Source organism: Pelobates fuscus, chromosome 4 (genome assembly GCF_036172605.1).
Source record: "Pelobates fuscus isolate aPelFus1 chromosome 4, aPelFus1.pri, whole genome shotgun sequence".
Classification (NCBI taxonomy): domain Eukaryota; kingdom Metazoa; phylum Chordata; class Amphibia; order Anura; family Pelobatidae; genus Pelobates; species Pelobates fuscus.
In genome coordinates, this window is record NC_086320.1 from 341,222,650 (window position 1) to 342,355,154 (window position 1,132,505).

At 39.9% G+C, this 1,132,505-nt stretch overlaps 3 protein-coding genes across 4 annotated transcripts in view; 2 read left to right on the top strand and 1 right to left on the bottom strand.

Moving 5' to 3' along the window:
- Window positions 1–463,974: 463,974 nt before the first annotated feature.
- On the bottom strand, window positions 463,975–878,072 carry LOC134609082 (uncharacterized). Its single transcript, XM_063452473.1, has 11 exons — window positions 877,905–878,072; window positions 875,880–875,989; window positions 872,190–872,334; window positions 869,128–869,279; window positions 868,526–868,623; window positions 866,084–866,207; window positions 858,108–858,215; window positions 817,061–817,129; window positions 571,758–571,811; window positions 543,625–543,729; window positions 463,975–464,173 (listed from the first exon to the last, which is right to left on the bottom strand). Exons 1-11 carry the CDS (start codon window positions 877,969–877,971, stop codon window positions 463,991–463,993), a joined length of 1,215 nt encoding a protein of 404 aa, XP_063308543.1. The 5' UTR covers window positions 877,972–878,072; the 3' UTR covers window positions 463,975–463,990.
- MINDY3 (MINDY lysine 48 deubiquitinase 3) lies at window positions 687,421–973,837 on the top strand. Of its 2 annotated transcripts, none has more exons than XM_063452471.1 (16): window positions 687,421–687,437; window positions 881,728–881,939; window positions 883,245–883,324; window positions 888,946–889,006; window positions 889,774–889,941; window positions 891,635–891,686; window positions 897,424–897,538; window positions 897,819–897,892; window positions 900,380–900,459; window positions 906,141–906,211; window positions 908,154–908,234; window positions 949,114–949,186; window positions 959,876–959,948; window positions 969,694–969,781; window positions 970,092–970,163; window positions 973,150–973,837. In XM_063452471.1, the coding sequence occupies exons 2-16, from the start codon at window positions 881,846–881,848 to the stop codon at window positions 973,294–973,296; spliced, it is 1,329 nt and encodes a 442-aa protein (XP_063308541.1). In that variant the 5' UTR covers window positions 687,421–687,437; window positions 881,728–881,845; the 3' UTR covers window positions 973,297–973,837. The 2 variants fall into 2 exon arrangements, with proteins under 2 accessions (XP_063308541.1, XP_063308540.1); XM_063452470.1 differs by lacking the exon at window positions 687,421–687,437 and adding an exon at window positions 879,069–879,161.
- Window positions 973,838–1,049,959: 76,122 nt separating this feature from the next.
- ITGA8 (integrin subunit alpha 8) overlaps window positions 1,049,960–1,132,505 on the top strand; it is a 130,286-nt gene continuing 47,740 nt past the window's right edge. The window contains exons 1-21 of the mRNA XM_063452474.1: window positions 1,049,960–1,050,230; window positions 1,052,192–1,052,325; window positions 1,069,351–1,069,451; window positions 1,070,404–1,070,527; window positions 1,071,646–1,071,707; window positions 1,074,583–1,074,628; window positions 1,077,460–1,077,585; window positions 1,079,486–1,079,530; window positions 1,082,965–1,083,008; window positions 1,084,068–1,084,124; window positions 1,086,730–1,086,782; window positions 1,089,872–1,090,077; window positions 1,093,057–1,093,248; window positions 1,104,417–1,104,462; window positions 1,106,570–1,106,677; window positions 1,119,802–1,119,857; window positions 1,122,258–1,122,412; window positions 1,124,012–1,124,149; window positions 1,127,831–1,127,898; window positions 1,129,836–1,129,983; window positions 1,131,918–1,132,010. Of these exons, the coding sequence (XP_063308544.1) occupies window positions 1,050,055–1,050,230; window positions 1,052,192–1,052,325; window positions 1,069,351–1,069,451; window positions 1,070,404–1,070,527; window positions 1,071,646–1,071,707; window positions 1,074,583–1,074,628; window positions 1,077,460–1,077,585; window positions 1,079,486–1,079,530; window positions 1,082,965–1,083,008; window positions 1,084,068–1,084,124; window positions 1,086,730–1,086,782; window positions 1,089,872–1,090,077; window positions 1,093,057–1,093,248; window positions 1,104,417–1,104,462; window positions 1,106,570–1,106,677; window positions 1,119,802–1,119,857; window positions 1,122,258–1,122,412; window positions 1,124,012–1,124,149; window positions 1,127,831–1,127,898; window positions 1,129,836–1,129,983; window positions 1,131,918–1,132,010 (2,178 nt within the window). The 5' untranslated portion in view covers window positions 1,049,960–1,050,054. The remainder of the gene's footprint in view (window positions 1,050,231–1,052,191; window positions 1,052,326–1,069,350; window positions 1,069,452–1,070,403; window positions 1,070,528–1,071,645; window positions 1,071,708–1,074,582; window positions 1,074,629–1,077,459; window positions 1,077,586–1,079,485; window positions 1,079,531–1,082,964; window positions 1,083,009–1,084,067; window positions 1,084,125–1,086,729; window positions 1,086,783–1,089,871; window positions 1,090,078–1,093,056; window positions 1,093,249–1,104,416; window positions 1,104,463–1,106,569; window positions 1,106,678–1,119,801; window positions 1,119,858–1,122,257; window positions 1,122,413–1,124,011; window positions 1,124,150–1,127,830; window positions 1,127,899–1,129,835; window positions 1,129,984–1,131,917; window positions 1,132,011–1,132,505) is intronic.

The window sequence follows — 1,132,505 nt, forward strand, 5'->3', positions numbered from 1 at the left end:
CAAGATATGTCAATATATGTATTTTTATTTTTTTTGTTGATCTACAAGCCAAATACTGGCCACATCCATAAAAACCTTTACTTTGGTTTAAAAAGTTGCTTGAGGAAATTGTGTCTCTTGAACTGCTCTGTACTAGGCTATTCCTAAGGTTTCTTGCCCCTCTACAAATTACCCTTGGTTTTCCTGGTAATATAGTTTTAAGGATGGGGTCATCCTGTAGGATGTGCCAATATTTATTAATGATTTTGTTGACCTTTTTATTGTTCCCATTAAAACTACAAATAAATTGAATATCATTCTTGTTCCATTTTTTATTTTTATTTTGTATGTGAGTAAATTTTTTCCTTGGTATAGTGAGAACTTCCTCTAAAGCTGATTGCAACTTTTCTTTGTTATATCCTTTCTCTAAAAATTGGGCTTTAATTTTGCCTGCCTGTATTAAGTAAGCCTGGTCCTCTGAACAATTCCGTCTCATTCTTAAGAATTGCCCTCTAGGGGCATTAGAGAGCCAAGGTGTATGATGGCAACTTTCCTTTCTGATGTATCCATTCGCATTCGCTTCCTTAAAGTGGCTTTTAGTAGTAATGCATGATTCCGTTATACTAATGTTTAGATCTAGGAAATCAATTTCTTCTCTTGCTTTTTTGTGAGGATAAAACATTATTCCAATCATTATTATTCAGGTATATTAAAAAGGTGTCTAAGTCTAAGTCTGTGCCTGTCCAAATAAAAAATATATCGTCAATGAAACAGCAATAACACACCAAGCTTGCTCCCCATGGGTGTCCTTGATAGACAATAGGTCATGAACAAATTGGCGTAACTTGGAGCGAACTTGGTGCCCATCGCCGTTCCCCTGACTTGTAAATAAAATGTGTCCTGAAACCAAAAGAAATTGTTAGTTAAAATTAGGTGAATTCCCTCTAAAATGTATTTAACTAACTCATCTTTAAAATGAGATTTTCTTAAAAAGTGCTGGACTGCTTTTAGACCTATTTCATGTGGTATTATGCTGTAAAGCGATTCCACATCACATGTAACCAGTAAACTCCCTTCTTTCCATGTAGATTATTTTATAAGTTTTAAAATGTGTATGGTATCCTTCAAATAAGCTGGGTTGCGTACTACCACTGGTTGCAGCAAGTTATCTAAATATTCGGATAGTTTGGCTGAAACCGAGTCTATGCTCAATATGATGGGTCTGCCTGGTGGATTTTCCTTATTCTTATGTACTTTAGGGAGGTGGTAATAGACTGGCGTTCTTGGATGTGTAGTAGATAAATATTGGGCTTCATTTGTTGTTAAAATTCCTTTTTCAAGCCCCTTCTGGTATGTGAGTTGGTCAGAGAGGATTCTCTCTGCTTCCTGTGTGTAGTTTTCTTTTGGGATGACTACTATTCCTCCCCCTTTGTCTGCTGGTTTAATAATTATTTTTTTATTTTCTTTAGGATCCTTCACTGCTCTTTTTTCCCTAATTTACATATTTTGCTGATGTTTATTTAAATGTTTAATACTCTTTATTTCCTTCATAACCATTAGCTCAAATGATTTTGTTTCATCAGAGAGGAGGTGCTTGGGGGAAAAATTTAGATTTTACTTTTAGGTGTGTATGGATATATTCAGATACTGGTTCTTTATTTATGTTGTCCTCTTTATTAAAAAAAAATATTTTTAAACAGAGATGTCTAATGAATTTGTTTATATCTATGAAGAAATCAAATTTGTTTAAATTGGCAGTAGAGGCAAATTTTAAACCTTTTTGTAGGACTTCTATTTCACCCATAGCTAGTTGTTGTCCTGTCAAATTAAAAATTCCTTCTAAATTGATCTCTTTCCCCTGTTCTTTTTGTTTCTTGACCCTTCTTCCTCTATTTCTCTTTCTTCGGTTATTGATCTCCGGCGTTTGCCCGGGGATGCCCATATCTGTGTTGGTTGTGGTCGTTTCAATCTTTCTATGGTTGGGTCCTTCCGAAAAAAAAGATGTTCGCACGTTGCATTCCAACCAGTCGAAACCAGAAACCGGAAGAACAAGACAAGCAGAATATTTAAAAAAGAAGATAGACAAGGAGACAGAATACAGCCAACTGAAGAAGCCCGTTTTACAGGTGAAACACGTTTTGGACATTATATTGAACTACATAGTCACCCAGAGACATCTAATCTGGTACTTTTATTTGTTTTTAACAGTTTTATTTTGTGAATTTCATTAAATAAAACATCATTTTGGAAGACCCACTCTTGTTATCCTGCGTGTACACCTCTGGGACAGTAGAGTTTGGGAAATACCAACCACCCTGAAGGTCCAATAGTGTATACCCCAGGGAGACAACTTGAAGAAGAAATTGGACATCCTATAAGTGTCAAGAGGCGTTTAACATTTGAGTCATATGACACTATGAATCTTGACTTGTGAGTGATACTGTCAGGGTACCTGAAGTCTCTACCTCCGAGAGAGGTAGAGACTTAGACGTCCATCCGTCCGGACAGGCTGTTTCCTCTGTTCCTCGCGGTCCATCCGGTCACGTAAACGCCGGCCGCGAGGGACTCACTTCCTTTTCTAGCATGACGTCCGGAAACCGACGTCATGACGCCAACCCGGAACGACCTGTCACTCAATCCTTCAGAGACTAATCAGGACTCGTCGGAGGCGTGTCTACCCTTCCGAGCCAGGGTATTTAAACTTGCTTCTCCCATTTGCTCATTGCCCTGTCGTGGTTCTAGTCTGCCTAGTCACACAGTGCTCTTGTATTTCTGTTATCTCTTTGGTTCTGACCGGCTTGTTTGACTTACTCTGTTTATCTCTGTTACCCTTGACCCGGCTTGTTCCTCGCTTACCTGTCTTCTCGTTCCCTCGACCTCGGCTTGTCTTTGACTATTCTCTATATTCTCCGTACGTTAGTCCGGCCATTCTAAGGTCCGGTATACGTATCCTGTACCTGTTTGTACTCTGCGTGTTGGATCCCTGTCCCGATCCTGACATTACGACAGGGCCAATGGATCCTGCAAGTACAAACAGTCAGCTTGGTCCTTCTGATCCTAGGTCCGAAGCCATGGAGCACAGAATGGATCAGATGGCGCTAGCACTACAGGCGTTATTGTCTCATGCTAATAACCCGCCAGAGGAGACGCGTACTACTTCTATTTCTCCTGTGAGCTCAGGCCTAGAGGTAGCCACTGTAGGTGCCTCTTCCCGTATTACACCACCAGTACGTTATGGTGGCTCACCTGAGAAGTGTCGTGGTTTCCTTAACCAGATCAGTATCCACTTTGAATTACAACCTCGCTCCTATCCTACAGATAGGGCGAAGGTTGGATTTATTATCACCTTACTCATTGAGAAAGCTCTGAGATGGGCCAACCCATTATGGGAGAATGATAACCCTTTGGTATATAATTATAATGCCTTTGTTGCTGCCTTTAGAAGAACTTTTGACCCTCCTGGTAGAAAGGTCAATGCAGCTAGATTACTGTTGCGCCTGAGACAAGAGAACCGAACTCTTGTGGATTATGCACTAGAGTTCAGGTCTTTGGCGGCAGAAGTTAAGTGGAACGAGCAGGCATATATAGATGCATTTTTGAATGGGCTATCAGATGTAATCCTCAACGAGGTTGCTACTAGAGAGCTTCCTGAAAATTTGGAGGATTTAATTTCATTCATTTCTCGTATTGATGAGCGTTTAAGAGAGAGACAGAACACTCGAGAGAGGAACCTTAGACCTTCATTTAAATTAGCTCCTGCATTTCAAAGTCCTGATTCCACTACCTCACTATGTCCTGAACCTATGCAGATAGGCAATACTCGCCTCTCAGAGGAGGAGAGGCAGTACAGGAGAAGGGAGGGATTATGCATGTATTGTGGAGTCAGAGGTCACCTACGCCTGAATTGTCCTAATCGTTCGGGAAACGCTCGCACCTAAGTTTCTCTAGAGGACAGGCCTTCGGTGTTTCTATTTTGTCCTCTACGCATAATTATAAAGATCACAGGCTTCTGCTACCAGTTTCTTTAACTTGGGAAAGGGGAGTACTAAGGACCATGGCTTTGATAGATTCCGGTGCTGCTGAGAATTTTATCGATCAAGCCTTTGCTACTAAACACACTATCCCATCCCAGTTAAGGGATACACCCTTGGCCGTTGAGGCCATAGATGGTAGACCTTTACTTGAGCCTGTTATCTCTCGTGAGACCATCACAGTTAGCTTAACTGTTGGTATCTTACACGAGGAAAACTTATCGCTTATGCTTATTTCATCCCCTTCTGTTCCCATAGTCCTGGGTTACCCATGGTTAAAAAGACATAACCCTATTATTGATTGGGAGTTAGGGGAGATACTCTCATGGGGCCAGGGTTGCCAGGAGAATTGTTTACGGAGGGTTTCCCCATTGGGTGTAATTAACACACCAGGTAGTTCTACCCAGTCTACAGAGATACAGATACCGCCCCTGTACCTAGACTTAAAAGCAGTATTCGACAAAAAGAATGCTGATACTCTACCTCCACACAGGACCTTTGATTGTAAAATTAACTTACTACCTGGTACCATGCCTCCGAGGGGCAATGTATACCCCCTATCCACTAAGGAGAATTCAGTTCTAGAGGAGTATATTCGGGAGAATCTAGACAAGGGATTCATTAGGAGATCTTCTTCTCCTGCTGGGGCTGTTTTTTTTTGTTAAAAAGAAGGATGGTTCACTAAGACCTTGCATTGATTACCGAGGTTTAAATAAGATAACCATCAGATATGCCTATCCGATTCCCTTGATTACCGAGCTGTTTGATCGTCTGAAAGGCTCTAAAATTTTCACCAAGTTGGACCTCAGAGGGGCATATAACTTGGTGAGAATCCAGCAAGGACACGAGTGGATGACAGCGTTCAATACCCGTTACGGGCATTATGAATACACGGTCATGCCTTTTGGTCTTTGTAACGCACCTGCAGTATTTCAGGATTTGATTAATGAGGTTCTTAGGGAATTTCAACATGATTGTGTTATTGTATACCTGGATGACATACTGATACACTCTAGAGAGGTTGAGACCCACCACAGACAGGTCAGAAAGGTATTACACAAACTCCTGCAACATGGCTTATACTGTAAATTGGAGAAATGTAGCTTTGACCAGTCTCAGATAGACTTTCTTGGATACGTGATTTCTGGGGAAGGCTTTAAGATGGACCCTGACAAACTCCAGTCCATTTTAGAGTGGCCTTTGCCTAAGGGACTTAAGGCTATTCAGAGGTTTATTGGTTTCTCCAATTATTATAGGCGCTTCATTAAGGGATACTCTTCTATTACCAATATGACCAGACAGGGGGTTGACACTAAGACTTGGTCTAATGAAGCTCTCGCTGCTTTCAAGACTCTCAAGGATCTTTTTGCTTTTGCTCCAATTCTAGTCCATCCTGATACGACTCTGCCGTTCCTACTCGAGGTCGATGCCTCTGAGACAGGCGTAGGGGCTGTTCTGTCGCAAAGGTTAGGGGTGGATAAACCACTACACCCTTGTGGTTTTTTTTCTAAGAAACTGTCTGGTCCTGAAAGTAGATATGACATTGGCGACAGGGAACTCTAGGCGGTCATTATGGCCTTAAAGGAGTGGAGACATTTATTGGAGGGGACCTTACATCCTGTTACTATTTTAACGGATCACAAGAACTTGTCTTATATTGGGGAAGCTAAGTGACTGTCCGCCAGACAAGCTCGTTGGTCCTTATTCCTGACCCACTTCAATTATGTGCTTACTTATAGACCTGGTTCTAAGAACTCCAAAGCCGATGCTTTGTCTCGCCAATATGAACCTTCTACTATATCTGAACCGGTTCTTTCCTCTATAGTTCCGAAATGCAATATTATCGCCAACACGAATCTCAGGATTCACTCTCCGTTACTTGCCGAGATCATTAAACTGCAACATCTAGCTCCTAAACAGACTCCTGAAGGTCGACGTTTCGTTCCTCCTGTTCTACAACTGGAACTGTTGCAATGTTTCCACAACAGCAAGGTGGCTGGACATCCTGGTATTCGCAAGACATGTGCTTTGATCTCTAAGGACTTCTGGTGGCCTGATTTACGGGAGGATATTAAAGATTTCATCGGTGCATGTGAGGTTTGTACTAAGACCAAGCAACCTCATACCCTTCCCTTTGGATTTCTGCACCCCTTAGAGGTTCCAGAGAAGCCATGGTCCTGTTTGGCTATGGACTTTATTGTCGATTTACCTATCTCTAAAAAACAGACTGTTATCCTCACCGTGGTTGACAGATTCACCAAGATGGCTCACTTCGTTCCTCTGCCTAAACTCCCGTCTTCTCCCGAATTGGCGGAGATATTCGCAAGGGAGATTTTTCGATTACATGGGATACCCTCCCAAATTGTATCTGACAGAGGTTCCCAATTTGTTTCCCGTTTTTGGAGGTCCTTCTGCTCTCAACTGGGTATCAAATTGAATTTCTCTTCTGCCTATCATCCTCAGTCTAACGGAGCTGCTGAACGCACCAACCAAAAGATTGAACAATATTTACGTTGTTTTGTTTCCGAACACCAGGACGATTGGGTTGGTTTGATTCCTTGGGCGGAGTTTGCACACAACAATCTCGTTTGTGATTCTACTCGTTCAAGCCCCTTCTTCATGAATTATGGCTTTCATCCATCTATTCTCCCTTCGGCTTCTTCTTCCCAGGGGGTGCCGTCGGTTGATGTTCATGTTGCCAATTTGAGGAAGTTGTGGGATCAGACTCGACAGATTCTTCTGCACAATTCTATGCTGGTTAAGAAACACGCTGATAAACGTAGAAGGGCGGCTCCGGTGTTTGTTCCAGGTGATAGAGTATGGTTGAGTACAAGAAACATCCGTTTAAAAGTGCCTTCCATGAAGTTCGCTCCTCGTTATATTGGACCTTACAGGGTGCTAACTCGCATTAACCCAGTTGCGTATCGTCTAGCTCTTCCAACTGCCTTACGCATCCCTAACTCATTTCATGTTTCATTGTTGAAACCACTAGTCTGTAACAGATTTTCCTCCACATCATCCTCTCCTCGCTCTGTTCAGGTGGAGGGTCAGGATGAGTATGAGGTTAACTCTATTATCGATTCTCGAATCTCCCGGGGGAGAGTACAATATCTGGTCGATTGGAAGGGATATGGTCCTGAGGAGAGGAGTTGGGTACCTCAGGAGGATGTTCATGCTCCTCGTCTCCGCAGGGCGTTTCACTCCCGCTTCCCATCTCGTCCCGGTTCCTTCCGCCCGGTGGGCGTATCTGAGAGGGGGGGTACTGTCAGGGTACCTGAAGTCTCTACCTCCGAGAGAGGTAGAGACTTAGACGTCCATCCGTCCGGACGGGCTGTTTCCTCTGTTCCTCGCGGTCCATCCGGTCACGTAAACGCCGGCCGCGAGGGACTCACTTCCTTTTCTAGCATGACGTCCGGAAACCGACGTCATGACGCCAACCCGGAACGACCTGTCACTCAATCCTTCAGAGACTAATCAGGACTCGTCGGAGGCGTGTCTACCCTTCCGAGCCAGGGTATTTAAACTTGCTTCTCCCATTTGCTCATTGCCCTGTCGTGGTTCTAGTCTGCCTAGTCACACAGTGCTCTTGTATTTCTGTTATCCCTTTGGTTCTGACCCGGCTTGTTTGACTTACTCTGTTTATCTCTGTTACCCTTGACCCGGCTTGTTCCTCGCTTACCTGTCTTCTCGTTCCCTCGACCTCGGCTTGTCTTTGACTATTCTCTATATTCTCCGTACGTTAGTCCGGCCATTCTAAGGTCCGGTATACGTATCCTGTACCTGCTTGTACTCTGCGTGTTGGATCCCTGTCCCGATCCTGACAGATACCCCTTATGTTTACATATCACAGTTTATCTGGTTCAAGTATATAAATTAACATTTTCCTTCTCTTAAGGAAATCTGAAAACAGCTTTGGGTAATTATGTACTCTGGATGAAGGAATTTTAATAGTATTTTCTTCATTATTAATTTATTTAAAAATGTATTTGCAAATATTTGTTTTATGTAAGGAAACTAACTTTTGACCAGTTGGTTTTGTATCAGGATTTGATAGTGTCCGTTGAAAAGTAAAGTACAAAATAGTGTATCACAGAGTTCCACAGCACTAAACTCACTGAATGTGGGTCATGGGAGCGGACCGTGACGCGACGTAAGCGCACGCACCAGGAGGTGGAGCTCAGGGGGGGCAACGAAACGGGGAGGAAGATGCAGCCACGAGGGAACGGCGTCTAACCCACCGGGAACATATTGTTTTCGGATGCAAGGAACACGGGCAACTGGCTGGTAAACAGATGATAAACGCATAAAGCATTCCTGAATAATACTGACTCAGTGACCTTTATCCTGGGATTATTAGAATGAACTGCAAGTATAAAGATCTGTACTCAATATAACTGAACTCAATATAACTGAACTGTATGCTTTCAACTGACCCCAATTGATCTTATATTCATATAAAAAAAAATAAGATGGGATATTAAGCTAAGGGGTAAAAAATAAATTAAAAAAAGGAAGGGATAGTAGAAAAAGGAAGAAAAAAGAAAGGAAAAAAAGTGGGGGAGAAAGGAGAAAACTGAATAAAGGTCTATGATAAAAAGAAAGTCGAATTGCTTAAAGGGAAACTCCAGTGCCAGAAAAACGATCTGTTTTTCTGGCACTGGAGGGTCCCTCTCCCTTCAGTGACTTACCTGGGACAGCGGCGATGTCCCTCGCCGCTGTCTCCGCCTCCACGACACTCCTCCTGGTGATTACATCGGCCGGTGGGCGAGACTAATCTCGCCCACCGGCCGAGGAGACCTAATGCGCATGCGCGGAAATGTCGCGCATCCGCATTACGTCTCCCCATAGGAAAGCATTGAAAAATCATTTCAATGCTTTCCTATGGGGTTTTGAGCGACGCTGGAGGTCCTCACACAGCGTGAGGACGTCCAGCGACGCTCTAGCACACGTTTCCTGTGCTAGAACCCAGGAAGTGACCTCTAGTGGCTGTCTAGTAGACAGCCACTAGAGGTGGAGTTAACCCTGCAAGGTAATTATTGCAGTTTATGAAAAACTGCAATAATTACACTTGCAGGGTTAAGGGTAGTCGGAGTTGGCACCCAGACCACTCCAATGAGCAGAAGTGGTCTGGGTGCCTGGAGTGTCCCTTTAAAAGATAAAAAAAAGAGAGAAGAGAAAGAAAGGAAAAATCCTAAATCTTAAAGCTGTTCATTATCAGCACAAATGGCTATGCCAAAGATTCCTAAAAAAAACCAAGGAGGTCAAAAAAGATAATAAAAATGAAGAATATTCCTCTACCTTTTTTCTCCACAAAATAAGCAGGGTAGAGAAACATCTTTTATAGATGAATCAATATCTGAGGAAAAAAGAAATTCTATAAATCTTCAAGACTTTATAAGGAACAGTTTGGATAGTCAAACGGAAATTTTCAAAAAAGAATTGGAAAATAGTACTACCCAAATGACAAATCGAATGGAAGAAATAAATATGAAGATAGTTAAAGTTGAAGAAAACCAAGAACAAATAACAAATCATTTCAAATTAATTACAGAAGAACAAAGCAAGATGAAGACAGAAATAGGAAATCTAGAAGATCGATTAAATCAGATTGAAGAAAGAATGAGAGCGAGAAACATAAGAATAAAAAACATACCTGAATCAATTTCCTATGAGAAAATTAAAGAGTACTTAATCGATCTCTTTGCAGCTTTAGACTTACAATTACAAGTTCCGGCAGTATGTATGGAAAATATATACAGAATTAAAAAAACCTCAAGGTATTCAAAATGCTTTCCCCAGAGACACGATTGTCACCCTACATTCCCTACTACTCAAGCAGCAAATATTATATGCTATAAGAAATAAGAAATTTTCAGAAAATGACAAATTCAAAGATATTCAGATTTATCAATACCTTTCTAGAGCAGTAAGAATGGAGAGAAAAAAATATTTTGATGCGCTGAAACCATTGAAGGAAAGAGTCATTGGTTATCGATGGGGTCCAGGTAAAGCCATCACACTAAACTGGAATTACACGAGAAGAGTATTCATGAATCCCAAGGATTTAGAAGATTGGACAACACAACAATTTAAAAAAATGAGACTATAAAGAGAAAAAGAACAGTCGGAAGAACTTTTTTTTTTTTTGGAACACGGGGGTGGGGCTGGGAAAAGGGTCTGCCTATGTGTCTAATTGGATATAATGAGAGGAAAAATTGTAAATAGGGTGGGATGTGTTCACATAAAGTGTGTCTATACGGTTAATTGGATGTAATTAGAGATAAAAGGTATTTTATAATGCATAAGGGGGGAGCTAGGTAAATATATATACATAAATATTGGGATCTCTTTAGAGAAGTAGCAACTATATAATAAGAGGGTTAACAGACAGTTGGAAAAGGATGTTCCCGATCATTATATTTTAACACAAAACATAGGTTTTTGGAAAAACATATATAAAAGGGTGCACTGTAGATAATAGAGTAATGGAAAATTTAATAGGGGTAAGAAAAAGAGTTTATATCTGTAAACAATATTAAGCTTAAGATGGTAGATACGCAAAATATTTATGTAATTAGTCACTATTAGTGTTGTCGCGAACCCGAAATTTTCGGTTGACGAATGGCGAACGCGAACTTCCGCAAATGTTCGCGAACGGGCGAACCGTGCGAACTGCCATAGACTTCAATGGACAGGCGAATTTTAAAACACACAGGGACTCTTTCTGGCCACAATAGTGATGGAAAAGTTGTTTCAAGGGGACTAACACCTGGACTGTGGCATGCCGGAGGGGGATCCATGGCAAAACTCCCATGGAAAATTACATAGTTGATGCAGAGTCTGGTTTTAATCCATAAAGGGCAGAAATCACCTAACATTCCTAAATTGTTTGGAATAACGTGCTTTAAAACATCAGGTATGATGTTGTATCGATCAGGTAGTGTAAGGGTTACGCCCGCTTCACAGTGACAGACCAAACTCCCCGTTTAACGCACCGCAAACAGTCCTCTATATACAGAGTAAACATGGCTCCCTCTATATACAGAGTAACATGGCTCCCTCTGTATACTGTGTAAACATGGCTCCCCTCTATATACAGTGTAAACATGGCTCCCTCTATATACAGTGTAACATGGCTCCCCTCTATATACAGAGTAACATGGCTCCCCTCTATATACAGTGTAAACATGGCTCCTCTCTATATACAGAGTAACATGGCTCCCCTCTATATACAGAGTAACATGGCTCCCCTCTATATACAGTGTAAAAATGGCTCCTCTCTATATACAGAGTAACATGGCTCCCCTCTATATACAGAGTAACATGGCTCCCCTCTGTATACAGTGTAAACATGGCTCCTCTCTATATACAGAGTAACATGGCTCCCCTCTATACAGGGGCGTACCTGGAGCATTTGGCACCCGGGGCGGATCCTTTATTTGGCACCCCCCTCCCCAACTTTGAAATGTAAAAAACAGCTGCATTTTTTTTAAATGTATGTTTATGCAGTGTGTGTATAGTGTGTAAAGTGTGTGTATATTGTGTGTATAGTGAGTGTGTATAGTGTGTACAGTGTGTGTATATTGTGTGTATAGTGAGTGTGTATAGTGTGTGTGTATAGTGTGTATAGTGTGTGCAGTGTGTGTATAGAGTGTGTATAGTGTGTGTATGCAGTGTGTGTAGTGTGTGTGTGTATAGTGTGTGCATAGTGTATGCAGTGTGTGCAGTGTGTGCACAGTGTGTACAGTGTGTGTGTATATTGTGTGTATAGTGTGTGTAGTGTGTGTATAATGTGTGCAGTGTGTATGTAGTGTGTGTGTATAGTGTGTGCATAGTGTATGCAGTGTGTGTGTATAGTGTGTACAGTGTGTGTGTGTAGTGTGTATAGTGTGTGCAGTGTGTGTATAGTGTGTGCAGTGTGTATAGTGTGTGCAGTGTGTATGCAGTGTGTGTAGTGTGTGTATGCAGTGTGTGTAGTGTGTGTGTGTGTGCATAGTGTGTACAGTGTGTGTATAGTGTGTACAGTGTGTGTGTATATTGTGTGTATAGTGTGTGTATATTGTGTAGTGTGTGTATAGTGTGTGCAGTGTGTGTATAGTGTGTATGCAGTGTGTGTCCCCAAGCCCCTAGTCACACAACCAAATAAAAAAGCCCCTACCTACCCCCCTCACCCTAAAAAATAGTGAAGGGGGAATAAAATTACTACCCTGTAAAGTAAAATTCAACTTACTATTCAACGTCTTCTTCTTCTAAAATCTTCATTTTTTTTAGCCCCAAAAAAGGCCAAATAAAAAGCCATCATACCCGTCGAACTTAAAAATAAAATAAAAAACCCGAGCACAAAAAAAAATTAATCCATCTTCACCCATGGAGGGCTCCGTGTCAGTGTTTATCAGGGATCCTTAGGATAGGTGTCAATCCATATCTGCCAAGTGACCCTATGTAGGGGGAACAGTCCCTATTCTGCTCTGTGTCAGTGTCTGGAGGGAGTATCTGCAGTAACACAGAGTGTCTGGGGGGAGTATCTGCAGTAACACAGGGTGTCTGGAGGGAATATCTGCAGTAACACAGAGTGTCTGGGGGTAGTATCTACTTGTAACATTTATATGCACTAAAAAAAATAATAATAAATTGAAAAAAAAAAAAAATGGTTGCAGCTTCCGAATTAATCTAAAATGGATGCTGTCCAGTAGGTGGGAGGGTCTGCTAGGGAGGGTGTGCTGCTGACTGGCTGTAATGTGTCTGCTGACTGTGAGGTACAGGGTCAAAGTTTACTCAATGATGACAAATAGGGGGCGGACCGAACATCGCATGTGTTTGCCCGCGGTGGCGGACGCGAACATGCTATGTTCGCCGGGAACTATTCGCCGGCGAACAGTTCGGTACATCACTAGTCACTATTAATGAGGGAAAAGGAAGGAGTAATAGGGTATGAACAAGTAGATTTAACTGATTTATGATTGAAACGTATGATAAACCGCACATAAGTGGCACTCAAACTGGGAAATGAATGAAGGTAAAATAATATGAATAATTACTTAAAATGAGATGTATAATATATTTCACTAGATGGAAAGGAAGAAATCATAAGCATATATGGTGGGAATTTGTAAGGGAAGTGGAATTCACTATTTGGAGAAACAGAATGTATAATAGTACGTGTAGAATGGTATGATCACTATTTTCTAATATAAAAGCTAGATTTTGAATTAGTAATATATAAAAAGGTTTACACTAGATAAAAGATAAAATAGGTATAAGGAAATGGAAAGGAATGAGTACCTATAGTAGAAATAATTATGCACATTGTTAAGATAAGGATGGAATATATGTAAATACTTTTTTATATATATATTTTGTTCCTGGGTTAATATGATGAATATAGGATTATACAAACCAGTTTCGATTGCCCCCTAAGAGCTTCCACTTTAAGGTCCGGTATAGACCTTACCCTAGACAATACACAATATTGTCAAGGCTTACAGAGTGAGGAGATATTGTGTCACCTCAATAGTAAGTATGAGTGAGTATGGGTCTCTTTGTATTATGAGAGCTCAGATGTGTGTGATTGATGTTGGAGGGAGGGCAGCAGAAATAGGGGTAACATGACAAAGAATAAGATCTGAAGTGTATTTCACTAAATGTTCAGGGGCTAAATACCCCATACAAAAGAATTATGTTGAAGGAACTACTAAAAAAAAAAGGAATAGATATAGCGATGTTGCAAGAGACACATTGGAATAAAATAGACAAGATCAGGTGGAAATATGAGGGATATGAAATAATTTCTCAAGCGTCTTTAAATAAGAAAAAAAAAAGAGGAGTGGCTATAATTCTCTTGAAAAGAATAAAGAAAGAAGTTATATATGAAGAAGTTAATACAGAGTGTCGATAAAAGATATTAATATGTAAGATGGATGAGAAAGTCTATACTCTGGTAAATATATATCTACCAAATGTATTACCAACTAAATATTTTAAAATGATTATGGAAAAAGTAGATAAGGTTAAAATAGGTTTACTAGTAATCTCGGGAGATATCAATTGTGTGTTAGACACAGACTTAGACAAAAAAAACAAAAAATAATAAACCAATAACCTCTGATAATCCAAGCCAGGATAATGAGAAACATTCTTCAAGAAAACAACTTATTAGACATATGGAGGGTATATAATCCAGAAGAAAGAGAATATACGCATATTTCAAAAGTACATTCCTCTCTTTCTAGAATAGATTTTATACTGGGAGAAGCAAAGCTGGTTGATCAAATAAAAGATATACACATAGAAGAGAATATAGGGTCAGACCATAGCTATATTATTTTTAATATAAAAGATGATACAACATTTAGATCTAATACGACCTGGCACTTGGATGATAGTATTTTGAACAATAAGATAGATCAAATACAAATTGGGAAATTGATTCAATTGTATTTTAAAGAGAACAACTCGGAAGAACTTTTGGCAGCAACAATATGGTGCGCATTTAAAGCGGTTGTACGGGGGTATTTGATTAAACTAAAAAAAAAAGATTCAGAGGTCAGACCAGAGAAAAATTATATATAAATTACTACTTGCTGGCTAGAAGAAACAAAAGGCTACTAACTAATGATTCACTGAAACAACTATCAGAAATTAAATCGAAAATAGAGAAAATAGAAAGAGAACGAATAGAAAAAAATATGGAGAGGATGAAAATAAATTTCTATTAAGACAATATTAAAATTAATAAATGGTTAACTAAAAAATGTTCACAGCGATAGGGTCTAATTATCAAAACCTGATGGCGAGAGTTGTAGGCATAGATTTATGCTCAGATTGGTTTCCATTAAAAAATGGCACCCATCAAGTGTGCCCGTTGTAACCAATATTATATATCCTATCCATGGAGGTTCTTGCAATTAGAATTAGAGAAAAACCTGATATCAAGGGGGTACCAACCCCTGAAAGAGATTTAAAAATTAGCATGTATGGTGATGACACTATCTTAACTCTCACAGATCCAATTAAATCAGTCAAAAACCTAATGAAGGAAATAGAACTATACAGTAAAATTTCAAATTATAAGATAAACATAGAAAAAACTATAGTGATGTTTAAAAATTGTAAAAAAAAGAGTGGAAGGATGAAGTTATAAAGCATTATGGTTTTATGGATGCTAATGGTAGCTTTGAATATCTGGGAGTATTAATATCGGATAATATAGAAAAAATGGTAGAGATTAATTTTACTAGGCTATTGAAAAAAAATTTAATCATCTGTTTTTTAGTTGGATGGGAAGGATAAAATAACAAATGCGTATATAGTTCCAAGATGGACCTCCTTTTTTAGAATGATCCCGTTGGAAGTTCCTGTACCATGGCTAGAGATAATACAAAGGCTAGTTGCGAATTTTATTTGGAAGGGGAAAAAGACTCGGATTAGCTTAGACCAATTAACGAACACCATAGGGCAAGGAGGGGTTAACTTCCCAAATATTATAAGTCATTATGAAGCCACTATTATATATCATAACCAGTTATTGGGCAAAAAAGATTCTGAAAAAATGGCTGGTTTGGACTTGAGACCCAATAAATAAAAAGGAAGGAACTACTTAAATATCTTTGGCAACCCAAGAATACTGGAAAGGAAGTTAAAAATACAATACTAAAACATTTATTTAATAATTGGTTCACGTTAAGGAAAAAAACTAAAAATGTTGGGAAATATTTTTGGCTTTATGGAGATAGAATTACTGGAAGTCCTAATGCCTGACTTAAAAATAGATTCTTGGAAAGATCGGAATATTCAAATCCTGGATGATATAATAATAAGGGAAAAAATGAAAGATTTTTTAACTTTGTCTAAAGAATTTGGCCTTTCTCAAGTAGAGGCCTATCGGTATTTAAGAATAAAATCTTTTGTAGGGAAATCTCTTGACAAGGGTAATACAACTATTAGTGGCCTTATAAAGCAAATTTTTGGAAGCGAAAGTCCCAAGAAAAATATGGCTAATTGTTATGCTTTGATAAGATCATCTCCAAAAGATATAATGTCTAAGCAAATAAAAAGATGGGAAAAGGAATGTAATTTAAAAATTGATTTCAAGATATGGGGCAATATGATGCTAAAGCTAAAAAAAAATATTCATAATACGATATTGTTTGAGACGCACTATAAAATATGCTATCAATGGTATATAGTGCCAAGTAGATTAAACAGAATTGACCATAATGAATCTGACATTTGTTGGAGATGTGGGAGTGAAACTGGAAGCTTTATCCATATTTGGTGGAGCTGCAAATTAATTAAGAAACTATGGGATGAGGTTTTTAGAAGATTATATGAATGGGATAAAATTCTGATAGAACAATCTCCTGCTACGACGCTTCTAAATCTTCACTGGCCTGATTTACCAGTATACCAACAATTTTTGACTCTACATTCTTTCATGGCAGTGAAGATGTTGATAGCAAGAAGATGGAAAAATTCTGAGGTAATTGATTGTAGACATTGGGAGAAACAGCTTAAGTCTCAGATTAAGAATGAGATAGGTATTTACAGGAGGAAAGATAATGTACAAAAATACGAGATGGGAAAAAAGTGTCTACAAATCATAGAAACTTAAGAGTAGTCTCATTAATTCACTTCGGATTTATGAAAAGTTTATAGAGTAAGAAATATATAATATACCCTACGTATGCTGTATCCTAAACCGACTCTGTATGTCATAAGAATGATGTATGGTAGAAGTAGGTGTAGAGATTGAATGTTTGCTATTTATTGTCGCTTTTGTATTCTTGTATGAGATATGTGTAACTTATTTTTTGTCTAAAATCAAATAAAAATTTAAGAAAAAAAAGAAAAAGAAAAGTAAAGTACAAATAAAAAAAAATAGGCACATTTGATCAGTTTTATTTTTTGTGAAAGTTTCTGCATGAGACAAAATTTTCCACACTTTTGTAGGAAATAGGGTTGACCCTTACAGATATCCAGGAAGATCTTCTATTTCAAGTACTGAACTGTAAGAGGTCAGTTGCATTTCCTTGTTTTTCTTTGATTGTGTTGTTCTCTAATGTGAATACATTCTCATTTCTCAATTTTGTTATACTAGCCAATTTAGTTTAACCCCTTAAGGACATATGACATGTGTGACATGTCATGATTCCCTTTTATTCAAGAAGTTTGGTCTTTAAGGGGTTAAAGAATGCAGTATAGATTTGGTTTATATGGTTTTTAATCATGAGAATGTATTTATAAACTTTGATAGTTAAATGTATACAATATAATTAATGCTTTTCTATGATTCACTGTGCCATTTGTAGTTTAATTGTCATTCCTGCATATTGAATATTATTACACTGTATAAATGCATATACACATGTCAAGGACTCCTGCTAATGGCAGCAACAGGGTAGACAGGGGAAATTGTGACATTTTGGCTGATATTTCAATCTTCAGCTGATATTTGGATTCTCAATATAACCTTCAGAAATATTTAATATGTATTCAGACATACAATAGATATATTATTTATATATTTATTTCTTGGGCATTGATAGGTTAAAGCTTGTGTTCGATTCTTGATGGAGAATTTAAATCTTTAGTATGTATTTTGCATTTTTATAGAGCAATATTAACAGCCCACATTCCATCTAGTCCTCTTCTCTTAACACCTTCCCTCCCAACCTCATCTTTACATCTGCTTGTTCTCATTTTAAAAATGAAAACAAATATTTTAAACAAAGCCCAACATACCATCTCCTTTGCCCTAAATACTGTCTTTAACTAGGTAAGAAATACAATTTTCCGCTGAGATGTCAAATTGTCTTTCTACGCCATATAGAATTGCTGAGCTTCTTCTACCTCTTCTACCTACTCTCCTACCCATGTAGAGCCTCAAAAGGACAAGGCTATATTTTAGCAGTCAAGGAGAAGGAATTAATGGCTATGGATACAATATGGAGGTTTTACCTGCAACAGCAGTTTTCATTGTTTCGTGTATCTAGTACAGATGCCTGGTTATAGCCAATTGTGTTTTATGTTGGGGTTGTGCTATCAAAGTCAGAAAGTTTATATTAGGATGGCATGTTGAGAATAGGTATTTTGTCAAATGCAAGAAAGTTTCTTACTAATGCCAAAAAAATATATTTTATGAATTCTTTTTATATTTTTGTCACATCTGGCATGTGAGGAGAAAAGCAGTATTGGTGTGCACTTATTTTCATTAACAAATTTATATTTGTTTATTTTATTTTCAAACTATTTTTATTGAACAGTATTTAAAAAAAATACATATTTCACATTAATTTGGTATATATAGATATCAACATTTAACAATAGAAACGAGTAGAAATAAGAAAGGAAGGGAAAAAATAATGATCAAAAAGAAACAAAAAAAAGGGAGGGACAGATACTATCCAAATGTATAATAATAAAATAGTGGATTTTGTTTTCCGGTCAAAATATAATACAGAGAGTAATATAACCAATTGTATGTCTAAATATATTGTATATTAGAGATGTCGCGAACATAAAATTTTCTGTTCGCGAATGGCGAACGCGAACTTCTGCAAATGTTTGCGAACGGGCGAACCGGGCAAACCGTCATATACTTCAATAGGCAGGCGAATTTTAAAACCCACAGGGACTCTTTCTGGCCACAATAGTGATGGAAAAGTTGTTTCAAGGGGACTAACACCTGGACTGTGGCATGCCGGAGGGGGATCCATGGCAAAACTCCCATGGAAAATTACATAGTTGATGCAGAGTCTGGTTTTAATCCATAAAGGGCATAAATCACCTAACATTCCTAAATTGTTTGGAATAACGTGCTTTAAAACATCAGGTATGATGTTGTATCGATCAGGTGTTGCAAGGGTTACGCCTGCTTCACAGTGACAGACCAAACTCCCCGTTTAACGCACCGCAAACAACCGCAAACAGTCCATTTGCACAACCGCAAACTACCCATTTGCACAAGGTTGGATACCAAGCTAGCCATGTCCCGTTCCTTGTCCTCACTGATGTCATTGAAGGTCTCTTCCTCCACCCAGCCACGTACAACACCAAGGGTCCCCGAAAGGTGACAACAAGCCCCCTGTATTTATTTTTTTAAATGTACACTACTGTTACACCAGATATGAGTTGCACTGGTGTGACACTGTGTCCTGGCAGGCCCTGAAACGCACACATGTGAAGGAAACTGACTGCTATTATATTACAGTCAAAAAAGTTTTTTGTTTTTTTTTAAATGCAAGCTATTGTAACGCCAGATATGAGTGGTGGCACTGGGCAAGTGGGCACAGTATACGCTGTGAGACTGACACACACGCTGGCAGGCAGACAGGCAACTGCAATTAGATTACACAGAAAAAAAAGCAGACTGATGTTCTAGCCCTAAAAAGGGCTTTTTGCGGTGCTGTCCTTACATCAGAGATCAGATGAGTCCTTCAGGACTGTAGTGGACACTGAATACACTAGCCTAGCTATCGATTTCCCTATTAAATCAGTAGCAGCTACACTGTCCCTCCTCTCACTAAGAATGCAGCTTCCGGGGGGTGGGGCCTAGCTGTCATGGAGGAAAGACGCACTTCGTGTGAGCTCCCTCAATATCTCACTATAAGCAGTTATCAACAAGCGAATTTCACCCCAGAAGGGGATGACCCAGCAATGTGGATGACCCAGCAATGTTGCTCCTACCTGACCGACCCGACATGCTTAATAGCGGTCAGCAACTCGACAGAGTCTTACTTACCTCCGCGTGGCAAGTGTGTCCTGGTGCTCACCGGGCGGGAGAGGCGTCCGATCTCCCGATCCTGGGATGCCCAGGAGCAGCTACTTCCTGGCAGAAGCTCCGTTACCCTCCCCCTCGGACCGGTGGGGGTTATCCCGGTCCACCCCTGAGAGGCTGTCTGGAGCTAATGGACGCACAGAGCACAGCTGCCCAGGCTGACATACTCATCTGCGACTCTCCCAATATGGCGGCAGCCGCGTGTCCTGCAGGAGAAACTCTTTACTTATATCATTTTCCCAGGCATCCCATTGTAACTCCAAATTCACTTTTTGAGGTGAGTGTTGCCGCTACGCCAGTTCATACCTTTTGTTATCGAGCACTAAAATCAGTGCTTCCTTAATTGATGGTAAAGTTTATTTTATTTGTTTATTTTCTTATATTTAGCAGTATAAAATGATTTCCAGCCTGTAGAGGAACATGTTTCTCTGCCAGAAGACATTAGTCACTGTTATAATGCCTGTAAATATGCTGAAAATAAAAGATCATGCACAGCTTTCAAACAGTACAGGAAGTTTCAATGGGTCATGTAATTTCTATAGTCAAGGAGACGGGTGGAGTGAATGGACTCAACCATTACACTGTCAGCATTCCATTAGCATTTCAGAGATTGATAAGGATCGCTGTAGCAATTTTAAATACCTTTTGTTTTGATAAGTATTATTTAACTATATTTACTGTATGACAGATTCTTTTTACATGCTTTTGACATTGTTAGTAAGCTATACTGCTACTAATGCCTTCAGGGTCCTTGCTAATAGCTATAATGATTTGATCTTTTCTTTATCTGTTTTTGTCACATCAACTGTATGTGAGAAAAATAGCATTTTTGTCTGAATAAGTCTGACTGAAATATTGCAAGATAAAGGACACTGTATACCGTTTAGATCTTTTAATTCCCACAGTATTGTTATAAAGGATGGGCGAAGAAGTGAAAAATACAAATTTACATAATTTTACTTTTTAAGTTTGTCTACACAGCAACCTATACATAAAATTGCTTCAAACAATGATTCAAATACATCTTATGCTAATATGTTTCACACAGTGCTTATGGTAAAGGGGTTAAGCATATTAACCCCTTAAGGACACAGCTTCAGAAGCTTGTCTTACACTTAATGACACAAGCAATTTTTGCATTTTCTTGCTGTTTGCATTCAACTGCAATTTGCATCTCTCTCGTTTATTGCACCGACACATATTATATACTGTTTTTTAAAGGACAGAAAGGGCTTTAATTTGATGTAATATATATATATATATATATATATATATATATAAATGCTTATTTATTATCAAAAAAATACAGAAAAATGCAAAAAAAAAACAAATAAATTTGGTTTTCTTTACAGTTTTTGCAATAATAATGTGTGCATAATTAGTGCAGGTTAAAGAAAGTAATTCAAAATAAATTAATTTAGTTGTTCTGATTTACAGAATATATAATGTGTCTGGGATTTTTTTTTTGGTAGTTACAGGTCACAAAGCAAAAGGAGTAAAATAAACTTTTAATGTGGAACAATTTTAGAATTTGGTATGTAGTGATGCGCCAAACTGTTCGCAAGCGAATAGTTCCCGGCGAACATAGAGTGTTCGCGTTCGCCATGGTGGGCGAACACATGCGCGGTTCGATCCGCCCCATATTCGTCATCATTGACTAAACTTTGACCCTGTGCCTCACAGTAAGCAGACACATTCCAGCAAATCAGCAGCAGACCCTCCCACCTCCTGTACACCATCCATTTTAGATTCATTCTGAAGCTGCATTCTTAGATAGAGGAGGGAAAGTGTAGCTGCTGCTCATTTGATAGGGAAATGTATAGCTAGGCTAGTGTATTCAGTGTCCACTACAGTCCTGAAGGACTCATCTGATCTCTGCTGTAAGGACAGCTCCCCAAAAAGCCCTTTTTAGGGCTAGAACATCAGTCTGTTTTTTTTTATTTATTTTTTTATCTAATTGCAGTTGCCTGCCAGCTTCTGTGTTAGGCTCACAATGGATACTGTGCCCACTTGCCCAGTGCCACCACTCATATCTGGTGTCACAATAGCTTGCATTTGAAAACAACTTTTTTTTTCACTGTAATAGATTAATTAGCTGTTAGTTGTCTGCAAGTGTCTGTGTGTCAGGCCAACAGCGTGGACTCTGCCAGTCTGCACAGTGCCACTCATATCTGGTGGCACAATAGCGTGCATTTAAAAACCCACAAACTTTTTTTTCACTGTAATAGATTGAATAGCAGTTAGTTGTCTGTAAGCGTCTGTGTGTCAGGCTCACAGTGGATACTGTGCCCACTTGCCCAGTGCCACCACTCATATCTGGTGTCACAATAGCTTGCATTTAAAAACAAAAAAACTTTTTTCACTGTTATAGATTGAATAGCAGTTAGTTGTCTGCAAGCGTCTGTGTGTCAGGCCAACAGCGTGTACTCTGCCAACCTCTGCCAGTGCAAATTGCCACTCATATCTGGTGTCACAATAGCGTGTATTTAAAAACAAAAAACTTTTTTCACTGTTATAGATTGAATAACAGTTACTTGTCTTTAAGCGGGTGTGTCAGGCTAACAGCGTGTACTCTGCCAACCTCTGCAAGTGCACATTGCCACTCATATCTGGTGTCACAATAGCGTGCATTTAAAAACAAAAAACTTTTTTCACTGTTATAGATTGAATAGCAGTTAGTTGTCTGCAAGCGTCTGGGTGTCAGGCCAACAGCGTGTACTCTGCCAACCTCTGCCAGTGCACATTGCCACTCATATCTGGTGTCACAATAGCGTGCAGTTAAAACCCAAAAACTTTTTTCACTGTTATAGATGGAATAGCAGTTACTTGTCTTTAAGCGGGTGTGTCAGGCTAACAGCGTGTACTCTGCCAACCTCTGCAAGTGCACATTGCCACTCATATCTGGTGTCACAATAGCGTGCATTTAAAAACAAAAAACGTTTTTCACTGTTATAGATTGAATAGCAGTTAGTTGTCTGCAAGCGTCTGGGTGTCAGGCCAACAGCGTGTACTCTGCCAACCTCAGCCACTGCACAGTGCCACTCATATCTGGTCTCACAGTAGCTTTCACGTATAGTACCACTAATCAAAAAAAAAAAAATGACAGGCAGAGGCATGCCACCCCGCAGGGGCCATCGTGGTCGTGGTGCTGTGATTCCCTTTGCCCTAGAATAATGCCCAGTTTTCAGAGACCACGTACCCTGAACTTGAAAACTTCTGAGGACATAGTTGACTGGCTAACACAGGACACCCAATCTTCTACAGCTTCCGCTCGGAACCTTGACGCACCATCCCCCTCCAGCTTAGCTGCGGGCACCTCTCAAGATACCACTCACCCGCCTGCCGCCACCACCAACACTAGCACCACAGCCGCTTCACTTAGTATGTCAGAGGAGTTATCTACACATCCGTTTGAAAAAATGAGTGACGCGCAACCATTATTGCCAGAGGATGTAGATAACAGGGATATGTCTCAGGCAGGCAGCATTACACACATGGACGTACGGTGTGATGATGATGATGTTGTACCCGCTGCTGCTTCCTTTGCTGAGTTGTCAGATACAAGTGAAGCGGTTGATGATGACGATGTGTCCATGGATGTCACGTGGGTGCCCGCTCGGCAAGAAGAAGAACAGGGCGAAAGTTCAGATGGGGAGACAGAGAGGAGGAGAGGAGACGAGTTGGAAGCAGGGGGAGGTCGTCGCAAGGAGCTAGTGGCACAGTCAGACAGCATGCATCGGCACCCGGGGTCAGCCCAACAGCACGCCAATAAACACATGCTGTGTCCACCACCAGAATGCCGTCATTGCAGAGCTCAGCGGTGTGGCATTTTTTTGAGTGTCTGCCTCTGACAACAGCAATGCCATTTGCAACCTGTGCCAAAAGAAACTGAGTCGTGGGAAGTCAGGCACCCACCTAGGTACAACTGCTTTGCGTAGGCACATGATCGCACATCACAAACGCCTATGGGATCAACACATGAGTACAAGCAGCACACAAACTCAAAGCCGCCATCCTCCTCCTGGTCCAGCATCTTCAGACACGTCAACCACTGCTGTCCTCCTTGCCCCCTCTCAACCATCTGCCACTCCGTCTCTCGCCTTGAGCAGTTCCCGCTCATCTGCCCACAGTCAGGTGTCTGTCAAGGACATGTTTGAGCGTAAAAAGCAAATGTCAGAAAGTCACCCCCTTGCCCAGCGTCTGACAGCTGGCTTGTCTGAACTATTAGCCCGCCAGCTTTTACCATACAAGCTGGTGGAGTCTGAGGCGTTCAAAAAATTTGTGGCTATTGGGATACCGCAGTGGAAGGTACCCGGACGAAATTTCTTTGCACAAAAGGCAATCCCCAACCTTTACTCGATTGGGCAAAAGGAAGTAATGGCATGTCTGGCACACAGTGTTGGGGCAAGGGTCCATCTGACCACTGATACCTGGTCTGCAAAGCATGCTCAAGGCAGGTATATCACCTACACTGCGCATTGGGTAAACCTGCTGACGGCTGCCAAGCATGGAATGCGTGGCTATGCAGAGGAGTTGGTGACACCGCCACGACTTGCAGGCAGGCCTGCTGCCACCTCCTCTACTCCTCCTACTCCATCCTCTTCCATAACCTCCTCGGCTGAGTCCTCTTCTGCTGCTGCGTCTTGCTCCACATCAACGGCACCCCCCAGCTCCCCAGGTACTATTCCACATCCCGGATATGGCAGTGTCACGCTGTCTTGGGTTTGACTTGCTTGAAAGCAGAGATTCACACCGGACAAGCACTCCTGTCCGCCCTGAACGCACAGGTGGAAAAGTGGCTGACTCCGCAGCAACTGGATATCGGCAAAGTGGTTTGTGACATCGGAACAAATTTGTTGGCGGCATTGAAGTTGGGCAAGTTGACACATGTGCCGTGTATGGCACATGTGTGTAATCTGATCGTACAACGCTTTGTGCATAAGTACACAGGCTTACAGGACGTCCATAAAGCAGGCCAGGAACATGTGTGGCCCTTTCAGGCATTCCTACATGGCCATGGCGCACTTTGCAGATATCCAGCGGCGAAACAACATGCCAGTGAGGTGCTTGATTTGCGACAGCCCGACACGTTGGAATTCAACACTCCTAATGTTCGACCGCCTGCTCCAACAAGAAAAAGCAGTTAATGAATATTTGTATGACCGGGGTGCTAGGACAGCCATTGGGGAGCTGGGAATTTTTTTGCCACGTTACTGGACGCTCATGCGCAATGCCTGTAGGCTCATGCGTCCTTTTGAGGAGGTAACAAACCTAGTCAGTCGCACCGAAGGCACCATCAGCGACATCATACCATTTGTTTTCTTCCTGGAGTGTGCTCTGCGAAGAGTGCTGGATCAGGCCGTAGATGAGCGTGAAGAGGAAGAGTTGTGGTCACCATCACCACCAGAAACAGCCTTATCAGCATCGCTTGCTTGAACTGCGGCAACGCTGGAAGAGGATTGTGAGGAAGAGGAGTCAGAGGAAGAATGTTGCTTTGAGGAGGAGGAGGAAGACCAACCACAACAGGCATCCCAGGGTGCTTGTTGTCACCTATCTGGTACCCGTGGTGTTGTACGTGGCTGGGGGGAAGAACATACCTTCATTGAGATCACTGAGGAGGAGGAACGGGAAATGAGTAGCTCGGCATCCAACCTTGTGCAAATGGGGTCTTTCATGCTGTCGTGCCTGTTGAGGGACCCTCGTATAAAAAGGCTGAAGGAGAACAACCTGTACTGGGTGTCCACGCTACTAGACCCCCGGTATAAGCAGAAAGTGGCTGAAATGTTACCAAATTACAGCATTTGCTAAATAAATTAAAAAGTATGCTTTACACAGTGTATAAGGGTGATGTCACAGCACAACGGGAATATAACAGGGGAAGAGGTGAAAGTAATCCTCCTCCTCCCACGACCACGCCGGCAAGGACAGGGCGCTTTAAAGACGTGTTGTTGATGGAGGACATGCGGAGCTTTTTAAGTCCTACGCATCGCCACAGCCCTTCGGGATCCACCCTCAGAGAACGACTCGACCGACAGGTAGCAGACTACCTCGCCTTAACTGCAGATATCGGCACTCTGAGGAGCGATGAACACCTTGACTACTGGGTGTGCAGGCTTGAACTGTGGCCTGAGCTATCCCAATTTGCGATAGAACTTCTGGCCTGCCCCGCTTCAAGTGTCCTGTCAGAAAGGACCTTCAGTGCAGCAGGAGGTATTGTCACTGAGAAGAGAAGTCGCCTAGGTCAAAAAAGTCTAGATTACCTCACCTTTATTAAGATGAATGAGGGATGGATGCCTAAGGGACTGACAGTGGGCGATACATTAGACTAAAAAAGGCCTGATGAGATGAGCTGCCTTGGGCTAAAAATGGTGACCCTATGAAGAAGGAACAGTCCCTATTCTGCTCTATGTCTGTGTGTATCAGGGTCCCTAAGGAAAGGTGTCAATCCATATCTGCCAAGTGACCCTATGTAGGGGGAACAGTCCCTTTTCTGCTCTGTGTCAGTGTGTATCAGGGATCCTTAGGGGAGGTGTCAATCCATATCTGCCAAGTGACCCTATGTAGGAGGAACAGTCCCTATTCTGCTCTGTGTCAGTGTGTATCAGGGTCCCAGAGGACAGGTGTCAATCCATATCTGCCAATTGACCCTATGTAGGGGGAACAGTCCCTATTCTGCTCTGTGTCAGTGTGTATCAGGGATCCTTAGGATAGGTGTCAATCCATATCTGCCAAGTAACCCTATGTAGGGGGAACAGTCCCTATTCTGCTCTGTGTCAGTGTGTATCAGGGTCCCTGAAAACAGATGTCAATCCATATCTGCCAAGTGACCCTATGTAGGGGGAACAGTCCCTATTCTGCTCTGTGTCAGTGTGTATCAGGGTCCCTGAGGACAGGTGTCAATCCATATCTGCTAAGTTACCCTAATTAGGGGGAACAGTCCCTATTCTGCTCTGTGTCAGTGTGTATCAAGGTCCCTGAGGACAGGTGTCAATCCATATCTGCCAAGTGACCCTATTTAGGGGGAACAGTCCCTATTTTGCTCTGTGTCAGTGTGTATCAGGGTCCCTGAGGACATGTGTCAATACATATCTGTCAAGTGACCCTATGTAGGGGGAACAGTCCCTATTCTGCTCTGTGTCAGTGTGTATCATTGTCCCTGAGGACAGGTGTCAATACATATCTGCCACGTGACCCTATGTAGGGCGAACAGTCCCTATTCTGCTCTGTGTCAGTGTGTATCAGGGTTCCTGAGGACAGGTGTCAATCCATATCTGCCAAGTGACCCTATGTAGGGGGAACAGTCCCTATTCTGCTCTGTGTCAGTGTGTATCAGGGTCCCTGAGGACAGGTGTCAATCCATATGTCAAGGTGTCAATATGTCATATGTCAGGTGTCAATCCATATCCATTGTGATTTAGGAATGTTAGGTGATTAATGCCCTTTATGGATTAAAACCAGACTCTGCATCAACTGTGTAATTTTCCATGGGAGTTTTGCCATGGATCCCCCTCCGGCATGCCACAGTCCAGGTGTTAGTCCCCTTGAAACAACTTTTCCATCACTATTGTGGCCAGAAAGAGTCCCTGTGGGTTTTAAAATTCGCCTGCCCATTGAAGTCAATGGCGGTTCCCCCGGTTCGTCAACGTTTGAGGAAGTTCGCGTTCGAACCGAAAATTTTATGTTCGCGACATCACTATTGGTATGTTTGTCTTGTAAGCTTAATAGCCATAAAAGAAAACAAAATTGCCACACAATGTATTTATATATAGTAGACATCACAGGCTATTTACCTAAGTTTGTTTTTACACTTTCTATGTAGTCATTTCACCGCCAACCTCTGCTAAATATTGGAGTAAAATTAAATTTTTGGGGGTTTTTTGGCACACAAACTTATAACAAAGAACTTCTCATGTGTATTTTGTAAAGTTGGTGTGTGCTATTCCTGTACAAAGTTTTATTTTGTGTTCAGTTACATCTGCTGAGTAAAATGACACCCCCTTTGTATGTCTTTGGCACTATTTCGTGAAGCTAGAGTGCCATATATGAGACCTGTCCTTTTCAGTATTCACAGTAGAATTTTGAGAGACGGATTTAATGAGCCTATGCTTCCATTTGGGGTATTATAACAGTTTGACTGTTCAAAAACCCCCACAAAGGCCTACCATTTGTAAAAGTAGACACTCCAGGGCATGTCATATGGTGCATATTGTGCCTTAACATGCCCCGATTTTTCACCAATACATGCCAAAGTATGTGGTAAAAAATTATTTTGGGCATTTTTTTACATACGGATTACATTTTTGCTGGGCATTTTGTATATTTCATATGTGCCACTAAGTTCAACCCCCCAAATTATGCTCAGCTAAGTCTTCTGAGTAAAATGACACCGCCATTGTATGTCTTTGGCAATATTTTGTGAAGTTACAGTGCTGTAAAAGAGACGTGACAAGTTTACGTTTTTAAGTGTGAATTTTCATGGAGGGTTTTGATGCGTCCGTGTTCCACTTTGGAGCATTTGAGCAGGCTACGTATTACAACTACACCATAAAGGCATACCATTTCTTAAAGAACATATCCCATTATATCAAAAGGCATATTTTGAACCTTAGCGTGGGATAATTTTTCCGCTAGCTTGTACCAAGTGTAGTGGTAATTAGCATTTTTTCTGCCTTTTTGACACACAAAGTGAGTTTGCATAGTATGTTTTGCAAACCTTATGTGTGCTACGACTCTATAACACTTCATATGTTGCTCACCTATGTCGGCTGAGTACAGCAATACCCCCGTATGTACCTTGCCAGGTATATGTGGACATTGGAGGGGCACATTTGGGACATAGCTATTCCAGTTTTTTTCAAACTTTAAATTTTTGCGCTGTGCCCATGTCCATTTTAGAGTATTTTACCAGGCTATATAATCCAAATACCCCATAAAGCCATACCATTTCTTAAAGAAGACATCCCAGGGTATTTCAAAAGGCATATTTTAAACCTCAGCGTGGGATCATTTTTCTGCTAGCTTGTAGCAAGTGTAGTGGTAATAAGCGTTATTTCTGCCTTTTTGACACACAAAGTGAGTTTTCACAGTATATTTTGCAAACCCTATGTGTGGTACGACTGCATAATACTTCATATGTTGCTCAGCTATATAGGCTGAGTACAGCAATACCCCCGTATGTACCTTTGCCAGGTATATGTGGACATTGGAGGGGTACATTTGGGACATAGCCATTCCATTTTTTTTCAAACTTTGAATTTTTGCGATGTGCCTATGTCTCATTTTAGAGTATTTTACCAGGCTATATAAACCAAATACCCCATGAAGCTATACCATTTCTTAAAGATGACATCCCAGGGTATTTCAAAAGACATATTTTGAACCTTAGCATGGGATAATTTTTCCGCTAGCTTGTACCAAGTGTAGTGGTAATAAGCATTTTTTCTGCCTTTTTGACACACAAAGTGAGTTTGCGCAGTATATTTTGCAAACCTTATGTGTTCTATGACTGTATAATACTTCATATGTTTCTCAGCTATGTTGTCTGAGTGCAGCAATACCCCCGTATGTACCTTTGCCAGATATATGTGGATGTTGAAGGGGCACGTTTGAGATGCAGCCATTCAGTTTTTTTCTAACTTTGAAGTTTTACGCTGTGTCCATGTTCCATTTTGGAGTAGTTTAGATGGTTGGTTATTGAAACTTCCCCACAAACACATACTATTTATTAAAGAATACACCCTGGGATAATTCAAAAGGCATATTTTGAACCTTAGCGTGGGATCATTTTTTCTCTAGTTTGTTCCAGGTGTAGTGGTAATGAGCATTTTTTTATGTATTTTTTTACTTTTTTAACTTTTTTTAACTTTTTAAAAATAGTTTTTAAACTTTTGTTTTGCTTATTATTTTTTTTAAACTTTCCTAAACTTTCTTAAAACTTTTGTTTACAGATTTAACATTTTTCTAAGCTTTTTTTTTTTACTGTTAACCCCCAACTAGCAGTAAGCAGCACTAACCGTAAATTCCCCATTTTCCCATAACTCCCACCCACCCCAGCTAGCAAAATATAAAATTATAAAATATTTAAATTAATTAATTAAATAAATTGAACCCCTGAGGGTAAATAAATAAATAAAAATTAATCCTCAGGGGTTAAAACAAATTAGATCACAGTATAATAATGTGAGCTGTATTTTGATCACTGTAGGCAGTGATCAACTGGCAGGGAAGGGGATAATTTTTATTTGGACTGGGTAAAGGGGTGTGTCTTTTTTTTTACTTAAACGTTATTAAAACTTTTTTAAATGGTAATTTTTTACCTTTTAAGCTTATTTTAAAACTTTTTTTAACGTTAACCCCTAGTTAGCCTAACTCCAAATCCCCCAATTCCCCACTAACTTCCACCCACCCCAGTTAGCTAAATATATAATTTTACAATATTTAAATAAATTAATAAAATAAATTCAGAGGTTAAATTTATTTTATTTATTTATTTATTTATTTAAATATTGTAAAATTATATATTTAGCTAACTGGGGTGGGTGGAAGTTAGTGTGGAATTGGGGAATTTGGAGTTAGGCTAACTAGGGGTTAACATTAAAAAAAGTTTTAAAATAAGCTTTAAAAAGTAAAAAATGTAAACATTTAAAAAGTTACAAAAAAAAAATCAGATGACAGTAAAATGTAATCCCTGCCAATTGATCACTGTAGTCAGTGATCAATTGGCAGGGAAGGGGTTAATTTTTTATTAAAAGGGGTAAAGGGGGGTTGGATTTTAAACTAACCTTATTTTTTTTAACAGGGACAAGATCAGTGAAGATCCGCCTCCCTGCACTTCACAGTGAACCCGGAAGTGCAGGGAGGTGGAAGGTGAGTATACTAAGCACATGTGCTCGCTCTGACATGCTGTCAGAGCGGGCACATGTGCTGGGACAGCCCGATCCAGTGCTCCCGGTCTGCCTCTAATACAGAGGCAGACTGGAGCACCATCAACCCCGCAATCGCGGTGATCTGGGGTTAATTTTACCGCGTGACGGACGAGGTCCGTCACCCGTCGTTAAGGGTATCCCCAGGATGACGGACCTCGTCCGTCACCCGTCCTGAAGGGGTTAAAGAACTTGAAGAGTTCTGAAACTGTTTCTATAGTTTCCACTTAATCTATGTGAATACATATTATTAATGTCATCAGTGGTGTAATACAAAATAAGGAATACCAAAAAATGTCTAAAACATTTATCATACCATGTAAAGGATAACTACATATACTAACAATTTAAATGTGTCTAATTTTACATTAAATAATCCATGTGCAAAATTTGTGTGTTAGCATTCCTAATTTTGTTGTGCTATATATGCATTATATGTTCCAAATAAATATTATATTTTAAAAGGAATTTGCCACTCTTATAAGTGTTATCATAAGTGGACAACAAGGTGTTAACAAAACTTTTTAAGATCGTGAATATTAACTTGAGAAACAACTTGCACTTGGGTATATACTTAAAATCACAAAAAATGCTAAACAAATAAATAAAATGAATAAATGGGCAAATATTGATAACGTTATCCACGAAACTCAAATCTAAACTAAATAAATTATTTCTAGATCAGCTTATTCATGTCTCAGTTTTGTCATTTACATTTTAATTCGTTTGATTTTGCATTTACTGGATAACCCTGTTGGTATCTTAGGCATGCACTCTGGAGGCAATACATTCTAATTATTTTTTCCAGTTTCTCCGGTCATTGCACGTCTCCTTTTTTGGGTACAAAACAGACCCGAAGCAGCAAACATTGCGAACGTAATGTTTTTCATTAACTCATTTAAACTTAATTGTAACACTAACTGAACACCTAACAATCTGGTTGTGTGCCTGAATAATTTTTTATTAAAGTACATATTTAGTTTTTTCTTCTTTTTATGTTTTTCCCCCCACAATTCCTTCTTTTCTACATATGATTATTTATATTATATATCATATAGTGGAAATTATATGTAAATGTTATAAATACATACATTTATGTACATGTAGACAGTTCTTGTGCTATAGAGAAATACAGTCATCCCTAATGAATATTAAAAATCTTCTGTGGGTTTTGTGATGGTTTTTCTCTCTCTTGCGCTTATATCAGCATTTTTCCTATTTCTGTTTCAACACAACTGCGAGTGGAATACAGCAACTCACACTTAATGATTATGTGTATTTTTTACTTGTGTTGTTAGCGCCCATGTCTGCCATTACATATTTTATATGCTTCATTGTATTGCATTTACACCCAGAAGTAACGTTAGGTGAATTCTTAACTGTTGAAAATCACTCAATGCATTAACATTATTTAGGGCTTGACTTCTAAGATTGTTTAAGATGATTACACCAGTTTAGTGCAAGATAGCAAAGATATTCACAATGCTCGTAATAGGGCTCATAATGATGGTATTCCCTACTTAAGGTTCAATAACATAAAAGATATAGTAGAACAGACTCGTCTAACCCCTGATCAAAAAGGGGTTATACAACAGTAGTATTTTACAAATTACTGAACACAAGAGAAAATTACTATCACTGTTAGAATTAAGCGCAGGCTACATTATGTTAAAATAGCTTCTAGAATCAGCTATCAGCTACCAGAATGAATACACTGAAACATGTGAATGATGTTTTCATGCACACTGTTTATCTTTGTTTTTATTTCTTTCCACTAAAACAATAACATTTTATACAATTGCTTTGCTGTAATTTTTTTTTTTTTATAATTTAGCCAGCGGTATATGTATTCAGGTATTACAGAACAAAGACGTAAAATGGCAAGTATAACATACATAAAACAAAACAAAATAAAAATATTGTTTAGAAATTTCACTGGACGCTACATTACATTAAAATGTTTTCACATGGCAACAGCAAAAGTTATTTTATCATAGAGCTAAATAACAAAAATGTCCAATAGAGCAAAACCTCAGCACAGTGCAAAATAGAGTCCGTTTAGTGGTCTGGAACGATATAGTATTAAACGAAATATATTATTTAGCTATCTGTGGACAAATACAAAATCCTGCTGTGCATAAATGTCAATAGAATAAAAGTTTAGCTGATTAAAAACTTATCCTGTAGCGTTCAAAATCTTGAAAGACAACATAAAGTATACAGCGATGTATATGTAAAATGCATGTTCACATGATGACAAAATGCGCAGAAAAATAAATTCAAGACTTTTTATCTGATTGTCCCATTACATGCATTTGTAAAAAAAAAATTGCATTTCATTGTACAGTATAAAATATTGTAAATAATAAAGTTTTTAAATAAACTATAACTTCTTGTTGCACAAGAAGTGGATCTTTTTTAAGTTGAGTTTATGCGTAATTCAACGCAATAATACTTTTTCAGTAATAAAGTAAACCAAGAGTTCACACTGTTTCTGTGTTATTCATTTATTCTTCAAGACAAAAATGGATCCTTAAAATATAAAACTGCTACTAATAATAATAGTGAGTTAGACGTCATTAAATGACCAAATATTTTTTGTATTCCACCACAAACAATTATCGTTCACAACGGTGCAAATTAATGTTAGGATGCTACCATTTAAATTTAATTTAAATTTGTTTTGCTGCAAAGCTGGATCAATGCTGGAGAAAAGGGGAAGACAAATAGGGCTTTATATGCTATATTTTGAATTTCAATTTATCAAACACAATTATATATGATATTAAGAGACTCTAGATTTTCATCAATATCTGATTGTCATCAAAATTCCCAAAATCCAAAGGATATTTTTATATTTCATATAGAGATATTGTTTAATGAAATGTTTCCAAAGTTCATTGTAATGTGTTTATTCTACCATTACTAAGTCATGTAATCATTAGTGATGTCCCGAACTATTCGCTGGCGAATAGTTCCTGGCGAACATAGCATGTTCACATTCGTCACCGCGGGCGAACACATGCGATGTTCGGTCCGCCCCCTATTCGTCATCATTGAGTAAACTTTGACCCTGTACCTCACAGTCAGCAGACACATTACAGCCAATCAGCAGCAGACCCTCCCTAGCAGACCCTCCCACCTACTGGACAGCATACAATTAAGATTCATTCGGAAGCTGCAATCATTTTTTTTTTATTATTATTATTTTATTTTTTTATTTTTTTTTAATTCTAAATGCAAAACATTGGTATATAGGGGAATATTCACTACATGCCAAACATTGGTATATAGGGGAATATTCACTAAATGCCAAACATTGTTATATAGGGGAATATTCACTAAATGCCAAACATTGTTACATAGGGGAATATTCACTAAATGCCAAACATTGTTATATAGGGGAATATTCACTAAATGCCAAACATTGTTATATAGGGGAATATAACAATGTTTGGCATTTAGTGAATATTCCCCTATATAACAATGTTTTGCATTTAGTGAATATTCCCCTGTATAACAATGTTTGGCATTTAGTGAATATTCCCCTATATAACAATGTTTTGCATTTAGTGAATATTCCCCTACATAACAATGTTTTGCATTTAGTGAATATTCCCCTATATAACAGTGTTTGGTATTTAGTGAATATTCCCCTGTATAACAATGTTTGACATTCTTCTTTGGAATTTTCCCACGCTGTGTAAAATGACAAAGAGCACTCTGATTGGTGGGCTTGAAATCCCCCCCGGCCCCCACCCCTGAGCGGTGGGTGGGTCACTAAAAGAAACAATAAGGGGGGACCTACAGTCCCCCCCCAGCCCCCACCCCTGAGCGGTGGGTGGGGGCCATAAATCACAATGTGGGAGGGGACCTAGTGTCCCCCCCGGCTCCAACACCTGAGCGGTGTGTGGGGGCCCTAAAAAAACAATAAGGGGGGACCTACTGTCCCCCCCACGGCCCCCACCCCTGAGCGGTGGGTGGGGGCCATAAAAATAATGAGGGGGGACCTACTGTCCACCCCTCCCGCCCCACCCCTGCGCGGTGGGTGGGGGCCATAAAAATAATGAGGGGGGACCTACTGTCCTTCCCCCCAGCCCCCACCCCTGCGCAGTGGGTGGGGGCCATAAATCACAATTGGGGGGCCCTAAATACTAATAAGGGGGGTCCTAATGTCCTCCCCCCTGGCTCCCACCCCTGGGCGGCGGGTGGGGGCCCTAAATACAAATGTTATACAAATATTAGAAAAAAACAACTTACCATTCGATGTTTTTTTTCTTGAAATCCATCCAATCATAGTGCTCTGTGTCTGGGGCTTGAAATCCCCCCGGCCCCCACCCCTGAGCGGTGGGTGGGTCACTAAAAAAAACAATAAGGGGGGAACCTACTGTCCCCCGCCCGGCCCCCACCCCTGAGCGGTGGGTGGGGGCCATAAATCAAAATGTGGGGGGGACCTACTGCCCCCCCCGGCCCCCACCCCTGAGTGGTGGGTGGGGGCCATAAAAATAATGAGGGGGTACCTACTGTCCTACCCCTCACCCCCACCCCTGCGCGGTGGGTGGGGGCCATAAAAATAATGAGGGGGGGACCTACTGTCCTTCCCCCCGGCCCCCAACCCTGCGCAGTGGGTGGGGGCCATAAATCGCAATGGGGGGACCTACTGTCCCCCCCAGCCCCCCCCCTTCAGTGGTGGGTGGGGGCCCTAAATACTAATAAGGGGAGACCTAATGTCCTCCCCTCTGGCCCCCACCCCTGAGCGGCGGGTGGGGGCCCTAAATACAAATGTTATACAAATATTAGAAAAAAACAACTTACCATTCGATGTTTTCTTTCATCTAAAATATTCTTTTTTCAGACCCAAAAAAGGCCAAATAAAAAACCATAATAACCGACGCAATAAAAAAAAAACGAGCGCAAAAAACAATTATCCATCTTCACCCATGGAGGGCTCCGCACAGACTGAGCTCTTATAAAGCCTTGCCACGCCCTGCAATTAGGCTAAGAGCACTCTGATTGGCTGGTTTAAGCCAATCAGAGTGCTGTTTGTCATTTTACACAGCGTGGGGAATTTCCAAATAACTTTCCCTCGCTGTGTAAAATGACACAGAGCACTGTGATTGGATGGCTTGAAATCCATCCAATCACAGTGCTCTGTGTCATTTTACACAGCGTGGGAAAGTTCTTTGGAATTTTCCAAAGCTGTGTAAAATGACAAAGAGCACTCTGATTGGTGGGCTTGAAATCCATCCAATCACAGTGCTCTGTGTCATTTTACACAGCGTGGGAAAGTTCTTTGGATTTTTCCCACGCTGTGTAAAATGACAAAGAGCACTCTGATTGGCTTAAACCAGCCGATCAGAGTGTTCTTAGCTAATTGCAGGGCGTGGCAAGGCTTTATAAGCCTTCCCCCGCCCTGCATAGCTCAGTGCGCGTAGCCCTCCATGGGTGAAGATGGATTATTTTTTTTGAGCTTGTTTTTTTTTTTAATTGCGTTGGTTATTATGTTTTTTTATTTGACCTTTTTGGGGGCTTGAAAAAGAAGATTTTAGAAAAAAGAAAACATCGAATTGGTAAGTAGTTTTTTTCTAATTTTTTTTACAGGTTCTTAGTTAAAGGTCCCCCCTCTTTATTTTTAGGGTGAGGGGGTAGGTAGGGGGATCATTTTTTTGGGGAGGGAGGGGTGACTAGGGTCCCCCCATTTGTATTTAGGGCCCCCACCCACCGCTCAGGGGTGGGGGCCAGGGGGAGGACATTAGGTCCCCCCCTTATTAGTATTTAAGGCCCCCACCCACCGCTCAGGGGGCCGGGGGGAAGGAGAGTAGGTCTCCCCCCCCCCTTCAATCACTACAGGGAGTGCGGAATTATTAGGCAAGTTGTATTTTTGAGGATTAATTTTATTATTGAACAACAACCATGTTCTCAATGAACCCAAAAAACTCATTAATATCAAAGCTGAATATTTTTGGAAGTAGTTTTTAGTTTGTTTTTAGTTTTAGCTATTTTAGGGGGATATCTGTGTGTGCAGGTGACTATTACTGTGCATAATTATTAGGCAACTTAACAAAAAACAAATATATACCCATTGCAATTATTTATTTTTACCAGTGAAACCAATATAACATCTCAACATTCACAAATATACATTTCTGACATTCAAAAACAAAACAAAAACAAATCAGTGACCAATATAGCCACCTTTCTTTGCAAGGACACTCAAAAGCCTGCCATCCATGGATTCTGTCAGTGTTTTGATCTGTTCACCATCAACATTGCGTGCAGCAGCAACCACAGCCTCCCAGACACTGTTCAGAGAGGTGTACAGTTTTCCCTCCTTGTAAATCTCACATTTGATGATGGACCACAGGTTCTCAATGGGGTTCAGATCAGGTGAACAAGGAGGCCATGTCATTAGATTTTCTTCTTTTATACCCTTTCTTGCCAGCCACGCTGTGGAGTGCTTGGACACGTGTGATGGAGCATTGTCCTGCGTGAAAATCATGTTTTTCTTGAAGGATGCAGACTTCTTCCTGTACCACTGCTTGAAGAAGGTGTCTTCCAGAAACTGGCAGTAGGACTGGGAGTTGAGCTTGACTCCATCCTCAACCCGAAAAGGCCCCACAGGCTCATCTTTGATGATACCAGCCCAAACCAGTACTCCACCTCCACCTTGCTGGCGTCTGAGTCGGACTGGAGCTCTCTGCCCTTTACCAATCCAGCCACGGGCCCATCCATCTGGCCCATCAAGACTCACTCTCATTTCATCAGTCCATAAAACCTTAGAAAAATCAGTCTTGAGATATTTCTTGGCCCAGTTTTGACGTTTCAGCTTGTGTGTCTTGTTCAGTGGTGGTCTTCTTTCAGCCTTTCTTACCTTGGCCATGTCTCTGAGTATTGCACACCTTGTGCTTTTGGGCACTCCAGTGATGTTGCACTCTGAAATATGGCCAAACTGGTGGCAAGTGGCATCTTGGCAGCTGCACGCTTGACTTTTCTCAGTTGATGGGCATTTATTTTGCGCCTTGGTTTTTCCACACGCTTCTTGCGACCCTGTTGACTATTTTGAATGAAACGCTTGATTGTTCGATGATCACGCTTCAGAAGCTTTGCAATTTTAAGAGTGCTGCATCCCTCTGCAAGATATCTCACTATTTTTGACTTTTCTGAGCCTGTCAAGTCCTTCTTTTGACCCATTTTGCCAAAGGAAAGGAAGTTGCCTAATAATTATGCACACCTGATATAGGGTGTTGATGTCATTAGACCACACTCCTTCTCATTACAGAGATGCACATCACCTAATATGCTTAATTGGTAGTAGGCTTTCGAGCCTATACAGCTCGGAGTAAGACAACATGCATAAAGAGGATGATGTGGTCAAAATACTAATTTGCCTAATAATTCTGCACTCCCTGTATTGTGGCCAGAAAGAGTCCCTGTGGGTTTTAAAATTCGCCTGCCTATTGAAGTCTATGGCGGTTCGCCCGGTTCGCGAACATTTGCGGAAATTCACGTTCGCGATTCGCGAACCGAAAATTTTATGTTCGCGACATCACTACTAATCATACAAATAAAAATTCCAGGATTTATTTGGAAACCAGAGAATATCTGATTGTACCTTTCCTGGTTAAATAGTTTATTTTTATTATTGTTTCATAAAAATGCCCTAAGTGAGAGAAGTAAACTAGTAAATTGTCGCAATAAGGCAATGGAGTAAAACTTGGTTTTGTTAAACACAATGGTTCTAAATGCTGGAAAGCAAAATAGTAATGTTCCAGACTTGCGTAAAAATTAGCTTCGTCCATTAACAGATTATTACACCCAATTCCACACCGAATGCATCTAATCATCAGGGAATAACTTATTTTGTTCGGGTGTGGATTAAAAGGATTTTCATTTTCACAAAAAAATTTGTTTATGAATTAAATAAGTTTTTGCTAAAGCATGTGTGTGTTTCTTTAAGGACAATCCAAGCGCCCAATGACTACAGTGTATAGTTACTGGTTGAGTTATAAATCCATTTTCAAGTAGTTTGGCAATAGCAAGAAGGCTCTCTGGTACCTATTATGCTATAATAAAGGTACTTTACATTACTTTTGATTTATTCTCAAGTATCTGTGAAAAAAAATGGTATCAATAGAGGAATAAATACAGGGTGGGCTTCAGGAACCTGGGAACCCAATAATATTATGGGAAAGAAAACCATAAAGGGACTGAACCCATAACTTCCTAGTATCATAAAATATAACCATTACAGTAGGCTCAGTTGGATATTTCAACAGTATAGCTTTCAAAGTTCTAGAATAGATAGTATCATTATTTGTATGCTGGTCACTGTGTGTATACCTTTTATGATAAGCCAGGACATACCATGTCCTCTTGGGGCAAATTTTCTATACTGATGAAAAGAATTGCTTGGTTACATTGATTCATTCTGAGTAAGCATACATGTCTCATGTGTAAAATGTCATAGTAGATCATCAAAATCATAAGCAGGCAACAAAATGGCCGAAAGGCACAATGTGTATAAACATGAGCAGCATCTAAAATTTTGTAATAAATGGTGCACTGTCATGATTGTTTAACTGCATAATCTGTTTTGTGAATTAGACCTTTTTTGTTGAATCAATGAATATATAGTCTAACACGTCAGAGTTTGAAACCCAATACAAATACTTTTAAAACCTACTCCGACAAGGAGTTCAGAAGAAAGGCAACATCTTGGACAAGACAGAAATTTAATCTACTAAGCCCAGGAATTGTGCTTAGAAGTACTTAATTGCACAAATGAAGTAAGCTATGAACAAATAGAGTATGGTTCTTTATTACTTGTAGGTGTCAGATTGACTGCAAAGGACAGGCTTTAGAACTTTAGAATACTTACTTTTTAAAATAAATTAACCAAATATATTATATGAGCCTGCCTTCTTCCAAAAGTGTATCAGTGTCCCTGAGGACAGGTGTCAATACATATCTGCCAAGTGACCCTATGTATGGGGAACAGTCCCTATTCTGCTCTGTGTCAGTGTGTATCAGGGTCCCTGAGGACAGGTGTCAATCCATATCTGCCAAGTGACCCTATGTAGGGGGAACAGTCCCTATTCTGCTCTGTGTCAGTGTGTATCAGGGTCTCTGAGGACAGGTGTCAATCCATATGTCAGGTGTCAATCCATATCCATTGTGATTTAGAAATGCTAGGTGATTTATGCCCTTTATGGATTAAAACCAGACTCTGCATCAACTGTGTAATTTTCCATGGGAGTTTTGCCATGGATCCCCCTCCGGCATGCCACAGTCCAGGTGTTAGTCCCCTTGAAACAACTTTTCAATCACTTTTGTGGCCAGAAAGAATCCCTGTGGGTTTTAAAATTCGCCTGCCCATTACGGAAGTTCGTTTGCGGAAGTTTGCGGAAGTTCGCGTCCGCCATTCGCGAACCGAAAATTTTGTGTTTGCGACATCACTACTCACCATCAGCTGAAGTCGTGAAGTTAAATACTTTATTCCTCAAACAGTAAAAAATACTAAAGACTAATCAAATAAATCTCACAGTACTGGAGAAGACAAAAATCCTGGGGATTAGTGAAAATACAGTCCGAGCGCTATTCTCTCTGTATTACCAAGCTGATCACCGTCTCTCTGTACTCGTGTAGATAATTCCAGGTTTGTCGTGCTACGCATTTTGCCCCGCCTCTTGGGGCTTTTTCAAGCATAAAGTGAGTTCTCCCACAACGATCTTTTCTATGATGTAAAAATATCCACCAAAGGGATTCAGAAAAATATTGAATAGTTTTGGGCTGCTAATAGCCCTAAAATTGCTTGTATAGCATTGTCCATGGTTGTATACTGGAGTGAAAAATTTAAGAATTAATGCTAGTTGTGGCTACTACATGTGGAGCTGTTAAGTCTATAATCATTCTTTTTTGCCACTATATTTGCCTATGAAATGGGGAGATGACTGCAAGAACTCAGCGTAAAACCGTTGTCGATTTATTTCTAGAGTAATGTGTCTACTGTGAGGTCATCGTGTAAAGCGAATTGCAAATTTATACATTGCAGTGTACCTGTAGGTAGTGATATGAGCCCAGTGAAGAACACTTGTGGAAAACCTATGATAAGAAAATTCACTAAATAATTAGAGAGGTGAGAATCCAGGCAGAAGGCCAAGTTGTCAATATTTATTTTGTTTTGTCATTGTTTAGGAAACAAACGGTTAGGGCACATGGCTCTAAAACACTATTAACATACGTGTAACAATATACATGCATTAAAACCATGGCTGCCAGCATTAAAGTTAGAACAGACCTGAGCTTTCCTAGAAACATAATGGGCCTTCTAGTTTGTCTTAAGATCTTTATGGGAGAAAATTGGAGCCTGGCTGTGTGAGTCTGCCTCATTTGGGCCTAAATAAGTGGAATGGAAATTTGGACGCACATATGACACATAATGAAGGTTTAAGGCCTGCGAAGTGACGGCAGAATAGCACAATATCTAGTTGTCATCAATCTGTACAAATGTTGAACTGAGCTACAGCTGCAACGGGCTTAGCTGAAAAAGATTTATGATAGTTGTAGAATGTTAAACCCCCATATTTGTGCCCCAATCAACCAATTTGTGTACGTAGAAATAGAGTTCTTTCCTGTGTTGTGATGAAGAGCAGATAACGTCTCTGGAGGGTGATAAACTCCTCTCTGTGTTGCCACCTTGTGTATTGGTGCCTGACCTTGTGGTGTTTGGATGCAATGTCATCAGTTGATAGAGTTCTACTTTCCTTACTGTAGATGTGAAAGGAATGCCACTACATCTTAGTTCAGCACAGATTTCCGTAACTGACCATGATCTAAGTGAACCAGGCATAGCCAGGTCTTTTTTCTTGGCAGGGGTAGTGTGTCTGATAAGGTCAAGCGGGAGTGCTAAGTAGAGATAGTTTGCCCCCTTGCACCAAAGCATGTGACATACTATAAATAAAGGCATGTAAGTAATAACATTTAAATGAAAAACGTATAATTAGAACTCATGCCCCCTTCTTGTTAAGGTGAAACTGGCTTTCTAACTATTGGCAGGCAGCAAAAGATTAGCTGTTCAGGGGAAGGTGGCTGAGAGAGGCGCTACCTATGATGTAACGTATACATCGAGTAAATCAGGAAACGTACCAGACTCTTCTCTGTTTATTTACGTTTTCTGGCTATTCTCAGCCAACCCGAACCTTTCACTTTCAGGCACATCTGCTATGTATGACATTTTTTTTTAAAGCCGCAGTTTTCAAAATTAGATTTAAATTAAAAAGAATGATCAGTATTGCTTCAGACCTGAAGAAGAGAGGAAAACTCTTGAAAGCTTGTTTTTGAAATATTATGTTAGTGCAATAAAAAAGGTGTCATTGCATACAGCAATACTCTGGTATTTTGGCCTATTATATATATATATATGCTGTTATATATATATATACACACACACACATTTCAAATTAATGCTTCGTTAGTTAGTTTTGTGAAAGAATAATTTACATTTATGTTTTATACAGATTTTCAAACATTGAATAATATCATTAGACTAGAATTATTACATTATGTATGTGTGCAAGAAAAATATCCACTTATCAAAATCGCATTCTAAATCCAGGAAAAGCGAACTGCAATCAATTTTTGAATTGTGACCTTAAAATAAATTTATTTCCAAGAATGCATAGGTTTCAGCTGTATTGGCAAAATAACATTTTCATTTCCTCTTAGAAAAAAAAAAAAACTGTTACTTGTGTCTGTCACCCAAGCATGACTTCAAGGCAAAATTAATTCACTGTCCAATGGCAGTTTGGTGCAGATTAGAAACTTCTCAGCATTTACTAGCTGCTTTCACTACTTAATTATGTAACTCTGAAGCAGTCTGTGAAAATAAATTGATAGAAGTTTATAATCTGTAAAGTGAACATCAAAAAGCAGTTCCTGTTTTTAAGTCAGTTGGAAAGGGAGAGCTAATTAAATAGAAACAGTTTCATAATACACATTCAACTGGTTTTCTAATTTTCTAAGTGGCATTAACATATGTATATATGTATATTGTGTCAATGCATATGCTGATAATATAATATACAGAGTGGTGATACATCTGAGACTCTATAAAAAAATAAAAATAATAAACAGCTTAATATTGCCAAATGGACCACATTACTCAAGTTTAGATTACACTCACTGAGTTGGGAGGGAGAATTAAGTAATTTGTTTAAATGTTTTTATTGCATTTTGATCACTGACGAAGCCTGAAGCTTGGAAGAAATGCGTTGGACTGGGTGGTGAAATTTTATTTTCATCTTTTATTGGGATTTTCAGACACCATCGATCATTACGTTTGTGGGTTCTAGCCCACCAACACCATCAAGGGAGGAACATTGAAGTGCATGAGATTCATTGGCATTGTGAGTACAAATCAATATGTGCTGTAAGGACTTAAAGGGAATCTGTCAGGGGTTTACCTTGCCATCCACTTCTTGTTCTCAAAGAGTTGAGTTTTACACTCATCCCACAGTCTTCACTGATTTATCCTACATTGGGGCTCTTACTTATTCAGGGGACACCTCCTCTGTGATACAAACATGCTAGCTTCATTGATATGATGCCGGCATCTGTAAAGCTTGACATCTGTCACGATGTTCCTGTACTCCTTAGCTAGGGAGTCAAGAGTATAAGGAGTTACCCTAGCAACCACTGCAAATGCACAGTAGTTGCTACACATGGAGAGGAGACACACAGTCACTTGTCACTAAGCTCTTCAGCATAGAGTAAGGATGGAAGGAAGGAAGGACAGATAGATGTAGGGAGGGTTTGATGGATGGAGAGAGGGAGGGGAAAAAGATATTGTATAGTTATTTATTTGTGAAACAGATACCATCAATGGACATACAGCAAACTCCCCACACATTGTGAAAAGGCTTCAAGCAGCATAAGGTTCTTTACCATGACTGGATGGAAAGCTTGTATGCACACATCACACCCAATTAGCAACTACAGAACGCTCTGAAAATCAGAGAATGATGATGTAGCAATATTGTACACCATATATAGCAAGTGAGTTGGAGAGGCTGGACAGGAGGTGGAGCTGTAGCAACTTTTTATATACGTTAAAAATAAAGTACAGCTTCCTGTTCCTTCTATCATTCTGACTTTGTTGCAAGTCTTTGTTCTCTTTTGAGTTAATGTCTGTCTTTTCAATACAATGCACTGCATTGCATTCATTACTGTCAACATTGTGATATTATGTGCTTACTTCTGTTCCTATAAATTTGTTTAGGGGAGTAATTCCCAGTTTCTGCAGAGTTCCATGGTATGATAAGAATTTCTAACAAATTGTCTGCAAAACTGAGAAATTTATGAAGACTATTTTGTTATTGTTGATCTATTTATGCATGATTGTAATTTGTATGTAACCAATACATATCTTTGGTGGATTCCAATAGAAAGCCAACTGCCCATACAATGTCAAAAGTCATATTTCGAGCGTTCAACTCAAACAGACGTGTCATCACTGAGCTCCGGGAGAAATCACCTTACAAACAGAATTGTCCAACACTTGTCCAAGTCTAATGGGATGCAAATCCAAGCACTTAAAGAGTGAGAAGACGCCGTCATCTAAAAATATTGGTGACTTGTTCAGAGTAACACCGCAGCCCGAGGCCTACCAAGATGGCGCCCATGACGGAAGCATCTGACGACTCTTCGGATAAAAGCGAGGGTGAGACTGCTGTGGCACCTGCAAATGGCTTGTACTCCACCTTCCGAACTAATGCTGGCGAGCAAAGCCGACATCATCAACTTGCTCAAGGAGCAAAAACAAGTATAAAGTACAGGGTGTGCAATTTAAAACACCACCCCACAAGGACCTTACCTTTTGTCTATGGTTTGTCTTCCAAATATTTTGGAAACTTGAAGGTTTTTCTCAAATGAATTTTCTTCAATAAAGTGCAGAATACAGGATATAACAGCAAACACTTTATTGAAGTAAATCCATTTGAGAAAAAAACAGAATATTTGGGAGTAACAGAATTCCAGGATTCATTCCAGCAACCTTATCTGTTGATAAGCCATCACAACCAGAGTCTGCTATACGTGGCTCTGGGAAGAGTGAGTGACCCATTACCTCTGTGTACTTAAATATCTGTATATATACAGTATTACATTATGTACAGTTTTATATTTTACAGGTAACCAGAGACAAATTGTAAGGTGTTTTGGGCGCAATAAAGATTTGGGCGCAATGAAGGCCCGCATACCGGCTGTGGAGGTACGAGAAGTGGCTACAGCAGACAAACTCAAGGCCCTTCAGAGGGATATGGCCCAACTTAAACAGGCAAACACAAATATGGAAAACAAAGTGCGGCTTTGGAAAATTCTAAACGCCAGCTCAACCTCAGGATCAGAGGGGTTTAAGAGGAGGTGCAGGACCAGAGATCCCACACTACTTACGGAGATTGATGGTCTCACTCCTACTACCAGCCGAAGCAAAAACCATCCTGCTGGAGAACCACTTCCAAATCCCTAAACCTCCTAGAACCCCAGCAGAGGCCCCAAGGGACTTGCTCATTTGATTTCAATTACTCCAAAGCAAGCAGTTGATGCAAGAAGCAGCCTGCAAAGAAACCACATACAAGCTGATTTGTCCTTCTACATGGACTTATCTAGATCGACTGTAACCTGGTGACACTCCATGAAAGCAGTAACCCTGCTCATGCGCACCAAGGGAATACAGTATCGATGGGGTCCAGGACGACAGCTATTGCAAATCTCACATGCCAAGGACTCTGAGAAGTTATTTACAGCTATGGAGGCCACTGCAAGCAACAGAATCTCTGCAGAACCGGCACATCTACTTTCTCCAGGCTATGGGACGTTAAGAGAATCCAATCTTTCTTCCCAAGATCAAGTCGTGATGCAGGCTCACTAAACTCTACTCAACCGACAGCCTGAGTGTTCAGATGACTCACTTTTGCAATATGCATAAGAATGTATGTTGTAGTTTTCTTTCCTTTACGCCATCGCTTTATGATTATTGTATCCCAATTACAATATTCCGACAACTTTGTTCCTACAGGTGACATGTTACTATATGTGTAATAGAATATGTATCCGATATGGTACTATATATCTACCGTAATTTATATCTCCCAACCAGCTCACATCTCCCAAATGAAAGCTGATTCCAATAAGCAATTGATGATTCTTACTAACATTAACATGCAACTTCAAGCTTATAATTTTATCTATGATAATACAGAACCTATGCTATTTTGCAGGTCTTATACTAACATGATCTATGTCATACTGTATACATATGTTGCATTTAAACTGTAGCAGACTGTATCTGAATCACCACCTGTCTACACTGCTATGCTACAATAAAAATTATACATTGAAAAAAAGAAAAAGTAATATTTGGTGGATAAAGACTAATGGTCTGGGGCTGTTTCAGTGATGACTAGCAGTGAGGGACCATGACCAAGTGTGTGGTCCACTTGGCAAGTGATAGTGAGGGAATCCAGGCTACAGTGCTCACAGAGACTTGGCATGATGGCAGTGATGGTTTCAATGGGATTCATGGCAACTGTGTAAGACAGAGAGATTAAATACTATTGTACAGGGATATTCACTAAAGTAAGTGAATTCAAAGTGAATTTTAAATTTAAGGTCAAAATAACCAAACGGCAAAAATTCTCTATATTATAGAAAGCTTTCAGTTTGGCTACTTTGATCTTAAATTGGAAATTCTCTTTGAATTAACTCACTTTTCAAATTTATAAAAGTCAAAACTGCTGAAACTGAAAAAGTAAACAACTCCCATTCTTTTGATTGATGTATAGGTTTATCAGAGAGCAACATTTTAAGATAGGCTTATCGCTGTAAAACTTGCTTTTTAAGATTTCATAAATGGATTAAAAAACAAATTCTTTTGAATAGCTAAATTTAAGCACAATCTTTCCATGAAACATGTAATGCATTAATCAAACAAGCTATTTGTCTCTATAAAAAACTGTATCTTGAGATAACCATCGTAGTAATATTAATGCAGGCAATCAGGAAGCAATTTTTCCCAAGTTTAATTTAATATCTAACTACTTTAATATACCATTTTCAGATCTTCGTTGTTGTAAATTAAAAGGAAGACTTTTGTGAATAATCCATATGTTTTAGTCTATATTTTCAGCCACATTACTATTTTTAAGCAATTTTTAAGCGATTAAAAAATAAATGACACGTTCCAACAAACATTTCAGTAGATGGTGAATTTCTAATTACAAAAATTACACATTTTATGATGAACTGAAAAAATTGTGATAATGTTATAGTTCTAGAATATTGCGTTATGGTTATATAGTGTTATCATTATATAATAAAGTGTTATAGTTATATAGTGTTATAATTATATAATAAAGCATTATAGTTACATAGTGTTATAGCTATATAGTGTTATAGTTATTTAGTGTTATATAATATAGCGTTATTGTTATATAGTGTTATAGTTATATAATATAGCTTTTTAGTTATGTAGTGTTATAATTATATAGTGTTATAGTTATACAATATAGCATTATAGTTATATAGTGTTATAGTTATTTAGTGTTGTAGTTATATATTAAAGAGTTATAGTTATATAATGTTATAGTTATATAGCGTTATAGTTACATATTGTTATAGTTATATAATATGTCGTTTTAGTTATATAGTGTTATAGTTATATAGTGTTATATAATATAGCGTTATAATTATATAGTGTTATAGTTATATAGCGTTATAGTTATATAATATAGCATTTTAGTTATATAGTGTTATAGTTATATAGTGTTATAGTTATATATTAAAGCGTTAGAGTTATATAGTGTTATAGTTATATAATATATCATTTTAGTTATATAGTGCTATAGTTATATAGTGTTATAGTATATAGATTGCTTGGAAAGTTTCCTAATCTGCTATGTTGGCCTTTAGTTTGAATTTAAAGGAACACTATAGTCACCTAAATTACTTTAGCTAAATAAAGCAGTTTTAGTGTATAGATCATTCCCCTGCAATTTCACTGCTCAATTCACTGTCATTTAGGAGTTAAATCACTTTGTTTCTGTTTATGCAGCCCTAGCCACACCTCCCCTGGCTATGATTGACAGAGCCTGCATGAAAAAAAAAACTGGTTTCCCTTTCAAACAGATGCAATTTACCTTAAATAATTGTATCTCAATCTCTAAATTGAACTTTAATCACATACAGGAGGCTCTTGCAGGGTCTAGCAAGCTATTAACATAGCAGGGGATAAGAAAATCTTAATTAAACAGAACTTGCAATATAGAAAGCCTAAATAGGGCTCTCTTTACAGGAAGTGTTTATGGAAGGCTGTGCAAGTCACATGCAGGGAGGTGTGACTAGGGTTAACAAACAAAGGGATTTAACTCATAAATGGCAGAGGATTGAGCAGTGAGGCTGCAGGGGCATGTTCTATACACCAAAACTGCTTCATTAAGCTAAAGTTGTTCAGGTGACTAGAGTGTCCCTTTAACTTTGAATACACTTTGTATTCCCAGCAATTCACACTTTATATGTGAACAGTGTATCCTCTTTTTCCATTCTAAAAACTATTTAGATTTCGGTAAAAATTTATACTTTTATACATTAGCCTTGTTACACCCCCATGGCTGTCAATCAGACAACCGGTACTGTTACTTTCTGAAAGTTTGTCTTGTTACTGGTCCTTGTTACAATGTTTCAGCCCACAACAGGACCTTTGTCTAGAGCTTGACAAAGGCCCTGTTGTGGACGGAAGCGTTGTTTCGATTTTGCTCTAATAAATCTGCCAACTGGATTGAACTTGAGTGCCTGGACTATTATAACTTTTTTGCAAGCCACGGAAATCATTGCAGGGTTAGAAGGGCAGGGCTTGCAAAGTCTGTAGACAAGAAATATGCAGCTTTTGCAAGCTGTTTCAAGATATATTCCTAATGAAGAAAAATGCATAATAATTTCTTGCATGTTTTTATAGTGGTATATCTACAAAATATAGATTTTTTTTTTAAAAATTATTTGGGTAGTGGAGTGTCCCCTTAAGGTTCTTTCTGCATAGTTTCCTTACGTATCTTGATATCTCCAATATTTGTAATTGATAAAGAAAGTTTCAGTCTCTGCAACCAGAAAACATTAAAGTAATGCGCAAGCCAGATATTTATTACTATTTGTGAATTTTGATCTGCATGGACTAATTTAATTCTTTAAGGCCCTCTCCATTGAGGTTATTTCTTAATTCGTGGAATATCTAGAGTGATGGAAACTATAGAGTAATGGGCAAGATACCACTAAATGCACTTATATGGATGGGGCCTGAGCTGCATGGCGGCTAGTTGTGCTTGTTGAAAGCTCCCGACCTGATCTTATGATTAAGCTGCTGCACATCTGACTTTTTAAGCTACTTACCTGCTTTGGGAGCCTGCCGAGGGGCCTCGGGGTACCTTTGGAGGACTCCCCTCTACACGTTTCTGGGGATTTCCAGCGTGGCCTGGTGCTGTGAACTGGCGGGAGAGGTGTCCGATCTCCTGTACTACACAGGCTTGGCCCTCGAGGCGATAACCAGCAGATCGGATCCCCCCCTTTAGACCGGTGGGGGTTATCCCGGTCCCCACTGGCTCATCCTTCCTACTTGCCTTAGACCTGGGGAGGCCTGCACGAAGGACACAACACGAGAGTCAAGGTGGCAGTTGTGCCCATGTCCCACCAGCACACTTTTAACCAGCACAGGCAAGACTGTCCCAGCATGTTGAAACAATCTCTAGACAAGCTAGAGGCAATATTTACTAAATTCTGGGACTTCCTGGAGAAGCGTGCTGCACTGTCTACCACACAAGATGACAACAAGACAAGCAGCATCCGGGAGGTGAGCAGAGCCCCTTCAGGCATAACAAGCACACAGCTACCATTGCCCATCAATTCTTGCTCACCTAGGCTGACGGCCATTAGGGGTTGCCCCCCAAAGCATCATCCATGCAGACAGAAAGCAGACCGCCGCAGGCGGCTACACTCTATCAAGGTCTCCTGTCAACCCCTAAGGGTAAAGGACTTGAACTCACAGAGACTCCAAGTCAGTGGTCACAAGATGCCGGCACAAACACAGTCCTGGGTCTGGAAGAAGTCGTTGGCTCACACCCTTCATGATGAAAGAAGTAATTGCCTCACACCCTCCATGATGACATCCTCCTCGACTGCCATGCTTTTCAATGCTTTTTCCCATGCTGGGTATAGGCTGAATGGAAGCTCATATACAGGAAGATCACCGTAGTTCCTGTACAGAGCCCTCCTTTGCCAAAAACGGACACCATCCAGTTCCCTATGCAGCCTCCTAAGCCGACATCTGCAAATACCAATGCAGCCTTTTGTTTTCTCTTATGTTCTTTCTTAGTTTCTCATTATTATACAGCGCTACGGAATGGCGATATATAAATAATAAAATAATAATAAAATAATAATAATTATATTTACCAATTATTGCAATGCAGTATCACTCTCGTGTTTTGCTAGTCTCAGGGAATGTAATGCCAGTGAGTTAAGCTAATATAGTTGACCTATGCATAGTAAAGCATGTTTCACTAATTATCTACTCTATACTACATCTCGGCAACATAAGCGTGTTTCACAACCTATTTTAGTACTTTTAAAAGCATGTTCGTCCACACAAGACGACAGAAAAATAGGAAACACCGAAAAGCACCTAACCCACAACAAGTATACACAACACCCCACAGACACTGACCAAGGAAGACTGAAGGCCACACAAGATGTAGACCACCTTGACCCTGATATATACAAAAACAAAAGTGATGTAAATAAGTCATGTGACCTACAATGTGTTACGATACCACATTCAAATGTAACTACAACGTTTGCTACCCCACCCCTTATCTTTATTCTGTACCCCTACCTCTTTACTACACTGAAAACCACCAAAATAAAGAATTTACAAAAAAAAGCATGTTCGTCTATACATATCAAGAACTTGTACCATTGAAGTCTCTAGTTATGTGTATAAAGTTGAATACAGCTTTCTGTTGTACTTTAATTTCTGTATCTCGGCTATGCTTCTCTAACACTGTTTATGATAAATGTACATATTGATTGAGAATAGTGTGACAGAAAACACAATATTTAAATGTTCTTTCTTTTTTAGTCTGTTTATTTCATACTTAACCACAGGGACTAAACTGTAAGAACAGTAATAAAATATTGTCTGAAAGATATGACAAATTATACATAAAACGATTTTGTAAAAGTGAAGCCAGGCATCTTATTTACACATCAACAAAGTGTTTCATTTTCATATCACTTTTAATACGTACAAGTAAATACCTTTTATCTAGTACACTAAGAAAGTAATATTCATGATCTAGGAATATAAAGTACCGATATAAAATGGCAACATGTGTATATTTTCAGGTGTTACGACAAACACTTTCCAAACAAGTGCACATGGATTTAGCTGCGAAGCTGTTGACTGTTAATATAGATTCTTCTAACTCTTTCACTTCGACATAACAGATTCTTCAGAAGCACGCGTCTGCTTCTTTGTCTTAGTTTAAAATTAGGACACGCTCTAATAAAATAAAATAAAATACTTGTTCTTTCTTTTTTTACTCTGATGTGTCGTAGTGTGACTGTGAAATCAAGCTGTCTTGATTCTGTTTAGAGCTGCATAGATTGTCGCCCTGCCAGGAAGATGAAGACGAGGCAGTGAAAAATGTCGAATAAGTTTTTACTACGGTATTTCGATTTTTTGCTGACACCACGTTTCGCCCTTTCACAGCACGCTCCAGATGCTCTAGATATCCTCTTCCAACAGCAGGACTCGAAAACTGAGCGGAAAATCATCACACGGAAGACAGATTTTTGCAGAGTTTCTATGACTACACCCAAGGCAAAAACAAATGGCTGTTGATGGAAGCCAGCAAATTCTATTATTTCTGTTCTACTGGATTACTACATTTAAGATAAATGCAATATTCATATTATCTAGATACATGTAATATGAAAAAAACATGCATTCATTTCATTTTGCATTAGAGTTTAACACATTAATTAATTATTATATAGTCTTACTGATTAACACATTTCTTTTAAAAGGTTACAATAGCCTGGAAAAATCATGAAGAAGATAAACAATTACATAGCATTTTTAATTACCATATATATATATATACATACTGACATTTTTTAGACATGGTAAAAAGTTAGCATTTAAAAATGAAACATTGTATTTACTAGATAACCACGTGTGGGGGAAGGGGTCAAAATTGTTCTTGTCCTCTTTTATAAAATTATAAAAATACGGAGGTACATATATAGTCATATCATAAAAATATTAATCACTATATTACTAGTAACAAGTGTAACCTCATAAAGAAAAAGAGAACAAGAGACATTTTGGTATTTGCATCCCATGCAGATATCTAGTACATAAAATATTTAATTTTTAAATTCTAATTTTTCAACATCTGGGAAAAACGTGAATTTCTGTAAGTTGTGTTAAACATATTTTTTCATAGATTCCTAAAGCAAAATCATTCCTTTATATATATATATAAATATATATATATAATTATTGATAAAAGATAAGGTTATAGTTTGGTACATCTTAAATTTATAAGACATTTTTGTCAAGTCATAGCATTTTGGTTGTACTCTTTTTGATGACCTTCCATTTTTTTTTTAAGGATTAAAGCTGTCACTGCCATTAGAAACGTTTTACAGCTCCAAGACTGCCAGTCATTGCTTTTCTTCTTCTGATCCGTCAGTATGTTTTAATATGTCATGGTTTGTCTCTGCATCTTACTTTGCAGAATGTTCCCTACTATCTCGCGCTCTTTGGCTCCCACTTCGTGTTTCTCTGTGTACCTCTATCTTGCATAGCTGAATGCATGTCTTTCCTGTGTGTTTGCGTCTTTGTTTCACTTTTCATGTTTTTTTTTTCTGATACCTGAGACATTTCTGACAATAAAAGATGAAGATAAAGAGAATGAGATTCACTGTCATTAATGAGTTAATAGTTGTGAGCGTTCGTGGCAGTTTTCAGTGAAAAAACTACTAGAAAGTCATTCCATTTTGGCTGTACAGAGAAGACTCATGCCACCCTCAATCAGTTTTAAAAATTAAAAATATAAAAAAAATATAAAAAATTAACTACTTTCAGGAAAGTTCCTACCACACAATACAAAATACAGCTTGAACACTCCAGGGTGCATATATGAGTTTTTCTAACAATACACAAAATGTCTTCCTGTGTCCTTACTCTCCGAAGAAGCACCACACCACTTCCTTTTTAAAGAAAAACCCTGCAAATTTGTAGACAAAAATGTATCTAGTAATCAGTCAGTAGATATCTCTTGATCAGGCGATCAGGAAATAACATGCTAAACATGTGCACATATTAAGGGGGGTGAGTGGGGTGTGGTCAGGGACGGGGCTGTTCTGAGAAATTTTAGGTGACTTACTAATAATAATCTATGCAACTTAAATGTAATTTATCCTATTCACAATGACTGAATTGTAAATACATGTATTGTAGTTTAAAGATACATTACTGTGAATATTAATGCTTTGAAACTCTGTTATACACTCAGACATACCAAGAATACTAAGTTGCTACAAAAGAGGGATAGAAAAAGGGACACTTTAGTCCCCAGAACCACTAGAGCTTAACCTCTTAACGACGAGTGACGGACGAGGTCCGTCACTCAGGGGATTGCCTTAACGACGAGTGACGGACCTCGTCCGTCACCCGTTAAAATTAACCCCAGATCGCCGCAATCGCAGCGATCATGGGGTTAATGGTGCTCCGGTCTGCCTCTGCATTAGAGGCAGACCGGGAGTACCGGATCCGGCTGCCCAAGTACATGTGCCCGCTCTGACAGCATGCCAGAGCGGGCACATGTGCTCTCTATACTCACCTCCGCCTCCCTGCACTTCTGGGTTCAGTGTGAAGTGCAGGGAGACGGATCAGTGTTGATCCTGCCCCCTGGTGTTTAAAAAATAAAGTTTAATTAAAATCCCACCCCCCTTTACCCCCCCTTTACCCATTTTAATATAAAATTAACCCCTTCCCTGCCAATTGATCACTGACTACAGTGATCAATTGGCAGGGATTACATTTTACTATGATCTGATTTTTTTTTAACCCCTGAGGGTTAATTATTATTTTTTTAACCCTCAGGGGTTAAATTTATTTTATTAATTAATTTAAATATTTTAAAGTTATAAATTTAGCTAGCTGGGGAGGGTGGAAGTTAGTGGGGAATTGGGGGATTTAGTATTAGGCTAACTAGGGGTTAACGTTAAAAAAGGTTTAAAAATAAGCTTTAAAAAGTTAAAAAATTAAGTTAAAAAAAGTTTTAATAACGTTTAAGTAAAAAATTTAAAAAAATAAACCCTTTACCCAGTCCAAATAAAAATTAACCCCTTCCCTGCCAGTCGATCACTGCCTACAGTGATCAAAATACAGATCACAGTATTATACTGTGATCTAATTTTTTTTAACCCCTGACGATTAACTTTTATTTATTTTTTAACCCTCAGGGGTTAAATTTATTTAATTAACTAATTTAAATATTGTATAATTAAATATTTTGCTAGCTGGGGTGGGTGGGAGTTATGGGAAAATGGGGAATTTACTGTTAGTGCTGCTTACTGCTAGTTAGGGGTTAACGTAAAAAAAAAGCTTAGAAAAATGTTAAATCTGTAAAAAAAAGTTTTACGAAAGTTTAGGAAACTTTAAAAAAATTAATAAGCAAAACAAAAGTTTAAAAAATAGTTTAAAAAGTAAAAAAAGTTTTAAAAAGTAAAAAAATACATTTAATAACGCTCATTACCACTACACCTGGTACAAGCTAGCGGAAAAATGATCCCACGCTAAGGTTCAAAATATGCCTTTTAAAATACCCTGGGATGTCTTCTTTAAGAAATGGTAGGTCTTTGTGGGGTAGTTTAAATTTAAAACCTGCGAAGATGCTTGGAAATTGCACTTAGGCCCGGCGTCAAAATTCAAAGTTCGGTAAAAACTGATATGGCTTGGTCTCCTATATGGCACTGTAGCTTCACGAAATAGTGCCATAGACATACAATGGGGGTGTCCTTTTACTCAGAAGACTTAGCTGAGCATAATTTGGGGGGTTTGAACTTAGTGGCACATATGAAATATACAAAATGCCCAGCAAAAATGCAATCCGTATGTAAAAAATGCACAAAATTATTTTTTACCACATACCGTATATACTCGAGTATAAGCCGAGTTTTTTAGCACATTTTTTGTGCTAAAAACCCCCAACTCGGCTTATACTCGAGTCAATAGTCTGTATTATGGCAATTTGCATTGCCATAATACAGACAGGGGCTGTGGGGGCTGTAAGAGAGTTTACTTACCTCTCCTGCAGCTCCTGTCAGCTTCCTCCTCCTCCGCGCCGTCCGTTCAGCACCTCGGTCAGCTCCCAGTGTAAGTCTTACACTGGGAGCTGACAGAGGGAGCTGCACGGACGGCGCAGAGGAGGAGAGAGCTGACAGGAGCTGCAGGAGAGGTAAGTAAACTCTTACAGCCCCCACAGCCCCCCAATGAACTGCCAATGCTGGACCACCAGGGAAGGAGAGCCCCCCTCCCTGCCATGTATCAAGCAGGGAGGGGGGACGAAAAAAAACCAATTAGTAATAATAAAAAAGAAAAATTAAATAATAATACAAAAATAATAAAAAATTAAATTAAATAAATAAAAATAATAAATAATAATAAAAAATATTAAAATAATAATAAAAAAAAATTGCCCATCCCCCACCAAGGCTCTGCAACACACACACACACACACGCTGCACTCATACACACACGCTGCACTCATACACACACGCTGCACTCATACACTCACACTGCATTCATACACTCACGCTGCATTCATACACACACACTGCATTCATTATACACACACTGCATTCATTATACACACACTGTAAATAAATATTCAATTAATATATTTTTTTTAGGATCTAATTTTATTTCGAAATTTACCAGTAGCTGCTGCATTTCTCACCCTAGTCTTATACTCGAGTCAATAAGTTTTCCCAGTTTTTTGGGGTAAAATTAGGGGCCTCGGCTTATATTCGGGTCGGCTTATACTCGAGTATATACGGTACTTTGGCATGTAATGGTAAAAAAATGGGGGCATGTTAAGGCACAATATGCACCTTATGAGATACCCTGGGGTGTCTACTTTTACAAATGGTAGGCCTTTGTGGGTTTTTTTTGAACAGTCAAACTGTTATAATACCCCAAATGGAAGCATAGGCTCATTAAATCCGTCTCTCAAAATTCTACTGTGAATACTGAAAAGGACAGGTCTCCTATATGGCACTGTAGCTTCACGAAATAGTGCCAAAGACATACAATGGGGGTACTGTTGTACTCAGCAGAAGTAACTGAACACATAATAAAACTTTGTACAGGAATAGCACACACCAACTTTACAAAATACACATGAGAAGTTCTTTGTTATAAGTTTGAGTGCGAAAACCCCCAAAAAACACAATTTTACTCCAATATTTAGCAGAGGTTGGCGGTAAAATGGCTACGTATAAAGTGTCAAAACAACCTAAGGTAAATAGCCTGTGGTGTCTACTTTATATAAATATATACTTTTGTGTGGCAATTTTGTTTTCTTTTATGGTTATAAAGCTTACAAGACAAACATACCAAATTCTAAAATCGCTCCATATTAAAAGTTTATTTTACTCCTTGTGCTTTGTGACCTGTAACTACCAAAAAAAACTGAAAATCCCAGACACATTATATATTCTGTAAATCAGAACAACTAAATTAATTTATTTTTAATTACTTTCCTTAACCTGCACTAATTAGGCACACATTATTATTGCAAAAACTGTAAAAAAAAATAAAAAATGTTCATTTTTTTGCATTTTTCTGTATTTTTTTATAATAAATAAGCATGTATATATATATATATATATATATGTTACATCAAATGAAAGCCCTTTCTGTCCTTTAAAAAACGGTATATAATATGCGTCGGTGCAATAAATTAGTCAAATGCAAATTGCAGTTGAACGCAAACAGCAAAAAATGCAAAAAATGCCGTTGTCACAAAGTGAAAGACAAGCTTCCGAAGCTCTGTCCTTAAGGGGTTAATGTAGGCTTTTTAATGTAAACATTGCCTTTTTTGAAAAAAAGCAGTGTTTACATTCCTGGCTAGTTCACCTCTAGTGGCAGTCACACAGACGGCCACTAGATGTGCTTCCTAGTCCAATGCTGCACAGTGTGCAGCACTGGCGTTCAGCGTCTCCATGCACTGCATTGATTTAATGCATCTTTATGAGGAGATGATTGACGCAGAATTTTGCCTCACATCCACAATAGCCTCCAAATTATTTTCTATGAGAAAGCATTAGATTGGATGAGATTATCAAGTTGTGACAAGACCAGCACAGCATGATAAAAAAGGTGAGTAAAACACCTTTCCCATATAATGCGAGGGGGACTAGAGACTTAAATATTTACTTTAACATTATAGTGTCAGGAATAAGTTTTTGTGTTATATATAAATGTTAATTGTTAAATTAAATATAAATGTTCAAATATCTTGTTTATCTTTATCTTGTTATTTGCAAGGACCATGAAGGCAATACTAAAACTGCAATGTTTACATTGCCAGTTTAAATATACCTCTAGCGGCTGTCTTCCTGGGAGCAGCATTTGACCGAACATGCTTAGTTATAATCCATTGCTTTTATATGAGAGGAAATGGCTTGGAGGAGATCACGAGTGATGTCAGCTTGGGTGGTGTCATCATGGGAGGCGGAGCTGGAGGCTGTGGTGGAGGAGTCCTGACGCTGGAAGCAAGGTGAGCAAACTTTATTTAACGTAATTTTATGGAACAAAGCAGGTTGGACAGTGATCACATAGTACCAAAATATGTAATATTTAAGACTGTAGTTCCCTCTAAGGACTGAATGAGTAAAGGTTTAATTGCTATTCAGTAAGTAGAGTAAACCCTAGCTCTTATTTGATAACTTTCTTTTGCAACTTACAGCTAGTTGATTTAGTGACTGCATCCAATCTGTTGGTAATTTTTATAGTCTCCATGGAAATGTTTGTTAGTGTTTTTGTCTCCTATTAATTTCTATGGAATAAATTCAAAGTTATTGCAGAAGATAATTACCAAATGCTGACAGCTAGATTTTGTAGAATGTTACCGGCAACCATTTATTAATATAACTGACTTTTTCGCTCATTGTGACTATCATAGAAACCAGCCCCAAAATGGGCATATGTCTTGAACAATGTAGTTAAAAAATTTGCATTTATTCGTTCTTTAAAAGTCTTTCTTTTTTTTTTTTTTAGCTCCGGTACTCGCTTCTGTAGCTAAACTGATCTGACCCCATTTTAACATAGGCTAAAATAGCTGATTCTAAATAACCTATTTTTGGTTGTGTTCGACTGAGTACTAACATTTTTCAATTCAACGCATTTCACTATTTTTCGGAATAAATGCAGGAAATTTGCTCAATGAAAGCCTCTGTGTCTTTACTTTTTTAAGCGTTTTCGCTCCCTGCAACTCGAATGTGCAAAGAATATAGTTTCAAACCATGAATAAAACATATCTGAATCCAAGCGGCAATCAAGAACCAATGTATACATGAATGCAAAGCAAACACTGCCAGCATGCGTCCCCTTGACCTCTTTCCTTGCTTAACACTACTGCAGAAACAATGATTTCCAGAAACATTAAGGCAACTTGTTCTTTTTTTTTATATATCAATTGTTATTGGAAATTGTGAACTTAGGCAAGGTTTATATGTTTTCTTACAAGTGAATTTCAAGCCTTTTTTTTTTATAAACAGCTATCAAACACATGTATACTATGTAATTAACTGTACATAAATGTTATATGTAATATATTTTCTCAGTTATCTCTTGAGTAACTCTGTGTTAGAGTTGTGTTAGAGTTGTGTTAGAGTTGTGTAAAGTATGGAGAGCAGGGAATGGCCAATCAGAACCTGGCTTGTGGAATACCCTGATCCTATAGAGGTTGTGCCATGCCTTGCATTGCCATGTAGAATAGCCACATAAATTAATTGGTGTTAAGATGTCCAAATATCTATAATATCTATATTATCCTCAGTTGCATGGAGCCTTTAAAATATTAACTTTATTTTGCCATAATATGAAAATCTATCAGCAATCAACAATAAACATACCTAGCATTGCTCTAGGGATAAATATAACATTCGATTAAATGTGGGTTCCAACACTCCCCACACCTTACGTGTTTCTTGCAAAACTGCACTTATTCATAGGCCTAACAATATCTTTTAATCTTACTGTTGAATAAGGTTTGTGTTTTAAACCCCTGGGGGTGTTTGTGAATCTTCAAACTGTGGATTTCAAATGTGATAAAGACCTTGGTGATTTTTGCAAACCCCAGGCACAAGTAAGTATTGGATGCCAATTTGAATACGAGCTAAATATATACACAGGTGAGCCTGCCTCATGTTTGTTTTGTTGTCCAGTCTATAATAGTTAAATCTGTGCATAGTTTCCACAGGCGGGTACTGTTACTTGGACTACATGTTTCTCTTTAAAGACAAAAACATTAGACAGGCGGAGATTTTAAGAACAGGTGGGGAGAACACAGGCCCAGGTTAAATGTTTGTAAAACAGAAATAAGTGGAGCTTAAGGTTTACCTTAATAAACAGTAATATGATAACGGTGGCCAAGGTAAAATTGCAATGATCTGTAAATTACAAACAAGCAAATCTAAGTGCAGATGATTATTACAGAAATAAATAGAAATGAATAATAACTGGGTAACTCACAAACATAGAGCCAATAATACACTTGGCTCAAATGGTTAGCGCCTCTGGATCTTCTAAGGTAGATCCAACACCCTCTTTTTGTCTCCTCTCGATCTCCTCCTCGTTAACTCAGTAAGCAGGGATGCAAAGGGAAAAACTCCAATTGAAGGTATAAACAAAAATTTATTTGAATAATCAATAAAAGATAAAAGAATAAAAATCAATATACCGTATATACTCGAGTATAAGCCGACCCGAATATAAGCCGAGGCCCCTAATTTTACCCCAAAAAACTGGGAAAACGTATTGACTCGAGTATAAGACTAGGGTGGGAAATGCAGCAGCTGCTGGTAAATTTCTAAATAAAATTAGATCCTTAAAAAATTATATTAATTGAATATTTATTTACAGTGTGTGTATATAATGAATGCAGTGTGTGTATGAGAATGCAGTGTGTGTGTATGAGAATGCAGTGTGTGTATGAGAATACAGTGTGTGTGTGTATGAGAATGCAGTGTGTGTGTATGAGAATGCTGTGTGTATGAGTGCAGTGTGTGTGTATGAGTGCAGTGTGTGTGTATGAATGCAGTGTGTGTGTGTGTGTATGAGTGCAGTGTGTGTATGAGTGCAGTGTGTGTGTATGAATGCAGTGTGTGTGTATGAATGCTGTGTGTATGAGTGCAGTGTGTGTGTATGAGAATGCTGTGTGTATAAGTGCAGTGTGTGTGTATGAGTGCAGTGTGTGTGTATGAATGCAGTGTGTGTGTATGAATGCAGTGTGTGTATGAGTGCAGTGTGTGTGTATGAATGCTGTGTGTGTGTATGAATGCTGTGTGTATGAGTGCAGTGTGTGTATGAATGCTGTGTGTATGAGTGCAGTGTGTGTATGAGAATGCTGTGTGTATGAGTGCTGTGTGTGTGTATGAATGCAGTGTGTGTGCATGAATGCAGTGTGTGCACATGAATGCAGTGTGTGTATGTGTGTGTAATGCAGAGTGTGATGCAGAGCCTTGGTGGGGGGTGGGCATTTTTATTTTTTAATTATTATTTTAATATTTTTTGTTTCATTACATTTTTTTATTATTATTTTTTTATTTTATTATTATTTTTATTTTATTATTTTTTTATTTGTATTTTTTTTATTATTATTAAGATATATACATTTTTTCGTCCCCCCTCCCTGCTTGCTAGCTGGCCAGGGAGGGGGGCTCTCCTTCCCTGGTGGTCCAGTGGATGGGCACTGTGTAGGAGGGGGCTGTGGGGGCTGCAGAGAGATGTTACTTACCTTTCCTGCAGCTCCTGTCAGCTCTCTCCTCCTCCGCCGGTCCGTTCAGCACCTCTGTCAGCTCCCAGTGTAAATCTCGCGAGAGCCGCGGCTCTCGCGAGATTTACACTGTGAGCTGACAGAAGAGCTGAACGGACCGGCGGAGGAGGAGAGAGCTGACAGGAGCTGCAGGAAAGGTAAGTAACATCTCTCTGCAGCCCCCACAGCCCCCAGTCTGTATTATGGCAATGCAAATTGCCATAATACAGACATTGACTCGAGTATAAGCCGAGTTGGGGTTTTTCAGCACAAAAAATGTGCTGAAAAACTCGGCTTATACTCGAGTATATACGGTAATCAATATAATAATTCATGTAAAATGATTTTACATGAATTATTATATTGATTTTTATTCTTGTATCTTTTATTGATTATTCAAATAAATTTTTGTTTATACCTTCAATTGGAGTTTTTCCCTTTGCATCCCTGCTTACTGATTTAACGAGGAGGAGATCGAGAGGAGACACAAAGAGGGTGTTGGATCTACCTTAGAAGATCCAGAGGCGCTAACCATTTGAGCCAAGTGTATTATTGGCTCTATGTTTGTGAGTTACCCAGTTATTATTCATTTCTATTTATTTCTGTAATAATCATCTGCACTTAGATTTGCTTGTTTGTAATTTACAGATCATTGCAATTTTACCTTGTCCACCGTTATCATATTACTGTTTATTAAGGTAAACCTTAAGCTCCACTTATTTCTGTTTTACTTGCATGTTTTACTTGTGTTGTGAAGGTTAAGGGGTTCCTTCATTTAAGTGTCAGAGCTGGTTTTCACCTTACTGGTATTGTGTGCACCTTCCCTTTCTTTTGTACAAACCAGGTTAAATGTTTGCATTTTACCAGAATCCAAGCATAAAATGTAAAATTAGATCAATTAAAAATTATTTTTATCTCTCCTTAAAAGTTACTTTAGATGTGTGTTAAAAAGCTAGAATGTAGAAAAGTCTAAAAATGAATACAGGCACCTTGATAAAATTAAAGATACACTATAGTATTATAGTACTATAGCTATAGTGTTCCATGTCCCTATTTCTATACAGGTCCGCGACAATTTGAAAACAAATTATAGTGCCATGGCTCACTCAGCTCTTTTGACCTCTCCAACTCCTGCATCATTATGAAAGAGGTATGGCCTCATATGTGAGGGTCCATGCAAGGGACCTGAAGCTCATGCATGGTGAGCATAAAAATGAATTGCCATCCATGCGTTCACATGGGCTTTCACATCACATGGCCATGTTTTACTCGGTCAGTGCCACAGAGGCGCCTGTAGTGGATCTCAGTATTACAGACACTAGAGGAGGATTTTACCATGTAATGTAACATAAAACTACAATGTTTTGCATTGTAGTGTTAAAAGGACAGGGCTGATGCCCCAGACCACTTTATTGAGATTGACTATAGTGTCCCTTTAATTTAAAACCTGTTAGAAAGTCTAAAGACTTAAACAATATAATAGTTCTACCTGCCTTTAACCCCTTAAAGACACATGACATGTGTGACATGTCATTATTCCATTTTATTCCAGAGGTTTGGTCCTTAAGGGGTTAAAGGACCACTCTATATACATAAAGCACTGCAGCTTGCTGACGTAATTTATGGGTGGGGAGTATCCTATTTTGATTACAGATTTTTAAAAGTAATGATTTTTGTGATTTCATTAGCTCCCCTGAAATAACAGAGGTGGCAAGCATGCTATACTTATTTGTGCCTGTCTTCTCTCCCATACTTCACATTCTTCCTGTTGCAGGGCAGACATGTGCATGCATGGAGGGAAAGATTCAGAGGCTTCTCACTGATAACTATTCAGGTGTAGAAGAGGAGGGTTTTCAAAGGCTGCAGTCAAGACTTAAATCCTTTGCAAGCTCTTTTTAATCATACCCACAGAAACAACATGAAGCAAAAAATGCATGCATAGATTCATTGGACGCATGTGAACGAAATAGTGATTTTCCCTTGTTCCCATTTTTGGAGTGGTATGTTCCTTTAATTATGATCCTTTAAGTATACAAAATAATCTGTGTTAACAGGCGCTTAAAACAAATTCCAAAATAAGGTGCTCTTAGTGCAGCAGCTCTCACACAAAAATAGGAACTCTCCAATCCTATTATAGTACAATACAATAAATCCACTATATACACAAACAATATGTGATAGTGAGAGTGTGTAGCGCTTAGTAATAATCACTTACTCCCCAGCAATTTCTTACGGGTGTGTAAGATGTTTGGGTAGTACTGGATCCGTTTGCTGTATGTTCCTCAAAAAGAACAGAAAGAATACAGGGGAAATTCACCCTGGTGTTGAAATCCTTATAACTTTTTAGTATTGAAATAAAGGTGAAGGTATTCTTCTCACCTGAATAAGAGCCTATAACCTGGCTCTAAGTATGTTAGCCCGTGAGTCCTTTTAAGGGATGACTCCTTCCCTCTTTCAGCAGGATAGAAGATGTACCAGATGCATGTGATTCAATAAGGATTTATTCATACGAACATTTAAAATCATTAAAATACATACAATGTCCTGGTAGCTGTCCAAAACGCGTTTCGCCGACCTCTCTCGGCTTTCTCAATTGGTCCTTTAAGTTACTTTGTATACAGATCTTTTAGAATGCCGTGTCCCGGCTTTAATCCAACTCATTTTGTTAGTGACATTACATTTGTAGTGCAATTTAAATGTAGTAAAAACTTAGATACCATTCAAAGTGGCTTCACACAAACAACATCCAGGGGACTAATCAAGTTGGGCTTCCAGTTGGGCAAATTACAGAGAGCTTGAGTCTAGGAAAACGTATGTCAGTAAAAGAGCAGTGATAAACACAGCCATGGAGAATCTCCATTTTAATTAAATGGGAATAACTGACGCTTTTAAATACAGAATATCATTCAACAAACTAAGAGTTTTGGTGAGTTGACAACCAAGTTGGAAAGTTTTGGCTAAAAAACTAATTGGAAAATGAGTTCAGTTCTTTTAGCTTAAATGGTCAAATGTACCTGTCAACTAGAAAAAAAATCTTTAAATGTGAAGTTATTAAGCATTCAGTAGATTGGATAAGGAGTGATTATACCACTTACGAATTGAAGATCTATATCTTGAATATTGATCTCTGTCATTCATCCGTATGAAATGAACCAGTGCTTTTAGACATTCTGAACTGACTGAAATGGTTTGGAGGACAGAAATATATGTGATTGTTTCGTACCAATTTCGTCTCAATTTCTTTTTTGTCATTACAAATAAGATAACACACTTTTTCATATTGGTATATAATAGATTGTGCTTTAACTCATCCCCACCAGTTTATATAACTGTTGAATCAAAGAACAATGTAATTGTATTGATTATCATAATTTACATCTTATTTATTTCAATGTGCTTCTGTTGATATGGTTAAATTTAGATTTTCGATGTTTACTGATATAAGATAATCTGTTTGGCACAGTTACATTAGACTGCGCTAATAAAACAGTAATTTATAGTTTGCTGGGTTAAAAACCTTCTCCAGCCATCCTACTATGGGCTTCTCCACCCTTTTATGCCTTGGCTGTGTGCACGCACCAGTAATGATAAAAAAGGAAATTTTAAAAAAGTAAGTACTACCAAAAGCTACATTTTTTTAATAATTTTATTTTATAAATATTTTTTTATTAAACCTTTTTCAAAAATCAAATCAAAATAAATTATCATAAAACCGAACATTCACGCAGCTCTCAGGCGATGCAAAGGACAATTCTAGTACAATCAATAACTGTAAGATTTACAGAATTTTTGGAAAGCAAAATAACAAAAGACGAGCAGCCCTCAAATCCAGCTGCAATAGCTAACTATTAGTAAATATAATAGGTGAAAGACAGACATTGCATTGGAATCAGAATATAATTGTAACTCCTGCATATAGCACCTTGTTAATATTTGTAACATATAAAATATTCCTACTGTGTAAAACAAAATGAAATGTATATATATTAACTTTGCGTACAAGGAGTCTTTTGTATAGTGTATACAAACGTATAGAAGGGGAAGTTTGAGAAAAAGACATGTGCAATTAGTTTCGGTCCGAATAAAAATTTGCCCGAATTTCAGATAATTCGGACATTCGGGTGCTTCCGAATGTACGAATAGTTGAACTGCCGAAGTGCCGAATTGCTGAAGTCCCGAAGTGACGAAATTACCGAATTTCCGAAGTGTAGTAGTGCCGAAGTGCCGAATTGCTGAAGTGCCAAAGTGCCGAAGTTGCCAAAGTTCCGAGGTGTCAAAGTGCCGAAGTGCCGAAGTTCCGAAGCACAGTATTGCCTAAATACCAATATACGTACCCAGTGAAAGAAGAAGAATGTTACACTGTATACAATTTCAAATAAAAAGTATACAAACATAGACAGGATTCAGCTGTAAGCATTTGTAACACTTACAACAATCAAGTAACATACATTCATATAAAATGTAAGTTACTTGGCCAGTCAGTGTAATGACAGGAATGAATAAGTAGATAACTCCCTAATTCCCACGGTATTAGGGAGCTATCTACTAAAAGGCTGAAAGACCTAATGTCCTCCCCCTGGCCCCCACCCATGAGCGGTGGGTGAGGGCCATAAATGCAAATTGGAGGGAACCTAATGACCTCCCCCCTGGCCCCCACCCCTGAGCGGTGGGTGGGGGCCCTAAACTAGAATAAGGGGGACATAATGTCCTCCCCCTTGCCCCCACCCCTAAACGGTGGGTGGGGGCCCTAAATCAGAATAAGGGGGGACCTAATGTCCTCCCACTTGGCCCCCACCCCTGAGCGGTGGGTGGGGGCCCTAAAATATAATAAGGGGGGGACCTAATGTCCTCCCCCCTGACCCCCACCCCTGAGAGGTGGGTGGGGGCCCTACAGTAAAATAAGGGTGGGACCTAATGTCCTCCCCCCTGTCCCCCACCCCTTAGCAGTGGGTGGAGGCCCTAAATACTAATAAGGGGGGGACCTAATGTCCTCCCCCCCGGCCCCCAGCCCTGAGCGGTGGGTGGGGGCCCTAAATACAAATGGGGGACCTAATGTCCTCCCCCCTGGCCCCCACCGCTTAGCGGCGGGTTGGGGCCCTAAATACATATTTAACCCCCCTCCCCAGGTGACTAGGGGTCCAAAAACCCCTAGTCACCCCCTCCCCCCAAAAATAATCTCCTACCTACCCCCCTCACCCTAAAAATAATGAGGGGGGACTGTTAACTAAATACCTGTAAAAATAAATAAAAAATAAACTTACCATTCAATGTTTTCTTTCTTCTAAAATCTTCTTTTTTCAGCCCCAAAAAAGGCCAAATAAAAATCCATAATAACCAACACAATTTAAGAAAAGAAAAAAAAAAAAACAATCAGAGTGCTCTTTGTCATTTTACACAGCGTGGGAAAGTTCTTTGGAATTTCCCCACGCTGTGTAATTTGACTCATAACTCTCTGATTGGTTACTTAATCCACCAATGAGAGAGTTATGAGTCAAATTACACAGCGTGGGATATGGATATTTATTTGGCTTTTTTTGGGGCTGAAAAAAGAAGATTTTAGAAGAAAGAAAACATTGAATGGTAAGTTTATTTTTATTTTTACAGGTACTTAGTTAAATGGTCCCCCCTCATTATTTTTAGGGTGAGGGGGGTAGGTAGGAGTTTATTTTTTGGGGGGAGGGGGTGACTAGGGGTTTGGGGACCCCTAGTCACCTGGGGGGGAGGGGGGTTAAATTTTCATTTAGGGCCCCCACCCACAGCTCATGGGTGGGGGCCGGGGGGAGGACATTAGGTCCCCCCCTTATTCTTGTTTAGAGCCCACACCCACCGCTCAAGGGTGGAGGCCAGGGGGGAGGACAATAGGTCCCCCTATTTGTATTTAGGGCCCCCAACCGCCGCTCAGGGGTGGGGGCCAGGGGGAGGACATTAGGTACCCCCAGTTGTATTTAGGGCCCCCACCCACCGCTCAGGGGTGGGGGACAGGGGAAGGACAATAGGTCCCCCCCTTATTTTTGATTAGGGCCCCCACCCACCACTCAGGGGTAGGGGCCAGGGGGAGGACAATAGGTTCCCCACCCAGTTTGTATTTAGTGCCCCCACCCACCGCTCAAGGGTGGCGGCCAGGGGGGAGGACATTAGGTCCCCCCTCTTATTCTTGTTTAGGGCCCCCACCCACTGCTCAGGGGTCGGGGCCATGGGTGAGGACATTAGGTCCCCCCCATTTGTATTTAGGGCCCCCACCCGCCGCTCAGGGGTGGGGGCAAGAGGGGAGGACATTAGGTCCCCCCCATTTGTATTTAGGGCCCCCATCCGTCGCTCAGGGGTGGGGGCCAGGGGGGAGGACATTATTCTTGTTAAGGGCCCCCACCCACCGCTCAGGGGTGGGGGCCAGAGGGGAGGACATTAGGTCCCCCCCAATTTTTATTTAGGGCCCCCACCACCGCTCAGGGGTGGGGGCCGGTGGGGAGGACAATAGGTCCTCCCCCCTTTTTTTACTTTAGGGCCCCCACCCGCTGAGGGAGGGGGGACCCTTTTTTTTTAACAGTGTTTAATAGACATGCCCCTACCGCGGTATTGCGAGTAGGGGCACAATTTACTAATACTAAGTAATTTTTACTTAGTATTAGCAAATTTGGCTGAAAGACCAATTTAGGTCTTTCAGCCTTTTGGTAGATAACTCCATAATACCGTGGGAATTAGGGAGTTATCTACCAAGCGGCTGCAACAAAAGTCCCGAAATGCCGGAGTTCCAAAGTTGCCGAAGTTCCGAAGTTTCAAAGTTGCTGAAGTTCCGAAGTTGCCGAAGTGCCAAAGTTCTGAAGTGCCGAAGTTGCGGAAGGGCCGAAGTTCCGAAGTGTCTAAGATCCGAAGTGCCGAAGTTCCGAAGTGGTCATGTGCCGAAGTGCCAAAGTTGGCGAAGTGTCGAAGTGCCGAATTGTCGAAGTCCCGAATTGATGAAGTCCCGAATTTCGGAATGCCGATCCGAGCCGAATATTTTCCCCATGCACATGCCTAAAAAACAGGTTTATGCACTGTCGAATGTACACAGACAAAACAAAATATGCCTCTATTTCCATCCCCAGTACCGCTATAATTTAGCTCATATCCACAGCTGGATGTCTTGAAATACTTACATTAGGAGACGAGAGAAGTTGAGAGATATCCGAGTAAGTATAGTTAGCTGTTCATTACACATGTTTGATAAGAGAAGTCATTTTGATAATATGCTTCTGAATTCTGTCATCCTGATTTAAAGAGGTGTAACCTAATTCTTGTATACAATATAAAGAACAGCGTGTAACAACAGACCCCTGGCAATAAAATTACTTTGATCATTTGCTGTTGTGGAAACAAAACAAAGGTTCCCTCTTTTGTCTGTTGCTTTCTGTTTGTTCACACTAATATGGATTCTGTAAATAATGTTTTACAGAAAAACTGGAGTTTTTTTCTCAGCCAAGTCTTTTCAACTGCAATAGGGCACTGTGTCTACAGTAAATGCTAGTCACCAAAATACACTAAAAACCCATATTTTTGTTATTCTATGATTGACTGTATACAGGACCATTTGTTATGAAGTATACTGTATAGCTGGTTAGTTAATTGTGGAAAGTTACAATAAAGTAAGCTGCGAGTTTAAAACTATACAAAAATCAGATCAATTTGCCAGTCCACAAACATCTGACATTCTTCTGAGATCACACCGGAGCTGAATCAGCATTCCTCAACAGGGACATCAACATGAGCTTGTTTCACGCAAAAGTCACTGGAAATCTGTTTTTTCCCAACCTTTGAAATAAATTACATTTGCAATATCTTTCAATAGTCTGGGATTAAAAATGACCCTGGTAAGCTGTAAGTATGAATTTAGTTCCGTTGGTTCTGCTGTCTGTAATGAGATTGCCCCAAGATTATGTTTTTTCTTGGTATCGGAATGTTGGGATGTATATTCCAAGAAAAATAAACACATACATAAAAACCAAACATTTCCAAAATACAACAGCATGTACACAACATTCAGAAACATAAACAAATAAAAGTAAAACTGTTACAAAAACCTACCTGAAACATAATGTACATCAACAGATAGAATGTGAACTAAAAGTTTTTAACATTGCTGTAGACGTTTAATTCTCAGGGGAATATGCCTTCATCATCAATAACCTAGAAGAACTTACATTCCAAGGATATCTCTTAAGATTAATAGGTCCCAAGAGTCAGATGGCTTCACCAATTATTGACATATATTTGGTAACATCTTTGCTCCAGATATCACTAGTGTATAAATGTTTAGTGTACACAACAGCTGGAATGCTTGCACTTGCAAACCCGAAGTCAACGAATAACCTTTCTATTATGATCATATTAACATCTTGTATCTATGATTAATCTGTACAGGTATGCTGTGTTTTTTTAATTAAACATCTTTTCTTTTGCTGTGTTAAGCAGAATATGCTTCTGAAGTTTAAAATTGCAATATATCCAAAGTCAACAACACTAGTACCATTAAGTTGACTGATAATAACAGACCGGAGAACGGACTCTTAGATACTATACCCAGGACATACTTGGAAACGAGAGAAATCTCAATGTATCTTTCCTGGTGAAATATTTTATAAATAAATAAATACTACTAGAAACAAGCTAAACTAATCTTTTTGTTGGTTAAATAATTTTATATAATGAGTTTATTATTAATATTTAGTGTTGCAATATTTAGTTTGAACTTGATGGACGCAAGTCTTTTTTCAGCTATGTAACTATGTAATATTATAAATGTCTACAAGCCTCCACAGAATGATCTGCTTTATAAAATATACTCCAGTCTCTGTGATGAACTGTAGGTTGAATTTTATCTCCAATGTCTCTTTCTGGCATTAGCTATGTGTAACATCAAATTGATCTCAGGTGTCTTTTTTCGGGACTGGACAAAAGTGTATATATATATATATTTATTTATTTTATTTTTTTTTGGCATTGACGCAACTCAATAAAGCATTTCCTGATCCAAATTTAAGGTCAAAGTAGCCAAAATGGAAACATTCTCTAGATCAGCTATGATTTCAGTTTGGCTACTCTGTCCTTAAATTTGGAATCCACTTTGAATTCACTTTAAATTCTCACTTTGGCAAATAACCAGGTAAGTGTCCCAAACTGCATGATTGGCAGGGTTGACTTATAGCAGCAATGATTATCACTTTGACAATAGTGACCTCTGATGGGAAAGGATACTGCACTCCCACAATAGAAGCTAGGTGCTCTAGACCTTGGGCTGGCAAACCCCAGTACCATGGATTCAAAAACAAAGTGTCCAGGCACTCCAGATCTATCAAAAATCAGCTTGACAAAGGCCTCTGCATAGGCAAAAACGTTTCAATAAAGCTGCTTTCTGACAGATCTGGGGTGCCTAGACCACGTTTGTTTTTCAATCAATATTCAGCTCTGAACATACCATTCGTTCATATTTATGGCATCTAATATTGAAAACATGATATTTATTTATAAATTAAATAATGAGAACTGTACGCAGGACAACAGAGCAACCTAATGAAATGGTATAAAACGTCAACAACACACGTCTATCAATGATGAAAAACTTGGCAGCATTTTACATTGTTAGATACATTACTAGAAAGGATTTTAAAAAAAGGGAAAATCAAACTATTCAGATGCACAAAAAGTGGGTCAGGTGTTAGAAATAGCAGCACGAACGTAATCAAAATGTCCTAGTCACTGCCTAATGCACCCAAAGCATGTGACATAATGTGAGACTTCTAGCTATCTGTTAAAAAGTATAGAAGGACCCTCTGAGCACTACTTGTGTATGAAATCATGTGAGCGTAAAAATACAAGAAGAAAGTGGCCTTCCATGCTAATTTACACTGGTTGGTTGGTTGGTACCCTGGAGGATGCAATTTACATACATTTTTGTCTTCCAGTTGTGTAAATAAAATTAAGGAATGTGCATAGAGATTTTTATATTGTTTTTTTCTCTTTTTCCTTTTCAGTATTCTATATTAAACTGTAGTGTTGATGAAATTATTTATTGAACCGTTAGCCTGACCTGCTGATATAAGCAGGTTTATTTTACTATATACTGGTTTATTCAGTAAACTGCAAATAGTGGCAAATTAAAATCTGAATGGGAAGATTTTGATTAAAATAGCCAAAGCGTGATTTATCTATTTCAGCTATTTTTATCTAAATTTTACCATTCAAATTTCAAATTTGGAGTTTAGCAAATGGACCCCATCATTAGTTCATATAGATTATTTCATAATTTGAATATAGTGGAACTTAAACATACAAATAAAAAAAAAATAGTTAAAAGGAATTAAAACATATTACTCAAATGAACTAGCGTTTAGACAATTGTAAACAGAGGAACATATGCCGTATAGTACTTCTTGTTCTGCAAAGAAAATATAGAAAGAAGTTGTGTATGCTCAATAGAATGGAAGTAAATTTAGGTCATGGCCAAAGCACCTGCTTATATTCCCGCTGGACTAGACAATAATACTTAAGCAAAGGGAATGCAGCATATGAGCATTCACTCTTTCTCTATGTACCGCTGGGATATGGTGCCAGATCAAAGTAATTGTGTTTTCTGCTGGTCATTTATATAAAGGACAGTTGGGAATATCTGTTTCTAGGAATGGTGTAAAGTTCCATGGATGCACCTGTGGCTAAGCTGAGTCTGCTTTTATTGTAGAAGACTTTAGATATAAAACTCACCTGAGACCTACACTGAGATCACAAGTATAGTCTAAGTATAGACAAAAAATATGCTGTCATGTGGGCAATTTAAGTAATTTTGCATATTTGATAACCATCTGTACAAAAAGAATAACAATCATAGTAAACATCAACTATTGTACAGTAGCAATCAGAGTATACAGTTTCCTTGTGGCAAATGGTTCTAGTGCTGTTTGTTATTTCAGTTCTAAATTGTATGGGCTGGCCAATCAGCACCTCCTCATAGAGGTGCATTGAATCAATGTATCTCTATGAGGAAAGTTCAGTGTCTCCATGCAGAGCGTGGATATGCTGAATGGCACTGCCGCACACTGAGCAGCGCTGCCCCAGGAAGCACCTCCAGTGGCCACTGGAGATGTCCCTAGGGGCCAATGTAAACACTGCCTTTACTCTAAAAAGTCTAGAATATACAGAACAACTACATTAAGTTATAGTTGTTCTGATGACTATAGTGTCCCTTTTTTAAAAACATTTATTATTTTTGCAGTGCTTAAAGTTACAAACATGCTTGTACTGCCACGACAGCAGGAACAAGCTAATAAGTAAAACTGGGAAAAAAAGATCATGGCATGCAAGAACAGCAAAAAATGTATAATTAGTTCAGGCTATGTAGCTATGTCTAAGGCTGTAGCTTAAACTAGGCGATTAACTGCATGAGACATATTAGACATAATGAGTTAGGTCAGAAGAGAAATACTATGATAGGTAATAATATAAGTCGAGGAAGCATGCTAAAGGTGAGAGTCAGCAGATACACAATAGGGTATATGGATCAGGTAACTGACTGCACTATAGAGGCTATACTTAGAGTGGGCTCATCAGGCTGAGTTACTAAATTAAGCCGACACCAAGATATGCAAAGACTAGTTTATGTCTATGAACTGGGCCTCCATTGAAGGCCTGGGCTGCTTTGTTGAGCTTCCAATGTGGTGGCCAACTTGGTCACTCCACAATGTTTGCATTGTGCCATTTCTCAGCCCTATTGCTCTCCGTGTGTGCTCCACCTTCTGCAGTATGAGGACCGGGATATCCCCTACCTATACGGGGGCAGGGGAGTAAGGAGTGTAGCGGGCCTGCGTGCAGGGCTAGAATGCTGGGAGATAGGCCGCCTATATTATATTCTGCCCTAACATACAACATCCAATAAAAATACTAATTTTGGGATTGCACAATACAAACAACTTTAGTTGAACATATGAGAGGTGTTATATACATATTATTTGTAATAGTCCTGACTCTTTTAGTGGGAAAACATACAGCTCTACTCACTACACCTGTTACTTACTTTCAGCCTTTTCGTTTACTGTAATGCACAGCAGAACTTTCCATATTTAACTCAATGTTCATTCACACCCACTGGGGACTTTCAATTTCCAGTGTCATTCTGTGAACATTATTTGAACTCACATTCCGTGATGAAATGAAAATTCTTCACACTGTGTTTTTCTTCTGTAGGAGACCACCTTGGTGTAACTGCAGCCAGGTGTTTTAGAATTAGATATTTAAGGGGAAAAAAGAACTTAGCAAGAGCAAATTATTAATAAAATAAGAAGTCTATGCAGCACATCTCATACTTTGGACAGATTTGAGAAACAGATAATATTTTGGGGAACGAGAATAATAGAGATAAGCAGAACTCCACTTATCAATGTAACTGCCATTTAAATTCTAGGGTCCTGTCTGCATCTACCTTCTCATTATACTGCCTAAAGAATGATGGCTAAATAGAAACATAGAATGTGATGGCAGATAAGAACCATTCAGCCCATCTAGTCTTCCCAATTTTCTAAATACTTTTATTAGTCTCTGTCCGTATCTTATATCAAGGATAGCCTTATGACTATCACATTTATGCTTAAACTCCTTCGCTGTGTTAACCTCTACCACTTCAGCTGGAAGGCTATTCCATGCATCCACTACCTACTACCTATACTACTCTAAAGTAATACTTCCTGATATTATTGTTTAAATATGTATTTAAAAAGCTGGGGCAGTTTTCTGAAGGAGGTGAACTAGTATTCAACACATACGGATGATCCAGGATCAGAATCATCATTTGTTTTAATATACTGCACCTCCCAGTGATCTGAGCCCCTAATGAGCATTGTAAATTGGAGGAAAGACGAGACAGGGGGATATGATAGAAACATTTAAATACATAAAGGGAATCAACACAGTAAAGGAGGAGACTATATTTAAAAGAAGAAAAACTACCACAACAAGAGGACATAGTCTTAAATTAGAGGGACAAAGGTTTAAAAATAATATCAGGAAGTATTACTTTACTGAGAAGGTAGTGGATGCATGGAATAGCCTTCCAGCTGAAGTGGTAGAGGTTAACACAGTAAGGAGTTTAAGCATGCGTGGGATAGGCATAAGGCTATCCTAACCATAAGAGAAGACCAGGGACTAATGAAAGTATTTAGAAAATTGGGCAGACTAGATGGGCCGAATGGTTCTTATCTGCCGTCACATTCTATGTTTCTATGTTTCTATGTAAATTATATCTTTTGAATTCTACTACTCAGCATTGTTATCTCTTCAAAAACCCAATTCATGGAAATGCAAAGCTCATTTATACTTAGTAACTAACCACTGATGTAGATACAAGGTGCGACTTTAAATAGTAAAACTTAAATATACTAAATAAGATAAAGAATTGAAAAAGAAATACAAAATTAAGAAAAAAATTATTAATGTACATATCACTATTTGAAAATGTCAAGCTGTTTGCATTTAGTGCACATATCTATATTTAGAATAGAATCAGATTTTACTTGTGCCACTGGGATATTCTAGCAATTACATGTAACAATGTAATTCAGTTATATTCAATTTAAAGACTTTAATGCAGTTGAATACAGTGGATTCTAGCCCCTTTAAGAAATCACTTGTGTTGCAATATCTGACATAACAAAAAGCATGCTTTCGTTTGGAGATTTGAAATAAACCTTATGAAAATTAAAGCTTAGTTTGTACTGATCAAATGCATTCAATTTACTCTGTAAAGCTTGTTAAGAATATCTATATCATAGATTTTTTTAATTCTTTATTTTTTTTCAGGCTCAAGATAATCATAGCATGTGATACAAAAGTCGAGTCTTGAGGGTAACTTTACTAAATGTATTGTTTTTTATTACAGTAATTGTAGTTTAGAACAGTCGCGCTAAAGCACTTAGTGTATTTGTTATAAGTAGCAAGTTCACTATAGGGGCATGGGAAGAACCATAATGAATAAACAGAAAAGGTGAGTATTATCTTAAAAATGGTGAAAGCGGTGAGAACAATCAAGGCAACTCCACATGTTGGAGTAAGTGAGAAATTATGTGTGTGGAGCTAGGGGGGTTGGTTGTCATAGAGGAGCTAACATAACTTAGGTATTTCTGGTCATGACCCAGGAAGGGTTTTATCAGTAGGTTGCTAGTAGCTGAAGCCATAGCTGATGGAAGCTAAGGGAGACAGGACATTCCGTGTAGCATTATGCCTTTTGCCTGCTTAGGCGGCAGGAGGGCCGTGAAAAACCTGCTTAGAAAATGAGGCAGTTCTGCCATAGTGACGCTATCTGCTGAGGTCCGTGATTTTCAGGTGTTTCCACCTCCTTTTGTCTTCCAGTGCAGCTACTTGGGGGCTGAGGGTTGCATGGGCCAAAGTGAGTTCACTAACCTGCTTTTGTAGCTCTATGACTTCTGATGTATGAGATGTAGTGGTCTGCTATTTCAGAGGAAAGGCTTTGATGGAAGCCCGCCAATAGGCTGATGAGTATGGCTGTGGTGAAAGGGGGTGACATCTCCTCAGTTGGTTGAGTGGGCTTGGGTGACCACTAGAGATGTCGCAAACAGCGACAGCGAACGCGAATTTCCGCAAATGTTCGCGAACGGGCGAACCGGCGAACCGCCATAGACTTCAATAGGCAGGCGAATTTTAAAACCCACAGGGACTCTTTCTGGCCACAATAGTGATGGAAAAGTTGTTTCAAGGGGACTAACTGTGGCATGCCGGAGGGGGATCCATGGCAAAACTCCCATGGAAAATTACATAGTTGATGCAGAGTCTGGTTTTAATCCATAAAGGGCATAAATCACCTAACATTCCTAAATTGTTTGGAATAACGTGCTTTAAAACATCAGGTATGATGTTGTATCGATCAGGTAGTGTAAGGGTTACACCCGCTTCACAGTGACAGACCAAACTCCCCGTTTAACACACCGCAAACCACCGCAAACAGTCCATTTGCACAACCACAAACTCCCCATTTGCACAAGGTTGGATACCAAGCTAGCCATGTCCCGTTCCTTGTCTTCACTGATGTCATTGAAGGTCTCTTCCTCCACCCAGCCACGTACAACACCAAGGGTCCCCGAAAGGTGACAACAAGCCTCCTGGGACGCCTGCTGTGTTTGGTCTTCCACCTCCTCAAAGCCACCTTCCTCCTCTGACTCCTCTTCTTCACAATCCTCTTCCAGCGTTGCCGCAGGTCCAGCAAGCGATGCTGATAAGGCTGTTTCTGGTGGTGATGGTGACCACAACTCTTCCTCTTTCTCTTCACGCTCATCTATGGCCTGATCCAGCACTCTTCGCAGGGCACGCTCCAGGAAGAATACAAATGGTATGTAGTCGCTGATGGTGCCTTCGGTGCGACTGACTAGGTTTGTCACCTCCTCAAAAGGACGCATGAGCCTACAGGCATTGCGCATGAGCGTCCAGTAACGTGGCAAAAAAATTCCCAGCTCCGCAGAGGCTGTCCTAGCACCCCAGTCATACAAATAGTCGTTAATGGCTTTTTCTTGTTGGAGTGGGCGGTCGAGCATTAGGAGTGTTGAATTCCAACGTGTCAAGCTGTCGCAAATCAAGCGCCTCACTGGCATGTTGTTTCGCCACTGGACATCTGAAAAGTGCACCATGGCCGTGTAGGAACGCCTGAAATGGCCACACACCTTCCTGGCCTGCTTCAGGAAGTCCTGTAAGCCTGGGTACTTATGCACAAAGCGTTGTACGATCAGATTACACACATGTGCCATGCACGGCACATGTGTCAACTTGCCCAAATTCAATGCCGCCAACAAATTTCTTCCGTTGTCACAAACCACATTGCCGATCTCCAGTTGGTGCGGAGTCAGCCACTGATCCACCTGTGCGTTCAGGGCGGACAGGAGTGCTGGACCGGTGTGACTCTCTGCTTTCAGGCAAGTCAACCCCAAGACGGCGTGACACTGCCGTATCCGGGATGTGGAATAGTACCTGGGGAGCTGGGTGGGTGCCGTTGATGTGGAGCAGCCGAGGAGGTTATGGAAGAGGATGGAGTAGGAGGAGTAGAGAAGGTGGCAGCAGGCCTGCCTGTAAGTCGTGGCGGTGTCACCAACTCCTCAGCAGAGCCACGCATTCCATGCTTGGCAGCCGTCAGCAGGTTTACCCAATGCGCAGTGTAGGTGATATACCTGCCCTGACCATGCCTTGCAGACCAGGTATCAGTGGTCAGATGGACCCTTGCCCCAACACTGTGTGCCAGACATGCCATTACTTACTTTTGCACAATCGAGTACAGGTTGGGGATTGCCTTTTGTGCAAAGAAATTTCGGCCGGGTACCTTCCACTGCGGTGTCCCAATAGCTACAAATTTTTGGAACGCCTCAGACTCCACCAGCTTGTATGGTAAAAGCTGGTGGGCTAAGAGTTCAGACAAGCCAGCTGTCAGATGCCGGGCAAGGGGGTGACTTTGTGACATTGGCTTCTTACGCTCAAACATGTCCTTGACAGACACCTGTAGAAAATTGTTGGAAGTGCACTCCACCCCTTGCCAAGGAATCCAGGGTGCTTAACTGGATATGTCCCAGTACCAAAATGGACCAAATATAATAGTAAAAATAGAAAATGAATCCAGGCACTCCAAATGAATTCCAAGAGAAAGGCAATTTATTGGAACCAGCAGCAGTAGCCTGACTGTGTGCAGATGAGCGGGAACTGCTCAAGGCGAGAGACGGAGTGGCGGATGGTTGAGTGGGGGCAAGGAGGACAGCAGTGGTTGACATGGCTGAAGATGCTGGACCAGGAGGAGGATGGCGGCTTTGAGTTTGTGTGCTGCTTGTACTCATGTGTTGATCCCATAGGTGTTTGTGATGTGCAATCATGTGCCTTCGCAGTTGTACCTAGGTGGGTGTTGGACTTCCCACGACTCAGTTTCTTTTGGCACAGGTTGCAAATGGCATCGCTGTTGTCAGAGGCAGACACACACAAAAAATGCCACACTGCTGAGCTCTGCAATGATGGCATTCTGGAGGTGGCAGCAGCATGCGTTGATTGGCGTGCTGTCTGGCTGACCCCGGTGCCGATGCATGCTGTCTGACTGTGCCACTAGCTCCTTGCAATAACCTCCCCCTGCTTCCAACTCATCTCCTCCTCCTCTCTGTCTCCCCATCTGAACTTTCACCCTGTTCTTCTTCTCTTCTAGAGGGCACCTATGTGACATCCACGGACGCATCATCATCATCAACCGCTTCACTTGTATCTGACAACTCAGCAAAGGAAGCAGCAGCGGGTACAACATCATCATCATCACACCGTACATCCATGTGTGTAATGCTGCCTGACTGAGACATATCCCTGTTATCTACATCCTCTGGCAATAATGGTTGTGCATCCCTCATTTCTTCCAACTGATGTGTAAATAACTCCTCTGACAGATTAAGTGAAGCAGCTGTGGTGCTAGTGTGGGTGGTGGCGGCAGGCGGGCGAGTGGTAACTTGAGAGGTGCCCGAAGCTAAGCTGGAGGAGGATGGTGCGTCAAGGTTCCGAGCAGAAGCTGTAGAAGATTGGGTGTCCTGTGTTAGCCAGTCAACTATGTCCTCAGAACTTTTCGAGTTCAGGGTACGTGGCCTCTGAACACTGGCCATTATTCTAGGGCCAAAGGGAATCACAGCACCACGACCACGACGGCCCCTGCGGCGTGGCCTGCCTCTGCCTGTCATTTTTTTTTGATTAGTGGTACTATGCGTGCAAGCTACTGTGACAACAAATATGAGTGGCACTGTGCACTGGCAGAAGTTGGCAGAGTAGACGCTGTAGGCCTGACACACATGCTTGCAGACAACTAACTGCTATTCAATCTATTACAGTCAAATTTCCATTTTTTTTATAATGTACACTACTGTTACACCAGATATGATTTGCACTGGTGTGACACTGTGCCCTGGCAGGCCCTGAAACGCACACGTGTGAAGGAAACTGACTGCTATTATATTACAGTCCAAAAAGTTTTTTTTTGTTTTTTTTTTAAATGCAAGCTATTGTGACACCAGATATGAGTGGTGGCACTGGGCAAATGGGCACAGTATATGCTGTGAGCCTGACACACACACTGGCAGGCAGGCAACTGCAATAAGATTACACAGGGGAAAAAAAAAAGCAGACTGATGTTCTAGCCCTAAAAAGGGCTTTTTGGGGTGCTGTCCTTACAGCAGAGATCAGATGAGTCCTTCAGGACTGTAGTGGACACTGAATACACTAGCCTAGCTATCGATTCCCCTATTAAATCAGCAGCAGCTACACTGTCCCTCCTCTCACTAAGAATGCAACTTCCGGGGAGCGGGGCCTAGCTGTCATGGAGGAAAGATGCACTTCGTGTGAGCTCCCTCAATATTTCACTTTAAGCAGCTATCAACAAGCGAATTTCACCCCAGAAGGGGATGACCCAGCAATGTTGCTCCTACCTGACCGACCCGACATGCTTAACAGCGGTCAGCAACTCAACAGAGTCTTACTTACCTCCGCGTGGCAAGTGTGGCCTGGTGCTCACCGGGCGGGAGGCAGCCGATCTCCTGATCCTGGGATGTCCAAGAGCAGCTACTTCCCGACAGGAGCTCCGTTAACCCCCCCTCGGACCGGTGGGGGTTATCCCGGTCCACCCCTGGGAGGCTGTCTGGAGCTAATGGACGCAGAGAGCACAGCCGCCCAGGCTGACATACTCATCTGCGACTCTCCCAATATGGCGGCAGCCACGTGTCCTCCTGGTACCAGCAAAGCATGGCAGGATATTGAGTCTAAGCTTGGCAGACTCTTTAATCAATTTTGGAAGCAAATAACAAGCAGGAAGCCCCAACAAGCTCCACCACAGCCCCAACAAGCTGCACCACAGCTAAGCGAAGCAGCCCCATTAAAATCCACCAACGCAAAAGGCGTTGAAGACGGGACCGGAGACACAAACAGAAATGCAGAGCCTGCCCCACGTCAAGCACTCGCCTCCACCTTAAGAAACCACAATCCCGCACCGGACGTGAAGCACCACCGGGACAGATCCGACCACCCGACAAAACAAGCTTCCACCACCTCAAGCCACGAACCCGGCACTCAGCCAGAGACTTGACTTTGTTGTTCCAGGTATCAGGGACTCCCAGGGTCTGCACCTGGCGCCCAGAAGGGATCGGATGAGCACAAGCAGTAAACAGCAGCCTGCCAAGCTATAAACTGCTCTCTGCACATTAACTAATCGTAAAGTAGCAAGCGTTTAAACATGTCATTATTTCACCTCCTAAAGAGTTTATTGTCGTAGTTCCTTACATGCCTTTACCTTAACCGTTCATGTATTATGTTATTCACAAGTCTCATCTCATGGGGCGACTCACACTTGATTTATAACTAGTGGTGGAGCTGCTGATATAAATACACAGTTGATAACGTGCAAGCTACACCCTAAACATGACAGCCATCTTTCACAACAATGTACTGCTATATACTCATACCTTCAGTGCAACTAGCCATGATATACGCACGTTCAGCCTAGCATGCTCAAATATAACACACTTCTGTCTAAAAAATACAAAAAAATACAAAAAAAAAAAAGAATGCAGCTTCCGAATGAATCTAAAATGGATGCTGTCCAGGAGGTGGGAGGGTCTGGGAGGGAGGGTTTGCTGCTGATTGGCAGGAATGTGTCTGCTGACTGTGAGGTACAGGGTCAAAGTTTACTCAATGATGACGAATAGGGGGCGGACTGAACATCGCATATGTTCGCCCACCGTGGCGAACGCGTACAAGCTATGTTCGCCAGGAACTATTCGCCAGTGAACTATTCGGGACATCTCTAGTGGACACTTATAGCCCAGATCATCCATGTTGTGGTGGGAATAACCCTCTGATGCATCCCAGATATCCACCGCCATTTCAGGTCTGATCTCTCCATGCGGCCTCTGCAGCAAGTCTCTGATATCGGCAGAGAATCTTGACCAATCCGGCAGGATCTTCATAGTTTTCTGCCCCATCACTGGGGGAGCATCACCTGAGGTTGATTGGGCAGGTTATACCCCTTTATGTGCACTTATTTGGGCTTTACAGATCAAGAGCTAGCTCCATCCCCAAGAATATCTATTTTGATATAACTTTTCTTGTGATCCTTACAGGTAGAGCTAACTGAATTGTGACAGTTTGAAAGCTTAATGCACTTTTTAATGTTAGATGACTAGGTCATGACTGTTTTCTCATACTTTAGTTAAACTTTCAATTCTTCAGTCGTTGCATTACAATAGTCAATCCAAATAAACAAAGGGCATCCCAGTTGACAGGCAGAGACTGTGGATACCATTTTCTTTTATTTTCTATGCCAGTCCCCATGTCTATTTAGAAAAAAAATTATAATAATAATAAACTGTTCTCAGCCACCTTACAGTATCTTCTCCAAAATACTAACGCATAAACAAAGACATGCAAAAATTAGGGCCCTGAGAAAACTCTTGACCCACATGTACGATGTGATCAATGCAAAAGTGCAAATAGTAAAAAAGGATTAAGTAAAAATCTTTTAAGAGTAATACACAGAGTGTTCTTACAAATTGACTTCTTAATGGGATAGACAATGTCAATGCAACTTATGGAACATAGTTGTAATCAAAATTATTAAAGGATCACTATAGGGTCAGGAACACAAACATGTATTCCTGACCCTGTAGTGTTAACACCACCATCTAAGCCTCCTGGGCCCCTCATGCCTCCATAAATATAGTAAAAATCTTACTGTATTCAAGCCTGAAGCTGTAACTCTGCATGCTGTTAGACTAGATAAAAAGCTGTCTGCTGACCTCATCAGAAGTGGTAGCCTGATCCAATCACAATGCTTCCCCATAGGATTGGCTGAGACTGATAAAGAGGCAGATCAGGGGCAGAGACAGCATGATTCAAACACAGCCCTGGCCATTCAGCATCTCCTCATAGAGATGAATTGAATCAATGATGTAATGTAAACACTGCATTTTCTCTGAAAAGACAGTCTTTACAGCAAAAAGCCTGAAGGTAATGATTCTACTCACCAGAACAAATTCAATAAGCTGTAGTTGTTCTGGTAACTATAGTGTCCCTTTAAACCCTCATTGATAATCAGGTTTATTATTGTCAAAATGTACTGACTTTGAACTGTTTGCAGTGAACAAAACAAAAATAACTGAAACAGCTCAACACAACAAAATGTCTTTAACTGGTTTCCCCAAATTCAACTGAAAATGCAAATTAAAGGACCACTAAAGGCACCCAGACCACTTCAGCTTAATGAAGCGGTCTGGGTGCCAGGTCCAGCTAGGATTAACCCTTTCTTCTATAAACATAGCAGTTTCAGAGAAACAGCCGCTAGAGGCGCTTCCGCGCTTCTCACTGTGATTTTCACAGTGAGAAGACGCCAGTGTCCATAGGAAAGCATTGGGAATGCTTTCCTATGGACTGGCTGAATGCGCATGCGGGTTGTGCCGCATATGCGCATTCAGCCGATGACGACAAGAAGGAGGAGGAGAGGAGGAGGAGAGTCCCCCGCCCAGCGCTGGAAAAATAGGTACATTTAACCCCTTCCCTCCCCTAGAGCCCGGCGGGAGGGGGGCCCTGAGGGGGGGGGGAGGGGGGACCTAGGGACCCTATAGTGCCAGGAAAACAAGTATGTTTTCCTGGCATATAAATATAAATAACAATATAATTAATGCCATTCACCTAAAAATAGGCACACAAACAAGCAAATGTGTGCCAAAGCATATTTGCCTTCCCTGGACCAGTGAAACTTAACTTAGATCCCCAATGAGCATTGTAAATTACTAACCCTGTCCAGAATATCTCTGGTCCGACTACAAATGGTCCCCACGTTTGGCTCTTTCTGCAGATCCTTCGTAAACTCCACACTCAAAGTGTATCATCTGCTTTTGTTATGGATTTTATCTGGGAGAAGTCCCCCAGAGGAAGGCTTACGAGCGAAATGTCAGAATTTTACATGTCTCCTGTTCTTGATCAATATACCTTTTTTATGGGTGTATGTAATTAGCACTTTATTACTATTGTGGTATTGGTACTATTGATTTGGTACGCACTACTCTATGCACTTTTTTCTGTCAAAGTTACTTGATGTATTTCTTTAATGCATGAATAAACTATTTTTATGTGCAAACCTTGGTGTGCCTTGGGTTCATTACTATATTTATTGTGTATATATATCCGGTGTGGGAACGGATTTTTTTCCTTAAGGAGCACCCAGTACTTTTTATACCACATTACTTCTCACCCACTTTCAGTTGAGCTTTTCTTATAATTATATATTCAAACTTTAGTTATTATTAATATATGTAATTTCAGTTGTAAAAAAAAAACTTTACTGAGTTATTAAAATTATTATTTATATAACCATATCCCAAAGTCTAAAACTCTTTAAAATTATAAAGAAATGGGGGCGGGGCCAGACGTCCAACATGGCCAGACATGTCTCTCAGTAGCTCCAAAAAGACTGACTAATCTCAGTTTTGTATGTCTGAAACCCAAGCAATTCGATGAACTAAGCTACATATTGGTGACTGCATGGTCCAGCACATATTATTGAGCCCAGTCTATGGTGTTCTGTGCTGTACTTCTTCTGCCGACACCTAAACGCACCTCTCTACTAGCAAGCACCCAGCTTACCCCCCTCCCCCTTTGGACTGGCTGGGGATATCCCGGTCTCCACTGTGTTAGGTGCAACTAGGTGCAACTCACACAGAAAGCTAGAAGTCTGAATCACTGCATACCGTGGCTGGAAAATGAGCTGTGTGTGTGCATGTATGTGTGTGTGTCTGTATGTATGTCTGTCTGTCTGTATGCATGTATGTGTATGTATGTATGTCTGTATGTATGTCTGTATGCATGTATGTGTATGTCTGTCTGTCTGTCTGTGTGTCTGTATGCATGTTTGTGTATGTCTGTCTGTATGCATGTCTGTGTCTGTATGCATGTCTGTGTATGTCTGTGTGTCTGTATGCATGTCTGTGTGTCTGTATGCATGTATGTGTATGTCTGTATGTATGCAAGTGTGTCTGTATGCATGTCTGTGTATGTATGCCTGTCTGTATGCATGTATGTCTGTCTGTCTGTATGTGTATGTCTGTATGCATGTATGTCTATGTATGTATGTCTGTCTGGATGCATGCATGTCTGTCTGTATGTCTATGTCTGTCTGTATGCGTGTATGTCTGTGTGTCTGGATGCATGTATGTGTATGTATGTCTGTCTGCATGCATGTATGTCTGTCCGTATGTCTATGTGTGTATGTATGTATGTCTGTGTGTATGTCTATGTATGTATGTCTGTCTGTATGTATGTATGTATGTATGTCTGGATGCATGTCTGTGTGTATGTCTGTGTATATGTCTATGTATGTCTGGATGCATGCATGTATGTCTACGTATGTATGTCTGTCTATGTATGTTTGTGTATGTCTGTATGCATACATGTATGTCTGTATGCATGTATGTCTGTATGTATGTCTATGTATGTGTATATGTATGTCTGTATGTCATTATATATGTATGTCTGTATGTCAGTATGAATGTATGTATGCATATTATTATGAACGTAGGTCTGTGTGTATGTGTGTATGGATGTCTGTATGCATGTATGTCTGTCAGTATGTCTGTATATATGCATGTATGTCAGTCTGTATGTCTGTATGCCATTATGAATGTATGTGTGTATGGATGTCAGTGTCTGTATGTATGAATGTGTGTGTGTGTGTGTGTGTATGTATGTATGTCGGTGTCTGTATGTATGTGTGTCTGTCTGTCACTATGTATGCCTGTGTGTATGTCTCAGTATGTGTGTGTCAGTATGTATGCCTGTATGCGTGTATGTCTGTTTCAGTATGTGTGTCTGTTAGTATGTATCAGTGTGTGCGTTTGTGTCTGTGTGTGGACCCAGTGAGCGGTATTTGGAGGCGGCCCCAGGGGGCCCAGACCCTGAGCTGAGTTAGGGGCCCCAAAATTTCTGGTGGCGGCCCTGCCACAGTCCATACATTAATGGGGATATTCTGATATTCACTTAGACTCCATGGACGCACGATCCTGCAGATCAGAGTAAGGGGATTCATGGACATATGGAGCTGGCACACACAGAGACCTGGGGCCAAAGATACAGTACCCTGATGTTTTGCGCAGCACCGGTCACCCACCCACAAGCATGCCTACACAGCCTGGACCTTACCATAGTGCAGAGGAGCAGTAATTTTGGCGTAGAGATGATCCCTAGTCTGTGTCCCATCGGTGCCTGTCTCTGGGACGGCGATCCCATCCGTTGCGACAAGGAGCTGGACTTTAAGTCATGGCTCACCCGTGGCATAGAGTGATCTAATCTTTTATCTGCCTCCCTAGCTTGGCTCACTAGAGACATAGCCTGAACAACCTTGGCAATATCTAGAGTTTATGTTTGCTTGATCTGGTCACTGCCCTGTGGTCTCCTATTATTGTTATTGCATGCTGACTTTCTGTATCCATGTTATTTTACTTAATTAATTTACTCATCTCTTAATCTGTAATCTGTAATAATCTCAATCTGTAATTATTGTGCATACTATATACTGCCAACTTCTCAAATGTCCATCTATTATGCTCCACATGTTTTTTTGCTGTTTTTCATATTTTAAAAATTATGCAAGTTATTCTTGAGTGCCACGATAAATATAAGCTGTCCTTACATACCAAGCCTGTTCAAGTCATAGCAATATACTTATGCATCTCTAGCCTGTTTATTCTCACATAACATTGTTCTGATTTCTCAAAACGTATGTCATCAATTGTATTTAATATGCATGCTACTGCTGTCTTGGCACGGCGAGTTTACATGCTTTATGTAATCTAAGGCACAGCAAAATAAAGAATTTTAAAAATTATAAAGAAACAATGCCTTTTTATTGAATTTAAAAAAAATACAGCTTAACACGCAAAAATTGATATACTGTGCATTTTAAATGACTCAGCTAGTATACAATTTGCTGGATTTCCATAACATTTTTACATGTGCAGTACACAACTAAATGGCAATTATAAGCTAGAACAGTTTGTAATTTCCGAGGAGTGTAATGTGTTTTTTGCAAGAATATAATGCAACGTTATTTATACTTGTCAATATTTGATATGGCACAGAATTATAAATCTGCACATTTGTGAAAAAAAAGTTCTATTTATAAGTTTGTTACAGGAAATACAGTGACCACAATTAAAATCAGACAAGAAAAATTGTAGATCCGAACTCTATATATCAATAAACATTGAAAAAATATATATCTTTAGCACAACTCATTTGCAGCCCCTACTCCCCTTTGAACAAAACAAAAAGAAGACACTTTTGGTATGTCATGCCAACATATATAAAAAAATTAAAATAAAAAAAATAATCTGACAATGTATTCTGTAGCTCTGTTGTTCTCCTAGCAATATTTTCAGAAAATAAAAATATAAAATTACAACAAATCCAAAATAATTTACAAAAAAAAATACATGTATTTTTGGGTTCACATGCATCAGGTAATGATTATAACAGAATACTAATATTACTAATATTAGTCTTCATAGCTATACAACAAAACACATTTTCTTTAATTAATGTTCTCCCTTCTATTTTTCACTTTCACTCTAACTTCTCTCATTACCAAAATATCTCTATCCTTCTGCTCACCTGTTCCTGGTGACACCATCTTCATTGCCCCCACTTTACTACCCTCTCTATTCATCCCATGCACTCTATGTATACCTTTCCAGCCTATCTCCACCAACTCCTCCCAAATCCTATATATACATACCTTCTTAAAAAAAACTTTCAAATCCTACTCCCACCTTCACTTATTTTCTGTACTTCTGCTCCTAGCAGCTGGGGATGTCTCTCCAAACCCTGGTCACACCTTGGCAAACCCACCATGTACTAACTCAAGGAAGCACGCCAATCTCGTACCCATCTCATGTTACTCTTTCTCTAAATCCTCCTTCAATAATGCCCTCTGGAATGCACACTCTGTTTGCAATATTACAAAATCCACTGTTGTCCACAACCTCTTCATCTCTCATTCCCTAGACTTACTAGCCTTGACAGAAACATGGCTCTCCCCCTCTGACACTGCTACCCCTGCATCTTTTTCTTTTAGTGGCCTTCAACTTACCCACAACTCAAGACATTCTGAATGTAAAGGTGGTGGTGTAGGGTTTCTACTCTCGCCTCACTGCATCTTCAAACCTCTACCCACCCCCCTTCCCTCTCTTTTTCATCATTTGAAATCCATTTGATTCTCCGCTAACATTGCCGTTATTTATCGCCCTCCTGGTTAATCTCTCCTCTTCCTTGACCACCTTGCTGCCTGGCTACCCTACTTCTACTCCTCTAACATACCATCCCTAATTATCATGGACTTCAATATTCCCATTAACCCACCACTGACCTTAGCAGCCTCTAAACTACTTTTAATTCCTTCCTTCCTTGGGCTATTGCAGTGGGCTAATTCTCCCAACCATGTAGCTGGCAATACCCTCAACCTCATTTTCTCTTATTCATGTACAGTATCTAATATCTCCAACACTTCATTTACCCTCTCTGACAACCACCTCTTATCATTTGCTCTCGAATACCCCCTCAGCCAACAACCTCACCCTAACCCCCCTCAACTGAAGAGAAACCTTAATTCTATTTACCTCCAGCAGCTGTTAGCTGATATTGATTCACAACTCCTATCCATCCCTTCTCTCTTCTGTCCCTCACTGGCCATCTCCACATATAACACTACCCTACCCTCTGCCTTGAACACTGCAGCCCCGCTCCAAACATGCCCCTTGAGGAGGACACGCCCCCAACCGTGGCATACTAAATCAACATTCTACCTGCAAAAATGCTCCCGTTGTGCTGAACTCTCCTGGATCAAGTCTCGCACCAAGTCAGACTTTCTCCATTATAGATTAATTTTAGGTTCATACAGGGCAGCCCTTGCCCTTGCCAAACAGTCATACTTTTCCTCTCTCATTAGTTCATGCTCCCGAAATCCCAGGCGTTTCTCTGATACCTTTAACTCTCTTCTTCGCCCTGCTGTGGCCACCCCCCAAACTAACCTTTCAGCCCATAGCTTTGCATGCTACTTTACCGACAAGATTGAAAAGCTAGGGATAGAATTCTTGCCACCCTGCCTTTCTCTTTCTCAACCACACATAGATCATGCCTTTCCTACCCTTCAAACTTTCTCCCCGGCTACTGAACAAGAGGTGGCTGCGCTTCTCCTTTCCTCTCACCCTACCACTTGCCTGCTTGATCCTTACCCATCTCACCTTATCATATCTCTTTCCCCTTGTCTTGTGCCTTCCTTAACACACAACTATAACTGATCTCTCTCTTATGGCATTGTCCCTGCTGACCTTAAACATGTCACTGTAGTACCTATCCTGAAAAAACATCTCACGACCCATCCTCCCCCTCTATCTATTGTCCTATATCCCTGCTCTCTTTTTCCTCAAAGCTTCTGGAAAGTCTGTCTCACTTCCTTAATTCCAACTCTCTCCTTGACCCTCTTCAATCTGGCTTCCACCCCCTCCACTCTACTGAGACTGCTTTTATCAAAGTTACTAATGACCTAATCGCAGCTAAATCCAAAGGCCACTACTCCATACTAATTCTTCTTGACCTCTCTGCTGCCTTTGACACCAATGATCATGCTCTACTTCTTCAAACTTTTCAATCACTCGGTTTCTGTGACTCTATCCTCCCGAGGTTTTCCTCTTATCTCTCTCAATGATCATTCAGTGTCTCCTTTTCTAATGATACCTCCTGACTTCGTTCTGTCTCGGTTGGAGTCCCCCAAGGCTCTGTCCTTGGTCCCCTTCTATTTTATAGTCAGTCCTCTCACACCTCACCCCTCTGTCAATCCTTACATTGGCTTCCTGTATCCTATAGGAGTCAATTCAAAGTGCTAACCCATACCTATAAAGCATTGACCAATTACAGTCCATCTTATATCTCTTCACAGATTCATAGGTATGCCCTTTCTCGGTCTCTCCGCTCTGCCTGTGACCTTCTCCTGTCCGCTGCTCGCACTCCTACGGCCAACTCAGGCTTGCAGGACTTCTCGCGCGCGGCTCCCTTCATATGGAATAGCCTGCCTACCACCACCAGACTCTCCCCTGGTCTTCAATCGTTTAAAAAGTGCCATGAAATCCATCTCTTTGGGAAAGCTTATGGCCTCCTAGAGTAACCTCTATCTCCCATACCTGTCTCTTGCTCTCTCCTAAAGGGCATCACTCTACTCTCTCCTCCAGTTCTGATTCACTCCCACTTTATTTGATTGCTATTTCCAGTCCTATTGTGTTTTACATCCCACCTCCTATAGACTGTAAGCTCACTTGCACTTAACCTATCGTTCCTGTAAGTTTTCTTGTAATTGTCCTATTTATAGTTAAATCCCCTCTCTTATAATATTGTAAAGTGCTACGGAATCTATTTGTGCTGTATAAATGACAATAATAATAATATTAATAATAATAATATAGTATGTTTTGCCAAGCAAGACGTTGTATTAATTCCACTTATTGGCAAGTGCAAATTGCATCTTTGGGGACAGAACAGATGTGCAGTTATTTGAGTGCAGGTGATAACGCCTGAAGGCTATTGCAATGTAAAGTCTAGATTGATCATCTCAGGAGTATGGCCCCAAAGGACTAAAGAGAGAGTTCAGATTGTCAGCTTTTCTTACGATATTAAATTATTAATGAATTTATACTTTTTTTTTTTCAGTTCCACGTTTAAATCCACTACAGTTATCTCAAATTGAGTTAATATACATTTTGCATTATTCATTGTACATGTGGATTCTATTTATAGTTGCCATTTTCAGTTTATTTTTTTTAGATTCTACATACACAATTTAGAATTGTAATTTTCTATATATAAAAATGGCTAAGATTAAAGTTATGAAGACTGCAAGAATTTCAATCACAATAGAATGAAGCCATACCTAGCCATTCACAGTGCAGGCAGGATATTTTCATCAATATGTATCTCTGTACTTTTGGAAACAATCCATTGTGCATTTCCATATGAATCTGGAGATGTGGAATGTTTGTGTAAATCCAAATGATTTTTCTTTTATTATTTTTATTATTTTGGATTTGATATCAACAATTTCCATTTTGAAATTATTTTTGACATTGCTCTTATTTAGAGTTAAATTTTATTTGATTAAAAAATAATGTAAACAAAGTATACATTATTGATTTTTTTTGTATATATATATATATAATGTGTTTTAATGTTACTGTGTTGTTGAAAATGAAAACATTTATTGGTGAATTATAAATTGTGAAAAAAAGATAAAAATTAAAAAAAAAAAAAAAAAAATATTATGAAATTAGATTTCCAGTTTTTGCTTTTTTTTAATTTTGATAATGTCACTAGATAAAAGATGAGAATGGGTAATTTTCGCAGAATATGGTCAGGAACTTGAGGATGACCACATAGTTATATTTCAATGTTGAGCTTTCATCCAGGGGATTTAACTTTCACTGATTCAGATATGTGTGATGCCGACACACCACTAGTGCCAATGGTATGGTGGGAGTTGCCTGTGGAACTACAATACTGTCCATCAAGAAGCATAGTCTCTTCATATTATTCTGGTCCTCAACTATGGACAGAAAATAGATTTTCTTCCCCTGCTTTTATCTGAATGTTTTTATTGGTTACCCATAATGTACTAGCAATGTCTTTGGTGTCTCTGGTGCTATATGATGGACATACTCTTTCTTTGGTTTCTTTTCGACCATGTATTTGTTTTAGTGTCTAGATATATACAATACAGACCATTCGTTTTGGATATCTTACCTCATAGTGGAATGGTTTCTTTTTTCAAGGAGTAATAATTTATGACATTCTAAATGTAACATTTGTTCCACACTGAGATATTCAAATGATTTCTACCTTCCTTCTATTCCATTAGCAGTGGCTATAAAAAAAAAGCTCTGGAAACAATAGTAGGGTGTGCAGTTTCATTAAAAAGTACTATGTAATGGCCTATAATGCTTTCTAAACATCCTGTTTTTTGGAGAGCTTTAAATATATAGATGAATATTCTGTCTGTCTGTCTGTCTGGCTGGCTGCCTGCACACAGCTTAAAAAAAAAAAAAAAAAAAACCTCATCCATAGTGAGAGTAGTTATAGCATGAGAGCCAAATAAAAAACAACCAAATGGGGGGGCGGAGCCAGCTAGGGAACTGGTCGGACGCACAATCCTGAGCTCCGTGTCTCGACCAGAGAAACTGACCTCTAAAAAGTGGAAAGGAACCCCAAATTCCGGCGACCCTCTTGCCAAAGGCACACTGAGAAGCCATGGGCAAAAAAAACAAGAAAACGAGGGCAGACAATGCCCCAACGACCCGTGATATCGCGGAATTGCTGCGCGGCACGAACAAGGCCGCATGGGACAAAATGGCGGCGGCGGACGACCTATACTCCTACTCCTCGGAGGACTTTACTGCCGACCTGGATATAGGAGCTACAGCTAACAAAGCACCGGACCCCGCAAAGGCCGCATCAAAGCCGGGAGAACCGGTTACAGCGGACCAGCTCCAACTCATGCTGAGCGAGCTTAGAAAGAACATCGCAGCCGACATGGCCCAATACAAAACGGCCATAGACGCGGTAGCCACTAAGGCCTCCAGGCTGGAAGAACTCTCCTGCGCCCAGGATACGCGGCTGACAGCAGTCGAAAAACAAGTGGCTGACCTCCAGCGCAGCCACAAGGCCTCCACAGACAGACTGGATGCTTTGGAGGACCAACGCAGGAGATATAATTTAAAGATCAGGGGAATACCTGACTCAGTGGGGACCACGGAGGTGCCACATTTTATTAGACGCCTTCTTAACACCATACTGCCGCCCAAACAGGCGAAGGCCGTGCAGCTAGATGGTATGTTCCGGCTGCCAAAATCGCCCAGAGCCCCTACGACTGCACCCATGGATCTTATAGTGCGATTCCAATCGCTCCAACACAAGGCACTGACCCTTATGGCGCTCCGGGGAAAAACTCCTTTGAAGGATCAACACTGTCTGTCTTCTCGGACTTAACCAGGAACACCCTGACATGGAGAAAGGGGATGCAACCGAGCCTGCAACACCTACGAAATAAAGATATCCCCTACAAGTGGGGAACCCCAAGAGCGGTCATCTTCTCACACGGTGGGACCACACACAAAGTACACAGCGCCCAGGAGATCGAATCTCTGCTTACCACACTGGGCATCCAGACACCACCTCAGCGGAGTAGTCTGAACCTGTCGCACCTGAATCCAGCAGAAATACCAGAGTTTGCTCCCAGACAAGCACGGAGAGGGCAGGGCCCCGCCGCACCACCTTGAGGGACATATCCAGAGGGTGATACACCATCTACCCCCACCTGGGGAATGACTTTCCACCTTTATACTATATACTTTATTGATATTATGTTTTATTGACGTTTATGGTACTTAGACACATCACACACGTACCCGACCTACACCCTAGCACATACCAAGAGCACATAGCTCCCAAGCTGAGACCAGTCAGACACCCAACCTCACCACACACTACACACGGACGGAACACATAAAGCCCAACCTGTGAGACCACGATCCCAAAGGAGCTACAAGCCCACCCTTGTAACCCCCCCCCCTCCATCCCCACTACCGACCCGAGAACCACACCACTAGGCGACAGCAGCAACAGGGATGACCCTCTCTCAGTGGGCAACACGCAAACCGCAGCTAGACAGCCGACCACTGTAACGCCCCTGAGACTACTTGTGTTATTTTTCATATGTGTATCTTACTTTTCAAATATACAAAAATTCACGCTGCATAATCTTTACTAATTAATGTTTTGAAGCGTATGAGAAGCTGATGTTTTCATAACAAATGTTTGCACTCTACTTGTGTTAAATATGCAGTGTGATACAAAAATAAAGAATTTAAAAAAAAAAACCAACCAAACACATTTTCAAACACAGATTACGATCATTGTTAAAAATGAATAATGCATTAATGACAAAAAATGTGAATGTTCCTGTATCTATGTGCAGTTTCATTCTTTTTTAACCCCATCAGTAAAGCATTTGTTTGCTACTGTTATTTTGTTTAGTTTTCTTCTCCTAAAAATATGCACTTTCAAATATAGCTGTATGTGACTGTGTTTTATTTTGAAAGGTCCCTGAGGAAATTCTTTAAAGATCGAAACGCGTAGGACCTGGCACCATTGGCAACCGTTTTATTGATATTTTTAGGATTTCTAATAATCAGAAAGTTAAAAAAAATTCTCCAGCATTATGTTTGTTCTTTATGTTTACAAAACCCTTATTTGAAGTATTTAACACATTATTCTCTTAGCCACAAGAAGCCTGTCAGCTGTTCATACCATTGCTATCCTGTGCTTGCAGGAATGGTCATGGACAGCTCCATTCCATTGGAACCGCCTGCCTACTCCCATCAGACTCTCCCCTAGTCTTCAATCATTTAAAGGACCACTGTAGTGCCAGGAAAACAAACTTGTTTTCCTGGCACTATAGTGCCCTGAGCGTGCCCCCACCCTCAGGGTCCCCCTCCCGCCGGGCTGAAGTTGGAGGAAGGGGTTAAACGCTTACCTTTCTCCAGCGCGGGGCTCCCTCGTCGCTGGGGACTCTCCTCCTCCTTTGGTTGTCATCGGTTGAATACGCATGCGCGGCAAGAGCCGCGCGCGCATTCAGTCAGTCCCTAGGAAAGCATTCTCAATGCTTTCCTATAGACGCTGGTGTCTTCTCACTGTGAAAATCACAGTGAGAAGCGCGGAAGCGCCTCTAGCGGCTGTCAATGAGACAGCCACTAAAGGCTGGATTAACCCATATGTAAACATAGCAGTTTCACTGAAACTGCTATGTTTACAGCAGGCAGGGTTAACCCTAGATGGACCTGGCAACCAGGCCACTTCATTAAGCTGAAGTGGTCTGGATGCCTATAGTGGTCCTTTAAGAAGTTCCTTAAACCCATCTCTTCAGAATAATTTGTGGCCTCACAGAGTAACTTTTACATCACAAACCTCTCTTAAAGGGTCACTCTCACTTTCAATTCTGCCACTTTCCCACCCTGTCGCTTGGTTGCTTTTACCCTGCCTATTGTGTTTTTATACCCCACCTCCTTTAGGTAAGCTTTTTAAAGTACGGTCCTTTTCAACCTATTGTTCCTTTAAAAACATTTTTATTTATAGATCTTTATTAAGTTTAAAATCTTGGTTGAATAATTTGTATCACCCGAGACAGAAAAACCTATATATCCTCTCTGCTGTGAGGAATGAGATGAGAGGCTTGATTGAAATACATTAAATTGTCCTGTGTGTGTTATTTCTAATGGGCCTTTTCCCAGATCTGCAGAGAGTTAAGAGAAAAGCAGAAACTTGGTGACAAGTCCATGGCAGTGGGTGAGACATTAGAGATATCCAGCCTTACAAATATCATCGGAGGTAATTGATAAAGTAAATTTTAATAAGATGTATACATGACTAACTGCAACACTTGCTACACATAAAACATGGATGGCATGGGATACTTATACATTTGTGTATACCTTTAAAATTGTGTTTCTGTGTAGCATAATTGTTACTCGGCCTATAATAATGTACCAATTCATGTACCAATTCATGACTTGTGAACTAGAATCTATATATTAATATTACAAATGTGTTTCGCTCAAGAGATATGTGTAGGTTTAGTTTATTTTACCACATTCTGTTGTTAATAAAAATATATTAGGTACATTTACCTGTTGAAAAACATATAAGTTAAAAAAAAAGCATTTTGTGAAACATATACTTCACAATTGTTTTAATTTTTTTTTTTAGTTAGTTATTTACTGTTCGAGAAACTGATTTTTGACCACGGAATATGGTAATGAATTAGGATTAGTACAACACATGGAAATCTTTAATAAATAAAATCTGTGTTTTTCTATTCAGCTGAATACAAAGTATATATATATATATATATTGCTTGAAAAGTTAAACAGAAAGATTCTTAGTGAAAACGACTCTTGCGCCAACAGCACTAATTTTTTTCTCTAGCACAGATTCTCCTAATGAGGCTATGTTACATTTATATGTAGTGTGCTTATTAACATCATCCACATCACAGTTACTGCTCATTTCCCCCCCAGACTGAAAGATGTCAGGTGACTACAGAAAAATCTAAAATTAGTAGATTGTTAAAAAGAAAAAAAATCAGGCATAGGTATAATACACCTGGGGTATTTGTAACAAGAAATAGGAGATGGTTAATAAAAAGCTTTATCTCAGAGGTGAGCAGAACTTCTGGTACAGAGTCCCTATTTTGGAATATCTTGCCTTTATTAAAAAAAAAATATTTTCTGGCCAAGAACTTTATGGATGAATTCATTCCAGTCATGCCGGTTTCACAATACAGTTTAAATAGACTGATTATGTAATCATTAAATAAAACTGTTTATCTCTGTTGCACAATGGTCAATTAATTTGACATCTTGTTCCATTTGCCTTTTTTTGGATCAGTTTTGAACTTGGTGGATGTAGGTCAACTTCACCATTGGTGGGTTATGAATGCAACTGGTGTTTCTAAACATACAAAGGGACACAAATAATTAAATGTTAAAAAAATGAATACACAAAATAGTTTAAATAATATTTCACCCTTTTTATTGCATAATCCCAAAATGTATTTCTTATTACCATGAATGGTTAAAGGGAGCATTTTTAAAATTACAGTGCAAAATCAAAATGCTGCCTAATGCTAGATTTTTCCTCCAGCTGTGGACCTAGTTCACATAAGAATTATAGTTGTTACATGTTGATTCCAGGAATACAAAGGAAAATCACATTTCCATTGGTTAAGATCCATGTTTTATAAATGACATTGTTTCAATTTGGCTCAAAACATAGCTTGAAAATTCATGTGGTACAGTTAAACAGTGGTATTCTTGGGCTTAATTTAGTAAAAGGAAACATTCATATTTCAATTGTTAAATTGCACAAAGATTAACAAAATGAAATTGGACAGTTCTGGATTTCTCAAAAAGTTGGAAAAGACATGTAGTGCAGAAAAAGAAAAAGTAACTCGTTATGTGAACAGTGAAATGAATATTAAACAGTCACAAAATTGTGTTGAGCTTTAATTAATGCTGTGAATCATTTGAATTGGATGAAGGTGGATGGTTTACTGATTCAAAATGCAGATTGTAAAAATGTTTTTAATAAATAATAGCAAAGAATAATGATTAATTCTGCATCATTTATTATATTTACAAATTTAGTAGATTGCACCTTATTATCCAGTCATATTGCTACAAAACTGATAAAATTATTTATCACACACAATTCACTAGACAAAATAAACATTGACAATATCAAGAAACCAAAACATTGTGAAGACAACATGAATGGTAAATATGCTGTTATTGTGATGCAATGGCATATTTATGTTTGATAAATTTAGACCTAACTTATACAGATTGCTTTGCTGGGCAAACTCCTCGTTTTATTATTAGCCTAATATTTGAAATAACAGCATAACCGTATTTTCTTTAAAAAAGACAATTTGAGTTTTACCATAAATCTCTAGAAAGCTTTTTAGTGTTTTGATTTCTTTCTGTGTCAGTTATGAATACCATTTAATACATTAAATAATAATAGTATAATAATAGTATAATAATAATAATAGTATAACAATATATGCTCATTTATTAAAGCAAAATTATATAAAAAACATGGCTCTTGGTCACACAGTAAATTGATTATCTTTTAAAAAAACACTGGACAGAAGTAAATTCATGGAGGAAATGTGAGTTAAAGGGACACTGTAGTCACCAGAACAACTGCAGCTTAATGTATAGTCAGTCTCTGAAGGCTTTCTGCAGTAAACACTGTATTTTCAGAGGCAGTGTTTAGATTATAGCCTATGGATACCTCCAGTGACTACTTCTCAGGTGGCTACTAGAGGTGCTTCCTGGGGCAGTACTGCACAGTATGCAGTACTGACATTCAGTCTATCCACCCCCTCCATGGAGACACCGAACGTTCTTTACAGAGATGCGTTGATTCAATTCATCTCTATGAGGAGATGTTGACTGGCCAGCGCTCTTCCCCTGATCTGCCTCCTTGACAATTTCAACCTATCAAACAGATTGGCTGAGATCACCACTTCTGATTATGTCAGCCAAGAAGGCAGTTTAGGGGCAGAGCCAGCACCAGCAGACCCAAAATAAGGTGCAATTTTACTATATTTAGGTGGATAGTGGGGGGGGGGGGAGGGGGGAGGGGGGGATTAGGTAGGCTATATAGTGTATTTAACACTATAGGGCCAGGAATACGTGTTCTAGACCCTATAGTGTTCCTTTAAGTCATGAGCACAAAGATTGGAACACATGTTTAAAATATTTAAAGAAAAACTTTAAACTTTATATTGGTTTCCACTGTGATTGTTCCTTAATTAGCAGTTTGACTAAAAATAGCACCCGAGATTGCCTTGATATATCTCACTCATAATGTCTAATTTTATTTCTTATTTAACTTATTAATATAGAGGCCATTTCCGGTACAGACAGTTCCCTATCATATCTTCACATAAATCTGGCTGGCATTTCTTCCTACATTGAATGATGTTATAATAGATGTAGATAACCTCCTTCTATGTCTTTTTTTTATCTGTAATAACTGTTTTATCTGTAATAAGACCTTTAGGCAGCTAGATGATATTAATCATGGTGGTTTTTTTCATTCTGAACTGCAATTTGGGCTGATCGGGTAATTGTTTGAATTCTCAAACTCTGAGCTGAAATGTAGCTGAATCACAAATCAAACAAACAAACACACCATAACCAAGCATGTCATTTGACTTGTGTTTCTGAATTCCACCAGTGGCACCGAAGAAAGAGCTGACTGATGGGGAGAAAGATGATGGAGGGTTAGGAGGCAGTCACTAAATGTTGATTTTCTATATTTCTATAAATATATATTAAATAAACATTGATTTTTATTTTTACTGATCCCACTGTTTTTCCCTCTTTTGATTACTTTTTCCACTTGATCAGTGAACTACAGAGACGAGCTACAAAATTGATAAAAGGAATGGAGCATTTTAGTTGTGAAGAAAGGTTAAAAAATGCAAATCTCTTTAGTTTGGAAAAACAGCACCTCAGAGGGGATATGATAACATTATACAAATATATTCAAGGCCAGTACAAACCATTATCTGGAAATCTATTCATAAACAGGGTTATACATAGGACACGAGGTCACACATTTAGGCTGGAAGAAAGGAGATTTCATCTAAGGCAAAGAAAAGGTTTTTTACAGTAAGAATAATACGAATATGGTTTTATCAGAGTCCATACAGATGTTTAAATTGAAATTGGATAAGTACTTGCAAAAACATAACATACAGAGATATATAATTTCTAATTAGTGGGGTGATAGCTGCTTAATCCAAAGGGACATCTGACTGCTGTTTTGGGGACAAGAAGGAATTTTTTCCTAGTTTGTTGCAAAATTGAAAGCGCTACACACTAGGTTTTTTGGATCAACAGCAAGAACATATGTGAAGAAGGCTGAACTTGATGGACACAAGTCTCTTTTCAGCTATGTAACTATGTAACTAAGTGGCAGTAAACTGCTGCTATCAGTGCACTTACATTTATACAATATTTATATGATGTATATATTTTGCAGTACATTAATTGGCCGATTTTTCCTGCTTTTTGGCACATCTGATTCGTTTTCTAAATCTTTTTTTTTCATAAAGAAAATGTTGTCGATCCCAACTGACATATGGCTGAAATTCATTTGTCCTGAAAAAAAATATTTTCCCCCAAAAATGGCTCAGCCAAAAATTTTTTTTTTTGGTGTGCAGAAGTCTAGATCACATGTAACAAATAAAAAATGAAGGATTGTGGTCGCCAGAGTTTTAATGAAAAGTATAGGACCCATATTCACATACAGCAGTGTTGATGAAAAGTATAGGGGGAGATTAGAATCTATTCAACGACATTCATGACTCATTTACAGTCTATTTAACTTACCCAAAAAATAGATACGTATGCAAAGAATAGTACTGTGTTATCCTTTTTTTCTACTACTGTTTTGCAGAGTTACAGACACAGTGGTTTACGAAACTATAAACCGTAATTTGTTCAATGGGTTTTCTAAACAGTTTTAAGTCTATTTAGACTTTATGTTAGCTAATGTGTTATCTTTACATGCATTCTTCAATCATGGGAATTTAATTTTCAAACTTGCAGAACTAGTCTATAAAAACTATAAGTGTTTTTCATTATAATCTTTTCCTCTGTAAAGCTGTTTCACGGATTATTCTGGGATGTTTTCTGGCCAAAATAGCCACACCGTTCCGAATAAGAAAGAAGTAAATGTGACCACTTCATTTATCCATTTGATTTACTTATTCATTGTTAATTATTTTACTAAAATTATTACATAGTTGTATAATTAAGCTGTGCACCTATTAGTCTGGTGTGACACCAAGAAATAAATGTGATAAATATTGCAAGAGTCAAAGACAAAACTCTTTCATGAGCAAACTGGTGGAGATTCAAATGTTTTCAAGAAACATTCTTTTGGATTTCCAAGATAATTTAGAGAGAGTGGTTTAAAAGTAGTTGGCACACATAAATAAGTTACGATAAATAATATATCTGAAGATTAACTTTAGTATTAGTAAAATGCATGCAGTTCCTAATGGTCTCAAAAGATTACATTTTATTTGTTTGTTGAAAGAACAGCAACCAAATAAAGTATTTAAATAGATGCAAGGTGTCAAACTTTATTTGTAAAATAAAATTTTGAAAATCTCGGAACATAACAACCAGTTTGCAGTCACACAACAGAGGTTTATAGTATTAACGCAATAGTTAATAAAGTGTAAGCATATCTGCCAATGTCAAGGCAAATCTCTTTGGTGAGTCCTTCCGCAAACAAATCACCTTGCTCCTTTCTTTTAAAGGAGTCAGAAATTTTTTATTTTTTATTAATCCCTACAAATACATTAACCCTTAACAGGATACACATGGGTTGGGTGGCAGTACAAAACAAAACCATCTAGTATTACTGATTTGGGATAGTGCATAGGTAACCTTTTTCGTTTTGCTTTAAGTACTTGGACTGTTGAATACTATAGATATTGCTGCCACCCAAATTAATGGAGATTTAAGTGCAGGAACTAGTTTGTATGTTTCTGTGTTTCTCTTTTCTTTTGTATTACACAGCCATGTTGTAGTGCTACTACCAACCCCAAGTACCTGTTTCTGCCTCATTAGAGATTTTACATTTTAGATCATAGGCATAGGCAACCTTCGGCACTGCAGATGTTTTGGACTACACCTCCCATGATGCTTTGCCAGCATTATGTGTGTAAGAGCATTATGGGGGGTGTAGTCCAAACCATCTGGAGTGCCGAAGATTGCCTATCTCTGTTTTAGATGAAAGGAGTAAGGTTCGGCAAATTACAGTTAAAATTGCAGTGTAGAGTGATTAAGGAGAAAGTATGGTTGCAGGATATATAGTTGCAGGATATATAGAATAGAAGAGAATCCTGAGAATGTTCCCAATAGGAGAGGCAATTGAAAATAACTTAGCCACACAAGAACTTGACTTCCCTAACATCATTACATCTATTGTCGCCGCATAACATGCCAATTGGAGATTTTCATTCTCCAGAGTCAACAGGCACATCTAGTTGGTCAAAAAGGTTATAGCATTTGCTGAAATTTGCCTTTTCAAATTCCCAATACATCGGTGTAGTCAGGTTCTGTACATAAGTGTATCTGTAGTAATTAAATACTACATTCCACATCTAGGATCCATGTCTTTGTTTAGTGAAGAAAATATAAACTCCCAAATGTATCCCAAGTTGTAGAATCCCAGTAGTATTGTGAACATCTTGCTAGCAGTCACTGGCCGACCAGTAACTCACTAACTTTCAGTTAGAGTCAGTAAGCTAAATTTGACACTATTAAACCTATAACAGTTACATTTGTCACAGTAAGTAGAAAATAAATACAGTTCATTCTTGTAGCTTTGGGGGTAACAGATTTCAGCAAAAGCATTTTTTTACGCTCTCATGAAAGCAATAGAAAGGATAAAATTATGGTTTTGTTAAGCTATTATTTTCCTCTTGACATCAAGTAATATGATATGTGACCGTCTGTCATTTAAGGTAAAACAAATATTATATACACACATTTCGACTTATGATAGAAAGGAAAGTTTGGGAAGATTTGTTCCACAACAGAAACCAACCAACATTCAATGTTATAGTTTTTATGATGTATAATAATAAACTATAGCTATACTTTCTTACCTTTATATGAGAAAATTCCCATACCAACTTTATGCTACTTTTGCACTATAACATCTGGTCTCTTACTTGTCAATCAAGTGAGTGCGGTGGTGGTGACTGTAGCAATACTAAAATAGAGACATGTAGAAAAGCCTACAGAATATTGTTAATGGTGTGAAATGGTGAGCTATACATTTCAGTTGTCAAGATATTTGACTCAGTCAATGCTTGAATTCAGTGTATCTTTTATCTGGGTTAGCTGTAATATTCGCTTAAATAGGTGGGCAAAATGTAAAATGCAGGGAAAACACCAACCCACTGTATAGATATGTTTTGGAGATCTGGGGAAGGAGATTGAAGTAGAATTTTATTTTTATTTTAAGTAGAGTATGTGCACAATTTGTAGAAATGCAGTTTGTACCTGCTGGTTCTGCCATTTGGGATGTTAGTGAGGTAACAGTTTGTACTTGTAAGCAAACATGGATAATGGGCATTTTATGGGCTAAAGTGAGAGTTTAACAATACCATTTACTAATGTGAGAATTGTTCAGAGTGAATTCAAAGTCAGTTTCAAATGTAAATGTAAGACCAAAGTAGCTGAATTGGAAAGATCGACCTATGTTTCCAGTTTGACTACTTGGGCCATAAATCTCACCTTAGTAAATAACCCTGTAAGTTTTTAATACATTTGCACGCCTTGCTTTCTCATGTGCAGGAAGGGAGTAGAAGTGGGAAGGGTAGCTAAGGAGGGCCATCATTTATGAAAGTCTAAGAGACCCTACACATGAGCATGATGGGAAGAGAATGATATAGTTTCTTTGTAGTTTTGCTGTGGATCCTAACCGAGAATCTGCCATTTAAGAGTTCATTTTTGCTTACTCTGTTCTAATTGAAGTAAACTGCTTATTTGTTTTCAGTTATAATCATACATTTGCGTTATGGACAGTCGAATAAAGGATACCTGTTTTTTGTGGATTTTTATACAATATAAATCACTATACCAGCACTTTATAAGATGGGTAAAATACAATGAAGTACCCGATTTCAAATTGCAACTTCTCTATTATAATGTAGTTCTAAATTGGTATTTTGCTTAAAGGTATATGTGGGCATAATGACAAATACGATTGTTGTTGCTTTGTATCAAACTGCATTGATTACCATGTAGCTACTTATTTTAAGAGTATATTATTTAGATGAATTGTTATACAGGATTACATATATTTGTGTATCTTTATATTTGTTCACTTTCTGAATATTGTTTCTGTTTCATGAAAACCCAGTTTTTCTTTTTCAGATGGGGGTACAGGACAAACATTGGCTTTGGACTGTATGGCTATTGTGGGTTACCACAGCTCAACATCTGAGAAAAAAATGCATTATGGGAAATGTAGTACACAGTTACTTTGAACTAATTGCCATTTTATCAAACTATCTATAAACTCAAATAATGGTTGTAATTTTGGTTTGTGAATAGCGATTTAATTAATGTTCATTGGTTATCAATCAGTGGTTAAAAAACAGTGCTAATTCACATGAGCTGTGAAAGGCAGAGTCAATAGTTCCATTAAACAGCAGGAATAGTTTATACTTCACAAACTGTAGATTCTGGTTTTCCCCAACCATGACTTGTTGCTTTATTAGGAGTGGTTGATATTGTATTGCCAATCTGCATAATCTATTGTGGTACAGTAAATATATAGAATGATCTGTTTTCTTACGTACAATACTCCATCAGTCAAAAGGGGGAAAACTTTCTGATGAGTAAATTCCAGTAAATGCTTGCCCATCTCTCTGTCTATATGTCTGTCTGTGTATCTGTCTCTCAGAGAATAACACAATGTATAAACCGTGTAAGCAAGCATACCCAAAGTGTATGATCTCCACGTTATCGGTGGTTAGGATCTCTGAACACTCTGTTTGTCCTACTCTCTGTTTATCTAATGTAGAAATAGGATTGTAGTGCTTTAGATACAGGAGGTCGCAATCTGTATGACTGCCCAGAGCACACACAAAGGGCAGGGATAGGTTTGCTGGGGAGTTCAGAGAACTGAAGATGAGCAGGAGGGCACAGTGCCACACTGAGCACAAATAGATGCTTACTCTCTACTCTCTGCTGTTAGGAAGGTAGAAAGCCACAAAGAGACACAGTAGAGGCTACAGAGATACTCAACAGGGCCTGGGGAAAGACATAATAGGGCAAAATGGTAGCCCTCTTTGAGACATCAAAGAGGGTTTCAGAAAAAAATCAAAAAGCTAGGTAGGGGAGCACCAAGATGGTATTTAAATATGTATGCAATATATAATGTCCATGATGCTCAGTCAACCCTTAAAGTTGTACTCACAAGTGAGTGAATGGTCAACTTTTGATAAGTGCTTTTGAATTACCACAATGCTTAGCCATCTGATGAGCATGATTAACCTTAATGGAAACTGGAGTTCATAAACATGCAGTGTCTGATGTATAATTTATCATAATGTATAATGATGTATGTGATCTGCAATACTTATTATGCTTATAGGCCTGTTTGGGCATGATTAGAAATATATTTCCCAAGGCTGTGCCTGGTCCTTAAAAATGTTTGTGAATTACAATTGTCATGATATTGAGATAGACCACAGATTTCCAGCCTTGATCATATAGCATATCGTATCTTGTCTTGCTCCTTTATACCGTAGAAAGGTGAGAGCTATGCCTTCTGCAGCATTAGTAAATCATTCTCTTTTTCCAGTATATCACAATCCTATCCTAAATCACTCCACCCCAAAGGTAAAGCATAAGTAATTCATAGAAGTGGGAGCCCCCTACAAAGTATGGGCATAGAGTCTACTAAAACTCTGCCAGTAAGGTTAAAAGACTATGGGAGAGATTACTCTCCCTAAAAAAGCTTTTGGTTTCTGATAGTGTTTATGGCAAAAGTAACCTCGACACTGTTTCTTGGAGCGGCCTGTTTGCCAGCCTCCTGCTTCAGGACTATTGGCCATGCAAAAAGGCTCATAAAAGACTTTGTTTGTGCCTTTTTGCTATCTTGTTCAGGAACCGAACAGACACACGAAAAAGGGACCACCTGGGAGCTTTTTAACACCTATTAACACCTTGGAACAGTTCTCACCGCAGTGTTCTAATTGTTCATCTGGGTGGCCGCAATTCCTATGGACAACCACGAGGTGGCAGCCATCTTGTTTGCATGAATGCAGGCAGCGGTGTTTGGGCATGAATCTCATGGAACTAAAATCGGACACAGAAACTCCCGAACACCGCTGGACTTCCATCATCACCTGCGTTCATTTCTATACAAGTTAGAAGGGCACTGTTCGGTGAAATCGTTCATCTGGATGAGGGGAACAAGCTCTAGGGTAAGAACATTGACTATGTTCGGTAGTTTGTTCATTTTCCAAACTACCGAACTAGACCGACCGCAAGCCCTGATTCTCTGGAAATGTTTGGGGCATGGGACCATGAGTGCGGTCGGTCAAAAATAAGACTTCCAGGAAATTCCTGAACCCCTGAACTGATTTGGGTGAATTTTTAATATGTTGGTCACCCAGATGAGGGCTATCAGAGGATGTAACTTTTGGATTTTTTAAGGTATTTTGGGGGTTTTATAAAAATGTGTGTTTTTCTGTCTGGAAATAATTGAGTCAATACAGTACTTGACTCAATTATCTCCCAGGCAGAGGGGAGGGATTTTATGATTATGTATGGGAGTGCCATGTACTTGAACAACTTTGTCATTGGTCTGTAAGTTTGTACTGTAGTCTTCCATGAGGTCCAGGTGGGAGTACCCCTTGCATGGGGATTGTCATAAAAGGCCAAGTGTGGCTACCATTAAATGAGTTCCTGCTTACCCTCAACATAGAGTCTCATCTCATGTGTGAGGGAAACGGCTTTATCTACCCTGGGGATTGCTATATCACTATACTCCCCTGGGATTATAATCACATGCTCTTTTAAGAGCATATTGCTACACCCCAGCCAAGCTGTAATGCTGGAAGTGGGGACTACAGTGCTGATGGTGTCTGGTGGAGTGCTTGGAGTACTCAGTGAGCACTAGGAGCATCGATTGGCAGGGGCACCTGGTCGGGGTGCCAGGCAGTCTTTCACAGTATTCATATACTATTATGGTTTTGAGAAATCACAAGATTTTTTTTTTTGCAATATTGATTGCTTGATGTAAGATAAGGTCATGATGGAAAGAGGTCCATTTGTTTTTTTTATTACATGGAATTTTCATATATTTATAAAACATTATGTAGTCCTCTAATGCAAAGTACAATAGGTAAGGGCAAACACAGATAATGCAAAACGACTTGCAGTGCACAGATGGTTAAATATGAGACTATGGAGCTTAAGCCTTCTAACTTTGAGGACTAAATTGCTTATTCATCATCTCAATGTAAATGTCATATTTTTTTTGTGCGTGACCCTGCATTACCTTCATTGATTTTAATTAAGTTCACTATAGATTAACAAACAGTGACTTTGAATATAACTAAAGGGAACGTGCAAAGTGCAGTGAATATTTAACCTTTAAAAGGGAAGAAAAATAAAAAAAATTCGAAAATTGTTGACAATATAATAGTTCTGACCTAAAAAAAAAACATTGGTAATTACTTTCCAAGTGAGAATTTACATTTCAAGGTATTTACAAAGTTAATATTGGAGATTATATTAACAGATTGCTTTGCTGATGAGTTGTATATTAGATGCCTTATTGCCTTATGTGGCGGCCACCCCGAGAGAAGAGGGCTTTCCACTACCAGAGATGTCCTTTCCCCCTAGTACAAGTAATGCTATAGTATTCTCCAGCAGTAATCCAAGCGGTAATAAAGCAGGTATAGCTGTTCCCTACAATCACGAGACAAGGCTCTGTGTTGAGGTTGATGTTGAACTGTTTTTATGGCAGTCACAACTGGCCTTATATGCAAGTCCCCATGCAAGGGGTTTCTTATTACATATTCCAGGGGCATTTCCCACTCGACCTGAGACGGGACTACAGTCAAAGTACACACATAATTATATTAACTCTCAGCTCCCTTACCATCTTAGCCAACTGCTCCATGCGGAGAGCCAACACATATGATACGATGGGGGTCCCCTTGTGTTCCATTTCCCCCTCCCAGTGTTCTCTAATGAGATCAAGAGAACCTCGTACCCTTCTCCCATAAAGTAATTCAAAAGGGGAAAACCCAGTGGATTCCTCTCAATAAGCAAACAAGAGGTGAGGCAGAAATCGCTCCCAGTCTCTATATTCGTCAGTAAAGGTCCTCAACATTTGTTTGAGGGTATTGTTACGCCATTCACAAAGACCGTTAGTCTAGGGGTGGTATGGTGAACTGAGTAGGAGTTTAAGACCACAGACCCATAGCTCAGGGGTAAGATCTGCTGCAAATTTCATTCCCTGGTTAGAGAGGATTTCCTTTGGAAAACCTACTCTGGCGAAGATCCCAACCAGTGCACTGGCAACAGCTTCAGGGTAGCGGGTAGCATAGTCCACCACAGTAACTATATACTTCTTACCGGATGGACTGGTTCTCTGTAGGGCCCTACCAGGTTGATTGCTATCTGGCTTAAGGGTTCTTCAATAATGGGAATAGATAGCAGTCGGGCCTTGGGGTGATCCCCTCTTTTCCCTACCTGCTGACAGATGTCGCAAGTCCTGCAGTATTGTCTCACATCCCCAGAGACTCCCAGCTCAAAGAAATTCTGGGTTACTCGATGGGATGTGCGATGTACTCCCAGGTGTCCTGCTAGAGGTATATCATGCCCAATCCGAAGAAGCTCCAATCGGTACTTCCTGGGAATCACCAGTTGGAGCTTCTGGGATGGGGCTGCTCCTGTATTGTGAGTCTCAGTTAACCGGTACAATCTATCCTGTTCCCAGATAAAAATATTTCCCTTTAGTCCCCCTTGCTCCATTTCTGCCCTGGCCCTATATTTGTTGAGGGATGGGTCTTCCCTGGTCTGTTCCATCCGTCTGGCGTCAGTGTATTCATCGGCCAGGAGGGCAGCTTCGGGCAGAGTGATTGGTCGTTGGTCACGGATCCATTCCCGCAATTCTGGCTGAAGCAAATTTAAAAAATGATCTAGGAGGAATAACTGTAGCACATCGTCCCCTGATACTGCTTGGCATCCAGTGACCCAGTGGAATGCTGTAGGGTGAAGGCGACATGCCCACTGAGTCCCTACCTTGCTTCTTAGAGTCTCAGAATCGTTGGCGGTACACCTCGGGAGTAACTGCAAACTGGGCGAGCAAGGCTTCCTTAACTGCATGGTAATGTGGTATCTCCTCATCAGGTATAGCCCGGAAGGCTTCAGCGGCTCTACCTGACAACTTGCCAGATAGAATGGTGACCCATTCGTCTGTGGGTACTTTGTGCAGTGCACATTGTCTCTCGAAATCTGCGAGATAGCCATCTATTTCCCCCTCTGCCTATTGAAAATTCATAAATGCTGTGAAAGGCACCTTTTTCCGTTCTGCAGGGGGGGGGGGTGTAATATTTGTCACAGCTGGGCTCTCTGCTCACTGTAATACTGCCAACCGTAGCTGGTATTGGCATTTCTCCCTGACTTCTGCTTCAACAGCGTTGAATATTTGTGTGACAAGGTAAATGCGATGATTTGGCCCATACATACGATTTTGCAGAGTTACCTGATGGTGACATCACTGCTGGGGGTCCGTTAGCCAGAGGGCAGGTAGTTGGAGATTACTCACCTGAACCTATCCCACGTTGGTGCCACCATATTGCTCGCTCTGCTCCTCTACAATTCCTGGCTCTTCAGCTCCAGCAACCAATTTCACTGCTGTACTCTGATATTAGAGACAGGGTCCAGGCACTCCAATGACTTCAGGCATGTTTATTAGAACATGGTTTTTGTCATGAGTACAGCATTGAGGTCTACGGGAGATAACGCAAGACCATGTGATCCTCTATAGACACAGCCAATTCCCTGGTGATGGCTGTCGGGATCGATTCTTAGACTTCAGCTTGAGTCTAAGAAAGTCAGACATAGGAAAAATACAGAGACAAACTAGTCCTACTTTGTTTCTGTATATCTCTTGTCTGGGTTGAAATGTGTGTACTAATTAAGCTGTTTCAAACAAAGAACAAACATTGATCTACACAGAATAAAGATTATGTGTGCAATATATTTTTAAAAACATATAGTTATTATGTCAAAGCGATCTATGAATAATTAAGAGTAGCTTTCCCATTACATATATGTTACCTGTTTTTGATTGTACTTTGGGTGTTCATGTTTGCTTATTACTTTACAGCTGATTCACAGTGGAGCAAATTAAATAGAATTATAACATACGGAGCATTAAATAAAAGGCTTCTTTCAGTATTACTGCAGAGTAATAAAAGAATATAATGGTTTCTGTGCTGTTGAGAAAGCAATAATTATCCTTGATAATCCATTTATAATGGGAATTTCCTTTCATTTTGTGATCCTTGGAGATCAGAAGAGAGGCATATTCATGATATGTCTTGCAAAACACATGCTTTGAGGCAAATTATTCTTATCTTCAGGCTACTTAAACACCACCTGCTTGTGTTCCAAACACATTAACTATAATGATTAACATTTTTGCTGAGTTTTATGCTTAAGATAAAACATTATGATTTTAAAATGCTGGTTCAGCCATGAATTTGTATTTTTTTTGCTAATTTAAATCCACCTCTTTGTTATATAAACTCCTCACTGTCGGACCTACAATTTAGATGACAGCAATGTATCTCAGATTGAATTTCTTTCACCAAAATAATCCATTCCAAGCACAATTATGTTCTGAAAAATAGATTTTTTTTTTGTACAATAGTATTTTATTAAAAATACACAAAAAAAAATTATGAGCATAACACTTTTGTTTTTGCCCCCATTTTTCATGAGCTGAACTCAAAGAACTAAGACTTTTTCTATGTACACAAAAGGCCTATTTCTCTCACATTGTTCACAAATCTGTTTAAATATGTGTTAGTGAGCTCCTTTGCCGAGATAATCCATCCACCTCACAGGTGTGGCATATCAACATGCTGATTAGACAGCATGATTATTGCAAAGGTGCGTCTTAGGCTGGTCACAATAAAAAGCACACTAATATTAACTTACATTGACCTAAATTGGTTCTGTAGAGAGGCACATGAATGTGGGCTTTACAGATAGTGAACCTTACAGTTATTTTAGGAAGTATGGCTTGACTATGTACAATGCACGAAGGTAATACAATAAGTAAATACAATAAGTAATACAGTAAGATCGTGTAGAGTAAAATAAGTACAACTCAATTAATTTGAGATTACAACTATCTGATTTCTTAATGCTTGATCATTTTTTAGTGGACACTAAAGGTGGGCACACATATTATGTATTGAATTTATTCATTTCCAGTGGTCATTGTGAAAATGAACCTGTGGTGTCATGTTGTTAGTTATGTATTTATATGAAATATTGTATCGAATGAGCTGTTCCAAAGTCTGTCCTGCCGGACTTGCTGGAAACACAAGACACATGGACAAAAACCATGAAACCTGCTTATAAAGAGAGTCCAGAGAGTCCATAATAATAAAAAGTATAAGGTACATTAAAGAGGGGTTTAACAACGTACCTGCAGTCCACTGAGGTAAGCCTCTTCTGCAATCAGACGCTCCTGCTAGGTGCGTCTGTTCACTCCCATGAACTGAGCACTAGCACTGTTATGCGGGGCCTGCTCATTGGTCAAGAACATCAGATGAGTTATCTTGGCCAATGGGGTAAGTCCTGCACTGCCACTTTCCAACAGCAGAGAAGAAGATGACCAGTGCACATAGAGAGTTTACCCCTTCTGCTGCCGGTGTAAATTCACCTCCGGCAGTATCTTAGGGGTATCATTAGCCTGTATGGAACTAGAGTTCCATAGTTTAGTTTAGTTGCACAGAATGTCAGTCACTGGCTGAGTGTGGTCAACTGATGCTCTCAGCCAATGAATGACTGTCAAGGTGTCCAGCATCGGCAGCGTTGCAGAAGCCAGAAGTTTGTCACAGGACCACTGTGAAGCATTGAAGACCGGCCAGTACCCAGGTAGGGGATCAAACTACTGCTAAATGGTTTACTGGGCCTGTGTAGTCCTGCTCTTGTAATCACTACAACAGGCTGTATTGATTTAATGTTTAGTGACTAGACCCCTTCATTTTATCAGCATTTTTGTTGTATCACTTATATAATATTCTGTACAGCAACATATCTGAAACGTTACATGAACAGTATTTTGATTTTGGTAAAGTAAGAACTCGAAGAACTATAATATGAACATGTTTAATTTTTAATTTAGGATTCTAACACTTTGGAGACATAGCGATTGTCTAGGAGCTTAATCTTGGTGAATGTGAAAGCAAAAATGGAAGCTCTGTAAAACAAACAATTAAACCCAAGATAATTACCTGGCGAAACTATATTTGTTGTCGTGCAGAATAACTGCTTTGTTAAACTACCACCATGAATTAATGTAAGACAAAACAACACAAGCTGCAGAAAGAAACAGTTTTCCACAGTAGTACAGCATTTCAATCTTTTTTTTTCCTGTAATATTAGTTTTCACAGCAGAATTAAGTACTATTGTATTAAATTTAAAAAAATAAAAAAAGAGCTTTTCCATTTGACAATTAATTAATTATTAGCATGAGCTGGATTCATTATAGCAAGGCAAATAAACCCCAGTGACCTTTTTGAAGGGCACAGATTTCTAGGGGTGAACATGTCTCATATTCTTGCAAAAATTAAATTATTTGATGCATAAACTTGTTAAAATAGTCCTCTATTAATTGTTGCAGAAATGCTATAATTTTAATCTTATAGAAGATTCTTATGGAAATGCAGTCACAACTAATTAAACTGTACCTTTCATTATACACACAACTTAACGTTAAATGGTAAGGCTATAGAAGAATCCATTGTTCTGGCAGAACTTCTAGCAAATGTATACATTGTCATAAAATGAAACAGATAAAAGTCCCTCCCATTACCTGTCAGCAAATTTTGGCAGAGAGCGCTACAGTATCGGCATAGCTGTCAGTATCAAAAACTGAGTGACAGAAGCGAGCAAGTCAATCTTCCAATAGTCAGTTTGTCCTGCTGGCTGCACTGTAGTTGCTTCTCTTATTCCTGTAAAAAAAAAAATGGCTTTTGTTTTTTAGAAGAATGTAGGCTGGAGTGAGAGATTCACTCCATTCCGATGGACTGGCAAAAAAAACAGTGTGTTGGTTTGACTTGAGCATTCGGTTTCAGCCAAATTGAGAATCAGACAAATTTTGGCCAATGGGCTGTTCATCCAAAGTCTGTATTAAAGCCCCATGTAGACATAAAAGTGAGCAAATAACAAGGTGATCGCAGCATGTGTTTTGATGCCTCAACGTTAGTGGTTCCGCCCCATCACCATAAAAAAGAAGAAAAAATGATTAATAGAAAAAAAAGATGATTGAGAGCTCTAATGGTTACTTTTTCTATTTGATCTGTGAACCAAATGACCAAACGACGGGAAAATGTGCCTGAAAGTGTACTAAAAAATACATAAATAATATGCATAATTTATAATAATTCCATCCCTTTTTTTGTTCATGTAAATCATTTTCCATGTACGATATTCGGCAAACTAATCCATCACTTGACCGTTGGACTCCCAAAATAAAATGTAAATTTCTGAGAAACGTATTTGCCAGAAATAAAAAATACTGATGTGCACAAGTCTAGTGCTGGCATCCCGGGGAAGGTGTGATGGTTGGACATGTGTTCCCAACATGGACAATCATGTATTAAAGATATAAAACACATAGCAGCCACATACCCTGTATGATAGTGGATTAACCAGTACTGGAAGGGTCTAAAAAGGGTGATTAATAAAAAAAAATATTTCTATGACAAATGAAAAGGTTGTTACTTAGAGGGATGATTCACGGTAAGCTAAGTGACACTAAATTTTAGATGAGATAATTGGACATCAGGAAGGCAAATCAATAATCGAGCTATCTAGACAATAATTAAGAACAGGTTTTAGATTTTTATTATTCTAAGAAATGTTGGTCACAAGCAAGAATTACATGCATTTCTTTTATTTTTATATCGATTGTAAACCTATAATTTACTGCAAAAATTAAAAGATTTGAGACTCCTCCCTCATGGGGTACAATGCGGTAAACTCACAAAAATGAAAATAATGGGCATTGTCAAGGAATTTGCAAATTTTGGGCCAACATAGAAAACTGGATGAATTAGAAATGTTTCCAATTACACTTGTAATACAATTTTTTTGTTCACAGTTGTGGTGCTAAATCTTAAAATGTAGTTGAATAAAGCATATATTTAATAATGTTATCCAGTCCTCATAATACATACATGTAATAGTGCTGCAGGGCAAAGGGAAAAGGGAAATGGATGGATGTCTTATATGTTTTGAGACCTTAAGCCAATTACCTATAGGGAGATCTTGGTAAAACTGCCTTTAGGACACAACATATTTCACAAAGATACAAGTGTATTGATTTTTCTTTCTGATCACCAGGAATTTTTAACTGTATATATCTCTGTAATTTCCCATTTTTCTTTTTGCTCAATGCAGTCCATACAGGGTATTTGGACTTAATTTGACAAGGTAACTGAAAGAAATGATCTGTCATGCCTTAATTATGATATCCTCTTACTTCCTGGTTCCACGGAGCTTAGCCACACCTCTTCATGACACGGTCTCCCTATTTAATCTGACCGCACCAGCTGATCGACGCTGGATTATTGAACTACGTTCCGTACTCACGAACCGGCTGCAACATCGTTGTGAAAGCCCTCTGTTACCAGACCGGACTGGAAGACTTCAAGTTCCCTTCGCCTTTCCTCATCCACGACTAAAGCTGAACTCTCACCATTCAGGATAAACCGCCTCTGAGGAGATCTCGGGAACCAGTGTTCTATGTGCCGGAAGCTAAGTAAAACCTCTGTGATAAGCGTTGCATCACAAAGCTGTTATTTCCTGTCTCCAAAGTCCTTCGTTAAAACAATCCCGTTACAGCTAACTTCAACTCATACTTTGTCTCAGTTAGCTGCATCTATCTTACTTCAGTTAAAGTCTATGGAACAGCTAATGTAACTTCTTATCACCTAATTAATTACTACTACTAAAGAACTCTTTCTACTTCAGTCATCGTTTATTACTTAAAGCTACAGTGCATATAATTGTGGACTTCAGTTATCGTTTACTACTTTAAGCTACAGTGCATATAATTGTGGACTTCAGTTATCGTTTACTACTTAAAGCTACAGTGCATATAATTGTGGACTTCAGTTATCGTTTACTACTTAAAGCTACAGTGCATATAATTGTGGACTTCAGTTATCGTTTACTACTTAAAGCTACAGTACCTGTAAATTGGAATTAAAGTCAATACCTTTTACTTTTTATAATAAAAATTCAAACTATAAGAAATCTGCAGTTGTGTTCCTTCATAACAAATGTTTAGACGTGACAGAATAATCCAGCCATTGTAATGAATCCAGCAGATTTTGATTCTACTATAACTACACTGAATTAAAGAGAAAGTTTACAACAGCTCCTGTTCTTCAACTTCCAAATCCTTCATATCTTTATGTCCTTGAAACGGATGCTTCGGAAGTTGCAATTGGAGCTGTCCTCTCTCAACATAAAACTCCTCAAGAACCTCTTCATCCTGTCGCCTTCTTCTCACGATCATTATCTCCTGCCGAAAAGAATTATCCTACAGGAGAAAAAGAATTATTAAGTATCAAAGTGGCTTTAGAAACCTGGAGACACCTTCTTGAAGGCGCTCGGAACTCTTTAATCATTTATACTGACCATAAAAATCTCGAATATCTTCACTCCAATAAAACACTGTCTGCTCGACAAGTAAGATGGAATCTCTTTTTTTCCCGGTTCAACTTCCAAATCGTCTTTAGACCTGGGTCCAGAAACAAAAAGGCTGATGCCCTTTCCAGGATCCATAAGGACACTAAAATTGAACCTCCTTCGCCTAAAGTCATTGGAATCTTATCTTCTCTTATTGATGACATTAAAGATCTCAGTGAAGATGCTCTCGAACTTCCTAAATCAATTCAATTATCCAAGAAAAACGGTCTCTACTACTTCAAAGACCGGATTTACGTACCTCCCTCTTTCAGAATTAAAGTACTCGAATTTATTCATGATTCTCCTCTGGCAGGTCATCCAGGTATAAAAAAGACCCTTGAATTGTCTAAAAGATACTATTGGTGGCCTCGTCAAGACCAAACTATTGAATCTTATGTCAAATCTTGTTCTGTATGCCAAAGATCAAAACATGTCCATCGTCAACCATTTGGTCAATTATTGAATTTACCAATTCCTGAACGACCTTGGCAATCCATTTCTATGGATTTTCTGGTAGAATTACCTCCTTCTCATCATCATACCACCATTTTAGTGGTGGTAGACCGCTTCACGAAAATGTCTCATTTCATTCCTTTAAAGAAGTTACCCACATCCTCTGAACTTTCGAAAATATTTCTTGATAACATAGTTAAACTTCACGGACTGCCAGACAAAATCATTTCAGACCGAGGAACTCAGTTTACCTCCAAATTTTGGAATGCATTATGTGCCACTCTTCATATCCAACGTAAACTATCATCTGCATATCATCCTCAAACAGATGGACAAACTGAAAGAGTCAACCAATGCTTAGAACAATATCTACGATGTTATTGCTCTCACTTACAAGACGATTGGATAACTTGGTTACCTATGGCAGAATTCGCATACAATAACTCTTTTCATACCAGCAGTAAAATGACTCCATTTCTATCCAATTATGGATTTCATCCTTCCTCATTTCCTGCTCAGACAGTTTCTTCATCTAATCTCTCCGATTCGAATCAAATCTCTCATATGTCCTCTTTATTCAAGAAATTGCATGAGAATCTAGAATTGGCTTCCTCCAATCAAAAGAAGTTTTTTGATACAAAAAGACAACCTTCACCTTCTTATAAAATCGGTGATCTTGTCTGGCTTTCCTCAAAGAACATCTCTACAAATCGTCCATCAAAGAAGTTAAGTTCTCTTTTCCTTGGTCCTTTTCCAATCATATCGGTTATCAACCGTAATGTTGTTAAATTGAAACTTCAGCCAACTTTAAAGCTACATCCTGTTTTTCATGTGTCCTTGTTGAAGCCTCATCATCCTGACCCTTTCCAAAGAAATGTCACTACTTCTCCTGATCCCATATTGGTCCAGGGTGAAGAAGAATACGAAATTCAAAGTATACTGGATTCAAGGATCCATCGTGGCTCCTTACAATACCTCATCAGATGGAAAGGATATGGAATTGATGAAGATACATGGGAAAACTCCTCTGTCGTTCATGCTGACAAATTAATTTCCAAATTTCACAAACGTTACCCTTCTAAGCCAAGTCAATAGCACCCAGAGGTTGCTCATTAAGGAGGGGATACTGTCATGCCTTAATTATGATATCCTCTTACTTCCTGGTTCCACGGAGCTTAGCCACACCTCTTCATGACACGGTCTCCCTATTTAATCTGACCGCACCAGCTGATCGACGCTGGATTATTGAACTACGTTCCGTACTCACGAACCGGCTGCAACATCGTTGTGAAAGCCCTCTGTTACCAGACCGGACTGGAAGACTTCAAGTTCCCTTCGCCTTTCCTCATCCACGACTAAAGCTGAACTCTCACCATTCAGGATAAACCGCCTCTGAGGAGATCTCGGGAACCAGTGTTCTATGTGCCGGAAGCTAAGTAAAACCTCTGTGATAAGCGTTGCATCACAAAGCTGTTATTTCCTGTCTCCAAAGTCCTTCGTTAAAACAATCCCGTTACAGCTAACTTCAACTCATACTTTGTCTCAGTTAGCTGCATCTATCTTACTTCAGTTAAAGTCTATGGAACAGCTAATGTAACTTCTTATCACCTAATTAATTACTACTACTAAAGAACTCTTTCTACTTCAGTCATCGTTTATTACTTAAAGCTACAGTGCATATAATTGTCGACTTCAGTTATCGTTTACTACTTTAAGCTACAGTGCATATAATTGTGGACTTCAGTTATCGTTTACTACTTAAAGCTACAGTGCATATAATTGTGGACTTCAGTTATCGTTTACTACTTAAAGCTACAGTGCATATAATTGTGGACTTCAGTTATCGTTTACTACTTAAAGCTACAGTACCTGTAAATTGGAATTAAAGTCAATACCTTTTACTTTTTATAATAAAAATTCAAACTATAAGAAATCTGCAGTTGTGTTCCTTCATAACAAATGTTTAGACGTGACATGATCTGATCTTAACATGATTTCAATTTCTACTACAATGAAGCACAAAAGTAACAGAACTGATGTGCTGTATTAACCAGTTGGAGAAATGCATGCTGGGACTGTTCTAAAAGAACCACCTACAAAATGCAATGCCTAAAATAAAAAAGGTGATAAGTCAAGACATTTTAGCAATCTCACCACATTTTTTTGGAAAAAATGCAGTTCCAAAAAGAGAAGATAGTCCTGACTAAATATTAGGAGATGCAATGACCACCTAGAAATGTAAACAGTTGCTGAAAGGTATAAAAAAAAATTCTATTATCCAAATAATTTGTAACTGATTAACAACACTAAATGTTAGCGCTTTCCAACATCGTTCTCTCCATTGTATCAGTTCCAAAAAATATTACCGAAAAAAATAACAGGACAGATGACCTCACTAGGTATATATTATCATTAGTTTAATTTTATAAAGAAATGAGTACTGTTTCACATTACTAAAATATACTTATCAAAATATATTTTCTCCATATTGAACATTAGTCACCATATTAATGAGATGTACTATTTCATCTGGTTTTTTTTTCTTCATGTTTTATTTTTCATTTAAGATTTCATTTTACTGCTTTATTGATATTTTAAATGGAAATTAAGTGCAGAAAAAATATATATATATTAAAACTACCATATAAAATATATTCTTACTCATATGCCCTTGTCAAAATATAAAAGATATAAATTAAATACATGTGTTTGATACGTTATTTTGTAAATCCAACACGTTTTTTGTTAACTTCACTTTTGACATTTGAAATCATGATATCTACAGAATACATTGTAAAGTTTTTAAAATGCAAATTTCAGTATATGAGGTTTTTTAAATGTATTCTTTAATGCTTAACATCATTTTGTTCTTTTGTGCTAAGAATAGCCTATTGTGGGTTTACTTAAACTGTGCTCTAATACAGTAAGGTCTGCCTGACTCATCTCGATTCAGGACCAGTGTCGTGAAACACTTTTGTTAAAGGAAACCTCATAGGTGTTAACCCTGAGTTTTATGCAGTTCAAACTAATCTTCTTATTTTCTCTCATTAAAGTTTCAATGTGACCTTGGAAAAAAATCTATGAATTTGAAAGCTGAGATATAATCATCTAATATCAATGTTACCTTTCCAAAGCCTTGCAGCATCCAAGGTTTCTATCGGATTGCAATTTGCTACTTCTAGTTGACACTCAGCCTTTTGTTTCTCACTGAAGAATATTTACTCCATTGCCCGCAGCCCTGACTTGGAGAGCCAAATCAACTGTTTTAATGCTACGGGGAAAACAATACAGAATTAATGAGTTTGCCATTGGAGATTGAGTGATTAACCGCTTTCAAGACTACTTATATGTCTGCTAAAATGAAAGCACAAAAAAAAAATTTTGTATATGTTCCAATTGGCCACTCATATTTAGTGTGCCAAATAGTGCCTTGTAAATAATTCTCAGTGTGTTGGTGTGTCTTCAATGGATATTTTTTTTTATTATTCCCCAGAGTTGATATTCATTCCCAGCAATGAGAGATCAAAAAAGCAATATAGTGCAAGTAAAAAAAAATGTAAATTTAAAACAATTTATTCACTTACATCCAAGTTCCAATAGCCAATGTGTCCATAAAAGTCATCACAAGTTGTCCTACACATTTTGTCTACATTGTTCATTACATTTATATTTGTTTAACACTATTTAATCTCGTAAGTGATTGAAATGTCTTCCATAAATGTTGATTCCTTGAACTTGTCCAGTACACTGTGACACACAGTACGACACTAGTTTAGGTCCACATCAATGTTCATAAATGCTTCCGAAATGAACTCTTTGAATTTTTCCATTGTCTGGGGCTTTCTCTCAAACACCTTATTCTTTACTACACCCAAAAAACAAAGTCCACTGGTGTTAAGTCGGGTGAACGTGGAAACCATTCAGTACTGCCACATTGTCTGATCCAATGCATTGGGAAGATGCTATCAAGGTAGTTTCTTACTGCAAAAGCATAATGAAGCAGTGCCCCATCTTGTTGGAAGATAGTTCTGAGTTGTGGCTCTACCACGCTGTGCAACAAGTTTAGGTACTGTATTGTTACTATCCACAGTACTATCGAAGAAAATCTGTCCTGCAATACCTTTGCTGAGCAGTGCACTCCACGCTGTGATGCCTGGCTGGTTCAGTTGAGATGTGATAGTCAATGTGATATTTCAACTGCCCAATACACACAGTTATGCCTGTTCACATGGCCTGACAATTTGAAAGAAGCATCATCTATCCAGATCAAGAAGGTCTGGTTCGTTAAAGGTTTGATTATGCATCTCACAGCATTGAGAAACAACCAACAGTCTGGGTCGTCCTCCAGAAGACCATGTAAAAGTCTTGAAAGGTACAATTTCAATTTCCATTTATGCATTAAGCATTGCATGGACATCCTCAGTATGCATAGCCATAGCAATGCAAGTTGTGTGGACTTTTTTCGGACTGTTCACAAATGTCAAATAAACTCTCATGTAATTTTCCTCTGTCATAGACATCCTAGAACATCGAGCTTTTGGTGCATTAACCACTGCATGCATTGTTTTAACTTTATCCCTAAAACGATAAAAAAAAGAAGTGTTACTGGAAGAGTATCGAATGCTTTTGCATTGTGCTTTGTGCACCCGCTTGGCATTTTCAGTCTTCCAGCATTGCTTTAGAATTCACTTTCTTTGTTCTTGACTCAAGATCGTTGTCTTAACTCATAATAACAGTTAAGAATTTTTTTTCTGCCCTCCACTATTCTTTTCAACCACCACACACATATATTTAAATGCCTGAAATATAACTGCCACTTTGCTGTGTGTCAGTGTGTATGTGTACCCATGTAATCTGTTGAGATGAATTTAATTGAATCAACTGTATACCTACTTTTGGGCCACCTTGTAAAACCAGGTGGCACATATTGGAAGTTACCTATTAGGCTGCAAACTGGAAGTAACATTACCTCTTTAATATGAAAAAAGAGACAAGATTGAGTTAATAAGGACATCAAAACAGTCAGCTTTTCAAGTATGTTTGATGATTGCACCATTGACTGGAAAGGAGATTCTTAAAAGAAGACAATGCTCAAGGAAGGAAGAAGTTAATTTCTATACAGATATCCAATTACAGGGAGAAGGTAGTCTGTTACTAAAATTATCCAGAAAGGAAGAAGGGAGTAAATTATACTGATCTCACATGGTTTAAATCTCTCTGTATTATTGCACTGTATCATTATTTTGATTAATATGTTATCTTTTTAAAGTCATTGTTATAATAGACCGACATGTCTTCGGCCATCCCACAGTCTGGTAACAGTTGCGTCTGGTACATACATGGATCTTACATGTTCACTACCAAACTACAAAAACTGAATGCACATTCACTAAAGATGTTCACTAATGGGAAGACCATGTGGTAGCTCATAATTATACCTTATTTATTAAAATTCAATAGAAAACATTTTTTTTTATATATGATAAGGGCAATTATCATTTACAATGCATCAAATTAAAAGCCAAAAATCTAAATAAATCAAAAGTGCAAATCAAATGTGGTAGGGTCAGTGGAATACACAGCATACAAAATACCCAAAACAACACTAATCTTGGTGATATATCCAAAACACCTAACATTCCAAAGTCCAAAAGTGCACAACACAAGAGTGCCTGATCTGGGGCCCTATCCCTCTTTAGTTAACGTACCAAATTAGGTTCCTAGTTGTGTAAGCTGGAAATAAACCAATACTTGCCATATCCAAGCCACTGTTGGATATGGCTGCAAGATTCAAACTCCTGGTCCCACTGCATTTGATTTGCACTTTTGATGTGTTTTTATTTTGATGAATTGTAAATGATAATTGACCTTATGAAAATTTGTGCTTCGAGTGATTCATTCATTAGTTAATTTTTCCACCGTTCCATTCGGAATTCTGATGAATAGACAAATGAGATGATTTCCGTCTGATTTAAGATTTGTCCAAAAACTAATGCCCTATTCTAGTTATAACCTATTTACAGTTGCAAGAAAAAGTATGTGAACCCTTTGGAATTATATGGATTTCTGTACAAATTGGTCATAAAATGTGATCTGATCATCATCTAAGTCACAACAATAGACAATCACAGTCTGCTTAAACTAATAACACACTTGGATTTAATAACTGGTTGAACCTCCTTTGGCAGCAATAACTTCAACCAAACGTTTCCTGTAGTTGCAGGTCAGACGTGCACAACGGTCAGGAGTAATTCTTGACCATTCCTCTTTACAGAACTGTTTCAGTTCAGCAATATTCTTAGGATGTCTGGTGTGAATCACTTTAGTGAGGTCATGCCACAGCATCTCAATCAGGTTGAGGTAAGGACTCTGACTGGGCCACTGCAGAAGGCGTATTTTCTTCTGTTTAAGCCATTCTGTTATTGATTTACTTCTATGCTTTGGGTCATTGTCCTGTTGCAACACCCATCTTCTGTTGAACTTCAGCTGGTAGACAGATGGCCTTAAGTTCTCCTGCAAAATGTCTTGATAAACTTGGGAATTCATTTTTCCTTCGATGATAGCAATCCATCCACGCCCTGACGCAGCAAAGCAGCCCCAAACCATGATGCCCCCACCACCATACTTCACAGTTGGGATGAGGTTTTGATGTTGGTGTGCTGTGCCTCTTTTTCACCACACATAGTGTTGTGTGTTTCTTCCAAACAACTCAACTTTGGTTTCATCTGTCCACAGAATATTTTGCCAGTACTGCTGTGGAACATCCAGGTGCTCTTGTGCAAACTGTAAACGTGCAGCAATGTTTTGTTTGGACAGCAGTGGCTTCCTCTGTGGTATCCTCCCATGAAATCCATTCTTGTCTAGTGTTTTACGTATTGTAGATTCGCTAACAGGGATGTTAGCATTTGCCAGTGACTTTTGTAAGTCTTTAGCTGACACTCTATGATTCTTCTTCACCTCATTGAGCAGTCTGCGCTGTGCTCTTGCAGTCATCTTTACAGGACGGCCACTCCTGTAAGATGTAAGGGAGAGTAGCAGCAGTGCTGAACTTTCTCCATTTATAGACAATTTGTCTTACCATGGACTGATGAACAGCAAGGCTTTTGGAGATACTTTTATAACCCTGTCCAGCTTTATGCAACAATTCTTAATTGTAGGTCTTCTGAGAGCTCTTTTGTGCGAGGCATCATTCACATCAGGCAATGCTTCTTGTTAAAAGCAAACCCAGAACTGGTGTGTGTTTTTTATAGGGCAGGGCAGCTGTAACCAACACCTCCAATCTCATCTCATTGATTGGACTCCAGTTGGCTGACATCTCACTCCAATTAGCTCTTGGAGATGTCATTAGTCTAGGGCAGGGGTAGGCAACCTTTGGCTCTACAGATGTTGTGGACTACATCTCCCTTGATGCTTTGCCAGCAATATGGCTGTAAAAGCATTATGGGAGATGTAGTCCAAAACATCTGTAGAGCCGAAGGTTGCCTACCCCTGGTCTAGGGGTTCACATACCTTTTCCACCTGCACTGTGAATGTTTACATGGTGTGTTCAATAAAAACATGGCAACATTTCATTCTTTGTATGTTATTAGTTTAAGCAGACTGTGATTGTCTATTGTTGTGACTTAGATGATGATCAGATCACATTTTATGACCAATTTGTGCAGAAATCCATAAAATTCTAAAGGGTTCACATACTTTTTCTTGCAACTGTATGTAAAAAAGTACTTCATTACAAGGTGGATACTATTAACCATGCAGATATAATATACCTTTAACAACATTTTTTTATTTTAGCACATTATACTATCCACTGTGCAGTGATGAGTACAAGCTTTTGTAATGACATATGACAGGAGATATAATGACAATATATAAGCATATAAGGTCCAGATGTGCTGCACTTTTTCTTTTGTAATAAAGATATAATAAGCAGGCTAGTGAACATGTCCCCATAGAGATGGTAATATAGGTGCGCGAACAGATTAATTATTTTAGACATAGTTGATTCATGTAACACTGTTTTTTAAAATAAAATATCCCTCTATTGGAGGGATACCTGCTAAGGTCAGACTAGTGTGGCAATGGGCTGTTATCCTTCACATGAAGGAAATATGAGCGTAAACCATAGATGAGTCTGTGTATTAATAGACGCTTGTAGAGCTCTCTATTTAGGGTAAAATAAGATGAAAGTAAAATAAGCTGATGAGCATGGCAGAGGCATGATGGGTTTTGTACCAGAGTGATAGTAGTAAGCTCCTTAACCCCAGAGCTCAAGAGGGGAGCGCGAGGAAGGTGATCAGAGGTGCTATATTTAGATAAGGTGCGAGTCCCAGTGATTGCAGGAATGTATTTGCATTCGCCATTGAGGTCAGTCTGTATCTTCTGCCATGCTTCTCCACAATAAGGGCTCATGGGTTCCCCCACTTGTATGGGACAGCTGCTGCCCTCAACTGAGTGGTCACTTCTCTCATGGAAGCCCTCCACTGTAGTGTCGGTTGGCTAAGGCCGTGGTAAAAACAATTCTTTCTCGGCCCATGCTTGAAAGCATAGTATCACATCCCTAGAGGGGATGGTTTGGTGGAAGGTTGTCCTGGTAAGCGGTATAGTCCTTCCAGGGTTAGGCCTTTAGCCTACTTGTGTGACAGTGTGGCAGAGAGCAAACGTTTGATGAATTGTGGAAGTTCACCGGCATCTACAGTGTCTGGGATCCCCCTCACCTTCAAATTCCGCTGTCTTGTGGTATCCCCCATTTTGGCACTCAGTAATGTGCACTGTTCGGTGAGGTCTTGGATTTGGGTTGCAGCTGTATCTTGTCTGAGTCCTAGTCCTTTAATGTCACCTTCTGTAGCTTGAATGCAAACAGACAGTATGCTGAGTTCTTTCTTTAGTGTGCCTATCTCAGATGCAAAGAAGGCTTTTAGGTCGGCCACCATGGTGTTAGTTTTCGTGGTTAGTGGAGGTTTCCTTTTGCCTAGTGATAGAGCTCGGTTGCCCCCCAGCTGAGGTAGGAGCTCATCTTCCTCCTGGTTATCCTCATCAGAGGCTGAGGAGAAGATGTGATGTAGGTCTGGGAGTGTGTCTGCCATCTTGGGCCTTGGAGTCCATGAAAGGAGAAATCCGATATCGCGGGTTTGTCCCCTGCCAGACCCTCAAGACTTTCTGGAATGTTTCCCCATGGCTTTCTGCATCAAGTGGTTCTATTAGGAGCCAGATGTTGCTGCCTTTTGTGCCTAGGTATCGCTTCAATGTAGTCTAGTTGCTGGAGCTCGGGACTCATGCGTCTGTTCAGAGCGCTGACTTGCTCCAACCCTCCACAACCTTAATTTTTACCATTGTTGAAATGATATAATTTAAATAGCCCTGAAAATCTATTCCTTGGTTACCCATGGAGGGCTACCTTGCAACATCTCTGATTACCAGCCATTATTGTTCACCAAGGACATGCAGGAATAATATAATACACATAAGAATGGCTTTTATAATGCATTTCCCCAGTGAGACTCAGAGCTATTTAAAGCCATCCAGTTTAGTAGACAGGAGATGACAAAAGAGAGAGTTTAGTATAAAGAAGAAAAAGTATACATTGAGCTGTTAATTTTTAACAATGAAATGTGAAAATACAGTCGCCAGTCTTTAACTTTTCCAAAGTTACCATTGATGTAACTATTTCATGGTCAGTGCCATAGGTTTGTAAGATTTCATATAAATAAATACCATAATGCAGCCCCATAAAAAAAAAAAGACTAATAAAAAGGTGTGTGATATAAGCATTTCTTTTTTTATATATCCATTTGGTTGCATTAGAGTTTTTAGCGTGTTGCTAGGAATTGTTATTAGAAATTGATACAGTAGAACAAAATAATTATTATGAAACTGAAGTTATAATAGTTCTCATTCTAGAACATCTGCTGCAGGATTCTTCCATAACCAGTAGGACTCAAATCCATGTCAGCATGTGGTCCATGATTCTGTAAGAGGAAGATCTCCATTTGGCACTATAAGACCAGACATGTTTCCATTTAGAAATTTTATATATATATATATATATATATATATATATATATATATATATATACATTAAATTATTTATACACAGATTAAATTATGATGGTGTTTGTACTTTACATTTGAAGTTGTGTATGCATTACGTACCACTGAAATATTGTATTTTAATTGTATATAATGTTATAATGCACACTTTGCTATATTTGTTCACTTTTATGGTTAATTGCTTTATATTATCTTAATGTAACACTCATTTACTTTATTTATTGAAGCTTCATATTATTTTTAAATGGCACATTTCAGCATTCTAATTATTTGTATGTACTGTAGCTCCGGTTCCAGTTTCACAACAATAAAAAAATTACTTTTTAAATATTACTTTTAATACAGGAATATCTAAAGAAGGAGTTATGATAAAATACAATTGGAATTAAAAGTCATAAAGAATCCCTTGAGTTGAAATTGAAGTTCATGGATTGCCGTTTACAGAAAATCTTCATTGTTTTTTTTTTTTGTTAAGGTAGAATGGAAAATTATAACTTTTGTATCATTACGAATATACAAACATGCAATCGTGACAAGAAGGTTATGTAACTGAGGCCACCACTAGATGGTGGGAGTAATGTTGCTCGAATGACTTTCGCTCTGAATATTCCATTACTCTCCACTGCCACTGTGCTGTGTATTTCGTCTGTTAGTATTTTATATATAGTGTATAGAGATATCCCGAAAAGTTCGCTGGCGAATAGTTCCTGGCGAACATAGCTTGTTCGCATTCGCCACGGAATGTGAACATATGCGATGTTCGGTCCGCCCCCTATTCGTCATCATTGAGTAAACTTTGACCCTGTACCTCACAGTCAGCAGACACATTCCAGCCAATCAGCAGCAGACCCTCCCTCCCAGACCCTCCCACCTCCTGGACAGCATCCATTTTAGATTCATTCGGAAGCTGCATTCTTTTTTTTTAATAAAAATAAACTCTTTAGGAGGTGAAATAATGACATGCTTAAACGCTTGCTACTTTACGATTAGTTAATGTGCAGAGAGCAGTTCATGTGATCAAAGGCATGGTGTGGAGGATCGGCTATAGTGGGACATGCTTGGCAGGCTGCTGTTTACTGCTTGTGCTCATCCGATCCCATCTGGGCGCCAGGTGCAGACCCTGGGAGTCCCTGATACCTTGAACAACAAAGGCAAGTCTCTGGTTGAGTGCCGGGTTCGCGGCTTGAGGCGGTGGAAGCTTGTTTTGTCGGGTTTTCGGATCTGTCCCGGTGGTGCTTCACGTCCGGTGCGGGATTGTGGTGGCTTAAGGTGGAGGCGAGTGCTTGACGTGCAGGCTCTGCATTTCTGTTTGTGCCTCCGGTCCCGTCTTCGATGCCTTTTGCGTTGGTGGGTTTTATTTATTGTTATTATTATTGCCATTTATATAGCGCCAACAGATTCCATAGCGCTTTACAATATTATGAGAGGGGGGATGTAACTATAAATAGGACAATTACAAGAAAACTTACAGGAACGATAGGTTGGAGAGGACCCTGCTCAAACGAGCTTACAGTCTATAGGAGTTGCGGGGTATAAATACAATAGGGCAGGAGGTGGCAATCAAATAAGGTGGAAGGACTGCTTCGCTTAGCTGTGGTGGAGCTTGTTGGGGCTGTGGTGGAGCTTGTTGGGGCTTCCTGCTTGTTATTTGCTTCCAAAATTGATTAAAGAGTCTGTCCAGCTTAGACTCAATATCCTGCCATGCTTTGCTGGTACCAGGAGGACACGCGGCTGCTGCCATATTGGGAGAGTCGCAGATGAGTATGTCAGCCTGGGCGGCTGTACTCTGTGCATCCATTAGCTGCAGTCAGCCTCTCAGGGGTGGACCGGGATAACCCCCACCGGTCCGAGGGAGGGGGTAACGGAGCTCCGGCCGGTGAGGTGCTGCTCCGGGGCATCCCAGGATCGGGAGATCGGCCACCTCTCACACCCGGTGATAACCAAGCCACACTTGCCACGCGGAGGTAAGTAAGACTCTGTCGAGTTGCTGACCGCTTTTAAGCATGTCGGGTCGGTCAGGTAGGAGCAACATTGCTAGGTCATCCCCTTCTGGGGTGAAATTCTCTTGTTGATAGCTGCTTAAAGTGAGATATTGAGGGAGCTCACACGAAGTGCGTCTTTCCTCCATGACAGCTAGCCCCGCCCCCCGGAAGCTGCATTTTTAGTGAGAGGCGGGACAGTGAAGATGCTGCTGATTTAATAGGGAAATCGATAGCTAGGCAAGTGTATTCAGTGTCCACTACAGTCCTGAAGGACTCATCTGATCTCTGCTGTAAGGACAGCACCCCAAAAAGCCCTTTTTAGGGCTAGAACATCAGTCTGCTTTTTTTTTTCCTGTGTAATCTAATTGCAGTTGCCTGCATGTCAGCGTGTGTGTCAGGCTCACAGCGTATACTGTGCCCACTTGCCTAGTGCCACCACTCATATCTGGTGTCACAATAGCTTGCATTTAAAAAAAACCAAAAAACTTTTTTGACTGTAATATAATAGCAGTCAGTTTCCTTCACACGTGTGTGTTTCAGGGCCTGCCAGGGCACAGTGTCACACCAGTGCAACTCATATCTGGTGTAACAGTAGTGTACATTTAAAAAATAAATAAAAAATTTGACTGTAATAGATTGAATAGCAGTTAGTTGTCTGCAAGCGTGTGTGTCAGGCCTACAGCGTCTACTCTGCCAACTTCTGCCAGTGCACAGTGCCACTCATATCTGTTGTCACAGTAGCTTGCATGCATAGTACCACTAATCGGAAAAAAAATGACAGGCAGAGGCAGGCCACCCCGCAGGGGCCGTCGTGGTTGTGGTGCTGTGATTCCCTTTGGCCCTAGAATAATGCTCAGTGTTCAGAGGCCACGCACCCAGAACTCGAAAAGTTCTGAGGACATAGTTGACTGGCTAACACAGGACGCCCAATCTTCTACAGCTTCCGCTCGGAACCTTGACGCACCATCCTCCTCCAGCTTAGCTTCGGGCACCTCTCAAGTTACCACTCGCCCGCCTACCGCCACCACCAACACTAGCACCACAGCCGCTTCACTTGATCTGTCAGAGGAGTTATTTACACATCAGTTGAAAGAAATGAGTGATGCGCAACCATTATTGCCAGAGGATGTAGATAATAGGGATATGTCTCAGTCAGGCAGCATTACACACATGGACGTACGGTGTGATGATGATGATGTTGTACCCGCTGCTGCTTCCTTTGCTGAGTTGTCAGATACAAGTGAAGCGGTTGATGATGACGATGCGTCTGTGGATGTCATGTGGGTGCCCGCTAGAAGAGAAGAAGAACAGGGGGAAAGTTCAGATGGGGAGACTGCTGTTGCCACCACCAGAATGCCGTCATTGCAGAGCTCAGCAGTGTGGCATTTTTTTGGTGTGTCTGCCTCTGACAACAGTTTGCGGTGTTTGCGGTGCGTTAAACGGGGAGTTTGGTCTGTCACTGTGAAGCGGGCGTAACCCTTACACTACCTGATTGATACAACTTCATACCTGATGTTTTACAGCACGTTATTCCAAACTATTCAGGAATGCTAGGTGATTTATGCCCTTTATGGATTAAAACCAGACTCTGCATCAACTGTGTAATTTTCCATGGGAGTTTTGCCATGGATCCCCCTCCGGCATGCCACAGTCCAGGTGTTAGTCCCCTTGAAACAACATTTCCATCACTATTGTGGCCAGAAAGAGTCCCTGTGGGTTTTAAAATTCGCCTGCCCATTGAAGTCTATGGCGGTTCGCCCGGTTCGCCCGTTCGCGATCATTTGCGGAAATTCGCGTTCGCCGTTCGCGAACTGAAAATTTTATGTTCACGACATATCTAATAGTGTAAAATGTGCAGGGATCGAGGGACTTGGCTTTGTAATTCGTTCTGGTACTGGAAGCCAATGTGAACGTGTAGATAAATTAATATTTTTTCATCATTATTTCTTCTTCAATGGTTATTAATTTTGCGTTCAGGCACAGATATAACCAATAAGAATAGGACATTGTTTTATAAGAATAATGTCATTTGATTAATAGCTGATGATCAGAGGGTCAAAATGAATTAAATTATTAAGATGGCAATCACGAGTGTTTCATTGGAAAGAATCTGCTAATTGTGTCAATTAAGATAACATTGTCACAAATGCTTTTGAATACTGTAATTGACCAAGATGGTTTTGAAAGTAAAATCATCATCATGAAAGAGAACTTATTACTCAATACCCAGTGGCAAACGGTCATGCTTGTTAAAAAAAAAAAAAGAACACAGTTGGCTACATTTGCAGATTAAGAAATGAAAATAATTCTGATAGCCTGAATAGTATGGTGCATACATTGAAGAACGCTTCATTTTTACAATATCTGTTGTACCCATTATTAAATTGGTTTTATATCGGTCAACATGAGCTCTCAGTGTGTTTTTTAATGCTAGTGTGAAAAATGACCTCATTGTCTAAGAATATTTTATAAATCTTACAGACCATCAGGGATACCATCGATCACTGTTAAATAACAAGTAGGCCACACACAATCACCCTTTAACTAAATATTTTATGAAGGATAAGCACAAAGGTTTACACATCTTCTGACACTGCCAAAGTAGGTCTTCCTTTTGTTAAAAAAATATTCAATCTTGCATCTTCATGCTAAAAAAAACTGCAAATTTACCTTGCCACCATGGCCATATGCAACTGAAATTCAGAAGAGAAGAGATCCCTTTTTTATTTTACTTTTATTTTAAAATCAAATTGTCAACAAGCATATCTTATAGGTATTTTGGAGGTGGGATAGCTCTAAATCATCAATATAGATTGTCAATCCTAGTCTAACGCATTATTTCCTTTAAGCACAGTCAAGATCTGAATTCTAACTTTGTTTCAATAAGTTGCAAAATCAATTACCTGGCATTGCTTTCTGGTAGCCTGTATCTGAGTTTGTGTTTAACCTGACCATTCAGAAGAAAACCCCAAGGATCTGCTCATCACATAGACATATTACCTATATAGTAACCTAATGCAGCTGCCTAGAGCCCATATGTTAGACAGTAGGCTATGTACCATGAGTATACTTGGTCAAGCTTGGTTTCATTCACCATCCCATACCAAGAATGAAAGGGACACCATATACTGGTAGGCTGTCTAAGGCTCTGTGAAATCTTTTACCTTTGTTCCTTCAATCTACCAATTTCCCTTATATGTCTAGTATTATTCACAAAGATAATCTACTTAATGACCAAGGGAACTAAAAGGTATTCTCACATATTCTGAATATCATGTCTCACCCAGAGAACCATCTCACCTTAAAATAATGCCCATTCAACTTAGGACTCAGAGATATGAATTTTAATTAAAATGTGCCCATAAAATCTGGTCTTTTACCAGGAGTATTTGCAAATTCATCAATGGATATTGAAAACGTACCAGATTAACCCAGGATCCTAGAATCTACAAATTTTCCACAAATTTGCCAATCACCCTGAGAATACACATATTAAGCAAACGGAATTTGACCATTCACAGTCAACCCATATACAATTAGCACATAATTCTAGAATAGAAGACACAAAGGCTGGAACAAACACTTAACACAATGTTTGCAAACTGTGAATATTTCGAAATGGTAAGCCAAATAACTAATGGCACCCAAAAAGGTAATTTATTTACATTTACAGCATCCAGTAAATTGTGAAGTATAGTAATAGTTATTCATATTTATGTAGTCAAATATACTCTTTAAATGATGGTAGATGACAAAACGTGACCAAAATTTATACGGTGTAGTTTCACAAAATATTGCTTGCACCACAAACAAACGAACAAGTCGTTTGTTAACTTTTTTTTTAACATATTAGTCAGTAATAGTGTTGATGAGAAAATTAGCATGTTATATGAATTATTATTTGCAAGGAAATGGCACCGATCTATATGAATGTAGACTCCTAAACTGCCAGCATACTATATAAAGTGGATGTCACCCTCCTGCATCTAAAGGTAGGAAACAGGAGGGAGACTAACATTTTTAACAGTGTGTGTGTGTGTATCTGTGTGTGAATGTCTGTGTGTGTATGTGTGTCTGTAAGTGTGTGTGTCTGCATGTGAGTGTCTGTGTGTGAATATCTGTATCCATATATCTGTGTGTCTGCATGTGTGTGTGTGTGTGTGTGTGTGTGTGCCTGCATGTGTATGTCTTTGTCTGTATGTATATATCTTTGTATGTATATCTCTTTGTCTGCATGTGTGTCTGTATGTGTATCTTTGTCTGTTTATCTGTTTGTCTACATGTGAGTCTGTATGTGTATCTGTTTGTCTGTATGTATGGCTATCTGTATGTCTGTATTTGTATCTGTTTGCATTTGTGTCAGTGTGTGCCCCTATGAATGCATATGTGTGTCACTGTTTATATCTGTATGCGTGTCATACTGGGTATTTGAATGTTTATTATTAAGTGTGTCTGTGTATCTGCATGCATGCCTGTATGTGTATCTGTCTGTATGTGTGTCTGTTTATCCACATGTGTGTCTGTGCGTTCTGTGTCTGTATGTGTATCTGTTTGCATGTGTATATGTTTGTCTGCATATCTGTCTATATGCATATCTGTGTCTGTATGTGTATCTGTTTGTATGTATGTGTGTCACTGTTTATATCTGTGTGCGTGTAATTCTGTTTATCTGAATGTTTGTCATTAAGTGTGTCCGTGTATATGCATGTGTGTCTTTATGTGTATCTGCATATGTGTCTGTATGTGTATCTGTATGTCTGTATGCGTATCTGATTGTCTGCATATGTGTCTGTATGTGTATCTGCATATGTGTGTCTGTATGTGTATCTGTTTTTCTGCATGTGTGTCTGTATGTGTATCTGTCTGCATGTGCGTCAATGTGTGCCCCTATGTATCTGTATGTTTGTCACTGTTTGTATCTGTATGCATGTCATTCTGTGTACGTGTATCTGCATTTGTCTATATGTGTATCTCTCTGTATGTGTGTCTGTGTATTTGCATGTGTGTCAGAGTGTGTCTGCGTATCTGTATAGAAGTGTCATTCTGTGTATCTGAATTTGTGTCATTCTGTGTGACTGTGTATTAGCATGTGTGTCCGTGTATTTATCTGCATGTGTTATATTATACAAATGGAGAGGTGGAGGGCGGGGAAGATGTATGGGGGGGGAAAGGGGTTGGGAAGTCCGAGAGCAATTTTCGCACCGGAGCCCTGTGGTTTCTAGTTACGCCTCTGGAGGTAACATTATAAAAAATCACCTTAATGCATTTGTTTTCTACTTCAGTTGTTTTACAATTCATTATTCAAAATCAAAATGATACATACACAGTAAATACCAACTCTATTTTTAGTATATACTTTATTTAAAATGCACAATACAAAACAATAAAATCATGCATATATTAAAATCATCCGTCTTTTCAAACAATAAGCAAGGGCTTAATTTAATTTGAATTAAAACATACAATGGATTTCAAAGTGTTCTTCTGTGTTCTGTCACAGTCAATATTCTTCAACTCCTGAGTCACATTCTATCACATTGTGTGCTATTGCTTGTGACACTAGTGCAAGCCATACTATTTAATTACAGCAGAAGGGTTTACTTAATTAAAGGTTATGCTTGTTATGTAAAATGCTGCTACCTTACAGATTTACAAATTTACATTATCAGCATCATGTCACATACCTGATAAATTATTATTTTATTAGTACTTACATAGATCAAGATATTGAGTAATCAAGAGATTTTTTTAAGGTACATTTGGTGGTTATTGTTTTGTAGCAAAGCTCAATTTAATTAAAATAAACGATTCCCCAATAAACATCAAACAGGGTCGCGTTATGAACTCTCTGAAGCAACACTGACAAGTGATCAATGGTGAGGAATCTGTACCACCAATAAAATATCTGCTACCCTGCTCAGCAGTGTAGGAAAAGCCAATTAGATGGAAAAGCGTGCAAATACTTATCCCAGATCTGAGCACCTGGTGGCAAATAGCTTAAATGACTGTTCTAAGCACCATAAACACTACAGCTCACTGTACTGTTTACAATCCCTGGATTGCCCTGGCACCAGCTCATTGTAAATAGACAAATCATTTTAGAACAGTTTGACTCTTACCTGGGGTCTGCTGGGTGTTGCTCTCTGCACTGTAGCATGCTGTAGTGGTTATGGTACATGAAGTGTTCTTTTAAGAATTTGCCCTCTAATTGTTGCCTATTATATGATTTGTTAATTTGTATGTTTTCAAAAATGTTCAATGCTATGCAGTTTTACATGGAGTTTGTGGTTATTTCGAGAAAAATAAGGTTTGAAGTATTAACAAACCAGTTGTATGGTAAAATATATTCTAATAGCAATCTCAGTGACTCCCTGTAATATTGATGGATGTATATTACCATTGGTATTTATTAGTTTAATTTAAAGTATATGTTACAGTTTCGACAAAACATGCTGTAGGTGAGGATACATACTGATAGCAGTATTGCCCCGCTACAGTCTGTAATGAATGCCGCCACCAGATTTATTTTCCTCTCTAGTCAGTCCTCTCACACCTCACCCCTCTGCCACTCCTTACATTGGCTCCCTGTATCCTATAGGAGTCAATTCAAAGTGCTAACCCATCCATTTAAAGCATTGAACAATTGTAGCCCCTCTTATATCTCTTCACAGATCCATAGGTATGCCCCTTCTCGGTCTCTCCACTCTGCACCTGTACGGCCAACTCACGCTTGCAGGACTTGTCGCCGGCGGCTTTATTCCTATGGAATTGCCTGCCGACCGCCATCAGGCTCTCCCCTAGTCTTCAATCATTTAAGAAGTGCCCCAAAACCCATCTCTTTAGGAAAGCTAATGGCCTCCCAGAGTAACCTCTACCTTACATACCTGTCTCTTGCTCTATCCTAAAGGGCAACACTCTACTCTCTCTTCCAGCTCTGCTTCACTCCCACCTTATTTGATTGCCACCTCCTGTCCTATTGTATTTTACCCCGCAACTCCTATAGACTGTAAGCTTGTTTGAGCAGGGTCCTCTCCAACCTATCGTTCCTGTAAGTTTTCGTGTAATTGTCCTATTTATAGTTACATCCCCCCTCTCATAATATTGTAAAGCGCTATGGAATCTGTTGGCGCTATATAAATGGCAATAATAATAATAATAACAAGTGATTATCTTAGGTTACAGTGATAACAGCAAAAAACAAATAGAGTGAAACAATAAAAAGTTAGGTTGTTTCTTGGAACAATACTTTATAAGAGCACAAGGACACAAAAGCTGTATATATTGTGTTAACCAGGCAGGAAGGGAGAATATCTGGAACCATGTAAGAGTAAGGCAGCTTTCTTCCCAAGAAGGGACATCATGGAAATCTGAGAATACATATACCCCGTAGCTATGCTATTTGCTGTGTAGAAGTGAAGCATACAGTCCTGAAGCATTCTATGAAGTGTTAATTGATCTGAGGAAAGATTGTGCCAGAACAAAGTCGATTAGCATTACATATATATTAATTATTTTTTCTATCACAAGCAACAATTCCTGCACTCACCTCAAGCATAGCCAAAAAGGATGTAGTGATTATAGCCCCATCTGTAACTATGGCTGCTGTTACATTCTTGGTGGCTGTTATAAATATAGTGACATGTACCAAATTCAGACCCTGCCATATAATCTGCCCGCTTCACTTTAAAAAGCCTTCATAATCAATGTCATGAAGTTTGACAGATAATAACCAGTGGTGGCTCTTACATAGAAGAATTTCCTTCCCATAAGATTTGAACTCTGGCTAGAAGATTAAAAATCAAAACCTATTAAGCACTAGGCAGTGACGTACACACAATTCATGGGGCCGCGGTGCAAAACTGATCCATGCCCCCTAGCCCCCTGATCCGTGCCTCCCCCAGACACATACATACATACAGACATAGAAATACATACAGACACACAAACACATACACACATACAGAGACACATACACACAGACAGACACACACATACACACACATAAACACAGACACACACATACATACAGAAAGACAGATAGATACAGACAGACACACACACACATACACCCCCCAAGAGACACACAGACACATACATACATGCATACATGCATACAGACACACATACATACAGACACAGACATACACACAGACAGACACACACATACATTCAGACAGACACCCCCCCAGACAGACAGACAGACACACACACACACACATACAGACACACACATACAGAGACACACACACATACAGACACATACATACAGAGATACGCACATACACACACAAACATACAGACACACACACACATACATACAGAGACACGCATATACAAAATGTTTAAATCACCCTCCTGTTTCCTACCTTTTGCAGGAGGGCAACTTTCCCTGGGGTCCAGTGGGGTCTCAACCTGATTGGAGTCAGAGTTCCCACTCTGACTCCCTCCTCTGCTAACTCCTGCGCGGCTCTCTGATAGCTGGGAAGAATTACCGGGGCAGTCACTTCCTCCCAGCTCTGTCTGATGTCATCACAGGGATGCTGTTAGAGCCACCCGATGGATATGGATTTTCCTGAAAATCCATATCCATCGGGTGGCTCTAACAGCATGGGCCACTTAATGGGCCACCTAATGGGCCCCTTTATGTGCGGCCGCGGCCTCAAAACATGGCGACGGGTACCCGGTCGCAGGGTCCCGCAGGATGGCCGGGCCCCCTGGAGTGACAGGCCCAGTCGCAGCTGCGACCCCTGCGACTGCGGTATGTATGCCAGTGCCACTAGGCCATTAACAACTAGGCCAACATTCAGCACTCTAGATGTTGTGGACTACATATCCCCTGATGCTTTGCCAGCCTTATGGCTGTAAGAGCATTATGGGAGATGAAGTCCACACCATCTGAAGCGCCGAAGGTTGCCTACCTCTGCGCTAGGCTATAGTGGCACACACAAAGCCTCAAATCTCAGTTTCAAAGCTAACACTATGTGTGTCTGCTGATAATGTGTCACTCAATAGCAATAGATTAGATTCTATAAAATGTGTCCCTCATTTCAGCACTGTGTGTGTCTATGTGCCTTCTAGAAAAATCTCTCAGCACTGTGTCTGTTAAAGCATGCTGCCAACTGCCTCAGGTTCCCAGGTACAGTTTCATTATAGTCTTTTCCTGGAACCTCATGTCTTATTTCTTAAAACTGATTTTCTCTCTGCTGACAATTTCATATTTTTAGCATCATTTATTAGATCATCGCAAGAAGAGTAACTCATTGACCTAAGCAGTTTCCTGCATAATGAGTAATAATCTTTATTTAATTTGTTTAACCAATTCACTCACATTGATTTGCCATGTGCTGGTCATCTCACTGGCACTCGAAGGGTTAAAAGGTTGTTTTTAATTTTAGCAACTATCTTAATATTTCATTTGCGTTTAATAGATAGGTATTTTAAAACTTCACCAGCCGCCACTGCAAATAACAAGATATCTGAGCGTGGAATCTATAATTCTGAAACACATTCAAGTGGGCATACATCATTTAACTTAATAACTTGAAGATACATTATTGCAGCAAATAACATCAGAATCTAGCAATAGCTATGGATACACAATAAGTAATACTAATAAGTAAATGAAAAGGAGAAAAACGAGTAGAGAGAGATTGTCAGGTTGCTACTAGCTGTGGGGGGTAACCCCTATAGGAAATAAATGCAAAACCGAGAAAAAGTATTTAGCAATCCAGAGAGGAGGAGGAGAAACACCAAAGAAAGTGTCTCATTATCAGCTCCCTGACTGTAGCTAATACAATGTAGGCAACCCTTGAGCACCAATGTATAATAAATTATTAAAATACAACTTTTAATAGAAACATAAAAAAATGTCCAAATAGTATATATAAAGATGAAGAAAATAAAGTAAAAAATAATTAAACTAAATAAAGGCTGAAGTCACCAGCCCATCAAATCTAATAGTTAGAGGCTATGTAGCCTTGAACTCAAGGCAACACAGGGTGGATATGGTAAGGGAGTAAGAAAAACAAAATAATTAACTAAATGAAAATCAATTCAGAGAGGTGTAGTGTCTATCCTCCCATATATTACCATTCCCCAAATACCCAAATTATGAACCACCCTGGAGTAAAACCTCCTTAATGTTAAAATTAGCGTCCCAGCAGCTAAAAAACAGCAGGCTATCTATTAGAGCTTGTTGCAAAACCCGAGCTTAGGTAGAGTTAGTGGAGAAAAAAGATCAATATACTCCGCTATCTAAGTTCCAACCGTCCTATGTGGTAACGAAAACTCCTAGTGACTGAGCGTTCTAGCGGCTAGAAAATCACTCGATAACAAGTAAAACTCATAAGTCTAAGCTTGAGCTTGCGAAACGCGCGTCGGGACGATTTTGTACTAGCTAGTAATGGAAGCTTTAGACAAGGGACAAACAAGATGTATTTCCAATTTATTTCTCCAGTTGATTTACTAGCTCAAGCTTAGACCTATGAGTTTTACTTGTTATCGAGTGATTTTCTAGCCGCTAGAACGCTCAGCCACTAGGAGTTTTCGTTACCACATAGGACGGTTGAAACTTAGATAGCATCACTAATATAATATATTCATAATTTATACTATATTTTATTTAGAATTTAGAATTTAATTAATATCTTTATAGTATACAACAGGGTCAGCCACCATGTAAGGCACTAAAGATACCTTTGCATAACACTAAAGGCTGCCAGATATCAGGAGTCCAAGTGTGACTTCAGATGTGGTGACAGACAATTCTCAATTTAATCATTGCAGCAAAGTCTCTCAGATCACTTCCTCTCTGCACTTGTGAATTGAAATCTGCACTGGAGTAGAGAAGCCCGCAGCAGCTATCGCAGCCACTGCTCTTGACCAAGTCCCCACTAAACCCCAGATAGGCCACCTACACTGCAAGAAGGCTCACGAAGAAGCCTCCACCTCATACAAACAATACAAATAAAACACACAACCGCACACAGTCCCCACAAACACCATTGACAATTCACATACACTCACACAAGTCCACAAGCAGCCTCTCACATGCATTACCACAGGAAGTCCCATACATACACACCACAAAATACACAATTTGATATATCATCCAGGCACACAATTTCATAAGCAGCCCCCATACACAGCCCATTGATAGGTAACTTACACAATACCACAAACTACTCATGAAAATATATAGTATGACAGCCTTCATATGCACAAATGCAACACTAGGAAGCAAGTGTTGCGCCATAAATAACACAAGCAGAATACGGCAACAAACACACCTCAATTTTAAAAAAGAATTCTACCATCACCCCAAGGAACTGCATGATCTTGTTTTGGCACAGTACTACTTAAAGGTTGCCTACTCCTAGAAGAGATATACGCTTTTAAAAGACCTTAGGATCTCTAGAGCAGATATTATTTGTCTTCAAGAGACTCACTTTAAGCATAATTCTAATCCGACTCTTAGTTTCAAAGACTTTCCACATCAATACCATGCAACATCCGCCAATAAAACAAAAGGAGTATCAATTTTAATAAGTCATCGCCTTGTCTTTGAACAAATAACAGCACATATAGATCCACAAGGTAGATTCCTTATCTTAATTTGCATACTGAACAATGTAACGTACACTATAGTAAACGCATATTTCCCCAATGAAAACCAAATAAAATACATACATACTCTAATGAACGAAGTATTGAAGCTTCAATCCGGTATTACAATAATTTGTGGAGATTTTAACCATATCTTGGACCCCAATTTAGATTCTACTGCCCTTCATTCACGTAAAAGGAAAACCTCCCTACACAAGGCGTGTAATACTTTTAACAAGATACTAACATCTTATGGCTTATATGATATTTGGAGGACCTTTCATCCCAGTACTAGAGAATACACACGCTACACTCAAGTCCATAACACATATTCTCGTATAGATGGATTTTTTTTTTTTTTTTTAGTACTTTATTTTTGTGTAAAAGTCTTGTTACAATAACAGCATACCATGGTTGGTGTACATTAGGTATAAGACATATTCAATTACATCATTCCAGACGTATTGTCGGTAGTTCTTTGTCTGCTCTTAGTATCAAGCATGTTATATAACAATGACATTTCACATTTTATGATATACACAAAACTTGGATATCCAACTATCGGTGTTCCTGGATCGATAAACTATCTACGCTATTGTGATCCTTTTAACCAAATTAAATCCTGAATTTCGGTAGTGGTTTGTGTCACCTTTCCCTCTTGGTGCTATCCTGGTCCAGCCAGGTTGTGTGATGCCTATGTTGCTTAGGGATTTGGCACTAAACCCTTTTCCGAGATTGGAATAAGAAGGAGTTAAGTAGTGAAAGAGACGAGAAGAGAGAATAGAAAAGGCGGGGAGGAGGAGTAATATAGGAATAGTGGAGATGAAGGGGAGGTGTGCGTCAGGTCGGTGGGAGCCGGGAGTGTCCGATGCCTCTCCTTTTATGCTTATCTATTGAAGGTGTCTCTTTTAAGTGCATGCCTCGCCTAAAAGGTCGTGAAATGATGCGTCATAGGTTACGTCATTCGCGGAAAAGTTCGCTACTTGTCCATGGTTCCCAGATCTTTTCGAATCTAGCCATGGAACCGCGCACCTTGGCTGTCAAATTATCCATGAGATATACTTCCTTCAAATTGGATATCACCTTCCGAATGGAAGGTAATTTTACCTGTAGCCACGACTGTGCTAGTGTTCTTCGTGCTGCCAGTGTTACTTTATGTACTAATTTTTGTTCCCTGTTAGTCCAGTCATCTAGGGATCTATTTAGCAGGTACGTCCAGGGGTTCCGCTCGGGCGCCCTGTGGAAGATCTGTCTAAGCAAGTCGTATATTTTCGACCAGTAAGTTTGTACCTGAGGACATTCCCACCACATGTGGAGATATGTGCCCCTGTGGCCACATCCCCGCCAGCAGTCGTCGGATGGTGTTTGGTGCATATGAAATAGTTTTACCGGGGTGGTGTGCCACCGAAACATGGTTTTAAAGGATTGTTCCTGGAGGGATACACATATGGATACTGCGTTGTTCACTTCCCATATTTCTCTCCATTCTGTTCCCTCCAGGACTTCTCCCAAATTTCTCTCCCATGTCTCAGTGTATGTGAGTGTTCCCCATTCTGCTGTTTCCGAGCATATGTGTGCGTACATTGTCGTGATAAGTCCTGCTGGTGTGGATTCGTTTAGGCACATTTTTTCATAAAATGTCAATGGGGTTTTCCCTGCTTGTTGTACGAGTGGGCGTCGTGCGAAGTCTTTAAGCTGTATGTACCGAAAAAAATCCCTGGGAGTGAGATGTGTCTCCTGTTTCAGTCGTTCGAATGTGACTATGCCTGCGCTTTCATACAGGTGGCAAGCCCTCTGTAAGCCTGCTCTTTCTAGGTTTGCGAATTCCCTGGCCTCCATTCCCGGAGGGAAGGCCCTGTTTCTTAATAGTGGTAGTAGAGGGGAAGGGGAGCTTGCCAATTTATATTTGGATGCCGATGCGTCCCAAATTCTCAGGGAGTTTAAAATTGCTGGGCATGTGGTTCTGAGGATGGGTCTATCTTCCCTGGGCACCCACATGTGGTATTGTGGTAGATCAGGGCCAGTGAGGTGGGACTCCAGGTCCACCCATCTCCTTACTTCTAGCGGTGCATGCCACATGGCCACCTGTGCTAGTTGCGCCGCTAGGTAGTAGAAATAAAAATGTGGGAGCCCTAAGCCTCCTCTCTGCCTATGTCTGTATAATATGTTTCGGGAGATTCTGTGGCGCCGATTTTGCCATATGAAATTCCCGACTGCCTTTTGCAGTGGGGCTAAGTCGGATTTTAACAGTTTGATGGGTAGCGCTTGAAACAGAAAAAGGATGCGGGGTAGCACATTCATCTTAATAGTGTGAATACGCCCGATCCAGGAGATAGGTTTATCCTGCCATTTATCCAGGTCTCGCGTTAGTGTTCGTATGAGAGGTGTATAGTTTAAGTGATATAGTTTGGTATGGTCATTTGGAAGTTGTATCCCTAGGTATTTTATGTGATCCCTAGCTATGGGTATGTTATGAGTTGTCTGCAACGCCACCGTGTCCTCCGCGGACAGGCCCATGAGTAGGGTACTAGATTTTTCCAGGTTGGCTCTGTAGCCTGAGAATGTTCCGAAACGAGTCAGGACTTCGTGTAGTGCCGCCATCGACTCCTTCGGATTTGTAACTGTCAGTAGGACATCGTCTGCATAGGCAGACACTAAAAACTCTTGTCCTCCCACCGTTATGCCGCTTATATTCGGGTGCTTGCGCAGCGCCTGGAGCAATGGTTCCAGGGACAGCGCAAACAACAACGGGGAGAGGGGGCATCCCTGTCGGGTGCCGTTCCCCAGTTGGAAGGGGATGCACCTAGCTCCGGTAATTTTGACCTGGGCAGATACTTGATGGTACATAGCTTTGATTGTGGCTATATACTTTCCCGGTAATCCCAGATATTCCAGTAGTTGGAACAGATAGGGCCATTCGACTCTGTCGAAGGCCTTCTCTGCGTCTATTGCGACTATTGCCGTGGGAATCGCCGTGGTCTGCTGTCTCCAAATGAGATCTATATTCCTCCTGGTATTTTCGAAGAGTTGTCTATCTGGTATAAAGCCCACCTGGTCCGGGTGTATTAATGTTTTCAAATGAGGGTTGAGGCGATCTGCTAGGACTTTCGCTAGAATCTTTATGTCGTGATTAATTAGCGAGATGGGTCTGTAGTTGTCGGGGAGTAAGGGGTCTCTACCAGGTTTTTGAAGGAGTATAATGTTTGCCAAGGACATTCCGCTCTCCGGGGTGCCGCCATTCATAAAGTCGTTAAAAAGTCGCTCCAAGTGAGGTGTAAGGTCTTCTCTATACGTTTTATAGTAGGCCCCGTCGAACCCGTATGGACCAGGGGCTTTATTACTCTTAAGCTGTGCGATTGCCCTGTCTATTTCGTCTCCGGTGATGGCTTCATCCATGCGTGTCGTCGCCACTGTCAGGAGTTTTGGTAGGTCAAGCTGGTTTAAGAAGGTGCTGACATCATTATTTGACGCTGCCTGAGCGATGGGATCTCTTGGAGAATGGTTGTAGAGCGATTTGTAGTAATCTGTAAACACTTGCGCAATTTCCGATGGGGTGTTTTTTATGGTGCCATCTCTGTGTTTGATTGCAGTGATGTGTGTCCTATGTTGTCGTGGGCGCAGGGTCCTAGCTAAGAGAGTGTCCATCTTGTTGGATTTCTCGTAGAACAACCTTCTAGACCAGGTGATGGCTTTGGCAGCGTCGTCTAGAAGCAGTTCTGTGATAGAATGTCTAGTGCTTCCCAAGCGTTCCAGTATTTGCGGGGTTGGTGCCGTCTTATGTTGTTGCTCCTGTTTTCTCAGCACGTCTAACAGTTGGGTTAATCTCTGTGCCTTCAGTTTTTTCTTTCGAGTGGCCAATTTTATGCACGAGCCTCTGATCACTGCCTTATGCGCTGCCCAAATGGTGCTCGGGGACATGTCTGCAGTATCATTCTATCGAAATATTCTTGTATGTCTTTTTGTATCTCCTCACGCGAGTCCTGGTCCCTCAGTAAGTGAGGACTGAGTCTCCAATTCCACGATGTCGCTGTACACATGTTCCCCAGGGTAAGGGAAATATCTGCGTGGTCTGACCACGCTATGGAGCCTATCCCCGAGTCCAGGACCCTAGCCATGCATACGTTATTCACTAGGAAGTGGTCGATCCTGGAGTAGGTCCTGTGTGGGGCCGAGAAAAAGGTGTAATCCTTCGTGCTGGGGTGTTGTGCCCGCCAGGCATCAATCAGACCAATGTCCTGCATGAATTCATGCAGACGTTTGTCTTGGCTCCCCCTGCCCTGTGACCTCAATTGGCCTGGTTTGGAGCTCCTGTCCGCGGCCGGACACGGTACGGCGTTCATGTCTCCCCCCACAATGAGCATGCCGTGTGGGAGTGCTTTGAGTTTAGTTGATAGGGTGTCCCAAAAAGCTACGTCTGGTGAGTTGGGAGCATAAATGTTAACCAGATGTATGGTATGGGAATGCATGGTGCCAGTGAGTATGATGTACCTCCCTCCTGGGTCTTGGTCGCTTGTTGTAATGTGTAATGGGCATCTACTGTGTATAAGGACCGCTACCCCATTGTTTTTCCTATGGGATCGCGCTTCATATGAGGTGGAGTATGTGCGGTCTCTTAGTTGGAGTGTCGTATTTTTGGGTATGTGCGTCTCTTGCAAGAAGGTGATGTCGGCGCCCATTCTCTTAACTTCCCTGAACATCAGTCGTCTCTTTTTGGGAGCGTTCAGTCCTTTAACGTTAATAGACGTCAGTTTTAGGGCCATACTTACGTTTGTGATGGGGGGCCGTGCTTATGCGTGTATGACGTCTGTCTTACGTGACACCTATGTGGGATCCCTATGGAGGATTCCTGAGCACCACTCGGAGTGCCCACCGATTCCGACGCAGGTAGATGGGTGACAATAGAGGGGGCAGAAGGGAAAGTATAGAAAAGCTGAGAGAGTAAGAGAATAGTAAGAAATTGAAGATGTCTGGACTTACCAATCGCCAGACCGGAGTGGGGTGAAGTTATCCGTCCCATGTCCACACTTTCAGGAGGGATATGAGACGAAGGTTCCTGTACCACGTGGTTGCCACACCGCGTATATGGTACTTGATTGTGTAACGCAAACTGTTTTTAACCTTATATGTTCAACGACAACCCTTGCCTGGCTGTTCCTGGGGAGTCTTCAACCATGGGCCTTAACTATCATGGACGTGGGTGGGGTAGTGTGTCCTCATGCCCTCGGTAAACGTTCTGCTGCACGGGCAGGGGGGGGGCAGAGGGCATCACCAAGACTTATATCTCGGGACTTTTATTTATTTATTTTTTTTATTATTATTTGTTATTTATTTTTGTTTTTTCTTTTTATTTGTGGTTGTAAATTAGCTGATGTCCTATGTGTTAGTCAACAGGCATAGGCGTGTATCTACTCCCTGGTGAGATATGACGTGGAGCGCGAGACATGCACACGCACGTCGCAGCTGCCACTGGCATACCCTGTCACGTGTACCCAAAAAGTGGAGGACCACCCGGGGCTTCCCCGTCTCAAAAAATGCCGCAGGGCCACAGGGTTGTTACGCCCAGGGGAGGGGAGGAAGGGAGGGAGGGGGGGGGGATGCAGGTCTCTTCCCTTGGTCACAAAAAGGAAAGCATAAATACAACCTTATCTAGTCCATAGGGGAAAGCATTCGCAGTTCTAGTGGAGGTCTGTATATTCCGCAAATACAACATTTAGTAACCACATTATCTAGGCACAGCATGTACTTGATCTGGTTTCCCAAACTGCAAATATTCCCGATGTATTACCGTAGATGTTAATTGTAGAGGCTGGTCCCTGCCATCCGTAACCCACCCCCTCCCCCCCATGACACCCCCCCCCGACGCACCAGACAGTGCCCCCCGTAAGTGTGCACGTATGTCTCTCCCGCCGCCCATTGAAGTCCTGTCTTATGGTGGGGCTGTGTAAGCCGTCCGGATGAGCACCAGTAAGGTGTGTCCGTCAAGAGCATTGTCCGTCTAATGATAATGTTGTGGTGGATGGGTCAGTTCTGATACAGTATTTATAAGTCACTTCTCTGTGGGCAAAGTACATAGCGGTCCCCTTGGGAGTGTGTGGGGTACCCTTCTGGCTAAGGGGTTTGTCCCTGGATGGTACGTTCACTTCAATGTGGTCGTCCGTCCGGTAGTAGTCGGTGGCAGGGTCGGGTAGTTATGGCGTCCTGGGGGATAGACAGTTATGTGGTTGGAGCTATCCGGGTTGGTTGTTGGCGTGTACTGCCATCGGGGGCCCGTGTACAGTCGTGTGTGTGTGAGTGGTATGCCCGGGTTAAGTCTCATATCGGGATCATGGGTAGTAGTTTGCAATAGTCAGTCATGGTGTAGGTGTATAGGAGAACCAAAACTTAGCCGCTGGGGGCCATGCGTATCTGCCAATCAGCACATACATTGCAATTAACATAATATTAGTGCCGCAAGTATAAGTAAGTGTCCCATATGCTGCAGTAGTTCTTATATCTGTCCCCTTGTAGGTGAGCCTGGTTTCCCCATCGGGGTATGCAGCGCTAGTATGCGGCCATGTCGGAGCTGCGTCATCCCAGCTCCTTTGTCTCCAGTGACTGTACTGCCCCACCCAGCCCTCTTGTAGCTTAAGCGTTCTATATTTACAGTTTTACATTTGTCCCTGGCTCAACGCTATGTCCTGAGGCGGAACCTCCAGAGCCCGTCTCCAGCTTTCGTACCCCCCGCCCCCCCCCCCCCCAATGTCCATGCCGCACACAGCACCCGGTGAGATAGATGGATTTTTAACGTACAGTTCACACCTACCTCAGATCAAGACTTGTGAGATCGATTCATCCACGCAATCTGACCATAACCCTGTAATACTTACTATAAGCGATAAATATAATTACACTAATAAAAGACCTTAGAGATTAATTGAAGAATTATTAAATAACTTAGAATTTACAGAAGAAATCCGACGAGAACTACAGCAATATTTTGATCTGAACGATACTGGAGATATAAGCCCAACAACACCATGGCTAGTAGTGATGTCCCGAACTGTTCGCTGGTGAATAGTTCCTGGCGAACATCGCTTGTTTGCGTTCGCCACGGATGGCGAACATATGCGCTGTTCGGTCCACCCCCTATTCGTCATCATTGAGTAAACTTTGACCCTGGCCTGTACCTCACAGTCAGCAGACACATTCCAGCCATTCAGCAGCAGACCCTCCCTCCCAGACCCTCCCACCTCCTGGACAGCATCCATTTTACATTCATTGTGAAGCTGCATTCTTAGTGAGAGTAGGGACAGTGTAGCTGCTGCTGATTTGATAGGGAAATTGATAGCTAGGCTAGTGTATTCAGTGTCACTACAGTCCTGAAGGACTCATCTGATCTCTGCTGTAAGGACAGCACCCCCAAAAAGCCCTAGAACATCAGTCTGCTTTTTTTTCTGTGTAATGTAATTGCAGTTGCCTGCCTGCCAGCCAGCCTGTGTGTCAGGCTGTGTCAGGCTTACAGCCTATACTGTGCCCACTTGCCCAGTGCCACCACTCACTCACTGGAGTCACAATAGCTTGCATTTAAACAAAAAAACACTTTTTTAATGTAGTATAATAGCAGTCAGTTTCCTTCACTAGTGTGCGTTTCAGGGCCTGCCCAGTGCCACCACTCACTCACTGGTGTCACAATAGCTTGCATTTAACAAAAAACAAAACTTTTTGGTCTGTAATATAATAGCAGTCAGTTTCCTTCACTAGTGTACGTTTCAGGGTCTGCCAGGGCACAGTGTCATACCAGTGCAACTCATAACTGGTGTAACAGTAGTGTACATTTTAAAAAAAAAATACAATTTTGACTGTAATAGATTGAATACCAGTTAGTTGTCTGCCAGTGTGTGTGTCAGGCTCGCAGCGTATACTGTGCCCACTTGCCCAGTGCCACCAATCATATCTGGTGTAACAACAGCTTGCATTTAACAAAAAAAAACTTTTGGACTGTAATATAATAGCAGTCAGTTTCCTTCACTAGTGTGCGTTTCATGGCCTGCCACGGCACAGTGTCACACCAGTGCAACTCATATCTGGTGTACAGTAGTTTACATTTTTTAATATAAATACAATTTTGACTGTAATAGATTGAATAGCAGTTAGTTGTCTGCCAGCGTGTGTGTCAGGCTCACAGCGTATACTGTGCCCACTTGTCCAGTGCCACCACTCACTCACTGGTGTCCCAATAGCTTGCATTTAACAAAAAAAAACTTTTTTGACTGAAATATAATAGCAGTCAGTTTCCTTCACTAGTGTGCGTTTCAGGGCCTGCCCAGTGCCACCACTCACTCACTGGTGTCACAATAGCTTGCGTTTAAAAAAAAAAAACTTTTTTGACTGTAATATAATAGCAGTCAGTTTCCTTCACTAGTGTGCGTTTCAGGGCGTACCCAGTGCCACCACTCACTCACTGGTGTCACAATAGCTTGCATTTAAACAAAAAAAAAAAAATTTGGACTGTAATATAATAGCAGTCAGTTTCCTTCACGAGTGTGCATTTCAGGGCCTGCCAGGGCACAGTGTCACACCAGTGCAACTCATATCTGGTGTACAGTAGTTTACATTTTTTAATATAAATAAAATTTTGACTGTAATAGATTGAATAGCAGTTAGTTGTCTGCCAGCGTGTGTGTCAGGCTCACAGCGTATACTGTGCCCACTTGTCCAGTGCCACCACTCACTCACTGGTGTCCCAATAGCTTGCATTTAACAAAAAAATACTTTTTTGACTGAAATATAATAGCAGTCAGTTTCCTTCACTAGTGTGCGTTTCAGGGCGTGCCCAGTGCCACCACTCACTCACTGGTGTCACAATAGCTTGCATTTAAAAAAAACAAAAACGTTTTGGACTGTAATATAATAGCAGTCAGTTTTCTTCACGAGTGTGCATTTCAGGGCCTGCCAGGGCACAGTGTCACACCAGTGCAACTCATATCTGGTGTAACAGTAGTGTACATAAAGAAATAAAATAAAATTTTGACTGTAATAGATTGAATAGCAGTTAGTTGTCTGCCAGCGTGTGTGTCAGGCTCACAGCGTATACTGTGCCCACTTGCCCAGTGCCACCACTCATATCTGGTGTCACAATAGCTTGCATTTTAAAAAAACTAAACTTTTTTGACTGTAATATAATAGCAGTCAGTTTCCTTCACAAGTGTGCGTTTCAGGGCCTGCCAGGGCACAGTGTCACACCAGTGCCACTCATATCTGTTGTCATGGTAGCTTGCACGCATAGTACCACTAATCGAAAATAAAAATGACAAGCAGAGGCAGGCCACCCCGCAGGGGCCGTCGTGGTCGTGGTTCTGTGATTCCCTTTGGCCCTAGAATAATGCCCAGTGTTCAGAGGCCACGTACCCTGAACTTGAAAAGTTCTGAGGACATAGTTGACTGACTAACACAGGACACCCAATCTTCTACAGCTTCCGCTCGGAACCTCGACGCACCATCCTCCTCCAGCTTAGCTTCGGGCACCTCTCAAGTTACCACTCGCCCGCCTTCCACCACCACCAACACTAGCACCACAGCCGCTTCACTTGGTATGTCAGAGGAGTTATTTACACATCAGTTGGAAGAAATGAGTGATGCGCAACTATTATTACCAGAGGATGTAGATAACAGCAATATGTCTCAGTCAGGCAGCATTACACACGTACGGTGTGATGATGATGTTGTACCCACTGCTGCTTCCTTTGCTGAGTTGTTAGATACAAATGAAGCGGTTGATGATGACGATGCGTCCGTGGATGTCACGTGGGTGCCCAGTAGAAAAGAAGAAGAACAGGGGGAAAGTTCAGATTGGGAGACAGAGAGGAGGAGGAGGAGACGAATTGGAAGCAGGGGGAGGTCGTCGCAAAGAGCTAGTGGCACAGTCAGACAGCATGCATCGGCACCCGGGGTCAGCCAGACAGCACGCCAATCAACGCATGCTGTTGCCACCACCAGAATGCCGTCATTGCAGAGCTCAGCAGTGTGACATTTTTTTTGTGTGTCTGCCTCTGACAACCTGTGCCAAAAGAAACTGAGTCGTGGAAAGTCCAACACCCACCAAGGTACAACTGCTTTGCGAAGGCACATGATCGCACATCACAAATGCCTATGGGATCAACACATGAGTACAAGCAGCACACAAACTCAAAACCGCCATCATCCTCCTGGTCCAGCATCTTCAGCCACGTTAACCACTTCTGTCCTCCTTGCCCCCTCTCAACCATCCGCCCCTCCGTCTCTCACCTTGAGCAGTTCCTGCTCATCTGCCCACAGTCAGGTGTCTGTCAAGGACATGTTTGAGCGTAAGAAGCCAATGTCACAAAGTCACCCCCTTGCCCGGCGTCTGACAGCTGGCTTGACTGAACTCTTAACCCGCCAGCTTTTACCATACAAGCTGGTGGAGTCTGAGGCATTCAAAAAATTTTTAGCTATTGGGACACCGCAGTGGAAGGTACCCGGCCGAAATGTCTTTGCACAAAAGGCAATCCCCAACCTGTACTCGATTGTGCAAAAGGAAGTAATGACATGTCTGGCACACAGTGTTGGGGCAAGGGTCCATCTGACCACTGATACCTGGTCTGCAAAGCATGGTCAGGGCAGGTATATCACCTACACTGCGCAATTGGGTAAACCTGCTGATGGCTGCCAAGCATGGAATGCGTGGCTCTGCAGAGGAGTTGATGACACCGCCACGACTTGCAGGCAGGCCTGCTGCCACCTCCTCTACTCCTCCTACTCCATCCTCTTCCATAACCTCCTCGGCTGAGTCCTCTTCTGCTGCTGCGTCTTGCTCCACATCAACGGCACCCCCCCAGCTCCCCAGGTACTGTTCCACATCCCGGATACGTCAGTGTCACGCCTTCTTGGTGTTGACATGCCTGAAAGCAGAGAGTCACACCGGACCAGCACTCCTGTCCACCCTGAACGCACAGGTGGATCAGTGGCTGACTCCGCACCAACTGGAGATCGGCAAAGTGGTTTGTGACAACGGAAGAAATTTTTGGCGGCATTGCATTTGGGCAAGTTGACACATGTGCCGTGCATGGCACATGTGTGTAATCTGATCGTACAATGCTTTGTGCATAAGTACCCAGGCTTACAGGACGTCCTTAAGCAGGCCAGGAAGGTGTGTGGACATTTCAGGCATTCCTACACGGCCATGGCGCACTTTTCCGATATCCAGCGGCGAAACAACATGCCAGTGAGGCACTTGATTTGCGACAGCCCGACACGTTGGAATTCAACACTCCTAATGTTTGACCGCCTGCTCCAACAAGAAAAAGCCGTTAACGAGTATTTGTATGACCGGGGTGCTAGGACAGCCTCTGCGGAGCTGGGATTTTTTTTGCCACGTTACTGGACGCTCATGCGCAATGCCTGTAGGCTCATGCGTCCTTTTGAGGAGGTGACAAACCTAGTCAGTCACACTGAAGGCACCATCAGCGACATCATACCATTTGTTTTCTTCCTGGAGCGTGCCCTGCGAAGAGTGCTGGATCAGGCCGTAGATGAGCGTGAAGAGGAAGAGTTGTGGTCACCATCACCACCAGAAACAGCCTTATCAGCATCGCTTGCTGGACCTGCGGCAACGCTGGAAGAGGATTGTGAGGAAGAGGAGTCAGAGGAGGAGTGTGACTTTGAGGAGGAGGAGGAAGACCAACCACAACAGGCATCCCAGGGTGCTTGTTGTCACCTATCTGGTACCCGTGGTGTTGTACGTGGCTGGGGGGAAGAACATACCTTCAGAGAGATCACTGAGGACGAGGAACAGGACATAAGTAGCTCAGCATCCAACCTTGTGCAAATGGGGTCTTTCATGCTGTCGTGCCTGTTGAGGGACCCTCGTATAAAAAGGCTGAAGGAGAATGACCTGTGCTGGGTGTCCACGCTACTAGACCCCCGGTCTCTATTCTGCTCTGTGTCAGTGTGTATCATGGTCTCTGAGGATGGGGAACAGCCTCTATTCTGCTCTGTGTCAGTGTGTTACAGGGATCCTTAGGATAGGTTTCAATCCATATCTGCCAAGTGACCCTATTCTGATCTTTGTCAGTGTGTATCACGGACTCTGAGGACAGGTGTCAATCCATATGTCAAGGTGTCAATATGTCATATGTCAGGTGTCAATCCATATCCATTGTGATTTAGGAATGTTAGTGATTTATGCCCTTTATGGATTAAAACCAGACTCTGCATCAACTGTGTAATTTTCCATGGGAGTTTGCCATGGATCCCCCTCCGGCATGCCACAGTCCAGGTGTTAGTCCCCTTGAAACAACTTTTCCATCACTATTGTGGCCAGAAAGAGTCCCTGTGGGTTTTAAAATTCGCCTGCCAATTGAATTCTATGGCGGTTCGACCGGTTTGCGGAAGTTCGCGTTCGCCGTTCGCGAACCGAAAATTTAGTGTTCACGACATCACTAGCTGCTCACTGTTTAATAGACATGCCCCTACTCGAGATATAACGAGTAGGGGCATAATTTACTAATAATAAGTAATCTTTACTTAGTATTAGTAAATTTGGCTGAAAGACCAATTTAGGTCTTTCAGCCTTTTAGTAGATAGCTCCCTAATACCGTGGGAATTAGGGAGTTATCTACTTATTCATTCCTGTCATTACATTGACTGACCAAGTAACTTACATTTTATATGAATGTATGTTACTTGATTGTTGTAAGTGTTGCAAATGCTTACAGCTTAATCCTGGCTATGTTTGTATACTTTTTATTTAAAATTGTATACAATGTAACATTCTTCTTCTTTCACTGGGTAAGTATATTAGTACTTAGGCAATACTGTGCTTCGGCACTTCGGAACTTCGGCAACTTCGGAACTTCGGAACTTCGGCACTTCAGCACTTCAGCACTTCAGAAATTCGGCACTTCGGAAATTCAGTAATTTCGAAACTTCGGGACCCCGGCAATTCGGTACTTCGGCAATTCGGCACTTCGGCAATTTTGACATTCGGACATTCGGAATACATATTCGGACCGAAACGAGTTGCACATGTCTATTATTAATTACTAAATGTGACAAGTGAAAAGATATTGGATCAGAATCAAAATCAAACTAACTAATAATTAACAAAACAAATGTATAGCGGCACAGAGATTTTTTTTTTTTTACCCCTACTTCATTCCTCCCCTTTTCCTTGTTTCTCCCCTCTTTTTATCTATTTATTTATTTCCCCCTTTCCCTACACCGGACCTAAATGGATTTATGATTTAAATATATGCAATATTAGAACTAGATAGTAGCTCAATAAAATAAATATATTGAATATAAGATAAGTTAAACCTTAAGATAAATATCAAATAGACATTATCCTAATTTGAACACTATATAGAGATGATTTACATAATATGTTAAAAAAAAGTGATGTATGTTAACTCAACCCCCTCTTTTTCCCTTTTTTCTTTCTGTACCCCTTTTTTTAATTAAAAAAAAAATGAATACAATTCTAATTGGAAAAAAAAAAGGTTGCCTACTCCTGGTATATAACGTAAGCACGCGCGTGTGTTATATAAGTTGTGAAATACAGGATACAGAGTATAAACATCACATAATTTCTATCAAGTAATTCAAAATTATAATGAGAATAGAATATTGTAAAATTTTTGGATTCTGTTTTATAAATGTTCTCTCCTAACATCCGGGCTTGGCGATCATTTGACTATTAGATGCTGCATTCAGAATATTCATTGAATAATCCCCCAAATCTCTGACTTTGAGTGTGCAGTATATGCAGGCCAATTTATTCTAAACTCTAAAATTAAATTAGCTTCTTTGTACTGTAATGTGATTGTAACATTGATCATCACGACAGAAGAATTTAATGATAAACTAATGCGTATGGTTAAAGGGTACGGTGAACATTTTTGTTCACAAAGATACAACAATGCAAGAGCAACATGCTACTCTATTATTGTAGCCATCACTCTTCAGGGGTCAGACTCTTTATTCTTAATATATGGCTATTATTCTGTGCTTTTTGTTTCAGTTAATGGTATTTTTTTCAATATTCTCTAATGGTTAGACAAAATGTAGGCATTCTATGCAGATCAAGCAATTTGAGCAAATAAACCAATCCGTTTTGCACCATTTAAATATAATTTAAGAAAAATGAGTGACAAATGGTGACAAATAACAATAGAATTCCTACTATCAAGTTCAGCATTTAAAAACGTTCTCTGTCATATGTCTATGTTTAGATCAATATCATTTTCTAAGAGAACAGAGAACAACAAACTCTCATTTATTTGATAACGTGCAATAGTTTAATAAATGATATATCTGTGAAAAATTCCTACTGTTTATTTTCTGTTATATATACTAAATATTCTTCTTTAGGGGTTATTCACTTAAAAGAACACTATAGTGTAAGGAATACAGACGTATTTCTGACAATATAGTTATAAAACCGTTGTTTAGGTGTCCGCCCCACTTTGCCCCCAGTTAAATAGGTGATTTTACTCACCTTATTTCCAACTGTGCCAGTCTCAACGCGGCTGGTCCTGCCCTCTCCACCTTCTTTGCTGAGATGATTAAATTTGCTGATCTCTGCCAATCCAATACTTTATCATAGGAAAGCATTGAGAGACTATTGTTCATGCACGGCAAACCACCACAATGCACCAATCAGCATCTTCTCATACAGATATATTGACTCAATGCATCTCTAGGAGAACGTTCAGCATCTTCATGCAGAATATGTGCAGCACTGACCCAGTGACTACAACTAGGGAATGAGTGACTGCCACTAGAGGTGTTACTAGGCAGTAAAACACATGCAGGGACAGGCTGTAGACACCAGCACCGCTAAATAAATGAGCATTATAGGGTCAGGAACACAAACATGTATTCCTGATCTTATAGTGTTAAAACCACCATCTAGCCCTCCCTGGCATCCTCTTGCCTCCCTAAATATAGTAAAATTTCACTTGTATTCAAGTCTGCAGCTCCTGGCTCTGCCCCTGAATTCCTCAGACCTGCCCCTGCCTGCTGACATCATCAGAAGTGCTGGCCTGAGCCAATCACAGTGCTTCCCCATAGGATTGGGTGATACTGTTAAGGAGGCAGATCAGGGGCTGAGCCAGCATAAGTCAAACACAGCCCTGGCCAATCAGCATCTCCTCATAGAGATTAATTGAATCAATGCATCTCTATGAGGAAAGTTCAGTATCTACATGCAGAGTGTGGACACACTGAATGGCAGTGCTGCTCACTGTGCCGCACTGCCCAGGAAACCCCTCTAGCAGCCATCTAAGGAATGGCCACTGGAGTTATCACTAGGCTGTAATTTAAACAATGCATTTTATCTGAAAAGACAGTGTTTACAGCCAAAAGCCTGAAGGTAATGATTCTACTCACCAGAACAAATGCAATAAGCTGTAGTTGTTCTGGTGAGTGGTGACTATAGTGTCAGTTTAAGCTGTAGTTGTTTTGGTGACTACTGTGTCCCTTTAACCCCATCCAGATCTAGGACGTATCAGGTATATCCAACAAAAAACGGACCGCGGACGTCCGCAGATAATTAGAATGCTGGAAGCAATCAGTCGCTTCAAGCCGCTCAAACAGTATTGCAGCAATGCCTCGATGACGAAGCATCCTGCAATACCACCCCCCCCCCCCCCCCCACGCCCGGCAGTGAGGCAGAGCATCGGAAGCCATCAGGCAGGCTTCTGATGCTCTACCTGTGCTGTGCTGAGTGCCTCGAGGGGTCAAGGCACTCAGTAAACTAAATTATATTTTAAAATAAATAAATATCTTTTTTTTAACTAACCCCTTCCCTTCCTCCTCACACTCCCTCCATATGCACTTATCTGATCACTGCCGGTTCCCCACCGGCGATCGGCCCCCTTCTGCAAATTAGAACCCTCAGGGTCCAGGATCAGTCACATGGCCGCAATAGGTGTCCATAGTGCTGCCAGCAGGGGGACTGTCTGAACTGATAGGTATCTGATGACTGATATCTATATATAATATCATACTAAGTGTATTTTTTATTCATAAATACATATATTAATATTTAAATACACAGAGTAAAATTACACATATATATATGTATGTATGCATATATATATATATATATATATATATATATATATATATATATATATATACACATATATATATATATATATATATATATATATATATATATATATATAATATTTATAGGACATGGGTGCATGATGACAAGCTGTGAAAAATTCCAAGTTGGAAAACTGGAATGCGCACCCTCCAAATAAGGTCTTTTAGCCCCCAGAGAACCCAACACACCTATACATGGGTGGTATCACTATACTCAGGATTTCGGGTGCTCTTTGGCAGTAACCCTTAAAGGTCTTAGTACATGTATTCTTAAATTGCTATGTGTGTCAAGAAAAATCACCAAATATTTTCTTTTTTCTTTTTTATTTGGAATAGATTGGTGGTTGCATGAAAATAGTCAAAATGGGGCGTGGCCTGGCAGCGGAACGGAATGGCCGCATAAATCTTTAGCTCCTCCGACCAAGCCCGAAAACAGCTTACAATCCGCCGCCTCACCCCGTTATGGGAAAGCACTCTAAAGCAGGGAGTACCCCCAGACCCTCGGGGACCCGCCAAGCACAGATGCATGCCTCTATGCGGCAGTTCCTGGCCGCGACACCGGACCCGACCTCCCGGGCGGCCTCAGAGGCCTACACGCAGTCTGAAGCCTCTACTCCCACCTCGCAATCCCCAGAGAGAGGAGACCACATGGCAGCCCCACCACCGGACTGGCTAAGCCTCCTGAAAGAATTACCCACCCGGGCAGACCTGGCGACCGCCAACACGGCCCTTCAGGCATCCATCAGGGCAGACCTTCAATTAATGAGGGAAGACATACAAGGTATGGCGGATCGCATGGCCCAAATAGAGGCAGACCATGATAAATTGACAGAAGCACAAACCTCCCAGACAAAGACCCATGCTATCCAAATGACCCAAATGCAGGCCATGGCACGACATATAGAGGACCTAGACAATAGGGGCCGCAGAAATAATATACGGATAAGGGGCCTACAAGAAGGGGAAGAGACCCCCGCGCAGCTAACGGGCCTGCTCACGACCATATTTAATGGCCTCCTGGACCGCCCCGAAGGGACCCCCATAACATTCGTCAGGGCACACAGGGCGCTTAGACCCAGAGGCCCACCAGAGGCCCCGCCAAGGGATGTGATCTGCTGCCTGGAAGTCTATGCCCTGAAAGAAGAGATCCTGCACGAGGCCCGTAACAGAAGAGAAGTCACACACAACGGACAACAGCTTCAATTGTTTCCAGACCTTTGCCCTGCCACCTTGGGATATCGCAGAGCTCTGAAACCACTGACCAGAGCTCTGGCCAACCAGAACGTCAGGTACAGATGGACATTCCCGACAGGCCTTATTGCCAGTACTACCGGCGGCCCTCGACAGATCCGTACTGCACAAGATCTGAAAGATCTCACAGACGAACTCCATTTGCCCCCGCTACAGATGAACTGGCCGGACCCACTCGACTACTATAACGGCCCTCCGCCACCATTACGGGGACAGCCACAATCACAGCGCCGACAGAGGACCCGGACGGAAACTGCGAGACCGGCCGGAGCGATCCACTAGCCGCGTCAAGAGACCATGAAGACGAAGAGGGGCCGGCGGAACACGTAACTATAACCGCAACCAACTAGGCCCTAAGCCACACAAACACACAGACATTACATAGGGACACTGTTCTTTGTGTTTTTGCTGCATTTCTGGGGTGGGGGGAAGGAGCAGGGGAACAAGCAGGGGACTTGATATGTACCAGGGACTCTTTTTGAAATGGGACTACCGGGGCCTGGACTGACCAATAGGGCATCTTGGCTGTTTGGGGAGGGGGACTTGGAGGGTGGAAGTAGAAGGGAGAGATGGTTTCCCCCCCCCCCCCCCCCCCTGAATTCGTAAACCGGAGAGGTCACCTCCATAACCTGAGCTACTAGGCCCCATATTCTTATTCTTGTCCTCTCCCCCCCCCCCCCTAGGGCCCCCACTACCCGGACTCATACCACAGTATGCCGAGGGGATCCCCACCCGAACCCCTAGACCAAAACCGCATAGTTTCCAGACCCCTGGGCCAGAATGGGGACGTGCGATGAGGGGCAATCGAAATACACAGACTACCCAAAACCACCCTGGCCACGCAGACTAGGCCGGATACTCTAGTAGTAACGGGACACCCGAGGGAGGGGTCTCCCACACGATACTGACCGCTGAGGCTGGCAAGACAATCTCTTAGAGGGGCGAGGAAGGAGGACATAGGACAGGCAGAGGTTTCCCACACACAGTCCTCTGGAAGGACACACTCAAATACCACCTAGATTCCCGACCCCCAGACAGGGATCGACCTTTGGGGAAAAGGAAGAGACAGGTCACGCTCCCACCGGACAGGGGTGTACAGTTTACGGCAGGGGGACCCGACTGGACCGACTGGTACGGCCGAGTCGGCTCCCACCTAGCCCACACCTTTACCTTAGTAGGTTGTATAGTTAGATAAACAGTTAATTGTTCACGGTTTATTTTGTTGCCTTTGTAAGTGCGCAGCTCTCGTCCCGGGGACCCGGGAGGGAGAGGGGCAGCTGCAGGCTAACGCTGGTAGCGTAACCCTTCCCGTCACCCACGCCCTCTCATTCCCAACCACACCGACCCACCCCTTCCCACGAACAGACAACCCGGAGACGACATGACCTCGCACTCATACACCGCTCACAAGAGAGTGGAGATCAACCTCCTATCCATAAACGCAAAAGGCCTGAATGTGCCGGAAAAGCGTTCCACAGCGCTCCGACACTTTCACAGTCAAAGGGCACATGTTGTCCTAATCCAGGAGACACATTTTAAGGAGGGTCAAGCCCCTAAACTCACAGACCATAGATACACTCAATGCTTCCTCAGTAACAACCCGGAAGGGAAAACTAAAGGTACGGCGATTCTGATACACAAATCCCTACATTTCGACCTCACCGACGTCCTCAGTGACACACAGGGGCGCTACGTCTGTGTCAAGGGAATGGTGGCAGACCGACCCTACACGTTCGCATGCCTCTACGCCCCCAACAGACGCCAACACCGTTTCTTAAGCTCCGTGACCAGAGCTATAACAAACTTCGCCACGGGTTGTCTGGTTATAGGGGGAGACTTGAACGTAGCCCTAAACCCACACCTAGACACGTCAACAGGCACCTCCTCAATACCCCGGCACATACTGAAGGACATTGACAAAACCCTACACGCCCACCGACTAGTAGACTGCTGGAGAGCGACCCATCCAGGCGACCGTGACTACAGTTTCTACTCGACCCCCAATGGTACGTACTCAAGAATAGATTACTTTTTAATACCACACTACTATCTGACAGAAATCCGACGATCCGCAATGGGCACGGCTACCTGGTCGGATCATGCCCCAGTCCAACTGACACTGACATCCCCGCTATTCAGACCCACATGCAATAACTGGAGACTAAACGACTACCTTCTAAACGACCCAGTAGCCCAGACAGAAGCTAAAACACGACTGACACAATACTTCACGGAGAACGACACACCTGACACCACTCCCTTCTGCCTGTGGGAAGCCCACAAATGCGTGATAAGGGGACATTTTATAGCTAAAGGTGCTGCCCTTAAACGAGCAAAAACAGCCAGACTTACCACCCTACTGAATGACATACGCAAGTTAGAGGACACACACAAGCAATCCCACCTCCCATCAGACGGGGCGCAACTGACAGCCCTACGCAGGGAACTTTCCTCCCTCCTCAACACCAATTACCATAGAGCATACATTCACTCCAAAGCGTTTTTCCATACTAACGCCAACAAATGCGGAGCCCTCCTTGCCCGCATGATTGCCAAGAAGAGAACGACAGCATACATCCCCAAAATCAGGAACAAACAGGGTCACCTCCAGAACATGCCACGAGACATGGCCGACACCATACGGACCTATTACGCAGACTTATACTCACTAGAATCACACCTGACAGAGAGGGAACTAGCAGAGAAGAAAGCCCGCATAACACACTACCTACAATCACGCATAGGCACTAGTCTGACACAAGAGGCAAGCACGGAACTAGACGAACCAATCACACTACAAGAACTAACAGGGGCCCTTAAACAAACCAAACAGGGCAAGAGCCCAGGACCGGACGGACTCCCGATTAGGTACTATAAATCTTTCTCCGAACTCCTTCTCCCACGCCTTTTGGCAGCCCTCAACGCGATCCGCGACGGGACCCACATTCCACCGCAGTCCCTGGCGGCGAACATCAGCTTAATCCCTAAGGAGGGGAAAGACCCTGAATCATGTGCCAGCTACCGGCCTATATCTCTGCTCAACTGCGATATTAAACTCTTCACCAAGATACTATCGCAGAGACTACAGGCCTACCTCCCGGACCTGATCCACGATGATCAAGTGGGTTTCACCCCACATTGGGAAGCGAGGGACAATACGACTAGGACACTTGCCCTGATCCACGCCGCTACAATCAGTGACACGGGCCTTCTTCTGCTCTCAACAGATGCAGAGAAGGCCTTTGACAGAATATCATGGGACTTTATGTTCCAAGTGCTAGAGCGGCTGGGGATGGGCCCATTCATGATGTCCTGGATCAGAGCCATTTACTCCACGCCAACGGCGCGAGTATGCGTCAACGGAGCCTTCACCGACCCCTTCTCGATAACGAACGGGACTAGACAGGGCTGCCCCCTCTCACCCCTCCTGTTTATACTAGCCCTAGAACCGTTCTTGACTTCAATCCGCAATAACCTTCTTATACCAGGTCTAGTAATAGGGAGGAAGCGGCACTCAGTAGCAGCGTACGCTGATGACTTACTATTCTTTGTCACCGAACCAGAAACCACAATGCCAGCAATACTACAGGAATTCGACGCGTACGGGGTACTGTCGAATTTCAAGATAAATTACTCTAAATCCACAATACTCAATATTTCAATCCCATCACGCACAGCTACAACCCTGAAGCGGGAACTCCCGTTCCAGTGGTCAGGCACCTCCCTGCGATACTTAGGGACAAACATCACGAGAGACCTCACCCAGCTCTACACAGCTAATTTTCAACCGCTACTTGACATCTTCCGAAAAGACTTTCGGGACTGGGGGCAGGTGCGGCTCTCGTGGTTCGGGAGAATAGGGGTACTCAAGATGAACATCCTGCCACGGGTGTTGTACCTGTTCCAGGCGGTCCCATGCGCCATCCCGGAGGCCTTTTTTACTTCCCTCAGGTCCATGGCCCTTAGATTCGCCTGGCACAAACTAAAGGCACGGATAAAACATGATACACTTACGCTACCGAAAGAGAAGGGTGGGCTAGCCTTCCCTGACTTCAAAAGATACTATTATGCCTCGCATATTCAACGAGTAGTAGAATGGACCAAAACAGGAGTGCCCAAACCCTGGAAAGACATAGAGTCGGTACAGATAGGCAAACCCATCTCGATCCTCCCCTGGCTAGACCACCCACAGGGCAGACGACTGGCGGCTCCACACCCCCTAATCAAAGCCACAATGCAGGTATGGCACAGGCTAGCCATACCACTGACACTCACCACCACGCCATCCCCACTACTTCCACTGACCCACAATGAGAACTTCCCTCCGGGGAAGGAACCGAAGACGCTAACTAGACTCTTGAGACAAGAGACCCCGAGACTCCACCACGCGACCACCAGTGGACAACTTAAAACCCTCGAGGCAATGACAGGGAACACACGCAACTCATTTATGCTACAGTTTAGGTACCGCCAACTACACATGTTCACGCAAACACTATTCCATACACATAACGCCACCAGACCATTGACGGAATTCGAAGGCATCTGCATGGACCCCGATCCCCTGGCGAAGGGCATCTCCATTCTCTATGGTATGCTTATGCAACTGAGGAGAAGGCCACCCCCAAGTTTCATGGGAAAATGGGAAGCAGCACTTAACACCACCTTCACAACAGCCCAATGGGACAAGATGTGCACACTCACACTCCACTGCGCTCCGTCGAGTGGGACACAGGAGACAGCCTATAAAACATTGAGCCTATGGTACCGCACCCCGCTCCAAACACACACATACGACCCCACAACAGACGACACATGCTGGAGGTGCACAAGTCACACAGGGACCTACATCCACATCTGGTGGGAATGCCCACTTATCCAACCCTATTGGGAACACATACACAAAATCATTCAGAGATTCACAGACACCCCACCACCGAAGGACCCTGCAGCACTCCTCCTCCACCACACCAAAACTAAAGCATCCGTATATAAGAAATCCCTCACGGTTCGAATCCTCAATGTGGCTAAAAGCCTGATTCCAGTATTCTGGAAAAAACAACACGCTCCCCCGATGGCAACCTGGTTCCAACGCATGGAGGAACTCAGAACGCTCGAGGAGCTCACCCTACAGGCAGAAGGGAAATCACAGACATACCAGACGATCTGGACCCATTGGATCCTAACGACCGGTAAACCAGACTTCCAAGACTTGATACGCTAAAAGTCACAAACACGGACGACACTTTTGACACACACCCAGAGACACGACCCCCCCCTCCCTCCTCCAACATACCTGACTCCCTGCTCCCCTCCCCCCCCCCTCCCCCCCCCGGGAACCGGGGGACGAAGATGCGTGCACAAACTATGTAAAAGGAATATGCTAGATTGCATAGGTAGACAGGAGTAAGCACGAGAAACTAGGTTCTTCAGGCAGAGGTTGATTACCAGGTGGGGAAAAGTACTGCGTATCAAACCAGTTTAGGGGGAGGCAGATACATTGATGAGATACACTGAGCCCACATCGCAGAGAGATAACGGGGAAGGGGGACTGACTGAAGACGTGAGACAGGGACGACATCCCGAGATACCTTTAGTCATCAGCCGATCCCGACAAACAGAATCCCCCCCCCCGCCTCCCCCCCCCTCTACCCCCTCTCCTCCATATCACGAAGAGAGGGGCACCCACCCGTGAACCGGGAGGCCCCGGCTGCACATCCATGAAATCCCCGAGTCAGCTAATACCATAATCACGGCAAATGTAAGGGGAAGCCGGAGACATGCTCTGCCCTGTACCTAGGCAAGCTAAAGGGACCTGCGAGTCCACTAATGTTGGAATAAGTACAGGTGATAGGGGTAATGTGTACCCTCAGTATATATGTTGCATATTCTTTACTAACTGGACCTGCGAGTCCAACAATGCTGAATCTTGACATCTCGGAAGGGGTCCACTATACCCCGGAATATATATGCAATTGATACCCTGATACCGGGACCTGCGTGTCCACAATGTTATTTTCGTTTCATGAAACTATATGCAATTCCAAACTCTAAATAAAAAGATATTTACAAAAAAAGAAAATAGTCAAAATACCCAAAGTTTAATACCTTAGTTTGTATTCTTTTAAAAAATATATACATGTGATGGGTTATTCAGGGATTCCTGTAAGATATCAGTGTTACAATGTAACTTTCGTTAATTTTGAAAAATAAAAAATGGTTTGGAAATAGCAAAGTGCTACTTGTACCTATTGCCCGATAACCTTCCAAAAAAAAAAGCTAAGAACATGTGAACATTGGGTATTTTTAATCTCAGGACAAAATTTAGAAGCTATTTAGAACAGGTGTTTTTTGGCGCTTGTAGATGCGTAACAGATTTTGTGGGTCAAAGTTAGAAAAAGTGTGGTTTTTTTTTTTACAAATAATGGTATCTTTAGAAAGACCATTTAATGGCGAGAAAATCATTATGTAATATGTGTGGGTACAGTAAATGATTAAGAGGAAAATTACAGCTAAACACAAACACCGCAGAAATATAAAATCAGCCCTAGTCCCAAACGGTAAGAAAATTTAAAAGCAGTCTGGTCACTAAGGGGTTAAAGCCAAAGTGCAGCAAATTGATTTTATAATAGCAAAATTTAGGCTAAAGTATCCAAGCTGTAACATTGAACATTTTCCTTATCAGTTATTTTTGCCTTAATGTTACTATTCTGGTTTTAATTCAGAGTTTAGTGCCTAGCTCTGTTAATCAAAGTAAAAATACTGACATTAAAGTTGCAGTAAATGATTGTGCTAAAAAGAACAAGTTATTATTATGTTCAATTTAAGCATACTCAAAGAACCTGATCTGACTAGCTTGATGTGACACCTATCATACAAGCATGTTGATTACTTCTAATATTTTAATTCTTCAGAATGTTCTCTTGATTAAATATATGCAAATGTTTTCCAGAGCTGCTTACAAACATGCTTGGAAACTGCCACTTTAGTTACAATTTTTAAAAATGGTTTTCAAAACATACTTTCTTATAGAAAGTCGATAAAGAAAACTTGCTGTGCTACTAATTCTATGTAGACTCTCTTAAAACAACAAGAACAAGTAATATGCAGTGTTACTCACTAAACTGGGAATTGCATATTTAAAAGGGCACTCAAGACACCCTCATTACTGACGTGCTGTCAAAGTTATGTTGCCAGGTATCACTATTGGGGGCCATACACAGGTAATCTGTCAAACCATTTACAAATGGTCAGCTGATATGCTAAACTAGAGAATTCTGTTTAAACCTGGTATTTAAGTCATTTTAAAGTTCTTATCAGGCCAGAATGAGCATAGACGCTTATACAACAAAGTATAACAAATTATAGAAAAATAACAGTTTGACAAGATACTAGTGGACAAACAGATCTTTGGCAGACGGGGACTCCTGGCACCATAGTGGTCATGGTGTCTAGAGTGTTCTTTTATGTAAAAAATAGCACAACTGGGAACAAAGCCGTTACATTTGTAAGTTTCGCTATACTGGACTAGAACCCAGAGTTCCCTGGCAACTTCCTATAAATTCCTGTTTTTATGAAAAACTCAGTAAGGGTTTATTCGCTAAAAGGTGATTTGTTGAAATTGGTGGCAGGTGTGGGCCCTAATGATAATAATCAATGGGGAGGAAGTAATGTTCTCATCCTGGCCTCCATCCGTTGGCAGTGTGTGGAGGCCCTAATTATTATAATATTTAGGTGGAAGGACCTAATGTTCTCATCCTGGCCTCCAATCTGTTGGCAGTGTGTGGAGGCCTTAATTATTATAATATTTAGGTGGAAGGACCTAACGTCCCCCACTGTCCCCACCCATGGGCACCAGGTAGGGTATCTTATTAATTAAACAATAAAGGGAGAGGACATGCTATTGTCCACAACCCACCCCACAATATTGTCCATTAGAAGTCTTCTTTCTTCTAATTCTTCTTATCTTATTCTTTGAAGATAAAAATACAAAAAAGTTGATGCATTTAATACAACTAAAAAAATAGATTAGCAAAAAAATGTCCTGATGAAAAGAAAAATCAATAATACGACACAATAAAATTAATTCATCTTCACCCAGGCACAGACTGAGCTCTGATAGCGGGGAAAGCTCTTATATAGGCTTTCACACACTATTTCAACTATTACATCGGAGCTCTTTTACTGATATCACATAGCGTGGATTACTAGCCAACCAACCGGTGCACAGCAATTGCTGTACCCAATGAAATATAGCAAGACAAATCAAATAAAAAACAATGCTGCGTCAGGATATCCCATTAATTAATTAACCCCTTAACACCGCAGCCAAATGTACAAGTTGTGAACGAAACAAAACGTAAACAAAACCTGGCTTTTGCGCTATATGTCTGTCCAACCGTAATTCACCTCTTTCATATTAAATGCACCCCCCCTTATTATATATCATTTTATTCAGGGGAAACAGGGCTTTCATTTAATATCAAATATTTAGCTATGAAACATAATTTAATATGAAAAAAATGGGAGAAAATAAGATTTTTTTTTATTTTTTTCGTTCTTCATGACATTTTAACTGTCAATGTCATAATACTGTTTGCTTTTACTGCAATAAAATACACATATTTGTATTCAGCAAAGTCTCACGTGTAAAACAGTACCCCCTATGTACAGGTTTTATGGTGTTTTGGGAAGTTACAGGGTCAAATATAGCGTGTTACATTTGAAATTGAAATTCGCCAGATTGGTTACGTTGCCTTTGAGACTGTATAGTAGCCCAGGAAATAAATTTACACCCATAATGGCATACCATTTGCAATAGTAGACGACCCAAGGTATTGCAAATAAGCGATGTCCAGTCTTTTTTAGTAGCCATTTGGTCACAAACACTGGCCAAAGTTAGCGTTTGTATTTGTTTGTGTGTGAAAAATGCAAAAAACGCCAATTTTGGCCAGTGTTTGTGACTAAGTGGCTACTAAAAAATACTGGACATACCCCATTTGCAATACCTTTGGTTGTCTACTATTGCAAATGGTATGCCATCATAGGGGTAATTTTCATTCTTGGGCTACCATAGGGTCATAAAGGCAACGTAAGCAATCTGGCGAATTTTAATGTGAAAAAAATTAAACACAAGCCTTATATTTGACGCTGTAATTTTTGAAAACACCATAAAACCTGTACATGAGGGGTACTGTTGTACTCAGGAGACTTCGCTGAACACAAATATTTGTGTTTCAAAACAGTAAAAAGTATTGCAGCAATAATATCGTCCCTGTAAGTGCTGTTTGTGCGTGAAAAATGCAAAAAACTTCACTTTTACTGGCGATATCATGGTTGTAATACATTTTACTGTTTTGAAACACTAATATTTGTGTTCAGCGAAGTCTCCCGAGTAAAACAGTACCCCCCATGTACAGGTTTTATGGTGTCTTGGAAAGTTATAGGGTTAAATATAGTGCTAGCAAATTAAATTCCCTATACTTTCGGCATGGGTGGTCAGGCAGGTCCCGCTAATTGTAATTAATTAGGATACCTAATTATGTAAAATTATTACATAAATATATGTGTAGAATTAATATATGTATATATATACATATGTGTATATATACGTATATATATATATATATTTTTTTTAATATTTTTATTTATATATAGGTATATATATAGTGATATATACGTATATATTTATGTATATAGATATATATATTATTTCGTTATAAGTGTATTTTGATATAAATATATATATATTAATATCAGAATACAGTTAGAACGAAATAAAACACATCTATATATTTTTTTATATTTTATTTTTAATTATTTTTTTTATTTAATTTTTTTACGTATTTACATATTAATTTTTTTTATATTATTTATAAATATATATATAACAATAATTATATATATATTTAATCAGTATCAGTCTACGTGTAATTTGATATTAATATATATATATAATTATATATATATTAATATTAAAATACACCTAGACGGTGTATGTGTATGTGTGTATATGTGTATATATATACTTAGATCATATATATATAATATATATATATATGATCTAAGTATATAATTTATTTATTTTAACACTGTTTTAAAACATTTTTATTTGATTTTCAGCCAGCAGGGGGACCAACTGTCATTACAAGGACCTCGCAAGGACCTCACTCTCACATGGCCGGGAGGGCTCCTGGAGGGCGGACGTGCCGCGGGGGGCTCCCTGGGAGTCCCCCGAACCGCGATCGCCGGCGTGGGACCGCCAGCGACCGGGTAAGTTACTAAAAAACGGAGGGCGTACTATTACGTCCGGCGGCGTTTAGAGCCGCTTTTAAAAGGACGTAATAGTACGCCCTCCGGACTTAAGGGGTTAAGTTACTGAAGACATAATTACAAACAGCAATAATATGACTAGCAACTTACTGATGAGTAAGTGGTAAAATAAGCACAAACCTCACAAAGTGAATACGAAGTATTTATATTTACCTATTTGAGTATTTACTTTTCTGTGTTATTTTCATTGTTGATATCCTAGTGTTTTTTTTATCATGTTTTGAAGAAATTTATGTTTTTCATTAATTGGATGCTCTAGAGTTTAATTGTGTTTTCTTTATGTTGGTATGTAGTATTAACTGATTGCACGATTTCTACTAGAATTACTTTCAAATGATTGCACCTCAATTAAAGAGTTATTTTAGAGAACTACACACAATCTAAAATACAATATAAAGGAGGATAGATAGATAGATAGATAGATAGATAGACTGATGGATAGTTGTTTTTGTTTCATATTTATCAAACTATATATATATATAAATAAAACATCTGTTTTGTACAATGTTAACTATGTGAATATATTACAATTCTAAACAGATTTGTTTAACAGTTTAATGTAAAGTTCAATGCTGAAATATGCTTCACATGAAAAAGTAGCCATTTAAAACCCATCACAACTGTTACATTATTGCAAGCAATAAATTCACAAGAACCCTAATCCACAGACAGAGATTAATATCTAATGCAATATTCTCTGATTAATTCCCTCATCCACAGATTGCTTTATAATGCATTTGAAATATTAATGCACATTTAGTACGTCTCCAACCCACTTTACATTCTCAGAGGAAATATTTATTATCTTAAATCTACTAAAAGTGTATGAACAAAGTAAAGCCGGGTATAAAAATCTGAATGGAAGTGTTTTGTCTATCTCACGAAAGCATACAGATTATTCTTTTTTTTTTTTTATATTGTCAGATGTGAGGGACGATTTGGAATTTTTGTAAAAATTTAATCGTAGGACATGCAGTTATGGAAATGATGCAAGCAGTGAATTTGCTAGATGCAATAGAATGCATTGTGATCCTATTATAACCGAGTAAAAGAAATGTAAACAGGCAAACAAACAAGTTAATCTATGGTTGCCTTTAGAATTATTGTTTGTGTTTTTATCATCACAATTACAATGTTTTTACATAATTTAAAATGTTGATTAGAATCAGACAGGATAGTACATCATGTTGACAACAGATGTACCAATAGCTTTGTCATAGGACTCGCATTAAAATGTGTGGCCAGGTTTAATCATTTCTGATATATGTTTCTATATGTGCTGCAATGCGCAATCATAACTTCCATATGCAAGTGCCAAGTTGTACAAAGATCATCGGCAGAAGGCAACTGACAGATAATAAAATATGTCAACTTGTAAAGGAAAAAAAGCTAATTAATCACCATCCTCCATAAAAGAACAAAAAAAGATGTTGCAGGAAATCAAATTTGGAACTTTCACAGCTATGCAAGTAACAAACAAAAACCATAGTTTTGTGCATGCTAATTGTTGAACAGACTGAAAATTAATCTAAATAATTTATTGGTTTTAATGCAAATAAAAAATCCTTTATCTATTACATATTCTGTTCATGAAGATAACCTCAATTTGAATAAAGTACAAACTGGTTTTATTTTTAGATACTTGTACGTGAGCACAATCACAGCACAGTACAGCTATTAGAAGTGAAGAAGGGTGGTTTTAAGTGAGCAATATTTGGATGGCTGTATAAGGAAGTGATCATTCCATCAATAACATCTGTGTGAAGAGGGGGTGGAGTCTCTATGCCAGACATTTATTTGAAACAAAGCTAAGGTGCTTAATTTAAAAGGTACATTTGTGAATGGAGCTTTGATGCAACATAAATAATACATTACACCAAGCATGTCAAACTCAAAGGCTAACACGGGCTAAATAAACAACGTTTAAGTTTATGTGGGCCGCAAAAAAGGAGCTCAACCAAGACCAACACAAACTAAAAAAACTTAAATCATTCTCATGCAAACAATATGTAATCCTGGGTACATATATATAATTTACTCAAAAGCTTTAATTCAAGTTTCATACTATATCCCCAGATATAAAACACAGCCTCCTGCAGCCCCCCCCCCCCCACTCTAATACACTGCCACTCCCCCAGTTTTATACACTGCCCACAATCTAATACACTGCCCCCTCCCTCCACTCTAATTTAATACACTGCCCCCACTCGCATCACTCTAATTTAATACACTGCCTCCCCGTCCCCAATCTAATACACTGCCCCCTCCCATCACTCAAATACACTGCCCCCTCCCATTACTCTAATGCACTGCCCCACCTCCCTCCCCTCAATTTAATACACTGACCTCCCTCCCCACTATTTAATACACTGCCCCCTTACCCACCACTCTCATACACTGCACTCCCTCCTTCCCCAACTTAATACACTGCCCCTCTCATTCTAATACACTGCCCCACCTCCCTCTCCCAATTGAATACACTGCCCCCTTACCCACCACTCTAATACACTGCCCCACCTTCCTCCTCCAATTTAAAACACTGCCCCACATCCCTCCTCCAATTTAAAACACTGCCCCTTTCCGACCACTATAATATACTACACTCCCTCCTTCCCCAACTTAATACACTGCCCCACCCCCCTCCTCCAATTTAATACACTGACCTCCCTCCCCACTATTTAATACACTGCCCCCTTACCCACCACTCTCATACAATGCACTCCCTCCTTCCCCCAACTTAATACACTGCCCCTCTTATTCTAATACACTGCCCCACCTTCCTCTCCCAATTTAATATACTGCCCCATTAACCACCTCTCTAATACACTGCCCCACCTCCCTCTCCCAATTTAATACACTGCCCCCTTACCCACCACTCTAATACACTGCCCCACCTCCCTCCTCCAATTTAAAACACTGCCCCACATCCCTCCTCCAATTTAAAACACTGCCCCTTACCGACCACTATAATACACTGCACGCCCTCCTTCCCCAACTTAATACACTGCCCCACCTCCCTCCTCCAATTTAATACACTGACCTCCCTCCCCACTATTTAATACACTGCCCCCTTACCCACCACTCTCATACACTGCACTCCCTCCTTCCCCCAACTTAATACACTGCCCCTCTTATTCTAATACACTGCCCCACCTTCCTCTCCCAATTTAATATACTGCCCCATTAACCACCTCTCTAATACACTGCCCCACCTCCCTCTCCCAATTTAATACACTGCCCCCTTACCCACCACTCTAATACACTGCACTCCCTCCTTCCCCAACTTAATACACTGCCCCACATCCCTCCTCCAATTTAAAACACTGCCCCCTTACCGACCACTATAATACACTGCACTCCCTCCTTCCCCAACTTAATACACTGCCCCACATCCCTCCTCCAATTTAAAACACTGCCCCCTTACCGACCACTATAATACACTGCACTCCCTCCTTCCCCAACTTAATACACTGCCCCTCTCACTCTAATACACTGCACCACCTCCCTCCCCCTCAATTTAATACACTGCCTTCGCTACCTCCCACCACTCTTATACACTGCCCCCCCTCCAACTCACGCCCCCATTTTTACACTACATCACAGTAAGGTTCCCAGAAGTGCCACTCTTCCCCTACCTTAAGCCATTCCAGCCCTGCACGTTCTTCTCTGCTCAGTTAGCTGGTTTGACATGTTTGCATTACACTGTAGTGGTCATGGTGTTGGAAGTGTAGTCTTAAATAAAGCCTGACTTTTGAAAGCTGATTTTTTTTAAAATAGTTATTTTATACAGATGTGTATGGTGAGAATCATTTATCCATGACCCATATAAAGTTTCATCAATGCAATTTGACAAATTATCTGTTTTATAAGCAATTTTTTAAGTATAATAAGAATGTATTGGATCTAGATTTTAAAGTAAAGCATGATAGTTAATGTTTAAATGGTTGAAATCAGTTTTTAGCGACACTACTGATATTTTGCTCAGTTGCTAATTCCTTCTTCAATTCACATAATGAAGTGATACATATATAATAGGGAATTGTCAGGCCAACTGATATTGCTAACATATGTATTTTTGAGCTATGATCTTCCATGGACAATTCTACAACAGGACTAATAAGCTGCATTGTGAACCATATGGTTTGTGGGATTGGATATTGGAATGGAGATTCTCGATATACCAAAGAGAGCAAAGAGAGTCTAGAACTCCTTTATTTGGATGCTCAATTATCTTTTAGAAAAGAGAAGAAAAAAATACTCTGTTTACTATCAAGGACTCCTTGAAACAAGGAAGCAACATTTTTAAGCAACATGCAGAATATGAAATTCCCTGATAAAATGAGTTTTCACCAATAAAACGCATTGGATTGGTGTGTGGAATAGGAGGACAAAAAAAAGGCCTAGTGGCATAATATCAGAGAAGATGTATGGCAAAAAAATGGAGCTTGACCTGCATGATTAATCTACAGAACTAGAAATTAAAGTGCCTTATTATCTCAATGAAGTTATTGTTGTAATAGGAGGTCCTGTTCTCTTACCTTAGAGGATTAAACTGTTCAACTACAAAGTTATAAAGATTAGACGTGTGCAATTCGTTTTGGTCCGAATTTAAATTCAGACGAATTTTGGCAATTCGGACATTCAGATGCTTCCAAATTGCCGAATTTCCAAAGTGCCAAAGTGGGGAATTTCCGAAGTGCCAAACTGAACCGAATTGCCAAATTGCCAAATTGCTGAAGTGCCGATATGCCGAAGTCCTGAATTGCCGAATTTCGGAAGTGCTGAAGTGCTTCGGATTTCTGAAAAGTGGCAAAACAGGAGAGGGAGGGAAAATTAAGGGAATGATGAAAGGAATCTAACTCTAACCCTAACCCTAGCCCTACCCCTAACCCTACCCCTAAACCAGCCCCTAACCCTACTCCTACTCCTAACCCTACCCCTAACCAAATGTTTTGCCCATGCACATCCCTAATGAAGATAATGCCCATCAGATTGTAACCTGGTCTTCTGGTGAAGTCCAAGGCTTACACAAGGAAGCCTAGGAAAGGACACCAGTAATTTCCTGAATGCATATGATGTTCTCAGTCTATCACTAGCTTCCTATTCAGTAAACAAACTGGTGCTTATCTTTCTAAAATAGATTTCTGAATAAAAAGTCAATGATAGATTGAGACACCCTGTTAGAGGTTTCCTCATTGAGGCCTCAAACTTCACTGATGTTTAACGGGATGAGCTGACAGGTGCTATCTTCCTAACTTTCGGGTAAACTGTTTGTCAACAGTTTAAGCCCTAGGCCCAGGCACCATAACATCTTTATTGAATTGAATGGCAGAACTGCACTAAAAACATAACTATTTTGCTAGAATATAATTTAGATTCCTAGCTCTACTTACTTTGTGAGTGCCCATTTGTATCATATGTTAAACTTTGTATTTGCAAAACCTCAGCAATATAGATAAATTATGAAAAATGTTCTCTAATCATTATTCAGCGTTTCCTCCCAATCTTGAAATATCTCATGCAGTTATCATTTTGATAGCTTCTATTTGTATTCTTCATATTCTTGCCCATTAGTGCTGATATTTCTTGCTATTTTATCTTGCAGTTTCTGCTTAAATGTACTAGCAAGTAATTGCTATCTTTATTGCACATTTTTGCCTGATTTTGTTTCTGCTTTCATTATCTAAGTGTATTCTACATTAAATCTAGTGAAAGCATGGGCTGTTTTGCTCAATGTAAATGTATTATAATGAATTAATGCCCTTAGTGGATCTTACATAATCCCATCTTTTATTTCCTACAAAATAAATTATTCTAATGTGATAGCCAATAAACATTTAGAGAGGTTTCTGTAGCTACTTCTGTGACAGGTGAAAAAAATATCACTTGCATGTCACTTTCTTGCCTTGGATTTATTATAATAGTTGTGACATCATAGATTATAATTAGTTATAATTTGCATATCTAAGTTCATTTTATTCTCTGCGTAATGAGTGCTTATTTAAATGTAATTAGTAAACTAAGTTAAACATAGCTTATACAGTTGGAGTCAGATATCTCTATGCACGTGCAAAATATACAGCATCGGGATAGTGTGATATGCCGAGACTTTACATTTACCAGGTTTTGTAGCACATTGTGCTTTGTCTAGATATTCTCATGAAAGGAGGGTTGCAGTCCTTTCCAAGAAAAGATAAATTACCATTGTTATAAAAATAGAATAGATATTTGCTCACCAAAATTATGGCTGCAATATTTAGATATTGGTATATGGTAGCATTTCCTAAACCAGGTATTAGCAATCTTCAGTACTACAGATGTTGTGGAGAACATCTTCCCTGATGCTTTGCCAATTGCCATCATTATGGTTTTAAGAGCATTATGGGGGATGCAGTCCACACCATCTGGAGTGTTTCAGATTGACAGGTACAATCTCACTTATATAAATATAAATAGAATAAAATTTGCTCTGTCTCTTAACCTTTGTTGTTCTCTCCAAATTTCCACTAAGTGACTGACAGCAATCTGGTTAGTACCATGTACAAATTAATTATTATTCTGTATAATGTTATACAAGATTTATTTTTTCATGACAAGTGAACTTAAGTGCATTTTGGTTATTTAATTTGGCCAGAGTTTGGTGATTTAAGAGACAATATAATGACCAGACCAACTACAGCTCATTGTATTTGTTCAGGTAAGTAGAATCATTCCCTTCAGCCTTTTTGCAGTAAACACTGTATTTTCAGAGAAAATGCAGTTTTCACATTACAGCCTAGGGATAACTCCACTGGTCCCTTCTCAGATGACTGTTAGAGGTGCTTCCTGGGGCAGTGATGCACACTGTGCAGCACTGCTATTCAGTGTCTCCACCCTCTGCATGGAGCCACTGAATTTTCCACATAGAGATGCATTGATTTAATTCACCTCTATGAGGAGATGCTGGTTGGCCAGGGCTGTGCTTGGCTTGTGCTGGCTCTGCTCCTGATCGGCCTCCTTGACTGTCTCAGCCAATCCTATGGGAAAGCATTGTGATTGGCTCAGAGAATAACTTCTGATGATGTATAAGTGGTGTTGTCTTAGTTTCCTGCAAGTATTTTAATTTTTATATTACATTTTTATCATAATACACATGGTTTTATAATTGCGCCTGAGTGCAAATATGAAACTGAAAGCATTTTTCAAGATGAATAATTACATTTGACTAGAATTCTTGTGCTCATTAAGCACATAGTCGAGAGTGCCAATAAAACTCAAAATTGGGGAATACATTCTTGCTCACAAATCAATTAGACATAATTCATGTAGTTTAGTGTTCACTTTTATATCAGAAAACGAATCTTGAAATATAAATATTGCAAGTATAGGGTCAATACTAAATTGATAAATATATATATATATATATATATATATATGTAAGCAAAAGAAAATACCAGTTTTAGAACAAGCGTACTCATACAGACCCTTGTGCAATAAAATGATTGATTATATGGTTCAAAACATGATATTTAAAATGACCTTTTATTTCAAATAACTGAAAGAATTAATTGTTGTAGCATGATGATATAGATATGTGGATACTTTTGAAAATGTTATATTTAGCTCACAGTATGGTAATGTCAAAAATGAAAAATTCTCAGCTCAGAAAATAAAGATTTTATAAATCTCAGCATGGAAGTGTATAGAAAAGCAGAAACACACTGAATATTGGTATAGTATATGTAGTTTCACAGATCTGGGTGATATCAATTAACTGTACTTAAGGTACTAATTTTTATTTTTGTATTTTATTTCTTCCAAAGTTTTTTTCGTACAAAAATATTTCACACATACCACATAACCATAAAGGCAACAAATCATGGGGGGGGGGGGGGGGGAGGGGGGGGGGAAATAATAATAAATAAATAAAATAAAAAATATTACCAAAAATAACTATGACAGCACTAAAAAAGAGTTGGTCAGTGGAGCTCCCCAAGCCTGGAGGATAGCAGATTTAATACGGAAGAGAAGATTTATTTACAAGATATCTCCGTATCCTCTATAATATTTAACCAAGCATCCCAAAGACACAGGTCTCTAGAGGTACCTTTAATTTTCGTTATCACTCTCTCCATTGTTAATTGAAATTTGATTTGAGGACTGAAATGATATGGAAACAAAGGTCTGTTCACTTTTTCAATTTCCAGCTATTAGTATGTTAACTGCAACCAAACAATGAATATTTACTGCAAACTGCTTGTTACTCATATTGGGCCAGTTAAGATGTAGCAGCATAACATCTGGTTTACTTAATAACTTAACATTACGTACTTTGAATATAATATTCTGTACCAAATGCCATAGTCAAACAACCTTCACACAAGACCACCACATATGTAAACAATTTACTCTATCTGCTCCACGTCCCCAGAATGACAGACCATAACTAGGAACCATCTTTGAGCATCTAGACCAGGGATAGCCAACCTTTGGCACTCCAGATGTTGTGAACTACATCCCCCATAATTCTCTTACACCCATAATGTTGGCAAAGCATCATGGGAGGTTGTAGCGGAGTAGTAGTAGGTAAAATGCAGGTAGCGTAGTTACAATCCTTTTCTCCCAAGAACTAGACGACACCTAGCTTGGAGGTTTAAACACTGGCATCTCACCAGGCTGAGTCACACTCTTTATTGATTACAGCTTACTTTAAGCACAGACCTCCGCAGGGGGGTCTGCATTCCATACAATACACTTCCCAGGCAGAAGGGGGATGGGTTACAGATAGCCATCTCCTGCCTTAGGAGATACAAAGCAGGGATACACTTTCCATCATATTACATTCGGGGGGGTTACACTTTAAGTGGCTGGTTTGTCCACAGATAGGAATAGCAATGCAGTAATAGCAAGATATATACAAGTACAATCTGTAAGTGGCGAGGTTTGCCACAATGCTCCCCCAGAACCAAGCCGGCATACACAGTCTGATCCCAACGGATCGGCTTGGGGATGTCCGGAGGAGTACTCACAGATCACTTTTCAAGTTCAGTTTGTCTGGATAACCCGTCGGCATTGCCATTTTGCTTCCCAGGGCGGTAGTGGATGGTAAAGTCAAAAGGCTGCAGCGCCAAACTCCAGCGCAGCAGCCTGGCATTGTCTCCTGACACCCGGTTCAGCCACACCAACGGGTTGTGATCTGTGAGTAGCGAGAATGGTTGTCTGTACAAATAAGGTGTGACGAGGTGCCCTTCGCCACTTTGTCCTGGAGAGGCCTGCTTGCCCGCCTCCTCCCCTGCGACTATGGTCCTGGACTATATTGCACTGCAAACCCTGTATTCAGGCATATGGACTTGTATTAGACTGTCTTTTTCCCTTTATCTATGCTGTAGGTTTGGACTGCTAATATAACCTAACAGCCAGGGGATTTAGGCGAATATAGTGCATGAGAATGCCATTACTGGAGAATACAGCCGTTCGCATGATTTCATGCGAATTCTTTGTGCTCTGAATAGGTGGCCGCCATTTCGGGACTTTTCCACGTGTTCGCGGCCATCTTGCGTGCGAACAGCGGTGTTTGCCTGTGAACGCATGGAACTGAAATCGGAAGCACAAACAGGCGAATACCGCTAAGACCTCCAGACATCCAGAATTACGCACGGAAACTACCGAACGACCGGCCGTTCGGTAGTTATACTTAACTTAGTATGGGGATTCTAGCGACCACAAAGATGCGAATGGATGGCAAGAATTTCGTCTATTTTACCGTGCGAACGGAGACCGACCGCAAGGCCAAAACTCATGGAACTATTTTCGGCTAGTTGGTCTGTGCGGTCGGTCAAAACTTTGGAGCCCTGTATCTCCCGAACCATCCATCCGAATGGGCTGATTTTTGGACAGACTGTTCCCCTGAACAAGGGCTATTTGGGGATACCAGATTTAAAGCTGTACCCCCTGTTTTTGGGGTACATCCAGAACTTGGGTAAAATAATGTATGTTTTAATTGGGTTATGTGTTTATCTGAGGGGAGGAGACGTGGGGGTGTTACCATGCATGTGATTGGTCAATTTCATCCTCCCCCTGGGAGTGTCCTGTATGTACCTGATCCTAATAAAAAGCAGGCTGGGTGTTCCAGTCCTCAGACCTCTTCTGACCCTCAATACGTAGCCTTGTCTCGTTATTGGAGGGAACTGCTATATCACACTGGGGATTGCTATGCTCTGCATATTCCCCTGAGCTCTTAATCACTTAGCTCTTTTAAGAGCTTGTTCCAGATACGCTCTCCTGGAGGAGAGGTCTTCCCCACACGTTCCTGAAGGCTGAAGGTTCATTCCAGGGTGGACGGAAGACGGCGCGGCTCCAGTTAAGCTACGGCGGTTGTGGAGCCTGCGGTGGTTGTGGTGTCGTCTGCAGTGCTTGGAGTCCTCTGAGAGCGCTAGGAGCATCCATCAACGGAGGGTACTCGGTCGGGGTACACGGAGCTCCGTTACAGTGGTGGCAGCGGTGGGATGGCGTCCTAGTGCGAGGAGAAGCAGCTCAGAGACACTGGTAACGTTTGGAGTTACAATTGAGGGCAACGCTAGCCATTGGGCAGCGCCCCTGGCTACAACAGGATGGCTTCCCTAGGGCGAGGAACAGCATCCTGGGAACACCCAGCAAAACTGGACTATTGGTATAGTCACGTACAGTTTGACGCTATGCTGAAGCGGCGGTTGGATATCTACGGGTCCCTTCTAACCGAGGAAATGGTACCAAGAATAAGGAGAGAACTGGCGGAGTATCTGCAGATGGAAGCCGAATATCGGGCAGTGAGGGCAAAGTATTCCGTCCCTGCGCCCCAACAACAGCGTGAGTTACAGGGGGCCGAAGGGGCCGTCCTTTCCCCCCAGCAGCCGTGTGTCCTACAGAGAGCAGAGACAGTTGGTCCCTCTCTACAGCAACAGGACCATGGTAAGGGAGTGGAGACAGGCAGTCTCCCTCTCCAGCGGCAGTGTGTACCCCAGGGGGCCGAAGGTGCCGTCCTTCCCCCCCAGCAGCAGTGTGTCCTACAGAGAGCAGAGACAGTTGGTCCCTCTCTACAGCAACAGGACAATGGTAAGGGAGTGGAGACAGGCGGTCTCCCTCTCCAGCGGCAGTGTGTACCCCAGGGGGCCGAAGGTGCCGTCCTTCCCCCCCAGCAGCAGTATGTCCTACAGAGAGCAGAGACAGTTGGTCCCTCTCTACAGCAACAGGACAATGGTAAGGGAATGGAGACAGGCGGTCTCCCGCTCCAGCGGCAGCCTGTGTTTCCGGGAAAGGAGCACGGCACCCCCTCTCCCCAGCGGCAGCTTCCCCCAACAAGGGGAGACACCAATCCTCCAGACGGCGCAGATGGGACCGAGGTCTCTGTGCCTGACCTACAGGGATGCTGGACAGCCTTTCCAGATCCCCAACTACCCTCACCGGGACACCCAGAGGAGGGGGTAAGTACAAATTCCCCTCCCCAGCTAACCCCTAGCGTGGCACCAGGGTTAACGGAGGCGATGCTAACCCCTCCTGACGTCCATGTTCCCTTGACTACTGAGCCGGACTATGGTCTCAGTACCCCAGCGGAAGAGCTGGCAGCTGGACAGAGCGCAGTCGGCCTCTGCCCTACCCTTGTCCCTGGTCCAGAGCCTGATGTCCTGCAGGCTACCCCAGCGGAAGAGCTGGCAGCTGGACAGAGCGCAGTCGGCCTCTGCCCTACCTTTGTCCCTGATCCAGAGCCTGATGTCCTGCAGGCTACCCCAGTGGAAGAGCTGGCATCTGGGCAGAGTACAGTCGGCCTCTGCCCTACCTTTTTCCCTGGTCCAGAGCCTGATGTCTTGCAGGCTACCCCAGCAGAAGAGCTGGCAGCTGGGCAGAGTGCAGTCGGCCTCTGCCCTACCTTTGTCCCTGGTCCAGAGCCTGATGTCCTGCAGGCTACCCCAGCAGAAGAGCTGGCATCTGGGCAGAGTGCAGTTGGCCTCTGCCCTTCAAGTACCCTCGGCATGTGGCCTCATTACCACAGCCAAATACCCAGGTGCAGTAACTGTGTGTTGTGGGTAGGCTGTTCCTGTACTTTGATGTTGTGGGGGGGCCACTCGGACATCTGTTTATTGTGGGTTGGTGGATCGACTAACGGAGGCACTGACCGACAGAAGGTCAGGTGCCTGGTTAGTCTTCCCCCCAAAGGGGAGATGTGTGACGAGGTGCCCTTCGCCACTTTGTCCTGGAGAGGCCTGCTTGCCCGCCTCCTCCCCTGCGACTATGGTCCTGGACTATATTGCACTGCAAACCCTGTATTCAGGCATATGGACTTGTATTAGACTGTCTTTTTCCCTTTATCTATGCTGTAGGTTTGGACTGCTAATATAACCTAACAGCCAGGGGATTTAGGCGAATATAGTGCATGAGAATGCCATTACTGGAGAATACAGCCGTTCGCATGATTTCATGCGAATTCTTTGTGCTCTGAATAGGTGGCCGCCATTTCGGGACTTTTCCACGTGTTCGCGGCCATCTTGCGTGCGAACAGCGGTGTTTGCCTGTGAACGCATGGAACTGAAATCGGAAGCACAAACAGGCGAATACCGCTAAGACCTCCAGACATCCAGAATTACGCACGGAAACTACCGAACGATCGGCCGTTCGGTAGTTATACTTAACTTAGTATGGGGATTCTAGCGACCACAAAGATGCGAATGGATGGCAAGAATTTCGTCTATTTTACCGTGCGAACGGAGACCGACCGCAAGGCCAAAACTCATGGAACTATTTTCGGCTAGTTGGTCTGTGCGGTCGGTCAAAACTTTGGAGCCCTGTATCTCCCGAACCATCCATCCGAATGGGCTGATTTTTGGACAGACTGTTCCCCTGAACAAGGGCTATTTGGGGATACCAGATTTAAAGCTGTACCCCCTGTTTTTGGGGTACATCCAGAACTTGGGTAAAATAATGTATGTTTTAATTGGGTTATGTGTTTATCTGAGGGGAGGAGACGTGGGGGTGTTACCATGCATGTGATTGGTCAATTTCATCCTCCCCCTGGGAGTGTCCTGTATGTACCTGATCCTAATAAAAAGCAGGCTGGGTGTTCCAGTCCTCAGACCTCTTCTGACCCTCAATACGTAGCCTTGTCTCGTTATTGGAGGGAACTGCTATATCACACTGGGGATTGCTATGCTCTGCATATTCCCCTGAGCTCTTAATCACTTAGCTCTTTTAAGAGCTTGTTCCAGATACGCTCTCCTGGAGGAGAGGTCTTCCCCACACGTTCCTGAAGGCTGAAGGTTCATTCCAGGGTGGACGGAAGACGGCGCGGCTCCAGTTAAGCTACGGCGGTTGTGGAGCCTGCGGTGGTTGTGGTGTCGTCTGCAGTGCTTGGAGTCCTCTGAGAGCGCTAGGAGCATCCATCAACGGAGGGTACTCGGTCGGGGTACACGGAGCTCCGTTACATAAGGCTGCAGCTTCTTGAGGGCCCACACCACGGCCAGGCATTCCTTTTCGATGGTGGCGTAGCTTACTTCCCGGGGTAAAAGTTTTCTGCTTAAGTAAGCCACTGGATGCTCGCCGCCATCTGCTCCGACTTGGCTCAGTACTGCTCCCAATCCAAACATAGAAGCGTCTGTATGGACGAGAAAGCATTTAGTTGGATCAGGAGCAGCAAGTACAGGTGCGTAAACAAGAGCAGTTTTTAGTTGCTGGAATGCCCGTTCACACTATGGGGCCCATACTACTAACTTAGGGAGGTTTTTGCGGGTTAAATCAGTGAGGGGTTTGGCCAGGGTGCTGTAATCAGGCACAAACTTCCGATAGTACCCTGCGGTACCTAAGAAAGCCAGGACCTGGGTTTTGGTACGGGGGGTTGGCCATTTGGCTACGGCCTCTACCTTGGCGGGTTCTGGCTTTTGTTGACCGCTGCCTACCCGGTGTCCTAGGTACTGCATCTCTGCCATCCCTATGTGGCATTTACTGGGTTTGAGGGTCAATCCCGCCTCCCTAATCCGGTCTAGTACGGCTCCTATGTGGGTCAGGTGTTCGGCTCAGGAACAGCTAAAAATGGCTATATCATCTAAGTAGGGTCAAGCATACTCCTGGAACCCATCCAGTAGCCGATCCACCATCCCGAAGGGCATGACCTTAAACTGGTACAGGCCAAACGGGGTGACAAACGCTGACTTGGGGATGGCGTCCTCGGCTACTGGAATTTGCCAGTACCCCTTGCACAAATCTATGGTGGTGAGGTACTGGCCCCTGGCCATTTTATCTAGGAGCTAATCTATCCGGGGCATAGGGTAAGCATTGGAGGTCGTTTTGTCGTTGAGCTTCCGGTAGTCTCCGCAGAAACGGGTCATCCCGTCCCGTTTCGGTACTAGCACTACTGGGGAGGCCCAAGGGCTATCTGAGTGTTCTATCACCCCTAACTGTAGCATCTCATCAATCTCCTTACACATGCTTTCTTTTACGGATTCTGGGATGCGATAAGGAGGTTGGCGAAGTGGGGTCTGTTCTAAGGTTTCTACCTTGTGGGTGGCCAACGGGGTGTACCCGGGTAAATTGGAGAAGGTGGCCCCTTTCTCCCTAATTAGGCTTTGGACTTGGGTACGCTCCTGTAAACTTAACCGCTCCCCTAACTGTACTTCTCCCAGGTCTCCGTTCCGGCCCTCTTGGTCTAGGAGATCTGGGAGAGGTAAATTATCAAAGTCCTCTGCAGCGGGTGCGCAGATCACGGTTACCTCTTCTGTACCCTCCTGGTAGGGCTTGAGCATGTTCACATGGAGCATGCGTTTGGCCCCCACACCAGTGGCTGGACCGATCACATAGGTGGTATCACATATTTGTTCCACCACCTTATATGGGCCCTGCCAGGAAGCCTGCAGCTTGTCTTTGTGGACGGGTCGTAGAATTAATACTTTTTGTCCGACTTGAAAGCTGCGGTCCCTGGCTCCCCTATCATACCATCTGCTCTGTCGTTGTTGGGCCGCCTGCAGGTTGTCGCGTACAGTCTGGGTCAGAGCCTCCAAGCGTTCCCTAAACTCCAGTACATAGGGTATGATAGGTGTCCTATTAATAGTCCCTTCTCCTTCCCAATGTTCCCGGATTAAATCAAGGGGGCCTCTCACCCTCCTCCCGAATAGTAGTTCGAAAGGGGAGAATACGGTGGACTCTTGGGGTACTTCTCCATACGCAAACAATAAGTGGGGAAGGAACCTTTCCCAGTCTTTTTTGGTATTCATGAACGTACGGATCATCTGTTTGAGGGTTCCGTTAAATCGTTCACAGAGCCCATTGGACTGGGGGTGATATTAGGAGTTCAAGATCTGCTGTACCCCACATATCTTCCAGAGCTGGTGCGTCACTTGGGCGGTGAACTGAGTGCCCCTATCCGAAATAATCTCCCGGGGAAATCCCACGCAGGAGAATATTCGCATCAGGGCATCAGCTACCGTTTCCGCGTGCACATTGGTTAAGGCCACTGCCTCAGGGTATCTAGTGGCGTAGTCCTGTTAGGACATATTTCTCGCCGGAGGGACTAGGTTTAGCTAGGGGTCCTATTATATCTACTGCTACCCTACTAAAGGGTTCCTCAATTATGGGAAGAGAACGGAGCCGGGCCTTGTATCGGTCGCCCCTCTTCCCTACCCTCTGGCAGGTATCACAGGTCTGACAATATCGTCGCACATCCTGTGAAATACCTGGCCAAAAGAAATTCTGGGTCAGCCTGTGTTTAGTGCGGCTGATCCCTAAGTGTCCGGACAGGTGGAATATCATGAGCTATGCGTAGCAACTCTAATCTATATTTCCGGGGCACGATTAATTGCTTAATGGGTATAGGGATAGATCCGGCTATTACCTTCTCGGCATGGCGATATAGGAGCCCCTTGTCCCAGGTGTATCTTTCCCCTTCTAACCCTGCCTGGTCTTTATCTATACGGTCTTTGTACAGCTTCAAAGAGGGATCTAGGGCCACTTCAGACCCAAATTCTAGGGGGGATGCCCAGGGAGTGACATTAGGCATGGGGGGTACATTGCTTACCTGAGCCTCAGAGTGGTTAGGTGGTGCTGTGGTGCGAGCCTGCTGCCGGGTCACAACCAGATATGCTTCTTGGATGGTAGGTTGGGGAACAAAAGCTGAAGTCAGCTCCCCCAGGTCGTTGCCCAAAATGATGTCTGCGGGTAAATCCTGCATCATCCCCACCTCCACATTTCCGTCCCCCACTCCCCAATTCAGGTGTACCTTGGCAGTGGGAACCTTGTAAATCGCTCCCCCTGCCACCCGTACTGCTACACATTCTCCCGTTTGGTTGGTCTTTGGTACCAGTTGGTTTTGGACCAGCGTTAGAGTAGCTCCAGAGTCTCGTAACCCTTGCACCTTTTTCCCCTCCATCTGTACCTCTTGCCGGTGCCCTTGTCGGTTGTCAGAGGCGGCTTGAATAGGGTTTACTTCATGTAGAGTCCCCAGAGGATCTTCCAGTGGAGTTGGTGCCTCAGGTGCTCTGTACTGTTTTGCTTGGATACAGTGCACAGCTGCTCGGTTGTTAGGGGCCGGGCTATTCCAGCTTGGCCGTGGTCGGTTGCGGGGGCAGTCCCGCTGTATGTGCCCTTGCTGGTTGCAGGTGTGACACCGTATCAGGGAGCGAGTCTGGTGCCTGGGGGTGTAGTTGGTATTGCCTACCCCCGGGCGTGGCTGTGGCTGGTAATGGCGCCGTAGGTCCAGAAGCTGCTCTTGGTTGAGGGCGCTGCTCTCTCCTGGTATCCTGGAACTCATCTGCTAACTTGGCTGCTTCTTGTAGGGTGCAGGGCTTCCGATCTCTTACCCAATTTTGCAGATGGGGGGTAGCCCGTCAGACAACTGTTCCATTACAATTAACTGGTAATTAACTGGTAATTAACAGGTCCTCTATGGTGGTGACTTGAGTGGCTTCCAACCACCCTTTTGCAGCTCATTGCAGGCGGTGTGCCCATTCTGTGTGCGTGTCTTTGGTGAGCTTTTTAATGTCTCTGAACTTTAGGCGGTAGACCTCTGAGGTAATCGCATACCTGGCTAGAATGGCCTGTTTCACCTTTGCATAGTCTGTACTGTCCTCATCTGGTACTGCACGGTACGCCTCTGCTGCGCAGCCAGATAATCTCCCTGCCAGTAGAGGTACCCTATCCACCGCACTGATGTTGTGCAGATGGCATAACCTCTCAAAATCTTGCAGGTAGTCATCTACCTCGCCGTCCGCTTCCGTATAGCTTTTAAACGCTTGGTACGGAATCTTGGCCTTCCCCTGGGTAATGTGGACAGGCGTTGGAGCTCTCTCCCCGGCTTGCTGACTTGGTTGGTGTTTGACCATCAGGTATTCTTGCACGTCCGCCATCAGTTGGTCTATTATTTCTCTCGAGTGGGGCTCTGGGTAGTAGGCTAGTCTGCCCTGTAGCTCCTTGTCAAATTCACTGCGTTCTGCCTCCTGTGGGGCTGCTGCAGGGGTTGCTCTGTCTCCCTCCATGAGCTCTTCCACAAGGGTCGCTTTTGTCTTATTGCTGGCGTTTCTTCCCCTTGCTTGCAATAATTCTTTCAATGTAGCTCTTTTCAATGCTGCATAGTTCGCCTCCATTCACCAATCGTTCGTATACTTCGACATATTTACCGAACACTGGTTTTATCCGAATGGTTTGTTCCGTTGTGCTGCTGCCTCTCCTCTTTATTCGTGTAGTTACTGCCGAACGTGGATTTGCTGTGTGGTTTTAAACCCCGTCGCTTGCCACCAATTGTAGCGGAGTAGTAGTATTATCCACAGTATCTCCGCTGGTAGACAGGATGAAGCAGGTAAAATTTAGGTAAAATGCAGGTAGCGTAGTTACAATCCTTTTCTCCCAAGAACTAGAGGACACCTAGCTTGGAGGTTTAAACACTGGCATCTCACCAGACTGAGTCACACTCTTTATTGATTACAGCTTACTTTAAGCACAGACCTCCGCAGGGGGTCTGCATTCCACTCAATACACTTCCCAGGCAGGAGGAGGATGGGTTACAGATAGCCATCTCCTACCTTAGGAGATACCACACAGTACACAGGGATACACTTTCCATCATATTAAATTCAGGGGGGGGTTACACTTTAAGTGGCTGGTTTGGCCACAGATAGGAATAGCAATGCAGTAATAGCAAGATATATACAAGTGCATTCTGTAAGTGGCGAGGTTTGCCACAGAGGTGTAGTGTCAGGGTACCTGAGGCCTCTACCTCTAAGGGAGGTAGAGACTTGGTGGTTTGCCCGTCCAGGCGAGCTGTTTCCTTCGTTCCTCACGGTTCATCCAGTCACTTAAACACCGGCCGCGAGGAATCCACGTCCTTTTCTAGCGGGACGCTCAATACGTGACGTCATGACGCTATCACGAGCGACCTGTCACTCAAGTGTCCGATATCCAATCGGTACTTGTCAGAGGCGTGATTACCATCCAGAGCCAGGGTATTTAAGCTTACTTCTCGCTTCAGCTCATTGCCCTGTCGTGGTTCTAGCTTGTCTAGTCACTCAGTGCTCTGGTATTCTAGTTTGCTCTATTTGGTTTTGACTCGGCTTGTTGTACTACCCTGCTTCTCTGTTATCCCTTGACCCGGCTTGTCTCTCGCTATTCTGTCTTCCCGTTCCCTCGACCTCGGCTTGTCTCTGACTATTCTCTATTACTCTCGGTACGTTAGTCCGGCCATTCTAAGGCCCGGTATACGTACCTTTCCACTCTTTGTACTCTGCGTGTTGGATCCCTGTCCCGATCCTGACATTACGACAGGGCCAATGGATCCTGCAGGTACAAACAGTCAGCTTGGTTCTTCGGATACCAGGTTTGACGCCATGGAGCATAGGATGGATCAGATGGCTTTGGCACTACAGGCACTTTTGTCTCATGCTAGTAATCCACCTGAGGAGACACGTACTCCTTCTATCTCTCCTGCAGTCTCAGGTCTAGAGGTAGCCACTGTAGGTGCTTCTTCCCGTATTACCCCACCAGTACGTTATGGCGGGTCACCGGAGAAGTGTCGTGGCTTTCTGAACCAGATTAGCATCCATTTCGAATTACAACCCCGCTCTTATCCTACAGATAGAGCGAAGGTTGGATTTGTTATTACTTTACTCATTGAGAAAGCTCTGAGATGGGCCAATCCTTTATGGGAGAATGATAATCCACTAGTCTATAATTATAATGCCTTTGTAGCTGCGTTTAGAAGAACTTTTGACCCTCCTGGTAGAAGGGTCAATGCAGCTAGATTACTGTTGCGCCTTAGACAGGACAATCGAACACTTGTGGATTATGCACTAGAGTTCAGGTCCTTGGCGGCAGAAGTTAAGTGGAACGAACAGGCTTATATAGATGTGTTTCTGAATGGGTTATCAGATGTAATTCTTGACGAGGTCGCTACTAGAGAACTCCCTGAGAATTTGGAGGATTTAATTTCTTTTATATCTCGTATTGATGAACGCTTAAGAGAGAGGCAGAACACTCGAGATAGGACCCGTGGACCCTCCTTTAAACTAGCGCCTACCTTTCAAAATTCTGAGTTCGAGGACTTACGTATTCCTGAACCTATGCAGATAGGCAGTACTCATCTCACAGAGAGTGAGAGACAGTACAGGAGAAGGGAGGGTTTATGTATGTATTGTGGAGTCAGAGGTCATTTACGCCTAAATTGTCCCAATCGTTCGGGAAACGCTCGCACCTAAGTTTCTCTAGAGGACAGGCCTTGGGTGTTTCTACTTTGTCCTCTATTCACAACTACAAAGAGCTCAGGCTCCTGTTACCCGTTTCTTTAAAGTGGGAAAAGGGAGTAGTTAAGACTATGGCACTAATCGATTCTGGAGCTGCTGAGAGCTTTATAGATCAGGGTTTTGCTGCCAAACATGCTATTCCATCCCAGTTAAAAGAGACACCACTGGCTGTTGAGGCCATCGATGGTAGACCGTTACTTGAGCCTGTTATTTTCCATGAGACCATACCGATTAACTTAACTGTTGGCATCCTACATAGAGAGGACATATCCTTACTGCTCATTTCTTCTCCGTCTATTCCCATAGTCCTGGGGTACTCCTGGTTGAGGAGACATAACCCTATTATTAATTGGGAGTCAGGGGAGATAGTTTTGTGGGGACAGAATTGTCAAGAAAAATGCTTGCGGAAGGTCTCACCTCTCGGATTAACCAACACATCGGCTAACTCTGACAATCCTACAGAGACACAAATTCCGCCTCAGTATCTAGATTTAAAGGCAGTATTTGACAAAAAGAAAGCCGATACCTTACCCCCACACAGGTCCTTTGATTGCAAAATTAACCTACTCCCTGGTACCATGCCCCCCAGAGGTCATGTATACCCATTATCTACGAAAGAGAACTCAGTTCTAGAGGAGTATATTCACGAGAATTTAGACAAGGGATTCATTAGGAGGTCCTCCTCCCCTGCCGGGGCTGGATTTTTTTTTGTTAAAAAGAAGGATGGTTCTTTGAGACCTTGTATTGATTATCGAGGCCTAAATAAGATAACCATTAAAAATGCCTACCCGATTCCCTTGATCACCGAACTCTTCGATCGTTTGAAGGGCTCTACAATTTTCACCAAGTTAGACCTCAGAGGGGCATATAACTTGGTGAGAATCCAGCAGGGACATGAGTGGATGACGGCATTCAATACTCGCTATGGCCACTATGAATATACGGTTATGCCTTTTGGGTTATGCAATGCACCAGCTGTATTCCAAGATCTGATAAATGAGGTTCTTAGGGAATTTCAGCAAGATTGCGTCATTGTATACCTAGATGATATACTTATACATTCTAGTGAGATTGAGACTCATCACAAGCAAGTCAGGAGGGTTTTGCACAAGCTTCTTCAGCATGGCTTGTACTGCAAGTTGGAGAAATGTAGCTTTGATCAAACCCAGGTAACCTTTCTCGGCTATGTGATCTCTGGGGAAGGATTTAAGATGGATCCGGATAAACTCCAGTCCATTCTAGAGTGGCCTTTACCCAAAGGTCTTAAAGCCGTACAGAGATTTATTGGTTTTTCTAATTATTATAGGCGCTTTATTAAGGGCTATTCTTCAATTATCGCACCTATCACTAATATGACCAAACAGGGGGCTGATACTAAGAATTGGACTACTGAAGCTCTTCTTGCGTTCAAAACTCTCAAGGAGCTTTTCGCTTCCGCTCCAATTTTAGTTCACCCCGACACTTCCCTGCCTTTTCTACTTGAGGTAGACGCATCAGAGACTGGTTTAGGTGCTGTCCTATCTCAAAGGTTGGGTGTTGATAAACCATTACATCCATGTGGTTTTTTCTCTAAAAAATTGTCCGGTACTGAGAGCAGATATGACATTGGTGACAGAGAATTACTAGCGGTTATCAAGGCTTTGAAAGAGTGGAGACATTTATTGGAAGGTACTTTACATCCTGTTACCATTCTAACAGACCACAAAAATTTGTCTTATATCGGAGAGGCCAAGCGTTTGTCCTCCAGGCAGGCTCGTTGGTCGTTGTTTCTTACCCATTTCAATTACGTTCTGACTTACAGACCTGGCTCAAAGAATTCTAAAGCCGATGCGCTATCTCGCCAATTTGAGCCTTCTGCTTCAGTTGAACCACTTGTGTCCTCCATTGTACCCAAATGCAATATTATTGCTAATACCAGTCTTAAAATTCATTCTCCGCTACTTGACCAGATCTTGAAGTCACAACATCTAGCTCCCGGAAACACTCCTGAGGGAAGAAACTTTGTTCCTCCTGAACTTCAACTGGAGCTCTTACAATGTTTTCACGAAAGTAAAATAGCTGGTCATCCTGGTATTCGCAAGACATACTCTCTGATATCCAAGGATTTCTGGTGGCCTTCACTTCGAAAAGATATTGAGGAGTTCGTCGCAGCTTGTGAGACTTGTGCCAAGACTAAACTACCTCATGCTTCTCCATGTGGCCTGTTACACCCCTTGGACATTCCTGAGAAACCTTGGTCCTGTTTGTCCATAGACTTTATCGTTGATTTACCTGCTTCCAAGAGACAGACTGTTATTCTCACGGTGGTGGATAGATTTACTAAGATGGCCCATTTCGTGCCATTACCTAAACTTCCGACTTCTCCTGAATTGGCAGAGATTTTTGCGAGAGAGGTTTTTCGCCTACATGGGATTCCTTCGGAGATTGTTTCTGATAGAGGTTCTCAATTTGTCTCACGTTTCTGGAGATCCTTTTGTTCTCAAATGGGTATCAAATTGAACTTCTCCTCTGCCTATCACCCTCAGTCTAACGGAGCTGCTGAACGTACCAATCAAAAGATCGAACAGTATCTGCGTTGCTTTGTTTCCGAACACCAGGACGATTGGGTCGGTCTGATTCCTTGGGCGGAGTTCGCACACAATAACCTTGTTTGTGATTCAACTCGCTCTAGCCCTTTCTTCATGAACTATGGCTTTCATCCTTCGATTTTTCCTTCGGTTTCCTCTTCTCAGGGGATACCGTCGGTTGATGATCATGTCGCCAACCTGAAGAAATTATGGGATCAGACTCGGCAAATTCTGTTACATAGTTCTTCGTTGTTCAAGAAACACGCTGACAAGCATAGAAGAGCGGCTCCTGTTTTTGTTCCTGGGGATAGGGTATGGTTGAGTACTAAGAATATTCGCCTAAAAGTTCCATCTATGAAATTTGCTCCTCGCTACATAGGTCCTTACAGGGTTCTCACTCGTATCAACCCGGTTGCGTATCGCCTTGCTCTGCCACCTGCCTTACGCATTCCTAACTCTTTTCATGTCTCCTTGTTGAAACCTCTTATTTGCAACAAATTCTCCTCTAAGGTCTCCTCGCCTCGTCCTGTTCAGGTGGAGGGTCGGGAGGAGTACGAGGTCAGCTCCATCATTGATTCCAGAATTTCAAGGGGAAAATTGCAATATCTGGTCAACTGGAGGGGATATGGTCCTGAGGAGAGGAGTTGGGTACCTCAGGAGGACGTTCATGCTTCTCGCCTTCGCAGAGCATTTCACCTTCGCTTCCCATCTCGCCCCGGTTCCTTCCGCCCGGTGGGCGTATCTGAGAGGGGGGGTACTGTCAGGGTACCTGAGGCCTCTACCTCTAAGGGAGGTAGAGACTTGGTGGTTTGCCCGTCCAGGCGAGCTGTTTCCTTCGTTCCTCGCGGTTCATCCAGTCACTTAAACACCGGCCGCGAGGAATCCACGTCCTTTTCTAGCGGGACGCTCAATACGTGACGTCATGACGCTATCACGAGCGACCTGTCACTCAAGTGTCCGATATCCAATCGGTACTTGTCAGAGGCGTGATTACCATCCAGAGCCAGGGTATTTAAGCTTACTTCTCGCTTCAGCTCATTGCCCTGTCGTGGTTCTAGCTTGTCTAGTCACTCAGTGCTCTGGTATTCTAGTTTGCTCTATTTGGTTTTGACTCGGCTTGTTGTACTACCCTGCTTCTCTGTTATCCCTTGACCCGGCTTGTCTCTCGCTATTCTGTCTTCCCGTTCCCTCGACCTCGGCTTGTCTCTGACTATTCTCTATTACTCTCGGTACGTTAGTCCGGCCATTCTAAGGCCCGGTATACGTACCTTTCCACTCTTTGTACTCTGCATGTTGGATCCCTGTCCCGATCCTGACATGTAGTCCAAAACATCTGGAGTGCCAAAGGTTGCCTATGCCTGGTCTAGACTGAATCATATACCATTTATTAATCAATGTATAATGAGTTTCGACCAAGGAGAGACCATGAACATTCATGGTTCACTTTATTATGTAAAATATTATATCAAAATGTTTGCACACCTATTATTACTCAACAGATGCTTTATATTAACAATATTCGTATTTATCCAATTAGTTAGAAATATATTTTCAATGATGTACATTTTTTGAAAATCCAATAATCTGTCATTAGGCTCAATCTCTATTTAATATTTTCCCATATTGGAATAATCTGATTCAGTACAAAAGAAGATGAGTAATTTCCATCTTTGGAATACTGTATTAGTCTAGAGAGATCCATGATGCCACTAATCTCCGACTCCAGATAATATGGAGGTACTAATTCAGTGTTTTTAGATAGGCATTACACTTGATCACAACAATGTTCAAGAAACTAATAGTGACTTTAAATGTCTACTTGCTAATTCAAGAAAATTGTGTAGTATATTGGGGGAGCTTGAGATATTGCCATACAAGGAACAGTATGTCAAAATTGAGATTATTGAGACTTGGTGGGACGAAACACTTGCATGCCCATTATTTATAGATAGGATAGAAAAAAATATAAAAGTTGGTGGGGTATGTCTTTATATTAAACCTAGTTTGAACCAAGTGTTTAAGAAATTGTATTTGATAATACAGGTAAGATTGTGAAAGCCTTATGGGTAGAAATATGCATAGGAAGAAACAGGGGATATCTTTTATTAGCAGGGCTATGTTACAAGCCCCCAAACATGAATACTGAAGGGGAAGAGCAACTGCTGACTCAAATCAATAAGGCTGCACAACTGGGTAACTTGTTAATCATGGGAAATATACATTTTCCAGACATTTATTAAGCCAGAGGGACTAGTAGTACAGTTAAGAAAAAGTTGTTTTTTAACCTGATAACCAATAATGTCATGTCTCTTTAGAAAAAGCGCCAACAAGTCACTTATACAATAAATGGGGTAGCGTTAGGGAAAACCTTAAATGAAAATGATTTGGAAACAATTATAGATCACAAACTATGAAACAGTATGCAATGCCGGTCTAACGTTGCAAAAGCTAGTAAGTGCTTTCATGTATAAAAAGGGATTCTGATTCACTTAATCCAAATATAATTTTGCCTCTTTACAAATCAATGATAAAACCTCACTTTGAACATTTGGTGCTATTTTGGGCACCAGCTTTAAATACGGATATTGCAGAACTAGAAACAGTGCAAAAGACAAGATACAAAGCTATTAAGGGGGATGGAAAACATTAGTTATGAGGAAAGGCTAAAACAAATGGAATTGTATTATTTAGAAATAAAAGGCACCTCAAAGGGGATATGATAGCACTATACAAATATATACGGGGCTAGTTCAAACCGCTATGTGCTAACATGTTTATTAGCAGAAATATAAAACAGACAAAAGGTCACTCATTGTGAGTGGAAGAAAGTGATTTTCACTTACAGGAGTGGAAAGGGTTCTTTACAGTAAGAACACTAAAGATGTGACATTCTCTGCCTAGAGAGGTTGTCTTATCAGATTCTATAGATACGTTTAAAAAATACTTGGATGCTTTTTTGCATAAACACAGTATTCAATGATATAATTCATATGTATGCAAACAGGTTGTTGATCCAATGAGAAATCTCAAATCTGACTGCCATTATTGAGTCAAGAAGGATTATTTTCCCTTTTTGTGGTATAATTGGAAATGGCTGCAATTTTTTTTTATTTTTTTTGCCTTCTTTTGGATCAACAGCATAAAAGAACGGGCTTCATGGTTGAACTAGATAGGCTTTAATCTTTTTCAACCTAGGCAACTATGTAACCTGTTAGAAAAAAAAAATATCTACAGAAGTCATAATTAAAGTCTATGGGATTTTTTTGTAGATAAATCATTTAAAAGTTTTTCTAAATAATTGTGATCATTTTAAACCCTTATCCAAAAATATAAAATCAAGGCTTATGTATTTCACATCAACGCAGTCTACTTTATATTTTTTAAGTGTCTCAACAATGTTTCTCTGTAAAATAATGTAATTCATATCCCTACTTCAAACAAACAAGTTTAGCCTAATGCAGGTATAGTTTTAAAAAAAAACCATCTGCCAGCATCTGTAAGTATTTAGGACTTTTTTTCTGTATTGAAAATAAAATACGATACATGTAAACCAAGGTATTTTTTTGTATTTGAAGAATGAGGCTTGTTAGATATCACTACTCTACGTTTCGCTCATAGATCCATGTAACACTCCCACTATTGTGGATACAAAAAGGAAGGTGCTCGCTAAATACTTCAATAGACAGGCAGCAGACAATATTAACAAGGATTCCCCAAAACCTTGTGAAAAAATGAGGGTAAAAACAGGAAAATATAGATGGCTTAATAGATAATAACCCTTCTGTGGCATCACAAAACAGGCACACATACATACATATGTCGATAGAATCCTCTGTTCGGATTTACACAGTTATTGAGTATCTCAATAAAATAAAGAAACAGAAAAAAATAATAGTGCAATTTTTCTAATTACAGCAGAGTAACAAATAATATTGTGCTTGTTTCGTTATTTTTTTGACTGTTAGGGGAGGTTCACACCTCTCCTGGTTCTGCCCTTCTCAAAATGCTGTGCAGCTAAGCATATCCATGCTCCTTTGCTGGGTCCATCAAAGTGTTTCATGCATGCAGCCTGGATTGAGTATAGTGTGCACAAACTTAAAGTTATACTCTGTCCTCTCTCCGCTCATCTCTAATGCGGTGTGCTAAACTTAGACACCAGGCAGAGGCATATGAATTCTCTCTGTAGTGTTTAGCCGCGCTCAGCAGGAGTGGACATGGAGTGAATAGGGGGGTGGACAGAAAAAGAATGTAGGGTTGATTGACTGAAAAAAGAGGGGTAAACAGACAGAGAATGTGGTCGACAAACAGAGAATGTGGTGGACCTACAAAATGAGAGGGCTGTGGTGGGCAAACTTAAAGTGGAGAACAGGCTGAAAAAGAGTGGTGAACAAATAGAGTAAATGGTGATCATACAGAAAATAAGAGGGTGTGATTAAACAGAGAATAGGAAAGAGCAGACTGAAAAAAGGAGTGGAAAAACAGAATGAGAGGTGGGCATATAGAGAATGGGGGTGCAGACAGACAGAATGGGAGATTTGAAGGTGGACAAACAGAATGGGCAAAAAAGTATAAGAGTCAAAGTGGGTGGGCTTTGGAATGCATAGTTTCCTTTGCACCATAACCACTACAAGAGGACATAGTGGCTATGGTACTTGGAGTGTCTGAGGGATGATACCAATGCACAAATATCCTATGTATGCGTCTGAGCCTATCCATTATATCTAAACTGTTTAAATTTAATTTAGGAAGCTTGTTGGAACATAACCGGACTTTACATAGGACACGAGGTCATGCGTTTAGACTGAAAGAAAGAAGATTTCGTCTAACGCAAAGGAAAGATTTGTTTTACTGTAAGAACAATAAGGATGTGGAATTCTCTGCCTGAAGAAGTGGTTTTATCAGAGTCCATACAGATGTTCAAACAGCTACTAGATGCATACTTGCAAAAACAGGATATTCAAGGATATCTTTCAGTGTAGGGTAATAACTGCTTGATCAAAGGATAAATCGGACTGCCATTCTGGGGTTAAGGCGGATTTTTTTTTCTAGCTTGTTGCAAAATTGGAAATGCTTCAAACTGTTTTTTTTTGCCTTCTTTTGGATCAACAACAAAAAACAAATGTGAGGAAGGCTGAACTTGATGGACGCAAGTCTCTTTTCAGCTATGCAACTACAAAAAAAATATATAAAAAAACAACAACTTTCTAAACACTCATTAAAGCCCTCCCAGGTTATTTAAAAACACTCAATAAAGGTTAAATTTGAAAGAAATGCCTTCAATTCCTAAAGGCCTGATTTTTCCATTCCGTGCTTTAATGTCTTGGGACAAAGGTGTCAAGCAATATCAAACTTATGATAGATATACACTTTACTCAATAATGCTATTTTATAATTTCAGATCCACAGAGATCAATAATGCTATTCTAACATATGAAATACAGTATGGACCTGACCTCTAGTGAATAACTGAAAAATAAGAAATACAACCAGAACCTACCAACCACACAAGAGTGCAAGGAATCCGATTCCACCTAAACCAGTGTGTATATTCAGGAAAGTTTCAAAATGTATTCCAGCACTTCCTTTTGCAAGTGGTGTCTCTTTATTCAGGTGCCCAAAGTGTAAAACAGCAATGTTTCGACCGTTGCAATGGTCCTTATCAAACTTCACATATAGAATGGGAGAAGTAGAGAACTGGCATCTACTAGCCCTCGACTTTATGCAGAAGGACTGATTAGAGAAATTGCAGAGAATTTTGTTTTGCAGAAAGGTGAAGGTCAACACTGGAGCAGTGAAGAAAAGGGGTCTTAATGGGTTATAATTAGATTAAAGCTTTGCACTTGTATACATGGGACAAAGGGTAGATGAAAGCTTAACTTATTTCTGGGAAAATTGTTCCATTACAAAAGATTCCACCACTTTGCAGTTTCTATGCATTCCTTAATTGTGCTACCCATGTTCTACCCATACATTTATTATATTGATATTTTTTACATCTTCTTTGGGTATGTATCTAGTACGTGTTAATTTATTGGGTGAATGCTTAAAAAGCCTGCATGGTATATTCTGAATGTTGCCAATGTTGCGTACGATAAGAATGTTTCTGTTATTTATTTTATATGTTTTGTTTTATTGTTGTTGCTTTCTTACAATATAATGGGTCGCATAAATCAGACCATGACTGGTACTTGGATCAACACAAATTAAGTAATAACAGCAATAATACAAACTGAAACACAGTAATATGACATATCATTCACTATAATGATATATGTTTTTCCACCGCCGAGTGACATTCTTAATCACAGATGAAGTCTGTCTCTAACAAAAAACAGCTTGATTGGATCGATATAATATTTCCACTGTAAATTGATGCTATAATCATATAATTGGAATTCTGATATGAATGATGGCCTGTTTGTAATCAAAATGTATCAAGAAGTGCCATATACACATTGTAATGGACAATATCACATCAAACTGGAAAAAAAACAGAGCAAACATAACTATGTAAATCAAATTCATTCTTTTTTTCATTCAACGTGTCTATGCTATTTCTGTCTTCAGTGAACCCCTCAAGACATAATTAATAATTGATCCTAATTTTAATTGCTCATTTATTCTTTTTTTGCAATAAGTAGAGTATAAATTGTAGAAAAGCATATGATGTATTAGTTACTTTCAGACTTGTACAGATTAAAATATTATAGGGCTGCTCTACAACAAGGTTAGCCACAGGTAAATCTTACATTGTTGTAGAACTGCACATCCAATGATGTTTTACCAACCTTAATGGGTGAAGTGTCCGTTCCGTGGATATTTAATATTATGTTCACTTATCTCTACATTTAACAGATCATTAAATTTGAGGTGTGAAAAATAAAATGAGGTGTAGATATCCACACATCTTTATCCTACAAATGGGCACCTCCATCTGAGCTTTCTGTTAAACATTATCATAAGCTTTGTCATTTGCTCCTGGCAGTCAGCATACAGAAAGCAGAGCTTAAAATTCCAAGTCCTACACTACTCGACAGGCCTTAAAAGTTACTCACCACTGCAAGTATAGAGGGTCCATGGGACAGTCACCTGGAGATGAATTTCTACTCGCCAGCTGTACATTTTCCATCAACAATGATGTTATAGTTTTGACAGGAGGAGACCAGTTAGCAGAAATACACCAAAAAGTGAAGTACCAAATAGAAATTTAGCAAACTCGTGGTAAGGGTAAGCCAAGGTCAGGGGTAGGCAGCACAGGATCACAAACACTGGCCAAATTTAGCATTCATATTTGTTGTGTGTGAAAAATGCAAAAAAACTAAATTGAACGCTAATTTTAGCCAGTGTTTGTGACTAAGTAGCTACTAAAATAGACTGAACATACCCCATTTGCAATATGTTGGGTTCTCTACTTTTGCAAATGGTATGCCATCATGGGGGTATTTCTCATTCCTGGGCTACCATACGCTCTCAAAGGCAACATAACCAATCTGGAAAATGTCAATGTGAAAAAAAGGAAATTCAAGCCTTATATTTGATTCAGTAACTTTTGAAAACACCATAAAACCTGTATGTGGGGGGTACTGTTATACTCAGGAGACTTCACTGAACACAAATATTAGTGTTTAAAAATAGTAAAACATATCACAACAATTATATCGTCAGTGAAAGTACAGTTTGTGTGTGAAAAATGCAAAACTCTGCTTTTGTTATTGACAATATCATCGTTGTGATGTTTTACTGTTTTTAAACACTAATATGTGTGTTCAGCGAAGTCTCCCGAGTAAAACAGTACCACATGTACAGGTTTTATGGTGTCCTGGAAAGTTACGGGGTTAAATATAGGACAAGCAAGCCACATTCTCTGGAATATATACATAGATTTACATATTAATATAATATTAAAACACACTTTTATTAATGATTTGTGTATGTGTATGTGTATATAAAAGTACTTAGGTCATATATATATATGATCTAAGTACTTTTTATTTCATTTAAAAACTGTTAAATAACTTTTATTAACTTTTCAAAACTTTTTTACAGGCATGAGGGGGACTGCCTGAGAGCTCAGGCAGGCTCCCTGCAGGCACTGCGTAAGCCAGCTATTCCGGCCATGTGATAGCGAGGACCCCGTGATCACATGGCCATGGGGGGGGCAGATAGGGCAGAGGGGGGCCTGCCTGAGCTCCCAGGCAGACCCCAGGTCTGCCCCAAAAAGGACGGAAAAGAACGCCCGTTAAATAGGCTGCACTGATTAGCAAAAGGGGGCTGGCTAATAACAACCAGGTGAGTAACCGTGGCAACAGTAATGAACGGAGCTGATCATTAAAAGCAGCTGAATAGCTCAGACACAGAGTAAGGAAGGGTTGCTGTCTAAAACAGCAGAGAAACCATGACAGGTGCTGCTATCCCTCCACACTGTGGCTCCATTAGTGGCTACACAAAATCAGAAATTAATAAAGGAGGGAAGCACTCCAGTAGTTTTTGTGTTTCCTTCTTCAATAAACTGCATTACACATTATACCTGTTGAACCTGTAGATTCTCTGTGAGATAATATGACATTACAGAGAGAAAGACCTAAAACCTAATGGGAAGTTATAAAGTTGTCAATAGTTGGTGTCTACCGAACCAGAAATGTACGCTAAGCAATAATATCAGAACATTATTTATATAGCACACAAGCTGTAGTCTGCATGGGACATTTAAAGTTTGAAAGTTACCAAACTGGCAGAGATTTGACTTGACTGACATCATAAACCTGGAAAGGGGCATGAAATGTGACCTTCATATGGAGGGATCTGGACAGACAAAAGAACTCTGTCCCTGACCCGCCTCCTTGGTTGAGATCATCAGAATTGACAATATCAGCCAACCTATAGGAAAGCATTGGATCAGCTGGCTCTCCCATGGGAAAGCATTGGATTGGCTATGATCGTCAATGCTGATGATCTCAGCCAAGAAAGTAGGGTGAGAGTGAGGCTAAACGCTGCACTGGCCAATCAGCATCCATCTCAATGGAGAAATTTCATTGCCTCTATGCACGCCTCCACATTATGCAGCACTGACCCAGGAAGCACCTCTAGTGGTAGTCACTCAAATGATGTCCCTAGGGGGCAATCTAAACACTGCCTTCTCTCTGAAAAGACAGGGTTTACATGAAAATGCCTGCAGAAACATACTATACACACCAGAACAACTACACTAAGCTGTTCTGGTGACTAATGTATAGTATCCCTTTAATCTTGACATTTACTTGGACTTTACTTTGAATTTTTCAAAAGTTCAAATTCTCTTTGAATTCTCACTTTAGTAAATAAACCTGACTGCTGTTAATACGTCTATTTAGTAAGTAGATAATATAGCAAGTACAGAATGAATTGATTAAAAGATAGAGTGCAAGTCACTGTGTCAAATCTCTGCAATGTTTTGTCTCATTTTTAATACAAGGGTCAAAGGCACAGCTCATTTAGATATTTCACAGACAACCTCATCTCATCCTGTATTGTTCAGTCTGAACCCTTTAATTTGTTAGTTCTATGTGTGAAAAGGGCATTGTTAATTTCACTATATTTTATTCCAAAAAAAGTGTAAAAAAATATCTTACAAAGCAAAGAGACCAAGCAAAATTAGATCAATTTGAAAAGGTGTCTGGGGACAAAAAAATGTCAGGTATAGACAGGTGATTAACAATGCTTAACTTACTACTCAAGAGATATTAGTTCTAAAATGTATTTTTAATCTTTCATGTTTTCAATTAAGTCATGATGAGCTAAATGTGTTGAGAATTTTTTTTACCATCTCTCCGGTGAGTAATTTTCAATGAATCTACTTCTACTTTGTAGACTAAGTTTCCAGGAGATAGGCATTCTATTTAATAATATTAACAAAACAATTGTAATGGGCAAATATTTCACAGGTGCTCTAAGCAATATTGCATATATGTCTAAAATGAATAAAAAAAAGAAAGCCTAGCTTAATTAAGTGTATTTACCATATAAGTATTATTATTGTTATTTTAAATGTTGTGTAAATGTTGGGAATTGTATTTAAAGTAGGAAAGAAAAAAAAAAGGACACAGTGAAATACGTATATGTTTGTTGATAAGTTAATCCTTCCCCATCAAAGTGAATACATGGGCTAACATTTTTTTTTGTATTGCCAAAAGGTCCCCTACATTCTGTCTCTGTGCATCTATATTAAGGGATTGTGAATAGCAGTCTCCCTCTTATCCTGTACTAAAACTTTTGTTTGACATATTTTAGCACCAAGAAGGGAAATGAAGAAGGGACGGCAATCACCTCATACTACTGAATTTATTGAAGAGTTCAGTATCAGCCTTCAATGATCAGTGAATATCCTGTTAATAAAATAACTCATTTTTACAAGTTTAAATAATATTTATTTTTAAATAACTGAACAGTAATAAATATTATTATTATTATTATTATTATTATTATTAGTAGTAGTAGTAGTAGTAGTAGTAGTAGTAGTAGTAGTATTTATAAAGCACCAACAAATTCCATACTGCTGTACAATGGGTGGACTAATAGACACATAATTATAACCAGACAAGTTGGACACACAGGAACAGAGGAGTTGAGGGCCCTGCTCAATGAGCTTACATGCTACAGGGAGTGGGGTAAAGTGACACAAAGGGTAAGGGTAGGGGTAGAAAAGTAGGTTGCTCGAAAAGTATTGTGGGTTTTTTTTTTTGACAGTTGCAGGAGAGGAATTAAGGTGCAGGGATGGAAAGTTGTTTACAGTGAGTTTTCAATGATTTTTAGAAGGAATGGGGACTGGGTGAAAGTCTCATGGAGAAGGTAAGGGGGTTCCACAGCAATGGTGCAGCCCTGCAGAAGTCTTTAAGGCAGGCATCAGAGACAGTAGTACGGCCAGAGGATAGACATAGGTCTTCAGCAGAGCATAGGGACCTAGGCAGGATATACTTGTGTATTAGGGAGGATAGGTAGATTTGAGCAGCATTACCTAGAGACTTGTAAGAAAGTACCAGGATCGTAAGTTGAACCCCAGATCTTACAGGAAGCCAATGTAGGGACTGATGGAGGGAGGAGGAGGGGGAGGTGCAGGTGGACAGAAAGATGAGCCTCGCCACCACATCAATTATAGACTTTAATGAGGCAAGCTTGGAACACATAAGACCACTGAGAAGGGGATTGCAGTAGTCGAGGCAAGCGAAAACAATGGCACGGGGCATCTGCTGTTATATAGAGGCAGATGTGCTATGTTTTTGAGATGGAAGTGGCAGGATTTGTCGATCAACTGGAAATGAGGGGTGAAGGAAAGGTCGGAGTCTAAGAGAACACTTAGGCAGCAAGCCTGCGAGGTAGAGATGATGGTAGCGTTGCTGACTTGGTGAGATACAGACACGGGAGTAGCAACAATTGAGGAATGAAAAACCAGAAGTTCTGTTTTTGAAAGATTGAGTTTAAGGAAGTGATCAATCATCCAGTTGTAAATTGCAGAGAGGCAGTCAGAAACACGAGCCAAGAGGGGCAGAGAGGGATCAGCAGAGGACAGATAGATTTGTGTGTCATCCACATGGAAATGATAATGGAAGCCAAAGGAGCTGATGGGTTTACCAAGGTAGGCATTATAGATAGAGAACAGTAGGGGACCAAGGACAGAACCTTGGGGAACACCAACGGAGAGAGGTTGGGGAGAAGAGGCAGAGCCAGAGAAAGAAACACTGACAGAGTGCTGGGAGAGGTAGGAGCAGCACCAGGAGAGAGTAGTATCCTGTAGACCGAAATTACGGAGGATGAGATTAAGCTGTTGATGATAAACAGTGTCAAAAGTAGCAGAAAGGTCCAGGAGAATTAGGATAGAATAGTGACAGTGAGATTTAGCAGTTATTAGATCATTGGATACTTTGGTCACAGCTGTTTTGACAGAGTGATGATCACAGAATCCAGACTGAAGCGGGTCTAGCAGAGAGTTGGATGGGAGGAAATCTGTCAACCTCACATACACAAGTCTCTCAGGCTTAAGGCAGTAGCAAGATAGGGCAGTAGTTGGATGGAGAGCTGTGGTCAAGGTTTTTTCAGAATCGGGGTTAGGGGGTGAAAGAAAGGTGCCCTATCAGGTTATTCTACGTGTATGTGATATCAATGTTTCATGTTAAATGTTTTGCTATATTTTTAGAAAAATATATTGCTTTTGATCATCATTTTCATAAATATGAAAACAAATATTGTATATAAAAGTTTATTGACACTTTACATTTTTATTTTTTTCATTATTTATTTTGGTTTGTTTAAGTGAGATAAAATAAAGAAAATAAACACTAGATGCACCGGTAATCAATATAGCTTTTTACTCTTTTCCATTGTCTCACCTTGAGTAAGCAAAACTATTTTGGACAACAGCTCATAAATATATATTGCTAAGTTTTTAATGGCCCGACAGTAGCAACAAAGTTGGTAATGTTCTAGGAACATCTTAGTTATGAGGAAATGTTAAGCAAATTGTATATGCTTTCATTAGTTGAGAGACACTTCCAAGATTATGCAATTACACTATACAAATGTATTCAAGGTCAGTACAGCAATGTCCAAAGGTTCCTTTTTAGACAACAGAATATTTAAATGGCACAAGCAATCCACTAGCAATAGAAGTAAGGTGTTTCAGCTGCAACAAAGTACTTGTGAAATGTAACTACAGTTTACAGGAAAATTAGACAGGTTACGGAATATATTGCAAAGATGATGGCTGTGGCCAATGTTGCAAATGTTTTTAAGGGGTTTGAACACATTTAAAAAAAAATAATAAATACATCAGAAATAATTTGTGTATAATTTGGCATTCACCACTATTCTTTCATACAGAATGGAAATAAAGGTATTAACATTTAGAATAAATGCATTGTTTCACTACAACACTATCCTACAATTCTTGCATACATATTTTTGCTGGCATTTGCTAAAGAAAAATATCCCAGAAATGATCAATATATAAAACTGTCAGTATTCATGAACTTTTAGCGTTACTCACAAAATTAAGAATTGTGATCAATTCAAAACTTTGGCTAAAATATACAGAAATATTCTCAAAAACACTTTCATTCAACAATATGGACCTAAAACCTGACACTCCCTGGCGAAATCCCAAAACGTATCATGTTCCAGTTAGTTACTTACAAAGAATATGGGTAAACTTAATATATATAGGTAGCATGGGTTTAAGCAAAGTGGTAGATATGAAATAGTCAAAGAACACAATCAGGGTTGCTTACTAAAGGGATAATTTAAAGTGAATTCAAAGTGAGTTTCACGTTTAAGACCAGAGTAGCCAAACATGAAGTCAGAGAATTTCAATCTCAGCTATTTTTATCTTAAATTTGAAATTCACTTTGAATTCTTACTTTAGTGAATAACCAGGACTGTGATTAATCCACTTCAGCCCTTCACTACCAAACAGTTTGCAAAACCCCTCCGTGTCACAGGTGCCTCATTCCAGGACCCTATTTAGCCTTGACCTGCAAAGAGTCCCAGTAAGGAAGTATTTCCCAAGTAAGTGGATTAATCTCATAAGAGCAAGTATAAGGCTGCTAGACTAGGACCTGCCAAAGATAGGGTACATTGACGTTGTGGCAGGCTTATGCAATATATGATCATATAATGTAACTGAACCCCCATTGTTTTTTGCCTAGATTAGGTGTTTTTAATGAAACTATTACAATCTGTAAGATTTGAAATAATTGTTTAGTGAATAAGCGAGTGCGCTGGATTGTATATATGTGTATATATATATACATATATATACACACACACCGATACATGCACAGGTATACACACTCTGATAGACACACACATATACACAGTCAAGTTCATGTGCACACACATGTATGCACAAATATTACAAACACACTCACTGATACAGCTGCAGGAAAGACAAATACACAGACAGATATTCACTGCCGCCACGCAGACTGACATTCTCAGGTACACAATATCAGAGATATAGATACACACTCACACAGACACCAAAGTACGCTGTCAGACACACACACACACACACATACATGCTGACAGACAAACACACACAGTTGGAAACACACACACATTTATCCTGGTTGTGGAGTGGTGATAGTGTGTTGTTACTCCTGACAGTAGCCATCAGACAGGCAGCACATGCTGCATCCCTGCTCTATTATGATGTAATGTGTAGCTTGGCATTGTAATGGGGCAGGGACATCAGTGTGCTGCCATCTGGAGGCAGATGTAGGATTTACACCCTGTGCCATCTCCTTATCATCATCAGGCACCGTCCGTTTACCTTCCTCTCCTGGGAGGTTTTCTTTTACCAATAGCTCTCAAAATGAGCATAGCAGAAGAGATATGCCAGTCCCACTCCCCCCAACTCAGCTATTTTGATCTTAAATTTGAAATTTACTTTGAACTCTCACTCTAGTGAATACATTTAATTGTGATTCATTCAGTTAATCCCTTCACTACCAAGCACTTTGGCAAGAAAACCACGTAAACAATCCAAGTATTTTGGGTGTCCTGGGAGGTAATATTTAATTATATTTTAATTTCAGTATGTATAGAAATCACATTATTTACTGAAAAGAAAAACAAAAATTTTGGTTAGACAACAAAGCGTTAAAAAATACATTTACCAAATAATGAAGTTACCTCCAAACTGCAGCCAAATGAGCCAGCTAACAGGAAAACGGGAGAGACTGTATCCCCTTCCGACCTCCCACCATCAGCATTATCTCTGTGATAAAAGAAAAACTAATGAAGGGAGCACAGCCAGAGGCGTAACTAGAAACCACGGGACTCTGGTGCAAAGATTGCCATGGCTCCCCCATACATCTATTCCCCACCCCATATATCCCTGCCTCCATACCTCTACCCCCCAAACAAACAGATACACACGCAGACACACACACACAGGCACACATACAAACACACATACAAGATGCTGGTGGGCACCCAGGTTGAAGGGGTCGACAGGGTGTTCTGGTCCCCTGGAGTGACGGGCCTGGTCACAGCTGCGACCCCTGCGACCGCGGTAGTTCCGCCAGTGAGCTCAGCACAGACTGCCACTCTGTCTTTTGGACAACAGACTTCATAGATCAGTGTGTAACTGAAGGAGAGAGACTTAAACTATAGAAAGCTGAACACAGAGAGGCAGTCAGTGTCCAGCACTGTGAAGGTTAGTGAATTTTGGTGTCGCAGAGCTGTTTTTTTTTTAGAACCAACCATAGGCATACTTTGCAAACAAAATTTGTTTGCAATAAATTTATTTCATTTGCCATTATGTAAATCGTGTATACAAGATTGCGGGGTATAAATGCATAGTCTGGCAACCCTGTATACACAATTGTCAAAGTAAAATCGTTAATTTGGAATTGTGAACAATCGATAAAAAAATTTGCATATTTAACTGCTAGTTTAGCTTATAATTTGCAATTCCCTTTTCAATAATTCTTAGTTTAGTTAAAGGACCCCTATAGTGCCAGGAAAACAAACTCAGTTTCCTGGCACTATAGGGTCTTTGGGTCCCCCCCCATCCTCAGGGTCCCACTGCCGCCGGGCTGAAGGGGGAGGAAGGGGATAATCACTTACCTTTCTCCAGCGCCGGGCTCCCTCGGCGCTGGGGAACTCTCCTCCTTCTCCCAACGTCATCTGCCGAATGCACATGCGCGGCAAGAGCCTCGCACGCATTCAATCAGTCCATAGGAAAGCATTTCTCAATGCTTTCCTATGGACGTCAGCATCTTCTCACTGTGATTTTCACAGTGAGAAGCGCGGAAGCGCCTCTAGCGGCTGTCAATGAGATGGTCACTAGAGGCTGGATTAACCCTCAGTGAAACATAACAGTTTCTCTGAAACTACTAAGTTTTCAGCTGCAGGGTTAACCCTAGATGGACCTGGCACCCAGACCACTTCATTGAGCTGAAGTGGTCTGGGTGCCTATAGTGGTCCTTTAACAAACCACCAGAATGGAAAAAAAATCTCCAGAGGTTATTCAGTCCAAATCGGCAAAATTCAGCTATAATAATAACCAAATTACAACTGAATTAACAATTTGATATTTACTAAAAGTATCAATGGTTGTAATGTATTACTTTCAATGGAATGGGCACATATCATTTGGTACCTGCTGTCTGCTTTAATTTGCATGTAAAACTCACATGCAAATTTCTAAGAAATTATAGGAATTGCATTTTTATCAGACCCTGAATTTCACCTGGATTCAGTCTGAACAAATCCAGTAAAACTCAGATCTACCAATGTCACTTTTCTGCAAGTGTACCTACCCCTATCTGTAATAATTTCCAATTGCTAGCACAAACGGCTAGTTAGCAAAAGGTTTTAACAAACAGCCAGTGAGCAAAGTATATTAAAGGGAAGCTCGAAATACCATGTTTGAAGAGTGTGTCCTCTTTTTGTCAGTTTACAAAAAGTGCAGCTTTTAATGGAAACTGAAACCTTTATAAAGTAAACTTGGTCCACCCTAATGACTGTCAATCAGACAACTGGTCCTGTTACTTCCTAGTTGCTTGGCTCAGTGGAGCTAAACTCAAGAGGCAGGCAATCACCCAGCGCACCTGCTTTATAATGTCTTCTCACTGAGCTGCATTAGGAAGTATGTGATTGCATAGCCACAGAAAGTCTGGGCTGGAAAAGAAGGGAATGGTTTGCAAAGATTGTAGATGAAAAATCTGCAGCTTTTACAAGTTATTTTTAGATATATTTGCAATGAAAAAATGCATAATTAAATGCATGCAATTTTTAATTGGGGCATAGGCACCAAATTGTGTTTTTTTATAGTTTCTTTTTTTTGCGGGGTGAGGGGGCAGTGGAGTGTCACATAAAAGACTGTTGATTTAATTCATATTATTTGTAAAACATTCATATAATGTCAATTCAAAAACAAAACATTTTATATTTTAATTATTGGAATATAATGTATCAATATGTGGAGTTACCCTGCCTCCCTAGGCATGATATATATATATATATATATATTAAATGTATTAGTTAATATTGCAACACTATCTGACTGCAAATTCAATTTGTGTTAAATCCGTCTTTATTAGTGTCTTAACATCAAATACGTTTCCCACGCAGGGGATAAAATGCAAAACAGTCATATAATGTGGGAAACACAAAATTTTTTCATGTGCGGCTAACATATAAAAACTCTTGCTGAACTATACAGTTCTCTGGGTATCATTGTGAAATGCACCAGACAACTCGGTAGTGCATCAAATAGCCATCCTTAATTAGTTGCTGTTGTAGAAATCTTTGTAAGTGTGTTGTGTATACATTCTGAGAATGGTCTTCTGTGGTTCTTTTGGGGCCCTGATGTTTCATAGTGTGCCATGGAGCTGTGGTGGTGCATGGGTTACCTCTTGGTGGAGTGGGACCTAACTTTATGGCTCCATTGTCACTGGGAAGTGGTTTCTTAGTTCATTTAGGTAGCACTTAGGTAGCATTTAGGTAGCATCCTCGGTCGCCCCCCATCCCACTGCACCTCGTGGTCCACTCCGAATTCGTCCAAACTCGATGTCCTCCTTCTCTCCGCATCTACTCATGGGTTGGTCAGGTGTTGCACAAAGTCATCTGAGGAAACATGGCGTAGCCAGTGTACCAGCGTTGTGTGTATCTGTCTCTGTTTTTTGGCATGGTCACTTACAAGTCCTCGAATTTCCTTGTGTCCTCCACCTCCTCCACCCATCGCCTCAGGAGGGGCATACACGTCTGCTTCCAGAAGATGGTATGATTGCCTTTACAGCATTGAGGAGTCTCGGGATGATGGACCGTTTATACGTCAATGTCGACATAGTGATGTGGTGTAGGAGCATGGTGGCCAGTGATCATGATAGGGATAAGTCTGTTACCTCCTGTATCCCATTTCGGACTGCCTCTCAGAAGGGTCGGATGAGAGTGCAGTCCCACCACATGTATGTGAAGGTGCCTGTTGCCTTCTCACATTGCCAGCATGTATTAGGGATCGTAGGGTCTCTGAGGTGGAGGGTCATCGGGGTAAGGTACCACCAAGCACCCTGGTGTTTTCTGCATATGGGCTATGATCTTGTCCCAGCCCGTCTCAGTCATTGTCTCCTCAAGGTCCTCCTCCAATTGCCTGATGCATGGGGGTGCCAGAAGGTATCGGCTCGTTACTAAGTTGGAGTACATCAGGGATGTGGCTCGTGGTGGTTTCACTTCTTGTGTGCAGAGTAATTCAAACTGTGTTTTTCTCTCATTAGGTAGGGTTTCTGTGGGATCGACACGGCCTATTGTACGATTTGTGCTCTCGCCAGTGTATGCGTGAATGTATGTGGTCGTTCGGGGAAGAGTTCTAAGAACGGGCAGATGGTGAACAGTTGTTGGAGAACGTCTATCATATGCTTGGTCAGACCCGGGATATGTCCTGGTCCTCTGCCGGGAAGTCCGGGTTGCCCCTTAAGGGGAGCAATGGGCTGGGGTTTGTCATTAGATATTGCTTCGTGCCATGTCTATGCCAGATCTGTATGGTTGCTGCTGCAAATGGGTTGGAGATTGGTATGTGTTTGCTTGCTTCTTTGGTAATCCATGGCAGGGTTCTTAGGTCACTGTTGGTGATGTCCGATTCTAGCTGGATCCATGGTTTGGTGCCCCCTGTTATTGACCAGTTGATGATCCTAGTGAAGTGGGCAGCTAGGAAGTATTTCTCAAAATCAGGAAGTGCTAGTCTGCCCCGGAGTTTGGATAGTGTTAGTGGGGAATGTGCTATGTGGGGGATCCTGCCCTTCAAAATAAGTTTGCGAACTACCACCTTTAGGGTGATGAAGAATGATTTCAGGGCTAAAATTGGCACTGTTTGAAAGATGAATAGAAGTTTGGGCAGCAGCGTCATCTTGACCTTGTTCACCCGGCCCAACCAGGAGATGTAGTAGGATTTCCAAGTGTGTAGTTCCTCCGTGACCATCTTCCGAATGGGAGACAAATTCAGTTTAGACTTTCGCTAATAAACTTGGTAACAACTTCAGTCATGCTCAGGTTGGAATTGATGAAATCTATAAGAGGAACATTTTATTTAAAAAGGTAAGGCCCCATCAAGTAAAAGAAAAAAAAAACATAATCAGGGTTATTAACTAAAAAGAGAGTTCATAGTGCATTTCAGATTTAAAGTTCAAAATGACCAACCTGGAAAAATGATCTAAGTCACTCTGAATTTTAAAGTTAGCAGAAACCCTTGTTTGAATTCTCTATTTACCGAATAACACTGAAAACTGGCCGAGTTTTATTTTTGAGATGTTCAAAGTTTTTAAAAGTGATGGGCCACTTTAATGCCGGGTTTAAATTTAAATATTCAAAATCTTGACTGCTCATTGATTCGAGTAAGTAAATGAATGCAAATTAAACTTAAGCATGAAGAGGCTGTATTTTCTTTTCAGGCTATGCCAGATTTGGTCTGAAAGATATAATATGAACAAACTAATTTTAAACCCCTTAAGATAGTTTACAATTTATATTAAACACCCTAATTCCATCTGGGGCTATTTCAAAGTAAGGCTGCTGAATTAGTTAAGACCTTGTCAGCTTCATTGCAATTCAAATTTTGCAGCTGGTCACACTAACAATCTATCTTCTGTTTCAACTTTATTCTGTTTTAATTACTGTCTGCTGTGAATTTGTATTTTTATTACTTCCTATATTGAGATTTGATGCATCATTTTTGTTTTACAGGAGTCCCTGCTGTCTCAAGTTCTTTTTATCTTTTATTTTTAACTATGTTAGCTGTATATTTTAATGAATTCATATTTGGGGAGCATTTTAATCACAGCGCGTTCCTTTTGATGTGTTTTTAAACCAACAAAAACTACACAAAGCTATATAAGGCAGAAACCATGATCGCATATATAAATGTGAAATACAACAATATGCATATATGAAGAGTGCACAACTATGTTTCTAATAATTTACCATGCATAAAAATGGTGTCAGGAGTGTCCATTGTGTCCATCTAATGTAAGTAGTCAAACTGTTGTAAAACAGTTTGATATCTTATCAGGGGTCTGCTGAGGATTGCTCCACATCTCCATTATCCGGAAGCTCTCTGTCTTGGTTAGACTTGGTGGGGTAGGGCTAAGCTCATTGGCTGAGAATTATCAGCTCATTCTCTAAGCCAAAAGTAGGCAACCTTCGGCACTCCAGATGCTGCTAAATACATCTCCTTTAATGCTCTTACAGCCATAATTATGCCAAGGCATCAGGAGAGATGCAGTCTACAATATATGGAATGCTGAAGGTTACCTACCCCTGCTTTAGGCGCAGGCCTTAGATCAGGAGAACTAACAGGAGCTTCTGGCTCTCTGGTTAAGGTAGTATAGGTCACACATTAAGGTTCTTACAAGGGTAGAAATGATCAAAGTATAGGCTGCACTATGTAGTTGCAAAGTAAAGGAGAAAAAAATAATGGACAAAATATTATACATGCAAGGGAATACCTATAGGACTTCAGATAAGATTGCGTCCTACACTGTTTGCTTTGAGTGGTGAATTTTGCAACTGCTTTGAACTGATCTTGAATAAGTGTTTGTTCATTATCATATGAACAAACAAATATGGCTCCATCATATGCCAACATCTACACGAACCACTTTGAAGCTTCCTGGCTAAAGAAAATAAAACCTAGAAGAATCTAGAAACCCTCAGACCCAGAACTGCAAGGTTAAACAAATATTCCCTTCATCTCCACATTAAGTGTAAAAATTGCACATATTGTGCTCAACACAAAAAAAGGAAAGACCCCAAAAGGGGCCTTGAGTGTCTAAAGGGAGCTTTGTAGGGGGTAACCCTGGGAATAGGATGAATTTATGCAAAAGAGTGGCCAATGGGCAAAAAGTTGAGAGGACACAGTAAAGTCCCTATAAAGATACAAAATGATTTAAAACAGAATTTATTGGAATATGTTTAAAAAGGAACCTAACACAACACTCAAAATGAAAGGAAACTTAGAAACACAGAAAAAAAGGGAGAGCGGGGGAGAGCCGATAAGCTCAATAATAAAATTAGGTAAAGAAGGTTATAGAGCAATGGAGGCTGCTTATGAGTTCTATGATAGGAGGTGGATAGAGACAAGTATATAATGAATCCTAGTCACCTGTAAGTTTGCAAAGTGGTTAGAGTGAGTAGAGAGAATATACTCACAAACAGGTTACTCAGCTATATTTGGCAGTGTACAACCTTTGAGATGTAGCAAATGAGGCTGTCTATAGGTTATATATTAAGAGGTGGGTAGAAACAAATATATAATAAATCCTAACCACCTGTAGGTTGCAAAGTGGTTATAGTGAGTAGAAAAAATATACTCACAAACAGGTTAATCGCACATACATTGTTGCTATGCTGCGTAAAAACCTTTGAGATGTTGCAACCAAACAAAATTATTATAATGTTTCCACTCGGTTCCTGAAACAAATGGAATTCTTGAGGATACAGTCTCTAGGAGAATAGCTAAGCCTTCGTTAAACTTGCTAAAAATAAATCGACTTCAAGGTGGTTGACTAAAACAATTATAGAATGAAGGCTAAAAGCTATCTTGTGAAGGAACCACAATCGTATTGAAAAAAAGCCAAACCTTCCATACTAACTACATGCAATACCCTGAAATAAGCCCCATTACAGAGAGTTTCCCCTATTGAAATTCTACAATATCCCTCACAAACTAACCATAGTGGAAAAGTCGTGCAGTGAGTTAAAATGAATATAGAATAAGCCTGACGCATGTTTCGTCACTGCTAAAGCACCTTTGTCTGAGGCATTGAAGTGTTCATCATGCTGTGCTGCTTTTTAAATGAGAATTAAATGCGGTTTGTACCACGACTGACTAATGCAGGGTGAGGGTGTGCGGCGATATTCCCGCTATAATTATATCCATTTGGGGGCTGAGCACTGCTTCACTTCTTGCTCCTTCCCCTTTCACGCATAGTATACGTCGTGCCCGCCCAGCTGTTCGTCTTAGGGTGAACTTGAATCGAGGGCCCGGCCGGGAGGGGGGCCCGCCATCAGGGGGCCCGGCCACCCCTTTAAATGCTGCAGCCGCCTGAGCCCTCTCTTAAGAGCCTCAGGCGGCTGCAGCTTCTCACCTCCCCTCCCCTGTAGCGTGGCCGAGCTGCTCTCCGGTCCGCGGTGCCCGGCCGGAGTGATAGGAAGGTGCACACTGTGCACCTTCCTGTCAGTCCGACCGGGTACAGGAAACAGAAACTCCTGTTCTGCGAGGAACAGGAGTTTCTGTTTCCTGTACCCAGCCGGACTGACAGGAAGGTGCACACTCACCTTCCTATCACTCCGGCCGGGCACCGCGGACCGGAGAGCAGCTCGGCCACGCTACAGGGGAGGGGGTGGGTAAGAACAGAGAGGGAGGGAGGGGGGAAGAATGAAAAGAGAGGGGGGGATGAACAGAGAGGGGGGGAATGAACAGATGGGGAATGAACAGGGGGGGGATGAACAGAGAGGGGGAATGAACAGAGAGGGGGGAATGAACAGAGAGGGGGGGAATGAACAGAGAGGGAGGGGAGATTGAACAGAGAGGGAGGGGGGAATGAACAGAGAGGAAGGGGGGGAATGAACAGAGAGGGAGGGGGGAATGAACAGAGGGGGGGAATGAACAGGGAGGGGGGGAATGAACAGAGAGGGAGGGGGGGAATGAACAGAGAGGGGGGGAATGAACAGAAAGGGAGGGGTGGTAATGAACAGGGGGGGGCGAAGATAGAGGGAGGGGGGAATGAACAGAGAGGGAGGGGGGAATGAACAGAGAGGGGGTGAACAGAGAGGGAGGGGGGAATGAACAGGGGGGGATGAACCGAGAGGGGGTAATGAACAGAGGGGGGGGAATGCACAGAGAGGGGGGTAAGAAGAGGGAGGGGGTAAGAAGAGGGAGGGGGGGTAAGAAGAAAGAGGGGGGTAAGAAGAAAGAGGGAGGGGGTAAGAAGAAAGAGGGAGGGAGGGGGGTAAGACGAAAGAGGGAGGGGGGTAAGAAGAAAGGGGGTAAGAAGAAAGAGGGGGGTAAGAAGAAAGAGGGGGTAAGAAGAAAGAGGGAGTGGGGGTAAGAAGAGAAAGGGAGGGGGTAAGAAGAAAGGGGTGGTAAGAAGAAAGTTGGAGGGGGGTAAGAAGAAAGAGGAGGGGGTAAGAAGAAAGAGGGGGTAAGAAGAAAGAGGGAGGGGGTAAGAAGAAAGGGGGGTAAGAAGAAAGAGGGAGGGGGGTAAGAAGAAAGAGGGAGGGGGTAAGAAGAAAGAGGGAGGGGGGGTAAGAAGAGAAAGGGAGGGGGTAAGAAGAGAAAGGGAGGGGGTAAGAAGAGAGAGGGGGTAAGAAGAGAAAGGGAGGGGGGTAAGAAGAGAAAGGGAGGGGGGTAAGAAGAGAGTGGGATGGGGTAGGAAGAGAGAGAGGGGTTAAGAGAAGAGAGGGAGGGGGTAAGAAGAGAGAGGAAGGGGGGTAAGAAGAGAGGAAGGGGAGTAAGAAGGGGTAAGAAGAGGGGGAGGGGGAGTAAGAAGGGAGGGGGGAGTAAAGAAGGGGGTAAGAAGAGGGGGAGGGGGGAATAAAAAGAGGAAGGGGGGAGTAAGAAGAGGGGGAGTAAGAAGGGAGTGGGGAGTAAGAAGGGGGTAAGAAGAGGGGGAGGGGGGAGTAAAAAGAGGAAGGGGGAGTAAGAAGAGGGAGGAGTAAGAAGAGGTGGGAGTAAGAAGAGGGGGAGGGGGGAGTAAGAAGAGGGGGAGAGTAAGAAGGGTGGTAAGAAGAGAGTGAGGGGGAGTAAGAAGAGGGGGGAGTAAGAAGGGGGTAAGAAGAGGGGGAGGGGGGAGTAAGAAGAGGGGGAGGGGGGAGTAAAAAGAGGAAGCGGGAGTAAGAAGAGGGGGGAGGGAGGTAAGAAGAGGGGGGAGGGGGTAAGAAGAGGGGGGAGTAAGAAGAGGTAGGAGTTAGAAGAGGGGGAGGGGGGAGTAAGAAGAGGGGGAGAGTAAGAAGGGGGGTAAGAAGAGAGTGAGGGGGAGTAAGAAGAGGGGGGTAAGATGAGGGGGAGGGGGGTAAGAAGAGGGGGAGAGTAAGAGGAGGGAAATTGCCCCCCCACCCCTGCGGGCAGCCGGCAGGAAGGGAGGAAGAGAGGACCCGGGAGCTCAGGCTGCAGCTCCTCTGGGTCCTTCTTGCGCGAGCACAGATCGTTACCACGGCAACGTTACGGCTCTTGCAAGAGTAAACTCTAGCCCTGGAGCTACGGGCTAGAGTTCATTCTCAACACTGTGACCATCAGGGATTCCTGGTGGTCGCAGTGGTGAGAGTGAACTCTAGCCCCATAAACACACTGCCCCCACACACCATACACATTCACACACTGCCCCCCATACACCCACACACACAATACACATTTACACACATTGCCTCACACACACACACATACACTGCCCACCCATACACACACAGCCCCCCATACTAACATTGCCACACACATACACAGCCCCCTCATACACACATTGCCCCACACCCTACACATTCACACACTACACCCCCTCACACACACTGCACCTTTCACACACACTGCACCCCTTACACATTGCACCACTGCTCCTATACCCTACTACAGCCTCATATCCCAGCAGACCCCAGGTAAGTTGTCAAACTGTTCTTAAATGGTTTGACTACTTACTCTGAAAGGGGGGTCCGGCCCTCCTGGCACCATAACGACTACACAGAGAAGTAGTGGTTATTGTGCATGGATTATTTCTTTAAATAATCTACAAGTGCCCCAGTAGCCAGCAAGCCAGCCAGCCCACAGGCCGGCCAGCCAGCCAGCCAGCCCACAGGCCACCAGTTAGGCTTACAGCCAGAAAGCCCACAGCCTGCCAACCGCAGCCAGCAAGCCACAGCCAGCAAGCCAACAGCCTGCCAGCCGCAGCCAGCAAGCCAACAGCCTGCCAGCCGCAGCCAGCAAGCCCACAGCCTGCCGGCAGTAGCCAGCAAGCCCACAGCCTGCCAGCCACAGCCAGTAAGCCCACAGCCTTCCAGCAAGCCCACAGACTGCCAGCCAGCAACAGTAATTAAGGTAAGAGGAGCTAACTTGGCCTAGGTATCAGCGAGCTATGTTGTGTTGCTATATTGGGAATAGGAACCAGAGTGTTGGAGAGACCCCCCTCCAGGCCCCATTAGACTCCATTGTAGTCTCTAATGGGACCTGGAGGAAATTCTTTCTAACACACTCTCTAAAGGACACTGAGATAGCCTCTGCTAGAATGCTCCCCCCTCCATGGCCCATTAGCCCTCAATTGTAGTCTCTACTGGGGCCTGGAGGCGACTGTTTCCAGCAGGGACACTGAGATGGCCTCTGTTAGAAAGACCCCCTTCCAAGCCTATTAGACTCCATTGTAGTCTCTAATATGGCCTGGAGGGTATTCTTTCTTACACACTCTCTAAAGGACACTGAGATAGCCTCTGCTAGAAAGACCCCCCTCCATGGCCCATTAGCCCTCAATTGTAGTCTCTACTGGGGCCTCGAAGGGATTATCACACTTTTGTTCCTTGTGTCTAAAGATTGTGTAGGGTGTGGCTGGAGGCGGTGCATGGAGGCGGGACATGGGTGGTGCTTGCTGCGGAGTATGGGTGGGGCCTGTAAGGGGGCCCTTGATTTATTGTGCCCGGGGGCCCTGAGGGTTCTCAGTCCGCCCCTGCTCATGAAATAGTTGTGTTATTATTATTATTATTATGTTATTATTTATATAGCACCAACAAATTCCGCAGCGCTTTACAGTGGGTGGACGAACAGACATGTAGTTGTAACCAGACAAGTTGGACACACAGGAACAGAAGGGTTGAGGGCCGTGCTCAGTGAGCTTACATGCTAGAGGGAGTGGGTAAAGTGACAGAAAAGGTAAGGATAGTATGAAACTAATGACAGTTGCAAGAGAGGAATCAGTCGGGAGCTATTAACAGTTTAATTGATACACTTTTATGAAGAAGTGGTTTTTTAATGATTTTTTGAAGGAGTGGAGACTGGGTGAGCATCTAACAGAGGAGGGAAGTAAGTTCCACAGGAACGGTGCAGCAGTGGAGAAGTCTTGAAGGCGAGCATCAGAGGTTGGAGTATGGACAGAAGATAGACGTAAGTCTTCAGCAGAGCGTAAGGGCCTAGACGGGTTAAATATTGAATCTCGTCATTACATCAATTAATCTTTATATGGACACAAAAAGATGATGCCTATGTATTAAGGTCTTGTTTATTATAACACAATACAACTATTTCATGAGAAATACAGGAGATATGTCCCGCAATACTAATAGACACCCCCAGAATTACCACCCCGTTCTATCAATCACAAAGAATGGATTACTTCTTCAACATAGATGGCAGTATGTATAATACTCATTGAAGAGCAGGCGAGTGGTGGACATTTATACTTCTCATACATGTCCTTGGACCCGACTCAGGGGTTAATCATTCAGCCACGAGTGTGGCCCCTGTGGCCTTATCGTGTGTGAGACTAGAATGCTTATGAGAGTTCACTTCAATGCCCACAATTCAGCTATATGCAAGAAAATAGACCAATCAGTCCTTTCCCGACTTTCAATTAGGTGAATTCACTACGTAGAGGAGTTGATAGATTCACAGCGTTCCTGAAGAAAGATATATATTGGATCTACACACTTGACACCCTACAACCTAATGGACTTAACAAGGAATTAGAAGAAATAATGTAGATTAATCATTGTCTCTGTGATGTTTCCCCCTTGTGGATCTGACTACCCTGCTTCTTGTGATTGCTCCCTTTTGATTACTTTATAAACCTGTTAGATTTTGTGTTTGTTAGGTATGTTTGCTGTACATTTGTAGACTTCTGCATGTGATTTATTCTTTATATATGTTATGTTCCTCTTTAGGTTGCATTGCATACTCTTCCTATTATTTTTCTCCATGCCTATTTCTCTAATCCATTTTCATTTCAGACTCTATGTCTCTGCCTTACATAATTTGCCCCAAGGAATGTGTACTGCACATGTTTGCCACCTCTCTGGAATCATCTATGTGCTGCCTAGTCAGGATCATTTTAATGGTACCTACTATACAATTGATAGCTACTTTATACCTTTATATCTATTGCTCCTATGTCTATACTATTCCTCTCTGAATAGTAGCTCTTGCCCTTTATTTCACTTGTCTAGTATTACTATTTTCAGTTTTTCTCTTTATATGCTTTCAACTTCCCCTCGTCCCTTATCCTGTAGCACTTCTGTTTCCATGATTGCTTGTTATATAAACAACTTTGATACTCCCCTGGTGTTATGTAGGTCATCCATCCTTCCTTACTGAGCCACACATAGAGCTTCCTTGGTTGCTATGACTACACCTTACTGCACCATGAGATGTCTTCCAATCGACTGGCCACTTCCACTCTCCCCTTTTGAGTAAGACCTACGCACAGAATTATTTCTTTCTTTATGTCTATTTGATCCATTATATTTTTTCTTAACTATGCAAATACATTGTGCAGCCTATACTTCCAGTATTGATTGATTATTGATCGATTATTGACGTTCACCCATACCTGGCAGATTTACTGACTGCGGTGGCTTCATAAGCTCCAGCACATTCATCCAACAGCGTTCAAAAGCCTCTGTTAGGCATAATTTGATGCTGCAAGTCAGTCGGGTCTGCCTGGGACTGCGTCCTGCCCAGAATTGCTGGATCGGGTGCGTCTGCCATCTCGTACACCGTCACTCCTCGCCAGCCGGGGTACTTTGTGGGTAAACCTCCGCAGGATGAAGGATCATGGTGGCTAAGTCAAGTGGGGACCCAGATAACCCCTACCGGTCCAGGGGGGGGGACGACGAGACCCAAACTTTACGTGAGTCACAAGCAAAGCAGGTATTCGGCCTGCTCGATACCAAGTGATAGGCCACAGACAACTGTTGCTCTTTCAGTGTGCTCCAAAGATTGCCCAGGTACTCTCGTAGTCAGCTTGTCAGCTCGGAAATTGTAGCAAAATACACCCTGGGGAGCATTAAATCTTGTTGAGGCCTAGGAGCTCCTGCGTCCCTCTTGCTCGGTGGTCAGGCCAAGTGTGTTCATATTTTATAGTTATTAATTGGATGAGTGGGTCAGTGGGTTTTAAAAAGTGAAGGAATTGGTTGTGGTAACTTCTGCATTTACAATTTACACATGTGGGAGCCATACCATTAATTGCCTCAGAGAGACAAAGTTTTGGTCAAACCACTCAAAAATTATTTATTCAAGAAAAAGAGGAATATGTCTGTAGCCGAATGGTACCATTTTAATGCAGTGATTGTGGTGCCCAGACTGGCCCTTTAAAATGTATAGCTCTCTTTTTGTATCTTATGCATCTTCATACATATGTGCCTTGCAGGCAGTATATAAGATGATTGTGGAGGAATTTACCTATGATCCCTTATGATTCCCTGGTTTGTTCGGTAAAACCGTGTTCAACTTATTTGTACCCTTATTTTGTTCGACAACTAAAAAAAAACACAAAATATCCAGACCACTTGTATGCTTGTTAACCTCCATCACCCCTGTTAACTCTTCCATAATGTTTCACACCTCTAAATGGTCTAAACCATTCCAAACAGTCAGCTGGGTGGCCGTCGTTTGTATGTATGAACACGTGGTGGCGGCCCTCTTGTTCCCACAAATGCAGGCAGCGGTGTTTGGTCGTCGAGTGCATGGAACTAAAAATCACTCAAACTCGTGAACACCACTGAACTTCCATCTCCGACTGCATTTGTTTCTAAACATCTAAGAAGAACACTGTTCGGTGGAATCATTCCCACGAATGAGGGGCACACGATCAACATACAGGTGAAAGCATCAATTTGGTATTATGTGCATTTTCATGCTCCCAAAAGAGACCGACCGCTACCCCAGATTCTACGGAACTATTTTGGGCAGGAACCTCTGCGGTTGGAAAAAACTTTACCCCGGTGGCATTTCTGCTGTGTTCGTGGGATCTAAGCGCTTTTCCGATATGTTGTGCGCTCAGAGCCAGGCTATCCGGGGATATAAGACTTGAGGGGGTACATGGTTGTTTTTTGTGTGTTTTGGGATTGTCATAAAAATTTTAGATTTTTCTGTACCTGAGAGATAATTTAAATATATGTTTTTTTTCCAGATATTTATCTCTCAGGTACAGAGGATCATGGAAAGTATTACCCTGTAAATTTGTATGGGAAGCCCCATGTAGGGGCTTTTGCATAAAAGGCCGTGTGTGGCTCTGAATGAACCAGTTGACTCCCAGAACTGTGTGTCGTCCGGTTACTGGGGGATTGAGATATATCTGCTAAACAGGGCTTCTTTTCCACCTTCTGAAAACACCAGTGGAGATTTTGGATTTTATTATTACAGCTCCGCTAAAAATTATTTTTTTGTTTTGTTTTTTTTTTTTTCTGGTAGAGTTATTTTTAAAAACCAATCATTTATAAAATTGGTAAACTTTAAAAGAATATTTCTTATTTGATATGCCCATTGACTGTATTGCAATCGAAATTAAATTGTTATTAAGTATTGAAATATTTACGTATCACACTTATCCCACGAAGGGTGCACGTGAAATATTCTTTATTTGCCTATAAGATACTAGTGTTAGTTGAATACATAGAACTCACTTTTTTATAAATTTGTTCAGAATAAAAGCTATAAGCATAGTAACAAATCAAGTAGATTGTGACAAAACGTTTTGCTGAATTGCAAAAAGTAATATTGTAAAATAAAGTAGGCAATACAATTAATACAGTAGAACAATAAACCATTTTTGCTTACTGTTACATAGTATATGTAGGCATTTCCTTCATCTGGCAGATAATTTATGATAGTTATACCATAAAAACTAAAATAGAAATTAGTTAATAAGAATCCTCAGTCAGAGATATATCTTGCTCATGCAGCGGTTATTGCATATGATTATGTCATATGACACATTAACTTCTCCTTAGGGATAATTTATGACAGTTATACCTTAAAAAATAAAATAGAAATATTGCCTCGATTAATAACAGTACTTGGTTGGAGATATATATATATCACTTAGACTGTAGATGACGGATACCATAGAGGTCTCATCAGGACCAAATAATCAAGACAATGCCGAACAATGAAGCATATCATGCAACATACCAAGCAACCTTCATCCAAATATTAACTTGGGCCTTTTGTTTTGAATGAAAACACATTGTTCACTCATATTGTATGTTCTATCATTTCATCATATAATGTACAAACTGGAGAAATTTGACATCTACAGATTTATTTCTTCTTGTCAGCCTTTCCTACTCAGCTTACATGAGTAGATAAAAACCATTTGGCTGAAGATACTTGAAATCCATCTAGTTGTCTTGTTAAATATGATAAATAAGGCAGTTTGTATATCATTGTTCCTTCAATTTCGCCACAATTGAAGAAAATTGGTCAAATTGTCCTATGAAGAATCAAAATAATAGGCTTTACTTTTGGAAACATTACAGAGGGAATCTATTCTATCCATAATATAAAATGCTTGGTTTTGAAGCATAAAGCCTAATGCAAAAAGATCAGGAATCAGAATCAATTGTTTCCTCAAGCAATGGAGCAAAGATAAAAAAAAGAGTGTCAAAAGCATCCCTATGGATAATTGTTTATTTTTTTCTTAAATTTGTTATCATTACATCAACTTCTTCCCTATTATTCATCACACCATCAACAATGCTCAAACCTATTTGTATAGCTTTGAGTCAATATTTCATGAATTCCGATGTATCTGTTAAAATGAAATATGAATTGTTCCACCAGCGCTTACTTCAAAAGACCTTGAGATCCCTAACGACATTGGAAGTTTCGAGGACAACACAGATGCTAAAGACGTGATAGTTTCAAAGTGCTACCTGTAACAATAACATGGCTGTATCAACAGGTTATAACATTTATAAAACCAGTGTATTAGCAAGAGAATTAGTAACCTTTACAGCCGAAACATTCATCGCAATTTAAGAATGTTAAATACCACATATCTAAATATCACATTTAGGAGGAACAATTATTAGTGTTATTCAAATTTATTTTAGACTCAGTTTCTGTTTAAGTTCATTGTGTTTGTTTTTCGATGAATACCATTGTGGTTACAATAAATTAAAACTGGAAGCCTATAAATGATTTGGTTTAATTTAAAATGTCAAACTGTTGCCTTAATTTATTGAATAAAGCATTGTTTCCTATATTTGTTAATCACCCACTTTGCATTTGCATTACATAATTGTATGCCCTATGCATCCCGACTAGATTAATTATTTTCAAAAACTTCTGATAAATATATTCTGAATACAAATTAAAGTTCAAACAATTCATGCTCCGCTCCACATATATTATGGTTGTTTTTGTTATTGATGTTAATTCAATGAGAACTGCTGGTTATTGTTTCTAACACGCTTGCTTTTATTAATTGCAGCTGTTATTTTTAGCAGATAGTTTAAAAAAAAATACTTGCAAGCTTTGCTGTGCTCCTCTTTCTGAGTAAAATATGTACTTCTTCCCATAGGTCTGAAACAGTAAACTGGTATTCATCTTTCTAAGTGCCATTAAGCTGTTCTTATTCTCTAATGATTCAGGAGATCAATTAAAAATAGGGACAAGGATGAAGTAGGTGTGTGGAAAATCTAAAAGCCTTCTGAGAGGCAGGCTGTGGTTTAATCTGTCTTCTAGAAAGGCAAGGTCAACCATTTAGCAATATCTTTAACCGACACCATTTAAAAGGTCTTGAATCAGCCTCGTAGATGAGTGAAGAACTATTACCCAGAATAACTGAAAATATATGTTACAGTTATGGTGTATAACGTGGTGGCTGTGTTAAATGAATGAAATAGCTACATTTTAAATATCTCTGTAATATACTATAAAACCATTTAAAAGTAGCAATCCTATTTTTTTTTTTACTAATTATACTAAGGAAACTAGATGTTTCATATATGCATCATGCATCACTTAATTAAATACACTGTGTGTGTGTGTATATATATATATATATATATATATATATATATATACACACACACACACAGTGTATTTAATCAGGGCTTTATATCAGGGCTTTATATATATATATCACTAATAGCTCTTTGGATTCCCATTAAATATTGATGCAGGTTGAAACAAGATAAACATTTTGTATTTTTCAGGATTTTTTTTATTTGAAATTAGCTGTTTTAGAGATATCTTGTTTTATGTTCCTAGCCACAGCGCTGTTTGCATCCAGTTTAGGCCATGACTTAAAGGGACACTCCAGGCACCCAGACCACTTCTGCCCATTGGAGTGGTCTGGGTGCCAACTCCCACTACTCCTAACCCTGCAAGTGTAATTATTGCAGTTTTTTTATAAACTGCAATAATTACCTTGCAGGGTTAACTCCACATCTAGTGGCTGTCTACTAGACAGCCACTAGAGGTCACTTCCTCCTTCATAGCACAGGAAACCTGTGCTAGAGCGTCGCTGGACATTCTCACGCTGTGTGAGGACCTCCAGCGTCGCTCATTTCCCCATAGGAAAGCATTGAAATTATTTTTCAATGCTTTCCTATGGGGAGCGCTAATGCGAATGCGCAGCATTGCCGCACATGCGCATTAGGTCTCCTCGGCCGGTGGGCGGGATCAGTCTCGCCCACCGGCCGACGCAATACAGAGGAGGAGCGTCGCGGAGGAGGAGACAGCGGAGAGGGACATCGCCGCTGCCTCAGGTAAGTGACTGAAGGGGTTTTCACCCCTTCAGTAACTGGGGATTGGGGGGTGGGAGGGAGAGGGACCCTCCAGTGCCAGGAAAATGGATTGTTTTCCTGGCACTGGAGTTTCCCTTTAATATTTTTGGAAAGTGAAAGGCCTTATGTTTCTGGACACACTTTGGAAATACATTTTTTTTTCAAGATATTAAAATGTTAAAAAATATATCATATATAAAAACATATCCATAAATATATATATATATAAAAATACGAATATTAAAATGTTTTTCAAAATATCAAATTAAAAAGAGCTTATCCAAAAATATAAAACCGAGACCTTTTTCTTTTTTTTGTCATTCTTTCTTTTATTGAGGCAATAGGGTGAAGGGTACAGAAAAGAAAGGGAGGGTGCAATAGTAGATAGACACATATTACATTTGCAATATTAAGTCATGCACTCTCTGGAAGTTAAGAGACCATTTATTTTTTTTCCAGAAAACAAGCAATACAGTCGAACCCTATCACATAGTATATTAGGGTTACATATTATTTAAGGTGAGTTGGTCAAACCGAGACCTTCATTTTAGAAATTATCATAAACTTACAAAACAAGGGCACGTCACTATTCTATCATTATTAAAGTCGTGAAAAGGGAAAATCTCCTCGGTTTACTGCATCTCTTAATTCTAAAGTTCATCAGTTCTGATGCCCGAACTACAAATAAAAGTGTCAATGAGTACTGCATAGACTAATGCAAGGAGCCATTCTTCTCCCAAAAAAATCCTGCAGCAGCAAGTTGGCATCACTGCTCCCCCACATCACAGCAAAAAAATATTCTTCCTTCAGCTGATAGAATTATGTATCAGATGTGTTCTTCTTCTGATTTATTGTTAATATTTTTTATTAAGTAGCAGGTAGATGACATACAATACAATCTCATTCAAAAATACATACATCTAAGAGCAACCATCTAACATATAAAAAGGCCAAATGTACACAATAATGACTGCCAGATAACAAAATATTAAGAAGAAAATGTAAATATATATTACATTAAAGAGTTACTTCAAGCTCCTTGAACATATCAGTGATTTGAAGTGGTCATGGTGACTGGAGTCTGCACGTGCAACTTTTTGCAATGAAATGGTGCACATACAGAGTTTACCCATTTGCTACCCATAGTGTAACCCCACCTCCGACAGTATCTTTGCGACATCATTAGTATTCCAGGCTAGCTAATATCTATTCTGTGCATATTTCTATGCACAGACGCTCATTCATTTTCCGAGAGTGGTCAGCTGAAACTCTCAGACAATCAATGAGTGTCAGGATCCTTTTTCTGGGGGTCCATAATTTTGTCCTTCAAGCGAACCGGCACATTGTCAGGTATGTTTACATGGTCACACCTACTGTCATTAAAAAAAAACAAAAAAAAAAAACCTCTTTATTTATGGTAGTAGGAACTGTCCTGGGGATTTACTATTTTGGATAAATGCTGCATTTTTTTATTTTTGAAATTGCATATCCCGTATAAAAAAAATCTCAATGCTCAGCAATGGGAGGGCAGGGATGAGGCACCTCATGAGCACCTCTGGTAGATTGCTCACTATGGATCTGTAACAATTCTGGAAATTATATTGTGAATATTTTTTTTTTTAAATGTTAGTTATTTTGAGTATTTATTTGCATTATATTTTCAATGCATTTTCTATATAGTACATTAAAATGAGAATAAACTGCTTTCTGGAATATGCTTTAAAAAATAGCAAAGCTGTTTTTGTGTGTAATTCCCAGGAGGATAACACAAAGGTTCAGTATTGTTTAAGTGGCGAATAGGCACTACATCATTACTTTGAGTGTTTTGAAAGTGGGAAGAACATGTAAGTCAAAATGCAGATTATGTCCAAAAGACATAAGTAAGTAGCAGATGTAAGCTACGAGTTACATGTAATGGCAAACAAAACAAAAAACAGAAAATTATTTTAAAAAATTCGAAAATGTCTTCAATTATACAAAAGAAGATTTAAAGTATGTTTCAAATGTTGTACATTACTGTGTATAGTGGGCTATTGCAAGGATTACATGCAGCTCCTTAAAGTTTTACTCTAAGCACCAAAACACATGTAGTACTCTAAAATGTAGCTTAATTAAGCAGTTTTAGTGTATAGAATAGATCATGCTCGTGCAGTCACACTTCTGAATTTTCTGCCATGTAGGAGTTTAATTACTTTTGTTTCTGTTTATGCAGCCCTAGCCACACCTCCCCTGTCAAAAAAATGATTTCATTTTCAATCATGTGTGACAGCCCAGTGTGTTTACTTTAGAAGTTTTTGTTTGTTTGTTTTTATCTCCTCCTTTGTTAATTGAACTTTTCAGGAATTGTGTAGAGAGACTGTGTAGGTCACAGCCAAGGGCTGCATAAGGTGATTTAACTCTTAAATGCCAGAGAACTGAGCAGTTAGACTGCATGATCTATATACTAAAACTACTTCATTAAGCTAAAGTTAATTTGGTGTGTATAGTGTTCTTTTAAATAGAAATAAATGTTATTAGCAAAATAGTTCATAAAAGGAGGAAACATACTGTATAGGAAAAACATGTACTATATTTATCAGTTTTATACAAATTAGGAGATTTGCTAGATAAAATAATGAAGTTACTGGCAAAGAAATCTCACTTATTTTCCTGTATTTTTCCCACTATCTATATTTTATTTAATTGGATAAAAATGTTTCCCAAAATAATATTATACAGTTACTGAACTCAACTGAATAAAACTTGAACAGTTCCTTTTTCTATTAGCATAGTTTTAATATTCTGTAGAAACAGCTGAAGGAAACCCAGGTTGTTAGCTATGGCTATCGGTAAACAGGGATTTGGAGAATTGAATATTTGAATGAAGATTTTGTGGTTAGTGAAAATGTCATGGAAATCTGAATAAACTTTATTTCAATTAGAATGCAGAGTTCACAGATAGGAGCATTTTGTCAATCCGTTGGGCTGTAACAGAGATGAAGGCTTCCATACTACATACTTTTTTGCTAAATTAATTGGGAGGGGAGGGTGGGGGAGGGGGGGGCAGAGAGGGCATGACCAATAAATCATCAATTAACCTTCTTTTTAAAAATATTGCTTCTCATTTACAGTATTTAACAGTAGTTGTAAATAATTATGTGATAACAAAGATTTTGCAATCTTGGGTGCATGCAGGATTTATTTTCACTTTTACTGTTTTTAATATATTTGAGCATCTGCGGGATGTGCTGGAACAACAAATCCAATCTGTGGACGCCCTACCTCTCAACTCCCTATCATAGGGCACATTCAGAGTTTTTGTGGAGTCCATGGCTCGACACATCAGAGCTGTTTTGACAACACAAGGTGGACATACACAATATTAGACAGGTGGTTTTAATGTTGTGGCTAATTATTGTGTGATTAGTGTGTACATATGAACTTGGTCCCCCCTTTATATTTCACTAAAAGCCCAATTAAATAAACATAAACTTATCTGGAATCCATGGCCTGGTGAAACTCTCCTTTGTATTATTATTATTTTATTTATACAGCACCAACAAATTCCGTAGCGCTTTACAGTGGGTGAACTAACAAACATGTAATTGTTGCCAGACAAGTTTGATGCACAGAAACAGAGAGTTTGAGGGCCCTGCTCAATGAGCTTACATGCTAGAAGTGGTGGGGTAAAGTGATACAAAAGGTTAGGGAAGTATTAGGGAAGCAGATTGCTAGAATAGTATTTAATGAAGACTTAGTGTGGGATTTTTTTGGAGCCATTAACAGTTTAATTCATATGCTTTTATGGAAAAAGTGAGTTTTTAATGATTTTTTAAAGGAGTGGGGACTGGGTGAGCATGTAACGGAAAAGGGAAGGGAGTTCCAAAGGAACAGTGCAGTCTCCACACCCTGTTCATCATCACTTCCTCCCACTCTGTGGTCCACTCAAAATCATATAGAGATGCATTTGACTGGTGTTATCTCTAGGCTCAGAGAGCATGTTCGCATGCTTAGGAGGAAAGGGAAGGGAAAAGAATGTAAAAAAATAAGCAAGGGAGGAAATAAAGGGACAAACCAGGGGCGGATCCAGAACCAAATCTCGGATAGGGCATTGGTGGTGGGATGAACGGGGTGAAAAGGGCTGCAGTAAAACGATAGGGGGCTCTAGTTTAGGGGATAGGAGGTTGTACATATATGCGGCCACACACAGAGACATGGAAACACAATAACACACAAATACACACGTACCAACATTGACACATACACACAGATGCAAACATATACCTTCACAGACACATACACTGGCACACACACAGATACCTACACATGCACACACACAGATACACACCCATACCTACACTTATACACAATGGCCCACACAGATACACACATACACACACTGACACACCCACACACAGATACACACACACACACACACTGGCACACAGATACATGCACACCAACACATACACACACGCGCAGATCCGGACATACACACACTGGCAAACATACTTTCACATACACACACTGGCACACAGACATACTCACAGATACACACTGACACACACACATACATACATTGACACACAGACATACTTACAGATACACACTGACAGTCACAGACACACTGACACACAGATACACACATACCTACACACAGATACATACCTAACACTGACACTCACAGACACGCACACATAATCACATAGACACCTACACATACTCACAGATACACATTGACACACACAGATACACATAGATGCACACACACATACTCACAGATAAACACACATACAGCCATATATACACAGACATACTCACAGATACACACATACTCACAGATACACACTGACACACACACATACTCACAGATACTCACTGACACACACAGTTACAGATACACACTGGCACACACACAAATTGCAGTTTACATATTGTAAACCACTCCACTGCTTCCATACTTTTTGGTTGCAGGGAGGTGAATTCCTGGGGCTGGCTGATCTTGATGGGAGTCAGAAGCTGCAGAGCTCTCCCTCCCCTTTCATTGTCCTCCCAGCCTGTGCAGTCTGTAAGCTGAGAGGAAGTAACAGTAACTTCCTCCCAGCACTCGATGCAGCATTAAATTAAAAGGGACTAGTCTACCAAAGCCTGCAGCACCCGACTGGGACAAACAAGATTCCCCTTGCACAAACACTCTCAGCTCTACCTACAAGACAGACATAATTCTTGCACAGGATTAACATTAGGAATCCTGGAAAAGAGTTCTTGGCTGCCAAAGTCACGTGTTTTGGGGGTGTAACTAGCCCCTTGCACAAAAGTGCAGCTGTCTTTGAGAGTGCATTTTTTCAAGCAGAGATGCTTACAGACAGATTTCTTGCTCTAAGACCATTTCTAAAAGTAGAAGTGTTGGGATATCTTTACCATTTTTGGTACAGATGTATTTCTATTGCTTATTTGTGTGCAGTCTGCTATATAAAATATTACAGATCCTCTGCTTTTCTATACTTTATAATGATGACAGGAAGATATCGAGATAGACAGACAGTTGGACAGTGTGCTTTGTGCTACCAGTTTCCTTTCATTTTTTTTTTATTGCACAAGTAAAAGCAAGGAGTTGAAGGAACATTAAATGCAATGGCAGAGCTGTGAAAGCTTTTCTGAGATTTCATGCGAATATGATTCTTCAGTAAGGTCTAAAAACAATGCAAAGGAACATGTGGTAGTCACATATAAAAGCAACAGGTTCAAGCATAAAAGAGAGGAACTGTCAAAATGGAATAGAGGCATAGAGAAAACTGACATAAAATGATAGGGGGAAAAAACGGCACAGAGAGAAGGAGGATAACATTGTCTTTCAATGCACGTCAGATATAGAACAAATACGGAGGTGAGAGAGAGAAAATCTTTCACCAAAGTTGGAGTGGTTGTCAGGTATTTAGGGCATAACCCAGAATTATCATAGAAAGAGAGACCGAAATGGGTTAACTAAGCAGCGCTCCCAGTATCCGTCCCAATACTCTAGTATGGACTGCTCTGCCAATAGGAGGCCAAAGAGTGCCTATCAAAAAGAGCAAATAAAGGAACTATAATTTTAATTATATTAATCCCTGTTAGGGAAGTGAAAAAAGATACTAAAAAAGCAGATAATGTGATTATAAAGTGAAAAACAGAAAAATAATAATTTTGTGTAGTTAAAATAGAACCAACTGCTAATATTCAAAGCTGCAGTATCCACAAATTGAATAAATTATCCACCCGTGTGTATACTGTCTGCCTGACATATAAATAATTGTGGACAAAATAAACAAACTCGACAAGCTCGGGAGTATGGAGTTGCCTCCTAAAAAGTACAGAGTACATGCGTAACATGTAGAAATAATACATTATACCAAACTAATCAATAAAAGTAACATGAGTCTGTGCATGAGTGGAGGAGCATGCACATGCCTAAAGGGGAGGTGGAACAGACAATGATTGGAAGAATAGTGAGTCTAAGAAGCAAGATATCTAGAGGTATCATTTGCATGGATAGTGTTCCAATCACAGGAGGGATATTGACCATATTTTTCACACTCTAAAGCAAGACTATAGCCTCTTAATTATCACTTTTGACCTAAAACATCCATCAACAATGTTTGTGAATCATAATGTGCATCTTAAATCAGCAGTACATTAGATGAGATCATATATAAAACACAACTGTTTACAAAAATGTGTAATACACAGTGGAGTAACCAAAAGTTACACCAGTTTCCTGAGATTTACAGGGTTATTCGGTGAGAATATGAGGTGAGTTCAAAATTGATTTCAAAATGAAGGCCCAAGTTGTTGAACTGGAAGCATAGCTGACTTAGATATACATATATATCTATTTATGTATATGTATACATTATTTTTGCAGCTGAGAAGGATGGGCTTGAAGTATATTAAGATGTCCCATTGGCCACACAGTCTGTGTCTTTCTGTCTGCTTAATGACTCTCATTAGTTTTCACAAGGTACTTAGCATCATTATCAATTTGGATATTGGTTGTAGGATTCTCATTTGACATGTGAGAGGAATCAGATTTTGAAACACACCCTGTGCTTCTCATCTGCCTCGTCTACTGGCAAAATTACCAACTCTGAACTTTTGAATTTGGAAGAAATTAAGAAAAGTTTAAAAAATTTTAAAAGCAGGCACATCCACTGAAATTTGAGTACACAAATTGCAATATAAAATCAAGCAATAGTAGCTGATAGAGAGTTTTTAACCAGCGCTCCCTCCGTATAATGGTAAAAAGAAGAATCCACTGTGCAGTGTTTTTCCAACATGTTTAATATTTTAGTCCACTGTTGAATCTGAAGCACCCAGTAGAACACTTGAATAACAATCTCGCTTGCAAGACTCACCCAACATCCTCATTATAGCACGAAGGTCAAATACAAATCAACCAGGAAGACCACACAGGCTATGTTTTATGTATTATTCCATAAATGACAGACGGTTACCCTCTAGATATCTGAATGTCTTAATGATCCTCACTGTTTAAAGAACAAAATGTAAACTTTAAGGCAATAAAAGTAGGGCAAATCAAGTAGATGTTTGCAAAATATTTTTCAAAGATTATATCTGATAAATCGGAAATGCATAATGTTTCAAGAGAGATATAGGTTATGAACCGACATGGAAATAAAGTCATGACTGACATTTTTTTTTTTTTTATTCTATCTGCAAACTCTAAATATAGTTTGCTGTAAATGAAACTAAGGCAGGTGGATTTTTATTATATTGGTGTGATGCAGCTATTTTCAGTCGTTACTGCAGATATCTGTTCAAATCCTAATATTTTTGAATAATGACATCCAGATATATCACATGCCATTGGTAAAAAAGAAACCTAAATTTCTGTTTCAGGAAACAAATCCAAAAAAAGTATTTGCAAAAGCACAAATAGTAAACTGTGCATGTAAAATAAAAGTTAATTGTAATATATTGTAATAGCTTAATCAGTCCAAATAGCTAAACAAAACTATTTGTATATATGGAATATATTCCCTTTTATGTGGATAAAATGTGCTTCGGAATATGCTGATAAGCCTCGAATAAGCCTCTATACATCGGAAACATCCTTGAAATAAAATGCAGCTGTAAACAGGTTTATCTAGACAGTGTTTTAACAGCTTTATCTAGACATTGTTTTAATCAAGTGACACTTTGGGCATTTTACATGAAGCAAAAAAACAAACAAAAAAAAAATCCAAGGTGAACAGTGTTAAGTGATATCTCTCTCTATCTCTCTCTGCATTTATAACATATATAACTACAGAACACTGCTAGAAAGCTTCTGAACTGTACAATTAGGGAATACTATATCTTTTCTCAAGAATAAAAATGTATATTTTCACCTACATCACTCTTACACCAATATTACACTGTAGAGTTGATGGGTATCGATGTCCCGAATAGTTCGCTGGCGAATAGTTCCTGGCGAACATAGCTTGTTCGCCACGAACGGCGAACATATGCGATGTACGGTCCGCCCCTTATTCGTCATCATTGAGTAAACTTTGACCCTGTACCTCACAGTCAGAAGACACATTCCAGCCAATCAGCAGCAGACCCTCCCTCCCAGACCCTCCCACCTCCTGGACAGCATCCATTTTAGATTCATTCGGAAGCTGCATTTTTTTTTTTATATAATTTTTTTTTTTTTTAGACAGAAGTGTGTTATATTTGAGCATGCTAGGCTGAACGTGCGTATATCATGGCTAGTTGCACTGAGGTATGAGTATATAGCAGTACATTGTTGTGAAAGATGGCTGTCAGGTTTAGGGTGTAGCTTGCACGTTATCAACTGTGTATTTATATCAGCAGCTCCACCATTAGTTATAAATCAAGTGTGAGTCGCCCCATGAGATGAGACTAGTGAATAACATAATACATGAACGGTTAAGGTAAAGGCATGTAAGGAACTACGCCAATAAACTCTTTAGGAGGTTAAATAATGACATGTTTAAACGCTTGCTACTTTACGATTAGTTAATGTGCAGAGAGCAGTTCATGGGATCAAAGGCATGGTGTGGAGGATCGGCTATAGTGGGACATGCTTGGCAGGCTGCTGTTTACTGCTTGTACTCATCCGATCCCTTCTGGGCGCCAGGTGCAGACCCTGGGAGTCCCTGATACCTGGAACAACAAAGCCAAGTCTCTGGCTTAGTGCCGGGTTCGCGGCTTGAGGTGGTGGTAGCTTGTTTTGTCGGGTGGTCGGATCTGTCCCGGTGGTGCTTCACGTCCGGTGCGGGATTGTGGTGGCTTAAGGTGGAGGCGAGTGCTTGACGTGGGGCAGGCTCTGCATTTCTGTTTGTGCCTCCGGTCCCATCTTCGACGCCTTTTGTGTTGGTGGATTTTAATGGGGACTGCTTCACTTAGCTGTGGTGGAGCTTGTTGGGGCTGTGGTGGAGCTTGTTGGGGCTTCCTGCTTGTTATTTGCTTCCAAAATTGATTAAAGAGTCTATCCAGCTTAGACTCAATATCCTGCCATGCTTTGCTGGTACCAAGAGGACACGTGGCTGCCGCCATATTGGGAGAGTCGCAGATGAGTATGTCAGCCTGGGCGTCTGTGCTCTGTGCGTCCATTAGCTCCAGACAGCCTCTCAGGGGTGGACCAGGATAACCCCCACCGGTCCGATGGGGGGGTAACGGAGCTCCTGCCGGGAAGTAGCTGCTCCTGGGCATCCCAGGATCGGGAGATCGTCCGCCTCTCCCGCCCGGTGAGCACCAGGCCACACTTGCCACGCGGAGGTAAGACTCTGTCGAGTTGCTGACCACTATTATGCATGTCGGGTTGGTCAGGTAGGAGCAACATTGCTGGGTCATCCCCTTCTGGGGTGAAATTCGCTTGTTGATAGCTGCTTAAAGTGAGATATTGAGGGAGCTCACACGAAGTGCATCTTTCCTCCATGACAGCTAGGCCTCGCCCCCCGGAAGCTGCATTCTTAGTGAGAGGAGGGACAGTGTAGCTGCTGCTGATTTAATAGAGAAATCGATAGCTAGGCTAGTGTATTCAGTGTCCACTACAGTCCTGAAGGACTCATCTGATCTCTGCTGTAAGGACAGCACCCCAAAAAGCCCTTTTTAGGGCTAGAACATCAGTCTGCTTTTTTTTTCCCTGTGTAATCTAATTGCAGTTGCCTGCCTGCCAGCGTGTGAATCAGGCTCACAGCGTTTACTGTGCCCACTTGCCCAGTGCCACCACTCATATCTGGTGTCACAATAGCTTGCATTTCAAAAAACAAAAACTTTTTTGACTGTGAAATAATAGCAGTCAGTTTCCTTCACACGTGTGCGTTTCAGGGCCTACCAGGGCACAGTGTCACACCAGTGCAACTCATATCTGGTGTAACAGTAGTGTACATTTAAAAAAAAAAATTTTTGGACGGTAATAGATTGAATAGCAGTTAGTTGTCTGCAAGCGTGTGTGTCAGGCCTACAGCGTCTACTCTGCCAACTTCTGCCAGTGCACAGTGCCACTCATATCTGTTGTCACAGTAGCTTGCATGCATAGTACCACTAATCAAAAAAAAAAATGACAGGCAGAGGCAGGCCACCCCACAGTTGCCGTCGTGGTCATGGTGCTGTGATTCCCTTTGGCCCTAGAATAATGCCCAGTGTTCAGAGGCCAGGGGGAAAGAACAGATGGGGAGACAGAGAGGAGGAGGAGACGAGTTGGAAGCAGGGGGAGGTCGTCGCAAGGAGCTAGTGGCACAGTCAGACAGCATGCATCGGCACCCGGGGTCAGCCAGACAGCACGCCAATCAACGCATGCTGTTGCCACCACCAGAATGCCGTCATTGCAGAGCTCAGCAGTGTGGCATTTATTTTGTGTGTCTGCCTCTGACAACAGCTATGCCATTTGCAACCTGTGCCAAAAGAAATTGAGTCATGGGAAGTCCAACACCCACCTAGGTACAACTGCTTTGCGAAGGCACATGATCGCACATCACAAACACCTATGGGATCAACACATGAGTACAAGCAGCACACAAACTCAAAGCCGCCATCCTCCTCCTGGTCCAGCATCTTCAGCCACGTCAACCACTGCTGTCCTCCTTGCCCCCTCTCAACCATCTGCCACTCCGTCTCTCGCCTTGAGCAGTTGAGCCTTGACAGCTGGCTTGTCTGAACTCTTAGCCCACCAGCTTTTACCATACAAGCTGGTGGAGTCGGAGGCGTTCCAAAAATTTGTAGCTATTGGGACACCGCAGTGGAAGGTACCCGGCCGAAATTTCTTTGCACAAAAGGCAATCCCCAACCTGTACTCGAAAAAGGAAAAGGAAGTAATGGCATGTCTGGCACACAGTGTTGGGGCAAGGGTCCATCTGACCACTGATACCTGGTCTGCAAAGCCATCAGTGACATCAGTGAGGACAAGGAACAGGACATGGCTAGCTTGGTATCCAACCTTGTGCAAATGGGGAGTTTGCGGTTGTGCAAATGATCTGTTTGCGGTTGTTTGCGGTGCGTTAAACGGGGTGTTTGGTCGGTCACTGTGAAGCGGGCGTAACCCTTACACTATCTGATCAATACAACATCATACCTGATGTTTTAAAGCACGTTATTCCAAACAATTTAGGAATGTTAGGTGATTTATGCCCTTTATGGATTAAAACCAGACTCTGCATCAACTATGTAATTTTCCATGGGAGTTTTGCCCTGGATCCCCCTCCGGCATGCCACAGTCCAGATGTTAGTCCCCTTGAAACAACTTTTTCATCACTATTGTGGCCATAAAGAGTCCCTGTGGGTTTTAAAATTCGCCTGCCTATTGAAGTCTATGGCGGTTCGCCCAGTTCGCCCGATCGCAAACATTTGCGGAAATTCATGCTCGCCATTCGCGAACGGAAAATTTTATGTTCGCGACATCTCTATCGATGGGACATAAAAGTGATAAGAAACAGTGAGTGAGTAGATAAACAATATCCCAACACTATAAAACCCTATTTCAACTTCAAGAAGACTCATGATAAATAAATATGTCAAGCATATTAATATTATAACCATCTGTACCAACATTCTCTACACAACCTATATTTGTACCAGTTGACCCTACACAACTTGCCTCTACATAGAGTAGAATCTGCACCACCTGCCTCTAAAACACCCGCCTCTATCCTTGGCCATCCAGGCTACCTGCAACTCCTGTGCTGATTGGAACAGAAGCTTATAGGTCATCATATAGTTCCACTTTAAAACCTCTTGCCATGTTCTTGAACCAAAGACAACTTCTTGAATAATGCCATCTTCTGTGGCCACCATGATTTCTGTGTAGCAAATATCAAGATCATCTCACTGCAGAAAAAAGGATACACCTACCATCATAGTGTCTAGGTTTTGACAGAGGTCAAGTCCTGTGACAAGGTGTGTGAGGGGGCTGTGGCAGGCTGTGTGGGAGTGGCTGTGAGATGGTAAGGGGGCTGTGAGAGGGTAAGGGGGCTGTGAGAAGGTAGATGGGCTGTTAGAAGGTAGATGGGCTGTGAAGAGGTAGAGGGGCTGTGAGAAGGTAGGAGCTGTGAGAGAGTAGGGTGGCTGTGAGAGAGTAGGGGGGCTGTGAGGTGGGTAGGGTTTCTGCAAGGTGGGTCGGGGGAATGTAGGGTGGGTAGGGGGACTGTGAGAAGGCAGGGGGGCTGTGAGGTGGGTAGGGGACTGTGAGTGGGTAGGGAGTTGTAAGGTGGATAGGGGTTCTGTAAGGTGGGTAGGGCGGCTGTATGGTGGGTAGGGGGACTGTGAGTTGGTAGGGGATTGTAAGGTGGGTAGGGGCTCTGTAAGGTAGGTAGGGGGTCTGTAAGGTGGGTAGGGGGCTGTGAAAAGGCCCCCTACCCACCTTTAGTTTCTTGTAATAATTTCCTCATGGTCAGGTGGGCAGCTTTCCCTGGTGGTCCGGTGGACTGGTTCTCCAGTTTGCAGCTCCGCCGGGTGCAGAGCTGCAGACCACGTAGTAAGTCTCACAATCTCTAGTCAGAGTCTTGCCATGGTATCCCACGGCAATGCTTTTATTGGTTGGAGATCGCGAGACACCTCAGTCTGCTGCTCTGTACTCGACTGAGCTGCAGACAGGAGGCTGGCTCTCCCCCAGGGCAGGCGGTGTGAAGGGGCCTCACACCCGGCAGCATAAAGGGCAAGCTCTGACCGAGGACCCAGCATGTCATAAGGTGATTTCGGCGGCTGCGAGGCCCCAATCAGCGCGAGGCCTTAGGTGGCCGCCTACACTAGGAGAATTCTACTGAATTTTTACAGAAACATAAGAGATTCTACCCGGCCAATACCACCAATTTTTTTTTCCAGTAACCCCCACTAAACTATATTTCTGTGTCTCTCATCCCTTTTAAATAGAAAGAATCCCAGGCACTCACTGTGATTGTTCTTCAAGCAGATTTATTGCAACGTTTCGACCTCAATGAGGTCTTTTTCAAGCTTGAAAAGACCTCATTGAGGTCCAAATGTTGCAATAAATCTGCTTGAAGAACAATCACAGTGAGTGCCTGGGATTCTTTCTATTTGTATATATTTCTTGGGGCTTTTTTGCTGACCCATGCTCAGTAGCACCCTGTGTTTAATTGTTGTGACTGAGTGCGACCCTATACCCTTTTTTATTATTATTTATCTCATCCCTTTTAAGTGATCTTTCTTACTTGTTCAGAAAAGTTTGCTCATGATTTTCTCCTTAATTTTATTACCCACTCTGCTTTACATTTTAGACCACAGGTTTCGTCTTTCTGAGTAAGATACAATTTTGAGTTCTGTGTTACCTGGAGTGTCATTTCTAGGGCTTGTAGTGTATTTTAATGGATTTATCAGGAGTAAGGATTCACTTACCAAGAGCCAGGGTCTGTGCTGGCTATTGCTCACACCCCGGATGTGAATGAATAACAGTTCAGAATAATTCTCAGCCAGTCTTAACATCCCTAAACCATAATACTATCCCTAACTTATCTTCAAATCTAAATTTTCCCTTGCCCCCCCTACTCCCCACATCGATCTAAACATGAATGCTTTTCCTATAAATTCAATAATGTCACTGCATCTTTATAAGTGAATTGTTCATTTACATTTCTTCATTTCCGCAGTAATATTTTATTTGTATATTGTTAATAAATGGCTGGAGTACAAATAATTCCAACAATGACAGACTGGGTTACAGAGGAGTTGATTAAAATGTTTGCCGTCTGTTCTTGTCAATTAGCTTTGACTATTATTACATTTGTATGATGGAATATTTGTTGGAGACTATTAACACTATCATGCACATAGTATAATGTCATACTCCCCAAAGCTTTTCTGTAAAATGGTTTGATAATTGACTTCTGTGTCCGTACTTAACGTCATGGCGAATGGATCTCTGCCCCCTACATTCTGATGTCGTGCTCAGCCATATTGTAGGGAAGTTGTGGCAGCTTTGTATGGCTTAGTTATTTTATTACCTTGCAATACAAAGTTGCCATCTGAGCTCCATCCTTGCTGACTTATTGTGAACCAGACCGGTGCTTGGAATATCAACTCTACTGATTTCTCCAACCCTCAGATAGCAACTCTGCTGAAAACCATTTGACTCTCAGATTACCGGACTGTGCCCTGACAAAACCCTTGATTGCTGGTTCTATTGTGTTAGCATGATCTCATACTACACTATCACTCTGCATGCTGTCTGCTTCAGCTTGTTCATATATAAAGATACTCTACTTGCTGTCTGCATCAATTTTATGAATTTCAAGGATGTCCTATTATTTCCTCTACTTATTTTCTGAACTGCAACTGCCATCACTCCCTCAAACCTTTTTGGACAATGCAGCTTATCCATTAAGATATAAAAAAAATTCTCATTTTTATATTCCAATATATATTCATATATTTTTTGCAAACTATAGTTATTTTTTTTTTAAATGGTATACACCACCACGTTGTCATCTTCAGTTTATTACCCATTTTACTCTGAAATAACACATTATTACACTCTGTATGTGTGAGTTCATTTAACAGTTACTAATCTTGATTCTCAGTGCCTTCCATGAGTGTTGAAAGGCATGCACACCTAAGCTGAAATAAAAAATAGTTCTGGCCATTCAACCATGCAGACAGAGAAAGGAATAATGTACATTGAACAGGCAATCTAGAACCCATCACTGAGATCAACTAGTTTTTGTACATTACAAGATGACCAATCAGCCTTAAATGTAGCAATCTCTTAGTTACACAGATTTAATGTTAACAAAGATTAATCAGGCTTGCTTATGACACTGGAATCCCCAACATGTCAAGGTGCTTCTGGAGAACAAATGCAGCTTCCCTCCCCCCCTCCCTCCCTCCCCCCCCACACTATTTAACTGGGTAAAATTGGATACCCCTTAGAAAATGATGATTCTTTGCTATCATCTGGCAGAGAATTATGGGAGTATGTGGTTCAACAACAGTTGATGAGCCAAGTAAGGATATTCCTGCACTAGATCCAGGTCTAATGCAGCGCTTGAGATCAGACCCAACATATCAAGTCTCTATATAAGGTATCTGTCATTTTATCTATTTCCTAACATTCTTTATTTTTTGCAGTGCATAGTTAGACATATAAGCTTACACAGACATTTTGCTATTTATAGATACAATGAGTCTAGAAGCAAGATCGGCATAACATGTCAGAAATACAGCACTTTTTATATGTGTAACAGATAAGAAACGAGTGTGGGTCATTGTAGAACAAAATGAGTTAAGGAATTCTCAGGCTATGACAACTGAATACACAAGAAAAAAGGAAAACCACCAAGATGTTTTTAAACTGGGCTCATGTTAACTGTTAAAACAGATAGAAGTAGAGTAAGCACATATGCTTGACTGGGCAGGAGTAGATGGGCACAATCAACAGCTGAGAGATAAAGGTAAGGATCTGATGCAAAGTCCAGAAGTTACTGTTATAACAGGCAACGTAAGGGCAGCAGCCAACTCATCCTCTACCTGTAGCTAACTGACCAAATCCAGGCAGTTATAAAGAGTGACAGAATCCTCCCTAGATTCCATGTCTCGCTGCAGCTCCCCAGCTCCTATGGCCACATCTCCCTTCTCTACAACCGGGCAAAGTCCTTGAGATCCCATGGAGCGATGTTCATGGATGCAAGGACCGCATGTGGCCGGCTGAGTCTGCTTGGGTCTCCATCTGGAAGAGACTCTCTCAGCAGAAGCTCCACAATCATGCTGTCTCACTGAGTCCAAATGTGCGACTTGATTCTTCTTACTCTGCTGACTCTGCCAGGATAGGTTACATATAGTATTGAAAGCTCTAAATAAGCCTTCTTCCAAGCTCTGCACTGAAGCGTATACATCATGCAGTGCACGCGAGTTGTCTGTGCTTGGGGGGGACCGACATAACCCCACTAGCCCAGGGCTGGGAGTACGGGCTCTAGTGCTCACAGGAAGTCCGGGTCAGAGAGATCAGCCACTTCCCTTGCCGAGGAGATGCACCAGGCCTCAACCAGTTAGAGGATGCAGCAGTACAACATCAGTTGCCGTTGGGCTCAGATCCAACATCGCCCAATAAGTGCCAGTAGATTTTGCCAGTTGCTAAAGTGGGTATTAATGCCCTTGAAAGCACAGAAATAGCAAGATGTATCGAGAACTTGAGCCCGCATCATCCTCTCAGCATGGCAGTCAAGCCTCACCCAATCTGTCCCATTTTTGATGTCCAGTATATCCAGATATAGAAAGTTATTGACCAAATATCTTACATTGAAGCATTACAATTTAAGACTGAGACTGATGAGAATTAAAAATGTCCTTACAAAACTGTAAGTTTGTTTGACCAGAACTATTACCACAATCGGTTCCTATAAGTCTGATTTTTCTAGCTAGAACTTTTGGTTTGTTAGTTACCTATAATACAGCCTTGCCAAATATTTTGGAGCTATATAAATGCCAGTTATAATAATATTAATAATAACAAAATCAACATTAATCAACATTAAAATAATCAAATCAACAAAATCAACATTAAAGCTCAGTTGTGATTATCAATTAACTTAACAGTTATTCTAACATCAGTCATACTAATATCTTGTCTATAGACATTACAATAAATTACAATGCACTCTATAATTACTTGCAGAACAACATTTTGACCCTTTATGTCATGTGAATGTTATTTAGCATAGCACCCATTTTTGTCCATTCAATAGAATGTGTAGGTCAAATTTTATGGTTAGATTCTGGAAGCCGACCAGTCCAGGCAGAGCGAGAATCTTTGGGGAAAGTATAGCAATCCTTGTATCCTGTCTGCTTTACTGGACTGGGACTGAAATTTGACAAGTGACAGATCCTCTCGAAAGACAACAGAGGAATGGATCTACTGGGTCATGATATGTTTTATATCATGCCAATTTGCAAGGTCACATGCAAGACATTTTGTGAGGTAAAGATTGATACCATCTACAATTCATCAACAACAAATAGCTGGCAACAAATAGTGAAGATAAAAAGAAGCTTGCTAAAGAAAAAAATGACATTATATCCATCATGCACTGTAACGTTAGACTAGTTTGAAAGTTGGTCTCCCACAGGTCCGTGAAGACACGAAGCTTAATCTCGAAACAAGTATTATTTTATCAGATTGATGAAAGTTCTTACCCCTTGTGATTTCCTTCAATGTCCTTTAAGTCACAGACATTTTCCATTAGTCTTGGCTAAATCTGTGTGCTGAGATTTGCTATTTCCTACATAACTCACTGTAATCTTTTCAGGCTAAATCATGCTTTACACTCCTGTTTATTAAAAAGCAGTGGTTCTAACCCAAATCCTAAATACCATGGTTTTATCAGCTGGTGGCAAATATTTCATATCTACACATCATGTAGAATGATGCTGAGAATTGAAATTATTTGAACTGTTTCTCATCCTTGCCGGCCTTATCTTACATCAAACATAATTATCCTGAATAGAAAAGACTTTCTTTTCCAAAGTTGCAAATAAACACACTGAATAATTTTATCTAAAACACCTCTGCAGGAGTTTACCTACAGATGAGTTGTCGATATCCCTTCTATCACAAAAACGGAATTCGAAACAGTCAAACTGTATATGCAAGATTGACAAGTGACATCTATGACCTATAAGAGAATATGTTCTGATCCAGCTAATAACTACAAACTCTAATTTAATAAATGACAGTGTTGAATAATGTAGTAATTTTTGTTGTTTTTAATAATAATTATTGTTATAATAGCAATAAAGTGTTTCTGGGAAGCATACAGTGACATTTTGTTTCATTTTTAACTATCTGCAGGGTTGTTCACTAAACTAAGAATTCAAAGGGAATTTCCAAATATCTACAATATATAATCTACTTTTATATATATTTATTAAATATATTATATATAAATAAAGATGGATTTTTTCTGATCTTTCTTCTCTTCCCTCTTTTGGTTACATCTCACCTAATCTGGTTTTTATGGGCTGTCCTCCAGCCATCAATCATCCTTTTTCTCATAAGTCATGCCTTTTTTGGTGCCAAGGGTTGGACCCCAAATTACTAATCATACAAACATGTGTTCCTTATTAGGGGTTAATAAGCATGTATGAGTGTATATATGAAAAAAATACCCCTTTCTGTATCATTAGAGATATCTTTGCCTGAAGCTCAAGGAAGCAACGTGAAAGGTTAGTGTCAGGGCAGGGCCAGCCTTAGGGATGTGTGAGCTGTGCAGCCACACAGGGCACCATGGGAGCAGGGGGCGCCATGCGGCCAACACAGCTCTCACATAGCCGTCCGGGATTATGAAAAAAAAAAACAATATTGTGGTGGAGCTTACCATGCGGCAGGGCGGAGCTAAACTGATCGTGGGGGCAGAGCTAAATTGCCGGGTGACTGCTGCAGGGGAAGCAGGAAGGAGTCACTGCTTCCCCAACAACCAGTCTCCAGGAGCTGCACTGCCTCCACTCCTCCATAATGAACAGAGGTAACTGTGGTGTTCTGCCTGTGTGTGTGTCTGTCTGTCTGTGTGTTTGACTGTCTGCCTGTGTCTGTGTGACTCTGTGTGTGTGTGTTTGACAGTCTGCATGTGTGTGTGTGTGTGACTGTCTGCCTGTGTGTGTGTGTGTGTGTGTGTGTGTGTGTGTCTGGCTGTCTGTGTGTGTGTGTGTGTGTGTGTGTGTGTGCATGTGTGTGTGTATGTGCATGTGTATGACTGTCTGCCTCTGTGTGTGTATGTGTGTGTCTATATGTGTGTGTGTATGACTGCCTGCCTGTGTGTGTGTGTGTGTGTATGTATGACTGTTTGCCTGTGTGTGTATGTGTATGACTGTCTGCCTGCCTGCCAGTGTGTGTGTTTGTGTGTGGGGGGGGGGTGCCTGCCTCTGTGTGTGTGGATGGTTTCCTGAGTGTGTATGGCTGTCTGACTCTGTGTGTGTGTGTGTGTGTGTGTGTGTGTGTGTGTGTGTGTGTGTGTGTGGCTGTCTGCCTGTAATTGTGTGTGTGTGTGTTTATCTGCCTATAACTGTGTATGTGTGTTACTTCATGTACCTGTGTGTTTCTGCCTGATCCTATGTATGTGACTATCTGCCTGCGACTGTGTGCATGTGGTGGATTTGCAGTGTGTATGTATAACTGTGTGCATCTGACTGTGGCACTGTGTGCGCATAACTCTACATAAATATACACCTGCATTCACACATAGGCCTAAATGCATATTTTTATCTGAATTAAATACCCATCACAAACAGCCAATAAACCCAGCACAAATATCACATACAACCAATACACGCATATCACACACATTTAATACACCCATTACAAATATCACACACAGACAACAAATAGCATACATATCACACACAGTCATCGCAGCTATCACATACACAGACAACACAAACATTACATCATAGTATAGTGAGATGTATTACAGTGGAGCTCTGGTATATAAAATGAACATTACGCTGTGTTTTATAGTTAGGGAGCTCTTTTATACACTAATAGACACATTACTTAGAGTTGTATTGTTGTGTAGTGTATGAACTTGTCACCGAGCTTCACATTACTGGGCGTTTTATTGTTGTGGAGCTCTGTGATAAATGGAGAAGTAATGCATTACTACAAATTTTATTTTTTTTCATTATTTTATTTATTAGAAAAGATTTTTTTCATCATTTTTTCGTACATATAACAAAGTAGTGAAATATACAAACAGGACAAAACAAGTGTGACAATGACACTACATATAATTTACATTGTTACAACTGTTCAAGTTCTAAATGTAAAGATAATTCCTGAACCAAACGGCTAAGGATATCTTAAAAAGAGTAAATCCATCTTATAGAGCTGTTGTAAAAATAAATATGAGTGTGGGCTATGGTCAGTCTAAACGTCATAAAAAAAAAAAGCCAAAGGAAAAATGTCACCATGATGGAAATAACTATCAAAATCTCAAAAAGAGAGATATAAGGAAATACTTCAACTATTTTCCAAAGTTTGAATTCAATTAGCGTATTGATCTTGTTTATTTATAAGAGGTAAGGAGGAGACTGGTAAATCCCTTTCCATTCGAAATTGGAATAGGATTTGATTAACAAGGTGGCTTCTTTGGAAAGGAAGATGTAACTTCCATTGTCTTGCTATTATTATCTTTGCGGCCAAAAAACAATGGTTAACAAGGCACTTGGAGGAAGTGGAAGAAAGTTTCCAATTTAAATGAAGTAATGCTATATCCGGGTTTTTTTTTATTTGTAATATTGAATAGACATTTAAGTATTTCGAAGGCCCATTCCCAAAAACTTTTAACCAAGTTACAATACCACCATATATGAACAAGTGTTCCCTCTGGATGGCCACATCGCCAACAGTGAGGTATTTGACCCGAATACATTTTGCTTAATTTATGTGGAGTCAGATACCATTTATACATAATCTTATATTGACATTCAACCAAACTCTGACAATGAATATATTTGCGGGTATCTTTAAGAGATGTACACCATTCCTGCTCATCTATATCAATATTTAGAATCTTTTTCCATTTATCAAGTATCTTTAAAGGTTGTTGATCCATATTGGATAACAGATTAGTAGCTTTTGAGACAATTTTGTTAACCTTAGTGTATCTAAAGATTGATTGGATAAGAATATCGATTTTTGGCGAGGTTTTTAACAAGAATGTATTCAAATAATTTTTAATTCTTAAATAAGAAAAAAGTTCTTTATTGGGAAGAAAGAGTTTGGCTTGAATATCAGCAAAGGGTAGAATTTTATCCTCCTGGAGGATGTCTCCAATCGTCCATTGAAATTTGGACCAATTATTTAAAGAGATATCCTCGATATTATCTTCTAAAACAATCAAATGTGATGACTTTATTACTTTATAAGAGATTTTTTGTTGTTTTTTATCATCTCCCAAGCAGTAATAATTTGTGACAGAATTAATGATTTACTACGTAAAAATTCTGTCATTTTTTTGTTGTTTTTGTGCCATAAATATATTTCTAATCTGTCTTTTCCTGCCGCCTCTGATTCAATTTGGTACCATGCATCTGTTTTAAATGATTCAACCTGGAGTTTATATACGTGAGAAATGATATTAGCCTTGTAACAGTTTCTAATATTTGGATAGTTTACCCCTCCATTTTGAGGTTTCCTAGAAAGAACTTTAGCGCTTATTCTAGGTCTTGCCGCTTTCCAAATACATTTTTCGAAACTAGATTGTATCATAGTTAACCAAATATCAGAAATTTGGAGGGGAATCATCCTAAATAGGTACGCCCATTTGGGCATAATATAAGAATTGATTATGTTAATCCTGCCGATCCAGGAGGATTCGGTCAGGCGCCATTCCTTTAATTTTATGTTTGTGTATTTCAAGAGATTCAATACATTAATTTCCATAATATCATTAACTTGAGATGAAATTGTAACACCCAAGTATTTAAAGACATTATTAGACCATACGAAATCATAATTGTCTCGCAGGTCTTTTAAACTATGAGTATTGATGTTAGTAGTTACGGCAGTTGATTTAGATATATTAAGTTTGTAATTGGATACCTTAGAATAACTATTTATGGCAGATAAAACTTGAGGGAGAGAAGAGTGTGGAGAAGTAAGGGTCAATAATATATCATTGGCATAAAGTGATATCTTTGCTTCTGAGTTATTAGTTAGAAAGCCTCTGATATTCAAATTAGTTCTATTGTTCTATTATTGATTGCTAGGGGTTCCAAAGTAAAAATATAAAGAAGAGGGGATAGAGGACAACCCTGGCGCGTGCCATTATATAAATTAAACCAGCTAGATTGAATATTTACTCCTACAGTTCTTGCTATTGGTTCAGAGTAAAGTGCCATAATGGCATCATGAATCCAACCAATGAATCCAAAGGAGGTCAACACCTCGGCGAGGAAGCCCCAACTGACCCTGTCGAAGGCCTTCTCGGCATCCAACGACAGGGTCAGCAGCGGGATCCCCCGATGGAGTGCCCCATCCAAAAAGTTCACTATTCTTCTAGTAGAATTATCGGAAGATCTACCTGTCAAAAAGTCAACCTGATCAGAATGAACGACTCTCTCGACAGTGGATTTTAATCTACATGTTAATATTGCTGCGTATATTTTCATGTCTGTATTAACTAAAGAAATTGGTCTGTAATTCAACATCTGTTGGATCTTTATTTGGTTTTAATATTGGAAGAATATTGGCTTGTAACAACTCCATCGGGGTTTTAGCTTTTTTGGCCATTCCATTAAAGAGAGCCGTTAAGGGACAGTTATTTCTTTTTTCATTATTTTATAAAAAAGGTTGCTAAATCCGTCAGGACCCGGAGTCTTATTTAATTCAAGTTTATCGATCTCTCTTTCCACTTCATTCACCGAGAACTGATAATTGAGTTGAACCAAATAATTTTTATTGATTTTTGGAATATCGGTATTATCCAAATATTTTTTCATATCCTGGTTATCTGACGTTGTATCCAGATTATATAATTTACTATAAAATTCATTAAACATTTGTCCAATTTTTTCCGATGAGGAATATGTATTTTGTTTCTCAACCAATTTATTAATCCTATTGTTTGAGTTTTGCTTTTTTAATCTTTTAGTTAAGTGTTTATTTGCTTTATTACTTTGATGATAAGTATTTAATCTCAGTTTATTAATTGTTCTTCTAATTTTTTCTTCTATCTTTAAGTTGATTTGTTTTTGTAATTCTAGAAGTGACGATCTTAATTGATTGGATGGAAATTCTTTATTCATTTTAGACAGATTAAAATATTGAATATTTAAATTTGTTAAATCTCTATTTATCATAGTTTTTGCTTGTTTTTCTATTTTAATAAAGATAACCTCTGGTGACCGCTTTATAGGTGGACCACAGGGTAGAATGTGATATTTCAGGAGTGGAATTTTCCAGCCAAAAAAATCTTGAGAGTTCAATTATGGAATCTTGATTTATTTTAGATTTAAAGAGAGAGTCGTCCATTCTCCAGGAGTCCACAGATCTCTGCAAGACCCTGCCTATTTCCACTATTAGAAAACTATGGTCAGACCAAGTATTATCTTTAATTTGGATTGTATTAATTTCTTTCAATGTATTGGCTTTTACTAAACATAAGTCTATTCGTGAATACGAATTATGGACTTTAGACAAATGGGTATAGTCGCGAGAATCTGAATGAGTTACCCGCCAAGCATCATACAAACCAAGCATGTCACATAATTTTGACAATTTTTTTGATTGCTTATATAACTGGCTATCAGACTTTAACTGAATATGAGTTTTTTTGTCCATTATTGGGTCAAAAACACAATTAAAATCACCTGCTATTAGCAGAGTGCCTATTATTTTATTTTCTAGTCTGTTCATAATTTTTGAAAACAGAGCGGTTGGATTAATATTTGGTAGGTATATGTTAACCAATGTATAAATTGTAGTTTCTATTTTACAAATGATTATAAGAAATCTGCCACAGGGATCCCTATCTATTAATTTAATCTCAGGTTTTAAGTTAGAATCAAATATGATTGCAACTCCCGATTTTTTGTTATTTAGAAGAGATGCATGATATATATGGTTGTATTTATGCCCCCCCCCCCCCCACTTTGATGACTCAGATCTCAACCAGTGCGTCTCTTGGAGGAAGGCTATTTGTATTTGATTAGAAACCAAAGAATCATAAAGCATTTGTATTTTCCACCTAGTATTTAAACCTTGTACGTTTATGGACATAATTTTCAGCATTGATTTTCAGGGATATGATAACAGCTGGCTCGCAAGTACCAAAAAATTTGAAACGCAAGAATAATATAATTCAGACTGACCATAGCCCAATTTGTGCAGCAATACGAATAACAACAAAAACGACAACATAAAAACCTCTGATGAAACTTCAACGTTACACCAACATTTAACAATTTAAATCCCAAGGCTAGGGCCATGGGTTCGCTTGATCTTCCAAATTAGAAGATCAAGAGATTTCTGTGAAACATCACAGAAAGAGGGGATCAGGATCAGGCGTCCAAAGGTTTAGGTAAGAATATATATTTGATATGGTAGATAAGAGGCAAGGAGAGAGAAAAAAAAAACATTTGAATCCAAACACAGTGTGAATAATAAATAAATTAAGTGAAAAGTTAACCTCATTTAGTCTTATGCAGCCTTTAACTCGTTGTGAATCTATTAGGACTTTCTTCATCTTCAGAAAATGTGAAATTATCACCTTTTAAATCTTATCAATTTAATATTGAGAAATCCCCATAGCCATAGTAATTTTCCCATTATACCTTAACACATAGCTATTTCATATTGATAAACTTGAGAAAAATCTTCAAAGGGCATTATTTTACAGTAGACACCAGTGTACAAATTTAAAAGTTTGATTCTCTCCTTTTTGCCTTTCTTTTTTCCTTCTCTTTTTTTCTCTTCCCTTTTTCTTTCTATTTAAACACACTGTGCGTGGTAAATAAGTTTAAATGTAAATTATCGTCAATTAACGGTATGTGACCTTATCTCATTATGAGCCTATTAAGGCTTCAGAGCATGTGAAAATATCGCCTTTCAAATCTAACTAATTGTGTTGCCAAATACCCACCACCATCTTAATTTTGCTATTTAGGCCTTAGGACATGCCTATAGCATAATAATAATCTTGTGAGAAGTGTTCTAAGACAAAAAAAAAACACATTATTATAGAATAAACAGCAATGTATAAATTTATAAGTTTGATTCTCTTCAGCCTTTTAATCTACCTAGCACCTCCTGACAGCTAAAAAGTCAGATTTGGAATTAATTTAATGATTTATTCTGTAGCCATGTCTTTAGCTTATCTGGGTGGTCAAAGGATTCTGTTTTCCCATCGTTTTGGATGATCATCTTCGTAGGAAAGCTCCATCTAAATCTGATGTTATGTTGCTTTAAAATATTAATTTCAGGTAAGAACATTCTTCTTTTATTTCTGGTATTGAAGGATAGGTCTGGAAGTACTATGACGTTTGCATAGGGACCGTCCTTTATGGATTTTTCTCTGTTAGCTTTTAATACTTGTTCCTTAAATTCAAACGAGTGAAAACAGGTGATTATGTCTCTTGGGATGTCAGATGCAATATTTGATGGTTTGTGCAATCTGTGAAATCTATCAATTTTCTCATTGTGGCCATCCATTTTCAGACCTAAGACTTTAAAGTAGTCGTGTAGCATATGTTGCAGATTTTCTTGTTTATTAGAGTCGTTGAAATTGCGAAATCTAAGGTTTTTTCTACGTGATCTATCTTCAAGATCTTCTATTTTATTTTCAAGGTTGGAGATTTTTGATGTCGGTGTATTTACTTCTTCATGAAGTGATTCTATTTGAAAGTCTGCATTTCTCAGTCGGTCTTCCATAACTCAGAATTTTTCAGTTAGTTTAGAGATTTCAGTTTTTATTTCATATCGCATTTCTGTGGAGTTTTTTGAAATTTCTTTCTTTATTTCTTCTAAGATAGATTGTAGACTTTCATTCGAGACTTTAGTTGTAATTTCTTCCTTTTCTTTGGTGTCTTTATTTATATCCATAATAGATGGTTTTTGATTTGTTAGGGATAATCACGGTTTAATCCCTTTTGGATCTTTAGATTGAGGAGAAAATAATACGTCTAAGTTCTTTTCTAGATGGACTTCTCCTTTATCACCTTTGTCCACCTTTGTATCACATTTGGATACCAGTTTAGAATCTTGAGCTGTTTTTTTAGGAGCCATCAGCTTCCTTCTGTGTTGTCTTCTTCTGATCAGCGTCTGTTTTATCTTATCTTATCTTTACTTGATTGCTTCTTTTATTTTATTTTTTTATTTTTTTCTCTTTTCCCTCTCTTTTTATTTACAATATTTACAAGCAGACAGTATTTACAAGTAACTTGTTCTTTTTTCCTCTGCTACTTCCCTCTCTCCTCTCTCTTCCTCCCTTCCTCCTCCCTCTCCTCCCCTCTCTCCCTCCTCCTCCTCTCTCCTTCTCCTTTTTCGTTCTCTTAGTTTCTTCCGTTTATAAAAAGTAGTAAATTAGTGTAGGAGATAGTCAAAGGGGTGTATATCTTGAGTATTCAGTGTATCACAAATTAGCTCAGGTCAAATAAATTAATTATTATATTAGTGAAGGTAGAGGGAAGGGGACAGTAGGAAAGAGAAAGGTATCTTATCTTATTTGAGTGGGGTTTTCGACCTTCAGACTTCCACACTGGGGGTTACAATTTCAACGTGCATCCAATCTTCAGCCACTCCATATTTGCGTAAGCGGGTGATCTTGCCGCTGGGCTGTAAACTAGTCAGATATTATTTCGGAAGGTAGCTCGGGTCTGCAGAATGCTTCAATAAATTAAGTCAGTGGTTTACACTTTAAAGGAGGCTTTAGAAGAGACCAGGTAAGTCAGTAAACATCAGACGGTTGCTCGTTCTGTCGGTCTGTCGGTATAACAGCATGTAACAGCATCGGCATCAGCATCGGCGTCTCTCAGCCCTCGCAGCCCTCAGACCGCCATCACGACCCCCTCCTCTCGACGCACGCACGCCTACGTCCTACGTCCCTCGTCCACGCCACGCATCACCTCCTCACATTACTACAAATTTATATTCCTTAAGAGGTCAAGGTAAATAAGTATAATACAGAGCTCCAAAGCAAAACTACTCACAGTATTATGTGACATACTTAGTCTGCTCCGCTGTAATGTAGGAGAGGCAGTCTGGCACTTCTGGCCTGCATGTCTGTTGGCTGCAGACCATAAGTAGCTGTCTTCCTAGCTCGGGATAATCAGAGTGCTGCCGCAGATTGCCAGAGGATACTGCAAGTCCCTGAACTTGCGAGACAGTTATGCATGGTCTGTATCCACTGGAGGGGCAAACCAGATTCAGATCAGTATGCCCCTCTCCCAATTAGGTAACAACAGGAAAGGTGGAATAAATATTTGTTTTTAAATCATTATTAATTTAATAAATCCCCTATATAATCACTACACTCCTATACAGACACACTATAAATGGATGACGGGGGGGGGGGGGCGGACTTTGAGTGCAGGACTTGTTTTTTTGCAATCATACAAATATGCTTGTCCAATGTGCAAAGCTTTTGTTCAGTTATACATTCATATGGCACATCAGTGTTATGGAATTCGGATGATGCATCATTTGGCCTAAATTCAGACGAATTGCGATTCAGCCAAAAATAAATGCACACGTTTAAAGAGCATTCTGGGTTTTGACCACGAATAACAGATTGTAAGCATGATTTTGCAATCAAACCAGAATAAGGCATAAAAGAATACTGAGAACAAACAACAACTCAAATAGCTTGCCCTTCAGTGGGCCCTCACTCAAGCTGGTTTTAGTTCGGTTTGTTCCATTTACAGAGAGAATCTAAATGATTTGCACATCAGGCTGACCCACACAAAAAGGTAGTCCAGAAACAAAACGTAGGGCAACTCCCTCTGCATGACAGATACTGCAACCAAACATGATTGTTTTTCTCTTCTTGGGCCTTATCAGGTACAGCTGGTAAGTTCTAGGCACAGTGAAGAGGTCACATTTGGATTACCTTTTAACCTGAGGGAGACCCTTTACACTTTGCAAACAAACCAAAACCACAAGAGAATACTGATAATGGATGCCAACTCAAATGGCTTGCCCTTCATTAAGTATCTGCTTCATTCTCTAGCTGATTTTAGCTCATCATGTGCTGTTTTAGAGATAACCTTAAACATCAGCACGTTCTTGTATTTCAAACTTCTACTTCAAAACCCTTAGATATCAGGACAAGCTCAGATCATAAGGCAGGAAAATGCCTTATGGTTGAATGCACCTAAGTTCTTAGCCTTTAACACTGAAGGTCACATTTACCTCCTTAGATGATTTGAGGAGCTGGCTTCAATATTCCATACACAGCGACTTGAATTCTTGGTACCTCTACTATAGATTTGAAATGGGCTACTCGTATTTGTCTAAATATTTTCATATTTCTGCTTTCCATTTCCTATACCATTTTTCACCTACCCACCTTTATCTACCCTTCTACCCTAATTATCTGCCTCCCACATTACTTTGTTAGATGATTTGGAAATCACAACTATAATTAGTATCTGTTTGAATAACACTTCACTATTGTATCATCTCTTTATTTTTATTATAATTTTTTGTGTGTGTTTGTGGGTTTGTATCTAATTATTCAATTGGGAATAGTTTACCTTTTTAACCAGCAACATTATATTACACGGTTTTATATGTTTGAAATGTCTCTCTTTTATCTCACCGTTTTCTTCATTATTGTAATGGATCCCCTATACTCTGACTGAGTATATCCGCTGTAGTTCTCCCAAATCCCAAGTGAAGCAGTGATTACAGCTCTGAGATTCCCAAACATCAGCCTAGACTTGATGAAGGGTACAAGAAGACTGTTTTATTATGGCCAGATGTCCCACTTTGATACACAGCAAGGATACAGTAAAACATGCCCAGAACACCCCTGTCTGTGTGTAATAATGACTAAACATAAAGCATAAAATACATATAATACTTAGAGGAAACCCCACAAATATTATATCCCTGGATAGCCTGGGTCTGAGTGCCCAAGTTGTACAAATAGCGCTCAGATCCCACGAGTACAGACAAATTGCCACCGAGGTAAAGTTTTAACCGGCCATACATGAGGCATCTGCCTAAATCAGTTCCAGAGATTCAGTGGTAGCGGTCGGTCAATTTCAGGAGTTCCAAATGAACAAACTGTCGAATGGTTCCCTTGGCTCATAGGTAGCGTTTGTTTGCAATGTTCGTGCGAACAAGCCTACCGAACGGCACTCTCTTGGCATGTCGCGGAAAGAAGCAGACGTTTGTATGATTTTACCGGTGTTTGTGAGGTCGACTTAGAGTTCCAGACACTCGATGACCAAGTCCCGCTGCCTGCGTTCGTGCAACATGATGGCCTCCATTGTCTCCTGCACGTGGCGTTTGGTTATACAAGACTGTGGTTTCTTTGTAGTTAATGAGCCAGGGGGTGGTCGGTGTTCGGTAGATTTATCTATCGAATGCAGAGAAAGTATTTCTGTCTGGGAAACACTATAAAATGAACCAGGAGGGAAATGTCTTGCAAACAGAAGGGAAAATATTGAGTTTGGCACAATGTATATGGCCCATAGTCGGTGGGCCGAGACTAGCTTCCACACTCCTCCAGGAGTTTGTGGCAAATGTCCAGGGTAAGGAGCGTTTGTCACAATTATTATTAAATATTTTCTACCCCCTCTCAAAAAAAACAAGGAAAATTAGATTTACACAAAAAAAACTCCTACAGACTATAGTCTCAGGTTGTCTATCATAGTCTAAAGTTTGCAATTCAGTTTTCAATACACAACAATTTTGTGTTTAGCAAATAACCCCATAATTTACTTTCTATGTGTCACTTTCCTGCCCCATTTAAGCATGTTCCGGTGAGTGCAATGAACCCCCCTTTTTTTTATATACATATTTTTCCACCTGCACTGTGAATGTTTACATGCTGTGTTCAATGAAAACATGGCAACATTTCATTCTTTGTGTGTTATTAGTTTAAGCAGACTGTGATTGTCTATTGTTGTGACTTAGATGATGATCAAATCACATGTTATGACCAATTTGTGCAGAAATCCATATCATTCCAAAGGGTTCACATACTTTTTCTTGCAACTGTATATATATTTAAGAGTCTAGACAGCTCCTTGGTTTTGCACCCCTCCCTGTCATAGGTGTCTCATCTCAGGACCCTATTTAGCCTTGTACTGCAGAGAACGCGAGATGGAAGGATTTCCCGAAGTGAGTAGCTCATTTAGTAGACAGTTGGCTGTTAGAGTAGGACCTGCCAAAGATGAGGTACATTGACGTTGTGGCAGGCTTATGCAATGTATGATCATAACATGTAACTAAAACCCCCATTATTGTTTGCCTAGATTAGGTGTTTTTAATAAAACTTAAAAAATCTGTCAGCACCAAAGTAGCTGTTTAGTAGATAAGGGAGTGCGCTGGATTTTCATTTGCACTTTCCTGCCCTATAACGTATTCTTGCGATTTCAATTGTTTCATGGAGCCTACACTTTATTTTTGATTTGTCTGCTCTCGCCAGACAACATCCAGTTTACTGGATGTTAGCAATAATATTGTAAGTTCTAGGACTTAGAGTTTAAGTTCAGACTAATGGCCAAGACCTATTCATTCTCAGGTAGAAGCTGTTGAGGTTCTAAAGATACTATATGATGGTACCTGTTAAAGACGTCTTGGGTTCTAATGAACATTATTAAGCCATGTTTATTCTAATGCATATTCATCTGTTACATGTATATTTTATATTCTTCAATAGTCCATCATAAAAACATGTGACCATTAGAGAGAAATGAGTGGGAAATATGTTAACTCTAAACCAGCCATTATTCAGATATTTAGCTTCAATCTCATTTAAGAAGAGTTTAGTAAATAAGGAACATGCTCATAAAACTCTTTAGCAATGTGTTGTCAAGTAGTCATCTGCTGCAGAACATTTACATTAACTATAGTTTGAAATAAATATAGCACTACAATATTAATAATTTTGGCAATTTATTTTAAAAGGAAGAGCACATTTAATATTTGGTAAGTGTTAAGCCTACCTACAAGTATTGACGTTCTAATTGCCCTACTAAACTATACTTATTTTATAAGCCACCTAAATATACAATTCTGAATATTAACTGGTATTAAAGGAATTGCAATTGGTGCACCATCCACATAACTATCTTATAAAAAAAAAAAAAAACATTTTATTTAAATAGATGTATTTACTAAAATGAGAATTCCAGGTGAATTTAAAGTACATTTAAATGTAATGACAAAGTAGCCAAATGCAAAGCATACCTGACTTAGAAAATATTTTAATTTCACTTATTATGATTCAAAATTTGAAATACACTTTGAATTTAATTTGAATTCTCACTTTAGTGAATAATCCTGTAAATATGCAAAGTGAACACTGCATCAGGGATGGTGCAAGGATTATTTGCCCGAACAGGCAACAGTGCATTTCACCACCACCCAAAATGTGTCTGCACCTGTGTAGGTCTGAGTGTCTTTTAATCCTGCTTTTGCCCCACTACACATTATTTTGCCACTCTTGTATATGGTACCTCCTTTTTTTGTCTCTTTTACCTTTTGTGCATATTGTATCTCTCTTTTGTCATTCTTATTCCTGTGTTTGTGTCTTTATTTGTGGACTCCTACCTCACCTTGTTTGTCTTTTGTCCCTCCCCCCTTGTCCCTTTTATCCCCCTTTTGAATGTCTTAACCCTATTAGTGTATTTAATAACTACTTAGGCCCTTCTTGTGTTGGGTCCCCCCCGGGTCCCTCTTACAACCCCTTATTTATCTTCCACCCCCTTGTGTTTATTACCTTGTGTATCTTACCCCTACTGTATCTTACTCTCTTCTTGTATCTCTTATCCCCCATTGTGTCCCTCTACTCCTCGTTTTGTGTTTAATACCTTCCCTCATGTCTCTTACATCATCTCGTATAACAGTTGTGTCTCATCTGTAGTAGCACACATCATGCTTTACAAAGCAGACAGCAACATTTCAATATCTGTGCATATATGTGTAAAACATACAAAAATACAATATTCCTAAAAATCTTTTATCAGATATTTGTGATAATTATTCTTGGATGTATGTTTCATATAAATATATACATTTTATGTCAATTTTGCTTTTTAAACTTAGAGCAACAACACAAAATTCAGGAAAGTGTAAACTTTGTGATGGTATTGTGCTCCTTGTAACTTGTGTCCTACAGCTGCCAAAATAGAGTGGAAACCTAGCCATATTATGTAAATCCAGACACATATGCAAAGTTATTTTGAAGTACATTTCATTACCTGCATAATGTATATATTATTATACAAAACCATGAAAAAAATTAAATAGTTTTAAAATGTCACAATTGCTCTTGTCGTTGAGCTAAACTTGGCTCTGACTGCAAGAGGTTAATGATAAATGGTTTATGTTTAATAAAACAAACATATAGTAAAAACCAAATAAAAAAGTTACCTGCGCTCTTCCCAAATCCCTATTCATATTTAAACAAATGGAGGTTATTTAATTTCTCCAATGGCCATGAGAGAGTTTAGCCCACCTGTCACATCATCATTTTGTATCACACAGATATGTTACAATGCTGCCACCCATCCCATGTGTTCCTTATTAAGGATAAATAAGCATATAGAAATGTATATAAAAAAATACCCCTCTCTGTCTCATTAGAGATATCTTTGCCAGAAACTCAAGGAAGCAAGGTGAAAGGTTAGTGTAGGACCCACCTGAGAGGTTTGCCTTGACGTGGCAGGTGGGCTAAACTCTTTCATGGCCATTGGAGAAACTAAATAACCTCATGTTCATAAATAAATAAATACATTGTTAGCAATGGATAATGTTATTATGTTTAATGAGCCCATTCTGTATATATTGCAATTGGAAATCACTGTCTCTTGTATAGTCATTTTCATCATTTATTTTTTGTTGCGAAATGCTTATTAATTTTATTTCACAATGTCTTCTTAATTGCATTTTAAGAGAGACCAATACTGTTAAACATATATACATCATAATATTATTAAACAAATTTTAGAGAAAGCTGTACTTTTTTCCTTCATAATTCACTGATTTTATATGTTTTTAATGTGCATTTGAATTAATTTTCATTGGATAGTTTATCCGTAGTGTTTTTAAATTTCTATGATGATTTAAGGTCCCTTTTTTTCAATTATAGATAGGCATGTACAGAGGAAGTATAAATTACTATTTTAGATTTTTCACAAACAATGACCCTTCTCTCCCTGTTTTAAATTAACACTTGCTGATTGCAGAAGTGAACGATTTTGTACGTACAATGTTTGCCTTTAGAATATATTAAATGTCATCTTGAACGTATTTCAGTTTTTTCTTGTTTTTTTTTTAAATATAAGCCATCAAATGTTGGAATCCTCACTTTCTGGAACATAGACACAGATAACAAAAACATTTTGTCAGCACAGAATACACAGAATATAGTTACTCTCAATAACTATATGTGCGTTCAATCAAATTAAATATTGATTCAGTGACATGCTTCATGTCCTAATCATATAGATAATAAGTAATAAAAAAATAATTTTTAATAAAATAAAGATTAAACGGACACTCAGCTCAACATACTCCTTACAGCTCGACATGGATTGGCGAAGAACACTAGGCAATCCCACCCACCCCCAGAAGTCTCAGACAGTCATCCCCACACAGGTTGGACAAAACTGACATTGATTATGTGGAAATGGTAATTCTGCACAATTAATGTAGCCAATGAGTTAATGAGTACATGGAGAGCCCCGTTTTATGGCATACCATTCCTCAATTGGAAGGCACAGAGCACTTTAAGAGGCAGTGGATCTTATAGTTACAGTGTCTCTTTACATATTAACTCATAAATGCATAGTAAAATAACATTTGATGAAAATTCAATTTAGCATATTTGATTTATATAACTGCAAAGGCTGTCAGTAAGTATTATATGGTGATTAACTAATGTAACCTGATCTCTATCCTATTTATTGCTGTAATGCAATTTTTGTTCCAATGCGAAGAAAGAGGACTGTCATAAGAAATAAGAAAATTTTATGGTCTCTGAAATATATAATATGATTAGTTCTGGGATGTCTCTCTCATACTCCTTATTCTCAGTAAACATTACAATGGAAATTGTGATTGGAAAATAAATATAACATTAATGTTTTCTCATGTAAAACAATGTTGTCGTCCACCCCCAAAAAATCTAAACAGTTAATACATTTATGACTTAATAAATGTAAAATTAAACCGCCGTTTAACTGGGAAAAGTAAATTGTAATATATTTTTATTATTTAAAAAGGAAAACTGTTCCCTTTTCGCCTGGGAAACTGTTGTATGCTAATTTTTGTACATTAACCCTTTCTCTATAAAGTACTCTTTGTAAACATATTAGTATAATATTTATTTAAAAATTAAATCATAAGGTAAAACAGTTATTTTGAATATAAATTGCTTTTCAAAGACATAATATTTTAAATTATGTAAATTTAAACAGTGTCAGATTTTAATTTATTCATACTATCTTTACAGAAATATTGAATGGGGAATAAAGTTTCTAAAACTTATACATAGTCATATATAACTACATAACTTATATATAGTCATGCAAGAGAGGGAGGGTATGGGACACATGAAAGGGAGGGGAGGAGTGAGAGATTGTATGGGATGCATGGAAGGGAGGGGGAAAGAGGGCAGAATGGGATACATGGAGGGGAGGGGGGAAGGTACGGAACACAGGGAGGGGAGAAGGAGAAATGGGACACATGGAGGGTCTGGGAGGGAGGAGGGTATGAAAAACATGCAGGGGCTTAGGGGGTAGAGGGAATGGGATACATAGAGGGTCTGTAGGACAGAGGGAATGTGGCACATTGGGGGGTCTGGGTGAGGGAATGAGACACCGAGGTGGGGGGCAAATGAGACACAAGAGAGGGAGGTCCCAGGACAATTTTCGCACCGGTGGATTCTAGTTACGCCTCTGTCTATACTTCTACTTACTTCTTCTTAGAATGCAACTAAGTTAGTTTGACATGACCTATTTTTCATAAAACTATGCTGAGTTTTTCTAACAATGTTTTTGCCAATAAATTCTTGAATGTTATCTCTATATCTTAATAATACCATTTAAATACTTTCCCAGTCACAGAAGTTAAGCTCACATGTCTATAATTTCCAGGCAGAAGATAATGAACCCTTTTATAATATAGAAATTACTTCTGCCTTACTTCAATCCTGCAGTACAATTCCTAAAAGAGAGGAGACCTAAAAGATAAAAAACAGAGATTCATTTATTTCCACACTCTTCTCCTTAAGTATTCATGGGTGAATCATCAGACAATATATACAGGATGGATAAGCATTAGTTTACCAACTGTAGCTTACTAGATGCAGCAAAAACTGATATAGGAATGTAGCAATAATACAAGATAAAAAAATGTACACAAAAAAATTAAAATAAAAAACTTTATATTCTGTATGCAGTTATAAGAAAAAGTCCAAAGGACACAGTCTTGGGCTGTGCAGTAGTCACTAAATGTTCTTGATTCTATTGAGGCTTGGTGTTACGGTGCATGTAAAAGCACAGATAGAGAAGTCCTAGGAGGATTATGTTGTAATATTTCCAAGTGAGAATACACAACACCCATGTGTAACTAACCCATTTCTGTGGAGCTACCAACAAGCTCCACTTATGACAAGGGTTCAATATTTCTAAGTAAGTGAGAACACACAATACTCGTGTAAGTAACCCACTCACATTCTGTGGAGCTACCAACAAGCTTGTGGTATGATCCCCACTAGTAGATATGGTGGCTGTATATAAGGTTGCAATGGTAAATTGTAGTGGATAGTGGAAACAGTATAACTGTTTTATGTTGATAAGATTCTGTAATTGGGCCCAGCATAATTTCCAGTATTAAGCCCAATAGGCTCTTAATCTGGACCCAAATGTCAGCATAATGCTCCAAAGTAGTACAGTTACACTAAACTATTGTATTGTACACAAGTTTCTAAGGTGCAATTTAATGCAAAAATAATCTGCTTTCTGCCCTGATTGACTTTGTCAATCATCGTATCCTTCTCACCCACTCCTAATTGCTTGAATTTATGAATAAGTTTTCTAATTCAAATATAGTTACTGGGTGAGAGAAGAAAAGAGGGTCTTGTTATAACATATTACATTGCAAATATGTATAGAAAGCACGAGTGTCACTGCCAAGTTTCTCCTTTCCTCTTTGAAGTATCCTATTTAGCACAGTAGTCGGTGATTATAGCTCAAAGGATAGCTGTAGAGTATAGCAGTGTAATAGCCTTTTCCCCCCATACATTAATCGAGACTTAATGCTGGGAGAAGATCTGATTTCATTGTCACCAACACGGTCATTTATACATGGACCCCAGCATGGGGTCCCTTTTGAACAGTACAGTGATCCCACCCTGGTTCCTCTGTGTCTGGGGGATAATTATGTGATCTCTCGCTATACTAATTATATCTGGACGCAGAGGTTATAAGTGAAAATGTTCCCAAAAACAAAACAGAAACCTACAGGAACCCCACATATTACACATCCCCTTAGCTCTGTTGCGAGCACCCAAGTTAACAAAATAGCGCTCGGATCCATGCAGAAATGAATCAACACTAGCACTCTCTCTACCTAAAAGAGTTCACAGGTGAATGGGACTTTGGCCAGTCAAATATCGGGAGCTCCTGTGGATGGAAAAGGGTGTGCTCCTCCTGGTTTTCCAGGAGTGATTGTTCATGAGAGTACATAGTTTAGTCGATAAGTGGCTAGTCGATAAGTGGGGGAAAACTAAGGTAGAAGTTTTAGTTGCGGCCATGTCAGAGTTCCAGAGATGTTGTAGGTAAGTTCTGCTACAGTGCTTGCTCTACTACATGTGAGTAAGTTTTTAATTATTTTATTTCCTCACTCCAATTTTATAGTGTGCACTATTGGTGTTTTATTTATTTTTCATATATACAAAGACCACCATCATCTGTATCCTATAGTGGTGATCATACCACTTTATGCTATACCTGTGGAGCCAATATTCAGGCTCCGTAATATGTAAGCGCACAAATTTTACACTCTATTTTATTGCTGCTAGTTAGTCTGGCACAGGGCCGGACTGGGAATTAAAAGCAGCCCTGGAAAAAAAATATTTACCAGCCCCATAATGCGTCGCGCCAGCATAGTGTGCAGATACAGAGTTAGAAAAGATAACTTAAAATTATTACTCCAACGTGAAAAAAGCACATATAGGCTTAAAAAAAGAGTGCAGATTTATTTTAAGCAGACGTGCCTTTGCATATAACCAATGTTTCAGTCCAACTACCATGACATATTAAGGAAAGCTTGGTAATGGGACTGAAATGGTGAATGTATGTAGGGCACAACTGTAAAAAAATGACGTTATCTTGTTTATTTTGAGGTCCTGTGGGTGCACTCTTCACTTTAAATATGTTATTGTGCTGGATTATGCACCTAGCAAGACAGGGCCAATATCTGCTTATTACATATTGTACATATCAATGACATTTCTTAGTGTATTATGCATATATAAATGTACATTAATATATGTGTAAATATAATAGGCATAATATATATATATATATATATATATATATATATATATATATATATATATATATATATATATATATATATAATATATAATATAAATCAGTGGCGGATCCAGAGCCTGATCTCAGGAGGGGCACCTATAGATTATTTAAAGAAATAATCCATGCACAATAACCACTACTGCTCTGTGTAGTGGGTATGGTGCCAGGAGTGCCGGGACCCGCTCCCAGAGTAAGTAGTCAAACCGTTTAAGTACAGTTTGACAACTTACCTGGGGTCTGCTGGGATATGGGGCTGTAGTAGGGTATAGGAGCAGTGGTGCAATGTGTGAGGGGTGCAATGTGTGTGAAAGGTTCAGTGTGTAGGGTGCGTGGGGCAATGTGTGTATGGGTGGCTGTGTGTGTAGGGGAATGTGTGTATGGGGGTCTGTGTGTGTGTATGGGGGGGGCAGTGTGTGAATGTGTATGGTGTGTGTGGGCAGTGTTTGTATGGGGCTAGAGTTCACTCTCACCACTTGGACCACCAGGAATCCCTGGTGGTCACAGTGGTGAGAGTGAACTCTAGCCTGTAGCTCCAGGGCTAGAGTTTCCCTGTGGCACTCTCCCTCCCCCTCTGTCTCTCTCTATTCACCCCTCTTTCTCCCCTTGTGTCTCACTCTCCCCCCTCTGTCTCTTTCTCCCTCCTTTCCCTGTGGCACTCTCCCTCCCCCTCTGTCTCTCTCTATTTACGCCTCTTTCTCCCCTTGTGTCTCACTCTCCCCCCTCTGTCTCTTTCTCCCTCCTTTCCCTGTGGCACTCTCCCAACCCCTCTGTCTCTCTCTATTCACCCCTCTTTCTCCCCTTGTGTCTCACTCTCCCCCCTCTGTCTCTTTCTCCCCCCCCATTTCCCTGTGGCACTCTCCCTCCCCCTCTGTCTCTCTCTATTCGCCCCTCTTTCTCCCCTTGTGTCTCACTCTCCCCCCTCTCCCTGTGGCACTCTCCCCCCTCTGTCTTTCTCTCTATTCACCCCCCCTCTGTCTCTCTCTCTATTCACCCCCCCTCTGTCTCTCTCTCTATTCACCCCCCTCTGTCTCTCTCTCTATTCACCCCCTCTGTCTCTCTCTCTATTCACCCCCCCTCTGTCTCTCTCTCTATTCTCCCCCCTCTCTCTCTCTATTCACCCCCCCTGTCTCTCTCTCTCTCTATTCACCCCCCCTCTCTCTCTCTATTCACCCCCTGTCTCTCTCTCTATTCCCCCCTCTGTCTCTCTCTATTCACCCCCCTCAGTCTCTCTCTCTATTCACCCCCCTGTCTCTCTCTCTATTCACCCCCTCTGTCTCTCTCTCTCTATTCACCCCCTCGGTCTCTCTCTCTATTCTCCCCCCCTCTCTCTCTATTCACGCCCCCTCTGTCTCTCTCTCTCTCTCTCTATTCAACCCCCTCTGTCTCTCTCTCTCTATTCACTCCCCCCTCTGTCTCTCTCTATTCACCCCCTCTGTCTCTCTCTCTTCACCCCCCTCTGTCTCTCTTCACCCCCTCTGTCTCTCTTCACCCCCCGTCTCTCTTCACCCCCCCTCTATCTCTCTTCACCCCCCTCTGTCTCTCTTCACCCCCCCTCTGTCTCTCTCTCTCTACCCCCCTCTGTCTCTCTCTCTCTTCACCCCCCGTCTCTCTCTCTTCACCCCCGTCTCTCTCTCTCTTCACCCCCTCTGTCTCTCTCTCTCTTTTCACCCCCTTCTGTCTCTCTCTCTCTTTTCACCCCCCCCTCTGTCTCTCTCTCTATTTTCACCCCCCCCTCTGTCTCTCTCTCTTTTCACTCCCCCGTCTCTCTCTCTCTTTTCACCCCCCCTCTGTCTCTCTCTCTCTTTTCATCCCCCTGTCTCTCTCTCTATTCTCCCCCCCACTTCCATCCCCCCCACTCACCTGAGAGGAGTCAGGGGGCCGGCCGCATTGCACGCTGCAGCCTCGCCGGTCTGGCAGCACTGTTAATGCTGAGGGCTGAAGGGGGAGGGAGCATATCTCTACCATGCTCCCTCGCGGTTCCCACAATCCCCAGCATGGATGCTGCTGGGGATTGTGGGAACCGCGAGGGAGCATGGTAGAGAGACATGCTCCTCCCTCAGTCCCCAGCATTAGGTGTGCCGCCGGACCGGTGAGGCTGCAGCGTGCAATGCGGCCGCCTGGGCTGCCGGCCGGCCCCCTCAAAGTGTGTGCCACCGGACCGGCCACCCGGTGGCACATATATTGCCAGAGCAGCCCCCAGGTGCCGCGGCCCACCGGGAAATTTCCCGGTATCCCGGTGGGCCAGTCCGGCCCTGGTCTGGCATATTGTATTTCAATTATATATTTTAACTATTTTACACATATCTACAGTATCTCACAAAAGTGAGTATACCCCTCACATTTTTGTAAATATTTTATTATATCTTTTCTTGTGAATATCCACTACTAAGGGGACTGCACGCATAACCTGTACCCAAGTGTTTAATTAAGTTGGAGCTGAATCTATGATCCTAAAAAGTGTGAGTGCATACTTTTTATCTTATTTTATCGTTGATTAAATAAATGTGTTACACTATTTGTTTCCTTTCTTTTTCGTTACATATACTTTTAAGGACATTTTGGGCTCTATATCAACCTTTCTGTTTAATCTTATCTTCTACCGGACAAGAGAGACCTCGGATCTGGTGATTAATCTACCTTTTTACAAGCGCTGAATTTTCCTTTACTTTTATATTGCATGATGTATTAATTGGTACAAGCAGCACTCCTATAACGTATGCATGTACAGGCAAGAGTGCAGCCCTCTTGGTTTTGTTATATATGTAAATTTGGAAGTCCAGGCCAACTCCTTGTTTATGCTCTCCTCCTTGCCACAGGTGCATTATTTCTGGGCCATATTTAACCATGCACTGCAGAGAGTCCCAGGAGAAAGCATTTCCCAAGTAAGTGGATTAATCTCACAAGAGCAGACATTAGGTTTCTAGGATAGGATCTGCCAAAAATGGGGTACATTGACGTTGTGGCAAGTTTATGTACTGTATGACTGTAACTAAACCCCAATTGATTTTAATTAAGTCATGTGTTTTTTTGTTTGTGTTTTTAAAAAAACTATTACATTTTGTAAGTTTTGAAGTTGGTTTTTAGTGAGTGATCTTAAATGTTGTATTAATTGGCCCCAAGAGCACCTTTATAATGTATGCATTTTCAGGTGAGTGCAGTCTTCTTGGCTATATATATTAGTCAATACTATTCAGCTCAGTTGAGCTCCTCACTTTGTTAATGGTTTTATATTAAAACAATTACACAAAACAATAGCTTAAAAATTGTGCCAAATTATACTTTATTTAATGGAGCAGTGCAGCTTCCTTGATTTTCACATTTTGTGTTTCTTTTTCAGATTTTCTTCCAGAGTGTTATTAACTGATGGAGACATGGAGATATTTATCTTCTTACTTATGAAGAGAGGTCTCAAACGGAGTTAGAGTGTCCTAGAATTCTTTAGAAATACATTTAAATTGCTGTTGTTTGAAGACATATATATATATACCATATATACCATATATATATATACTGACAGCATAGTTGTCCTTTATATTACACACAAGGTAAAAGAGGAAAATAAAAAAACATGATTCTCAATTATTGAATGCATTGCATATTTCTACACAGAACCATTTTAATCATCTTAATATTGAATAAAGTATAACAGAGTATAGTCCACAATTACAATGTTATGACATTTATTGTAAATCAATAGTTCAGTTCAATTCTGCTATCTCAATCTACAACAGATTAGGATACTGATTGAAGTCACTGGACAGAAGAAAAAAAATATAAGATCTGAACACAAAATGCAATTTTAAAACCAATAAAAAAAAGGTTTTGGAAAATTGATTTTTAACTAAATACCAGTGAATGTGTATAGATGTCATTTAAGAGATAGACGACAAAAAAACAATATTAAAATTGTAAAAATAGATGATACACAAAGCATGCAAACCATTAGAAATATAGGTCACATATTGTGGAAGAAATAATTATAGCCGCAAATAAAAGTGTAAAAGTGTTTAAAATAGTTCAACTGTATCAATAAAGCTTTGTCTTCTCATGACGGAAATAAGTATTTTTAAAACACGGTACATTTTAATGTCATGGTAGGCATAAACATGATGAGGACCATTGACGAAGCACATTGGTGCACTGCACCAACAAGTTCTTGAACTGTAACAAGCACTTTGAGGTGGATAGAAAGTGAATGTGAACACAATATTTAGCAAATATACAAAAATAAGTCCTGCGATCAAATTCCCACTACTCCCGGGGGCAGCAATGACCATAGCATACATCAGGTCCAATACATACAAAACAAGCAAAAAAAAAAAAAAAAAGTTATTTAGTAACTCCAATGGCCATTAGATGTAAGTTGTGACAAACTCCCCTTTTTCTGGGATTTTTTCACGGGTTTTTGGAGGGGCCTGTTTGCCAGCCTCCTATCCTGTGACTATGGCCCCTGCAATAGAACTTGCTAATATACTTCAAACTGGCATTGTTTGTGCAATTGGTACTATATGGTTCGTTTACTGAACAACCGCACGAACAGAGACCACCCTGGAGCTTGTTAACAACTTGGAACGTTTCTCACCGCAGTGTTCTAATTGTTCGTCTGGGTGGCCGTGATTTCTATGAACAACCACGAGGTGGCGGCCGTCTTGTTCACATGAACATAGGCAGCGATGTTTGGGCATGAATCTCATGGAACTGAAATCGGATACAGAAACTTCTGAACACCGCTGAACTTCCATCATCGCCTGCGTTCATTTCTAGTCAACTTAGAAGTGCAGTTGTTCGTGAGATCATTTGTCTAGATGAAGGGAACAAGCTCCAGGGTAAGACTATTGACTCCATTTGGTAGCTTGTTCGTTTGCAAACTACTGAACTAGACCGTCCGCAAGCCCTGATTCTCTGGAACTGTTTTGGGCATGAAACCATGCTGGCAGCTGGTTAAAAAGAGACTTCCATGACACTTTTGAACCCCTGCTCTGATCTGGGTGATTTTTGGATATGTTGTTCACCCAGATCAGGGATGTATTTTTTGGGGGTATGTTATGTTTTGGAGTACTTTCTGAACTTTGTGAAAATGTGTTTTTTCTGCCTGGAGATAATTGATTTACTTACAGGACTTTACTCAATTATCTCCCAAGCAGAGGGGTGGGATTGTGTGCTGTACATGGGAGTGTCAAAGACGGTATGTTTGTTCTGATTGGTTTGTGTCCTTTGTGTTCCTGTGCCCCATCAGGTCCACCGGGGTGTTCCTCTGGCCTTAAGAATTGTATAAAAGGGGGGCGGAGCCTAGCTGCCAAGCAGAGTGGACGTGCCAAAACCCAGCTCCTGCAATATCTGCCTGATTTTGGGGAATATACCCCGTAAACCTGGCACAGACCCACTCTAAAAGGGCCTAATTGAACGGGGAATCTCGGGGTGCAACTCTGGACACCCAAATCGTCGACCTACCCACCCGAGACCCCAAGCTGCGATGATCGGGGCCTGCAGAATGGCTGGCAGAGGGGAGACGGCCGCTCTCCTTTCCTCCTACCTGCTCCACGACCACCACGACTTTCAATCATCCTGCCCCCCCCCCCAGGACCGGTGGGGGATATCCCGGTCCTCGCCGCGAGCCCAGACCGAGCTTCTGCACAGCGTATGGGCACCAGGGCCGGCGACACGTGACCCATCGAAAATGGCGGCGGAGTATTCAAGGCAACAACGGACTCAGCTTCAAGCACCTAACCAGAGCTCCGACTGCAGCACAGACCTCATGCAGCGTCTAGATGCACTATTTAACAACTTCTGGGAGAAGCTCCAGCAACGTGCACAGCGCGCCAAAGCAAAGCGAACGGATCCCATGGACCCAAGAGAGAGGAGCTGTGGGCAGCCGGGCAAGAGGGGGGCTCCCTCGGGCGCAGCACCGGACCAAAAGCCGACACTCACCCACCCCAGCCCACCCGGGCTGAAGGCCAAGAGGGCCCCGACCCGACAGCGTCGGCCACATGGGCGGAAACACAAGCGGCAATCTACCTACAGACCTCCCGCCACCCCCACGAGGGGGAGACACTCGGGCAACGTATGCCACCGAGTCTCAGGCCAGAAGGCGCAGGCCTACATATCAGCCTGGGGCAGGAGGGACACCCCCACCCCCGCCAGATCTACAGCACCTCCTCAGGACCAGCCAGGGAACCTCAGCCACATTCCCACAGAAGGAATAGGATAAATGGCGACTCACCACAAACTCTCCTATGACCCGCATACGCTAACCCACGGGTCCAGATGCAAGTGATGGTGACGGTGACCGCTGTATACCAGCTTGATTTCATATGCTGACGACTGCTTTTTGCCAACCATTGCATACCTTACTTACGCTTGTTTATCTTAGCCTTCCATTAGTTCAGCTTAGAGCGCTAGATGTTTAACTTTATAATTTAAGAATCACACTGTTAATTATATTGCATCAGCATGAATAGACCTTAAGATTAATGTTACTATATCTGTTAAACTCATAGTATAACTTCCAAGCAATATGATATATAACTGTGCCCATGCTTTACAAAACTAGGCACCTACTGCTAAACGGTGATTTGTGTATTGCACTAAGTGCTCATGTCCTAGCCTGTAGGCCACGTGAAGCCTAGGAGTACTGATCTATCAGTATAGCCTCAACTATACATATGCGCGACCTGTACTGTCCACAGTCTAGGTCCTTTAGCAAGCGACATAGAAATACTTCTAGATATTAAAGTATGAATAACTAAGCATGTTTCTATTAAAAAATTGTGCCTGATATACATATGTCCCGCATGTAAAGCGGGGGAATAGCCTGAGGACTGCTTTCGGGGCACCTCAGACATGCCTGTATCATTTTCAAGCACTGCAAAAATAAAAAATTTAAAAAAAAAAAAAAGAATTGTATAAAAGCCAACCTGAACCATTAAAGATCAGATCATCTTGCACCTTCGGCTCATGTTTGGGGGATTGGAGAACTACATACACTCTGGGGCATTGCTATAAACACTATACTCCCCTGAGTATAATCACTAGCTCTTCTAAGAACTGTTCCTGCTGCGCTCTCTGGACTAGAAGAGGTCTACCCACTGGAAGCTGGTCCTGGTCATAGGTCTATGGTGGGTAGGAGATGGCAAGACCCCAACCAAGCTGCGGAAGTTCGTGGGGTTTGCAGTGGTTATGGTGTTCCAGTGCAGTGCTTATGGTACTCATCAGTACTAGAAAGCAGCAATTGATGGAGGTAGCCAGTCGGGGTCCGACACATAAGTCTACCTGCCATTTTAAGGCAAACCTTTTAGGTGGGTCCTACACTAGCAATTCACTTTGCCTCCTTGAGCTTCCTTGAACTCTTTTTTTGTTCTTTGCATGTTTTGTATGTATTGGGGCTGATGTGTGCTATGGTCATTGTGGCCTTTTATTGTGGCCATCCTAAGTCACACCTGTGCAATCATAATGCTGTCTAATCGCATCTTGATATGCCACACCTGTGAGGTGGATGGGTTATCTCAGCAAAGGAGAAGTGCTCACTAACACAGATTTAGACAGATTTGTGAACAATGTTTGAGAGAAATAGGCCTTTTGTGTACATAGAAAAAGTCTTAGATCTTTGAGTTCAGTTCATGAAAAATGGGGGCAAAAACTAAAGTGCTGCATTTATAATTCTGTCCAGTGCAAGTATGTAAGGATTTGGAAAAACACCCCTCTCTGTTGACTTAGAGATTTTTTTGCCTGAAGCTCAAGGAAGCAAGCATTGTTGAATTGTTAGTACCCACCTTAGAGGTTTGCCTTGATGTTGCAGATGGGCTTACATCTAATTGGAGTTACTAAATAACAATATTTAAGCAGGTAGCTAAGCCAGGCAAAACAGATGACTACTGGCACTTGTACGTGCATCCACTACATCAACAACCTCGGAAGAAGAGGAAGAATAACTCATTCATTTCATGCCAATTTCACTGGCACAATGTATGAACTAAATCTGTTTATAAATGTCACAGAATACAGCCCAACACACAAAGTACAAACCCACCTGAAATAGATAGAGACACATAGTAACACTTTACCTTCCCTTAGGAATGCCAGACTTAATGTATAAATCTAAAGAAAATAGACAAGCCAGGAACAAGGAAAGCTATAGATCAGTAATCAAGACACAGTGGAAACACACAATTGATACCAAACTGGAATCACAACAGAGCCCTGAACTACAGATACACTAAGATATACACTGTTAATAAGACCCTGCATCAGCTTTGTGTGCCCAAAACGTGCTCGCACTATGACACAGAAATCATGCAGGTATGAAGTTGATGTGGTATCAACATAAACGTGAGGAGAATGTGATGTGTCAGAATTTGCGCAAAAACGATGCATGATCAGCGATGTGTTTCAGCCAAAAACAGGCAACTTTACAATATAGAAAAGAGGATGAAAAAGGACCAAATTGTAAAGTCACTCATGGTCAACTTCCCTCACAATTCGATCACCTATTTTTGCCGTATAGCAACTTTTCTGCAAAAAAAAAAGAAAGAAAGAAAGAAAGAATATAAATGACCTTCTTTATAACAAATTATAATTGCCGGCAGAATTCGAACAAAGTCTCAAACGTTAATTTTGGACTGTAAAAAAAGTACATTCAACAGAAGTACATTTCCACGGATGCCTATTAAGTACATATCTTTGCAGCAATATTAACAAATGTTCTCTAACCTACTGATTTCATACAGGGCAATTTGGCATATTAAGGGAAGCTGTGAAGGACAAGGTCAATGTGAATATTATAAAGATTTTTCCATTTTGAAATGATTTACAGGAGATTTGTTAGAATTACTGAAATTGCCTCTTTGATTTGCATAATTTGGCTAATCATTTTCAGTTAAAGCATTAAAGCCCCTCTCACAGCACACAGTATTAACACTTTAAACCCATTACCGTTCCGTAATTGATGCGAGTCACAGGGTTTAATTATTATACAATGATGTCACATCCTGTGACTCTGGCAGCCTTTAACTCTAAGAAAAGTTAACATAAATATGTTATACAGATAGTATGACATCATTGCATGACAGAATTCCATACATATTTTTCACTACTCAATTTGAGCAGTAGGTGAAGACAATAATAAAAAAACTAAATATTGAGCACTCCCACTCGAGAAATCAGCAGTCTAAAACACAGAACATTTTTTAAACTAAGAACTGAATGAAACAAATGAAGAAAGAGCTGCATTCCTTTATACCAAGAATATTTTTAAAGAAATTAATATTATTATTATTACTATTTTATTATTTATATAGCTCCATCAGATTCCGTGGCGCTGTACAATGGGTGGACTAACAGACATGTAATTGTAACCAGACAACTGGACATACAGGAACAGAGAGGTGGAGGGCCCTGCTCAATGTGCTTACATTCTAGAGGGAGTGGGGTATAGTGACACAAAGGGTAAAAGTAGGGGCACGAAGTAGGTTGTTAGAAATGTAGGTAATTTTTGACAGTTGCAGGAGAGGAGTCATGGGTAGTGGGGATAAAAACCTGCTAACAGTTTAATTGATATGCTTTCTTGAAGTTATGTCATACGTAAGAGATGCCAATACCCTTAAAGTTAAGAATCACAAAAACTACTTTTTTTTTGTGACAAGCTTCAGTTCAGAAAGTAAATACAAAGCAAGTTGTTTCCTGGATTTTAAAATCAATAAACAACATATGGCATTTGCTGAAGGAGAGTTTTTGAGACATTGCACGGTTGATGATGTTGCAATTCTACACCATGGATAGCAAAAACAAAATTTAAGATACTGACTTTGTCACATTGAAATATTGCTGGCTTAGTAGAAGTGATTGATGAAGAAGTGGTTCCAAGATTAACAAATCGCAAACAGCTTCACATTCTATTTGCACATTCTTGAACTGATATGAGAAGACCAAACTGGCAGACCACCTTACCTTTTTTAAAAGCTCATAAAATTGCAAACTTTCTTTGGTTTTGGTTTAAATGGACTAGTCAAATGTATTAGTCCAAAACCCAAAAAAACATCTTTCAATATGTAGATCACAATGTTATGCTTCAAATACTGAAATTGAGTAAATGAGTAAATATAAAATATATTTTTGCATAAGGTTTTATATATTCAGAGCTTCAAAACAAATGTTAACATAGATTGAGTTGTTCACACAGTAGAATTTCTGCTTTAAAATATGGTGATTACCAATGGCACATGCAAATGTTATAAGTAGATGGTGAATTCTTCAATGCAACAAATATTATAGTTCTTATGTTTTTTTTTTACTGCAACCCTTCACAGTTTTATTTTTTAATGAATAATGCCATTTGGCCCATCTAGTCTGCCCAATATTTCAAATTACTTTTAATTAGTCCCTGGCCTTACCTTAAGTCTAGGATAGCCTTATGCCTATCCCATGCATGCTTAAACTCCCTCACTGTGTTAACCTCTACCACTTCAGCTGGAAGGCTATTCCATGCATCTACTACCTTCTCAGTAAAGTAATACTTCCTGGTATTATTTTTAAACCTTTGCCCCTCCAATTTCAGACTATGTCCTCTTGTTGTGGTAGTTCTCCTTTTAAATATAGTGTTCTCCTTTACTGTGTTGATTTCCTTTATGTATTTAAATGTTTCTATCATATCCCCCCTGTCTCGTCTTTCCTCCAAGCTATACATGTTAAATTCCTTGCACTTATCCACATTAAATGTCAGTTGCCACAGCTCTGACTATTTTTCTAATTTTTCTAAATCATTTGCCATTTGGCTTATCCCTCCTGGAACATCAACCATGTTGCAAATGTTAGTATCATCAGCAAAAAGACATACTTACCATCAAGACCTTCTGCAATATCACTAATAAAAATATTAAAGAGAATGGGTCCAAGTACAGATCCCTGAGGTACCCCACTGGTAACCAGGCCTTGCTTCGACTATACTCCGTTGACTACAACCCTCTGTTGCCTGTCACTCAGCCACTGCCTAACCCATTCAACAATATTGGAATCCAAACTTAAACATTGCAGTTTATTGATGAGCATTCTATGTGGAACAGTGTCAAAAGCCTTACTGAAATCTAGGTAAGCAATGTCTACTGCACCACCCTGATCTATTATTTTAGTTACCCAATCAAAAAATCAATTAGATTAGTTTGGCATGATCTCACTGAAGTAAACCCATGTTGTCTCTGATCTTGAAATCCATGTGAGTTTAGATGTTCAACAATCCTATCCTTTAACATGGTTTCCATTACTTTCCCCACTACTGAAGTAAGGCTTACTGGCCTATAGTTGCCCGACTCCTCCCTACTACCTTTCTTGTGAATGGGCACAACATTCGCTAACTTCCAATCTTCTGGGACTACTCCTGTTAACAATGATTGGTTAAATAAATCTGTTAATGGTTTTGCTAGTACACCACTAAGTTCTTTTAATAACTTTGGGTGTATCGCATCAGGCCCCATCGATTTATTTGTCTTTACTTTTGACAGTTGAAATAAAACCTCTTCCTCTGTAAACTCACCTTGTTGGTCCTTTTTCCTAGCTGATGTCCCTTTCCCTCATTTTCATCTGTAAATATTAAACAAAAATATTCATTGAGGCAGTCAGCTAGACCTTTATCCTCTTCTACATACCTTCCTTCTTTTGTTTTTTAATCTACCTAATCCTTGTTTTACTCTCCTTTTCTCATTTATGTATCTAAAAAATGTTTTGTCCCCCTTTTTTACTGACTGTGCTATTTTCTCTTCTGTGTGTGATTTGGAAGCTCTTATAACTTGCTTAGCCTCTTTCTGCCTAATCTTATAGATCATTCTGTCTTCCTCACTCTGTTTTTTTTTTATTATTACTAAATGCTAACTTTTTGTTTTTTACTATTTTGGCCACATATGTGGAGTACCACAGTGGTTTCTTAATTTTTTTGCTTTTACTGACAAGCCTAATGCAATTTTCTGTTGCCTTCAGCAGTGCAACTTTTAAATAATCCCATTTCTCCAGGACTATATGTTCTCTTTCTAATATTTTCTAGATCACTCTGCTCGAGTATTGACAGAAGTGGTTTTATTTTATTTTTATGTGCATGCTTACCAATGAAAATGGAAAATAATTTCATACTTGCTATACTGTATTATATAAATATATGTATTGTAAATATATATATGTTTTTATTATTATTTCGTTGTCATTTTGTTTTACAATAATTAGGAATGGGCAAAAATATAGATAATGGAGATTAGTGTACACTTGTGAGAATGATAGTCTTGCTTTTTGCTACATTGGGCATGAGGCAATTATCGCATGTATTGTCAAAAAAAAATCATGTGATTTATTAGATACACAATGTGCCTATAGGCTGGCTTTGTATTTGTTCCATCTGAATTCCATTTGGAGTAGAGGTGCTGTAGTTATAATGAGATTCTGCATGCTTATTCTATTTGTTGAGGATCTTTTTCCTCATACAAAAATCTCCCCATAAGCAACAGTTCTCTCCTTGGATACCACAAAATGGAAAATAGCCCCACAGATCCTTAATATCAGGAAAGCAAAGTAAAGATTATGAAAAAATATTATTAAATAAATCACTGCTGACATAACATAAAGCATATGATTAATATTGGCATATACTTTTGACACAGCTTCAATTTATTTTTTTTGCCATTCATTTACCTATTAATTTGACATATGCTATAAACATCTGTGCTTAGAGCACATCAAATGCGCGTGTCAAAAATCTGTCCAAAAATTATGTTTAATCAAACAGTGCACAATCAAAAGCTCAAGGTCAACATACAAGCCTGGAGCAAGCGACTTCAGTTTTCTGAGGATAATTGAACACTAAAATGTGTTTATTGACATATTTTTTATACTATTAAAATTAAGATTTTGCTCAAAATGTAAAAGCAGAAAAGAGTGACACACTGACGTGTTGACTCTTAGTTATTCATTTATGCTTTTAAATTGTATTTTCAGTGAAATTAATGCTTGTATCTAAATTGGACCTTTCTGATTTCATCCTGAAGATTATTTCATCAAATTCCTTCTTGGGGGAATATGCCACCTAAGCCATACAGATTGAGTAAAACCTCTTTTGCTCTCAACCAGTGAGTGTATTTATTATTTTTTACTTATTTTAACAGTTAGCATTATCTTTTTTTATTTATTTTTTATTCTCATATCTTCGGTGAGAACCTGCTGCTACATATACCAAATAGTGGGAAGGAACCTCCATAAACTAAATATTCTACACTATATTGGTGTTTTTCTGTTTTTGTTCCTGTGACGGAACCAATCTCGCCACATTGTTTTGGAGGAGCCTGGTTGCCTGCCTTCTGCCTTTGGACTATGGCCCTGGGAGATTGGGCCCTTTAAAAACAGTATTCAGCCATACCAGAGTGTATGTCACTCATTCTGGCCCTTTAAATACAGTGGGGTAATTTGGTACTTGCCCTGTGTGAGCTGTGGTAACCCAGATAGCTATTCCATGGAGCCTATTCGTGTGATTAAAGACTTTGGCTCTATGGCGATTAAACTGTATTCGGTTGGTCTGAGTGCCATTCACCTAATAATGTGCACTCAGACCTGAGCTATCTGGGGATATGTGAAATATCTGTGTGTTATGTGTAAAATGTGACTTTATGTATTTTAAAGTGTTTTATGTCGTTTTGCAACCATGTGGTTAATGGAGTCTGCCTCTAGTCCTGGATAATTGGATTACTTCTCCAATTATCTCCAGGGCAGAAGGGAGGAAACCGGGATGCATTGTGGGGATGTTTTTTCTGCCAGCCAGGGGGAACAAAAGATACTTTTACTAACTTTTGAACCCCTGGTCTGATTCATGCCATTTTTAATATGTTGTTCCCCTGAATGGATTGATTGAGGATATGTATTTTTATGTGAATGTGATGTATGGTTTTAAAGTTATGAAAGTTGTGTAAAAGTATATTTTGAACTGTATGCATAATGGGATTATGTGTCACACTAAGGGGAGGGGATGTGTGGGATGTAACATCTATGCCATTGGTTATTTTATGCCTCCCCCTGGGTGTGGCCTGTATGTGTACTCATCTAATAAAAACCTGGTTTGGTGCCCCAGCACCTCAGACCACTGCTTGACCTTCAACACGGAGCTTTGTCTCGTTCTTGGGGGGATTCACTGTATGCTGATAGGGACTGACTGCCAGGAGTGTAAGCCGCTTGGGAGCTTTTCCTGTTCGTCTGCTAGCAGCAATTCGTGAGGTTCCAGTTCGGGAGTTTGGAGTGCTACCTTATTCCCTTGTATGCAGTTCGGGAGTTTGGTGCATTCACCTATATCCAATTCGTGAGTTTTGGTGCTTTTACAGTAGCTGTGCCTTTTTGTGAAAAGGGGATTATCGCCTAAACGGATTTTTCCCCTTTTATGCTGAAACGGTCCGTTACAGTTCCATACCATCTGGAATTACCCAACAGGATCAAGGTACCAAGTGAATTCATAGGAGGGGATTATACCGCCCAGGCAATAAATATATACATATACATATATATATATATATTTGAAGCTAAGTAACAGCTTTATAGAATTGTAAGTGAATTTATTGTATTTATCTCACCTATAGTGTAAACATACTACTCTACATTCTACACTTTATCTCCTTTCTTTTGCATATTAGCCCATCCAAACTTGGACTTGAAGACACTCTTAAGGCACTGCATCTCTCGCCCTATTCTCTACCAATACTTACCTACGACCAGATAGGAAAGATTACTTGGGCTGACTAAGCTGCCTACTTCAAACAAGCACTACAAACCTTACTCTGTGAACTATTATTATTATTATTATTATTATTATTTATAAAGAGCCACGTATATAGTATATATATGTAGGATAGTATATATCAGATCATTGGATACTTTGGTCACAGCTGTTTCAACAGAGTGACAAGCACGGAGTCAACCTGCTGTAGTATCCTGCAAACTTAAGATAGAAGAAGCGTGGAGGGCAAGTCAGGAATTTTGATTAAATATACTATTTTCTCTTGCACAGATCAAAGCATCTGCTAACTTTTACCAAGTCATCAGAAGGTTTATCCAGTAGTTAAAGTGGACTTTAAGCAATTCAATAGTTTAGCATTCCAAATTTGCATGTGTTGCTGTGAAGGAGTTTTTCATCTTAAATAGAACAGTCAAAATGTAATCATATCAGTTGATTTTATCGCATTTATTCCAATAAGTCAAAGAACCTAAAGATTGAAAATCTTTTCTACATGTGTTATAAAAGACAGTGCACGGAACAATGTCATCTAAATTAGTTTTCATCTGTGTGCATCAGGTTCTAAAAAAAACACTTCCCTCACCTGATCTGTCTCACATAATATATTCTTTCATATTCTGAGTTTGAAGGTAGAGCAAATTATGTACTGAGGTACATACAATAAATATAATGTAAGTACAATATCTGTGTGTTAACAAAAATTAATTATGCAAAAACTCCTATAAAAAAGGTAGGTTAAAACAGATTTCCTAAATGTAAAAAAAAAATGATTTAAAGAAAATGCTTGTTTTTATGTAAAATGCACTAAAATGAAGCAACATATGAAAGTTTTCTTACATTAATGGTATGTGTGTTAACATTACTATTAAAATTATGTATCAGCTGGGATATCACTGATGTAACTGATCTCGATTTATAGATTAATATTACCTCAATGAAGTAAGAGCGGTTATAGATCTAACTTAATAGTACTCAAGATGCCTAATTTGTAACTAGTGAAAATGAAAGACTAATGCTCCCATCGGTCATTTGTGTTGATTTTATTCATATATTTTATAAGATTACAGCTGGGCTCAAGGAGAATTATGACAGATAAAAGTAAACATACAATTATGCAGCATCTATTTAGGGGATCTAATAACCCTTTAATAAGAGAGAGTAGTCTTTTTGATAGCCTGCAATTTCTCTTCAATTGAATTTACATTATTTTATTTTTTTCTATAAAATGTTTCAATAATCCAATAATGATAAACTGGAAATATAATTGCCGCTGGCCTGTTTCTCTGGCCTGTTTCTCTGTAAAGTGGTCAAATGTTGGAATGCACAAGAAATCTATTGATAAACCATATACATATATATTTATTTAACGCCTTAAGGACTGAGTCAAATGTACACGTTGTGATCAAAACTAAACGTAAACAAAAACTTTGCGCTATATGTCTGTTCAGGCGTAATTTGCCTCATTTTATGTGCACCCACACTTATTATATATCATTTTATTCAGGGGAAACAGGGCTTTCATTTATCATCAAATATTTGGGTATGAAACATAATTTAATATGAAGAAAATATTAAAAAGTGGGAGAAAATAAGAATTAAAAAAAATATGTTTAGTTCTACATGATATTCTAACTGTGAATGTCATCAGGGCCGGCCTTAGGGGTGTGCGAGCTGTGCAGCCGCACAGGGCGCCATGGTGCAGGGGGCGCCCTGCGGCAGCATAGCTCACACGGCATGTCTGTTAGCCGCAAGGCTAACAAGACATTTGCCTTGGGCGGCATTTTCCAGGGGCGGCAAAAAAGCCGCCCCCAAATGTCATTTCCATTTTTTTAAATTTTTGTGTGATTTTGTTGTCAGCATATTCAACTATGCAAAGAACAAAGTATTTCAGAAGAATATTTAATTCATTCAGATCTAGGCTGTGTTATTTTTGTGTTCCCTTTTTTTTTTAGCAGTGTATATTAGCTGATGCAATGCATTTTAGGACTGGTATACATTTTTTTCACTGTTTATTTTTACAAATCGTCCACTGGTGTACCTTTGTTCATACTGGATCTGTGGAAATTAAAACATTACGCAAAGTTTAGAAAATGTTTTCCCACAAAGTGCTGTAGGACATTTCACAAACATTATAACATACTTTATATAGACAATAGATACCGTGTGCAATTAACTTAATATTGGCCTCCACCTGTATCATGGCACATATATTTCTGATTGTGAAGATTGTGACGTTATTGTGAAATTTTAATCTTAGATTTATTGTCTGTCACAGCTGAAATCTAAACTATACAAACAGATCAATTATGTTTAATTTAAACCATGCTTACTAATTTATTTTTAAATCTATATTTGACAGGCCTGGAGCACTCTCTGATATTTTCTCAAAATAATTTATGATTAAACAATAATACTTTAGTGAATAATTTGTTGAAAAATCTACACAGAGCCATTGAAGGAGCTGAAGGGTCCCGAGCGCGCAGCCCATTTATCCTACAAAAGAGTCTACAGCCTGGATATATTTGACCAGGATCAGTCAAGTACCTACCAAGTATTTGCTAATCCACCACTTCAAACTAACAGAGGAGGAACAGTCTACAATCCACAACAAGACATCTCCACCTGGAATTGGATTTTCCCCTTTTTTCAGCAGGACATATTGGTGAGATCCACCCATATACAATAGTGTGTACACACTGGTGACTGTGTATACATTTTTTCATTTTTTTCTCTTTTCGTTTTTCTTTTTTCCTTTTTTGGATTTTTTCCTTTTTTTGAATTTTTTCTACTTTTTCTATTTTTTTTCTAATTTTTTCCATTATTGTATATAGTGTATATATTTCTCTGTCCACATTGGTCAATATTCCAGATTGGCTCCCAGCCTCACTCTGCGGTGCGCGAGGGAGCTGAGCAAACAGCTCAGAGGAAGTGCTCCCTCGCCAGCCGCCCGCCAGCGCCGCCCGCCCAGCCCAGCAGCCACTGGACCACCAGGGAGGAAGAGACCCCCCCACAGCATTCCCAAAGGTAAGGAGGCTGGGGGGGTGTCTAAATACATTTTAAAAAATGTGTTAATGTGGGTGAGTGTGTGTGTCTGTTATTGTGTGTGTGTGTATGTTAGTGTGTGTGTGTGTCTGTGTCTGTTAGTGTGTGTGTGTATGTTAGTGTGTGTCTGTGTATGTTAGTGTGTGTCTGTGTCTGTAAGTGTGTGTGTGTGTGTGTGTGTGTGTGTATGTTAGTGTGTGTCTGTGTCTGTTAGTGTGTGTGTGTGTGTGTATGTTAGTGTGTGTCTGTGTATGTTAGTGTGTGTCTGTGTCTGTTAGTGTGTGTCTGTTAGTGTGTGTGTGTGTGTGTGTATGTTAGTGTGTGTCTGTTAGTGTGTGTCTGTGTCTGTTAGTGTGTGTCTGTGAGTGTGTTTGTCTGTTAGTGAGTTTGTGTGTCTGACTGTGTGTGTGTGTGTGTGGCTGTCTGCCTGTGTGTGTGTCTGTTTGCCTGTGTGTGTGTGTGAGACTGTCTGCACGTGTGTGTGTGACTGTCTGCGCATGTGTGTGTGACTGTCTGCGCGTGTGTGTGTGTGGGACTGTCTGCGTGTGTGTGTGTGACAGGGTGTGTGGGAAGGGGTAAGGAGTGGGGGAGGGGGGGACGGGAAGGGGGGGGCGCTGTGAAGATTTTTTGCACAGGGCGCCCAAATGCCTAAGGCCGGCCCTGAATGTCATAATACTGTTTGCTTTTACTGCAATAAAATACACATATTTGTATTTAGCAATGTCTCACGTGTAAAACAGTACCCCCTATGTACAGGTTTTATGGTGTTGTGGGAAGTTACATGATCAAATTACATTACATTTTTCAGTTTTTTCACATTGAAATTCGCCAGATTGGTTATGTTGCCTTTGAGACCGTATGGTAGCCCAGAAATGAGAATTACCCCCATGATAGCATACCATTTGCAAAAGTAGACAACCCAAGGTATTCCAAATGGGGTATGTCCAGTCTTTTTTAGTAGCCACTTGGTCACAAACACTGGCCAAAGTTAGTGTTCATATTTGTTTGTGTGTGAAAAATGCAAAAAACTAATTTGAACGCCAATTTGTGGCTACTAAAAAAGATTTTTATCAATCTTTATCAATATTTTATGATTTGGAAATCCATTGAGTGCCCTCATCTTTGTTACATTATATATATATATATATATATATATATATATATATGACGTCATTCTAAGTGTATTTTATTATTAAAATATATTATTATATATTAATATTAAAATACACTTAGAATAATGACTTGTGAATGTGTATATTAAAGTACTTAGATCATATATATATATATATATATATATATATATATCATATATATAAATAAATATATATATGATCTAAGTACTTTAATTTAAAAACTATTTTATAACTTTGTTAAACTTTTACAACCTTTTGAACAGGCACTGCACAAGCCAGCTATTCCGCCCATGTGATCGCAAAGACCCTGCGACCACGTGGCCTGGAGGGGGGAGGAGGAGGCGAATCATGCCAGGCAAGTCCCCACATTGCGATCGACAGCGAGGGATCATTCCTAGTACATCCGCGGTAGTTAAGGGGTTACTATACCCCTTAACTATTACTGTATGTTTTAGATATATTATCACTTGCGCTTTCTAATTTTGATTTCTAAGATTTGGAGAATACCCATGACAGTATGTTATCTTCTACTCAAAATTATTTTAACAGAAACTCCAGTTAATATGTTTTCTTATATCATAGCAAAATAAAAGTAAAATAATGTTCTATAAGCCCATGCATAGCTATTTGCATTTATTTTTTGTATATATCACTTCCAATATTTTCCAATTGTCTAATTGTCAAGCAGTGTGTATTCTGCTCAAATAAAAACTGAAAGAATGGGCCTGTACCTCAACATATTAAATCAATCATTTTCAAATTTGCATTGTTTTATTGAATGACACTCAAAAATATAGATATTATCCTCTACTGGGTGCAGAGCTATGTTATTCGGAATTTTACATTGAAATCAAGTTTTTCAAAAGTTGCACAACTCGTGACACAATTAACTTTTTTTTTGCTTACCGTTCATCCCTTATGCTTTACATTGCTTTGGACAGTGTGTGACAGACTTAATTATAATGCACATCATACGCTATACAAGCGCCAGAATTTATTAGTGAGTAGGTTGACACTTTTTAGTTTAAAAATGTGCCCATTTTTATCAATCATCTCTGCTTTAGAAGTTTAAAATCTGACAACTTGACTGTGTACACTGTGCAACTGTAAATGTGCTGTTCATTTTAATTTGATTTGCAGTGGTCCTGGTTATTTTTGGGGTGCAGATTATCATGCCCAAAATTGGCTAATAGTATAGCATTTGGAAAGAAATTCTATATTATATTTTTGTAATCACATACACTGTATACAATAAGATACAACAAGTACAACATTACTTAAAGGGACACTATAATCACCAGAACATATACAGTTTATTGTATTTGTTCAGGTGAATATAATCAGTCCCTCCAGACTTTTGCAGTAAACACAATCTTTTCAGAGAATATGCAGTGTTTAGATTACAGACTAGGGATACTGTGGAGCACTGCAATTCAGTGTCTCCACCCTCTGCATGGAGACTCTAAACTTTCCTCATAGAGATACATTGATTCTATGCATATCTTTGAGGAGATGCTGATTGGCCAGGGCTGTGTTTAAATTGTGTTGGCTCTGCCACTAATCTGCCTCCTTGACAATCTCATCCAATACAATGCTTTCCTATTGTAAAACAATAGATTGTGTTTTTAACATTATAGGGTCAGGAATACATGTTTGTGTTCGTGACCCTATTCTGTTCCTTTAAACTTTGTCAATACTATGAAATTTTTTTTTGTCTGTGCATTGCAGATATTTAACACAAAAACTGATTTTACTTACTGATTTACGATAGATAATGAAGTGGATTCATGGGTAGATGGGAAGATGGGTGTAAGTCTTTTCTTTAGTAACACACTGGGATTCGTAGAAAGGTTGAATGTAGCTTAATATGTTTATTGCATCCTAATGTACTATTTAACCATGGATGAATATGATTTAAATAATCCACCATGGACATACAAGAAATTATATCAATGAAAATGACAGAGCGTTTATGTTTGTAAGATATATATGGAATTCATTACATAATTTGCTGCGATGATGTAGTAACTCAAGTGGGGATCTGCGATGGTGTCTCATTTCATCTCCCATCCTGAAACCTGTAATATGGAGGTAAATAGTGCCCTAGGCTGCCCTTGCTATAATTATGTGTATAATATCAGTAACCTATGGCCATTCCATTCCATGGGCACTGATATAGGTATGATTGCAGGTCCATTGTTCTGAATCCCTCAACCTTTATCTGTCCAACCAACTCTACTTGGTACAGTGCCAGGCATTTTTGCATTTTTCCATTAGAATATAAAAAAACACATATATTTTAAAAGCATTAATTTTGAAATGTAATTATTTTACATTATTTTCTTTTTTTCTTTCATGGGTCAGTTGTTTAGATCACAACAACCTACAATAGCATTACAGTGTCCCACATGTCAAGAAACGATTTTTCTATTTTTCTCGGTTTTAAGAATAGTTAAAAACTGGTTTCATGAGAATTAATATGAGTGTTTATAGTATATATATATATATATATATATATATATATATATATATATATATACACAAAGAATGTGAAAAAATGGATACTGTGAATGACATGTATCCTATAGCAACCAATGTAATATCATGTAAAATACACGGAATCCTTACAAGAGTTAAATTCATATAAGTATAATAAACATTGTAGTAGCATGAGAAATTCCCAATCTGGAATATTGACCAATGTGGACAGAGAAATATATACACTATATACAATAATGGAAAAAATTAGAAAAAAAATAGAAAAAGTAGAAAAAATTCAAAAAAGGAAAAAATCCAAAAAAGGAAAAAAGAAAAAAGAAAAGAGAAAAAAATGAAAAAATGTATACACAGTCACCAGTGTGTACACACTATTGTATATGGGTGGATCTCACCAATATGTCCTGCTGAAAAAAGGGGAAAATCCAATTCCAGGTGGAGATGTCTTGTTGTGGATTGTAGACTGTTCCTCCTCTGTTAGTTTGAAGTGGTGGATTAGCAAATACTTGGTAGGTACTTGACTGATCCTGGTCAAATATATCCAGGCTGTAGACTCTTTTGTAGGATAAATGGGCTGCGCGCTCGGGACCCTTCAGCTCCTTCAATGGCTCTGTGTAGATTTTTCAACAAATTATTCACTAAAGTATTATTGTTTAATCATAAATTATTTTGAGAAAATATCAGAGAGTGCTCCAGGCCTGTCAAATATAGATTTAAAAATAAATTAGTAAGCATGGTTTAAATTAAACATAATTGATCTGTTTGTATAGTTTAGATTTCAGCTGTGACAGACAATAAATCTAAGATTAAAATTTCACAATAACGTCACAATCTTCACAATCAGAAATATATGTGCCATGATACAGGTGGAGGCCAATATTAAGTTAATTGCACACGGTATCTATTGTCTATATGAAGTATGTTATAATGTTTGTGAAATGTCCTACAGCACTTTGTGGGAAAACATTTTCTAAACTTTGCGTAATGTTTTAATTTCCACAGATCCAGTATGAACAAAGGTACACCAGTGGACGATTTGTAAAAATAAACAGTGAAAAAAATGTATACCAGTCCTAAAATGCATTGCATCAGCTAATATACACTGCTAAAAAAAAAAGGGAACACAAAAATAACACAGCCTAGATCTGAATGAATTAAATATTCTTCTGAAATACTTTGTTCTTTGCATAGTTGAATATGCTGACAACAAAATCACACAAAAATTTAAAAAAATGGAAATGACATTTTTCAACCCATGGAGGTCTGGATTTGGAGTCACACTCAAAATTAAAGTGGAAAAACACACTATAGGCTGATCCAACTTTGACGTAATGTCCTTAAAACAAGTCAAAATGAGGCTCAGTAGTGTGTGTGGCCTCCACGTGCCTGTATGACCTCCCTACAATGCCTGTGCATGCTCCTGATGAGGTGGTGGATGGTCTCCTGAGGGATCTCCACCCAGACCTGGACTAAAGCATCTGCCAACTCCTGAAGAGTCTGTGGTGCCACGTGATGTTGGTGGATGGAGCGAGACATGATGTCCCAGATGTGCTCAATTGGATTCAGGTCTGGGGAACGGGCGGGCCAGTCCATAGCATCAATGCCTTCATCTTGTAGGAACTGCTGACACACTCCAGCCACAGGAGATCTAGCATTGTCTTACATTAGGAGGAACCCAGGGCCAACTGCACCAGCATATGGTCTCACAAGGGGTCTTATGATCTCATCTCGGTACCTAATGGCAGTCAGGCTACCTCTGGCGAGCACATGGCGGGCTGTGCGGCCCCCCAAAGAAATGCCACCCCACACCATTACTGACCCACTGCCAAATTGGTCATGCTGGAGGATGTTGTAGGCAGCAGAACATTCTCCATCGCATCTCCAGACTGTCACATCTGTCACATGTGCTCAGTGTGAACCTGCTTTCATCTGTAAAGATCACAGGGCACCAGTGGCAAATTTGCCAATCTTGGTGTTCTCTGGCAAATGCCAAACGTCCTGCACGGTCTTGGGCTGTAAGCAAAACTCCCACCTGTGGACGTCGGGCCCTCATACCACCCTCATGGAGTCTGTTTCTGATCGTTTGAGCAGACACATGCACATTTGTGGCCTGCTGGAGGTCATTTTGCAGGGCTGTGACAGTGCTCCTCCTGTTCCTCCTTGCACAAAGGCGGAGGCAGTGGTCCTGCTGCTGGGTTGTTGCCCTCCTACGGCCTCCTTCACGTCTCCTGATGTACTGGCCTGTCTCCTGGTAGTGCCTCCATGCTCTGGAAACTACCCTGACACACAGCAAACCTTCTTGCCACAGCTCACATTGATGTGCCATCCTGGATGAACTGCACTACCTGAGCCACTTGTGTGGGTTGTAGACTCCATCTCATGCTACCACTAGAGTGAAAGCACCGCCAGCATTCAAAAGTGACCAAAACATCAGCCAGGAAGCATAGGAACTGAGAAATGGTCTGTGGTCACCACCTGCAGAACCACTCCTTTATTGGGGGTGTCTTGCTAATTGCCTATAATTTCCACCTGTTGTCTATCCCATTTGCACAACAGCATGTAAAATTGATTGTCACTCAGTGTTGTTTCCAAAGTGGACAGTTTGATTTCACAGAAGTGTGATTGACTTGGAGTTACATTGTGTTGTTTAAGTGTTCCCTTTATTTTTTTGAGCAGTGTATAAAGATGGGGGAGAAATATTTCTTCAGCATAAAGAATTGCAGTCATAGGACTTCAAAATAATCAAAATAACTACTTTAATTTCAGTCGACATGCAACAGAACACAGTAAACATTTCAGCCGCATGGCCTTAATGTTTTGTAAATCTAGTAATAAGATTCAAATGTTGACTGTATGCTGTTGCATGTTTGTCTGATATTCTATAGAAAGACAGGAATAGCTAATCCCTAATGTCTGAATGTTTATGAATATAGACAAAAAAAGGCTAAGCCTGTTACATTTTACATGTGTGTATAAGAATTATTTTACATACACAGTGATTTATTAACTGGGGGGAGGACATGATGGTGGTCCGAATGATGGTCGAATTCGCTGCCCATGTCTCATTTTCAGCTGGAGAGGAAAGGATAGTTTCACAGGAGCAGAGTGGAACGGCAGCAAGAGAGGACTCACTGCTTGAGAAAACCTAAGTAAACTTTATTTTAATATTTGTGGGTATGACTGGAGTCTAGAGAGGTAAATGAACATCTCAAATGTGAAACCTGATTATCATTTTTTAATGTTGGAGTATCCCTTAAATGGATGTATATTATAGTAACATTTGGGTAAACCAAAAAATATATAAACACATATCAATATACATTTGTGTAAATGCACATTTTGTATCAAACTGTAGTTTTAAAGACACACACATGCTCAGTGACGCATTCACAAGCTTACTGACACTCAAACACACACATCATGATAAACTCTGACACACAAACACACTAAATGACACAAACACATGCACTCACTGATACACAACCGCACTCACTCATTCACCCATGTACACTGATACACAAACATACACTACACACAATCCAATCAAGGAGCACAACCGTAAATATTAACAAAATGTTATTTAGATCGTTGCACAAAAAATCGATATCTCACAATGCATATCAATAAATCAAAATATAATCACATAATAATGGTACAGAACATTTATCAGAAGTTCTATCATTACATCCAAGCAAAATATATGGTATACAAATACCTGAATACCAGTGTCATAAATGAGTAGAAGAGATACCAAATCCTAACAACCCACCAATAAATATTTATAAAAAAGCATACCAGAATAAGTGAGAAGAGGGAAGAAAAATCAATCATCGAGCCCCCAACCAGGGCCAGATTTTCCTATAGGCTAACTAGGCTTTAGCCTAGGGCCTCAAGATCAAGAGGGGCCTACATTCAAATCGTTAGCAAAATTAAAATTACACTATTCTAAAAACAGTGAACACTAAAACACTGAACCGAAAATAAGGAGAAATTCTACGCATATGATTTGACCAGTGGTGTACTAAGGGGGGTGGGGAAACAGTCCGCCCCGGGTGCCACTTACTAGGGGGGTGCCCGGGGCAGACTGCAATGCCCCTCCTGCCGCGATCGCCGAGACCGGCAGTCTGCAGCTCTGCAATGTGCAGAGCTGCAGACCATGGATCTCGCGTGCACTGCCCAATCAGAGCGTTGCCGCGGTTTACCATGGCAACGCAGAGCTGCAGACCAGAAATGAGGGCCACCGGACCCCCAGGGACCCCACCGGACCACCAGGCAGCCCCCACTGGACCACCAGGGATTTAAGGTAATTTTTTTAGTCACCCCCCCTCTCCTCATCACCCCCTCCCTCTCACAATCACCCCCATCTCCTCATCACCCCCCTCCCTCTCACAATCACCCCCCTCTCCTCATCACCCCCCTCCCTCTCACAATCACCCCCCCTATCCTTTTTTTAATTTATTATCTGTGCCACATTTTTTATAAAGGTTAGTACCAATCACAACATGTTTCATTTAACATATTGATATATATCACAGTAATGATGTATTTTATTGTCTCTCATGTAATTTACAAACGTAAAAATGGGAGGTGAAAGGGCATCATAAGTGGAATAGCCTAGGGCCTCTTTTCATCTAAATCCGGCCCTGCCCCCAATGTTTCAGCACAAATGCCTTTATCAAGACATGTAAAAACATACATAAAAATGTATACATGTATAATAATTCTCCACTCTTTTGGATATATTTTGACTAGTGGGATTTTAGCTCATGCTCACATCAAATTATTAAATGAATAATGGGAGATATATGAGATCAGTACAAATGATTAAAATTAAGTTACCAAGGGGCACAGTCCAAATGTGCTCCATTTAAATATGCATAATGCCAGTCGTGAGTGTCTGAAACATAAACCCTTATTTCATGTTTCCTTGGTTTTTTTTTTAACCCCTTAAGGACCAAACTTCTGGAATAAAAGGGAATCATGACATGTCACGCATGTCATGTGTCCTTAAGGGGTTAAAGGATATTTAGCAAAACAGTGCAATAGATTAATGAACATTGTTATACAAGATTTTCTGTTTTCTGTTACATAGTGTGGAGTTTTTCATGATCTCTAGATGGGTGTGATGGCTGCCGTGACAGTAGATGGTAGATATACTAACTTGAAACTGTCCCTCGTGGCTATCTCAATCTTCTTGTTGGGGCCTTTCTTCAATTCCTGGAGCTTCAACACTGTACAACACTGAGGTGTAAAGAGGATTCTGTAGGAGCCTCCATGGATCTCGTAAGGATCTAATGCTTGCATTTGACAAATGTTGATACCAAAGCTCCACTTTTGTCAATTTCAGGCTTGCCTTTAAGATGAAATAGTCTTTACTTTGCCCTAATATATCTTTAGTTTGCATTGAAATGTGGACAAAATATCAACGAAGTTCCAATGCAGACAATATGAGTATTTTATAAAGATTAACAGTGTTATTCACTAAATTGAGAATTCAAAGTGAATTTCAAATTCAAGGTGAAAATATCTAAACTGGAAAAAATGTCAAAGTCTGCTTTCAGTCTGACTACTCTGGCCTTAAATGTGAAATTCACTTTCAATTAAATCTTTATGGAACAATTGAAAGTGATAGGACTGCTTGACAAATTACTTTTGTGCATGGAGGCATTGTCAGGAGAACTCATTGTACCATAATTTATGCAAGAAACATATTGTTGTGGTGTTTGGCATGTTTCTTTAAGGAACAAACAATATCTTTCAGGGCACACACCCCCTCACCTCTAACACACATTGCAGAAAATGTCTAGAAATCTTTAGAAAATGAAACACAAATGTTGCAGAAGCAATGATGTATTTTATATTAATAATAGAACTTTGTGGACCCATGCTTGAGCAAGCAAGATATTAACATCAAATTATTGTACATTTGTGAGTTTTTGTTATGTTTTAAACATGCCATTCAACTAAATTATTAATGGAAAGCTTTTAGGAAAAAAAAAAAAATAGACATTATGAAGACATTCTATGTAGTATGAATGTAAGTAAAATATTGTGCTTGATTGCAAAACCAAATGGAATGAAAATGTAACACCTTTGAAACATAGACAGAATATCTAATATTACTATTTTGTCTAGGGGAAAGTCTCTGCTAAGGAAGGAACATTGAGAGCCAGAATCTGCGGTTGGAGCTTCTGTTATCTTTCCTGAGTCAAGTCAATGAGCTGCAACCTGTACCACTTGTAAATAGTTTGACGACTTTTAATGGGGGTATCAGGGCACTCCTAGCACCATCAGCACTACATCTGCACTTGAAAAAGACTTCTGTGTGAGCTGAAATATTGCTGTTTGTGTGCTCCCTGCTAAGCACTAAATAAAACAAAACTATGTTATTTTTTGAGAGTGCTAGACCATTCTTTTTTATTTGCAATTTTTTACTGGTGTGGTGACATCGGAGGTCTATACAGCACCCCACTTTAGTAAGTGCTCATCAATTCTTGTTACACGCAGAGATTATAGCAAAAGAGCCAGAATGAGCACCGCTAAATGCAGGATACACAGGCTCATACATATTTGTTAAATACCATTGCAAGTAAACATAATATTAAAAAACCTTGGACGTGACGGTTCTCACTTGAAGATGAAGATCAATAGTCTTGGTTGGGTGGTCATCTAGTTAACCCATGATGCAGTTATTCCTCTTTCAGCACCAACTTCTTAAACTGCATAAGGCATTGATTCTCTTGGAGATTCTCTACGAAAGGATATGTAACCATGTACTGTGGGTTTTTAAGGTATACATTTTAATTTGTCTATTAAGGATTATAAATTGTAAGCTTTTATCACTTTGTGGCACATGTTGAAGCATATTCTGTCCCATAACCACAAAGTATTGAATTGTATATATATTTATAAATTATTACTGTTGGGAAGATTAATTAGTTGAGACTGAAGCAATCAAAATGTGCACTATTCAAATACTTTCATGACTGCTTTATCATTATCAGTGAAATCGGGAATATATTAGCTGTTTCACCATTCATAATTCTTTAGAAGATAAGTTAGAACCATAGAAAATGTAGCAAATTAAGCATCGAAATGAACTTGATAATGCTTTCCTAACAAATAACCAAGAAATGTCTGTTTGTGCATGAGAAGAAGGAAAACCCCAACCATCTCCCCTGATTTAAGATGTGCAAGCAACATTAGCAAAGGCAAACACAGAAAAAAAAGAATCCTAAAATTTGGACCGTCATCGCTTTGATGAATGAAAAACATAATTCGCTACCGAAGCTGCATTGTAATTTTGGGGATAATTAAATAATTAGTACATTGCTTTGAATGTATGAGCGCTTGGTAATAAATTTAAAAAAATAGGATGTATATACAACTTTAACTTGTACACAAGGCCACCACTGCAAAGATTTGAGATATAGTGCAGGTATTTTTAGCTTTAAATTGTAAGTGTTTTTGAAAGAAATCCATGACATATTGACAAGAAGGAATCAATACTGCAAGTGCTTTTGATGACCAGACTACATTTAAGGGAGAGTAGAGTAAAATCATCCATATACATCATGAAGCTGAATTGACCTGCTAAACTCAGTGTGTGATGTTGCCATGTGTGGATATGGCGCCAGGCAGTTTGCAAGTAATTCTAATGGACATTTCTTAATTTCTTTTCTGTAGCTGGTATATACATAGCCCGTGTTATTTAATATCTTTATTCATACTTAATATTTTGTTAAAAAAAAAAAAAAAAACTTCCACCAAACATAGCTAAACTTATCAAATGGCAGCATGGAATGGGGACATTTTACTTGTACGACCGAGAGAATAAGTAATGTGTTCTTCAGCAATGTCATGGCATCATTCCAGATAATGCATATAAATATAACACAAAAAGTGCTGATATTGCATACAAGTCAATTTATTGTTAAAAATAATAAAACACACTCACACATTAAAAAAGCACTTATATAAACACCAAACATAGTGTTATAAGAAAGCAACACAAGTTTTACCAAACCACTCAACTAAATGTAATAAGGTCTCAATATGCTTTATAAAATCTAGCTAAGTCATTTTAGAGTTATTATGCTCAAGCAATGACATTCCTCTAATAAATGTGAGTTAAACAATTTTTTGTTTGTTTGTTTTTTTGTTGAATTTATTCCTTGAACATATTTGAAAAGCATTTGCGTCGATTCATACAAAGTTGAGTGACTATTTAGAATTTCCTGTACAAGCACACATTTCTTCTGTTTTCCCTTTTCATCTGGTGAGTAATGGTACTTTGAACAAAACTGATATTAGCGAGTGTCCAATACGATCCAAGAAAAAAAGTAAATCAATTTTATTAATGAAACTATAATAAAGCCTTTGAAATTTCGACAGAAAGAATATTTTGTTCTATAATTGAAATCAATATTAATCTCCTTCTTTCTGTTGTTACTTTCCTGTTCATCACTTTCCCTGATTGCATATCTTCATCTAGATTTTGCTAATGTGTATCTAGTTAATCTACAAATTGATGTACAATATATATAGCTCATGTATCATTCTTTAATTTCAATTTGAAATCAGTTCACATAGCTAGATTACGATATTCTCATGTTTAGCACATTATTGTTGTAGGAGTTTTGTGTTTAAGGTATCTCATTTTTCTACATAATGTATCTCCGTCATTCTTTTGCTCTTTTATTTATGTCTGTTCTTCATTCTATCATTTATCATATTCAGACCTTTTTCCTCTTCCTTACTTTCCTGTTCTTTTTGATAAAACTTAAACTGGCAATATTCACAAAATGCGCTTACTTTTCTGAATGCTTTTTTTTTATTTTGCCAGAACAATATTATTGATAGTTTATTAATAGTTATGGCATGTGTCATGAAAAACAGCAATAAACAATGCCATATACATATAAACATATAAACAGCAGGATGATGTGCAAGGCAAATAACAATAGGTAGAGAAGATTGCAGCAACATGATAGACATACTATCGTTTAAAGAAAAAGATAGTATTGGAAAATATTAGTATGAGAAAGCATCTATTGTCTAAATTGCTAAGTTATATGTCATATCCATTTACACTTCACTGAATCATGTCTTGTGTCAAAAAGATGTCTAAAAGATTAAGAATAAGGTACATAAACATACTTCCAGTAGCAATACTTAGGTGTTGCCATATGAAAGAGAGAATAAAATAAAGTTACCAAGTTATATGCCATAGAAAAAGATTGAGTAGCCAAATGGGAAAAGAGTGTGAGGGAGAAATAATAAGGAAGAAGAGAGAAGATAGAAAGATGAAAATAAAAGGATCCCGATAGAATATGGGACATGAAAAGGAATTGCATTGAATGAAGATTGAATGATATACAATATAAAATATTTAACAAACTGAAACTTGAGCATGGAGACCTAAATAACTCCCACCAGCCAGATAGGAAGGAGGAAGCAAGGCTTTTGTCAATCCATTTGTTCACAGCAATATCGACAAATAGTGGAGATCATGGCTCCTCAACTAAATAGTAAATATTTTATGTTACATAAACTAATGGCAAGCAATGTTTGTAGAATTTGAGAGTGCAAGTGAGATAGGGCTCTATATGAATGGTTATGGGAACTTTCTGACCCCTGGAGGTCTGTCCCCCTGTGAGAACCTTCAGTTGTAGAGAATATGCATCCACTTATGCCCTGGTATCCCGCGTCCTGCTGGGGTTTTTATTATCCAGAGCTACGACTTCCTCTTGCGCCGGGAGAGGAATAGGTGGCAATTGGAGACTTTGCAGGAAGGGTGCTCTGAAGCCAACAGGGCCAGACCTCAGGAGCTCAGTGACTGGCATAAACCTGCGTCTGTTCATCAGGACAGAGAAACGTAAGTCATCAAGTACTTTAGTCATACAGTTTTCCACTGTAATGCTAGATGTTTTCTTTTTTTAAAACATTCTGTGTTTATTGTTTTTTTATTTTTATTTCGATAGTAAGCGTCACAGAAAGGAGACATTGCATGGGTTAGTACATACACATTTGTCAATTACATCACCAGTATTTGTGTACAGAATTTAGGAACACACGTCCGTGGCTATTCAGTTATTCAGTACTTGTTGCTAGCTCTATAACTGGCATGGTGATCGAGGTGACGTTGGTCTGCCTGAGGATTGTATCTGTTGGTGTTTTCAGCCTTTGCGTGCTTATGGCTGTGTAGCCTTTATTATGTAGGGTTAAAGTGTAACACATATAATGGGAACTAAGCCAGAGAACAAAAAGAAAGATGTACCATGATGTTGGCTTTTACTGTTCAATAAAGAGGGTGGTTCAGTGGACTGGATAGTTGTTCATTTGATCGCCTCCGGCGCTCCATGTGGAACCAGGATGGGTGCTAGGATGGCGTGCTTAGGCCATAGTGTGTGCGAGACAGGTGAGGTAAGAAAGGGAGGTGCCCTAGTGTGGTTTTCGTGTGGGGTCTTCAGCCCAGGATCCTTTGTGGGTTCAGAGCCGTGACATGGGCTATAGTTTTTGGGTATCGTTGTTGGATGGGCGCCTTTTGCTGTATTATGCTTCAGGGAGATGTTACTCTCTCACTGTTTAAGGTGTTTTACCATTGTGTTGTACACAATTCAGTCTTGAAGTTGTCTTATGCAGGTTACAGGGCTGTGAGAGAAAGAAAACTAATATAAAAAAAATTAAAAAAAAGGAAAAAGTGGTTGCTTCGGGTTAGTCCGAGTCTAACCTGCCCATTCTGTGGGTGTCAGGTAATGCTAGATATTTTCTAGAGTGATATTTTGCAACAATGTCCTGGATGACAGTGATTCCCCCTGTAGCGGAGAGGTAGTATAATCCACAGGGTCTCCTCTGGTAGACAGGAAAAGCAGGTAATAATCCAAGTAGGCAGATACAGCATGCAATAGTCCAGGTAGCGTTATAAGAATCCTTCCCTCCCAAGAACTAGACGACACATAGGCTGGGAGTCAACTGAGCTTTTAATCACAGGTCACCGTATTTATGGGATTCCCCATGCAAGGGGTTTCCCTACTGACAATATACAGTTAAGTGGATTATCCCTCCGTGCAGCAGAACTGACAATTTACATTAAAACCCATAATTTTTACATTATTCATTATATTTAAACGAATGTACGTTCGGTAGATAGCTGAGGTCTGAGCGCACATTTCGTGAAAGTACCGCTCAGATCCGAGCTTAAATAACCGAACCCCGCATAAAATAGACATTACATTTAAGTTCACTTCAAACTACCGATTTAACATATGTGAGCAAAATACCGAAGGACCGGGACTCCCGGCGTGGAAGTCCAGCGGTATTCGTGCCGTCGAGTAGCCGATTTTAGTTCCAGGCGCTCGACGACCAAATACCGCTGGGCTAACAAAGGATCCAAGATGGCCGACCGCCGCATGGTCGGTAGCTGAACGGCAGCCACCCTTAATCCTCTTAATTACCGATTGCAACAATGTTGCAATCCTTAATGGGAGCCACATGACCTCCTGTGTGTGGTCTCCCTTCGGTAGTTTGGTTGTTTCACGAACAGTGTTGAAATTCACTGTTCGTGAAACGATTTGCAGGAAGCCTGGCGGCTTTCATGCCGCCAGCATACGAACGCCATTGTTCGCAAGAACCACACTACATACACTTGGTTCTTAAAGGCATACATACACATTTGTAACACAATACAGTAAATACAGTTTAAAGTGGCTGGATTTGCCACACCCCCTCCCCTCTTACCTCCAATTCCTGAGTCCTTGTATGCTAATTCCATTAATGCCTCCAGGCAAACTGTTTCTGCGAAATAAGCTGGTACTATATCTATATATACCAATAATAATAATAGTCATTTCTTGTTCTCCCCTTCTAGGGACTCAGAATCCCCAATATGTCGCTGCAAAACACCAATCTCTACCTGTATCTCAGCAAGGTGTGCTTTCCAGACCTCTCAGGTCTAGTAGAAGTTTCTTGATGTCTCCTTTAATGGAGGGAGAGGTATCTGCATCTGAGTCAGTCCTTTGATACACACCAACAGTGTTATGCGAGGTATGAGGTCTTTCATCTTCTTGGGGAAAGTCTGAGTCACCGGAGTCTTGTTTCCTCCCTTGGCACCATTAGAATCATGACAAAATGACTGTTATTGAGTAAATTGGAGCTAGAGCTCCACACATGCATGTCTGTTCAGTTGCTCAGTTAGCCACATCCTATAGATATATTATTTAATTATATTATTTTTGTAACGGATCGCCTGGCACCCCGACTGGGTACCTCCGTTAAAGGATGCTCCTAGCGCTCCTGAGGACTCCAAGCACTCCACCAGACACCATAACCACTGTAGACTCCCCCGAACCGCCGCAGCTTGGTTGGGGTCTCGCCACGCTACCCACTCTGGACCCAAGACCAGGGTCTAGCTTCCAGTAGATGGACCTCTCAGAATTCCAAAGGGCAGGCACAGGAACAGCTCTTAGCAGAGCTCAGCAATAAAACCCTGGGGAGTATAGTGATTATAGCAATCCCCAGAGTGTAGTTCTCCAATCCCCCAAACATGAGTCGAGACTTCAGGAAGGTACAAGATGATCTGAGGTGCTAGCACACCCAGTCTGCTTTTATTTCCATCTTACACATATAAGACCGCCCACAGGGGCAGGGTAAAACAGCCAATAGCATAACGGTTACAACCCACAAGTTCCCTCCCCTCAGATAACCAGTTAACATAATTATACAGCCAGGAAAACTACAGTTTTTATACATGTGCTATAACTTTAAATCCATACATCCAATCTTCCTAATTGCATATTTAGAATCAGCACACTTTAAACATAAACCCTTCCAAAAATCACACAGATCCCTCCAGTGAATCAAAAGTTAGGTGGAGGTATTGCGGTCTAGCAACGGACGACGACAGTCGCATGGCCGCAGAGCTCCCGACCTCAAACCTGATCAATTGCGGTAAAAGACCCCCCGACTACATTCCAACCACCCCCCAGAGTACCCCACGACTTACCCGACCCTCATGGGCAGAAAAGCCAAAAAACAGAAACCGGACAAACCCCATCTGGGCATGAACATTGGGGATATGTGGAAGCAGGCCCGGGAGGCATCCGGAGCATCAATGGCGTCCTTGCACGGGGGATGCTCCGACTTCTCGGAGGGCACATCAGATGAAGGGGAGGAGAGCTTTATGCCGACCAAAGCCCCTCCGCCGCCTGTCAGGCCACGTGTACCCGCATCAGCTCCCACGCCGGTGTCTATGGAGGCTATTACAGAGCTCATGGCTGTCCATCATAGTAAAATATCAGCAGAAGTGGCCACGATACGAGACGACCTGAAAGGCCTCTCAACTCGGCTTGGACAAGTGGAAAATACTGCTAGCGATCATACGCGCCAGATAGGGGAGTTACAAGCAGCAATCCGCGATCTGCAGCAACAAACATCCCTTCATGACCAACAAATAGCTGCACAAGAAGACAAGCGACGGCAACTCAACATAAAACTGAGAGGGGCCCCGGACTCTATACCGGAGGTCGAGCTCCCGCACTATACCAGGCGGCTACTCACCGCGCTCCTCACACCGAAAGTGGCAAAATCCATCCTGCTGGAAGACATCTTCCGTATACCACGTCCACCTACGGCACCACCAGCAGCCACAGGGGACATTGTTCTCCGATTCCAAAACATGAGGGACAAGAGGGCCGTCCTAGAGGCCACCAAGGGTCAGCCGGCCTACATGTTTGAGGACTCGCCATTGTCATTTTACGCAGACCTCTCCAATGGAACGCTGAACTGGAGAAGATCTCTCAAACAGCTCACGTTCTTCCTGCTGCAGAAAAAGATTAAATACCGCTGGGGCCCGAGCCGAGCCCTATACATAGAGGGCGCCAACGGCCCGTTGGTGGTGCGGAGCGTACAAGAAGCCACAAAGGCACTGGAGGACTTTAGACTACCACTAATGGCATTGGACGCTGCGGAACCACCGGCTGGAACCACAAGCAGTCTGGGGAAGTATGCGGTCAGGGCACAGATCTTTGTGCCGCGACACCCTCCCGCAGGTCCGCACACAGCAGCCGCAACATAAGGTGGGAATTTAACCGGGACGCTCTCCTGCTTTTCACCGCTTACCGGGCACAAGCCAAGCCCACTATTCAACGAACGCAAATGACTTATAACAGCGAGAACACTCAACGCAGCCCAACAGCAAAAACTTGCATGTTCCCCTTTTTCATTTTTTTACCTTTATCCTTATTTTATGTTCCTTACCTGGTGTTTAGTTTTAGTTGTTTAATGACGCCGACTCGTGTCCATTGACACACCACGAATGCACGGGCACCCACAACCGCAACAGGTATTTAAATACAAGGCCTGTACCTACCCTGTTATACTGGGCCCATACTAACCTCATAAGCACCATCCACATGAGGATACACAAGGCTATTCATACTAAATCCCCAGCATGTGCTTATTAAGACACCAGTATTTCTTACATTATACCTCAGCCTGCACTTATTAGGCCCCTAGCACATGAACAGGTGATAAGAACCCACTAGATCGGGATGACAAGCACCCCGGGGGGGGCCCACATTTACCATTACTCACACATGTGAAGTCCGTTTTAGGCTAACACAGTACATCCAACCAGGCGATGTGTTGAAAAAGTTTATTGTATATAGTAGATTTGAACTCCAATATACGCTGAGTACTAGCTATACCACTGTTAAGTTTGTCTGGTTTAGTTATTGTTATTTGTATAATTTCATTGCTCAGGAGCGAAGCCTTAGACAGGACGTAGTCTACAACTGTCAATTGAATGCTATGTTGTCCTGGCTGCGCCAAAGCTCGTGCATTATTTTATCTATGATTGTATGATCTTCGATGACACATAGTCTAGCTTATGTAATTAAATATAACTGATATGTTAAGCCTGTCTCTGACGAAAATAATAATAATATGCATATACTCCTGCCACGGTTTATCGTGCTTACATCTATGTACGCTGTTGTGGCGTTTTGCTCCTGCTTTGTACTCACCTGCATACCAAAAATAAAGAATTAAAAAAAAAAAAAAAAAAAAAAGTTAGGTGGAAGTCCTTTATGACCGACCGCAAGCACAATTTCCTGCCCAAAACAGTTCCATAGATTTGGGCTGTGCGGTCGGTCAATTCCATGCAGAAAACGGCTAAGTCCCATTTCGAACGGGACTTAGTCTCTGGAGCTGCAAGTTCAGTATGGGAGAAGGTAAGGGTCAGCGGTGTTCGGCAAAATGTGTAGCCGATTTCAGTTCCACAGAATCTTTAACATACACCGCTGACCGCATCTGAATGAACAAAGATGGCCGCCGCCACGTGTTCGTTTGCACGAACTGAGGCCACCCAGCGCTCGGCAATTAACCTGCAGTAACCTCACAGCCTGGGAGGTAAATTGCCTGCACACTTTAACTTCTGGGTGGTCCGCCTGTGTGGTACTTGGTTCAGTAAGCCCTATTTACTGAACCAAGTGGGAGAGAGCCAGGGGCAAGTTATTTTACAGGTCTGGGGACATAGTCTTAAAGGGGCATTGTTCAGCAAAGTCACAATATGTCCCCAGACGGTTCTTAAAGGGCCATACACACCAATAAAAGTCCATACGTTTTCAGGGGCCATAGTCTTAAAGGGTATTGTTACCCAAAGTCTCAATATGTCCCCAGACAGTTCTTAAAGGGCCAGCAGCAGTACAATAAAATACCATTCCCTGTACTTAAAGGGCCAGCAGTCGCACAACAAAATACAACATGCCCCAAATAACCCAGGGGCCATAGTCAGCAGGCAGGAGGCGGGCAAACAGGCTTCTCCAGGGCCCAGTGGCGAGGTTGGTTTCGCCACAATTTTATATTAGAAAAAAAAGTTAAATTTCTAAATTATTTGAAAACTTTATCCAAAAATATTTAAGCAAGGTCTAAATATAATAAAATACATACATTGTTTCAAATAAATATTGGATGTACACCTACTGTACTCCTAATGTCAACACTCTTTAGTTTCATGAATAATTAACTTTTTTTTTTTATCTATTTATATATTTTTTATTCTTATTGCTCAGTTAAATATATTTTACCAAGGAAGCCTAAAGAACATGCAACATATTGACTTTTAGATGGCAGCATTTTTCTCTACATGCCGAGTTTAAATACATTCAAAAGTATATTTTGTCATCTTAACTCAGACTTTTTTGCTTTTTATGCCATATGTTGTGATATTTATGGTGTGACATTTATGTTTGTGATCAAAATATTTTCAAACTAATAGTTTAAGTGTAAAATAAATGCTGTATCTTAAATGTAAAAAGACATGTATCATTTTTTGCCATTTAGATTTCAATTCACTACTTTTCCAACCAATTAACCCAATAGCGTTTTACTTATTTAGTTGTTTTTAGACATGCGTATTCGTTGAGCTCTTTCATAAATCAATCAATTAGTTTGACAACTGATCTGATCCATCAGCTTAAAAATTAATCTGAAGGGTTTCTATGTCGGGCGAATCGGTTCTTTGTCTATCGAATTGATTAATTCAAGGAACAAAATTAAATGCGCATGTTTATTTGTTATACAGAAGTTGATGGGAGAAAAAAACTGTGTGCAAGTCTAACATGCCCACACTGATCTAAAAACAGGATTTTTTTTTTTTTTTTTTTAGGAATAGCAGTGAATATATTGTATTTATTAATCAAACCTTTCCATTGCAACCATATACAATAAAGATAAGGAAATAAGACAATTTGGGATTTATTTCTTTAGAAATATGCAGTTCCATAGCCCTTAACTTTGCCTAGACTGTGTTTAGAGCCTGAGTCTTCATTGGTTGAAAAACTGATGATAGAAACTCTATTTAAAAATGATTCATAATGTATCCGTTCCATAAGCAGATTTCTCAGTAGGCTGATGTGTCTTCTATAGAAATTTAAAAAACACATTTTGCCAGATACACAATAGCATACATGGGGAAGGATATAACCTGTCATACAGTTTGCAATTCAATTAAATAAATATTGATGTCCTTAGATAATAAACTGAATGAAGTAAATCAAAGCACTAATTCATTAGAAAATCCCACTCTCTCCCACTGGGATTATTTGGAAGAAAATTGAGTTCGTACATATGATTGAGGTCAAGCCTCGATTGTCAAGGTAGCATGTTATGTTTTTGTTGTTGATTGAAAATTGTATTTCAAACACAATGTTAATTACAATGACAATTACTGAGCTGCACACACAGATGCAGAGTGTTGTGAGCTCACAGTGTGAAGTTCAAGAAAAGATTGGCCACCCAAGGTGTACTAAACAAAAATAACGTAATAGACAGTCTTTTGGACTACTGCAATGACTTTGATGAACGGTTTTCCCTAAAGTAATTATATCTATACATAGTATTCTGTTGAATTAGACAAATTATTGTTGTAATTCTACTTTCTTCTAAAGAGCAATCAATTTTAAATTGATGTGTTTTTTTTTCTACAAGACATGAAAGTGAGAATTTGCTGACATCGGCTGAAGAAGCGAAATAGATTTTACCCATTAAAAAAATCTTCTTTGCAACACTTTGCGCATAAAATTAAACTACTTGTCAAAGTTTTTTAAGATCCAAAAGGACTAACAACACATTTTCATTAGTATTAATTGTAAATTCTTTGAACAGTGCAATGTTTGTGTTTGAGTTTTCATTCCATAAATTATTTAATAGCCGTCATTAAACAAATGTACTTCCTTACTTATTAAAGTGTATCTCTACGTTTATAAGTCTTTTTTATTTATTGGCTATTAGACCACTATTAAATGTCCATCTTGAGAAAGACAGAGAGAGAGAGAGAGGGCGAGTGACGGAAAGGAATGAAGTGTATAAAGATTAGCTTTTCATGTATTGTTCTTTCAATTCAGTTGTTGTTTTGTCCAGTTATATTATGCTTGTACATACCAAACATGCAGTTGAATCATACAAATATGCATTTTCATTGTGCCAGTGTTCAGTTCAATTGACACTGCTTTGAAAACTAGGATCATTTCAAAGAGAGTTGCTCCAGTAATTTGGTGTTTATATTTTCTTTGGTGTGTCAGTCTACTTAGAGCCAACAGAAAAAGTTGCACACTATCCTAAATCCTTATGCACATTTATTGAAAAGAGCCAATACAGTGGCCATTAAAGTGTAAGCTCACCAGCCAACATCAATGAAATATTCTTCATGTGAGACCTGCAGCAACCAGTGGTGGTTTGTCTATAGGACCACGTAGAACAGCTGTCCATTAGATAATCTGAGACAATCTATTGCCAGCATTAAAGGAGCGAACTACTGACATTGTTTCCCTTTTGAAGTGGGTTTACTGGCAAAGTTATATTATAAACATACCCCACGCAGTACTGCAGTGCAATAATTGTCCCTTCCTTATACTACAGAACAAACTGACATACTGATAATGAATGATAAGTGCCCAAATAAGCTGTTGAGAGCTGTTGAGCATGTGTAGAATTTTGGTTGTTTGACAGATCTGTCCAGTCTGACAGCAACTCAGACATGATCAGAAAAACATTTGGGAAAATAAAGTAGATGAACCGAAAGGGTGCAATAATGGGCTAATCAGAACTACGTCAGCAGATTTTTTTTTTCTTGGTCAGCAAAATTTAGTTCATACTTTCAAGAAAGCCAACAAGAGCAACATAAATGATGCTAATGACTGAGCAGACATGCAAAAATTGATACAATATTGACTGGCCTATTATGTAAGCAATATCAGACATTTTTACAATCCCAAAATTGCCAAAATTACATTATTATATATCTTGAGTAAAAAAAAAAAAAAAAGAAATTAGGAAATGAGAGAACTTAGACATTGATTTAAAATTGGTGGACACGCTTTCCAAATGATTTAACCCCTTAAGGACCAAACTTATGGAATAAAAGGGAATCATGACATGTCACACATGTCATGTGTCCTTAAGGGGTTAAAGGGACACTATAGTCACCTGAACAACTTTAGCTTAATGAAGCAGTTTTGGTGTTTAGAACATGCCCCTGCAGGCTCACTGCTCAATCCTCTGCCATTTAGGAGTTAAATCCCTTTGTTTATGAACCCTAGTCACACCTCCCTGCATGTGACTTGCACATGCCTTCCATAAACACTTCCTGTAAATAGAGCCCTATTTAGGCTTTCTTTATTGCAAGTTCTGTTTAATTAAGATTTTCTTATCCCCTGCTATGTTAATAGCTTGCTAGAGCCTGCAAGAGCCTCCTGTATGTGATTAAAGTTCAATTTAGAGATTGAGCTACAATTATTTAAGGTAAATTACATCTGTTTGAAAGTGAAACCAGGTTTTTTTTCATGCAGGCTCTGTCAATCATAGCCAGGGAAGGTGTGGCTGGGGCTGCATAAACAGAAACAAAGTGATTTAACTCCTAAATGACAGTGAATTGAGCAGTGAAATTGCAAGGGAATGATCTATACACTAAAACTGCTTTATTTAGCTAAAGTAATTTAGGTGACTATAGTGTTCCTTTAATATTTTGGATAAACATTTAAAATAATGTTTTCAACATATTAAGCTATAAAAAAAAGATATTTTATATAAGAAAAATTGTCAGTATACCAAAAGCTACTAAAATATTACAAAATTTATATATTTTCAATTTTTGTAACTCATTTTAAACGTTTATCCAACAATATTAAATCATTTCGAAAGCTTGTCCAACTGTAGTGATTGATTGTATTTGCTATCTTGCTTTAATGAAAATCAGGAGCAGTAGTCATTTGAAGTTCAAAATATGGGATCTATCCAAAAATGAAAGGAAAACATCAATGGGCCGTTGACTACCCACTCACCCCCTCTACCCTGAAAAGAATAAAACGTTCCCACACAACCAGTCTGTAGCATCAGTGAACTTCCTTCAGTGTCGGAAAAAACACTGCTCCTCCATAAGATTTTCACAACTGCATTTGTGGAGGTATGGTGTATTCACACCACAAGACACAACCAGGCATGTCAAACCACTACAATGAAAGGCATTTGAATAACAGAGGGAGCAGCAGCAAGATCAGGTAAAATTTAATTTGGATTATTTGTATTGATAACCAGATTATAGAATGCCTTTACAAATATAGAAACAACTCTGAAGGGAGAGGTGAGTGGCCAAGTGAATGCACACAAGGGACACTGTGCACTACATATAACTTTAATGCATTTCATAGTTTTGGGCCTCGTGGACATGTTGTATTTTTCTGCATGCTAAAACATGCTATTATATGTCTCCCTTGATGTCCTCTCCTTGTAATGCAGGTTGCTTTGCTCAATGGTCAGTGGCTGAGCTGAGCATATACATTTGATAATGAAATTTATTTATTTTCTGGGAGGAAGGGAGCATGCCTAATGAGACAGATTTATGGTGCAGTGCATTTTTTTTCACAAAACTTTAAAGAGTTGAGCATGCAGTAATACACAGCACAATGTGTATTGTTGAGTGCAATACAAAATGCATTAACCTTGTATTGTTCCTGGAGTTTCCCTTTAAAAGAATGCTGAGGTTAATGCCATCATTTGTGCAAATCAATGATCCTCCTATGCCATTCATTTCAGGCACGAGATTTATGCCAAATTTTGTCAAACAACTACAGATATAAAAATTGGCATTCAGTAGACCAAGTGATGTTTAACAAATATTCATCTAGGTTTAGGGATTATTATCATTATTTATATATGGTTGACACATTCTGCAGTGCTGAATATAATGAAAAAAAATAATATAATGACAGGATATCAGGTTTTTAGTCAGATACAGACAGATACAGAAGGTTTAGAGTCCTGTCCACAAACACAATTTGTTTTTTTTTTTATTTGTTTTTCTAAAAAACAAAAAAAAAGGTTTATAATACTTTATGTCTTGTGTGTGGGTTTATATATACATACAGTATAAATCAAATATATTGAATTGAGCCTACCTGTAATGAATTCAACTGAACCCTAGAGATTCTGTGTTGAGATGTGAAGAACTTGCAGGAGGACACCCATCTTTGCAAAACGCCAATCCAATGTCACCTACAAGATGTTTGGAAGGGTTTCAAGAAGAAAGCCTCTAATCTCATCCAAAAACAAACTCAAGCATCTTCAATTTGCCAGACACTACTGGAACTTAAAATGGGATTGTAAGGTCAGATGAAACCAAAATAGAGCTTTTTATCAATAAACACCACCAGAGGTGGGTTTGGCACACACAGAAAGACAGCCATATTGAAATATACCACATGCCCGCTGTTAAATATGGTTTTGGTTCTGTGGTATGTTTTGGGGCTGTTTTCTGCCATAGTTCTTTGACATTTTGTTATGATACATGGTGTTATTGATTCTATATCAACAGATATTAAGTGAACACCTATTCAAAAAAAAAGGGTGGGGGGGGGTTGGGGGCACACCAGGCACATGCATTTCTCAGCAATGGTGCTTTAATTAAAACACACTTTTGTTCATTTAGCACTAACATTATTTACTTTGTCTCCATGTTAAAATTTGTTTAGAACCCACAAATATTGGGATACTGTGGTGTAGTGGTGGGCTTAACACAATATAGCCTTGTAAAATGTAAAACTGTATTTTTGTGTGTGCACTGTTCCTTCATCGGTATTTTCATTAAATGAACATGTGACTGCCTCTGCCAGAAAGCTTAAAATGGGCCATGGTTGGATCTTTCAGCAAGAAAATGATCTAAAACTTTCATCAGAATCAACACAAACATGGTTTACTGACCACACAATCAAGGTCCTGCCATGGCCATCCCAGTCACCTGATTTGAACCCCATAGAAAATGTATAGGGTGAACTGAAGAAAAGAGTCCACCAGCACCAACCAAATTTGTAGGACCTTACAAGATTCTGTGTGGAGGAATGGTCTCAGATCTAATCGATTAAAAGGGTTCCAATAATTGTATAATTTTTTTTTTATAAACCTGTGTTGTGTTTGAAATTTTTTGATATCCATAAGAGCAGAGTATTTTTGTGCATTTTTTGAACAAAAGATCAAAAGGTTAAACAATAAAAATGAGCCTTCTTTGTTCATATTTACCAAGGGTGCCAATATTAGTGAAAAGCACTGTATATGCACCACGCAGTGTATTCCTGACATTTCCACGAAGGGAATGGTATGTTCCATTCCAGAAATTAACCTAAAATAAGGAGATATGTTTTTTTCTTCCCGAACCATACAGCATATACAAAGACGTCTTTGATAAAAAGGCAGTAGACACCCTCCCAGGACAGAATATAACTGTCCAATAGACCTCTTGCCCGGGAACACCCATCCCATATGGAAAAACATATCCCCTGGCTGAAAAAAAACAAATTAAGAATATTGAAAGAATCAAGAAGAAAATAACAGGAAGGGTTTTATTCGACTGTCAACATCCAAAATGTTGGCAAAAACGATGGCAACTTACGCACTTACATTGACTACAGGGAACTTAACCATCTCAAGTTGAAAAACAACGACCAACTCCCTCTCGTCCCAGAACTCATAAAAAAGTTGCAATCATCTGCTATTAAGGGTCTGAATACGTATTTCAATGTGACATATCTGTTTTTTTCTGTGTATTGTATGTACAATAGTGTCATAAATCTGGGCTTTGATTTGTCATTGTGATGAGTGTAGATTGTTGTGAAAAAAAAATGAAGGGGTCTGAAATATATATATATATTACATATATGTCCTTATCTTTCCGCAGCAAGCTTGTAATTTATTGCCATTTTTATGTTATAATAAGTCAGAAGTACAGATAACTTGACCAAATATTTATCTGATTAGGCTAGTCCCAGTTCACGATAACAGATCAATGACATCACAAGCTGGATTTGAATAAGCACAATTGACTCAGACTCAGCAATCTGATTTCTTGGAATAGTATATATACCATATTTTTCTGTGTATAAGACTATGTTTTTTTGTTTTTTTTAATTTCGGCTAAAATTGGGGGTCGTCTTATACATGGTATGTCACTGCAGGGGTTAAAAAAAACAACAACACTTGTGCATGGGCCCTGACAGCCATCTAGTCGCATATGGCTGGAGCTCATTCAAAATCTAATTACTAAGCCAAATACTTACGGTACTTACTCAATTTGGCACAACACTTGGCTACTTTCTGATAGAACACTCAGCTGACTGTTGGGTTTGCTACTGCAGGTTCCTGCGGGCACAGGCTGTGTTGTATACCACTATGACCTGCTGACATACTTGAAGCAGAGGAGACGCTTCTCCGTGAATATGATCTTGCGCAACCGCATACTTCCTCGCATCACTCTGGACCACGCCAAGACGTCATGGCTCCAGACTACAGATAGACGCTGCAGAGTGAGGCCTGGCCTGGACATCTCCCCACAGAGTACCGCAGGCAGAGGGCATCATTGCCACCAATAGCAGGACGGCGGTCAATGAAATCAGTGTCCGGGAGTGGCCAGACCACAGGGTGCGGCCTACCGGAGTGTGAGGGAACTCACGGTACCGGTGGGGGATTGTGATCAGCCAAACTGGAGATCAGTGCTATAGATTTTTTAAATATGTTTTTTTCTAAATTTTGGGCTCAAAAAATAGTAATTATCATACATGAGGGCATCTTTTACATGGAAAAATACAGTATGTCTGTGTGCGACTGGCACACGCACACGCTAGCACGCACATGCACTCATCCAATCATACCATGGTCAGCAACTAAATGCAAAATCTATGTTATAATGTTTAAAAGATCATTAAAAACTAATGCATCTAATAAAGTGACCTCTGAGTTTATATTACACACATATAGAGAGATTCCTAACACCATCAATTAAGTATACAAACCAATTTATACCATCTTAGATTTAGGTTCATATTAACAGCATTGAAAGCTACTACTTAAAATTGTAGGTCTGCAAATAGTATTTCATTAAAAGAGTTGCTGATTTGAAGATTATGAATATTTCTTACCCAATAACCTGCTGTGTGTACATTGCATGCTTTCCTAGATTTATACAATGCTTACATTCTAAAACATATATAATTGGAGTTATTTAAATGCCACTGGTCTGCAGATATTAATGTCAAATCATAAGGAATTATTACAATAATTATATGGTTTGCAGCACTATAAAAAGGAAGGATAGAGCCAATGTCACACAATCTGTTTCAATGCCTGATTCCTTATGCACTGATGACTTTCTAAATAGGTATGTTTTATTATAGTAAAGCTAGTTTTATAAGAATGTTCCTGTACAGTGAACTATTTGTTAGGCTGTTGAGCTTTTTTTTAAGACTCTTCAACCATGGATGATAAACACAATTCGAATATAATAAAAATCAAAGTTAATATTTTAGACAGATGTTTACGTGAACTGAGCAGTATTCACCATAAGAAAAGTGCAGTTAGATTAATTGAGCTGATCATTTGCTTACCAGTATAGTAAGCATCAACAGTGTGGACACAGCAAACCTGACACTTACATTCCCCACGGCACTTAATATTAAGTACAAGTGAAGTGATTGCATATATAAATTACATGATTTACACGTTATTTTAATCCAATACTGCATGGACGGGGAAGTCATAATTTTAATTATTCCCCATAATTAAAGGGACACTCCAGGCACCCAGACCACTTCTGCCCATTGGAGTGGTCTGGGTGCCAACTCGCACTACTCTTAACCCTGCAAGTGTAATTATTGCAGTTTTTTATAAACTGCAATAATTACCTTGCAGGGATAACTCCACCTCTAGTGGCTGTCTACTAGACAGCCACTAGAGGGAACTTCCTGTTCCCTAGCACAGATTATCTGTGCTAGAGCGTCGCTGGACATCCTCACGCTGTGTGAGGACCTCCAGCATCGCTCAAATCCCCATAGGAAAGCATTGAAATTCGTTTTCAATGCTTTCCTATGGGGAGACCTAATGCGCATGCGCGGCATTGGCGCGCCTGTGCATTAGGCCTCCTCGGCCGGTGGGCGGATCAGTCTCGCCAACCGGCCGACGGAGTAAGAAGGAGGAGCGGCGCGGAGGAGGAGACAGTGACGAGGGACATCGTTGCTGCCTCAGGTAAGTGACTAAAGGGGTTTTCACCCCTTCAGTAACTAGGGATTGGGGGGTGGGAGGGAGAGGGAACCTGCAGTGCCAGGAAAACAGATTGTTTTCCTGGCACTGGAAATTCCCTTTAATAGGGAATTAACTGTGATCACCTCAATGCAGCCTAGTGACCTTAATCTTAGAGAGAACCAGAACATACATGCCCAAATCTACATAAGATTAGTGAGAGCTACAATCCCAAATGTTACCTCCTGCCATTTTAATGACAGCAGCTGAAATACCTGACAGTCAGTAAATACATTAAATTAAATACAGGCAGACTGAGACATATACAGTATCTCCTAGTGTGGCTGTGACGCAAACACAATCCGCCACAGGGGCGTCGTGCGGCACAGTGCCATGTATTCCTTGAATGTTCCTAGCCATCAATATGTTTGCATATATTTTGTATAATGCAACCAGAGTGTTTTGAGTTCTTATAATATATGACCCACAGACTTCCCTTTCATCAGAGTCACATTTGATGATTGAATTGTTGCCTGTATATTTACTATGTAATTAAGTTTTATGATGAGTGTGTCACCTCAAGTTAACTGCAGAGTCCCTAGAGGTTAGTTCTAGTTGAAATAAAGATTAAGTACAAGTTACATTAGAAACATTGTTAGTCTTGCCCTTTTATGAATTCCAGTAGTAGAGTTTTGGGACCTGATTTCTGTCTGCATTGTTCTCTGGTGCTAGAAACATCTAAGCAAAACTAGGCCTGTGAGCCTCAATTGCCTTTGTTAATAAGTACTGGCAATATTTGGAGGCAGTACTGGCAGAGGGATCGACACCTGCCTAAAAGAAGGAGAGGGCATGAGTTGAAGCCTTCTTGGACGGAGGATGAAAGACAGAGGGGACAATGCCTGGAAGGAGGAGAACAGACAGAGAAGTCGATACCTGCCTGGAAGGAGCAGAACAGACGGAGGGGTCGATAGCTGCCTGGAAGGAGCAGAACAGGGTTGATACTTGCCTGGAAGGAGGAGAACAGACAGAGGGATCGATACCTGCCTAGAAGGAGGAGAACAGACAGGAGGGTCGATACCTGCCTGGAAAGAAGAGGACAGACAGAAGGGTCGATACCTGCCTGGAAAGAAGAGGACAGACAGAGGGCTTGATACCTGCCTGGAAGGAGGAGGACAGACAGAAGGGTCGATACCTGCCTGAAAGGAGGGGAACATACAGGGGGGTGGATACCTGCCTGGAAAGAAAAGGACAGACAGAAGGGTTGATGCCTGCCTGGAAGGAGGAGGACAAACAGAATGGGCAATACCTACCTGGATGGAGGAGAACAGACAGGGGAGTCGATACCTGCCTGGAAGGAAGAGGACAGATGGATGGGTTGATACCTGCCTGGAAGGAGGAGGACAGACAAAAGGCTCTATACCTGTCTGGAAGGAGTAATACTAACAAATTGTACTTAACCAGGAAAAGTACATTCAGATTACTCTGGTTTCCAAGATGTCCTGGGGATGTTATTATTACTCAATTTAATGGTACTCATTTTATCTATCTGAGAAGGAAGCCCACCTTCCTTCTGAGATAGATAAAATGAGTACCATTAAATTGAGTCAACCGTGGCAGGAATTAAACCTGTAATGTCCAAGGGTTAAACAGAGTCTATTGGTGATGCATTAGTCAACTGAGCTATCTCACCAGCAAAGGCTCAATCCCTGCCTGAATGGTGCATGTGGTCTTGAACCACATAGTGCGACAGGACCCCAAGGCAGGACTAGTCATTCCTGTTTCAATTACAGTGGCTCTTACAGTACAGTCCTCTCCTTAACCCCTACACTACCTAACACTCCTAGCATCATAAACAACAAACTGTTCTAGTAGTTATAGTACTTAGCATGTTTCTTCAAGTGTGTATTATGGGATCTCCATATCTCAGTGTAATTAAGGAGCCTGTAATATGGAGAAAACATTCAGTCTTGTAATTTATTATAGTAAAAAAGTATTCACTTTTTGTATCACACAACTATGTTACAATGCTGCCGCCCATCCCATGTGCTCCCTATTAAGGGCTAATAAGTATGAAGGGGTGTATATAAAAATACCCCTTTCTGTCTGTAGCGGAGTAGTAGTATTATCCACGGTATCTCCGCTGGTAGACAGGATATAGCAGGTAACATGTAGGTAAAATGCAGGTAGCGTAGTTACAATCCTTTTCTCCCAAAAACTAGACGACACATAGCTTGGATGTTAAAACACTGGCATCTCACCAGGCTGAGTCAAACTCTTTTATGATTACAGCTTACTTTAAGCACAGACCTCCGCAGGGGGGTCTGCATTCCACACAATACATTTCCCTTAGTCCCAGGCAGGAGGGGGTTGGGTTACAGATAGCCATCTCCTGCCTTAGGAGATACCAAGCAGTACACAGGAATACACTTTACATCACATTACATTCAGGGGAGGTTACACTTTAAGTGGCTGGTTTGGCCACAGATAGGAATAGCAATGCAGTAATAGCAAGATATATACAAGGACATTTTGTAAATGGCTAGGTTTGCCACAATGCTCCCCCAGAACCAAGCCGGCATACACAGTCTGATCCCAACGGATCGGCTTGGGGATGTCCGGAGGAGTACTCACAGATCACTTTTCAAGTTCAGTTTGTCTGGATAACCCGTCGGCGTTGCCATTTTGCTTCACATGGCGGTAGTGGATGGTAAAGTCAAAAGGCTGCAGCGCCAAACTCCAGCGCAGCCTGTCTCCTGAAACCCGGTTCAGCCACGCCAACGGGTTGTGATCTGTGAGTAGCGAGAATGGTTGTCTGTACAAATAGGGCTGCAGCTTCGTGAGGGCCCACACCACGGCCAGGCATCAGAGACTGTCTTATCATTGAGCCTTCGATAGTCTACACAGAAGCGGGTAGTCCCATCCCGCTTCGGGACCATAACTACTGGGGGGGCCCATGGGCTATCAGAAGGTTCTATAACCCCCAATTGTAACATTTCCTCGATCTCCTTACACATATTCTCTTTTACAGACTCGGGGATGCGGTAAGGAGGTTGGCGGAGGGGTGTCTGCCCTGGAGTTTCTACACGGTGCGTGGCTAACTGGGTATACCCAGGGAGGTTAGAAAAGCTTTGGGCCTGTGCCCGCTCCTGGGTACTCAAGCGCTCCCCTAGCTGTACTGCTTCCCGATCCTCATTTTGGCCTTCTTTCTCTAAGAGGTCTGGGAGGGGCAAATTATCAAAATCCTCTGCGGCAGTGGCACAAAGCGCGGTCACCTCCTCTGTGCGCTCGTGGTAAGGCTTCAGCATGTTCACATGGAGCATGCGTCTGCCCCCTGCTCCAGCGCACGGGCCAATTACATAGGTGGTATCGCAGATTTGCTCTACCACCTTGAATGGGCCCTGCCAGGAGGCCTGCAGCTTGTCATTAGGGACGGGTCGTAGGATTAGCACCTTCTGCCCGACCTGAAAGCTGCGGTCCCTGGCTCCCCTATCATACCATCTGCGCTGTCTTTGCTGGGCCGCTTGGAGGTTGGTACGTACGGTCTGGGTCAAAGCCTCCAAGCGTTCCCGGAACTCTAGCACATAGGGTACAATAGGGGTACCATTAGTGGTCACTCCCCCCTCCCAGTGCTCTCTGATTAAATCTAGGGGGCCCCTCACCCTCCTTCCAAACAATAATTCAAAGGGAGAGAACCCAGTGGATTCTTGGGGAACTTCCCTATAGGCGAACAGCAAGTGAGGTAAAAACCTCTCCCAGTCCTTCTGCGTGTCTATGAACGTCCGGATCATCTGCTTAAGTGTTCCGTTAAACCGTTCACAGAGACCGTTGGACTGAGGGTGGTAGGGCGAGTTAAGGATAGATTTTACCCCACAGACCTTCCAGAGCTGGTGGGCGACCCCTGCAGTGAATTGGGTACCCCTATCCGAAATAATCTCCCGTGGAAATCCCATGCGGGAGAAAATTTGCATAAGGGCATCCGCTATGGTCTCTGCATGTACATTCGCTAGAGCCACCGCCTCGGGGTATCTGGTGGCATAGTCCACTACGGTCAAGATGTACTTCTTGCCAGAGGGACTGGGTTTTTTCAGGGGTCCGATTATGTCCACTGCTACTCTACTAAAGGGCTCTTCTATTATGGGCAGGGAATGGAGTTTGGCTTTGTAGTGGTCTCCCCTCTTCCCTACAGTCTGGCAGGTATCACAGGTGTTACAGTATTGCCTAATATCCTTGGAGATACCTGGCCAGAAGAAGTTCTGCGTCAGCCGATGTTTAGTTCGGCTGATCCCTAAATGACCGGATAAGGGTATGTCGTGCGCTATGCGCAGTAACTCCTGTCTATACTTTCGAGGCACAATCAACTGCTTTATGGGTATGGGAATAGACCCGGCTACTACCTTCTCTGCATACCGGTATAATAACCCTTGATCCCAAGCATATCTCTCTCCTTCTAAGCCTGCCTGGTTCTTGTCTATTTGGTCTTTGTAAACCTGCAGGGATGGGTCTAGAGCGACCTCGCTACCAAATTCTAGGGGGGCATCCCAGGGAAGGGCAGTGTGGTTATGGGGTTGATTGCTTACCTGAGCCTCAGAGTCACTGGATGGGGCCGTGGTGCGGGCCTGCTGCCTGGTGATGACTGGGTAGGCTTCCTGTACAGTGGTTCGCGGAACAAAAGCGGAGGTGAGCTCCCCCAAGTCATTTCCCAAAATAACATCTGCGGGCAAGTCTTGCATCATCCCCACCTCCACGTTCCCTGACCCCGCTCCCCAATTCAAATGTATCTTGGCAGTGGGAACCTAGTACATCGCTCCCCCTGCCACCCGTACTGCTACACAATCCCCAGTAAGCTGGTCCTTTGGGACACGGTGGTTTCGGACCAAGGTGATGGTGGCCCCAGAATCTCTCAGTCCCTCCATACGCTTCCCTTCTACGTGGACGACTTGGCGGTGGCTTTGGCGGTTATCGGACGTCGCTTGGACGGAGTTAACTTCATGGAGGGGGCCTAGAGGTTCCTCCACCTGGGTGGCTGTGGAGGGCTGGATGAATGATTCATTCTGATAGCAGTGTACCGCAGCCCGAGTGCCAGGAGGTCGGCCTTGGTTGGGCCATGATTGTCGTGCCCTGCCTCGGGGCCATTCTCGTTGTACATGCCCCCGTTGGTTGCAGGTGTGGCATCTGATGTGTGCCCAGGTGCGGTACCTAGGGTATTGGTTGTTAGCTCCCCCAGATCGTGGGTGAGCTGTTTCGGCCAAGGCAGGCCGGTGGTTTGTGGACTGGGGGAATACCCTGGGTGGTGGGCGCTGCTCTCGCCTGGTGTCTTGATGTTCGTCCGCTAATTTAGCCGCATCTTGTAGGGTGCGGGGCTTCCGATCTCTCACCCAATTTTGCAGATGGGGGGGTAGCCCGTCAAAGAACTGTTCCATTACCATTAACTGGAACAGGTCCTCTAGGGTGGTGACTTGAGTGGCTTCCAACCACCCTTTTGCAGCTCGTTGTAGGTGGTGTGCCCATTCTGTGTGCGTGTCTTTGGTGAGCTTTTTAATGTCTCGGAACTTTAGGCGGTAGGCCTCTGAGGTAATCGCATACCTGGCTAGAATGGCCTCCTTCACCTTTGCATAGTCTGTACTGTCCTCATCTGGTACGGCACGATATGCCTCTGCTGCGCGGCCAGATAATCTCCCTGCCAGTAGAGGTACCCTATCCGCCGCACTGATGTTGTGCAGATGGCATAACCTCTCAAAATCTTGCAGGTAGTCATCTACCTCGCCGTCCGCTTCCGTATAGCTTTTAAACGCTTGGTACGGAATCTTGGCCTTCCCCTGGGTAATGTGGACAGGCGTTGGAGCTCTCTCCCCGGCTTGCTGACTTGCTTGGTGTTTGACCACCAGGTATTCTTGCACGTCTGCCATCAGTCGGTCTATTATTTCTCTCGTGTGGGGCTCTGGGTAGTAGGCTAGTCTGCCCTGTAGCATCTTGTCAAATTCACTGCGTTCTGCCTCCTGTGGGGCTGCTGCAGGGGTTGCTCTGTCTCCCTCCATGAGCTCTGCCACAAGGGTTGCTTTTGTCTTATTGCTGGCGTTTCTTCCCCTTGCTTGCAATAATTCTCTCAATGTAGCTCTTTTCAATGCTGCATAGTTTGCCTCCATTCACCAATCGTTCGTATACTTCGACATATTTACCGAACCCTGGTTTTATCCGAATGGTTTGTTCCATTGTGCTGCTGCCTCTTCTCTTTATTCGTGTAGTTACTGCCGAACGTGGATTTGCTGTGTGGTTTTAAATCCCGTCGCTTGCCACCAATTGTAGCGGAGTAGTAGTATTATCCACGGTATCTCCGCTGGTAGACAGGATAAAGCAGGTAACATGTAGGTAAAATGCAGGTAGCGTAGTTACAATCCTCTTCTCCCAAAAACTAGACGACACATAGCTTGGATGTTAAAACACTGGCATCTCACCAGGCTGAGTCAAACTCTTTTATGATTACAGCTTACTTTAAGCACAGACCTCCGCAGGGGGGTCTGCATTCCACACAATACATTTCCCTTAGTCCCAGGCAGGAGGGGGTTGGGTTACAGATAGCCATCTCCTGCCTTAGGAGATACCAAGCAGTACACAGGAATACACTTTACATCACATTACATTCAGGGGAGGTTACACTTTAAGTGGCTGGTTTGGCCACAGATAGGAATAGCAATGCAGTAATAGCAAGATATATACAAGGACATTTTGTAAATGGCTAGGTTTGCCACACTGTCTCATTAGTGCCAGAAGCTCACGGAAGCAAGGTGAAGGGTCAGTGTAGGACCCACCTACGGTGTTTGCCTTGATGTGGCAGGCGGGCATTCCCTCCAATGGCCATTGTAGTAACTAAATAACCTCTATGTGTTTAAATATACATAGGGATTTAGGAGAGAGCGCAGGTAACTTTTTTCTTTGGTTTTTACTGTATGTATTGGGGCTGATGTGTACTATAGTCGTTGCTGCCGTAGTTATAGTATAGTGTCAGGACTTGACAATGGCTCAGGGGAGCCAAAACAATGTATTTTCTTTTCTGTACTCCAAATAAAGACTACCTACCCAAGAAACCACCAGGTGCGCCCAGCCTATTCCTTACACCACAATTATTTAAGTGAATAATTTTGTGTGCATTTTGTGTCTCAGTTTGTGTGTGTTTACTGTTTCTGTGTGTGTTATTGCATTTATATAAAACTCTAATGTCTTGACCTAGAGCACTTCTCCACTAACCTCCAAACTCTCCTTTTACCTATCTCAAACCTCACCTGCCCTAGCCTTGCAATCTCCTTCTACAATTCCACCCTCTCCTCTCAATTAGACATCATGGCACATCCTATACGTAAACGCAGCAAGTGCCCCCAACTACAACTTTGGCACACCAGGCTGACTCAACTCCTAAACGCTGCTGGAGAAAGTTTCACTCCGGATCTGACTTTCTCCACTATAAATTTATGCAGCGCTCCTACACTTTGGCTCTTTCCTCTTGAAAAGTAAATTACTTCAATACCCTCATACCACACTCTCCTGAGAACCCAAACAACTATTTTGCACTTTTAACTGTCTTCTTTACCCTTTTACTCCACCTCCTCCTACCGACTTAACCGCCACAAACTTTGTAACTCACTTCACTGACAAGATCTCTACAATCAGGGAAGAGATATCTCATCTCTCTCCTTCCCCTTACAATACTTCCCCAAGCTTCGGTCCTCCCGCCCCACCACCTGCTCCCTTGATCCTATTCCCTTGCATCTCATCTATACTCTGTCTCTTTCTCATGCTTTGCCTCTCACTAAAATTCTCAATATCTCCCTCTCCTCTGGCTTATTTCCATTACCCTTTAAACATGCAACTGTAACCCTGATTCTAATAAAGCCTTGACCCTAACTCTCCGTCCAACTACCGCCCTATCTGGCTATTGCCTTTTGCATCCAAGATCCTTGAAAAACTTGTGTATGTGAGATTGACAGACTTCCTTGAGTCCAATTCTCTGCTCGACCCACTTCAGTCTGGTTTCCATGCTCAGCATTCTGTAGACACAGCTCTGACTAAAGTATCAAACAATCTACTCACTGCAAAATCTCATGGTCAATACTCTATCCTAATTCTCCTTGACCTTTCCGCTGCTTTTGAAACTGTTGATCATCAACAGCTTCTTCTCATCCTCCGTAATCTTGGTCTACAAGATATTGCTCTCTCCTGGTGCTCCTCCTACCTTACCCAACACTCTTTTAGTGTTTCTTTCTCTGGCTCTACCTCTTCCTCCCAACCTCTCTCTGCTGGGTCCCCCAAGGTTCAGTCCTTGGTCCCCTACTGTTCTCGATCTATACTGCCTCCCTTGGTAAACTCATCAGCTCCTTTGGCTTCCAATATCACTTCTATGCCGATGTCACGCAAATCTATCTGTCCTCCCCTGATCTCTCCCCGCCCCTCTTGACTATTGTGTCTGACTGCCTCACTGCTATTTATAATTGGATGGCTGTCCACTTCATTAAGCTCAACTTGTCCAAAACAGAACTTCTGGTCTTTCCTCCCTCAAGTGTTTTGCGACTCCTGTTTCTCTCTCACTCCACGTTAATCAGCTCCATCAGCTCCACCACACAGGCTCGTTGCCTAGGTGTTCTCTTTGACTCCGACCTCCCCTCCACCTCTCATGTCCAGTTGATCACCAAATCCTGCCGCTTTCATCTCAAAAACATTGGCCGCATCCGCCCCCTACTTAATGCCAGATGCGGCTAAGGTGCTGGTCCACGCCACTGTCCTCTCTCGCCTTGACTACTGCAATCCACTTCTCAGTGGTCTTACATGCTCCCAACTTGTCCCATTGCAGTCTATGATGAATGCGGCGGTGTCAGGGTTTCTTTGCTGTTTTAAACAGCAACCCTTTTCTGTTTCAGTGATTGAGTTTCAGCTGCAATCACTATGAGCTCCTTCTGCTCGTTGCCACGGTTACTCACCTGTGAGTAGTAATCAACCCTGCTGCTAATCAGTTCTGTCTAGTTAAGCAGCTAAGCCCAGAACCTCCTTGCCCTTGCGTGGTTTCCTGTTCCCCAGAAGTCTCCTTGTTCCTGTGTTTCCTGTTTGCTCCTGGTTCCTGACTCCGGCCTTGTTCCTGACTCCGCTGCTCTCCGTGCTCCTGATCCTGGCTTGTCTGACTACCCGCTCTGGTGACTGACCCCTGCTTGATTCCTGGACTTTGCTTTTGTTATTTATTTGTTATTTATTAATAAAGGTGTGTTTGCATCTACTTCTGTCTCTGTCTGGTTCCTGGTCCCTGACAGGCGGCGAGGCTCATTTTCATGTTCGTCCGCACCTCCAACACCTCATCCCTCTGTCAGTCCCTGCATTGGCTTCCCATAAGATATAGGGCTCAATATAAAATTCTGGTTCTTGCTTTTAAATCTCTGCAAAATGCTACACCCACCTATCTATCCTCCCTAATACACAAGTATGTCCCATCTACGCCCCTAGGCTCTGCCGAAGACCTGCGTCTATCCTCTGTTCGTACTCCCACCTCTGATGCTCGCATTCAAGACTTCTCTAGGGTGCACTGTTCCTGTGGAACTCCCTTCCCTTTTCTGTTAGACACTCACCCAGTCTCCACACCTTCAGAAAATCATTAAAAAAGCTAACTTTTTCATAAAAGCATATCATACTGTTAATGGCTCCACAAGAAACCCTCACTGATCCTTCATTGTATATTATTCTACCAATCTAATTCTCTAATACTTCCCTTACCATTTGTGTCACTTTACCCCACTCCCTCTAGCATGTAAGCTCATTGAGCAGGGCCCTCAACTCCTCTGTTTCTGTGCGTCAAACTTGTCTGGTTACAATTACGTTTATTATTCCACGCATTCTAAAGCGATACAGAATTTGTGGCGCTATATAAATATAATAATAATAATGTGTGTACCTGCCATGTATAATAGATGTGGATATTCTGGCTCTATTTCTCAAAGCACTCTTCCAAGTTTAAATGAGAGTAGAACCCACCCATATTGGGGTACTGTATCATGGAACTATATCCTCATATATATTTGCTGACATAGATGATTTTAAGTAGCCTTGTAAAAATTCAAACTGTATTTTTGTGTGTGTGCTGTTCCTTAATCTGTATTTTGTATACATTTTGGTCTCTATGGCAGCACTGTTGTATTGAAGTGTGTTGTGCCATGTTCTTGGACGTGGTGTATTATACCAACAAAACAACTTTCCATTTTAAGGTACTCCAATGGGACCATAAGTACAGTTCGATTAATGAAAACTCATATGGCCATTATTGTGCTTTATAGCTGTGTAACATATAGTATTCCCAGGCTGTTTCTAACTCCGCCAATCCAGAACTCTGCTGCAAAGCACAGAATTATGTTTACCATATTAACACTGTAAACAACATGACATATAATAACAAGGTTTAATTAGACACATTTCAGATTATACATCATTCTGATATATTACTCCCCGGAGCCAGAGCAGTGCCTGCAGTTGAATTAAAGAAAAGGAAAAAGAATAAAATAGTTGTGTATGCAACTGACAGTTTTTTAAAGTACTTGTGAATAATCAGCAAATAAATATATATATTTTTTTCTTCCTTTTAAAGCAAGCAACAAAACATCATCACATATATGTGGCTGGCGTAGAATTTAGAGTTGTGCACAGTGGTAAAAATTCAAAAAATCATTTCAGCTGCAAATATATATATATTTTTCAAATATGATCCAAAAGTTTGGCTCAGCTATATTTTTGTTAATGAAGAAAGATTTGAGAAAATGAAATCAGATTAACCAGTGAAAATGGGCAATTCAGAGTATTATTTATATATTTTGTAGACTGTAGAATAAAGCCAAATTTCAGCAGATTTGGAGCATTTCTAAATTTCTGAATTCTGTACCAAAATGTATCTGAATTCTGAATAAATATAATAGTGCGCTAGCCAGGATGGTTCAGTTAGTTCGGAATCAGTTTTGCGGTGGCTACTTCTAGCACATGGGCGGAAGAGGGGGAGCAGGGGCTAAAGAGGATGGCACAGGGGCAGTAGAGGGGGGCAGGGCCAGTATAGTGGGGACAGGGGCTGTATAGTGAAATAGAGGGGCTGTAGAGGGAGGAACAGGGTCAGTATAGTCGGAACAGGGGCTGTAGAGTGAAATAAAGGGGGAGTAGAGGGGTGGTATGGTAGAGGGAAATAGAGGGGCAGAGAGTGGGGGCAAAGGCAGTAGAGGGGGGCAGGGGCAGGAGAGGAGGGCAGTATAGGGGGAAAAGGGACTGTAGAGTGAAATAAATGGGCAGTAGAAGGGGGACGGTATGGTATCAGGCAGGCAGGGGCTGTAGAGTAAAATAGAGGGGCAGTGAAGGGGGGCAAGGGCAGTAGAGGGGCAGTTTAGGGAGGGCAGGGGCTGTAAAGGGAAATAGAGTGGCTGCTAAAAAAAAACAGAAAAATGTTTTGATAAAAAAAAAATACTAAAAGGTCTTCCCCCCTACCAGAGGCTTACCTTGAGCCAGGGAGGGAAGAACCTTACCCCTGGTAGTTGGGTGGGATGGGCTGCACTGGAGGCTGGAGCTGCAGAGAGTCAGGACCGCTGGGGTGTCTGGGAGCAATTGAAGTCCTGCCCCCTTCATCAGAGGAGGACGGCTGACTTCACTGCCAGGCTCCTGCTTTGCTGGCTGCAGGGACAGTGAGGTAAGTTGAAAAATCCAAGTCCCCAGCCAGAGACAGAGGATTCCGATTTTTGCGCCCCACTGCTCTGGCGCCCTATGATTGTGCCTTATGGACGCGCCAGCCCTGATTGTAGGGCCTCCCTGGCAATATTCATTTCAATGCAAGTATTTTCGATTGAAACAACATTTTTTGTTTTTTCTTCGGAACTAAACTATTTTTTAATCCAAACCCAATCAATTCAAAAGAACTGAAAACTTCTGCATGACCCAGCCTAATATTTTTGCCATACATGTTCTGCCATTTGGCTAACAAACAAAGTGAGAAAAAGTAGCTAATAGAAGAAAATTAGGAGGATCAGTAAAAAAAAACTTTTTTTCCCTCTGTTGGTCACTTCTCCTCTAGCCATTAATCATCTTTTTTTCTCATCAATTATCGCAATACTTTTTTTGGCGCTATGGGTGGAACTCAGAATCACGAATCAAAACTAACAAGCTTTTAACCAAATTGGGCCAGATTCAGACAAATTGCAGTTCACAATAAAATTGATATCTAGGTCTTGTAGAAACTGGTGAATACACACACAAACAAATTGCACGAGGAGGAGGAATGTATGTCAGTTGGCCACCGTAGAGGACAGCTGATAGGCCTGGGGAGATTAGATGATATCTCTTGCATGACCCATTCTTAGAAAGTAGTGATGTCCCGAACGGTTCGCTGGCGAATAGTGTCTAATAGACAGCCACTAGAGGTGGAGTTAACCCTGCAAGGTAATTATTGCAGTTTATAAAAAACTGCAATAATTACACTTGCAGGGTTAAGAGTAGTGGGAGTTGGCACCCAGACCACTCCAATGAGCAGAAGTGGTCTGGGTGCCTAGAGTGTCCCTTTAACTTTCTGCCATCAGCACTGGTGATGCACGTCTGTCAGTTCCCAGAGTAAAACATTTTTCATCATTATCTTACAATAAAATATTTTAGACCACCACCAAACCCTGACCTCTATACCTCTTTCCAAACCTTCTTAGATTTGCCTTCAAATAGCGTATAATTGTACAGATTATTCTTTGCAATAAGTGATATTTTATGCTACATCTTTGCTTATAGCGTACTTTGCATTGTGTATTTCATTAACCATATCAATCATTACAAATTTGCATTTTTTGACATTTCCATTAAGCTCATAAATGCTGTATTTAATGTATTGCATTTCATTATGGCTGGTTTTTAATCCTGATTGCATCACACAATACAATGCGTGTGCTGCCTTAGGGAAGTAAATTCTGGATTCAGTCTTGTTGGAAATGTTTTCTTATGTTTCAGCAAAATTGGTAATTATATATATATATATATACACATACATATAATTGATAAGAAAACATCATTAAACATAAAATATCACCACGTTGTCTTACTAGGTTTTAGGTTCTTTTAGCAGTTTGCACTATTTTTATCATGTGTTTCTTTTCCCATATTCTCATTGTAATTTGCACAAAGTCTAACATTGGTTGAAGACTACGCTGTTGGAATTTCTATATATCTTTGTTAAATTTGTATGCAATTATACGTCCATGCAAAGTAAACATCTTGCCCAGTGTACCAATGTGATTTTCACTTGTTCTATGATTTTTACCTCTTGTTTTTTTATTTCAGAATATCATGTATCCTTGTTCTCCAAGTGTCCCTTTCACCCTACAGAGAAAAGACTGAAATAAACATCAACAGAATTGTTCTCTAGACAGTACCGCTAGTTCTAAAGCAACAAGAGATGTTGGTGTAATCAGACCTTGCATAGGTAATACAGGGTAATTCACTACACTCATACAACTTGGTTATTGGTCATTGCAATTTGAATTTGCAACACATAATTGTTGAATGAATAAACTCCAGTAGCATTTTCAAATTGTAGTAATAGTAACAGTTTTCAGTTTTATTTTAATGTTGCAGCCTTATACTGCAATTATTGTATTTTATTCTTTACATGAACCTACACTTAATACACCATAATTACAAAGCAGAAAACATATTATTGACAACATTGCATATATGTTAAAAAGAAAAAAAATGAAATATCACATTGACAAAAGTAAATTGAAGAAATGGAAAAGGTACCGCACTCGATTCCCTTAAGACAGAGTGCACCAAGCTGAACCAAGCCCAGGAGATACATACCAGTATTAGAAAAAGGGTCCAGGCACTCCAATGTCTTCAGGCACCTTTATCAGAACATGTGGAACACTGCAACGTTTCGACTCCCAGTCTTGACAAAGACTCTATTTAAAGTCAAAATGTTGCCGTTTTCTACATGTTCTAATAAAGGTGCCTGGAGACATTGGAATGCCTGGACCCTTTTTCTAATACTGGAATGGACATAAGTATTCTGAACTTTACCTCAGTGCCTAGTCAAATAACATTTGACAGCCTCAAGTCTTTTTCGGTATGATGTGACACGCTTTCAACACCTGGGTAGTTTATGCCATTTATCTCTGCAGATCTTCTCAAGCGTTGTCAGATTGGGTGGAGAACATCTGTGGACAGCCATTTTTAGGCCTCTCTTGAGATATGCGATTCAGTTCAAGTCTTGCCTCTAGCTGAGCTACTCAAGGATATTCCTTAAGCCACACTTTCATTTTTTTTTGTGCTTAGGGTCATTGTCCTGTTAGAAGTTGGAGCTTTGGCCCATGCTGCTGCTACCACAACCAATCTTAACCATTGTATTGTATTGCGCAGGTGCAGAGTGGTGCCTGGGTTCCTCCAAAGGTTATCTTTTGAATTGAGCCCAGACAGTTCAATCTTCATCTCATCAGACTAGAGAATCTTCTTTCTCACATTCTGAGATTTCTTTACGTACTTTTTAACAAATTCTGAGTGGGATTTTATGCAGTGAGAACAGGCTTCCATACAGCCAGTCTGCAATAAGGCCAAATCAAAGGTGTGTTGCAGTAATGGTTGTTCTCCCACACATCTCCACACATGATTTCTGGAGCTTACCCAGAGTGCACTTTCCAAATTATGGAAAATCATTTGAATTTGACACAGGTGGACTCCAATCAAAGTGAAGGAACAGCTTAAAGATGATCCCAGAGACATGGGACGCATGTTTCTTTATCATTTATCATTGTTTCTTTATCATTAAAGAGCTATTGAGTGTAGATTGATGTGAACTTTTGTTTTTAAATTTAATTTAAACAATTGTAGCATAAGGCTGCAACATTAAATAGTGAAAAATGAAGGCGTATGAATGCTTGGTTTATATATTCATAAATGCATATAATAAATAAAAAGCCTTACTTAGCTACTGATGCATGTACATCTCTTCAAAATGATTGCTTTGTTGTTCTTATAAGAAAACTTAACTAGGACCACTCTTCCCACTCTTATTAGAGAGAATATATGCTACATCAGACGGTTGCCAAATTGTAAAATGAACTCAGTCACCTGATAGAAATATATCAGTTTGAAGTAAATATCTATTTTATTCCCATCTAATCAGTCTGTATTACACATCACAGTAAAAATACTTAAAGGTAGATGTGACTAATTTGCTAAATGGAGGTAGGATTTTGTTGATAAACAATCATCATCTGCTGAGAAATAATACCTAATAATAAAGCAACCAATCATTATCAATGAATTACTTAGTTGATCTAATTAGCTCCCAACATTCCACTTTGTAGGAAAGCAGGCATTTGTGGGACATTTGTCAAGTGGAAACCAGGTGGTATGCTTGGGCAAATGGCTAAATAAAACGCAATTGTGTCAGAAACCAATAGTATGTCTCTGACCATTTAGCTCTTTGCACCAAAAATTGCTTTAAAGGGACACTATAGTCACCAGAACAACTACAGCTTATTGAATTTGTTCTGGTGAGTAGAATCATTACCTTCAGGCTTTTTGCTGTAAACACTGTCTATAGAGAAAATGCAGTGTTTACATTACAGCCTAGTGATAACTTCACTGGCCACTCCTCAGATGGCTGTTAGAGATCCTTCCTGGGTCATGGCTGCCTAAAATGCATCCAAACATTCAGTATCTCCTCCCTCTGTATGCAGACACTGAACTTTCCTCATAGAGATTAATTGATCCAATTCATCTCTATGAGGAGATGCTGATTGGCCAGGGCTGTGTTTGAATCATGCTGGCTCTGCCCCTGATCTGCCTCTTCGTCACTCTCAGCCAATCCTATGGAGAAGCATTGTGATTGGATCAGGCTACCACTTCTGATGATGTCAGCAGGCAGTGGGCAGGTCTAAAGGAAACAGGGAATAACAAGCATCTGCAGACTTGAATACAGTAAGATTTTGCTATATTTATGGAGGCATGAGGGGGACAGAGGGGCTAGATGGTGGTTTTTACCATATAGGGTCAGGAATACATATTTGTGTTCCCTTCCTTATAATGATCCTTTAATAAATTTCCCACTCCTTGATGTTCACTTTGCATAATGGCATAAAAATCCTATTGAGCTCATCATTGAAAAAAAAACAGGAATTGTGGGCTAGAGATTAGTGTTTTACTGAATTTTAGTGAACTTATTTTGAAAACTGTCAACCTGTGACAGGCCATTTTTAAAATTGATGCAAATAAAATTTCAGACACTTTAAAACGTGATTCGTGCCTGTGTTTGTTTGTCTTCGTCTTATTCTTGTTATCACTATTACAGGTTTAGGCGACCTATGGCACTCCAGATGTTGTGGACTACATCTCCCCTGATGTTTTGCAAGCATTAGGGCTGTAAGAGCATTATGGGATATGCAGTCCAGAACATCAGGAGTGCTGAAGGTTGCCTACCCCTGCACTGATGATATCAGTAGTGCAGGAAAACAGGAAAGCATATTATAATTGGTTATACAGAGATTGTTCTTTATTTGTTTTATAACTCATTATAATCATCAGACAAGCTTCACATAAAGGACCATTTCTGCAATAGGTTTTGTATGATCCAAGTTTTACTTTTACATTCCTTAGAAATATTCTTTTAAAATTATATAAAAATAAATTGAAAAAAGTGTATACTAAATAGTCATATTGTTCAATTAAAAACAATTACCAGGTAACTTAATTTGCGTGTATGCTATTCTTTACAAATGTTAATGCAGCTATATTCAACTTAGAAAGGGTAAAAGACACATTGGAAATCACTGCAGTCTACTGCGTTAGACTTCTTAACAAATTGCTGAACAGGGAATGTTAAATGTATGTATGTCATTGAGTTCGTTCTTAAGAGCTTGTGTGGCCTCCTATTTTACTGAAGTAACAGCAAGGGAAAATAGTATATTAGTTTGGGCAGATTAGTTAAATCTGCTGAAATGGCTCAATCTTGCAGATGTATTAAATTCCCAAGATCAAATTTAAGAGACATTCGTGTCCTAGATAAAACTTATGCTACATGCTACTTTTTGTCACCTTTTAAATATGACACAAGTGCTGGACATCTTATATCTTGTGGGGATACTGAATATCTCCGGTAACAAGTCCCTTCATGGCTACTTTACGTTGTAGCAATGAATTATTTTTCCGAGCTACACAAACACGCATAAACACACACACACAAAAATAAAAATATCTGGATGGGTTTATACTGCACCTGATGGTTAATAAACCCAATAAATAGTAGTGGCTACTATTGCAAATCTCTTTCTCTGTAACAAGCTCTTTCCAATTTTAGCTCTTTGCTTTTAATTGGAAGAAATTCTCAAAGACATTTACAGTCTGCAGTCAAAATGTATTTGGGTAAAAAAAAAATAGCCAAGGCTGAATCTGCCAATTTGATGCTCTCCTTGTGCTAATCTATCTTGTTTTGTAATGACGGTAGTTTTTCTGTCTGTGTTGCTTGATGCAGTATATTGTCTTAGCAAACACGACGACTATATTCCTCAGCAGCAAATTTGCTTATCAGACATTTACAATGCCAGTAAATCTAAGTAATGATGGCCGCTGAGACTTTATTAGTAGATTTTTGAATCATGAATTTTTAGAAACGCCCATTAAATGACTTCTTTGCAGTACAGCTTCAGCCTATAAGCAACATCCACAGACAGGAGCTCGGTGACGGATATTTGCTGTTATAAAAGATTGCTTAGCAAGGTATCATAAAACTCTTTATAACGTCTAAAAAAAAAAAAGAAAAATATTCAGAGCATTAAAACCAGCAGAAAAAAAGCTTTTAATTCCTTGCAGACGTCTGTTTAACAATTTTACTACACAAGTAAAAATCTTCCGTTTAGAAAATCGTGTTCCTTTAATGCAGTTCGTTATAGGGTTTGAAAGCTCAGATTAATTCAATACTGCTGGGTATTGTGTCAATATGGAATAGAGTAAAAAAAAAAAGCTACCGGGTCATTGAGTGATTGACAGCAATATCAATGTAAGTTGCACATTGCTCATAAATGATTGATTACTTACCAGTCAAACAAAATAAAAACAGCGCATTTGCACTCATTGTAACAAATTTCTCATTTCATCCAAGATATGGTCCCATTTATTTTAGTCACCGAGTACTTGATTTCTTCATATCTATTCCAAGCAGTCTATTTCATAGATGCTTTAACTTCTTAGAGTGCATTAAGAATATCTATTGGATGTGACAAAAGAAAGACCACACGCAACTGCCTGTTGTTTTCTCAGGGTTATTTACTAAGGCGGGACTTAAAAGTGAATTCAAAAATAATTTTACATTTAAGCCCTAAGAAGTTGAACTAAAAGCATTGCTGACTTAGAGAATGTTTAGAGGTCAACTTTTTATTCCTTGAAATTAAATTTCACTTTGAATTTTCCCTTTAGAAAATAGCCCTGTTTGACTCTGGTGCTCAAAGACATGGATAGCAAATGTTGCAAATGCTAATGAAATCTGGATCCATACACGTCTCATCTATCAGATCCTCTCTTGACTACATTCCTTTAAATTAGTCTCTTAATATCTATTTCTTTAGGATAGCATTCCACATTCCTGATTCATTTCTTTAGTTACAACAGATCAACAGTCCCACCACACGTGTGCCTTTTCTTGTGTCATCACTAGTTTAACTAGATGCATTTCTAGTTAAATGCATTTCTCCACTTTATCAAGATTGTACGTTTTTTGAGTGGTTCCGCCTGTAGCAACTCATATCAAAGAAGTCGTAGGAAGCCTTACCCTGTGATGTGGCCCCTGAGCCACAAGGTTGGGGAGAGGAGACCTTCATTGTTTTTTAAACACCAGACAGATTCTTCTCAATATAGGATGCTTTCTTGGACAGTTTGTAGTAAGATGCTAACTAAAACACTTGCAGAAGTGTTCATCAGTGGCTATGTGGTTATACTACTGAGAGAGTACAAACGTAATCAAGGGCTGTTTCTATGACTTGACCTCCTGCTCTTCATATTCACTTCCATGTGATCTTGATGTACCACTAAAATTAATTATGGAATTAATTATGGCCTTATGAAATTCTTGAGGATATGCATGCAGCTAACAGTGTGAACATCTGGTTATAGCTTCAGCTAAACTAGTGGTGTCCAGCCTAGTCCTTAGTGCACACCAACAGTCCAGGCTTCATTAGTATCTTCACTGTAACATAATTCAAAATACCTAAATCCTGAACTGTTGTTGCACCTTGATAACCAAGTCAGGATTCAATGTCTTAGGTATATAAAGGATCAACCAAGACTAGCATGAAGATGTTAAGGAATCCTAGATTTTAGCCCAAACAGTTCAACATTTAATCTGTAAAATAGAGAGAGAAGCTAATAGAGCCAAATCAGATACACTGGAAAAGTGGGGGATAACCCCAATTGTAAAGTAGAAGGACAAAAAATAGTGTATCTAGGAAATTATGCAAAATTAATGCACCAATGGAATGTCTAGATATATACAGGACAGACTATCCAACAAGGTAACCTACTTAATAGAATAGAAAATAATATGAAAAATAATACAATTTTATTAGGTACGTAATATCAATAATAAAAAACCAAAAATGTGCTAAGACTAAACACCAAAAGTGTAACTTAATAATAGGTATTCAAAGGATCCATCAAATAATGCAAATGGTCTCAAAGTATCTACATAAACAAAAATGGTCCATATATCCTTATATGCTCCTGTCAGTTTCTAGCTTTTATAGCAGTGAGAGAGTCTGATATAGACTGTAATAGTTAAGGCTTAGAAGTCTTCGGCAGAGTGATATCAGTGAGAAAAATCGGTAGTCTTTTAAATGGTCTGTCCCAACTCTCCTCCGTTGGATACTAACGAATTGCAAATAATATCAATAAAGCGCTTATTGGTTAAACTGATCAATACCGAGGGTTTAATATCAATGGAGATACTTGAGTACTAGGTGAGAAGAATATCGATAATTTAAATAGTCTGCCTTAAATGCCGCCCATTAAACTTGTGCCGATGTAGAAGTTATGTTGAGTCATAGCAATAGAATATGCTTGAAGTAACTTATATGAAGCAAGAAAAAATAATAATAAAGAAAATAATTGCAAGCATATTTAAAGTATAATGTTAATGGTACTTGCTATAGACCGAAAAAGGCAATGTCGTTCAGTAACTACTGATTATAGTATACTAAATATCAGAATTGTAAGGCTGAACGAACAATTGTGCCGATATCCAAATGATACTTGAGTTATAGCAATAGAATATACTTGATATGACTTATATGAAGCAAGAGAAGATAAAAGAAACAATTACAAGCATACTTAAGGTATACTAGTTAATAACACTTGCTATAAGTCAAAAACGGCAATATCATCCAGTCTCTAAATGGTTGATATATATTAACCCCTTAACGACGCTAGACGGTTCAGGACCGTCATCGGCATTTTTCCCTTGCCGACCGACGACGGTCCTGAACCGTCCTAAATTTAAGAGGTACTTACCCGATCGCCGTCGTTCCCCCGGCGGCGATCGGCGGTGCTCCCGGTGTGGGGAGACTGTCTGCAGCCCAGACAGTCTCCCCATGGCGGATTAGGACCCCTGTGACCATGTGATCGCCCAACAGGGCGACCACATGGTCACAATAGGTGTCCATGTGTCTGCCTGCAGGGGGACTGTCTGTGCTGACAGGCAGTCTCCCTGCCAGTGTAAAATCATTAAAAAAATTAAGTTATAGTTAATAAAAAAAAAATGATTATTATATATGTGTATATATATATATATGATATATAGACATATATTATACCTATATAATATATGTCTATATATCATATTTATAATGTCATACTAAGTGTCTTTTTATATTAATATGTACATATATTAATATAAAAATACACTTATAATTAAATTACACACGTATATATATAATATATATAATAACTATATATATTGTATATATATATATATATATTATAAAATACAAATAAAAAGTAATTTAAATTAAATTAAACATGTAAAAATAATAATAAAAATAAAAAAAAATTATATATCTATACGAAATTTGATTCGAACTGTATTTTGATATTAATATATATATATTTATATCAAAATACACTTAGAATGAAATTGTATATATATCTATGTATATATAAATAAATAAAAAGAATACGAACTATTCATATGTCCATATACAAAATTACATAAATAATTATATAAATATACACGTAGACTTCAAATATATAAATATGCATATATATTTAAATTCTACGTGCGTATTTATGTAATATTTTTACATAATTAAGTTATTTTATTGATTGCAATTTAAGGGACCTGCCTGCCAACCCAAGCCGAAAGTCCAGAGAATTTAATTTGCTGTCACTGTATTTTACCCTGTAACGTTCTACGACACCCTAAAACCTGTACATGGGGGGTACTGTTTTACTCGGGAGACTTTGCTGAACACAAATATTAGTGATTCAAAACAGTAAAACATATCACAGCGATAATATTGTCAGTGAAAGTGACTTTTTTTGCATTTTTCACACACAAACAGCACTTTTACTGCTGATATAATTGTTGTGATACATTTTCCAGTTTTGAAACACTAATATTTGTGTTCAGCAAAGTCTCCTGAGTATAAAAGTACCCCCCATGTACAGGTTTTATAGCGTTTTTGAACATTACAGGGTCAAATATATGGGTCAAATATTTTTACAGTGAAAATGGCCAGGTTGGTTACGTTGCCTTTGAGAGCGTATGGTAGCCCAGGAATGAGAATTACCCCCATCATGGCTTACCATTTGCAAAAGAAGACAACCCAAGGTATTGCAAATGGGGTATGTCCAGTCTTTTTTAGCAACCACTTAGTCACAAACACTGGCCAAAATTAGCGTTCAATTTAGTTTTTTACTTTTTTCACACACAAACAAATATGAACGCTAACTTTGGCCAGTGTTTGCGACTAAGTGGCTACTAAAAAAGTCTGGACATACCCCATATTGAATACCCTGGGTTGTCTACTTTAAAAAAAATATGTACATGTGGGGTGTTATTCAGCGATTTATGACAGATAATAGTGTTACAATGTCACTATTGATACATTTTAAAAATGTATGTTTTGAAACCGCAATATCCTACTTGTACTTATAGCCCTATAACATGCAAAAAAGTAGCAAAAAGCATGTAAACACTGGGTATTTTTAAACTCAGGACAAAATTTTGAATCTATTTAGCAGTATTTTTCATTCGCTTTTGTAGATGAGTAAAAGATTTTTCACATAAAAGTCAAAAAACATGTATTTTTTTCAATTTTTCATCATATTTTTTCATTTTTTAAAAATTAAATTACATGAGATTATATAAATAATGGTATGTAAAGAAAGCCCCTTTTGTCCTGAAAAAAACAATATATAATTTGTATGGGAACAGTAAATGAGAGAGCGGAAAATTACAGCTAAACACAAACACCACAAAAGTGTAAAAAGATGCCTGGTCGCAAATGTACAACATCGCAAAAACAGTCCGGTCCTTAAGGGGTTAAATGTCGGAATTTTCAGACTAAACTGACGTTTATGCCAATAACCAAGTTGTGTATGGGTTATAGCAATAAACTACACTTAATATAACTTATGTAGAGCAAGAAAAAATAATAATATAGATAAAGAAAACAATTGCTTGCATATTGCAAGTATGATGTTAATAGTGTTTGCTACATAACATAAACGTCAATATCGTTCAGTCTCTGAATGGTTAATGTATAGTAAGTATCCAAATTCCCAGGCTGAATGAAAAACTGACTATGGAGCAGATGACAACAGATAAATGACTAAAATAGTGCTATACCAATATGTGAAAAAAGTGAACATATATATTAAATACCGGTATATATAAATCTCAGGCAAGTGTGCCAATAAACCCTATATAACTCTAATACCCTGTGCCTTCGAGGGCACCTATCTCCAACCCCCCTAGTAACATGCTACTGAGAAGGAAAACAATTAAATAATAAGTCAAAATCAAATAAATAACAAATATAAAATAAAATAAAATGAAGAAGCCCGGTCACTAAATCTGTGTGCTACTCTAATGGTCCACAGACATAGCACACAGCAAGACGCGCGCGTTTCACCCAACCTAGCTCATCAGAGGGGAAACGGTCAGTGCTTAGCAACAGGTTTAAATATGCAGAGAAGTCCCTCTATTGGTCCAAATTAGGCAGTTCTCAATTGGTTACGCGCATGATGACGTAACGGAAAAAAATTTCTGCGGGAGAGAAGCGAACCCGTAGGTAAGTTCATTAACACTTTATGACCTGGTACATATACATATGGTTACTAAAACGCAACCAGTCTAATATACCCAGGTAACTAGTAAGATAGTTGAATGGCAGGGGAGAAAGATCTAATCAAAATGCACTCTAAGTATTATGTACTTAAATAGATTGTGATACAGAAAAGTCCAAAGAATTAGGATCAAAGATAGAATACAAATAAATAACTAAAATACATGTTGTTTTAAACAATGTTTTGAACATTTTAACATTTTAATAGAAGTTACAGGTTTTTAATGGAAAACTGATATATAAGCCCACAATGATGTTCAAAAAAAGATCTTAACAAAAACAAACACCATATATGGTTAAAGTTAGTATTGCTTACAAATTAACCAATTCTACACCCAATCCAGTAAGTAAAGAAAAAGAGAGAATAGTCACCTTAAGTAATCTATAATAAAGATATAAAAATATACACTCTCCTGATGTTGTAAATGATAATGGGTGGTAATAGATTAAAGGAGGCAATTCATATGGTAGTGAAAATTAATGTATGAAAGGGGTAAAGTTAAATTCCTCATTGAGGCCGTCCGGTGACAAGGTCTTCAGGATATAAATCCATCTGGACTCTTTCATGAGTAACATTTTGTTAAAATTACCCTTTCTAGTGTTTAAGGTAAGTTTTTCCAAAGCCTGGAAAGTTAGTTTTGTGGGGTGCGCATCATGATAATTGCGAACGTGATTTGCCACTGGAGTTGAAATGTTCAAGTTGGTGATTGAACAAACATGTTGTAGTATCCTACGTTTGAATTGTTGATAGGTCTTGCCTACATATGCATGGGTGATATATTTAATCAGCTGCTGCTGTGGCATGCAATATGTAGGCAAGACCTATCAACAATTCAAACCTAGTATCTCCGTTGATATTAAACCCTCGGTATTGATCAGTTTAACCAATAAGCGCTTTATTGATATTATTTGCAATTCGTAAGGGACAGACTGTTTAAAAGACTACAGATTTTTCTCACTGATATCACTCTGCCGAAGACTTCTAAGCCTTAACTATTACAGTCTCTATCAGACTCTCTCACTGCTATAAAAGCTAGAAACTGACAGGAGCATTTTCCATATAGGGATCCATGGACCATTTTTGTTTATGTAGATACTTTGAGACCATTTGCATTATTTGATGGATCCTTTGAATACCTATTATTAAGTTACACTTTTGGTGTTTAGTCTTAGCACATTTTTGTTTTTTTATTATTGATATTACGTACCTAATAAAATTGTATTATTTTTCATATTATTTTCTATTCTATTAAGTAGGTTACCTTGTTGGATAGTCTGTCCTGTATATATCTAGACATTCCATTGGTGCATTTATTTTGCATAATTTCCTAGATACACTATTTTTTGTCCTTCAACATTTCATCTGAGCTTTTACATCGCAGCAGATAGAAAGAACTTTAACATGTTAAAACACAGGCAAGGTATCACCATTTTTGTAGGAAATTTCATGCAGTTTCTACAGGTCAAAAAAAATAGTTATTTTTATAGTTTATGTTTGAATAGTAATTTCTGTATTCAACAATAAACACTGGCAGGGCAGATTCTAAAAATATAGCCTAATCAAAAGAAAAGAAACAACAATCATACGATTGATGATTAGAAAGATGATATCAATTTAATGGCTCATTATTAACCAAGCCAAAAACAAGATATTTAACGCCATCCACAGAAAAAAAAGACGAGACGAGATGAAGACGAGATTTTATTGCTAAAAATAAAAGATATAAAATACTGGTTAGAATTTGTATCTTACCTCGCTCTACATTAAGTTATTCTAAATATCACAGCTTATGAGAAAAACATTAAGGAAGACATATCACACTAAAATTATTATTTCATTTCAGAAAACAACATTTATTTGGTGGTGTGGGAAGGTTGGTGTCCAGTAGAATATAATGTGGATGGTAGGGGGGGCAGTATTTATGGTCCAGAGTTTATTGGTGGTATGCATACAAATAAGTAAGCAGTAAGAGGTAAGAGTGAGTCAAATTGGATGAGTCTGTTTAGAGTGGGAAAAAAAGTAGGGAGCAAAGTAATATTGTTAAAGGAATAGGAGAAAGAATGTAATAGAGGCATGTAACAGAAGTAAGTAGTAGTGTAGTAGTGGATGAATCATCATTGTAGAAGGGAAAGTTATGGACTGTGCTAAAGGATAGTGATAGTGGGAGTATTGAGAATATGTATCATAGTGGGCTTGGATAGTACTACTGGATATGTGTTACTGAACTTCAGAGTGTTAACAGAAGGTTAAGTGGATAGTGGAAGTATGCATTAGGTAGAACTGTGCTTACTACAGCAATTAGATTTATATGGGAAGATTGTAACAAGACAATGGAAAGTTAAGGATTCCTTAAGTCATGTAATACTAAACTACATCGTCTTTCATGGTACAGCCAACACTTAGACCATATTTAAATACATAGGTTATTGACTATTGAGTACATTGTCATTAACTCAAAATGAATTCATTTTACATTTTTAGATTTTATAGCAAAGTAGCCAAACTGTAAAAAGTCTCCAAAATCTGCTATGTTTTCAGCATGTCTGTTTTGGTCTACAATTTTAAATTCCCTATGAATTCACGCAGATTTCTTGACATTTCACATATTTGAACAACCCTGGTAGTTGATGCCACAATATACTATTTACAACGGGCTTGACTTTTCAGATCTAACGGTGCAAAATTTTACAGAAGGTTCATAAAATGCATTTTGTTTTTTTTGTAAATTGAAGCTACCCAGTCAATCAAATACACCAACATTAAATGTATATGAAATGATTAATTTTGTATTCACCAGCACATGGATACGGGGATTTGAAAGTACGCTGATCACTTTTTTATTTATTTATTTTACAGACTTGGCAGCTAACTAGCTGAATAATTTATAAGTTCTTTAGCTGTAGACACACGAACAGAAAATGAAAATGTCTTTCACACTTTTGGTTCAGTTTTCATTTTGTTAATGAATGACCATGGTTTATCTTTCATTTCTGCCTCATTTCTTTCCTTCTTACTTGACTTACTGCTAATAAGCAACATCAGCACAGTTAGGAAGATAGCAGTACATCACTGGTTACCATCGTGGACCAGCAACCCTGTAATAGAGATTAGGCAATGCTACCAAGATATTACAAATTGGATCATAACTTCGATGATGCAAATCACTGTATTCCATGGAACTAGGATGAAGATATTGAGAAAGATGAAATTGGGGAAACTGAATATTATTATTCTTATATACGTTTTTTTCTTTGAATATTATAGGCAAGGATGTTGCATAGACAAAGACATGAACAATTATAATAATGTGTCTGCTTCACATTTTGAAACAAAACATAATAAATAAATATTGTCAATATGTCTGCATTAGATCTTATGCCTGAAATACATATCCATTTTCAAATATTACAGGATTTACAAATTAAACTAGAGGTGATACTGTCTATTTATATCTCAATATATTTACTCTGTTTTAAAGAACTTTTTTTACATGTAATTCCAGTTCACATCAGAGGGGTGTGAAGAATAAAATGCAGTTAAGATGTTTCCCCCAAACCAGGGTACTATATTACTCTACCTTCTATGGGATTTTTGCCATAGACGTGTGTAAGGGGTGTGCCAGGTGCACCCAGGACACATTAATGAGGGTCAATTTGTCCACACTGTCACCTGTTTAGTGCTGAATTTGCAAATTTTCATGAATTTGAGCTAGTTTTTATGTTTTAAAAAAAAGCCATGTCTGCCTCTATATACATCTAGTTTGCGCTATAGGAAAATATTATAAATTAGTATTTTTAAGTAAAGTTTAGTAAAGTTTAATTGGCAGTTTTTGGGTAAAACAGCCAACTGCTAATTTATTGTGCTGTACATGCCAGAACGTGTGACACATGTCTAGTGTCCACCAAATATTGGATATAAAGAGGAAAAAGTAAAAACTCTTATAATACTTTTATAATACTCTATAATTGTGAAATTTGTAAGTGGTCTCAGAAGATAAACATATATATAATCATATACTTTTCAAGCAATTTTCATAAACAGAGAGTCATTTGTAGCCAACTAAAACCATATTTCCTGCATCAAGTGCAGGGACACTTCAAGATAATAATTCTTGATGGAAAGACAACATTTATCTGCCTAAAGTTAACTGTCCTCCTTCACTCTCCATGTTTCAGCTTCTGAAAATAGAAACAAAGTGAATAATTAAGGACAATCGTACACCATGTACTATCAGATTTGTATTGCTAGAGCGCTATTGATATAAGAATAATGATCCCTGATATGGTTTTATTAGGGGGAAAGACAAATGGCAGCTCTAGTTATTAAAATAAAAGCATCTCTCAGTTGTTTTTATGAGATGGATGAACTGGATCCGAAACAAACAAACACATCAAACAGGAGATTTTGTAAGTGTATGTATTTTTGTTTTTTATAAATAAACCAAAACTTCAAACAAGCTCAACAACAAATCTTCAAACAAGCCCAAAATAACACTGAAAACAGAGAACAAATCAAATAGTTTGTCCTTCGTAGGTCCCAGTTCAGTTCTCAAGTTGATTTGAGCTCACTTGTGTCATTACAGAGAAACCTATATCAGAAATACTGACAAACTCCATCAATAAGATATGTACAACAATTCAAGGCCAGTTGGACACTGAGCTATGACTGATACACGTTTAGGCATAGTGAGTAGCAGCTTCCATATCTGAATTATCAGTTTTTAAATAAGGGAGTCCCACCAAAGGGCAAGCTTTTCGAGTTAATGTCTAATCTCACTGCTCTCTTTCACCCTGTATTAGTTTTGCTTGCAAATAAGTTAAAAAAGAGAAGAAAAACAGAAAATGTGACACGTGCGAATCTGTGGGCACTCTTTTAGTTGATATGTTTGTAAGTTTTAGAACCTTTGTTGTCTACAATGACTCATTAGGCCTTGATCACAGTTCTAGAGTTTATTAAAGTCTCTGACTCGTGGCAGCTCTCTGGGTGTTCTGCTTACATGCAACTACATTGGGCTCCTGTAAGCAGCTGGTGAAGGTCAGAAATGGAATATAATAATTGACTGTTTCAAAGCATTGTTTAAATATACACATGTGTCTATATAATAAGGGAGTATGTAGGCAAAATTTTGTATATATTGCTATTCCAGTTCATACTGTATTTACAATATATGTCTCATCATTTTAGGTTTTGTTTTTCTTATTTATTAAAAGTTTGGCCAGTATGAAGAATTAATTTATATCACATAGGGTTCTTACCCTAACTTGCAGGAAATGGAGAATCCCACAAATAGACGTTCTCATATAGATGTATTACATGGCCTTAGAGTGGATATAAATAAAGATAGAGTCAAAGTCAGAAATAGCCAAGGTCAGGATAGAAATGCAGATATATACGAATAAACAAACCGGGTCAAGATTCCAGAAATATTCAAAGTCAAATACAAGCCAAGGTTAATATTAATATATAGAGAGAGCTTACTTCAAGCACTAAACGTGTATCAAAGCAGAAACCACAATAGGGCACTGAATATGGATCCGAAATAAGCATTATGTGGGCTTACATATGTTCTCATTGGTCCACATCATCTCTGTGACACCAAAACATATGAAAATGGGGTCGCCTAGATGACATGGTCATTTTAAAGGTGAATGTGATGTTACGTGAATTTAAAAAATATAAAGATGCACCTTCAAACCAGCAACATCTAAATGAATACAAGGAGTATGAAGTAGGGCTGAGCGATGGGTTTGGCCCGCGCAAATCTAGAGGAGGAGCAGTTTGCCGGCACAGAATCGGTAAGTATTTCTACATTCACTTTATTACGTTTCAAGCTGCTTGGCCGCGTGGAAGTTTTGGCCAACACAACCTAAGGAAGAGGATTAGCTCAGCGTTAAGCAGGTAAGTAACACTACAAGATTGTGTATTGCTTTGTTCTTCAACAACTGTTTCCACAGTTCTTTAGATATTTGTGACCCATTGATGTCATTATTGAACAACATCTGCTAAATAAACCTGAACAGAATGCTCAAAGAATTTTTGAGATGGAATGTACATGTACACGATACATCTATAACACCTTTTGTGGCACATTAACTTTTTGTTATTTTTTCAGTTGAAAAGGAATTGGGATTTTTTTTCTTACTTTTCTTATCAGCATTCATTAGATCTTTCCATTTTCGTATCAAAGAGTGAATGCTCAGAATCTAAGAGAAGATTATCAGCATATCTACAAGTAAAGCACACTATAGTTCATTCATATAAATGAAAAACACTGTTAATACAAAGATTAGGCATCAAGGCTTCTTTGTAGTTCATCGTGTTATGAATTCTTACTTTAAAGGTCTTTGTTAGCTCAGAAGCAGAAGTTTTATTTTAAAAATGACATACAATTAAAAGAGGTGCTGATACTGAATGTTATTCATATTACTAGATATTATTATGGTAATACCTCAGTTTATAGCTACATATGAATTAATAGAATTATTATTGTTCAAGGATAAATAGAATATATTATTATATTATGATATATTAGTGTTTCTTGCTCTTACCTTGTCACTGTCAGGGTACCTGTAGTCTCTACCCCTGAGACGGGTAGAGACTTAGACGTTTTTCCATCCAGACGGCATGATTCTCCCGTTCCTCGCGGTCCCCTTGCGCATGTAAACGCCGGCCGCGAGAGAACTATGCCTTTTTGTAACGTGACGCTCAATAGTCGACGTCATGACGCTATTCTAGCCCGACCTGTCAGTCAAATCCCGGACACTAATCAGGTCTCAGCGGAGGCGTGATTAGTCTCTAGAACCAGGGTATTTAAGGGAGCTCTCAGCATTTGCTCATTGCCCTGTCGTGGTTCTAGCCAGCCTAGTCACACAGTGCTCTTGTATTCTCCTGTCTTTTGGTTCTGACCCGGCTTTGTTATTTCTTACCTGTCTTCTCTGTTATCCTTGACCCGGCTTGTCTCTCGCTTACCTGTCTTCTCGTTCCCTCGACCTCGGCTTGTCCCCGACCATTCTATACGTAGTATTACGTTAAGTCCGGCCATTCTAAGGTCCGGTATACGTATCTGCTACTCTTTGTACTCTGCGTGTTGGATCCCTGTCCCGATCCTGACATTACGACAGGGCCAATGGATCCTGCAGGTACAAACTGTCAGCTTGGTTCTCCTGATCCTAGGTTTGACGCCATGGATCATAGAATGGATCAGATGGCACTAGCACTACAGGCGTTACTATCACGTCCTAATAATTCACCTGAGGAGATGCGTAACACTTCTATTCCTCCTGTGAGTTCAGGGCTAGAGGTAGCCACTGTAGGTGCTTCTTCCCGAGTTACCCCACCTCTACGTTATGCTGGTTCTCCTGAAAGGTGTCGTGGCTTTTTGAACCAGATCAGTATCCATTTCGAGCTACAACCCCGTTCCTACCCTACTGATAGGGCAAAGGTGGGATTTATTATCACCTTACTCATTGAGAAGGCTCTGAGATGGGCTAATCCGTTGTGGGAGAATGATAATCCGTTAGTCTATAACTATAATGCCTTTGTAGCTGCTTTTAGAAGAACTTTTGACCCCCCTGGCAGAAAGGTCAATGCAGCCAGATTACTGTTGCGCTTTAGACAAGAGAACCGAACACTTGTGGATTACGCACTAGAGTTCAGGTCTTTGGCGGCAGAGGTTAAGTGGAATGAACAGGCTTATATAGACGTATTTTTAAACGGACTATCCGATGTAATACTTGACGAGGTAGCGACGAGAGAGCTTCCCGAGAATTTGGAGGACTTAATTTCCTTTATCTCTCGCATTGACGAACGTCTAAGAGAGAGGCAGAACACTCGAGATAGAACCGGTAGACCTTCCTTTAGACTAGCTCCTTCATTTCAAAGTCCTGAAACCAAAACTCCACAGTTTCCAGAACCTATGCAGATAGGCCTTACTCGCCTCTCAGAAGAGGAGAGACAGTACAGGAGAAGGGAGGGACTGTGTTATTGTATACCTCGATGATATACTTATACATTCCAGGGAGATTGAGACTCACCACGGACAGGTCAGAAGGGTTTTGCACAAACTTCTTCAACATGGCTTGTACTGCAAATTAGAGAAATGTAGCTTTGACCAATCCCAGACTACCTTTCTTGGTTACGTGATTTCTGGAGAGGGGTTTGAAATGGATCCGGAGAAACTCCAATCCATTTTAGATTGGCCTTTACCTAAGGGTCTCAAGGCCATTCAGAGATTTATTGGTTTCGCTAATTATTACAGACGTTTCATTAAGGGTTACTCCTCTATTATTGCTCCTATCACCAATATGACCAGACAAGGGGCTGACACTAAGAATTGGTCTACTGAAGCACTTCTGGCTTTTAAGACTCTCAAGGAGCTGTTTGCTTCCGCACCAATTTTAGTTCACCCTGATACTACTCTGCCTTTCCTACTCGAAGTTGACGCTTCTGAGACGGGTATAGGTGCCATCCTGTCCCAAAGGTTGGGTGTGGATAAACCATTACATCCATGTGGGTATTTTTCCAAAAAATTATCGGGTACTGAGAGCAGATATGACATTGGTGACAGGGAACTCCTAGCGGTTATCATGGCTTTAAAGGAGTGGAGACATCTATTGGAGGGGACTTTGCATCCTGTTACCATTTTGACGGATCATAAAAACTTATCCTATATTGGGGAGGCTAAACGATTATCATCGAGACAGGCCCGTTGGTCTATATTCCTCACTCACTTCAATTACATACTCACATATAGGCCTGGTTCTAAGAATTCTAAAGCTGATGCCTTGTCTCGCCAACATGAACCTTCTGCCATATCTGAGCCGGTTTTATCCTCTATAGTACCTAAGTGTAACATCATCGCTAACACAACTCTCAAAATCCATTCTCCGCTTCTGGATCAGATCAGGAGCTTGCAGCATCTGGCACCTAGACTGACTCCTGCGTCTAGACACTTCGTTCCTCCTGAACTCCAACTGGAGCTCTTACAGTGTCTTCACGAGAGTAAGGTGGCTGGTCATCCGGGCGTTCGCAAAACATATTCCTTGATCTCTAAGGATTTCTGGTGGCCTTCTTTACGGAGGGATATTAAGGATTTTATCGGAGCCTGTGAGGTCTGTACTAAGACTAAACTACCTCATTCGCTTCCCTGTGGTTTCTTACATCCCCTGGAAGTTCCAGAAAAACCTTGGTCCTGTTTGGCGATGGATTTTATTGTGGATTTGCCTGTTTCGAAAAAGCACACTGTTATTCTCACAGTGGTGGATAGGTTTACCAAAATGGCTCATTTCGTGCCTTTACCTAAACTTCCGACTTCACCTGAATTAGCGGAGATTTTTGCTAAAGAGATCTTTCGCTTACATGGGATACCTTCCGAGATTACTTCTGATAGAGGTTCCCAGTTTGTTTCACGTTTCTGGAGATCATTCTGTTCTCAACTAGGCATTAAATTGAATTTTTCTTCTGCTTATCACCCTCAGTCTAACGGAGCCGCTGAACGTACCAATCAAAAGATTGAACAATATCTGCGTTGTTTTGTTTCTGAACACCAGGACGATTGGGTCGGTCTGATTCCTTGGGCAGAGTTCGCACACAATAATCTTGTTTGCGATTCAACTCGCTCTAGCCCCTTTTTCATGAATTATGGTTTTCATCCTTCCATTCTTCCGTCGGTTCCTTCTTCCCAGGGGGTACCGTCGGTTGATACTCATGTTGCCAATCTGAAGAAGTTGTGGGGTCAGACTCGACAAATTCTCCTACATAATTCTATACTGTATAAAAAACACGCTGACAAACGCAGAAGGCCGGCTCCTAGTTTTGTCCCTGGTGATAGGGTATGGTTGACTACTAGAAACATTCGTTTGAAAGTACCGTCTATGAAATTCGCTCCTCGCTACATTGGACCCTATAGGATCTTGAATCGAATTAATCCTGTCGCGTATCGCCTAGCGCTCCCCTCTGCCTTACGTATTCCCAATTCCTTTCATGTTTCCTTGCTAAAACCCCTGATCTGTAACAGATTCTCCTCCAAGGTCTCCTCTCCTCACTCTGTTCAGGTTGAGGGTCAGGAGGAGTACGAAATCAACTCCATCATCGATTCTCGAATCTCCCGGGGGAAAATTCAATACCTGGTTGACTGGAAGGGATATGGTCCAGAAGAGAGGACCTGGGTACCACAGGAGGATGTCCATGCTCCTCGTCTTCGCAGGGCTTTTCATTCCCGCTTTCCATCTCGTCCCGGTTCCTTCCGCCCGGTGGGCGTTTCTGAGAGGGGGGGTACTGTCAGGGTACCTGTAGTCTCTACCCCTGAGACGGGTAGAGACTTAGACGTTTTTCCATCCAGACGGCATGATTCTCCCGTTCCTCGCGGTCCCCTCGCGCATGTAAACGCCGGCCGCGAGAGAACTATGCCTTTTTGTAACGTGACGCTCAATAGTCGACGTCATGACGCTATTCTAGCCCGACCTGTCAGTCAAATCCCGGACACGAATCAGGTCTCGGCGGAGGCATAATTAGTCTCTAGAACCAGGGTATTTAAGGGAGCTCTCAGCATTTGCTCATTGCCCTGTCGTGGTTCTAGCCAGCCTAGTCACACAGTGCTCTTGTATTCTCCTGTCTTTTGGTTCTGACCCGGCTTTGTTATTTCTTACCTGTCTTCTCTGTTATCCTTGACCCGGCTTGTCTCTCGCTTACCTGTCTTCTCGTTCCCTCGACCTCGGCTTGTCCCTGACCATTCTATACGTAGTATTACGTTAAGTCCGGCCATTCTAAGGTCCGGTATACGTATCTGCTACTCTTTGTACTCTGCGTGTTGGATCCCTGTCCCGATCCTGACAGTCACGTCCTGTTCCATTCTGTGGATATTTCTGGCATTGACTTCTGATATCCAGTACTCTTTTTACAATTCTTGTTTAGTTTTTCTTGGTTTTTCTGTTTTTTTATTCTATGTCTGGTTTTCTTTATTCTGGGTTTTCTGGGTTCATTCCTTTATTCCATTCCTGAAATTCCCAGTTTCCTGGATTCCTTTTAATGTTTATTTTTTGTTGCCACACCCATTCCTTTGCCATTTCCTGTCTCATTTCCTCTGCTCCTTTCTTTGCAGTTAAGTACTGTGTGTTTTATTGTTGTTTATTTAGTCATGCATATCTAGGCAGTTAGAACCCACCGTAATTGAAGTACTTTGGCTCAGTGGTGGGCTGCATACATCTTGGCCATTAATGTATGTCTAAATCTCCAATGTTTATTACATATATAGTACTTTGTTATGTCTCCTCTTGTTTTGCCTTGTATCTCTTGTCTTGTTTTATTTTGTCTTGTATTCCCAGTTCATGTACAGTCCTGTCCTGTCCTGCCCTGTCCACGTCCTGTTCCTATTTCCCTCATGTATTTTGTACATGTTCTGGGTTCTGCTTTGTTTCCTGTTCCGGTTCTGGGTTCTTCTACTCTTGTCTTGTTTTCTTGTTTGGTGCTTGTTCTATTCTTGCCTTGTTTCTAGTACTGGATACATATCTCTTTAATATCAACTCGTGGCATCCGCTTAAAGGACCACTATAGTGCCAGGAAAACATACTCGTTTTCCTGGCACTTTAGTGCCCTGAGGGTGCCCCCACCCTCAGGGACCCCCTCCCGCCGGGCTTTGGGGAGAGTAAAGGGTTAAAACTTACCTTTATTCCAGCGCCGGGCGGGGAGCTCTCCTCCTCCTCTCCGCCTCCAATCCTCCCTTTCGGCTGAATGCGCAAGCGCGGCAAGAGCTGCGCGCGCATTCAGCCGGTCTCATAGGAAAGCATTTACAATGCTTTCCTATGGACGCTGGTGTCTTCTCACTGTGATTTTCAAAGTGAGAATCACGCAAGCGCCTTTAGCGGCTGTCAGTGAGACAGCACTAGAGGATTTGGAGGCTGGATTAACCCTATTATAAACATAGCAGTTTCTCTGAAACTGCTATGTTTATAAAAAAAAAAAGGGTTAATCCTAGAGGGACCTGGCACCCAGACCACTTCATTAAGCTGAAGTGGTCTGGGTGCCTAGAGTGGTCCTTTAAGCTGAATCAGGGCATGTGGCCGCAAAAACCCTGGTGCTCAACACTAGGGGGCATGTGGTTACCCTGCACCAGACCCGGATTGTCCATGTCCACGCTGAGACTCCTATCATCATCAGGCATAGAGGGGCCCAGTCTTTGGACCGCCACCCGTGACTGATTCTAAAAGGAACTACAAATATAGACATTGTTTGATATCTTTGTGAAAAACATATAGAAATGTAGTTTGTAGAAAATGTTTTCTTTATATTCTTGTGGTGACAAACAGTAACAATGGCTTGTTTATTATTAGTAAGATTATAATTACTATTTAGCAATTATCTAGTTGTTGAAGATACAATTTTAAAATCTATATATTAGCTATACTAAATTGGTTGATCTTACCATTGTTACCAGGAACTGACATTAGTTTATTGTCCATTCATAAAGCGTCATTGTCTGAGGCCGAATTCGCAAAGTCCTCCAATAGTGATGTTGCCACTGGTGGTCCGGTGGCCAGGGGGCAGGTAAAGTTAATTTTGCTTGCCTGAACCTGTCCCTCGAAAGGTGCCACCATCTTGGTTGTGCTGCTCTTCTTTAACTTCTGGCGCTGAAGTGCCAGGAGAGGATGTGGGGAATCCCACAAGACCGCAAGATGCTCCATAGACACAGCCATAGGCTCTGGCTTGTATAAAGAAAAGTCAAGCGGAGGAGAAATACAGAGACAAAGTAGTCCCAATACCCCACACTCCACTGAACTAACATGGAGGCCGATTCTTGTGTTCTACCACACCGTTTAGATGAATTCTCTAAACTGTGTAGGTTTATACCAGAGACACAAAACTTCCACAATTACAAGATCCAAGCCTAAGAAAACCTATTTGACATTATTTTCATTTTTGAAATATGACTAGTACAATACACAATCTGATTGCTGGTTTGTTCCTTAGTAGTTATTTTTGTTTTATTCATTTATTTTTTAAGATCCTGTGGCTTGGTCATTTGTGCTATGAATGCAAAAACAAAAAAGAGTAATGTATAGTAAGCATCATATTTGATATATTTGATGTTGAACATTTTAGCAATAACACCAGAAACTCCCAGGAAAGATCTGTGGTCATTATACCTTAAGAGCAAAAGTAAAATATGTATTTAACCGTGTGTGTGCCAACTGAGTAAATCATGTTCAAACAATTATGCATCCCTCTCCCTTTGCAATACTACTTATATTTTCATTTACATAATGCATCCTGGGTTAATAAACATCTTAAGTATAAATAAAATACATTGATCCAGAGAATCTGTCATGGGCACATTAATATAATTGTGGAAAGTGGAGCTGTCCGAGCTCTACAAATCAGAAAAAAAATCTAATAAGGAAATTGATTGGAGACATTATCCTTAAATATTGGCAAATTTGTGCCAATCTTGAATACTTTAGTCAATTGGAATTAAATAGGAGGTCAAAGCCAGAAGAAATATTTTGCTACTTAAATGTTAAAATTAAATTAAAAATATATTTTATGTATCATATAAAGTCTAACACAAAGCTCAATAGTTCGTAACCTCACCTAAATTAATGCTGGAATTTAATGCTGGACTACAGCTATAGTAATATAACCTTTAAAAGCTGGGATGTAACGGAATTATCCTATAGTATTTATCCAGCTACAAATACGTTTTAGTTACTAAAGTATAAATTGAGAAAGAAATTGCAAATGTGAGACCATAATCATTAAAGTTTAGAAAAAATCCAATTTAGCTATATTCCAGCTTGGCTACTGAGGCCTGATATTTGCATTTTCTTGATCCATCCCTGACAATCCCTAGTTTAGTAAATCCCATAGTGATTGCTATATATAGGGTGAGGTAAAGGCAAAAAATTGGATACAAATGCAGAAAGAAAAGTCCTGCGCTCAACTCCCATCACTACTGGGCGGCTGCAATGACTACAGTACACATCAGCCCCAATACATAGTAAAAACCAAAGAAAAACATGTTACTTGCGCTCTATCCTTTATCCCTATGTATTTTTAAAACAAATGGAGGTCTTTTAGTTACCTCCAATGGCTATGAGAGGATTGAGCCCACCTGCCACATCAAGGCAGACCCCCCTAGGTGGGTCCTAACTCTAACCATTCACCTTGCTTCCTTGAGCCTCTGGCAAAAATCTCTAATGAGACAGAAAGGGGTATTTTTTATATACACCCCTACACATTATTAACCCTTAATAGGGAACACATGGGATGGGCGGCTGCATTGTAACAAGGCTGAGTAATACAAAAATTGGATACAAATGCAGAAAGAAAAGTCCTGCGCTCAACTCCCATCACTACTGGGCGGCTGCAATGACTACAGTACACATCAGCCCCAATACATAGTAAAAACCAAAGAAAAACATGTTACTTGCGCTCTATCCTTTATCCCTATGTATTTTTAAAACAAATGGAGGTCTTTTAGTTACCTCCAATGGCCATGAGAGGATTGAGCCCACCTGCCACATCAAGGCAGACCCCCCTAGGTGGGTCCTAACTCTAACCATTCACCTTGCTTCCTTGAGCCTCTGGCAAAAATCTCTAATGAGACAGAAAGGGGTATTTTTTATATACACCCCTACACATTATTAACCCTTAATAGGGAACACATGGGATGGGCGGCTGCATTGTAACAAGGCTGAGTAATACAAAAATTGGATACAAATGCAGAAAGAAAAGTCCTGCGCTCAACTCCCATCACTACTGGGCGGCTGCAATGACTACAGTACACATCAGCCCCAATACATAGTAAAAACCAAAGAAAAACATGTTACTTGCGCTCTATCCTTTATCCCTATGTATTTTTAAAACAAATGGAGGTCTTTTAGTTACCTCCAATGGCCATGAGAGGATTGAGCCCACCTGCCACATCAAGGCAGACCCCCCTAGGTGGGTCCTAACTCTAACCATTCACCTTGCTTCCTTGAGCCTCTGGCAAAAATCTCTAATGAGACAGAAAGGGGTATTTTTTATATACACCCCTACACATTATTAACCCTTAATAGGGAACACATGGGATGGGCGGCTACATTGTAACAAGGCTGAGTAATACAAAAATTGGATACAAATGCAGAAAGAAAAGTCCTTCGCTCAACTCCCATCACTACTGGGCGGCTGCAATGACTACAGTACACATCAGCCCCAATACATAGTAAAAACCAAAGAAAAACATGTTACTTGCGCTCTATCCTTTATCCCTATGTATTTTTAAAACAAATGGAGGTCTTTTAGTTACCTCCAATGGCCATGAGAGGATTGAGTTTCTCTGAAACTGCTATGTTTGCATCTAAAGGGTTAAAACCTGAGGGACATTGCACCCAGACCACTTAATTGAGCTGAAGTGGTCTGGGTGACTATAGTGTCCCTTTAAACCAGCAAACATTTTGGGCAGCAGCCCTTTCTCAATGCTATTGTCCTACAGTATATGCAAGATAACAACAATATATACAAAAAATAGTGCTTACATAACCCAAAAGTGACATCCCCCGGTCCCAACAGTGTATATACAACCAACAAACAAACACGAGTCCTGCCCATCCAGTATAGGTGTGCCCTCTCTCAGGATTGGCTGTTGGTCTAGCCGGAGTGAGAGAGTTATATTTTATAAAAGGACTGGGTAACCTGGGGCACTATAACTGCTTGCTATAATTCACACAAATAATTTAAACTGTAGAGCAATACAACCCAATGGTAGAAAATGTCACTATAGGTAGACTTCCACGCAATATAGAGCTTATAATACTATTTTAATATTTGTTGAACCATTTTTCTCTTGATAATATTTTTCTACCTATATTTTTCTATGATTATACCGAATATTTGTGATAAGTTACTATACTTTTCGACTATATGCATTCATGAAATAAATAAAATGCCACCGTTTTTATTTTGTCTTTCCAATTTTGCTAAAATGTAGGCAAAAGAAAAAAAAAATGAATGAGCTAAAACAAGTCTTCTCGTGTCCTTAGGCAATTATCGTTTACTCTGAGTCCACATCCAATTAATAGAAGTGCACAATTACAAATTAAACTGCAAACAGGAAAGGTTACATTAAGCACTTACTCAAATATAGCTGGCTACCAGAGATAATGCAGTTATGTCGTCTTCGCTTAGCAATATTTGAATTTTTTTATTAATTTTGCTATAGTATTTATTTGTGTATCTAATTCATTGTGACTGTTTATGACTTTGAATCCATTATCTCTGTTGTCTCCTATTATAATTGGACTCTTACTGTCCTGGAATCAAATACTATTACTTGTACTTTAATATTCTCTTCAATACGTTCTCCTATCCCCAGAGCACAGACAGAAACCTCTTTCAAAATGCACATACTCTTTAGGTTCACAGTGTTCTTCAATTTTTTGAATTATAGATTATAGCTTGGTTTTCAACTTTTCTGGGAAACAAGAGTCATATTTTTATTTCAATTTAAAACTAGGTGTTGCTTTTCTAAAGGTAGCCTTAAATTATTGCTAGTTAAAAGATCAGATTTTTATTTTTAAAGTAAACAAGTATATTTTGTAGGACAAAATAAAAATGGGAAGAAAGGAGAAAAAAGAAAGAAAAAAAGATTTATGATTTTGTTTTCCAATTATATCTTATACCAGAACCACAACAGTTTAACTTAAAGAGCACTAAAAGCACCAGAACCACTACAGTTTAATGTGGTTCTATTATTATTATTTTATTATTTATATAGCGCCATCAGATTCCGTAGCGCTGTACAATGGGCTAAGAGACTGTCCCTGCAATTTCAGCATTAACCACCTCTACTGGCTGTTACTCAGATAGGCACTAGAGGGGCTTTCTAGATGTAGCCCTTCAATCTTTTTAGGACTGACGTTTGGTGTCTCCACACTCTGCATGGAGATTCCACATGCTCCCACAGAGACACATTAAGTCAGTATACCTCTATTGTGACAGTGACATAATGATGGTTGCAGTACAGTGATTGCTCTGCATGAAGACTAGCCCCCTCGCCCCCAGTGTTTCTCTATGGGGAACTCATCAGTAAGGATGAGCTCAGTGAAGGAGGATTGGATGTTGTGGCAAGTCCATGGTGCAAGGGGATGGAAGATAAGCTAAACTATTTGTATTGCTTCTGAGGGAGTTTGTTGTGGTGACCCTTTACTTTGTATTACATCACATATATCTGTTCAGCCTCAGTTTGCATATGAAAAGTCACCTTACTTATAGTATGCCTTTCCTGTATAGAGGCACAGATATTTAGGTTTACAATCTGTAATTCCTCTAAGCTCCCTCTCTGCATCCTGCTCTGCTACTGACCAGATGTATCCATCTTTTTACAATGGCTGGGTGTTAACAAGTACACATTGAGGGTTGCTAGCCTTATTCAGTTATTGTAATTAGGAAATCACTATACCTTTTTAAAGAGTGTTGGTGGGTATCCATACTCTGTTGCTGAAACTGAAAAATGCATTGTTTTGTATGATTACAATTTGCAAATTAGGAAAATGCAAAAAGTTGTATCTGTATATCTGTATCCCCCCCCCCCCCCCCCCATAGTTTGGAAAATTGTGATTGTGTTCTATATCTGAGGTATTAATATGTTGTTATTCTTCAAGTTATGTATATTTGCTTATAATTATATGGATTTTACCACATTTCTCCAAAGGCTAGTCTTTCTTCCAATGGGAACTGTGTGACATGTGTGGTTTGTTCGGGGATCCCAAACACAGATTCCTCAGACCTGTTAGCTGGATGCATTCGTCCCTGATTCCTGGGACATGTTAAAAACAAGCTATGCCTGAGAGCCCAAATGCCTTTGTAAAGGCAGTAGCTGGTCACATTTTAGGCAGGGGTGTTGATGCCTGCCTGTTAGAGGAACAGAGGAGGCAAAGGCAGGGGCTTAATACCTGCCTGGAAAGAGAGAGCTACACGCTAGTGGTGAAAGAGGTCATCTATGACCCCAGTCACATTTCGGTGGCTGGGTCTGAAGTATTCCAGAGTCCCTCGTAGCAGACAGGAAGCTGACCTGGCAGAGGTACTCCGTCAGAGTACGGGAGCTCTATCACATCCAGTGAAAGACTATATTTAGCAATGTCAAAGCTAACTTCTATGGCTTTGGTTTAATATTTTTTTTGGATACACTTTTCAAATGATTTACTATTTTTGGATAAACGTTTTATTCTAAATCTATTAAAATATCAAAAATATATAATGTTTAACAATATATCAATCTATCACAAATATTAAAATACTTTTTCAAAACAGGAAATAATTTTAAGATTTCATTCAGAAATATTAAATCAAAGCAATAGCATGATGTGATACTTCTCGATTTAATTCATTTGAATCAGAATAACAAATTATTCCATTCTGGTCTTGATTAAATAAACTTTCATAATGATTCTACACTAGCACATGGCCTTGATTTATATTTGTTGGATAAGCTTTCCAAGTGATTTACTATTTTTGGATAAACTTTTAAAATATTTTTTTTTAAATTCTTTAATTTTTTGCAGGCAGATTTGAGAAAGACATAACATGTAACAGAAATGTGAGGATAACAGTTCTGACCGCGGGTTAGCTTGCAACAATGTAGCTTGCAACAGCCATGTTTAGGGCTTTAAGGGTATATGTTTTTAAGAAGGGCATGGCATTGATCAAATAAGAAAAAGAAGGGTAAGTATTGCTTTAAACTAGAGCAAACAGAGCAATAAATAAGAGCAGCTCCAAGGGTTAGAGTGAATTTGAGATATTGCTTGCTTGACGCTGGGGTGATAGGTGGAAATATAGCAGCTAGTGTTGCCAGTGTAATCCTGGTCAAGGCCCATGCAGGTGTAAGAAGGGTCCTTTCTTTAAAGCAGTGAAGTAAACAACAATAAACAATAGTAAATTAAACTAAAAATACATCAGTCCCAATATGAAAAAGGCAAGCACCATGGGAAACATGGATCAAAAAAATCTAAAAAGAAAATGCCAAAGGTAGGTAGCTGCCTTTGTAGTTGCATTCTTGAGTGTTGGGATGTATAGGACAATAGTAGTTGGGTCCAAAGCTGGTGGAGCGGGTGTTGCGTTGTGGTTCACACCTAGAGCAGTAAGGACAGTTTCTATCTCCATGGCCTCAGACACCTTTAGCTCCATGTTCTGGTATTGAATAAAGAGGAAGCATGGAGAACCCCTGTGGTACATGACACCTTTAGTTAAAATAATTTATGTGAGAGGTTCGAAGCAACTTCATCCACTGCAAGGTCATGCAGGGATGGTCGGAGTAAAAGGCAATGACCATTTCTTCAAACTGGTATGGGATCTTCCACCTAGCTGCGTTCATTATGGTATCCTTGTCTTGGTCATTCTGGAATTTGATCAACAGGTTGCTGGTGGCTGAAGCAGCCGAAGGAGGTTTAGGAAACTGGAACATCCCATTCAGCATTATGCCCTTTGCTTGTTTAGGAGGTAGCAGGGCTGCAAAGAGCCTGCGTAGAGATTTCCAAGGATATGTTTTGAGGAGGTCCGCCAGGAGGCTGGTAAGTATTGCTGTGGTGACTGGTGGTGACACCGGTTTAGTTGGTTGGGTGTGCTTGGGTAGCCCCCTAAATCCCAGGTCTGCCATATTATGGAGATAATAAACTTCAGAGGTCCGCCTTGTGAGGCCTCACATCTCCATGCAACATAAGCAGGAAATCTCCGATATCGGCAATGAATCTGAGCCAATCCGGTCGAGACTTCTTGGTTTTCCGCCCATTTGCCTGAGAAGCTTTTTTAGGTATATTTTGGGGAAATTGTGCCTGTTAGTGCATTCTATATTGGGTGTTTATGTGCCACCCTGTTGGAGGTCCGCCACCCAACTTTTAAACTGATTTAATATTATGAAAAAAATAACTTTGTAATATTTTGATATATTGATTCTTTTTTTATATATATCTACACACAATATATTTTTAGATATATTATTATATTGAAAAAATGATTTGAAAAGTTTTTCCAAAAATATGAAATCATTTAGAAAGCTTACCCAACAGAATCAAATCAAGGCCATAATCAGGCATTCTATTTTGACTCACACAGTATGAGTCACAAACATGATAAATACAAAGCTGAAATACCCTGCTTATGTTTACTGTAAGGAACCTATTGACAAATTGGGATGACCTCTTTCTAAAAATAATTTGGAGAAGTCAGTGAGGATGTAGCAAAGCATCCAAAGACACCCAGTGCTTGAGGGAGCTCAGTGTAATGGCTTCGCAAGCAGTCATCAAAGGAAACCAGGACTTTCCACCCAGCGCTCTGAAACTCGATGCCAGGCAGAGGAATGTATGGTTCTAGGGAACATTATTGTAAGGCACCCAGGTGTCTGATCATTAATAAAGTAACCTCGTTCTTTCCAGACACCTGGGTGCCAGGATTGTGAAATGTATTGTGCAATACTATTGTTCCATTGGTGACCCCCTGTTGTAAACCTGTGTAGGTGACAATCGCTCAATAAAGTGTTCATGTTGTACACTTACATCAAGTCTCGGCTGATGACTAGGGATGAGCTATAATCATTCTGGAGGGGTTTCACTAAGGAGGAAAGGAAATCCCTGACTCCAATCATGTTTTGGCCATTTGTTCCTATAGTGCAGTCTCGGAGTACCAGGGTAAGCTGACCGTTCTATCCACAGACATGACATTAAGTCTACACTGTTTAATGCCATCAGCATTGTATTAATCATTTAAATTTTATCAGTTACTTCTATGATGATTTGTTGCTCTATTAAGCACCCTAACAATGTCCAATTACAGTGTTTTTAAAACTATATTTTACTTATAATGAAACAAAAATGTATTTATATTCCTATCTAAAAAGACAAGACATAAATTGATTTGCTGTATAACATCATTGCTGTTTTTAGATTAAAATAATATAATCGCTCATTATCAAACTATTATTCTGTAAAAAAATTATAAAAAAAATAAAAGCAACAAAAAAAAAACAACAAAGTAAAGTTTAGGAAGTGATTTTAGTTTGGCCTTCAGCAATATTGCTGTATAAATCAAAAGCAGCCTGGTCGCAAAACAATAAGTTATAGGCTTCCATGTAAAATTCATTAAGAGAGCTCATTAATTTTCCTGGTTTACTAAGTAAATCAGCAGGATGGGCAACTTTCCAAGCAAGAATCTAAGAACAGCATCTGCGCATTTAACATTAATACACATGTCTGCCGTAAGAATGAAATATTATGAACTATATTTTTAAATATTGTCATTTATAACAGCAGGAGATATGGAGAATGGATAATGTTTTTGTGAAGATTGCAGAATGAAGTTTGATACAATCTGACAGAGCTCAGCAGTTGTTCAAGTCATAGATATCCTTATAGTAATAAAATATTCCTAAAAAAAATCCTAAACAAATTCAAGAAATAAAGAAGTGAGTCGCAAAGTTAAGAGGGGCTTCTCTGACATCAAAATGAGTAGATAACGATTTCACTCCATTAATATATATATATATAAAGAGTTATATTTTAGGAAATTAATTCTAACACACTGTCAGTTTAACAGCTACCTACATACATTGACAAGTTATTTAGTAAGTAATAATCTTAAGTAGAATATAGTTTAAATTAAAAGCTCAGCATTCAGTGTGTGGTTCCTGGACTTTGAATCGCCAATGTAGCTTGAAACGGTTGTGTTCTTTGTATTGTTCTATTCTGGGTCTAAACTCACAATTTTTTTAAATCCCACCTTTTACAAGCCTGAAGTTCGTAATCAAAGTGATATGGAAAGTAAGTTATTTACAATAATACAGGGCTATAATATTCTACTCACCCTTACGCAAAAGGCAAGTGGAAATTGACGATCAAGTGGCGTGGCAGAACAACCATGGCTTCATGCTGCTATCAACCACGAGTTATAGAAGAGTCAGCAGGGTTCTAGAAGCTCAGATGCCAGAGTCTCTGCCTACAACATTAAACAGAGCACAGTCAATAGTAACTGTACTTGGTTTAAATCTTAACACGGCGCCCGGTGGCTCAAAGTACTTGGAACACCAAGCTGTAGTATTTACAGTTAGAAGGACAATATCAGGGCTGTCTATGGCTAATACCTTGTAGGAATATCAACATATACAGGGAGTGCAGAATTATTAGGCAAGTTGTATTTTTGAGGATTAATTTTATTATTGAACAACAACCATGTTCTCAATGAACCCAAAAAACTCATTAATATCAAAGCTGAATATTTTTGGAAGTAGTTTTTCATTTGTTTTTAGTTATAGCTATTTTAGGGCGATATCTGTGTGTGCAGGTGACTATTACTGTGCATAATTATTAGGCAACTTAACAAAAAACAAATATATACCCATTTCAATTATTTATTTTTACCAGTGAAACCAATATAACATCTCAACATTCACAAATATACATTTCTGACATTCAAAAACATAACAAAAACAAATCAGTGACCAATATAGCCACCTTTCTTTGCAAGGACACTCAAAAGCCTGCCATCCATGGATTCTGTCAGTGTTTTGATCTGTTCACCATCAACATTGCGTGCAGCAGCAACCACAGCCTCCCAGACACTGTTCAGAGAGGTGTACTGTTTTCCCTCCTTGTAAATCTCACATTTGATGATGGACCACAGGTTCTCAATGGGGTTCAGATCAGGTGAACAAGGAGGCCATGTCATTAGATTTTCTTCTTTTATACCCTTTCTTGCCAGCCACGCTGTGGAGTACTTGGACGCGTGTGATGGAGCATTGTCCTGCATGAAAATCATGTTTTTCTTGAAGGATGCAGACTTCTTCCTGTACCACTGCTTGAAGAAGGTGTCTTCCAGAAACTGGCAGTAGGACTGGGAGTTGAGCTTGACTCCATTCTCAACCCGAAAAGGCCCCACAAGCTCATCTTTGATGATACCAGCCCAAACCAGTACTCCACCTCCACCTTGCTGGCGTCTGAGTCGGACTGGAGCTCTCTGCCCTTTACCAATCCATCCATCTGGCCCATCAAGACTCACTCTCATTTCATCAGTCCATAAAACCTTAGAAAAATCAGTCTTGAGATATTTCTTGGCCCAGTCTTGACGTTTCAGCTTGTGTGTCTTGTTCAGTGGTGGTCGTCTTTCAGCCTTTCTTACCTTGGCCATGTCTCTGAGTATTGCACACCTTGTGCTTTTGGGCACTCCAGTGATGTTGCAGCTCTGAAATATGGCCAAACTGGTGGCAAGTGGCATCTTGGCAGCTGCACGCTTGACTTTTCTCAGTTCATGGGCAGTTATTTTGCGCCTTGGTTTCTCCACACGCTTCTTGCGACCCTGTTGACTATTTTGAATGAAACGCTTGATTGATCGATGATCACGCTTCAGAAGCTTTGCAATTTTAAGAGTGCTGCATCCCTCTGCAAGATATCTCACTATTTTTGACTTTTCTGAGCCTGTCAAGTCCTTCTTTTGACCCATTTTGCCAAAGGAAAGGAAGTTGCCTAATAATTATGCACACCTGATATAGGGTGTTGATGTCATTAGACCACACCCCTTCTCATTACAGAGATGCACATCACCTAATATGCTTAATTGGTAGTAGGCTTTCGAGCCTATACAGCTTGGAGTAAGACAACATGCATAAAGAGGATGATGTGGTCAAAATACTAATTTGCCTAATAATTCTGCACTCCCTGTAGTGGCTATCACTATCTGGTAAATAAAGAATGTATCCTTCTATAACACAAAAGTAGCTAAATTGTATCTAGGCACTAAACACTAAGATCTACTTTGTGTTGTACACCCTACTTGGGCTTTATTGGGAAGATACTGTCATGGTTCTGATCAGGTCAGATAAGAGACTTATACAGGGGTTAAGTTTAGGTTCTTTATTGGAATTTTTTGAATTTGAAATAATAATAAGTGAAGCAAGAGTTAAAGGAAATAAAGACAAAAGGGATAAAGCAGTACCTATAAACAGAATTACAAGTAAGTAGTAATGAGGGTTATACAGAAATAGATAGAAGTAAAACCTATAAGCAGAATTATAGGTATGTAATAGGATATAAAGAAATAGATAGAAGCAGAATCTATAAACTGAATTATAGGTTTGAATGAAGAAGCAGAACCTATAAGTGGACTTACAGGTTAGGAGGAAGAAGGAGAACCTATAAGTGGACTTATAGGTTAGGAGGAAGAAGGAGAACCTATAACCGGAATTATAGGTTAAGATGAAGAAGGAGAACCTATTCATGGAATTATAGGTTATGAGGAAGAAGAAGAACCTATTCATGGAATTATAGGTTAGGAGGAAGAGGGAGAATTTATAAGTGGAATTATAGATTAGGAGGAAGAAGGAGAACCTGTAAACGGAATTATAGGTTTGGAGGTAGCAGGAGAACCTATAAGCGGAATTATAGGTAAGTAACAGGAAATAAAGAAATAGTTAGAAGAAGAACCTATAAATGGAGTTATAGGTTTAGGGAAAGAACAGAATTAAGAGTTTAGGCAATATGCCCCAAACAGGTTATCAAGTAACAGGTAAATCAAGAGAGGGAAATCCTATAAGAGAAATTATAGGTTACTGGCAAACATAATGTAACAATATAATAACAGAGAGATAAACAAAATATGAAGATATAAAGAATTGAGGTTAAATAGACATTTAGTTATTCAGAGTCTTTTGGTTGGAGGCAGTAATGCAGATATCAGATAATTGCTGCAGAGTTATTCAGGATAGTAGCAAATAATTAGAATAGTCAGTATTATCCAGGTATGTTATGTTGAATTTGGTTGGAGTAAAAAGGGGTTTGCAACAAAAGTAAAGAGATAACAAAGTCCAGTGTGAATAAAGCAAGTTGGTTGAGTTGACTCCAGTAGATGTAAAGTTGGTATGCAAATAAGGTAAAGAGATAATAAAGTTCAATATGAAATAAAGCAGGTGGGAATTGAAAATCTGGATTTGTTATCAAGTTTCTTAGAAAAGAGCAGTCTGGAAACAAGCAGGTTGGTTGAATAAATCAAGATGGTTCAAATGTATTTGGTGTTGAGCAGGTTTCTCAGTATGAGCCATAGTGGTTAGGAAGGCCACTAGTGGCAAAACATAGTTACTGCAGAAATAAACTTGAATGAAAGGAATGAAATACCAAAATTAAGGTTTGAATCCTGACAGATACCTAGAAGGTTAACGTTGCAATTAAACTACTGAGCTAATGAGAATTGAAAGGCTGTGAATGAAAGACGGAGATTGCCAACTAAACTGCAACAATAAAACATTTAAAAAGAGGTGACCACCTGGCCATCGTTCTTACAATGTGTGCATATGCAAGATATATAAGCATGAGAACTCATCTGATCCCTAATATTAATAACTGGGAGTACATAAAGAACATAAAATAGCAGAAAAAAATGCAATAAAAAGTAAGTTTTAAAGCTGTTTATTGAAGTACAAAGTAATGCAAGGCATGTGCAACATGCAGGTCCACAAGTGAACAATGATGTAATAGACTATGCAGGGTCTCATTGCGTTACAGGTCATTCACATAGGTCAAAACAAACCCCTACCTCCAACCTTGAAATTCAGTGAAACAGCAAATAGAGTTATTCAGCAATTTGGTTTACTAGCTTAATACATGCAGACAAAAATTAAACTCGGATGTAGCCAAACCCATCTCTTTGGAGCTACAGCATAACATAAAGTGGGTGTAATGTTCAGTATGCCAAGTTTGTATGTTCGTAAGTGCTAAGCAACATGGTTGTACGTGTGGTTAGGTACGCAGTGACAAGACCCATCTTCCCTGTTCCTCACGAGAGCTGGACCATGTGGGAGGATAAGCCTAAATTATGCAAGGCAAAAACATTAGAAAGGAGCACAACCTTGGTCATATCAAAGGCAATAAAAGGTAAAATAAAATTGTAATTGTTATGTCTCCGGCAGCCTATATATCCCTCCTCAGAGAAACAAAATAAAAGCTAAATAACAGACAACAACCTCATTAAATGAACCTAGCACACTTAAACTAGCCAGTGTGACGTGTCTGAAAGCCACAGGCAGAAAGAATCAAAGAGAAACAGCTATCAGGGGTAACATCACCCTAACTCACATTGCAGCTAACTAGAACAGAAACAGGATAAAAGGAAGCAATTAACTAATGTTGATCGCAACATTAGTAAACGTGGATAATGTGAGAATAAGTGACAAAACAGTGTCGTAGGTAAAATAAAAACTGCCAGACTTGCATTTTGATGCTGAGCATGCACCCTCATAGGGGTAAATTAAGTTCCAAGCAAGGTGCTGCCTCTCTTCTATATCTCGAGTATGGCCCAATTGGGTTGTTGCTAATTCAGGACACAAAGAAAAAGTGTGTCCTCAAACTAGTATGCGTCTCCTGTTCATGCCCCAGTTCAAATTTTTTATTAAATAAATATGTGTGGCTGCAGCAGACAAAATGTTTTCTAGATTAGAATCAAGATACATATTATACAGCTTCTGTATTGTGAACAGAACCAGGAAATCATACTACTCAGACAATAGATTTAGAGGGATTCCCTCTGTTGATGTCAGTACTAACATCAGCAAAGGGATTTCCCAGCTCACACAGTACAGAACACTCTTTGATTGCTCTCTACTGTGTGATTGCAGGATGAAAGGGATATCTCCCTGACACGCTGCAGCTCCTGCATACTCCTGCTTGCTGTTCTTGACATTTACACAGTGATCCATGCTGGGCAGCTGGCAAAGCCGAGCACTTATCCCTGTCACTGATCACCCTAACAGGTGCAGACTTAGAATTACCCCCATCCTATTTAGAGGGCCCTCTAAAGAAATTTACCTCTGCTTACATCAAAACTGCAGGATGCTCCATGCTGTCCTTGTCATTTACACAGTGGTCCATGCTGGGCAGCTGGCAAAGCCGAGCACTTATCCCTGTCACTGATCACCCTAACTGGGTGCAGACTTTTACTCCTGCCTATTTAGAGGGACTCCCTGCTATGAGCAGAAATTTACCTCTGCTTACACCAAAACTGCAGGATGTTCCATGCTGTCCTAATGGAGTTAAAGGGCTTAATACCAAAATGCTCTTAACTTGCATTTGAGGCGGAAAGCTAATTTTAGGCCGGCTAGAAGGTCAGGACTTAATATCTTGATACCTACAATAATAAACATGCACAATTTATGTCCCCATATCTTTCCTACTAGTTCTATTTAAATACTGGTTTGGAGTAATCTTTAAAGTGAACTAGTCATTTGTAAATTATGTAGATAACAAGTACACATTCAGATAGATATAAAGACCATCATTTCTCTTAGTTGGCAAATTAGGTTAATAAATGTACCTACCTGAAGGCTTGAAGATCACTGTCTCCACAAATCATGGTACCCAGGACTGGACAGAAGGGCTGCAAAGAAACCTCACCATCCTTAAATGATATGATGAATATCCCACAATATTAGTATGTGTTTGCTGTCATGTTACTCTGAAGAATGGCATTCACACATACAGAAAGCCACAGACCTCAACGTGTGTTGTCTCTATTATTATAGAAACCATGCTGATGACATTTCATTACATAGTCACAGTAGACACCCATGCCTTCATCTGGGTGTATTCCAAGACATGTCATCAAGTACCCATGTCATGTGTAGATTCAAGAATACAAAAACCAGATATGGCAAATGATCTAAAATAATAATTTATAGATAATCTTTAATTGTGTCTGGAGTCAAGAGAAGTAATAAATGGGGAACTTAGAATATAATCATTTTAAATTACAGATAAAGCTATACTTTTGTATTTAAATTTGTTCTATATGGTGTTATCCTTATTTTATCTTTATTTTAAGTCAAGAAATCGCAGTGTAATATAATTACATTTGATATGCATGGCAGAAAAATATGGAAAAATCTATATCTGCATATTCTGTAGAGCTACTGTAGAGCTACACTAAAGGGATTTATGATATCATGCCAAATTGTACTGAATTGTAAACCAAATTCAGAATAAAACTGCCATGTTTGCAATTTGGTTCGTAATTCCCTATATTTTGTTGTTTAGAGAATAAACCCCTATTCCAACTACACCTGTGAGTCTATAACAAGAGACGGAATAGCACGCAGTTTCAGAAGTTATATTCAATTTATGTTTTACTAGAAAACCTTTTTTTATTGGTTTTATATCAATTATAGTATACAGGTAATACGTCAGAAGGGTGTTGCATGATTACTTTCATTTGTCCCAAAATCAACATTGATTACCTTTCACCATTATTGCAGTAGTTGATTAAAATTTGCTGAAGTCACTGATGATTTAAAGCAATGAAGCTAAGATATGGATTTGATTTTGTGACCTTGTCATTAAATTACAATACATTCTGCTGCTTAAAATAATGAAGTATGCAACTATATAATTTAGGGTTAGTAATGTTCTCAGGTCATTCTACTCTAGGTCAATAAAACTGAATATATTATCACATATTTACTTTATTGATAATCAAATCATACTTCAAGAGTTATTATTTCAAAATATAGTGATATATTCTATTTCAAGTATGTTTTCAGGGATTTTCTTGAACGTCTTGTATTTTAAAGTAATTACAGATGGATTTTGCAATGCTCAATATATATTTAAACCAAATGCATCACCATTAAAATACACAACTGCTGTTAAATAAAAACACCTATACAAAAATGTACTTATTATTGAAATCAAGGTTAAAATCAACACAAGTCTTGACAGACCTATTTCTTCTGCTTCTACTTTTTCTAAACAGCAATGTTTAAAGGGACACAAAAAAAAAATATTTAGTAGACATACACCAATGAAAACATGCACATTTAACCCCTTAAGGACCGGACTTTTTTTGCGATGTTGTACATTTGCGACCAGGCATCTTTTTGACACTTTTGTGGTGTTTGTGTTTAGCTGTAATTTTCCGCTCTCTCATTTACTGTTCCCATACAAATTATATATTGTTTTTTTCAGGACAAAAGGGGCTTTCTTTACATACCATTATTTATATAATCTCATGTAATTTAATTTTAAAAAAATGAAAAAATATGATGAAAAATTGAAAAAAATACACGTTTTTTTGAATTTTATGTGAAAAATCTTTTACTCATCTACAAAAGCGAATGAAAAAAACTGCTAAATAGATTCAAAATGTTGTCCTGAGTTTAAAAATACCCAGTGTTTACATGCTTTTTGCTATTTTTTTGCATGTTATAGGGCTATAAGTACAAGTAGGATATTGCGGTTTCAAAACATACATTTTTAAAATGTATCAATAGTGACATTGTAACACTATTATCTGTCATAAATTGCTAAATAACACCCCACATGTACATATTTTTTTAAAAGTAGACAACCCAGGGTATTCAATATGGGGTATGTCCAGACTTTTTTAGTAGCCACTTAGTCGCAAACACTGGCCAAAGTTAGCGTTCATATTTGTTTGTGTGTGAAAAAAGTAAAAAACTAAATTGAACGCTAATTTTGGCCAGTGTTTGTGACTAAGTGGTTACTAAAAAAGACTGGACATAACCCAAGGTACTGCAAATGGGGTGTCTTCTTTTGCAAATGGTATGCCATCATGGGGGTAATTCTCATTCCTGGGCTACCATACGCTCTCAAAGGCAACGTAACCAACCTGGCCATTTTCAATGTAAAAATATTTGACCCATATATTTGACCCTGTAACTTTCAAAAACGCTATAAAACCTGTACATGGGGGGTCCTGTTCTACTCAGGAGACTTTGCTGAACACAAATATTAGTGTTTCAAAACTGGAAAATGTAAAACAGTACCCCCCATTTACAGGTTTTAGGGTGTCGTAGAACGTTACAGGGTAAAATACAGTGATAGCAAATTAAATTCTCTGGACTTTCGGCCTGGGTTGGCAGGCAGGTCCCTTAAATTGCAATCAATAAAATAACTTAATTATGTAAAAATATTACATAAATACGCACGTAGAATTTAAATATATATGCATATTTATATATTTGAAGTCTACGTGTATATTTATATAATTATTTATGTAATTTTGTATATGGACATATGAATAGTTTGCATTCTTTTTATTTATATATACATAGATATATATACAATTTCATTCTAAGTGTATTTTGATATAAATATATATATATATTAATATCAAAATACAGTTAGAATAAAATTTCGTATAGATATATAATTTTTTTTTATTTTTTATTATTATTTTTAATTTTTTTAATTTAATTTAAATTATTTATTATTCGTATTTTATAATAATATATATACAATATATATAGTTATTATATATATTATATATATATACACGTGTGTAAATTAATTATAAGTGTATTTTTATATTAATATATGTACATATTAATATAAAAATACACTTAGCATGACATTATAAATATGATATATAGACATATATTATATAGGTATAATATATGTCTATATATCATATATATACACATATATAATAATATATTTTTTTTAATAACTTTCACTTTAAATTTTTTTTTTATTTTACAGTTGCAGGGAGACTGCCTGTCAGCACAGACAGTCCCCCTGCAGGCAGAGACTAGGACACCTATTGTGACCATGTGGTCGCCCTGTTGGGCGATCACATGGCCCCAGGGGTCCTAAACCGCCATGGGGAGACTGTCTGGGCTGCAGGCAGTCTCCCCACACCGGGAGCACCGCTGATCGCCGCCGGGGGAACGACGGCGATCGGGTAAGTACATTTTAAATTTAGGACGGTTCAGGACCGTCGTCGGTCGGCAAGGGAAAAATGCCGATGACGGTCCTGAACCGTCTCGCGTCCTCAAGGGGTTAATTGTGCATTTTTTTTCAGTCAGAGTATATTTGAAAATAAGCTTCCAATCTCTTGCCTGCAGCCTTTGCAGCCTTCTAACCCTGCCCAGACTTTCTCTGGCCGTCCAATCACACACTACCCAATGCTGCTCAATGAGAAGTCTTTGCAGGGCAGGTGTTCTGGGCAATTTGCTCCTTCTTGAGTTTAGCTCCACTGAGCTAAACAACCAGAAAATAACAGGACAAGTTGCCTAATTGACAGTAAAGAAGGGGCACAAGGTTGATTTATAAACGTTCCAGTTCCTGTTGAAATGTGAGCTTTTTGTAAAATTATGAAATGAGGACACATGTTTCCTTTACAATATTGTGCTGGAGATTAAGTGAGGCACTTCAAAAATCACATCTAGGAGCATGCTGAACATGTCTAAGGTGTTTTCTGATTGGCCAGATTTAAAAAACTACCTAAGTTGTACACATATGCCCTTAATCAGACACAGATCATGCAATATCAGTGAGTCAGATTATTATTATTATTATTATTATTATTGCCATTTATATAGCGCTAACATATTCTGTTTTACAATATTATGAGAGGGGGAATGTAACTATAAATAGGACAATTGCAAGAAAACTTACAGGAACAATAGGTTGAAGAGGACACTGCTCAAACAAACTTACAGTCTATAGGAGGTGGAGTATAAAAGACATTAGGACAGGAAATGGCAATCAAATGAGGTGGGAGTGAAGCAGGGCTGGAGGAGAGAGTAAAGCACTGCCCTATAGGAGAGAGCAAGAGACAGGTATGTAAGGTAGAGGTTACTCTGGGAGGCCATAAGCATTCCTAAAGAGATGGGTTTTAAGGCACTTCTTAAAGGATTAAAGACTAGGGGAGAGTCTGATGGGGGTAGGCAGGCTATTCCATAGGAAGGGAGACGCCCACGAGAAGTCCTGCAAGCGCGAGTTGGCCGTACAGGTGCGAGCAGCGGTCAGGAGGTGGTCACGGGCAGAGCAGAGGGAACGGGAAGGGGCATACCTATGGATCTGTGAAGAGATATAGGAGGGGCTAGAATTGTTCAGTGCTTTATATGTATGGGTTAGCACTTTGAATTGACTCCTATAGGATACAGGAAGCCAATGTAAGGACTGACAGAGGGGTGAGGTGTGAGGTGTGAGACGGCCAACTAGAGAGGAAAATCAAATACAAAAGGAGAAGTCCTGAGAGGGGTATTTTTTATATACACCCCTATATACTTATTAACCCTTAATAGGGAACACATATAATGGGCGGCAGCATTCTAACCAGGCTGTGTGATACAAAGTAGATACAAATACAAAAAGAGAAGTCCTGCGCTCACTCCCATCACTACTGGGATGGCAGCAAGGACTGCAGTACACATCAGCCCCAATATATAGTAAAAAACAAAGAAAAGAAAAAGTTACCTGTGCTCTCTCCTTAATCCCTATGTATATTTAGACAAATGGAGGTCATTTAGTTACTCCAATAGCCATTGGAGGGAATGCCCGCCTGCCAAAGTCAAGGCAGACCCCCCTAAGCGGGTCCTAACACTGACCCTTCAGCCTGCTTCCTTGAGCTTCTGGCAAATATATTTCTAATGAGACAGAGAGGGGTATTTTTTATATACACCCCTATATACTTATTTACCCTTAATAGGGAACACATGGGATGGGCGGCAGCATTGTAACCAGGCTGTGTGATACAAAGTAAATACAAATACAAAAAGAGAAGTCCTGCGCTCACTCCCATCACTACTGGGCCGGCAGCAAGGACTACAGTACACATCAGCCCCAATATATAGTAAAAAACAAAGAAAAGAAAAAGTTACCTGCGCTCTCTTCTTAATCCCTATGTATATTTAGACAAATGGAGGTCATTTAGTTGCTCCAATGGCCATTAGAGGGAATGCCCGCCTGCCAACATCAAGGCAGACCCCCCCTAAGCGGGTCCTAACACTGACCATTCAGCCTGCTTCCTTGAGCTTCTGGCAAATATATCTCTAATGAGACAGAGAGGGGCCTTTTTTATATACACCCCTATCTGGCAGTCTGGCGGTGGCGTTCATTACAGCCTGTAGCGGGGCAATACGGCTTTTGGGAAGACCAATCAGGAGAGGGTTACAATATTTCCATGCGGGAAATTACTAGAGCATGGACAAGTTCCTTGGTAGCATCTTTTGTAAGAAAGGGGTGGATGTAGGCCATGTTATTAAGTTGGAATCTACAAGATTTGGCAACAAACTGGATGTGAGGCTCAAAGGTAAAGCCAGAGTCAAGTATGATGCCAAGACAACGCTCTTGCAAGGATGAACTTATGTGGATACCACTGACTTGAAGGGAGAGTGAGAGAGGAGGATCAGTATTAGGAGGAGGAAAGACAAGGAGTTCTGTTTTAGAGAGATTGAGTTTAGGAAAGCGGGAGGACATCCAGTCAGAGATGTAAGAAAGGCAAGCAGTGACACGTTGCAGGACGGCAGGGGAGAGATCCGGGGAGGAGAGATATATTTGGGTGTCATCAGCATACAGGTGGTAGTGGAATCCAAAAGAGTCAATAAGAGAGGCAGTATAAAGAGTAAATAGAAGGGGACAAAGGACAGAGCCTTTACTCTCTGCTTGTCTTGGATTGTGTGTAAAGGGAATGCCACCAAGGGATAGTGAGGCAGGGGTAGCAGTATCAGAGGGAGAGAGCCATTTTTCTGTTAGTGCAAGTAGGTTTAGGGAGTGTGAGATAAAGAGGTCATGGATGGAAGTTGATTTTGAGGTGCTGCACACAGAGCGTGCATTCCAGAGGGCAGCTTTGAAGGAGGAATTACAGTGAGAATTACATGGAATTGGAATTAGGTTGTTGTGGTTTCTGGTGTTTGTACCAGGTGGCTTAGTTACATAATTACATAGTTACATAGCTGAAAAAATGACTTGCGTCCATCAAGTTCAGCCTTTCTCACATTTGTTTTTTGCTGTTGATCCAAAAGAAGGCAAAAAAAAAAAACTAGTTTGAAGCACAATTTTGCAACAAGCTAGGAAAAAAATTCCTTCTTGACCCCAGGGACCAGGGTTTGGAGAGACATCACCAGCTGCTAGAAGCAGTAGGATGGACAGGAAGATTGCCCTAGAGTTCAACAAGGAGACATTCTAGCACTGCAGTGCAATATGATGTACTTTTAAAAATGTAATGGACATTTTCAAGTTAACCCTTTCCCAAAGGGAAACAATGTAAGTAATTCATTTTTTTTTACCACTGTCAATGGATTTAAATTTTTATAGCAACATATCTGTTGGGGCACTGCTCAAAGTGCTCCAATCATAAGCCACCACTGCAGTTATTTAGTATAAAATCAAGTTAAAAGAGATAAAAGAACAGTAAACATCACCTACAAGTATATTGTATAAGTGAACTGTTACTAGAACCTAACCTGTGCTGAGGACTACACTGTCCTGCAAATGCAGGATTCACCCATTACACCCACACACATGCACGCACACACTAAATTTCACACCTATTCACAAACAGGAGTGTTATTTTTAATTATGAATTGATTCTCATGTTCTCATGTACATGGCTCCTTTAAATTGACTGCAGATTCATGTTTCATGATTACATTTTGCTAAAAAAAAAATCTATAGAATGCATCTGGTGTAGGACACTATAGAGAACCCGTAGAGAAAACTACTGATTTGAAAAGCATCTCGAACAATGTGCCAGTATCTCGGTCCAGCAGGCGGTACTTTTCCATTATTTTTATAACTGTGATCCTGAATATAGATATCTACAAATAAGATAATACATTGTGCCACTCAAATAAGAGCGTCCTCTCAAGACTCGTGTATTTTTAATAGACTATTCAATATTCCGTGTCCTTGTGGCTTGTATTAAAAGTAATGCTTAAAGAGTAAGTAAAAATACATTGATTCTCTACTAACTGATTTTTCATCACATTACATCATTGACAAAAAGCACCAAGCTTCTAGCCTTTATAGCTTTCCATTATAGTAAATTGTTTTATTTTGTTTCAAAAGTTCACACCAGAATTAACTGACTAAGGCACAATATAATAAAGCTTTATTTAGCAGATTAGTACTGAATCTGAAAGACAAGCTTTAACCCCTTAAGGACTGGACTTTTTTTGCGATGTTGTACATTTGCGACCAGGCATCTTTTTACACTTTTGTGGTGTTTGTGTTTAGCTGTAATTTTCCGCTCTCTCATTTACTGTTCATATACAAATTATATATTGTTTTTTTCAGGACAAAAGGGGCTTTCTTTACATACCATTATTTATATAATCTCATGTAATTTAATTTTTAAAAAATGAAAAAATATGATGAAAAATTGAAAAAAATACATGTTTTTTGACTTTTATGTGAAAAATCTTTTATTCATCTACAAAAGTGAATGAAAAAAACTGCTAAATAGATTCAAAATTTTGTCCTGAGTTTAAAAATACCCAGTGTTTACATGCTTTTTGCTATTTTTTTGCATGTTATAGGGCTATAAGTACAAGTAGGATATTGCGGTTTCAAAACATATATTTTTAAAATGTATCAATAGTGACATTGTAACACTATTATCTGTCATAAATCGCTGAATAACACCCCACATGTACATATTTTTTTTAAAGTAGACAACCCAGGGTATTCAATATGGGGTATGTCCAGACTTTTTTAGTAGCCACTTAGTTGCAAACACTGGCCAAAGTTAGCGTTCATATTTGTTTGTGTGTGAAAAAAGTAAAAAACTAAATTGAACGCTAATTTTGGCCAGTGTTTGTGACCAAGTGGTTACTAAAAAAGACTGGTCATACCCCATTTGCAATACCTTGGGTTGTCTTCTTTCGCAAATGGTATGCCATCATGGGGGTAATTCTCATTCCTGGGCTACCATACGCTCTCAAAGGCAACGTAACCAACCTGGCCATTTTCAATGTAAAAATATTTGACCCATATATTTGACCCTGTAACTTTCAAAAACGCTATAAAACCTGTACATGGGGGGTACTGTTATACTCAGGAGACTTTGCTGAACACAAATATTAGTGTTTCAAAACTGGAAAATGTATCACAACAATTATATCATCAGTAAACGTGCTGTTTATGTGTGAAAAATGCAAAAAAAGTCACTTTCACTGACAATATCATCGCTGTGATATGTTTTACTGTTTTGAATCACTAATATTTGTGTTCAGCAAAGTCTCCCGAGTAAAACAGTACCCCCCATGTACAGGTTTTAGGGTGTCGTAGAACGTTACAGGGTAAAATACAGTGCTAGCAAATTAAATTCTCTAGACTTTTGGCCTGGGTTGGCAGGCAGGTCCCTTAAATTGCAATCAATAAAATAACTTAATTATGTAAAAATATTACATAAATACGCACGTAGAATTTTAATATATATGCATATTTATATATTTGAATTCTACGTGTATATTTATATAATTATTTATGTCATTTTGTATATGGACATATGAATAGTTCGTATTCTTTTTATTTATTTATATATACATAGATATATATACAATTTCATTCTAAGTGTATTTTGATATAAATATATATATATATATTAATATCAAAATACAGTTAGAATAACATTTCGTATAGATATATAATTTTTTTTTAATTTTTATTATTATTTTTAATTTTTTTAATTTAATTTAAATGATTTATTATTCGTATTTTATAATAATATATATATACAATATATATATATAGTTATTATATATATTATATATATACGTGTGTAAATTAATTATAAGTGTATTTTTATATTAATATATGTACATATTAATATAAAAATACACTTAGCATGACATTATATATATGATATATAGACATATATTATATAGGTATAATATATGTCTATATATCATATATATATACACATATATAATAATATTTTTTTTTTATTACCTTTCACTTTAAATTTTTTTATGATTTTACAGTAGCAGGGAGACTGCCTGTCAGCACAGACAGTCCCCCTGCAGGCAGAGACTAGGACACCTATTGTGACCATGTGGTCGCCCTGATGGGCGATCACATGGCCCCAGGGGTCCTAATCCGCCATGGGGAGACTGTCTGGGCTGCAGGCAGTCTCCCCACAACGGGAGCAACGCCGATCGCCGCCGGGGGAACGACGGCGATCGGGTAAGTACATTTTAAATTTAGGACGGTTCAGGACCGTCGTCGGTCGGCAACGCAAAAATGCCGATGACGGTCCTGAACCGTCTTGCGTCCTTAAGGGGTTAAACAGTAGCATACTCTTTAAATCAAGTTTTATCTTTGACTGGCCGAAGAAAGGATGATTATTCTCAAAAGCTTCGCTTTTTAAATTGAATGTTAGTCAAAGAGCTATTACAATGTACTGCATTCATTTATTATCAATGGGTTTACATGGCTAGCCCAAATAATAATGCCTTAATTTAAAAATTATATATGGCATATTATGAAAAAATTGGGGGAAATTAAGTGATTTTGTTTATGGTTTTTTTTTTTTTTTTTAAATCACTAATTTAACAGCCTCAAAATGAAAAATATTTTGGGTAAAACAAAATCGCATTTAAATGTAGACTTTTAAGCCTATTTATGTCAATTCCAGGATGCTTGTAAGAACAGATAATAAACTGAAAATATTCGGGGCTCCTCTGTTTGGCTCTCTGCTCACAGGGATTTGTCGTATAATAGATGTATCGTTTATTTTCCCATGCCTGTAGACAAAAAGATTTTACATACTCAAAAACAAAAATACAAAAATGAGTAACAAAATTATGCAAGCTAAATCTGCATCAATGGGCTTACATGGCTAGCCCAAATAATTAGCTTTTTAAATTGAATGTTAGTCAAAGACCTATTACAATGTCCTGCATTCATTTATAAAACATGCAAGCTGTTTTATTAACCCCCAAAAAAAGATAAATTGGACAAATTCCCCAAATTAACTATATGTTCAGTTTGGCTATTTTGCCTAACATTTTAAATTCATTTTGCATTCACTTTGAATTCCTGACATTTCAAACTTTAGTGAAAAAAGCTATGCAGAAACAAAATGCAAAGCAAAGTAAAATCCAGTGGCGTACACACAACCCATGGGGCCCCGGTGCGAAAACTGATCCGGGGCCCCCTCCTCCCCCCGTGCGAGCGCTTACTCTGCGCAGGCTGGGGCCGCAACACATGGCGGCGGGCACCTGGTCGCAGGGCTGCGACCCGTGCGACCGCGGTATGTATGCCAGTGCATGCATAAACACATACACTTAAAGGACCACTACAGACACCCAAATCACATCAGCTCAATGAAGTGGTCTGGGTGCCAGGTCTCTCTAGTTTTAACCCTGCAGCTGAAAACATAGCAGTTTCAGAGAAACTGCTATGTTTCACTTAGGGTTAATCCAGCCTCTAGTGGCTGTCTCATTGACAGCCGCTAGAGGATTTTCTGCGATTCTCACTGTGAAAATCACAGTGAGAAGACGCTGAACGTCCATAGGAAAGCATTGAGTAATGCTTTCCTATGGGCAGTTTGAATGCGCGCGTGGCTCTTGCCACGCATGTGTATTCGGAGCTGAGAGGCGGATGGGGACGGAGAGATCCCCAGCGTTAAGGGAGTCCGGCGCTGGAGAAAGGTAAGTGCTTAAGACACACACACACACACTCTCATGAACAGACGCACACATTTACTGACAGACACACACTCAGTGACAGACGCACACAAACATACTCAGTAACAGACACACACACTAACACACACACTCTAACACTAACACACACTCTAACACTAACACTAACACACTCACTAACACACACACTCACTAACACACACACTCACTAACACACTCACTAACACTAACACACTCACTAACACTAACACACACACTCACTAACACTAACACACACACTCACTAACACACACACACTCACTAACACACACACTCACTAACACACACACACACTCACTAACACACACACTAACACTAACACACTCACTAACACTAACACACTCACTAACACTAGCACACTCACTAACACTACAACACTCACTAACACTAACACACTCACTAACACACACACTCACTAACACTAACACACACTCACTAACACTAACACACTCACTAACACTAACACACTCACTAACACTACAACACTCACTAACACTAACACACACACTCACTAACACACACACTCACACTAACACACACACTCACACTAACACACACACTCAAACGTTTTTTGTTTTGTTTAATCCCCCAGCCTCCTTACCTGTGGGAGAGCTGGGGGGATTCCCTGGGGTCCAGTGGTGTTGCTGGCCAGGCTGTTACCCGGCTGGCTGGCGGGCGCGCGAGGGAGCACTGTCCCCTGGGTGCTCCCTTTTCAGCTCCCTCGCGCGCCGCGTACTGATGCCGGAGCCGGAAGATGCTGTCACCAGCCGGGTGACAGCAGGGCCAGCCTCGGGGGGCCCGGAGGTGGCCGGCTCCAGGGCCCCCCAGCAGAAGAGGCTGGCCCTGTGGGTACATACCTGGGTCGCAGGGCGGCCGGGCCCCCTGTTGGGGGGACGGGCCCGGTCGCAGCTGCAACCCCTGCGACCCTGGTATGTACGCCACTGGTAAAATCCATAGAGCAAAAGTGAAGGGATTGGATGCTTTATCTCGTGATTCACTCTCTGCAATTTCTCTGCTGAGGAATTAGTCTTTCTCTGCAAATATACATTGCCAATGCAGAAGGTGGCCCTTCATTCTTCCACTCTCTTCATCAATCTTTGTAAGTCAAACTTCATGGTTGCATTCTAGAAGCCAGAGAGGGAGGGGCAAACTGAACTCACTAAGATTTGTTTTCAGGCTGCAACAGCTGCTTGCAATCCTATGTATTGTACAGATGTTTAGTAAAACTGTACTGATAGTATATGGACATTATCATGGCTGAGCACCAGCCACTAGCCCTGCGATTTCAAGGACCCCATGGATGGTGGGGAGGCAAATTCCACCCAGCCACATGTTGCTCTCTTCATGTCTGAGAGTATAAGTTAATCTGTTTTAAGTTTTGGCTTATAATAATGTTCAGGAATTTCAGGCAGAGTAGCCTGTGCTCTATGAGGGTTGACCGGGCATTCTATTGGCAGACTATGGCTGGTAAAGACTGGAGTGTGAGGTGTTACCCAGGTTTTCTATACCACTGATCTGAAAGGTATAGCAGTTCATGGACATACTACTACTTATGTGATACAGGGGGGTGGACGATAGCAGGCAGCCAGGAAGGAAGCTACATAAGGACGTAGAAAGAAAGAAAATAGATTTAGAAAGAGAGGCTACAAAGGTGCACAGAGAGAAAAGAGAATATGAAGAGGGACATAAGGAGCATGCATGCCTTACATGTTGAGGTGAAGAACAAACTGAGGAGCAGTGGGATTGTATGTGTCTGTATGTTTGTCAGTGTGTGTCTATGTGTGTTTGAATGTGTGTTAGTATTTGTCTGTATGTCTGTGTGTCTCTCTGTGCTTTAATATGTGTCCAAATGTATGTCTGTGTGTTAATATGCTTCTCCTAGACTTGTCCACAGTGACAAAAAAAATGACTCTGAATCACAAAACAATTGAAACTGATCATCCATTGTCCATTTCATTTGTTTCGTGATTTGGTTATATGGCACTTCGGAGTTATGGAATTCAGACAACCTGTTAACCACCCAAACTTTGGATGAATCGCAGTTTGTTTAAAACTGAATGCACACATGTAGTATGTGTATGTCTGTTAGTGGGTGTTTCTGTGTGTTAGTATGTGTCTATGTGTAATAGTATAATAGTATATGTCTCTATGTATGTTCACATGTGTTTAAGTTATTTATATCAACTTTCAAACATTATTTTTTATATTTTCATGGTGGCATTGAATGCTGCCTTACCATGAATTCATTCTGTTCCTTACAAATACTCAGAAGCAGGGTTTTGGTCATTTTATTTGTCTAGTTTGATCATGCCTACTATATATCATAAAGAAAGGTATTTTATTTTCTAAGATACTATTTTCAGACTCCTAACATGAAAAATGAAAAAATATAATTGTATAAACATACTTGATTTCATTTGTAGATATCCCTAAACAGCAATTGTCCAATAATTATGTGCTAGCTATTCATCCAATGTTTTAAATACATAATATACTATTTCCATATCTTTTTTTTCTTTTAAATGATAGCGAATAAGTTAGTTAACAAAAAAGAGGACACATACGCATTTTGCACAAAAAGAGACATATGTATATATATTATATCCCATATCTCCATAAACTTCAGGACAAGGATAATTGGTAATTGATGTAGTAAAAAGAATACACGAAGAACAGATATCAAACAAGGCAACAACCAAACCAAGATCTGAGCAGTTAGAGGAGAAGTAACTGAAGATAATAGAGGCACTATAGGAGGGTCAGAGGGAAAAACGAAATTACAGTTAAAAATCAACTTTATTAATCCATATTACAGCAGAAAAAAAGTAAATTGGGAAGAACATTTGGAATTTAGACATAAGGAGGCAGCAGGACATTCAGGAGCTGATGGGTGTATTAAAAATAACTAATCAGAAAATTACCAGTAAACCACTAGGATCTTGATTTAATAAGCTTTACATATGGTTCAATACTGTTCGAAAAACCTTCCAAATGATTTATCTACAGATGTTATCGTTAAAGTCTATGGGAGTTTTTTGTAGATAAATCGTTTGGAAAGCAAGTAAATGTATTTATTTATTTATAGTTTTTTTTTTTTTTTACCAGTATGATGCATTGGACTGTCTCTCATTTTCAAGAATGCGTTTGATTTTAGTGACAATTCTAATAATGATAAACCGGCATGGTCTCAGTGTAACGTTTCTTACTGTCCATTACACAAGGGAAATGTGGGGGTGGCGGAGTCCCAGAGCAGTATCCTGAAACTATAAGATTAGTAAAAGAATTCTTTGATCACAGTTTGACAGAATTTCAAAGGCTACTCAAAAATACTGTAGTAGTGGTAAATGTATTTATATCTATAGCTTTCTACAGTATCTTTTTATCTATCTATATATATTTTTATCTCTATCTATCAATATATTTATTATAAACCTATATCTATCAATCTATATATCTATCAATCTATCATATATCTATCTATCAATCTATCATATAGCAATATTTATCTATTTATTTATCTATCTATCTATATCTCTGTCTATCAATATTTGCATTATAAACGTATATCTATCTATCTATCTATCTATTTATCATATACCTATATGTATCTATCATTCTATCCAACATCTGTCTATCTACTATCAATCTATCTATCTACCTGAGATCACTATTGATAAATTCCACTGGGCTCACACTACGCTGTTTCAGGACACGGCAATGTAGTGAAGGAATCAATGCATGAACACCAAACACCAGCTCTGCAGATGTTGAAACAAATAATCCACAAGGTTTGGTCCAAAATAAAAGCTGCTGCTTTATTATTGCCACTTTCAAGTCTTCAGTCATAGTGCCACTAACCTGCTAGATCTATCCTCTGTTCGTACTCCCACCTCTGATGTTCTCCTTCAAGACTTCTCTAGGACCGTTCCTGTGGATCTCTCTTCTCTTCTCCGTTAGACTCTCACCCAGTCTCCATTCCTTATACAATCATTGAAAACTCACTTCTTCATGAAAGCATATCAATTAAATTGTTAATAGCTCTCGCCCTCGCACTAAGACTTCAGTGAGTACTATTCTACCAATCTACTTTTCTAACATACCCTTACCTTTTGTGCCACTATACCCCACTACCTCTAACATGTAATCTTTTTGAGCAGGGCCCTCAATCCCTCTGTTCCTGTGTGTCCAACTCATCTGGTTACAATTATGTGTGTGAGTCCACCCATTGTACAGCGCAACAGAATTTGTTGGTGCTATATAAATAATATTTATAATAATCAGAATCTGGAATCCAATAGGAGAGAGACAGGGCACCCTTACAAGCACAACCTCTAGGGGATCTGGAGGTGAAGCTATGATCCTAGGAGGTCTGTTGGGGCAAAGAGGCTTTATCACTAAAATAAAGATAAATAAATTTTAAAAAAAAGTCCAAGCATGGTGTCCAAGGCAAAAGAGAGGTCAGGACAGGCAGTAAAGGTTTATAAATGTATAGACATAGCCAAGATAAAGTCGCCATGAGAACCCATAGGCCCTTGTGACACGAGGAGAACAAAGAAACACTGCCACATCCTTACATGTCTCATATGGAATCCCAAACTTATTCATAGGAAGGTGATGGCAAACACAACTTTCAAAAGTGTGCCACAACGTTAACACATGCCTCCAATAATTAAACCCAAGACTGCCACCAGTCACAAAAAAAAAAAATTGGAAAACAAATACAAAATAAAGAATTTACAAAAAAAATGTATATACAGTCTCAAAATTATTTGCAAGCATCCCATCAAAAAAATAACAACAAAAAAAACAAGAAAAAATTGCTTTCTTTACTATTAGTAATCAACTTGAGTATTTGCCAGTGGCTCTCTAGGTGGTTTAATCAGCAGAATTTTTAAATGTCACATAATTTTACAGACAACATTTCACAGCACTTATAGTTACTCTTTGAGTAGTTTTGTAATGATTTCAATGTGCTGTCACAGATTTTGTCTTTGTTTATGTTAGGCTAGTGGCAGTTCCTTTCATTTTAACTTAAGAGGACTTTTTTTTTTTTTGCAATGGCAATGCCAAATTTTCAGGCCCAGTGCTATGGTAAATGTGGCATGGTTAGAATAAAAATAAAGATATGCTGGAAAGTTTGTAAAGGCTATATTTTAAATCCTTCCCACAATCTGACCTAACAGACACATGAATAAAAATTATCACATAATATTAAGTGTCACCATATCGAATGGAACTATATTCGTTTAAAATAATCAAATTAAAAAACCCTAGAAATTAAATTATAATTCTAATTTAAATCTTGTTTTAGTGCTGGCATATCAAGAGCCCTTTCTATATGCAATAATGTTTGTTGATTAAATTTCCATATCAAATTTCAACTATTTGCTTAAGGAAATTGTATTGCATTGAAATTAGTTAGATTGGCATACTGCAGTTAAGTTTCGCAGCCTCAAACAGCGGTAATGAAAATGCATATAGAAATGAAACAGAAATAACAATGGGGCTCTTAAAGTAATTTGAGTAAAGTATACATTATTATTTTTTTCGAAACATATTGAAATGTAAAAAAATAAAACTATACTTGTGCAATTAAAGCTTCAATCAGTGTATAATACATATGAAGTTCTTATGAAAAATTTAGAACGTTTATCCCAGTTGTAACAAAAAACTTTACTTTACAACTTTAATCAGACTGAAATACTAACTACAGAGGTGGTAAGTTCATTTATTTGTTATCTGTTAGCAGGCTAAATAAACCCAATACACAAAAAATAGCTTTGCTATTGTCATCCTGCCCTGCTATATCAGTTCTTTACAAGATAATCTGGTGCTGGATTATGGTGGAAGCATTGAAAATGTATTTTATATAATAGCTGTTAATAGCTAAATTAAATTAGCTTATTTCCTAAATTATTATTAATCAATTAAGAGCCTTAGATATTTTGAAAAGATACACATAGTCCCTGAAGTCCTCTGGCAATGTTTCTCTGTTCAGTGTTATACTGTTTTCAAAGTGAAAAGTGAGGGTCCCCAGTATGCTATGTCCTTAAAAATAGTCTAATACAACACCGAGGTTTGACAAAAGGGGAGTCTGGGCACTATAACCAGTTCAATGAAATGAAGTTGAAATAGTGTGTTGAGTGTTCTGTTAAAGTTGACAATCCTGAAATACAGGTTACAGAAATAGTAGTTGCTTATACCTCGCTCATTGTGCAAACAAATAGCAACTGATAACGGCTCAGTTCATCCATGTTATCTTTTTAAAGGAACACTATAGTCACCCAGGGCCGGCGCTTCCATAAGGCGGCCCAGGCGGCCGCCTTAGGGCGCACCAGCCCTGGGGGCGCAATGTCAAGCTGACCAGAAGGAGGGGAGCGCAGCTGGTTACAATTTGTAGCGTGGCCGAGCGCAGAGATTCCCGCCCGCGGAGCCCAGCCTCTTACCACCCGCCCACCTCTTACCCTGGTGTCTGCCGACTGCCGCAGGCAGTGTGGAGGGGGCGGGGATATGAATGACATCATATCCCTGCTCCGTGTGTACCGCATAGCGTGGCTGGCGCCCAGTGATGAGGCTGGGCTGTAGAACAGTCCACAGAGCCGGACTCCATACACCCTAGGAACAAGATTGAACTGATGTAAGTATGAAATTATGCATGTATGTATGTCTCTGTCTGTATGTATGTCTCTGTCTGTCTGTATGTATGTATGTCTCTGTCTGTATGTATGTCTCTGTATGTATGTATGTCTCTGTCTGTATGTATGTATCTGTATGCATGTGTGTAACTCTGTGCCTTTATGTCTCTGTATGTACGGATGTATGTATGTGCCTGTGTGTCTCTGTATGTCTTTGTATGCATGTTTCTGTATGTATGTGTCTGAATGACGGTTTGCCTCTGTATGTATGTATGTTTGTATGTGTCTGTATGTCTTGTATGTATGTTTATGTATGCCTGTATGTATGTTTATGTATGCCTGTATGTCTCTGTATGTGTATGTATGCCTGTATGCCTTTGTATGTATGTTTCTGTATGCCTGTATGTCTCTGTATGCCTGTATATATGTATGTGTCTGTATGGCGGTATGTCTCTGTATGCATGCATGTCTTTGTATGCCTGTATGTATGTATGCATGTATGTTTCTGTATGCATGTATGTCTCTGTATGTATGTATGTATGTGCCTGTATGTCTATGCATGTATGTATCTGTATGCATGTGTGTAACTCTATGCCTTTATGTCTCTGTATGTACGGATGTATGTATGTGTCGGTGTGTCTCTGTATGTCTTTGTATGCATATTTCTGTATGTATGTGTCTGTATGACGGTTTGCCTATGTATGTATGTGTAACGGACCGTTTCAGCAGACAAGGGGTTAAAATCTGTTTAGGTGATATGCCCCTTTCTGAGAGACAGGCACAGCTACTGCAGAACACCAAACTCCCGAACTGGATACAAAATAGCACTCCAAACTGGAACCTCACGAATAGCTGCTAGCTGACGAACAGGAAAAGCAGACATCAGCTTACACTCCTAGCAATCAATCTCCAACAGCATACAGTGAATCCCCCCAAGAACGAGACTAGGCTCCAAGTTGAGGGTCAAGCAGTGGTCTCAGGTCTGGAACACCCAGCCTGCTTTTTATTACAGTTGTGCACATACAGGACACACCCAGGGGGAGGCAGAAAACAACCAATCAAGTAACAGTACAACCCACACATCCCCTGCCCTCAGATAATCAATTAACATAATTATTACATACAGTAAAAATACAGTTTCCACACATACTCTGTAACTTTAAAACCATACATCACATTCACATAAAAATACATATCCACAATCAATCCATTCAGGGGGACAACATATTAAAAAATGGCATGAATCAGACCAGGGGTTCAAAAGTTAGTAAAAGTATCTTTTGGGCCCTGGCTGGCAGCATGGCAAAATCTGGCTCACACAGGTTTTACAGAGGCCTCTATCCTGGAGACAATGGGGGGAAGTAATCCAATTATCCAGGGATAGAGGCAGACTCCATTGAGCACATGGTTACACAAAGACAGTAAAACACTTTAAAATACATAAAGTTACTTTTTATACATTAAACACAGACATGTAACATATCCCCAGATAGCTCAGGTCTGCGTGCACATTATTAGGTGAATGGCACGCAGACCACACAAATACAGTTTAATTGCCATTGAGCCAAAGTCTTTGCCATAGTCTTTCATTATATGAATAGGCTCCATGGCATAGCTATCTGGGGGTATCACCGCTCACACAGGGCAAGTACCGAATGGCCCCACTGTGTTTAAAGGGCCAGAATGAGTGACATGCACTCTGGTATGGCCGAATACTGTTTTTAAAGGGCCCAATCTCCCAGGGACCATAATCACATGGCAAGAGGCTGGCAAGCAGTCCTCTCCAGGCCCAAGTGGCAAAGGGCACTTCGTCACAGTATGTATGTTTGTATGTGTCTGTATGTCTTGTATGTATGTTTATGTATGCCTGTATGTATGTTTATGTATACCTGTATGTCTCTGTATGTGTATGTATGCATGTATGTATTTGTATGTATGTTTCTGTATGCCTGTATGTCTCTGTATGCCTGTATATATGTATGTGTCTGTATGGCGGTATGTCTCTGTATGCATGCATGTCTTTGTATGCCTGTATGTATGTATGCCTGTATGTTTCTGTATGCCTGTATGTCTCTTTATGTATGTATGTATGTATGTATCTGTATGCATGTGTGTAACTCTGTGCCTTTATGTCTCTGTATGTACGGATGTATGTATGTGTCTGTGTGTCTCTGTATGTCTTTGTATGCATGTTTCTGTATGTATGTGTCTGTATGACGGGTTGCCTATGTATGTATGTATGTTTTTATGTGTCTGTATGCCTTGTATGTATGTTTATGTATGCCTGTATGTATGTTTATGTATGCCTGTATGTCTCTGTATGTATGTTTCTGTATGCCTGTATGTGTCTGTATGATGGTATGCCTCTGTATGTATGCATGTCTTTATATACCTTCATGTCTCTGTATGCATGTATGCCTTTGCCTGTATGTCTCTGACTGTCTGTGTCTGTGTCTGTATGTCTCTGTATGATTATTTCTGTGTTTGTATGACAGTGTACCTGTGTGACTGAAAAATGATGCCTGTGGCTTGGGAGGAAATACACACAGGTGAAGATGCATTTTTTTTTTTTTTTTTTTAAAGGAGGGTGAGGGGCGCCAAAATGGATCTTCGCCTGTGTAACTAAAAATCCTAGCACCGGCCCTGTAGTCACCTAAATTACTTTAGCTAAATAAAGCAGTTTTAGTGTATAGATCATTCCCCTGCAATTTCACTGCTCAATTCACTGTCATTTAGGAGTTAAATCACTTTGTTTCTGTTTATGCAGCCCTAGCCACACCTCCGCTGGCTATGATTGACAGAGCCTGCATGAAAACAAAAACTGGTTTCACTTTCAAACAGATGTAATTTACCTTAAATAATTGTACCTCAATCTCTAAATTGAACTTTAATCACATACAGGAGGCTCTTGCAGGGTCTAGCAAGCTATTAACATAGCAGGGGATAAGAAAATCTTAATTAAACAGAACTTGCAATAAAGAAAGCCCAAATAGGGCTCTCTTTACAGGAAGTGTTTATGGAAGGCTGTGCAAGTCACATGCAGGGAGGTGTGACTAGGGTTCATAAACAAAGGGATTTGACTCCTAAATTGCAGAGAATTGAGCAGTGAGACTGCAGGGGCATGTTCTAGACACCAAAACTGCTTCATTATGCTAAAGTTGTTCAGTTGACTATAGTGTCCCTTTAACTTTTTTCCTGTCTTGTTGAATAATTATCAAATAATGCATTAAACAGTGTATTATAATTGTCTGAAAGCCTTTTTTTTATGTCATTCAGCTGAATAAAGGTTTTCATTATGCTATTGTTGAGCACAATTTTACTGATAATATTAACAAACCAGTCATGCTTCCTTATTACCAAAATGGCTTCATCCAAATTCAAATGGTGATCAACTTTGATACCTCCTCGTTGACTATAATTTTTCTATTATCTTGCCATTACCTTCAAATTAATCTCTGCAAATTCTCAATTGACGTCTGTGATTAATGCCTGAATGTAATTCAAAAGGTAAAATGGTAAGAAAAAAATGATGAAGGTGAGGTTGGTCTGTGAGACATAAAGCACAAAGTAGCAGAATTTGTTTAAAAAGTGCACATAAAATTGCATGCACTTGCCTAAAGAATGAGAAGGAAAATCAAAGTTCAAAGAAACAGGGTGAAAAAGTCATTCATTCGGTGGCTGCCTGTACAGAATGGATGGATAATCTACTTACAAAGTAAGGTCACTAATTAAAAAGTCAAAGATGAACTGACCGGCAAAAGAGGGCAAAAATTCTGGCCTACAGCTATTGTCAGGGCAATCAAAAAAATAACTAAATTAAGAAACACAGTGCTATGAATTTTAACTGATTAATTGGATACATAATTGATTAATCTGATCTGAAAATAGTATAGTAAAAAATAGTATAGTAACATCATAGGTGAGAGAATTATGCATTTACATAATACAACGGCAAATGTATTACAAACCATTATATCGAGGGTCATATTTTTGTGGTACATTACTCACTTTAGAGATGTGTTTGACACACTTTGGGTATATTTAGGGGTAAGTGCCCTATTTTCACTTATAGGGTTACTCCAAGCACCATAACCAATTCAGTGATTTGAAGTGGTCATGGTGCCTGGATTCTGTATGTGCAGAATTTAGCTATGAAATGCTGCACATGCTGAGTTTAACCCCCACCTCCAGCAGCATCACTGGGGTCTCAGTAGCCAACCCAGAACGAGAATTCCAGGTTCGCTAATATCAATTCTATGCATATTGGATGTCTGTTGTCAGCATGCAGGCTGACGGGTGATGATTGGTCCCCCCCTCTGTGCCAACCTTGTCTTCCCCCCAGCCATGCATCCCTGCCCTGCCTCCTGCATAATTTCCTTTGGCACTGGAACAGAGGTAATTTTTTAAGCTTTTTTAAATTTTTTAAGTTTGGAATAAAAGTGCTGTGAACTAATTGTGTGATGATTTTTATACATTGGTATTAGTTTGAAATTCATTGCATTGATTATGAGAGATTTATGTGATATTTAAATTTATAGGACAGTAATGGCTATATTAGCTTGTGAATCTTGGCATTTGGCAGCTGGGGTACCAAAGACTAACTATTATTAGTGAAAACTAGCTTGTGGCAATGTGTCACAAACCCATGTACCATATTGTACCACATTCCTCACTTCCACAGTGCAATTAAAGGAACTAATGAAGATGAATGCTAACTCATACCTAAATAATAGCTATTAATTATGATAAATAGTAAGATGCGTAACAATTGGATTCTAAGGTGAAATGTACATTTTTGCTGCACCTTACATATTTGACACCTTTTAAAAAAAACTATTCAGAGGACTGCGAAATATGTTAGCGATATACAAATGCTAATGAGTGAGTAAAGAGAAAACAATGTGTAGGCTATGTCGGCTATTAAAACCAAGAAAAAAGTTACTTGACCACTATCCCAAATCCTTATGTACATTAAAAGCAAAACTATCACTATTTGAGGGCTTTGCCGAATTTGGTCCCGGTAGCTGGTGGAAGCAGGTAAAAGTAAGTTTACTTACCTGGACCTATCCCTCATTGGCGTCGCCATATTGATCTGGTGGGTCCTCTTTGAGCTGACATCATTGCTGCACACTAGTTGCTCAGTATATCTCTTGACTGGTTTGGAATTTCAGTGAAATTCCAACCAGTCAAAATGAGTATTTCATGAAGATTACATTTTTTTAAACCTCTGCACACATATTAACCTACACATGGTATGGGCGGCAGCACTGTAACATGGCTGTGTAATACAAAAGAAAATAGAAACAAAACAATACCCCTCTATGTCTCATTAGAGATTTTGCCTTTTATCTGAAAGCATCAAGGTGAGTTGTTAGTGTATGACTTACCTAATTGGTCTTGCCTTGACGTGGCAGGTGAGCTTACACTTTAATGGCCACTGGATTGATACTAAAAGCCTCCTGCTATATAAATGTGCATAGGGATTGAAACTTATTTTTTCTTTGGTTTTTCTTTGGTACATATTGGGAATGATTTGTACTATAGTCATTGCTGCCACCCAGGATTAGTGGGAGTTTGAATGCAGGGCTTAATTTTGTATGTTCGTATTTTGGCAATTAAATGTATTTTGTCTTTGTGCTAATTTGATATTTTTCAGCCAACATGTGAAGAGGAAACTGCTCCTTCTCAATTTCTATTTGAAGTTGTTGCATTTTCTGTAAGCTTATTGGATGGGCTACTTCTGCAGTCTTCTCACTTCACATCAGGAAGTGCCTGGAACCTCCCACCCAATCCCAGGAAAGCTAATTAAAGCTGAATGGTAACCATAAATAATACAAGGATAGATAAACAAGCGGTACTTATATCACTGGACCAAAGGAAAAAAGCTGGACTTCAGTTGAAGAATGATGTCTCGATCCACTTAATGTTTAATGCCTTTATTTATATACAGGGCATGGGTAAAATAACATGCTAAAACAAAAGATACCCTTTAACACATTTCACGCCTGTTTGTACTTCATCAGAGAATGTCTTATTTTAAGTGGATCAAAGTATCTTTAATGCTGCTCATATTATTTCTTATCCTCTCCTCCCTTTTAAATTCCTCCTTCTCCTTCCCTTTTATAAACTACAACGTAGATAAGATGTTATTTACAAATTCTAAAACCTAGTTGGCAATCAGTTCACTATAAGTACTTTACAGAAACTGAGAGTGTGGTTGCATTAAAACAATAGAATAAATGGTGAGAATGTTGTTAGGTGTAATTTGTATTTTATTTTTGTGAGAACTTTCTCTGTGTCTCTGTTAAATGTAAATGTGCAATTCAAACAGATCTTTCATTCAAAAAAAGAGATACCATACTGGGAGATAATACCAAAATATTAAAATAGCAGTTTATAAAAGATAAACATCTATTGTATAGTTTATAAATTTATTACAATGGCATTACCTCGTATAGCCACCGGTTTGCTAGATTATGCGCTAACCAGAATAATACCATAAATATCGCTGTTATATTGAGATAATTTACCTGTTACAAAGCTTGTATACCCACCGGTCTTCGATAACATTCAAGGATTAGAATATACAACTTCTTGTGATATAATGTGAACAATATACTAATTAAATCTCAACTATATATTTTGCTGGATAAAGAATGTAAGCTCGTTTGAGGAGGGCCCTCAATATATTATCTTCCTGTACTTCCAACTGTACATCCAACTATTGTACTTATTACAATGCCTCAATGTACATTTCAGAGTGATTACAGAAAAATAAGCACATTCAGTCTCTCAATGTTTTAAAAGTAGAATGTGGTTGGTTTATTTTGAGTGATTATTGCTCTGAAAGGCAAGCATTACAAGTGGTTCTTTCCATTCCCAAACTGTTAAGTGGCGCTTACTCCCTCACCCACATATAAATTTGTGAAGTATAATATGTGTTAAATAACAATCTCCTCGAAAAAGAAGAAATATAATTTATTTAACTGGATTAATTTAGTCAACCTCGGAAGGACGTAAGATTTAGGGTACTTGAGGGGGCGTGACTGACCGCGCAACTGATCAGACATGTTTTAGTGGAGCTCAGCATCTACCCCGAGACTGACTCGATATATTACCAATTAAACGACCAGCGGAAGCCTAAACACAAACTCACTCCTACAGAGACACCATGGGACATAAACACCGCAAACTTTACCCACCGGAGACTCCTAAACAGTCATGTATTAGGCTCTCCTTCGAGCAGCCTCCACCACGGTACGAGATGGAAGCCTGAGAGAATGAGGACGAGGAACTCCTTGCCTCTCCCAGACAAAATTTAAATTCCCCAAAAGCGGACCCGGAGGTATGAAGTGGGATATAAAACAATTACTCCTAGACCTGTGTGCACTGTGGGGAGCAGACCTCCAGGAGCAGGGCCGGATTAAGAGCCCAGTGGGCCTGGTGCTGATAATTATGATGGGCCTAATTACAAAATCTTATTGACCAAAAACACTAAAACAGTCCTACCTCCTAAGCGTCATGTATCTGATGGAGAAGATGCTGTAGGGAAACTCATAGGATGCAACTATGAGAAAACACATACCCTTTGCTAATCTCATGCTTTCATCTTTCAAGTAAACCCATACCCCCTAACAGCAGTGTCCAGTAAAGTAGGAAGTCTATGGATGCGGTAAAATGGTGGGCTACTGACACAAATCACCTAACCAGAACGGCTGAAAGGGCGAACATACACAAAAAGGGGGAATGTCTGTGTCCCTATGTCTCCCAGTCCCTTAGTGTTTGTGTCCTCATGTCTCCCAGTGTCCCTATGTCACTAGGGGACATTGAGAGACATTGGGACACTGGGAGACATGGGGACACAGATACTAGGGAACACTGGGAGACCTGGGAAATCTGAGACTCTTGGGGACACTGGGTGACAGACACGAGGGGACACGGGGAGACATGGGGCACTGAGCCACTGTGATATATAGGGGACACTGGAGACTTGATAAAAACCTGGGTACAGGTCAAAATGTTGCGGTGTCCAATAAACCTGCTTAAAGCTATCACAGTGAGTGCCTGAGATTTTTTTCTTTTATACTAGGGGACACAGACACTACGGGCACAGAGACACTATGGGCACAGAGACACTATGGGCACAGAGACACTACGGGCACATAGAGACATGGGGCACTGAGACACTGACATAGGGGACACTGATACATAGGGGACATTGGAGACTTGATAAAGACCTGGGTACAGGTCGAAACGTTGCGGTGTCCAATAAACCTGCCTAAATCTATCACAGTGAGTGCCTGAGATTTTTTCTTTTATACTAGGGGACACTGAGACACTAGGAGACATGGGGACACAGAGACATTGGGAGACTAGGGGACTTTGGGAGTCTAGGGAACACTGAGACACTAGGGACACTGGCACACTACAGACACTGAGAGACACCAGGGACACATGGGGATACTGAGATACTAGGGACACTGGCTGGGAGACATGGGGACACTGCCATGTCTCCTATGTCTCAAAGTCGCCCAGTGTCCCCATGTCTCCCTGTGCCTCCATGCCTTTCAGTGTCCCCATGTCGCCCAGTGTCCCCTAGTGTTTGTATCCCCATGTCTCCCAGTGTCCCTTAGAGTCTGTGTCCTCATGTCTCCCAGTGTCCTGATGTCACTAGGACACTAGGGGACACTTAGAGACATGGGGACACTGGGAGACATGGGGCCACTGAGCCACTAGGGACAGTGGCTGGGAGACATGGGGACACAGACTAGGGGCCACTGGGAGACATGGGGCCACTGTGTCCCTAGTGTCTCAGGGTCATGGGCGTCCGAATGGGGGGGTAAAGGGGGGTACTTGCCCCCCCCCGGATTTTTCAGCTTGTGCTGCTATTTTTCATTTTAGTGTGAGAATACAGTGCAATACCAGCGCTGGCCAGTAGGTGGCGCTGTGAATTGAGAAAGGCAGAAAGCTACAGCTAATCCCTGCCTCTCTCTCATGACTGAAACCGCAGGGGAGCAGCACAAAGGCAGCCTACAGAGCAGGTAAGTGAGGGATGGGGGGGTGGGGGAGACCGCATAGAGGAAGGTAAAGTAGAAGGAGCAGAAAGGTTCTGCAAGGGGCAGGAGGGGTCAGCAAGGAATAGAAAGGGGCAGCAAGAAGCAATAAGGGGTCGAAAGGTTTTCATGGAGCAGGAGGGTAAAGTAGAAGGAGCAGCAAGGAGCAGGAGGGGTCAGCAAGGAGTAGAAAGGGTCTGCAAGAGGCAGGAGGGGTCAGCAAGGAATAGGAAGGGGATGCAGGAAGGGGTAGGGACAGTCTGCAAGGAGAAGGAGGGGTCACCAAGGAGTAGGAAGAGGCAGCAAGGAGTAGGAAGAGGCAGCAAGGAGTAGGAAGAGGCAGCATGGAGCAGGAAGGGGCAGCAAGGAGTAGGAAGGGGCAGCAAGGAGTAGGAAGAGGCAGCAAGGAGTAGGAAGAGGGAACAGGAAACAATATCAGTGTTAATGTGTTCACTTTTATTTACTGAGTGTCAGGAAACACAGAGGGCCGCTGGGCAGGGGTGCCGCTGATTGGCTAAAACATTGTTGGCTAAAACATTTTTATGAATCGGGAACTAGCGATTGGCTTAGAGTGTCAGCTGACCACTCTAGCCAATCAGCGGCACCCATGCCCAACGTCAATCTGCACTTCCTGACACTCTGTTTCAGAAGTCGAATACCACTGAGCGACCTGGAGATCTGGAGCTGAAGGAAGCCTTTGGGGGTAAACCATTTGAGAGCAGTTTCACCCCTTCAAAGAAAGAGCACGCAGGGGCCTCTTTGCATCACAGCATTTTCATTTAGATAAAGTTGTTATGGTGACCAGAATGTTCCTGTAATTTGATGAAAGGAACACTATAGTGTCAGGAATACAAACATATATTCCTGACACCATAGTTGTGAAAACGCTATTCATCCTTGCTTTATGTGAAAATGACTATGCTCCTTCCCTTTCATAACACTGTCAAAAAGGGGCCAAGCATGGATGTCATTACAATTATGCCCCCCCCCCCACGGAAAAATTCCTGCGGACGTCCATGCTCAGGGTCCCCATATTCCCCAGTGTCCAAATGTATCAGCGTCCCCATGTCTCGGAGCTGCTGTCTGGACACTCTGTGCAGAGCTGCTCCCCCGCGGATCAGTGAGTAGAGAGAGGCAGGGAGGGAGATGCCGTAACTTCTTATCACTGCCTCTCTCCACACAAACAGCGACCCCTACTGGCCGGCGCTGGTATTGCAGAATAATCTATGTTTATACTGAGACAGACATTTGTGTTGCCGGTATTACTGCAATACCGGCACCAGCTAGGCAGCCTCAAATACCTGAGAAATACTTCTGAGAAATACCTGGAAACCCTAAGAAATACATGAGAAATATCTGGCAACCCTAAGAGTAGTGTGTAAAAAAAAAAAAAAAAAATGTAAAAAAAAAAATTTTTTTTTTTTTTTTTTAAAACCAATGGGCCTATTCCATGGGCCTGGGCCTGGAGCTGCAGCTCCATCAGCCCCTATGTTAATCCGGCCCTGTCCAGGAGACACAACAGGAGGTAGAAGTTCTCCAACAGAAGCTCAGAGGAGTGAAGGAGAGGGAACATGCACAAGCCATTTGACTACAAACCACTGAGACCCACATAGAGGGCCTTATCCAACAGGTCCAGAGACTACACCGAACGTCAGTCTCGATGGAAGCCCAGTATAGGCGATGCCACATCTGCCTGAGAGGCATACCAGAAGAGGTAACTGGGGAAGCATTAATACCCTACTCCCAAAAGCTGATGGCCTCAATGGGCCTAAAGGGGGGATCGGACACATCTATATACTTACAGCATTTTGTGTATGCAAAGCTGCCACAGCCCGGGCTGCAGCCCCCAGAGACACAATCATTGTCACCAGAGACACTACTGTGTGCACAGCAATTGCTGGGACACATACAGTTTAAGGGAACCTCAGTGTCACTCTTCCGTGACATCCCGTTTGCTGCACTAGTGGAAAAGCACAAACTTGCTCTGGGGGCTAAGAAGCGGAGGGACCACTCGGTCCGCTAATGCTGGGGAGCCAACGGTGCCTTGCAAGTCCCACAAGAAGACAAGATAATTACATTATCGTCAGCCGAAGATCCAGAGACGTTAATTCAGAGTTCTAAAAGTTCAACATTCAGAAGAAGGAACACAAAGGAGTACCCAAGATGGGACAGACAGAGACCCAGGAGAAGGCACTTCGCTGACCCCAAATCAGCCCACCAAGAACACACTTTCTAGATGCTGATTCAGACGGGGGGGACAGGCTTGCTGACACTACACTGCTCCTACTTGCCTGACGACTACAGCTGACAAATTCACCAACGAAAGACTAATCCAAGTCCATAAGTTTCTCAGCCAGGTTTATAGAGGAACTCTAAGCTGATATTTCATGCAAGATTAATGTTTCTGCGCCTGTAGTTTACTTACCGTATGTAATAGTTCATTTTAATTTATCCTTATTTCCTTTCATACACTGATGCAGATGTATACCTTTGCATGCAAAACTCAATAAGATACAAATAAAAAATAAAAAAAGATTTAGGGTACTACCTGGAATCTATGTTGTGACTTTTTTAGTGTACACATATGCTTGCAGTCATTACTTACAATTTAACATTATCACAGTCCCCCATCCCCACCCCACCAAAAAGATACTTACTAGGTGAAAAAATAATTTAATTGTAATTAATAATAATCTCTCATCAATGTCATGGGAAAAGCTGCTCCTTAAAACTGCCTCACAATTTGCAAAATATATGTGGAAATGAAAAGGAAGACACCTATAACATGCCCGCAATAAGTACTAATATACAATAAGATGTGTGGTCGGCTTTAAACCCAGTATTTCATCTTCATATAGATAAACTTTGATCCTAACATTATCTCGCAGCAGATATTGCCCTACAAGTTCAGCCTAATTGCCCTATTATGAAGACAGATTGTGCAATAAATACAACTACCTGTCAAGGATCATGAGAACAATATATATATCTTAAATATCTATGCCTTTAATATCTATCTCAATAAACTCACCATTGTAGTATAAGTGATCATGAAGTTTAGTTTGCAAATAAAATTACATTAAACTAAATTGTGATGTGTTAAAATAACTAAACAAAGTAACTCTTGAACTCCACATGTGCCATTCACCATTATTGTCTTATTCCAAGGACGTAGAACAAGGCATGTTATCCTACAGTGCCCTGTCAACATGGAGTAGCCTTCCACAAACTGTGCTATGTTCCACATTCTAAAATCCACCAAAACATCTGACTGATAACTTGTAACTTATCAGGGTCGAGGTGAACAGAGGCAGAGACAGAGAGAGTAACAATATTTGAAAAAATAATCATTGTGTTTTACCAGTACACCAGGTATGCCAGGTGCTTACTCACTAAACAATAAATTGTAGCGAACCTAATTGCAAACTTCACCGATAAAATAGCAGCAGTTAGTATAGCAGAGCTAGAGAATTTTAATAAAATAAATTAAACTAAATGTTGCAGTCAGTTTTCAATTTACTACAATGTGTTGTTTAGTGAATAAAAACCCACAGTAAGCATATCAATTAACTAAATAAGGGAATACAAAGGTATTCTTAGTGGAACATGTTTTCTAGGTTACAATGTCCAGGCACCGTAATAAATTCAGGAGGTCATTGTGTATCTCTTGCGTACCCATATGATGTGGATGATTTTGAATTATCAACATAGAAAGCAAAAAAATAAATGTGAGGGAGAATGTCAGTTAATAAAACATAAACTGATGTATTAGTCCAATGTTCCAAATAACATAACAATTCCTTAAAAGTGTATTTTTCTTCCTTTCCATGTAGTTGACATGTTGTCTTTCTAATAAGCCATTTTTCTCCCTTACCAATTATATAATGGAGGATACATAATTACCACCTTAGCATGCGAGTGTGCAATGGGTCAATAGTTGTAATCCATCAGTTATTCAGATCGAAACTTGCTATAATGAGCTACCATAAATGATAGACTTGCATTTATTAATCTCCGTATGACCAAAGAGAACATGAGCTGTTGTTTGGAGACAGATCTTAACTGCCTAAACATAAACAACATAGATAATATACAACACGACTCTTCACTCCGCTACAAGCTGTTAAAACAGACTGCATAGTATGGCAGGAGGAATTAGTTTGTATGAAATCCTCAGGCAAAAAGCAGTAAGCCCAGTTCAGATTAGATAAATGTTAAACCAAACCTCTTGAAGCACAAAGTTAAACCTTAACACACTCACTAAATAGAGAGACACCGTGACATACTGTCTAGGAAGATGGTTGAGAATTATTGTAGCATGGCCTTCAGCATCATTCACTGCAGTGGAAAAGGCAGACTGCTGTTTTTTGTTATTGCACAATAAAGGAATACAATGTCATTTCACAGCGACTGAATTCTGCACATTACAGTAGCAGAATTTCTATCTATAGAAAAGGAAAAAATAAAAAATCTGGTGGTGACTCAAACAGACACATTGGCGGTTTTATTAACAAGCGACTCGGAGCACATTTCTTTTTTAGAACACTGTTAAAACAATTGGTGTCGATTTCATTTTTTGTAATAAATACAAACTATAACTATTAAAAAATATGAAAAAAAAATGAGTTACATGAAACAGTAGATCCAAAACCGTTATGCTGGAGGCATTTTTAACAATAACAAGTAGATTCGTAGAAAATAAAATAAAATGTAAAATAATAAAAAATTATAAAGAAAAAAAAATATTTTCTATTTTCAGTTGTTTAAATTCTTCAGTTCAAAAAGGTACATGATGTAGAATCAGAACCTGTATAATTTAAGACTGATGCCAATCGTTGCATATCAATAAGCCATGTTAATAAATTGACGGGTCAGTTCAGCTAGGATCACTGATTTATTATCCTTCAGTGCTGTGTACTGTGTGTTCAAGATGGATTGAGAACATTTCTCTGCTATTCCACATGTTCACACAGCTTTATTAATGTAGAAGCTGACCGAGTCACCCTTTTTAAAGAGTAATTCTGGTGAACTTGACTTTTGTTAGCTGAACCAGATAGGTAAAATGCATAGCAAGATGCTGAGGATGATGTGTGCTTTGAATGTAGAAGTGTATATTGTTAGGTAAATTTAATGTGTCATTAGACACAAAAGTTACCTGTTATGAAATTATTGGTCAGCAATTTATTATCTCCTGCTAAGACCATTGTTATAGAACCACGAATTAAAGAAACACTTGACGTAATGAAAAAAAATAAAATTTTCACTATTTAAAATATATTTGATCATTTAATCATGCATGTATTTTGGTGTCCATACTTTCTATGGGGGTATATAAAAAAAATTGGTTGCAAAGATGTCTGCAGCTATTGCAAAAACTGAGAATATGACCAATTGGATTGACCAATAGGAGGCTTTTTGAGCCACATGTGCGCATGCATGCATCTTTTAGACTTTTCAATGAGCTGTTATACAGCTTATTGAGACATCCTAACCGGGAGCAGCTAGCACGCGCACAGCCAGAGGAGCAAAAGGCAGGTAACAGAAATGGAGGAAAGCTTCCAGGCATTAACTTATAAAATGTAAATGTTCTATTCTTTTATAATAATATGAAGTGATTTCAGTGTTTGTAGTGTCCCCTTATAAGGAGGCAATATATGTATTAAACAAAATAATTAAAATAAAAGCGTGGAAAAAAAAAATCCAAAATAACAGTTTCCTTTTTTTTTTTTTTTCTAACAATTGCCGTAAGACGCAACTTGAAAGAAAAAAATGATGTTGGGTTATTCGGCATTACAGCAGTGAAAGGGTTGAATACATTTAGAACACCTGCATAAAGTCTCACTGCACCAACCCTAGCAAAAGCGTGAACTACCTTTTTGTGCTGTGATCTGTACTTTATAAATTACTCAGTCACTTTCATTTGTTTCATCTAATGCCACTGCATTTAAAAGTCATTATGTATGCAACACCAGCTGCAGCAAGTACAAAATCCAATTCATGGCCACTGTAGCAATGTTCTTCATTGCTAGCTTGATGTACAGTATTTCTAACATTCCACAGGATTTGTTCTCTGAACCGAATAACTTAAAAAAAAAAAAAAAAAAAGATTGCTCTCAATTCACATAAGGTCATATGAATTCATAGCCTGATCCAAATATTTTTTTAAATGCTTCGCTAATTTCTTATCTCTGATAAATATTATTAATAGAATAGCATTGTACATCCATAATCAGTATGTTTTGTAGCAAACACACTGGCATTGCTCAACTGCTCAATGGAATGGAATAAATGTATTTGAGACCAGTGCTTCTCTCACTCAGTCCAAAGCTGTATTCCTAACAATATATTGTCCTTTTGCCCCACACCTCGTGCCCCCCTTCTTCAGCAGTTAAAGAGAAAAAAACCTTTAAAACACTTACTCAATTCCAGCGCCAAATTTCCTCAGTGCTGGCTTCGTTTTCACCTCCTCCGACGTCAGCACCAAGAAGGAACCTAATGCACTTGTGCTGCGAGTACCCCACACATTGGACCTTTCCAAGACCATAGATAGGCATTGAATCAATGCAAATATTAATAATCTTGGTGTTGCAAGAGTTAATCATGTGGTTGCCAGCTGCCACATTAAAAAAGTAAAAAGAAACTTAAATAAAAAATAAAAATAAAAAAAAGGCTTACTGGAGTCAATATGGCCCATTATTACTGTAAGGGAGGCTTTTAACTTTCCTTATGCTACCGTCTGCCATGCCATTGTTGTGGAAAAATCTACTATACAGTGAGCAGTTAGTGGCTGCTCACTGTAAATATTTATTAACGACTGGGTAGCCACTGCTACCCAGTTATAATAATGGCTTTGTTGATGGGTTTTGTAAAATAATAGGCCCATAACCCTAACAATGTCTCCTCCAGCCTCCACCAATAGCAAGGAGCTATTTTTTATTTTAATAACCAGGGGAACATAATGTCCCCCCCAGCTCCCACCCATGGGCGGTTCTACTAATAAAATATACATACAAGTGTGGTCAGCATTCCATTGGCCACCACCCAAAAATGTTAGCCATTGTCCAACTCAAAAACTCTAGGCACCCCCCAATAAAAAAAAATCTTGCTCACTACCCTTGCCCTAGTAATAGTGAGGGGGAGGCCCAAAAAATGTAATCTACATAAAAAAATCTAATACCTGTGAAAAAATGTTTCATACATACCATCAGATTTTTAGCTTCTTCTTTTTTTTTTCTTTAGATCCACAAAAGAACAAAAAAAACATTAATTCCCAACATTGTAAGTGGAAGTGGAGCAAACACCGAATGAACTATGCAAACCCGTCATTAGAATCCAGTCATAATCGCTTTACATCTAACACTACTTTCACAGGTCAATGGCTCCAACAACAATTGAAGCATGAAAATTACCCCAATTTTCCTTAAAGGGACACTCCAGACCCCTAAAGCACTTTAGCTTTATGTGTGTAAAGCGTGTCTGTTTTCATTTCACAAAAACTGCAGGTTTCAATGGAAATTGGCATTTCATGAATGAACGTATGTGTGCCTCCAGCTTCCGTTCATTTGCCCAATTATTCCCAGTCCTTTTTTATTATTAGATAATAGTATGCGTATGCATGCACAAGCCTCCTTAGAGTATTCATTATGTAAATTACAACAGAGATGATCCTTCAATTAAATTAATTAGGTGACAGTCATCCCACATAAAAAAATACCATTGTTTAAATTCAGAAACATTTGCATGACAGTAGACAGCAGTCCCATAAATAACATGACGTGACCCCCAATAGGTACCTAATGCTGGAACTCCTTTAGCAGGTGCTCCTGTGTGTAGTCAAGTCAGGGAAGCAAACCATTTGGCTATCATCATCCCAAAGAATTTGCTTTTCCTCAAAAGCACACCTTTGTAATTTCTAAGTACATCAGGGAATATTCATTGAGTTCCTTTGATTTGCTGACATTTGTTACTTAAGACAGATGTGCTTAAGAAACGTCTGTTATGGGCCCTTGTGTGGATATCAACAATCTGGCAATATATAATACAGCTTAGGCTATGCAGTGTTTTATCTTGTATATCAGGGGATCAGGCACATGTCTTCAAAACTGTAAACTTTATTTAGAATCTGACACCCACAAACACAATGCAAGAGTGACTATACCATTGTGCACGTAACAGGTTGGATATGGTTCATACCAACTGATAATCTCAATATCGCAATATTTCACATTAAGATTTTTCTTTACTTTTTAAACAACAGAAAACTTAAAGCATTTCAAGTCTGTAGTCTGTGTGAACTTCAGTCCCTTTTAATATTGTTCAATGATACAATTAGATTTTTGATATTTTGACTTGCCATTGTTTGCTTTGTGTCATTGGATGATATGGCTGGCAAATCAGTCGAGTTTTGCAAAGGTTCTCTGGTATCGTCATTCTCCAGCTGCAATGGAGTGTTCAATGTATCTTTATAGGTTACCTTCACTGTTGAATTGATGGGAAATGATGGAAAAGCCATCAAATGTCTACAATTCTGACATAAGCATTGCCCATCCTTGGTTTGAAGTACATATGATCTTGGAGAATATTGCTGGATAATTGTGTCTTCAATATTCCAGTTGTTTGAACCTTGTAATAGCAAACAAGTTTGTATCTGAAGATTCTCCAAAGGCGTTGCAGCTCAGTCACAATATTCATTCTTGGTTTCTATTACATGTTTTTGTGGGAACCTTTTCCAAGGTTTCAAAACTGGTACTTGTGTGACCAGCTGTCTTGACAAACAATAATTCCACATTTTAAGGGAGTAGCTCTATAGCATAGAAGAGTCGGACATGGATCCCAGTCTGCTCCTGTTGCTTTACAAAGTATGTTTTTCTCTATCTTTCCTCCAGCCTCTGCTAAGACATGTGCTTGTGGATTTCCAGGGCTGTATGTTTGTTGTTTAAATTCATAGGTACTGGCAAAACCCCTACACTCTCGATAATTGAATTGTCGACCATTGTCTGATATTATTATATTATTATTATTATTTGCCAACACTGCTTTTTATTTTTTTTGACCACTGTACTTGCTGACTCATCTTCCAATAATGCTATTTCTGAGTAATTAGAGAAGTAATCCATTACTAAGATATAATGCTGATTTTTGAAGACAACAAGTCTATCCCTAACTTTTCCCAGGGTGCCAAAGTAAAATCATTATCCAGTATAGCCTCTTTAGGTAACTAATCTGATTTTTTGCCATTGAGTGATCAATATCTCAATGTTTTAATTCCTGTTTGGTCAGTACATAATGTCTCTAGTTTGTTTTGTGGTCTTATCTATGTCTGAATGACCTTCATGTAGTCTGTTCAGTATTTGATTTTGCAAACTCGCTGGCACAATAATATTTTATCCTTTTAAAAGTACCCCCTTTATCAACGAAGGTTTGGAAATGTATGGTGTATACAGTGATATTATTGTAGTGTCTTAGATTTGCCACTGCCGGGTGCTTTCTTCACTTGACTTAGAAGAACATTTGTTGCTGTAGACTGTTCAATTGCTTCCCACATTGCATGACTGAACGGGTCTATCTACAAGATCAGATTGAGATAAACAGTCACCTCTTACTGCAACTGTAAGTCCTCCTTGATAAAAGGCAATGAAACGTTTGACAGGGCATCAGTTACCACTAAGCATGTACATGGGAAAAAATTTCGGTTCTGTTCGGCATTCTGAAATTCTGAAATTCGGGACTACGGCACTTCGGCAATTTGACACTTCGGAACTTCGGCAACTTCGACACTTCAGCACGTCGACACTTTGGAAATTCGTTAATTTCGGAACTTCGGGACCTCGGCAATTCAGCAATTCGGCAATTCGGCACTTCAGCAATTCGGCACTTCGGAACTTAAGCAACTTTGCCACTTAAGCACTTCGGGACTTCGGAACTTCTCTTGCAGCCGCTTGGTAGATAACTCCCTAATTCCCACGGTATTAGGGAGTTATCTACCAAAAGCGAGTAGGGTATGTCTATTAAACAGTGATCAGCCAGTGGCTGCTCACTGTTAAAAAAATTGTTTTAAAAAAAAATGGGTCCCCCCTCCCGAGCCCCCACCCGCGACGCGCAAGTGGGGGCTTTCAAACTAAAGGGGGGGCCTATTGCACCCCCGGTCCCCTCCCCTGAGCGGCAGGTGGGGGCCCTAAAGAAAAATAATGGGGGGGAACCTATTGTCCTCCCCCCCCGCCCCCACCCCAGACCGGCGGGTGGGGGCCCTAAAGTAAAATAATTGGGGGGGACCTATTGTCCTCCCCACCGGCCCCCACCCCTCAGCGGCAGGTGGGGGCCCTAAAGTAAAATAATTGGGGGGACCTATTGTCCTCCCCCCTGGCCCCCACCCCTATGCGGTGGGTGGGGGCCCTAAAAACTAATTAGGGGGGGACCTAATGTTCTCCCCCTGGCCCCCACCCCTGAACGGTTGGTTGGGGCCCTAAATGAATAAAATAACCCCCTAGTCACCCCCTCCCCTAAAAAAAAATTAACCCTACCTACCCCCCTCACCCTAAAAATAATGAGGGGATTGGTGGATTGGTGGATTAAGTAACCAAAGGAATTTCCCATGCTGTGTAAAATGACACAGACCTGTCAGTCTCTTAATTTACCTGTCAGAGCATTCTGATTGGATGGCTTAAACCCACCAATCAGAGTGTTCTGAGCCTAATTGCAGGGCGGGGCAAGGCTTTATAAGCCTTATTGTTTTTTTGGGGCGCTCGTTTTTTTTTGTGTTTTTTTTAAGTGCGTCAGTTATTATGGCTTTTTATTTGGCCTTTTTGGGGCTGAAAAAATAAGATTTTAGAAGAAAGAAAACATCAAATGGTAAGTTTTATTTTTTTTCAGGTACTTAGTTAAATGGTCCCCCCTCATTATTTTTAGGGTGAGGGGGGTAGGTAGGGGTTAATTTTTGTGGGGGGGGGTGACTAGGGGTTTCGGGACTTCTAGTCACCCGGGGGGGGGGGGGTTATTTTTTTTTATTTAGGTCCCCCCCTAATTAGTATTTTAGGGCCCCCACTCACCGCTCAGGGGTGGGGGCCAGGGGGAGGACATTAGGTCCCCCCAATTAGTATTTAGGGCCCCCACCCACCGCTCAGGGGGGAGGGCCAGGGGGGAGGACATTAGGTCCCTCCCTTATTTTACTTTAGGGCCCCCACCCGCCGTTCAGGGTAGAATCTGAGTCATATGCACATGTTATTTTGATCTCCAGTCCAGTTTTTGTTAAAGTTAAAGTTAGGTTCTAGCTTTTAGTGATTCATTCATCCATCCAAAAAAGAACTAAACATCAAATGAATAATGGGGAAAAAAAAGAATTGTAGGCAGAATTTGCTTATTTTTTATTTTAAGTACATGGACAGAGCTGTGAGCTTTGTTGCTTTAATTTTACTGTAAAAAAAAAAAAAAAAAAAAAAAAGCAGTAGACAGCAGCACTGGTACCTGTTGCTTTCCACCCTAATCCCTTGTTTTCTGGGATTGGGGGTCACCATTTGGCAATATGGTGAAAGGTTAACGAAGTATTAGAATGCAGCCTACCGCCCTCGTCCTTTTAACATTTAAAGGATTGAGAGTTAACACAGCATGGGCACAGATTAATATAGTCTGACTACAAAATCTGGCTGAGAGTGATGTGAGTTGTAGCCCAATAACTAGAGCAGCAGAGTTACAAATTGTCAAACTCTGAAGTTAATAAACATAAATTTGTTTGGTTTATACTTTAGATTTATTTACAATAAAAATGCTTTTAACAAAAAAAAACAATCAATTCCTAATGTTTTCTGTACAAACCAGATGAAATCTAATTTTCACAGTTGCAAGTGACTATAACAATCCCACGAGGGGTAAAACCATTAACATCACAGTTATCATTGAACTTGCATTATTTTCCGCCAAATCAACTGCAGGGAACTCCCTCTTGAGTCTCTATTAACTATCTCAGCAGTATCAACACGATGCACGGTTAATGTACAGTACACTTAACAAAAACATGATTTAATTTTATAGACATTTGGATTGATTTGAACGGAGGTTTTAACGCACATAAAAGCATTTTGGACACAATTTTCATCTCAGTTTTTTTGGATTTAATCTGATCCAGACTGGAAGAGACATATTTTGTTACTGTTTATTAAAGGAACACTATACTCACCAAACAACTTTAGCTTAAAGGGACACTATAGTCACTCAGACCACTTCAGCTCAATGAAGTGGTCTGGGTGTCAGGTTCCTCCAGGGTTAACCCTGCCTGATGTAAACATAGTAGTTTCTGAGAAACTGCTATGTTTACATCTGTGGTTAAGCCAGCCTCTAGTGGCTGTCTTCCGGACAGCCATTAAAGCCGCATTGGCAATGATTGAGGCAGAGTGTCCATAGGAAAGCATTGAAAAATGCTTTCCTACGGACACTTTGAATGCGCGCCCGGCAGTGCAGCGCATGCGCATTCGGCGCCAGTGACGTTAGACAAGGATGCTGACGTTGGGGGGGGAGGAGAGGTAAGGGAGCCCGGCGCATGAAAAGGGCGAGTAGCTGAAGGGGTTTTAACCCCTTCAGCGCCGCGGGAGGGGTCCCTGAGGGCGGGGGCACCCTCAGGGTACGATAGTGTCAGGAAAACCACGCGGTGTCCCTTTAATGAAGCAATGTTGGTGGATAGATAATGCATCTACAATCTCACTGCTCAATTCTCTGCCATTCCGGAGTTAATTCACTTTGTTTAAGCAGCCCTGGTCACATCTCCATGCATGTGAACCACACAACCTTCTTAAACACTTAGTGTAAAGAGAGATTTAATGTTTAAACTTTCTTTACTGCACAGACTGTTTAATTTAGAATTTCTTATCTCCTGCACTGTTAATAGTGCTCTAGAACCTGCAGGAACCTAATGTGTATGATTAAAGTAAATTTACAGAGCAGGAGAAAAAAACTTCTAAAGCCAACATCTGATTGGAAATTAAACCATTTTCTTTTCATGCAGGCTGTGTCAGTCACAGCCAGGGGATGTGTGTCTAGGGCTGTATGGACAGAAACAGAAGTGATTTAACTCCTAAATGGTAGAAAATTGAGCAGCGAGACTGCAGGGGCATGATATATACACCAAACCTGCTTAATTAAAGGAACACTATAGCCACCAAACAGCTTAATGAAGCAGTTTTGGTGCATAGATCATGCCCCATGCAGCCCCCCTGCTCAATTCTCCAATTTAGGAGTTAAAACACTTTCTTTCTATAGCAGTAATGATTACAACTATGGAATCCTGTGACAACATCACTCCAAGTGACAGAGGAGTATCTCATAACTCAATCAATGGTATTCCATGGTCTGTAATAAAGAATGTCCACACTACAAAAAAAAAAAACACTTTCTTTATGCAGCCCTAGTCACACCTCCCTGCATGTGACATACACAGCCTTCCTAAACACTTCCTGTAAAGAGTCAACTACTGTTTATACTTCCTTTATTGCACATTCAGTTTCATTTAGAATTTCATATCTCCTGCTCTGTTAATAGCTTGCTAGACTTTGCAGGAGTCTCCTGTATGTAATTAAATTTTAACTTACCAAGCAGGAGAAAACAACTTGTAAAGCTAACACCTAATTGAAAATGAAACCAATTTGTTTTCATACAGGTTGTGTCAGTTACAGCCAGGAGTGGTGTGGTTGGGGCTGCATAAACAAAGTTTTTAAACTCCTAAATGGGAGAACTGAATTGAGCACTGAAACTTCAGAAGCATGATCTGTAAACAAAAACGGCATCATTAAGCTGAAGTTGTTATGGTTACAAAAGTGCCCCTCTAAGCTAAAGTTATTTTAGTGACTAGAGTGTCCCTTTAGCCCCAGATACACACTTCCAAGAACAGGACCTGTTTTTGAAATTACTACACAGCCACTATCATAACATTTTGGTAAAAAACTGTTATAATCTAGTTTCAAAAAAATGTGTTTGTAAATAGATATATGGGCTTATTTATTAAAGAACAAACTACAGTGAATTGAAAACCAAATTTCTAAATTCAAGATAAAACAGCCAAGCTATGACAAAGGCCAATTTATAGGTTTTTCTTAAAAAAAATGACATTCCTTGCCTAAAGTTTGCATTTTTTTTTCTTTTCACTTTATTTTATCAGCTAGTGAACATGCACCAAATTATTTACCTAGAAAAATATGAGTTTCCCTTCCCTAAACGATACCTTTATTATGATTTTTTTAATATCCTTATATTGGCAAAAATAAATATTTAAAAGAAGGATATTAAAATACAATTAAGAAATATAACATATATGGCCTAAATTTGTGGAAAACAAAAACACACCAATCTCCTTTAAAAATCAACTGTGTCCTTTTAACAGTAACAGTCCCTATTGGTTTTAACCTCGTCTTTACTTCACTGTGCTGTGTTGAATTATTTTCTATACGGAACTCTGTAGTGAGGATAATCAGCTCTATTTTCTATGTAGTGAGGAAGCTGCCATTTTCCCTCTCCCACATTGTCATATGCACAAGTATCTTTACCCATGATTCCCTTACAATGAATACCAGGGCATTATGTATTGATATAGTTGGCCAGACTGTGCCAGAACAATCCCCTCCCCGGGCATTCCCTCCAATGGCCATTGGAGCAACTAAATGACCTCCATTTGTCTAAATGCACATAGGGATTAAGGAGAAAGCGCAGGTAACATTTTCTTTTCTTTGTTTTTTACTATATATTGGGGCTGATGTGTATTGTAGTCCTTGCTGCTGGCCCAGCAGTAATGGGACTAAGCGCAGGACTTCTCTTTTTGTATTTGCCAGAACAATCATAGTTTGATACAACTGTGTCTTTTTCACTTCCTCTTTAAAAATATAAAATGTTACATTACACAGGTGCAACATAATGAATGAGGTCTGTTGTTCCACCACTCATTTAAATTAAAACTGAGTGTTTAGAGTGTTTATGTGTGTCCCTAGCTGACATTACACCAATAAAGTTGCAAACGTGAATTTATTGCTACCGCTACACTAACAAATTGCGAGCATTAACAGCAGGTTACACTTAGAAAGTGACGGAAGCCAATTTTAAACATTGCTTCTTGTCTGAAACTTGAAAAAGTCATTAGAAAATGGCTGTAGTTAAAAATCTATCTGCACTGAGGTAGAAGGAAACAGTACCCGTATAGGGATTTATTGCACAATAACTTCACTAATGCAGTCATTATGCAAAGAAAAATATAATGAGAAGCTAAGGGTCAATTAAAACAGCTAAAGTAACTGCAGTATTATTGTTAAAAGTATGCTGTATAATTAAGTTATTCTTTCTGTGTATAATTAAAAATAAAATTAAAAAAATAACAGCTTGTGTTGGTAGCAGAGTGATCTTTTTTTGTGCAAGGAGCAAAAACAAATGTATTTAAGTAAACATACCATAAAAAAAAACTTGTATTAATTAAAGGGGAAATAACACTTTTTTGGAAATTATATAATTGAATAAATCATCGAAAATCACCTATAACGTGTGTTAACGTTTCTTTCCTGCGATGCTCAATTTTCTTTTAAATTTATATTAAAGATTTAGCAAATTTCACACATTGCAAATGAGAAGAAGAAATAGAAACCTTGTTTAATTTATTTTGCTCTATGTATGCTCTTTACATGCGGTGCCCAGTTGTAGGATAGAGAATTGTGAATTTCTACATTTCATTTTAGCTTCTGACATCTCACAAATATATATATTTGTTATCCCTAAACCACTAAGCCTTTTCCAAAAATCCATGGCTGACGCCTTTTTTGTACTTTGCTATGTTTTTATATATATACACTACACACCACAATTGACTTTTTCCTATATTATATGTTACAGTTATATCACTTTACTTTCGCCTTTGTGCCCCTAACACAAATAAATATATATATATATATATATATATATATATATATATATATATATATATATATATATATATATATATGTAAGTAGATATTGTAGCCGTTTTAGTCCAGTGATGTAGATGTAAAAAACAGATAACATTTGTATCTTGTAATACTTTTTTTTATTGGACTAACAGAATTTTTAATGACAAGCTTTCGGGAGAACCTCCCTTTCTCAAGTCTGAAGCATTTCTGAGCAAGACGACACATGGAATTCAAAGTTGAGTTGTGATACAGGGGTTAAAGCGACATGAGTGCAGATAAGACAGGTTTGATAGAACATAGACACAATTCTCGCAGAGGGTCGTAAATATCTTGTGTGAAGATCATAGTGAGGGAGGAGAGAGAGAGAAAAAAAAACAAGCGAACAGTGTAGACAATGGTGCTAGAAGGGGGGAGTATTAATATATAGAGTGCCTAAATTCCCTTCCAAGAGTTACAGGATATGCATGAAGGCCTATATACAGCATACACAGACACACGTACACACTCACACTCATGTACATATACACAAGTAGTGCATATGATCAAGTATACACAAGAACATACACACTATATACAAGTACATACAATATACATCTAAAGACAAACAAATGCCCAAATATATGTACATGCACACATACAGCGACACACAAGCACCGATACATGTACCTACACATATATCAATGTGCCTACACATACATAGACCCACATATGTAGTCATACACCTATACATGCATGTATGCATTTATATATACACTTTATACATACACACACACACAAATACATACATGTATACGCATACACATAAATACATGAACACATATACATACACATAAACACATACATGCACATGAACTCATATACACAAATATTAATGTACAGTCACATATATAAGCATACATGTATAAGAGTATGGGAAAGCATGGGTATTTTTAAAAACCCCTTTCAGTACTTTGATTTTTAGGTCCTTCATTGAGTGGCCAGGCTGGGTAAAGTGGTGTGCCACAGGAGTGCAGTACGATCCTTCTTTGTGGTGTTTAATGAAGTATAAAATACTTGTACATTTCGTTTTAAACAAATCGTGATTCAGCCGAATTTTGTGCTATCTGCGGTTCTTCCAAATTTCATTATTCCAAAAAGCAGTGTGTGTTTATTACAAAACAAAATAAATGGGCAATGAACAAACCGTTTTGTATTTTTTGTGTGTGTGAATTAGAATAAAAAAAAAAAGACAAGATTGATGCGAAAAAAAAGATGATTGATGGTTTGGGGATTTAATTAACTGATCAAGTGAAAAGTGAGCCAAAGAAGGTAAAAAGGAGGAGCTATAAAAACAATACAAATGCTATAACTCACATAAAATACAAAATGTGTGTTGTTAAGGCGCTTCCAGTTAATGAAATGAACAATAATAGCTGCTACCACTAAAAATAGGGACTCTCAACCCTATAAGTTAATACATAAAATCAAGTGTACACTCAGTGTAGGAAATTAGTAACTGGTGTGCATGTGGAGCGCTTACAATTTGACAAACTCACCCCTATGGGTTAACATACATATGTATGAAGACGTATATCGTAACAGTGTATCTGTAACCAATATAAATACAGAAAATAGTGCAAGTAACGTTTAGTAAATGAAGTGAGAGAGTGTAATCTATATGATCCCACTCACATGTAGTAGAGCCCTATAGGATAGGCTCAGGTCTCAACAGCCTGCGTGTACTTATGGTGACACGGTACCCAATCGATCCTTACGGCGTCAAGAAGTCCTTATGCATACATGAGGAAGAAAAAACAAGGGGAAAGAGGAAACCCTTAGTGTAGATAGTTTCAATACATAGTGCTAAATAGCAAACAAAAATGGCTTCTCACCTTATAAGGAGCCCTATACCTGGCTCCTGGTGTAAGAGTACCTGTGCCTTTAAGGAGGCTACCACCCTTCTTTCAGCAGCAACACTGGGAGATGGATTCCAAATAAAACAAAATGTATTGAATAAGTATAAAAACTTACAGATTAAACCAAAATAATATGAATATCATTAAAAATATTTATATATTAAAATCAGTGAATGGAATCTTCAATCCTCCTGCCGAGACACGTTTCGATGTATTCAAACAGCTTTCTCGATCGATGAGATCATAAGGGAGATATGCCCTAATTTTGACATACCTCACTTCTCAGATAATCTCTTTGGTAAAGTGATACTAGTTGAGTCACCATAGTGACCAGCATCACATTTTGACACTGTTACTAACCCTAGTTAATTCTAACTAACTCTACCCCGAACTAACCCTATACAAAATTAACAAACCCTACCATTAACCCTTGCAATGTATTAGATGGAGAGTAAATAACAGTGATCAAACTGACTTAATGGACAGCAAAAGTAAGTGATCAATGGGATTGACTCCCAGTGTGACCATCCTTCCTTGGAGCAAGTAAGTGACTATTCCTGGACTACGTCACTAATGAAGCTGCCAAAAATTGCCATCTGGTAGCTTAGGTAGCTTATCCTATCATACAATAAAGCTTGGCATTAGCTGTCAATCACATAATAGGACCACTGTGATTGGCTTTCAAAGTGGTTCTCTGGAATGTGGAACTCATTCAGGTGATGGTGCAGGCAGTGTACCATTATTAATGGAGATCCTCCCTTTAGCTATGCATGATGGACACAGCAATCGCAGGGATGACTGTCCCTGTAATCACTTGTCCTGACTTGACCTCACAAATTTATATTTCTATGATGTCTCTATATTAAGGCATCTAGAAATAGCACAGTCTCCAACTTTCTAACTGCAGTTGCAATGACGACAGCTGTTACACTGTGCATAACACTGTACCCAGTATGGTGGCAATCACAAAGGGGTTAAATGTAGGGGATTAGTAAACACAGCATTAAAAATTCTAGGAAGCAACAGTCCCTTTTATGGATTTAAAACTGCAAAATATGTAGCAGGACCATTGAGAATGTGGTGACTTAGTTAAATTCCAGAATTTTATATTGTAAATATGTGCTAAGTGCGGAGTACTTGTAGTTGAGAGAATGCAATGGCTGTCTCTCCGCCCTTTGAATTTTTTTGCATTTGCTTAGTCATTTGTATTTTCCATTTAAAGGCCACACTGTGACAAATTCATGAAAAGTTATGAGTGATTATCATTTACATCTTTATTTAGAAACAGTTGGTGGTCATGTTGTAGCCAGATGCAGTTGGAAAAAATAATCGTTAAAAAAGAACAGTGTATAAAAGAAACATTGCACTAATGAATGTCCCATCTAAATTACCTCATTTGAACTTCAACATCAATAATAAAGAGAGTGGATAAAATTGTGCTAGTGGGATACATTCTAAATAAAAAGAAACAAGTCCAGTATCACTTTCCATAATTGGTTGTTAAAAGAAAGCATCACTGTGTATTGTTTAAACCGTGACAGTCAATGTGCAAAAATAATTTTAATTTGGTGACACATTTGCTTATTTATAAAGTGTATTATCCATTTTCTTATTTACTACCATGGATTAGTTTTATTTCAAACTGCAATTTGTCTGGACTTGGACCAGATGGATGATCGTATGAGTTCCCCATTTTTCTGAACCACTGTGTAGAGTAATCACATAATAAATCTGTTGCGTAAAGGATGAGCTTGTTTGTTTCGATACGGAATTTGGAATTCTTTCCATGGGACCGGAAAAAAAAAGAGATGATTGATGGGAAAAAAGATGATTGACAGCTAAAGGACAGCTCGTAAATGTTGATTTTATTCACAAATCAAGTGAGAAGTGAGCAATAGAGGTAAAAAAAAGGTGGAGCAGTTACAAAAAACCCACTATATTTAATTTAATGCTACTCCTCTTTTTTCCTCTTTCGCTTTTATCAATTGATCTGTAAACCAAATGGCAGTAAAGTGTGCCTATTAGTGTACTGCAACATATATACATAATATTGATATTATGTACCTATCTATGTATCTATTTAGCAGTACACTGATTGGCCCACTTTCATTCTCATTTGGTTCGTGTTATTCCTTTTCCCAAATCTTTTTTCATTACACAAATTCAATTGAGTAGAGCCGCCAAACTTAATCTGTTCTGAAAACCATTTTTTTACGGACAAAGTGGTTTGGTGAAAATATTTTTTTTTTACTGTGCACAAGTGTATTCAAGTGCTAAAGGCTAAAATGTAGTAACTTGTTAACATCTACTTGTTTAAGACTTTATAACATGGGTGTCCAACCTTTTGGCTTCTTTGGGTCGCATTGCGCGAAAAGGAATTGTATTTGACCACACATAAAATCTATACTATAATTTATTTATATACCGTAATAAAACTTCAAAAGCCCTTTTCTTAAATTTGATTAGTAGATGACTCCCTTGTTTGTTATCCTTATGTGGGCTTGCCATATTTAAGGATACCCACTTAGGGAGCTATCTACTAAACACCTACACATGTATATACATATGCACACATAACTACACACATAATCACACACACAAATCACAGACCTATACACACATACAATCACAGACCTATACACACAATCACAGACCCCCTACACACACATATGTAATCACAGACATATACACACAGTCACATACATAAACCCATATAATCACAGATGTACACACACAGACATAAACATACAATCACAGACCCACACACAAATACAATAACAGACCTATACACACAGTCACATACATACACACATAATCACAGACACACACATACAATCACATACATACACTATCACAGACCCAAACACACACACATACAATCACATACATACAAAATCACAGACCTATAGATACACTCACATACTATCACAGACCTATACGCACAATCCCAAATATACACACACACAATCACAGACCCATACACATGCATACAATCACAGACTTATACACACGGTCACATGCATACACACACATAGTCACAGATGTACACATACAATCACATACATACACATAATCACATACATACACACACACACACACACAATCACATACCTATACACACAGTCACACACATACACACATAATCACAGATGTACACTTACAATCACAGACCTATGCACACAATCACAAACACATAAAATCACAGACTTATACATACAATCACAAATTTACACAGACACACAATCAAAGACATATACAGACAGTCACATACATACATACACAATCACAGACCCACACACTCATATACTATCACAGACCTATAGCACAATCCCAAATATACACACACACAATCACAGACCCATATACACGCATACAATCAGAGACTTATACACACAGTCACATACACACACACAATCACAGACCCACACACATACAATCACATACATATACACACAGTCACATACATACACATACATACACACATACAATCACATACCTATGCACACAATCACAAACATATACACAAACACCTACACAATTACAGACTGACACATACACATACAATCACACAATTTACACACAATCACAAATTTACACAGACACACAAAGACCTATAAACACAGTCACAGACATACATACACAATCACAGACCCTAACACACATATCTATACACACAATCACATATTTACACACACACACAATCACCGATCTACACACATACAATCACAGATGTACACACAGATACACACCAGTCACATACATACACACACACATTTACAATAACAGACCTATACACACATACAATCATATACCTATACACACAATCACAAACATACACACAAACAATCAGGCCCACACACACACACACACACCTACACACAATCACACACATACAAACACATAATCACAGATATACACACACAATCAGAGACCCAAACACATACCCCCCACACACAAAACATACCCAAAAATTACATTCATACATTCAGTAATTAAACGGTACACCCAGCCTCCCTATCTTGCTCTAGAAAGGCTGGAGTGGACCCTCTGTCCCTGGTGGCTAGCAGTTGATGCTGGGCTGGGATCTCTGTGCTCTTCCTGCACATGTCCATCGCGCGTCCAGCATTGATGTCGATGCTGGGATGATGTCATATCCCAGCGGCCACATTTGGCCCGTGGGCCATGGGTTGGACACCCCTGCTTTATAACATATCTCTCAATATATTAATTTAACACTCTAACCTGTGAAAACTACATTTACCGGAAACATCTTTATTACAGGAGTACTATTGTAGTCACTATATATATATATTTTGGATGGTTCAGGTGCAAATAAAGGAAATTAGACTCAATGTTCATTATAGTTTTTGTATAGTATTTTTTACACAACATTAATTTTTATGATTTGTTTTGTTGTCTCTGGTTAGTATTTAATATTGTAAAGCGCTACATAATCTTTTGGCGCTATGTAAATGGCAATAATAATAATAATAATAATAATAATAATAATAATAATAATGTTTCTTTCAAAAACATGTATTTTCTCTGACATTAATAATATTCATTCAGAGTTGCAGGTAGGTGTTCTTTGTAAGTTCAGCCATTTACAATCAGATATGAATATACCTAAAATGATCTTTCAGGTGGAAACTTTTCTGTTTCTTTAAATAATTCTACTTTTCAAATTTGTCTGCTCTTAGCATACTTGTTTTCCCATTTTCTGCATTTGTTTAGTCTGTTCAAAAGCTTTTTATCACATGGCATTGGAAGTTCAGGAGATTAAACTCATTAGAGATTTTCTTAAGTGCGTTACTTCATATTCTGTCTCGACCTTCTTACCATGATTGTGTTTTTAATGGATTCTGTCAGACTTACTAAACTAGTGATTAACCACCCATATTTTTTTCCAGGTATATAATTAAAATTTGGCCTCCTAAAGCCACAAAATGACTGTAAAGACTGGAAACGCAGTGTATCGTAAGATATAGAATTTCATATAGATATTTGTTATGATATGGAAAATAGATATATATATAGTAATGGATTCATTGCACTGGTATGTTAAACAGATTTATAGTCATGTGGGTTGGGAGTTCTAGAGGTATATTTACTAACACAGCTATACAATATTGAAATGAGTAAAGAGCTAAACGCACTGGAATGAAAATATTCTTATAATAAGGAGATTCCAGAGTTTATTCATTCTGAACTGCATAACATTACAATCTAAATTGCAAAATTAATGCTAAAATAGCCAATTTGTGGTTATAGTTGCGTTGGAAAATTTCTTACGATCAGCTATTTTGCTTACAGTTTTTTATTCATAATTTAATTTAATTCAATGTGATGCCTTATGATGAATATTCAGATTAATAATCAGATTCAAATCAATATTTATTTATTTTTTTACTAATTATTAGAGAAGAACTTGGCATGCAGTTGTTTTACTTTGTGTGATTTAACTTGAAATAAAGAAGGACTACTTCAGAATTGATGATTCGTTTCCAGAATGCCTTTGGTTTTTAAATGAGAACTATGTGATGCATTCATCAAAGATCACAAGACCCACTGACCTTTCCTGGCTTATGTAGAAAAGCATATTTATGAATTAAACAGAATAATTTCTCCCAAGACCTCCAACATGAGTTTCATATTTAAAAGCAAGGAGCAGATTTACTGAGCAATAGATAGTCTTCTGTAGTTGATGCATTTGGGATTTATTATATATTATATTGATTGCATATTGCACTTTAACATTATTTTAAGAAAATATATCATGTGGATTATTACTTTATTTCTTTGACAGCAGTTTAAATTATATATTTCTTTTAAGATTTTTGGTTTCTAACATACGCCTAGTCTCATGCTAGCACGTTTGAGATATTAACTTATCAGATGGGAGTCATGGAGGTTAGTGCATGGCTAAAGTATTGATCTAAGAAGAAAGTATTGAGAAAGGATGGAACTAAGATAATGCTCAGATGTGTGGAGATAAGGAGAGGAGGTTATGATAACAAATAGAAGCTTATGCTATGTTTCCATAAAGATCAAAGGAACATTAAAGTCACAAATATTATATACAGTGCCCTCCACTACTGGTGACATCCTTGGTAAATATAAGCAAAGAAGACGGTGACAAATGTCTTTAACCTACAACCTTTAACAATTTTCCTTTTGTTGGGCTTACAATTGTTTGATATCCATGAAAGCAGAGTTTTTTTTGTGTATTTTTTCTTTTGTTTTTCAATTCTTTGTTTTTGTGTCAGGTTATAGCCACCGTTGAATTCAATAAATAACATGCATACTTAGAGAGATAGAATGAACAGCCAGTTGTACACATTATTATTATTATTATTATTATGATATTTATATAGCGCCATCAAATTCCACAGCGCTTTACAATGGGTGGACGAACAGACATGTAGTTGTAACCAGACAAGTTGGACACACAGGAACAGAGGGCCCTGCTCAATGAGCTTACATGCTAGAGGGAGTGGGGTAAAATGACACAAAAATGTAAGGATAGTATTAGACTAGTGACAGTTGCAGAAGAGGAATCAGTCGGGAGCTATTAACAGTTTAAGTGATACGCTTTTATGAAGAAGTGGGTTTTTAACGATTTTTTGAAGGAGTGGAGACTGGGTGAGCACCTAACAGAGGAGGGAAGAGAGTTCCACAGGAATGGTGCAGCCCTTGAAAAGTCTTGAAGGCGAGCATCAGAGGTGGGAGTACGGACAGGAGATAGACGTAAGTCTTCAGCAGATTGTAAGGGCCTAGACGGGACATACTTGTGTATAAGGGAGGATAGATAGGTGGGAGCAGCATTATGTAGCGATTTGAAAGCAAGAACCAGAATTTTAAATTTTAAATTGAGCTCTATATTTTATAGGAAGCCAATGTAGGGACTGACAGAAGGGTGAGGCATGGGAGGTGCGGGCAGACAGGAAGATTAGTCTCGCTGCCGCATTCATTATGGACTGTAATGGTGCAAGTTGGGGGCATGTAAGACCACTGAGAAGCGGATTACAGTAGTCAAGGCGAGAAAGGACAGTGGAATGGACCAAGACATTAGTCGCATCTGGCGTTACACATTAAACAGAACATCTGTCACATTATAACAGTGGACCATGAGCCAAGGATTTTTTGTTTTATTAATACTGCTGGTGCCTACGTGTGGTCTAATGCCTCTCTCATCTAGGATGCTAGTGTCGTGTCCGGTGGGACTAATGGTGTGGTCTAGCTATAGGCGGGGGAGGTGGGAGATGACGATGGCTAAAGTACGTGTTCTTCCTAGGGTAGCTAGGCTTCGTCTGAGTTTACCCTTTTACCCTGGTTGAGGAGGGGGGACTGACCATTTTGCGAGGGAGTTAGAGGGAGCTATGTAATGTAATGCATGATGATGCATTAAGTGTCTTGTAGTGGTGAGTGTTACAATGAAAGAATAAACATAAAAACATAAAAACATTATAACATGCGTTCAAAGGTAAACATTTAAAGAGTAAGTTATGCACAGAACAGGAGGTCTGGGAGTAGATTGCCGCTTGTGGCTGGATTCCATCAAATAGTAACCGCTGCATAAGACGCTGTCCCGGCCCGACGGGGAACGAACGGGACCACTTTTGTGGGTCTGCTTGGTGCCGGTATTGTTCGGTTTGGGCTGTGATAGCAGGCCCAGGGTGCTTGTCTTGTGCAGAGCTCGGGTGGCATGCGGACATTCAGGTCAGTTGCTTCGCTCGGCCCCTCGTTTTTGTGTATTTTTAAAGAAAATATCAAATGGTTAAACAATAAAGACAATTTAAAGCACTTAAAACAAATAATATAAAGTGATATAAAGATAATATGTGTATGATTTGTTTTGCATGTTTCTTTGGGTATCAAGTATCTCAGAGCCACTGCAAGCCATCCCCTTCTTCCATGGCACAGACTTACTGCGGCTGTCCAATCCCAGACTTCTCAATGAGCGGTATTAAGAAGTCTTTGCAAGGTAGATGCACAGAACATTTGCCTGTCTCTTGAGTTTAGCTCCCTGGAAGAAAAATACCATCAAGTTGTTATTTTAGTAGTAATTTTATAAATTTACCCTGTTACAATTCCCTGACTGCCAATGTGACAGCCGGGGAAGTGAAACAAAGTTCAATTATAAAAGTGCATATTTCTATTCAAATCAACACTTGTATAAAGTAAAATAAAGAGGACACATTTTTCTAACATAAAGCACTAAAGTGATTGGAGTGTTCCTTTAAATAAATGGCTTTACCATTAACTAAGGTACAAACTCAAATTTAAAGTAACACTAAATATATGTGTGCAAACGCATGTTTGACTAAAGTTATTAGCAAGTCAATTTATCCTAATTTATAAATAAAATGAACCAAGCTATTTCTGTTTTCTGAAATGTGTAAACAGTTTTATAAATATGTTCTTTTAAAAGTGGATAGTCAAAACATTGTTAAACACAAATCTGCACTCACCAGTCAAGCGATAAGACTTGCTTTTCCCACAGAAATCTAAAATTTGCAGTGCTGCTACACTACCGCAAGGGATTCTGGGTGGGCATATGCAAATAAGTTCAACAAAGATTCACCTTTTTGCCTCATAATTCCATTTGGATTCCTTAGAGTTTATGTTTGCTGTATACAAGAGTTTTGAAACACAACTCAGGATTTTTTCCCCACCATAACTTTCTTGGTTTGTGCTTCTTTTAAAGGTAGAAGCAATGCACTTCTTGTTGCTGTTAACAAAGCATATCCATATTGGCTTAATCTGCTTACTAAACAACAACGTTCCCATAAACTTCAATGCAGCAAGTGTATTCAGTAAACCGAGTATATACCCTTACTCTTCTTAAAATCCAGCTCTATGTGTTTATAGGTGAATCAAATTATGGATTTGGTTTGCTAACAAAGCCCACAAGTGCACAACACTCCTGAATGTTTTAATGTTCATATTATAATGTGTAATGGGTGGGTAGTAGGGTTATCGTCCATGTGTGATTATACCTTTGTTTCTGATGCAATTTATAGTCTGTTTGTATCTATTTACCAATAACTTGTTTTGTTGTCATTGTAAAGAATAATTGTTGTCCAAATTCATTTAAAAACTTCAGAGACACATCCACTTACATAATCTTGAATCAGTCTCTGCTATAAACCTCTTGTATGTAAGGTGTGTCTGAAGGCCCTCTACATACTCCAAGAGAAAAAATAAAAAATAAAAGACTGATATTTTTAGTAGATGAAAAATATCACCTTCTAGAGAAAATGACCCTTCAAGAGAAATCCATTTGATACCAGGAGTCCAGTCTAATGTTATTAATGTATGAATAACAATGTTAGTATCTTTAATTTAACCTTTCTGCCAGAATGTTTGCCAAGTAAAGGGTTAACTTTACTCAGTAACCTGACAATGGATTTTGTCCTTCTGGTTCTTTGTATTTCAACTGGTTTAGGTTTAATTGATTATCTTATCCTAGTTAAGATTTGATTTGTGAACTCCAAATTTTTTGATTATTGAGTCCAGTGGTATACTGCCCATGTGTAATACTGTTCCTTTTCAGTTCCTGCTCATGGTTCCACCATGATACCCTGACTAGTACCACTACTTTGCTCATGCTCACGATTCCTCTAAGATTCGTACTGGTACCACCACTGTACTCCTACTTAGGATTCCTCTAAGTTATTCTGATCAGTGCCAGCACTCATTTGGTTTCTGACCTGGGATCTGGCAGCCCGAGCATGTTAACAGCATTGTCATGTTCACTCCTCTTCAATACAAATCATGCAGGAAAATAGTATATCGAATTGCAGAGACTATTATTGGCAAAATTAGATAAAATAACTATGAAAGCAGCTGGAGAACATTTGAAGTCCATTGGAGAAATTCAGGAAACAAGGTGAGTACCAGGATCCAATTTGTAGATTCTGAAGAAATCCCCAGTGAGGAAAGAGTAATATCAGTTCTGAGTTGAGCTGGAGATTCTGAGAACTGAAACATTAGTTAGTAGTAACATGCAAGGCACATGAGCCAAACCGTCTGATGTCAGCACATTAAGAGTGCACAGTTTTACAGACTAGGCAGTCTTAAACAGGCTGTTTATTGCCATTGGATCTGTGAACTTTAAGGGAAAGAACAGACAATAACATTAAAATACATATTCCTGACAAGCATGCGTTGACTCTCTCGGTGTGTCACCTCAGCTCTGCTTCCTCAACCACATTATTGGATTACTCCTAGTACTTCTACAGTAATTGGATGAATACTGACTCTGTGCTGGGTTAAATTTAAACCACTACTGATTTCTAAGCATTCATCTCAGTTAACTCAATCGCTCACTCACTTATCTTATTCAATTGTATTTTGACTTTGTAATCTGTTCTCCAATCCTGCATATTATTCTCTCAGACTATATGTATATAGTTCTCCACTTCGGAACGTCTCCGTTATGCCCGTCAGCCCCCACGTAACCTTATATCATCTCTGCATCTGGTCTCCTGCACAGATTAATTCAATTAAACATGGTCTAATGTTGTGTGTATATCTGTGTGTATTGGTATTTCAATATTTCTGTTATAGCAGTGATCCAAATATCCCTCAACTGATACCGGCATAGCTGAAGAACTACTAAAAGAAGAAGATGGACTTGAGCCTAACATTAATTGAGCTGATAGTCTTTCATTATATGAAAAAAAACATGGTTCTTCCTTATAATCTAGTAATATCTATATGACTCCTATCAAGAATGCACCAGTAGCATAGAGATTTAGGACTGGACTCAGTCCACACAGAAATATCAGCTGAAATGTTCTAGATTTGTTTCCTGATAAAGTCATGAAATAGCAAATAACATTTTGTCTTTTTGGATCCTTGTATTACATTTTTCGCAGTAGACATTGGACTACAGCCTTAACAGTCTTTAGGTCATCGTTGCCACACTTTTGCCCTTGGCTGGTCCTCTCTTTTCTTAGAGAATAATTTACCGATTGTTCCTGTAGAGGATTTAATGTAATCTATAAACCACGTTTTTTTGGAGATTCTAATCAAGATCATGCTGCTGAAATCGCTCTTCTGCATCAAGGACAATACTCCTTGTTCTCCTACACAAATTAATTTTGCTGCCGGGAAGCCATCTAACTTTAGAACAATTCAGTCCAGTACTTCCATTTCCATACAAACCAGAATGAAAAGACTAATCTTTTTGCTGCCAATTGTAATCTTTCATGCAGCTCATGCAAAAAGGCATTGTTCGTCTTTTTCTTTACAATCATACCTGATATGTATTATATCGTTGTTGTTTTTTTGTTTTTTTTTACAAAACTCATCATCCATATTCCATAGATTACCCTTACTTAAAATAAAAATCCACACAGTCCACTTACATTAAATATTGTAAAACTGCAATTGAACTCAATGAAAACCATAAAATGAAGAACATTTGGTTTTCCAATACAGATATTATGGTAGAAAATTAGCATTTTTTTGAGTTTTCAAAAAATGTATTAGAAAAAAAAAAACCATGAATTTATCATTTACATCTCTTGTCATTTTTTAAATCAATTAACATGTACATGCACGTCTAGTATATGTTCATCTCATATTCCTTAAAGAAAACACTTAATTGTATATATTTACAATTTTAAAAACAAATAAAGGGGTTATATTATACATGGATGTAATATTCTCAGAACTAATAATAGACAAGCTCCATTAGTAAATCAATCCGATGTGGTATTAGGTTATTATATCCCATACACAAATGCAAAATCCTTTTTTTTTTTTTTTGACGTTGCATAGTCCAGCATTTCCACTACATTCAACACCAAATACCATGTAAAATAGATTTATCATTCAAATGTTTCAATAAATAGCCCAAGGACAACTATCCACCAACCAACCACAATGCTGAACGAACGTTTTATACATAGAATCATCTAATAGACTGTTTATGCATCACTTACACATTCTCCGTTAATTGCATGAGAAAAATGTGGAAACATTATATTTTTATGGAATAGATTAGTTACAATATACTACACTTATTACAGATCAGAAACAAAATCTTTAAAGGGAATCTTTCCCCTCTGTCAAGGCCCCCTCCCGTGGCACTGAAGGGATTAATAGCCACTTCAGTCACTTACCTGGGTCCAGCACCAATGTCCCTGACTGCTGTCTCAGCTCCACCCACACTCCTTCCCCAAAAATGAATGTGATAAATGAAATTTAAAAAACATTAAAAGTGTCAAAACTAAACAATTAAAGTGATAGTGCTTTGATGTATATACTCTATATACTCACAACGCAATTCATATATCTGCTATATATATATATATATAATTAAAGTGACATTACTACCCAAAACCTCCTAACGGGCCTCAGAAGCTGGGGGGCTGACGGGGTGCTTAACCCCAAAAAGAATTTGATCTGCATTCTGAACTTACATAGTAAAGACAAAAAAAAAAATTGAGGGCACACCTGAAACTTGCATTTTACAGGAGTGGTGCTGCCATAGTGAACAAAATTCATACACAATACAAATTAAGTTACAGCGCACACATAAAAATACATTTTTACACCGACCAAACGTTCCTGCACAATAATCAAACTAGACTAGGAGAAGGAGGAGTTCGTAAAAGAGGAAGTATGCAGGAGGCAGGTAGGACACCTAAGGGAGTGTGTTCATTCTCTCCTATGCTGATCTCTACAGTTGGTGGAGGTGGCAGGAGACTATTAGTGTTATATGTCTATTAGGAGGAGGTACAAATGAAAACAAATCTTTGCTGAACACTTCTCTAGTATTTCGATAGTGTGGTGGAACTGAATTGAGATATCCTTTGTGCCACAGCCTCAGGCACTATGGAACCTAGCAAAGCCTCTGGTGACAAGGCCCACCAAGGCTGAAACAATTGTTTGAGGTTCCTGTCTTACACTGAGTGAGTCTAGGAGCATTTCAGATCTAGACTGCCTTTTTAGGAAGGATCAGTCTGACATGCTAATGGTATAGAGCTCTCTGTAATGACACAGGTGATCTAAACCTCTGTTGAGAACTGAGCAGAACCCACCAAAGGGAAATTTATTTGAGTTTTTGTCTGTTTTTAGTATTCTATTGCACATCATTTTAGTTATTCAGAAGACATGGTTTAAGCAAACAGTTTATTTATTTTACCAGAATAATGATTCATTTTTTTAATAATTTCCTCTCTAAGATCTACAGGTCATGCATCATCTGTATAATGCATATAATACTGGCATTGAAGAGGTTACATCGATCGAATTGTAGACTTTTACATTTTGTACAATATCTGTAATATGCAGCAACTTGCTCTATTATTTTGTATTAGATGGAAACTATACTCGAAATGTTCAGAAAGTGCTCTTAAGAGCAAGTGCAAAGGACGTTTGATTCCTCCAGATATGCAATTTAAAATAACTTATACAAGGATCTTCTATGTATGTTTGAGAATTTTGTAAAATGTGCTTTCACATGGACAGAATTGCATTTTAGCTTTATGTATCCAAAGAGTTTTCTTTGAGCTAGCTATGTAAAAACAGAGTTGGATTTCGTCCTTGTTATGAGATGTCTTCCATTTTTTTTCATTCAATTTATAATATTTCTGAATTAAGCAATTTCTATGTATAACGTGTGTGCGTGCATGTGTGTGTGTGTGTGACAATGCGCGCGCACACACACACACACACACACATATATATATATATGTATAATAGTTTTATAGTATAATATAGACATATTTCTGTAAAATGTATTCTTGTACTTGTGGAAGGAACACAACCTATATATTGCATATTATTTTCATTTTTAGGTTTTTTAAATATCCAAACAAAACATTATCATTAATGGAACTGTTCTATAGTTATAGTTTAGTCAGGGCCGGTGCTAGGATTTTTAGTTACACAGGCGAAGATGCATTTTGGCGCCCCCAACCCTCATTAAAAAAAAAAAATGCATCTTCACCTGTGTGTCTTTCCTCCCAAGCCACAGGCACACAGGCATCATTTTTTAGTCACACAGTCAAAGTCATACAGGTACACTGTCATACAAAGACAGCAATAATCATACAGAGACATACAGACACATACAGTCAGAGACATACATGCATACCGTCATACAGACACATACTGTAACGAGTATATACCCCTACACGCAGGATCCAGCCCAACAGAAGACAGTACAGAGGAGAGATACGTCTACCGGACCTTAGAGTGGCCGGACTCGACGTAATAGGATAAGACAGAGTCAGGAACGATCCGAGGTCAAGGGCACAAAGAGACAGCGTAAACGAAAACTAGCCGGGGTCTGGTACACAGGAATCAGCAAGCCGGCAAACAGTACAGAATAGGATAAAGCGAAAACGAAGTCAGAATACAAAGCCAAGGTCAAATACGGAGAAACACAACTGAACACAACAAGCACTAAAGGGAACTGTAGCAGAAACCACGATAGGGCAAGGAACTAAGGGAAAAGGGTAAGTATAAGTAGCCTTCAAACTAATGTGATTGGCTCCTGTCACTTCCACTCCCCCAACAGGTAAGTGTATGGGGTGATTGGCATGACAGGAGCCAATGGGAGCCTTTTTGCAATTTAGGCTCCCACTGTCTCTTTAAGAGCGCGCCCGAGATTCGCGGCGCGCTCTTAGCTGCAGGCGGGACACGTGACCGCTTCTCGCGGTCACTGCCCGCCTTCCTGTCTGAACAGTCGGACGAGCCGCGTGCGGCTCGTGCAGCCGCAGGACCGCGCGCGGCTTGAAGAGAGGACCGCGGCCGGCCCCCGGATAAGGTAAGTACCGCTACAGTACCCCCCCCTGAGGACACGCCCTCCGGGCAGGCAGGACCAGGCCTGGCAGGAAAACGCGAATGGAAAGAACGTACAAGGCGGGGAGCATGAACAGCATCCGCAGAAATCCAACTGCGCTCCTCAGGCCCATAACCCTTCCAATGTACCAAGTACTGAAGCCGACCCCTAAGAAAACGAGAGTCAATAACAGCAGATACTTCGAACTCCTCATGACCCTCCACAGAGACAGGAGGGGGAGGGGGAGTATGCCGGGTATAGCGGTTGCGTACGTAAGGCTTCAACAAAGAGGTGTGAAATACATTGGGTATACGCAGATTCTTAGGCAGGCCCAAGGCATAAGAAACGGGATTAACCTTATGTATAATGCGATAAGGACCAATGAAGCGGGGAGCCAATTTCATAGAAGGCACCCGGAGGCGAATATTCCGTGTGGAAAGCAAAACCCTGTCCCCCACAACATAGGAAGGAGCCGCTCTGCGATGCTTGTCAGCCTGAGCCTTCTGGCGGGCAGCAGAGTCCACCAAAGAACGCTGAACCTGCTCCCAAGTATTACGCAAACCAGCCAAATGCTCATCCAGAACTGGCATGCCCTGAGAGGAGAATGCAGCCGGAAGAACAACGGGATGCTGGCCATAGACAACGTAAAAAGGGCTTTTGCCGGAAGAATCATGAGTGGCATTATTCCGAGCAAATTCAGCCCAAGGAAGCAGGTCAGACCAATTGTCCTGATGGTGAGACACAAAACAACGGAGGTACTGCTCTAGAGACTGGTTGGCACGTTCAGCAGCTCCATTAGACTGGGGATGGTAAGCGGAAGAAAATGAGAGGGAAATACCCATCTCCGAACAAAAGGCTTTCCAGAACCTGGAAATAAATTGGCTACCCCTATCGGATACAATAGATAAGGGAATACCATGTAATCGAAACACTTCTCTAGCGAAGATAAGAGCCAATTCCTTGGAAGTGGGCAACTTGCGAAGAGACACAAAGTGAGCCATTTTGGAAAACCGATCTACTATCATTAGGATGACTGTGTTACCATTCGAAGGGGGTAATTCAACAATAAAATCCATTGATAGATTAGACCAAGGTCTCTCGGGAACGGGTAACGGATGCAACAGCCCACAAGGAACTCTACGAGAGGTTTTCATACATGCACAAGTAGTACAAGCACTTATATAGTCAGTGACATCCTTACGTAAGGTATCCCACCAGAAATACCGAGAAACGGCTGACACTGTTTTGGAAATACCAGGATGTCCAGCAGTCTTAGTATCGTGATAAAGTGACAGAATATCCCGTCTCTCGGGAACGTCAACGAACAATTTATCATTAGGCCTCTCGCTGGGTGCGGGACGAGGAAATAGACAATATAGTAGTTGCTATTATCCTGTCTGGGGGAATGACAGGAGTGACATCAATCTCCTGTTTGTCAATAGTCTTGAATTGTCTGGACAGAGCGTCCGCTTTAGTGTTCCGGTCACCTGGCCTATAGGTGATTATTTAATTAAAATGAGACAAGAACAGCGACCACCTAGCCTGCCTTGAAGACAATCTTTTAGCTTCGCTAAGGTAGGATAGGTTCTTATGATCTGTAAATATGAGAATAGGATCCTTAGTTCCTTCTAGCAAATGTCTCCATTCTTTGAGTGCTAAAATGATAGCAAGGAGTTCGCGATTACCCACATCATAATTCCTCTCTGCCTTGGACATTTGTTTAGAAAAGAAGCCACAAGGATGCAATGGCTTGTCAGGAGACTCTCTTTGGGATAAGACAGCACCTACCCCTATGTCGGAAGCATCAACCTCAAGTATATATGGCAATGAGGGGACAGGATGCTGTAAAATAGGGGCAGAGGCGAACGTCGTTTTAAGAAAGTCAAAAGCCTGAAGTGCCTCAGTAGACCAGACACGTGTATTGCCATCCTTTTTAGTCATACGAGTAATAGGCGCTACTATAGACGAAAAACCTTTGATAAAACGTCTATAATAATTAGAGAAACCCAGAAAACGCTGGATGGCTTTCAGACCTTGCGGCAGAGGCCATTCTATGACTGCAGCGAGCTTCTGGGGATCCATCCGAAAACCCTCAGCGGAAATCAAATACCCTAAAAACTGGACCTCGGACTGGTCGAATAGACATTTTTCTAATTTGCAATAAAGACCATTAGCAAGAAGGGTCTTCAGAACTGTTGTAACATGTCTGTGATGATTGTGAATGTCTGTAGAATATATTAAAATGTCATCCAAGTACACAATAACAAATGAGTGAATAAAGTCCCTTAAGACATCATTAATAAATTCTTGGAACACTGCTGGGGCATTGCAAAGCCCAAATGGCATGACGGTATACTCATAATGACCTGACCGAGTGTTAAAGGCTGTCTTCCATTCGTGGTCCTTTTTAATACGTATCAAATTGTATGCTCCTCTAAGATCTAATTTGGTGAATACCGTAGCATGTTTGAGCCTGTCAAACAATTCTGTTATTAAAGGTATAGGGTAAGCATTTTTGATGGTGATCTTGTTAAGACCTCTATAATCAATGCAAGGTCTTAAATCACCTTCTTTCTTTGATACAAAGAAGAACCCCGCTCCAGCCGGAGAAGAGGATCTTCTAATAAATCCCTTGTCTAATGACTCTTTAATGTACTCCTCCATGACACGGTTTTCTTGAACCGATAGGGGGTACACCCTGCCCTTAGGAGGTATAGTACCAGGCAACAAATCAATAGCACAATCGTAGGGTCTGTGAGGCGGTAATTTGTCAGCCTCTCTTTTATCAAAGACAGTCTTTAAAGTTAAATACTGAGAGGGTATAGCCGTAGATAAAGGAGGAACAGTAGGAACGTTAATAGAATTCACAGGCGTGACTTCAATAGTACATGACTCATGGCAGGCTTCACTCCATGATTTTATCTGCCCTGTCTCCCAGTCAAAAATGGGATTGTGGGCACGTAACCATGGATACCCTAACACCAACTGTGAAGAGGGAGAGGTGATGACCTGGAACCGAATGGTTTCATAGTGTAGAACCCCTGTGTACATGTGTAGCGGTGCAGTCTCGTGAGTAACAACAGGAGATATCAATGGTCTACCATCTATGGCCTCAACGGCCAAGGGTATCTCCTTCTCTCTGATGGGAATATTGTTTCTCTTTACAAAACCAGAGTCTATAAAGTTCTCGGCTGCCCCAGAATCAACCAGGGCGTCTATGTTTTCAACTATACAACTCTCTCCCATATGTAAAGAAACAGGGAGAAGCAGTCGGTTAGGAGGCAATGTAGGAGACTTAGAAATCACACCCAAGGCCAGTCCCCTATAAGGTCTTAGGTGCGAGAGTTTTCCGGGAGCAGAGGACACTCCTTTACCATATGGTCTCTCTTACCACAATATAGGCAGAGTCCCTCCCTTCTCCTATGTAATTTCTCAGTATCTGAGAGTTTGGCAACCCCTAATAGCATAGGTTCCTCTTCAGATACTTTAACACTCTCCGGTATATTAACTCTGGGTTGAATAGGTGTAACAAAATGTCTATTCCTGTTCTTAGTATAGAGCCTGTCACGAATCCTATTATCTATATCGATGAGGTAGTCAATAAGGTCCTCTAAGGCAATAGGAAGCTCCTTAGCTGCTACCTCATCCAATATAGAGTCTGATAAACCTTCCATGAAGGCCGTAGTTAACCCATTATTGGTCCAATCGACCTGTGAGGCAAGGGTACGAAACTGTATAGCGTAATCAGCCACAGACCTAGAACCCTGTTTAACCCTCATTAATGCTCTAGCGGCATTCTTAGACCTTTTCATAGTATCAAAAGTTCTGCGAAAAGCTGTTAGGAAACTGTGAAAGTTATGCACCATAGGTCCATTAGCCTCCCAAATAGGGTTTGCCCATTCAAGTGCTTTGTCGGTAAGTTGGTGCATAAAGAACCCAACTTTAGACCTCTCTGTGGGAAATGAACGTGGATACATTTCAAAATGAAACTCTATTTGGTTAATGAACCCTCTGCATGTCTTAGAATCCCCTCCATACCTAGGAGGAGGCGTTAAATGTGCTGTAGCGTTAGGCATAGTCGATACTTCAGGAAGCAGGGGTGTAGGAGGGTTAGGTGCGGTTGCTGGAATGGTTCTAGCTAAGAGCGTCTGGAGAGCCTGAGCTATTTGATCCATACGGTGATCCTGCTCTACAAATCTAGCCTCATGGGTCGCCATCTGTTGAGCTAAATCTGCGGGGTCCATGGCCCTATCGTAATGTAACGAGTATATACCCCTACACGCAGGATCCAGCCCAACAGAAGACAGTACAGAGGAGAGATACGTCTACCGGACCTTAGAGTGGCCGGACTCGACGTAATAGGATAAGACAGAGTCAGGAACGATCCGAGGTCAAGGGCACAAAGAGACAGCGTAAACGAAAACTAGCCGGGGTCTGGTACACAGGAATCAGCAAGCCGGCAAACAGTACAGAATAGGATAAAGCGAAAACGAAGTCAGAATACAAAGCCAAGGTCAAATACGGAGAAACACAACTGAACACAACAAGCACTAAAGGGAACTGTAGCAGAAACCACGATAGGGCAAGGAACTAAGGGAAAAGGGTAAGTATAAGTAGCCTTCAAACTAATGTGATTGGCTCCTGTCACTTCCACTCCCCCAACAGGTAAGTGTATGGGGTGATTGGCATGACAGGAGCCAATGGGAGCCTTTTTGCAATTTAGGCTCCCACTGTCTCTTTAAGAGCGCGCCCGAGATTCGCGGCGCGCTCTTAGCTGCAGGCGGGACACGTGACCGCTTCTCGCGGTCACTGCCCGCCTTCCTGTCTGAACAGTCGTGCAGCCGCAGGACAGCGTGCGGCTTGAAGAGAGGACCGCGGCCGGCCCCCGGATAAGGTAAGTACCGCTACACATACATACAGACAGGCATACAGAAACATACATACAAAGACATTCAGGCACATACATACAGACATACAGGCATAAAGAAACATACATACAGAGACATACAGGCATGCAGACACATACATACATACATACAGGCATACAAAGACATACACACATACAGATACATGCATGCATACAGAGACATAACGTCATACAGACACATTCATATAGACAGGCATACAGACACATACATACATACAGAGGCATACCGTCATACAGACACATACATACAGAGGCATACCGTCATACAGACACATACATACATACAGAAACATGCATACAAAGACATACAGGCATACAGAGACACACAGAGACATAAAGGCATACAGTTACATACATGCATACAGAGACATATATACAGACATTCAGAGACAAACATACATCCAGTTACATACATGCATACAGAGACATACAGAAACATACGTACAAGACATACAGGCATACAGACACATACATACATACAGAGGCATACCATCATACAGATACATACATACATACAGACAGGCATACAGAAAAATACATACTCACACACACACACACACACACACACGCACACAAACTCACAGACACATACTCGAACACACACACACACACATACTCACATGCGCACACACACACTGACATACTCACACACACCGACAGACACACTCACTCACACACAAACTCATAGACACACTTACACACACACTGACAGACACACATACTGACAGACACACACACACTCACTCACACACACACACACTGACAGACACACACAAACTCCCAGACACACATACACACTGACAGACACACACACACTCACTCGCACACATACACACTGACATACACACTCACACAAACTCATAGACACACTTACACACACACTGACAGACACTCACACTCACATGCACACACACAGTAATTATTAAAGTAATTACTAATAAATTACATTTAAATGTCCCACCCAGCCTCCCTACCTGGAGTGCTGGCGTGGGTCTCTCATTGGTGGTCATATGACGTCATATTCCGGCTCCCGCGGCATCAGAAAACAGCCTGCGAGGGAGCCGGTCAGAGAGATCAGAGAGCTCCCTCGCCGCCTCCTAATCAACTTCAGCCGCACGCCGCGCAGCAGCTCCGGGGATCCAGGAGGTGACCAGGCAGGAGGGAGCACTTCCCTCCTGCCGGTCACTGGAATTTTGCGCCCCCAGAGCCGGTGCGCCCTAAGGCGGCCGCCTGTGCCGCCTTATGGACGCGCCGGCCCTGAGTTTAGTCAAGATGTATTCCGGTACAAAATATTTTCAATCTGCAGATACCCTGTATTTTAAAACACTACTATTTGTGATGTAAATTTCACATACCTGGTGTAGCGGAACGCAGTAAGCCTGTCCTGCAAAATGCCTGTGTGACTATATTCGTTATAATTTTGCCTGTGTTGAATTGCTATTCGTCTATTTAAAATGTGAATTGTATGTTATTCGGTAGTTTCCATCCGTACTATATGCTTATGGAAACTACCGAATAGAGGGACCACCCCGGAGAGAAGTGTGCCAGCAATTAAGGTTCACATTCTTTCCAAACCGCAAGTTAACCGGCTCATTAACATTGTATCTGGGTGGCCGCCATTCGGCATGCGTACACGTGGCGGCGGCCATCTTATGCATGAAAATCTCAGCGGTGTTTGGTCGTCGAGTGTCTGGAACTCAAATCGGACACTCAAACAACCGAACACCGCTGAGACCTCCAGAGCTCCGTAACTGCCGAACGGAGAGACCTAACGAATCCCCATTCGGTAGTAACAAAGTACCGAATGAGGGAATCACTATCTAGGTGAATTAAAGTATGGATGGCAATTATAAATGTCTGTTTTAACTGCCGAACGGAGACCGACCGCAGGGCCCATTCTCATGGAACCCTTTTCGGATTACAACTCGTGTGCGGTCGGTCAAACTTCACCTTCCTGTAACTACCGAACCACTGGTCCGATCTGGGTGAATTTTGGATATTATATTCACCCAGATCAGGGCTACCTAGCGGTACCCTAATATTAAGGATATGTGATGGTTTAGGGGTACATCCAAGTTTGGGGTAAAGTACTGTACAAGTTAAGGGGATTATGACTCACTCTGAGGGGAGGAGATGTGTGGGAGGTAACAAGCACTGTATTGGTTACTGTCCTAATTACTGTAGTTCCCTCCCTTGCATGGGAGCAGGCTTTATAAGAAACCTTGGAATAAACGATTGTCAGTTCTACTCCTGAAACTGTGTGTCGTCCAGTTATTGGGAGTGCTGTGGGGATATTGCTGTACCTTTTTACCTGCTGGAAAATCTGCTGTGGATTTACTAATGACTTGTTCCTGAGCCTTCCTTGGATCTAAAGTGGAGAATAGCTGTGAGAAATCAGCTCTCCGCTACACCTGGCACTTTGGCATTTCTCATTTAATAGATGTAAGAAGTTTTACAAGTGGAGACTAAAATAACAGCACAAATTCTATAACATATTGCAACACAATAAAGAGATACCAATTTCCGAAATTTAGCTGAATGTTAAAAAAAACTAGCACTGTACGGGTCTCTACCAAGTGCAATGTCATTAAATCAGCTCTATCACTAAAAAATAAACTCTATCTTATCCGCATCAACATAGTTCACTGTGTTTGAATTTATTTTTATTTTATTTCCTGAGCACTGTTACTTTAATGACATCATGAGAAAAACGTAAAGGAAAGTAGTAAATACCTCTCCTTATGTAAAGTAGTCAAGTTGACGTAATTTTACAATGGGCTGAGCTTAACATATATTCAGATGGAAAAAACACACAACTGAAAGAGTTAGAGAAGGCCTGATGCTGTACAGTCTAAGAGTTCCTTTCTCCTTGAATATAACACGAGATAAGGCAGTATCCTGGTGCTCGCTAATTGTTACAAAGCATGAATTCAATGCTGTCCTAACTCCTGGATTTCTACATTTTAATTTATTTGTCACACCTCACAAATATATATTTGCTTAATACGGGGGATGTGTAAATGTAACATGAAGCATCATGGGAAGTGATGAGCAATGATAAACAATGAAGATAAAACTGTACTTAGAGAAAATGTACTTTAAATGAAACATTTTTACAGACTGAGAAAATCTTTATCCATAGTCCTACAGACTAAGCCTAGGCTTATGTAACTTAAATAAATTTCTATGATACTAACTAGTAGAACTTTTAATGATGCATAACTGTTAAATCTTTAAATCCTAAAAGAGGAGCAGGATAAAGATGAAGATAAAGAGATGTTTTATCTTCCCAGAAGAACCGAAAACATAGACCCACTGCAGTCAAATAGGCACTAGTTAGGCAAGAATCACACTTCCCCACCATACCGATTTAGGAGGGACAGTCCCGAGTTTAGGGTCCTGTACTGCAGTCTCAACTTGTTCCTTGTTCCTTTTGGATTAGATGCTATTACGCTATACAAGGGGAAGTAGGACCCTGCAAAGAGCATTGAAACAGTGCTCCCTGCATGTCCTGCCCTCTTTGGGCTGGCCTGTGAAATTACAAGGAGCCTGATTTGCATTCATGCCAGACTGACCTGTTATTCTTCAGGTGGTCTCCTCCCCCCCCCCCCCCCATATCACTGGACCAGCCCTGTCTTCATCCACCCACTGATGTGCCCCTTGTGTTGATAATGAAGTGTATATATATATACAAGATGTTATTTAAACCCTTCCCGACCTCGAACGTACCAGGTACATCCGACAAAAATAGTCGTTAACGACCATGATGGGGTTATTTCACATTACTGGGCTACCCCATGGTCTCAAAAGGCAACACAGACCCAGCAAATCAATCTGGCAAACTGAATTGGACAAGCCCTATATTGACCCTGTAACTTTCCAAAACACCATAAAACCTGTACATGGGCATTATTGTTATACTCGGGAGACTTCGCTCAACACAAATATGAGTGTTTAAAATGGTAAAACTTACCACGACTATGAAATCACCAGTAAAAGTGCAGTTTATTTGTTAAAAAATGCAAAATACAAATCTGAATGCTAACTTTGGCAAGCGTTTGTGCCTAAGTGGCTTCTACAGAAGACTGGACTTTTTTAAATTATATGTCTTGGTGGGGTTAATTTCCATGTCTGGGTTGCCATACCGTCTCAAAGGCAATACAGCCAATCTGGCAATTAGCAATTTACAAAAACAGAAATTGGCAAATCTTAACCCTGTAACTTTCCAAATCACCATAAAACCTGTACTTGAGGGGTACTGTTGTACTCGTGAGACATTACTCTACACAAATATGAGTGTTTTAGAGCAGTAAAATGTAATATACTGATAATATCATGGGTGAAATGGCAGTTTATGTAAGAAAAATGCAAAAAAACTAATATAAATGCTAATTTATGCCAGGGTTTGTGACTACGTGGCTACTAGAAAAGACTGGACATACCCCATTTTGAATACCGTGAGTTGTCTACTTTTACAAATGGTATGCCATGATGGGGTTCATTTTCATACCTGGGCTGCTCTCCGGTCTCAAAGGCAACATAGGCCCAGCAAAGCAATCTGGAAAATTTCAATGTGCAGCCATGGAAAAGGGAAAAGCCCTACATTTGACCCCTGTAAGTTTGAAAAACCCATACAACCTGTACATTGGGGGCACTGTTGTACTCAGGAGATGTTGCTGAACACATATGGGGGTGTTCTTTATAAGTAACACATAACAGGAACTGGGAATCCATGCCTAAAGTACAATGTGAGACAAAAATAACACAAAAAATGACTACCCAAAAGTTTGACAAAGAGTGGTGGTAGAATTAGTGCATGGAAAATGTTAAAATACCACCATTTGAAATACCCTAGGGTGTCTACTTTTCAAAAATATATGGTTTGATGGGAGTAAATTACACTGACCAGCTTAAAAAATTTCCCAAATAAGACATGGGTGCATGATGACCAGCTGTGACAATTCCAAGTTGGAAAACTGGAATGCGCACCCTCCAAATAAGGTATTTTAGCCCCCGGAGAACCCAACACATCTATACATGGGTGGTATCACTGTACTCGGGAGATGTTAATGAACACATATTGGGCTGTTCTTTGGCAGTATCCCCTAAAGTACTCAGTACATGTATTCTTAAGTTATGTGTGTCAAAAAAATCACCAATTATTTTATTTTTTTTAAATTTGGCATAGATTGGTGGTAAAATGGTTGCATGAAAAGAGCATGAAAACAGTCAAAATACCCCAAATTTAATACCTTAGGTTATCTTCTTTTAAAAAATATATACATGTGAAGGGTTATTTAGGGATTCCTGACAGATATCAGTGTTATAATGTAACTTGTGTTTATTTTGAGAAAAAAAAAATGGTTTAGAAATAGCAAAGTGCTACTTGTACTTATTGCCCTATAACTTGCAAAAAGAAAAAAACTAAGGACATGTTAACATTGGGTATTTCTAAACTCAGGACAAAATTTATAAACTATTCATCATGGGTTTCTATTGGCGGTTGTAGATGTGTAACAGAGTTTGGGGGTCAAAGTTAGAAAAAGTATGTTTTTTTAAAAAGATTTCATCATAGTACATAGTACATAGTACATAGTACATAGTTAGATAGCTGAAAAGAGACTTGCGTCCATCAAGTTCAGCCTTCCTCACACCTGTTTTTTGCTGTTGATCCAAAAGAGAAAAAAAAAAAAAAAAAAAACCCCAGTTTGAAGCACAATTTTGCAACAAGCTAGGACAAAAAATTCCTTATTGATTCCATATTTTATAATTTTGTTTATAGTAAATTATATGATATGATAAAAATAATCTTATCTTGCACAACAAATCTAGATCCTTTCTGCAACATTCAAACATAATATTCCTATACCACCCCAACATTCTACTCACAGCTTTTTACTTCTTTTCTTTTTCAGAATAGAGGGAGTACACATTAAAAAAATATTTGCCTTCAGACATTTGTGATATAAAGGCATCCTGAACGGATGCAGGGTAATAAAATGCCATCTTCTACCAACTGAAGGACACTTTCAAATTACAAAGCCAAAACTGGCTTTGTTCTCATGCTCACGTTTTGTACAATCAACTGCCAAACAGCAGCATTGTGGACATTGAAGGGCTAATGGATCCAGGTCTGTTCTCCATCAGGTCTGTTCTCCATAAAAGCAACCCCTGACTACTCGTTTCCATTCCCCAGATGGTTATATGGTTATTAAAGTGAGAAATCAAAGTGAATTTCAACTTTAAGGTCAAAATAGGAAAACTGGAAAAAAAAAATTCAGTTATAGTTTGGCTTTTGCTGGCCTTAAATTTGAAATTCACTTTAAATTCACTTTGAATTCTCACTAGAGAATAATCCTGTACATTTCTCCCAGACTTTAACTATTCAAACCCTAAGCCAATAAATATATAGTTACATAGTTACATAGCTGAAAAGAGACTTGCGTCCATCAAGTCCAGCATTCCTCACATATGTTTTTGCTGTTGATCCAAAAGAAGGCAAAAAACCTAGTCTGAAGCGCTTCCAATTTTGCCACAAACTAGGACAAAATTCCTTCTTGACCCCAAAATAGCAGTCAGATGTCTCCTTGGATCAAGCAGCTATTACCAGACTAATTAGAAATTATATCCCTGTATGCTATGTTTTTGCAAGTATTTATCCAATTGCAGTTTAAACATCTGTAATGACTGACAAAACCACCTCTTCAGGCAGAGAATTCCATATTCTTATTGCTCTTACTGTAAAAAAAACTTTTCTTTGCCTTAGATGAAATCTCCTTTCTTCCAGCCTAAATGTGTGACCTCGTGTCCTATGTATAGCCCTGTTTATGAATAGATTTCCAGATAAAAGTTTGTACTGGCCCCAAATATATTTGTATAATATTATCATATCCCCTCTCAGGCGCCGTTTTTCCAAACTAAATAGATTCAATTTTTTTAACCTTTCTTCATAACAAAAATGCTCCATTCCTTTTATCAATTTTGTAGCTTGTCTCTGGACTTTTTTTAGTGCCATGATATCTTTCTTTAGAACAGGCACCCAAAATTGCACAGCATATTCAAGGTGTGGTCTTACTAGCGATTTATAAAGAGGCAAAATTATATTTTCATCCCGAGAATTTATGCCCCTATTTATACATGACAAAACCTTACTGGCCTTAGCAACTGCAGATTACCATTGCATATTGCTGCCTAATTTGTTGTCTATAACAATTCCCAAATCCTTCTTGTGTGTGTTTATCCCTAGTTCACTACCATTTAGGGTGTAAATTGCTTGTGCATTCTTAACCCCGGAGTGCATAACTTTGCATTTCTCTACGTTGAATTTAATTTAAAATAAATAGAGCAAATGTGTTTTTTTGTGTGTGAAATATAATGTCATATAGCTATAATTTAGAAAACTATGTGTATAGTTATTTTAATTAATTATATTTGACAAAAATACATTACAGTGTTTTTACATGGAAATAGAAATTGTACAAATTGTTACCAATAAATACGTAAGACTAAGTAAATCTTTGAACATACAATACCTGCAGTCTATTGCAATGTCTGTGTGAACATCCATAATGATATTTTGTTCCTTGTAGTTGTAAAAAATAAATCTGAGCAACACTTTATAGACATCAGCTTGCTTTGCCTAAAATAGTCCTTCAGGCAGATGACAAAAAACAGAAGTTTGATTTTGGACCATTTATGATGTGTTTAGTCAAACACATCACTGACTGCAGTCAGGTTTGACCTGAGAATTCACATAACAGCTATTTTAGTCACGTTTTTGTGGTTTTAGCTATCCCCAGACATACTAATCATATCTGAGAAAGAAAAAAGATTGTCGCATTTCCTTTAAAAAACAATTTATTTCCAATGTAGTCATGTGGCATAACTTAGCAAAACAAATACAATATTTCAAAGGTTTCACAGTATTATACAAGCTTATTTTGTTCAGCAAGCAGGTTAAAAGTACACTGATCTGTCACAACATTAAAACCACCTGCCTAATATCATGGAGGTTCCCCTCGTGCTGCCAAAACAGGTGTAATACATCGAGGCATGGACTCCACAAGGCCTCTACACATGTCCTGTAGAATCTGGAACTAAGACATTAGCAGCAGAATCTTTACATCTTGCAAGTTGCGAGGTGGGGCCTCCATGGATCAGATTTCTTGTCCCAGCACATCCCATAGACGATCAATCAGATTGAAAACTGGGGAATTTAGAGGCCTGGGTGCCCATGACCCTTTTGGTAGGTACTAACTACTGCATACCGGGAACACCCCACAAGACTTGCCGTTTTGGAGATGACTGATCCACTCATCTAGCCATCACTGGTTTTCCCTTGTCAAAGTCAAAGAAATCTTTTCGCTTGCCCATTTTTCTTCCTTCCAATACATGAAATTCAAGAACTGAGTGTTCTCATACTGCCTAAGATATCCCACCCCTTGACAGGTGCCATTGTAATAATATATTCAATGTTTTTCACTTTACCTGTGAGTGTATTTAGTGTTGTTGCTGATCAGTGTGTATCTCTTCAGTTGAATTCCAAAGTCTTACTGATGGCAAATACATGGTTATGGTGAAAAACAATTGGTCTACTGTTGCTGGACTTGTCCTGACAAAACCAGTTCTGATGGATATCACAGCCCAACCCAAAAGCATCCATATAATAGACTGAGGCAGGAGATATTATCTTTCCTAAATTACAACAACCAGAACTGAACAAGGACAAGTCTATACCTGCCAGCTGTCACTAATTGGGAGAGACAGTTCTTATTTTGGGTTCAAATCTCTCTGTCCCTCTTATCTCCCTATGTCCCTAATGTGCATATTGTTGGTGAGTTCCAGAGCCATAATGCTCACAGTAATGCGTCTTTAAACTACAATTAATGTGTTTAGAAATCAGTCTGTGTAAATAAGATACATTGTTCTTGTTCTAAATTAAATTTTAGTTGAATAAATTGTCATTAGTAAGTCACCTAAAATCTCTCATACCTCTCTAGGGTTAACTGATTCCTGGTTCTTTGTTCAATTTAATTTCACTTAAAATGAATAAATGATTATGAACAAAAATCTAGTGATTGTTTAGAAAATCTCAGGCTCCCACTTTGTCACCTGCAAAAAAGGGAGATCAAGAAAATTATGCAAAATAGTTCCAGAGAAAGAAAAAGGCTGATAGGTGCTGCAGCTCAGGTTTGACAATTACATTTCTTGCACAGTCTTTACTATGGCTGTTTTGACATTCTGACTATGTGGTTACAAATACAGCTATGCTTTTTATCTTCTTTAAAATTGCAACTGAGCAACCTTATCCTTACGAATGTATGAGGAGGTGGAGTTTTTGGCGCTTGTATTCTGGATATGTGGCAGCTTTGACTCCCCTAACCAGAGTCTCTTCTTTCTGGTGATATGGTTGAACAACACCACAGGCGCTACCTTCCTGCACCTTTTTCTACACATCAACCATATCACCAGAAAGAAGAGACTCTGGTTAGGGGGGTCAAAGCTGCCACATATGCCTCCCTGCACCATTTTCTACACATTATGCTTACGAATATCCATGTGTACAGATGTACTGGGAGGGATTGGGTTGAGGGGAGGTGTACAGGGAGTGATGAGGTTGTGGGGAGATGTACAGGAAGTGATGAGGTTATGGGTAGATGTATATGAAATTATGAGGTTGAGGGGAGGTGTACAGGAAGTGATGAGGTTGAGGAGAGACATATGGGGAGTGATGAAGTTGTGGGGAGATGTACAGGGAGTGATGAGGTTGAGGGAGATGTACGAGGAGTGATGAAGTTGAGGAGAGATGTATGGGGAGTGATGAGGTTGAGAGGGAGATGTACAGGAAGTGATGCGGAGAGATGTACAGGGAATGATGAAGTTGAGGGGAGATGTACGGGGAGTGATGAGATGTACAGGTCGTGATGAGGTAGAGGGGAGATATGAGGTTGTGGGTAGATGTACAGGAAGTGATGAGGTTGTGGGTAGATGTACAGGAAATTATGAGGTTGAGGGGAGGTGTACGGGAAGTGATGAGGTTGAGGAGAGACGTATAGGGAGTAATGAAGTTGTGGGGAAATGTACAGGGAGTGATGAGGTTGAGGGAGATGTACGAGGAGTGATGAAGTTGAGGAGAGATGTATGGGGAGTGATGAGGTTGAGGGGAGATGTACAGGGAGTGATGAGGAGAGATGTACAGGGAATGAGGAAGTTGAGAGGAGATGTATGGGGAGTAATGAGATGTACAGGAAGTGATGAAGTAGAGGGGAGATATACAGGAAGTGATGAGGTTTTTGGGAGATGTATTGGAAGTTATGAGGTTGAGGGGAGATCTACAGGGTTGTGTACTGGGAGAGTTGTTGCTGTTGGGAGATTTATTACGGTCAAGGTTGAATCCTTAGATATATGAACACTTTGGTTCATTGCATCTGTCTTATCACACTGTTTTACAGTACGACTGTTAATAATGTTGACATTCATTTATTATAAGCCTAAATATCACCAACTGCCAACAAAGAAATGCACTCAGGCCATTCCAGTGACACCCACCAACGTTTATAAAATAATCACTCTAGGCAGTGAATTTGATATCTTTATTGTTCTCGCAATGAAGAACCCTTGCCTCATTCAAGATAATCTCCTTATAACTGCCATGTTCACATAACTGTCATGGTCACTTAACATCTTTTACAATCTTATCAAAGCAGATATTTGAAGCAGCAAAAAATAAAATGTTTGGCTTATTGTAACTACATTTAAGGTTGTTTTCTCTCAATATAAACAATTTTGGGAAACAGTAAAATATTGATGATTAATCCCAAAATGATCCAAATAGAAAGTGGCTTTGTTGATGGGGTACATCCTGAGTCCTATTACAATGCATTGCATCTATCTGTCTTCGTTTGAATACTGACATCTAAAAATAAATGAACAATGTGCATTGTCACATCGAATGAAAATCAGCTGAAATGCCACAGTTAATAATTTTGCAGCGTTTTGAATTGATATTGACATTATTGTCTCAGTAATTTGAGCTTAGAGGTATTTTGCAGTCCATTCAATTAGTCAAACATTGAACTATTGTCTAACTGTATGTCATTCAGAGACATAATCATTTATTTACTTGTTTATTAGAAACAGCTCTTTACTAGCCAATGAGTTGAGCTATGCATTCAAAAATCTCATATATATAAAGGAGATATTATTATTATTGCCATTTATATAGCGCCAACAGATTCCGTAGCGCTTTACAATATTATGAGAGGGGATTTAACTATAAATAGGACATTTACAAATAAACTTACAGGAACAATATGTTGAAGAGGACCCTGCTCAATCGAGCTTACATTCTATAGGATAGAAGATTAAGGTTGTACCTTGCACTGAGAATTTGTATTTTTCTATATATATATATTATTTTTTTTTACAAATAGTATATATTTCTCTAATTTTGCTTATATCAAGGACCCAAAAACAGAAGAGTGTACCGACCATTTTTAAATAGTCATTCCCCAAATTGATGGTAATTTCCCGCTTACGCTCAAGGTAATAAAATACAGAGACCGCCATCAAATTCTAACTGTCATTTGTTTATGTCCCAACTTGAAAATGTGTAGCGCAAAGAGAGCATCTCTTGAAGAACTTTTGAATTTACAATTTTAGCAAAATTGCTTTTAAAAATGAATAATGAGACATATTTCGACTAATCCAAAATACACTTTGTGCCATGTTATGTGACTTAGCTAGTTGCAAATGACCATGTAAACTGACATCACACGGAACGTAGAGCTTTACAACTCTTCATTCTCTTGATCTATACTTTTGCTTACAAATCTGCTCTCAGATTGTTTAGTGGGTTTTTATGTTCTTTTAACACTTTAACTACTGCAACAGTCTAGATAGATCAAATGCACTGCTAAAACTCTACACATTGAAGGGTTAATATGTTACTGCGTTCAGTTACTTCTCATTTTGATGGTTGATATGCTAAGGGATAATGTGCAGCAACAGGCAGAGCCATTTTGACAGCATTTTATGATGTGATGTGCCAAGCTGCATGCACTGGGCTGTCATTTCTATCCCTTTGTGGTGTGTTATATCCGCAGTGACATAAACCTACTGGCTAAAAGATTTAGGTCATATTTGAATAACAGATTCTTTACAGTTTGGCAGATGTGAGGTGACAGTGTGGGAAACATTTGAGATTTGTCACATAGTTCCTACCAGGGTGCTTTATGTTAGGACCTGATTTCTAGCGTATCATACTTTAACATGTTGCTGTTTACACAATGATATTTATCCATTAATAAATTAATTGTGCTGAATTTCAAAAATTATTATTAGAATAGCTAACTGGAAGAAATCCTTACATTTTAATTCTTGGATCAACCTTGGTATTTGGGTAGTCAATGGTGCTTACTCTGGAAGCTGTATTGGATAAAAAAAAAAAATAACTACAAAACAGCTATGTTTTCAGTTTGGATATTTTGAAAATTGTAATGCGTGGAGGCATGGACTCCACAAGACCTCTGAATATGTCCTATGGCATCTGGCACCAAGACATTAGCAGCAGCAGCCTTTAAGTTCTGCAAGTTGCTTGGTGGGGCCTCCGTGGATCAGATTTGTTGTTCCAGCACAATATCCGTTCCATGCTCAATGAGATCTGGTGAATTTAGAGGCCAAGGCAACACCTTGAACTCTTTTTCATGATCCTCAAACCATTCATGAACAATATCTGCAGTGTGGCAGAGTGCATCATCCTGCTGAAAGAGGCCACTGCCATCAGGGAACAACATTGCCATAAAGGGGTGTACGTGGTCTGCAACAATCAAACACCTCTTTTTCAACAATAGAAAGCAAAAAAAAAAAGGTTTTGTGCAAACAGTAAACACATATACTAAGGTCGTATTTTGTCAGGATGAAGAATTATAACTTAAAAAAAAAAAGTTATAAACTGTAATATTGTTAATAATCAAAATAATTTTCAATAGTGACAAATTAACTGCTGAAAACCTGAAGTCCATGAAACTGTATCTAATTTTAAGACAGAGCATGAGAAATATCTGCTCGCTAAATTCCAGTGGCTTAGTGAGATGTGACCTGAAGTAAAAGAGAAAAAAAAAAGAAAAAGGTTAGCTGTTTAAGTGAACGTATATTATATTTCTTTAATTCATCCATAATAATATGCTGGTAAAGGTGGAGAAAGCATTATATGCTTCCTCTCTACATTTCATTATCAGGAGACGGAGTGAATTAAAGCAGCACTGTCACACCCCCACCACTCTGCCCCCCGGATACCTCCATAGACTTCAATGCTGTACTTTTGCACATGCGCGAGAGTACAGCAGTGATGTGGGCTTCTGGTGGAACAAGCAGCAGTGATGTCAGCTCGAGAACAAGATGGCTGTGCACACAAGAGAGAGGTTCAGGTAAGTAAATCTCACCTCTACCTGCCCCCCGTCCACCGGACCCCCAGGGGCGATGTCACCATCGGGGGTCTTTGCGAATTTGGCAAAGTCCACAGACGGTGACAGTGCCTCTTTAACAACAACAGATGCAAATAGCTGCTGCTGCCCGGGAGTGTCTTTCCCACTAATCTTGGCCAGGTGGGGCATGAAAGTCCTGGTACTGCATTCAAGTGTTTGGGGCAACGCACAGTGCACAATACCAATCACACTATGTATCAGAGATTTTAAAGCAGGCTTCCCCAAACTCCGGCCCTCCAGATGTTGCTGAACTACAACTCCCATGATTCTATGAATGAAATAGATAGGCTGAGAATCATGGGAATTGTATTTCAGCAACATCTGGAGGGCCGGAGTTTGGAGAAGCCTGTTTTAAAGCGTGGTTTGACATTCATTTATCAACATACACATCTCATGATCATTTGTTTTTTATATCTATATTTCAGACACTGAAAAAATATGTGTTGTAGTGGTTCACAATATTGTATTGTCCTTTCTAATTTTTTCCAAGCTCCCAGTTACATTGCTCACTATGAATACCTAAAAAACCTGTGGCACATTGTGTGCATGTGGTTAAAAGAACTGAAATGTGATCACAAAAACAGCTTTTTTAGCTTAGTGCCTGGATTACAAATTTTATACTGGGAGACACAAAGAACCAATGCAGGGATGCGTTTATTGGAGCATGAGATTGGAATCAGCTACTGAAGTAAATGAGACGATAAGAGAGAATTAGGGATTTTTATTGTATCGGAGGAGGGGTGAATAAAACTTAACAATATAGGCAGGGCATAGTGAGCAGCTAAACGCTTGGTATAAAGGAGACAAATTAGTGAAAATGTTTAGGTCAAGAGAAAAATGAGTGAAGACAGAAATGACAGAACCATAGACTGTGCTTGTAATTTGATACAGAATGGCATTGATTGAATAATAATTGTAGATCCGAGATGCTAAAGGTATTTTATATATATATATATTATATCTTTAGATGACAACTGATCCTGATTACCTATGCAGGTGATGAGTTCCCTATTAATGCAACGCAAGCAATTATGATTATTATTATTTTAAAGGCACCAACAAATTCCGTTGCGCTGTACAATAGGCGGACTAACAGACATATAATTGCAATATGACGAGCTGGACGCACAGGAACAAAGAGCATTGAGGGCCCTGCTAAAATGAATTAAGATGCATATCATTCCTAATAATCACAGTGGGGTATGTTTATAAATAAGTAGCCCAATGGGATTTCAGCTGATAAAGCACCATTAAGCCCTCTTTGTTAAGACAGATCAGAAGTAATGATAAGTGCATGGAGCCTCACTTAATTTGATATGTTCTAGCCCAGGGGTAGGCAACCTATGGCACGTGGGCCATGCACGGCACTCGAGGTATCTTTGCATGGCACTCAAGGCTGCTAGAGCTAAACAGGCATCTCTGGCCTATCAGGAGTCCAATGGAACTTCAGATATCTGCTAAGGTGAAAAGGTGGCGAGGGACAATCCTCGTTTTATGCATTGCAGCACGTAGAGGAAGTGATCTTAGATCACTTCCTCCCAGCACTTGTAAATGTGAATCCGCACTGGAGTAGAGCAGCCTGCAGCAGCTATCGCAGTTCCTGCCCTTGACCTGTACCTGGCCAGCACTGTCCCCACTGGACCCCAGGGAAGCCATCCACATCCCCTCATACAAATAATATAAACAGCTCACACACAAACACAACATCACTAACAATCTAAATACACGCACAAACCCCACAACCAGGCATTCATATGCAATACCCCAAACAGCCCCACACATACACACCCCACCGGACACACAATGTGACATGTCCATCAACACACTCAATTCCAGAGGAAGCCCTATACACAGCCGACATTCATAGTTATACACAATACCACAAACGACTCATGGACATATGCAATATAACAGCTGATATACACACAAATAAAATGCTACAAAGCAACTACAGTATAAATAACACAAGCAGAATACAGCAACATACACACCTCAATTTAAAAAAAATAGAACCGGGACACTACGGGATATCACGATCTTATTTTGTCACAGTACTGCTAAAAGGTTGCCTACCCCTGTTCTAGCGTAAGGGTGCCCAAAAGGAAGATTCTCTGTAATTTTAGACCTACAACTTCCATGATGTTTCTACAACATATGGGGATCCAACTTTTTGGCAGGTTCTGCTGGGGCTTCTAGAAGTTTGCAGTGTGAAAAGTATCCAGCTGAGTATTTGATGCAGTTTTGTTCCTCCTAAACCTCCCTGCCATTAAGCAGGATTTAGCAGCTTTATCACAAGATTGTAGCTTGTGATTTTGTTTCCTAAGGTGGGAAACCACTAAAATAGAAAGAACAAGAAATAAGGCTATACATTGTAATCCAAATTATTCAATTCCCATTGAAGGTTTATTGTGAAAATGTCCAGATTTTCAGCTGTTTTCAATGAGCAAATCAACCAAAAGCAATTGAAATAGCTCAACACAATAAATGCTTCATGTGGTTTCCCTAAATTCAACTGTAAATGCAACTTATAATGACTTATCCAGTCTTAAAATTAATCAACTCCTTCATGTCAATCATCTTTAGAACTTAATTTAGCACCCTTTTGCTGTTGGTACCTGATACAAATGAGATGCATAGCCAGACACCAGCTTCTGGCAGTGTACCTAAGGAATCTCATGAGAAATGGTCTCCAGTTCATTAATATACTTGAGTGTTGCAACTGCCTTCTTCAAATCCCACCAGAGATTTTCTCTGAGATGCAAGTCAGGTGACTGTGATGGCCACTGTAGAATTTTCCAGGACTACTTCTGCAACCAAGCCTTGGTGGAAGGTCCAATGACGCCCAAGATTCAGACAGCATGATGTTTTCTCTTAGGATTTAGTGATATTTCAATTAAGTCATCTTGCCTTCCACATGCTGCAGGTTTCCAATGCCAGAGGATGGAAAATAGCCCCCAGAGCATCACCATGCCACCACAATGCTTAACTGTAGGCAGAGTGTTTTTTTCAGCTTCATTCTTCTTCCTCCAGACATACCACTGATGCATTGGACCAAAAAGTTCCCGTTTTGTTTCATCGCTCCACAGAACAGAATTCCCAAACTACTGTGGCTTATCTATTTAATTTTGGGTGTACCTTTCACATGGTTGTGCAGTCCACCTGGGTGAGTAACCATGCAGTTCCAACCGTTATGTGATACTCCCACCACAGCGCTGTGCGAAGTCTGCTCTCCAATATCTGGCATAAGATGAGGCAGGCCGTCCAGCTGAGTTTTCCCACTGTTACCGCCCCGAGCCCTGTAGGGGACAGGTGTCTCATGCCTGTAGTTCTGCCCTTCCTGGTGGCTGTAACTTAAGCTAGCGGGGTATCCATAAATCTGCTGCATCCATCAATATATGTACAAGAAGAACAAAGGCGATAGGCGCTCGCTATAGTGCAATAAATTAGTAGGGGCTCCTGTATACAGTACAAGGATTCCCAAAACCTTGTGTAATAATAAGTCAGAAAAATATATGGCGTATACTGCGCCCAAAAATCATACATACATAGGACTTCAGAGAGTACAATACTGAAAACCTCAAGATAATAAAAGAGACAATAATAGTGCAGTACAATAGGATAAGGTACAAATAATGTAGATGGTAGCTATAGGAAAACCACTCACGTTTACTAAAGCTATATTAGAGCTCTGCTGTATTGCGCGTGGACGGTACAATGCCCGTCTAAGGATATCTGATGGTATAAGTGATGCTGGTCCTCCAGATGTAAAAGCAAATAGACGTAGTACATATGAAAGTAGAAGAGCAGAAAGAACTCCAATAGTGTAGCAAGTACTGCAATTTGAAATTAAAAAATAAGTAATGTACTTAAATTTTTAAGAGACCGCCCATGCTGTGATAGCTAGAGCAGGTCTTGCTCTTAAAAATGTAAGTATATTACTTCTTTTTTTATTTCAAATTGCGCTGGTGCTTGCGTTTAATACTTCCTGGAGTCGCCTCCATCGGCCATTTTAGATTTGCCACTTGGCAACGATCCCACAGGAGTTCCTTAGTGCCAGATGAAAGCCGGACCGTCACATGCAGAGAGATCGGCCGTTTCTCCCGCCGAGGGCTCAACAGACCGCGAGGTACTGGGGGCCGCAACCGCAGATCAGTATAAGTGAAGAGATCTGAAACTCGCTCCAAATGTGCCTAAGAAGTACTGGAGGATGGTGCCAGTACAGGTGTGGTAACTTGTCTTCATTGCATGGTAATTTGTCTTCCTTTCAGGATCTCCCTAAACAAAGAAACAGGTCTAGGTAGGAGGGCTAAGAATCTTTCCTTCCCTCCAACAATTGCTAAAGAAAGTGATCAATGACCAGGATGTGATGTAAAACACATCCTCTCAACTAAGGGTATATAACATAAGGCCAGGCAGGAAATCTGTCTGTTGCTTCCTTTTCTTCCATGGTGGATGTGATGTTGAACTTGCAGCAGTGAGCCATTACTAGATGTGAAGGCCTAACCGTGGGTGAGATCAAACGTGTGGGGAAGGGGATTACTAGATAGATATATAGATAGATAGATTAAAAAGGGTTGTTGCTCCATTGGTTTGGGCTGTGTGTTTGTTATAAATGTATAGTATTGTGGTGTTGCCTTCTAATAAATACCTTTTAATGCAGACGAACCTTGTGTAATATAGATATTAATTTGGTAATCTACCACAACAGGTACATCAGGATTCAGGATTCAGGATTTATCACCCGCAAAGTCACTTTAAAGGCAGATTCAGGCTGGCGCTCAAGTGATTTGCGACTGCCCCACCTTAACCATATTTCTAACATGCAGTCAAATGTGACACTCAACAAACCCTTAGCCAGCTCAGCCTTTCAAGTGTTCCAGCTCAAGCACACCTGGTGCAATTAATGAAACCATTGATTAGTTGCATCAGGTGTGCTTGAGGAAACACCTGTTTTGAATATGTGTGCTGTTGTGAAGGATTCTATTCAGGGGGTTAAATAATTTTGAAACTGGAGAGGTCATTATAAGTTGCATCTTAGTTGAATTTAGGGGAAACCACTTAAAGCATTTACTGTGTTAGCTATTTCAATTGATTTGGTTTGATTTCTTTTTTGCAAACAGCTAAAAGTATGTAAATTTAGACAATAAGCCTGAATTTCAATTGGGGTTGAATAATTTTGATTACAACTGTATCAGATCAAGTCTGGGATCTATCTTTGGGGCCTATCTGTATTACTATACTAGTATGCCTAACTTATTTCATTCATTTCCAAGGTATCCTGTGGCTGGCAGCCTCAATGTGGCTGCCCAGTTAACTGTATGCACCAGCCCACCAACGCAAAGTGCAAGGAGAGGAAAAATAAATAATAGATGTTATGTGTAATGTGCTAAACTGCTGGGCCCAGGTGCCGCGTCCCATCAGGAAATTGTCTGGTATCCTGGTAGGACAGTCCGTCCCTGCAGGTGAGTCAGCAGAAGTCCAGCCCTCCAGAGAGGCAGGCGAAACTGCAAAACAGACTGACAGATGTCAAACTTCTCACAGGTAGTAAAATTGACCAGAAATTATGAGGTCCAGAGTTCAAGTCTACCCAGATCTCCCAAAGGGGCAGCTATATCTGGCAGTCTGCAGAGATCGGGACAAGCCATAGCAACATTTTACATAAACATCTCTGGTTAAAGCTGAGATCTAGCCACAGTAGTCTGTTGGAAAGCATTGAGTCTTAAATCTGCTGCTCCTGTTAAATGAATGGGGAGCTTTAACAAGTTGTCAAAGATTGAAGACGAAGAAAAAATAGTGAGTTATTCAACGGAACCTGAAACTTCAAGTGCCTGTAGAATGATATTGGAGTTTCCCCAGTTTAGTCAATTGTTCGCCAATGTTCTCTTTTTCATGTATCGTTGGCTTTAGAAAACTACTTGGACCATGTATCATTGTTTATGTTCCTATTTATCTTGTGTACACTTTTATTTGTTTTATGTGCAATTTCCTTTTGTTCCCGGATACTGCATTGTTTTCCCATAGCAGAAAATTCAACCTGTCCTGCTGTACATTGTAAACTGCAATTATTAGCATTGTCCAGGTTACAGAACTGAATATATCTTAGCACACCCAGTTGAAATGGAGAATGCAATGCTTGGTAAGTCACAGAATGAGAAACTGTACTAAGGGTTACCAGCCTAAATGTTTTGAGAATGATCTATGGCTAGAACCATCAGAAGGAATGACCTACTTGACACATAAATTCTGCTGTACGGATACTAATAGTGGTCTGAAAGTGACACAAAGAAAAAATAAGATTGTGTTAGCGTATTTTAAGCCTTTCAAACCATTCTTTGGGTAAATAAACAGATGTGCTTTGTAAATAATGCTTTGAGTAAATAAGCAGATGTGCTTTATAAATTGTACAAACACGACGTCAGATCTATTTCAAACAGGCTACTCAGCACAAATAGGATGAAAATGCAACAGAACAAAACAAAATAATAATTGATCCCATTGAAACCAAGCATATGAATGATTACACAATAAAAAAAGATATCTCAACACACATTTAGAAATGTTATCGGATTTATTTAGAACTAGATTTGTTTTATCATATGGGACAATTCGCTGTAATCCTAAAGTGGACTAAATTAATTTAAGTTTTGATAATTATCATCTTAAATGCTGCGTTTACTGGCTATCTCCTCTAGCAACTCAAGCGGAGCAAATAAATCAACTTTAACGATAATTAGTGGATCAACTCCACAACATGAACTCTACATTCCCATTAAACCAATGTTCTCTCCAAGTCAGAGCCGCACACAGCATGATGCATATAAAAGAATATTCTTTATTATAACAAGAATGAACTTGCAGACTAAATAGCCATGATTGAGGGTTCTTCCTCTTGTATTCCGTTACCCCTTCTAGATTGTAAACTCTTTTGAGCAGGACCTTTTACTCCTCTTATGTCTGCCAACAGTTTTCTTCTGTTAAATAACCCCACTGTATAATGCATAAAATGTTGACAACCCTGTAAATTCTAATAATAAAAAATAATAATATCACCTGCAAAATCTTCACTAAACATTTAGAAGAAAGAGCATTATACAAAGCATGACAATTTATATGACGAAAAGGTTAACACAAGTTAGGTGATTTTGAATGTTTAATTCAATGGTGTAATTTCAGAGACGTGGTGCTTCCCTTTTGAAATGTAATTGGTTTGAGTGCTGGTTAGACAGACAATTTTGGACACGAAGAGGCTTTTCATTACGTATAACTCCAGAATGAAAGTGTAGAGAAATTGACAAATGGACATGCAAACGACGACATTAAAGTATTGGGTTACCTAGCACCTGAAATAGTAGATGTTACATCCATCTACATAATGAAGCCAAGTTAAGTGCATAAGGCCTATCTTCATATCCTTACATTCACACGATGCATTCACTTTCGGGGTGCTGTAGTTCAGCTGTTACAGTGAGGGGAAAAAGTATTTGAACCCCTGCTGATTTTGGACGTTTGTCCACTGACAAAGAAATGATCAGTCTATAATTTTAATGGTAGTTGTATTTTAACAGGGAGAGACAGAATAACAAAAAAATAAAAAAATCCAGAGAAAAGCATGTCAAAAAGTTGTAAATTGATTTGCATGTCAATAAGTGATATAAATATTTGATCCCCTATCAATAAGCAAACTTTTTGGCTCCCAGGTGTCTTTTATACAGGTGACAAGCTGAGATTAGGAACACTCTCTTAAAGGGAGTGCTCTTAATCTCAGCTCGTTTCTTGTATAAAAGACACCTGCCCACAGAAGCAATCAATCATTCAGATTCCAAACTCTCCACCATGGCCAAGACCAAAGAGCTGTCCAAGGATGTCAGGGACAAGATTGTATACCTACACAAGGCTGGAATGGGCTACAAGACCATCGCCAAGCAGTTTGGTGAGAAGGTGACAACAGTTGGTGCAATTATTTGCAAATGGAAGAAACACAAAATAACTGTCAGTCTCCCTTGGTCTGGTGTTCCATGCAAGATCTTACCTCGTGGAGTATCAATGATCATGAGAATCGTGAGGAATCAGCCCAGAACTACACGGGAGGATCTTGTTAATGATCTCAAGAAGAAGCACATTAAGGTCTTGGAGTGGCCAATCCAGAGTCTAGGCCTTAATCCCATAGAAAATCTGTGGAGGGAGCTGAAGGTTTGAGTTGTCAAATGTCAGCCTCGAAACCTTAATGACCTGGAGAGTATCTGCAAAGAGCAGTAGGACACAATCCTTCCTGAGATGTATGCAAACCTGGTGACCAACTACAAGAAACCTCTGATCTCTGTGATTGCCAACAAGGGTTTTGCAACCAAGTACTAAGTCGAAGGGGTCAAATACCTATTTCACTCATTGACATGCAAATCAATTTAGAACTTTTTTGAGATGCGTTTTTCTGGATTTTGATTTTGTTATTCTGTTTCTCGCTGTTAAAATACACCTACCATTAAAATTATAGACTGATCATTAGTGATGTCCCGAAAAGTTCCCCGGGAACCGTTCGCCCCCTATTCGTCATCATTGAGTAAACTTTGACCCTGTACCTCACAGTCAGCAGACACATTCCAGCCAATCAGCAGCAGACCCTCCCACCCAGACCCTCCCACCTCCATGACGAATAGGGGCGGACCGAACATCGCGCGTGTTCGCGACCGTGAACACACTATGTTCGCCGGCGAACTGTTCGGGACATCACTACTGATCATTTCTTTGTCAGTGGGCAAACGATCAAAATCAGCAGGAGATCAAATATTTTTTCCCATCACTGTAACTTTCAACTGTAGACCACTTAAGCTAAACCAAAAACTTCCAGAAATGTATGTTTTACTGCCTTATAGAATAATACAAGTTCTTGTCTATCAGTTTCTTCCTTTTATCCTTCAGCAAAGTTCCTGCATCCTAGAAATAATCCCAGCAGCTACAGCGCATACCTGTAGTTGCTAAGAATCACCTGTAAGAACCTTACTAGGAAAAATGCAACACAAACCCATAGATTAATATATGTGTGTGTGTGTGTGTGTGTGTGTGTGTGTGTGTGTGTGTTAAATTCAGCTATCATTACAGTTTAATAATAAACTTATATTCTTTAAGCATTAATTTCCACATGTACAAAATAAAATTCCATTATAGGGGCTTTAGGGTTAAAAGCAATTTAACATGGCTGAATCTACTTACCCACACAATATACTGTATATAGATAATGAGAAAGAGAGTTGGTTCAGAGTGCCGAGGAAACTGTTTTCATGATTCACCCTTAAAAGTAAACTATAGTGCCTGGAAAACAAACTTGTTTTCCTGGCACTATATCTTCCCCCTCTTACTTACCTAGGTCCAGCGCTGATGTCCCTTGACGCTGGCTCGGGTCTGCCTCTGCTCCTCCCACGCCGACATTAGCTGGTGGGGGGGAGACCTAATCTGCATGTGCTTGCATTAGTATTTCCCCATAGGAAAGCATAATACAATGCTCTCCTACAGGGATTTGGGTGACGCTGGAAATCCTCATGCAGAGCATGAGGACATCCAGCGTCAGTTAGGCCTAACAGTCTGGAAGGCCCTCGAGTGGCTGTCTGGTAGACAGCCACTAGGTGGAGTTAACTCTGTAAAGTAATTATACCAGCTTCTTAAAAACTGCAATCATTAGCTTTGCAGGGTTAAGGGACCTGGGACAGTGCACCCAGACCACTTCAATGATCTGAAGTGGTCTAGGTGCCTATAATGTCCCTTTAACCTCTTTGCACCATAAGCACAACCATAAGCTGTAGTGATTATGGCGATTGGAGTGAACAGTTAATTGTTATTAATTGGCAAGACAGCAAATTATTTTTTTTAAATTATGCATTCCAACCACTGTTCCGATAGACCTGTGTTTTTCAGTATACTGTTGAAGTGATTGTCTTTGGAAAGTTAAAGCACATTCTCTTTTTTATTTTTATTATTAATTTATTGTGTTTAATGCTTTTGTTTACTTCCTTTTGTGCTGTAATATGTGCGAAAGACACAGATGTATGCTGGAGCTTGGTGCTGGCTGTTATAAATCCCATTGAGTAAAGAATAAGATGGATTGCTGTAATGACCCAAACATATGGCTGTTAGAATAGCTTTTTGTAAAGCTTATGAGAAAATTTCCAGTTGCTATCTCTAAGCAAATAGAAGAATGTGTAAATAAAAGGAAGGGGAAAGGAAGTTGATCTTATGTCAGCTCTCTAGATGATTAGTACATAATTCTTTCTGATAGTGTTTGTTACAGTTAATTTTCCGTGTAACTCTCAAGCTCGGGTGCAGTAAGAATGCATACAGCCCTGACTCTACTCTTTGCATTAATCTTGACTATGTTTCCAGCAAATGAGGCTGTGTCTCATGGACAGCAAAGTGGACAAGAGTGCAGTGATTCTCAGCTGCATTGCAAGCAACACAGTGGGGCCGAATGATATAGATATTCAAAGGGGAGATGAGGAGTAGACAATCAAGTCAGGAAATTTGGTCAAAAATGAAGAAGACACATGTTGAGGAGACGGGGAGAGGAGAAACAAATAAGAAGGGATGAAGAAATAAAGACACAAGTATGTATAGGATGAGGTGAGATAGATACGTGGAATGGGACAGGAAGGGAAATACAAGTGGTTGTAGGAAAGGGAAAAAGAGACAAAATTAGGGATGGGATCGGAAAAGAGAGACCCAAGTGGGTGAGATGGTGAGAGAGACACTAGTGGGAAATCAGAGTGGTAGGGCATATGTGAACGGGATGGGGAGACACAAGTGCTGGTGGAATAGGGAGACAGATAGTGGAAAAAAGAGAAAGACACACATGTAAGGTGTTAAGCAATGAGACAAATGGAGTGGAAGTGAGAATGAGACAAGAGACTTTGTATGGTAAGGTAGACACAAGTGTAATATGTGATGTAATATGACGTGTTTAGGGAGGCTTCACATAGCCTCCCTAAACACTTCCTGGAGAAGAGGTCTAATTTTATAACTTCTTTATATCTAATAGTTTGCAACTTTGGTTTTGTACGTGTACAGGTACATGTAGTGTGTCTTTCTGTCTGTGTGTTTACATTAGATTATATTATATTGAATCTGATATATAATTTACTACATAATGATGGATATCATGCATCCTGGTATAAAGTTGTTGTCTGATAAATTATATTAAAAAAATCACTGTTTACACTTATACCCTCATAGTCCTAAAAGAAAATGTGAAAGAAATGCACTCAGGACCAGATCCTTGAGCTAATACACTTTAAAACTCATGTGTAAAGTAAGGGGTTTATTACTGAAACAGTGGCAGGAAACATTATGGAACCGATCTACACCATTAGCATGTTCCTTGTGTCTTTTAATTTATTCTGTGTAGGATTTCTATATGATTTACGCAGTAGCTTAACAGGAATATAACAAGCAATTATCAGCTTCAGTGCCTGTAACAAAGTATCTCAGGCTGTAAGATGTATAAGCAATTTTAATGACTTGATACATTATACATTAAATTGATTAACTAAAAACGAAAGATTTTTCCTATACCAAGGTATTTTCTTCAAATTAGAAATCAATTTACATATAAGATTGTAGCCTCAGCATTATTATTGATTCTGCCCTATCTTTAACTCCTAAAATAAAGTTAATGTACAAATCATACCACCTACGCCTTAGTAATATAGCTTACATTTCCCTTGTCTAACACATAGTGCAGTCACACCTCATGTTCTCTCTGTCTCCCATCTAAAGCACAGCCTCCCACTCTTTATCAGTCTTACATATATCTAATAAATGCCTCTTGGGGTCTGCTGCATACTTTGGGATTACATTTAGAATTCCGTGTCTTTAGCTACAAATCTCTTCACAAATATATCCATAGTAGTTTTATCTATACTTAATAAAGACAACCAATATTGGTATCTGTGCTCTTCCAAAAACCGTTGAGTGTGCACTGCTCACACTGACCCTAGATTTGACCCCTGAAAAACAACTTTTTAGTACATTTTATTAGACAGTGACTATTCAAACTTACCTGCTCTACTCCATTTACACCTTTAAATACTTCTTCTAATGCTATTCAATATGTCACCAGGTACCAAGAGCATTTGGCACCCGGGGTGGATCCTGTGTTTGGCACTAGACCTAAAATGAATTAAACCCCAGACCCCTTCACATAAATACACATAAATATCCTTTACTCACGATTGAGGATCACTTGCACCGGCCTCAAGCAAAGACCACCACTGCCGCTGCGGTGCCACCCTCAAGTCAGTTCGGATCCTTCTGCTGCTGTAGATCCATGAAGGTGGACAGGCGGACAGGCAGTCTCAACATTCTTCCTCACCCTGCTCCTCCACATTACTGCAGTATAGTGCTGGCCGACGGCCGCAGCCCGCACTATAAGAATGTATGGGGGTGAATCCTGACACTGACAGTCATGGCACCCCTCTAGTGAGTGGCACCCGGGGCAGACCACCCCTCCCCCCTTAGTACGCCACTGAAAGTCACATATTCATATAAACTATACATACAAGTATATGTAGAGTATATACCTGCCATTCTATCTCCCCTTCTGGTTATATTTAGGGAAACCTTTTGTGTAATTATGTTCTATAAATGTAATATTGATAAGTCTCTAATTATCTCTTTTCCTTATCTTCTCCTCATCCTTATCCTATTTTATGTAATAATTATTATTAAATATTATTTATATAGCGCCAACAAATTCTGCAGCGCTTTACAACGGGATTACTCATTGCATGTTTATTATCACTCAGTCAAAGAATTGGCACCTGAAAATATTTATATATTATATCCCCACCAAAATCAAATATGTCTTTTATTGACAGATACAATCCCATTATTATGTGATACGCCAACAATAACTAGTAGTGTCAGACTGCAGGGACAAAGCAAATATCCTTTCACTGCAGACAATCTAGGTTCCTTTATTTCTACTGACCCCTGCTATTGACACTTGACCTCTAGACATCTACACATCAAACTTTGGACACGGGTCACAAGACTGATTAGTAAACCATGCTTTGTTTGCAGCTCAAAACTACTTGCAATGGATCCCTCAACAGCACCATCTAGAGGTCCCAATTGAAACTGTTAGACCAGCTGGGAACTCTATGAGTCTACTAGCTAAAAGTCATATATTAAATGTGCAACATGTAGAAAAAATACAGGGGCAGGTCACAAATAGAAAGAACATATTAATATAAAAACATACTCTCTTAAGTAGCAATCTGCCTCTATTTTATGGCATCCTTTCTATTATGTTAGTAACTTATTAAGATGTTGGTTGCAATGGGGTTCATTTAGTAAATAGTACATTGCCGTACTTTATTTTGACTTTGTTTGGCAATGAAGGAAATTGCATTAAAGGGACACTATAAGCACCCAGTCCACTTCACATTATTTAAGTTGTCTGGGTGCACTGTCCCTGCCCCCATAGTCCTGCAATATAAAAAATTGCAGTTTTAGGGAAACTAAAATTGCCTGTAGTGGATGTCTACCAGACAACCACTAGAGGTGCTTCCTGGAGTTACACTGTGTTTGACGCTGTGAAATAATGATGGATGTTCTCACACTGTTTCATATAGGGAAGGCCTACAGCGTATGAGGGGCACTTGCCGCACATGCACATTAGGTCCACCCCATTGGCTGGAGGAGGCGGAACACTGGAATCTGGTAAGTGAATAGGGGTTATTTCACCCTTTACATCGCCTGGGGTGGGTGCGTAATGATCGCTTTCAGGCGCTCTATGGGTATTGCACGATACCTCGATGTCGAGCCATCGTACAATACCCACCTCACTGACGGGCACCCGAGTGATCGCTCCCCCCGGAGAGATCACTTCTGGGTTGCCCCACGTGGCGCCCGGCAGTGTAGAGCAAAGCATCGGAAGCCATCAGGCTTGAGGCACTCAGTAAAAAAAAAATAATATATTTTTTTTTTAAATGAACTCCTACCCTCCCTCCCTTTCCCTCCCATGTACTTACCGATCGCCGCCATTCCCCCGCCGAAGATCGGTCTTCTTTTGAGGCTGAGCCCAGACAGTCCCCCCTCTGCAAATTAGGACACCCAGGGGTCATGTGACCCCTGTAAAAGAGCGGTCACATGGCCGCAATAGCTGTCCATGGTGCTGTCAGCAGGGGGACTGCCTGAACTGACAGGCAGTCCCCCTGCTGGTGAAAAAGTACAAAAAAAATTAAAATAAAAAAAAACAAAGTTATTAAGAAAAAAAAACATTGTATATATATATATATATATATATATATATATATATATATATGTATATATATATATATATATATATATATATAAAAAATTCAAGTAGATGGCTGCACTCACGCTTTTTGTATAAAAGTCCTCTTAGAAGGACTGAAACGTTGATCGCAAATCTTTTTATGATTCTTCAATAAACTTTGGACTTTTATACAAAAACCGTGAGTGCAGCCATCTACTTGAATTTTTTGGATACACTAGCTACGTATGGCTGGCACCCGGTCACTAAGGGATGCAATAGCGTGAGTGCAGGAATTATTTTGTTTGTTTGTTTTTTTGTATATATATATATATATAAAAAAACAAACAAACAAACAAACAAAAAAACAAAATAATTCCTGCAAAAAAACACTTAGTATGACATTGTATATAAGATATATATATATATATATATATATATATATCTTATATACAATGTCATACTAAGTGTTTTTTTATCAATATATACATATATTAATAAAAATACACTTAAAGTAAAATTACACACACACACACACATATATATATATATATATATATATATATATAATATATATATATTGTATATATACAATATTATAAAAAAGAAATAATAATGAATTAAAAATAAATAAAAAAACTGTAACAATAATTTGTAATGTTTTAAAAAGAAATTATATATATACATATATATATATATATATATATATATGTATGTAAAAAAACCTTATATATATAATTTCATTCTATGTATACCACCTTAAAAAGATGGTTGTTTAGGACCGCAGAGGTACCTAGTATGTCCGCCGCAAATAGGAGCCCTGTAATTACCTGAACCGGCGATCTGCTGCGATCATGGTCGGGGAGGGGAGGGGGGGCTGCAATAGACCCCAGCAGTCCCGCTACAGCAGCTCCGGCCTCCCCGAACCTCCAGGGCCATGTGATCACCATGATCACACTGCCGCAATATGACTCCAGGAGCTGCCAGCAGAGGGACTGTCTGAGCTTTCATATACTATATATGTATAATATGTTCTGAAATAATTAAAGCATTTTATAATATATTATACATATATAATGCATATATATGATTTCATTATAATTGTACTTTGAGATATATACACATAAACGGGGTATTGATGTACTCGAAAGACTTTGCTGAACACAAATATGAGTGTTTAAAACAGTAAAACCTATCACGACGATGAAATCACAAGTAAAAGTGCAGTTTTTGTGTAAAAAAAATGCAAAAAACAAATATGAACGCTAACCTTGGCAAGCGTTTGTGGCTAAGTGGCTACTACAAAAGACTGGACATACCCCATTTTGAATACCCTGGGTTGTCTACATTTGAAAATTGTATGCCATGATGAGGTAATTTGATATTCCTGGGCTACCATATGGTCTCAAAAGGCAACACAGACACAGCAAACCAATCTGGCAAACTGAATTGGGCAAGCCCTATATTGAACCTGTAACTTTCCAAAACACCATAAAACCTGTACATGCGGGGTATTGTTATACCCGGGAGACTTCGCTGAACACAAATATGAGTGTTCAAAACAGTAAAACACATCACGGCGATGAAATCACCAGTAAAAGTGCAGTTTTTGTGTAAAAAAAATGCAAAAAACAAATATGAGCGCTAATTTGGCAAGCGTTTGTGGCTAGGTGGCTACTACAAAAGACTGGACATACCCCATTTTGAATACCCTGGGTTGTCTACTTTTACAAATGGTATGCCATGATGCAGTTTATTTTCATTCCTGGGCTGCTATACGGTCTCAAAGGCAACATAGGCCCAGCAAACCAATCTGGCAAATTTCAATTTCAATTTCAAACATGGAAACAGGGAAAGTCCTACATTTGACCCCTGTAAGTTTTCAAAACCACTAAAACCTGTACATTGGGGGCACTGTTGTACTCGGGAGATGTCAGTAACACACAACAGGAACTGATAATCCATGCCTAAAGTACAATGTGAGAGAAAAATAACACAAACAAATGACTATCCAAAAGTTTGACAAAGACTGGTGGTAGAATTAGTGCATGGAAAGTGTTAAAATAACACTATTTGAAATACTCTAGGGTGTCTACTTTTCAAAAATATATAGTTTGATTGGGGGTAAATTACATTGGCCGGCTTCAAAAATGGGTGCTGTGAAAATTTCAAGTTGGAAAACTGGAATGCGCACCCTCCAAATAAGGTATTTTAGCCCTCCGGCGAACCCAACACACCTATACATGGGAGTATCACTATACTCAGGAGATGTTGCTGAACACATATTGTGGTATTTATTTGGCAAAGATTGGTGGTAAAATGGTTGCATGAAAAGAGTCAAAATACCCCAAGTGTAATACCTTAGGTTGTCTTGTTTTCAAAAATATATACATGTGAAGGGTTATTCAGGGATTCCTGACAAATATCAGTGTTACAATGTAACTTGCGTTAATTTAGAAAAAATTGTGCTACTTGTACTTATTGCCCTATAACTTTCCAAAGAAAGTTAAGAACATGTTAACATTGGGTATTTCTAAACTCAGGAAAAAATTTAGAAACTATTTAGCATGGATGATTTTGGGCGGTTGTAGATGTGTAACAGATTTTGGTGGTCAAAGGTCGAAAAAGTTTGTTTTTTTTACATTTTTTCATCATATTTTATAAAAAATGTTATAGTAAATTATATGATATGATGAAAATAATGGTATCTTTAGAAAGATCATTTTATGGTGAGAAAAACGGTATATAATATGTGTGGGTACAGTAAATGAGTAAGAGGAAAATTACAGCTAAACAATATGGAATCTGGTTTTCAAGATTTTGCCGAAACAACATTTACCGAAATTCAGGTGTTCCGTAACATTTTCTATTTTTGGGAGAAATGGTTTGGCCAAGCTTAATTTTTTTAACCATGCACAAATCAAGTAGAAACATGCAGGATCTACATTAGGTCTATTCGATGCAAACAGAAGTATCTGTGTGATGCGGACTGGAGTCATATCACAAAAGTAATTATCACTTAAATATGCTTGTGTTCAATGGCCTTAAAATGATGCATTCTAGCAAACTCTTCATTGTAAAGGTTTTTTTTTGTACACCTATAGATTATATAAATGTTTCAAGGTTTTTTTCTTCATTTTAATTTAGCAAAATTTAGATGCCGAAATATAAGTTAACATCCATTTAACATCGACATTCCTAATGGATTCCATTATTTCTAAAAGGTTTATTAAAATCAACTATTTTTTAAGTCTATTTTATGCCCTCTGTTTAATTCCCACCTAAGGAAGATATTAAGGATTACATGAATGTTAAACTTGAAAAGCTCTTGTAAAGCTGTCAAACGCTTATCTTTTTTAATAATGTCGGGAATATTTATAATGCTCATGACATGCTTCATTGCTTTTATATTTAATTTTCCCTTGTTTTTGTCCCTATCCTTCAGCGACAAAAATGTCATTGTCCTGCGTATCTTACGATGCAAAGGGCTCAGAATTTTCTTGTAAGCTTTAAAATAAATTTGTATCGGTCTTTTTATTGTTTTTCATTATTTCCACTTATTGCCTGGGCACCTTACGGCTAAAGGACTACATAAAGACTCATGGTAATGCATGACTCCACGCACATCAAGTCTATTTAATTTTGTTCACACTTTGATAGGATATCATTCTGCCATTATGTATAAAGCCTTAGCCTTTTATTTCTTTAGAATGATAGCTTCTCAGACATTCTTTTTATATGTCTAGACATTGTTAAACAGTAGCATTGATACAATGTTATTTAAGAGTTGCATTTGAAAATGCACGCGCCATTCAGTAATGTTTGGACTTTGCATTCATCAGATTGAATTACACTTACCTTTCATTTCCTTGGTATATTGTAATTAAACTGTAATGGCACTTAAGATGCAATGTAGTCACAAAGTTTGGCACGGTCTATTCAGTAGTTCGGGGATAAATGGTAATGGCAAACAATTCCAAATAGCGACTTAGTTTAATGCCGTATAATCAATGGCGAATCTCTAAAGAACCATCTTTATTTATTAGAGAGACTGCAGCTGAAAAAAGAAAACAGATGCAATCTTTATTGATGTTTCCTTGCACATTTTCACACAAAGCATTTAATTCATGATGTGAAAATAATAGATTGTCCCAACAGGAATAATGATTACATTTGCAAGGACGGTGGGACTTTAAGGACAATGGGAGTCCTCGCCATTCATCATCAGATTGTCCATCAGAACTGAGTCAGAAATCTCTCGCTGACCCCAGGAGAATTTTTCGTGTCCTCTAATTTTAAGGTTAGATGTAGTCCATCTAGATTTACTTATTCATAGATTTAAAAGAGGGAAAAAAAAAGAAATAATGTTTTTTGGCTGTTATGCTCCAAGAGATGGCACTCTCGACAGTTGGTTAACAGTACAACAAAATTGTCGTGTAAGCACTTCATGATCCTTAATGCAATAAGCGGACACTGTGATCAATGATAAGACAAAGATGCCTATTCATTAAATAGTGAAATATATGGAACTGAATTTCAAAATGTAGATCATAGTAGGACTTTTGGGGAAAAAAATAAAATTAAACATACTCGTTATAAGCTATATTAAATGCTTAGCTATTTTAGCCTGGGTTTTTCTTCAATTTATTTAAATTCATTATTTAGTGAATAATCCCCTAAGTTTAATTTTTTTTTTTTTTTTTTTTTTACATGGATGATTTCAAGTACACAAATTAATTCTCTGAATTGGAAATGTGGACAATTGTTGAGGGAATTGCAAATTTTAAACTAAAATTCCTGAGCTTGAAAATTGCTGAATCGGATAACCCAGGGGTGGGGAACCTTCGGCCCTCCAGATGTTTTGGACTTCATCTCCCATAATGCTCTTACAGGCATAATGCTAGCAAAGCATCAAGGGAGATGTAGTCCAAAACATCTGGAGAGCCGAAGGTTCCCCACCCTTGGGATAACCACTTCAATTATTTTGGGAAAATTGCAAATTATTTTGTCAATTATCAGTTTAGTAAAAAAAAAAAGCTCTATATGTCTAGAATCTTGGCGAGACAGAAATCTAGCTAATTTAATTAACCATTATTCTTTTAACTAGTCAGTCAGTTTTAAAGACTATGGGCTGGATTTTATTATCAACAAGAAGCTTAGACAACCACTCCTTAATTGCATTGACATTGTTATGAACTGGGCCCCCTTAAGATAAGACATGCTAAAACACCTCTTGCAGCAGACAAATGCTGCGAGACAAGAAAAATGTGCACAAGACCAGAAAAATGTGCGGTGCCGAACCCAACCCTACTGACTTTCACATAAATACATAGATATAAATATATAGAGATGCATAAACACACATACAAAACTAGCCACTAGCACACATTAGCATTAGCAACATGCTCACACAACCATAAACACACAAAGCTGCATGCATATACACATTACACAGACGCACATGCTTACACAGAAACAAACACATATATAATAAGTCACAATAACATTAATACACAGTTGGACACACTATGCCACTCACACAACACTCACATTGGTATTTATACACACAGTAATTTGCCTCCCACTCTTCCTGACTGTCCCAGCTCAATGCATTGTCTAAGCAAGAAAGTGATGCTTCTGATCAAAGAGGACTAAAGATGGTCACCCCCATAGTGACAATAGTGCACCAAAATGTTACTCATTACAAAATAATTCACACAGAGGCTCTATTATATACAACCTTGTATTTTCAATAATACTGAACTATTACAACAATTTTTCTTTAAGAATTATAAATGATGTGTGTGTGTGTGCATGTGTGTGTTGAGGTTGTGCTAGCTCAACCGCAACACACACACATGCATGCATGCATGCACACACGCACACAATCACAAAAACTGTGCATTGATTCATGTTTGCTTGATTGACAGTGTTCTATGAACAAGCCACAATCCCTTTTGGACATGATCTGTGAATCACTTCATCTCCTGCTTCTTATTGGACGCCTCAGTCTGCTTGCATTTCATACCTGCAGATATATTTTGATTATTAGAACCTAAAGTAGGTTTATTCCCAAACGTACCAAGCAGAATGATAAAATACCTCAGCAATGACAATTATACAGCAATGTAAACAAAAATGAAAGGGGGGTTATTGATTTCTCTATTTTTTTTTAACCCCTTAAGGACCAAACTTCTGGAATAAAAGGGAATCATGACGTGTCACACACGTCATGTGTCCTTAAGGGGTTAAAGGTAAAAACAGCAATTCATTGAGAAATAAAGCAATAAACAGTAATTTGCATGCTATAAACTAACTATGTGATCTTATGGCCTTTCGCTGTTTATTAAATATAATAAGCCGATTCCCCATGTTTATCTTTTGTAAAATGCGTGCCTCCCGCTAGGGGTTGAATTAATCCTGGTAGGAGATTGCACATTAAGCTTTATAATTAATGCAGCGCATTGCTGGTAAATGTACTCACTGTTTGGAAACTTTGATGTTGTATCTGGTAAGCAAAATGTAAAAAAAAATGCACAGTTGTACACATTGAATACACAAGAATAACTGATAAAACTTACTTCAAAGCAAAGGTATTTTGCATTGAACACGCTGCATGATCTAAACACACACAGCAAACAATGTATACAGCAAGCATGGACGAAAAAAAATAGGGCTTATTTACAAAAATCTAAATCTATTAGTGGAGCTATCACTATGGAAACCAATGGATTGTTCCTGCTCACCATTCCACTTTTAGAACTCTGACCTCAAAGTACCCTTATTAAAATACATAGTCAAATTCAATTTGAAAATTATTGCCACTGTAGAATCTCTCTCTAGAATGTGTTATGCTCAAAAATTCTAAATACATACATTAAACTGTTCTTTCAGATGTAGTATTACTTGTTTTAATACTGGTTCCAGCTTTGCGGTAATACTCAGACTAAAATCAAAATGATTGCCATGTACTCAAATAATGAAAGCGACTTCTGAAAAAGATGCCAATCCACAATAAGATATTTGCCACTGTGGCGCACATTTCTATTGTCCTCTTTTATTGGATTGTACATCATTGGCACATGTATGACATCAATTTTCTTTAGCGTCAGTGTTTGACAGAGTGTCCTATGAGAATGTACAGGAGAGGATTCTGAGTTGGAAAAGCAATACACCTTTACGTAGAATGGAGGTATCACTGTCTGATGCCCCTTTCCTCTTTCATTGTAAGAATGGTATGTGACCTTGATGACCAAAGACTTGAAACAATGAGGGGTAGTTAGTTTTGCTACAAAAATATCAGCTTGTTATCAATAGACAAGACAAGATATTTAGAATAATTTGGTCTGTTCTTAATGATATCAATATTTCTTAATTAATGTTTTGGTATTTCAGATCAGCCAAAACGAACGACAAATAATTATTTACTTAATACATTGAATTGAAAATTGTGAATTGAATTGCAAAATATAGGCAAAAAGAGCTTTGTGCCTCTTTAAAAATTCTTCAACTTGGCTATAATGAACACTTGGCTATAGCTTTATGGTATAGCCAAGTGTTGATTATATATGGTGACCTAGATTTAGCAATATGGTTTTAAGTTTGCTACAATTCATTTCTTAATGAATAAAGCCCAATTATTCATTATATAGAGGCTGACAGTTTGACGTTAAACTCACTTACGTCTCATTTTATTAATATCATTCAGTTATCCTTTCTTAAATTATCAAGCCCTATTGCTTTTTCCACCATGGTCATTGACTAAATGCATCTGAACGGTTAAGAATTGACTCCATAATTCAGAAAATAGAAGAGAAAGGAAACTGTGATTAGAATGTTCACAGTTCATAATTTCTCTTAACAAACCCCGAAGAAGTATGAGCTTCCGTAAAAATAATGAACACCTCTTACGAAGCATTAATCTTGCCAGAGTACAAGGGAAGAAATTTAAAGCAGAAAAAGTGCAAAGAAAAGGTGAAAACATAGTGTAAAGCTAAATAAGAGAATTCAGGTAATTTAATTACAGATGAAAAATGTTATATTTCACCCTTCTCTTTCTCATTATAGATAATTGATTGCTTTCATTACCTGTTGTAAAGATATTAAAGTTAACGATGAATTGTACAAAAAAAAAACACACTTCTCTTTTCTCAAAGCCAAGCCAAAACTTAATGAATATGCCTCTAACTGATTATTGAAGGATATCCTAAAATGAACCAGTGTAGATAAAATAAGCTTTTAAATCTGAAGCGTGTTCTGTAAGTTGTCTATTAGCATCATTGTCTTAAGATTATCAAAATAGCTGATAGAAATTTGTACTGAGCTGAGACAACAAAGAACGGGCCTGGAACACCAAACATTATGGTGAGAGTTCCGGCTGTGGAACATAGGGCCGTTTAAGCTCTATCTATGGCACCATCGACATTTAAGGCAATGCCCCAATACATATTATAAAAACATATATTTCCAACGATGATTGTATTGACATTGGTACCCGTGCTAAATAATACTGTACACTGAACTATAACTTTGACTTATTCATTTTAAGTAATAGCTTCAGATTTAGATGTTAGACACAGAATTCTAATGCTCCCCCTTCTCCTCCCCACAAACCCCAAAAATAAAATGGAATATACATTGAGTTTAAAGGCTTTATTAACTGTGCATTGCACGTACATAAAAAGTCTAAAAAATATATTGATATTTGACAACTGCATATGTACATTTGTATTTGTATATTTATGCTTTTAATGTATAGTGTTTGAACCACCTGTGAGTTTGGTGAGTATGTGCAAGGGTGGAAAAGCATGTAGGGTTGAAGATAATGTTAGAAGTGGTTATGGTAGGAGAGTTAAGGTTTGAGAGGGTTTAGGCAAAAGGGTGTTTAAGGCATGTGCAATTTAAAGGGCTATTTGCAAAGTACTCAGCCTTTGTTTTCCAATGTTTAGATACCTCCAAAATGTATCCAAAATATAGATTAAGAAACAGCAGACACACGAAAATAGTTTTACATTTTACTTAAAACCACCTCTCTCAGCAAACAAATATTAGGATTCAGTTCCACCATGCAGCCGTATTGTGTTAAGCCAACAACTACATCACAGTGGCGTGAGGGTCTGTATCCCAGTAGTTGGTGGTAGATTTTACGAACTAAACTTGATCTTTGGCAAATTATCATTTATATCGAGTCAACATATTCTGCAGTGCTTCACAATGATAGAAAGGGTATATTTATTGATGAGTAGGTGATATATTATTAGGATTCTTACCCACGAACACTTACTTATGAGGTGGTCTCACCAGGATTCAAACCTAATTTTTCCAGTTCTAAGGCAGTGACGTTACATCTACTCTACTGAAATTACTGCTCACAATTCCAAACGTAGATATCTCCCAAAACTCTGAATTCTGCTTCTGAACTGAGTGAAGGGGCAAAATATAAAAGGACACCGGGGAAGTTAAGCTGTTGGTTTGCACAGTACTCAGTGCCATACGTTACTCAGAACCTACAACTAAATCTACAACCGCAGTTAGTGAATATACGAGCAGTTGATGCTATACCTTTGCCGGTTATGGTGTGCACTGTAAAGGTATCCAGCATCTTTAAACTCATGAATGACAGCTTAATTTATAATACACATCCACTATAGACATCTTCTTCAAATGATTTCATAGATTGTTCTAATGAAACAGACGATAGACTTGATCAGGCACACACTGAGTTAGAATAATGTGCAATCCCTATGATTATCTTGGTAATATCCCTGTTATAAAACTTACCCATGAGAAGAAGGAAGACAGAAAAGCAATACAGGAACTAATCACTTGGCTAATGGGCAGTCTTAGTTTTATTGTATCAATTACTGGAGTCTGTTTCTCAAGAGTACTTTACGTCTCAGAACATATTTATTTTATTGTGAAGGCGAAACATCCTCATTTTTTTTAATGGGAGGAAAAATATGTTTCACTTTTCTGATTAGGAATGTTTACATTAGCAGAAAAATAAAGCATCTTTAATATTGCTTATAACTAAAAGCTCGAAGTGCAATCCTGATTCCTTCTAGGTAAGCTATTGAGTCACTTGTGGCAATGTCTATAAGAGAGCAACATATAGTGTAGTGCTGGGTAAGCTTGCTACTATAACTGTTGTGGAGTACATTTCCCATGATGCATGTGAAAATAATTCCACCAGCCAATAATCTTGGGTAAAGTTGTCTACAACAGCATTAGCACAAAATGTTAATTATGCCTAAAATGGTTGCTCTACAGTACATGTGTTGCCACTATGTAAACTATTTACTAAGCCCTGAAAGGGGTAAAAATACTAACACACTGCCTTCTTATACAGCTATGATAAATATTACAGGACCACTAAAGTCTTTGACTAAATATATATATCAGGTAGGTCTTGCTTTCTGATACACACATATATATATATAGTAGTTAGTCAGTACATTGTTAAACACAGATCTACACACACTAGTCAAGCCATAAGACACACACGTTAATGAGTTGGTCAGGGTGCAGTGCTCTTTTAATTTTAACTCTGCTGTGTTGAGCATTGCCATTTAGTAGATCCAGCAATGCTTATATTGCAGGGTTAATTATGCCCCTAGTGACTGTCTAATTAACAACCATTAAAGGTGCTTCCAGCTGACCTCTATGTCATTGGTAGAGTGGAGCACGGTCAGTACTCTAGGAGAAGCAACAGTCCAGGCTTTATGTACTGTATTTTCCCATATATAAGACTATGTTTTCTTCAAATTATTTTTAGTCTAGAATTGGGAGTCATCTTATACACAGAATGTCACTGCAGGGGTTAAAAACAACACTTGTGCGCGGGGCCTAAGTTAAGAGTGTGCCACAGCCCAAACACATACCTGGCCTCCCTCCCGCCGATCCACTTCTAAAAGCGGTGGCAAGGAGGAAGAAGTCCCTATTTGCATGGGAGCTGCAGAAGACGTCAGCACTTACCACCAACGGAGCTCCAGAGACATGCCACACAATAAAAGGAGCAGCCATTTTAAGGTTTTCTCCACTTCAGGTAGGTCTTGCTTTCTGATTTATATTTATGGGGAGGAAACTGGGATCAGGGAGAATAGGGAATACTACTGTAATGTCCCAGCATTCACTCACACCACCTGCTGTATTGTGGGAGCTGTAGTCTCCCAGCATGCACTATGGAGCCTTTAAATTCACAGAGTACCGTAGCACAGGGGCTGCATGAGAATCAGAAGTGCATTGTTCTCCTCAGAAGTCATCTCTTAAATAACAAAGTTGTTCTATTTTACGTTTAAAATATTGATTTCTTAATTTCGGGTTCAAAAAATAGGGGTCGTCTTATACACGTAAAAATACAGTATTTCCATTTATATTCCAATAGTGATAGTGACAAAACCTGAACTGGGTCATAATGACTGGTTTGGGAGTCACACATATAGACATATTGTACAAGATCTGATTACACAACCACAAATTGTTACCATTCTAGAATTCACTTTATCAGCACATGGACACCACACTTCTGAATATGCAGCAGGAAGATCTTCCAAAATGTCCATAGTTTAGCTTTCAGCTCTAAAGAATCAATGTCGGATTATTTTTGGATAATTATATCTGCAGGCATCTAATATTTTACAGGAATAAATATATCACTCCACCTTAAACATATATACTCATGAAGACCTGGAAGAAAATATTCCTTTCTTTTTTTTTATTGAAGAAGGGCATCATAAGTAATGACACTAACTAAATAACTAAAACATTTCTAAATGCTGGAAAGACTAAAAATGTGAAGTATCGTGGGGAAATCTACTTACAACATTGGTTTTTATTAAATGAGTATTTTAAGTTTCTGAGAGTCACTCCATTCTTTTCACCTTCTTGTATTATTCAACCTTTCATTATCACTACCTTTTCTTCATATCGGGTGTAAAGCCAAGCTGTATATATTGGGTGTATGAGAAAAGTATAGGGAAAAATAGAAGAGATGTGAGCAAAAATAAGTAGTGTTTAAATGGGAGGAACAAAAAAAAAAGTGTATCTCCCTGGATAACGACAAAAGACATTCATTTGTTAGCATTACATTCTGGTGTTCTGCAATTTACCTGCGTTTAGCTCACATAAAATAACTCTCAACTTACATCCACCCACTTTGAGAAACATTAGAATGCAGAAGAATAGATGAGCTGATTTTCTGTCCAAATGGGTCAATGTACATACGACCATCAAGTGATAGAAGCTGTAAACGAAGGCCATTCAGTAGGAAACCACTAACAGAATGTGTTGTATAGCATAATCATAAAAAAAAATAAAAAAATGCAAAGCCAGTTTCAGGTTTAGTGTTGCTACTCTTCACTGTGACTTCTCAAATATATCTGTTTTTAAACTATGGCCCGAGGCTGCCTACCCTGGTGGCACTTCCTTTGCTTTAGAAAAATAAATACATACGCTGGTTGTATTGTGGCTTGTAAAATATTTGCTGATGCACTTTCATTTATGAAGTTTCTTGTACATGTTCAGCAATATCATTTTTGAGATCCCTTAGGTCTTGGAGAATTACTAGATAACCTTTCAGGTCAAAAGAAACTGCCTCGGAATTCTGTTACTCCTTTGCTCTTTTTACAGAAATGCAACTACGATAGCAAAATTACTGTGACCTCCACCTTGGTATATAGCTAAATAAGATTTTATATTTTCCAGAAAGTCACTTAAAGAAGCAGTGGCATGACAGTTAAATCTCAAATTATATGCTATTTCGCAGGGTTTAAAAGCCAAGCTGTATATTTCCTGCAGGGTTTAATTGCAGTATCTACGTAAGGTCCCACTGAAGGGAATACACCAAGCACATTTATATGAGAAACTTTTTATTCATTTTGTACTAGAAATATAATAATCTCAAGTTTTTAATTAATAGAGAATTCTATATGTTGTACCACGATCAGTTAGGCCTAAAATCACTGTATTTTTTGTGGAAGACATATGCCTTATGCATTCTATTGGTCAGGGATTTTAAAGGAACACTGTGGATACCATAACAACTTAATCCCTATGTGACAGTGCCAAAAGGCGCTGGACACCAACTTACCTTTAGTGGTTAAACGACTTACAAATGGTTCTCATCTCAATGGTGCCCATCAGCCCTTTTCTTACCTCAGTACCAAGCCTCAATGAGTCAGCCTCGGACTGGATATCAGTTATAGGATAAAAGGGTTAGCTGACTCTTTCAGCTGACTCTTTCAGCCTATCATTAACTTCCCATAAATAAACCTGCATGAGATTCAGATGTACCGTATTTTTCGCTCCATAAGACGCACCACACCATAAGACGCACCTAGTTTTTAGAGGAGGAAACCTAGAAAAAAAATATTCTGAACAAACTGTCCCATAGTGTTTCTTACTATTGGAAAGTTTGTTCAAAATATTTTTTTTCTCCCCTGTCCCATAGTGTTCCTTACCACCCACTCCCTTCCCCTGTCCCACAATGATCTTTAACCCCCCCTCCCCTGTCCCATAGTGATTTCTAACCCCCCCTCCCCTGTCCCATAGTGTTATTTAACCCCCCTCCCCTTGTCCAATAGTGTTCCCCCCCTTCCCATTGTATCCCCCCTCCCCTTGTCCCATAGTGCACTTTCCCTCCCATAGTGTCACCCCCCTCCCCTCCCCCCATAATTACTTGCCTGTCTTGTAGCGTTGGCCGGCTTAACAGCGCGCACCGCGGTACTGGAACTTCAATTTCAGGTTCTGCCTTCCTGAGTGCGCACTTCCTTTCAGTCCCGCCAGAAACTGGAACCTGAAATTGAAGTTCCAGTACCGCGGTGCGCGCTGTTAACCCGGCCAACGCTACAAGACAGGTAAGTAAAGCTTCACATTCGCTCCATAAGACGCACAGACATTTCCCCTCACTTTTGAGGGGGAAAAAAAGTGCGTCTTATGGAGCGAAAAATACGGTATGTACTTTTCTCACATCATATAAGTCTTTCCAAGTAGTGTGTGGAAAGGAATTCATCAGCTTCCAACGTGAAATCCGGCAAAAACATGTTGATCTAGCACCTTCCAAGAATATACTATACATAGAATAGTATTTTACAAATCTATCTTTGTGTCTGTGCCAATATCAATTGAAATATTTATTAGTTTTACATTATCAATTATATATATGTATATATATATATATATTTTTTTTTTTACTAATTTCTTTTCTATTATTATTATTATTTATAAAGCGTCAACAAATTATGCAGCACTGTACAATGGGTGGACTAACAGACACGTAATTGTAACCAGACGAGTTGGTGGGACAAGAAAAGAGGGATTGAGGGCCCTGCTCAATGAGCTCACATGCTAGAGGGAGTGGGGTATAGTGAAACAACATGTAAGGGTAGGGATAGAAAAGTAGGATGTTAGAAAGGTATTCACTGAGGGCTTAGTGATTTTTATTTGTTTTTTTATGACGGCTGCAGGAGAGGAATTAGGGTGCGTAGAGGGAGAGCTGTTAACAGTTTAGTTGCTATGCTTTCCTGAAGAATGGAGACTGGGTGAAAGTCTAATGGAGAAGGGAAGGGAATTCCATAGGAACGGTGCTGCGCTAGAGAAGTCTTGAAGGCAAACATCAGATTTGGGACTATGGACATAGGATAGATGTAGATTCTACACTTTGGAATGCTGGGAGCTCAATTCAGGAAGTTTTTAGAAGTCTGAGAATTGAAATATAGCTACTGTCAAACTGAAAAATGGACATATCTTTAAATTGAAAATTGTAGCTGAAGGACTGCTGTTACTTGATAAGATGAAATCAAAATAAATCTGGGATTGAGTTGATTTTTTTTTTGCCTCATTTCAACTTTTTTTTTTTCTTCCTAATCTGAATAACCAAAACACTATCATAATGAGAGCAACAATTCTCCAAGCATCCTGTTTCATTTTCTATTCGTGTTTCACAAAAAAAAACACACACACACACATATATATATATATATATATATATATATATATAACTGCTTTATTTTTTTGCTGAACATTTTGCACTTTTCTCAATTATATAAATTGGGATGTTTCTATATAGAGCTTGTTTTTTGTTTTTTTTAATTCTTTAATTGGATGACTAAAATACCAATGAACAGCTGCACACATCATCTTGGATTTTCAGAAGGAATATATAAAAAAAAAAATTAAAATAGTCTTGGTATCTTTTTAAAGACATATTAGTTACTGAGGTAAAGTTCTTGTAAAGTTTTGGATTATATTATCATAAACAAAATGATAATTGAGATGAGCAACATTTCATAAAGATCCAGGTGACTCATTAGATGTAGTCCTTTTTTGGACACCTACGCCCCACAAAACTCTCTTTTTCATTTACTGTGTGTGTACTTTTTTTAAAACTAAACCAATAAGTGAATATATTTACATATCTAATAGTGTAATATTATATAAAAAAAATTATAATGTGTTTAGTTAATGTCTATTAATTATAATGTGTTTAGTTAATCAATGAATATGAATTGCTAGTGGACTGTAGAAGCAGATCTCTCACCTGGAAAAAATACATTTATTGCAATAGTGTGCATTATACTGTCATCATTATGCTAACATTTTGAAAAAGTAATTTAAAAGATAATAAAGGTATTCTAATAAGGCATGTATCTAGTGTCAATGTAACTTTTCCCAGCATTATATCTGAACTCTTCCATCTGACGGCATGCATAGCTAGACATTTTTGAATTTGAAACATGTTTTACAACTGGTGTTATCAATCGGAAACTGCAGCAAATCCCAGACAAGCAGACAGGAGTGTAGCATCGGTTATATATTTGGACATCCATTCTTTGAATATATCTATTGATCCTCACCTCAAAATAGCAGTGGTAGAGAAAACAAAGAGACAAGTGACCAACATGATTGTATAATGAGTTTAGCTGTAATTGATAATAAAAAAACAAAAAAAACTTAAAAACTGTTAACACATCATTTAGACAATGTCTTATATATATTTTCCAGTAGAGCTATTTTGTATTGTTTTCGGGGGTTGTTTTTTTTGGGGGGGCACGTGAGCTTTTAAGAAACAAATTCCACATATATTTTTCTATAAGTTGATATCTTTATTTTATTATTGTTTTGTTTTGGGGGGGAGGGTTTGTAGAAAATTAATTCAGCACTCCATGGCTTCATCTTCGTCTTCGCTAGATTGTATAAAATCATCTTCAACATTCTCAAGTATATCTTTCTCTGCATCAGAATCTTCCAGCTCTTCACCACCACCACCCAGTTCGCTTAATATCTGTTCGACATGCTCCAGTAGTTGTGAATCGTCGCATTTCAGCTTGTTGTACAGCTACAAGTAAAACAGAACGAGACATGTTTAGCACAGAGCAGCATGCGGCGTTAATAATTTCACAAAGCTCTTAATGGATGGAAAATATGATGGACTTAAAAGCATTTGCAAATTGAAATCCCGGAAAAAAAAAGCACTATGCAACTATTTTGTCTAATTTGGGGGAGGAGACGTAAGCAAGAACATATTTGTTGGGCAGCAATTTACTTCTAAGAGTTAGATGGAAATATAATACCAGCTGAGCTAAGAGTTTCTATGTGCAATGATTGTAACGTAGACTACCGAAACCAATACACTTTAAAACTTTAAAGTTGACGTTTTAGACCAATATAAGTAATTATGAAGGATGGATCAAAAGGCATGGCTATTGCTAACTTAACTTAAACTTTCTGCCTACCTAAAGTCTATTTTGCAGAGTGGAATATTTTACATTTAAGAATTAGTGATGTCGCGAACATGAAATTTGCCGTGGGGGTGGGGGCCGGTGGGGAGGACAATAGGTCCCCCCTATTGGTATTTAGGGCCCCCACCTGCCACTCAGGGGTGGGGGCCGGGGGGGGGAGGACAAAAAGTCCTCCCCCTTTTTTTTACTTTAGGGCCCCCACCCGCTAAGGGAGGGGGGACACCTTTTTTTTTTTTTTTAACAGTGAGCAGCCACAGGCTGCTCACTGTTTTTTTTTTTCAGTGTTTAGTTTTTATTGACAAGTTTTCAAAATAATAAACAGTGGGGTACAGAAGGGAAGAAGGGGAGGGGTAAATAAGCAATGTGTACATAGCATACGGGAGGCAGATATTGTCATTGTACAATTATACTGAGAAAATAACAGTAAATTAAACGTTAGTTAAGGACAGGTTAAGATCCAAGTCCAACAGTACAACAATACAGCAATTTGCACCACATAGAAGCTGATACTTAGACTATGTTTGCGGAAATGAGTAATGGCGACAGTTAGATATATCCAGAATTTCATATAAGAGGTACATACACACCAAGAATACAGTATATTGACGATGACCATATCACTCATAATGATACAAAGTGCATTAGAACATATTCATGGAGTTGATGATATATACATTTCGTCATATGCGGAGATATAATGGCATCAGAGAATGCAGTAGTCTGTTGCATGTGGGGACCTGTTGAAGTGTGTTGCAGATCATGTCCAAGACAACGTATCCCCTGGTATGTGCGACGTATGAGAAGTCGCATTAGTAGTATTATTTTAATATTATGTTATTATCAATATTATTAATGCTATAATTATTACTATTGCTAATGCTATAACCCCATATGGAAATGGGGCATGAGTGGTAGCCTTATGGGCAGCCATTGTAGCGGAGTCATACTGTGGGGTTTGGAGACCTAGGGTTTAGATAATCCTAAAGAAGAGGACTCTAGGATAGGAAGGGAGTAGGATAGGAAGGGAGCCACCATTATTTGACATGTATGTGCAGGGGATATTCTATATATGGGGGGACGTTATATCAGTTTAGTGAATTGTTTGTAGATAGAATCCCAGTTTTCCCACTGTTTGTTGAATTTGGACAAATCTCCTCTCTTAGCCCATTCCTTCTCATGACAGTAAATAGTGTTAACTTTATTGATAAATTCTTGCAGCGAGGGAATGTTGTTGCTTTTCCAGTGAGTGGCGATACATAGTTTTGCAACTATTAGGATATTAATGATCGCTGCTCTTAAAGGGGTGCATAGTAATTCGGGTAATAAGTGGAGTAAACAGCCTGCTGGGTTTAGAAGTATTTGCATACCGTAAAGGGAGTGTATAACATTCTTCACATAGTACCAAAAGGTTTGAAGTTTCGGGCAGGCCCAAAAAATGTGTAGTAGTGATCCTATGCCTTTATTGCATCTCCAACATGTGGGGATGGAATTAGGGTAAATTTTGTTTAGTCTAGTAGGAACTAGGTACCACCTCATTAGTACTTTGAAGTACGCTTCCCATAGAGTAGCGCATTGAGTAGATTTTTTGGTGGATGATATGGCTGTGAGCCAATCTTGTATATGAAATTCTTCGCCCAGATCTCGTTCCCATTTGATCATATAGGGAAGTTTAGCAGAGGTATGATCTCCTGACTGTGCTAGGTAACATAGTTTGAGAAATTTTTGCGGGAGACGAGATTTGGAAGACATGTAGCAAGTGTGGCCTATCAGGCTTAGTGATGATAGATCTAGATGCGTGAGAGCAGCAGTGTTTATTATATGTTTCACCCTTAAGTAAAGGAATATATCTCGCTGTGGCAAGTTGTGAGTGGTTTGTAAGTCAGGGAAAGTTCGAAGGCCTGTAGAGTCAAATAAAGAGTATACGTGAGTCAGGCCATGTAATGGCCAATGGTTTATGGGAAGGTCTGGTGATATTGAAGTAAGAACTTTTAGAGGGGCTAGGTAGAGTAGTTCATCTTTAGGACATACTGTTGTACTCCATGAGTTCCAAGAACGCAGGAGAAATTTTGTGCTTGGTAAAAGAGACGTGGAAGTGTGGTTACCTTTGGACCACAATACGTTGTGTAGGGATGGGATGTTGCCACAAGCTTGTTCCAGTTTGAGCCAAATCGGGTTGGATTTGTTTGTCATAATGTTCAAACTCTGTGCTAGAGAGGAGGCCTTATAGTATTTAATAATATTGGGGACGCCCAGCCCTCCCCGATGGATAGGGCGCCATAAGGAGTGGAGTGCGACTCTCGGGGGTTTTCTCCTCCAGATATGTGCATTTAGGACGGTTTGGAATTTAGTAAGGATAGAGTTCGGGATAGTGATGGGTAAAGTGCGGAATAGGTAAAGTATGTGAGGTAGTGCCATCATTTTGATCGAATTGATCCTACCTATCCAAGAGGTGTTCATTTTGTCCCATTGTTTTAATTGAGTTGAGATTTTTTGCAGGACCACTTCATGGTTCTCTTTTATGGTTTGTGATTTCGATTGGGTTAATTTAATGCCTAGGTATGTTATGGAGGTCTTGCGCCAATCGAAGGGGAATTGCGATTTTAGGGTATCGATCAACTGAGGAGTTAAATTCAGCGGAAGTATCTGGGTTTTAGTGATGTTATTTTTGTAAAATGAAATCGTGCCATACATATTGAGAGTTTTCAGAAGGTAAGGAATGGAAGCAGATGGGTGTTTCAAAAAAATTATAATATCGTCCGCAAATACAGCAAGCTTTTTTTCTCCCGCAGGTGTGAAAAGGCCTGGCAGTAAGGGATCATTTTTAATCGTGCGAATGAGGGGCTCCAAACAAAGAATAAATATTAGGGGGGATAAAGGACAGCCCTGCCTTGTGCCATTGGAAATATTGAAGTTAATAGATGAGAACCCAGTGTTGAAAACTTTTGCGGATGGCATGGAATAGAGGGCCATTATACTAGTAAGAAAGAGATCAGAGAAGCCAAAGGCTTTTAGGGTGGCCGACATGTAAGACCAGTTCAGGCGGTCGAAGGCCTTTTCTGCGTCAAGGGCCATGAGGACCCCGGATTGGTGATGGCGGGTGGCCCAGTCTATCAGATCCATACAGAATCTGGTGTTATCGCCCACCTGTTTGCCTGGCACGAAGCCCGCCTGCTCTTCAGAGACCAAATTTGGTAACAAGTTTTTTAATCTATTAGCTAATAATTTTGCGTATAGTTTCACGTCTGCGTTTAGCAGAGATATTGGGCGTAGATTTCCACAAGATGTGGGAGGTTTGTTAGGTTTGGGTAAGGTTATGATATATGCTTCCAACATTTCCTGCGGGAAGCTGCCTACTTTTTGTATTTTGTTAAAGAGTTTAGTGATGTGTGGGGTGAGTTGTGGTTCCATTTTAATATAGTAATAGTTGGATAGTCCGTCAGGGCCTGGGGCTTTATGTTTCGGTAGGGACTTTATGGTTGTGGACACCTCGTGTTCCGTGAATGGGGCGGACAATTGGTCATTTTGTTGTGGTGTAATTTGTGGAAGTGAGATATTTTGTAGAAACGCCTCTATGTCTTGGTTGCTAGGGATGCTTGTGTTTTTGTCTAAATTGTAAAGATCATTGTAGAAAGATGATAATTCGTTGACTATGTCTATGGGATTGAATAATTTTGTGTTCGATTTGGAGAGAATGTACGGGATTTTTGTTTGGAGGTATTTGGATTTTAGTTGATTGGCTAATAGTTTGCCGGCCTTGTTGCCTAGACTATAGAACCTTTGCTGGAGTTTTACTGCCTTATTGGCGAAATCTTCATTTTGAAGGTTCAATATTTGTTCGCGTATTATCGTGATTTGTTTCGTGGTGGAATGGGAGGGTGAGTGTTTGTTGGAGTTTTCTAATGTTGTAAGTTGTCGATGAAGTGAATCATATAGATTTCTAGCTATTTTCTTTTTAGTGGAGCCTAGTTTGATGAATGCTCCTCTTAATACGACTTTGTGCGCTAGCCATTGGGTTTCTATAGATGTGTCGGTAGTGGTATTGTTAGTGAAATAATCTTGTATTTCTAAGGCAATTTTTCTCACGTTATCAGATGGGTCTAGGATGGACTCATTTAATCGCCACGTACCCCGGCCTTTTGTAGGGTAGGGTACTGCTATGGTGATGAGAATCGGTGCATGGTCAGACCACGTACGTTGACCTATGGTTTGGTCCAGGAGATGAGGTAGGGTTGATTTATCGAGTAAACATAAGTCTATCCTTGTATATGTCAGGTGGACTGGAGAAAAAAAAGTAAAATCTTTGGCTGCGGGGAATAGATTTCTCCAGGTGTCAAAGAGATCATGCGAGAAAATAAGGTTTGAGAACAGTTTACTATTTTGAATGGTAAGTTTATTAGGTTTTTGATTATTGACTCGTTGGATATCAAGTGAGGGATCAAGTGTACAGTTACAGTCACCACAAATTATGACGTGACCGTGTTTTAGGGTGGATATCTTTTTTATGGCCTTATTGAGAAAGGAGAATTGAGCGTCATTAGGAGCATAAAGGGAGGAGATCGTAACTTGAATGCCATTAAGTTCACCAACTAAAATAAGCAGCCTGCCTGTAGGGTCAGCGTATTGTCTGATGGGGGTGAACACCCAATCCTTGTGAAATATAATTGCCACACCTTTAGATTTGTTAGGTGCGTAGGCATGGTACTCTGTGGGATATTTGGATGATTTTAAATGAGGTGGATTGTCTTTGCAAAAGTGTGTTTCTTGGAGGCATACTATGGCAGCCTCAGAGTTGTGCATGTCTCTTATCACTTGACTTCTTTTGTAGGGGCTATTTAGTCCTTTTACATTAAGGGAGAGGATTTTCATCGTGTTAGTCATCATCGAGGGTAATGAAGGTTCTCAGTAACGGGGTATGGAAGTAGATGTTGAAAGGTACAATTCTGTCCCCAGAGGGTAAGCTTTGATGCATAGGAGGAGTACAAGGAGAGAGAAGGGGAAGGGTGATAACATTAACGGGATAACTATATACACAGACATTTTCTCTAAACAGAAAATGTAAAGTGGCCATTTTCAGACACTAGAGTGTCTCAAGTGATGACCAGGGGGGGTGAGAGAATTCTTGCAACCCGGTGTTAATAATTCTAGAGTGAATGAGTAACTGCAAGGAAGTCATTACAATATAACTTAGTGAACTGGAGAAAATTCTTACATGTATAAATCGTCTTATAATATATCTTGGCCACATGAACGAGTGTGGAGATAGCATAGTATGTTCTGTTGAAGCGTGAGCTTGCTAGCGGTAGTGCGATTGGGGCCCTGAGTACTAAGTGTATAGTACACGGATTCCCAATAATAAATAAATTGGGGTGTGGGTGAGTAGTGGGGAATGTTTGCACCACGACGGATGCTTATAATAACTTGCAAACAAAAAGTGACTGAAACAGTCGCTAGGTTAGGACGGTTCGCTGTAGCCAGCTGCTTATAGTTGCAGGTAACGAATAGCGTGTGAAGTAGCCGTGAAGCATCTCCAGCACGCTATCCATATGCGTTGCATAGTTCTTTAAAATAAAAGTTATATACAATGAGGATAAACAATATTAGAGACATAACAATATATTATTAGCAATATATACACTTGGCAATTAATTTGAAACGCGAGCTGGAGGTGTATATTATCAAGATCAGGGCACTATGTATGAGTCAAGAAGGACTCACCAAAATAGGGTAACCACGTAGATGGCAAGTGTCGTGGGGTAAAAACCTATCAGCGAATATTTACATTGCATGTGAGACTTGTTTTCCATTCTGTGGGTAGGGAACACACTATCGGCGGTGCTTTGCAACCATCTACTTAAAATTGAGGGTAACAATTAACGTATATAATACCCATGAGACATATGTACAACGTTATCTATAATGTATCTTTGATCTTAAAATAATAGTATTGAGAAAAAACAATAGTAGGGACATTCAATAAAACGTTTGCTGTATATACACTTATCAATGAAACTGGAAGCACGGGCTAGAAGTGTGTATAGACAGGATTAGGGCAATACGTCGATTTAGAAGGGATTTATAAAATGGGATGGCCATACAAGTGGCGAGTGTCGTGGGGTGAATAGCCAGACATTTACATTGCCTGCGAGGCGTGTTTCCTACAATTGTGGATGGGGAGTGCAGAGAATAGTGATGCGCTATGACCATCCACTGCCATTAAGGGTAACAAACAACGAATTTAACAATCATATAACACACGTTTAGCGCATTCCACAAACATATCATAGCTCAAAAAATAATAATTAATAAACATCAATAGAGACATAACAGTGCATATGGATTGTACTTTCCACAGGTGGACAGTAGTAGGTATTTGCTGTGGAAATAGTTATTAAGTTGGTGGTGACTTGTGGGATGATAGCATAAATGCTTGCCTAGCTACAGCTACAAAAAAAAAATGTGTAGGTTCTCAATTACCGACTAGAAGAGGCGGATATAAGTAAAAAGTAAAATCAGTTGAGGGAAAAGAACATTAAAAGAACATAATGCATGACATATTATATTATACTTTGGTGTCACAAAAGTAATACTTATTCTCATCCCGGCTTATAACTGGAAATAGAATGGTAGTTCATGTTTTGTGAGCCGGCGAAACCGCCATTTTCCATTCCGTTTGAAGTCGTCTTGGAGAGCAGCTTCTGGACGGAGATTTGAGCGGAGCTACGTTGGAGTTGGTCCAAAGGCCCCACTTAATGAGGAGTTTCATACCTTCTTCCGGTTCGTTGATTACGTGTGTTCTGTCTTGCCGCCATATCAGAATCTTTGTAGGATATCCCCATCTATAGGAAACTTTGTTGTTGCGTAAAGTTTTGGTGACAGGTAAAAATTCCTTCCTTCTTGCCATGGTAGTGGCTGATAAGTCGGCATACAAGGAAATTTGTTGGTAGGGGTCCGGGAGAGTACCAGCTTTCCGGGCCGCATTTAGTAGAGCGTCTTTGTGTGTGAAGTAGTGGAACTTCACTATAACGTCCTTAGGGACGTCTCCAGACATGCGGGACGGGCGCGGTAACCTGTGCATGCGATCGAAGGCCCAAGCAGAGTCCGGTAGTTCCGGGACCAGGGATTTGCATACAGAAAGTATGAAGGCTGGTAGAGTGTCGTGAGGCACATCGTCCGGAATGCCCCTGAACCGAACATTCTGTCTTCTCGACCTGTCTTCTAGGTCAGCCAATTTAAATTTAAGCGTGGAGTTTTCTTCGGAAATCTTTTGTAGCTTGTCGGCCATTTCGTTGTGGGCTAAGCAGATTTCGTCGGATCTTTGTTCTAGCTGACACGTTCTGTCACCTAGAGCCGAGATTTCTTTCCTTAAATCCCGATCAATCTTCAGAAAGTCCTGTCGTATAGTTGAACGAAGTTCTTGCAGCATTCTATGCAAGCTGCGATCTGTGACCATGGTGTCAGAAAGTTTTGATGAGGTCGATTCGCAGTCGGAGTTAGCTTCAGATGCGATGTCCATGACGCCGCCATCTTGAATTTCTCTGCGACTATCTTTTTTCTTGTTTTTTTTTGCCATGTCAGGCAATTTCAGTTGCTTGGGGGGAGACATTGGTACGAGTTGTCTCTTTGGGGATTTTGCAGTCAAAATTTGGCAGTTATCGCTATCGTTGTCGCTCGTTAGGTTAGCAAGTCGACGGAGCTCTCAATCCATGCGACTGCTCTCGCCGGAAGTCAGACACGCCCCAGGCTGCTCACTGTTTAATAGACATGCCCCTACTCGCGGTATTGCAAGTAGGGGCACAATTTACTAATACTAAGTAATTTTTACTTACTGTTAGTAAAATTGTCTGAAAGACCAAAAAAAAAAAAAAAATAGGGAGCGGACCAAACATCGCATATGGCCATCCGTGGCGAACGCGAACACGCTATGTTCGCCAGGAACTATTCGCCAGCGAACCGTTCGGGACATCACTATTAAGAATGTGATTGCATTTAAAGGCCAAAATACAGGGAGTGCAGAATTATTAGGCAAGTTGTATTTTTGAGGATTAATTTTATTATTGAACAACAACCATGTTCTCAATGAACCCAAAAAACTCATTCATATCAAAGCTGAATATTTTTGGAAGTAGTTTTTAGTTTTAGCTATTTTAGGGGGATATCTGTGTGTGCAGGTGACTATTACTGTGCATAATTATTAGGCAACTTAACAAAAAACAAATATATACCCATTTCAATTATTTATTTTTACCAGTGAAACCAATATAACATCTCAACATTCACAAATATACATTTCTGACATTCAAAAACAAATCAGTGACCAATATAGCCACCTTTCTTTGCAAGGACACTCAAAAGCCTGCCATCCATGGATTCTGTCAGTGTTTTGATCTGTTCACCATCAACATTGCGTGCAGAAGCAACCACAGCCTCCCAGACACTGTTCAGAGAGGTGTACTGTTTTCCCTCCTTGTAAATCTCACATTTGATGATGGACCACAGGTTCTCAATGGGGTTCAGATCAGGTGAACAAGGAGGCCATGTCACTAGATTTTCTTATTTTATACCCTTTCTTGCCAGCCACGCTGTGGAGTACTTGGACGCGTGTGATGGAGCATTGTCCTGCATGAAAATCATGTTTTTCTTGAAGGATGCAGACTTCTTCCTGTACCACTGCTTGAAGAAGGTGTCTTCCAGAAACTGGCAGTAGGACTGGGAGTTGAGCTTGACTCCATCCTCAACCCGAAAAGGCCCCACAAGCTCATCTTTGATGATACCAGCCCAAACCAGTACTCCACCTCCACCTTGCTGGCGTCTGAGTCGGACTGGAGCTCTCTGCCCTTTACCAATCCAGCCACGGGCCCATCCATCTGGCCCATCAAGACTCACTCTCATTTCATCAGTCCATAAAACCTTAGAAAAATCAGTCTTGAGATATTTCTTGGCCCAGTCTTGACGTTTCAGCTTGTGTGTCTTGTTCAGTGGTGGTCGTCTTTCAGCCTTTCTTACCTTTGCCATGTCTCTGAGTATTGCACACCTTGTGCTTTTGGGCACTCCAGTGATGTTGCAGCTCTGAAATATGGCCAAACTGGTGGCAAGTGGCATCTTGGCAGCTGCACGCTTGACTTTTCTCAGTTCATGGGCAGTTATTTTGCGCCTTGGTTTTTCCACACGCTTCTTGCGACCCTGTTGACTATTTTGAATGAAACGTTTGATTGTTCGATGATCACGCTTCAGAAGCTTTGCAATTGTAAGAGTGCTGCATCCCTCTGCAAGATATCTCACTATTTTTGACTTTTCTGAGCCTGTCAAGTCCTTCTTTTGACCCATTTTGCCAAAGGAAAGGAAGTTGCCTAATAATTATGCACACCTGATATAGGGTGTTGATGTCATTAGACCACACCCCTTCTCATTACAGAGATGCACATCACCTAATATCCTTAATTGGTAGTAGGCTTTCAAGCCTATACAGCTTGGAGTAAGACAACATGCATAAAGAGGATGATGTGGTCAAAATACTCATTTGCCTAATAATTCTGCACTCCCTGTAGTCAATATATTAATTAAAAAAATGCAGCTTGAATTAATGACTTGTCACTGGATTTGAATGTTTTTTTCCTCACTGTTAAAATGTGCTCTCTTTTTCAAAGCAGTAAAAAAAGAGAATTGAGTTGAAGACAGTGAAATCATTAGTTGCACAGAATTTTACCAACATGCCATGAAACCCAGAAAAACTGAAAATCTAATCACACTTATTAAACTTTATAAAACATAAAATATACATAATCACAATGAATGGTACTAAAGGCTTAAAGGGTAACTAAAAGCACCATGACCACCTCAAATGCTGCCCATATGGAGTTCCACCCCTCTGCTCCCAAAAGTGTAATGCCACCTCCCACAGTGTCATCAGAACATTCCAGGCTGGCAGTTATCAATTCTGTCCAAATTTCAATGCAAAGACGCTCATTCTTTGGATGAGAGTGTTAAGCTGAGCTCTCAGTAATATGTTGTGAACCTCCTTACAAAGGATGCTAGGAGTCTGACGGGACCCAGTTAAGAGGGCAAATAAGACTGTAGTGGTTATGATGGTTGTAGCAACCCTTTAAATGTTTATGGATCATAAGCTCTTGGGATTCCTATACCAGGCTTCTGCTTAGCTGACCCTTTTGAAGAATTTGAAGATAAAATAATCCATTCATCTTGTCATCTATTTTATATAGACATGTGCATTCGTTTTCGTACGTATACGATTTCGTCCGAAAATTCGTGTTCTTTCTTATTCGTTTACTAAAATGTAAACGATAGCCCTACAAATGAAATATAAAAGAAACGAAAGGCAAATGCCGAATGCATTACCATTTCGTTTGTTTAAGAGACTCCGTGCTGCAGGGGAATTAACCGCCCACAGCACGGAGAAAAAAGCACAGCGCATGTGCGGAAAAAAAAACAAGGAGGGAGCCAACAGCACTATCAGCACCCTCCATGCAATAATATTAATTCCTACCCCCCATTAAAACCTGTGGAGGTCACTATGACCCCCATATTAATAAAAAGGGAGATTAAATCATCCCGCATGCCGCAAGTAGGGGCATGTCGCCCAAACAGCATTAAACACGTAATATAAATAACTAGGATCCCATATTGATAAAAGGCAGGTTAAATATTCCCACATGTCCCTACTCGCGGCTAGTACTAGTGACTGGGCAGCTATTGCTGCCCAGTCGCTAGTGCAATAAGGGAGGGCTTGGAACAGGTCCCCCGTTCCCTTATAGTGGGGAACAGAATATAACTAAAATGGGGGGACATAGTTTCCCTTTGTTCCCCACCCGTGACCCGTGAGTGGGGGGCTATTAATATAAACAGGGGGGACCTAATGTCACCCCTGGTCTCCACCCACGTGCGGCAGGTGGGCACTTTAATTAATTAAACGAGGGACCTAATGGTGCCCACCCATAAGCGGCGGGTGGGGACCCTAAATAAATAAATAATGGGGGAGACCTAATGTCCCCTCTGGTCCCCACCCATGAGCGGCATATGAGGACCATAAATAAATAAATAATGGGGGGAACCTAATGTGTGCTCTGTCATTTTACACAGCGTAGGAAAGTTCTTTGGAATTTTCCCATGCTAGGCAATTTGTCTCAATTTGAAAAGCAACCAATCACAGTGTTATGAGTCCCCCCCATTATTTTTTTAAATAGGGTCCCCACCTGCCGCTCGTGGGTGGGGACCGGAGGGGGACATTAAGTGCCAGGTCCCCCCTTATTGCACTAGCGACTGGGCAGCTGCCAAGTCACTAGTAGTTTTAAATGACAGCGAGCAGCCACTGGCTGCTCACTGTTTAGGCGACATGCCCCTACTCACGGCATGCTGCGAGCAGGGGCATGCAGGAGGATTTAACCTCCCTTTTGTCAATATAAGGGTCATAGTGACCCCCATACTGATTTATATTTAGTTTGAAATGACAGCGAGCAGCTGGTAGTACTGCCGGCTCCCTCCTTGCTTTTTTTTTTCACATGCGTAGTGCTGTTTTCGTCCTAATGGACGAAAATAAATGATTTTTTAGCGAATTTCGTTCGAAAACGAATGGTTTGTAGACGAAATTCGGGATTGACTAATGAAATTTCTATTCAGTACGAAATCATTCATACGAAACGAAAATTTTACTAGTGCACATGTCTAATGTGGCGAAACCGACCTCGCCACTGGGCATTGGAGAAGACTGATTGCCAGCCTCCTGCCATGTGACTATGGCCCCTGGGATGTATTGCCCTTTAAAGACATTATTTGGGCTTATTGGATTTTGAAACACTTTTTCTGCCCCTTTGAATACATTAGAAGGTGTGCCCCTCCCCCGTTTCCTGTCTATTGTTCTCCAGCAGGGTGTTGCCCCAGGGACACTGCCAGACCAGTTGGAACTTGTTGCTATGGTTTAACCCCATGGCGACTGGACTGTGTTTGTGGTATCTGAGCGCTGTGGGGGTTCTTTTAAGTATAATAGGAGTTATGTATTTTTATGTACTTTATTGTATTTGGCTACCATGTGGCTAATGGGAGTTTTGCCTCTGTCCTTGGAGATAATTGGATTACTTCCCAATTATCTCCAGGATAGAAGACTCTGTGGAACTGGTTTTGGGCAGAAAAGCCATGCTTCATTTGGTCAAATAGGACTTTCCCTTAACTTTTTAACCGCTGAACCGATTGCCCTGATTTTTGAGTATGTGTATATTTCAAGCATTCTGATTCTGAAAATGTATGTGAATGGCGTGTATATTTTGGAAGTTATTAATATTTTGTAAAAGCAATTTCTCTGCCTGTGATAATTATATTACCCATTGTGTTCAGTAATCATATCACAGGCAGAGGGGAGGATTTTGTGTGGGAATGTGTGTGTATTGTACGGATTGATTGGTTGTATTTCAAAACCCTGTGGGCAGTACTATGTTTGTGGATTGTGAATAAAAGAGGCTGTATGTGCCAGTACAGTCAGTTCTGCTTGACCTCAAAACGAAGTGTTGTCTCGTTATTGGGGGAATTGGATTGTATGCTGATTGCCAGGAGTGTAAGCTGATTGTATGCTTTTCCTGTTCAGCTGTTTACAGCATTCTTATGCTTGAGAGCATTTGTATGCTTCTCCGGTTCGGTGATTGTGGTGTCTGCTAGAGTACTTGGAGCCCTCAGGAAGCGCTAGGAGCATCCTTCAACGGAGGTACCCAGTCGGGGTGCCCGTCGATCCGTTACATCTAATATAGATTGTAATAATTGGCACACACTTTAAATTCACTGAATTTGTAGCTTGTTGTTAGATTTCCTCATACAGTCAATACACGTACCCACTTTGTTAAAATGAAAGTCTCAGATGACCCTGCTGGAACTGGACAGATCACCCTGATGTGTGAACAAGTACAGGAAACAGCCAATTAAACTATGTCATTCTTAAAGGGAGACTCTAAGCACCAAAACAACTTCCACTTATTGAAGCAATTTTGGTGTATAGATCATGCCCCTGCAAGCTCACTGCTCAATTCTCTGCCATTAAGGAGTTAAATAATTTTGTTTACGCAGCTCTAGCCACCCCACCCCCAACTGAGACTCACACAGACTCCCTAGACACTTCCTGAAAAAGTGACAAATTTTATTTTAGATTCCCTTATTGCACAGTGTGTTTAATTAGAATTGTTGTATGTTCTACTGTTAATAACTTGCTAGAGCCTGCAATAGACGCCTGTGTGTGATTAATGTTCAATTAACAAAACAAGAAATAAGTACTTCTAAAGTAAACACGCGGTGTTGGAAGATCAAATGGAAAATTAAACAATCTTTTTAAAGGAGGCTGTGTGAGTCACAGCCAAGAGAGGTTAACACCTAAATGACAGTGAATTGAGCAGTGAGACTGTAGAGGCATGATCTATACACTAAAACTGCTGCCTTAAGCTGATGTTGTTTTGAAGCATAGAGTATCCCTTTAAAATAGAGGTTTCAGATTTGCATTTATATTGTTCAAAAGAAGCCAGGGGTACTAAAATGTAACTATATTGTCTATGTAGAAACCAGACAAACAGACCACTGTCAATGGCTGATTTTCAACTTTAGCCTCGATTTAATATTGTTGGAAAAGCTTTTTAAATTATTTAATATTTTTTAATAACTTTAAAAAAAAAGAATTCAAATATTAAAATATCAAAACATATATATTTTAAAAAATATCAAAATATAAAAGAATCTAAATATTTGTTAAAAAACAACAACTATTTTTCGTAATATTAAATCAATTAAAAGTTTATCCAAAAATATTTAATCATTTAAAATACTTAGCCAACAATATTTAATTGATGCCCTTGTCGGTAAATAGCTGATGTAAGCTACAACAGCAAGTAGTAGATGCTAATTGTCAGCTAATTTCTAACATCAGGCATTTTAACAAGCCGCAGCTAGCCAGAAAACGTACAGGCAACATTGGAAACCAAGCTCTGTATATTTCTAAAGAGGAATCAATTCATGGCTTTCCGGACCATCTTCAGAAGCAAAGTTATTATTAGCAATTCTAAAGTTTGTAGAGAGTTGGTGAGCTAGGCTTTTCCTATTCTGGATACTGTCTACCTTCATTGTATTTAGAAGATTTATACCACACACTTGTCTGTTTAAAGCAAAATTTATAAAATTATACATGGTCACTCTAAATTTCTCATTTTCACTCATGGTAACATTTGATTTTGCTCAAGTAATAATCAATGATAAAATATTTATATTTTTCAGTTTTTTTAGTTAAAAAAAAATCCTTTAGGGATAAGAAGACAGATAGGAGGCATGAATAGATTTTATGGTGGTGACCTTGTCTAAAATGTCTATAAAAACAAACATCTGTCACCATTATTTTAAAAATCCAGAAATACAAGCCATCTCCCATGGCATTTGAATCCAACAAACAGCGCTATGCTACAGTAGATGCAAAGGAGTCATGTTATACTTGTTTTAATATGAAGTTTTCATTTCCATCAATTTATGAATAAAGTGACAAATTGCCATATGTCCCTCAGGAGGAGTATTTGGGTATTTTGACAGTCTTTTCCCTCGTCCCATACTCAGTATATATATATATATATACATACACACATTCATATATTAATCGGCCACAACATTAAAACCACTGACAGGTGAAGTGAATAACATTATTAATATTGTTACAATGGCACCTGTCAAGGTGTGGGATATTTTAGGCAGCAAGTGAACAGTCAGTTGATGTGTTAGCAGGAAAAATGGGCAAGCCAAAAGATCTGAGTGACTTTGACAAGGGCCTACCAACACCCTACAAGTCTTGTAGTAGTACCTACCAAAAGTTGTGCAAAGAAAGACAAATAGTGAACCGGAGTCAGGGTCATGGGTGCCCACGGCTTATTGAAGCACATGGGGAGCGAAGGCTAGTCCGTGTGGTCTGATCTCACAAATTGTAGCTCAAATTACTGAAAAACTTAATGTTTGCTATGAAAGAAGAAAAAACAGAACAAACGACAAAAGACAGGGTCTGCTAGGAGGGAAATAACACAGTAATACTATTTGTGTCTCCCTCCCCACCGAGCCTGTGCACCAATCAGAAGTCATGTACTGCCTGGAAGTAACTACCAAATAGATGTTACAAATATATCTAACCATGGAAATGTAGCAAAAAAAAAAAAAAGTAACAAAGAAAGATCCTCATGTGATTGTGTATTAATACCAGCATTATAAGGCTACTCCTATGCCCTGATAAAGCTATCAAATAGCACAAAGAGTAACGGGGGGCAAAACCAAGAAGCCCTTATGGAAAGATATATGTAAAAACAGGCTTTATTGCAAGTGACCGATCCACATAGTGCTGGTAATATAGAAGTATTGGTTGTGTCCCATGAAGTTATAGAGGGTAGTAATGCTGAGGGCTTGTAATCAAGTTATAAAAGTAAAATTACCTAAAGGTAAAAGGTAGAGATATATAAGAAACAGCCTCTCTCCCTTCAAATCTAACTAGACAGGCATAGAAGACTGAAAATAAAGTGAGATAGTTACACCAACATGATGTCAAAATAGTGGAATAAAAACGTGAGGTGAAGTGCCCAAAAACAAACACCCAAAACCAGCAGCCCGTTTGTAGACCACATACACCCCTTCATGGCAATGGAGTCCCCTTTGGCAGTGGCCTCTTTCAGCAGGATAATGCACTTGAGGAACATGACAAAGAGTTGAAGGTGTTGCTTTTGCCTCAGAATTCCCCAGATCTCAATCCAGTTGATCATCTGTAAGATGTGCTGGAACAACAAATAGGGTCCCACCTTGCAACTTGCAGGACATAAAGGATCTGCTGCTAATGTCTTGGTGCCAGATACAACAGGACACATTCAGAGGTCTTGTGTAGTCCATGCCTTGACATATCAGAGGTTTTTTGGCAGTAGGAGGGAGATTGATCAATGTGTGTGTGTGTGTATGTATATATATATATATATATATATATATATATAGATATGTATACACATATAATATTTTCATTTTTGCAGCTGTATTATTCTCTTATTATAACCTGCTTGTTATAAACCCTACATGGGGTTTATTCACTGCAACATTTACACATGAATAGCAGAACTGGAAAAAATCTTAAATTCAGCTATAGCCAGCTTGCCAAGTTTAGTCGGCATATTGCAATTCATTTTTCAAACCACTACAATTTGGAAGAGAATTGAAGAGTGCATTAAACACAATCTACTGACTCTTAATATGAAAGTTACTTAAACTTTACACTCAATCCTGGTGGTCCCATAATTTCCAGAGAGATTGCTTTCCCAGCAGGGGTTTATAGTATGCACTCGGTAACAAAGGACAGAAATAAAACTGGTTCTACCCAAGAGAATTCACAATGCAAGAAACCTACTTCTATACGTCAGCTGGTATCATTTTATACATGTGTGCAGACAAGGTTTGATTTGTACATTTTTTTTTATTATTTACTAAGTAACATACAGTGTCAAAGGAAGTGTGAATTATATTCTTATGACAAGTTAAGTGAGGTGCTCAGGTCAGGAGGGGCTGAAGCTGAAGTAATGGGTGTTTAGGGTAGACATGGGGTTTATTTTCACCAAATCACAATCAAGGCTTCCCATTGGCAGCTTGGTCTCCAGGTTCACTGATCACAAGAACACACAGGTGTCTGATAACTGGGTCAACTAACGATTACACTCATACATGTTCATATATGCACACAGAACCACGCACAGACACACTTATTCTTCGTTATTCTATTTATTTATTTTACAATGAGGAAGGTCGATCCCATCTCCCCTTTCTTATCTTACAAGGAAGAGTGGGGTCCAGAGGAGGGCTGCTGGAATATCTCTTCAATCCAGCTCACTTCTGCTTTGTACGGATGCCAGAGCTGTAGTGACATCTCATCCTGGCTCCAGCATCAGTTGAAGCATCACATTTAAGCCCTATACAACAGCCACAGAGCAACCACAGCAATGCAGGTGCCAGCTCTGGTGGTAGAGGAGTGCTCTGTGCACCGTCTTGACTCCTGTCATTCTGCGTGCATCTCCCTCCTTGACGCTTAGTTTGTTTCTGCCTTAGAAGAAAGGTGTAAGAGAACCACACCCTCTGAGTCTGATAAACACTATTCATGTGATAAAGTAGAGCAATTTATCTGCAGTTATGCTGTTCTATGAATCAGTCTTCCATGCTTGCAAAGGGGGAAGAGAGTTAAGAATAGTTTTTCTTCAGCATCTTTATGTGTGTCCATCTTTATCTAGTCAACCACAACATACCCCATTTCCTCTTATACAGCCCATCATTGCCATCACCTCTTTTTCTACTACTGAGATCTCTGCATTAAATCAAAGCAGTAATATAAGACCAGTTTTAGTGGATTGACCTGTGTCATTTGCTACGTGCCTTTTGCAGTGGCATCCATGAGGCTATGTCTCACTCTTAACATCAAGATTATGGACCTCTGAGTCATAGGATGGAAAAAGTACCTTTTTGAGAGTAATGGAATCACGGATATCTTGGAGGCAGAGGGTAGGATTGGCTCTGTGTTTTTTTGAAGGCCTTCCCATATTTGTCACTAAAAAGTTTACCCAAACTTTTACTTCAAATGAGGCAATTGATACAGTTTTGTGTTCTTCTAGCAAAGAGTTCACAGATTTACCTGCAATCGAGACCTTCTCAAACACTTGCTCTGCTTTCCCGGAAACAGTTATATAACTCCTATTGAAATGTACTTAATATCACTGCTGTGTGATTATGATGAATGGACAAAAAAAAAGAAAAGAAAGAAAATAGCACAGTGATGACTAACTTTGGCCTAAGGGGGTGACTGAGCATCATGTGTACATCTGCAGTACCAAGGTCGTTGCTGACTTAGGCAATTCTATCAGCACGTATTCAGCAGTGATTTTTTTTTTCTGTGACTGGCTTCTATGGTCCAATTAGTGCAAATGACACACCGAGATGAGTCAGTGGAATGGCTGTGTGAAAAATACTGCTCCAAATAATCTACTTAAAATGTTATGCTGTATGTGTCAAGCTTTTCACTGTCACCGAGACCTGCAGCTAATAGCATAGATGTCAATGGTAATTACTTCAAATTAATTATACATTTCCATCAACCAGAAAATCTACTGGGTTTTTTTTTCAGTCTGAAAACACTAAAACTATTGGTATCCAAAGTTTGCTCCCTATAGTTTTTGAATAATAAAAAAAAAAACATATAATTTCTGACTTCAAACACCAAAATCAATATAAATAAAGATCTATAAAGATTACATTTTCCTTGGGATCAAAATAGCTTTGCAAATATAATACGCTCAATTAATCTAATAACGGTCACCTGAGATCTTCTTTGAGCTGTACGAGAGCCACTAGTAATAAAGGCTATTACAAAATGAACACAATGTAGTGTCTTATCTACTGTAACAGATAATCCTTCATTTTGTTTACATTTTGATTTACTTAGTTTTAAATAATGCCGTCATTTCTGCAGAGCAAATATGGTTTGTCATTGATTTTACCTAGGACATTCCTATTCAAGTCAATAAGCTAATAGACGACATTGGCATGAATACCAAAACCTGCTTAACAGGACTAAAAATATATATATATTTGCCAGTTCTGCTTCCATCCCCTGCATATTAATAAATGATGAACGATATATTTTTTTAAATATATAAAATAAAATGGAAACATATATAAACATTTCAAAACCATCATACTCCAAATTGTTTTTTTACAGGAAAAATATAAAATATAGAAAATCGGAAAATCCAAGTAGCCACATAAATCCATATAAGTGGCCAACGTGCTGGTTATTTAAACTAATCATGAAGAAAGTTGGACTGGGCACATAAAGATGATATTTAGGCAGACCATATTGGGAGACCATACAATGTTTATCATGCTTGATAAAGGCTCCAGTAGGAGCTCTAAATCACCAGCACATTGGCCTACAACATGGGAATGGTCCACCCAGATCAGAGGCACTATGGACGAAAAGTTTAGCGAGTGCCACTCCCCATTATGCATATTTGAAATGCTTGGGCACATATTGTTCCTCCAAGCCAGACTTTATTGGAAATGAGAGCTGCTCTCATTTACAATTAAAGTCCACCTTGGAGGAACAATGCATGCCCAGACCTTTCTTTGATTTACCTTTTAGATGAGAGTGGAGCTGCCCCCATTGAAGTGGATCCATAGGATGAGTATGCTGTACTTTACTGTGCACTTTTGCTGGTTATGCAATATACATAAAGAGGGGTCACGCAGACCATGTTGTGACCAGCAATTAATCACCCTGAATCTGCTCCGGGGAATGCAAAACTCTGCAGTGAATTTATAGATGGAGCCAAGCTTTCTGGAGGGTCACTTACCTTTTTCAGAAAAGACAGTAAACATGGCAATGTGTGTTCAGCAAACATAAAATATCCAATACCAATGTGCTGAAACATATCTCTCATGCTGCCTATTTGAGCAAATCATTGTGGCTCAGAAAAATGTGAGTTGATAACGGTTTACTGTTTTATTATTTTTTATAAACACAGTCACACTACGCTACGATTTTCTAATTTTATGCTCTCTTTTTTAGATTTATTGTGTAATAGGAGGGTCATGTTGTTTTAACTGTGCACTACTGTATTATTTAAATGTTCTCCATAGATCTACAAGATTTACTTTTGGTACTCATGTGCACAGTACTGTATAAATATTGCAGCATTCTGAGATGTATTTGCTACAGTGTCAAAGTCTCCATTAAAATTCAAGTGTACATGTCCAGAGTAACATTCCATAGGCTTATATTAAAGAGATTAAAATTTTAATCTATACATTGCTGGAAAATTTACAGACCATAATTTACTGTGCGTTAAAAATGTGGTTCCTCCCAGCCAATCAAACCCCTGCATAAACCTCTACACAAGTGGCCAAAAGCCAGCTCTCGTTCATATTAAGAATAAGCCTCCAAACTCATTCATTACAATCAGGTGGTCCAAATTCCAAATTATTTTTGTTTTTAGTAGCTTAGCACACCTGCACTGCCAGCTATGTTTTATTTTTATTTTTGTATTTTGATGCTGGATTACTAATTTTATATATTTCTAGATTAGGCGAATTGTTGCCAATGTGAGGCTTATATTTTGATCACACTGGAGAGATGTGATAGTGTAACTGTCTGTTGGTTTACAACAGTAAATATTTTCCACTCTCAAGGTGGGGTATAGAATATAGGCAAATTAGACAATCTTAGAAAAACAAGTTACCTGCACTCTCTCCTTAATCCCTATGTATTTTTAAACAAATGGAGGTTTTTTAGTTACCTCCAATGGCCATGAGAGGATAAGCCCACCTGCCAACATCAAGGCAGACTCCCCCAGGTGGGTCCTAACTCTAACCATTCGCCTTGCTTCCTTGAGCTTCTGGCAAAGATCTCTAATGAGACAGAAAGGGGTAATTTTATATACACCACTATATATTATTAAGCATGTCTCAAACTCGCCGGGCCGCAAAGATATTCATTGTGGGCCGCGAGTTTGTCATGCTTGCTATAAATGCTCCCGAAGCAAATATATATTAATTTACATTCATTGCCATAGGAGCTGCTATACTTTAGTTATCATGACGGTTCACTTTTATTTTGTTTACTGTCGTTAACCTTTTTTTTTATTTTTTGGTTTCTCTTGGACCTACAATAGATTTTATTGAAATGGACTGTAATCTGAGATTTCATTTGGAATGCACATTAAATTGCCGTATTGTATATTTCTAACACATAAAATGTGAAAGCATATGCCTCAATATGATCTGAAAATGCTTCCGCAACTAAACATGATTAGGTAGTTTTGCATATTTTAAACCTGCGGCACAATCACTTGAATATTAAATATCTATAGATTTTAGGTCAGGCACTATATTTGTCATGGGAATATGCAAACAAGCCCACAGCTGACACAGATCAAATCTTACGAGGCTAAATAATCTTTTCATTTGCATGAAATCAATGCTTTTCTGGAATAATTCATGTTCCTACATGACAACTTTTTACTGCAGCTACTAAACATCCCATATGTTTCTGAAGCGCAAAAAAAAAGTACTTATTCCAAGCTCAAATATTCTGAATATATTTTTCCCTTCGTGCATAAATGAGGCATTTTGGCCACAAGAACAGAACATATTTATGGTAAATAGTTCTAGTGCTGACAAAACGAATATCTCTTTTAGTATATATTGATTAAAAATATATATATAATTCTGGGGCATTTATCTTGATTAAAAACTGTGCTCCGTGCACAGTAGCTAGTTTTAAGCTGCTAAACAATTAGTTTCTCCTTCTTTGACAGTAGAGTTTGTTTGTTTTCCATCTATAAAAATTGCTGAGATGAAATTTAACAATGTCAGCGAATGCTGTTGCTGCTGCCCTGCCTGCTAATCATTATACAATAGATAACACAGCCTATGTTAATGTACATTCTACACAAACCTCTGAATGTCATTTCTAAACAAATGATAACACTTCTCTGCTTAGATCTGGCAGTGCTCAGCCGTGATAGGCCTATCATATGACAGTTCTCAAAGACGCTCTACGTATGTTAGCAATAACATTCCAGCATTCGAGGGGAGAACACGACAACAATCTATTTGTGCGTTTCCTATTGTATTAATCAAAAAAAAAAAAATACAAAAAAAAAAAAATACTGTGTCAAATCAGTGCTTTCAGCTAATAAATGAACCTCTGTGCAACGGATATGCACATAATTAACTTTAGCCAGGCCTGAATTCTTGTTCTGAGCTAATGAAGGCTGCTGGAAAAGAAGTTACACCTGTGTTCCAATTTTTTAAATGCTGCACATATCAGATCCTTGCACCATGGCCACTACAAACTACTGAAGAGGTCATGGTGCTTAGAATAACCCTTAAATACACACTTGTTGTTATCTGGTGGTGGAGTAGAGGAAACCTTATGTCTATCAGTGTATGCGACATGTACAGGTGATACTTGAAAAAATAGAATATCATGCAAAAGTTCATTTATATAAGTAATGCAACATAAAAGGGGAAACTAATATATGAGATAGACGCATAACATGCAAAGCAAGATAGTTCAAGCCGTGATTTGTCATAAGTGCAATGATTATGGCTTACAGCTCGTGAAAACCCTAAATCCACAATCTCAGTAAATTAGAATATTACATGCAATCAATAAAACAAGGAGTGTACATAGAACAATATCGGACCTCTGAAAAGTATAAGCATGCATATGGACTCAGTACTTGGTTTGGGCCCCTTTTGTAGCAATTACTGCCTCAATGCGGTGTGGCATGGAAGATATCAGCCTGTGGCACTGCTGAGGTGTTATGGAAGACCAGGATGCTTCAATAGCGGCCTTCAGCTCTTCTGCATTGTTCGGTCTCATATCTCTCATCTTTCTCTTGGGGGTTCAGGTCAAGCGAGTTTGCTGGCCAATCAAGCACAGTAATTCCACGGTCATTGAACCAGGCTTTGGTGCTTTTAGCAGTGTGGGCAGGTGCCAAGTCCTGCTGGAAAATAAAGTCAGCATCCCCATAAAGCTTGTCTGCAGAAGGAAGCATGAAGTGCTCCAAAATCTCCTGGCAGACAGCTGCTTTGACCCTGGACTTAATGAAGCACAGTGGACCAACACCAGCAGATGATATGGCTCCCGAAATCAACACAGACTGTGGAAACTTCACACTGGACTTCAAGCATCTTGCAGTGTGTGCCTCTCCATTCTTCCTCCAGACTCTGGGTCCTTGGTTTCCAAATGAGGTGCAAAAGTTGCTCTCATCAGAAAAGATGACTTTGGACCACTGAGCAACAGACCAGGTCTGTTTTTCTTTAGCTCAGGTAAGACGCTTCTGACGTTGTTTGTTGTTTAGGAGCAGCTTGACAAGAGGAATACGACATTTGAAGCCCATGCCCAGGATCGGTCTGTGTGTAGTGGCTCTTGATGCACCGACCAGCCTCAGTCCACTCCTTGTGAAAGTCCCCACACATTTGAATGGCCTTTTCCTGACAATCCTCTCCAGGCTGCGGTCATCCCTGCTGCTTGTGCACCTTTTTATTCCACACTTTTCCCTTCCACGTAACTTTCTATTAATGTGCTTTGATACAGCACTTTGTGAATATCCAACTTCCTTCGCAATTACCTTTTGAGGCTTTCCCTCCTTATGGAGGGTGTCAATGATGGTTTTCTGCACAACTGTCAGGTCAGCAGTCTTCCCCATGATTGTGATTCCTACTGAACCAGACTGAGAAACCATTTAAAGGCTCAGAAACCCTGTGCAGGTGTTATGGCTTACTTAGCTGATTAGAGTGGGACACTGTGAGCCTAGAATATTGCACCTTTTCACAATATTCTAATTTACTAAGATTGTGGATTTGGGGTTTTCATAAGCTGTAAGCCATAATCATCGCACTTATGACAAATCACGGCTTGAACTATCTTTCTTTGCATGTAATGCATCTATCTCATATATTAGTTTCCCCTTGGGAAATAAATGAACTTTTGCACGATATTCTAATTTTTCGGGTATCACCTGTACATCAACATCCAGACTTAATATAGGTAGCCAATTCTACAAATATCCTTATATATCTGCATCTTCTGCTTAGCCATTAAAAATTTTTTAGCATTAAAATGAGTAACCTCAAAGTGCAACATATAATTAATGTAATTCCTTCTTCAAGTTTAAGAAAAAGCAAAGAACTTGTCTGCCATATTTGCATGTCACATTTACATAACAAACACAGCTGATATCCTTACTATAAAACTTGTAGATAATGTTAACTTTACATTGCAGGGTACCTGTCATGACAAATACTACTTAATCTTAAATGATAGAGAATAACATGTCATCTATCCATTGTCCTAACAGAATTGTTAGCAAATTCTAAAATTAGAGGTTAAAAAACAATCCTGCCCCCCTCCCCTCAGTCAAGCCAGATTGTACTGAACCTGTGGAAATGATCAGAGATAAGAAGGCTGTGCTCTGTATCTGTGTTATCAGAAAAACCCTCCTATGCAAATATCTCTTGCTTGAAAGCAGTCTAGAAGAAAGCAATGCCTGCAATGGGAAGTAGGGAGGAGGGGCAGACTCTGTGTGAGAGCAGCAGCACAGATAGAGGAGAGAAACAGCCAGAATATTTATATATATATATATATAAAGTGTTTGGGTATTTAAAGCTGTTATGGGATGCAAGTCTGTCTTTCCTAAAGGGGCGTAAGCAAGAGAGGCGTGACTTACAGCAAGAGTAACACAAACTTAAACATACTGATGCACTAAGCAGGTTTTAGAGGTATTGCAAATAATTTAAAAGATGAGCTTTTAACAGTATTAAGGAAAGAAACAGGAGTCAAACCAGATGGTTAGAAAACTGCAAGCCTCTATTTTTCATGACAGGTTCACTTTAAGGGCTTTTCTTCTAACTCTCCTGAATGAGAAATGGCAATCAAATCAACATATGTGTATCTAGCGAATGATGAAAGCCAGTCAGTCACTGGGCAGGATCTTCTATTAATTTGCAGTTACATATACGATCCCGGACAGCATGTCTAATTAAACATGATAGTTTCTTGGAGCATTGAAACACTTTCATGAGAACTAAGCCTTGATCAATGAGCAAGGAGAGAATGCAGTGTCCAATTAAGCAAAGCTTGACACGTTCAAATTACTCAAAAAAAAAAAAAAAAGAAAGAAAGAAAGAATATACACTTTAGCAGATTGAATTTTTTTTAAAAAAAATTACTCATTACTCCATAGTTAAGGTAACATAACAGAGTATTTGATTAATTCAAAATTCTTTTAAATGATTCCAAAATAAAATGGAAATTGGTTTAATTTCTCCCATAAAGATGATGAACATTCCTGTTAAGATATGTAGTTTTACAACAACATCTTCACCACAGAAATAGTCACGGTTACTTGGAGAAAAATGTATATATGCAGTCATTTTTGTGTTCAATTATAGAGGCTTGTGGCATTACAAAATATGAGTTTACCCAGCCATGTCTGTGTGTCTTAAAGATAGTTTGCAAGATATTCCATTTTAAGTTGAATTAACAAACCGGAATAGCTAGGAAGCAATGTTCTGAAAATGTTGCAACTGCCTATATTTTACAAGTTGTGCTTTTTTTTACTGGAATTACATTTTTATATTTAAAGCTTTTTAATGGTTATATATATATATATATATATATATATATATATATATATATATATATATATATATATATATATATATATATATATATATATATATATATCCAAAGGCTTGGCACTCACCTTTCACATATTAATACAACATTCTTACTCTGGTGCTAACCTGGTTGAGTAGATATGCAAAATTGAAGTGGGTGCACTCGAGGGATTTTGGTGAATAAACTAATATTTTTTATTGCATATTAGCAATAAAACATATACACACTGTACCGATCGACATTTCGACCCCAAAGCGGGTCCTCAAGATCTTGAGAAATCCACACTTTGGGGTCGAAATGTCTATCAGGACAGTGTGTATATATTTTTTTTAGCCAATATGCAATAAAAAATATTAGTTTATTCACAAAAATCCCTTGAGTGCACCCACTTCATTTTTGCATATATATATATATATATATATATATATATATATATATATATATATATATATAATAAACAATACACAAGATCCAGCGCACTCTCCTATCTACTAAACAGCAACTTCAATGTTGACAGATTTTATTAGTTTTTCAAAGGTTTTTTTTAAAAACACCTTATCTAGGCAAAAAATAATGGGGATTTAGATACATTATATGATCATATGTATGATCATATAATGTAACTAAATCCCCATTATTTTTGCCTAGATAAGGTGTTTTTTTAAAAAAAAAAACCTTTGAAAAACTAATAAAATCTGTCAACATTGAAGTTGTTGTTTAGTAGATAGGAGAGTGTGCTGGATCTTGTGTATTGTTTATTGTATAATATGGCCCCCAGCAGCACCCCATTTAAGCATGTTCAGGTGAGTGCAACCACCCCCCATGTTCTATATATATATATATATATATATATATATACACACACACACACACACACACACACACACACATACACACACTGATCAGCCACAACATTAAAAACACTCACTGACAGGCAGGGCTGGTGCAAAGATTTCTGCCGCCCTAGGCAAAGATACAATTTGCCGCCCCCTCACTGGCAGACACGCACTCACTGACAGACATACAGTCACTCACTAACCAACATAAACTCACTCACTGACAGACATACACACACACACACACACACACACACACACACAGGCACTCACTGACAGACATACACTCACTCACAGACAGACACACACATACACTCCCTGACAGTAACACACACACAAACACACACACACATACACTCACTGACAGACATACACACACAGGCAGACACTCCCTGATACACATACACTCACTCACTGACACACATACCTACTGAAACTCACTGACAGATGTACGCTCACTCACTGACAGACAAACACACACACACACACACACACACTGACAGACACACAAACACACTCACTGACAGACATACAATCACTCACTGACAGACATACATACACGCACTCACTGACAGACATACACTCACACACACACACACTAACTGTCAGTGAGTGTGTGTGTGTGTGTCTGTGAGTGTATGTCTGTCAGTGAGTGTGTGTCTGTGTGTGTGTGTCTGTCAGTGAGTGAGCATACATTTCTGTGTGTCAGTGAGTGGCTGTCTGCCTGTGTGTGTGTCAGTGAGTGAGTGTATGTGTGTCAGTGAGTATATGTCTGTCAGTAAGTGTGTGTCTATCAGTGAGTGCGTGGGCGTCAAAATTGATCTTTGCCTAGGTCGGCAGAAATCTTTGCATCGGCCCTGCCTGTCAGTAAATGTTTTTAAAGGGACACTCCAGGCACCCAGACCACTTCTGCCCATTGGAGTGGTCTGGGTGCTAACTAATTACATTGCAGGGTTAACTCCACCTCTAGTGGCTGTCTACTAGACAGCCATTAGAGGTCACTTCCTAGTTTCTAGCACAGGTTTCCTGTGCTAGAGCGCCACTGGACGTCCTCACGCTGTGTGAGGACCTCCAGCGTCGCTCAAAACCCCATAGAAAAGCATTGAAATGATTTTTCAATGCTTTCCTATGGGGAGACGTAATGCACATGCGCGGCATTCCCGCGCATGCGCATTAGGTCTCTCCATGCACATGCGCGGGAATGCCGCGCGGCAGGCGGAGACAGCGACGAGGGACATCGCCGCTGTCCCAGGTAAGTCACTGAAGGGGTAAAAACTTTCCCTTTAAGCTCATTGTCTATCTGTTTCTGCCATATTCCTTAATTGGAAAGTCACAGGAAATGGCTGTAACGTTCACTAGGGAACACTAACACGCAGACAGGACAGAGCAGAGAGAATTGCAATACCGATCCTTAGAATGGTCGGGTTATGCAAAAAGGGATAGCACGAGCCGAGGTCAAGGGAAACAAGGAGACAGAATAACTAGAGACAAAGCCAAATATCAGTAACCATGAAATCCAAATAACAAGTGCACCGCTCAATGGTAAACCAAAGGCCACAACAGGGCACTGATGCAAGGGAGAGGTTAGCTTATATACACACAGGGTGTGTCTAATTGGCTAACCTCCAATTAGTGTTACCCACACACATGGGAGGAGTTTCTACCCTCCCTTGTGGTCTCTGAAGTCATCACTGTGTGCCGGGTCACATGACCGGGTGCAGCACACATATAAGGAATCTGCTCTGGAGCATGCAGCGTCAGACACACTGCCAGTCTGGAGACAGGGACCAGATGACGCTGCTCGCTGTGATGAGGTAAGCAAGGTCGCCGCGAGTGGCGCAGGGACAGGGGACCTGACAACGGCTCCAGTTTGATACTTAATATTTCCATACCACTCTGTTCTAAAAGACAAATCAGTTCATAAAACTTCAACTTATTTAAGATCATACATTAAGAAGTAAAATATATACACCGAAATGCATGCACACTCTACATTTATATACATATCTATACACACACAATATCTTTTATTTTTATCAATGCATGTTGTTGGCTGTAGACAACAACAGTAAAAGATAAATACAACTGTCCAAACTAATTCTCAATGGGTCAGTTTGTTTGTTTGTGCATCTCACTGACTCTCTCATTGCCCATTGTTTAAGCAGTTATTTGAAATTCTTTCATCCAAATGTTTTACGTTTATTTTTTCCATAAAAAAAAAAATAAAAATCCTCTATGTAGTTATTTTAACTTCTTTCACGCAAGAGTCATTTTATATTTATATATTCTTTGATTGAAAAAAATAGTTTTATAGTTAACTTATTTTATCTGAGTGCTGTATATTTATTCATAGTTACTGGAACATCTTTCATCGGAGTGCTGTTTTATATGTGACCCATATATATATATATATGTTTCGACATTACCCACTTCCTTTTACAGATCAAAATACACATTATTGATATTCACAGCTTCAAAGTTATTGGGAAACTTTCCTAAAAGACCAGCTAGAATGTGTTACTTTTAATCATATACTCCATACAAACAGCCACAGATTTGTGATAACCCTGTTTGCTGCCAACTTCAAGAAAGGTCAGTATAATTGACGTAAACACATTGCCTAATGGCTCCTGGAATTAATGGCTTGCCATGAACCCAATGCAATTATAATACAAATTCTATCACATTAAGATAAAGTGCAGTGCTCTGGATCTAAATTTATAGCTTAATTTCCAGCAGTGGAAACAAATCCATAACATTTCTGGGAATATGCTGAGTTAGCATGCTGAACTAATCAATAAGCGTGCTTTAATTTGGGGGTTTATGCAGCAGTATGCATAGCTGTCATATTAATGTCATAATCAGGCTCGCCAACGGGAGTTTTTTTTTATAAATGCCTTTTAACCATATTTATAAGAAGGCAGTGCAATTATGTAAAATAACCTTTGTTTTTAAAGGTAAGGTCTTTAAAACATGCTTTGAAATGAATACCACAGTTGGATTTCATCCCAAGTTCACTAACTTCACAAACAAATATTGCAGTGACATCAATCTTTCAGAACATATCATGCAACTGTATCATCAGTGCACAGCTGAGATATATATATATATTTAGATTTTAAAGGTTGGACTTACTTCAACCTAGATTAATATTTAACTATATATATATACACACACACACATATATATATGTAACATTGGATAGCTCCGTAAAAGCACCACATTAGTTTAAATCAGAACTGTGATGGCTGCTCATATAAGGCTGCAGTGTTCTTCGCCATCAAAGGCAGCGTTTACAGCAAAAAGGCTGTATTGACATACTATACTCACCAGAACAACTACATTAAGCTGGTGACTACAGTTTCCCTTGAAGTATTAGGTTCTCATCATCTTATTCCATATAGGGCTCCATCTGAGGCTATGTGTCTGTAGCTGAACAAGAAAACCTGCACAATACACTAAAATGATTGTCTGCCCCTGCCAAGTAAAGGGTTTAAAAAAAAAAAAAAAATTCCTAAAAACTTAGTGCATTGGTTGCTCGGGCTGGTTTGGGCTCCTCAGACTTCGGCAATCTGGGGTACCTAAAGCACATTCTTGGCAAGCACCGTGCACGCATTAGGCCTTTCCCATAGGAAAGCATTGATTCAATACTTTCCTGTAGGGGATTTCAACACGCTGATGCCCTCGTGTAAATTGTGAGGATGCCCAGCATTGATTGATAGAGTCAAACTCTGTGAAACTCTATGAAGCATGTCTGGTAGACAGCCACTAGAGGCATTATTGACGCTTTAATGTAAACATTGCAGTTTTTCTGGCTCCCAGGTGTCTTTTATACAGGTAACCAGCTGAAATTAGGAGCACTCTTTTAAAGGGAGTGCTCCTAGTCTCAGCTTGTTACTTGTGTAAAAGACACCTGTCCACAGAAGCAATCAATCAGATTCCAAACTCTCCACCATGGCCAAGACCAAGAGAACAAGAGCTGTCAATGGATGTCAGGGACAAGATTGTAGACCTACACAAGGCTGGAATGGGCTACAAGACTATCGCCAAGCAGCTTGGTGAGAAGGTGACAGCAGTTGGTGTGATTATTCACAAATGAAAGAAACACAAAATAACTGCCAGTCTCCCTTGGTCTGGTGCTCCATGCAAGATCTCATCTCGGTAAGAAATCAGCCCAGAGCTACACGGGAGGATCTTGTTAATAATCTTAAGGCAGTTGGGACCACAGTCACCAAGAAAACAATTGGTAACACACTACGCCATGAAGGACTGAAATCCTGCAGCGCCCGTAAGGTCCCCCTGCTCAAGAAAGCACATGTACAGGCCTGTCTGAAGATTGCCAATGAACATCTGAATAATTCAGAGGAGAACTGGGTGAAAGTGTTGTAGTCAGATAATACCAAAATCAACCTCTTTGACATCAACTCAACTCGCCATGTTTGGAGGAGGAGGAATGCTGCCTATGACCCCAAGAACATCATCCCCCACCGTCAAATATGGAAGTGGATACATTATGCTTTGGGGGTGTTTTTCTGCTAAGGGGACAGTACAACTGGACCGCATCAAAGGGACGATGGACGGGGCCATGTACTGTCAAATCTTGGGTGAAAACCTCCTGCCCTCAGCCAGGGCATTGAAAATGGTCGTAGATGGGGATTCTAGCATGGCAATGACCCAAAACAAACAGCAAAGGCAACAAAGGAGTGGCTTGAGAAGAAGCACAATAAGGTCCTGGAGTGGCCTAACCAGTCTTCAGACCTTATTCCCATAGAAAATCTGTGGAGGGAGCTGAAGGTTCGAGTTGCCAAACGTCAGCCTCGAAACCTAAATGACTTGGAGAGGATCTGCAAAGAGTGGGAGAGGATCTGCAAAGAGGAGTGGGACAAAATCCCTCCTGAGATGTGTGCAAACCTGGTGGCCAACTGCAAGAAACGTCTGACCTCTGTGATTGCCAACAAGGGTTTTGCCACCAAGTACTAAGTCGAAGGGGTCAAAATACTTGTTTTACTCATTGACATGCTGTAGCAAACTTGCCCCTTTAACAGAGTTTGCCCCGTATTCTTGGAGGGGCCTGCTGGCCCGCCTCCTACCCAGTGATTATGGTCCCGGGAAGATATGGCCCTTTAAGTACAATATTTGGGCATATTGGATTTGTATGGTGCTGCTAGCCCTTTAAGAACCATTTTGGGGCATGGAGAAAATTTGGGACAGTGTCCTTTTAAATCTGTGTCCCCAGACCTATTTAGGACAAGGCACCTTTAAGTCTGTGTCCCCAGACCTATTTGGGACAATGCTCCTTTAAGACTTTGTCCCCAGTGTCCCCAGACTGTTAATATACTGTGTTCCTGGCTTTCTCCCACTTGGTTCAGTAAATGGGGCTTACTGAACCAAGTACCACACAGGCGGACCACCCAGAAGTGGAAGTGTGCAGGCAATTTACCTCCCAGGCTGGGAGCCTGCTGTAGCTAAATTGCTGACCGCTGGGGGGCCGCCGTTTGCACAAACACGTGGCGGCAGCCATCTTTAATTCAGCTGAAGTTTTACCTTCTCCAGACTTCAATGCATTCGACAGTTCGAATGCCGTTCGAGAATTCAAATGGTTGTCGTTCGTGTGTTTGAACTGACTTTAACATGGGAAATAGACCGACCACACAGCCTGATTCTCTGGAACTGTTTTGGGCATGAAAACGTGCTTGCGGTCGGTCAAAGGTGACTTATATCTATCTCCCGAACGGCTGAACAGATTCGAATGATTTTTGGATATGTTTGTATTTGAAATATGCTTATTAATAATACTTTTATTAATATTGGATGTACAGTTTTAGAGTTATGAAAGTTGGGTAAAAAGTATGTTTTAAACTGTACGGCTAATTGTGTTACCTCTCAGGCAGAGGGGAGGATTTTGTGTGGGAGTGTCTGTGTGTATTGTACGGATTGATTGGTAGTATTTCAAAACCCTGTGGGCCGTACTATGTTTGTGGATTGTGAATAAAAGAGGCTGTATGTGCCAGTACAGTCAGTTCTGCTTGACCTCAAAACAAAGTGTCGTCTCGTTATTGGGGGATATGGATTGTATGCTGACTGCCAGGAGTGTAAGCTGATTGTATGCTTTTCCTGTTCAGCTGTTTACAGCATTCAAATTAACATGCGCAGAGTACTTTCGAAGAACTCTGGGAGTGAACTTTAGGTGTGAATCTAAAGCACTAATTGTCATACTGTTTCCTATGCAGATGAGTGGCAGTTCCCTGGTGTCTCAAGATGTTAGACGCCACCAAAGAAACCTGGGATAGGAGTCTGAATTCTGGATGATTCCGCCAAACTAGTAAAATTGCTACATTTCATTTTAATTTCGAGACTGCTGACACACATCATTTTTAAATACCAGGGTGAGTCAACATAATATTTAAAATCCAGGAACGTGATGGACAGAAAATATACAAGATAAACATTTTGACATTTATAAAAATTTACCAGATCAAAAATGTAAAAAATGTATTTCTAACAAAATTCCAAGAGGAATGATTTTTTTTTTTTTTTTTTTTTAACAATTTCACAAAAATGAGTGACAAGACATATCTGGAATGAAGAAGGCATCCCAGAATTGGATCACAATTTCCTTCTAATGTCTTGACACGTGATAACGCAGAACATACAAGTTACAGCTAAAATCTTATGGCAGAACCAGAGCGTTTAACTTCTGTGTTTTTTTAGTATTTTTTTTACAATATGAATAGAAGAGATTGAAGCAAACAGATTGAAAAAAAATCTCTTTAGTTTTCAAGTCACATACACACTAAACTATTACTTTCATACAATTTTAGTGCAGCTCCTGCCTTGTAATAGCTTTTAGACATCTGTGTGTTGCAGTGCAAGATGTTGTACATTATTGTTTGTGACACCCCTCAAATGCCAATTTACTTGTCTGAAGATTACACCACAGGTGCAATAAATCCTAACAAAACCTTCATGGGCAGCTGAACAACGCATTCCTTTTCTGTTGTTATTTTGGAGCATATTTTGTACTTTTTCTTTTATTTTACACTTATTTCCAATAATCTCAGAAAGTGGGCACACACTATTGAACCTTTTTTTTTTTTTATGAAAACACATTACACAGTAGAATCTCCAGAAAATGACAAAGACACGCTGAACAGCAGAATTCTGTTACACTAAAAGGTCAAACATAACTATAATAATACTTAAATAATGATATATATATATATATATATATATATATATATATGTGTGTGTATATATATATATATATAATATATAAATAATATATATATATATATATATATATATATATACACACCGTATTTTTCCAAAACCTATGTTTTTCTCAAAAAAAATTTAGTCTAAAATTGGGGGTCGTCTTATACACTGAAGGTCACTACAGGGGTTAGAGAAAGAAAACAAAACACTTGTTTGAGGGGCTTGAGAGCTTAATTAAGTATGTGCTTAAGAAAGTGGCTAATAAGTTTTGGGCAAGAATCTGGGAGATCTTGAGCAACTGCATGCTTCCACACATCACTTTGGACCATGTAAAGACCTCATGGTTCCGGACTACAGATAGACGTCACAGGGTGAGGCCTCTACATCCTCTGTAGGGTACAGCAGACGTTGAGGAGCGGGTAGACACCTGAGTCCCACGCCTGCTTCTACATACCTGAACGAAACCACAGCATGGCTTCTGTGGGCAGAGGGCATTGTTGCCGCCAACAACAGGACGGCGGCCCAGGGAACCAGTTTCCAGACTTGGTCGGACCTCGGGGAACGGCTTACCAGAGTGTGAGGGGCCAGGGACCGATGGGGCATCCTGATCAGCCAAACTGGACTTCAGTAATATAGATGTTTAAAGGACCACAATAGGCAACCAGACCACTTCAGCTTAATGAAGTGGTCTGGGTGCCTGGCCCATCTAGGATTAACCCTGTCTGCTGTAAACATAGCAGTTTAATCCAGCCTCTAGTGCAGTGTTTCCCAACCCAGTCCTCAAGGCACACCTACCAGTCCAGGATTTAAGGATTACCCAGTTTTGTCTAAGGTGTTTTTAGAAAAAAAAGAAAAAACACCTTAGACAAAACTGGGTAATCCTTAAATCCTGGACTGGTAGGTGTGCCTTGAGGACTGGGTTGGGAAACACTGCTCTAGTGGCTGTCTCATTGACAGCCGCTAGAGGCGCTCCTCTTCAAATGAATTTTAAAGCTCACAAAGTGTTTAAAAGACATAAGAGACAAAAATATTGGGGATTTATTTACAATGTATGATAACCACCATTGCAGGCCCTATTTAAACCTTGAACTGCAGAGAGTCTCAAAAGAATGGATGTCCCATCTAAGTAGTTATTCTCAAAATAAGGTTTCGTATAGAGCAGAACCTGCCAAGATAGGGCATATTAGAGTTGTGGCAGGTTTATGAAATACATGATCATTTACTGTAATTAAATTCTAATTATTTTACTTAGAGCAGATGGTTTTAAATACTTCTAGTACGTTAAAGTTAGTTGGTAGTGAGTGTATTTATTTAATTTTGTATATTGTATCTATTTTTCATGTCCGTAGCACACAAGTATGCATTTTTAGGTGAGTGCAACATTTCTATCCAATGTAGGTTTAGCAAGTGCCCCTCACACATACATGAAAATATGTGATATAATATTTACAGTAGCACTTCACGCACACTGTAGTGGTAATGGCGCAAGGAGCACTGGTGTATCCCATTTAAAAAAAAGTTTGTCTTCCTACCTGGTGTCTGTTAAGGCACCAAAATGAATTGGGGGAGCTCTTTGCCCCCATTGTAGCTGGAAGCTTTCAGCTCTGACCCAAGCTCGGTGGTGGAGCACTTGGCTTATTGGCTGCTAGCAATCAATGCTGCAGAGACGCGGGTTATGGTGCCCGGCAAACCTTGTCTGATAAGTCAAACGGTTACTAAAGGATTTGATTACTTACATTGTAGATATTTGTCACTAGAACCTGTAGGTTGGAGGTCAGCCAAAAGGCCCCTTTAGTGGGTGGGCATAATGTTTTATGGGCAGGTCCACCCATTGTGGGCGTCACCTGGAACATATAACCATATAAAGTCATATAAACTCGTTTGAGCAGTGTCCCCAACTACCTATTGTTCCTGTTACATTTTGTTATTGTCTCATTTGGTAAATTCCCCTCTTATTGTTACACGCTGTGGAATAAGCTGGCGCTATATAAATACCAATTATAATAATATCACTGACCACGCCCCCTCTGCCTTCGTCCAGTTGTCCTGATCTCATATCTCCCAAAGTTGGAAGGTATTTATGTTGTTTAACAGCCTCAGTATTGTGATATCTCAGAAAGCAGTGTGACGCCAGGCAGGTTTACTTTATATACCGTATATACTCGAGTATAAGCCGAGTTTTTCAGCACATTATTTGTGCTGAAAAACCCCAACTCGGCTTATACTCGAGTCAATAGTCTGTATTATGGCAATTTGCATTGCCATAATACAGACTGGGGCTGCAGAGATGTTACTTACCTCTCCTGCAGCTCCTGTCAGCTCCCTCCTCCTCCGCGCCGTCCGTTCAGCACCTCGGTCAGCTCCCACTGTAAATCTCGCGAGAGCCGCGGGGTCATAGTGCGGCTCTCGCGAGACTTACAGTGTGAGCTGACAGAAGAGCTGACCGGACGGCGCGGAGGAGGAGGGAGCTGACAGGAGCTGCAGGAGAGGCAAGTAACATATCTGCCAGCCCCCCTCTCCCCTCCACTGAACTACCAATCCAACTGGACCACCAGGGAAGGAGCCCCCCTCCCTGGCACGCTAGCAAGCAGGGAGGGGGGACAAAAAAATGTATAATAGTAATAAAAATAAATAAATTAATAATACAAAAAAATGAAAATAATAATAATAATAAAAAATATATTAAAATCCCCACCCCCCACCAAGACTCTGCATCACACACACACACACACACTGCACTCACACACACTGCACTCATATACACACTGCATTCACACACACACTGCATTCATACACACACTGCACTCATATACACACTGCACTCATACACACACTGCACTCATACACACAATGCATTCATATACACACTGCATTCACACACACACACACTGCACTCATATACACACTGCATTCACACACACACACACTGCACTCATACACACTCTGCATTCACACACACACACACTGCACTCATACACACACTGCATTCATACACACACTGCACTCATACACACACACTGCACTCATATACACACTGCATTCACACACACACACTGCACTCATATACACACTGCATTCACACACACACACTGCACTCATACACACACTGCACTCATATACACACTGCACTCATATACACACTGCACTCACACACACACACACTGCACTCATATACACACTGCATTCACACACACACACACTGCACTCATACACACACGGCATTCATACACACACTGCACTCATACACACACACTGCACTCATACGCACACACTGCATTCTCATACACACACACACTGCATTCATTATACACACACACACACACTGTAAATAAAAATTCAATTAATATAATTTTTTTAGGATCTAATTTTATTTAGAAATTTACCAGTAGCTGCTGCATTTCCCACCCTGGTCTTATACTCGAGTCAATAAGTTTTCCCAGTTTTTGGGGGTAAAATTAGGGGCCTCGGCTTATATTCGGGTCGGCTTATCCTCGAGTATATACGGTAACTTCATTCTAAATAACACACATACCAGATGTGCAACCTATTGAGAGCAAGACTCTATTATAAGAAATAAGCATTTCTCTGGTAATTGAACTGAAATTGTGCCATAGATATCAGTAGGATAATTGCTATTCCGTAATCAGCATTAAGTTCACATGTAATAGATATTATCCTGACGATTGTATTTAAAATGTATAAATAAACGGATTATATTGTAACATGTTTGGTCTTTCATTTCCTTTTAAACGGCAAAATTGACCCAACAGGGAGCATTTGCTTTTATTTAATTTTTTTTAAAAAAATGTAACAATATTTTTTTATGTACAATGCAACTGAATACAAAATCTAAATTGCAGAGAAAATAATCTCCATTACTAAAAAAAAAAAAAAAAGAAGAAAGATTTTAAAGGAACAGACATATTTTAAAGGAACAGACATGACCATGTCTGGCATTTTAACTTCTGGAGCCTTTTCAATCCCAGAACTGCATATTTACAGCATGTACAATTTTCTGTTTAGACAGAACCTGCCTGCTAAATAGACAATTCTTCAGGTACAGAAATTCAATAAGCCATAACAGAGCATAACATTTTTGACACAGGATGCTAGCTTTCTGTGACATTTTCTGTGACATTCAGTTCCACAAATGTGATCTCCGGCACTGTGGTGCAATCATTTACTACATACCGTAACTCTAGCAGTGCAATTATGAGGTTAGCCTATGAGCTTCCACCAACGCCTATTTAAACACACTGCTAAAACAGTTCACTTGCCTATTGTGGTCCTTGTTTACCGGAGAGTAGATTCATATCATATCTAGTCATTTCTGGTATTGACTAGTAATTATTGGTATTGACTAGTCTCACACTTGACTTTTCTGAATTCTGTTGATCTAGACTGTAACTTATTCCCTTAATCTTGGTTTATTCCTGACTACTCTCCACTTGTTTCCCGGTATGTTTCACCTGTTTATGGGCTCTTCAGTAAGCACGGCTATCCCAAGGACTGTTAAAGAGACACTATATGCAACCAGACCCCTTCATCTCAATAAAGTGGTCTGGGTGTCATGCCTGTCATTTAACTCTGCAACAAAAAACACAAAAATGCAGGAACTCAGCCAAAACTCGTCTATGTTAATCAGATGGTCTCTTAGAGACTATTTGATTGGTGCAGCGCAGAGTTTGGCTAGATCCACTAGCCAAAGAGGTTGGCTGCCCCCGTACGCTAGGGGGGCCCATCAGGTGGCCCATACACTTAGGGTCACTCAATGGGTATTGCTGAAAGGGGCCTGGTCGGGCTATTAACAGTGTGTGTATCTGTGTGTGTATGTCAACGTGTGTATCAACCCGTCAGTGTGTGTATGTGTATCTGTGTGTCAAGGTGTGTGTATTGCTCTGTATTAGTGTGTGTATATGTCAATGTGTTAATGTGTCAGTATGTACCAGTGTGAGTATCTGTATCTATTTGTCAAGGTGTGTTTATGTGTCAGTGTGTACCTATATGTGGATGTGTCAGTGTGTGTATCTGTATGTCAAGGTGTGTGTATGTGTCAGTGTGTTTATTAATGTGTAGGTATATATCTGTCAGTATGTAAGGCAGTGTATGTGTGTATGTGCATACATCCCAGCAATCACATACCAACACAACAGATAAACATACCCCTGCAATCAAACACACCCCAACATTTAAACTCCAAAATCATATACAAACACACCCCTTCATTTAAACACCAATACTACACAAAAATGTACACCTGCATTTAAAATCCAACACTACATACAAACACATTACTGTATTAAAACACTAAAATTACATACAAATGCCCTTTCATTCAACCACCAACACTAGATACAAACATACACCTGCATCTAAAAACCAACACTACGTACAAGCACACCCAAGCATTAAACACAAACACTACACACAAGTACACCACTGCATTACAATGGCAGCAATACATACAAATACCCCTCTATGCACACACATGCTCCATACATAAACATGCTTTCGTTCAAAAGCACATGTTCACAAATACAACCTTGCAAGGATGGGCAAATAGCATTCTGGGAGTTGTACGGCAGATGGAGATCTACCGTTTGGCCATCCGTGCGTCTGAGGGGGGCACAAAACATTTCTTGCACCAGGGCCCAAACTACATTAGGTCCACCACTGGCACACACATGGTCAAGCATTGAACACTCTTAAAACAGACCTCTTAAAAAATACTTCAAAATGGGCACAACACTTCTCACTGGTACCATGGCCGTGCTACATACCCGCTTTCTAATACAAAATCATGATGTTTTAAGTTAATAGCTGACACTTGAATGTATTTGTTTATATTTCCATATTCAGAGCTAATCCAGATGTTAACCTAATTAAAAGTTGAACCAAAATAATACTTATCATTCCACTTCATCAGCATGGCCATGGGTGGGAAGTGAAAGATCATTGCTATGCAGTGACATCTATTTATTACCAGGCATTGCAATAACAGTTTAGCACTGTGAAATGACTGCATAACACTCTGGTATTTCAAAAAGGCAGACAGTAGATTATACATCCTGATGAAATGTCCCTTTTTGGCAGTGGTCATTTTGTTTTGGTTGAAGTGAGAGTGTACCTCCTGAGCCCACCCTGGCCTGATTTCATGTCCTATTTATCCCTGCCTATCAGTCTTTTCACTTGTATAAATAAATACTTCACTTGCTTGTTTCCAGTGTCTTGGAATTGTCTGTGGTTGTGTATATTCTTTTGTTAACATGTAAATCTCCCATGTTAAAATTAGTGTAGGACCCACCGATATTGGGGTACTGTAATGTAATGGTGGGCTTAACACAATATGGCCACATGGTGGAACTGAGCCCCCAATTCCCATTTTTTTTCTGTGAAGGTTTGGAATCCAGACCAGATTCCTATTGGGCTTAGCACCCCACCCATCCACTATAGGTGCCTCTTGGGAGGTGACCACAGGAAAGCTTAAATTGAGGAGTCTCTTGAAGTATTGCAAGTTAGCATGTAACTCTCCCATGTTAAAAAATTAGTGTAGGATCCACCAATAATGGGGTACTGTGACACAGTGGTGGGCTTAACCCCTTAAGGACACATGACATGTGTGACATGTCATGATTCCCTTTTATTCCAGAAGTTTGGTCCTTAAGGGGTTAAAACAATATGGTCATATGTTGGAACTACATCCCATATTTATTTGCTAAAATAGGTGATTTTAAGTAGCCTTTTAAATGTAAAGCTGTATTTTTGTTTGTGTGTGCGCAGTTCCTGTAACTGTATTTTGTATATGTTTTGGTCTTTACGGCAGCACCACTGCTTGGAAATGCATGTTCTGGGTGTGCCCCCAAGACTAGTTCAGACCTCACCAAAAAAAAAAAGATGGTTTTGACTGCTCTCAGAAATCCAGTTGAGTATGTTACTGAATGTGTACCATTTACACAAGAAACTTTTCCTACCAACAGTAGGACCAGAAAACAGAACTAAAATAGAATATAAGAGATACCGCAACCCGCGACTATTATTTTGACCTCTCAAGGTAAGGTAGACACATCTCTCGGGAATGACAGGAAGGAGAGCCTACATTCGGATTACCCTATCACACATAGAACATGTAAATTATCCAGGGCTTGGTGTACATACAGACAGATGAGGACGTATCTGATGTTCAAATGGTATAGGTTTGCTTTGTACTGGCACAAGTCAACACATTTACAATAACAATAATTCATATTGCGCCAATATGTCCCTCAGCGCTGTACAATATTTAGACAAGACAGACAATTAAATCTAATAAAACATAATTAACATATTACAACAGTAGATTAAGAGGACCATGTCATAACATGTTTACAATTGAAAGTAACCTAAAATATGTTTGAGATGCCCCGAGGGAACTAACCTCTCTTTAAAAATATTCTTGGCTTTCCTGAATATGGCCCAATGCATGAATTATTCTCGACAGCTATTCAGGTATCTTCCACAGATGGATAACCTATGGGAGATCTATTCTATTTGTCTGATTTATGACAGTTTCTAGTGACTGCCTTCATTTATTAACCATTAATGGTATATTGGACAATGTGTTAGGGAGCATGCTGCAAAACAATTTAGACCGGATGCAAAAAAAAAAAAAAAAAAACCAAACAAACATGTGAAAGGTAAGCAAGGGCTGAAGAGAAAAAAATAAATAAATGAAAAACAGCTAGCGATTCCTTTTTACCAAATATATTTATATAGAAGCCAGTGCTGATCATTAGGGATAGTATAGTATATAACTAATATTGCAAAATGTAATTTAAATACATTTCCCTATATATGCAAGTACTTTTGAACATCATACACTTCTTTAGCATCATAATCTATGCTACTAGTTCTATAAGATCTTGTGTGCAGTGCCTCTAATTTATAGAGCCCTTGCAAGAACATATTACAGGCTGTATTCCTAACTCTACCATGTCCCAGTGCCCGATTAGTTTTAGGTCTTACCAAGACTACCTCAACGCTGCAGCCCACACCTCCTACTGCAATGTCATCCGGATCTCTCTGCTTTTGACTAATCCAATGTTCCTCATAGTTGAGCATTGGAGTCTGATGCGCATGCGCAGCAAGTGCCGAACGCACATCCAAATGCGTCTCATAGGGAAACCTTGACTTAAACACTTTCCTTTTAGCTGCTTGGTCACATGACCAAGTTTTGGTCAGTTGTTCTTGCGGAAGCGCCTCTAGTGGATGTCAGGAAGACAGCAACAAGAGGTGTGTTTATCCCTGCAATGGGAACATTGCAATTTCTACAAAACTGCAACATTTTACAATGTCACTGTGCCTTTCGTGATCTTTTAAAGAAAAAAATATATACTTAAAAATAAATATTCTATCATCCTTAATATACCCATGTATTACTATATTTTTACTCTCAAAATGCCAAAGGACAACATTTCGACACATGCAGGTTCAAATCAATCATGGGAAACAATTTATTATTCCTATGTTTTAAATGGAAAATAACCATCAAAACCTATATTTACACAATAATCACGTATAACTGGATACATTTTTGTTTTTAAAAAAGAATGTTATTATAAAAAAACTAAAAAAAAACTGATCAAATTCAGCTATAATATGACTGAATATAAGATGATATATAAATAACAGTGAACAAGATGTTATTAGGAAAGTGTACAATTTACATGTTTGGTCATACTGGTCATTATATTTTACAGTTTAAGCTTTTTTCCCCCTTTGGCTGTCTCATTTCTACATACCTATCTCAGTCCACTAATTACATAGAGTGTCTAAGGCCATCAGAATAAAAAAAAGAAAATCAAATTTTCAAACCTCTTATCGTACCTGCTTAATATTTATGATATTCGGTACTAGGCTATTATTTTTGATCATTGACTCAGATTTCTCTCCACCAATGGCAGCTGTCCAATTAAGACTCCACAATGATGATTTGTATTTTTTTTTTTTTTTTAGCCTGGCCACATTGTTCATTTTTCTATGATCTCTTCGAAAATGAAACTATGGCAGTTTTTGATTATTTAACTCTTGGACTGAGGTGCATTATTTCTAATGCTCAAATGCATTTGTTTCATTTTGACGTTAGGTTGACGGTAGGTTGTACAGGGTCAAAGGGACAAAAAAAATCATTTTATTCCAACCGTACAGGTTTAGGTGATTAATAGCTTGCTGTAAGGACACAATTGTTCTTGGAGGTAACACGTATCTGTGTGGACATGCTGAATTTACATGTCTTTAACAATGCTGTTTGAAAAGTTTGACATTGCATTTTTCTTACCTGTTGGTTAACCTTAAATGACATTGACAGTGCTCTTTCAAGGATATTAGATTTATAAAAATAAAATTGTGCTGGAGAGGAAGCAGCTGTCAAAGTATATCCCCTCTCAGTAATGTAAACATGCATCTTTTCATTCTCTATTTTTGCCTTGCACAGGAGCTATCTAAGGAACTGCTAATGTGATGGCTCAGCACGTCCTACTAGATCTCTGCTTCCGTACAAAAAAACCAGAAGTTGAGCACAGAAGCCTCGTTAATTACACAACTATCTTGGCTTCATCTCTAGGCATCAAGTGAATATTTCTAGTCCCTTGAGCTCCTGCTGAAACCTTTCTTGTCAAAATCAAATGTAAATTTGAGGAGGGGTATATAAAATAATGTCTAAATAAATGATGATAGTGAGTAAACAAACATGTAAATTAAGATTTGCCAAATGTAGCGTATATATACTCATGTTTTGTTCTGCTACTGGGATTCTCCTATCAGTCTGCATTTAAAAACCTCTTGCATATAGCTATTCACTTACTCCTCCATGTGGCTCACATCTGAGAACCAAGAGATACATTAATCAGTACAACCCGATGCCACCAGACTGACTTTACTTGATGGTCCTTCTGGGTCTTCTATCCAATAGCTGCCGGTGCGGTGATATGCCGCTACAGGATTTGATATGGCGCTGGAGGGAAGTGAGTACACAGATCCTGGGCCAATGGCAAAGTTTTACATACAATGGCAAAGTGGACAAAGGCCAAGGAACCTTTGTCAACTGCTGGTTCTAAAAAAGGAACAGTAGTCCTTAATTTTCCTGATGTATAACTCGGAAAAAAGCATAAACCCCACCCAAAAAAGCATTGTGCATATAAGGGGGATTCGAGACATGATCAACGGATAAAAAAAAAAAGAATTAGTAGAGCCGCTGTAAGGATAGGGAGTATATCATTAAAACATGACTCTCTCTGTATGCCATTCATTATGTTGAAGTTAATGGGACAAAACAAATATTCCAAAGAATAGGAGAACTCTGAGAAAGGGCCACAGCTCAGCGAAACCTCCACAGTTTGCCCTTCGGTTAGTCCCCCCTCGTGTCTCAAAAATACTTTTGCTCACTTGAGAAAACCTATACCATTTGCAGAATGGGACTGATCCCGCCCATAAGGGCTATGCAGATCTGAAAATTTGGATAGTTCTTATGGGTGGGATCAATTTGGTATGCAAAATCCCTCTACACGAGAAATACAATTATCCCAGACAAACATTTTAGCTTTCATTGGGCCACGTCAGCGAGGTGTCGCTGATATTCCTCTAAACACAGTGAACACAGTCTGATATGCAAATGTTCTAGGTTCTCTCTGTAATGGCACAAGTCAACAAAAATATTTCTGAGACCTGAGTGGGAAATTAACCTGTGGCACAGGAGTATATGTGTGGTGAACATATCTGTAAAACATACGTCAAATGTCAATATTAAAAATTGTGAGATGGAATGGCTCCATTTTAAATGAACACTATAGTCACCTAAATTACTTTAGCTAAATAAAGCAGTTTTAGTGTATAGATCATTCCCCTGCAATTTCACTGCTCAATTCACTGCCATTTAGTAGTTAAATCACTTTATGTTTATGCAGCCCTAGCCACACCTCCCCTGGCTATGATGGACAGAGCCTGCATGAAAAAAAAAACTGGTTTCACTTTCAAACAGATGTAATTTACCTTAAATAATTGTATCTCAATCTCTAAATTGAACTTTAATCACATACAGGAGGCTCTTGCAGGGTCTAGCAAGCTATTAACATGGCAGGGGATAAGAAAATCTTAATTAAACAGAACTTGCAATAAAGGAAGCCTAAATAGGGCTCTCTTTACAGGAAGTGTTTATGGAAGGCTGTGCAAGTCACATGCAGGGAGGTGTGACTAGGGTTCATAAACAAAGGGATTAAACTCCTAAATGGCAGAGGATTGAGCAGTGAGGCTGCAGGGGCATGTTCTATACACCAAAACTGCTTCATTAAGCTAAATTTGTTCAGGGGACTATAGTGTCCCTTTAAGTAAACTGAATCTAGCAGGAAGACATTTAGATATGTTAGTATTGGATTGAAACAACCGAGTATAAACTATATCCTACTTATTACAAGGCTTAGAAGACCAGTCAGTGCCTGTGCATTATTTAGCACCGGAAGTATCTGAATTATAAGTTTGTTAATACACAGATTGTGCTGAAACACACTTTACCCACAATTAACCCATGATCCTATAAATTAATGACTGCATATGCCTGCGAGATTATAATTAATGTTTTTGGCTGGCTGCATAATCTTTGTTATGATAAGTGCAAAAGCTAAAAGTACATAGACAGAATGAATAAGCATGGTCTTCTTCCCTTTCATCAGATATTTTGCTTAAAACACAGGTTTTAACTCCCCATTAAGAAAGCACACTTAGGCTGTGTTAAATGCATCAAAAAAATTGTCCTTGTAGTATAGAATGCAGATCAATAGATGTAGAAAAATATATTGGAAAAAAGGGCCTCTCTTCCATTTGCCAATCATTATTGGCATAAAGAGCTATGATGTCGGCACAGACATCTTTACTAACAACTGAGTGACAGGGAGGGCAGGAGAACGGTCATTGAAGCGATTCTTCTGCTCCTCAGCACAGCACCTTCAGAGTATGAATGCCCTTATTTAAGAAATGTCAAATTGATACTCTAGTGTTAGGCTTACAAATCTGTATTCCTAACACTATAGCTCCTTCTGTCTCTCCCCTCCCTCACGGTCTCCATGGCCAATACTGAAATCCCTTTATTTATTTACCCAATCCCAGTTCCGATGTCTCTCAGGCGCTCCACCTAAGTCACCTGATGGGGGCTAATGCGCATGCACGGAAAGTACATTTCAGGACTAAGTATGACGGGGACACTGCACCCAGACCACTTCAATAAGCTGAAGGGGTCTGGGTACCTATAGTGTCCCTCTTAGCAGCAGGCCGAACTGCACAAGAGAGGGTGGACTGTAGGTGGGAGTATGAGATGTGTGCTCACTGCCAGCATAAAATGCTGTACAGACATGATTCTTATTCCATAACCACTTCAGCAACTTCACGTGGTTCAAGTGGTTATGTTTTTTTGAGTAACACATTAAACAGCAGATGCAGTTAATAAAAAATCTGATACAAATATGTCAAACTTAAAACTGCGTGGGGGTCTCACCAAATGGAAGGAAGTAAAATCTATCTAGTCATTACTTTATTCAACTTTTATATATATATGTGAATTGTCCCCCTTGGTGTTTACTGGCTGCTATCTCATTGGCAACTATAGAGTTCTTGACTGAATACATAAGTCACTCTCAAAAATAGAAGTTGTCTTCTGGTAAGTATAATTTTGATTCACATATGCTGGTGATTCCCTACCTGAAGGTGGTCATCGACAGTTTATATATAAGAAGTTTAATTTTAATAGTATCTATATTTACACAATGGGATATGTTGTTAAATAAATAAGTAGACACAGCATAGAGTGATGCTGAAAAATAGATCGTGTGTCTTCGTGAAACAATGATCTTCTCCTTAGTTACATTAAACTTATCTGTTGACCTAGAGTTTACCAGTAAGCTTATCGTGGGATAAATGTATCAGTCAACTGCAGATCTAATAACCTGGAGCACTCTATTATTTACCACAATGCGGTATGATAACATCTTGGCATATGTAACGGACACTGAGAGATAGGAACGCTAATTCCAAGTGCCATAAAGCAAGAACAAATCATTCAAAAACCATTAAAACCAGCAAGGCAACACTGCAGTAAATGGAAATAACATTGTAAAGTAATCAAATGGCACATCCTCTTTAATTACATTAATACAAAAAAGGGGGTTGCTTCCGGACATCATTATTTGTGATCTGTATAGTTAAAGGGTTCTACATCCATTTACTACAAAGTTTAAAAAATGTATATTAGCTAGCCATCGAATGTGAAATCTGGGATGCATAACTGGCACAAGAAAGTGGAATTTAAAGCGGCACTGTCATGCCGAACTTACCTTTCCTCAATCTCTTCCTCTTCTCCCCCTCTCTCGGGATCTGTTATTCATTTCTTCCATTCTTCTTTAGTTTTCTTTAAAATCATAAGACAAAGTAGGGACTCTGTCTTATGGAGGATTCCTCCGCTTGACCAGCTCTGACCAGCGGAGGAGCAAAGTGTGCTTCATTTCCGCTGGTCAGAGCAATTTTCCCATGATCCCTAGCGTTCCTCCCTGTTCCCACAATGCTTCCTGTCAGTATTGCCGAAAGTCCTGTCACTTAGACAGAACGCCGGCAAAACTGCCAAATTGCATCCTAACAGAATGAGCACTGTTTCTCCATTGGTGTTAGGATGCAATTCGGTACTTTGTTCGGATCGGAATTTCATTCAAATGAATGAAACTCCGATCCTATTCATTGCTGTGGCTGCATCTTACAGCCGCTTAGTAGATAACTCCCTAATTCCCACGGTATCAGGGAGCTATCTACTAAAAGGCTGAAAGACCTAAATTGGTCTTTCAGCCAAATGTACTAATACTAAGTAAAGATTACTTAGTATTAGTAAATAATATGCCCCTACTCGCTATACCGCGAGTAGGGGCATGTCTAGTAAGCAGTGAGCAGCCTGTGGGCACCCCTAGTCACCTTGATGGGGGGGGGGGGAATTTACTTAGTGCCCCCACCCGCCGCCCAGGGGTGGGGGCGGGGGGAGGACAGTAGGTCCCCCCCCATTATCGTTATGGCCCCCACCTGCCGCCCAGGGGTGGGGGCCGCTTGGGCACCCCTAGCTTGGGCACCCCTAGTCACCTTGATGGGGGGGGGGGGGAATTTACTTAGTGCCCCCACCCGCCGCCCAGGGGTGGGGGCGGGGGGAGGACAGTAGGTCCCCCCCCATTATCGTTATGGCCCCCACCCGCCGCCCAGGGGTGGGGGCCGGGGGGGGGGGAGGACAGTAGATCCCCCCCCCTTATTACTATTATGGCCCCCACCCGCCGCCCAGGGGTGGGGGCCGGGGGGGAGGACAGTAGGTCCCCCCCCCCTTGTTACTGTTATGGCCCCCACCCGCCCCCCCCCCCCCGGCCCCCACCCACCGCCCAGGGGTGGGGGCCGGGGGGGGGGACAGTAGGTCCCCCCCCCCCCCCTATTACTATTATGGCCCCCACCCGCCGCCCCTATGACCCCCATAGAGTGAGGGGGGACCTGGGGGGCTTATGAAGTGGTGGGGAGCACTGCTCCCTGCCGCTTCTGTCTTTACATATTGCAAGGAGGGAGCTGCACGCCGGTAGCTCCCTCCTTGTAATAAACCGAACAAATAAACGAACACTGATACACAGTGTTAGTTTGTTCGTCTGATTTTTTCTATTCATTCGTCTGTCTGATGAATGAATGAATAGGTGAAATTCCCGTTCGCATGTCCAGGTGTTTCACTGGGCATGTGCGGGAATCTCACAGTCTATCTAGTGTGGGCAGATGACGTGTCCCACAGGGACTTCACCTACCCACACAAAGATGGCGGCGCCCTGAATATAGATCGGGGCAGAAAATAAAGAATAAAAAATAGGTAATGTGGGGGGCATAAGGGCATTTGGGGGTGACTAGGGGGTCGATTGGATGTAGTTGAGGCGGGAGGGGGGTTAAAAAAAAAACGGAATTCGGCATGACAGTGCCGCTTTAAATAGCAGTTTTATCCTTTCGGAATAACTAAAAAAAATTAATACACAATTTAGTGAAATTCGAACATTTTAAACTTTGAATTTACACCTTTATCAGGCAGATGTGAATTTTCAGACATTATATGGTATTTTCGACTTCTATTCTCCAACTATTATTACAGATCTAGATTTCCTTTCAACATGATCTAGGCTCAGGAACAGTCAAATACTGTTATGGTATCATGAAAGTGCACGCTATAAATGCTTTGCAACAGTTTTGTTCTAAATCCAGGATTCCATTTGCATTAAGAACACATTCACCCAATCCGAAGGGATGATCAGCACACAGTCTAGAAGTTAGACTCTGACTTTGCTGGATGAACATCTGCTCTTGGCATTACACCAAGTACATAATAACATTGCACTGCTCTTAAAATTAAAAGAAAAGAAAAAAAGAGTAAGGAAAAAAACAGTGTCCCATCCATCACATAATGATAACCAATGGAGAACCTTATCTCTAACTAGAACATACCAGCAGTGAATGCACTGAAGTTGTAGATTTTGTTTAATGCTAGAATCTTTTAGCACTTAGAAAACTCTGTATAATGTAAACAATTTGGCTATACCAGCCACAAGAATACTCAACACTAAATTGGCAATATTACATTGTGAATTAACCCATTTAGTGCCAGTAATGGTAGATATCGGACATAGGTCCTGTAACTGAAATGAAATAGATTAAAGGGGCACTCCACCGCCTAAATTAAAAATCAATCAATAAATAAACAAAAGTCACTTAGTAGTTATATCCTCAATAAATATATGCATGCATTTATTTATGCATTTTTTTTATTGAGATATATCTATAAACAGCTTGCAAAAGCTATACAGATCTCTAGTCTGAAGCTTTTGCTAGCCCTCCTCTTCTTCCCCACCCCAGACTTTCTGTGGTTGTCCAATCACAGACTTCCTAGTGCAGCTCAATGAGAAGTCTATGCAAGGAAGGTGCTCTAAGTTTAGATTCACTAAGCTAAACAACCAGGAAGTGACAGGACTGGCTGTCTGATTGACAGCTATCAGGGTGTAACAAGGTTAATTTACGAAAGTGCCAATTTCTATTGAAATCTTAACTTTTTGTAAAATAAAAAAATAGGTGACACATACTTCACAAACTACTTGTGCAAGCTATTAAATACTTTAGCGGTCTGGAGTGCTCCTTTACATTAAGAAGTGCATTGCTTTAATATTATTTTTTAAATTTGACAATTTTTATTTTGAAAATCACAAGTGTGTCTTGTGGAGGATACAGAAGAGAAAGGGAGCGGGGACACATTTGATCATGGACAATTGATCCCATATTCAATAAGATAACATTCATGTGTTAGAGATTGGTACATAGTCAGGTTTTGCACATTTACTTTGTACATATTTGAATTTGACTATGTATCTCCAGTCACCTTTACATGCCCTGTCTCAATCCCTGAGTTAGTTTCTGTGCTCCACTCCTCCTTCTCCCCCTCATGGGGTACAACAATAACCAAAACAACTTGAGGTAGAAACGAAGGAATCCCCTCCATGAGGTGGGTTTGGATGGGGGGGAGGAGGGGTATTGGTTTAGAAGGACGGGGGGGGGGGGATTGGGTCACCTTCCCGCTTTTCTCACGATTACTCATGTGTCTCCTGGGTACCAATTAAGTTCAATGGCTGTTGATGCCTATATGTGTGAGATCTCCTTCTCATTCATTAAGTCCTATGACTACCGCCCCTCCGGGTTGTAATTCATGTTATCCTCTATACCCAGTCTTGAATTGATCCCACCAGGCCCAGGCCAGTTCCATTTTCTGTTTTTTCCCCTCTGATTCTGCGTGTGCTATTTCATATTTTGTGTTTTTTCCACTGTGTCCATGATACCTTTAATTGTCGGGGGTCTATCCTGTTTCCAGTGTCTCGCAATGAGATAGAGGGTAGCGAGTAGAACGTGGGTTATCACGTGGGTTACCACTTTGTTTTCCCATGGAATATTCATTGGCAGACCTAGTAGCAGTAGGTGCAGAGGGTCTTTTGGTATGTCTATTTTTGTAAAGTCTCCCACCATGGCGTGTATCTTTGTCCACATCGGGAGGAGGACCGCACAGGTCCACCAGACATGGATCATTGTGCCTTTTTGCGTGCCGCACCTCCAGCACCGAGGAGAGCTATCTGGGTATACGCGCACCAGTCTAGCTGGGACCAAATACCATCTCAATACATTTTTTCCGTGCAGTTCTACATGCGCTGCACAATGTGTGATTCCTTTTAGTGCCCTTAGGCACGTGTCCCATTGTGTTCTGGAAATGGGTCCCCCGCAGTCCCTTGCCCATTCCACTGCGTATCTGCAATGTGCAAAGGGCTTATGGGTGTTAATTGCCTGGTAGCACACTGACAGCTGTCCCCTCTGTGGGGTAAGCCCCGTACAGCATTTTTCAAATCGGGTTACGGACCCTTCCTGGCCCGCCTGTGGTTTTTGTTCTTTTTTGGAGTCTAAAAAGTGTGTGACTTGGAGATATGCGTATAACATGGACTGGGGGATATTGTAATTAGTCGCTAGCTGCGAGAAGGGTAGCCTTTTGTCCCTATCATAAAAGCAGTGGACGTGGTGGATTCCCACACGCTGCCATGCAGCTGCGTTGAAGTGTGGGATCCAGTACGGTAGGGCCGATATTGGTGTGGCCTTGGAAATCATGTGTGTCCTAATTAGTTGGTGCTTGTGTTTGTCCCATGTATGCAGCATAAGCTGCGTAATCGGCAACAAGTCTGTCACCTTGGGTCTTTGCTCCTTCGGCGCCCAACATATTGTCGCTAATTGAGTTTGCAGGGCCTCCTCTTCTATTGTGACCCATTGTGGCCTCCCTCTGTCCCCCATCACTTGTGTTAGTGGTGCCAGCACTGCCGCCTTGTGGTATAAAAGAAGATTTGGGACTCCTATGCCTCCCTCAGTGTAGCTTCTGTGCAGTTGCTTCATGGCTACTCTAGGTCTTTTCCTTGCCCAGATAAATTTTGTTAGGTCCTGTTGTGCCTTCTTGAAGCATTCGAAAGATATATTGTATCTTAGGCAATAGCATCATTTTAAAAGCTGCCGCTCTCCCCACCCACGAAATGTATTTGTCCCTCCATTCTCTCGTGGTGTATGCGATTTCCCTCTAGATCCTAACATAGTTGTCTTCAAGGAGGTTGTTGGGATTACGGGAGAGCCACAGGCCCAAGAACTGAATATGTGTGTCCGACCATTAAAATTTAAACCTTGATTTTAGGTATTGAGTTGTTGTCCCTGCAAGATTGATCCCCATAGCCTGGGATTTGGATGCGTTGAGTTCATAATAGGACACCGCCCCATATTCCATCAATATTTTGTGGACCTCTGGTACAGACATCAGCGGCAGTATCAGAGTGATGAGGACATCGTCCGCAAATAGGCTAAGTTTATGTTCCCTGCCTCCAACGTTAATGTCGTGTATGCTCGGTGTTGATCGGATAAGTTCCGCCAAGGGTTCAAGTGCTAAAATGTACAGGCTCGGCGACAAGGGGCAGCCCTGTCGCGTGCCATTGGTCAATTTTAATCTAGTAGTTGTATACCCACCCGTGGACACCACCGCTGTCGGTCCATTATACAGGGCCATAATCTGAGAGACAAACTTGTGCGGAATCCCGAATTTGTCCAGGGCCGCGGCAAAGAACCCCCAGCCCAGCCGGTCAAACGCTTTTTCATCGTCCAGCGAAAGCAGGAGGCCCTCAGCCCCGGCCCTTCTCATGTGTCCCAGCAAGTCCACCACCCTACGAGAATTATCCGCCCCTTGTCGCCCCGCTACAAACCCCACTTGGTCTCCCTGTACTATGGTGGGTAGGCCGGGGTGGGGGCCGGGGGGGGGGACAGTAGGTAGGCCAGGGGTGGGGGCCGGGGGGGGGGACAGTAGGTCCCCCCCCCCCCCCTATTACTATTATGGCCCCCACCCGCCGCCCCTATGACCCCCATAGAGTGAGGGGGGACCTGGGGGGCTTATGAAGTGGTGGGGAGCACTGCTCCCTGCCGCTTCTGTCTTTACATATTGCAAGGAGGGAGCTGCACGCCGGTAGCTCCCTCCTTGTAATAAACCGAACAAATAAACGAACACTGATACACAGTGTTAGTTTGTTCGTCTGATTTTTTCTATTCATTCGTCTGTCTGATGAATGAATGAATAGGTGAAATTCCCGTTCGCATGTCCAGGTGTTTCACTGGGCATGTGCGGGAATCTCACAGTCTATCTAGTGTGGGCAGATGACGTGTCCCACAGGGACTTCACCTACCCACACAAAGATGGCGGCGCCCTGAATATAGATCGGGGCAGAAAATAAAGAATAAAAAATAGGTAATGTGGGGGGCATAAGGGCATTTGGGGGTGACTAGGGGGTCGATTGGATGTAGTTGAGGCGGGAGGGGGGTTAAAAAAAAAACGGAATTCGGCATGACAGTGCCGCTTTAAATAGCAGTTTTATCCTTTCGGAATAACTAAAAAAAATTAATACACAATTTAGTGAAATTCGAACATTTTAAACTTTGAATTTACACCTTTATCAGGCAGATGTGAATTTTCAGACATTATATGGTATTTTCGACTTCTATTCTCCAACTATTATTACAGATCTAGATTTCCTTTCAACATGATCTAGGCTCAGGAACAGTCAAATACTGTTATGGTATCATGAAAGTGCACGCTATAAATGCTTTGCAACAGTTTTGTTCTAAATCCAGGATTCCATTTGCATTAAGAACACATTCACCCAATCCGAAGGGATGATCAGCACACAGTCTAGAAGTTAGACTCTGACTTTGCTGGATGAACATCTGCTCTTGGCATTACACCAAGTACATAATAACATTGCACTGCTCTTAAAATTAAAAGAAAAGAAAAAAAGAGTAAGGAAAAAAACAGTGTCCCATCCATCACATAATGATAACCAATGGAGAACCTTATCTCTAACTAGAACATACCAGCAGTGAATGCACTGAAGTTGTAGATTTTGTTTAATGCTAGAATCTTTTAGCACTTAGAAAACTCTGTATAATGTAAACAATTTGGCTATACCAGCCACAAGAATACTCAACACTAAATTGGCAATATTACATTGTGAATTAACCCATTTAGTGCCAGTAATGGTAGATATCGGACATAGGTCCTGTAACTGAAATGAAATAGATTAAAGGGGCACTCCACCGCCTAAATTAAAAATCAATCAATAAATAAACAAAAGTCACTTAGTAGTTATATCCTCAATAAATATATGCATGCATTTATTTATGCATTTTTTTTATTGAGATATATCTATAAACAGCTTGCAAAAGCTATACAGATCTCTAGTCTGAAGCTTTTGCTAGCCCTCCTCTTCTTCCCCACCCCAGACTTTCTGTGGTTGTCCAATCACAGACTTCCTAGTGCAGCTCAATGAGAAGTCTATGCAAGGAAGGTGCTCTAAGTTTAGATTCACTAAGCTAAACAACCAGGAAGTGACAGGACTGGCTGTCTGATTGACAGCTATCAGGGTGTAACAAGGTTAATTTACGAAAGTGCCAATTTCTATTGAAATCTTAACTTTTTGTAAAATAAAAAAATAGGTGACACATACTTCACAAACTACTTGTGCAAGCTATTAAATACTTTAGCGGTCTGGAGTGCTCCTTTACATTAAGAAGTGCATTGCTTTAATATTATTTTTTAAATTTGACAATTTTTATTTTGAAAATCACAAGTGTGTCTTGTGGAGGATACAGAAGAGAAAGGGAGCGGGGACACATTTGATCATGGACAATTGATCCCATATTCAATAAGATAACATTCATGTGTTAGAGATTGGTACATAGTCAGGTTTTGCACATTTACTTTGTACATATTTGAATTTGACTATGTATCTCCAGTCACCTTTACATGCCCTGTCTCAATCCCTGAGTTAGTTTCTGTGCTCCACTCCTCCTTCTCCCCCTCATGGGGTACAACAATAACCAAAACAACTTGAGGTAGAAACGAAGGAATCCCCTCCATGAGGTGGGTTTGGATGGGGGGGAGGAGGGGTATTGGTTTAGAAGGACGGGGGGGGGGGATTGGGTCACCTTCCCGCTTTTCTCACGATTACTCATGTGTCTCCTGGGTACCAATTAAGTTCAATGGCTGTTGATGCCTATATGTGTGAGATCTCCTTCTCATTCTTTAAGTCCTATGACTACCGCCCCTCCGGGTTGTAATTCATGTTATCCTCTATACCCAGTCTTGAATTGATCCCACCAGGCCCAGGCCAGTTCCATTTTCTGTTTTTTCCCCTCTGATTCTGCGTGTGCTATTTCATATTTTGTGTTTTTTCCACTGTGTCCATGATACCTTTAATTGTCGGGGGTCTATCCTGTTTCCAGTGTCTCGCAATGAGATAGAGGGTAGCGAGTAGAACGTGGGTTATCACGTGGGTTACCACTTTGTTTTCCCATGGAATATTCATTGGCAGACCTAGTAGCAGTAGGTGCAGAGGGTCTTTTGGTATGTCTATTTTTGTAAAGTCTCCCACCATGGCGTGTATCTTTGTCCACATCGGGAGGAGGACCGCACAGGTCCACCAGACATGGATCATTGTGCCTTTTTGCGTGCCGCACCTCCAGCACCGAGGAGAGCTATCTGGGTATACGCGCACCAGTCTAGCTGGGACCAAATACCATCTCAATACATTTTTTCCGTGCAGTTCTACATGCGCTGCACAATGTGTGATTCCTTTTAGTGCCCTTAGGCACGTGTCCCATTGTGTTCTGGAAATGGGTCCCCCGCAGTCCCTTGCCCATTCCACTGCGTATCTGCAATGTGCAAAGGGCTTATGGGTGTTAATTGCCTGGTAGCACACTGACAGCTGTCCCCTCTGTGGGGTAAGCCCCGTACAGCATTTTTCAAATCGGGTTACGGACCCTTCCTGGCCCGCCTGTGGTTTTTGTTCTTTTTTGGAGTCTAAAAAGTGTGTGACTTGGAGATATGCGTATAACATGGACTGGGGGATATTGTAATTAGTCGCTAGCTGCGAGAAGGGTAGCCTTTTGTCCCTATCATAAAAGCAGTGGACGTGGTGGATTCCCACACGCTGCCATGCAGCTGCGTTGAAGTGTGGGATCCAGTACGGTAGGGCCGATATTGGTGTGGCCTTGGAAATCATGTGTGTCCTAATTAGTTGGTGCTTGTGTTTGTCCCATGTATGCAGCATAAGCTGCGTAATCGGCAACAAGTCTGTCACCTTGGGTCTTTGCTCCTTCGGCGCCCAACATATTGTCGCTAATTGAGTTTGCAGGGCCTCCTCTTCTATTGTGACCCATTGTGGCCTCCCTCTGTCCCCCATCACTTGTGTTAGTGGTGCCAGCACTGCCGCCTTGTGGTATAAAAGAAGATTTGGGACTCCTATGCCTCCCTCAGTGTAGCTTCTGTGCAGTTGCTTCATGGCTACTCTAGGTCTTTTCCTTGCCCAGATAAATTTTGTTAGGTCCTGTTGTGCCTTCTTGAAGCATTCGAAAGATATATTGTATCTTAGGCAATAGCATCATTTTAAAAGCTGCCGCTCTCCCCACCCACGAAATGTATTTGTCCCTCCATTCTCTCGTGGTGTATGCGATTTCCCTCTAGATCCTAACATAGTTGTCTTCAAGGAGGTTGTTGGGATTACGGGAGAGCCACAGGCCCAAGAACTGAATATGTGTGTCCGACCATTAAAATTTAAACCTTGATTTTAGGTATTGAGTTGTTGTCCCTGCAAGATTGATCCCCATAGCCTGGGATTTGGATGCGTTGAGTTCATAATAGGACACCGCCCCATATTCCATCAATATTTTGTGGACCTCTGGTACAGACATCAGCGGCAGTATCAGAGTGATGAGGACATCGTCCGCAAATAGGCTAAGTTTATGTTCCCTGCCTCCAACGTTAATGTCGTGTATGCTCGGTGTTGATCGGATAAGTTCCGCCAAGGGTTCAAGTGCTAAAATGTACAGGCTCGGCGACAAGGGGCAGCCCTGTCGCGTGCCATTGGTCAATTTTAATCTAGTAGTTGTATACCCACCCGTGGACACCACCGCTGTCGGTCCATTATACAGGGCCATAATCTGAGAGACAAACTTGTGCGGAATCCCGAATTTGTCCAGGGCCGCGGCAAAGAACCCCCAGCCCAGCCGGTCAAACGCTTTTTCATCGTCCAGCGAAAGCAGGAGGCCCTCAGCCCCGGCCCTTCTCATGTGTCCCAGCAAGTCCACCACCCTACGAGAATTATCCGCCCCTTGTCGCCCCGCTACAAACCCCACTTGGTCTCCCTGTACTATGGTGGGTAGGACTGTGGAAAGTCTAACTGCCAGTATTTTAGCCTAAATCTTCGCGTCCACATTCAGCAGCGATATGGGTCTAAAGTTTTTGCATTCGGTGGGTTCTTTCCCTGGTTTAGGTAGCGTGATAATATTGGCTAGAAGCATGTCAGGCGGTAACCCTCTGTCGTGGGCGGTGGTGTTAAACATTGATGTCATGTATGGCTCTAAAAGGTCGCCAAATACCCTATAATACTTTCCTGTCAGGCCATATGGTCCTGGAGCTTTATGGGGTGGCAGCCCCCCTATGGTCTTCAGGATTTCGCTAGCCCCAATAGGTTCAGTCAGGGACGCGGTTTGGGTGGCGGTTAGTCTGGGCAATGTTATCTTGTCTAGGAAGGGTTTGATCTGTTCCCCAGTTGGTATGGAGTTGGGTTGGTCTGTCTCTATGTTATATCAAGTTTCATAGAATTAGGCGAATGCTTCGCTTATGTCTTGGGGTTTATGCACCGTCTTTGAGTTATTTATGCGTATAGACGTTATGCGTTGTTTCGCTTGTTTGTGTTTAAGGAGATTGGCCAGTACCTTGCCTGCTTTATTGCCTTGATGGTAGAACTTAGCTTGTAGTTTCTGTAGTTGGTATCTGGTTTTGAGTAAATTAGCCTCATCTATTTGGGATTTGAGTGTTTTAATTTGTGTGGCCAGCTCGTTGGATGATTTTAGCTTGTTTTGTTTTGTCAAAAGTTCCAATCTGTGAAGTCTTTCTGTCATATGTTGTTCCCGTTGGCGCTTTAGGTAACTCCCCCTCTGTATGAATAGTCCCCTAACTACCACCTTGTGGGCTAGCCACAAGGTATCTAGGGACGTCTCCTCTGAGTTGTTCCTGGTAAAATATTCTGTCAGTTCCACTCTAACTTTTTTAATAAAGTCTAGGTCATGTAGTAAGGATTCATTGAGCCTCCAGAACCCTTTCCCTTTGTATGTGTGTGTGTGTGTCTCTTATGTGCAGAAATACTGGTGCATGATCAGACCATGTGATCTGCCCTATCACACATTTCTCTATTTGAATCAGGTCTAAAGGGAGTGTGTAGTATCGGTCTAGTCTCGTGTAGGAGTTATGAACCGCTGAATGGAATGTATAGTCCCTTTCTTGGTCGTGCATGGTACGTCACACATCTAACAGGTTGTGGAACTGTAGTCGGGATCTGAGTGATTTGCAAGAGCCTTGTAGTGCTCGCATTCTTTGGTTTGTGAACCTGGCCGATGAGTCCAATGTTGGTTCCGCTCTAAAGTTAAAATCCCCACATAACACTAGGGTACCTTGTTTTAATTTATCTATTTTGTTGCATAACGTCTTGGTTGGCGTTGGGAAAATATGCATTCGTTAGTGTGTAGGTCACTTTGTTCACTATGCAAACCATAATCAGATATCTCCCGTTAGGATCAGAGATCTTGCGCTGGAGTGTGAATGCTACATTATCATGTACCAGGATAGATACCCCTCTTGCTTTTGTACCTGCAAAGGAGTGATATTGTCTGCTATATGTCTGGGAGTATAGGGGCTTGTTCGGCTGTTTGTTAAAATGTGTTTCCTGAAGGCACACTATGTCACATTTCCATTTGGACAGATCTCTACATAGAAGGTTACGCTTGTGTTGGGTTTTCAACCCCTTAACATTGTATGTGACTATTTTCATGTTTTGTACTCGGGGGGGTCTTTGGGCCTCTTGATTATCTTAGGTTGACTGAGCTTCGGTGTCCCTGGTGGAAGGCGTGCGTAGGGGGGAAGGGGTAGGGTGGTAAAACAACATAACATAGAATACATAACCTGCATTGTAACAATAAATGTAAACATATTGGCCCAAGAACTGACCCCTTGGGGTCTGTGATTGCCTCTTTGTGGGCCTTGGCAACCACTTGTGGACGTGGCGTAAATATCCTCTGCCAATTGAGAGCAAACATCCCTTTGGCGTCGGTTTTACTTACTCCCCTTTAACAGGTGCTGTGTATAATTCGCACCCATGTATATATATATATATATATATATATTTTTGTTTTTTATTTTATTTTTTTTATATACACATTGCTCGATCTAAACTCCCTTTGCTCTATCTAAACTTTTTTTGCTCTATATAAACCCCCCCCTTTTTTTTTTTTTTGGTTCAATGTTTGCCCGCTTCTTAGTGGTCCGGTCAGACTGTTTTTAACAACTTGCATATTGGTTTTACGTTACCCATAGTTCAACACCTCCGTCTGGAGTAATGTGTGCACTGTCCCTTCTGACTGGGTCTTGGTGCTTTCTGCCATTCTGGGTTTAGTCTCCCAGTGCTAGAATCTTTTGGACGCTTTGCGTTCTGTATAGGTATGTCCCAGTCTTTCAGCTTTTGCTGACCTTCTTCCACTGTTCTGATTGCGTGGAGAGTCCCATTTTTCACCACTTGAATCCTTGTGGGGTATCCCCAGCGGTAAGGCACATTGTGCGCTCGCAGAGAGGCTGTGATATTCGCCAGGTTCCGGCGCTGTTGTAATGTTGCCGATGACAGGTCTGCATATATTTGTAAGGCTTTGTATTCCTCCATCGGGCGTTGTTTTCGACTTGCTTTCATAATTAAGTCCTTTACCTGGAAGTAATGGATCCGCATTAGTACATCCCTTGGTGATGATAACGGTATATGTTTCGGTCTTCCGACCCTGTGTATGCGGTCTATAATAATCAGATCTGGGTCTACCTCTGGTATAAGTTTGGCGAAGAAGGATATGGTATACTGAAGCAGTTGTTTGCCGTCCACCTCCTCCGAGATGCCCCTAATTCTGACATTGTTTCTCCAGGATCGATCTTCCAGGTCTGTCAGTTTGTCTTCATGGGCTTTGATTTTATGTTCCAGCTCCTGCATGGCATCCGCCATATTATTGTGGGCCTCTGCATGCTCTGCCATCTTATTTTCTATATGGGAGGTGCGGTCCCCCAGCTCCGACACGTCTTTAGCTAAGTTAGCAATTACCTCTTTAAATTGGTGCATTAGGGAGTTATTCAGGGTTTCCAGCAGGGACTTCATTCTTGTCTCCGTTATAGGACCCTCGTTCCCCATCTGCACATCATTGTCTGTGTCCGACATGTGAGCATCCGCTCTGTCTTTGGCGCCATCTTGTTCCCTCTCCAGCGGCTTTTTTTGTCTGGGCGCCTTCTGGGCAAAAAATGCCGCTTTATCCATTTTTTGCCTTGCTTTTTGCTGCCATCTGGTAGGGTAGCCTGTAAGGGGTCGGCGGGAGTAATTTGCCGATTGTTTCGTGCAGTTTAAGTTGCTAAAATTCGTTGCTTAGCGCCGGTCGAGTAGGAGCACAGCACGATGCGTCCATTCTCGCTGGCTGTCGGCCACGCCCCCCGCATTGCTTTAATATTATATAAAATATGTGGCCAATGAATATGCGATTAACAATATTTATACACATTTGGTGGCAGGATGAGTTTGCAAGCTCGTTAGCAGGATATTTTCTAGCAGTTGTGGTTCTCTAGATATAATGTTATCCTTCACCAATCAACATTTATTTTATGCAACTTGACCCCACCAAAAGGGGTATCACATTGTCGTACAAAGTACATGAAAAGTAATACTGATGCAAAGATGACATCTAAATGGAAAGACAACAGACTAACAAATTAAAATACGTTTTTAGATTCATAAGAATATCCAGTTCTCATTACAGATTTTTTCTTTCAGCTTAAAGCAGTCTATGTTCTAGAATAGAACTCACCTAAGAGGCTTGCCTTGATGTTGGAAAATGAGTTTTCACGTTGATAGCCATTACATTGTACTAAAGCATGAACAGCGCTCAGGTAAGTTTTGGGGGAATTTATTTGGACATACATTGGGGCTAACTAAATACTCCTGTCACCGCCTAAAAGTAGTGGGAGTTTGTACACAGGGTTAACATATGTGTTGTTTATAGGGATGCACCGAAATTTGGATGCCGTTTTGGCCGAAAACAGGTCAAAATTTTATTTTTAATATATTTTTTTTTGTAGTGCATAGTTTAACAGACATGCTTGCATTAACAATTCAGATGATTTTATATCACAATGAAAGATAGTAATGATTACATGAAAAGTTAAGAATACTGCACTTGGGACAGGGGAGGCTGGAAAGAACCCTATGGGATAGGGGAGGGTGGGAAAGAACACTATGGGACGGGTGGGGGGAGAACACTATGGGACTTTGAGGGGGGAAAGAACACTTGGACAGGGGAGGGGAGAAAACAACACTATGGGACAGGGGAGTAGGGAGAAAACAACACTATGGGTCTGGGGAGGAGGGGGAAAGAACACTAAAAAGGAGGGGGGGAGAGGAACACTAGAGGGGGGAGAGAGGAACATTAAGCAGGGGGGGCACTAAAAGAGAATGGAGAAGGGAAGTTTTTCATATTAGATTAATTCAATTAATTAAAAAGCCTAATATTAAAAAAATTATAGGAAAAAAACTTTTTACAAATCATTTTGGGGGAAAAAAGTCATTTTCCGTTTCGGTTTTCGGCCAAGGGCATCCTAAATTTTCGGTTTTGGTTTCGGCCCAAAATTTTCATTTTGGTGCATCCCTAGTTGTTTACAAACACATATGCCTCGATTTAATATTGTTGGATAAGATTTTCAAATTATTTAATTTTTTTAATACTATATATTAAACTTTCATATTTAAAGGTTTCAAATTATATTTTTTCAACATATTCAAATATGAAAACATATACCATGTATAACAAATATATAAATATTTATTTTAAAAAATCTAAATATTAGAAAATTAAAACATTTTACAGAACAGTAAATCATTTTAAAAAATATTATCCCAAAATATTAAATCATTTGTAAAACATATCTAACAATATAAAATGTGTTTAGAATATAGAGGGTAAAGCAAACATGACCAGAAAACTTCTTGGCTATGACGGTCCCTAAAGGTGAATATCAAAAATGGTGTGGTTTCCCAGAACCTATTGACAAGTATTCTATAGGAACCTTACCCTATTCTACAATATCGAAGATTTCATTACAGATACTTAGCATGAAATCATCTCCCTAGACAGGATCAGAAATTATTTTCAGTTTGTACAAATTGCAGATGTATGCAATTCTTACTTCATAATTTGCATACTTTTTTTTTTATAGACCTTAATCACAGGATAACCTGATTTCTGAATTTGAAGCCTAAAAAGTAATGAACAGCAAACCTTATCTATAGAAAAAAAAGGCACCGGAAAATAAAAAGCTATAGAAGGAAAAAGATAGATCAAAAAACGTAATATTTGCACAGCTGTAGATATTTTTTTAAATAGGATTAGAGGGGTAAAAGCCATTACATAAATATGACCTTCTGAAAGTTTCAATAAAATAAGGGTAAAACAGACTATTTTTTCTATAACAAGCTGAGCGCATGATACATTTAGTTACAAGATGCTCACCGACACTAAGACGCTGTTGGATTGCAGTACACATGAGATATTGTAATAATGTGTCTCATAATGAAAGATCTGTATTTGAAAACCTGCAATTGGAAAAATCTATTTAAAAAAGAGCAGATAAGGGGGCGGCATTGTGGTGTTAGACCGTGAAATGTATTAGAAGGAGGCTTACATGCAGCTAAGTAATCAGACACATTACAACCTGCTTGATAATGACCCAGACAGGGGTTTAAAGGAGAGATTGAAATGTGCGATCTTCAAGAATAAAGGATAATGCCCTACTGCTGAGAACACTTAAAGGGACACTCCAGGCACCCAGACCACTTCTGCCCATTGGAGTGGTCTGGGTGCCAACTCCCACTACCCTTAACCCTGCAACTGTAATTATTGCAGTTTTTTATAAACTGCAATAATTACCTTGCAGGGTAATTCCACCTCTAGTGGCTGTCTACTAGATCTTTGACTTCAGCTCATGAAAAAATGGGGGCAAAAACAAAAGTGTAGCGTTTATAATTTTGTACAGTGTATATATATATATATGTAAAAAAAACAGATACAATTTGTATCTTGCAATACCTTTTTTATTGGACGAACAGATATTTTAATAAAAAGCTTTCGGGAGAACCTCCCTTTCTTAAATCTAAGCATTTCTGAGAAGACGACACATAGAATTTGAGTTGTGATACAGGGGTCCAGTCATCACTGGGCTAATATGGCTACAATCTCTACTTTAACTCTCTCTCTCTCTCTCTCTCTCTCTCTCTCTCTATATATATATATATATTTATATATATATATATATATATATATATATTTGCGTGGAGTTGTGGGACGGGCTTGTGTGGCCTATAAAGGGACTCCCTACAGTCAATAGTCTGGCGATCTGCATGCTGCTACTTCCGGTGCATGCAGACCGCCATCTCGCTACTTACTGGTCCGGGGAACGCTTCTGTATCCTGCTTTTCAGTGTGCATTTACGTATACTAAGCATTTGTATATACTTTGCTGTTCGTTTGCTTTTGCGGTTTCAAGCCATTTTAACACATCGTTCGGCTCTTTCTATACGAACGGGGCTTTTGGCTCAAACGCACGAATGCGGTCGCATATTTTCAATCGGTTAAGCGGGCACGAAGGCCCTATGGCAGTGTCCTCAATTGTCATTTGTATACTTCCGTTCATTGTAGAACGAATCCCCGCAAAAAGCTGAATCTGTCCATATTCACTCCGTTCGCACTTTTGTTCTCACGAACGCTTGCCATAGAAAGCTTTTCACACTACTAAATCCTTTGGTTCATACGTAGACCTTAGATAGATCTTTGGCTTGTGGCCCTCTAGGGTTAATTTATAGGTACTTTATTTGTCATCGTACAGCATAGACAGATAATGGCTTGGGGCCCTCTACCGTTCAAACCTTAGTATTACAACTGTTGTAAATATGGTCTTACTGTTTAAATATATAAATGTTGAAACTCACATGTTTGGTACTAATCATTACATTTGCAGGTGTCTATATATTTTGATTGTTTTAGGACTCTTGGTTCTTATACATTATTTTAGATCTGTTTTAGTATTTTCTTCTTTATGTTTTATATTATTGTGCTGTCCTTTGTATATGTTACGCAAGGATCAACTGTTATACTGCCCTGTTATTGCGAGGGTATTCATTTTAAAGCAGCATGGGTGTAAGGATTTACCTAAATATGATTGCATGGTTGGAGGCCATGTACTCACGAGGTCTTGCTAACATCCATTTTCCTATGTCTTATCAATCAGCTTGTTAGTCATATCTTATAAGTCTCATGGAATCTACTTTCTAGTACAGATCACGGAGTCATCAATTTCCAGAGCAGTGTTTGCTCTTCGTACCTCAATTTAAATTTCAGTAGGTATGGTTTCAATTACAGGGACAATACTTGCTTAATAGTACGTATACATTATTTAAATTATAGTCCTCTCCTTTCTCGCTCTACCTCCTTTAGTGGGTACTGCAGGTTTCAGTTAGAGGTTACAACCATACTATACAGAAAGCTACCCAAGTTCTTATACAAATTCAGATTTGTTTTTAGCCATGATGGCTCCCCCGCGATATAGTTCTTTTTAGTTAGTAGGTTGACTGGCTTATAGGGATCTAGGTGACCAATAGATGTTAAGTTTCTGGCATCTCTGCCTTAGAGTTAGTGGTCCCACGAGGCCAACACCCATCCTCGAGCAATACCGACCTCCAAGCAAGTTCTCAGCACTCGTGTCCTCTAGGGGGTGAATACATGAGAGACTGGGAAGACTAGAAACACGTTGCCTAGCCATGTCATCAATAGAACGCTGACCCTCTCAGGGCCCTCTGTACACATACGATCTACACAATTCAATAATGAGCCATGTGCTTGTACGTTCCAGATATCCAATGGGATATTGATTTTCTGTCATGCTGCCTGACTTTCTGTCTGAAGTTTTACTCCAATAGGTGAATTAGGATATAGATAAGTTGTGATGCTACTCCTATCAGACTGATTTAATTGGGATCTACTAACTGCATGGTTGTTCTTTCAGGGCAAATTTCACTACTAACATCTTCAGCATTTTATTAAAGAGTAGCTTCTCAGTGAGACTTTCTTCAGCTTCCGGTATTAGGCCCCTTACTGGGACATATAGACTTCTATTATATGACTTGGCCCTCTCTATGGCTGAGCGTTGCAATTAACTGTAGTAATCATGTCAGGCCCCACTTAGGCCTACACTATATGGTTCACTAATGTAAATTAACGTGTATAAACATTCACCGTACTTACATTAACACAGCCCTCATGAGACTCATCTGCTCACAAGGGTTTCCTTTGGTTTTACGGATTAGGGGTTGTTGGTTTGCTTCTCATACACTTGTTGGCTTGATTTGTCCTCCATTATGGTCCATATATTTACTTTTCTTTTGTCAATCTTTCTTTTATTGAGGCATATGGTTATGGTGGTACAGAATAAAGAGAGGGAGACTTGCAGGGGTTACACAGGCTAATATCATCACAACAAATTACAAAATCTCCTAGAGTTATCCGCCTCATTTTATATTTTTTAAACAAGCTTAGAACATTGAGTTATTCAAATAGATGGGTTATAATAAATGTCTTGGTTATCCAGTTTGATTAATGTAACGTTGAAACATCAATATACATTTTGAGTAAAAACATAGAAATATCAGGCTTTATAACAGTAATAGGTTGAACACGCTAAGCTTGGCAGATGTATCATTGGTCTAGTAGACTATTAGAAATACATCAGGATAACTGTCGCTTTTAGTAGTATCAGGTGAGTGATTATTATGGTAAGGCATGGGTTATAACAAGCTATTAATTAACGCCAAACTTAAGATCAGGGATTTCTCAGGGATGTTTAGGCTAGTATGTAACCTGTTAATTTAACAGAGCTGTGTAAAGCACGTGTTAGGTAGGTTCTACATTATGCAGTTATACATTTATACATTTATACAGGGACAATTTAGCTGTTTCTATCCAGCAACTAAAACAAGTAAAGTGAGCTGCGAACAGGTTAATTCTCGGCATGCATGTTTCCATGTGAGCATTTTATACACAGGCTTAAGTCCCTATCCTGAAGTGTGTGCAAGAGGATTTAAACAAGCATTTACAGCATAAGCTCAGGCCTAAAAATTGTTAAACATTTAGGTGGTAGGTAAGGCAATAGGCAGGGTAGACAATATGCCGCAAAAAACATAGACATCTCTGTATTATAGTGTCTTAGCGATATGATGCATTAGCTATGCTTGTACAGGTAAGTTCTTACAGTACGTTACAAGGTCTGTTGCACGGTTTGATCACTGCTGATTTAGCCGTGTAGTGTCCTTGGGGTCGGGAGTCCATTATCAGCCGATGCCCTTGCTTGGCAAGGTAACACCCCCATCCATGGGAGTCCGCGGGTAGGCGGCAGGGCGCCGTTGCCCGATGGCCATCAGCCAGCCCCAGGTCGTTGTGAAGGCCTGCACCTGCTCTCCACTGACTCGGTGTCTCAGTGAGGCCGGGTCTTCCCGTCTTTGGGCGCCGTTATCCGCTTGGGTGTTCTGCCGCTGCCTGCAGCGGCCAAGCCTGCGGCGTTGTGGTCGGTGCTTCGGAGGTTTACTCCGGGTGGTCTTCGGCCTAGGAAGGCGCTTGGGACGACCATTAGGCGCGGCGGCCATTTTGCGTGTGACATGAGGTGGGCTGTTAGCCTGCCGAGGCTTTGCTTGTTGTCGCTGACGCAGGGCCAGATTTCTCCAGAAGCTGTCGAAGATCTCATCCAGCTTTGCAGAGTAATCTGTACGCTCGGCGAGGTAGCCAGTGGCTCTCGCTGTGTTCTCCCAAGGCTGCGGTAGTAAAGCCATGGTTGTCCCTTGTATGTGGTTTGTCTCGTTTGTTGGCGCCATTTTAAGTGGGCCATGTGCTTGGAAGCTCTTTAGATTCTCTCCCGTGAGTTGCGATTTCAGGCTCCGTTTGTCTCTCCGGTTGTCCATGCCGGACCGAGATAACCCCCATCGGTCCAAAGGGGGGGGGGGGGTAGGCATGGGAACCCCTGGGAGTCCATACTCAGGTCTGCAGCGTGGTGTGCGGCCGTCTGTCAACTGCCCGATCTCTGGTAGGCCTCAGGTGGCAATGCAGGGTCTCGATGGGTTACAGGCTTCGTTTTTGCACCCAAGTGTCACCCGGGTGTTCCCTACTTAGTGGCACCTCTCCAGCATGTGCTTGTGTCGGTTTTTTGGGGGTAAATTCCCCAATTTGTGCCGTTTTGAGCTGGAGCTGAGGTGCAGCACAACCGCTCCGTTTGGATGCCAGGCTCCGCCCCCCATATATTTACTTTTCATCGCATATTCTTGTTCATACTGATGCTAGTTACTTATGCAAATTTTTGTTTTTCTTCAGTATTTAAATTTTTCCAGTTCTCCACCTTTTCTACTCTGTTATTTCCCCTATATAAGTTGGTTTTATCAACTTGGAACTCGCTATATTAAACACATATCTACGTTAATCACTTAAATGTCTTCGGGCTATCCCATTAATTTCAGGCAACAGGGGCTTATACATGTGACAGGTTCACGATTCACTTACTTTCCAGAATTTCCTGTATTATAATATAGGCCTCAATGCTATTAGGTTAAGGTTAAAGTCATATGCTGGTAGTGGCCACCTGGTTAGTCTAGTCGCTCGTGTTACCCCTCAGTTGTCGCTTACATGGTTACAACAATTTTCTTAGCCCTCGTAGGACTCACGTGTCTGGCAGATTACGCTTTACAATGTACATGGTATTGCTCCTCTAGGTTCTATGGTATTTCAAGTTGTGTCTTTAGTGGTCTCCCAGCGATTGCTGTCTCTACATTACTATTCACGTCACAGGTAAGTGGTCCTTCATTACCTCAAAAGTTATCTTAACAGGTTAGTTCAATCATTGGGGCGCACACCAATCCTACATGTTTTTACTTATACAACCAGATTCATGGGCCAACAAGTGACACGACTCTTTTGCTTGGCCCGCGCATGGTCCACCCTACGTAAATATTCAACTGTTTCATCACTTATGATACATACCCATATATGCTCTTGTTTACATATTTCTGGCTAAGTATTAGTACGTATTATTACCAACTCATTTGTCATGATATCTCTGCTAAGGTTGCTCTTTTGCCATAATGCCTTCAATTACTACCCATTCACCCATCTCTATGGCATCTGCACAGTATTTAATGGCAGGCCTGTACTATTTTGCACAGACTTACTTTCGGTTCCGACCTACAAGTGGACCATTGAGTTATTGAACCTTAGCCTGGTATTGACTAAATGGCGCTATCTATTAATACTCATCGATCCTACGGCATGGCCTTCTCATTATACATGAGTTTCTTAACGGACCATGACATACTTAATGTTGGTTATTATGTCTCTGATAGCATTCACTAATTTTTGCCACCTTAAATTTTAGGCTATCTCACAATACCATCAAGTTACACCTGACTGGCATCCAACATCACATGTTCTCTACTTTACAATAACGCCTGGATCCTTTCATCCTATCCAATCAAGACTATACTTAAGGGCATATTTTAAGCTGGAGCTTCTACCACTCATGAAAGGCTGCCAGTCCATAAGCAATAATTCATAAACATATCCACCCAACTTGACTCAGATGGGGACAGCTTTACAACACCCAGCCAGACATTCCAGTACACATCACTTAAGTCACTGGGTTAATGGATGTTGTAAGCCTAATTATTGTATATATCACAACCGTACATGAAATGCGGAGTGCTTTTGTTATATATGTAAGCATAAGGTAATTACATTGCATTATGTTCATTGTGTCGATATATTTACACAGCATGGTAATTTGTTCTTTTTGCCCACTTTTATGTACAGGTCTACCGCATCATCATCGGTTTCCGGCACATCTCAACCAATTTTTTCCTATAACAGGTTACGCCACAACACAGTCTTGCATTAACCATAACGATGTGGCCCCGAGCATAAATATACATATAACAAAAAGGTGGCTGCACTCATGGTCTTCATACAATTCAAACTTTTATTTCACATTTAGAAATGTCCACACAGATCAACGTTTCAGTCCCCGCTTGGGACTTTCATCAGAATAGATAAGTAAAAAAAAATATAGAACAAAATCACAATTTATAGTCAGTACCGCATGTCTACAAGAGGCAATCAGAGGGCGCCACCTGATGGCTCAGGATCATTATTAGTCATAACACTGCACACAAAGTCCACAGGAGAAGCAATACATCTAGCACCATAAAATGATGTACATGGTAAAAAGCCTACATTACGTGTAAAGAGTCTAACACGGCGCAGTGGGAAGATGGTGGGGTATAAGCCAGCTGGTAAGTTGACGAGCTGCTAGTTCTGAATTACAGAGCAAAATGACTTCTGAACCTTTATGCGTCTCCAAGGGGTACTCCTCAAAAACGAGAATGGGTTTGGGTTGCTCTAAACATTGTGTGCATTGCAATGATATAAAGTGTTTATGGTAATTAGACTGACCCTTTGATGGCAGTAAACAGCCACAATCTGCCAGCTGTAACCTTTACATATACAATACACGTTTTATTATCACCCTGCTGTGTATTTAATACATTACAGTTTCTGAGAATTGTAACGCAAAACACAAATATAATAACGGTTGCTTGCTTCTACATGGTGCAAAAATTGTTTAAAAAACTTTGCAAGCATATAGCATAAATTATTGCATCCAACAAAGATTTGCAGATGAACATTTCACTTTAAATCAGAGCAATCATGAAGCTAAGAGACAGCCTGTTGGCATTCAAATCAGAGTTCTAACCAATGGAATTACTATAAGCTCTTTGGTTATACATGATTGGAATGTGAAACATAGTAATCTTCCCTGTGTACTTGTAGCTGTGCAAGGGATTTACAAAGGCACAAATTTAAATAGTGTAAACCTCTCATATTGAACCTAAAAGTGAGTATTTTGGGGTTAATCTTCCAGCCTTATTTTTGTTGTTTTTAAAATTAGGAAAAGCTGAGATCACACATTAAGGGTAGAGACAGCTGGGGAAGAGTAACCCAGATGACAGACACATTTTCTACTTTTGTGCAAATTGGTTGTGTGAAACGCATAACGGGCTTATAAAGAGTTTGACTTTATTTAAAATATATTTGTACCTCTCTGTTTGATAGATTGCTCCCAATCATATGCCTGTATGATTATACCTGTAATTACCTTTAATATTTTTGACACATAGAATCTTATTATTACTGACTGTGTAGAGTTAGAACCCAAAGCCTGTTGGACACTCTTCTCTAATGCAAAGGGTTAATGGCATGAAATGTATTAGTGACTGTAAAATGCCAAGCTTAAAACAGTCTGTAGGCATCCGGAATGGAATAATGTCAGGATATATTTTATATGCATCATAAATCCTTGCCCCAAAGATTTACTTCACTGATTTTAGGTGCCTGATGTATGGTAACCAGCCAAAGGTCATACAGTGATGAACCATTCATTACAAATACAGTGACACGCGAGTTAATATAAGGCCACTTTGCAAGTGTCTTCTGTTTATTTATTAGTCAAAGTTCCAGTGGTACCACCTTTCAGAAGAATTAAAAAAAATAAACATACTTACATTACATACATGCACACACTTAGTATATGAAATAATATAAACCAAACAAATGATCAGATACCTAAGGGAACACCACTTAGGATCTATGAACCAGTAAAGACACTCCAGCTGTGTCTGCAGGGCTTAATCCTATAATACATGAATAGAAGGAAAAAAAAAATGAAGTCACTCAAACCACAACAAAGTGGGTGAGTGAAAGCTGGATAGTAGGTAAGTATCTTGTTTAAATAACTGTTAAGTTTAGCTGGACCAGCACTAAATGTACTTATATATACACACGTCTCAAAACTAGAAACAAAGTAAGAAGATGACTAGCCTTATAAGGCTTCTCCACTAACTTATAATGGGAGCATAGGGTCATCCAGTAAATTGCTAAAACTAATGGTAGCTTTATTAGACTGCTTGTTTTACCCAGGATTGGCCCTGTCCCCAAATCTAGATTAACGTAAATATACCAGGGTGAGAGTCAATACCTTATTGGTGGGGGTGTCCGAGACCTATAGACACAATAGCGTTCCTGGTAAAATATTTTCTAAATAAATAATAGCTAAGGAGTAATAAACAGTCCTAACAAAGGTTAAAGGACCACTATAGTGCCAGGAAAACAAACTCGTTTTCCTGGCACTATAGTGCCCTGAGGGTGCCCCCACTCTCAGGGACCCCCTCCCGCTGGGCTCTGGAGAGAGGAAGGGGTTAAAATCTTACCTTTCTCCAGCGCTGGGCGAGGAGCTTTCCTCCTCCTCTCCTCCTTCCTAGCAACATCATCGGCTGAATGCGCATGCGCGGCAGGAGCCGCGCGCGCATTCAGCCAGTTCATAAGAAAGCATTTACAATGCTTTCCTATGGACGCAAGCGTCTTCTCACTGTGATTTTCACAGTGAGAAGCACGCAAGCACATCTAGCGGCTGTCAATGAGACAGCCACTAGAGGCTCTAGAGGCTGGATTAACCTTCAGTGTAAGCATAGTAGTTTCTCTGAAAAAAAGGTTAACCCTAGCTGGACCTGGCACCCAGACCACTTAATTAAGCTGAAGTGGTCTGGGTGCCTATAGTGGTCCTTTAATTAGAAAGTTTGTAGGACAGTAAGATAAAAAGCCTCTCTCCCTGGTAAGCTAAATAGATAGATAGTAGAGACAGAATAAAAAGAGTGAGAGAATAATTAAATCATTGAAAACGCTGTCTATATTAAATATTAAATAGACATCCCAAGTGTCCTACAAACTTTCTAATTAACCTTTGTTAATACTGTATATTACTCCTTAGATATTGTCTATTGGTCTCGGACACCCCACCAATAAGGTATTGACTCTCACCCTGGTATATTTACGTTAATCTAGATTGGTGACAGGGCAAATCTTGGGCTAAAACAAGCAGTCTAATAAAGCTACCACTCTTGAAGTATGGTGCGTTCGTGACAGAAGATGTAGTTCTAAAATATCCGGGAATGTATATTTTGGACACCCCTGCAAGTTGCAAGGTGGGGCCCCCATGGAGAGGATCGAGATCTGGAGAATTTCGAGTCCAAAACAACACCTTGAATTCTTTCATGTTTCGCAAACCATTTCCGAACATTGTTTGCAGTGTGGCAGGGAGCCTTATCCTGCTGAAAGATGTAACTGATATCAGGTAACACCATTGACATAAATAGGTGTACATGGTCTGCAACAATCTCTATGTAGGTGGTAATTATATTACCGTATATACTCGAGTATAAGCCGAGTTTTTCAGCACATTTTTTGTGCTGAAAAACCCCAACTCGGCTTATACTCGAGTCAGAGTCTGTATTATGGCAATTTGCATTGCCATAATACAGACAGGGGGAGAGGGGGGCTGTCATAGCTGTAACTTACCTTCACAGCAGCTCCTGTCAGCTCTCTCCTCCTCCGCGCCGTCCGTTCAGCACCTCGGTCAGCTCCCAGTGTAAGTCTCGCAAGAGCCGCGGCTCTCGCGAGACTTACACTGTGAGCTGACAGAAGAGCTGAATGGACGGCGCGGAGGAGAAGGGAGCTGACAGGAGCTGCTGTGAAGGTAAGTTACAGCTCTGACAGCCCCCCTCTCCCCCCACTGAACTACCAATGACACTGGACCACCACGGAAGGAGAGCCCCCCTCCCTGCCATGTATCAAGCAGGGAGGGGGGACGAAAAAAAATATAATAATAATAAAATAAAAAATTATATTTTAAAAATAATATTTTAAATATATTTTAAAAATAATAATAATAAATTATAATAAATAATAATAAAATAAATAAAAATAATTAAAAAAATTAATCTAACAAAAAAAAAATTACCATTATAATAATTTAAAAAAAATAATAAAAATGCCCACCCCCCACCAAGACTCTGCAACACACTGCACACACACACACACTGCACTCACACACACTCACTCACAGTGCACTCACACACACACTGCACTCATACACACTGCACGCACTCATACACACACACTGCACTCATACACACTGCACTCACACACACACACTGCATTCATTATATACACACACTGTAAATAAATATTCAATTAATATAATTTTTTTAGGATCTAATTTTATTTAAAAATTTACCAGTAGCTGCTGCATTTCCCACCCTAGTCTTATACTCGAGTCAATAAGTTTTCCCAGTTTTTTGGGGTAAAATTAGGGGCCTCGGCTTATATTCGGGTCGGCTTATACTCGAGTATATACGGTAATTAAACTAACACCCGCATGAATGCAAGGACCCAAGGTTTCTCAGCAGAACATGCCCAGGGTATTACACTGCATCCACCAGTCTGCCTTCTACCCAAAGTGGTGCATCCTGCTGCCAGCTCTTCCCTAGGTAAACATCTTACATACACCCGGCCAACCATTTAATCTAAAAGAAAATGTGATTCATCAGACCAGACTCTGTGGTGCAGTAGAGATGCTCACATCCCGTTTCATGGAAATTTTGGCAGAGGACAGGGGTCATCATGGGCAATCTGAGCAGTCCTCAGCTACGCAGTCCCATACACAGCAAACTGTGATGCACTGTGTGTTTTGGCACCTTTCTATCATGGCTAGGATTAAGGTGTGTTTTTTTTTTTAGCAATTTGAGCTACAGTAGCTTTTCTGTGTGATTGAACCAGACAGGCTAGTCTTCGCTCCTAACATGCATCAATGGGTCTTGGGCACTCATGACCCTGATGCCAGCTTACCGGTTGTCCTTCCTTGCACAACTTTTGGTAGGTTTGAAACACTGCATACCAGGAACACCCCACAAGACTTGCTGTTTGGGAGATTCTCTGCTCAAATCATCTAGCCATCACTATTTTGCCCTTGTCAAAGTCTCATATCTTTTCGCCTGCTCATTTATTAATTTTGACAGGTGCCATTGTAAAGATATAATCAATGTTATTCATGTCACCTGTCAGTGGTTTTTATGTTGTGGCTGATCACTGTATATGTTACAGTTAAAGTGCAGAAATCAGTTAATGTGCACATTACCTAGTTAATCTGCAGATTAACTAGGGCGATCACAGTTAAAGTGCAGAAAATGATTTTGTTTCTCAAATATTTCTCACATTACCTAGGTAATCTGCACATTACCTATTAGGCACGCGATAAAGTGCAAAAAAAAAACATTCTGTCCTCCATCTCTGGAGGGACTCACAGCTCTGGAGGACACCATGGTGTGCACAGGCTGCTGTTCTGTTCTTGTCTGGACCACATAGTCACATACCTCTTCAAACAGTATTCCCGAACTGGTAAGAAACGAGGAGCCCCCACAACCACAAGAGAGCGAGCGCTTCCTGCACATTATGCAGCAACACCATGAAATGATCCCAGCAGATGCTCTCTTTTCTCAATATCATTATATATTTTAAGACTGTCGGAATCAGTGGTCCATGAGCAGACCTCTCCTTGGTCTCATTCTCCTCAATGAGAGAAGTATTTTTCGGACTTACAGAGCAGCATTGTTAGTAGCCAGCCCCCCTCTGAGAAGCAACAAGCCATGCATCTATGTTTTGAGAATTTAATGGTGGAGGGCATTGAAAGGAACTTGCTCACAAAAAAAATCGAGACAGGTTCACACAGAATCTTTCTGCCTTCAGACGAGAAGTGAACAACTCTGCAGAGACTGCACTGAAAGGGTGAAACAGGTTCTGCGAGGACGTTTTTGTAATAAATAATTTCCTCTTTTACCGAGGGAAAGAAACAAACATTTTGCACTGAAAGGGTGAAACAGGTTCTGCAAGGACGTTGTTTTTTCTAATAAATAATTCCTCTTTTACCGAGGGAAAGAAACAAACATTTTGCACTTTAACTAGACGGAAGCAGTTAATGTGCACATTACCTAGGTAAAGTGCGGAAAACTCTTGATACCGCACTTTAACTGAGCAAATCAGTTAATCTGCAGATTAACTGGGTAATGTGCACATTAACTGATTTCTCACTTTAACTGTAACATATATACTCCATTCATAACCACAGTTCCAAAAACTAGTGAGCATTCCACCAGATAGTAATACTAACATTATAAATAATAAAAAAAAAGTGATGATAGTGTTGTTTTAAATATACTTGGGTTATGGAGTATAAATGCCAAACCTTCTTTATTGTAAAATATATATTATTTAAGGGAACACCATAGGGTCAGGAACACATACATGTATTCCTGACCATTTAGTGTTTAAAACACAATCTGCTCCCCTTACTTTTATTCCAGTCTGCTGCTACTGGCTCTGCCCCTGATCTGCCTGCCTGAAATCATCATACGTTTTGTTCAAAGCCAAATACAATGCTTTCCCATAGAAAAGCATTGGATTGGCTGAGACTGTCAAGGAGGCATATCAGGGGCAGAACCAGCACAAGCCAGCACAGCCCTGGCCATCAAACATCTCCTCATAGAGATACATTGAATCAATGCATCTCTATTAGGAAAGTTCAGTGTCTCCATGCAGAGGGTGGAGACACTGAATGTCAGTCACATGGTGCAGCACTGCCCCAGAAAGCACCTCTAGTAACCAAAACAACTAAAATACCAGACACCGCCATTGCAATACAGGGTTATTCATGTTTTAGAAATGACAGAGCAAAGAGAGGAGGAGGCATTGTTATTTATGTTGACAATTCCATAAAGTTTACACCCTTACAAAACGTTAGCCCTCCTGCCACCTTTGATTTCCTTTCTGACACAATTGAGATCCCGTGCCGTAAATCAATCATTGTTGCAGGAATCTACTGCCCACCTAGCTCCCCAGTGCATTTCCTATCTGACATAGCCCATATTCTTAGTGAAACCATAGCTCAAAACCCAAAAAGTGCTATGGAGATTTTAATATTGATTGGCTGAATCCTAAAAATAATAGTTCTTGCGCATAAACATTAAAAGCCATAACCATACCCTGCTCGATTGGATTCTCTCCACTTCTCCTGATAGAATCCAGGAGGCCGGTGTTCTCCCTAACAGTTTCAGTGATCACTGCTTAGTGTACTGCATGCGCTGCATGCGCAAAATAAAGGCTGCTAAATCCTCTCCCAAGGTTAAAATCACCAGGTAATTAAAAAAAAAAATAATCTTGAATCCTTTCTTAATGACATCAAGAACCTCCCATGGCACAGATTAAACATTATCCCAGATCTAGACTGTTCTGTTGAATTCTTTCAGTCTGAACTCCTACAAGTTTGGAATGCATGCCCCCCTGGTTAAGGTGTGAGTAAAAGGGGCACATATGAACTGCATTACAGCTGACCCCATCCAAATGTAACAGTTTCGGAATTCTTTGTGGTCAAAGTTCAAGCGTACTGGCTCTATGAATGACCACTGTGCATATAGATAATATATGCACAAAACAAACAAAATTGGCCAAGGCCCAATATTTCAGTGAAAATCTGAACAATAACCTATCAAATCCTAGAAACTTTTGGAAAGTCATAAATAAATTACAAACTCAAAAACAAAACCCTGCAACTTTCCTTTGATGTAGCAAATGCCTTTAACAATTATTTTGTCGGCTGCTTCACTACCATGATTGCCAAACTAATAAATGACACGCATCCTGAAACTACAAATGTGGATGAGGCCCCACTAAATTTGCAAAGACCCAATATAGACAAGTTCCTTTTTAGATATGTAACTATTAGTGTCATTAAAAAACACCTTAATAATCTAAAAATGAAAAAACAGTCTGGCCCTGATCAAATCCCAGCAATGTTGTTGAAGCTCAGTGCGCCGGCAATTGCTAAACCCTAATTAACGAATCCTTGGTGTCTGAATACATACCCAAACTTTGGAAGACTGCAAGAGTAGTGCCTATCCGTAAAAGTGGTGAAACTACTACTTTGGTTTCTAACTATTGCCCAATATCATTGCTCCCAGTTTTGTAAAAAATCTTAGAAAAATGTGTCCATACCCAACCAACAATCAAACTATCTGACCCCTGATCAATCGGGTTTTTGCCAGAATCACTCCACTACAGTTTTGCAATGACATCCAAACTGGCATGGAACAAGGTAACCTAACTGGAGCTATTTTTCCTTGATTTTGCAAAGGACTTTGACACAGTAGATCACGACATTCTGCTGCACAAACTCAAAAACTCAGGTATTGGTGATTATTCGCTAACATGGTTTCGATCATATGTATTTGATCGCTCGCAATATGTGTCCATTTCTGACAGTGACTCCCTCCCTCTCCCAGTCACGTGTGGTGTTCCCCAAGGTTCCATTCTCGACCCCCTACTATTTACATTATTTATAAATGATCTGCCTAATGTCTTCAAATCCTCAAATGTACACATGTATGCAGACGAGACAGTAATCTATGCGAGCAAATCCGATCTACCGCAGTTTACAGAGGTAAAAAAGTGGATCGCAAAAAACAAACTCTTCCTAAACAGTGACAAAACTGTCACAATGATCTTTGGAACAGTACCTAAATTACACAAATTACACAATTCCCACCTATCCATCAAAACAATTTCAAATGGCACACTGACCGCAGTCCACTCTTTCAAATACTTGGGTATGATGTTAGACCCCAATCTATCTTTTGGCCTGCACATAGAAAAACTTGCACCTAAACTTTATCCAAAACTAGGTGCCCTGTACAGAAACAAATCCTGCCTAAGCCCTACAGTAAAGGAAAAGACTGTACAGAAAATGCTGATGCCAATCATTGATTATGGGGATGTAGTATATGCACCTGCATCGCAATCCCACATTAATAAACTCAACACATTGTATAACTCGTTCCACCGATTTGTGCTACAATGTAATTACAGGACCCACCATTGTGACATGCTAAAAGAACTAAACTGGCTGTCGCTGGAATCCAGACGCACCCTTCATCTTTCCAGCGTTGTGTTAAAGAGGTTTTCTGGGAAACTCCCACCCTATCTGAACACAATGCTTTTCCCGGCTGTTCCCACTTCCTACAACCTCCGATCCAGTACCAACACTTTACTTAGTCTACCTCAGTACAAAAAGAAAGCAGCCCTATCCTCCTTCTCCTACAGAGCGCCGCAATTGTGGAACGACCTCCCGCACAATTTAAAATCTTCCCTAAGCTTAAAGTCCTTTAAGAGATCCCTCTCTACATACCTCAAAACAGAATGCACCTGTCATGGTTGATTATATATTTCCTACCTGTTCTATGTTCCATTTTGTATATATTGTATATTAATATTGTTTTTGTATTTTATTGTACACTTACTGTAACAATGCAATGATTGTCAAGGACCCAGGACATACTTGAAAACGAGAGAAATCTCAATGTATCTTTCCTGGTGAAATATTTTATAAATAAAATAAATAAATAAAAGAGGTGTGGCCAGTGGAGGTATCCCTAGGCTGTAATGTAAACACTGCATTTTCTCTGAAAAGACAGTGTTTACAGCAAAAAGCCTGAAGGTAATGATTCTACTCACCAGAACAAATTCAATAAGCTGTAGTTATTTTGGTGACTAAAGTGGCCCTTTAAGCTGGGAGGGAAGGAGTGAGGGAGGGAGGGTAGGTGTGCGTGCCTGCGTGTGTGTGTTTTCTACTCACCAGAACAAATACAATAAGCTGTAGTTATTTTGGTGACTATAGTGTCCCTTTAAGCTAGGACAATATTATTGGAGAAGAGTGTGTGTGTGTTAGTATAACCCAAGTTAATGGTACTCATTGTATTGACTCTAAAAGCATGAAAGACCGTGTTGACCCTGACAAGTAAATAACCTGTGACCCTTTGAGGTTTGAACAGATAAAACAAACAATTTACTAACAAACTGTGGTTTCACTGCCTGCTATCTTTATGTATAGGAAGTCAAATCAATTTGTTTGTGCTGGAGAAATACTCAAACAACTCTATAGACATGCAGAAAAAATAGCTACAGTGCCAAAAATTGGGATTTTGTTTTAAAGCAAAACATGAGCAGGTGGGTTTGGACCTAACTTTCCTATGCATTTTAAAATACACTGATAGCAGGGTTGACCACTTAAAAGACACTATCAACCGAGCATCTCCGAGGTTATCTCCCGCTAACACTCAGAATGTTAAAAGAGCATAGAATCATATTCTATTTTCACGTAAATAGATTTCAATGAAAAACAAAAAAAAACCACCAACAATATTTTTGCCATAGCTATGGATTTCTTGAAACTATTTCAGATGTGTGTTCTTGTTTTTAAATATTTTTGATAATAATGAAAAGGAACAAATGGAACTTCACAGAATTGAACAGTACAAAGCATTGTCACGTTTAAATACAGCGCAAATACATATCTTGCTGTATGTGCTATTTTTTAAGTGGTTTTATTCATTCTCCCCTCACTGCGCATTTCTCATTTCAAAAGCAGAGAACACAAAGCCCTCACTCTCTGTGACAGGTAAACCACAGGGGATAAAACAGATCAAGATATGCATGGATCAGCTGTCTACCTTTTTGGCTTTTCTCAGATACGTCTTGGCAGAGTCCTTGAAAGCGTCTTCCTCATCGGGTGCCTTGGCTTGAAGATAACATACCCATCCCAGCAGATACCATACCTGCAAAACAAGGACATTCTCTGGGTCACAAAGTTTTTATTAGAGCATGATCACAATCAACATTATATTTAATCCTGTATTTTAGTCTGTTCGGGAAAACACTTATGGTAACACTTTCCTATAAATCTAAATGTTGACAATCTACACAGAAGAGGACTCTTGCCTATTTTAAAATAATGTCAACCAAACAGTTTCTCCTCATTCTTCTTGGACATAGTACACGTGATCAGTAGCGGCATCTCAAACTTTGCTGTTTAAAAGAGAAGAGCTAGAATGAATCTGTAATGAAGTTGCTAACTTGGCCAAGATATTCCTCTGTCTCTGAAATACACATTCGTCCAAATTTAGGTGCTTCGTCCCTTCCATAAACTGGTCAGTCATTGCCCTGTTTTCATATACTTTATTTTTACAAGCCGGACACAACATGAAAAAAAATATATCGTACATAGCAAGTATAAATGCTACACACTAAACAGTCCACAGGTTTCCACATATTGAAAAATAAAAACAAAATGAAAAAATTTATAAGAAAGAAAGAAAAAAAATGTGGGTATTATTTATTATTAGTATTAATAAAATATACATCTCACACTGAAATCTTGAGGAACTATCACCACCATATGTCACCCAGGGGCATTATAAGACTTGAGCGGATGATTAAGTATGATGCACAATTGCAGATAGCTTGTCCATATAACAGATGCCCTTCTGAACAATAATAGGTAGGTAGCTTCAAACCTACTTGTTACGGTACACCCAGATATAAAAGGGGTTAATACCGCTGAGGACGTTCACCTTCCGAAGGGAGAGACAGCTAACAAAAGCTCCAATCAGCCGAACAGGAACCATACAAAATCATTCACGTATCAAACAGGCGAACGAGTAAACCATACGAACCCAACACCCCCAAGTACGAGACCAAGCTCCGTATTGAGGGTTAAGCAGAGATCTGATTTAATGTGGGCTACCTGCCCGGTATTTATGCAGGCTTTCCACCAGGTGGATACTCCCCTAGGGGACCTGGTGGAAAACTGTGACAATAAGAATACAGTAGCCAATCACAGTGGCTCAGGCATAAACACTCCCCTTTAGCTGAAATGACCCTCCTCCCTATCCTGGAGATAATTGGGGAAGTAATCAAATTATCTCCCGGGATAGAGGCAAATCGACATTTTACATATAACAGTAAAAACACACAAAAATGTATAACAGGAAAAATACAGAATGCACTAGGTACAATTAACGTATCCCCAGATAGCTTAGATCTGAGCGCACATTATTACCGAATGGCGCTCAGATCACATACATACAGTTCAATAGTCATGGAGCCAAAGTCTTTCACAAAGTCTTTAGTTATACGAATGGGCCCCATGGCATCGCTATCTGGGTTAAGTCCATTCATGCAGAAAAAGTACCGAACGGGCAGGCGTTCGTATGCCGGATGACGGGGAAGGGACGTCAGCGGCTTCAGCGGTGTTCGTGAGAAATAGGGTCCGTTTTTAGTTCCAGGGAATCGTCGATGAACACCGCTGTGCATTCGTGCATCCAAGATGGCCGCCGTGTCGTGGTTGGCATACGAACGACGACCACCCAACCTACCTTTAACAATTAAGAGGTATCTGCGGTTAACCACAACGTTCGAATGGGGCCAAGAGGTTAACCAGCAGCACACTTCCATGCTGGGTGTCCGGCCATTCGGCAGTTTATTTGGGAGTTAAGGAAACAAACGAACGGGGGGTACGGACAGGCAATTAACCGAACAAACAAACGAAACCAAGGGGAATATAAGTAGTTCACAGACAGATGGTTCTGTCACACTACTGTATATGTATTTTCCAACATTCATAACAGCTTACAGACATTGCAACTTCTCAAATACAAAACAGCCTGCCACAGGCATCTCTATCTTTTAAGAGAAGATCAGAAGAATGGGATTATACTTTTTTTCAATTTACATACAGTTCCTACCATTCCAAAACTGCAAAACAAATTCACCTTAAAAAAAAAAAAAAAAAATCAACACATTCCATCAGCAATTATTTTTTGAGAAGAGAAGCTGAAATATTGCTAACCTAGGGGTTACATCAGGACAGTTTTTAATGTGTATCGGAATGGGACAGCTTCAGTAGTGTGCATTCCTTTCATGTAAAACGCAGTCATGATTCTGAAAAAGGTTATTTGCTGTATGTTTGAGATAATACATCAACAAAATACATGTTTACGATTCAGGGTGCTGTGTTTGGTTTTGTGACCATCGCTTTTGATGAATGTACTGTCTAAGCACAATAAGAGACTTATTTTTTGGGTATATCAACTTTTTTTTTTTCAAAACTTTATTTTTGTGTGAAAGTCTTGTTACATCATTCGCTGACATTATACATTGTACATTGTATAGCTGACATGAATATTAACATCGTTCCTGGTGCATTACAAGTATGCCTTTGACTACCAATTTTATCATGCCTGCCTTATAACAGAGACATTACACGTTTTGTATTTTTCATAGAACTGAAATAACAAACAAGCAGAGTATATCACTCGACAAACTATCTGCGCCAACAAGGCTTTTGTTAAGTGATTTATATCAAAATTCAGTTGGGGGTTGTGTCTCCAATCCCTCTGTAGCCGTCCTGGTCTGGCCAGAAGTTTTTATGTCAGTGGTACTCTAGGATTGGGGGCCATTCGCCCCTTCTGATATTAGAGAGTAAATGAAGAAGAAGAAGAAGAGAGAAGAGATGAGAACTGAGAGGAGTAAGAAGAATGTAGATCTGGGAAGAGAGGGGGAGGGGGGATGGGGGGTAGGTGCGCCATTCCCATGTTGCGTGGGGGTGTCCAATTTCCCTTGGGTCTTTCTTGACTAACCGATGTCTCGGGAGAGTTCGCTACTTGTCCATGGTTCCCAAATTCTTTCATATTTTAAGCATATGTTAATGGGGCATTTCTTGATATATGTTTGGTGCCATATTTTTTCTTTAAATAATTTACTATATAGATCATTGTGATATTCATCGGATTATTGGATTTTATGTTTTTTACAAATACACTATTGCACCACAAAAGAAATAGGGGTTCGATATCACAGAGGTCCGATTTTTCAATATCTAACCAAGTTGGTCTTGATATTGTAAAGTTATCGCACTTGATTAAATGTACAACCATATTATTCATATATCATTTTTGTATGTCCGGAAAGGAAACTCCCCCCTCCTTCCAATCTCTCTGCAAGATTTCCAATGACACTCTAGGACGCCTATCCTGCCATATATAGTCTGATATTTGTTTTTGGAGACCGCGTATCGTCTGGGAGGACACCCTCAGCGGGAGATTACCAAATAAAAATGTCAATTTAGGAAGTAGATAAGAGTAGATAAGAAAAGATACAATTTATCCAGGAGCTTTTACAATAAAAAGAAGAGAATGCCTTATAGTTACACAATAAAATTCTAATTTCTAAAAATGAGGAAATTCTTAAAATGCAAATGTGTGTACTCAGGCAGACAAAGTTATACTCAGTATAAAATCACAGCATTATGTTTCATAGCAGCAAATAGTCCAAGTATAAATATAAAAGTCCCAAATTGGATCAATAATATATACCAGTCTTTTAGAGTGTGTATCATAAACCACCTTTGATCTGCTGGATGAAATAGCAAGATCAACTGGGGTATTTATGAATTTATATACTTTCAATACAAGAAAGATCGAGTGCAAAAGTAGAAAATTAGTGATAATTCAAAAAAATAGATCCAAAATGTCAGTAAATAAACCAAAACATAAAAATGGAAATGGAAATAAAATAAGGGCTAATTAGTATTGCTGACTAACAGCCAAAATGCTTAGTCTCTCACCGAAAAAAAATCTGGGCTGACAGCCTGAGAGTGATAATTGTGGCTGTAGCAATCAAAGATAAAAAATATATTGTGTTAAAGTCGTGACAGGATCCGTGTATAATCCGTGTAATGCCAATAAAAGATAAAAACTTGTAGGTGAAAAATAGAGTGTTATTTTATTTGATTAAAAAAGGTAAATCATCTAAATAAAGGTGAATAAAATATTATAGAACTGCTCCAAAAAAGAAGAAAGCAAAATTGGCTAAATAACCTGACCGATGATACTGGATGGCTGTGGATGATATTCGTCTTCTACCAAGTGGGTGTTGCAGCAACCGGTGAGGACGGTGTCCGCAGTCTTGGTTAGTCCACCTCCGACCTCACATCGATAGGTGAGCCCTCTCGGTGATGTCAGGCAGAAACAGTAGATAGCCAACAGATGCTTTCTCCAAACAGGCCTTAATTCTCAAAACTTTCCAATGTGGATTGTAGCCTTACGCGTTTCAAAGGGTATTGCCCAATTTCATCAGAGGCAACTTATTATTTTCTGATAGCCATTACTTTTGTCTTTCAGTTTTGTTTATTTAAGAGTAGATAAGAGTTTACTGCTTCAATCCTCTCCAATTTTTTAGAATACTCCTGAATTGATTTACAATTCCTGTATAGTTAAGTTCTCCAATTTCTCTATAATCCAGAGATAATCTTACCCCTAAATACTTTATAATCCTGACTTCCCAATCACAATTAAATTCCTTTTTAAGCATTTTTTCCCCGGGCCCATTTAGACCTTTTGTCAGAATTTGGGTTTTCTTTATATTTACTTTATAGCCAGAGAGTTTACTGTATTCTTTAATAAGGCAGAATATGGCTGGAATAGATCTAATAGGGTCCGTAAGAGACAATAAGACTTCATCTGCATAGAGTGTAATTGTATTCTCCAATGTGTTCACCTTTAACCCGCTGATACCCTCACTCTGTCTAATTGCAGCTGCCAATGGCTCTATAGAGAGGATATATAACAGGGGTGCCAAAGGGCAGCCCTGTCGCGTCCCATTTCTAATTGGGAACCATTTCAATTGGAACATAAATCCTGAGACTCTGGCTTGGGGATCTTTATATAGTGCCATTGTACATTCCTTAAAAACACCATCTATGCCAAAGTAAAAAACAAGAGGAATAGGCGCTCACTAAATAAACTAAAGGTGGGCAGCAGTGAACCGAGCAGGAATTCCCAATGCCTACTCAGAATAGTGAAACAAACAAGAAAAATAGTGGTAAACCGCGCCCAAACAGTACAAGTAATAATAAAATTGTATACATACAAATAGTCCTATAACAAGGAATGTATGGAACCTTCAATAAAAAATACAAAATAATAATAGTGCAGTATATCAGGCAAGTAAAAGTGGTTAAAACTTTATAAAAGACTAACTCACACTTTGCAGAGCTACTCAGAGCTCTGCCGTATAGCGCCTAGACGGTACAATCCCCGTCTCGGGATGTCAAGTGATGGTGCAGTGCGCGGTCCAATCCTCCACAGTAGTATATGGAAAAAAATATAGAGATAGGATCCAATAGTATAGCATGTATTGCAAACAGTGTTGATAAAAAAGGAAAAATATCCTACTTACAAATTTTGGAGCAAATATCTTGCTCTGGTATGTACAGCATACGGTGGTATGATCCCCACCAACGGATATAAATCAGGATTCAGGAAAATCAGGAACAGCAGATAAAATAGTAAAAACTATAGCTTTATTAGAATATAAAATATAACAAATATATATAAAATCAACTACTTAACGCGTTTCGCCCAGTCTAGGGCTTCTTCAGAAGTATCAAGTCCAAGTTTGGATAAAATCCGCTTATATAGGGGTTCCTGATTGATGAAATTAAGTCCTGATGTGGTTTTGCTTCCTACTTCCGGGTCGCGCACGTCGCCCGGAAGTGACGTCATCATATCGTTCCGTGGCATGCTGGGACATGTAGTCTCCCGCCGTTTGTGTTGTATGTAACACAGGAAGTGATGTTAGTATGGCTCCTGGTGCCTTATGGGGCATGTAGTTCATAATGTCCTCTTTCTCATAGATATAATTTCGTCACCCGGAAGTGACGTATCGCAATGCACAGTAGCATGGAATTTGTAGTTCGGCAAAATGCCGATATTGAATATGAGGTACACGGAAGGGAAAGAATAATAAGTAAATAAATAAGCAGAATAATGTCTCAAAAAACACCTTAGTTTGTATTAAAAAGATAAACAAACATAATTATGAATATAAAACATAGGAAAATATGCACATACAAAAAAAGGTAATTATAGTAAAAGAGACAGCAAGGGCATATTACAACACGAGGGGCAATGATGTTTTTACATAAAGTAAAAATATGAACAAATAGTATAGGTATATATAAAACAAATATAAATATAAAAATATAAAAAATGGACATGCATAAAGTGAACCATGCATAAAAAATCTTAAAGTGGTACTTGAGAGGTGGTGTAAAAAAATATATATATATATATTTATTTTTTAAATAAAAAATAAAATAAAATAAAATAAAAATTAAAATGCAGAGAAAATATAAATAATACTCCAATATACGTACTATAAAAAGTTAAAAAGGTCGAACTCTGCATTTAAACCTTTTGGGTGGAGTGTGTCTAGAAAATAGACCCACTCCATTTCTTTCTTTCCTAATTTATTGATTATATCACCACCTCTCCAGTCTTTAGACAATTTTGAAATACCCATACATTTTAGGTGACGTGGATCATTGCCGTGTAGCTCAAAGTGTGAGGATACCAAGTGGGTTTTTAGCCCTTTTTCTATGTTGCGGCAATGCTCACCAATTCTGATTTTTAATGGTCTTATGGTTCTACCTACATATTGTAGTCCGCAAGGACACTCTAACAGGTATATGACGTTTTTACTCATGCATGTAATTGTGTCCTTGATATTATAACTTTTATCTGTGTTATTTGATTTAAAATTATAAATACATCGGTTAGTTTTACTAGTTTTTCTGCATGCTACACAACAGTTACATCTAAAAAATCCATTTTTGTGTTTCATAAAATTATTTATTGCTTCAGACTTTTTCTGTTTTGTGTAATTCTGTGTGAGGTGCATTCTCAGGTTTGGGGCTCCTCTAAATATAATTCTTGGACGGTCTGGGATAATCTTTCCTAATATGGGGTCTTCCTTCAAGAGGTGCCAATTATTCCGAATTAATTTTTTTATTTGTTTATTCTTATTATTATAGTCAAGGACAATGGGCAATATGAAATCCGTCCCATTATTTTTAATATTTTTTGGACCATTGTTTTGGGTTAGGAGATCTTTTCTATCCAGACTTGTAATATTTTCCAGGGTTTTCTCAATTTTTTCTTCATCATAGCCTTTTTCAATAAATTTCTTACTCATCATATTCGCCTGGGTTTTATAAGTTTCAGCATCTGAGCAATTTCTTTTTAATCTAAGGAATTGGCTTTTGGGAATACTATCAAGCCAACTCCTATAGTGGCAACTGTCTCTTCCAATAAAATTATTAACATGAACCGGTTTAAAATGAGTTTTTGTGTTAATTTTCGTATCATGGATAAAAATGTCCAAATCCAGAAAAGTTACATTAGTCTTACTAAAATCCGCTTTTAAAACTATACCATCATCATTTGTGTTTAAAAAGTCTAAAAATAGTTTGGCCGTAGAAATAGGGCCCTTTCAAATAAAAAGGAGATCATCAATATAGCGAAAATAGGCGACCAGGTTCTCCACCCAGCCATGCCCGCTCCATACCATTCTCTCTTCCCATTCCGTCATGAAGAGATTGGCATAGCTGGGCGCGAACCTGGTCCCCATTGCTGTACCATTCTTTTGTAAGTAAAACGAATCTTTAAACCAAAAATAATTGTTATTTAGAATTAAAAAGATACCTTCAATTATAAAATTTATCTGTTCCTCTTTCATCTTATTGTGTCTTTCTAAAATGGATTTTACAGCTCTACAGCCTCTTTCATGTTCGATAATAGTATATAGAGACTGCACATCACAAGTTATGAGTACATAGTCCTCTTCCCACTTTATCGTCTCTAATTTGTTAAGTAAATCCATAGTATCTTTGAGATAGGATCGGGACAGTTTAACATAGGGCTGTAACATAATGTCTATATACTCCGACATATTTGATAGAATAGAGTCTATACCGGAGACAATGGGTCTCCCTGGGGGTTTAGTTAGGTCTTTGTGGATCTTCGGTAAAAAATATATGACCGGTATTTTTGGAAATTTTTTATTTAGGTAATTATATTCGTCAATGCTTAGTATGTCTTCCTCCTTACCTTTATTTAAAAACGTTTCTAACATATTTTTAATATCTGAGGTAGGATCTCTTGTGAGTTTGGCGTATGTTTTTGTATCGTTTAATTGTCTAAAAGCCTCCTCTTCATACATTTCTGTAGATAAAATTACAAGCCCCCCCCCTTATCCGCTGGTTTTATGACAATAGCATCGTCATTTTGTAGATCTTTAAGGCTTTCTCTTTCCTTCTTTGATAAGATATTTTTGTCTCCTATGTGTTTATCGCTTAGATTCCTTATTCCTTTAGACACCTTTTTTTCAAATATATCTATTGCACTTGACTTAAAATATGACGGGTAAAATTTACTTTTATTTTTCAGGGAGCTTTTGACATATTTATCTTCTCTCATGCTAGTCGTATCTGTAGCTTGATTATTAGTCGTATTGTTTTTACTTATATAAAACCTTTTTATTGTGGCATTTCTTACAAACTTATTTATATCGATATATGCTAAAAAAGGATTAAAAGTTTTAATCCTTTTTTAGCATATATCAATATAAATAAGTTTGTAAGAAATGCCACAATAAAAAGGTTTTATATAAGTAAAAACAATACGACTAATATGACTAGCATGAGAGAAGATAAATATGTCAAAAGCTCCCTGAAAAATAAAAGTAAATTTTACCCGTCATATTTTAAGTCAAGTGCAATAGATATATTTGAAAAAAAGGTGTCTAAAGGTATAAGGAATCTAAGCGATAAACACATAGGAGACAAAAATAACTTATCAAAGAAGGAAAGAGAAAGCCTTAAAGATCTACAAAATGACGATGCTATTGTCATAAAACCAGCGGATAAGGGGGGGGGGCTTGTAATTTTATCTACAGAAATGTATGAAGAGGAGGCTTTTAGACAATTAAACGATACAAAAACATACGCCAAACTCACAAGAGATCCTACCTCAGATATTAAAAATATGTTAGAAACGTTTTTAAATAAAGGTAAGGAGGAAGACATACTAAGCATTGACGAATATAATTACCTAAATAAAAAATTTCCAAAAATACCGGTCATATATTTTTTACCGAAGATCCACAAAGACCTAAATAAACCCCCAGGGAGACCCATTGTCTCCGGTATAGACTCTATTCTATCAAATATGTCGGAGTATATAGACATTATGTTAAAGCCCTATGTTAAACTGTCCCGATCCTATCTCAAAGATACTATGGATTTACTTAACAAATTAGAGACGATAAAGTGGGAAGAGGACTATGTACTCATAACTTGTGATGTGCAGTCTCTATATACTATTATCGAACATGAAAGAGGCTGTAGAGCTGTAAAATCCATTTTAGAAAGACACAATAAGATGAAAGAGGAACAGATAAATTTTATAATTGAAGGTATCTTTTTAATTCTAAATAACAATTATTTTTGGTTTAAAGATTCGTTTTACTTACAAAAGAATGGTACAGCAATGGGGACCAGGTTCGCGCCCAGCTATGCCAATCTCTTCATGACGGAATGGGAAGAGAGAATGGTATGGAACGGGCATGGCTGGGTGGAGAACCTGGTCGCCTATTTTCGCTATATTGATGATCTCCTTTTTATTTGGAAGGGCCCTATTTCTACGGCCAAACTATTTTTAGACTTTTTAAACACAAATGATGATGGTATAGTTTTAAAAGCGGATTTTAGTAAGACTAATGTAACTTTTCTGGATTTGGACATTTTTATCCATGATACGAAAATTAACACAAAAACTCATTTTAAACCGGTTCATGTTAATAATTTTATTGGAAGAGACAGTTGCCACTATAGGAGTTGGCTTGATAGTATTCCCAAAAGCCAATTCCTTAGATTAAAAAGAAATTGCTCAGATGCTGAAACTTATAAAACCCAGGCGAATATGATGAGTAAGAAATTTATTGAAAAAGGCTATGATGAAGAAAAAATTGAGAAAACCCTGGAAAATATTACAAGTCTAGATAGAAAAGATCTCCTAACCCAAAACAATGGTCCAAAAAATATTAAAAATAATGGGACGGATTTCATATTGCCCATTGTCCTTGACTATAATAATAAGAATAAACAAATAAAAAAATTAATTCGGAATAATTGGCACCTCTTGAAGGAAGACCCCATATTAGGAAAGATTATCCCAGACCGTCCAAGAATTATATTTAGAGGAGCCCCAAACCTGAGAATGCACCTCACACAGAATTACACAAAACAGAAAAAGTCTGAAGCAATAAATAATTTTATGAAACACAAAAATGGATTTTTTAGATGTAACTGTTGTGTAGCATGCAGAAAAACTAGTAAAACTAACCGATGTATTTATAATTTTAAATCAAATAACACAGATAAAAGTTATAATATCAAGGACACAATTACATGCATGAGTAAAAACGTCATATACCTGTTAGAGTGTCCTTGCGGACTACAATATGTAGGTAGAACCATAAGACCATTAAAAATCAGAATTGGTGAGCATTGCCGCAACATAGAAAAAGGGCTAAAAACCCACTTGGTATCCTCACACTTTGAGCTACACGGCAATGATCCACGTCACCTAAAATGTATGGGTATTTCAAAATTGTCTAAAGACTGGAGAGGTGGTGATATAATCAATAAATTAGGAAAGAAAGAAATGGAGTGGGTCTATTTTCTAGACACACTCCACCCAAAAGGTTTAAATGCAGAGTTCGACCTTTTTAACTTTTTATAGTACGTATATTGGAGTATTATTTATATTTTCTCTGCATTTTAATTTTTATTTTATTTTATTTTATTTTTTATTTAAAAAATAAATATATATATATATATTTTTTTACACCACCTCTCAAGTACCACTTTAAGATTTTTTATGCATGGTTCACTTTATGCATGTCCATTTTTTATATTTTTATATTTATATTTGTTTTATATATACCTATACTATTTGTTCATATTTTTACTTTATGTAAAAACATCATTGCCCCTCGTGTTGTAATATGCCCTTGCTGTCTCTTTTACTATAATTACCTTTTTTTGTATGTGCATATTTTCCTATGTTTTATATTCATAATTATGTTTGTTTATCTTTTTAATACAAACTAAGGTGTTTTTTGAGACATTATTCTGCTTATTTATTTACTTATTATTCTTTCCCTTCCGTGTACCTCATATTCAATATCGGCATTTTGCCGAACTACAAATTCCATGCTACTGTGCATTGCGATACGTCACTTCCGGGTGACGAAATTATATCTATGAGAAAGAGGACATTATGAACTACATGCCCCATAAGGCACCAGGAGCCATACTAACATCACTTCCTGTGTTACATACAACACAAACGGCGGGAGACTACATGTCCCAGCATGCCACGGAACGATATGATGACGTCACTTCCGGGCGACGTGCGCGACCCGGAAGTAGGAAGCAAAACCACATCAGGACTTAATTTCATCAATCAGGAACCCCTATATAAGCGGATTTTATCCAAACTTGGACTTGATACTTCTGAAGAAGCCCTAGACTGGGCGAAACGCGTTAAGTAGTTGATTTTATATATATTTGTTATATTTTATATTCTAATAAAGCTATAGTTTTTACTATTTTATCTGCTGTTCCTGATTTTCCTGAATCCTGATTTATATCCGTTGGTGGGGATCATACCACCGTATGCTGTACATACCAGAGCAAGATATTTGCTCCAAAATTTGTAAGTAGGATATTTTTCCTTTTTTATCAACACTGTTTGCAATACATGCTATACTATTGGATCCTATCTCTATATTTTTTTTCCATATACTACTGTGGAGGATTGGACCGCGCACTGCACCATCACTTGACATCCCGAGACGGGGATTGTACCGTCTAGGCGCTATACGGCAGAGCTCTGAGTATCTATGCCAAAGGCCTTCAAAACCTCTTCCAGATATTTCCAATTAACACGGTCGAAGGCCTTCTCGGCATCAAGGGCGACCAAGGCAAAGGGGGACGAACTTTGACTTGCATGGTATAGAACGTTCATTAATTTCCTGATGTTATCAGACGTACCTCTACCTTCTGCAAACCCACTCTGATCTAAATGTACAATATCTGGTATACTTCGTTTGAGTCTATCAGACAAAATTCTAGAATAAATTTTTACGTCTAAATTAATTAGAGAAATTGGTCTGTAATTTGAAGTATATGTTGGGTCCTTGTCTGGTTTAGGGATTGGCATTATAGAAGCCTGGAGCATTTCTGTTGGGATAGTTTTATGCGTGGCAAATTCATTGAATGTCTTCAATATATATGGGGAAATTATGCCGTTGAGTTTTTTATAAAAAAATCGCTGAAAAACCATCTGGACCTGGGGCCTTACCCACTGTTAATGCTTTGATAGTATCACTAATCTCCTGAATGGAGAATGGGGCATTTAGCTGATTTAATTTCAAACCTGGACATGGAGCCTCTCACTTTGGCCGTCAAATTATCCATTAAGTATACATCTTTCAGGTTGGAGATCACCTTCCGTATGGGAGGCAAGTCCACCTTTAGCCACGACTGTGCAAGGGTTCTACATGCTGCCAGTGTTACCTTGTGTATTAATTTTTGTTCCCTGGCGGTCCAGTCATCTAACGCTCTATTCAATAAATATGTCCATGGATTAAGCTCGGGTGCCCTGTGGAATATCTGTTTAAGAAGGTCAAAGATTTTCGACCAGTAGGTTTGAACCCGTGGACATTCCCACCACATGTGGAGATATGTGCCCCTGTGGCCACATCCTCTCCAGCAATCGTCGGTCGGTGTTTGGTGCATGTGGAAAAGTTTCACCGGGGTGGCATACCACCGAAACATAGTTTTATAGGATTGCTCCTGGAGGGATACACATATGGACACTGCGGTGTTTGCTTCCCATATTTCTCTCCACTCTACTCCCTCCAGGACCTCTCCTAATTCTCTTTCCCATGTCTCTGTGTATGTTAATGTACCCCATTCTTCGGTTTCTGCACAAACGTGTGCGTACAGTGTAGTAATGAGGCCGGATGGCGCGGTTTCTTTTAAGCACATTTTCTCACAGAACGTCAGCGTGGCTGTCCCTGCTCTCTGTATGTGAGGGCTACACACATAATCTCTGATTTGCAGGTACCGAAAAAAGTCCCTAGGGGTGAGATGTGTCCCTTGTCTTAGTTGTTCGAATGTAACTATGCCGTTGCCTCCAAACATGTGGCATATTCTCTGTAATCCCGCATTTTCCAGGTTCGTGAATTCCCTGGCTGCCATTCCCGGGGGGAAAGCTCTGTTTCTTAGAAGTGGGGTGAGTGGGGAAGGGGATGTCACTAGCTTGTATTTGGATGCTGACGCGTCCCATAATCTCAGGGAGTTTAGTACAGCTGGACAGGTGGTTCTCAGTATTGGCCTGTCTCCGCTGGGTACCCACATATGATATTGCGGTAAGTCAGGGCCGGTGAGAAGGGACTCCAGGTCCACCCATCTCCTCACCTCTAGAGGTGTGTGCCACATGGCTACCTGCGCTAATTGTGCAGTAATAGAAATAAAAGTGTGGGAGCCCTAACCCTCCTCTCCGTTTGTGTCTATATAATATGTTTCGGGATATTCTGTGCCGCCTATTCTGCCATATGAAGTCCCCGACTGCCTTTTGCAAGGGCGCTAGATCAGATTTTAATAATTTAACTGGTAACGCCTGAAAGAGGAATAGGATACGGGGTAGCACATTCATCTTTACAGCGTGAATACGCCCGATCCAAGATATAGGTTTATCTAGCCACTTATCCATATCTTGTATTAGGGTTCGCAGCAGTGGGGTGTAGTTTAGATGGTATAGCTTGGCCGGGTCCTTTGGAAGTGGAATCCCTAAATATTTTATTTGATATGTAGCTATAGGGATATTATATGTTGCCCCCAGCTCTGCCGTGTCCGCAGCGGACAGGCCCATTGTCAGGGCACTTGATTTTTCTAGATTAGCCCTATAACCGGAGAATTCACCGAATCGTGCTAGTACTTCTTGCAGAGCCTCCATGGAATCTTTTGGTTCTGTAATCGTTAGCAGGACGTCATCGGCATAGGCGGATACCAAAAATTCCTGTCCTCCTATTGTTACGTTGTGTATTCGTTGGTGTTGGCGTAGAGCTTGCAAGAGCGGGAGAATTATTTTTTAATAGTGCATGAAAGACAAACTACACATAAATGAGCAAATAGTTTATCACAAGGAGTATACAACTTTTATTTTTTTTCTATGAATAAATGAATAAAATGTTTACTTAAGTGCAATAGATAATATTTAATATTCAACTAGGTGCATGTTTATCAGATTTGAAAGTTTTAATAATGCTGGCCATAGTGCCAATTAGTTTATGGTTTAGTAAAATTGTATTTGTTTGCTGGATGTATTGGATTTTGTAAGTAGAAGTATATATGAAAAAGAATAAAAGAAAACAGGAGAGTTTCCAAAAGAACAGGGCAAAACCCTAACTATATGGAAAAATAAAGAAGATTAACCCTGGGTTAATAAGATGTGTGTAGCTTATCAAATGTTAAAAAGTGTTTGTGCTTCCATGTGTGACTGTGTAGAAAAATAAAATAATGTAAACACTTTGACTGAAAGGGACACGCCAGACCTATGAAGCACTTTAGCTTGTGAAGAGTGTGTCCTAGTTTTTTAAATTTGGAAAAAGTGCAGATTTCAATAGAAATGTACACGTTTATAAATGATATTAGTTACACCCCCCTGGCTTTTCAAGCAGACAACAGGTCATTTTACTTCCTGGTTTAGTTAGCATAGTTGCACTGAGCAACACTTTCACCACCCCACCCCCTGCAAGTTCCTACGCAGACTTTAATGCATGTGCGAAAGTATAGCAATGACATTGGCTCCTGTTAAGGATCAGTCAGAAGAAGATGGTAGTGCCCGTAAGGGACAGGTAAGTAAATCTCACCTTTACCTGCCCAACAGACCACATGTGGCGATGTCACCATGGGGGGGTCTTTGCAAATTCTGCAAAGTCCCCAAACGGTGACAGTGCCGCTTTAACACTACTAAATTATTTGAGTATCCTGGGAGAATCCTTTATTGAAGAAGGGTGCAAGGGGCATCTCAACTAAACTATTAACTGAACAGGGATCATCGTTAAATCAATTACAATGCTTAAAAGTAATTCCGTAGAAAGGTAGATATAAATAAAGTAGATCAGTGTGGTAGTAGCTTGGTTTAATCCTCTGAAAGCGTCTCTTTTATTTCTTTACTTCAAAAGAAAAGGTTATAAGCAGGGCCAGCGTCATCTATAGGCGAAGTAGGTGCTGGCCTAGGGCGCACACTTTGAAAGGGTGCCACTACCGCCCAATGTGCGCGGCGTTTGTACATGTGCCGCGGCGCTGGCAAACCGCACGCGGCACTATAAAGAGGGGAGCGCGAGCACTGCACTAAAAAGAGCATTTAAGCGAGCGCCAGAAATCTAATTGCAGCGCCCGGTTTGCGTGCTGGCGGCTGCATATTAAATGCTGGTGGTCCCACTCAATTCAGCATGCATATGACACTCTCACATGACTCCGCCCCCCTGCCCTTGCTTCTCCGCTCTCCATCCATTAGAATGGAAGGAGGAGTTGGGGGGTTGTGCAGACCCTCCCTGTCATGTGGCTGATCCAACCCTGAACAAGGCCAGTGGGAGAGGGATCAGGAGTATTGGCTAGGTGATCCACAAGGTACTGTACCTATTTATTTACTTATTAACATACATGCCCCATATAAATACAGGCTAGGGGACAGCATCAACTTTATTTAGAGGTTTTGGGAGCTGCATTAACTTAGTTAGGGGCCTAACCTCAAAATAAAGTTGATGCTGCCCTCATAACCTCATAATAAAATATATGATGCCCCTAATATCAGGACCTGAGACTAGGAGACATCAATTATTGTATTATGAGGTTATGGGGACAGCATTAACGTTATTAAGTTGATGCTGTCCCTATAACCTCATAATAAAATAATTGATGTCCCCAATCAGGGCCGCCATCAGGGAGTGACAACAGGGCAGGGGGTCCTACCAGCGCGATCTTTACTTTCCAGCTGCTCATCACTCCAAACAACCCGAGCCCTGCAGCCGTCAGAGCAGGTTAATATGGCAGCGCTCTGCACGGCACGCAGGCCATTCTCGCAAGAGTTACAGTAAGAAGCAGCCGGAAAGACAAGATGGTACTGACTGGGCCCCTTCTCACCACATGTATGTTGCACTGCTTCCTCTCGTCTCATTAATTTCATCCTTCCTCGTATCTAGGTACTTGATTGCACTATAGACACTGCCACTTCTCACTTCACTCTACTACCTTGCACTATGTACACTTCCACTTTACACACCGCCACCTTACACTATATTCACACCGCCACCTTACACTATACACACACCACCACCTCTAAACAATGCCACCTTACACTGTACACACCGTCAGTTTCCACTGTACACCCTGCCACTTTACACTATACACACCGTCACTTTACACTGTATGCACTAACACCTTACACTGTATACACTGCTACTTTACACTAAACACACTCTTACCTTGCACTATACACACTGCCACTTTACATTATACACACTGCATCCACTACATAAACACACACACACTCTGCATCCACTACACACACACTGCATCCACTACACAAACATACACTCTGCATTCACTATACGTACACTGCATCCACTTCGCACTATATCCACTACACACACTGCATAAAGTACACAGACACTGCACACACTGCACCCATTACACAAACACACAATCTGCATTCACCATATAAACACACACATCTATTACACACACTACGCTCACTGCATCCACTATACACGTACATCTCATGCACTATACACACCCTCCTGCATCCCACTACACACACACTACAGTAGGGGGCGGAGTCAATGGCGGAGCCAATGGACGGCAAAATAAGGCTTTACCAAGGGTGGCAAAAATCCTTGCACCAGCCCTGGTCCTAAGATATGACTAAATATACCGGACTTTATAGACTTTAAAGTACCCACCTTTATTAAGAAATGTTAAATGACCAAAACTGCATAAAAGATTATTTTATATCTTTACGTACCATCCGGAGAAATGGAAACATACTGATACATAATAGCAGCTCAGGTAAGTTGAAGTCTGGATCAGACAGATCCAACTGGCTGTAATGACACAGCTGGGTAAACACCACAGGATTCAATCCGAACAAAGTAATAAATCAATACACTCAAAGGGGTCGCCCTACAGACTAATCCTTATAATAAATGAAACCTGTAAGCTCGAGGAGGTCTCCTAACAACTCGGCACAAAAAGCTCCGACATACCAAACTAGACAAACTAAAGGGTCTCTCGATAAGTTTACAGATGCCCATAGGTATACTGAAAGCTTCTTAAACCGGATAAAAAAAATATCCTAGATACCAGACTAAACCAGCTGAAGTGTCCCTTAATATAAAGTCAAAAACCATCCTCAATTCAATAAAAAGCTAATCATCTCTAATGTGCACTCACATCCCAAATGCACACCCCTGAAAACATGCTCGAAAGTAATACACCCAAACAGACATACAATGAAAAACGCCCAAAAGACGTTTCAACTCCAAATAATGCTCCTTCATCTGGGGCGTACACTTAGGAATGTTAAGGACAAGGTGGTTTGTTTGTTTTTTTAAATGTTTTTTTTTTTTTTTAACACTTTCCCACATGGAATTACAAGTACTTTCCAACATTTGATAAGATACACATATCTTATTAACACAGGGTTTATCTGGTTTGGTCTTCTTTATTGAAGATACTTATTTTATTAGAAGTATAGGAGTTTAAGCATGAATGGGATATGCATAAGGCTATCCTAACTATAAGATAAGGCCAGGGACTAATGAAAGTACCGTATATACTCGAGTATAAGCCGAGTTTTTCAGCACATTTTTTGTGCTGAAAAACCCCAACCCGGCTTATACTCGAGTCAATAGTCTGTATTATGGCAATTTACATTGCCATAATACAGACTGGGGGCTGGCAGAGCTGTAACTTACCTGTCCTGCAGCTCCTGTCAGCTCTCTCCTCCTCCGCGCCGTCCGTTCAGCACCTCGGTCAGCTCCCAGTGTAAGTCTCGCGAGAACCGCGGCTCTCGCGAGACTTACAGTGGGAGCTGACAGAAGAGCTGAACGGACGGCGCGGAGGAGGAGAGAGCTGACAGGAGCTGCAGGACAGGTAAGTTACAGCTCTGACAACCCCCTCCCCCCCACTGAACTGCCAATGCTGGACCACCAGGGAAGGAGAGCCCCCCTCCCTGCCATGTATCAAGCAGGGAGGGGGGACGAAAAAAATATATAGTAATAATAAAATTAAAAAATAATAATTAAATTAAATAATACATATTAATAAAAAATAATAATAATTAAATTAAATAAAATAATAATAAATAATAATAATAAAAAAATTAAAATAATAAAAAATAAATGGAAAAAAATTGCCCACCCCCCACCAGGGCTCTGCAACACACACACACACACCACTCATACACACACACACACTGCACTCATACACGCTGCACTCATACACACACGCTGCACTCATACACACACACGCTGCACTCATACACACACACGCTGCACTCATACACACACACGCTGCACTCATACACACACTGCATTCATATACTCACACTGCATTCATTATATACACACTGTAAATAAATATTCAATCAATATATTTTTTTTAGGATCTAATTTTATTTAGAAATTTACCAGTAGCTGCTGCATTTCCCACCCTAGTCTTATACTCGAGTCAATACGTTTTCCCAGTTTTTTTGGGTAAAATTAGGGGCCTCGGTTTATATTCTGGTCGGCTTATACTCGAGTATATACGGTATTTAAAAAAAAAAAATGGGCAGACTAGATGGGCCGAATGGTTCTTCTCTGCCGTCACATTCTATGTTTATATATAGTTTATGAGACAATATAATCCAAATTAATCAGTTTATTTTTTTTTAAACATCTGGCATCTCTGGTATCAGTAGGAATAAAATATAAAAACAGTAATAGTTCTAAATATGGCCTAAATTTATTTATTGTTGTTGGCTAAGCTTTCCAAATTATTTTATATTTTTTGATAAAGTTTTAAAACGATTTAATTTTATGAAAAACATTAGAACTTGTATGTTTTGAAACATTATTTTATATATATATATATATATATATATATATATATATATTTATATTTGAGGGATGGAAGGGGGCAGTGTATTAAAATGGGGGAGAGAGTGGGGCTGTGTATTAGAGTGGTGAAGGGGGGTGGTGGGGAGGCAGAGTATTAATTTGGGGAGGAAAGGGGGCAGTGTATTAAATTGGGGGAGGGAGGGGGCAGTGTATTAAATTGGAGGGAGGGCAGTGCATTCAATTAAGAGTGGTGAAAGTGGGGGCAGTATATTAAATTAGGGGAGGGAAGGGGCAGTGTATTAAATTGGGGGAGGGAGGGCAGTGTACTCCATTAGAGTGGAGGGAGGAGGGGCAGTGTATTAGATCAAGGGGCAGTGTATTAGATTGGATTTGAGGACATGTATTGGATTTGTGGGCAGTGTATTAGAATGGGGAGAGGGGGCAGTGCATTAGTTTGGGTCTGCAAGAAGGCACTGAACACTCCCTATGGAGATGCTGATTGGCCACGCAGCTTTTTGCCACACATGCAAAAAAGCCTCCCAATGCTTTTCTATGGGATTTGCTGAGATCATCAAGTTTAATGATCTCAGTCAAAGTGAGGAACACACTCATATGACTTCAAAATCAACAAGATAATGTAATTTGTTTTTTACAGCTGTGCAGCAGCATACATTCACCATCTCAGTCCCAATAACAAACTTTCCTTAATATGTCAAGGTAGTTGGACTGAAACATTGGTTATATGCAAATGCACATCTCCTTAAAAACAATTTGCTCTTTTGTTTACTTTGCCATACGAGAGTGAGAACGTCCAGTGTCAGTTAGGTGACATTTCACACTGTATTTTTCTAAATCAATCTATGTTTCTATGAAAACTGAATTTATTTATTTTTTGCAGCCCACGTAAACGTAAACCTTATTTATTAAGCCCGTCTTTGAGTTTGAAAAGCTTGCTGTAGATAGTTGTAATTCCTTGAAAAATGTGCTATGTTGGACTTAGACGTCCACAGATTTTTGGTTTATCATACTACACAATAAAGGAACTACAACTATCTACAAAGACCTGTAAATGCACCTTTCTTTAACTATATATATGTATAACTTGTAGTGCATCTCATTATTTACCCATGCTCCATGCGAGCAGCCATCTTAACGGACCACTATAGGCACCCAAACCCCTTCAGCTCAATGAAGTGGTCTGGGTGCCAGGTCCCTCTAGTTTTAACCCTGCAGCTGAAAACATAGCAGTTTCAGAGAAACTGCTATGCTTACACTGAGGGTTAATCCAGCCTCTAGTGGCTGTCTCACTGACAGCCACTAGAGGCCGCTTCCGCGATTCTCACTGTGAAAATCACAGTGAGAAGACGCTGACGTCCATAGGAAAGCATTGAGTAATGCTTTCCTATGGGTGGTTTGAATGCGCATTTGGCACTGACGTCAAGGAGAGTTCCCCAGCGCCGAGGCAGCCCGGCGCTGGAGAAAGGTAAGTGGCTGAAGGGGTTTTAACCCCTTCAACCCAGTGGGAGGGGGCCATTAGGGTGGGGGGGACCTAAGGACTACATAGTGCCAGGAAAACGAGTTTGTTTTCCTGGCACTATAGTGGTCCTTTAATTCGTCTTTTGTCAGAATTACCATTTGTCTGTTAAGAACTAAGGTCTGAAACTATACCAGATTGCATTTTTAGGATCTCCTATGCTTGCTCATGATTTCAGGATCCATGAACTTCCACTAACTCTTAGCCACCATGTTTTTTGGAATAATGAGCTGTGCATCCAACCAAATAGGCTTTAAGATGGCTGTGCCCATAAAGTGGAATTAAGCTAGGTGATAGAGTCATTTACTTATTTATATATATACCACACAATAATACCAATCAGTAACATAATCTTTTATTTTAAATAATTAAACATGGTATCTGCTTTCCTTCAATAACTGCTAGAAACGGAGTAGACACATTTTTTTTTCTAAAGGCAATGTTTTATGTTATTATAATCAACATTGAATCGCCAAGACATAATATCAATCTGACTGAATGATAACTTGGAACAATGGCAAACTAGTAAATGGGAATATTACACAATTTATCAGAGAGATTTTTATTTTTCCTCCTTTTTCAGCCTATACTCCCTCCACCCCATGGGGTTACATTTTTTTGAGTGGGTGGTTGCATGTTATACTGATAGCGTAGTGGAATCACATTTTTAAAAAAAGTTTATTATAAAAATAAATACCTATATTAACATTTATTTTTTATTTTTTTGCCTTTTTCAGTTGGAAATGGTCAATGAAGTACATGAATTAAATATAATATGATGTTTTTGAATAGATTCTAAAGCTGACTCTCTCTTATATTTTGAATATATTTTATACTTCTTTGAAACATCTATTGGTTTTCCTATGAGCAAGAACTGCGGAGTCCGAAACATGTTCGGTTTCTGTATTGACTCCCCTGTGATGCAGTTCTATGTTTCTGTGTCCTGACTGCCAATACAGTTTTGTCTTGCTTCACATTTTGCTGACCGTGGCATAGTTTTCTTTACCCAGTGTGCCTTTTGAGATGTCCAAAACAGTTTGAGACCTTCAAATTATGCATAGTCTTAGCACATAAAATGGCATTTCCGGGGGGCGGAGCTAGCAGCGCAACGGAGCAGTCGCATATCCTGGAGCTCCGGCTCAAACATAATCAGACTACACTTTATATGGGGGAATCTGAACCCAGAAGGACCCGCATACAGCATAACCAGCACCGAGTAGACTATGGGTCAAAGCAGACAAAGGCTCCCATGGCAGGGATATTGGAGATATGCTGCGGACCACGCACCAGGCCGCATGGTCCAAAATGGCGCTGGCAGACGACCTCACCTCGTATTCATTGGAGGACTTCACTGCGGATCTAATGGAAGGGGCCTCTTCCAGACCCACACCAGACCGCAATGAGGAAGCCAAGTCGACCGGGGATCCGGTCACTGCAAACCAAATTAAACAAATGCTGGCGGAGCTCCGCAAGGATCTGGCGGCAGATTTGGCCTACTTCAAAGAGGCCATAGAGGGCGCCACGGCTAAAATTAGCAAACTAGAGGCCTGCTCGAGTACCCAGGATACCAGACTCACCAAAGTGGAACAAAGAGTAATGGACCTGGAGGCACGGCAAAATACCACTACAGACAGGCTGGATGCCCTAGAGGACCAAAGACGACGATATAACGTAAAAATTCAGGGGATACCGGAGACTGCCACCCTCACCGAACTACCCCACTATATTAGGCGCCTCCTCGGGTTCCTGCTACCTTCAAAACGGGTTAAAGCTTTGAAGTTAGATGGGCTCTTCCGAATACCAAAGCCAGCACGGGCCCCTGCTACTGCGCCGGCGGACCTAATTCTGAGGTTCCAGTCACTAACAGACAAAGCTTCCCTCCTGGCCGCGATAAAGGGGAAAACTCCCTTTCTGTTCGAGGGCACAGAATTAAAACTCTTCCCAGACCTCACCAAGAGTACACTTACCTGGCGGAAATCCTTGCAGCCGCTCCTACAGCACCTCTGAGCCAGAGAGACTCCCTGCCACTGGGAGCACCGCGAGCTGTGTCCTTTACCTACGACGGGACAACCCACAAGGCACAAAGCTATGAAGAACTGAAATCCCTCCTGATGTCAGCGGGTATACTACAAGCGGTACCACCGAATGGAACAGGACTGTCCTGGCTAAACCCTGCTACGGTACGAGAGTTCACCCCGAGGGAGCCCCAGAGACCATCGCCTACCACAGGCGCCACCTGAAACGTCAGAAGACACTCAGCGCAGGGGGACAACCTGCTCCGTTGCCCATGTAGACAAAAGCCGGCACAACTTAGGACTGCAATACTTTTTACTAAAGTTCTTTTTGTTTTATTTTAAGTTTTAGTTACAAATTAGGTTGGCTGTATATATCACTTAACCCACTCTACTAACTGACGCCAACCTCCATCTGACAGGGCTCTGCCGACAGCTAGAAGGCACTAACACACACACTTTGACACTCATTCACGCCAACAACGTGAGTCACTCGCACACAGCAAGAAGCCTTCACACTACGAGACCTGAACCAGACTGTCACTTATACAGAAATCTCCCCCACAGCTCACAGGGGACCTTACACCTATGCTCACTTACACACTTGTCAGGCAGGGGGTGATACCCTAAGTGGTCATCATCCACAAGGACCATAACAGAGACGGCACACCCACATAGGGGAACAGAGCTGCCCAACACAACTGCTTAACCTATTATAAATATAAAAATGTGTATTGTCCACAGATGTCACCTATGTTTTATTGTTGATAAATCAGCAGACACAAGCTGTCGTGGCATTGTTTGCTACCATGTTTTATTTTACGCACAATAAATAAAGAATTTTGTTAAAAAAATGGCATTTCCAACAAAAGAGGGCTAAAGATGGCCACCCCCACAGAGCATTGGTAAGTCAGGCAATTTACTGAAAACAGTTATTTACATGCATTCATTAAAAAAAACAAATGACAAGACTACATCACATTTAGTTTTATATTTCCAGTAATGATAAAAAAAATAATGTTTTTTCTTTAATTGTTTCTTAAAGCGGCACTGTCATGCCGAATCCCGTTTTTTTTTTAACCCCCCTCCCGCCTCCACTACATCCAATTGACCCCCTAGTCACCCCCAAATGCCCCTATGCCCCCCACATTACCTCTTTTTAAATCTGTATCTTCTGCCCCGATCTTTATTCAGGGCGCCGCCATCTTTGTGTGGGTAGGTGAAGTCCCTATGGGACACGTCATCTACCCACATTAGACAGACTGTGAGATTCCCGCACATGCCCAGTGAAACACCTGGACATGCGAACGGGAATTTCACCTATTCATTCATTCATCAGACAGACGAATGAATGAATAGAAAAAATCAGACGAACAAACTAACACTGAGTATCAGTGTTCGTTTGTTCGATCAGTTTATTACAAGGAGGGAGCTACCGACGTGCAGCTCCCTCCTTGTAATATGTAAAGACAGAAGCGGTGGGGAGCTGTGCTCCCCACCACTTCATAAGCCCCCCAGGTCCCCCCCCTCACTCTATGGGGGTCAATATGACCCCCATAATAGCACAAGGGAGATTAAAATCTCCCCAATGCCCCTACTCGCTATACCGCGAGTAGGGGCATGTCCACTAAACAGTGAGCAGCCTGTGGCTGCTCACTGTAAAAACATAAATGGTAATAAGGGAGGGGGGACCTACTGTCCTCCCCCCTGGCCCCCACCCCTGCGCGGTGGGTGGGGGCACTAATAAAATAATAAGGGGGGGGACCTACTGTCCTCCCCCCCGGCCCCCACCCCTGCGCGGTGGGTGGGGGCCCTAATAAAACAATAAGGGGGGGACCTACTGTCCTCCCCCGGCCCCCACTCCTGCGTGGTGGGTGGGGGCCCTAATAAAACAATAAGGGGGGGGGACCTACTGTCCTCCCCCCCCCGGCCCCCACCCCTGCGCGGTGGGTGGGGGCCCTAATAAAATAATAAGGGGGGGGGACCTACTGTCCTCCCCCCCCTGGCCCCCACCCCTGCGCGGTGGGTGGGGGCCCTAATAAAATAATAAAAGGGGGGGGGACCTACTGTCCTCCCCCCTGGCCCCCACCCCTGAGCGCTGGGTGGGGGCCCTAAATAAAGTTAGGGGGGGGGGGACCTACTGTCCTCCCCCCTGGCCCCCACCCCTGCTTGGTGGGTGGGGGCCCTAAATAAAGATAGGGGGGGGACCTACTGTTCTCCCCCCTGGCCCCCACCCCTGCGCGGTGGGTGGGGGCCCTAATAAAATAATAAGGGGGGGGACCTACTGTCCTCCCCCCTGGCCCCCACCCCTGAGCGGTGGGTGGGGGCCCTAAATAAAGATAGGGGGGGGACCTACTGTCCTCCCCCCTGGCCCCCACCCCTGCGCGGTGGGTGGGGGCCCTAATAAAACAATAAGGGGGGGACCTACTGTCCTCCCCCCTGGCCCCCACCCCTGAGCGGTGGGTGGGGGCCCTAAATGAACCCCCCCCCATCAAGGTGACTAGGGGTCCCAAGCCCCTAGTCACCCCCCCCCACCCCAAAACATTCTAACCCCTACCTACCCCCCTCACCCTAAAAATAGTGAGGGGGGAATAAAATAACTAACCTGTAAAAAAAATAATTAAACTTACCATTTGACGTCTTCTTTTTTCTAAATTCTTCTTTCTTCAGCCCCCAAAAAGGCCAAATAAAAATCCATCATACCCGTCGCACTTTAAAAAAAAAAAAAAAAAAAAAAAAATTAATCCATGTTCACCCATGGAGGGCACGCCGCGTACTGAGCTCCGCAGGGCGGGTCAAGGCTTATATAGCCTTGCCCCGCCCTGCAATTAGGCTTAGAACACACTGATTGGTTGGTTTAAGCCAATCAGAGTGCTCTGTGTCATTTTACAAGCGTGGGAAAATTCCAAAGAACTTTCCCACGCTTGTAAAATGACACAGAGCACTGTGATAGGATGGTTTTCAAGCCATCCAATCACAGTGCTCTGTGTAATTTTACAAGCTTGGGAAAGTTCTTTGGAATTTTCCCACGCTTGTAAAATGACACAGAGCACTGTGATTGGATGGCTTGAAAACCATCCTATCACAGTGCTCTGTGTCATTTTACAAGCGTGGGAAAGTTCTTTGGAATTTTCCCACGCTTGTAAAATGACACAGAGCACTCTGATAGAATGGTTTTCAAGCCATCCAATCACAGTGCTCTGTGTAATTTTACAAGCTTGGGAAAGTTCTTTGGAATTTTCCCACGCTTGTAAAATGACACAGAGCACTGTGATTGGATGGCTTGAAATCCATCCTATCACAGTGCTCTGTGTCATTTTACAAGCGTGGGAAAGTTCTTTGGAATTTTCACACGCTTGTAAAATGACACAGAGCACTGTGATTGGATGGCTTGAAAAACATCCAATCACAGTGATCTGTCATTTTACACAGCGTGGGAAAGTTCTTTTGAATTTTCCCACGCTGTGTAAAATGACACAGAGCACTCTGATTGGCTTAAACCAACCAATCAGTGTGTTCTAAGCCTAATTGCAGGGCGGGGCAAGGCTATATAAGCCTTGATCCGCCCTGCGGAGCTCAGTACGCGGCGTGCCCTCCATGGGTGAACATGGGTTAATTTTTTTTTGCGCTCGGTTTTTTTTTGTTTTTTTTTAAAGTGCGACGGGTATGATGGATTTTTATTTGGCTTTTTTGGGGGCTGAAGAAAGAAGAATTTAGAAAAAAGAAGACGTCAAATGGTAAGTTTAATTTTTTTTTTTTACAGGTTAGTTATTTTATTCCCCCCTCACTATTTTTAGGGTGAGGGGGGTAGGTAGGGGATAGAATGTTTTGGGTGGGGGGGGTGACTAGGGGCTTGGGACCCCTAGTCACCTTAATGGGGGGGGGTTCATTTAGGGCCCCCACCCACCGCTCAGGGGTGGGGGCCAGGGGGGGAGGACAGTAGGTCCCCCCCTTATTATTTTATTAGGGGCCCCACCCACAGCGCAGGGGTGGGGGCCAGGGGGGGAGGACAGTAGGTCCCCCCCCTTATTATTTTACTAGGGCCCCCACCCACCGCGCAGGGGTGGGGGCTAGGGGGGGAGGACAGTAGGTCCCCCCCCTTATTATTTTATTAGGGCCCCCACCCACAGCGCAGGGGTGGGGGCCAGGGGGGGAGGACAGTAGGTCCCCCCCCTTATTATTTTATTAGGGCCCCCACCCACAGCGCAGGGGTGGGGGCCAGGGGGGGAGGACAGTAGGTCCCCCCCCTTATTATTTTATTAGGGCCCCCACCCACAGCGCAGGGGTGGAGGCCAGGGGGGAGGACAGTAGGTCCCCCCCCTTATTATTTTATTAGGGCCCCCACCCACCGCGCAGGGGTGGGGGCCAGGGGGAGGACAGTAGGTCCCCCCATCTTTAACCCCCGCGCAGGGGGGGGGGGGTTATTAGGTGTTTTTTTTTTACAGTGAGCAGCCACAGGCTGCTCACTGCTTACTAGACATGCCCCTACTCGCGGTATAGCGAGTAGGGGCATATTATTTACTAATACTAAGTAATCTTTACTTAGTATTAGTACATTTGGCTTCAAGACCAATTCAGGTCTTTCAGCCTTTTAGTAGATAGCTCCCTGATACCGTGGGAATTAGGGAGTTATCTACTAAGCGGCTGCAAGATGCAGCCACAGCAATGAATAGGATCGGAGTTTCATTCATTAGAATGAAATTCCGATACGATCAAAGTACCGAATTGCATCCTAACACCAATGGAGAAACTCTTCTCATTCTGTTAGGATGCAATTCGGCAGTTTTTCCGGCGTTCTGTCTAAGTGACAGGACTTTCGGCAATACTGACAGGAAGTATTGTGGGAACTGGGAGGAAAGCTAGGGATCATGGGAAAATTGCTCTGACCAGCGGAAATGAAGCACACTTTGCTCCTCCGCTGGTCAGAGCTGGTCAAGCGGAGGAATCCTCCATAAGGCAAAGAGTCCCTACTTTGTCTTATAATTTTAAAGAAAACTAAAGAAGAATGGAAGAAAAGAATAACAGATCCTGAGAGAGGCGGAGAAGAGGAAGAGATTGAGGAAAGGTAAGTTCGGCATGACAGTGCCTCTTTAAGCTCGGTGAGAAAACACTCAAACGACATAATACTCTTGTCTATATTCTACAACATTGAAAATGTAGAATAAATATATAAAGTCCTTACCTGGATTACTTCATCATCCTCTTCAAGCAGGACCTCCAAAATTTCCGAGGCAACCTAAAAAACAAAGGTAAGAATCGTTACAATTGGATTCTGCAAAATGTGGAATGTCATGAAAATTGTATTTTTTCACACGTAAACTCTCCCTTTTTTATACATTCTTCACTACAAAGAAAATTTTTAGACATTTTAAATCTCAAAGGATCAGCAGCTCCCACGTTATGTGTTACAGTATCTGACAGATGCTTATTTACCTGGGTTAAATTTATGCTGCCGGTCACCCCAAAGTCAAAATGTCATTGTAAGGTGAGCTAAGGTCTCACTGGTGACCTCATTAACCATGATAACAGGAGGGGAAAGAATATATCTAAGGATTCATGGAATCTTAGAGGATCACAGATGCACATATCAAATAATGAATTTCAAGGGGATTCTACTTTCTATTTTGAAAAAGGCTCTAAAATTATTATTTAGACTACCTCGATGACAGCCGCTTTCTTATTCAATGGCTCCATCAAGCCATATTTTTCATTTATTATTGAAACATCGGATATCAAAGTCACCCGTTGCACTGACATTTTTCTTGTGTTTTTAGACATGTTTACGAAACTCAAATTACACCAACTTTATGATTATGTAATGGTGAGATATAAAAGCCGTCAGCAGGTAAAGAGGTATAAAACTATGATGAATTCTATCCATATTACGTTTTTAATACCAATATATAAATTAACAATGACTGTATGCAAACATTAATTGCTTCCTTTGAAGACAATTTCCCAAGTCATCATTAATTTATGTGAACTATGAAAGCTAATCTTTACTGTATAAAGCCTTTTCAAAGATAAACTATTAGTACTCTGGGTTCTGCACATTTCAGACACAGCGTGTCATTTTAGATTAATAAATCTGCAAGGAGTTATTTCCCTTCCATGTCCAAATATTAAATTAGAGTGCTGTCTAACCCTCTCTTATTTGTTTATTTTGTCAAATATTTCATTAAAGAAAAGAAAGAGCAGGATTCTATTCCAGCTAAAATTCTGATTTTTTTTCCAGATGACAATGGATTACAGCCGCGGAGACATAAACAATAATTGCGTTACCATTGTGCATGGCATAGCTTCTGTAATGAATACAATTTGTTTTCAGAAGGCCATTGACTTTTTACATTAATATGAAAATGTACATTTAACAGGAGAGCTACAAACATCACTAAAAAGACAATGAACGAGACAAAGGGAAAAGTAACCATTCTCGGAGTAAAATTACAATGTAACGAACGTGTCAGCCACAGAACACTAAAACATAGCTAGAAACTGGGGTAACAAAAAAAAAACAAAAAAAACACACCAAAACACAATTAGAAATGACATTAAGTGTGCATGGTGACTTTTTTCAGTTCCAGGAACAGATCTAAGCGGAGCGTAAGTAAAAAATACATAGCTATCTACAGTCCGTGGATTCAGTAACTTATTATAAAATTAATATGACATGGTTTTACAGCAGGCCTATTTATTATTAATATTAATTCTATTCTAGTACATTTACAAGCCAAGCATACATATCTAACAATAATTATACAAAATGTGGGCCCACAAGTGTGTTTACTTTCAAAACTTTCTAAGAGAAGGACCATGTATCTCTCAGCAGAAGGAGCATTCCACTCCCACTACATGGTGGACAGACTCATGTTCCGTGAGAAGTTTTCTCCTGTCTTAATGCTACATTAATATTTATTTAGCTATAATATCAATCACAGTTATCTTGGAAAATATTAGGTAAACATAAGTGATGTTTTCATCTATTTGAAATGTAAATTATTTATTCATTTATAAAATATGTTACCAGGATGGATACATTGAAATTTCTCTAGTTTTCAAGTATGTCCAGGGTCCACAAAACATTGCATTGTTACAATAGGATACAATATTAGAAAAAATACAAACACATATATATATACACACAAACACACACACATATATATATATATTTAAAACATAACAGATAATAAATATATTCAACCATGGCAGGTGTATTCTGTGCTAAGGTATACTGCCATAGATCTCTTAATCGATTTTAGATTGAATGAAGATTTGACTGCGTCCCTGAGGTAATTCCATAATTGCGGTGCTCTGTAGGAAAAGGAGGATCGAGCCACTTTATTTTTGTATTGCAGTATGCTAAATATCGTGCTAGTACTGGATCGGAGGTTATAGGAGGTGGGAACAGCCGGGGAGAGCATTCTACTCAGCTAGGGTGAGAGCTTCCCAGAAAAGCTCTTATGCACAAGGCTGGAAAGATTAAGAGTGCGTCGGGATTCCAGCGACAGCCAGTTTAGCTCTTTTAACATGTCACAGTGGTGGGTAAATGTTGGTAAATTGTAAAATTCTACTTAATTTTGTTACTTTCAGCCATGCCTGGACTGGCCATCGGGCATACTGGGTAAATGCACACTAAACACCAAACATCACACTACACCCCTCACATGCACACAATACACCCCAAACATCACCCTACACCCCTCACATGCACACCCTACACCCCAAATATAACACTACATCCCAAACACCCCACTGCACTACTCACATGCACACACTACACCCCAAACACCACACTGTATCCATCACATACACACACTAAACCCCAATCAGCACACTACACCCCACTGCACCCCTCACATGCACACACTAAACCCCAAACATCACACTACACCCCAAACAACCCACTGCACCCCTCACATGCACACAATACACCCCGAACATCACACTACACCCCAAACATCACACTACACCCCACTGCACATCTCACATGCACACACTAAACCACAAACATCACACTACACCCCAAACAACCCACTGCACCCCTCACATGCACACAATACACCCCGAACATCACACTACACCCCAAACACCACACTGCACTCCAAACATCACACTACACCACACTGCACATCTTACATGCACACGCTAAACCGCAAACATCACACTACACCCCACACACCCCACACATGCACACACTATACCCCACACATTACACTACACCCCTCACACACACACACACTGCACTTCAAAGATCACAGAGCACCCCAAGCACACACACACACACATGGTCTCCACTTCCTTGTTTCAAATAAAAAAGACTGCCTTTTAGAAGAAACCTCAGGTGTGCCTGGATATTTCTGTTTCTGACATTTGATCTCTTCAGGGATTGGACCTCCCTTTCTGGAGCACCCTGCAAGAAATATTTCCCCTTTTTTAGTGTGTGTATTACACTCTTGGTTTTTTTCAGACACATATTCACTCACTGACAGACAGACTCATTCACTGACAGAGTCACACTCACAGATGCACACATTCATATTCACTGATAGACACCCACTGGTACTAACATACCCACACTCTCTTTATCACACACTCTCAAATTATAATTATTATTTTTTTAATTTTAATTTAAATCCACCCAGCCTCCCTACCTTTGGGAAAGCTGGAGTGGATTCCTTCCCTGAGATCCGGTGGGGCTGATGTCCCTGGGGTCCAGGAAGGTAGGAAGGCAGACGCAAAGTAGAGGCGACGAGGGAGCTGTGATCTCCTTGCGCTTCTCTGCTCCTTTAGTGATGGCGGGGCCTTAGTGACATCATATTCCGGCTCCCGGCATCACTGCTGAGCGAGCAAGGAGAGCACACAGATCAGCACTCCTTCGCCACCCAGCTAGAATATGAGCAACCTCATGCCTCTGGGAGCTCTAAGGTGGCCAGCCGACTAGTTCTTGGGCCCCCCATAAAAGAGGCTAAAAATACATCTGCTGGGCAAATGGGGCAATGTTTTTTGCCGCCCCCTGGAACGTGCCGCCCAAGGCAAATGCATGGTTCGCCTCCCACTAAATACAGCCCTGTGCTCAACCCCTTCTGCATTCTCAAAGAAAATCTCAAAACCATTAACACAAGTTTGTCTTTTCAGAACCGTCTGTCTTCCTTACATATTTTATTATTTATTAATCTATTTTATCCAGCCAAAAAGTAAAATAAAAAAAAAAAAGGAAATCCATATTTCCTTTCTCTTATCCAAAACTTTGCATGGCTACATATCTAACGTACTGGATTTTATGATGGGTAATCCAATCATGTTCTATTTTTCAAATGTAAACACAATGTCGGAGAATAACCACACTCCTCTGTGTTAAGTGGAAATGTTAAAATAAAGCTTCCTAGGATTCAATTAAAGAAAACATCAAATTATACTTATTTTCTGGGCTACATTTAAGGCTGACAGTGATTTTAAAACAAATCTTTACCTGCTAATGGGCTTTAGAAACCACTTAGCGAACATTATATGATGGCAAAACTACAGTACCACATGCACTCTGTACGAAAGACTATTACAGTTCACAGTTAAGGTTAACAGTGTTGATTTTCTTAGATCTAACATGAAGACCATTATGGCAATGCATTAAGCTTTTTAAAATGGAGTGCAACCTACAAATAATCTCAAAAGTCAATGCTACAACCCTTACAACTGTAAGTAAAATGTGTTTACTTTAAAAAAAAAAAAAAAATTAAAATTTATTTTCTCAGATATGGGAACTTTGTGATTACTTTGGAACTTGGATAAAAATGTAGCACAACTATTTATCAATGAAGATAACCAATAGCCAAGTGATCTCAAGGACCCATTTGCTATTGGTTCCTGAGACTTGGTACATTACCGATTTAGATAACTATAAACAAATTAGTTTTACATGCTTCCATGTTATATAACAGTATGCTTTTGGTTTATCTTGTAACAGGTGAATCTTGGCAAAGTCCATTTCATTCTTAATGAGCTGAATGCTTGGCAAAATCAAGTGTAATTTATGACACCAAAGTCATACCCAGATGCTTGACGTCTAACATGTAGTTGGGATAAAAAAACAAGAGAGGAAATATTAGAGGTGGACCAGGTCCACATCAAAATTCCTAAAGGGTTACAGAGATATCAGAAGGGCATGAACCCCATACAATATTTAAAGCAAAAGAAAAGACTAGAGTGAAATGGTTGTTCCACTAGAGATGGAAAAATTGGACACCCATCCCACCAGAAGATATCTCTAGGGTATTAAAAATAATTATATGGTATAACCTTTATTAAGCCGCTAACGGGCAAAACAAAACAAAGTGTAAATAACAGTGACACACTCGTGAAAATTCAAGTGAATTAAAAGCTGGGTAGATGCAATGTGGGTATCGTCTAGAGGTAGTGAAAGTGGCAACGGTATCAAAGATGAAGTTAAAGTACAAAGTACAGTATATAGTACAGTATAGACTAAATCAGATATCGCGTAGCCCACATTCCTCTAGACTTAGATACTCACAGTCTGTAGGACTTTTTAGGTAACTCGGCTATAGAGGTGGGACTGGACCTGTTACATAGACTCCAGTGTATTTTTTTGATTATAATAAATACATCGGTACTAGATCTATTGTGCAGTATTCATCTAACTATGCACATAGAAACACGAGTCTGAAGTAAACTGAAGGAGAGTGTATACCAATAAAATCACTCTCTGCTTAAGTCGAGTGATAATACATAGGGCGCTGTTTTATCAATAAAAAACGTAATAGCGACATCTATGCATATATATGTATACACAATATAGGCTAGTGGGTACTATTTCTGATATCCATAAGTCTCCTTGTATTGAAAATAGTATCCTGGAGATAATTATGATAGCAGACAAATAGTAATACACTTAATGAGTAGAGCAGTGGAGGAAATATCTCAGTATATCAAAAACAGAAGCAAGTGCATAGGTATAGATTGGAGATGTGAGTGAGGAGATTGGTATAGCAGAGTGAACCATATATAGAATGGCACCCGCCAACCTCACTAGTCTCTCCCAAAAACAGAGGCCACTAAAGGAAATATACTGCTAATGCATATTAATAATAGAGTCAAAAGGTCTAACTCATAGACATATTCCCTACACACTGCTGCTTCAAGGCAGCCTATCACTAATTGGAATAAATAAACTTGCTAACTGGCTGAAAGGAGTAGCTACTTGCAAGGCAGCCTAGCACTGGAACGCCCTGGTAAGCTATCAAGCTGGCTGAAGAAAATATAACTCAGTCTATCTCCTGTTGCTGTAAATAGCTGCTGCTGCTATTGCCATCCTGCAGACAGTCTAATATTCCAAATCCCTGAACGTTAGGTTCAATAATCTCCTTCGGTACTAATTCCCCCAATATAACATAGCCGGCTGCATCCCCCAGCATTAAAACAAAACAGAAAACGGCAAACGCTCGACGCGCGTTTCGGCGAAGTAACACGCCTTTATCAAGAGCTCCTGGTACAGCTGTAGGGAGGTAAGTATATACCGGGGCCGAGCCCGCCCATACCTTAATGCGCTCCAATCGGCTAAGCTCAGGAGTAGCTGGGGGCGGGGCTATGGCCCGATCAAGTCCGCCTCATTCAGAATGTTTCATCGAGATGTCACGTGCCTCATGTGTTTAACTATCACCATGGTAATGTAGCCGGGCACATTATATGCGCACGCAATGTAGAAAGTGCGTCTGCGCAAGGACCTTAATTTAAAGGTACATCCCCTTCATTGGCTACGTAGGTGAAAAACATGAACAAACTACATCTTGACATGAATCTGGGTAGTATTTATAGTTCTCTGTTGTAGGAGAACCATCTTATTCAAGAACAGATAGTATATATATGCCTGATTAACATTAGATCCTAATGATAGTTCTCTAGTGAAGGAGATTCATCTTCTTTACAGGGACAGATAGACTGTAGAGCAAGATCACAGTTTATACATAGTATGCAACTATATTGGATCCTCTCTCATAAATCACCATTAATCCCCATTTGGACGAATGGTCACTTATTATGTCATAAAGTTGAATTGTGGTGTGGCTAGGGATGCCCCTAGGTCCCACATGATGTTAATTAGGCAAAAAGGACCCAGTGAATCAGAAGTCCATCAGGTATATTCTTTAGATAAATTACCCAGAGTGGTAGACTATTAGCAAATTGTGTATCTTTACCTATAAATGAACAAAGATATCTATATAAATATCTAAATGTTCTGTGGTCATCGTCATATTGGACTAGATCGGTACCAGGTTAAGGTGTAGATACCAAAAAATTATTACAAATAATAATCAATACAATTATAATTATAGATGGACAATGTATGCAGGTCAAACAGGAAGGGGGGTTATTTTTATACTTAGGGAGATTTATTTACATATATATTTACATTTTTGTTGTTATTTATTTATTTATTTACACGGTCAATGTCGCTGTATCCTAACGACTCGAGCACCGTTGTCCCAGGATAGCAACCTTCTACTGCCTGCCCAAAATCCACAAGAACACACAATACCCACCGGGTCGTCCCATCGTCTCTGGTGTTGACAACTTAACACAGAATGGCAGCCTTTACATTGAGAAAATACTTAGACCCTTTGTGGAACAACTCCCCTCATACATCAGGGATACGAAACAGGCACTCTCACTGTTCTCGAGTCTCCATCTACCGACGTCAGCAAAGCTTTGCAGTTTGGACGTCGAGGCTCTATACTCCTCAATTCCCCATGAACGAGGTATTGAACATACAAAATACTTTTTGGATCAGAGAGGTCCAAAGCACACTCCTCACACTAAGTTTGTACTCAAACTATTGGGCTACATTTTGTCTCATAACTACTTCCTATTTCATGACAAATTCTTTCACCAAATAAGGGGGACGGCAATGGGTACGGCGTGTGCGCCCTCCTATGCCAATCTCCATCTTGGCTGGTGGGAGTCACAAGTCATGAAATCCAATACCCTCTCGATCTATATACCAAAAATACGTACATGGTTCAGGTATATAGATGACATCTTTATTGTCTGGTTGGGTGTGGAAGAGGAATTTAACGAATTTGTCTCCTTATTAAACATCAATGAGGAAAACCTCAGATTTACGGCGGAATTTGGGGGACAAACTTTGAATTTACTGGATATGACCATCTCTATCAATACGAATGGCTCTCTGAGAACAACTCTCTTTAAGAAGCCAACAGCATCCAACGCACTTTTGAGATGGGATAGCTTTCACCCTAGACCATTAAAGCAGGGTATACCGGTAGGACAATACCTGAGGGTTCGTAGGAACTGTACAGATGTATCGGATTTCAAGATAAAAGCAGCCCTATTGAGACAACAATTTCGAGAAAACGGCTACCCGAATAAATGCCTTAAAAGGGCATACAAGAGAGCCCTCGAAATAGACAGAGACGATCTTATTTTAGATCAACCTAAACCAACACCGCCAAATAAATCGATCCGTATGATTGGAACTTTCGACACAGGATGGAATACAGTGAAGAAGTCAATTGAGAAATTTTGGCCTATTCTCCTGAAGGACGCCCATCTTAAAGACGTCCTTAGCCCTAGAGCAACCATTACAGCACACAGAGGCAAAAACCTCCGTGATATGTTGGTACCGAGTCATTTTTCAATGAAACTAAGTAAAACGACCTGGCTGGGCCGAAACCCTCCCTGTGGTTCATTTAGGTGTGGTAGATGTGTTGCATGCAAACACATCCTACGGGATTCAAAAAAAGTCCAAGATAGCGATGGACAACAGACTTTTGAAATCACCCACTTTTTTAATTGCAACACAGCCGGCTTGGTATACCTTCTTACCTGCAGCTGCAAAATGCTGTATGTGGGTAAAACCTTTAGACCGTTCAAGGAACGGATCAAAGAACACGTAAGATCCCCAAAAAATCGCATGGAAACCCCAATCTCTAGATCAATCTCTAAAACTTTCATGATGGTGTCTCCAGTGAGATTAGGTTCTGCGGATTAGAATGGGTTAAGCGTGATCAGAGACGAGGAGATTTCGACAAACTCCTACGTCAAAAGGAGTGTAGGTGGATATACAAACTTAAAACTCTGAGTCCAAAAGGCCTGAATGAAGGCTTCTCCTTTTCCCCTTACATTTAACCGTCATTTGATGGCTAAGCTTTTAGTGTTCGAGTCGTTAGGATACAGCGACATTGACCGTGTAAATAAATAAATAAATAACAAAAATGTAAATATATATGTAAATAAATCTCCCTAAGTATAAAAATAACCCCCCTTCCTGTTTGACCTGCATACATTGTCCATCTATAATTATAATTGTATTGATTATTATTTGTAATAATTTTTTGGTATCTACACCTTAACCTGGTACCGATCTAGTACAATATGACGATGACCACAGAACATTTAGATATTTATATAGATATCTTTGTTCATTTATAGGTAAAGATACACAATTTGCTAATAGTCTACCACTCTGGGTAATTTACCTAAAGAATATACCTGATGGACTTCTGATTCACTGGGTCCTTTTTGCCTAATTAACATCATGTGGGACCTAGGGGCATCCCTAGCAACACCACAATTCAACTTTATGACATAATAAGTGACCATTCGTCCAAATGGGGATTAATGGTGATTTATGAGAGAGGATCCAATATAGTTGCATACTATGTATAAACTGTGATCTTGCTCTACAGTCTATCTGTCCCTGTAAAGAAGATGAATCTCCTTCACTAGAGAACTATGTAACAATATGTGTATATATATATATATATATATATATATATATATATATATATATATATGTATTTTTTTGTCAATCACTTTTTATTTGGGTAGAGTGCCAACATACATGGCACAAGATTTAAAATGACAATGGAGAATAGCCAGCAGTGTGAATACATTTATCAGCACTCAGATTCTTCATACCTCATTTTTTTTCCCATGAGAACAATGCTACGGTTACAACAATAATAAGCAAATAAAAGGCAACACACACTACATAGTGTGAATCCTGTAGTCTGCACAATAACGAAAAATAAGATATTCACTGTATGGTAAGTATTCCACACCTCTTCGATTAACTAGTAGGGAGTTACAAATGAAAGAACTTGATGTACTAGCTTCTACCCTGGTCTACCAAGAGAAATGAAAATTTAATGAAAAACTGAAAAATCCAAATATTAGGCTACATTAGTCGAGTAGTAGGTTGCATGTACGAACTGTATCTAAGTCGTGCATACATATTTGGTGTAAGTAAAAAAAATATAGCAGTACAAAATATACCAGGGAACGTGTGTATGTTAAGATGAAGTAGCATCACTACCACTAACCAAGGGGACACGGGGGGATTGTGAGACTAGTGAGAAGGTGAATCTCTCTCATGGCTGGTAAAAGCACCCGCTGTAGCAAGGTAACCCACAGAAAAGGTCACTCAATACCCGGATAATGAATAGTGAGACAAACATGTAACTTTGTGTATTAAAGCAAAATAAACATTAGTAAAACAATAAAAAACATAGGGGCATAACAGAATTCCTGTGGTTTAGTAGTTGCTCAGGTCGGTGCCCCCAGTCTCTCTCCACTTTTGGGGATAAAAGGTACTGTTCGCTCAGGATCCCACAGATGGGAGGGCAAAGGCTGGGGTCAAAGGCTTTTAGGGGAATCACCAATGCTTGAAACAATTATGAGACCTCAGTCAAGGAGGTAAGTCTCAATGTGATGCCTTCTTTGACAACTGTTAAGGATCTTGGTGGTGACCTTCGGAATTCTATACCTGCTTACCATAGTGGCTAGTCACAGGACTGAAACGGGGTCTTGCCCCACACAGCTGCCAGAATAAGTTTTTGTCACTTATACAGTGCTTTTCCAAACTGCTAAGGAAGTGGGGGTGGTGCCTTGAGAAGTTCTGTACTTTACTGCACACAAGCTATTCTAGTTAGGTTACATGGTTCTATCCCAATAAATATCTGGCTGTGTGAGGTGTGCTTGTTCCCCAGCTATACTGTCATTGAGATCCGACAGCGCAGGTAGTACACTGTTCACAGGTAGGGATATATTATAGATAGGTGGGGATGTGTCAGAACACCCCCTTCTCTGTGTAAGTATAGGGGGTCATCATGTCTGGTTTTCGACTCTTTTCCAAATGTCCTCTAAATGCTAGATCAGTATAATACATTAACAAAACCAAGACAAAAACAAATCGAAATACAGAGATGCAGAATGCCATATTCCTAATCATAGACTGTATGTGTATGTACTGAAAAATAATATACAACACAGTAGTATATTAGGGCCCTCACAAATTTTCCACCTTGTGAAATTCAACATGCAGTAACCATACACAACCAACAGCTGATTTGATTCCACCAAAAAACTATAATATATGAACCATGGTGCAAATATATTAAATTACAATTGGCCACTGTGTTAAACGAACACTCCAAGCACCATAACCACTACAGCTCATTGCAGTTGTCAAGGTCCCAGGAGTGCCCTAATGCTCCCCTCCCTTTGTGAGGAGTCCAACAATTTTCAAAGGGTTTGACTTCTTACCTGGAGTCTGCCCAGATACCACTCTCCCTTCCACTACAAACACCAGAGAGCCGGAAGTTCCTAAGCAGGGCTTAGCTTATAAGGCAATTTTTACTTTGTGTTAAGATATGTATAGGAAGATTTAAGCTGCTCCTTAAACGTTTTCTTTTAATTCAAGTATTACTGACTATTGATTTAAGTTGTGATGGAAGCCAAACCACCAGACTAGCTTTCGTCAATTATGTGTATATGCTTTGCACAGTAGATCATTCATTGTCTCAGCTGAAGCTCTCAGACACAGAAGGCTTGGTAACTAGCGGCAACCCAGGCATAAGGGCAAACCATTTTAAATAAATAATGTTTAACAGCTTCAGATAACAAACATTGATGCAAATACATGAATATATATGCTATATGTTATTATTTTAGTTACGTATAACAATTTAAGTTATTTTCCAAATATGCGTTATTAACCTATTAAGCTAGAGGTAGTGCGTCTTGCAATGATGTGTCCATTACGGATGTATTTCTAATGGTAAATAACACAATCAGTTTTGATAGGACTGTTAAACTAATCTGACAAGTTATTGTTTTAAACATGAAATCTTAATCTGGATGGAAATATATTAAAACAAAAACCACCAGCAAGAGTGAGTCTGTACATTTAAAAAAAAAAAAAAAATCATGCGTTAAAGGCACACTATAGGCACCTAGACCACTTCATCCCATTAAAGTGGTTTGGGCGCACTGTCCCTGGTCACTTAGCCCTGCAACTGTAATGGTTGCAGTTATAGATAAACTGCAATAATAACCTTAACTCCACCTCTATGCTTCTGGGTCCTTGGCAGACTTTTGGTCCGTTTATTGATGCTGGACGTCCTCATGTTTTGCATGTGGACATCCAGCGTCTGCTAAAACCCCATAGGAAAGAACTGATATAATGCTTTCCAACGCGCATTAGATCCCCTACATTGGCTGACGTTGACAGAAGAGGAGGCAGAGCCTAACCCAGCACTGAGTGACATCTGCTCTGGAATCAGGTAAGTGACAAAAGTGTTTTTAACCCTTTAAACTCCAAGGGGGGAGGCACTATAGAGTACTGTAGTGCTAAGATTACAACTTTGTATTCCTAGCACTATTACCGACTATTGCTTTAAATTGTGATGTCAGACATGAGAGTCAGTTCAGGGTGCTCTAAGCACCAAGCACGTTGAAGTAATGTAAATTGCTGATGGTACTTAGGCTGACCTTTTAAAGTGATCATACAGTCATTCACAATGTCAGATTGAATCTTTAGGAAAAACTACAATTACGTTATAGAGACGTCTTTACAGGTTTAACCCCTTAAGGACCAAACTTCTGGAATAAAAGGGAATCATGACATGTCACACATGTCGTGTGTCCTTAAGGGGTTAAAGATATACGTAAAATTCCCAGTTGTGACAGATTCACTTTAAAAGTAAAAATCACAAACCTAAATGATGGCAAACTTTAAATTGTCTTAACACAAAACACAGTTAACGCAGTAACAGACTGACTTTGCTAAATTAAGCTCTGTAAACGCCATCCATCCAGCCATAAGCTAAACTGAAAGCTTCTATCAAATTACGAGATTAAAACAATATGATTTGTATCTTTAATTTTGTTAGCCGAAAGCTGTGGAACACTATCAGCTAATGTTAGGAAAAGTTTCATTAGTAAGAAAAAACTATTGATTGCATTAAGTGGGTTTAACACATCTTTTCATTCTGTGGCACATTAAATGGTAACAATTATCTTTTCAGACATCCTGTATAGCTCCAAGACTTTTTTTTTTTCCTTGATAGAAAAATAGAAATGTTCTTTTGTGTGTGTGTGTGAGATTTTGGGTTTTTTTTTACCATTAAAATAAAGAAAGCAAAAGTGTCTGTATTTTCAGTCGTAACAGATTGAAGGAGAAGGTCAGTCAATTGAACAAGCAATACAAGGTAAAAACAATACAAACACACACAGATAAAAAGAGGAGAGCGCCAAAACACATTTGTTTGTTCACTAACAACAAACTGAACAGATCTGACAACGGAATGTCAAAATTAGGAAAAAACAAGATTAAATCCAGCTACAGTTCTCTCTGGGCTATTTTAGCATAGAATGTTCAATTTGCCTGAATTTGCCGTTTAGTGAGTAAAATGCACAGCACATTTTACATGATTGCAAAATCAAAGAGAATTATATATTTACAGTTGGGCCAACAGGCCAAGTGTTTGAGAGGTGAAAAGACTAAAAGGCCACTTAAGAGGACACAATTGAAAATTACCGTAGCTGTTTTAAAGAAAACTGAAATGGATGTTATCCTTGATTGTCATGCACAGAGAGGAATGGGGTAAGGAATACGTACAACTACTAGCATAATAGCTTTTGTAATGAACAACTGACTAGCACAAGACAAAAATGGTTATTGAAATAAAATAAAATTCTCGGGTTCTGACTAAAGGTAAAAAAAACTATTAAAAATAATACTGAAAGGTTGGATTAAACTTTGCGTATCGACAAAGAATTCTATAGCCCTTGAACGGCGTTACATGCAGAGGGTTCTTTTTTTTTAAACAAAGTTTTGTCTGACTTGGACCTGTTCACTCTAAAAAACATAAATACGCCAAGAGAGGTATGTCTTGACGCCCTAACCTCTTGAACACGTTTTTTTGTTGTTTGTTTTTTATCATATTAATAACCTGCTAATTAAATACATTATAATAGTATTCTGGTCTTTAACGCTATTATGCTTTAACATGAGAATATTGGCTGCTACTGGCACATTCTACGTTCCCACTGCCTGAATCGTTCTGCTAAATTATTTTTTAAGACAAATAAACTAGGCTCTTACCATGCTGCACTGTGGTAAACATTTGATCAAGTATACAGGAGAAACCTTAAATATATTTTTTTTTAAAAATGGATACAAATGTAAATGAACATGATAGCGACAATATTGATAAAGGAAAAAAGTGTGACACATCTATTGAGAGGTAACTCAGTGGTAGCTCTAAAAGCATACTTCCAAGGAGGCTTTTCCTCTGGTGTCATCACACTGAACATGAAGACACTGAACATGTTTAATGCTTCTCATAGAGAGGCATTGAATTTAATGTAAAAAATAATGTGTATAGTGTTCTCTTATCACAAATAGCAGCAGTCCACCTACAAGGAGTTCCCACACCTTGTGAATAACGAGCATATAAATACAAACAAATGGTGAGCCACGCTTAGTAGTTAAAAAGGATTATACATACAATCAACGGAGGAGGATAATTGTGAGACGTATCTTTAACAAAGAAATGTACAATAGTATAATACTGTAAGAAATGCAGTAGATATAAAGACAGTGCCAATAGAACACTCACACTTTCCAGAGCTTCAATTAGCTCTAATATTGCACGTATTATTGAATATGGAATTTAATGCCTCTCATGCATTCAGTGTTCAGCGCTTTACTAACATTCCTGACAATTTCCAGGATGACGGTGGTCAGGTATAGAAGAAGTTTGGCCAGTGACACAAATTGTGTCACGGGTGTCTCCCGAATGGGGCATGTACTCCCAAAAGATTGTGAGGCAATCCCATGGGTTAACCCACTGAGGTCAGTACAAGCAGGGAGCACTGTTTCAGTGCCCTTAGCATAGTGCTAGCACGTCTATTGATGCAGTCGCACTACACATTTTAGGGACAGTAGCTTTTTTTTTTTTTTGTGATTTGCTGAATTTTCCCATTGTAATTTCAAATGTTTTTCTTCCATTTGATGTCACGTGCCCAGTTCAAGTGCTTCTCATAGCATGCTCCCAACCATCCTGATTTAGGCAGGACAGTTCCAATTTTTTGGCCCTGTTCCACCATCTCAGCTGTGGTCCCTGTTGTGTATAGAAGTCCGTATATACTTGTGTTTCAGTGTGGCAAAGTGTGTCATTATGTGTATATTGTGTAGAGTGTGTGTGTGTGTGTGTGGGTGTCATTGTGCGTATTTGCCATTTCTAGTAGTGGAGGATATTCTGCCTTCATTGTTTTCTCCTCTCTCTCTCTCTCTCTCTCTCTCTCTCTCAGAGTCCTGTCATGGAAACATACCAGTGTTTGCATTACTAAAATGACCGTACCCAACCAGACAGCCTCACATGCTGACTGTGGTGATAATATACTGTTATTGGCATATGCAAATATTACAAGTGTTTTGAAATGATAAGCTGTTTTTCTTTAACTGTGGGCTTTTAACTGTTGGTTTTGTCTTAAAGAAATTTAGCAAATTGACAATTTGTTAGAAATAGAACATATTCGTTCTCATACAATGTTTCTTTAATAAATGACCTCTTGCTCATGGTCAGAGACTATGGTGTTTAGACTTTAGGACACCATCTTGTCCTAGCTTAATGTAACAACAAGTCAGGGAATTTACCAGGTTTTACTTCAAACATAGATAAGATGTCTAGATCATGACAATTAAAAAAATAGAAAGAGGTCCAGGCACTCCAGGATTCAAAGAAGGCAAGTTATTAAACCCACCGCCAATCAATTTAATAAATTGCCTTCTTTGAATCCTGGAGTGCCTGGACTTCTTTCTATTTTTTGCTTTATCAAGTAATTGGGGTTCTTGGTACTGGGACCGGCCTGGTTGCACCCAGATTCACATCACCATGGGGATTGAGTGCAGTTCCACACTCCTGTTTCTTGGTTAGATAATGACAATTGACTGATTAAGATGTTCCCATGTGAAATGATCAGGTCAAGGTTATGTCATTTAATACTCATGGCCTTGTATCTTTGCCAAGTTAAGATAGGTCCTTAAATTTTTTGTGCTGAAAAAAACCAACTCGGCTTATACTCAAGTCAGTGTCTGTATTATGGCAATTTACATTGCCATAATACAGACTGGGGGCTGTGGGGGCTGCAGAGCGTTTACTTACCTCTCCTGCAGCTCCTGTCAGCTCCCTTCTCTTCCGCGCCGGTCCGTTCAGCACCTCTGTCAGCTCCCAGTGTAAGTCTCACGAGAGCCGCGGGGTCATAGTGCGGCTCTCGCGAGACTTACAGTGTGAGCTGACAGGGGAGCTGACCGGACCGGCGCAGAGGAGGAGGGAGCTGACAGGAGCTGCGGGAGAGGTAAGTAACAGCTCTGCCAGCCCCCTCCCCCCCACGTAACTGCCAATGCCACTGGACCACCAGGGAAGGAGAGCCCCCCCTCCCTGCCATGTATCAAGCAGGGAGGGGGTACAAAAAAAAATATAATAATAAAATATTACAAATAATATTAATTTAAAAAAAATAACAATATAACAAAAAAATTAAAATAATAATAATAAAATAAATAATAATAGAACAAAAAATTATTAAAATAATAATTAATAAAATAACAATAATCAAAATGCCCACCCCCCACCAACACATACACAAACACACACTGCATCACACACACTCACACTTCATTCATATACACACTGCATTCATACACACACTGCATTCATACACACACACACTGCACTCATACACACACACACTGCACTCATACACACACACTGCACACATACACACACACGGCATTCATTATATACACACACTGTAAATAAATATTCAATTAATATAATTTTTTTGGATCTAATTTTATTTAGAAATTTACCAGTAGCTGCTGCATTTCCCACCCTAGTCTTATACTCGAGTCAATAAGTTTTCCCAGTTTTTTGGGGTAAATTAGGGGCCTCGGCTTATATTCGGGTCGGTAAATACGGTAAATTTCCCCGAACATAGACAAACGGAGCAGATCAGGGAATCCCTCTAATTCCCACGATGGCTCGCACTTACCACCCCGCAAGAGAACTGGTCGTAAGTGTGAGCCATCGTAAAACAGGTAGGCCCCAAAACGAGGACCACCTGTACTTATTACTATTAGAGAGAGACAGAGGAGAGAATTTTGGATGCAGAGACGCTGCTCTATTTTATCACGACTGAGAGGTTGACATGTTTAAGAGGGTATGTTATTCTATTTTACTGATATGGCAAGCACATACTTTAATCTTATAAACTCTGCTATAAGTTATTGTAATGGATTATTACTTTTTATATGTCTATATTTTATATTTTTATTTAATAAAATATTTTAAAAGACAAAACGTTATTGATATCAATCCCTACTTTTATTGTATTCTCAATTACTTATATATTTGAAATAGAGGAACTTTACTAACTACCGTATATACTCGAGTATAAGCCGAGTTTTTCAGCACATTTTTTGGGCTGAAAAACCCCAACTCGGCTTATACTCGAGTCAGAGTCTGTATTATGGCAATTTGCATTGCCATAATACAGACTGGGGGGAGAGGGGGGCTGGCAGAGCTGTAACTTACCTGTTCTGCAGCTCCTGTCAGCTCTCTCCTCCTCTGCGCCGTCCGGTCAGCACCTCGGTCAGCTCCCAGTGTAAGTCTCGCGAGAGCCGCGGCTCTCGCGAGATTTACACTGTGAGCTGACAGAAGAGCAGAACGGACGGCGCAGAGGAGGAGAGAGCTGACAGGAGCTGCAGAACAGGTAAGTTACAGCTCTGCCAGCCCCCCTCTCCCCCCCACTGAACTGCCACTGGACCACCAGAGAAGGAGAACCCCCCTCCCTGCCATATATCAAGCAGGGAGGGGGGACGAAAAAAAAAATATATAAATAAAATAAGAAGAAATAATAAAAAAAATAATAAGAATAAAAAAAAAAATTAATAATAACAAAAAAAAGGGGTATAAGGACCACTATGGGAGGGAGGGGGGTATAAGGACCACTATGGGAGGGTGGGGGTGGGTTAAGGACCACTATGGGAGGGAGGGGGGTATAAGGACCACTATGGGAGGGAGGGGGGGGATAAGGACCACTATGGGAGGGAGGGGGGTATAAGGACCACTATGGGAGGGAGGGGGGGGGATAAGGACCACTATGGGGGGGATAAGGACCACTATGGGAGGGAGGGGGGGTATAAGGACCACTATGGGAGGGAGGGGGGGATAAGGACCACTATGGGAGGGAGGGGGGGATAAGGACCACTATGGGAGGGAGGGGGGGTATAAGGACCACTATGGGAGGGAGGGGGGGTATAAGGACCACTATGGGAGGGAGGGGGGGGATAAGGAGCACTATGGGAGGGAGGGGGGGATAAGGACCACTATGGGAGGGAGGGGGGATAAGGAGCACTATGGGAGGGAGGGGGGGATAAGGAGCACTATGGGAGGGAGGGGGGGATAAGGAACACTATGGGAGGGAGAAGGGGGATAAGGACCACTATGAGAGGGAGGGGGTGGGATAAGGACCACTAGGGGAGGGGAGGGGGAAGTAAGGACCACTAGGGGAGGGGTGAGTCAGGACCACTGGGGGGGGGGGGGTGAAGGAACACGGGGGTGGGGAGGTAAGGACCACTGAGGGAGGAGGAGGGGAAGTCAGGACATATGGGGGGGGGGAGGGGGCGGCAAAATTTTTTTTGGCTACGGCGGCAAATATCCTTGCACACACTGCATTCACACACTGCATTCATACACACACTGCACTCATACACACACTGCACTCATACACACACGCTGCACTCATACACACACACATACGCACACACTGCATTCATTATACACACACTGTAAATAAATATTCAATTAATATATTTTTTTTAGGATCTAATTTTATTTAGAAATTTACCAGTAGCTGCTGCATTTCCCACCCTAGTCTTATACTCGAGTCAATAAGTTTTCCCAGTTTTTTGGGATAAAATTAGGGGGGTCGGCTTATACTCGAGTATATACGGTATATAATATTATAGGTAAGATATCTGTACGGTTAGCCCTGCTAAATTCTATGCATTAAGACGTTATAGTGCAAAATAGGGGAACCAGCTGCGGTTACAATACCGGCCAGGAGGCAACCCTATGTTGCCAATGCTACTCTTTGAGAAGCAATGGAATGGCCAAAAGTCCTCATTACAGGTAAGTTTTATAGTGATTTTTTTACTTCTCCTTATTAACTTTTTTTTTCTTTTAAACTAAAGTAGGATGAACCCTCAATCTAAACATAAACAGGAACATTCTAATGTTTAAAACAAGCATATTTATTTTTATGGTTGGAATTTTCCTTTAGAACAACAGCTTCAACTACAGTCAACAATGCTTTGCGCAACTACATCTTAAATGTATGGAGAAAAGTTTTCTTAATCATTATATAAGATAAATTATATAAGAAAAATCAAAATGAAGAAATAAATACTAGTTCACATTTAGAAGAAAATTCTTTGCACATTAAAAAAAATGTTAATAATCGCATTATAAAATAAGATTATTAAGGCAACCCAGGAATCCTGATCCAGACTTATCCCAGCAAGGGATTTAATTAATTGTAACACTTTTATCTCCAAGGGGTTGTAATTTAGGACAGGTAAACATATTATGAGCAATATAACCTTGGGGACCACGCTGTGTTTAACAGAGCCATAAAACAGATAGGATTCCAGCATTACATTTGATGAGATGTTTATAAGTATAACCGGTAACATTCAATCCTTATCAAGAGCTAATACAGCCTCATGATTTTGTAATTAATGTTCTTTGTTCTAATCACCCTTTTATCAACCGTTTTAATATCAAATCCTATATTTCATTTTAGAAGTCATTTTATTGAAATAGATTAAGACATCAAATAATACAGAATATTATAATTTGCAAAAACTTATCAGCCCTGAATTTGGCTCCTTTGTTAATAAAATGATTTTCATTCAGTGACACACAACGTCAGAAGCCAAACGTGTACAGCATCATCAAACTTTCCATATTTGATGGGATGAGAATATTATTATTATTATTATTATTATTCTTTATAAAGCGCCAACAAGTTCCGTATACTGTACAATGGGTGGGTTAACAGACACATATTTGTAACCAGACAAGTTTGACGCACAGGAACAGAGGTATTGAGCTTACATGCTAGAGGGAGTGGAGTATAGTGACACAAAAGGTAGGGTAGGGTAGAAAAGTAGGTTGCTAGGATCATATTCGTTGAGGGCTTAGTGTTTTGTTTTAATGAGAGTCTCAGGAGAGGAATCAGGGTGCGGGGAGGGAAGCTGTTCACAGTTTAATTGATGTGCTTTCCTAAAGAAGTACCTTTTCAAAGATTTTTTGAAGGAGTGGAGATTGGGTGAGATTCTTTTTTTTTTTTAGACAATCTTTATTTTTTCAAATAGTTTTTTACACATATGGTAGGTAGCAAGGTACGGAACAGAGACGTCAGGAAACATACGTACAGTTGTAATTTGCAACTTACAATCATTAAACGGTTACATACTAAATGTTCGTCAGATCGGTTGGTAAGATATACATAATAAATCAAACGGTGTCAACAATTCGCATAGACTGTGAGGCGTGTAGTGCAGCGGAGGTGGTGTTCTGCGTGACTCTTTCCACCTGAATGATATCACTAGGTCTCACTCCGTGACTTCTGCTGTTTGTTCCCTATATTAACACGACTCTGAGTCACACTAGTGTGGGTGCAATACCACTGCGATTAATCTTAGTGTGTCGTACTGTATCCCCTCGGTACTTCTAATGGCAGCTAGTTTATCTACATCAACAGTGTGCCCTTGGAACATAGTATTGCCAGGCTTCATCGCTGAGCCGCCCTGTCGGGGAACACTTCAGGGGTAAGAAGTACTCATGTGTGCCCATATTACCGCCCCATGTTAACCTCTAGGTTGAGTAAGCAAGGGCCCTGTAAGCTTACTTTTTCTACATTCTTTTTTGACATGAGTGAGGATTAGGTTGGGGGTATGTTTGCGTTTCGTACCCTAGCGTCACCTTGGGACTCGAGCCGGTCTGGGATCTGGGTTGGTAGTCAGGAGTATTGCGATGTTCAGGTGATCTCAGGGCTTACGTCCACCATGCCCTACATCGTCCCTCAAGTCCTGCGTCTCGTGTTTATATGTCAGTGAGTCTCTCCTAAGGGTCTGTCTGAGTCAGTCGTAGGGGGGATGTCTGTCGTCCAGTCCGGGATAGGGGTGAAGGATGGGGGGTGTGGGGGGGGAGCCGGTCAAGATTAGCTTGGCTCTTGGTTGTTCCCTTATGGCCCTTGGGGTATGCCGCGTGAATTGGTGGTTCCTTTGGCCAGATACACCTCCCAGGGATACCAGGTCAATGCACACTGTTCCTGTCTGCCATACAGGTCCGCCGTGAGGGTCTCCATCGCGTGGATTTCCTCCACCTTCGTTATCCATTGCTGGAGGGTTGGCGCCCCTCCCTGCTTCCACATTGCGGGGAGAAGGGCCTTAGCCGCATTAAGCAATGGTAAAGTTAAGGACTTCTTATAGGTCTTTATGGGTGCGGGGGTATGGTGTAGCAGCATCGTTAGGGGGTCTAAGCGCATCCCTGATCCTGTAATTTTGTTTATCTCCACCCTGATTCTCTCCCAGTAAGGGTTGATGTCGGGACATTCCCACCATACGTGGATAAATGTGCCTCTGTGTGAGCCGCATCTCCAGCATGTGTCTGGTGTGTTGTTGTCCATGGAGTGTAGTATGTCTGGGGTTCTATACCAGCGGGTCAAGATTTTATAGTTTAGCTCTTGATACTTCGAGCTAATGGAGCATTTATGGGTGAGAGTGTATATCTTGTCCCAGTCCTGTGAGGTGAGTGTTTCCCCTGAGTCTGTCTCCCAGTGCCTCCTGAACTTGAGCTCTACATCCCCATTGGCCTGGGCCATGAGCCATGCATATATGGTGGAGATACCTCTGTGTACCTGTAGTCTGTGTGTGCATAGGAGTTCAAAGTTGGTGAGGGGTCTGAGTAGGTGCCCTCGTCCAGGTAGGGAGTGATAGTAGGTGTGTATTTGGTGGTATCTGAACCGTTCGAGTAGCGTCGGAGGCCTGTCTGGGCATAATTCCGTGAGCGGTTTAAGTCCCCTCGTATTACACCATTGGTGCAGGTACATCCAGTCCGTCTGCTGGAGACCAGCTAAATCACGTTGTGTCAGTGCGTCCGCCACGTCTGGGTTATAGGTGATGGGGGTTAATGGGCTAGGGGAGGTAGTGAGCTTAAGTCTGTAGCGTACGGCTGTCCATACCCTGATCGAGGCATCAATTAGGGGGTTACCGGTGCGTAGGTCCGAGTATGTGGCGGTGTGTAGCCACAGCCTGGAGGGGATTTTTCTGTCTGCTTGATCTAGCTCGAGAGTTACCCAGTGCTTTGTGGGGTGTTGTACGTGCCAGTCTGCCAGTCTATGCAAGTGTGTGGCGCGGTAGTAGGTCTCAATGGAGGGCAGACCTGTGCCTCCTTTCCGCTTTGGGAGTTCTAGCGTGGATTTTTTAATCCGGGTCTGGCGGGTTTTCCAAACGAATTGTCTAATAGCTGTTGACAGGGAGCTAAAAAAGGCTTTGGGCACGGTGATCGGTACTGTTTGGAAAAGGTATAGTATCCTGGGCAACACGTTCATTTTGATCGCATTTATGCGTCCAAACCAGGAGATATAGTGTGGGGACCATTTCTTGATGTCCACCATCAGGGAGTGCAGTAATGGTTGATAATTGTGTAGGTATAATTGGGATGTGTCTTTGGTCAGCCAGATTCCCAGATATTTCAGTTTGGTGTCACACCATCTGAAGCGGTATTGGGAGTATAAGTGAGGTGGGGGGCCGCGCGGGGGGGGAAGGTAGAGGGCCTCCGATTTATCTGTATTGAGTTTTAAGTTGGAGAGTGTTCCGAATTCCTGGAATGTTGTGAGGAGGTTTGGCAGTGATATCAGTGGCTGAGTGAGGAAAAACAGCATATCGTCAGCGTATGCTGCCACTCTGTATTCGTGGCGACCACGGGAGAAGCCGGATATACCCCCGTTCCGTCTGACCGCCCCCAGGAATGGTTCCAGGGAGAGGGCAAACAGGAGGGGGGAAAGCGGGCATCCTTGCCGAGTGCCATTCCTGATTTGGAAAGGGGCGGACAGTGCTCCATTGATACGGATCCGCGCCGTGGGACTAGTGTACAGGGAGAGCACCCAGGACAGCATGTTGGGGCCGAAGCCCATGTGCGAGAGGGTGCTCTCCAGGTACGACCAGTCCACCCGATCGAAGGCCTTTTCGGCATCGGTCGACAATAGTAGGAGTTCCCTACGCTGCGACCGTGCTAAGTGGAGAATGTTCAGGGCCTTGATCGTATTGTCCCTCCCTTCCCTACCCGGGATGAATCCGACCTGGTCCGGGTGTATGAGGTGTGGGAGGTGGCTCGCGATTCTCAGGGCTATGGCTTTCGCAAACAGCTTCAGGTCTGCATTTAGTAAAGAGATAGGGCGGTAGCTCGCGCAATTCGCCGGGTCTTTCCCTTCTTTAGGTATCACGGTAACTATGGCTGCTAGGGTGTCAGTGGGGAAACGGCCACCCTCCAGTATGGAGTTGAGGCCCAGCAGAAGGTGTGGTAGCAAAACCTCTTTAAACGTGCGTAAATACTGTAGGGGGAGGCCGTCTGGGCCCGGGGCTTTGTGGGCTTTGGAAAGCTTAAGGGCCGCCTCTAGCTCTACCGCCGACAGGGGTCGTTCCAGGTCTTCTCGCATTTCCGCGGTCAATTTTGCATCGATGTTGCGTTCTAGGAACTCAGTGATTCGTCGCGAGCGTAGTGCACGGGCAGCGTCTGATGCATTTTGAGGTATATTATACAGTTCTGTGTAGTAGTCTACAAACGCTCGCTGAATCCCGGCTGGTAGACGGGTTTCCGTCCCGTCCTTGGGCCTAATTTTGTGGATGTGGCTCGCCCTCCTCCGGTCTCGGAGTTGGCGGGCCAGCAGTCTCCCGCTCTTATCGGAGTGTTCATAAAAGAACCTAGCCGATTTCCTGATGGTACGCAGGAGGCCCTGGGCCAGTATGTCCCTCCTTTGTTTCCGTAGCGTCGTCAGTCGGAGGAATATATCCTCGTCCTGAGTTTGCTTGTGGGTTTGCTCTAGGGTCGCGATTTGTGAGTTCAGTGTGTTTAGTCGGCGTGCGTTGTCTTTCTTTCGCTGTGTGCAGACCTTAATATAGTGACCCCGTATGACACATTTGTGTGCCTCCCACACTATCAGCGGCTGTACATCTGGGGTAGTGTTTGTGTCAAAGTACTGTTGTAGTGTTTGTCTGGCCGGGTCTGTGTCCCCTAGGTGTAGGAGCATGTTCTCATTTAGCTTCCATTGTCTTTCAGTGGGTTTGTACAGTGGTGATTGTATCTGGACAGTAATCGGGGCGTGGTCTGAACCCGCCATTAAGCCTATAGCCGCCTTACGGAGCAGTGGCAGGGCTTCTTGTGCCACAAAAATGTAATCAATCCGGCTGTAACGCCGGTGCACGGCTGAGTAATAGGAGTAGTCCCTGCAGTCAGGATTTGCCGCCCTCCAGCAATCGACTAGGCCACACCGAGTCAGAGCCCTCCCGGCAGCGCGTATACAATGACCTGGTATCGAGCTTTCCCCTCTAGAGGTGTCTAATCTAGCGTCTAGCGGCATGTTAAGATCTCCTGCTAGAACCAAGAGTCCTTCCCTGAATTTGTCTAGTTTTGCAAGAGTTTTGGTGAGGAAGACGTGTTGGTTGCGATTCGGGGCATAAAGGCAGGCGAACGTGTAAGATTGTTGTGCTATAGTCCCCTTGAGAAACAAGTACCTACCCCCCGGGTCTGGTCTTTGTTCAGTACATATGAACGGGATATTATGGGAGAATAGGATCGCCACACCCGCTTTCTTTTCATCTGGATGGTTCGAATAGAATCCCGTGGGGTATCTCCCGTTCTTAATAGTAGGTGCGTCCGCTCCCCTGAAATGGGTCTCTTGCAGGAACGCGACCGAGACACGCTCCGACCATAGGGTGCGTAGTATTTGGGTTCGTTTCTCGGGCACGTTCAAGCCTCTAACGTTATTTGACCAAAGGGTGAGCGGTGCCAGTTCATCTTTGGGGCCCATCCCCGGCTGCATAGGGGTTGGGGAGGGGTAGGGTCGTCAAAGTAGGGGGGGGGGTAGGGTATATGAGGGGGTGGGAAGTAAAGTCGGTTCGGTGTCAGTGGGGGGGTCAGTCCGTTTGGTAGGTAACAGGTACTCGCTTCGGAGTTAGTCGCCCCCCGGTGTCAAGTCCCCTCCGGGTGTGTCACCAGAGTTGCCTCCGAATAGTCGTGTTGCGCGAGTCAGTTACAAGGGGCACGTGGGTCGCCCGTACAGGTGTGTGCCTCCGTAGATGTTACCCTGCTCTCATGGATCCCAGCCCACTAATCAGGATTAGTCGGAATCGTTCTCATCGTTTCGGGGGACTCGTTTGGGGTCGTACCCCGTAATCCGCCTAAGTGCCTCTCCGGGCTGTAATGGTCCCTTGGCAGGTGCGTGTTATTGCGTTGTAGCCCTATGGTCCCCATGGGGACCAGATGTCACCCCGGGCTCCCGTCCCGGCCCTCCCTCCCCCAACCAACGGGAGCTGTAGGGTGTCCCTCCCTCCCGTGTGGGTGCGTGTGCGGTCAAATACAGTTTAAGACTGATAAACATTATAAACAATTTAAACCTTAGAGCGGTGTATAACATTTTACAACATACAATTTTCCCTTTAGCCCCCCTCCCCAGGGGTCACTTCTTTCCCACCCTTACATCATTCAGTAGGCCATGGGTCAGGCTGTATTGCCTACATACTAGGTTATCACTGGGTTTGGCAGGGTCTGGGGGGCAGCGCCTCCAGGCGAGAAATGGCTCATGTAGGGGTGAGTTCAGGAACTGTCCCGAGCCACTGCACATTGCTAACTGTTGGGCATGCATAGCGTGGTATGACCTCTCCCTCATGCTTCCCCGGGTGTTCCGTGTACCCACCAGAGCCCCCCGCCCCAGTTGTATGGTTCCCTCCCGTTACAGTATCATGCCCTTCTGGCCAGTTCCATAGGAGTAGGGGCCCAAAGTAAGGGGTCAAGTACATACCCAGAGGGTCTGCGGCAGCTCCGGATCAAATGGTTGCTGGATAGGCAGGCCAGTCTCCGACGTGGACCCGGGGGGGGTAGGGCTGCCCGTCTAGGTGCGGTGGAGTGTCCTTGTAAAGGGCTGGGGTGTCGGGCCGAAAGCTGGTTCCCCACCTCGTCGGGTTTCGGCCCCAGGGTAGTTCATTCCTCATGGCTGTCCGGGCCACCCCGGCGGAATCCAACTCCTGTGAGGCCGGTGCCCGGTCTTTCACGTGGTGCACTCTGGCGCGTTGGTTGTCTTTCAAGGATCCAATTAGATACTGTTACTGCTGGGAGGCCTGCGGCCCGTAAGAATCGTGGGACGTCTGCTGGCCAGCGCACAATGTGCCATGTGTTGCCCACCTTCGCCTGCAGGCTAAAGGGAAATCCCCATTTATATTGTATCCGCTGATCTCGGAGCATGGTGGTGAGTGGGCGCAGGGCCCTCCTCGCTTCTAATGTGAGCACAGAGAGATCTTGGTATAGGGAGATGTGGGCCTCCATGTAGGTGAGGTTTTGTCGACTCCTCGCTTCCCTCATAATGTCATCCTTCAACGAGTAGGAGAGCAGGTAGCAGATGACATCTCTTGGGGGGCCGTCTGCGGATGCAGGGCGCAGCGCTCTGTGGGCCCGTTCAATGCCAAAGTCCGTCGGGGCCCTGTCCCCAAGGATGAGAGTGAACAGACCCCGTAGAAGTTCCGGTAGTGCCTCTCCGGCGGACTCAGGCAGCCCGCGTATGCGGATGTTATTTCTGCGTCCGCGGTTGTCCAGGTCCTCTAGATTTCTCCTAAGTTCCAGCAGGACATTACCCTGCCTGGTGGCTGCTGTTTCAGTAGCTTGGTGCCGCTGTATGTTTTGGGCTCTGTCTGCCTCTAGCTCTTCCACCCTGCGCTCCAGGGCTGTCAGGTCCCTCCTCACCTCCATTACCTCTTCTCTGATTGCAGTACGGATTTCTGCCAGTAAATCAGCTTTGTCCGACTTGGACATCATGTTTGCTGTGATCGTGGCTATGTCTGCCGCCATTTGAGTGAGGGATTCCCCTCTGGCCGGGCTGCACGTGGGGCTCTCAGTGGTGCGCTGTTCAGGCGAGGTCGGCGCCATTTTGGCTGCGGCCTGGTGTGCCCGTGAGTCTCTCGGAGTTCCGAGGTACCCGTCCATGGGTCCCGCGGTTCGGCTCGGCGAGCCAGTCTGGGAGGGTCCAGGGGTGTTCAGTTTTCTTGATTTACCCATTTTGGGTCGATTCCGGCTCGAAAATCGGTGCTATAGTGTGCTGGGGCCACGGAGCTGCGGTTAGATGCGACCTACTCCATGCACGGTCCGGCCACGCCCCCTTGGGTGAGATTCTAACAGAGAGGGGAAGGGCGTTCCATAGGAACGGTGCAGCCCTAGAGAAGTCTTTAAGGTGAGGATCAGAAGTAGGAGTACGAACAAAGGTTAGACGTAGGTCTCCGGCAGAGCTTAGGGGCCTAGATGGGACATATTTGTTTATTAGTGAAGATAAGTAAGTGGGAGCAGCATTATGTAGAGATTTGTAAGCAAGTTCTTAAATTTAGCCCTACATCTTATGGGAAGCCAATGGAGGGACTGACAAAGGGGGAGGCGTGGGAGGACAAGAAGATGAGCCTTCATTATAGACTGTAACGGGGCAAGTTGGGAACACGTAAGACCATTGAGAAGTGGATTACAGTAGTCAAGGCAGTCGCACAATGTTTTTGAGATGGAAGTGGCAGGATTTGGCGATTGATTGGACATGAGGGGTGAAGGAGAGGTCGGAGTCAAAGAGAACACCTAGGCAGCAAGGCTTAGAGGTAGAGCAGATGGTAGCTCCATTGACTTGGAGGAACACAGACAAGGGAGTAGCAACACTTGAGGAAGGATAGACCAGAAGTTCTGTTTTGGACAGGTTCAGTTTAAGGTAATGAGCAGCCATTCAGTTGGAAATAGCAGAGAGGCAGTCAGAGACACGAGTCAAGATGGGTGGTGAAATATCAGGGGAGGACAGATAAATGTGTGTGTCATCTGCATAGAAATGATGAGTTTACCAAGGGAGACAGTGTAGATTAAGAACAATAGGGGACCAAGGACATACCCTTAGGGGACACCAACAGAGAGGGATTGAAAGAGGCAGAGCAAGAGAAAGAAACACTGAATGAGCTGGGAGAGGTAGTAGGAGCTGTTGATGATCAACAGTGTCAAAAGCAGCAGAAAGGTCGAGGAGACTTAGGATAGAGTAGTGGCCATGGCATTTAGCAGTGATAAGATCATTGTATACTTTGGTCACAGATGTTTCAACAGAGTGATGAGTGAAGAATCACTGCTAAGGTAGAGAGATCTCTTCAGCACAGAAAGGGTGGATGTCCATTGGATAACCTAACTAGATTACTGTTTTCTCTTTCTGAATCTCATCAGTGTAAGATAAAAAATACTTTCAAAAAATCAGCAGGCACACACAAAAGAGGAGGACTCTACGCAGTCAAGAGTGGCATCATTCCACACAAATAGATAATTGGAGAAAACTGGGCACAATTGAATCCATCATTAAGGAGATTTATTGGCTTTTATCAAGCTTGAGACTGACAAAGTCTTGATAGAGGCTTTTATTGGAACCAAAACATTGCTTTCATTCTTGTTAAAGGGACTCTATAGTCACAAGAACAACCACAGCTTAATGTATTTGTCCTGGTGTCTATAACCTGTCCCTGCCGGGGACAGTGTTATGTAAACACTGGCTTTTCAGAGGAAAGACAGTGTTTACATTACTTCCTAATAACACCTCTAGTGGCAGTCACTCAAATGGCTACTAGAGATGCTTCCTGAGTCACTGCTGCACAGTGTGCAGTACTGACATTCAGGATCTCCACGCTTTGCATGGAGGCATTGAACGTTCCACATAGACATAATCCCATTCAATGCATCTCTATGAGGAGATTCTTAATGGCGCAGTGCAGCAATAGCCTCCCAATGGTTTCCTATGGGAAAGCACTGGTAAATGGCAAATGGCAAATTTGATGATCTCAGCCATGGAGGCGGAGTGGGGGCAGATCCGCAAGGCTAAATGGCATTATTAGAACTATAGAGACAGGAATACATGTTCATTTGAGGGTAGTAGTGCTGGGTCTTCTCTACCATTGTTTCATCAGTGTAAGTATAAAGTGATATTATAGTTACCAGAACAACTACAGCTTATTGCATTTGTTTTGGTGCATATAATCATTCCCTCCAGGCTTTTTACTGTAAACACTGTCTTTTCAAAGAAAATGCATTGTTTACATTACAACCTTGTAATAATAACTCCACTGGCCATTCCTTAGATGGCTGCTAAAGCTGCTTCCCTGGGCAGTGCTGCAGAGTAAGCAGCGCTGCCATTCAGTGTCTCCACCCTCTGCATGCAGACACTGAACTTCCTCATAGAGATGCATTGATTCAATTAATATCTATAAGGAGATGCTGATTGGCCAGGGCTATGTTTGACTTGTGCTGGCTCTGCCCCTGATCTGCCACCTTGACAGTCTCAACCAATCCTACGTGAAAGCATTGTGATTGGCTCAGACCACCACTTCTGATGAGGCAGACAGGGCAGAGCTAGCAGCAGCAGACTGGAATAAAGGTACGTTTTTACTATATTTAGGGAGGCAAGAGGGGACCAGGGAGGCTTGATGGTGTTTTAACACTATATGGCCAGGAATACATGTTTGTGTTCCTGACCCTATAGTGCTCCTTTAATTTACCAAGTCAGGTAAGTGAAGACTAACCCAAGCTTGTTCCTTGTATATTATTAGAAGATTTTAGAAACACTACATGGAACAAAGCATCCTATCTGCTCCTACGCTATGTAGATTTCTTCACAATATTTCTGTCTTACCTTTTAATATAATTACAAATGAATTCCTCCAATCCATAAGATTAAACTTTCTGCTATGAGATGTCTTTGAATTTTAATATTGACACATTAAGGAATACTAAATTCACAGTAAACAAGTTTCAGTTAGATGTCAAAGAAACCAAAACAAATTAAAACAATGCACTAGTTTACTCAATGAGATAACTTAGAAAAGTTATTTCTTTATGGATTTAAAAATTACATAAATATAGATGTAAGGTATAACAGTGATCATTACTTTATGAATTTCCTACAATGCAAATCCCTAACCTCGAGAAAACTATTGATTCTGGAATCATTTTCGAAACTGTATGACAGTGGGATTATCGAGGATACACCAAGGTGATAGGGTTAACTTTAACATTTTAACTTTGTTATATTCCCAGTCTTTAATAACAAGATTGATGAACTTATCTTCCGACCATGATATTGAAGAAAAACACGGACAACAATCAACTAGAACATGGTCAATAAACAAATAACGATAATGAGTGTTTGAATAAAAAATTAATGCTTCTCATTAGCATCTAGCTATCTCCAGAAATAAACTAATGCATTCATTGTGATTAATCTTTTTCTGTTAAACGATGAAGTCACAGTTTGCTGACAAAGCAAACCTCCGTGAAAGAGATCAACGACATTCTATTTAATCTGCAAGCTGACGTATTTGCGTTATTTCTTTTAATATTGTTTGAACTGACATTCTTTTTCAAAAATATCTATATATCCATCTTAGATTGCTAACCTTCTGCACATACATCCTAATCAACTCTCCAAGCCAAATAATTAAATTCAGTTGCTATTCAGAAGTAGTGAAAAAGATGGAATTCACACGAGCCTGTAAAATCACATCCTGCCTCCTTTCCACACTCACCATCTTTCCATTGTTTGGACTCCAAAAGTAGGCCTTTAGAACATGCTTCACGTAAAATACTTCTAAAAAAGGTATCCTAAGCACTTGTGCAAAAAACAATAAATAAATAATAATACGACTATACAGAAGGGCACAGCTTGTCTTCCTTCCCAAAAGTATTAAAAAATAAAGCAGATATTTTGGTGATAAGAGCAAATTACCGAATTTCAAGACGCATATACCACCAGAAATTAACCAGTATAATAATTTTTCACTAAAATGAGAATTAAAACTGAATTTTAAATGTAATATAAAAATTGCTGAACTGGAAGAAAAAAAAAATCCCAAAATTACCTATACTTTAATTTTAGCTACTCTGGCCTTAAATATGAAATTCACTTTGATTTCCCACTTTAGTAATTAACCCTGTAAGACTTACAGAAAGTGCAGTTGTGATCATTTACCAATCGTGCAATTATCCTTACAATCTTCTCATCTTCCAGATAAAAAATCAGCAGGAGATTAGTGCTTAGCTGCAACCTGCTTTATATATGAGCTAACACTCACTGGCTTTCTTTAATTAACTTGACCTTGGCCAACATGACTCCAGTTGCACTTTTCATCTTTGTAGCCTAAACCAAGCTTGTTCCTTGCATTTGATTATAAGTAGCCCATCCTCGGCCATGCTGATAATCTTTTTGGAACCTGTCCTAATTCATCCTTACTTCAAGCATTTTTGTCCACAAAACTGCAGGTAAGGGTGGTTTTAAAAAAAATAAAAAAAAAAAAAAAAATGAAAGTATTATTCTCTAATTCTGTTATTAATACTGGCATTCTTCAAAGGCAATCAAAGAAAAGATTCCTTTCTTTCAACCACTTCACAATCGATAATGTCAGGACTGTAACGATAACAAGGAATGGTCATAGAAAGGCCAGGTGGTTGAATCTTATAATGATGATTAATGAGCTGTGAATATTTTAATTTTCAGGTCCACTCTTTTGTGGTTATACTTGAGATGAGTGAACGTATCACGTTAATACTGAAATAAAGCATGGGATGTTATATTTTCTTCTAAATATCACCATTTCCAACTTATAATATTATTGAAACACACTTTTACAGAAGAACTGATGTGTAATATTAAACAAATTGTGATACACAAATCAAGGAGAACACAAATATTTAAATTTGACGATGTATGATAAGAATAGCAAGCTAATGAGTTTAGCAAGGTTTATACAATTTTTATTATGATAGAACTGTCAAAAAAGCTTCACATCTAGGTTACAAACGCTCTAGCATCTGTTAGAACGAACACAATTAGTTTCAAGAGGTCTAAAGTCAAATAGATTGTCTTAGAATGTAGTTTTAAAGAAAGGCACAGCGATTTCTGCTCAGTAATTTAAATGACTGACCATTCAATTTATGACCATCCGCAGCAATAAAATCCAGCCTGAACTTAATAATAGCACATTTTATGTGACATTGATGACAATTACAATCTATAGTTACTGTAGTCACCCTTTGGTCCATGAAAAGATGACAAAATTAATTACAACCATTTGCCATTTGTTAGACTTAACTTGACAGGCGAAGAGGCTCAAAGGCACCTGTATCTTGACTGAAACATTTACCATTTCCTAATCTAGTGAAATGAAGATAATGAGAACGGAAAAGAAAATAGTTTGCTTTCCATCGCAACGCTCCAGCCTTTATGATAATTTTGTGGGGTGTGGAAAGTCTCGAAGAGCAGTGTCACCTTCTGTAAGTCATTGTCATGATAGTATTTAAGCCAACATAAGTCAAACACAAGTCCAGCAATCTTGAACTCAATGACACAAAGAAGACCACGTGACACATTAACATGTCTATATTAGGAGGCGATGAGGATTGCAGACTCATATAATTATAATCCGACATATAAAACATGAAAGTGAAGACTGGAATTCATATGATGATCTTTACAAACACAATCTTATCTATGCTAGAGTGATGTCTACTCTACCTCTATAGGTTAAGCAATATGTTCTTCACCCATTAAATCCCATGGCTCCCATCCTTTCATTTTACTTATTAATTTATCAAGGTGCTTTGCCTTAAAGGAGCACTATAGTGCCAGGAAAACAAACTCGTTTTCCTGGCACTATAGGGTTATTAGGCCCCCCTCCCTCAGGGACCCCCTCCCGCTGGGCTGAAGGGGTTAAAACCCCATTAGCCACTTTCCTCAATCCAGCACCGGGCTCCCTGGGCACTGGTGACCTCTCCTCCCCCTGCCGACGTCAGCTCTGAATGCGCATGTGCGGCCAGAGCTGCGCACGCATTCAAACCGCCCATAGAAAAGCATTACTCAATGCTTTACTATGGACGTCCAGCATGTCCTCAATGACAGCCAATAGAGGCTGGATTAACCCTCAATGTAAACATAGCAGTTTATACATTGATTATACAGCATCTATCATATAACCTGTTGGTTATTACCAAAATACAAAACATATGAATAACCACAGATGCCGTGAATCATCTACCAGCCTTGTGTGTGCAGCTAAACAGGAGAAACAACGAATCTCCATGCTCATAAAATAAATGTGCCTAAGTGCTAAGATTGCTTGCTTAATAAAACTCCCTGGTACTATCTACATGCTGCAGGTGAATTTGCAGGCCATTAGTTGGCCATTATGTGTGTTACTTTGCCATGCTTTGCACCCTCTATTGGTTTATGCATATTTAAGAATAAAGAATTGTGTTGCCATCTACAGGGAGTGCAGAATTATTAGGCAAATGAGTATTTTGACCACATCATCCTCTTTATGCATGTTGTCTTACTCCAATTTGTATAGGCTCGAAAGCCTACTACCAATTAAGCATATTAGGTGATGTGCATCTCTGTAATGAGAAGGGGTGTGGTCTAATGACATCAACACCCTATATCAGGTGTGCATAATTATTAGGCAACTTCCTTTCCTTTGGCAAAATGGGTCAAAAGAAGGACTTGACAGGCTCAGAAAAGTCAAAAATAGTGAGATATCTTGCAGAGGGATGCAGCACTCTTAAAATTGCAAAGCTTCTGAAGCGTGATCATCGAACAATCAAGCGTTTCATTCAAAATAGTCAACAGGGTCGCAAGAAGCGTGTGGAGAAACCAAGGCGCAAAATAACTGCCCATGAACTGAGAAAAGTCAAGCGTGCAGCTGCCAAGATGCCACTTGCCACCAGTTTGGCCATATTTCAGAGCTGCAACATCACTGGAGTGCCCAAAAGCACAAGGTGTGCAATACTCAGAGACATGGCCAAGGTAAGAAAGGCTGAAAGACGACCACCACTGAACAAGACACACAAGCTGAAACGTCAAGACTGGGCCAAGAAATATCTCAAGACTGATTTTTCTAAGGTTTTATGGACTGATGAAATGAGAGTGAGTCTTGATGGGCCAGATGGATGGATTGGTAAAGGGCAGAGAGCTCCAGTCCGACTCAGACACCAGCAAGGTGGAGGTGGAGTACTGGTTTGGGCTGGTATCATCAAAGATGAGCTTGTGGGGCCTTTTCGGGTTGAGGATGGAGTCAAGCTCAACTCCCAGTCCTACTGCCAGTTTCTGGAAGACACCTTCTTCAAGCAGTGGTACAGGAAGAAGTCTGCATCCTTCAAGAAAAACATGATTATCATGCAGGACAATGCTCCATCACACGCGTCCAAGTACTCCACAGCGTGGCTGGCAAGAAAGGGTATAAAAGAAGAAAATCTAATGACATGGCCTCCTTGTTCACCTGATCTGAACCCCATTGAGAACCTGTGGTCCATCATCAAATGTGAGATTTACAAGGAGGGAAAACAGTACACCTCTCTGAACAGTGTCTGGGAGGCTGTGGTTGCTTCTGCACGCAATGTTGATGGTGAACAGATCAAAACACTGACAGAATCCATGGATGGCAGGCTTTTGAGTGTCCTTGCAAAGAAAGGTGGCTATATTGGTCACTGATTTGTTTTTGTTATGTTTTTGAATGTCAGAAATGTATATTTGTGAATGTTGAGATGTTATATTGGTTTCACTGGTAAAAATAAATAATTGAAATGGGTATATATTTGTTTTTTGTTAAGTTGCCTAATAATTATGCACAGTAATAGTCACCTGCACACACAGATATCCCCCTAAATAGCTAAAACTAAAAACAAACTAAAAACTACTTCCAAAAATATTCAGCTTTGATATTAATGCGTTTTTTGGGTTCATTGAGAACATGGTTGTTGTTCAATAATAAAATGAATCCTCAAAAATACAACTTGCCTAATAATTCTGCACTCCCTGTAGTGGCTGCTCCATGAATTGTCTTGCATAACTAAGCTTTAGGCTGCACTATTTAAAGGGTTACTTCAAGCACCATGACCACTTCACTGATTAAAAATGAAATGTTGCACATATAGTGTTTAACCCATCTGCTGACAGAGATGTAACTCCAGTTCTGGCAGTGTTATTAACCAAGTTGGAACAAGAGTTCTGGGCTGACTAATGTTAATTCTGTTCATATTTGGTGTCTGACGCTAGCACGCACAGCATGCTGGTGCCAGACAGTCAATTGGGGCACCCGTCCTCTCCATGCTTCCCATGTCCTCCGATCAAATCCTCTGATTCAAGCAAGGTGGAGAACCTTGCCCTAGCTCTGGAATGGAGGCGCATTTTAGTTATATTCTTTCTCTCTCTCTTTTTTTAACTTTTTTCTTCTGACAGACTGCTAGATAGTTTCTGCAACCTAATGGTATGTCCAGTCTTCCTGCCTGATTAATCACTTCTATTCATAGTGGTTCAACAATAATTTTGAACTGTACTCTGCAGGCTAAAAGAGCTATTGTCAAGCCCTAGCACAACCAGTAAGCCTCTTCCCTTCTATCACTAAATATCATATCTTGTTGTACCTAGTCTTGACATTTCACAATTTCAATACACTCATATTTCTACATTGCCTTTTCGATACATTAGCAGAACCGAGTAATTTCTGAGGAAAAAAAATAAAATCTCTATAGTTGTTACATACATTACAAAAGGATCACATCGAGGGAACGTCAGTATAAGAGCCTTTGGAATATCCGAAAAGGGCAGAAAAATGGGTAAAACATTGCGTAAGGTTCTAAATTGCTTGATACGATCAATATTGTTTCCCTATGAAAAACAAAGTGACAATTGTACTTATGTGCTGTATTAACATATTTACCATGTGTGGATTATAGAGCACAGTCAAATCACAGAGGGATGGGCTTAAAATCGCAGCAATCTGATCTTTATAACACAGATACTACTCAGCACTATATTGTACTTTACCGTCACTTCTCCCAAGTGGATGGGACTGTTTAATGAGAGCACCAGGGAATACAATCACGCTTACGGAATGAATAAACCGAAGGATGCTTTCTTGAGACTTCAATATAATTTACAAAACAAAACACTAACAAACGATAACAAACAATTGCTGACATTGCATTTTGTTTGACAAACCATCATGTGTCAGTAACATATTTTTCCTGCTCACATAAAATGAAATGTATATATAAACACGGACAAAAGATAGTGATAAACATTTATTATAACCCATTTCCCATTAGAATACCTGGGCCTGAACAAGGGACATGTCATTGTACAATGTGAATGCTGTCCATTTAGTCAGGGGAGAAGAAATATTGACTACTTGTCCAGTTCTGTTCAAAACCACGAAAACCCAACCTTTTCACAGGTGAGAATGTACATTTTGAAATGTATAATTATTTTAGATTGTACAGCCACATTTATTACCTCCCTTCAAGTCATAATACGACAGGATTTCTGGACAAAGACACTGTTGAGAGTTCCAATGAATAATAACCAGAGGTGTTTCCACAGCCTGAACTCTGTAGTATGCACTTTTGAGGCAGATTTTAAAAAGAGGAGACATGCATCCACACACTAAAACATACAACACATATCCGCACACAGACAGACATATAAAACAATGCAAAAACAGAGACACAGATTAATTCTTACAACATGACAGATATGAACACAAAAGGCTTCTTAGGCCCGGGGGAGTTATTTCCTGATGCTCCCCCACTGGATCAACCATTGAAAACAATGAGACAGCAAACACAGATCATCTGTTTCCATGTGTTAATGCACATTAGATGAAGGGTAAAAAGTCTCTCGGAAGAATGAACATTTTGTCGTAAAAGCCGATAATGTCATGTTTCTTCTACTGCATTTAAGTTCGCCTGTTTTGACAAGGGCTTAGCTAACTGCATTATTACAAGTGACCCGTCTTCCTAAACTATATGACTTATACGGGGCATTGTTATAATGTATATGGACATAATGTTTTAATCCACTTTGTAATATTCATGATAAACGAAAAAAAAAAAATCACTCTCTGACATAATTTATTCTGAAACTGCGTATAGCCCGAGGCATGTAGATTGATCAAACATGTCCTTGTGGAATATATAAACTGATTTGGGATATCTCTCCGTACAACAGCAGCATCAACATAATGTAAAATATATAATTAACATAAAATACTTGCATTGTATCCAATCTCCCCCAAAAAGAAAGCATGCTTGTTCCGACCCTGTATTACCTTTCATAGTGAAATCTACTGCAAAGTACTCCAACCCTTATCTGCCATGCAGAAGCAGCGCTCTGAAATTTCAAGTTAATCGGGTACCTCTGCAAAGCTTCGGTGCTTATTGAAGAACCATCAAATCTGTTTCACGCAAATTTATAATAACTTAACCATGTCATTTTCATCTCCCTTCCTTGGCGCAGCTATTTATAATTCTTCTTGGCTCCCTCTCAACAGTGTGCGGCAATGTGGTGTAAATAATTGCAAGGCAATTTTCCTATTACAAGTTGTTCCAGTTAAGATAGAAATAAACGACGTCTATTTCTTAAATGCCTGGAAAAAAGGAAAGCGATTCCCCCCCAAAATCTTGAAAATTCAAATCAAGTCGTGTTTCCTAGTTTATAATTGCCTAGTACGCTCTTGACAGGTACAGCTTGATCGGACTTTAAAAAATAGATTTGAACGCATTGTGTTTCCACAAGCATGTTTTGCATCGGTCTCAAAAACTATTGAGGTTTATTCACTAAACTGGAAATTGGGGAGAATTTACAAAGGAATTGCACATTTTAGAGTGATTCAGATAATCTTGAAAAATTATGTTTTTTTTCTCCATCTAGAATATTTAGTTATTAAATGTGCAATTCTCTACAATACATACCGTTTAAGCAAATCATTTCTGATGACAACAATACAATATAATATATAATACAGATTAAGGAACAACACACATATAAAAATACATTTTTATTTCAGTTCTGAACTGAATCCCCATATTTGTTCACTGAGATAGGTAATTTTAAGTAGCCTTGTAAAATGTAAACATGTATTTGTATGTGTGCGCTTTTCCTTACTCTGCATTATGTCCACATTCCGATCACTACGGCAGCACCACTCCTGCAAAGTGCATGTTCCAGGTGTGACAATAAAATCCTTTTGTCTTCACAATACAATATAGGCTGCCAGAAATCCATGTCTGCTGAACATTGGATTGCTTTTCCAATTGTGTTTATTACATATTAGTACATGTTTATAGAGCACCAACACTCTGTCCTTAGGTGGTGATAAAGAAAACTCCTACTTAAACTGTTGTAGATGACAACTCCTAACATGGTTTGAAACAGTCTGGCTAGAGATGATGGCAATAAGATCCCACCATCACTGGAGATCAAGGAGCATCAATCAGCAATGCTGATCAGATGGGAAAAATGTTTTTTGAAAAAAAAACTATTAATTAACGCAACTTTCATGAAGTGCTGGGTGAACATCACTGATCCACAGTGGATCGAATGAGTGGTAATGGTAAACCGTGTCTCTAGCACTCAATATACAATATAAAGAGATTTTAGCTCCCAGTATAATCAGATAAGCAAACATTGAACTGCTATTCACGTACTACGTATCTGTTTTCTACCTAAATCGATGTTAATTTGTTTTTGTAGCTCTACACTTTAGATTATAAGAGTGTTCCAAAAAAAAAGACAGCAAACTCATAGAATCCATCTGCAAACTACAAACAAATTTGTTCAGAAATTATTCAGTGTAGTTGCGATACTTTGCCTTTGCTGTAAATTACTTTTTTGGTTATACCAATTACCGTCGGCAGGCCATAGAGCCAAATAAAATGAAACAAGAGCCCTGTCTCTGGATACAACTCCTACCACAAACCCAAAAAATGAAAGGTCCCTCGTTAGAGCACATTAATTACAGGATTTAACATTACAGCCACCTTGGTTAACCCCTTAAGGACACATGACGTGTGTGACACGTCATGATTCCCTTTTATTCCAGAAGTCTGGTCCTTAAGGGGTTAAAGGGTTAAATATTTAACTATTTAGGGCCAGAGTTCCTTAAGTAGACCACACAAACAAACATAAACAATATACAAATGTAATTACATGATCACATTTTCTGTCATGGCTCTGTCTTTGCGCAGATCCCCATTGCTTGTGTCTTCCATGCATTTTTCATCACAAGGCCAAGGTAAACGACATGATACCTTCAGGTAATGCTGACAGCTGAATGGATTGCGCATTTAAAATAAATAGCCCAATTACTGAAATACATGCCTCAGACAATATTCCACTGTCTCCAAGATGGTTTATAGTCCCAGAAGGTTAATATAATGCACGGCGTAAGCAATGCATCCAGTGGGTACAAACCCATGGCTTTTCATGCATTATTCAGAATAGTTTTATTTAGCAATCCAACATACATGTCTACAGACGTCTAATTATTTTTTACAAATGAGAGACATTCCTTCACCGACGCAGATCCACTGGTGTTATTATTTATTTTGCATATAAGAGAATTTGCTTTGCCATAGTTTTAGCATTTACATAATTACAGCACTATAAATAGACACATGATAATGTTCATCTAAACTGTGTATTTTTTATACCAAGAAATTACACAGCTGAAGGTAATAGATGTTATAACAGAGTTCAGAAGCGTACCAAGGGTATATGGCACTGGGGGGAGAGGGAAGTTGTCTATTGGCACATCCCACACAGAGATTGGTAAGAGGGTGCAACTTTGTGTCTCTCTAGCCCCTTACTCTTCTTTGGTGTCACTCTAACCTCCCCCTTCCTATGTGTCGCTCCAGTATCCCTCACTAACTTGGATGTTTCTCCAGTCCCCTCTCTGCCCCTTGTGTCTCTCCAACCACCGTCTCACCCCTTCTGTGTCTCATCAGACCTCCTACTACCATTTTTGCTTCTTTCCAGCCTCGATCCCTTGTGTGTCATAGGAAGGCCATTTGGCTTGCAATGTTCTATCACTGAAAACAATATTTATAAAAGGTAATTGCTAAATCCAAGGTGCGGAGTACCGCCTATTACTAATATCAAATATAGGATAAGTAGCACAATAGCATGGATTAAGGTATCTAAGTCTACAAATTATATGTGAAGCTCAATATATGCTAAGGGAATTGGCATTATCCTTATAGAATACACTCGGTATTAGTTATGTCAATGAAATAGCAAAACAAATTCATTTCTATTTTATTCATATCGCTTTTGAAACATATTGTCAAACATTATCTCATTAAATCAATTATGTGTCAAATCTAATTCTGGGCCACACGCTATGCAGCAGGCTGAGGCAAAAAAGTAACACAGCAAAAGATAATTGCTTCCCAGTTAAAAAATAAAATAGATACATTATGTAAAAAATAAATACAAAAATAAACTTTTTCTAAATCAAAAATTGTAAATAATTGTGTATATTTAACAAATTCATTAAACATTAAAGAGACATTATAGTCACCAGAGCAACTACAGTTTATTGAATTTGTTCTGGTGAGTATAATCAGTCCCTTCAGACTTTTTGCAGTAAACACTGTTTATTTAGAAAAAATGCAGAGTTTCTATTACAGCCTAGGGTTACCTCCGCTGGCCACTTCTCAGATGGCTACTAGAGATGCTTCCTGGGTCAGTGCTGCACAGTGTGCAGCATTGCCATTTAATATCTCCACCCTCAGCATGCAGCTTTCCTCATAGAGATATATAGATTCAATGCATCTCTATGAGGAGTTGCTAATTGGACAGGGTCGTGTTTGGCTCTGCCTCTGGTCCGCCTTCTTGGCAATCTTAGCCAATCAAATCCTTCCCTTTGGGAAAGCATTGGTATTGGGTCAACTCATCACTTCTGATTAAGTCAGCCAAGGAGGCAAATCAGGGGCAGAGCCAGCACCAGCAGAAAATAAAAAGGTCCCTCGTTAGAGCACATTAATTACAGGACGTAACATTACGTCCACCTTGGCTAAGGGGTTAAATATTTAACTATTTAGGGCCAGAGTTCCTTAAGAAGACCACACAAACAAACATAAATGATATACAAATGTAATTACATGATCACATTTTCTGTCATTGCTCTGATTTTACTATATTTAGGAGGGCAAGGGAGAACGGGTGGGGGAAGGAGAGGGAGGCTAGATAGCTATTTAAACATTATAGGGTCAGAATACACGTTTGTGTTCCTGACCCTATAACAGTGATGGCTAACCTTGACACATTAAATTGTTTCTGGACTACATTTCCCATGATGCTCAGCTAGCTTTTAGAGTCTATCACTGCCCTATAGTGTTCCTTAAAGTTGTTACATAAGTATAACACATTCAAATCTCCCTATCACAACAGTATTTATTTTGTGTGGCCTCTTCATCTAAACGATCCTTATCCTATCTAGAAGAGGACTTTGGCTTAAAGTCACCAAACACTTGTAGAGGTGAACATTTACTCAGCAATGCAGTATCAGTAAATTTCGGGAATATAATTAGATTCTTCTAGTGATGTGATTGGTCACTAGTTTCATTACAAATCTCTCCTGTGCATATACTCCAGAGACTGCAATATATATATATATATATATATATATATATATATATATATATATATATATATATATACACACACGTTGATAAGAATTTAGTATTTCCCTATTCAAATGGTATTACTACTTAAGTCATGGGGGAAAAACTAATTTTCAAGCAATATCTAATAACAATGTCTTCATTTCCAGCAAGTAAATATTTAGTGCTTATTTACTGCTAGCAAAAGTTGTGCCAGGTGTTCAAAATGAGATAAAAAAAATTGTGGTTTGACTTAAAGGGACACTCCAAGTTCTATCCCAACTAGTGCTTATTACACGAGTTGAGCCTGTGCATCAGCGAGAGTGAAGCTGTCAACAGGCTGATAGCTGCTGCAGTATTTATTATACCAACAAGGAAACAATATGATATCTCTCATTTTCAAGTATGTTCTAGAAAGCCTATTCAAATGCAATGCTACATAGTGCAATTATAGTAGCTTTGAGCATATTCACTGTTTCCATTCATTTTATCTGATCAATAGAACTGCTGTTGGGATTAAACATAAATATATATATATATATATATATATATATATATTTATTTTTAAATATATTTTGTATTTGTATATATATATATATATCTGCATTTTTGTATTTGTAAATATATATATATATATATTTGTATTTTTGAATGCATTATCTATATAATTTATATTACTAATTTCTATATATCCATAAGACAGTGGTAATTTTTCTCGTGGAGTGTGCCTTTAAAATGGTAATTTGTGGATGATATAGACAAGGAAACTCTAAAGACCACTTGTAGTAAAATAAATAAATATGATGGCAAGCCTTTGCAATATCTTCTGAGCTATGGAAAATGTTCTACATCTGTCATGTGTACAACTTTTTCTGAAAATAGTATTAAAAAAAGCTCATTTGTAAAGCTTGTCACATTTTTTTATTTCACTTTATACAAGTGCTCTTTAAACTTAAATAAAACATTTTTTTATAAGACATCTGGTTCTCGGGTTTGGCAGCCAGCAATGTGAGTTGATTTGTCAACCAGAAATATCAGGTGTCAAATTATTTATCACTTTCTAAAACTTTATCACTCAAAATATCCATTTCTGGTGACTAGAGCCTGATTTCTGTGTCAGTCAGTAAGTTTTGATATATCTAAAATAAAATGAGTACCCGATCAGGAGATAGTATAATAAACAGGCGCAAGGGAAAGATAAGCAAAAATCTATTCTAGTATATTGCTAAAATATTTATACATTTTTTATTAAAGAACATATTAACCATTTTTATGATATATTGATTAAAGTCCACATTTTTGAAGATTGCAGAGGTTAAATCAAAATAGTAAAACCTTTACATAATTCAAAACGATAAAACACAAGTCTCCCACTGAGACAGTATGTAAGATTCACATTGATGCATAAACCCTGGTATGGGACAAAATTACCTGTATCTAAAAAAAAAAAAAAAAAAAAAAAAACATTTCTGTTAAATAAGCAAATATTTAAAAACAAAAAGTATAGCTGTTTTTAAGCCTAATTTTTTTCATTAGATATGGCAACACACAAGATACCAGAAAAGTAAAGTTAATATTTCACTTTTATTTGAGTCCATTAAAAATAGAATATGTGAACAGCACATACGAGTAAATGGGATGCATTCCAGATATCTTCACACAGTGTATGCCTCTCCAGGTTCCTACTCATAAGCCAATGTAAAATAGGCTTGAAAGAATTCAACATAAAATCTCAAAATTAAAAGAAGTCACATTTTAGCTCAATATGTACTTATTAAGGTAGGTTGTTGTTAGGTAGGTTAAATTATCCTTAAAAAAAAAAAAGGTAAAAATAATAAGACTGGTAATTATGACTTTTAAATCATATTTTTTTCAGCTACAGAAATTGGTAAAGATGTCATGTGTCTGAATGTAATGTGTGCTGTGTTGATATAATGGAAAAATTCCGATGACCTGCCAAAAAGGAATTGGATTTTAGCCAACATTTCATCACTAATGCAGGGTATGTAACAAATAATTTGTCTCCCTCAGCTATATTTCCCAACTGTTCAATTTAAATTAAGGTTCAAGGTCTTGTGTACTATATTTAAACTCAATATATTTCAGATAGATGCGTTTAATTCCGTAATCATATAATAAGGTAAAGCAAGCCTTAATAAAGAATCATAGATTCAAGACCTTAACTGCTTCTGTACATGACAAGTGATGAATATATTTTCCAACTCAAAGCAGAATTTCAGACAACAATAACGCACTGGAAATCCGGACGAGGTACACAGTGTACAATACAATTTATCTGTAATTTGGATATGCATATAATTTTGAGTGCATAATGATGAACCTACTCTGCAGAATTGCAAAATACAATCTGAAAGTACAATAAAGGATGCATACAGTATATATACACTATGGCTCGACTGTCAATCGACGATAAGTTATAAAGTAGAGACACGTGGTCCATACAGTCTTATCCGGCATATAGAATCTATGTCACATACTCCACATACATGTGCATTCAACTTGAAAGGTCCACTGCAGAGAGTCAAGATACATACAAGCTCAACATATGGGATTTACTAGAGATCTGAAATGTATACACACCCTACGGTGATTAAAAATCCCATTTGTTTTGTTTAGATCTTCTGTATTAAACTCAAGATGCCTATTGAGGTAACACAAGAAACATTCTCACTCAACACTAGAAAACTACTGAAGAAACCTAATGTCTATATTCGGGAAGGATCTACAGCCAAAACCCAAAGGACCTACAGTAAATGATTAACCTGCTGGTGAAATGTAACAACTATGTTAACACAACACTTAAGATATACTTCAGAGACAGAAGGTGCCTTCTCATCCAAAGCTATGGATCTAAGTGTACCCAATCTATATTCACCCAGCAGTAAAGACCTACGGCAGAGGGAGACGATGTATACTCAAAAAAGCAATGCAGATCTAATACAGAAACATAAGAGATGCATACTCAATCAAGATAAGGGATCCACTGCAGTGATAAAACACGGATATTCACTCAAGATATAAAATGTATATTCCCTCTATATGAAAGATATACTTGTATGGGTACTCACCAATATTGACATATCTACGTCAATTCAGCAAAGGTCCCAGCTTACAAGATCTCGCTTCAATATTGACGCAGATGTGTCAAACCTTGCTTACCAGTTCTTGCTCCAGAATTGAGGAAATCCAGCCTTTTTTCCAGCTGCATTGACATTTTTACTAGGTCACTGGCTCTGAACTAAAATAAAATAGACATGAGCCAAAACCTTTGCACCTTTTTAACATTTGGTGGCGGCGTCTCGTTTGATGCAGTGCAACTGCGTACAAATTATGCAAATATGATGCAAGGGCCTTTGCCTATTTAAACCCATGTAGTCTTTGGTCCTGTGCTCTTTTGTGGTTTCATTGCACTTAAGTGAGTAATTACTGCTGTTTCGATCATTTCCAATGTACCAGACCCAGTTATGTCACTGACATTCAGATAAGACCTGTCCTGTATTAATTGTGTTCCAGACCCAGCTGTTCTTGATCCTGAGCTTTGCTTCACATTGTATCCAGTTAACAGACCTCTCTGGTCCTTGAGTTATATTTTCCTGGCCTGGACTAAATTAGATTTAGTTCCGTTATTTCTTGTTTCTGGCTTAGCATTAAAGGACCACTATAGGCACCCAGACCACTTCAGCTCAATGAAGTGGTCTGGGTTCCAGGTCCATCTAGGATTAACCCTGCCTGCTGTGAACATAGCAGTTTCAGAGAAACTGCTATGTTTACTTTAGGGTTAATCCAGCCTCTAGTGGCTGTCTCATTGACAGCCGCAAGGGGCGCTTCCGTGCTTCTCACTGTGATTTTCACAGTGAGACGACGCCAGCGTCCATAGGAAAGCATTGAGAATGCTTTCCTTTGGACTGACTGAATGCGCACGCGGCTCTTTTCGCACATGCACATTCAGCCGATGATGAAGGAGGAGGAGAGTCCCCAGCGCCGAGGGAGCCCGGCGTGGGAAAAAGGTGAGTGTTTAACGCCCTTCAGCCTGGTGGGAGTGGGACCCTGAGGGTGGGGGCACTATAGTGGTCCTTTTTTTTTTTCTCATTTATCATTTTTATTGAATATTGTTGAGTGACATATGCAACACATATCATGGTGAACGGTTTACATTGCATCTGCACAAGCATCATTAATAAGTAACATCGATTTTTCCTCTGCGGCTTAACAGAATAGTAGAGCGTTAACAGGCGACATCGGATGTGATGCATATAACTTTGAACCATTTTATGTTAAAATTTTCTAACTAAGTGGGGAATAGGGTACAGAAAAGAAAAGGGATGGGGGAAGGGAGTTCCCTGGATTCACTCCACAGTCTAGCATCAATAACATCTCATCAACCCAACGTCTTGGTCCCTTAAGTTTTTAGTTCCAGTTTCTTTTAGTTACTAAGTAGCTGCCCAACATGCCCATTCCTGGTCGCATTTTTCCAGGCTACCTCTCATCTTGCTGGACATCCTCTCATGTGCACTAATACTCTCCATTTTAGCAAGTATAGTTTCTATCTGAGGAATCTGCTTGCTCTTCCAGTTGCCTGCTAGAGCTACTTTGGCCACCGTCAAGATATTTAAAATCACTTTTTTGTGAGGGTGTACGTCTATATTGGGTATAACATGCAGTAGGTAGATGTCAGGTTGCAGAGGGAAGTTTGTACCAGTCCTGCTTGAGATCAGGGTTTGAATTTGCTTCCAAAAGTCATTAAGCAGTGGGCATGCCCAAAACATGTGGAGCATGGTGCCCGTGACTAATTCACATCTCCAGCATCGGTTCGCGACTCCGGAGTACATAGTCGCTAACCTCTGTGGCACCAGATACCACCTCATAATTATTTTATTGTAGGCCTCCCATAGCGAGAGACTGCTCGACGCCTGTTTAGTGTATTTCAATGCTAATTGCCAGTCCTCTGGAGAGATTTGGCGACCTATGTCCGTTTCCCATTTTGTCATGTAATGCAGTTTTTCTGGTGTATTATGTGTGATGATTGCGTTATAACAAATAGAGAGCGGTTTCGCTAATTTATTCAAGGATAGTTGGTGTGGTTGGAGTATTGGTGACTTGTTCCCAACCTCCGTGAGCCTGCCACGGGTTAGCAGTATGTTTTTAACCCTTAGGTATAGAAACATATCTCTAGAGACTAATCCAAACTCCCTCTGCAAGTCAGCGAATTGTTTTACATCGTTGCCTGACATTAAATCCCCCACTCGTCTTGCACCTTTATTCAACCAGTTACCCATTTGTAAACCCGGAGAGTAGGCTGCTAATGCTACGATTGGCGCTTTCCTAAAAAGTTGTGTTGGATCCAGCACTAGCGGGCTCCAGGTTTTCCACGCTTTAAGCATGTTGATCGAGCACCGTATGGTCGGGCTCGGAGATTTTGGAGGCATGGAACATGTCCACAGATAATGAGTGGTATCCTGCGTTTCAAGACATGCATTTTCTAATGACAACCAAAGTGGGTTATGTGAGGAGTCGTGATTCCTGAGGAGTCTTATTCCCTGTGCCAAGAAGGATGCCTTGTAATATGCATTGATGTCAGGCATACCTAGCCCACCTTTCCCATGAGAAATTCCCAAGCATCCTTTAGCTACCCTTGGAGGCTTTCTCTTCCAGATGTGTGCATTTACTGTGCTTTGGAAAAGTTTAAGCAATGAAGTTGGGAGGGATATGGGCAAGGTTCTGAACAGGTACAGGATGTGCGGCAGTGTCATCATTTTGACTAGATTGATTCGGCCTAGCCAGGAGGTATCTAAGCTGTCCCATTTTTCAAGTGTGTCTTTAACCTTATTGATCAGAGGGTAGTGGTTCTCTTTAGTCATTGTCTGGAGGGATTTAGCCAGCTTGACGCCTAAGTATTGTAGAGACCTTGTGCGCCAGTCAAAGGGGTGTTGCGGTTTTATCTTTTCTAACACCATGTTTGGCAAATTAATCCGCAAGGCTTGCGTTTTGGTGATATTATTTTTATAGTATGAGATTTGTCCATAGCTTACCAGCGTTCTTATAAGTGAAGGCAAGGAGGACTCTGGATTTGTAATGAATAGGAGTATGTCATCTGCAAACAAAGCTAACTTTTTGGTGCCCCCCGGTGTGCTCAACCCTTTTATGGTGGGGTCCTGTTTTATCGTCCTTATGAGCGGTTCTAAACAGAGGATAAAGATGAGAGGGGATAGGGGGCAGCCTTGTCTAGTGCCATTTCGTATGGTAAATCTTTCAGAAATGAAACCTGTGCTAAACACCTTTGCCGAAGGGTTTTGGTATAGTGCCATAATACTCGATCTGAAAGCTGGAGGGAAACCCATTTTGGCTAGTGTGAGCAACATATACCCCCAGTGTAGCCGGTCGAAAGCCTTCTCGGCATCGAGCGCTAATAAAAGGCCTGCCTGGTGTGAGGTGTTCGCCCAGTCTATCAGGTTCAAGAAATGCCTGGTGTTGTCCCCTACCTGCCGGCCCTGGACAAACCCTGCTTGCTCCTCCGATACGAGGTCTGGGAGGATAGGCTTGAGTCTGGAAGCAATGAGTTTGGCATATAGTTTAGTGTCTGCGTTCAGGAGTGAGATTGGACGTAGATTTGCGCGGTGTGTTAGGGGGTTTGTTTGGTTTGGGCAGTGTCACTATATGGGCTTCTAGCATTTCTGAGGGCATGGTTCCTGCCTCTTTTATGTAATTAAATAGCTTGGTGAGAGGTGTGATTAGTTGTTTGGCTAGCTTGATATAGTAATAGTTGGACATACCGTCCGGTCCTGGGGCTTTGTGTTTGGGTAGGGATTTTATTGCAGTTTCCACTTCGTCCTCTGTGAAGGGTCTCTCCAGCTGGGTGCATTGTGCTTGTGTTAAACTAACTAGGGGAGCTTTGTTCAGGAAACGGACTATTTCGTCTTCTGACGGTTGGTACGTGTCGGGGTCATTTTCTAATTGGTACAATGATGCGTAGTATTTCGCTAGTTCGTTTACTATGTCCTGAGGGTTATACAACTTATCTCCTGTAGCGGAGGTTATGTACGGGATTTTAGATTGCAGTTTAGTTTGCCTCACTTTGCTGGCCAACAGTTTTCCAGCCCTGTTGCCCATGACGTAGTATGATTGCTTCAGCGACCTCAGGTGTCTTTCTGTGGTGGCGAGGTTGAGGTTATTTAGTGTTGTGCGAAGTGACATCAGTTGCGTATGTGTTGCCAATGTAGGTTTTGTTTTATGAATGGCTTCTACTTTGGCCAAGTTTTGTTCAGCGGTATGCAGCGCCGTGTTGTGTAAACGTTTTGTCCTAGCCCCTAATTGGATCAATTCTCCCCTTATGACCGCTTTGTGAGCCAGCCATTGTGTAGGTACGGGCGACGAGCAGTGAGCATGGTTTGTGAAATACTCCTCCACTCGCGCCTGTATTCTCTGGAGGTGTGTTGGAGTGTCTAGTAAACTGTCGTTTAGACGCCAAGTGCCCCGACCCCTAGCGGGATACGGGATTCGCAAGGTCACTACATGCGGGGCATGGTCGGACCACGTGATCGGTCCTATGTGCGCTTTAGTGGCAAAGGGCAGCGTTTTAGTGTCTAGCAAACATAAATCAATTCTTGTGTAAGTTCTGTGAACCGGTGAGTAAAATGTATAGTCCCTCCCGCTCGGGTTAAGCCCTCTCCAGGTGTCATAGAAGTCATGCACATGCATCAGATTCCTAAGGTGCAGACCTAGGGAGAACGCGTGCTGTTGTGGTTGCTTGTCACCTTCCCTTTTAACGTCTACACTGGGGTCCGGGGCGCAGTTAAAGTCCCCGCATATGATTGTGTGACCTACTCTGAGCTTGGCAACTTTCCGGAACACCGTATTGAGGAAAGATTTTTGCTTATCATTGGGCGCGTAGATGGAGGCTATAGTTACCGACAGACCGTTTAAGGAACCCACTAGTATTAATATTCTCCCATCTTTGCTAGCAAACTGGGTGGACGGTGTGAAAGCCCAATCTCTGTGAAAATAGATGGCAACACCTTTGGCTTTAGTCGCGGACATAACGTGGTAACCTTGGGGGTAGGACTTGATATTAAATTTGGGGGGTTTCTTAATACAAAAGTGCGTCTCCTGTAGGCTTATTATCGCTGCTTTGGATTTGGTCATTTCTTGTGCCGCTAGCCTCCTTTTGTGGGGGCTGTTGAGGCCTTTAACATTTAATGTGAGTATATTTAGGGAGTCAGCCATGATCTTGATAGAGTGTGAAGCTGTATCGGGGCCTTGAGATGTCATACGCGTTTTGCGACACGTGGTATGAGATTGTTCCAGGGCTTGGAGAAGGGAGGGAAAAAGACGTAAACAGGGTAGAGGGAGAGGGCAAAAAATAACCAAAGTATATACATAGCGCCCTTGAAAATAACAGCGCTCCACGTGGGTGAGGTGCGAGTGGGCTTACATTACCCCTCGCACGTCTCATCCTGGGGTCGTACCTAAGATTTTATGCCGAGTGTATAACAGCCTTACTTCTTGTGGTTTTGTATTCCCCCTTTAACATTTTATTTTTTTTATTTTTTTATTTTTTTAAATAACAGGTATAAACTCGCTGAACAGCGGTACTTAGTTCCCGAGCGTCTGTCCCGCCACCCTCTGGATATTGCGCTGACATGATATAACGTAGCCTAGTAGCCCTGGGGTATGACTGTCGTGTACCCCCCTCGTGCTGCATCTATTGTGGCAGTTATGTGGCTCCCGTCCCCTTGCGTCTGCCTTAGATCTCATTCCACTTGGACAGTGCAAGATCGGGCATACCCTACGCCCTTAACTCTCGCAGCCCTGGTACTAGGGTGTAGCATATAAGATACAGTCACTAACATGGTACAGACATATACATACTCACAAACCATTTGCAACTCAGAGATCAGAGGGGTAATCATGGGTCAGAGTGTCTCTTAATGTTCGATAGTCGCCATGGGACAACGACATGCCTGTGCCGAAGCACGTCCCGCATCCTCAGTCCTTCCTGCGCGGTGAGCCCGCCATCTGCCATTCCGCTTGCGGCCTAGTCGGGGATGCTGCGGTTGGAGCGTCTTGTAGTGTTAGCGGGAACAGGCCCCATTCTTTTAGTAAGCGCATTCCCACCTCCGGCTCGTTGACGGTGTGTGTCTTGGCATTCCTCCAAATAAGTAGCTTCGTCGGGTATCCCCATCTGTATTGAATGTCGTTGTTCCGTAGTGTCTTGGTAACGGTGATGAACTCCCTCCGTCTGCTCATAGTCATAGCCGATAGGTCTGCGTACAATTGAACGCCTGCATACGGTTCAGGCATCGCGGACGTTTTCCTAGCCGCTTGTAAAAGATTGTCTTTTGTTTTGTAGTAGTGAAAGCGTGCTACTACATCACGTGGTGTATCTTGTCGCAGATTTTGCGGCTTCGGTAGCCTGTGGGCACGATCCATCAGCCAGTCTCGATCAGCCATTTCTGGTACTAGGGACTTGCACAGAGACAACAGGTAGTTAGGTAGTTGTTCTCTTGTGATACCTTCTGAGATTCCGCGAAAGCGCACATTATTTCTGCGCGATCGGTCCTCCATGTCCGCCATTTTCCGTTTCAGGAACTGCTGTTCTTCCACCAGTGATTGCACAGTGTCTGCTAGCGTGTCTTGTGCTGCGCAGATGTCATCAGTGCGTGCTTCCAGGTTGTTAGTCCTTTCTCCCAGATCTGCTATCTCTTTTTTTATATCGTTTGTGGCTTTTCTTAAGTCAGATTGGAGGCTAAGTCTAAAGTCCTGCAACATCGCATACAGCCTCTTTTCCGTGACTGGAGCGTCGGTGTAACGCTGCTCCTCGTTCTCCATGTGAGGGTTTGAGGCCTGTGATGCCTCCAGCTCCTCGCCGCCGCCATCTTGCGCCGGCCGCGACCGGTCTCTTTTCGCCGAGCGGATCGAATCCGTCAGCTTTGTCTGCTTTGCCGGAGACATGAGAGGTAAAGGAGGTATTGCTTAGCTGTTTTTCACCGTGTACCGGGGGTAAAAGCTGCTGTAACTTCACGCTGTGGCTGTTTCGGACCGGGAGCTCTCACTCCATGCGTCCGCTCACTTCGGCAGTCGGCCACGCCCCCCTATAGTGGTCCTTTAAGGCCAGCTACTCTAAGGTCCTGTAATATGCTCTATTCGTTCCTATGGTTTGTTTGTAAGGTTGTTGCCTTGTATCTTGTTGAGGATGCTCCCATATCCTACCACTAAAGAGATATAAAATGTATACTCACTTAACATGAAGGATTCACTAAAGCAATATAAAATGTATACTCACAAAGCTCACAACATAAGAGTCCTGATGCAAATCGCACCAGTGGTGACACCAAAGGGGGCAGGTATGCCCGAGGAATAGGCATGCTTACTCAAACAGATGGTACACCATTAGTTGTAAATTATTGACACCACTTTACTGTTTAATAAAAAAAAAAAAATAATAATAATTTTTAACAGGGCTTAAACATTTTGATGGGGGTTTCATTTCATTAGTACACACAAAAAGAAAAAACATCCATTCCCACAAAAAAAAAAAATAGGTCCAAAAATGATTACAATCAGGACTGTATGTATTGATTATACATACGTGTTTTGTTTTTTTACATATACAGAACTGTTGAAAGTAGCATTGAAGAGCATAATGGCATAACACATCTGTTTCAAACATAGTGTAGTTGGCTGATTTCAACCATACAAGCGGCCCAGTTACTTCCTGGTTCTTTAGCTCAGTGGAGCTGGTGGAGCTAAACTTTAAGAGGAAGGCAAGTGCACAGAGCCCCTTGCAAACTTCTTGGACAGCCACAAAAATGCACAATTGAAAAAATGCTTTTTTACTGGGGGTGTATATCTACAAAACTGTGAACATTTTGTGTTTATTTGGGCAGCAGAGTGCCCGTTTAAAAACACACCGTTATATATATTCTTTGCTTACCAACTGAAAACAATGTATGTTCAGTGTGTCTTTCTCACATTCTCCTCATATGAGTATATTACCAAACCACAAACTAAAAAAAATGAAAACTACAAATAATAAAGTGAAATTACTTTTAACATTATCTTATTTATTTATTTATTTTTTTGTTATTGTGTGCGGTTTTAGATCTCAGTTCAGTGTATTTAACCTCTCCAGAGCCAATGCATGAAGTACTAAGAGATAGGGTTAAACGTTCAGACACCTACAGTATCCCACTAAGACTCTACCTACATTATGTGATAACTCCTACAATCAAAGGCAAACTCTGTGTATGTCAATATGTAGGAGATTGCTGACAATGATAACAGCAGGAGGAGACATTAAACATAATTAATGATGGACTGAGAATGCCAGAACAGGAAAATCAGCAGGGCAAGCAGCAACAGGGCGCTAATTATCTACTTTCAGCATTGACATGTCATGCAACCAGGCTGGCTAAATGCCATGTGTTGCCAGTCACATAAACACAGGAAAGGTGAGCTGTGACATGTGCCTTTATTCCCTGTCAGTTCCAAGTGACAGCTCCCAGAGCCAGATATTCATGTACGGATCCATAAGACTCACAGTTATCATTTAATCCAGATAAACCAGCAGTTGGTGGATAATCATTTTATTTAAAGTAAATCTATAATCTATAAGTTACGGCAGTGACTAGTTTAAATTCAGGTGGGTTTTGATAATAGGGAACATTCTATCACAGCATGGCACTCAGAATTAGGGGCAGCTCGCAGATGGGGAAATACCAGCATGATGCAAGCTTCATCCTTTTTTGTTTGTATAATCTGTATACTCCAAGTATAGAAATATACAATAAAACACATTGTTTTACTTGATACTAAAATGGATGTATATCCTTCCCTCCTCCAAGCTTCCCTCACCCTTCCTACCCTGTACAGTTTATAATTTGTTGTAAAACTTACAAAACTTTAATAAAAATAATTTAAAAAGAAATATACAATAAAATCTGTCTGGAAATAATAATAATAAAAAAACAAACCAAAGTTCAGATGACATTCATACAATGTTTGTGTAGATTTACATTACGATTTGTAACAGTATTTTAGGCTTTGTTGCCAAGTTATGTATTGCATATGTGTGTAATGTTAGAACAATAATTTCTTCTTATATAAAAGTTGTATACTTGGGACACGGGCACAAAAGAAATGCGTGCTTTGCAGATTAAGCTTAAAGGCGCAGGCTAATCGTAATAACCACTACTAGTGCAATGGGGCTAAGGGTGAACCTGCAGCCAGAAGTGTCGGCCTGTCATTGTAGTGCAAGGATGCACAGGCTAACTGTACAAGTTCACATCATCTCCAGACTAGCTACAGCGGAGGAATCCATGAGTTTTGTCAAATTACTCAAAAAAATGTTAGACACAAATGTTTGCAATACGGGCAGTAGTCACGGAGCTTAGAGTGTCTATTTCAGTGTCTGCTTAAAGGGACACTCCACACTGTAATTGTGGTTTTGTTGTAAAAATGGTATGGAGACAGCACTCCTAGTTTTTGTCCACTGTAGATTGACACATCACTGAGCTCTATCAGTAATTCTTAGTCCCCCTTTTTGCTTAATGATAGGCTGTGAGCACTGGGGGCTCAAATTGAGGGCCGTAGAATCTAGGTCTGCCACGTCTATCACACAATTTACAGGGCATTACAGCGACCTATAGATTCATCTGACAAAAAAGAAGGGGGTTAATGACACAAAGCAATGGAGGATGACTGGCATTTCGACATTGATAATGTTTGTTAGCAGGAAGATAAGTTAATTAGGAAAACAGCTGCTAAATGTACAATAGATAACCTTACAGGGCCTATTCGAACAACATAAAAATACAACATTAGAGGGATTTTACCAAGAAATAAAAAAATATCCTTGGTTTAATATTTGTTTCTGCTGGTTTACTATTAAGAGCCTTCTATTGCAAATACAGTTCTTCATTTCCAAGTAGAGTACCATGAAGAAACCAAAGTACGGTACTTACTTTAACCTTAATATATTTCAGCCAAAGTGCGAGAATCTTAAGATGATAATTCATCTCTAGAATGTCATTATACTGGTTTAAAAACCAGCTACAAGCTGCTCTCCGCTGCTGCTCTTTGATCTTCGGTCTTTGACACGCACAGAAGACAGAAGCAACCATTTTGCATTTTGGCAGAGCTCCCAAATCACAGAGCATGTGTACATTTTAATTAGGAAGATTCGTGCTGTTTCTGTCTCCACAGCTCCTCTCCGGACACATCAATTTTCTGGAGAGGACTAAAGTAAATGGAGGTAGCTACATATACCAGCTGTCATCTAAGTTCATAATACCCATAAATCTCTGTAGACTGTAGACGGTAGACTGTGGCACGTATGTTCTGACTCTGCCTTAGATTAGGAACCCGGCATAACACAACCCATGCATTTATGATTTCAAAAAATATTCTGCCTGGGCATAAAATAGATACAGTAGATATATAGAAGGTTGTACACAAGTTTTTTTTATAGTCGTTTACCCCCTTCCCTACCCAAAACATGTGTACACTTTCTTTTTTTACTTGCATTGGCTTTGCGAAATGAAAATGAGTCCATAAATCTTCACCTACCTATATTAACACCCCAGGAATGATTACCAGCTTGTAGAGGTACACAATGCTATGTAAGGAACCCATTCCACCCATTTAATGTCTGCTAATTGGCTGAAAATGACAGACCCCTAAACTTTGTAATCAGAACGTTCTTAGAGGCAGGAAGAATGAGGAGTGAACTAGTTCTCTCATATGCCCCTCTTAGGATTATAAACATATATGCAAGGTACAATAACCCTGTATTACCTTTATTTTAGTAATATATTATTTAACTGTATTTACTGTATGTGGGCATTATGATAAAATGCAATGTATAGCACCATCAATTTCCTTAAAAATACCTAAATGCAGGGTATTTTATTTTTGCTTATATGCAAACATTTCAGACCTTGTGTGAAATATTGCAAAATAATGGATACTGTCAATATCCCAATATATCTATAAAGAATGAATAGATGTAGAATAAAAACAAACCTGTACATTTACATATGTTTATTTGTCACTTTGTCAGAACAGGTATCTATACAAAAAATGCCTGGTTCATAGTATGTGTTAGTTATGCATCCCATGTTTTAAATGTTCATATTTTTTTTCAAGCAAAAATGCTTGGTAGTTAATGGGTTAATCACAAAACATGTTTTGGAATAAATAATCATCTTTCTAAAGGCCTGATTGAGGGACAAAACTTTTTTTCTTTAACCATATTTTGTGATTAATCCCTTGAAACAGATCAGAGAGATTGCGACCTTCAAAGTATCAACCATTGGGTCAGCACAAGGCTTAGCCCCAGAACCACCTGAATTTTTTCACTGCATCGATTCAAATCCATGATAATTATTAGCACAACATGATATTTTGCAAATTAGTCTGCAATTTGGTAGGTAGCCTACAGAAACACAAGGGATGAAAAATGTGAAAACTTCCCAAGCATGTCAATGCCTATTTGCATATTTGTTTTGGTGTTCTGGGAAAGTGGCAGAAGCACAACCTTTTAGAGAGATTTTATAAGGGTAGGCTTTGAAATAGAACTATGTCTTGTGATCTTCATCTCAGCAGTACGTATGGGAATTTTCCTGCATTCGGAATGGGTTAACAAAAACAAATGTAAAAACTACATGCACACCTTCACAATCCCATATACATGCAGCACTTTTTTTCTGTTAATTAAGAAATAAAAATGTTTCAGGTTAACAGTACGGTAAAGCTCATTCCTGATGATACACACACTGTCTTTTCACTGCAGGCTCTACAAACAGACGATATTACATTAATAAAAAAATTCCCAATTATTATCCCAAAATGACTTGCTTAGCCAGTAACTCCATGCAGGTTGCAGTAAGTCATCTAGTATGCCAATTAACACCTTACTCTTGCACGTGACCTTTTAGGTGTAAAGGAAGCTCGGTGGGCTTCTAATGAGCCAAATAGATGAGTTTGAATTGCTCCGGAGCTTATTTCGTATTATAAATGGTTTTAATTTTATAGAATTCTTATTGCTGCACCTTAATGATGTCCCTACCAACTGTGAAAAGGCTAATGGCAACTTCTCTCCATAGCTAATTGTTGGCTTTCAGTCAGAGGGCATTGGGAAAACATATGGGACAACACAACATGTACACTACATATATATTCACTAATGGCAAACCTGTACAACCTACGTGTTTGTAAATTGCATTTTCTATGATGCTCAGTCAAGCCTAAAGCGCGGGCAACGTTAGTTGTAGCTACATTAGTGATAATTTATTTCATGTAATCAAGGGCTAATTAAATGATTGGTGTCAAAGGTCTTGAAATATCATAAAACTGATCTGTCACATTTAAGATTAGAGTCTAATTCGGGAAACATATGGAGCTATTAATAAATATATTTTTTGTTTATCATTTTATGGTTTTTATTACACAGAGTGACTGACACTATACACAGCAGGACCCCCAGGCTCAGGTAGCACGAGGAAATGTCTGCTTGAGATTAGATTAGTTGCACACCTAGGATTTGGACATTATTTGCAGCTGATCTCATCAAGTCAGTTTTTCTTTTGCAAAACCAGCAAAAGGCCTGGCAAGATCAAAAGAGTGCTATTATCTATCCGTAAATCCTCTTCCATCATATCATTAAACAGAGAGGGTCTACCCCCATCAATCTTGGAAAGTATAGGACAAGTATGTACCGGTACTGCACGAATATCAAAATACCCTAACCCAAACCCTAAAAATATGAGGAGCACTATTATTATTAAAATTTAAAAAAAAATTCTACTATATACTTTCCCATTAGGTATCTTCTACATTACATGAATATTTACATTGATTTTAATATATTTATTGATATTTTGTTCCACATCTGCTAGAGTGCCAGAGATTGAACAATTTAAGTAAAAAGTGTTCCAGTTCGATAAAGTATTCTGATCAGTCACCCAATTCTTTACTGTAAATTCCGACAGATCACAGTCACCCAATTCTTTACTGTAAATTCCGACAGATTTTTGCGCCTCCACAATTATATCCCACTAAAGAATACAATGTGAATATTCTGCAAGCATCCCCCCTTCTTTTCTATGCTGAGATAAAAGAGGTTTAAGATCATGCCAAAACAGAGAGAAATTTTCCGGGGCATTGATATTAATACATAGCACGCAAAAAAACGAACAAATTATGCAAAATAAACAAAAAAAGAAAACAGAAAAGTTTTTTTTTAAAAATGAATAAGTAGTGGAAAGGTAGTAGATATTCGTATCAGAAAAAACCCCAGTAAAGATCCATATTACGCTACGACACTTTGATAAATCTCTCCCGATGTTCTGAATCTGACGGAAGAAATTCTAACTCAAGTCTCTCTTACCAAACATGTACGCTAACAGACTGCATGCAAAGTGTTGTTGCAAAGGACCCTTTTTTTTCTAAGAGTTGGCATCTATGAATAAGGCTCATTTGTAAAATTATTCTATTAGCATGTGAGATATTCACACCAGACTTGTTTTCTTTGACACAATTAAGGAAAGCATATACGATTAATTACTGATCCATTCAACACAATTTTCTGGTACATTTTTGATGAGCTCACTGTTCCAGCTTGCCTAATTACTTTTTCTGCACAGTAACATGAAATCTTTTTTTTTTTGGTCTTTTTTTTGGGGGGGGGAGGGCAGAGGAATCGAAATGTGTGAGTCAGGGTAGTTCACATAATTTGATGGTGTTAATTAGCTTTGTCTTAGCCGGTTGCTGTCATTACACTGTGAAGCAAGTGATACAGAGAGACAATAAATCAGAACAGTCCAGAATAAGTTTACTTGTGCTCCATTTGCTGGGAAATGTCAGCTACCAGAATTTATCGCAACCAATTATCTCAAGTTGGATTTTTTAATTTGCCAAATCATTGGGCTTCAAATATTACCTAAGAGCATTGCAACAGAACAAGCAGGAAAATGCAACATTATGCACAAAATGATTTACTTATTTATATGAAACCTGAAACAGCAGTTTGTTAGGGCTTAAAGAAACACTGTAGCGTTAGGAATACCAATCTGTATTCCCAAATGCTAATGTGTCCCTGTCCTTATTCTTATTCAGTACCGGGTGCACACACTCAAACTCCCCCATAAGAAAATATTGAATGTGTATGTGTCTGTAAGTGTGTATGTGTGTGTCTGTAAGTGAATGTGTATGTGTCTGTAAGTGTGTATGTGTGTGTCTGTAAGTGAATGTGTATGTGTCTGTAAGTGTGTATGTGTGTGTCTGTAAGTGTGTATGTATGTGTGTCTGTAAGTGAATGTGAATGTGTGTGTGTTGGTCAGAGAGTGTGTATGTGTCGGTCAGTGAGTGCGTGCATCTGTCAGTAAATGCATGCGTCTGTCAGTGTGTGTCCAAGTAATAGTGTGTGCGTATGTCATTGTTTGTCAGTGTATATGAGTGTGTGTGTCTGTCAATGAGTGTATGCGTCTGTCAGTGAGTGCATGCGTCTGTCAGTGAGTGTATGCGTCTGTCAGTGAGTGAGTGTCTGTCAGTCAAAGTGCGGCTTTGACAGGAAGGGGTGGGGAAAATTAAAAAAAATGTCTTTGGGGGGGAGGGGGCGTGGTGCTTGAGCACTGTCCTGCTTAGGGCAGCACAAATCCTAAATACACCACTGGCGCTGTGACCTTTTAAAAGTGCGACCGGGCCCTTGTAGTATCAGCAGGCTGGGAGGAAGAGACAGCAGGTCACTTCCTTCGCGTTAACAGTGAACCGCATGGGAGGGAGAGAGGGAGGAGGTGGTGGCACATGCAGCATGGGGTAAGATAACAAGTGGAGAGAGCTGTTCCAGACCAACACTCCTATCAGCCTCAGCCAGCAGCAGCAGGATCCCAAGAAAGCCACCCTCTTAAACATAAAAGGCATGTTAACTGGAGTGTGGCTAGAAATATTAAAAAAATATGACATATGTGTGTATCTGTGTGTGTATGTATGTATGTATCAGTGTATGTCAGTGTATATGTGCATACATCCCAGCAATAAAACGCACACTCACTCCTTTATTCAATCACCAATATTACACACATATGCACACCTGCATTTAAAAGCCAACACTACATTCAGACACACCTAAGAATTTAAATGCAAACATTACAAAAACATCACTGCATTAAAATGTCAAAATCACATACAAAGACCCTTTCATTCAAACACCAGCACTATACACAAAAGTACACCAGCATTTACAAGCTAACACTACATACACACACCTGCATTCAAACATGAACATTACTTGGAAGTATACCACTGCATTTATTTGTCAACAGTACCTACCTATACACCCATGCATGCGAACACAAACTCCATACAAAAAAATGATTACATTCAAAAACGCAAACATTTCTGCAAGTATGGGCAAATGGTAGATCCCCAGCTGGCATAGCACAGTAGGAGTTGTACATCCACCTTTGCGCTACAGGGGGTCCAGACATTTTTCTGGCACCAGGTCCCTCATTACATTAGTTCTGGCACAGCCTTTATGGTAGCATTCCACTACATTATTTGGGTGCTCTACATTCACACACTGGTGTTTTAGTGACCAGAATTGTATTCGTTATTAAACTGTTTAAGCTGCAAGAGGTATACTCATTTTTTGCTATAAATGATAGGATAAAAGATCAACTCAACCCCTTATTTGCAAAAAAGAACTTGATCCCATGAGATTTTATTTCAGGTTTTCTAAGGAACACAAATCACAGACAGGCAATTGTCGGGGGAATTAAAAAACAAAAAACAAAAAAAAAAAACATATGCATCTTGTGCTTCTAAGATTATTTATTTATAAAAAAAAAAAGTTACACTTCCCCTGATTTAATTGCTAAAAGGATCACCTTGGTTTTAGAACTTAAGCCAAAAACACAAAGTTAAGACACATTTTGTACAATGGAAAATATATTTCTTGAAACTTTTTCTTTTTAGCAATAAATAACATTTTAATGTGCCAATATTCTTATGTCACAAATGTACAACTACTGTGTCTATATGTTTTGAATTTGCTGTTGTGGCATTGACAAACGTTTTGTTACTCCCTGCACCAAGAAAAAAAAAGTAATAAAAAAAAAAAAAAAAAAAAAAGAATAGGCTGAAAAATAAACTTAAACCCATCAGAGATTGCCTTTTGTACATTCTGGTTGCTAATCATCATGGACAACAAAGGTAAAAAAAAATGTAATAGAATCGATTGCAGAGCACATTTTTCCTGCATCTTATAGCTATTATTGATAATGTCAATAAGTAGTCTAGCCATATACACCTAGCTTTGCAAAATAAATAAATCAATTAATAAATCTTCTGCATTTGAGAGAAAAAATGGTGGCGCAAAAGTGCAAGTGGTTTACGCAATGCATGTATAAATCATGACAATTTTTTTACATTTTTTTTTTTTTTTTTTTAAATGTGTGAATTTTTTATTGCATGATGTGCCAATAGATGCATGCGGTGTTTGGAGAGTCCATATCATAGGTGCCTTGTTATTTGTCTTACTCGGGTCAGAGATGAAACAAGGACACTCCAAACACTACAGACACAGGTCGTTGAAGAACAAAGGTTATTTATTATTTTACATCTGCAGAGTCACAGCACCTTTATCATAACATGTTGCACTGGCCAGTTTCCAAACAAGGAACACATACTGTAAATGACGTATTCCATACGTATACAGAGAATACACCTACATTACTATGGTTACATCCAATTATTAAACTAAAACTTATCTCTTACACATGTTATCTAATAGTGGGCGTTCCTGACATTCCACACATGCGCCCTGGTCCAAGATAGTTGCACAGTCGTTTTAGACTTTACTTAAACATCCTGTAGCTTCTACCACACCATAACCACTATAGTTCACAGTAGTAAGGAGTTCCTGACATCCACCATTGTAAGTAGTCAAACCGTTTTGGTTGAGCAGGTAGGGAAGGCAGGAAGCATCGCAGACCAAGTCCAACCAAGACTTTTTGACTACTTACAATGAGGGGTACCAGGACACTCCTGGCACCATAATCACTACAATGCACTCTAGTGTTTATGGTGCTTGCAGTATTCCTTTAAGCAGTGCAAAAGATGCTCCACATTCACTGTTACAGCAGAACAAGTTTACTATAGTGTTTATGTCATTGTAAAAAAAAAAAAAAAAGATATGACATTCTTAATTACCACGTTTATTGCTGCAATAAAAAGTCTAATTACGCAGATTTTTCTTTTTTCGAAATGGCTTTGAAATGGGACTTCAACATGAATAAACGTCCAAGTGGTTACAGGTGAGGTTGAAGTTAGTTGTCAGTTTATTTTTTTTTATCAAACTATATTTTGCCTGCAGGTCACAACTTATTTAACTTCTTCAGTGTTAAAAAGGTGCCAAAAAAGTTTTTTTTCTAAAATGACTCTTGCCTCTCAACACTAAAGATAAAACTAAATAATTAAAAAAGAAATATACATTTACTAAACTTGCATTGCAACCACTGAATACGTATTAAAGCTGAAGTAACATATTACACCGTGACAGCTTTATATCTACTTAAAATGCAACTCTTGCATATGGAATCAACCCATTTCGTATGTATATTTTAATCATTTGTGCTGCTTAGCTATGGTCTGCTGCCTAAGTAAATGAAGATTAAGTTTTGCATTAAGACATTACTCAACGACTTCAATTAAGTGGTATGGATTCTGTGATAGGAGAGTTGACCCTAAGCAAGAAAAAAAAAAAAACCAAGACTTAAAGAAAACAAAAAGCCATCAGGTTTGCAAGGAGCTGTCCATTCGATACATTCTGTCATTTGGGAACATAATGACTCAATTCTTTCTGCCCTCAGATTAATGGAGCACGCTCAAGTGTTAGAGAAAGCACTTAAATTCCCTATGATGTTTTCATTATGAATTCCTTTGTGGCACAACTCATTTGCAATAATGCATAAGTAATTCTGTAACCAGAAGGAATGTTTGTAGCCTTCATTTTTACATTTGTAACCTAGAGAAGTGCTGACACGTGCACTCTGAAAGTTAGAAGAACAGCACAGAGATGGCACAGCATACACACTCACGTACACGTTTTATGTAAATCACAATGTTTTAATTAAAAAGGGACAGATCTATGCACCAAAACAGCTAGATTAAGATCCATTTACATGAATTGGACATTCCATGCTTTTCATTAGAGGGACACTATAGCCACCCAGACCACTTCATCTCATTGAAGTGGTCTGGGTGCAATGTCCCTGTTCCCCTTATTCTTGCAGTTTGAAACATGTTTACATTGCAGTACTAAGACTGCCTTTAGTGGCTGTCTACCAAATAGCCACTAGGGGTGCATCCGGGAGCTTACCGGACTCTGGGTCGTCTGAATGACACTGGACGTCCTCACGCTCTGCATAAGGACATCCAGCATCAGTGATATCCCCTTAGGAAAGCATTGAGTCAATGCTTTTCTATGGAGAGGGCCTAATGTGCTTGTGGCGCTCGCCAAACATGTGCATTAGATCCCCTGTTGGTTAACATCGGAGGAAGCAGGGCACCGACCCAGCACCTAGGGACATCAGTGCTGGAATCAGGTGAATAAATAAAGGTTCTTTTTTTTAACCCTTTCTGAGCTAGAGGAGGGAGCCTTTAATGCTTTCCTATGGGCGGTTTGAATGCGCACGTGGCTCTGGCCGTGCATGCGCATTCGGAGCGGACATCGGCAGGGGGAGGAGGAGTCACCAGCGCTGGATTTAGGTAAGTCCTAATAACCCTATAGTGCCAGGAAAATGAGTGTTTTCCTGGCAATATATTGCTCCTTTAATTTAACAGAGGTCATTCATGCACGGTGGGCAGGTAAAAAAGGCCAATTCTGGTAAAGATTCCTGAAAGTTTTGTTTTCACCATGGGAACCGTTGCTGTTTAATCTTCTCTCAAGACTTGTTGCCAAAGTCATTGTGACCTGGAGATAGTTCTCTTTTATGCCCAGCCCTACCTATACATGCAGATCACCGAATATTCATGGAAACACTTAAATTGTGTGTTGTGCATCTAGACCTAAAGTGACAGTAAGTGACCGTAATACCTCTGCATTTCTCAGATGCAGACAGAAGAGGTCTCTACTAAGAGTTAATGTTTATGGATAAAGGTATCAGATCTTGTACACCTAACAGAACCTAGATATACTTAAAAATAAACAAAATCTTAGTGCTTCATGTGAAAGACATCACATAAAAATATAATAAAATCCAAAACAAACAACAACAAAAAACAACCTGGTTTCCCCCTGAAAAAGAACGTTTAAGCAATCTGACAGTTTTCACTTTTACAGTGCACATCCCCACTTGTGTATTTATAACAGAGCTCTAAAAGGTCACAGCCGCTATAAAATGAACCACTCAAAGCAGCGACTACCGAGCAATATATTGTGCCAGAAAAAGTTTTCACGTTAACCCATTATTTATCAGATTTAACGCCATCCCCGGGTTTAAGAACAATGCAGGGCGGCGTTAGACCTCGAGATTTTAATGTGATCTGAAAGAGAGCTGAAAATCTGCAAGTCAAGTCCTCATGGTTAATAGATGGAAAAGATTCAATGTTAAGAACAAACCTCACTTGGGTATTAGCAGTTACAATATATTTGTTTGAAATGGCAGAAAAGCCCCCTGGGGTAATCCCCTGCTATGTGTGTTCTAAAATTAAGATCACTGTGTGTCGAATATTGATTCGCTGTGACAACCTGCTGTTCAGTTGTAAGCCTAAAATTAAAGATTGCAGCGTGCATCTTAATTTATTCAGGGCATGCCTTATGTCCCACATAAACATTTTACAGGAAAAATGTTACGTTTTGTGCATATTGTTAAATACAGTAAGAGCACACAATGAACATATAAACATCTGGAACACCGTTTAAAGAAGATGTATTAGAAATAGAAGAGAGGTAGCGCCATATGCTTTCAATGAGAACACATACATGTTGTTTACTGAATACAATGAAGAAACATATAAAGCGCCTTTATTTCTGTACTCGGCTGATCAGATTTTCTTGCATTTCCAAATGAATAGTTTAATATACTTGTCCAGGATAGAGTTGTTCCAGAGTTTCTCCATTGCTGATACTATTATCTGGTGAGTACATAGTACTATAGTATTCTATGGGGAAAAAAACCCACTGAAAAAAACATAGGCACGAGGCTCAAAATTTCCACTGGCTCACTAGCCATTGAAAATGTAGTGCTGGCCAGTAGAAATTCACCCTTGCTCTCCAGGCTTGCAATGGCAAGTAACCTTTATGCCTGTCTGGCAGTATATGACTCATAATTTGAGCTACATTAAAGAAACACTATAGCATTAGGAATAGAAACATATATTCCTATCACTATAGTATTCCCCTACCTAAGTTAGCGTCCCTATTTAGGTGCCCCTCCCCTATGGTAAGATTTACTTACCTTAAATCTTACAATGAGCTGGTCTCCTGCTGCCGCTCTGCTTCTTTCTGAGACCATCATTCTCAATGATCCCAGCTAATCCAATGCTTCTCCATGAGGAATCATTGGGAGGCGAGTGTGCATGCACGGCAAACCACTGCACTGTCAACCAAATGCTCACTAGAACAGTCATCTATAATATCATATATTATCTATAACTATATTTAACTTGATTATAGCTGCCGGACACTCAAGCACAACGGTAATATTTACAGTTCCAGAGTTAAAGACAGTGAAATGGTACCCAGACCGCTTACTTAAAGGAACATTATAGCGTTATATGTATTCCTAACGCTATAGAGCCCTGGTCACCATTTATGTTAATTAACCATTTATTTGCTTACCTTAATCCAGCGCCGGGCTGGACTTCGTGAAGATATCCAGCATCAAATAAGTGCGATTTACTCGGTGTAATTTGCGGAAGAGACCTCTAGTGGCTGTCAGGGAGACAGCCACTAGAGGCTGTATTAACACTGCAGTTTAAACATAGCAGTTTTAGAGCAGTTTTTTCAGCTGCAGGGTTAAAACTAGGGGGACCTAGCACCCAGACCACTTCATTGAGCTGAAATGGTCTGAGTGCCTTTAGAGTCCCTTTAAATGCATAATAATGTTAGGTTGAAGAAAGAGATCAGCATGTGGAGATCATATATTATGGTCCACTGTATCAATAAACATAAGGTCAACCAAAAATAGTGAGCACCAAAGCAATGTGTGATAAAAAGAGATCTTGGAAGTAGAAGTGGAAAAAAGGAAATATATTATATACTATGTCTTCTTAACCCCTTAAGGACCAAACTTCTGGAATAAAAGGGAATCATGACATGTCACACATGTCATGTGTCCTTAAGGGGTTAAAGAGACACTCCACTTCCCAAATACAAATTAAATAAAAAATCACTCTTTAGTTGATATACCCCAAATGACCACATGCAAGCATTTAATTATGCATTTTTTTCCATTGTTGTAAATCTAAAAACAGTTTGCAAAAACTACAGTTCTCTTGTCTGTAGCCTTTTCAAGCTCTCCCCTTCTAACCCCGCCCAGACTGGCTGGCCAATCACAGACTTCCCAATACAGCTCAATGAGAAGTCTTTGTAAGGCATGTGCTCTGAGTAATTGCCACCTCTTGAGTTTAGCTTCACTGAGCTAACCAAACCAGGAAGTAAAAGGACCGGCTTGAAATCCCGGGGGTGTAACCAGTATAATTTAAAAGTGTCAATTGCTACTGAAATCTGCACTTTTTCCAAAATGAAAACATAGGAAACACACTTCACACAAAGTTTTTGAACAAGCTAAAGTGCTTTTGTGGTTTTGAGTGTCCCATTAATGTTGATTAGGGTTTATACTTTCTTTTTTTTTTTTTTTTTATAATGTCTTAAAAACAAAATAAGAACGTTAAATGAATAAAAAAAATACATGCTTCTGAAAGGTGCTTTATCTAAAGACAATGATTCCATAGCACTATTCTTTTTATTGAGAGTCACTTTATTACAGCTTACATACAAAATGACAGCACAGCTCTCACAGAGTGACATGTCTCCTTGATACACGGACTGCGTTAATAAATCCTGCGCATCTGATGTGAATACACAATTGTGTTGGTGGTTTGCTACACTTGAGTCACTTTATTATAGCACATTCTTACCTGTTATATTTGTAGATCCACTCTGTAGATCCATAGTTTTTATGATTTTATAATTTCTCCATTTTATTTTCGAGATTCATTTTAATCTTCCAAAACTGAAAGATTGCAATATTATACATAGAAATGTCCATAAAAAGCAACCTATTGTATAATTATTGCTATCACAAAATTATGATTTGGAATTAAATCCTTTTTTTATTTAACAAGTTTTATTAAAAAACAAATGGTGCCAAATTGATTGGGTGGTGGGGAGGGTGTAGAAGCTCCCGTTCACAGTAAATACTAGTAATATTTTAAAACATTGAGTATATGGCAAAAAGATAAAGTATGTTCCAGATAACTGGAAAATATTGGGATATTGCTGGCTTAATGACTTGTAAAATTAGAGCATCTTTTCTAAGAGTCCCGTGTTCGAGAGAAATATAATGCTGAAGGATTCTAGAGCTTGCACCAAGTAAACATTGGAACAGCCCATATAGTCTTGTTTCTACAGCTACTAACATATGCCATCCCGATTAAATATTAAAGATGACACAATCCACTGGTTTCCCAAGCATGTGTATAGCTTTTAAATATCATATGGCATAGGGAAATTATCCTCTTAGACATGTCACTTCGTATTACCATATGGTTAGATACTGCACAAATTACACACTTAAACACTTTAGCAATTTTAGTTGAATAAGATGTCAGACATGTGGTTGCCCTTACTCTGGGTTCTCAAGACTACAATAGTTAAAGGGAAACTGTAGGCACCCAGACCACTTCAGATCATTGAAGTAGTCTGGGTGCAAACTCCCATCACCCTTAAATGGACACTCCAGGCACCCAGACCACTTCTGCCCATTAGAGTGGTCTGGGTGCCAACTCCCACTACTCCTAACTCTGCAACTGTAATTATTGCAGTTTTTTATAAACTGCAATAATTACATTGCAGGGTTAACTCCACCTCTAGTGGCTGTCTACTAGACAGCCACTAGAGGTCACTTCCTGATTTCTAGCAAGGATTTTCCTTGCTAGAGCGTCGCTGGACGTCCTCACGCTGTGTGAGGACCTCCAGCGTCGCTCATTTCCCCATAGGAAAGCATTGAAATTCTTTTCAATGCTTTCCTATGGGGAGACCTAATGCGCATGCGCGGCATTGCCACGCATGCGCATTAGGTCTCCTCGGGCGGGATCAGTCTTGCCCACCGGCCGACGGAATCCGAAAGAGGAGCTGCGCGGAGGAGGAGGCAGCGACGAGGGACATCGTCGCTGCCTCAGGTAAGTGACTGAAGGGGTTTTCACCCCTTCAGTAACCGGAGATTGGGGGGTGGGAGGGAGAGGGTACCTCCAGTGCCAGGAAAACATATTGTTTTCCTGGCACTGGAGTTTCCCTTTAACCCTTAGGTTACTTGCGAGGGTTAACTCCTCCTGGTAGACATCCACTAGAGGGGCTTCCGGGTTTGAAGGCGACTTTTGGTCCCCTAAACGATGCTGGACGTCCTGACGCTATGCATGAGGACTTCCAGCGTAACCGGAATGCCCATAGGAAAGCATTGAATAATTTGTTTTCCTGGCACTGTAGTTTCCCTTTAAGTAGAAGAATGATTAGTTAATACTACATTTTATCATAATTAGTTTCCTATACGGAAACCAATGATTTATTTCCCACTGGATTTCACAATCTTAAGACTAACAATAGTCATTGATAGGAATCAAATCTGATCCCTACTTTAAAGCGGTTCTGTCAACTGTGGTTTGTTTGTTTTTGTGCATATTTTGCAACCCTCTACACACTGACATCATGACGGACATGGAAGCTTACTTTTTCCACAGTTAGCTTGTTGATTTAGATTGCAAGCTCATTTATTTGAGGTCCATTTTATCTCTTGTTCCCACTCTCTTACATTTGTCATAATTTATTAGTTAGTTCCGTTTATCTATTGTTAAAGGACCACTATAGTGCCAGGAAAACATACTCGTTTTCCTGGCACTATAGTGCCCTGAGGGTACCCCTACCCTCAGGGTCCCCCTCCCACCGGGCTCTAGGGGATGGAAGGGGTTAAACTTACCTCTTCCTCCAGCGCTGGGCGGGGAGCTCTCCTCCTCCTCGGCTGAATGCACATGCGCGGCAAGAGCCGTGTGCGCACATTCATCCAGTCTCATAGGAAAGCATTTACAATGCTTTCCTATGGACGCTGGCGTCTTCTCACTGTGAAAATCACAGTGAGAAGCGCGGAAGCCCTCTAGCGGCTGTCAATGAGACAGCCACTAGAGGCTGGATTAACCCTAATATAAACATAGCAGTTTCTCTGAAACTGCTATGTTTATAGAAAAAAGGGTTAATCCTAGAAGGACCAGGCACCCAGACCACTTCATTAAGCTGAAGTGGTCTGGGTGCCTATAGTGGTCCTTTAAGTGCATGTGTTATCCAGGCACATTTCAAATAATAATAAAAATGTGTGAATAAACAACTAGTTACTTATATCTGGTACATGTCTAACCAGAAAATGACCAATTACTGTTGCGTTCATTCGTGTTAATGGATGTCTTGCATTGCAAGTCCCTGAAACCAGAACAATGTAATTTGTCCACTTATATGAAAGAGAAAACTACTACATAAATGCTATCTATATTATTGTTTGAAACTTGCTTTTCAGAGAGCTTTGAAAAAACTAATTGGGTCTGTGAATTAGTATTTGCCGTTTGAGCAGGAGACCCGTAATACAATGATAGCAGGTATGACAAACATACAAAGCACTTAGCTAACAACAGGGCACAAATAGCACAGCCAATCAGAAAGCATTCAAAGGGGGTCCAAATGGGCTAAAGTAGAACAGATTAAAGGAGCACTATAGTGTTAGGAAAACAAACCGGGCTCCATCGGCGCTGGTGACCTCTCCTCCCCCTGCTGACATCAGCTCCAAATGCGCATCCGCGGCACATTCAAACAGCCCATGGGAAAGCATTACTCAATGCTTTCCTAAGGACGTCAGCGTCACCTTAGTGTGATTTTCACACTGAGAATCGCGGAAGTGCCTCTAGTGGTTGTCAGGGAGACAGCCACTAGATGCTGGATTAACCCTCAATAAAAACATAGCCGTTTCTCTGAAACTACTATGTTTTCAGCTGCAGTGTTAAAACCGGGGGGACCTGGCACCCAGACCACTTCATTGAGCTGAAGTGGTCTGGGTGCCTATAGTGGTCCTTTAACGAGACGGCATGTAACCCTTTCCTCAGTGTACCAATTTAACCCCTTAAGGAAACATGACGTGCCTGACACGTCATGATTCCCTTTTATTCCAGAAGTTTGGTCCTTAAGGGGTTAAACAATATTTCTTGCTTAATTACTTTCTAAACAGGGTCACTCTGGGTGACTCTACAGACTTTTTATTCTACAGAACTGTTTTAATAACTAACTCTGGACAATTGTCACAAAAAGTACTGTGAATGAAAATCTACAAAAGGAATTATTTTAATAAAACATATTTAATTAAAAACTTAGCATTTTCTTCCATTTGTGCTAGCAGGTCAATCGTTTTGAAAAAATTCTAAAAGATCTGCTGTATATAACTGAACTTGCTTTCTTAATATAGTCACAATACATTTCCATTGTAAATCTCAACCCTTTTTAATGCTGTTTTACCCACTTCTACCAATCAGTCCCCAACCATCCCTGTCTGTAAAAATGTATTAAGCGCAATACATTTATTTTTAAATGCTTTCGTCTTCTGACACTGTCTTACCTGCTGTTTTCCATACTCTTCAGTCCTAGATGGGAAGACCTACTTTTCCTCTTACAAAACATTTCACAATGTTCCCTTTGATTAATCAGTTTCACTCTACACATTTGAAGAGTATTCATCCCTTTCTTCACAAATCAAAATTTCTCTGTAAGTGCCAGTCATTTATCATTCTACTGGACCAACCTTCCAGTTTAATAGTGATTACTTTATCTGACTTTATTATTTATCCTCACTGGCCCATACTTATTTTGGGAGATTTCATGATTCAGACTTTTGATGTCAGTGTCACAAACCCAGTCAGAGGTGTGGGTAACACAAAGTCACTAAACCACAAGTAAAAGCAGGAAGTTGAGAAAATGATGTCACCCTCATCATAGGCGTGCGCAGCCTATTGTATAAGGGTGTGCACCCTAAAGCACAAACACACACGCTGCGTATATATATATATATATATATATATATATGTACATAAATACACACACACACATACTGCTGTGTGTGTGTGTGTGTGTGTGTGCCGTGTGTAGGTGTGTGTGTGTGAAGGCGCTGTGTGTGTGAAGGCACTGTGTGTGTGTGCAGGCGCTGTGTGTGTAAGGGTGCTGTGTGTGTGTGCAGGCGCTGTGTGTGTAAGGGTGCTGTGTGTGTGGGCGCTGTGTGTGTATGGGCGCTGTGTGTGTGTGTAGGCACTGTATGTGTGTGAAGGTGCTGTGTGTGTGCAGGCACTGTGTGTGTGTGCAGGCACTGTGTGTGTGAGGGCGCTGTGTGTGTGTGCAGGCGCTGTGTGTGTGAGGGCGCTGTGTGTGTGAGGGCGCTATATGTGTGTCAGGGTGCTGTTTGTGAGTAGGTGATGTTACTGTGGGTGTGTGTGTATATGTAAGGGTGCTGTGTATATGTATGGGTGCTGTTAGTGTGTGTGTGAGGGTGCTGTGTGTGTAAGGGTGCTGTTAGTGTGTGTGTGTGTCTGTGTGTAAGGGTGCTGTGTGTGTGAGGGTGCTGTTAGTGTGTGTGTGTAAAGCTGTTAGTGTGTGTAACGGACCGTTTCACTTACAAGAGGATAAAACCCAGTTTAGGCGATAATCCCCTTTCCAGATGCACAGACAGCTACTGCAAACACCATTCTCCCGACTGGAACCACACGAACACTGGAACAGCTGAACAAGAAAAGCAGACATCGGCTTACACTCTTGGCAGTCAGCATACAATCCCATTCCCCCAAAGACCGAGACGACACATCGCTTTGAGGGTTAAGCAAGAACTCTAGACTGGGACACCCAGTCTGGCTTTTATTTCCAACTCACACATACAGGCCACACCCAGGGGGAGGCATAAAAGAACCAATGACATAGGTGTTACCTCCCACACATCCCCTCCCCTTAGTGTGACACATAATCCCATTATGCATACAGAGTAAAATATACTTTTACACAACTTTCATAACTTTAAAACCATACATCACATTCACATAAAAATACATATCCACAATCAATCCATTCAGGGGAACAACATATTAAAAAATGGCATGAATCCGACCAGGGGTTTAAAAGTTACTAAAAGTATCTTTTGGGCCCTGGCTTGCAGCATGGCACAATCTGGCTCAAACAGAAGTAAAACATCCCCCACAATGCATCCCGGCTTCCTCCCTTCTGCCCTGGAGATAATTGGAGAAGTAATCCAATTATCTAGGACTAGAGTCAGACTCCATTAACCACATGGTTGCAAAAAGACAGTAAAAGACATAAACTTACATACTGATACATTTAACACATAAAACACACATTTCTACATATCCCCAGTTTAACTGAACACATAAATACCTACATAATATTTAAGACAGTATTACTGTGATATGTTACAAAGTCTTAAAGGGACATTAGTCCCAAAAGTCCCAATATGTCCATAGCTGATTTTAAAGGGCCAGTAGCAGCAATATAAATTATTACATGCCCAAATATAGTGTTTATATAGCAATATGTCCATGGGCCGTAGTCGCAGGGCAGGAGGCTAGCAGCCAGGCCTCTCCAGTTCACAGTGGCGAAGCTGGTTTCGCCACATTTCTCCCCTTTGCCAATTAGACTAACAGGGTACCTGACTTTCTGCCGGTCAGTGCCCTGGTTAGTCCAGCAACCCACCCACGAAACAGAAATAACAGAGCAGCCCACCCACACTAACCGGTTACTACATCTGGGTGAGGAAGGATTTTGTCCAAGTTCTGGTGTTTCACCACTGCTGGGTGGGAGACGGGTAGGCTGCCTTGGTGGGTTGCTGAGGGGGCAGAGACCAGCGGTACTCTGTCCTGTTGCCAGCACTACCACGGGAGTAGTCTGGTGGGCGCCTGGTTGCTGGAGACTGGCTGTCTCCCCTTTAGGTGCACAGCTCGACTGCCGGAGGGGGAGACCGACTGTCTCCCCTTTGGATCCATCACACTGAGGCTGGGGAACAGGACCGACCGGCCCTATCCCTTGTGCTGTAAGTGCAGAGACTACGGTCCCATCTGCACAGTTGTGGGGCTTAACATCTCCCCTTGGTGGGTTAGGTTGCCGTGGGAGAGAGGGTGTAACAAGTTCCTCTCTCTGGATGGCAAACTGCCGCTGGGGAGAAAGGATGGCACCTTCTGCTCCCTGGGGTACACACTGCCGCTGGGGAGGAAGGACGACACCATCAGCTCCCTGGGGTACACACTGCCGCTGGGGAGGAAGGATTGCACCTTCTGCTCCCTGAGGTACACACTGCCGCTGGGGAGGGAGGACGCTGCTCTCCTCTCCCTTCACCTTACACTGCCTTCCTGGCACATCACTTTGTTGCTGGGGGGCAGGAACAACAACCTCTGCCCCCTGTAACTCAGCCTGCCGCTGGGGAGGATGGACGACACCATCAGCTCCCGGAGACACACACTGCCGCTGGGGAGGGAGGACGCTGCTCTCCTCTCCCTTTACTTCACACTGCCTTCCTGGCATATCACTTTTCTGCTGGGGGGCAGGAACAACAACCTCTTCCCCCTGTAACTCAGCCTGCCGCTGGGGAGGAAGGACGACACCTTCATCTCCCTGGGACACACACTGCCGCTGGGGAGGAAGGACAACACCTTTAGCTCCCTGGGACTTACTCTGCCGCTGGGGAGGATGGACGACACCATCAGCTCCCTGGGTGACACACTGCCGCTGGGGATCTGGGCCGACTGCCCAGCATCCCTGTAGGGCCGGTAGAGAGACCTCGGTCCCATCTCCACCTGCCTGTTGTGGTTCCTCACAGGACCAATCTATGAGGACCCCTACTTCGGGTTCTTCCTGCCGCCTCGAGGGGGGGCGGCTAACCTCCTCGGATGCAGCCTCTACTCTGCTGCTGTACCACCCTTCCTGCTCATCATACTCTTCGTCCATCTTTGAGTTTTGCTCAGCCATGACCTGGTTCCAGATCCCCTGGAATGTGTCCATGGATATATAACCCCCATACTGGGCCACTTGCTGCCTCACCTTGGCCATAAAATCATCTTCAGCGTCAGAGCCTTCCATACTTGTCTGCTCCAAGTCGCTGGATACCTCTGCTGCCAGGGGCGCTGCACGAATGCTAACGTTGCCCTCAATTTGTAACTCCAAGGAATTGGTGTTCTGTAGCTGTCCTTCTGGCTGTGGGAACAATCCCGCAGCTTGTTGGTTCCTCTGCGTCGTTCGCAGCATGAGGTACGCCTGTACATCGTTGTAGACCCGGTCTGCCATCCGCTCCGCTCGGGCTGGTGAGAATAGAGCCATCCTGCTCCTATATTCCCTGGCAAACTCGGATTCCTCCTTCTCCCTCGGAGGTGCTGCAGCAGCTGCGACTCTGTCTCCTTCCATTTTCCTGATTTCCTTTGTAGATAGGGTCGCTGTACGGATACTAGCGTTGCCCTCAATTTGTAATCCAGAAATGGTGTTGTCTGTAGCTGTCCCTCTGGTTGTAGGAACGATCCCACCGCTTGCCACCAATTGTAACGGACCGTTTCACTTACAAGAGGATAAAACCCAGTTTAGGCGATAATCCCCTTTCCAGATGCACAGACAGCTACTGCAAACACCATTCTCCCGACTGGAACCACACGAACACTGGAACAGCTGAACAAGAAAAGCAGACATCGGCTTACACTCTTGGCAGTCAGCATACAATCCCATTCCCCCAAAGACCGAGACGACACATCGCTTTGAGGGTTAAGCAAGAACTCTAGACTGGGACACCCAGTCTGGCTTTTATTTCCAACTCACACATACAGGCCACACCCAGGGGGAGGCATAAAAGAACCAATGACATAGGTGTTACCTCCCACACATCCCCTCCCCTTAGTGTGACACATAATCCCATTATGCATACAGAGTAAAATATACTTTTACACAACTTTCATAACTTTAAAACCATACATCACATTCACATAAAAATACATATCCACAATCAATCCATTCAGGGGAACAACATATTAAAAAATGGCATGAATCCGACCAGGGGTTTAAAAGTTACTAAAAGTATCTTTTGGGCCCTGGCTTGCAGCATGGCACAATCTGGCTCAAACAGAAGTAAAACATCCCCCACAATGCATCCCGGCTTCCTCCCTTCTGCCCTGGAGATAATTGGAGAAGTAATCCAATTATCTAGGACTAGAGTCAGACTCCATTAACCACATGGTTGCAAAAAGACAGTAAAAGACATAAACTTACATACTGATACATTTAACACATAAAACACACATTTCTACATATCCCCAGTTTAACTGAACACATAAATACCTACATAATATTTAAGACAGTATTACTGTGATATGTTACAAAGTCTTAAAGGGACATTAGTCCCAAAAGTCCCAATATGTCCATAGCTGATTTTAAAGGGCCAGTAGCAGCAATATAAATTATTACATGCCCAAATATAGTGTTTATATAGCAATATGTCCATGGGCCGTAGTCGCAGGGCAGGAGGCTAGCAGCCAGGCCTCTCCAGTTCACAGTGGCGAAGCTGGTTTCGCCACATTTCTCCCCTTTGCCAATTAGACTAACAGGGTACCTGACTTTCTGCCGGTCAGTGCCCTGGTTAGTCCAGCAACCCACCCACGAAACAGAAATAACAGAGCAGCCCACCCACACTAACCGGTTACTACATCTGGGTGAGGAAGGATTTTGTCCAAGTTCTGGTGTTTCACCACTGCTGGGTGGGAGACGGGTAGGCTGCCTTGGTGGGTTGCTGAGGGGGCAGAGACCAGCGGTACTCTGTCCTGTTGCCAGCACTACCACGGGAGTAGTCTGGTGGGCGCCTGGTTGCTGGAGACTGGCTGTCTCCCCTTTAGGTGCACAGCTCGACTGCCGGAGGGGGAGACCGACTGTCTCCCCTTTGGATCCATCACACTGAGGCTGGGGAACAGGACCGACCGGCCCTATCCCTTGTGCTGTAAGTGCAGAGACTACGGTCCCATCTGCACAGTTGTGGGGCTTAACATCTCCCCTTGGTGGGTTAGGTTGCCGTGGGAGAGAGGGTGTAACAAGTTCCTCTCTCTGGATGGCAAACTGCCGCTGGGGAGAAAGGATGGCACCTTCTGCTCCCTGGGGTACACACTGCCGCTGGGGAGGAAGGACGACACCATCAGCTCCCTGGGGTACACACTGCCGCTGGGGAGGAAGGATTGCACCTTCTGCTCCCTGAGGTACACACTGCCGCTGGGGAGGGAGGACGCTGCTCTCCTCTCCCTTCACCTTACACTGCCTTCCTGGCACATCACTTTGTTGCTGGGGGGCAGGAACAACAACCTCTGCCCCCTGTAACTCAGCCTGCCGCTGGGGAGGATGGACGACACCATCAGCTCCCGGAGACACACACTGCCGCTGGGGAGGGAGGACGCTGCTCTCCTCTCCCTTTACTTCACACTGCCTTCCTGGCATATCACTTTTCTGCTGGGGGGCAGGAACAACAACCTCTGCCCCCTGTAACTCAGCCTGCCGCTGGGGAGGAAGGACGACACCTTCATCTCCCTGGGACACACACTGCCGCTGGGGAGGAAGGACAACACCTTTAGCTCCCTGGGACTTACTCTGCCGCTGGGGAGGATGGACGACACCATCAGCTCCCTGGGTGACACACTGCCGCTGGGGATCTGGGCCGACTGCCCAGCATCCCTGTAGGGCCGGTAGAGAGACCTCGGTCCCATCTCCACCTGCCTGTTGTGGTTCCTCACAGGACCAATCTATGAGGACCCCTACTTCGGGTTCTTCCTGCCGCCTCGAGGGGGGGCGGCTAACCTCCTCGGATGCAGCCTCTACTCTGCTGCTGTACCACCCTTCCTGCTCATCATACTCTTCGTCCATCTTTGAGTTTTGCTCAGCCATGACCTGGTTCCAGATCCCCTGGAATGTGTCCATGGATATATAACCCCCATACTGGGCCACTTGCTGCCTCACCTTGGCCATAAAATCATCTTCAGCGTCAGAGCCTTCCATACTTGTCTGCTCCAAGTCGCTGGATACCTCTGCTGCCAGGGGCGCTGCACGAATGCTAACGTTGCCCTCAATTTGTAACTCCAAGGAATTGGTGTTCTGTAGCTGTCCTTCTGGCTGTGGGAACAATCCCGCAGCTTGTTAGTTCCTCTGCGTCGTTCGCAGCATGAGGTACGCCTGTACATCGTTGTAGACCCGGTCTGCCATCCGCTCCGCTCGGGCTGGTGAGAATAGAGCCATCCTGCTCCTATATTCCCTGGCAAACTCGGATTCCTCCTTCTCCCTCGGAGGTGCTGCAGCAGCTGCGACTCTGTCTCCTTCCATTTTCCTGATTTCCTTTGTAGATAGGGTCGCTGTACGGATACTAGCGTTGCCCTCAATTTGTAATCCAGAAATGGTGTTGTCTGTAGCTGTCCCTCTGGTTGTAGGAACGATCCCACCGCTTGCCACCAATTGTAACGGACCGTTTCACTTACAAGAGGATAAAACCCAGTTTAGGCGATAATCCCCTTTCCAGATGCACAGACAGCTACTGCAAACACCATTCTCCCGACTGGAACCACACGAACACTGGAACAGCTGAACAAGAAAAGCAGACATCGGCTTACACTCTTGGCAGTCAGCATACAATCCCATTCCCCCAAAGACCGAGACGACACATCGCTTTGAGGGTTAAGCAAGAACTCTAGACTGGGACACCCAGTCTGGCTTTTATTTCCAACTCACACATACAGGCCACACCCAGGGGGAGGCATAAAAGAACCAATGACATAGGTGTTACCTCCCACACATCCCCTCCCCTTAGTGTGACACATAATCCCATTATGCATACAGAGTAAAATATACTTTTACACAACTTTCATAACTTTAAAACCATACATCACATTCACATAAAAATACATATCCACAATCAATCCATTCAGGGGAACAACATATTAAAAAATGGCATGAATCCGACCAGGGGTTTAAAAGTTACTAAAAGTATCTTTTGGGCCCTGGCTTGCAGCATGGCACAATCTGGCTCAAACAGAAGTAAAACATCCCCCACAATGCATCCCGGCTTCCTCCCTTCTGCCCTGGAGATAATTGGAGAAGTAATCCAATTATCTAGGACTAGAGTCAGACTCCATTAACCACATGGTTGCAAAAAGACAGTAAAAGACATAAACTTACATACTGATACATTTAACACATAAAACACACATTTCTACATATCCCCAGTTTAACTGAACACATAAATACCTACATAATATTTAAGACAGTATTACTGTGATATGTTACAAAGTCTTAAAGGGACATTAGTCCCAAAAGTCCCAATATGTCCATAGCTGATTTTAAAGGGCCAGTAGCAGCAATATAAATTATTACATGCCCAAATATAGTGTTTATATAGCAATATGTCCATGGGCCGTAGTCGCAGGGCAGGAGGCTAGCAGCCAGGCCTCTCCAGTTCACAGTGGCGAAGCTGGTTTCGCCACAGTGTGTAAGGGTGATGTATGTGTGTGTGTGCTGTTTGTGTGTAATGTGTGGGGCGGATGGGGGGGGGCGTTTAGTTAATACCCCCCTTTCCTTTTACCTTTTGTAGGGAGGGGGGACCGTGCTGCTGCCATGCCTGGTAGTCCAGTGGTGAGTGAACTCTAGCCCCGCAGTGGGCTAGAGTTCACTCTCGCGAGATCTGAGTGTTGCTGTGGTAACCGCGGCAACGCTCCGACCTCGCAAGAGGAACCATGCGGAGCTGCTGGCAAGAGCTCCCCGGGTCCTCTCCTGCCTCCCTCCATGCTGCTGTGGGTCTGTGAGGAAGATCTTTGATCTCCCTCACCGGCCCACGGAGGGAGGCAGATAGCGCGTGCCGCGGGGATTAGGGTGTGCCCAGGCACACCCGGCACACCCCGTGCGCACGCCTATGACCCTCATTATGACCATCGGAGGACCTGGCTAAGACATGCTTGGTGAAGTAATTATGCAATCAATGTAACAAAATAAGTTTTATTGTTAATTTTTAAACAATACACATTAAAATAATTGTTCATTATGTACGCAGTCACTAACTATGATTATGTATCACTATTACATTACGACCCAAGCAATGTGAAAAATCTATATGTTCCAACTGACTCAGTACCTACTCTCTTATTAATGAAGACTTTACAGCCTTTGGTGTGAATGCTAATTTGTACTGCCCAACACTCTCCCCAACAAATCCAGGATGTTAGGGTTGATGGGGGGGTTGTTAACTGACATGTGAGAGAAGAGAGGCATAGTTGGTACGCATGCTTCATTGATTAACTAATTGCTAGCTAGCCAGCTGTGGCTGTGTATACACAGATCTGCATAAGACGTGCTTGTTCAACCAAGCACAATGCTTTTGTCTTGCTGAAATATTGGAGATAACATTCGGCATTCCCAAAAAAAAACAGGGAATGAAGAGACTTTTTTCACAAATAAGTGTGAGTGAGTTTTTGGATTTGGTGGGTAGCACCATTGTCCATATTTGGAGGAAGCCATTGATGAAATGTAATATGATAAAGTTGCTGTGGTTTTATAATTTTGTGATGGCCACTAATTTACGTTTTCTTAATTCAGTATAGCCTAACAAGATCTGAGATATTTGGAAGGTGCATGACTATGAAGGCAAACAATAACCCTATCACTGCTTAATCAAAAAGACTTCCAAAAGAAGGTCTTCCAAAATTATTATTATTTTTTTTTTTTTTATAATTCCTTATTTTACTTGTGCGTAGTTTGTCAAACAAGCTAATAATGACATTTTAATACAAGCAAGTTTAGTTTCAAAGGCATCATAAAATGTCAGGAAATACTGCACTTTTTTAATATGTAACATGAAAAATTGTGTGAGTCAGACTAGAGTGAGATGAGAGAGTTATGCTCAAGTTAAATCATCTGGCTACATAAGAGAGAAACGTTAGATAGTAAGACCAACAAGAGCTGTGTAACTTAATGTGAAAGTATAAAGATTGTGTAGGACAACGTTCACCTATAAGTAGGAACAGTGGAAAACAAAATAGTAAAAGAACCAGCTTCTCGATAGTCCCACAGGAACAGCAAGGTGGTGAGTATGTTGTGCTTGGTGGGGACCAGGATAACCCCCACTGGTCCGGAGGAGGGGGGTGCCGGGCTCGAGGAGCAACAGGGGGACCTGTGCAGCCCCGGAAGGAGAGATTGTCCGCTTCCCCTGCCGGGTCCGTGCAATAGGCCGCGATCGGCCGGAGGTCGCAGATGCATCACTGCCGCAGATTTTGGACCCTGAGAGGTAGCAGATGCTGGTAGCTAATGTCTGCCGCGACCTCTCGGCATGGCTGTCAAGCTCCGCCCCCCATCTTCCAACATTTTAATGAACTACTGGAAAGCCTCAGGACTGGCATTATTTCCATTACTGACATTTGCTGTAGTAATACAGAGTTTAGTTCTCGTCCTCCTTTTGTTGGCTAGTATCACAATTTAAGTATAAAATATTAATTCCAAAATCTCTATACTGAGTTAATAATATTCTTCAACTTCTAACACAAGAATCTGTATCTGAAAGACAGAGGTATTTAATTTGTACTCCAAATTGTCATGAAGCTCAAGACGCTTCTCACTGTCAATCTTCTTCATCGTTTAAACCGCGGATGCCTCCAAAAATCAAAATGAAAATCTCTAAATTCTCACATTCATCATTTCTTGCCTAATTGGCCATCCCGTCACCCATTTGCCCTCACCCCAATCCATTATGAATACTGCTGCCAGACATATCACACATAGTCATCACTCTTCCAACCCTTGCTCCACAGAGTTCACCTTTCCGCTTGTTACATTTATCCCACAGAAATAAGAAGTTTAAAATCCAATATTTAAGACCTCAAGGGACTATTAAAATAATGAATTGCACCTGCACTGAACTCAATAAAAGGTACACTTTGTGAACTGCCAAAGACACACAAATCTAATTGCCTGCGTGCCTACATATTCTGTATTGCTATGAGGAACAGTCAGGCACAGAGACGTTCACTAGTTAATTAGGAATTAAACTCAAATACAGAACAGCAAATATTCTCGTGGGCTGGTTTTCTAGAAATAAATACAAAGCACGGAATTCTATAAAGGCCATGGGTTTGATTATCTTCTTGTCTAATTCATTTAGTTGCGTGTCAGCAAGGAATGAATGGCCATTATAGGCAACATTTGAGAGAGGAAATAAAAAAAAAAAAACATCAACTTGTGTATGCGAGAATACAATATGAACAAGTTTTTACAGCCAAAAACCCTTAGGAAACAGCATTGTGTCACAGGGTTGTGATTTTATTCCCTATTTAAAGCTGTAACCATGGAGAAGTTTCTCCCGAAAAACACATTTTAATCTTGTTTTTTTTTTTTTTTTATTTAATTTTTTAAAACATATTTTTTATGGCATTGGCATCACCAGACATTGTGGAATGAAAAAAAAGGCGCAGGACATTATGTGCACAACAGAGAAATATAAAATAAAAATATAACCAAAGATCGAGAAATGTCAGTGCCTTGGGTAATATTATCAGTTTATTCAGAGCTAGAAGTAATTTTCTGTTTGCATGATGAGAAAATATACTTCAAACCTGCGCATTCAGCTTCTGTGATAATCTTTCTTAAAAGGTCTGACAAGACTAATCTCCTTACAATATTTTGCATTCCCTTAGCAATTTTGTAATAAGTGGAATTAAATTCTACGTGCTGGCTGCAGTAAATCCGTAGAGCAAAAGCCTCAGTCTATAAGTCAGTCTCAGAGTTTGGTTCTTCGTAGTCATTTCATGGTGTCTGCCTTTTGTGAGGTTGTGGCATTTTACAGTAATTTAGACATTAGCTGCATTTCAACCAGAATGGAATGTATTAAATAGGTTAAACTATCATTCTCTTGTTTTCTTTTTGAGGTTTACTTGTAATTGTTCTTTTATTAGCATTATATATGGAGAAGTTAGATTCGGACATTTAAACTCTATAGATTTATGATATACTGACTAATAGGATGCTATAAATTAGATGTCATATTAATGATTTAATGTGAACCTGCCATCAGTTTTTAACGGACTGTAAATCGGCTACAAATATATTGGATACATCATATATCACAGAGATGCATGACGTATTCAATGTAAAATTTTAACACATGCTCATCTAACCTCCAGGCTTGTGTCACCATGTCCAGTCCACCCTTCACTCCTCCCAATGCGTCCTGCTGACACCTTGGTATTGTTGCCAGCATCTGTATGGAGTGACGTCAGTTTCTATTCTCCCTAGCCAGTGCTAGCAGAAGAGAGAGCAGAATGACCACCTGTCAGAGGTCTTTCTGCTTTTCCCTGGTCAGGTAATTCTTTGGTATAAAGAATTGACTGACAGGTGGGAGAAAGAACTATTTTTGCAAAGTTTTTTTTCTCCCAATTGATACATTGGCTAGCAACTCTGACAGTACAATGTATATATATACAATTTTAAGGCCCTTTAAAAAGATCATATGTTATTTATATACATGGCAGGTACCTTTTAAGACTTAGTGCAACCAAGATCCAGTATTACTGCATAAAACGTAGGTTGGATCACAGTGGCATCCAAGAGAATGGACCTGACAACATTTTTACACAAAATGTTTATTTGTAGTCTTACTGTTGCATAACAGGCTTATAAAGTGGTATGTCTGGACAGATTTGGTGAAAAAATATTACTAGATCCATTATTTTTTATGAAAATTGCATGACGTTTTAAAATTATAAAAAAAAAAAAGTAAAAAAAGCACTAATATTTCCTCCTCAGGTACGCGTGTACATCTGCTCCATGGTCCCACAGCCAGCAACAAATAGACGAGGATTAATATGACATGGCAGACACTCAATACCAGTATGCAGTTAATGGAGTGTTTATTTTGGCCCTACACAAGGGCCAAATACCACATGTTGTCAGGCATGATAAAGACCACATGTAGGGTCAGTATGGTGCTGGGTCCACACTGGTAGATTCAATTCTTCATGAACTTGAGACTGGAAGACTAAATTTGAAAGTGCGTCTATCATATTATCCCTGTTACTGTAGGGAACGAAGGAGCCCTGAGTCATCACGCGCAGTTTCAATGCTCAGAATACTAAACCCCCATGCTGACTCTATTCTAGCAACAATAGAACAGTCAGTAAGGCAGCATCAAGATTGCACATGGTTTAGGCAGGTATCCAAAGAATGGATGTGACAGAGAATTTGACAGTTTTTAAAATGCTAGAAGATGATGCAGAGACTATTTCTGATGACAAAGTCATTTCAAATATTTTATGAGAGGCTTTTCAACACATAACATAATAAAAAATTATGAACCGCATAAAACTCACAGACAGTCTGTGACACAGACAGTCACAGACTCGATATGTCGCACAATTTGCAACCAGTCCACCTGATCATCTCATATAGCAACTCTGTCACACAGTTTTGGGATGTAAAAGTAAAGTTCTGTGAGAACATATGTTGAAGCAAACATGTGATGCAGCTGTACTGGGCACATGTTCCACAATAATAGTGGCTGACCAAAATGGGGCACATGGGGAGATAGATCAAAACAGGGCAAAAGTTGCAAAAGAGACATTCAGATGTTTGAATTTTTTATATACCGTATATACTCGAGTATAAGCCGACCCGAATATAAGCCGAGGCCCCTAATTTTACCCCAAAAAACTGGGAAAACTTATTGACTCGAGTATAAGACTAGGGTGGGAAATGCAGCAGCTACTGGTAAATTTCTAAATAAAATTAGATCCTAAAAAAAATATATTAATTGAATATTTATTTACAGTGTGTGTATAATGAATGCAGTGTGTGTATAATGAATGCAGTATGTGTGTATGAGTGCAGCGTGTGTATGAGTGCAGCGTGTGTATGAGTGCAGCGTGTGTGTGTGCAGCGTGTGTGTGTGCAGCGTGTGTGTGTGTGCAGCGTGTGTGTGTGTGCAGCGTGTGTGTGTGTGCAGCGTGTGTGTGTAAGTGCAGTGTGTGCAGTGTGTGCAGTGTGTGTGTGTGTGTATGAGTGCAGTGTGTGTGTGTGTGTGTGTGTGTGTATGAGTGCAGTGTGTGTGTGTATGAGTGCAGTGTGTGTGTGTATGAGTGCAGTGTGTGTGTGTGTATGAGTGCAGTGTGTGTGTGTGTATGAGTGCAGTGTGCAGTGTGTGTATGAGTGCAGTGTGCAGTGTGTGTGTGCAGTGTGTGTGTGTGTGTATGAGTGCAGTGTATGTGTGTGTGTGTGTGTTGCAGTGGTGGGGGGGTGGGCAATTTTATTATTTTATGTATTATTATTTTTTATTATTTATATTATTTTCATTAGTATTTCTTATTATTATTTTTTATTTTCGTCCCCCCTCCCTGCTTGATACATGGCAGGGAGGGGGGCTCCTTCCCTGGTGGTCCAGCATTGGTAGTTCAGTGGGGGGGAGAGGGGGCTGGCAGAGATCTTACTTACCCGTCCTGCAGCTCCTGTCAGCTCCCTTCTCCTCCGCGCTGTCCGGTCAGCTCTTCTGTCAGCTCACACTGTAAGTCTCGCGAGAGCCGACTTACAGTGGGAGCTGACCGAGGAGCTGAACGGACGGCGCAGAGGAGAAGGGAGCTGACAGGAGCTGCAGGACGGGTAAGTAAGATCTCTGCCAGCCCCCTCTCCCTCAGTCTGTATTATGGCAATGCAAATTGCCATAATACAGACTATAGACTCGAGTATAAGCCGAGTTCCGTTTTTTCAGCACAAAAAATGTGCTGAAAAACTCGGCTTATACTCGAGTATATACGGTATTTCATATTGCATTACTTACCGAATGGTTTAAAAAAAATGGATAATACCTTCCATCTCAAAGTGTACCTTTATTCTCATTCTCCTTTACAAAATTAAATCAATAAATAAAATTCACTATTCTATATTAAAGTCGTCTGAGCTGTTCTAATCTTATAAAATGAGATCAACACACGAAAACAAAGTAACATTTTCCTGCCTCGAAATTGATTTCGAAGAAAAAAAATTATAATGATGGTACCACAATCAATGTAGGGTATCGACAATAAAATGTTTATATAGAAAAAGTCGGAATTACTTCACGCACGTGATCCTGAAACTCTTTCCAAACCACAAATGTAATGATGGCTTATTGTGAAAAAAATATATATCTCCATTTTCTCTTTTCGAAAAAAGGAAAAAAAAAAGGATCGTCTATTGATGGAAATTGAAAACGTTGCAGAATAATGAGATTCTGATCGCTAGGCAGACTGATTAGCATTCCTTATGTCTATATTTCCTTGAGAAATTCCCAGTTTATAGATTTAGCTGAATAGCATTAACGGCAGTTTTCCTTAGACGTTGGTTTTAAAGCATAAATGTGCAAAACAGAAAATAGATGAAAAATGATTAGTTTTTTATGGTTAATGTGTGTAACTGTAACTGTAGGTGGCTGTATTTGCGTGTGTGACTTTAGCTGTGTTTGTGTGACTGTAACTGTGTCTGTGTGCCTGTAACTGTGTGCGCGATTGTAACTGTAACTGTGTGTGTGACTGTGTGTACTTGTAACATTGACGACGTCTGTGACTGTGTGAATGTGATTATGTGTGTGGTGTCTGTGTGCCTGTAACTATATGTATGACTGTGTGCCATTGACTATGTGAAGTGTGTATGACTGTGTGCATATATCTGTGTAACTATTGCATAGTGTATGTTTCTACCTGACTACCAGATTTATCTGACTCTGTGCATCTAGATGTGTGACCATGTGTGTGTGTGTGACTATGTGTGCATGTGACTGTGTATGATTGTTTGACTATGTACGTATTTATGCCAATGTGTGCATCTGTGTGTATGTATGTGACTGTGTGTCTAGGTATATGTATGTATCAGTGTCTGTACGTATAATCATATAATGCTATGAAATAGGGCCGCAGCCAATAAAGAAATGATGCTGGCACTACTGTGGCAGCAAATTTGCCAGCTGAGAATACAGTTTGCCAACATAGAATTCTGCCCTGGGTGCCAAGTGACCTTGGCCTAGGTCAAAGAAGGATAGGTTCAACTATTTAGTGGTATTCATATGCCGTCATCATTACTATTTTAATAGAACACCATCACTACTGTTGTAAAAATGAATTAGAACATTCCTGAGATGGATTTGCAGCACTGATGCATCTTTTATAGTAACACAGCTTTAAATGGATTTTTTCTGAATATGGCTTATCAAATGAAAGGTCAGTGGACAACCACATACCAATAATTATTTGGTGTGTGCGTGTGTGTATTTAGCAAGAACTTTTCAAATTCATGATCTTTTTACTTGCACAATTTTTACATTTTTTCCCATCATATGAGACCATCATGGGGTGTTTATGTTTACACGTAAATAGTGATCACAATATGGTGTCTTTATGAAATAAACGGAATAAAGCAAAAGTACACAGGCTGCACTGAAATATATAATTTTAAAAAGACCAATTTCAATAACATTAGTGAAGCTTTGCAACATACTGACTGGCATAAACTCTTTAGTGAAAAAAAACACTGGGGTAAATGGACTATCTTCAAACTAATATTAGAAATGTACATTTCTCAGTATGTACCATTGGGTAATAAATATAAAAGAAACAGATTGAAACTATTTTAGCTTAGTGGGAAAGTAAACCAAGAAATTAGAAATATGATAAGGGTATTTAAAGCAATTAAATTAGACAAATCATATGATATTAGAAAGTCAATAATGCTTGCGAAAAAGGTAATTAGATGGGCTAAACAAGAACATGGCGGTGGTGTTTTTTTTTTGGGGGGGTGATCATTATCTTTTGTGCTTTTGTTTAATAAGACTAGAAAATGAGAACATGATTACCAAAGAGAACAAATCCAATGCCACTAATTTTTTTAACATAAACTCTAAACAAAAAAACTAAACATAAAAATATAGACACAAAAACAGAGATGGTTGTGTTAGTTAATAAAAAATAAAAAAAAACAGGAAAAGAAAGACATTTTAAATAATTATTTTAGGATATTTTAACCCCTTTAGGACACAGCTTCAGAAGCTTGCCTTACCCTTAAGGACACAAGCATTTTTTGCTGTTTGTGTTAAAATGGAATTTGCATCTCTGCCATTTATTGCACCAACACATATTATATTATACACTCTGACAGCCTGTCAGAGCGATCACAGCTGCAGGACCAGCACGATCGGGTGCTCCAAATACCGAGGCAGACTGGAGGAGCGTTAACCCGACAATCTGGGGTTAATGTTAGCGCATGACAGACCCAGTCCATCATGCGTAGTTCAGTGCTTCCCCAGCATGACGGACCGTGTCCTTCAGGGGTTAAACAGGATCATATGGTGAGGGATTACTGACAAACACTTGTGGAAAAATTGTAATTTGATAACTCAAGACAAGGTGCTACAGCAACTAAAGAAAGTTAATATAAACAAAGTTCCAGGGCCTGACGGCATTCACCAACAAGTAGATAAGAAGCTAAATGTGGAAATAAGTAAGCTTTTCTAATCAATTAGTTACTTAGTTATATAGCTGAAAAGAGACTTGCGTCCATCAAGTTCAGCCTTCCTCACTTATGATTTTGTTGTTGATCCAAAAGAAGGCAAAAAAAAACAAACAATCTAAAGCACTTCCAATTTTGCAACAAACTAGGAAAAAAATCCTTCTTGACCCCAAAATAGCAGTCAGATGTCTCCTTGACTCAAGCAGCTATTTCCCCACTAATTAGAAAATATATCCCTGTACGTTGTGTTTTCGCAAGTGTTTATCCAATTGCAGTTTAAACATCGGTAAGGACACTAATAAAACCACCTCTTCAGGCAGAGAATTCCACAACCTTATTGCTCTTACTATAAAAAAACCCTCTTCATTGCCTTAGATAAAATCTCCTTTCTTCCAGCCTAAATGCGTGACCTCGTGTCTTATGTATAGCCCTGTTTATGAATAGATTTCCAGTTAATGGACTGTACTTGCCCCGAATATATATGTATAATGTTATCATGTCCCCTCTGAGGCGCCATTTTTCCAAACTAAAGAGATTTACATTTTTAGCCTTTCTTCGTAACTAAAATGCTCCATATTCCTTTTATCAATTTTGTAGCTCAACTCTGCACTTTTTTCTAGTGCCATGATATCCTTCTTAAGAACAGGTGCCCAGACTGCCATCTGGGGTTAAGAAGAATTTTTCTCAGTTTTTTGCAAAATTAGAAAGCATTTAAACATGGGGGTTTTGCCTTCTTTTGGATCAACAACATAAACAGATGTGAGAAAGGTTGAACTTGATGGACTAAATATGTAACCATATTTATTTACTAATTTATAAAACATTTTACCAGAAAGGATACATTGAGATTTCTCTCGTTTTCAAGTATGTCCTGTATGTTTACAGTATTGCAATCACTAACTCATGTTTCTATCATTAGAATAAGAAAACACTAGGCTGCGTTATATGAAAGACGATAGCTTGCTCTCTTCCATTTAAAAGGGTGGCAAGGCAGTCATGGCCAGATTAATATAGGTGCTATTGGAGCCGAAGCTCCAGGCCTGTGCATTACTATAGTTCCAAGCTGCTTGATGTTTTTTTTTTGTGCTATATTCCTGCTACTATGCCTAAATGCAAGATGCGATACATTTAGAATGCAGCCTGGGAAGCACATATATCTTTCTGTCCTGGCTGAGCATCATAAAACCTAAAGTGCTAAAGGTAGCCTTGGCACTGTGTATACTAATATGTTACTGTTCAGTGTGCTGATTAATTAGTGGAGAGGCCCAAATGCCTTGTCCAAATACCTAGTCCCACTGTACATAAGTGTGGCCTCTTTTCCAGCTTATTGCACACAAACCTTCTGTGCCACATTACCCATACGATGAATTTGTGTGACTCATTGAACTCCAGCAAATTTGTCCGTAGCTCAGTCGGCTTGAGACGTTGGATTAAATGCTTGAAAATTTCCAGTTTATAAATGTCTAATCAGTCAGTTTTAATATATGATTTCAAAGTCTAGCTGCAGATAGAGTTCACGTACTTGAGATCAGAAACAAATTAAGATTTTGTATTTAGGCCCAGGGTTATTTTCAGGTCCAGGCCCATGAGGCTCCTGCTAAGGGTGGAGCTATAGTACAGGAGGTTTTGCATAAAAAAAAAAAAAAAGGAAAACACATGCTGCATCTGGCATACTGCAAATAAAATAGGATTACTTTTGCCATGGTAATCTGTCATAAAGGAGTAGGACGGGGCATATATATATATGGTTCAGGAATATTTATTAAAGTAGTCCATACAACGTTCCGGGTCAAAAAGGACTCTTACTCAAGCTAGAAGAACACTCCTTTTGGAGCCGAAACACTGTATGGAGGAAAGACGAGACAGGGGGGATATGATAGAAACATTTAGATACATAAAGGGAATCAACACAGTAAAGGAGGAGACAAAATTTAAAAGAAGCAAAACTACCACAGCAAGAGGACATTGTCATAAATTAGAGGGGCAAAGGTTTAAAAATAATATCAGGAAGTATTACTTTACTGAGAGGGTAGTGGATGCATGGAATAGGCTTCCAGCTGAAGTGGTAGAGGTTAATACAGTGAAGGAGTTTAAGCATGCGTGGGATAGGCATAAGGCTATCTTAAATATAAGAGACTAATGAAAGTATTTTAGAAAATTGGGCAGACTAGATGGGCCGAATGGTTCTTATCTGCCGCCACATTCTATGTTTCTATGTTTACCTTAATAATTCTGTCAGAGCTATCTTTACGTGCCCAGTCCTACCTTTTTATTCACAGGTTAATTGGGCTTAGTCCTCCCTGGGTTGAAGGCAGTTGTGATGGTATTTGGAGTGTGTGCCACCCTTTCCTTTGTATGATGCTCTGTCATAAACATACCTACACATTTTCTTCATCGAATATATTCAAAATGCAGTGGATTCTAGTAAGCTCACAGACTTCATTTTGCTTTACAGTTAGAATCTACTAAACAATTATTTGGAATACATTATCAAAACGCTAAACATTTTGGAGAAAACAATACACAAACAACAAAGAAAAAACGCACACAAAAAAGTATAAAAAAAAAAAACCTTATGAAACTAGCATATCATATTTTCAACTGCTATGTATGTGAAGCAGAGGAAAATGCAAATGTGAGTCTTCAACATGCTGGGAAACCAGAATGATTGACAAATGAATAAAAAGGTAATGGCTACAGCCTACAGAGCTGTCATTCTCATATTACCGTTCTCTGTAATTAACATGCGACCCCGCAAACAACAAGTGCAATAGCTTTGAACATTCGTGTCTTTTATACAATGAGTTGACATCTAATGCTGGGTCTTTGGTTCCATGTATGCGAAGCATAAAAGGACGCAATTTTTGCAAATCATTTCAATCATCTGTATTATATTAAATACAAATAAAGTTTTTTAAAGTCTTTGCAAATTTGGTGAGAAAGATGTATTTGAGCAGATCTAGCAAAACTAGAATCAAGAATGCAGGTTTCAAGCTGATCTTTGTAAATGTCATTGAACTCCTTATTTGGAAAAACTGACATTTCAAGCGTGAATGGGAAAAAGTTGTGTCATTATTCTGACACAGGAGGTCTCTTTGAGACTATATGGTCTATAGGCCTAAGAATAAATGTGTTGACAAGTGATGGCTAACCTTTGATACTGCTGTTGTGAACTACATTTCCAGTGAATCTTATATTAATGTATTTATCTTTACACAAATTCTTAATTACCATAAAGCTGTTTCGAGTAATATGGTCTATTTTATATACATTTGCTTTTGGATGTTGTTTTGTTTGAATATTGCTTGAGTTTATATGTTCGTTGTTATTTCACTCTGTTCAGAAAAGCTATTTAAATCTTATCTTACCAAGATAACATATAACAATTTAATCACAACATATATGTAACAATATATTCTCGCAATGAATAAAGAAAATCAATTCTGGTGCAAAGTTCTAGTAGAGGAACAATTACAATTGCCAATCTGGCTGTTTCTATTTTGACTGCTCTGTTCCCCTTTTAGAACTTTGCTCATTAATTGCTCTTTAATATAAAATATATCCCATTGTGCCCACAAATCAGCTAACTCACTTCCAAAATTCTTTGCCCTCTGTTAAAAGGACAAATGTAACGCTATACCACATGCATCACAGTGCTTCTTCATTTCAACAGGAAGAACAAAACATGAAAGGGAACATACAAGTACTTGCATGTTGTTTTTAGAATTAGTGTTTAGGGCTTTTTTTAATGACATAAAATGGAAAAGGAAATGTGGTCACCAATTATAGGAAAAAATCTGCCACTCATTTAGTTGAATGGAAGCTGGCGTCCATAATTCACAAAAATAGGTGAAGTGAGAAGTCACTTTGGCTGTTTTGCAACATACATTTTTATAACCAGACTTAGAAATAAATGACGATACATTAGGTAACTTTCATTTTTAATACGTCAATAACCCTTTACATTTTATTAACATGACACTGTCAGTAGTGGGGCCTCCAGATGACATGTCTACTTGAATAGTAGCACCTTAATCAGAGGAGAAGTGAGATATACTTGCCTGATGCTCCCCATCCACTATATCAACTTTATCCACTTCAACTTTGTTTTGCAGCTGGTAGACAATATAGACAAATGGATAATAACTGCACCCTTTGTCACATTTTACATTTTTTGACAATGTTATTTTCAGATTGACTTTCAGTGAAATTCCAACTCAATGAGTCTTTTTTTTTTTTTTTTTTAAATCTCAAATATAAAACATAAAAAGTAAGGAGGAGAAATCCACAATGAAGTCTCTTTAAAGGACCACTCTAGGCACCCAGACCACTTCAGCTTAATGAGGTGGTCTGGGTACCAGGTCCTTCTAGGGTTAACCCATTTTTTCATAAACATAGCAGTTTCAGAGAAACTGCTATGTTTATGAATGGGTTAAGCCTTCCCCCTATGTCCTCTAGTGGCTGTCTCATTGACAGCCGCTAGAGGCGCTTACGTGCTTCTCACTGTGATTTTCACAGTGAGAGCACGCCAGCGTCCATAGGAAAGCATTATGAATGCTTTCCTATGTGACCGGCTGAATGCGCGCGCAGCTCTTGCCGCGCGTGCGCATTCAGCCGACGGGGAGGAGAAGAGGAGGAGAGCAGGAGGAGATCTCTCCGCCCAGCGCTGGAAAAAGGTAAGATTTAACCCCTTTCCCCTTTCCAGAGCCGGGTGGGAAGGGGGCCATGAGGGTGGGGGCACCCTCAGGGCACTCTAGTGCCAGGAAAACGAGTATGCTTTCCTGGCACTAGAGTGGTCCTTTAAACCATCTTCAAAATGCAAAATAGCAATTTTTTTGGCAGTCATAGACAAATGAAAAATAAATAATAAACAAATAAAACATCAATTCATTAAACATGAATTATTTTTGGCTAGTGTACTACTATCAAACAAATTACGCTAATTAAGATTTTTTTTCTTAAAATTAAATGCTATCATAAAACATTTTAATTGTACCATTTATCAGAATTTTCCAAGCAAAGAATATGATTATTTATCTTTAATTAGAAAAATTAAATGCATTAAAATGTTAAATCCTATTTTTGTAATAATCTTTAAATATTTGTTTTTTTTGAATATGCTCTGTTTGTTTGTTTTCTGGGGTTTTTGTTTTTTTAAAGAAACATTTCAGTATAGTATCTCAATTATTTTACTATAGCTAGTCGACTTTATAAATAAATACATATATGGTTCTGTTTTTCCAGAATCTAAATCTGCTATACAGGAACGCAAAACGTGAAACACAATAAAGATGGTGATATTTCACTGCTTTGACATGTGAAATATATTATTGAGACTCAAATATGAACACTAGCTATTTTTCTACAGAAACGAAAACTTTAATATTTTCACCACCCAAGGAAAATCTAGGTCACACTTCCAAGCACAATGGCAAAAGTAACAGTGCTACAAGCTGCAGTTATTACCAAACTCATCAAATGCTATTGTCCACTTCAACTATTATTAGTCAGTGACACAATGAACATTTTAAAATATTTATTCTAAAAAGCACAGGGCAATCTTACGTTAGATCAGCTGAATCAGCTGAAGGTAATGGGTTTTTTACAATGGTTATTGTGCTTAAAGTGTCGAGCAGAAATAACATGGTGGGACTCTGAAGACAAATAAAATGTCCTTATATTGTGTTAAAAACACATAGGTATAAATTATATCTATGTCATCGGTGTAAGAAATAAAGCACATCCCAAAAAGTTCAATATTTTACACAATGCATTCTCATGGCATTTTGCTTGGGGTTTCCCAGTTCGGAACACTGCTTGTCCAACCAAAAACCATTACAAATAAGAATGAACGACCAGAGTTTTCTTTGGTCAATTAAGCAGTAATGAAGACCACTTGACATGACATCTTCTCGTGGAAAAAGATAAGCCGGGGGCCACAGCAAAAGCAGGTCTCTCAATATAGATGTGAATTTAAAACAAAACAAAACTTAATTTGTTAAAATGTACGTAGCGCTTTATTAACCCAGAAAGGCAGTAGCAGTATTCCTTTATTAACTGCTACACAATTAAAGCTTTGCTCCAACAAAATATCTCTAGAGCCAAAAATCTGGTTTAGGCATGTCATTTAACACCTCCCTTCCCCCCGCAAAAGAATACAAGTTGAAGCGTCAAGAGATATAAACAAAACTTTTTAATTAATATAATGCATATGCCATTGCTCAGTAGGGTGCAATGTTAATTAGTTACATGTTAAAGGGACACCCCAAGCACCATATCATCATGAACACCTATGTCCCTGGAGAACGTACGTTTCAATGAGTTACGTGAGTTGCAGTGATTGTAGACTGAAGTACTGTAGCATCTGATTGTGTGCACACTGGTTACAATGACCAATGACACTACTGCTCTGTGCTTAATCCTGTTTAACATTGTAAATGCTCTTACTTACAACAATGTGAGTACCAACATTACCAGACAAATCTCAACCACTTCCTGGTCTTTAAATAAACTTCAGATTTGTCAGTGATTGGGGAACATGGCTCCCAACAGTTCGGGATTTAAAATGTCGGTCCCAGTTATGGGTTCTGATTCATTCTTACTAGGTTTGATCCCGGTTGTCCCTCAATAGTGTGAGCACATAATTTAGCACACTAGTTAAGATGGACCACATTCAGCCATTTGCAGAAGATTTTCAGTCTTTAGTGAGGTTACCATTCACATGTGATCCTTTCTTGAGAAGGAAAGAGAAAAAGGGAATTGGTGGCACACATACAAACAAATGATGTGTCAAAACTAAACAATTAAAGTGACGGTTCTTTATATACTCACAATGCATATCATTATACCAAATAAAAATTATAATTAAATTGACTTTACTATTAAAACCTCCTCTAATTTATACATTCCTGTGGTCGACTCCAAAGGGGCATTTGAAGCTAGGGGCTTGGTGGGGGGTGCTTAACCCGAAAGGAATCTTGTCTGGACTCCAAAGTTAAATAGTACAGACAAGAGGGAATTGGGGGCAAACCCAAAACTTGCATTTTGCAGCAATGGTGCTGCCTTAGAGACTAAAATGTATACAATTTACAGAGCAAGGAATAGCGCACACATTAAAAAAAAAAAGAACGATGCGATGCCTCTTTGCATGACTCTCACCTGCAAGACTTTAATACGGCTTCATCATTCCTACTGAGATCCCTTGATCACCCTATTAGACAATGCCCAAATCTCCAGTAAAATGTATTAAAAACCATTTGTTTAGGAAGGCAACTAACCCCTTCTGTACCCATCCTCATCTCTCCTTTGTCTTCACTAATATTTCATTACGTTTAAGTCATATGATATGTACAGACTTATATTGCCAATACAATAAGCAATCAATATTTACTTTGAATTAAATGTGAATTAACATTATTTTGTGTCTATTTTTACCCCATATCCTTTGGTTTGTAAGCTCATTTGGGCAGAGCCCTCACCATCATTTGTTCCTGTATATTTATTGTATTGCTATTATTGATATGTCTTGCTCACAATGCTTGCAGAACAGTTTCGGTGCTTTAAAAATAAGAATACTAATTTGAATTATAATACTTCAAGAGTAAAGTGGTTAACAACATAGATTTGGAAAACGGATTCCCAAAGTTTGCTATTTTAAACAAATTAAAAAAACAAAAAAAAAACCAAATATGTAAGTGAAACTTTTTTCTTGTTTCTACAATGTAGCTGGATGGAAGTAATGTTACACATTTTTCATAATATAAGGCAATATATAAACACAGATGAGATTAACTTTCACGCTTTATTTTTAAATTAAAAGATGCAAGTTATAAATTATTCGTTCTTGGTAGTGCTGATCCTAAGGTGAATTCATCTGCGAAAAAGCAACACATTTTTAGATAGATAAGGTGTAATTAAAACAGAAACATGCTCCCAGAAAATAAATGATTTAGCATAAGGAATAGGAAAATAATGTCTCCAACTATATAAATCCCATATACAGTTCTTGACCATCTCTGATTAAAAAAAAAAAAAAGTGAAATTCCTTTTAAATATATGCAGGTCAACGCATGACTTGCCATGTAGTCACTGAAGACTAGAAATGTATAATGCCTTTGAAGTGGCAGTATATTACTTCTAAGGAGATAAAATTTAGATTTTTTTTTACATTTTTTCATTGATTCTCAATGGTATAGATGGGTAGAGGAAGAAGAAAGAGGGAAGGGTAAAGTGGGGGTATAGTACGCATCAGAGTAAACAAACCAAACAATTTAATCTCAAAGAACAAAAAATCACTGCATAAGTAAGGCATTGAAAAAGTACATTTAACCCTTAGTGACCAGACTGATTTTCCATTTTCTTACCGTTTGGAACCAGGGCTGTTTTTACATTTCTGCTGTGTTTGTGTATAGCTGTAACGTTCCTCTTACTCATTTACTGTACCCACACAGATTATATACAGGTTTTTCTCGCCAATAAATGGTCTTTCTAAAGATACCATTATTTTCATCATATCATATAATTTACTGTAAAATAAATGATAAAATATGATGAAAAAAGAAAAAAAAAAAAACTTTTTCAAACTTTGACCCCCAAAATCTGTTGAGCATCTACAACTGCCAAAAAACACCCATGCCAAATAGTTTCAAAATTGTGTCCTGATTTTAGAAATACCCAATGTTAACATGTTCTTAGCTTATTTTGGAAAGTTATAGGGCAATAAGTACAAGTAGCACTTCAAAATTAAAGCAAGTTACATTGTAACACTGATATCTGCCAGGAATCCCTGAATAACCCTTCACATGTATACATTTTTTTTTAAAAGAAGACAGTCTAAGGTATATAAGTTGGGGTATTTTGACTCTTTTCATGTAACCATTTTACCACCTATCTATGCCAAATAAAAAAATTAAATAATAATTGGTGATTTTTTTGACACACATCGCAATTTAAGAATATGTGTACTGAAAACTTTAAGGGTTACTGCCAAAGAACACCCCAATATATGTTTTTTTTTTTTTTTTTTTGTCAATCTTTCTTTTATTGAGGCATAGATTATGGGGGTTACAGAATGAAGAAAAAGGGATTTACGTTCTTATACAGGTTGGGAACATAGTGAAACAACATCTCCTTCGCATAACAGCCTCGGTTTTTTATATTTTTTAAATTAAGCGTTACAGAAGATTAGCAACAAGTTTAATGTAATAATAGTCATACTGGTGTTCCTGTTCAATATGCCTTAACAAGTTCAATGTAATAATACTCATGCTTGTGTTCAAGTTTAATATGCCTGAACAAGTGTAACGTAATAGTAATCGTGCTTGTGATCATGTTTAATAAGCCTTAACAAGTTAAACGTGTTAATAGTCATGCTCGTGTTAGTATCGATCAGAAAGGCTAGGCAGTCACTGCTAGCAGTAAACCAGCTAGAGTGTACACCCGTTTGTTGTAGTTAATATCAATGCCTATTCTGGTAGACTATAAGAGGGTATACAAGGTTTATGCACTTTGGTTTGCAGTTTTGGCTATATGCAATTAGCTGACATTACGTACCCTGAACCATTAGGCAGGAGCTATATGTGCAAGGTAGCGGGAGACAGGTTAAAATGAAAATAATAATGTTACAGTCCAATTTGAGACCTGTATGCTTATGAAAGCTTTCAGTCAGTCCGGCAACAGCCGTAAGTAGGGAGATATGGTTGGTAGCGAGCTGCAGCTGTTCATCCCTTTCGTTTTCTGGCAGACCAGTGTGTGGGTGGAAGATTGTCCTTGCCGCATTACGGGTGATGGTGTGAGAGGCTTCCCGGCTCTAGGCTGCTGTGCATCGTCTTGCCCCAAGGTCGGTCGTTGTTGGGGTCTGGTGCTGTTGCACTCGGTTCCTCTGGCAGTCTCTGTGGGCGGGTGGTGCTGTGCCATGCTCCCTGTAGTGGCGTCTCAGCTTTCGAGGGCCGCTTGTCTTCGGCCTGAGGCCTGTGTGGGTGCTCGCGCCCTCCGCCATTGGACCCATCTACAGGTCCGTGGGCCCAGGGTTCCACCAGGTTCCAGGCTTCTCCCTGGGTGTATGGCCGGCTGTGGGGGGAATTCCCCAATGTGAGCGCCCGGCTCAGATGAAGAGTGAGCGGGCCTCCCGATTGCTATGTCCACATGGGTGGCAGTTGGTTCGTCTTTAGTATAGGAGTGAGTGGCTGCTCGTATGCCAGTGGCAAGATTGCCTGTTCCGTGCACCTGGACGTCGCCATTTTGTGTGCGGGTCCCGGGCCGCATGTCGGCGGTTGCATGGAGAGCTGTACGGTCAGGTTCAGGGTAGTGTAGTTTAGTTTGGACCGGGATCACCCCCCCGGTCCAGTGGGGGGGGAAACAGGGCCGGGTCCGCAGATTATCGTTGTGTGTCAGGCTCCGTCGGGCGGGATAGCGTTGCGGCGGCCGTCCGCTTCACTCACCGCCAGCATGGGATCCGCCTGTTACAGCAGGCCTCATCCTCCGAGGGACTAAAACCCCGAGGGCAAGCCTCTCCTCAGCTCGGGCAGCCCGATTCCGTTGAGGGTCACAGTTTGTCTCGGATATTTCTCCCCAAAATTCTCGATTTATAGGCTATTTGTGGGTCATCTTGCAGGAGCCGAGCTGTCCTGCGACCGCTCAGCTCGGCGGCCCGGCCCCGCCCCCCAATATATGTTCAGCAACATCTCCCAAGTACAGTGATAACACCCATGTATAGGTGTGTTGGGTTTTCTCTGGGCTAAAATACCTTATTTGGTGGGTGAGCATTCCAGTTTTCCAACTTGGAATTTGCACAGCTTGTCATAATGCATTCATGTCCTATTTGGGACACTTTTGAAGTCGGCTAATGTAATTTACCCCCATGAAACCATATATTTTTGAAAAGTAGACACCCTAGGGTATTTCAAATGGTGGTATTTTAACACTTTCCAATGCACTAATTCTACCACCAGTCTTTGTCAAAATTTTGGGTAGTCATTTTTTTGTGTGTTATTTTTCTTGCACATTGTACTTTAGGCATGGATTCTCAGTTCCTGTTATGTGTTACTGACAAAGAACACCCCAATATGTGTTCAGCAACGTCTCCTGAGTACAACAGTGCCCCCAATGTACAGGTTTTATGGGTTTTGCAAACTTACAGGGGTCAAATATAGGGCTTTCCCATTTTCCATGTTTGCACATTGAAATTTGCCAGATTGGTTTGCTGGACCAATGTTGCTTGAAACCGTATAGCAGCCCAAGAACGAAAATTAACCCCATCATGGCATACCATTTGTAAAAGTAGACAGGCCACGTTATTTAAAATGGCGTATTTCCAGTCTTTTGTAGTAGCCACTTAGTCACAAATGCTAGCCATAGTTAGCATTTTTGTTTTTTGCATTTTTTTTTTTACACAAAAACTGCACTTTTACTGGTGATTTCATCGTCATGATAGGCTTTACTGTTTTAAAAACTCATATTTGTGTTGAGTGAAGTCGCCCAAGTATAACAATACCCCCCATGTACAGGTTTCATGGTTTGAAAAGGTACAGGGTCAATATAGGTCTTGCCCAATTCAGTTTGCAAGATTGGTTTGCTGGGTCTGTGTTGCCTTTTGAGACCATATGGTATCCCAGGAATGTGAAATAACCCCATCATGGCACCCTATTTTCAAATGTAGACAACACAGGGTATTCAAAATGGGGTATTTCCAGTCTTTTGTAGACTGGCCAATCTTGGCGTTTTTATTTGTTTTTCATAAATTTCTTTATTTTTATTTATATTATATTAGATATATATATATATATATATATATATATATATATATATATATATAATATGTGGATATATACACACACACACTTTCATTTCCTACATATGTATAATATATTATAATTAAAGCATTTTATAATATTGCTGTATCTTTCTGATGGGCTAGGTCAAAAAGGTGCTTATACAGTGCTGTGAAATAGAAAACTAAGTTTTAGAGTGGTGTAATCAAAGTCCTGACTTAAACCCTGTTGCAATGTTGTGGTTTCATGGTCGGAAAAAACCCTCTCATTCCGATGCATTACAGCAATTTTGCAAAGAATAGTGGATCAAAATTCCTCAAAAGTAATATGAAAGACTGATCTCCAAATAGATGGTTTGCAGTTGGTTGCAGCAATTGCTGCTAAAGGTGATGCAAGCAATTATTAAAGGACCACCCAGATAATTTCATCTCAATGAAGTGGTCTGGGTGCAGTGGCCCTTAAGTTTTAACCCTATAATGTAAAACATTACAGTTTTTGTAGAAACTGCAATATTTTCATTACAGGGTTGAATACATCTCTAGATGTGTTTCCTTCTCCGGAGCCGAGAGCAGTCTGGTTCTGGAATCAAATGCTGGTCAAATGAGCATTTAATTGGAGGAGCATGGTGTTTTTGCCTGTATTTGTGTTCTCCAATCCAATAATTCTCTATGATATGGATGATATCATGAGTGATGTTTGTTTAATGCTGGAGGTTGTAGCGGATAAGTTTTGGCTTTGGAAACAAGGTGAGCATTCTTTTACACGCCCCACATTTCCAAAATACTCAAACATAGATTTTTTATTTATTTATCTAAAGTAGTAATTTTAAGATACCATAGAAAATGTAAAAAAAAAAGTGGTGTATTTTATGTGTGTGTAACAAGAACCATATTTTACATATTGCGTGTCACTTTTACTGTTAGTATATAATATAATAAATTTAATTCTTTGGTAATATCTTGCTTTTGTTCTTTATTTTTTGTGTTTGTGTGCTGACTTCCTGGTCCCTGAATATTCCAGGTGGGGATTATACCACCAAAGCTTCTCAATACCAGAGCAAGTCCTTGCTCTTTATATGTATATAAGATACTTTATTACAGGGAGTGCAGAATTATTAGGCAAATTAGTATTTTGACCACATCATCCTCTTTATGCATGTTGTCTTACTCCAAGCTGTATAGGCTTGAAAGCCTACTACCAATTAAGCATATTAGGTGATGTGCATCTCTGTAATGAGAAGGGGTGTGGTCTAATGACATCAACACCCTATATCAGGTGTGCATAATTATTAGGCAACTTCCTTTCCTTTGGCAAAATGGGTCAAAAGAAGGACTTGACAGGCTCAGAAAAGTCAAAAATAGTGAGATATCTTGCAGAGGGATGCAGCCCTCTTAAAATTGCAAAGCTTCTGAAGCGTGATCATCGAACAATCAAGCGTTTCATTCAAAATAGTCAACAGGGTCGCAAGAAGCGTGTGGAAAAACCAAGGCGCAAAATAACTGCCCATGAACTGAGAAAAGTCAAGCGTGCAGCTGCCAAGATGCCACTTGCCACCAGTTTGGCCATATTTCAGAGCTGCAACATCACTGGAGTGCCCAAAAGCACAAGGTGTGCAATACTCAGAGACATGGCCAAGGTAAGAAAGGCTGAAAGACGACCACCACTGAACAAGACACACAAGCTGAAACGTCAAGACTGGGCCAAGAAATATCTCAAGACTGATTTTTCTAAGGTTTTATGGACTGATGAAATGAGAGTGAGTCTTGATGGGCCAGATGGATGGGCCCGTGGCTGGATTGGTAAAGGGCAGAGAGCTCCAGTCCGACTCAGACACCAGCAAGGTGGAGGTGGAGTACTGGTTTGGGCTGGTATCATCAAAGATGAGCTTGTGGGGCCTTTTCGGGTTGAGGATGGAGTCAAGCTCAACTCCCAGTCCTACTGCCAGTTTCTGGAAGACACTTTCTTCAAGCAGTGGTACAGGAAGAAGTCTGCATCCTTCAAGAAAAACATGATTTTCATGCAGGACAATGCTCCATCACACGCGTCCAAGTACTCCACAGCGTGGCTGGCAAGAAAGGGTATAAAAGAAGAAAATCTAATGACATGGCCTCCTTGTTCACCTGATCTGAACCCCATTGAGAACCTGTGGTCCATCATCAAATGTGAGATTTACAAGGAGGGAAAACAGTACACCTCTCTGAACAGTGTCTGGGAGGCTGTGGTTGCTTCTGCACGCAATGTTGATGGTGAACAGATCAAAACACTGACAGAATCCATGGATGGCAGGCTTTTGAGTGTCCTTGCAAAGAAAGGTGGCTGATTTGTTTTTGTTATGTTTTTGAATGTCAGAAATGTATATTTGTGAATGTTGAGATGTTATATTGGTTTCACTGGTAAAAAATAAATAATTGAAATGGGTATATATTTGTTTTTTGTTAAGTTGCCTAATAATTATGCACAGTAATAGTCACCTGCACACACAGATATCCCCCTAAAATAGCTATAACTAAAAACTACTTCCAAAAATATTCAGCTTTGATATTAATGAGTTTTTGGGGTTCATTGAGAACATGGTTGTTGTTCAATAATAAAATTAATCCTCAAAAATACAACTTGCCTAATAATTCTGCACTCCCTGTATTATATTACACTTGCATCAACAGTCTATACCAGGGGTGCCTAAAAGGTAGATTCACAGATGGTTTAAAATTACAGCAGATTCCAGGATGCTTTGTCATTCCAAAGGCATGCAAAGCATCATGGGTGTTGTAGTTCTACAACATCTGGGGATCTACCTTTTGGGCAGCCCTGGTCCATACTACTGGATTCCTTGTTTGCTTAGCCCCACATGTTGGATTATCACTGCATGTAATTACTATACTTTATAGTGAATCTTCATATATCCTGAGATGGGGATTGCACCGTCCATGTGCAATACAGCAGAGCTCTGAGTAGTTCAGTAAAGTGTGAGTTAGTTCTCCAAACTAGTTATTCATTATTGGTTGGATGTTACATATTGCACTATTATTTAATTTTTCTTTTTCCCTTTTGAGGCTATGCTAATTGAACTATTATTTACGCGATCAAAAGTACGTATATTTGTGCAAATTCCTTTGTGTATTACACCATAAGGTTGTTTCATGAAACTTGGCACATATTCTTTGGCGCAGTTTATCACTTTCTGTTTTGTATATATTTTGTGTTTCATACAAGATTTTAGGGAATCCTTGATTGATTTACTGCTGTCACTTGCTATAATTATAGTGAGCGCCTAAACCATTTTAATTTGCATATTTTGTGTGAGCTAATCATTTCAGCAGCTCCACTAACAAATGCATATGCTACTTGTGCTTTTCAAATTCCTGTATCGTTACACCATGGATAAAATTAACAAACAACATAAATCTCATTGCATTCTCCCTGGGAACACATCCTAATACTTTTAGCCGCTCACATGTTCATGAATCTATATCAAACTAGCCTATAAAAAGAAATATTCAGATAGCAGATCCATTAAAAACAAATAATTAGAACAGATAAACTTTCATAAATGTAAGAGGTCAGCAGTTATTGTAAGAACTATATAGAAAAAAAAAAATCAGCACAGGCTGAATTATCGCTCCTTCTTTTTTCCACTCAAACGGCATATTGGATCACATTGTCTATGGAAACCATACATCAAACCTGCAATGCAGGTTATGGTGGGATCCATGTCACTTGTTTTCATTACACATCAAGCATTTAATCAACGGCTCTCTACAAATTAAAATAGAGTGGCATTAACATTGTAAAGGACATTATTGCATACAGTTCCTTTGTGAAGCAAGACGAAAATGATTCTCATACATACAATCTTTTAACTAAGACAGAGCTGAGAAGTGATTTTAATTATTTGAAATTGTTAAACATTCAGAAATAATTCCCCAATTTACAACTAAGGTCTTGACAGCAATTATATAAAACGGCACCGTAAAAATGATTGCATACTTGGTTGTATAAATCATCACATCAAAAGGAGAAAGTATTAATTGGTGTGAGATGTCTTCTCATGTTTTAAAAAGAAAATAACATTTATTGAACTGCGTTTCTATTTATAAATGCAGACGATGTTTGAAGTTTTTTATTCGCTGTACTTCTTCTTCTGAAACCAAAAGGACCTGCCATTGTTCTTCAGGCAGACAAGCAATTTATCATCAGATAGATATAGTTCTTTATTAAAATACAAAGCCTCATCTTTGTCATTATTGTGATATTAATGGAACAGGCAAAGAAAAAAAAGATGACTTTGATTCATGTCATAGATTTCCAGGAAACTGGTCCTTGGTTCTGCTCGTTTATTTGAAGCAAGATACTGGCCCGTCTTAAGAAACATCTAACACTGGACATGGATAGCAGTGCTTATAGGTTAATCGTGAATATGGGTGTCAAGGATTGCACTGGAGTATAGATAAACAGTTACTGCCCTGTCTTTACCAGCTGTCCTCAAAGATGGATTCAAGAGGGCAGGGGAGACAAGGGAGTGTGGTCAGGAGGTGGTGCCAGTTCCCACCAAAGGGCTTGTACCCAAATAGATTAATGAACAAAAAATAGCAAATAAAAAGGAAAAATCCCCTAAGGGGTATTCCTATGCTGGCAATAAAGTAACAATGACACTTAAAGTAACAATAATAATTGTCTACATGTCCTAGGGAGTATGGCTTGGATGTTACAGGGAAGAAAAGAAATCAAAAATTCAAAATTATATAATGATAATAAGGGAACAGGAGTATAACGTCAAGGTGATGCCCTTAGAGAATCAGAATTATATAATAGTGATAATAAAAGAGCAAGGGTATTGCCTCAATGTAGTGTCCTTGTTATACTGGTAATAGTGATAAATCTTTATTGAATCTTAATAGATAACATAGAGACACAAGCTTTTCCCTATATCCATATATAGCTGTAGGCAGAGGGTACAGAAGACCAAGTAATTGTTTATTTGAGAGGAGAGAAAAATGTACTCTCTATCTCAGTATGACCAACAATCCTATAATCCCCAGAGTGAGTTATTGCCAAGTGCTGGGCTAGTAGAGGAATGTAGGAGTGAAAACGAAAATAATAAAAATTATTGTATAAATTTCCTACTAGAAAATACCTCTATGCTAGTCCCTAGTCTCCTGAAAACACCTTCGAGGGTGTTCTAATCTCAGTCTAAATCTGGGTATCTGAAGGAACCAACTGCCTAATCAGCTTAAGCTTACTCGCTAGGATGAGCACAAAAAAATAATCAAGAAAGGGTCTAAAAACCCATGGTGCAAATAAATCTTATTAAGTGCATTAAGTGCATAAGTGCAGAGTGAGAGAAATAACGACGAGCTTATCGCCCGTATCACCCTCGAAGGTGTTTTCAGGAGACTAGGGACTAGCATAGAGGTATTTTCTAGTAGGAAATTTATACAATAATTTTTATTATTTTCGTTTTCACTCCTACATTCCTCTACTAGCCCAGCACTTGGCAATAACTCACTCTGGGGATTATAGGATTGTTGGTCATACTGAGATAGAGAGTACATTTTTCTCTCCTCTCAAATAAACAATTACTTGGTCTTCTGTACCCTCTGCCTACAGCTATATATGGATATAGGGAAAAGCTTGTGTCTCTATGTTATCTATTAAGATTCAATAAAGATTTATCACTATTACCAGTATAACAAGGACACTACATTGAGGCAATACCCTTGCTCTTTTATTATCACTATTATATAATTCTGATTCTCTAAGGGCATCACCTTGACGTTATACTCCTGTTCCCTTATTATCATTATATAATTTTGAATTTTTGATTTCTTTTCTTCCCTGTAACATCCAAGCCATACTCCCTAGGACATGTAGACAATTATTATTGTTACTTTAAGTGTCATTGTTACTTTATTGCCAGCATAGGAATACCCCTTAGGGGATTTTTCCTTTTTCTTTGCTATTTTTTGTTCATTGCACTGGAGTATGTTCAAGCACACTTTCAAAGCATTTACTGATGTTAGTGCACACGTCTTGAGCACTAAAAGGCTGTTCACAAATCACAAGATATTTATCACCTGTCAGGTCCAGCTGGTGCAGATAGGGGCTTGTGTCAAATACTTCTACTGTTACCAACAATACACTCATTTTTAAGATGATTATCTATGAAGTTAACATCTTGAAGCTATTTCCAAGCTTGATAATTCCACTGTTAAAAACATGGAGGCATGGCAGGGGGTGGTGCCAAACGCCACCCAAGCCAATCAGCATGTCCTCATAGATATGCATTGAATCAATGCATCTTTATGGAGAAAGATCAGCGTCTCCATGCAGAGGGTGGAGACAGTGAATGTCAGTACTGACCCAGGAAGGAATGGTCACTAGAGGTGTTCTCTGACAAGACAGTTTTTCCAACAAAAAGCCTGCAGGGACCGACTATACTCACCAGAACAACTACAGCTTAAAGGGACACTCCAGGCACCCAGAACACTTCTGCCCATTGGAGTGGTCTGGGTGCCAACTCCCACTACTCTTAACCCTGCAACTGTAATTATCGCAGTTTTCATAAACTGTAATAATTACCTTGCAGGGTTAACTCCTACTCTAGTGGTTGTCTACTAGACAGCCACTAGAGGGCACTTCCTGCTTCATAGCTGTGCTAAAGCGTCGCTGGACGTCATCGCGCTGTGTGAGGACCTCCAGCGCAGCTCAATTCCCCGTAGGAAAGCATTGAAAAGCATTAGGTCTCCTCAGCCGGCGGGCGGGATCAGTCTCCCCCGCCAGCTGACCTAATGAAGGGCAGGAGTGGCGGCGACCCGAAACCACCGCCGAGGGACTTCAGCGGGGGGCTCAGGTAAGTCACTGAAGGGGTTTTCACCTCTTCAGCAACCGGGGATGGGTGGTGGGAGGGAAAGGGAACCTGCAGTGCCAGGAAAACAGATTGTTTTCCTGGCACTGGAGAGTCCCTTTAATGCAGTTGTTCTGGTGAGTATAGTGTCCCTTTAAGTACAGCAGTCACTAATTACCAATCACTATGTTTTAATATATTCCAAGTCTCACATAATGACACAGGCACATATAGGCAAGCGGCACATCATGTGAGTGCACCATACGGCGGCACACAGGATCATCTGTGTTTACATAAGTAAATCATAAGTTGGCAGAGAGTCCACCCATCAAAAACACTCTAGCAGACGATGTTCCGATACGGGAGAATGATGCACGGTTGGTTAGATATGTTATGCTGTCATTTCAGTTTTGAATCTGTTTAGGAATCAGAAACCCTGCATTGTAAAGGGAATCATATTAATCCAAGGGGAAAATATATTTATTTTATCTTTGGTGGACGAATGACTAATTACGTCATTTTAGATAGCTGTCTAACTCTTTCACGGCTTTTTTTTTTTTTATATATATATATATTGTGCTAGCCGAACAACTGAGAAAAATCTATAGTGCTTCTTTACATTTAATCTTAAATTTCACACTTCCTTTGACAAGCTGCCAGACTAACAGAAAACAAAACAATTAAGAGACAGCGGCAGCAGATTTGCATCTATCAGCTCACCAAAAAAATCTTATTGAGCGCATGACTTGTTGATGGCCAAGCATCACCATGTTGGAGGAGTCAAATGCACTTTCCATGTAATATGGGGGGTTATTTACCAAGGTCGCAGAAAGTGCTATTTGGAGTCAAAGTGCTAAATTAGGAGCCAATAGAATATCTACCAGCAAATAGCACACCACCCAAGAATAAAACGTGCTTTGCATGATTTATCATGGGAAAACAGGTTGCAGTTTTAATGCAGATTGTTACATATTTAGAGAAATCTTTTTGGGTTCCATAATAATTGCTTCTTATTTAGCTCTTTGCCTCAGAATAACATCTATTTTTGACTCGATGACTCTCTCCCTACATCTATTTCTCAAAAAAAACAAAAAAATAGGTACCCTGTTTTTGGCAGTGTTAATTTTGTTGACTATCAATTTTAGTCACATTTTACTCGACTAAAATTTTTGGGATTTAGTCGACTAAAACTAGACTAAAAGTAAAACAATTCAGATAACTAAAATATGACTAAACCGGCTTTGTAGTCAAAAAAACTACGGCTAAAACTAAATATAAATTTGCCTCCAAAATTAACACTGCACTGAGTTGCTGTGAAAGGGGCAAAAGAGACAGACCAGGGCTTGGGAGAGAGACACCCAGAGGATCTGTGAGGACACAAAGAGACACAGAGGGGCTGGGAAAGGGGCAAAACAGATAAGAGGTTTTAACTAAACCTATTAGATTTTAGTTGTGTCAACTAATATCTACTGGAGTTTGAGTCAACTAAAATTAGACAAAACTAAAACAATTCAGATGACTAAAATACAGCTAAAACTAAAATGGCTTTTTAGTCAAAACACTATATAGTTAAAACTAAATTGCTGCCAAAATGAATACTGGTTTGTGTATTTGCATGTTTTGTAGATGACAGTGCTTCCTAATGCGAGGTAATCGGAAGTTAAAACTAACACCGGATACTATAAAAACTTCCATAGATCATACACCGGCTATATTAGAGGTGAAAAAGACCTTGCTCAAACAAGCTTAGAATCTGAGCTGACTATTTGAGGTAGGTGATATGTATTATTAGGATTCTTACAGGTCTGACCAGAATTCCCTGGGATTCCCGGTTCAAAGGCAGCGACATTGCTCGAACTAGCGAACATATGTGTATGTAGATTTTCTGATTTCCTATAGAAAACCTGCAGCTAAGAATTGCGAAAAGGCAAATGTGAACATGAAAACAGGAGTGACATTTGCAGGAAATATGTTTTTAGTGCTGTGAGCTTCGATGGGCATAGATCAGATTTCTTCTGCCTGTAATTTATACATATAAACATTGTCAAAGTCAATAAAAAGAATAAAGTGTTAGTTGACTGGCAAACACATACATAATGATGCAACTTTTAAATCAATTTAAGTTGCAAAGCCAAACATTGATTCAGGAAAGATAACATGACTAATCGCCATCTGGTCCAATTTGATTATTGTACAAACTGGGAATCTCCTAGTGGCTGCACCAGAGGGAAAATTTATGAGAGATTGCCATTTACCATTTGCGACAGAGGTTAGGAATAAGCATGATGTATGACTAATAGAGTGTGCCAAATTTGCAAGCGGCTTACAGAGTTGGAGATATGTTTATTCTGCCAAGTCAACAGAGATGCATCTGTGCAGATTAACATACTTTACAACATTAAAAACACAACATTTCAAAGGCTGAGCAGGGTAAATGCAATATCAAAAAAAAGTTTGAACTATTCCCTTTGATGAAGTGCAAATGCCATAAATCCATTTATACATGGTCCCTTTAAGAAGCAACAGATGTTTCCCAAACTCAATTAGAAGCTAAAATGAAACCAGTGAGCCTGATTTACAAATTTAAAACCTTTACATAACATTTCCTCCCTCCCACTTATTCAAACAAATCTGTTTTGTAAAGAAAAACAGGAACTAACAAAAATTTAAAGCGGCACTATCATCCTGCAAGCGTCTGCGAGGGACAGATTCAGGTAAGTAGAACTCACCTTTACCTGCCCCCCACTTGGCCAGCAGACCTCCAGCAGTGATGTCATCATTGGGGTTCTTTGCCAATTCTGCAGGGTGACACTGCCGCTTTAAAGGGACACTCTAAGCACCAAAACCACTGCATTTTTTTTTGTGCAAAGACTGTCTCTGCACTTGGATAAGAAATAGCCATAGTTGAATTTGTCGCTAAGGATTCCTCTGGAGGTTGTCATGAAGGATTTTTTGTGGTGTTATTATTATTATTATTATTATTATTATTTATTACAGCAGTTTTGGCATGCACCATAATGCCCCAAAACTTGTCTATGAGAAGAAATTGGACTGGCACAAGCTTATCAAACCAAGGTGATCTCCCAGTGGATGCAGAACCTCCAATGTAAGGACTGGGACAGCGCAGGTGAGTTTAACTTCTCTTTTTATTTAATATGGACAAGAAAACTCAAACATTATAAATAAATATAAGTATTTAGAATATCAGAGTGTTCCCTTAAAGCTCACAGATTATCTTTAAACATCTAATGCCTGTATTCACCACCAACACATCAGGCAGTTTCCAACTACTTTTACCACGTGTTAGTGTTTTGTCACTACTGATCAAACGCACACTGTGAAGCAAGTAAAATAATAAAGCAAAAAAGGGAATCTCCCTGTGTATGGTAGGTAACTGTCTATACAATACCTGGTACAGACACAGTCTCTTGTTTTACAAACACATCACGGCTGTGCTAATAATGTCTGTACCCCAAACCCCCACACACACACAGCAGAGGAAAGTTGTGAAAAAATATTCCACTATAAAACATTGGTTATTGTCATGGAAACAACTATGTAAGGCTCATGACCTACTTTTAGAAAGATAAAATGCATAATCCAGCAACAATATAAAAAAGGAATGTGGTTTCTGGAATTATCGTGTTTATAAAATAATCTTATCTCATTATAGTCAAGAATAAAAAAAGAGTTTTGTATGCAATCAGGCTCTTCATACAGACTGATTTAATTGCAAAGCCGGCATAGAACAGGATGCAAAAATAACTAACATTACATTCTTTTCTTGAATATGACAGTTTTAGGGATCTTTGGCAGATACAAAACAAAAATATCTTTAATAAGATAATTAGAATGAGCTAAAAGATTATTTTACAAGCATTGGAATTACATAAGCTATATTTTTTCTTACATGTTTTCTTTCCGATCACAAATACAATAAATTCTTTGAAACTGAGAATTTATAATTTTCTAACATGAACATAAAAAATTACCAAAATGTAAAATTGTTTATTTTGTTATAAATGTATTTACAGATAACTAATTGGCAGCCAATGCAGCTATTGCCCAGATAGAGATTACTTTGAGAAGTGCTAAAGCAACATGTATTCCTGACATAGTATTAAACTAACTATTCAGATTCTTAGCCCACCTCCAATCGCACAGGAATGGTGAGTTTACCTACCTTCTTTCCTACGCCACGCCGCTCTAGCCGTGGCTGACCCAGCCTCCATTGCTGATATCATCAATCTTGATGATCTCAGCCTATCCAATGTTTTGCCATAGGAAAGAATTGGGAGGCTATAGCGCATGTGCAGCAAAATGCCACGCTGCGCCAATCACCATCACCACATAGAGATAGATGTTATCAATGCATCTCTATGGGGAACGTACAGTGCCCGCTGAATGCCAGTGCTGCACACTGTGCAGCACTAAACTAAGAAGCACCTCTAGTGACCGAATGAATGACTGCCACTAGAGGGTTCCATGGCTGCAATGTGAACAATGTTTACAGTGCTCAGCCTGCAAGGACAGCTTATAGACACCAGGACCACTACATTAAGCTGTAGTGGTTCTAGTGACTATAGTATCCCTTTAAAGCAGATCTGTCACTCTTGGGGTCTCTGAGACCCCAAGTGAGATATATTCTGCATGATGTCAACATGAAAGGAAGGGAGAGATTGACTTACCTAAACCTCTACCTTCTGAGGTTGTTAGAATATGCATAACTTCTGTATCATCATCTATCTCAGAACATCCCCCAAGATTCTTCAAAGAAGCCATAGTCTTCTACTGTGCAGAAGTCGCTTTTACATCAGCTATAGCCTGCAGCTGGGAAATGGCAGGAATTTGATTTTTTTTTTATTCTGTGGAGTTTATGTGTTAAGAAAGAAAAAAAGTAATAGACATATAGTCCCAAAAGAGAGACTTTTTATTGGTGGAGCCTATTTCTGGTCTCGGAAGGGTTTGTCTGCTGCAACGTTTAGGAAATTTTAAGGTAAGTATGTTTTTTTCTTTTATTATTTTTTTTTTTTGTGTTAGCTATAAGAAAATATATATAATTTTGGTTACGTCATGACCCTGCTTTTATAAGCCTGCTTTCTTTTTCCAAAATACTGAAGAAAGGTCAAAAAGGCAGTCTTTTTCAGATTTTCATGTTGTTTTAACGTAGAAAAGAACTTACATGTGCAAAAAATTAATTTTAGGAAGAGTTGAACAAATGCATTCCATTCTTAAAGGGACACTATAGTCACCTGAACAACTTTAGCTTAATGAAGCAGTTTTGGTGTACAGAACATGCCCCTGCAGCCTCACTGCTCAATCCTCTGCCATTTAGGAGTTAAATCCCTTTGTTTTTGAACCCTAGTCACACCTGCCAGCATGTGACTTGCACAGCCTTCCATAAACACTTCCTGTAAAGAGAGCCCTATTTAGGCTTTCTTTATTGCAAGTTCTGTTTAATTAAGATTTTCTTATCCCCTGCTATGTTAATAGCTTGCTAGACCCTGTAAGAGCCTCCTGTATGTTATTAAAGTTCAATTTAGAGATTGAGATACAATTATTTAAGGTAAATTACATCTGTTTGAAAGTGAAACCAGTTTTTTTTCATGCAGGCTCTGTCAATCATAGCCAGGGGAGGTGTGGCTAGGGCTGCATAAACAGAAACAAAGTGATTTAACTCCTAAATGACAGTGAATTGAGCAGTGAAATTGCAGGGGAATGATCTATACACTAAAACTGCTTTATTTAGCTAAAGTAATTTAGGTGACTATAGTGTTCCTTTAAATAATTTTCATAAACATTGCCTTGCAATACCACGAAAAACTATGAAAAAAGTACATGTTGTACAAACATGTTGTTTACACAGCCAGAAATGAATAATCATGTTATTTACCGATCAATATATGCTGTAGGACTGCCATTCTGTATATCATGTTAGAATCCACACAAAAGAATTTCTGCTCTCTCTAGAGATTTCGCTAACTGCACATGTTAATATATAAATAAACAGTATTTCAAAAGGTCTAGTCCACTGAAAGCGGGCGTAAAATAATATTACACTTGACATTTGGTGACTGGAATGGTAGAAAGGGGAACACTCAACCCATTTAACTTCTGAGAGCCTGGCAAGAATTGTCAGTAAGACTACTGGATACTTTCAGATGCAATAAAAATAACCACATTGATAAACATCGCAAAATCCCGTTTTTTCGTGCTGCTAATTTCATCTTTCATGTATTCAAGACAGACAGCTAGCCAGTGAATAGAATTAAAGTTACATCACAAATAAACCAGCTGTCAGTCTGTGCAATGCATTATGGGAGGCCATTAGCGTTACTTTGGGAAGGGGGGGGGGGGTGTAAAGTGTTAAAGGGACACACTAGGCACATTGCAGAAAGGTGATGTTTACATAGCAGGGTTTAAATGCCTCTAGTGGCGGTCACTCAGTTTCCCTATGGGAAAGCATTGTAGATCTCAGCCAAGGAGGCATGCCAGCAAGACTGAGATCGGCATTGTGAAGAAGAAAAGGTGTATACAACTGCTTTTTTTTCTTCCTACAGGGGGAGGACCTAAACAGCCATCAGGGCACAATAGTGTTAGGAATAAACATTTGTAATCCTAACACTATAGTGTTCCTTTAAGCATATCCGACAGCCATCTTTAGGGAGACAAACACAATCTTTGGGTAAGCGCACAGATTCATCTATATATTTGTTTACAAACAGCACAAACTATATAATGTATACATGTATAATGTGTGTGTATATATATATATATGGAGAATTATCACCTAGTACAAAGCATGGCATCATGTAACTCACGCCCTGTGTTTTACCCATCGCTGGTGAAGAGGTTCTGTTATAAACTAGATAAAAGATGTATAACGTTAAACCAGAAGCTATTCTGTTGTTGAGATCCATTCTGTTGATTTCTATTTAACATAACAGCACCTGTTTTTACCTTGATCAATCTATCCTTACACAGCTGTTTAAGCCTGCCGTACTGAGTTTATGACATCTTCAAGGCACTGAATCAAGGGCTGTGTGCATATTGTAAACACTCTGTAATCATAAAATATTTCACATTAATGAAGACATTGAGTGAATCGGTAACCGGAATATATAAAACGGATATTAGATGAGTTCCAACTTAAAAAAGTGTTAATAGTATATTTGGGTGTGCGGGAAGTTGTATTAGCTGCTGGGGAATATAAAACCCTTGCCCGTAATAAAGGTATTGTAATTTTCGAAATTATGGCCATTTCTGATTTCTTTCAGCTCGAAGATGGAACATGTCTGACCCGACAGAAAATACAAATATGGAGAAGAATATTCAGTCACCACAGGCTCATCACATCATGCTACTAGGAGACAATTTCGTGAAATAGATACAATTGCCATCCACTGCAATTTGTTCTATTTCAGCAAACCTGTTATTACTCTTCAAGAGCTGCTTCTCTCTCATCTTGACTCAATCAAAAGAATGCTGGTTTATGACAGGTTGTATCTAGAGGAACAGGACTTCAATTTCTTCATACAGAAACAGTATTTTAATCTCACAACAGGTGAGTTTCCCATGATAAAATCAGCTCTCCCCATTACGAGGCCTGGTTTTAGCTTTACAAAAACAATGGGGGCTTATCTGCTAAACTCTGAATTGTAGAGACTCGAGAAACAAACTGCAAAATGTAGGCAACTTTCCATATTATCACTTGAAATCCTAAGGAGTTGTGCAGAACATTCACTAAAAGTAGTAAATACTAAAAATGCATTTCAACTATAAATGAGATTCACTTTGTTAATGGGTTTTAAATGAATAGTATTAATATTCCGCATTTGTGTCACTGGCATGCCCTCTTCTCCCCCGTCGGCCCACCCACCCACCCACCCTGCCGGCTTGATTTCTATTCTCCCGATGTTGTGATATACACATACATTTTGATAAATTCATATGCACAGTATGTACACATGCACTTGACATCATTTATGTCACTTGCATGAATGATGGAATAAGGGGGTTCGCAAGGTTCTGTATATAAAGGCTCATACTTGGCTGACATTCCAATACTGCCCATCACTCCCATCTAGTTGATAGAAAAAAGTTGCAGATGATAATAAAATCCTATCTCCTACATCATGATAGTAAGTCTACACATAAAAAGATTTAAAAAATTTTTTTTATAAAAAAGGTATAACACATTTTACAAGTATAAAATGAATTGTTCATTATACATGATTTGCAGTAGATTTTATTAATGGACAAAACTTCTACGTTTCCAAGTCATTTGAAGTCGAGGAGACTTAGCCAAGAATGATGAATTACAACAGAGGTTCATTGTCCCTGAAAGGAAACCTTTCTAAAAATGCAATTATCTGTTTGAGTGATAATGTTAGGATGAAAGGAAATGTTACATGATGGGATAAAATGATGGCAGGAGGGTCAAACCTTCGGCAAGCACGGTACCCATATCAACATGTTACAATAATTAAACGGCAAACTCTATCTCAAAACAGAATTAAACGAAAAACAACTAAACAAATATTGGTTGGTAAAACACGTCTCTCGTTTTATAAGTGCAGCTTTTCAGAATGCATTGAAATCCACAGAAATAAATGACTGCTAGACGGATTTTAAAAATATTTTGTAACCGCGCCAAAATTAACTATTTGATTTCCTGAGAAGTATGCAAGTCTAGAACCTGTGATGTTACATTAGATGTGTTTAAAAAAAATTCAAATGTAGGGAATGTTGAAAGATCAGTTGCTAGTTACTGATCCTAATGGAGAATGGAAATAAATGTAATCTGTTTAGAATGAGTATCAGTGATCTCTGGTCCCTCAATTTTGACACTCAATCTAATGAGGATCCAGTAACACTTCACGTTCATTCAATATTGGCATTCAGTTGACATGTATCTTGCCTATAATACTCCTCAATCAATGATGAGCATGATGAGAGTTTTGATTCATTGTTTTTCTGTTTGTAGAAGAAATGGAGGGTGGTCGGGATTAGCAGGAATAGCTAGCGGGCTAGGGAAGTTTCTTTCTCTCTCGCTACTTATCAGAATGGAGAGAGAAAGAACAGTATTGCAACTCTCATCATGCTACATCAGTACAGGGCCGGATTAACAAAGGGGCTGATGGAGCTGCAGCTCCAGGCCCAGGCCCATGGAATAGGCCCATTTTTTTTTTTTTTTTACACACTACTCTTAGGTTTGCCACCTGACTGGTATTTTACTGGCACAGCCGGTATTTGAGGCTGCCTGGCTGTGCCGGTATTGCAGTAATACCGGCAATACAAATGCAAGTAATTTTCTCAGAATAAATGGAAATTACTCTGCAATACCAGCACCGACCAGTAGGGGTCACTGTGTGTGGAGAGAGGCAGGGATAGGAAGTTACAGAATATCCCTGCCTCTCTCTACTACTCACTGATCTGTGGGGGAGCAGCTGCACAGCACAGAGAGTCCAGACAGCAGCTCAACAGCACAGGTAAGTGAGTGATGGGGGGAAAGGCAGCAGGAACACTAGGGGACACTGAGACACTAGGGGACACAGACATTATGGGACACATGGGGACACAGACACTAGGGGACACTGAGACACTAGGACACAGACACTGGGAGACCTGGGAACACTGAGACACTTGGGGACACTGTAAAACATGGGGACACTGAGACACTAGAGGACACTTGGGGACATATGGGGACACTGAGACACTAGGGGACACAGACGCTAGGGGACACATGGGGACACAGACATTAGGGGACACTGAGACACTAGGACACATGGGGACACAGACACTGGGAGACCTGGGGACACTGGAAAACATGGGTACACTGACACTAGGACACATGGAGATGCTGAGACACATGGGGACGCTGTGAGACATAGGGACATTGGGAGACACTGAGACATTGGGACACTGAGACATTGGGACACGGAGACACTATGTCCCCATGTCCACCAGCCAGTGCCCCTAGTGTCTCAGTGTCCCCAAGTCTCCCAGTGTCTGTGTCCCATGTCTCTCAGTGTGCCTAGTGTCCCCATGTGTCCCAGTGTCCCCATGTCTATGTCCACAACTGTCCCCATGTCTCTCCAAGTGTCTTTCTCCCAGCCAGTGTCCCCTAGTCTCCCAGTGTCCCCTAGTCTCCCAGTGTCCCCTAGTCTCCCAGTGTCTGTGTCCCTAGTGTCTTAGTGTCCCCAAATGTTTCAGTGTTTCCATGTCTCCCAGTGTCTGTGTTCCTAGTGTCTCAGTGTGCCTGGTGTCCCCATGTCTCCCAGTGTCCCTATATGTCCCAGTGTCCACATGTCTATGTCCACAACTGTCCCCAAGTGTCTGTCTCCCAGCCAGTGTCCTCTAGTCTCCCAGTGTCTGTGTTCCCATGTTTCTGTGTCCCTAGTGTCTTAGTGTCCCCAAATGTTTCAGTGTCCCCATGTCTCCCAGTGTCTGTGTCCCTAGTGTCTCAGTGTCACCATTACTCCCAGTTTCCCTAAATGTCTCAGTGTCCCCATGTCTCCCAGTGTCCCCATGTCTCTGTGTCCCCGGGTCTCTCAGTGTCCCCATGTCTCTGTGTCCCCAGTATCCTAGTGACATGGGGACACACTGAGACATTGGGAGAAATGGGGACACAGACACTGGGAGACTAGGGGACTGGGCGACATGGGGACACTGAGACACTGGGTGACTTGCGAGACTGAGACACTGGGAGACAGGGAGACACTGGGAGCAATCCATCTATACAGCAGAATCAAACTGTGAGTAGTTTGTTGGTGATTTTACAGAATTTTCTCTGATGTCACTCCTTGTGATTTACATTATGTGATGTCATGCATAACTAATTAATTACATAAATGATTAAGGCTGGTATTTTGTTTTTCAAGAAAGGTGGCAACCTTAACTACTCTTGCTTAAAGGTGCACTATAGGGTCAGGAACACAATCATGTATTTCTGACCCTATTATGTTAAAACCACCACCCTGGCCCCTTCTTGCCTCTCTAAATATAGTAAAATAGTACTTGTATTCAATTCTGCAGCTGCTGGCTCAGAAGTGGTGGTCTAAACAAATTACAATACGTCCCCATTGGATTGGCTGAGACTGTCAACTAGGCAGATCAGGGGCAGAGCCAGCACAAGTCCAGCATAGCCCTGGCCAATCAGCATTTCCTCATAAAGATAAATTGGATCAATGCATCTCTGTGAGGAAAGTTCAGTGTCTGCATGCAGAGGGTGGAGACACTGAATGGCAGTGCTGCACACTATGCAGTACTGCCCCAAGAAGCACCTCTAGCAGCCATCTAAGGAGCGGCCAGTGGAGTTATTTTCTCTGAAAAGACAGTGTTTACTGCAAAAAGCCTGAATGGAATGATTCTACTTACCAGAACAAATACAATAAGCTGTAGTTGTTCTGGTGACTATAGTGTCCCTTTAAGTTTGGAAGCTTAAGAGAGATGTATGGGAACAAAACTTGTGTGGACTGGCTGACATTAAAATTAGTTTAGGTAATGCAGACGTTGGTCTCTCTAACACTGTGGCATGTCCCCTTTCTTCTACACTCACTACATACACCTTTTCTCTGTCTCAGACTATATACCAGGAACTTCTGCCTGCTAGTAAGAAGGTAAGGAGACAAGTGGACCAGCGAGTGCTAGGGGACAGTCCTAAGAAAGCATGGAGTGAGCGCATCATTAGACGCATTTATGTCAAGCTCAAGGTGCTGCCTGCATAGTATGTCCTTAGTTGGACAGCCTGCAGGATTGGCAGGCAGCCTGACATGCATTCATGCCAGGCTGACCTTCCAATTCTTTGGACAAACATGCCCCCTTTTTGGGCATGTTCACCCCTTTTGGCAGGTCTTGTCACGTCATTTGCGCCAGTGGCCCACCCTTTTACCCCGCCCATTGACTTCCTGCTTCACTGGACACTGCTTTTACTGGTTATGGATTTACTTGAAAGATGAAAGCATAAATTAGCGAGAAATTATCATAGAGTATGTGTTTTCTTATAGCTGCATCCTTTGAGTTTCCCTCCAGCACCATCTCCATCAGATACATGACGCTTGGGAGGTATGACTATTTTAGTGATTTTGGTCGATACGATTCCGTAATTAGGCCCATCATAATTGTCAGCACCAGGCCCACTGTGCTCTTAATCCGGCCCTGCATCAGTACTACAGTTCCTAGCACACTCATGCAGCGCTTGGTAAATATTATGACAGTAACACTGAACTGCTGGCCATCTGATCTTCTTGCACCTACAGCAGTGAAACCCAACTCCCATTTGTAACCGTTAGATTGTGGCTGAACATTATGAACGATTTAACTTGCAGCAGTTGAAAATGCAATTTTTTCTGGGAAATACGTACAAAAAAGTTAAATGTTAATTATCTATTTTAGAATTTTGTAGTATTCTAAAAGACATAAATATGTTTTGCCAAATTGGCCAAGATAAGCTTAGACAGGAATCCTTAATATAGTGATATGTAGTTTAGCCTCTAGCAGTAATTCTGATATATAGATCATGGACAGACCCTAGTTTTTTTCATAAGACTAGAAGCTGGCTTTTGCATAAATGACTAGTACCAAAGTAGACCCCACCAGTTCCGTCTGGCAAGATTAATGGTGACAATCCAAACAAACAGTTAAGTGCTTAAAGGACCACTATAGGCACCCAGACCACTTCAGCTTAATGAAGTGGTCTGGGTGCCCGGTCCAGCTAGGATTAACGCTTTCATACTGATTCAAAGGGGCTTATGGTAAATATTAGGGATCGACCGATATTGATTTTTTAGAGCCGATACCGATACCGATATTCTGTGAACTTTCAGGCCGATAGCCGATATAATTTGCCGATATTCTGTACATTTACCATTTTGGAAAATAAAAAACTATTTCTAAAGGTAAATGCACAAAATATACATGCCACGTGTAGTGGATGCAGTGTGTTTAGACAAGGGAGCTGTGTATGTGTGTGTAGTGGATGCAGTGTTAGTGCAGTGTGTGTGTAGTGGATGCAGTGTGTGTGTAGTGGATGCAGTGTGTGTTTGTGTAGTGTGAATGGTGTGGATGCAGTGTGTATTTGTGAAGTGGATGCAGTGTGTATTTGTCTAGTGTGTATATAATGAAAGCAGAGTGTTTGTGTAGTGTGTGGGTAGTGTGCGTAAAGTGAATGCAGTGTGTGTAAAGTGAATGCTGTATATACTAAATGCAAAGTGTGTGTGTTTGTGTAGTGTGTGTATAGTGAATGTAATGTGTGTGTTTGTATAGTGTGTGTATATAATGCAGTGTGTGTGTGTGTAGTGTGCATTATATAAACACACTACACAAACACACTGCACAAACACACTGAATTATATAAACACACTACAAAAACGCACTGTGTATATAATGCAGTGTTTATATAATGCAGTGTGTTTGTGTAATGTTTATATAATGCAGTGTTTGTGTAGTGTTTATATAATACAGTGTGTTTGTATTGTGTGTGTGTGTGTGTATAATGCAGTGTGTGTTTGTATAGTGTGTGTGTATATAATGCAGTGTGTGTTTGTATAGTGTGTGTGTATATAATGCAGTGTGTGTTTGTATAGTGTGTGTGTATATAATGCAGTGTGTGTGTGTATATAATGCAGTGTGTGTGTGTATATAATGCAGTGTGTGTGTATATAATACAGTGTGTTTGTGTAGTGTGCATTATATACACACACACTATACAAACACACTGCATTATATATACACACACTATACAAACACACTGAATTATATACACAGTGTGTTTGTGTAGTGTATGTGTATAATAATAGTGTATGTGTGAGGGGGCATTTTTTATTAAAACATTTTTTTTATATTAAATTATTATTTTTTTATATATTTAATTATTATTATTTATTTTCTGTTGTCCCCCCTCCCTGCTTGTTGCCTTGCCAAGGAGGGAGGATATGTTAATCCCTGGTGGTCCAGTGGCATTTGCTTAGCTGGGGGAGGGGGTGAGGTGAGAAGCAAGCGTTTACTCACCTCCCAGCAGCTCATCCAGCTCCCCAGTGTAAATCTCGCGAGACCCGCGGCCGTCAGAGCTGGCCGCGGGTCTCGCGAGATTTACACTGGGGAGCTGGAGGAGCTGCTGGGAGGTGAGTAAACGCTTGCTGCTCGCCCCCCCCCCCCAGGACCGCCGGGCTTGTAATGAGCCTGGCGGTCCTGGGAGGTATTATCGGCAATATCGGTATCCCTATTGGCCGATACCGATATTGCCGAAAATACCGAATATCGGCCGATTATATCGGTAAAAGCGATAATCGGTCGATCCCTAGTAAATATACAGCTTTCATATCCAAAGCAATAATAAACACAGTATGGGTTGACACATCTCAATACATTTTTGGCTGAAGATGTTTTTTTTGATGAATAGGAGGAAAAAGATTTGCCACATACTATGTACCCTGTTCACATTTTTGCTGATGTATTAGTTCTAAAATGCATTAGAAATGGGTTCTTAGCATACATCCCAACAATCGGAAGGGGAGAATCGGGACAGGGTGGGAGAGATTATAACAGGGAATCATCAGTGACGTGATCGTGCCATCAGCAACTTATGGGCACACCCGCCCACTGACAGTCTGCCTCGACAGTCCCCAGTTTTCAGGACCATGCAGTAAGCACTGCTCAATCACTCCCTGCATGGTTCTAGATCCCGATATAAAGCGTGAGCACATTAATGATGTCCTTGCATTGTACTGCAGAGGGACAGTTTCTTGGTGTCCCCAGATCTGGTACACCAGGGTACTAAAGCCGGACAGAACCCAAAAACCAGGACTGTCCTGCCTAAAGGCTAGTGTTAGACCAAAGATAAGAGATGGACAATTCCTAGAGAAATGGGTAATGTAACACGAAAACTAATATAAAAACAACAATATTTTTGTGTTAATTTTTGAACAACTCTTTGACTGGCTAAACCGTTTGCAATTGTGATGAAAAATACATATTTTCTTTTTCTCATGGATGGAGGCATAATGTATAATAAAACTATTTTTATATCCATGATTTAATGCATTATTGTAAACCGCGGAACTCTTGACTATTACCATTGATGCTTTTATCTGAGCAATATTTATTATGACAGTATAATTTTGTATATATTTCCAGTTCACTATCAATAAAGATATATATATATATATATTCTTTTCTAAAAGTAGCATTTGACCGCATTCCCAAGTGGGCGGAAGCACAAACAAAGTGCATTGAAATTGCTTCCATTGTATAGAATATATGCACATTTACATTCCATAGCATAAAGCTCACCGGCAATACCTAACACCTGGGAAAAAAAAGAGTAAAATCATAAAAACAACAAATACATTCTACGTGGGTGGAAAGTAGATATAACCTATGACAATTAGGAAAAAGCTCACATAACAGCAAACCCAAATGATAGCCATGCAGATAGCTAGTTTTTATAAGAACATTTCAAATTTGCTACATCCCCTTCTTCTGAGGATATTTAATTAATATCAATTAAAACTGATTGCAATATGTTTTTTACTGACATCATTTATAATTTAAGAAACTCCACAGTGGGGCATGGCATCCTAGCTATTGCCAACGAATGGGTTAAAGCAATTTTTCAATCACGAAACGTTAAAACGATGTCAAAATAATGAAATAATGACATATATTTATGTGAACAAATGACTATAAAACGAGGTTGAGTCATTCATCTGAACAGGAATGGAGATTACATTTGCACAGCTCTATTTATCAGTTTCAAACCAGAGGACGCCAGGTCAAGCCACACTTGTCGTCCATTCTTCAAGCTCAAACGGCCTGCTTTTATACCTTGCAAAAGGTGAGCAAAAGAAACCTGGCTTAGACAGCAAAGTGCAAACTGCACTGTAACTGACTGATCTCAGTAGTCAGAGTAATGCGAGTTGGTATATGGGTAAGAGGTTTATAATCTAAACACTGAATGTTGATGAATAGACACACAAGTCATGATGGGTTATATTCCTAACCTACCTACTTAGTCCAAAAATGTTAAACAAAGTATGTAAATACTCATACAAAAATAATTACCTTCCAAATAGGGACTTATAAGGACACTCCACTGCCCAGTAATACATAAACATTCACTATTTAGCAGATATACAACCAATCAAAACATTTAATTGTGCCTTTTTTTCACTGGGGTATATTTAACAACAGTTTGCAAAAAGCTGCAGGTCTCTTTTCTGCAGCAATCGCAAACCTTCTCCTTCTTTCCCAGCCTAGACTTTCTTTGGCGGTCAGATCACAAACGTAGGTAGCAACTACTAGCCAATAAAGGAACACTATAGAATTGGAACATAAACCTGTATTCCTAACACTATATTGTTCTCTTTATTTAGATTCAGGGTCTCACTAAATCTAAATAAAAAAAAGTGGGGGGAAATGGTATTACTAGGCTTATTTTTCCAGCCCCATTGCATATAACAGTTCAATCCAATGCTTCTCATACAGGAGCATCGGGGACTAAAAGTGAGTGCATGCATCAGACTAGCTGTGAGAACCAAGGTTCCAATCTCACAGTGTAATTGCCTTTACTGACTGTCAGTTGGACAGCCACTTGAGGCATATTTAACCCTGCAGTGTAAGCATTGCTGTATCTACTTAACAGCAATGCTTTACGTTGCAGGGTTAATACTAAAGAACCACTGCACCCAAACCACGTCATTGAGATTAAATGGTCTGGATGCCTTTAGACGTCCTTGAAGGATGAGAACAAACACTTTAAAGGGACACAAGAGCCACCAGACCACTTCATTTCAATGGCTTGGGTGCACTGTGACTGCCACCCCTTAGCTCTGCAATGTAAAACATTACAAGTTCAGAGAAAGTTTACGTTGCAGTGCTAAGCCCTCCTCTAGTGGCTGTCTACCAGACAATTCCTGCTTTATCACAGAGTTTGACTCCAAGAAATGCTTTGCATGAGGACATCCAGTGTCTTTAAATCCTCCATAGGGAAGCAGTGATTCAATGCTTTCCTATGGGGAAGGCCTAATGTGGATGTGGCACTCGCTGCGCGTTCGCATTTGGTTCCCCCTTGGCGGTGATGTCACAGGAGATGGAGAAAGGAGTTTTTTTTGTCCCTAAACTGCCGCAGGTGGGGGTTCGCGAAGGAGAGGGGCAGAGGAACATAACAGTGTTAGGAACACAGCTTTGTGAGAAAACGCTCCGCAAAGAAAACATCGAAATAACGTTTCAAGCAGTGTTACTTTTAAAGAAAATATTTTAAAAAAGGTTAAAAGAATATTTTATTTTAAATATATATACCGTATATACTCGAGTATAAGCCGAGTTTTTCAGCACATTTTTTCTGCTGAAAAACCCCAACTCGGCTTATACTCGAGTCAGAGTCTGTATTATGGCAATTTGCATTGCCATAATACAGACTGGGGGGAGAGGGGGGCTGGCAGAGCTGTACTTACCTTTCCTGCAGCTCCTGTCAGCTCCCTCCTCCTCCGCGCCGTCCGTTCAGCACCTCGGTCAGCTCCCAGTGTAAGTCTCGCGAGAGCCGCGGCTCTCGCGAGACTTACACTGGGAGCTGACAGAGGGAGCTGCACAGACCGCGCGGAGGAGGAGAGAGCTGACAGGAGCTGCAGGAAAGGTAAGTACAGCTCTGCCAGCACCCCTCTCCCCCCACTGAACTACCAATGACACTGGACCACCAGGGAAGGAGCCCCCCTCCCTGGCCAGCTAGCAAGCAGGGAGGAGGGACAAAAAAAAAGATAATTTAAAAAAAATAAATAATAATAATTAAATAATAAATAATAATAATTAAAATAATAATAATATAATAAAAATAAAAAAAATTATAATTAATAATATATCAAATGCCCACCCCCACCCCCACCAACACATACACAAACACACACTGCATCACACACTCACACTTCATTCATATACACACACTGCACTCATACACACACTGCACTCATACACACACTGCACTCACACACACACTGCACTCACACACACACTGCACTCATACACACTGCACTCATACACCCACACTGCATTCAGTATATACACACACTGGAAATAAATATTCAATTAATATATACGCACACACACTGCACTCATACACACACACTGCACTCATACACACACACTGCACTCATACACACTGCACTCATACGCGCACTGCACTCATACACACACACTGCACTCATACACACTGCACTCATACGCGCACTGCACTCATACACACACACTGCATTCATTATATACACACACTGAAAATAAATATTCAATTAATAGATACGCACACACACTGCACTCATACACACACACACTGCACTCATACACACACACTGCACTCATACACGCACTGCACTCACACACTGCACTCATACACGCACTGCACACACACACTGCACTCATACACACACACACTGCACTCACGCACTGCACTCATACACGCACTGCACTCATCCGCACACTGCACTCATACGCACACACTGCATTCATACGCACACACTGCATTCATTATATACACACACTGTAAATAAATATTCAATTAATATAATTTTTTTGAGGATCTAATTTTATTTAGAAATTTACCAGTAGCTGCTGCATTTCCCACCCTAGTCTTATACTCGAGTCAATACGTTTTCCCAGTTTTTTGGGGTAAAATTAGGGGCCTCGGCTTATATTCGGGTCGGCTTATACTCGAGTATATACGGTATATATATTTTTATTATTTTAGATAACATGGCCCTTAGTATAAGCTAGCATATTGCACAATATATATGAAGAAAATCCAGTGGTATTTTTTTTGTTGTTTTTTTCTACAACAGGAAACCTAGACCATTTCAACATGAAAAAGGATGCGATTTCCAAGGAAACAAATGCAGGGTCTATAGAAAGGAGCACAGGGCAAAGCCAGTAATGCTGTAAAGTGTCATTCGTTACCGAGTGTAGATTGCACCTTAACTGCTGAAGCTGGTAAGTCATTCTATGAAGAGCACTTGTACAACGCTATAAAATACCATAAAGGAAAGGTCAAGAAAGAGAGGCATTGTGGGCTTACTGAGCTTGTTACATGTGTTGAACCACTTGTGCACATACATTATAGTCGTCGACGGAATCACGTGGCATCTTCCGAGCATGTTTAGAATAAAGTGGATTGAACACAACAACCCGCCCCTCCTTCTCCCCCTTTCCAATCAAAGATGGATGGATTTACAGCATCCTTCCTGACCAGGGAAGATAAACATTGGAAGCGTGAACTAGCCTTAATAAATTAATAAGCCCTTTTCATGGCTGTTAGATTCCTGTTTGCAATCATTCTCTCGGAATTTTATTCTCTGTACTTATAATTACTTATGCAAACAATTGTTCTGAACTGATAATGAATTCCAGTTTTTTTTTTTCTGATGTTCTAAACAAAATAAAGGCTTTTGAAGTGGTATTTTCTGTAGAAATCTATTCTTAGAAAAAAATAGGATAAAGATGCGCAGTAAGCACAGTTTCTGCAAAATGTAATCTAGATTAAAGAATACGAAAGGCAAATCTAAAAGTTATATACTGAATTTTCCGGTCACGTTCGGCTTCAAGGCAAACTGTTATGTTTGAGATAAGAGTATTTTTTTTTTAATCCACACACACACATAAAATTTTGCATATATACATAGGAGGGCTACATTTAGCTTGTGCTAGTTGTCTAACACTTAATGATAGACATAGAAACATAGAATGTGACGGCAGATAAGAACCATTCGGCCCATCTAGTCTGCCCAGTTTTCTAAATACTTTCATTAGTCCCTGGCCTTATCTTATAGTTAGGATAGCCTTATGCCTATCCCACGCATGCTTAAACTCCTTTACTGTGTTAACCTCTACCACTTCAGCTGGAAGGCTATTCCATGCATCCACTACCCTCTCAGTAAAGTAATACTTCCTGATATTATTTTTAAAACTTTGTCCCTCTAATTTTAGACTATGTCCTCTTGTTGTGGTAGTTTTTCTTCTTTTAAATATAGTCTCCTCCTTTACTGTGTTGATTCCCTTTATGTATTTAAATGTTTCTATCATATCCCCCCTGTCTCGTCTTTCCACCAAGCTATACATGTTAAGATCCTTTAACCTTTCCTGGTAAGTTTTATCCTGCAATCCATGAACCAGTTTAGTAGTCCTTCTTTGAACTCTCTCTAAGGTATCAATATCCTTCTGAAGATATGGTCTCCGGTACTGTGTACAGTACTCCAAGTGAGGTCTCACCAGTGTTCTGTACAATGGCATGAGCACTTCCCTCTTTCTACTGCTAATACCTCTCCCTATACAACCAAGCATTTTGCTAGCATTTAATGCTGCTCTACTACATTGTCTGCCTACCTTTAAGTCCTCAGAAATAATCACCCCTAAATCCCTTTCCTCAGATGTTGAGGTTAGGACTCTATCAAATATTCTGTACTCTGCCCTTGGGTTTTTACGTCCAAGATGCATTATCTTGCACTTATCCACATTAAATGTCAGTTGCCACAACTCTGACCATTTTTCTAGTTTACCTAAATCATTTGCCATTTGGCTTATCCCTCCTGGAACATCAACCCTGTTACATATCTTAGTATCATCCGCAAAAAGACACACCTTACCATCAAGACCTTCTGCAATATCACTAATAAAAATATTAAAGAGAATGGGTCCAAGTACAGATCCCTGAGGTACCCCACTGGTGACAAGCCCAAGCGTCGAATATACTCCATTGACTACAACCCTCTGTTGCCTGTCACTCAGCCACTGCCTTACCCATTCAACAATATTGGAATCCAAACTCAAAGATTGCAGTTTATTGATAAGCCTTCTATGTGCAACAGTGTCAAAAGCCTTACTGAAATCTAGGTAAGCAATGTCTACTGCACCACCCTGATCTATAATTTTAGTTACCCAATCAAAAAAATCAATAAGATTAGTTTGGCATGATCTCCCTGAAGTAAACCCGTGTTGTCTCTGATCTTGAAATCCATGTGTTTTTAGATGTTCAACAATCCTATCCTTTAACATGGTTTCCATCACTTTCCCCACTACTGAAGTAAGGCTTACTGGCCTATAGTTGCCCGACTCCTCCCTATTACCTTTCTTGTGAATGGGCACAACATTCGCTAACTTCCAATCTTCTGGGACTACTCCTGATAACAATGATTGGTTAAATAAATCTGTTAATGGTTTTGCTAGTACACCACTAAGCTCTTTTAATAGCTTTGGGTGTATTCCATCAGGTCCCATTGACTTATTTGTCTTTACTTTTGACAGTTGAAATAGAACCTCTTCCTCTGTAAACTCACGTGTAATAAATGACTCATTTATCCTTTTTCTTAACGGAGGTCCCTTTCCTTCATTTTCAGCTGTAAATACCGAACAAAAATATTCATTGAGGCAGTCAGCTAGACCTTTATCCTCATCTACATACCTTCCTTCTTTTGTTTTTAATCTAACTAATCCTTGTTTTACTTTTCTTTTCTCATTTATGTATCTAAAAAATGTTTTGTCCCCCTTTTTTTACTGACTGTGCTATTTTCTCTTCTGTGTGTGATTTTGAAGCTCTTATGACTTGCTTAGCCTCTTTCTGTCTAATCTTATAGGTCATTCTGTCTTCCTCACTCTGGGTTTTTTTATAATTACTAAATGCTAACTTTTTGTTTTTTACTATTTTGGCCACATCTGCGGAGTACCACAGTGGTTTCTTGAATTTTTTGCTTTTACTGACAAGCCTAATGCAATTTTCTGTTGCCTCCAGTAGTGCAGCTTTTAAATAATCCCATTTCTTTTGGACTCCATTTAAGTTGCTCCAGTCTGATAATGACTTCTTTACACATATTCTAATTTTAGAAAAGTCTGTTTTTCTAAAGTCTAAAACGTTTGTTTTTGTGTGGTGTGACTCAGTCACTGTTCTTATATTAAACCACACTGACTGATGATCACTGGATCCTAAACTTTCACCTACAGTAATATCTGATACCAAATCTCCATTTGTTAACACTAAATCTAGTATGGCCTCTTTACGAGTTGGCTCCTCAACGACTTGTTTTAGAGACAATCCCAGTAGGGAGTTTAGAATATGTGTGCTTCTGGCACAAGTAGCTATTTTTGTTTTCCAATTCACATCAGGAAGATTAAAGTCACCCATGGTGATAACTTCCCCCTTCATTGTCATTTTAGCTATTTCTTCAACTAGTAGATTATCTAACTCTTCAATTTGTCCTGGGGGCCTATAAATCACACCTACACAAATTACTGTGTGATTACCAAATTCTAACGTAACCCAAACGGACTCTATGTTCGTCTCACTAACCTTTATTAGGCTAGATTTTATGCTATCCTTCACATACAGGGCCACCCCTCCCCCTTTCGTGCCTTCCCTGTCTTTTCTATATAAAGAGTACCCTGGTATTGCTATGTCCCAGTCATTTTTTTCATTATACCATGTCTCAGTAACAGCGACTAAATCTACACTATCAGTTGCCATTATTGCCACAAGTTCATGGATCTTATTCCCTAAACTGTGAGCATTTGTAGACATGACTCTAAGCTTATCATTTTTTAACACACTTGCTACAGGCACCTTATGTCCTTGTTTTGGAATAATGATATCTGTTTTGGAAGAATCACGGCATTATTTACTAAAGTTGAGAATTCAAAGTTAATTTCAAATTTAAGGCCAGAGCAATGGAACTGAAAGCATCGCTCACTTTTTCCAAATCGGCTATTTTGACTTTCTAGATCCCATCCTGATATACCTTGGGCTACAACTAAATTATGGATTGATAAATTATCTCTGCTTCCCATTACTTTTTTTTTTTACTTGAATTTCAAAGTGCACAGAGGGTTCCATCACACATAAATCTGCCACCAATTACAGCCATGTGACCAGCACAAGGTATGATTACAATCAGCACAGAAGAGGAGCACTATACTTTGACGTGAGGAGCATTTTAGCAAAAACATATTTCTCTCCCCCAAGAAGTTACTTTATTGAAGTCAAAGTGAATAACATTATTTCAGACATTCGGAAGCACACATTGATACACACACCTTTTGCTCCAATTTTGGGGAGAAGAAGTGGTAGAACAGGGGTTTAGCTATAATACGGAATTATTGTTTCATTAATGTTGGCTGTAGCAAGTGCAACATTCGAAATTGTGAAATATACTGCTCACTTGCAGTTTGTTATTTAACCCCTTAAGGACACATGACATGTGTGACATGTCATGATTCCCTTTTATTCCAGAAGTTTGGTCCTTTAGGGGTTAAAGGGAGACTATAGTCACCTAAACAACTTTAGCTTAATGAAGCTGTTTTAGTGTATAGATTATGCCCTTGAAGTTCACTACACAATTCACCATTGCCATTTAGAAGCTCTCGTTTCACAGCATGCATGAAAGAAATGGTTTAATTTTCAACCAGATGTAACTTACTTTAAAAGATTTTATTTCCTGCTCTGTAAAATGTAACTTTTATTACATACAGGAGGCCCCTGCAGGAACTCGCAAGCTATTAACACAGCAGGAGATAAGAAATTCTGAACTGAACAGAATTTGCAATAAAGGTAGTGTAAACATTAGATGACTCTTTAAGGGAAGTGTTTAGGAAGGCTGTGTAAGTCACATGCCTGGAGATAGACTAAGAGCAACATAAACAAAGTGATTTAACTCCTAAATGAAAGGGGACTGTGCAGTGAGAAAGCAGGGGCATGATCTATACATAAAAACTGCTTCATTAAACTAACATTGTATTGGTGACTATAGTATCCCTTTAACTTGGAGACTTCCTGAAATCCAATTTTTTTTTTTTTTTTTTAAACAGGTTCTCTCACACGCAGATAGCACATTACCAGAGGTAAAAACATGAAGTGGCAGTCATACATGCCTCCCATCAATCAGAGATTTAGCAGGACAGTCCCAATTCTCGAGTCTTGTCTCCCCAGTGTCCCGCTTTTGGAAACATCAGGAAACTGTCCACAAAAAGTGTAGGGCAAGTGCATCTTTTGATACGCTCAGCTGTGCATTCGCATGAAGCTGACCTGACCTGACCCCTTTGGCCGGAGCAAGTGATGGAAAGCTAATGTTGGGGGCTATGTCATACTCCTCGTAAGTAGGTTGGCTTGACACACAGGTAAGTCCAGGATGCAAAGGTAATCAAGGAGTGGCAAATTAAAGCCTCTAGTGATACATATGCTACATATTGCCTTACTCAGCTGTTCATAATAAGTTTCTTTCTATGAGTTTATCTTAATGGATGCATTAATAACACTGATTCCAGATTAGGAATATGCAAGCAAAATTTACAGAGAGAAAAAAAAAAAACTGTAAGTCTCATCAACACACTGATTATTTGGAAGGAACATGTATACATGTATAACAGAAATGCATAAGATAAAATGCTTTATTCTTGGCTTGTATCTGCTGCTGAGAAACATATACAATTTGATTGTGTGACCTACAAGCAGCATTCAACCACACAGATGTGTGGCAGGAAGTGACTGGAGTCATTTTCAAAGGAGAGCTGCATTATGATACAGATGAGAATATTTTAAAGGATCACTATAGGGTCAGGAACACAAACATATATTCCTGACCCTTTAGTGTTAAAACCACCATCTATCCCCCATGGCCCCTCATGCCTCCATAAATATAGCAAAATCTTATTGTATTCAAGCCTAAAGCTGTATATCTGCATGCTGTTTGCCTCAGAAAAACAAGCAGTCTGCTGACATCATCAGAAGTGGTAGCCTGATCCAATCACAATGCTTCCCCATAGGATTGGCTGAGACTGACAATGAGGCAGATCAGGGGCAGAGCCATCATGATTCAAACACAGCCCTGGCCAATCAGCATCTCCTCATAGAGATGAATTGAATCAATTAATCTCTATGTGGAAAGTTCAGTGTCTGCATGCAGAGGGAGGAGACACTGAATGTTTGGATGCATTTTAGGCAGCCATGACCCAGGAAGGATCTCTAACAGCTATCAGAGGACTGACCAGTGAAGTTATCTCTAGGCTGTAATGTAAACACTGCATTTTCTCTGAAAAGACAGTGTTTACAGCAAAAAGCCTGAAGGTAATGATTCTACTCACCAGAACAAATTCAATAAGCTGTAGTTGTTCTGGTGACTATAGTGTCCCTTTAAGTCAAAAATAATACACTCAGAACAAGCTGAAATAAAAGTGACAATTACATCAGAGTCCAGGGTATACCTCGTACCTGGCTGGCTTGCTCCAATACCAATTTCTGACTTCCCTTGTAAAAGTGATCTGCTTTAAACTGACCCCGATAGCATCGCTACACTACTTCTAAAGACACAGAAGAATCGTGCAGCTTGCCTACTGAATTTCAAGAGAAATATTTGTGCTTTGCCATGCTTAATGCTACTGGCATAGCATACTGCTTTTCTCTGGGTGTAAAGAAGCTGTAAGGATGAAAAAAAAAGAAAAATGTAAAGCGTTTAGCACCTTGCTAATCGAGAATACCAAGAGGACAAAGAATCTTCAGTTTCACATTACGGTACTGATAGTCATGTGAAATCACAGTGGTCTGAAAGAAAGACCAAAGGCACACTTAGTACTTTCATTGCTTAGATGTTTAAAAATATATATGAGATGCAATGATTATATATATATATATATATATATATATATATAATTAGCGGGCATGATTAAGAGAATGAAAGATATAGTAAATTATTAATAAATTAACCTTGGATATATTCAAGGGAAAGAGACTTTTTTTATACTGCGCCGAGTCAAAAGAAACCTCTTTAAATATGTCACTGGGGTCTTTTGATCAGTTAAGAAAGAAAACTAGAAAAAGCACTTAACATCACTTAAAATCAACTGTGGTTAAAAAGGACATTTGACTGTTTGAATGATAGAGAAATAGCATTTCAAAAGTTAAAACATGCTGTGTTTCATAAACCTGTATTCGAGAAATGACTCTACGTGTTTTCTCCAATATTGGTGCTCAGAATATAGTGAAAGTTGTATTTACGTATCCCTTTAGTGCAAAAAGACATCCCCAAAATGGCTTGATCTGCTAGACAACCCTGGCACCATTATATGGTAAGTAGAAAAACTGTTCCCAGGTAACTTGTAAACTAAATTGGTTTAACTACTTACCGTGGGAAAAACGCCAGGGCACTCATGGCACCATAACCACTGCAACAGCTTTAAGCATTAGAAATTGTCTAAATGAGTTGACTATGAAAAAACTATGACTTGAATCAATAACTCCTTTTTACTGCCAACCACAGGTATATGTCACCGGTATAGGTCTGTTGTCCACCACCAATTCTTTATAAACTGGTGTTTGACTTTGTTTTAAGTATAGTAATAATTTACCTTCCAAGAAATGCTGCACAGTTCTGAGAGGCATATTTCTACTTAGTACAGATAGGCTCCGTCGTAGGGTTGCACATGAGCGGTATTGTACCAGCACTGCCGGTATTTGAGGCTGTCTGGCCGATGTCCAGTAAATACCAACAATGCAAAAGCCGGTATTTTTCTCTGACTAGACTCTGAGAGAGTGGTAAGATAAAGGGTGCCAGAATATCTACCCACATTAAACCTGGCAGGTACGCACATTACTACATACACAATGACAGACACACACTACCTAGATACTGTATACAATAACAAACAGTGGATACAAACTCCCTGAGTCTACAAGGGGACCCTATCCCTAGCTCCTAATGGAGAAATGGTCATATTACTCCAAAATACAACCAGGAATGATACACTCAATCATACTGGTTAAAAGTTAGACACCTATTACTCTCTAACAATCAGGTGTTTGAGATACAAAATATGATACCACTACCGGGAGACATATTAAAAGGGACACAGCAATGAAACTATGAAAATAAATTGGATCCTGCAGATTCCTATGGTTAACAAGTTGATTGTCCCACGTCTCCAACTTTGGCCAACAAGAACCATACTTTTCTCCAAGTCACATTCACAAATTCAACCCAATGTTTGTGTGTTGTTACGTAAGAAATTCAACTTAGAGAAGCAAATCTTTCGATTCGCCTCCACTATTTAAAAATATTTCTCTGCAAGACTCCCAGTTTGTGTGTTGTTATAGGCAAGTAGCCAACATTAAATGCTTTCAGCTTTCTTTTTTCTTTTGCTAGCTGTTTCTGCCAGCACAACATTTACAGTGCGTTTGTTAGAGGTTATTTACTGTTCAATACATCTATTTATGTTTAGTGCTGCTACTCTTTTTCATGGTGTTCAGTTTCTCAAAAATGCACGTCACCTACATTACTTGATAAAGCAGACATAACTGCCTATATGTTGCGTTAGCAATTTTTTCAATGCTTCAGCAGGTTTTGAGATACTTTTAATAATAGATTTCAGATTTCAACCTGCTGTTAAACGCCTTATGCTATGGGCATTTTGGCCGCTCATCTAAAACACCTCCTGTTTCTTATTTTCTGCCCTAGTTATAACACAGGCTACATGTATTCAACATAAATAAAACTAGAAGCCAATTAAAAACAAGGTAGCAAAATAATTTCTATGATGTGTAATTTCAGTACATAAGAAACATAAATTTGAATCAATTTTTTTGCTAAGGTTATGGGATAAGAGTTTCTTCCTGACGAATAAGGGGTTTACCTTATGGCAGACAAACTAAACAGTACATCGAGATGTTATCAAGGTCATAAACTTTTTTTGTTTATAATATATTTTTATTATCTTGCATTGTTTTTAATGTTTTGTCTTTAAACTCATTAAAGGAACAATGTAATTTCAAAAATAAGCTTATTATTTTTAAAACTCTCTCAACCATTTCAATTCAAGGTTCTCCACATCTGCATACAAAAAATGGTTAAAAAATAAAAAAGCCATAAACTAACCCGTAGTAATAATAATAACAATAACAAAGTATTTAACCTAGTCTTCTTGCAGCTGCTCCTTTGCCTCTTTGGAGATCATCAATGCTAGTGTTCTCAGTCAAATGCAATGCTTCTCATAATGCTTCTATGGCATATGTGTGGGAGTCACTGTTCTCCACCAATCAGACGCGTCTCATAGAGAAGCAATGAATACAACGTATCTGTATGAGAAGCGCTGAAGTGTTCTCTGTCACCATACTGAGAGAATGAAGTTTGGAAATAAAAGCTATATATGAGAAAGAGCATGTAGTGGTTGCTAGCCAGATGGCCACTAGAAGAGTGGTGTACCCAAAATGTAAACATTGCTGATCCACTGAAACTCAGTTATGGTTTAGCTATCTTTAATAATGATTCATTAATTACAAATAACTGAAACATTCATATCCTTTCCATGAATAATCATAAGCGTTATCCGGCTATTTTTCTACTTTATGAAGAATAAATCAGGTATTTTTAATTGTTTCCCCTTGTAAAGTTATTTCTAAGATAAAAGAATGACTACTTTATCTTATGTTCTGACAATGGCCATCTAAGGCACAGCCAGAATGTTGAATCACTTACTACTGTTAAGCCTTCTTCTTTTTCTTACAGCATATTATGTTTGACTGGATAATTGGGTTGTGTGGGACATCAATCAAATTACAAAGAATGTAAGTCAATGTAAGTCAATCTAAATTCTACAATTGTTACCAGCAAGAAATACTAAAATAATTACAGCTCTTTTCCCATGCCATGCACACTAGCATATTTTTATTGGTACAATTTACCTTCCTGTATTCGATTTAAACACTCCACAGTACTTTAGAGTCCAAAGAGCACTCAAGATCTGTCTAGTTCTCTCAACCATCCTTAAACTGAATGGTATATTGGAAAAGAACATGAAGCCATAAATGCTTGGCATTATTTTAAGAGTCTGGTTTATGTTTTTAAATTGGGAAATGGGTTGAATTAAGAAACAGTGGGGGCTCGTACAGAGGGGCACCAGATAATTGCGGTCAAGATTAAAAAAAAAAAAATAAATTCTATTGCCAGTTGTAAAAGAGTGAATTACTGATAATGTTTCCATTTGTGTAAAAGTCACCTTACAATTTTCCTGATAATACTGCAGTGCTATAATTTTTCCCTTCTTTCTCTATAGCACAAACTGAGTCTCTGATCATGAATGATGGTCGTCTGGATACACTGTTGAGGGAATCCGGGCATATGTAGAATTCAGGTCATTTTTTAAATCTGGCCAATCAAAGAGCATTTCAGAGATGTTCAGTATGCCCCTAGAGTTCATTTTTAGGTACCCATGTAACCCATCAGCGCTTCTGAACTGGACTCGCAGTATATGATCAAAAGTCATAAAATATAATTGATAACCATTACTTACAAGGTAGCATAGATTGCACTAAGCTTATAATGCAAATGTGTATGCACATCAGATTTAGGGTTGTAACATCAATTGCATTATTTTGATTTATTTCTGCTCATTATGTTTCCACAATTGTAGTTATCAGAATTATATTATCTTAATATAGTTAGTAAATGCTCTTTCTAATCTGTGTGTGTTGACAATTGTAATAATTTTTTATGTTTTTGCATAATTTATTTTATCACAGCGGGAATAGTGTAACGCACTAGTCTAAGCAATTTCCTGCTGTCAGGAATAAAAATAGCCCACAATGCACACATACCGGCCCTGGGTTAGTGCTTGGGGAAGGCAGACAAAACGCCTGCAAACAGACAGAGAGTAAACATGAGCCAGGACGAGGTCATGGGTAACAAAAACACAGAATAGATAAACAAGCCAAAGGTCAGGATAGCAAAGAACAGGAATGGTCACTGAAGCCAGGGTGAAAAATCCCTCTAGCCAACAGATACTGAAAACAAACTCTTGGGTAACAAGCACCATGATAGGGTAAGGAAACAAGGACAATCGGGGAGTATATATACCCTTTACTGGGTTGTAATTGGTTACAGAGGGCTGTGAAGTCACAAGTGTGTGAAAACATCATAAAGAGCCACATAGACTGACAACATAAAATCAGTCTTATGGAAGGGTTCTTATGTCAGAACGAGGCACCAGGAAGCTAAGGACAAGTGGGGAATGTCTTGTGTGCATTGGAATATAGAAGGGACATCGCTTCCGTGATCACATGGCGCAGAAAGGTACAGGTATTGTGATACCTGGCAGTGTACAACTCACATTTCTTTGCAACATCCTGGTCAAATCTCCTGCAGTCAAAGGCTTAAACTGGTGAAATAAAGTTATTTTGTTTTTCTATATTAACAGCAGTTTTAATATTTCATATGTGCCCAATATAACAGCAGATAAGGTTTGCAGAAAGAGGGGTGGAGATGAATTCTGTGGGTGGAATCTTGCACCCCCACCAAATTAAAACTTCACTAGCCACCACCACTGAGAAAGAAAACAGGCATTGCCAATTGTCGGCCAATATGTCAAATCTTTCCGATTTGGCTAATTTGGATAACAAATTTTAATTCCATTCCCGATTTTCCACGATTTCCAGTTTTGTGAATAACGTATATACTTTCAAGGACAGCTATTGTATACATCATATCTCAGTACATAGTCTTTCAAATAAAAAAAGAAGTTACATTATATAATAAAGCAAGTCACACTGACATAATTATTCCAGTACATTTTTGAAAACAAAATAATAATGTTGTGTAGTTTTGACAAGGAGCAGAAAGCGATGTACAGCCTCTTTGCTTAGATGTCTTGGTCTCCAAAAGTGCTTTAATAGTTTATTTCTTATTTATCACAGTAGCAGGGTATGAGAAATTTCAAGCTGGGCAGTCTGCCAACAGAACATAATAGCAATTTTAAATCTTTTCCAAAAAGGACTATAATCTTTGAGATTTATTCTAATAATTCTAAAACTTTTAGCTAAAAATATGCATTGCTTCTTAGTGAGACAATACAATTGCCAAAGTCGTGCTGTGATCTTAAAATCTCCAGTTCATTATAACTAGGGTGACCATATTTCAACGTCTAGGGACACTTTGGGAAAATGTACCTAGAGGGCTTCATTAATATGACTATCTTCCTCAAGTGCATCTTTCACAAGTGTACCTGATTATAGAACAAAATAATCCCCATAATTAGAACACAGCTTCACATTCACTAAATGCAAGTACCCAATATCGCTGTTAATAATCGTCCCAGTTTTTACATTTTGAGAAACAATGGTAACATATTTCCATAATGATGAATTTGTAGGTTCTCCGAAACAGTGTTATTCACATAAAATCATAAAAAGGGAAGGCTAGCAAAAAAACAGGACAAAAAGAACAGCTTAATAAGTGGGATACTAATTGTGTGTTCACCCAACAAATTTCAAAGGTACATATTCTGGTGCAAGACCTCCCCTCCCCCCTCCCCCCCCCCCCCCCCCGTCTAGCACAAGGGTGGACAAATGGTAGATCCCCACCTATCATACAATGGCAATGATAGAATACCAGCTGGGGATCTACTATTTGCACATCCTATCATGATGAGCAGTGTTTGGGTGAATGTAATCATGTCACAGACACTTACTTCCTACCAGCATTGGCATTCTGTCAGGGGTCCAGTTGCACTGTTAAAGGGCCTTCGTTTATAAACACCTATCGGGTGGTCTTAAGTGCATGGGTCACTCATTGCCTCCCCTCCCGCCATTGTCTTTTTGTGTCTTAGTATAGGAAATGTCTTCTTTATAAACAATAATTTCAAATGCAAAAAAATTACCCATTATTTCCTATTCGTTCACTAAAAAATGTTTCTGGAGCTTAAAACAGTAGCATTGAGTGACAGTATTCATAATTTGTTTTTTTTTTGTTTTGTTTTTTTAAATAGATTTCCCTTTTGAGAGAAATGTGGTTGATATGTGCAAAAAGGGCTATCACCAAAAATTGCAAGGCCCTGTTGCACACACCCCTACACATGTGTACACAAACTCACATTCATGTACACATAACCAGACAAACACAGAGACACACACAAACAAAAACTGCCAGACCCACATACAGAATTCACTGACACCTACTCAAATACACTGCCAGAAATACACATAAGTAGGATAAAAATAATTTTTTAAGAAAATATTTGGATCTCAATTGTAACAATTCTATGGTAAATTGTTCCTATAAATATTAGTAATCGTTTTTTTGTTTTTTTTTACCTTTCAATATTAGGTTATTTTGTCTCTGTACAAGTAGGTATTTAATAGACATACACTTTTTACTGCAGTCTATATCAAAGCAGAGACAAAACCTCTGTGTACATTTTGGTGTTCATTCGATAAAAATTATATAACGTGTCATAAGGCACAGGAAAAACCTTGCCAAAAGAGATCATTTGGTCTAAATTTTGTTTTCAATCCACTATAATCAATTGTTTAGTTAATAAATCACGTTAGTGTTTCAATAGACTGTATTTTCTCCCTTGTTCCAAATATTGCATTGCGTCCTGCAAAATTTAATGTAATTGGCTAAAATAGGGAAATAGGTCTCCTGAACCGCTTCCTGTGGCACATTGATACCGGAGAAACTGACGGAAGCCAAGCACAGAGAGATGGACACAGGTTTCTTCAGGAAGGAAGAGATTCTTTATTGGATCACCGATCGGGACTCAGAGGGACTAGCGTCACCAAAATACAGCAAAGTCTGAGTACTGAATACATAGAGTACATTCCTTATATAGCACTGTAGCTCCTCCCACAATTAACTACACCCACACATACCCTTAACCTATTTAATAAATAGAGTCTAAACTCATCCATCCGGTCTAACCACGTGGCTCATCTGATACAAAGGAGAGGGACGCGTAATTCCAGTTCTTACATTCCTGCACCTGGTCAGTACAGTGATGACAGTATCTTAGCTACGTGTAATTAACCAACTGATACTACAAACACATATACATACATATGCCTTGTGGCAATCTTAGCCTGCTAAACTTGTATTTTACTGGAATTACATCACATTCCCCCCTTTGATGCCTCTGATATTTCACAATTACTTGAGGCATCACTTAACCTTGGTTTGCATATACCTCAGGTTACCATGAACCAGACCAGACTTATCTTATGATGTGAATCTTCAACATTCATCTTCTTGCATTGGTTCTCCCTGATCTAGAGCCTTATACTTATATATCGCCATTATCTGTGCAGCAGCCTTCCTCTCTGCTATACTTCCTATCAGGCTTTGCACAGACCTAACTACTAAGGGTATAAGACACGGTAGGAGTAGACACAACAGTAAAATCAGTAGGACTCCACCTACCACTGCCTTAAGCCCTCCAAACCACTCATACCAGCTACCAAACCAACTACTTGGATTGTACCCTTTCCATACCTGAGTAGGCACATGCGCTAGTTTAACCATATGGCTAGTAAGCTCAGCTATTGCTTGCCCTTCGTCATCTATTTGAAGACAGCAATTACTTAGGTTAAACTTCCCACATACACCTCCCTCTACTGCCAAAAGGTAATCCAAGGCTAATCTATTTTGGTAGACTGCTGTCCTCATCCTGGTGTTATGCTTCGCTAGAAGATTGAGCGCTTGTGATGTCTCATTTGTGATAATCTCAACCACCGCCTGTAATCTTATAATACGGTTGAGCATATAAATAGGGGTTCTATAACCAAAGGTACCATCCTCAGCCCACGTGGCTGGCCCATAGTAATCTATAATACGCTGGGGAGGCCATTCATCATCTTCCCAGGCGCCTATCTCTATGGGTCCCCTTTTCTTCCTATGATTCACATCATACACTTTAACACCTAAAGTCTCACCTGTTTCAATCGGTAACAAGAAGAAGGATGGTTTGAGCATACCCAACACACATGCCCCTTCCCAGTCCTGTGGCAGCTCCGAATAGGCTTTCTTACCACAGATCCAGTACAAATTTGCTGGGGCTCTCCAAATAGATGTGATGGATAGATCAAACCACACATCCTTTAAATTGGCATATCTAGCAAACGGGTTAGATGGTTCTGAGACATTTGAAGCCGACCACCAAGTTGTATTTTTTGTATCATCATCATAAGCTTTTTGCCCTAGACAAGTTAATTCTCCTACAGAAGTATTATACATTATTCCTTTCCTTGCTATGCAAACATAACCTATGATGGAGGTCTTTAATCTCCACTCAGATTTACCTCTAACACTCATATGATAATCGGCTTGTGTAGATATTAATTGGTCAACTGCCTCAGAACCGGACATTACCTCCTTTGCTTCCCAAGGCCATTGGTCTCCCATGTTAGTACCTCCACACACATAGCAGTTGGTAACATTAAGACTACCGGCAATACTTTCAGCTAAATCGATGAACAGGTTTTTAGCATTATGGGGGATCTTATTATCTATACTCATCTCTTCGTAAAAGGAATGGTATACTTGATGAGTCTGGGAGGATACCGTATCAGTCTCTATTCCTATAAACAATAATGTCCCAGGATCTAAACCCGTCCCGTATATTTGAAACCCAAATAAATTTCCATACTTATCTAAGAACTTGTCGGGGTTATTAATGAGTATATGGACTGGGTTGCATTCCATAGACTTACAATAAGGGCTAGTCGGCAACTTAGTCACTATCATGTCTTTGTCTACTGTCTGTCCCCAAGTTGCCCACCCCACACAAGACCAATATGGGCAAAAGTTATAATCTCTATTTGGGCATCTAGGACTTACATATTTATTTTTGCTACTGGGACAAATATATTTATCGTTAGACCCATACGTCCTCTCCCATCTAAGATCCCCACATACATTCCACGGCTTTCTACCACTCGATATCGCTTTACACGCATCAAATAGCAGAACACCCGAAGAATGTACGGATTCTAACACCGTTTTATTAATTAGGGTCCCCTGAGGATCTCCATTCCTGAGAGTCAACCAAATTGTACGAGGCTGATACTCCGGACTGAAGCACTTAGGTTCTCCTACTCCTAAATGGCACACACTATAGTCTATATTTAAGTATCTACATCTCGATACATCTCCTTTACACTCGTATTGTGAATGCCAAATTAGGGTTTGGGATATATGGTTACCTGTTCTCGTAGTCTTAATGCATACCTCACAGCTAGGAGTGTCGGTACCTCTACCTTCCTGAATATAAAAACACATATAAATAAACACTATCAAAAGCACATCTTTCGCCGTCATCCTCAGTCTTCGTCCGTGCGATGGAACCTCAGCTTCCAGGATGTGAGGGCTGCAGGGAATGGAGTTCTGCTCATCTTCACAGGTGTCCCTTCGAGACTTTCCTGGCTTATACACTATGTGATGGTAAGCGGACAGGCTTTATTATGGCCTTCTCACTCACACCTGTAACAATAAAATTTGTAATCCACAATAATTCCTCGTTACTCCGACTGAGTAGTACGTTTTAACCGGATCTTGCAGGGATTCTCTGGATCTGCTGTAACTTGCCAAGAATCAACTGCTGCTGGCTTAACCCTGGAGTGATGTATCCACGGAGTCACTTCTGCTACTTTTATTGCTGTAGGGGTAGACAAAAGAACAACATAAGGACCTCTCCACTTGGGCCCTAACGGTACATTATTCCACTCTTTAATCCACACTTGATCTCCTGGATGATAACTATGAACAGGGGGATAAATATTCACCGGTAATCTATCTTGTACCCATTTCTGTACCTCCTCCATAGTCTTACCCAACTCTACAACCTGCTGCCGGGTAATTCCTTCTCCCAACTGACTCAAGTCCCCCCTTAAGTTACCAAGTACGGGAGGTGGTCGCCCATACATGATTTCAAAAGGAGAGAGGCCCATCCTTCTGGTAGGGGTACTGCGGATTCGCAATAAGGCTATAGGTAAGAGAACGTTCCACTTAAGTTGGGTTTCCTGACACATTTTAGCCAACTGGTTCTTTATAGTTCTATTCATTCTCTCTACCTTACCAGAACTCTGGGGTCTATATGCAGTATGAAGCCTCCACTTTATACCAAGCATATGAGTCAGTTGTTGTAGGCACTGGTGAACAAAAGCTGGACCATTGTCCGATCCTATAGAACAGGGTAGTCCATATCGGGGTATTATTTCTCGTAGCAGGAATCTCACAACTTCTCCTGCTTTCTCTGTACGAGTAGGACATGCTTCTACCCAGCCTGAATAGGTGCACACAATTACCAGCAGGTAACGATGTCCACCCGATTTAGGCATCACTGTAAAGTCTATTTGTAGATCGGACATGGGGAGTCCCCCCATAAACTGAACTCCTGGTGGCTTTACTGGTCCTTGTCTTGCATTATTCTTAGCACACGTTACACATCTGCGTACAATGGCCTGAGTCAAGTTGGACAATCTTGGTATGTAGAAATGTTTTCTAAGAGATTCTTCAGTACTGTTTCTCCCAGAATGTGTCCCGTTGTGATAATTTTGGACAATTTCTACCGCTAGCGATGCTGGTATAACTATTCTTCCATCTTCTAGCTGATACCACTTGTTCTCCAGATACTTTCCCGGTTCAGTCTTTAACCACTCCTCTTCTTGAGCTGTATAAACTGGAGTCCATTGGGACAGTGGAGTTGGTATAAGAGCAGCTATATGCCCTACATACTCCTGTCTTCCTGATTCAGCAGCACGCTTAGCTGCACTATCTGCCATCCGATTTCCCTTGGTTACATCACCATCTCCTCTCAGATGCGCTCGACAATGTATGATACCGACTTCTTTCGGCTCCCACACTGCTTCCAATAGTTGTAGGATTTCAGCTGCGTACTTGATTTCTTTGCCTTCTGAATTCAGTAGTCCTCTTTCTTTATACAAAGCTCCGTGGGCATGAGTGGTTAAAAACGCATACTTAGAGTCCGTATAGATATTTACTCTTAAACCTTCAGCCAATTGTAACGCTCGTGTTAGTGCTATTAATTCTGCCTTTTGTGCTGATGTTCCTTTCGCCAGTGGCCGAGCTTCTATCACCTTGTCTATTGTTGTCACTGCATATCCTGCATAGCGGATCCCTTCTTTCACATAACTACTGCCGTCGGTGTAATATTGAACATCGGGGTTCTGGATGGGAAAATCACGAAGATCTGGTCTACTTGAGAATACTTCATCCATTACTTCCAAACAATCATGTTGACTTTCAGTAGGTTGTGGCAAAAGGGTAGCTGGATTTAAGGTGTTTACAGTCTCTAAATGCACTCTTGGGTTTTCACACAACATTGCTTGATACTTGGTCATACGGCTATTACTAAACCAATGATTTCCTTTGTAATCCAACAACGTCTGTACTGCATGTGGGACTCGTACATAAAGTTCTTGACCCAGAGTGAGTTTATCGGCTTCAGCTACTAGCAGGGCGGCTGCAGCTACGGCTCTTAGACAAGGTGGAAGTCCGCTGGCCACTGCATCCAGTTGCTTAGACATGTAGGCAACAGGTCTTTGCCATGATCCCAAGTACTGTGTCAATACTCCCACAGCCATTCTTCTTTGCTCGTGTACATATAAGTAGAATGGTCGTGTGTGATCAGGTAGACCTAATGCTGGGGCACTCATCAAAGCCTTCTTCACATCTTCAAATGCCGTTTGCTGTTCTTGGGTCCATAAGAAGGGGTCGTGCTCTGTACCTTTGATGGCTGCGTACAGAGGTTTTGCTAGTATCGCATAACTGGGAATCCATATCCTACAGAAGCCTGCTGCCCCCAAGAATTCTCGCACTTGTCTTCTATTCTTGGGTATTGGTATTTGGCAGACAGCTTCTTTTCTCTCTGGCCCCATAATCCTTTGACCTTCAGAGATATGGAATCCCAGATACTTGACAGTTGGCAAACACAACTGAGCCTTCTTTCTAGACACCTTGTATCCTGCCTTCCAGAGAATGTGTAGTAGATCGTGCGTTGCTTGCTGACAGATTTCTTTTGTAACTGCTGCTATCAACAAGTCATCTACATATTGTAACAATACACACTCTCCTGGGATGGACTCGAAATCCAATAGATCTTGACTTAGGGCTGAACCAAATAGGGTAGGTGAATTTTTAAACCCTTGGGGCAGTCTTGTCCAAGTCATTTGGCGTTTTGAGCCCGTTACAGCGTTCTCCCATTGGAAAGCGAAAATACATTGACTTTCTGCGGCAATTCGGAGGCAAAAGAAGGCATCTTTGAGATCTAAGACTGTGAAGTAAGTAGCCCCGCCCGGAATTAAAGCAAGCAGGTTATATGGATTGGGTACAACTGGATGTATGCTAACAACCGCATCATTGACTGCTCTTAAGTCCTGCACAGGTCGATACTCATCTGTGCCGGGCTTTTGAACAGGCAGCAATGGGGTGTTCCAGGGGGAAGTACAGAATTTTAGGATACCATACCGTATGAACTTATCCAGATAGGATTGGATGTTCTTCTTAGCCTTCTGCGGAATGTGATATTGTCTTAGGCTCACTGGATAAACCCCATGTTTCAGTTCAATTTTTATTGGTGGAATATTGCGGGCCAGTCCTGGTGGGTTGTTCTCTGCCCAAACTCCTGGTATGTTAAACAATGTCTCATCACTCCTAGGGTTTTGGCTAGTCAACACTGTATAAAGTCGCCACTCTTCTTCCTTTGGTACGGATAAAGTCATAATACCTGAAGGTCCATTAAACTTTAAAGATGTTGTTCCATCTGGTAGGAACGTAATCTGCGCTTGTAATTTGGATAGCATATCACGTCCCAGCAATTGGACTGGACATTCAGGCATATAAAGGAATTGGTGTTTTACTACGTGGCCTCCCAATGTACAGAGTCGACTTTTAAGAACCGGTTTTTCAGCACTTCTTCCAGTTGCTCCTATCACAGTAATAGTCCTTCCAGATGGAGGAGCAACTAGATTAGTCACCACTGAATGTTCAGCACCAGTGTCGATCATGAACGCACTCCTTTTCCCCCCTATTGATACATCGACCATAGGCTCCGCTCGACCAAGGGGGATGGAGCCCGGTCGGTATCAATAGTCCTCCATGACAGTGTCAGCCAATCCTACAAAGTCCCTACCTTCTCTATCGCGAGACCTTTGCGCTGCTGGAATATACCTGTCTTCCCTAACACTTCCTCTGTTCCCATTACTCCCTCTATAACCATTACTCCCTCCGGGACCTCCTCTACCTCTCGCTCTGCCTCTAAAGTTTCCGTAGCCTGCCCTGGGTTGGTCTCTCTCGTACTGCTCTCTTTGCGGACATTCGTTCCTCCAATGCCCTTCTTCCTTGCAATACGCACACTGATCCCTACTCAAAGGCTCCCTACTCCATCTATTATTGCCTCTATCTGGGCCCCGTTTATCTACGCCTGCGATCGCTACCGCTAGCATATCAGCCTTTTTACGCATCTTGCGCTCCTCCTCTTTCTTGCTTTCTGTTTCCCTATTCATATAGACCTTATTAGCTACCTCCATTAGTTGGGAGATTGACATACCTGCAAACCCTTCTAACTTTTGTAGCTTGCGCTTAATATCTCCGTAAGCTTGGCTGACAAAGGCGGAGTTAACCATTCGGGAATTGTCTGCATCTTCCGGATTAAAGGGGGTGTACAAGCGGTACGCCTCCAATAATCGGTCATAAAAGACACTGGGCGCTTCATCGCTTTTCTGGATCACCTCAACTGTCTTCGACATGTTAATGGCTTTCTTTCCTCCGGCTTTCATGCCAGCAATTATAGCGTCTCTATAGGCTCTGAGTTGAACCATATCAGCACCATTTACGTTCCAATCGGGATCGGTGTTGGGATAGTGTGTCGCGGCCCATGCTGCTGGATTGGCTTGGTTCAAAGCACGGGCTCTATCCTCTAATGCTTTAATGGCTGCTTGATTTATTCTTGTCCTTTCCTCATTGTTAAATAAAGTCATTAGTAACTGCTGGCAATCAGCCCATGTCGGATTATGCGTCTGTACTATTGAGGTGAACAGATCAGTCATAGCTTGTGGTTTCTCAGTATACGAGGAATTATGGGTCTTCCAGTTTAAAAGGTCGGTAGTGGTGAAAGGGACATATACGAAGACAGGGTCAGCGTGTGCCATTTGACCTGCGGCATCGATATAAGCTGACCCGGGATTTAAGCGAAGAGGCATCTGATAGTGCTTTAATTGTTGGGCACCAGTCAACTGTCGGGTTTGGATGGGGCTACGTAGGGAAGCGTCAGTCATGGGTTCCGGTCGGGGAGATATAGGGTATGGGGATGTGGGAGGTTGGTTTTGGGAAAAGGTAGTGAATAGAACACTTCGGGCCGAGCTAGATGAAGCTTGACCGGAAGTCTGAAGTGGCGCCAAATCAGGATATTCGTTTCTAATGGGGGTGGGTTCTGGTTCCGGAAGGGGAGATTTAGTATGAGGGGGGTGGATCCTGTACTGGAGGAGGAAGCGGAAGTGGATGAGGGTAATGAGGGAAGGGTTACAGGACTTCCTGTATTTGCGTCACTTCCTCTTACCGGAAAGTAAGGGGGCGGCAAAGGGATCTCGGACTCAGGGGGCGTGTCCAAAATGGGCCTAACACCAGCCCTAGTGGACGAACAAGTCCTAGCTACCATGAGGCGACACTGTTCCTCGTGGCATGTCCGGAGCCATTTTGGCGAGTCATTTACGGCCTGTCTCCAACAATCAATATAAGGAAACTGGCCGTAAAGTTCAGGCCTACCTGATACAGCCACGTGTAAGCGCTGTACCAGAGTTGGATCCAAACTGCCACGTGGCGGCCATGCCGCAACCAAAGTAGGCCACTCCCTAGTACACAAAGTGACCAAACGTACAGGAGACATCTTTACCCCAAAATCACAAACTTTGAATCCCTTTTTAAAATTCTTAACCATACATCCTAAGGGATCCGGAATCGTTGACTGCGACGCACCCATACTTAACAATGGAACGTCGTCGACAACGAATACTATACACGCGTACTATTCAACAGTCACACCCGTTTCCTCTGGCAACAGCACCACGTGGTATGGTTACCAAGTGAAACGTACACAATAACAATAAACACTCAGGGAATTCCCATACACACACAGCTGCTACACCAGTCACTATATAATCAATATTATGCCCTTTGGCGTAACTACACAGTCACCCACGCTATAATTCTCTATATACGAATTACCCGTCTATAACACACCCCAGTAACATCGTCTTTTACAAATAGCGGTTACAGTACGGTTAGCATAGGTCAAAGCACAAGTTAAGGTCACAATACAATTATTAGTGGTTATGGTGTTAAACATGCAATGGACGACAATGATTAGTACTTATTATACAGTGTCAGTAAATATACAGGGTTATGGTACCGTGCACTATAATACAGCAACACACTATTAACACTCTCGCTAGACGGCTGAGCTCGCGCTATCTAACAAGATATACACTTTACTAAACAATCGTTAACACATTTACAATTCCCAACTAAACTATTGGCCAGTACCTTGAATGGACTACCTAAAACTATATACACCCGTTTTGGTTAGCCACACTGCCCAATCACCACATATACATAGCGAGCTAGAGATCCGAATTTACACAGGCGCCTCTTAGTCGCACTATACAACGAGCTAGAGATCCGAATTTACACAGGCGCCTCTTAGTCGTACTATCAAAAGTCTAGTGGGTTCCAAATTTACACGCCTTCCCACTTAGCCCAGATAGGATGAGAACTAGCGAACCGAATTTACACAGGCGCCGCTTAGTCTCCCGGTCCCTCCGACCTAGCGAACGTAATATACACCCTAGAACGCTAGTCTAGACAAGACACCGGTGTCCGGCTAGGGCTATTTACACCAGGACCCCGCCTGACTAACCAAATCAAACGGTCTGACTAAAGAGCGTTCGATCGAGCGGTGCGCCTTCGCTCCTTCCCTCCGACAGAGGGGGCAGATACAGATTCAAAAACCCCTTTGGGCCTACCGCACAATCGGTATACCCCTAGCGGGTCCTGCCATCTAAAACAGCAGTTATCTTACCTCCTCGTTCCTGAACCTGAGTTCACACTCATCGACGGGGACACCCCAGCACTTCTCACGTAGAGGCCGATGATCTCCTGGACAACAGACCAGTGGCGCCGAGACGAAGGGAGGTCCACGCAGAAGTTCAGGGGTGCAGCCGTAGAGAACGTGGGCAAAGATAGACCGTCTCACGCCTCTGCCTCTCAGCTACCGTTGAACGATGAGCTTCCCGGCCAATGCACCAAATGATACCGGAGAAACTGACGGAAGCCAAGCACAGAGAGATGGACACAGGTTTCTTCAGGAAGGAAGAGATTCTTTATTGGATCACCGATCGGGACTCAGAGGGACTAGCGTCACCAAAATACAGCAAAGTCTGAGTACTGAATACATAGAGTACATTCCTTATATAGCACTGTAGCTCCTCCCACAATTAACTACACCCACACATACCCTTAACCTATTTAATAAATAGAGTCTAAACTCATCCATCCGGTCTAACCACGTGGCTCATCTGATACAAAGGAGAGGGACGCGTAATTCCAGTTCTTACATTCCTGCACCTGGTCAGTACAGTGATGACAGTATCTTAGCTACGTGTAATTAACCAACTGATACTACAAACACATATACATACATATGCCTTGTGGCAATCTTAGCCTGCTAAACTTGTATTTTACTGGAATTACATCACAACATAATAAAAGAAAGAGAATTACATAGGAAGTGGCAGAAGTAAATGAGGCAGAAAGGAATTATCAGGCTAATTTTTATGCACTGTACCTTTCACAACGTTATATCTGTGGAAGCATCATATATTTGACTGCTACTACTCATGTTAGCTGCACAACAAGGTGACAGGTGATTCAACAGCCGTTTTTTTCCTCTTGGGAAGCCTATTCTACTGCACAACAGCATTACCAATTTGTCAACGACATAAAACACACGGAGAAACAGATGTCATTGTCTGGGAGCCAGCAAAGACCCAATTTTGGATTCAAGATATGAATATAATGAAATATTTACCAAGACATAAATTTGAAACATTGTGAAAGATATATATTTTTAAACAAACATGTCTTGCCAGTTTTATTCACAAAAATATACAGAGTGACTTATAGTTACAAAATCTCATCAAGATATATTTTAATATGAGAGTAGAGTATTTTCACATATCGAGTAACATAACCATACTATTCAACCATAATGCAATACAACTATTTTAGGGTGTATTACAGAATTCATGACTCTAACAACATTCTAGAGAAAGTGGGGTTAGGTGACACAAGAGGTAAGGGCCGAATGTATTTCATGTATGGGAAAAGAGTTGGTTGCTAGAATAGTTTACAATGAAAGGTTAGTTTTTTGGAAGGCATAGTTGTAGAAGAGGAAGCTATTAATAGTTTAATTGATATGCTTTCCTAGGGACGTGAGTTTTTAATGACTTTTTTTCCGAAGGAATGGAAACTGAGTAAGATTCTAAGAGGAAAGGAGTGCCATAGGAATGACAGAACCCTAGAGAAGTCTTAAAGAAGAGCATCAGACTCAGAGGTACAAGTATGAATAGAGGATTGCATAGGGGCCTTGTGTATTCATGAGAATCGGTTGGCAGGAGCAGCGTTATGTAGAAATGTGTAAGCATAGCGTGAAGAGTTTCTTAAAAACTGCAGTAATTACCTTTGCAGGGTTAAGGGACCTGGGACCGTGCACCCAGACCACTTCAATGAGCTGAAGTGGTCTGGGTGCCTATAGGATCCCTTTAAGCATTCATTAATACACAAAATTATTGTCATTCTAATTTACAGGTTGTTACCAATATTGATCACTATATCAAGTCTATAGCATGAATCTTACAGGTGCTACTGGTAACACATACAATGCTGATAATACGTGTGGGCTTCTTATAAAATAGCAGTTGTTAATTTGCACGGATTTAAAAAAACACTCAATGTCTGAGACGAGACATTAAGAAAGAAAACCAGTCTCTGTAAGTATAACAAACAAAACTTCTAAAGGTGTATTGCTTTCTATCAATAACACACGTGTAACGTGTCCCCACAGATCCATATACATATACCTACTGCTAAAACCGTATGTCTCACAAACTGTCCTTGTTCATTAAGGGTCAGTACGTAGGTTCAACAACTTCTAGCTTTGTTTTCATTGTACATTGTATAGTTTATTATGCTCTTTAAACCTTTCACAACATAGAAACCACTTCAATCCATCTATGTTTATAGCTTCATTGTAGGTTTTAGTGACTGAGTACCGTTCTGGACTCTCATAAAAACAGGATTAAAGAATAAAAACACCATCTATACTGTGAATCACATCAAAGCCTTGCTAAGGATAAGGGCAGAAGAAAAAGAATGAAGAAAACAAATCAGTAATTTTCCCCTTGAGTGTCCATGTGAACACCAAGGCTGTAAAATTATTGTGACAACCCACACAAAGTGCTCCGGCTCTGACGCCACGAGAAAAGCCGAAAGAGTCAAGACTGCAGGCAGAAAGGTGATATTCCTCTTTACTCTGAGGAATCTGGCTTTCCAGTGATCATTAGGTATTCATGAAAATGTAGACGTGATGTCTCCCCAGATTCCAGACTTGGAACGCAAGAATTAAGCTGTTCAATAGCCATCGTATGACTTGAAAACACAGTTAAAAGCAAATGGATTTTACACACTAACCTGGGAACTGTACAGGCAAGAAAATAGTAAATGCAATGCCAAAAAAATGATCCAATTCAGCTGTCATTCCAATTTGACTATGTTGGCCTACATTTGCAATCCCATTGTCAGTTCGCCACAGAATCACATAATTTTTTTATTTATAAAATATTTGACCAGGAAGGATACATTGACATTTCTCTTGTTTTGAAGTATGTCCTGAGCTGACAAACCTTAGACAAAGACCACTAATTTGCAGGTCTGTATATATGTTTAAGGTGGACTAAAGAACTAATAATGACTGGACAATCCATTGACTGGGGGTGAGTATTTGTAAGCATTTTCATGACATGTACCACCTCCTCTAAGCATGTCTGTTGCTCTTAGCAAATAAAATATCTAGTTCAAACCTCCCAAGAACCAGTTTTGTGGACTGACTTACTCTCTTTAAAATGAAACTATAGCTTAAAGGATCACTATAGGGTCAGGAACACAAACATGTATCCCTGACCCCATAGTGTTAAAACCACCATCTAGCTCCCCTGGGCCCGTCATGTCTCCATAAATATAGCAAAATCTTACTGCATTCAAGCCTGAAGTTGTAACTCTGCATGCTGTTTGACACAGTAAAACAAGCAGACTGCTGACATCATCAGAAGTGGTAGCCTGATCCAATCACAGTGCTTCCCCATAGGATTGGCTGAGACTGACAAAGAGATCAGGGGCAGAGCCAGCATGATTCAAACACAGCCCTGGCCAATCAGCATCTCCTCATAGAGATGAATTGAATCAATGAATCTCTATGAGGAAAGTTCGGTGTCTGCATGCAGAGGGAGAAGATACTGAATGTTTGGATGCATTTTAGGCAGCCATGACCCAGGAAGGATCTCTAACAGCCATCTGAGGAGTGGCCAGTGAAGTTATCACTAGGCTGTAATGTAAACACTGCATTTTCTCTGAAAAGACAGTGTTTACAGCAAAAAGCCTGAAGGTAATGATTCTACACACCAGAACAAATTCAATAAGCTGTAGTTGTTCTGGTGACTATAGTGTCCCTTTAATTTATTGACCGAAACAAATGTTTGCCAAGATGGTGTGATATAGCACTGACAGCATCGGTACACATCTCAGCCCATTGTAAACAGCTGTTCACAGTGCTGGCAGATGGAGCCTGAGGAATTCTGATTGACCTTTAAGTTTATATGTAATATGTTTAGGAGACTAGGGGTCCACCACTACGATTACATGTGAAAATGGGACCATTTCACCGTGGGTAGCAGCAAGTGAATATCAATGACTGGTGGAGTCTGAATGCTTCACGGTGAAGAAGAGAGGCTCCCTGCCTGGGATAAAATGTCAAGAATCTTAAAATGTGCGTGACATTTTATCCCCATCCTAGGTGATTTATTTTTCTGTTAAAAGAAGAAAAGGTTAAATATATCTTTAGAGTTTCTTTGAGATAGGCTTCTGCCTGTGTTTTCTAATCTGGTATACCCACTTTTCACAAACCAGAAATGATTGGTGTGAGTGTATCACAGGATCTACAGTAATATACCTCAAATTAAATAAGTGTATACATTGAGGTAAATATATAAGTATGTGTGAATAATATAGTTTGGCTTTATTCTAAATGACAACTAAAAAGGGCTTCAAGGTGATTAGTAAGGCTCCATCATATCACTTTAATCCCAAAATAAACAGTCTTGCTTTGGATACTTCAAATGTTATTAATGCTATTATTTACTCAAATTAACCAGTTAATGTTTTTACATTTCAAATGGTGATTTAATAGCCCAAGGAGCGAGTGTTCCTGCAAATAGCTATCAAGTCTCGGACATTTGTAATTAATGCTGATTACGGGGTTTGATATGCCAAGGGATAAGGTAGTATGATGCAGACAAATATCAGGTCTGTAAGCAGTAATACGCATTACTGGAATTTAGTAGATCTTTTACGACAAAGGAATGTTTGTTTTATTGGCCAAAAAAAAGGCATATAGTTGTCTTGCATGCAGCAGTCAGTTCTGTTACACTGAGCTGCGAGATAACGTAGAATGTTAGGGTACCCAAGTAAGATTTTATTTTACGAGAGCATGAACATTCGATAACCACCATCAAATGAGATCACTGCTTGTAAATGCTCTCAGATTCAAAGGAGAATAAGCTGGCGAGATGGGCCAACTGGTTTACATGGTAATAATGTTCTAGCCATTTCTATTGGTATGTTCTTTAGGACAACCTTAAACATAACCATAAATATTGCTTATGTCAATATATGAGCTGGAGATCCATATATTGTTTCTAGCAATGTTAAAGGCATATTATTACATCAAGAATAAAGGGAAAACTAAACTACCGTAAATACTCGAGTATAAGCCGACCCGAATATAAGCCGAGGCCCCTAATTTTACCCCAAAAAACTGGGAAAACTTATTGACTCGAGTATAAGACTAGGGTGAAAATGCAGCAGCTACTGGTAAATTTCTAAAAAAAATTATATTATTATATATTAATTGAATATTTATTTACAGTGTGTGTGTATAATAAATGCAGTGTGTGTATGAGTGCAGTGTGTGTATGAGTGCAGTGTGTGTGTGTAAATGCAGTGTGTGTATGAGTGCAGTGTGTGTGTGTGATGCAGAGTGAGATGCAGAGCCTTGGTGGGGGGTGGGCATTTTTATTATTATTTTTTAATTATTATTATTTTAATATTAATTTTTTTTTGTTTTATTAGTAATGTTTTTTTAAAATATTATTTTATTATTATTTATATTTATTTCCGTCCCTCCTCCCTACTTGATACATGGCAGGGAGGGGGGGCTCTCACTCTCTGGTGGTCCAGTGGATGGGCTGTGTAGGAGGGGGGCTGGCAGAGAGCGTCTACTTACCTTTCCTGCAGCTCCTGTCAGCTCCCTTCTCCTCCGCGCCAGTCCGGTCAGCTCCCAGTGTAAGCTCCCACTGGGAGCTGACAGGGGAGCTGACCGGACCGGCGCGGAGGAGAAGGGAGCTGACAGGAGCTGTAGGAAAGGTAAGTAAACGCTTCCTGCCAGCCCCTTGTCTGTATTATGGCAATGTAAGTTGCCATAATACAGACATTGACTCGAGTATAAGTCGAGTTGGGGTTTTTCAGCACAAAAAATGTGCTGAAAAACTCGACTTATACTCGAGTATATACGGTAATTGGGTCTTATAAACGTGATATTATATGCATGTAAACTAGTATAACAGACAGCGATAAATTATTACTTAAATGATGTTGACATGCACAAATTACATATCTTTAATCTCTTGTGCTGGCCCTCTTGTTCTTGCAACTTTGCTATGACAATATATAACTTAATGTATAAAGTCGAAATGCAGAATTTACATGTTCGTCATGATTTTTAGTCTATTTGGATTTGTTGGAGTGGACAGTGAATCACAAACATTCTTTGATAAAAATAGGTGAAAGATTTGCTCCTACACCAAGCTTGCTACTTGCTCTAGCTGAGAGCAGCCTCAAATCCATATATACAGCATAAAACATAATATACAAATATAATAAAATTTAAATAAAGTCACCAAGTCTTTCTCCTGACCCTACGCGTTTCGTCCTTCAGCTTGAAAGTGCGATTTAAATAAAAGGTGTTATATTTTTTTAAAGGAATACACTATGTTTGCCTTTCTCCTGTGAGTAATAAATGTTATCTACACTCCTTATTCACGCAGTTATAAGCTTCTTTTCCTACTACAGAGTGTATATTTTTTTACATTTAGCCTAAATGGCTTATCATTTTATAGGAATATAGAAATATACCTGAAAGCACAGGTGCTAAGAGCAGAATGGTTCTGTGCTACTAACAACTTGTAAGTGTACTATGCTTATATGAAATGTTTTGTCGTAAAGGAGCACAAAAGAATGATATAATAGCATGACAGTGCATCTTAGGAACAACCATTATTTGTTCTTATTCTACGTTCACAATGAACACAACAGTTAATGTGGCATTAACAATCTTGACTCTCAATACTACAACTGGAAAGAAACTTGAATTATTTTTACATTGTTATCTAACAATCTCCATAAACCTAAAATGTGACAGAGAAAGAGTGTGTGTGCGTGAAATTGTTCTAGAGATATCATAGTAAACACTGAGACCAAATGTCGCCAAACATGCAAGATAGCATTATTTTCACTATTACAAGGTATTAAAAATATATATACATACATAAACACACACAGACACAAACACACAAAGAAAAAGCATACATGCATAAGTGGACTTTTTCCAGTAAGCAGTGGATTTCCAGAAAACAATGAACAATACCAGACAGAGAATACAATTATGTATTTTATTGCATACAAAAATAACAATTAATTCCCAGCCATTGGAAATCCCATGGCACTCTGCAAAAATCGATTGTTTATATTGTATATAGAGACACCTAGTCTTGTTTGTACAGCATTGATGGATGTTGGTCTAAATACACTTTACCTTTACCACAAGTGCATTTAATACAGTTTTAATAGCAATAAAACTTATTCTGTAATATCATTCAATACAGAGATCAATATTGTGGTTTATTAGTTATATATTGTTGAATAAACATCTGACTCTAGGGACAGCCACGTACCTGGCTTTTCTTACAAACATTACAGAATGATTGATGCTCTATTTTCTTCTGATATTATGGTTAATATCCAGACTTTGAAATAGAAAGTTATTACAAACACATGTTCGTGTAACATGTATAATGATGCAGAAGGTTAAGTTGTTGGAATCATGATAAACTCTGGCTAGGTGGAGAAGTTGCTTTTGGTTGATATGTTCCGTATATGTCTACTGAATATCTGTCATGAATGGTATTTGTGAACTCATTAACATCTCTGTTGGTTAGAGCACATAGGAGAGAGATGAATTGTCTCCCCTGGAAATTCACGTCATGTTGACAAGCTCAACTGTGTAGTGTTCCATCAGAGCTGGCTTTTAAGACACACGTTTTCCACTTCTTAAAAAAATGTTTTTACTTGGCTTACTGGTGGCCAACATTAAAATAAACAACACAACTGGCAATTTTAAATGGTAAAAAAGGGGCACTTTAATTCTTATTTTATGTAGGGGGGGGGGGGGGGGAGAGTATTGGTGTGGCTTACTAATAAAAATTCTTGCAACCGATATGTAATTTATTTAGAACAAGAACAATTAATCTTATTTACATAAATCGATGTTGTGGAGCTCTATTATACACTCAGACACACCAATAATATGGAGCTCATAGAAGAGAGGGACATTAGGATAGAAGAGAGGGTAGAGGGATTCGGGACCAAAATAGGGACTATCCCTCCTAAATTGCCTTAAAAAATGTATGTGTGTATGTCTCTGTACATGTGTGTGTCTCTGTGTGTATGTCTCTATGGCTCTGTATGTATGTGTTTGTGTCTCTGTATATATGTATGTATGTATGTGTGTGTCTGTCTGTCTGTCTGTCTGTCTGTGTCTGTGTGTGTCTGTATGTGTATCTATTTGTCTGCAAGTAACTGCTATTAAAATATGGTTGTGGATCATTTCCAAAGCCTATTTACAGTATACAGTATTTACCACACAATACACCTATCACTTTGAAGGCACTAAATAATTTTTGGGGGCTTTTAGATCTATCTTAAAATCAGATATTTAAAGCAGATATGCATCCAGTTTTACCAGCTGTTCCACAACTATAACCATTATCAATCCTAATCAGTGAGCAGCTGGTAGAAGATATTGTGAGTTGTGTCAATTAAAAAAAACAAACCACACAAAGAAACACCATAATTTAGACTTTGTACAATGCAGCCCAGAATATGTCCAAAACTTTTGTTGACTTTAACAAAATCCTGCCTTGCGATCTGAAAATAAAACTTGCTTTTCTGTAATATACAAGACTGACGCTGCTCCCCGACAGATGACTATTACAATCATTTTTGTATGGGGAAGAACATAAGGTCAGAAAACGAGCAGCAAAGCATGAACTTCCATAAAGAATAGATGTGACCCGTGAAGTAGTTACTGGCATCATATAAACTTTTCCCTTCAACTTTGCCAACAAGAGAAAAGAATGCCCTGTTTTCTAATCATCACACAATTCAGTAGCTATGATTAGATTTATTATACAATGCCAAAGCAATTTGGCTTGACATACACAACTCAATTATTATCACATAATGCTGGTCATTATCAGCATTAGACACATTTTATTTGTTTCTCCAGATCATGACATGGAGTTCAGTTTCTTCAGCTCTGTGTAAATGCAATATTTTGTTTTCTTATATGGCAAGAATATTAACTGTATACCGAATATAGTATACTTTGCACAGATACATGAAGAAGGAGAAATATCAGAGTGTTGCGAACTTAACGGAGCACCCCAAACAACTGACGTACATTCGTGATTCTCTTTTAATATAAAAAAATAAATAATAATATTTCAATAGAAATGATCACATTTATAAATTGTGAATTTGCATCAATGCATTTGCTTAGGACAGGGATAGGCAACCTTTGGCTCTCCAGTTGTCTTGGACTACACCTCCCATGATGCTTTGCCAGCATTATCTGTGTAAGAGCATTATGGGGGATGTAGTCCACAACATCTGGAGAGCCGCAGGTTGCCTATCCCTGGCTTAGGAAGTTAAAAGGGTAATCCAGATATGGCCCCATGCTCACTATGCCTAGACGCGCATCAGCTACGACAAAGCCAAAAGAAAGCCAAAACGATCATCTGGATTTGCTGTTTCACTCATGCAGAGGGAAATTGCTGGTATTTTGTATCTGGACTGCCCTTATGGGCAGGATCAGTCTGAAATGCAAATGGTTTAGGTTCTCTTTGTAAAAACTATTCTGAAAACTGAGATTGGATAAACCGAAGGGCAAGCTATTAGTTTCTCTGAGCTTTTGCCAGCTCTTATTCTCTATTTTTACATTTATAAATTAATCTTGTTACATCCCCTGGCTGTCAACCAGAAACCTGGTCCTGTTACTTCCTGGTTTGTTTAGCTCAGTGGATCTAAACTCAAGTGGCAGGCAATAGCAAAAAACACCTGACTAGCAAAGAAGGGCTTGGGGAGTAGGGGAGGGCATAAATCTGCAGGTTTTGCAAGCTGTTTTTATTATATACCCCAAGTGAAAAAAAAAATATAATTAAATACAAGCGTGTTTTCATTGGGGGGTATCTACGAAATAGTGATTGTCTGTTTGTATTTGGGCAGGGCAATGTTCATTTTAGAGTGTTTCCATATTCTAAAAGCAGGCCAATCATCATAGAAACCAGTGCATTATGTTTATGATTACTGTTTACAACGTTATGTTTCTTTTGTGGTGATGACACCTTGATACATTTCTCACAAGGAGACCCTGCTCCAAAGGTTTAGTTATCATTGTGGATAGACCATCACAAATACAGGAGAGAAAAGAAACTGTGTACCGAAACAATATTTGCATAACCAATTTTAGCAGAACAATGTGTCACAAACACGTAAATATTTTTAAAGTTTAGTTAAAAATTTGCAGCATTCAAGTATAGTCCAGTTGAACAATTTAAGGTTGTAGACATATACAAAATAACATTCAAGAATTGTTTTTCTTTTTTAGTTCTAGATTTCTCCATGACTAATACAAGTACAGAGGAAGCTATATATGTAGGTGTTCTCACTTAGACAAAACATTTTCTACTGCATTTTGCCAATTTCACATTATCACATTATCACATTACAAACCTCCAATTATTAAAAATGGCAAAAGAGGGGGATACTTTCTGTTTAAATGTGGCTCAACTTGTGACCAAAGGAGCGGGATGTTTTGAAATATCATAGGTGACATTACGACCTACAGATTTACGTACCTGAAAAGAGACTAATTCCTAAATACATTAATTAGCTCTGCAAGACACTTTGAAGTGAGCCCTCACTGATTTGAAGCTCTTTAATGTGGCTAATTCAACTAAACTCTTGGAGTTGCTTCAAAAAGGAACAATAAAGAAGAAATAAAGAGGGTCGAGAGGCTTGCTGGTAAGCAACTAAATTGTGAAGTGTTGAGAACCCAAAGGGAATTTCAAATTTGATGCCAAAATAGCCAAACTTGAAAAAATATTCCACGTTAATTCACACTTTAGTGAATCATTAAATCAGTTGTAGACTAGGCACAATATACAGACTGCTTCTCCTTAAAATAAACATTTTGGAGGTATGTCATCTATTTACAGTGGGGCTAAGATGTTTACTTATATTTTCAACTCAAGAAACATCTTTTCGGGGGGGCGGGGCCTGACCAGCATGGAGGTCAGACGTGCCACAGCAGAGCTCCTCCGCATACAGGGAGCTTAAGGGCACATCCAGCCACACGAAGCCTACAAATGATGCTCAACACCGACTTACCAGACCCACGATGGGGCTGGGAACCGATGTGGCGGTCCATGACCCACACGAAGCCTGTTTACACTTCTCGCAGCATGGAACCTGGCGCGCACCGGTCGGGGGAGGCGGCCGATCTCCCGGTCCGGGACCGCGTGGTGAAGATGCCCAACGAGCAGGGGTCCTGCTACTCCCCCCCTGGGCCGTCGGGGTTAATGGCGGTCCACTACAGAGAGGCAATCATGGAACGGGGAGAGCGCAAGGTGAAGCCATTTTAACCGGCAGAGCAACCAGCGTGACACCCATCATGGCGACTACAGCGCGCCCCCCCGGCCCCATGAACACAGACCATGGAACCTGCCAAAAGCTGGAGGCACTACTAGCCGATTTTTGGCGCAAGATAGAGGGCAGAAAGCAGCCACTCACCTCCCTCCAGCCACAGAGCCACCTGACAAAGAGGCTGTCTCCAGCTCAGAAGAGAGCTCCGAAGGCCTCACCTGCAGAACAGGCCACAACATGGCGGCGGACCACGCTGCATAAAAAGAGGAAACTTCGCAAGAGACACCAAAGGGGACACACCGCACAGAGAAAAAGCAGGACCCAAAGTGCATACTTACCCCACCTCGCGACACATAAGACCAGAAGCCTACAGTATCCCACTCCAATCCAGCTCTCACTCGTGAACGACCGGAGGGACAACAACAAGGGGGCAGCGGCAGTCTCACACCAAGAAGGTGACCAGTTATGGCCCAACCACGACCCTCACACTAGGCTCCTGCACCAAGCCTCCAGAGTCGGAGTGGGATGAGCAATATGGACTACCATAAGGACTAAGCATGCAGAAAGCAGGTTCAGTCTATAAAGCCCGCAGTTAATCCCCATTGAGCCACATAAAGCTAGACACCCTTATTAGGGCCCCAGCACTTTTAGATGTTAAACAGACAGCGCTCACAAACCCCACAGGGCCTTTAAACCTCATCTCACTCCCACAATAGCCCTGTAAGTCTATATGCACAAGCCTATTAAAGCCCAGGGAACCTAATACGGAGGAGCTTTTCCTCACCTATCAGCCCCCCTATCTTGTAACTCAACTAGGATATACCTAGAATATTGCAGCCAGTCTAAAAATATCCTAAGACAAATGCATGATCCTAATTTGCCATTTCCTGCTGTTAACATGTCCAGTGTTTCCTGCCCATGCCGAGGTGACATATAGATAGCATATCTGTATATTTTTTCATCTACTGAAAACTACCCTGTTAATCGTTGTTAAATAATATAAAAATGTACCTGACTAACAATGTCACAAAATGTAATGCAAATGTTTGCCAATTCACCCTGATGTCGCTATTGTGGCGCACCAAGGATGCTTGTTTATCTTGTGTACAACAAAAATAAAGAATAAAAAAAAAAAAAAGAAACATCTTTTCACTCTTTTTTTGAAATGAGTATTTACAGGAAAAAATAAATCTTACAATATATAAATCTTAGTAAAATCTAAACCCATTAGAATTTGTTTTATATCTATCTGTTGGCTCCATTATATAAAATACTTTTTTTGACACATTCAGGCAGTTTATTTTGAACTCCAGCTCGGAAGCCTGTTGGGGGTCTGATATTCAATTTCTGACCATAACAAGTAATGAAGATAGTGCCTTTCATTAAGAATTTATAAGAATAGAACACCAATGATTAAGAGCTTCTAGTTTTAATTCTGTATTCAGGGTCATGGAGTGCACTGATAATCCTTTGAGAGTGCAACCTCCTAAATTGCTACAATGGGTTTTTCAAGAGTGGAAATTCTAGTCTCGAACAAGCAGTAGAAATCTAGACGCTGAAAAAGAAGAACACTTTCACAACATTTAAAATAAAGACGGATGAGTAACACTGAGCAATATGATACAAAGATAACAACATTTGTCAATGAGCTTTTGTTCCTTGGAGAGCAAATTCTGGGATAAAAATCGGTCACAGTAAATTGCTTTATATCAATACTAGACATTTAACCAAACTTCAACATCCGTTTCTTATCACAGATGCTACATTCATGGTGTCGAAAGAGGACTAGAAATTAGAGATAGTATATATTTAATATGTATGCATTTAATATGTCTATCTAAGGGACAATCTAGACTTGAGTTGATCACCTTTTTAAATGAATTATGGAGATAATCCGCAAAACATAGTTGTGAAGAAATCACCAAGTTATTTTGTTTATTTCATTTAATTTAATTCGGTAGCTGTAACTACCGAACACCGACCACCCCCCTGGCTCATTAACTTCAAAGGGAACAGTCATTTAAGCTCTCTCCCTGTGTGGCCGCCATTCGTATAGCCGAACGCCATGTGGGACTTTGTCGTTGAGTGTCTGGAACTAAGATCGAACACTCGACTTCACGAACACAGGTCCCACTATACAATTGCCTGCTTCCTTTTCCTGAACAGCTGGGAGAGTGCTGTTCGGTAGTTTTGTTCCCACGAACGAGGAGAACAATCACTACTATGAGCCAAGGGGAACCGTTCGTGCATTTATTCATTTTTTTAGACTTTACGAACTACAATGGCCAAACCACCAAAACTTGTGGAACTGTTTTGGGCAGGAGCCTCGTGTGCGGCCGGTCACCTAAGTCTTCCATGGAATTCGAAAACCCCTGAACTGATCTGGGTGATTTTTGGATGTGTTGGTCACCCAGATCAGGGCTATCAGGGGATATGACTTTTTTAGGAATATTGTATAAGTTTTGGGGAAATTTTTATTTTTCTGCCTGGAGATAATTAAGTTAGAAACATAGAAACATAGAATGTGACGGCAGATAAGAACCATTCGGCCCATCTAGTCTGCCCAGTTTTCTAAATACTTTCATTAGTCCCTGGCCTTATCTTATAGTTAGGATAGCCTTATGCCTAGATAAAGTTATTACTTTATCAGACTCAATTATCTCCAGGTAGAGGTGAGGGGATTGTATGTTTGTACTGGGAGTGTCACAGTTTTCCCCTGTATTATTTTTGGCTGTATGATTTATGTTCCTGTGCCCCACAAGGTCCACGTGGGAGGTACCCTTGCATGGGGACTTGCATAAAAGCCAGTGTGACACCATTAAAATTCAGTTCTGTTACACCCTTCATCTAGACTTCGGCTGATGTTTGGGTACCTGTCTGCTTTATTGGAAGAATCTACTTGGGAAGCTGTAATTTTGTATGGAGAATCGCTTACTTTATTTCCCGAATAAGGTCAGGATTACGAGGTACAAGTGGTCAAGACTTGGTGGGGTTAAAATACCAGAAAACCTATGTCCATCGGAGAGCAAAAGGAAACCATGACAGGGCAGTGGACTGATCATGAAGGGTATAATCAAAACAAAAACAAATGTGAGAAGGGATTTATTTCCCTTGCATATGTGCCAAATGAAGAAAGCCCCAAAAATGAAGTATTAATCACTCGGAGGGGATAATGGTAAAAAGAGGCTATGGTAATGGTAAAAAGAGGGGTTAAACCAATTTAAATTCTAATCTCTCCAATCCAAGAGTCTTGGGCAGGGATTTCATTGGACTTACTCAGCTCTTCTAAATTGTCATCATGGAGATCCACCTTTTAGAATCATGTCAGAACACAATATATAGCTCAAAAAGGCTGCATATTATGAAGAATGTTGTGTAAAGGCTTTACTTATTTAACCAGCAAAATTACGATTTATATTTAAAAATAATTTACTTTGGGGCTATTGTGTCAAATAATGCTAGTGTAAACATTCTGCATCGAAACACAATTCAATCTTAGGACCGGACATGGTATTGTTATAAAAAATGAAATGTACAAATGTACAAATGACAGTTGTTACGAGAAAGCAAAAGAATTTTAGATTATTCCCTAAACTTCCAGTCGCTGAGTCTGTGAGGAAACTAGCCTATGAATTAAACATTAATCAAACAGGACAAAGCCATTCAGTTAAAGTCTCTGGAGAACGATTACGACCCTATTTTGGTTAATAAGGTGTCAGGATCGGGTCAAGGATCCAACACGCAGAGTACAAAGAGTAGCAGATACGTATACCGGTCCTTAGAATGGCCGGACTTAACGTATAACTACGATAGAATGGTCAGAGACAAGCCGAGGTCGAGGGAACGAGAAGACAGGTAAGCGAGAGACAAGCCGGGTCAAGGATAACAGAAAGACAGGAGAGGAAATACCAAAGCCGGGTCAGAACCAAAAGACAAGAGAATAACAAAGCACTGTGTGACTAGGCGGACTAGAACCACGACAGGGCAATGAGTAAATGAGAGAGCCACTGTTAAGTATCCTGGCTAGGGAGAGAAGACACGCCTCCGGCGAGTCCTGATTCGTCTCCCGAGATTTGAGTGACAGGACGTTCCGGGTTGGCGTCATGACGTCGACCTCCGGTCCTCCTGCTATAAAAGGAAGTGACTCCCTCGCGGCCGGCGTTAGCAAGACCGAGTGAACCGCGAGGGGCCGAGGAGACATGCCGTCCGGACGTATAAACTTCTAAGTCTCTACCTCTCTCAGAGGTAGAGGCTTCAGGTACCCTGACAGTACCCCCCCCTCTCAGATACGCCCACCGGGCGGAAGGAGCCGGGGCGAGATGGGAAGCGGGAGTGAAATGCCCTGCGAAGGCGAGGAGCATGAACATCCTCTTGTGGTACCCAACTCCTCTCCTCAGGACCATAACCCTTCCAGTCAACCAAATATTGTACTCTCCCCCGGGAGACACGAGAATCAATAATGGAGTTAACCTCATACTCCTCCTGACCCTCCACCTGAACAGGGCGCGGAGGGGCGATTGTGGAGGAGAATCTGTTACAGATTAGAGGTTTCAGCAATGACACGTGAAAGGAGTTCGGGATGCGTAAAGTAGCTGGGAGAGCCAGACGATACGCCACTGGGTTAATTCGAGTCAAGATCCTGTAGGGGCCAATATAGCGAGGAGCGAATTTCATGGAAGGAACTTTAAGGCGAATATTCCTAGTACTCAACCAAACTCTATCACCTGGAACAAAATTCGGAGCCGCCCTTCTACGTTTGTCAGCATGTTTCTTAACCAGCATAGAATTGAGTAGAAGAATCTGTCGAGTCTGATCCCACAACTTCCTCAAATTGGCCACATGGACATCAACCGACGGCACTCCCTGGGAAGGAGAAACCGAGGGAAGAATAGATGGATGAAAGCCATAGTTCATGAAGAAGGGGCTTGAATGCGTAGAGTCACAAACGAGATTGTTGTGCGCAAACTCCGCCCAAGGAATCAAACCGACCCAATCGTCCTGGTGTTCGGAAACAAAGCAACGTAAGTATTGCTCAATCTTTTGGTTGGTTCGTTCGGCAGCTCCGTTAGACTGAGGATGATAGGCGGACGAAAAATTCAATTTGATGCCTAATTGAGAACAGAACGATCTCCAAAAACGTGAAACAAATTGGGAGCCTCTATCAGAAGTGATCTCCGAAGGAATCCCATGCAAGCGAAAAATCTCTTTAGCAAAGATCTCCGCCAATTCAGGAGAAGTCGGGAGTTTAGGCAAAGGTACGAAATGTGCCATCTTGGTAAACCTATCGACTACGGTGAGGATAACAGTGTGCCTTTTAGAAACAGGCAAATCCACAATAAAGTCCATTGCCACACAGGACCAAGGTTTGTCAGGAATTTCCAGAGGTTGTAGAAGACCACAAGGAAGCGAATGCGGTAGTTTAGTTTTAGTACAGACCTCACAAACTCCGATAAAATCCTTAATATCCTTCCGTAACGAAGGCCACCAGAAATCCTTGGAGATCAAAGAATACGTCTTGCGAACACCCGGATGACCAGCCACCTTACTCTCGTGAAGACACTGTAAGAGCTCCAATTGGAGTTCAGGAGGAACGAAATGTCTGGAAGCCGGAGTCAGTCTGGGTGCCAGATGCTGCAAGCTCCTTATCTGATCAAGTAGCGGAGAATGGACTTTGAGAGTAGTGTTAGCGATAATGTTACACTTGGGTACTATAGAGGACAAAACCGGCTCAGATACGGCAGCAGGTTCATATTGGCGAGATAAGGCATCGGCTTTAGAATTCTTAGAACCTGGCCTATATGTGAGTACGTAGTTGAAGTGAGAAATATGGACCAACGAGCCTGTCTAGATGATAGTCGTTTAGCCTCTCCAATATAGGATAAGTTTTTATGATCTGTCAAAATAGTAACAGGATGCAAAGTACCCTCCAATAAATGTCTCCACTCCTTCAAGGCCATTATAACCGCTAGTAGTTCCCTGTCACCAATGTCATATCTGCTTTCAGTACCTGACAATTTTTTGGAAAAGTATCCACAAGGATGTAATGGTTTATCTACACCCAACCTTTGGGACAGAACAGCACCTATACCTGTCTCAGAAGCGTCAACTTCGAGTAGGAAAGGTAGTGTAGTATCAGGGTGAACTAAAATTGGTGCGGAAGCAAACAGCTCCTTGAGTGTCCTAAAAGCCAGAAGTGCTTCAGTAGACCAATTCTTAGTATCAGCCCCTTGTTTGGTCATATTGGTGATGGGAGCAATGATAGAGGAGTATCCCTTAATGAAACGTCTGTAGTAATTGGAGAAACCAATAAATCTCTGGATAGCCTTGAGACCCTTAGGTAAAGGCCAATCTAATATGGATTGGAGCTTCTCCGGATCCATTTCAAACCCCTCCCCAGAAATCACATAACCAAGAAAGGTAGTTTGGGATTGGTCAAAGCTGCATTTCTCTAGTTTGCAGTATAAGCCATGCTGAAGAAGTTTGTGTAAAACCCTTCTGACTTGTCTATGGTGAGTTTCAATATCCCTGGAATGTATAAGTATATCATCAAGGTATACAATCACACAGTCATCTTGAAACTCCCTAAGAACCTCATTAATAAGGTCCTGAAATACCGCCGGGGCATTGCAGAGACCAAAAGGCATTACAGTATACTCATAGTGCCCATATCGAGTATTGAATGCAGTTTTCCACTCGTCACCGTCGTGAATTCTCACCAAATTATAAGCACCTCTAAGGTCTAACTTAGTGAAAATTTTAGAACTTTTTAATCGATCAAAAAGCTCGGTGATCAAGGGAATCGGATATACATTTCTGATGGTTATCTTGTTAAGACCTCGGTAATCAATGCAGGGTCTTAAAGAACCATCCTTCTTTTTAACAAAAAAAAAATCCAGCCCCAGCAGGAGAGGAGGATCTTCTAATGAACCCCTTGTCTAGGTTTTCACAAATATACTCTTCTAGAACTAAGTTTTCATTCGTAGACAAAGGGTATACATGACCCCTGGGGGGCATGGTACCAGAAAGTAAATTAATTTTGCAATCAAAAGGCCTATGTGGTGGTAAGGTATCAGCCTTTCCTTTGTCAAATACTGCCTTTAAATCTTGATACAAGGACGGTATCTGTACTTTGGTAGAGTCGGTAGCGTTATTAAGTGAGTTGACACTACAAAGAGGTGACACTTTCTTTAAACAATTCTCTTGACAATCCTGACCCCACTAAACTATTTCCCCTGATCTCCAATCTATAACGGGGTTATGTCTCTTAAGCCAGGAGTATCCCAGGACTATGGGAACAGAAGGAGATGAAATGAGTAGTAGGGATATTTCCTCCTTGTGTAGAATACCAGTAGTTAAGTAAAGAGGTGTGGTCTCCCGGAAAATCACAGGCTCAACTAAAGGTCTACCATCAATGGCTTCAACAGCCAAGGGTGTCTTCCTTAACTGGGATGGGATAGTGTGTTTGGTGAGAAACTTTTGATCGATAAAACTCTCAGCAGCGCCGGAGTCTATCAATGCCATAGTCTCTAAAGTTCCCTTCTCCCAAGTTAAAGAGACCGGTAATAGGAGTCTATGTTCTTTGTAGTTATGAGTAGAGGACAAAATCGAAACACCCAAGGTCTGTCCTCTAGAGAAACTTAGGTGCGAGCGTTTCCCGGACGACTGGGACAGCTCAAACGTACATGACCTCTGGCCCCACAATACATACACAGTCCCTCCCTTCTCCTGTACTGTCTCTCCTCCTCTGAGAGACGAGTAAGGCCTAACTGCATAGGTTCTGAAACCTGTGGATTTTTGGTTCCAGAAATTTGAAATGATGGTGCTAGTCTAAAGGAAGATTTACCGGTTCTATCTCGAGTATTCTGTCTCTCCCTTAGACGTTCGTCAATACGAGAGATAAAGGAGATTAAGTCCTCCAGGTTCTCGGGAAGCTCTCTTGTCGCTACCTCATCAAGTATTACATCAGATAATCCATTTAAGAATACGTCTATATAGGCCTGTTCATTCCATTTTACCTCTGCCGCCAAAGACCTGAACTCTAGTGCGTAATCCACAAGTGTTTGGTTGTCTTGTCTAAGGCGCAACAGTAATCTGGCTGCATTGACCCTCCTGCCAGGAGGATCAAAAGTTCTTTTAAAAGCAGCTACAAAGGCATTATAGTTATAGACTAATGGATTATCATTCTCCCACAACGGATTAGCCCATCTCAGAGCTTTCTCAATGAGTAAGGTAATAATAAATCCCACTTTTGCCCTATCAGTAGGGTATGAACGAGGCTGTAGCTCGAAATGAATACTGATCTGGTTCAAAAAGCCACGACACCTCTCAGGAGAACCAGCATAACGTACAGGTGGGGTAACTCGGGAAGAAGCACCTACAGTAGCTACCTCTAGCCCTGAACCCACAGAAGAAGCAGACATATTACGCATCTCCTCAGGTGGATTAATAGGACGAGACAGCAGCGCCTGTAGTGCTAGAGCCATCTGATCCATCCTATGATCCATGGCGTCAAACCTAGGATCAGGAGAACCAAGCTGACAATTTGTACCTGCAGGATCCATGGCCCTGTCGTAATGTCAGGATCGGGTCAGGGATCCAACACGCAGAGTACAAAGAGTAGCAGATACGTATACCGGTCCTTAGAATGGCCGGACTTAACGTATAACTACGATAGAATGGTCAGAGACAAGCCGAGGTCGAGGGAACGAGAAGACAGGTAAGCGAGAGACAAGCCGGGTCAAGGATAACAGAAAGACAGGAGAGGAAATACCAAAGCCGGGTCAGAACCAAAAGACAAGAGAATAACAAAGCACTGTGTGACTAGGCGGACTAGAACCACGACAGGGCAATGAGTAAATGAGAGAGCCACTGTTAAGTATCCTGGCTAGGGAGAGAAGACACGCCTCCGGCGAGTCCTGATTCGTCTCCCGAGATTTGAGTGACAGGACGTTCCGGGTTGGCGTCATGACGTCGACCTCCGGTCCTCCTGCTATAAAAGGAAGTGACTCCCTCGCGGCCGGCGTTAGCAAGACCGAGTGAACCGCGAGGGGCCGAGGAGACATGCCGTCCGGACGGATAAACTTCTAAGTCTCTACCTCTCTCAGAGGTAGAGGCTTCAGGTACCCTGACATAAGGTCAGCTAAACAGAAGGAAAGGAAGTTATTTTCATAAAAGAAAAATAAGTATTCAGCGTCATTGAACAGGAGTCTAGAAAAAAGAATATGTAGTTGAATAGTTTTTTTCAAGTCCTTTTGGAAATGAATGAGTCTGAATATATTTTTCTTTTCATTTTTTAATCTTTACTGCTCCACCATTTTGCATTTTTGTCATTTTGGAAATGAGATTACAATGATGTCCTATCTGTGACAATCTAGAAGTCTTTATTCAAATAATCATATGTATATTTTTTCTGTTTTATACTGAAAACCCAGTATATCTGTGGCCTGACAACGTGGTCTACAAGTTATCTTATGCCTATTTATGTGGTCTATCTAAATGTGTGAGTGTGTGAATCTGGCGAAAATAGTTCCATCCCCTTTATATGCTACTGAATAGATTGGTGGCTTAAACATAAAAAATAATAACTTTGTGGATACTTCATGTGCCCCCCCCATCCCCACTCCAATTTTGGAAAACAAAGTGTGCTTGGCTACACTGATAATGCTGACTGTAAAGCATACGTCCTAAAAGTCCTGGATCTGGACGGAAGTCCAAATTTCAGGTTCAACGTCAGGTGATCAATCTCAGCCAGTGAGCTAAGCTTTGAACTGCATGGCTTACAAAGAGCTCCGAGTAAGAAGTCAACCCATTGCTAAATAGATAAATGGACCGATAGGGGAGCCAGGGAACTGCTGGCTCCATAACACTTATAGTGCTTGGAGTGTTCTATCTAGGTATTTAGTGCAATGTATCTAAAATAAATGTAGTTAGTGCAATGTATCAATTTAAAGGACAACTAGAGACACTGGGTGAAGTGGTTCTTTATTTTTAGCCCTGCTATGTCAAAAATGCCATTTAGTAGATATGCCAATATTTTCGCTGCAGGGCTACACACCTTTGATCTCAGTTCTCACACACAACTTCTTCCGAATGAAGTTTCACATGTGTTTCTCATCCCTAATGCTCCTCTATGAGAAGCACTGTATTAGACAAAGAAGCAACACCTGTCGAAAGACGTTGAGGGAGGAGTAGCAAGGCTGTGAGTCTTGGAGTTGGAAAAAAAAAGGCTAGTTAAAACCTATTTTCATTTTTTTTTTTACTTAATTTGGGGGTGGGGGGAGGATGAGTCTAAACAGTGAGTAGACACTATTGCATTATTTATATTTGTTGCTTTGTTTGTATTCCCTTTTCCATTAATGCTATAATGTCCCCACAGTAAACACTTTCCTCCATTCAATTATAAACAAAAGGCTCATGTTAACATGTTTGGCAATGTTATAAGAGCTGTTTATTTTAAACCTGACAATGGATTTTCTCAATTTTTTTATTTTTAATAGAAAATTATCCCCAAACTTTCTCCTTAGTCTTTAAAACGCAGCCATTTTAGTGATGAAATATAGAAGGCCAGGAAAAAAAAAAAACCTCAGGCACCACGTTTTCTTCCCATAAGCATAATGATTGCGAAAGAGCATTCCAGCTTCTCGTGACCAATATAAAGTGGATATCTCTCTACAAAACCTTTACAAAAATAATTGCTCTGAATTCCCCGGTGAAAGCATAAAGGATGCCTTCAGGATGGACTTTCCCGGCTGGAAAGGTTACATTATTTTGTCAAATCTTTCTCATTTGCTTTCGACTAAGGAGAGAAATAGAAGCCTATTTTTTTATAAAACATGGACAGGCTCGGTTATTTTGGGAAGTTTATGGCCTCCCAAAATGAATACGCTTTCAAATCATCTCAGCAGCAATATTGATCATGGCCGATTATCAGTACTGGATCACATTTAAGCTTTAACCGTTACATCTCAAAATACGGCTTACTTAATAAATAGAAATGTAATGCTAAGCGTTATTGGATAATAATATAGAGGATTGTAAGCACCATAACCATTACAGCTCTCGGCAGTGGATATGTTGCTGTTTAGTTTCTTGTTAGATCATTTGGAGTGGTTTGACAAAACTGTGATTCTCTCCAGTCTGCCCCCTTTCCAGTCTCACTAATAATGTTAGCACTACACATGCTCATTATTAATCCAATCAGAATAGCAAAGTCTGGCTGAGAGCACGGGAAAGTGGTTTAATCCAGTACTCTCTGCATTTCTGTTCCCATTGCACGGGATGCAACATATGCATGTCTAGGGCTATGATACCACATAGGGTATATAACATATCTGTTTAAAACCAGGTAACAGTCAGGGCCGGTGCAAGGAGTTTGGCTACACAGGTGAAGATCATTTTGCTCCTTTGAGGTCTCTTCCTTCTCACATGCCAGCTCACCTCTATCATGTAGCGTGGCCGAGCTGCAGACTGCGGTAGAGGAGCCTGTTACCCTCTACCCAGTCTAACAGGTAGCAGTAGGGCACTCTCAGTCAGACTGGGTAGAGGAGAACAGGCTCCTCTACTGCGGCCCACAGCTTGGCACGCTACAAAAATGACTGTCAGAAAAGGAGTTCTGTACTGTGCGCTCACCTCCTGCTGGTCAGCAGGATTCTGTGTCCCTGGACCGGTGCACCCTAAGTCAGCCGCCTGTGCCACCTTATGGTAGCTCTTGCCCTGGTAATAGTATAGCAAGTTATTATTTAAATTGTCTCCATATATAGGCCATATACCCCCCTCATTTTCCACATGGAGTAACTCTTTTTGCTAGTACAGTAAGCCAGTACCATGTAACCCATCTGTGTAGTGTCTGTGCATACACAACTAAGCCACTAACAGCACTAAATGATGTGAACAACAACAAAAACTGCATTAGAAGGAGAGGACACCTGGGGGAAAAGGGAGGGGGGCAAATAGTAAGCTGTTTGCAGTTTCTCAGACTATCTGCAGCCAGGGTGTGAATTAAACACAGCCCACTAAGTACTGTTGGGGCTGAGACTGCGTGCATACGTCTAATAAGGAAGTATTTCTGGCATGACAGGGCGTGGCTATGGAGGCGCAACATTCTGCAAAACATTTATTTTATGCAAAAACTATAAAGGTTAGAGCATGCATAAAAATACGGCATTCTAATGAGGGCAAAATCTAACAAATGCATTAACCTTGTATTGGTACCCAGAGTGTCCCTTTAAGCATAGATATAAAAGGTAGAAAACTTAGGAGAATTTTCTATCTTTGACACCAATTCCACAGTAGAAAATCCAATCTATATAAACCAGAAAGTTAATCAGTGATTACTGGTTATCGCTTGCCTTAAAACGCGCTGCCCTGGTCGCCAAAGTATGTACTGGGGATTTATTCATTAATATTATCATTTTGATAGTGCCAGTATATTGTACAGTGCTTTACAATTATTGAAAGGGGAGATTGAGGGGTAAAGAATGCTCTGCTCAAATGAACTTACCATCTATGAGGATGTGAGGTTGGTGGGTATAAAACTGTATATGTTGTACCCAAGGACACTTATTGGTTATATAGTTTAGCTGGAATTCGAACCTAGGTATCCCTGTTCTAAGGCAGTGATGGTACAAATGCTCTAACCAATCAAAATACAAACTGCACTTAGCTGATGAAACATGATGGGCCATGTGGTACATTGAACCAGTGTAGACAGCAAAGAAATGGATGGTGAGATTGGCATAGCCCAGTTGCATGTAAAAATACGATTATTATAAACACTTTTTACACCAAATAAACTTTAAGAAGAAGAATAACCTAACAGAGCGGCTTTTATTTTATGTACATGAGAAAAGTAAGAATTGAATAACAGACAAAAATAAATGTTCTATTTGTTTTCCTGATAGAATTTTGTTTTAAGCTTCTAACACAAAAGCTACACAGATTAGTCAATGCTAATGCTATTTCATTACTATCTAATAGTGCTTTCATGTTTGTTATCAAAATTGTCCAAATATCATTTGAATCTTTCACTATGTTATATACACAGAGACAGACCTAACTTTAAATTCTGAGTGAATTTAAAAAAGTGCTGAATTAGGCAATGTTGTTTACAAAAGAGATTATCCCTTTAAAGGATAATCTTTACTTTATACTAAAAATGCATGCTTTATTCTGAACAGCTCCTTTTAGAAATTTAAATATCTTTATTAATTTCTCTGACTTAAAGAAATTCAGTTCTACAGTGATAGAACCGTGACATCCTCTTAAATGTGCTTAAGTTCAAGGGGGAACGAAAAAGTCCAAGGCTTGCACATAAATAAATAAAAATATATAGATGGAATAACAATTATACATATAACATGAGTAAGGAAGAAAAACATCTCTTATGAACCCTATGAGTTCAAGAGCATCTGCAACAATATTCTATAACAGTAACTTGTCAAGATGGGGGAGGATAGAACCCCTATATTTTACACTGGAATTTCAATGAAATTATAACACAATCAGTGTGTATCCTAAAATAAAAGAGGGATTACTTTATATTATGTGAATGACAATTTTGGCAAAGGATTACAAAAATCCAGCCTTTTAATCAGCTTTCACGGATCCATGGAAGATCCTGTTGTCTTGCAGGTTCTTCAATAGATCTTCATGTCTAACTTTTGCAAATATGGCTATTGGATGCTTTATCTCGCAGAAGATAACGATGCTTTGGATTGGAAAATTCTCCCCTAGACACATCTGAGAGGCCATACCTCTGGGGGGGTGGGTGTTTGCAATATAAGCAAAGACAGTGGCGTACATACCGGGGTCGCAGGGGTCGCGGCTGCGACCGGGCCCGGCCCACCAGGGGGCCCGGCCGCCCTGCGACCCCGGTATGTATGTCACTGGGCCAGCCTCTTCTCCTGGGGGGCCCAAGAGCCGGCCACCTCAGGGCCCCCCGAGGCTGGCCCTGCTGTCACCCGGCTGGCCGGTCCTGCGGGCGCGCGAGGGAGCACTGTCTCCTAGGTGCTTCCTCTTCAGCTCCCTCGCGCACCGCACTGATACCGGAGCCGGAAGATGACGTCATCTTCCGGCTCCGGTATCAGTGCGGCGCGCGAGGGAGCTGAAGAGGAAGCAAACAGGAGACAGTGCTCCCTCGCGCGCCCGCAGGACCGGTCGGCCAGCCTGACTGCCCGCCGGGTGACCGGCCCCCCAGGAGCCCAGCAGCACCACTGGACCCCAGGGAATCCCCTCAGCTCTCCCACAGGTAAGGAGGCTGGGGGGATTTAAAAAAAAAATGTGTTTGTGAGTGTTAGTGTATGTTAGTGTTTGTGAGTGTGAGGGTATGTTAGTGTGTGTTTGTGAGTGTGTGTGAGTGTATGTTAGTGTGTGTGAGTGTATGTTAGTGTGTGTGAGTGTATGTTAGTGTGTGTGAGTGTGTGTTAGTGTGTGTGAGTGTATGTTAGTGTGTGTTTGTGAGTGTGAGTGTATGTTTGTGAGTGTGAGTGTGTGTGAGTGTATGTTAGTGTGTGTTTGTGAGTGTGAGTGTATGTTTGTGAGTGTGTGTGAGTGTATGTTAGTGTGTGTTTGTATGTTAGTGTGTGTTTGTGAGTGTGAGTGTATGTTTGTGAGTGTGAGTGTGTGTGAGTGTATGTTAGTGTGTGTGAGTGTGTTAGTGTGTGAGTGTATGTTAGTGTGTGTTAGTGTTAGATTGTGTGTGTTAGTGTGTGTGTTAGTGTGTTAGTCTTAGAGTGTGTGTGTGAGTGTATGTTAATGTGTGTGTGTTAGAGTGTGTGTTAGTGTGTGTGTCTGTTACTGAGTATGTTTGTGTGCATCTGTTAGTGAGTGTGTATGTATGTCTGTCACTGAGTGTGTGTCTGTCAGTAAATGTGTGCGTCTGTTCATGAGAGTGTGTGTGTCTTAAGCACTTACCTTTCTCCAGCGCCGGACTCCCTTGGCGCTGGGAATCTCTCCGCCCCGATCCGCCTCTCAGCTCCGAATGCGCATGCGTGGCAAGAGCCACGCGCGCATTCAAACCGCCCATAGGAAAGCATTATTCAATGCTTTCCTATGGACGTTCAGCGTCTTCTCACTGTGATTTTCACAGTGAGAATCGCAGAAAATCCTCTAGCGGCTGTCAATGAGACAGCCGCTAGAGGCTGGATTAACCCTCAGTGAAACATAGCCGTTTCTCTGAAACGGCTATGTTTTCAGCTGCAGGGTTAAAACTAGAGACCTGGCACCCAGACCACTTCATTGAGCTGATGTGATCTGGGTGTCTGTAGTGGTCCTTTAAGTGTATGTGTTTATGCATGCACTGGCGTACATACCGCGGTCACACAGGTCGCAGCCCTGCGACCCGGTGCCCGCCGCCATGTGTTGCGGCCCCAGCCCGCACAGAGTAAGCGCGCGGGGGGGGCGACGGATCAGTTTTCGCACCGGGGCCCCATGGGTTGTGTGTACGCCACTGAGCAAAGACATTCTCACATTAAAATGACAATTTGCCGAGCACTCTTTTTAGGGAGCTCAGTTTGACCACTCTCACTTGTCAGATACTGACTGGTGTCTGTGAGATAATGGATTGGAAGGTTTTGGCGTTTAAATGTGCCGAACAAAAGAAAATTCACCAACTGCTGCCGGATTTTTTAATACTTACCCAAAAGTAGTAGCTGTTGCTTACTTTCAGTTGAACAACTAAGCAGGCTGAAAAAATTAGAATGTTAATAAAACTGATGAAGAATGTTAAGGAAGAATGAAAAGTTTTGCATAAGCAAAATGTGCTGTTTCCTTTCCTACGGATTCTATGTGCACGAAATACAACACATACATAAAACACGCATGAATTTTGAGCTTTGGTACTTTGCCTTAAAGGGACACTGCAGACCCCTAGAGAACTTCAGACCCCTAGAGAACTAGTGTGCCCTCTTTTTTTAATTTTTGAAAAAGTGAAGATGTCAAAAGAAATTGACACTTTAATAAGTCAACCTTATTAAAAAAAAACCCTGGCTGCCAATCAGACAACTGGTTCTGATACTTCCTGGTTTCCTTCCTCAGTGGAGCTAAACACAAGAGGCAACAATTGCCCAAAGCACCTGCCTTGCAAAGAATTCTCATTGAGCTGCATGTGTGAAGTTTGTGATTGGACAGCCACACAAAGGCTGGGCTGCAGAAGAACGAGAGGGCTTGTAAATGCTGAAGACAAGGGATTTGCAACTTTTGCAGGCTGTTTTCTGTTTTAGGCTCATTGCATAAAGATCATGCACTACAGAGGAAATTAAGTAAAAGATTTAGATTGCTAGGATATCGAATGTTTTCCCAGATCCATGAGATAAGTGGAGTTGAGAGAATATTTAGATATTTGAGGCAGGTTGGTTACAAATTACATGCCATACATGTGAATAAAATCTTACTGTACCTATTATTGATCCACAGAAAATGTCACCCTCGTGTACTTTGGCAAAGAATTTGGGATATTTATTATATCACCCAAATACCATTCTGAAGTTTTCTCGATCAGTTATCTCTAGAATAAATGTAATTATATTCCTTAAATTCCAGTCTCTGTACTGTTTGCTTTAATACTCAGATAACATTATGCAAATAATTAAGAACATGCCAAGATTAGACTTCCTTATTCTTCCACCAGAAGACACACTTGTGTGGTCCCTGGCTAAAGATGGACATTTTGCCCCTCAAAAGGTGGTGGACCAAACCAAAATGGCCAGGAGGAATCGGATTTTGACCAGTGGTTTTCTATTCTTGAAACTGCATATATTTGAGACTATAATTCCCATGATGATGAGCCAATTCTTAGTCTGCTACGTATCCATCAAACAGTTGCCATGCCTAGAGTATCCATCACTGCTGTGCATGATTACGTTCTCCCGGCAAAATCTAAATCTAAGCATTTTCTTAATATAAAAAAGCCCTTTATTGTCTCTGGGAATACTAAATAAATCTGATATTTTAAAGAGAAGATATATCTTTCTCCTTTTGACATGGCTATGAAAAATTTAAAAAATATGATGCAAATAGAAAACATAAATTTGATAGCATTAGACAAAACTGAATGATCCAGGGAGAAATCAATTAAGAGTACAAAACAAAATGTGACGAGCCAGAAAGACTTGGGGATTTGAAGGGTATTGCAAAACTGCAAGTGAAACAAGACCGGCTATCGAAATAAAAAGATATATAGCAATTCTTGACATATACACCAGAGAATTGACCAGGGAAACGCTACTTATTAAACAAGACTCAAAAACATCACAGTATTCCCAGGATCATGCAAGTCTGAACTTTCTTTAACAAAAGTTTGCCCTGGTTGAGCTCTTCACAAATATGTCAGCTTTATTCTTAAAAAGTAAACATCCTTCCTAAACACTAGCGAGATACAGGTCTTAGGATTTTATTCTGGTTTTAAGAGAGGATTTAGATTTTGTGGGAGTAAAGCACATTGTATAGCTGTCAAAAGAGCTGTGTTTGCAGTCATAGTCCCTCTTGTTAGAAACCAGTCCTATCAAAAACAAATCATGGGATCTGTCCTGGGATTCAAGAATAGATTAATAGTATTTAATAATACTGATCTGCCAGGTCAATGTCAGCGTTATAGGCTCACTATGTTGCTAGCCATAGCAGAGAATAAAAAAGAGTCACGAGGAAGTGGGTAAGTGATATAATATTGTCAAGTTCTTTCTTGCTGAGGAATAACGTGCCCCTGAGCTACTGGGTCCCTTGCGTGCCTCCCTCCTGTCCCAGCGTCACACATGCCAAAGTTAGCAGGCATAAACATTAAGTGTACAAGTGTACATTAAGTTTGTGTTCCACAGCCTGGAGTTAGGTACCATTATGACAACGGCCTTAAAGAAATTCTGAGAATCAACATCCTAAACATCTTCATTAATGCTTGTTAGCACTTTACTGTATGACATATGCAGACAGGAACAATGGAAAAATAACATTTTGCACCTATGTTAAATAAAATCTTTAACATTCTAAAGAGATTTCTCTTTAAAATGTTACTCCAACCACCATGACCACTTCCGTGATTTGAAGTGCTCAGCTTGAAACACTGTATATACTGAGATATTGGCACTTGTGTGCCGGAGGCTAGTGGCACCCTTGGCACATGTTACATTGTCATCCCAGAACTCTGTTCCAGGGTACCTAATGTAAATTCTGTGCATATTTTGCAACTGCTGTCAGAGTGCACTGCAAGCTGCCAACAAATGTAAAAATCTTCCTTTTGCAGGCAGAAAGCTCTCTCTCCCCTCACTCACTCCTCCCGCATTTAAACAAACAGGAAATCCTCTCCCTCCTCCTCCTCGTCCCCCCCCCCACCCCCACCCCTCTCCTTATTGGCCCGGAGCACACGCATGCACTCTGAGCCGGTGAACTGGCTCAATCCCAGGCATTCCTATGCTGGGTAACGTCATAACGGGCATGGAAGATCAATGCTGGTAGCTTTGCCCGCTTTTACTGCAGGGAGGGGAAGGGGGCATGTAATAGAATTATTTTTTAAATCAGGTTTGGAGTAACTACAAAGTCTATAGCAAGCCAGATATCTAGAGATGATGCAAAACAGAAAAAAAGTCAAGGCTTTTAAAATAAAGTTAAGATTTGGAGATCATTACTATATAAAAAAAAAAAAATTGTATTGAAAAACACACCAGTATGCAATAAAATAATTATCTGGAGGATCACACCTCCTGATGGAGCATACAATTTTCAGAGGACCCACGGAGGTCATTTGAATAAACAGTCTCTTTGATTTAAGATGTCCTCAAAAGGCTTCATTATTTTACATTACAATGTCTTTTGCTTGACACCAGGTCCCTAAACTCAAACACGGCACACAATTTTGATTAAGATGTAGATAAAACCTTCAGCTTAGTAATTATTCCTGGCACGTTGTTCCATTCTGTTAAAGTTCTGTTATATGTTTTGGATAGAATGGGGTATTAGTAAAAAGTTCATCTTGCTTGCCTGTTACTCTTAGTAATAGAACATTTATTGTGAGTATAATTTAATTCAGCGATGTATGTGTTAACCTCTTAAGGACCAAACATAACCTTTCCCATTCATCACAATTTTGGGATAGTATTTTCTCATCTAATTTGCTGCATCTCTAGAGTAAATTGTCTTTTAAGGGAGATAGCTTGAGTACGACAGGGCTATGTATCACAGGCAAATAAGTTTGTATGAGTCTTTAATATTTTAGATAAATGATTTTTTTCCAGACTTGTTGAGTTAGGGTCCTGTTTAGTGAATTTGAAGCTTGGTAACAGAACAGTAGAACACTCCTGAAGTAAATTAAATTATATATATATATATATATATATATATTATATAGAGTAAGATATAAGAGACAACATATTCAAAAGATTCTGAGACAGAATCTTTGAAAATAGGGGAATCAGACTGGAAAATAGAGGAGTATTTGGGCAGGCTTGCAAAGAAAACGTCTCCTGTTTAAGTCAGAAAATCTCTAGTGCAGGACATTATAACCACACAGGGCAAAAGGTGACATGAAATGACGATTATCAGTTGATTTAACCTCTGGATTGAGTCTTATCTCTCTACTCTGCTTTGATGTCATTCCCCAGACTGGTAATCATTATTATTTTTAAAGTGCCAACAAAATAAGGAACACTGTACATGGGGTGAACTAGCAGACAAGTATTTGTAACAAGACAAGTTGGACTCACAAGAATAACGGAAAATAGCTAACTAAAAAAAAATATATTTTTTTTAAAAATGACTGAATGGGAGATCTATGGAGGTGTATATAAAACAGTAAATTAACTCTTTAGATGCTAAATGAGTGAACACAGGTGACCATCGTTACAGTGCCCAAATGGTTACGTTTCAGAAATACCTTGTAATGTAGTGTTTCTTGGTTCTAGGTTTATCAGTCATTAGAGCCCATCGTTATTCTTTTAATTTCCACCAAGAGTAAATGCACCATTAAAGATCATTTATTACCTGAGCTAGGAGAATTGCGGAGATTTCTAATTAAACCAGGCATATGCTCCTTATTGATATATAGCGAGAAATGCATGTTATTCAGTAAACAAAAACTCTGCACCTGCACTAGAGACCTTGCAGAACTCAATACATTTTCCAATAAAACAAAACAAAAAAAAGCTGTATATTTTCACACATCGTTAATGGCTACAAACCAAGCTTATTAATTACAAATACGCTTAGATTTACAAATACAATTACACTTCTCAATGATTCACAGAAACAGGGGGGAAGAAACAGCAATGATACCACTAAAACAAATTAGATCTGGAGGCTAAGTAACCCCTTATGTGCCGTAGAGATGAGAAATGGGTCACAAAGTTATCCTTTTGTTGCTCAGCCAATGGATACTGAAAGGTTCAATAAACTAATCAATAGCTTAATGTACTTTTCAATCAGATATGAATGTATTGTGAATTACTAGAATGTTTCTCAATACTAAAAAAAATATTACTTTGAAAATAAATAAATGGAATAATATGTATTTGCCACTATTCCATATGTTCCCCCAATAAATAAATAAAATCACTATGTGTTTATCATTTCACATATGATAAGCTTAGCGGCAAAAAGAAGAATATGAAGTGCAATGCCGAATATTTGACTTGCTGTTACTCTCAGAAAATGACAGCATTTGTCTAGCCCCTTGATCAAGTCAATGCTAATCTTTGTTAAATTAGTATTACACAATGAAAAAAAAAATATCTAACACTTTATTCCAATGCAGGCTTATAGGAAAATGATCACATTAATGTCTGTAATATTGTCTAATATACAGTCATGCTCCTGTTTGAAAACAGTATTAACATTCTATTACAGGGCACGGATCAATACATATTTAAAGTCCATTAACATGGTTTGAAAGTGACATAAAAGTGTTAGCACTCCAATTTGCTGAAAATTCGTGATCATGTCTTTTTTTTTTTTTCTATCGATCTCCTTGTAATTCTATTGAAGAGATCAATCCTGGGGCTGTATGGTGGTGGATTGATGGGGGAGAAATATCCTCCTGTAAACCTACAGAGCACATCTACATGATAAATGCTGCTTCTCTGTGAAAATAAAAAATGATGGGAAAATAGGTAGAAATGAGTGTGGGTTATTCACTAAATGGTGAATTGTGGCACAACAAACAGAATGCAAAATACAAACACAAATTGCTTAAGTTGAAGAATTTTCTTAAGCTGGTTCTATCGGGCCCAAAATTCTAAACTGCCTATACTCATGTAAGCTGAAAGCCACTGTTTAGTAAATTAACCTCAGTGCAGTAGCTCAAATGTGTCAAAGAGAATTGAGATCAGTAAAATGCTAAAAATAAATATGTCTAGAGCATTCACTATACAGCCTTCATCCCTGAAGTGCTCTACATGACACATCTATACATAAAACACTCCGAACTGTTCAAGTGCTATTTAAATCACCTGGTGTCACTACTCAAAGCAAGGAAATATTGTATTTCACCCCCTATAAAAGCTGGGTATTAAAGGACCACTATAGTGCCAGGAAAACTTTTGTTTTCCTGGCTCTACAGGGTCCTTGGGTCCCCCTCACCCTCTAGGCCCCCCTCCCGCCGGACTCTAGGGTGAGGAAGGGTTAATCCCTTACCTTTTTTCCAGCGCTGGGCTCCCTCGGCGCTGGGGACTCTCCTCCTCCTTTCCTGTCATCGGCTGAATGCGCATTCAGCCAGTCTCATAGGAAAGCATTCTGCAATAATACATTTCTATGTATCAACCTAGGTATTCTGCACTGACTAGTCTATCCAATTAACATAATAAAACTGAGTTTGGTAATTTTTTTTATTTTTTTTTTAAGGGCAAATAGAAATACAACACTATAGGAACACTATAGTGTCAGGAATATATCTGAAAAGGCCTGCAGGGACATTCTATACTCACCAGAACACCTATATTAAGCTGTACTTGTTCTGGTGACCCAATAGTGTCCCTTTAAAACCCAGTCTATAGAAAAAACAGGCCTGTATAAAGGGACTTAAGTCCTCCCCTTAAATATCAAATCTAATCTAAAGAATAACTGGTTAATATAGCTTAAAACAAGAACTTTCAACATTGGTAGGTATGAATGTGGAATGGTCTAGTAGGGGTCGGGACAGTGCCACCACAGGCAACAGTGCTAATAATGCAGAAGATGGGCCCTCCCCAATAAATAAAGAGCAGATGGTTCAAAAGGAGGACTTGCCAACTTTACGTGCATGCAGCCAAGCTGACTGGCAGCCACTGCGACGGCCAGCCCCACTTTGGGTAACCCTTGCTGTAGCTGGCTATACTACAGGGTGCATACCTTGCGTTCACTTTACTCAGAGTGAGTGCATCTAATGATGCGTTCTGGTTGCAATTTTTAAGCCTTTTTTGGTTACCCTAAAATATCCATCCTAAAATGGGATTGTCGTGAAGTATGCTGAAAACTTCCTTAATGGTTCCATATTCCCAATACTTGCAGGGTAATTCATTGAAGTCTGAATGGCCCAATCCCCAATGGGGCAAAACCACCCGACTGCCTACAGTGACATTCGGACTGCAAGATCTGGACAATGCTAACACAATTTAATGTCCAGAATTTGCAATTCAGGCTCAAAATGAGCCTGAATTATGTGGATTCGGCTGGACCAATCGCCAGATGTCAGAAATCCAGACCCAAGTGAAATCCAACTGAAATCCAAAATATGAAGATATCTGGGTCAGGATTTAGAAAAATCCAAACTGTTTTCAATCTGGCAACAGTAGCAGCCCGTGGGCATATTGTTAAAAATCCTTGCGTCAGGAAGGTTAGCTATTTGGCAGCTGGCCATCACTTTACATTACAGGATTAAAACTACAGGGCAACTGCACCTAGAGCACTTCATTGAGATTAAGTGGTCTGGGTGCCTATAGTGGCCCTTTAACAGCCACTTCCTTTAGAATTCTAAAGTCACCTCTCAATCCCAGTTACCTAAATGTGTCATCATTTACTTGCAGGTTTTGTTGAACTATTACTAATGCTCTGACGAATATTTAAACCCTTTATAAATAGAGGCATGAATAAATAATGATATAAAAATAGCAGCTATACATTCAGCATTAAAGTGTTTTTCCGTGTTCTCCAAAGTGGGATGTTTGCTTTATAAGAGATACTTTTATGATGTCTGCTCTAGAAAAGAAATAAAACCACTATACCGCATCTGTACTTAAACAACTTGACGGCTGTAGGACAAATAGAAATGGCAAGCACATAAAAGTAGATTGCATGGTCGGAAAGACATTATTCATAAATACGTGGGTTTTTTATATTGTAATTTTTGAAACCTATTTGACCTGTCTCATGCAAATCCTTTGACATAATAAGCATCAAACTGCTCTCTTATTACTATTTTTAAAGTACAAGAAAGAGATAAAAAGAAACAATTACAGGTCCTTTCATTTCGTTCTACCTAACATGCCATTTCATTATCCCGAATGTCGGTAGGAAACACTAATCATAGCCGCTTATAGGAATAGGGAAGCTTGTTCCTTGTGAAGTAATGAATGACCAGCTCATAATAGGACTGGTCTGAGGTCCTGCAATCAATATAAACAGTATGGTACGGTTCATGAGCTAGAGACAGCCCTTATCAGTTTTCTCAGACAGCATGATACAGAAAGCCGTGATATCAAAGTAATAGGTTGCTACCTGCAATTCTATTCTCAGCCAGTGCTGTCCTTCATCAGTGTTCCTACAAGATCAATCCGTTAACAAAACAAGGTTCATACAGACATTTCTTCCTCTGCCACTGTGTATCTTTATTTAACCCGTGAAAGGATAATATTGATCAAATAATGATATGAAGTCACACATAGTAGGTGCTGCACGTTGCTTGATACAGATGAATTGAATTTTTGGCTAAATCCATTTAACTCTATAAGCACAATGGAGTTTTGGAATGACACAACTACCAAAACGGGGAAGTGTGAAATTAGACCGGGGAGTTGGCAAGTGCCAGTGAAGCTGTTTGCATCACTAGCAACACGCAACATCCAGAGAGTGGCCACGTCATTTATTATTTCATAATCATTACAATATATCTCCCAACACAGGGTTAGGAAAGTACTTGAAAGGCTTGAACTCTGGCAGTACCATGGGGTGAACATCAGGACTGCACATGCACAGGCACGAACGCAGGCCTTGTACAATCTAAAATAATATATAATATAATATAATTTTGGAAATTTTTAAAACATCACAGCAAGGACCCCAGTAGGAAGAATCATCTGTATTCAGTATGCTTTAATCCCCCCCAGATCTTCATAATTTGGTAAAACGGTCCTGCTTTTCTGCAGTCTTGCAGAAATATATCAGAAAAGATAAAGAAAAATCCTCTGTAAAGGACATTTGAGAGTTCTGTGAAGCTCATTATTCTATGCAGACCGGATTTTGTGTTGGAAAACCTTTGGCATACTCCCTAACTATCCCAGATTTGGCAGAGCTTTCCCGATTTAGGGCCACTGTCCAGCCATCCAGAGTTTGGTCTCTGGCATCCTACTTCTAGCGCCGTCACAGAAAAATGTCCATAAAGCATAACAAGAGCGCATCATGCTCAAGCTGCATAAAACATACTTGAGCTGCATTACATGATCACAGGGATGTTCTTCCCATACAGAGTGCTCCAACACTGATCTGCACATGGTCAACCCTTGAGAGGGACTCGCCAGCATGGCTGACGGTCGACCTGGCACTTCCCTTTTCCAGCATGCTCCCACCACCACTGTCACTCTTTGCTTTACTAAGCAGAAAGAAGGACCATGTAGGTATAAGGTCCAGGGCAGGTTTATTGGATAGGATCAGTTTTGTGAGAGCCTTGATAATCCTTATTTTGTCTGAGGAGTTTGGTCACCATGCTATCTGGCATTACAGTTTGAATTAGTTACGTATGTCTACCGTATTTGTATCTTTCTACTCTATTCTTTACTGGCATGGCTTTTTCACTCATTCATGCAACTTTCATACATGCAACTGCTGGGGTGTTTGGTTTGCCTGAATGAGTATTCTTCCTGATGATTGTAGTAGTCTATCTGTGTGTAATTCCTCATTTGCAATGACAGTCTTCGAATGTACTACTTGACGAGTTTTCATGTTCTGCCTGTTCTGAGATTTCTGGATCTGACGAATTAAATATTGTAATTTAATTATATGCAATTTCTTTTTCGTTTATCTTGTGATTGAAGTAATGTGAGCAAAACTCAGGCCTTGAACTGTAAAATAAATAAATAAATCTGTAATGTCTTCACTATCCCCTGCCTGATTTCTACGCAAGCCCCGATGCCGCAGTGTTTTTATGCAGCATGAACAAGCTACATGACCTAAGTTGTGTTCGTCCATGAGAAGCAGTGAATATAGAAACTGCCAAGTACACTGTGTAACCTTTCACTGCTGTCAGCATTAATACTGGCTGACTACAGTTTAGAAATATCCTAAAAGACGTAATGAATAGTCTGGTATAATATAGTTAAATAGGTCTCTCTGAGGAACAAAACAGCATAAGAAAAGGTCTAGGTACATTAGCCTAACCTTGCTCTTTATAAAGGAGGAAGAGTTTGAGAAGAGGAGAAAATATGCTAAAATCATACATTGATCACGTGAAACCTATGTAACACAATATGTAATAGATGCACTGAATAGAAAATCACAACAATTCTTACAGGAGGGCACATTAAAGTACATGTTATGAGCAGGAAGACACATTGAAAGAAAACTATATGCAAATATGTATTCTTGTGCCATAGTCACGTTTTCTTTAAGGGACACTGTAGGCACCCAGACCACTTCAGCCCATTGAAGTGATCTGGGTGCCAACTCCCAACAACCTTAACCCTGCAAGTGTAAATTTTATAAACTGCAATTATTACCTTGCTGGGTTAAGTCCTCCTTTAGTGGCTGTCTACCAGACAGCCACTAGAGGGACTTCCGGCTTCTTAGACGACTTTTGGTTGTATAAACGACGCTGGACATCCTCACACTATGCATGAGGACCTTCAGCGTCTCTGGAATGCATGCGCATTAGGCCTCCCCTGCCGGTGGGAGCATGGGCGGAGCCTGACCCAGGATTCAGGAAGTGTCTGAAGGGGTTTTAACCCCATACAGCGACGTGGGATGGGGTGGGAGGGAGGGTGCACTCCAAGATTCTACTGTGCCAGGAAAACATGTTTGTTTTCCTAGCACTTGAGAATCCCTTTAAGTTTCAGCCATCATGGCCCCATCTCCTCCATGTAGCTTCGACTCTATGACTGGGATCATGCGCCGCACTATTCAGATGGACTCCTGAGATCATCTGACTAAAGTGGCAGAGTTTTACTCTGCTTTTTTACAGAAGCACCTCTAGCGGCTATCATATTGACAGCCGCTGGGGGCAGGTTATCTCTTCACACAAACATGCTTTAGTTGTGTGAAGTGTTCTTTTAGCCACCCTTTTAAAATTACTGCTGAACAAGCTCATGATCAACTCAAAAGGTGTTTCAATAAAAGTTTAATTCTTTGGAAATAAAAGAATTTTCAAACCAGAATAGCCAAACTGAAAACACAGCTCACTTAGGAGTTTTTTCATTTGAATTTGATTTTCCAATAATTCACACATTCAGAATTATTTGTTAATGGGTAAATAATAAGGAGCCTGAAGAATATTACCTGTCATTTTAATCTCAAGGCTATAATTATCAAAATAGAGAAAATACTAAAAGCCTATTACTGCCATACAGATATTGATGAAATTAGTACTGCTAAAACAAAACCGTAAAATCCAAACTAACAATATGGCAAGCAGGTGACTGGATCATGGGTGACTGGGGTCATCCTGTTTTTGTAAAAGTGCTTTAAAAACATGTGGATAGCTCATAAAACCTTCAAGCAGTTGTAATGGTTATGATGATTAGACTGTCCATTTAAGTATAATGTAGAAGGCACTCCCCAGCCAACATTCTATGAAACACAACCTTGAGATATTGATAGCAGTATCTATGTACATACCAACTGTTTGCACTGCAAATTCTAACATTATCTCTGGCTGTTTATATTGTAATTCCAAACATTTTCAACCTCATTGTTGGAATTTGTTACTTGGAAAATATATACAAAATATATACATTTGATCGAGCATACCAGATTGTAGGAATAATTTATGCATATTGTGGATTTCCTCTGAATTGGATCACACACTCCAGAAACCAATTTATATCACTTAGAAGGACTCCACTCCATGATTGACACTTTGAAATTTATGAACATGTGAAATTGCTCCCTATTAACCTTTCTGGTTGACCCAAAACAAAATTAACGTTTGCTTACGTTTAAAATTACACCTAATGGATATGCACAATAATTAACTGATGCTCTGACACATACTAATTGTCTGCAGCTATCTGTGAAGAGGTGCACACAGAGTTTAAACTTAGTCTACTATGCTAAGTCATAAGGGATGATATCATTCCAGCTAACAGTGTACATGGTGAGCATTTCCGAGCACAGGATTGGTCAATCTTCCCTGAATAGACCATAACAAGAGCAAGCCTATTAGAAGTGGAAGACCTATGACTGCAACATATTGACAAAAGCAATGTGTTGCAACAAATCCAGTCAATAAATCACTGAAAGGATGATTATTTCTACAAACTGAAGGTTGCCGAGGGTCACGTCTTTGAAGCAGAACAAAACTTGTTAATTTAATCTAACAGTCCTTGCAGTAAACCAAACAAGAATTCAATCAGCGTCTAGAGCGGGTGAACATTTCAGAAAATTGAAGGATCATTGTATCAACGAGGAAAAGTTATTAAGGAGACACATATAGGTACCAAGAAAAGATCGTATTCCAACCCTTTCAGGCATTTATGGTTTAAGAACAAGAGAGGCATTGAGATAATTTGCCGGGTGTGAAGACATTACTTGACCGTTATCGCATGTACTAGATTCATTCAGCGGTTATTTTCTTCTTTAAGGAGCACTGGTTATATTTGTGATAATTAACCTTGGTAGAATAGATGTCTGTAATCCTAACGTGTGGCTGATGCTCATGGGAAATGTAACTATGATTCAAAAGTTGCTCATCGGTTATTTTGGCCAACTTGATATTAATGCATAAGCAAGCATGCAAGAAATGGGACCTCTGAAATGAACCACCCAAATTGTCAGACAGATCATAAAAGCCAAAATGCTTCCGGTCAAAACTTTTCCTATCACATACTATCATAATGAGGGGGGGGGGGGGAGGGGGGGGAATAATCCTCTTAATGACTGAGGCAGTTGTACAAGTTGTGATCAAAACAAAACATTAACAAAACCTTGAATTTGCGCTATATATCTGTTCAACCAGAGGCGGCTCTAGACTTTTTGAGGCCTTAGGCGAAAATCAAATATGAGGCCCCCCCCCCCCCCGCCACGCGCGCTAAAAAGAAAAAATAAGCAGCCGATATTAAAATTAACTGTATAAATTATATATTTTAAGGCAAACATTAATAAACCTCATAATCTCACTATTCACAAACTTATTTTTGTTATTAAATTATTCTACAAAATACCTATACACAAACATTGGGTATAGATAAAAGGTTTGTGGCTGACTACTTAGTTATTCTTGTTGATGTCTCCTAAAACTGAAATAAAGTTGAAATAAAGTTCAACAGTGTATTAAAAGAACACTACAGTATCAGGAGCACAAATGTGTATTCCTGACCCTATCGTGTTTAACTATTTAGCCCCCACCCCCCCCAATGTAGTAAAAACGTACCTAATTTCTAGAGCTGCACAAGTCCGCCAGCGCCGGATCCGCCCAATTGGCTAACATAATCTAAACTGATGATCTCAGTCAATCACAATGCTTTCCCATAGGAAAGCATCGGATTGGCTGAGATCTTCAATTTTGATGTCAGTCAAGGAGTCAATACTATACTATAATACTATACTGTGATTAGAACATATTACATATTATCATAATATTATTGTTAATATTAACATATTAACAATTAATATAGGGACACTCCAGGCACCCAGACCACTTCTGCTCATTGGAGTGGTCTGGGTGCCAACTCCCACTACTCTTAACCCTGCAAGTGTAATTATTGCAGTTTTTATAAACTGCAATAATTACCTTGCAGGGTTAGCTCCACCTCTAGTGGCTGTCTACTAGAAAGCCACTAGAGGTCACTTCCTCCTTCATAGCACAGATTATCTGTGCTAGAGCGTCGCTGGACATCCTCACGCTGTGTGAGGACCTCCAGCGTCGCTCATTTCCTCATAGGAAAGCATTGAAAATCTTTTTCAATGCTTTCCTATGGGGAGCGCTAATGCCGCGCATGCGCATTAGGTCTCCTCGGCCGGTGGGCGGGATTAGTCTCGCCCACCGGCCGACGGAGACAGTAGGAGGAGCGGCGCGGAGGAGGAGACAGCGACGAGGGACATCGTCACTGCCTCAGGTAAGTGACTGAAGGGGTTTTCACCCCTTCAGTAACCGGGTATTGGGGGGTGGGAGGGAGAGGGACCCTCCAGTGCCAGGAAAACCGATTGTTTTCCTGGCACTGGATTTTTCCTTTAATGATAATAATTAATATAATAATTAGGATAATATATAATTATAGTAAATAATATAATTATTATATTATTAATAATATTTAATATTGTTAAGTAATATTGTCATGATATACCACCATTATTCTGTGGAAAGATGGGGGGTACAGCTCTCCTGCTTTTTTTCTCTCTTCTGCTCTGCTCTCCTTCCCTTTTCTTTATTTTCCTTTGCTCTCCTTCCCTTCCCCTTTAATTTATTTTCCATTTGTTCTCTTTCCCTTTCCCTTCAATTTATTTTCCTTTTGCTCTCCTTCCCTTCCCCTTTAATTTATTTTATTTTGCTCTCCTTTAATTTATTTTACTTTGCTCTCCTTCCCCTCCCCTGTAATTTATTTTCTTTGTCTCTCCTTCCCCTCCCCTTTAATTTATTTTATTTTGCTCTCCTTCCCTTCCCCTCCCCTTTAATTTATTTTATTTTGCTCTCCTTTAATTGATTTTACTTTGCTCTCCTTCCCCTCCCCTTTAATTTATTTTCTTTGTCTCTCCTTCCCCTCCCCTTTAATTTATTTTATTTGTCTCTCCTTCCCCTCCCCTTTAATTTATTTTATTTTGCTCTCCTTCCCCTCCCCTTTAATTTATTTTATTTTGCTCTCCTTTAATTGATTTTACTTTGCTCTCCTTCCCCTCCCCTGTAATTTATTTTCTTTGTCTCTCCTTCCCCTCCCCTCCCCTTTAATTTATTTTATTTTGCTCTCCTTCCCTTCCCCTTTAATTTATTTTCTTTGTCTCTCCTTCCCCTCCCCTTTAATTTATTTCCTTTGTCTCTCCTTCCCTTCCCCTCCCCTTTAATTTATTTTATTTTGCTCTCCTTCCCCTCCCCTTTAATTTATTTTATTTTGCTCTCCTTTAATTGATTTTACTTTGCTCTCCTTCCCCTCCCCTTTAATTTATTTTCTTTGTCTCTCCTTCCCTTCCCCTTTCATTTATTTTCCTTTGCACTCCTTCCCTTCTCTTTAATGTATTTTCCTTTGCTCTCCTTACCTTTTTCTCTCTTCTCCTCTGCTCTCCTGAGTCCTTCCGTTTTCTCCGTTTTCTCTCTTCTCCTCTGCTCTCTTTTCTTCAGTAGCAGCTACTCTTCTCTCTTCTTCTTGGTACCGCAGGCGGGGGAATGCAGGGAGGGGTTACGTCGTGACGTCGCCGCGTCGTGACGTCATCGACATCGCGGATTGGCCGATTACCAGGAAGTGTGCAGGAGGAGGGGAGGGGACTCACTCCTGCACGGGGAAACCCATTTGAGAGAGTTTCGTCTTTTAATAGCGCCGGCGCCGCGGCAATCTTGATGCGGCCGCCGACCGGCATTAAAGTATTTAATTTTTTTTTTTTTTTTTTTACTGGGAAAGAAAGCCCTGAAGCGGCTCTCTAATTACACGGTTTAGGTGGCCGCGAGGCCCCTTCTAGCGCGAGGCCTTAGGCGGCCGCCTAAACCGCCTAATTAGAGAGCCGCCTCTGTGTTCAACCGTAATTCCCCTCTGTCATAATAAATGCACTCACACTTATTATATATCATTTTGTTCAGGGGAAACAGGGCTTTCGTGTTACATCAAATATTTATATGTTAAACATAATTTAATATGAATAAAATATAAAACAAATATGAGAAATTAGGACATTTTGTTATTTTTTTTTAGTTCTGCATGGCATTTTAACGGTGAATCTCATAATACTGTTAGCTGTTACTGCAATAAAATACATACATTTGTATTCCACAATGTCTCCCGAGTAAAACAGTAACCCCCCATGTACAGGTTTTATGGAGTTTTGGAAAGTTACAGGGTCAAATATAGCACATTACATTTTTCAAGTTTCACGTTGAAATTTGCCAGACTGGTTATTTTGGCTTTTGAGACTATATCGTAACCAAAGAATGAGAATTAACCCCATGATAGCATACAATTTGCAAAAGTAGACAACCCAAGGTATTACAAATGGGGTATGTCCAGTCTTTTTTAGTAGCCAGTTAGTCACAAACACTGGCCAAAGTTAGCGTTCATATTTGTTTGTGCATGGAAAATCCAAAAAATGAATTTTAACTCTTATTTTGGCCGGTGTTTGTGACAAAGTGAACACTAATATTTGTGTTCAGTCTTCTGAGTAAAACAGTACCCCCCATGTATAGGTTTTATGGTGTCCTGGAAAGTTACAGGGTTAAATATAGGGCTTGAGAGGCAAATTCTCAGGACTAACTGCCTGGGTTGTTAGGCAGGTCCCCCAAATTGTAATTAATAAAATGGCTTAATTATGTAAAAATGTTATGTAATATATTTGAAGAATTTAAATATATATGTATATAAATATATTTTATTATTGTTAATTACATATAACGATAGATAGATAGATATACATGCCAAAATACCAGAGTATTGCAGTATGCAATGATACCTTTTTTATTGGACTAATATAATATTTCAAAGACAAGCTTTCAAGAGTTTTCCTCTCTTCCTCAGGTCTGAAGCAATACTGATCAATGTGATAGAGTTTAACACTTAAAACAACTGATGTTAGAGAAGGTATCATTGCATACTGCAATACTCTGGTATTTTAGCATCTTGTCTACTGGACTAATATGGCTTGGCAAATCCAATCTACACTAGATAGATATATAGATAGATACATATATGCATTTATAACGTCATTCTAAATGTATTTTTTGAATTTAATATATATGAATATAAATATCAAAATACAGTTAGAACAAATTTACACCGGTATATCATTTTTTTAAATGTATTTTTATTTAATTTTTTTAAATGTATTGCTTATATATATATATATATATATATATATATATATATATATATATATATATATATATATAACAAAGTATAGAAAGTCCTTGCACTCACGCTTAGGTAGAATGTTTGCCTGGTTCTTGAAATCCAGGAAAAGATGGAAAAATTGGTAGATAGTGATCAGCACTCAGTCTTTAAAGTTTAATACATGAAGTTTATTGATTATCCATTAAAAAATATAAGATCAACGTTTCAGTCCCAGATGCCTGATCCTGATGAAAGTCCCTGCTGGGACTGAAACGTTGATCGTATATTTTTTAATGGATAATCAATAAACTTCATGTTTTAAACTTTAAAGACAGAGAGTGCTGATCACTATCTACAAATATATATATATATATATATAATATATATGTGTGTGTGTTGTGTGTGTGTAATTAACGTCTTTCTAAGTGTATTTTAATAATATATATATATATATATATATATATATTTATATATATATATATATATATTAAAATACACTTAGAATAATGGTTTAAGTACTTAAATATGATCAAAGTACTTTTATTAACTTTTGATAACTTTCTAAACTTTTTGTAGTCATTAGGGGGACTACCTGAGAGCTCAGGCAGTCCCCCTGCAGGCACTGCATAAGCCGGCAATTCCAGCCATGTGATCGCAAGGACACCGTGGTCCCCGCGGCAAGGACCCACATGCCCAGGAGGGCCGGATCAGGCAGAGGGGGACCCGGTGAGTACAAAGGATGGTAGGGACATCCTTTGCCGCCCTTCGGCGTTTAGAGCCACCCCAAAAAGGATGGCATAGAACGCCCACCGTCCTTAAGGGGTTAATTACTGTAGTGGTGATAGTAGCTTTAAAAAGTCATTTCAATACCACAATGTGTACAACACCCACATTTCACCAACTGGAGCTCAAAGCATCCTTTAAGCAACTAGTCTGAACAATACACAAATCAGATATTTTGCTCTTTACAAAAAGACAAAATGGAATCAAAGCGCTATCATCCTTTTATATCATCACAAGAATGAGTAAAACAAAAAAAAGTAAACCAGGAGACAGACAGATAGACAGACAGACATAGCTGATACATAATAGCTGATACATAATATTCAATACATTAAACCAGCTATTGGGTTGTAGGGACCGTTTCAAAGATATGGGAATCTGCTAAAAATAAATACAAATTAGCTCTTACAAAACAAAATGCCCTTCTAACACTGAAAATCTTGCTTGCTATACTTGTTCTAGAAGATCTTCCTTACGAACATTAATGGAAAAACAGAATACTTGTCGTCTCTGAAATAATGTGATGGGCTTGAAACACATGGCAGGGTCCTTCAGTGTACGATACCCATGATGTGGCATATTTTACGATTTGATTTACAATTCACCTTCGGTATTCATGAATCTAAAACCAGTCAATCTGCTTCAACATGTATTACATTACCTCTGACTGGCTCAGAATTACTTTTGCACATGGTATTGATTACACAGAAGGACTCGCAGAGAGAACGGAAGTATAATGGGGGGGAAGGGGGGGATGAAATGAGAGTGATGCATTAATGAAATGGCTGAAAGATGCATAACACTGCAAAAGCAGAGTGCCTCCAAGAATTAAATTATGGAAATCTCCTAAAATATCACTCTGCTGAATACTTCTCCACACAACTAATATACAACTGATAATCTTGTTATGCTTCCGCGGCTGCTTTGGGGTGATTGCTTTTGAGATAAACATATTCAGTTAGTTCCATTGAGAGGTCATAAAAGCCTGTAGCCCAGAATATTACTGTTCCAAATCTTTTAGAATTAAATCAGTTGTGTCTGCTCGTTCATTTTCAACCCATTTTATTATAAGTCAATTTGCTGACACCGACTGCTATAGTAAGCTGCTTGGATGAATTCCTTTTTATTTTATTTATTAATAAAGGTGTCAGTCACCTGTTCAATACTTTAGTGGAAAAATATAATGCAGCAGATAGACAGAATCACACAAGTATCATAGCAAAATAAATTGAACTGCTTGATGGTGCACCCTAAACAATATCGGACACTGTAAAAAACATAGCAAGCAACTATAGCTGCCAGTTGGATAGCGTAATGCCTCAATCACCCCTCAAAGTGTGCCATGAACACATGGACTTCAGGGCTGTAATATGTGGAATGTAGTCCTTAAAATGTGTTTTTAATGTGTCAGTATTTTCAATTATCTAAAAATTAGATTAAATTGAAGCAGCCATTTCTATCTTGTAAGGCGTCAGGCTTTAAAAGCTCAAAAAGGTGTAAAATACCTCATACTGAGAAATAAAACCTCTTCGGAAAACATAAAAAACTAAAAGAGTTATATACTGGACACTGCTCTAAACCTGGTCTAAAAAGGTCTAAAGAGGCTCTGATGAAGTGGTCCTCCAGCTCCACAAAACGTGTTAGGCAAGACCTTTCACGACAGTTTGCGACTCCAGGAAGGACCACCCTTCACAGGGCTTCCCCACGTTGGTTGCTAGATGCCAAGAGTCAGAATTCACCAACAGCGTGTCATTTGTGCAGTACAATGGTCTGACTCCATCCACGGCTACAGAAGTGGTTGATTCTGTGCTCGTCTATACTACAGACTGCACCCCCTTCCATTAGCTTGTACTTGGTACTATCACTCCGAGTGTATGCTTCTCTGGAAGCTCCCACCGCTCCTGTGAGTGTTCATTTCTTTTATTTTCTGCAAGTTTGCCTTTGAGGCAGCTACTGTTAAAGACCATTTGGACCTCCTAACATTTGATTTGCCTGGACATGGTTTTCTATTACAACACAGTGTGATCTTAGTTTCTGGTAATTAGGGGCTAATGCACTAAATTATGAATTTGTAGGGCACCACATTACCTAGCAGTAGTAGGTTTTATTGACTCGTTAGTACTGCAGGAGTCATGTGTCACCTACTACTTCAGACGGGACTTTTCTATACAAGGAGACTGTTGCCATATTTAATGATGGTTTCTTTTTGTGTTTTTAACTTGCACATTGTATCCTTTTGTATATTTTGTATCTTAGCGCTGATTCTTCATTCTGAGATGTTTTCTGAGATGTTTTAACACTTTTATTAATGTGTCTGTTATCAACAAGTTTTATTTTTATATTTATTTTATTATTATATTTTTTTATCAGCATATTTTTTTATATTAACTCATTAGCTTCTAAAATGTTTTTTTTTTTTTTCTTTTCTTATTTTTCTTTCCAAGATTTCTGCTCCTTTTATTTTTAGGGGGTATTTTTTCACCTTGTATGTGTCGTTTAATGGTTCAGACTTTACTTAAAAAAAATACCTCTCATTGCCGTTTTAGAACAGTTTGACTTTTTATCTGGGGTCTGCCTAATATAACCTCCTGCTTCTATGCAGCCTCCAGGAGAGCTTGAAGACCTGCAGTGCAGGGTCAGCTCATTGTGTCAGGATCTCGTGCAGGTCAGATAGGAGACTTATGCCAGGGTTGACTTCAGGTACTTTATTAGTGATTTTAGACATATTATGAAACGTGAGGTAAAACAGAATTTAGGTAATATGCCACAAAACAGGATACTTGCAAATAATAAAGAATGTTTGTAATTTCAAGGTAGTGTTGTAACAAAGGCAGGATGGTAACAGTGGAAGGCTGGTTACAGTGGAAGGCTGGTTACAGAGGAAGGCTGGTTTTAAGTATAGGTAAGGGTGGAGCAGGTTATTGTTAGGTGCAGGTTCACAGGAGCCAGGATATGAAGTCTTTCAGGCAAACCACCAACTTCATGAAAAGGCCTCTGGTATTCTTTGGTGTGGCCTTTTGTAGGACCTGTAATTAGTCCTAGGCAGGTGAGGACTGAGGTGACTAGTGGCTAGGGAGGCCACTAGTGGTGGAAAGCTGGAACTTCTTTTAAAGGAACATAAATAAATGAAGATAAAACATAGTTGTCAGGATATGATCCTGACACATTGGCTGAGAGCCTTAGCTAATTGCTCTCAACCAGTGAGCTAAGCCCTGCACTGCAACTTTAAGCAAAGACCTGAGAGCTTCCAGCAGACATGGGGCAAGTAGCAGGTAAAATCCATTACTAAAAGCCCAGAAAACCAACCTGGCAAATTTCAACGTGTATAAACTAAAATGGGCAAGCTCTTTATTTCAACCTGCAATCTTCCAAAACCTCATAACACCTGTACGTGAAGGGTACTGTTGCACTCGTGAGACATCCCTGAACACAAATAAATGTTTTGTTGCAGCAAAAGCTAACAGTATTATGACATTCACAGTTAAAATACCATGCAGAACTAAAAAAACTAAAAAAAAATATTTCTTAATTTCTCACACTTTTTAAGATTTTATTCATATTTAATTGTGTTTTCTTTTTTTTGTTAATCACTTTTTTATTTATATATCAGAATAGGAATACAAAGGGAGTACAACATTTAGGTACATAAAGATGTCACAGTATAGAAAGTGTAACATATGGTTATATGCATACCACAGTTTAACCCCTTAACCCCTTAAGGACCGGCCTGTTTTTGCGATGTTTGTACGTTAAGGACCAGAGCAGTTTTAACACTTTTGTGGTGTTTGTGTTTAGTTGTAATTTTCCGCTCTCTCATTTACGGTTCCCATACAAGTTATATATTGTTTTTTTCACGACAAGAAGGGCTTTCTTTACCTACCAGTATTTATATTATGTCATATATTGTATTTAAAAAAAATAATAAAATATGGTGAAAAATAAAAAAAAAACATGTTTTTGGACTTTTACTTGAAAAATCTTTTACTTATCTACAAAAGCTAATGAAAAAAACTGCTAAATAGATTAAAAATGTTGTCCCGAGTTTAAAAACACCCAGTGTTTACATGCTTTATTGCTTTTTTTTGCAAGTTATAGGCCTATAAATACAAGTAGGAAATTGCGGTTTCAATATATATATATTTTAAATGTATCAATAGTGCCATTGTTACACCGTTATCTGTCATAAATCCCCGAAACACACCTAACATGTACATATTTTTTAAAGTAGACAACCCAGTGTATTCAAAATGGGGTATGTCCAGTCTTTTTTAGTAGCCACCTAGTCACAAACACTGGCCAAAGTTAGCATTTATATTTGTTTGTGTGTTAAAAATGCAAAAAACGCTAACTTTGGCCGGTGTTTGTGACTAAGTGGCTACTAAAAAAGGCTGAACATACCTCATTTGCAATACCTTGGGTTGTCTTCTTTTGCAAATGGTATGCCATCATGGGGCTAATTCTCATTCCTTGGCTACCATACGCTCTCAAAGGCAACCTAACCAATCTGATAAATTTCAATAAAAAAAAAAAGTAAAATCAAGCCTTATATTTGACCCTGTAACTTTCACAAACACTATAAAACCTCTACATGTGGGGTACTGTTATATTCAGTAAACTTCGCTGAACACAAATATTAGTGTAACAGTAAAATATATCACAGCAATAATATCCTCAGTGAAAGAGCTGTTTGTGTGTGAAAAATGCAAAAAACTTCACTTTCACTGACAATATCATCGCAGTGATATGTTTTACTGTTTTGAAACACTAATATTTGTGTTCAGCGAAGTCTCCCGAGTAAAACAGTACCCCCATGTACAGGATTTAGGGTGTCATAGAAAGTTACAGGGTTAAACACAGTGCTAGCAAATTAAATTATCTGGACTTTTGGCCTGGGTTGGCAGGCAGGTCCCTCAAATTGCAATCATTAAAATTACTTAATTAGGTAAAAATATTACATAAATATGCACGTAGAATTTTAATATATATACATATTTATATATTTGACGTCTACGTGTATATTTATGAAATTATTTATGTAATTGTGTATGTGGACATATGTATATTTCGTATTATTTTTATTTATTTATTTATACATAGATATATATATCATTACATTCTAAGTGTATTTTGATATAAATATATATATATCAATATCAAAATACTGTTACAATAAAATTGCATATATATATATATAATTTTTTTTTAATTATTAAAAATTATTTTTATTTTTTGTTATTTATTTTTATTAACATATTATTTGTATTTTATAATAATATATATATACCATATATATAGTTATTATATATATTGTATATATTCGTGTGTAATATAAATCTAAGTGTATTTTTATATTAATATACGTATATATAAATATAAAAATACACTTAGTATGACATTATATATATGATATATATACATATATTATATATAGGTATATATAGATATAATACATGTATATATATCATATATATATATATATACACATATTATTATTTTTTTTACACTGATTGTTTTTTTTTTTACACTTTATTTTGGATTTTACACTTGCAGGGAGACTGCCTGTCAGCACAGACAGTCCCCCTGCAGGCAGACACATGGACCCCTATTGCGGTCATGTGATCGAGTGATCACATGGCCGTGGGGTCCTGATCTGCCGAGGGGGGACTGCCCGGGCAGACAGGCAGTCCCCCTGGACCGGGAGGAGCACTGATCGCCACCGTGGGACCGACGGCGATCAGGTAAGTAGCCCCTGACCGTTATGACGGTTCAGGACCGTCAGCGGTCCAAACGCACATTTTACCGCTGACGGTCCTGAACCGTCAGCGGTCCTTAAGGGGTTAAGGACACATGACATGTGTGACATGTCATGATTCCCTTTTATTCCAGAAGTTTGGTCCTTAAGGGGTTAAAACACATTCTGCCATGTAGCCCACAACAAAAAGAAAAAGAACGTTTGCAAGGTTTGTGCTGAGTTTGACATCAAGGGTGACAGGGTAACTCCCAAGCGTAAGCACCTCTGAGGCGTCTCCAATATTGGATTCTATCTGTGACACCGCACATATGGTCAATGGTATAAAGAGGTGCTAAGCAGTATACTGAAACCAACGGGGTGGTCCCATCCAGATGTTTTACCAGATGCGGGCATTGTAGCTATCAGATCCTGCCTTCTCAACTAGCAGAAGGTTTAATTGTGTTTCATTTATAAATATCTGATGTGAACCGAAAGCCCTATTTCTCCTGAACAAAATTATATATAATAAGGGTGCACTTAATATTAAAGAGATAGATTATGGTTGAACAGAAATATATCTTAAATTCAATGTTTTATTTTGGTTCAGAACTTATTTAATTGCCTCTGTCCTTAAGGGGTTAAAGGGACACTCCACTGCCCAAATACAACATAAATAAAAAACACAGTTTATTAGATATACCCCAAATGAAAACTTGCATGCATTCAATTATGCATTTTTCTTTGGAGTTATATCCTAAAAAAAAGCATGTAAAAGCTGCAGATCTATTCTCTGAATCCTTTGCAAGCCCTCCCCTTCTAACACCACAAGATGTTCTGTGGCTGTCCAATCACAGACTTCCCAATGCAGCTCAATGAGAAGGCAGGTGCTCTGGGCAATTGCTGTCTCTTGAGTTCAGAGCAAATAATCTAACCAAACAAGTAAGTAACAGGACCTGTTGCCTGCTTGAAAAATGTATCTTTAAATCTTAGAAAAGTGTCAATTTCTATTGAAATCTGCACTATTTGCAAAATAAAAAACATAGAGGACACACTCTTCACAAACAAATATTTTCAGCCAGCTAAAGTTGTTTTGGGGTCTGGAGTATCCCTTTAATGCAGGCTTCCCCGAACTCCGTCCCTCCAGGTGTTGCTGAACTACAACTCCCATGATTCTCAGCCTATCTATTTCATTCATAGAATCATGGGAGTTCAGCAACATCTGGAGGGCTGGAGTTTGCTTTAATGTATTGATCATGTAGCTACTACCAATATGTAAATATTATGTTTTTTATGGGCATTATATAAGGTGTGCAGCTCAAATAGTTTGGTGTTTTTGTACATATATTAAGGGTGTACCAGGGCAGACCTGGCGTTATAAATGATACAGTCCATGGCGTGTACCTTGAATGCATACATTTTGTAGTGATTAAACGGTTGCAATGTATTGATGTGAATGCTATAATGTCTCTTTATTAACCCCTTAACACCGCAGCCAAATGTACAAGTTGTGAACGAAACAAAACGTAAACAAAACCTGGCATTTGCGCTATATGTCTGTCCAACCGTAATTCACCTCTTTCATATTAAATGCACCCCCCCTTATTATATATCATTTTATTCAGGGGAAACAGGGCTTTCATTTAATATCAAATATTTAGCTATGAAACATAATTTAATATGAAAAAAATGGGACAAAATAAGATTTTTTTTTTTATTTTTTTCGTTCTACATGACATTTTAACTGTCAATGTCATAATACTGTTTGCTTTTACTGCAATAAAATACACATATTTGTATTCAGCAAAGTCTCTCGTGTAAAACAGTACCCCCTATGTACAGGTTTTATGGTGTTTTGGGAAGTTACAGGGTCAAATATAGCGTGTTACATTTGAAATTGAAATTCGCCAGATTGGTTACGTTGCCTTTGAGACTGTATAGTAGCCCAGGAAATAAATTTACACCCATAATTGCATACCATTTGCAATAGTAGACGACCCAAGGTATTGCAAATAAGCTATGTCCAGTCTTTTTTAGTAGCCATTTGGTCACAAACACTGGCCAAAGTTAGCGTTCGTATTTGTTTGTGTGTGAAAAATGCAAAAAACGCCAATTTTGGCCAGTGTTTGTGACTAAGTGGCTACTAAAAAAGACTGGACATACCCCATTTGCAATACCTTTGGTTGTCTACTATTGCAAATGGTATGCCATCATAGGGGTAATTTTCATTCTTGGGCTACCATAGGGTCATAAAGGCAACGTAAGCAATCTGGCGAATTTTAATGTGAAAAAAATGAAACACAAGCCTTATATTTGACGCTGTAATTTTTGAAAATACCATAAAACCTGTACATGAGGGGTACTGTTGTACTCAGGAGACTTCGCTGAACACAAATATTTGTGTTTCAAAACAGTAAAAAGTATTGCAGCAATAATATCGTCCCTGTAAGTGCTGTTTGTGCGTGAAAAATGCAAAAAACGTCACTTTTACTGGCGATATCATGGTTGTAATACATTTTACTGTTTTGAAACACTAATATTTGTGTTCAGCGAAGTCTCCCGAGTAAAACAGTACCCCCCATGTACAGGTTTTATGGTGTCTTGGAAAGTTATAGGGTTAAATATAGTGCTAGCAAATTAAATTCCCTATACTTTCGGCATGGGTGGTCAGGCAGGTCCCGCTAATTGTAATTAATTAGGATACCTAATTATGTAAAATTATTACATAAATATATGTGTAGAATTAATATACATATATATATATATATTTTTTTTTTTATATTTTTATTTATATATAGGTATATATATAGTGATATATACGTATATATTTATGTATATAGATATATATATTATTTCGTTCTACGTGTATTTTGATATAAATATATATATATTAATATCACAATACAGTTAGAACGAAATAAAACACATCTATATATTTTTTAATATTTTATTTTTAATTATTTATTTTATTTTATTTTTTTACGTATTTACATATTTATTTTTTTATATTATTTATAAATATATATATAACAATAATTATATATATATATTTAATCAGTATCAGTCTACGTGTAATTTGATATTAATATATATATATAATTATATATATATTAATATTAAAATACACCTAGACGGTGTATGTGTGTGTATGTATATGTGTGTATATATATACTTAGATCATATATATATAATATATATATATATGATCTAAGTATAAATTATTTTTTTTTACACTTTTAACATTATTTTTATTTTATTTTCAGCCAGCAGGGGGACCAACTGTCATTACAGTTGGTCCCCCTGCTGGCAATGCAGCAGGCAGCTATCCCGGCCATGTGATTGTGAGGTCCTCGCAAGGACCTCACTCTCACATGACCGGGAGGCACCAGAGGAGGAAGATGTGCCGCGGGGGGGCTCCCTGGGAGTCCCCCCAACCGCGAGCGCCGGCGTGGGACCGCCGGCGACCGGGTAAGTTACTAAAAACCGGAGGGCGTACTATTACGTCCGGCGGCGTTTAGAGCCGCTTTTAAAAGGACGTAATAGTACGCCCTCCGGACTTAAGGGGTTAAACACGGTCCTCCTTATATTTGCGGACAAAAGATTAATGTTAAAATGTTTGGTAATATTATAAATGTTTCTTTATTTCAATCCTGCCAGAGGTTTTTTATATATATATTAGTATAGAGAAACAATCCACAATCGTTCTCTTAAAAAAAAAAAAATAACAAAGCCATGTCAGTTAAGGCAGACAGCTTCTGCCCTCCTGGAGGCGGCAGAGAAGCAGGGAGTGATGGTCAGCAGACTCCTGGTAAGAAGTTATACCAGCAGTGGCGTACATACCAGGGTCGCAGGGGTCGCGGCTGCGACCGGGCCCGGCCCACCAGGGGGCCCGGCCGCCCCTGCGACCCTGTATGTACACACAGGGCCAGCCTCTTCTCCAGGGGGCCCCAGGAGCCGGCCACCTCAGGGCCCCCCGAGGCTGGCCCTGCTGTCACCCCACGGCCGGTCAGGCTGGCGCGCGAGGGAGCACTCTCCCCTGAGTGCTTCCTCTTCAGCTCCCTCGCGCACCGCACTGATACCGGAGCCGGAAGATGACGTCATCTTCCGGCGCCGGCATCCCTACGCGGCGCGCGAGGGAGCTGAATAGGAAGCACTCAGGGGAGAGTGCTCCCTCGCGCGCCAGCCTGACCGGCCGCCCAGGAGCCCAGCAGCACCACTGGACCCCAGGGAATCCCCTCAGCACTCCAAAAGGTAAGGAGGCTGGGGGATTAATAAAAATAAAAAAAAATAAAAAACTATTGTGTGTGTGTGAGTGAGTGTTAGTGTGTGTGTGAGTGAGTGTTAGTGTGTGTGTGAGTGAGTGTGTGTTAGTGTGTGTGTGTGTGTGTGTGTGAGTGTTAGAGTGTGTGTGTGAGTGTTAGAGTGTGTGAGTTAGTGTGTGTGAGTGAGTGTTAGTGTGTGTGTGAGTGTTAGTGTAAGTGTGTGTTAGTGTGTGTGTGAGTGAGTGTTAGTGTGTGTGTCTGAGTGTTAGTGTGTGTGTGTGTCTGCTAGTGAGTGTCAGTGAGTGTGTCTGTTGAGTGTGTGTCTGCTAGTGAGTGTCAGTGAGTGTGTTACTGTGTGTGTCTGGTACTGAGTGTGTTTGTGTGTGTGTGTGTTAGTAAGTCTGTTTGATGTCTGTTAGTGAATGTGTGTTTGTCAGTGAGAGTGTATGTTTTGTAAGTGAGTGTGTATGTATGTCTGCCGCTGAATGTGTCTCTGTCAGTAAATGTGTGTATGTTAGCTAGTGTGTATGCGTTTGTTCGTGAGAGTGTGTGTGTGTGTCTTCAGCACTTACCTTTCTCCAGCGCCGGACTCCCATGGCGCTGGGGATCCCTCCACCTCTCAGCTCTGAATGTGCATGCGCGGCAAGAGCCGCGCACGCATTCAAACCGCCCGTAGGAAAGCATTACTCAATGCTTTCCTATGGACGTTCAGTGTCTTAGAATCGCAGAAGCGCCTCTAGCGGCTGTCAGTGGGACAGCCACTAGAGGCTGGATTAACCCTCAGTGAAACATAGCAGTTTCTCTGAAACTGCTATGCTTTCAGCTGCAGGGTTAAAACTAGAGGGACCTGACACCCAGACCACTTCATTGAGCTGATGTGATCTGGGTGTCTGTAGTGGTCCTTTAAGTGTGTGTGCATCTGCATGCACTTGCGTACATACCGCGGTCGCAGGGGTCGCAGCCCTGCAACCCCTGCGACCAGGTGCCCGCCGCCATGTGTTGCTGCCCCGGCCCGCGGGGGAGGGGGGGGGCCCACAGATAAATTTTCGCACCGGGGCCCCATGGGTCATGTGTACGCCACTGTATACCAGTTTTGTTTATGTCGGGTTGTGGGCGGGGGGGGGGGGGGGAGATTTATGATATTACAGGTACCATAACAACTAATTTTGTGATGTAAAGCTCTTCCCATACATGTCTGTCTTCATTCATTATATTGCATGTAGCTGCAATGATTTATAAAAATTCCGAAGTGGTCTTTGGGTGTAAGAGCAAAGTACACAATATCTACATAAACCATACTAGCACTACAAGAGCACAACCTAACTCCATCTCCATTAAGTACATAATCAATAATCAATCCGCTTATTATGTGCCATCAACAATTATATTAAAAATAATCATGTAAATCTAAAAGATAGCAAGAGTAAAATTTCACTGTTGCTAATAATGTGCGACGTAGACTTATCTCAACTTGAGCAACAAGATGGTTCTAATTCTAGAACCCAAAGAGAATTCTATTGATTTTTTTGCTTCCTTTAAATCAATCTCAAAAGATGTACAACGGGCACCTTACATGTCCCGCACATTCGGTCAGTAGTTCACAAGCTATGTTCTATCAGCCTCTGATTTTTACAAATAAGAAAGAAAAAAAAATCCTATCTCTAAGATATCCAGTAAAACATCAAGCTACCCTTTGAAATGGATTAAATATAAATGCATACATTTATCATGACATCTCACTTTCTGAAACAAACACATCACAAATGCTTTCCTTAAGAACGTTTTTAAAGCACTCCCAAATGTCACTGCTTGCTGCAGATTACAGAATCTTAAAGGAACGAACGTGGCCAACGATGGGATTACTGCAAAAAGAAATAAAATAAATAAAGTCTGCTTTAAGATTTTATCAAATCAATTAATCTTCAAGAAAAGCTGCTGGCTACATTTCAGTAAGATTAAATAATGAAAAAAATTGCCCAAAGATTTAACACAACGTGGCTGAGAAACCACAAAAGACCTAGCATTATCACCTCATTGGTAATACAGGTCTAACAGAAAAACTATATATCATTTGATCATAGGGCCTATGTCCTTAAAAAAAAAAAAACAATATTTTAAATGTTTAAAATAAAGACTAGTCATTTATTTTGTTAGCATAAGTGTAAAATCCCATTTATAGATTATTTACAAATGATTAGCAATTGTATAGATTTTATAACATTCTAAATGTATTTTCCAGGTTAAAGACGGCAGCATTAACAATTGGGAATTTCTTCTCTCTTAGCCCGTAGGACAAAAATAGTACACAAGGTGCTACCTATGGTGTCTGTTACTACCAATTCTGACAATGGAACATTCGTTGGGAATGTTCTGCTGTCTTCAGGGCTAGTTCTTCATCCCTCTTCCCACGTTCCGCACCAGAAGGCTTGGAGACTGAACAGCTCTCATTAATATCGAAGGGTTGATTTTTCCTTTCTTCGCCACTGGTCAATATTCTGCAAGTGTAAAAAGTCGACTTCCTCGATCTATTACTGAATATAGGAAATGCTTTAGTATTGTCCAACTACTTCTGCATTTTCTTGCTCATCTGGAAAAAAAAGTAATTTCTAATTCCTAATTTCTTTAGGCTGTACTGGAAAACATGTCAGTTTTTGCGAATCCTCAGGGCACAGATCCCTGCAATTGTATCACAGGGCTAAGGAAGGTGTTGGATGTGGCACGGTTCTTCAAGGCTGCCTAGAGACTTTGTCAACTGATTAAGAAAGCTACTTCACTTTCAGAATTTTTCATGATCCTGCAGGCAATTTCTTCCATTAGACTCTCTAGCGGATGTCTCAAATGTAATTTTTATTTTAAAGACTGTGTTACTTTTGTGCTAACACTTAGTTGCAAGAAGGCTATTGCATTGTTGGCACCGTCTATAAGGCTTAAGGACACCCACCAATATTGTCCATAATGCTCAATCTGCTGAGGGACTTTCCATTTCTTTGGCAGCTACAGTACAGGTGGCTCCTTAAGGTTTTTGTAAAGCAATCAATCAAAACGTCTCTAAAGATTAATTGCTTGAATGTAGTTATCTCTGCTGAAGCCCAGTTTGGCAGAAGAGTAATTGAATAATTTTTTCCCCCAAACATATGTTTTCATTTTCTCACATTATAATTAAGTGTCTGGTGTGTTCTTTGTCAACCTTTACATTGTTGCCTTGGTATAATTTGTGGTCAATGCTGCCGTGTATATCTGGAAAACCAGAATATTTATTGCTAGCATACATCAATTTCTTTTTGTGTTTCCACTGCACCACTGCCTTCCCCCTACTTCTTTATTGGTTATTCAAAACTGACAGCTAAGACACAAGAATGCATCTAAAGCAGCATCGTGTGTAATGATTTCTGAACTGTGTCTCTACAGAAAATGCTTCTCATGGATCCACCCCTCTTTGTTCCCATCAAGTAATTGGTGCAGGACGTGTGTTAACAATCAGAAAAAAAAACTTGCAAGTAAGAGGTATAGCTTCTAACAGATGCAGATTATGTTGGACAGCCTCAATTTAAACTTTGTTCCCTGGTATCCTGCTTCTGGGGGAACCAGAGGCCATATCGCTAACAATATACCCACTAAACTAAGCACTACACCAATGCAAGAGGCCTGAGTGGTGCATATTAATTTTCAGTAAACCTGGCTTGCCTTCACACCAGGCTTATATGCCTCCACATCCTGACCTGTTTGGCAGTGGGGTACATAAGCATTCAAAGTAAGCATGGGCACAATCCCTACATTATCTCTATGATGGGTATGTTGAACTTTGTATTAAAGCCTGTTAGACTGGGGTGTCATATAATTATATGGGACAAAATGAAGAAGCATATGGGATTTCCTTCACAGAGGGAAAAAAAAACACACACACACACACACACACACACACAAAACAACATAATGTGCCCCACAAGCAGAAATCGATTATCAAAATAATTGGAATTAGAAAGCAAATAGTCATGTATGTCTTTTTAAATCTTATAAATATGTTTTCCCTTGGAAACTGAAGTTCAAGTGTCCGTTCTTTCGTGATTTTTGCTTAGTTAGAACTTTAAGGATAATGCCTACCAGGTAACTAACTTGATTAATTAATTTAAATTAATGTACTTGTGCATACTTGTAATAGAATCCAGTAATGCAATATATTAATACAGGTAATTCACTGTGAAAATTAAAACAGCAATTATCTCTAGATATATATATAGGAATAGACTGGGAGAACTGAACACATACAAGGGCTGGCTGTTAACAATGGGGATTGTGGCATTGGTCAGCATTACAGAATACGTTACTTAGATCTGCAGACACCTATTGAGACTCATGTTATGTATGGCAGACAGCAAGTGTCTGAGATGAGGTACTGTGTTGGTTTTTTAAAGCGGTTATTCAACTAGAAATTAATAGGAAATGCACAGAAAAGCATGTTAACATACAAATGCAAGAGTTATATTGTGTGTATAGTTTCAGTAAAATATGTTAAATGAGAGTAAAAGAAAGAAATGTTTTATGATTTTCACCATGATTGCAACTCTTTTATTAGAGGAGAGTTCAACTAACTGAGTATCAAATCTCCTGGTAAATATAAATGATCAGTTCTCATTATTGCACTAACACACTCACACTCCACAATGCACAACAATTGTACTACTGTGCAACTGTGGGTAAAGCTGGTTACGTTTTGACGCAAAGGTCCTTCACACAAACTAATTATCAGCTGCTGGCTGCCCCCATAACCAACCACTGCACCCACCAACCCATCCCCATACCAGCTTCATATCCCACCAACCCATCCCCATACCAGCTTCATATCCCACCAACCCATCCCCATACCAGCTTCATATCCCAACGACCCATCCCAGCTTCATCTCCCAACGACCCATTCCCAAACCAGCGTCATCTCCCATCAACCCATCCCCATACCAGCTTCATCTCCCATCAACCCATTCCCATACCAGATTCATATTGAACCAGATGCATTGAAGTCCATAGAGACTGTTGGTTTTCAAACACTGTCTGACCCAAGGTGCATATATAAATATGCCTGAAGGGTCCTGTCATATACATAAAGGTGTTTTTCTCATTTTTATTTTTTTACATAATTCATTGAGGAAAAAAAAAAACCATACCAGCTTCATCTCTCACCAACCCATCACCATACCAGCTTCATATCCCACCAACCCATCCCCATACAAGCTTAATATCGCACCAACCCATCCCCATACAAGCTTAATATCGCACCAACCCATCCCCATATCCAACCAACCAATCCCCATACCATCTTCATATATCCGACCAACCCATACCCATCCCAGCTTCATATCCCACCAACCCATTCTCATACCAGCTTCATCTCCCAACGACCCATTCACATACCAGCTTCCTCTCCCACCGACCATTCCCATATCCACCCCAGCTTCATCTCCCACCAAACCTTCCCCATACCAGCTTCATCTCTCACCAACCCATCCCCATACCAGCTTAATCTTCCACCAACCCATTCCCATAGCAGCTTCATCTCCCACTGACCCATTCCCATACCAGTTTCATCTCCCACCAACCCATTCCCATGCTAGATTCATCTCCCACCAACCCATTTGCGTAACAGCTTCATCTCTCACCGACCCATTCCCATACCAGCTTCATCTCCCACCGACCCATTCCCATACCAGCTTCATCTCCCACCGACCCATTCCCATACCAGCTTCATCTCCCACCAACCCATCCCCATACCAGCTTCATCTCCCATCAACCCATCCCCATACCAGCTTCATCTCCCATCAACCCATTCCCATAGCAGCTTCATGTCCCATCAAACCATCCCCATACCAGCTTCATCTCCCATCAACCCATTCTCATACCAGATTCATCTCCCAACGACCCATTCACATACCAGCTTCCTCTCCCACCGACCATTCCCATATCCACCCCAGCTTCATCTCCCACCAAACCTTCCCCATACCAGCTTCATCTCTCACCAACCCATCCCCATACCAGCTTAATCTTCCACCAACCCATTCCCATAGCAGCTTCATCTCCCACTGACCCATTCCCATACCAGTTTCATCTCCCACCAACCCATTCCCATGCTAGATTCATCTCCCACCAACCCATTTGCGTAACAGCTTCATCTCTCACCGACCCATTCCCATACCAGCTTCATCTCCCACCGACCCATTCCCATACCAGCTTCATCTCCCACCGACCCATTCCCATACCAGCTTCATCTCCCACCAACCCATCCCCATACCAGCTTCATCTCCCATCAACCCATCCCCATACCAGCTTCATCTCCCATCAACCCATTCCCATAGCAGCTTCATGTCCCATCAAACCATCCCCATACCAGCTTCATCTCCCATCAACCCATTCTCATACCAGATTCATCTCCCACCAACCCATGTGCGTAAAAGCTTAATCTCTCACCGACCCATTCCCATACCAGCTTCATCTCGCACCGACCCATTCCCATACCAGCTTCATCTCTCACCAACCCATCACCATACCAGCTTCATCTCCCATCAACCCATTACCATACCAGATTCATATTGAACCTCCATAGAGACTGTTGGTTTTCAAACACTGTCTGACCCAAGGTGCATATATAGATATGCCTGAAGGGTCCTGTCATACACATAAAGGTGTTTTTCTCATTTTTATTTTTTTACATAATTCATTGAAGAAAAAAAAAATCCTTTCAATACCTGATGAAAGGATTATTGTATTAAAAAAAAAAAAAATTGAGGTGACAATTGCCCTTTAATATGTAATTAAGTAGGAAGCTGAACTTTACAATTTGCATTACATACAACAACACAAGTAGTGAGATAAGAAAATACAGTTGGAAAGTTTTTAAACCAATTAGTGAAGTGTTTTTGCAAGCTAAAATATAGAATTCAAGTCCAATCAATGGTGGTTATAAATGATTCATAGAACGCATTAATCATATAGTATGTGACTACAGTTAAAGGGATCTCCGCACGGTGTTTATCAATGCAATTCCTAAATGTATATTCACTGCAAAAAGTTTGGGTGAATGGAAGTAAGATTAAAGGGAATGACTGAATAAAATAAGCTATTACCTGCAGACAGATATCCTTTGCAGTCTTAAACAAAGGGGAAAAAAAGCAGATTACAAATTTCACACACATAATAAACAAAAGTATAAAACCTTAATTCTCACAACTTTTCTTGTGGGCTACCAGCCAAAATAACAGCTACAAACCCGAGCAACGAAGCCAGCTAATATATTTTTTGTAGCTTTTCCGATACAAAGCAGCATAAAACTACAAATGTCAATGGTTACTAATTTTGCCCAAATGTGGTGAAAAAAACTGCTACTTTTTAAGCAGTAAAAAATAAGGGAAATAGAAATAAAACAGGCTCATTTTGACAGATGTTAATGCCAACGCACAGGACTATAAGACAGAGAATCAGGAACGTGCCGTGCATTTTCAACTAGTGCTCTGTTTAATAGACCGAAATGAAGTAGTACATTTTCAGTGTTTTTTGCAGCTTTCATTTAATGATGATGAAAAACTAGTGTACGCAGAAACGTAAAGATGCAGTCAATTGTTATATTTTATTAATAGAAACATTTCCTGAGATGCCATTTTCTCTGAACAGTATATGCATAATTAATTTACTGCACGCTTGACGTATAAATATTTTAGAAATTATTGCAAAATGTTTTTTCTCTTCCTTTTTTTTATTTTTTATTTTAATGTCTATAGATATAACTAAGCCAGCCATAATGAACATTCCTTTATGTTTTTTTTTACAAGTTATCAATTGCATTCTTTTTTTCCAAATATACCAGTATGGCATTTGAAAAATTGTCTACAGCGATCGTAAACTAGTGGCTCTAATTTCACCCAAACACGATCCTCAATGCGGCCCATATATCTTGAAGATGGCAAAAGCTCTCTAGGCAGCTTTATAATTTTTGTGCTGATGATTAAGTGTGAATATAAAGTGGTCTATAATCATTTTACTTACACTTTCCGAGCAGAAGCGGCACTTGGAAACAGCCACATTTAGAGAGATAAGCCTATTTCGCTTAGAGTTTGTTATTTCAGCATTTTTGTACAACACAAATAGAGGCCACAGCACTGCTAACTCAAGTAGTTTAGCGAGCCCCATATAACAGCGAGCTCGCGACTCGCCGAACACAGAGAAATGGCTTTTATAGTGTGTGAATGAGAAAAACTTGATACCAATAGAAACGATAACATCTTTTACATTTTACAGAGAGTGGAGCAGTTAGTTGTAAAGAAATGCTGTATAGAGGATTTCTTAACAGAACAACAATAACAAATAAAATTGAGTTACATCTCGACATGTGCCTCAGGTCTGAAAGTGGGATGAGAATCTGGAGGGGCTTTGATGAAGAGGGAATGTGTGGGATTCTAGATAAAAACTTTTGACACAGAGGAACAGCTTCCAATTAGAACTGACCAATCAGAAGCAAGACATATGTATACTTTGGGTAGGGCATAACAGTGATGCAATGAGGCTCAAGTGTATGAAATTGTTATGTCATCAAATATACAGAATGCAAAATACAGGGAGAAATTATAGCAGCGCTGCTAGGATATGCTGTGTGCACAAAGTGCTACAGTAGTGATTTATTTGAAGGACATACAAAGGTACAGCAAGTGTTTCAGGGGTTCAGCCTTCCATCAGTGCAAATGCACACACTTTCACTGAACAAAAATAAAATATATATATATATATTTCATAGTGTTCAAGTCGAGATTGTAGCCGTATTAGTCCAGTGATGTAAATGTAAAAAGCAGATAACATTTGTATCTTGTAATACCTTTTTTTTCTTGGACTAACCGAATTAACTATTTTTTTTTTTTTTTTACACACACACACACACCATTGCTAAACACAAATACACACCAGTCAAGCCATAAGACTTGCTTTTCCCACAGAAATCTCACTTTAACATTGCTCTCACCACTGCAAGGGATTCTGGGTAGGCAAATGAGCTCAACAAAGAACCACATTTTTCCCCACCACAACTCTTTTGGTATGTACTTGACAAGTAATGCCAAGCCTCCATAGCAAGCCAGTAACCAACCTCATGCTGATGATTTTCATTAACAATGAAACAGCTGTCCATGAGTGGTTCACTGGCTTTGCTCCTCTTCCTGAGTTGTGTTTCAAAGCTGTTGTATACAGCAGACACATACTCCAATGGATCCATGTATAAAGTGGAATTATGAGGCAATAATGTGGTACTTTGTTGAGCTCATTTGCATATGCCTGCCCAGAATCCCTTGCAGTAGTGAAAGCACTGTTAAAGTGGGTTTTCTGTGGGAAAAGCAAGTCTTATGGCTTGACTGGTGTGTGTATTTGTGTTTAGCAATGTATTATCTATGATTATAAATTTGTTTTTTAAAATGAAGATTTTACAATGCTGTCTGCAAGGGTAGAACCTGACAATGTCTTTCACCAGCATGCAGACGACAGCCATCATTTCTTCATTTAACATTAGGCAGCACGGAACCGAGTAACTAGCCACCGACACAAAACTGCAGCATTTCAAGCAGAGACCCTGCACATACCGATTCCTTGCTGCATGACCATTTCTAAAAGCAGTAGTGGTCGTGGTGGTTGGCGTAACCCTTTGATATTAAATCAATAAAATTATCATTCTATAGGTATTTGTCAACATTTTGGAGAGCACAATGTAGAGATGTGTTTTTTATGACAGATACACTTTAGTTTGAACGTTATATATAAAATAATATTGGCGGTGCTGCAATAAGATCACGCTTCGGTGAAACTCGTGAATAACTGTAGGAGAATGACTGACAGATGAGACGAATAATGGCACACCCACAAGCATACAAAAAAAAAACAACAACAAAAAACGCTATGTTGTGGGAGTGAAACTAGATTTGAAATTATATTTCTACTGAAGAAATCCATATAAAAATATGAATTAATGACAATTCTCTATGGTCTGAGAGATGAAAAAGTCAATGATAAATCAAAGCTTTGTATTTTTTTTACCATGGGTTGCGATGTAAACTGTTGAACTTTGTTCTAAAGTTGAAAATAAAATCTATGTGGGTTGCTAGGAAATGTGCTGAACATGCAGTACACTCACCCTTTCTATTATATTTGTTAGTATTTTTTTAAACAAAGTGCCAGCATCTTCTAAAAAGATGTACATGTAAAGGCAGATCTAGATATCTGATTGATATTTTAAATACAGATCACAGCTAACAGTTAACTTTCCACTGCACTGTGATGTCATACTGACTTTATACCCACACCATAGCTCTTAAAGGGACACTATAGTCGTCTGAACAACTTTAGCTTAATGAAGCAGTTTTGGTGTATAGAACATGCCCCTGCAGCCTCACTGCTCAATCCTCTGCCATTTAGGAGTTAAATCCCTTTGTTTATGAACCCTAGTCACACCTCCCTGCATGTGACTTGCCCAGCCTTCCATAAACACTTCCTGTAAAGAGAGCCCTATTTAGGCTTTCTTTATTGCAAGTTCTGTTTAATTAAGATGTTCTTATCCCATGCTATGTTAATAGCTTGCTAGACACTGCAAGAGCCTCCTGTATGTAACTAAAGTTCAATTTAGAGATTGAGATACAATTATTTAAAGTAAATTACATCTGTTTGAAAGTGAAACCAGTTTTTTTTCATGCAGACTCTGTCAATCATAGCCAGGGGAGGTGTGGCTAGGGCTGCATAAACAGAAACAAAGTGATTTAACTCCTAAATGACAGTGAATTGAGCAGTGAAATTGCAGGGGAATGATCTATACACTGCTTTATTTAGTTATTTAGGTGACTATAGTGTTCCTTTAAGTGTCCATATTTAGGATGGACAGTCCTAATTTTGGGCCAAAATCCCACAGTCCCACGTTTCTATCCTAACGTCCCCCTCTTTTCTAGGAGCACCATATCGTTTGTGTGTCTGAGTGTATAACAGAGCTCCAAAGCAATAACACTGCCAATAATGTGTAAACAAAATAAATGTGTTTAGAAAGCAGCCTGTGTAAATAAGATACATTGTTCTTGTTCTAAATTACATTTAGTTGCATAAATTGTTATTAGTAAGTCAGCTAAACTTCCCCTGCTCCTTGGCATCACCCCCACTCACACCCCTAAAATTAAGGTTTCCCTCTTTGTAAATTTGAAATGTAGGTAGGAATGCTGTGTACAAAATACAAATGTTTAATATGAATTAACACAAACATCCCAACATTGATATGCCCTCAAGAGGATTCGGATGTTTATTGGCATTAGAAACATTTTAATTTGCATGTTTGCTCTCTCGTGTCTGAACTCCAATTTCACCTAGACTTTGACTGCTTAAAAAGACAGCCCCTAATGCATTTACAAAATGGGAAATTTTAAACATGTATAACAGGCAAGGTGTCACTACCTGTCCTTTAGGTTATTGGGCACGGAATCCATCCTATGGCTAAAGGGCACAGAAGGTTAGTGTGCAATGAGCTGGGAGACGATATAGGCCAGTCCTATGTGCAGTATATTTAAGGGACATGTGTGCCTCTCCAGCTGTTATTCAGGGCACAGGAGAGATTCAGATTAGCACAATCTGCCTTTGGCACTTTAGGACATGTTATGGACATTGTTTCCTGTGATACTCAGCAGGGCCAAGCAAGATACCTGTACCTCCCTGGAAACCCGCTAACAGTATGACAACCTACATTCCATGGCATCAGCATAAAAAAAGTAGGGAAAAACCCATGAGGCAACTTGGACCTAATGTGTAGAGATCTGGATCTTCAGCTCCAATAGCCCCTTTGTTAATTTGTCCCTGTTTCAAAGTAGCCAACTCTAAAGCAGAACACATTGTAACTGGCTGGTATTATTTCATTCGCAATACAACAGAAAATCACATGAATTACATACATAAAACATCTATTAAAGGGACACTATAGTCACCAGAACAACTACAGCTTATTGCATTTGTTCTGGTGAGTAGAATCATTACCTTTAGGCTTTTTGCTGTAAACACTGTCTTTTCATTACATTACTTCACTGGCCACTCAGATGGCTGTTAGAGATCCTTGCTTGGTAATGACTGCCTAAAATGCATTCAAACATTCAGTGTCTCCTCCCTCTGCATGCAGACACTGAACTTTCCTCATAGAGATTCAATGATTCAATTCATCTCTATGAGGAGATGCTGATTGGCCAGGGCTGTGTTTGAATTGTGCTGGCTCTGCCCCTGATCTGCCTCTTTGTCAGTCTCAGCCAATCCTATGGGAAAGCATTGTGATTGGATCAGGCTACCACTTTTGCTGATGTCAGCAGGCAGGTCTAAAGGAAACAGGGACAAAGTAAACAGCTGCAGACTTGAATACAAGCAAGATTTTACTATATTCAGGGAGGCATGAGGAGACCAGGGTGGCTAGATGGTGGTTTTAAACCTAGAGGGTCAGGAATACATGTTTGTGCTCCTGACCCTATAATGCTCCTTTAAAATACACTGTATTAATCATACTGTACCGTTTGTGGAGTTTACAGGTATATTAACAGAGCCATTTATTTGCATCCACACACACATTTGTTAATGGCTGGTACCACTTAATTCACAATGCAACAGAAAATCACACGGATCACTAATGGAGATCTATTAATTATTATGTTTCCCCATACACTATATTAATCATATTGATTGTTTACAGGTATATTAACAGCTTGCCGACATACTCTTAGGGTTAAGCATGATGATATCCATGCCGTACCTGAACATGTGGATATGCAGTTCTACTAAAGTCAAAGAATCAGAGACTCAGGAGAATGACATCTAGGAAATAACATAGGTTTGCCCTCTAAAAAGAGATTAAAGATGCCATTGACTTTACTGCATTAAGAGAGTTTGCAATCCCAATAACCAAGATGCTGGCTCCTATCCATTTTATAGTATGTGGATAATTCCAATAATCCAAGGGCATTCATTGTGTCAAGTATATCACAACCCAGCCCATCTTATGTAATGCTTCAGATACCTGCAAAAAAAGTTAAGTAAAATATAAATATTGTAAAAAATAGCCACCAATTACCTAATGGAGTGCCCAAAAGTTAGATTCTTGGATGCTGAAAAGCTCACATGATGCTTTGCCAGCTTTTAGAATGTCAAAGTATCTTTGCAGATGTATTTCTAAAATAATGAAATCAAGGAATAAATGTCAACAAAAAAATTGGAGACCGAGTTTGATAATTTTTTTTATCCTACTTATCTTTCAGGGATATATCATCATGCAAAAAAAAAAACAAAAAAAAACACCACTATAAATTTAGCGGTCATGGATATTATCAGGACGCGGTAAGGGAAGGCATTTACTGTTCCACCATATTCTGGAGAGAGCACCGGGATTTCCTGTTATTGAGCCTGTACACAAAGAACAGAATCTGTGCCATGGCCTGCACAAACCTATATAGTCTAGAACAGGGGTAGGCAACCTTCGGCTCTACAGATGTTTTGGACTACATCTCCCATAATGCTTTTACAGCCATATTGCTGGCAAAGCATCAAGGGAGATGTAGTCCACAACATCTGTAGAGCCGAAGGTTGCCTACCCCTGGTCTAGAACATGCCCACATCCATAGTTTAAGGGTAGGAAGCAGCAATAAATTTGCCAAAGGCACAGGTACATTAGTGGATGACTAGAAAAGTTAGGAAAGGGACACCTGCCCACCAGCCCTACAAGTGTAGTCATCTTGTTTGCTGGGTAAGGAGATTTTTTTTTTTTTTTTTCACCTTGAAGAAAAAAAAAACCCCAAAAACAAACACTTTTAATGAATATTTTTTATAAAACCGAATGTGAATAAAAAGAAGAAAGAGTCTTCTAACGGTGTGTTTCAATTCCAAAAATAAATAAATATATAAATAAATACACAGGAGTGCTATAAATTGTTGGATTTGGTTTCTCAAACAGTAATTCAATTCAAATTGCTAATCTGTGTGCATGAAAGAAAATAATATCTCTGTTTTATGAACAAGAACATAAATCTAAATGCTAATTGGAAAATCACATTAGGCTAACTTTAACGAAAAGTTTGATAACGGTAAAATGAATACAAGACTTCTTACACATTGGATGAAACCAAACTCGAGCAGAGTTGCATTACGGCGCTTTAGAGCTATAAAATGAAAATGGGTAAAAGTTACTACTGAGGAAGAATATAGAATAATTCAGGAACTAGTTTGGTGTATTACAAAGTGGTTATTCTTAAATGTACACTTCACCACCCAAATACAAAATGAATAAATAAATCTGTTTAGTAAATATAAAAAGTGAAAATAAGCTTGCATTTAATTATGTATTTTTTTTTTCAATGGGGGTATACCTAAAAACAGCTCTCAAAAACTACAGATCTCTTGTCTGCAAACCGTCCCCTTCTGATGCAGCGCAGACTTTCTGTGGCTGTCCAATCACCGACTTCCTAATGCAGCTTATTGAGAAGACTTTGCAAGGCAGGTGTTCTGGGCAATTGCCTGCCTTTTGAGTTTAGCTCCACTGAGGCAGATTTTTACTGTGGGGCACCACACACATTTTAAAAATCCAATAAATAAATATATATATATATATGTGACCTATATATAGTATATCTTGCAAAACAGTGCACACAAAAGGACTGAGATGTGAACTTTACCTGCCTGCTGAGCTAAACTACCAGCAAGTAACAGGACCTGTTGCCCGATTAAAAGTCAGGAGGTGTAACAAGGTCAATTTATAAAGGTGGCAATTTCTATTGAAATTTACACTTTTTTTGTTAAATTAAAAAAAAAGAGGACACACTGGTGGTGCTTGTTTACCCACAGTTTTAGAATCTCAGAAATAATAAAATCCTTGACCTTTGCCAATAAACTGTTGTTCGGATGCTGGCTGAGAAGTAGGCTACTTGCCCACCCCTACTGCTAAAGGGGCACTTATCAGCAACATATCCACTACGGCTAAGTACCCGGGGCAGATCTTTCCTTTGGGACACCCCATACATGTAAAACAAATGATTATATATAGTATATCTTGAAAAACAGTGCATGCAAATAACTGAAATGTGGACTTCGCTTGTCACTGTATACTGAGTACAATGAAATCAAGCATCAGATTATTCATATCTAATAAGACGTTCTACTATGTATATTAACCCGAGTGAGCAATGGGGCAAGAAATGCTCTTGGAGTCATTAAGTAAAAAGTCTCTGATTATCTATATGTCACTGCAGATTTTTAAACACAGTGTTAGATTTTTAAGCAATTATAAAATTAGAGTGTCACTGTTAGTTTTAATCAGAGAGATCTTTACAGTGAGAAGTCTATATATAAAAAAAAAAAAGGACTGTATAGGCACCCAGATAAGAGAAGCAGTCCATGCCGATTCTCAGTGGGGGTACCACTTTTGGATTTAAATTGGTTTAAATCCCAATTTCACATTATGTAAGTTCTCACTACAGATTCACTATTCTTCTAGTGTTGTTTTTTGTGGTTTCCTCACACCACTCCAAGATAGAACAGCTTGGTTCTGTCTACATCTACAATAAAGTGTAACAGTAGGCTCTCACGTTGCAGTATTGACTTCCAATCAGACATTAACTTCAGGCATAGAGCAGTTAGAAAGTTACACCAAGTTTCACAAGGCTCCATCTGTGCTGCTCCTGGTTGCACGCCAAGCCGATATGACAGTTTATAGCCCGAAACCAGTTTGTGACAGATTTGAAGGAACCACTTTTGTGAGAACTCTGTGTTAGAGGATTTATTTAAATTTTTAACATCAAGTTGAAATAAAGTACTACCACACCATGAGAACCCACATGGTTAGACACAACTATGAAATTTAGAGAGATGCCAAAAGTATAAATGCACTGAAATACTTTCAGTTCAAAAACCAAAAACCAAAAGTAAAAATAAAAAGCAAACAAAATTCACAATCTCTGTTTTTGCGTCTTTGCTTCTGTAAAGCGATGGATGACAGTGTTAAAGTTCATCTTCTGTGCGCATGTTTACGCTCAGCTGAAAGAATAGCCAGATTTGTCAATCATTTCTGACTCATGGTAAAGTGGAAAAAAATTATAATAATCCTTTCAGTTTTATAAAACGCCTTTCACAAAAAGTAATAGACGTACAGAAAGTTTAAAAGAATCAGAAACACAGTGTCAAGCTTGGCAGAGATTCATAAAAATTCCACCTTATAATAAACTCCTGAATTTGCAATACTGTACACTTCTTAGCCTCTTCAACACTGATTTTAGCAGATTCCGGATGCCTACAAAGTCTTCCAACTTCCACCGTGATCTCTCCATCAGCAAATTCATCAAAACCTTGACCCAAGTTTGGAATACACTCCCGTAGTTGTTCTTCTGTTATGGCAACTACATTTTCTGTCTGAGTAACAGTGAGAATTGACAGCATTTGATCCATGACGCTAGAACAAACCTCCAGATCTTGACTAGAATGATGCAGAAATTGAAACATAGCTCTTTATACTTCCAATGGCAATGTGAGACCTGGCATCCTTTCTAGTGCCGTAGTCTTTCTCTTCTCCTCCACTGAAATGGCCATGTTGTCACACATTGCAGTAGCATATTGACCGCATTGCATTGCTATTATTTTTCAGTTAAACAGTTATCATTTGAGCCTTGTGATATTTTGTCAGCAATTCTTCTTGCGGTTTCGTCCAGAACTTCACGCCAGAACTGACTAATTAAATAATAATTACACATGGCAGAGAGCAAACTCTGACCAGATCCTCTTGTGCCCACATTTGTTTTAGGAATCCACAGCTAATGGGTTTAGGTCAACTTTTCAAAATTTTACTTCAGAGGTTTCACAGTTTCATAATGAACAGTCCCATGGTTATCTACTAAATTTAGTTCAGCTATTCACATTAAGGTCTCATTTTAGTAAATAAGCCTGTAAATCTTGTTTTAGAAGGGTGTGTATACATTGCCAGCTTGGTCCCCTCTGCACCCCAGGGAAGCTACCCACACTGCTAGATATACACAGAGCTGCAGAATAAGCCCACACACAAACACAGCCCCCAGAAAACACAACACCACTGACAATTCATATAAACACACCCAACTCCACAAGCGCCCTCTCACATGCAATACCACAAGAACACACAATCTGACATCTCATACACACACACACACACATACCATTCCACGAGCAGCCCCCAAACAAAGCCCACATTCATTGGTATCATACACATACACAATACCACAAACTACTCATGAACATACACGCACAGATATAATGCTACAAAGCAACTGAAGCACCAATAAATAACAGAAGGAGAATACGGCAACATACACAACTCAATTTAAAAAATAGGTCTGGCATGCCAAATGACTTCAAGATCTTTTTTTAGCACAGTAGTTCTAAAAGATTGTCTACCTCTGTTATAGACTGATCTCAACAATGAATTATAGTCAAATCCTGTCACATCAAGAATGATTGTCTTATTTAAACTTTGTCACATTTAATATGGACATATCTTATCACTTTACACATCAGGAGTGCTGTCAAAAAGAATCCCAAAATATTTTGCATGTTTGTTATCATCTACTATTTTCTTTTTGACAGTATTCCCTAAAAGGTCAATAAACTCATTCTGAATATTTGCACATAAATCTGATGTGACTCTCTTCCCAAATGGAATAAAAAGCCTTATGCTTAAAAAATGTTCTTTCAAAGGAGAATTATAGTTTGACAGCAAGATTAACAATTTTGTGGCGAAATGGAAGATTCTTGTGAACATGAAACAAGGTTTTAAGAGGCAGTGCCGCACATCCTTCCATTTTTCCCCCTCCTTGTCTTTAGCTGCTAGATGGTCTTCATATATGTTTCTGAAGTCCTGCTCCAAATATCTTTCATTTCTCCAGACATGACAGATGGTCAGAACCCTTTCTTCCAATGGAGAGCAAACAATCCATGTTCTTAAATCTTTCTCTCCATTAGGCATAGCTTTATAGAACCATCCAGTGGTCAGTTCTTGACTCTTCCCTTTGCATTGTTTTTCTATTTCTCTCCTTATTTTGGAACTGGGATTGCCCAAAAAGCAACATCAGAATAAACTGAAAGTCTATTATTCTCATCTTTATCACAGCCTTCCTACTAGGAGCACTTCTGCATCCTCTTAATCAGTTCTACTGTTTGAAGAAAAAGAGTTACTATTGAGGTCGAGCATATCGCAAATGGCAAAAAAAAAAAAATACCATCTATTACCATATAGTAATAGAGTGTACACTTTAAATTTTTTATTTATTATTTATTATTTAACATTAATATGGAGGACTGCAGAGCTTAATCCGTCCTGACTCCTGAGTCTGACATTAACAGCTGCTGGTCCCAGGACCAGTCATCTCATAATAGTGAGAGACAGACCAGCAGGATCTCATCTCAGCAAACTGACTGACTGACTGAGCATTAATCGCTGGTCGGTACTGCTGTTCCTAGCTCTGTACCTGCCAGCTCCTACTCAAAATTAGTTGATTGGTTGGTAACAGGTGCAGGAACAGCGTTTGAACTCAGAACTCTAAAGAGTGAGAAGAGGTGGATAGTGCTGAACGTTATTATATTTTATCTTGTAACCGGCACCGATGGAGAGTCCATGAGTAGAATCTTATACTACTTCCTGGCCATGGAGCTGACTGACAGCAAGTAGTATACCCCCTCTCTGTGGTTACCAAAATCCCTCCCTTCTCTAACTACGCTTCTAGGTGGGTTGCTTATAAAAAAAACAACAACAAAAAACACCTCATCCCCTAAATATAACAATTATTGTCAGGTTTCTGTAAAGAATAGTTTTCGTGTTCTTCTCCTCTAAGGGTTGCATCACATCAGGCCTCTAAAGTTCACTTGTTGGAGTATTCCAAAAATGATGTGACTATAATCTGCCCATTAAAAAATGACAGACAGGTTATGCTGGAATAAATATACCCACATTGAAAAAAATGAATGGTGGAGACTTCAAGATACACATTGGTTAATGTGTAGTGCTAAGTGGAGGGGAAATGTCTGCTCACACAGACAGGAGTTTTGAAACCTGCTTGATGATTCAGGTTAGGAAAGCAACACTTAACCCACACATGGATCCCGATATTTATAAACTACTGCATCATTTGCTTTTATGATCTAAACAAAACAAGTTTGCTGTGGGGTATCATTTCATTTCGGATGGATCCCAGGAGCTGTCTGCAGAAACAGATTCCTAAGCAGTGAAGCCTTTGCACTGTTATTTATATTTTAACTACAATACCATAAACACGCTATAATGTATACATTTATCTTAATCTATTATACCTTCATTGTGGAATGCTAGAAGACGAAATGGTCCCAAGGTCAATGTGTTTTATGTGGTTTTCACTAGGAATACACTTTTATATGTTTGGAATCAATTACTTCATTAACATTCCAGGCAACCTTTGAAACGAGTTTCAGGATCATAATGTGACAAATAATTTGTTGTAAACTAATTTAGTAATATTGTGAAAAACAGCTATTTTTATCTTTGAAAACCCACCTTTGATAGCAGACGCTAAGATATGCAATATTAACAAATTGAACGATCTCCTTTTGAGCCTGTAAGTTTAATATGTAACCCTTTTGGCAACATAAAAATTAAATCACTTTTATGTTTTTCTAGGTTATAATTGGTATTCGTGTTAGAATATTTGTTTAATTTAAAAGATTGGATTTTAATTTTAAAATTTGACCTTTTAGTGATGTACAAGCAGAGAATGTGTAACAGCATTAATTTTTTTTTCAGACACCGGGCAGATACATAAAAAACACTATATGACACTTTATCACTTCCAGAAAGAAAAGAAAAAAATGTAATTTATATTTCACATGTTTGGTATTGAATGTTTGGTTTTTAGACAATATATCAAACAATCCTATTTGGCATGAAAGAGACTTTTAAGAGATGGATATTAGAGGCAGTTTAGATAGACAGTCCTAAGATTTAAAACTCATATTTCAAGGAGAAAATTTAGATTAAGAATTCATTGGCATTCATAAAGATTAACAGCATTATGAGCGAACATTATTCACACTGAGTTCATGAGTTATGGATTAAGGTAGATCATTGCTTTTGTTGACGAGAAGTGTAGGACAGTCGGTATGATTTATATGGATAAAGTGCTAATGTGCTGTTTTAATAATTAAAAAATATATACATCTAACGTGGTAGTATAGAAATAGAGAGAGAAAAACACGTGAATTATAAAAGCCAAAAGTAGTCAAACAAGTGTGAATAACTAGTTTATGTAGTATGAGCCATGAAATAAAAACATTAAAGCTGTACAGGTACATTTTATATTATGCACAACACCATCTGATAAGTCATTCGATGTGTCATGATGATGATTATAAAAACAGGAGAGCTATTAATGGAACAGGGAAAATTATTTAAGAGGAAAATAATTTAGTTGATACAAGAATGACATAGGTTGATTTAAGTATAATTACAACTAGTGAGTATTAATTAAATCAAATTAGGATATCAAGTACATTACAGACAACTTAGGAGGAAGAGAATGAACTTGCAAGTACAAAACAAAAGTACAAAATAATGGTATAACTGTGGAAATTCTCTTTCACTCCAACAATACTTACGGTAACTTAATTTTAATATTTATTTCGGCAGTTTGGATCCTGTTTTAAAGGGAAACCTTGCTGCTCAAATAGAAAATACATTTTTAAAAAACGCTGTTTAGTACATATACCCCCAATGAAAACATGCATGTAATTGTTTTTTTTTTTCATTTGGGTTATATTTAAAAACACCTTGTAAAAGCTGAAGAACTTTTGTCTGCAGCCTTTGCAAGCCCTCCTCTTCTAACCCAACCCAGACTTTCTGTGACTGTCCAATCACAGTCTTCTCAATGCAGCTCAGTGAGAAGTCTTTGCAAGGCAGGTGCTCTGAGCAATTGCTGCCTTTTGAGTTTAGCTCCACTGAGCTAAACAAACCAGGAAGTAACAGGACTGGTTATCTGATTGACAGCTAGGGGGTGTAACAAGGTTAATTTTTAAAAGTGCCAATTTCTATTGAAATAAAGAAAAAAAGAAGACACACTCTTCACACACAAATAACTACAGCAAACTTCTTTATGGGTTTTAGAGTGTTAATTTAATTCCTTCCTGGTACGAAACTTGTTGGCAATATGAATCTGCACCTAACATGTCAAGTTTTAAATTTCAAACTCAACCAAAAGAACATTATTGGCTTTATGTAATATATTTAATGAAATTTATTAACCTTTATAAGGACCTTAAAACACTTTGGCCCTAAATGTATTCCTGCTCACATTTCATGCATTGCTACTATTCAGTAATTGGTTTGAAGGCACTTGAGAAGATCAGATATATGTGGGTCATATCTCTGCAGGTGAAAGGGTAAAATATCTAAAAAGACTCACAACAATAAAACATAAAAAGAGGATTGTGCCGTTAGGTCATATCCTGAGCTCATTAATATAAAGGCTTACACACATAATTGATTAACTCCCCATCCCTAACCCTTAATAATTCATTAAGTTTAAAAGTGTGTCAGAAGAAAAAGAAAATGTTATACCTTTAGCAAAACCTTACAAATTTAAGCAATACATGACCAGCGTGGAGATTAGACTACATTAAAATATTTATCTGTATAGGCAGAATTGTTAAATCACAAATATTACTATAGTAATATATGAAGACATCCAAAATACATATGTTGATAATATTCTTGCCAGATCATATACAATGGATTATAGCATAATCTAACAAAACATAATCATAATAATAATGTGAAGACATAATTAGGATTTATTTTTTTTTATCATAAAGTATACATATACTCTGTCTCTTTATTACACAACTCGGGAGAGTTCTCATTTTATTCAAGGATAAAAGCTGTATAGAATCTGTGACTTTGAGGTGTCAATAGATACGACAGTTTGTGCATTAACCAACTGAGCTATTTTCCTGTCTAAATGCATTGTCCATGCAATACAATACATATTGCTTCTTGGAACTTTGTAATTTCCCCCACCATACCATTGTTGCTCAACAAGCTACAACTTCAACTTAAGGGAAAACTGTGACTCCAATAGATGAGATGTTCATTATGTATAACCTGCATAACAGCAACATTCATACGTATGTGACAGGTTTCAAATAGTCATGGAAGGGGAACAATGTTTCACTGTAGTTCTTTCTCTAATGCTGGGATGATGACCGTCTAGGGACAAGTGGGTAATTACCTTGAGGGCCTGAATCAGAGAGGCTGCTATTGAAAGAGCTGTACAAGTATTATATCTAAGCCACAAGAAACAGGAGAAATAAGGTACCAAAAACACAGACTAACCTTTCAAGGCAGATCAAATCAAGCAACGATGTAAAATCTTTGAAAACCATCTGCCTCAATTGGATTTCCATCAAAAACAGTGCTTAAATAAATTTGGGGAGTCAAAGGACCGTTTTGGACACAATAACAATATCATCAGAATTATAGCTCACCTTAAACCGTTCACGCATCCGAGCCTTCAGTTATCTAAGATTTCAGATAGTGGAAGGACAGGGAGGCAGAGCAAGCCGGTAATGAACCACAGACTTTGAGGTTAAACTGTTCATTAATGAGTTAACCCCTAAAGGTAAGTCAATGACAGGAACCTCTTGGCACCATAACAACTTCATATTGAGGTTGTTATGGTTCCCAGGGTTTTCCTTAAAGCTTCCCAATGGCTAAATGAAATTAAGTGAACTGCAAGTGGGTTTCCCGGCAGTCTAATTACAATAAGGGCTAGATAAACTGTGCTTCTCCTATAACAGGGATAGAAGTTATTTTCAATTTAAAACATTTCTTTCTATGATAAAAGATTTTTTTTAAATTAAAATTATTTAAAAAAAAAAACTAATCTTTTAATAATAAACTTTTAAGTATCACAGGACTAAGATAAAGTAATTTGTATTCCGATTATTAGTATCCAAGGAGATCAACACAGTGAATGATTTACATGCATTTCACACTATCCTAATATACTAAGGAAATGAATCAAATCAGACAGCGTGATCAATAGACAGCCTTACATCTAAAGTGGCAATAAAATGTTTTAGTTCAAATTACACCATAAATAATAGCGAAGAAAAGTAGTATTGACTAGAAAAAAGCAGAAAACCTGGTTGTGAGTTGAAATATAAATTGCATAAATTAAACCCCAAAGTCCAATGTTTTTATAGAATGCGGACTACATACAGTATGCCCCTAAGCCACAGAACTAGCAATCTAACAACTAGGCATGAGGGCTCTGGAAATCAAATCAATGTATTGGTGGCACAGAAATTATCAAAGAAAGCTTCTCAATTTAATTCTTCATTACAGTCTGACACTCCACATACCATAACAACATCCTGCAGGATATGCAAATTCTGTGTTTGGATATATATATATATATATATATATATATATATATATATATATAATTGCCTGGGCCTCCAAAAATGGTAATAAGAGTAGTAATAATAAAACAAAAACAGGTTTCCTCAGGTTCTGATTATTGCCTTTTCACCGTTAATGCTTTGCCATGTAGCGCACCTCAGCAGGCCACCACCTGACATGTTTGTGCAGTCCTACCCCTGCTGAGGGAAAAGTAATTCTACATATTCCCAGCACGACAGATCCCTCACAACTCAGCACGGGAAAGCCAGAAAGGGATTGCAAACAACCGCCACAGTGGGCAACTTCTGTGTAGACCACATGAACACGGTATACTGGTGATCAAATCACAGTGAACATCTGCTAAAACCAGCAATGTATTTGCAACCTAAATCTTCCATCATTGACGAAGACATTAAGGCTGCTCCCCGTGCAGCTTATGAAGAAACGCATGACTTTTTCCATAGCTAAAGTTGTGAAGATTGCAAAACAAAATTAGTTTTTTTTTTTTTCAGTTTTGATCACTATTCATTTCAAATAGGCAGAAAAAAATAATCAAAATATAAAATCACCATAGAACAGACAAGCCATTTCTTAATAAAACTCATGATAGCTTATGCAAACGCAAACAATTCCAGATTTATTGGCATCCTCATGTTTAAATATAAGATAACCGTTTTACGGCAGAACTAGCCCGAAGTTGTATATGTGTTATTTACAGTGCACTAACGTGTGTATGGTGTTTGGTACTTAACATGTTAAATTAAAGTTGAGAGCAGGTACGGTCATTGCAGATGAGTACATAGAGTGTTAAAGGGACACTATAGTCACCAGAACAACTACAGGCTTTTTGTTGTAGAATATAACTTTCAGAGATAATAACTCCACTGGCCCCTCCTCAGATGGTTGCTAGAGGTCCTTCTTGGGGTAGTACTGCACACTGTGCAATACTGTCATTCAGTGTCTCCACCCTTTGCATGCAGACACTGAATCTTCCTCATAGGAAGATTCCTCTATGAGGAGATGCTGATTGGCCAGGGTTGTGTTTGACTTGTGCTGGTTCTGCCCTTCATCTGCCTCCTTGACAGTCTCAGCCAATCCTATGGGAAAGCATTGTGATTGGCTCAGGCCACCACTTCTGACGATGTCAGCTGTAAACGGGCAGATCAGGGTCAGAGGCAGCAGCTAAAGATTTGAATACAAGTAAGATTTTACTATATTTAGGAAGACAAGATGTGGTCAGGAGAGCTAGATGGTGGTTTTAACACTATAGGGTCAGGAATACATGTTTGTATTGATGACCCTATAGTGTTCCTTTAACAGGTGTACTTAGTACTTTGCTGGATAACAGCAGGGAATGGTTACAGTAAGGGGAGCATGAGATACAATACATAAATATAGTATAGTATAGGAGGTAACTGTCCCAAACAGCTTGCAATCTAAGGGGAAATTGGAAGCATATTGCTACTATGAAGAGAAGAGATTATGGAAGCACTATTGCAATACACCTAACATGCAAAATCATTTTTATTAATTTAACATTTAATTTTGAGGCTAATCTATTGGTGTAACTTTGAAATTATTAAGGCATGAGTATTGGTAAATGTTGGATTGCAGAGAGTTCCAAAGACAGGCAAACAAGAAGGCTTTCAGTCTAGTCACAGCAGTGAAATGTCCATCATGGCTATGTTGGATGGCAAGTCTTGTAGATAAATAAGAATTCTGGAGGTAACACGTTTTTGTTTTGGAAGCCGTGGCCACAGTTTAATTTTCTATTTGGGTGCTTTTCTAGTGAGGTCGGAGGGGGCTTAAGCTTGGCAAGCAATTGTTCAATTCTAAAAGCCTAGTGAGCCAATGAAGTTTCTTATAATTAATATTAAAATGTATATAACAATATGATTTTGTACATTTAGGAACAGTTCATCGTGAGCAGTTATTTGATCAATATGAACTGGTCTGTTCCTGCCAATTAGGACCACGAAAAATGACAAGGACCCATTTCAGGGTCCAGACTCAGTTGTCTATTGTTCTAGTGGATGAACCAGACATTACTTGAACAGGCTATGTGTACAAATCATGTAAAATAGCATGCATGGTATGGCAGTAGACATGGGAAGAGAAGTACATGCATGCACATGGCATAATCAAGGAATTTAGGTAAACGATAAATAGTTCAGTTTTTGACAAGTCACGTTTAAGTCAAAGATAAATTATCCAGGAAATTCCAGCAGTAAGGCATTCTAAACCTTCATGCTGTATCTCATTTAACAGTGAGGTTTGGTAAGAGAAGAGTGAAAATGACTTAATGAGTTGCTCCGGGGAAAGTTATAAAGATAGAAGAGAACAGTCTCGGAATGCTCCTACTGCGGGGAGAATAGAATATGAGCTGTTTCGAAGAGTTGCAATATTTTCCTGTGTGTCCAAATCCATATAAACAGTGGTGTAAAAACCATAACGTGGTGGGGTCTGGACACCATAAGAAATAATCACCATATTTATTGGGTTAATTTCAATTGGAAGCAATGGAGCAGTCCCTAAGTGACAAACAGAAGAGCTCTTCAAAAATGTAATTAAATACTGTAGATTACTTGCAATTATTTTACAATTGTGATAAGAAGAAAGGACCCTTTTTAGGATATTAAAGGAAGAAGCTAATAAAATAATAAGATGTTAACGTATTTTAAAGCTGAAACCTCTAGAAATCTAAACGTTTGTAAATCGAACGTCCTACGCAAACAGCAATATTCCAATAATATGTAGTAATAATTTTTCTCAACTATTGTCCTCCTTTACGGTCAATTACTTATGTAAAACACATGCATATATTTCTTTTGAACTTTCAGAGAGAATCCTCACAGGCTTCCACTTCAATTATGAGTTCAGATTAAAAATGGCCAGGCATAACATTCATGGATTTAACATCAGAACTAAAAATCCTCAGAAAAAAAAAAGCCTCATATGACAAACATTAGATAGCGAGGCACAACTATTTAGAATAAATTAAAAAGACCGCAGCTGTATTGTGAAACATCTAATTTCATGCAGAGAGAATATAACTATATAACTGCCCACCCATTTGAACTAAAGTCTGTCCGTGTTAAATGTTTCAATTTATTAGAAAAATTACCGTTGAACAGTGATACCAGAGGTGTATAATGTACGGAAATACCCAGTGAATACTGATATAATCATATACTGGACCAGTGTAAATATACAATTTAATGTCAACTCACTTTCTCAATTTTGATACCAATATCTGTTTGGGTATTGGCAATGACTGTATGTTATTGACCACACTCAGAGATAATGTTTGGTTTAAAAATCTACTTTACTTTGAAGCTAATTAAAGAACAAAATGTTGACATAAATTCTACCCCAACTGTATTCCAACACATTTAATCCTTTCGCTTGACGTAGCACAACGGATTTTCTAATAATTATTGGAGATGATTCAACAACAATGATGATTGTAGCAGGATCACAGTTCTTATAGCCATTACTGTTGTTCTTATGCACATTTTACTTGTACATCTACAATACAATGTTTGGAATCTTCACGCAGTCTAGGGATCATATTGAGATCAGTGGTTCCACTACTTTTGTTCTCAACCATTCCAATCTTTGCAATGTACCTCTATGTGAATAAAGCCAGTTTATCCAATAACCCTTTTAATATTTCGAAGATTACTCCTGGCAAATTTCATGTCATGCAGCAATTATATTGAGAAGAATGGGTTCTCACGCTGAAAATGATTTGAAAAATGCTACAAATGAACAGAAAGTCAGACAACTATTGACTGATACAATTGTTGAAGATAAATCAAGGTGAAGCCTCTGTGTATGAATCCGTCTTCTAGAAAGACACAAATCCTATCCACTAAGAATAGGCTGCAATGCAGATTGATCCGTGTTATTCCCCTAATAATGTGAATGCCTTTGTTAAGTCTGTATCCATTAGAACAAAACATTAACCCTATAAATATCAAATTGCTGGTGCTAATTATTTCTGAGGCAACTTTATATAAAGTTTGCACTTTGAAGAAGTAAACTTATAAAAGTGGGAGACTATAATTATTAACACTGCTTATTGGGCAACTTAAATGTTTAGTTTAAATTTAACAGAGGACAATACTGTCATTTTGAAGGATGCTGGGAAATGCAGCATTAAGTAATTAGAATAAATAGGTTGGCAGAACAATGGGAAATGTTAAGAAGGTAATTGCAGAGCCCAACATTGATTCAGTTGTAGATACATCCTAAAATGAATTAATTATTTTTTTGTTGGGCTCCTAACATAGTCCACGCAACTGGCAAACAATATGCCCTAAGCTGCCACAAATGATTTTACAAATTATTTGATGCCGAAAAGCAAACATAAAAAATAGATATATCAAGACGAATAAGGTAGGGTTGACAAGTTAAAACACAAGACAGCAGTGCACAACAGAATAAATGGAATAATGTATCGTTTCTATTAAACATTTGGCCCGAGAACCACAATTTTTTCGCTAGATATTATAGAACTGCCTAAAGGGAAACAGGGGAGTGTTATAAGACTCTCTCCGTCTTTGTTATCACACTGTTTGACTTCCTAATATAGACCACAGGGGATGTAATATAACATATATTTTAATTCCTATATGCACTTTCTAAGCTTGATGTTCAAAGCTGTGACACCTCTATTAGCTTCAATCGTTGAAAGCAAGGGTACTATATTTAACCACTTCAGGCCTTGCCTTAAAGCATTTTGTTCAAATGTTGGCTTTTAGTTTGTTAAAATACCACTAAACTTTCATATTTTAACAATGTCAACAATTTTGTTTTGAGTTGGTTTCTAATTCTTTTGGTGTGTTGATTTCAAATAAACCAGTACATTTGTAACCCTAATGACTGCTACATCAGATGAAACTCATCAATACATACATGTCAATATGCGTACATTTGCCAATTTGGTTTTTTTTCCCCGTATAGTTACAAAGGTAGATTATGGATATGCCAATCCGTGATTAAAACGTGGGATTTGCACTCTGGGTCCTATACCATACATCATTGTAAATCAAAGCACCGCCATGACACCGCATAATTACGAAATGTATCCATAGCATTTACACTGTGACCACTTTTAACTGTTTTGTGTCAGTCGTCATCCTTTGGAAAACATTCTACCACACCGCTCAATGTCAGGGATGACCATAGGATAGATTCCTATATGTTGTAAAAACACACTCCTCTAATGCTCTGCCAATCTACAGAGATCATCTTTATACTGTTAAAGCCTTCATAATATAATAAACTTTAATCATTAAACTGGGAGTTATTTTTTCAGCTTAGTATTTTGGCGTAAATCCCTCACAATTCCTTCATCGTTAGGAATACAAATCAATTCCTAAAGCTATAGTGTCCATGTACCTACTTGTAGGCAGGACCCATCCCCTCCCCCCACCGGTCCGATAAATGTTAAGAAAAATAAAGATGCTTCCTTGGTGCAGTATAACTCTCCTTCCCCGGCAATGTCACATAGGAGGCAGGGCCTCCTCCGCAATAGTTTAATCCAATGCTTCTCATAGAGGAGCACAGGGGGGACCTACGGCAATTGCGCAATAAGTGCTGAGCACGCATTTAAACTTTCCCATAGGAAAACAATAGGAAAACTATGGGGCTTCCATGTCACTTGACCGAGTGTCATACGGACAGCCACTAGTTGAGCACTTAACCCTGCAATGTTAACAGTGCAGTTTATAAAAAAAAAACGGCAATGTTTTCCATTACGTTGGTAAGGGGACAGGGACACTGCACCCAGACCACTATATTGAGATAATGCGGTTTGGGTGACTATAGTGTTCCTTTAATGAATAAACTTTAAAGTGCTTATGGTTATTTCTAAATGTAAAGTGTGTATCAAATCATTGTTCATGCAAGTAACCTGATTTACATATACTGTACGTCTATGTCACGCGTATACTCAACATTGATTTACGATAACGCCTTTCCCGTGACCTTGAGTTAATGAAATTGTGAAGACCACCTATAATGACTGATAGGTAACGCTTGTGTGTAAGAAGCAAGATATCAAGACATTAAACACATTCCTATTGACTTCTGCCAAAGTAAAATATTGCAATTTTATTTCTGAAACTAAAACTGAACTCTGTGAAGCTTCTTTTCTGATGCATTCAACATCTGTCATTGGCGATCAACATACAGTATTTTAGATTGGTAACAAAATTATTTTTCTTTTCACTCAAAGATCTTCAGAATATGTCAATGTCATACTCGTAAGAGGAGAAAAGTCAACTTATTTTCGGTGGAAGAATATTAATAAAGAACAGAAAAACACATTAAGTGGAGATAAGAGTAGGAGGCAGACATTGATGTGCTTTTAATCAATACGGAAAACAATAAGTAGGGAGGGGGGGGGAAGCACATTTGGCATCTCAGAATCGAAGAATTCCCATAGGAATTTCCATATCTCTTGTTTCAATGTTGGGTTTTTTCCGCAGATAATTACAGCTAAACTTTAATGAATTCATTTCCACCTGACTGTTGTCGACATGAGAACATTCATTCTTACTCATTAGAACTTATCTTTCCTCTTTGGGGAAGTTGCCATAAAAGGTAAACATTGACAATGTTTTGGCATTAAAGCAGTCAATCAAATGTAAAAATAAATCTGTGAAAATAGGTTTTCCCTATTGTTTGCTTTGTGTCTTTAAGGATTTTCTTTGTGGAAGACATGTTGTCCATGCTTGCATTTTACATGACAGTTAACACGGTGTTTAAAAAGAAAATTTAAAAAAGCAGTAAGACAATATAGTTATATTCTGATATGCATAATCATAATGCCAATAAATATTAGCACTGCTAAAATACAATACAATGCATACACAAAAAATATATATATTTAAAGAAAACAAAAAGACTATCAAACAGAAAAAAAAGTGTCACTGAAGAATTATCTGGAATATTGCATTCATTTGCACAATTAATCTGTATCCAATATACCGTATATACTCGAGTATAAGCCGAGTTTTTCAGCACATTTTTTGTGCTGAAAAACTCCAACTCGGCTTATACTCGAGTCAATAGTCTGTATTATGGCAATTTACATTGCCATAATACAGACTGGGGGGAGAGGGGGCTGGCAGAGCTGTAACTTACCTGTCCTGCAGCTCCTGTCAGCTCTCTCCTCCTCCACGCCGTCCATTCAGCACCTTGGTCAGCTCCCAGCTCTCGCGAGACTTACAGTGTAAGCTGACAGAGCTGAACGGACGGCGCGGAGGAGAAGAGAGCTGACAGGAGCTGCAGGACAGGTAAGTTACAGCTCTGCCAGCCCCCCTCACCCCCCCACTGAACTGCCAATGCCACTGGACCACCAAGGAAGGAGAACCCCCCTCCCTGGCCAGTTAGCAAGCAGGGAGGGGGGACGAAAAAAAAATATAATAAATTAAAAATAATAATTAAATTAAATAAAAAAGAAGAAGAAATAATAAAAAAAAAAAAATTAAAAAAAAAAAAAAAAATTGCCCACCCCCCACCAAGGCTCTGCAACACACACACACACTGCACACATACACACACTGAATTCATACACACACACACGCACTGCACTCATACACGCACTGCACTCATACACGCACTGCACTCATACACGCACTGCACTCATACACGCACGCTGCACTCATACACACACGCTGCACTCATACACACACGCTGCACTCATACACACAGAGCTGTAACTTACCTGTCCTGCAGCTCCTGTCAGCTCTCTCCTCCTCCGCGCCGTCCGTTCAGCACCTCGGTCAGCTCCCAGTGTAAGTCTCGCGAGAGCCGCGGCTCTCGCGAGACTTACAGTGTGAGCTGACAGAAGAGCTGAACGGACGGCGCGGAGGAGGAGGGAGCTGACAGGAGCTGCAGGACAGGTAAGTTACAGCTCTGACAGCCCTCCACAGCCCCCCCACTGAACTGCCAATGCCACTGGACCACCAGGGAAGGAGAGCCCCCCTCCCTGCCATGTATCAAGCAGGGAGGGGGGACGGAAAAAAATATATAGTAATAATAAAATAATAATAATTAAATTAAATAATAAATAATAATAAAATAATAATAATTAAATTAAATAATAAATAATAATAAAAAAAAAAATTAAAATAATAAAAAAATTGCCCACCCCCACCAAGGCTCTGCAACACACACACACTGCACTCATAAACCACTGCACTCGTCCACACACGCTGCACTCGTACACACACGCTGCACTCGTACACACACGCTGCACTCGTACACACACGCTGCACTCGTACACACACGCTGCATTCATTATACACACACTGTAAATAAATATTCAATTAATATATTTTTTTTAGGATCTAATTTTATTTAGAAATTTACCAGTAGCTGCTGCATTTCCCACCCTAGTCTTATACTCGAGTCAATACGTTTTCCCAGTTTTTTGGGGTCAAATTAGGGGCCTCGGCTTATATTCGGGTCGGCTTATACTCGAGTATATACGGTAATTTAGCTAATGGACCAGAATAGATTTATATCTATCACAATCCTAATTTGGCTTCAGGGTTTAACGTGGAACTACCATTTATTTATCAAATTTTTGCACAGCTCCTACAGGAAAAAGTATAACACGGCAACCGAGTTATAAATTATGCTCATATTTAAAGCGGCTCTATTACCTTACGAGGTGACATGGCTGCTTGGGATGTGGTAGCCGGGAGTGCGGCAGAGATGAGTTATGTTTACCTTTTGCTGTCCACTGCAGGCACCACAATCTTTGATCTGCAGCTCTTGGTGTTTCATCCGCCAAGAACTCAGATCTGTGCTGTACGCTTGATGGATCCTCTTGCAGTACTATTGGAGCCTCCATAGATGTTGTCTTTTGATAAGCGAAACAATGCCTTCTTCCCACAGCTGTTGCCAGTGACGATTGTAGGAAGTGACAAAACTTGACAGCACTAGCTCTGCCTTTTGTCAAGTTTTGTCAAGGTAGGCATTTACCATAAGACAAAGTAGTCCCTACTATGATACTTATGATATCTTCTGACTGCACTGGAATTTCAATGAAATTGCAATGCAGTATTTTTGAGCATTTCATAAAGATTTTACAGAGAAACAATGACCTAGTGATATAGTACTACCTTTTTCGGAGGTGATAGAGCTGCTTTAAAGCTTGTTCCACTTTTTTTTAACATAGACTGCAAAGCCACAGTAGGGACAGAAATCATAGTCCATGTCATTTTTGTAGGACAAATGCATGAAATATTGGACATTTTGTCCGTGTACAGTCTACCAAGTTTTTATAAAATTAACTCGCAGGGTGTGCGCATGTAAAGTAAGTTTAGTTTTGGGTCATAAGGAACTCACATGAATATTTTCTCTATCTATTCTAGTTCATTACTTTTCTATGCCCAGGTTCTCTGTTCTGGGGCCATGTATATTTTAGAGATATTTGTTGCCATCAGCAATTAATTGTACATGGATTATATGGTGTGAGATAACTGCACCATAGAGTGTTCATGCTGTGGATTAGTTTTAACCTTTTTACTCATGATGTTCTGTGTGTTTATTTGAATAAATAATAAACACATACTTATACCTTCCTGAGCGGATACTGTGAACCGGATCTGTCCACTGCATTAGTTGAACTTTAATTACCCCCTGCCAAACAGACCTTTAGAAAATGATAGTGGAGTTATGCTACCTTGTTTCATATCTATCCGCGATTGAGGTCCTGGCGATTTACCAAACTGAGTCACGCAAAAAAAAAAATTACATATAAAAGAACAAAAAAAAAATTGTAATTTAATGTTAAAATGAGATGAAAAAACTAATAACTAGTTACTAGAGTTAATGAACTTTTCCTGAAATTCTCATTTTTAATGCATTTTCCCTTTTTTTTGTATAATGGTTTCATGCAAGATAAAATAGATACATACGAAAATAAGGCTCACACTCGGTAATAGCAACATAACATATTCTTTGAGCAGTCAAATAGAGCTGCATTATGACAAATTCACTAAATAGAATTTTGAAAGTGGTCAGACGTAGTATGCCAGGAAATCTGAATATTATTCTACTACACACACTGTTCAGAGTTGGTAAAGGTTCCAAAGAAGAAGGTCTCTCGAGTTGAGATTGGGGAATGGATAATTCTTACAGTGAGGAATGGAAATACGAAGGCAAATCGTCAAAATGTCAATGTTGTAGCAATAAGGATAGGAGGCTTTTGTCTTCAAAATGGGAGCACGTACCAGGAGGAATGTTCAAAAGCAGATTTTTTGGGGGGGGAGTGGGCATATCAAGGGATGCAATGTATAGCTCCCACATTTCTGAAAAGTCTCCCAGTATGTTTCTCTTTTTGAGAAAGCAGTCTTTAACAAGTCCGTATGAAATGTATGTGCTAATTTGTTTCTAAAAGGTTGTAAATGAAGAGGGAGTACAGTTTAATATGGGTTTTAACAAAAAGTTCTTAATTACCATTTAGTAGCTAAACACCACAAACCCACTGCTAAAATATGCGGTATAGTCTAATGTGAACATAATAGTAAAGCATTGGTAGCAAGCATTCTAATTGCATTATGTGGGTTGTATGAGCAAAGCAGTCGGGGGACAATCTCCCAGCACAGGTTAGGTATCAGAATTGAGGAAAAGTGAAAATGACTACTAATCTTCATAATGCTATGGCCTTGAATTACTAGGAGCCTGCGTGCTTTGAAGCTATGGCTGAAAGTGATCATAAAAAGTGTTGCTAAGGGTGGGATTTAGGGGCTACATTACTGGTCATTGCCTGTTTCAAATTCTGCTATTATAATTTGTGCTTTGTACCCACTTCCATAAGCTTCATGGGTGTCTGGTCATATGAGTGCAACCGGGTAAGGCGGCTGTCCTTGCAGGAGCGGCATTATAAGGTTGAGAGCGCTCAGAACAGGTAAGCAAAATTGCCTTCAAAATAAGTCATCTGCTGAGCACTACAGATCCACAAAAGGCTTGAGGTATGTATATTTGTCCATACCTCCGAACATACTCTGAGGGAGTTCTGCCAGTTATACCACCACATCACTAGTGACAACGATAATATGGAAAAGGGGCAGATAGGCCCACTGAGAGGCTGTCTGGCCTGCCTCCTGCCTCCAAGATCACGCATGATGTGCTTGCTTGCACTGTGCTGGATAGTTCTCTGGTGTCCCCAGATGCGTGACACCAGGGAACTAAAGCTGGGCATGACCCTGTGACCAGGACTGTCCTGCCAAAAGCAAGACTGGCTAATATGTCCCCTACCTCTCCCTGCTGCCATGCACCTGCCTGAATCACACAGAGTATAGAACAGAGAGATGTATGGATGCATAAACCTTAAGCACTAGCATTGAGATAAACACAAATTTCTCCAGGCCCATCTTTTGTGCAGGATAAGCAAGTAAACCTATTTTTAATAGAATCCCCTCTGGGAGACTGGAAGTCAATTACCTGCACCACCAGAGGCAGGTGTCTGCTTTCTATTCTGAATGCACTGCTCACACACACAGCCATAAAACGAAGAGGAACCGGATACAATCTGAAAGCTAAAAATGTGTTATGCTAACAAATGCAATGGCTTCTAATCCCTTCTTATTTCTGGGCTAAAGTTCACTTTGACATTCTAATTCCATGGAATGGTAGAAATGAAACGTAACTGTCTGTATAAACGGTGATAAAAGGTACATTAATGACTGCAGCAGAAATAAATCTCTAGCAAAGCTTTGTCCACATAAGACAGGTAAAAACACCGTGGGACTTGGAGTTCTACAGCTACACCTGGTTAATAGAACAGCTGGTAAGTTGATTAACAATATACTAACAGCCCTACCTGCGAAAAGATGCAGGTTCAAACCTGGGGGATGCTGGTGCAATTCCTAGCAAGGCCAGTACAGCTGTTAACCTTAACAAAGCTGACACAATTAACATCATAGAGCTTATTAATACGAACATCTGTTAAAAGACCGCTAATCTGATTAAAATGCATCAATGTGTGCTAAAAAGTGTTTTGCATTGGAGAAATGTGCTATATAAAAGTATTATTTTTTACGAAGGCCTTTTAGGCTCAGGGCTTCCCTTACACTCGGAATATTTAAATATTCGCAATGATGCGTGACCAGGGATCTCTAACATGATTGCGTTTGCACAACAGACACACATTTTCAGTCCGGTATCCTACTGTTCTCTATTCTCATACAAGAAGGATAGAAAAAGAGCTGGTTTATTCATTAAAAAAAAAAAATAAAAGCAGTACATTGCAAGTCTAGAGCAATCCAAAAAACACACACGTTAATAAAAATGTACAGCACATAATATGCAGGCTTGCATATAATATCAGCTCTGTCGAGTTCAGCCAGAGAATCCCCTTTATATCTTTGCGCACTTTAAAAAAAAAAAAAAGCAAAAGCAAACACTGGTGAATCCATTGCTATTGATATTTCCAGGCAGTGAAGAAGTGAATTTCAGAGCGGGTGATAGATCAATGAATTTGTTACTGAGAGTTGTCTGTTCAATCCGTATCTAAAGAACATGTTCACTGGTTGGAATAAATGAAAGGCTGGGATTAGACGCTTTCGTTAGGATTCATGTTTTATAGAGTTTTAACACAGAATTCTCCATGTGGTAAATAAAGAAAGAATTCTGGATTCCATGGAAATCGAAAATGTTCTCACAGTCAATATTAATGGCTTGTTGTACACCACACTAGAGAGATTGTCTACGTGTATATGTGTACAATGACGTAACTTCCAGTTAGTAAATAGGAGAATGGCAAATTTGGGTGAATTTTGGTTATTTTCACTGAATTTGTTGCTCAAGACAAAATTTAGTTTTTAGTAATCATATGAAAAATACTGACTAACGCAGAGCTTATAACAATGAAAGACAGAGCACTAAGACTTCACAAATGTATGTAAGTAAACATACCGTATATACTCGAGTATAAGCCGACCCGAATATAAGCCGAGGCCCCTAATTTTACCCCCAAAAACTGGGAAAACTTATTGACTCGAGTATAAGACTAGGGTGGGAAATGCAGCAGCTACTGGTAAATTTCTGAATAAAATTAGATCCTAAAAAAATTATATTAATTGAATATTTATTTACAGTGTGTGTATATAATGAATGCAGTGTGTGCGTATGAATGCAGTGTGTGCGTATGAATGCAGTGTGTGCGTATGAGTGCAGTGCGTGAGTGCAGTGCGTGTATGAGTGCAGTGTGTGTGTGTGTGTGTGTGTGAGTGCAGTGTGTGTGTGTGTATATATTAATTTAATATTTATTTCCAGTGTGTGTATATAATGAATGCAGTGTGTGTATATGAATGAAGTGTGAGTGTGTGTGATGCAGTGTGTGTGATGCAGTGTGTGTGAGTGCAGTGTGTATGAGTGCAGTGTGTATGAGTGCAGTGTGTATGAGTGCAGTGTGTATGAGTGCAGTGTGTATGAGTGCAGTGTGTATGAGTGCAGTGTGTGTGAGTGCAGTGTGTGTGAGTGCAGTGTGTGTATATGAATGAAGTGTGAGTGTGTGTGATGCAGTGTGTGTGATGCAGTGTGTGTATGTGTTGGTGGGGGTGGGCATTTAATATATTATTAATTATTATTATTTTTTATTTTTTTATATTATTATTCATTATTTAATTATTATTAATTTTTTTTTTTTAAATTATATTTTTTTTTCGTCCCCCCTCCCTGCTTGATATATGGCAGGGAGGGGGGCTCCTTCCCTGGTGGTCCAGAGTCATTGGTAGTTCAGTGGGGGGGAGAGGGGTGCTGGCAGAGCTGTACTTACCTTTCCTGCAGCTCCTGTCAGCTCCCTCCTCCTCCGCGCGGTCTGTGCAGCTCCCTCTGTCAGCTCACAGTGTAAGTCTCGCGAGAGCCGCGGCTCTCGCGAGACTTACACTGGGAGCTGACCGAGGTGCTAAACGGACGGCGCAGAGGAGGAGGGAGCTGACAGGAGCTGCAGGACAGGTAAGTACAGCTCTGCCAGCCCCCACAGCCCCCAGTCTGTATTATGGCAATGCAAATTGCCATAATACAGACTATGACTCGAGTATAAGCCGAGTTGGGTTTTTTCAGCACAAAAAATGTGCTGAAAAACTCGGCTTATACTCGAGTATATACGGTAATAATAAAAATCCTAAAAAATTTATTCAAAAGGTTAGAACGATGTAAAATTTAAACTAGGAGGTCCATATTTGCACAGGAATCCATTAACATGGCAAAATCCTATTTAAACTTGTCATTTTTGTAAAAAATTTTTAAAAGGACTAAATACGTGATTTACTTATGTAGGATACATAACATGGCTAGCGTGTCTAAGACTGCAAGGATAATAAATGCACAAATGAGACACAATAAAATACAACAGCATATATATTACTCAAAAGAAATTAAAGTTAAATCAATTAATGTTGGAAACCGCAATCTCCTGTGCAAGTTTACAGTAATAAAATACTCCAATGTATTTAATGTGGCATAATGTTATAGTCAAATATAATATACCGACATCATACCATGATTTTCTAATCCGTTAGAAAGCCTGCTCTCCTGATTGATCTAAGATTATTTAGGACTCTCTTGAGTGGTTTGAATTACATAATCAAAATAAAACTGTTGAGTTGTTTTTATATGTACCAATTAACTATTTGAGTGCCAGTCTGATTTCCTACACACTAGGAAAGCACTTCTTAGTCACTAGAAAAGGTCTTAGAAGCTCTGAGTCCATGTGTGAGTTGGGACTGACCTTAAGGATATAGTGCATTAATAAAAAGCTAAAAATGAATAAATGAACAAAACAAAAGAATTTCCATCATATGCTGACAGTGAGCAGCTTTGGCTGAGACCAAGAGATTGTTGAATTCTAGGATAATCCGGGTCGGGTTCTCTCTCTCTACTGACATGTCGGGAGAGGAGCTAGGGAGATTGAGGCTATGTGATTATCTTTTTACTGCTCCTACCTATTCATATCATTAAAGGAACACGTCAAGCACCATAACCACTGCAGCACACAGTAGTGGTAATGAGGCCAGGAGAACCTTGGCTCTAGTCCATTGTATGGAGTCAAACCCCAGGTCTTCTCAATTGAGGCCCAATAGACACAACTCTCTGTCTTCAGAAACTTTGGCCAGAAGCTCTTTATTGAACTAAGCTCAGTAGTGCTGGATCAGCTAATGCAGGAGCTTCCGGCTGTAGTGGATGCGTGGAGCGGTGCTCAGGGCACCTCTGTTAATAAGTCAAACTGTTCTAAATTCTTTGACTCCTAACAAGGGGGGAAGGGGTAAGGCATTGACTTGAAAACCAAACTGTAAAATTAAAGCATAAAGTGCTGATTCTTAAAAAAAATATCCAGCTCAACTGTATTCGAGAGTTTGATATTTGCGCAGCTGGTATAAGCTTTGGCAACAGTTTATCTAATCTGATGAATGGGATTACTGCAGAGTTCTACAGTACCGGGCATTGGTTCACAGGATATGCGCATCTTGGATTGGGATACAATTACACAAAAGGTAATAGTACAATATCTAAATAGAAGACTAAATGCTGGAATTTCAAACCATTATGATAAAATAACTGCATGTTTAAAAAAAAAAAAAAAAAAAAATACCTTAAATTCTAAAGACAAAATTGACAGAGAATGAGAACTCGGTACAGCTGAAATTAAGTTTTGACAGAGCATCACTTGATGTCTCGATTCAATAGATGGTAATCAGCTACTCTGTATGATTGATAGCAGGGTGTACCTTTCCTAAAATACATTAACCTTTATACATAGACAGTTTAAACAGCAATGTTAAAATATATGCATTCGCATAGGCTTAGAATGAAAATTAATGGTCAGAAATGCCATCGTTGTCAAATTATTGTTGAATCGGTCTTTATTTGAGATGTTAACACAGACTTTTTAAAAGCTTTATAACTGTACTAAATGATGATTAGTTAAATTTCCCATCACAGTTTGCACTGCGATTCCTGCCTGTATAAGCAAATAAATACAATGATAATAATAATTATTAGAAATAATTATACTTCTTGATTGTTGATTCCTATGCATATATAGTCATTTTTCATATGGCAAACTTGGCTCACCTTGTATCATATACATACTTCTGTGTCACATAAAAATAGAATGCGATCAGATTTTCCTGGTCATTGTTATAAAAACAGATTTATTCTTCGTTTTTTTTAAAATACAAGTCAGTTCTTGCAATGCCATTAATGTTAATTGTCCAACAGCTTATGGTATTTGCATGACATTCCAAGAGTTAGATGGAGTAACAGTGCCCTTGATGCTCTATGTCAAAGTATCTCAATGTCTCTATTTACATATATAATACATTCAAAGTATACACAGAAAATGTGGGTGTACAAGAATACATTATCATTACAATGTCAATGCTATTGATACAATGTTTCTGTTGGCAATTCAAATAACTTTATTAGGCCGTCCTCGTGTTCCATGGACACTCCGAAATAAAAACAAAGGTTGAAACACTTATCACCGGTTCATTGAAGATAAACCATGTGCAAGAGTGAAACACATATAAGATCATATATCCGTTTTCTATCCGATTGTAACCTTAGCATAAATATAATACACATTGCCCACACTCTCAGATATATGTATTGCATAATCACACTCTCCCATACACGCATACCCAAAATCGAATATACATGGGCCAGTCTTAGGTGGTGTATGATGTGTACAGTCAGATTAGTGGAGACCACCACAAGGCCGACAATAGGTCAGCTGTGAAGTTCAAAGAGGTCTACAGGAGACCAACAAGAAGGATGGGAACCATCTAGTTGCCTACCTTAACTCCTCTGTCCACCCATGGGAGTTAGTGTACCATAGCCAAGTTATGAGTGCTCAGGGCAGTTCTATGTCTTCCTTCTCACCATTAGCACTCCACATGGCTGGGCACAGTATAATTAAACAGGTAGGGATCTAACATCATATCACAGACTCCTCTGCTGACAGCCCTGCCGCCCGTTACACGGAATATGAAGGCTTTGAAACAAAGCACTCACTGCTTGACCGCACTACAATTATGGTAGAAGACAGATATTACTGGGGAAGCTAGAAAGATATAACTGAGAAGTTAGACTTGATAGAGACAACTGGAGGGGTGATCCAGAGAGAGAAATCTGGATGGGTAAGCCAGATCGAGAAAAGTGAATTGGTGTGTGGGTGGTGGGCCAGAGAAAGAAAATTGGGTGGGTGTGGTGGGCCAGATAGAAGAAACTGGGTGGATGTGCCAGAGAGAGGAAATTGGATGTGTCGATCAGGGAGAGAAAAAGATGCGGACAGGGTAGGAAGTTAAAAAACTGTAGGGATGGGCTTTGGAAAGATAACTCGGAGGCAGGAGAGAGAGAGAAACATTTGGGTGCAGGGTCTGATTTACGTAGGGATACATTGGAACTGAAGCTCCAGTCCCATGCGTTTTAAATAGCACAAGCTGGATGGAGAGGGATAGGTAGAGAGAGGTTTGGGTAACTAAGTGAACTAGAGAGCGATATTTGGGTGAGCTAGAGAGAGATAACTTATGGGCAGGAGAGGGAAATATACTTGAAGAAGTACATTAAGGAAAAGATAACTAGGAAGGTAGGTTAGGAAAAGTTAACGGGGACAACAAAGTAGATGACTGGAAAATAAGGGTGGAGGCAGAGGGACACCTAAGGAGTTTATAAACATGTATGCGTTATTCTATATATATATATATAATTTAGCACTCTAATCTTAAACACCCAATTCACACCGTCCTTTACAGAGATACATACTACCACCCTACTCTGCATTATCAAACTCACCTAACTATTCATACACTCTGATATGTACATGCACAATATCCTGTGTACACAGCCCTACACTACAATATACATTTTACACAACTACACATGCATGTGCTATTACACCATAAATGTCTCCACAGCAGAGCAAATACATAAATAAGCTCTGTTTGCTTAATGAAAACCTGAATAGCACAGCTAATGCTGAGGTCTTGTTTGGTGCAAAAGTTGATATAATAGGTCCCTGGAAATGTCACAATACATTTAGCAGTCTCTGTCCATGGTGCTGATGACTTAATACATTTGCAAGCCCAGCACAGATCTATGTAAAACAACCCATGCACGTAAACTCAAGGCTATGAAATGCTCTATGCATAAATTATAAAGAAAAATACATGGCGCAGCATTTAGTCACTAAACACTAAGTCGACAACCAACTTTGGACAAAATAGTAAAACACACAAAGATGATATATATACATATCCATATCCTGGAGACTGCTCTTTTGACCTAACTTATGCAAGTCAGTCATTAACATGCCATATAAAGAGCCCCGGCTCATTCAAGTAAATAACTTTAACGCACAGATTGTTTGTACCCCTGCTGAAACCAACACTGAACTTTCTGGCACTTTGAACCAATTCTAAGCATAACAATAACAAAATAAAGCTGATTTCAATATCAGAACTGAGGCATTATTAAAATCTAAGAAAACAAACAATGAAATCTGGAACCTTACAGAACGTTGCAGTTTTCAATTTGGCAGCTCATTTACATACATAAGAAAACATCAAAGCGAGCCTATTCAATATATGGTGGGAGTACATGTTAGAGAAAACAGAACAATAAAGAATTGCTTTGAAGTGTTGTTTACATTGTATGTTTGCATTGTTAGACTTTAGTCTTTGTGTGAAGCTGAATAATTTAGCGTGAACATGGAGACTGCCAATAATTTTAACCCGTAAATACATACAACGGTAATAATTTGACCTCAAACGTACAACAAGTGAGTATAACTGAGAAGTTAGACTTGATAGAGACAACTGGAGGGGTGATCCAGAGAGAGAAATCTGGATGGGTAAGCCAGATCGAGAAAAGTGAATTGGTGTGTGGTGATTTTATCTAGTTTTTTTGGGGAACCGTTTTCTACTGCAACATGGGCTAATAACAGCACGTCATGCAATGGGAGCCATATTACCAGCGTTTTCTAAAATATGTAAGGTTTGTACGGCATACAAGGATAATAGGATAATTCTTTTTATTTTACGGTCATTTGTAATTATGAAACATTGTGCAGTTTTGTAACACAAAACCTTGTCTCACCATTCTAAAATAGATCTGATGAAAAAAATATTCCTACCTCATATTCTTCTGCTTCTATTAAGAGCTTGGCAGTCGTGATGCGGGATTCATAGGCGGGTAAAACAGTCTGCAGACAAAAGAAAAAATGTAGAATATATAATATAGAAAGCCTTCATGAGATATGCAATCTGGTACATATTATTCCACATCAAATATTTTATCAAATGTAAAACATAAAATAATAATTTTCACGTTTAATAACCAGCAATACATTTTCAATCCCACGATATTAATCATAACGCAGACCTTTACGTCACTACATTTAGTGTTTGAGCATAACCAATAGATCAAGATATTTTTGTTACAAGACAAAACATGAGATGTATGGTGAGATTTATTAAGCTCAGAAACATTTGGTTTTGACAATTTGTGAACATTACAATGCAGAAAATACCAAACCACTTAACCTCAGCACTATTCGGTTCCGCCCCCCGTCCTTCCGCATTCTTAAATAACGGAAGACTCAAGCAGCATCGGGCAGGTGTGATAAACCAGTAGCTCCCTTTCATAAAAATGGCTTGAGAAAGGTACGTATTGTTACACTGACAGCCACTGGAGGTGCTTCATTTCCAAAAAGTCAATCCCATTAGGCGGAAGCCCCCACACGAAAGCATTAATTCAATATTTCCCTATGGTGAAGCTTCGATGCACGCGATACTTGCCATGCATGTGCATCAGGTCCCCAATGCTTCTCTATGAGTTGCAACTAGATTGTACAATAACAGTGGAGGCCATGCATCCTCCGTGGTGTTTCAGGAGGTAGAGATTTACACAGCGCAGTGAAAGCTTTAGAACTGTGGAAAAAAATATTTTCTTATTTGTATGGGGCACTGAAGGGAGGGGAAGACCTATATCACTTTTGACAAAAAACAAGTGTTAGTGGTCCTTTAATATGTTACATTATAGGTTTTTTTCATATTATAATTTTGTCCCATTCTTTGAAACTTTATAAGTCCTCGCATGCATTTAATTTTACTTTGTAACACCTTTCCTTTTCTGATATAATTGGCTCCAATTCCCATGCAAGGAAATAACACTTGAAGGTACAGTCCAAGTAAAAAAACAACTACAGCACGCTATAGTGGTTATGGTCCCAGGAGTGCCCTGGTGCATCCCACTGTGAGGAATCAAACCACCCTCCACTGCCTTAGCCGGACATCTGAAAGGCCGGACATCTGAGCCAAGTCTGATGCTCTTAGCTAATGAGCTAGCCTCGCATTGCCGGGCTTAGCTTAGGAGACCTAACGGAAGCTGATAAGAAGCAGATTCTGGCTCTTTTGCAGAGGTAGTGGAGTCAAGGAGCAGTGCCTGGTGGACTGTAGTGGTTATGGTGTTCCATTCCTGGTGATTATTGAATGTTTTTTAAAGGAACGTTTACACAAAAAAAAAGCAGCACATAATCAGCTAAAAGCACACAAATTCCAATACAAATCTGAAGCATAAAACAAACTGAATGACTGAAATCAGCAATGGCTTGGCGTTATGCAATAAAACCTGACTCGGAAAGTTTAAAGAAAGGGGTGAAACTTTCATTGTAAAACGGATTATGAATATAGAAACAAGTATAATGAATCCATTACAATTCCTCCAAGACGACGTGCGATTTCTTAATTCTTTCCAATTCATTTATACCTTTTTGCTATAAAACATCTTAACTTTTCTCCATATCTTCTGGATGGCTTATTTTTTGCGAGTCGCGCGTATTAAATATTTTATTTGCAGAGTACTTTCTAATGCTTTCACAATGAATGTATTAAAGAACGAACAACTGTTAGACTAATATTTTTAGTGCAACTGGGAACTGAACCTAAATTAGAAAAGAAAATTTCGGAAACAGAAAAGGCAAATAAGCAAACACCTCTTTTCCACACAGTGCAACCAGGGGAAAAGAACATAAGGCTGGTGGTAAATAGCCTATGACTTGCAAATGTTCTACTAAGCAGTATCTGCCCAGCGCAGCAAGTCATTATGAAAAGAAGGTCTTGGTAATATGATAAGGTTGCAAGCATTAAGGTAACATGCCTGGAATACAGTGTAAGTAGACATGAGAGGATTTTCATGAATCTCAACTTTTATTTTATTATTTTTATTTAAGCTGGAATAAAAGTTACTTTGATAACGGCAGTGTTTTTTGTTTGTTTTTCAACATAATTGGGTGGGAGAAGCTCGAAGGGGACGGTACTTGGCGATAATACAGTAAATTATCTGTCTTCATACCCACCAGCATTTCAAATTGACAAAGACAGACATTTTAATATTAGGGATGTGAGTGGGGTGTGATGAGGGGTGCGGCTGTTCTGATAAATTTTATGTGTCTTGCTAATAATTTGTGCAACTAAAATGTAATTTAGAACAAGAACAGTGCAACGTATTTACAGACTGATTTCTAAATACATTTATTGTAGTTTAAAGACACATTAAAGAATCAATTTTCCCGGCACTGCAGGTCCCCTCTCCCTCCCACCTCCCAATCCCCGGTAGCTGAAGGGGTGAAAACCCCTTCAGGCTACTTACCTGAGACACCGCCGATGTTCCTCGGCGGTGGTTTCTGCTCGCCGCCGCTCCTTCCAGTGATTACGTCGGCCGGTGGGCGAGACTGATCCCGCCCGCCGGCTGAGGAAACCTAATGCTCATGCGCGGCAATGTCGCGCACGCGCATTAGAACTCTCCATAGGAAAGCATTGAGGGCGTCCAGCGACGCTCTAGCACAGGTTTCCTGTGCTATGGACACGGAAGTGCCCTCTAGTGGCTGTCTAGTAGACAGCCACTAGAGATGGAGTTAACCTTGCAAGGTAGTTTATTGCAGTTTATAAAAACTGCCATAATTACACTTGCAGGGTTAAGGGTAGTGGGAGTTGGCACCCAGACCACTCCAATGGGCAGAAGTGGTCTGGGTGCCTGGAGTGTCCCTTTAATGGAAGTATTATTGCAGTGGAGCTCTTTTATACACTCAGACACACCAACAATAAGGAGCTCCTAGAAACGAAGGACGTTAGGATAGAAAGGGGGGACAGAGAGATTTGGGCTGAAAATAGGGACTGTCGCTCCTCATGAGATATTTATTTGTTAAATGCACTCAAGATGCTTTCAGCCACTATTTTGTATTTGTTTGTTTGGTTGTTTGTTTATTTAGTTTGTGTTAATAGGAGCAGCAGTTACATCACATAGTAGCTCTTGTGTCTAAACTCTCAGGAATATTCTGTTGAACTCATTCATTACCACAAAGCCTTGCGTGTCATTTCCTTCAAACAATTTAATATAGAAAAACAAAACTGTGTCACTATCCAAAAACATAGGGGATCGGTATTAGCAACAAAAATAATAAAAGCAAAACAAAAACAGGTTCCCTTAAATTAATTCTGTATATGTGTTCAGCTGTGCATTGCCTAGTTAATTTATTAAAAACGTTAAATAACTAATTGTGGGAGGAGTTTGAGGGTGGGGGTGACCAGGGTCAGACCGGGAACTAAAAGCAGCCCTGGAAACAAATTCAATACCAGCCAAATATTGCATTGCGCCATCATAGTTTGCAGAAATAGAGGTGGAAAAGATAACTTAAAATTTAAAACTATTACTCCAACGTGAAAGAAAGCACTCATAGAGCTTTAAAATAAAAAATGAGCACAGGAGGAACAGAGCAGGGGACCTAATAGCAAGGAGCATAAACGGTTAGGTACTTAGGGTGGACCAAGATTTTATGATTTACTGTGTTTCAAAAGAACCAATAAATGTCGATTGTTTAAACTTTTAAGTTTACGCAGCTAGGTAAATTAAAAATGGTTAAATATAAAAAACGCAATTGTTTTTAGATCTAAATGTGACAATTAGGTAGTAAAAGCTGCAGGCTTTCATTAAAATTTGAGCACTTAATTTAGACCAGTGGGAGATGGAGATTCAAGAGTAAAATAAGAGCTTGTGTTTGATGTGCAGTTTTGATGAGAAGAATTCACATTTCGAGGGCTTTCAATCTACGCAGCATTATTAACAGCGAGTGAGAGTTGATGCTTTCACAGCAAATAGTGGAAATGTTACACGGCTTTAATGTGAAATGTAAAACTACTTACAGCCAGTTTCACCGTATAAATACAGCCTCACACAGAGTATGAAATGTCCAAAATGCTGGATTTTGGCTTAAAAACACGGTTTTCTTTAAAGCAAAAAATCTTCTTAAAAGCAGATCTGCCACTTTTCAATATTTCATACAGATGTTTCAAGACTACATTGGCATTTCAATGAAATTACAATGCAATCCAAAGATTCCATAAGACGATTTAGAGACTACTTTGTCTTATGGACAAGCCTGAGGATAACCAAAGGCAGAGCTTCACTGCTCCACAGTACACATCAGCCCCAATACATACAGTAAAAACCAAAGAAAAGGTTACCTGCGCTCGCTCCTAAATCCCTATGTATATTGAAACAAATAGAGGTCATTTAGTTACTCCCGCCTCCCTACAGAGGGATTTAGGAGAGAGCGCAGGTAACTTTTTCTTTGTTTTTTACTGTATGTATTAGCTGATGTGTACTGTGGTCGTTGCTGCTGCCCAGGAGTGATGGGAGTGAGCGCAGGACTAGTTTTTTTGTATTTGTATTCATTTTTTGTATCACACAGCTAGGTTACAATGCTGTCGCCCATCCCATGTGTTCCCTATTAAGGGTTAATAAGTATATAGGGGTGTATATAAAAAAATACCCGTCTCATAAGAGGTATCTTTGCCAGAAGCTCAAGGGAGCAAGGTGAAAGGGCAGTGTAGGAACCCACCTGAGGGGGCCTGCCTTGAGGTTGGCAGGCGGGCATTCCCTCCAATGGCCATTGGAGTAACTAAATGACCTCCATTTGTTTAAATATATACAGGGATTTAGGAGAGAGCGCAGCTAACTTTTTCTTTGGTTTTTGTCCAATGTTAGATGCTGTCACAAGTGACAGCTATGGCATTCAGGCATTGTGTTCGTAGGCAAGCACGAGATCCTTCATAGACCTGAGTGTTGTACTCTTGTCCCTGTGTGAGCGTTCAGCACTGATGCAGCTTCTGGCAATTGAAGTACCAGGAGCTGAAGAGAACCTGCAGGACGAAGATAGTCACAGCCAAGAGGGACAGCTAGAGGAAAGTTAAACTTACCTTCGCATGCACTCGTGGCCACCTCACCCACACTGGATCCGAAAGGGCTTTGCGAGATATAATCTAGCAAAGCATTTTTCTCTGTGTGCTCTAGTTGTCCTGTTTTCTGTTCTCAGTTTATTTTATTATGGACTTCTGGTTATCTACTTCTGACCTTGCCTTGTCCTCCCTGCCCTGACCATTTGACTATGTTTCTGGATCTGCATACACGTCCTCACCTGGTCCAGTCTTGTACTGCTGACCATTATCTTGGAAATTTGTTCTCATTCTCAGATATGTATTTATGTTTTTGGAACAGGTGTGCACCTCCCTTCACCTATGCAATCACTTCCAACCTCACACTATCTGGTTATATTGCATAACGCAATAAAGTGCAAACAAACAACAATCATGCTTGATCTGAGGTATAGTTTTGGTAGATTTCTCACAGACGTGCTTTTTCTCAAGTTTTGTTGATTCTTCTAGTATATGGTTCTGTTTAACCCATTGCTGCTTTTACGGATTCTGCGATTATTTTAGAGAAAAACTTTTTTCCCACATAGTACATGGGTGCTCAGCACAAACCTCTGCCTAACCTTGACAAATGTTGTCATTGTCTACGAGTCCTTGGTAGCAGCAAAATGAATCTCAACACCTTATCACATGACAAAAAAAAAGTATTAAATATATTATATAATTGTATAGCATGCATTTGCTGTGCAACACTTATGTATTAAATAAACAATTTAGGTGACCGTGGCTTTTTAAGATCTAAACAAATGATTGCCAGTGATTTTGTGAATTTCCATTGTTGAAAATCAGTTCGACTTTATCCTTTCCTCAGCATCTCACTCTAATGGACTACCACTGTTCAATGTCAGGTTTGTAACAAAATGAAGTCTCACTGACTTGGACTCATGCCGGCTGACATCTCTAGAAGCTGGGATTCCAACCCTCCTTAGCACCAGGGTGAGTGAATTTCAGTGACAGTTCGATGACAGATGCACTTTCCGTTAAGTTATAAAACTGCACAGGTTTTACATAGTATAATAATAGGACCAGCCTGAACGATAGTCAGCTAACTACCAGAAAAAGAGTGTTCGTGTTTCTTTATACAGTAAGTTTGGATCTTATAAACAATAAGTATTGAAGAAATTTAGCTACTCAAGCAATTAGTACTTTTAAAAGCTACTTGAGTGTTCATGTTGCAGGTCAGTTGAATGGAAGACCATATATGGATTTTACCGACACCAGGACGGCTCACCTTGGCTCCTCTAGGTATCTGTAAATTAAATGATTATCAGCTAACCTAGAGATCAATGACATTCAGTCTTAACTACTATTGTAAGTACTCCCTTCAAGGAACATTCCAAACACAATAACCACTTTACCACAAAACGCTCTCAGCAAGTGAGCTAGCCCAAACTCACAGAATCTCCTAAGCAAACAGCTTCCAGCTCTCCGTGGTATCTAATAAAAATGAAGAGCGGTGCACAGTGAAATCAATGCAAGAAATTAAAACGTTATAAAATGGTGTGTCTACATACAAAGGGGCCATCGTAGTAGTGGTTATGGTGCTTGGAGTGTTCATTTCCGCAGCCAACGTAACGTTGTGCTTGATAGAAAGGGGTACTCAAAGCACCATGACCATTTCCTTGTTTCGAACGGTTAATGATGGAAGGACCCGACATATGCAGTGATTCCGCTGCATGTGTTGAAATAGTTAAAGTTGTTCCCGGAGGTGTAACTCTACCTCCTGCGGCATTATTAGTCATAGTAGAACGTGATTTCAGGGCTGGCTAATGTAACTCTTTACATTTTTCTTTGCATATATACTCATTTACTGGCTGAGAGGGCTCAGATGTTCTCACATCATACTTCTCACATCATTTTCACTATATGCAGGCTGATTCTTCTAGCCTATCACTTAGGGATCATGTAATCCATTTTGAGAAGGTGTAGATTTATCCCCAGATGTTGAAGAGAGAAAAAAATATCACATCATAAGAAAGCACACCTGTATGGCAATACCCATTTAAGACTCCAAAAGTCATTATGGCGGCCATTTGCATATTTTTAATAATATATTATCCACATTCTAATGACATTTGATGTCTTTGTAAGCACCCTTTAAATGCAACATCAGTATTATAGGCAATAGACTGACGAAGGCACACAGATGTTTAAAGCAAATATGCATAAGGTACAGTGCATCCGTATAATTGTTCTGTCTTTGCAGGCTTTAAGAGAGACAAGTAGTGACGTTGAAAATGGAAAAAAAAAAGACAAAAATTCTCAACAAAGAGAAAATCATTGAGAATGCAATAAAGATGGGAAAAGACAAACACTGTAATAAAAAATAAAAAAATAAATCATAAAACAAAATAAAACCACACAAAAAAAAAACTGTACAAGTTTCAACCTCTACATTGTTCCATTCAGATTTACAAATCCGCCTACAAACATTTATCAGACAAGACAAAAGTCTCGAAACGACATCTTCACCTTGATCTGGGGTAATGAAGTAAAGTTTGAGAACAATGAGGAACATTGCACTTCAAAGCTTCTTGTAAAGAGATTCTTCATTATCCAGAAATATTCATTTAAACAGCAGACTACATTGTAATTGAAGAATACCCTAACCTGTACTTCACAAATCTAAACCGGTGTGTTGGAAATGAAGAAGGAAGATTAAAAAAAAAAAATACTTTAACTTAGAGAAAAAAAAAAAACCACACGCACAATGGAAAAATTGTTGAACATTATCAATTCTCCAGTAATCAGGCTTCTGCCGTGTGAACAAAAGCAATTTGGCTGCATTGTACTTTCACAGCTGAATAATGTCTCCTAGATTTTCTTCAGATATGATATTGGATCAATAGCATTTTCTTCAAGAAAAGATCTCTGGAGTATGTAAATGTGTAAAAAATACAAAAAAGAAAATTAAGATTGAAATTGCAAAGCAAAGCCTGAGTTCTCAGCATTATCACGCAAGGGTACTTTTCTCTAATTACCTATGGATATATTATTATTGCTCTTTTACAATAGGAGATTACACGGGGAATTTGAACATTACCGGTTTCTAAGGATCTACAGTATAATCGTGTCTGCTTTTAGGCAATACTGCAGGGAAATTAAGAGGAATGCCTGGGTACAGGGGTTCTACTAAAAAGGAACCTTAAAGGGACTCTCCAGTGCCATGAATACAAACCGTTTTCCTGGCACTGCAGGTTCCCTCTCCCTCCCACCCCCATCCCAAGTTGCTGAAGGGGTTAAAACCCCTTCAGTGACTTACCTGTATCCGGTGGGGGAGAACTATTGCGCATGCGCAGCCGCCAGCGGGGGAGACACGCGCATTAGACCTCCCCATAGGAAAGCATTGAAAAATGCTTTCAATGCTTTCCTATGGGGATTTCAGCGATGCTGGAGGTCCTTACATAGCGTGAGGACGTCCAGCGACGCTATAGCACACTTTTTGTGTGCTATAATCACGGAAGTGCCCTCTAGTGGCTGTCTAGTAGACAGCCACTAGAGAAGGAGTTAACCCTGGAAGGTAAATATTGCAGTTTATGAAAACTGCAATAATTACAGTTGCAGGGTTAAGGGTAGTGGGAGTTGGCACCCAGACCACTCCAATGGGCAGAAGTGGTCTGGGTGCCTGGAGTGTCCCTTTAACATTATAGCCCCTTTACACTCCATCCCAGTGATACAGCAGTGAAGAATTTTAGAGTCAAAAGCTGGAAGGTAGCTGAATCGCATTCAGTTGTCCAAGTTCAATTGATTTAGTTAACAATTTTGCAAAACCCAACTGGCTATTTGCAAAAGGTAGATTTGGTTATTTGTCCATATCCTCCTGAGTCCCAGCCCATTAACTTGTGTCCTCCATACTGGGCATTCCATTCACATGCATCTCCTTTTATTCTTTTGAGCTACTCTATCAATCCCCGCTGTATTGTAAACAGGACATCCTGGGCTTTCCAGTGATATGTCAAGTGATAGGCTGGGATGCTGGGAACCTCCTCTTCCTTTTATAGGAAGACATTTTTTTTCGTCAGTTCCCAGGAGGATATTTGAACTTCGCTTTGTCTGCTGTTTAAAATCTGTAGAATTTATATATGTTTGCCACTTACGTTGTACACAAACTGGCAAATGCAATACATTTCTGTAAATTAATTCTCTTACTATGGACCAGGGCAATTGCACCTATAACTCTAATCCCACCTAACACTATATATCAAACTATACTGAAAACTCTACATCACCTACACACCCTTTACTTGCTTTCTATCTTCTCTGCAAGCTGAGAAAAATGGCCTCTTTTCAGTCGCAATTTGGCTGAGCTAGTTTCCAATTCCTAACACCCCGGTATAAATGGTGTTCGAGCCTAGGTCAGGCTTACACCCAACATCAAAAGAAATCAATTTGTGTCCTTTGGCTCAAACACAACCTGAAATCTCAAACCACACACTGAATTACGCTCTTAATCGCTCAAGCTGTTAATCTTGGACTCCCCTTTGTTCCACACATTTAAACAGACTAGTTGATGTCTGAAATATTTTCTCTTCACAACTTTAATAGACAGAGCGTCATAGAGATTTAGTGAAAGAGGTTTTCACATCATAGGTATCCTTTAAGTTTCAGATTTGGTCTTCTGAAGAAAGACAGAGTAAGAAATGTAGTTCCATGTGTTGGTAGGAAATGAACACTATCACATTTATATCATAAAGATATAATATTTTAAAGCAATAATTAAGAATGCATGAGATAAAAAAAATACTGACCTAAATTAACAATTAGATAAGCAACATGTTCAAATCTTTTATGTCTCACGTTTTATCTGGTCATCAGTCTCTATCGATTCCTAAAGAATTTAAAGGAACATTATATTGTTAATGCTGATCATGGTGTATCCATTGCTACCCTACATAGAAACATTGGAAGAATAGTGTGCATAAGCGGCAATCGCTGCACTGTTCCATGCCAATGAACATCTCCTTACTGTGCGTGAAGATGCAGAATGTTGGTTCTGCAATCTTTGCAGAACTACACCAGGAAGTCCCTCTAGTGGCTGTCTGGGTGACAGCCACTAGAGATGGTGTTAGGGGCAAATGTAAACACTGTCTTTTTTTCCAGAAAAGGCTCATTTTTTTCTGTTTAGACTGCGTATGTGCACCTTTAAATTAGGCTAATGCTCACTAGCAAAATAACTTGGCATCTCACATAATGAGATTCCAACCATGGGAAAACCAGAAACCGCAGAAAGACTCAGTGAACCAGTAATTGCCCAGCTCATGACATTCTTTATGGATGCTTCTCTGTTGTCCAGTTATATACTCATTATCTGGTAAAAGAGCTGTACTGATACACAAATGTAAAGAGTGGATTCCATACTTCCCATACTATCTAAAAGCTTGGGAAATGTACCTATCATGCAACTGTAGAGGTATAACAAGGTCTAACTAGTAGTTCTCTAAAACTTAGTTACCATACCTGCAATTTGAGAAGTCTGAAATAATATTATGAATAGCATGGAACAAGGTTTAACATACGGGAGCTATTTTCTTTGACATTGCAAAGGCCTTTTATAACACTGAAGAGACACTAAAGGCACGCAGACCACTTTATCTCATTAAAATGGTCTAGGTGCAGTGTTCCTGTTTCTTTAACCCTGTAATCTAAAACATTGCAGTTTTAGACAAACTGCAATATTTACATTGCAGTATTAAGACTGCCTGTAATGGCTGTCTACCAGACAGCCACTAGAAGCACTTTCTCCAGTATCATGAAGGTTGGCTCCATGAAACAATGCTGGATGTCCAACATGTTCAAAAACCCAATAGGAAAGCATCGAGTCAATACTTTCAATGGGGAAGGACTAATGAGTGCAAGGCAAATGCGCATGCACTATAGATTGCTCTCTTCGACTGACATCTAAGGAGTAGAAGCCAGACCTAGCGCCGAGGAACATCAGTACTAAACTCAGATTTTATATTGACCCTTTACATGACCATTGTGGTGCCACGGGTAAGCAGGGTGCTCGGGAGCAAAGGGACACTATAGTGTTAGGAACACTGTTTTGTATTTCTAACACTGTAGTGTTCCTTTAAAAATACAATTGCATTAACCAGGTTCTAACTTTCCGGCATAGGTCAACTATTCCTAAACTAGTTCTGTTCTTATTTATCAGACAGAAACCGATCAATGGTTTAGCTCAGGGGTAGGCAACCTACGGCACTAGTGCCATGCACGGCACTCGAGGTGTCTTTCCACGGCACTCAAGGCTGCTAGAGCCAAACAGGGTCTGGCCTATCAGGAGTCTCAGTGAAACTTCAGATATCTGCTAATACAAAGAGGTAGTGAAGGACAATCCTCAATTTATGCATTGCAGCACTTAGAGGAAGTGATCACAGATCACTTCCTCCCAGCACTTGTGAATGGGAATCCACAATGTAGTAGAGCAGCCCACAGCTGATGTTGCAGCTCCTGTCCTTGACCTGTACCTGCCCAAGCTGGTCCCCAGTGGAACCCAGGGAAGCCACCCACACTGCTAGATATACACAGACCTGCAGAATAAACCTCCCCTCATACAAATAATATGAACAGCCCACACCCAAACATACACACAATCCCCACAAACGCAACACCACTAACAATCTACATACATGCACACAATCCCACATGCAGCCTCTCACATGCAAAACCCTAAACAGCCCCCATACACTACCTAACACACAATGTGACATATCCACCCACACACAATTCCACAAGCAGCCCTCATACACAGCCCACATTCATATGTATCATACACGATACCATAAACTACTAATGAACATATACAATATAACAGCTCATATACGCACAAATACAACGATACAAAGCAATTACAGTATATATAACACAAGCAGAATACGGCAGCATACACACCTCAATTTAAAAAAATAGGATCGGCAGGGCCGTTTGAAGGAATTTGGGGGCCCCAAACAAAATGGACATTACTCCCCCCCCCTCCCTCTTTATGTTCTTCTCACCTCCCCTTCCCTGTAGCGTGGCCGAGCTCAGGGTGCACTTCCTGTCAGTCTGGCCGGGAACAGGAAACTGAATCTCCTGTACCACATGGTACCCGGTCAGACTGACAGGAGGAAGAGGAGCTCGGCCACGCTACAGGGAAGGGGAGGTGACGAGAGAGGCAGTGCTGCAGCCGCCTGAGGCTCTCTATAGAGCGCTCAGACGGCTGCAGCCTTATTGGAAGCGCCGGCCCTGCTTGGGGGCCCAGGCCAGCTCGTGGCCCCAAGCAATTGCTTGGTTAGCTTGCCTGGTAGCGACGGGCCTGAGGATCGGCACGCTACGGGACATCACAATCCTATAACGGCACAGTGCTGCTAAAAGGTTGCCTACCCCTGGTTTAGCTCAATGAAGTGGTCTGGGTGCCAGGTCCCTCTAGTTTTTACCCTGCAGCTGAAAACACAGCAATTTCAGAGAAACTGCTATGTTTCACTGAGGGTTAATCCAGCCTCTAGTAGCTGTCTCACTGACAGCCGCTAGAGGCGCTTCCGCGATTCTCACTGTGATAGGAAAGCATTGAGTAATGCATTCGTATGGACTGTTTGAAAGCGCACGCGTTTGGATCTGACGTCGGCAGGGGGTGGAGAGTTCCCCAGCACTGAGGGAGCCCGGCGCTGGAGAAAGGTAAGTGGCTGAGAGCATTTTAACCCCTTCAGCCCAGCGGGAGGGGGACCCTGAGGGTTGGGGGACCTAATGACCCTATAGTGCCAGGAAAACAAGTTTGTTTTCCTGGCACTATAGTGGTCCTTTAAGGAAAGCAAAATACAAGTTGCAAGAGAGTGCTAAAATGAACAACAACTCAGTTAGTCTGCCCTTCGGTGGATCCCCACTCAGTAAATTCATCTGCACCCTCAAATCCACCTTGGTAAATTAAACATACATTGCTAATTTGTACGGCAATGTGATTGTACTACCCATCACCGGGACTTGTTAAAATAACTAAAATGGCCAACACTCAATTCCAGACATGCTCTGCGAACAGTTATCTATGTTCTGTGTATGTTAAATGTGGCACCATGTAACAAGATAATACTACTTGTATCAGGATATAGTGGAAAATGAAAAATATCTGTGTATTCTTTCTGGTAAAAAAAAAAAAAAAAAAAAAACCCTGGAAAAAATACCTCCATTGTTGCTGCTCTATCCCTATTATTATTATTATTTTGGTCTAAAATGTATTTATTTATATATTTATTTGCAGTACAGGTAGTAACAGACAAGTTTGTGATGCCACAACAGCATCAACACACATTTATAATCAAACATTGAAGTACATGGCATAGAGAGACTTTGCACTATTTTTTTTTAGTTAAGGTAAAACAAGATGGAGTAGATTAGTGGTATATGCGTAATTTAGATAGGTCAAGCTTGGGTAGTTAGAACACTCATCAAGGCTAAGCTAGTGTACTACGTAGCTGAGATGTGGAAACATAGGTCAGCGAAGAGTCAATGTGGAGTGTCCTCAGGAGTATGTGAGCTGAGCTATCGGACACTAACTGACATTATGGTGATCAGCACACGAGTAAATATGTGGTGTTCGCTGATTAAAAAATAGGTGTGTAACAGGAGCTAGACTCTTAACAAAATAAACAAGCTGAGTAACTGTTAAGTATCTCGAGAGTCACTTAGTCCACGCCAACAGCTGGTATGACATTGTCCCCCAAGGTGGTGTTGTACTGCATGAGATCCATAGGGTGATGTAGAAGCATCTGAGATTCCCTGTGCGCGCCTTTTCCCTCCGCTTCCCAATTGGGAAACTCAGGCTTTGTCTCAGCATGCGTCAGAACAGGTCCAATAACAGCCTGTCTGGAGTTGAGCTGTTGCGGTCTGCGCCGTCGGAAACGCAGGCCTCAGGTCGGGCCTGAAGATATCGGGGAGACTGTACAGGTGAGTGGCACTTTTGCTTCGTCGGTCTGCTATGGAGCTGAGTGGAAGGGCCGGAGGCAGCCTGCCGCAGGGGTCTGTGGCTTGGTATCAAGCCCTGCTTCCAAGGAGAGCATACCGCTATGCTGGATACTGGATCCTGATGAGGTTGCAGAGGTGAGTCAACAGGCAACTGTATGTGTGAGACATTGTGCTCTGCTTACCAGCTTCAGCCAGAATGCTTCAAATATTCTGTCCAGTCTGGACTTAAGTAAGAGTTGCTGGCTCGTTTTGTTTTCTCCAGCCTCCATTTTAATAATACCACTCTCCTGGCTGTGTTCCCGGCTGTGCTTCCACCAGACCCTATGTCGATGGGGTGCCGGGATAACCCTCCCCGGGGGAGATGGGCTCAACCACCGCGAGGCTGCTTCCAGTCAGGCAGGAGAGTGAGAGATCGGCCGCTTCTCTGGGTCCTCGCTGCCAGGAGGGTCCTTAGTAAGATGCAGGACTTTCAGCCACAGATTTCGAGATTAGGAGGGCGATGTCGTTCCCGCCCGCCTTACTAAAGCATTTGTAGCATCCAGCTCGTGATTAGAGTCTCAGAAGTCTTATTAGCTCGCTTAGATTCAAAGTTCCTCATGGAGCTCAGGCTTAGTGCGACCGTTCGGCATGGCAGTCAGGCCCTGCCCTGTGGTCTAAAATTTGACATCCAATTTAAATTACTGACAATTTATTTTTTAATGGGTAGCCTACAGTGTGTGTTTCTTTCATACACATCACATAAAACATAGTAAAACTAATGCTTAATAATACAGTAATACCCTTGTTAACCGGAATAATATTACATTCTAACAGACATAGTTTTTAGGCAATACAAAACACTAACACTCGCTTTGAACAAAAAAAAAACATTAAACACAGGTCATATAAGATTATTTTCCCCAAAAGCACAATAAGTAAGAAAGTGGGGGTCATTTAATGTGTTATGGGCAAATGCAAATATTACAAGTTTTAGAATGAAATGTTGTATTTCTTAAACTGTGTACTTTGTCTTTAAGAGATATTGCAAACTGACAAGGTGTTAGAAATGGAACATATTGTTTTTCATAGATGTTTCTTTAAGGATAACCTCAGTGCATATTATGTTCACGCCATTTTGTCCCTGACGAATTACAATAACAATAATGCATAAACAAGCTTCAAGGCTATGCTACGACTCTTTCAGTACGTAATATACTGTGGTAACCTTAATAGATAAGCATGTCCAGACTTTAAGATGCCATCTTGAACCAAGTCAGGTATGCACCCTTTAGTTATGGCTTTGTATGTTTGCCAAATTAAGGGAGGTCCTAAAATGAATAAAGTAAAAGAAGTGTTACTTTGTCATATATGAACTACGGTAACCCTAAAATGACGACACCTCAGGTGTTAAGAAATGTTAAGAAACAGAGGAGAGACTTGGAGACAGAGGCTGCTCCATCTTAAAATGACAGAGAGGCTGACATGATGACATGTTCAGAAGGGTATGTTAACCTATTAATGAAATTTGCAAGCATTTAGTTTAATCTTATAAACTCTGCTATAATGGATTTTATTTGTCTATTTATATTTTTATATAATTAATATCTAAAAGACAAAACTATTGCTTCCAAGACAATCCTTATTTTATATTGTATTCTCAATTATTTATATATGTTAAATAGAGGATTACTAACTATACTCTTACTAACTATATAAAATTATGGCTAAGATATCTGTATGGTTAGCCCTACTAAGTTCTATGCTTTAAGACATTAGAGTGGTAAATAAGGGAACCAGCCGCGGTTACAAATGTATTGCCAATATATCACATAAGTAGTTGTGACATCAATATTAACAATATCAAGGATAATTTACTATGATCCAGAGAGGCTACAAGAGTTTGCAGGCCAACCAATAAAGGTCAGTCATGGACGTTTGCAGTATTAAAGGCCACCTTTAGAAAGGAGGATATGTAATGGGAATCTGAAACTTGAGCATGTGAAAGTGAAGGGTAATATTAACCAACATGATTTGGGAGGAAAATGACATACTAGCACATAAGTAATGGAGAAATCCCTATTCTGACATCACTTTACATTTTTTTTATTTCAATCAAGGATTAGAAAAACGCAAGCGATGCCTCATTTTCTCATCCGGCTTTTCCAAAGACTGTGTCAGGACTCACAATGCCTCTATCCACCGATGTCTGGTCTATTACATTGGCATAGCTTTTGCAATGGCAGACCAGCATTGTATACTGTTGCCTAATTTGTTATCTATAATTGTTCCCAAGTCCTTTTCAATTCATGTTCCCCCAGCCCCATTTAATGTATAAGTGACTTACTGTTTTTTTATTCCAAAATACATGACTTTGCATTTATCTGTATTGAATCTCATCTTACCACTTTTACCAATTTGAAAATTTTCCATTTACGACACTCTATCTTTAAGTCGGAGTTCTATCCAGGAAAACATTTTTTATCTAAGCCTGGCTACTTTTGATACAATTTTTCTGATCATAGCTTGGGTTGTAACATCAATGGCCCGTTTTCTTGACCTCGGTTTGTTTTGACTTTGCTGACCAGTTTTCATGAATCCTGATCTTTGGCCCTGTGTGACTTTGTTCTTGGGTGGCTCCTGCCCTGCCACCACCTATCTACCCTGAGTACAGATATTTCTTCTGAGTATTGCTATTCACATATAAAAGGTACCAGTTAGGTTTCTTTAACTTTCTCAATGATACCTGTACATTTCACACTCGACATTCTATAAGCAAGTTTATAAACAAATCCCTGACGCAACATCAGCAGAAATACTTCAGGGGCTTCATTAACGTCCTCCAGAGTACCTGACATTTGAAGAGACTTATTTTGCACATAATCCTTGTTCCCTCAGCTATTCATCACATTAATGGGGTGCTGTTGGATATCAAGGGAATCCTATGGTAAATGTGTGTGTTTGAACAAGCACAACACCCAAATACTCTTTTAAAATCTGTGATTCTAGAATCTGGCATTCCAGTTAAAAGTTATTTGGTAAATTACCCATTTTACAAACAGTTTAAAAAAACAACCAAAAAATGTATTCTCTCATTTATTCCCAGAGGTGAACCTACTCTGATTAAAATCCGTATACCAAGGTTGTGACAAAGTTCTCTCTCTCTTAGAAGCCAAGAAAACAATTACCCTGTCTAAAATGGGGAAGGTGAACACTACGAGATCAAAAAATGTAAGAAAAAGAAAGAAAAGAATTTCTATTTTTAAATGTCTTGTACCATGATCAATAGTTTAGTCACCAATGTGAGCTCTCCACTGTTCACTTGTTAGACACATATTGTTCCTGCTTTTCATCAGCATTTATAAGCGCAGTGTACAGCAATCATCTGCTCAGCCTCTGGTTAGAAATAGAAAAATGTACTCCTTAATGTGATCCTATTGTGACTGTTCAATGGCCATTTCTCGGCTTGAATTATCAGTTCTCCGGAACATTAAAGAAATACAGCAGTCTGTTTTAAGGTTAACACTGCTACAGTTCCCTCTACTAATATTGATAAATATGAGCAAAGAAGGCTGTAAAAAGTTGTCTTATCCTTTTGTTTATCCTTTTGATCTTTTGTTCAAAAGAATACACAGAATCACTCTCATGGATATGAAACCATTGCAAACACAACACAGGTATATCCATAAAAAAATATATCTTTGTTAAATATATGTGGCACCCCTATGAATTCATATGAGAACAATATATTTGAAGTACATTCCCATATTACATGTTTTAGTATACCTGGGTGACTGGGAGCAGGAAATTGTTCAACCATGACTTCCTGTTTTTACAGGGGGTATACATATGAGGTAACACAAGCCACATTCCCATAGTCATTCATCACAATGGGTAAGTCCAAGGAATATCGCTGTGATATGTGGCAAAAGGTTGTGGACCTTCACAAAACGGCAATTTCTTCCATCATGGTAATAATTAAGAAGCTCCAGTAAACTGGAGATTTATACATACATCTGGAAAAGAACATGTGTTTATATTGTCTCAATGGTATGGTTTGAATGGCCAAATAATCTCCAAGGATCACAAGTCTTGGGGTCAGAAAGTATCCAAACTACACTCTGATGTCACCTACATCTCCAGGGTTTGGAAGGGTTTCAAGAAAAAAGCCTCTACTCTCATCCAAAAACAAACTCAAGTGTCTTCAGTTTGACAGACACTACTGGAACCTCTAATGGGATTGGTTTCTATGGTCAGATGAAATAAAAATAAAGTTTTTTGGCTTTTTTTGCCATGTATTTTCTAACCTCATGATAGGAGGTATTATAGGATATGAATGCAGAAAGATAAGTCCTCCGCTCACTCCCATTACTGGGCGGCTGCAAATGACTACAGTACACATCAGCCCCAATATATAGTAAAAACCAAAGAAAAACAAGTTACCTGCGCTCTCTCCTTAATCCCTATGTATTTTTAAACAAATGGAGGTTTTTTTAGTTACCTCCAATGGCCATGAGAGGATGAGCCCACCTGCCAACGTCCAGGCAGACCCTCCTAGGTGGGTCCTAACTCTAACCATTCACCTTGCTTCCTTGAGCCTCTGGCAAAAATCTCTACTGAGACAGAAAGGGGTATTTTTTATTTTTTTTACCCTTTCTGTGAAAATAAATAAAACATTTTACAGCCTTCTTTACTCATATTTACAAAGGGTTCCAAAATTAGGGGGGGCACTGTATACAGTACTTCGAATGTACAAAGTCTCCTTTATTCAGTGTAAATATTTTACAAGGGAATGCATTGGTTGGACTGTCTTATCCAATTAAAATGACCCCACTCCAAATCCTCATAAAAGTCATGGTTAGAGGTTACCCTCCATCTAGTCACTAGAATGTTTTTTTTGTTTTGTTTTTTTTCAGTTGTGATATGATTTTAAAGGGTTTAGTGATTTGAAATGGTCATTGTGGTAGGAGTATGTAGCTTGAAACACTGTGCATTCTTATATATTGTTAAGTGTTTGCTGGGACAAGTTGCACTCCCAGCACACATGACATTGGTAGCCCAAAACTCGGTCAATTCAGCATATAAAATACGCCTGTCGGCAGTGGGTACTGCACGTTGCCAACAGGACGTAACACTATTCCCCTTGCAGGCAGAACAACTGCAAGGGGAAGACTGCTACCACCTACTTCCCAAGCTCATTATTTGCAGCCCTCCCTATCCCATCCGATACTTTACGTATCCACCCACCTTTCCTTTTACTTCTTTGCTTCGCCCCCTCCACTTGCCGGCTCAGAGCGTGCACGCCTACGATTTGAACTAGTTAAATGGTCCAATCAAAATACCTATAATTAGTCACTCACACACTTAGTAATTATATAAAAATAAATAACCAAACATACACATATACATATACTGCCATTTTGTTTTGGAAATACAAACTCAAATAGCCAAGCATGCACACACTTTCCATCCATTTCATTATTTTTTCCTTCCATTTAATTTCCACCCACGTCATATGCTCTCCCATCTCATCCTCCCCATTCCATTGCCTCTTCTCACATCTCATATATTTCTCCATTTCATTGCGTCCTCCTCCCATCTTATGCACCACCATTTTATTACCCCTCTCCCAGGACTGTGTTACAGTATTACAGGACGCCAGGCAAAGCTGTGCACTTGTGCCCTGCCTATGAACCACTCAGGAATAAGAATGTAAATTATAGATAAAATGTATTTATTGGTACCTCCAACAAAATTTATGTTTAAACATAAAAAAAACAAAAACAAAAAAAAAATAAATACTGTACAGCAGAGATTAAGCCGCACAAATGTTTAGTTGGCAGCAGGGGGAAGCAACTGATATGGATGGTTAAAAATATTAGAAAAACTTTATCATATGTGTGTTGGGTTTGTCTTGCTTATCTACAATTAGAATGTGTATGTTTTCGTCAAGGTCAAGATATGTATTTGAAACAGCAAGATCACAAGTACAGTTAACAGCTGATACTGAGGTGATTGGTTCACCTAAATCTACCCGGATAATGTACTGAAAGGTTGGCAAACCTATTGGGCCCCTATGCTTGTGGGGCCTCTAGACAACTGCCCAACTTGCCCATGCATTAAGACAGCACTGCCCTCCCCAATTAATTTGTGGATTATAGCCTCACACTGCTGCCATTGCGATTTCAAACTAAAAAGTCAAAATCCTGGAGGAAGTGGGGATATAACATCATAATTGTGTGAGGTCTGAAACACTCATTTGGTTCCAAAATGTTGCTTAAAGGGTTACTCCTAGAACCATGAGCACCTCAGTCATTAGAAGTGGTCATGGTACTTGGAGTCTATATCAGAAGTGTTTCAGTTTCAAACACTGTACATAAAGAGTTAAAGCTCATAGCTGCTAGAGGTATAATTTCACCGCAGGCAGTGTGATTAGCCTGCCCTGCATGAGAGTTCCAGACTGGCTAATGGTAAATCTGTGCATCTATCTTCATGTCCCCCCCCAACGATGAAGGGGAGTGACGTCACTGAAGGAAGTATGAGCTGCAGGGAATCTTTATTGGGGGGGAGGCATGGCATTAATGGTTATTATATCTAAAAACTGAATTTTATAAAATAAAAAAAAACATTTTTGAATGTAGTAATACAAATGCTGAATATATATCACAGTTCATTAGTGAAGTCCCTGCATTCCTCTAACACAGCAATGTCCAGGGGGGGTAAGATGACAACATATATTGCAATGTACGCACTTAACACCTGATCTCCCAGTGCCACTTGCTGCCACTCCAATCCCAGGGGTGAAGTGCTACATGTATCTATACCCATTTTCCCCCTTATCTTCTGAATGTTGATTTGTTGATAAATCTTTCAATAAAGCCTGTACACTACAAATGCAGAAGAAAATAATTGTTTTCCTTTTAAATGCTACTTCTTGGAATAGAATGCAAACAAGCAAAGTGGCGCTTTGATGTTATAAAATGCATTCACAACAGCAGCATCTTTTCAAAACTGCAGAGACGAATTTACAATCCGTATACAAGAATAACACAATGATTTCAATAGACAAGATTCGAACTGGAAGCGTTATTATACAAGTACTACAAGTATTAATTTAGCAGCACTGTAATTTACAGTTATGTAATGGTCTGTCTGCTTTTGGTATTGTGAATTTGTCTCTCTCCAAAAAAATACCCAAACAATATAATCTTACCAGTTTGGAGTTGAGAGAATGCTGCGCCCTAGCCGCAAGCTCTATCACAATGTATTTCAAATTATATGTATTAACGGTACACTCAGTTCAAGCATTTAAAGGCATTAACTTTTCCCCACTTATTCTTCTAAAGTGCTTTCCATTCTTCGTATCAGTTCAGATTTTCAATTGTTACTATAATTAAGCAAGTGCTGAAGTTCTATTGACATTGAATTCTACAGATCTGATCTCATGCGGAGAAATTGCATTTTTTTTTTCTCCAAATGCAGCAAAGAAATACTGGAAATGTTTTACATTTTATACGCAAATATGGATCCGTGTTTCATGTAGATTTGCACATATACACATCAATACACACCTGGGATGGATGAAAAAGGAAACATTATTCGTGTGGGAACTCCTCGCAAATAATGTGCCATATCACACCTTTCACGGCAACTTCTGCAAGATGTTTAACCCTGTGAGATTAGGAAGCAACTCCGTTTTTTAATCAAAGTATTTATTGCAACTGTCTGGTTTATTAATAAAGGTGAGAAATTAGATGACTCTCATTGGATTCTCTGCAAATGCAATCAGGATTATATTTTACAATACAGGAGAGACTGAATATATATAGTAGTAGTGGTGGTGGTATAGATGCTGCACTACAAACCGTATACAATTGTACAAAAAAAACAGATCACAGAGCTGTATACTAGTAACAGGACAAACTACAGGCAGCCAGGACATCTGAATCATCAGACTCCCTACTGATCTATTGGTACTGCTGGACTAGATAAGATGATGAGATATTGGCAATAATAAGTAAATGATACTATCTGACCTTAATAGAGGTGTTATGGTTGCTCAGCTCCCTATGTCCTTTACTCCTGGAACTGAAGACATCACATTCACCAAAGAAAAGTGAAACAAAAGGAAGCAAAACACACAAAAAAACTAGATGCAAAAACCAAGGTTTTTGTTTTAATCTGATGCTCTCGCCCACCTAGAAAAAAGTGGATCCATTATATTACCAAATCTTGGCATGGTTGGTATTTCCGTTTCAGACAGCGAATAGGGGAAAATGGTTTTCACCAGCCCACAGCTGTCTACATTTTGCTATAAATACAATAATTTATAGTGTGTGTCACATTTTTGTATCAACTCTATTTCACTCTTGGATTTGGATCCTGCGTTTGCAGATTTTACATTCAGGTTTTTATTTATATCATTTATAATGGGAGAGATAATATTTGCTTTACGTGTATTTTATGAGAATCCATGTTATGTCTTATGTTGTGCAGTTCCATACACATTTGTCCAGGTTTTACATACAACTTCGGGTCATTGTAATCAAATCACCAACCACATACTTCTGAAAAACTTTGGTCTTCAAACAGAAATGTGTCCTGTTTACCATTTGTAGAGATATCATTTTACATTTGTGGGGTAATAGCTTCTTCATCCAATGAGTGATCTGAGTATCATTCTAGGTTCAAGAAGTTATTTGTTCCTAGTTTGTTGCAAAATTAAAAGGGCTTCAAACTTTTTTTTCCCTACTTTTGGATCAATAGCAAAAACAGATGTGAGAAATGCTGAACTTGATGGACACTTCTTTGTTCAGCTATGTAACTATGTAAGAGAAAGCTGTAGCAAAGTCTCTGCAAGGCGTGAGTTACAATTGTCCAATACACCAGCAGCGCAGGCACTTAACTTGTTTACTAAAAGCTGAAAAACAAGAATCCCCCTTACATCCAGGTGGCTTATAAACTGAAATGATTACCTTATTTGCCTTCATAGCGCATAGAAAAAGGAGACTCAAATCATTTGATTTGACAACAGAGAGCAGAACACATATTAGCGATGAACGAAAACAAATCACTGCTAGACCTCAGATTAGGTTCCGGCTTTCAGAAATACAGACATGTCTCTGTTAGAAACGCTAGGTGGGGTGGCCCAATTTAATAGCATTCTGCACCTGTGTTACCATGCAACAGTAACCTTTCATACACTAGAAATGCATTTAAAAATAAATCTGTTTACCTTTTCTCTCGTTGTAATTGTTGTGTAGATTTTATTAAAGTAAACATATAAAATGTGTTTTTTTTTTTTACAATTTTTAAATATTTTATAATTAGTCTTTTGTTATTTATACACATATAAGGTAACAGAAGAAAACATGATCTGTCCCTATAAAAACAATAAATAACAAAATAAAACATGTATGGGTAACAGCAAACAGTCACGAATATGCAGTGTCAGAAAATCCTCCGAAACAACAGGTGAAAATTATGTCAAATACCAAAACAGCTTACAAGGTTATTCTTATTATCGGCATTTATATAGCGCCAACAGATTCCGTAGCGCTTTACAATATTATGAGAGGGGGGATGTAACTATAAATAAGACAATTACAAGAAAACTTACAGGAATGATAGGTTGAAGAGGACCCTGCTCAAATGAGCTTACATTCTATATAGGTTGCTCACAAAATTATGAAATGTCAGACGTTCAAAGTGAATCAGAAATTGTAGGCCAAAATATGCAAACTGAAAACATATCTGACTTGGAGAGATTTAAAATTTTGGCAGTCGTGCCCTAACATTTTAAAATCATTTTGAGTTCCCAACAATTCCCACTTACTACCAGCATTGCCAAATACTTTGAGAGGGTTATAGCTCTGAGACGAGATTATCGATCTATCTCAATCTGTAGGTCAATAGATTAACTGCAATCACAATGTAACACACTAAAACTCAACAACCACCCCTACCCACTATGCAAAGAACAACATTTTTAATATTTTTCTTTTTTCTGTTAAAATGTGAGTGTGGTTTATGGCAATGTCATTAAGAAGTGTGCTTCATCATATGTTAATTTCTTTGGCGTACAGGATGAGCAAATGGTGGAGATCATCAATGGAGAACAAATTCTTGGATTGCTTGTGCCTATGTGGAGGTGGCATATTAATCATATTTTGTAAATATGTATAACTTCCTTAGCCTTGTTTATAAAAGAAGAAACTGAATTGCGGAACGCAACTCCTCTGATGTTATTGTCTGTTGACCAAAATAGTATGGATCAGTCATTTTTACAAAAAGTAAAGAAATTCATTATTTGAACCCTGTTTTTGTTCTGAGAGCAGAAACAAAACGATTTTCTGATATTAAAGTGTATCCATCTTCTGGAAGCCTGCTCAATGGGATGCAAAATATGTAGGATGCTTTCATCTGTTAGCAATACAATGTTACAATAAACAGGTCACCCAGAAAATGAAGAACAATATTTAAAGGGAATATATCACATAAACCCATGTCTTCTGGTATGAAATCAGATTTTGCTTGTGAAGATAATCAATGATTTTAGAAGCGCGTGTTCTTATTTCTGTATACTGCTCATTTGCAGACTTTCAGCGATATTTACTAAAATTGGAACTGTAGCAACTTAAAATGTAAATGGCAAAATGTAAGCCAAGATGCCTCATGTGAAAATATTCTTCAACTCGGCCACAGTTATATATGATTTGTAGCCTAGAGCTTGCCATTCAAGCACCAGTTTGCTACAATTCAGTCCTTAGTGAATGACTTTGTTTGCAAAACAGTTATTGCTTTCACTTTAATGCAATTGATTGGTCATTAGATCATTCCGTGATGTTAAAGGGGTAATGAGGTAATGAGATGACTCAGGAACAACCAAGAGGAACTAATAATCTTTGTTCTTGGTTGACAATCTGTTTAGAAGCACCTTCCAATAAATAGGTTAAGAGGAGCCGCTTTCGATCAGATATTATTAACCCTTTAAGGAACAGTGATATTCTATGCCATCATGGCTACATGGTTTTAGATACCTATTCCAAAATGGTAAGTCTCATTCTTTTAACAACGCAGGATAATCCGTCATGGCATAACGTTTTTAGGGCCCAGATTGGGATGTTGACAAACATTGCTATTTGGTACGAATTGAAAATTGATTTTACTAAAACACCTCAATGGTCTGCTTACTAAGGTTCCAAAGCAAGCAATAACTACAATAAATATAAATTGGAAAAAACAAACAAAAAACTTTCATTTACATGCTCAATTTTGCACCTAGCCACATGGGCAATGAGTGATACACTGTCATTGAAACAAAGAGTTCATATACCTTAGCAATGAAATTGAAGATTCTGAAAACATTTATTAATGCAAAATCATTGAGAATGTTAAAGAGGCAAAATCAATAGCTATGTCATGGATCACAAATAGCCAACTGTGTGGACATAGACATGTAAATCTCTACACGGTGTCAAGTCTATGGACAGGTTCAGTCTAAACAATCAATGATAAGTGCTGTAAAATAAGTTGGCTGTGCCTATATCAGTTACAAATTCTTTATACTATCTACTGCGTGTGAACAAAATACACACAGTAAGTGCAGAACCCTGACTACACTAAGCATCTGTACTATGTATATCCCCATATGGAGAAAACAGCGACCCTGGCTCAATCCTTCGCACTAAAAGTAAAAAGATACTGGTTGCCTCTCCTGTTGGGTAAATACTTCTTTGGTTAAAATAACGGAAAACAAGCTGATCTAGACATATATATATATATTATTTATTTACATACACACACTGATCAGCCACAACATTAACCCCTTCAGGACGGAGTCAATAGTGCACGTTCTGATCAAAACAAAACGTAAACAAAAACTGGTATTTGCGCTATATGTCTGTTCACCCATACTTCCCATCTTTCATATTAAATGCACCCACACTTATTATATATCATTTTGTTCAGGAGAAACAGGGCTTTCATTCCATATCAAATATTTATATATGAAACCTAATTTATTATGAATAAAAAAAAAAACTGTGAGAAATGTTAAAAATTTTTAAAAATTTGTAGTTCCGCCTCACATTTTAGCTGTAAATGTCATAATACTGTTAGGTTTTACTGCACAAAAATGCACATATTTGTAATCAGCGATGTCTCACGAGTACAACAGTACCCCCCATTAACAGGTTTTATGGTGTTTTGGAAAGTTACAGGGTCAAATATAGAATGTTCCATTTTTAAATTGAAATTTGCCAGATTAGTAATGTTACCTTTGAGACGGTGTGGTAGTCCAGGAATGAGAATTACCCCCATAATGGCATACCATGTGAAAAAGTAGACAACCCAAGGTATTGAACGTGGGGTATGTTTAGTCTTTGTTAGTAGCCACTTAGTCACAAACACTGGCCAAAGTTAGCGTTCATATTTGTTTTTGTGTGAAAAAAGCAACAAACTAATATTTGGCCAGTGTTTGTGACTAAGTGGCTACTAAAAATGACTGGACATACCCCATTTGCAATACCTTGGGTTGTCTACTTTTGCAAATGGTATGCCATCATGGGGGTAATTCTTATTCCTGGGCTACCATACGGTCTCAAAGGCAACATAACTAATCTGGCAAATTTCAATGTGAAAAAAATGAAATGCAAGCCTTATATGTGACTCTCTAACTTTCCAAAACACCATAAAACCTGTACATGGGGGGTACTGTTATTCTCGGGAGACTTCACTAAACACAAATATTAGTGTTTTAAAACAGTAAAACATATTACAACAATAATATAGTCCATAAAAGTGCCGTTTGTTTGTAAAAAATGCAAAAAACTTCACTTTTACTTAAAATATCATCGTTGTAATATAATTTACCAGTTTTAAACAGTAATATTTGAGTTCAGCGAAGTCTCCTGAGTAAAACAGTACCCCCTATGTACAGGTTTTATGATGTCTTGGAGAGTTACAGGGTCAAATATAGTGCTTGCGAATTAAATTCTCTGCACTTTCTCCCTGTGTTGTCAGGCATGTCAATCAAATTTTAATTAATCAAATGACATAATTATGTTAAAAGATTACTTAAATATACACGTAGAATTTTAATATATATGCATTTATAGGTATTTAAATTCTACGTGTATACTAATGTAATCTATTATGTAATTATATGTATTTATCTCTCTCTATATATTTGCGGTTATTTGTATTTTATATATAGATAGATATATATAGAATGTCATTCTAAGTGTATTTTGTTACCAATATATATTTTTTAATAACAAAATACAGTTAGAATAAAATTACATATGAATATATAATTTATTTTAAATTTTGTTTCAATATTTTATTTATTTAATAATTTTATTTATTTATTATTGTAATTATATGTATATATATATAATATATGTGTATATATCTATTTTATATATAATATTTTATATATATTTTATATATATGTAACGTCACTCTAAGTGTATTTTAATACTAATATATATACTAATATTACTATTAAAATACATTACGCATGACGTTACATATATATAATATGTATATATATTATAAATATAATATATATACATATATTATATATATAAAAATGCATTTATTTTAATTTTACACATGTCTAATTATTTTTTTTAATTCTTCCCACCAGCAGGGGGACTGTCTGATAATTCAGACAGCCCCCCTGCTGGCAGATCCACAGCCAGCTATAGGGGGCCATGTGATCGCTCTTTGAGAGCGATCACATGGCCCCCGGGGGCCTGATTTGCCGTGGGGGGGCTGCCTGGGCTCTGAGGCAGCCCCCCAGAAGAGGATCGCGGCGGAGGCGAGTACCGCCGGACCTCCTGGGCTGCAAGCCGTTACGGCGTTCTATGCCGCCGCAACGGCTTTAAAGCCCTTTAAAGCCGCGACGGCATAGAACGCCGTAACGGCGTTAAGGGGTTAAAACAACTGAGAGGTGAAGTGAATAACAATATATTGTTACAATGGCACCTGTCAAGGAATGGGATAAATTGGGCAGCAAGCGAACAGCTGAGTGACTTTAACAAGGGCCAAATAGTAAGGACAACTGGGTCAGGGCGTCTCCAAAACTGCAAGTCTTTTGCAGTGTTCCCGGTATGCAAAGGTTAGTACCTACCAAAAAATTGTGCAAGAAAGGACAACATGTGAACCGGCGTCAGGGTCATGGGGGCCCCAAGACTCATTTATGCATGTGGGGAGGGAAGGCTAGCCAGTCTGATCTTACCACACAGAATTGTTGACAAACTTAATGCTGCTGATCATGATAGAAAAGTGTCAGAGCACAAAGTGCATCACAGTTTGCTGTGTATGGGGCTGCATAGCAGCAGACCGGTCAGTGTGCCCATGATGAACCCTGCCTACTGCCAAAAATGCTTTCTATGGGGATGCTGCAGACCATGTGAACACAGTCATGGCAATGGTGTTCCCTGGTGGTAGTGGCCTTTTTTCAGAAGGATAACGCACCCTGCCACACTGTTAAAAATTGTTTAGGAATGGTTTCAGGAACATAGCAAAGAGTTCAAGGTGCTGTGCTGGCCTCCCAGATTCCCCAGATCTTGATGCAATTGAGCTTCTGTGGGATGTGCTGGAGCAACAAATCAGATCCATGGAGGACCCACCTCACAACATTTAAAGGATCTACTGCTAATGTGCCAGATTCCACAGAACACCTTCAGAGGTCTTGCAGAGTCCATGCCTCGATGCAGCAGAGCTGTTTTGGCAGCGCAGTATATATAGCTGTGGTTTCCAAAATGGAAATTGAATGGTTTTCAATGCCATGAACACTACAATATTCCTGTTTCACTGGGCCAGAAATGTCATTCGATCCCTTACACACAGGAAATAGGAAAGTACAGGAAGTTCTGTAGACAGGGTCAGATATGCCAGGAGGTAGAGTAGGCACATGCAGCAGGCATCTGTCTGCTAGAGGCACAGACCCTGTCACTTCATATGAATACTTTTTTGTATTATCTATTTATCTGCCTGTAGTTCTCATCTCAATTACAGGATTCATTATTTTGTTTCTAATTGGGAATGGTAACGTGTTGTTTTCAATCTCTTGTGCCAAAGCATGGAGCATGTGATACAGAATGAGGAGCACTTGAGATGTAAATCTGGAGTTGGAAGACACTAGAGGCAACATCTGGATTCTACATTCTGTTCCTATGAGACGTAACACATATGAGTACAACACAATAAGTACAACACCCCATGCAGCAGAGCCACGTCCTAATGTAATCCATATATTTCCATGTCATGCAATGCCATGCTGCTGCACTTTAACAACTTTTTTCTTTAAAGCAAATAGCAAGTTGATGTATTTGGATACCTAGGGTACCATAATGGGGTGCTGACATGGAACCTGTATAGTCACTCAGGACCTAGTTACTAAAGGAAAAACTCCACTGGGGAAAAGAAAATCACTATTTAGTAGATAGTGTATTTAGGAGATATATTTCTGCGTTTTAGTGGGTAAATTTCTGCATTTTATATTTGGGGGTATATATAAAAACAACTTGCAAAAGCTGCAGATCTGCTGTCTGCAGCCTTTACAAGACCTCTCCTTTTCCCCCCGGAAAATGACCAGCCTGAGGCTTCTGTTTGAGCGTGAAGCTTTCTAATTTATAGATTAGTCCAAGCCCAGCAAGTGCCATTGCATACATTGTGGTTGGTCACAGACAAATCAGTAATTGAAGAAGAAAGCCATAGAACAGTCTAACAGACAGCCACTGGGGGCGCTTCTGGATTCGTAATGGACTTTTGGTCCGTTACCTCTAGCGTCAGATTTTCACCATATGAGGTCTAATGCGCGCACGGCCATTACAGCGCATGCACATTAGGTCTCCCCTGCCCGCTGACGTCGGCAGGGGAGGAGCGTGGGCGACAAGGGATGGGGTGGCAGGAGGAGAGCTCTTCAGGGTTCTCTAGTGCCATGGAAACGGGTTTGTTTTCCTGGCACTGGAGAATCCCTTTAATCATTTAAATTCCAGGATGTATCTTGGTGCTACACACCAACCAGCCTGAAATGGTCAAATAAAGATACCAGCAAAATGAAAACTGCGCAAAAGAATAACTGGAAGTTTACCATGGGGAAAAATAATTTAAAGAATATAAATAAATCTGATGAAAATCTAGAATCTAGAACAAGACCGTTCAGAACAGGTGTTAATGGCCCACACATAGATGGGATATAGGCATTAGAGTTAATCATCCAATGGAGGAAAAAAGCAAACAGGAATGTATCTAGTAGAGGAATGATAGCTCCTGTGAAAAATGGAGATTCACTTATTAGGCATAAAGCATTCTAATGAGTCACCCTGGTAATAAACAGGCTAATGTCATATACCCATGATTTCTACGGATGTCAATAGGGTGCTTTCATTTCAGAATGAGAAAAGGCTGTGTTGCATGCCTGCCATCTAGAGGCCATCAAATAAATAGCATTTCAATCACATTCCATGTTAAGGATAACACATTCAATTTTGCAATGTTTTCTTATAAGCATGAAGAAACAAATAAATCTGTGCATTCCTCTGTGACTTGTAAAGGCAGAATGGAAAGAGCAAAGCAATGTCAGCCCAGCTTCCACATTAGATTTAACACAAAAAAATCATTGCAACTCTGCAAAGGACCGTGACAACCCAGGCACTTTTCTGAAACCATAACTGGATTACATGAAGGTGAATAGATTTCGGTTTCCCTTGTGCCTCGTGCATCTTATTGCAAACTTGGAATCCTGTAGCCGTAGGCCTCCGTGGCAATGAAACATTGCATGTAACATAATTATTAAGGGATAACCTGATCAAACCCGAAAGCTCGGTCACAGGATGCCCCAACGTTTGTACGTGAAACATAATAGAAGATGGATCGGAGAAGACTCCTTTATGCTAGGGGAAACAGGCGTTCTTATTAAATAGCTAACAAAAATCATTTATCCTGCAGTGGCGGCAGCATACAAACCGCTTAAAGGACATTATGGGGAATAATACACCAAATTCTGGATTAAAATGGTACATTTTTAAAGGGGGTCTATCAAAGAAAACTTAATATACATAGAGTGTAACCCATTAAAATATATATATATACTTTGCAAACTTGTAATGCCCATAGATATTTAGCTACTAGGGTTAAATTCAGATGACATAAATGAAAAATAAATTAATTAATAAATCCGGAAGCAAGGGTCACTTAAACTATCTACAGATTTATGTAGCACATAAATAGACCAAGTCAAGTTTCTATGGACCCTGTGCAGTTCAACCTCCAGGAAACAAAAATTGGCACAGTACCTGCACCCCTCAGAGCCGGGATTACTAGGCTCAGAACAAGGTGAGCACCCCATTTGTTTCTTGTTTACATTTCCACCTCCGGTCTCAACAGACTACACATTGGTTTGTTTCTTTTATGTTTTCTTTATGAGAACCACTTCACAACGAATCGGAGGTGTGGTGCTGCCATAAAAGCACACCAGCTTTGATTACGGAGCCAGTACTCACACACAGGCTCCTTTAAATGTGAGTGTCCTGACTACAATATTATATACTGTGTTCTATTCGAAGTACTATCTACACTATATTGTGTATTTTGTCTTTTATTCTTTTACATGTATCTTATACCATACTTTTAATCAAATTACGTGTGGTAAGTTTACTCCACATAAGCATAATTTGTTCAGCTCTCCACTTGTAGGTGTAGGTTTTCACTTACACCGGTCTATAATTCTTCCAATTGTTTTGTGGAGAAGACGATATGTCCACATAAGTGTATAGAGCTGCTCCTTTTATTGTTGCACACACCCCCCTCCTTGAAGGAAGGGCATCTTTAATTTGCAGTTCAAGTTGCTGCCTGTTTCAACAGTTAGGCAGACTGCTGTCTATAGAATACTCTGGAGTGACAAGCAGAAAAATGGACCTGAATGAAAACACCCCCAATAAATCAAACTAAATGGCTATGGTGATTGCAACTTTGCAAAGTGCCAAATATAAACACATGAATCAAACAGAAAATAAATGGTATATGCACATACATATACACTCACACACTTACTCAGCACTTCATAAACAGTGTACCAAACAGCCGTGTACAGCATTCTAACAGCAGTTTGCCTACAAAAGTGCCCAGGTACAAAAGACCTAATGAGACGAACCAAACAGTGGCACCAGCAGAGGGTATGATAGGAAATACTGCTTACGCAGTCCCTTTAATATTTAATCAAATGCTGGGAAACCTGGTGGATGTCAGCAACTACACTAGATTGAGCCGGCGTTGACGAACAGGCTACCAGGTGTAGCATGACGGAACATGCGCGGTATTGTTGGAGTTAAAAGATTAAACAAACATTACAAATATATATTTTTTTTTTATTTACATGTGTTTTTTGTTCTCTTAAGTTTCAGGGCCTCCTGTATTAAAGGGACACTATAGTCACCCAGACCACTTCAGCTCAATGAAGTGGTCTGGGTGCCAGGTCCCTCAGGTTTTAACCCTGCAGATACAAACATAGCAGTTTCAGAGAAACTGCTATGTTTACATTGCAGGGTTAAGCCAGCCTCTAGTGGCTGTCTTCCGGACAGCCACTAGAGGCGCATCTGCGACGCTGGAGGCATATTATGCCTCCATCACGCACAGCGTCCATAGGAAAGCATTGAAAAATGCTTTCCTATTGACAGCTTGAATGCGCGGAGAGGGAGCTGACGTCGGCAGGGGAGGAGAGGTCACCAGCGCCGAGGGAGCCTGGCGCTGGAAAAAGCTAAGCTGCTGAAGGGGTTTTAACTACTTCAGCCCAGCGGGAGGGGGACCCTGAGGGTGGGGGCACCCTCAGGGAACTATAGTGTCAGGAAAACTGCTTAGTTTTCCAGACACTATAGTGATTCTTTAAAAAAAAAAAAAAACTGAGAGAAAAGAAAAAAAAAGTAATAAACCGACACAGAGACAGAATCTTTGCAGCAGACTCCTTGACCTTCATGAGATAATCAACATAAATAATCTCGACCCAATAATTCTCATAAAGAAGCACTGGGGACATATGGTGCATGCACTACCTTCTCCTCCCTTCACCTATATAATGCTTCTATGAGAAGCATCTTCCCTTATGAGATGTGTGTGTGTGATTCTGCTGAATGTGAAGACCTTTGAAAATCAGTCACTAAAGGCATGTTCATGGCAAAGTGTAAACATTGCCAATTTTTCTGAAATGGCATTGCCCTACGCTGCTAGAGAACAGAGGTTGTGACCACTAGATTAAGTACTGCACTCTTCAGGTGCAAAAAGGGCAAAATACAAACCAATCACTGTGGAAAACAAAGGTATGCTCCTGGTATGCAAAGGTATGCTCCATATGGATGCTGTGGAGATCGCCCCTCTCTTATAATTTTGCCCAGGTTGTCTATGAACAACACTTTATAAATCATCCCCCTCCGCGTTTCCATGGTGACTGCGCCATTTGTAGTATTTCATTCTCCTTCTCTCTCTATGTTGAGTGAGAGAGCACAAACCAGTTACTGACAAGGCGACTAGATTGCCCGGTTCCAAGAAACAAAAATCAGTGCGGATTTCTACATTTAATTTTATTTTTCAGCCATCACAAGCACTTTTGTTAAGGAGAAATGATAAATGAGCAGAATATAGGAAGTCCCACGCAATGGCTGTCCCTTTAAAGTAAAGTTCCTAATTATTTTCCAAAGCAAGAATTTAAAGTAAAGCAGTACAGAATAAAACTACTTTTCGCATATCTTTAGGTAATATCAGGACATTTAACGTCCTTGGATTAAGAACATTAAGTTATACATACTGATCTTATTTCTCAGTTTGGAGACAACGATTTGCACCCGGAACGCCAGGGAAAAATCCTTTGCATTATCTAATACTAGCCAATAATCATAAATAACGGAAATGGTTCAACTGTCCCTCTGACTGTGGAGCTGCCCAAAGAAAAGAAAAATATGCAGAGGATATAAAAGCAGGGATATCATTAGTGTAGGATGGAAGTGCAGACGAAATTCTTTTGTTCTCATCAGCAGCATTGAAAGGAACATAGTGCAGGAAGGTTGTGTGCAAGAAGAGATAACCTAGCTTACATGGAAAATACAGGTCTGGGTAATGACCACAGAGCTGTCTTATTAGGGCATGCCTTTAAACAGAATCAATGCACAGAGCTTCCCATCACGGTGTAAGCATTAATCCGAGTTGACTGAAGTCTTTGACACACAACAGACTGATAAGATAAAAATGCAAAAGTAAATGTAAGCACGGGAACATCAAAATTGAGTTGCACTGCTCACAGCCGGCTTTTTTATTTTCTCGCATAGATAAGAGGCACTATTTCTCTAGAATTTCTGTTTTTTTTTTAAAAATTATGCAGACTATGCAACAGAGGCCATTATTAAAGATTCCGCGTGTTCTTTCAATGCATTACAACGATGACCAGTTGCAAGATGAGGACAAAAAGTGAGCAAATGTTTAAAGATGGCTAAAGAAACAGGATGGAGAACAACTGGGTTTGATTTGGATGAAGTAAAAAGACAAGTAAATGGTATTTTTTTCCCAATAAGACAGCAAGGTTAGGTAAATTGTAATAAATGATACTATTATTATTCTCTGCTTGAATATTTTCTGCTTTACAGACATTTCTGGAATATGTTAAAACGAGCTGGTTTCATGAAATATTAGCGACATACTGTGCCCTATTAAATATATATTTATAGTATATTCTATATATTGAATTCATGCTTCTTTTAACTACATATGACCTTGTCAACGAGCACAGAGGAGACTCTGCCTTGAATATTGTGAGATTGAGATCCAAAGTAACAATGATCCACTTGGTCAACCAATAAAGATAACCCAGTTGTTTTAATTCTCGGAGATCAGCGAAGACATAATTAAGCAGCAAACAAGGAAGTTGTATCTAGAGAAACATTTATAGAAAGGGGTATTTAAAGAGACAATCAAGCTGCAACATACTTTTGACTTTTAGCATTATTCTCACTGGTGCATTTCATTGTTATATGACATTATTAAAATTGCAACTTTTTCTGATTGGCTGAACTCTCCAAGAAGCAAATCACAGGTCTAAGAATAAATTATGGCCATTAAGAAAGAGGTTTGTGCGAATTCTAATCTATGGTACTTAGATTCAAACGGGTCAGCAAACGTGCATGAAGACACAGCACAAACATCTGTGACACCCGTTTAGAGTTCTACATCTGTAAGGCGCAATCATTTGTATTCCTTTCTGAAATGTCATATCGAAATGAAGAAATAACAGGAAGTTATGAAATATCCACATTTCCTATAAGGGCGCACTATGCTGCGAAGTGAACCTCGACCCTTGTTTTAAACGGTTACCTTCAAAGTGGGGTAAACAGAGAAGAAGCTCTAAAAGTCACGAGCATTTGATTCAGGTCTACATGTTTGTTTGTTTTTCTTATTTTCAGCCCATAAACCCCAGTTCAACCAATCACAGATCCATTCAGCAGATCCTATAATAAGAAAAGCTAAATAAATTGATAGCCATCACTTTGACGCAGCAGAAATGTTCTTTTTGTGACTGATAGAGCAGTCTTACAGGTGAAGTGAATTTTACTGTCAGCTGTAGGCTACTAAGTCTAGGGAGTCATGGGCCAAGCAACTCTATGCACCATATATAATATTAGAAACAGGAGGGCACTCAAAATCAGTATTATAAAAATCTGTATGTATTCTAGCGCACGACGATTAGATTATTAATAGCGCTTAACCACAAGAGACTCGGTTTCACAATATCATAGCAATTTACATATTACATAGCAGCACATGTATTGTATAAACAAACATTATAGTGAGAAAAAAAAGCTTTTATTTACAGCAATTAAATTTGAATAGTAAAATGATATATTTCATCACAGCAGTACAAATACAAACAGTATTTGTATGATATATACAAGAGACGCACACCCAAGAGTCACTTATCTATAATAGTATCTAATGTGATATAATTGATTATAAATATGTCGTATAGGCCTCGATATAATTCATCTGAATCAGAAATCATTTCATTCTGTTATAACAGTGAAACAAATAAAAATACTTCTCAAACGAATATGTACAAAAAACACCTTAATGGTGACTTCTATAGATAAATCACCAAGTTTTTTTTGTTACAGAATGGAATCATTTCTAATTGATACAAATTAAAGTGAGGCCATAGTCGGTTTTAGAAAATTTGAGGTGACCTAATGCTAAAAACACAAGGGCTTTTTTTCCCCTTTGTGTACATGCTCCCTCTGTTATTCACGTGCTACTTTCTTTGTTGTGTGTGTTTGTATATATTATTTGATGTGTATTCATATTGCTCTGGTGAGACATATATTTGTTATAATATGGAATTGTATTGGTTTAAATAAAGTTTAGTTTTGTAAGTTGGAGCATTGCGTTCGCTCCCATGTTAATATGTAGTTGACAACACTATACCCAGTAAGTTATGTAATGAGTATAGATTGTTACGGTACTTAGGGGTGGTGCTTTCATTTACTTATTTTATTGTAAAAACTTTTATTAAAGGCATCAGGCCACCTCATCACTGTGCACACAACTTAGTCAACATCCAGACTGCACAAGGCAGGAAACCTATTTATACAAAGTTTATTCAGATACCATAACCAGTCTACGAACACGGATATCAAGAGTGAATCATATAATATATTTGGAGTTTATTTGCTAAACGGATAATAATGGAAAACCAAACGCATTGTACATTTTACGGCAAAAAGCAAAGTTGAAAACATCTATTTTTTAGTCTTTTGGCCTAAAATTTTCAGTTCTACTGTCAGTTCTGAAGAATTTTTGGTTTAGTGAATAATTATGACTGTGTGATGAAAAGTAAACGCAGCAATTCATTAAAATAAATGTGCCTGTTAAGAAGCTAATGTGCATTTCTAACTAGTTTGGGAAGTTGATATCTCACTGCTTAGTTTAACTGTTTGCAGGAAAGTTGACAGATTTAACATCAATTTCCCAAAGAAACGCAAATGCCATATCTCGCCTGAACTCTAATAACATGTGGAAAGTCATGAAATGTTCTTGATAATGAAACAGCTTTTGACACTAATTAAGTGAATATATAAATAGCATTTCCCAAATGTCTACATTAGCACATATACGCGCATTATTTTAGTACCTTGTATTAAAAAGAAAGTGCATTTAAATTTCAACGAGTGTGAAAGGAGAGAAAAGAACATTTTCCTTTTCAGAGTCTGAGTAATGTTTAAAGGAACACTATAAGGTCAGGAACACAAACATGTATTCCTGACCCTTTAGTGTTAAAACCACCATCAAGATCCCCTGGGCTCCTCATGCCTCCCTAAATATAGCAAAATCTTACTTGTATTCAAGCCTGAAGCTGTAGCTCTGCATGCGGTTTACCTCAGAAAAACAAGCAGTCTGCTGACATCATTAGAAGTTGTGGCCTGATCCAATCACAGTGCTTCCCCATAGGATTGGCTGAGACTGACAAGGAGGCAGATCGGGGGCAGAGCCAGGACATTTCAAACACAGCCCTGGGAAAGTTCAGTGTCTGCATGCAGAGGGAGGAGACACTGAATGTTTGGATGCATTTTAGGCAGCCATGAACCAGGAAGGATCTCTAACAGCCATCTAATGAGGGGCCAGTGAAGTTATCACTAGGCTGTAATGTAAACACTGCATTTTCTCCGAAAAGACAGTGTTTACAGCAAAAAGCCTGAAGGTAATGATTCTACCCACCAGAACAAATTCAATAAGCTGTAGTTGTTCTGGTGACTATAGTGTCCCTTTAATTTGGACGTGAACTAACTTACGCTCCCTACCCCTCCTTGCACCCCTTACACTTTATTCACTGCATGAAAGAACCTGGAAACCAAGGTGTGAAAACTACATATGCCATGATGCCCAGCCAATCTTTTAGACCTTTACATGTGATGAGCATTATTGAGAATAGAGTTTAGGCTGTACTTTTCTTTTCCTCTACGTTCACAGTCCAATGGCACTTGGAGTGCCAACGTTAGCTATTAATTGAGTTAAACTACCTTGGTTGCAATCTCCCATAAGCCTCTGAGCACTGTTAACCATTTAAAAAGTTTTTTCTTCTTGGGCATACTTCTATGAAACATATATAAAAAAATGTCTACATAAATGCCAGCAATCACTACAACTAATTACATGCTAAAATATCTTATGATATTATTTTCTGTCGTCATAGCACGTAACCCATCTGCCGAGCCGCCGCCGCCTGTTTAAACTGTAGGCATCATAGAGCCTTGCATCAAACTGTTTGTGGATGCTTATAGCTTTCACTTGGATACTGTTGCTCCCTTGTCCAAGAAGCAATCTCACAAAAGATTTGTTGAAAAAACTCCAGAAGGGAAAGAAAAAAAGAAAAAGAAAATCAATGAACAATGCAATGAGTTAAAACAACGTCCGATGGAAAACTGATCACTGACATTTATCTCTTACACTATATTTATGTTGTACCAGGATTGCGTTTTTATTGTAGTTTCCTAATAATTTATTCCCTTCCGTCTACACGTTCTAAAGCGGCCTGTATGTATGGCTGATGCAGGGAGCCAATCATAATTCACTGGGAAACCCAGCTTCTTTGACATCTTATTATTTGCGCAGCAATCATTTCCTGTGGAGATACTTGTTCAATTTGCTGAAACTGCTGTGAATTTGGGTCCACTACACAGATAGAACAAATACTTTGAAGGCTATTAAAAAAATTGAAAAATAATCAATTTTCCGTAGAAGAATAAAAAACAGAAAGCAGACGAAGGTCAAAAACACATTTTTATTTTTAGAGCACATTATTGTATCTTTTTTTTTTTTAAATTCCCCAGCTTCTGTCATTGCAGAAGGGAAAAAGATTAGGCTCTAATTTTAAGAGTTGGCTACATTAAATATCCTATCAATCATTTCAATCTAATTGACTCCTAGTATGTTGCATAACAGAGTCCAATTATGAGCTGCAAAGCAGAGAAGAGGATTAATGAGCGTCAGAGTGAGAGGCAATTCAGCTACAGACTGCAAAAGTGTTATTTTGTCAACAAGATTACACTCAGAGTCTTTTAAAATTGAGAAAAACAATGTGTCAAGCATTTTTTCACTGGTATATACCTAAAGCAAAAGCTGCAGAGGTCTTGTCGGCAGCCTTAAACAGCCCTTCCCTTCTAGCTCATGCCAGACTTTCTGAGTCTGAGATGTCCCAATGCAGCTCAATGAGAAGTCTTTGCAAGGCAGGTGCTCTGGGGAATTGTCTAACTCTTGAGTTTATCTCCACTGAGCTAAACTACCAGGTTTCCAAGTAACATGACTCATTTCTTAGATTAGTGGTCTCTGTGACTTTAGTGTCTCTTTAACAATTTACCCAGTTCTGGAGTGTTACCGATTTTTTCACCTAAATTTGAATTATTTATGAAAATGAATACAAAATGAATAATAGATGATAAATTATAGCCTGAAATAGTAAAATTTGTAAACACGGGCATAGGTTTACATATAAACGGTTTCTTTATTTTACAACTTTGCCCCAGAATTGGTCATTAAACTCCCATTTAGAGTTAGGGTAATGCTTAAAAAAATATATATAATCAAGTACCATTAAGTGTACTTGATTATAGAATAGGGCAATCCCAATATCCTGAATACATGACGGCAACGGAGCACTGGTTTGAAAACGCTTGTTTTAAATTACTGTTCAGCATATTCCAGATACCGCGTCATCAAGCAATTGTATTCTAGCAGCGGAGATTTTATCAGCCGACTTCCCATGAACACTACCATGTTAGAAATATGCAGAATAGTCTTTTTGGAATATAGAAATGTTTGAGAGGACAGCACATTGGGCTAAGTGATATGACATGTTCGGAAACCACCACCAACGTCTATATTGTCTCGTTAGCTACAATGTACTCATTTCAGGAAGGAACGACAGAAACATGAGCATGTATAAGCTGGTGTACTATACACACATGTGCACATACTTCTTGATTCGTGTCATTACCTAGAAACAAAGCTGCAGGATACGTTTGTATCTTCTGGAAGGTCTATTATTTTCCCTACTTATGTAGAATGAAACCATAAAGCCTTTGGAAGTGGTGGGAATTCCATAAAAATAAAGATCATCGTTATCTCACAATAATTTTCTCAAAGGTTAAAGATAAGTGGAATGAAAGCAAATTCATCACAGACAAAAAAATGTGAATGCATTCTCTGTGTCCATAAAAATACTGACCTAAACTATGATTACATTTCCCTACTGTAGTTGGGAGTAACCATATTAGCTCAGTGATGCAGACACAAAATAATACAGTAACATTTATTTCAGAATAACACGTTTTTGTTGTTGCTTTCATTTAGCAAGCATGCGCAAGCAATGTTTATGTAAGACAGATTTAAAAAAAAAAAAATTAAAACATGGTTACTTTACGGCACATGGAAACAGTTTAAATGTTTGTTCAAACCAAAAAAAGTGTTTTAAGAGGTTAGAGTACCCTACTCTGAATAATAAATAAATAGCATAACCGTAGCTCTATTTCCAGCTACGAGGCAAAATTGCCCCTCGGCCCAATTCCCTCTGCTGCCATCACTCCCCTTAGCTCCTCTAAGGGAAGGGATGTCAGGGGAGGGAGAGGCTGAGGGGAGGACATTGGTAGCATGGGGAGGGTGAGCTAAGCTGGTTAACGTCCGACGCCAAATTTGCACAGAATTCACATTAGCTACCTGGCTGGCTAATGATGCCCCAATGACAGGAGCCGGAGGAGGAGTTACACCTCTGGCAGCAGAGGAGTTAAACTCTATATGTGCAGCATTTTATTGCAAAATCCTGCACATAAAGACTGATGGCACCATGACCATTTCAAATCACTGTAATCATCATGGGTTGGAGTAACCCTTTAACAGCTGAATTAAACAAATTACTAATAGCATGAGATAGTAAGAAAAGCATGAAGCTTGTGTAATGACACTTACCTCTGACAATTCTGCATTAAGAGCATCCTGGCCGAGGGGATCGCCTGCCTCTTTATGAATACTCGGTAACCATTGCTCTACACTCTTTAACAGATACACCTTCCCCTCCTGCAATGATACAAATATACAAACTTAATACAGAAGGAGAATTATGTTTAAGTTTAACTAGTTGGATGCTAAAGTGTCACAAACAGTCAGTCAAACCAGCACTAGGACTGGTATCGAGATCAGCCCTGAATTATCAAATTTTAGTCCAACGAAAAAAATCATTAAATAGATTTCTTTTTGTGTCTTGTTGCTGCTATCGGATATACATAGAATGTTCAGGGTACTATGTGGGCTACTAGTTACTATTATCACCAGAAGCCAAAGTATCAGAGTATGGTTTTGACTTGCACTTAAATGGACACTATAGGCACCCATACCACTTTATCTGAAGAGTTCTAAGTGCAGTTCCCCTCCTGTCTGTTTAACCCTGTAATGAAAAACATTGCAGTTTATGAGAAACTGCAATACAGAACAAGGTTTACTTCACCTCTAGCAGCTGTGTTCAAGACAACCACTACAGATGCTTCCGGGTCCCTACCAGAGTTTGGCTCCATTAAACGATGTAGGACGGCCTGGCGCTTTGCATGAATGGAACCTGATTCAATGCTTTCCTGCAAGGGAAGCTTTAATGCGTGTGAAGAGTGTGCGAGTGCAGCGCATATGCATAATGTTCTATCATTGCCGTGACGTTGCGGGAAAAGGAGACATAGCCAGCGGCAAGGGAGACTCTGCGCTGAAAAGAGGGAAGTTAAAAAAAAAAAGTTTTAATCCTTTCATCATCGAAGGTGGAAGGGACCTATGAACTTAGACTGGGACACGATAGCGTTAGGAATACAGGTTTATATTCCCAACGCTATAGTTTTCCTATAAGACGTCTAGTGCAGACTGCTCCCTATTTTTTCATACTTACATAAGTATCATACTAGGTTGGGAATTAGAACTTATATGACTGTATTGGGTCCAATAGCGTTATGGAGTATTCCGTAAATATATAAATATAGAAGCCTGTAAACTCAGATTAATAGGTGGGTGTTGTTAGCAATGTATATACTTTCAGCAGCCGAACGAAAAGCATAGCTGACTTTTTCCAGTTTGGCTATTCTGACATTATAATTGAAAATCACTTTTCTCAGTTTAGTAAATAACCCTATCTGTTTCCTTTAGAACTGGCAGAACATTCATAGTATTACTTAGTCATTATTGAGATGTCTGGAGAGTACTTTATGTGTACAAGGTCCTGTAGAATTATTTTTGACCCTCGAGTTAACAGAAACAATGTTAAGCAAGTGCATGGTCACCCAAAAAACTGACCCGGAAAGCCTTCAGCATCCACAGTACGTATGTCAGAACAATACACATGTACATCAGCTACAGAAGTATCTATATACCTACCATGAGATATTACATACACACATACAAAAATGTAAAGTTACAATTCAATCACTATAGCTTATTATTGTGGTTATGGTGCCAGGGCTCTCTGGGGCAGACTACTTTCTTTATGTCAAACCATTTTTAAGCTGTTTCGGTTATTATTCTATACTGGGGTAGGCAATCTTTTAGTAGTACTGTGCCAAAACAAGATCTTAAAGTTCCTTGGTGTGCCGGTTCTATTTTTTTTTTTTTGAGGGGCTGTGTATGTTGGCTGCTCGTGGAATGTTGTGTGTGTTTGGTGGTGTGTGTGGGGGGCTGCTTGTTGGGTTGTATGTGGATTGTCAGTGGTGTTGTGTTTGTGCTGTTTGTATTATTTGTATGAGAGTGAGGCGTCTTCTGCAGTTCTGTGTATATAGCAGTGTGGGTGGCATCGCTGGGGTCCAGTGGGAATTGGGCTGGCCAGGTACAAGTCAAGAGCATGAACTGTGATAGCTGCTGTTGGCTGCTGTACTCCAGTGCAGATTCCCATTCACAAGAGCTGGGAGGAAGCGATCTGAGATAACTTCCTCCATGTGCTGCAATGAGTACTGTATATTGAAGTTTGTCCCTCACCACCTGCAATCACCACTCGGTTTGCATTAGCAGATATCTGATGTCCCACTGGGACTTCTGATAGGCCAGAGCCTGTTTTGCTCTGACAGCCTTGAATGATGTGCTAAGGCATCTTGAGTGCCATATGTTGCTGACCCTTGCATTATGCAAACAATCCTCTGCTCCATGCATCTCCATACACTGCTCCTATATGGAAAAATGAACTTAAAACAAAAATGTTCTTAAAGATGAGAATGACGTTAATTGTGGTTATCTGAAAAAAGTATAGTTATATAATGAATTAGTTCCCTTTTACTGTTTACTTTCAGACAGGGAATAAGTATTGTAGAACCCAGTAACTCCAGCTTAACATTTAAAATTGAGAATCAATTCAGAAAATGCATATATGAGGCATACACACGACACACACAGAAAGCTTTCTGAAATGGTTCCAGAGATGAGTGGCGTTCTGCTGAGCGGGAGCCAGCCTGGACTTCCTCAGTCTTCATAAACAGCATAATCCCCATTAAATTACTCAACTAATTGTGCATCTGTTCTTTGTTCTGCTTGGAAGCAGGAAGTATATTAATCGTGGAAAGTGAACACTTGTTCAGCTTATCTTCATTTTCAAGCTTCTCTCCATTATAGTTCTTTTTTATTGTTTACCAGTTTATGTTTAAATCTGTTTACTATACGAATTACAGGTGTTTTGTTTGTTATGTTCAACTTCCTTTTGTCTTTCAAATCAAAACAAAAACACACGGAAACGGATACTTAGGGTGCTGGAAATCCAACCATCCGTTTAAAGGGCTACTAAAATATCAAGACAAATGGCTGTAATATAAATGAGGAACCCAGAGTTATTCTCTAAAGTGTGAAGTCTCTGAAATTTAAAGTGAATTCCAAATTTTGAGAAATTGTAAATATATTCCAAGTCAGCTATGTTTTCAAGTTGGCTGTAAATTCTCTCAGTTCACACTTTAGTGGATACCCCTGTATGAGATAAGCTAAGAAATGTGAAGGATTCTATCCATTTTGCAGGTGCTATTGGACTTGCACTTCAGAGGTATCGGAACATAAAAGCTGCAGTGAGAAAAATCAGATGCATTTGTAATTAAACTGGCTGGTGCCGGCATATGATCAAATGGCAACCGTCAATTTGCAAAACAATACAGGTTTCCTGGAGTTGAATAACAGTTTTACATACCTTTTATATATATATCTTTATTAGTTTTGTATTTAAAGTCTCTGAATATATGGGTTGTTTTTTTTGTTTTTTTATAAATAATGCCAGCTTTATGAAGCTGTAGGAAAATTCACCACCAGCAGCACTGCACCGACCCACTAATGAATGCCACTAATTAGCTTTGTAGTGATTCTGAGCCCAAACATAGGATGCATAAATGGACTATCTGGAAATGAATGGGTGTATAACCGATATTCAATCTCATCAGTAGCAGTGCTAATAGACTGGCACCATTAGTTAGACAAGACATTAAAGATTTGTTTGTAGTATTGCAATTTGAATACTTAAATAATTGTATTAGTAAAGAAATAGCTCTAGAAATTAATGCAGATAAGACAGAAACTGCAGGGAAACACAAAAGAATGTATTTTTGTAAACAAATAAAAAAAATTCTGATCTGTCTCAATACTACCACCAAGTGGACAAATTGTATTGCTACATGTAGGTTATATAATTGCACAAGTTTACGTGTAGAATCACACTGTTTGTTTTTTTTCCATCCAGATTCTAAATGCAAACTGTATGTGAAATGTATGTATACTTTTAGAAACATTATGCAAATTAGGAATACAAAGAAAAAAAAAAAAAAGCAAAACCAAACAAATGTTATAAACAGTACATTTTAGCAACTGTTGACAAAGCCAACATAAAACATTTAAATGAACAAATAAAATGAAAACATATGGCTCTGATTGAAATAATCATCGCATTTACACAGGTAATAAAGCATATGCAAATGTTATCTAGAACAGTTGGTCTCAGTCAACCAGGTATGAAATATTCTCAATAAGTTATTCTCTGCCCTCGGGTGACAGTTTTGTATTAATTTCAAGAGTTACTGCATGCACACAGCAGTCTGATGACTTATCAGTAACCAAGAAGGATTGATAAGAAGACAGCCAAGAATATCAGATCACACAGCGATAAATTATAGGAACATTCTCTGTCTACTTATCAATCTGCACATATCTACTATCTTGTTCTAGGTGAGTGGTTGATGGCAGATGTCGATCAGAAAATGTTTATTTGACTATTGTGATCTACATAAGCTTTGGAATATAGATAGACTCGTAGATACACGGCATGCAATCAGTCAAAGAAAAAGCACTGCATATAAAGTGGTTAGTTAGCAGGCAACGTCAGCGGACATGTTGGATTGTAGCACATAATTACACAAGTCTGCCTGACAATGTTTGTTTTGGGGTTTGTCCGTGATCCATGGACTAAAAAAACTTTATTCACTAAACTGTGAGCTTCCAAGAGTTGACAATAGACTTGAAACTTTTATTAAAAAATTTCCCAGTGCAAAATAAATGTCATAAAGTAAGCCAAGTGTTTTCCAGCTTACTGGGCTACTTTGTCCCAAATCTTGGAATTTTGTTGCCAAATTGCCATTTAGTAAACCCCATATTGCATTAACTTTCTATTAAAGGAAACTCTGCATTTAAATTAGACTTTTGAATATGCCAATATCCCAAGTTCTATTTAAGACGGGTTCCAATCTGAATAATTTATATATATATGTATATATATATTGAATATAGGAAGCTTGAACTCAAGCTAGGTTTATTCTCTAGTCCAGCTATTTTAATCTGAAAATATAGCTGGCTTGTCAATTCAGCTATCATGGGCTAAAATTTGAAACGGACTTTGAATTTCCCACAATTCACGCTTAGTGAAGAATGATTGTAAACACGCTGTGCTAAAAGTTTGCTGGAGAGCCAGTGCAACTAAAAGATATACATAAGACAAAATAGAAACCAGATTATCCTGTGTATACAGAGGAAAATGGAATAGTGGGAGAGTTCCTGCTTCATCAGCATTGCTATATTCTATCACGTGTAAAGTCTGATGGGAAAGGCGATCTTCTACGCGAGAGTAAAACATGCAGTTTCTCTCTTTCTGGTTCCACTTAATAAAGAAGGGCACTGTGATATCTGTCTTTAGCAGAGTCAGCAAAACTCTCCAGATTTCTAGTTCTCTGAAAGACTCAAAATAATTGATTAAGGTATATCAGCAGACTATAACCTTCCATCTAAGAATTTCATTACAGAGAAGGATTTAGAGCAGGCTTCCCCAAACTCCGACCCTCCAGATGTTGCTGAACTACAACTCCCATGATTCTATGAATGAAATAGATAGGCTGAGAATCGTGGGAGTTGTAGTTCAGCAATATCTGGAGGGCCGGAGTTTGGGGAAGCCTGTTTTAGAGAAACAGAATGTTAAATATGACTTTCAAATAAATCAAGAGTCATTTTTGCATCGCATATAGTACTTCTATTCCCCAAAGTAGTGGATTACAAAACGCAATATATCACATTTTATTTTTGATCGGTCACAAGCAATTCCCTGCATAGCATTGGAGTCTTTAATTATTATTTTAATGGGAATATATTGAAACATGTATATCAGGTAGAAAAGCGTAGCTCAACGATTACATGATGCAGTCTGTTAAATTGTCCTTTCACTCACTGAGATAACAACGGAGTTGTGAATTTTGTCAACAAATTTTTTTAAGGTGTGTTAAGAAATTCTAAACACACATGTAAATCTACAACTGGATGTATGAAACACGACATTTCTCAAACTTAAAGGGACATTTAAATCCTGAATGCCAAATTGGAATGTTATGGCAGTGCACAAAATACACCCTAAAAATATCAACAATGTGCATCATTTCTGTAAAATAAAACACATCCTAGCCAATGTGCTAGCTTATTCAATAGTTACAGGGAACTTTTGGTTGAAATCATAGCTGTTATAACAAAAATTCTAACAGATACTAAATCTAAAGTTCATCTCATTTTTCCCAACAAAAGTGAATTTCTGGTTAAAGTGTTTTAACAAAAACTCGATAAAGCATGATTTTATTTTTCATTATTCACTTATTAATTATTACTACTGTACTGATCAATCATTACAGGAAAGTAATGCAGGAAAATAGAGAATTCTGACAGGTTATAGAGATTCTCTCTGTGTGAATATCTACGTGAATATAATTTATTTAATAATCAGCATCATAAAATACTGAGGGATATAAAAATCAATATGTACATGATATCCCGTTACCTGAACATGTTTGTTCGGCAGGACTAATAGCACTTTTATAACATGCAGCAGCTATCGGTATATAAAAAATTTACAAAGAGGCCCCGGCTGTAGACGCAGATCAAATTAGACATCTCTGTTTGGGAATGCACATTTCACATAAGCTACTGCTTTTATATTTAATGTGCTGACTGTAAAGTATATTGAGGAATAATGACCTTCTGCTAGTCCTTGTACAAATTAGTTTAATGTGGCCCTTTTGCAGTGCTGGGCTTGCTGTTCCCAATATCGTACACAGCTGTCATATGTCAGGAGTCTGTGTATGCAGGGTGGAAGGGTAGATATATGCAGGTCATTGATGGAGATAGTATTGTGTGAAACCATACAGCACTAATAATAGACTATGGGATTATACTAATCTAGTCCTCCAGTCCTAATCTACCGAACTATTGCTGGGACAAAGCTCACTTAGCATATATGCAGGGCTCATCAGAGCAACTGAAGGTAGATAAGCAGCACTCTCCTTGAAGCTGGGGGTCTTTTTCATTTCTTCTTATTGAAATCAAGGCATTGGGGTCAGTAGGCAAACTAATTCCGTCCAGGTATGTGCATGGTTGAAACGTGTGTTAATCAAGTAAAAGGTACAAAAGGTCAAAACATCACATAAAGAACCAAGGGCTGATATTTAAATGGATCCCTGGATAACGCACTGTTCCATGACGTCATAAACAGTTATCTCTTTCAGAATTAGTTATGGCTGCTCCCCATAGGCAGTCAGCAAAGACCTGCTACTATAGAAGATAAAACATGCCAATAATAATCTGGAACCATTTCCTACATTCCTACATTACTCAACAACAGTAATACAACTTGAGACCCTCTCCCTTCCCTCTCTCCCCCTCCCCCCCCCCCCCCCCCTCTATGATACCCCTAGAGAAACACGCTATGACTCTTCACTGGGAATAGACACGACCTCACGACCACCCCAATACTCAAATAAATACCAAGATCACAACAGTTGATCTGCTTAAATGTGCAAAAAACGTATTAACTGGACCTTTAGAAACTGAAAATATAACTGAATGTCAACTCTGATCATTAATCATACCAAACTTGTTTTCTATGTATGATGTAAAGCAACTTTATAATATTCAAGTCTATTTTAACATTAATGTTCATTGTTATTAATCTACAATATATTGTCAATTTACACTTCTGACTTACCACCCAACTGAATTGTATTGTTTTATATGCAACTGAAAAATAAACATTTTCAAATATATATATATATATATATATATATTAAAAAAAAAACATGCCAATAAAACACTATAATGCTAATAACTCTGCACCTCCCACTTCCGCCCTTAGTATGTTCTGATGGGTTTCTGACTAACTTGATAGGATACAGTGTTATTACCGGATAGAGCTATGTGTTTTCTTACACAGAGCATTGGTGATTACACATTGATAATGGTCACAGAGCTGTAAAAACATTAATCTGGATAACATTCTCATTCTCACACTGCCTACATCCAGCCTGACTGCAATCCTCCAGATGGACTACAGCGTCCAACACACTCAGCCAGCAAGATGCCAACTGGAGGGCTGCAGGACGTCAGCGACAAAACATTCAGCTCCTAGGAAGTCAGTGGAAGCGGCTCATTACCTGGATCTGTTCCATGCTGAAGAGGTAACTCGCCATCAGTTGAAGGGCTTCGGCATTGGTCGGCTCATATTCTAAGGCTTTTAGAATGGTTTCCTTACATTTATCACCAGCGCCTTCCACCATACTGCGAAGGAGGAAAGCACATGTTACCAAAAAGCAAGCACTGTGTAAGTGCAAAAGTCCTGCCTCATTGAGAACATGGTCCATCTGTCACACTGAGATACAAGTAGTTTGAAATTGAGTAAATTAAAAATGTTACGGCCTGTGTTATCATATATATATATATATATATATATATATATATATATATATATATGTGTACATACACATGCTTAGAGTGTAATTTAGCAGCTAGGGTCTTACTGAAGTGGCTAGGGTTTAAATGCTTTATTTTTGGCATCCTTTCTTTTTAACAGGTTTAATTCTGGAGATGAACAGCTTTTATTCTGTGTGTAGAGCTTCCTATATAGGTTGTTAATCAGCCAGCTGGTATAATCTCTTCCTGACTGACAATATTGGTTTTGTGCAAGTTTTGTGTCTGGCGTTCACACACACACACAGCATGCTAATCCCAGACACAGTGGAAAAATTACACATACAGGGGCTTTTCAATAAACTCAATTTTCACAAATTAAATCCAAATTGAAAAAAATGAGGCAAAAATAGGCAAGCTGTGACTATGGATGAGTTGGAGAATTTATTTCAGATAAGCTATTTTTGCCTGCGATTTTCCACTCTTATTTGATTTGTGAAAATTCTGAGTTTCGTGTATAACCTTGACATTGTCAAAGCTCCTGAAGCTCGGCTTTGAGACAATTTAACTTTCTAACTCCCTGAAATAGGAAAAAACATAAATCGGTTCTAGTTTCCGACCTCTACACTTCTTCCTAGGTGCAAAGGACAGAGGTAAAAAAAACACAAGTCATTCAGTTGGGAACTTGATTTCCCATCACATTGTGTCCAAAACATTTTCTGCTCTTGCTGGACTATAATTCCTATCATGCTCAGCAAGATTCTGGCTGAGGCAAGGGAGAGTGAAAATATAAATCTGATGTAATAGGATAGTGAGTACATACAACTTATGTACAATATATGTCAAATTATGCAGGGGTTTGGCAGGGTATGATAAATAGATTAGTCCACAGTAGCCGTACAAAGCAAGTCACCATTTTAAACAACACAAAAATTAATACTTAAAAATGACACTTGGAGTAATACAGCCCTAAAGTAAGATTTTTAAGAATAAGAAATATTTGAAAATACAATTCCCAGCATTGACACGGATGTAAGGGTGTACATTTTCAATACCTGTGGAAGTTACATCTGCAGCCAATATGGTTTTCACAAATTTTATTTGTACAAATGATTAATTATATGATTTTTTTTTTTTAAATGGTATACAGGCATTTTTTGGACACAGAGTTTACCTTTAAGATTGTTGTGGTGGGGGATTACTTTGGATTTTGTAAAATAGAGTGAGGGGTTATGTATAAGAAGTATCTGTTCTGAAAAAGTAGTGTAAACATGAAAATGGGGCAGAGTTGAAAATAAAATCTTGGTTCTGCTTGTTTCCATGGAGACTGCACCACCTTTGGAACTATTGACCACTTTTCAGAACAGAACACTTTTTATACGTAGCATAGCCTTTTCACTCAATCCCAAAATACTCACCTTGTGGTTGCATCTCAGGCATTGTGGGATGTACGAAATAAAAGAAGTGTCCAGGTTAGTTTATGGTTTAGTCCACAGTGCTAACTAACCAGTACTTTATGGTGAATTGAAAAATCAACGTCAAATTGAAAAATTAGCTGGATCTGAGAATTGTTACATGTACTGAATACTGTAATTTTGTATTTTCAATTCACTGGGTTGTACATAACCCATAGACCCTAAAGATTTGCTGATGACTTATCAACACAAAGGACAAACTAAAAGACGTAAGTATTGTTAATTTGTCATCTACACATTTGCTGATCACAGGTATAGTTTAATTACGCAAAATAAATAAATATTTATATATATATATATTCAACACCATTGAATTAAAAAATATAAATAGCGCATATATATATACACATAATTATTTTACATATATGTAATTTTTTTTTTTTTTTAATTCACTGTTATGAAATAAAGATTGATTTTTGCAGGTAAAATTAGGGCATCATGTTCTGAAACATATATGAAAGAAGAATTGATAACGCTACACTTGCAAGTTCAAAGACGTAGAATCCTCAGCCGATTTTTCCACCATCAGCTTCGGAATGTTCAGTACTATGGACACGATCTTTAGTTTACATCAGAGGGATGCTTCAATATTTCTTCATAGGGTCTAATTCAAAGGCTAACTTTACCAGTATGTGAATTACTGAAAGAATAATTGAAGATGTACAGGTGTAACACTACTTGAGGAGAGAAGGAGGCTGACAACTTGTAAATTACCAAAGATCAGTAAGATAAATCTCCGCTACAGAGCAAAAAGCTGTCGCAATATCCTTCGCAGTGATTTCCATTTCATCAGGATACCTCGCTGCACCAGACTATAGAGGAAGAAAGAAAAAAAATAGGTACTTCACAAGATCAAAGCTTTTACTTTACCCACCTCAACCTCACAGCAGATAAAGAAAAAGAAAGAAAAAACACTGTTTAAAACAATTTGGAGTTTCTATGTCTTAAAGGACTATTGTACGCTAAAATGAGTTAAATGAAAATGGCTACAATGTAATGACATGAGAGATAAAAGGTTGGAAGACATAGCCAACATGTGGAAGTTTACATGGCCACAATAGACAGATGGTGCCGAATTGTTTGAGGCAGCATAATGCTATCGGAAATTCAAAAGCAGCATTGTGAGAATAAAGCAGCCTCGAGAACTACAAAAAATGCACATTAAGTTCTACAACCTTTAATGTTTTATTCAACATTTTAATGTCCTTCCACTGACATAATCTCTCATAATCTGTTCCGTGCTGTTTTTGAAACATTTTACCAGAGAAAGAAGAAAATTGCAAAAAAAAAGGTGATGTACGTGATAAAGTACTTACCACTTGTGGCTGACTTTGATAAGCACTGATCATAACTTCTAATCCCTTACTGAAGTACTGTAATGCTTCCTCTTTGCAATGTATCTGTCCAAGATACATATATTTGGCATGTCCTTTGTCAGGGCTAAGCTCTACAGCTGTTAAGAAAACCTATTCTTAAGTTAAAGAAGATCCACAAAATGCACAGAGCTTATCCATGATTTTCAAAGCTTTAAAGCATTTATTACATTCTAGAATCCTTAATAAATAAGTTACAGTGAAATAGATAATTAAGTTACACAAACATTACGCCTTTTATAATGGATGTCTCCACAATTTGCAATGTTAAAACTTGAGATTACAATGGATTTTACTGGGATTTTTACATTCTGATTTCTACAACATAGTCGCGAAATATTTTTTATGACAATACAAGATTAAACATAATTTGTGTAAATATTAACTCCCCTTACTACGTAAAAAGTCAGTTTAAAAAAAATCACCGGGGGGCGGGGTCAAGCCGCTGAACTGATCAGTCGCAGGTTCCCTGAGCTCCTGACTCCTGAAGCCTAAAACGGAGAAAATAAACGCTATTCAAGCGGCAAGCAAACTGCAGACAGGGGAAAGGCACTCTGGAGAAAGGGCTGCCTGACCCCACGACAGACAAGGTGAAGCTCGGGTCGATCCAGCGACCTCCCGCGGATCGCGGCCTAGCTGAGCGGAGGATGGGGCGGACGGCCGCTGCCCTGCCCCACTGCCACGGGCTGCTGCGGGCACAGACATCCCCCCCCCCCGGACCGGCGGGGGTTATCCCGGTCCCCACTGGCTGCCTCACCTATCCTCAACTCCAGCGAGTGGCGATGACGGCGCGGGCCGGGACCGCCATGCGCTCCCACAAAATGGCGGACAGACACGCAGGACTGCACTTGCCTGAACCACCAAACATCTCAACCCCACATGTCAGCCTAGAACAAAGGCTCGACGAGCTCTTCCTCCGCTTCTGGGCAAAGCTTGAAGCCCGAACTGAACACACACGTACGCAAAGCCGGGGGACCCAACAAGGGGGTAAGGGGCAGCTGCCACAGGTACGCCCTCCGGGCACTCAAAACCCACAACCCAAGACCACCAGCAGACAGGGCCCACCCGGGCTGAGGGCCAACAAGGGGAAACACCCCTCGCTCTGGCCACCACAGAAAACTCCCCGTCTCAAGAGGCGTAAGCACACCGGGGGCCTCTGGCGCACCCTACACGGGAAAGACCTGGATTCAAACAAGAGCCCCAGAGTCTGTGGCCATTTCAAGCGGGCCCCTCACATGGCCTGGGGCGGGAGGGCCGCCCCAAAGCACGCCGACCCAGCCCCCCCTCAGGTATACACGCACCTGTTCCCGATTACTGGGGTAGGGTGAACACCCTCTACCCAAGTTCAGGACTGATACACCGCTGCCAGTCATAAGCAATACCCACCACCACGAACATACTCGCTTCCTGCCCGTTCCTCTGACCGTCGGACAGCACCTTGCAGCCAGTGGGAAAACAGGGACGCTTGATACTGAAGATCCAGCATGCAGGACTTTGTGCTTACCCATGGAGGAGTCGTCCGTCATAAGCCATACAGGTCTCAAAGACTGTGATTGCAGCTCCAGTGGGAATTTAACCCTGTTCGTATACTGTTTAAGCATGATTGATACTCTTACGTAAAGCTATTTGACTAAGCTATGTTACACATACTTTATAAAGCATTTTCCGCATAAGCTTTAGCATAACCATTTAATCTAAAAGGTGCACAATAGTAATAACAACTTGCAGCAGCATTTACTGTCTTGCTAATATAATGTTAAAATGAATGCTAATCCAGGCTGTGTTAGCACTGTAAGCCAGATTAGCAACGTCGCAATGCCTAAAGTTAATCAAATGTAACTTCATACTGTATTGTTCGACTTAACCTTAAAACGCACCTTTACTGATAGGCGGAACTAGTGAAACCACCAGACACACGACAATGACATTTATATATAAAACTGTGCAGTATCTTCTAATCCCTAACTACTGTAACACTATGTCTGCATAACTGCTTACTCCAGCTGTTGTGGCATTGTAAGCCTGATGTGTTATCACCTTGCACAAATAAAATAAAGAATTAAAAAAAAAAAAAAAAAATTCACCAGTTGAGTCGGGTCTTCAAAAAAAATGAATCACTAAAAAGGGACAAAGATAAAGAAATTCACTCAACTTTTAAAAAGTCTACTATCTCTCTCTCCTCCACGCTACCACTAAAACAAGTGGACATTTCACAAGAAGGTGGGGTCTTTAAAATATTACAATAAAATAAAAATGTAAAATAAAAGAAATACAAAACAACTTTAGCTTAATAAAGCAATTTTGGTTTCTAGATCATGTCTCTCAATGTCACTGCTCAATTATTTAGGAGTTAAATCACTTTTGTTTCTGTTTATACAGCCCCAGCCACACCTCCCCTAGAGATGACTTACACAGCCTGCAGGGAAAAAAAAGGTTTAATTTCCAAGCAGAAATAAACTTACTTTAGAAGTTTTTATCTACTGCTTTGTAAATGTAACCCTAATCAAATATAGGAGGCTCCTGCAAGGTCTAGCAAGCTATTAACAGTGCAGGAGATAAGAAATTCTAAACTATACAGAATGTGCATTAAAGGAAGTGTAAACATTAGATATAAAATTACAGGAAGTGTTTAAGAAGGCTGTGTAATTCACATGCATGGAGGTGTGACTATGGTATAATCAGTGCTATTTAACTCCTAAATGGCAGAGAATTGAGCAGTGAGACTGCAGGGACATGATATTAACATTAAGCTATCGTTTTGGTAACTGTAGTTTTCCTTTAAAACCGCAAAAGACTAAAACATGAGCAGGAAATATGAGAGCTACCATTGCTATTACCATTTACATTCAATAAAGTACTAGAATGAAGGTAGTCTAGCTAATGATATACCATGTGGCAACGTTTTAATGTTACTATATGCACTTGTATAAACATAGCATAGAATATCACTTGAGATCCAAATATTGCAGAATTAGCAAACTGCTCCAGAATGATAAAGGATATTTGTTTGGCCTTCTCTGCATCCCCCAGCTCCATGCAGATGTTCCCCATCATATCCAATATATCTAAATTGGTTGGATCGATGTCTAGTGCTCTCTGACAAAAGAGCTGGGCCATCTCGTAATTAAAACTATCCAAGTACTCTTCAGTCTGAAAAAGAACATTACATGTATTTTATTTTAATACATATTATATTCACCCCCCATCCCCTTTTCCTTTATTGTCTCAAAGCATGAAGGTTGATCACTATGAAATACAAATATTAAGCATTCCAGCACACACAAAAAAATACTTCAAAGGCACAAATTTATTAGTGCAAACAGTGAGTAAATTAACAATCCAGGCCAATAAAAAGGCCTTTATAATTAAGAGAATAAGCATAATTCATTAACTACATCAAAATCTTGGAATCTGAGTGATGTTATCAAAGTGAACTTCAAATGTGAAGATAAAATGGTCAACCTGAAAGCATAACTGACTGAGCAATTTGACTATTTTGCCCGATTTGGTTTTTTTGTTCCAATGATGAAATAAAGTTGATTTTAACGCTCTGTTCATATAATGGAATGGGATATCCTTCACTCACCTTAAAGGACCACTCTAGTGCCAGGAAAGCATACTCGTTTTCCTGGCACTAGAGTGCCCTGAGGGTGCCCCCACCCTCAGGGACCCACTCCCGCCCGGCTCTGGAAAGGGGAAAGGGGTAAAAACTTACCTTTTTCCAGCGCTGGGCGGGGAGCTCTCCTCCTCCTCTCCGCCTCCGTTCCTCCCCGTCGGCTGAATGCGCACGCGCGGCAAGAGCTGCGCGCGCATTCAGCCGGTCACATAGGAAAGCATTCATAATGCTTTCCTATGGACGCTTGCGTGCTCTCACTGTGATTTTCACAGTGAGAATCACGCAAGCGCCTCTAGCGGCTGTCAGTGAGACAGCCACTAGAGAATTAGGGGGAAGGCTTAACTAATTGATAAGCATAGCAGTTTCTCTGAAACTGCTATGTTTATAAAATAATTAGTTAACCCTAGCTGGACCTGGCACCCAGACCACTTCATTAAGCTGAAGTGGTCTGGGTGCCTAGAGTGGTCCTTTAACCCCTTAAGGACCAAACTTCTGGAATAAAAGGGAATCATGACATGTCACACACGTCATGTGTCCTTAAGGGGTTAAGGGTGGGATATTTTTCAGACTGTATTTGACCAAAAATGTTAAATTCACTTTTAAATCACTTGACATAATCGCCAATTCACAGGTTAGTGAATAATCGTGTAAGCTTTATATACTTAAACAAGGAGAATTTGGCAAACTCCAATTGTGCAAAATCCAGCAATTAAAAGAATATTAAACTATATTTGTATTATAATCACCAATAATATTAGATCCCAAATTATTATCATAAAGGCAGCAGTATTGAGAGCAATGGGCATGAAAACCTCTGAATGCAAACTACAAATGTCTTGTTTTAGGTCTATGGACACATGGAGAAATGTGTCCCTGGATTACAGCATTTCTACCCAGTAGCGATCTCTAAGGTTAAACTTGGCATGGTAGCCTGCTGTACACGTACAGTAGATTATAGCTGCTTTCATATAAATCACTGAAGATGTGTAAACCTTTTACTCCAGCATGTAAACAATACCGACATTACTTGGCCCCAAAGCACCATCAAATCCCTGAAATGCATAGTAATGGAACAAAAAAAATGGCCATTCTAAGCAAAATAACTACTACAGCTTATTATAATGGATATAGTGCAAGGAGTCCCAACATTTTCCATCAACAAGCTTGACAAAAAAATAGGACTGTCCTATTCCCCAAAAGTTGACCAATTGGCAAAGCCATATAGGCTCCAAACTCTCATTGCTATCCAGTTGGATGGCTATACGTGTATGTAGCAGTAGGTGGGGGCCAATTTAGTAGTGACAGAAAAACGCTGTTTCTTTTTTTGTCAAACTGTTTTTGAATGAGAAAGGGGTGAGACAGGATCCAATGATGCCTTGAACCATAACTAATACAATATGCTGTTGTGTGTATGGTGCTTACAGTGTCCCTTTAAATAAGGATAGTCAGTAACAGTGTGGAAATAACACACTGATACAGTAGCAGAGTATAATTTTGGCAAAAAATAAATGTAAATTATCTACTGGAAACACCAATATATGTAAACCTTCAACAGCAGGTAAACAAACAGGTAAACACTCCTGGTGAAATGCAATGTGAAGAACCAATTCTGTTTTCTAATACTTTATTAAAAGAAAAAATAAAGAAAGAAAAATATGACAATATAGTCATCAGAACCAATACAGCTCAATGTAGTAGTTTTGGTGTCTGTAGCCTGTCCCTGCAGGCGTTTCAATGTAAACAATGCCTTTTAAGGGAAAAGGCGGTGTTTACATTGCTGCCTAGCAACACCTCTAGTGACAGTCACTCAGACGGTCATTAAAGTGCTTCTTATCTCAGTGTTGCTCAGTGTGCAGCACCTACGTTCAGCGTCTCCACGCTGTCCATGGAGTTGCTGAACACCTCCATAGAGAAGCACTGATTCAATGCAACTCTATGAGGAGATGCTAATTGGTGCAGTACAGCGTTTTCCCACGCATGTGTAATAGCCTCCCAATGCTTTCTGATTGGCTGAGATTGTCATCATGGAGGCGGGGCCAGCAGTGGTGAGATTGGAACGGTGAACAAAAAGCAAGTTTAAAACTTTATTTCTCCACTATGAGGGGAGGGGGGGCAGGCAGGGATCCTTAGTAGGTAGGTTACAATTATAGTGTTATAATATACATACACAAAAAGCCAAAAGAGTAATGAACAGGACATCCCCATATCTCTAATGGATAGAAAAAAAGACTGCCTTTTGGGAAGGGTTGGATATATGTATAGAAATGTCAGAGTTATATTTCCTGTCCTTTCTGCTGTGCGAAAAATGGATAATGCGTAAGTCAGAGGAGAAGGAGGAGGAGTAGTGGCACTGTCACTCCTCCTCCTCCCCTAAAATATAAGCATTTTATAAAGATAACATCTTTATGAAATGCTCATAAAGACTGTGATGAAATTTTACTGAATTTCCAAACTAGTTATAAGATACTATAAGACAAACTAGTGACTACCTTGTCTTATGTCAAGATCCGTCAAACCCCCAGCCGTCACTAGTGAACAGAGATTTTGTTTATCGAGGCTCCTGCGGTCTCCGTCTCAACTGCTTTTCACATTGGCTTTTATTTCTGACCTATGCTTTGCTTTTATTTCCCTTTATTAATTCTAGAGATGAGATTTAAGGAACACACCAAGCACCATAACCACTACAAGTCTCTGTATAGTGGTTATGGTGCCAGGAGTGGTCTGGTGCACTCCCACCTCACACCATTGTAAGTTGTCAAACTGTTTTTTTGTTTTTTTGACGGTCTGACTTCCTACATGGGATCAGTCGCTGCATAGCTCATTGGCTGAGAGTGATCAGCTAACACTCTCAGCCAATCAGCTAGCTCTGCACGACAAGGCTTAGCTCAGGAGAGCTAAGAGAAGTTACAGCTCTCCGTCATTAATATTGGAGGCATGGAGTGGTGTCCGGTGGACCCCAGGTAAGAAGTCAAACCTTTCTACAGTAAGTTGTAGTGGTTATGATACTTGGAGTATTCCTTGGAACTTCCCAGGACCACGTTATAAAGATCCATGGTGGCATTAGTTAGTTTAACCATACCTTTTCTAATAGTTGTGTAATAGTGTACTTTTCAGCTGTTTTTTTCTTTGCCTTTTTTTGCATGTTAATTTTAATCCTCTCCTGTGCTGACAAGCCACAAAGATCAGGTCCTAAAATACAAAAGACAAATAATTAGCCTACATATTTTATAAGACTTTTATAGAAGATATATGATTGCACTTAGTATAGATTAGTTTGAGATACATTCAAGCGAACAGCTTTCCAATTTTATAAAGACACTTTAGACTTTAGTCCCAATAGTTTTACGCTTCATTTTTGTTTCATTGTGACAAAACATTGCAGTCCTATCAATCAGACAGTGCGGACATGGACAAACTTGTAGGCACTGCTCCCTGGGAGTGAGTACAAAGCGTGCACCGGTGCGCAATCACCAGTGCTATGTGTCAAAAGTTCCACATGCAGCAACAGTTATCATGGAGATTGACACACGTTTTGGACTTACTTACAGACACTTGCTCATGAGAAGCAATGAGTGCGAGGCTCTCCACATCAACATTGGCATACCAACTCATTGGTATGAAAGATGGGATATCTTAATTCCTAGTTCTCTCACTGACAGAGCTACACTTTAATTAAATGGATACTAGAGACACCCAGAGCATTTCATCTCATTGAACTGGTCTGGGTGCAGTTTCCCTGTCCCCCTTTTGTCCAGCAATGTAAAACCTTACAGTTTTAGAGAAACTGTGATGTTTACATTGCAGTACTAAGACAGCCTCTAGTACCTGTCTATCAGCACTATACGGGGAGTTTACCGGACTCTAGGTCTCCTAAATGACGCTGGATTCCCTCATGCTTTGCATGAGGACCTCCAGCCTTAGTGAAAACCCCATATTTATTTATTTATTATTGCAATTTATATAGCGCCAACAGATTCCGTAGCGCTTTACAATATTATGAGAGGGAAAGTATTGAGGCAATGCTTTCCTATGGGGAAGGCCTAATGTGCTCGCAGCCCTCAATGAAAAGTGCGTCATCAGGACGCGTTAGAAATGTATTGCTATAGAGAGGTAGCCCCTAAGTCAAATGCTCACATTCAGGGATAAGTAACTATCCACATTAATTAGGGGTCTTCGCTAAAGATACAGTGGACTGCAACTCCCATCATTCTCCAGGAGGTTATGCTATCACATGGCATGCTTGATGCTTTGATAATGAATCTCAGAATTAGACTCAACTGTCAGCTCATCTTTGCATTAACACTAAGATATTATGTCTTTTTAGACCAAAATTACGTTTGTGCAAAATAGAATAATCATTCACTTGATTAGAACAAAAAAATGCAAAACAATTTAAGTCTGACACAGTAAGAATTGCAGAGGACAAACTATTTTGTAGCGTATTACATGTTGCCGAATGACTAAAAACCAAAACTAAATTTTGTAGTAGTACACATAAGAATCCTGCCATCGGTTCATAAATGTGCTGTATATCACAAGGTACAAATGTAAAAACAGAAAGAAGATACTATACAAAATGAGTGCTAAATAAATAATAATACAATGCAGAAACAAAACAAAAACCCTCTTCTGTGTTACCACACAAATAATAGTTGCAACCTTGGTATTTCATATCAGCCAAAACTGGAACAGAGTAGGACCCTGTCACAAGATAAAAAGCCTCTGAAAATTCAAAATACTCTCCACTTAGGGTAATACTGTATGAACCATGAGAATAGCTCAAGGTGTATAATGCTCTCACAAATTAGATGGTAAATCAGGCTTTTCTGCCCATCTGGGGGAACAACTGCTAAACTGTGAAGTATAGAGTGTGGAGCATATGGGGTGTAATTCTTACCCTCTAACAGGCTCCTACTCTGTACCAGTTTTAGGTGATACTAATACCAAGATTGCAACTATTCACTTATATACTGGTGCTGGTATCACACGCCATGTATAATCCCCTCTTGGACTTGTATTTCTTTGCATGGTACACATGTCCACAATAATGCAAAATCATGATATCATTAAATTTAGATTTCACACTGTCATTCAATCCACTCACCCCCATGTCCCCCTTTCTGCTTCCTCTTGGGTTTGTTGCTTTTTTTCCCTTTTGCCTGGCCTCCCATGGCTGACAGATTCTGTTAGCAGAAAGAAAAAGAAAACAACAATCACCAACTCAGAGCTCAGGAGAGACTTCCTGCAGCACCATGTGCACACACAGCGTGGCTCCCAGCTGCTACGGACCCCGAGCAGGGACAAACTACCTCCCAATCCACTCACACCACATTATACACCAAAACAGAGTGTTTTCTTATATTATTGTATGTGTTGTTTCATTATTTCATACAGGAACACAGCCGTAAAATCTAATAATGTGCATTAAATATAATATTGCTGGATGACACTATTTGCATGTTTTGTTTTTTACAATTTTGAGGAAGGATCCCATGTTAGGTCATTTACATCCCTCATACTATGTTTATTTCTATTTTATTTAGTTTGTTTCATGCACATACAGCAGCAGAACAACACGTCACAGAGTTAGATAACGTTAAATATACACATAGAGACTAATATAATGTGTGTATTTTATTTAGTTTGTTTCATGCACAAACAGCAACAGAACAATAAGTGGCAGAGTTAGATGTTAAATATGCCCATATAGAATAATTACTTTTTTTTTTTTTCTTTTATTTGTTTCATGCACATACAGCAGAAGAACAATAAGTGATAGAGTCTGATGTTAAATATGCACACATGGAATAATAACTTTTTTTTGTATTTTATTTGTTTCACGCACATACAGCAACAAAACAATAAGTTACAGAGTTAGATTTTAAATATGGACATATAGAATAATTCCTTTTTTAATTTTTTTAGATTTGATTTTATTTTGTTTCATGCACATACTGCAACAGAACAACAAGTGACAGACAGAGTAAGGTGATGATAAATACACACATGTAGAAAACGTAGAATAACGTAAAATGCAAAAAAAACTATTTTATTTATTATTTACTGCTTTCTGAGGCGTTTACACCATAAATAAATAAAGCTATACACAGTTATATAGCTAGGGCACACTATGCAACGCTTCGGAACTACAACTCCCGTCATCGCTCATCGAGGCCCTAGGTACGGGTGGAATCACGGGAGTTGTAGTTCGCTTGAGAACTCATCAGGCCGTCCGTTGTTTTTATTTTATTTTTTCTTCTGAGGGCACGCGCCGCCGGTTTCCATGGTGACAGGCCTCGCCCGGTGGTTTCCGCTTCCTGTTCCTGGCTCTCACCTGAGTCAGTGCTGCCTATCTGGGACGGTGAGTGTGAGTGGTGGGGGGGCTGGCCCTCTGTAGGGTGGGTAGACAGACAGGGATTACTGAGCAGCCAGTCAGCCTCTGGCTTCTTATAATACATTGGGTTTTATTAATTAATACAGAGTGATGGGAGCTTTATTCAGTAAACAAGGAAATTGTAGTGAATTGGAAATCAAAATGCAAACATTTTTTATAAAAAAATCCACTAAAATACTGTCACAGCTGGAGATATATATATTATTTCTTCAAATCCTCTTATTTTATCCTGAATGTTACCGTTTGGTTTTCAAGTCTCCATAATTCTTTGTTTAGTCATTAAACAGGCAGGGTATTGGGACAGGCAGGGTTATTCGCGAACGTGAGAATTGTTCGCAGATTTATTGTAAACATTGGCACTATTTTGTTCTCTAAAGTGAATTTCAAATTTTAGGCAAAGAAGAAAAGGACCGACTTGTAGAATTTCTCCAATTAGCACTTTTTAAAAAAATATTTATATGTATTTTTTTTCTTTCTATTTGGGTCTAAGGTTGTTTCCATAATTCACACCCTGGTGAATAACCGTGAGTTGTAATTTTAAACTGTCTGATGAAAATATTTTAACGGAAAACAGCTGATTCCGTTTGTTATTTTTATTGTAGGCACACTAAAACGGGGTTCTCTGTCCTTTTTGTATGAGTATGTCATGATGAACTTTACTGTAGTATCTGTTAAATCAGCTGTGTCATGCAATACCTCCCATGGTCCCCAGCCTTTGGATCGCCCTAGCCACCTGTCATCCACCTCCTCATCTTTATTGGCCCTAGGGCCTGCAAAACATACATTATTTTTGTTTTTTTGCTGCCGATTTCCGTGTGTCCTCTTTCACGGTACTGCCCAAGATGATGGTCACTGCGTATCATAACCTCTCTCCTTCCTTGGACGTGAATGTGAAATCACAACGATGCACAATATAAGTTAGTTCTGTGTTGACTTGTTATTGTGCGTGAGTAAACTTAGATGATCCATGGTGCCCTTCTGCCCGAAGTGACACAACAACGGAAGAAGGTGACTAATGACCAAGACAGCTAATGACAATGTTGACAAAGGATGTGGAGTTGACTAAAGCTCCATCCTTTGTCATGTTCCAGGTAAAACATAAGAATATGTAGTCCCCAGCGTCTGTTTTTCCCCCACAGGAAAGCATTAATTTAGTACTTGACTACGGGGAGGTCTAATGCATGTGGGGCATTTGCCGCGCATGCGCATTAACAGCCGCTCATTGCGGGATGTCGGACGGGGCTGAGTGTCGCCCCAACACTGAGGGACATCGGCGCTGGGCTAAGGTAAGTAAGTAAATAACGGGTTTTTATCGCTTTATTTATTGCAGAGGGGAGGCGTGAGGGAGAGGGAAACCAGGGGGAGCGATAGTGACAGATATACTGCTTTGTATTCCTGGCACTATAGTATCCCTTTAACAATGAAAAATTACAGAGTGTCTCTTTAAAAGACCACTCTAAACCCCATAAATACTACAGTTTATTTTAGTTCCTATTATGCAAGAAGTCTATCAGTGCCATAGAAACATAGAATGGGACAGCAGATAAGAACCATTCAGCCTATCTAGTCTGCCCAGTTTTCTAAATACTTTTATTAGTCCCTTGCCTTATCTTATCTGGACGATAACTTCATTCCTATCCCATGCATGCTTAAACTACCTTCCTTTGTTAACCTCTAACAATTCAATTCGAAGGCTATTCCATGTATCCACAAACCTCTCAGATAGAAACATAGAATTACCACATCCCTGAGTTAAAAATAAAAACAGAAAAACGAGCATTGTGTGAAAAGTTAAACATGGAAATACAGCCTACCCATATAGATATGATCTACACCCCCCCCCCCCCACACTCATGCTGTAACATCAACCCCTCCATCACACAGACTCAGTCACCCTGTCACATCACCCGTCCCTCTCACACACGCAGTCACCCCACACTATTGGCTAAAAAAAAGGTGTTTAGGTAAAATATACATGAACAACATTGCAATTTTAGTGGCCAATTAGATGTATGCACGTATTTTACCCTTCTGTAGAAAGCAGGCACCAGAGAGTGTAAAACCTGTACAACTGGACATTGCAATGGTATTTGGAATCTTTCATTCCTCCGTACTACCGGGTTTATTAGCATGTGGTTCCAAGTTTCACCCATAAGGCAAAATCCAAACACACATTTTGTTTTATGTTTAGAGAACCAATGGAGCTTCTCCTTACTGTGTTAGTAGGGAATATAATGAACTTTATTTTCTTCCCAATCAACATCATATTAATTATGTGATTAGCGGTTAGAATTACACCCTAAATCCATAAGTTTAACTCACCACTTGCTATTTTTAATTGAGAAATAGATTCTACGCATTTTGTGCTGAGAATTTGTCTGGTGCAATTATGGAATTGCAATAACATTGACATACATACCTGGTCAGCCAGCACTCTGATTTCTTGTGAATGAAATTATTCACATCTGGAAAACTGGAACTTTGCCTGGTCAGTAGCTATTTAAAAAGTCATCTATGATTTATTTATCCACAGTTTGTTCTGCTTCACCAATTCACCTACATCGTGCAGTCTGTGAGTGATTCATGTTGAGTGTACAGCAACACTTGAAGTATCATCATTTACAAACAGAAGAAAAGGTCAAGGGTTGATAATGTCAGAAACCAACCAAGAACTGGTGGACTTGGTGTGGGGTAAGAAGAACAGCAAAGGCCTTGCGGATACCATCTTCAGAAGATGGATGCAAGGTAGGTCAGAATTTATTTACTCATGCTATATAGTGAAGTGAATGTAAGTACAGCCTGCAAGGGGTTAAAATCTTAAAAATGCATGTATTAGATGGCTGTTATATGGCAACTTATTGGTTGAGAGCCTCAGATTATTGTTATTCAGTGAGTTAAGCCCTGCAGATATGATATGTGCAGTGGCATCTAGCGGACCCTGGTAAAATGTCAAATTTGTACCCGTTTTAAACTTATGTTGGTATTCTATTCGTCTAAGGCAAAGAAAAGGTTTTTTTAACTATAAGAACAATAAGGATGTGGAATTCTCATCCTGAAGAAGTGGTTTTATCAGAGTCCATACAGATGTTCAAACAGCAATTAGATGCATACTTTCAAAAACAGAATATTCAAGGTTACAATGTAGGGTAATAACTTCTTGATCCAAGGATAAATCTGACTGCCATTCTGGGGTCAAGAAGGAATTTTTTTCCTAGTTTGTTGCAAATTGGGTTTTTTACCTTTTTTGGATCAACAGCAAAAAAACTAATGTGAGGAAGGCTGATCTTGAAGGATGCAAGTCTCTTCAGCTATGTAACTATGGTTATGGTGCTTGGTGCAGTTCTTTAACCCCTTAAGGACCAAACTTCTGCAATAAAAGGGAATCATGACGTCACACATGTCATGTGTCCTTAAGGGGTTAAGGACAGGTCATATTAATCAAGGGATATTTATTAGTTGTCTGGGATCACATTTATTTGGAGGGTTTTTTATTTATTTTTTTGTCCCATGAGTGCACTTACATCAAATCTAAAGTGTGAAAACTATATTTTCGATATATTTCTTTATTGTGAATTTTGCAACCCTTCCTGTTTGCAGTTTCCATGACTTGACAAGCATTATGGATTTTAAATGGTTTGAGGACAAATTTATTTTGTTTCCAATATTTCGCTACTGAAGTATTTTCAGAGTAGAGTTAGAAGAAAATCTGCTCCCAACTATGTTTTAGGATGACAGAATATTTTTTCATTATTGACCTAGTTTTTAAATTGCTTAAATATTAGCCAGTCGCATCGCATACCTGTTCAGGTGGGACACCCACATCACTAAGCTGAATGGTAGCAATTTCAGTGTAGGTTACAACTAATGAATTAATGTCATATTCAGCCATTCTTCTCTTGAGTGTTGATACTACTGTATATGGAAACAGTCATTACTACTGTTCTGAATTATAGAGCATGTTGTATGAGCAAATCGTGTGCTGTGTATTTTTTATTTTTGAGGTTGAAGTGAATGCTACATTTGTTAATTTTGCATTCTGTTTACCTTTAGGATTTGTCTTCAGTGACTCTGAACCAACAGCATTAGAGCAGTTTGAAGGTGGACCTTGTGCTGTAATTGCACCAGTACAGGTATGCACATTTTTAGGTTCGGTTACCATTGTTAACTTACAAATCTCCTGAATTAGACGAGCTCATTCATTGCAAATCCATTGCCTATTTTACTAAGCTCACTAAATTCTTAAAATGGGGTCCCTACTGTTATGGGCAAATGCAAATATTACAAGTTTAAGAATGCAAAATTGTATTTTAAACTGTGTACTTTGTCTTTAACCCCTTCAGGACGGAGTCAATAGTACACGTTCTGATCAAAACAAAATGTAAACAAAAACTGGAATTTGCGCTATATGTCTGTTCAACCGTAATTCACCTCTTTCATATTAAATGCACCCACACTTATTATATATCATTTTGTTCAGGAGAAACAGGGCTTTCATTTCATATCAAATGTTTATATATGAAACCTAATTTATTATGAATAAAATAAAAAAAACTGTGAGAAATGTTAAAACAATTTTTACATTTGTAGTTCCGCCTCACATTTTAGCTGTAAATGTCATAATACTGTTAGATTTTACTGCAGAAAAATGCACATATTTGTAATCAGCGATGTCTCTCGAGTACAACAGTACCCCCCATTAACAGGTTTTATGGTGTTTTGGAAAGTTACAGGGTCAAATATCGAACATTCCATTTTCAAATTGAAATTTGCCAGATTAGTAGTGTTACCTTTGAGACGGTGTGGTAGCCCAGGAATGAGAATTACCCCATAATGGCATACCATTTGAAAAAGTAGACAACCCAAGGTATTGAACGTGGGGTATGTTTAGTCTTTTTTTTAGTAGCCACTTAGTAACAAACACTGGCCAAAGTTAGCGTTCATATTTGTTTTTGTGTGAAAAAAGCAAAAACCTAATATTTGGCCAGTGTTTGTGACTAAGTGGCTACTAAAAATGACTGGACATACCCCATTTGCAATACCTTGGGTTCTCTACTTTTGCAAATGGTATGCCATCATGGGGGTAATTCTTATTCCTGGGCTACCATACGGTCTCAAAGGCAACATAACTAATCTGGCAAATTTCAATGTCAAAAAAATGAAATGCAAGCCTTATATGTGACTCTCTAACTTTCCAAAACACCATAAAACTTGTACATGGGGGGTACTGTTATTCTCGGGTGACTTCACTAAACACAAATATTAGTGTTTTAAAACAGTAAAACATATTACAACAATAATATAGTCCATAAAAGTGCCGTTTGTTTGTAAAAAAAAAATGCAAAAAAGTCACTTTTACTTAAAATATCATCGTTGTAATACAATTTACCAGTTTTAAACACTAATATTTGAGTTCAGCGAAGTCTCCCGAGTAAAACAGTACCCCCTATGTACAGGTTTTATGGTGTCTTGGAGAGTTACAGGGTTAAATATAGTGCTTGCAAATTAAATTCTCTGCACTTTCTCCCTGTGTTGTCAGGCATGTCAATCAAATTTTAATTAATCAAATGACATAATTATGTTAAAAGATTACTTAAATATACACGTAGAATTTTAATATATATACATTTATAGGTATTTAAATTCTACGTGTATACTAATGTAATCTTTTATGTAATTATATGTATTTTTATATATATATATATATATATATATAGATATATATATATATAGATAGATATATAGATAGATAGATAGAGATATATATATATAGATATAGATATAGATATAGATAGATAGATATATATAGAATGTCATTCTAGGTGTATTTTGTTACCAATATATATATATATATATAGATAGATATAGATAGATAGATATAGAATGTCATTTTAGGTGTATTTTGTTACCAATATATATATATATATACCGTATTTTTCGCTCCATAAGACGCACCTCACCATAAGACGCACCTAGTTTTTAGAGGAAGAAACCCAGAAAAAAAAATATTCTGAACAAACTGTCCCATAGTGTTTCTTACTATGGGACAGTTTGTACAGAATATTTTTTTTCTCCCATGTCCCATAGTGTCCCCCCCTCCCATAGTCTTCTCCTCTCTCCCATAGTCTTCATCTCCCCCCCTCCCCATAGTCTTCATCTCCCCCCCTCCCCACAGACTTCATCTCCCCCCCTCCCCACAGACTTCATCTCCCCCCCTCCCCACAGACTTCATCTCCCCCCCTCCCCACAGACTTAATCTCCCCCCCTCCCCACTGACTTCATCTCCCCCCCTCCCCACAGACTTCATATCATCTCCCCCCCCTCCCCACAGACTTCATATCATCTCCCCCCCCCCTCCCCACAGACTTCATCTCCCCCCCCCTCCCCACAGACTTCATCTCCCCCCCCGCCACAGACTTCATCTCCCCCCCCGCCCCCACAGACTTCATCTCCCCCCCCTCCCCACAGACTTCATCTCCCCCCCCTCCCCACAGACTTCATCTCCCCCCCCCTCCCCACAGACTTCATCTCCCCCCCCTCCCCACAGACTTCATCTCCCCCCCTCCCCACAGACTTCATCTCCCCCCCTCCCCACAGACTTCATCTCCCCCCCCTCCCCACAGACTTCATCTCCCCCCCCTCCCCACAGACTTCATCTCCCCCCCCTCCCCACAGACTTCATCTCCCCCCCTCCCCACAGACTTCATCTCCCCCCCCCTCCCCACAGACTTCATCTCCCCCCCCCTCCCCACAGACTTCATCTCCCCCCCCCTCCCCACAGACTTCATCTCCCCCCCCCCTCCCCACAGACTTCATCTCCCCCCCCCCTCCCCACAGACTTCATCTCCCCCCCCCCCCACAGACTTCATCTCCCCCCCCTCCCCACAGACTTCATCTCCCCCCCTCCCCACAGACTTCATCTCCCCCCCCTCCCCACAGACTTCATCTCCCCCCCCTCCACATAGACTTCATCTCACCCCCCCTCCCCATAGACTTCATCTCCTCCCCCTCCCCATAGACTTCATCCCCCTCCCCATAGACTTCATCCCCCTCCCCATAGACTTCATCCCCCTCCCCATAGACTTCATCCCCCTCCCCATATTCTTCTCTCCCATACTGTCCCCCTCCCCTTGTCCCATAATTACTTACCTGTCTTGTAGCGTTGGCCGGCAGCACAGGGCGCACCGCGGTAGTGGAACTTGAATTTCATGTTCCGGATTCCGGCGGGACTGAAAGGAAGTGCGCACTCAGCTTGTGCACACTTCCTTTCAGTCCCGCCGGAAACCGGAACATGAAATTCAAGTTCCACTACCGCGGTGCGCCCTGTGCTGCCGGCCAACGCTGCAAGACAGGTAAGTAAAGCTTCATATTCGCTCCATAAGACGCACAGACATTTCCCCTCACTTTTGGGGGGGAAAAAAGTGCGTCTTATGGAGCGAAAAATACGGTATATATTAATAACGAAATACAGTTAGAATGAAATTACATATGAATATATAATTTATTTCAAATTTTGTTTCAATATTTTATTATTTTATTTATTATTGTAATTATACGTGTATATGTATATATATATATATATATATATATATAGATATATATATATATATATAGATATATGTATATACATATTATATATATGTAACATCATTCTAAGTGTATTCTAATACTAATATTAAAATACATTACGTATGACGTTACATATATATATAATATGTATATATATTATATATATATATATATATATATATATATATATATATATATATAAATACTTTTAATTTATTTTACACGTTTAATGTTTTTTTTACAGATCCCACCAGCAGGGGGACTGTCTGATATTTCAGACAGCACCCCTGCTGGCAGATCCACAGCCAGCTATAGGGGGCCATGTGATCGCTCTTTGAGAGCGATCACATGGCCCCCGGGGGCCTCACTTGCCGGAGGAGGGCTGCCTGGGCTGTCAGGCAGCCCTCCAGAAGAGGATCGCGGCGGAGGTAAGTAGTTGCGATCTCCTGGGGGCTTAAGCCATTACGGCGTTCTATGCCGCCGCAACGGCTTTAAAGCCGCGACGGCATAGAACGCCGTAACGGCGTTAAGGGGTTAAGATATTGCAAACTGACAAGGTGTTAGAATAGAACATATTGTATTTCATACAATGTTCCTTTGATAAATGACCTCTTACCCATATCAGTGAATAAGATGTTCAGACTTTAGGAAGCCATTTCAAATGCTCAGTTGCAGTGGAGCATATGAAATGCTGCAAAGGGGGCCTTCTCATTCACTCAGGAATAATATGAATGTGTATGAAGGTAGCTATCGAGTTTATGTGTTAGAGACAGTTTGTTCAAAGTGAATTCAAAGAAAATTTGAAATATAAGGTCAAAATAGCCGAACTGGAAAATTTCTCTAAATCATCTATGCTTGAACTTTGGCTACTCTTGCCTTAACCCCTTAAGGACCAAACTTCTGGAATAAAAGGGAATCATGACATGCCACACATGTCATGTGTCCTTAAGGGGTTAAAGGAACACTATAGTGTCCCTTACCTTACCTCCCCCACCTGCAAGCAAGTAAAGGGTTAAAAACCATTTCAACATTATCCTATGCTCACACATTAGGACTTCCCCATGGGAAAGAATTGACTCATTGCTTTCCTATGGGCGATTTAAAGACGCTGGACATCCTCATAGAATACATACATGCATAGAAGACAACCCAGTCTGAAAGGAGCACTGTATCTGCATAACCACTGCTGTTCAATCCCCTTTAATATCAAGCCATGTTTATACTTGTTGGCGTATAATCCTAGCTCTCTCAACCAGTCACTGTCATCCAGGTTGGATAAAAATGGCAATGTTGAAGTTCTAATTTAAATATCAGTGAGGCTGAAATGGATGCAGTCAGTGGGTGCTAGGAATGCTATGTTTTATATTAAATATTTCCTAAACATTTTGGTATTAAAGGGACACTCCAGACATATTTCTTAAGCTCGCTGAGGTGTCCTTTTCAACATTTAAAAAAAAATGTTTGTTTTTTTTACTTTTATAAATTAACTTAATTACATCTACCTGGCTTTCAAGCAGACAACACACATCCTATTTCATGGTTTGTTTAGCTCAATGGAGCTAAATTCAAAAGGCAGTTAATTGCTCAGAGCACCTGCCTTACAAAGGCTTCTCATTGAGCTGCATTGGGCAGTCTGTGACTGGACAGCCACAGAAAGTCTAGGTGAGGTTAGAAGGAGAGGACTTGCAAACGAAACACACAAGAGAACTGCAACTTTTGCACGCTCTTTTTAGACATAACCCCAGTGAAAAAAATGCATAATTAAACACGTACGTTTTTCTTTACTTGGGGTCTATTTACTAAACAGTGAGTTTTATGCATTTGGGTAATGGGGTGTCCCTTTATATTTGGGCACTGTGCTAAGGCATTCTAGGGAACATAACATCAACTGTGGACTATATTGGTTACATTGCTTAGACCGCCTCTAAAGAAGATGCTTTAAACATGCTTCAGATGTTCTGTTCTGGTTCTGTGGTTTCTTTGAATGTGTATAGCAATAGCTGTTACATTTTGCCTTGATCTTCCTGAATAAGCAAACGTTTAGAAAAAAAATATATATTTTAGTTAAGATTAGGCTTATTTTGTGGCCATCAAATATCTCTCAAAACTCTTTACAATCACAAAAATCATATAAATAGGAACTTGTAATGATTATTCTCATTGTTTCCACTTTTTATTTTTCTAGGCGTTTCTGCTGAAGAATCACTTGTTTAATATTGAGAAACCTAACTGGAGGATTTGCCAAGGTAGTCTGTCTGTATAATTCCATCTAGCTTCATGTCCATCTGTTTCTTTGTAATAGTGGTAGCAATGGCTAACATTGTGTTTAAATCCATTACATAAAATGCATTGCATTATTATTTTTTTTTTTTTTTTCTCCGACTTTCTTTTTATATAAACGTTGATTATGCCATCTCTCTTCTTTTATTTCTATCAGTAAATAATAATCAGATTTGCCCTCAAAGGAACAATATAGTCACCAAAACAACTTTAGTTTAATGATGCAGTTTTATTGTATGTGTGTGATTAAAGTTCAATTTACAGAGTAGAGGTTAAAAACTCATCTGATTGAAAATAAAACCATTTTATTTTTCATGCAGACTGTTAGTCACAGCCAGAGGAGGCTTGGCTAGGGCCGAATAAGCAAACAGAAAAAAAAGTGATTTAACTCCTAAATTGTAAAGAATCGAACGGTGAGACTTCATGGGCATGACCTATACACAAAACAACTGCTTAATTAAGCTAAAGTTGGTTTGGTGACTGTATTGTCCCTTTAATTGTGTTTTGTATGACTTATGAAAACCTACCAATATTTGTCAATATCTGGTCTAGAGATTCTAGCTAATTTGCACTAGAATAAACAAGCATTTATAGACTTGTTTTCTAAGATATCTTGTAAATGTAATGGAAGGTTAAGCCATAGATATCAAGTTATCTGCCTCCCACATTCCACCTGTATCCTATCTTTACATCAAGCGTATAATTGGTATTGGTGTGTTCATTTTCCCTACAGAGGATGAGCAGAAAAACGCTCTGTGCCAAACCTTGACTGATATTATGGAAATGTCAAATTGTAGCAATTCCAGCACATATTGCTTGGCAACTTGGCATAAGGGAAAGAGCAACCAGGAGACTGAAAGGGAAGTCCGTGCCGAATCAAGTCAACCAGAGGAACAGCCAAGTAAGATGATTTCCCCCCTTGTTTAGTTTAGCTCTTTTACATCTAATGTAACTGCTGTCTTTTAAAACATTGTGTAGAAGTTACACCTGATACACATCTGATTTCATTTTAAAGCCATTCTGCATAAAACACCTGCTGCTAAAATAAAGCAATCACCCCAAAAATATTTCATATTGGAATTTTGAGAAACGAAAATATAGGCTGAGAGCACTGGACTAATCTTCCCCCAGCTCTCTCAACTTTTTATTGCCATCCACATTAGACAACAGCTCATACATATTTTTGCAATGCCATGAACATGTTTAACGACGCACACTTTTCAGGAGCTGCTAATGATCTAATTTGATCCATGACTTTTGGAGGTGTGTCCTACTGTGAGTTGGCAGAGCTGTCTAGCTGTCAAACCTGCCGTGAAAAATACCCGCTGCATGCCTAAAGTATGCATAAACTATTTAACAAAATAGATAATGGTGCATTGTTCCTGTTGGCAATTATACATTATACCTCCTTTTTGCTGACCTGGTTCCATAAGATCCAAATAATAAATGTATATTTCACAAATAATATGAAATATTTTTTTCTGTGTTGGCATACTATGCAAATATTTCTTGATGAAAATAAAATATTTTCTATTTTGTTAAAGTAGGATGATGATATCCCGTTGCTGCTTTGCACACACACTTTTTTTTTTAATTCATCTCACACAAATTACGTGTGGATTTTATGTATTTTTTCCCCTATGTGAATAAAACAAAATAATTTATGCCTCATAGCAGTATTTTGGGTAATTGAGCACTGCAGATGCTTATTTTTAACTAGGAGTGAGTACAGCTTGACAGCAGAGTTTATATAATTTGTTTTCACAAAAATAGTACAGGGGACACTCTAGATAACATAAGCAATACACCCTCGAGTTAATGGGCATTGTACCCTGATTTTATGTCCATCTGTTTGGGAGTAGTTTCACACAGATCACCACCTCCATAGGCTGAGAGCGATTGGCTAACCTGCCCCTATAACTGCCTTCCTGGTTGGATAAAATTAACACTGATAATGTAAAGTTTAAATTCCACTTTATCGATACTGCTGAAGACAGGGCAGTCTTTGTCCGTTATGTATTGCACCGATAGTTGTCAAACCTCTTTTCAATTGATTGGCATAAAACTAGGTGAGAGCACCTGGACACAATAGGAAACATAGCCACTACATAGCCTAATATTTATACTCTTTAAACTTCATACACAGTTAGGAGTATATACCCTAAGTTTTGCCCTATTCTCTGCGGGAAGCTTGTCGCACACAATCCTATCTGCAATATGCATGTGTCTTACAAGTGTATTCATAAAATCATTGTGAGTTACAACGCATTTTTATCATACCTAATTACATTCACTTGGTGGTGCATGATTGTGCTATGTAGCCTTGTATAACTATTTTATTGTCACATTGCTTGTTTAGATAAGAAGCCCCAAATTGTCTTGCAAATGAATTACCCCAATTAAATATATTTTTAAGAATCTGTTTTGTAACTTGTATTGCTAATTCACTCCTTTAATTTATTTGCTTCTAATACAAGCAATGTATCTGCCTTCAATGTAAACTGTGAATTATTCTTTTACGTGAGCTAGAGATTACTCTAGCTCTTTGTGTTTTATTGCTGTGTGTAGTGCTGAAAAGTGTCTTTTATGTGTAGCTGCCTTGGCTGCAGAGGAGCTTGGCTTTGAGCGATTTCATGCATTAATTCAGTAAGTAACATGTTGTTGCATTTAAACTCGGGTGTGCTAAGTGAAATTTTAACTTTTTTTTGTTTGTAAATAAGCTTGTGTTCTTTTACTCCATTGTTACTTTCTTATTTGATAATCTTGATTTGTTGTTGAATGATAAGGTATTGAATAAACGGAGGGTGCTTGAGTTATTCAATCTTGCAAAACAAAAACATATTTCATAATTGAGATGTTTGGGTAAATACTGACATAGTACTGCATGTTGTTAAAATAATTGTAAGGTAAGCAGTCTTGTGTACCTGTGACTCCACAGCCTTGATCATTGGGGTGTTATTAGCCAGCCTGGAACAAGAGTTCCCTGCGGACTAATGTAAATTCTGCGCATATTTTTATGCAAAGAGTTGCATTCATGGTCTGAGAGCGGTCACCGGATCCCCTAAGCCAATGAATGTCTGATTGGGTAGTTAAACGCCAGATGCATGTCACAGCCAGCAAGAGAGAACCCTCGGCGCCTTAGAGGACCAGATAAGAGGGCAGACTGTTGCAATGAGGTTTTTTATACTTCTACGAACATTTCTGTTTGCAGTGCATCTGTACTAATAGTGAACTGAACTTTCAGAGCCCAGTGTTGTGAGCAAATGGCGTTTCTAATACCAACTGGCATTTCAGTTTGCAGTTAGCACAGAGCGCTTTTTAAACTGAAATGTCGTTATGTTTTAGATGTGTTTTCTTGTTTTTCAAAAGTTGTTTTTGTTTTTAAAATGAAAATCGGAACCAGCGCTTGTTGGTTTAAATATCAGTATACCACCTTGTAAATTGTTCTTATTAGCTGCTAAACATTCAAGTGATTCCTTACAATACCACTGATACAAGATACAAAACAAGAGAAGAATGTAGTGCTTCAGTCAAAATTGGATTAATCACCTTTTTGTTTTGTTTGGAAAAATAATATTTTCCGGTATGTCAAATCTTGTACAAGTATCTACAAAAAATTATTAAACATAGTATAGATCAAACATAACACGGTAATACGTTTGTTCTGATATATATACACTCACAAACGGAGAGCTATGGACCCAGCTCTGGTTTGAATTGTTTCTGGGTCCGTATAGGCGACCCACCCCTATTATCAATATGGATCTTGTTCTATGGGAAAGATAGAGACACAAACAATTGCGCAGTATTGTTGGCTCTAATTCTAATATGAAATAAAGAATCCCAAATGGGTACTTACAAATGTAGAGTCATAAAATAATGACTCAATTCTTAAGATTCTCACAATCGTTTGTGTCTCTATCTTTCCCAAAGAACAAGATCCATATCGATAATAGGGGTGGGTCACCTATATGGACCCAGAAACAATTCAAACCAGAGCTGGGTCCATAGCTCTCCATTTGTGAGTGTGTATATATATATATATATATATATATATATCAGAACAAAAACGTATTACCGTGTTATGTTTGATCTATACTATGTTTAATTATTTTTTGTAGATACTTGTACAAGATTTGACATACTGGAAAATATTATTTTTCCAAACAAAACGAAAAGGGGATTAATCTAATTTTGACTGAAGCGCTACATTCTTCTCTTGTTTTGTGTTTTTGTTTTTAGATGTACTGGCAGTATGAAATACTTGATTGGTCGTCAACCAGCTTTTAAAACAGAACACTGTAGGCACTATAGCCATTGCATCTCATTACATTGGTTACAGTTCCTGGAGTTCTCTGGCACTGTCTCTCCATTCAGCATTAAAAAACATTTCAAACTGTTAAAACACCATCCCAGCCCCTACTGGTTGAAGCTGAAGTTACACACTTCCTTCTAGCCGTCCCGATTCAGAATAGCAATAAAAGGTCACCCGAAACACTAAGCCATTACTGCTCAGGCTAATGCTTCCTCTTTAGCTCCTTACAGCAAAGAGGATTTTGGCAGGATGGCACCACAGGACCCCAGACACTATAACCATTTCAATGAGATGAATGCCTACAATGTCCCTTTAGGTTTTATCTGGAAATAAGGTATTTCAAAACAAGTATTTGTACATTTTTAAGATGTTCATACAACTTTTATGAATTAAATTTTAAAAAGGCACAACACTTTCTGGGTTGTTCGATAATTTGAGAACTACCATAAATTCAGGTGGATTTCCAAATTCAGGCCAATATAGTCGAATTGCTCTAAATCACTTCTGTTTTCAGCTTGGCTATTCTGGCTTCAAATTTTAAATCCTCTGTGAATTCCCGTCCATTCTTATTTTAGTGAATAACCCTGTTTGTGTCCAGTCCTGGCCATGCTATTTCTCAAAACCGATTTTATTTTCTGTTTCCTTGTTTTTGGGGTTTTTTGTTTTGGTTTGTTTAACAATCTATAATATTTTGCATTTAGCAATATGTTACGGTTGATTACAGAGTTAGTGTTTTGAAGATGTAAACATGTAATGTCAATAATACTGAATGTAAATGCTTATGTTAAAGGGACACTCCACTGCCCAAATGTGTGTGTGTGTGTGTGTGTGTGTGTTTATTTTTACAAAAGTAGATCTAACCACAATGAAAACATGCATGTGCAACGATTTGCAGAAGCTGCAGATCGGTCTGCAGCCTTTGCAAACTCTCCCCTTTTCTTCCAGCCCAGACTGGCTGTCCAATCACAGACTTCCCAATGCAGTTTAATGATAACTCTTAGCTAGTTAAATGTTCTGGGCAATTGCTTCCTCTTGAGTTACTCCACTGAGCTAAACTACCAGGAAGTAACAGGACCTGTTTGATTGACAGCCAGGGGGGTGTAACAAGGTCAATTTATAACCGTGTCAATTTCCATTGAAATCTGCACTTTTTGTAAAATGCGGAAAAACAACTCCACGCAAGATCTTCTTTAGGAGGCAAGTGGAAAAGGTCATACCCGCCATGGCGCTTTTATTAATACAGTTTTGTTGTGCCTGGAGCTGTGCTAAGGATTCTTTCTCATGTATTTGTGATCATTCTATAAACTAGACCAAACAACACCAATAGGTATAGTTTTACTGTATGCATTAACACAGATGATTTATTATCCACATTGTATACTTGCTGCACAATGCAACTTATGTCTGTAATTAGTTTGCTTTTCCTTAGAGGGATAACATTGCTGGAATGTATATTCTTCTAAATGAGGCATTGACTGTAAAGTTAGCCAGGGGTGGTTGATGGAGAATGTATATTGCTGATTCCAACCACAGCTTAGAAAAATCTCATTAGACAGGGTTTATTGCTGCTCATTTTACAATGCAAGGAACACGGGGTTTCTATGAGCATTACAATCCTCCATCTGGGTCTCTATGAACCAGTGATGGCTAGTCTTGGCACCCCAAATATTTCCATAACACTGACGGAGCATAGAACTAAATCAGAAACCTGGGTGCCATGCTAAATTTTGACCTCTCCAAATCTTGGGATACACTGCACATTCACAAACTTTTAAACTTAATAAAGGGCTGCTCTTACTTCCTGGAATTTATGAGAGTATTTTTACTTTCCCCCTATATTTAACAATTTTATGTTTGTGAGAAATTAAAAATATCAATATCAATATCTTGCAACGGGGTACCTCAATCTTGGCTCCCTCTTAATTATACTTAAAAGCTCTGTCCGAGATAGCATAGAAGGAAAGATACAGAGAAGAACAAACGTTTAAATATACATTTCTACTCCTTGTTTGCCCTGGCTGTGCCTTGACTAAATTGGATTCGGATATCATTTTATAAAATTATAAAATTGTGTGACTTTTCCCATTTAATTTATATTTTTTATTTTAACTCTTTTCTCATCAACATAAGTAATCTTAAAGGAACACTATAGTCACCTAAATTACTTTAGCTAAATGAAGCAGTTTTAGTGTATAGATCATTCCCCTGCAATTTCACTACTCATTTCACTGTCATTTAGGAGTTAAATCACTTTGTTTCTGTTTATGCAGCCCTAGCCACACCTCCCCAGGCTATGATTGACAGAGCCTGCATGAAAAAAAAAACTGATTTCACTTTCAAACAGATGTAATTTAGCTTAAATAATTGTATCTCAATCTCTAAATTGAACTTTAATCACATACAGGAGGCTCTAGCAAGCTCTTAACATAGCAGGGGATAAGAAAATCTTAATTAAACAGAACTTGCAATAAAGAAAGCCTAAATAGGGCTCTCTTTACAGGAAGTGTTTATGGAAGGCTGTGCAAGTCACATGCAGGGAGGTGTGACTAGGGTTCGTAAACAAAGGGATTTAACTCTTAAATGGCAGAGAATTGAGCAGTGAGGCTGCAGGGGCATGTTCTATACACCAAAACTGTTTCATTAAGCTAAAGTTGTTCAGGTGACTATAGTGTCCCTTTAAAAGTAACCTTTTATTGCTCCAGTTGATCCTCTGTAATGTTTTGTGCTATTTATTACTAATATTACTATTTTTTATTAAACCATGCTACTTATAGGTGAGTTTAGAGTACATCTGTCAATTTAGATGAAGTCTCGGATCAGGTTAATTGTCTACATGTTTGCTTGTCTTTTATTTTTATATGTAATGTAAAAAACTGTTTCAAACTACCTGCCTAAGGAGCCCCTTTTTAATAATTAAAACATTCAAATGTATTTTATAAAGGTAGTCATATTTATTTAAAACTTTATGAAATGTGAGAGATCAGCTGTTTAGTGGGGACTTTTATACTCTTGGCCTATAAGACTGGTAACTGTTGCTGAACAGTTTCCAGACATTTAAACCCAGGTATAGACGTGTGTGTGTGCGTGCGCGCGCGTTATATTGAGTCATATGAACATTCTGGTTTTCATTAGCTCTTTCTTTGCCATAATGCCAATATATTTTTGTGCAGCGATGGTTAACTTGCTTTTGAAGCTATACTAGACTGTTTTAGGATGTGCCAGGATGAATCTCCTGAGAACCTTGTCCAAAGGTTGAAGGACCACTAAAGTCACCCTGACCACTTAATCTCAATGACGTGATCTTGGCCAAGTGGTTCTATTGTGTCAATCCTGCAATTGCAGGATTAAATCCACCTCTAGTGGCTGTCTACCTGACAGCCACTAGAGGCTCTTCTGCTACACTGACAGTAAACTGATGCGGAAGCTCTTAGGAAAGCATGGTATTCAATGTTTTCCGATGTAAAGCATATGAATGAGTATGTGGCACTTCATCAGTTTCTGATAATCCTATATGAGAGCAGGATGAAGTCATGGGGGAGGCAGAGTAGCTGCACTAAAGGAGTCTCTGTGCTTGAATAAATACAAGTTAAAAAAAAGAAAAAATGTTTTAATAGTTTTTAAGTAAAATCTGGGGGCAGAGAATAGGGGACCAAAACAAACCTGCACTATAGCATTAGGAATACAGGTTTCCTAATGTTATATTGTTTTTTTTAATCGCTGCTCTATGAAAGTTGTTTGTTTTGTTTATTTAAATGCTTTGATGTCCCTTTTTTTTTTCTTTCTTGTATTGTTTAACCCCTTATGACACATGACATGTCATGATTACCTTTTATTCCAGAAGTTTGGTCCTTAAGGGGTTAAAAGCTGCTTCAATTTTGGTCTATGCTAAAGGGTACAATCTATCTGCTAATAAACTATGGAGCTCCATATGCATTCTGCAGCTTTCATAACCAGTTTGTATAGTAAACTGTCCTGAAGCCTAAAATAGCATAGACCTTACTAAAGGTGGCAGGGACGCGACAGACTCCATTCAAATCCATGCATATGATGTCTCTGTTATTCCCATAGAAAACAGACTTTCCAAAGTGCTGATGAACTAAAGGAAGCAATTTGGCATGAGTATTCAACCTGGAGAAACAAGTGTGGCGTTCTACTTTTCCTGTACTCTGTCATTCTCACAAAGGTTGGTTTTCAGAGCATCCTTCTGTGTACTGCTCCTTTAAACTCTGACATTGACTTATAGCAGTAATTAAATTGGATTAGCAACACATAGAAAGTCACATTATTCAGCAAAAAGGTTTGTTCTATACTATAGTAGTTTCTTCTGCTTGTGTTTGTCTAATGCATATAGACAGATCATTTTTGTTGAGCTTTTATTTATATTTTTAAATGTGTTAGATGACTGTAGGATTATCTACATATCACACAAATGAAATGTGATGACCTGAATTTTATCTTACCAGGGAATTGAAAATGTAAAAAATGAAATTGAAGATTCTCAAGAGCCTTTGATAGATCCTGTTTATGGTCACGGCAGGTAACTCCATACTTACATTTCCATGACATTTCCACAAAACAATAATTTTTTGACACATTGAAACAGCTATTTGCAAACTCCATGATAAGGTGGCCAATCTAAAGCAGCACTATAGTCATTAGAACAACTTAAGCTTAATTAAGCAGTTTTCGTGTATAGATCATGCCCTTGCAATCTCATGCCCTTGCTCAATTCTCTGCTATTTAGCAGTTAAATCATTGTATACAGCCCTAGTCACACCTCCCTGCATGTGACTTACACAGCCTTCATAAACACTTCCTTTAAATTTAGATCTAATTTTTACATTTCCTTTATTGCAAATTATATTTATTTTAGAATTTCTTATCTCTGTATATTGAAGTTCAATTTTCAGTACAGGAGATAAAAACCTTTTAAAGTAAGGTGTTTGTATATTTTTTAGTTTAAAGGACCACTCTAGGCACCCAGACCACTTCAGCTTAATGAAGTGGTATGGGTGCCAGGTCCAGCTAGGGTTAACTAATTTTTTTATAAACATAGCAGTTTCAGAGAAACTGCTATGTTTATCAATTAGTTAAGCCTTCCCCTTTTTCCTCTAGTGGCTGTCTCATTGACAGCCGCTAGAGGCGCTTGCGTGATTCTCACTGTGAAAATCACAGTGAGAGCACGCAAGCGTCCATAGGAAAGCATTATGAATCCTTTCCTATGAGACCGGCTGAATGCGCGCGCAGCTCTTGCCGCGCGTGCGCATTCAGCCGACGGGGAGGATCGGAGGCGGAGAGGAGGAGGAGAGCTCCCCGCCCAGCGCTGGAAAAAGGTAAGTTTTAACCCTTTTCCCCTTTCCAGAGCCGGGCGGGAGGGGGTCCTTGAGGGTGGGGGCACCCTCAGGGCACTCTAGTGCTAGGAAAACGAGTATGCTTTCCTGGCACTAGAGTGGTCCTTTAAATGCAGGGGTGTGTGTATGTAATATTTGAGTTAGATTGCAGGAGTGTGCTTGTATATTGTGCTGGTGTTTGACCGCTTGGATGTATGCATATACACTACCACATACATACATACATACATACATACATACATACATACTTACACAGATATTCATGCACATTAACACAGATGTGTATAAATACACTAACACATACACACAAATTCATATAGACACCATCACATACACACATATGGATACACACAGACATATACACACATGCACCCTGACACAAACAAACATTGATACATGACCACACCATGGCACAGATACACACACTGACATAAAACAGACGCACATACATAGATGCGTGCGCAGACACAGAATCACACTATTGCCTCCACCTGCGCTGCCTCCCTGCTGGATGCTGGAAGGAAGTGACAGGCTGTCATTTCCTTCCAGCCGGCCAACATTACAGGGGTCCTGTCGCGGTTTTAAAGGACCGCGGCACCTGACTGGACCCCTGTTCAGCAGTAATGTTTCCCCGGTGCTATAATCATAGCACCGGACGAAACATGCCGCAGGACACCGTATGGGAACTGCTGATCTATACCCAAAAACTGCTTCATTAAGGTAAAGTTGTTTTGGTAACTGTAGTGTCCCTTTAAGTTGGGCAAGTTTTCCAACTCTTTTTAGATGATTTCTGCAATCAACTCGGTACAATTTACAATAGTTTGAAGGAAACTAGGCCTCTCATGAGAGGCCTTGCACATAACCTGTCATAAAGGGGATAAAATTGGATTTACAGGTTATTTTAAAAATCAAGCTACCCTAATACCTGTACAATTCTGATTGTTAGAATAACAGTAACATCTGTAATGGTATGTAACAAAACAGGTGTATTTCTAGATGACGTATAATACCCTGTTCCCTAGCTGACGTAGTCAGTGAATTAGCATTAATGGCACACTGTAGTGTTTGGAATGAAAAACTTTAACGCTAAAGTGTCCCTCTGCCTTTGTACCCCCAGCCATGTAAGTGTCAACGCTTTAAACACTTACTGGAGGGACCTCAGCAAGAAGCGACTCTAGTGACTGTCGGAGAGACTGTTCTTGTTCAACTGCTCAAAAGGGTGAACACAAATTGGAGAGAATGACGCACACTTATTTCACCATATCTACTATAATATGGCAGTTTTGATACCTAATTGTGTTGGTTATGGCACTTAGTATGTCTAAAGAAGCTGCCCCACCCCCTGACAAAGCATTGGAGTGCTGTGACTTATTAAGAACTACTTGCTTTATTTGCATAACACTATCATAGACATTTTTTTATTTTATTTTTTGCTGCTCTTAAAACAGCAGAATTCCCTATCAATACTGCTATTTCAATCCCCTCAAAATGAATTTGGAAAAAATGTGAATTATTGAATTTAAGGCTTTGTATTGACAGTCACATTTGTGGCATATTCTGTTATTGAGACACGTGTGACATATTTTAGTTGACTAGTCTTTTATTCAAGTAAACATTTTTGTGTGTATGGTGTGTTTTTGTTTTTTATTCCCTCTCCTCTCTTTTTTTTATAGTCAAAGCTTAATCAACCTGCTGCTTACTGGACATGCCGTTTCCAACGTATGGGATGGAGACCGGGAATGCTCAGGGATGAGTAAGAAATGTTTCTGTTAAATAGATTTATTCTGATTTACAAAATTAAGCTTTACACTCAAACTCCCACTACTCCTGGGTAGCAGCAATGGCTGTAGTATACATCAGCCCCAATAAAAAACAAAGGAAAAATAACAAGCTCACCTGCTGTGTAAAGGCAAAACCTCTTAGGCGAGTCCTTCACTAACAATTCACCTTAATTCTTTGAGCCACAATGCGAAATCTCTGAGGCTCAGAGGGGTATTTTTATAAACCCGTATTAACCCTTACTATGGAACACTTGGGGTGGGCGGCAGCGCTGTAACTCTTTAACCCCTTAAGGACCAAACTTCTGGAATAAAAGGGAATCATGACATGTCACACATGTCATGTGTCCTTAAGGGGTTAATGGCTATTGGAGTGATACTAAAAAACCTCCAGTTGTTTAACTGTGCCAAGAGATTTAGGATAGTGTGCTAGTAACTTTTTTTTTAATGTTCTATAAATAGCTTCTATGCTAATATAACATATAAACCTTTAGAGGATTCTGATCAATGCTCTTAATTGTATGTATTCCTTTTAATCACCTCATATCCACGTATTCCAACTAGATAAACTGACAGGCAAATGAACTACAATTTACAGACCGTAACTTACTCAGTCGTGGCAGGGTGAAGGGGAGGTGGAGGCAAAGTGGGATCATACCAATTAGTAGTAATTAGCATTTCTTTAAAAAGGAAAAACTACTGAAGATTAAGGAGGAAAGCACCCAGCTTGACTAACTGTAGTGCAAACTACAAATTGCATCAAACGTGTTGGTACCTGGAGTGCACATTCATTAGATTAGGCAAAGTAATTACGTTTTTTAAGCTTTTCTTTAAAGTAGTGAAGAGGAGTTTCCCTTTTCCAGTACTTTACATTATCATTCAACGCAAGGTAACAGTTTGTCAAGATACACCATGTGAATATGCATCATTGCTGACTCTAGAAATGTGTATTGAACACATAAGTGATAAATAGTTGAGCAGACTAGTTTAATGATTAGTGGAGTATAGAAAGTATCGCCTCCGTTTAATAAGCTTTCCAAATGATTCAATACTGTTTTAAAAAACTATCTAAATAATTTAGTTGCAAAAAAATCCCCATAGACTATTATGGTGACCTCTGTAGATAGTTTTTCTAACAGTATTCAATCATTTGTAAAATGTCTTAAAACGTATAAAATTAAGACCTATGTTGGAAGTATAGATGTATTGCACAAGATTAAGGTTGAAGATGGGATTAAACGTGAATATAATTATTTTTTTTTCCTACTTGGCATCAACTAATAATTGATCCATAGCTGACTATACTTTGTCAGTTTGATAAAAAAATAAAAGTAATCATCGTAGCCTGCATACTTACTGAAACATCACGTTTGTAGCCAGTAGAGGGCAGTAGTGACCAGTAAATAAATAGTTAAGTGTAGGGATTCAAAAACATGGGGAAAATACCCATGTGCTACAGAACTGGCTGACCTTTCAAAGCACTTTTATAGGTCTGGAAAGCAGAAAACAAACCTTTTCATTAGATGGTTTTTCACTGTCTGAACTTTACCATTGTTAAATGTTTTCTTCCTTTTAAGTCAGAAAGGCTTGTGTGTTGTGCTGAATACCAGACATGTGGAAGAGAGAGATGAATACATGATAAGAAATTGGGTCTTCGTAAGATAAAAAAAAATCCACTTTCATCTGTTAGAAAGTCGCAGAGCTTAATCTTACTCTTAAAGCGGCACTGTCATGCCAAACTTACCTTTCCCTAATCGCTTCCTCTTCTATTCCTCTCTCGGGATCTGTTCTTCATTTCTTCCTGTCTGCTCTAGTTTTTTTATTTTTAAAGTACCGTATATACTCGAGTATAAGCCGACCCGAATATAAGCCGAGGCCCCTAGTTTTACCCCAAAAAAACTGGGAAAACTTATTGACTCGAGTATAAGACTAGGGTGGGAAATGCAGCAGCTACTGGTACATTTCTAAATAAAATTAGATCCTAAAATAATTATATTCATTGAATATTTATTTGCAGTGTGTGTGTATGAATGCAGTGTGTGTGTATGAGTGCAGTGTGTGTGTATGAGTGCAGTGCATGTGTATGAGTGCAGTGCGTGTGTATGAGTGCAGTGCGTGTGTGTGAGTGCAGCGCGTGTGTGTGAGTGCAGCGCGTGTGTGTGAGTGCAGCGCGTGTGTGTGAGTGCAGCGCGTGTGTGTGAGTGCAGCGCGTGTGTGTGAGTGCAGCGCGTGTGTGTGAGTGCAGCGCGTGTGTGTGAGTGCAGTGTGTGTGTGAGTGCAGTGTGTATGTGTGCAGTGTGTGTATGAGTATGTGTGCAGTGTGTGTATATGAGTGCAGTGTGTATGAATGCAGTGTATGTGTATGTATGAATGCAGTGTGTGTGTGTGTGTGTGTGTGTGTTGCAGAGCCTTGGTTGGGGGTGGGCAATTTTTATTTTTATTTTAATTATTTTAATATTTTTTTATTTATTTTATTTTATTTAATTATTATTTTTTTATTATTATTTTGTATTTTATTTGTACTATTATTATTTTTTTAATTATTAGTATTTTATTATTTATATTTATTTTTTTTCGTCCCCCCTCCCTGCTTGCTAGCTGGCCAGGGAGGGGGGCTCTCACTCCCTGGTGGTCCAGTGGTATTGGTAGTTCAGTGGGGGGAGAAGGGGGGCTGGCAGGGAGCACTTACCTCTCCTGCAGCTCCTGTCAGCTCCCTTCTCCTCCGCGCCGGTCTGTGCAGCTCCCTCTGTCAGCTCACACTGTAAGTCTCGCGAGAGCCGCACTATGACCCCGCGGCTCTCGCGAGATTTACACTGGGAGCTGACCGAGGTGCTGAACGGACCGGCGCGGAGGAGGAGGAAGCTGACAGGAGCTGCAGGAGAGGTAAGTAAGATCTCTGCAGCCCCCACAGCCCCATTGTCTGTATTATGGCAATGTAAATTGCCATAATACAGACACTGACTCGAGTATAAGCCGAGTTGGGTTTTTCAGCACAAAAAATGTGCTGAAAAACTCGGCTTATACTCGAGTATATACGGTAGGTACTATTTTACTTATGTATATTTCCTAAGCCTGACCAGCGGAGGAGCAAAGTGTGCTCCATTTCCTGTGCTCAGCAATTTCCCACAATTCTCACCTTTCCTCTGTGATCTCGCGATGCCTCCTTTTACTATTCCCGAACGTCCTGTCATTTAGACAGAACGCCGGCGAAACTACCGAATTTCGCCCCAACAAAATGAGAACAGTTTGTTCATTCATGTTAGGACGACAATCGGTACTTTTAGGTCGGTTCAAATTTTAATTTGAATTAATGAAATTCCTATCCATGCTGCGGCTGCATCTTGCAGCCGCTTAGTAGATAGCTCCCTAATTCCCACGGTATCAGGAAGCTATCTACCAAAAGGCTGAAAGACCAAGATTGGTCTTTCAGCCAAATTTACTAATAGTAGACAACTAAATGGGGGACATAATTTTCGGACAATAGCCCCAGTGTTTAACTGGGCCTGCGCAGGAATTTTACAGCTCTATCTAGTGTGGGCAGATGGCGTGTCCCACAGGGCCTTCCTCTACCCACACAAAGATGGCGGCACCCAGGACCTATGTCCGGGCACAAAATAAAGATTTAAAAAAAAAAGGTAATAGGGGGAAATTAGCTGTAATGGAGTTGGGAGGGGGGGGTTTAAAAAAAACAACCAAAAAAAACGAAACGGAATACGTATTTGGTATGCTAATATGCTAATATTTCATCAAACGTTGATGAAAATTCTGCAGTGTTCCTGGTTATGTGACGGAGCAAGAGACCATGTGAAAAGATAAGGGGGCGGCTTAGGGAGTCTGCAGTCATTTCAGGAGCAGAACTGTCCATCCAGACTGCAAACCACTGCTACCTTCTCAGCAAGGCAAAGTAAAAGGATGCATGAGTGTAGTACGAAGTTCTAGAATGCCCGTGATTAACACGGTGTGAAAAAAAAAATAAAAATTGCATGGTTATAGCTATTGCCTTTTAGAAATGGATTTGACAGACTGCGTGGAGAAATAGTTATTACAGCTGTAAGAAAACCGATGTTTCTAGGGCAGCGAAAATTATAGGCCATGCCATACCCAAGTGGGATGCAAAACAGAGGCTGAACATTTGTTTGAGAGTAATCTTAAGGGATACAGTTAATGGAGGTACTCCTTCCCATTCTAGAAGAGCCACAGTGAATAGTTGTATTGTTGTTAAAATAAACATGCGTGAAGAAGCTGATGACTAGATTTCAATAAGTAGTTATTGCTTTAGAAAAGCTTATCTCCGCTAGGAACAATAAGAGAATGCTACGTGTTAAAGTAAATTCAAAACGCATGTTTCCATTTCTGACCTACAATATTGTGCAGGTTGGGTCCAAAAAGAAAATGGCGTCTGCCCTATCCACAACATCCATTGCAGCATAAATAGCAAACCTTCACCTCTTATGTCCCTCACCGTTTATATTCCAATTCAACCCCACTAACTGTGTCCCCACAGTTAGTATAATGAGTACTGCCCTCCCTTTACCGTCCCCCACATCAATACTTAATTGCCTCAAATTTGTCTTAGTTGGAAACTCTGGTACGTACGGCTAAAACTACATCGTAATGTACATTCATGATAAATTTGATTGCTTTCCTTTTTGGAACACATTCTGAGCTTTGTTACTCCAGCTTGGATTGATTGCTTTTGTCTGCTTTTTTTCAACATTAACCAATATGTATGTTTAGAAATGTTGATCTGGACCTGTGCCAGGTTGCCATGGCAATAAAGCACTATATTAGGTTTTAATCTTTCCAGTTGCTAATCAAATGTGATTTTGCGTTAAAGGACCACTCTAGGCACCCAGACCACTTCAGCTTAATGAAGTGGTCTGGGTGCCAGGTCCAGCTAGGGTTAACTAATTTTTTTATAAACATAGCAGTTTCAGAGAAACTGCTATGTTTATCAATTAGTTAAGCCTTCCCCTATTTCCTCTAGTGGCTGTCTCACTGACAGCCGCTAGAGGCGCTTGCGTGATTCTCACTGTGAAAATCACAGTGAGAGCACGCAAGCGTCCATAGGAAAGCATTGTAAATGCTTTCCTATGCGACCTGCTGAATGCGCGCGCAGCTCTTGCCGCGCGTGCGCATTCAGCCGACGGGGAGGAACGGAGGCGGAGAGGAGGAGGAGAGCTCCCCGCCCAGCGCTGGAAAAAGGTAAGTTTTAACCCTTTTCCCCTTTCCAGAGCCGGGCGGGAGGGGGTCCCTGAGGGTGGGGGCACCCTCAGGGCACTCTAGTGCCAGGAAAACGAGTATGCTTTCCTGGCACTAGAGTGGTCCTTTAATGTCCAATATTTTCATATTTACCAGCCAGTAACAAGAGGGATTTCACTGAAAGTGTTTGTGCACACTGGTTAGGCATAAGCTGCACCGATCTGAAAATACATGTGTCGTAAATACAATCACAATATGCTTCACTAAACCTATGAACAAAACATTGTGCATATATACTTTGCTCTTTCTTTCATAGATGTGCAGTTATGTGCATAATACACTTTACTTTTTTACAGGCAAATCAGAAAGGGGTGTGTGTAGTAAATAATTCTGCAGTTTCTCCTAAGCCTCCATTTAACAATGTTTTATTAACATAACTTTCCTTTTCCTTCAGAACTCCTTGGTATTCATAGTCAAGCAAACGTGGGCTTCCTGACATTAATGGAGTCCTTACGATACTGTAAGGTAAGCCTTTCTTTCCTGTGTTCCCAAATGCTTGTCCTTTCCTTTAAAATAAAAGGCTTTCTTTTAATAAGTACTCCTGTGGCCAAAGTATCACATTTTCTAGAATAATGTAGTTACAGCTTCCAAAGACAAGACTACGACGTGCTATGTCTGAAAAAATTGTGTGGGCCTAAATCACTTTGTATGGCATTTTAATTCTCCATGGATGGTTAGTTCATGTGATAGATGCAGTATTTCATTCTTTGCTATGTTAATGAGCGCTGCCCGAGCCAAGTCTGTACTATTATTACACAGGATATTTCTCAAGTGTTTTCTGTTCTGTATATTAATTTCAGTAGACAATGGCAGCGCTGTTCTGGAATGTACATGTGTCGGTGTTAATAAAAGACTTGTAACTTGATCACTCATATAATATTTGGTGGTTCAGCAATTATTTGTACCCTCTGCACTTTGTTTACAATTGGCAGAAGACCGATTCCCATGTGCCACGTTTATGCAAATTCTGAGTAATTATTGGCCTGCTGCTTCAGTTTATACTTCACATTTCCAAAGAGGGAATATTGTTCACTTTGTCCATGACCTAGCCAATGAGCAGGAATAATAGATATGATTATCTCACCAAAAGAACCATTTAAAAAAAAGTAGCCTACCAAGCTACTTTGGTTAAATTCTGCATTTTAAAAATAAAAACATTAATTGCTCATTTATAAAAAAAAAAAATCCTCTCCAATGTATTAATGAATTAAATTATGATTGGGTTCGAACACTCTACTTTTCTGTCTCTCCTGCTTAAGGATTTCACAGGGGAAGCTTTGCATGCAAATCCTAACTAGACTGTACTAGTTATGTTTTTGGAGAATGCTGTTAAATATCTCACGATAGATTTTATATTCTGGCTTCTTTTGTTATACATTTTCCACACAAAAAAACTGTCATGTGCCAAAACGAACTTGCCTTTTTCTCCCAAGCAGTGTTTTTTGAGATATCAGCAGCACTTTCTGTGCAAACACAGGGAGGGCCGGTATTGGAGAATATATCAGCTACATCCTGCTCCCCAAACAAGCTAAATAATTGCACACAAAAAAGTGATTATGAATAATAACAACTAGTATTTATATAGCACCTTTCTCCCAGTGGGACTCAAATCGCTTTTCAGCGCATGCTCTTGGAATTAACGAAATCGGCAGCTGAATAGTAGTAATGTTCTTACTACCCAATTGATGGTACTCGGAAGGTCATTTTTTGCATTTTGCATTTTTGAACAGGCTTTGTAGTCAGGGAATTTACCAACTGAGCTAGCTCACCAGAGTACCTCTCCATGTCCCATTTTTTTGTAACGTAAAAGCAGCAAAATGGTAATTAAATGGAAACTTGCATTCCTGTGTGTGAGACTTGTCATTCTCTAAATTTACAGGTTTGACAAACTGATACGGCTTTTGGAAATTTGCCATCTCAAAAACACTTGAGCACATTCTTTAAGGCCTAAGCAGTCTCGTAAATGTTTCAGCATGTTTTTTGCCCTGATTCTCATTTTTCTTTTTAATTTGTTTCTCTACCTTATCGCTAGAACGCAGTCTTAAATTCTGTGCTTTGTGAAATGGTTAAATAAACTTGGGTATTAAGTAGGAGGTTCAAGTATGAGATTTGACATCTTGGTGCTGAAAGAACAATTTTATGTCCTAACCGAAGGTTACATGCTCAAGCAGTAGATCTCAAGTCACTCTATGATTCTTCTTCCAAAGTCTGATCTGGACATAAGTAAATACATGAGTTAATATAGGAATTGATTAGATCGTATGCATTCAACGACTCCATTAATTCATATTGCATATTTTCTTAATGATAGGTGATTTCTTTTTTTTTTTTTAAATGGCATTAAAAACAAAAAGGCATATTTTACTGGCATTTTAATTTTGTTTCTTTTCCCAAAATGCTTTCTCAGGTTGGTTCTTACTTAAAATCTCCAAAATTTCCTATCTGGGTTATTGGAAGTGAAACTCACCTAACAGTGTTTTTTACAAAGGTAAGAAGTTAACAATGCATTTCCTTTTCCTTGCAATCTGTCTGCTCTTTTCAGTTTTACATTTAAGACACAAATCCAGTGTTAAAATGCTGCACTATGGGGATATTCTTTGCTAGACATTTCATTTTGAAATATCACTATGTATGCTAACTAAAAACGGGCTACAATTGAAAATATACAACATGAACGCGTGGTCATCAGGTTTAGATATAATTCATTCGCACGTTGGAATGAAAAGAAGAAATTACCTAAGCAAAAGTGATTGTGCTGGTTGTAGTGGGTACAGCCACTCAAAAGGACTTACCAACATATTCATAAGTAGCCAAACTTAATTAAGCTGATGTGCCATGGATACTCCATTAACAAATTCTTAGAAGAAAAAAGGCTCCCTGTGTTTTAACAGTGTATTTCTGTAGTACTTCTTGCTTAATTAGTGTCAGCCCTTCCTGTAGACCGTTCAGGGGATAAAAAAATAACGATTTGTCTAACATGGAAATGTATAGGTTTACAACTGGTAAGTCTTCAGTCTAGTTATAAAATCAAAATAAGGATACATGGGGCCTTTTATTATCATACCAAAATTATGTATATTGGATTGACCAGGTTCTTCTTTAGCATACAAATGGAATAATGGAAATTTAACATAAACCATATGAATTGATTTGTTCATATGATGTTTTCCCAGTGGTTCTCTTGACAAACATTAGGCCACATAACGTGATTGATCGTCCTACAACTGCCATAGTGAAGTATTATTGATCAGTCTATGTATTGCATTTCCCACAGTCTTCTCACATCCAGCAGGATAATTCACGGTATTGCAATTCATGCATCATCTCATGCTAGTAGTATAAAAGTTGGATTTGATTTAAAATAATTGGTCGGTAAGACTCTATTTAAATTATGATTTTCATACATACAGACTCATTCTTGCTAGTTGTTTTATACATTTTTTAAATTGGCAATCAGATAATGATTTCACACTTAGAATAATAATTTTTGAGATTATTTTAGAAGTTATATCAGAGATGATTTTGTTGAAATTAGAAATACATAAATAATAATGAAATTATTGGAAGGTGCTCTATCTCCAGTTTAACTTAAATTGTTTTATTGAACTAAAACACTCAAATTTTATAGCATACATGCTTATGTATTTGCTTAAAAGAACATTATAGCGTTGGGAATACAAACCTGTCCATACTTAAATAGGTCTTTTTAATAAGGTACATTAATAGGAACATCCAACAGCCATGACAACGTTTCAGACACCGAATGAGGCCTTTGTCAAGTGATGTCTTCTGTCATGACTGCTTGAAGTTACCAAAAAAGATTGTGTGTGCCCGGATTCTTTCTATATTGTAGCAGTGTTTATTTGGAGTCTTTAGCCTTCGGTATCATAGATGTTCAATTTACTTGGATTAATGGAATTAGTTTACCAATAATTTAAATATCGCATGAATTATACAGCTTCATGCCATACAACTAATCAATGTTTTATTCCAAATAACCTTTGGACTATAATGTATCTTAAATAGAAATAAATCTTTAGATGTTGTTGTATTTTTTCAATTGCTTCAATGAGCAATAGTTTGTCAGACATGTAGAATTACTTTAGTCCTGTTTGCATTTGCATGATTTAAACCGTATAGTCACTCCTGTGTGTATTTTTACTTGAAATGTGGGAACTGTAATTAGACACAATGCAGATATGACCCCACTGTGTCCTTCACAAGATGAAGTAATGATGAAACTCTCCTTATGATGTGTTAAAATCCCTCTGCTTATGTGGGAGGATCTATTTGGGTGCAATCTACTCCTTTTAGCCATGTTGAAAACAGCTGCCGTAGCTCAGTTTCTGAATTATATGCTACGTCGCAGGAATAATTTTCTTAATGGGATTCTGGATTCCCTTTGACCTGTTTTACCAGACTTGATTAACATGACAAACCAATGTTGAAATTCTGTTACTTAAAATCTTTCTGGGACACACAAAATGCATGGACAAAGTGTTAATACATGTATTTACAGAAATAAGTCCTGCGCTCAAACTCCCACTACTCCTGGGCGACAGCAATAACTATAGTACACATCAGCCCCAATATATACAATAAAAAAAACATAGAAAGGTTACTTGCACACTATCACAATTCCCTATGCACATTTGAATAACTGGAGGTTTTTCTAGTATCACTTCAGTGGTCACTTGAGTGTAAGCTTACCTGCCACGTCAAGGCAAACCTCTTGGGTGAGTCCTACACTATCAATTCACGTTGCTTCTTTGAGCTTTAGGTAAAACATCTCTGAGACAGAAAGGGGTATTTATCTAAACCCCTACATACTTATTAACCCTTAATAGGGAATGGGTTGAGCGACAGCATTGTAACATGACTCTGTAGTACAAAAGCAAATACAATTGTACAGAAATAAGTCCTGCACTCAAACTCCCACTACTTCTGGGCTGCAGCAATAACTGTAGTACACATCAGCCCCAATGCGTACAATAAAAACCAAAGAAACCGTTACTTGCACACCCTCCCAAATCCCTGTGCACATTTGAATAACTAGAGTGTTAGTATATGAATGTTATGACAAATGTTGTATTTATTAAAATAGTCAAAGGAATATGTATTAATGTTGATCACTTTAATGTTCAAAAATGACTTTCTCAACGAAGAGGGAGCTAGTGCTCATTTCCACCGACGCTGAAAAAGCTTTCGACCGGGTGGACTGGTCATATCTCAACGCCACACTGTTGCATATGAGTTTCTGCCCACACATGCGCTCCTGGGTGTCATCCCTGTACGCGACCCCTTCGGCCCGCATAAGGATCAACGGCGCTCTTTCCGCCCCGTTCCCATACGGAACGGGATTAGGTAGGGATGCCCCCTGTTTGCCCTTTCTCTAGAACCATGTTTGGAGGCGGTCAGACAGGACGGGGGTATTACAGAGTTCACCCTGGGACACATGGAACACCGGATTGCAGCATATGCAGATGATACAGAATACAGCAGGAATACAGCGCTTATCAACACACAATATATGCAAAATGGGCAGCAACCCAAGTGAAGGAAACCCCTCAAGTCCTTTTTTTTGTTTTGTTTTTGTTAATTCTTTATTTTTGTTGTGCAACGATTGACATACAGGCTTGAGATGCCATGACGGCAGTGACAGTCATAGTATGAACATACATCAAGATACTTTGTCATGTCATATGAGGAAAGTGCACATTTTATAGGTATGATAAAACAGGCTTAACTGAATATAAGATCTGAGTGATTACAAGTTTAAAGAAAAGGAAGGTATTGCTTGAAGCATGGTATATGTTAGGTAGGAGCTATGTAATGTTAAGAGAAACAAGGTATAACATGCTAGGATTAACACTGGATATTTTATGCCACTGGCCCTCGGCGTCAATTATACGTGCATGACAAAATGGGACTCCCTGCATTACAAGTGTGGCTAGCTGTGGTGTAAGAAAATTACTCCTGCCACGTTGGTAATAAAATTAAAGCAAAATAAAATAAAACAATGGAGCATTATAATTGCACTGTGTGCCTGCTCGGCCAGCTGTTATAAGTATCAGGCTAGGCTAGCTGATTATAATGCTGCTGTGTGTGGCCTTGCGTGGAGGGAGGCCTATGGCCGAGGCAGGCTCTGCTTTTGTGGCTAACCAATGCCCATCTGTGGCTTAACATAGTCCTGGTCTGTGGAGTGCTGCGGTGGGGTACTTCTGCTGTGGCCTTTGCCCCTGCTCAGTATCGCGGGAGAGTCTCTGTGTTGTGTGGCCCACGGTAGGTGTATCAGGGCATCCTCTGTGCTCTTTTCAGCCTGCCTGGGAGTCTGTCGCTGGGTTCCGCAGGTCTGGGCTGCAGATGAGGTTGATGCTTTTTTCTTCCAAGTGCCGCAAGGGTCTTGGGTTGCCTGGCGCCTGATACGGGTACCTTGTTTCTGTAGCCGTTGTCTAGGTATAGTGGTAGTAGCCATTTTGGCCCTTTGCTCCTGCGGGTTAGTGTCAGATTGTTCTGGTGTAATTTCCCCAAAAGGAGGTTGGGTCCTCCGAGGCCCCTGCCTTTGCTTAGTCACCGATGCAAGTCTCTTAGTCTTGGACTGTGAGGGTAGCGTTTTAGCTTCCAGTTGCTGCCCAAATCTTTCAAATGCCTTGTCTATGCGTTGCAGTATGTCGTTTGTGGAGTTTGGCAGTATCAGCTTCTTCCCGTGCGGCACATACCCCGTGAATAAAATTTAAAGGAAATTGGCACAAACCAGGTTATTTGTCCAAAAGAATTCCTTTATTCAGTAGTAAAAGTAAATATAAAACATCCAAATACGCGTTTCGCCGATGTTGCTTTCTCAAAATGGATTTTTTTTGTATCCCATTGTCTCTCAGAGCTGGCTTAGCTCCATTCCCGTTCCTCCCCCACTGACGTCAGCCGGCAGTGGAGACCTAATGAGCATGGGCAGCAATGGCTGGGCTCATATTAGGATTTCCCCATAGGAAAGCATTATTTAGTGCTTCCTTTGGGAATTCCGGTGATGCTAGATGTCCTCATGCATAGCGTGAGGGCGTCCAGCGTCGTTTAGGCGACTAAAAGTAACCGATCCACCCGGAAGTCCCTCTAATGGCTGTCTGATAACAATAATTGCAATAATTATATGCTCAGGGTTAAGGGTGATGGGAATTTGCACCCAGACCACTTCAATGAGCTGAAGTGGTCTGGGTGCCGATGGTGTCCCTTTTAAAGCCTGTTCTCCCTCCCCTCACCAGCCCATATTGTGCCGGTCATAGTTTAAAGACACACACATTTGTATATTTCAACATCTGCAAGGTTACTTACTAAAGTGATAATTTTCAGGATCCAAATCAAAGACCAAAACAGAATTGACTTGGAGAATTCTTCTGTTTTGGTCTAACTTGTAAAATTTGCCTTGTGTTATCTGGCAGTTTTGACTCTAGTAATTAACCCTTGATGGTATTCTGTTCTTCTTTAGAAGGATTTACTTCTACATGCCCCATATTACAAATCTGCTAGTGTTTGCATTGGTTTGTAGGGACAACCAGCCTTCTATAAATTGCTCTTTTAAGCCACGATTGTTAATGCAGTTAGTGATCTTTGCCATGACCTCTGGCTGCATCCTGTATGTGTTTATTAGGTCAAGCTCTTCACTTTATCTTTATTGGTTGTCTGAAGCCAGTGAGTAGAGGTTGTGCAAACACTAGGTTGGCAAACTATATCTCAGTCCGAGGATCCAGATCCTCAACACTATGTTATCTCAAAGGAACCAGAGCAGCTACATACGTGATTTTCATTTGTCCAAGAACACAATTGGAATGGCTATTTTTAATTTTTATAAACAAAGCCTCTTTATTAAAAAAAAAAAAAGTTTCAAACATTATGACCACAAAATATTTCTATGCTTGGTTTACTCTGTCATTTATTCTCTAACTTGAGAAAATCTTTCAGCCACTTAACCTGACTCTGATTATTTTTTAAACATTATATAAATAAAGAAGCTAAATTCAGAGCTTCATTGCCTAGAGAGAGAGGTGGCCATCTTGGAATTCCATAATAAGTTTCTAATATATATATATATATATATATATATATATATATATACACATACAGCCCTGGTACCAAACTGTAAGAAAATTGAAAAGCGGTCTGGTCACGTAGGGGTTAAAGAACAATGTTAAATATGTGACCGTTGTGTTTGTCCTCGTATCTTTCTTATAGGTTGTGTTAGGACATACCTTGCAAATCATTCTAGTCTGTGTGAATTTTAAATGCATGTGTTTATCATACATAGTTTAGAAAGCACAGTAATTCTTGTTTGAATGACTTGACTGTTTGGGGAATTTTGTTAACATGTATCCCATTAATTAGAATTACTTGTGTGATTATTGCGTGTGATGTTATAAACAAACTAATTCATATGATATTGTCATGTGAAAGACTTCATTTTAATAGTGTTAACAGACAAGTCCCTTTTTGTCTATGAACTTTTTTTTTATTTTTTATTTGACTTATGATTTCCTTCATCGCACAAGTGATTTTAAAACTAAAACCAAAATGTTAAATGATTGGAAATCATTGTCAATTCAAGAGGCAGTCATAAGAGAAATGTCAGTAATATTTTTTTTCAAGCTGCTATATAAATAATGTACTACTACAAATATTGACAAAATATGTTTTGTTCATCGGATGTTTTATTTTGACTTATTTTTTTAAATCTTTTTATTTTTATTTTATTTTTATAACACTGAAGGAAGTAGAGTGAACCTAGATGGCATTTTGGTGCGACTACATTTTCTTTCTTGGCTACCAGTAATCTCAATGGAGATGGAGTTATTAGACCTGCAACAATATGTTTATAGTGCATACATTAAGGAATAGAATTTAGAGCATTCTGTTTGAATTTTGGAAAATAAGTCTAAGTGTGCACATTGTAAGTTCATGTGAAAAAGGCCTGCATCATCTCTTCTTCTTGTAAATCAAACTTATTGCATTTGCTTATATGCCTCCACAAATTGTCCAGCCCCAGCAAAATATATTGGCACATAAGCAGACACTCTAAGTCAGGGGTTCTCAACCCAGTCCTCAGGACCCCCTACCAGTCCAGGATTTGGGGATTACCTGGGTGTGTCTAAGGTGTTTAGAAAAAGGGAAAAAGAAACACCTTAGACTCTAAGGTGTTTTTTTTTTTCCTTTTTCTAAACACCTTAGACACACCCAGGTAATCCCTAAACCCTGGACTGGTAGGGGGTCCTTGAGGGCAAAGTTGAGAACCCCTGCTCTAAGTGCTATAACACACATTTGTGTCAAACTGTTTTTCAAGGCTTTGCCATTTTGTTGTCTGGCCACACCAGGGTGCTCCTGGCTTTGAGTATACCTTTAATAATAATAATATATCTTCATCTTTGTTTCCTGGTTTCCTTCAACATGTAGCTTTCCGTTCTTTTTTGGAAACTATAAATTAATTAAATTGATTAAATGGAAACTATAAACACCAAAACAACTTTAGCCTAATGAAGCATTTTTGGTCTGTAGATCATGCCCTTGCAGTCTCACTGCTCAATTCTCTGCCATTTAAGAGTTAAATCATTTTGTTTATACATCTCTAGTCACACCTCCCTACATGTGATTTGCACAGCTTTCCTAAACACTTCCTGTAAAGTGAGATCTAATGTTTACACTTCATTGCACACTCTGTTTAATGTATCATTTCTTATCTCCTGCTCTGTTAATAGCATGCAAGACCTTGCAGGAGCCTCATGTATGTACGTAAGTTATATTTACAGAGCAGGAGTTAAAAACTTTTAAAGTGAGTTAACATCTGAATGAAAATTATTTTTTTTTCCATGCATGTGTATTGTTAACAGAGCATCAAGAGCTGTAGATCCACATTGGTCCTCCTGTCTTCACTTTCTCTGTCCATCCCAAGCTTGGCTCAGCTTGCAAAATATCCTAAGCAGGAGCTTCTGGCTCCCTTCGTGGATTGAGGAGGCAGGATAGGTGATGTCCAGTGACCCCAAACCACTCTTAAATGTTTTGACTTCTTACGTTGGGAGTGCCAGGCACAATAACCTCTATAGTGTGCTGTAGTGGTTATGGTGCTTGGAGTGTTCCTTGATCGTATACCCCTGGTGTAGAATGATAAAGCACTGTGGGAAATGTTGGCCCTGTTTAAATGCTAACCGCTGAAGAGCTACCGTCTAGCAAGGTACTTATTGGCAGCCCCATAGGATTTCTGTTTAGCACAAATTAATGCGAGGATACCCATGTCTCCCAACCCTAGAATGCATTACAGTTGTGTTTGTACTTTGATTTTAAACATAAACATCACATTCCATTAACATTGTTTTAAACAAATTATACTCCACTCCTCTGTATTCTGTAACTTTTTGGTAGCATTTATTTGCAAGATGTTGATAGTTTGCATCCTTTTAAAACTAATGCAGCTATTAAGTTAAAAATGCCAGAACACATTACCTTAGCCTAGCAGTGCTGCTTACATTTGCACATAAAATGTAATGGTATACCTGCAATTACATTTTTACGTTTTTTTCTGCAAAAAGAAGAAAGCGGTTTCCTTAACTAATAGTAAATGACTTAACTAGCCTTATCATAATGTGCAGTTTTCAAATGGAATCCTAGTTAAGGTTAATATTCATTGCTGCTTGATGTAGACCATGGAAATGTAATTGTACATGCCCCAGGGACAGCAAGCAAATGATTTCCTTTTAGAGAAAATGATCTCCCTCTTGCCCATCTGTTTCAAGTTTCTATAGTAAAACGCATGCTTTGGCTCTTCAAATGGCAATCTACGACTGCTTCCAGGCCTGCTAAGGTATGGAGCTTGAAGATGACATCACTTGTAATGCTGTGAGTGTGTAGTGCTAAACTCTTATTGTTTGGGGGGTTTTTTTGTCAGTGGTTAGGACTCTTCTTATGGGTCATCCATAAGGCAGGAATTTATCTGTTGCCAGGTCCAGCTGCGGACGAACAGGAAAAAAAACGTAAGTTTGGGAAATGTCTGATTATCATTAGTGATGTCCCGAACAGTTCGCCGGGAACCGTTCACTGGCGAACACCGCGCGATGTTCGGTCCGCCCCTATTCGTCATGGAGGTGGGGGGGTCTGGGAGGGAGGGTCTGCTGCTGATTGGCTGGAATGTGTCTGCTGACTGTGAGGTACAGGGTCAAAGGTTACTCAATGATGATGAATAGGAGGCGGACCGAACATCGCGCGTGTTCGCAACCGCAAACACGCTATGTTCGCGGGCGAACGGTTCCCGGCGAACTGTTCGGGACATCACTAATTATCATCACTATCCCCTCACACAGCATCCGCACCACTAGCTTTAACCTTCCCAGCTACCAGTGACTACGGTTCCCCTCCCCTCTTACTAATCAATACTATTTTAAGCCAATATAGGAAGCAAATGGCAAGCTCCTTCCTGTGTGCTGCTGGACATTACACAGGTTTCCAGATATTTCTACCTGAAGTCTGATCGAACAGGCTTGTAATTCCACTGTTAGTACACAGCCATCACAAACATTTACCCTGATCCCTCATCTTTACCGAACAGTAATAACTGTATAGCTCGATTGTTGAATCCAACAGTCCAAATTGCAAAATAAGGAGAAGATACTTCAAACTCCGTACTTGTATTATTGTGTCGGACACAATTATGACACGGTGAGGAAAAAATAGGGGTTTGGGTGGAACGCTACTATACAGAAATTATTTTATTGAAAAAAGGGTGCTGCCTCAGGGTGTGTGTGTTTCTAATATATCTAATACCACTGCTTTTAATCTCCACTATGGTATGTTGCAGGCATTTCTCATTCGAGAATCTAAGTATCAGGCTTGGGGCAATTTTCCATACACCCTTGAGCCAGCAGATGGAGATCCATTCCTATTCACTCTGCAAGTCATATTGGTCGCCAGGCTAGAGTATGGACACAGGTATTTCCTGTCTGTATGCAAACACCTATGCACCCAGCATAGCACACAAGACCAGAGCATTACGTGGGACAGTGCATACGTAAGCACACAGACACTCATATCTTTGTAGTTACTTCTTCTAGCAAACAGGAGATGTCTGTAGGCGTTTACAGTATTTTAAACGGCTACGTTAAATTGTGAATGTCCCCGAGTGTGCCACAATAACTCCATTACAAGCATAACTCCGTTACAAGCATATATTTGTTACCTCACTGGCAGTGTGTACTGGTTATGCTGCCAATAATCTGTGGTAGCTTTGACAGCTGTGATAAATTGAGAGTGCTGGGCTAACCTGCTGTCAGCTCTCCAGTTTGGCAAGGATATTGATAACCTGGATAATTTGCATAACCAACCATGCTGGCAAGGGAGCAGTCTCTGGGTTCCGGGAAGAGCCCTGTTTTTACCAAACTACTCAAAAACATCTTGAGAAGAAAATGGCCTACAGGTAGACTCTTGGGAGCAGACCCACTATATTCAGCTTAATTGGCTGTTGCCTATAGTGCCACTTTAAAGGGTTTACTGTAAGCACCAAAACAACTTTAGCTTAATGAACAGTTTTAGTGCATTGATTATTCCCCTGCAGTCTCACTGCTTAATTCTCTGCCATTTAGGAGTTAAATCACATTTGTTTCTGTTCATGCGGCTTTAGCCACACCTCCCCTGGCTGTGACTTACACAGGCACTATGAAAAAAATGGTTTTATTTTCAGTCATCACAGTGTTTTTACTCTAGAGGTTTGAATTACCTGCTCTGTTAATTGAACTTCTTTTCACACACAGGAGATTCCTGAAGGCTCTAAATTTAAAAGACTGCAATAAATGAAGTTTAAGAATTAGATCTCTCTTTACAGAAAATGTGTAGGCAGGATGTGTGAGTCACATGCAGGAGAGGTGTGGCTAGTGCTGCAACAATAAAGTGGTTTAAAGCGGCACTGTCATGCCGAACTTACCTTTCCTCAATCTCTTCCTCTTCTCCCCCTCTCTCAGGATCTGTTATTCTTTTCTTCCTGTCTTCTTTAGTTTTCTTTAAAATCATTAGACAAAGTAGGGACTCTGTCTTATGGAGGATTCCTCCGCTTGACCAGCTCTGACCAGCGGAGGAGCAAAGTGTGCTTCATTTCCGCTGGTCAGAGCAATTTTCCCATGATCCCTAGCTTTCCTCCCAGTTCCCACAATGCTTCCTGTCAGTATTGCCGAACGTCCTGTCACTTAGACAGAACGCCGGCAAAACTGCCGAATTGCATCCTAACAGAATGAGCACCGTTTCTCCATTGGTGTTAGGATGCAATTCGGTACTTTGTTCGGATCGGAATTTCATTCAAATGAATGAAACTCCGATCCTATTCATTGCTGTGGCTGCATCTTGCAGCCGCTTAGTAGATAACTCCCTAATTCCCACGGTATCAGGGAGCTATCTACTAAAAGGCTGAAAGACCTAAATTGGTCTTTCAGCCAAATTTACTAACACCAAGTAAAAATGACTTGGTATTAGTAAATAATATGCCCCTACTCGCTATACCGCGAGTAGGGGCATGTCTAGTAAGCAGTGAGCAGCCTGTGGCTGCTCACTGTAGAAAAAAAATAAAAAAAATATTGCCCCCCACCCCTAAATGACGGGTGGGGGCCGTAAAGTAAAATAAGGGAGGGAGACCTATTGTCCCCCCCCCCGGCCCCCACCCCTGAGCGGTGGGTGGGGGCCATAAAGATAATGAGGGGGGGGACCTACTGTCCTCCCCCCCGGCCCCCACCCCTGGGCGGCGGGTGGGGGCCATAATAGTAGTGGGGGGGGACCTACTGTCCTCCCCCCCGGCCCCCACCCCTGGCCGGCGGGTGGGGGCCATAATAGTAATAAAGGGGGGGGGACCTACTGTCCTCCCCCCCCGGCCCCCACCCCTGGGCGGCGGGTGGGGGCCATAATGGTAATAAGAGGGGGGGGACCTACTGTCCTCCCCCCCCCCGGCCCCCACCCCTGGGCGGCGGGTGGGGGCCATAATAGTAATAAGGGGGGGGGACCTACTGTCCTCCACCCCCCGGCCCCCACCCCTGGGCGGCGGGTGGGGGCCATAATAGTAATAGGGGGGGGGACCTACTGTCCTCCCCCCCCGGCCCCCACCCCTGGGCGGCGGGTGGGGGCCATAATAGTAATAAGGGGGGGGGAACCTACTGTCCTCCAGCCCCCGGCCCCCACCCCTGGGCGGCGGGTGGGGGCCCTAATGGAAAAAGGGGGGGGGGACCTACTGTCCTCCCCCCCGGCCCCCACCCCTGGGCGGCGGGTGGGGGCCATAATAGTAATAAGGGGGGGGGATCTACTGTCCTCCCTCCCCCGGCCCCCACCCCTGGGCGGCGGGTGGGGGCCATAACGATAATGGGGGGGGGACCTACTGTCCTCCCCCCGCCCCCACCCCTGGGCGGCGGGTGGGGGCACTAAGTAAATTCCCCCCCCCCCCCATCAAGGTGACTAGGGGTGCCCAAGCCCCTAGTCACCCACCCCCCACCCAAATAAAAAATGCCCCTACCTACCCCCCTCACCCTAAAAAATAGTGAGGGGGGAATAAAATTGCTAACCTGTAAAGTAAAATTAAACTTACCATTCGACGTCTTCTTTTTTCTAAAATCTTCATTTTTCAGCCCCAAAAAAGGCCAAATAAAAAACCATCATAGCCGTCGAACTAAAAATAAAATAAAAAACCCGAGCGCCAAAAAAAAACCCGACGAAAAAGAAAAAACCCGAGCGCACAAAAAAATAATCCATCTTCACCCATGGAGGGCTCCGCGCAGACTGAGCTCCGCAGGGCGGGGCAAGTCTTATAAAGCCTTGCCCCGCCCTGCAATTAGCCTAAGAACACTCTGATTGGTGGGTTTAAGCCAATCAGAGTGCTCTTTGTCATTTTACAAGCGTGGGAAAGTTCTTTGGAATTTTCCCACGCTTGTAAAATGTCACAGAGCACTGTGATTGGATGGCTTGAAATCCATCCAATCACAGTGCTCTGTGTCATTTTACAAGCGTGGGAAAGTTCTTTGGAATTTTTCCACGCTTGTAAAATGACACAGAGCACTGTGATTGGATGGATTTCAAGCCATCCAATCACAGTGCTCTGTGTCATTTTACAAGCGTGGGAAAATTCCAAAGAACTTTCCCACGCTTGTAAAATGACAAAGAGCACTCTGATTGGCTTAAACCCACCAATCAGAGTGTTCTTAGGCTAATTGCAGGGCGGGGCAAGGCTTTATTTTTAGTTCGACGGCTATGATGGTTTTTTATTTGGCCTTTTTTGGGGCTAAAAAATGAAGATTTTAGAAAAAAGAAGACGTCGAATGGTAAGTTTAATTTTACTTTACAGGTTAGCAATTTTATTCCCCCCTCACTATTTTTTAGGGTGAGGGGGGTAGGTAGGGGCATTTTTTATTTGGGTGGGGGGTGGGTGACTAGGGGCTTGGGCACCCCTAGTCACCTTGATGGGGGGGGGGGGGGGGATTTACTTAGTGCCCCCACCCGCCGCCCAGGGGTGGGGGCGGGGGGAGGACAGTAGGTCCCCCCCCATTATCGTTATGGCCCCCACCCGCCGCCCAGGGGTGGGGGCCGGGGGGGGGGAGGACAGTAGATTCCCCCCCCCCCCCCCTTATTACTATTATGGCCCCCACCCGCCGCCCAGGGGTGGGGGCCGGGGGGGAGGACAGTAGGTCCCCCCCCCCCCCCCTTTTTTCCATTAGGGCCCCCACCCGCCGCCCAGGGGTGGGGGCCGGGGGCTGGAGGACAGTAGGTCCCCCCCCCCCTTATTACTATTATGGCCCCCACCCGCCGCCCAGGGGTGGGGGCCGGGGGGGGAGGACAGTAGGTCCCCCCCTATTACTATTATGGCCCCCACCCGCCGCCCAGGGTTGGGGGCCGGGGGGTGGAGGACAGTAGGCCCCCCCCCTTATTACTATTATGGCCCCCACCCGCCGCCCAGGGGTGGGGGCCTGAGGGGAGGACAGTAGGTCCCCCCTCATTCCCATTATGGCCCCCACCCGCCGTCCAGGGGTGGGGGCCGGCGGGGGAGGACAGTAGGCCCCCCGTCCCCCCCTTATTACCCTTTTTTTTTTTTTTTTTTTTTTTTTTACAGTGAGCAGCCACAGGCTGCTCACTGTTTAGTGGACATGCCCCTACTCGCGATATAGCGAGTAGGGGCATTGGGGAGATTTTAATCTCCCTTGTGCTATTATGGGGGTCATATTGACCCCCATAGAGTGAGGAGGGGACCTGGGGGGCTTATGAAGTGGTGGGGAGCACTGCTCCCTGCCGCTTCTATAGTTACATATTACAAGGAGGGAGCTGCACGCCGGTAGCTCCCTCCTTGTAATAAACCGAACAAACAAACGAACACTGATACACAGTGTTAGTTTGTTCGTCTGATTTTTTCTATTCATTCATTCGACTGTCTGATGAATGAATGAATAGGTGAAATTCCCGTTCGCATGTCCAGATGTTTCACTGGGCATGTGCGGGAATCTCAGGGCTATCTAGTGTGGGCAGATGACGTGTCCCACAGGGACTTCACCTACCCACACAAAGATGGCGGCGCCCTGAATATAGATCGGGGCAGAAAATAAAGAATAAAAAATAGGTAATGTGGGGGGCATAGGGGCATTTGGGGATGACTAGGGGGTCGATTGGATGTAGTTGAGGCGGGAGGGGGGTTAAAAAAAAAACGGAATTCGGCATGACAGTGCCGCTTTAACTATTAGACTGAAGGGGCATGGTCCATACTGAAACTGCTTCACTAAGCTAAAGTTGCTTTGGTGCTTTTAGTATCCTTTTTAGCATGTGTGTTTAAAGTATTTTAGCAGTTTGGTGGTTTTCAAGTCTATTTTTTCTAGGGAACACACTAGAAAGACCTTTTGTTGCCACAAGCGCAAGTTCTGCGCCTGGCAAAACTACATGTTTTAACACTTCTTTACACCATGGACTGATAGTAATTTATGGCCTTAAATGTACCGGTATCTTTGGTGATGGTTTGAGAATTACAAAAGTAGATTGTTTTGTTATTTCCAGTCCAGTACAGTGTGTCATTCCTTAGTTGTATAGCTTGATATGTGTTTTTTGGAATATTCCTGTCCAACAAGCCTAGTAACCATCCCTTCTTTTTAAAGTGGTATTGTTACCGATCGTTTTCTATATCAAATTTAAGTTTTATTTATGGTGTAATATGTTCCCTATAGACACATAAATGGAACATACCACCACTTCCTAAATAGTCTATGGCACACTTTACATTTATAACTTCATAAAAATGCGTATTTGAGTTGCAATAATGTATAAGTCATGAATATGCGTTATTGTAAATGGGAAACGGACCTTTGCTGGCAAGTGAAACTATTCTGTTAGTAGTTGTCCCATCTCCGTTTCATATTTGCTGTATTTTTTATTTATTTATTTTTTTACAGGAAATAACAATACAGCAGAATTGTAAAACCTTTTGCTACAGTGCTTCTTTTTTAACTGATAACGTCAGTGAAGGGCAGCTGAATACAATTAGCTACTCAATAATCATGGCTTGGGATATTTTTCCTTATCGCCCACTTCCTCTCTGTGCTGTGTACAGCTACAAAGTTGAATTTGTTATGTTGATGACTGTATCTTGCAGTGAATTTAGCTATCATATGATCACTGCATTCACCTTAAATGTTCAATTGTCATGATTGGCTACGTAACTCGTAATTCAATTCCAGGATTCACCAAATAGACGAAATTAACTAGTCTTATGTAAACTAGTGGTTACGCTCACAGTGTACAAATACATAAACTCCAAAGACAAGTGGCATATGGATTTGACACCTGTCAGTCGCTGGGTGTAACATCTTTTACTGCAACTACCATCCGTTCCCTGGGAATTTTTTAGTTTTCCCCATGCTTCCATTGCTAGCTTCATTTTGTCTCTATGTTGGATATTAAATAACAATTTGATAAGCAGATGCAGTTCCAGTTCCTTTACAAGTGTAGTAATTTGCCAATCATGACTACTACAATTGTATTAATATAACTTTAGTGCCTGCATCACTTAGCAGTTTAATTTCCTTACATTGCCACTGGTGATGAAAACTACGGCCTTGATTTAAAATGTTAGGATAAGCTTTTCATATCTTTGGATAAAGTATAACTTTTTTTTCTTTCTTGTAAATATTAACCTGTGTGTGTGTGTGTGTGTGTGTGTGTGTCAATATATAAAACATTCTTAAACTATTAAAACATGTATCAAAATATTACATTATTTTAAATGATGATTTAAAAAATATTAAAGAGACATATATATATTTGCTATGCTGCTCAGCTAGCTTTTAGGCTGAGTAAGCATCATTTGTTATGTTCTTTCCATATATCAGCAAATACTATATAGTCATCTCTGCCCTTTTCAATTGCTAGGTAAGTGTAACAAGATGAATTAGGGAAATATCTGAGGTAATCTGTAAAACCTAAACTGGGGTATCACCCACCTTCGGAGTCTTTAGAAACTATCAAATGGGGTCTGTCTGGCCAAGAGATCAGAGATTGTGTGCTGAGAGAACTCTGTTCTTGTCAAACTGCTCAAGAGTGAACATTTTAGTCAAGCCAGTTAAATTATTTGATAAAAACTGGTGGGATTCCATTTGACATTTACCATAACCACTGCAACAAGATGTAGCAGTTATGTTCTTCATTGTTATGTTATTACAATTTATACTTTGATATTCTTTCACCAATACACTGATCAGCCACAACATTAAAACCACTCACAGGTGAAGTGAATAACATTTATTATATCGTTACAATGGCTCCTGTCAAGGGGTGAGATATATTAGTGAACCGTTGGTTTTTGAATCTGTTTGAGGCAACAAAAAATGGGCATTGTGTGTTTTGTAGTGGGTGTTTTTTTTTTGTTTTTTTAGTTTTTACGTTGAATTGGGTACATATCCTTTTTTTGTTGTATTATTGTATTTATTAACGTATCATCTTTGTAATGTTTTCCATATACAAATAGGCAAAGTGCAGGTTAAGTAATTTATTTGTCACAGTGGACATGTTCGTCCATCACTAACTGAATGACATGCAAACAGCCGTATACTAGGGATGCAGAGTCAGTGATGAAGTTGGATTACTTGGTTTAGAATTCACCTATCCCCTGCATCAAATGTCATTCTCCGCAAACATAATGACCGTCTTTGACAACGTTCCTTTTGAAGTGGTGGGAAATGATGAGTTTTACATCCTTCTATTGTCTCATTTCGTACTTTGGAGGAGGTTTTTATTTACGTTAGACGGGCACCTTTGGCTCTGTCTTGCAGATAACAAGTTTCACTTTCAGACATGGGTGTATGAAGGCATGCATTATAGACCTTAACATATCCCATGAAAAGAAAGTGTCTGCTAGGGGCAGAAAGGGAAAGCTCTAGTTGTCCGAGATGAACTGATAATTCTCACACCGTGGTATCTGTTACAGGCAGCCATAAGGGTTTTACATGACAGAAGGCTTTTGTTCTGCTGTTTTGTACTGTGAAAGGAAACATCCAAGGTCATACAAATGTATATTAACTGAGGGCTTGTAACCTATTTAGGGGCACAATAAAAATGCTATTCAATACAATCTCTTCCCATGTTGCATATTTACCAAGGCATCTTAACAAGGATTTGGTGAAAAAAACATATGTAAGGCCTCAGGCTTAATTTCTGAATACACACAGTGCGCACACTCTCTAGTTACCCATCATCATATAGCCCATGGTGTTCTATTATGTGTGTAGTGAATGCCACTAATGAACATTTACACAGGTTTTGCTGGACTCTTTATCTGTCCTCAGACCTCTCTGGAATGGTTTTAAGAAATACACAACAGAAAATTGTTCCATCCTATAGTAAATAGACAATTGTAATTTTAACCAATAACTTGTAATTTAAAAGGAAAGAGCCTTGGATGAAAATGCATTCTACAATATGTTCAATTGACAAATATGATGGTTGAACATAAAGGTATGAAGAAATATGTGAATTGTGACTATCTGGAACGAATAAGGTTATTTTCCACAATTTTAATTGTGCCTTTCAGTGGTTTATGAAATAATGTGAAGGTGCAATGTCTTCAATGTCTTGATAATAGGCATATATTTGTGTCAGCACTAAGATAGATCTAAAGTTATCTCCATGTCTAAATATTTATTTATTTTTTCCAGTAACAGTGAAAAAAATGAAATTGTGTCTGTAAGATCTCAAGATTCCTACTATGCATAGATTCAGCTTTAAAGGGGCACTGTCATCATCTGGGAACTTTGCATAATGTGCAAAGACTCCTAATGGTGACATTGGTGATATTTACTTTTTCCAGAGTAACATGTTCCACATGGGCGCTTCCATCTTCTTCTGGCTGGTCGTCTTCAGCACAAAGTGCCTGTAACGGCTTACCTGATGTGGGAGTTTTGGTCAGGTAAGAATTCACCTGGCCTGTGAGTCTGTGCACGGGGGCTGTGCAGGATATTGCTCCAAGTCGCAGTACAGGTAAGGACACAAGCAGGAGAATTGTCAAGAGTGCCAGAAGTTAGGATAAACGAGGGTAAGCCAAAGTCAGAGGATGCCAGAAGTCAGGATACACAATACGAAAGCCAAGGTCAGGAGCCAACTGGAGAACACTGGATCACGAATACAAACACAGGAACCAGAGTCAATGAACTGACACTGCCCTCAGGGAGAGGCAGTGTCTTATACCTGGCTAATCAGAGATACTATACAGGTGGATCACGATTGACTGGAGCAGTCACGGGTTAAGTCCAGCCCCCAGTGCTGGAGACATGGCAGGGCTAAGTTTCAGGCCAATCCAAGAACTGAAGTTGCTCAGAGGCAGGAACACCCAGGTTCAAATTCCTTGGTGATCACTTCTGGGGATGTCCTGGTGAGAACCATGACTGTGCCGACGTGACCTTTCTGTACTCTCGTGCAAGACCGCGGGATCCTCCATAGACGCATCTAATATCTCTGCAGCCATCAGTAGATTGCCACTTCTAGACAACTGTAGCTCCACCCAGTGCCTAGAAGTGTCAGGCGTAGGAAAAATACAAAGTCACTGCTTTGTCTCAGTATATCTTTAGACTGGCTTGGAATTGGAAATTCCAACACAGTCAGTATGAGTATTAAGAGTATTTCATAAAGATTTTATCCTTCTGAAATACTAATTTTGCTGGGTGGGGTGAAAGTGCTGAATAAGAAATCATACAAAATATGTGGTATGGAAATTAGACACTCACTGTAAGAGATCATCTGCATATGCAGTGGTTTTATAAAGCACTGTCCTGTAAAACGGATAGCTGTAATTGAGCTTTCATAAATCAGGAAAGGTTATGATCAACCATGCCTCATGCTATACTTAATTGATTCCATACCCAGTAACATATTTAGTCTTTCCTACTAAAGGAACATGATTTTTTTTTTAAATAATATAAAAAGGTCATAGATGTAAGAAGAAATAATGCAACAATATAAGATCGTATATGGTTATTCAGAATATTCAAACATTAATTTTCCGGCAAGAGCCCTGTGATTTAGACATAATGTGAAAAATACACTTCAGTGTTTTTGATTTTTTTGAAATGTTACATCCAGCAGTGACAGGCTTATTCTTTTAGTGTGAACTGGATGTTCTTTTAATGTAAAGGTGAAAATGCTTTCATTCTTAAAGCAAGACTATAGTCACCAAAACAACTTTAGTGTCACTGCTAAATGATCTTCTATAGGAGTTAAATCACTTTTATACAACCCTAGTCACACCTCCCTGCATATGACTTACACAGCCTTACTAAACACTTCCTGGAGAGTTAGATCTATTATTTACACTTCCTTTATTGCAAATTATATTTAATTTAGAATCGTCTGCTCTGTTAATAGCTTGCTAGCTCTTGCAGCAGCCTTTTCTATGTGATAAAAGCTAATTTTACAGCGCAGTAGATAAAACATTTTAAAGTTAACATCTGATTGAAAATGAAACTATTTTTTTTTTACATGCAGGTTGTGTGAGTCACAACCAGGGGTCATGTGACTATGGCTTTATGGACAAAAGCAAATGTGACTTAATGTCTAAATGGCAGAGCATTGACAAGTGAGACTGCAGGGGCATGATCTATACACCAAAACTGCTTTGCTAAGCTAAAGTTGTTTGGTAACTATAGTGTCCCTTTAAACATGCGCTCAGACCATCGAAAGTTTTTTTTTTTCTTTACAATTATCAATATTGGAACATAATTTTGGACAGTCCAGGAAAATGTGCAAAGGTCAATTAACTCTTGAAGTATTGTACTGAACTTCTCCAAAAGTGTACTAGAGAATATATGGTTTCCACAGTCCTCTCAAGTCTATAATAATTTAACTCCCAGTTGGGAAGAGGATGGGGATTTGGGTGAGAAATATGTTCCTTTAGGATTCAGTTTAAAGTTGTTTTTTTTTTTTTTTTTTTCATGCCCTACTCAGAAGAGAGTGAAGTGTGCCGTGTGCATCAGAAATAGGGTAGTAAAAATAAATACAAATACAGTTCCCCATGGGCTGCATTTTCTATGTAGAATCCAGTAGCCTTTCCCCAAATGTGAGCATGTCCTAGCTCATAATAAAGGGAAGCAATCCTTTAATGTTCTCATTTTCCCTTCTTTACTTATGTGTTGGTTAGTCAGTAGTTGGAAGGGCTGGGTGACATTGATTGAATGGGAGGAATGCTGATTGGAAACATTATCCGTACAATGTTCCCTAAATACCGTAGCTATAAGTGGCCTATGCTCTGTTGCCTGCTATATTATGGAGATAAAATCTAATTGTTCTTATTTTATTAGTATGGAAAATGCTTTCAATCTGCCTTTAGCCCCCCTACAGTTTAGATTTTTAATCTTACTAACTTTACTGCTACTAAATTAAGAGCACCATTGACTGTTTTGTTTGTAAACGTTACATTATTTTCATTGCAAACTAATGTTGTGCTGAAATGTATTAAAGAAAAACACCGGTCTGGATACTGTAAGCCAGGAATGTTGCTTCACTCCATCCACTTTTAAATAATTTTGCATCTAGGATGGCTGGAGTTCTCAATATACTGCACCCCCCTGCATATGGATTGTTAATCTTACTTTACATTACATCATTTGTATGTGTGCGCATATATGACGATCTAAAAAACTGAATGCAGGGGGGCTGCACATTGTGAGAGCTCCTGCATCGACTCACTAAAAAAGCCTCCATATCAGGCAGCCAGTCCGCACAACTCGCAGCACTCAGCTGCATCTCGCTCACAGCAGGCCCGGGAGAAGCTCTGGATACCGAAGCGACTTACCGGCGGCTACTCCTCGCGGAGATCACGCTGCAGCCCAGCAGTGCAGATGGACAGGTGAGGCAGCCAATCGCCCAGACCTTTTGGCGCAGCAACAGGTGGGACCTGCCACAAACACTGATCTCCCCCCTTTGGACCGGTGGGGGTTATCCCAGTCCCCACAGTGGCAAACGTATGTCCGAGCAGCAAACCGCTCCTGTAATAAGGCCCCTGAGGTGAAACGAAAATGGCCGCCGTCCAGGAAACGCTGCACTCACGACTGAGCCAGGAGTGACTTGACTTTCAATGCCAGATTCCAGGCTGTTAACCAGAGGTTTTGGCAACGTATGGATAATCGACCACAGGGGTATTAATGACTAGGGGTAGGGGTATAAAGGACTATAAGTGTCCCAAGTCCTTCACTTACCTTTCCAAGGGTTCTTCAAAAGCTTCAGTAGAGCGGCGACCGGTCCAAGATGGCGCCCGCATTCCTCGACGCTCAGCACACAATGCGGCGTCAAGGCATTCTATGTCTGTGGATTTCCCTTACAGCCAGGAGACCTGGCTACAGCATTTCCTGATATGTTTTGTTTACTGTTGCCTAGCAACATGGCATGCTGGGAAACCCGGCAAGATGGCGGCCGGACCCAGGAGGGCTCCTACTCAGCACTGATTACAGAGGGGGGTGGCTGTGGATGTTTGTTTATTGTATTTTCTGTATTTAAAGGGTGAGTGTATCATGTGGGGTTGAGGGACATGGTGCATTGAAAAAGGGGTGTACCCGAAACATCTGTTTATTATTCTGTCCTCCAATAAATTTTGGTAGCACTTTGTTTGTGCACATAGCAACATTTTGCGCAGCCTCTGTTTGTTTGATTTGTACTGTATATCTTACTTTATTTTGAGAACACTGTGACATTACTCTGCCACTATCCCACAACACTGGTTGAGCGCATTGACACAGTTATTATTGCATATATGCTAGCCTAGAGGCCACCCACCAACCAATATGGCCCTGGTGGTGTAAACTTGCCCTCTCTAAAATTCGCCACTAACCTACCAGCTTCATTCCATAAGTATGCATACAGAGTGCTTAACACGTAGAGCAACCTGCTATAGGCCTCAACCTCAGTCCATACAAATATACTCTTCTTCATGTTATATACGCCTGCAGCATGACTATACAATGCAAGCTTAATTCGGTATCACCTAGGTAGCCACTCCTGTACACTTAATTTGACATGTTTATCCTATAGTACTCCTCTCCCGACCACCTGGCTTGTTAAACCCTGTCTTTAGCATGTTTCGTTCTGCTCAACTAGACCTCACCTGGGTAGTCATTCTTGCAAAATTAGTATAACGTATATTATTTTATAATCTTTACCTGCATACCTAGCCTGATGTACCCAGCCTTTAGCGCGGTTAATCTCTATTAATTCTCTCATCATTTACTCAGTCTTGTGCCGTCTGTTAGTATTATCTTGTTTAATATAAAAAGAAAAAAGAGGCGGATATGCTCAAGGTTATATTGTATGTTACAACGAACTACCTAACATGTACTCCCCTGCTATAACCCATTTTCTTTAATGTGTACCGTTATACTTGGCCTCAATAAAAGAAAGACTGACAACAACAAAAAACTGAATGCGATCATGTAGGGCTCCTGTGCCAGAGAGTTTTGTATTCCCTAAACTTCATCTTGCATGTAGCTATAGCATAGCAGTTACATGAAAGCACTATATGGTAACTTGAGTGCACGAAAATCGGATTACTTTAGGATTTTATTCCAACTGCTTTTAATGTCTGAACATGTACTATTAGCACATGCACGTCCCCTATACTCCAATCTGGCTCAGTGCCTGAGAATAATTTGCCTTTCCCCCATGCTGCTACCGGTAGTGGGCCTTCAGTCCCATGAGTCTTAAGACCAGAAGGCTGAGTTATGCCACTCATGATTCAGAGTTCACCTTTTCTTGTGTATTACTCTCTTTAGGCTATGCAACATTAAATCCTGCTTTACTTCAGCAATTGACATTTTGGTCAGGCTTCCACAGATAACTGAATCTGCATACAGTAACTATTTGATAAATGTGTTTATTATTTGTAGGTTTTGTTTGAGGCTGGTATTCATTTAACTGTGGTATAGTACAAAGTGTCTGAAGGACATTACAATAACTTAGTTATTCCAGGTTTGGGCAGTTTCATCCTAGCCCCCAAACCATTCAATTGTCACTTGTCTTTAAGCAATTCCTAGGACTTAAAGGAACACTTTAGGGTCAGGAACACAAATGTTTATTCATGACCCTAGAGTGTTTAAACCACTATTTAGCCTCCCTGGCCCCCTCTTGTCCTCCTTAAATTTAGTAAATGCACCCTATTTCCAGCGTTGTTTGAGTCTGCTGCACCTGGTTCCACCCCAGATCCGACCTCCTTTGCTGACATCAGAATTGATGATCTCGGCCAATCCAATGCTTTCCAATAGGAAAGCATTGGATTGGCTGAGATAGTCAATTATGATGATTTCAGCAAAGGAGCCAAACGCCGCTCTTGTCAATCAGCATCTTCTCATAGAGATGCATTGAATCAATGCATCTCTGAGGATAGTTCAGCGTCACTAAACATTGGTGCTGCACACTGTGCAGTACTGACCCAGGAAGCATCTCTAGTGGCCGTCTGAGGAGTGACCACTAAAGGTGTTCCAAGGCTGCAATGTAATCACTGCCTTTTTTTTTCCCCTAAAAAGGCAGTGTTTACATGAAGATTACTTTAGGAACAGGCTATAGACACCAGAACTACAGCTTATAGTGTCCCTTTAAATATTATTTTAATACGCACCACTGTGCTGTTTTATGTCGATGTTTGATGAATGAAAGTCTCATTTGAAGTTGACAAATCACTCCTCATTTAATAATTAATCCAATTTCATCTATACTTTGTGTTATCCAAAATGCTAGCAAATGTATAGGGGAAATGTTTCACTATACATTCTTTCACTCCCTTAATCATTTAAGGAACAATAAAGTGTTAGGAATATATACCTGTATTTCCTCCTCCTCAGTTGAGATCATCAGTCTTGATGATCTCAGCGAATCCAATGTTTTCCCACATTGGCGAGCAATGGGAGGCTATTACACATGCACGACAAAACATTGCATTGTGCCAATCAAATGCTCTCTGAGAGAGGCATTTTATTTAATAACAGAGTAATGCTGTTATTGCAGTGGAAGCACCTGTAGTTGCTAATACTTGAGGTGTGTTAACCCTGCAATAAAGACATTGACAATTCTACAATATTTACTTTACAGGCTTAAAACGAAAGGGGTATTGCATCATTGAAATAAAGTGGTCTGGGTGCCTTTAGTTTCCCTTCAAGACACAATGCTGATATTAGTGGGAACGGGCTTCAGTTTAGTATATCATTTAATATATACATTATCTGTTTCAATTTTTTTTTTTTTTTTTTTTTTTTTTTTTGACAACACAATTGTAACGGAACGCAGTATATTAGTCCACGATATCCGTTGGTATCCTCAGGAAATCCACAGTCAAGACAGAAAGCACGGCAATATTCCCCATCCTCCCAATAACCGGACGAAACACAGTTTGGGAGTCAACTAACTCGCTTTATTCACAGACTTCCGTATTTATGCAGTTCCCCGTGCAAGGGGTTTCCTTACAGTTATTACAGGGGATTTCTCCCATCAGGCATTGCAATTATCCCAACAGGCATTGCTGCACGAGGGGGATACTCCCACTAAAATGGACGATTAAGTGGATTATCCCCTCGTGGAGCAAAACCGACAATTTATACAGAAATCTGTAGTTTATCCATTACAGCTCGCTTTTAGATGAATGACCGTTCGGTAGATAGCTGGGGTCGGTGGGCACATTTAATGAGAATACCGCTCCGATCCCAGCTAAACTAACCGAACGCCGCACAAAATACATCCAAACAGGGAATTCGGTCTAAAAGTACCGAATATGTATGGGGCACATAATGTACTAAACGCGGTACTCCACACCGCTCTGGAAGTCCAGCGGTGTTCGAATCATTGAGTAGCCGTTTTCGGTTCCAGGCTCTCGACGACCGAACACCGCTGCAGAGACAAAGGATCCAAGATGGCCGACCGCCGCATGGTCGGTAGCCGATCGGCGGCCACCAAGGAGAGCCTTTAAATACTGATTGCACCCGGAGTGCAATCGGTTACTTGGTGCCACACGACTGGTGAAGGTGTGGTCTACTTGGGGAGCCCATATTCGTACGGCGAACGGCTGTACATAGCATTATCACAGGTAACAACTTGCAGTATGCATTCAGCCTATGGACAACATACGATACATATAAGTCAGAAGTGGCTGGGTTTGCCACAATGCTCCCCCAGAACCAAGCCGGCATACACAGTCTGATCCCAACGGATCGGCTTGGGGATGTCCGGGGGAGTACTCACAGATCATTTTCCTAATTCTGTTTGTCTGGATAACCCGTCGGCGTTACCGTTTTGTTTTCCTGGTCGGTAGTGGATGGTAAAGTCAAAGGGCTGCAGCGCCAAACTCCAGCGCAGCAGCCTGGCATTGTCTCCAGATACACGGTTTAGCCATACCAACGGGTTATGATCTGTGAGTAAGGAAAAAGGTTGTCCATACAAATACGGCTGTAACTTTTTAAGGGCCCACACCACGGCCAGGCATTCTTTCTCAATGGCGGCGTAGCTTACTTCGCGGGGTAATAACTTGCGGCTTAAGTAGGCTACGGGATGTTCTCCGCCATCGGCTCCCACTTGGCTCAGCACTGCCCCCAATCCAAACATTGAAGCGTCTGTGTGGACGAGAAATCTTTTAGTTGGATCAGGAGCCATTAACACAGGAGCATTAGTTAGTGCGGTCTTGAGCTGTTGGAATGCCTGCTCACACTCTGGGGCCCAGACAACCAGTCGGGGAAGGTTCTTTTTGGTCAGGTCCGTCAGGGGTTTGGCCAGGGTACTGTAGTCGGGTACAAATTTCCTATAATACCCTGCAGTCCCTAGAAACGCTAGCACCTGGGTTTTGGTCCTGGGGGTAGGCCACTTGGCCACGGCCTCAATTTTGGCTGGCTCGGGTCTCTGCTGCCCACACCCTACTCGGTGTCCTAGGTACTGCACCTCGGCCATCCCTATGTGGCACTTACTCGGTTTCAGCGTTAACCCCGCTCCCCCAATACGATCTAGGATCGCCCCTATATGTTGGAGGTGATCTTCCCAAGTCTGGCTGAAGATGGCTATGTCGTCCAGGTAGGCACAGGCATAGTCCTGGAAGCCGTCCAGTAGTCGATCTACCATCCGCTGAAAAGTAGCCGGAGCGTTTTTCATCCCGAAGGGCATGACCTTGAACTGGTACAGGCCAAACGGGGTGACAAACGCCGACTTGGGGATGGCATCATCGGCTAAAGGAATCTGCCAGTATCCCTTACATAAGTCAATTGTAGTGAGATACTGGCCCCGTGCCATTTTATCTAGCAGTTCGTCCATACGGGGCATCGGGTAGGCGTCAGACACGGTCTTGTCATTCAGCCTCCGGTAGTCAACGCAGAATCGGGTCGTGCCGTCCTTTTTAGGTACCAGGACTACCGGCGATGCCCAGGGGCTATCGGAGGGCTCGATAACCCCTAACTGCAGCATCTCATCCAGCTCGGCCTTCATATGAGTCCGGACCGATTCCGGGACCCTATATGGGGCCTGCCGCATAGGTAGCTGTCCCGGGGTTTCAACCCGGTGGGTGGCCAGCGGAGTGTACCCAGGTACATTAGAGAACGTAGCCCCTTTAGCTACGATCAGCGCCTGTATCTGGGCACGCTCACGAGGGCTTAGCCGCTCCCCCAGTTGAACCCCCCGGGAGGGCTCTACCGGCTCTTCCTGTTCTAGCAGATCAGGTAATGGTAAGTTCTCCTGATCTTCCATGGCTGAGGCACAGATTGCCGTCACATCCTCTATCCGCTCGTGGTAGGGTTTGAGCAGGTTGACGTGAAGCATGCGTCTCTTCCCTACCCCGGAGCAGGGGCCAATCACATAGGTAGTGTCGCATCGCTGCTCCACTACCTGGTATGGGCCTTGCCAGATGGCCTGCAGCTTATCGGCGCGGACAGGTTTTAAAATTAAAACCTTCTGCCCCACTTGAAAGCTGCGGTCTCTGGCTCCCCTATCGTACCATCGCCGCTGACGTTGTTGGGCCGCCTGGAGGTTGGTGTGTACGGCCTGGGTTAGCGCCTCCAGTCGGTCTCGGAACTCCAGTACGTACGATACTATAGGGGTTTCGCTAGCGATACTCTCCCCCTCCCAGTGCTCCCTAATTAAGTTTAAAGGTCCCCGTACTCTCCTCCCGAACAGTAGTTCGAATGGGGAGAACCCGGTCGATTCTTGGGGAACCTCTCTATACGCAAAGAGCAGGTGAGGTAGAAACCTCTCCCAGTCTTTGTGGGTCTCCCCGAACGTCCGAAGCATCTGCTTCAGCGTCCCATTGAAGCGTTCACATAGTCCATTGGACTGGGGGTGGTAGGCTGAATTGACTATGGGCTTAATGCCACACACTTTCCACATCTGTTGGGTAACCTCAGCAGTAAATTGGGTGCCCCGGTCAGATATTATCTCCTGGGGGAACCCTACTCGGGAAAATACTTTTATGAGAGCTTCCGCCACGGTTTCAGCGTGAATGTTAGAGAGGGCTACCGCTTCGGGATATCGGGTGGCGTAGTCCACCACAGTTAAAATATATTTCTTCCCCGAAGGACTGGGTTTTGGCAGGGGCCCTATTATATCGACTGCGACCCTGCTGAAGGGTTCGGCGATAATGGGAAGGGGACATAACTTGGCCTTGTGGCGATCCCCTCGTTTTCCTACTCTCTGGCAGACGTCGCAGGACGTGCAATATTGTCGCACATCCTGTGAGATTCCGGGCCAGAAAAACGCGTGCGTTAGGCGGTACCGGGTACGGGTCATCCCTAGGTGCCCTGATAAGGGGATATCATGAGCAATTCTGAGCAGCTCCTGCCTATACTTCCGAGGTACCACTAGTTGTTTGTTCGTTAAGGTGACGGACCCCCCCACGTCTTTGGCCGTGACACGGTACAGTAACTCTTTTTCCCACGTGAAATGCTCCCCCTCTAGCCCGGCCTGGACAGCTTGTGCCCGGTCCCTATAGACTTGTAGAGTGGGATCGGTCTGTACTTCGGTGATAAAGGTAGTCGGGGTATCCCAGGATATGTAAGTCGGGTGAGGGTCGTGGTCTCTTACCTGAGCCTCAGAGTGTATCGGTGTAGCCGTGGTGCGTGCCTGTTGTCGTGTGGTTACCGGATGGGCTTCCTGGTAGGGTGCCTGAGGAACAAAGGCAGAGGTCATCTGACCCAAATCATTCCCTAACACAACATCTGCTGGTAAGTTCTGCATTAGTCCCACTTCTATTGTCCCCTCTCCCGCACCCCAGTTCAAATGTACTTTCGCCGTGGGTAGCCGGTATACAGCTCCCCCGGCTACCCGAACGGCCACTGATCCGCCGGTATGCGTGCCCTCCGAAACCAAATGGGGGGCTACCAGGGTTAAGGTAGCTCCCGAATCTCGCAGACCCTGCACTTCGGTTCCCTCCAGAGTTACTAGTTGTCGGTGATGTTGCCGGTTATCAGTGGCTCGGACCGACATGACCTCGTGCAATATGCCCAGAGGTTCCTCCGCCTGCACACTCCATACATCCTGAGTGGCGGGGTCCCTCTGGTAATGGTGAGCAGCCGCCCTGGGTGCGGGGTTTGGACGGCCCTGATTCCAGGCGGGCCGGCTGCGATTCTGGTTGCACTCTCGGGCCATATGCCCCCATTGTTTGCAGGAATGGCATTGGATGTTTGCCCGCCCGTTGTATCTGGACGGTGGCGGTATCTGTCCTTGGGAGGGACGGAACGGGGCAGCGGTGGGTGCTAGGGGTGTTGTAGCGCTAGGTAGTCCTGGGGGTCGGGAGTAGCTTTTGGCTACGGGTCCCTGGGGTCTCCGGGCATCGAAATGTTGATCGGCCAATCTAGCCGCTTCCGTTAGGGTAAGGGGTTTCCTATCCCGTACCCATTCTTGCGTCTCCGGGGATAGTCCATTAAAAAATTGTTCCAGCAACATCAGCTGGCGCAATTCCTCCATGGTGGTGGCGTTGCTGGCCTGGATCCACCCTTGGGAGGCTTGATCTAATTTGTGTGCCCATTCGGCGTGCGAATCTCGCTCTGGTTTGCGTAAGTGTCGGAACTTGCGCCGGTATGCCTCCGGGGTAATGGCATACCTCTCCAAGATTGCACGCTTTACTTTGGCATAATCTTTGCTGTCCTCACTGGGTACAGCACGGTACGCTTCGGCTGCCCGACCTGCTAGTTTGCTTGCTAGCAGTTGCACCCATACGGACCGTTCTAGCTCATGCAGATCACACAGTCTTTCAAAGTCCTGCAAGTACCCGTCTATCTCGTCCTTTTCCTCGCAAAAAGCCCTGAAGGCCTGGTACGGGATCTTGGGCTTTACTGGGTTGTAGAGTGACCCTGGGTTTGACTCGGTTCGAGTCAGGGTGTGTTGCGGGCTGTGTGCCATAACGTATTCCTGCACATTTGCCATTACCATATTTAACATGGCATCTGATACCGGTTGCGGCAAAAACGCTAGCCTGGTCCTCATCTCTCTTTCATAGAGTGTTTCCTCCATAACTACCGGGGGGGTAGCGCTGCGGGCTTGGTCTCCCTCCATCAGCTCGGCAATGATCGTCGCCTTGTTTTTGCTGCTGGCTACTTTCCCTCTGGCTTCCAGTAGTTCCTTTAACGTCTGTCGCTTTAGTATGGTATAGTCAATCTCCATACGAATTGCCTTTGCTTTCCTCGTTCGGTAGTTCCAGTTACACGAACTCTGTTTTTCGGCTGTAAGGTTCGGATCCCACCGCTGCCACCAATATTAGTCCACGATATCCGTTGGTATCCTCAGGAAATCCACAGTCAAGACAGAAAGCACGGCAATATTCCCCATCCTCCCAATAACCGGACGAAACACAGTTTGGGAGTCAACTAACTCGCTTTATTCACAGACTTCCGTATTTATGCAGTTCCCCGTGCAAGGGGTTTCCTTACAGTTATTACAGGGGATTTCTCCCATCAGGCATTGCAATTATCCCAACAGGCATTGCTGCACGAGGGGGATACTCCCACTAAAATGGACGATTAAGTGGATTATCCCCTCGTGGAGCAAAACCGACAATTTATACAGAAATCTGTAGTTTATCCATTACAGCTCGCTTTTAGATGAATGACCGTTCGGTAGATAGCTGGGGTCGGTGGGCACATTTAGTGAGAATACCGCTCCGATCCCAGCTAAACTAACCGAACGCCGCACAAAATACATCCAAACAGGGAATTCGGTCTAAAAGTACCGAATATGTATGGGGCACATAATGTACTAAACGCGGTACTCCACACCGCTCTGGAAGTCCAGCGGTGTTCGAATCATTGAGTAGCCGTTTTCGGTTCCAGGCTCTCGACGACCGAACACCGCTGCAGAGACAAAGGATCCAAGATGGCCGACCGCCGCATGGTCGGTAGCCGATCGGCGGCCACCAAGGAGAGCCTTTAAATACTGATTGCACCCGGAGTGCAATCGGTTACTTGGTGCCACACGACTGGTGAAGGTGTGGTCTACTTGGGGAGCCCATATTCGTACGGCGAACGGCTGTACATAGCATTATCACAGGTAACAACTTGCAGTATGCATTCAGCCTATGGACAACATACGATACATATAAGTCAGAAGTGGCTGGGTTTGCCACAACAATCTATTTCTACTTGACAGTGAACTTGTCATTCATATGATTTGTTAATGATAGGTTTAATTTAAAAGGTTTACATTGTTAACCAAATGAGCCATCTCACTGGTTAAACAAATAAGTGTTGATAATTTATTATTGTTTTTTTGTGTCGTGAAATTAATTATATCTTTATATACAAATGTCTTCTTTCTTTTTGTCATGTGAATACACCAGAAGCATTCTTATCATACATGAAGACACTGCACAGCTCCTGAACTGCCTTGGACAGTCAAACGTTAAAATTGTATTAACATTCCCCGTTTATCATCCTCTTTATTCTGAAATCTGATTAAGCTCTGTTATTTTTGTGAAATATATTTAAATCTATTATTAACACCATAACCACATTTTGGGAAATAGTTTCTCGTTTCATATACTTGTTGAAATAAAAATAGAATCTGGTCGTTTCTGTTCTGCAAAAGAAAATCCAGTAAACCAGCAGAATAGTTTTAAAATATGTTCCTTTCCTATTCTAATTGCTGGTTTATTTGGAAAAGGGGGGGTAGTATCTTTGTCCGTATCCTTGTAATGAGATTCATTCTCTTGTATCGAAATCTAGGCTTGTTACATGTTATCTTGACAGTACAAGTCGAAAAACTATTTAAAACCTTTGTTGCAGAACCATACTTGTCCTTATGAACCGTGATGCTTGCATTACATAGAGCTGATAGAATTGAAGGCTCATGTCTTCTGTTCCTTGCTTAATAATGTCTTGTCATTTGGAGAACATCTAGTGTTACAATCTGTATAAATGTATTTATAAGCCTTATTGATAAGCTACAATACTTTAAAGCTTGGCCATCACAAGGGCCTGTTGTTCTTCAGAACACAGAAAGAGTTCTGATTACAAGGAAATCAAATCGTTCACTTTATAGATAGAATCTGCCATGCTTGGAGAGGTTCTGTAATTGAGAAATATTAGTCACCTGTAGGGCTACTTTGATTTTATGACTTGTTGTCTTTCATCTTTGATGGAGTCCAAAAGTTGCAATTTGTGATAGCATCAGCCATAGAACTCCCATTACAAAACCGTGTTTTACAGGCTTCCTCGTGATCTGCAGTATTGATTGCAGCATTGTTTCTGGAGAACAGGGACTTTTTAATTGATGATGGCTTTTGTGTGCCAGCCTCTGATTGTATTCACTTGCACCCAAAGTGATCTTCTAATATTGCAGCTACTTCCCTGCTCGTTACTGTGAAAGGTGTACATTTTAGATGATGTATGGTCACCCAAAGTGATAACTATTAGTTGATAGGAGAAAACAAGCAACAATATTTCTTTGAATCAAAGAAAGAAGAGGGCATAGTGGAGGGCAGAAGACATTTAATGAAATTCAAAGTGCATTAACAACAGTTACATAAGCAGGATTATTCACTAAAGTAAGAATTGTTGGGAATTCAAAGTAAATTTTTGATTTAAGGCCAAAGTAACCAAACTGGAAACATAGCTTTGTTGGGGATTGGTTTCCACTTAGACTACTTTATGCCTTAGATTTAAAAGTCACTTTCAATTCCTGACTGTATTCGCAATAATGGTGCTCTGGAAAAGTTAGTACGTTTTAATTGTAAATCTAAACATGAGAACAAATCATTTCAAGTCTCAATCAAAACACACTTTTAAACAGAAAGCAAAGTCTGAGATTACACTTTTACAAACCCATGCCTTTGCAAAGAGGGAGCTCTCTACCAAAATATCTCACTTGTGAGTCTTTGTCATAAAATGTGTTTATTGAGGTTTGTTTTATTTTTCTCTCTAGATGTATTATATAGGAAACATTGTGATGGAGTGAATGCTTACTAGCTATTCATTGTATGTGAAGAAGTCGCTTGGTTCTCATACCCTGCACAATAGTTTCATATTTTGATGTCTCAACACTTTTTCAATTCATGTTAAATTTTTTTGTTTTTTTTTAAATCTAGTTTTAAAATGCATCCACTATACATTGCCGTATGGCAATAGGATGGTTGTTTTCATATTTGCTTTTAGCGAGCCATCTATAATTACAAACGGGCCACTGTTCCAAAAGTCGAACATTATTGAATAGGAAATGGTCTGCCATGATTGCAAAAGATAGATTTAGATAAATGAACTAGGCATTCACTGGTTGTTTAATGAATTACTCCAACCACCATGGCCACTTACTAATTTGTCAACAATGGGAAAAGAACATCCAAACCACCTGTTAAACTCGGAAGTTACTTAAAGCTTTGAAATTATTTCTCTGAGAAATGTCAGTGGGAATAATACATTACCAATCGTAAAAAAAAGCATTTCAATCACTGCCCATAGTTTTTAAAGCAGCCTATCTCTCCCCTTTGTTGTTTGTTGGCCTTTATGATCACAAGGTTAAAAAATTGGTGTATACCACCAAATCTTGAAATAAAGTATAGTAAGGCATTGTAAACACTTGCAGAAGACTCCACTGAGGTATTTTGACTCACGAAGGCACTTGGACATCACCTACTGTGTATATTATATTTCTCTGTGTACTTGCAGAAGACTCCCTACAGTACAATAACTGCTTCATACCGACATATTTGATGATCTGCTATTCACAGATGTCTCTGAAGTGTGAACTGTGAAAATTGATTGCACCATTCATCTCCAAATATTACATCTTCTGCCTAGTCATGCGTTAATACTGGAATCCGTATTTAAAGAACGTGTTGGGCTGTTCCCTTTGTGAACACACTAATCAGTCACAACATTAAAACCACATGCCTAATATTATGCAGGTCCCCCCTCGTGCTGCCATCACAGCTCTTATGTGTAAAAACCTGACTCCACAAGACCTCTGAACATTTCCTGTGGCAGCTAGCACCAAGAAATTAGCTGCAAATCATTTAAGTCTTGCAAGTTGAGAGGTGGTGCCTCCATGGATCAGATTTGTTTTTCCAACACATCTCACAGATTCTCAATCGGATCGAGATCCAGAGACTTTAGTGGTCAAATATACCTTGTATTTTTTGTCATGTTCCTCAATCCATTAATGGACAATCTTTGCATTGTGGCAGGGTGCATTATTCTGCTGAAAGAGGCCATTGCCATGAAGGGGTGTACGTGGTCTGCAGAACTCCCTAAGTAGGTGGTACGTGTCAAAGTAACATCCACATGAATGTCAGGCCCCCAGGTTTACTAGCAGAACGTTCGGTCAGAGCATAACACTGCCACCACTGCCCTGCCTTCATCCCATAGTGCATCCTGTCTTCCCCAGGAGATTATCTGATCCATTCATCTGGCCATCACTCTTTGGCCTTTGTCAAAGTCACTCAGCTTTCCTATTTTTTCCTGCTTCCAACACATGAAAATCACGAACTAACTGTTTACGTGCTCCTTAATATATCCTACCCTTTAACAGGTGCTATTGCAACAATATAATCCATATTATTCATTACACGTCAGTGGTTTTAATGTTGTGGCTGATCAGTGTAAGAAACTTAAATGGCAGTCCTACACCATATAATATCCGTGGTTGTCTAGACAGGGTACGGTTTCAGCCCACCCCACAACCAACTCTTTCACCTGTAAGTTCTGGCAGTTCTAGTTGCCACACGTGCCCCTGGTAAGTATCAATACAGCTCCCATGCATCATCTGTAACTGAATGGTGGTATAAGCAGTCGTTATAGTGGTTATTCACTAAGCATTGATCATGGGGATTATAATATTCAGTAAAAACTACAGACGTAGGAAGTTCTCCAACAACTAGTGCAGGCTTTTCAATTTAAACACTGCCTTTTCAGAGACAGCCACTAGAGCCGTTTTAACCATGCAATGTTAATATTGCCGTTTCTCTGAAACTCCAAAGTTTTACATTGCAGGGTTAAGGGGACAGGGGCACTGTATCCAGATCACTTCAATGAGATGAAATGGTCTGGGTACCTATATTGTTCCTTTAAACTCTGGTCAGCTTTGCATCTTTGTGCAGGTTTAATTAAAGCTTTAAAAAGCAGGCTTTTACTTCTGAAACTCTGCACATTCTGGTATTCAAAAGCTTAAATTACATGGGTTTTGTAATTTTAGAGTTGCTCAGAAAACAGAGCATTGGTAAAGTTAAACATTTTTCTGGGATTCATCATTGTCATATTTTATATGCATCAATAATATGTCTTTTTTTTTTTTAAGTTCAGACGTTGTCTGATGTTGTTCGCAACCAGCATTTTCAAAATAAGATTTCAAATCACTGCATGACAAACTGACATGTTATTTATTTGTATTTTCTATATAAACAAGATCTTTACGCATTGTTTAAATAATGAAATCAAACCGAATCCTGATTATCTGCATCTAGAAGAATGCGAATAAATGTGTAATGGGGGAACACACTAGCAGGGTTCCACATACCAAACAGTGGGTCTTAGGGAAGTGAAAACTGATGTCAAAACTTCCTACTCTGTCAACCTGTAGATTTTTTTTGTTTTGGCCAAATTGTGCTAGTTTATCACAAACACACCCTCAACTGTGTCATGAATAAATCCCATGGTAAAAATCAAACGCGTACACATCCAATTAAAAAAAAAAAAAAAGTAATATTTTTATAAAATCAGTTTGGCTGTTATTTGTTCAGTTGCGCTCACTGCCATGAATGTTCTGACCTCTAAATAAGTAAGAACGCAGACTAAGGATGTAGTTAAACGGAATACAGGAAATATAGTAACAGTTTGTGTCTATGCAATGCCCGTAGGACAAGATTTGTGAAAAGCCAAAAGCTAACAAGCATGTTGGCTTCACCGTTCTGTTTCTGATTTTAGGGATCAAACTTTTGGAATGTTTTCATTGGAACCCACGAGCAGCATGATATTTTTGCCTCCAAGGGTAAACACACAGTCCTAAATTAACTGATATGACTACAGAATACAATCTTTCCAACTTGCTGTATAAGACTTTTTTTTTTTTATCATCCTTAACGGAAAGCCCCCTGCTATTGTTTCCCCCCCTCTATTTCAGGGAGGTGGGACGGGGAGTGTTGTGTATGTAGGACATTGTGTGCGAAAACAGAACTATTTAAAAGTATTATTCTCATTTTCCTTCTATGGGCATTTTTTGTGTTTCTTGAGCTAAACTGTTCAAGACTAGAGATTTGTGTTTTGTTTTTTTTATTTTGGCAATATATAACTAATTCAGTTTGGGCAGATGCAGTTTGTATTATTGGATTCACACATTGAAACATTTTGGCTGTATTTGATAAGTTACCACATATACAAGGTCTTCGCAAGACATGGAAAATAAAACTAAAACCTTTTTCCTTAAACGTGAAATACCCCAGGCAATTAACCAGCTGTTGTGCAACCATGCAAAACCATGCGTTTCCTTCTTCATACCATGTTGCATTGGGCAGTTTACACAAAGCCTGTAAAGTTTACGTGACAAGGTATACTTTGAACAGCTAAAATATTTTTCATATTAATTTTTCCTCCAAGTTTACACCAGTGTCCAGTAAACACAATTTGAGATTTATTTTTTGCATTTGCTGATGAGACTATAATACTCCGTTAGTAACTATCATAATTATGAATCCGATATATAAAGTATGTAGAGTGCACTGGAAAGTACAGTTTAACATTATCTAAAGAACTATTTACACTGCAAAGAGCCATTATAAGAACCAAAACAACTTTTGCGTAAAGGAACACTATGGGCACCAATACAACTTTAATGTATTTTATAGGTTTGTAGTTAATTAATATGCTTTATTTTTGCATGCTGAAATGTTTATAGTATTTGAATTAAAAAAATGTTTTACAGAATGCTGCACTTTATTGCACAGGTAGTTAATCATATCTCAAGTTCAATTAGTGGATCAGAAGACCTTCTAGTGTCAACACACTGTGATGTAAGATCTGATTGAAAGTAAAGCTGTGTGAGTCTTAGTAAGGGAGGTGTAGCTAGGGTAGCATAGACCGAAGCAAAACTGCAGGGGCATAGTCTTTAAATAAAAACTGCATCATTAAAGGGTCACTATAGTCACCAGAACCATTTCCACTTAATGTAGTGGTTCTGGTGTCTTTAGCTTGTCCCTGCATGCTGATCAAATTGCTGCCTATTGACAACTCTAGTGGCAGTCACTCAGACAGCTTCTAGAGGTGCTTTCTAGTCCTGTGCAGCAATGGCATTCAGCGTCTCCACACTCTGCATGGGGGCACTGAACGTTACCCATATTGGTGCATTGATTCAATGCATGTCTATGAGGAGATGCTGGTTGGCGCAGCACATCCTTGGTTACACTCTGGTGTTCCTTTAATTTGAAAGTAGTTTTGGTGCTTAGACTATCCCTTTAAGCTCGAAATGTGCAACAAAATTGACTGGTCAAAAAATGATTTTCAAAACAATCACATCATATTTGAATTACAGGTTCAGTTTAATTACTTGTCTGGTGATTTTTCCCAGTGCAAACTGTTGCAATTCTGTTTTACTTTTGCAAATATCTTGATCTGTAATTATGCAGGTTTTTAATTAATTCCTGTAGATGTTAATGCTCCATACATTTTATGGTAGTCATATTCTGTATCTGACCATCTGTATTAGCAATGCTAGTTGGAGATTTTCATGGAGTATAGATAGAGCTTTTTGAAGTAAAGACAGGAAATCCATATATGAATAGATGCATTGACCTCGGTTTTTAAATAGTTCACCCATACATAAAAGCATTCATATTTTTTTAGTGACCTAAATCTAAAAGACTTTGATTTAAAAATGTGTGGTATTCTTGAATATACATTGTTGATTTCAAAGTATTGCTACACATATGACTGTCTTATTGTATTTGTATATAAACAGTCTTATGTAATGTACTGTTCTCCTGAATTTGAACACATTTTTATGTTTTCTGGGAGTTCTATTTGTGGCCCAGTACCAAGTGCTCATCTTGCCAGCTGCCTTGAATGTATGTTTATAAAATTGCATTGTTAGGGCCTCAGTTACTGGTGAATCGGCGGGTGGGGGCTTGCATCCAAGGATCCCAGTGCTACTGCCTGTCACTTGGGGGGTAGCCAGATAGAGGCACTGGGAAGAGTGGGGGGTCAGGCTCGTTCGTCCATCTAACATTGCTGTTGACCCAGTGTATGAGATCCAAAAGACAGCAAACACTGTTTATGCATTAGCAAATTGTGGAACAAAGCACTAAACGTAATCTTTGTTAAAACAAAGACAGAGCTTTATTTATAAGGATTTGTCATCCCGAATAGTTGAGTGAAATGAAAGCATGCGATAATGTCATTGTGATTTGGCAAACAAAAATGTTATTCTGTTTCACATTAAATAAATAACTTATCCACATTAAATATGCAAATGGCAGAATGCATATGTTTACCTCTTTGTGGTCTCATCACATGTTGGTCTTCTTAAACACTAGTATAGAGCCTAAACCACCAGGCAGATTCAAGATAATACTTAGGATAGTTGGAGACCATAACAAAAAAAAAAAAGTCTTTGTTGACGTTGTCATAGAATGGTTTGTTTAAAACACATGTCTGATTCCATGCAAGCGACAAAAATGGTATAAAATAACTTAATGCAGCGTTATATGTATTTGAATAAATATCATATTGTGTAGATCATTTAAGCAATATGTAATGTGTGTGTGTGTGTGTGTGTGTGCGTGTTTATATATTGTGTTGAATCTGCAATATATCTCTCAGGCCTAGGGATTTAAGGAAGCAATCACAATATAACCAGCTAAAAGCGTCATGAGAAGCGATTTGGCCGGTATGAGGGTTGTAATTAACACTGGTATAACAATTAATATATTGCAAAAAAATATTGTATATGTTCTGTAAATCACTTGCTAAAAATCTCTCTAAAATCTATCCATATTCCAGGTTATAACACTAGCATGTACAAAAATCCAGTGAGTGGAATAATACTGTGATACCTGATACCTTTCATGTAATTCATGTTCGTAATGGAGATATTACATTTGGGCTATTATGGTATTTAAGAATGTTACTTGCATATTTTTTTATATATAATTTTTCACTCCAAGCACCATAACCACTATTGTGCATTGTAGTGGTTATAGTGCCACACCGGTTTAAGTAGTCCTACTATTTTCACAATGGTTTTGCTTCTCATCTGAGGGTCTGCCAGGCATTACTTCTGGCCACTTCGCAGCCTCCTGCTAGGAGCTTCTGTTTGCTCTCCGCATCTAAGCCATACAGGGCCACCTCATTGACTTCGAGCATCAGCTGATTACTCTCAGCCCTGCTCTGCTGGATCTTCTGCAGAAAGGCATGGAGCAGCACCCAGTGGACCCCAGGTTAGAAGTCAAGCCATCCTAAACCGGCTTATCTATTACATTGGGGGTGTGCAGAGCACTTCTGGCACCATATAATTTGCAGTGCGTTGTAGTAGTTATGATGCTTGGAATGTTCCTATAAAATAATTTAGATCATATGGGTGACACTTCTATCCATGACAGTTTGCTAATGGCTTCAGTTATCCATGGACAGCTACATTGTTTCTGTCATAGGAATACTTTCTAAAGACTTCAGAACACGCATCGTGTCAAACACTGCATGCAGCACTTAATGTTTACTTAGCACAATGTGAAAGAGAGTGTTTTTACTTATGTAACACTGCCCTGAAACTGTTTGATATGGTGTTCTCTCAATTCTGTAATCACAAAAGGCAAATTTAGCACACACAAAACAAAAAATACAGCAGCTTAAAAAGTGATTAACGTTGTGCCAATGAATTCAAATGGCAACAATGCTCATTACAGACTTTCTGCTAAATTGCATGCTATTTATTTGAAATGGAAACAGATCCGTACTAGTGTCTGTTTTAGAAATTACAAGGATAGAAAATGTTAAAGCTTCAATCTATTAAAACGCCATCTACTGTAACGACTTGTTGATAACACCCTGAGATTCCGCTAGTATGTGTACAGGTGGTTGCGTTTATTATAGATACTTAACTGGGGGGAGTTCATTTGCACTCCAATTGCAAAGTTTGTTTAAAATAAACAAACAATGTGACCTTGAATAATCCAAACAGTTTAGTCTTCTTTGTGTACTGAAATATGCAAATACAGATAATTCATTCGATGATCTAAATAACAGGAACCAATACGGAGGTAGTCAAAGTATAAATCATGCCACAATTGGCAATATGAGAAGCAGACACCTGAGGGAAAATCAAGTACGTGTCCAGGAATTTGTCATGAGCTGGCTTTAAAGAATGTTTCTTTTTACAAGCATGTTTTAAATGTTAAATAAGAAAATCAACCTAATACTGGTTTCAAAGCAAGCCATACTTCCGAACAGTACTGGATTTGCTAAGCTCTTACAAGCTGCACCTTTAACATATGATTCCCTGTCTCTGGCTCCCAGTGGATTTTTTTTTTTTTGTCTTTTAACTACAGCAATTCGCAAAAATCACTGCAGCTATCGCCATGCTAGCTCAATTAACTGCAACTCCATAGAAAAGCTATGCTTCCCTCTCATTCGCATACGAGCAATACAATGTAAAAAAAAAAAAAGGTCTGCGTCACCATAAACTTTGTGCACACCACACCAGCATTTATTGAAGGACAATAGCATATGTTTCGGGCTCTTGCACTTTATCAATGCAAATTGCCTTAGCAAAAAGCGTAACACTCACCAATAGATATACATACATACATACATACATACATATATATACACACACACACGCAAAAAAGTCCCAAGTCCCGCCCCCTCCCTTGAAATTAGTGCAGCTGTGTGCCAGTGTCCGGCGTTTCAGTCCGGCCATACCACGAGGTGCGTTGTGATGTCACTGTGCTCGGTTGCTATATAACAAGTAAACCAATACTCGTTTTAGTGAACACACATTTAAGAAGCGCTACAGGAGGCAAAACCGCTGCAATCCGACAGCAAAAACAGAGTTTTTAAAGTTATCAAAGTTTCTCTACAGCAGAAATATAATAATCCTGTTCAGTTGTAGAGAAACATTGGTAACTTTAAATACTGTTTTTGATCTTGTAATTTGCAGCATGTTTACCTCCCGTAGCGTCTTTTATTGTGTATTCCCTAAAATGAGCATTCGCAATCTCAGAACAGAGGATGTTGAGGGCCTTGCTCAAACAAACTTACCGTAAATTCATTATTGGTTACTGCAATAAGCTATATGGTGGTAATCGTTTATTGTCGCCTTTTATTGATCAAAAATCTTCCTGCGAGCATCGCAATATATTTTGACATCCATATTGTATTATAATACTGTACACTGGTATTACTAGGAAAATAATGTAACTTGTTTTGCTTTTGTAGGAGCAGTCTCTTGTTGCTCCTGAATCCCAATCTGACCAAGCAAAAAGGATTTTTCAAACATACGACCCAGAAGGTAAGACTTTTTGTGTTCATGATAGTGTATTTGGTTCTACAACACAGATAGTGTTTCATGACATGTAATGTTAGTGTCTCATGTTTAGTATACAGCATCATAATGCCGCCTTCAAAAAAGATGGAAGTTCTATATGTTAATATTTATTTTTCTATATAAAACGGGAAACAAATATTAAGTGGGCAATCTTGCTATAAACAGATTTTAGGAATAAATAAAGGTTTTCATATTTTCTTCACATTGGTATACAGTTCTGTTTGAGCATTATAGTTGGATATTTTATATTTAGGTAACAACTTATGCATATGAAAATGTCATAAACCACATTGGGGGCTGAAGTCACTCCCTTTCAACCTACCGTAATTTGTTTCTGAATGCTGTGGTTTGCTTGCGAACAATCGTCATTGTTTGATTTGCAGATTAAGGAACTGCCATCTTAACTGCTTGTCACAAGATTCATGTATATGTTTGTTTTCATTGCAAGTGATGGGAAGGGGTAATTAAGCAAGCTTTGCCTCCATATGCCATTGATTATTATTATTTTATTATTTATATAGCTCCATCAGATTCCGTTGCGCTGTACAATGGGGTCACCTCTCCTTTCCACTCCTTTTACATACAAAAAATAAAACAAAGCTGTATCTTGTTAATAGACAAGTGAGATAGCATCTTAGTTTAGTTTAGTGCCAGATTCGTTTTCAAATTGTTTTTTTTATTATTATTATTTTTTTGAGTGCTTACTTTTTGAAGTGACCTAGTTAAGCTATTTTCATGCTTCCTGAAAATAGTATGTAGATAATCAGGATGGAAGGTGGTGAGGTTGAATGTAGAAATGCGTTGGCATGAGCAGAAATGCCCTGAATTGGCCCTGTGCAGCACATGTGTATATAACGAGGTACTCATGCTACGCTATTTGCAAAGACCCCCGAGAAATAAAACCTGATTAGGGTCCTCCAGATTCTGGACAGTTGAAAGGTATTGACAATGTTTATGAAGGAATTTCAGTTATGGTAGTCTGGTTTGGAACCAGAATAAATACTGAATTGTTATTGTTGGGTTACAGATATATAGAAACATAGAATGTGACGGCAGATAAGAACCATTCGGCCCATCTAGTCTGCCCAATTTTCTAAATACTTTCATTAGTCTCTGGCCTTATCTTATAGTTAGGATAGCCTTATGCCTATCCCACGCATGCTTAAACTCCTTTACTGTGTTAACCTCTACCACTTCAGCTGGAAGGCTATTCCATGCATCCACTACCCTCTCAGTAAAGTAATACTTCCTGGTATTATTTTTAAACCTTTGTCCCTCTAATTTAAGACTATGTCCTCTTGTTGTGGTAGTTTTTCTTCTTTTAAATATAGTCTCCTCCTTTACTGTGTTGATTCCCTTTATGTATTTAAAATGTTTCTGTCTCGTCTTTCCTCCAAGCTATACATGTTAAAGGGACACTATAGTCACCTGAACAACTTTAGCTTAATGAAGCAGTTTTGGTGTATAGAACATGCCCCTGCAGCCTCACTGCTCAATCCTCTGCCATTTAGGAGTTAAATCCCTTTGTTTATGAACCCTAGTCACACCTCTCTGCATGTGACTTGCACAGCCTTCCATAAACACTTCCTGTAAAGAGAGCCCTATTTAGGCTTTCTTTATTGCAAGTTCTGTTTAATTAAGATTGTCTTATCCCCTGCTATGTAAATAGCTTGCTAGACCCTGCAAGAGCCTCCTGTATGTGAGTAAAGTTCAATTTAGAGATTGAGATACAATTATTTAAGGTAAATTACATCTGTTTGAAAGTGAAACCAGTATTTTTTCATGCAGGCTCTGTCAATCATAGCCAGGGGAGGTGTGGCTAGGGCTGCATAAACAGAAACAAAGTGATTTAACTCCTAAATGACAGTGAATTGAGCAGTGAAATTGCAGGGGAGTTATCTATACACTAAAACTGCTTTATTTAGCTAAAGTAATTTAGGTGACTATAGTGTTCCTTTAAGATCCTTTAACCTTTCTTGGTAAGTTTTATCCTGCAATCCATGAACCAGTTTAGTAGCCCTTCTCTGAACTCTCTCTAAGGTATCAATATCCTTCTGAAGATACGGTCTCCAGTACTGCGTACCCCTAGAATGCATATTCTTTGTAATGATCTGATCATAACCAATCAGTATCTACAATATGTTTTAAATATTAAAGTCAAACAAAATTATAAAGAAAGTCACCATTTACTACAAATACCAAACAGTGACATAATACCAGGGACTGTGGAAAAAGCAGATTTGTATCACTGTTGCTAAGAGAGAGATGAATCTGTGTACACAGCTGCTGTCTCAATAGACTTTTTTTAAAAATTTTTTATTGAAACTAGAAACTTGGTCAAGTAGCACAGTAGTCCTTATTTGACTCCATTAATTTATTAAACGTTGCTGTGTGCTTTGTGTGAATACAGTATAGCTGTGTGGTTACGGTTTTTCACAGAAATGTGTTGATTTTGTTTTATGTGGGCTTTTCTGTAGAAATTTATGAATGGGTTTTGATTTACAATTGTTCATTCAGTGTGTCTGTGTGATCCTTGGCTGCAAAGGCGGTTAATCTGCAGACCTATTCACTAAATACAGCTTTTTTTTTTTTAATTCTTTATTTTTGTTGTGCACGGATTACATAACAAGTTTAGCTTGCCACAAAAGCAGTAGTACGCAACAGAATACTATAGCATTGCAAACATTGTGGTAGTGGTTCTGCACAATTTTTTAAATGTAGTAATAGTATAAGGTAAGAGAAACATGCTAGTAGTTAGGTAGAGAACTGTGTGTCTTGCTAGCAAGAGGATAGGCTGCTACAGGATAAACGTGTGTCAAAGATTGGTTGTCAGGCAGCGCTGTGAGACTAAGAAAGCTTAATTAGCCATTTTTGCAGATCAGGATCTACCCGAGTGTCAAGAGCTAGTAAACCACTGGGTTGCTTGAAATCAAGTGAGCTTCAACATATAAGGTTAATCTAAAGCATAACTAATCGGAAACAAAAAATTAACAAGTTAACATTGCATTCTATGTTATGAGAAATCATATAGAAGCCACAAGCTAGAGTATGAACTGTCAGTGTTCCCCTGAGGTTTGTCCTAAATCAGTCCGTTTGCCAGGCAACATGAGAGGCGCAGAGGGAGGCAGTGTTAGCTGTCTTCAGCCAATACCCCGTGCATGCCGTAGTGGACAGTCCATCCCATGCTCGGGTGTATCGGTCCCCCCTATCCAGCATGCGCGAAGTCAAGCTGTGCTGCAAATGTTGCGAGGTGGTTGTCAGCGCCTCGCAGTGCAGCAAATCCCTGGCTCTGCGGCTCCGGGCTGTAAAGGGCGCCAGTGCCTTTGGTCCGTGGATCTCCCCTCTCCGATTGACGGGATCTTGAGTCCCCGGGATTTCCCTTTGGGTGGCACATTTAGCTTCTCCCTCACAGCCAGCAAGTGGAGCACTGTCTCGGGGCACACCTATAGCCCAGGTCTGAGGGCTGCTACCCAACATGTTCTTTTTCTGGTTGGTGGGTGCCGCCAGCGGGTTTGCGCGGGGACTTCTCCGGTCGGTCTGATCGTGTTGGTGGTTGTTCCGAGAGTTGCCAGAGCTTTTGCAGTAATGTCCCTTATGCGTTGCTCGCTTTCTTATTCCCGCAGCCGGCCCCATGTTTGGGTTTTGCCCTGCCTGTCTAATCCGAGCATTGCCTCGCTGTGAGCGCACATGGAGCATGGCTGCGCCGGTAGGCCCCGGTGGGTTGTGGTAGGGCTGCGCAGAGGAGATGGGGGTGCGGGAGCAGGAGGCTATGTGGGTCCAGAAGTCGCTGCATACCTTATTAAATCTGGCTTCAAATTGCCTCCGCCATTCCAGATCCTCCGGGCTAGATGGCTGTGGTGCGGCAGCCATCTTGGATCAGCCACGCTGTCCGTGGTTGTCGCAGGTCACAGGCTAATCGTTGGTGAGTCCAGTGGGGACCGGGATAACCCCCACCGGTCCAGAGGGGGGGGGGGGGGAGAGGTAGCAGGGCTCCTGTGTGTTCTTGTCAGATTGCTTGGTCCCAGGTAGGAGATCGGCCACCTCTCCCAGCCGTCTGACCCGCGGTCTCGATAGGCTTCAGCGCCGGAATACCCGCAAAGTCAGCTATCCACTAAATACAGCTTAGTGTTAAACACCGATTCCTTTAACTTCACTATGATTTTCTGTTAATGTCTGCATAGGCAGTTTTGTGAGATGAGAGAAATAAGAGGGATAAGCATGATTATCATTATGGGATACAGTAAGAAATATAGTCTCACAGATTGCAATATGACACCAAGAATCAAAGACTACACACATAGGGTTTTTCATCATTATGGTGGATCTGTCATTGTCATTAATTTATTAGTATTTTTAAGGGACACTATAGTCACCAAAACTAGTACAGCTTAATGTAGTGGTTCTAGTGTCTATACCGTGTCCCTTTCAGAGAAAAGGCGTTTGCATTGCTGCCCAGTAAAACCTCTAGTGGCAGTCACTTAGACGCAATGTCTCCAAAACCAAAGACGCACAAGCGTTTTATTCACCTTTTTAACCCCTTAAGGACCGAACTTCTGTAATAAAAGGGAATCATGACATGTCAGACATGTCGTGTCCTTAAGGGGTTAAAAAAATATGGGGTGCCAACTTCACACAGCTCTTATACCTCATAAGGATAAAACCTGTTGTGCATTTTTTGTTTAAGAAAAAAATTTCTTAAGGCAAATACATTCAGAATTATAAAGTCAAACAAATCTTCTCTGCCTAGTGAAATACGTTGGAAAAAAATTGTGCATCTATTAAATTGTGGGGTTTTATTTGGCTGTTGACATCACATACAAAAAGCATTTTTTTTAGCTGAATTGTCACTTCTATTATATAACCCAATCGTTGGCTAAAAAGCAGGTATCTGCCATAAAAAAATCAAGAAAATCTGGGTTCCATTTGTTAGTGAATGATGCCCTCTTGACTATGTGCCTGAGACTGTCTTTTTTTTATTTTTTTTTATTTTTTTTTAAATAGACTTGAAAACAAATGATAAAGTACATCAATTAAGCACTGTTGTTGAGCATTTCATTTATATTGCTGCTTTTTTAAGAGATGATTTTCTCATTTCTTTTATTTAGTCGCATGAGTAGCTAAGTAGCTAGATATCCGTGTGGCACTTTGCCTGAGAATACCCTCGAATATTCAGTTTCCTTATATAGAAAGAAAAAAAACAACGAATGTTCTATAAAACATATAGTGTGCCATTCCATTCTCACCATTTGAACAAAACCGGTTGATAGCTAGGATATCATTTGTTATGACTGTTATTGCGTCTGCCATACTAAACACCTCATTTGGAAGATAATTTTTTATAGTTTAGTACAGATTTGAAAATCATGCCAAATAATTGCAGGAAAACTAAGGTAACACATAAGGAGCTGTTCAAATATTAGTGGAACCAGCCCAGTCCTGCGTTTTGCAGTATTTTAAGTTGACTGTTTTTATTTTTCCTTGTCTACACCGTCTTTTTGTTTTGTTTGGGATTTTTTTTCTCCTAGGAGTGATCTCTTTAGTTTCTTTCTTCTTATTGTTATGTTGCTATTTTTTTTTTATTAAATTGTTTATTAATGAAAAGAATAAAGCACCATAACCACTTCACTGGAGTGTGTGCAGTGATATGAAGCGCTGATTGTCCTCTGCTTTACCCACTTGCTGCCGGAGTTGTAACTCCTCCTCTGACAGCATAATTGGAACATTATTAGCCAGCCTGGAACAAGATTTTCATAATGTCATTTCTATGCATATTTTATTCAGAGATGCATTCATTGGCTGAGATCGGTCAGCTGATGCTCTCAGCAAATGAATGAGCGTCAGGATCGGCATCCAGTTTCTGCAGCTCTACAGAGGCCGGATGTCTTAGGCCTGCTGCAGAGGAGACCTGACAGAGGACAAATCCCAGGCCAGGGTTCTCCTACCAGTAGGCTGTAGTTGTTATAATGGATTAAGTAATCCTTTAAAATAAATAAAATATTAGTGGAACTGTTAAACAAAATGTGGCCACAAAATCTGTTTGGTTCATTATAACTTGTAAAATGTAACAAATATTTTGCTAGCAAAATCACTACCAAATGTACAAATTAGGTGTTCGACTTAAGCTGAACTGACCCTTGTGGGGTCTTTGCATTTTTGGGGAGAGGAGTGTCATTGCTCAATTCTTTTTCACATTGATCCTTTTCCGCACCTCCAGTTATTTTTTGTACTGTAAGAAAGATCAATATTCTCCATAGATCATCTCGCTCAAGTGCAGTGAGAAGATCAGTTGCAGCTACTGGGAAATGCCAAGGTACCTTAAAGGACCACTATAAGCACCCAGACCACTTCAGCTTAATGAAGTGGTCTGGTTGCCAGGTCCAGCTAGGATTAACCCTTTCTTCTATAAACATAGCAGTTTCAGAGAAACTGCTATGTTCATAATAGGGTTAATCCAGCCTCTAGTGGCTGTCTCATTGACAGCCGATAGAGGCGCTTCTCACTGTGATTTTCACAGTGAGAAGACGCCAGCGTCCATAGGAAAGCATTGAGAATGCTTTCCTATGGACTGGCTGAATGCACGCGCAGCTCCTGCCGCGCATGCGCATTCAGCCGATGACGGCGATATAGAGGAGGAGGAGACTTCACTGCCCGGCGCTGGAGAAAGATGTAAATTTAACCCCTTCCACCCCCTAGAGCCCGGCGGGAGGGGGGCCCTGACGGTGGGGGCACCCTCAGGGCACTATAGTGCCAGGAAATAGAGTATGTTTTCCTGGCACTATAAGTGGAGTTTTCCCTTTAATTTTAAGATGATCGCACCTGCATCTTTTGTCATATTTTTAGCATTATAGCAGTTTATATATGATAAAATCTGGAATGTCCGTTCTTGTTAGTAGGAGTTAGCAGTTCTCTGCTATGGTCGGTTTTCTCATCTGTGCAGTCTCACAATGTTTTAAAGAAACAGGTGACATTTTTATTTTTTCAAACTTGATTGTTTTATTTTATTCAACAGTGCTCTTTGAAAATCGTAATTTTTTGTTGTGCATAAGATAACAAGTGAGCTTGCGTTGCCGTGACAGTAAATGCAAGCACAGTAATAGCCAACATTGGTTACACATATATGGCAATGAGTTTGGGCACAATTTTGTAGTAAAAGATATGAGTAAGCTAGGCAGACACATCTAACTGTGGTACGTAGGTCTAAAGCTTAGACCTTAATACTGTGTAAGACTAAAGAGACGAGTGGTATACTAACTATGCTGTTAACTGGAATATGTTCCGTGTTGTACAATTTTAAGCTGAGTAAATATGGGAAACATGTTAGGTGAGACATCATAGCTATGTCCTACTGGGGGGGGGGGGGGGCAATAGGTTGGCAAAGTAAAGGTAGAATTGGTATGTGATGGTAAAAAGGAAAAGTGTGCAGAATAGAACCAAATTTAATATACAATACTACACAGCTGACCATGTAACCATCCAAGCCACAACATGGAACTATGGTATAAGTCCCAGTCTGCCTGGTGCCTGACCTGGAGCCTCAGCCTATTCCAGAGACAGGTAAGTCCATATCCTGCTGGTATTGTCTACCGAGGGTACCAGCATGTGTATACCATGAAGGGTGCCTTCTTATCCCAAGCCTGTATCAGGGCCATCACCTCTGAGCCACGGAGTCGGTTACTTGTTAAGGTCAAGTCCTTCCCCTGTAAGGAGCAACGGATGTCCTGCATGATCTGGGGCCTTTTGCGACCCCTGGGCTATGCCGAGTGTAGGGTGTCCCCTGCACTTGTGGTGCGAGTTTGGGCAGGTATGTAGCTGCATTAAATCACAGAATTTTAGGGATTTTCACGCAGCTCACTCCCTGTGCAGCCTTTAAGTATGGCGGTCAAAAAAAAAAAAATGAGTTGCATGTGTGTGGCTATATATGTGTGTCTGGAAGTGTATACATTACACACAAATGCATACCTGCATTCAACACAAACATTCACACACATACTCCATACAAAAACATGCTTACATTGAAACACAATTTGTGTGTGTGTATATGTATGTATGTATATATACACAGTGCATCTACTACACATGCACTAGCACACTGCATTCACAAAACACACACACTGTATCCACTCTACAAACACTACTTCCTTGTGGGTGGGATTTGGAGGCGGGCTTAGAGGCAGGCCTCGGGGGCCCAGACCTTGAGTTGTAAATAGTTTAACATGGTAGATCATGTTTCTTTTTGTTACATGTTGTATATTACAATTCAAACCAGTGTGTTTGCAGATCTTAAAATTACTCATTCAATTTCTTTTTCGCTCCTCTATACAAACCAGTGTTATCTTGGTACAGAGGGTGTATTTTTGTACTTACCGTTTATTCCACATTTGTAGGATGGTTCAAATAACCTGAGCACAGTTATCATCCCTCCTGTTATATAAGTGAGTTAATCAGGGCAGTTAGTCTTTTTCCTTGAGGCATTTTACTAGTAAAGGGACAGACGCAAATACTGACTTATTGGTGGGACGTGAAGACAGGTTTCTGCAGAAACACTGGACTTGGCTACCCATACATTTGATCACTCTCAAAAATGCCTAGAGTGAACATTTGCATGTATAAATCAGGTGAATTGATAATTTTTGGGGTTTGTTGACTTGATATTTTACACATCCTGATTTACCTGATCTATTGAGGCCTAAACTGGAAACCATGAGAACAATATTAAAAATACAACAGTGATATTCAGTCAGCATTATAGGGCTAAATCCATCATCATTTAATCTAAGAAAAATAGGGAATGTGTCTTTTAGAATTATTTATTATGAAGTTTAACTCTCCTATACCTCATTAATTTTAATGTCATCTCCATCCCTAGTAGGGCTGCCGTTGCTTGGATCCTGTCTGGCGGGGCTCCACACACTTATTTTCTTACCTTTCTAAATTCATAGATCTAGATTAGTGGCCAAAAATAGCAAATGTTAAGTAGCATGGTGGATATTCCCCTCTCCCCGCCACATGTGAATAAATGTTCTCAGAGATTAAAGCGATACCAAACATATTTAATGGATCTAGGTTTTAGATTTTCATCATCTAGGCTGTACTTCTTAATGGATTAAATATACGGGGCCAGACAGAATAAACCCTAGGCCTGACATAGCTGTTATTTTATCTGCGGGGAAGCCTTTTTATTGTATAATCTAATTTGTAATAGGAGATATATTTTGAATTCATTACAAAGGCTGTGTCATTGGGATTATCTCTTCAGACTTTTGTTGTTTTGTGTTTTTTTTAGATTATACAATATATTCTGCTGTAATAACAGTTTAATTGTGTTCATAAAATAAAAGGCATGTCAACCCTGGCTGTAGACCTTATCGTCAGATATTTTTATTTTTTATAATGATTTAAGAAAATAAATAACTAGTTTATAACATGGCCAATTCATGTAGAAATTGTATAGTTGTGGATTTATCTTCAGGGACAATTAAAAATTGTCAATTATCTAGATTGCTAGTAAAGTTGGCACAAAATGCATATAGCATTATTATTTCATACATACAATACATAAAGATTTATACCTGGCTTCTTACATGGTCATTCTCATTTGGAGGGAAAGGTTAAATCCATTTTTCTTTGGCTGTTAACCTTCCCTTTAGGCTTAGGTTAAAGGTTAACCCAACCTGTTTATGCCTCTTATATTTTTAGTGTGTTAAGTATTGCTGTGTAACGACAAACATTCCTAAGCAAGGAAAAAATGTATATATGTAGAGAGTTTAAAAAGGAAATATGTGCATTCTTAAAGGTATAAATCAACATCATCTTGATCATTTTGCTCCCAGGGCAATTCTGGAATGGCTGGTAACGCTATAGGCTTCTGTATGAGGATCTGCATAATGTACAGCACGCTAATACAAATCATGGCTAGCACGATCTTCGCCAAAACATCTGGCAACACTCTCATTATAACAAAGCTTCATTAGCATTTCAGGTTTCAATGAGTTCTTGCTCTGCCAAGACTCATTATTTGTTAGAAATACATACAAAGAAATGGGATGTGAGCGCTTCAAGATAAAATTCAAATTAGAAAAACTCGTCTCAAATAGCGACAAATAAGATCAAGTATAATCAAATACACAATACAATTTTGAACTCAATGTAGCAACATATGAAAAATATTGCAAATACCATTATCTACTCAGTAATACTGTTAAGCTCGGGTCTGTAAAAAAAAATGAGGGAAGATCCACTAAGCTGACAAATATTGAGACAAAAAACCATATTAAATGAAGCACCTTAAAATATCCGCCCACAGCAAATAAACAATGTAAGGAGGTATGATGCAAGAATGATGGATAAAATCAACTAAATAAATACAATAAAAAAATCAGTCTACCCTATGTGCTACTGTGACTCCAATCTAAGGTCTTCACAGGATCCCATACTGGCTCAAAACCTAGAGAAAAAATATTATGTTGGGTCCTGCCACCACTGACTTACACAACAAGCTAAACAGTTTTATAATAGACTTGTTATAGCTTTAATAATAAAACCATTGATGATGGAACTGGAGTTTCCATTTCTTTAACAAGTAATCTTTCCAATAAAGTATGTACGAAAATGTATGGATTTCAATATGTAATTTGTTTTCTTCCTTAAAATTAGAAAACGGCTTTATTCCTGATGCACTACTAGAAGATGTCATGAAGGCATTGGACCTTGTATCTGACCCAGAGTAGTAAGTATGCATTTACTTTTAATGCTTAAAAGGAAACTGTTAATTCTTCACTTACACCCAGGTCCAGCTCGTGCATAGACCGTGCTGGAGCCACGGCTCCAGGCGGTCCTCTGACAGGGACGTCACTTCCCAACCCTTGGCGACGGTGCAGCAGCACCGCACGGGTTGGGAACCTGTGTGAGGGTCCATTGGGTGGCCTATGCCCTTAGGGCCACCCGATGGACATGTGCAATGAGGGGCCCGGACGTGCGCTGTGGCGCTGTAACAGCTCGACCGAGCCCCTTCCTATCCGCATGGAGAGCTGGGAGGAAGTGACAGCATATTGCTGTCACTTCCACCCAGTTCACACAGAGCCAGCAGCGAGGATGGGGCCGAATCGGCAGAGCAGGCCCCCAACTCCCACCAGCCACAGCCAGCAGAAGGTAAGAACCTGCTGGGTGGCTTTTTTTTTTTTTTTTTTTTTAAATGTGTGTATCTATATGTATGTGTGTTTGTGTGTATCTGTTTGAGTGTAATGTCTGTGTATCTATGTGTTGTGTTCGCCGTGTTCAAAGATTTTAATTTAAGATTTCAGAAAATGCTTTGTAACTGCTAGTCTTTACTGTCTTTACAATGTTTGGAAGTAGCCGAACATCAACAAACTTGGCATATAAATTGAAGGTACACATTTGTAGATAATGTGTTAAAAAAATATTCAAACAATGTAAATAATAAAAGGATATATTGGAGCTCGTCTCCTTCATTTGCTATGCTTTCTCTGGCTTGGCAGTAATCTCTCAAGACACAAGGAAATGACTCAGTCTGCAGTCATCAAGAACCTATGGCCACACTCTGCCATTCAGAATTCGATGCTTCTCTGTGAGAAGTGTTAACAGCCCTTGACATCATGCAGGGTATAATGACTCAGATTGTAAACCTATGTTTGAAGGTCTTAAAAGGAAGTGCTTTTAATGGCTGTCGCCTAACCACTAGAGACATGTCCATTGGGCTCCAGCTCTGAGCTCGTGGAAAGGGCTCAAAATGAAGATACAGCTGCAATATCGGAGCCCTCACTGCCGCTGTATGGAGGGTGACGCCAGCATCAGCCCGATACCCGGGAGTGACACACCATGCACCCGGTGAACAGAAACTGCCGATCTCGGCCCGCACACTGCCACAAGCCCAACCTCGTGCAGCTGCGGTGTGACACGCTCCACTGGGACAGGAGGGGCCGCATAAACAAAGCCTCCAGGCATGGGGCAATACCCTGGCTCGGGGCACAGCTCCGCTCCCCCCCAACCGGTGGGGGTTATCCCGGCATCATGGCGGCGGCCCACAGTGTGGCGGGAAATCCCGCGCTCGGCCCATGCCGCTCGCCTACACTAGCTGCAAGGAAAACAGCCGGCTAGCAGATATGGACAATACCAGGAATACACTCTAATGAGGACTAAAGGGACGCATGCACCCATCTGAGGTGGCACCACAGCCCACATGGAGTCCCAACTATAGCAACTGCGGATGAGAATCCTACCCAATACACTACCCATTCCCTCCTGGAGCCCGGGTAAGAGACATATGCACCTACAACACCACATACCAGGCCGGGATACCGCGGACCCACGGATGCCCGCCCTCGGGTGACCAGTGTGTCGGCACGGAGCCGGCCAGGCCCTTTGGACTTGGTGGGGATCCAGAGGACTTTGCCCCTGATTCAGTGAGCCCTGTGGGACCGGAAGGCGTGCGACCCTCCGGCGGTCCAAAGTATGTGACCGGAACCAGGCGAGGCATGGAATGACTGAGACCTAGGGGTGGATCTGGGAGAGCCGGGAAGGTGCAGGGGACGGAAGAACTGTGGATTCTACGTGGGGGGGGGGGGGGGGATCAGCTGGACTGCCCAAGTAAGAGTGCCCACGGTGCCAAAGATCTACCCACCGGCGGACTGGAGTCTGCCCAGGGTGGGAGCACAAGAGGGTGACCCGTTGCGGAGATGCCCGCGGGTGTGGATGGCCCATCCTAACTCGACAACATAAAGGACTCATCCTGCTGAAAGCTCAGATACTGAGGACAACCCTACTCCCGTATTGTTTAAAGTTTTACGATTAATTTTTCTTTCATAAGCATTCATTAATTCTACATGTAAGAGTTGTAATAGACTAGGTAGTAATAATGCACTTAATTTAATATACTAGTTTCGATGTTCATTTTGGTTATAAATGTGCAAGGAAATACGGATCGATGAACATTTGACCTGGCAGCAAGGACTTAACAAGATATTTCTAATTGCTACCATGAGTTTTTCTTGTCAGTATATTAATACGTTGACGTGCCGCATAGCTAAGGGCCGATCAGACGGCCCACGGATTCGGAAGACTGCTAACATTAAACAACAGAGTACAGCTTAGCTCGCATGATCCACAGATAGATATTCATATTGTGCAGCAATCTTGAGGTGCAAAAATACAGTTGAGCATACAGCTATACCAGGGGTCAAGTCCTGGGTCAAAAAGTGCAGGAACTCACCCAAGATCCACTCCCCGCTCCCTCCCCCCCTCACCCCAAAAAAAGATACGCTTGTATGCAGGGGCTGAGTAAGGGCACGGGGCTGAGGAGGGGGACAGGAGCTGAGGAAGAGGGACAGGAGATTGGGGGGGGGGCATGGGCTGAGGAAGGGGACAGGAACTGAGGAAAGGGACAGGAACTGAGGAAAGGGACAGGAACTGAGGGGCTGAGGAAAGGGACAGGAACTGAGGGGCTGAGGAGGGGGTCAGGGGCTGAGGAAGGGGGTCAGGGGCTGAGGAAGGGGGACAGGGGCTGAGGAAGAGGGACAGGGGCTGAGGAAGAGGGACAGGGGCTGAGGAAGAGGGACAGGGGCTGAGGAAGAGGGACAGGGGCTGAGGAAGAGGGACAGGGGCTGAGGAAGAGGGACAGGGGCTGAGGAGTGGGACAGGGGCTGATGCTCGTATGCAGGGGCTGATGCTCGTATGCAGGGGCTGAGTAAGAGCACTGGGCTGAGTAAGGTGGACAGGGGCTGAGTGAGGGGGACAGGGGCTAAGGAAGGGGACAGGGGCTAAGGAAGGGGACAGGGGCTAAGGAGGGGGACAGGGGCTAAGGAGGGGGACAGGGGCTAAGTAAGGTGACAGTGCTGTGGAAAAGGGACAGGAGCTTAGGAGGAGGGGGGGCATGGGTTGAGGAAGGGGCCATGGGCTGAGTAAGGTGGCAGGGCTGAGGAAGGGGCCATGGGCTGAGGAAGGGGCCATGGGCTGAGGAAGGGGCCATGGGCTGAGGAAGGGGCCATGGGCTGAGGAAGGGGCCATGGGCTGAGGAAGGGGCCATGGGCTGAGGAAGGGGACAGAGGCTGAGGAGGGGAGCAGGGGCTGAGGAGGGGAGCAGGGGCTGAGGAGGGGAGCAGGGGCTGAGGAGGGGGACAGGGGCTAAGGAGGGGGACAGGGGCTAAGGAGGGGGACAGGGGCTAAGGAGGGGGACAGTGCTGTGGAAAAGGGACAGGAGCTTAGGGGAAGGGGCCATGGGCTGAGTAAGGTGGCAGGGCTGAGGAAGGGGCCATGGGCTGAGGAGGGGGACAGAGGCTGAGGAGGGGGACAGGGGCTGAGGAGGGGAGCAGGGGCTGAGGAGGGGAGCAGGGGCTGAGGAGGGGAGCAGGGGCTGAGGAGGGGAGCAGGGGCTGAGGAGGGGAGCAGGGGCTGAGGAGGGGAGCAGGGGCTGAGGAGGGGAGCAGGGGCTGAGGAGGGGAGCAGGGGCTGAGGAGGGGAGCAGGGGCTGAGGAGGGGAGCAGGGGCTGAGGAGGGGAGCAGGGGCTGAGGAGGGGAGCAGGGGCTGAGGAGGGGAGCAGGGGCTGAGGAGGGGAGCAGGGACTGAGTAAGGGGACAGGGACTGAGTAAGGGGACAGGGCTTGAGGAAGGGGGCAGGGACTGAGGAGGGAGACAGGGACTGAGTAACGGGACAGGGCCTTAAATAGGGGGACAGGGACTCGGGAGGGGGACAGGGACTGAGGAGGGAGACAGGGACTGAGGAGGGGGGCAGGGACTGAGTAAGGGGGCAGGGACTGAGTAGGGAGACAGGGACTGAGGAGGGAGACAGGGACTGAGGAGGGAGACAGGGACTGAGGAGGGAGACAGGGACTGAGGAGGGAGACAGGGACTGAGGAGGGAGACAGGGACTGAGGAGGGAGACAGGGACTGAGGAAAGGGACAGGGACTGAGGAAAGGGACAGGGACTGAGGAAGGGGGACAGGGACTGAGGAAGGGGGACAGGGACTGAGGAAGGGGGACAGGGACTGAGGAAGGGGGACAGGGCCTGAGGAAGGGGGGCAGGGTCTGAGGAAGGGGGGCAGGGTCTGAGGATGGGGGCAGGGACTGAGGATGGGGGCAGGGACTGAGGAGGGGGACAGGGACTGAGTAAGGGGATAGGGCTTGAGGAGGGGGGCAGGGACTGGGGAGGGGGGACAGGGCCTTAAATAGGGGGACAAGGACTGAGGAGGGGGGCAGGAACTGAGGAGGGGGGCAGGAACTGAGGAGGGGGGACAGGGCCTTAAATAGGGGGACAGGGACTGAGGAGGGGGGCAGGAACTGAGGAGGGGGGACAGGGTCTTAAATAGGGGGGCAGGGACTGAGGAGGGGGGACAGGGCCTTAAGGAGGGGGGCAGGAACTGAGGAGGGGGGACAGGGCCTTAAATAGGGGGACAGGGACTGAGGAAGGGGGCAGGAACTGAGGAGGGGGGACAGGGCCTTAAATAGGGGGACAGGGACTGAGGAGGGGGGACAGGATCTTAAATAGGGGGGCAGGGACTGAGGAGGGGGGCAGGAACTGAGATGGGGGGACAGGGCCTTAAATAGGGGGACAGGGACTCTGGAAAGGGACAGGCCTGAGGAAGGGGAAAGGGACTCTGGAAAGGGACAGGCCTGAGGAGGGGGACAGGGACTGAGTAAGGGGATAGGGCTTGAGGAGGGGGACAGGGACTGGGGAAAGGGACTAAGGGGATAGGGCTTGAGGAGGGGGACAGGGACTGGGGAAAGGGGGCAGGAACTGAGGAGGGGGGACAGGGCCTTAAATAGGGGGACAGGACCTTAAATAGGGGGACAGGGACTGAGGGAAGGGATAAAAAAAAAACCTAAAGTGCCTTCCCCCCTCCCTGAGGCTTACCTTGGGCCAGGAGGGCTGGGACAGGATGTGGAGCCTGCAGCCTGCAGTCAGTGGAGTAAGCCGGCCTCTCCTGATGATGTCAGGAGGAGGGGGCGTGACTTCCTCTGCTCCCCAGCGGTCCTGTGAGAAGAGCAGAGAAAGTCACGCCCCCTCCTACTGACATCATCAGGAGTGGCAGGATGACTCCACTGACTGCAGGGGGAGAGGTGAGTTTAAAAATCCGAGTCCCCAGTCAGAGGCAGGGGATTCGGATTTGTCCTCCCCCCTGCTCTGGCAGCCGCTTGTGCCAGCCCTGGGTCCTGCAGGACTAGTAATGGGAACGGCGTTCCTGCTGTGGAAAAAGTGCAGGAACGCCGTTCCCACGCGTTCCTGCAGGACTCGAGCCCTGAGCTATACTCAAGTGCACACGTAGTATAGGTAGACTATTAGCACATACGTAATAGCCTGGCTACAGCAGCATATACTATTACACCACAGATTCAACGCATCAAACATAATTGGCAACACTACCAGAATACAACATCATTCACTCTGCTTAACCTTTTTGATGCAACTAACTCTGCAAAGCCTAAGATATACTTAATTTGTCAAAGCTTGATTACCACGATATATACGCCTCTGCGCAGGCAATCACATGTTATTATGGTCAAACCGTACTAAGCTTGCCTCTATGCTATCAGCAACCTCTATATTCACGCCTTTGCGAAGGCAACCACCTACCTGCACTGTAATATGTTCAGTACCCGTACATAAATTGCGATGACAATAAAAATATTTAAAACAAAACCATTCCCATATATTTTTTAAATTTACATAAGTTGAGTGCTCTATCTGCATAAATTACCATGCCCTTATTGATTCACTCCAACCAGTCAGCACTTGTTACGATTCACTGTGTGATATAAATTTTTTTATATAACCAGGACAAGGATTCCTCCCAGTTAGACATTGCTCATGGCTGTTCATTTTCTGTTCCCTGTTGCCTACTGGTCAGTGTACTGGCAGACAAATTACTAGTCTCTCGAGAAAGAAGTAATGTCTGGTTAGGGTTTGATACGCTGAGTCTCTACTTTGCTTTGTTTTTCTCTTGCTTTTTTTTGGAGGGGCGTTCGTGTTTTTTTGCACTGTAATTAATTATGTCTTCTTTAATTTCTTGAATTTGTTTTCATGAAATTATTTTATAACCCTAATATGCTATACTGTATTTTATGTGCAGTTCTACTTTGTTATAATTATACTTGTATTTCTCTGCTTTAAGAGTGCGGGTAATGTATACATAGAGGTGGCATCCTACTGATTATTGATTTAAGTTTCCTTTGCAATGTGTAGAGGGAGCTAAAATTAAAGAAAATAAACGACAAGACGACAGTGTCAATTAATTTCCCAATCGCTTAGCATTCACTAACCAGTCTTCTATCAATCCGATTCAGAATGTATCTAAAGCTGGTTCTGTGTTCTGTGCCATGGAACAATACACTTTGCCTAGATACACGTGGTTGCTTGGCAATTATGTATTTTGATTTTAAAGATTTCCAAACATTCAAAAGACTAGCCTTACATGTTTACATTTTTCCCAAATGGCAAATGTGCAGCTAATTAAAAAAACAGAGAGACGTGAAAAAAAGGTCTGCATTTCTCAGTGAATACCTAAATATTAATTACACGTGGCAATGTATGCAAGTGTTTAAGATTGTGTAAATACAGTGCTTCTAATAGACACAAACAGTCCACATTGAACTCCCCCCCATCGTTTATGATATTCTATTTAATTCTTGTTTGCTGAACATTTTTAGACTCTCACGGTTTCTTAACTTGATTTTGGATTCTGAGCAGTTTTCCATTGTTTATTCACGGACATAGTTTGTAGAAGCATAGTTTGTCAGCAGATAATCACTTGACCTACATTGCAGATTTCCCTGCCGGATTTTTTAAGACATCCCTATCTCACATGAAGCTTCTTTTTACATTCACGGACGTGCAATCTCTGTCAAATGAATTGCATTCCAAGTTGTTTTCTTCGCTTCGGCTCCTAGAAGTAAAATTCACGAATAAATCTTCTTCAAAAAACAAAATTGTTTCCATACTTACAGTAATTTTTCTTTACTTCTCAATCACTATGGTTAACAAATGTGATGGTGCTGCCCACTTACAGCAAAAAGGACAGGAAACAAAAGCTGTGGATAGTGTAAACCGGCAGCTTCCTAATCCCATTAATATCAGTGGAGACATAATGCCATCATGCTGATTTATCAGGAATGAAAGTTATGTTACGTATGGAAACCGTTATCTTCATGCCTGATCAAACCAGGGCAACATTGCCTAAGAGGTAATGACTGATCCAGTTAGGACACATATCACCCTCCATGCCATAAAATGGTAAAAGGAAACTTTTCTAAATAGTCATCAGAAAGGTTATTCACACACAGTTCATAAAACGTGAGTTAGGGGCACCAAAAAAATTAAGGAGAAGCTGTTCATGAAATATTAATAGAATGAATGACCACTTTAATATAACGAAAATATCAAGTAATAACAGGGAAAATGTTTACAAAAATGTTTGAGACCTTACCCAAAAGCAAAAATCTTGTTTTTCAACCCAGTAGTATACCACCACAAGCCCAGTATGAGACAATATGATAATAAAATAGTCAAGCTTGGTAAAATATCAAGTTGTGCTATACAAGAGCAAAACCTCTACAGGCTTATGCTGACCTCCAATCAAAAAGTGATATGACTTGTAATAAAACACTGAACCTAAGATCAAAGATCATTTTGAGGGTCGATTGCTGACTGTAGTCTGTGACACATAATATCTAAAACAGGAAACTGATGCACACGGGAATTTAGATCCCATTGTAAGAAGCGACCCCATCCGCGCAGACTGAAACTTCAAAGCAAGCATGGTGTTTATTAATGCCTTCGAATTAATGTGTGTCCCATTGGAGGGGATGGAGGCATTTCCCATATTGAATCCGCATAGCCACCCCACAGCCTTTGCCTTAGTAGAACAGGTGTTTACATATTCACTATCTGTAAAAGTGCCAGCAGGGGTTAAATCCCTGCTGGAACCAAGGAACCCCGGGTATTTTCTGTTAGCTGGGGTGCCCTCCATCAGCTGGGGCCATAATTAGTGGCCCCAGACTGTCCTATGCTCTGTTTGCAGAGCTCAAAGTGAGCATTGCATTCAGGGTTAAAGGATCGCTATAGTGTCAGGAAAACAAAGCGGTTTTCCTGACACTATAGTGCCCTGAGGATGCCCCCTACCGTGGCGCTGAAGGGGTTAAAACCCCTTCAGCAGCTTACCTTATTCCAGCGCCGGACTCCCTCGGCACTGGTGACCTCTCCTCCCCCGCCGACGTCAGCTCCCAACGTTAACCCGACATTAGCGGAGCGGAATGCGCATGCGCGGCAAGTGCCACATGCACATTCAAAGTGTCCATAGGAAAGCATTTCTCAATGCTTTCCTATGGATGCTCTGCGTGATGGAGGCATGATATGCCTCCAGCGTCGCAGATGCGCCTCTAGTGGCTGTCCGGAAGACAGCCACTAGAGGCTGGCTTAACCCCAAATGTAAACATAGCAGTTTCTCTGAAACGTTGGTCCTTAAGTGGAAAAACAAATTAGGCTTGGTCCTTATCTGGTTAGGGTATGCAGTTGCACATAATGTACAGAAAAGATGTGTAATTGAGTTAAAAAAAAGTTATAAGCCTGTCACGATCAGTCAAAGCATGTCACTGTTTAAAATTGAATACGACTTTTCTAAAATGCTCCAGGTAGCACTAAATGTGTTGATGCTCTGCCCTCATGCTTATACCAATAAAAGACACAGCATTTGAATGTATTCATAATAACTGAATTCCATGTATAAGGAGTCTGTTAAACCTGTCATTTATAAACTGATTACTTGACATGTTCACATTCTGGTAGGGATGCATGTGTTCTATTAATTGTGCTTGCGAAATCATCAGCAAACGTATCAAGTCAATGATATACAGTCGGAACACAATTTCTCCCTCCAGCAACATGGAGTTCTCTAATGGTTCTCTGCACACACCACCGCTTCACTTAGGATTCAGACTGCAAGTTACATAGTTGTAGTCTTTATCACCATGTCGATTGGGCCATGGAGGACAAACATAATTACATGTTAACTTTTCAACTATACATTTGCCAGCAGTTTAGCTAGCACAATATGTAGATTACATTCAATGCCCTTTACTATTACATTACACCAAGTCATATTTGTCTTGACAGGTGTGTTTTAATTTGTTTCCCATAAATGCTCGTAATAATTGTTGCTGTAGTGTATTTCTGGCTCTCAGTCGACTCTACTGATTATATTGTTCTGGCTCTTAAGCGTTTTCCAAATAAGGTACTGTCTCCAAAAATTATCATCAACAGTGTTTTGGTTTTAATCATAAGATTATGCGCTCTTGAAATAACCGCATTTGGCAAATGAAATGCCATTCCTATGAATGTGTCGTGAAAACTCAAAATAGAACTATATTCATTTTCTTGGCAGAAAACACATGCTATGAGTACCACATATCCCTGGAACGCAGAAAGTCAAATATTCTCTGCTTATTATTTTCCTTCCAATGTTTTCTAGCGTAAACCTCATGAAGACCAAATTAGACCCAGAAGGGCTCGGGATCATATTACTTGGCCCGTTTCTGCAGGAATTTTTCCCTGAGCAGGTATGCAGCTTCTAGTCTGATTTAAACTGCATTGTGTCTTATGTTTTTAAGGTTTTCCAATTTGTCATGTTGATCTGCAACATCACCATTCCCCATGTCTTTGTAAACAAGGGCAGCTGGCCCCATATTAGAGGGTAGTTGTTCTAAAACTGGGGAAGTAACTTTTGGCCACCCCAGCATGTAAATAATATTGCAGGTAATATAATTGTAATGGTTTTGAGATTGTACTGTGGCACAGGATTTTTGTTTTAATATTATTTTCGATTAATTCTTTTTCTTTTTTTTTTCTTTTCCCCTTCTTCTGTTTTAGGGATCAAAGGTTCCAGAGTCCTTTAATGTATATCATTACAATGGATTAAGACAGTCTAATCATAATGAGAAGGTATGTCTTCAATAACTTATGCATATCACATCACCATGCAATATGACTAAATCCAGTTGCTTTTGGTATTTTTATTATTTTATTTGGTCACTTTGAGAAGATCTTTAACCTTCGTTTTATTGAAGTGCATGGATTCCCTTGGGAATGGATCATTATATTTAGTAATTTGTTCAGCACCTATCACCCTGCTATGCATGTTTAGATTAATGAAGATTTATACATACAGATTAGTACACACATGAATATATTGGTTACAAGGTATTCTCATGTCAGTAGCATAACATTACAGAATGCTCTCGTGGTTATGATGATTGAAGTCCCCTGGCTACATTGCCCAGTAATGGTGCAACTTACTTCGTTTTACATCCAACTCCTGTCATGTGCCAAGTGTCCTATGCTTCTGTCGGTGATGACATGCAGAAGCCGGATGCCAATTTCAGACAATGTATGACATTCTGTGAATGAGGATATGCACATTATTAAAATAAGCCAGCCCATAACTCCAGTCTGATTTATGCCGTCCCCAGTGACACTGCAAAGGAGGCGTTAAACAGCCAGTAGCAGAGGGATTAAACTCTGCATGTGAAGCCATTATAATGCAACATTTTGCACATAAAACCTCCAGGTACCATGACTACTTCAAATCACTGAAATGTTCATGGTGCTTTAAATAACTCTTTCAAATATATTTGCATGTGTATTAAAGTCATATTTTTCAAATATTACCATGTAAAGATAGAACTTCCAGTAAAATATTGTAATAAAATGCAGTCACAATGACCTGTGTATAAAATGTAATCAAAGGGGAGTAATGTGTGTACATTAAACAGATGAAGCAAGCAACAAACTGAAACGCTCACGGTCCTCTCTGGAAAGACTGCTGTAAGCTATTCTTATCTCGGATGACTAAATGTCACTGAGTAAACCTATCAACTACTCTATTATACTGAAGAATGTTTAATACATTTAACGACACTGGGCAAAATAAATACATGCATAAGCCAAGTTGAAATGTATACATGTCCAGTTAGATAACGCTGGTCATTTATTTTCTTGGATAAGATGTATAAAAGTAAGAAACAACTAAAATTGTCAAAAAAGCGAAGATGGATGTAGGAACAAATCTGCAGAGAGGTGTTTGGGTTAATCAGAGGAAATAGCGAAAGATTAAACGTAAAGACAATGAGGATATAATGGATAGGGAGAGGAGTCAAATGTAAAATATAATATCAATTTGAAGGAGAAAGGGGAATCTGCTTCTCCAAATATCACTCCATTTTTTTAATTTTTTTTTAAAGCAACAAATGTATGTGCATTCCTAAAACTAATCTTTTATAAGGAGAGGATAATACATGGGTTACATTGCCGATGTTTTGTTAAAACGTACTTTTGTGCAATACAAGAGGTCAGAATGTACTGAATGAAATATATTTGCTTAGAAGAGTCGTCCAGAAATTCTTAACATCAGTACTTAAATTATTGGCTGCAGCACTGCAAACTCTCAAGTCGAAGACATGTTTTCTTTCATTTCAGCCTCGAAATAACCATAACTACATGTCAAAAAAGAGAGAACAAGGCAATGCTGGCCACATTTGGATTTTCTGACTTTTCGGATATCTATTTCTGATACGGTCATTCCAAAGGGAAGAACTAAAGGGTTACTATAATCCTTTTAAAGGGGGGCACTTTTCCAATGTAATATTGGGCATTGTGGAGAAGGTGCCCACTCTCAATTCAATATAAAACCTGAAAATAAAAGATTTTACTTAGCGTTCCAGTGCTGGGTGCTGCTTTTCTGCACCCCCTCCTGATGTAACTCTTGGTGCGCACGGTACAATTCCGTGCTTCTCATAAAGAAGCCTGTGATTGGTCCAATACACAGAGTGTATTCTCTGGAAGGAGGGAGAGGTTTAAAAAAAAACCATATAAGCAACAGAGGTAGGGTTGGAGGGGAGAGCAAGCTTCCTCTTGCAGGCACTCTGCCTTCAATGGGAAGATTTTAACATCTGTTGTCAGCATCTAGTTTGTAATGTATGTGCAGAATTGACAGCCATCCTGGAAACAAGTTCTGGGCTGCCAATGTAATGTGTACTGGGGGTGCAACATGCCTCCAGCACACACGTACTAATATCTCTGTATGTGCAGTGCTTTAAACAGAAACATTGCACATACTGAGTCCTACCACCATGGCCTCTTCAATAACCCTTAACATATAAAGCTCTTATAATTTACAAGCATTCCAACTCAACAATTAAATAAGACCGTGGGTTTTAAATAGGGTTACCTGTATCATCGGTCATGTGTGACATACCACTGAAGGGATAAGAGCTAGCTGAATGACTCTTACTGCTGCTTTTCATGTAACAGATTGTGTTGTAATTTTAGGAATCTAAAAATGATGAGGTGTTTGAGTGTAAACCAAGGGAAAATAATACATTTTAGAATTCTGTCTTTTGTGTTTTAGAGTTCTTAGACTTGCTATTTATTTGCTCTTTATTTTACCTTAACTTTTATTCTTTTCAGCAATGTTTGTCTTTTGTCTGAGGTTTGTTAAAACACACATTCAATGCTGGGATATGTAAGAAAACACAGTTCTTATGTATCCCAGCATTGCAGAATCTCAATATCTGTTTATATGACAAGAGGTGGAACAACTGGTGTCTCTCTGAAAGCTTTGGGACTTAAAAATCACTTTGGAAATATGTTTGTTCAAATAATAAGGTGCTTATCTTTCATATGAGGTAACAATCAGGACTGGACTTTCTTCAGGTAATACCTGCTAAGCCAACAACGGTTTTTGTTGTTATACCTTTACATACAATTTGCCACGATAGAGCATAGTTTTCATGGGATTACATAGGTTCTCCATTTTCAAATTAACAAAATACCAAAATGCAGGATTATAGTCCTCTTAATTTTAGAACGGTCATAGATTTGTGAGTAAAAGCAGACTTTTAATTGTAATTTTTTTTTACTCCCTATTCAGGTCACTTATATTGAAGGTTCGGCAGTCATGGGCTTTGGAGACCCAAGGGTACAGACTGATGATACACCAATTAAAAAGTGTCTACAAACCAAATGGCCGTTTGTAGAGTTGCTGTGGTCTACAGATAGACCTCCATCATTAAACTGAGCCCACCATTTTGTCCAAGCGTTCTCTAATGCTTTGACATTTAAACATTTACTATTTACAGGAAAATCTTCTCTTAATAAGGGGTAAAAGTGTTACTTCATGTAATAAAGATGTATATACAGTGCATATAAACCTTTTACATTGAAAACAAATCCAACCATTAATCAAACACTTATTAGCCACTACATACTGAACTACTTGTATATTTCATATATTCTCCGCATTACAAAGGCCGGGTTATTCACTAAACCACATATGGTCGGGAATTTGAAATAGCTTTTTTGGAGAATTTTTTCAGTTTCCAATTTTGACCCAGTTAAAACCTGACAATTCATAGCTTAGTAAATAACCCCAAATGTGTTTCAGTAACGTAATAAAGGGACTATGTATTGTTTAACGTATGGCATCACTCCTAAACTTTAATATAAAGAAGACTATATACTTAAGTTATACTTAATGGAAAAATGTGATGTCAGTATTCAAATCTGAGAGGGGGAAGGGGGACCACATCAGCCTAGAGCAGGGGTAGGCAACCTTCGGCTCTACAGATGTTTTGGACTACATCTCCCATAATGCTTTTACAGCCATATTGCTGGCAAAGCATCAAGGGAGATGTAGTCCACAACATCTGTAGAGCCGAAGGTTGCCTACCCCTGGCCTAGAGAATTCCCTTCCTCATTCTGTGTGGGTCGGATAGGGATAAGACCTGGGTCGGAAGACTAGAAATATGATGGGTAAGAAGTGAGCGTATGTGGTTCTTGGGTGGGTTTGATTCACATCACTTTCTCTCCTGCACAGAAGGGCAAATCATATATTAACTTTGTCTACTGCTTTTGTTACATATATATGCAAGCAAGCATGCTTCCTGGAGGTCCATCAGAACAGTAATGGCTAACTTTGGTACTGGAGATGTTTATGAACTAGATTTCCCATGATGCTGAGCCAGGCATTAGGTATGTAGTTCCCAAATATCTCCTATACCAATCTCCAAATATCTCCTATACCAATAAAAAATAACCCCTATTAAGTAAATATGCCTTCAGCTACTTCATTGAAGCTTGCTACATACAAAACATAGGGGACACAGTGTTTTCATGCCTCTTATTTTTTCCGATGTCACTAAATTATTACATATAATTGTTACCACGGATGCCTTTTAAAGGTATTCAGACCACATATCAGAATGGCCTGTTTCACCTTCGAAATGTGTTAATAATTACTTCTTGGCTCTACAAATATGTCCCCTTCTTCATATACACTTTAAAACGATTTTGTTCTCCCAAAATAACTAAAAGTTGAATTTGAATCTGGGTCCTGTTAAATATCTGCCAGTTACACTGCACTTTGAGAAACCTGATAACTTTATTATAAATGTCAAATTTGTTTCTATCAGCTGATAACTTTTACAGTGTCCAAGGAATCTGACAATTAAAACAATGTATTGGTTATATATGTATTACGGAGTTTTTCTCACAAGACTATTGTATGACTTTAAAAATATTCAGATCGGTTATTGCCAAATACTTCTTTTTTTCACACTGAATTTTTCTGAGCTACAGTTTAAGCCAGTTTATTCTTCTGTTTATAACCGTGTTAAGCGCATGAGAAACATCTGTTCCTGTACAAGTATGTTTATTTATTATGATGGAGCTGCTGGCCTTAAATAAACAAATATTTTTTTCTGAACTGTGACCTACTGTATTAATCTTTTGTATCTGTTGTCTTTGTTTTCAGCATTTTTTCTATGTAGTTAAAATGTCATTGCTATAATTTTTATAATGTAGCAAAAGCACACTTTTTAACTATAGTTACATTTTAATCTTGAGTTATCCCAATATTTTCAGGTTACTGTGTTCCATTAATATTCTTCCACTGTTCTATAGTAAAATCCAAGTTGGCTGTATTATTTATTCAATTATAAGATCAAGGTTAAAATCTGTGGTTAAAGGACGACTAAAGGCACCCAGACCACTTCATCTCAAAGTGGTCTAGGTATAGTGTTTTTTTTTTTGTTTTTTGTTTTTTAAACCCTGCAATGTAAAGAATTTCCATTTTAGTAAATATAACGATGCTTACATTGCAGAGTTAAATAGACCTCTAATGGCTGTCTTCCTAATCTACTTTTATAACTTAGGATAGCCTTGGTACCCAATATTTAAAAAAAAAAAACGAAATTTTCCTTGATAACTAGCCAGAGAGCACTACCTTAGGTTGTGTGTGTTCTCACTGTCTTTATTGATGTGCTGTTATACAATTTACACATCATTTTATTGTGATATTTAAATGTGAATAATGTTGCAATAAATTGTGAACCGTTTTGGATTGCATAATGTTTTTTTTTGTTTTTTTTGTTTTTGTTTTTTTTATTACTATACATGAACTATCAAAAAGCAAATTGCCATTGGAGAGCTTTGTCGTTTGCCAGAATTAGATAGTCATCATGGCCTTCCAGTAAACCTGTTTAGCCCCATATTGACAGGTTCTTATAGGGACAATCCGAAGCACTATAACTACTAAAGTTTATTATAGTGGTTAGGGTTTTCTCGGTACTCAATTTTTAGTACCTCCCAAAAGTCGTGCAAGGAAGGACAACCAGTTAACTGGCGTCCGGGTCATGGGCTCAAGGATGCACAATGGGAGCGAAGGTTTATCCGGTCTGATCACACAGAAGACCTACTGTAGCTTAAATTGCTGAACAACTTAATGCTGGTCATGATAGAAAGGTGTCAGAGAAAAAGTGCATCACAGTTTGCTCCGTTTGGGGCTGCGTAGCCGCTGACCAGTCAGGATGCCAGAGGATTTACATTATCACCACAGTGATGTGGTGACTTAAGTGCATGAAGTGAGCATCTCTCAATGCTGCCATAACATCCATAAAACCTGGTATACGGGATGAGACAGTTTAGAAAATGTCAATCATTCTCCATACTGCTAAACATGGGGGGAATTGACTGGTTGATTACATTTGAGTTGATGCAACCAAATATTATAGCCAGAATCCAATTCCCATTGTCCCAAATGGTGACATGTTGGCCTTGCATTTACTTTAAGCATTGTGTAAGCTAAAACTTTGCGTAGTGAAGACGGTTCCAGATGTAGAACCTTAACGTACAGGACACTTGAGACCCCATCAAAGCTAAGAAAGATTTAAAGAAAGACATGGACAGTGTAGCGTTCAAAGGAAGTAAATGAAGGGGAGATGGGTTCGAGGCCTGGTAAACACAGTGTCAGAGAGTGGGATAGTATCACCACCTGTGCAGTGTTTACTCAAACCATCTGGTACTGACATTTGTATGAACTACAGTGAAGACTTGCTGCAAAGAGGGATGATAAAAGATAAGGGTGTATTTTAACTACTACATTGCCAATCGGGACCTAGTTATCATTTCTTCCTTTTGAACTGCTTGTAACTACTCAGCTCTTTATTTAGAACAAGTGGTTCATGTTAAATCCAAAATCTGACCTTTTTTTTTAATTTTATACCTGTGCAAAGGTTGATCCCTATATATTGCTTTTCAGTGTGTTGGGTGCTCCTCGGACACTCGAATGTTAAGGGGAAATATGTCTAGCATGTACCGGTATGTTTATTTTGCCAGAGAAAGGGGCATATTTAAATTATATACTGTATGCTTGTAGGTTTCTTTACATGATTGAAATGAACATGTTTGAAATTAAATCTTGTTAAACTACAGCGCCAAACGTGAGCAATTCCTAGATATATTCTGAGTAATGGGACTGTACCGAAATACTATCAAGGAAAATAATCAGATTGGTTTTACACACTGGCATGGAAAACTGCAAAAAAATTGTCTCCTTCTTTTAAAGCTTCATAAGCACTATGCTAGTGTTAAAACATACCTATATGTGTCCAAATACATGTTGGATTCATAAGTAAAAAAAAAAAGAGAAATATTGTGTAATTATGTTAGCAGAAATTGCCAAATGGTTAGGCAGGGGCACTGGTTCAACTCAGTTAAGAAACCGAAACGTACTGTCCCAGCTTTAATAGCAAGCAGAAACTCCAGGTTAGAGATGATCCAGCATAAAGGAATCTATCCCTTCATACGATTATACCAGCTGCGTTTACCATTCTTCAAAAATGTAATAAAATCTATATATAAAAGCAAAAAATTACCATGTCATATCTATCCCCTTCAGATCTTAGTCCATGGGAGGTCAGTCCACTTTTGTAAGTGCAGAGGTGAGCCCATCACTCAAGCAATGCGCCTGCTATTGAGCATGGCACCATAAGCAGGTGACAACCTGGAACATCTTCTATTCCAGAGCAGCCAGCAGTGATTGCCCCCCTTTAATAATATATGAATGCATGCTGTTGGTAAAATGCTATTAATTTGCTATTCCAAGGCAGAGGAATGAAAGTGCCATTCATGCATTATTCCAGACCTGAATATTCTTTTATAAAATAGTTTTTTGGTCCCAAATTCCTCTGCCCCACTTTTCAATACTAATGTCTCTCATTTCTCAAAGCTCCATATTGTTGGTGTGTCTAAGTGTATAGCAGAGCTCCACAGCAATAGTACTCAAAGTGATGTCTTTAAACTACAATAAATGTGTTTAGAAATCAGTCTGTGTAAATAATAAGTATTGTTCTTTTTCCAAATTACATTTCAGTTGCATACATTTTTATATAAGGAAATCACTTCTAATTTCTCATAAAAGATTGGCCCCTGACTACCCGCCCACTCACGACCCCTAAAATTACAGTGTCCCTCTTTGTCCTTTTAAAATGTTGAAGGTATGGCCATGACCGCACTAATATGCAGAGCAAGAGGACGTCAAGCGTCAAATACCGGACCAAAGGTCTGTTTAATTCAGGAGGCCCTCTAGTGGCTGTTTGGTTTGGTTTCTCTGGAACTGCAATATTTAACATTGCAGCACTAGGTACAAAACTGATACTGCATCCAAACGACTGCAATTAGCTGAAGTGTTCTGGGTGCCTACAGTGTCCCTTTAACCCCTTAAGGACCACACTTCTGGAATAAAAGGGAATCATGATATGTCACACATGTCATATGTCCTTAAGGGGTTAAGCAACTATTCCACTTGACTCATATCTACTCAAATACACCTCCCATGTGCACGCAATTCTATGCTGAGCCTGTTAGTCTATTGCACATTTTCTGCAACTGTACCAAGATTTTAGAGTACTTGCAATACATGATTGCTTTAATTTTGGACATCAACAGTTGTATCTTGTGACAGACCCCTCAAAAGAGGCGTGCCAACTGCCGGTTTTAACCAATCAGGACAAAGCGGTGTCACCAGAATTTACCATCAGCTAGTCTGATACCCCTATTTGGCTTGAGCAAACACCACAAGTCGGTGAAACTTTAACTAGAACGCTTTTTCGGCCCTGGTCCACGGTTCAGGGTGCTACTTAACTGGCCTATACAGGAGGCTGAGATGCATCCAAGGACACCAAGCTCATGGGGGAGCTCCCCATACTATTCGAAAGCACCACAGTAAACTAATGACCCAGTAGACCCACCCAGGCCTTTTGAACTCTGTGCCGGATTGGGGGCTAGCCACGTACCGCTAAACTTGGACCCCCCCATGTAATTCGGGCTAGCCAGCTCCGATCTGGGCACTTTATGGTCACAGTGAGCGCTACAAAGAGACCTTTTGGGGGATATAATATCTGCCCTGAGTTATGCATGTTTTTATGTGTATTTTTTGTATGTTATCATGTTTTTATGCTTAGTCACAGTGACATTGTATTTTATGAGCATGTTTTGGGCGTGTCTACAGAACACTAAAATTGTATATGTGGCGGTTTGCCTGATGAGAAGAAGGGTTTCGCCGCCAGAGATGTTCTTTTCCCCCTATTGAGCGGAATGCTGTAGAGCAGAGCAGGAACAGCTCTTAAAAGAGCTAGTGATTATAACACTTCAAAGAGCAATCCCAAGACCAGGGATTATAGCAGGTATAGCTATCCCCTACATGCACGAGTCGAGGCTTTGTGTCTCGTGTGTAAAGGGTAAAACAGGAAATAAATTTTATTGGTGCCACACTGGCCTTTCATGACCATCCCCAAGCAAGGTGTATGCCCACATGGACCCTGTTGGGGACAGGGTCACAAATTTACAAACCAATGATAACATGTTTACAATGGAAGACACTCCCACACTCAATTATCTGCCTGGGAGATAATTGAGTCAGATACTGTATTAACCCAGTTATCTCCAGGCAGGAAAAACATATTTTGCAAAACCCCAAAAGTCTTCCAAAAACACACAAAATCCCCATACAAGTTACACCCCCTGATAGCCCTGATCTGGGTGACAAACATATCCAAAAATCACCCAGATCAGTTTAGGGGTTCAGGAATTTCCTGGAAGTGTTATTTTGACTGACTGCACGCATGGTTTCATGCCTGAAACAGTTCCAGAGAATCAGGCTGTGCGGACGATCTACTTCGGGGATTCAAAGTACGGTTCGAAATACCGAATGTAGCCATTCGTTGATAAAGTCATTATATGTTTCTTGTTCGTGAGTGTCTTTTTACCGAACGCCGTTCGAATAGCCGAACATCCATGGAAGGTTATGTTTTAGCTGTGTTCGGGCCGTCGAGTGTCCGATTTGAGTTCAATTAACTCGATGACCAAACACTGCTCATTGTACTCGCGGCTTAAGATGGCCGTTGCCACGTGTTCAAATGGCCCTTCGAATGGCTTCGGGAGTTCAAAGTGCCACTTAGAACTGCTTCACAAACAGTATTTCTTTACCACAGGGGCCATAGTCACAGGATGATCCATCACAGTATATAAACAGGCCAGAATCTTCTTCACCCTTCACTAAGTCTCGACTAGTGTTTTGGTGGTATCGCGGTTATCCCTCTGCAAGCGGCTGTAATCACTCTGGAGCTGATCACAACTGGAAGGGGTGACCTAGGTGGTAGTAACCCATCTCCGAGAGGGTATACCACCACATATCTTTCCACAGCTCCCACAAAATTGATTGGGTATGCTCCCTCCTGCACTTAATCAGGCAAAGACACATCTTGTGGCTAGAAATATCTTGGCAAGTTTCTAGGAATGTAAAAGCATCTCTCCCAAAGACACACTACTAGTTTCGCTACAGTCTACTTGGAACTTCGAAGAAATGGCCCATAGATCAACGCAGTCCCTACCCAAAGTGTGGGAAGTGTAGGATAGATTTCATAAGTGCTCTCCCAACAAAATCTCCCTACCCCCTGGGTCATCCCTCTCCCCTTTACTACCCCTCCCTTGAACTACCCAAACTAATCAACACAGTTGATATCTGCAAATTGTCTTTTTCTTTGCCTAATCCCTTTGTATATTCATTTAGTAGTGATCAAGGTTATCACATGGAATGTTCTGTGCATGTTCTCTGCATGTTTATTGTCTGTTACCTGTGAAAGACCTTAATAAAAACTTAATCAATGTAAAGAAAAGTCACTGCTAAGGTAAGAGTAGGATTAGGTGTGGTTTATGGTTGGGGTATAATTTAGGATAAGGGTAGTTCAGGGGTAATGTTTAATTTGACTTAAGGTTATGAATGAAGGAAATTTGGCTGCTTGTAAAAAGCTGAATTAGCAAAACATATAGAAACCATTCTGATTATAGTAGTTAATAAAACAGAAGTGCAGATATGCCTGAAATAACCAAAATGTTCTTGTGTGAATTGCCACTTGGGTTTCAAACCCTGCAGTGGAAACAGCCAAATGTGAACAAATGGACATCATCCCGCAGAAATTGATTACTACGTGAATAATCTCGTAATATGAGTTACGGTATGTATAAAGTTTGTTGCATTCACTTTTAATACATCCTTTCTGGCACTTTCACAATATACATTTTTTTATCACCACTGTCAGAATTTGGTGGTTTTGGTTGTTGTTGTTGTTTTTGTTTTTTTAAGTCCCATGATTTTTTTTTTATTAAATAGCCAGAGAATCATGGGATTTGTAGTTCGGCAAGAGTTTGGCACATAAAAAAATCTTTACATTAAAAATTCACTTTTTTTCCCTAATTGTAGCATATTTAATTACATTAGTATATTATGCATTTGTCTTATTTTTCTGAATGAATTTAACGGTAAAATCATGAGGAAGAAATTCCTGAAAGGAAATACAAAGTGGTTGAAAGACACATTATAGTGCTGATTATTACAGAAAAGGTTTGAAAATATATAAAAGGTGGAGCAATAGTATTATACATAACAGAAGAAAATGGTGCATGCATACAAAACTGCCCGTATTTGGAAGCAAAAGTGACTGTTTTTATACATAACCACAAATGCTGCTGTTCTGTGATCTTGCGTAATTATCAGCCAGGTGCAGTTTTGGATTCCTACATTTGACACGTTTTAATTACACCGTTTAACAAGCAACAAAAGTAAAAGTCATTTGACAAACAATTGAAGGAACCGCATTATTGGTCCAATTAGCTGTCTCTTGTGTCTCACTCTTTCCTGTGACTCATGGTCTGGTGTACTAGCGTGATCCGGAACAACAGGTGACCTCTAAATTAATTCAGTCTCTTGTTGCACTTTTGAACATTACCTCTTCCTAATTGTGCACGTGCACATATAATGTGGGAAGTGCTACAGAGAGTTACTATCCTGCTGTGAATCTAATCAATTTAGAGACGTTTACTTTCAAGACAAATAAAGTCCCATTCCTGAGGTCAGAAAGGATAAACATATAGAATGCAATATCATGATAGCAGGAATACAGAATCTCGAAATGGAATTCCATTAGGATGTCACCAATCAAAAACATGGGAAACTGTGAAAATAAATTAATACGTATTGTTTTGTGGATCTAATTTTATTGTAACTTTATGTACTTTAAAGACATATCATTGCTTTATGTAAAGCCATGATATAGCATTACACTAAAGCAACATTAAGGTAATAGTATCAGTATCTATACTTTCAAACCTAACCTTGTAGATGTGGAATATAAACATACGGTCTGTGACTTTGAGAATCCATTCAAGAGAACATATGCCAGATTCCGAATCAGGTGGCTATGGAAAATGAGCTATTTACAAATATATACACAGAATCCTCCCTCGTATGAGGTAAAGTTCATAATATATGTATATACAATGGTAATGATCCACAGAATCTCAGAAAAATTATTGGAAAAAATAAGAAAAAATCCAAAAAAGGAAAAAAGGGGGAAAAAAAGGGGGGGGGGGGAACAAGAAAAATTAAAAAGGACAAAAAATAAAAAATGATAATACAATCCTGATATATTGCAGTCCAAAATATAGTGCATTATATAATTCACTGTCTCTGGGTGGATCTCACCAATCTAGGAGTTTCTCCTGGTATGCACAGTAGGAGGATGCTGTAGTCTGTAGTAGTGATCTGATAGTGATGTTGAAGGGGATGAAAAGGTTCCTGTTGTGATGTAAAAAACGATCACCTCACCAACTCTCAGTTTGTATATGTGTGGTCAGTATAGCAGGTAGTTTTCGGCAATCTTTGAATGGGCGGGCTGCGCGCTCGGGACGTCCATGTGCTCACCATTGTTGGTACCACAAACTTGAAGGGAGAGTGAAAGAGGAGGATCCGTATTAGGAGAAGGAAAGACAAGGAGCTCAGTTTTTGAAAGATTGAGTTTCAGAAAGCGGGAGGACATCCAGTCAGAGATGGAAGAAAGGCAAGCAGTGACACGTTGCAGGACGGCAGGGGAGACGGGAGAGGTCTGGGGAGGAGAGATATAGCTGGGTGTCATCAGCGTACAGGTTGTAGCGGAATCCAAAAGAGGTAATACGTTTGCCAAGAGAGGCAGTATAAAGAGAAAATAGAAGGGGACCAAGGACAGAGCCTTGGGGGACTCCAACCGAAACAGGACGAGGGGAGGAGGTATCATTAGAAAAAGAGACACTGAATGAGCGTTGGGAGAGATAAGAGGAAAACCACGAAAGGACAGAGTCACAGAGACCAAGCGATTGAAGAGTTTGAAGAAGGAGAGCATGATCAACGGTGTCAAAGGCCGCTGAGAGGTCAAGAAGAATTAGTATGGAGTAGTGGCCTTTGGATTTAGCTGCGATTAGGTCGTTTGTAACTTTGATAAGGGCAGTCTCTGTAGAGTGGAGAGGACAGAAGCCAGATTGAAGGGGGTCAAGGAGAGAGTTGGAATTGAGGAAATGAGACACACGGGTAAAGACAAGTCTTTCCAGAAGCTTTGAGGAAAAAGGGAGCAGGGATATGGGACGGTAGTTAGAGGGGGTGGATGGGTCGAGGGATGTTTTTTTTTTTAGTATAGGTACATACAGCGGTGTGTTTTTTTTTTTTGTAATTCTTTATTTTTGTTGTGCAGTGCAAGGACAACAGTTAAGAGAAGCTACATCAAGAATAGCATCAAAAAGTGTCGACATTTCTCTATACATGTCAAAGATTACTGCACAATTTTTATATATTCGAAGAGTACATGCTGCTCCTAGAACTGAGTAGCAGATAACGTGTAGCATGGCATAAGTTGGTGTCTAAAGTAAAACAAAATTTATGCTTACAATAAATGTTCAATTATAATGTCATAGTTCCTAACATCCTCTTATTAATATATACGCATAGTCAACATGAAATGGACAGTAATAATTACTTAAAGTTGGTATGCCAAAACTGGTTAAATGTAAGGTGTAGATAACAGTCTACATAGTTATCACATAGGAGATGCATGTATGCGTGTCTAAGGTGGTGATTACGGTGAGAAAGCGATGTAAGTAAGCGCCACTGTGTCTGTCTAGTTTCTGCATATATTGAAAAAAAAAAAGGGTAGTACAAGCAATCTTCCTGAGCCGTTGTCTAACTATATATAAATGCCCTGATGATAATAAGGCTGTATGTAAGTGATGTTAGCCATGCGTGCCCAAACTAGTAAAGTGTTAGTGTGGTTATGTATTCCTTCCCACTGTAATTGTACTAGTTAGCCTTGGTAGGTTAAGTTGGAAGGTGGGTAGTAGCACAGGTTGATAAAACTCCATAGTTAAGCGTATTGACTTAAATCTTGTGTCTGCTATAAATAAGAAGATAAGTAAAATGGAAATCATAGCAGAGATCGGTCCCTGGGAGCGTATGCAGGTTGCCAGTGTTAGTTAAACCATTGGGTACGATACTACTTGCACACTGGTGTGATATATAGCGGAGCTTATTCGGCTCGCCAGTAATGGCATAGAGCTAAGTTATGCGTATTGTGAGTTGCGTCAGATAATATACATGTATGTGTATGTATGAGAGAAAAAAAAAACCTTTTTGTTTCAGTCTTCCAGGAAGGGGAAACATGGGTTAGGGAAAAGGGCCTACGTGAGGTCCCCTGTTAAGCGCCAGTGGAATATTTTCCCTGTGCCTCAAGGGGCTTTGTGCCATGCACGCGCAGCCGGGCATATCAGAACACCCTGAATTAAAATAATAAAGGGAGATAAGAAACAATTTAAATAAAATTAAAAAGAACACAAGGGGAGCAGTGTACATGCTTAACTGGGTAATCTAACATTCCCTGAAGTATTTAGGGAGGCCTATATTTATGCTATCTGCTTAAAAAATAAGTGCAAACGTGGAAATTAAATATGTTAACCAGAAAACGGAGCTTTGTTATTTAATCACGGCCAGACTAAACAGTGTCTTTACATGGACTGAGTGAAGCAATATCCGTTAACCCAGGCGAGGGCCGATCCCACACCTGCTGTTGTGGGCCCTTTAGGCCGTCTATCCTCCGTCAGTCCTCCCCAGATCATATCCAGCTTCCCCGCGTGATGCCCTGAGGTTCTGTGGGCACTCAGAGTCCGGATTAGTCTTTCAGACCCCCCACCAAGAGTCCTTGTCCCATCCGTCTCCTGCACCTCCCCAGCACCCCAAATGCATCTGTGAAGCGTCTGGGCCCTCTCACCCCACTGAGCGCCGGCCACATACTTGGTGTGGTAACTTGTCTTCCTTGCATGATCATTTATCTTCCTTTCAGGACTTCCTTAAACAAAGACTAGGTGGGAGGGCTAAGAATCTTTCCTTCCCTCCCACAATTGCTAAAGGAAGTGATGCATGAACAGGATGTGATGTAAAACACATCATCTCAACTAAGGGCATATAACATAAGGCCAGGCAGGAAATCAGTCTATTGCTTCATTTTCTTCCTTGGTGGATGTGATGTTGGACTTGCAGCAGTGAGCCATTACTAGATGTGAAGGCCTAACCGTGGGTGAGATCAAACGTGTGGGGAAGGGGATTACTATATAGATAGATAGATTTAAAAGGGTTGTTGCTCCGTGGGTCTGGGCTGTGTGTTTGTGATACATTTATAGTATTGTGTTGTTGCCTTCTAAATAAATACCTTTTAATGTAGACGAACCTTGTGTAATATTTATATTAATTTGGTGATACACCACACTTGGGACCGGGTCCACCCTCTCACGGCGACCGGTATAACGGAAAGGCTGGTGTGTCCCCGTCCCACAGGACTCACGGTGTCGGGGGCATATTTCCTCTGGGCCACCCACAAACCCAAAGGCAGGGTCCATGTCTTCTCTCGGGGGGGCTGGTTGCTCAGGGGTCCTTCCAGATGACAGCGGCTGTCGGGGCCCCCAGGGCGGCGCCGGATCTTTTCCTCATCTGAGTGAACGGAGGCCTCTCTCCTCATCCGCGTCAGTGTCTGCTGGCGGGCTGTGTTTCAGGCAGTTCAGGCGGTCAGCGTGGGACCAACGTGGGAGCTCCCGCCATTGTGTGGGCCGCCGCCATGCGGCCGGGATGACCCCCTCCAGCCGGGGGGGGGAAGCGGGGCCGAGCCCAGAGCCAGAGCATGTCTCTGTGTGTGCTGGTATCTCTCGCGGGGTGTCCGTCTCTCACCTTGGAGTGTCATCCGGATATGTCTGAGTCGTCTGTATGGTTTCGGCGGCCGCTTGTATCTAGGCTTATGGTGGCTAGAAGGCCGAGGGTAGCTGTTTTAGCTCATCCCGGTTGCTACAGGCGTCTTCCAGGTATCTGGTTAAAGCTGTGGTTGTTCTCTATTGAGTGGAGGCGGACAATCCGTCCTTGAAACGGTCGGTAATGTCTTTTTATGATGGTTTAGTAAGCTCGGTGCTGGAGCCAAAGCAGATGGCTGCCAGTCGGTCCGGCAGCCCGGCCCCGCCCCCTACAGTGGCGTGTTTAAGGTCAGCAGGGACGATGCCAGAAGAGAGAGAGCAGTTGAAGATGTGTGTTAAAGAAGGCACGAGACAAGTGGAGAGAGATCTGATAAGGTGAGATGGGACAGGATCGAGTGGGCAAGTGGTGGGGCGAGAGGAGCAAAGAAGAGCAGCCACCTCTTGGTCAGTAGCTGGGGAGAATGTCTGAAGGGTAGGAAAGGCATGATCTATGTGTGGTTGAGAAACAGAAAGGCAAGGAGGGGAGAATTCTTTCCTTAGCTGTTCAATCTTGTCAGTGAAGTAACATGCAAAGTTATCAGCAGTAAGGTTAGTTTGGGGGGTGGCCACAGCAGGTCGAAGAAGAGAATTAAAGGACCACTCTAGGCACCCAGACCACTTCAGCTTAATGAAGTGGTCTGGGTGCCAGGTCCAGCTAGGGTTAACCCATTTTTTTATAAACATAGCAGTTTCAGAGCAACTGCTATGTTTATAAATTAGTTAAGCATTCCCCAAATCCTCTAGTGGCTGTCTCACTGACAGCCGCTAGAGGCGCTTGCGTGATTCTCACTGTGAGAACGGAGGAGGATCGGAGGCAGAGAGCTCCCCGCCCAGCGCTGGAAAAAGGTAAGTTTTACCCCTTTTCCCCTTTCCAGAGCCGGGCGGGAGGGGGACCCTGAGGGTGGGGGCACCCTCAGGGCACTATAGTGCCAGGAAAATGAATATGTTTTCCTGGCACTATAGTGGTCCTTTAAAGGTGTCAAAGAGACGCCTGGGGTTGTGGGAACATGAACTAATGAGAGAGGAAAAATATGACTGTTTGGCAAGGGCAAGGGCTGCACTGTATGAACACAATATGAATCTATAATGGAGAAAGTCTGATTGGGTGCGAGACTTCCTCCAGGAGTGTTCAGCACAACGGGAGCATCTTTGCAGGTAGCGTGTTGATTTAGAATGCCATGGTTGGGGGCGGGTCCTCCTCGAGGTGCTTGTTTGGAGTGGCGCTGCAGCGTTCAAGGCAGATGTAAGAGTAGAGTTATATGTGGAGATGGCCAGTGAAGGACAGGAGAGGGAAGGGATGGACAGCAGTCGTGAATCAATGTCAGCTGACAACTGCTGGAGATCAAGAGAATTAAGGTCCCTCCTGAGTTGAGGGGGGTGAGGCTGAGGTTGTTGGGTGAGGGGGTACGGAAGAGCAAATGATAAGAGGTGGTGATCAGAGAGTGGATATGGAGTGTTGCAGATATTAGATACTGTACATGCATAAGTGAAGATTAGGTCAAGGGTATTGCCAGCTACATGGGTGGGAGAATTTGCCCACTGCGATAGCCCGAGGGAGGAAGTAATTATTTACCTTGGCTGCAGCACTGCCTTGGCCACAGTATTGTAACTCCCACCTCTGGTCATGCCCTTAATTTAATAAGATTGGCTCTGTTTGGGAACCTTTCTCCAAACATGGCAATCCTGGCATATAATAGGTTGTTTCAGACACGTCAGGTAATCCATAGCTGGATGCCTGTGTTTCAAGTCACTTGTACAATACCAAATGGCTTAAAGTCATTAAAACAGGCTACTTGTTGTGTCCTACACTCTCTACTCTGAATGCTGGGATATATAGAGTCACACATGTAAGTTTATACACAGACTGGTTCCTACATAAAACACACATACATACATATCTATGTAAGTTCCCGGCCAGCTCGCTACCTTTTTTCTGTTCTTTTAAGTCTTGAATTTGGAGCCTAAAATGCCCATATTTAAAGAACAGCATGTGACTCACTGATTGCGATTAAGTTAACAATAATAGACAATTGTTTCCTGTCCCATCTACAAGAGGAAAAAGTTTAAATATCTGTGAACTTTTTTAGTGCACGGTTTCACTGCATATCTATCTCTGCGTGATTTATGAACTGTGCCAAGTGCTAATGTTCTATTTCAACCCCCTCTTCTGTTTAATTACATTGTCTGTAAATATGAACCCATTATGAACTTGGGGGGTCACAACCTCCTTAATCTGACATCTCAACCAAACAGAGAATTCAAACTATAACATTTTTTTTTCTGTAAGATTTGCAAAAGTGAAAGAAAAAAAATAAATAGGTGCTGGGGGGTCAGGCAACTGTGCTGCGGCAATTTTCTAAATTAATTTTGTCTGGTTCCCTACATGCCAATAGAGTTGGTTTAGATTTGTTGAATCTATTGGATCCATCAAGTTGGTTACAACGGGCAATATTACTGAGGTTCTAAAGATGGAGAATGTATTTTTTTATTGAAAAATAAAGTTTTGTGTTCTATTGTTGCCCTTTGGATCCACAATATTGTTTCAATGTATGCATTTTATCCTCTAAAATCTCCATGATTTAAAAGGAAGATTGTAAGGGATCTGGTCAGTGACAGTAATCATGTGATTGATAGTCGGGACCAGCACTTGATAGTACAGGCCTGGAACAAGCATTCTTACACAAACTAACATGCTTCTAGTATGTCAGTTTATTGCTATGATTGTAGTGCCAACCCCCTGATATCTGAAGGGTTGTTATTATCCTGTTGATTACAGAATGGACTGAGTAAAATGGCAGCCTCTCATTTAACTAAATTTATTTTGTGGGGGCTCATTAACAAAAAGTAAACTTTTTGTTTTCTCTCGTTGAAGACTTTGTATCAATTCTATTGTGTGCATTTGAAGTATGCACTGTGCACAAAATACGATTTGTACAGTGATTTGTACAGTGATGTACTCTCAAAAATGTGAGATCTAGAGACTTTCTAGAAACCGATCATTTTATTGAAACTGTCATTCTTTGCTCTTGAGCTAAAATGTTACAGTAATTATTGCAAGTCTCAGAATTACTTTCTACACCTTTAGCAGCCAGAAATGTGATGTATTGTTTTGTACCCACTAGCACTAGGGGCTGTGCGTGAAATAATGACTAGTTTTCAACAGCATCCACGATGAAATTGGTACATCTAAAACATTTGTTGATGAGTTGACCCTGGCTCCTTTTAAAATGTTTGCACTTTAGTAATTCTTCACAGATATTCAAGGTAGGAACTTCTGGTAGGACAGTAGGACAGTTCTGGTAACTAAATGGTTTTAGTATTGATCTTCATGGACTGAAATATATCCATAACTGTGTTATCTTTTAGTTCAAGAAGGTATAGCAGTTATCAAATACGTAGATCAGAATTCTAACTTTACCAAGTTATTAAATTAATACAGAATATCATGACTGTGGGACGCCAAGAACCCGCCAATCCACCGCAAGACAGAGTAAAATTCAGACTAAATATTTAATAGAAAACCAGATGTTTTATTTTTATATATTGTATTTTATATATTATTTTTTTAAATACAAGAAATAAGCTGTGCAGAGAAAGCTATGGTATTTAGTTTAATTTACATAAATGTTCTAAATAGAACAAGCCGAGATATATCTCAGGAATGAGCTGTGCAGATAAAGCCACGTTATATATTTTATATAAGAGAAATGAGTTATGCTCTGCTAACCATGGTATACATTCTCAGCTCCCTTGACCTCGGGGTATTTAACACTGCAAGAAGGCTGGAAAGCAGTTAAAATATTATTCTTGTTTACAGTTATAGATTTATAGATTTTCTTGGAACAAAAGGGTCTGATAGCAATCAAACCACATTGGTCTAAACATGGATAGTCTTTAAAGGGATACTATAGGCAACAAAACAACTCTAGCTAAATGAGGCAGTTTAAGTGTAAAGATCATGCCGCGGAAATTCTCTGCCATGCCAATAACTTTTTGTTTATGTTTATGCAGCTCAAGCCACACCTCCCCTGACTGTGACTGACATAGGCAGCTTGAAAAGTTTTTTGTAAGATGACAACTTGCTTTAGAAGTTTTTATACCATACTCTGTAAATTGAACTTTTATCACACACACAAGGCTTTTGCAGGGTCTAAAATGCTAATAACAGAGCATGAGATATTAATTAATTCTAAATTAAACAGAATTTGCAATAAAGGAAGTTTAACCCCATTAAGGACCAAACTTCTGGAATAAAAGGGAATCATGACATGTCACACATGTCATGTGTCCTTAAGGGGTTAAACATTAGACATCTCTTTGCAGGAAGTGTTTGGGAAGGCCGTGCAATGGCACACAGGGAGGTGTGACTAGGACAGCATGAACAATACCGAAATTTAGTTTTATACTTACCAGTAAATTTCTTTTCCTGGCTATTTCTCATGGCAGCATCCCTTATGGGTTAGCTCCACCCTCAGCCGGATCAGGACAGAAAACAATTAAACAATTAACGAAGCTGTAGGCATAAAGGGTTCCTCCTCCCTCCATACCTCAGTCCAATTGAAAAGCTCAGACAAAACCCAGGGCGGGAACCTGATGCTGCCATGTGAAATAGCGAGAAAAAGAAATTTACTGGTAAGTATGAAACAAAATTTTGGTATTCCTGGCTAATCATGGCAGCATCACTTATGGGTAATACCCAAGCAAACTAGCAAGAAGGGTAGGGTAAATTAATCCACACATTTTAACTGCTATAACATTTAATTTTATTTTGCCGAGCTAACAGAAGCCAACACGCTTCTGCCAAACTTAGTAGAAGAAGAGGCTACATCCAGCCTATAATGTTTTATGAAGGTCATAGGAGAAGACCACATTGCTGCCTTGCATATGTCATCAGGGGACACCTCTGCCCAATTAGCCCATGAAGTAGCCAAAGACCTAGTCGAATGAGACTTAATCCGTTTCGGAGGAGAAACACCTTTCAGAGAGTAAGCTTTAGTGATGATGTTGGAAATCCATCTACGTAGTGTAGAAGCAGCTTCACTTTTCCTGGAGCCTTCAGGAATAATGAACAAATGATCCATCTTACGAAATGTACCAGAAACAGACAAATACCTGATCAAGTATTCCCTAATATCCAGATTATGAAGCTTCACCTCCAGCTCCGAGGAAGGTTCAGGAAAAAAGGAAGGAAGAACTATCTCCTGGTGTAAATGAAATTTTGAGACAACTTTAGGAAGGAATTCCAACTTCGGACGTAAAACCACTCTGTCGTGGAAAACCTGAATATAGTCCTCTGCACAGGAGAGAGCTCTCACCTCCGAGATTCTTCTGGCTGACGTAACAGCCAACAAAAACAGAGTTTTGTACGTGAGAGAAGTTCTCTAGAGGAGAAAAAGGAATTTCGGACAAGGCATCCAAGACCAGAGGAAGATCCCAAGGAGGAGCATAGTTGCGCAAAGGAGGTCTAATGCGAATGGTAGCCTTAAAGAAACTGGCAATCAGGGGATTTGAAGCCCAAGAGTAGCCGATAGTGCCGAACACTGCACCTTCAAGGTACTCAGGCTTAAACACTTATCCAATCCAGCCTGTAAGAACTCCAAAATCTGGTTCTGATCAGGTTTCAAGTAGTCTAGACCTTTGTCAAGATTCCAGGACTTAAATGACTCCCATATACGGTGATAACACTTGGACATAGATTTCTTCCTAGAGAGAAGAAGTGTATTTGTTACTGCCTCAGACAATCCTGTTTGCAGGAGCCGTTCCCTTTAAAAAGCCAAGCCCCCAATCTCAGATGTACGGAGTTGGGATGGTAGACAGGACCCTGGCTTAGCAGATCGTTCCTGATTGGGAGCCGCCAGAGTTCCTCCAAGGAGATTTTGCACAGGAGAGGGAACCAGGGCCTCCTTGGCCAGAACGGGATGATAGCTATTATCACTTGATTCTCCATCCAAATTTTCTTTAGTAAGCGATGAATTATCGGTAAGGGAGGAAACACATATCCCAGATCGAAATCCCATATTTGAGACAAGGCATCCTGACCCATTGCCCGATGGTCTGCAATAAGAGAGAAGTACTTTGGTACCTGAGTGTTCCTGTTCGTAGCCATTAAGTCGATCTGTGGTATGCCCCACCGAAGAGTAATTGCTTGGAATACTTCTGTATGTAGCTTCCATTCTCCTGGCAGAATACTTGATCTGCTCAGGTAATCTGCCAAAATATTTTGAGGACCTGGTAGATATACTGCCTTTAATCCTTGAAGATGATTCTGTGCCAGAGACATAAGAGGAGTTAGTTCCCTCAACAGAAGCTTGCTCCGAGAACCACCGTGATGGTTCACGTATGACGCCACTGCCTTGTTGTCTGTCTGAATCATAATCCAAGCATCTTGTTTTAAGGGAAGGAACCCTTAAAGGGCCTTGAGAATAGCTCTCAACTCTTTCAAGTATGAATGCATTTTTCTCTCCATGTTGGACCACCTTCCCTGTTTCCAAAGAGACCCCAGATGAGCTCCCCATCCTTGTAAGCATGCGTCCGTAGTAACTATTAACCATTTCAGTTCCTCCAACGGAAACCCCTGACTCAGATTCTTCTTGTTCTTCCGCCACTTCAGCTGATTCTTTGCATACTTCATAAGAACAATTTTTTGATCCCACATATACTGGATAAGGGACGCCTTTTGTCCTGAGGAAGAAAGGCTCTTCTACCATCAGCTGCCTTATGGATAGCCTCCTCCAGAACTTTGCCGAAAAGTAGATCCCCTTGAAAGGGGAGAGCACATAAAGATGCTTTTGATGCATAGTTCGCACCCCAAGCGTGTAGCCACAACGCCCTTCTGGATGCTACCGTCAGAGCCACCATCTTGGTAATATCGAGAGAGGCCTCTGAGCAAAATTCTGATGCCAAGTGGAAATCTTTCAGACTTTCAATCAGATGCTTCCTGCAAACCCCCGCTGCTATATCTTCTTCCAAATTCTGTAGCCAAACCTTTAAGGCTCTAGAAAGTGTCGTCAATGCCACTGCTGGAAGTAAAGCAGACCCCGGACCACCTTCCCTCAGTGTAATGAGAACTTTTGAGAACGTCCTTGGAGTTAGACTGAGCCCAAAGGGAAGTCCTCTGAATTAGTAATGCTTCCCCCATATATAAAAACGCAGAAACTTTACATGCGATGGGTGAATTGGATAATATGCATCCTTGAGGTCTATGTACGTCATCCAACTTCCCTCCTTTATGTTGCCGACAATACTGGAAATGGACTCCATCCTGAATGACTTGGTCTGTAGGTAGGAGTTTAAGACCTTTAGGTCCAGAATCAGTCTCCATTTGCCTAAAGGCTTTGGAGACAGAAATACGGTTGAATAGTGGCCTTTGAACTTTTCTGCCTTCGGAACCTCCACAATAACCTCTTGTAGGGTTAGTTCCTTGATACAAGCCACCATAGCTACTTCCTTTATCCCTCTTGCCACGTGAGATTGCTTGAAGGTAGGTGGTGGGATACTTGAAAATTCTATGAGGTATCCTTCTTTTATAATTGACAGTACCCATGAATCGGAGATGTTTTTGATCAAGTTCGGATTGTGCTTGTTGAACTGCCGTAGAAACCCCATCTGGATAGGTCGAATTTCCCAATGTGCCCATCTTAGCAGCCCTATTGTACCGCTTCACCTGCAGCGGTTTCACTTATCGGATTGAAATAATCCCTGCAATTACACTATCTCCGTATTAACGGAGACGAGCTAGGACAAGTTATACTAATTAGTGTTCTTAATGTGTGCTCTTGTGGTTTTACATTTTTAGTATTAAAAGTTAAGTTTTATATTTAAAGTGGTACACACTATTTGTACCACCGACTGTCCCCCTCCCTTTTAAGGGACATACACTCTTCAGGACACTATACCATAATTCCATTTCTCCTGTTTTTTTGTCTATTCTTGTTGTTTAGTTGTTGGTGCAAATATTCTTGCACTAGGGGTTAACCCCCATTCAGGAGATTTTCTACTTTGGTACCCCCTTACCCTTCGATTTTTTTTCTATATGTGGACAGGGACAGTTGTCAATTTTGGGGTTAAATAATTTGTGAAAAAGTTTAACCTCTAAAAGGAAGGAAAAAGCAAGGACCTTCTGGCACCATAACCACTTCATTTAACTCATGTTGTTATGGTACCTGGAGTGTTCCTTTAAGCTAGCAAAATATGTATAAAAGGACACTTTAACTACCACAACCACTGTATCTTAATAGCAGTTTTGGTGCAAAGATGCTGCACCTTTTCTCATACGATGTAGTAGATTGCCGTTTTTAAGAAATTGTGTCTTCGACCAAAAATCTGAGCCAAAAACACAAATCTAGTGTCTATCGGACTTGTTTAAAATAAATAAAATCAAATGAATAAAAATATGTATTGCATTATCTTTATCCATTCTTATCACAACTATGTGGTATTACAGCTATGGTATTTAATTATCAGGAAACATTTGTATGCAGATCTGATAGTCATTTTATAAAAATATTCACTATATAGACCAGGCTTCCCCAAACTCCGGCCCTCCAGATGTTGCTGAGCTACAACTCCCTTGATTCTATGAATGAAATAGATAGGCTCAGAATCATGGGATTTGTAGTTCAGCAACATCTGGAGGGCCGGAGTTTGAGGAAGCCTGATATAGACTGACACTGTGCACTCAGTGAGCAGAACACAAAGATAAACAGACTTATTAAGTATTGTTACGTTTGTGACTCTTTCATCACTTTCATCTGTACATTTATCACAGCCCGGAGTTACTTTGTTCGCTTAAGCTAAACCAAAGTCATTTAAGCCTCAAGCGGTGAAGGACTTAAAGTAAATAGAATTGTGTTTGTAGTGTGTGGTATTAATAATATTTAGCTTAGAGTAATTCCCTTCCTTATAAATGAATACACACAAAATGTGAAATTTATAGTCTAAATACAAGATTAATTATTTAACGGTATATATCATTATACAAATTAAATAAATACATAACAAAATTATGGTACAAAAACATTTCCTCCATTGTATTAAATCAGAATATAAAGTACTACGTTTACCTTTAGTATATTTACCATATAATGAAAATTAAAGGGACTCTCCAGGGAGAATATTTTACTCACCTCATTCCAGCGCCGGGAGCCTCGTGAAGCTGCGCCCCCCATTTCGTCAAAATGACGAAATAGGCGGGCGCGAGCAGGGAGCAATCAGACGCTTCCATTTGGAAGCGTCATTGCTCCCTTGTGTGCATGCACGGCTTCGCCACACATGCGCACATACTTCAGAGGGCGGCATTCATGCTGCCCTCTGAAGTCCTGAGCGCACTACCGCACATGTGCACGGTGTGCGCGGCCGCGAGCTGATCTGACTGACGGCTCAGCTCGCGGTCTTTGCCCGCCCCCTCTCCTCTGCTGACAGGCAGGAGAGAGAAGGCGCGCACACAGTGCCTTCTCTCTCCTGCACACGTCAGACGTATTTTAATACGTCTGACGTGTACAGGGCCTTTTTAGGGCCCTACATGATAGGAAGTCCCTCTGGTGGCCGTCTGAGTGACGGCCACTGGAGGTATTCCTATCAATCAATGTAAACACTGTATTTTCTCTGAAAATACAGTGTTTACATTAGATTGCCTGCAGGGAGCTATAGATCTCACCTGAACAAATACATTAAGCTGTAGTTGTTCAGGTGACTATAGTGTCCCTTTAACCAGGAGGAAGATACTTTTATAAATCAATCGAAAAAAAGCTGTAAACTAACAGTATAAGGGGACAAAATGCAACATAACATCAATCACTAATCTGGACATGTCGGACATCCTTGGTCCACAAGCTAGAGGGTAAGGTTTTGCCAGCTCCGATCACTGCCTTGTTTTGGTGAAAAGATTTCTTGAACTCTGGGAATGTCATTTAGAACAAGAAATATATGTTTAATTTACACAGGCTGATTTCAGAATTCATTTATTATAGTGTAAAAACACATTATTATTATTTTGTTATTTATATAGCGCCATCAGATATCGTAATGCTGTACAATGGGATTCCGTAGTGCTGTACAATACTGTGAGTATTATTGTGGTGGAGCTCTGTTATACACTCAGATACACCAACAATATGGTGCTACTAGAACAAAGGGACACTTGGGAGGTTTGCATATAATTTATATATCGTTATGTTATGTACCATCCTCTCTACCAATGAATAGCGTGCTGCTGATGGTCCCTGGGATCTAAATGAAAGAATTGCTGGCACATTCTGCATTGCCAAGCGCTTATTGTGATCCTACTACACTACATATCTAATAGAGGGGTGTGCAGCAACGTTCTGTCCCCCTCAGCATCTCCTCCCAATATTCACCTGTGACGAACCAACGCTTTCACCTACGTAGCCTGGCAGACTACTGCATTACATATCTTTATTTTTATAATAGGCGGCTGCTTTGAGAAGCAGAAAACTGGTGTAAAAAAAGACAAAAACCAAAAGAACATTAATATCCTCCTGCCCTCTTTACCACCTAGAGATCCCGGGCTAAAGAGCGACACATTGAGGGCTTCAAAATAGAAGATTTTCTGATCCAGTCAAGTCTACTGAATCCTAGAACTGCTGTGCTACCTCAACTGCTGCTCAGTTCTGGTTACTCACCTATTTTTCCCATGCCTCAGTGACTGCTGCCTAGGTACCCGACCCAGCGAGGTAGGTGGCCAATCTCCAAGCTAAAGCGGGGCTGCTTGCTGCAATCCCTCTGGACTGGTGGAGGTTATCACGGTCCCCACCAACTTGCTCATAGTCTCTTGGATGATGCCTGACTACACCCCAGAGCTTTGGGAAGCCAGGTTCAAAGAACTATGCAGCTGCTTCTGGGAGAGCCTAGCCCAACAGAGTATACACTATCAGACAGGCTTCCAGGGCCCAGTACAGCTAACCAAATGCCAGTGGAGAAAATGACCACCACTTGTTCGGAAAGTGGGTCGAGAATACCCGGATCATAAGCGGGTTCGTTTTTCACTATATTCTTGTCTCTCTCCGTGGAAAATGTGTCTGCATTTACTTTTCTTCTATGCTACTCGACTATCCTCTCTATTATACAAAAAATGAGATGTCTTTATTTGCAAGACTTACTTAAATTATGGGATTTGCATGTTTCTCATTACTATGTTTATATATGCTGGTATTTATATCCACTTGTATTAAAATATAATTTCAATTAAAAAAACAAATGTATTTTAAAGTTTTCATCCGTAATATCACAACCCCATTCAACTCAGGCACAGCCAAGGCACACAATGCAAAGAAGGAGAAAGACAGACACATTGTTTGGTTTTCTACTCCTCCTCTATTTTCAATGGCTGAAAAGGGCAACATTTGTAGCGATGACTGACAGTGAGCCAAGATGGTGGAGCCCAGCTCCCAGGTATTAGTGTGGATTTCTATATTTTAGATTTCATACCTCAATAAAACAAATGTGTTAAATACAGGAAATAAGATAAACAGAATATTAGATATCCTGTTATATTAATATTAGTTCCCCTTTAAGTGATGGGCAGTCTGGAGGAAGGACGGAACTAAAGTCATCTAGGCCACTTTATTTCAATGTGCAGTGGTCCTGTCAATTTAATCGTTTAAGGTAACACATTGCTGTTTTGAGGATATGGCAATATTTACCTTGAAGGGTTAAAAACATGCCTCCAGTGGCTATTACCCTGACAGCCACTGGAGGCGCTGTACTGACCGTCTAAACTCAGTCATGAGAAGCAGAAGCTCCCATAGAAAAGCATTTATTCAATGCTTTCTTAGGGAAGTTTAGAAGGTCGTGCCGAGATCACTGAGCATGCACATCAGGTCCCTAATGCTCCTTTTTGAGGTGCATATCATTACATCACACTAGAGGAGGCCACGACTGCTCCATCACATTACGAGAGGAGGAGAGGTGAGCAAAACACAGGGAGCTCTGCCCTAGTGCTTGAAAAAGATAAGTAAAACCTTTATTCTATTATAATTTATTGGAAGAAGGGTGAAGGGGGGCCCTATAACTGGAGACATGAACACTAAAGTGGTAGGAATATGGGTTTAGTATTCTTTTAAAGATGGATCAGGAAAACATATCCAGTTTACCCTATAAAATCTTTTAAAAAAACAAACTCATACCAATTCTGAAAATGTGTTACATACTGCGGCTCACAAATCAATGTTAAGTATGGCAGTTTAAACCTGCAAAGCCTCAATGACACATGGTGGGATTATTTAAGGATTCTCTCTCTTCATTAAATATTTGATATCTATCTGCTATTTTAAGTGTTTTTGTTACGTATCCACTGAGCGTATCTTCAGCATTACTTCACTTCCTGATGGTGAAGTTCAGAAGACATCTGCTAAAGTTCTGTATGCTGTGTTCGAAATCGTACCCACTTCATCAATAATGGATTAAAATAACAAATATCAAAATGTTTTCATTAGCACAATAATTAGATCATATCTATCACTACATACATTGCAAATTCTATCAGATACGTTTTTTAGTCTCATTTAAATAAATGTGAAAAGATTACTTTTTTTCATAAGATTCCGTTTGTATTTGTTCTATGCATTGGGATTGGCCGTAAATAATCTTGTTACCCATTTTATTACATTGATGTTCTAATCAGAAGCAGGTTTTGAGCCTTTCATGTAGAGAGGAACCAGCTGCTGTGAAAGTTCAGGATTAATACTAATTGTTGGGTTTTATTCAGGTAGAATTCAGGGGCAGATTATTGCATTTGGAGCAATTACCATGAAAACCAGTTTTCTACATTGTTGCTTCGTCTCATAATTATTACAGTTTTATATTGATAGATAGATTGATAGATAGTTTTATATTGATAGATGAAGATGGTCTTTTGAACCTACGCCCTGACGGAGACCATTATAGGTGAACATAAAAGGAATACACGAAAGCTTCTCATTTATGACAGCCACAAACCCTACTCATGCCCCAGGGACACTCACAAACACCCGGAGGACTGAACAACTGGGCGGCGGTGGCTGATGGACCCATAAGCTATAATGCAATCCTCACTCTTATATCTGAGACGTTGGTTTTGGTTGTAGTAAGCCCTGCTAGTATGGTCCCCCTCTTAAAAAAAACCTTTTTGCGAGCCCAGCCCAATGCCAAGTTCTCTTTGCAGCCCTAAACCTCCTCCTCTGATGTCATTCCCCCTACACAGTAGGAGAGGCCAAGCTGAAAGGAGGAAAACACTGCCATTGGTTGTCTGTCTTCTGCATGCTAAGAATGCTGACAATGGATGCCTTTATGCACATAATTAACATTACTAAATGTTTAATAAAAATACCACAGATCAAAGAATGACCAGAATAATAGTTGTACTCCAAAACTATATATCTGACAGATTTTAAGATCTAAATAACAAGTGTTTATTCCACAATGCCTACCAAGCAACGTCAATCTTGGAGGGCGATTTTGATTTCCGTATTCTGTCATGCAGTACTTGAAGGTGTTGACCAACAGAAAGGGAGACTCGAAACACCAAAATCACTGCATTTTAATGTCCTGGTTTAGGTGCAAAAATGCTGTTCCTTTTCTCTGGCATTGTAAAATCATTGCTGTTTCTGAGAAATGGCAGTGTTTCCAAGACCCATATCAAATACATAGACGGTATGAGGGAACTGCTGCCTGTAGTGTCTAGGAGTCAAATGTTTCAGGATTAGTGATGTCGCGAACATAAAATTTTCCGTTCGCGAAAAAGCGAACGCGAACTTACGCAAATGTTCGCGAACGGGCGAACCGACATAGACTTTAATAGGCAGGCGAATTTTAAAACCCACAGGGACTCTTTCTGGCCACAATAGTGATGGAAAAGTTGTTTCAAGGGGACTAACACCTGGACTGTGGCATGCCGGAGGGGGATCCATGGCAAAACTCCCATGGAAAATTACATAGTTGATGCAGAGTCTGGTTTTAATCCATAAAGGGCATAAATCACCTAACATTTGTAAATTGTTTGGAATAACGTGCTTTAAAACATCAGGTATGATGTTGTATCGATCAGGTAGTGTAAGGGTTATGCCCGCTTCACAGTGACAGACCATACTCCCCGTTTAACGCACCGCAAACAACCGCAAACAGTCCATTTGCACAACCGCAAACTCCCCATTTGCACAAGGTTGGATACCAAGCTAGCCATGTCCCGTTCCTTGTCCTCACTGATGTCATTGAAGGTCTCTTCCTCCACCCAGCCACATACAAAACCAAAGGTCCCCGAAAGGTGACAACAAGCCCCCTGTATTTTTTTTTTAAATGTACACTACTGTTACACCAGATATGAGTTGCACTGGTGTGACACTGTGCCCTGGCAGGCCCTGAAACGCACACGTGTGAAGGAAACTGACTGCTATTATTTCACAGTCAAATTTCTAGTTTTTTTTTTAATGTACACTACTGTTACACCAGATATGAGTTGCACTGGTGTGACACTGTGCCCTGGCAGGCCCTGAAACGCACACGTGTGAAGGAAACTGACTGCTATTATATTACAGTCAAAAAAGTTTTTATTTTTTTAAATGCAAGCTATTGTGACACCAGATATGAGTGGTGGCACTGGGCAAGTGGGCACAGTATACGCTGTGAGCCTGACACATACGCTGGCAGGCAGGCAACTGCAATTAGATTACACAGGAAAAAAAAAAAAGCAGACTGATGTTCTAGCCCTAAAAAGGGCTTTTTGGGGTGCTGTCCTTGCAGCAGAGATCAGATGTAGTGGACACTGAATACACTAGCCTAGCTATCGATTTCCCTATTAAATCAGCAGCAGCTACACTGTCCCTCCTCTTACTAAGAATGCAGCTTCAGGGGGCGGGGCCTAGCTGTCATGGAGGAAAGACGCACTTCGTGTGAGCTCCCTCAATATCTCACTTTAAGCAGCTATCAACAAGTGAATTTCACCCCAGAAGGGTATGACCCAGCAATGTTGCTCCTACCTGACTGACCCGACATGCTTAATAGCGGTCAGCAACTCGACAGAGTCTTACTCACCTCCGCGTGGCAAGTGTGGCCTGGTGCTCACCGGGCGGGAGAGGTGGCCGATCTCCCGATCCTAAGAATGCCCAGGAGCAGCTACTTCCCGGCAGGAGCTCCATTACCTCCCCCCTCGGACCGGTGGGGGTTATCCCGGTCCACCCCTGAGAGGCTGTCTGGAGCTAATGGACGCACAGAGCACAGCCGCTCAGGCTGACATACTCATCTGCAACTCTCCCAATATGGCAGCAGCCGCGTGTCCTCCTGGTACCAGCAAAGCATGGCAGGATATTGAGTCTAAGCTGGACAGACTCTTTAATCAATTTTGGATGCAAATAACAAGCAGGAAGCCCCAACAAGCTCCACCACAGCCCCAACAAGCTCCACCACAGCTAAGCGAAGCAGTCCCCATTAAAATCCACCAACGCAAAAGGCGTCAAAGACGGGACCGGAGGCACAAACAGAAATGCAGAGCCTGCCCCACGTCAAGCACTCACCTCCACCTTAAGCCACCACAATCCCGCACCGGACGTGAAGCACCACCGGGACAGATCCGACCACCCGACAAAACAAGCTTCCACCACCTCAAGCCGCGAACCCAGCACTCAGCCAGAGACTTGCCTTTGTTGTTCCAGGTATCAGGGACTCCCAGGGTCTGCACCTGGCGCCCAGAAGGGATCGGATGAGCACAAGCAGTAAACAGCAGCCTGCCAAGCATGTCCCACTATAGCCAATCCTCCACACCATGCCTTTGATCATATAAACTGCTCTCTGCGCATTAACTAATCGTAAAGTAGCAAGCGTTTAAACATGTCATTATTTCACCTCCTAAAGAGTTTATTGTCGTAGTTCCTTACATGCCTTTACCTTAAGCGTTCATGTATTATGTTATTCACTAGTCTCATCTCATGGGGCGACTCACACTTGATTTATAACTAGTGGAGGAGCTGCTGATATAAATACACAGTTGATATCGTGCAAGCTACACCCTAAACATGACAGCCATCTTTCACAACAATGTACTGCTATATACTCATACCCTCAGTGCAACTAGCCATGATATACGCACGTTCAGCCTAGCATGCTCAAATATAACACACTTCTGTCTAAAAAAAAAAAAAAAAGAATGCAACTTCAGAATGAATCTAAAATGGATGCTGTCCAGGAGGTGGGAGGGTCTGGGAGGGAGGGTCTGCTGCTGATTGGCTGGAATGTGTCTGCTGACTGTGAGGTACAGAGTCAAAGTTTACTCAATGATGACGAATAGGGGGCAGACCGAACATCGCATTTATTCGCCATCCGTAGCGAACGCGAACAAGCTATGTTCGCCAGGAACTATTCGCCAGCGAACTGTTCGGGACATCTCTATTCAGGATCGGAAATCAAGTGATAACTCAATCAGGCATCCCACAGCATCTAAACTCTACATACTAGAGAGCAGTGCTTTTCATGTGCCGACAATCAATATGATGAAATTACATGTGTTTTGGAAAAAATGGTGATATGTGATTCCAAGATCACTCACGTGTTTTTAGATGATATAATTTCTTTAATTAAAGAGCTACATTCACACTCTATGGAGGCAATCGTATCGCTATGGTAATTTAAACATAAGAAAAGGGCTTGGTTTCCAGGAATTTCACATTAAATTAAAATGAATTAGATATTTGTAATCATATGATTAGTAAAAAAAATAATAATACAAATATTTCGTTTTTACAGGTCTTGAATGTGTATGGAAACATGACTCCGAATATGCCAGAAATAAGGGTGAATGCAATAAATCCGAGGTTTCTAAAAGTTAGCAAATTCATCTGCTCTCCAGATAAAGGGTCCAAATGTTGCTCTTTGATGTCTTCTCTATAGAGCCTCGGATTTGTCAAAACCGTTTTATTTCTACCTTTTTTGTAGTTTCTCTGAACTCTTTCCCTTCGTGTAATATTTTTGGACTGGGTATGTAGCCGTATAGACTGTGCAGCGCTTTTGAAGTGCCATCACACCTGAAACAGATTATTCAACTCATTATAGCCTTGGATCTTTCTTTACCAACAACAAATAAAACTATTACAGAAAACTCTACAAGATTCTACACATAGATCCACTTATTGGCAACATCAGAGGCAACTGCACTCGAAACGACCGATGAGAGTGAAATGTCCCACACATACAAAACATGTTTAAAATTAAGAAAAAGTCAGCAAGTAGAGGCTTAACCCTTTCTAGTGCAGACCAAATGAGATGTTAAATGCGTGCAGTTTTGGAGGTTAGGCGATGATGACATAGAGTTGCCACATCCAGAACGATTTCCTAGACACTCACAATGTATTCTTGTTGATAACATCAAATGGAAAGTGCTGCTCTGAAAGGTTACAATGTACATGCTGCAGGATTCCTCATCGGTTAATCAGTGGATAGGGTTAGCATCTGATAACATTTAAAGGGACACTATAAGCAGCAACACAACTTTAGCTTACTGAAGCACTGTTGGTGTATAGATCATACCCCTGCAGTCTCACTGCTCAATTCTCTTAAAGCGGCACTGTCACGCCAAACTTACCTTTCTCCTATCGCTTCATCTTTTCTTCCTTTCTCAGAATCTGTTCTTAGTTTCTTCCTATCTGATCTGGTTTTCTTTAAAACATAAGATGAAGTAGGGACTACTTTGTCTTATGTATTTTTTTTTATGCTTGACTTTCTCTGACCAATGGAGGAGCTTAAGTCAGCTCCATTTCCTGTGTCAGAGGCAGTACTCACCCCCTCCTTGACACAGGAAGTGGAGCTGACTTGAACTCCTCCTTTGGTCAAGAAAGTCAAGCGTAGGAAAAATACATAAGACAAAGTAGTCCCTACCTCATCTTGTGTTTTAAAGAAAACTAGATAAGAAATAAAGAAAAAAGAGGAACCAATTCTGAGACAGGAAGAGAAGAGGAAACAGTTTGGCATGACAGTGCCGCTTTAACCCCTTAAGGACCGAGGACGGTTCAGGACCGTCATCGGCATTTTTGCATTGCCGACCGAGGACGGTCCTGAACCGTCCTAACGGTCCAATGTACTTACCCGATCGCCGTCGTTCCCCCGGCGGCGATCGGCGGTGCTCCCGTTGTGGGGAGACTGCCTGCAGCCCAGACAGTCTCCCCATGGCGGATTAGGACCCCTGTGGCCATGTGATCGCCCAACAGGGCGACCACATGGTCACAATAGGTGTCCATGTCTCTGCCTGCAGGGGGACTGTCTGTGCTGACAGGCAGTCTCCCTGCTTAGTGTAAAATCATAAAAAAAATAAAGTTTAAAGTTAATAAATAAAAATTATAATTATATATGTGTGTATATATATATGATATATAGACGTATATTATATATATATAATATACGTCTAAATATCATATATATAATGTCATACTAAGTGTATTTTTATATTAATATGTACATATATTAATATAAAAATACACTTATAATTAAATTACACACGTGTATATATATAATATATATAATAACTATATATATTGTGTATATATTATTATAAACTACAAATAATAAGGAATTTAAATTAAACTAAAAAAATTAAAAATAATAATAAAAATTTAAAAAAAAATTATATATCTATACAAAATTTTATTCTAACTGTATTTTGATATTAATATATATATATTTATATCAAAATACACTTAGAATGAAATTGTATATATATCTATGTATATATAAATAAATAAAAAGAATACGAACTATTCATATGTCCATATACAAAATTACATAAATAATTATATAAATATACACGTAGACTTCAAATATATAAATATGCATATATATTTAAATTCTACGTGCGTATTTATGTAATATTTTTACATAATTAAGTTATTTTATTGATTGCAATTTAAGGGACCTGCCTGCCAACCCAGGCCGAGAGTACAGAGAATTTAATTTGCTATCACTGTATTTTACCCTGTAACGTTCTACGACACCCTAAAACCTGTACATGGGGGGTACTGTTTTACTCGGGAGACTTCGCTGAACACAAATATTAGTGATTCAAAACAGTAAAACATATCACAGCGATGATATTGTCAGTGAAAGTGACTTTTTTTGCATTTTTCACACACAAACAGCACTTTTACTGATGATATAATTGTTGTGATACATTTTCCAGTTTTGAAACACTAATATTTGTGTTCAGCAAAGTCTCACGAGTATAACAGTACCCCCCATGTACAGGTTTTATAGTGTTTTTGAAAGTTACAGGGTCAAATATATGGGTCATATTTTTACATTGAAAATGGCCAGGTTGGTTACGTTGCCTTTGAGAGCGTATGGTAGCCCAGGAATGAGAATTACCCCCATGATGGCATACCATTTGCAAAAGTAGACAACCCAAGGTATTGCAAATGGGGTATGTCCAGTCTTTTTTAGTAACCACTTAGTCACAAACACTGGCCAAAATTAGCGTTCAATTTAGTTTTTTACTTTTTTCACACACAAACAAATATGAACGCTAACTTTGGCCAGTGTTTGCGACTAAGTGGCTACTAAAAAAGTCTGGACATACCCCATATTGAATACCCTGGGTTGTCTACTTTAAAAAAAATATGTACATGTGGGGTGTTATTTAGCGATTTATGACAGATAATAGTGTTACAATGTCACTATTGATACATTTTAAAAATATAGGTTTTGAAACCTCAATATCCTACTTGTACCTATAGCCCTATAACATGCAAAAAAATAGCAAAAAGCATGTAAACACTGGGTATTTTTAAACTCAGGACAAAATTTTGAATCTATTTAGCAGTTTTTTTCATTCGCTTTTGTAGATGAGTAAAAGATTTTTCACATAAAAGTCAAAAAACATGTATTTTTTTCAATTTTTCATCATATTTTTTCATTTTTTAAAAATTAAATTACATGAGATTATATAAATAATGGTATGTAAAGAAAGCCCCTTTTGTCCTGAAAAAAACAATATATAATTTGTATGGGAACAGTAAATGAGAGAGCGGAAAATTACAGCTAAACACAACCACCACAAAAGTGTCAAAAAGATGCCTGGTCGCAAATGTACAACATCGCAAAAAAAGTCCGGTCCTTAAGGGGTTAAATCACTTTGTTTACACAGCCCTAGTCACACCTCCCTGCGTGACTCATATAGACTTCCTAAACTCTTCCTATAAAGAGAGACCTAATGCTTACACTTCCTTTTTTGCACAATCTGTTTAATTTAAAATTTCTTGTTTCCTGCTCTGCTAATAGCCTTATAGAACCTGGAGGAGTCTCCGTAGATAAAAAAAAAGAATATCGAAATTATTTAAGATCTGACCCAATTTTTCATGCAGGCTGCTTAGCTTGACGAATGAGTTTATAAAATTGTCTGAAACCATTCCTCTGAAACCATTAAACACTTTAGCAGGTTTACAGAGATGTACAGCCGTCCTGAGATTACCTACTTCATGCTCTTGATTTTTAAAGTGTATTTTGAGATTATGCAATTCTGGCAGATGTGTAATCAAAGGAAAGGCAAATCTAAATCTATGAGCAAATAAATACCATACTATAACATCACAATCATTGTTCTGACTTTCCCCCCAAAATCCTTGTAAAGTCTATGGAACGTAACATGGTTCAGGTAAACATACTGAAGATTTTGTAAATTCTGAAGAGTACAATGTAAATTGCAATAAGTGCATATCCGGAGGCAAACAGGCAAATTTCACACTAAGTCCTTAGTCTACAAGGTGTTTTGCTACATATTACCTGAATGGTAGTTTGCACACTTAATCACATAAAATATTCATTAGAACTGACCAGGGGCAATTTCCACTCCCCTTTTCCTCAAAATACTTTTGTGAAGTATGCTAATGGAAGTGATATGATGTGTTAACCTGATAAGATGCACTATGGCTCCCCATTAAGCTATACCACACTTTTAATAAATTATGCATTTTTTGTCAACTTCACAAGGAGTAAGGAGAAGCATTGCAAGCTACAGAGAGAGAAAGAGAAAGAAAGATTGATTATAAGTGACAGATTGCAATTAATAAAAGGTATTGAGGAAGGATTCTAAAAGCAAAAGCAGGTGTTCATGTTGGGCAAAGTGCTAAGTAAGGAGCAATCACTGTGGAAACCAACAGAATGTCTCTCAACACTTAACACTTTCGACCCAGAACAGCACCTGTTTTGCCTTGATTTCCATTCTTTTTAAATCGTTTATCACGGTTTTTTTTTTACCACTACAGCTGTTGTTTAGATGTTGAGATTCTGCTCATGATATGCTCATATTGATAAATCTAATCAAGCTAATCAATATATTATAATATTATCGTTATTTATATTTGTGTTTACATTAATATCACAAAAATAAAGTCAAAGAAAAAAAAAAACTCTGCAAAGAACAGAATGTCTCCTTACACAAATGTTCCTCTGCGTGTTCCTCTGCATTTACTTTAGTTTGGAAGCTTTGGGTCCAATAAGCAGAAAATCGCAAATTCAAACATCAAAAGAAAAAGGAAGACATTCATCAAAAGGTCATTAAACTGCACAATATTTTTGTGGTAGGACATCCCTTTAATCGCTACTATAAATTTTGTAATATACAATATGTTCGTGCATGCCCTGTAGGAGTACATGTAGAGCTGAGGCATTGCACAGTACTAGTTAGAACATATAAATGTTTCTGCCACAACGTGTTATGAAGGATGGAACCCATATGTTGGGATGGTTCTCATTGACATTAGGCAGGCTTTTGATGATTCAAGCTTTATATAGCTTTTCCCCATAAATCACCCATGCGAAGAGTCTACACAGGACGTACGAGCCAAAGGTGAGAGAAGAAGACTTGTACTGCCTGTTTGTAATACGGTAAGGAAAACTGAAAGAAGTAAAAATAAGCAGAAAAGAATCAGTTGAATGATGAATGGAAATGCAGTAAATGAAGTCAGAATTCCAGGAAGTACCATTCCAGAACACAGAGAAACTGTCAAAATAGGACAATATGAGCCAATCATACTCCCCACTTGCCACACAAAGGTCTCCCCTTGGCAGGGCTCATCTTACCTTTCCCGAAGCAACGTCTTAATTCTTATGCACTATCTGCCTGTTCTATGCCGGTTAATCAACACTAAGAATCCACTGCCTCCTAAAATATAACTACATACAACATTCATAAATACAATAGAAACCCAAATAAGGGTCAAATAGCAAATTAATCTGAAAAAAAAAATAAAAACGTCAAACAACTAAGGTATATATGTACACAACAAATCAGGATATAAACACGTACAATGTCTGTCGGTTTAACAACAGTTAACATAAAGTAAATAAATAAAACAGACAAGTGCAATTGGAATAGTTTCAGAACATCGTGTCTGCTTCTGGGCCCACTGGGTAGGTTCTACTAGGTACTATAATCAGGTCTAGGAATTTGCATAGAAAACACAACAGGAGTACTTGTTCCGGACCCCAAACTGCCAATGTGTCGAATGCTTCTTTAGCTTAACCGCAAACAAGGACTGTGTGAGACCAATTCAATCTTAACCAGAACAGGAACTCACAGATTATTCAATCTTAACCAGAATAGTAACCACAGATTATTCAATCTTAACCAGAACAGTAACCACAGATTATTCAATCTTAACCAGAACAGTAACCACAGATTATTCAATCTTAACCAGAACAGTAACCACAGATTATTCAATCTTAACCAGAACAGTAACCACAGATTATTCAATCTTAACCAGAACAGTAACCACAGATTATTCAATCTTAACCAGAACAGTAACCACAGATTATTCAATCTTAACCAGAACAGTAACCACAGATTATTCAATCTTAACCAGAACAGTAACCACAGATTATTCTATCTTAACCAGAACAGTAACCACAGATTATTCAATCTTAACCAGAACAGTAACCACAGATTATTCAATCTTAACCAGAACAGTAACCACAGATTATTCAATCTTAACCAGAACAGTAACCACAGATTATTCAATCTTAACCAGAACAGTAACCACAGATTATTCAATTTTAGCCCGAACAGGAACCACAGATTATTCAATCTTAACCAGAACAGTAACCACATATTATTCTATTTTAACCAGAACAATAACCACAGATTATTCAATCTTAACCAGAACAGTAACCACAGATTATTCAATCTTAACCAGAACAGTAACCACAGATTATTCAATCTTAACCAGAACAGTAACCACAGATTATTCAATTTTAGCCCGAACAGGAACCCATAGATTATTCAATCTTAACCAGAACAGCAACCCACATATTATTTGACTTGTCTCTCTCGCTATTCTGTAGCCTTATGTTTTGCGTTGTCCTTGTGACAATCCAAAAATAAATACATTGGGGTGAATATTCCCTAATTGACTTGATATTTGTTAGATGTCACTTTTTATATCATTTTTGGGCACTGTTCATCACAGTGCATGGCATTTTATCTTGGTTTTCTGAATACAGCTGGGAGTGTAGATAACAATCACATAATTGTTGTGTTTGCTGGATATTACTTCGCAGTAAGGTAGCCAGAGAGTAAGGGGGGCTTTATTGAAATTAAGGTGATGTCTGATTCCACCATTGAACCATTGCAAAAGGATTAACCAGAATTTGATATAGATGAAAGGGAAACAGAGTATGTGTTAGTTTTAAGAGGCACAGCATGAAGACCAGAGCATGGGTTGTAGATCTCTTGCAAATTAAGTAGACCCCTCTTCATCCCCTTGAACCTGGAAAAGAGACCCAGAATCAGAATCCCAGGTCTAGGCTTTGACTTCTGCATCTTATTAGGAAAGGGCAAGGGTCCATGCCACATATAAATATGATTCTCTAGATGATGTATGGTTTGCATGGTTTTAACTGATCTAACCAGCTAGCTGGACATAGAGATCCAGCTTTTCAGATTTGTTTTTAAAGGAACAGACAAAAAGGACCCTGAAAATTCCACCACTGCACAAAGGAATTTAATATATGAAATTGAATATGAAATAATGTGCATATTGCTATACTTATTCCAGGATGCTTCGTTTAGAGGGGCATGTACTAACCAGTCGCAAATTAAAAATAATTCTAAAAATTAATGGAGTGTGAAAAATAATTGCAATTGTTTAATGCATATAATTCCAACAGTATGATAAAGAAAAATATACATGATGATTTTTATATATTTTTTGGTTTTGATTTAGAATCCTGACATTACCACCGCTACTTAGAACTTTCAGTACTGTAGGGGGTGGGGCCAAGCCAGCAAACTGAGCAGACGTGTGTAAACTGGGCTCCTGCCTTGCTTATCGATACCACACAGATACCTGCTAAAATCGAGAAACCAAGCAAACCGGGGTACACTCCCTACAACAGGGGTGACCCCAGGGATCAGCCTGATATCTGTCACAAGCGAATTGGTGACCGGGAACCCAAGGTGGAGAGCTGCGGCCTACCGATGGCGGGACCGGGGAGAGACGGCCGCTCTCCTCGTCCAAGCGGTAGAGACACAGACCCCCCAATGCCCTGCTCCCCCCCCTGGACCGGCGGGGGTCATCCCGGTCCAGCCCTGAGGGGCAACCTCTCTGCCCAGACTCCAGGGGTGGAACCCAGCGAGCAGCAAGAAACTGCGCAGCCAGGCAAGATGGCCGATGCCACGTGTGCTCGAAGCACAAAGACAACTGACCTCGAAGCCAAAATAGATGAGCTGTTCGCCAGGTTTTGGAGGAAGATAGCAATCCGGGAGCAACAGGCTACAACACACAATCTGGCAACCCCACCTGACAGCAAACTAAAGGGCACCTGCCACAGCCGCGCTGACAAGCACCCGACGACATCCCAAAGATGGTGCCGCAGACGGAGGCCTCTCCAGCATGCACGCAAACACCCACGACCGAGCCACATAGCAAGGCCAGCTCGAATGGGCCCAAGGGCCCCCACTAGACCCGGCACACGGCTGAGAACCACGACGCAACCTCCAGCCAGCGGGCCAGCCTCACAGCACCGAGTACAGCCACCGCCAAAGAGAGCCACAGTGACCCAAACAAAGAGACCACCCACCGTCAATACCGGCACAGATATTCATGGCGACAGGCGGCTGAGAACACCAATGGCATCCACACTGTCTCACCTTGCTCGATCCCAGCAGGACTCTCAAGCGCCCGCAAAGTCCTCTCCCAAGCGGGGTATAGGCTGACAGAGCACCCATACTCCTGTCAGGAGAGCCTCCTGTCTAAATAGAGCCTCTGCCGCTCAGGACGCTACCCTGACCCTACAACAGCCTCCACAACCGAGCTGGACTTGACACTTGAGTAACCCTCACTGTCTGCATATGTTTTCTTTCCTATGCTTCTCCCTTCAATACTTTACTTTGTTTTCTCACAATAATAACCTCCCTATTGTACCATTTTCTGTTCACCACACGAGGCCATGTCCCCATGAGGCCTGTTGCCTGCCACTCACATTTTTATTTTATAATCGACAACAAGCATACTCGTTACCAAGATTGTATAGTAACGTTCTAGATGCTACCCGCTAAGTAAACGTTGTAATACCAAGAATCAGCATACCTCATGCAAACCAGTACACCAGACACACTAGACTAGCCTATCTTACTAAATATGTTTTCTCACCTTCATAACTCTATCAACATGCCTAGGATTCTGACCCGCTTAGTCGCATCATCCTGTCGAATGTGTGACCTAGACATGCTTTGCTTAGCTTGTAATCTACCTTGCTTAACAAAAATGTGCAGAATACTAAAATGCATTGTAACTTGTAAGTGTACAATTAACTGCCTGATCAGTGCTTTGCGTATTCTGTTCTGTTACACATAATATGCAGATACTAAGATGTAAGCAACTTTTCTTTTTCCTAAAAATGTGCTATGACCTTACATGCCAGACATTTGTAATACCGATGTTTATGAGGCTGGCAATAGCTGTTGTGGCATTGCCATCCTGTTTGTACAACCTATGCACAAATAAAATAAAGAATTTTATAAATAAAATAAAGAAAAAAAAACAAAACTTTCAGTACTGTAGTATTCCTTCAAGAATCCAAGTGCAAATGTTTAAGAGTATTACTTCTCTGCAGTTCCTCTAAGATCTTACAATAACCTAAAACATGGCATCACCACCATCCGTTTCCTTCAATTTCTTCCTCATCTTATGGACCCAAGACCTCTGCTTTTTCACATTATTTGTTTATTTTTGAGTCATTCAAGATAGTAACTACAATCAGATCTCGGGTACACATAATTGCTAAGACGGAAAATTCACCAGATACTAAGAAATACCTTGTTAAAAGCTGAACTAAAACCAAACACAATGTCATGTTCTAACTCTACGTTAACTCATGTTGATATATCCTTCCTTAATGTTCCAAACCGTTTCCTGCAAACCATCCTTCATAATAAATCACATTTGAGTAATTCTGACAAAACCAAAAAGCTAAGAACTAAAAATATGTCTTTTGCAAATCATACCTACTTTTTAAACTGCACGACCAATCAGAAAACAGAAGACCACCATCTACAATTTCACGGTCACCTTATTTTTTTGAGTAAGTTGTTTCCGTCAACAGACAGGTCTTTTGCATGTGTTTGTGTTAATTAGGAGTGACCTTTTGGTCGTTCTGCACAGTTCCATGTGGCCTAATAACCATGAATGGGCATGCTTTCTTCCTTTCTTTTTTTTTTCTATGGACAAATTGTAGAAATCCTGTACTGATTGGGGATCCATACACAAGGGGTGAAAATGAGATGTCATGGATGAACCAGTAATTAGCATCCTGTTGCTACACTTTCCCTTTGATCTGAGTTTGCATTGAACAAATGGTTTGTCAATATAATCACGAGGTAGACATAACTTCACAGACATTCTTTATGAAAACTTTGTCTTTTAAAATAGACAGAGGGAATTAAAATCAGTAATTTCAAACACCTTGCAGCCCTATCGACAGAGCTATAGGAATTATATAATGGACATCCCCAGCTAATGAAAAAAAATAGCAACCCATTTTATTTTTTTTATTATTTTTTTTTTATTCTTTGTCAATCCCTATTTTTTTGTGCAAATAGTGAACAAAGCAGGTTTGGTACGCCACGACAGCGGCACAAACCCAAATAATAGCATACATGTTATAACAATGTCATGTCAGGCAGATTTCTTGCACATTTTTGGTAAATGTAGATAAAAACATGCTAGTCACGTATGTCTATGTTGAATGAGCATATAACAGCTTTCTTACGAGAAGGTCTAAACATATGTCACAAAAGGAAAAACATAAACATTAAAACAGAAGAGTGGCATGCTTAGTCTAAATAACTGCTTCCTCCCTGACAGGCTAAGGCGGGAGACTACCCCTGTTGGGTCATTACACATGGAGGGAAACAGGTCTTGCAAACTGACAGTAGGATTAAATAAAGTGATATGAGTATGCCTATGTAAGTTTGTGATCAATGATCAATTAACGTGAAGTAATGCCCCCCTGGGATCCCCTGAGTGGTCAAGGACGCTTGCCTTGCTTCTAAGGCCTAGTTGGCGATGGTGCATGAAGTAAGCTTATACATAACAGTAGATTCGCTGAGGTCTATAATGAACACTAATGAGTGTGTTTCTAGAGTCCATGGGTTGGAAGCAGCAGGCCCTTTGCCAGGTGTAGCAGCTCATATATGGCTTAAGGATCAGCCGATGCCCCGTGAGTCCCCAGTGTCGTCCCCTTGCAGTGAGTTATGTATCAGTCTTAGTAGTCCGAGAGTACAGGAGCTGATAGGCCCTGTGCGGAGTGGAAGTTCACTTGGTGGGGTGCGCAAAGTCCCCTGTGTGGGTCTCGACGCTCGACCTTAGACTTATGTATTTGGATTAGACAGAATTGGGATTCAGCTGAATTAGGACTGAACGCCTCTTCAGCTAATTCCGTGTTTCCAAAGCACCATTTGGATGTACAACCGAGTAAATGATAACGCCCCATAATGCACCTAAAATGGCGTCCGCCGCGTGTGTTCCCATCTGCTATGGAGAGACACCATCTCTTATGGCCCGTTTGGATTACATATTTGCTGCGTTCTGGTGGAGACTGAGTGCTGCTCAATACTCACCTGCTCCACAAATCACCCAGAAAGGAGGAGCAGTGAAAAAAAGAGCTATATATATATATATATAATTTTGTATGTGTTTATATATATATATATATATATATATATATATAATTGATATACATATTTTTTTTTTTACTGCTCCTCCTCGTTGTTCCTTTATTGGTTAATTTTTCTCATTTGATTTGTGAACCAAATATATTTTGCATTACAGTGATTGGCCTATTTTCGTGTCCTTTTTCGGCTTGCCCAAATGTTTTCCTGAATATTTTCCATGGCCGACATACTGCCAAATCGGACCATTATATGGATGAGTGTCAGACACCCCAAACAAAATTTACATTTCAGGGAAAATGATTTGGCTAAATAGAACTTTGTCGCCATGCACAAGTCTAACCATAACCACTACAGTGTGATGTAGGGGTTAGGTTTCCAGGAGTGCTCTGCCTCCATCAATTGTAAGCAATTACCTTTTTACAACAGTTTGACTTTCTTACCTGGGGTCTACTGGGTAACCCTCCCCACCTCCCTGCAGGCAGAAATGAGAGCTGGAAGGAAATACCATTTTTTTTATATATAAGGAAGTGTATGTTACAGTTACATTGCCCAGGAATAAGGAAATAGAAGTAAAGGAAAAGCTAAAGACAGGAATAAATCAAAGAGGAAGGAGAAGCATTGAGAGCAAACACAAGAACTTAGAAAGCCCAATTTCATACATAAAGTGGTTTGTTCATTTTTTGCCAAGACTTTGGTAAGCACATAACCATTAGTAAAGTGTATTATTTATTTCAATATATTGTGGTGGAGAGTATTCTCAAATTGACCGTTTTCTAACACAATTGGCAATTTCAGTGTCAGTTCATTACATTTTGCTGATATTGAATGAAACAGTTAAAACTAAATTTCTGGGGTGCGGAGCCTGAGCATCGAGCTAAGCAGACGTGCATCACATAAGCTACCGTTACTTCTGCTGATTTTCGGGGTTTATCTCCAGTTAATGCCTAAATATAGGCACTACCACGCTCTGCTTTACTTGGGGGTGCTAAGCTGAACCTGTAGACCCCTAACTTGAGCTCCCAAGTAATCAGGAACCAGTGGAGGCGCACCAAGGCCTACAGATGATCGGACTGGGGGAAGGCAGCTGATTTCCCTGCTCCTTAGGTTGCCGTACGAATACCTCTTGCTCCTTCCCCTCACCACCCCCCTTGGCTGGTGGGGGTTATCCAGGTCACACCTGGACTGACTTACCTTAATACTCTGTGCCTAAAAAAGCAACTCACTGTAATTATCTACACCCAGTGGACAAAACTAAAATGGCGGATGACAGGAGAGACACCCATGCTGACAAGCGGGACCTGTGGGTACTTCACTACACACCTCCTACTAAACCTAGAGGCAATCTTCACAGAGTTCTGGGCTAGGCTGGAGAGGCGAGTTGCAGCTTCCCACCAACAGCTTATGGAGAACAGCTGGCGTGGCAACAGCCGAGGATCAGGTGAGTGCCCACGAAACACAAATAACCGACAAGCCCCAGCTACTCTTCTCTCGGTCCCACCTAGGCCGAAGCCTACTGGGAGCATGACTCCCGCGCATCCACTAGGACCAGCTGTTATTTCACACACAGGGAGAATTTGGCTGTTCTGGCACCAAGCCTCCGCAGCCAGATTTTGCTGGTTTATGAGCAGGCCTGGGGCAGGAGGGATGCCCTACCATGGCTCCGCCACACGGGCCTCTATGCTACACGCGCTGACCATGTGTTATGCCTACCAAGCGCTGGAGTTGGTTGAGGCTCCGATCTGAGAAACCATAGGTTCCACCCAGAGACTGGCTCCTGAGACCATTAAAGTCGTCGTATTGCCTTGTTTTATTAAGTTTATATTGCTTCATTCCCTTTTCTCATATATTGTTTAGTGAGCCAAATGGCCTCTGTGTGTTTACTACGTTAATTTACTAACAATCAGTACGATGTAAGCTAAAAAATCTTTGTATGTCTTAATCCACATTCTTATCCTAAGTGCAAAACAGATAATAATTTAACTATTGGAAATGGGAAGAAGATATAAATAAAGTGGAGGCCCCTTGAGCAAGTCTGATATAAATCACCAGGTACACCTAATTTTTGTTGTTGTTTATGCATCCACGCAGTACTATACACCCTTTATTTATTCCATCATTAAAGTGGAAGCATGGATAGAGTGTTGTAGTTCATCTAAATCAGAATGGAACCTTTGCACACTGAACATAATTTGTAAAAGTTTGTCATAAGGACATCAGAGTTCTCATTAAATTTTATTCAACATACCACAGTGCAAACAACCAGAACATAGTTAAAAATTAACATCCTGGAAGGTATGTATTAGAGTATATCTAAACAAGGTCAATATAATGTCCATTTGTTTGAAGACCATCTGTTGGATTTGATAGAAGATAGACCTGTCCCATAAAACTGCTTATTTCTACTTCCAACAGCTTCACAATTTCACACACATTCAGTAGCTCGAGTGCACCCGTTTCCTTGTGTTTGCCATCTCTCTTTTAACAGGAGCAGTAGCAATCGTGAGTTCAATGTGTTTACAATTACTTTTTTCTTTCCCCTTCTTCAGAAGTTCATTAGAAGTCTACAAGTAAATCTGAGTGCTTCCTGGTAAAGTGCAGAATGGGGAATGATCAACAGGTGTTACCAAATAAACGTTTTACTGCAAGCACTAAGCATTTCTAAATAAAAACATCTGAGACACATATAAATTAAGTTGAAAGTTCACTCTGAAGTACATCGTTATAAATGACTTCAGGGTGATTTTCTTAAAAAAAGAAAAAATTAAAGAGATCCAACCGGATCCAGTCATTCACATATAAGACATTCTATTTTCACCATCTTTCCAACCAACTCACACAAGACGTGGGTGATGTAACCATGTTGAAGACAACGTTCAGCTACTCACTAGAGGCAAGTTGGTAGGAAAATCACTTGTGTCAAGTGTATCACAGTTCCAGAATTGGAAATGTAAAAAAACAGCTATTTCGTTATGCAAAACCCTATTTACTAAGCATAAAAATTGTAAACATGTTTTTTTAAATTGAGCATAACGGGTTGAAGTCTAGGATTTAAGGACATAAGAAAAACTATTGTAAAAACGTCTATTGGCAGCACTGAGTGACGAGAAGGCAAACAAAAACATAAACAATTCAAAGCAAACATGCAAAAATGTAGCTGGGATCCCCAGGGCCACATGTACATTGCTTATTTAAGAAGAGACTATGTGAAGGTTCCTCCGAAACATTGCTAAGCAAGAAGTATCTGATGAATGGTCACCCTAACCTCATATTTCAAGTGGCAGGTTGTGGGTTATTAAAATAAACAGGAATTATCACTGATGCCCCCAACACCTTCCCCCATGCCATGGAGGGAGTAATATAAAGTGTGAACATTCTGGTTATGAGCAATTATGGGTAATGTCCTAGCAATGTTCTCAAGGGGGTTGGAAAATGGTGGAACCATCAATGGTTTTGTTGCATATCGAAGGTCCCAGTATTTTTTTCTGTTTCCTTAGCATTGTGTTTTTGTGTTTGGGGTGGGGTTAATTTATTAATCTTTTTATTTTTACATATCCATTTTTTTATATTGATTTAGTTAAATGCTTGCAATGTTATTTATATGTTTGTTTAATTTTTCTACTCAGTTTTTTTTCTAATTCGCTTAGTGCTGTCACCGGGCATTTTCTTTTTTTTCTTGATGCTGATTATCTGCTTCTTAACAGCAGTCTTTTTCTTCTTCAAATCAGCCTAAATCAGCAAATTGTTTTCATATACTCAGCTATAGCATTTACTGAATGTAGCTAATATGGTCCAGCTTCAAGCAGTTATATTCAACCAACCAAAAATGACTTTTTAGACATCTGTTGACTTGAGACGTCAGACTTTAGTGGAAAGCCCCTGAAATTTCCAAAATAAACGATAAATACTTTTTTTTTCCATATATATTCCAGTAAATGTTGTTTTTCCGCAGAGTTTTGCGGGTACTTGGAATATACTGAAACCAGGACTCAAAATGTCAATTCCTAAGCTCTGAACAGTCCTATAAGGTTTTTACCATAGCAAGTCTAGAGGGCCCATGGCATACTCAACCCATGCTCCCTCTCCCATCTCCAGCCTCAGTCACATTGGTTTTATTATCTGCACACTGCATGCATAAAAACATCTAAAAAACATATATTCAAATTCGACAAATACATATGTCTGTGTGTATGACAGCGCATGTTTCTGCTTGTAATGTAGAGTGTTAAAATCTGTGATTATAGGGAGTGTATGCAATGAAGTTTGAAGTGATCTGGATAGAGGGAGGTTTAAGGTTAGAGAGGGATTATGTCAGAGTTAGATTGTTTAGGGCAGTGTTTCTAAACCCTTTACGGAGAGGGGGCAGGTCTAAAGAAAAATGCCAAAGTACTTCTGCCTCGAAAATCTCATTGTTTTTTATTCTAAATTCCAAATGAAATGTATAGACACTGATATTTAAGTTAATCCCATATTGGAGAATAAACCAATGGTAGTAAATAATATTTAAAAAAATAAATATGATATAATGTGAATAATTTGCATGTAAGGAATAGTGTATGAACTATTAATCTGAGGTATAATAGTAACAAAATTAAGAAATAATACTCACTTAATAGTTACACACACACACTTACACAGAGGACACTGACGCACACAGTTACACACAGAGGAAACTGGCACAAATACATTTACACACGAAAGGACACTGACATGCACACTCACTGGCAGGCACACTTACTGACACACTCATTCACTGACAGACACAAACTCACTAATTTGACACACTGACAGACGCACACAAATTCACTATAAAGTGTGTACTGCACTTACTCCCATCAGTCTTGATAAATACCTTTATGGTCGAAACGTTGCTGTGGTTCTAATAAAGTGCCTATTTTTGAACCAATAAGTGTCTGGACCTATTTTTCTTTACACACAAATTCACTGACAGACACCACACTCACTGAAAGCCACATTCATTTATTTGACACACACTGCCAGATACACACACATTCACCGACATACACATTCTTTCACAAACACAAATTATTCTTTTTTTTAGCCTCCCTATTTTTGGGAGAGCTAGAGTGGGCCCTTTCCCTGGGATCTAGTGAGGATACTTTCCCTGAGTTCCAGTGTGGCGCTTGTGTAATCTTCATGCTCTTCTTTATAAAGGCACACTATAAATGCAAACATGCACCCTCAACAGGATATGCGCCTGTAAGCCTGTACATACTCTGCCTATAGGGAACTCCAGCCCAGAACCAGGGGTACATTTGCACTCACCAATGGTTAGTGGGATAGTTGAAATTTTCAGTCCAGTGGAAATCGTCATGAAAAAATATAGTTGTAATTGTTCACCAGTTAATTTTTTAGCAATATTAACGCAGAACTTAACATCAGCAAACTTCCTCATCAGGGCAAAATGTACAGTTCACATGCAGATCTTTTTGAAGCTGATGTTTTCAAAACTTGTAAATGTTGGTTTGTTTGTTTGTTTTGAAATGAAGCTGTTTTGGATTAGAACTTTTAAATGTAATTGTCAGTTCACCCCTCCAGTTACGGGTAAAGATACAATGGTTCGTAATATTCCTTTTATTAAGAGCAGATATTTTTCGATTTGACTTCAGGAGGTGACAATCAAAAACAAACATCCAGTCATACAAGTAGATTTTTCTTGTACGATGATCAAGAAGAAAGACAAATTAAATGAAATAGATTTTAGTCCTTTCTCAAACTGCATTACTAATCCATTACACAAGTACCATAGAATAGCGAGTGTCACAATGTAATACTGTATAATCTGAGTGTCAGTACAACGGCAGCTCTGTTTAATGTACAGTGATGGCATGCAGCAGGATAATTCTAAAACTATACAAGTACATGCATATTTTGGGAGATCCCGTTATGATGTATTAAGAATGCATACATACATTTTTATGGGTGCAGTCAAAGTAATGAAAAAAAAAAAAAAGATCCTTTGACTGAGCTACGTGTACAGCTCCAGGGTCCTAACTAAATAGACTTTTTCTTTGCTGATTTTCACACTAACATCTGGTGTCAGTGCACATTTAAGGGGTTACTCCAAGGACCATGTCTACTTTAGGGATTGTAAGTAGTTATGGTGCTTGAGTTCTGTTTGTGCAGCATTTCACTGTGAAACACTACACATACAGTTGCTGCTCCTGGACGTATAAATCCACCCCAGCATCATTGGTGTCATTAACCATCCCAGAACAAGAATTCCGAGCTGGCTAATATCAATTCTGTGCATAGCTGACTTCTGCTACATCATGCGACAGTCAGCCAATGGCGGCCGCCCTCTCCATGCTGCAGAAGTCTTCCTCTCAGCCCATTGTCCCTCTCCAGTGAGGGGAAATGAGGACAGCAGAGGAGGATTTGGCTTTTCGGAGCACTTGGATTCAGGAATGGACCAGAGATAGTCTATTTCTATTTCAGTAATAGTTACTCTAACCAAAGGCAATGTTTTCATAAACCAATGTTTATTTCATTGGCATAACTCTTTAGAGTAACACTCTAAACACAAATCAAACACAATCTTAATGAAGTGCCGGGCTCGGATGTAGAGGGAAAAAATGGAAACAGCAGTCCTCGATTTCGCACAGGAACACCATTACCCCACTTCCAAGCCTGCTCCTCTTAATATTGATCTGATTAGTAGCAGGCAGTGCAGCATCATGACAAGCATGGTGGGGCCAAAACAGAAAATGTGTGGTCATGGCAGAAGTTGAGTTTGACAGAGTGTGATCAGAGCCACCACTCGATTGTTGGATAGAGTCTGCTTCTGTCTGTGCAGTGTGACGCTTCAAAGTTAGCTAGAATTATGCACGTGAATTGCAAGAGGGGAAGGTTATTTAAAAGAATGGGTACCTTGGTGACTACCCACACATTATTTTAGCACTTGACTCCTCATAAAGTGGTTTTGCTGCGTTACTGCGGTGTTTATTGCCTTAGCACATCTAAGCCATGACTTCCTGAGGTTCTGCTGCTAGTCTCCAAATGGATCATATGACTTAATAGATTATTATCAATAGCATAGATACAAGACATACATAGAACCATGGCCATGGGAACATTCTTCCCTATAAAGGCTCCAATATGAAACTCTGTGCCACTCAACAACTGTACCACTGACCATGCAAGCATCTCCACACCGGTGATAACAGCTATATCAGAACAAGCCCAAGTATTCAACTAGCAAAAGTAATGTCTTTATACGTGATTGATTATACCTACCTGTGTAGAATGTCTATTTACCACTTCTAGACAGCTCTGCTGATAGCCTTGTGTTTGATCTTGCTTTTGATGCCGTAACTTACATATCCTCGTATTACCTGTGTAACTAATATGTGAAGCAAATCCCCGTCCACCGTTCCTCTCTTGCCTTCTGTAACCTTTCCTTAGTTATCATAAAACTCAATAGAATCGAAATTAAAAAAGATTGTGCAATGATAGGTATAATCTCAGAGGTTTATGTTCCAAGAAGTGAATCCCACATTTATAGTTTATAGAATAGAAATGAGTATCTTTATGTGTCAATCTTTATAACCATGAATGATTGCGTTATTTCTTTTGATAAAGTCTGTGAAAATTTCCATACATCTTTAAATTGAACTTGTTTTAATATGCTTTGCTGCTATTTCTGAGCCAAATCAAATTCCAGTGCTGATGTATATCATAAACATCTGTGTGCCAAGTGTCTGAACTGTGTGTCCAAAATAGGTCTTGAGCAATTTAACTTAAAAAACTACTATCAATACATAGGCATCTATAGTCCTGATAAATCGTTGTTGCTGCTGGGAGTTTTGTTTGTGTGTTTTGCTTTCTTCAAATGCCATTAAGAAACCTGTCTTTGTTTAGTATAAGATACCAATTCTCAGATGATTGTTAGCTTAACAATTAATTGTCAGGAACAGGCAAGGCCAAAAAAGTGAACTGGCAACATAGCTGACTTGGGTAATTTTTCCAATTAATCTATTTTGGCTTGGTGAAGCTCAGATCATTTATGGAGTGACCAACCCTGAGATTTTGGCCAGTGATTGTCAAATTGGTATTTTGGCTTTGACTTTGAGCATGCTTAGATTTACCTCAAAATCTTAGAGTTTATACAGGGCTGGCCCAAGACATTTTTGTGCCTGGGTTAAAGAACAAAATATTGCCTCCACTCCCACGCACGGGCCAAATGATACATTAAGCTTTCATTCACATACATAGCTAACTCACCAACCACATATAATATTAATAAATATACTCACACATATATAACTAACTATCCACACACATCTACTTAGCAACACACATACACGCACACACACAGACACACTTACATACAGACAGACATTACCCATACACATGCTGCCTCCATAAGGCCTAAAGTCAGGCCCTAAAAGTGCTGCCTTGGTCGATATTCCCTCCATGACTTCTTATTGGCTGGCCTTGGATGTATACAGGGTTATTCATTAAGGTGAATTTGAAGTGTATTTTAAAATTGAGGCCAGAGAAGGCAAATTGAAAGCATTGCTCATTTAGAGAACTTTTTTGGTAAGGTTATTTTGATCCTAAATTTTAAATTCACTTTGAATTCACTCTGACTCACATACTTTTATATATATATATATATATATATATATATATATATAGTAAATATTCAACATCCTCTAAAGCATTTAAATATATAACTATGATAAATGATATGTTGACTACATAAGGACACGTGATGCCTTAAAGCAAATATTTCATGACAAGCTCACTTTAATGTTTTCTCTCAGTCTGGACCCAGGAGATGTATAAATATTTAAGCATCTGTTTTTGTACATTGTCCTATCAGTTGACTGAGACACACACGTAAATGTTCAATTTTCAATTTTTTCCTCTTTCTTTTCTAAAAAGAATTGACAGCACTTCACCCAATTTCAGTAAATGAACAGAAGGAGGTTTTCAGAGTTAACCTCTAAATCAGCTGCTGTAATTTCCTCGTGGATGTGTTCCTGTGGGACCAATAAAGTTTGTTCCAATTTAAATCATGCAGAATCAGCTAAGAAACACAGATCAACAAGGCATGAGATGGTGAGAGAAGTCGTGGTTCAGGTGGTAAATTGTTATTTGGAGAGTAAAAAAAAAAAAAAAACAGTGAGGAGACTTTGGGTTCTAGAAAATATGTCAACATGTGACATCATATGTGACATAACATGTGACATCATCTATCACCTTACTGTAAGGATCCCCATATATGTGCTGACAAGGGGTGAATCCATAGAATTCAATAATAATTGCTATTCCTTCTCCTTGTGAATAAGCACAAACATTGTCTTTTTTAAGTATTGTATTTTATGAAAGAAACAGCACTAGTCGTCATTTTGGTATAAAGAACACAGAATATAGTTGCCTCAGCTAAAACCGGACTGACACCAGCATCGCTGTTTCAAATTAGATTGCAGGATGTCACTGCAGCTTGCACATACGCTCTAATGTATGCCGAGAGCCCTCCCAAGACTGCACCTCCTGCATTCAGTTCAAAAGTCCAGCACATGTACACTTGTACAGAGGCAAAGGTGTGGTGTCATTTTATATCCCCTCTGCATGGGACAGAGGCACTCGGACAGAGGCACTGACCAGAGCCTCGACTGAAAAATTGGATTCTCAGCTGATTGAGTACTAGTGGTGAAGCAGACATGATTACAAGTGGATTTTAGGGCTATGTATATATTTTTTTTCAACAATGCAATACAAATCTGAGCTCATATATATGTACATGTTGGCAGTGGTGTATTTTGGATTGTGCTTCCATGGGCACAACTAAATTCGGGCACCCCCCAATCTAGATTTGCCCTCCCAATTTGTGTCAAGGCCAGTTTTTTGACTGACAGACACAGGCCCTCATTGATACATGCACTGACATACACTCAATGACAGATACACAGTCATTGGCACACACACTGTTTAACCATCACACACTTTCACTGACAGACACACACTGAGACACCCACTCACTGACAGACACACATTCTCAGATACACATACAATGACAGACACACACTGACACACTCACGGACATACCCATCCTCACGGATTTGACACACTCTGACAGACACACACTTTTACTCACTCACAGACACACACTGACAGCTACACACACACTGACAGCCACATGCACTCACAGACTCACAGAGTGTGAGAGAGCAAGAAGAACAGAGGACAGCGCTTCCTTGCCGCCCGGCTAGAATATTAGTAATTTAACACCTCGTGAAGGACAATCCCAGGACACGAGGCAAATAAGGCATTTGCCTGGGAGCTTGGGTGGCATTTTTTGGCACTAGGCAAATGCTTTGTTTGCCTTGTGGTAAATACAGCCCTGCCAGTTGGTAGTGAAGAGGTTGATAAATATAGGACTTTGGGGAAAGCTGTGGTCCTTTTAAATTCATTTATATGACTCTAACTTTATAATAAAATTAATTTAGACAATAAAATGTAGTGAATTTACCTAGACAAGTACACCCAAAATACTGATCATTTACCCCTTCTATAAAACACATAATATAAAAATAATTGTGTTTTGTTGGATCGATATACAGTATGAAAATATATTTTTTACTGAGAAGTCACAGCATTGAAACAAATTAACAAGTTAAATCCCACAAAGCGTAGATTCATTTTATATCTGAACAGATTATTGACTAAAATGACCATGGCTCCAAATAACCAAAGATAAAAAAAAGTGCTATTTTTTTTTGCTATTCAGTATCAGCTTTACGTATTTAAAAAAAAAAAAAGAAATAGAGAAAACGAGAAAAATAGAGGTAAAATTCTAATTATCATGGTTGGCAAGACAAGGGAAACAAAACTGTTAAAACAAGCAACGCTGAACGTGTTTCGTGTTAATAAAGTTTTATGAACGGCCAAAGTACAACAGAAGAGACTGATAGTATTATGAATTATTCAATGTCCTCTTATTCACGTGATCATGTTTTGCGAAAAGAATCCATAACTAAAAACGTAACAACGTTTCTTTTTAAAGCTGATTTGCCGCGGCGCTGAAACATTTTCGTACAACTATCAATAGGTCGGACAAAACTGCCTTTGTTTTATGTTGACATTTTTTAAAATGATCCAGTACTTAGTGAGACATCATGATTTAATCCACTTCACTGAATTCATGCTAGACTAATTGGGAACACATATATAGCACATTTCTTTATTTTTATTAGTTACCAGTTCTAAAACAAGTCATACGTATTTTAAAAAAAAGTTGGTTTTGCGTGCTGTTACATTAAAGACAAATTTATATGGTATTAGTAATTTATATAAAGCTTTTAGGGGGTATTTAAATATGTTGTGTACTTATTGCAATGTTTTATATATTCATTGGAATGTGTGCTAAAGGTAATGGTTTTCATTACTATATTCAGACAGCAAAGACCTTCCCATATAAATAGCTTATTAGTCTCTTATTAGTGACTCAAGTCTTCACTGAAATAAATATATATTGTAACCATGTGGCAAAATATAGTTATGACATTGACAGATTTAAATTTGACTTGCAAAATGTAGTTATGACATTGATCTGATTTTATTTTTACTTGTTATGCTGTAACTATACTGTATGTTCTGTTGGTACGTGACACTGGAACAAACAGATTTGGATAGAAATGAATCCAATGATGTCAGATTAATCGTAAATTTTCACTGTGATTTCACAGAATTTCCACTGATGTTGGGTGTACCATTGTGAACGTATCATGTCAATTTAGGATTGTGAGCTTTTATAATGTTTTCTGCGTTGGTTGTACTTTTTAGTTGTGCACGCAATGTCCGTGAGTTACGCAAGAGAAATCTGCATATTTTTGCTTTGAGTCTCTGATTTTTGCGTGAAAACTCCAGGGATTTTGCTCACTGCTGATATGCAGCACACACAGCAGCTTCACCAGTGTTAATGTTAGTGCGAACGCAGAACTCATTCTAATTGATGTGGTGATGGTTTCTGCATCCCTGCTGTCCAGCAGATGTTCACTTATGGAAAAAAACGTCACGAGAATATCCTCAAACTTTAAACATCTCAGAGCAGTAAAAAATGGCTTCAGAGATTTACGCTACTTTTGCAATCCGTGCTTTCCGCAAGTGATCTGTCACTTTTGTACATGAAATACGAAGAAAGTGTAAGTAAGACATTCCAAAGGTAAAGTGAGGCACACAGAGCTGTTTCAATCTCAAAATCTGCATACTCCTCCTATACTTAATCCGTGAAAATTGCAGTTGGTTCTAAATCAGCCAGAGTGTTTCTTATAATGTTAATGCTATCATATCCCTCTAAATCACTTTTTTGTCATTTTGAAAAGTTTCAGAGAGAACTGTAATATGTAGAAAAAATAGTTGAGATCAGAGGCATAACTAGACACCACTTTGCCACAATGCAAGCATTGCCCTGGTGCCCGCCCCACATGTTTCATCCTCACCCAGCCCCTCTGTGTGTCTCATTCTTCCTCCCCCAGCACCTCCATGGGTCTCATTCTTCCTCCCCCATACCCACCATGTGTTTCAATTCCCCCCAGCCCCTCCATATGTCTTATCTTCCCCTGAGCCCCTCCATGTGTCTCACCTCCTCATCAGCCCCTCCATGTGTCTCATTTTCCCCTCCCCCATACTCTCCAAATGTCTCCTTTTCCCACTCCTGCCCCTCCAAGTAGCCCCCCCTCAGCACCTCTATGTGTCTCATTTATACCCTTGATGTGTCTCATTCTCCCCCCAGCTCCTCCATGTGTTTCATCCCTCCAGCCCCTCCATGTGTCTCATACTCCCCATGTGTCTAATTCCCCCATTCAATGGGTCTCATTCTAAAGCTCCAGCTCCTCCAAGTGTTTCATTCCCCCCCAGCTTCTCCATGTGTCTTATTTCCCCCAGCTCCCCCATGTGTCTCTCCCCCATCCCCTTCTGTACCTACTCTCGTCCATTTGGCAAGGCCAAGTGAACCACAGTACCTGATCTGACAGGAAGTGCTCTCAGGAAGTGCTCTCAAGTGGTTCGGGGTAGAGGAGCCTCTGTTTCCCTCTAGCAGGCCTGACAGGAAGTGCTCTCGACAATGCTTCATTCTGCATATGGTTTATTCACTAAAAATTCAGGGCCAAGATAGCACAATTAAAAAAAAGAAATTAAAACTTTGCCTGGTAATAGAATAGTACTGGGTAATTAATATAAAATTGTATACAGGGCTCAATATTTCAGCTTCCACAGTAACCATTGGCAAGTGGAAAATCAATCCATGGACCCCCTCACAGCACTCAATCCTGTTTGAGAGATAGTGTGCATCCAAATGCTCGGATTTTCGAGAGATGTACAAGTCATTCGGGGGACATGTAGCTAATCCCGTTTTTGACCTGCATATTTCTAGAGGACGCAATGCAGGAGGGGGTTTGCCGTGGCAAGTAAAATCTAGGCATGGCTTGTAGCGTAGAACTCTAAAACTTGAGCTCTGATTATAAAAACATTTATTATGTTTAATAATGGTATAATATAGGAGCTAAATATGTCTTATTTGAAGCACTATCCAAACTTGTGCCCCATCTCATCTGATCTGCTCATTTCATTGCAGAATGCTCATTAACTGTGTTTATGTCAAATGTATTGAATTCACAAGATGTTTTCATAGTTCAATACGCATGAGTTTGTCTATTTTAACAATTGCGTGTGACGACATTCAATAGGTTGGAAAACTCAAACATTCATATTAGTGTCTTGTACAGTCGAACATGGATTCACATTGGTTTTTATTCTACAACCAAGTAATGTTATAGGATAAAATAACGATGAAATCCATGTTTATACTTCGCATTAGTTGAAAGCAAGTGCAACTCGACATTCATTTTTGCTAAACAACACAGTCATTCCCAACAATCATATGACTTTGGGTAACTATAGGTTAGGAAGAACATACATTCTTAATGGCTACATTAAATCTTGGATTTTGTAATTTAATACACTTGTTCAATTAGTCAATTGTCCTGCAACATTAATTTCCTCTTTCTCTCTCATCTATTAGCCATTTATTCAGTCTTTTGTTTGTTGCTGTAGTACTTATTTCTCAGTTTTCCCAAATGAATCTATGTATTTAATGACAATACTTTTGTTAATGCCTTCATGCGTGTTACTATTTGACTGTGTTTTATCTTAATAAACACAATTTATCCTGGCAGCAATAACAAGCTAGCTATGCTTCTTGTTTTGCTATTGAAGTCTAAAATGTTCAATTATTGCAGAGGATGGGGCTGCTTACAGTACATGATCTTTTGATGTCACTTGATGGGTAGCCTATACAAAAGAAGAAAAAAAATCATAAATAAGTCATAAATCATGAACTGCCAGCAAATGTATAGATTTTAAAAATAAATCAAAGTAAAAATGTGGTTTTCTCAGCTGTCAGTCAATTATTTGCACTTACCTAACCCCCACCCTCGCCTACTAAAGCAAGTGACACCGCACAAGTGTCACAAAAGTCAAACAAACATTGAGAGTAAACTTCCCTCTACTCATATCCCCCTACAAAACGGGATACCTGCCCACTCCAACACTATAGACTGTCGGCAACCGAGGTCCTGAACCGACATGATTTCACAGAAACAGAGAACGGCCGAAACGTATTCACCCCTCCCGCACACACAGATAATCTAATCACACCACCCTGAACACAAGGGGGGCAATGGAGGGGAGGGTACCAGGCAGCATAGAGATAGACGGTCCAGAAGATCATGCCCTGCTTAATGGGCCGGCAGACCAGCTGAGGGAGACCCCACAAACCAAATGGCATGGAAATAAGGGATCACTGAGTACGAATTGGGAAGTAGGGTCGGGGGGTCAACTTACATCAGATTTATATAACTGTTGATACATGGGACCTGCGTGTCCGACTTGTTGATGGGCCTGCGTGCCCGCATTATGAATGGTACTTATGCGTTGATTGCAAAGCGTAGACGTGCGAGTCTACATGGTACATGACTTTCTTCCCCTGACACAGGTAATAAAAATCATATTTACAAAAAAAAAAAATCTGCATACTCCTCCTATACTTAATCCGTGAAAATTGCAGTTGGTTCTAAATCAGCCAGAGTGTTTCTTATAATGTTAATGCTATCATATCCCTCTAAATCACTTTTTTGTCATTTTGAAAAGTCACAGAGATAACTGTAATATGTAGAAAAAATTGTTGAGATCAGAGGCATAACTAGACACCACTTTGCCACAATGCAAGCATTGCCCTGGTGCCCGCCCCACATGTTTCATCCTCACCCAGCCCCTCTGTGTGTCTCATTCTTCCTCCCCACCATGTGTTTCAATTCCCCCCAGCCCCTCCATATGTCTCATCTTCCCCTGAGCACCTCCATGTGTCTCACCTCCTCATCAGCCCCTCCATGTGTCTCATTTTCCCCTCCCCCATCCTCTCCAAATGTCTCCTTTTCCCACTCCTGCCCCTCCAAGTAGCCCCCCCAGCACCTCTATGTGTCTCATTTATACCCTTGATGTGCCTCAGTCTCCCCCCAGCTCCTCCATGTGTTTCATCCCTCCAGCCCCTCCATGTGTCTCATACTCCCCATGTGTCTAATTCCCCCATTCAATGGGTCTCATTCTGAAGCTCCAGCTCCTCCAAGTGTTTCATTCCTCCCCAGCTTCTCCATGTGTCTTATTTCCCCCAGCTCCCCCATGTGTCTCTCCCCCATCCCCTTCTGTACCTACTCTCGTCCATTTGGCAAGGCCAAGTGAACCACAGTACCTGATCTGACAGGAAGTGCTCTCAGGAAGTGCTCTCAAGTGGTTTGGGGTAGAGGAGCCTCTGTTTCCCTCTAGCAGGCCTGACAGGAAGTGCTCTCGACAACGCTACATTTAGCATATGGTTTATTCACTAAAGATTCTGGGCCAAGATAGCACAATTAAAAAAAAGAAATTAAAACGTTGCCTGGTAATAGAATAGTACTGGGTCATTAATATAAAATTGTATACAGGGCTCAATATTTCAGCTCCCACAGTAACCATTGGCAAGTGTAAAATCAATCCATGGACCCCCTCACAGCACTCAATCCTGTTTGAGAGATAGTGTGCATCCAAATGCTCGGATTTTCGAGAGATGTACAAGTCATTCGGGGGACATGTAGCTAATCGCGTTTTTGACCTGTATATTTCTAGAGGACGCAATGCAGGAGGGGGTTTGCCGTGGCAAGTAAAATCTAGGCATGGCTTGTAGCGTAGAACTCTAAAACTTGAGTAAATAAAGCTCTGGCATGGCTAGGCATGGCTTGTAGCGTAGAACTCTAAAACTTGAGTAAATAAAGCTCTGATTATAAAAACATTTATTATGTTTAATAATGGTATAATATAGGAGCTAAATATGCCTTATTTGAAGCACTATCCAAACTTGTGCCCCATCTCATCGGATCTGCTCATTTCATTGCAGAATGCTCATTATTAACTGTGTTTATGTCAAATGTATTGAATTCACAAGATGTTTACATAGTTCAATACGCATGAGTTTGTCTATTTTAACAATTGCGTGTGACAACATTCAATAGGTTGGAAAACCCAAACATTCATATTAGTGTCTTGTACAGTCGAACATGGATTCACATTGGTTTTTATTCTACAACCAAGTAATGTTATAGGATAAAATAACGATGAAATCCATGTTTATACTTCGCATTAGTTGAAAGCAAGTGCAACTCGACACTCATTTTTGCTAAACAACACAGTCATTCCTAACAATCATATGACTTTGGGTAACTATAGGTTAGGAAGAACATACATTCTTAATGGCTACATTAAATCTTGGATTTTGTAATTGAATACACTTGTTCAATTAGTCAATTGTCCTGCAACATTAATTTCCTCTTTCTCTCTTGTCTATTAGCCATTTATTCAGTCTTTTGTTTGTTGCTGTAGTACTTATTTCTCAGTTTGCCCAAATGAATCTATGTATTTAATGACAATACTTTTGTTAATGCCTTCATGCGTGTTACTATTTGACTGTGTTTTATCTTAATAAACACAATTTATCCTGGCAGCAATAACAAGCTAGCTATGCTTCTTGTTTTGCTATTGATGAAGTCTAAAATGTTCTATTATTTCAGAGGATGGGGCTGCTTACAGTACATGATCTTTTGATGTCATTTGATGGGTAGCCTAAACAAAAGAAGAAAAAAAAATCATAAATAAGTCATTAATCATGAATTGCCAGCAAATGTATAGATTTTAAAAATAAATCGAAGTAAAAATGTGGTTTTCTCAGCTGTCAGTCAATTATTTGTATTGACAATTAAGTAACAGGGCAGAGGAGAACCATCGTACAGGCGGTTCTCCTGCTCTATGTCACAGGTAGTCCCCCAGCAATTGTGGAGGGATATTGGAGCAAAGTGACTGCTTCCTCTCCATTTAGACATACAAGCAGTGGAAATGAATCAGCATGCAGACATCATATAAAAGGAGTGACCTGATTGGGTAAGTCGACTAGTAACACCAGAATGAAGCTAAATCTGCTTTGACAGGTTCACTTTAAGTGTACTGATCAGCAAAGTATTTAACTTAAAGTAAAACAAAGCTATATTCCTAACACTATAGTGTCTCTCTGCCACTCCCCTGCGGTAATAAAAGGGTAAAAAAAACCTCTTTTTTTTTTCTTACTTTATTCCAGAACCAAGGGATCTTTGTCTCTGCCTTCTCTGACGTCATCGCATAGTTGCCAACATTTGAAAAAAAATTCCAGGGATACTTTGCAGCACAGCTATCAATTAATACCTTGAAAATGTACCACAGGCACTGCCGCAAAGCTCCGCCCACTATGTCTAGAAACATAGAAACATAGAATGTGATGGCAGATAAGAACCATTCGGCCCATCTAGTCTGCCCAATTTTCTAAATACTTCATTAGTCCCTGGCCTTATCTTATAGTTAGGATAGCCTTATGTCTATCCCACGCTTGCTTAAACTCCTTTACTGTGTTAACCTCTACCACTTCAACTGGAAGGCTATTCCATGCATCCACTACCCTCTCAGTAAAGTAATACTTCCTGATATTATTTTTAAACCTTTGTCCCTCTAATTTAAGACTATGTCCTCTTGTTATGGTAGTTTTTCTTCTTTTAAATATAGTCTCCTCCTTTACTGTGTTGATTCCCTCTATGTATTTAAATGTTTCTATCATATCCCCCCTGTCTCGTCTTTCCTCCAAGCTATACATGTTAAGATCCTTTAACCTTTCCTGGTAAGTTTTATCCTGCAATCCATGAACCAGTTTAGTAGCCCTTCTTTGAACTCTCTCTAAGGTATCAATCTAGCCCACATTATTCATCTCTGCCTACTTATAGTGCAGATTACAGGGTCTACTCAATAATGAGAGAATTACAGGGAATTGAGATGGGAATTTTAAACTTAAGGCCAAAGTAGCCAAGTTGCAAATATTCTCCCATTCAGCTGCACTTTTTCGACCTAAAGTTTTAAATTCCCAACACAATTACCTGCAATTCTCTCTTTATTGAGTAGACTTTTATAACACCAAGTTCCCACCAACAGTACCATGCATCCTTTGTGTGCGATAGATACATTCGCAGCACAGCATCTATATCAGGCAGGTACATTTTATCACTTTAATGTGAGTTGTGTACAGGGGCGGACTGAGCACTCGGGCAAATCGGTCATGGACCGAGGCTGTAGGGGGCCCGCCCGCCTGCCTGCCATGCAGTAAAGTAATAGCTGGGCTGGGGAGTTAAACAATCTCCCCAGCCAGCCAGCGTGCAGTCAGTCAGTCAGGGACCCCGCACGGCCCTCCGCGGGCCCCTGTTACAAAGCTAATTTCCCCCTTGTTCGGGCAGGCACAGTCAGAGACAGCTAAAGGGCCCTCCTAAAGACCCACTATGCTGTCTCTCACTGTGCCTGACTGGTGAGCAGAGCAGGAGAGCTGTCTGTAGTGCTGATCAGGCAGCTCCGTGCGGCTCCTGATAGAGGAAATGACATCATGTGTCAAAAGGTCAGGGAGCCGTGCGGAGCTGCCTGATCTGTGTTAGAGGCAGCACTTCAGTGAGACAGCATGCTCCAGTGCTGCTGGGAGAAGGATTAACCCCTCATTTTTGCTAAACAACACAGTCATTCCTAACAATCATATGACTTTGGGTAACTATAGGTTAGGAAGAACATACATTCTTAATGGCTACATTAAATCTTGGATTTCGTAATTTAATACACTTGTTCAATTAGTCAATTGTCCTGCAACATTAATTTCCTCTTTCTCTCTCGTCTATTAGCCATTTATTCAGTCTTTTGTTTGTTGCTGTAGTACTTATTTCTCAGTTTGCCCAAATGAATCTATGTATTTAATGACAATACTTTTGTTAATGCCTTCATGCGTGTTACTATTTGACTGTGTTTTATCTTAATAAACACAATTTATCCTGGCAGCAATAACAAGCTAGCTATGCTTCTTGTTTTGCTATTGAAGTCTAAAATGTTCAATTATTGCAGAGGATGGGGCTGCTTACAGTACAGGATCTTTTGATGTCATTTGATGGGTAGCCTAAACAAAAGAAGAAAAAAAATCATAAATCAGTCATAAATCATGAATTGCCAGCAAATGTATAGATTTTAAAAATAAATCGAAGTAAAAATGTGGTTTTCTCAGCTGTCAGTCAATTATTTGTATTGACAATTAAGTAACAGGGCAGAGGAGAACCATCGTACAGGCGGTTCTCCTGCTCTATGTCACAGGTAGTCCCCCAGCAATTGTGGAGGGATATTGGAGCAAAGTGACTGTTTCCTCTCCATTTAGACATACAAGCAGTGGAAATGAATCAGCATGCAGACATCATATAAAAGGAGTGACCTGATTGGCGTGCGCGGAGTTTGCCGGGTGTGCTTGGGCACACCCTAATCAAGGGCGGCTCTTTAATTAGGTGGTTTAGGCGGCCGCCTAAGGCCTTGCGCTGTATGGGGCCTCGCGGCCGCCGAAACCCCCTTAAGGCAACCTATGTCAGGTCCTCGGTCAGTGACGGAGGTCCTGACACCAGGAGGGGGCCCGGCGACTTGCTCTGTATGCTGCTGGGTGCAAGGCCCCTCCAGTCTGTTGGGAAGAAAACACCAATCGCGGACCCTGGTCTGCAGCTCAGCAGTGTGCAGAGCTGCTGCAGATCACGTGCCTCTCGAGATCTGGCCAATCAGAGCGTTGCCACGGGTTACCATGGCAACACTCTGACTGGGTCTTGCTAGATACGTGCTTTGCAGCTCTGAACACTTTGGAGCAGAGGCGGCTCTAGACTTTATGAGGCCTTCGGCGAAACGCAAACATGAGGCCCCACTAACTAAAAAAAGTGTCACATATACACATTGATGTACTGTCTACCTGTGTATGTGCCTGAGAGTGTGTCTGACAGAGAGTATCCTTGTGTGTGTGAATGTATGTCTCTGAACATGTTTGCATTTTTGTCTGAGACCCTATGTGTATGGGGTAGCTGCTTGAAGTGTGTTGTGTGTATGGGGGGGGAGGAGAGAGGCGGGTGATGGTGAGAGGGGGGTGATGGTGAGAGGGGGGGTGATGGTGAAAGGGAGAAGGGGGGTGATGGTAAGAGGGAGGGGGGTGATGGTGAGAGGGAGGGGGGGTGATGGTGAGAGGGAGAGGGGGGTGATGGTGAGAGGGAGAGGGGGGGTGATTGTGAGAGGGAGGGGGGGTGATGGTGAGAGGGAGAGGGGGGGTGATGGTGAGAGGGGGGTGATGGTGAGAGGGAGAGGGGGGGTGATGGTGAGAGGGAGAGGGGGGTGATGGTGAGAGGGAGAGGGGGGGTGATGGTGAGAGGGGGGTGATGGTGAGAGGGAGAGGGGGGGTGATGGTGAGGGGGGTGATGGTGAGAGGGAGCGGAGGGGTGATGGTGAGAGGGAGAGGGGGGTGATGGTGAGAGGGAGCGGGGGGTTGATGGTGAGAGGGAGCGGGGGTTGATGGTGAGAGGGAGCGGGGGGTTGATGGTTAGAGGGAGCGGGGGGTAATGGTAATGTGAGAGTGAGAGGGGGAGGTAATGTGAGAGTGAGGATAATGTGAGAGTGAGAGGGGGGGTAATGTGAGAGTGAGAGGGGGTGAGGCTGAGGGTGGTGGGAGGGTTATGCTGAGGGTGGTGGTGGGGGGGTGATGCTGAGGGTGGTGGGGGTGGTGAGGCTGAGGGTGGTGGGGGGAGGTGAGGCTGAGGGTGGTGAGGGGAGGTGAGGCTGAGGGTGGTGAGGGGTGTGATGCTGAGGGTGGTGGGTGGTGAGGGGTGATGGTGAGGGGGGTGATGCTGAAGGTGGTGGGGGTGAGGCTGAGGGTGGTGGGGGTGAGGCTGAGGGTGGTGGGGGTGATGGTGAGGGTGATGTGGTGGGGGTGATGGTGAGGGTGGTGGGGGTGGTGGTGAGGGTGGTGAGGCTGAGGGTGGTGGGGGTGATTGTGAGGGTGGTGGGGGTGATGAGGCTGAGGGTGGTGGGGGGTGAGGCTGAGGGTGGTGGGGGGCTAGGGGTAGTGAGGCTGAGGGTGGTGGGAGATGAGGGTGTGGGGGTGAGGCTATGGGGGGTGGGGGGTGAGACTGAGGGGGTGGGGGTGAGGCTGAGGGTGTGGGGGTGAGGCTGAGGGGGGCTGGGGGGTGAGACTGAGGGGGTGATGCTGAGGGTGGTGGGGGTGAGGGTGGTGAGGGTGGTGGGGGCTAGGCATGGTGAGGGTGGTGGGGGCTAGGGGTGGTGGGGTGTGAAGGTGAGGATGGTGGGGGCTAGGGGTGGTGAGGCTGAGGGTGGTGGGGGTGATGGTGGTGGGGGGTGGTAAAAAGGTGGTGGGGGATGGTGATGCTGGGGGTGAGGCTGAGTGTGGTAATGGTGACGGGGGGGTGAGGCTGAGTGTTGTGGGGGGTGATGATGAGCCTACCTTGATTTCCCTGGTGGTCCAGTGGGCTCCCTGGTGGTCCGGTGGCCACTGCTCCCGGTCTGCAGCTCCGCAGAGCTGCAGACCGTGTGGTCTCGCGAGATTTCAGAGCGTTGCCGTGGTAACCCACGGCAACGCTCTGATTGGCCAATTCTCGCGAGTCACATGGTCTGCAGCTCTGCACACTGCGGAGCTGCAGACCAGTGTCTGCGATGGTGGCCGGGCAGCCAGGAGGGGCCTCGCACCCGGCGGCATACCGGCAAGCCGCCGGGCCCCCTCCTGGTGTCAGGTCCTCGGTCAGTGACCGAGGACCTGACACACTCTGCCAACAGGCGGTTTAGGCGGCCGCGAGGCCCCCGCCAACGCGAGGCCTTAGGCGGCCGCCTAAACCGCCTAATTAGAGAGCCGCCTCTGCTTTGGAGCTGCAGACCAGATATCCTGCCCACCGAACTGCCAGGGAGCCCACACGGAACCACCAGGGAGCCCACCAGACTGCCAGGGAATGAAGGACACTGGACCACCAGGAATATAAGGTATTTAATTTCACCCCCTACCTCCCAGTATCCCCCCTCACTATCACCCCCTCCCAGTATACTCCCTCCCACACCACCATTACCCCTTCCCTCCCAGTATCCCCCCTCCCATACCACAATTACCTCCCTCCCAGTATCCCCCTTCACAATTAACGCCATCCAGTATACTTCCTCCCACACCACCATTACTCCTTCCTTCCAGTATCCCCTCTCACTATCACCAACTCCAATATACCCCCTCCCACTGTCCCAGAATATTATACACACAGATCTGTAATATACAGAGAGTAGCACTATACAGGGAGCACTGACTGCCCCAGAATATTATACACAGACCTGTATTATACAGAGAGCAGCACTATACAGGGAGCACTGACTGTCCCAGAATATTATACACAGACCTGTATTATACAGAAAGCAGCACTATACGCGATACAGGGACTGTCCAAGGATATTATACACACATACTTGTATTATACAGAGAGCAGCACTATACAGGGAGAACTGACTGTCCCGGGATGTTATACACACAGATCTGCATTATACAGGAGCACTGACTGTCCTGGGTTATTATACATGCATAGACCTGTATTATACAGAGAGCAGCACTATACAGGGAGCACTGACTGTCCCAGGATATTAAATGCACATACCTGTATTATACAGAGAGCAGCACTATACAGGGAGCACTGGCTGTCCCGGGATATTATACACATAGACCTGTACTATACAGAGAGCAGCACTATACAGGGAGCACTGACTCTCCCCAGATATTATACACCCATAGACCTGTATTAAACAGAGAGCAGCACTATACAGGAAACACTGACTCTCCCAGGATATTATACACCAATAGACCTGTATTATACAGAGAGCAGCACTATACAAGAAGCACTGACTGCCCCGGGATATTATACACACAGACCTGTATTATATAGAGAGCGGCACTATACAGGGAGCACTGACTGTCCCTGGATATTATACACACAGACCTGTATTATGCAGACATTATATGCACATACCTGTATTATACAGAGAGCAGCACTATACAGGGATCACACTGACTGTCCATGGATATTATACACACATACTTGTATTATACAGAGAGCAGCATTATACAGTGAGAACTGACTGTCCCGGTATATTATACACACAGACCTGTATTATACAGAGAGCAGCACTATACAGGGAGCACTGACTGTCCCAGGATATTATACACACAGACCTGTATTATACAGAGAGCAGCACTATACAGAAAGCACTAACTGCCCCAGGATATTATACACACAGACCTGTATTATACAAAGAGCAGCACTATACAGGGAGCACTGACTGTACCAGGATATTATGCACAGAGACCTGTATTATCGATAAATTATGGATTAAATTAAACTTATATTTATTGGTAATTCCAACAAATGCAATACATACATAGAATACATACACACAGCCTGCTGAATACAGTGACAGACTGCTGAACACATTCACACACAGACTGCTGAATACACGCACACACCGACTGCTAAATACACGCATACACAGAGTGCTGAATACACAGACTGCTGAGTACACACAGACTGTTAAGTACACACAGACAGAGTGCTGAATGTACACAGGCTGCTGAATACACATACACACACATACAGAATGCATACACACAGTACACTGAATATACACACACACACACACACAGAGACTGCTGAACACACACACACATAATGCTGAATACATACACAGACTTCTGAATGCACACAGGGTGCTGAATACACACAAGAGACTGAGGAATACATACAGACTGCTAAATACACACACACACACACACACACAGACTGCTGAATACACACACTGCTGAACACACACACACAGACTGCTGAATACATGCAGGCTACTTTATATACACACACACAGACAGACTGCTGAATACACACCGACTGCTGAATACAGTCACAGACTTCTGAACACATTCACACACCGACTGCTGAATACACGCACATACACCGACTGCTAAATACACGCACACACAGACTGCTGAGTACACACAGACATACTGCTGAATGCACACAGGCTGCTGAATACACACACACACACATACAGAGTGCATACACACAGTACACTGAATACACACACACAGAGACTGCTGAATACATGCACACACACACACACACACAGGCTGCTGAATACACACACAGAGACTTCTGAATACATGCAGACTGCTGAATACACACACATAGACTACTGAATACACACACTGCTTAACACACACACACACAGAATACTAAATACATATACAGACTGCTGAATGCACACAGGCTGCTGAATACACACACAGAGACTTCTGAATACACACAGACTGCTGAATACACACAGGAAACTTTATACACACAGACTGCAGTGAGGGGTGCAGTGTATGTGTTTTTGTTTAGGGGTGCAGTGTGTGTGTGAGTGGTGCAGTGTGTATGTGAGAGCTGTAGTGTGTGTGAGAGGTGCAGTGTGTGTGTGTGTGAGAGGTGCAGTGTGTGTGTGTGAGAGAGGTGCAGTGTGTGTGTGTGTGTGAGAGGTGCAGTGTGTGTGTGTGTGAGAGGTGCAGTGTGTGTGTGTGAGGGGTGCAGTGTGTGTATGTGTGTGAGGGGTGCAGTGTGTGTGTGTGAGGGGTGCTGTGTATGTGTGTCAGAGGTGCTCTGTGTGAGGGTGCTGTGTGTGTGAGAGAGGTGCTGTGTGTGTGTGTGTGAGAGAGGTGCTGTGTGTGTGAGGGGTGCAGTGTGTGACAGGAACTGTGTGTGTGCGTGAGGGGTGCTGTGTGTGCCTGAGGGGTGTAGTGTGTGTGTGTGTGTGTGAGGGGCGCAGTGTGTGACGGGTGCTGTGTGTGTGTGACGGATAGTGTGGGTGCTGTGTGTGTCAGGGGTGCTTTGTGTGTGAGGGGTGTAGTGTGTTTAAGAGAGGTGATGTGTGTGTGAGGGGTGCTGTGTGTGTGTGTGTGTATGTGTGTGGTGCAGTGTGTGTGTGTGTGACGGGTGCTGTGTTTATGTGACGGATAGTGTGTGTGTGTGTGTGTGTGTGTGTGTGTGTGTGTGTGTGAGGGGTGCTGTGTGTGAGTGGAGGTGATGTGTATGTGAGGGGTGCTTTGTGTCAGGGGTGCTGTGTGTGTGTGAGGGGTGCTGTGTGTGAGTGGAGGTGATGTGTATGTGAGGGGTGCTTTGTGTCAGGGGTGCTGTGTGTGTAAGGGTGCTGTGCCCTGGTGGTTGTGAGTTGTCACAAGCTCACTGACACACACACACAAGCTCAGTACAAACAAGCTCACTGACACACACACACACACAAGCTTAATACAAACAAGCTCACTGACACACAGACAAGCTTTCTCAGTAGCAGGCACACACAAGGCTGAGTATATTAAGCCTACCTGGCACTGGAGGCTGTTGTTGGAAAGTCAGGTAGCCATTTTCTGCAGCAAGGTCTCCTGCTTTATGTGGAGGCAGAGCTTGCCTGCAAGGGTGGAGATTTCTGCATGGTGGGTCCGCAAGGCAGAGCAGGAGCCTGTGTGCAGGTGAAGCTGCTGGGAATTCGGAAGGGAGACTGTCAGTGCTCTCTCCAGCCCCCATCATGTCTCTACAGCCCCCAGCAGCCTCAATGCAGCCCCAGCACCTCTCTATAGCCCCGAGCATCTCCCAGCACCTCCCTCCTGTTACAGTCTGAGAGAAAATAATAAAAGCACATGGCTCACCAAGTTGCTGGGACTGTCCCGGGAGAGTGAATTGCCCGGGACAGACTTCAACTTGCTGGGACTGTCCTGTCAAAAATAGGACAGTTGGCAACTATGTAAAATTGCGCATTAGATCTCTTTCCTAACGACAGCCCACTAAAGCCAGTCTTAACCCTGCAATTTAAACATTGCAGTTTCTTAAAACTGCAATGTTTTACATTGCAGGGTTAATGGGATAGTGGCACTTCATTAAGATTTAGTGATCTGGATGCATACAGTGTCCATTTAAGTATGGTCCCCTTTAGGTATGCTTTTAAAAAAACACTTGAGGGCATGAAAGTATTAAATCAGGTGTTACAAATCGCTATTTGTAACTGGCCCTTTAAATGGAAAAGTGCCCTGCTTCCCTGGATTGTGGAAAAGCCTATTTGCCAGCCTCCTTCCTCATGACTATGGCCCCTGGAAGATTGTGCCCCTGAAAACTTATTAACTTTTATTGGGTGTGTATTGCCCTTTAAGAACCGTCTGGGGACATATTGTGACTTTGCTGAACAATACCCCTTTAAGACTATGTCCCCAGACCTGTAAAATAACTTGCCCCTGGCTCTCTCCCACTTGGTTCAGTAAATAGGGCTTACTGAACCAAGTACCACACAGGCGGACCACCCAGAAGTTAAAGTGTGCAGGCAATTTACCTCCCAGGCTGTGAGGTTACTGCAGGTTAATTGCACGTGGCGGCGGCCATCTTGGTTCATTCGAATGCGGTCAGCGGTGTATGCTAAAGATTCTGTGGAACTGAAATCGGCTACACATTTTGCCGAACACCGCTGACCCTACCTTCTCCTTCACTTTGTTTTTCAGCTCCAGAGACTAAGTCCCGTTCGAAATGGAAATCGTTTTTCCGCATGAAATTGACCGACCGCACAGCCCAAATCTATGGAACTGTTTTGGGCAGGAAATTGTGCTTGCGGTCGGTCATAAAGGGACCTCCAGCTAACTTTTGATCCCCTGGAGGAATTTGGCAGATTTTTGGAAGTGTTTATGTTTGATGTATGCTGAGTCTGAATATGATTTTTATGGAGATTGAATGTATAGTTTTAAAGTTACAGTGTATGTGTAAAAACTGTATTTTTACTGTATGCTATAATTATGTTATGTGTTTATCTGAGGGGAGGAGACGTGGGGGTGGTACCATGTATGTGATTGGTTATTTTCAACCTCCCCCTGGGAGTGTCCTGTGTGTACCTTTTTGTAATAAAAAGCAGGCTGGGTGTTCCAGTCCTCAGTTCTTCTTGACCCTTCAAAACGTAGCCTTGTCTCGTTAGTGGAGGGAATTGCTGTATCACACTGGGGATTGCTATGCTCTGCATATTCCCCTGAGCTTAATCACTTAGCTCTTTTAAGAGCTTGTTCCGGATACGCTCTCCTGGAGGAGAGGTCTTCCCCACACGGTCCTGGAGGACAGAAGCCGATACAGGGTGGAAGGAAGACGGCGCGGCTCCAGTTAAGCTACGGCGGTTGTGGAGTCTGCGGTGGTTGTGGTGTCGTCTGCAGTGCTTGGAGTCCTCTGTAAGCGCTAGGAGCATCCATCAACGGAGGGTACTCGGTCGGAGTACACGGAGCTCCGTTACATCAGGCTTCCCCAAACTCCGGCCCTCCAGATGTTGCTGAAGTACAACTCCCATGATCCTATGAATGAAACAGATAGGCTGAGAATCATGAGAGTTGTAGTTCAGCAACATCTTGAGGGCCGGAGTTTGGGGAAGCCTGTATTAAATGGATTTCCGGATCCTGTTTTTCCCACTGTATTGATTAATAAAGATTTTGTCTAACTGACGACACCATCTACGTGAACCCAAGTCATTTTGTTGGTGTTCCCTATAAGGAATTCTATTATTTACTAAAATAGAATTCCTGCTATATTGATGTGGTGAGATCCTTTTCCAACCTCTTCACTACCAAAATGAAGTATACATGTTTTTATTTTCATGTATTTTGCAGTATAGAAATAAAGTCTATAAAACCTTACATTTCTCTGCCAGAAGCCACTAGTCACTGATATAATGCCTGCAAGTTTGCTGAAAATGTAAGCTCACCCCCTGCTCCAAACATCACAGGACGTTTCAAAGGGTCATCTCATTCCTACAGTCAGGGAGGGAAGAGTTGGGTGACTGAGTTGGCTCTACAATTTCACTGTTATCATTACAGAGATTGATAACAATTGCTATAGCTAGCAGTTTTAAATACCTTAATTTTAGAAATGTATGATTAAACTATATGAATTGTTTGTGAGCATTTTGTATAAATTCAGGCATTCTGTTTATATTCTGTTGCCATGTTGAGTAATCTGTACTACCAGTAATGCCTTCAGGGTCAATGTTATTACCTATAAGCAATGTATTTGAGTATTATTATTTTCCTTTTTTTGTCACACTGTATGTGAGAAAGATTGTATTTTTGCTTTTATGCTAACATCTCAGTCTCTGTGTAAAATATTGCAAGATAACACTATACACTGTCTGAAGCTTTTTTCCCCAAAAATCTTTCTATAACGGATGAATGAATAAGTGAAAAATATTATTGCGTAAATTTACATAATTCTATTATTTTAAGTTTCTCTGCCAAGAACTCTATACACAAGAATGTTGTGTTGTGATATTTATATGCTAGCTATTTACTTTGCTTCAAAAAATCTGATGCTAATCTATTTTTAATCAAAACGTGCATGTTAGTGAAGGGGTTTATGCACTTTCCATACAAATGGTTATTGCACTATACTGTGTATTTTGGAAGATTGATAAGGTTATTGTGAATTCTAGGCCAACATTTCCAAATTGGAAAAGTTCAGCTATTCTGTCGCTGTGTCTGTCTATCCAAAAACATGAACTATGCACTTACAAATTCAAGCCAAGTGGTTTATACACATATTTGTCTTCAATATTTCTAAATCACCTTATTTGGAAGAATTAAGGTTTTAGTTTGTTTTTTTTTCTACTGAGAAAGCTTTATTTATGGCATTTTTATACTGCATGTCTAAATAACACTCCTCCCAACATTGGTACCCCATGAATCATGATACTGGTGGCTGGGTGAAGGGGGGAGGGCCAGTGATGCAAATCAGGTCACTGGCACCATTCAAAGGAGTGGACCTGTCTAGAATGGATCCACCTGAAGAACTGGCAGGTCAGTCTAGCATGAATCCACACCAGGCTGCATGTCAATCATCCAGGCCAGCTCACTGAGAGTGCACAATGCAGAGAGCAAAGCTTCATACAAGAGGCTATTTCACTAGTTTCGCTTTTTGGGGACAGTTCCAAAATTTGGGATGATTGGGAGGACTGAAATAGTGCCAGATACCAACATGTATGATTGCGTGAGTTCCATTCCTACCATACCATTAGAAATGCACTGACCATCCACAACATTAAAACTGCTGACCTAATATTGTGTAGGTCCTCCTAATGCTACCAAAACAGCTCTGATGTGCTGAGATATGGACTCCATAAGACCTCTGAACATGTCCTAAGGCATCTGGCACCAAGACATTAACTGCAGATCCTTTAAGTCCTGCAAGTTGCGAGGTGGGCCCTCTATTAATCAGATTTCTAATTTGAACACATCTCACATGTTCCAACACATGTATTGAGATTTGTTGAATTTGGAGGTCAAGGCTATACCTTGAACTCTATTTCATGTTTATCAAACCATTCACATGGACCTGATCTAAAAGAAGACATGATTAATTAAACAATGCAACCTTTTTCCATTGCTCTATAGTCCAGTTTTGACACTCACATTCTCATTGAAGGTGCTTTCAGCGGTGGACAGTGGTCATGGGAATTCTAACCGGTCTGTGGCTATGCAGTCCCATGCACAGCAAACTGCAATGCACTGTGTGTCCTGACAGATTTCTATTATGGCCATCATTAAGTGTGCATCAAAGAGCCTTAGGTGTCCATGGCCCTGACACCAGTTGTCCTTCCTTGCAATACTTTTGGTAGGTACTAACTGCTGCATACCGGGAATACCCCACAAGACTTGCTGTTTTGGAGATGCTCTGACCCAGTCGTCTAGCCATCAATATCTGGTCCTTGTCAGAGTCACTCAGATCTTTTGACTTTTCCATTTTTCCCTAGTCTGACTCATGAAATTCAAGAACTGACTGTCCAATTGCTGCCTAATATATCCCACCCCTTGACAGGTGCCATTGTAGCAATATAATCAATGTTATTCACTTTACCTGTTAGTGATTTTAATGTTCTACCTGATCAACGTAAAAGTACCTATGAAGGGGCAATAAAACGTTCATTTAAAGGAACATTATTTTTTTTAAACGGGAATATGGCATGCATTATCAACTTGAGAACTTCAAAATGCATGTACCAAAAACCAATCCAATCTTCAAATAGCTGTAATTGTTTTGTGGTTTATTGGTTAGCGTATTATTATTATTATTAGAGTGTTTCCCAAGTCCTTGTGACACATATCTCAGTTATTTTACCAAATTAGCTACAACAAAAAAATCTATATGGACTAATGCTACCCTGCTAATGGCCAAGTCATGCTAATGGGCCCCACGAGCAATGCTTTCAACAAGTTAAACAGGGGAAGTGAGTGTCAAATATTAACTCAATATTGATTTGATGGCTTTTTTTTTAATCCCCTCAAAACACAGAGAGCTTCCTCTGGCCCCTCTTATGGGCTGGTCAGAGCATTTGGAGGAAAATTTGCTGTAATTATTATGCTAGTGTACAACAAACGATTTTACAACATTTCTGCTAGAACAAGCTAAAGATGCTGTGTACAATACATTCAGTCTTGACAGATCTAGAGGTGTTTCTAGATCATTAAGGTCCTTAAGAAAAAATTGTTAGAGTCCGACTTCTAATACAAATAAAGGATTTGCTTATATAAAGACCAAGAGATGTAATACATAGGTTAATATTTCCACCTTTATTCAGTAACTACAGAATGTTAAGAGAACGCAGAGGATATACCAACACAGAAACTCCATGCAATAAATATCTTTGTATAGCAATATATACTGAATTGAAGAATTATTTAGTTTTTTTCTTATCCTAAGACCAGCCATACCTGTGCAGCCCTGGACATATATACCTTATCATGCCCTCGTAATACCCCTTACAAAATGTGTGATGTATGCAATGTATAACATTCAAATTCTGTAAATCCTGAAATCCAATATTTACTTTGATTTTGCCACTTACCATTTTGTCCATGAAAACAACTATCATCACGTGCAATGCGCAGACACAAACACTTTTCTATTGGGACTTAATTCATTGGCTGATAGAATAAGTTGGCACTATTAGCCAATTAACTCCTTCCAAAGTTGGACAAAATGGATTTTGCAAAATTGGGATTCAAACTTCCTTGTTAGTGATCTCACAAAAGACTGGAAAGAACAAGGTTGTCCATGGGACTTAGTTAAGAGGCAAACCTTTGAAAAACAGTTTGTATCTTTACCATGGGACAGTGTATCAAACCCACGTCTTAATTTCATCCGATGCCTGGAAAAAACATGAACTTCAGGCGCAATAGAGGCTTTACCCTATAGCTCAGATGTTACCTTTCTATTTGGTTTTAACTTATGATGCTTAGTGTAGCGATCTCAATGGAAACCACTGGAATCAGGAGGAACATTCCACTAGTTGCTACATTTTTAGATCACTGCCTCGTTAGTGAAATCCACTTCTGCATTCACAGGAGTATTATTCGGTTATTGTTTTGTCCTAGTAAGTTAACACGTGAATGCAGGAGGCCGGGTTAAATTGATTATTTGAGAGTATTCTCAGTTTAGAAATCTAGCTTTTCTGGTATTTAAAAGCCACCTGAAGACTGCGTATATGTCATCTAGGGAAATGATTATGTTTTTTTACATTTATTCTCATTTCGCCATGCTCGGTAACATGTTTAAAGATATTCTGACATCACTTGTCTACTCTTGACAAACACCTACAACCAGATGCTTTATTTTCCTGAATTCTTGGAGTATGCTACACTGCACTTGTAACTTCAGATATTAATTACAAGCAGATGATACAAACCCATTTTGGATATCTATGTTGATGTTGAATTAGTGTTGCTAATATTACATGCTTGTGTCGCTGCCAAAAAAGACCTCCCTCTGTCTCTTCTCCCTCCCTCTAATCTTTGGGAATCTCAAGACAATTTCCAGAAAGCTTGCGACTGCTAGAATTTTATGGTAGATATAATATCTGAACAAACACGTCACTTTGATTAATGTGCAAATGGCAGTAACAATGTCTTATGTGAAAACAGACCACTTTAGTCAATGTACCATTGAACTCCCCAGTCAGAAAATGCAATGTTTGCACTAAACTCAACTAATTCTCATTTCCATCAAAGGGAAACTCTAAGCACAAAACCACTTCATGGTAAGTAAATTGGTGCACCTTGTCCCTTTTTATGGACAATATAAACCATTGTCGTTCCTGAGAAACCGCGATATGATGATGCCGAACACGAACATTCTCTCCTTGTGTTAGAGCTTGTTTTCCATAATATTGATTCATTTTGGTGTTCTTGCCATGTGGTACACAATAAATTAGCCTCAAGTATGAAATGTACAGAAAGTAGGAGAGAAATTAAATATTTTATCTTTATAAAATCTTTATGTCTTTGTTGTGTTTGTTGAATCCCACAATGACAAAGATTAGGCAAATCACTTGTTATCGTGACCTGTCATCTGACATTGTAAAAACTGACAAAAATGTAAATGATATAATTTATCTCTATCAGACAAAGAACTTAACTGAAAATCAAAAACATGCACGCAAGTAAATATGTCTGTAACCTTTTTACTTGAGTATGGTGGCCACATTCTACATATTTAAAAAAAAAAAAAAAAACAGACCCTTAAAGTATTTTAGCTTACTGAAGTACTTTATGTGTGAAGAGTGAGTCCTCTTTTTTCAATTTTGTAAGAAAAAAGTGCCCTCTTTTTTTAATTTTACAAAAAGTGCAGATTTCAATTGAAATTGACACTTTTATAAACTAACCTTGTAACACCCCGTGGCTGTCAATCACACAACTGATGCTGTTACTTCCTGGTTTGTTTAGCTCAATGGAGATACGGTCAAGAGGCAGCAATTGCCCAGAGCACCTGCCTTGCAAAGACTTCACAAGTACCTCACAAGTATCATTGAGCTGCATTGGAAAGTCTTGGCAGATATAGAAGAGGAGGGCTTTAGACAAGAGATCTGCAGCTTTTGCATTCTGATACTTTTTTTTTTGTATTTGGGAAGTGGAGTGTCCCTGTAATGTCCACTAATGAACCAAGATGTAGACACAGGGCATCTTTATCCGGAATGTGATGCAGATATGTAACTGTTTTATCCCCTGCCTTCTTCCTGATCCTGCAGTCGTCCCACGTCTTCAATGTGTCCAGAGATAGGAGAGAATTCCTTGATGCAGAAGAGAGAGGAGGCGCGAGTGGTGGAAAGAGTGTTGAAGGTCGAAGGTGGAAGAACACAGTGAACAAATTAGGGTCATTTAGCAAAAAAGGAAATATTTCAACCACACTTCTCACAAGGAGCTCTGCATCTGTGGAATAAACTTGCTGAAAAAAAAAAAAGAAAAGAAAAGAAAACCTCTCATTCGTTCTTTTAACATTTCAGAAATGTCTCCTTGCATCTGCAATCAAACCATAATTGTCACAGTAAAATTGTATATATATATATATATATATTAATTTATTTAACTAAGCATCTTTATGATATTATCTTTGCTCCGCAGGATATACTTGAAAGCGAGAGAACATTCTCATGTTGTTCCCAGTGAAATTCTTACTAAATAAATACAAAAAAAAAAAAAATAATCACAATTTTCTTGTATTTCCTGCTCAAAGTGTCAGCACAAATACGGCACAGGATGGACATCGCCCTCGCAGCCTACGAATGACCTTCTTTTGCTACAAATTATTCGACTTCCCATCATGTCCTTCTAGCATGTTTTCTGAAGGAATGAGGAGGGGGAGAGAAAGCTGAAAATTCTGCATCAGGCAGCAATTTTTTGTTCTGCCCCATGCTTGTCCTTATCCAACATAATAAACAATGATTTAAGCTATAGATGAAATAACTTTTTTCTTTGTCCTCTTTCTCTCCTTTTTATTTTTTTTTCAGTGATTCATTTAAAAAAAATAAATGTATTTTTCTTTTCTTTCACGTGAGCATCCCTGGCTGAGAATTAAGGGAGTTACAGTCCAATGTATTGTGTGGATACCATAAAGTCTCCCTTAATTCAATCCTATGCCATCTAAAGATGCTGGTCACTGCCTTCTAAAACCCTATAGACCAAAATTAAGAAAAAAATATTTTCTTAATTTAGATTTTTAGCAGTTTAGTAGATAACTCCCTAAATTGGCTTTCTTATCTGGGACTGTCATTTTAAAAGATACTGAATGAAGCCAAATTAGAGAGCTACATCAATGAACTAATGTAGTGAACTACTTATTAAACAGTTGAAAGATCAAAATTGCAAAATTACCTTTTCTTAATTTCGATCATTCTGCAGTCTAGTAGATAACTTCCTACCCTAGTATCTTTATGTGTGATTGCCATATTTACTATTAATAAATGTTTATAGTAACTCGTTTACATCTCTTTTTGGGAATACAGTAAACCTATCAGTATAGTAATGCAATTTGTTTCCTGTGGTAGTTAAATGCATAAATGGGGCTTCTTGGTTGTATCTTAGACAAATCAGTATATTGTCTGGTGTTAAAGACTTTTAAAAGTTATTAATTATTAATAGGCACATTCTAATAAAGAATCATCTATATTATGAAAAACCTAATGTCGAATCACTTCACAACTTTACTGATACTTAACCTTTTGGTCCTGACCTAAAATTAGGTCTCCATGGCTTGTAATTGGGCCCCTACAGGTTGGAACAGACAGATGGAATTCGTCAAACCCCAGGTTAATGTCCCAAATAAATGGTTCCCCACTTTAAAAGAAACTCATTTGACACTGAGAAGAATCTCATGAAGTCTTTTTTTTTCCTACATAATGAATGTGATACAAATTATTCCACAATCGAAGAATGGAATCTTCAGATACTTTTTAGAATGTTTTGCTAGAGACTAAAGCGGAACATGAAATGTGAATGCATGTTAAAGAAGGTTAAAAACCTTGAATTTAACCCCTTAAGGATGTGTGACATGTAATGATTCCCTTTTATTCCAGAAGTTTGGTCCTTAAGGGGTTAAAGTAGAATGTGTGCACCCATAATAAAGCTAATGGAATAATGATAAAGAATAGAACAGTCTCTGTTACACACACCCAGTCAGCTTGTTCCAGTCTGACCCCCTGATCACAGGAGCTGCATGGGCTCTAAGATGACAATGCTGACTGGTGCCTCAGGCTCTGGACAGGGAACCCCGCCCCCTCCTCTCATTGAGATCTAAGACTAAGCGCTAAGGGGAGTCAGTGAGAGCTGGCTGTCTCCTCAGCCTCCTGTGATCAGCACAGCTCAGGACTCAGGACCTTCTCCTGCATCCCACATCCTCCCTGCTCAGCCCGGACCCTGTGACCTCTCCAGGCATGCTCAGCCAGATGTGCCTTATAGCCCTGGTGGGCATGTGGATGCAGTGGCTGCTGGTGATGTGCCCTGCACTCTCTGCCTTTAATTTGGATGCTGACAGAGTCACTGTGTACAGCGGTCCTAGGGACAGTTACTTTGGATACTCAGTGGATTTTTATGTGCCAGACTCCATAACGTAAGTGGCCACTCATGATCTTACCTACCTGTGTAAATAGCCAGGGCAGGAGGGGGTACCAGATAACTGCTCTTTAAGGACCTCTAGTGATATGCCCTCTCACATTAGGCTGCCATGATCTTAGACTGGCATTCATATAACTACATTTAATCATTGCCACAATGTCTATGTTCATTAGGGGTTATTTTTATTTTATTTTATTTGCTTTTTAGTGCTGGGGACCTGTATGGCAGTGACATGGTTAAATGCACCACCAATATGTTAAAGTACCATTTCACCCCCCATTTACGTCTCAGGGTGGAAGGCATTATTGCACCCACTTTTCCATTCTTGCACACACTTTACGATCAAAGGGTTAAAGTTTGTAAGCATCTCAATACCTGACTGTGTGTATGTGTTTATATTTAGAATTAAGGATGCGATGGATGCTAGTGTTAGCAATGAGCAGATTGCTACAGTTTTACTGATTGATTGCTTTGGATACAGTGGCTGGTCTGTCAGAATTTGTGGGGATACAGCATCTCCAGGAGCTTGTAACTGGCAGTAATGAGAGTGACTGGGCTCATGACAACATAGAAACATATTCAAAGAGAAACAAGTGACATGTGCCAGGTGTCATTCAGCTCACCAGTACTCTGTCCCTGTTATAATTCACTAAAGTGTGAATTGTTTTGACATCAAACTAAATGTAAATTTAAAGTTAAAAAGCTGAACTGAAGCCAAATCAGCTATGTTTCTATTCAGTTATTTTGGTGTAAAACGTAAAATTCACTATAATTCACATTTTAGTGAATAACTTCGCCCATCATCCTGGGAAAATAGTAACCAAAAATTTACAAAATGTACTTTGTATTCATATTATTGTACTGCGCTGCAGAATATGTTAGTGCTTTATTGATAAACATAGAACAGTACGTATAACTAACGTGGCTTGAATTAATATACTTAAGGTATGCGCTGCTTAAAATATTGAATACCAGCATATTTAACACACTTTAGATGGCACTTCATAAATCGATATATCATTACATTACATGGTTTTATCATTACATCTCTGTCAACATACAGAAAGCCAGTTTTCATGGTAAAATTTGTCTAGAGAATGTAAGATGAATTATTTCATAATATGAAAAGCAACAAGAATTTAAAAAATAAACGGGGTACTTTTATTTACCTTTTAAAAATATGGGGTGCCAACTTCATACATCTCTTAATTAGCCATAAGCCAGCGTGTGCAATGATCTGTAATGTGCTATGACAGTTAATGCAATGTGATCTTCACAGAGATGAAAAAAGTCTACAGTCCGGGGTTTTTCAGTGAATTGTCCTGAATTCAAAGTGAATTTCACAATGTAGGCGGGAATAGCCGAATTGGAAAAATTCTCCAAGTCGTTTAGGCTTTCAGCTTGGCTACTCTGGACTTCGAAATTCACTTTGAATTCACTTTGCATGCCCAACAAATCTCATTTTAGTGAGTAACTTGGCCTGTGTACATTATACAAGGTTTTATACTTAGCGGCACTGTAAACAAATTACGTGGTGGCTGCACTCCAGGTGTTTAGAACTCTATATTTCATGATGCTCGACAAGCCTTTAGGTTCAGAAACATCTGCAGTTCGGAAACATCTGGGGCACAGGTTAGCCATTACTGTAAGTTAGGTTATTAGACCTGTTGCTATGGAGCCTTCCCTCTGATATGAGACCAGCATGTCTTTCTAAAACCTGTACCTTTTGATAAATTCATCCAGTTCTGTGGAGTATGTTGGCGCTGTAATATGAGAAGTAACAATACTGGAATCATTTGTAAATATACTTTTTACTCTATTTAGGAAAGTTCGTTAACGTTGCCTAATATACAGACATTAGGAATATGTGTAACAAATGCCAGTAAGCAGCCATATACAGCGTGTCTACTCTTCTATTGTGTGATGTTAATGAAATGATTGTGAATTCTTTTTTAGGGCCAGCGTTCTGATTGGAGCTCCCAAAGCTAACACTTCCCAGCCAGAAATAGTTGAAGGTGGAGCTGTATACTATTGTCCTTTTCCAGATTCAGGGATTAATGGATGCAAGCAGATCCCGTTTGATACTACTAGTAAGTATGCAGTTACCGTGTATTATTTTCAGAGACTTTTCTATAAGTCTGTTTCAATGTCATATTTATATATATCTCTATAAATTTGCAGGATTGCATCCAGAAAGCCCCTCTAGTGGCTGTCTGAGTGACAGAAACTAGCGGTGGCGTTGGCAGCAATGTAAACACTGCCTTTACAATTATTTATGGAGTGACAACACATTCCGCAGCGGTGGATTTTCTCAGAAAAGGCAATGTTTTAATTGCTGAGACTGCAGAGACAGTCTCTGATCCAGAATCACTACATTAAAGGAACACTATAGTCACCAAAAAAGCTTTAACTTAATGAAGCTGTTTTGGTGTATAGATCATGCCCCTGCAGTCTCACTGCTCAATCCTCTGCCATTTAGGGGTTAAATAGCTTTGTTTACACAGCCCTGGCCACACCTCCCTGCATGTGACTTACACAGCCTTCCTAAACACTTCCTGATAAGGAACCTATATATTCTAGGTACATTTATTGCACATTCTGTTTAATCTATAATTTCTTATATCCTGCTCTATTAATGGCCTTCTGGAGCCTGCAGGGGCATTCTGTGTGTGAGTAAAGTTCAAATTACAGAGCAGATGATAAAAAATTCTAAAGCAAGTTAACATCTGATTGAAAAATAAATTAATTGTCATGCAGGCTGAGTCCGTCACAGCCAGGGGAAGGGTGGCTATGGTTGCATGGACAGAAACAAAACTGATTTCACTCCTAAATGGCAGAGAATTGAGCAGTGAAACTGCTGGGGTGTGATCTACAGACCATAGCTACTTCATTAAGTTGTTGTGTAGCCTACAGTATCCATTTAAGCGGTGGTGGTTCTGGCTAGAGTATCCCTTTAAATGCTACTTTAACATTGTTCTAATATATAAAGCAGTAATATTTGAAGTGTACTTCTTTTAAAGCATCTAATCATTTCATGGTTTGAGATATATTAACCTGGCACCCAGTGGGTTAATAATGTATACGGCACAAAATACTTGTGGGAAAAGCTATTACCGTAATATAACGTATTGTATTGTGGATGTATGGTTTTCTCAATCAATATCATAAATGGACAGTATTTAGAGCAGGTGAAAATTGAGTGTAAGCAATTATTTTTTCCCCCTATAAAAACAGCTTCCCGATTTACTTTCTTAACGGTGTGTTCATATTCTGTGGTTACTTGAGGATCTTATCGCAATATTTGGGTTAAAATGGCTCATCTGAAAATTACATCCAATTCCAGGGAACTGTAATATTTTATGCATCATGGCTATTTTTGTCTATTTCAGCCTCAATTACATCTGTTTTAACGTCAAGTTTGTAAGTCAGCTCTCACATCACCAAAACCTGCTGCTAAGTGAATTAAGACTGAAAGATTTATGAGCTTTAGATTTCTTAAAATAGTTTTCAGCAAGACGTGTAACTTTTAGTTGAGCATTTTAACTATTGTCTGCAAATGGTAGCTTCTGTGGCTTGTCCACCATACAGCATACTGTGGTGCCGTGAGAACTGACTGGAAATTTAACCCAAACAGCCGAGGTGGAGACTATCCCAACTCCACAAATTTAGGATATATTTAGCCATTTTTTAACAACGCACCATTTGAGGAAAAGACCCCAAAATATTTTACGCTTCAACAGGTTTAACCTACAAAGAGCAGAAACTGTAGCAGTCTAGGTTAATATATATATTCCAAACCAACCAAATTCCAATATTATATATCTATATATAGTGTTTGTTAATTAAATGCCAGCCCTTACAATATTATACTGCCATACTTTATTCTAAGCAAGCACTTGAGGCTGCTGCTGTTATACATAGATAGTCATGAGGTTATGGGGTATAGAATACTGATGGGGTAGAATACTTGTACCAAATCTTCTAATGCATCTGAAACAAAATGTCACACCTCAATAACTCATAGTTAGGTATACTTAATTGTTATAGGTTTCTTATGAAGTCCTATAAGTAACTATTTTGACTGAAAGGAACACTAGAGCATTAGGAATAGAAATGTTTATTCCTAATACTACAGTGCTCTAATTACCATTTTGGTGACTGTCCTCCTCCCCCTACCCTCCCTCCTCGCCCCAACAAGGTATAAAAAGTAGCATCTCTTTGGCTAAAATCTTCAGGCTTGATGATCTCAGCCAATGCAAAGCAATGGGAGGCTAGTGTACATGCATGGCACAACGCTGTCCATGTACCCAGCCTAATTGGTGGATTAGGCTATAGAGCACCAATTTCTGTCAGATGTATAAAATCAAACACAACCATGCATTCTCCATCCATTAACATTGACAGTAGAAACGGCACCCTCGTAGTAGGTTATATTTCCAATAATCTAGTTCTTTAGGTTCCTGTCTTCTTATTGCTGTATCTGGTGGCTGTTAGTCCTGTTATTGGATAAAGAGGAAATGTCTAAGAGCAACTGAAGCTCAAATACAAAGTGGTAGGCCAAACAAGCTCACGGAACAAGACAACAGAGTGGTGCAGTACGACGCATATAAATATCGTCTGTCTTTATGTGCAACAATGATGAGGAACAAACCACCTCGGGAAGCAAGGTCAATACACACATTGTTCACCTAGAGCTGAATTCCTTGGATTTCCATGGGAGAGCACCTATGGACAAGACCAAGACTAAAATGCCAGACATCGACTCTGGTGGCAAAGTTGCAACCTGTAAACTCTGGATCACTGGAAATGTTTTCTTTGGAGTGATGGCTGCATAATTGTTGACTTTGAGTTTGGTAGTTGTCAAGAGAATGTTATTGGTCTGACTGCAAAGTCTGGTGAAGAAAGTCTGGGGCTATTTCCATCAATGAGTCTAGAATCCATAGTTCGAGTGTAAATCAGAATATTACAGCATATACTGATTTACTGACAATTTTGCACTTCCATACTTTTGGCAATAGTTTGGGTAAGGCTCTTTCTGGTTTCATTAAGTACAGAGCGAGCTCCATACAGAAGTGTTTTGTTGTAGATTGATCGAACTTCACTGGATTGCACAGAATCTCGAAATCAGCTCTACTAGACATGTTTGGGATGAAGTGTAACACACTGCAAACCTTCAAGACGTTGAAATATCAGAGCCTGACCTCCCTAATGCCTATGTGTTCAAATAGAATCCCAGCAACTACGTTTTACATTTTAGCACAACGCCTTCACTCAGAGTCCAGCCCTGAATTAATGACCATGATTTTGGAATGAGATGTTTGGTGGGCAGGTATCTACACACTTTTAAGTAGTGAACATGCAGTGTTTATAGGAGCTTCAATTGAATGTGAACACACAATACTGGTAATAATGTAATTAGTGAGCATCATATTGCTTGTATGACATGGCATTTGGCTTATTAGGCATGCTTTTAGACGATCTGACTTATAGAATTGTAAAGAGAAATGCTGGTTTCTCTTTAACTGAGTGGTCATTAATTAAAAGAAAGCTCAAATCACCATAACCACTAACTGCTTTTGGTTATGGTGCATATTAAGAAATTTCACTTCCTCGTTAACCATACATATGATTATATAAGCACGCTATGCTAGGCTGTGAACTCTGAATCTCTGCTGCCCTTTCTGTGCTGCCAAATCCCCTCTGACCAATTCATAAAGTATTTGTAGGGTGTACAGGTTTTGTGTGCTTTGCAGCCCTTATAAAATGGACTTAGATGAAGCAATGGAGAAAAACAGTGCAGTTTTTAGTGAGTCCTTTAGAAGTGTCTATGATCAAGTTAGAGAGTTGGCACAGGGATGTATTTACCACAAGACAAACAAGGCATTTACCTAGGGCGGCACTTTCAGGGGGGGTGCCAAAAAATGCCACCTCAAGCTTCCAGACAATGTTCCTCATGTTCTGGGGCTGTCCACCTTACTGTGAGTGAGTGTAGCTGTCAGTGAGTGTCTGTGAGTGAGAATGGGTGTGCCTGTGAGTGTGTGTCAGTGTGTGTATGTCATTTTATGTATATCTGAGAGTGTGTGTCTGTCAGTGAAAGTGTGTGTTGGTTAAACAGTGTGTGCCAATGACTGTATGTGTGTGCCAATGACTGTGTATCTGTCAGTGAGTGTATATCAGTGGATGTATCAATGAGGGAATGTGTCTGTCAGTCACAAAAATGGCCTTGATACAAATTGGAGGGAGGTGGGGGGCAAATTTAGATTTTGGGGGTGCCCGAATTTAGTTGTGCCTAGGGCAGCACAAATCCAAAATACACCACTGAGTTGACAGTGCTAAATCTCTTAAGAAAGAAACATTACTATTCTCTGTGTTTTTAAAGGACCACTCTAGTGCCAGGAAAACATACTTGTTTTCCTGGCACTAGAGTGCCCTGAGGGTGCCCCCACCCTCAGGGACCCACTCCCGACGGGCTCTGGGGGGGGAAGGGGTTAAACTTACCTCTTTCTCCAGCGCCGGGCGGGGAGCTCTACTCCTCCTCTCCTTCTTCCTTGCGACGTCATCGGCTGAATGCGCATGCGCGGCAGGAGCCGCGCTCGCATTCAGCCGGTCGCATAGGAAAGCATTTACAATGCTTTCCTATGGACGCTTGCGTGCTCAGTGAGAAGCACGCAAGCGCCTCTAGCGGCTGTCAATGAGACATCCACTAGAGGTTTTGGAGGCTGGATTAACCCTCAGTATAAACATAGCAGTTTCTCTGAAACTGCTATGTTTATAAAAAAAAGGGTTAATCCTAGAGGGACCTGGCACCCAGACCACCTCATTAAGCTGAAGTGGTCTGGGTGCCTAGAGTGGTCCTTTAAGGAACAATTTGGAGAATATAACTATCAGTGATTACATGCTGCATTCACCTGCTAAGGCGGTGTTGGCATCGAGGAGTGATGCCTGTTTGCATTAGTATTTGTAAAGAACACATTGTTATGATGACATCGACTGGCATAGGTTCTTAAAGAGTTAAAGACCTCCATCAAAAAGATTCTAGGTAAAAAAGATTCTAGGTAACAATCATTAAAGAAAGACCGAATATACTAATACGAGCCCAAAAATTGCCTATTCATCTGGATACCTTGAGATAGGAGTAAAAAACATAAATATCATGGGAAAACCCTGAAAGTTTCAAAAATATTTATTTCTTCTATTGGCAAGTGGAGATATGCTTAAAAATACATTTTGCAGAAGCAACATTTATTCATGAAATGTACTTTGACTTGAAAAAAGAATGGCATGTACTTGTTAAACAAGACGTGCAATTTTGTTTCCCTTAACTTGACAGTATGACAGCAGTCAATAGAGCCGAAGTGAGCTTTATATTAAAGTCTGTAAACTAATTGCCAGCTCACTCTTCAATAAATAAACCCCTGGGTGCCCCGCACAATCATTAAGTTATTTTATCTGTTGTGAAATTAGTCTACAGCTTCTTTTAGGAAGATCTTCATTGCTTGCTGCAATAATACATCATTTTTATTTTAACGCTTACCAAAATGGTGATTGTTGATTTTGTCATGATATGAAATAACGGAAGGCGTTTACACTTTTTTTTAACTGATTTGTTAAACATCTGAAATGTTTGAGTGACACAATATATAATCTTACTTTTATTTGTAAGGTAACGTCAATACAAATCATAGACAGATTGCTTATCCACCTTATACAGTGGTAGAAGGAAGTGTCAAAAATCAATAACTACAAAAACAATTTGCCCTACCACCACTAGCTGCAAAATATTCTCTCAGTAATAGTGTTGAGAAAACGGCCAGTGTTTGGTGATCAGGCTACCTTCCCTGGCTTGCGTAGCAATAAGTGAAGGCCTTCAGAATATGATCTCATCATCTGGCGCTCTCCGCCAATGATAGTCATGGAGCAGGAAACACATGATATTATTTATAGCACGGAAAATATATCTGTATGGTATTATCTGACACAAAGGACTCGTTGACTGAACCACAATGCCAATGCCAAGCAAAACAGAGCCATCAATCACCTTGGCCATTGTAGGTCCTCCGAAACATGTTAGCCTACTCCCAAAAGTTTATTACAGCTTTGGTATGTACACCACTTATATTTACTAATTTGTTTACTGAATTAGTTTTGTCAGGCAGCATTTAATGAAAATTTATATATTTTTTGGATCGTGTATGTCGACATACATTTATTTAATTTTTTTTCCCTTAAACCGAGACTTATGGATGATTGACAATGGAGTTGCAAATTTTAGCACAAAGTATCTAAGCTGAAAAAAAATAGAGACCTTTTCCAACTCAGTTATTTTAGCCTTACATTTAATAATTCCTTGATAGTCCCCTAATGTGTTCAAAAAACATTGTTACAAACAGTAACACACCAATTATCTATGTATGGCACATATTACAGTGACATAAAATGCGATTTTTGTCTCTGTTTATGTTGGACATTACAGGCAGAATGTATTTCATAGACACAAATAATCTCTTACAAGAACAGAGGGAAGATCAAAAGCCAGCATAGGGATGGGATGGATGGGAAGTTGCATTCATTTTTTTTTTAAATCCAGATACATGTGTTTCTTATTTTTTAACACAAAAATAGATTTTAAAATGCAGCCTGAATACATTTTTCACAGCCGGTTAGTCACATGCGTTACACGATAGCATCAGTGTTTTTTGCTTAAAGAAGAGCAAAATTAATTTGGCCTGCGGTAACAAAGTGTGCCTGGGCCCTGAGAAAGGGAAAAATGTCATTTATTTCCCGGCTAATGGTTAATCACAGAAAAAAAAATCTTTAGAAGAAGAGTATATCTTTTCTATCTAAAAATGGAATCTATAAACATCAAGATTTGTCTTCAAAGAGAAATATGTATGGAGATTGTTCAGACAAATGTTTGACGTGTTCATATTAGAGGAGTTGCTACAATGAAGCTCAGAAGCTTCCGTGAACTTGTTGTCCGATGGGCTCAGTCACTCAATGTTAGCTATTTGCCACAGTTTGATTGTTCTTCATCTACAAAATAATAACGTTAATATAAAAATAGCAATTTTTCAAAAAATCGACTTTGAAAGTTCATTGTATTCTATTAGTTATGTAAAGAAACAACTGTGCACTGTAGTGGTGATGGTGCCATAAATGCCCTAGTGCTCCCTAGTGTTAGTAGTCACGCCATTTTAAGAACGGTTTGACACTCTCCTAAGCAGGTGCTTCCTGAGCTAAACCCAGCCGTGCAAGGCTAGATCCTTTACTAAGAATATCAGCTGATTGCTCTCAGCCAATGAGGTAGGCCAGGCACTGCTGGGCTTAGCTCAGATAGAGAGCTTCCAGCTTTCTGGTGGAAGTAGTACAGACAGGGTGGGGGTCCATTCTAAAATGGTTTGACTACTCACAGTGGGGGGGGGGGATGGCCTCAAGACTCTTGGCACCATAATCACTAAAGTGCACTGTTGTGGTTATGGTTTTTGAAATGTTCCTTTAACAAAATCATATAAACAGACTGATGCTAATGTGTATCAACAGACAGGTGTGCCCTGTGCCCTGGGTAGAGATTTCTTTAAATATAAGCGAGATTCTAACAATTAAAAAGGGTGTATTCTATAACCGTGAATTGTTCTTAAATTATAAACCAAACTGTAAAATCTAATCTATAGTCACAGCTTGGCTACTTTAGGTTTAATTTTTATAATGTGGTTTTATTTTCTCTTTTTAGTAAATAAGCACAATTATTATCAATTAATATTAATTCACATTTTGCCATTCACACAGGTCATCTACAAATGTGTGAATGACAAGACCCGATTCAGATAATTAATATTCTTTAATCGATACATACTGAGAGCAACTCCAACACAAGTAGAGATTGCAAGATGTATATCTTTGACGCTAGCATGCAAGCTCTGTGCGGTGGTCAGATCAGTCTGAGATTCAGGGACATGCATGCATAACAGACATAACTGTCCATCTACTGTTAGCAGATTTAGTTCTAAATCTATAAAGTGCCACTATGTCATTTTTTTCCCTTCATGGCAGGTACACTTAAAAGGCTATAAAATATTAATAATTGCTGAAAACGTAACTGTTTGACTTTTTCCTCAGTGCCTTTTTAGGTATGTAGTCTTCCTGATCAATGTAGATTAGTGATGTCCCGAACAGTTCGCCGGCGAACATAGCGGTCACGAACACGCGCGATGTTCGGTCCGCCCCTTATTCGTCATCATTGAGTAAACTTTGACCCTTTACCTCACAGTCAGCAGACACATTCCAGCCAATCAGCAGCAGACCCTCCCTCCCAGACCCTCCCACCTCCATGACGAATAGGGGGCGGACCGATCATCGCGCGTGTTCCCGGCGAACTGTTCGGGACATCACTAATGTAGATTTAATGGGATAATTATGTACACACATCTAGTTAGTTCTTGCTATTTGTCAGAGTCCCTAAGCTTGCAAAGTGATTTATTTTATGTTTTTATATCAATAACACTACAAATAAAAGCTGAATCACATATAATGATTAGCATTTGTATCGTGCCAACATATAACATTAAGGTTAACGCACATGTTATTTTTAAAATAATTTAATGTACTTATTTATCTTATCTTGACATCATAATTTTTATTTTGGATTACATTAGCATCATGGAGAGGAGTTTAATCCTGTATGCAGTGTTGCTTTGAAACAACACCCACATTATTAAGGATTGGACACAAGTACAGTAGAGCAGTGTTAATTTTGGCGGCAAACTTCAATTTAGTTTTAGCAATTGTCTTTTGACTAAAAAGCCATTTTAGTTTTAGTCGTATTTTATTAATCTGAATTATTTTAGTTTTAGCATAGTTTTAGTCAACTAAATCTCCAGTAGATTTTTGTTGACACAACTAAAATCGAATGAGTTTAGTCAGTGGCGTACACATATATATACATACAGACACACACAGACACATACATACAAACAGACAGGCACACATACAGACACACACAGACACACACACATACAGACAGACACACACACAGACAGACATACACACATACAGACAGACACACAAGACGCACATACATACATACAAACAGACAAGCACACACACATACAGGCAGACACACACACACAGACAGACACACATACATGCACACACACACACACACACACATACATACAAAGACATACATACAAACAGGCAGACACACACACTCTCTATATCTCTTTTGCCCATCCCCAGCCTCTCTCCCAAGCCCTGGTCTGTCACTTTTTCCCCTTCCACAGCAAATTGCAGTGTTAATTTTTGCGGCAAATTTCAATTTAGTTTTTGTCATAGTCTTTTGACTAAAAAGCCATTTTAGTTTTAGTCGTATTTTAGTCATCTGAATTGTTTTAGTTTTAGTCTAGTTTTAGTCCAATAAACTTTGACTAAAATTGTTAGTCGATAAAATTAAGACTGCAGTGGAAATGATAAACTATGAACAAAGAAACAAACAGTATCACGTTTGTCAAAGGTCTTTGTAAAACCTTCTATAAAAAGGCATGTGGAATAATTTGTTCCAAGGAGCTGAATATTAATTACTGCTATTATCAGGATATGAATTAATTAAAGAATCACACTTGGTGACCTGTTAGCTACTTTGCGAGTAAATGGTCATTTTCAGTCGGGGCACGGTCGAAACTCTAAAGAATGACCATTAGAAGAGAGAGCAGCATTTAACAGCAAAATACCTATTGTTCTAAATAATAAATAAACCTGCAAATTGCACTGGATGTGTGTATGCTGCCTTTTAAAGTAGTTTCGATCTGGGCCAAAAAATATTTGACCACGTCTCTAGGGTAGCCCAAAACCACTAACAGGGAAAGAGCAGCTAAAAAGCTTTTCAGCTCTTTGGGCTAGGGTTTACCACAGGTTACATTAAAATAAAGTTTAAAATAATAATAAAAAACACACCTAGAAATGTAACCTGTATCTTGCAGATTTGCATCATCCTCCAGGTCTCCCGTCACGCTCTAACCTATTCTGTCCAGATTTGCTACTTCGTTGCTTTCTGTAGAATTTAGTAAATTGCTAATTGAGTGCATGTATTAAATAAGAATGCCTTGTCGTACACTTCCTACTTGTGTTCTCAATCAATAATTTCTATTGGACATGAGAGGGGTGGACACAAAATATTTTTTATCTCCTTTTTTTTGTCACACTTCGTAGTTGGCATAATTTGGAAGATTCTGGAGATTCTTTTCAATTGTCTTTTACGTTTTGCCTCTGGTGCTTTGAGTGTCCAGACATTTTAATGGATGGTTGGATTCACAAAAAAACATATTATTTCATTAAACCAAATGTTTTTTGTAGATTCCTGGCTGTGATCGCTTTTATTTACTGATGGCAGATAATATCTTTCCATCTGTCATATCCCAAAATGATAACTAGGTAGCAAAGGTCAAATGTCATGAGTTATAGGTTACAGTTATTTATCCTTAAAGAAACACTATAGGTACTCAGATCAGATCTCAATGAAGTGGTCTGAGTGGCATGCGTCCCACATTTTAACATTGCAGTTGAAAACATTTCTGTTCTGCAGTAACAGCAATGTCATCATTGCAGGGTTAATCTGCCTCTAGTGCCTGTCATACCAACAACCACTAGAAGTTCTGTGACATATCGGAGTAAAACTCCACTATGTCTATCAGATGGTCACATGGAAGCCATCTACTTGGAGCATGAAGACACATATCACAGCAATAGCTATGATCGGCCAATTCAGTGCTCCTTCTAGAGAAGTATTAATTCAAATGCTTCTCTGTTATAAGCATTAGCCGTGTTTGTTATCATTATGATTATGCCGATCGTGAAGAGGTTTGAAAATTGAAGGTCATGAAAGAACAAGTTATTCTTCAAGCTGTCTGGTTATCTAGAAGTATAGAGCCACAGGCTACACAGTGCAGGGTGTAGAATAAGGTATATTTAATTATGGTCCAGGAGACAAAACAAAGATACGACGTTTTGGCCGTGAGGCCTAACTCATGTATTTGCTTGGTTAACAGCAAGGTTTGTTGTTGTCAAAGAAAAGGGATAACTTATATGCACCAAAACCACTACATTAAGATAAAGTGGTTTTGATGCTTAAAGTATACCTTTAATATATGTCTACATAGCCATATTCTACACCATTGGTTTGAAGAACATCAAGATCCAAGGTCTGCTCCATGCACTATAAAAATAGGAAACTCTCCCCACCTACTTTCATACTGCAGGTCTTATGATGCGTTGGAAATCTTCCAGTGCTGTAGGGCTACTATTTGGCCACTTCCGTGTTATACAGTGATGTACATCAAACTGTAAAACTTGGAGATTTGTTATCCCGTTTAGGACCAATGGCATGACTGTTATACATGGATTTGCCTAACTCCAGGGTTAAGTTAAAGGGACATGATATGCACCCATACCACTTCATCTCCTTGAAGTGGTCTGGGTGCAATGTCCCTGTTACCCTTCATCCTGCAATGTAAATCATTACAGTTTTTTAGAAACTACAATGTTTACATTGCAGTGCTAAGACTTCCTCTTGTGGCTGTCTAGAAGACAACCACTTCAGGAAGCTTACCGGACTCTGAGTCCCCTAAATGACACTAGACATCCTCATGCTCTGCATGAGCACATCCATCGTCAGTAAAATCCCCATAGGTAAGTATTGAAGCAATGCCTTTCTGTAGGTAAGGCCTAATACGCGTGCAAAACATGCTCATTAGGTCCTCCAACGGCAGACATCGGAGAAGGTGGCACGCCGACCCAGCGCCAGGGGACATTGGCACCGGAATCGACTAAATAATAAAGGGTTTTCAACCCCCTATCTTCCTTGGATGGATAGGAGGGGACTGGGTGGGTTATAGTCCTTGAGCAGATTTGTATTCCTAACACTAACGATAAATTATTTCCTTTGGTAGAACTACTGCACATTATAGATGCACATGTATGTTTTTTTGTAGAAAAATTACATTACTAATATTAAACCTAATTAAAGCATAATGAGGGAATCCACTGTATCAAAGTCAATGTCTCTGTTGGAGACAAATATAGAATTACAAGGAATGAAATCACTAAAGAGCAAAATATTTATCTTTATAATAGTGTATATGAACATTTCACACACTACACAAGATTATTATGAGAATCTATTTTTCTATGGGATTTAAGTATTAGCAATTTTCCTGTGACTTAGAAATGCTTATTGAATTTCTGCTGAAATGTACGTTACGTATTTTGGCATCCCTGTTACTTTGGCCCCAATTTAATATTTTTGGATAAGCTTTTTAAATGATTTTATATTGTTGGATAAACTTTTAAAATAGTTTAGTATTGTGATAGTATTTTAATATTTTTCATTTTTTTCCATATACTGATATATTTTTTTTATATATAATCTATTTTCGATATTTTAATATTGCAAAATATTTTGGAAAAAAAATCATTTAAAAAAAGTTTCTCCAACAATATTAAATTATTTAAAACGCGTATACAAAAATATTAAGTTGAAGTCTTATTTAGAATGTAATAATTATTGAAAATAATCTGTCTTTGTGTGTGCAGTCTATCAGTGTATCTTTCTGTGTGTAATAACCCAGTGTGTGGAGCCTTCGTGTACAATAAACAAAAATCCATAAACACACATTATATAACTAATTTAAAAAAAAAAAGTTTTTAAGATTTTTTGGTTTGTTCAGTATATCATGAGCACCAATTATTATCCAAATTAATGTACAAAATAATAATCATTTAATTGAGCTCAGAACAGTGAAAGACTGAATTGACCCTTCCAGGTATAAATGCAACATCAGTGATGTTTGAACAGGTTTCATTTGCCTTGATTTCCAATTGAAGAATGGTCAGTGGGCATGGGTAAAAATTAGCCTCACCCTCTGCAACCTATTCCAGCCTCATAATATATTATATTATGTTATGGTACACTCCATGTACCATAACCACCACAGCTCGCTGTAACATCTATGGTGCCTCTCCCTCCCATTGCCAAAGATAAAAGCATATTTGAATGTATGCCGCTCCCTGTCTCTACTACTCCTAAGCAGAAATTCTCTTGATTTAAACTCTTCAATGCAAAATGGCTGTAGTTTGTCTAAAAATATCTAGTCTTTCCTCTGACATGTCCTCTGCGGCAGCTTCAGATTTTATTTTATGAGAGGGGTTTTCATAGAATTTTACTGATCTAAAGAGGATTCTGGTAAATTGACGTGGCTCCCCTGGGCACCGTGTTATGTCTCACCTTACATGTTCAGAGTCTGCTTGGGTGCTTTGTAGTGAGAGGAATGACACCGCAGACAGATAAACAAGAACAGAATTGTCATTTGTGTTTCCGTGAGAAGTTCATTTGCTGTGATTTTTGAGAGAGGTAACCTATCATTGGCTGAAGCATGTGGGAAATCACTTCACTTCACAGAATGAAGGGCGAAAGAATGGGCGTCTGCTTTTTATTAAAACCCTGCGATGCATCGTAATTGGGCTGTGTTTTAAGCCATATGGTTTCCTTTACGTTGACATCTGCAAAGCATGTACAGAGACAAACCTCAAAGAATTGTCTCTTATAGGGCAGAGAGAGAGACTAACAGGGTTATTTAGTGAAGTGAAAATTCACAGTGATTTTAAAGTGAATTTTAAATTTAACGTCAATATAACCGAACTGGAAAAATTCTCTAAGTCAGCTATGCTTCCATTTCGGCAACATTTGTCTTAAATTTAGAAATTCTTTTAAAATTTTCACTTTAAGACTAGGTATATTTATTTATACGTTTATACAAAGTAAATATCCCTGTATACATAGGCCAAACAACAACGCAGCAACTTCAGCAATACGCATTGTCTGAATGAGAATGTTGGGAATTGGGACATCTAATAATTCACTCTGACAGAAGGTGTGACAAAATTATTGTCATTATTATTAAAAAAAATTATAAAAAAAAACTATAGATCAAAAGTTGACAAATATTTGTAGAATTTAGGAATCACATACAGGTACATATTTCTGATTTATTTTGAGATTTATAGTCATTTCCTCCCAAGTGTCCTGATTCAAGAAGGAAGGTCCCTATTTTTATCTAAAATACTTATTTTCTACTTTTATATGTCCTGCATTAAAACAAGACATTCCATTGGTTACCATGGATGATTATAGCTCCTCATTTAGCAATGTTTCTTAGAATATCACCTGTCTCTGTAGTGAGAAGTTTTCCAATCCAATGCTCAACAATCTATATTTTTCTTTATTGCCTTTAAAATGGAAAAAAAACATAATTTGTTCAAATTTCATAAAGAAAATCTTTTTTTCTAATTTCATTGCTATTCCTGGTAAGATTTGTAATGCCCTTTGCCAGAGATCTTGCCTTTTCTGATCCTATTGAAGAAGAACGAGATAGCTTGTCCTACAAGTAGCTTTCCGAACTCTGAATGTGGGTTGATCCAACAGCAAATTATTTTTTTTATGCACACTCAGTAGACAGGGACACATGATTGGGGATAGAGATTAGTAGGGAATTAACAAATGTATTGTCACCCACACATTGCTGTGCTATCCACAATCAACAGGCCCTACAGAAGTAAACCTAGCAAGATCCTGTCCTCTCCGTGGGTTCTTTAAAGGGTTACTCCAAGTATCATTACCATTAACCCCGCTGCAGTGGTGTTGGTACTAGGAGTAACCTGGTGCCGCTCCTAGATAATGGGGTAACATGTTTTGGAACGGTTTGCCTGTTACCTTAGTCCCGCCGGGAGCTGGGCCTTCTCTAATGCAGAACTACAGAAGATGAAATCCGAAAAGCTGGTTCTGCATGTCATTCAATGGTTGAGAGTGTTGGCTGAGCATTCTCAGCCTTTGAATGACCCTCTATGTACAGAATTGACATTAGACAGCGCAGAACTCTAGTTCCGCACTGTCTAGTGACTTTCCAGAGGTGGAGTTACACCTCCAGCAGGTGGCCTAAACATCTCGGTATGTGCAGTATTTTGGTATACTCAGTGCTTCATTAAAACAATTGTAATTGTAACAATTGTAACTCCTAGAAACAGACTGCAAGCACCATGACCACTGTAAAACACTGAAGTGGTCATGGTGTTTGGAGTAACCTCTTAACAAATCACAATATTAACTATCCATTTATCTAAATAATTTTCAGCCTCTCAAACCAGATATCAGTCATCTTCTAAACTTGCCAAGAACGATGTAATTTTGTTGACTAAAGAGTTTTGCAACCCCCAAGTGAACACATCTTTAGACTAACTGACTGCAAACACTCCATGGGTCGGTACAGTTAGAAGTAATTTACTAATTCTTTTTCTGCCTGCAACATGTATTATCAGATCATGGTCATTTCCTGAAAACTAGTGCCAAATTTGCTTTCAGAAGTACAGAGCTCCAGATACAGAGTTTACACAATATTTTTTTCATGCCATCTTTCTGATGTGTCAGATAACAACTATATTCCGTGTTTCTTACTTCTGTACAGTAATAATGCTGTAAATATACTGGATGTGACAGGCAAAAGCAGATGTCCATATAGATAAACGCAATGGTTGGGTTAAAGTTAAAGGGACAGTAATACGTAATATCTGAATAGAAATGCCTTGCATATAAAATGGTATTGAGGTTTTACAGTCTTATCAAGGCTTCTCTGTTGAGGTTTTCTAGTTATTCACATTGTAGTATCAAGAAGACCAAACCGCTATCTATTGGCCCCACATGCAATGAAGGGGTAAGTACACAAAGTCAGTCTATTTCTCAAGGCCCGTGAAGTTAAGGCATCTTCCAGTTCTTTTCCAAAGGATATACTTAGAAAACAAAGTATATTAGTGTACCTTGAGGACTGGGTTGGGTAGCACTGCTACATACCTCCCAACATTCCAAATGGACAAAGAGGGACACTTTAATTTTAGGGTATTATCGGGGTGTTCTGAGAAACTTTAGGTGGCTTACTAATAGCAATGTATGCAACTAAAATGTAATTTATAACAAGAACAATGTATATTATTTACACAGACTGATTTCTAAACACATTTATTGTAGTTTAAAGACTCATTACTGTGAGTATTACTACTGTGGAGCTGTTAGTGACACGGTAGGCACCCAGACCACTTCAGCTCATTGAAGTGGTCTGGGTGCTGTCTCCCTATTGCACTTAATGCTGCAATGTAAAACATTACAGTTCCAGAGAACTGCAATGCTTACATTGCAGCTCTAAGTCTGCCCTCTGTGGATGTCTACCAGACAGCCACTAGAGGACTTCCGGAATCCAAACTGACTTTTGGTCCGTTATCTGACGCTAGATGTCCTCACAGACTTCCACCGCCAGATTTTCCCCATAGGAAAGCATTGAATAATGCTTTCCTATGGGGAAGTCTAATGTGCACGCGGCCATTGACACAAATGCGCATTAGATTTCCCCTGCCGACCTCAGCTGAGGAGTGTGGGTGGAGCATGACCCGGCGACAAGGGCCATCGGCGCAGGATTCAGGTAAGTGGCTGAAGGGGTTTTAACCCTTCAGCACTGCAGGAGGGGGGTAGCAAGAGAGGGGGGCACTGCAGGGACCTATAGTGCCAGGAAAACTGGACAATAGAAAAGAGGAACAGAGATTTGGACCGACAATAGGGACACTTAGGAGGTATGCTGCTCTTATCATTATAACTACTACAGCTAACTGTGGTGCTTTTGATGCAAAGAGTCTTTGGGGTTCAACTCTAATTCTGTAACATTACATCTTTCAGCGCACAGATACATAATCTGCCATTATGACAACATTAATGCAGTTGGTGGTTGAAATTTTTACTAGAAAGATCTAAGGAAAATGTTAAAAGCAGGAAAGTATATTTAGTGTACTGCCAAAGATCATGGTCCAGATCTCTAGAGATGTTTGTATTTCTGATGTCAACATATTATTTGGTGCTCTACCGTGACGGCAATTTTCTAAATGTTCTGCTCATGTAATGTATTTTTAATCTGCGCTACATTGCATCTAATAAATAAAAAACAGTTGGATCATGTCCCGTCGCCTGTAAATCGTTGTGCTACGATGTATCGTGTTTGAACACTCACTGACATTATCCGCTCTTACAATAGATAACAGAAATATCCGGATAAATGGAACCAAAGAGCCTATTGAGTTTAAGTCAAAACAATGGTTTGGAGCGACGGTCAGGTCCCATAAGGAAAAAGTTGTGGTAAGCATTATCTTCAAATATATATTTAGGATTTCCGAATAAGCACATATGTTTACAGTTTTTTTTCTTCATTGTTTTCATTTAGTACATATGTATTTTCTGACAATCTGGGGGTTTATTTACTAAGCAATGGATTGTAACCAGGTTTAACAGTTCAGGCCATGGCAGCTTAGCTGTTAAAATAAAGGATTTAGAACCTTTTCAGTCCTCAGCTATTATGGCCTAAATGTTGCTACCAGAATCAGTTCACTAAAGGTCACTATGTAGGGTTATAACAATAGAAGATTTATTTTTATCTCATTAGTGATAACAGAGAAATTGGGACATTAGGTTCCAAAGGGTCATTTACAGGCTTGATCTGAATAATAACTTCTGTGTATAACTTGATCTGATAATTCCCTCAGACATTGTATCAAAAAGGGATAATCACTAATGGGAAGGTAAACTTGGTGCAAGCTGTGTACAGATCCACTGGATTAAGTCACACATTGGAAGTTGAATCCTTGGGCAAATTTTCCTGGTATAGAAATTCATTGGTCCGTAAAGGTAAATTGTCAGCATCATAGCCACTACTTATCATTGCAGTGGCTATGGTGCCTTGAGTCCTCTGACAATGTACCACTGTCGGCAGCCTGTCTTCTCTCTCCTTCTTGGACTACTGCTTACACATTAGCTCAAACAGAAATGGATGGTAATTGGCAGCTTCAGCTGAGGGTTCTAAGCCTATCAGTGCTTCCCATTATGGACCCTCATTCATTTGAGCATTGATTGACACTGAACAATGGGATGAAGCCAGGGGACTCCAGGCATCATGACCACTTCAATGAGATTAAATGGTTATGGTGCCTAGAGGTAAGTTTTGGTTACATAGTAGGAAAGTGGTAGTGAAGTATTATCTCTACACAAATTCTAGCACTGTTCATGTGTAATCTCTGTACTTTTTATTGCATAGGCATGTGCTCCCTTATACCACTGGAGAAGTGCAAAGGCTGATAAAGAAAAAGATCCCATTGGAACGTGTTATGTCGCCATTCAAAATTTCAGCGCATATGCCGAATATTCTCCCTGCCGTGGACGTAAGTTCATTTGTTGTTTAGAAAATGATTTTTGTTAACTGTGCCTATGGTTATAATTGGATTTACCATATTACCGATGAAATAAAAATCAAGATGCATATATGTAAATCGGTCAATTTTATTAACACAAACAAAAAGAGGAGTGAAGTTTTAAACTTCAGCTTGGTACTTTCGTAGGTTTACCATATTCCTATTTTCCTTCTCCACATTATTTGTTTTCCTCTATCTGAGTGCCTGTTGATTTATTTTTCATTTTTGCATTCTCAAGTGTCCTTGTCGTAAAAAAAAAAAGTATTCTGTTTATACAGCTTTGTTTTATGTGCAATATTGTGAGATAATGTTCAATTTAATAATTAAAAAGAAATGTGACAACCACATGTTCGGTTAATTTTATACTCTGTATTTATAACCTTTGTTACAAATACACAACAACTTAAAAATTTCCCACATCCATCAAAGGCATGCAGAAATTAATTTCCCACATCCAGAATGCCTAGTCGGGGTAGAAATCCACACACATTTTTGTAGAGTTGGATTTTTCCATGAAAGAAGTGAACATCTCCAGCACAACTACAAAAATGGCTGCACAGTGCAAAGGAAATTTACTTCCATGCTTAAAGGGATACCATAGTCACCAAAACAACTTTAGGTTAATGAAATGGTTTTGGTGTATTGATCTTGCCCCTGCAGTCTCACTGTTTAGTTTCTTGCCATTTAGGAGTTACATCAGTTTTTGTATACAGACCTAGTCACACCTCCCTCCATGTGACTTGCACAGCCTTCCTAAACACTTCCTGTGAAGAGAGATTTAATGTTTAAACTTCCTTTGTAGCACATTCTGTTTAACTGAAATTTTCTTATCTCCTGCTCTGTTAATATCCTTCTACACCCTGCAGGAGCTTCATGTTAAATCAGGCACATTATCTATTTTAAAAATGTGTCTTTCAGGGCTGTAGACAGCACTTGGCAATCAGCTCTGAAATATACCTTCTTTAAACGCAATCCAATTTGGCAGACCTAGAAGGAGGGTGACTGAGTCTCTTCCTCAAACAAAAGCCAGTTATAGATAAAGGTTTATAACAGTAGCAATATAAAAAGTATTTCTTTTTCTTTTGTAGACAATCCTGATCCTGCCGGTCAAGGTGTCTGTCAATCAGGATTCAGTTTGGACTTTTACAAGGTAATCTTATTCGTATATAGGATGATATTTACAAAGCTAAGCACCTTGTCAACATTACTGTACGTGGTTTCTGCTGCGACCGCCTTACATCTAAGGTGTGAGTTGTTTGAATTTCTTATTCACATTCTTGTTAAAGTCTTGTAATTACTGAATCTTAACGGTTAATATCAATTAGGGGTTTGTTAACTAAACACTTCATTGTAGTGAATAAATAATTGAATTGGCAAATTTAAACTAAAATAGCCAAGCTGTATTCTCTGATTATATTTGATTCATTCACTACAATATTGTGTCTAGTGAATGAACCTGTATGAGCAACTTTTTGTCCGTCACCACCTACAGGTAACTTTACTGGAAAGGAGAGCTGCAATAGATCATTGTCAACATTGAGTTGACCAGACCAGCTATAAGCTGCTTGCTTTGTTCAGCAACAAATATTTCCATGCCCTCATTGGTCACTGTTGCCCACTGCTGTGTGAATTACATGTGTCAATGCAGTATTCAATGATGGATAAGTCCTAATTTGTTATCACACCTTGACCAGGGCTAAAGTGCTTCTGAAATCATTTTTTAAAAGAAACTCTGCATGCTAAATGTGTTAATAATGCATTGTTTTGTTCATCCACGAATGTAAAGGGTTAATGCTAGAATAATTGTTACAGTCTCCAGAGCCCAACATTCTGTCACGTTCCTGCGGCATTCTGGGGATTATAATAAATAAACTGCTATTCCCAAGGTTACAGATGGAGCATGCAATGTATCTCGTTATTTGGTGCATATAGAGGAATCTGAGTGTTTATAGTCTTTATAGTAAACGAATTTAAACCACATCGAAAGTACATGTTCTTGAATCCAAAGTGAAAAATTATGACAAAAACCTTTTGTAAAAAAAATAAACAAACTGACAAACTCATGGCATTTGTTAAGTAAAGAAGAAAAAACATTACATTTGTAATAACAGGCGGAAAGCTCCCTAATATTTCTGCCAGTATTGTAAAAAGTTTCCTAATAGTGGCTTGTGACAGTGAAATCTCTCAGCTGCTTCCATTTTCGACGCATTTTGGAAATCTCCAACTAATTAACTTGGGATTTACAGTGTGAGTGTAACATTCAAACTTTTTATCTTTAGTTTATTAATCACAACTGTCCGGTGACAGTTTGTTCTTTACAAACGTTGTGTAATGTATACAATGTATATATCGAACGCTTACTGCAAGCTGTATCTCTGTTCTGCCATTACATGTTGCATTAAGTTTTTCTACAATTAAACATTAAACACTATAGTCACCTAAATTACTTTAGCTTAATAAAGCAGTTTTAGTGTATAGATCATTCCCCTGCAATTTCACTGCTCAATTCACTGTCATTTAGGAGTTAAATCACTTTGTTTCTGTTTATGCAGCCCTAGCCACACCTCCCCTGGCTATGATTGACAGAGCCTGCATGAAAAAAAAACTGGTTTCACTTTCAAACAGATGTAATTTACCTTAAATAATTGTATCTCAATCTCTAAATTGAACTTTAATCACATACAGGAGGCTCTTGCAGGGTCTAGCGAGCTATTAACATAGCAGGGGATAAGAAAATCTTAATTAAACAGAACTTGCAATAAAGAAAGCCTAAATAGGGCTCTCTTTACAGGAAGTGTTTATGGAAGGCTGTGCAAGTCACATGCAGGGAGGTGTGACCAGGCTTAATAAACAAAGGGATTTAACTCCTAAATGGCAGAGGATTGAGCAGTGAGGCTGCAGGGGCATGTTCTATACACCAAAACTGCTTCATTAAGCTAAAGTTGTTCAGGTGACTATAGTGTCCCTTTAACATGTATAGCTTGGAGGAAATACGAGACGGGGGGATATGATAGAAACATTTAAATACTTAAAGGGAATCAGCACAGTAAAGGAGGAGACTATATTTAAAAGAAGAAAAACTACCACAACAAGAGGACATAGTCTTAAATTAGAGGGGCAAAGGTTTAAAAATAATATCAGGAAGTATTACTTTACTGAGAGGGTAGTGGATGCATGGAATAGCCTTCCAGCTGAAGTGGTAGAGGTTAACACAGTAAAGGAGTTTAAGCATGCGTGGGATAGGCATAAGGCTATCCTAGACTTAAGATAAGACCAGGGACTAATGAAAGTATTTAGAAAATTGGGGAGACCAGATGGGCCGAATGGTTCTTATCTGCCCTCACATTCTATGTTTCTATGTTTTGAAAATTCCTATCAGCTTCAGTTAGTGACAGATTCACTAAACACCAATTTTTTCTTGTGATATTACAACCAACATGCATATGTTTTAAAAAATCCTAGCTAGGCTGTAAAGGAGATTTTAAACATTTTTAGTATCTTAACAAGTTGGCTGATAACAGCTGACACTGTGAGCATGTGCTAAACTCTAAAAACTATTTGCATTTAAGTAAGGTTTAAAGAGTATCTATGATGGTTAAACAATTAATTATTATATTCCTGTATTTAAGCTACAATACAGTACTGCAACATTCCTAAATGCAGTCCCCACTGTGGGCCGCTTGTACTCCTGACGGCATTCAAACTGCAATTGTGCAGAGTATAGGCTCAGCGTTTGTATATGTTTTGCCTGTTTTCTCCTCTTTTTAGGCTAATGGTGTAATTATGTCTATAAGGGTCTAGGATTGGCAGTGTGTGGTCTGTAAAGCAGATAGGGGTACTTTGCAGAGCAGAAAAGGAGATGAAAGTTTATTTTCACGGAACAGAAGGCAGAGAACAGAAAAGGAATTGAGAGCTCTCTGTTATAGTTTATTGTACCATTAGAATAATAATCTCAGGGACTTCGTTTAGGAGTTGTAGACAGCTCACACATGTAAAGTATTAATTGGCTTCATTCTTCTGTCTAGAATGGGGACATAGCTTTGGGAGGACCCGGGAGTTTTTACTGGCAAGGTAAGACTAACAATGTACATCGGACCAGCTCAACAGAAATGTTTTATCATTTGAGGATGGAAATGTGTATCTGATAATCCAATTTTTTTAGGCTGTTTTTAGGATGCTATTGATCAACAAATGCAGTGGTGTATTATAAGTTAAACATTGAAGCTCTCTTTTCAAGCTTATGAGACAAGGAAATATTAAGGAAATAATTGTCTATAAAGATATTAGGTACCTGCTATATGCTCCTGCTTATTTGTACCCAGCACAGTCATGATATATGGGTAAGTATGCATTAATTAAAGGGACACTATAGTTACCATAACAACTAGAGTTGTAGTTTTTTTGGTGAGCGTAGTCCGCCCTGCAGGCTTTTTGCTGTAAACAATGCCTTTCCAGGGAAAAGGCAGTGTTTACATTACAGCCTAGGAACACCTCCAGTGGTCATTCCTCAGACGGCCACTAGAGGTGCTTCCTGGGTCAGTGCTGCACAGTGTTTGATTCAATGCTTCTCTATGAGCAGATTCTGATTGGCAGGGCAGTGTTTGCCTGCATCTCTCACCCCATCTCCTTTGCTAAGATAATCAGAATTGACAATGTTAGTGGGAAAGCATTGTGATTGGCTGAGATCATCAATTCTGATTATGTCAGCCAAGGAGGTGGGCCATGGGCGGAGCCAACACCAGCAGACCCGCGCGACTCTGGAAATGAGGTGAGTTTTAAACTTATTTAAGGAGGAACCAGGTGGGCTATAGTGTTTTTAACGCTATAGGGTCAGGAATACACGTTTGTGTTCCTGATCCTATAGTGTTCCTTTAACATTAAAACATTATCAGCTAAAAATAACTTACCTGGGAGATACAACTGAAAAAGGTGCTTCCTAATAGTTTTATACCCCTGCATTATCAAGTTCTTTTTTTTCGTTACCGTTAGAGTTTTGGAAAAGAAACAGACAGACAGATGCATAGAGAGATAACATAGATCTGTTAGTTAGTTTTTTTGTAGATTTGTAAACTTGTTTGGGCACTGTCCTCTTCACATGCTGTTCTAGTATATCAGTCATGTTTTGTTAGAATTTCGTGTTTGTCTTGTTTATCTTTTGTACAAATGAATTGTCGATGCCACATGAATAAATATAATTGTAATTGTTTGAGCAGAGTCCGTAATAATTTATTTCCTGCTAACAATTATAATTGTTCCTTATTTGCTGTTAAATCCCCACATTCAAATTCTAAAGCCCTGCATAATATGTTAACGCTATATAAATGCCAATAATGATAATAGAAGGACAGACAGACACAGAATAAAAATCATGGATCTTTAAATCTGACTTGATGCATTCAGTTTAAACTTTGTATCATCTCAAGACCTGCAGGTTAACAAAAACAGCTTAGTCTACTTGGACTCAACAAGCAAAAAGCCTCTATAGACTGCGTGTACTAAACTGCATGTAACTTATCTCATAGGTTAAAACAAGGGTTCTAAAGAACAACATAGGAAATTATTTAAACTCTGTTCATCTAGCTAAACTTTTGTACATTTTACCCAGTATTTGGCTCAATGTTTGGATTAATCTCTTGAGGAAAATTCAGTTTTTGGCAGAATCATAGAAATATGGATTTAATGTTTCCCTAGAGAAATATTAAAACACATTGAGTTTGCAGTTTAGCTCATGCCTACACGCACAGCACAATCAAATGGAGTGCTTAACGCTTTATAGCATTTCAGGATTTGGCAAATACAAAGAGGATAGAACATCTATTAAAAGCCAGTTGAGTTTTTATATTAAGTGATTGAAAAGACCTGACTAAAATACTTTGACCAAAATGAGTACCAGGGTTGTATCTGTTTGTTGAAAGAGTTTGCATAGGTGCACGTAATAGAGACTGTATTCGTCCAAGAGGCACGATGATTTAAAGGTAGCACGTGGGCTGAAGCTCTGAAATTGTTGGAAGAAAGTAAATGTGATAAAAGTTGAGGATATGGAGGTAGGGTGGAACATGAAAATTCTTTGCAGTGTTTTAGGTATGTTCAACCAACTCAGATAACTGAGCTTTGCTGATTCCGTTTTTGAAGCTGCTTCACGATCACTTGATAGAAGTCCTAATTGACTTAAATAGACACTTAGGTCAGGAATTAGCTCATCTCTTTCTACTCCATCAACCTAAAATGACGAGGGTCTCAAGACCGGCTAGTCTTCCAAAAGAGTCACAAAAAAGATTGTGTTCCATATGAGACTCAGCACAATTTAGTCAATACCTTATTGTTCTACTTGTGAAGAATCATCATGTTGGCATTCTTCATTAACCCCTTCATAATAAATAAGTGCAAGGGTTGTCATTACAATGTAATTACATCTAACCCCTTGTCCTGGCGGCGTTAATAAATCCGGCCACCTTTATCACAATATTCCCGTTTGTATCCTCCCGTTGCTCATTATGCAATAAATGCTGCAACCTTCTTTCTTTTAACTAACCTGACACCCTTGTTGACTCAACATTGTTCTATAACAATGTATAACAAATACTGCTTCCAGGACAGCCTTCTTCACCACTCTTTCCTATTCAGCTCTTCCACTCGTCAAAGACCTTTCTCAAATAATGTTTACCTCCATAAAAAAACATTTACAACCTGCCTCCAATATATTGCTTCTTTTATTCATAATTATTCTTCAACTATGCTCCTCTACTCTTCTTGGGATATATATCGTAATCTGTTATGTATCCTGGAGCAATTAACGAATCTTGTCACCAGGTTTCCTTTGCCGACAACCCATCTGTCCAATGAAATGATAAAGTAATGATGTTTTATTATATACCTGGTATATAATTTTTCTCCAAATTTAGGACAAATTTTCACGGCCAGCATTGCGGAAATAATTCGAGGATATTCCTTTAGGAACATTATCAGGAATTTGGTGGGAGAAAAGCAAACCAGAATGGCCCCATCTGAATATGATGATAGCTATCTAGGTAAGACCAAAAATGTATTGTAACACTGACAATAACACTTTTGAAATGTTACAAATAATGTTCAACCTGTGATCATGCAATCATGCTTGGAACTAATAAGGATAATTAATACTATAGTTGGTGGGAATAGGCAAGGACAGATGGGGCAAATTTAGAATTGATCAAAGCCAGGAGGAGAATTTGTAAAACAGGTAGTTAAAATTTAGTCACCCATACAATTCATTCAAATTGCATCCACAAATTAAAATTTTGCTTTACTAGTAATGAAAGTTTCCTAATTTTTCCACGGGAATAGTGAATCAATACAATTCATGTAACACAATAATTCTACTTTAGAAATTTAAAACTCTACCCAAGTGAATATAAAAGGGTGTTGTATTTTTTTGGGGGTGCAAACCTTCACAATTAATCCTTCATTGCATTCAAATAAATATTCTAAGCCGAACCCAGTGGCAAATAAAATTCATGGGATGTGAATGTCTAGTAGTCCATACAAACTCAGGCCAATGAATTACAGAATTTGTAACCTATATTAGTGCAGTCATTACAATAAGGCTTTATAAAAACAGGATGTTGTTCATTTAGAAATTGCTTTCCTAGTCTTTGGTTCAAATCATGCCAAGATGGTTTATTTTTATACATGAAAAACATTTGACTTCCTGAGTAACCTTTAAGGTACAAGTTAGCAAATATTTATCAGATATAACAAAACTATAATATTTGTTGTTTTTTTTGTTTAGTTTGTGAAATTATTATAGATTAAAAAAATGTATCTAAACTACACTTTTACGTGGCAAACTTTGTGAATACAGTACAATCTGATTCATGATTTGTGTTGAATTTATTGAAAATTGAGGCCAAAAATCAGCTCATTAGCTTATCAAGTTTTTATAGCAGAGTATAATTGGAGTTTCAGTCCACTATAGATGCAGACGTAGTTCTTGACTTTATTAGCTATCTTGATCTACACAGTGAATCATCATGGGGGCAGCCATTTTTATTGTAGCCCTTGTAGTGATGTCTGTAGCCTTTTCGTGTGACATTCAATAAAATAGTTATAACTTGCAGTATATATATTATTTAATATATTGTGGCCTTCTGGCTTTTTTTTGCTTTTTTTTTTTTGCGAATAAACTTCTGATTAGCAAACGTTCTGATTCCACGTTTATATGTGTTGGGTTTTTCATTCCAGAAATAGTTCCAGAACTGAGTACCAGAAACTCTTTTAAAAATCACTCTGGAGAACAATTGCACATATTCCTTTTTTTTCCCCTTAGGATTTTTAATTGACTACCCACTGTAATAAAATGAATTGCAAAACTTTCATTAGAATATCCAAGATGGAAAACAAAACCCAATGGTCCGTACAAAACCCAATGGTCCGTACGACTTTTTAATGGCTAGGGCTAGGACCAGCGCAGGAGCCGTATGATATATTGGGCAAGTCTGAGATATTGGTGCAATTTCTCTGTATCAGTTTGTGCCAAAATCCTAAGGCAGTAATGCATTGTCTTCCTATATTTTAAATAGTTTTTTTTTTCAAATATATATATATATATATATATATATATATATATATATATATATATATATATAATTATTATTTTTTTTTGTGGGTAAAGATTAGTAATACGTTATATATTTTTTTAAATCTAATTATTTTTTATTACTGAGCTCCGTCAATGATTGTTCCATGTTTAAAGCTCTAATTATACTATGGACATGTATTCGAGAACCCAAACATAATCGTATGTACCACTAGTCTAATCTATCACTTCCCTGACGCCAACTATCCTTGATGGGATATGCTATAAAAAAGCACTTCCTCCTTTCACGTGTGCATTTCTTTGAGTCATTGATTAGACATTGTCTATATTATTTTTATCGTTTTCCTGTCCAGGATACTCAGTTGCTGTTGGAGAGTTCACAGACGATTCGGTACAAGGTAATATACTAACTCCAAACCACAAATCTGCGTGCATTAAAATTCCTGTAATAGCATCTTTTAAAGCATTTATCCGCAAGAGTAATGTCTCTTGTTAACGATGAATAGATTAAATATTAAAATCTAGGAGGATTAAGGGAGTAAGGAGGAAGGCATTCATCATTGTCATGTGTCACGTGTCAAGTTATTTAGAAGATGTTCAGTACCTTTGGGAGAATATGGTAAAGGAAATACAGATCTGACTAATGTCATTGGATACAATATACCAAACGAAAATAACATCTGAATTGATTCTAATATTAGAATTCTCTTTCACTGCTGTAACTTACATTGTGTTATCATGGCAGGTGGGTTGAATTATGTCTATCACACAGCCGCTGTTCTAACGTACGTAATGCGTATTGTTAATATTTTTAATTAATATTAAGCATAGTGACTTATGCTTCTAAATTTTACCACTATTTATTTTGAAAATAATTTTATGATTTCAGCAGAGCTCTTTAGAATGCTTTTTCATTAAACTGGAACTGTTAAGTATTGGTAGAGAATTAAAAATTGTAGTGCTAAATAGAAAAATTGAGAATATTTGCCATCTCAGCATTTGTTTCTGTTAGGGTGATTGGGCTAAAATTGAGCAATTTTCTTGTCAATTATCGAGAATTCACAGTTTAGTGAACTGACTGTACAATGTTGTAGACAGCTAGTGCCAATAAGAAAGATATTACACAAGGTCAGGGGCAGAAGTGATGTTGAGTCTATTTAAAACTCTCTTGATATCTTAATTAAGTGGCAATCTTGATTTGATACATACACTCTTTTATGGAAAGTGTTGATAAGTCTTTCTATCTTTGAACATTTATACATCTTCCCTCTACTCCACAGTAAAAGTTATGAAATCATGAGTGTATGACACCTAAACTACAGTGTATGTCTTGCTAACGTTTATTCATACTGTCATCTTGTTGTAAGAACTTTTTCATTTATAAGAAGGTAATTAAAATAGAATAGCATACGTCCCAAGTGTCCCTATTTAGGAGGGGCAATCCCTATTTTGGCCCCAAATCCCTCTGTTCCTATTTTCTATCCTAGTGTCCTTTCTAGGAGCTCTGTATTGTTGGTGTGTCTGAGTGTATAACAGAAGTCCACAGTAATAATACTCACAGTAATGTGTCTTTATACTACAATAAATGTGTTTAGAAATCAGTTTGTGTAAATACGATACACTGTTCTTGTTATAATAAACATTTTAGTTGCAAAAATTGTCATTATTCCCACTCGCACCCCTAAAACTGCCCTTCTTTGACCATTTGAAGTGTTGGAAGGTATGCAGTAGTAACGCACACATGTAAACAAATGCTCTATTAGTAAGTGAATTTCAGAAGGCATCTTATGTTAATGCAGATTTTAGCAATGTATTCCCCAGTTAGCCTTGCATTTGATATATATTTTAAAATGCCTGTCTTCAGCAATTCATGCAGACAGAGTTCTCTATCTTTAGACTGTAAGCTCACGGGCTAATTAGCAAAGTTCTCTGTATAAAAGATATTCAGGGGCTATATCCTCTCTCACGGCCAGAGCCCTCTTTACATTTTGTATTGGTCTGTTTATATTGTACTGTCTGTCTTTTTCCCAAGTGTACAGCGCTACAGACTATGTTGGTGCTTCATGGATGCCAGTAATAAATAAATATTAGTGCAATCATTGTGCGCAACCAAGTAGCTTAGTGCAGCATAAAATTGAAAAGCAGCACATGCAAAACACTGCAGACATGCTCATAGCATAACATGAACCAGCTGCATCAGGACCTGTCTGTATGCAAGACTCCTGCAAAGTAGATGAAAGGATTCAGTGCCTCCATTTCCACAGTATAACAAGCTGTTGCTGATGGGAGGTCACATTGATTGAATGTGTTTTGGAAACAAACTTCCTGTAACCTTTTAAGAACTAGGAGGGTGTGACAATCTGGCCTTTAGGCGCTCACATGTCTATTCCAGACAAACTTTTTTTTTGTTTTTTTTCTGCTGATGTGATTCAAACTAATAAATGAAGTAATTATTTAAATAGAAAGAATTCCAGTACACTCTCTATTAGGGAGAGTAGTAAGGGGTAAGGGGACAGTTATAACAGTAGCAAGAAAAACCCTATCTTTTATTAGAAACTAGTAAAGGGAAATGGGCCAGACATAGCTCAACATTACGTTATAATCAAATTGCATCCGAGGGAGCAAAGGTGGGGGAACCAAGAAAATTAGATGTAAAAAATAATTACCACCGTATAGTGCCCACCGCTAATCTGGTCATCGCCCCAAATTAATCCTGGGGTACATAAAAACAGGAAAGGGGACGAATACACACAGTAGACGTTACTTTGAGTTTTATTGCTGTGGAACTCTGTGATACACTTATACACATAATATACATTGAAGCAAGTTTTTTTGCTGCAAAGCTCTGTTGATGCATTCATATACCCAGCACTTTAGTGTGAGTTTTATTGCTGTGGAGCCTGGTGATACGCTCAAGCACATAGTATACATTAATATCAGTTTTATTTCTGTGGAATTTCTGTTGACGCACTCCTACATTACTGGGAGGTTTATTGCTGCGGATCTCCATGTTAAACATGATACACACTGGACATTATTGTGAGTTTTATTCCTGTGGAACTCTGTGAAGCATTCATACACACAGTGTACGTTTCTGTGAGGTTTATTGCTGTGGAGCTGTGAGTGAGATGTGAGTTTTATATTCCTGTGATGTTGTTCCCAATAACATTTCACATTACTAGGAAGCTCTGTATATACATGTAAACACTGCACAGTACTGTTTTTTCGAATGTTCAGTTCTGTGATATATACACTGCAGGTATATACATATGTTATATTCTGTCGACCATTTGTGCTGTCCTGTGATATCCCGCCCTCCATAGCAAGTTATTTTGACACTCCTGGTATAAGAGAATGAGTAGTTGGCTAATGTTCATTACTTATTCATTCCTTTACACAATCAGAGTTATTCGCTATTGTGAGAATTATTGGAACTACAAAGTATATGTTTAAAGTGAATTTCAAAATTTTAGACCAAAAAAGCAAAAATTAAAGCATAGTTGACTTAAATTTTTTTCCAATGTAGCTGTTTTGCCTTAAATTTAAAAATCTCTATGAATTCACAATTCCCACGTTAGTAAATTGTGAATTTAGTATGATTTGTTATGGATTAACAACTAAAACAGTTTTTCCACACTAATTAATTGGTAATAATGCTAGTTAATAATTGTGTGTGCCCCTGGTTAATTAGTGAAGCTGATGCCAACTCGACATAGTACCATAGGACCCCATACCATAAGATATTGGGTGGCTGGCTGTAATGAATGTATTCAATGTAACTTTCTATTATTTGTTAAAAATATTTTACTGGATTTATTGTGTTTCCTTACAGAACTAGTGGCAGGAGTCCCCAGAGGTGCACAGAATTTTGGATACGTATGTGATTACTTTTTAAACTAAACCTAATCTTCTATGAGTCTTGAATAATAACACACTTTTGCTATTCTAGCAAAATATGTATTTAAGCATCAATATCCATAAGTAAAGATCCACCTACAGGTTGGACCAGGGCTACTCACCATCTCAGGACAGTTACCATAATGCCACCTAAATGTCACTACCATTATCATATAAACATGGTAGTGATGTTCTGCTTTGAACATTACCAGAAAATATTAATTTAAATAAAAGATTTCAGTATAAGGATAGTGTTATAAAAGGTGATTGATTATGTATCAATAAGTGAAGTTAATAGAAGTTAAAGTGCTATCACTTCAAATATATTATATGTTAATAATTGCTAGTTATATTAATAATATAGTGCCATGAAATAAAAGCCATTAATGAAATAATGGGCAATTATATTCTCAATTACATTCCCAATTATATCTTATTAAAAAAAAATAAAAAAAAATCAACATGAGTAAGATACTGGTAAAACATATGATGGATAACATCTTAAAGGAACACTATAGGATCAGAAATACAAATGTGTATTCCTGACCCAATAGTGTTAACAACACTATTCAATTTTACAGCCCCCCTTGCCTCCCTTAAATAAGTAGAAAACTCCGTTTTTTTCCACCACAGTGCGGATCTGCTGGTGCTGGCCCCGCCCCTTTGGCTGAGATCACCAGGATTGATAATCTCAGCCAATCCAATGCTTCCCCATAGGAAAGCATTTAACGGCTATTGCGCGTGCCTGGTAAAACACTGCGCCAATCAGCACCTGACTCAGGTAGAACCTCGAGTGGCCTTCTCAGTGACTGCCACTGGAGGTGTCTCTAGGCTGTAATGGACTGACTATACTCACCAGAACAACTACATTAAGCTGTAGTTGTTTAGGTGACTATAGTGTCCCTTTAATAGGCAACGCCATTATGAAGGTGATACTGATATAAAGAAGATGTTGTTTTTGGTATATGGTTGTTTATACGTTAACATAATACACATGTAGTCATCTTCATTGGCGGCCATCTTTATTTCTGCTTCCAGGTGTCCATTATTAGCTCTTCAGATATGACCTTCATTCAGAACTTCACAGGTGACCAGGTAATGTAACAAATTAGCAAAACTCTTTAAAGAACCAATATTTTTAAATCTGTTTTGATAAATGCTATGACATTATTAAAAATGATGGTCCCTCAACTAGCATTTGGTTGATAACAGCATCATTGTAATAGTGAAATGCAAATGTATTCACCAAACCAGGAACTATGGGGAATCGATTAGGGAATGAGAAGATTTAGGCTGATCTAACCAAGCTGAAAACCCCCCAAAACGACAGTTAGAAAACTTTTTGAGTTTAATTGTTTTGGTCTATAAATGGCAATTCCCTTGTCAATTCTCACAGGATGATTTGGAGAATGAATGCTGGTAACTTCACATAATTTATAATTTATTTAAGACTAGCTCTCTAATACTTAGTCATATGTCACTTCTGAACTCTGTTAAAGGAGCTCTATAGCATTAAAAAAATCCATACACTACAGTGTTCTCCTTTGTATTTAGTTTCAGCCCCTACCCAAATCTAACTAAGAAAATTGGAAAATGGGAGAAAGGTTTTACTCACCTTTTTTTCTACTGCTGAGATACAGTCCCTGCAACCTCTCGATCTGCCTCCTGAGACATCACATCGTCGGTTCTTATCGTCCAATCCAGTGCTTCACATAGATGATCATTAAGATTGAGAAGCGCATGCGCAGCCAGCATTGTGCTCTTCCAATCAAATGGAGGTTAGCTGTGAGAACTGAGTTTGACTCTGTTCTCACAGCAGTAGTGCCTCTAGTGAGTGTCAAGAAGAGACCCACGATAGGGGTATTTAACCCTGCAGTGTAAGCATTGCTGTCCTATATACTGAATGGCAATGTATTACATTGGAGGGTTAACATTAAAGGACCATTGCACTGAGACCACTGCATTAAGACTAAGGTCTGGATGCCTTCAGTGGTTCTTTAAGTTACTTTGTACATTAAAGGGGAACTCTCAGTACCATAACCACTGCAGATCATTGTAGATAGGCTGGTAACCCAACGTTTTCAGCACTTCTTTGCTGTCCAAAGGCAGATTGATTGATACTTGATAATCAAGTACTAAATTACATTGTCATGTCAGTGCAGAAGACGGGTTGAACTATAGGCGCTGCAGAGAGTCACGTTTTTTTTTGTCAAACAATCTCGAAATAGACAGAGTTATTCATTAAAGTGAGAATTCATTGTGAATTCAAAGTTAATTTCAAATTAGGAACCAAAGCATAGCTGAGCAAGATACATTTTCCAATTCAGCTCTTTTGACCTTAAATTTGAAATCCACTTTGAATTCACATTGAATTCTCACTTTGGTGAATAACTCTGTTAGTACCATAAGCACTACAATGATCTGTATTTATTATGGCACCTATAGTGTCCCTTTACGTTATGTCATACCTGGTATCTGTAGCTATCAAAAAGGAGGAAATTTTCACATTTTAAAATAAGTATATTTTTCTCTAAATTCACCTTTTTCTCAGTTATAATGAAGCTGTCTCATAGTTTATAGTAATACTGAAGGGATAGCAATGCTACAAAGCAATGATAGCAACTTATGGATATGCTGCTGTTTGGCGGGGAACTGGTCAGCTCAAAATATTTTGTCATGCGTCTTTAGTTAATTATAAGAATGAGATCCAGGGACTTTTTTTTACAGAGAAGTCCGTAGTGAAGGTTAGTTGTGTGGTCTGAGAAAGGTAGGAGGAAAATATGTTTTAATTTAAAGAAAAATTGTGTTTTAACTTTAATTTAGCTTTAGGCAAATTGAACTGTTTCCCCTGCAATGCATTTTAATGGCATGTCACTCAACACCAATAACAAAAGGCATATACATGCCCAAATTAAACGTATCAATCTTTGATTGGTTAGGTAAATATAACTACAGTCAATTCCGTCTCAGGAAAGCTGTTTACAAGTCACAGTTCATCTCGTTTCATTATAATAACAGTGCCAGGATGGGCCGAACCTGCACGGTGCATGTGGTTTGATTCAGGTCTCTGAAAATGGCCTTGAAAGTAACATTTTGTCTACAGTATCCTCTGTCTTTTAAATTATTAAGCATCTTTCAGTCAGCCATAATTCATTCATTCTTTCAGTCAGCCATAATATGTATGATAGATAGGATATTTTGGGATTCTGTAAGTGTCTAACCACTTAGAATGATAGAAAATACAACAGTCGTTTAAAACTCAGGGAAATCGGAGTTTAAATCGAGTGTAAATAATGTGATATCATTCCATGCATGACAAATACAGGTAAACTTACTATACAGCAATTAATTGCAAATAATTGTAACGTTAAGTAACAAATACACTGTAAGTCTCATTATTCTTGTAATGCAACGCTAGTTATCATTATGAAAAACTGAAACTGTAGCTATAACGTACATTATTATAATGATATCTTCACGTGTGCATTTTGAGTATATTTTGGATGCTTCTCTGTTGAATTTGCTCTGCAGGGTTCCCCCTTACATATTTGTTCAACAAAGAACAATATACTAAAATACCATCTTCTCTGGTGTTATTGTCCTATGCCTCTTGTGACGTCGGTGTGTTTTAATGTGTGAATATTGGTTGCAAAGTTTGAGTACACACTGCTAAAACGTTTCAATCTGGCTCTGTTTACAGATGGCTTCTTACTTTGGATATACCGTTGCTGTTTCAGATATAAACAATGACGGGTAGGTTAACACAGGCCCAGAATGTTTGGGCAGCTTTTAATTACCTTCGTGATGTAGTGTTTTTCCAGAATTGTTTTTTGTTTTTTTCACAACTGCAGCTTTACTTTATTTATAGTTAACTTGGAAGTTTGCATATGCATGTAACCCTTTCAGCGATAAGTCTCACAGCTGTTTTCCTGTTGTATTGTGTGTTTGCTCCAATTATTACTTAAACTCAGAGCAGTTTACATTTTAAATCAGGGATACTCACAAAAGTAGACGTGCAGCAGTTGTAGAACTCCAGGGTGTGATCAGAACAACAGACAGAAAATGTATATATATATATATATTTTTTATTATTATATTTTTTTTGGGGGGGGGGGGGGATGTGACCACGATAATGTTTAGTTTAGAAGCAATGTTTCCTTTGTCAGTTAAATGGCAGCCCTGTGAATTGTTTAATGAACTATTTTTAGTAAGCCGCATGCTGTACATATGACGTTATCCTAAAAGAATCAGTTTTCTTTTTAATGCTTTTAGGCTCGGAAAAAAAAAGTTATTTTGGGGTGGGGTGTATGGGGCTCTGAAACAATAGCTAAGTTTGGAATAATTATATCTCCATCTACCAGCAGACAGGTTTTCTTTTTGTCTGAGATTGTAAACCTTCTGAATGTATAATTGCAGGATGTTTCAACTTTAACTCGCTGTACAAGACCACCTTCTTGGCCACCTCGCAGTAATTGTGGATTTCTGTGTTTAGTAACTTCAAGTTAACCCCTCAAAGCAAGGCCAATGATATTCAATGCCATCACCAGAATCTGTACTCAGTTCATAAACACCATATGCCAATACAGAATGTCCTGTTTATTTGCCAAGAGTCGCTACCTTAAAATGAGTGGGCCGTTCTGTTTTAATGCAATGATGGAATTATGTTATCATTGCTCATTAAGAGGTTAATGAATGTCCAAACAGGATGCTCATTTTAATCAGCAGTTTCCCTTTAAATAAATAACAGCACTTTCTGCACCAATCCTTACATGGTGGGAGCTATCTACTACCAATATTTCTAATAGGTAGCGAGCGCTACAACTTTTGTGGGAGTCCAGTTCCAGAAGACCCGATTCGTAGATTTCTTTTTGTGTTTTTTTTTCCCAGCTGTTACTGTGATTAACACAACACAAAGCTTGAGTATTTCTCAGAGTATTTATAGTGCTTTACATGACATTGATGATGATCGCAATCAGAATGGTCTATGTTTGTTACGTTCTGATTAGGAGATTTGTATAAAGAATCCCATCTGGAATTCTGTACGTTTAGGAATCCCTTGGCTAAAAGTAAGTTGCAGGGGAGTTGATAACGGATTTGAAATATTTAGACCACATATAAAAAGCTGTACTTGAGTTTTTCTCAAACTTGGCTTATTTGGTCGTGCTTTGGGAATCTGGTTTTTATCTCATCGCAACTCACTGTTTAGTGCATAGAACCCTAGAATTCACATTGCCTCTGAATACAGCATTCAAATTGTATGATTGGATTCTGGGGTGTATGTATTTATATCTGTAGTAATGTCATTTTAGAAGTAAAAAAGTGGACTTTCCATACAATGCAGCAGCCTCACGTAAATGCAGCTGTGCTGGGCACAGTTTTTGACATTATTGGCAATAGAAAACTCACTGGTCTGGTGGAATAATGGGTTCATCATCTTCTTTAGGAACATCACGTAAAGGCAAACATCAGTGGTGACTCTAATCTCAGAAATACATATGGCGGTGCCAGCTTTGTCAATAAAATCAATAACAACATTTATTCACCTTTTAAGGCATTAAAAAAGTATTCCACTAGGCAGCAGCACTGTGTCCTCCACATAGCAGCCACAGATCTACGCATTTCTTGTAAGATTCAAATCTTGAAAATTCTAGCTCTTTTATAAAAAACATGCAGATCTGTGGCTTCTATATAGAGGAGACCAGTGTTGGTGCCTAGCAGAATATTTGTCCATTTGTGAATGCCTTAAGACAAGGATCAGCAACCTTTGCCTTTGCATGGCATGAAGGCTGTCAGCCCAACAGGGGTCCCAGTGGGACCAATGGCCAATGGGGAAATCAAAGGGGGCAGCATTTTGATCATCCCCTCTTCCCCAGCTTGTCCGAATTTCCTTTAAATTTCTGATAGTACCGATTCAGCGGTTGGCACTTGCATTGGTTATTTCAGACAGTGAGGGAGCCACATTGGGAGGAAGTGATGTTAGTGTGTGTGTTTTATAGTGTGTATTGGTGTCTGCGTGTGTATGTATTTATTTGGAATGCTTACATGTGTGTGTCTAAGTGTCTCTGTCTAGAAGCGTGTGTGAGAAATGTATACATACAGCCACACATGAAGACTCCCAAACACAAATACTACAAACAACCCACACACAAACACTTTTACAGGCAGCCCCCACACATCACCATTGACAATATACATACACATAGAAAACCACAAGCAGCCCTACACACAACACCACACACAAACAATACATACAGACTACACATAAGCAGCACTCCATGAATAGCCCACATACATACATACATAAAACACAGAATACCAGAAACTGATCATGCATAATAACATACACAACCATACAACCCCTCCAAGCAGCCACAGCACACATACATAACAACCCCCAGCATATGCCAACAGACACATTAAATAATTAAACAGACATTAAATAAAATAAAAATAATAAAGGACCGGCACTCCAAGGGTCTTCAAAGTCTTTGTCTTCGCAAAGTGTCGTTAAAAGATTACCTACCCTTAGTTTAAGAGGTGAACAAATATTATTATTGTTTTTTTTTTTTTTTAGAAGTTGGCATTTATATATATATTGTGAAGAATTTGGCTATATATATTTCTAATATTTGAAGTCACCATTGATGTTTGCATTTATGAAAATTTAATTTTTAAAGCATTTTTTAAACAAATTGCTGAGTAAGAAAACTTGTTTAGGGATTGTGTCTCATTGCAATATAATCAGATAGCTGTCTGCAATCAGGTCCCTGTTTGTTATTGTAATGTTAGTACAACACTATAGTGTTAAGTGATGGTCTGTGTTTATTCTTTACTCTGGAAAGTCTTGATGACATACTAGTTGGAGCCCCACTTTACATGGATCGTGAAGTTGAGAGCAGTCCGAAGGAAGTTGGCCAAGTTTACATCTACTTGCAAGAACGTGCTCTGGAATTTAAAGATGCCCAAGTATTGAAAGGCACAGATATTTTTGGACGGTTTGGGAGCGCCATTGCCCATCTAGGCGATCTGAATCAAGATGGATACAATGGTAAATATGTAAAATATTTAACAAAATATTTAAAATATTTTTTTAATTCTATGATCTAAATTATAGGAATTCTATGCTAACATGGTTTTTCACTGATCTGGGAATTTGGGCCAAATTTCCAAACTGTAAAAATTCTCTTATTCAGCTATATTTTCAGTTTGGCAATTTTATTGTTAAAATGTGCTATTTCCTGATTAATAGCCAGTTTTTATTTTGTGTTTCCATTGGCTTTAACTCACCTAACGATAGATCCCACAAGGCACTAGGCAAGTTTCCTGTGAGGTGCCCCCTCTTTATTCTTCACATAGGGATGATGAATGAGAAAAAAGTAAATTCATGGCTCTGGGGCCACCTTCGAACCTCTGGACCTAAGCATCCACCTAGACAGAAGCACATCACCAGGTATGAAAGGAGCCCATCAGGGACCCAGTTCAGAGGGAAAACTGCTGTTACAAAATGGCTTGACCCATTAATGAGGAACAACAAGTCCAGACTACTCCTAGTATTATAACCCCAAAACAGACTGTAAAGGTTATGATGCTTGGGGTAGACCTTTAACATGATAATAACTATCACAATTCCTATATTACAATAGTGCTGGTGTGTTAAATTATCCTGCCTATTCCCAGTTTAGTGATTGAATTCTGTTGTTTTTGTTGCAAAATGTTCCTGTCTCCATTGGGAAAAAAAAATCTGTACTCTAGAAAACCCTTGTGGGCCTAAATATTAATCCATTTCTAAGTATGTTTTTTTTACTGTCAATAAAAACATGAATTGTAGGCCTAAATGACAATTTAAGTAGATGTGGTTCCAAAAAAGAGTATTAACCCACACAGTATCGCCCCACACAGAAGACTGGAGAAAAGTGGCATAGGTCAACATTGGAGTTGAGGTCGGGAACCTACATCAAACCAACTGGCTAAAAAGACCTAATCTATAACAAAGTAATAGGTCAAACATAATTATTCACAGCAGGTTTCACTAGGCAATGTCTGGTACCCAGTTCTAGAGATGTTAAGGTTGACACTTGCAGGAAGTTATATTTTATTGGGCTGACATAGAGGTTACAGCAGGTCTGCTACTGCTTAAAGCTAAAGTTAATATTCCCATACCTTCACAGAATTAAATCTTCTCATCCTATTGTTCCCAGCTTGGGTCCAATTCTGGTGGGGTTTAAGGGTTTCCAGTGGAGGGCTCGTTCTTTTGGAGGTTGATTTGTGAAATTGTGAGGATGATACATTTTGGAAACTCCCTAACAGTGTACAGCTGGAAATTTGAAGTGATCAACTGTGTAACAAGTTTTTATATTGAGAAGAAATTGTTATGTAGCATTTTATTCAGCATATATTCAGCACTTTTCTCATGCAGTGTTTTTGCTAAGAAAGAAAACGGATTAAATACACAAAATAAGTACAATAATTGTGTAGGTTGCTATAGATCAGGCGATTACAAAATATTACTTTCCTGGAAACTCCTCCTCCTCACCCCCCAAAAAAAATCTATTCAAAATTCTGAAGGAAGTGATTTAGACGGTATACATGCCCTGGTTAACGGACGGGCAGCAGGGAGCATTTTACCTATCTCTGAAAATCTCAAACGACCAAAAAAGGGACATAAAGATCAATGGAAACAGATGTTGTGTTTCTCACACTCATGATAATTTGATGGTACAAAAAAAAAATTCAGCCTGGTCTGTCAAGGATTCTAGGTCTTGTGTTTTTTGTCTGTGAGTCTCCACTGTTTTCTTTTAAAAGTCGAAAGGTGAGATCCTCCAGACCTTTTCTCCATCAGAGAAAAGCATTTAGACACATTTTTACATTCACAGTAAAATGCATATATGCAGAGTTTGTATCCACGCATACACGTCACTGTGTCTTATATTGCCATAGAGCAGAGAAAACACTTGACACATATTTGCATAAAACATGTTTTTTTCCATACAAAGTCATATGTATAGTATAGTATGCTAACCACATGGCTCTGATCACAAGAAGCAACAGAAGCAGGAGTCACAAGTGAAGCTAAGAAAGTATCTGTCAGATAGGTCTGACTCAAAGAAATATAATTTGCTGTCTGAGTGATGGGAGTTGTACTTTCATTAACAAAGGATCCTTGGTTGCCTAAGTCTTATATTCATTTTTAGTAAGAAATGGCATTCTCATCAGTGAGCAATGTGACTTTATTTTATTGGCAATGTGACACTGATAATGCTGGAACCCTGGAAAGAGACTTTTGATTTTGTTTCTGGGATTGTCATGTTGTTTACACAGATTAGAATGTGTATTTCTGACATTACAATTTAACGTGGATTTTACAGAGTGTTATGGTACCATTTAACTTTACTGCTCTCCTCTATGGCACATGTTAGCAGTCTTATAAACAAAAGTGTAAATATCAAGAATTGGAGGACCTTCAGTGGTCAACATTTTATATCTAAGAATGTATTTGCACCTCATCATTGGATTTTGTTCTCTGCAAATACAATTGTCGTGTGCGTTGGTGGATTAAAAGCACTACAAACTGTGAGTCTGATCAATAAATGCAGATACCGCTTGTTTATACTTAATCACATAATCACTGTAATAAATCTGCATACTCATGATGCTTCTGTATAATTTACAGTTTAATGACAATATGCAAACAAGAGTCGAACAGTGGGTTTCATTGTCAAATCGCAGAATTAACTGGACCAAAAAAACCAAAAGTGAATAACTGAATAACAGAGGGGGTCTCCTGATGATAAAAGCATCAAAGTGTGACATGTATTCTTTGGGGCTGCTTGGTCAGTCAGTCCATGAAAAAAAAAAAAAAATTCTCAAAAGTGATGGGTGTTAGGGAGGTTAAAATATGAAAGGGAGGAGAGAGAAGAAAGAGTGAGAGGAATTGGGAAATGAATAAAAAAGATAGTAATAATAATTATAATAATGACAGTTATAATGAAAGAGTCCATAGTTTCTACATTTGTTTGAATTCTTTCAGATATTGGCGTTGGCTCACCGTTTGCAGGCGATGATCGAAACGGCAGAGTGTTCATCTACAATGGAAATAAAAATGGGTTAAACAAAAATCCTTCCCAAACCTTACAAGGAGCGTGGGCCTCAGAGTCAATCCCCCCTGGATTTGGCTTCACTCTGAGAGGCGATTCAGACATAGACAAAAACGATTACCCAGGTACTGTATCTATTTATTTCTTCTAATACTGTTTGGGATAGGTAATTCCATCTTTACACAGCCTGGAAAAAGAATTAGTTGTGCAGCGTTCTATGTGGAAACAATGGTTAAACATAAAAAAAGACATTCATCAGTGTTATTCATTAAAAAGGACCTGTTCGTTCTGTGATGATGTCACGATTGAACAGTAACTATACGTTAGCTGCTAGTTATGCTATTTCAGAGAAATAAAATAAGAAAAAATATCTATATTTTTATATTTGCCCCCCAAAAATGAAATGCCATGTTGTCAAGGTACAGTCTTACTTACAATGTAAATCATTGCAATCTGATGACACCGTGTTCGTAAGCCCATAAGCATGTGCAGTAACATGGGGACTTTTCTCAAGTGGGCTTTCTGGCATTATTATGCCAGGACATTATATGAAAGTGGTAAAACCAGTAGTGTGTTCTAAAGTTGCTTCAGTAGTGTTTATTGGGGTGACTGAAGATGGAACACACGGGAGTGACAATGGAATTTAGGAAACTCCTTTTTTCAAAATGTATAGACCAGGCGTACCCAAAAGGTAGATCCCTAGATGTTGTAGAACTACCACTCCCATGATACTTTGCCTGCTTTTAGCATGAAAAAGCATTATGGAAGCTGTAGTTTTAAAATATCTGGGGAAATCTTCTGGTCACCCCTGTAATAGACTATTAATATTTTTTATTCCCCTGAATCCAGCCACGTTATTTCAGCTTATACTAAATATATAACAATTCATTTATAGATAAAAATCTGGTATTTCAAATCCAAGAGTTGAATGTGACATTTTTACTATCTGTCATTGGTGCAAATAGTTTAGTAATGTTATCAATAAAAGACATGATAACTACTGTCGCCAAATGTGTACGTTCTGTATGTATATGTAAGTCCATTGATGTGTCAGTGCGGTTTATACTGCTGAATTGATAAGCTATTACATCATTTTGGACAAGGCTGATAATAGACATTACATTTAATGTGGTTTGTGATATATAGAACTGACATTGGCAGTTTTTCATCTCAGTAGATCCTGTATTTGAATGAGTGAGTCGACTTTCCTCATCCCGCAGGGGACATTTCTTGAGTGCATCTCACTTTGCTAGACCCTGGAGAGCAGCTTTGCCATTAATGGTTAGCTACATTGCGTTGCACGGTGAACTGGATGTTGGAAAAACTCTTATATGGTTATTTACCAAAGTGTGAATTGTCAGGAATTGTCAGAATGTTGTCATGGTGCATTTTTTCCAGTTGGCTAAATAGCCAGGTATAGCCTTAATTTGACTTACCTTGAAATCCATAATTTAACACTTTCACACGGTTTCTTGAGTGCCAAGATCTTCCCCTAAGCTGTGTTTTGAGGCATATTTAAGGAGCCAAGACTTGTAAAGTGAAAGTCAATGTGCCAATTGGTCAACACATATCTTTCTGGAGATCTACAGTTTTAGGATCTAAAATCATTGCAACATTGTAGAAATATGTAGAAGAAGAAGGCTTGTTTCTCACAAGACATTTTTTTGCTACAACCTCCGTAAACAACTTTTGCATGTGCTCCTCTGCGCAGAATTACAAAAAAAGTTAAAAGGGCTAAAGTTTGTTATTAGTAAGCCTTTGATCACAATTTTTAGTGTCACTATGTAAAAAGGCCACTGTATGTTGATTCTTTCATACTGCCAATGATGTTATGACTTCTTTACAAGGGACATGGCTTGTGTAGACTTTGAACATGCAAGCCATAAATTTGAGTTGGCTTGCTGATCGTTTAATTTATGTACAACCAGTATTCTTTGTTCTTATGATTTACAATTGTGTTTAGAATTTATCTGAGGCCAGTTATAAGTAATACTTTGACGAGTGAAAGGCCATTGGTTCGTCTTAGCGTATATTTTTATGTTCCTCTGTGTGAAAGTATGGTCTGTACTTGATTCTGGCAAATGCTCTTTTGTCTATGGTTTTGCTTAATAAAATCAAACTGCAGGTTCAAACATTAAGAATCCTCTCTTTGGGTCGTACAGATGTAGGGGACAAATATTAACCTAGTATTTCATGTTTAAAATCACCTACTTACAGAAATACTCACTAAAATGTGAATTGCCAGGAATTCTAATTGGATTCAAAGAGAATTTCAAGAGATGCTATAATAACCACATTTTGATCTAAAATATGAAAATCACTTTGAATCAATCATACTTCTTGTTTTAGTACATATATTTGGAATGTTGGGGGGAGAGAACAACTATGTCTGAATGGTTGCTGATTAGAGAATGACGAACGGTCAGAGAGGGGCACTTTAATTTCAGTGGTGTGAGTGGGGGTGTGGCTAGGGGCAGAGCTGTTCTGAAAAATTTGTAGGTGACTTACTAATAACAATTTCTAAACTGGAAACCATGTGCATTTATACAGACTGATTTCTAAACACAGTTATTGCAAATTAAAGGCACATTACTGGGAGTATTATTGCTGTGGAGCTAGTATAAATTCAGACACCCTAAGAATAAAATGATAAAGTGTCTGATTTGGAGGTCCTTGATAGAACCGCCACTATGGTTGAGGGTTATGCTAAAGAGTATCTAGGGATATGGTCTTAGCATTGGAACTCAAAATCTCTACTCGCCTACTAGCCATTGGCTGGTAGCAATTCACCCCCAGCATGCAGTGGCAAGTTGTTTTTGGCCTAAACTTTATACAAAAATAAGCACTTTCTATCTGATGCAATAGCTGCGGTTCACCAACAAGGAGTTCCCCCACCCTTGTGAATACAAATAAAAACACCTCTTTTTGATTGTTTTAATTTTTGGCCTGGCTTGTAGCGTAGGAATCTTGAGCCCTGGTAGGGAATACTGCACTGCATCACTATTGTACTGACAATTCAGGCTGGAGTTATATTGCCTAAAATGCAGTTCATGCAGAGATATAATCACTTATGTGCCGGGTGGATAGTAGCACCCCTTGCACAAGTAACTTACGCAGCCAATAGCATTGCTCCGGGCTGTCTAATGTTTATTATGTGCAAAAAATACATCTGTCATCAGCGTGCACTGCCCTCTGGAGACAGCCATATTGAGCTTGATTCCCCCTTCCTCCATTGTCGTTTAGTTCTTTTTTTCTAATAATTTCCCCCCTCCATATGTCCACCCCCACTCCTTCCACTCACCAGCTCAGAGTCAGTGAAACAGTCCAATAAAATCCTTCTCTTTAAGAAGCATTTGATTGGACCTCCCAAGGCCAGGGAAAATGTCAGAGGGAGACATGTAGAGCAGCTCCGTGAGGTTCGCACTGGATTACAGGTAAGTATATTGCTTTTTTTGCAGGTTCTAAGGGCACGTTCTAGTAAATAATGTCCAATAGAAAGCTTTAAAGGGTTACTGCTCTTCTCTGGAAATTACAGCATTGTAAATATATCTATTAAAGGACCACTATAGGCACCCAGACCACTTCAGCAGAGAAACTGCTATGTTTACATATGGGTTAATCCAGCCTCTAGTGGCTGTCTCATTGACAGCCGCTAGAGGCGCTTCCGCGCTTCTCACTGTGATTTTCACAGTGAGAAGACGCCAGCTTCCATAGGAAAGCATTGAGAATGCTTTTCTATGGACTGACCGAATGCGCGCGAGGCTCTTGCTGCGCATGCGCATTCGTCAGAAGGAGGAGGAGAGTCCCCAGCGCCAAGGGAGCCCAGCGCTGGAGAAAGGTAAGATTTTAACCCCTTCCTCCCCCTAGAGCCCGGTGGGAGAGGGGACCCTGGGGGGACCTATTAACACTATAGTGCCAGGAAAACAAGTTTGTTTTCCTGGCACTATAGTGGTCCTTTAAATCACCTATATATTTGCACTAAAACCTTTTTTTTAACCTTCTGTGATTTTATTTACACAAAACAGATTTTGCCCTGTTTTTGTGTTGTGTTACTATATAAAAGAATGTTCCTTTTCCTTTTTGTTCTTTTTTATCCATTTTCAGACTATAGTTTAAGTCCTTCGCTACTTCAGATAATTAAATACATATAAGCATCAAAGCACCACTAACATATTTAAAAATTGTCATGCTTTGCAGCAGACTCCCAGTGGGCCGATTTCTTTTACAAAATCTTAAAATAAATCATCAGGATTGCATTTCTCCAGAATCTCCTATTCGCCCTGTCATTTTGTTACACTTCTAACAATTAAGATTTTTATATATACCATAATATTTTCAGACTTTTTTTCTATAGAACCTCAAATTTTCATCTGTTCAACACAAACTTATGCAATACAATTTTTTAGATTATTTTATCCAAATGTAAGACTCTTGTGCTTGCTTTGTTTTTTCACCCAAATAGTTTCCATATTTCTCTCAAACCTATAAATGTCTCCGGTAATTTTGGTGATCACTGGGACATCAATATGTATTCTTCAGCGTTGTAATGAACCTAGGTTCTCTCCTCAGGCAAGTATATACAAACAAAAGTATGATGATATATGATGTCACCTACTCAGAGCATGATGCTATACAATATTTTGCTACGGTGTCTGTTACAATAATGTCAGTATGCAATTTCCAAATTATTTATTCAATTCCTTCTTAAACTAACAAGATCTTTACCCTTTCCAGCACCTTAGGCAATGTGCATGTTCCAAGTGTCTGCTGTGAGTCTGTAGGACATCTGCCATTTCTTTAGTAACACGATCTGATTGCGGGTGTTGTTAACTATTATTGCATGTTTAACTTTCATTTAATCGGTTAATGCAGGGTGGGTTAAGGCGACACATTGCTTTTTGTCACAGGCGGTAGATTTTCTCTGTTAATGTTATTGTGACTGAATTCCAATCTTGTTTTTTTTTTTTTTTTTTTTGTTTTGTTTTGTTCCTATCAGAGTTAATCACTAAAGAAAAATAAAAGGAATTCCTGGAAATTGAACAGGGAATTTCAAATGGTAGGCAGAAAAGAAATTAGAATTGGAAAAATCTTCCAACAAAGATATTATTCCATCTCGGATATCATGGCCAAATTTTGCAATTCCCTTTGGTCAAATCCATCTAAGACTTCTAAATCTGCTTTGAAAAAAGAATTGTGAAAAGAAAACAAGTTTAGCTTTGAGATGCTGGACTTCACAAATTCACTGCATTCCTAGTGAGAGTCATAGATAAAAAAACATTTGTGTTTACTCATAAACACATTAAAATGCAGCAGTATGGAAACTCTAAACCAGGGGTAGACAACCGTTGGCACTCCAGATGTTGCACCCATAGTGCTGGCAAAGCATCATGGGAGGTGTAGTCCAAAACATCTGGAGTGCCGAAGGTTGCCTATGCCTGCGTCTAAACCTATGTTATGGGGTCTATTAAATAGTTATCTGATTTACTGCATTTTGTTCTCTTATCAGCAGAGTAATTAATTTATTACGGTTCAACTAACACATTACCAAACCCAATTGGGTGGGATAGTTTTGACATTGAAAGTAATATTCATTTCAACATTGAACCCTTTGATGGGTCTGATACGCTGAACGTGCTTTAACTAAGCTTTATCTATAGCTGAAAGGCTATAACCTACCTATTGCTCCCACTGCTGTCTAAAGTTGGACGGTACGCATTAGTGGGGTAGTCTGGCTGCAGCAGATGTGGTAACAGTAGGTGTAGGTGTAGCCCCATTTTTTAAACCAAATTGTATGAAGATGCTTTAACACAAATTGCAGAAACAACCACCAGAAACTCTTTGCACTAGATCTATTACAATAACCTGTTGTGTTTATGGTGGTTAGAGTGTCCCTTTAAGTGCAATCTTGTTGTACTAACAGAAAGGAAAGTTATAGAAACCTCTCTCTCACGAGGAAGCTTCTATGTCTAAATATGGTAACTGATATGTTTAACCCCTTAAGGACCAAACTTCTGGAATAAAAGGGAATCATGACATGTCACACACGTCATGTGTCCTTAAGGGGTTAAAACACCAAAATTGATAATTTCCTGATACAGCCACAATTTATTTGTTTTTACATGTCTCCTATGACCTCCGTTATTAACTACTAGACGATATTTTACATGATCAGATATGACTTTTCCTGAAACTTTGTAACCTCGTCTATTTCTATTCTGCTTCTGTGTGTTCACCCTAGAGTAGACTTAAAATGTAAAACAGAGGAAGCCGGGAATCTTTTAACACCCAATGCTTTCCGTATATATTTAACGGATTTTCACTCATGTATTACATTCCCAGCAATTTCATGTTCGTTTCTGCAATAGTCTGTTTCTTATCTCTGAAATAACCATGAAAAAAAAGAATATCCTGTGTAAATTGTAAAGTTGACCTACAATCCGGCAGTAGGAATCAATTTTTTTTTAGATACAATAAAAATCAAAACATTTGCGTAAAACACTTGCAAGCCACTTTTTTTGCCCTTTACAAAAGCGTTGAAATGATCTAGACTGACCTTGAAATGTAGCTCGTCTCGTCATGTCAAGTTTCCCCTTCCTGACATGGCAGTCAGTGAACTCCCTCTTGATCGAATTCTGCCAAGTTATTACAAACAGTTATAAATAGCATTTTTGCTGAATACAAGACGCTGAAGACTTGCTTTAGGTCTAACATTTCCATATGTTCTTTGGTTGGAATAGAGAAAAAAAATCTGTTATATATCATGTTGTAACTATAAGGCATTTTTGTTTTCTAGACTAGAGCATTTTATACAGTGATGGTTTTCCAACCCTGTCCAGGGTTATTAGGGTTATAAAGGATATTAGGGATTCCATAGGAGGTAAATTGGCAAGGCCATACACCATAAGCATGACACTATCTATCATATGTCCCACCCACAATATATTTAATATAGTTTTTAGATGAAATATGTTTTTGAGATATTTGCAGGTCAGATCTCCACGTTCATCTTACAATAGAGACAGTAAAGGATGTGGTTATAGCTGGATTTTAATTATGGACATCCTGCTATCTTAATATGGTAAATGTATGTTTTATATAGAAAAGCATGCATGGCGCCTACAAAGTGAGTAGGTCAGTGGCAGACGTGGCAAGACTAATTTTAGCCATGCTCACTAATTTTCTACTCTGTTACTAAAATCTTATTGCACGTACTCATAAGAACAGATAACAATCAGTGCTGTTATTTTTAACATAATCGTGTATGTGAAAATGTTATAAAAACAGGATTTGTACTCTGTTCAGTTCACTGAGCTCCAAATGTTACCCCAGATTCAGTAGATAGCCTGGGCCAACTCATCCCTAACATGGCTAATCTTCTCACACTGATCTACATAGGATACTGTTGCTAACGTAACTCTGTGCCAAGCTTCACTCTGAAAGATCACAGCAAGTTAAAAGACGCAACAGAATTTGCAGCTGAATTAATTTTAGTTAAAAACCATCAAATAGTGAATTTGACAGTTTAGTTATCCAAAATAACTCCTACATGTTTTTCAGTATTATTCTCCAAGTGTCATAGTTGGTATCTCTCATATATCCTTGGAAACCAGAATAAAGGAATCGGAATCCTAACCATCTAGAGACATTTTAATGTATTTTATTTTTTCTAAATTCCAATTTTAAAGCAGTCATATTTTACGTGGTTTATTGTGCCGGTATTACTTTTTGCCATTGTTTTAGCATTATTTTATAGCTCTATTTACAGACGCAAAGCAATTCAATATTTGTTGGAAATGTTAAAAACAAGAAATTCAACCTTTAGATAGAAATATATCGCCTTTAAAGACAAACGTTTAGATATAATTAGGATCTTTGTTACAAATGAAAAATAATATAAAATGATGCGCTGTACATAATCTAGGGGTGATGTCATCACTGAAATTTTTCTCTAGGGGGGATTTGCGGGGGTGTGAGAGAGAAAATAAATCTTAGCAAGTCATCTTCCCAACTTGGACCAGATTTGTCTCAAAATAACAATGTTTTGAAGTCTGGTAAGGGAATGTTAATACATCTGTCACCCTGTTTCTATCCCTGCTCATTGTTATGAGAAATATTTTAACAGCAGTGAGAAATCCAAATATATTTAGATTGGTAAATCCTTGAAGTGTTTATGTTTAAATTGTGCATGTTGTTCAAGACGGAATTTGAAACCATTATTGGAGTTTACGACGGCAGAGGTTAAAGGCCACCGTGTGCTAAAATACCCAACCCCTAGGATAAAGGAAGATGGCAAGAGACAAATGGTTGTATTGTACAACCAGTGGAATTAATACACAGACGTACTGTACACTGTGAATGTTACCTTGGGGAATAGTCATGCGTCTACGTTAAAGCGATTTGGAATGCTCAGTCCTTAGACAGTCTTGATCCAGAATGATTGGCATTTTTGTAGAGGACCATTATGATCTTTCACAGTCATATAGACAACCCCCTAAGCAGTGACTTTAAATCTGGTTTACTACACAGAAAGACATGCAAAGATAATGATAAAAGTTTTTTGAAAAACTGGCTTTTCTCTGATGGATAGATACGTGAGTGGTTTTTGGCAGATTAATTGATGAGTAATGCAGCACAGATGTGATGAGAGGTACCAAAAATGCAATTTTAAATGTTAAAGAATTGTGTTGTGTGTATTTGGAAGCATAGGAGAGAAAGAAAGCAAAATATAGTTTGCTAAAGAGTAGCACATTTTGTTAAGGAGCACTAGATAGCTTAGGGGAATTTATAACATATAAATATAGTTGTTTTTTTTTTATTGCTTGTGCCTCGATTGGTTAGTTTTTCTCACTTGATCTGCAAAACCAAATGGCAGGAGAAGCGTCGTCTATCAGTGTACTGAAAAATATATACATAACATTTATATTATGTATATATGTAGCAGTATACTGATAGGCCCATTTTTGTGTCCTTTTGTTTATTTGAATAGTTTTCCTGAATCTTTTTGTGTTACCGAAATTTTGCCAAACCAAATCGCCATATGGCCAAAATTTTGCTGTTACAAAAAATATATATAAATAGAGGATGCAAGGTATGAGAGGGGGAAACAGGGGGTGCAGGGTATAAGAGGGGGAGACAGGGGATGCTGGGTATGAGATGGGACATGGGGCTGCAAGCTGAGAGGGGAAGACAGGAACTGCTGGGTGGGAGTGGGAGACAGGGGATGCAGAGTATGAGAGGGAGAGGCAGGGGATGCTGGGTGAGAGGGGAAGACAGTGGATGCTGGTTGATAGGGGAAGACAGGTAGTGCAGGGTGAGAGGTGGAGACGGGCTGCAGCATATGAGAGGGGCTGGGGCTGCAGGGTAAGAGGGGGCAGGGCCTGCAGGGTAAAGGGGGGCTGGGCTGCAGGGTAAAAAGGGGGAAGGGGCTGCAGGGTGAGAGGGGGCAGGGACTGCAGGGTAATGGGGGGCAGGGGATGCAGTGTGAGAGGGGGACATGGGCTACAGGGTGAGAGGGGGACAGGTGCTGCAGGGTGAGAGGGGGACAGGGGTTGCAGCATATGAGAGGGGCTGGAGCTGCAGGGTAAGAGGGGGCAGGGCCTGCAGGGTAAGAGGGGGCAGGGCCTGCAGGTTAAAAGGGGGGCTGGGGCTGCAGTGTAAAAGGGGAAGGGGCTGCAGGGTAAGAGGGGGGCAGAGGCTGCAGGGTGAGAGGGGGAAGGGGCTGCAGGGTAATGGGGGCAGGGGATGCAGTGTGAGAGGGGGACATGGGGCAGAAAAGGAAAAAAAAACTTACATACTCCCCCATCCCTCTTCCTTACCTTGAGGAGAGGATGCAGGGAAGTAATTCTTTCCCTCGTGGTACAGTGGAAGAAATATCTGGTCTACACCAATTGACAGGTGTAGACCATGTGCACAGGGCCTGCGCTCTGCTAGTTGCAGGCTGGGGAGAGAGATATTTGATCTTCCCACCGCACAGAGCTCCCTCAATGGGCTAGAGTTTAGGCAGCACCAGCCCTAAAGGGGCTCGTCGGGGAGATCCTTTGATCTCCCCTGTCAGCTGGCCCATGGCCATCGCAGCCCACCAGGCATTTGCCCGGTTTGCCCGATGGCCAGTCCGGGCCTGTTTTGGAAATGCTGTGACCCAGTCTTCTAGTCATAACTATTCGACCCTTGTCAAAGTCGCTATGATCTTTCCAACACATGAAATTGCTGCTTAATATATCCCACCCCTTGACAGGTGCCATGGTAACAATATAATCAATGTTATTCACTTCACCTGTTCACCTAGTTTTACTGTTGTGACTGATCAGTGTATATTCTAGGAGATCAGTAGATTTGTTTTCAAGATTTTGATAGTATCAAAAAGACAACCTTATTTTTAATAAAAATTCCAAGATTCCAGTCATTCGATCAATGTTGCAGAAAAAGATTTGTGATAGAATAAGTCAGAGGCATGCGGACACCCTTTCTCTCCATAAACAAACATTGGCAAAAGAATAAGCTACACTACAAAGCTCAGTGAGCTTCAACAGGGGTTCCTCACAGAATGTGACTATTCCATGAAATCCAAAATGTCTTCTCTGGTAGAGCTGTCCGCTCAGCTGTTAGTGTTTTTATTGTGAATTGGACATTTCCGGAAGCCACAAAATTTCAACAGCAAAGTGAAATCAAATTACCTCTGGAAACAACTTGTGGTGGAATGGAATCAAACCTCCACGGCAAAATTCCTTCCATCTCCCAGAACAGTGCAGCAAATTGGGAGTCACTCCTCAGTAATAATCATAATTGTGAAGTTTTCCTTGAGCGAGGGTGAACATATTTCTGTCTTTGTAGTGTACATATCAGTGTCAACAATCCTTATTATTACCTATAAATTTAAATAATGCTGAAGGTTCATATCACTTGTTTAATAGTCGAACTTTGTCAGGGTTATTCACTAAAGAGAGAATGTTCAGTTATTCAAAAATAAATGTAAAGATTTACACCAAAATAGCTAAACTGGAGACACAAATGACTAGGAGAATGTTTCCAATTCAGCCATGTTGGCCTTGAATTTGGAATTCACTTTGGATTCCTTACAATTCTCGCTGTGTTAAATAACCCTGTGTATTGTTGAACCATTTTCACCACAATGTACACAACTGACATATTTTATTTTATATATTCTCTCTTTAGTAAATAACCCTTTGTGTTTTTAACCATTCCAACCAAAGTGTACACCACCGCAGGATTTTAGTGATTTCTTTATACATTTTGTAAACAATAAAACTCATTTCATCTTTCGTCTTTTTTCCAGATCTAATAGTTGGAGCTTTTGGCGCTGGAAAAGCAGTTGTTTACAGGTTAGTGCTAAAGCTCTGTATACCGCAAAAATGAAACCGAAATAAAGAAAAATACGTAAAATCTGAAGGTCTATAAAATGCAAACTGTGAATAGTTAGTTGTGTGCGATTTTGGCCCTGACTCCTTTTGATGTTGTTAGTGCAAAATAAGAATCTGTGCCTCATTGATCTGGTACTAGATTAAATTAAAGTTCACTCAGACAGAAAGGATAAGACATAGGGCTAGGGTAGGGAGAGAATGGCAATAGAATTGATTAGGTATTCCGATAAAATGTATCCCTATTATTCGGGTATTTTAGTTGGGTGTGTAGTTCCAGTGTGTGTTTCAAAACTAAATAAGTATCCAGTGCAGTTAGTATAAGTAAGCCACTTGCTTCTTTTCTGGTACCTACCTATTCCTAATCTAGCTGCCATAGATGCAGGTTATTTTTCACCGCCACCAACTGAAAATGATAATTAGGAGATATGTGATCTTACTCAGACTAGTAAACGCAGTAATAATTAACCAGCATAAGTTACTAAACTGGTGGAAGGCAAGCAGGTGCTTAATGACACCTTAGATATGGAGTTTATTATTTACCAATCGGTGGTACTTTCAACCAGGAGTATATTTGTTCCAGAGCAAATCCTGGATAAGAGCTTTAACAGAAATACCGTCTACGACCTGTCCCTTTAAATGTGTCGTGCTTAGCAAGGCGCAGTGACAGAGATGAGAAACTACATACGCTTTTAGGCAGCTGGAAAAAAAAAGTCCAGACAGAAAGGATTTTTGCAGTTGAGCCGGAGCAACATATATGCCTTATTTAGGTTTAAATTGTATGAAAATGTTACATAAACAACTTTAACAAGTGACAGAGCCCACGACTGGATTCCAAAGCATTTTAAAGCAATGATACAGTTGTTGAAAAAAGGCAGCAATGAACAAGGAATTGGAAAAATGTAAGAAAAACAAAGGTTCCAATCATGATTTCAGTATTATCAAAGCTAGACATGTCCTGATTAGAATGGTTTGCTTTGTTAGCCTGCTTATCTTTTATTAGCACGGTTATTCCTCAGAAGCATTTTTATCCTTCAGTATAATGTTTTTTCTTAGTATTAAAGCTACTCTCTATTCGTATGGATAATGTTTAGTTCTTGTTCCGGTTTTGATGCAGCTTTATCAATCCAGTATTCTTCATAGAATTTTGACGGAGCGGTGTCAATTCAGACATGATCACAGCAGTATTAATGCAGCGTCACATTTAGTGGGTCACTTTTGCATGGTCCTTTGTGCCTTTTATCTTTATTTGGTGTTGATGTCTCACCTGAAACAGTACGTAATGTGCCCGTTAGACAAAATTGATTCCTGACCACGAGTTTTGTGTTAGTCCTGATTCCAGTGTGTCAGACCTGGCTACGCTCGCTGAATTTACCTTGTCCTGTATTAGAGGCTATCCTCTTCTAGTGTTACTTCTCCTGGACTGAATTGTGTTACATAGTTCAACAGAGACATGTGTCCATGAAGTTCAGCCTTCCTCACATGTGTTTTTTGCTGTTGATCCGAAAGAAGGCAAAAAAACAGTTTGAAGCACTTCAGATGTTAGTATTAATTGTATTACTTCTACCTTAAGTGTTAAGCCCTGCTACCTCAAAGCTCCAATAATACGCCTTTGTAGCTTTCCTACTGTGCTTATGGTTGGTTGCTGAGGATTTTATTGTGGTATCCTGACACTACTTTTGTGATGTTTGATCGGTTCTTGTAACTCACTAATTTTGTGACAGACTAATGATGTTTTTTACTTAATTATGTAAAAGTGATATTTTACATACTACTCTTAGGAATTGTATGGTCCTTTTTTACGGATGATACTACATCTCTACAGAGAGGACCATTCTTTAGTGTAGGGATGATATTTGGAGGTATAGTGCATCAACTAGTTATAAATCATTTAATATACCTGTATTACTCCTTTGTATGTGTGGGTAATACGCCTTGTCTCATTTGGATTACAAAGTGGTTATCATATTTACTTTAGATTTTTTATGCAGTTATGCAGTTTTCCGTCAAATTACTTTGTAACTTTTTGTGAATAGTTTTATTAATTCATTATTTTCCCTATGTAACCCAGAGCGAGACCTGTAGTCACAGTCGATGCTCAGCTTCTACTCCATCCTATGATCCTGAACCCAGAGAATAAAACATGCCAGTTACCTACATCGGACACTCTGGTGACCTGGTAAGTTTTGCTATTAATTTTCTCTATTTATTAAGTAAACAAATAGTGCTTGTCCCATCCATGGCAAGTTGGCTAATGTTTACCTCACCTATTCTATAGCCCCTTGTCAGTGCTTATCCCAGGCTTCCCCAAACTCTGGTCCTGGCTTATCCCATGTCTTCTTTGGTGGTTTATCAGTGCTGATCTCACTTCCCTTGGTGTTGCATTTCTCAGTAGTTATCCCTTCCAAGACAAGTTTATGATTGTAATATATAAACGCATATAGCAATGCTGTGTGAATGGCTAGGCCTGCCAACTGTCTCAGATCTGCCAGGACAGTCCCTATTTCGGAGACTGTCCCAGGTTTCCTTCCTGGTGTTTCTTCCCTGGTGTCCCCAAAATCGGAGCACAAACACATCATAACACATGCTTGTACTATGCTAGGGGCACTATGACCATGTAGAGAGCGTTTTAAAATAACTCTGGGCATGGTCTATGTTTAATGTAGCAGGCAAGCTTAATTGGCTCCCAACCTGTGGGGAATACATGCTTGGTTGACTTGCCTATTTTTTCTGTGTGGTCCCTTCCCTTTGGGAAGTGCAAGAGGCTGGTTGCATCGCCAGGCCCATCTATAAATAGATGGACACCATTTAAGTTGCATAACAGCCACCTATTGCCTAAACATTGGTGTCTGGTCAGGGCTGCCATCAGGGGGTGACAGGCAGTAGTTCTGTAGAGGGCCTGGTCAAGCAATGGTACCCACACAGAGAGGTCCTCATTGCGATACTCCAGCAGACCATTCCCTTTATTGGACCATACTGAATGCCCCTCTTCTTTATAGTGCAGGTCAGATCACTTCCTCCCAGCACTTGTAGAAGCCGCATGGGAAGTTAGCAGAGCTAGGAATTTGCAGCACTGTATCTGCTTATTCTCACTAGACCCCAGAGAAGCCACCCTCCAACTGTAAAAAGGTAACTTAAAAGGAGGGTGGCTAAACAAAATATTTTTTATAATATCTTAATATTGGGTGTGTAGTTCTGTATATGTGTAGAATTGTGTATGTATTAGTGTGTGTGTATATAGAAATGTATGTGTGTATAGATGGGTGTGTATTTGGCATTGTGTGTAGTGTTGTACATGTGAAGAAGTAAGGTGTGTGTGTGTAGTAATGTATGTCTATATAGCTGAGTTCAGCTATGGATATATGTGTAGTAGGGTGTGTGTGTGTGGGCGTGTGTGTTTATATTTATGAGTGTTATTTTTTGTATGTTTAGCAAAGTGTGTGTTATTATTGTGTGTGTGCTTGGCTGCATGTATTGGGGTATGTGTGTATGTCTGCTAGTGTACATCTGTAAATGTGTGTACACATCTGCTTGTATGTGAATGTATATGAGTGTGTCTCATGAGATTGTCTGGAATGTATCTCAGTGTACATGTGTTTGTATCTATGAAAGTGCAGCTCTCTCTGAAAACATGTGTTGGAGTACCTCTGTCTGGTAGCCTGTGCGTCGTGGGGGCCTGCCAGTGGGCTTGTATCTAGCACCAACAATTTTATATGGTGGCCCTGTGTCGGGTCACAGCCTAAGTGTGCAGGGGCCAAATGTGTCAGCCAGGCATACATGTGAGCCTGACTTCCTTGGGATTGCCACAGTGTTCTGTTAAAAACACTCTTGAGAGCAGTACCTCAAAATAGGTATTGTCATAGTGAATCAAAGACAGCTAGACAATATGCTTTATACAAATTTTACAATTGACAGTGCTGCTCTAAGGCGTAAAACAAGAATGATCATTCCAAAATAAGTGCTACTGTCCTGGTGGTATTTTTCTAGATAGATGTCGCAGTATATTTTGAACTCTGAAGGGGGGAATGGTATTGGAAAACTCATTAAAACCTTTGTGTTCAAATACATGAAACTATTGCTCGGACTAAGTAATACAATATTTCCTCATTTTGAGTCTGCTGTTTTTTTACCGGCTCTGAATCTCGCCACTTTCCATTAAGGGGAAAATGTAGCACTGTAAACAGGTGTCAATAACCATTTTAACAATTACTAACAAGATAGGTTTTCCCATTTGCGTAATGAGAATTTTTAGTGTAGGTATAAATTGCTACTTCGTAGAGAAATGAATCCCAAGTTACCTTCACAACAGAAATAGAACTGAAATATTTTAATGTTATATGTGACTGCTAACGGATCTCACTCTGGATTGTCACACTTATGACATGAAACACAAACTAGATGCCAAAATGAATATAGTTTGGAAATCCTGTCCATGTCAGGATTCTGTGGGAATTATATTGGGGGGAAAAAAGATATCTAACCAAATATGTTAATAAAAAGAGATCCTGCACAATATTTAAACATAAACCACACTAACCACACATAGAAATCTTATATCACCACAGTGTAATTCTTGTTACAACATAAACCACACTTGAATGATGGCAAATATATAACCCAGCAATATTTCCATGATATATGTCTGTGGTTAGAAGGCTGAGCAATTAATTACTTGCGGAACTTTTCCTGACATGATAAATGAACCTCCCAAGCTAAGTCTAGGGGAATGTCCACAAACAACAGACTTTTCAAACTTTTAATTGAAATTTCACTCTCCACAAGTTTAAGGGATAATCCAGACGTGGACCCCTTGCTCACGGTGCCTAGGGAGATATCAGCTATGCCTCACTGATGATGCCTTACAAGGCTGAAACGATCGTCTGGGGTTGCTGTGTCTCTTGTGCAGAGGGAACTTGCTGGCATTTTGGATCTGGACTGCCCGTATGGGTGGGACCAGTCTGATATGTTTCAGAGAAGTTCTCTCTGTAATGGCACAAGATGAGCAAAAAACAGCTTGAGCAGTGAGCGGTGACCGACCGAAGGGCAGGCTATTTCAGTTGCTGCCCGTTCTCAGTATTCTCTTGTGACCCATTTTTCACTCTCCACAAGTTTAAGGGATAATCCAGACGTGGACCCCTTGCTCACGGTGCCTAGGGAGATATCAGCTATGCCTCACTGATGATGCCTTACAAGGCTGAAACGATCGTCTGGGGTTGCTGTGTCTCTCGTGCAGAGGGAACTTGCTGGCATTTTGGATCTGGACTGCCCGTATGGGTGGGACCAGTCTGATATGTTTCAGAGAAGTTCTCTCTGTAATGGAACAAGATGAGCAAAAAACAGCTTGAGAACTGAGCGGTGACCGACCGAAGGGCAGGCTATTTCAGTTGCTGCCCGTTCTCAGTATTCTCTTGCGACCCATTTTTCACTCTCCACAAGTTTAAGGGATAATCCAGACGTGGACCCCTTGCTCACGGTGCCTAGGGAGATATCAGCTATGCCTCACTGATGATGCCTTACAAGGCTGAAACGATCGTCTGGGGTTGCTGTGTCTCTCGTGCAGAGGGAACTTGCTGGCATTTTGGATCTGGACTGCCCGTATGGGTGGGACCAGTCTGATATGTTTCAGAGAAGTTATCTCTGTAATGGCACAAGATGAGCAAAAAACAGCTTGAGAACTGAGCGGTGACCGACCGAAGGGCAGGCTATTTCAGTTGCTGCCCGTTCTCAGTATTCTCTTGCGACCCATTTTTCACTCTCCACAAGTTTAAGGGATAATCCAGACGTGGACCCCTTGCTCACGGTGCCTAGGGAGATATCAGCTATGCCTCACTGATGATGCCTTACCAGGCTGAAACGATCGTCTGGGGTTGCTGTGTCTCTCGTGCAGAGGGAACTTGCTGGCATTTTGGATCTGGACTGCCCGTATGGGTGGGACCAGTCTGATATGTTTCAGAGAAGTTCTCTCTGTAATGGCACAAGATGAGCAAAAAACAGCTTGAGAACTGAGCGGTGACCGACCGAAGAGCAGGCTATTTCAGTTGCTGCCCGTTCTCAGTATTCTCTTGCGACCCATTTTTCACTCTCCACAAGTTTAAGGGATAATCCAGACGTGGACCCCTTGCTCACGGTGCCTAGGGAGATATCAGCTATGCCTCACTGATGATGCCTTACAAGGCTGAAACGATCGTCTGGGGTTGCTGTGTCTCTCGTGCAGAGGGAACTTGCTGGCATTTTGGATCTGGACTGCCCGTATGGGTGGGACCAGTCTGATATGTTTCAGAGAAGTTCTCTCTGTAATGGCACAAGATGAGCAAAAAACAGCTTGAGAACTGAGCGGTGACCGACCGAAGGGCAGGCTATTTCAGTTGCTGCCCGTTCTCAGTATTCTCTTGCGACCCATTTTTCACTCTCCACAAGTTTAAGGGATAATCCAGACGTGGACCCCTTGCTCACGGTGCCTAGGGAGATATCAGCTATGCCTCACTGATGATGCCTTACAAGGCTGAAACGATCGTCTGGGGTTGCTGTGTCTCTCGTGCAGAGGGAACTTGCTGGCATTTTGGATCTGGACTGCCCGTATGGGTGGGACCAGTCTGATATGTTTCAGAGAAGTTCTCTCTGTAATGGCACAAGATGAGCAAAAAACAGCTTGAGAACTGAGCGGTGACCGACCGAAGGGCAGGCTATTTCAGTTGCTGCCCGTTCTCAGTATTCTCTTGCGACCCATTTTTCACTCTCCACAAGTTTAAGGGATAATCCAGACGTGGACCCCTTGCTCACGGTGCCTAGGGAGATATCAGCTATGCCTCACTGATGATGCCTTACAAGGCTGAAACGATTGTCTGGGGTTGCTGTGTCTCTCGTGCAGAGGGAACTTGCTGGCATTTTGGATCTGGACTGCCCGTATGGGTGGGACCAGTCTGATATGTTTCAGAGAAGTTCTCTCTGTAATGGCACAAGATGAGCAAAAAACAGCTTGAGAACTGAGCGGTGACCGACCAAAGGGCAGGCTATTTCAGTTGCTGCCCGTTCTCAGTATTCTCTTGCGACCCATTTTTCACTCTCCACAAGTTTAAGGGATAATCCAGACGTGGACCCCTTGCTCGCGGTGCCTAGGGAGATATCAGCTATGCCTCACTGATGATGCCTTACAAGGCTGAAACGATCGTCTGGGGTTGCTGTGTCTCTCGTGCAGAGGGAACTTGCTGGCATTTTGGATCTGGACTGCCCGTATGGGTGGGACCAGTCTGATATGTTTCAGAGAAGTTCTCTCTGTAATGGCACAAGATGAGCAAAAAACAGCTTGAGAACTGAGCGGTGACCGACCGAAGGGCAGGCTATTTCAGTTGCTGCCCGTTCTCAGTATTCTCTTGCGACCCATTTTTCACTCTTTAATTGAAATTTGGTTCATTAACCACTTAGTAACCAGACCGTTTTAAAATTTTCATACCGTTAAGGACCAGGGGCTGTTTTTACATTTCTGTGGTGTTTTTATTTAGCTGTAATTTTCCTCTTACTCATTTATTGTACCCACACAAATTATATACTGGTTTTCTCACCAATAAATGGTCTTTCTAAAGATACAATTTTTTTCATCATATCTTATAATTTCTTATAAAAATTTTTTTTTAAATATGATGACAAAATGTTAAAAAAAAACTTTTTTCTAACTTTGACCCTCAAAATCTGTTACGCATCTACAACCGCCAAAAAACACGCGTGCTAAATAGTTTCTATATTTTGTCCTGAGTTTAGAAATACCCAATGTTAACATGTTCTTAGATTTTTTATTTTGGAAGTTTTAGGGCAACAAGTACAAGTAGCACTTTGCTATTTCCCCGCCAATTTCTTTCAAAATTACAAAAATTACAGTGTAACAATGATATCTGTCAGGAATCCCTGAATAACCCTTCATATGCATATATTTTTTAAAAGAAGTCAACCTAAGGTATTTAACTTGGGGTATTTTGACTCTTTTCATGCAACCATTTTACCACTAATCTATGCCAAGTTTAAAAAATAATAATAATTGGGGATTTTTAAGAATAGCAATTTAAGAATACATGTACTGATAACTTTAAGGGTTACTGCCAAAGAACACCCTAATATGTGTTCAGCAACATCTCCCAAGTACAGTGATACCACCCATGTATAGGTGTTTCTGATTCTCTGGGGGCTAAAATACCTTATTTGGAGGGGGCACATTCCAGTTTTCCAACTTGGAATTTTCACCGCTGGTCATCATGCTCCCATGTCCTATATGGGACATTTTTGAAACCGGCCAATGTAATTTACCCCCCATGAAATCATATATTTTTGAAAAGTAAACACCCTAGGGTATTTCAAATGGTGGTATTTTAACACTTTCCATGCACTAATTCTACCACCAGTCTTTGTCAAACTTTTGGGTAGTCATTTTTTTGTGTTATTTTTCTTCTCATATTGTACTTTAGGTATGGATTCTCAGATCCTGTTATGTGTTACTGGCAAAGAATACCCCAATATGTGTTCAGCAACATCTCCCAAGTACAACAGTGCCCCCAATGTACGGGTTTTATGGGCTTATGTAAACTTTTTTTCTGGCACTAGGGGGACTGCTTGAGAGCTCAGGCAGGCCCCCTGCAGGCACTGTACAAGCCGGCTATTACGGCCATGTGATTGCGAGGACCCCGCGATCACATGACCCAGGAGGGCCAGATCGGGCAGTGGGGGTCTGCCTGAGCTCCCAGTCAGACCCCAGGATCGTGATTGCCGGTGGGGGATCGCCAGCGATCAGGTAAGTGACGATTTACTAAATGACATACCAGGTATGTCCACGGTCGTTAACAACCATTTTTTGTCGGACATACCTGGTACGTCATCAGTCATAAAGGGGTTAAAGTAAAAATCAGTTGGAGAAAATGTTTTATTGGCTTGAGCCAATTTGAAAAAGAGCTGATGTGAGCCTTATTTTTCATCCTGTTTGTTTAGTAGTGCTCTTTTGACAGCCATTTTATCAACTTTATTATTATTATTATTATTATTATTGGTATTTATATAGCGACAGCTTATTAAGCAGCTCTTTACAATAAAAAGGGAATTTACCAAATGAGACAATAACAAAATTTAACAGGAACAATAGGTAGTTGAGGACCCTGCTCAAACGAGCTTACAGTCTAGACTCTAATTGGCTGCTCTCTGACCCTCTAGACTCTAGAGGGTCAGAGAGCAGTCAATTAGATGTACAAGATCTTTCATGAAAAAAGGCCAGCAGACAATATCTACATCTACCACCTTCTAACAACACCAGTGCATATTTTACCCACATATACAAAGCTAAAATTCCACATCACTCAAACCCCTTGTACCACGTGACAAAGTCCCAAATACATGCCATATCTCCTCTCCCAAAATCTCAATTATATTATCGTCCGTCCCTGTTACAATGAGTTCACCCAATATCTACACACATAAGACCCATCTAATAAACAATCACAAATCTTATAGATGTTGTTCCCATTTTTGGAATTTGGTGATGAACTCTCTTAAGACTATTTGTTCATCGGACAATAATAGGGTGATAGAAAGGAAACAGAGAGAGAGACAAACAGGAAGCAGAGAGACAGACGGGTGATTAAAATAGGCAGAAAGAGAGACAGTCGAAATACAAATGACAAGGTATGACTTTCACTTGTCTTTCTACCTGGTAGAGAGACATACAGACAGAACAAGAGTGATACACGTGATATATGACTAATATATTAATGGTGATTAATAAAGCAGTGCAGTAACACAAAAACTGTACATTCAAAAAGTCTCCTCTTGCCTCTTACCCCCACTCTTATTATATTAGTATTGTTATATGTTAATATAATATAATATATTATATTTTTTTCTGCCTGCAGGGGAAAGTTGCTCACAGAGGCCTTGAGTCCTAGAGGCCTTGATCATCATCATCCCCATTATAATCATTATTTTTGTTTTTAACTAGGCAAACAGTTAATTTAAAAATTAAAATTAAAAAGAAAACCTAGAGGTATTTGTTTGCTGTCTTCCTATTGCCCAAATATCCCATTCTGCACTTGAAGAGTTAGGAAAAAACATTTAGGGTTCTCAGACCTTCTAGTGGCCAAGATAATGCAGAAGGTCCATCAATATGGATGTCAGTTAATACTAATGAGCAGGGCACCATGGAACCCACATGTCTCCTTTTCCTATCCTCTCTATCTCTGATTGCCCATCTGGGCTGCAAGTCTTGTTGGCTAAACAGAGACAATAATACACTTTTTTGGGAGGGTGGGGGGTAGGGGGTGGTAAAGGGGGAGTACATTCCAAAGCAAAGCCCAGCCAGTAGCACAGGAGAGTAGCAGAAGGTACAAGAGACTGGGTATTATTATTATTATTATTATTATCGCCATGTATTTAGCGCCAACAGATTCTGTAGCGTTTTACAATATTATGACAGGGGGGGATTTAACTAGAAATAGGACAATTACAAGAAAACTTACAGAAACAATAGGTTGAAGAGGACCCTGCTCAAAGGAGCCTACGATCTATAGGGTACCAAACATTATTCTAAAACCCACAAACATAATGGTGGTACTGTAGGCATGGGAGAGGATGTAAAGATTAAATTAATATTTCCTTAAGCAGTTACATATATCATTTATTTTCATGATTAATAATGTATTCTTTGCTAAAGGAGATGTTACAATGTAAAATGACCCTGGCATGACAGATTAACTTTAAATCACTATTGCCCCAGGCAATATGGATTTTTGTCTTAGGGACGGTAGTCAGTCATAAGTATTGCAAATAAAATCCATAAATAGAGATTTGCTTGTGCCACTTGTTGGCCAATCTTTTCTGCTTGCTAGCTGTCATGTACAGTATGTATAAATAGAATACTGAAAGTTGGATTATATTTCTAAGCCTAAAATTCATGACGTCATGGTTTTCCTTTTGAGAAAGTGCCGTTTGCCAATACTTGCCCCTTGTTATTGGTCTGGTGGATGTTGTTTTAATTTATTCTTGTAGTTGTTCTAACCTTGTATTCTGCATCTGAAAACAATTAGAAAGAAAATCCAACAGGCATATAATTCCTTAGTCCCCTGGGACAGATTTTTGTATTTTTTTGCCAGCTGCATAGCATGTTCATAACACAAATTGATAGATTTGTCTGTGCGAAGAAAATATAGAACACGGTAGAGAAAAATCTCGAAGGAAGTCCAGAAAGCCAAGGACGAGATTTCTTCCTTTGTCAAAGCAAAGAGAAAAACACAGCCTCGTCCTCGAATGATCATAGTCACTGTGCATCATCCTTTCTCACAAAAGGAGTTTAGTAAAAAATTTACGACATGTAAAGCTGTACTTTATTTTAACAGTGCTCGGCAAGGTAATACTTTTATTTGGTTGTCATGGTTACTGTTAATGTGGAAAATAAACACTGCTATTTTACTAAAAGAACAAGCTCTGTAAAACATGATAGAACAGTAACGTTTTCTTCTTGCAACAACAAACATAAATTCTTAGATAAATGCTCACTAAAAGGATAGATGGTTTCTTTATTCTTTACATGTGGTAATTTGTCAATGAGGTTGGTAGCGCTATCTAGACTAGACAAGTTTGTATGTAGTTGCACAGACCGTTTTTTTCTGGAATTTAATCAATAAACTATGAATTTGATCAGGTAATTTCAAGATTTGGACAAAATTCTCAAACTGAAAAAATTACTGAGCTATGGAATGGTGTGGCTATTTTGGACAGAAATGTCAAATTTCTTAGCAATTCTTCACACGTATAAAAACCTACACCTACTGTTATCCTGAATGATGATCTACAGGTCCTTCACTGGATATAGCTCGTAGTCCATCATTCATTACATTTTCTGTTTATTACATTGTTCATACATGATGTAGTGGTGTGATGCAGTGGTGTGATGCAATCTTTGACCTCAGTGTGGAATATATAGAGGACACATAACAGTGAATAATTTATTAGGATAGAATAATGTCATGGAGGGGTCCAGGATACATCAAAATAAAGCACAAGATCCATAGGGTTATTCAGTAAGGTCAAAAAAAAGAGTTCACCAAACACAAAAGTACACTTGACACTTGAAAAAGGCAACAGTCAAAATGCGTCAAGTGTACTTTTGTGTTTGGTGAACTCTTATTTTGGATTTTTTTATTTATTTGTTTAATAAAGCTCCATTCCTTTGTATCCTGCATCCTGGATTTTATCAAAGAGATAAGGATTAAAAGAACAACGAGAAAGCTGCAATAATCAATCCTGAGATCACTTTTACCTTTCCATTCAAGGTCCTTAGTTTGAGCCAGCTTATTTAAGTGGCTCAGAAGCATGTGAGTGAGACCAATTATCAACTGTTTTCACTTACATCAAGCTTCATTACCCTATGATTTTTCCTGTTCTTTTTTGTATTATAGGATTATTCCTTGCTTTGTATGTGGTAATATTTGCTCTTTTATAGTGTGCTCTAACCAATTTATATATTTTATTTGTGTTGCACCTTTGTATGTGTGGTGCTAGTAGCACCAGATGTTTTGTTGTGTTTTTACCAAATCCTTATTTATTGCTGAGAACAAGACAACGCCTGATTTGTGCCGGTATTCTGGGCATTCAAGTCATCCGACCATGCCACCTAGCCGATCTAGTGGCTCGGTGACCGGGGGAAACGGACGATCTCCGGACACGGGGCTAGCTCTAAAAAGAGTTTAATCTGTGGCCCCGCAACCTCCCCCTTTGGACCAGTGGGGGATATCCCAGTCCCCATTGGGGAAACCTTACCTGCAAGAGCGGTATCTCAGACCAAGCCGATTACCACATGGCAAGTCCAAGATTGCCGACGAGCTTATTCATAGACAACATGGGGAGAGATCAACGATCCAGGCCTGGGAAGAGAGCTTTGAAGCCAGATTTGACAAGGTGTGCCAATATTTCTGGGAGCGCATTTGTTGCCCAACCCCTACCACTACTTAATCTGTGGAGCCTGTAACCCACGCTACTACACCGGATCACCGACACCATCCTGGGATGGGGACCCGCACGAGGGTCTCGCATGCCAGCTGCCTAAACACCCCAATGTTTACCAGTAAACCGGAGCTCCCTCAGGCTTACAACCCTGCTGGATGGAGGAGGAGGATTCCTGGAAGCGCAGTGATGGTTCCTCTTGGGGCCTAGGAGACAGAGGGAGGCAGAATCTGCTGCACCGGACAAGCTACAGCATGATGCCTGGCTCCACCAAGGGGAAAATTATGGCGACACACCCGGCAGAGCAATGAACTGTCTCCTGTGGCATACCTGCGGTATCGGATGAAGCCTGGAAAACCAGCTTCCACATAGTGTCTGTTACTACCATTGCAGGACCTTTTATGCTCCTTCACATTTACCTCACCATGGAGTAGAGTATGCAGTGGCTCTAAAGTAAGCCTTACCTTATCTAGTAAGTTATCTAACACTCTCTTCAGTCCAGCTTAGCCTATTACTAATCTAACATGCTAAATGTTTCCTCATTGTGCTTAATTGGTTTCCTTTCCTAGCATAACAGTATTTTATATAATCATATATTGACCAAGCATGTTCCTACATTATACCTCGTTATTCTGATTTAATATGCTGTTAGTTCACATAGCAAGATAAAGCTACCACTTCTGTTTATCTGTTTACTTAACAAGCCTGAGTAACATAATGAAAAATTTACAATTCTAACACACGCCATACTATTATCTCTGTTGTAATGGTTCTACGTGCTGTTGTGGCTCTGTTTGCAAGTCTGTCAATCTTATGTACAGCAAAACTAAAGATTTTTTAATTTTTAAATAGCAATTACTGCATCTAACTTAGAAACTTTTTGGGATATCAAAGTTGAGGCCTCGCCACCATAATGGCTATTTGGGAAATTATAGAGCTACAGTCTACTTTTAGAGGAATTCTCGGTGTTTTGAAGTCACATCTGCCATCGTGACAACTCCTGACAAATATCACCATTGTCAAGCATCCGTGAATATTGAAATAAATGAGTTATTTGAAAAAGGAAGGTTAAATACACAAGGGAAAATAATCTGGTGAAAGTACAGTGTGAGGACAATGCTCAATACTTAATTTATGTTCATTATATGTTTCCTTTGGGAAATTACCAGTACATTCTTTATTTCTCCGGAGAGCACCAGTGATCTGCCATAATTACTCCTTAAATTCTTGACAACCGCTTGCTTAATGGTGTGGAGGAAATTTGTCCTTCAGTGGGTCTCCAGCATATGCCAGATGTCTCCTCCACATTTCTTGTTCTCGATAATTATATTGCAAAAAGGAAGCTTGTCTTCGGTTACAGAATATTGTGATTAGGGTTTTCTAAAGAGGTTTTAGTGTCTTATGTAGGTATGTTAATTGTGCTGGAGAGAAAAAAAATGCAATTACACTTATCGGAGTTGCAATTTACATCACTATCCGTGAAAATACCCTTTCCTGTGAGACACAAGGAATTTCCTTTCCTCATTTCCCCCAGTGTAACGTGTGGTTAGGTATGTGTTCGGCAACTGGTCATGTCTGCAAAGAAATATCACAGAGGCACGATGCTCCTCATAATTGTTGCTTTAGTGGCAAAAGACTATATCTCCCAAGTGTCCCTTTTAAAACAGACAGTACCTAATTTGGATCGAAATTCCTCCATCCCAATTTTCTTGCTTAATGTCCATCTTTTCTTTCCTAATGGTTCTATTTTATATAGGGGCTCAAAAGTACACTTGTGTAGGAATATATGAGTGTTTTGCAGAAATAGAACTCACAAAAATGCATCCTTACTCTACAGCAGGGATAAGCAACCTTCAGCACTCCAGGTGTTGTGGACTACATCCCCCATAATGCTCTTACACCCATAATGCTGGCAAAGCATTATGGGAGGTGTAGTCCATAACATCTGGAGTGCCGAAGGTTGCCTATGCATGCTCTACAGTAAATGTGTTTAGAAATCTATTAATAAAATACTGTGAACAATCACAGTCTATGCCATCACAAGTTGTTCTTTGACAAAGACCCTGTTGTGGGCCGAAACGTTGCTTTCATCTGCTCCAATAAACGTGCTCACTGGATTTACCTGGACCATCATTTATATTCAGCAATACGGGTTATAATTGTGGTGACAGCATGGTGTGACAATTGGTTCTTAAAAGTTTAAAGTATCTTTTTTATATATTTTTTAATGTATATTTTTCCACATAGTTCGTAATGTCCGAGAATTTATTTATTTTAACTTTGATCCATTCTTCCCCTGATAGTAATGTTTTTCTTGATATTTTTCATCTGTAGCTTCACAGTAAGAGTCTGCACGAATGTTTCGGGACAAAGCATTCCTCCCATCATTGGTAAGTAGAATTTTGAATTAATCAGTTACCGGTACATGTTATGAATATTTTGGGGATAGATCATGTCGTTCGGTGAGTTCCTTTTAGAAAATTGTGAAACTAGAATCTACAAACATTAAAAGTCTAAATGAACCTAAATAGTAATTTAGTAAAATATACCATAAACGTGATCATTAGTTAACTGTTTGCTGTGCAATATAAGTAGATTTTTTTCCAAGTGAGCTACACAAAATATCCAGTTCAGTTGTTTTTCCAAGTGGCTATTCTGACCTAGTCTTTGCAATTTCATGCATTTTCAGTTCACCACAATTCATTGTTTAGTGAGTTACCCCTTTTATTTCATGTAACCAGCCTCAGATCTTGAACTAAAAATATACAGCGCTGTTTTCAATAAAGACGTGAATAGAGAACCCTGTCCGGAGATGAATTAAATACAATGGAGTTAAACTAGAAGGTTTTAATTTATTTTTATTTGAAAGCGTTCTAGAATTGTATGCGTCTGGTGGAGTTATTTGTCTGCAAAACGGATTTATTGGTAATTGGTGAGTTAATAGAATAGCAAATGTTTAGATAAAGTATGTACTATTGATGCACATTTTGGCAGTCTGGTAACATACGTTCTAACTGTCCTGCGTTCAATAGGACCATCCTGATTTTTGTCCTTTGGCCCACCATCTTGGTTATTTCCCTGTTTTTTTTTCTAGTGACACCAGGGAACTGCCCCAATCATCATAGTGCTTGCCCATCAAAAGACACAGTTGTGTGCAAACTACACTCAGGGCATTAAACCAATGCCCCAAAAGGATACGTGGAACAATTTTACAAGTTACCTTTCTTACTTAAAGAATAGGGTCAGGAACACAAACATGTATTACTGACCCTATATTGTTAAAAACACTATAGGGTCTTTCCCTCCTATTTATAGTAAAAAATTTACCTTTATTCCAGTCTGCTGGTGCTGGCTCTGCCTCTGATCTGCCTTCTTGGCTGACATCATAGAAAAGCATTGAATTTGCTGAGATTGTCAATTCTTATGATCTTAGCCAAGGAGTTGGGTCGGGGGGCAGAGCCAAATACCACCCTGGCCAATTAGCATCTCCTCATAGAGATGCATTGAATCAATGCATCTCTATGAGAAAAGCTCAGTGTCTCCATGCAGAGGGTGGATACACTGAATGTCAGTCACACTGTGCAGCACTGTCACAGGAAGCACCTCTAAGAGCCATTTAAATAATAGCCACTGGAGGTGTCCCTAGGCTGTAATGTAAATGCAGCCTTTTCTCTGAAAAGACAGTGTTTACAGCAAAAAGCATGAATACATTAAGATGTAGTTGTTCTGGTGACTATAGTGTCCCTTTAAGTAGAAATAAATCGTTTTCAAATGTTTATCTTCATTGTGCTTTTCACGAGAATATTTTTCCTTTGCAGAAGCAACATGCACCTCTTACATACTGATGGCCAATGGACTTGAAATATCCACTAAATAAACAGTAAAACCCTCTCAACAGCAGGGCATCTCTAAGACCATCAGCAATTAACTTTGGCAGTACTGCCAAAAAACAAAAAATAATAAATTGAAACTCCAAAGTATTCTTTGGCTCTCACTTTAAAAATGTAAAGTTTTTTTTATATAAATATTGTATGCTTTCTGAGATCTAATGAGAATTAAAGAACATGTAATCTTAGTTTTAATTGCACTTCTCAGAAAATAATCACTTTCTTTTGCTTGAGAAAAAGAACCTGGGAAACACTACAAAAAAACAACAAAAAACTATAGTTTAAATGCATTAAATTAACAGCTGTGCGTTTTATTCGCTAAACATTGAATTGTACTAAATTGTAAAATCAATTGCAAAATGAAGTCTAAAATAACCAAGCTGTGACAATAATTAAAGTTGTTTATTTCTAAATTTTGCATTCAATTTTCAATATACTACGATTTTGTGTTTAGCGAATAAACAATTGTTGTGTTTCTGGATATTTCAATCTATGCTGCTCTTTTTTTCCTTACAGTGGAGACCCTCACCTCCTCCCCCCCCCCCCCCCCCTCCAAAAAAAAAAAACTTGAGAGGACCTACAATGTACTGTACCTCCACATAAAAAAAATAACAAACCAAATGCCCTAAAATTTTCCACAAATCTTTAGCTGGATTAACCATATGGTAACCTAAAGCAGCTACCGAGGGAACATGGGTTAGACCATGGGAACATGGGTTATGGCACCCTGGTGCCATAGTTGGTCAAGTTGGGGGTTCAAATTGGTACTTTTCCATTCATGTTTGTGAAAAATATGCAGATTTCCCTTTGAACCTTGGTAATATTATCAAACAGCTGTAGAGCCTTTTAAGGTTTATATTTTTGGTGTTTACTCGGAATTCCGCATTTTGTTTGTCCTTGCAGTGTTGAAAGCTGAACTTGAACTGGATTGGTTGAAACAGAAAGGTGCTGTGAAAAGGACCATGTTTCTGGATTATAATTATGTCCACCGTGCCTTTGATCTGGTTATAGGAAAAAACAAGCGGTCAGAATGTCAAAACTTTGTTGTTTATCTCAGGGTAAGTTTTAAACATTGATGCTGGCATACTTTGATATTCATAAAATAAAGGTTATATAAATAACTTGAGTATTTCTGGCTGCAATTAAGAAATGTTGATACATTAACAAAAGTGGAATACAGCCACTGAATATAAATAACGTTTGACCTTGAACCATGAGAGAAGAGTTTGGAATGTCTTTAAAAGGTAATCACGCACTAGTCATTATGTTGGACAAAAATGCTGTCAGTCATCTTGAAATATATATTGAGTTGTTTTTTTGATAAACTTGGAATTCTTGAGACTTTACTACAGAATTAATTTTTTTTTGCCAAATAAGCAAAACTGGAGAAGCAGCTGTCTCATTCTCGTCTTTCCATTCAGTTTAGTAAATAAACCACTGTTTGCGTTCAGTCATGCCACTTTATTCAACACATACAACTTTATTCAACACACATATGCGCAAAATCTGATTAAAGAAACACAGAGACTATATTCAGTTTATTAATGTATATTCTCTAATCAAGTAACAATTCTATGTAAGCAAGATGGCAATTAAGTACTTTAACACTATAAGAAAGATGGTGAGTCTTTTGGGGAGCTGTGTCAAGGTTATAGCTTCTGACCCGTATTGTAGACTGGTGCATTCAGTTTTGGTTGAATTGCAATTCGTCCAAAATCTTTACTCATATACTTACCGGTATATATTATACATTTTTACCTCTGTTAAATACTTTTTCTCACTCTATCTGTGAACCAAATTAAGGGAGAAGGCGTTATTTATATTATGTATATATTTTGCATGTACAATTCTACTTGTTATGGTGATGGCAGTGGTACGTAAGTGATATAAAAAAAATGGAACATATCGTTTAAAAACACGTCCACCAAGAACTGCAAATTCTTCACTGGACATCTGGAGTGACTGTTTTATGTTGGTATTCATGTTGCACAAGGCCAGAATGAATCATCAGCTGTTATACAAATACACAAAAAAACTACCCTGCTCATACAGGAACTGTCAATTGGGCAAATCCAAATACTGTATGACTGGAAGGATTTAGGCAGCATGGAACCGTGACTTCCGATTGCCACAATTCCATGGAAAGCACTGCAGATTTCTCCTACGCACATTAAAATAGGACATTATCAGTTTCCTGCTCTGATGTTGGAATCTCATAAGATATGTGCAAGTCACTCATATTATATGATTATGGAGTATATTTTATTTCTTTATTATTTTTCTATGGTTCACAGTTTAATCATAAACTCTTTGTACCCAGGTTCAATATGTATATTCATGGTAAGTGCAAGGGTAATTTTAAAAGTTCAGATGCTATAGCCCCCTAAATATAACTATGCACCCACAAATATATATATATTTTTTAAATGAAAATCGGAGCAATATTTCCTCTTGGTACAGAGTTCCAAGCTCATTCTCCACCCTCACAAAAGGCAATCATTCCCAGAATGGAACTATAGCTTTCTGAATTCACTAGCTTTTCAAACCATTTTACTAGTGATCAAAGAAAATGTAACTAAGTAAATTAAGTTCACTAATCCCTTGTATTCACTTTAAAAAAAAAATAAATCTTTTTTTGATCTATATTTCTTGTGAAGGAAGAATCTGAGTTCCGTGATAAGCTCACTCCAATTAGTGTGAACTTGAATTACACATTGGATGAAACTGCTTTTCTGGGTGAAATGGATTTACGACCAATATTAAATCGTTACAAGGACACTAGCATCCAGCAGCAGGTACCGTTTTACTTTTCTCATGCTGTATAAGATATAAACTGTGCCCAAGAAATAATGTGCTATCATCTGCTACCAAGAAAATCTGTCGTATTACCACCTTAGATAATTACTAAATTATCCTAAAAATGCTAAAAAACTTGGTCAATTTATATAAAACCACTAACATTGGTGCCCAACTAAGAAAACTAATGCAAACTAATCAAATGAGTTCACTTCATAACCTCGTTCCTACATATAATGAGACAGTTAGTGAAAACTATATTTGTTTCTATTACCTAGTATGCTATTAAGTGAATCCATAATTAACTTTTTTTTTCTGTGAAAAGTCAAAATCTAATATAGTGCAATATATTGCCATTAAAATTATGGTTAATGCTTATGAATATATTCTCACAATCAGCTCACATGTTTCAGAGCAAGTAAATCGGCTCTACATTGACACACTACTTTTAGTTTTGTTATGGAGATTACCATTCCTTTCTAATCAACTCCATAAACGGATATATGAACATAAATGAGGAGAAATAGTGTAAATTAGAAGTGCACATATTTATAAAAATACAGAATCTTACATTTAATGTAAAATCATTGAGTGAAGAGTCACAAGGAACAGCCCTATGTCGCTTTACAATTAGAGTTCCTCCACCATCTGATGACATGTAGACATACTAACGCATTTTGACAAGTCATTCTCAAATGTTTAAAATTATTCTCAAAACCGGCTATAATTTGCTGCTGAATTGTCACCAATTCACAGTGGCCTATTGATTAGCAAGTTTTCTTAACGCACTTATCTGCATATTTACACCCTACTTGGTTGTAATTGTAAACTATGCCTTCAATATAGTAAGTCAATTCTTAAGATGTCACAAATTGTGTAGTAAGTAAACTTTACAAAACATGAATTAGAAATATTAAGGGGCTTATTTACTAAACAGCTAATTGTAAATTGAAATCTGAATTTCAAAAATTAGGTAAAAAAAATGCTGATATGGAAAAATTATGGAAAAATCCACTTCACATTTTTGCATTTTTGGTTTTAATTTCACTACAATTCAAAATTTTACTGAATAAAGTTCTGTTTGAGTGGTCCAGAGCATCTATGTAAAATATGATGGGAACTTTGCCCTCCATACCTACTTTGTACATTTAGGATTGGAGAACATGTCATCAGTTACTCTATCCTTTAGCCCATCATCTAGGCCTTTTGGATTTGTGTAATGTAATATCTTATGGCCTGGGGATAACTAATTAGGCAGTTGATGGATTATATTTTTGTGATCCCTTACTGTACATAATCATTTCATCCTTGGGGAGCACATGATTGATAATAACCTCATTTGCACGTGACAAGTGTTTATTGATTGCCTTTTCAACCTGAAATGTATTGATATCTTGATAACTTACTGTTCTAGAATTCCAAAGCTGTATTAATGGAGACCTTTATTTTCAAAATATGCCTGCTTATATATAGTATTTTTTATTTTTACTAAAAATGATAGCAGAGGTATTCACTAACGCCAAATGTTTACGAATTAAACCCGAATAGCACAAAGAAAGCAAAAATAGCCAACTTGTTACTATGGCTGAGTTGGAGATTTTTTCATAACAGCTAGTTTTGTTTTTTCTTTTAGTTCTGTTTTTCTATTTTGCTTTAAGGAACACTCGAAACACCATAACCTATGCAGCTCGCCATAGTGGTTAGGGTCCCTGAAGCACCTTTGTGCTCTTGCGGGTTAGTAGTCAATATGAGTTCTGCCGGATGCTGGTCACCACTGTTTGTGCAGCTCGAAGCTATCTGCACTGAACTAGCCCAGCGGTGCCTGGGTTAGCTCATTGACTGATGGAAGCTTCTTGTAGGAGATTCTGACTTCACCTGAGGCTGTGACTAATGCCCGTCTGAATCCAGGCAAGTTTTGAAAGTGCTCACAAATAGTTAAACTGCATACCCAGGGAGGCTGTAGTGGTTATGGTTCATGGAGTGTTCCTTTAATTCACCAAACTTTGGAGAGTGGAGAATAACCCTGTAAATCTTTCAGCTTCCTGTAATAGTTAACTGGAATGTAATACCTACATACAAACTGTACTCTGATTCAGTATCACTCCTTATCCTGCATCCAGGGAGGAAACTTGTGTGATTTTAGACAGCTGTTCTCGGCCCTAGGGATTGTTTGTTTGAAGAGTCCCCCAATAAAGATTGCATATCAGATACAATCTTACAATATAATTGCACTGGGAATGATGCAACTATCTTATTTTCATGTGAAAAACTCTTGTATCTGCAGTTTCCCAGATCACCTTCATTACATTAAATTTAGCAGTTTATTTTCATCCAAAGGACTTGTCATAAGACATTCCTTACGTTGCCTGTGCTTAATGTAAATTTTAATAAAGTAGCAATTGTCCACAGAAATCATCTGAAAAAACGAATGGACATTGATAGAATTTTATCGCAGGAACACAATCCGTCATTTAAAAAAAAGAGAAAATGTGAATTTGTGTTTACTTGGAAAATTTATAGAGCATATTGATATATTCGTATATTGATTAAAACAATTAATGACAGTAAAACTGTATACATTGCAATCTTATTTTGGAGTTTATCATATCACAGTGTAGTGCAAACAGACTACTCTCTACTTAAATATGGTACAAGTCTCTCCGACTTATCTGATTTACCGTATTATAAACCCGCAAAGCAGGGAGAGAGGAGGATGAGCGCGTAAATGTAAGCAACAAGGGGGTGCATAATACCTCTGGGGGAATTAAAAGGAGAAGTGGGTGAGAGAGTTATCAGAGAATGAGAAAGACATGTTGTTTTTCTAGCAGTGGGAATCGCATATTTAAGATATTCCACCTAATAGTGATACGTGTTGCGTTAGTGTTGATATAGATCCAGCGTTTTCTAGTTATGTGCGCTCCCATTAAGCTGTTTAACATAGGGTAGCAACTCGGATGTGTCAGCTTAGGGGTAGAAAAGGAGGGAGACAGAGACAGGACTTGGTTGGTTTCTTTCTTAAATCTTCCAAAAAATATGTTTTCCTGGTCAAGGTGGTGAGTTGAATGAGCTGGTAGCAGGTATGAAATTTGTAGAAACACATTAGATTCTAAGATTTATTAAGGGCCAGGGTAAGATTTTATGATTATATGACTGATAATCCTAACGCTTTTGATGATTATTTTAAATTAACCAATTAAGTTGTAGCTGTTGGTGTAGGAAGGAAAAAGATTGAGGGTGTTTCTGTTTACAGTATATTTACATATGCTGCTTTAATGACAAGATAAAGTAATGTAAGCAATAATTGTATTAAAATGTTTTTAAAAAAACAAAAAAAAAATCTCGCTTCCACACGGTGAGGTATGCCTGACTCCCTCCCAAATTTCCTATTGATACGGAAGCAGATGTTTCTGGGGCTTTATGGTTTGCGCACATTGATGTCACTGTGATGTCGTTCCTTTCATGTGCAGGAATATTATAATGTACATGAGTTTAACTAAAAGGTGTAAAACTGTAATACAGCATCAATTAACTGGGGCTGGCCAAAGGGCCAGTTAGCTGTCTTAATTAATTCACACATTCTCTAAAGGTAGACACATTAACAAATTATTAGTAACAACAAGTAACAATATTAGTAACAATTCTTGCCGTCCAGGTCACTATTTTATATTTACCTATTACAGGCGCACATTTTGGTGGACTGTGGAGAAGATAATATGTGTATTCCTGATCTGATACTTTCAGCAAAATCGTAAGTATAACAGAACACAGTACTAGTAAGAACAGAATACACTACACACATTACAATGGAATCTGTTCAATAAATTCTGGTGCATTAAACAGTAAATGACTGGCAGTTGGAAAATCTTACAAATTTAATAATATCTGTACAAAGGGTAAATACTGATATAGGTGTTCAATACAGGGCATCACAAAACACTACTGCAGCCAGCAATTCTCCTAGTACTATAATATTATAATAGTGCCTGAGTCATCCTCCATGACTGCTATTAAGCAGCACTGTACATTGATAGCCTTGTAAGCTTTAGTACAGTGTTGGTGTGATTTTACATCCCTTTGCTCGGTGGCGAGATCTATATTACAAAGGAAGTGAGGGTAACTGGGAATATGTTTCTGAATGCCTTATTGAACAAATGCAGGGGTCCTCAACCTCCGGCCCCACAGATGTTGCTGAACTACAACTCCCATGATTCTCTAGCTATCTATGTAATTCAAAGAATCATGGGAGTTGTAGTTCAGCAACATCTGGGGGGCCGGAGTTTGAGGACCACTGAACTAATGGGTTCTGTACCCAGAATTGGTAGAGAAGGGGTTAATAAACTCCAATATCCTTTACTCTTACGCATGCTATTTGTTCGATGTAGAATGAAAATGTCACTTTGTAAGTTAGAGCACATATTAATAAGATTTATTTTTTTATAGGAGAACAGGGAAGAAACTAAATAAGTATGGAGGTGATTTAAATCCTATCTTGGTTTCCACAATGGTCCAATTAAATACGTTTTAGGAATATAAACACCAAGGTTTTTTGGGTCCCCAATGTAATGCCTGTGTGCTGGCTTAAATAATGATTGGACGAGCAATGACGAAAAAAGCAGATGTTAAATTGGCCAATACAGCTACGCAGGTTTTAGTTCCTGCTTCAACTGCATATAATTCAACATTAATTGCGATTGTTTGTGTGTATGTCAGCAAAAAAATTTAAACAGCAGAGTACTGTCTCCACCAATAATGCGGGACATACATTGCTAATTATGAAGGCTTAATTTACATTAAACATTTACTATCATAAGCTACAGCTGACTTCATTCTATGAGCAATACGGCTATTTACATTTTACACGTTGATTATCGGGTTATCTTGACTTAAACTAAAGGACAGACTTAAAGTCTGCTATTTAGTGGATGCATGTTTGCAATCATGTAATTTCCTGATTTAGATAAACAAAGGGATGTATCTATTTAGAAGGCCAAAATAGAGAACAAGGATAAATGATTATTAACCCACTATATTTAGACGTCTATAAACTGAACAAACATATAAACACAGAAAGTATGCCTTCTCCAAAAGGGTATTCATTAAGTTCTACAACATGAATTTTATTTTGTATTTTCCGCACGCAGACATTTTATTTTGCATTTTGTTCTTTTTTGTCTTTTTTTTTCACTGTAAAACAACTTATTAGCAACAACTAATTGCCTAATTCAGTGTTTTTTATCCCATCAGTCTGGACACAAAAATGGGTCCACGTAACAGGGCACAGGGCAGAATCTCACAGAGTTATTGATTAAAATCAAAATTCATGGTAAATTCAAAATTAATATCAAATGTAAGGCCAAAGTAGTCAAACTGGAACCATTAGGGATAGAGTTGGGAATTTTTTTCAGTAAAACTATTTTGACTTTAAATTTGGAATTCACTTTGAACTCTCACCTTGAATAAGCCTGTTAAATGGGTAAGCTGAGGTGTTTTGCACAGTAAGAGGCTATTAGAATTTTTGTTCAGTAGCATGAACTCACCCACAAATTTAAGTATAATTTCTTTGACTGTTATTGAGTAACAAACCTTTCAAAACAATAATAATATTCGCCATCGTGTAATTACGAGAAGATTTTAGTTTAAGTCTAATTTTCATTTTTTTATTTATCTTAACGTACCATGTTACAGGGACAGGAGCCATTTTATTTTTGGAGAAGAGAACCACATTCTATTCACCATCAATGCAAGAAATGATGGCGAAGGAGCTTACGAAGCTGAGCTACATGTTAACATACCGCCGGAAGCAGACTATGTTGGCGTTGAACGTAACATAGAGGTAATAACCTCACGTGACCCCCCAAAAAAGAGCAAAACAAAATGTTGGCAGTTAAGCTCTTTCTCTTAAAGAGGATTTTGAAATACTCTCAGAAACAGCTGGTAATTAAGGAATTACGTAACTAAAAGACTGGCAAACTCAAACAGCATATCCTATCCTTTCAAGATACGGTTTATTGTAATCTATATCCTGTTGGGCATGGATTCATCGGATATGATAGTTTACAGAAAGGATATTTGCTGAGGTGTGTCGAATTCAACTCCGCTCCATGTGCCTAAAGCTTAACTCACTCATCATTGTGTATTTTTAACAGATTTGTTTAACTTTGCGTCTAAAATAACAAGCCATTTCAGGGACACTATAATCCGCCAATAATTGTGCCATAAGTACTTCTGTCAAACAATAGAAGTGGTAAAGACATGTCAAACATATATAGACATTTAATGTCTGTGTTTATAGTGTATCTTCTCTGTCACTGTTAATATTGTTATCATGAACGTGTGACGGTATGAAAACCCTCCTGAATGTTTTGCTCTGTAGAACTCATAACCCAGAACGTTATATAACTCATTAGCCATGCAAATCAGCGGTGTATTTACCGCGAGGCAGCACTTTCAGGGGGGCAGCAAAAAAATCCACCACCTAAATGCCCTGACAAATGCCTGGCCAGTCTCTTGTTCTGGGGGGCTAAGGAGCTGGCAAGGTGGCCACCTCTTGGCCCCCGAGGCTGGCATGGGCTGATGTGGGAGGTGAGCGGTGAGGGAGCACTCTGAGCTCTAACCTGCTCAGCTCCCTCGCGTACACCGCAGTGATGCCGGAGCCGAAATATAACCTCACTCTGGCATCACTAAGAGACGCGCGAGGGAACTGAACAGGAGGATCACTGCTCTCTCGCCGCCTCCACTATGAACCTGCCTGCCAGCCTAGCTAGTAGCAGCCCCACTGGACCCCAGGGAAGAAGCCACCAAAATGTAAGCAAATAATAAATTTAAAAAATGACAAGTGTGTTAGTGTGCGTGTTTGTTAGTGTGTCTGTTAGTGAGAGTGTTAGTGTGTGTCTGATAGTGAGAGTATGTGTATGTGTGTGTCTGTTAGTGAGAGTGTGTGTCTGTTAGTGAGTGTGTCAGTGAGAGTGTGTGTGTTAGTGTGTGTGTCTGTTGGTGATTGTTAATATGTCTGTTAGTGAGAGTGTGTGTGTGTCTGTCAAAGAGTGTGTGTCAGTCAGAGTGGAAACACTGAGGGATTGCACCGGGAAACAGCTTGCTCTGGGACACTGAGGGATTGTGCAGTAAAGTCTATATTCAATGCATCTATATGTGGATATGTGGAGATATGTGGAGATTGGCCAGGGCAATGTTTGGCTACACCCCAGGACCGCCTCCTTGGCTGAGATCATCAGATTTAACAATCTCGGCCAATCCATTGTGATTGGCTGAGAGCATCACTATGACTCACACTGAGATTTTATCACTATAGGGCCAGGAATACAATTGTGTTCCTGACCCTATAGTGTTCCTTTGATATATATTTTTTGATATTTTAATATTTTGAAAAAATTATCTTAAACATTTAGTCTAAAACATTAAATCATTTGAGAATCATATTCAACAATATTTAATTGAGGTCTACTCTTAATATATTTTTGGGTTTGAAGACATAATGATTGCTGACATCTGTTTTACCATGCTCTATCATAGTCATATGATGTTATGTTGCCCCTGTCTCCCAGTACATACTTGATTTCAAGCTAATATGTGTTAATGTAATCTGCTTTTTGTTTTCTTTGTCAATATCTTTAAATCTGAGTTTAGCTGGAATTTGTCTCAAGTTTCTTTTGCTATCAAATAAATAAATGCTTTCTAATCATTTTATTATTTTGTTTTTTTTCAGCTAAATAAATATATTTTCTTCTTCTTCTTTTTTTTTTTCTATAGGGACTGCGTCTACTTAATTGTGAGTACAAAATGGAAAATGACTCTCGAATGGTAGTGTGCGACCTTGGTAATCCTATGGCAGCTGGAACAAATGTAAGAAATCCCAAGTGATTTAGCCACTTTACATATTATAAACATTTAAAGGACCTGAATAACACTTGTATATTCTGCCACTGAAAAAGAATATGAATTATAAATGGTATGCTGTGGAATGTGTTTGTATCTACTTTCAGGACTTTGTCATAGAATTACTTTTTATAAATATCCCTGTTAGTGCACCTGGTTCATTCAAACCTGACTATCTACAAATCCTCTTGGAGACTTTGCTTCAGCGTGGTTTTTTTAGCCAACCCAGCTGGAGATTAGGAATAAAAAAAATGTAAGTTCCCAAAAATGATAGCTCAGTATGTACTGAACACCTTTAGGTGGGACAGGTCAGGCAGCATTCTCTTAGAACAAGAAACCACTAAGAAACATGTGTTCTGATTGTTAAAATTAATATTGCTTTAAAAATGACTCTTTAGTCATCATGCTGTTGCAGTTTATTTTTTTATGTTACTAGCAAATCACTATTGAAACCATTGATTT

Excerpts from the sequence above, each read along its gene's own strand:
- LOC134609082 (XM_063452473.1), bottom strand. The coding sequence starts at position 877,971 with ATGGGAGGCCAGGCAAAAGGGAAAAAAAGCAACAAACCCAAGAGGAAG. Across the intron at positions 869,280-872,189 it reads GGATGCAGAGAAGGCCAAAC|AGGTTTTCTTAACAGCTGTA; the intron begins AAATATCCTTTA and ends TAACTTAAGAAT. Across the intron at positions 817,130-858,107 it reads TTAATGCAGAATTGTCAGAG|ACTGTTTTACCCGCCTATGA; the intron begins GTAAGTGTCATT and ends TTTTGTCTGCAG.
- MINDY3 (XM_063452471.1), top strand. The coding sequence starts at position 881,846 with ATGTCAGAAACCAACCAAGAACTGGTGGACTTGGTGTGGGGTAAGAAG. Across the intron at positions 881,940-883,244 it reads CTTCAGAAGATGGATGCAAG|GATTTGTCTTCAGTGACTCT; the intron begins GTAGGTCAGAAT and ends GTTTACCTTTAG. Across the intron at positions 949,187-959,875 it reads TCAAACATACGACCCAGAAG|AAAACGGCTTTATTCCTGAT; the intron begins GTAAGACTTTTT and ends CCTTAAAATTAG.